This window comes from Mauremys reevesii, linkage group 7, assembly GCF_016161935.1.
Source record: "Mauremys reevesii isolate NIE-2019 linkage group 7, ASM1616193v1, whole genome shotgun sequence".
In the NCBI taxonomy this organism is placed as follows: domain Eukaryota; kingdom Metazoa; phylum Chordata; order Testudines; family Geoemydidae; genus Mauremys; species Mauremys reevesii.
This window is the reverse complement of record NC_052629.1, coordinates 54058974-55212406: the sequence shown is the minus strand read 5'-3', so window position 1 is coordinate 55212406 and position 1153433 is coordinate 54058974. Positions and strand designations below refer to the sequence as shown.

General features: G+C 40.8%; 1 protein-coding gene and 1 pseudogene across 1 annotated transcript; both read left to right on the top strand.

Moving 5' to 3' along the window:
• Positions 1-16742: 16742 nt before the first annotated feature.
• Positions 16743-30727, top strand: LOC120409504 (annotated as a pseudogene).
• Positions 30728-214406: 183679 nt separating this feature from the next.
• Positions 214407-1137845, top strand: NRG3 (neuregulin 3). Its single transcript, XM_039546067.1, has 12 exons — positions 214407-215115; positions 623128-623257; positions 915126-915199; positions 1012923-1012949; positions 1086734-1086836; positions 1095510-1095636; positions 1105406-1105533; positions 1124071-1124271; positions 1127111-1127126; positions 1135333-1135344; positions 1136657-1136670; positions 1137273-1137845. The coding sequence occupies exons 1-12, from the start codon at positions 214407-214409 to the stop codon at positions 1137778-1137780; spliced, it is 2049 nt and encodes a 682-aa protein (XP_039402001.1). The 3' UTR covers positions 1137781-1137845.
• The last annotated feature ends 15588 nt before the right edge of the window (positions 1137846-1153433 follow it).

Sequence of the window (1153433 nt, the reverse complement as noted above, 5' to 3'; positions counted from 1 at the left end):
CAGCATAGGAACTTTTCTCCTCTCTGCTTGAATCCACATAATATAGGTCATTGTCATGAGACAATTTATAAATAAGAAATTTTTAAATCTCCAACAAAACCCAAGTTTTGCATCTGGCAGTGAAAACAATAAACCAAAGAATAAGTTTTTGATGGTTATGAGGATATAATGGTAGGGATTTGGCATAAATTTATTTTCAGATTTCATGATGAAAGTATACTGCTGACATAGTTATTAGTGAAATTATTTACAGGTTTTTTTCCGAAGGTCAAGTGTTACATTTCTACATCTGTGAACTGGATTCATTAATAATGTCTCTTTCCTACTGTTTTCAGTGCACTGTAATATAAAGTGACAAACACCTTAAAACAATGTCTCACTACCTTTTTATGTTCTTCTACAGCATAAACTATTTTGTTTTATGGCTTTTTAAACTGTATTTGTTACTGCATAATGAAGCAATACAATGTAGTAAATTAATTTACCCTGTTGAATTTTTGCCTTGTTCTAGTGCGATGTGAACATGCATTGTGTATCTGGATTTCATTCTGCCTGTTAGTGTCTTTTTTGGTACACTATAAAGGGATTAGTTACATTTTCTGGCTGATTCTTTATTTTCTTTCCTTGTATTGTAGTCTTGAGAGACATTGTGGTAAAGAACCATTTGCCTGGGATTATGAAATGAAATACTAAATAATAATTTGGATACTATTAATATATAAGTGTTGATTTGTATTTGCAAGCATTTTACTCATAAAAGCATCACAATCAACAGTGCTAATGCTTTTTTTTACAATTTCTTCATGCACCATTTGTACAGAGTCTCTAATCTGTGTCTACCTATTGTAAGTCTTCGTAGCTGCATTCCTTGGCAACTAGAGCTTTATGGGGATAGAACTCAGATCCTCATGAACCAAATAATCCTAATATTTGAGCTCAGCGTGTCACTGTTAGCTGTTAGGCCCCGTAATACTATATAGCTGACCATTTGATTTAGTTGAGTTAAGGGCAATTGTATGTATTCACGCTAATCACGTCTTTTCAAATGGTAAGGATACCGAATGAAGTTTCACATTTAAATATGCACATTGGGTTTCATTTTTAATGAGTAAATTGTAAATGACTTCTCCTCATGCATATTTATTGAACAGGAAATGATGCATAAACCTCAGCCTTTTCATGTGGGTTTTGTTTTGACTTTCAGGTTCAAATTGGAACCCAAAAAACCACACATTTATGAGCTAATGCTCCTGGTTCTCCATTGCACCTGCAGTGCTGTTTTAGGGTAGACCTTCACCCTCTGCTGCCCTTGATGGCAGGTCAATGGCAATTCATTCACATTCCTCAATGAAGTCTAATTCAAAGATGTATCCACTGGAGTTTCTGTTTGGGGCTGCAAATGTCATTCTCATAGGGTTGGCATCCAGAATAACTTGCTGGCTGTAAAATTTCAAGCACTCCCTGGGGTTCACAGCTATCAGTGACATGCCCATTAAGGGAGATGTGAGAACCAAACCTTTATGGGCATTACCAGGTAAATTCAAATCAGAAAGTGTGGATCTTGAATGGACCCCACTTTATAGTTAGCAAACCTCACTAGCTAGTGCATGGGCCCAGGGTAAAATACATTCATTAGATAGCAACCTGTTTGAGTCTCTGTATCTGGAGAGTCTGAATTGTTGCTTTGCTCCTCTCTCTGTATAGCACTCACAATTTTAGGCTCTTCTATATCTTCCCATTCTCTGAATTATTTATGTAGTAACTGCTGGCTACCTGCTATAGAACTGGGGATTAAGGTCAAGAAAGGCTTTCTCTCTTGGAATATTTACCTTATTTTCATGATTGTGTTTTATCTGCAAGGATTCTTTAACTTGGTTGGTTATCTGGAGACAATGAACACTCGTCGCAGTGCGTGTATTCATCCTAACATAAAAATAAAGTAGAAAGGTTATGATGGGGACACCAATACTTCCTATTGACCATAGACTCCTAAAAGTTAAATCAATAGAATGGCGGTTGCATTATTATCCATTCCATCACCCTGACATTTGCTTGCTAAACCTAAATAATGATGATTTATTCAGAATTTGTGTATATAAATATATTTTAAAACTTGGTGTCTTCTCAGTGTGGTGTTGGGGGAGTATTAATAGATTGAGGAGCTTAGATAGAATAAGATTAAATTATTTTGAACAGACTTCATTTAGTAGAAGAGAAGTTTTGGAATGTCTTTCTGGATCAATGAATTTTGGAAACAGAGTATTTTGTTATGTTTGGAGAAGTACAAGAAATAATGGAGGAAATTCTGGCCCTATTGAAGTCCATGGGAGTTTTGCAATTAACTTTAATGGGAGCCAGGATTTCACCTATGGTTCCTTCTCAAAATATCTCACAATCTAACAAATTCTGAACCAGAAAAACAGAGGCAGTCAGAAAACATGGAACCCAGAAAAAAACAACAGGCAGTCAGAAAACAAATAGCTAAAGATAAAGGTAATTTTACTCTCCGGAAAACTTCAATTATCAGGTATTGCTTTAACATTTGAAATGAGGTTTTAGTGGTGGCCAGAAGCAAAGCATCACTAACTTTTTTACATCATTAAAAATATTAAAGTGGGGACTGAAGTGGTATAAGGCATATAAGATGATCTCTGGCATAGCGCAAAAAAGTAAAGGTCATTGTAGAATGCTGCTCAGATACACAATCATTTTAAATATTGAGATTTTTTTCATTTGACAGTACAGTAACATTGAGAGTAAAATAGATAATTGCTATGAGATACTGTATCTTGCTCTACTCTACTCTACTCTATGTATGTTATATGCATTGGTCATTCTTAAACGCTTGCCAATTTTGTCTTAAATAGATGTCAAGATAACATTAACTCCCCTATATATCCTATGGGAAATATCTAAAATAATGCATTGCTTTTCTAAGGCAGTTGGCAAGTTTCTGTGGATGACCACTATATCATGCAAAATACATCTTACTTGCGAAAAGGAAAATATAGACTGCAGATATCATGACATTTATCTCCAGTAAATGTTGCCACTAAAGTCTTAGCTGGTGCAAGTCTGCATTATACACTGAGGTAAATGAAGCTATGCCACTTGGCACTTGAGGCAGAATTTAAAATGCAACAGGAATTATATAAAATACAGTTAATCTGGATAATCACATGGTAGGTTAGCATTATTGTCTGTAATTTATGGACAATTATAGATAAAGGACCAGATCATAAAATGGAGTAAATTGACATAGTGCAATTGACTTCAATGGAACTGTACTAATTTATATTAGCCAATGATCTAGCCCTAAATATCCTTAGTTTAAATATGTGTTGCCAATGTTTAATCAAATGTTCCAATGATGTCAAGGTCAATGTTACATTTAAGTCTTAGAGCAAGATCCTCAGCTGGTGTAGTTTCACTGAAATAACAGTCCCTTGGAGTAAACCCTGACTTATTTATTTTTAAAAGATTCTGTGACATGAATTAGAAATACATTTTACGGTGTGATGCATGGCTATTACATAAACTATTCAGGATTTTTTTTCTTTGTGCTAAGATAGAGAACTGCTGAAATCTAAATAAAATTGAAAGCAAACAAAATGCTATTGAGACCCAAGTTGTCATGTCAGAGGTCACCATGAGCAACTGAGGTATACTTGGGAACTGGAGTTGTGCCATTTTACACCTGCAGGTAATCTGGCCTATGAATCTTCCCTCAATTCATAAAGGGTTTTTTCACTAATTACAAGTTCTGAAAGTCTTACAATTGAAATTAAGGATTAAAAATAAGAATTCAGAGGATGTATAGTCTATTTATCTTGTTTATATCATGAGATTGGTTATGCATCACATCATAATGAGCTATAAACAAAATTGTTTAAAATAAAAAGCTAAAGTAGCAAAACACGTAGTAGTATCAGTGGTACAGTAGAAACATAATATTCTCAAAGAGCTGCTTTCAAACAATACTTTTAGTTTCAGAACCGCAGAACGGAGATAGAAAATAGATCATAGAATCTTAGGGTTGGAAGGGACCTCAGGAGGTCATCTAGTCCAACCCCCTGCTCAAAGCAGGACCAAACCCAACTAAATCATCCCACCCAGGGCTTTGTCAAGCCTGACCTTAAAAACCTCTAAGGAAGGAGATTCCACCACCTCCCTAGGTAACCCATTCCAGTTCTTCACCACCCTACTAGTGAAAAAGTTTTTCCTAATGTCCAACCTAAACCTCCCCCTCTGCAACTTGAGACCATTACTCCTTGTTCTGTCATCTTCTACCACTGAGAACAGTCTAGATCCATCCTCTTTGGAACCCCCTTTCAGGTAGTTGAAAGCAGCTATCAAATCCCCCCTCATTCTTCTCTTCTGCAGGCTAAACAATCCCAGTTCCCTCAGCCTCTCCTCATAAGTCATGTGCTCCAGCCCCCTAATCATTTTTGTTGCCCTCCGCTGGACTCTCTCCAGTTTATCCACATCCTTCTTGTGGAATGACAAATGTCTTTCAGCTTTGAACAAAGCAACAATTAAAGGCTTGAGAGCACCTCCCATACTTACAACCTTGCACAACACAATCTCTTTTACTGAAAGAGAAGGATGACTGGACACTGGGGTTAACTCATTATCTTTTTTAAAATGTCATGGGATCTTTAACTTGGGTTTGAAAAGCTGAGAAGAATCAGCCTTCATTAAACATCCCAAGGTATCCTAAGTAACAGGAACAGTAATCTAGTTAATTTAGCAAATTAAGGCTAATAGGGAACAGTGGAAGTTGGAGGCGGAGCTCCAAATGAGGAAGGTTAGTAATGAATTTCTGCAGCATAAATTTGAGACAGATGTAGGAAATGTTCGGTTGAAATGGAAAGGTTATTCAAGACATCTAATAAGTACAGCATGACAAAAAGGCGTAATATGAGTAAGCAAGATCATATAGAGGGAGAACTGTTACACACAAAAAGTAAAGCAGAGAGAATGAAAGGGAACAACAGGGGTTAATAGAAACTGTAAGTATTGCATGTCTGGAGTAAGAGGTTAAGGTCATTTAACTAAAAACTAAATAAATTATTTTCCAAGAATATCCAAATGAGGATGTTCAACTGATATCCGAGACAAATACAATTCTCCCAGAGATCAGGTTTGTGGCAGATGTAATAGTTAAAGAATTGGAGTATCTGAAGGCGGGCAAATTGCCAGTTAAAATTACAAAGGAAGTGGTCAGAGACATAAGGAAACCTTTAACATGTTCACATAGAGCATGAAGTGGATTAACTGCTCAACAAGAGATCATATTCCATATGGTGGAACCGCAAACTATTGTTTCAAGCCGTATCATCTACCATTATTTATTTATTTTTGATGGACAAAATGCAATGCAAAGATAAACTGGGAGAAAGCTGATATAACACAACATGTAATGATGATATTAAGGAAAACTCTAGAATCTACAGACCAGTAAATTTTGATTTCTGCAGAGTAACATACAGTAGAAACAGGAATCTTTCAAAGAATGGGGAATTGCCAATAGTTATTTAATTAAGGTGAATGAGCCTGGATTCCCCAAATGAGAGATCATGTCAAGACACATTCAGCAACATTTACTAAACACTTTAAGTTTCAGGACACAAGTATTATGTAAGGGCTCTTTTTATATGGCAAATTTCTGTTTAATTATGATACACAGTAATTACCCTATCATTGCATACAAGTGCATGATTGTGTGCTATAAATGGAAAAAGTAGATTAAAAGGGAATTTATTTTTGATCGAATATGCAGCAGTCTGGAGAGGTGCCTAACTACTATGGGCCACATCATGCCCTATTGAAGGAGGCAACTCAGAAGAAAAGTCTGTGAATCTCCCCTTACAGAGTTTATCCTCAGTTATTTCAATGGGAGGACAGAGTTTTGTCTCCCATAAGACCAGCTCCCAAGCATTATGGATCCACTGTTTCTTTGTGCTCCCAGTGTGTGACCTTTTCTCTCTGGTACCATGGCTCTGGGGACTCCCATAAAGAAAGGGGTTTCACTAAAAAGCTAGTAAAGTCCCAGGCTGTACTATGTTTCCCTTTATAAGCTTCACTTGAGCATGTGGGAAGAGGGGCGTGAGCAGCCCCAGCTATCCTCCCATGTGTGAAATGGTGCCATGGAGGCATCTGAACCTTCCTTCTATGCTCGATGGTAGAGTTCTGCATGCAAATGAGGGGATTTGATTCCTCCTGTGTAACTAAATTACAAAGCAGCAAACTCTAAAAATTGCCATTGACTATGCAGTATGTTTTCTTGCACCACTAAAGGTTTGTCTACTGATGTGGCCCCAATCACCATAGTTTGCGTGCCTTGCAATGAAAGCTTGTCCACAAGTCTTCCCAGGTTTTTCAGTCCTCTAGTTCCACCACATCACTGAACAGGGTCAGGCGTGACACTGCAGAAAGAGATGAGGGGGCCTGATCTCCAAATCTGGCATTGTCAAGCCCTCAGGAAAACATGACTGGTGGAGGTGTGCCAGTTTACCCCAGCTGAGACCCTGACCCTTACTAAGTTGCCACACAAGTATGGTTCAGAAATGAGCCTCATTAATTGTGAGGATAACAAACAAATAAGCTTGTGTGGTGAAAAAGAAGGCACTTTAGAGTGGAAGCATTTTAGGATGGAGGAAGTCAATTAACAGAATCCCACAAGCACCAGCATTAACATGGATTGTTGTTTTACATAACAGTGATTTAGGAGAGAGAATATAAGGTAAAGTGATTAAGGTAATGGAATTTGTAAATTACACTTAAACCAGGTGGTATCAAAGAGGAGGAAGGCCATACAATTAAAAGCATCTTGGCCAAGCTAAAAACCCAGACAGCTAAACAGATTATACTATTTAATTCATAAATAAATTGTAAATTAGTAAAATGAGGTAAGGTGTAAAACTTGGTCCCAAATGTGTAATTACAACTATGCAGAAAACCCCGGGTGTGGATCAAATTGCTCATAGAGTAAACTTGATAGTTTTACATTTCTTAAAAGAACGAACAGGAAGACGGTAAAGGAGTAAGTTAAACATGCAAATCTTTGGCATTGCATTCCACAACCGAAAGATTATGGAGATAGCAGATTAAAATATATAGTACAGAGATCTGGCAAGATTAATCAAAGGGATAATGTTAACATTTGTTATTTTAGCTTAATATTTTATAACAACTTGGTTTAATTTTAGCAAGTGCCATTCTTCTTTATTCCAATATGAAAGGCAATAAATAAAGAATAGTTCAAGAATGTGTGTAATTACTGGATTTCTCTGTCTAAATATAGCTAAACAGTAATTACTGGATTTCTATATTTAGCCAGAGAACATGGCATATGTTTAAAGAACTATTGTATCTTTTTTTAGGTGATATAGACATATAATAGTTAATATCAGCATAATTCTGGAAGGGGAACAGTCTGAGACTCAGCTGGTCTGAGTTTGAAGATGACTAGATGTCCCATTTCAATAAGCAAAAACAAATTTTGCATTCTTTATCTGGGCCCCGGGGGTCTTGAACCCCCCTGCTCCTCCCCAGACCCCACTTCTTCCCAGGCCCCCACCCCTGCTCCTCCCTCTTCCCACCCCCACCCTGCCTCTTCCCACCCAGTTCCACCCCTACCCTCAAGCACGTCCTGTCCCCACGCCTCCTCCTCCCTCCCAGCACTTCCTGCACACTGTGGAATAGCTGATTGCAGTGGGCAGGAGTTGTGGGGAGGGAGGGGAAGGAGTTGATCGGCGGGGCCACCGGCAGCCAGGAAGCACTGGGGAAAGGGCAGGAGGTGGCTGCCAGTAGGTGCTGAGCACCCACAGCATCAGCGCCTGTGCTCTCTATACATACTTAGGGTTGAAGCACCAAAGTGGGTCTCAGGACATCGTCATTCTACTTTTGGCTCTGCCACGGACTTCCTTTGTGACTGGGCAAATCACTTGATCTCTCTGTGCCTTAGTTCCCCATATACAAAATAGAGATGATACTTGCCTCCCTCTCAGGGCTATAGTGAGGATTAAGTACATGAACATGAAATGTTTGCTTCTTCAAATGTTAGTACCTGTGTGTGTTCCACTGTAGGTATGCATGTGCTGTACGCATCTGGGGTCGGAGAATTTTGAAAGTAGAGTCCATTGGTCTGCACACACACCCTCACTCTCCCCATGCCCTCGTCCGACCAGATAAAGGGTGGAGCAGGCCTCCTTAGTTCTTTTTTACCACTAAATGGCCTGAGTTGGAACCTCCACTGTCCAGAGCTTTCTTTTTTTTTTTTTTCCTTTTTACTCTTTGATCTGTAACTATATATCTTTTAAGTAGTTTAGAGTTGGGTTCCCTGGCACCCAAGCATGGTACAGAGTGAGGCATTTGACTATATCCTAGACCTCCGGGCTTCAAGATCTGTGCTGCTTGCAGAGGTGAAAGTAAGCCAGTACAGTCTGGTATGGCATGCCAGACTGGCTTGCCCAGGCTGGTGATTTAAAGGGCCTGGGGATTTAAATGCCTCGTCTCTTCTGGTTGAGGCCACGTCCCTTCCGGTTAAGGCCCCTCCCACTGCTGAGGACTCCAGTGAACCGGTAAGTCATTTAAGTTATTTTCACCCCTGGCTGCTTGCTTACACTTTCTCAGTCAGTAGTAACCAACATTGCCTGTACTGCCTTGAGGAATCTCATGTTGTGGCAAGGAGCAGTGTCTGCTGCTCTTTCCCTAGTCAAACCTTTGAAAGACACGAACTTTGTCTCAAAAAGCACCTGATGAAGATAGCTATGAGGCCACAGTTGGACTCAGCCTTAGGGACACCTCCCCCACCCCCATATATTGGCCTGAGTCTGCAAGGAATGTGCATCATTCCATGAGATCCAATTTAGGCGTGAGGTAATCTAGGCCCATACATTCCTCCTTGGAGTCTTTTAGGGGTGGCAAAGAGTGCACTCATAACCATGAGAACTCAGCATCTTCTGAATCTATATCAGCGAAGTCTGATTCAGCTGTGCCTAACCTGAGCAAGTTTTCCCTTTCAGCCATGACAAGTTAGAATGTCCAGAGCCTGAGGGTCATGACAAGAAATACCATGAATCAGGGCTCCATTGGTACCAGACTGTGCTCCAGCTGCAACCACACCTCCAGCACCAGTCAAACCTCAACATTGGGAACCATTGGCATGGGCAAGAGGCGATCATTGGAATCTTCAGCCACCAACAGTACTGACACTGTCTCACCTACTGTGGTACGCAAACTGATTGCTCTGGCTCAATCGGTTCAGGTGGACAGGGCTTCTCGCCCTCAAGAGACTTATGCTATTCCTGATGACAGTTTAGCCTTGAGGCTTAATCTCCACTGCTGTCAGGTCCTTCCCTCATCAGCAACTTCATGACTGCACCAGGAGAGGCAAATTTTGGGAGGAGTCTGTCCCTGATTCCATCTTCCCTCCTTGGTTTCCCTCCAGTGGAACCATTGGTACTGCCTAGCAGGCCTGCACAACTCGTAAAGCAGCAAGGGCCATATTATTCCAAAGAAAACAGCTGAGGGCTGAACCTCCCCCCCAGTGCCGCCGAAACACAACCCGCCCAGCCCCCTCAAAACAGCCCCCTCCAAGCGCTGCCCGCCCCGCGGAAACAAACCCTCCTTCCCCAGCGCCACCCTGCCGAAACAGCGGTATTGAACCTTGGTAATATGTTATAGCGGGCCCCTAAGGTAGTATAATTAAGGTAAAAGAAAAATGTCTTTTTTTGCTAGAAGTAGAATAAGATCTTCCCCCCACTTTGTAGTCAATTGCCCTGTTGAATGAATCAGGTGTGACTGAGGAAGGCGTGGAAGGCAGGCACCTCCAGACAGCTACAACCCTTGGAGAGGGGATGGGAGCCAGACCAGATCAGTAGAACAGGTCAGCCACCAACTCATAGCTTGTCTCCTCAGCCCCCCCTCCCTCACTCGCCTCCTCAGCCCCCTTCCCCCGCTGCTGGCTCACCTGTCCCCCTGCTCGCCTCCTCAGCTCCCCCTCACCGCTGCCGGCTCACCCCCCCCACCACTGCCTGCCTGCTCACCTCCTCAGCCTCCCACCCCCCAGCCAGTGATGAGCTGCCAAAATCTTAACAACCGGGTCCCTCCTCACTCCACAAGGGGCTCGTGGCTCGCCCCCGGCCCCCAGGACTCCTGCCCCATCCAACCCCCCATGTTCCTTGATGCCCCCCGGGACCCCTACCCCATCCATCCCCTTCCCTGTCCCCTGACTGCCCCTACCACACCGTCCAACCCCTCCTCTCATTTCTGATGGGACCCTGTCCCATCCAACCCCTCCTCTCATTCCTGATGGCCCCCTGGGACCCTTGCCCCATCCAACCACCCCTTCTCCCTGTCCCCTGACTGCCCCCTCCTCCTGATGGCCCCCGGGACCCTTGCCCCCATTCAACCCCCCTGTTCTCCGCCCTCTGATGGCCCCAACATTCTACAACAGCAGAAGGAACATCAATGCCATTGCTTCAAGAAGTGCCTTAACTTGACATTTGCAAAGCAGCTACATGGAGTTCCAGCCACATATTCATGAGACATAATGCTTTAGTACAGGACTCTTCTGCTGATGCTTCCTTTGGGGCAGCGGTCCTTCAAACAGCCCTGCCAGCTGCACCCTCATACCCTCTTCCTAATTAATTACTTCTTGTCAGTCACCCACAGTAGAATACACATAAGGACCAGCACTCGAACAAAAAGAGTTACTTACTTTATAGTAACTGTAGATTCCTTGAGATGTATTGTCCCTATCTGTATTCCACTACCTTCTCTCCTTTCTCTCTGCTTCAGATCATGACTAGATTCGCAGTAGAGAAGGCTCTAGGGAGGCAGTCCATCCACTCCACCCTTTGCTCTTGGTCATGGGCATATGCGCAGGCCAATGGAAACCGCTTTTAAAACTTGTGACCCTGGCTACATGGAATACACACATACCCATGCTGGAATATATGAAATGCTGCACATTTTTGAAGAACTTCCAAAGGTAATTACTCTCTCATACTATGGCAATGAGCAGAAAAAAAGTATAAAATTAAATTGCCTGAAATATAAACAGACATCAACTAAGCTGGTGTTTAATACTACACTACAACACTACATTTTACTTTTTAATGAAGTTAATTGTGGTAGGTATTCCAATAACACCTTGAAAAACAGTCCTAAAATGATATGAGATTTTCACAAACTTAGCTTTGAAGAGTATTTGATTGTTTATACAGAAAAGGGTAAATATTTAAATGGTGCACAAGAGTTAGGAATATGTTGTACATCTCATTAAAAGTTAACAGCATCTGTGAGTATCTCTTATATATATTGGTATTTTCAATTGTTTGCACCTATCCTCACAGCAAGCTAGAGTTGTTGAACTAGTCAAGGAGTAAGTCAAATTCTCAACTAGTACAAACCAGTGTAGATCTATACAAGTCAGTGGAAACTTTATTTGAATATTCAGTACCCTGAGGTGTATAAATGGACTTTAAAGGAGCTATACCTGGTTATACCAGCAGACATCTGGCCTACTACATTTTCTAAGTAGATGACAAAAGTTCATGCTGCTGGAATTCATATGTGTGCTCAATGACTGATACTTATCTATTAGTATTAATGAAAGTTATTAATGCCCACAAAGAGGGGCTAATATATGAATATATGCCGCCAAATGCACAACATGTTTTCAGATTAGATAAACATTGTTTTTCTTTTATAATAAAAATTGACTAGATTTGACATATCTTTTGCTAATATAGCCATATGCTCTTTCCCTGCACCCATGTCAATATCTGTATGCTCAGCTGAGTTTGTTTTCTTAGCACTGTATAGTATTCCATGCTATAATGTCTCCTTATTTGACTCCAGATAACTTAGCTTGTGTTTTGAGCTGACATTTGTGCTAGGAGACAATTATGTTCTAATTAAATATACATTAAATCTGAAAGTAAACAGTTCAGGCTATTTTAGAGTACAAGGGTAATAGCTTTACTTCAGCAAATCTCTGTATCATTTAGAAGAAATCAAATGAAGCATCCTCTAACCAAATATTTTCTGATTTATGAAGCTGACTATATGCTGCATTGATGTTTTTTGTGTATACAGTACTCAACAAACCTTGTTTTACTGCTAGCACAATGATAAAGAGCCTCTAACAGGCAGCCATTGACAATCAAAAGATATAGAGATGCTGCTCATGAGACAACTGACATAAAACTGTTCAGTCAAAAGTTCAAGCAGGTTTCCATAACGTCACTATTCTAGTTTTATTTTAAAAGCAGGTGGACATCTGACTCATACACGTGGACTATAAGGGTTATCTATCTAGATGACTTTCATGATTCTTAGTGGAAAAAGAATCTGCAACATGACTTTCCTTGTGCCATCTTTTATTCACAACATCAGAAGGTATTAGCTGAAAAGCCGGTAGTTGCTTTTCTGGGTATCAATTTTAACTTATATTTACAGCAAATTATGCTTTCAAATCTCCCCCTCCTACCCCCATTGAAATACCAGTCAAAGTGTATTTTGGGGTGACATATATGGTCTCAGTACTAGACTAGGGAATGAACCCTCTGCATTGACTATTGCAATGTATATCCATAAATCTATTGAAGTGAATGGAACTACACAGATTTATATTAGCTGAGGATTGGCCCTGTGAGCCAGAAATCCCTGAGTTTTTTTCGTGGTTCTCATACAACTCCTTTTTATCTTGTAACTTCTCTCTGTCTCCATTTCCTCCTCTGTTGCAGTTAATTGACACAAATCCAGTAATGTGTGTCCCACCTCTCCCTTTTGAGTAGAGGCCCAGAATATCTGGTACCCAGCTCCTGGATCACAGTGTGTCATTCACTGCTAACCAGACAGTACTATGACTTCTCTCTTAATTGTACTCTTTAGGTACAAATTCCTTCTTTGGAGCTCTCTGATACAATGTGTGGTCTGGGATATTAGTAAAAGGGAGGAAAGAGGCTGCTAGCAAATTAGCAGTGAGACTATCTGACCTGATATTTTTCTCTCCATCTTGGGATGGCAATGGGGTGGGTGGTGGAATGAAGTAAGAAGGGGAGTTTGCTGGGAGTGAGGAAGCTAGATTTAAACCACTGATGAGCTGGAGGGGAATAGTGCCAGCCCTTTGTTAACTGAGCCAACTACGGGACCCCAGGAAGGAGTGTTTCATTTATAAGTGTCTAGCCCTTTGTGGAGGCATTCTTGAAAATATAATGCAATGCTAATGAAACACTACAGCTATTGGGCTCAAGCTCTATTTCTGCAGCAGGAAGCTGTGGGAGATCTAACCATCTCTGTCCCTCTCCCCCCAATACACATACTTCAGATAAAATGAATCAACTGTGATAGGAGTCAGAGTGGTAGCTCTGTTAATCTGTATCAGCAAGAAGAATGAGTACTTGTGGCACCTTAGAACATAAGCTTTTGTGGGCTAAAACCCACTTCATCAGATGCCAAGGAATTACCTTGCCTTTTCTTCCTCTCCACCACAAATCTTCAGCCTAGTCCTGTTTACTGCAGATGATGATGCTGGAAAGGAACTGTTTACCCTTTGGGGAAATAATATTTTGCACCTTCCCCTAAAAATGCCAAGGCTGGCTTTGCATCATGCTCTAGCATGGCTTTCCAAGGGGATGCAAAGGAAAAAGAAATATTAATTTCCCTGGTGGGAATTTTCTTCCAGAAAATCTGGAACATCTGGCTGTTTTGGGGAGCATGTGTTTTAAACCTATTAATTTCTCTTTCATAATGACTCATTTCCAGTTTATGAATGTAGAAAAACAAGATCATTTATAGCCTAGTCAGTATTCAACAGGAAATTCTGTTTTTTGCTGAATCTTAAGTGAAAACAATCTGGCAAGAAAGTGTGTGCGGGGAGGGAGGAGGAATCTTTTCAACCAATCGGCCCTGGATTTATGTGAGACTCCCCTAGAAGAAATTGGAACTGCTTCAAGGAAACCAGCCCCATTGCTTCAGCCATACTAATATAAGATTACTATGTAATCTGAGAGAAAAATGGTAATGAAACAGTGCCTGTACTGTATAAATAACATAATATTGGATAGAAAGGTGATACTAGAAATCAAAGGTACTGACTGATGGAAGCATGAAGTAATTAGAATTTTTACTATTGATTTTAATGGGAGCGGGAACATGTCCATAATGTTTGAAAACAAAGCTAGCCTCAATTGACTATAATAAGTACCAGGCACCTCAGGTTTTTCCAAAAGATATTCCTTCTGATCTGTCTCTGGACATCCACAATTAACTCAAAAATCTTCCTTTCTCCCCCCCACCCATGGGTTCTTTCTCTCCCCTACTTTTTCCCTCTCTTGCTTTACAATCCTGCCAATGTATATCTTCAAAGGCAAATGTCTGTTTAATGTTGAGATCTATGGTAAGTTATATTAATTGTAAAGTGAGTGAAGCAATTAGGAGGCATTGGGTCAGATCCTCAGCTTATGTAAATAGTTGAAACTCCCCTGAAGTAAACAACTGTATCCTTTTAAACCAGCTCAGGATTAGGCCTGCTGTATATACTGGGTACAGTGGATCTGATCTGATCTCACTTGTCATGCACTGGTATAAATATCTAGTATTTAATATTATTTTAAATTGTCTAAATCCCTATTGAACTCTTTTTGCAGAACACTGCTGTGAACATTTTAGAAATATTGAATAATGTTTTTTCTCAAGCTGAGAGTTATGGGCTCTAGTATGCCACATCATAGGATTGAAAATAAAGAATTTAAATTCTGTTCAGGCAAAAAGCCATTGAAGGAAAGCAGTGAGAGAGAAGTGAAATTCTGAAAAGGTTTTTTACAGCTGTGAATTGTTTGCCACAATTTTACTGTAACTATTTTGCAATCATCAAGTTTGCTTCAGTCATTATCCTTTTGCATATTTGGAGCAATTACACAAAAGTCATTATTGGAACAAATAAATATGAATTCATTCTAGGCTGCTGCCAAATCTGTAAGACCTTTGTTTACAATTTTGTCATATCCTGATATACAAATGTTTAATATATACTCCTGATGATTTGGCCAAATGCCTCTTGATTAGTTTTTATTAACAAACATTGCTTCATCTTTCAAATTAATATTAAAATGCAGTTTTAAAAGACTAAAAGTAAAGGTGTATGCTGTTTATGGAAAAGGGTAATTTCTACTGAAGAAAAATAAATTGTATAAGAAATAGCTTCTAGTCATTGTGCTGAAGGAGTCAGCTTTGCTTGTGGAATTTCCTATTGTATTATCCAAGTGGTAATTTGAAAGGCTATGTATTAGTAGTAGAATAGGAAGCTTTCACCCTCAGGCCATCAGTTTCAGCACAGCCCAGATCAATAATGACCAAAGGTTGGTTGGTGCTCTGTGTGAAGTGCGTTGTTTTGACTCCAATTCCTAAAAAGCCATGATCCATATTGCAAAAACCACCATCCCTCTTGCCACTTAAAACACTCTGCATGCTCAGCAGAAAGTCAGAAGGTAGAAATGGTCCTTCTAGAATATAACTGAGACTCGTTCAAGGGCATGTGTGGGGAATCTTTCACCATTGCTAGACATCCTATGGATCAATAGTTTCCAAAGAAAACCATCTGGCACCTTTAATGAATTCTGAAAATGGTATGGCCAATGTTTAAAGTCACCCAATCTAAGAAGGCACAAGACACTGACCAATATAACCATACAAGAAATGCAGAAGAATATATAAAATTAATAGTAATAGTTTGTTGTATAGAAGTTAATTTCAGAAATAGAAGTAATAATAAAGTACAGTGTAAATAGGCTACAATAAACTAACTTAAAAAGCCAAAACTAAGAAGAGAATAAGAAGAGGGTCTGGTTTGGTTAGTTTAGTTTTTTCCTCCAGGGGCATGAGCATCCATAACAACTTAAATCAATGAAAGCTGCTGGAAAATTAAGGCCAAAAGGTGCTTTTTGTCAGGTAGTAATACACTTGAACAATAAAATTGTCACACATAGGTGACCTGTTTCTGATTTCCCATGGTTCCTGACTGAATAGCCACTGGAGTCTTTCCATTTACATGAGTGAGAAGTGGATTCTTGGGTATATGTGTATAAATCAGGAGTAACTCCATTGAAGTCAATGTAGATATGAGATCAGGAACCACCTACACCAAGTCATGACCTGTGATAGAATTTCAGGAAATGAGTGTGATGAGTGTGAAATTCAGGATTTCACTTTATTGTTTGAAGACATCCCGCAGGCAGTTCTGCATTTCCGTTTGTGTTTACATATGTATATGTACAATGAGGCTTCTCCTTACTAGTGATTGGAGAAACCATATACAGAAAACTATTCGTCAACTAGTTACTAGTGATTATGGTAACAAATTTTATGCTTGCTACAATTAGCATAGCAGGGAGAAAAAAAGCCCTGATTCCTCTTAGCATTGTCCATTAAAAATGTAGCACATCCTGCCAAAAACTAGAGTTCAGGCTTGTAATGGCCTATTAGGCTCAGCACATCTGACAGCAGGTATATAACATGACTATAGAGCAGTTTTTACAGGTTAAAAATCCCTGCAGGTACAGAAGATATTTACTCCAGAGTAGATAGGATTATTTACTTTGATTCCATCAGAGAATGACACAAACACTATGAGCTCTCATCAACTCTGTGGTAAGGGGTGGGGATATCCAGCTGACCTACTCAGGAATAACTGTAATGATGCTAACCTGTATTTAGCATTGATGTATAAAATGGCTTGGATGAAAGCTGCAGTCATGGATGAAGGGGATTCCAAAGCCTTGTAAGTATTCTGCAAAACCACACACGGTCTATAGAGCCTCTTCATTGAACTAGACTGTTGTAGTATTCTATGTTTTTGTAACTAATTTTTCTTTCTTTCTTGTATGAATTTTTTCCACTTCCAAGATGACAGCGATGGAATTATGTATTAGTCATATGTCTCCAATATGGACTTGCTTTAAGTCCATATCACACACATTTGAAACTTACAGTATACTCAAAGAATAGGAGTACCTGTGGCACCTTTGAGACTAACAAATGTATTGTAGCATAAGCTTTTGTGGACTACATGAAAACTTAAGCTACAATAAATTTGCTAGTCTCTAAGGTGCCACAGGTACTCCTATTCTTTTGCGGATACAGACTAACATGGCTACTACTCTGAAACCTTATGCTATACTGTTTTCCAGAACTTTCAAGGTTGCTTGGGCACAGCTGAGAAGATTTAATCACAGTTTTGTTTGGGAAAGCCCTAAGCAGAGGTGGCAGTCTTTTTTTGAAAATTGTTCAGGCTATTCTTAGCCTGGTCCTCTCCCTCTTGTGCTTTTCTCTAGCAATTTTGGAACTGAGCTTGATCCCAGTACTTCTGTCTGTCCCATTATTATGACCTCTGCTAACACAAAGGCATTTGAAGTCTGTATAGTTTTGCCACAGCCTTGAAATATTGATGAGCATTTCTAAAAATCCACAGTTTGTTTAAAACTTTCTAGACTCTGTGGCCTTTGCTCTCAGCTCCCTTACATTGATGTAACTCCATGGCCTTCCCTGGAGTGAGTTACACCTGAGTAAATAAAAAATGAGGTGAGAACAGGGCCCTCTATGCTTTTGTTTTCCTATTGATTTCCATGTTAACAGGCTCACATACAAAGTCATTGGGAGTTCTTCAATTTGTAAAAGAATGGTCAGTAATTAAACCTGTAAAGAATATAAGGATGCCATGGTTGCATCCTCTAGGATACTAAATCCTACAGGAACAGCTTCTCTTGTAAAGGGGATTTCTACAGTGACTTACTACAGTGACATTCACTGCTGTTTATTTCATATGTCTGCAATTTTCAATCATCTGTAGAATTACTTATTGGACCCAGATTTATCAGAATACAATGGAATGTAGTTTACAGTACATGTACATCATCTGTTCTCCTAGATCTCTGGATATTGTGATGTTCAGAAATGACGTGAAGTCATAGTAAAAGAACTAAGTTGTTAAAGTTTACTCACCTGACCAGGTGGTATTAATCTTACAACTACAATAGAAGATCTGTTCAGCCAGTATAGCTAGCCCACATAATGGGGATCCTGCCCCATTGAAATTAGTGGCAAAACTGGAAAAGATCACTAGGGCCATAATCCTGAATTTAAAATACTACTCTAGTATGAGTGATTAAGAAACTAAATTCCCAGGACTTTGTCATGGAGTATTAAACTTTTGGTTTTTGTTTGTTTACAAAATTATTTTCAACAAAAATTCAAGTTACAAACTCAGTTACACTGATCCAATAAGTAGTAATGAACCCTTTTATATTATTGATTCTCACAATAATAATGGGTTGGTGAGAAGGCAGTGGACTTTCATTATTAGTATTATACATAGCTTGAATTCCATGGCTCCTGAATGTTTTAAAATCATGCCATAGGTCATCCAAAACATAAAAAGCTGAGAACAGGAGTCCTGTAAAATATACTGAATTTAAAGTGTGTCAATTTAAAATAAACACCCTTGCTGGAGAGGGGTCTTAATCTCTGCTGCTACTTCAGTCAGGGTACGTCTACACTACGGGACTATTCCGAATTTGCATAAACCGGTTTTGTAAAACAGATTTTATAAAATCGAGTGTGCGCGGCCACACTAAACACATTAAATCGGTGGTGTGCGTCCATGGTCCGTGGCTAGCGTCGATTTCTGGAGCGTTGCACTGTGGGTAGCTATTCCCTAGCTATCCCATAGTTCCCGCAGCCTCCCCCGCCCCTTGGAACTTCCGGGTTGAGATCCCAGTGCCTGATGGGGCAAAAATCATTGTCGCGGGTGGTTCTGGGTAAATGTCGTCAGTCACTCCTTCGTCTGGGAAAGCAACGGCAGACAAGCATTTCGCGACTTTTTCCCCTGGATTGCCCTGGCAGATGCCATAGCATGGCAATCATGGAGCTTGTTTTGCCGTTTGTGACTCTCACCGTATGTGTACTAGATGCCGCTCACAGAGGCGATTCAGCAGCGCTACACAGAAGCATGCTTTTGCTTTTGCATGACAGCAGAGATGGTTACTAGCCATATTGCACCATCCAAACCCTTCCATAAATTGGAACTGAGGATGATCATGGCTACCAGTCCTTTTGTACCATTTGCTGCTAGTGCCCCTGGCCAATCAGCCAGGGGCGCAAAAGCCAAGATTGGTTACTAGCCATATTGCACCTTCCATCGTTTTGTACCATTAGCTGCTGTCATAAGTGCCCCTGGCCGATCAGCCAGGGGCGCAAAAGCAAAAATTGGGAATGACTCCCTGAGTCAATCCCTCCTTTTTGGTATCTAAAAATAGAATCAGTGCTGCCTAATATAGGCAAGTGTGCTAGAGAACCACCGTATCATAGAACCAGAGAGCACAGCTGCTCTGTGTCAGAGCCTGCAGAAATTATCTGTATGCTATTCACAGGGGGTGCTCCTGTAACAACCCCACCTGTTGATTCCGTTCTTCCCCCAGCCTTTCTTGGCTACCGTAGCATTGTCCCCCCACTTGTGTGATGAATTAATAAAGAATGCAGGAATAAGACACACTGACCTGTTAGTGAGAAATGAGTGGAAGGCAGCCTCCAGCTGCTATGATAGTCCAGACAGGACATTAAGCAGTGTGTAGGAGAGAAGCCCAGCATCCCACTGCTAGTCCAGGGGCAACTGAATCTTTTCTTTACACATGAAGGGTGCTGGCTGATGGAGCTCATCCCCCTGTTGCTATGATGAGGATGGTTACGAGCCATATTGCACCATCCATCCACCAGAAAAAATTAGGGCCAATAGGCTGATGACGAGGACGGTTACCAGTCCTTTTGTACCATCAGCTGAAGCTGATCATGAGGATGGATTTCCAGCTTTTTGCACAATCAGCTGATGCTGATGATGAGGATGGATTTCCATCATATTGTACCATCAGCCGCCCATGGCGGGGGGGGGGGAGGGGAGCAAGGATGTTGGTGTTGAGTGCTGCACTATCGCATCTATCTGCAGCATTCAGTAAAGATAGGGTGACATGTAAAAGAGTCAGAGGATTGTTTTACCTTTCGCTTCTGGGGGTGGGTGGGGGGTGGGTGAGTAGATTGCCAAGCTATGCCCTGACCCGCGGACAGTGTGTTTGACCCTAGAAGCATTTGGAGCTCAGCCAAGAATGCAAATAATTTTTGGAGGCTGCAGGAACTGTGGGATAGCTTCAGTCCTCCAGTCCATGAGCGTCCATTTGATTCTTTGGCTTTCCGTTACGCTTGTCACGCTGCAGTGCGCTGAGTCCCTGCTATGGCGTCTGTCTGGAGATTTTTAAAAAAGGATTCTGAATTTCATCTTCTGTAACGGAGCGCTGATAGAACGGATTTGCCTGCCCTTACAGCGATCACATCCGCATGGTCCATGCGGGAGCTCTTTTTTTAATTTGATTTCGGACTGCATCGCCACCCGTGCTGATCGGAGCTCCACGCTGGGCAAACAGGAAATATTCAAAAGTTCGCGGGGCTTTTCCTGTTTACCTGACCACTGCATCCGAGTTCAGATTGCGGTCCAGAGTGGTCACTGGTGCACTGTGGGATAGCTCCCGGAGGCCAATACCATCGATCAGCGTCCACACTAACCCTAATCCGATATGTTAATACCGATACTGGCGTTACTCCTCTCGTTAGGGAGGAGTACAGAAACCGGTTTAAAGAGCCATTAAAATCGATATAAGGTGCCTCCTAGTGTGGACGGTTGTGGCGTTAAATCGGTTTTACGCTCCTAAAACCGATTTAAACGCCTAGTGTAGACCAGGCCCTAGTCTCTCAACCAATTCAGCTTCCTACACATTTTAAACCTTAGAGCAATTGCTGACAGGAGTTGGTTAGAAATGTAGGAACCTCATCAATTGCCTTTCCCCTCACTTCACATTGAGACTAACTGTATAGTTTCTAAAAGCTTTTTTTGGGAAGGGAGCATGTTTTCAAATGTTTGTACAGAGCCTCTTGACTGGAGCTGGACAGAAAACAAGAATTCTGTTTAGTGTATAAACTTCATTTTCAGGATCTGGTTTTGTTCCACATTGAGACAAAATTGATATCGCTTGACATTTTTCATGGAAAAAATGAGAGACATAGCGCCATCACAGAGCAGCCATTAGTCCAAAGGTTAGGACGCTTCACCTGGGATCTAGGAGTCCCAGGTTCAAGTCCTTGCTCTGAATGAGTCTCTGTCAATCCCTCCCACTGGAACTGTTTGTGACAGACTGACAATATCCTGAACAAACATTATGGAGTTAACATACATTATTTAATTAGGGTTAATACATTGGTGGTACATTATATTAAAAAGGCAATTGTGTATGTGTTGTTGTGGAATTGTATAATTCCTAAAGGAGGAGGGGGATACTAATGTAATTCCTCTGGTGTTCCACCCTTTGAAGCCATATGTGAGAGGTTCACATATGTTAGTTCAAACTGGATTCTCCAGGGACCAACAGACAAAGAAAGGATTGTTGTATAAATAGCTTGGTTTTAAACAGGTTCGGGGCATTCTTCTGGTTCCGCCAAATGGACAGGACCTCTGGTCCATGAAAAGACCCACACAAGGTTGGGTTGGAAGGACTTGGTCTACGAAGGCCCCAAGCAAACTGTGTACTTGTTCTGAGCTGAAGCGTTGAATTTGAAACCAAAAGGAAATCCCTTGGAGGTGGGGTTTTGAAAGACTGGTACTGCCAGAGCCCATGTTAGAGTTGGGGTGATCTTTGGTAAGTTATTAGCATGAATGTAGGTTTTTATTATTTTTAATAAATTTTCTCATAGTACTTTTTACCTTAAGAATAAAATAGGCTTGCATAGGAAGAGCTGTGTGGTACTTCATGACAGTGGGCAATTACTCTTTTATTAGTCTTTGAAGAAAAAATAAGCAGGCCTGCTTAGAGAGAGTCTCTTGCTGGGATATCACAGTATAGTCAGGAAACTGTGCAGCCTGGACATACCCTGTTCATAACGGAGTGGGCACATGTTTTCACTCAAGAGATGATGGCCAGGAGACCCTGAACCCTAAAGTGGGCACACTTCCTGGACCAGGGAGGGGGGATATAGGTGCAGGTGCCCTGAACAGTGACACTGTTCTACTTTGTATAAGTAAATATTCATTGGACCAAAGAGAGACTGACTCTAGCCTGGTGGTACTCATGTGGGAGACCAAGGTTCAAGTTCCTCATCTGAATCAGGCAGAGCAAGCACTAGAACTTGGGTCTCCCACATCCCGGGCATTCAACATCAACACTTTGAGTAGCTAACATTCCCCGAAAAGCCAACTGTTGCCACATCACATTTCAGAATGGTAAACTACAAAAGAATGGTACTTTTACAGGTGCAGTGGTCCCCATTTTGGGGTAAAAAACCCAAATGACAATATTTTTCTATATTTAGAACAGGAAATAATCAGTAATAGTTTGCTGCTTGTTGGCAAACTTTTTTAGTGGCAACCACTTTAGTAGTGTGGAAGTCATAGCTTGAAAAGCTAATTTGCACAGTGATAGACAGGGGACTGAGATTTAGGACTACTAGGTTATATTCCTGATCCTGCAGACACTTTGTTGTGTGTCTGAGCAGCTACTTAAACCTATATTTTCAAAAATGCCCTCTAATTTTGGAAGTCCAACTTTAAATTCCTAGGCCTGATTTTCAAGGTGATAGGCAATTCACATTGACATCAACTGTAGTTGTGTGTCCTTGATACTTGCAAAATTGAGGCTCAATGTGTTTAAAAAAACAGGCACCCAACATTAGAATTCACTGGAATGTGTAAGGCATAATCTTTCTGTGCCCGGGTTTTCCTTCCTGTAAAATATGCATCTGATTATTCTAATTGTTTTTAAAGGTTTCTGAAGATATTTTTACCTATTTCTTCCAAACATCTCTACTAATTATGTACATACCTCTCAGGAGTGTTCTGAGACTTAATATTTGTAAAGGGCTCAAGATCAAAGCATCACAGTCTATTCTGATTATACTAGCTATAATAAAAATACAGTAAATATATGAAAGCTAACACTCACATTGGAACAAACTAGAGTATAAGCACCTGAATAGAAACTGCTCTTCACTTCAAGGTATCATATTGCCATTATTTCTGAGTGTTTTGTCATTAAAATGTTGAATTTTAGAAATGGAGACTGAGTGGGAAAAGCTGATTTGATTCAACTGCATCGTAGAAAAACTGCAGTGAAGAGTGGGAGGCCGTTAAAAGATAATGGCAAAAAAATCATATTTTTCTACAACAATATTGATGCCATAAACAAAGTGAAAGCCAAAGGGAATATACAGGCGGAGGCTTGATATTTGTGGTCCATAGAAATGGTTATAATCACACAGGTGAAAAGATCCTTGAGTTCAGTTGCTTGGAAGTTAACCTCTTAATTGTCTAACTCAATAAGCAATTATAATTTTGATTGCAACTACACAGAGGAACAAGTTTTTCATTAAGCAGAGCGTCATTGGCTTCCAGGCCATTAAAATAGAAACATTACTCCTTCCAGGTGAATACGCATACAGGAGACATCCATTGGAGAGTTTAAATATTGTGACAAATGTGTTGCATAAATATGCAGATTACACAGCAATAACAAGACCAAAACAATAGTCATCCACTTTGACTAAGGTAGGGAATCAGATCCAAAGCTGTGGCATGTGTAGCTTGAGGACTGCAGGAGACCAAAATATCTTCCTATACATATCGTTAATCACTTTCAGCAATTTTTTTATTTAAGAATGGATTAAGTGCCATATTTCTCTTCTCATAATATTTCATGAGTGACTGATATGCACTGCAGTATCTATTGTGAAAATGTGCTAAACTGCCTACTTTCAGCTCTCAGTGCTCTGTTATGCTGATTTGTTAGCAGTTTGCTGCCTTTTTCATCAGTTAGGGAAGGTGTTAAACAAAGGTGGGAAATAGAATGAGCAGAAAAAGAAATAAGAGAAAATGTAAATGACCAAAATCTGCATAGTAGCTCACTGGAGTATTCTCATAAATAAGGCCCTGATCCAGCAAGGCATTTCAGTACAAGCTTAGTTTAACACAACAGCATTTCCATTGACATCAGTGGGGTTACTTGCATTCTGAAAGGTAAGCATGTGCTTAAATACTTTGCTGGATCAGCACCTAATGCCACAATGCCTTGTATGGTGAATAGGGAGCCAAATCCTGTAGTCCTTAGTCACATGAGTCAAGGTGGATAAAAATCAATGATTTTTTTAAAATAAATAAATCCAATTTTTTATTTAAATCTGATTTTTTTGATAAAATGCTTTTTGTGGAAAAAACATATCTAAAATAGTTTTAATTAAGATAGATCTCTCATCATGGAATAGGGATTATAAATTCTAATTCTATAGTATGAGGCAATATATTCATGTAATGTTTAAGAAAAGTTTTGTAAATGAGTTCCAATAGTTCATAGATTAGGGGTTTCTTATGCGGTTTCAGGGGATTCTGTATCGATTATTTAAGTTAATCTTTCTATCTACCCAATGGGACTTAGTGCTCAGTCTAGAATACCATCACAGATGCTTAGTTTTGCAGCTCTCAAACTATAGATTTGTGTCTCCAGAGATAACATGCCTGTTAACAGCAAAATTGTTTTTAAATAAATAAATATAGAGAGATGAGAAATAACAGACCTCAACCCTATTGTCCCTCTGCAAATTTGTATACCCAGAGTCAATCCCTTACCTCTCTCTAAAAGTGCCAAGTTTCAAAAAGTTCAATGAATAGAAGATTGTTGGGTCGGATAGATCTGAACAAGGAGAAGAAGGCTGGAGATAAATGTGAGAAGGGAGGGACAGGCTGTAGAAACAAAAATTCTGCATATTCCAGAAGTCTTGAGGTCTTTCTGGGTGTAGCCTTCATTGATTTGTGATCTACCATACCATTCTCTCACTAGAAGGAAAAACCTATAATGGCAGCAGGCTGTAAAAGAGACCCAGTTTGGGAATAAGAACCATTCAAGAAATATGTTTGCTGATGATGTTTTAAAGAAAGTCACACCAGTGAAATGGTGGAGGTCACTTAAGCACTTGGATTCAGAGACTATTGAACTGATAATCTCACTTTTAACAGCAGTAGCTTCATCTGCCGATGTAGAAAGAATATTTTCTTCCTTTGAACTAATTCATTCCAAACTGAGAAATTGGGACCTGAAAAAGCAGGAAAGCTTGTTTTGATTTTCCAGATTAAGAACAAACAGGAAAATGAAGGTGAAAACAAACCTGATTTTAAAAAACTTGAATGTTTATCTAAATTCAAAACTTCATATGCTTATTTTGTTAAAATATTATATGTTTGCTGTTGAAGGAAAAAAATCCAGAATACAGAATGTTGCTGTGTGTGTGTGGTTTTAGTTAAATAAAACAATTTAAATGTCTGTCTGGTGATGTTCTCCTCTTAATACATCATGGCAAGAAAATCCTCCAAATATTAATGATTAACCTGGTGGTGATAGTTCACCTCCCAATGACTTCATAAATATCTGCTTCAATTACTTTTGGTAAATAAAATAACCAAACAATCATTCTTTTTCTGATATAACTGTAAAACTAATCTGAAAAGTTTTCAAAATAAATCACTTTAAAAATGTATAGTGTGTACCTTCTAAAAATGAAACCTACATCTACCTCTGAGTTGTGAAGAATATGTATTAAGGTCATAACAACCAGCAAGAATGCACTTCTATGTAGAAACCCATGATTAAATTGAGTCTTTCTGACTAATGATTTAAATCAATTTGATTTAAACTAAAATTTTTAATGTTACTTTCATGTTGTGCCATTTTCTTCTCTATTAATCACAGCTTTCTGTACTTCTTCACTCTCTCAAGAAGCCATTGTAGCAAGTTTTGTCAGGGATAGGTGGGAGTCCACTAGAAAAGCAGCACTTATGTAAGTGTGCCACCAACTTAGCAACTACAATTTAAGTAATCAGAACAATTCTAACTATCTGAGAAGCAAAGCGCACACTGGGATAAGCCGTTATAAGTCCCTGAATTACTAGGTGTTTGCTAAATAATTCCAATAGAGTTTATTACAACTAAGATGTACGGAAAGGTAAATGTTTCCAGAGATTCCTCTCACACACGCTGAGGTTAAATGTTTTAGAAGATGAACTATTTACCTCAGAATAACTGGCTGGGCCAAGAGGATATATTGTTTGAAAGAATCACTGATAAAGGCTGATAGCAGAAAAAAAATCAGAAGCATGGAAAAAGAGGAATTTTTTGTTGTTGTTTTGTTTTTGTTTTTGTTTTTTTAAAATCCACCCTAACAAAAGCAACAAGCAAATGGAGTGATGAAGATGGATTGCACTGGCATATATCCAGATGTATATGATTGGGCACACTGTTTAGGTTTGTTTGGCAGCTTCTGAGTAGCAAACAGATTTGGGGGAGAGTCTCCACAGTTGTTTTACAAATAGAATTCTATTAATGCTTCGTTGTTCCAGCCACTAATCTCACTCCCAATTCCCTCCTCCCATTCTGCCCAGTGAAAAACACACCACTCCATCACTATTGCACCGCCTTCCTTTCTTTGAGCTGGGTGAGAGGGAGGATTACTTTGGGAAATAGAGAAATGGCCAGTTTCTGTATACACAAAAACCTTGTTTCAAGCTCTCTTGTTCTGATAACATTTGTGTTTTTATTACAGAGGAAAGTAGAGTGTGCAATGTATGGCTTTCAGATACTGTTATCTCAGATTGGTAGCTACCATTCACATCATGCTATTCTTTAGGAGGTAACTTTTTACTGTACAGAACCTCAGAGACATCAGAGATGGAATTTCCCATCTGAAATACTGTACTGTAGCTGAAAGTGGAACTCCATTTCGGGTCCGCAATCTTTACCCCTAAAGCTGGTCAAATCAAGTATTTTCTGTGAAAAATTTCCTAAGAAATAATATTGGTTTTTTTGAAATGTCAGTTTTGACAAAAAACACAGTGGTTTGGTCAGGGGAAAAAACTCTCATCTTCGTCCACCCCTTCCAGTTTGAAACACACCTTTTAAAAATGAATTGGTATTTTCCTCGCCAAAAATAGACAATTACATGTTTGGTCAAAAAAAAAACTTTTTTGATAAGCTTTTGATTGAAAAAAAATTAAGCAGCTCTATTTAGCCTCTAATTTTCAAAGGGGGATGAAGATACGCAGTAATATGGATTGTAAATTAACAGAACACCATTTGAAATATGATGTCAGAAGGATGGAGATTTAACATCTACTTAATTGCAAAAATATCTGTTGAACCGGAACATGCCTTGGAAGAAAAGGAAATCCTTTCTTATATGTGTATAAAATCCAAGTAGTATGTATAGAACTTACTTCACGGCATGTTAGCAGGATTGGAGGTCAAGATGTGGACATAGGAATATTTGGGATCAAATGCTGATATGGATAGAAATAAATTTACCAAGTGGTGACATGTTTCCTACAATAGCTACTCCCCTTGAGCTGGAGGAGGGACCTGGGAGTTTGGCCTTGAAATCCCAGCTTCTACTCCATTTATATCCAGCAACCACATTTTTAGGAATCTAGAGATGAACCCCTTCCTCATCCTTAATATTCCTTGGGGGCAGGGGGATGTTTGTTTTGCAAGAATAGACCCCCAAAACAAACATTTCCATGGAGGGCATCATTCTTGGATGCCATTCTGCCAGACTCTTACATTTTAGTCAACGTCCATCAGATGGGTAGGATTTTTGGCTGCCTTGAAGGAAACTGCATTTCAAAGGTGATCCCTGGTAGGTGTCACTGGCAACCAACTTTAAAGTGTTTAAGCTCTGCATTGATCACTTGTCCAGATATGCACATACTCAAATCTCCAGTGGCAAAGACCTGCTGAGTGAGCAGACAATTATTTATGACACCTATGGGTAATGGGAATTGGGAAACCTCACTTCAAATGTATCCACAGTTTTTCAATATGAGAATTTTTTCTCTGTAATTCCACTCAATTCAATAGTTTTTTACTAGGGGGGGAATCAGACCCATTTGATCCCCTTATTCACTATCTGAAGTATACTACCTTTGAACCATTAACTTGGGCATATCCTCATTTATATTAAGTCTGTGTAGCTTCATTTATTTCAATGTCAGCCACAGATTGGTCCTACATAGTGGTTCTGGTTCATAACAAGTGTTGATCCAATGGGCTCTGAACTTTAGGGGGTTTGCTCCTTTGAATTAAATACTGCCCAGAGGACTGTTTTCTTATGTACAATACAGAGAGAACTTTCAGAAAAATATTATTTTTTGACTTAGTTTTGACTAACACTGGGGCTACAACTTGAAAAATGGTAGGAATGTATTTTTCTCTTATTCCAGCATTGACTTTTCCTATTACATAACTGATTTTATTCACTCCATAAGAAAGAACCAATTATTTACTCTCTCCAGCATTTTACTCTGTCCAGCTCAGAGGGTATTTTGACAAATGTCCACCAACCCCCCCCCCACGTTGGATTTATTATCTTTAATTTCCAGCCTTGATGATTCTATTCCAGCCATGAATCCTCCCAAATCTGCTTACTTACTGTCTTCCTAGCAGGGCTGGCTCTACGGTTTTGGCCACCCCAAGCAGCGCACCGAATTGCTGCTGCGGGTGGCGGGGGTAGTCCGTGTGCCCTTAGGGCGGCAGGTGTGTTTCCGCCCCGGACAGCTAAACATAGAAGCTGCTGCTGCCGAATTGCCGCTGCCGCAGAAACGCACATGCCGCCCTAAGGGCACACGGACTGCCTCTGCCGCCCGCGGCAGCAATTAGGTGCGCTGCTTGGGGGCAAAACAACAGGACTGCCGCTGCTTGTAGAATTCCGCCCCAAACACCAGCTTGTAATGCTGGTGCCTGGAGCCGGCCCTGCTTCCTAGCCTTCCTTTATATACTGTGTGCACAGGGCCGGCTCCAGGCCCCAGCACGCCAAGCGCATGCTTGTGGCGGCATGCCATGGGGGGCGCTCGGCCGGTCGCTGGGAGGGCGGCAGGCGGCTCCGGTGGACCTCCCGCAGGCATGCCTGTGGAGGGTCCGCTGGTCCCGCGGCTCCGGTGGACCTCCCACAGGCATGCCTGTGGAGGGTCCGCTGGTCCCGCGGCTCCGGTGGACCTCCCACAGGCGTGCCTGCGGATGCTCCAGCGGAGCCGCGGGACCAGCGGACCCTCCGCAGGCACGTCTGCAGGAGGTCCACCAGAGCCGTGGGACTGGCGACCGCCAGAGCGCTCCCCGCGGCGTGCCGCCGTGCTTGCGGCAGCGAAATTGCTAGAGCCACCCATGTGTGCAAGTCTACTTCTCTCTTTTCTCATTCACACACTTCTAAACATCCTAAATTTCTCATTATCTAGCTTCCATTTTGCATTGATAACAAATCTTAGTACTTAGTGGGTGTCAAATATCTTAAAATTTTAAGAGGTGTACTTTATGGCTCTTATCAAACTTTTATATAGTGATGTAAATTTATTTGGTTCTTTACAAACTGTGGTGAGGTACCTCCTTTACCTTGCTGGGCTCAGCATTTCCCCCTGTGGCAAAGGGGGTCCTGGAGTAAATCAATCCCACTCTGGAGAGTTTTTATTCCTCACTTAGGTTTTATTTTTCAGTATTTACAAGGTGGGCTCAGGGTAAGCCCAAGGAATGCTCTTCAGCCAAACAAAAAAACACAAATTCATAACACAAAAAAGGAATTTCTCCCTGCCCCATTTCTGGGACGTTGATATGTTATGCTGGCCTCTGAGTACCAGTCCTTCCCCAAAGAGTCCATTAGTTTGGGTGTTTCTCCTATAGGGAAGAGAGCAGCCTTTCACCCAAGGAGAAGTCTTTCTCTCTGTTGCCACTAGCCCTGCTGCAGCTTGTCTCTCCTTTCTTCCCTCCTCCTCACCAGGAGGGCTTTTTAAAGGTCACACACAGCCCATAATTGAACTCAAGTGTCCCTAGTTGATCTTAAGTAACCTCTTTTCAGCTCATGGTGGGGAAAAGAGTAATTACACCTCCACCCTGATATAATGCTGTTCTCGGGAGCCAAAAAATCTTACCGTGTTATAAGTGAAACCACGTTATATCAAACTTGCTTTGATCCGCCGGAGCGTGCAGCCCTGCTCCCCCCCCCCCCCGGAGTGCTGCTTTACCACGTTATATCCGAATTCATGTTATATTGGGCCATGTTATATCGGAGTAGAGGTGTACTATTCTAGGGCTGATAGTCTGGCTTCCAGGTGGCACAAGTTTCACAAGTCTGGGGGCAAAAGGAAGCCCTACCACAAGAAGAAGAAGTCTGAGTTGGGCGATCTCCTGCCAACACCAAGTTTGGCCCACGACAATTCACATAGTGAGGGTTCATGATGGTAATAAGACATATGGTGCTCTGCGGTTGAATATTGGCAACTTCTCTTGGGGCTGCCCCTCACAAGACCAGAATCAATGATGTGATCTACAATGCTTCCAACAATGAGCTCGTGCAGACAAAGACCCTGGTGAAGAACTGCATCATTCTTATTGTTAGAACTCTATATCAACAGTGGTATGAAGCCCACTATGCCTTGCCCCTTGGACACAAGAAGGGCACTAAACTGACTCCTGAAGAGGAGGAAATCTTAAACAAAAAGAAGATCCAGAAGAAATATGAGCAGACGAAGAATGCCAAGATCAGTAGCATCCTGAGGGACCAATTCCACTACTCTCTGGTAGCTGTCCAGTTTGACTTATAAAATATATTTCCTCTGCCCCAGAAGCCTTGCAATCTGTATTAGCAAGACAAATAAGATGAGATAGAGGACAGTTGTTTGGGAAAGGGGGAGAAGGTGTGGAGATAATTGAAGAGAAGATGAAGTCGGAGGAAGGATGATTGGAAGAAGTATGTTCATGAAAGATTTGAAGGAGGAAAAGGAGAGTTTCAGATGAAAAGGTGGCCCGACAGAACATAAAGAAAAAAATGGGTAAAAGAAGACAAAATGGGATAGTGAGGCAAAAGAGTATGAAGCGTGTAAGATGCAAGGAGACTGATGGGAGAAAGGAGTGTGCATGGAGTTAGATTATGGAGGACCTGACAAGTGACGGTAAGGAGTTTTGAATTTGGTGGGATAAGAGGGGGTGAATGGAGAGAGATTCAATAGAGAGATTCAAGAATAAAAAAGGTGACATAGAGTGAGTGGCTGAAGGGGAAGCTGACTTTAGTAACAGCATATTGCCTCTCCTCTTGCCACTGTAACAAAGCCAGAATTCAGATAGCACTTTTAACATTGTGGATAATAATGAAAAAGTAAACTTGGTGGATAGCAAAGAGCAAGAATCAAAAGGACTGGATATAATGAGGAGAGGGGGAAAGAAGACTATGATTATGATTATGCCAAAAGTATGGGGGTATAGAGAGCATAGGAGTCAGTCAGTAGAAACAAAGTGTTAGAAGAGACTAAGAAGAAGGCTTGCATCCGAAGAAGTGGGTATTCACCCACGAAAGCTCATGCTGCAAAACGTCTGTTAGTCTATAAGGTGCCACAGGATTCTTTGCTGCTTCTTAAGAAGAAAGATAAATTCAGTTTTGGATGTTTGAATTTGGGATGGTGGCTAAGACGAGTGGAAGAGGCCTGGGAAGTTGCAGGGAGGGATAAAAATTCTGCTTAACTTCTGGTGGAGGAACTGTGTAAAGTAAATTTCAACTGGAGCTTGCTGTTGCTGAAGTCCCCTGCAGATTTAAGTCCTGGTTCCTATACTGTGAGTTACCTAGAAAGAGAACAGGCCTTGATAAATTTGAACATTTGCCATTAGGAATTGTAATTTGTGTATATATTCTAAAGACTCCATTTTAAAAAAAGGCTTGATTATATTGACGAGTTTTTTCTTTGTGTGTAACACTTAAAGAATATGCATCCATCCAACACAGACTTGCAAAACTCACTTCTCTGTTTATATTACATTACCCAAGTCAAGATGGATATTATTTATGGCAGCCTGGCTTTTTTATGATATCTACATGACGTCAATTACTATAGATCATTTTAATTTCTCTCAAAATGCTACATCAAGAGCATTGAGGTACTCCATGCTCTTCACATACATGCCATCAACTAGAGGAAACAATGCATCTTGAATCAGACACACCAATCCAGAATTCTTTCACATCTAGTTTACTGTAGATTAATAGTATTCACAGGTAAATTACAACCTTGTCACTAAACTGCATAATTTTCCATATATAATAAATTAGATGATTATTAATCCCTTCATGTATAAATGTTATCTCCAGCCATTGCCAGGCAAAGGATAGAAGAATAAGGCAAGCTCTTGCTGACTTGTATATAATAGTACTATTGTCAAGGTTAAAATATTCAGTGTTTTTAGAAAAAAAACAGTACACAATATGAGTGAGAGTAAATACATGAAATGTTTGAGACCTGGGGCTTTTATGTATTATTAATTTTAATAACAGATTGCATTCAGAACAGAGCCTAATTTGTGTTTACAATAAGATCCCTTTATACCACTCTTCCGCACTATAAAAAGTGCCTTGAAATGAGTGGAAATGTATTCCCAATCTAAGGCCCCTTTTAAACTGCCAGAGTGATGTAGTAAGAGGGATTTAGTGTAAGTGAGAATCCCATCCACAGCCTGGAAAAGACAGTTTGTGATCATCATAGATTTGTTTTAGGCATTTATGAGACTGGCTCATTTTTGACTCACTTAGGAGGAATAAAGGGAGATGCTAGATTTTTAGTTTTACAAAACCGGAAGATCTGGGTATATCTATGCTTCAGCTGGGAGGTGTCATTCCAAGCACAGACAGACTTGTGCTACCTCAGCTCAAGCTAATGTGCTAAAGCAATGTGGACTTTGAGGCATGGGCAGCAATTCAGATGAGTACTAGTTCAAGCAGAAGTCTGGCTCCGAGCTAGAGTGCAGTCTATCCGCACTGGAAATTGCTCCTCCAGGTGCAGTGCGGACATACCGTATCGGTTAGACTCATTAGCCTTTCCTGTAGGGAAAGGTAAGCAGTGCTTAAAACCAGAGACCAAGATTTTAAGTGGCTAGGGATTTTGAGTGCCCAACTTGAAACACCTTAAACTTGTTGAAGATTTTGAGAAGGAGAGGATTGATGCACTTTCTGAAAATCAAAGATGCATTAAGATTTCAAGTTGGACACTGAAAAATCACTATTCACTTTTGGAAAATCTTGACCAAAATTTGGTGGTCATGAAAATGAAAGGCAGGTCTTTTTAATCTTCTCCATTGTCCAAACTATAAACTTCAATTAGAACAGATTTTAGCTTCCTTTCATTTTGACCATCTTAAATAGTACATTAGGCATATCAGACATACAACATTTATCCATTATTAGAGTTAAGGAGACCATAAATGGAATGCACAATTTATTTGAGAAATTTCACAAAAATTTCCAATTATTTAACACATTTCCTCCCACTTTCCCAGTTCAAACCATGATGTTTTCTTCACTTTTCATACCAAAACTATCTTATCATTTGGCAATGGAAAATGTAATTTTTCATGGTTTTTTTTTAAGATCTAAATTCTTAAATTGTGATACAAACGTCTCAGTTCAACATGTGTAATAGGAGTTAATTTATTTAATCTCATGAATTGCAATGTTGTCAGATTACCTGGGTGTTTGTACAAAACCTAGAACAATGGGGTCTCATTCTTGATTGGTCTTTAGGCACTACAAGAACAAACATGATATATAGGTGGTGGAGTCTTACATTATCACATTGTTTGGGATGAAGTAGGCTTAGGGCTAAATGCCTCTGGTCTTAGCAGCTGTACTTGCTGGAAGATTAGAGGTTCTGGGGGGACAGATCAATTGTACCTCAGATCTCAAACCAAAGAACACACTTGTAGCCAATCTTGTAACAATCTAACTAAATACTTATTAACGATCTAAAAGAGAGAGATTTACAGCATTAAAGCTGGTAAACATATACACACAAAAGAGGTACAATCTTAAATTCAAAAGGTAATAGAAGCTTCTATAATAAGCAAGCTTTTATGTCCTTTATGGCTAACCCAAGCCAAGCAGCTTGGAGAGCTCTTGCTTATGTTTAGGAATCTTTGCCCCTTGGAGTCCAGACACCAAAACCATACCAATTTATCCTTCATAAGCATTTTTATTCCCTTTCTCTAGCATTCAAGGTATTATAGGACACAGGCTTGTGCACATACCCTCTTCAGGTGTGTGGAGGAAGCAATCAACAGTCTTTTGTCCACAATGTCTGATGTCTGTAAACCTTCTTTCATTGGGGGGAGAAGATAACCCTGCCTGTGGTAAACTAGCATTTCACACTTGGTAATGCTTCTCCCCTGACTGTGGGGAATTTATAGTCTTAGCGGACATTTTTATAGTTGCAGAGAAAACATTTAAACATTACCTTTCAACATGGGATACAGATATTTGGATTAATACACGTAGCATCCTACAATAATTCCATAAAGTCTAAACACATTTTTATAACTCTAATACCTATTTCAACAATAGTAACACACAGAAAAGCCAGATTGGTTTCCAGCTATGCATTTGTCAGTATTCAGTAAGGCCCAGGGCCTTGGCATGAGCTATCACCTGGACTGCCAGCATCACACCAATATTCAGACAGCCCTAAAAGGTACTGGCTTTGATCTTAAGAGATGCTGCCACAGACTTTGTGTGATTTTGGGAAAGTCATTTATTCCATCTCATTCTCCTTTTTTAGAATTGGGATAATTATTCTTACTGTCATATCAGTGCTATTCTTTTGGGCGATAAATCTGAGGAACTATGCCAGATTGAGGTGTCAATAGAGGAGGTTTGGGGACAAATTGATAAATTTAACAGTAAAAAGTCACTAGGACCAGATGGTATTCACCCAAGAGTTCTGAAGGAATTTAAATATGAAATTACAGAACTACTAGCTGTAGTATGTAATCTATTACTTTAACAAGCCTCTGTACCAGATGACTGGGAGGTAGCTAACGTAACACTGATTTTTTAAAAAGGGCTCTAGAGATGATCCTGGCAGTTAGACTGGTGAGCCAAATGTCAGTAATGTGCAAGTTGGTAGAAACGACAGTAACAAACAGAATTATCAGATAGATAAACATGACTTATTGGGAAGAGTCAACACAGCTCTTGTAAAGGGAAGTAATGTCTCGCCTATTAGAATTCTAAATCTATTAGAATTCTTTGAGGGAGTCAGCAAGTATGTGAATAAGGGTGCTCCAGTCGATATTGCGTACTTGGATTTTCAGAAAGCCCTCACCAAAAGCTCGTAAAGAAACTAAGTAGTCATGAGTTTTGAGGGAAGGTCCTCTGATGGGATGCCAGTAAGTTAAAAATGCAGGTTAACTAAGAGGGAGGGAGTTTGGGTGCGGGAAGGGGTGAGAGACATGGGCTCTGAAAGGGAGTTTGGGTGTAGGAGGAGGCTTGGGGTGTGGGAGGTGGTGTGGGGTTCCGGATCTTGGGGGGTGTTCACCTCGGGCGACTTCCCGCAAGTGGCAACCTGTCCCAGCTGCTCCTAGGCGGAGGCATGGCAGGCAGCTCTGCCCCTTCCCCGAGCACTGCCTCCAGCTCCCATTCACTGGAAACAGCAGCCAATGGGAGCTGTGGTGGTGGTGCCTGACGGTGGGGGCAGAGCTCAGAGCTGTCTGCCACACCTCTGCCTAGGAGCAGCCAGGACAGTTCTCCACTTGCAGGGAGCCACCTGAGGTGAGCGGCCTCCGGATTCAGCACCCCCTCCCATGCCCCAACCCCCTGCCGGCTCCACACCAACGGGACTATTAAACTGGACTTTCAATGAAGATCAGAAATGCTGGATTATAGAGTTTTCTGGTTGAAGTGCCAGATAAAACAGCTTTTATTGTATAATGCTGGGTTGTAGAGAAGATGTTACCACTCAAGGAAGAGATCTTGGCATTATTTTTTATCTCTGAAAATGTTAGCCCAGTGCAGAACAATGGTCACAAAGTGTAATTTAGGAACTATTGGGAAAGGGATGGAAAATATCATAATGCCACTATATAAATCCATGGTATGCCCACACCTTGAATATTGTGTGCAGTTCTGGTCATCCCATCTTAGAAAGACTATAGTGGAACTGGAAAAGGGTCAGAGAAGGGAAACAGAATATGGAACAGTATGGACCAAGAATATGGAGCAGCTTCCATGAGAGGAAAGTCTTTAAAAAAATAATTTAAAAAAAAGAGAACATAAGAATGGCCATACTGGGTCAGACCAAAGATCCATCCAGTCCAGTATCCTGTCTACTGACAGTGGCCAATGCCAGGTGCCCCAGAGGGAGTGAACCTAACAGGTAATGATCAAGTGATCTCTCTCCTGCCATCCGTCTCCACCCTCTGACAAACAGAGACTAGGGACACCATTCCTTACCCATCCTGGCTAATAGCCATTAATGGACTTAACCTCCATGAATTTATCTAGTTCTCTTTTAAACCGTGTTATAGTCTTAGCCTTCTCAACCTCCTCAGGCAAGGAGTTCCAAAGGTTGACTGTGCGCTGTGTGAAGAAGAACTTCCTTTTATTTGTTTTAAACCTGCTGCCCATTAATTTAATTTGGTGGCCCCTAGTTCTTATATTATGGGAACAAGTAAATAACTTTTCCTTATTCACTTTCTCTACACCACTCATGATTTTATATACCTCTATCATATCCCCGCTTAGTCTCCTCTTTTCCAAGCTGAAAAGTCCTAGCCTCTTTAATCTCTCCTCGTATGGGACCCATTCCAAACCCCTAATCATTTTAGTTGCCCTTTTCTGAACTTTTTCTAATGCCAATATATCTTTTTTGAGATGAGGAGACCACATCTATACGCACTATTCGAGATGTGGGCGTACCATGGATTTATATAAGGGCAGTAAGATATTCTCCATCTTATTCTGTATCCCTCTTTTAATGATTCCTAACATCCTGTTTGCTTTTTTGACTGCTGCTGCACACTGCGTGGATGTCTTCAGAGAACTATCCACGATGACTCCAAGATCTCTTTCCTGATTAGTTGTAGCTAAATTAGCCCCTATCGTATGTATAGTTGGGGTTATTTTTTCCAATGTGCATTACTTTACATTTATCCACATTAAATTTCATTTGCCATTTTGTTGTCCAATCACTTAGTTTTGTGAGATCTTTTTGAAGTTCTTCAGTCTGCTTTGGTCTTAACTATCTTGAGCAGTTTAGTATCTTCAAACTTTGCCACCTCACTGTTTACCCTTTTCTCCAGATCATTTATGAATAAGTTGAATAGGATTGGTCCTAGGACTGACCCTTGGGGAACACCACTAGTTACCCCTCTGCATTCTGAAAATTTACCATTTATTCCTACCCTTTGTTCCCTGTCTTTAAACCAGTTCTCAATCCATGAAAGGATCTTCCCTCTTATCTTGTGACAACTTAATTTATGTAAGAGCCTTTGGTGAGGGACCTTGTCAAAGGCTTTCTGGAAATCTAAGTACACTATGTCCACTGGATCCCCCTTGTCCATATGTTTGACCCCTTCAAAGAACTCTATTAGAGTAGTAAGACATGATTTCCCTTTACAGAAACCATGTTGACTTTTGCCCAACAAGTTATGTTCTTCTATGTGTCTGACAATTTTATTCTTTACTATTGTTTCAACTAATTTGCCCAGTACTGACTTTAGACTTACTGGTCTGTGATTGCCAGGATCACCTCTAGAACCCTTTTTAAATATTGGCGTTACATTAGCTATCCAGTCATTGGGTACCGAAGCTGATTTAAAGGACAGGTTACAAACCAGAGTTATCAGAGTAGCAGCCATGTTAGTCTGTATCCGCAAAAAGAACAGGAGTACTTGTGGCACTTTAAAAAAAAAACAGGAGTACTTGTGGCACCTTAAAGACTAACAAATTTATTTAATCACTTTAGAGACTAATACATTTATTGTAGCATAAGCTTGCATGGGCTACAGCCCAACTTCATCGGATGCATGCAGTAGGAAATACAGTAGGAAGATATATATACATACACACACACACACACACACACACAGAGAACATTAAACTGTGGGTGTTACCATACACACTATAAGGAGAGTGATCAGTTAAGGTGAGCTATTATCAGCAGGAGAGAAAAAGAACTGTTTGTAGTGGTAATGAAAATGGCCCATTTCCAGCAATTGACAAGGAGATGTAAGGAACTGGGGTAGGGGGGATAAGGATGGGGAAATAGTTTTACTTTGTGTGATGGCACATCCACTCCCAGTCTTTATTCAAGCCTAGTTTGATGGTGTCCAATTTGCAAATTAATCCAATTCAGCAGTCTCTCGTTGAAGTCTGTTTTTGAAGTTTTTTGTTGTAATATTGCAACTTTGAAGTCTGTAATCAAGTGGCCAGGGAGATTGAAGTGTTCTCCAACTGGTTTTTGAATGTTATAATTCTTGTCGTCCAAATGGATTTGTGTCCATTTATTCTTTTACATAGAGACTGTCCAGTTTGGCCAATGTACATGGCAGAGGGGCATCGCTGGCACATGATGGCATATATCACATTGGTAGATGTGCAGGTGAACGACTCCCTGATGGCGTGGGTGATGTGATTAGGTCCTATGATGGTATCTCCTGAATAGATATGTGGACAGAGTTGGCAATGGTTAATAGTTCCGCAATTTCACATTTGAGATCTTTCAGAACTCTTGGGTGAATGCCATCTGGTCCTGGAGACTTGTTACTCTTAAGTTTATCAATTAATTCCAAAATCTCCTCTAGTGACACTTCAGTCTGTGACAATTCCTCAGATTTGTCACCTACAAAAGACGGCTCAGGTTTGGGAATCTCTCTAACATCCTCAGCCTGAAGCTGAGCAATGATTGCTGAGACTGAAGCAAATAATTATTTAGTTTCTCTGCAATGACTTTATGGTCTTTAAGTGCTCCTTTTGTATCTCGATCGTCCAGGGGCCTCACTAATTGTTTAGCAGGCTTCCTGCTTCTGATGTACTTAAAAAACATTTTATTACCTTTTGAGTTTTTGGCTAGCTGTTCTTCAAACTCCTTTTTCGCATTTATTACATTTTTACACTTAATTTGGCAGTGTTTATGCTTCTTTCTATTTACCTCACTAGGATTTGACTTCCACTTTTTAAAAGATGCCTTTTTATCTCTCACTGCTTCTTTTACATGGTGATTAAGCCACGGTGACATTTTTAATTCTTTTACTGTGTTTTTTAATTTGGGGTATGCATTTAAGTTTGGCGTCTATTATAGTGTTGTTGAAAAGTGTCCATGCAGCTTGCAGGGATTTCACTCTAGTCACTGTCCTTTTTAATTTCTGTTTAATCTCCTCATTTTCGCATAGTTCCCCTTTCTGAAATTAAATGCCACGGTATTGGGCTGTTGTGGTGTTCTTCCCACCACAGGAATGTTAAATGTTATTATATTATGGTCACTATTTCCGAGCAGTCCTGTTATAGTTACCTCTTGGACCAGCTCCTGCACTCCACTTAGGGCTAAATCGAGAGTTGCCTCTCTCCTTGTGGGTTCCCGTACCAGCTGCTCCAAGAAGCAGTCATTTAAAGTATCGAAAAATTTTGTCTCTGAATTTCATCCTGAGGTGACATGTTCCCAGTCAATATGGGGAAAATTGAAATCCCCCACTATTATTGAGTTCTTAATTTTAATAGCCTCTCTAATTTCCCTTAGCATTTCATCATCACTATCACTGTCCTGGTCAGGTGGTCGATAATAGATCCCTAATGTTATAGTCTTATTAGAGCATGAAATTAGTATCCATAGAGATTCTATGGAACATGTAGATTTGCTTAAGATTTTTATTTCATTTGATTCTACATTTTCTTTCACATATAGTGCCACTTCCCCACCCCCGCACGACCCGTTCTGTCCTTCCGATATATTTTGTACCCCGGAATGATTGTGTCCCATTGATTGTCCTCAGTCCACCAGGTTTCTGTGATGCCTATTATATCAATATCCTCCTTTATCATGAGGCACCGTAGTGCACCCATCTTATTATTTAGATTTCTAGCATTTGTGCACAAGCACTTTAAAAACTTGTCACTCTTTATTTGTCTGCCCTTTTCTGATGTGTCTGATTCTTTATGTGAATGTTTCTCATCTGATCTGGCCCTTACATTATCCTCTTTCATCCTCTGCTCTTGACTATAACCCAGAGAAACTCTATCAATAGACTCTCCTCTAAGAGAAGTCTCTGTCCGATCCACATGCTCCTATGCAGCAGTCAGCTTTCCTCCATCTCCTAGTGTGAAAACTGCTCTGCAACCTTTTTAATGTTAAATGCCAGCAGTCTGGTTCCACTTTGGTTTAGGTGCAGCCCATCCTTCCTGTATAGGCTCCCCCCATCCCAAAAGTTTCCGCAGTTCCTAATGAATCTAAATCCCTCCTCTCTACACCATCATCTCATCCACACATCGAGACTCTGAAGCTCTGCCTGCCTACCTGGCCCTGTGCGTGGAACTGGAAGCATTTCTGAGAATGCTACCATGTTGCGTTGCATGCGGGCCGGATAAAGCACAACAACCAATATGATTGCAAGCTGAATCATTTATTATTTACAATGCATCATATATATATAAGCTTCTCCATATTAGCAAACGTCAGACACACCAACATTACATTGCTGCTGATTGGTTCTTTGTCTGATACACACACTTTTCACATGCATGGCCCTTTGCTTACTGGTTTCCCATTTCCCATGCAACTTATCTAATCCCAATTAGGCCACCTGGCATTTGCCTCGCTCTGGCAGTTCCCTACTTTCTCATAACAACTTTATCTAACTCCTCTATTCTTGTTATCCTGCTGCTGTAACTTTCCACCAAGGCAGCATAGGGATGATGTAACCCCACACTACCATAGAGGTCGTGGATTTCAGTCTCTTTCCTAGCAGCCTAAATTTGGCCTCCAGGCAGGGCCGGCTCCAGGCACCAGCTGAGCAAGCTCGTGCTTGGGGCAGCAGATTCTATGGGGCGGCATTCTGCCCAAACCTAGGGCGGCATGGCTGCTGTTTTTTTTTTTTTTGTTGTTCACTGCTCCGGCCGCCCTGTAGGAGACGGCGGCGCAGATGAGAGGAGCACCCTGCTGCAAACTCGGCAGGGCAGCTGGTGTCCTTCTCTCCCCGCCGAGCTGAGCCCTCATAGCAGGCGGCGCGGCGGTTGGGGCCGCGTGGCAAGTGCCCTGCTGAAGCGCTGGCCACCCCGCTTGTCTCTCCCCCTACTCCCTCCCCTTCCCCCCCACTAGACCGGGTGCGCACTCTGCAGCACAGGGAGTCCCCTGGCTCTGGCCGCCCTGTAGGATTTTTTGTTTTGTTTTTCCCCTGCTTTGCTGGTAGCACCGTTGTTTCTCCTCCCGCCCCCTCCTGCTTTGCTGCTCCAGCCATGCCGTTTTTGTGTTGTTCCCCCCACACACACTCTTTGCCGCTCCAGCCACGCCATTTTTGTGTTGTCCCCCCCTGCTTTGCCGCTCCAGCCACGCCATTTTTGTGTTGTCCCCCCCCTGCTTTGCCGCTCCAGCCCCGCCGTTTTGTGTTGTTCCCCCACCGCCGCTTTGCTGCTCTGGTGTCCCCGCCCCCTTTTTTTTTTTTTGCTTGGGGCGGCAAAAAAGCCAGAGCCAGCCCTGCCTCCAGGACATCTCTCCGACCCTTCCCTATGTCATTGGTACCTACATGTACCACAACCACAGGCTCCACCCCAGCACTACACATAAGTCTGTCTAGATGCCTCGAGAGATCTGCAACCTTCGCACCTTGCAGGCAAGTCACCATACGGTTCTCCCGGTCATGACAACCCAGCTATCTGTGCTTCTAATGATTGAATCTCCCATTACTAACACCTGCCTTTTCCTAATGACTGGAGTTCCCTCCCCCGGAGAGGTAACCTCAGTGCGAGAGGATACCCCAACACCATCTGGAAGGAGGGTCTCAACTATGGGAAGGTTTCCCTCTGCTCCCATTGACTGCTCTGCTTCCCAGGGCCTTCCATCCTCCTCAACAGTGCAGGGGCTGTCTGATGGAGGTGGGACAAATCTAAAGTGTTCCAGAAAGCCTCATCAACATACCTCTCTGCCTCCGTTAGCTCCTCCAGTTCCACCACCCTGGCCTCCAAAGCCACTACTCGGTCTCTGAGGGCCAGAAGCTCCTTGCACCGAATGCACACATACACCACCCGCCCACAGGGCAGGTAATAATACATGCTGCACTCAGTGCAATAAACTGGATAGCCCCCAATCTGCTGCTGGACTTCTGCCTGCATGGTCTCCTACAGCTACTTAGGTTAATGAAAGGGTTTTTGTTTAAATCAAGAAGATTTGATTATAGTTTAGGTTAAATGTTTTAAAGAATGGCAAGTATACCTTGCCCCCTTCCCACTCCCCTTCCAAACTCCCTCTCAAAACTCCCTGTTATAGCAGCCCCTGTTCTCTGAGATGACTAAGAGGATGACTAAGGAGGGATATGATTGTTTATAAAATCATGAATGGCGTGGAAAAAGTGAATAGAAAAGTGTTTACCTTTTTCCCACAATACAAAAACTGGTGTCATCTGGTGAAATTAATAGGCAGCAAGTTTAATACAATAGGAGGAAGTACTTTTTCCACACAATGCACAGTTAACTTGTGGAACTCATTGCCATGGGATATTGTGATGACCAAAAGTATAACTGAGTTCAAAAAAATTAGATAAGCTCATGAAGGATAGGTCCATCAATGGCTATTAGCTAAGATGGTCATCGATACAGGCCCATACTCAGGGCTACTCTAAACCTCTGACTGCCAGAAGCCAGGAGGGGAAAACAGGGTAGATGTCTCAAAAATTGCTTTGTTCCATACACTTCCTGGAAGCTCTGGTTCTGGCCACTGGAAGAGACAGGATACTGAGATAGATGGATATTTGTCTGATCCACTCTGACTGGTCTTATGTTTTGATGTTCTCTTGTTTTAATTGTAAACTCTTTGGAGTTTTAACTGCCTTGCTTTTCTTCTGTATATCTCCTAGTCCAATGAGGTACTTCTTGGTTGTGACCTCAGGGTGTAAATGTAATACAAATAGGTAATTAATTCAGCATTATTTTCATACCTGCAGTTCCTAGCTTTTCTATAGCTCAACAGGGATTTTTTGTGAAGGGAAAACACAACTCCCAGTGTTTTATTCATCCTCCCCCTTCAGCCACCAACCGTTCATTGGTAAGTGGTCTAACATACCTATCATGAACGCTTCAAAACTACATCACATGAGGATTGTGAGTAGTGAGAGTTTTAATCTTAGCTTTTGTGGGTGTAGCTTATTCTTAATGTTAGTTTAACATCATTCTAATGCTTTAATATTGATGTCCTGCAATCTTTAGGGCCATAAATATTCTGACTCAGTTGTAGTTGCTTTTCATTTAAGAAACCGTAGGCACTAGTGGTGCTAAAAGCATCATTCAGCAACAATATAATTTCCATGCAACAGGCTTTTGTTCTAGGGGCCTGAATTCAAGCCTAAAGCTCAGCCTTTGGCTTGTAAACTGGCAAGTTGGTGAAGAATAGGGGTGTGATAAAGGTGACAAATATAGCTCCTTGGGTTGAGGGAGGATTTGCTCCTTCATACCAGCAGTCTTTATTGTTAAATTTGTGGAATGAAGTCGAATGATCTGTGTGCCTGGAAACATTGCAGTGGGGCAGTAGGTGGGACTGCAGTCTAGGGATGGATTGTCTTCTAGTAAAGACTCTGGACTGGGATCCAGTAGATCTATGTTTAATTCTTAACTATCCAGACTTCCTGTGTCACCTCTTGTGATATCACAAAAAAGAAGAGTATTACATTTCTGTTATGGGATTATTGTGATGTCTGTGATTTTATACATGATTTTTTAAAATATTTTGAACAATGTTTTAAGTATTTTATTTGTATTCTAGGAGCATCTATGGCCCCAGTTGAGATCAGGACCCCATTGTGCTAGGAACTGTGCACATATTAAGCATTCCTTCCCTCAAGAGCTTACCATTAAACAGACAAGTCAGACAAACAGTGGGAGAAAGAAACTATTACCCTATTTTACAGATGGGAACTGAGGCTAAAAAAAGTGAAGTGACTTGACTAAGATCATACAAGAAGACTGTGACAGACATGGAAGATGAACTGAGTCCCATCTAGGGCCTTAACCACAAGAGCTCCCTTTCCCAGAAAACACACACGTCTGGCTGCTACTTTCTCTGCTGAATTTCTGTTCTTTTATTTAATGCTGATTCCTATACTTGCCTTTTACCAAACATATGCAGATAGATTTAGCACAAAATAACAAGAATCATGGCTATAGTATGTTGAAAATGGAATAATGACAATCTAACGAGATAAAATTACTCATTTCAAAGCACAAAAATTTAATATAACTTCTCCATCTCCGGATCGTCTATCTCTCCATGCTATATAATTTATCAGTTGTCTGGTTGCATGTCTGTCAGTAAACGTCAGCTGGTTTGGGTTGCAACTTCTTGACAGTTTAGTGGTCTCTATCCCGCTATTTTCATTTGTCTGCCTGATTTTTTCATTGTCTGAATAGCATTGTTATCTTCTGTACCAGCTTGTCTGTATAATGAAACAGCTCCTTTTGCTATTTTAAGTATATTTTCGTATGTTTCAGATTAATGTTATGTTGCTTGTTCTAACTAGTTATGTTCAGTTCAGTGCTGTTGCACTGTTGAAACAAATGAGAATCAGAAACCCAACAGCTTCAGTCAGCCCACTGTAGGTGGCACTAGTATACACAGCAAACACCCTCTAGCTCACAGTCAGTAACATGAAGTCATGTAATGTTCCGATTCCACTTCAGCAGCATATGGCAGAAAGTACAAATTGCAGCTAGGCTAGCACAGACCTGTCTCTAACCACAATCTTTAACAGCTCCAGCCTGGTACAATCAGGCAGTTAAAAATGCTCCAGTAGGGATGATAACAGCATAGTGTGGGAGCATTGACTAGTGCACTCTTATTTTTTTACCATTATGTGACTCTCTCTAATTCCATTATCTGTTTTATGTAACACTCAGATTTCTGGATTAATTTTGATTCTTCCACAGTAGTCATAACAACTTATTTGTCTCCTCTGGTGTTCCTGCTTCAGTATATCATATCTCCATACCGGAAAAGAGGGCAAGATGTTCCCTTTGAAAGTGACATTGAAGATAAGCCAGCAGAGGATGTGATATGAGGAGAAAACTTAACATACACTCCTCTGCCCCTCTCTCTCTCTCTCCAGTTATGATCAAACCTTCCCCAGGCTTGAAAACATTGGGCCTAATTCTGCTCAGTTAAGGGAAGAATTTGGCCCATTATCAAGAGTCATTCCCCCTGGGACCTAGATATAATATACAGGTATATGTATGCCATTGCAACAATAACTAATCAGATTTTTTTATCATAGAGCCTGCTCTTCTTGAAAGTATGTAATTTAAAAACATAACCCCCAAAACATTCACTTGTGAAATATATTTTTTTCTTTACACAATTATTTTTGTTGTTTTTAAGGGGATAAAATACAGGTTCTAGTCCTGCAAACTCTTACTCAAGCAAGTCATCCTATTGACTTCAATGGAATTAGTCATGTGGGCAAGGACTGCTTGGGTTTAAAAGGCCAGGTCTGTACATTGCAATCTGCTCATGTAAACCCAAATGGTGAAGAATGTCAGGTGATGTAAAATCTAATGCACTGGACATAGTAGTAATGTAATGTTTAGTGCAGGAACTGTAAAAATGTGAACATGCCTCACTAGTTGACCAGTTGCCCTGGCAGCTGTACAGGGAATTTTCTCAATATCCCCTAAACAATCTTGTTATACTCACTTTGATTTTAAAGAATTACTGCAGTCTACCTCTGCACAGCTTGCCTGCTTCAGCATAGCAAGTCATTACAGTTTTGCAGGATATGGAAACAAAAAAATTAATCATGTATGATTTTCTATGCTCACAGATGTTTTGATGCATAATGTTCTGCCAGTTCCAACCTAATTTTGCCATAATTTTCACTTCTCAGCTATCTATGGAAAATAATATACAGAAACTACAATATGGATTTCTTAAAAAAAAAAAAAAAAAAAAGTCCCTGAAAGCAGAATAATTTTTCTGGATGATCCAGGACAGCGGTCCCCAACACAGTGCCCGTGGGCACCATGGCGCCCAGTGGGGCATTTATGTGCACCCGCCTACTTCCTAGCAGGGGAGAGAAGCCACAGCCCTGCGCCTGATGGGGACAGAGAACTCAAGCTGCGGGTGCAGTGTTCTCTGTTCCCGGCAGGCGCGGGGCCCGCCTAGTGCCAAGCAGGGGAGAGAAGAAGGGCCGGCTCTAGGAATTTCGCCGCCCCAAGCACGGCAGCACGCCACGGGGGGTGCTCTGGCGGTCGCCGGTCCCGCGGCTCTGGTGGACCTCCTGCAGACGTGCCTGCGGAGGGTCCGCTGGTCCCGCGGCTCTGGTGGAGCATCCGCAGGCACGCCTGCGGGAGGTCTACCGGAGCCGCGGGACCAGCGGACCCTCCGCAGACACGCCTGCGGGAGGTCCACCAGAGCCACCTGCTGCCCTCCTGGCGACAGGCAGAGCACCCCCCGCGGCATGCCGCCCCAAGCGCGTGCTTGGCATGCTGGGGTCTGGAGCCAGCCCTGGAGAGAAGCTGTGGCTTCGTGCCTGCTGGGGACAGAGAACTCTGGGGCTGCAGGCGCCGGTGTTCTCAGTCCCTGGCAGGCACGGGGCCCCGGCTTAAGCCGGAGAGAAGCCGCGGCCCCATGCCAGCCAGGGACAGAGAATTTCGGGACTGCAGGCTGCAGGCGCTGGTGTTCTCAGTCCCTGGCAGGCGCGGGGCCGCAGCTTCTCTCCAACTTAAGCTGCAGCCCCGTGCTTGCCTGGGACCAAGAACAGCGGCGCCCGCTTGGCAAAAAAAGAACCACCAATCCACTCTGGGACCAAGACAAAGCAAATGTCAGAGTTGGAGGGAAGCACTGGGAACGTTCTGAGTCACTCAAATGTAGGGACCAAGGGCCAGAGCCCAGTTGGTGTAAATTGGCATACATCCCTTGAAGTCAACAGAGCCTGGGGATCTGGCCCCTCCAGATAGTCGTGAAGGCATTTAGTGTTGCTCTGACACACCAATACACCTCATCAGCAGAATGTTCTCTGCTGACCTCATTCCAGCATTACGCTTGGTGCCTACTAAGGCACCAAACGGCAGCTGTCCTGGATGCAAGTCGCGCTTTAAATCCCATCCCAACATTGCGCATGCCCTTCTGAGGGCTTCCAGACAGTCGACAGCACGTTCACAAGTCCCAGTCGGTTCTGCCATTTGACAGGCGGCAAAGTGACTTGCCCAAGTGGCAAATCCAGGGACAAGTGTCCTGAATCCCAGCCTGTTCCTGCTCTACCCATTAGACATGCTGCTTTCGACAGGAACACATGAGTGTATTATTGTTGCTGGGGCGGGCAGTGTCACAGCAAGACTCTGTGGAGCTGGGGGTGCTCGGACAGGTCTCTCTGTGCCAGTCAGCACCGACTGAATTCGTATGGATAGAGACAGGGTTGGTAGGCCCCCAGCCTGAGTCTTCTACCACTTTGCCATATCGTCTGTTGGAGAATGCAGAGCCCAATTCAAGCCAGGTTCGAGTTGCAGTCTGTCAAGGAAGCTATCTGACCTGACTACCCTGTGCTCCTCGGGGCCCATTTATAGATAATGAACGGTCCTGTGATGTTACAGGGGGTTACTGTTGTGTACATGAGAGAAGCACCTAGGGACTGTGCCTGAGATCAGCCCCCCCCCCAGTGCCAGGCACTGTACATATACATGGCGAGAGACCATCCCGTCCTGGAAGTGTTTACCATCTAAATCAGAGGTGGCCCCTCCCCTGCTGTCCCCCCTTCCCTGCAGCCTCAGCTCACCGCACTGCCAATGCTCTGGGTGGCGGGGCTGTGAGCTTCTGCTGGGCAGTGTAGCTGCAAGAGCTGCTGGCCTGCCCTGGTGCTCTAGACTGCGCGGCAGCATGGCTGGCTCCGGCCGGGCAGCACGGCTGCCAGTCCTGGTGCTCTGAGCAGCATGGTGAGGGGGTGGGGAGAGGGAGGGTTGGATAAGGGTCAGGGAGTCCCGGGGGGCAGTCAGGGCCCAGGGGCTTAAGCCAAGGAGAAACCACGGTCCTGCACCTGCTGGGGACAGAACTCCGGGGCTGCAGGCACCAGTGTTCTCAGTCCCCGGCAGACGTGGGGCCTGCCCAGTGCCCAGCAGGGGAGAGAAGCCGGGGCCCTGTGCCTGCTGGGGACAGAGAACTCCGGGGCTGCGGGCACCTGTGTTCTCTGTCCTCGCGGCTTCTCTCCTGCTTCTCTCCAGATTCATATATTATGTAATATTAAATATGATGATTTTTGTATTATTTAATGTACAAATACAAAATAACCCTTGAAAAATTGTTGGCGCTCGCCACACTCTTCTGAAAACATGAATGTGCTACTGGCCACAAAAAGGTTGGGGATCACTGATCCAAGACATTGGTCTAGGACTTGGGAGGCCTGAGTTCAAGTCCCTGCTCTACCACAGTCTTCCTGTTTGATGTTAGGCAAGTTGAGGCCAGATATGAAAAAGTATTTAGGCACCTAGTGCAATTTTCCAAACAAACCACCTAGATGTGAAATTTCCATCATTTCAATGCAAGTTAGGCACCTAAGTGACTGAAAATTTCCCTAGGTGCATATTGGCATCATTTAGATGCCTAAATACCTTTTTAAACCTGACCCTTCATTACTCTGTGCTTCAGTTCCCTATCTATAAAAATGGGGCTCATAGCACTTGCCTACCTCACAGAGGCAATGTGAGGATAAATACATAGATGACTGTGAGGTACACAGATACAATGGTATTGGGCCCATATAAGTATCTATGATAGATTGGATTGTAAGCTCTTTGGAACAAGGACCATCTTTTATTCTATGTTTGTACAGTGCCTAGCACAATCAGGTCCTGGTGCATGTCTGGCATCCTAGGGGCTGGGCTAATACAATTAATAAACAATAATTAGTATTCTTCTTATACTTCCCATATCCACCAGAAATCCAAAAATGCTATTTTTGAATCACAGGGTTCATATTATACTTTGTATCTATAAAGAGCCTTGCTACTGATACGTTTTATGAATTGGAATATCTGTTTGCCAAGTGACTGATCCAAAGCCCATTGAAGTCAATGGAAAGATTTCCATGTAACTATGGGACAATTAACTTAAATTAAAAAATAAACCACTTCTAAACTTACCAGGTGGCCTGGAGCCTGATACTTCTCTCATATCTTCTGGAATCTGCTCTATTCCAATCTCATCCTTTTCTCTTCAGGTTTCTTACCCACTGCGTGCTGCACTAAGGAGTGGGGGCCAGGCTGTAGGGTAGAGAAAAGGATTAAAATTATATTATTCCAAACAATATTAACTTGACCTACACAGATCTGTTCAGGCATTGTTAAAAAGTTTGCAAATGTGTGTACATTTGTGTTGTCTTGTGAGGAGAATTAAACACCCTTTGAAATGGTTAAATATACAAACAAACAAAAAACCTTCTCTGTGAAATCTGACCTCTTTATTGCTTTTCATTCACTGTTGGCTCTTGTTTCTTGCTGGGATGACTTGCTTGAAGGCCTCAGATCAGTCTGTTCTCTTAGGTGTTGTCCTCTGAGGCATGACTACTCTGTCAGATGAGTAGTTAGCCAACCTGCTCTCTTCAGCCTTTTTGTTTATTTCAGAGACATTTAAATAATATTTCTAGTCCTGTCTATACTATGGAACTTTCCTAAGATTCTCCACTGTGTTGTTAACCCTAGTTTGAGCAATGTTGGGAGAACTACCTGTAGATGGGTCTCTGGAATTTTTAACATCATGTGAATTAGATCTGCTTAAGAACAAAATAAGCCCTTCACTAAGGCTCCCAATTTTGCTCTCTCTGATAAAGCAGAACCGCTCTTTGCAACAGTGGGAACATTTCAGACAATTCCTCTTGTTGTAGATACAGTCCCTTAAAAGCATGTCTCACTTATGGGTTCTAAGCTGAACGTATAAGTGAGAAGAATTATAGTTCCTTTTAAGTTTGTTTGATATTTTCAGCCATTTAAAAAATGAAGATTGAAGACCAGTCTTGAACACTATGTGACACAATCAGTGCAAAGATGTGGGATTGGCTCTTGACTTGAAGTTCCAAGGAAGATTTGGGGGCAAATCCTAAGTTATAGTATAAATTGGTATAACACCGTTTATTAAATATTTCTTTTGATTAGTCTAAAGAATAAATATATCTGCAGCTGGGAGAGAGACTGAGAAATTTGCTAAGGCTGAAAGGTCACTAGTTTGAGACAGTCTCATCAGTAACTCACCATGAGGATTGATAATCTTTCTTGTCAGGGCATTTCCAGTTAATTCAGTGTTTCAGTCCAAGTTGTCAGTGGCAATTGCTGGTCTGGAAAGCTTTTCTGTGCTTGCTTTTGAGATCGTCATCACCCACTTGAGAACCATGAAACTCTAAGGTGGAATCTTCCTTACAGGTTTAAAGCCTCGGAGGTGCCGGCTATCTCATTAGGATAGTAAATGTTTTGTTTGGTGAGAGGATTTAGAGTTGTTTCATATTAGCAAGCATTCATTTTTTCCCACCACAAACTCTCACTTAATGCCACCACCCTCATCAATAATAGTTTTTAGCCTTCTCTTTTTAGGGAATGTTATTGAGAAGCTGGAAGCTTTTTTCTTTTCAAGGCTGGCAGCTTCTTGGATCGGTTCCAAACTGTCTTCAGGTTGGCCTGCAATACAAAGATTTCACTGATGAGTGATCAGTGATCACTTGAGTTGTAGTCATTGTTCCATCCTGATCATATTTGATTTGTCAGCAGCTTCTCTAATAGTTTGGACCATTGGGTATTGTAATTGCTATTTTGGGATTGTCTGTAACTGGTTTTCAGTCGTTCAGATCTCCTGGAGTTTGTACCCAGATATTGTCTTGTAGTGTACTACAACATTCCACCGTTGCCTCCATGTTATTGTGTACTCAAAGATTTGGGGCAATTAATTAATGAACTTACCGTCAAAGTTTTATCTAGGTTGAAACCTACCAATCTGAGACCTCCAGCATAGGAGGCTTTTATGACAGCTGCAGAACCAACAAATGGTGGCTTTGAGCCTGGTCACCCAGTAAAAAGTATTGGTAAAGGAGATTGTATGGAGGACAAGCTGAGGGCAAGAGGAGGTGAAGTCAAGGTGTTTCTATGACTGGACTATACACTAGCTTCTTTGCTGCCCATTAGAGGTCTTTGCAACCAGGGCTCAAGTTAGGGCACTTGGAAGCATGAAAATCAGGCTATGTAAGCCACCCCCCATAGAATATTTGGTTTGGAGGTGCAATCCTGGATATTCTTCCTTTTTTCAATGTAGTATTTGCATCTCTAAAGTGTTGTGCAGCTCACTAAGCACTTCACAATACCAGCCAAACAGACTTTATTGGTGTTCACCCTTAGAACTATAGATTATCTATAGTAGAGTTCAAAATTCTGAGACCCCTTCTCAACAGACGAAAATTGATATCATTCCATAAAGTTCAATCAAAGAATTTAAGATCAGAAGGGACCATTATGATCATCTAGTCTGACCTCCCACAAGATGCAGGCCACAAAAGCTGACCCACCCACTCCTAAAATAATTCTCTCCCTTGACTCAGCTGTTGAAGTCCCCAAATCCTGATTTAAAGACTAGAAGTAACAGATAATCCTCCAGCAAGCGACTCCTGCCCCATGCTGCGGAGGAAGGCGAAAAACCTCCAGGGCCACTGCCAATCTACCCTGGAGGAAAATTCCTTCCCAACCCCAAATATGGTGATCAGCTGAACCCTGAGCATGCGGGCAAGACTCTCCAGCCAGACACTCAGGAAAAAGACTTTCAATATCCCAACATTGACCCTCGGTACTAATTACCAGTGGTCACATGTTATTGACCTATTGACTAAATCACGTTATCCTATCAAACCATTCCCTCCATAAACTTATCAAGCTTAATCTTAAAGCCAGAGAGGTCCTTCGCCCCCACTGTTTCCCCCGGTAGGCTGTTCCAGAATTTCACTCCCCTGATGGTTAGAAACCTTCGTCTAATTTCAAGCCTAAACTTCCCGGCTGCCAATTTATATCCATTTGTTCTCATGTCCACATTAGTACTGAGCTGAAATAATTCCTCTCCGTCCCTGGTATTTATCCCTCTGATATATTTAAAGAGAGCAATCATGTCTCCTCTCAACCTTCTTTTGGTTAAGGAAAACAAACCGAGCTCCTCAAGTCTCCTTTCATACGACAGGCTTTCCATTCCTCGGATCATTCTAGTGGCCCTTCTTTGTACCCGTTCCAGTTTGAATTCATCCTTCTTAAACATGGGAGACCAAAACTGCACACAGTACTCCAAATGAGGTCTCACCAACGCCTTGTATAACGGGACTAGCACCTCCTTATCTCTACTAGAAATACCTCGCCTAATGCATCCCAAGACCGCATTAGCTTTTTTAACGGCCACATCACATTGCCGACTCAGTCATCCTGCGATCAACCAGGACTCCGAGGTCCTTCTCCTCTTCCATTACTTCCAACTGGTGCGTCCCCAGCTTATAACTAAAATTCCTGTTAGTCATCCCTAAATGCATAACCTTACACTTCTCACTATTGAATTTCATCCTATTACTAATACTCCAGTTTACAAGATCATCTAAATCTCCCTGGAGGATATCTCGATCCTTCTCCGAATTGGCAATACCTCCCAACTTCGTGTCATCCGCAAACTTTATCAGCCCACTCCTACTTTTGGTTCCAAGGTCAGTGATAAATAGATTGAATAAGATTGGACCCAAAACCGAACCTTGAGGAACTCCACTGGTAACCTCCCTCCAACCCGACAGATCACCTTTCAATACGACCCACTGCAGTCTCCCCTTTAACCAGTTCCTTATCCACCTCTGGATTTTCATTTCGATCCCCATCTTTTCCAATTTAACCAGTAATTCTTCATGCAGTACCGTATCAAACACCTTACTGAAATCAAGATATATTAGATCCACCGCATTTCCCTTGTCTAAAAAAGTTCATTTTTGGGGTTTGGCCAAATACAGGTGTACTGCTGGGGGCAATGCACCTTTCTTCTGTCTCGCCTCTTGGGAAGGGTCAGCTATAATAGCTGTGTGTTTTAGGCAGCACGGGAACTACTTCCTCTTCCTGGCCTGTGGGGATAGATGGGGAGAAGGCAGAAGCATGGCTCTGCCTCCCCTGCACACCAGCCTGATGAAAGGAACAGGATGTGCTATACTAAGTGATATGCATACTAACCTGCAAACTGGGTGATTAGAACAGAGACTTAGCCTTTTAAGACCCCGTTCATCCTAGAACTCCCTGGGGGTGAGGCAGATTGTGTATTTTATAATCTGGTCCTTAACATTATATTAATTGTACCATTGCCTCCCTCATGGTATTGCTGCGCTAGTCTAAGAACCTCTATGGTCTTGTAATAATGAATATTTTTTTTAATTTGCTCTGGTTTTCTGATAAAGGTTGTAATTTTACTCTTGTGACTATATTATTAATACCACAAAATGTAATAAAGGATTAATGATGTGTTACAGTCGTAGAGCTGGAATAAACCTCAGGAACTGTAAAAGCTAAGGTCGATGAAGTCAATGGAATCCTGCACCAGAACAAGGGCCCCTGCCTGTGGTAGGAGTAGTATTTAATTATATTACAGTGCTGTCCAGGGGCTCCAGCTGAGAATGGGGCACCATGGTGCTAAGCACTATCCAAATATATGGTACAGTCCCTGTAATAAGGAGCTTACAAACTAAGGGTGAGATACACAAAAGGACTTTGCTGCCTAACTGCCACTTTAGGCGCCTTAGTCCCAGAATCAGACTCAACTAGGATACCACAAAAACTCCGTTCACCTGCCTCCAAATATGATACGTGCCTAACCTTGCTTGGAGCCTACATTTTTGCAGTAATATTTCCCTAGGTACACACACAATAGCTGGGGGGTGAGAGGGGATCCTTCCTCAAACTTTTAGCCCAGTAATGAGGGTGCTCACCTGTGATTAAGCAGATTACAGGTTCAAGTCCTCTCAGTGCCTGACAGGAAAAGGGGTTTGAAAAGGGATCTGCTACCTCTCAGGTGAGTGCTGTAATCACTAGGTTGTAGGACATTAAGATACAGGATTCCCTCAGCCTCTCCTTTTGAAGCTGTTCTCCTGTGAATAAATGTGTCACCGGGCCAGAGAGAGAGAGCAAGCAATCAGGAAAATGACTGTAGCCTAATGCTTAGAGCAATCATCTGAGCTATGATGATGCACCTCCCCTGCTCCAGTAACTTTTTAAATTATTTATCCATTGTTGAACAGTTTCAACAGGAGAAACAGCGTGTCCCACCTCAGAAGTATCCCATAGCCCAGTGGTTAAGTCACTTACCTGAGACTGAGTGGTGGATCCCAGTTCAAATACCTTCTTCCCCTCATTGGAGGGGGAACTTGAACATGGGGTCTCCCACATTCCCAGTTAATACCCTACCCACTTGGCTAGAAGTTGTAAAGTCATTGTCCTTTGGCTTCTTGCAAAAATGGCACAGATGCTAACGTTAAGAGAGGGTTTGCAGTAAAAAATCATAAGCAGGAGGAGGCACCACTTTCCAGCTAGACTTAGGCACCAAACTCACAAAGAGGGGCAGGGCTTAGGACACAACCCTCCCTCACTTTGGCAACTCTCATTGTCTAGCTCAGGCGAGGAGCATGGTGGCTTTTGTGAATCCCATTGGTAGACACCTGTCTTCCTCCATTATTGCACAGATGCCTGACTCAGGCTTTGTGAAATCCCAGTGATTTTTCTAGGCACTTAAAAGTTAGGCTTGGTGATGCTGAGAATCACCGTGACTAAGATCCTTTGTGAATCTAGCTCTAAGTAAACAAGAAAGATAGGGAAATAGAGGCACAAAGAGGATAAAATTGAAGTCTTCTGACTTCTGGCATTTTAAAACATTATCCACTAATCCTCACGGCCTGCCTTTGGAATTTCTGTTCTGAACTGAGACATTAATTCCTCCCATTCCCCTGCAGTTGTACAGGTGCATGGGGGCAGATAGGGATGAAAGAGTTCCTTCCCCCACGCCACCACCACCCCAACACAGAGTAAGATTTGGCTCAAAGACTTCGTGAAGAATTTCTTTATGCCACACTTACATTAAATATATGTAAACTGCCAATGAGAGCAGTGGGTTCAGTAGTTACTGTGGTCCCAGCTCTGCCAATCTTATTTGTAATAAATGGAACCTGGCTTGTGCAGTGAGGCTCTACTCACCCTGAGGTTAGTTTGGCAGAAATGGGCCCTATGGATATGTACTCTATTGTATATTTTTTTGTTAAATGTAAGTTGTATATGTATGTAGTTTAAAGTCATGGAAGGTAGACAATCTGAATGACAAACATTCTGAGTACAGCTAATGCACCCCAGAGTGGTGACACACCCAGTAACTGCACAATAATCATAGAAGTTATAAAATTACTTAACAAACAGACAACGTGATATTATAGTGAGCTCTCAGCACTCAACTAGCCAATTTTTGTGTTAGAATTACTTTCTAAAGGTGTTATCTTAAAAAAAGAGGTTGTGAAGGTGGTGGTAATAATAATAATGATAAATCCACAGTCAACATATAGTGTTTCAAAGATTGCACTATGGACATTTATGTTTGTTTCTTTAAATAGCCACCTAAGGTTAGTCTCCTAAATCCCTGTGTAGGTATTCAACTAAGTGGACTGATTTTTCAAAAGTGCTAAGCATTCACAGATAATAGGTCCTTGGCACCGAGCTCACTGCAAAATCAGGTCCCTTATCAGTAAAGCTACATCAGCGTGGAGTAGGCAAACTTCAATCAAACCAAAATCAATGAATATCAATAAACCTGCTTTCATATTTTTCCCCTTTTACTTGAAACTTTTTCCAGAGATACTGGATAGGTGCACTTGGCTCTAATTAACAATCATAGTCCTGTTGCAAAACCATACCAGAAAAAAGCAAATAAATACAAATATATTTAAGGAAACTGATTCAGAAAATCTACATAAAAGTTAAACATTTCAAGGAAATCAGAAAGGCAAGGAAAGAGTTTTCACTAGTTCTAAAACAGAAGATGGGCTTGTATAGCCAGCTAAGCGTATGTGGGCATGCCAGTTTTTATTGTGATAAATGATGTTTATGTACATATAATCAGGAAGTGAACTGAGACTACTGTTTGATTAGATGAACTGTAACAATGGATCACTTGAACAATTGCTGAGCTAAAAGTATGTAGATTAATAGGGTTCATTTTTCTTAAGTACTAATATTTGTTAAATTGCTAAAGAAGAAATTGAGGCCAAGAACCTATGTGAGGATTCAAATTAATGTTTTGGTAATAAGTAGTATTGACTAAAAGTATAGGATAAAAAAATTAGTAGATGTATTATAAATAAATGGGACATCCATTGCAAATAGTCCTGATACTGGACTGCCTTAATTTCTTCCCATTTTGACATTAGAATGACCAGAAATACAACCCAGGGGTTTTCTTTGCATTTTTTCCCAAGCAAAGTAACAGACTACCTTCATGTGTGTCCGTAGTTCAGATTTAGGGCCTGATCCTGCAGCTCCAGCTAAAACAAAACACGAATCAGTGGGAGTTTGCTTGATCAAGGATTACAGAATTGTGCCTTTGGATAGCTAATGCTTTTTAGCCTGTGGCAGTCCTAGAATAAGCCCATGATTTTTTTTTAAACATCAACTATCCCAATTTCATTGCAAAACAGAACCTGCCTGTTTAACGTTTTTATATTATTATTATTATTTATTTTATTATTATTTTGTTTTTTGCTCTTTATAACTAGGTGTTCTTGGAGAATCTCTTTTTCTATTAATATTCCTTTTGGGTTTATTTTCCATTTCTTCATTGAGTAGGTTAAGAAGAACATTTTGACCAAACGGCTGTAATAGGTCCTATTTGCATTTGGCAGCTCAATGGAGTGGCTGTTCATCTTAGCTATATACTACCTAAGCATTTTTCATTCAGAACAATCTCCACAGCTGTCTCGATTACTGTTCTATATAAATCAGAGTGCATTTAGAGTTCTGAAAAAGCTTCCAATAAACTTTTGTCTATGTCATAAAACAATCCCCCGCCCCCTTGGCACCATTCATTGCAATTTTTGGATTAATATTAACCAAGTGATTATTCTCACACTTACTGTTCATAATTTAAATTCATTCCTATGTGATGTTGAACTCATCTATCCCTTTTTGGGCCACAGAGACACAATGCAATTTTAGTGATAGGTAAAAGCTGGATATTGATATTTAGGGATACATGACAAGCCTTTATTTCTTGTGGTTTTGAACAACAGTATAATAAATGCTGCAGGGCACTCAAAGAAACTGCTTTCAGTGGAATTTTCTGTGGAGATGTTTGTATTTGTATTTTGTATTTGCAGTCTTCAGTGATCATGTTTTTCACATCAACTGCATGTTGTTTTTTAAATCAAAGCAACATTACTACAAAGATAAAATATACAGTTAGGAATGCAAGTTTTAGATGGAGTATTATGTTCAAGATCAAAATGCAGTACTTATACATAAGAATATACACAAGTAACTACAGCATTGTTCTATATAGAACTACATATAAAATTATATATACAATTATTTGGTGTAGTATGGGGGGGGCAGTCCACTTGTGTATAGGTCCACAAGTAGATGTAGAATTTGTATACACTAGTAGGTGCGTGAGTATCTGGTGCCCATTCTCGCATTTGGGTAGCTATGATAGTGATGGTGCAGAAGTTCTCATCTTTGTTTCTTAGGTGTTCGGGATAGCTCATTAGCTGAATGCCTGATTTCATTAACCCGTTCTTGGCACTGACCAATTCAGTAGTAATAATGGACCAAATTCTAAATCTCTTACTCAATGCTTATTCAGTTCTTCTTCATGCAAAGTTCAGGGATTGTCTATGCTTGAAATGTTAAAATGCTGCTGTAGAACTTCAGTGTAAACAGTATCTATGCTGACAGGAGGAGTTCTCTCATTGGCATAGGTAATCCACCTCAGGACCGCCCAGAGGATTCAGGGGGCCTGGGGTCTTCAGCAGCGGGTCCTGGAGCAAAAGGACCCCCCACCGCCGAATTGCTGCCAAAGACCTGGAGCAGAAGAAGCTCCGGGGGCCCGGGCCCAGCAAGAGTTTTCCGGGGCCCCCGGAGCGAGTGAAGGACCCCGCTCCAGGAGCCCTGAAAAACTTTCATGGGGGCCCCTGCAGGGCCCTGGGCAAATTTCCCCACTTCCCCCTCCCCCGGGGCAGCCTTGATCCACCTTCCCGAGAGGTGGTAACTAGATTCTTCCATCAACCTAGTTCTGTCTACACAGGAGATTAAGTCGGCTTAACTACACCACTCAGGGTGTAGTTTCATCACATGCCTGGGAGATGTAGCTAAACTAGTTTAATTTTATACTGTAAACCAGACCTTAGACCAGTAAAAATACTTGGGACTTATATAAGCTATGGTCTGTTCCATGGGACCTTGTGTGTCTAAGTGTGGGATGATGTGGGTGGAAGCAGGGTGATTGTTTAGCCTAGATTTGGGTTCTAGTCTCAACTTTGATCTAGATTTGGATTTTGAGCACTTCAAAATTCAGGAATGTTCACACCTTGGGTTTTTACATCAACATTTTGCAAGGGCAAAGGGTCCCCTGCAAAAGGATACAGTTCTGCAACTGGATTTTTGTGCATTCCTGTTTTTCAGTTCCCAAGTTTTGGTTCAGGACAATCTCCCGTTTAATCAGAGGGTTTTGCATTTGTAGGGTTTTCTCTTGTGGAGCTGTAGTGCAACAATGAACCGGGGCACAAGTTAGGCCTGCTCTGACTTGTGTTGGGGCCTCACTAGCCTCAGGAAATATGGAATTATCCCATGTCACCATGGGTCCTGTGTCCAGCAGAGTTCAGCAGAATAAGAGGATCTAGTCCTAGGTATGATTATACCCTTTTACGCTTTAGATCTGAAGGAAGGCAGCGTATACTGTAAAACAGATCAGGGAAATGCAGTTAAACTTTTTAAGCAGTCAGTTTTACTCTTCATAAAGCCTTTGCTCCTGCTGTCAGCAGAAATAAAATTCACTGAAGCACAGGATAATACGAAAACGCAGTCCTGGAAAATCCACTTGAAGTGGCAAATAAGGGAGACCACATTTCTTATGAGAGTGTCTTCCTCCCCCACTTCCTTCTCCCTTTTGATAAGGTAGGTGTTATATGGGTGAGCACGTTGCCTAGAATCTCTCATAAAATCTGCAGTAAAACTGTAAACTGATTTCCTTTGAAAAACAGAATCTATTTGGTAACTGAATTAGTACTTCATTTTGAAATCATGTATTCAGAAAGGTTAATCAATTCATCTTTAAGAGGAGCCTAGTCAACACCCGTAGCTATTAGTAAACTTCTTTAATTAATTCTTCTAATTATGTTGAGGTAGTTCAATAAATTCCTAGTTAATGCATCTTGTAAATATTACGATGATTACATGTTTCACAGATATTGTAAAATGGTTTGCACCCCATATATATTCTTGTAAGGAGAAGGCAGCTCAGCCAGTCTTATCAAGATGGAAAAGGTTAAATTAATGAATGATTCAGTCAGTCTTCCATCCTTCATTAGCACTGAATTAACTTCTTAAAGAAATGAAAGATCTTCAATTGTTTATGTGTAAATTTCACTTTAAACATGTACAAGTCCTGATCTATTTAGAGAATGACACAGTTATGATGAAGTAAAAAACTCAAATGGCTAATCAAGTCTAAATGGCAGAATTTCACTTGATCTTGGCTGTTGTAACAAAGCTATACCCATGCAGAGGATTGCAAACCTGATTGTCATAGTTCTGAGGGAAGACACTGAGCTTGGACTAAACATTTCATATGTAAATAATGTGTAAATAGGAGCTAGAATTTCATTGTGAATTATGGATAGAGTCATAGCGTTTAAGGCCAGAAGGGACAACTAGATTGAGTCTGACTACATGTATAGCACAGGCCACAAACAGCACCCAACATCCATACACTAAACCTGGCAACTAAAATTAGATCAAAGTATTACAGTACACAGGAGACTAAACTATGCAGCACAGGGAGAGAACAAGAGGGACAAGGTGTTGCAATTCCTGAAGCCCTTGCAGTGGTAATAAAATGATTATGTGAGATATACTCAGATAATCCTGGCCAGTGACCCACATGCTGCAGAGGAAAACTGCCAGTCTGACCTGGGGGAAAGCTCCTTATTGCCCCACACATTAGTTAGTCCCTGAGCATGTGACTGGGAAGCAGTCAGGCTGGCACTTGAGAGAGAGAATGCTTGGTACCACTTCAAATCCTTGGCCCATCCCTTCCAATAGCCCACCTCAAGTCATTGCCATCCCTGATGTTTCAGAAGAAGGAGGTGGGGAAAAAAACCTTGCAGAATATACTGGGGAGGGGCAGGGGGAATCCCTTCTTGACCCCTGCTGGTGGCTGGCTGAAATTCTGATATTTAGCTTCTAATTTGCAGACTGAATTTGCTAATGGCCAGTTTCTATCTATGTTTTTGTGCCAACATTGTCCTTTGGTTTAAATAGCTCTTCATCCTGCCTACTATTTGCCTCCCTAATATATTTATAGGGAACACTCATATACCCTCTCAGCCTTGCTTTTAGTAGGCTAGACAAGCCAATTTATTTTAGTGTGCTGTCATAAGATAGACCTCCATTCCCCTGATCATTCTAGTAGCTATTTCTCTGCACCTGTTCCAGTTGAAATTCATCTCTCTTTCTTAAACTTGGGTGACAGAATTATACACAGTATTCCAAATGAAGTCTTACCACTGTTTTGTACACTGGCATTAATACTTCGCTGTCTCTACTGGAAATGTCTCACTTAATAGATCCTAGGATCACATTTGCCTTTTTTAAAGCTGCATCACATTGGTGGCCCATAACCATCCTGTGATCAATCCAAACACCCAGGTCTCTCTCCTGTTCTGTTGCTGCCAACTGATGAGCCCCCAGCTTGCAGCAGAAATTCTTATTAGAGCTACGTGCATGACTTTGCATTTTGTACTATTGAATTACATCCATTTCTGTCACTCCTGTCTTCGAGACCATCCAGGTCTTCCTGTGTAATAATCCGATCCTCTGTGTTGACAATGCCTTCCAACTTTGTATCATCAGCAGATTTCATTACCACACTCCTACTTTTTATGCCAAGATGATTAATAAAAATATTGACTAGGATTGGTCCCAAGACCGATCTTTGAGGAACTCCACTAGTAACCTTCCTCCAGTATGATAACTGACCTTTCAGCACAGCCCTTTGCCTTATCCCCATTATCCACCTTACATGGTTCCCTAATTTAACCAATTTAACCGATGTGGAACTGTGTCAAAAGCTTTACTGAAGTCCAAGTATTGGATCCACTGCACTTCCCTTATCTAAAAAGTCAGTTATTTTCCCGAAGGAAATCCAGGTTAATATTGCATGATTTATGTTGGGTAAATCCATGTTTCATTACATCCCCTTTACCATTTATCTCTGTGAATTTAATTACTCTTTCCTTCACAATTTGTTCTAAAGTCCGGCATACTACTGAGGTCAGACTAGCAAGCCTGTAATTGCCCAGATCACTTTTCGTCTGTTTTGTCAATATAGATATGACATTAGTTATACTCCAGTCATATGGTACTACCCCTTAATAGATAAATTAATTACAAATCCTTGCTTCTGGACTAGCAATCTCCTGTGCCAGTTCTTTCAGTATTCTGGGATGGAAATTGCCTGTTTCCTCCAATTTGAGTGCATTAAACACTACGTGTGTTTTTGTTTTGTTTTGTAACCTCTGATGTGGTAATTCCATTTTCTGACACTCATTTCCATCAGCCATACTGCCTTCATGCACGCGTTCCATGTGATCATTCCTAGCAAAAAGCCAAGGCAAAATATTCATTTACTTTTTGGGCCATACGAGATTATCTGTAATCTCCTTCCCATCTACACTGCATAGTGGCCCAACCTGATCCATCCTTATTCTCTTTTTATTTATATAACTAAAAACCTCTTATTTATTTTAATTTCCTTGGCAAGATCTAATTCAGCTATACTTTTAGCAATTCTTACTTTATTCCTACATTTTCTAACCTACTTTATGTAGCTTTCTTTGCTTATCAGCTCTTTTTTCCCCATTCCCTATAGGCTCCCGGGTTATTCCTAATAACCTCTTGAGGTGATTATTTATCCAACTGTGGCTGGAAGCTTTCCCTACAAGTTTTTTTCCCCTGTGCTTGGAAAGCAAATTTCAGATAGCTTGTGTACAGTCTATTTGAAGAGATTCCAAGACTCCTCTGCATTTAAATCCTTGAGCTCTTTAGTCCAGCTGATTTCTTTAATGAATTCCCTTAATTTCCCAAAGTCTGGCCTCTTGAAATAGACAAAAAAATCATAGGTGACAACCTCTTTGTTTCCATATAATTTAAACTGAATCAACTCATGATTGCTCAATCCAAGGTTATTTCCTACAGCCAATTCTTCTGTGATGTTCTCACTACTTACCAAAACCAAGTCTAAAATTGCATCACCTCTTGTTAGTTAGTGATGGTTTAATGAAGAAAATCGTTATCTATCTATCACATCCAAGTATTCCTAGCATTTATTCTCCAATCAATATCTGGGAAGCTGAAGTCTCCCATCATGACAATTCTCATAGCAGGACTAGAATTTCAAAAGAACATTTCTGAAGGAAATATCATTAATACCAAAAAAGGGCATTACTATAGGTCTGAAAAATAGCTTAACTAGTACCAAAGAATATGGTTGTAATAGGGCTTCCGGGGAGCAGCCTGGACTCTGGGACTACTGAACCCTCCAAACCCACCATCCTGGGCTATCTCTCTCATAATGATGCTAATGTCAAGCTACAAGCCTCTGATAGGCACTGCCCTTACACAGCCATCCACAGTAGAGACTCACCCAACTGACTTATATGAATGATCTTCCAGCCACTCATGAACCATCAATCGAGAGGCTTCAGACAATTCCCCTAGTGCCAGCCCTACACCCTAGAATTGTACCGTCTTTCACTGCTCATTATTTAGTTCATCACTCCGACAAAAGGGTAGTGGACATGTGTCATAGGTCTCACCCCGACTCTGAACTTTAGGGTACAGATATGGGGACCTGCATGGACACTTCTAAGCTTAATTACCAGCTTAGATCTGGTCTCGCTGCCACCATCCAGAATTTCTGAGTACCTGGATCACTCCCTTTCCCCTAAAAACCTTCCCCTCCCTGGGTAGCCTTGAAAGACTCCTCCACCAATTCCCTGGTGAGTCGAGATCCAATTCCCTTGGATCTCAAAAACAGGGAAAAAATCAATCAGGTTCTTAAAAAGAAGGCTTTTAATTAAAGAAAAGAAAGATTAAAGAAAAAAACCTCTGGGAGACAGCATACAAGCTGATCTCACAGACAACAGATTTAAAACACAGGATGTTCCCCTGGGCAAAAACCTTAGTACACACAAGAATACCCAAATTTGATTATTCCCCTAATTGCACAAAGACAAGTTACAAAAGAAAATAAACATAAACCTATTTATTCCTTTGTAAAACTTACTACTCTGATAAGAGGCTGGTTCCTTGATCTTTTCCACTCAGGCTGAAACTGAAACTGACTAAACAAAGGAAACTTCCCTCCTTCCTTTTGAAACATCTTGTTCCCCCATTGGTTCCTCTGGTCAGGTGTCAGCTAGGCTAGGTGAACTTCTTAACCCTTTACAGGTAAGAGGCATTAACCCTTAACTATCTGTTTATGACAACATGCAACTGCCCTCACTAACCTGAGCTGAGATTCCCCAAGCACTTCATCCAAAAACACATTGTTTTAGATAAAATATAAAACAGATTTATTAAAAGATACAGAAAGATACATTTTAAGTGATTATAATTAGCAGGCATAGAGATCAAAGCTGGTTACCTAAGAAATACAAATAAATTTGCAGTCTATATTCTTACTTAAACAGACTAAGCAAGATTTGAATCACTCTCACCTTAACAGATGGTAAAGATAGCTTAGGGTACGTCTACACTACGGGACTATTCCGAATTTGCATAAACCAGTTTTGTAAAACAGATTTTATAAAATCGAGTGTGCGTGGCCACACTAAACACATTAAATCGGTGGTGTGCGTCCACGGTCCGAGGCTAGCGTCGATTTCTGGAGCATTGCACTGTGGGTAGCTACTCCGTAGCTATCCCATAGTTCCCGCAGCCTCCCCCGCCTCCCCTCCCCCGCCCCTTTGAATTTCCGGGTTGAGAAATTCATTGTCGCGGGTGGTTCTGGGTAAATGTCGTCAGTCACTCCTTCCGCTGGGAAAGCAACGGCAGACAAGCATTTCATGCCTTTTTTCCCTGGATTGCCCTGGCAGATGCCATAGCACGGCAATCATGGAGCCTGTGTAGCCTTTTCTGACTGTCACCGTATGTGGACTAGATGCCGCTCACAGAGGCGATTCAGCAGCGCTACACAGCAGCATGCTTTTGCTTTTGCATGATAGCAGGGATGGTTATCAGCCATATTGCACCATCTACCATACCATAAATTGGTAATAAGATGATTGTGGCTACCAGTCCTTTTGCACTGTTCCATTTGCTGCTGTCATAAGTGCCCCTGGCTGCTCTTAGCCAGGGGCGCAAAAGCCAAAATTGGGAATGACTCCCTGAATCAATCCCTCCTTTTTGGTATCTAAAAATAGAATCAGTCCTGCCTAGAATATGGGCAAGTCCCCTAGAATATGGGCAAGTCCCCTAGTCCTGCCTAGAATATGGGCAAGTGTACTAGAGAACCACTGTATCAGAGAACCAGAGAGCACAGCTGCTCTGTGTCAGATCCTGCAGAAATTATGAGCTGTATTCTATTCACAGGGGGTGCTCCTGCAACAACCCCACCTGTTGATTCCGTTCTTCCCTCAGCCTTCCTGGGCTACCATAGCATTGTCCCCCCACTTGTGTGATGAAGTAATAAAGAATGCAGGAATAAGACACAGTGATATGAGTGGAAGGCAGCCTCCAGCTGCTATGATAGTCCAGACAGGACAGTAAGGAGTGTGTAGGAGAGGAGCCCAGCATCCCTCTGCTAGTTCAGGGGCACTTGAATCTTTTCTTTACACATGAAGGGTGGGGGCTGATGGAGCTCAGCCCCCTGTTTCTATGACGATGATGGTTATCAGCCATATTGCACCATCTACCATGAAAAATTAGGACCAGGCACCCTTGATCGACCTAACAGATGCTGGTCATCATGGTTACCAGTCCTTTTGCACTGCCCCTTTTGCCAATAGGCTGATGATGAGGACGGGTACCAGTCGTATTGCACCATCAGCCACCCATGGCGGGGCGAAGCAAGGATGTTGGTGTTGAGTGCTGCAGCATCGGGTCTATCTGCAGCATTCAGTAAAGATAGGGTGACATGTTAAAGAGTCAAGAGAGGATTGTTTTCCCTTTCACTTCTGGGGTGGGTAGGGGGGTGCGTAAATTGCCGAGCTATGCCCTGACCCACCGCGGACACTGTGTTTGACCCTAGAAGCATTTGGAGCTCAGCCAAGAATGCAAATACTTTTCGGAGACTGCAGGAACTGTGGGATAGCTTGAGTCCTCCAGTCCATGAGCGTCCATTTGATTCTTGGGCTTTCCGTTACGTTTGTCACGCAGCAGTGCGCTGAGCCCCTGCTATGGCGTCTGTCTGGAGATTTTTTAAAAATGATTTTGAATTTCGTCTTCTGTAACGGAGCGCTGATAGAACAGATTTGCCTGCCCTTACAGCGATCACATCCGCATGGTCCATGCGGGAGCTCTTTCTTTATTTTGATTTTTAACTGCATCGCCACCCGTGCTGATCGGAGCTCCACGCTGGGCAAACAGGAAATATTCAAAAGTTCGCGGGGCTTTTCCTGTCTACCTGGCCACTGCATCCGAGCTCAGATTGCTGTCCAGAGCGGTCAGTGGTGCACTGTGGGATAGCTCCCGGAGGCCAATACCGTCGATCAGCGTCCACACTAACCCTAATCCGATATGTTAATACCGATACTAGCGTTACTCCTCTCGTTAATGAGGAGTACAGAAACCGGTTTAAAGAGCCATTAAAATCGATATATGGTGCCTCCTAGTGTGGACGGTTGTGGCGTTAAATCGGTTTTACGCTCGTAAAACCGATTTAAACGCCTAGTGTAGACCAGGCCTTAGAGTTCCTTAATACACACACTCGACCTCCTTCCAGCCTGGGACCAATGTCCTTAGTTCCAGGTGTTGAAATGGGGGTGGAGGGAGAGAGGCCAAGTGATATCTGTCGGTCTCTCTCTTTTTATACCTTCTTCAAGCTGCTAGTCAAGTCCTTCAAGTCAAGATCCTTTCTGTGACATGGGGGTCAGGCAGACCCCATCGGTCAAGCATTAGTGGTGAATATGGGGGTTCCAAGGTGCTACATTGAAGTACAGAGTGTAATAAAGGGCTAGCATACATTTTCATTATAAATGTAGAAAATTTGTATTTTTATATAGCACATACTAAAAAATAGCAATATATTTTAAATGATTTAAACAAATGTATTATGCAGTCATACCTCCTCAGGCTATGATCTTATGAGCAGGGTCAAAACAAATAGTAGGACAGGGGCTTCCAAAGAAATACGCTGATGTTTCTTTAAGTGGTATTGATAACTTCATAGGTCATCCCCTTGAATCCATTCTAAACAAGTGGTCTAGTATACTGTTAATAAGGAATTGTGCTGCAGGAAGAGCTCTTTCAAAGGAGACCATATGTGGACATAAGATTCCATAGCTTAATTTCATTTTGCCTACTGCACCTAGAAATATCAACTCTAGTTTCAATTAGAGAGCCCGTTATTTGTTCCCATCTAACAAACCAAAATCTTTTGTAGTATTTTCTTATACTAAAACTACCATGTTGCACTGTAGAAGTGACTGTGTTACTGAGGTGGGTGATTGGTCCCTATATATCCAGTCTATAAAGTGCCTTTGGTTCCATAAGGATTGTCATAAACAGATAGTTAAGGGTTAATGCCTCTTTTACCTGTAAAGGGTTAAGAAGTTCACCTAGCCTAGCTGACACCTGACTAGAGGAACCAATGGGGGAACAAGATGTTTCAAAAGGAAGGAGGGAAGTTTTTGTTTGTTTAGAGTCTCAGTCGGAGTGAAAAAGATCAAGGAACCAGCCTCTTATCAGAGTAGTAAGTTTTAGAAAGGGATAAATAGGTTTATGTTTATTTTCTTTGTAACTTGTCTTGGTACCATTAAGGGAAATATCAAAATTGGGTATTTGGGTATTTTTTTGTGTAACTAAATTTGTGCCCAGGGGAACATCCTCTGTGTTTTTAATCTGTTGTCTGTGATAGTAGCTGGTATACTAATCTCTCCCAGAGGGTTTTCTTTTACCTTTCTTTTCTTTAATTAAAAGGCTTTTTCTTAATACCTGATTGATTTTTCCTTGTTTTTCGATCCAAGGGGGTTGGATCTGGATCCACCAGGAGTTGGTGGGAGAAAGGAGGGGGGGATGGTTAATTTCTCCTTGTTTTAAGATCCAAGGGGTTTGGATCTGTGTTCACCAGGAAATTGGTGAAGTCTCTCAAGACTACCCAAGAAAAAAGGTAGTACTTGGGGGATGGTGGCAGCGATACCAGATCTAAGCTGGTAATTAAGCTTAAGTGTCCATGCAGGTCCCCACATCTGTACCCTAAAGTTCAGAGTGGGGAAGGAACCTTGACAAGGATGAAAGATGCTGCTGTGTTTTTTCCTTCTGTCGTTCTTAACAATCATATTTAAGTGGAATACATGATAACTTCATTTAAAAAGCTGAGGTTATATAAAGGTTTTTCTTGTTGTTGTTTGTTGTTAATGGAAAAATGCTCCCATACCTATCACTTAGCAGGAAGTATTGGAAGATAAGGAAACATTGAGTATTAAATATTTTTATTTTTCTGTAATAGGATTAAATATGCAAATATTGTACCTATTAGGCATCTGAATAGCTAAAACGCTGTCTAATGTCACACTTACCTGGTTAAATTCAGCTGTTCCACTATCAGCATATTCTGTTCAACACCATCTCACAGCTACAAAGAGAAGAAAAAAAATCCAGCTATTTACAGATATTATTCCTGGTATTTCACTAACATGATCTGATATACTATATGTGAAATACCTTTCACTTTTAATGCCTTGACACTGTACCACTTCTGTAATTCCTTTGGTGTTTGAGATTTAATATTTCTGAGGGCCTTGATTTAAAATCATGTACATGAAAGTGGATGGAGGGTGAACACAATGAAACATATTGTGTAGAAAGAAAAATAAGGTGCTAACAGAGACATGAGCTATGTAGTGTACACATAATTACTTACAGGCAAAATGCAATCTATAGAAGACTTGGAAGGAGCATTCAAATATACAGAAGAATCAAAAACTTTGGGGCACATCTTAGACCAAATTGTGGTGTTAGAATCAGCTGGCTGCTGGGGAAAAAGTTATGTCAATAGTTGCTTGGAGTTTTAAATGTTATACATATCAGTCACATTCCACAGTGGAATATGAGGAGTTGTTGAAATGTGTGAGCATGTAGACTGAACAGCATCCTGTTAACTATTCTTTCTTGATGGGTCAGTTCTGCTTTGATCAGTAAACACTAACAGCCATCATGTTGGGTTTTGGTTTTGTCAGATTCTAAACAAAAATATGTATACTATTTTGGTTGAACATGGGTTTATCCTCAAATAGAATTTTGATTGTTTCAAAGGGAAGGACAGTTTCACAGAAAAGTACTCTGAAAGGCACATGGTCAAAATAATTCATGGATCTTCTTTCCTGATTTAGCTATAATATATTTTAGTTGTGACAAACATGTTTTGTACGTACTATAATTTGCATTAAAATAAATGGCCAGTGCTTTGAACAACAAGGTGTAATGTTGGGCTATATTTAATACTCCGTGCTTACATTGTTTTTAAAGCCTTTCATCTGTAATTCCTCTCTCCATATTCACCACCACAAGGTGTCTTGGAAAAAACAACAACAAAAAGTATGTACATGTCTCATGCTCATTAAAGCTAATAGGAAATGATCCTTGGCACATTACCTCTTTCAACACTTGACCGAAAGTGGTCTAAGCATGGCTTTCCAATTTGTGCTTGTAATTTTGCACACTAAATGGTTTTGATTGCCCAGTCCTTTGTATGAATGCAAACAGAAAACATCAGTGTAGGACTGCTAGTTTGGAGATTGCTGATTTATATAAAAAAGCTAGATTCTTGGGCTCTCAAGAGGGACAACATAGAGGGTGTATTTCACAAGGAGAAGCTGGCAGGAGACAAGGGTGGCTTTAAGCCACTTTTGCACCTCTTGGGTGGAGTCCTGATCCCATTAAAAATCAACTGCAAAACTCCTGTTGATTTCAAAGGGGATGGAATTTTCACCCCTTGGATCCAGTGCCTGGTGGGGCACAAAGTGCTACTCTACTTTACAGCAGCCTGGTTATCATTGCTAATAGGTTGTTCCACAGACCAAAAATAGTACTAGTACAAAGCACAACAGTCACTCCCCCAGGCCCTTCCATTTGCCTCGCCCCAGCACACCCTTATATTATGTAAGGCAGTCCTATTACTTACAGCCCCATTATGATTTCAGATGAGGAAGCGCAGCAGAGCACAGGCCAGAATCTGATCCTAAGCCTTTATGTTAATTTTTAATTTTTAAAAAGTGAGAGGCAATTTTGTGGTGACTCAGTTCTTACCCCTGGTATCAATAACACCTTCATATAAGTGATTCCTGTGTGACAATCACTAGTCTAGACTAGTTGAAACATCAACATATTTATTTCTCGTCCTGGATAATAAATATCCACTGAAGATGGATTGAAATCAAGAAGTTGTTCTCTGGAGTTTAATATGGCATTTAGCAGGAAGTGTGTGTGTGAGAGAGAGAGAGAGAGAGAGAAAAGAGAAACAACATATCACTATGCACTTTAATCAAAGGCCCCTTCTTCCCCTAATGTGGTTGCATAATGCAAGATACTTAATTGGAATGCAATGTTTATATCAAATATTTAATCAGGATTCAATGATTAAATAGGCAAATTTTAATTTTTCTGTCATGATTTTTTCCCCAGGTAATCAATGCAGATGTGATTTAATGATACAGGATAACTGAGTACTTTCGTTTTGTTAAAGTAAAATCAAATGGAGAAAATTTACCTTTTAAATTAGCAGCAATGATGGAGGCACAGGACAGTTCCTGGGGATTAATGACCAGCTGAGAAAGTTGATGGCCTAAAGCTTTGCCTTGGGCCATTAACCCCAGGTGGTCATTAATTCTTCAAGTAATGCCCTGAGCCTTAATGATTATTTCAATTGAATATCAAAAGTTCAGTGCCAACCTGTTAAAATATGCATCTGAAGACATTTTTTTCCCTCTACTGTTTTAGTACCTGTGGCACAGAACAAAGAATGAATCAACCCCTTGCTTATAGCATCCCATCAAAACCTTTTTTTCCAGTGTTGGACTCTGTCGTTTAAGTGAATGTGTAGTGTTCTGTTTTTATAGAACTTTTTTGAGTTTTATCTTATTAGGCTCATTTACATTAATACAAAAGTCAGTGTAATAATAGAATAAATTATTTTCAAATTAATGTGAAACACTAAGGATTCTATTGCAGCTTTGATTAAAGTTGATTATAATAGCTAAATGTTGACAATATAATATATTCTCCAATTATTCCACTGAATTGTAAATCTTATGTTGCAATTCTCTGTTTGTCAGGGTGGCATTTTTTATTTTAAAATAGTCTCTATTAAAATATGTATTCATGATTCAGATCTTCTGTAGGCACCACACAGAGGAAGAAATTGGATCCCCACACATTTTGGCAGTCCATCAGAATATCATCAAGCCTATTTATATGTGACATAAACATTAATGGTAGCAGTGCTGAAGAGAGATTGTTGATGAACATGAGAATGTCCATACTAGGTTAGACCAATTGTCTATCTAGCTCACTATGCTGCCTTCCATCAGTGGCCAAAGCCAAATACTTGAGAGGGAGTGAACAGAACAGCGCAATTATTGAGTGATCCATCCCCTATCGTACACTCCTAGCCTCTGGCAGTTAGAGGCTTAGGACACCCAGAGTATGGTGTTGCATCCCTGACCGTCTTGGCTGATAGCCACTGATGGACCTATCTTCCATGAACTTATCTAATTCTTTTTTGAACCCAGTTATAGTTTTGGCCACTGGGTTCAAAAGGTTAACACTGTGTTGTGTGAAGTAGTGTTTCCCTTTGTTTATTTTAATTTCATTGGGTGACCCTGGTTCTTGTGTTGTTTGAAGGGGTAAATAATACTTCCTCCACACCATTCATAATTTTATTGACCTCTATCATAACACACGCACACCTTTAATTGTCTCTTTCCCAAGGTTAACAGTCCCAGTCTCATTTTTTTTGCCCTCCTCTGAACCTTTTCTATTTCTAAAATATCAGTTTTGAGATGGGCTGCCTGCAATATTAAGGTGTGGGCATACCATGGATATTTAATGTTATATTTTCTATCTTCTCTATCCCTTTCCTAATGGTTCCTAACATTGTTAGTTTTTTTGACTGCTTCTGCCCAATTAGTACATGTTTTCAGAGAACTATCCACAGAAACTTTCTTGAGTGGTAACAGCTAATTTAGACCTCATCATTTTGTATGTAGAGTTGAGATGTTTTCCAATGTGCATTACTTTTCATTTATCAACACTAACTTTCATCTGCCATTTTGTTGTCCAGTCACTCAGTTTTGTGAGGTCCCTTTGTAACTCTTTGCAGTCTGCTTTGGACTTAACTATGAGTAGTTTTGTATCTTCTGAAAAATTTGCCCCCTCACTGTTTATCTCCTTTTTCCAGATGATTTATGGATATGTTGAACAGCATTCATCTCAGTACAGATCCCTGGGGGACACACTCTCCATTCTGAAAAAATGACCTACCCTTTGTTTCCTATCTTTTAACTAGTGTGACAAAGCTTTCTCCTCCTCTGTGGGTCCTGCACTTCTGTTTAGTGGCAGGCTGGGGTATTCCTCTTTTCCCTCAGAATTTCCCCCTGCCCACACCCCAGATTTACTGTCCATACCCTGTCAAAGCAGTGTTCCTCCCAGCCTCCCTGATGGGGGGAGGGGAGCCTCTCAGTCTCTGGTAGCCCCCCTGGGCATGGTGGCAACAGACCAGACACCTGGTTCAATGTCTTCCCTCTAACAGGGTCTCTTCCCTCAGACCTCTAGGGCCCAGAAGGGCCATCCAACCTGTTGGGCAGGGATTATTCCACCCTTTGCCTCTGTACCTGCATGGCTTCTCTCCTAATGCTTGTCAGCATCTGCACTGTACTGCCCAGCTCTCAAGTAGCTCACCTTCCTCCCTCAGCTCCTAAATGCATGTGCCTCTTTGGCTGGAGGGAAGGCTTTTAACAGGTTCTGGCAGGCCCTAGATTTGCCCCAGGTGTCCTAATTAACCTAGAGTAACCCCTGTTCAACTAGCAAGGGAAAAGGAACTTGTTTAGCCTAGGGCTACTATACCTGCCTTCCAGACCACTCTCCTGTAGTCCTCCTGCTGGCCAGTTGCCCCCCCCCGCCCCCCGACTGCTGCTATTGCTGTAGGGAGGACCCTGCTGGCTTGACCCCCAGAAGGGAGTGCAAGGCCCCACCTTTTCCACCACTTTTGGGGCCTCCCCTGGATGCTTTACTGCTGCTGTTGAAAAGCCTGCTGCTGCTGGAGCCAAGGAGGGAGCAGAGGAGGAACTGCTTTATAGAGGGAGTTTGCTACTAGCCTGAGTGACTAACATCTTTGCTCCTGTGGTGGTCAGTGCCGTTGCTGTGGGGAGCAGGGAGAGTGGTGTGGGGCCCTCCCCCTAGTCCATCTTCTCCCCTACTACCACCACCACCATCCCCTCCACCACCCCAATTACCATCTGGTTCTGCTCCCCAGCCGAGCAGTTCACTTTACCCCTTTTCCACCCTGGGACAATAGCAGCAGCGAGCAAGACCTTTGGTTTCAAGTGTTCATGGGTGCACGTACCCTTTGCCCTCCCTCCCATACCTGCATTTGGCTGGTGGGCTCTCTTTCCCCCTGCCTTGCCCATCAGCTTTCCTTTGCAGCAGTTTGTCCCCTTTCCCTTCACTGCCTACCCCGTCCGCCCCCTCTGGCCATTTTGTTTGCTCTTTTTTGTTCAGCCATGGTCTCCTGGGATGGGGGTTCTTTGTGCCTCCCCTGCAAGTTTGTTTGCCCTGTCCTAGTCTCTGGGAGCTAGTTTTGTTGCAAGCCCCACCCTAACTTCTATAGTTTGTTTTTTGAGCCCTCCATGTTCTTTGTTCCCAGTCTGTGGTGTACTCCCCTCTCCCTTTTTCCAGTCCCTTGCTGTTTGCCCTTTGTTTGGTCCCACTAGCCTGTGTGCCCATGCCCCCTTCTTTGTGCTTGTGACCCTCCTCCTTTTTTGGTTTCTTCCTTCCTTCACTTGCACTTCCTTGTGTTAGTTTAGCTCTTCCCTTCCTCAGTGCAGCCGGAAGAGCCGGTTCCACCATCTTGTGCTGGAGATTGTGTTCCTTTGGGTTTTTCTATGTTCCCCTTTGTTGGGGCCCTCCTCTCCCCCATCCAACCTAGCAGGAGGGGTGGCTTCTTTTCCTTCCCCCCTTTCCCTTGCTTGTTCCTTTCCCTAGTGCCTGTTCCCATCCCTCCCTCTGAATGGCGGGTGGAGCTGTGGGTGGAGCCCCCTTGGTCGTTCCTCCTGCCCCTCCTTTAGCGTACTACCCTGCCGACCTCAGCGGTGGCCATCACTGCTGGCACAGATAGGGACTCCAGGGATTCCACTGCTCCAGGGATCCCCCGGCCATGGGGACTCCACCCCCTCCACCTCTGGGGTAGCCCCCTTGGCCGGTGGAAAGGCCATGGGGAAAAGAAGGGCAAGGGCCCTGCCCAGAAGGTGAAACCTCCCATGATGGGGACTCTACCCTTTGCCACGACTGTTTTGTCAGCCACACCCCGGTGTCTTCCTTCCCCTGTTTTTCCCTCCACTGACTCTGGGGGGCACCCATCACAGCCCCCAGAACATATGCCCAGGTAATTGCGCCCCCCCCCACCTTCCATCATACCATCCCTGGAGGCCGGGGCCCCTTTCCCACCCTCACCAGGAAACATGGTGTTTGCTGCCTCCTGGTGTCGGCCTCGCCCCACGTGGAGACCTACGTGCGGGTGATGGCACAGGTGGTGGAGCCGACAGCCATGGTAGCGACCTCCAAGATGTACGGGAAGGTGGTTCTCTTCCTGGCATCAGGGGCCACTGCCCAGGAGGTGAAGAAGAGGGGCCTGGTAGGGGAGGGGGGGCTCCACGTTCCACTTGAGCCACTGGACGACCTGGGCGTATGGGTGGTGGTTACCTCCGTTCCACCCTTTCTCCCCAATGCCGCACTTCTGCCTTTCCTCTCCTCCTGGGGAAGCCCCTGTCCATTCTCAGCCCCCTACTATTGGGCTGTAAGGACCCCACCCTCCTCCACGTACTGTCATTCCACCAGTAGGTGCAGATCCAACTGCCGCTGGCGGTGTCTGACAGGGAGACCATGGAGGGGTCCTTCCTTGTGCCACATCAGGGGGTCCAGTACCAGGTTTATTATTCCTCAAAGAAGGCCCGGTGCTATCTTTGCCGGGCAATGGGACATGTCCAGAGGGACTGCCCCCCTGCCCCTTGGCCCAGTGTGGAGGGGCACTCGGGACCCCCAAGACCCAGGGCGGCCTCGTCATCACCAGAGACCTTAGGCACCTGGCTCCTGGGGTCGCCTTTCCTCCTCTAGTGTCTGCTGTCATCTCTGCTCAGGCCTCAGGGGTGCTCCCCCATCATGTGCAGAGGAGCAGGCAGGCCCTGCCACCAATGAGAGCAGTCAAGCGTGGCCTGCGGAGGAGAGGGTGGCAGGGCTGTTGGTGAGCATCAACTGGGGCTTGCCTTGGGGAGTCTTCCCTTTCCCCTGTTGTCCTGCCTTCACTCTCCCCTGTCCCTATGCTATTGCCCTTATCTCCTGGCTCTGTTCCTGCCGGCCAACTTTACCCTTCAGAGGACTGGGCACTTGCGCAGAAAGTGGAAGGTGCACACTCAACAACTTGCTGGGGAGGCAGAGGGGACCCCCCCATAAAATCATGAAGGGGGCCACTGTTGCTGAGTCTTCTGCTGCCTCCCCTGCTGGACCCTAGCAGTCGGATTGAGCTGAGGTTGTCATGGCAGCGGAGGAGGGTAGTTTCATCCCCCTCCTGGAGTCCCCTTCTGAGAGGGCCTCCAGATAGCATCTCCCTCAGCCCTTTGCCATCTGTGCCCCTGTTGGCACCGAGGTGGTTACCACCTCGGCTGCCTCTGGGGAGGAACTTGCTGAGGCAGGTGGGGATTTCACCTCAATTTTTGAGGAGCTCAAGGCCCTACGGTCTCACTCCAACTGGAGGACCCCCTGTTAAAGGGCCTCATTCAGGGCGGTTGCAACCAGCCACTCCAAACCCCCTCCTTTTCCATCTCCCCAGCCACCATCCCCGCTCCCATCACTGAGGTGCCCTCGGGCCCATCCACCTGTCTGGACACACTCAGTGCCTTATCTGTGGCTGCCATGCCCATTGTGGAGACAGCCGGTGCCGAACAGTCGGGCCTCAGGCCCCCAGGTGTTCTTCCTCTCAAGACAGGGGAGTCTGCCCTTTTATCATCTGTTCCCTCCAGTGCCATGACCGTGAGTGCTAAGTTTGTCAAGGCACTTGGGTCTGGCACCGTTGAGTGGCCCCTCTCCCTCTCCACCCTTTTAGCCTCCATGCCCTCTTGGGAGGCACCGCATCCCATTGGCCCTATCACCCGGGCACCTGATTCTATCCCAGTCCCTGACCTGGATTCCTGCCCCATCCCTATCCCCACACCCGCCTCTCTTGTTGACCTTATCCCTCTTCCCTCTCACTCCCCTTCGTTGCTGCCCCTGGGGTTGCCTCATTCTCTTTCTACGATGGCCCCCGGGAGGCATTTTTTATGTTTCCTTCTCCTGGCTCACCTGGGGCTGCTGTTCTTCCCCTGCCACAGTCCCCAGCACTGGGGATAGGCCATGGGGCCGGTATGGAGACTCAACTGGGGGATTGTCAGGAGTCTAGGACCCCAGCCCCCAGGTACCTCAAGACTAGCTGCACTTTTTCTTACTGGATACCCGTGGTTCCAGGAATATGGTGCAGCTCACTCTCCAGCTCTGGGGGGACTTTCATCTTGTCCTCTGGGCTGTGAGGGCAATTTTGGGGAGGGCAAAGGGACTGGGAGGCAGGATGCTGCCACCTACCAGCAGACCCGCTGCTTCTGTGACTCCTTGATGGCTTTTGGGGTTGGTCACGGTTCATAGAATCATAGGCTTTAAGGTCAGAAGGGACCACTATGATCATCTATTCTGACCTCCTGCACAATGCAGGCCACAGAGTCTCACCCACCCACTCCTGTATCAAACCTGTGTCTGAGCCATTGAAGTCCTCAAATCATGGTTTAAAGACTTCAAGGTGCAGAGAATCTTCTAGCAAGTGACCCGTGCCCCATGCTGCAGAGGAAGGCAACCCCCCGCCCCCAGGGCTTCAGCCAATCTGCCCTGGAGGAAAATTCCTTCCTGACCCCAAATATGGCAAGTAGCTAAACCCTGAGCATGTGGGCAAAACTTGCCAGCCAGACACCCAGGAAAGAATTCTCTGTAGTAACTCAGATCCCACGCCATCTAACATCCTATCACAGACCACTGGGCATACTTACCTGCTGAAAATCAAAGATCAATTGCCAAATTAATTGCCAAAATTAGGCTATTCCATCATACCATCCCCTCCATAAACTTATGAAGCTTAGTCTTGAAGCCAGATATGTCTTTTGCCCCCACTACTCCCCTTGGAAGGCTGTTCCAGAACTTCACTCCTCTAATGGTTAGAAACCTTCATCTAATTTCAAGTCTAAACTTCCTGATAGCCAGTTTATATCCATTTGTTCTTGTGTCCACATTGGTACTGAGCTTAAATAATTCCTTTCCCTCCCTGGTATTTATTCCTCTGATATATTTATAGAGAGCAATCATATCTCCCCTCAGCCTTCTTTTGGATAGGCTAAACAAAGCAAGCTCTTTGAGTCTCCTTTCATAAAACAGATTTTCCATTCCTCGGATCATCCTAGTAGCCCTTCTCTGAACCTGTTCCAGTTTGAATTCATCCTTCTTAAACATGGGAGATCAGAACTGCGCAAAGTATTCCAGATGAGGTCTCACCAGTGCCTTGTATAACGGTACTAACACCTCCTTATCTCTACTGGAAATACCTCGCCTGATGCATCCCAAGACCGCATTAGCTTTTTTCATGGCCATATCACATTGGCAGCTCATAGTCATCCTGTGATCAACCAACACTCCGAGGTCTTTCTCCTCCTCTGTTACTTCCAACTGATGCCTTCCCAGCTTATAGCAGTAGTTCTTGTTATTAATCCCTAAATGCATGACCTTGCACTTTTTGCTATTAAATTTCATCCTATTACTATTACTCCAGTTTACAAGGTCATCCAGATCTTCCTGTATGATATCCCAGTCCTTCTCTGTATTGGTAATACCTCCCAGCATTTTGTCATCCACAAACTTTATTAGCACATTCCCAATTTTTGTGCCAAGGTCAGTAACAAAAAGGTTAAATAAGATTGGTCCCAAAACCGATCCCTGAGGAACTCCATTAGTAACCTCCCTCCAGCCTGACAATTCACCTTTCAGTACGACCCATTGTAGTCTCCTCTTTATCCAGTTCCTTATCCACCTTTCAATTTTCATATTGATCCCCATCTTTTCCAATTTCCACAGGTATCTCCTGAGAACTCTGTGGGCATTCAGCTTCGGGCCCCGTTTTGTGGGTTTTCTCCAGGTGCTGTATGCTTCTGCAGAGTGCTTGGTCAGGCTCAACTGGACATGACCGAAGCGGTCAGCTTTTGGCGGGGGGTTCGGGGTACGTCAAGGCTGTCTGCTGTCAGGCCAGCTGTATACTCTGGGCATGGAGGCCTTCCTCCATCTCCTCTGAAAGAGGTTGATGGAGATGTTGCTCTGTGATCCAGAGATGCAGTTGGTCCTGTCAGCGTATGCCGACGACTGGGGGGACTGGGTACCAGGCGGGGGAGGGGCCTTTAGCAGTGGGCAGGCTTGTGTCCACCCACTTCCCAGCACCCAATATGAACACTCTCCTGTAGCCGTCTGGCCTGATCCTGTCACGCCAGTTACTGATCCATGAGAGTATCCCATGACTGCTTACTTTGCTTAAGAGCCTTTGGTGAGGGACCTTGTCAAAGGCTTTCTGAAGACTATAGTCACTGGATCACCTTTGTCATGTTTGTTGATCCCCTCAAGAAATACTAATAGATTTCTGTGGCATTTCATTGTACAAAAGCCATGTTGTCTCTTTCCCAACAAATCATATTCATCTGTATCTGACAAATTCTGTTCTTTACTATTGTTTCAACCAATATGCCTGGTGCTGAAGTTTGGCTTGCTGGCATGTAATTGCCAGGATCTCCTCTGGAGCCTTTTTTAAAAAAAATTAACATCACATTAGTTATCATTCAGTCATCTGGTACAGAGGCTGATTTAAGCAATAGGTTACATACCACAGTTGTTAGTTCTGCAATTTCATGAGTTCCTTCAGAACTCTTGCGTGACTACCATCTGGTCCTGGTGAATTATTACTATTTAGTTTATTAATAGGTTCCAAAACCACCTCTATCAACACCTCAATCTGAGACAATGCTTTAAATTTGTCAGCAGAAAAAAAATGGCTCAGGTGTGGGAATCTCCCACCCACCCTCTGCAGTGAAGACTACCGCAATGAATTCATTTAGCTTCTCCACAATTGCCTTGTATTCACTAAGTGCTCCTTTAGCACCTTGATTGTCCTGTGGCCCCACTGATTGCTTGTCAGGATACCTGCTTCTGGTGTACTAAATTTTTTTTTGCTATTAGTTTTTCTCCTTTGCTAGTTGCTCTTCAAATTCTTTTTTGGCCTGCCAAATTATACTTTTACACTTGATTTGCCATAGTTTATGCTCTTTTCTATTTTCCTCTCTAGTATTTGATTTCCAGTTTTTAAAGGATGCCTTTTTGCTGCTAATCACTTCTTTGACTGTTAAGCCATGGTGGCACTTTTTTGGTCCTTTTTAATTTTTTTTAAAAGGTAAGGATGTACATTTAATTTAAGCCTTTTATTATGGTGGGTTTTTTATTTTTTAAGTTTCTTTGCAGCTTGCAGGCATTTCACTCTTGTGACTGTATCTTTTAATTCTTCATTTTTGTGTAAAGTATCAGAGGGGTTGCCATGTTAGTCTGGTTCTGTAGAAGTAGCAAAGAATCCTGTGGCACCTTATAGACTAACAGACGTTTTGCAGCATGAGCTTTCGTGGGTGAATACCCACTTCTTCGGATGCAAGCAGTGGAAATTTCCAGGGGCAGGTGTATATATAAGCAAGCAAGAAGCAAGCTAGAGATAACGAGGTTAGATCAATCAGGGACGATGAGGCCCTGTTCCAGCAGTTGAGGTGTGAAAACCAAGGGAGGAGAAACTGGTTCTGTAATTGGCAAGCCATTCACAGTCTTTGTTTATTCCTGAGCTGATGGTGTTAAATTTGCAGATGAACTGGAGCTCAGCAGTTTCTCTTTGAAGTCTGGTCCTAAAGTTTTTTTGCTGTAGGATGGCCACCTTAAGATCTGCTATTGTGTGGCCAGGGAGGTTGAAGTGTTCTCCCACAGGTTTTTGTATATTGCCATTCCTAATGTCTGATTTGTGTCCATTTATCCTTTTCCTTAGAGACTGTCCAGTTTGGCCGATGTACATAGCAGAGGGGCATTGCTGGCATATGATGGCATATATTACATTGGTGGACGTGCAGGTGAATGAACCGGTGATGGTGTGGCTGATCTGGTTAGGTCCTGTGATGGTGTTGCTGGTGTAGATATGTGGGCAGAGTTGGCATCGAGGTTAGTTGCATGGGTTGATTCCTGAGCTAGAGTTATTATGGTGCGGTGTGCAGTTGCTGGTGAGAATATGCTTCAGGTTGGCAGGTTGTCTGTGGGCGAGGACTGGCCTGCCACCCAAGGCCTGTGAAAGTGTGGGATCATTGTCCAGGATGGGTTGTAGATCCCTGATGATGCGTTGGAGGGGTTTGAGCTGGGGACTGTATGTGATGGCCAGTGGAGTCCTGTTGGTTTCTTTCTTGGGTTTGTCTTGCAGTAGGAGGCTTCTGGGTACACATCTGGCTCTGTTGATCTGTTTCCTTATTTCCTTGTGTGGGTACTGTAGTCTTGAGAATGCTTGGTGGAGATTTTCTAGGTGTTGGTCTCTGTCTGCGGGGTTAGAGCAGATACGGTTGTACCTCAGTGCTTGGCTGTAGACAATGGATCTTGTGGTGTGCCCGGGATGGAAGCTGGAGGCATGAAGGTAGGCATAGCGGTCGGTAGGTTTTCGGTATAGGGTGGCGTTAATGTGACCACCACTTATTTGCACCGTGGTGTCTAGGAAGTGGACCTCCTGTGTAGATAGGTCCAGGCTGAGGTTGATGGAGGGGTGGAAGCTGTTGAAATCATGGTGGAATTTTTCCAGAGTCTCCTTCCCATGGGTCCAGATGATGAAGATGTCATCAATGTAGCGTAGGTAGAGAAGGGGCGTGAGTGGACGGGAGCTGAGGAAGCGTTGTTCCAGGTCGGCCATAAAAATATTGGCATATTGTGGGGCCATGCGGGTGCCCATAGTGGTGCCATCTGGAGATATATATTGTCATTAAATTTGAAATAGTTGTGTGTAAGGATAAAGGCATTTTTGTGTAGTTCTCCTTTCTGAAAGTAAATGCTACTGTGGTGGGCTTCTTTGGTATTTTCCCTCCCACAAGGATGTGAAATTTAATTACGTAATTACCGAGCAGTTCAGATATATTCACCTCTTGAACCAGATCCTGTGCTCCACTTAGGACTAAGTCAAGAATTGCCTCTCCCATTGTGGGTTCCAGGAATAGCTGTTCCAAGAAGCAGTCATTAATGGTGTCTAGAAACTTTATCTCAGCATCTTGTCGTGAGGTGACATAGACTCAGTCAATATGGGGATAGTTGAAATCCCCCATTATTATTGAGTTTTCTATTCTTATAGCCTCTCTAATCTCCTTGAGCATTTCACAGTCCCGGTCAGGTGGTTGCTAGTATATTCCTACTGCTATACTCATATATTCAAGAATGGAATTTCTATCCATGGAGATTCTATGATACAGTTTGATTCATTTAAGCTTATTATATTTGACTCTATGCTTTCTTTTGCATGTAGTGACACTCCCCCATCAGCATGACCTACTCTCATTCTATGTTTTGTACCCTGGTATTACCATGTCTCATTGATTACCATCATTCTACTAAGTTTCTGTGATGCCTATTATATCAATATCCCCATTTAATACCAGGCACTCAAGTTCGCCCATCTTAGTATTAGACTTCTAGCATTTGTGTACAAGCACTTTAAAAAGTCACTTTTTAGTTGTCTGCCATTATGTGATGTAATTAAGTGGAACTCTTTTCATTTGACTGTTACTCTTCATTTCATACCTGTACTCTCTCTGTGAATGGTTCGGTCATAGAGACCCCTTTTGGGACTGTCATATGACATGCCGAAATTACCCCTGAGCCCATTTTCCCTGCCAGCTTCAGACTCCAGAACACTGCCTTGTTGAGCCAGACACGCTTGCCTGCTGCAGCACAGACCCAGGGTCTGAGCCACACCCACAAAACTGCAGACTTTAACCAAAAACTGCTCAGGAGGTCACTTATTTCCAGCACCCAGACACCCAGTTCCCAATAGGATCCAAACCCAAAATAAATCTGTTTTACTCTGTATAAAGGTTATATAGGGTAAACTCATAAATTGTTCGCCCTCTATATCACTGATAGAGAGATGCACAGCTGTTTGCTCCCTCAGGTACGAATCACTTACTCTGGGTTCAATAATAAACAAAAGTGATTTTATTAAGAATAAAAAGTAGGATATACGTGGGTTCAAGTAATAACAGACAGTACAAAGTAAGTCATCAAGCAAAAACACTCAAGTCTAAGTGTAATACATTAAGAAACTGATTACAGATAATATCTCACCCTCAGAGATGTTCCAATAAGCTTCTTTCACAGACTAGACTCCTTCCTAGTCTGGGCCCAATCCTTTCCCCGGTACAGTCCTTGTTAGTTCCAGCAGACATCTTAGGTGGAAAATAGGGGTTTTCTCATGACTGGCCGCCCTTTTCGTTCTGTTCCACCCCCTTTTTATAACTTTGGTACAAGGCAGGAACCTTTTGTCTCTCTGGGTCCCCACTCCTCCCCCTAAATGGAAAAGCACCAGGTTTAAGATGGATTCCAGTATCAGGTGACATGTTCACATGTCTTGTGAGACCCCAGCCTCCATTCATCCATGGCTGGCCCACACATAGCCAGGAATGTTTGCAAGTAAACAAGGCCATTTACAGGTCATCGATTCTGAAGCACCCTTAATGGCTTCCACTTAATATGTTTACATCAGTAATATAAGTTTATATCTTACTTCTAACACCAAACATAGAAATAATATATGCAAACAAATGGGATAAACACACTCAGTAGATCATAAGCTTTGTAATGATACCTTACAAGAGACCCTTTGCATAAAGCATATTCCAGTTACATCATATTCACGCTCATAAGCATATTTCCATAAAACATTATGGAGTGCACTGTTCCACTATCAACTTGTATTCTCTCCTCTTTACTAGATGTGACCTTAAATTTTACATACCAGTAATCTGGTTCTGGTTTGGTTTAGGTGGAGCCCATCCATACTTTATAGGTGCCTCCTTTCCCCAAAGGTTCCCCAATTACTAATAAACCTACAACCTTCCTCCCTACACCATGTCATCCAGACATTGAGACCCTGCAGCTTTGCCTGTCTAACTGGTCCTGTGCATGGAACTGGAAGCATTTCAGAGAGGTCCTGGACTTTCTCCTCTTAGCTAGTAGCCTAAATTTGGCCTCCAGGACCCGTCTCCTACCTTTCCCTATGTTACTGGTACTGATGTGTACCATGACTTCCAGATCCTCCCCAACAAGTCCTCAATGCAATACTTTGTTGGAACAGGTCCTAAACTACCATAAAAATAATGTGCTGATCACTCTTAATTCCAATTGACTTAGCCCTTTAGAGGATGAAACTTTTAATTTGCACATTGACTTATAATAAGATTGTCTGCTATCTCTGATTGTAGCTTAAGGTTCTCACAGTACTTCAGAACTATAGCAGCATGCCGGGAGATACCAGACAAGTGTGTGATGTGGAAACAATAGACATTTCAAAATAGAATTATCTAATGTAGAACTGTGACTGGCTGAATTTCACCAGTGAAAGACCAGTTACCCTCTGTCACTGAAAAGGTATTTAATCAATTTAAAAATGAAACTCAGCAAAACAAACTTAAATAAATCAGTGTAAGTTTTGATTTTTGTTTTTTATTTTGTCCTGGATTGACAGCCTTTGAAAGTCCTTGCCTCTCTTTCAGCACATAGCAGGTTCAGAATTCCAGCAAAGATTTTCAAAAGTACCTAAAGGATCCTACATTTCAGAAAGTGCTGAGCCACCCTCCTCTGAAAATTCATCCATTCTAAGGTATTTCAATTTGGGAATCCAAAATCTCTAGTCGCTTTTAAAAATATTGGCCCATGACATTTTAAAATTGCTAAGAGAGAGGAAGTATTCCTTTTCATCCTTCATACCTTGTGTGACTTACTTTCTTCATCCATTCCCATCCCATTCCCATCCCATGGTGAATGTGACTAGCCGAGATGTACCTGTTTATAATTTCTAGACAATCACTGACACTGGTTTCATGGAAGTGGGTCTGTATTCTAGCCAGATGCTTAGCCATGTATTATTATTTACATACCCACTTTTTCATTGTTCTTCAATGCAGTCTTCCAATGAGTTTCAGGAGGAATTAGTTACAGCTCATAGTTATGTGCTGGCACCTCGGGTGAGATTTATCTTCATAAAGGAGATTACTGGTAGACTACATAAGCCTGGCAGGAGGTCTGTATCTGTTCCGTGTCATGGATACCTCCCAGCTTCAGAGGAGTTTTCAGAGGGGAGATTATATGCCTATATTTTCTTTGCACAGACATTAAAACTCTGTAACAACAACAAAGAAGTTTAGGTTGTTTTTTTCCTTGCAGATCCATTTAAATATATGCCTTAAGGCTACTTTCTTTGAAATCAATTAATGTGCTTTTAAGTCTTTCAGAAATATGTTACCTGCTGAATTTATTTGAGGACTGACTTTAGTGAAATCGGCTGACACTGATGATTGGAAGCATTTGTTTAGTTGAAGGTAACTTAGAGTGACTTCTTGGAATCATGACAACAATATGTGGCATAAACTGGAAGTTAAAACTAGGTGAAAAACTGAAGGGTAAATAATAAATGGAAAGCAACACCCAGCACCTTGGCTTGGATGCAAAGCGCCCCTCCAGCACCACATGTTTCTCAGCACAGTTCTCCAGCTCTGGGACCGAGAAAGAAACATAAAAAGCAATGATCCAAGAGGGGACACTCCCCCTTACCGAGGAAGGACAAACCAGGGGAGTGCAGTGGAGTGAAGCCTGTGTAGGGCCACTCCTCTACCCACCATTGGCTCTGCTCTGCTCGTGGTTGCAATGAGGTCATTGCAGGACCACCCACCAATGCCAGGGAGTCATTGAGGCACCAGGAGAATCATGGTGCCTTCCATCCTGAGGCCTTTGCAGTGGCCAGAGACTTACTGACACTCCTAGTATTGCTGACCTCAATGGGTCAACTAGCTCCTTCTATGACTAAGGAGCATGGGGCCCTGAGCTCAAATTCAGCACCGGGGGGGGGGGGGGCGCTTCAGTACCAACCAGAGGCAAACCGACCCTACTACTTGTCAATGAGGACTTCCCTGAGCCGGTACCAGTCCTCAATATGGACCATCAGTAGTGAGGGGTACAATACCCCCCCATGGTCTCCTCAGGAGTTGGAACCCTGCACTCACCACTACCTATCCTACATCCCACCAGATCTTGATGTGCCCCTGCCTCCCCCCGGCAGCTGGCCCGGAGGACAGTGGCTGATGCAGGTCCAGCGGCCATTCTGGAATCAGCGAGGCTTTTCCCTGGTGCTGTGACCAACATCCAGCCTTTCCTACTCAGTAGTGTCCAGTACTGACATGTAATATTTGGGCCAGGGGGACATAATTGGGGCTGAAGAAGAAGAGGAAGGCCCCCCACCCATTCAGGCCTCTTCTGCCTCCTCCCAGATGAAGCCCTCTCAGGACCGAGTGGTTCAATGCCACAGCATGATTTTAGAGCATAGCAGAAACTTCTAAAAGGGATGACTTCTAACCTGGGGCTGAAGGAGACCTGGCATAGCCTCATTAACATTTTGACCACAGCAGCCCATCAAAAGATGCCCTACCTTTCAACGAAGCCATGATGGGTCCAGTTAGGTCTCTGTGGAAGACCCTATTTCCTCTCCCACTTCAAAGAGGGCAGAGAGGAAGTACTATGTGCCTGCAAAGGGGTATGACTACTTGTACACACTGGTTGTAAGACAAAATGTCTAAAAGTCCATCACTGAGTGGACTTCACTTATCCAGGTCTCCAAACTGACATAGCTGGTCAGCTTATTTCATATGAACAAATATATCAAAAATGTAATTCTGGCACAGCTGAACAAATCAGTGATATCTGCATGCCAAGCATATCCAAGCACCTGTCAATTTTGTCGCCTGAATGTAGATTACATGGGTGAAATCCTGGCCCACTTCAGTGAAAACAGGATTTTACCCCATGAGTCTAAACTTCATCATCAGTGACAGAGAAATGGTTCTTATCAGCCCCACCTGGTTTGTAAGTAAGCATACACATGTGACAAATGAAGGTGAAAAGAATTTTAACTCAATAGAAAACTTATCAGTTCTTTATAATGTAGACTTGTAAAATTCTTCTAAGCCACTTACCCCACTTTTGATGGGAAAATATCTTTAATATTTTCATTAACCATTGTGGTAAATGATTGGCAAGATTTTAGATCTTGGCTGCTACATTTTAATGGCAATTTTTCATGGATGCTTTATTGCTTGGAGAGAACCTAAAACAGTGAAACGCTCAATACTCTGTGTATGAAGGAACCAAATTCCTATTTATTTTAGACCATGAGAGATAAAGAGAAGGGGCTGTTCTCACCTGTACCCAGTATCCACTGGTAGAAAGGTGCTTAAAAGGAGCTGCTAGTCTATAAGATTTTAGTGCATGCGCTGTGTAGAGTGCCCAGTGGGCCAGCTGAAAAAAGCTAGAGCACAATAGCACCCAAACACATTTTCTAAGTTAGGGCTGGTCTACGTGAATAGCGTAGCTGAAGTCGAAGTATCTTAGATCAATTTACCTCGGGTCCTCACAGAGCAGGATTGACGTCCGCAGCTCCCCGTGTTGACTCCGCTACCGCTGCTCGCTCCGGTGGAGTTCCGGAGTCGACGGGAGCGTGTTCGGGGATCGATATATCGCGTCTAGATGAGACGCGATATATCGATCCCCAAAAAACCGACCGCTACCTGCCAATACGGCGGGTAGTCTGGATGTACCCTTAGAGGCTGTGCAGGCAGGTGGCATATTACTATTACAGAGCTAATTACTCAGTCTCTAAGTCAACTGAGATGTTCACATGCAGGAGGAATCCTCAGCTGGGATGTCCAGCTGCTTAACATCCCTTTTGTATCACCAGAGGTGGGTGCAAAGCGGCCAAGTTGCAGCAGAGAATCTGGTCTACTGTGTATAGTTAAACATATAGTCGCTGAGCACTGAGTTTGATGGTCTGGGTACCCAAATTTGGACGCTTGAGAAAAGGCAGCCAAATTCCACATCCAAAAACTGCATGGGTGTTCCACATTTGCAAAGCAAAATCTCTATGGCAGTGACTCCAGTGCACACAAATAGCTTCCCAATGTACAGAGTGTGTCATTTTCAACCAGTATTTTTAGCAGCAGAGGTGTTGGTGACAACAATGATATAGGAGTGATTCCCACACATTTAAGATCCTAGTGATCTCCCCAATTTAAAAAAAAAAAAAAAAAAAAACCTCCTGTGATGTTACCATTGTTCCAACTGGAATATATGTGGAAAATTATTTGATTTTTAAAGCAATTTCTCACCATAGGGGTAGCTATTTTCTTTCATCAAAAACACACCTACACTGAAAAGGTTTTCAGAAGGCAGCCTTTGCTACAACATGGCAAACGTGCCAGTTTTTTTTTTTAATGGAAGAGTTTCTGCACTTTGTATTTTGTTCAGTTTTTAATACTAGCTTTATAAAGGAAACTGAAAGTGCCTTTTTAGTTTAAATATAAGAGGTATGTTTCAACACCTACCCACATAAATAGAAAGACTCCTATTGACTTTAATGGACTTGGATCAAGCCCAGGGAGTGCTGCATCCACCACAGAAGTGCAGCTGCTGCTGTGGGAGGTATATGTCAGACTTTACATGCCAACAGTATTACATGGCTAATGTTTAAATTTCTAGTGCTGGAAAGTAAAGGATAAACAAAAAGAACAGTGTAGCACATAAGCATTAAAACTAAAATACCTGGAACATAAAAGATAGCATTAAAAAAAGGAAACCCCTAGCAATAGACATTGTAACCCTTAAGAACATATTCGCTACAAAAAAGAAAAGACCCAGCTTCTTTAAATTCCTCAGCTGTTCCTCTAAAGTTGTATATAGCACTTGCTAGAATCAGTTTCATCGTCCTAGTCCACATTCGTTTGATGATTTCCAATTTCTTAAACTGATTCTTTTGACCGCTGCCTCCGCTGTTAATAAAAAATGTTTCAGGTGGTGATTTAAGACCTTTTCTTGCTGCACAGAAGTCAACGCCTTGAGTAATGACTTTCATATCTTTCAGAATACAAATCCTGAAGTCACCAGAAATGTCATTTTTTAAAATCATGTTAACCCCTCCACTAATCTTTCACATTTATTTTGTATTTATACTGTATATTTCTATAGGCCCCAATCATGGACTTGGATCTAATTGTGGTAGGCACTGTATACACATATAATGAAAAGAGAACCTCTGCTTTTAAAAAATGTATGGAAGTATCATAATTCCATGCTTGATATGATATAGATTCCCTTTTTTTCTTCCCACAGCTTCATCAATTGTCCAGCTCTCGTATCCTACCTATCTTCATTCTGCTTGGTGTCTATTAACTTGTAAGTATGATTATTATTAACCAAAGTTTAATGTTTGGCATTGTTTTACTGATCCTCCATCAAATATTTTAACACAGTAGTTTTTAAAAGGCAAAGCACAGCAGAATTTATCTAATTTAAACAGAGTGGACAAACTGTAATTACTAGCTCAGTTGACTCTAATTTAGCTGAAATGTAGACCCACAAAATATTCTGTGCAAATTGATGGCTTTGCAAAGTTGGGGTCTTAAACAGCATATCAGCTTTAACACCTACTCATGTGAGAATACCAGGAGATTTTAAATTGAGTCTTCTCTGTAAGATAAAACAACACAACAAAAATAATTTAAATTACATAATATTTTTACAGGAATAAAGGTTAAAAATAATATTAGAGAGATGTGTAGTACATGACATTGATTCCAGAGTAGTAAACAAATCTCCTGTACCACAAATATCCTATACACTTTGTTAAACTTTTATAAAATGTTTTGAAGCATTGCAAAATAATATAAAAGTAAAAGGTAACATCAGATTCTGAAGAGCAACAGCTTTTTTTGAAAACTGTTGACAGCTTTGAGATATATGTGATGGGTTAGGTCACAGGGACCCCTTTGGGACTGTCACCTGATGTGCTGAAATTACCTCTAAGCCCATTTTCCCTGCTAGCTTTGGACTCCAGAACACTACCTTGTTGAGCCAGACATGCTAGCCTGCTGCAACACAGACCTGGGGTCTGGGCCACACCCCTAAAGCTGCAGACTTTAACTAAAAACAGCTCAGCAGGTTATCTCTCCAGCACCCAGCTCCCAATGGGATCCAAACCCAAAATAAATGCATTTTACTCTGTGTAGTGGAGCGGACTGCCCCACTCCCTGTGAGTGTGGGCTGCAGCAGGCCAAGGTGCCTGTGCAGACAGGGAGCCAATTAAAGAAGGGCTTATTGTGAGCCAATCAGGGCCCAGAGTGGAGACAGCCAATCAGGGCCAGGCTCAGCCTTATAAGAAGGCTGCCCAGGAGGGGAGCAGTCAGTCTGTCCCAGGCCTTTGACAGGGGAAGGTCAGTCTTCAAAGGTGGGAGACTAGCACTGCAGATAACACAGTGCTGGCTAGGCTTGGGAGCTCTAGCCTGCAGGCCCTGAAGAGAAGGGCCTAGCGGGTGCAAGGGGCCATAGGGGAAGCAGCCCAGGGAAACGGACAGAGGAGTACAGCGAGGCTGCTACCAGAGGATCCCTGGGCTGGGACCCAGAGTAGAGGGCAGACCTGGGTCTCCCCCCTTTTCCCTCTTGCAGTGCACCCAGCCATTGGCCGTAGGGAGCGGCCATTGTACTACGCCAGATCCCTGACAAGAGGGATTGGACTCAAAGGGTGTGGTTGGACATGGTGGCTGGGGTGTAGGACTGCTGATCACTGACCCCGGAAGGGGGTGTGGCTGGACTAAGGGGCACTGCCGGAGGATGCCACCGAGCAAGGAGTAATGTGGGTCCAGAGATGCCAACAGAGGGCGGAAAGATGGACAGGACACCACCAGGAGGGAGCGCTCCGCTGGACAGAGCTAATTTCCTGGAGTCACCCAGCGGGAGGCGCCAGGTGTTGAGTCCCCAACCTGTCACACTCTGTATAAAGCTTATACAGGGTAAACTCATAAATTGTCTGCCCCCTATAACACTGATAGAGAGACGTACACAGCTCTTTGCTCACCCAGGTATTAATCACTTATTCTGGGTTCATTAATAAAGAAAAATGATTTCTTAAGTATAAAACGTAGGATTTAAGTGGGTTCCAGTAATAACAGACAGAACAAAGTAAGTCACCAAGCAAAAACATGCAAGTCTAAGCCTAATACATTAAGAAACTGATTACAGGTAATATCTCACCCTCAGAGATGTTCCAATAAGCTTATTTCACAGACTAGTCTCCTTTCTAGTCTGGGCCCAATCCTTTCCCCTGCTACAGTCCTTGTTAGTTCCAGCAGACAACTTAGGCGTTAAGCAGGGGCTTTCTCATTACTGGCCCTCTTTGTCTTACTCCACCTCCTATTATAGCTTTGACACAAGGCAGGAATCTTTTGTCTCTCTGGGTCCCTGCCCCTCCTTCTAAATAGGAAAGTACCAGATTTAAGATGGATTCCAATATCAGGTGGCATGGTCACATGTCCCAGCCTCCATTCTTCCTGGCCTGACCTGCACATATCCGGGAAGCTTTGCAAGTAAAGAGAGCCACTTACAGTTCATTAATTCTGAAGCACCCTTAATGGCTTCCACTTAATATGTTTACATCAGAAATACAAGTTTATATTTTATTCTCCTAACTACAGACCTAGAAATAATACATGCAAACAAATAGGATGAACACACTCAGTAGATTATAAGCTTTGTAATGATACTTTACAAGAGACCTTTTGCATAAAGCGTATTCCAGTTGCATCATATTCATGTTCATAAGCATATTTTCATAAAGTATATGGATTACAACAACACAATATAAAATGAAGAATTATTCCAGCAATAATAACAAACAGAAATAGAATTCCGTCAATTAAGCAGTTTAGAAAGTTGCATCCAGAACATCAGCAAAATGATGGTTAGCATAGGAACTGCAACTGGCATAACCGGATACATAACCTCAGTAGTACCTAAGATTCTATAGCTGTTAATAATCTCTGGTCTTTAGATGCTCCCACAATATGTGTGTTATAAATGTTAATGGTTGCAGATGATAAAGGGGGGGGGTGGGGAAGAAGAGGGCCAAGGACTGTAGTGTAGATTTTAGAATAATTGTGAGATAATTAAAGATTATGAGCTAGATTCTAATGTCACATAGTGTAAGTTGAGTCATTCTATTGCTTTAATTGAATTAACACCTGTACAGTTGAAATCAAAATATGGCTCTATCTGGGCTGTGGAGTCTCCCATGTTTGGACTACTGGTTCAAACATGATTCATGTTGATATTGGTCAATAGCCATTATTATAGTTGCCTGTGTAAACTGATCTCAGGCAAGTTCCTGGCTCAAGATCCACATCACAGCTGTACCTTCACTACTGACACTAATTGGCATCCATATTGATAATCTCACTAGAGAGATCAAGAATGTAATGAGAATGGATTCTGCTGACCTCTTTGAGGTTGTCCCATCAGATCAGGATTGGAAAGGCAGTGGGAGGAAGATTTGCACTGCTGCTGCCCATCTGGAAATAGTGGACTTAAATTTACAGTTTGAGATGGCTCTTGAGCCTGAAATTTGATTTTAAATGCTTTAAGGGCTCAATAAAGACACTATATAATTGTTCATAACATTAAAAGCAGAAGCATATTCCAATTTTTTTTTAAAAAAAAGCACTGTTATTTGACTACATAAATACATCACTGGTGACCCTGAACACTACAAGGATCTGTGATACAAGAAATGGAGAAACAAGTCTGGATATGTTACTGAGACAGAGATTGTCAGACAAATAGCTACCTCCCAGTATCTCACTTCAGAACACTAGAAAGGAATGAAATCTCAGTTTTGTGGTGATTTTGTAAAGTGCTTACATGATAAATGCTGAGTTCCTTAGAAATAGGGCACCATCATTACATTTAAGAGTAGGTATAAAAACTAAAGAGGAGTTACTTCTAAGGGGAACTCAAAAAAGAAGTTTTGCAAACAAAAGGTTCAGTATGTGTGTAGCTGACTGAGATTCAGAAACAATAGATTGAATCTGAGAGTATAACAAAACAAAATGAAATGATGAAGCAACAACTAAAGGATCAGGATAAATAGGTATGGAAGGATTAAGAGAGACAGATCAAGCACAAGTCAGAAGTGTTGGGATTATTTTTTTTCTGACAAGACGTCAGCAAATCCTCTGGCAGTGATATAACAATACAAAAGGGACCAGCACTTAGGTAATTACTATAGGAAATTAATTTAAAATGGACAATACCTACAATTATTTATGTGCATGCTAATAAGATCAGAATTGTATATCATTAGGGTCAGTATCAAGAGATAATTATTTGACATTTGTGGCCAGATCCTTTGTCAGACTATTAGTTGTGATTTGCTAATAAGGTGGAGGGATTTTTTTTCTTTTTTTGTATTTTAAAAGGGGGAGGGGGATAGCCTGAAGGATCTATTGATTCATGGGATATAATAATAAAAAAGTAATTTTAAAAAAAAAACCTACTGAAAGGATTTGACTGAAAAGTGTACTAATGCCATTGGTTACACTAGACAGTGTTTCTAATGATTGGAGCAAGGGACTGGGAGTAATTACTCCTGAGTTTTCTCTTGTCTCTGCCATTGACTTGCTGAGTGACCTTCGGCAAATCACTTCTGTATTCCTTAGTTTAGCCCTCTAGAAAGAAAAGGTATATATGGTGTGTGTTGTGCCTTTTCTAGTGCATATAAATCACTTTGCAATAATTGGGTGAAATATGTTTATACATGTATTGTTAATTTTTGTTCTGTAATAAAATAATAATGACTAAATTCAGAAAGTGAGAGTCACAGGAATCTACACACCCAAATTTGCTAGTGGCGCTTCCAGATACAATTGGCACAGATACATTTGCTTTAAAACAGCAATAGGAAATGAGTTCCATGCTTAATAACACTTGTGTCCAAGAAGGAGCTACTGATGACTTGCTAAATGCAAATGGTAATGCACTGAATGCGGCTTTGAACCACTACCCGTGGTATTAAGGACCCTGATGGTAGCTCCCAGAGGTAATGGTCTTCAGGAAGGAATGATTGCTATAGAATGGTGTCGGAATGCATAGAGCAGCAGACAATGTTACATCCTTTATCAGGTTTCAGTGTGCTCTTTTCTATAGCACTCTCAGCCATGTATAGAGGATAAGGCTACAGTACTACTCCCTATGCCTTATGGGGTTTCTATTGACACTGTGTGTGCTAGACAGTCTTTGTACACTGGAGGCACAAGAGCTGAGAGTGTGCATGGCCTAAGAACAGAATTTAGAATGCTGGAAGGCGAAACCCTGCATTCTTCCCCCCCCCCACCATTTCTGTGCAGTTGTGCAGAGCTAGGCATTTTATCTTGGAGTCCAGAGTAATCCCTACTGAACTAGTTGAGTGTTGCTGCTACAGAGGTGGTTTGGTGCTGATTTAATACCTCAGGTCCTTGGGCAAAATTCATCCTTTGTCAAGAATTAATTTAACCCCTTTATACTTTAACATTTTTGTTTATTTAATAAAATCTTAGAACAGTCTTGAGGGAATCTAAAACAATATTTTGCAATTATTGAATACATAATACAAATGAGCTCTCCTATCATGAAGTGCTTAATTGCTCTGAATCTTTTGTCCCTTGTTGGTTAACACTCACAAGTGAATTACCCTTTTGCTAAACCACTGATGGTGGTGTGATGCTTTCTAGTAGTGCCCAGCACTATGACTCACTTTGTTTCTCCCCTCCACCTCCAGTGTTTAACTGGCTGTCAGCTACCTGACACCACCGCTCCGTTAGACACCCAAACAATATTTTACATATTTCCCTGTCTGTGTGGGTTTTATGTATCCTGGTCAAAACCTGCTCATCAACCCTACATTGATTCAGACTTTAAAACATAATTTCCAGTGTATATACCAGAAATTGGCAACCTTTGGCCCACGACCCGCCAGGCAAAGTTTGTTTACGGGCCAGTTTGTTTACCTACCGCGTCCACAGGTTTGGCCAATCGCAGCTCCCACTGACTGCAGTTCGCTGTCCTGTGCCAATGCGGGCTGCAAGAAGTGGCGGCCAGCACATCCCTCAGCCCGTGTCACTTCCCACAGCCTGCATTGGTCTGGAGCGGCAAACCGTGGCCAATGGGAGCTGCGATTGGCCAAACCTGTGGATGCAGCAGGTAAACAAACCGGCATGGGCCACCAGGAGCTTTCCCTGGCTGGAAGCGTACCAAAGGTTGCCAATCACACACAACTCACTAAATATCATCTGCATATAGAACTTGAAATAATTGAGAGGATCAGTATGACATAAGCTTGTATTACATACCTCTATTGACACTCTTTGGATAAATACTATGAAAGCAATACGTTGGTTTAGTGAGTTTGTGAAGCCTGCCAGGAATTACTGTTACGAAATACTTGTGGCACCTTAGAAACTAACAAATTTATTTAAGCATGAGCTTTCGTGAGCTACAGCTCACTTCTTCGGATCCGAAGAAGTGAGCTGTAGCTCACGAAAGCTCATGCTTAAATAAATTTGTTAGTCTTTAAGGTGCCACAAGTACTCCTGTTTTTTTTTTGCGGATACAGACTAACACGGCTGCTACTCTGAAACCTGTTACGAAATAGTTATCCCTTTACCATTTGGCATAGAGAGGTCACAGGGCCAGTTAGATTCAGTCAGGTAAATCCATATTATAGCAATATTTATTTTTAAATTCAGGATCTTCTGCCAAGGTAGAGTCCTCTCCATCTTTTGGAGAACTTTCTGTTCTGCTTCTTATTTTTGTCATTTTGACCCTTTCGAGGCCATCTTCAATATGTAAATCTGCATCGACTGACAGTTAAGGTAAGAACTGCAAATGTTTGACTTCATTCTCCTGCAGGGTAATTTATGTTAACTGGACTGTGCAGGAGCCCGACTCTAACAAATATTGATAATGCCATCTAGAAAAGTTGTAAAAATGTGTTTTGTCATTTATTTCTGGATAGGAGAGGAAACAGAATTAACTCCTGCAAAGTTAGCATAAATAACATTGCAAGAACCTGAAGTTCAAGAAGAACTCTCTATGGCTGTTAGTTGGTTAGATTTCACAAGATAAAGATAAAAAGGAGCAGTGATTCATTAGTGACTAGAAGAGGGAAAGAAAAGCAAGTAACTGTACATTAGGTTGAGTTGTGCTGTGAACAGAAGCAAGGAGAGAGTAATAATAGAAAGGGACCTAGAGAGGTTAGAAACATGAACAGAAAATAACAAAATCACGTGGTTTTTTTTTCATTTTCCCAAGTTGATAGCTATGTGGTGGGGTGGGAAATAAACCAAGATGCTCATACTCCAGAGTGAAGAAGAAATGTTGGAAGTGGTAATACTGAAAGAGACCTACCGGTGATGGGGCATAGCAAATTATACAAAATGGTTTGGGTCTGACCACACTGCATTCAGTTGCACATAACACATTACTGGAAATATACTGATAAATTGGAGGAAGCTCACAGAAGAGCAACAAAAATGATCAGGAGGTTTAAGGGACTAATTTATGAGGAAAGATTAAAAGCTAAACATTGGTAGCTTTCCTAAAAGGCCACTAAGTCAGGTGTAGAAGCCTATATGTGCTTAAGAAGCAGGAAGATAAATTATTTCATATAGTATATGGTGATATAACTAGGCAAAACAAGAAAGGGAAAATTTGAGATGAATATCAGCATAATATCTCATCAATAAATGGTATTAGGCTATGTAATAGTGTACCAAGGGGAGTGGTTAGTGTAGTAAGAGGAGGCCCTAAGATATAAACCTTGGTATCAGAGGCCTGAGGCCTAAACTAAAGTAATGGTCAAGACTTTGCTAACATAAAGCAAAGTTAAGCTGTGAGCCAGAGGCAGGCCCTGCTCACAGAAGCTGGCAAGGAAAGGGCTGATGCTGCAAGAAGATATGTACCTAAAAGGTACTGAACACTAGATATCAGAACATTCACATACTTGCACATTCCGCACAAATAACAAGGAACAGGCTGGCCCATCCCAATGACAGGGGCAAAAGGGTAATATGATGGATAGAGTTGTTTTGTTCGAACCAACATGTACAAGGTGAGAGGCGGCACCTTACTACGTAGAGGGGTTGTACCTTGCTATGTAGAGGGGTTGCACCTCATACGTCAGGATTGATGTGTAACTTGTTTGTACCTGTGTATAAGAATGCATCCCTGGGGCGGTGTCTTTGTCCGGCCGAGGGGGCAGTGGAAAGTCCCGCCACTGACTGAGCCGGGTCCATTGCCAAGAGGCACTTTCTCGTAGTATGCCCGGTAGACTAAGTAATCTACAGGGAACTGCCATTGTGTCCGAGATCGCAATAAACCTAGCCGACGTGACTTTGCATCTTACTAGACTCTGTGGTTATTGGGGGTTCTCATCAGGTCTGCTGTGTCAGCTATCTTCGAAGAGCTGGGGCAGCACACAGAGGGAACACACGCACGCAGCCGAGTGATATCAACATTAGAGAAAGCAGAGCACCACTCTGCTAACACTTCTGACAACAGTTAGAAGTCCCCAACAATCGGGCATCTAAACTAGACTGAACAAAAATACTAGCAAATGTACTATGAGGAACAATTTTCCACTGGCAAGAAAATGACTTAGATGGTCTTTTCCATTTTTAATTTCTATGTTTCCTCTCAGCTGGGCCTTAGGGCTTGTCTACACAGCAAGTTACTGTGCGGCAAACCAGGTAGTGAATCTAGAGTCCATCAGCTTGCTGTGCAGTAATGTCTGGCGTGGACACTACTGTGAAGTGGAAATCCCAAAGTGTGGCTTGGCTTACTGTGCGCTGTAGAGTCAGACCTTGGTTTGCCATGTAGTAACTTGTCATAGAGACAAACCCTTAGAAAACAGCCCATAAATTGTAGGCATTGATGTGACACTTGATCGATTCAGCAACTCCAGAAAAAGTGAGAGAGTGTAGAGGAGAAAACACTCTCAATAAGCTGTTGGAATTTTAAACCCGATCCATATATTCCTATTAACTGTTGGAGCTGCCTCCTTTCCTAAAACCTGCATGGCCATTTGAGGGTTGCTTTTAATCCTGTAAAATTCTACATGTAGTTATGTTCACAACCTAGATATTATAGTCAGTGGTGGGCTACATATACCTAAAAGAGTGAGATGGCTATAAAATTGTCCCAAATGATAGCTAACTCATAGCTACTTTTAATCCTTTTGCTGCTTTCAAAAAGGCATTTTCAGAAATGCTATCCTCATTTGAATAGGTGTAAGCAGTATATCAGAAAAGGGTTAATTCTGCATGTGAGTGTAATCAACTGTTTTCTCAATCTGCCATCATGGCTGATTGACAAAACATTGTGAAACCAGAAGTAACAATTAATTACTTGACTGGGCCATTAAACATCTGCTAAGCCTTTATAACTCCATAAACCTAATCAGTTTCATTAAAAATCAATGGAACATAACACGGAAAAAATTCAAAACTAGTTTTGGCCCATTTTCACTTGTTTTACCTTCCTAGCATAGCAGCAATTCACTGATATTTACATTCTTTACATTTCAGAGTTTGGTATGAAGAAAATAATTCCCCCACCCCACCCCAACATTTGTTGTTCAGGGTTCAGATGACCAGAAGAATCACTTTTCAGGATTCTGATATGTGATGTGATGAAGGCTGGCCTTGTGGTTAGACAGTAGGCTGGGACTCAGAATAACTGGCTTCAGTTCCTACCTCTAACATAGACACAATGTGCGACCTTGGACAAATCACTTAATTTCTCTGTTCCTCATCTGTACAATGAGAATAATCATACTTCGTTTCTCATCTGCTGAGTCTATAAATTCTTTAAGGCATAGACTGTTCTTATCAGTTATATGTACACTGCCTAGCACCAACTGTCCCTGCTCTTAGTTGCTGTCTCAAAATGCTACCATAATACAAATAACTCTGAACCTATGGCAACTGCTCCAGCCATTAAACAGATACCAAGGCAAAAGTTGAGCATCCATAATCAAAGTATGTCTCCTGCTGATGGGCTGCCCCTTTCACTCATTGGTCTGTGGTGTATGCAGCTTTATTTCAAGAAGCCAATACATTCCTTTCCTAAGGTCAGGGATATTGGCAGCTTCTATGAACATTATCGGTGGTTCCAAAATAGTTTTGAATTATTCTCACCCCTTGTACTATTGCTAATCATAAGAACAACAGCGGTATCATTACTGTCAGTAGTACAAGCAATGAGCAGACCTACAGTTTTAAAATGAAGGAGGTGATGTTACTGCTGCGGAAGTGAAGAGGAAGATTAATACCTCTTAAGTGCACTTTTAGCTCTATTAGTTTTCTCAATAATACATTGGCACAGTTGCCAAATCAAGCCTTGACCCAATGTTTGGTATGATACATATTAGGCCTGTTTATGCTTAACCAATTTTCCAGAGGTTGAGGAGTGTTTCAGCTTGTTTATTAATAGTAGAAATATTTCTAAGGCTCTGCTACAACTAGTGCTCCTCCTAGAGAAATTAAATTTTAAATTAATTTGCCTGTACAATTTGAGGTGTTCTGTTCTTTCTTCTCCGAGATGCTCCAGAGAGCGCTTTAGGGCAATTGCTCATTTTCCTCCAAGAATGTTGTATATGGGACTGATAGGGGGATAGTGATATGATTTGGTTGAATGGAGGTTACTTACCTATAAGTGGAAGGTATTTGAGATGTGTGGTCCCTGTCTGTATTCCACACATGGGTACGCGCACACACCATGTATCTGAGTTCAGAGATTTCTAGCCAGTAATGTCTGTTGGTCAGCACATGCACAGTTCTTCTCATGCTCTGAACAGAGGATATAAGGGGTGGTGCAGACTAACTCCTCTGCAGTTCCTCCTCCTCCTCCTATGAATAAGATACAATCTGTAGCAGGTAGTGGAATACAGATAGGGACCACACACCTTGAAGAACCTCCAGCTATAGGTAAGTAACGTCCATTTCTTTTTTGACTGCTGATCCCGGTGTGTATTCCACAGTAGTGATTATCAAGCAGTATTTAAACAGGAAGAGGGTGCAAAGGTGCAGTTCATATAGATGCTGTTAGTAGTGCAGTCCTAAAAGCTGCATCCACAAAGGAGGCTTGAAATAATGTGTAATGCTTCTTGAACACATGGATGGAGCTCCAGGTAGCTGCTATACAGATGTCCAGTACAGGTACTACTCAAAGATGTGGTGTTGAAGGGGCTCTTCAGGGGAGGAATTATGTGCTAATTGGCTGCATCATCTTGTGTTACCAGAGATCCCCTTAGAGAATTTTTGAGCAGATAATACTTGTCCTCACAAATGTTCCACATAGTGACAAAAAGTCTTGGTGATTTTCTACTTGTTTTTGCCCTTTACGTGTAGAATGTCAGAGCTCATCTGATGTCCAGAGGATGAAGTCTCCTCTCCTCATTAGAAGCATGAGGTTTGGGGAAGAAAAACAGTAAGTGGATAGGTTGATAATTTGTGAAACTCCAAAATTACTTTAGGGACCAATTTTGGGTGAAGGGAAAACTTTTCCTTATGAAAAATAGTGTATGGCAGGTCAGCCATGAGTACTCCCACTTCACTCACCTTTCTAGCTGATGTGATGGTGACCTTCATGGATAGGTGAGACACAGAACATGTGGCCAATGGTTCAAATGGTGGTCTGGTAAGTAGTAACAGTAGGAGGTTCATGTCCCATTGTGGTACAAGTTTCACCTCTGGTAAAAAGGTCCTAACTGGCCCCTTTAGGAACCAAACTGTTGTTGGGTGAGTAAAAACAGAATGTCCATCCACCGGCACATGGAAGGCACTGTCTGCTTCTAGATGGACCTGCAAGGAACTAATGGAAAGCCCTGAAGTTTTTAAGGACAGGCAGTAGCTTAGAACAGCCGGGATATTTAGATACAATGGAGCCAGAAGAAGTGTTGATAGGTTGAGGGGAATCCCACAGCATTGTATACCATAAATCTCTTGGGTGGAGGTCCAACTGTGGACCTTTACAAGTCTCTGTCTGGGTTCAGTCCTTGTGTGGGAGTGAAGAATCATCTGGAGTTCTGACTCTTCTGAGGAGACCAGTTTCTGTTTGACCTTCACAGCTGTCAGTATTGATGGGTGAAAGCTCCTGCCTAAGGATCGAGGAGGGGAACACTTCCATCTCCTCAATAGTTTCCTCTTCTGGTATGAAAATGTCTCTCCTGAAGGTCAGCTCTGAAAGGAGAGGAAACTGAGATTACAAAGGGTGAATATATCTTCTGGTGACCTATAAGTTTTGGTTCATCCCAGCATCTGAGGTGTCTAGTACTCGTAGACAGCAGGTCTTTATGGGGACAGTTTGGTACCATAGAAGAGTCTACATGTGAACTCTTAGATGGTGTTGATAGGTGCGATCCTTAGAATTAGGGCAGTTGGTGGTATCAGCAGATCCTGTTTTCTTCATGCGTTGCCCTCATGGCCGGATGATTTAAGCAAGCCTGATTTCCTTACGACCCATGAGGATTCAAACTGACTCGGAGGGAGTCAGGGAGAGATCCCTTCTCTTGGAAGCAGATCTCAAAGGAGATCTGTGTCCTTATGCTTGTGAAAGCATACTACACCTCTATGTCGATATAATGCTACCCTCGGGAGCCAAAAAATCTTACCGCGTTATAGGTGAAACCGTGTTATATCAAACTTGCTTTGATCCACCAGAGTGTGCAGCCCCACTCCCTCGGAGCACTGCTTTACTGTGTTATATCCTAATTTGTGTTATATCGGGTCGCGTTATGTAGGAGTAGAGATGTATCATGAGAAGCCCTGAATGATGACTCCTTGTGCTTAACAGTTCTGGCTTCCACTCCTGAGCTCGTGTGGAGTTGTTCACTGATTGAGGTCACTGTACAGGGGGATATGTGCCTCTCCCAGCACAGAGTTGGTGCTAGCTGCTCATGGAGAAGAAGTGGGATCTGCAGATGCAGTTATTGAACCCTGGAACTCTGGGCATAGTCTTTGTCCGCAGGGAGAGACTCCCTGAGGCAGGGAGAAAACTAAGTATACAAACTAAGACTAAAACTTTAACTACACTAAAATTCTGAAACTATTTACAAAATATTTATAAAGAGAAGAAGCATGGAGAACTCTCTAGAGACAGACGATTCTACAGATGACACCAAGCTGAGGGGGAGAGGTAGATATGCTGGAGGGTAGGGGTAGGGTCCAGAGTGACAGACAAATTGAAGGATTGGGCCAAAAGAAATCTAATGAGGTTCAACAAGGACAAGTGCAGAGTTCTGCACTTAGGACGGAAGAATCCCATGCATGGCTACAGGCTGGGGACTGACTGGCTAAGCAGCTGTTATGCAGAAAAGGACCTGGGGATTACAGTGGATGAGGAGCTGGATATGAGTCAGCAGTGTGCCCTTCTTGCCAAGAAGGCTAATGGAACATTGGGCTGCATTAGTAGGGACATTGCCAGCAGATCGAGGGAAGTGATTATTCCCCTCTATTCGGCACTGGTGATGCCACACCTGGAGTATTGCATCCAGTTTTGGGCCCTCCACTACAGAAAGGTTGTGGACAAATTAGAGAGCCCAGCAGAGGACAATGAAAATGATTAGGGGGCTGGGGCACATGACTTAAGAGGAGAGGCTGAGGGAACTGGGCTTATTTAGTCTGCGGAAGAGAAGAGTAAGGGGGGATTTTATAGCAGCCTTCAACTACCTGAAGAGGGGTTCCAAAGAGGATGAAGCTTGTCTGGTCTCAGTGGTGGCAGATGACAGAACAAGGAGCAATGGTCTCAGATTGGGGAGGTTTAGGTTGGATATTAGGAAACACTATTTCACTAGGAGGTGGTGAAGCACTGGAATGGGTTACCTAGGGAGATGGTGGAATCTCCATCCTTAGAGGTTTTTAAGGCCTGGCTTGACAAAGGCCTGGCTGGGATAATTTAGTTGAGGTTAGTCCTGATCTGAGCAGGGGGTTGGACTAGATGACCTCCTGAAGTCTCTTCTAACCCTAATCTTCTATGATTCCCATGCAGACCGGGAGGTGGTAAGAAGGAACAGGAGAGGTTTGTCTGCACTGCTCCTTATGTCCTTGGTTCAGAGCACAAGTGGAACTGTGCATGTGCGGGCAAAGGAAAACTTCTTGCTAGAAACCTCCAAATTCAGGTTCATGGTATGCATGTGAACCCATGTATGGCATACACATAGGCATCAGCACTCATTATGCAGATGACATGAAATTGTGTCATGTTTTCTTCAGATCCAGATGAAGAAGTGTCTGTTTTCCCAATGCCCTTTAGACTGTGACCTGAATAAGAACAAATTGTCCCAGGCCCAGTGTGGACAAAAGAGGAGATGCCATCTGGTTTGGGGAGATAATCATGAGGGTATGGCAGTAATTATTTCTGCTGGCATTACTGAATGTTCCTTGATGCTTTATGGATGCTGAATCCCAGGTAACATTATGAATCAAAAGCAATTTCCACACCTATTCCTATCTAAATGCTTGTGACACGTGGCTCTCCTCTCAGCAATCCACACCTCTATCTTCTAGACAGGACTAGTGTTACATGCTTATAAGAATGGCCATACTGGGTCAGACCAAAGGTCCATCTAGCCAGTATCCTGTCTTCCAACAGTGGCCAATGCCAGGTGTCCCAAAGGGAATGAACAGAACAGGTTATCATCAAGTGTTCCCTCCCCTGTCACCCATTCCCAGCTTCTGGAAAACAGGGACTCCATCCTGGCTAATAGCCATTGATGGACCTATCCTCTATGAACTTATCTAGTTCTTTTTTGAACTATGTTATAATGTTGGCCTTCACAACATCCTTCGGCAAGGAGTTCCATGGGTTGACTCTATGTTGTGTGAAAAAATACTTCCTTTTGTTTGTTTTAAATCTGCTGCCTATTAATTTTATTTGGTGACCCCTAGTTCTTGTGTTATGAAGAATACATAACACTTCCTTATTTACTTTCTCCACAGCAGTCATGATTTTATAGACTTCCATCATATCCCCCCTTAGTCGGCTCTTTTCTAAGCTGAAAAGTCTGTCTTATTAATCTATCCTCATATGGCAGCTGTATGTTCTTATGTTCCCCTTAGCAATCCACACCTCTGTCTTCTAGAAGAAGAAGTGGCACCGCTAAACACTGAGGATGGAATGGAGGTTAAAGATAATCTAGGCATGGCCCAATATCTAAACAAATACTTTGCCTCAGTCTTTAATGAGGCTAATGAGGAGCTTAGGGATAATGGTAGGATGACAAATGGGAATGAGGCTATGGAGGTAGATATTACCACATCCGAGGTAGAAGCCAAACTCGAACAGCTTAATGGGATGAAATCGGAGGCCCAGATAATCTTCATCCAAGAATATTAAAGGAACTGGCACATGAAATTGCAAGCCCATTAGCAAGATTTTTTAATGAATCAGTAAACTCAGGGGTTGTACTGTACGACTGGAGAATTGCTAACATAGTTCCTATTTTTAAGAAAGGGGAAAAACAGTGATCCGAGTAACTATAGGCCTGTTAGTTTGACATCTGTAGTATGTAAGGTCTTGGAAAAAATTTTGAAGGAGAAAGTAGTAAAGGACATTGAGGTCAATGGTAATTGGGACAAAATACAACATGGCTTTACAAAAGGTAGATCGTGCCAAACCAAACTGATCACCTTCTTTGAGAAGGTAACAGATTTTTTAGACAAAGGAAACGCAGTGGATCTAAGTTACCTCGATTTCAGTAAGGCATTTGATACGGTTCCACATGGGGAATTATTAGTTAAATTGGAAAAGATGGGGATCAATATGAAAATTGAAAGGTGGATAAGGAACTGGTTTAAGGGGAGACTACAACATGTCGTACTGAAAGGTGAACTGTCAGGCTCGAAGGAGGTTACTAGTGGAGTTCCTCAGGGATTGGTTTTGGGACCAATCTTATTTAATCTTTTTATTACTGACCTTCCCACAAAAAAGTGGGAATGTGCTAATAAAGTTTGCGGATGACACAAAGCTGGGAGGTATTGCTAACACAGAGAAGGACTGGGATATCATACAGGAAGATCTGGATGACCTTGTAAACTGGAGTAATAATAATAGGATGAAATTTAATAGTGAAAAGTGCAAGGTCATGCATTTAGGGAGTAATAACAAGAATTTTAGTTATAAACTGGGGACACATCAGTTGGAAGTAACAGAGGAGGAGAAGGACCTTGGAGTATTGGTTGATCACAGGATGACTATGAGCCACCAATGTGATATGGCCGTTAAAAAAGCTAATGCGTTTTTTAGGATGCATCAGGCGAGGTATTTCCAGCAAAGATAAGAAGGTGTTAGTACCATTATACAAGGCACTGGTGAGACCTCATCTGGAATACTGTGTGCAGTTCTGGTGTCCCATGTTTAAGAAGGATGAATTCAAACTGGAACAGGTACAGAGAAGGGCTACTAGGATGATCCGAGGAATGGAAAACCTGTCTTATGAAAGGAGACTCAAAGCCTAACCAAAAGAAGGTTGAGGGGGGGATATGATTGCTCTTTATAAATGTATCAGAGGGATAAATATTAAGGAGGGAGAGGAATTATTTAAGCTTAGTACCAATGTGGACACAAGAACAAATAGATATAAACTGGATACTAGGAAGTTTAGACTTGAAATTAGACGAAGGTTTCTAACCATTAGAGGAGTGAAATTCTGGAACAGCCTTCCAAGGGGAGTAGTGGGGGCAAAAGACATATCTGACTTCAAGACTAAGCTTCATAAATTTATGGGGGGGATGGTATGATGGGATAGCCTAATTTTGGCAATTAATTTGGCAACTGATCTTTGATTATCAGCAGGTAAGTATGCCCAGTGGTCTGTGATGGGATGTTAGATGGGGTGGGATCTGAGTTACAACAGAGAATTCTTTCCTGGGTGCTGGCTGGTGAGCCTTGCCCACATGCTCAGGGTTTAACTGATTGCCATATTTGGGGTCGGGAAGGAATTTTCCTCCAGGGCAGATTGGCAGAGGCTCTGGAGGTTTTTCGCCTTCCTCAGCAGCATGGGGCACGGGTCACTTGCTGGAGGATTCTCTGCAGCTTGAGGTCTTCAAACCACAATTTGAGGACTTCAATAACTCAGACATAGGTTAGGGGTTTGTTACAGGAGTGGGTGGGTGAGATTCTGTGGCCTGCATTGTGCAGGAGATCAGACTAGATGATCATAATGGTTCCTTCTGACCTTAAAGTCTATGAGGCAGTCACAGGACACACAAGTGGCTGCTTTTGTGTGTGTGGGTGCTGACCGGTGACTTAAGTACCTAACATTTAATGCCCTTCAATCAGCAATTCCCCAAATATTCATATGAATAAAACCTCAATGTAAAGAGCAAATAAAAATGGGGTCATAGGCATGATTGAACTGAACAGCTGTGTAGAATCTGAACCGATATTTGTTCATATTTTCATAATATTCAACCAGCTATGCTACTCACTGGCAAATTCAGTTCAAATTTAGTCATGTGCTAACTTTCAAACAGTAAACAGCCTTGCAATTTCTTCTAACATTTGTACAAACAAGGCTTTTATCTACATGTATTAAAGAAATGACCTTGGACTATTTTTACATCGATTGCATATTCTTCATGAAAAACATTTTAATAAAGCTACCACTAGTTTTACAACATGCACAGCTGTGCTCCAGTAACAGTACATACAGACATGGAATTCAAAGCTCATCTTTAAACCCCACATTCTCCCTTTGTGGGTGGAGGGTTCACCACTCAGTGAGAAGGCTGGGCTGCCCTCAACCATACTGGACCTCAGGGTATCTACAGGAGACCAAGGTTCTCCACACTAGTTTGGGACTCCTGCAGGACCACAACTCTCTGGCAAAGCAGCTGCATTAGAGATTTGCTACTGGGAGAGGTGCACAACCTCCCCCCACACACACACACCCGAGGCTACTTGGAAAAGACAATACAGGTCCAGGCTATGTTCTCTTTATAATCCAAATTTTGTAGGAATGAACTGGGGGTAGGGAAATAGCAGGCATCTTTTGGCCACATTCCCTCCTTGTTCTTACTCTGCTTGCACTCAAATGGATGTCCAGGCCCACCCAGTGCCCCCTTAGTGCATGGGAGTTGGGACACATGCATCTGAAGGGACATGTCCATGTACTTTTCTAGAAGAAAGGATCTGAGTCTTTGTTAGAAAATTAACCCAACCTTTTTCTTTTGGTTATATGACCTGATCATTAAAAACAGAAGTCACGTTTATTTTTCTCCATAATTATATATAGGATAGAAATCATGAAGCAAATAACACAAAATATACTTAGAAATTAAAAATATATTTTTAAACAGATGGATCTTGAAGTGTACTGAGACTCACATAGGAAAAGAGATAATTAATGAGAGAAAACCATCATAAGCCTGCCTAGTAATTACAGTACTTTCAGCCATGCTCTTGTATTTCATCAAAGGCAGATTTGGCTGCATGCTACTTTTTGTATGCATATTGTGAAAGCTAGAATATTTTGTTTCCTACAATGTGAATATTTGTCTCTGTAAAATATTCATCATGCTATAGGCTTGTTTGATTTTCAATAATCTTATCCAACGGGGCCTATAAAAATAATGCAGAACAGAAGGATTATAGCCAGTGAGCCCAATTCCAGTCTCATAGTGGAGCTACACCAATGTAAAACCAATTATTTTAGTGGGTTTATTCCAGATTCACAAGGGTGTAAGTGAGCAGAATCAGGCCCCATGTTTCTAATGGCATGAAAGATTTTTGCCACAATTTTAAGGGCTGAACCTGCAGCCCCTATGTCAGAAAAACTCTTATTAAATTCAATATATCAGTTTTGCTTATGTTGGAAATGCAGAATTAAACCCAGATCTTTTTAAAATTTTCTATCTCCAGATTATCTACTCTTTAAGGATCTGCTAAAAAAAGTTTCAAAAATAAGATATTTAATGTTTAAAAATGTAAGTGTAGCTCTTAAAACTTTATGAATACTTTGATACTATAGCAAATACTGTGATGGTTCAGACAGATACAACAATGAAATTGACATATTTGTTGCCAATCAAGAGGCATACATATCCTGCCAATGAAACCATTTGATATACAGTAACTCCTCACTTAACGTAGTTATGTTCCTGAAAAATGCGACTTTAAGTGAAACAATGTTAAGCGAATCCAATTTCCCCATAAAAATTAATGTAAGTGGGGGGGTTAGGTTCCAGGGAATTTTTTTTTTGCCATACAGTACAGCACTATAGTTGGGAGGTGCCCCTGCCTTACCCCACACAGGCACAGCCCACTGGCACTGGAGACAATGAGGCAGGCAAGGAGGCTGAAGTTGCTGTAGGCTAGGAGAAGCAGATTGCGCAGCAGCAGTGGCAGCTTCCCCTACTTTGCAAGCACCAGGGTGGGGGGCTCAACCATCGGCCCACCCACACCACCCCTTCCCCCAAGCCCCCTCCCTTAACCAGCCTCTTCTTCCTCTCCTCCCCCTTTACTCCGCATGCCATGTCCTCACTCCTCCCCACTCCCTCTATCCCCTGCCTCCTGCTCGCAGAAATCAGCTGGCTTGCAGCATTCAGGAGGGAGGGGGGGAGGAGCAAGGACATGGAGTGCAGGCATCTCCTCTCTCCCCTGCCTCCCAAACACCACAAGCCCACTGATTGCCACGGGCAGGAGGCAGCGAAGGTGTGCCGCATCCTTACTCCTCCCCCACCCTCCTGCCCATCGCAATCAGCTGGCTTGCGATGTTCAGGGGGCAGGAGGGAGGGAGGAGGAGCGAGGACTCTGCACGCAGGCCCCCCTGCCTCCTGCCCACGACAATCAGCTGGCTTGTGGCATTTGGGAGGGAGGAGGAGCCTTCAAGCCGAGTCCTCACTCCTCCCTCATCCCTCCTGAATGCTGTAAGCCAGCTGGTTGCCATGGGCAGGAGGAGGGGGGAGGGGGAAAGGTGCTGATCTGTGGGGTCTGCCAGAGGGTGGGAGGTGCTGGGGGGAGGTACGGGAGCTGATGGGGGGGGGCTGCCAGCTGTGGACAAAGCAGGCAACCAAATGATGTTATAGTGAAGCATTGCACAACTTTAAATGGAGCATGTTCTGTAATTGAGCTGGGACGTAAGATCAAAACAACGCTAAGCGAGAGGACATTAAGTGGGGAGTTACTGTACATTACGTACAATGTGAAGGGAACTTTGGTTTACGAAGAAACAAAACTGAAAAATGTAATTCACTGATCTTGTCTCAAGCAACATTTCTTTAAATTTGTAAAGAAATGGAAGGCCTGAAAATGATGATAAAGAATAAAATATGAACTGATAAAAATTCTTCTTGTAAAACATTAACGTTTTTTTTCTCTGTCTGAGTATATTTTAAGACCCAAAAAAGTGTACTTTAAACTCAAAATATTTAAGCCCATCCTTGTTACTCAAGGTTAGCTTCATGATCTAGTCCTTGTCTATCACAGACACAGAAATAAGAAACCATGTTCTACAAAGTTGATTGGGATCAGATGAAGTGGCCTGAGATGATTTTAGACCCTGGTTCAGCAAGGTACTTAAGCATCTAGGCCGTGGAACTACTCATGTATGTAAAGTTGTCTATATGCTTAAATACCATGTGGAATTATGGCCTTAATACATGTTACAAAATGTCAATGTAATGTTGACACAAACAGAATTGCCAACCCCAAGAATTCAAAAATCAGAAGTCAGGGTCTCAACTTTTTTTTAAAATGAAATTAATGAATCTCAAGTAACTATGATTTTAGGAGCTGGGACTTGAAACAGTTTTTCTTTTATAAACTAAAGAGCAACCATCACATCAGCTGTGTCCTTCCATTCTTTCTGACAACTATAATCTTATTACAGTTCAATTTGCAACACCTCAGGGTAGAGGTGATGTCTGTGGCAGTTGCTAATTAGGGGCAAATAGGTCTAAGCACTTTCAGTTAAACTTTTTTTAAATTTTCTTTCAGCAAATAAAAATCCTTTCTGGCCAATGGGTTGTTTGTCTCCCCCCTCAACAACAGCACAATTGAGAGGACAGCAAGGGGCAGGTGGGAAAAGAGTAGGATCAGCTGGCTAATTGTTCAAGAGGCCTTCAGTGCAGCTGCATCTGGTTCAGTCAAGGGAAGGAGACACTGGTAGTATCTAGCAACTTCAGTACAGAAGCATGATAGAGCGCAATGTGAGGAGGCTTCTAGCCCCTACTGAGTATGTCCATACAGCCCACAGAAGTAAGCCTCCCTGCCTGGGTCAACAGATTTGGCTAATGGGGCTCATGGTAGCCCTCTAAAAATAGCTGTGTAGACTGTGCTTTAATGTTTCAGCTTGGGCTTTGAAGCCCACCCTCCTCCTTGGGGCATGAGGGTATGAAGAGAGTTCAGATCCCCACTGAATGTATAGAGCAGGGCTCTGATCAGAGCATTCTTACTGTCTACTGTTTTTAGTGCTCTTTGAGGCTAAAATAGCTTGCTCCAGAGAATGAGTTGCCTTAGTACAGAGATCCTCTAGAGCAGCACCAGGGGCCCAGGTGGGGTTGAACAGAGCGAGTGAGGAGCCTACTAAGCTGCAACTTCAAGGAGGCAGCAAGTAGAAGCCTGGACTAGAGAAAGAGGAAGCAGGGAGAACCTAGGGCCTGGGAAGGGGAGGGTTGCAAGGTGGAGCCTGTGGGCTGGTGGGGTATGAAATGGGGACTTCACAGGGCCTATGATCCAAGAATGAGTAGTGCAAATTGTCTGGATCCTCCAGCTTTTTTCAGGGAGGTTGAGAGCAGAGTGGGCTGGGGCTACCTGCTTATGTTCAAGTGATGGGAATGACAGCAGAGAAGCTATTGGGGAGACAATGCAGTTACTGTGGCTGGGGGCAAAGAGGGCAGTGGAGAAGACACAAGTACCAATGGTGGCAGGGTAAGGAGGGGTCCCAGCATTAGTCATCTTAATTTTTATTTGGGTATTGAACATTGTTCAATTAGGGCTCATGGGTGGGTCTGCTGATATGAAAGTATAAATGGTATATTGTGGAAATTCCAGAAAGTGTAGTGGGAACATGAAGAAAGGCCTAGGGAGAAGATGCACCGATATTAGAAATATTTACTAGGCTTTCCAACTTAAACAACTTTTCCTTACATACTGAAAGAGCTTGCTCAGCAGGCAGATATGTTAAAGCTAACTGCACTAATGAAGACAAATGAAGACTATGTTGTGGCTTTGGGCACAGGAACTGAAAGAAGCAAGAGTCTATCACTAAAAGTTACTGCAATGTCCAACCCCGACCCCCACAACAATAGATACAACTGGGATAATCTATTACATTCTATGAATTTGGTGAGTTCCCAAAGGCATGTTAGCTGGATCTGATTATTGTCCTACGATGTCAGGAAAACTACTGCTAATGTATGGGGAGACTTTGACAAACCAGTAAAGTGCTTGAAATCACTATGGCTTATTGTTAAAGGCAGCCTAGTCAGCAAGCTGTAAATTGGCCATTCAGCAATCTCAGCTTGACCAAGGCAGGAGGGGAGGGAGTTTGGGGTCCTACAGAAAGGGCAGCTTGACCCCGCGTCCTTCCTGATGAGAATTGTGTTGAAATTGCTGATACATACATTTTAAGAGTAGGATATGCCCCAAGAATGTCTATTGGGGTCTCAAGGCTGGAAACTCTGGAAGAACCCACACGTGGTTAATCAATAATCAGAAGGAACCTCTTGCTTGATCATTGAAACTGCTTGCTTAACAAGTTTTCTTTAAGGGACATGTCATTGCGTTACTAATGTATAAAAATAATGGGGGAAAGTTTGAGGTAGGGGGACTCTTCAGGACTGGTCTCTCCCTCTGGATACATCTTGTGTTCCCCACCAGCAGACGGGCTGCTACTGTGCCACTCAAGAGCCACGCTCAGCTTCGATAATTATTGAGGGTTGGGGGTGTGTTACTAGCCTGTTGCAGACGTGTGTAAGTGCTTGAGATTAAGTAAAGTTTAGCTTTAAGTGAAAGCACTCTTGTGTTGTCCCCTGATTTATTTCCTGACACCACCTCGCACAGAGTAAACAGTTCTCTGTTTTCACAAACAACACCATTATGTAATCCTGTTAATAAATGTATCAAGCCATCTAATACAGTATCTTGTCTCTCGCAGTGACTGGCATCGGACAGTTCATAGGATGGTACAGAGGAATCCTGCGGTAAGTAGACGTGGGATAACCTACCCCCAAGGAAGTTTCTTCCTAAAGCTCAATAGTTGGAGATCATCCTAAATCCTTAAGCATGACATTTATATTTCATACTGCTTGTAAAACTTGTTTTTACTAGAGCAGCTCCAGACTTTCCCATGAGAATGATTTTTCATCTAAAAATGCAGTTTCTGCAAAATCACATTTTTTGCAAGCAAATTTCAATTTTGCCCAACTTTTTTGTTTTTCTGTTGGAAAAACTGAAATAAAATATTTTATTTCAATTTGTTTCAATGTTAAACTGTATTTTCCTATTGTATCGCATTGCCTTATGGGAATTGTAATTCAGGTTCCCATTCTCTCCTGTGGACTGGGCCCTTTGGTCACACTACAACTCCTGTTATGTAATACAGTCTCGCTGACCATATGACAAGATGCATCATGGGAGTCACATGGCTGTGTCTGAATCATAGGAAATGTATACATGATCAGACATACTGGCTCATAAGGGAGCATGGGTATATAAGGCAAATTGAATTAAAACTCCCTGTGAAAATGAGGTCCCATCTGGGACGAAAGCATACGTTAAAAAATACAAATTTTCCACAGAATGGAAAGTCTGTTTTCTCTGAGTACTAATTTATACTATTATAACTCTAGTTATTTTTGTTATTCATATAAACATCCAGTTCTTGGAATCCCAGTAGGTTCTTTGCATCAGCAATATCCTGGGTCAATGAGCACCATAGGCTGTAATTATGTGATGCACACAAATTAATCCTTGTATGTCCTGATTCACTACCCACTGAAGTCTGTAGAAAGACCCATAATAAGACTGGCAGTTGCTAAAATACAACATGTTATTACCTAGCTTAACCCTGGCTTTGACAAATCTGCTATTTGAACCTGCAATGGCTTTTAAGATGATGCAGTTTGGTTGATCTTACAATGCAATAGCGGCATAATGTAACTTTACCTATTGATTTTTTGCTATTTGGTGGGTAGCAAGTAAATAGAGTCTAGCTCACTATAGGTGGAATCAAGAGCTCTTCCCTGGGATTATTAGAATACTAATTTGGGCTTGTCTATCAGAAAGATAGCCACCTTATAAAAATGTTCAGGTTTATTATAGCCTCTACAGGATCAAATGTTATGTTTTTAGAACCATCTCTAGAAAACAGTATTGTTAATAAATGACTCTACTTTTTAGGCTTATGTAAACGGGAAATGACTGGAACCCCAAATGAAATTGAAATTGCCCATCCTATTAGCTGGAGGTCTAGAAAATACTGGTAAACTAAAAATTAGGTATGTGATCGGGCAGCTCCTACCCAGTTGATAGTATAACACACTTTTGTCAGGCGAATATTTTTGTTGTGAATTATAAAACAGTGTCAATTGACTCACTGCCTAAAAACACCATAGAAAAATGAATGTAAGCAAAATTCTGATTAATATAATTCTTGCAATATATTACAGTATTTTGCTGATAATTCTTTTGTGCAAGTGAAGGTTCTAAAAGTCATATAATAAACTTGTGATTGACAACGGAAATATTAGGACTTTTGCCGATACTACTTAGTGGTATTTTGACAAAAATGTCATTGTGCATAGAAATTAGAGAACATAGCAGAGGCCCACATTTCTGCCTATGGGGGGCTAATCAGATTACTCTCAGCATGATTTATGCAGATCCTTTTAAAAAGGAAAATAGTAGAACTTGACTGGCAAGGTACATCCCTACAGCAGTACTTAAATGGTGTCATACAAGGCTCTTCCCACTTTCCTCCCACATATTTTTAGAAGGAAAACACCCCTATTGCACAGTTTTTGAGATGGTATTAAAGATGGCAATAATTGTTCTTTTGGGAGGGAAAAGAGAAATAAGTTGAGCTGGGCTGGAGCTGCTGCTGTTAAAGTCCAATCCCATTTCCTAAAAGACAAACCAAGACACAAACACACAAAGGGAGAGAGAAAAGAATAGCAAAGATGGAAAATACAGTTTCCGTCTCTGGTGCTGATTTTCATTGGCAAACTCAGTGCTTGAAAAATCACAGGTATCGCACATGATCTTATTAACCACTCTAAGACCTGGCAAACTTGTACCACCATCAGGTTGTTTAGCATATTGCTTTTAGCTGCCGCTTTGAACACAGGCTTACAGCAGTACTGCAAAGTCTTGTCCTGCTCAACCAAACTGTTCTTAAACAGAAGGCAAAAGGAGAGAGTTAAGAAGGAGAAGAAATAAGGTGGGGAAGGAAAATAACACAGAAAGTCAGGTGGGGAGGGATAGTGACAGCAGGAACCCAAGTGTTACATGCCAGATGGTCTTTGGCATTTAGCTAAACTCGGTGTAAAATGGTGTAAAACCCACTTATTCTGGATCAACAACAGTAGTTGTTGTCAGTCAGCTTGATTCTCCTTCGAGTCTTTCTTTTAAGGACTCCTAAAGGGAGTGATGGATGGAATAGTCCATCCCAACTTTATTTTGTTCACCAGTTAGGCGTGATTTTCAACACACCAATTTTGGTTAATTGATTTCTAGTCTCACTCTTCTCTTATTTACCAGGCATTATTCTATCACTGTCCTTGAATTATATTTGTAGGCCTTTTTATTTGAATTAATTCAATCTTTTTGTCTTCCCTTTGCACCTTTTCTCATCAACATTTCTTATTTTAGGCTATTGTGAGATTTTATGGACTTTTACTTCTCACAGTTGAGCTCATAACTAGGGTAAACTTGCAGGGCCAACTATCACAACTTTGCTATAATAATATTTTTGGCTGGTGTCCTGTAGAGTCACACTTTGGCTTGTCTCACAATAAGTCACAGTACAAGCCCTATATATCCAGCCCAGACTAAACCACGAGGGTATCAGAACTCGCACAAGAGAGCCTGCTTTCAGACCAGAGATTTTCAACTGTCTACATTGAAAATAGGAAAATTTTATGTAAATGCATAACTAGTATGTACTTGTCTCTTCTTCTATGCTTTTAAACTGAACTCTTACTTCACAAGGCACAGGTGATGAAACCCAACTCTCCAAAGACAAATTCAGAATTTGACACCATATAGCTGGACTGTGACAGCAGCTTTAACCCTGCTCTTCATTGTGATTAGTGAGACTTAGAAAGAAAATATAGCCTAAAAAATGGGTCAACTCTGTAGTGTAATTAGGGGCTCTGTGGCCATGCACAGGTTTGGTTTAGAATGGAATTTATTAAATGAACCTTGCATTTGGGTTCACAGGAGTGGAAATCAGACCTCAGAATCGGGCTTAAATGGGACTTAAGTGATGCACAGCTTTGTGCTGGCCCTCTGCACTGTGCCAGGGTGGTGGTGGGGAAATTTCACCTTAAATAACGAGTTCTATGATTATTTAAGTCTTTTACCACTGACACCACCAGACAATGATAATGGGAACCTATATGCTTTGTAAAACAGGTTCTCAGTATTTTTCCTCTATTTCTAATTGGACTTTACTTCCTTCTTGATATTTTTGTTCCACTTACTGACCTACACTCAGCAGATTAATTCCCTGACCTATATTTTCTATGTACTCTCTTAAATAAAGACTAATGGGTCAGTATAATTCTGAGATTTTTTGTTGGGATCCTTTAGCTTTCACCCTTTTTTAATGAAGGTAACCATCCAAAGCCCCCTAATGTCAATGGGCTTCAAATCATGCCCCAAATCCACTATGCTTGGAGAGAGAAAGAAATCAATTGCAGACTAGCGCTAAAGTACCTAATCAATAGGAGAATAGAAAAGAGGAAAATTTAAAGCAACTTGGTGTGAAATACATTCGGGTAAATAACGGAGTTAAGATTCAAACATTATGAAACCAATGACTCAGTAGCATAATGTGTGTATTTCACTGCCAAATCTTAGAAGTATAGGAATGGAAATGAGGAAGTTTATGGGCAACATGAAATGGGGAGGTAGTATTAAGATGTACTTTTGGGGAAGAGGAATTGCAACTCCTTTGCAAAATAAAGTTTAAAAACTGAAATATCTCCCCGCTGGCAGGGCTGATCAAAATTTTCCATCAAAGCTTTTTATTTCTTTTTAATGTAAAACTGTATTTCAGCTTAACCAGATTTCTTCTGAAAAGTGTTTGCTTTTCTCCAAAAACTTTTAATTTTTTTGTCAGAAGCCCCAAACCAAACATTTTTGGCTTTCAGCGTTTTGGGAGATTTGTCATTTTTTCTTTAATTATTAAAAAGTTGAAATGTTCTGCGGAAGGGACATTTTTTGCCCAGTTCTTACTACTAACAAAATGCAGTGGACTTAAGGTTCCAAACACAACATTTAAGCATTTTTTAAAATGATCTCACTTTTAAAAATTAAATTTTAATGGAAACAATTCTCTAAATTGTTTTGAAAGTCTGTGTGCTGTCAACAGTTCTGTTTATCATTAACAAAAATGTAGTAACTGAAGTCATTCTTTAGACAAATAGATAATATCCCACTATCCTAAATCAATCTACTCTTCTACTGCCTGCAGCATTAATACCCATGAAGACAAATAAGCTGAATCTACTTCTGTTTGTCACCTTTTATGTCTTTTACAGTCTGTGCTAATTTACAGCCAATGCAAATCTTATGGATTTGTATTGACTTTGCAGAGTACGTAATTCAACACAAAATTTGACCCATTCTCCCTTTTCCTATTCCTTTTTTAATTAAGGTTGTGCTACCAAGATTTGTTCAGGTAGTCAACTTTCAAGAAATGTATTCGTGCCATTTTTTTGCTCTGTTTTTAGTTGAAAATCTGGGTAAACAAGAGAAGGCTTAGATCTTGCAGTGACAGAAAAAGAGTTCCACATACTAATACCCTCTCCAAAGAATCCTCCAATAGCTCTTCTTCAGGGACCATGATCCATAGAACCTCCATCCATTGTATCTGCCACAGTGGAGCAGAAAGGGAGTCTATCTGTAAAATGTCTTCTGCTTAGGCTACTTATGAGTTCAAAGTCCAGCACCAGTAAAGACTGGTACCAACAAAATTCTGCATAGGAGACAGCTCAAGGAAATAACTTTTGAATCTAATTTTTTTTTTAAAAAAGAGCTCTTCCACCTAAATTACACCCTGTGTTCTTAGCTACTGAAGACTGGTTATAATGTAAAATCTCTTAAGATGTTTAGATTTCAGAAACTCAGGCAGATTTCTCATCATAGAAAAGTTTTGGAATCCTCACAAGGAGTGAACACCAGAAAATGTGGAAATAGTTCCTTACATGTTAGAGAGATTAATGTGATTTTGTTAGTTTCCATTAGAAAGAGCTACTGCTGCACAGCATCTCTTGTTGGTTGTTATGCAGCATTGCATTAGGTTAATTACTTTCCTGGGTGTATACACAACCTGCAAAATTGGAGTGATACAAATGTCAAAGGGGGAAAGAAATGTTTCTGAAAAAGCATCACCAGTTTTTTCAGTCTGTGCAGAGTACAAAGTGAAAGACAAACCATGATGATCTGCCTCTGAAACAAATTTATCCAATTATCATGTATCATTTTAAAGCATGGATTATTCCCAATCATGCTGCTACCCATGAGTTAACTGAAAGATAGAAAAACAGATTAGTAACATTTAAAATGAAATGCCTATGGGGAGATCAAAATACAAAATTTCAAGTTGTTTGATAAAAGGCCCCCACATTATCAGACACTAGTGGCAGTTATGTGGTAATTTGTGATTTATATAGTGTGGTTTATCTATAGCTTTTATGCTTATCTGTATCCATATGCGGGGCGGGGGGGAGGGTGCGCATGTCTATACTGAGGGCTTGAAAAAATTTACCAACCTACTAGCCTATGGCCTAAGCCTACTGTCAAAGAGAAAAATAGCTGAGTTGCTATGGCCCAAAGACCACAGCCCCAAAGCTATACTCCCTCAATTTTAAAGACTAAAACCCTATTTAATTGTAACATTGTCAATCAATTTCCTATCTAAGAAATGTTAAAAAATGTAACATGCATCTGCAACACTGATACAAGTGTGGTCTGATGAATGCCATTGATATTTGTCAAACAATCTAGATCTGAATAATATCTGGTATGCCAAAACATGTGAAAACTGAATATTTCTATTTGACAAGGGCTATTTACCACATCTTTCTTTTGCTGTATTTTTTCTCTTTTTTTTTTGCCTTGTCACCCCTTCTCCAATAGTAGATCATAGTATCTATCTTAGCTTAATAGTCTTCAGTGTCGGACTGTTTGCACACACACTGTCTACATCAGGGATCGGCAACCTTTGGCACGCAGCTTGTCAGGGAAATCCCCTGGTGGGCCAGAACATTCCTTGGCCTACACCGCTTCCCGCAGCCCCTATTGGCCTGGAACAGCGAACCACGGCCAGTGGGAGCTGCGATTGGCCGAACCTGCGGACGCTGCAGGTAAACAAACTATCCTGGCCCACAAGCGGATTTCCTTGTTGGCCAAAGTTTGCTGATCCCTGGCCTACATAGTCTAACCTAAACCATCAATCTCTCCCTCTGACTTATCCCCATCCAGGCATTGAAAATGGGGTTTGGACGTTTACCAGTCACTTCATATCCATAGTACTAAACCTACTAGCCATGGACTGATAGGAAATTATGCACAAGGAATTCCAGAGCTAGATGATGGTGGTAGTAGTAAGAAGCTAATCCTCCTCCTTCCACCAGTGAGAAAGGAAGTGGTGCTGGGATTTTTACCATGGTCCATAGATCGTGCCCAGAAGCTCCATCTTTTGCATCAATCCCTGTCTAGCAGGTATCTTGTCCCCAGCTTCCTCTGGCCACTGGAATGGTGAAGAATCCTTCTCTCTTCCTCCAGAGACTCTGGGCTATGACAAAAATAGGATCTCTGCTCTCTTACTGTTTCCACAGTCTCCTGAGTTGTCCTCTTCAGTGAGTGCTTCTGCTGCAGCATAGAGCTTTCCTAAGCACCACCAGAATGAAGCTGACCATGCTGTTGTCAGTTTCACTGTTGCCCTGGAGTCATCTATAGCATCAGTGAAAACTGAGTAAGCTCTGATCAGTTTGTACTGTGCTGCAGCTTGGCAAAAGCCTGAGAGGCAATGAGACTGTCTGCAGACTGGAGATGACAGCACTGCTTCATTTTACACACTGCTTCATCTGTCGGAGATTCTTTGCAACCATAAAGGTTACAAATGTAATTATTATACATGTATCATTAGATGTCTGACACATGTCCAGGGACAGATTTAGAGGCAGATGACCCAGGTGACTACCGGGGGTGCCAGGCTTGGGGGTGGGAGGTATCCTGGGCTCAGGGTGCTATTTTTGTTAGCGACAAAAGGGAAAATAAAATGTTTGAAGTAAAATATTTCAGGTATTCTTTATGAAGATTCATTTTTCACTAATCTCCTAGAATGTACTGGATCTTTGTAGAATCTTGTGGAACCTTCCAGACTCTCTGAGAACTACATTTTCCGCTATCCTCCTAGAATATTGTTAGCCATGCCCTCATGGGTATATAAGGTGCTGGACATTGCCAGTCAGTCAGTAAGATAAGAACAAACTGAAGTGAAGTGAGAGCCCAGCTGCAATATTATAAAATATTTTTTATTGCGTAATCATGAAAGTATACTTGTGTTTTAAGATTTGAATATTGTAAATAGTGACTAAAAAGGACACATTTCATGAGACACCAGAGATATCTATTGAATCCTTATCTACGTAATAATATAAAAGAAAATACTATTACTACTTTTGCCATGCTTATCACACATTTGACTTTCTAAGACTGTGGAAGATATATTTTGCTCTACCTAATACTGTCGGTTTTCTCTGTAGAAAAAAAAAGATGCTCCCAAAGAAGCCTTCAGGAGCTCATATAGGAAGCAAAAAGCTCAATTGCAATCTAGTTTACAACAAGGGGCAAATTTTATGGGGAAAATTTCAGAAACAGAATAACATAGACCAGTGTTTAGGCACTAGTGATCATCCCAGTGCAGAAGAAATAGAGGAACAAAGCATAAATAATGGAAGTCTATTACTAAGGAATTAGAGGATTTACCTAAAGATAAGCATTGAATATGTGAGGAAAGGGTGGAGGACAGACATGCCAAACCCACAAAAGAACCCACAGAAATTGGGCTTGTGTTTGGCTTAATTAGCTTGTGAGTTACTTGTTAGCTAGTTTTTGGCTTGAAGCTTGTTTGGCTTGTAGCTTTTTGCTTCTTTTTTTTGATCAGCTCCCAGCAAGCAGGGGCAAGGGACAAGGGGGGGGAGAGAGTCAGGGGTGCACAGTGGGCCCACTACAGTCCCAGACTGCATGCCAGGGGGATCTAGTCACATAGAGTGTTGGGGTTCTTAGGGATTGGCTTGTTTTGGCCTTGTTGCTCAGTGGTTTGAGCACTGGCCTGCTAAACCCAGGGTTGGGAGTTCAATCCTTGAGGGGGCCATTTAGGGATCTGGTGCAAACATCTGTCTGGGGATTAGTCCTGCTTTGAGCAGGGGGTTGGACTAGATCTCCTGAGATCCCTTCCAACCCTGAGATTCTATTCTGTTCTTCTATTGATTTTTTGCTTACTGTGAAAGTTGGGGTGCTTATTTACCATGTGAAAGTTGGCAACTGTGGTAGAGGATCATCCAGTGTTCCTGGCAGCATGAAGGAGAGTGATGATAAAGAAGAATGTGGCTCACCTGAAAAGGAGAGAACTAATAAAGAAGAATCAGTCTCGAATGATGACAAACAGCAGTGATAAAAATTGCACATCACAAATTGATACATCAGATCTTGCTTTATAGCTGGCGATCCTAAAACTCTGCCGATATTGATTGTAAAATTTTGAATGGGCCAGGCAAAATTGAGGATATGACATTTCCAATAAAAAAGCAGAAGTGACACTTAAAGTCATGCTGCAAAAGAGTGCTTGAAAATTGTGAGAAACTGAGGGCTGGTCCACACTAAGAAGCGGGGTCGAACTAGGGTACGCAAATTCAGCTACGTGAATAGCGTAGCTGAATTCGAAGTAACCTAGTTCGAACTACTCACCCGTCCAGACGCCGCGGAATCGAAGTCCGCGGCTCTAAGGTCGACTCCGCCACCGCCTTTTGCAGTGGTGGAGTACCGGAGTTCGAACTATCGCTTCTGGAGTTCGAACTATCGCGTCCAGATTAGACGCGATTGTTCGAACTCCGAGAAGTCGAACTCACCGCGTCGACCCGGCTCGTAAGTGTAGACTAGCCCTGAATCAATGTTGGCTGGTTTACTCTAAATCAACTGACAGTCTTCTGTTTTTGTTGCAAAATATTTGACAAAAATGCCAAATTGCTGCTTGAGATTTTTGAGTACAATTACTGGCATAATTTAGCTGATACTTTGAAGCAACATGAAAAGTCACCTGGCCATTTTTTGGCCTACTCCAAATGGATGGAAGGAGGTCAAGTCGAGGCTCAAGCTCAATAAATGAATAGACGCAGAAAAACTGCACATTATTAATGTAGAAACCCAGCACCGAGGGAACATGCTTGAGCATCTGATCTCAATTACCTTCTTCCTTGCAAAGACTAATTTGGCTTTCTGGGGCTTGTCGGATAAGTTGTTCACTGAACATAATGGTAATTTCCTCAGTTTGGTAGAGCTCCTTGGGAAATCAGACAATGTCATGCATGAACCCCTATGTCAAGTAGTTCATAAAGGAGCTATGGACCATTACTGCAGCAAAAGAATTCAAAACAAATTTATTGACCTCATGGCAAGGAAGGTGCTTGATAACATATTGCTGCAGCTTGGCAAAGTGAAGTATTACACTGTAATAATGGACTGCCTTCCTGACATTAGTCACAGTGAAAAGATGTCACTTACAGTAAGATTTATTGACCTCTAGGCTGGCTGTATCCAAGTAAAGGAACACTTTGTTTCCAGTCTGTGGATGACTCTATTGGAGAAAGCCTAATGTTTCTGAACATTTTGAATGAGAATAAAATAAAGCTTCGAGACTGCCGCAATGAAGGCTATGACAACAGCGTGAACATGAAGGGAAGAAAGAGTGGCATCTAGGCAAGGATCCTTGCGGTGAATTCAAGAGCTTTCTTCAAGCCTTGCGGATACCATTCCCACAACCTAGTTGTGTCAGATGCAGCATTATCTTCTTTAGGTTAAGGCTATGTCTACACTGTGCACCTTGCACTGCAGCAGCTCTTTGTTGGCAGGAGAGAGCTCTCCCATTGACAAAATAATTCACCCACAATGAGTGGCAGTAGCTTGTCAGAGTGTCTCCTGTTGACAAAGCACTATCCACACCAGCGCTTTTCGTCAGTAAAACTTTTCAGTCGGGGGTGTGTTTTTTTTCACACCCCTGACCGACAAATGTTTTACTAACAGAAGTGCAGAGTATCTCTTTGGAGTACTGCAAAAGATATAAGTACTGTTTTCAGCATCAACTATCAGGTGGAATATGATCAAGGACAATGTTACAAATCGGATGGAAGCTGCTAAGTGACAGTGTAAGGCCAGTGAGGTTTGCGATGCCCTGATGGAACTAGCACAGTCAAGTAAAGCCAAGGTTGAAATCCAACACAAGGCATTAAGCAGATCACGGACTTCAAATTTCTGTTTCAACTGCAGTTTGGCACAATATCCTGTTCCAAGTAAACTTTTGTAAGCAAGGCATTACAAACTCAGTTGATGGACATTGTGACAGCTACTACTTTGATGAGAAGCTGCTTTGGTTTTGTTGTTGCCTACTGAGACAATGGATTTGAAGATATCATCGCTGCCAAAGAAATGGTGGAAAACTTAGGAGTTGAGCCTGTCTTCAAGGAAACACTTATACTGATCAAAAGAAGAAATAGTTTGGTTACGAGGGCAGAGATGAGGTCATGGGAAGCTCAGTAGAAAAATTCAAGAGGGAGTTTTTTTGCTCACTCATTGACACTGTTAAAATGTCCAGTGAAGAGAGATTCAGACAAATGAAGCACCATGAAAAGATCTGGGGGCTTTTGTATGACCTTAGTAAGCTGCCAGAGGATAGGAAAACACTCTTGAACAGTTGTATGGACCTTCACCAAATGCTGACACATAGGGAATGTTTGCACATCAATGATAAAGACCTCTAAGTTGAATTGGACAACGTTCATCACATTTTACCATACAGGAAGCAGTCTCCACTCCAAGTTCTCCAATTCATTCATCAGGCAGAGCTGAAAGACCCTTTTCCTAAGGGGTGGATAGCTTTGAGGATTCTGCTCACACTGCTGGTCACAGTAGTGAGTGGTAAGTGCAGCTTTTCAAAGTTCAGGCTCATTAAAACATATCTTCGATCGACGATGGCCAATAAGAGACCGACATTGCTTGCTATTTTATTACTTGAAAATGCCATAAGCCAGTGTTTGGTGTTCTCTGATGTGCTTCACTTGATGAAGGCAAACAGGAGAAAAGTGATCTTTTGAACTAAAGGACTAGGGTTAACAGTCTAAGGCTGTCACCTACTGTAACACTATTTAATACTGGTCCACCCAATGTTGGTGCACAGTTCATTTTCTTGATGTTAGTACATTTCAGTTATCTTAAAATTAAAGTTTCTATAAGCTTAGAGGAAATGGGTTTTTTGTTTATATATGGCATGAATAAATACAGATTTACAGAGCCTAGCATGCAAATGTATTATCTTATATGACAGGGATAAATCATGCATGAAAATTATGCATCAAAGTCATGAAATGGGCTACAAATGCAATAAAAATAAAAGATTAACAAATGGAGGGAGGGCGCTGAGGACACTAACTGGGGTGCCATTTGATCTAGGGCTGGTCTTGCTCCTGTCTTCCTCATATGCTCAGGGTCAAAATGATCACCAAGGATCAGGAAGGAATTTTCCCCTAGGTCAGATTGGCTGCGACCTTAGATGTTTGGGGGTTAGGGTTTTTTTGCCTTTCTCTTAAAAATGGGGCATGGATTGCCTGCTAAGATCATCTGGGCACATCTCACCTAGTCAACTCCCTGACATTGCAGAGACATTGGTGGCACGTTGGTCTCTCCTGTTCTCTGCTGGTGGCACACAACACTTAAGTCTCCTGAAGACTGAAATGCTTAAGGTCATTGGCGTATTTGGGTGAAATTTAATGGCCTGTAATATATAGGCCTCAAACTCTATGAAGACTCAGAAGCAAATGGCACTCACCTATGAAAGCTTCTTACTTGCCCCAGATAATGTGTGTGTGTGTGTGTGTGTGTGTGAGAGAGAGAGCCTTAGTCTGCCTTTATTAAAATATACTGCAGGTTGCAAAAAAGAGCCAAATTGAAAACATGGCTATACATGCCTTGCAGCTAGTGGAAAGAGAGAAGGCTAAAGTCAGCATGGCAGCAAATTCCAATAAAGTCAACTACCTTAAAACAGGTCAACTAAGCACAATGGGACAAGCAGTAAAATGAGGAAGTTTATTGAAGTCTCCCATCTGTGATGGTACTGGGAGCATTAGTAATTATTGTTTCTTATTTAGTACCTGATAGTGGCAAGGAAAATGAGTAAAGTTAATAAATAAAATAATAATAAAGCACAAACAATAACAAACTACAGAAAAAAAGAGTATTTCCTAATGTTTTTTTATTTGCTCTATATAATCCAATAATAATTGATTTATGTTTTTACAATTAACTCAGATCTCCAGTTATAAATGTTCTGATATAGGTATAGCTAGCAAAAGCAGCAAGCAGTGATTCCTCCATTTATATACTGCCTTTAAACATTTTTTTGTGTTACATTGTGACACTGCCCAACAAGGACTGTTCCATAAAGGCTGGTGGCTAGAGTAAGGAAAAATATACGAACTTCTAAATAGAAGGTATATGGGGAAAAACTTTTTATATAAACAAACCTGCCTCCAATTTAACTAATTCTATTAAGATGAATGAAACTCCCTAAATAGCTGTGTGATTGCCATCATCATTCCCCAACTAATGAGTCATGAACTGTTCTGGGTCTGGATTTGCTGTCCAAGTTACCTTTTATATTGATGTCCCTGTTTCTGCTCAGCAGGAATCTTCATGTGGGCCAGAATATTTTGACAATAGCACCTTTTGGAGCACTGCTATAACCAGTACAAGAGATTATAAAGCTCTGCCGCCCTGGGGAGGCCCCCCAAATCCACAGTCCAAGCCCCACCACCTTGGGGGTTAGGCGGCAAAGCCGAAGCTCCAGAGCTTCAGCCCCAGGAAGAGGCCTGTAACCTGACCCCCATCACCCAGAGCTGAAGCCCTGGGCGATGGGACTCGGGCTTCAGCCCTGGGCCCCAAGAATCCTAAACCAGCCCTGGTGACCCCATTAAAATGGGAAACCCACAGTTTGAGAACCGCTGCTCTATATGACCAGGATAAGAAAAAGTCTTGAAGACTGAGAGAGCCCTTTAAATATTGTCTCCACAATCCAGGGTCTGGTCACAGTTTCAGATGCCCCCTTATTGGAGAAGAGCAGCCTATGGCAGGTTTTGGTCTTTATGGTTTTGGTCCCAGTGAAAGCTATTAAAATACAATGGGTGCCACTTGAGAGGGTACCAGTTCTCCCAGCATTCCCTACTTTAAGTTTAGTTGCTAAAATATCTCCCTAGCTGGTAGAATCTTTCAAAATGGAATGAACTTTAGAAGTGCCTCCACTGTAGGTATAGGCTTGGCCACGTTGGCCTCCTCTAGAGTGGGATTTGGAAAGTGGTAGTAAAGCCTGGGCTTTAATTTGATCAGTTTAATATGTGTTAAAGGTACACTGCTTTATCCACGCAAGGCTGTTAACATGTTAGCTAATATCTTCCATATCCTTTCAGATATCAGTAGTTTTCAGTGGTCTTGTAAATCAGTGCTTTGTTAGTGTAATGGTTAACCTGCCCCTGAAGATCAGAATTAGCACACTCTGTTTAATCTGTATGAAGTTACACCTCTTCCAGAAGCCTTCATTCTTATATGCAATCACACATGCATGTATTCCATCTATCTAATCATGAGTCAGTGGTCTGATCCCATCTCAAAGAACTATATTTCATAAGCAAATACATGGCCATTCTACAGGAAGCCTTAAATATAATTAATAGCATTAATGTATTGTAAGTCATGTGCATATGTAAAATTTATTCATAACACAATTAAAAAAATTTTGCACGAGCAAAGGAAGTGGCTTACAGATCACAAAGCTAAGCTGTGATTATTGTATAGTAGAAAGCATGATTCTGATTTGCCCACAAAATTCAGTGTGCAAGTCAAAATGAGAGGGTAATCAAATGAAATGGAAAACCAGGAGGAGAAAACAGCTCAGACAAGCTCTCAGCACTGTGAGCCTCACGATGGGTGGTTTAGCAAGTCCAGAGGTTTTAACTGCCTGAGGAGGCTGTTACAGCACAAGATATTGCTGCTGGAATAATGTCTTCCACCACCTGACATCTGAATACTCTTATTGCTGACAAAAGAGAAGTAGATGCAAAAGAACAAACTGATTGTCTTCCACCATAGCATTAGATTCACTCATTAAAGAAAATATTATGCACCATTAATCTTTAAAAATTAAATAGAATATTTTTGAGAAAGCTATTGGAGATTCATTTTAAAACTGGAAATGTCTCTAAATATGCACTGCACATATGTACACACAGAGCCAAAATCAGGATTGGTATAAACTGGTTTAGTTGGCTTGGAAGTAAATGGAGCTGGGATTGAATGAAAATAGCCTTTGAATTTGGCTAAATTTGTGTGTGCATGCTACACATACAGAGTATAAAAATGCCCAACCTGATATTAATATACCATTATTGTTCACAAATTTTAGAACTTAATATTTAGCAGATCACATTATTAAAGTTCTGATAGGACAGTTAACTGTCATATTGCACATACATTGGGTTTTCTATTTTTGATGAATATTTTAATGCTGTTTGTAATTCTTATAGTGGAGCTGGCCAGAGGATGACCTTTCTGTTTTGTAGCAGCTTTTGAGGTTTCAAAAATTGTTTGTATTCCGCACTGGAATGAAGACAAAATCTTTCAAATGTTTTTACAAAAAAGCAGTTGTCTAAATGGCTGTCTTTGAATCAGGAAGAGCTATTGAAATGTCAGAGAAAATGTGTGTTCTACCTGATACAAAGCAGACTGTTTCATCCTAGATCACCTTCCTGGCTAATGTATTAACCACCATGCTATGGAGCCTGAGAGTCTCCTTTGCTTCGTCCCTCCCTCCCTTTTAAAGAACATTTTGATCAAGTCTTCATGGAAACCAAAATGTCTCTGCAAAATGTTTGTTTTGGTTAATTTCATTTTGTTCTGACCACCTCTATTTTATATTATACAATATTCCTGGATACTCAATGTGGCTGAGTGTGACAGACAGCCTGTGATTTGTCAATCCTTAGTGTGGGGCTGAATCTGGTGAGGTTAGACAATTGTTCCTTAAACACATAAGATTATTTTATTTCCCTTCTATAACTAACCTGATACTGTCTTATCTAATTCAGTTTCTGAGCAATGTAAAACTAGAGATGCTAAGCAAACCATTTATTCTGTTTTAACTCCACTTTCTGTCTATTTTCAGTAAATCTTGTTTACTAGGAAACTATTGCTCTGTAGGTGTTTTCAAGCACCCCACCCAGAAGGGAGCACAGTCCTCAACCACTAAGGAGAGGAAACCAAGTTTAATCAGAAAATGCTGATTCATCAAACCCAAAATATTTTGTGGCACTCACTCAGGCTCAACTAACTTGTGTTGAATCACAGATAGGGTTCCACTGTAAACCTGCTTGGTTTCCTGGTTGGCTGCTGGGGAGCCTAGCTTTTCAGGGTACATGGCTCCTCTCCAGCACAGTCTTGCCATGTGGACTGCCTCAGGGCTGGGGACTCCAGGGCAGCCCCACTGTGATAGGGTAATGCTGATATGAAAGTGCTATTGGACCAAGTTTTAACATCACTTTGCAGTGAATTGATGATAGTAATACCTAATTATTTCAAAATGTCATATACATCTGATTAAGTCAATGCAATGATTGTTAATCTAGCTCTGAGTAGAGTACAGCTTGCCTCTGACGTGACTTATTAAATGTCTCCTTACGTGACTTTAAACTCAGTATTTAAAAAAAATACTGGAACCGGAAGCATGAAAGCTCTGAAAGTCCCAGGTCTAACTACAGCTCAGCTTCCAGCTCCACAGGAGGGACTCTGTAGGCCCTGAAGATTCTCAAAGACACTTTTACTGAATAGTAAATATCATTTAAAGAACAATATCTGGAAACTGATATGATCCCATTTTCAACATTGCTGTTCAGTCAATTGCTTTCTGTTGCATCCCATTCCTTAAACTTTGTTTATTCAATGTCTCTCTTAGATTGTAAGACCTCCCAGGCTTGGACCATGGCATCTTAGAAGTTTGTAAAGACTATAAAGATAGTGGGGAGGGAGAGTACCAAGCCTTCGTGGCCCTCTGCTGTACTTCACGTGAAGAAGTGACAGCAATGGAGCAGCGAAAGTGGGCCCATTTAAGCAGCAAATCAGAACCCAGTAGGCTTAGCTAAAAGGAGCTGCAGAGCATTAGCATGTCCATTCCAGGTGCTTCTCTCTGGCTATGGGAACTTGACAGTTTGCTATATGTTATCACTGGCTGAACTTACACAGCTGGGTTTCCTGAGAGAGAAGAACCTGAGGATGCGAGTGCTGAGATAAGGCTGGTAGGAAGAGGCTCAGGGAAATTGCAGTGAAGGATTTCAGTGAGAAGTACATGGCTGCTGTGTATAGAGTCACTGGGTTGCAACCCACAGTAGTGAATGGGCCTGGGTACCCCTACTGGCCACAAGTAAAGTGATGTAAACCCCATGAAGGGGACAGGAATGCACTGGGAGCCGAAACAAAGGGAAGCATTTAAAGGGTCCCAGAGCCAGGACTGAATACACTGGTGAGGGCAGAGACTGTTTATCAAACTGTTCAGTACCCTGGAAGGGGTTCATCTGGACTTTGACTTGTCTGGAGGGCTAAGTCACTGAAGACCTGCCAAGATCATCTGTCAGCCTGCAGGTGACACCAGAGGTGAGAAAAGGGCAGCAGTACTGCACCCTGCTGCTAGGAGGCACTCAAGAGGCGAGTGCCCCACCCCCATCACAACCTGCAATATAAAAGGTAATATTACTAATTGCATCTTGAAGTTGCCAACAGTTTTGCCTGCAGATAATTCTAAAAAGTGGAAAATATTTTGCACTCTGGTACTGAGTATCTCATGTTAAAAGCCTAAGGGATGAGAGAAGTAGTCCCGTATTTTCTCTATAGTGTAATACACTCTGGCTAAGTGCAAATAATAGGAATAGGGTTGTGTTCTGGGGCAAGTGCACCTCATCCCCTCTTGGGGTGGAGGTGGGATAATTACTTCCCCAGGGTCGCATCCTTATGACCATCCCTTGTCTTGGGGTAGTGTGGTAAAAGTCAATATGGCCCCTCTCTCTCTCTCTTTCTCAAGGTTGTGTAGCCCAATGGCCAGAGTGATGTCCTCTTCCTACAGGACTGTGGGACCCAATGGCCCGAGTCATTATGGCTTCCCAGTTCAGCTGGGGTGTATCACCTAGTGGTCAGAGTCAGTGTGGCCTCCAGGATCAGCAAGGTGGTATGGCCAGCGGCAAGAGTCAGTAGGGCCACCCTCTCTCAGGGCTGCACGGTAGAATGGCCAGAGTAAGTATCACTGCCCCTTCTGTGGGGCTGCATGGCCTAGTGGCCTGTCAGGAAAGTAGGCCGTCACCCTGGGGTTTGTGGCAGCTGGATAGGCGGACCCGGACCCTCCCTGCTCCATCTGGTCCCAGCTCAGGGTCCTGTTAGTAGCAAGTATGCCCACCACTGGGTCAGCGGAGAATCTGCCCAAAACATGCCGAACCCCCTCAGCACCACAACTCGTCTCCATGAGCTACTTCCTACCTATTTCCTGACGCTATGGTCCCGGGGTCTCTGGGCTCCCCAGTCAGTGCGTCTCCCAAAAGCTCCATCACTCGGGCATCTTCTGGAGTCTCAGCATTCCTGGCTTCTGTGATTTCTGGGCTAGAGCTCACAGTGTGCGCCCTCTCTCTTTGGCAGTCAGCCCTGAATGAGCTGAGCTGCTCCCTTTAATACCTAGTCTCCATCCAGAGCATGCTCAGTGGGGGGTGTGGCGTCTTTGGCCCAGAGAGTGGAGTTAACCCTTGCATACCAGTGCTCCCTGTCACAGGTAGTATTGTTTTAAATAGTATGAGAGTCCAAGACTGGCATGCTACTGTGTTGTGTGTTTTAAAAGTTCCCAGGCAACAGCCAAAGCAGCATTGTGTATGCAGTTAGGCCTTGCATGTTTATGTACCTGGTTATTTGGGACTCAACTGTGCCCATGTGGCTTCTTTATACAATGTTTAGTGTAAAATGCAAAAGACTCAACATCAAGTCATTAGGATAACCTCACTTGAGGGGAGAGGGAAGAATGTAAATGAAATGGTTACACAGAGGAGCCCTTGTTGCAATTGATATTGCCCTGTACTTGCACTTATTTGCTAGTTTATAGTTTACTGAATGTGAGAAGTAAAGCACTTGCATCAAAACTTTGTTCTGTTTTAGTTCCTAGGACTAAAAGAGTTCACAGAGGAGGGGTTTGTGTTGTTTGTGGGGAGAGGAGAGGCATGGGTGGATTTGATCTCTATTAAATGCCTGTGCTGCTAATGCTGATATGAAAGTGCTATTGGACCAAGTTTTAACATCACTTTGCAGTGAATTGATGATAGTAATACCTAATTATTTCAAAATGTCATATACATCTGATTAAGTCAATGCAATGATTGTTAATCTAGCTCTGAGTAGAGTACAGCTTGCCTCTGACGTGACTTATTAAATGTCTCCTTACGTGACTTTAAACTCAGTATTTTAAAAAAAATTAAACTGTATTTAAAAATAACTTCTAGCCTGGCAAGTGAATGTGTTTGATTAAATGGATTTGGAGGTCTCTGTCCTTCCTCTGTTGGGAGGAAGCATGATCACATGGCTAAGGCACTTGACTGAGAATCAAGAGATTCCCACCCCTACCATAGACTTTTTTTGTGGTCTTGAACAAGTCACTTAATCTCTTGGCACTTCCATTTCCATCAGTGAAATGGGACAATGCTTCTCTCCCTGAAATGGTGTATTGTAAGAATAAATTCATTAATGTTTGTGAGGCGTTAAGATATTACATTAATGGGTGGCTGTATTGGTACCTAGATTTGTTTGAGAAGGCACATCTATTTTTACCTGTAGGAGTTTCCCAGTAGATTACCCAGTAATGTCTTTCCAGATACTAGTTAGCAAGAGCACAGTTGCAGCTGATAAAAACATAATTAAAATGTAACCTAATTAAGAAGCTTATTTCAATCTTACTGGAATTAACCAAAAGTCACTGTTTATCTAATGCCCAAAGCATTCAGGAGTCTTGCAGAATGCACCAAAATCAAACTAACTTGTTCTTAAATGTATGTTAAGTTTGTGGCTAGGTTAAAACCCAGACAATCTCCTCTTTTAGGAAGAAATCTTCCTAGGCTTGAGAGACTTGGGACACGAGAACTTCATCAATGGAATCAACTCCTGCCAATACAGTTTTCTTAATGCCAAATGAATTTTTTTGGAACACAGTTCATGCTACTGTCTTAGATGATTAAGTCACACAAACACATTCATATGTTGCAATAAGAAGCAGTTTGCATCAGGCTCTGACTCTTATGACATTGAGAATATCGATTGGCAGATCCATGTGAAACTAGGGGCGGGTATATCCAGTAGCATCCCGTAGGGGACTATCCTGAATCTGGTACTAGTCAATATTTTCTTTAATTACTTAGATAATGGAACTGAGAGTGTGCTTACAAAAACAATTTGCAGATAACACCATGGTGGGTTGCTAGAACTTTGGAGGACAGAATTAGCATTCAAAATAGCTTTGAAAAATTGGAGAATTTAATAAAGACAAGTGTAAAGTATTTCCCTTAGGAAAAAATACAAAACAGGAGGTAACTGGCTGGGCATTAGTGCTGCAGAAAAGGATTTGGGTTATAGTGGATCACAAACTGAATGTGAGTCAACAGTTGCAACAAACGTTAATACACCCCAGAATTATATAACAGGAGTGTTGTATGTAAAACACAGGAAATAATTGTCCCTCTTTAACTGGCACTAGTGGGGCCTCAGCTGGAGTACTGTGTTCAGTTGTGGGACCACATCTTGAGAAAGATATGGACAATTGAAGACAGTCCAGAGGAGAGCAACAAAAATGATAGAAGGCTTTGAAAATTTCACCAGAGAAAAGGTTAAAAAATCTGGGCATATTTAATCCTAAGAGCAGGGGCGGCTCTAGACCCCAGAGCGCCAAGCAGGCGCTTGGGGCGGCCGTTTCCCGGGGGGGCGGCATTTGGCTCCGGTTGAGCTCCCGCCGGCATGCCTGCGGCAGGTCCACCGGAGCCCGGGACGAGCGGACCTGCCGCAGGCATGACTGCGGCGGGTCCCGTCTTCCCGCGGCTCCGGTTGAGCTCCCGCAGGCATGACTGCGGCAGGTCCGCTGGTCCCGGGCTCCGGTGGACCTGCCGCAGGCATGCCGGCGGGAGCTCAACCGGAGCCAAATGCCGCGGGAAGAGGGGACCCGCCGCGGGACCGGGGAAGGGCGGCGCAGCGCTCCGCGCTGCTTGGGGCAGCATCATTTCTAGAGCCGCCCCTGCCTAAGAGTACCTGATAAGAGTCTTCACATATGTTAAGGGCTTTTAGAGAGGATGGTGACTAATTGCTTTCCATATCCACTGAAGTTAGGACAAAAAATAATGGGCTTAATCTGCAGTAAGGGAGATCTAGATTAGATATTAGGGAAAAAAAACTTTCTAACTATAGGATATTTAAGCAATGGTATAGGTTTCCACAGGAGGTTTTGGAATCCCCATCATTGGAGGTTTTTAAGAACAGGTTAGACAAACAGCTGTCAGAGATGATCCTGAAGAGGGTGTGGACTGGATGACCTCTTAAGCTCCCTTCCAGTACTATATTTCCATGATTCTATGGGCTCTCTTCCCTGCCCTTCAAGTAGTCAAGTATTTTGGAGTGACTTCTTGGAGCCCCTGTCTACTTATTTTCTATTGTGGGCTTGGTCAATGGAATTTTCAAGCTTAGAAGGACATGTTCAGCAGAAACTGAAACTTTACGAAGCAGTTTGCTGCAGCTATGTGTTTCCTATCTCTATGCCACCTTGTTTGTTTGAAATGCACCAGTTTATATTTAAGCATGATGCACCCTCAGCAAGTTTGCAGATGACAGTAAGCTGGGGGGGAGAGAGGGTCCAGAGTGACCTAAACAAATTGGATGATTGGGCCAAAAGAAATCTGATGAGGTTCAACAAGGACAAATGCAGAATCCTGCACTTAGGATGGAAGAATCCCATGCATGGCTACAGGCTGCAGACCGCCTGGCTAAGCAGCAGTTCCCCAGAAAAGGACCTGGGGATTATAGTGGACAAGAAGCTGGATATTAGTCAACAATGTGCCCTTGTTGCCAAGAAGGTTAACGCATATTGGGCTGCATTAGTAGGAGCATTGCCAGCAAATCAAGGAAAGTGATTATTCCTCTCTATTCGGCACTAGTGAGGCCACATCTGGACTATTGCGTTCAGTTTTGGGCCTCCCACTACAGAAAGGATGTGAACAAATTAGAGAGAGTCCAGCGGAGGGCAACAAAAATGATTAGGGGGCTGGAGCACATGACTTAAGAGGAGAGGCTGAGGGAAATGGTCTTCTTTAGTCTACAGAAGAGAAGAGTGAGGGAGGATTTGATAGCTGCTTTCAACTACCTGAAGGGGGGTTCCAAAGAGGATGAAGCTCAGCTGTTCTCAGGGTGGCAGATAACAGAACAAGGAGTAATGGTCTCAAGTTGCAGTGGGGGAGGTCTAGGTTGGATATTAGGAAAAACTATTTCACTAGGAGGGTGGTGAAGCACTGGAAGGGGTTATCTAGAGAGGTGATGAAATCTCCATCCTTAGACGTTTTTAAGGCTCACCTTGACAAAGCTCTGGCTGGGATGACTTAGTTGGGGTTAGCCCTGCTTTGAGCAGGGGTTTGGACTAGATGACCTCCTGAGGTCTCATCCAACCCTAATCTTCTATGATTCTATGATGATGTGAAATAAACAGCTATAACCTCATCTTCTTTTCTCATGTCTGTGGGACAAATTCTGCAGTTCTTCATCAAACAAAACTCCCACTGTCCCCAGTGGGATTTCTTTCTTGATGAAGCAGTGATGAATTTATCTCTTTGAGGTTTTTACAGCTTACACTGTCTGTGCCTTACTATTGAAAAATGTACTGCTCTAATACCATTTTTTTTTATTGGAAGCAGAAGCTTGCTTTACCTGCCTACTCTCACTTCATGAGGATGTCAGACAAATTTACATGGATGATTACTCCTTTAGCATGCTTATCCATCATAATAACTGGTAAATATCACCATCAATACAAACCAAAAAAGAAGAGATCATCCAAATTCTGCAACTTATTTAAAGGACACATTAACCTTAAAATCTAATTTATTCTTTATTTACACATCCATGGAGTCCTACACACTTGTTATGTTTCTATATCAAATCTGCCCAGGAAGCAGGTGACAGATAAAATTGCCACATTGTGGGGTTGTTGTTTTTTTGTTAGCAGGGGATCAACCAAGCACAAGCTTTCACCCATTCCATTACTCATGAGGTTCAGAATTTATTTTGGGGAGACAAGGTTCCACAGTGGATTAGAAGTCTTAGGCTGTCTCCTATCATTCCTGTCTTGGCCACATTTGTTCCTCATATTACCTTTCTCCCTGTGCTTCAGCAGCAATTATAACTGCAGCATTCACTTTGCATCTGGTAAAAATAGTCTATTCCAAGCAAAGCTGTCAGAGGGGGCAATGGATCCAAACAGGGACCATACTCGAGATCCAGGATTGTCTGGAAGTTCCAGAGCAGATAAGTTCCAGTTATGCAATACAAACAGACCTGCGCATACACAAGAAAGAACACTCTTTTGAAGAGTACCATGAACCATTCGTAGACTGCTTACAATAAATACCACGATTCCAGTAGTGCCCTTATGCCATCCTTGTTCTATTGTATCACTCTACAGCCTTTCTGTGTTAACTCTCATCTTTTCTCTGGTTACCATTGGTTTGTAGAGTTCCAAAGCTGTACTGTAAAAGTTTCAGAATATAAGTAATGGCCAAGTGCCCAATAAGATACAAGTATGGTACCCCTTACTGTGAAAATTTTACATGTTCTCACTGAATACATCTGTGGCTTATTGTGTATTGAGTGCAAGACTTCCAGGTTGAAATGTTTCCTTCATGCTATAAGAGATTTGATTTTACGTCTTTATACTGAAAGTTCTAAATAAGAACACGAAAGAAAAGGAATACAGTTAAATATGGGATGTCCTTGAGAAATTGCTTTATGTAAAGCTTATAGAAGCTTTTATGGAGGATGCTTTCACAAGCAGTTAAGTGTTTAGCTTCCATTTGGGTCTTTGAAAATCTCAGACTGTATCTTTAAATACCATAATATTTTTAATAACAAGTCCTCTTCTAGAGCTGGGTAGATAATGGATTTTATTTTTTGACGACAATTCCAGAAAGTCAAAATTCACTTTGGGCAGGCCCAAAAATGAAAACTTCAGAAATTTCTGGCAAATTGAAAAAGTCAAAAACAAATTGTTTTGGATCAAATTTCAGTTTTGTCAGAACAAAATATTTCATGTTTCATTCTATTTAGATCATTCTCAAAATGTTTTGGATTCATTTCAGTAACACTTCAAAATGAAAAATTAAAATATTTCATTGGGTACACCAAACGAAGTTTTGATTTTTCAGAATTTTGAGGGGTGGGATTTCTTCTAAAAGAACAATTTTGGCAAAACTGACATGAATTTGTGAAATGTTTCATTGTTGAATCTTCATTTGCAGTGGGAAAAGTTACAGCTGAAATATTTCATCTAGTGCTATGCCCTCCCATTCCCTTGAGGCACTCAACACACTGACTGGTTTAAATATAATGAAATTGTTATTACGAGCTGACTCAGTCAGTAAGAAGCTTTTCAAACCAGCCCTGACATACTCCTTCCAAATGACTTCAGAAACTAGAAAATCTTATAGCAAAATGATATTCAGCGTGATAACTACAGCTAGCCAGGGAATGAGAATTCCATTTCATAACTTTCAAGATTTCAAAATTTGTTTTCATTCGGCATTAGAAAAAAACCTTTCAAACATTTTTGTGAAACAGAATTGTGATAGAACATCCATTTTCAGATGGAAAACAGGTTTTCAGTTTGTCTCTCTCTCTCTAAGTGACCAGAAAGTGCACCCTGGACCTCAAAAACCTTCCTGTTGAAATCAATATGTCTCTATGAAACCGCATATTTTGACTGGAAAAAATGTTTCATAAAATAATGTTCTGACTAGCTCTACTGGTGGTAAACATACTAACTGTCTAAATGGGAAGGAATTGGTTTGTTTTGTTTGTTTTTTTTTGTTTTAAAGCTTTTATGTAATGGTGTGAAGAAAACTGTTCCACTCTGATAATCCTTCTACTTCCTTCCCTACCACACATACATCATACCTGTAAAAAAGACACCAGAAAATGAGCTAAGGCTGACTGTAGTTAGGATGATGCCGGTAATATTTTCCTTTCATTCTATACGGAGTTCAGCATTTAGAGTAAGCACAATTTTATTAAGGGCTTAAGTATATTCCATGGACCCAAAGGAACCGTAGCTGACATTCTATGCAATTTAAGTCAGGTTACAGAGTGTGTATCTGTGGTTGGCATTGAACCACCTGTATCAAACATACAATAAAACCATTACAAAAAAAGATAATTACTCAGTTCATCTGCATCCTGCCCCCATGGTTTATCCCTCTTAGTTTTCTTGTTAGCTTATACCCCAAAAAATTCATGGATATTATATATGTGGACTTGAAAATTCTATCTAAAATGGTTACCCTCTCTGGAGTCTGATGGTGCTTTTGACTCAATTGTTCATGAAGACTTTGTTCATCTCCATTCTAGCCATAATTCCTAAGAGAAATTCTGGTGTCGGAGTTCTGAGCTGCAAAGTCATTCACTCTCAGACATCTCCACCCACCACCCAGGTTAAAGAGTCTGCACACTTTCTCTTAGTCCCAGGAGAGAGATCATCAAACAAAAGCTGCCAGTCTATAAGCGTTTAGTGCTAGAAGAGAGATCAGTTTAAAAACAAAATCCTGTTTAACTTCTCCAACTTTATGGAAGAAGCACATGCAGAACCTTAAATCATTTTTTTCTGCTTAGTAGAGGAGAAGTTTGTCATAAATTAAATAGGCAATTATTTGATGTGATCCATTTAGCCTAAAGGAAGCAATCTTAAAATTATCTTTTTAACTGGCCAGGAGCAGGTTTGAAAGCATTCCAACAGGTTTAAGAAGGGTTGCTGTGATCTCCATAAGCTCTTACTTACATTTAAGGGCTATACTGAATTCGTCTCTTAGGGCTGAATTTTCTTACAGCTTGTAATGAAACAGAAAAGAATTATTTGAGTGTTTCTTGTTCATTTGGTAACTGATCACTAATAATTTTATCTTGGGGGGGGGAAGGCAAATTAAATTTCAATAAGGTTCTAAGTTGGGATGCTCAAACTTCATTGCACCGTGGCCCCCTTCTGATGACAAAAATGACTACACAACCCCAGGAGGGACTGAAGCCTGAGCCCTCCCGAGCCCTGCCGTCCTGGGTTGGGAGGCCAAATCCAAAGTGTGATTCTTACCACCCCGGTGGGGGAGGAAGCAAAGCCCAAGGGCTTCAGCCCCAGGCAGGGGGCCTGTAACCTGAGCCCTGCCTATGGCTTCAGCTTCAGCCCTGGGTGGCGGGACTCAGGATTCAGCCCTGGGACCCAGTAAGTCTAAGCCAGCCCTGGCAACCCCATTAAACAGGGACATGACCCACTTTATGGTCCCAACCCACAGTTTGAGAATTGCTGTTCTAAAGGAATTAAATGGTGTTCTATAGTAAATATTGTAATCATATAGAATTATATTCCTGCAATAGAATTCAATAATTTGGTTTAAAATGTCTAGAGAGAGAGAGGTTATAATTATGTACTACAATCTTATGGACTCTTCCAGAAGTGCTTCATTTTCAGTTTTTCATATGACAACAATAAACCTAAGGTGTGTTTTTTAAGATGGATTCCCATCATCTTGAGTGTGACCTCACATCTAGAACCTATGATATTCAATGCTGAATATTTTAACTCTGTTCTATATAAATAAAAATATGGGCTCTGATCCTGCAATATAATATATACATGTGGACCCTGCACTCATATGTATCCCATTGGAGGTTGTAGGCCAATAATTAAATGCATTGATACCAGATCAGCAGTTCAGACACAGTGCTGTTTTAAGTACACACAAACTCATACAAATGTGTGGAAATCTCAGTTAAGGAGAAGCAGGAGCTAAGATGTAATTAATCATCATTATGAAGTGAGGTAAATGGAATAGCAACTACAAGGGCTACTGTATAATTAAGGTACAGATTTTTATGAGAAAAGATGTATTTTGAGGCTCCACAATTATTTTAATGACTATGCCTGGGTTAGAGGCTAAGTTTGCTCCTTAACTTTTGCCAGCAAGACTTTGAGGGTCACTAGCATAGTTGAAATTTTAAAGCTCACTGTTTTATTTTTCCTCTCTGAAACCTGATTTAGCACAGATGGTATTTTAAATATTTTTGTCTTTAGCTTGCATGAGAATCTTTTTTTTTAACCATGTTCTTACCATTTTAAACGGTAGTGACAAGTGACCATTTTAATTAATGTGGTAGGTAGAGTGAAATCCAAATATATATTTTAACATGTAAAAATGATAGGAAATAATTCTTATTGTAATAATGTATTATTTGTTTGTGGGTAACATCTTTATGTTGCTGTTACTGTTGTGCTGAAAAAAAAATTGCCTATCATGCCTAAGTCTACTTTTTAAAACGTGTTTTAGCCTAACACATACAAAGTTGACTTGTTGATATTTTGGGTTGTCTCTCATAGGATTTATACTTCTATAGCTTGGTTAAATCTCCTTTAATTATAGGGAGGCTATAATGCATGGGGAATTTTACATATTCAATCTTAATTAATGATTTCATCCATCTGTATAGTCCCATCTGCTTAAGTGTACTGGACTCAGAGAACAGGGGTAATTTCTTCCCTCCCTCCACAGACTCACCGTGCAAAGCATTTGAATAGAGAAAGATGATTTCATTTCATAGAATGGCATTGCAAAACTGGTGAATACTGGTGAGTGCATCCACTGTACTGCATAACAAAATGTCTGGAACATGTTCCATTATGATTTAACATATAGATTGTGTTAGCGTTTAGGGTCACACCAGTTGGGGCCCCATTTAGTAGGCACTGTAGAAAGATACAGTAACTGAAACTCCTTGCCAGAAACTTTACAATCCAATGAAGGTGGATGTGCCTTACATCCAATTCCACACTGCAAACCTTAGTTCAGATGGAAGGTGCTAGTAGCAGCAGGTCTCTTTCAGTGATGGGTCTTCAAGTTTTTAATTTATTCCACTAGCCATTGCTCTAATGCTGTCTAGAGTTGGGTTTTTTATGTTGAGTTTTTTAGGGCAGAGATGAAGAGCTATTTCTGATGAGGTGGTGTGTTTGGGAGTGTAAATGGGATGAGTGGGGGAAATTTTATTTATAACGATTTGGGAGTTCAGTAGATATTGATCCATTACAATTTTGCATACACCTCTTGGAATATAAATAATGTGCCGGCACACAGATTTGGATAGGAGTTTTTCATAAAAACAAATCAATAAAATAAATGTAAATTACTCAAAATAAAAATACTGTTTTACTGTGGAAATACAAGAATTCTCCTGAAATTAGCATGAACAGTACAAAATGTTCTGCCAATTTTCTATGATTGTTACTGCTAAGACATGCCCTTTATAGCTTCTTATTTAGAAGGAGTGAGAGGAATAGAAAATGTACGGTATATCCTTAAAGGTCAAATGAATTGGTAAACAAATTTTAAGCTGCTTACACATTCAGGCACACTTGTAGAACTTAATAATGAATGCAGTGATTGTAGAAAACATTGAATGACAGCAGCATGGCATATTGGGAAAATCTGGTTTTCCTGTAAGGTTTTTTACCAAAGAAACGCAACAAGTACCTGCTGTAAAAAATGGGTGGGAAAATGTCATGTTTAGTAAGCAAGCAAAGTACTGCCTTGACCTATATTCTGAAATCACTGAACAAGGTGAAGCCATCCCTCAACATATCCACTAACAATAATGTGTGAACCCCACATTACCTAATTAACACTTAGGAAAATAATCAGATATTTCACTCATCCTGAGTCTTCTATTCAACTATATCAAAGCATTACACAAACATTAATGAACATGGTCTACAAGTCCTTGATTATTGTCCCCATTTTATAGAAGTGGATGCAGAAGCACAGATTCTGTAAATTTTGCCCAAAGTTATTAAGGCAGTTTTAGAATTGCAAGAAATATAACCTAGATCATCTGACTCTCAATCCTCTTCTCCAATCACATGACAATTATCCTCATCATCTTTTCTTGGATGCTAGTATACTCCTTGTTGGTCCTGAAATCAGGGATGAAATTGCACAAGATCAGGGTGTTTTACCAGATTACCAGGATGTTCAGATTTGGACCTGGCTGCAAATATAGCAATGGCATCACTTATGTGCGTTTGTGTCTTTGCCGGTCCCCCTTAAACCATGGCATGCAGAGTGAGCTGAAAATGAAAAACAAAATTCATCAACATTCTTCACACGCTGATGAAAAGCTTGGGTTTGGTTTTAATAATGATGAAATTTCTGGTCAATTCTTACCATTGAGAGGTCTGAGCTTCACAGCTAAGGAAGAGACTTGCTTTTCATTGTAATCATGATTTCTCCGTAATACACACCCCTTTTTTGTGGATCTCCCAACTTGATATTACTGTTAGATATGAAGTGGGGGGCGGGGAATGACAGGGGCATCCCGTCCATATAGGCGAACTAGGCGGTCGCCTAGGGTGCCAAGTTAAATGGGGTGCCAAATTCGAGGAGAAAAATTCAATTTTAAAAAGAAATAAAATGAAAAAAAAGAAACATGAAAAAAATACAAATAAAATAATGAAGATGTCATTATTTCAATTCCCATGAGCATACAGAGGGAATATGAATTATAATTCATTTCTCTACATTTGAGAATTTATTAATATGTCAAATCTTTTATTTACTGCAAAAATAAATCATTTAGTAATTTTTTTTTCAATTTGCGACATAGGGTCAAGATGACCCACTCTGCAATTTTGATAAGCAATAACTCAGCCACAATGAAACACATCCACCAGCGGCAAGAGCTTCAATGCTAGTGACACCTAACTTGAATATACATCAAGGTCACATAGCTGGAAATTCATGTAGAGCGGATATATCGTGAGTTGATGCATGTCAAATGGTCATTTTAACACACATCGCAGGTGGATGGTTAAGAATCGAGCTAATACTGTGGAAAATTGTGTTTCTTAGTGCCAAAGAATAAAGAATAACATCTTGCAGCATTATAAATCCAAAATGTGAGTCTCTTTAAGTGTTGTTAAACCTTTGCATTATTATCAGGCTGTATAATTATGAACTTTTCTTCGTTATAACTGGTTCACATGTCATAAATAAAGTCCAGAAAAGAAAAGTAACAGCTTTAATGCTTAATAGACTATAAAAGTGATGATGTCACACTCCAAACGGGTAATGGTGAGGAAGAGGATTACTTTCCAAACAACCGGTGTTGGGTTATAACATCAAAAAAGGTCATTTTGTTTCCGCATAAATGTTGTAACTAACTGTTTTAATAGGTAAGTGAGTGTATGTTACTAATCACTGAACCTTTAAGCAGTGAAAAGTCGTGTTGGGATTGCTGCAATGTGGTTTAAATAACCAACCATGTGGTGTCAGGCATCCTTAATGCTATAATGCTTGCAGTCAGGAGCGCAGTACATAACAATATTCAAATACCCCATGGCAAAAAGAGGAAAAAGAAAGCCCTCAGGAGCTGAGTATCGAAAATGAAAGGTTGAGAAGGAAAACGTACCAAGCAAAACTGCAGAGTTCCTTCCTGAGATATCGTCTCTTTAATCCAAACAAAGATGGAAGCAGTTCACAGCACCCAGATGAAGGAATTTTAATTGGAAAGGAGGTTAGCTCACGTCCACATGGAAGCAGTTTGGGAACCACTGATCTAGAAGGAAGTTTCCATCATCTTGGTTTTCTAAACTGGGGTTCACGAAATGGTACAGGGGGTTCTCAGGGAAGAAAAATCCCTCATGGCAGACAGCGATGCCTAGGGACCCTGGGCAGCATGGGGCCAGCACCCAAGAGCCCCTGGACTTCCAAGAGTTAAGCAAATCAAAGCAAGCATATTTATCACACTGAGGAGATTTAAACGTTAAGACTTCTTATAAGAAATGGAAAGGGAGGTGGATATTTTTCTCTGTTTTTTAAATTAAATAGGCAGCTAGTATTGTTTTTTAAATTTTTATAAAGAACAAGCTTTGTTGTAAGGTGCGTTGTTTGCCAGGACTGCTCAAGACCTGAATGCTTGTGTAGGAGGAACTCTTTGAGTTGGCTTTTTAAATACCTTCATGCTGTTTCTCATCTGATACTCCTTGATGAAACATAGGAGCCTTGTCTTATAACAGGCTTATTCAAAGTGATACAAGCTCTGAAAGTGAGATCTTGGAAGAGTGTTGCTGTTTTCATAATGTAATAAAAATACTGTAATGATAAATAATAATTACTAATAAATAGTGTGTAATAAGCATGTCATAAAAACAACTTTTATATTTCCAAGATCACTGCTTTTATAATTTATACTCAGGTAAAAGAGAAAATCTATGGAAATATTCATTTTCAGGAGGGGGTTTGCGAGACTTGACACTTTAGTAAAAGGGGTTCAGAGATTGTTAAAGTTTGGGAACCACTGTTCTAGATGAAGGCAGCTCACCACATCAGACTGATATGGAAGTGGAGAAAATGTATTCAATTTCTGCATGTCTCTCTGAAGGTGAAGTAAATGAAGTAGAAGGAAGAAAGGATGAGAAAGTTACAAACAAGTTACAATATGGGGACGCAGCTTCATGGCCCATTGGTTGGACAGACGGATGGACAAACCAAATAATTAAGCCTCTGTTTAAAAAAAAATGCTTAAAAAACATTACAGGGAAAAAGGGGCACAATGTTTCCCAGTTTACCAAAAACCTCAGCCTAGATCTGCCCTTGGGGTTTGGGGGTGCCGATTGCATGGTTAACCTAGGGTGCCAGTTGCTGGCAGCTATTCTAGGGCCGCCCCTGGGAATGACTAATCAGATTTTGAAAATTCTTCAAATACTCTAGCCACATTTTTGTCAGGGACAGTAAAGACTCTAAAATCTGTCCCTCTTTGAGCTTAAGGATACAAACAACATTGACATTCTACTAATATACAGAACCCCACACATCTTGGCTTTCTTAGCAGAACCAAAGAGATGTGTATTTCCTGTCTGGCAGTGCAGACTCAAGAATTATAATTTTGGAAGGGTTATAAGCTCAAACCAGCAATACCACTGAGGTAGCTCAGAACCCAGGCCTACAGCAAGGGAGATTATGGGGAGATGAGAAAAAATTAAATGTAGAGTTTCCTGGGCACTTCCCCACAAATTTAGAAATAGCAAGTGTAACTTCTTTCATTTAATGAGATTTTTTTAGTCCAAGATTTCAAGCAAAAAAGAAACCAAAAAAAAAACTCATTTAGGAAGTCTACCTGTTTATTCAGCATTCTAAATAATGACAATTGTTCCATTAAAAAGAACATAGCTTCAAAAATAAAAAAAATTCCTGGAAATTTGGTGTTACAAATGACACTTAAAATAAACCGAAACTAGAGAAAAATATTTTTCCTTTTATTTACTTTGTGCCTCTAACAACACTGCATGCATAATCAGTTTTCCTTCTTATTTAGGAGGGTCATTCACACAAACAGGAGGAACAGAAACATTGCATGTTTTAAATAGAAAATATGTGATTGTAAAACCACAAAAAATTGTAATGGGGACTCATTGGGAAACTGTTGTGAAAAGAATACGGTGGTCTTGAAGTCCAATCAGGTTAATAAAAGAAAGTTAAAGGTAGTTTAATGTGCTACACCTGCCACTGAATTGCCCTGCCAATGTGCAGAAGATTCTATCACCTTAATCTGTAAAGTGTTTTCTTTCTTCTCCACCAAAGGGATCAGCCTTCCAGGTAAATATGGACCACTGCTGAATGGGTTTGACTTTCAGTTTTCACTGTGTGAGTAATTACTTTTGTATGCCCTAGGGCTCTAGAAAAGGCACACCTGAATTATTGTAACAGATCCAGATCCCCATGCTATACATCGATCAATTTCTTCTGGGTCTGAATTCCCAGGGATTCTGACATCTATTTTCCTGCAGCATACCCTGGCATACTTGCATACACCATAAAATAATCTTTCTGACCTCCTTGGGATTCATTCTACCCTTTTAATAAGTTTGCATAATATTTTCATTCTTATTTACTATGCATAGAAATAACATAATGTACATGTCCTGTACGCTTCATTACTTTAGATGGTCTCTGCCAGTTTACTTCACCTTATTTTTGCTGCTGGGAAGCTCTTGGCTGCACTTAATTTCCCTGGTGTGCTATCCTGCAACACCATACCTTCTGGTTTCTCTGGGCTAGTGTTAAATTCTTCTTTGCCAACTCAATAAGATGAACAAGTTTCTAATTTCCAGAATGTACATTTTTACTGTGAGGTTCTGGCCCTGCTAGTAAGGAATCCCATGGGGTGAAAGCAATATAATAATTCAAAAGGTGAACACATGCATGCCTGAGCTACTGTTGTATATGTAGTCATTAGGAGGTATGGTGTCTCTTTTATTTCAATGAGGAGTCCTTGTGGCACCTTGAGACTCACAAATTTATTTGGGCATAAGCTTTCATGAGTTTTATTAATATTTTTCCAGCCCATCATCTTGGGAATGATTTGGCATGGTTTTTAAAATCACCGCTAACGAGGTCAGACGGCTTCTTAGTGATGTTGAGATGAAGCTGACCTCTCCAATATTATGGTTTCCTTTAGAATATCCACTCTGGGAAACACTTTTTCTCTACTTCTTCAACCGTTCTCTAAACTTCTGGGGTATGCATGTGCAGGAATGTGGCCTCAGTGTATCTAGTAACACAATCACAGATTGCCAGAATAAACTGACAATGTCTGGCACCTTTGTCTAAGGATCCAATGATGCCCCTTGCCGTGCACTCAAATAGGTTTTCCACCTGTGACCATCAGAAGTTCCTTGACAAGCCCTGGGCTCACTTCTTGGCACTCAGGACATAATTCACAATATTCAGATATTTCTATATACATTCTTGGTCAGAAGGACTTTGTCATTATGCTACAGAAGGTTTTCTTATTCTCAAATATCCAAATGTAATGCACCTCTTCAATAACGAGCTTTCTGAATTTAATAAACATAACCGTTTTTTTTACAGACTACTTTAGTCAACAGGTCTTGAACTACTCTTTATAGGAAATTATTTTTTTTACCACATAAAACAGCTACTCTGACTTTTATCCCCCTCACTCTTTTCACACCTTTCAGTATATTTATTCACGATATAAAGGTTTGAAGCACACGCTTCTCTGTGGTTCCACACTTAGGTCAGAGTCCCAAGGTCCTTTAGGTATCTTATCGCAAATTCCTCAGCTGATAGCTTGGCTTGTTCTAGTAACATCTGTCACCTTTGGCTTCTGGGCAGGCTTAATCTTAGCATCCTACTGCATGGATAAATCAAAACCTCTTCAAAGAGTTAAATATTTCTAGCTAAGCTTCATAATTGCTTTTGAAGCTTTTACTTGCCTGTATAGTAAAGTAAAATGCTGTGTTGAGTGATACAGTATTTCATTATTTTTCTTTGGTCCTTGAGCTGTTTAACCTGTTGCTTAGTGAAAGTATACATTTCTGTCGTAAACAGCTGATATCTGACATTTGTAAGACTCTTTTCAGTAATTTTGTGGTGGTTTAAGATGAAAACCCTCTGAGAATCTGACCCCTTCTTGTTATTAAAGGAAATGGCACTAAGTACCTCTTTTTGTCTTCACACCTCAGGTGAGCACTAGTGAGCTGAGGACTTCTAATTTTAGATTTAAATAGGACTCCTTACTACCTTGAATTTAAAAGCTTTAGGATTTGAACATGATTTCTTTAGCTGTATTTATAATTTGTTGCATTCCCCCTCATATATTGAACTTGATTCACAGCTCTGAAATTTTCAGCAGCATGGCTTGCTTACATCTAACTTCAACTATCTGACAAGAGTTTTCACCACATCAACTGTCACTTAATCTGCAAAAATGACATTCTAATCCAGAGGTGGCCAAACTGCGGTTCATGAGCTGCATGCTGGTCTTTTTAGTTACTGTGGCTCATGGAGCCCCTCATTCTCTGCCTACCAGACCTGGGGGAGAGCTCAGGACTTCTGCCCTGTGTCAGGCTGGTGGGGCTAGGGTCTTCTGCCAGAGAAAACTGGTGCCTGCTAAGAGTTGGGGGACACAATTTAAAGGTTCAGCCCCCAAAACAGCTGGAGTCACACACACCCTCTTATCTTCAGCGGACAGCGGCCCCTCCTGGCCACTCTCAGGTGTTAGCGCTGCATGGACAGACAGCAGCAAACAACTGGGAGCTGCAAGGAGGAGCTGCTGCTTTAGCTCTGTGGGGAGAGGCAGCCTCAAAAGCAGCAGCTCACAGCTGTTTGCCTCTGCCTCTTCCCACGGTCAGCCACCACTCCCAGCTTGCTTGACCTAGCAGAATCATTTGACCAAGGGAGCCAGCAAACCTGGGCAAAAAATTGGGGGAGAGGCACATGACCCCACATGACTCCTCCTATGTGTCACCTCTGGCATTGGGGATGGGGGTCTTGGGGCTTCAGCCCTGCAGAGCGTGCCTTCCAGGGCTCAGGGCTGAAATCCTAAACCCCAGCAGGCATGCCCCTGATCTTGAACTTCTTAAGGTTGTCATATGCCCCTGTTCTAATCTGTTAGATCCTAATCTAGAAGTATGTGAATTTAGAAAGAACGAAATCTTCTTTTGCCTGCCTTTTTCCATGAGGACAGTAATTAATTTTTAACTATTTTGGCAGAAATTCAAAACTACTTTGCAGTATCCTTCATTTAAGGATTCCAATATATTTAACAAACATTAATTAAGCCTCTGAGTATTCCTGAGAAGTAGGAAAATATTATTAATCCACTTTTCCCAAAGGGGAAAAAGAATAAAAGAAGATTGAGTGATTTGTCCAAGGTCACATGTAAAGTGATTCTCAGTGTTAGCAATAGAACCCATCATGCAAACTTTTATAATGGAGTTCAAAACCAAGTGACACTTAATTTCATTACAAACCACAAAATCATGCCTGCTTTGTAAGAATGTTGACCAAAAGCCTGATTCAAACCCTTTTGAAGTCAAAAGAGAGATTCCCAGTGGACTCAGCTGACTTTGGATCAGAACTCAAGGTTCCCAAACTTTTCTGGAAACCTGGACCTAGCTCTGAGCAAACTTGAGCTGATTTATTATTTTGCTTACAGATGGGGCAAGGCATGATTTCTTCTGAGTTTTTGAGTTAATTCCAATGCAAAGCAGAAATCAGGAGTTTGCAAACTTCCACTGACCAAAGTGATTTTTTTGCATTTATTCCAATAAATTAAAACCACAGAGATTTGCACTGTTCTTACCAGGTCTAACTACTGCCCATTAAAGTCAATGATCTCTTTCCATTAACTTCTGTGAGCTTTGGATCTGGGTCCTACTTCTGATTTTTCAACTACTTTCTGTAACAACTAGGATATAGGAAGATCTATTTTTTTTATGTAAGTACAGGTTCTATATATATATATATATATATATATATATATATATATATATATATATATATATATATATATATATATATATATATATATATATATATCACGTCGCCCTATAGACTTTGATCCAAATTCTTTGCTTATTTGTATTTTTATAAATAGCAACAAGAATTCTCATTTGGATTTATTCTTCTATTATCTGGAGAGTTATATCGTTTCATTGTAGTTTATTAAATACATAAGTGCAGTGACATTACAGGGGAATGAAAAAAGCAGGCAATGTAGGCTAAGATACCCCCACAGGATTTTTATTTTAAAATATTAGTTTAATAGTAACTCAGTTGTTTGAAATTATATAACTTTTGATAGATAAATTTAAACTTTTTGAAGCTTGTGTGTCCCTTCAGTACACTAATAAGGTGTCTTAAAATGTTTGGCAATTTGTTTTTACAGTAAGGCAAATGACAGGAAATATACAAGCCTGTTAGATTTTGCTGTGCACAACTTTTACTGCACAACACCCAAAATTTTAGGTTATCCATTAATTGGCAACAATTTAATAGCATTCTGGGACTTCCAATCAAGAGGCAGAAGAATGCAAAATGGTAATGGGTAGAATAAAAGTGTAGAGTTTTACTGTTTTCATTTGTTTATTTAGTCTGGTTATTTTTTTCTTTGTGGGAGAAGGCAGGTAGATGGAGTTATAAAGAGTTCAGGGAACATGCACTGATTAATGCCTTTTATCTAATGGTCTATCTTCCAGTTACTTCAGCCCACATTCTCATATCCACACTCCTATTCTTCTGGCTTTAGTTTGGCTTAAATGTTTCACACGGCTCTACATGTAGTGGAGTGTTCTGCTTTGTTTCCTCAGTATTGTTAATGGAATAGAACTTAATATAGAACTTTCTGCATCAGAGCCGTGCGCAGATGACTGAATTGCCTACAGCAATATCACACAAGGCTGTTGTTTGTCTGATTTTTTTTTATAAGCTAAACAGCATTTGATTTAGTCAGTAGTGTCATAGGCGTCCTCCAGGGAAAACCCAGGTTCTCTGGAATGAGGAGAGGAAGATTAACTGGGTGCCACTCTGGCAGTTAGTCCCCCACTGAACAAATGCTCCAGCTTATTTCTAGGGAGCACTGTACTTTTATGAGTACTGACTGTTAGTTGACAAGATACAAAGGATAAGCTTGTGGTTAAGATGCTACACTGGAACTCAGGAGATCTGGATTCAGTTCCTGGATCTGCAACGGATTTCTTATAGCATTGGACAAATTACTCAATCTTTCTTCCCATCTCAGTTTCCCATCTGAACAGTGAATGCTCCCTTTTTCCCAACCTTTGTCTGTCTCATCTATTTAGGGCTTTGAGCACAGTGACTGCCTCTTACTATGTGCAAGTACTGGATCTGGAACAATGGGGCCCCACCCTATTGGAACCCCAACAATGGGGTCCCACCTCTAGAAGCTACTGTAATACAAATACATCTTAAAAATGTAAAGCTGAGACCCTTAACTCTAAGAACCAAAATCCAATGACATTCTTAGTAAGAATAGGATTGTTACTCTTGTTATCTTGCCTATCTCCAACATGGGTATTGACAATTTCTCGGCATGAGTTCTTCCTTCAGTTTCATATGGATAAATTATTCTTTGTTTCTTCTAAAAATTACTATTGGTGTCACACTCTTAGACTTTTAAGGACTGGGCTAGATTCTGCAACCCAGTAGCATTCAGGAGAAAGGGAGGAGAAATGAAGAATAATGTAATGGGTCTGATTTTTAAGTGCAGACCAGGCGTAAATCGCTGAGGAGTGGCGATTTGTTTCCACAGGAAACTACAGATTAATTCTGGTTCCCTAATTGGGGGGGGGGAACACCATTCCTCTGTGGTGAATTTTCCATTGCTGGGACCTGTTCAGTGCTGTCACAATGACACCGGTAGAAACCTCGGTCCAAAGAATATTCCTCAAAGACAGCGCTTAGAAACAAGACAATACCATCCAGGCTGACCACCACTTTCCCTTCTACTTAGGTTACACAGCCCCACAAGGACAAGGAGATTACTATTAGGGATCCTTTTGAACCCTTCTCAGGTTACACTAGGCTTCTTAAGTGACAATCCTGGATTAGTGGACAGCTATGTGGACGGAAGATGAAAGTATATTATGTTCTCAATGGAGACAAGGGCTCCCCGCAGCACTCTGCTGCATTTGACATACTGGATAACTACTCGACAATGTAGTCACCGAGTGATGAACTTCTCTAAATCTACCTTGGACCTCAGTACATTAAAGAATGCAAGTGACAAGGAGGAATTGGCAATGTTCTCCAGCAACCAAATAGCCCAACGAGGCAGAGTTACTGAAACGTGTTTTTTTCAAACACTGCTTTCTACTAACCATCCGTAGCTTCCAGTATTCACAAGATGTGGAAGATATTGACATTTGACGCAACTGGAATTCATAGTGCTTCACAGATTGTTAAAAAAATACAAATGTTTAAAGTTTCATATATAAAAATATACAAATCCAAAAATAGAGCTAGAGAGATGAAAGAAATCAGCCTGAGGAATTTACAGTGATAGCTAAGATTCCTCCCTCCCTGTATTTATTTCTTTTTAAAGGTAAAAATGTGTTCACACTTCACAGTTTGGCAAGACATTGCCTCCTGCCGGCATGCACCAATTCCTGCTTTGTAGACAAGGAGGCCTTTTGCAGGTGCAAAGGGGAGGTACTGCTGTTTGAAACTGACATGGCATGCTGATGCTCTGACAACACAGACACGGAGTCTGGTGAGGAAAGGTCACCAACCAGTCCTGAACTGGTAAAGGTACAAAACTCTCACATCCTGCTGTGGAAGAAATCTCTCTCCAAACCCAAGTGAGCAAGCCACACCCAGAATGAAGACAAGGGAGCTGGCTGACAGACAGACCTTGCCAAAAATTTAACTCAGGCTCTGATTAGGGGGCTGGAGCACATGACTTATGAGGAGAGGCTGAGGGAACTGAGATTGTTTAGCCTGCAGAAGAGAAGAATGAGGGGGGATTTGATAGCTGCGTTCAACTACCTGAAAGGGGGTTCCAAAGAGGATGGATCTAGACTGTTCTCAGTGGTAGAAGATGACAGAACAAGGAGTAATGGTCTCAAGTTGCAGAGGGGGAGGTTTAGGTTGGACATTAGGAAAAACTTTTTCACTAGTAGGGTGGTGAAGAACTGGAATGGGTTACCTAGGGAGGTGGTGGAATCTCCTTCCTTAGAGGTTTTTAAGGTCAGGCTTGACAATTTTTTTTAGTTATTATTTTAAGATTAGGCCACATGATTTAAGTAATATAATCAGAATTCATGGAAATAATAAATAGGAAAATTTCTCTTGCTTAGAGAATGGTACAAGGACAAGTGAGTCTAGTGAAGACTCATTTAATCCAATAGCCCTAGTAAAATCTTCAAACACTTTAAACTAAATCATGGATGTTGTAGATACATCTGTCCTTATTTCTCATGTACATATTCTTTTAAACCTAGAATTGTCTCTGTTCCATTAGACACATTGATAGCATTCTTTATCATGTTTACAATTCATAATAGCAGGTTTACCATACAATTCAATATAGAACAGATTTTAATATTTTTTTCTCCTTTTCATGCCACCTCATATATGCTAAATATTTAATGAACATAATAATAAAAACATTTGTCACTAGTTCAAATAAAAAAGGAAAATGATATATTGTAGAAGACACTATATGATTCATAGATAAAAGTGAAGTAATACAATCCAAAGTATACTTCTTAAAGTATATTCCTTTGTGGTTCACAGTTTAAGGGGGTCTTTTCTACAGCAGTTTGCGTTAATTGGTTTCCAGTCAACTTTCAGGAAATGTAAACAAACTTTAAACATGCACACTATGCTCTGTATATTGTCTTTTATTTGAACTAGGACAATTATCTAAAAATTGCTGCAGAGCATTCCCTATACATAGAGATTAAACTACTCTTTAATATGAGACTACACTACTGAAATGACTCAGTGCAGTTGCAAAAAAAGGCTATCATTCTGGGGTGTGTTAACAGAAGAGTCACATGTAAGACACGGGATGCAAACCTACCACTCTGCTAGGCAGTGGTGAAGCCTCAGCCGGAGTACTGTGTCCAATTGGGGTGCCACACTTTAGGAAAGATGGAGAAATTGGAGAGAGTTCAGAGGAGAGCAACAAAAGTGATAAAAAGTTTAGAAAGCCTGACCTATGAGGAAAGGTTAAAAGAACTGGGCATGTTTAGTCCTGGGAAAAGAAGACTGAAGAGGGACCTGCTAACTGTCTTCAAATATGTTGAGGGCTGTTATAAAGAGGAGAGAAACAATTGTTCTTTATGTCCACTGAAGGTATAACAAGAAGTAGGTTAGATATTAGAAAAATCTTTCTAACTACCAGGATATTTAAACTCTGGAATAGGCTTCCAAAGGAGGTTGTGGAATCCCCATAATTGGGGGGTTAAGAACAGACTATGAGAATATCAGTCAGGGTTGTCTGGGGTTACTTAGTCCTGCCGCAGTGCAGGAGGCTGGACTTAATAACTTTGAGGTAGGTTATCTTGCTAAGTCTGCATGATCTAACGAGACATCAAGTAACCATATTTTAGATTTGAACTCCTTTATAAATCCAAGCAAATTGGCCAAATATTTCAACCATAATTTTAAACAATTGTGTTTTGATAATCCAAAAAGAAACAAGTTTAGATCAATCCATTCATATCTCAGGGACCAAATACTCAAAAGTGCCTTAAAGACAAGTGCCTCCTTCCTCCTTGGTGATAAATGTGTTAGCTACTCAAAAAAAAAAAGTAATGACGAATCTTGGTGATTTACATTTCTCCTTGATGTAACTGCTGAGGCTCAACCCTAATCATTATGGATATGATTTTGTTACAGTAAAATTAGGCAAAATTCACAAAACATTCATGTTAAAAATGTACAAAATCAGGATATGATCACTGCAACAAAAATGTGTAACAATTTAACAAAGTATTACAATGTAATGTGGAGGCGTTGACACTGACCCACAGGCTGGGTGGCTGAAACCCGGATGCATGGACATCTCTTAAAACCACGGAATCTGTTATCTCCATGACAGAATCATAGTCTTAATTATAGCCAGTACAGAATGGAGTCTAACACTTATCCATTTGGCAAGCCTAGCTTGTTAGATTTCAGCTCTAAAATCTAATTGGGACCTGGGCAAATTTGTAAAAACCAAACCAAACCAAAGTTATCCTCTTTCATGCTTGCACTGCACCGGGGTCAGAAAATGAGGAGGGAGAAAACTTTCACCAGAAGAAAGCAAAAGACTAGCAACATGAAGAGGAGTGAATTCTCTGCTGTGGCCAAAGAAGCCCTGATTGAAAATGGTCAAGAATATTATTATATAAGTGGTGGTTGGAGGAGGAGAGAAAGCTATTTTTCCTTAAGCTTATGTATGTCAGGAGAAAACATCTCCAACACTGCTCTCCCCTACCTGCAGGATAGGTCAGATACTTATCCACTACCATTGATGTCATCTACCCTAATTTCAATTTCCTAGTGGACAGTGCTGCATTTTATCTGTGGTATATTGATTTACAAGGCAGACAAATGTGTAGTTTATAAGTTAGGATGAAAACATGTGGCTTGGATATCTTGGGGATAACAGGCAATTTGTCCTATTTGACCTTCAATTTCATGCCAAGTTATTTCTAGTTTGATTAACTCACAGCTTCTTTGCATAGGAAAGCAGGGTGTTACTCTGCTTGGTAACTGTTTGGAGTTCTTTCTAGCTAAGTTGTGGGGGGAGTTTTATCCATATGCAAATTGAGAGGTTCTTGCCTTGCTGATTAATGATACTTTTAGCCATTTTATTTTCTATTTTTGGGAAATAGAACTCCCAGCCTTGGTTGATCTATGGATCCTTAGACAAACTGCCTCACTTGTATGAGCCATTTTCTTATTGTCTTTACTTTCTGGGTGGCTCCTATTTGGGGATTGTCAAAGGTTTGTTCCCCACTCTGAACTTTAGCGTCCAAAAGGTGGGGACCTGCATGTACCCTTGTAAGCTTAATTCCTAGTTTAGATCTGATAGCACTGCCACCAACCAAAAATATAGTGTTTTGGTACACTTTCCATTCCCCCCAAACCTTCCCTGGGGAACCCAAGACCCAAACCCCTTGGGTCTTAACACAAGGGGAAATAAACCATTTCCCCCACCTTTACCCTCCCAGACTTTCCCTCCCTTGGTTACCCTGAGAGGCTACACTGATCCCAACTCCTTGGATCTTAAAAAAAACAAAGAGGAATTCACTATCCCCTCTCCTTTCCCCCTCCGCCCCACCAATTATGCATTTAGGGATGTCTAACAAGAACTTTAGTTATAAGCTGGGGACGCACCAGTTGGAAGTAACGGAGGAGGAGAAGGACCTAGGAGTCCTGGTTGATCGCAAGATGACTATGAGTAGGCAATGTGATGTGGCCGTTAAAAAAGCTAATGCGGTCTTGGGTTGCATTAGGCGAGGTATTTCTAGTAAGGATAAGGAGGTGCTAGTCCCGTTATATAAGGCGCTGGTGAGACCTCATTTGGAGTATTGTGTGCAGTTTTGGTCTCCCATGTTTAAGAAGGATGAATTCAAACTAGAACAGGTACAAAGAAGGGCCACTAGAATGATCCGAGGAATGGAAGGCCTTTCGTATGAAAGGAGACTTGAGGAGCTCGGTTTGTTTTCCTTAACCAAAAGAAGGATAAGAGGAGATATGATTACACTCTTTAAATATATCAGAGGGATAAATACCAGGGAAGGAGAAGAATTATTTCAGCTCAGTGCTAATGTGGACACAAGGACGAACGGATATAAACTGTCAGTCAGGAAATTCAGGCTTGAAATTAGACGAAGGTTTCTAACCATCAGGGGAGTGCAATACTGGAACAGTCTACCGAGGGAAACAGTGGGGGCGAAGGACCTCCATGATTTTAAGATTAAGCTAGATAAGTTTATGGAGGGGATGGTATGATAGGATAACGGGCTTAGTCAATAGGTCAATTATGTGCCTGGTATGATGTAACCTTTTCCAGAGGGTTTGGCTGGAGAGTCTTGCCCGCATGCTCGGGGTTCAGCTGACCGCCATATTTGGGGTCGGGAAGGAATTTTCCTCCAGGGAAGATTGGCAATGGCCCTGGAGGTTTTTCGCCTTCCTCCGAAGCATGGGGCAGGGGTCACTTGCTAAGGAGTGGGTGGATCGGCTTATGTGGCCTGCATCTTGCAGGAGGTCAGACTAGATGATCATAATGGTCCCTTCTGATCTTGAATTCTATGATTCTATGATTCTATGAATTCCTGGTGAGTCCAGATCCAATTTCCTGGATCTTAAAACAAAGAAAAATCAATCCGGTTCTTTAAAAGAAAGCTTTTAATTAAAGAATAAGAAAAAAGTAAAATTTATCTCTGTAAAATCAGGATGGAAAAATGTTTACAGGGTATTCAGTTCATATAACCTAGAGGGACTCCCTCACCCCTTCTAAGTTTCAAAGTTACAGCAAACAGAGGTAAAAATCCTTCCAGCAAAAGAAATATTTACAGGTTGAGAAAACAAACATAAGACTACACGCTTTCCTGGCTGGGTACTTACAAAATTAAAACATGAGACTGATTCAGAAAGATTTGGAGAGCCTGGGTGGACATCTGGTCCCTGTCATATCCCAAGAGCGAACAACCCCCAAACAAAGAACACAAACAAAGACTTCCCTCCAACAAGATTTGAAAGTATCTTGTCCCTTCATTGGTCCTCTGGTCAGGTGTCAGCCAGGTTTACTGAGCTTCTTAACCCTTTACAGGTAAAAGAGACATTAACCCTTAACTATCTGTTTATGACAGGGATAAACAGAGGTGAATAGCTTTTCTAATTTTTGAGGGCCAGGAAGAATAAATAATTATTAATCATTCAAGGAATATGTCTTTATACACCCCATACAGCAGTCTTTTGCACCCTGGACCTCTTCCTCCATCTCCCCATACCTATCTAGCAATCTCATTTCCTTCAGTTCTGGTTCCATTCTCGTCTATCAACCTGTTCTTATTGTGTCTGTGCTTCCATCTCTATACTAAGGTCCTTCTGAATATTGAGTCTCTCAAGGTTTGTATCTTGGCCTTCTTCACTAACCTGTTCATCTTTTGTACTCTGTCATCGTTTTAACTTTAACCTTAACCTCCACTTTTCCACAGGTGGTAATCAACCTACATACGGGATCAAGCCTCAAAGTTTGAAAATGGTTCCGAACTTTCTCAGAATTGTATTCAGATTCAGGGCTTATTTCTAGATCACTAAATGCAGATCTAGATGAAAACAATGCTCAACGTTCAGGGGCTGAGATTTCCAGAGACAACTAGGGGACTTAGCTATGCAAATCCCATTTGAAATTAATGTAAGTCATGTCACTAAATCGCCTACTTGGTTTTGACAATCTCACCTGGAGTGTTCAGATCAATCTCTTGGCTGTCATTCTTTTCTGTACAATTTCTGCTTGTCTTGACTTGCTGAATTGTTACTTCCATTCAGATTCCTCCAGCTAAATGTCTCGGCGGCAGAAGTGGTTCTCTTGAGCAAGAGGAGCAGGACTTTACTATCTACAACTTTAGTATTATCCTTGAATATTTTTTCTTGCCTCCTCTATATGCTATTCTGATATTTTTGAGTCACCATCTACAGCCCTGCCTGTGTATATCTCTGCCCCATTTCATACCTTCTGAGCCATTTCTCCTCTTGTTTTGACAATTGAAATTGCAATTCTCCTCCTTTTTTTTTTTAGCCATCTGCTTTCCAGACTCCAGCAGAATCTTACTGCTTGCCTTGTCATCCACATCACCTGATTTCCTCATATAGATCACTTTCAACAGTTCCACATTGACTCTGGTATCTTGACTAGCTTTTAAAGCAGTTCGTAATATCCTTCCATCCATAGCACCTCACAGACCTTGTCTTTCTCTATGCCTCTCCCTGCTTTCTCTGCTCATCTAGTACTGGTCTCTTTCCCATTCTCTACCCATTACAGTCTTGCAGTTGTTGGTATAAGAGCTGTCTTCTCTGCAGTTCCTGGCACCTGGAACAGCCTCTTTGTATTGCTCCACCTCATCAGATCTCCTCCTGTTTTCAAATCTTATCTGAAAACATGCGTCTCTTGAAGGGTTCTCTTTTTCTGCCTCCCATGGTTATTTTAACATTGCAACTGTATGATTTAGCCCAAAGCATTTCGGTATACAGTTTGTACATTGTAAAAAAATGGTTTTACTGTACTTTATTAAGAGGTCAGAGTTCTTCACTGGTAGCCCTTATGAATGAAATCATAAGTAAGTTAGATTTAGCCTTCAAAAGTGTCACTACTCTGGTAATTGACAAAGTAAAGAATAGATAAATCTAAAAGAATATTAATGATGGATTATTTAACTAAACCTTTCTCTGGAATTGGAGAGAGTTGACAACGTCTTTTTATTATTGGCCTTCCCTCCTTATGAGGCATAAAAAGAAAAGAATATTGCCACCTGAGATGAAAATGACTTTCTATTGAGCAATATATAACAGCCATTTAAATGCAATCATCTCACTACTGAAACATAATTTAAACACAAATGGAGGAACTTGTTTGGGGCAATAATCTGTACCATAGGAATAAAGGTGAATATAGAATATTATATATAATATTGTAGTATTTGCATAAACATTTTAAATATATCAGGAGTTGAATATTTCAGGCCATATTCTTAGCTTGTCTTAATTTCTGTGGAGGTACTCTGGCTCATGGAGGCCCATCAGTAACTTAAAGGGAGAGGTCCTCAGATGCTGTAAACCAATGTTACCATTCTGAAGAGGGATGACAGCTGTGCAGCAACCTGGGAGGATAGAAGAATTATAGGGCACCTGACTAAGAGGCCACAGAAGTGAAAACATAGGCTGCAGAATGAGAACATGATATCCAGGAAGTAAACGGGATTGGATGGAATGAAATAGTACAGTCTTTAAAAGAGAACATCTGATTTGATTGAAACTTGGAGGATCTGTACTTATTTATATTTTACATGTACAGGAGAGAAGTATGGTAACAAGTAGATACAGAATAGCTGTTAGCTAGAGTTTTGAGCCTGAATCAGGACTAGGGTTCATGTTCAAATTCATATGCATCAAAATCTCTTGAGCTTATGATAGAATGTCTAACATTTTGGATGCCCTTGTTTTATTTTTAGCAGCTATAAAATTATCCATTCTGTTTTTGGATCTGATGTGGAATCAAAATCTTACAGCTAGGCCTGGTCTACAGTACAGAAGTTAGGTCGATGCCAGGCATCTTATGCTGACTTAGCTCTAAGTGTCTACACTAAAATGTTGCTACCGATGACGTAACTTGCCCACTACACCAACTACTTAACTCCACCTCTGCAAGAGGCATAGCACTTAGGGCTACACACTGTCAGTGTAGACGCTGCATTACTTATATCGACTTTAGTGGCCTCTAGGAGGTATCCCACAATGCCTCATCATGACTGCACTGGTCAGGGTTTTGAACTCTGCTGCCCAGCAGCCAAGTACACAAGAAAAAGCCCCTCTCTTTTTGAAGCCCCACAAATTTTTGAAACTCCATTTTCTGTTTGCTCACTATGGAGATCTGACCTAGCAACTGCCCAGATGACCATGCCAGCTTCATGCTGCAGACACGCTCCTGCTTATCCCTCAATATGAGGATGACATCTGCCAGGAGGGAAAGTCATTGATGAGACTTAAGATAGCTGAGGAGTCCAATTCATGCTCTACAGGTTTTTCTGCATATGTGACATATGCCTGGAAAGAGCACAACTGCTCCTACCTGAAATAGAAAGGGAACTCCTGGATCTGAGGGGAAAAGAGGCTGTAAAAGCACAGCTCCAATCCAGCCATAGAAACATTGATATCTACAAGCCAATCACTGGGGCCATGGGGGAGAAGAGCTACATGAGGGCCCTGCAGCAGTGCCACGTGAATGTCAAGGAGCTGCGGCAGACATACTAGAAGAAGGTAAGGGAGGCTAGCAGTCACTATGGTGTGGAGCCACAGACATACCACTTTTACCAAAAGCTGCATGCGATCCTCAGCGGCAACCTCACCACCATGGGCCCCATAGATACTTTGGAGGAATCAGTCATGAGCCTCCAGCCTGAACACCGAGGACAAAATGTTGGAAGAGAAAGAGGAGGAGGCGACCTGGGAATGGAGTGAGCCAGGACCTCTTTTTGTTGTGAGAGCAGTCAAGCCAGTCCCTGTGAGTGAGTCTGATACAGGAGAAGAAACCTCTGGTAAATATGCAATTTGCTTTGATATTGCAGGTACTTGTGTTCATTTACTCTTCTTTTTTTTTTCCTTCATGCAAGAAGAGGTAGTGAACTCAATAGAGGTAGAGATGTTATCTGCTTCTTATTCCCCTGTACAGTTAAGCAGAGTGGGCCCTGCAGAACACTTTTTTATATACCTGGGATGTCCTGTGAATCCTCTGTAGAGACCTGGAGGAAGCTTTCCTGAAGGTAGTCTGCAAACCTCTGCCAAAGGTTTCTGGGAAGGCTGCCTTATTTTGTCTGACATGGTAGGACACTTTCACGTGCCAATCAGCAGTCACCATTGCAGCATACATGCTAGCAGCATACAGACCTGGTCTGCAGCCAGACACATGCAGGATCTGTTCCCTTTCAGGCTCTGTTACCCTCAGGAGTGAGATAGCAGCTAAAATCACCACTGCCCGTGGAAAACAGAGCCAGTATTCAGTTCAATTGCCCTATCTGCATATACTCATGCCTGAGAGTCCCCAACCTTTATTGTCTAACTCGTCCCCTCCCTGCCTCCCAGGCCATACTCCCCATGGCTTGAACTGCTGCTGTGCTTATGAATCCCAAGGAGAAGTGAGAATGTAGTGCTTGTAACTTTGTGTGGATCAGTGGAAGTGAATACACTCACAATAGTACCTCTGTGCATTTGCAACTGGAAATGTGGCTTTGAGGTTCTCTCCATCCAGCAAAATGGCTCAGCCAGATAAGGAGCAGAATGAAAAGGATGAAGGATGACATGGTCCAAGAGATCCTGCAAGCCTCTGGTGCTGTGGATACAGGACTTGGAGAATATCTCTGTCCATAAGGGTGAATGTGGTGAGGAGAAAAGTGCAGGAAAAGGAGAGTGACGTGCAGCAGGAAATGATAGTGCTTCTCAAGCAGCAGATAGATATGCTGAAGACTCTTATTGACCTTCAGGTTCAACAGACCATGCTTGCCTCCTTCTGTAGCCCATAGAGAACTGCATTCTGGGACCTCCCCCCCCCCACACACACACACACTACATGTGGTGTTCAAGACAGCTGCCCTACCCCTACCACTCCATCCCAGGGGAGAGTACAGACAATCACAGCTGCACATACACTAGCCTGTGAGAGACATGGTTGGTGTATGTGTCTATGAATCAAAATGATTGTTCTTTGCCCCTGCAAGGTTCTTTTTCCTGTATTTATGAAGTTTCATTCAGTTATAAATGTCTGTTTGCATGGCTTTAGAATAAAAGTCTATGAATGGAAAGTTAAATCATTGTCATCAGTTCTCAGCATATGGTGGCTGGCAGGGGCAGCTCTAGGATTTCTGCCGCCCCAAGCAGGGCGGCATGCCGCGGGGGGCGCTCTAGCGGTCGCCGGTCCCGCGGCTCCGGTGGACCTCCCGCAGATGTGCCTGTGGAGGGTCCGCTGGCCCCGCGGCTCCGGTGGACCTCCCGCAGGCATGCCTGCGGATGCTCCACTGGAGCCGCGGGACCAGCGGCCCCTCCGCAGGCACGTCTGCGGGAGGTCTACCGGAGCCACGGTCCCAGCGGACCTTCCGCAGGCATGCCTGCGGGAGGTCCGCCGGAGCCGCCTGCCGCCCTCCCGCTGGGACGCCGCCCCAAGCGCGCGCTTGGCGCGCTGGGGTCTGGAGCCTGCCCTGGTGGCTGGGGCTGACATCATTCACAGATAATAGCAATAGATGCATTTGCAGTTTTACATTACCCCACACACAGCACTCATTATAAGGTTCAAACCAGGGTACAAAAAAACAATACCAGGCACGCTACAGTACAGCAACACATGTTACTGTGGCTCATTATTAAAATGGTCTTTTGAAGCCTCTCTGAGCCATATAGCACTCTGAGCTCTTATAGCCCTGGTAGCTAGGCTGCTCAAAGTCAGCAGACAACAATTGCACCTCCACCTTAGCAAAAACTTCTCCCCCTTGGCTTCACAGTTGTTATGAAGCGCATCGCAGGCAGCTATAGCCATGAGGATATTTTTTTTCACTGAGGTCTAATCTGTCATTCTGCAGCTGTTGAGCCTATGGTTGAAGCGCTCTTTGCTGCTGTCAAGATGGCTGGTGTATGACTTCATGAGCCATGGGAGTCAGGGGTAGGCTGGATCTCCCAGGATCACTATCGGCATTTCAACATTCCCCAATGGTAATCCTCTAGGAAGAAAGTCCCTGCTTGCAGCTTTCTGAACAGGCCTCTGTTCTTAAAAATGCGTGCATCATGTACCCTCCTTGACTATTCCATGTTGATGTCAGTAAAACGTCCCTGGTGACGCTTGCAGTATCATAGAAAAGTAACCCTTTCTGTTGCTGTACTCTGTGTATGGCAAGGTGGTCTGATGCCAAAATAGAGATATGCATGCCATCTATTGCCCCACGGCGGTTCGGGAGCCCCATTGTCCAGAGTCAGTCTTTCGAAGCAGGATGCGATTATTGGCCCTTCACACTTGTTTACTGAACCTTAGTATGTTTATATATTTTTTAAAAAGCTTACAAACACTGCATACCTCAGACAAATTCTATTACTTAAACTTGCAAAGAACTCCAAATAACTGTGGATTGGAACAAATGCTCAAAGGATTTCCTAGTGCAAAGTGCATAATGTACTGGATTGGGCATGTTCATTTTTATTCATGCACTGCCCTCCATTAGATGGAATGCCACATCTGCTCACATGTGTAAGACTGGCCCACATTACATCTTATTACATTTCTAATTGATCTTTTCCTTTGGCTCAAGTAGAAGGTGCTAGAGCAGAAGGTCATGAATTTCATAACTGCACTCATAACTCATAACTGTTCAGTTGTGTGGCCATGAAAGTATAATATGAGTAAGAAAAGCATTTGTTTACATTCACATTTACTGTTAAAAACTTGTCTCAAACAGGTAAAGGAATGGATCTTTGTGTGTGTGTGTGTGTGTGTGTGTGTGTGTGTGCGCAAGTATGCATGGTGGTTGGGGGAAGTAGCAATGACTGGATATCTTCCCACTAGGACAGTTTTCCTACATTTCAGCTGGCTATGTGCCATAACCCACCCTGTTTCTGTGACTGACTGGTATTTGAACCTACGTCATATAACTCTCCAGGGAGGAAAAGCTCACTTCAGTCCTTTTGCACAACATAATCCTTGTAAACATCCCGTCAGCCCCTCAGGATCTTTTAAAAGCTCATTGTGTTTTCTCTCTTTTATCAAAAGCAGGTTTTGTCCAGCTTCTAAACTTTTATCTGTTGAACCATCTAGATCAATACCTGGGAGGGAGAGAGAACAAGAATGAAAATGTCAAGATCAAACTGTTGTCCATCTCTCCAATACCACCCCCTGAATTCTGGTTTGGTGGACACAGCCAAATTGTTGAGTAGGCTTAAGTCCTAGATCAATCATTAAAAAAACTGCAGAATATGCATCTGCTTCTACTCATATGGGACTCCATAATGTTTAATTTTAATTCAGGTATCTGATCAAACTTTATCAAGTTCAGGAATATTAAAGGCTAAGCTAAATCTCTTCTAATATTTTTAAAGTAACTTAAAATAACTCAGTAGATAAAGGTTTATTTTTAATGGCAATAACAAAAAATGAATTAGTTTTAGCCATGGAACTGCAGCAAGATTTAACTCATGGTAACACTCTCTGTCCAGTGTGAATCCAATTTTAGATCAGAATTAATTACTGTATTATCCTCTAATAGAACAAGCACTAAAAGACTAAAATCTTCCATAATTTCGACCTTTGACACGCCGTCTTCTATTTCTGCTGTCTGTTACACTGGTGTAACTGAGGGAGGAATTTAGTCCCTTGAACTAACAAGACCCTCTACATGCATTTTTAGCATGCAATAGATAAAGGGCCAATCCTGCAAGATGCTGAGCACCCTCAATGCTTACTGAAGTCATTGGGACAGATCTCTGTCTTAAGTAAATGGGAATAACTCCTTTCACTTCAATGTAGCTATGTCAGTTTATACCATTTGAGGACCTGACTCAGTGAGAGGGTAGGGAGCTCACTATCTTACAGGTTCAGGTCTATAATGAAATTTATATTAATGTTGTCATATATTTCCACATTCATGTCTCTTACAAAGAATGATAAAGAAAAAAATGTGTAAATATGAACACACACTGGGTTACAGAATTAACTATACAGTAGATAGAAAGCATCTTGCTGTTAAAGCACATAATTGTATATAATAGATACCAAAATATGTTTTAAACAATATAGCGTCTAGAGTTCAAACCAACAAAAGCAAAGGCTAGCATATTTAAGGCTGACACTGCATCTCCTACCTTCAGCATAGAATGATTATTACCGAACGTAAAGTATGTAAAGTTACCCACACATTGGAATTCTGTTTTTTATCTATTTATTACAAATTGGGTTTCTTCACTTCAATAGCATCTTCCTAGATTGTTGAGAGAACTTGATGCTCACTGCCTAAAAATGTATTGTATTTAAGGCTAGTGTAAGCATATTAAGGATAGTGAAGGATTTTAAAGGCATATACCCAATTAAGTACATGTTTAGACATCTACTTATTTTCACAATAGCCTGCAATGGTTCCTAAAGAGGTGTTGGGTCAGTAATCCATAAACTAAGAACTATTTCATTTGAAGACGTTGTTTGTGCTGTTTATATACTTTCCAACCAACATTTCAGAAGGACTTTTTAAAACACTTTAGGGAGTCCTTTAAAAGGACATAGAGAAATAGCCACTTTGAAGTATTACATTACGTTCTCCTTATCAACATTTCATGGCAGTGCTTTTATAGTGGAAGGAAGTTTTACTTGGGGTACCTTGAAATTAATGTTCCCCTAGAGCTTAGGACTTATCTACACTAATATCGCTCTCCTCTAACATATCAGGGTTGCAGAAAATCTGAGTCTTTTTGCAAATAAATTAAAAAAGATTTTTAAAATGTATGAAAACAACTTTTGGGTAATCTTCCTGGACTGATGTATTACAGTATCCAAGAGCCCTGTATAGAATAAATCCTAACCTGCAGAAAATGAATTGTAAAAGCTGAAATAATATAAATGTCCTGGCTGGGTATTCTGACAAAGAGAAGGTTACTTTTGAATATGGGACACACAATTCCATGTAATTAACCAGATGTTGTACTTTAATGGGACTATTTTAATTATATAGTGGAATCTACATGTTTTTGATGTTCCTTCCTGAAGTGGTACCATGTGCATAAGATAGTAATTTCAGAGATGGAGTGACAAATAAGCAGTTGGCTGATTACTAATATGACAATTAGCTGCTCAGATCATGATGAGTAATAGTCACCTGTCCTTACCCCTTGCCAAAAATCTGTGTTTGGCAGTACATTTCATTTTGATTTTTTGGCTTTATGTGTTTCTTGCACTAACTCAGAGGTTCTCACTCCAAGGTTCAGGGTTCCTGATGGAGTACCAGACTAGGTTAGGTGGGATGTAGGATAGTGAGGAGCCATGTGCATATAGGACAGAGGAGAGCAGCATTGGGGTGAGGGAGGAGGTGGAGAATGCTTCAAGATGCTGAATCCACTGATCCCTTCATGAAAATATGTTGCTATAGGTGAATGATGGGTACCTCTTCCATAGTACTATGGGTGATCCCCCCCTAGCCCTGCTCCTAGTTTAAACACATGAGTAAAAATAAGCATGTTTGTAGGTTCAGGATTGGAGCCTAATATAGTTGGCTACAGGTGCAGCTCAGGCATATCGGGCTTTAAGGCTCAGGAAGCAACTTCCTGACCTAAGCTTTTTTGCCTCTCTTCTAACATGCTGCCCAGCTGTAAAAGCATGTATCCCTGCTCCACAGAACTAACAATGGATGCCTTGAACAACATATGGGCTTCTGGTGAGCTGAAGAAACAAGCAGGGGGAGAGGAACATATGAGTGAAACAAAATGGAAAGTAGTGGGGGGAAATCCAGGGCCTGTGAAGAACGGAGATGGAAAAAGAGGCAAGAACTAGACAGAATGAAGAGAAACATACAGAAATGCAGCAACTACTCATGTGTTGCAAAGGAACATGGGTGTGTATGAAAAGCGGGGGTAGAGAGATTTATCCATCACACAGGTAGGAACTACAGCTCTAATCTTTAACATCGTGATGATCATGCAATGCACTTTCGGTTTGTCACAAATTGCATAGTGCTCCAGTTTATATTGAAAGACAGTCATTCAAAACTCTGCATTCTCATTCTTTACAAAAAATCCTGTGGCAAATAAAGTTACTAGGAGTTATTAGAGACAATAGGTGACAGGGATTTTCTCAGTATGCCACTATTAGATTCCTGCAGAGACTAACCATGCTCAGTCAAAGCCATAATACATTTGCTCTTTAAAGACATGGTTTCCCTTTTTATATTATTCTACTGGTGAAATCTATGTCAAGAACAAGAATTTTTTATTCCTCTCCCCTTATACTATTTTATTTGGTAGGTTAAAGTAAATGGTCAATTTGTAGCTATTTTAAACCAATGGGACACTGAATTGAACTATTTTGCTGCAGTCTTACTGCTTTCATTTGCTTGTGTAAGTCTAGAGTTTACCAACTGGACAGTTCATGCACGACAGGCTACTGTTTTGTGTAATTTTCAGCTTGTTTTATTTTATTTTTTTTCCAAGATGCTTTTGCATAAACTTAGTCCGAAGTGATAGACTGATCATGGAGTATAAGACTTTTTAATTTTTATCACAGAGTTTTACAGTTACAAAAGAGCTCTGAAAAATGTTGCTGCAACAATGGCATATTCAATTTACTACTTTCTGGTCCCTTTGGTAGAATCTATAGGAGGGATGCTTTTTAAAAAACTTGTATTTCCTTTCTGACCATCACATTCCTATCACAAATTGGGCTTTCCTACAGGGACAGAACAAAGGCATTCTGTCACATTTCCTCTTTCCTTTGCCATGTATCATTCACCCCAGCTTCTACTTTACCCCCAGGCTACTTTAGGGGCAAAGCCATCTCCTACCCTTAGTCCTGAGAGTACCTGGATAGGTGCTTTGCATTTCTGTGCTAAGGAATCCTCCCTCCTAAGCAGTGTACTATACTCCAACAAAAGCCAGGAAGTTTCAATAAAGTGACAGAATTCAGTAAGTGAGAGTAACTGCCCTGAACACTTTAAGAAAAGGAGATTCTAATAAATATTGGCTTCAATGGGAATAGTGCCTGCTTACACCAGGACTGAATTTCATCCCCAGTACCATTCACATAGAATCTTTCTCTATACATTACTTAAGGCTGGGATTTTCAAAGGGGAATTAGGTGCCCGGCTTCCATTGTAAGTTAATGGCACCTATCTCTAAAGGTCCCTTTGAACCTAAGGGAGCAGGATATTAAACACATGTATTATTTACCATGTGCTTCCACTGTGCTCAGTATTGCTGTAAAAGACATAGTCCCTGCCCTAAGACTTTATAGTCTGGTTAAACAGACAGTACAGGTAAAGGAGTCATCTCTCTAATTAATCCTGTCTAATATCGCTAAGTCACTGTGTAAGTATTAATGTATGACAGCATAAAAGTGTATATGGCAAACTTGGAAGTCCTAGGACTCAAACCTTCATTAGTTGGTCTCTTAAAATATTTAAACTGGTGTAATCTTCCTGAAATTTCTCACATTTGAGCCTAGTTTGGTATACTTAAGTTAGAGATACATAGTGAAGTGCAACTACAACATCTGCTTGTAGATTTGTGACACTAGATTCAGCCATTAGTCTCTCACTTTTATAAATTTGCAACTGCATTTGAACTGCCATTAAGTTGCATCTCTATTAGGGCCCAATGCTGCTCCCACTGAAGATCACGAAACTACCATTTGATGCTAATAGTTCAGCCTACTTAATGCACAAAGAAAGAGGAGAAATGGGTGAGGAAAATATAAATATATATTCTATACCTAAAGCCCTACCAAATTCATGGCCATGAAAAACACGTCATGGATGGTGAAATCTCTTTTCCCTACTATGAAATCTGGCCTTTTGTGTACTTTTTCCCTATGCTATATAGATATAAAGGAGACCAGTGTTTCTCAAACTGGGGGTCCTGACCCAAAAGGGAGTTGCAGGGGGGTCGCGGTATTGCCACCCTTAGTTCTGCACTGCTGCATTCAGAGCAGAGCTGCTAGAGAGTGGCAGCTGTTGGCCAGGTGCCCAGCTCTGAAGGCTGCATCCCACCAACAACAGCAGCGCAGAAGTAAAGGTGGCAATACCCTACCATGCCAGCATTACTTCTGCACTGTTGCTGGCAGCAGCTCTGCCTTCAGAGCTGGGCTCCCACCTAGCAGCCGCCACTCTCCAGGTGCCCAGCTCTGACAGTAGCACCACTACCAGCAGCAGTGCAGAAGTAAGGGTAGCAGTACCACAACCCCCACCCCCTTACAATAACCTTGCAAACCCCCCCAAAAATGTCTTTTTTTGGGTCAGGACCCCTACAATTACAACACCATGAAATTTCATATTTAAATCATTTTAATCATGAAATTTACTATTTTAAAAACCCTATGACCATGAAATTGACCAAAATGGACCCTAAATTTGGCAGGGCCCTATATTATAAATATATTTGATATATCTAAGACAGGTAGGTAATTTGGCACAGATTCTCAGCTGCTGTAAATTACCATATCTGCACTGAAGTCTACAGAGCTTTTCTGAGTATCTGGCCCTTCACATTTGATCCCAGCCATTTCACCAATCCCTAGAGAAAATATCAGTTTTCCCGCACTAATATTATACACAAATTGTTATTCATACCTAGCCCCATCGAATAATGACTCTTCTACGTAGAATGTGATTTAGAATACAGAAGTAAAACACAGCAATGTTGTACAAGAAAGTTGTATTCATTTGGGTTTGCTACTAATTTTGTCTTAATTGAGAACAGGTCTCTGTGTGTATTTGTTTGTCTCTTACATTTGTCCAGGGTAGGGAATTTGCCTATAGCATTGTACTTTCTCCTTTTACATCCAGCTCCATGCCATTTCAGTGAAGGCTGCCCAACTTTATAGTGGTTCTGAGATGTACAACAAGATGGCTTGGTTCTTAATCTAAAATCATCGAACTCGGTTCAGAAAGGTTTTCATCTGTCAATGAAAGGTAGAGAAATCAAGAGAGGATTTTAATAGCCAGTTGTTGAGCAGAAGAGTGAAACCTTCAACTATTTTATTTCATAAATGACTATTTTAAATAGCCTATTATGTTTCTGGTGACTTATCCTCATTTCTTTTTTCTGGGGGTAAGTTGCTGTAATTTGACAGGTATGTATTATGAATTCACTAACCTGGCTCTAAAGAAAAGCCCTGCATTATACAATCTGTCCTGACTAGGCTGTGGGTGCAGTAAAATGTGTTGATTCTAATTTGTCAAAACGGTCTGTACTGTCTTAGGCGTCTGGCTCACTTGTCACTGGACTTCAATGTTGGTGTTTAACAAAGCATCTGTCAGTACCATAGCTCTGGATTTTCTTTAAACCAATTACACAATGCCATTTCCGGGGAAGGAATACACAATGTTGCATACATGAAGGCTCTACTATGTAAGCAAACAGGATTGATATGGAGTAGCTAATCCATAAGAGTATCTCTACAAAAGGGCACAAGAGCTTTTCTTTTCTTTTTTTCAACTAATGCATAACGCAGCACACTTCAAAGGTATGATGTGTGTGTGAGTGCTTTTTCCATGGAGCAATCTTTCACATCTTAAAAGTGGTTTACAAACCTATAGTCCAAATGTGCAATTATTAGAATTTAATGAGACAGCATATAATTGCTATGTAAATACCAAACATATTGTACTGCAGCTTTTAAGAATGAACAGGGAAGTAATAAATACAAATCTATTTCAGCATTATTTAACCTCAAATATTCAGTTGGCCTATATCTAACAAACTATATGCTCTTTTAAATTCAAAACACTTCTACTGAAGTGATGCATACTTTTATCGCATTCTGATCTGTGTTATTAAGTGGCATATATCACTGCATATTTTGCTTAATCAGCTAATGTATATGTGTATGCATGAGCAGCAGTGGCTTTTGAAGATATGACGAGTATGCAGCTATACATCTCCAAGAGTCTAACTGTGAGGGTGAATACAAAAGAATGCTCCCACACACCTTGTGTGTTAACTTTCTAGACACATTTAGATTTTAAAAAGTATGTTGGTGCATCTTCTTTTCCAGGTGTGGTAGGCTTGTTAAACTTCCCATCTCTGGTGGTGCTTACCTGTCGTCCACCCTGGGTTTGTCTCCTTCAGCTATGCTGGAAAGAACTGTTTTCTTCTAGGAAGCAGGGCAGTATTTAGATTTATAAGGGAAGGGTATAATCCCTTCCCTTATTGGGGAGGAGGGGGGAAATTGTACTGCAATACAAAAAAAAAACCATCCTATCTATCAAATCAAGTTCATTCTGTAATATGTTATATAAATGTCTATTGATAAGTAAAATTGTATGAAGATATGTATTTAATTTGAGGGGATGTACCTTTCCTTTATCATATGAAATTCCATTCAGGTTTAGCTGAGGTATAAACCATTAAAAATTAAAACTTTTCTTCTCTCGCTTGCATTTCTCAGAAAAAGTATGGTATCCTGCATGTAAATGTTCTTATACAATCTTTAATTACATAACATTATTTGTTCCCACAGGCCTACTGCTTTATTCACTGCACAAATTGGATACAAGATAGCTATTGTAAATCCACCATTTCTTAATTTTTGAGTGCTTGACTTTACAACCCAAATAACTTCCTTTAATGTTTGTATTTTTAGGTGTGTGTATACATACACTATCTCTACTTCTTGTACAATTGATCCTTGCAAAATATATTAATAGTATGGGAATTAACATACTCATTTTAATTAGCTTGTTGAAGACGTTGTCATTCATTATATTTTGGAAACCTTTACTTTAGCAAAACATTTCAGGAAACATGAGAAACAAGTTTATTTTTAATATCAAGAATTTCCTTCCACCTTGTTGGCATATCACCTGCTAAAATGACAGAACAGAACATTTTCTGCCAGCTAACAACAGGCTTTTGAAGCTTGTTGCCATTCTCCGTGCAGTACACGAATTGGTCCCTTTCTCCAGCTGTCAGTTTTTATTTGCAGTTTCAATTCACTTTGCTTGCACAGGGTCTTTTTTTCCCCCATTTTAGTTTTGACACTGGTCTGATGCTATTTTAAAATCATACCAAACTGTGAACTGTAGTTGCCAGTAACACTTGAAAGAAAAGATGTTAACTGTACAATGTGCGATACTGATTTATTACTGCAATGGATTACAAATGGGTATTTGAGTTTTTTTCAAAACATGCCTTCTGTTTTATGATGCACAGGCTTTCAGAGAAAGTTCTATGAGCATTAGTTTTACAATTAATTCCAGTTCACCTAAAACTGAAATAAATAAAAGAGAAGCAAATTGCAAGGCAATATGCAAGAGGTATAATAATGCTGGCAGGCAACACTCAAAAAACAACTTAATGAATGTTCTTTTGAGCATAGTAATAAGTGTCAGTTACACCTCTCTTAGGGAAAAATTCTTCCTTCATTGTTCCTGTGCAACACTTGTTAATATAATATTTTTTCCAAATTCAAAAGCAGAAAGAATCTCTGATGGCAGAGGCTTCCTATGTTTCATTCTTGCACTATCAGCCATACTGAGTGAGTCACGTTTTGATTTATGTAACTAAAGTCTGACTGGGCAGGTAATTTAATTAACTCTATCTCCCTTTATTAACCAGAGCCAGCAGCTTGCAACAGATCCCTGGGTGCATTTTTTCACAGCCATAGCTGTGCTGCGTGCTATGACCTCTCAGACTTCACATTCAGGATGATATAACTCCTGATTCTTCAGTGCCAAAATCACAGACCCGTACTGTGTCAGAGCCTACTGCACACAGCTGAGGGGTTCTCACTCCAACTAGAAGAGGATAGTCTGGTCATGGCATTAAGGCACTGAACTAGGATGTGGGAGAGTGGATTTCAGTTCCCAGATCTACCACATACTTCCCATGTGTCCTTGAGATAATCAGTAAATCTCTCTCTGCCTCAGTTCCCCTTCTGTAAAGTAGACATTAAATACTGCCTATCTTCCATAGCCAGTGTGCTTTGTTTATTTAGATTGTAAATTCTTTAGGGCAGGGTTTGTCTCTGACTATGTATATGTACAGCACCTTGGCACAGTAGAACTTTGTTCTCGGTTGAGACACTACTGTAATATAAATATTAATATACACACAGGCTAGTACAGTAAAAGCTGATTCAGCAATCTTCGGTGCTGTCTTCAGTTGGAATCCGCTATTTATTTCCCTGCTTGTCTCCAAGATCCCACCTTTGGTGTTGCCCATTCTCACAATTTTATTGCCTGTCTTATAATTCGTGCTTTTCTTAAAGCTGCCAGAGATGTGATTCTGTGAAAATCAGCTTTCATTTAAAAAAGTACATTTCTAGTCCTCATGGTTGTGAAGAAAAGCTTGGAAATAGGAGCTGAGTGCACCCAAAAGGCTCAAACACAAATGCAAATAAAAAGCACCCAAAATGTATTATTATTATTTTTAATCTCATCATTTTCAAGTAGCTCGTGTGATGGGGGGGGTGGAGTTTGCAGAGGTAGAGCTATGTAATTCCTTTTTCAAAGGTTCGGGGTTAACAACTGCTGACTTACCCATCCTATATGGCCTGATCTCTACTACAGTCTGATCATTTGCCTCCTTTTCATAACCCATCCCATCCTTCCAAAGTGTTGTCGTAGAACGCACACATTTGAAACAACTTTCTTGAATCTCTGCATTTGAGTCCATGTTAGTCTCACCACCTCAAGGCCCATCTCCTTTCTCTGACCTCTGACTCTTAATTCTCTCTTTAGTAAGGCAATCAAAATGTACTCCATAGGCCACCCTATTTCCAGGGGGTCAGGTTTTTTTTACCAATGTTTTTCTGTTATCATATTTACAGGGGCAGATGTAAGAATGAAAGATCCAGAGCAGCAAATGTAGGCAGAACATGAAGTCTTCTGTGCGGAAGAGGAGAGCCGAGAGGCAGATGGGAACTAGGTGAGTAATGAGCAGAACCTTGATACCTATTTCAGCTGGCTTGCCGTTCCAGCTGAGAAACTGGAACCCCACTTGCATGTTACAATCTGACAAGAAAGTATCAGAGGGGTAGCCGTGTTAGTCTGGTTCTGTAGAAGCAGCAAAGAATCCTGTGGTTATATCCTGTTAGTCTATAAGGTCCTGTTAGTCTATAAGGTGCCACAGGATTCTTTGCTGCTTCTACAGAACCAGACTAACACGGCTACCCCTCTGATACTTGACACCATGCAAGGCACTGCATTTAGCCGTATGGAGTGGAAATCCATCAACCTCATGAAGAAACTTGCACAAATACAGACGGATATCATCTTCCTTTCCAAATGTAAACGGATGGACATCATACCTAATGGACTAAAGGTAAAAAATCCACTGCTATCTACATACGACACAGACCACAGTGAGAGATTATGCCATACTCTATCTAAGAAACTGAGGAACCACCTGATCAGCATACTATACAGCAAACAGGAAAACATCAAAAAAGAGCAATCTGTTAGTCTATAAGGTGCCACAGGATTCTTTGCTGCTTCTGACAAGAAAGTTTCCTCTTCACCTGCATTGAAGGAGGACTTAAAGGACTCCACACAGAGACACAGAGTCTAGGAGTGGATGCACATATAGCCTGGAAAACATTGTTCTTTTCACCACAGTGGTTCCAGGGAAGGAGAGAAGGTAAGCAGAGAAGGAAGCTGCTGTAACTATCTTCGCAACCATACAGTTGGGAAGGAGGCAGAAAGAGGATTTGTAGAAGCAACACGTTCTCCTCTTTAGCAGTCTGTAACAACCCCCAGAAGGGGTTGAAGAGCTGCCTTGGAACAAGGGAATTTGGCAGTTGCTCATGTGAGGGAGAGGACTGGAGAGGTTTGGGAGTAGGGAGTAGCAGCATGAGCAGCACAGCTTCAGCGAGGAGGTGCTCAATGTTCAAGAGACTGTAGCTTTGCAGGAATACTCAGCTTTATTTTACCCAGAGGAAGTGGGTCTGGCTGGCAAATGCCAGGCTTTCTATTTGTTAGATCTGCCAGAAAGGGGGCGGGGGAGCAGCTGAATAACTCAGAGGTGCTGGTGAAACATAAAATCTAGGAATGTTGGTAGCTACAACTGGGAATCACTATATACAAACCTTCTGACTAAGAACTCTTCAGGACTTTTTTAAACTTCTTTGTTTCCCTGAGGAGATGCTGGAACAAGAGGTGCAAACACTCCCACTCGTCCAAATGTATGCTGTACACTCATACTTACCCAGAAACCTGCAATGAAAGTCTGGCATACGCATACAGGTGTGCTGGGAAGAAATTTGTCTTTATGTCCAGGTTCCAGTCAGTTGACATGGGCCAGGGTTACAAAACATGAAATCCTCACCATGCTGACCCAAACGGCAGTTAAGCATCCACAGTAACACCTGCACAGTGGGGCCCTGATCAATGACTGGGGCTCCCAGGCACTACCCAGCCACGCACACAAAGTGTGTGTACCCTCCCATTTATGCAGCCTTGAATTGTACTAACAATAAACAGGAGGACTGTTGCATGATTTATCTATGTATAAACAGTAGATGGAGCTCTACCATTCATTCCAAGAACTTACTCTTTTGTTTTATCATGAGAGGATGGATTCAACATCCTTTTTACAGTGGGCAGGCTAGTGTAATGATACACAACACAATCAATTATCAGCTCAGTTATTTACATCTTTGGTTTAGATTTCTTCATGCTGACTAGATAATGGTCTGCCAGACCTCTTGGCACCTTTTTCACACTGTAAGTTGGGGGAAAGACAAGAAAAAAACAGAACTCCTGTTATGGTTAGAACAAGATTCTGAATTTTATTTTCATTTATAGTTTCCAAACCAATAAAACTAGTATTGGAAACTACTGAGTCAAAAGCTTTCAAGAGAAAAGAAATTAGTGCCTGTTTTCTTCAAGATTTAAACAACCAAAGAAATGCTGATTAGACTGTGTTTCTGTGGTATTTAGCAACAATAGTACCCGGTGACTGGTTATAGTAGTTCAATTATCCATTCAGGATATGTTCCCTAGGGGTTCTGTTTCATAGTGTGGCCTTTTTTCATACTGAATGTGTTCCTGTGAACTGCAACTGCACAAGATTTAAATAAACTGAAGAGTAGCAATCACAGCCCTGTTAAGTAGCTATGCACGTAAGTGTGCTTAGCCTTTCACTTAAAATCTATTGCTTTGCTTTAGCTATGGAATAGAATGGAAAAGTGTTATTAGTGATTCATAAGATTCAGAAGCTTCAAAGCTTTGGATAAACATTCAATACTTTCGATACATCAACTCATAATAAAATTGTGCAACTGTTTTGGTTTGCACAAGTGGGGTGCAAACCTCACAACAAACTTTTGAAACACTTCCAATTTCCATTTGGACTGGGAATACTTTACAGTATAATGGCCTCCCCTGCTGTAGATTAGGTCTTTCACTTCCATTTCCTGCCACAACCAGACAGTTCAGAGGCTTGTGAAAATGAAGGAAAAGAAAAACCAAATCTTTTAGAAATCTTGGCAAAGGTCTTACTTTATCCAAATCGATTCTCCAATGGGAAGATAATTAGTAAAGTGATAGTCCAGTCACATATTATCCAATTCCCAATTCTTACCTATATTAGAAGCTGGCATTAATATACTTTTTAGGATTAGAGAGTTCTTTCCCTGCTTTGTGCTAGAAGTTTTTGTCCACAATATTTTTCTCTAAATAATCATTTTACTATCTTTAAAACTATCTAGTTTTGATTTCCTTACTACTGCACAGGCAAAGACTACTCCTGTAGTCCTTACTTAGTCATTCCTTAGATGTCTTGTTGTTAATATTTTATATTTGTATTAAGCTACATGCCTGAGGCCTGATTGTGCTAGATCGGGGTCAGCAACCTTTCAGAAGTGCTGTGCTGAGTCTTCATTTATTCACTCTAATTTAAGGTTCCGTGTGCCAGCAATACATTTTAACATTTGTAGAAGGTCTCTTTCTATAAGTCTATAATATATAACTAAACTATTGTTGTATGTAAAGTAAATAAGGTTTTTAAAATGTTTAAGAAACTTCATTTAAAATTAAATTAAAATGCAGAGCCCCCTGGACCGGTGGCCAGGAACCAGGTAGTGTGAGTGCCACTGAAAATCAGCTCACGTGCCGATTTCGGCACTCATGCCATAGGTTGCCTACCCCTGTGCTAGATCTTTCAGGACAGACAGAGAGGGAGATTTAAAAACTTAAATAATTTTCCTGGAAGGTTACAATGTAGCATTACTTCATTCCTTAGAATTCAGACTACACATGAATCCAGGAGTCTCATATGAATTAACACACACCCCAAAAGTGGTGGAGACAGTAAATTAAAATATGGTTAAGATATGGAATGTATGTTGATGAAAGTTTGATATACATGAATGGTTAGGGAGGTCCCAGCCTAGAAAGGGAGTATCCATCGGCCGAAGAATGTGTCAAATGGATCCACCAGACAACCCCCAGAGGGTAAATGGGATCCACCCCATCACCTGGAAGGATGAGAAACACAAACGTTGGACAGTGTGAAGCCACCAGGAATGTGCCATCTGCTGATTGAGTCAGCAACAGCAGGATAAAACAGCTCCCATAGACTAACATAGGAATTAATTCCTATAAGAATTCCAAAGACTGAGGACTTTGAGTCTCTGGTTCTGCTGCCAGCCTCCAGGAGCATCAGGTGCATCTGACACAGACTCGGCTCCATCCTCATGACCAAGATACATGGCCAGTAACTTGGCATGAGAAACTTCTAGGCTGGTAACTATAACACCTGTACAGAACTTGAATGAATGATTGTGTGAATGAAAAAAAATATATATATATATAGTGTGTGTGTATGTGTGTGTGTGTGTGTGTGTGTGTGTGTGTGTGTGTGTGTGTAAGGAATAAGTAGTAATAGGAATAAGTGGTCAAACAATGTTTATATTTATCTTTTGCCTTATTATTATATTTGCAATAAATGTGGCATCTTTGCCTTATCCCTCTTAAGATCCTGCTGGTTTTTATTATATTGATATAACATATATACACATATAGTTTAAAGCAGGGGTTGGCAACCTTTCAGAAGTGGTGTGCCAAGTCTTCATTTATTCACTCTGATTTAAGGTTTCGCGTGCCAGTAATACATTTTAACGTTTTTAGAAGGTCTCTTTCTATAAGTCTATAATATATAACTAAACTATTGTTGTATATAAAGTAAATAAGGTTTTTAAATGTTTAATAAGCTTCATTTAAAATTAAATTAAAATGCAGAGCCCCCCGGACCGATGGCTAGGACCCAGGCAGTGTGAGTGCCACTGAAAATCAGCTCACGTGCTGCCTTTGGCACACGTGCCATAGGTTGCCTACCCCTGGTTTTAGGGTTGACTTGATCAGTCTGTTTAAGTACATACTTGGAGAACAAATATTTAATAATGGGCTCTTCAGTCTAGCAGAAAAAGGTATAATATGATCCAAAGGTTGTAAGTTGAAGCTAGACAAATTCACACTGAAAATAGGATATACATTTTTGAGAGGGTAGTTAATCATTGGAACAATTGACCAAGGGTTGTGGTGGATTCTCCATCACTGACAAGTTTTAAATTAAGATTGGATGTTTTTCTAAACAATTCTAGGAATTTTGGTGACGTTCTATGGCCTGTGTTATACAAGAGATCATACTAGATGATCACAGTGATCTCTTCTGGCCTTGGAATCTATGAATATAGGCTGTAACTACCTGCAATAAAAGATGTGACTGCAGCACCTGTGGACTTACCTGAGTTAGCTTTGATCTAACTACCTCAGGTAACAATGAAGCCACAACAGCCAGACTCTGCTACACCGCACGAGACCTCTGGGTATGTAATTGAGAGGATAGCATGTGTTGCCCCAACTTCACTGCTGTTATTTGAGTTAGCTAGATCTAAGCTAGCGTGAGTATAGCTACACATACTGCAGTCACACCTTTCATTACAGTGAGACAATCCCTGCCCCAAAGAGCTTGCAATCTAAATAGACAAGACAGACAAGGAGTGGGAAGGGAGAGAGATTAAATAATTTGTCCAAGGCCTCTTAGCAGATTAATAGTAGAACTAAAACCAGAGTCCATTTACCCCAGTCCAGCCCAACATCCCAACACTAGATCCCTACTGTCTCCCCTAAAGATGCATCAGAAGGAGGCACCTTCCATGAGAAGGAAAGAATTGGGTCACCTTAGGAGACATGTACACACTCCAAGAAGGGAGAACCACCACAGTAAGGGGCAGCTGAGTAAGGACTGCAAGACTGGTAGATATACCATGCTATTCATACTGATCTTGTTGATTTCCTTTTTGTACAGTGCTATATAAATACTTCTCCAAAAGATCAAGGAAATCAAGTTCACTGCTTTCCCCCATCAATTCTTCATTACTTCCTCAAAAACAACAACAACAAATCTGATTTGTCAGTCCTGAAACACTTATAATCCTTAGTGCAACATAACTTTCCAGCTTTTCCTCACATTTCATTGGATCTTCCCGATAAGCCTTCTTAAACAGATGTCACATCAGCTTTCTTGGGTCCATAATTTCTTTTGTTGTTTCCAATGAGTTTTTAAACTTTAAAATGAGAGACAAAGATGTAATGCTAACCAGCAATTACTGCTTCAAACCACACTGACAAGTGGTAATTCCATTTCTTATTCAACACAGCGTGTTCATGTTATTGAGGGTTATATCCTTATTTTAATGAAGGGAGTTTTAACCATGTATCTCATTCGTGTTATGGCATGTGAGATATTTGTTCCAGAACTTCAAGCCATCAAGTTGAGAATATATTGAATACTGTAAATGGGTGTCTGTTGTTGGGGAAACTGTAGCAGTAAACCTTTAAAATTGAATTGTCACATGGCTTTCACATTCTTTTTTTCATTTAATATTGTTTGCTTATTTTGCTTCATATACAGTGATGTGCCAACTTAAACAATACAACCCCTCCTTCACCACTGAAAAATCAGATTCGTGATGAAGTTATACATTTTTATTCTTTTCTCATATTTTTCATGAAGTAAAAAGATTCCCCCCCACACACACCCTGGACAGGAAATGAAAACATTGAAAATTCCCTGTGACATTGCAAGTGCATGGAAATTCAGGCCTGTGCTCAGGAGGTGGAATTTCACAACTCTTGCAATAAATAACTGCTTTTTTCTGACAGAAATGGCAAACGTTTCACCCTGGAGCAAATACACAAATGCCCATGAAAATATCAGTTTTCACACATGAATACTCTGAAAGTAAAAACTGGCAGATTAGTTTCAGAGAGTGCTAGTGGGCTGATGAACCAAACTGAAGCCACATATGGAAACATAGTATGTTTTGTTGTTTGGGGCGGAGGGGGGGAATCTTTTAGACCACATTATTTCTCCAACTATCTGAACTGTAGATCAAGCCTTGACTTAAAATGAAGAAACATAATTTATCTGCAAGAGTCTTTAAATAATTCAGTACCTAGAGTGAATGATGCTAATTGTTTCAACTGTGCCCTGGCTGAAAGTACAGCTTTACATCTAAAGTTCCATTGTTGATAAACATGTAATTCAATTGCAGAAATGAAACCCCTATGTTTCACTGAGTCTGCATCTTTGTATGGAACAATCAAAAGGGGATGGGGGGGTGAGAAAGTAATATTTCCCTTTATGAAGTATTGTGCTGCAATGTTTCAATCTGGCAAATGATCTTCACCAAAGCAGGAAAAAATTCTAGGAGTGAAATCCTGTCCCCACTGAAATCACTGGGAGTCCTGTTGTTATGTCCAACAGGGCTAAGATTTTACACTGGGGCCAGAGTCTACACCTAGAGCTGGTGTAGACTCTAGGAAAGGTAATTCCACTTCATGGAGAAATTAAATATTTCAAAAATTTGGTTTTATTTTGATTTGGAACAAAATCTAAACATTTTGACATTCTCTGCAAAAGAGAATGGAATCCTGTCTCCAGGGCAGTTCACCTGGTGGGCTGCTCCAGAGCTGTGCATTCTTAAAGCCCTGGTTCCCTGACTCCAATGCAGTTTGCATGGCAACCATGCAGGTTTCTGATGGAACCCTGGCTGGGTTCAGTCTGAATGTGGCTGAAATTGAACCATTTCTGCAAAGTAGTTGGCATTTTTTTTTTTAAATCTTGATTGACTAGAAACCATTTGATCAAGATTTTGTTCAGCTGGATGTTTTCTCTTATTCAGAAAACAAATATTCTCTTAAAGCCTCTCATTTACTCTGATATGCACAAGCCTTTCTGACCAATTCAATCACATGCACACAGACACCTACATGCATATGCCTGTCAAATCTGTGAGATGGGTGAGCATTTTTAAGAAGCTATCTGGCTACTCAGAGGGCTGTGGAAAGTTGTGCTAGTCCATGGCTCATATAGATTTAAACATGAGGGTTTGTCTCTATTCCTTCGTTTTGTATTGACTTCCCCCCTAAGAATCACAAGTGCTCCCCATTCTCTCCTTGCATTGCTCACTGTAGATCAGATTCTTTTCTGGGAGCTTTTGTATAGTTATATTATGCTTCTATACAAGGTTTTCTCTTCCTCCAAACTGCCAATACTTAATTACCCACCACTACCTCTGATGTGCTTCAAGTGGCTTTTGTTTAACATAAAGCAGTTGAAAATCTTACTGTGCCAGTCCTTTTCAACAGTAATCATGTCATCAAGCAAAAGCTATTGATTAAAAGTATCGTTAGGGCCCGATCTGCTCCCAATGACATTATTTTAAAATTCTGTTCACTACACTGTATATGGTGGGTCTGAAAAATAAAACTGTGCCTGTTTTTAGACTCTCACAGTTCTCGCTGAGAAAGCAAGTCCAGTATTTATGAGGCTCCCAGTTCCCTAGTCAAGATTTATGGAAGTATGATACTGGGGGGGGAAAAACACGTAGAAAGAGTAAAAAAAATATGACTTTAACTTCGGTTTTCCAAAAGACTGAGCAAAAGAAACTATTGGATCTGATTCTCCCTCTCATCAATCTTATCCTAGTGTGATTCCTTTGACGTCAATAGAATTACTCTTGATTTACACCAGTGTTACTGAGAGGAAAACTCTACTCCCTGTCTGACAACAGTGATGTAGTGCATAATGTTGTCATAATTATTGTTTATATTATAGTTGTGCCTGGAAGTCCAACAAAGATGAGTGTCCCATTCTGCTAGATATTGTATATAACACAGTCCCCACTCTGATGAGTTTATAACCTAAATAGACAAGATTTTTTTTAATAAAAGGGGCGGGGGAATTATTACTCCCCCTTTTTACAGCTGTGGCTCTGAGGCACAATGATTAAAGAGTTGTGCTCAAACTCAAATAGCAACGCTGTGACCGAGCTCAAAATGGAACTCAAATTTCCTAATTCCTTGTCCAATGCCTCAACAATAAGCCATCGTCCTCCCATTTTGTGCCTAAGTGCTCTCCTCCTGCAGAAAAATCTGTGGAGTGCGGGTGGGGAAAATCAGGAAATTCTGGGAAAGTCCATAAGATACCCTTGTGGGGGAGGGATGTTTACCTGATTGTGTGGGGCACAGTAAGTCCATTTCTGCAGACACTAGGGAACTGGCTCAAAGGGACACCCTCCCCCAGTACCAGTTTCAATATGGTGATTTCTCTGGAATAGCCATTGACTGGAACTCTGCATTGCCTTTCCAAGCAGGCAGCAACTGCAGAGGGGAATTGATACAGCTTTTAGTAGCATTAATTGAAGTACCTGGATTTCCACTGCCAATCTGCCACTATTTGTTGTATTTGAAGGAAGTATATTCATGTAAAGCAGTTATTTCCTGGCATCATTACCACAAGCTCAACCTATCCTCCCCCCAGCTCACAAAGGCCCATCCAACTGTTGTTAAGAGCAAGACACTCCTTTGGATTTCGAAGGAGAAGAAATCATGTCCATGAGATGCAAATCCCTCCTCTCCTATGAATTTACAGGTATTCCTGTCTGTTCCTTACTCTTGGTCTTACATTCATGTCCTGGTTTTGGTTTGTTTTGGTTTTCTTTTTGCCCTGTAACATTTTCTATACAATATCTTATGGGGATGAGATATCAGATGAATATAAAGATGAAACTGAGTCAACTGATTTAAACTAAGGAACTATCTGTAAAATAAAATCTAAAATCAGAGCTTCAGCTCTGATGGTTTCTCTTTCCCCTTGAGCTCCTTGTGTATCTCTAATTTATTTTTATCAAAAAATATAATTGGGTCCAAGTAAATAAATAAAGCCTTGGGTCCAAATACAATATTAGGTGGTTCCGTTATATCATTTGAATCAACTTTCTTCAAAGCCCTAACTTGGCCTGAACACTATCAGTGGGATTTTCTAAAGCACTCAGTATTGGCCTACCTCTGCTCAATGGTCACTGACTTCAGTGCTTCTGTGGAGCAAAGTTAGGCTAATGCTCTGTGCTCTAAAAAAATGCAACCCTACTACACGACCCTAAAGGTAAAGCAGAGCCTTAGCTGGCATCTTGTACCATAAGCACTGTGCTGATTTACACCTGCTGAGGAATTAGCCCTAAATCCTCCTAAAACCATCTGTGAGTTTCATGATAGAAATGGTGATTTCTCTCAAGTTCCATGTAAAAGTGGTTCTTCCATGTTCAGGAAAGGGATATGAAATAGTTACACTTCCCATGCACACAAAGTGGAAAAGAAAACATCATTTGGTCAAAACGAAGGGTATGTACCATCATTACACCTCTTCCCTCGATTTTTTGATTGTAAAGCTAATCAAAATATAGGTGGTGTAAAGGCGCTAAAGTGGTGAACGGGATATTTGCATATATAGCCACAGACATCTGTCAGGGCAAAGGTTACAAAAGTAATAGTGATGGAGAACTTTAAATGAGTGCTATCTAGCACAAAGGTGTCAAACTTTTTCTGTAAAAAGGGCCACCTTGTGAGCTAAATCCTCACCTGGGTTAAATCCATTTATCTCCATTGAAGTCAGTGGACCTATACTGGTTTACATCAGCTGAGCATCTAGCTCAGTATTTTAAAGTATTGTATGCAGTGTTTGTGTTTGGTCCCAGGATATTAGACAAGGTGGATGATGTAATGTCTTTTATTGGACCAACTTCTGCTGCTGAGAGAGACAAGCTTTAGCACTTACAAAGATCTGAAGAAGAGCTCAGTGTAATCTTGAAAGTTTGTCTCTCTAACCAACAAAAACTGGTCCAATAAAAGATATTACTTCACCCACCTTGTCTCTCTATTTTAAATTAGGGTATGTGGGCTAAATCTACAAAGTTAGGGCCACAGATGTCCTTCTAAACAATGTTATTTACGCTAATAATAATGGGAGGCTTGCACAAAGGTGGATAGAGAGTAGAATATGACCATTATGTAGTTTCTAAACTATATTGGGGGGGAGGGGTGGAAATAGCCTGACACTTCCAATACAAATGCTAGCTCTGACTATTTGTGCGTTGTTACTCGGTTTTTCACATAGATGCAGTAATCTTGTGCACAAATGAGGCATACAGTTGCACTTCAAAAGATACATAAAATCTGTGATCAATTATGACAGTTTAAACATTGGTAGAGATGGAATGGAAGGCAAGTCACACCTCACAGAGCAATTGTTTGTCTGCATGCTTCAGAAAGAAAGTTCTCTCTATAACCCAAAGGAATTAAATAAAAAAGGTGCATGCTGCAAAGTCTGAGGGGTGGTCTACACAGTGCTTTATTCCACACTAATTGCAGACTAAATGGCATGTGTGGACCCTGCTCTCACACCCTAAAAGTTTCCTAATACATGTTAATATAGTCCCATTTGAAACAGTACAACATTAACGTGCACCAGGAAACTTTTTAGCATATGCCATCAGAGTCCACACAAGTCAATTAGAATTTACAGCCCAGCTAGAGTGAGCTAAGGCACCAAATAGACAAGCCCTCAATCTGTGACAAATTAGAACCCTAAACCTGCCAAGTAAGTGTTAAGACCACTTTTAACACCTGGAGGTTATGTCTCCCTACATCTCACAAACTTGTGTTGGTAACCTGTAAGGGATAACAGTTCAGATTCCATAAGTGTGCTACAAAAACTGCAGAAAAATGTATCCATATACTTCATATCAATATGATGGAATATTAAAAAAAAAAAAACCTCTGTCAGTATAGAGGGGAAAAAAAAAAACCTGGACAAATACAGCAGAAATGTACTTGGAATCATCCCTTGAAAAAGCACGCCTCACTAAAGATCCAAATGGGGAAATAGTCTGTTAATCACTGTTGAATGTGTGATGGAGCTTTCCCCATCCCAAATATTTCAAGTTTCTTCTACATTCTGGTACGTGTGAGTGCATGGTTAAGCATGGTGACAGCTGCAGGGATTCTGAATAGGCCTAACTGATTGCAACATCATTGTGCTCTCAGCTCATTATTCTGGCTTGTTTTGTTAGAATTATAGTGTTGGACAAAAGAATCACGAGCCTATGTACTGATGAAATAAAGTTTGTCATAAATCTATAGTGAGATAGAAGGCACTATCTAGACATAAAATTGTTAGCTGTAGTTCCATACAGCTATATATCTGGATTATTACAAGGACATTTATCTTTATTATTTAGCAGCTTGATTACAATTACAGGGGTAAATCCTGTGCTGCTGGTCCACAGAGAGAAAAAAGGTTGCTGTGCACAAATACAGATTTTTGTGCAAGTGTACAACAGAATGCATGGGCTATTGGCATGCAGATGGAATCATGCCATGGCTTTCAAGATGGTGTTGGCATTTAATGTGCTAGATTGTGTTAGATGACCACAAGTGGTTTGAGAGTAAATGGGCTATAGCTGGTCGAAAAATTGGCAAGCATGTATTCTGCTGTCCTTCAAATGCAAGCCAGTATAACAGCAGCCAACACATGGATCCTGTGGAAAAGAAGAGCAAATTCTGTAGTATTTCATTATGTAGCACCCTGTCCAATGATGGCAGGATTTAGATCTTCTATAGCATTTACACAGTGTAGCATATCTGGGCACTGAATTGCTACTGCATTGATGTCCATAGTGTGCTAACATTTAGATGTACAGGGCCAAGCTCAGCAAACAATGAGGCATATGCAGAACTTTAGGCACATACATCTACCCCTGTTCAGGAAAGCACTCAAGCATGAGCTTAACTTTTCACAGAGGACTACAGGACTAGTGCCACTGAAGTCCAATGGAACTAGTCACATGTTTACATCGAGGTCACTGCCAGGGTTTGACCCATTGAATACAAATAAATTGTTCAGTAACACAGCTGGGGGCACTATGGTGGATTTGACTTAATCCATTGATCATTCAAGATGGTATCTATTGATTTGCTTGGTTATCATTTACAACTCTCATTTTGTAAGTACCTTGACAAAAAGGAAATTATATTTTATAATGTCAGATTGGGGAAATAATGTCACAATATTTAGACAAAGTCATCAGCTAAAGGGCAAGGCTCTGGGTCTATTCTCTGTTTCTAACCATGTAGCAAGCATCATGTAATACTGTGTGTTAAAAAAAACAGAATTAAAATTGAAGGAGACTGATTTAAATATACATAGCTTGATTTATGTTGTTCTCCTCTGGAAAAAGTGTGGAAAAATATAACTTATTATTTTGGTAAAGTGACACTTGGAGACAAGGAATGGCTTGGAGTTAACTGAACTTCTGCTTTGAAACCACATCTCTGCAAAATAAGAAACCTCAAAAAATCTCTAATCAATTTTTCTGTAACTAGGGTATAGTTAGTCTAAAAATTACTTTTTTCTAACACATGGAGCTGCAATTTTTCATCATGCTGACAATAAACCTGATCACTTTTGGTGTTGTAATTCATGTGACAATTTCTTTTTAACATGATTGTAATATATATATATATATACATATATATATATATATATATATGTATATATATGTATATATATATATATATATACTCCATTTTGAACATATCACCTTAGGGTGTTCTCCTGACAGATACACTTAACTGTTTTTAAATTCAGTGAGAGATATAGATGCATCCCCTATGCAGTCAATTAATTTATGCACAGGTATATTTTACAATATATACTATTTTCGGTCATTCAGCATTCCTTTGAGAGATTTTGTATAAATAAATAAAAGTGGAGTTTTAATAGCTCAGCACTAACCGTCTGTGGTCCTTTACACATTTATTCTTTGGGAATTAATATATATGGATTTTGCTATGGGTTTTTTTTTCCAGCTAGGTCATTGCTTTATAAAAAAAAATTCTTCATAGTTTTTAGAGTCTGCAGCCTTCTGCAGTAAGAATCATGATATGACTGGTTAATAGGCTAAACACTTAGACATTTTGATTGGATTCATATAAGTTTAGCAAGAGAGCTCAACTAGGTTTATATTTACATGCTGCAAGTAATGGTATGATGTAGGAGTCCACTCAACTAGACCTAACAGACTGTAAGCAATGGTGCCATGTGGGTGTCCTCTGAACCAAATACCTTATAATCACCACTCTAATTGCAATATTTGTCATACCATTAATGTGCTTTGTGGTTTGTTCTGAGTTTGAATGGAAAAACAAGCAAATAAATAGCCAGATAAAAGTGTAAACTCAGAAGATTGCCTACTCTTTATGCTCTTATTATGCCCTCCTATGCCTGATTTCCCTGTTCTCCCTCCCTTCTACCAACTCTCATATTTTTCCTAATATTCCACATTTAAATCCATTTTAAAATCAAAATTCATTGTTTCCCTCATAGATTTTAAGCCAAGAATGGATCATACTAATCATCTAGTCTGACTTTCTACATAACACAGGTCACAATATTTCACCCACTAATTCATCCTTTTAATTTATTCACTTTATTCTATAATGTTTAATGAATGTTTATGCAAGTTTATGATTGTGATTGGCTTTGAATTGCTGGTCTAGCATTCCAGGTAACTTGGCAGAAGGCACACGGGCAACTTTATAAACACATTCTGATTGAGTGATTAGTACTTTCTGAAAATCAAGCCTTTCAAGGAATCTGAAATTTGGCAATTAAAAACTGAGGCTCCCAAAATCACTAGTCATTTTCTGAAAACGTAGGCCAATGGCACCACTTCTGATCTAGGGTTCTACTCAAGATAAGTAAGGCTGTCCATAAAATAAGTCTGCCTTTTAGCCTTTTGAATGTATTTTTAAAAAAATTATAAACTTTATAGAATCTATAAAAATGCTTTGTTTTCAATAGGAAGCTTCTAAAAACAAATGACTGTTTTCTCATACATTCCGTGTGTCCTATATTTGAGCATCAGCTTCTCATAAAATTACTAAGGATTGTTTCTGTTTATTCTAAATATTCATGGGGTTTCTTGTTTTGTTTTTATTTTTTTTTAAACGGAAAGAAGACCCAGTGGCAAAGGCAAACATCTGTTGCAGAGCTCACTCTCATAGGTGGCTTCCAGGCCAAAAATCTTATTATAACGAGTAAATATGACAGCACAAGAGGGATATGTTTTATTTAATGATGATTCACCTCATTTTAATGACTTTTTATGAAGAAAATGACGTCCAATTAAAAACCACTTTGATTTGATAAATATTGGTATGGCATATTGTGGAGACAGAAATGTGCTACCACTCAAAGAAACATACACTGCATGTAGGGGACACTGTCTGCAGTGCATATGGGGCTAGATTGAGATTTGGACTGTGTGCATCCTCATGAAACTAAGAGGGAGAAACCTTCTACCCCTTTTGCCTCAACACATTTACCTGGATCTTGGATACAGCTGTGTAATGGTAAGTAATGCTATTCTCCAACTTATGCCTTACTTGGATCAAGAGGGCGGATGATGGGTGGAAAAAAAAATTCACTGCTCCATAATAACTGGTCGGAGTACCTGAGTCAGTGTGTGGTGAGCCATAGGTCACTGCTGGTATAGTCCAGCAGTAGATTACTTTCCTTCAGGAACAAGGAAGATGAAAAGGAAGACTTTGAGACTCCAAGGGTGTCTTTGAGGGCTTGACTACTTGGCGTGGTTTAGTTTGCGCTAATTCAATGTGGTGGACATTGAAAATGCCTCTGTACACACACCGCAAACCATTAAAGTGGGCTGACTCCCTATTTGCTGAAAATTCTGTACTCTGCTCTCAAAGTGGAGTAAATTCACTTTGAATTGAGTTATTGTGGATTATTGTTCATGCACATGCAATGCTTCTGCATATTACTTTAGCAGATCTCCCACTACTCTGGTGGTGCCCATTTGTCCTGTCCACTCAATGAGAAGCTGAACAGGATTTTTGGTGGCATGGCACTACAGAACCCAACACCCTTGTGGACAGTGCTTCCCCTGTTGCCACCAAGCAGACTGTGTTATCCAAGGATGATCATGATTCACTGGAGCAGTAAGACAGAAAAGAGATCTCTTCAGAACTCACAACCCTGAAGGCAGTCATGTAAGAAGCCAACTTGATTTCAGCCCCAAACCCAGACTGAGACACCAGAAGAATATCTTCTCAAGGGACCCTCAGCATGAGAGTATCTGTATAATTTTATTATGCTTTACAGGTATGTTAATTTCTGTCTCAGGTGCCCAATGCCTACTGCTATTTTGGGAGGATATGAGCCTTTCCAAGTCTCCAGTCCCTGCCTCTCACTCACCAAGTGCTATCAGTCTTTTTTCCAACCTTCTGGACATGTTTTTAAAATGGCAACCAGACTGAGTAATCTGCGTCTATCTTGAGCTGATACTCAGACCACTGACTGTTTACAAACCTATGCCACTTAGGGCACCTATGCATCTATTTATTTCATTTTCCCTCTCTGCATCTCTCCTGCCCACTGAACACTGTCCACCTCTGTCCCATTTTCATGTTCAAAATGGCATCCACATGGTACACAGCCTCATTCTCCTGCCCCCTGATGCAGCAGATTCAAATAACAAAACTATGTAGTTATGCAAAATTAATAAGTTTACTGAGATAGTTGTTACTGGAAAAGAAAAGTTGTGGCTTGGTTTCACATTTTACCTGAGCTATATATAGGCATAGGCATGGCATGTCCATGCAGATAATAAGGCTAATGCTCCCAGCTGAGGTATTATATACCGTGTAATAGCGTTGTAAACAGGGTTTCATACAGAAAAAGGAGATTAGGTTCAGGATTGCAAACTGCACATCCCTAAATTACTCGGCTTACACGTATCAACTACCATTTCATCATCATTGCAGTCAAGTAGACAAAGGTGGCATAATGCCTTTTCATAGGCACATATTTTACAGAAAAAGACTGGGACACATTAAGGCTTCAAACAATCAGTGCAGACCCATTCTATTTTTCTCTTCACTTTGTGCATATCTGCAGGGTAGTTAAAGCAGAATCTAAGGCTCAGAGATTGCTCAGTTTTAGTATGGACACTGAGGGTATGTCTACACTATGGGATTATTCCAATTTTACAGAAACCATTTTTTAAAAACAGATTGTATAAAGTCGAGTGCACGTGGCCACACTAAGCACATTAATTCGACGGTGTGCATCCATGTACCGAGGCTAGCATCAATTTTCGGAGCGTGGCACTGTGGGTAGCTATCCCATAGCTATCCCATAGTTCCCGCAGTCTTCCCCACCCATTGGAATTCTGGGTTGAGATCCCAATGCATGATGGGGCAAAAACAGTGTCGCAGGTGATTCTGGGTAAATGTTGTCAATCAATCCTTCCTCCGTGAAAGCAATGGCAGACAATCATTTAGCGCCCTTTTTCCCTGGATTGCCCTGGCAGACGCCATAGCATGGCAACCATGGAGCCCGTTTAGCCTTTTGTCACTGTCATCGTATGTGTATTGGGTGCTGCTGACAGATGCGGTACTGCAGTGCTACACAGCAGTATTCATTTGCCTTTTCAAGGTAGCAGAGATGGTTACCAGTCCTTTTGTACCATCTGCTGTTTTGGAAATTGTCAATGACGGTTACCAGTCCTTTTGTACTGTCTGCTGCTGTCATGGGTGGCGCATGGACCTCGCTGGCCTCGCTGAGGTTGGGCGGGGGCGCATGGACAAAAATGGGAATGACTCCCCAGGTCATTCTCTTCTTTATGTTTTGTCTAAAAATAGAGTCAGTCCTGCCTAGAATATGGAGCAAGTCTACTAGAGAACCAGAGAGCATAGCCACTCTGGGTCAAAGCCCCAGATATCCCGCAGAAATGATGAGCTGCATGCCATTCACAGGGGGTGTCCCTGCAACAAGCCCACCAGTTGCTTCCCTCCTCCCCCACCCCTCCTGGGTTACCGTGACAGTGTCCCCCCGTTTGTGTGATGAAGTAATAAAGAATGCAGGAATAAGAAACACTGACTTTTTAGTGAGATAAAATGAGGGGGAGGCAGCCTCCCGCTGCTATGATATTCCAGGCAGGACAGAATCTCCATTACTCATTAAAGGGTGTGGGGGAGAGGAGCTCAGCCTCCAGCTGCTATGATGAGGATGGTTACCAAGCCTTTTGCAACATCTGCCTCTTCAGAAGACAAAGCTTAAAGAAGGGAATGACCAGGAGTCATTCCCATTTTTGCCCAGGCGCCCCCGGCCGACCTCACCGAAGCCAGCCAGGAGCACTCATGGGATGATGATGACGGTTTTCAAGCCTTTTGTACCGTCTTCCATCAGAAAAGGAAGGGGAGGGGATGCTGCTGTTCAGCACCGCAGCACCGCGTCTACCAGCAGCATGCAGTAGACATACAGTGACATTGAAAAAAGGCGATAAATGATTTTTTCCCCTTTTCTTTCACGGGAGGGAGAAGGGGGGGTAAATTGACGACATATACCCTGAACCACCCGGGACAATGTTTTTGACCCTTCAGGCATTGGGAGCTCAGCCAAGAATGCAAATGCTTTTCGGAGACTGCAGGGACTGTGGGATAGCTGGAGTCCTCAGTCCCCCCCTCCATGAGCGTCCATTTGATTCTTTGGCTTTCCGTTACGCTTGGGCAAACAGGAAATGAAATTCAAAAGTTTGCAGGGCTTTTCCTGTCTACCTGGCTAGTGCATCTGAGTTCAGATTGCTGTCCAAAGCGGTCACAATGGTGCACTGTGGGATAGCGCCCAGAGGCCAATACCGTCGAATTGCGGCCACACTAACCCTAATCCGACATGGCAATACCGATTTCAGCGCTACTCCCCTCGTCGGGGAGGAGTACAGATATCGGTATTAAGAGCCCTTTACATCGAAATAAAGGACTTTGTTGTGTGGACGGGTGCAGGGTTAATTAGGTTTAATGCTGCTAAATTCGGTGTAAACGCGTAGTGTAGACCAGGCCTGAGTGGCACAAGTCTACTCCTGCAGCACTTCTGAATGGGAGGGAGAGCACCTTGATGAATAACATATATTGCTGGTCTGGCTTTTGCCCTTTTAAATAAGCTCCTTCTCTACATTGTAGTCACCCACTTCAGTGTAATGTAATCAAGCACTGGTACAGCCTAAAGGGGATGCTGAGAGGATTACTATTCAGCCTGAACTACCAGGTAACTATCTAACTCCCATCTCAGCCCACCACCACACTCGAATTGAGAACAGCCTGTACCCATACAAGCACTGGGAAGGCACAGCATAAACTGCAACCCCACACTAAGAACACAATACCTCAGCATCCCAATCTAGCCTCTATGCACACACAATTTACTATCTTCCAAGACTAGAATGATTCTCAAGCGATGAAATTCAGAAATAAAGGATTAAAAAAGTGATCATTGCTTCTATGGACACAGTTCTAATGTGAACAATAACTGCTTGGCTTTCTTTCTCTACACCCCCAGTCACTGTATCTGTACTGGTGAGACCCTCAAGGAGGGAGCCTTTATCAAAGTCAGAATGGCTGGAGAAACAGAGATCCAAAAAAGAGATGTTTCAGGCCCTGCTTACAGACTCACAGAAAAAATGACAAACTGCTAAGCAGAGAAGGGTGGTTTTGAAGTCTGGGTGGTCAGGAGGAAGACAGGCAGGTATGCAGATGCAGCATGGAACTGCCCCAGGATTGCATTGGCATGACCAAAGACACTATGGAGAAAGACAGGAACCTGCAAAAGCAGCTCTTGGAGGCAATGAACAGGTAGAACACTGCTAGAGTGCAGGCTGCTGTTGGACCAGTAGACAATACAGCACCCTCAGCCAGGATCCAGCCATATTCATTAGCCCCTGGATAATACAGGGAACTGAGAACATCAACAGATGTTACCCACCGTAACCCCACAGTTTTTCTCCCAGATGCATTCCCTTCCGCAGCCCTGGCACAAGGCATTGAGAACAATAGCATTCAGGAGCTGAGCATATTTGAACCCTCCAATGCACCTGGCAACCTTGACCCTGACACTCCACTGCAGGACAAAAAATAGAGGCAAGATCTATACCTGCCTGCTCGTTGTGTGCTGCCTCCTACATTTCAATATATGTGGATATCTCATTTCTTCACTTTAAAGCTGTTCCATGTTTTAATCACTTTGAGAAAAGTTTGTAATATTTTCTAAGGGATTTTCTTGTATAATTTGTGTAATAAAATTAGTCAAAAAGCATCTGCAATGCACGGTAAACACAAAACCTACCAATTTTCCACTTAACAGCAGTGTCATAGGTTTTTACGGAGTCATAAAAGCATACACAACATAACATACAGAGTACCACAACATCCTATTCTAACACCCATGACATCAACTCCAGTGCTCAAAAACCAATCTGCTCCATGGGATAGCAGCTGTGTGTACAGCTGTACATTTTCAGGCACCAGCCTCAAAGTAAGAAGAAAACCAGGCCTGACAGTATTGCCCCGGCAGTTTACACATTGCAGTGGACACTTTGTTGACTGTTCACACTGCTGAGCAAGTCTCTGCATTTCAGCCCCTGACTTTCTCCTTTACTGGGCTTCCCCAAGCTTTGAGGGAAATGACGATACATTGTAGGTGAGAACCTAACCCTTTTTCTTTTATTATTACGTACCTTTGGTTGCATTTGTTTTGAAGAAGCTGGGTTGAAACCTGTCAAGTTAATAATATTGGAAAATAGGAGGCTGCAGCCCAGAGGTCTGATCTAAGATTGGTTGAACAACCTGTTTCCACCCTTGAGAATGATAGCAAAATCTGTCACCCGAACGGCACATTTGAGAGGGACTGCAACAGGGTCTAAGGTGCAGCACTCTCTGTAATTGTGACACAGAAAATATCATGTAGGTTACTGACATATTTACATAATTAAACTCACAAGAAAGTCAGGAAATGTGAAAGTTAAGGTCAATGCTTATAGACTTGGGTGACTAAAGTGAGACAATTAGATTCATGCTCAGTCCGCACAATTGACCATTAACTTCAATGGGAGCTGAAGGTGTTCAGGACCGCTGAAATCAGGTGATTTATTTAAGTGCCTCACTTTAGGCACACAAATTTTGAAAAAAATCAAGTTCCAACAGCAAACTGGCTGCATTGTATAGCCTATCTTTTATTTATATATTTTACAACGTAATGTAGGTGCCAGAAAAATAGGAACTGAAGAGATGACAGCAGAATCTCAATTATCCAAAGGTCTTGTGGGACACTCAGACTCTTCAAATGATCAGAGCTTTGGATGCTCAGGGAAGCCAGCTCAGCAAACTTTGAAGTCTGAGCTTCAGCTCTTCTGGTCCTGAATACAGATTTCAATACTTTGCTGAGCCAGCTTCCCAGATTATAAACAGCTTGACAGGAGAGGTTCCCCTTTAAATATAGGTTCCATTCCCCAATGGAGATGGAAGGATATTTGAGTGGTGAACCAACTTTACAAAAGTTATCCAGTTCAAAAGGATTTCAGGGATGGCTGCATCCTGCATGTGAAAGAATTAAATCTGCTTTTAAAAAGAAACCTCTATTTTGTTCAAGCAAGAGATGCAAAAACCCAGCTAGCACCCCACACTTGGGTAGTTTGCTTTACTTCACTAACACTACTCTGCCTTAGAAGAATCCCCAGACAAGATAACTCTAACATAGAGGACCCTTCAGTGGCTCCTGCACCCCCACTTCCATTACAGCTGATTTAGCCAGTGGATTGGCCAGGGCTCCCTTACATCCCTGTGATAGCCAGAATAGCCCTTTCTTCCATGGGCAACTAATGTAAATTGGCACAACTCTTAAGAATACAATTATATTCAGTGGTTTTTGGTTTTTCATTATTAGATTTGCTATTTTGGGAGGGGGGAAATTGAGGAATTTGTGTGTATACTTAAAATTTATTTCAACATAGATTTAGCATAACAAATTGTGTATCAAATAAAAACACGGCGTCCAAATGAATCAGAATACAATTTAGTTTGGTTTTCATCAGAACCATAAATCTGATCTTCTGGTTATACCAGAAGACAGGACATCTACTGGGCCATATTTTGCTCTCAGTTCTACTACCATAAATAAAGAGTAGCTCCACTGACAGGAGTTATTTTCTGTATATTCCTGTGCAGCTGAGAACAAAATTTGGCTCAGTTAATGCCTGCTCTTTAGTTTGCATTGGGATTTCTATCATATCAATGCTATATTTTTTTTCTATAACTATATTACATAGATATGTAGAGAGAGGCCATGGTGGTTATTTATAGTGGAGAATTGTACAGTGAAAAAAATGACCAATGCTAAAAGCCAGGGGCATGTGAGTCTTTGCTATCAGTGCATTTTGAAATATAGGATTGAAATTACATCTTTATCTACGGTGTCCAACATTCACAGCCATATACTTTATCTTCCCTCCTGTCTTTGTGGTGAAGATTAATATAAAAGATTGCATGGACTTTAAGAAATTAGAAATAGTTATATTTTTGAAATAAAGTGTTTCAAAAATTATGCTCTGATTTTATTTGCTAGATCCTGAGTTCCCTGAAAGAGTTGGAGCAAATATATCAGAAAAATACAAATATATACATTCTTTCCTTTTTCTAAAGCAAAAACTTAAAGATTTTGCTTATAAGCTAGGAATCATTAGGAGGCAAAAAGGGAGGATGGTATTGTGATAAAGGAACTGGACTGGGATCAGGGCCGGCTCTAGGTTTTTTGCCGCCCCAAGCAAAACTTTTTTTGGCTGCCCCCCCCCCGCCCCCAGACATGAGCCCCCTCCCACCAGTGCCCCCCACTCACACCCCCTGTTGCCCCAGCACTGGGCTACCCCCCAAATGTGGGATCCGCTACCAGCACACTGCAGCCGAGCCCTGGCCCAGCTGCGACTCTGTTCCCATGCGGGTGGAGCTGCTGGGCGGCGCGGAACGGGAGTACTTCCAGGTGGCGGCGCGGCTACGGGGTGGCGCAAAGAACACGGCCCCCTCCCCGGGCTTCGCAGCACTGCTGGTGGCCAAGGTGGATCAGTTCGTGCTCACCGACCTCAGCCCTGACATGCTGGCGGCCGAGGACCTGGAGAGCCCCCTGGACCTGCTGCTCTTCAGCCTCACGGTGCCCTGGCCCAGCCCCGGCAGGAGGGAAGGCAAGGATCTCCGGCTGTGGGGCTACCTGCTCAGCACCAACGAACCCAGCCGGCCGCTCACCTCCTCACACACTCCAGGAGCCCCTCGCCACCATCGCAGCCCAGGCTCGGCTCCAGGAGACCCCGTTTCCCTCCCTCCCCGGCTCCTCACACACACTGGGTAGGGCCACCCAGAGGATTCAGGGGGCCTGGGGCAAAGCAATTTTGGGGGCCCCTTCCATAAAAAAAAAGTTGCAATACTATAGTACCATGTATTTGGAAATGTAAAAAATAACTAGTGAAAATTAATTTGTAATAATTTGAAAATACACCAAATACATTATTTAAAAACATTAAATGCTTTACTGGTCTGTATATTTGCAATTACATAATGGGCTGTTGCTGGGTGATGGTGATGGTTGGTGCCAATGGGCTGTCACTGCCTGGAGGTGGTGCTGCTGTTGCCCAGGGCTGGGTGGGGAGCTGGGCTCTGGGGGGTGCCCGGCTCACAGGGGCTGGGCTCAGGACTGTGGGGAGAAGGGGTCAGCGGTTGTCTGGCTCAGAGGGGCTCGCCTCAGAGCTGGGGGTCTGGGGTGGGGGGGAGGGGGTCGGAGGGTGCCCAACACAAAGGGGCTGGGCTTGGAGATGAGGGTCAGGGCTGTGGGGATGGGGTCGGGGTGCCTGGCTCAACGGGGCTGGGCTCAGAGCTGGGGTCTGGGGTGAGGGAGATGGTGTCGGGGGTGCCCACCTCAGAGCAGCTGGGCTCAGAGCTGGGGGTGAGGGCTGTGGGGGATGGGGTCGGGGGTGCCCAGCTCAGAGGGGCTGGGCTCAGAGCTGGAGGTCAGGGCTGTGGGGGGAATGGGTACAGGGGGGTGTCTGGATCAGAGGGGCTGGGCTCGGAGCTGGGGGTCAGGGCTGTGGGGGGAATGGGGTCAGGGGGGTGTCCGGCTCAGAGGGGCTGGTCTCAGAGCTGGGGGTCGGGGCTGTGGGGGAGGGGGCCGGGGTGTGTGTCCAGCTCAGAGGGGCTGGGCTCGGAGCTGGGGGTCAGGGCTGTGGGGGGAATGGGGTCAAGGGGGTGTCCGAATCAGAGGGGCTGGGCTCAGAGCTGGGGGTCAGGGCTGTGAGGGGGATGGGGCTGGGGGGGTGCCCAGGTCCGAGGGGCTGGGCTTGGAGCTGGGGGTCAGGGCTTGGTGGGGAGGATGGGTTTGGGGGGGTGCCCACCTCAGAGGGGCTGGGCTTGGAGCTAGGGGTCAGGGCTGGGCCTGGGGGGTAATGGGGTCATGGGGTGCCTGACAACCACCTCCCTGAGACCCCCCCAATCCAAACCCCCCTTCCCTGCCCCCCCCACAGAACCTGTGCCCCCTGAGTGTCCCCGGGACTCCCTGCCCCTTAGCCACCCCCCCCCCGGCCCCGGCTGCTTACCCCCGGCTCACTGCACGCCTCGAGAAGCGGCCCTGCCCAGCAAGGCAGCCGCGTGGCTCCGGAGGGGGCTGAGCTCTTCCCCGCTCCGCGCCGCGGGGTGAGGGGGCGGGGCTGGGAGCTCCGGGCTGAGCTCAGCTGCCCCCACTCGGCGTGGAGCTCACAGCCCCGCCCCCTCACCACGCGGCTCTGAGCGGGGCGGAGCTCAGCCCCGCCCCCCCAGCCAAGCTGCTGCTGCTGCGCTGTTTAGGACCCGGGCGCGAACAAGCGGAGGAGGAGCGGCCCGGCTTCGGCAGCCCGGCGGGGCGCTACCGTAAGGGGCCATCCTCTCCCTGCCGGAGCCGGTAGCGCGGCCCTGCCCCGGCTGCAGGGGACGGGCCGCTCCTCGGCTCGCAGCGGCGGGATGAGCTGGGGCCCCAGCCTTTTGCCGCCCCCTATATTTTGCCGCCCTAGGCACCAGCTTGTTTTGCTGGTGCCTAGAGCCGCCCCTGACTGGGATGCATGAGGCTTGAATCCAATTCTCAGCAGTGGGTCAGACTTCCTGGATGAGTAATTTTAAACTTTCTGTGTTCAGTTCCCATTCTGAAAAATGAAGATGCTGGCTACCCCTTTCTTACAATCATAGGACTGGAAGGGACCTCAAGACATCTTCTAGTCCAGTATCCTGCACTCAAGGCAGGACTAAATACTATATAGACCATCCATGACAGGTGTTTGTCTATCCTGCTTTTTAAAAATTTCCAGTGATGCAGACTCCATAACCTCCCTAGGCAATTTATTCCAGTGCTTAACTACCCTGACAGCTACGAAGTTTTTCCTAATGTTCAATCTAAACTGTTCTTGCTGCAATTTAAGTCTGTTGCTGCTTCTCCTATCCTCAGAGATCAAGGAGAAAAATGTTCTCCCTATTCCTTGTAACAACCTTTCATGTACATAAGAACTGCCATACTGGGTCAGACCAAAGGTCTATCTATCCCAGTATCCTGTCTTCCAACAGTGGCCAATGCCAGGTGCCCCAGAGGGAATGAACAGAACAGGTAATTATTGAGTGATCCGTTCCCTGTCGCTCATTCCCAGTTTCTGGAAAACAGAGACTAGGGACACCATCCCTTCCCACCCTGGCTAATAGCCATTGATGGACATATCCTCCATGAATTTACCTAGTTCTTTTTTTAACTTTGTTATAGTCTTGGCCTTCACAACATCCTCTGGCAAAGAGTTCCATAGATTGATTGTGCATTGTTTGAAGAAATACTTCCTTTATTTTGTTTTAAACCTGCTGACTATTACTTTCATTTGGTGACACCTAGTTCTTGTGTTATGAGAAGGAGTAAATAATACTTCATTGTTTACTTTTTCCAGTCATAATTTTATAGACCTCAATCATATCCCCTCTTAGACATCTCTTTTCCAAGCTAAAAAGTCCCCCTTTTATTAATCTTTCCTCATATGGAAGCTGTTCCATACCCCTAATCATTTTTGTTGCCCTTTTCTGAACCTTTTCCAATTCCAGTATATCTTTTCTGTGATGGGGCAACCACATCTGCATGCAGTATTCAAGATGTGGGCATACCATGGATTTATATAGAGGCAATATGATATTTTCTGTTTTATTATCTATCCCATTTTTAAAGATTCTCAACATTCTGCTTGCTTTTTTGACTGTCGCTGCACATTGAGTGGATGTTTTCAGAAAACTGTCCACAGTGACTCAAAGATCTCTTTCTTGAGTGGTAACAGCTAATTTAGACCCCATCATTTTATATGTATAGTTGGGATTATGTTTTCAAATGTGCATTACTTTGCATTTATCAACACTGAATTTAATCTGCCATTTTGTTGCCCAGTCTCCTAGTTTTGAGAGATCCTTTTGTAGCTTTTCACAGTCTTCCTAAGACTTAACTATCTTGAGTACTTTTGTATCATCTGCAATTTTTGCCACCTCGCTGTTTACCACTTTTTCCAAATCATTTATGAATATGTTGAATAGGACTGGTCCCAGTACAGACCCCTGGGGAACACCAGTATCTACCGCTCTCCATTCTGAAAACTGACCATTTATTCCTACCCTTTGTTTCCTATCTTTTAACCAGTTACCAATCTATGAGAGGACCTTCCCTCTCATCCCATGACAGCTTACTTTGCTTAAGAGCCTTTGGTGAGGGACCTTATCAAAGGCTTTCTGAAAACTAAGTACGCTATATCCACTGGATCCCCCTTGTCCACATGCTTGTTGACCCCCTCAAAGATTTCTAGTAGATTGGTGAGGCATGGTTTCCTTTTACAAAAACAATGTTGACTCTTCCCCAACAAAGTATGTTCATCTATGTGTCTGACAATTTTATTCTTGAAAACTGTTATCATGTTCCCCCTCAGTCTTCTCTCCAGACTAAATAAACCCACATTTTTCAATCTTCTCTCATAGATCACATTTTCTAGACCTTTAATCATTTTTGTTGCTCTTCCCTGGACTTTATCCAATTTGTCCACATCTTTCCTGAAATGTGGCACCCAGAACTGGACACAATACTCCTGTTGAGGCCTAATCAGTATGGAGTAGAGGAGAACAATTATTTCTTGTGTCTTGGTTACAGTACTCCAGCTAATACACCCGAGAATGATGATTGATTTTTTTGAAACAATGTTACACTGTTGACTTATATTTAGCTTTTGATCCACTAGATCCCTTTTCACAGTGCTCCTTCCTAGGCAGTCATTTCTGATTTTGTATCTGTGCAACTGATTTTTCCTTCCTAAGTGTAGTATTTGTATTTATCCTTATTGTCTATCTTGTCTGAACAAGGTAATCAAAGTGTCACAGCTAAATACAAGATGGAACAGATTGTTAAGCATAAGGAGTTTATGCATGTTGCAAGAAACTAATCAAAATTAAGTGGACAATTAACACCTCCGCAGTCAAAGGATAAAGGAGAGTGAGGGCATGGCTACACTTGCAGATGTAGAGCACTTTGAGTTAAACCAGCCTTCGCAGAGTGCAATAGGGAAAGTGCTGCAATCTGTCCACACTGACAGCTGCAAGCGCACTGGCGTGGCCTCATTAGTAGCTCTTGCAACGCCCACAGGGAAGAGTGCATTGTGGTAGCTATCCCAGCATGCAACTGGCTGCAACGTGGTTTTCAAATGAGGGGGTGGGGTGGATTGTGACAGGGAGTGTGTTGTGTGTATGGCGGGGAGAGAGAGAGAGAGAGTGGGTTTTGGGGGGTCTGAGAGCATGTCAGCATGCTGTCTTGTAAGTTCAGACAGCAGCAGACCCTCCCTCCCCCCCAGCTCTCTCTCACACACACAGCATTCCACAGTAATGGTTGCTTTGTCTCAGAGCAGATAAGCATGCCGGATGTCAGAAATGGAGCTTTCAAAAGGCATATCGGCATGCCTGCAGTGATTCCAAAACAATGACAAGAGTGACCAATTGACTTAAGGGGATTACGGGACATTTCCGGAGGCTGATCAGAGCGCAGTAATGCAACACCTCGTTCACATGACCCAGGTATTTCAGCCAAGGTGCACCAAGCTTTAATCTTCTCCCCAAAGTGAAGTACCAGGAGCACTCTAGCCCTGGAGTCAGCGTGCTCTACATGCCTTGCCAGTGTGGACAGGTAGTGAGCTATGGCACCCGGGGCTGCTTTAATGCGCTCTAACTCACAAGTGTAGCCAAGTCCTGAGTGGGTTTCAGATTGTTGTAATGAGACATGATAATCAGTCTCTACTGAGTTCATAATTTTTGTTGTTTAACAGAGTTATAAATTTAAGTTCCCAGGCTCATCTTTTGAAAGTATTGTGCAAATTTCCTGTGAGGAGAGGACTGAGAGAGTGGATGTGGAGCAATGGTTTTGTGAAAAGTATTTGCCCAGAGGTAGTAAGGTGTTTTTTGTCTTTTATCATTTTTCTGTGTGAGTTTTGGCAGCATATCCAGTTTCACCCACATAGATGTTCTTGGGGCATTTGATGCACTGTATGAGGTACACAACATGGGATAGGCATCTATTGGAACCCAGGGACCTTGAAAGGTGTGTTGAGCAGTATTGATAATCATTGCTGTGGAGATATGGCTGTAAGTTTTGCATCTGTTGGTCTGGCATGGTCTAGTGCTGCTTTGAGTTGGTGCATCCTGATCTGTGGGGAGCTGCCTTCTGATGGTGAGGTTGGTGAGGTTTGGTGTTGTGTGAAGGCAGAAGAGGGGGTTCAGAAAAGATTTTTTTTTTTAGGATGTGGTCCCCATTGAGTATGAGTTTGAAGATAACCTGTCTGGCTTCCAGTGTGGGGTGATAGGCAACAGCCAGGGGTGCACAGTCAATTTTTTCTTTTTCTCTATTGAAGCAGATTCTCTTGGGGCAATTAGAGTGGCCTTTTCCCTGATGTGATTTACTTCTTTAATGGAATGTCCTTGTTTGGTGAAGGTGGTTTTAAGTCTGTTTAAGGTGTGTATCCTGGACTTACTCCTCAGAGCATATTCTGCAATATCTCTGAGCCTGGCTGTAGATAACAGATTTCTTGGTGTGCCTGGGGTAGATATTGTATCCGTGGAGATAAGGTCTGGTGATCTGTGAATTTCTTGTATATAGTCATCTGTAGGGTTCCATTGTTGAAGATAATCATAGTGTCCAGGAAATTGATGCTGGTGTGAGAGTATTCTAGAAAGAGTTTGGATGGGTGGAAGCTGCTGAAGTTCATCTGTCTAGAGGCTGAAAATACCTTCTCTGGTATTTGATCGTTTTCATGTTGCATTTTTTTCCAGAAACTTTTCCTTGCGATGGCTTATGAAGAAGTTGGCATATTGGGGAACCAGCCTAGCTGATAAATTTGGATAAATGCAAAGTAATGCACATTGGAAAACAATTCCACCTATATGTACAAAATTATTGGATATAAATTAACTGTTACCATTCACGAAACAGAACTTGGAGTCATCATGGATAATGTTCCAAAAACATCAGTTCAGTATGCAGCAGCATTCACAAAGCTAACAATGTTAGGAAATATTAGGAAACAGATAACTAATAAGACACAAAATCTCATTAAGCCACTATATAAATCCATGGTATGCCAACACCTTGAATACCATGGTATGCCAACACTTTGGATGAGTTCTGGTCACTCCATTCCAAAAAAGATGTATTAGAATTGGAAAAGTACAGACAAGGGAAATAAAAGTGATGTAGGGGTCTGGAACAGTTTCTGTATGAGGAGAGATTAAAAGAAAGACTGGGACTGTCCAGTTTGGAAAAGAGATTACTGAGGGGGGATGTGATAGAGGTCTATAAAATCATGAATGGTAGGGAGAAAGTGAATATGGAAATGTTATTTACTCCTTTACATAGTACAAGAACCAAGCATCACCCAATGAAATTAAAAGGTGGTATGTTTAAAACTAACATGAGGAAGTACTTCTTCACATAGCACACAGTCAACCTGTGGAACTCATTGCCAGGGGATGCTGTAAAGGCCAAAAGTATAACTGGGTTTGAAAAATAATTAGATAAGTTCAGGGAAGATGTGTCCATCAATGGCCATTAGCCAAGGTGCTCAGGGACACAACCCCATGCTCTGGGCTTCCCTAAACCTCTAACCGCTAGAAGCTGGGACTGGACAATAGGGGATGAATCACTTGATAAATTGCCCTGTTCTGTTCATTCACTCTGAAACATCTGGTACCAGCCACTGTCAAAAGACAGGATACTGGGCTAGATGGACCATTGATTTGACCCAGTATAGCCATTTTAATGTTCTTACCCTGGCTGTTCCCATAGTTTGAGCAAAATGTTCATTGTTGAATGTAAAGTTGTTATGGGGTCAGGATGAAATGGATGAGTTTGGTGATGTGTTGAGGTGGATATCTGAGTGTTGTCCATTTTCTTGTAGATATTTGAGGCAGGCAGTGCTGCAGCCACTGAGGAACATTGGTGTATAAGAAAGTGACATCCATGATATAAAGTATGGTGTTTTGAGGGAGGGTGTTACAAAGTTTCTGGAGAAAGTTGGCTGTGAGCTTGAGAAACTTGCCCTTTCTATGGAGAGTGGTTTGAGGATGGTTTCGATGAGTCCTAATATTTCTTCAGTAAGAGTGCTGTGGTCAGCTGTGGTGAGCCTGCTGTGTGCCCTTCTTTATGTCTTAGGAGGCATGTAGAAGGTTTCTGAAGTGGGTTCATGGGGAATGAGGTTGAAAAGGAAACAGAAACAATAGGGCCGATAGTTGCTTGCTGTAATATTGAATGTTAATGAAGACACCCCGGTTATCTGGGGCATTACTCCATCTTTTAATCTCTGGGGTGAGGAAGCAGATCTGCAGATTGACTTCAATGAAGCAAATCAATTTACAGTGGCTGAAGATCTGCCCCTAAAGTTTTTAATGGAAACTCTTATAAATGTTGCCTTCCTCTTCCTCCTTCTCAACACAGCTTTTAATATGTATTATTTATATTGCATATACCAGGAAGGCAATCCCTGCCCCCAAAGACTTTGCAGCTACAGCTCAGTTTTATGAAACAATGCAATAAGTGGCTGAGCTAGACATTTTTGGGTGAAGGAAGATAAAGTGACAGTAAAACATAAGAACTTTTTTCATAGTCGGTGCTATAGACATACGAGAAGGTTTACACAGGCCAGTTAGTTGTCCTACTCCCTTCAAAACTCAAAGTTGGTCACTTTTGTAAATCTCCCCCATGGGCATTAGGTGGGTAGCCAATCTTGCAAGAACCCTTCCCCAAACTGCCCCTCAGCATTCTTTATGAACTAGCAAGTACTTTTAAAACATAACTTTTGGTGTTGGTAAATTGAGGTTTTATCTGTACATTTCCTATCCCATGTCACTGTAGGAGGTTTAAGAACCCATTGGATTTGTAGGACTCTAGAACTACTAATATTTTTCACACAGTCACATGAATTGGTAAGTGTATCACTCCCTTGCATGCTAGCCCCACTAAGTTTCTATTGCTTCATATGCCCCTAAATATCAGAATATACATTTGCTCATGCCACAGACAGAGATAAGCTAAAATGCCTGTCAGCTGTGTTAAACATTCATTGGTGAATGATAGTGATTTCTGTGGCAAAGAAAGCTGTTAGGAATATGTTCCTGTGATGGCTATGGGGCAACCAACACTGTGATCTCTCCCCCAGTATCTCCCACGGGCATTCTTTCCATGCAATCGGCCTCTATCTGCACTTATCCCAGAGTGGACCGCACTTGGTAGACTGGATCACCAGGCTACAACACTACCTATTCCAGCCATTCTGCCATGGTTACGTGGTGCTGAATATTTTATACCCCTTTGCAGTGCCTCACATGTGCACCTCTCAGGTGCCAGGTTCTGCTAGCTCCACCTCTCTCAGGGTAACACCCCAGGATTCTGCCACTCTTAGACTGAATCACAAGGTGGCAGCTCTTCTGTTTCCAACTGTGTTTACTCAACAGGACCAAATGTAATTGGAATCTGTAAGATGCTCCTCTCTGGAAGGGGCTGTTCTGAGTCACTTTAATCAGCCGTTGGTTACATGCTCCCAAACAAATATATTGTCCATTCACACAAAGATACACAGCAAGCAGAGAAAAGAGTTAACACCACAAAAGTTTTGCCTGCCTTCCTCTTGCCTAAAGCTTATCACCTCTCTCAAAGCTTACACAAGCCCAGCTGCCTCAGATACATCCTGCAGATCCCCTACTTCACCTCCACAGCTCTGCTACATTTTCTGACAGCATCTCTCTCTTGAGCAATTGCTGGCCACCCACTTCCCCAGGCAGGGATTTTTCAACTGTTCACTATCCTTTTGATCTCCAGCCAGTCCTGGAAAGTATGCCTATTACCCTGGCTGGAATCAGGTAGGCAGGCACTTTCCAATTAATAGCACAACCATTGTTCCCCTAGGGATCCTTTGAAGTCTCTCCCCCAGAGACTATCTTCTCTCTAGTAATTGTTTCATTTCCTACTGTCTGTCCCTAACAGCCTAATCTAATGTTATTCCATGTAGACAGACAGAATAGTATCAAGCAGGTAAACTGAGGAACACAAGTTATTAAAAAAATAGTAGCCATCTCTCCCCTGTTCTCTTCAGTCCCTTTGTGCTATTCCTCCACAGCCAGGTCAGCTGGGTGTTCTAAATGGCCAAACCCATAAAAGGCAGGCAGGCAGGCAGCAAGACAACCTAAGGAATAGCAGGTTCTCCATATTCACCTGTAGTTGAACTTTCCCCAAACATCCAAGACTCTCTTGTTTAACAAGTGCTGTTTTTGTACACTTGAGATGCACCAAGAGGTGATCAGCTTGGGGAATTTGAATGATGATAAAGCTATAAAGATGAAAGGTCTAGCTTTTCCCCACAATTAGATTGTAAGAATGATGAGATCATGTGGGCTCTTACTACTTCAAAGGGTCATTCAAACATAACTTTCAGAAGAGATGGCATAAAACTATTTTATGAAGTATGATAGGATACGTTCCTTTCATGTTCTAAGAAAGGCTAAATAATCCTCAGATCGTTCCATCTTTGCTGTTCTCCTGGTCTTTTAGGACCGCTTCTAAAAGCTTAACTCTAAGGATATATAGCAGCAAAACCTCACACAGACTTTACTCACTTTGAGTGACACCTTATTCTGAAAGTACTGCTATTGAAATCAATAGGCTACTTGGAGAGTAAAGTATTACTCAACATGAGTAAAGCAATCAAACTCTGGCCCATTATGGGCCAAGTTTTGCCTCAGCTGTGCAGGATCACCTCCAGGTGTCTGCAGTCAGAGTTACCCTTTCACATCAGAGAAAAAATATGGGTAAGTGTCTTCAAGATTGCTACCGTGGAGCAATTCTTGGTCAAAAATATGACATCTTCAAACTCTGTGTATACGTGGATTTCAATTTTGATCAATGATTCTGTCACTTTGTTTAAAGTGCTCTTTAAAACTCACATCATCAAATAAAAGAAGTGCTGTTTTAGGTTTGAATCCAGCCCAGTTTTGAAATGACAAAACAATATGATAGTGATACTTATAACTTGCTTAGTGCTTTGCATTTTACAAACGTTAACAAATTAATTCTCACAACACTCTGAATAGGCAAGTAAGTATCATTTTACATATAGGGAAATGAAGACAAAACAGGTAGCCCAGGACCGCATAGTAAGTCAGTGGCTGAGCTGGCTTGGTTGCTCAGGAATTCTTGGCTTCTAGTCTGTAGTTCACTGAAATAGGCTGGTAAAATAAAATTATTGGATTAATGGTAAGAAAAAATCATTACCATTTAACATTTCTTCAGGGACCCATGTGATGGTATCAGTCCTGTTCTCACTGGATTGTTATCTAAATGACAAAAATCAGCAGCACAGTTTGGTAAGAACTGACACTTCTGCTATCATTCTCAGCAGAGGAGCCAGTTTCTTCCTGAAAAAGGATTAAGTTTAATTAGTGGAGCTGGTGAGGACACTTTGCCTCTCCTGTTGTCAGCTTGGAACTTTTCAAGAGCATTAAATACATTCTTAAACACTATTTCAGATTACACCATTGCTACTCTCATCCTTTCTATAACATAGTTTTTTTTTATTTTCAACATATAAATTTAGCTCTGTTGGCTTCCTTTGTCACCTGGCCTCTCTGATGACTTGAAAGAAAGAATACAGCCCTTATACCATTTATTTTGTGCCTATATTCCCATTTCAACACAATTGCTAAAATCACTGTGCTGTGAGATTATGACCAAGGCCACAGGAAGTTGCCACCCAACATTGGTGAAAACTGTAGAGAAATGTTTCTATTTTAGCAAATATTTGCAAGAAATGTTCCAATGTGGGGAAATGTATCTAATTTAAGGTCAAATCCTAGGTCCTGTCAACTGGAGAGTGTAAAGCTTTCTGAAGCTGTACAGCTTGCCCTGTATTTATATTGTGCTCATCACTATACTATCTAAACATTTGTGTACCATGGAGGCTCTTTCCTTACAGGTATATTTAGAACCTGATCCAACTCTGACTGAAGTTCATGCAGAGCATTCCATAAACTTCAGTGGAAGTTGGATTGAGGATCCTAGGGCCTGCCTGACTGCCCAACCCTCTTTCTCCTTAGTAACTCTGACACACCCATATGTTTTGAGTGATTTCCTGGAGAATCTGAGCATGGAAAGTTTTCCTCACAGTGGATGCTGAATTCCCCAACCTACTGACAACAGGGATCCCCAGCCTGACATCTCTGAAATGGAGCTGTTTTCACAGAGCAAAATTCTTGGGCCCATTGGCATAAAGAAACTGGTACCATGGAAGTCTGGGTAGGGAAGGTCACAGATCCACTGCAAACCCACCCATTTATCTTCCAGCATGGCATGCTTTGAGATTTCTTTTAATTGTGAGGGACCCTATTTCTCATCTCTCTCCCTCATGACAGCAATGTGTGAATTACTGCAACATCAATAACTTCTTCAGCTCCACCAGAGAGACCAAGATCCCCCAGCACTTCACAGAAATGATCTTTCAAGCCCTCTCACATCTGTGCAACTTGTTGCCATGTAGAAGGTGCAGATTCCCTCTACTCTCTTTTTGCACAAGACCCAACCATCTTCGGAACCTTCTGGCTTCATGCTAAACCTGTTTTGTCAGCAGCATAGCACTCATGTATCCCATACAAACAAGACAGAGGATTTTGCCCATCATGTGTAACTGGTTTTCTTTTAGACAATTTTATGCTTTAAAATTTAAAATTAGTCTATAACTTGCAAGGCCAACAGAAATCTGCTGAATATTTTGGCAAATTCATGTGAGATGTTTCCTCATACTCAGTGGCGTTCCTTAGATAATTAACTTCATATGACCCTCAACTTTAAGACTCCTACCCTTTTCAAACCTATGTTGCTGAGGGAGAGAACACACAAATGACAGTATGTGTAAAACATTGCAGATTTATTGATCCAACTATACTTAAACTAAATATTTATGCAATAATTCAAATAATGCAATAATATGCAGCCAGCATAACTGGAGATATTCAAATCTAGACTTGGATTTCCCTTCTCCAGACCTGGTAGAGGTCTAGGCATTCTCAAGGTGTATGTGTTGTGTATTCAGGGCTTGTCACTACACAGTATCCTATGCCAGGTCATTTGTGTAGTAGCAAAGGACAGGAGGCACTTATTTATTCTCAGTACTAGACAGAAAGCACCATACAGCAGTTACTGCAGGGGTGAGGAGATTAGGAAATCAAAAGAAATTGTGCCAAGGACTAAAGGAATGGGACAACCACAATTTCCGTTGAGTCTTGGAAGTCTAGGAAGAAAGCCTTGTTCTGGAAAACAGGCTTCCTGGAAAAACTGGCTGTAAAGTGATTCATAATGCTAAATAATTTAAAATGTCTTGGCTCCAGATGAGTGGTTATTTCATAGACTTCCTCACTTAGCGCTATCATCAAAAGGTCTCAATGCTTGGAAATATTTTAATTTTGGCTTAGGGCCCAATCCAAAACAGATTGCAGTCAATAGAAAGACTTACTTCCACTGATTGCACTGTACTTTGGATCAGCCCTTTTTGGGTAAGATTTTCTACAGTTATTTTATCCCTCCCTCTTCCCCCTCACACACACAGTCCAAGGATGGCATTCACACTTCTGACAGAGAGCTCGGGACTCAGAAAGTTTTGGGTAGTGTATGCATTTTAGTATCGGCTGTTTCACTGGCTGTAGTACACACCAAGGGACTAGTTAAAGTATTCACTATAGACGCCCATCCTGAAATCCTTATTGAGCTTTTCTGTAAGGGGCCAATCCTACACCACCCAAATCAGTATCAAACATCTCTTTAACTTTGATATTAAAGGACAAGGGCTTTGGTCTTTATCAAGGCACAACTCCCATTGATATAACTGAGAATTGTTATTGAGTTAAATGTAGAATTAGCTCAGAGACATCACTGATGGCTAGTCTACACTACCTCAATCTAATTTATGCTACTTCAGTTGTTAGATCCACTTACTATGGTGGTTACACTGTGCTGGGTCAATGGGAGAGCGTCTCCCATAGACTTCCCTTATGCTTCTCGGGGAGATGGAGTGCACAAATCGATGGGAGAGTACTCGCCCATTGATTTAGCATGTCTTCACCAGACACGCTAAATCAACACTTGGTGCATCGATTACAGCAGTGCTGATCTACCGATAAGTGTAAACATGCCCAGAGAATTCTGCTTGGATAAAAACTGAGCAAGGCTACAAGATTTTTCCCATATAGTACTACATCCCTCCAAGAGATGTATTTTGCTTTATTTTTTCATGGAAACAACTTCTTTTGTAATTGTTAATCTAGTTCTTGTTTGTTTGGGGTTTTTTGCTAACATTATGATGTATTCCAATTAGCCATTTTGAAGTATTCCAAGATAGACATTTGAACAGTATATGTGCATTGGCAAGGCTTCAGTTGTAATTATAAATATTTAGTGGCAGCACTGGCATTTACAAATAGACCTTGAATGAATTGAAATAAATGATGGCATGCTGGCTATCTAGGGACAAACAGCATATTTACATGCTATAAAAGGATGGGTATATTTTACCCCTGTCAATTTAGCCCTAAGATTGTTATTCAGTGTTTATTTCATAGTCAGAGATAGCAAATCTCTCTCCATTCTCTGAAATGAACTGTCATTCATTTCACACCTGTACTAAACTGACATAATGCTAACTGGCAGCATGCTAACATCCCAAATTGCCACCAAACTAGTTAGCTCAGCAGTGGAATTCTCACTCAGATTCTACACACAGTGCTCACCACCTGCTGCCAGGGAACCTGTCAATACAATGCAAGGTTATAATACTGAGCAAGCTAGGATTTACAGTATATGGGGTACACAGAACAGGTCGCATAGAACAAACTAACAGGGCAAAGCTTAGTTTGTCTGCCATAGCCAATGTCCAGTCTAAGCAACCAGGGTGGAGAGAGAAGTAGCAGCTGGGAGCACAGAGAAATGGGATCAGTGTGGAACTAAGACTAAATGTCACATTGTAAAGGAATAGAATTATTCATAGAAATTTGAATGTGGGGGTAAGTGGCAGCTAAGAACGGAGAGATCAATTCAGGTTATGAGGGATGCATTAACTGTAGCTAGGAATGGGCCATTAGGGAGCCACGTATATTAGCCGAGATGGAGAGGAAAGTGGTGACTAAGTGCAGAAAAGGAACAAGAATATTGAGGAACCCACTAGGCGGAGGGAAACTGCCCATAAAATTTAATGTTCATATTATTGATAGCACCAGCCACAATTTCAATGCTTTTTGTTTGTGAAACTAACTTTTGTTTAGAGTAGCATGTTGTCCACACTGTCAGAATCCAGTATGACAGAAATGTATTGTAGGAAATCATATAGTACGTGTTTTCAAGAGACTCTTTCATGCTATCATAGAGAGAACCATAAAGCTGAAAAACTCTGGAATTCATGCTGCTCACATCATCTGGTACCATTGATGGTATTTATGAACTAAAAATAATTTCAATTTATTTGAAGAGTTGGGCCAAAAGTGGAAATACAAATCTGAATCTCTTCTATTTGTGTGTTATTGGATCTGAATCCTTGGATATGAAATTACCATTGTTTGCTTCTGGGTTGGCTCTGCTACTAGAAGGGGATTATTTGGGACTCTATTAATCTGTTTTCTAATTTTGGATCAGAAACAGCTCAGTTTTGTTTGTTTTATTAATAACTATGTGTATCATTGTAGCAACCAACATGGAGGCCCAAAAGAAAGAAGACAAACAGCAACAGACAACCAAAATGGCTGAGGTATGTTTCCTTTTCTTAAACATCAGCCTATTTAAAATAAATAAACGAAGACTCACTCCTTTTTATTTATCCCCTCTCCCAATGAAAGTTATCCTCTTCCTCTTCCTCTTTGAACCAAAATTTTGCCTATCCAGAATTTTTTTTTCCCCAGGGGCACATCCTCCACACAACACTTTCTCAGTAAGAACATTCTATGTGATGAAGTCACAGAAGTCTGAACAATCAAAGTTTGTAAAGATGTGCTGACCTTGATACTACCATGTTTTTTTGTTCCCTTCCCAGAGGGACTTCAGGGCCTTTTTAAAGCTATTCCCCAGGAAGGTAGTGGGTTGGGGACAGGTCTCCTACCCACATAGTCGGGAGGCATAGGGAAATCCTGCCGACAGCTACCTCAGGAAAACTGAAGTCAAGTTCAAGGTCTCAGCCTTTATCTGATTACCTAAAAGATTCCCTAAATTTCCATGATGAAAACTCTGGTTGGCAGCGCCACTCTCAGGCAGAATGGAACTTTTCACGATAAGGAGCAAGCTCATCTGTGCAGGAGACAGAGCTTTCTCAGCAGCTGCTATGACACAGTGGAATGTACTCCAATGAAAACTAAGGGTCATCACAAACCTCCACAGTACAAACACAACCCCAAGGTCATAACAAAAGGAAGAGGCCCTGTTATAATTGTCTTTAATGTGTGCATTGTTACACACACAAACAGCTAATGCCCTTGACTGATAAAGAAACCAATCCATCGCAGAGCTATGCAGCACCACAAGTGTGCACCAATGTTCGTTTTTGCATTTTCAAAAGCTTTACAGGATGTGAAGGTGTCCCTTGGCTCAGGCAGATGTCATCCTGTCTGCCTGCTGTGTTACGATGTGTGCACATATGGGATCACTGCTTTCCCTTGTCTGCTGGGAACTAGGACCAGTGTGAATGTGGGTGGGATCTGGCTGCATGTACAAAGTTTGTAAACCAGATATGTCCTAAGCCTACTCAGTATGGAAACAGCATCCTTTCCCCCCTTCATGGATGTTTTGCAGTGTGCAGCAGCCAATGATTACATGAACTGTGTTTGCCACACTGGCAGCCAGATGGATGTAGAGGCAACACCAGCAAGCTTTCACCTTCCAAATGCTCACTCCATGACATTCTGCGCCTACTCAGCTAGTAACTGACTTCCCTTTTTCCATGGTCAGTGATTTTGGGGTATGTTTTCATGATTCAAAGCAGGAACAGGTATGTGACAAAATAACAGTAGGCACAGACAAAATAACAGTAGGCACAGACAACATACAGAATAATATAATTTGTGGGAAATTAAGTCCTTTCTTCCCTCATCAAGTACAATCCTGATCTTCTCACTGCCCTGGCATCATGAATCTTTCCAATGTTTTCCTATGTTAGTATTCATAAATCTGCCCCCATGGTCCACTAAGCCTTGCTGAATCAGCCAATAGTAACCTTTTCAGTTCTGTTACTCATTTGCCCTGGGGGCGGGGGGCAAAGTGATGATATATAAGTGCCAGCAATGCCCACACACCATTTGGAAACCCCACACCTCACAAACCTGCTCAACTACAACTTTGACAGTAGACTTTCCAACCCCACAGTGGTTTGCAATGGACCTATAGCTGTCTGGTGTAGCCACAGGCAGTGACAACCCACTTCTAAACCAGTATAGCTTCCATTAACCATGTGTTCTGGCACCAGAGGATTGTGCAAGTTCATCAGACAGCTCCATGAAAGTCTGTTTTCTCAATTCTGAAGCTACTGCTGGTCTTTCCAGGTTTCCAAAATGATGTCATTTCACCACACTGAGTTGGTTCTCCCACACCAGAAGTCACAGTCCATTAATAGGCATACCATGGCAATACTGGCATTCACCATATCTCTCTCATGCAAGCTGAATGCATTGTCATTGACCCTCAAGGTCAGCCACCTTTGATGTGTTAGAAAGTTATACCCAAATTCCATCCAGTATCTTGCCATTCACCTACTCTGCTGCATAAATGTGTATACTGTGATCAGGAGTAGACCCAGATCATCATCCAGTTGCTCCATCTCTTCCATCCAGTTTTTCAGGGAATAGCAGTGAGGGGCAACATGATCAGGAACTCCCATCGGCAAATGTAAAGGGGGTGGACAGTATCAACACAACACAAGAAAATGGTTCCTAGTGTGGCTCCCTGTGATGCACAGAACCCTGGTACGGTAGCGTCAATGTCACGTACCTATAATAGAAGTGTGAACATAAGTAGATGTGTGTACACAGCATTTACATGGGTCCACCACAGCATATGTGGACCTTCGGGCATGAGTATGGGAAGCAACCAGGAGCATTTACATGAACCAGTACTTGGGTATGTGTGCAGGTTGAGACATAGGCTAAATGAAATATGTATCATTTGGATATGAATGAAGGTTAAAAAAAAATAAAGTATACAGTACATAGCACAATTGCCACAATGCCAGGAAAAGGGAGAACAGCCTAGAATACAGAACGAGTAGGAAGAAAGTAAATAAAACTATGAAAAGTATAATTTGTGAATTCGCCAATGATGCAATTTAACAAGCGTGCACTGACTTTAATAAATTGATTTTAAGGCTAATATTAATTATTTCAGTAGATAGGTAATTAAGAAGAATTTAGAGTTTGTATTTTTACATATATCTTAGCTGTTTCACATCCTTAGACAAAATACAAACTTACTACTCATAGGGACCTAGTTGTCCTCTTACTTAAAGTCAACAGCAAAACCTTCATTGACTTTAGGGGAGCAGGATCAAGCTTATATTGCTTGAAAAGCGTACATCGTTAAAATGATGGATGAAATCTTGGCCCCATTGGCGTCTATGACAAAATTCCCATTGACGTCTAAGATTTCACCCTATACTATTTCTCTTATTAGAGGTCGATTAGGCATTTGAGCAATGAACAATGTCTACACTCTTATTCATGGACTAATGATTTCTCCCCATTTTCTTTCTAAATGCTTTTTCGTCATCATTATTTCCTACTTAACAATTGGCTAGGAATGTGATCCTTCAGATTACTCCAAGGCCACAGTTAGCTCTACTCCACAGTCCTTTCTTATTAGGAAATATTTGAAAAGCACCTCTTCCTGATATGTCACTTCTGCGTTCTCAACTGTTATCAACCCAGGAACATCTATCCGGAGGCAGGTGTTACACTCATGGAGGACCACAGAGGTTTAGCTAACTCCCACACCTGTTAGATCTAGTCTTAATATTTTATTTTAAATACTACTAAAATATACCATGGGGGAGGGGAGGGAAATCAAGCAAGACACTGCACAGTTTTAAGGTTTTTTCCTATTTCCTATATTTATTTACTGCATATATATGAATAACAAATGTTTCCTACTTTATTTCTATTATGTCTGCCAGATTAACTTCCTGTATAAATGTTATACACATAGTCTAATAAACGGCTAAGGAAATGTCAGTGATGCATCAATATTAACAAACATTAATGAGAGAAATAAAGTAAAAGAGGGTATTAAAAGCAATATTTTAAAGAGAATTTTCTTTAAAATCGGGAATTAGTGATCTAGTGAAATAAAATGACCCCTTTGTCATTAACTCTTCAACTTGCCTCATGGCTACTTTAAGGTTTACGTAGTGAGTGGAGGTAAACGACACCTTGGTCTCAGCATTGGGTTTAAACTCTCTTCTGAAGGAGTAGATCAAAGAACTTCAGTAGTTTCAATAGAGAAACTTGACAGGCAGCATCTTGATAGACAGACCATCACTTTGTTGTCGGTTTCATCAGCGGCTACGCTGTCTTCTGAAAGGAGCATCCATTTGTTGCAATTCTCTATTAATTTCATTTTTCTATAAGGAAACCCTCTTAAACCACTACAACCCCTCCTTACCAGTTTTCAGAAATTAACGGTGTCAGGAAAGTATCTCTTGCAAACTCCGTTTATGGTCTTTCTCTAGCAATCCTCTATAAAGGTGTCTCCACCTCCCTCATTCACACACCGACCCCTGATCTCCCCCACACACGTCTCTTCTACCATGCGGCAAGACACCATGATCCTATTGGATTAATACACACGCAAGATAGTTTCAGGATCTGATTGGGAAAACAAAATAAAAAAAAAACCACCCTAGCTTGCCATACACCTCCCGAGGGGTCTGCCTGGATCATTTATTTATCTTGTGCGCATTAAGAAACCACCATTAGGCTGTGGTGGGAGGTGCTTTACTTTCTGAGTGCCAGCCTGCCTCTTTTGCACTGCAATCGGAATACACAATCGAACTGAAGCTGCAAGCTTGGCAGGAGCCGCCTGGTGCGTGCGTGCGTGTGTGATTGTTGGTTCTTTCTATCGATCCAGCCCTCTGCGTGTGTTTTCTGATATATATTTTTTTTGCTGGCGTTTTATTTTATTTTAATAAGTATTTTATTTTATTTTTTAAATCCTTGCCTGACTTTGACTGCAGCTTGGACTTAAGTGCCGCTGAGCTGCTGCTTGGAGGAGAAAGAGAGAGCGAGGAAGCTCTGTCTCCTTTCCCTCCGCTCTGCCTTCGGATTGGTCTCTCTCCTAAAGTGCTGTCCAAGGGTTGGCTGCAGGGCTGCTGAATAACAGGTGCATTTTGCTGCTCCGTCGCCTCTCAAAGAAGCAGCCGAGGAATGCTGGTGCATCTGATCTGTGGATAAGAAGGAGCAAAGCGGGGAAGGGGGGGATACTAAGCCGACCCAGAAAGAGGAGAGCTGCCACTGTGTAGGAATGTGGCTCATCGTTGCTGGATCCGGATCCTTGGCATAAAAAAAACCTGGACGCTGATTCTTGTGACTTATTAAAAACAAAGGGGGATCTGAAGAAGAAGAAAGGAAGTGGGGGATAAAAGCGAGCAGGATGCTCCGACTGCTGCTGCTCAAGGCTGGAGCGAGCCTGGTGATTTAGCTGATTCAGCAGCTGCCGGAGGAGGTTGCATTAGGAGCCGTGGGGGGTTTCTGGGGCTGGAGACATGTCCCCTGACTGACTGACAGACTGGGAGACCGATCGCTTTCCCTTCCCTCTCTCTCTCTCACCTGCCTGTCCGCATGCTGCTTTCCTCAGCAGCAGCTTCTCCCTGATGTCTTGTCTTTCCCTCCGGGGGTGTGAAAGGCACCTAGGATGAGTGAAGGGGCTGCCTGCGCCTCCCCACCTGGTGCTGCTGCTGCTGAGGAGGGGGCGGCGGCGGCGGCTGGGGGCCCGGACGGGGATGGGGCTCCCGACCCCCCCAGGGAGCTGCGATGTAGTGACTGCATCGTCTGGAACCGGCAGCAGACGTGGCTGTGTGTGGTGCCTCTTTTCATCGGCTTCATCGGCTTGGGGCTCAGCCTCATGCTGCTCAAGTGGATCGTGGTGGGCTCCGTCAAGGATTATGTCCCCACCGAGCTGATGGATTCCAAAGGGATTGGGCAGGACCCCTTCTTCCTCTCCAAGCCAACCACCCCGCCGAAGAGCATGGAGACCACCACCACCACCACGTCAAGGACACCCAACCGGATAAGCACCCGCTTAACCACCATGACTCGGGCACCCACCCGCTTCCCGGGGACCCGGGTCCCCATCCGGGCGAGCCCCAGATCTACCACTGTGCGTCATACAGCTGCCCCCCCTACCAGTCTCTCCACTACGGTCCCCTTCAGCACCACCATCCTGACCTCCCGTCCGCTACCCGGGACCCCCAGTACCCAGCCAATGCCCATCTGGCCCACTGCGGCATACGCTACCTCCTCCTATAAGATCTATGTTCACGACTCTGCTCCATCCTGGACCTTATCTCCCTTCCAGGAGTCCACCACCACCACACCAGAAACTAGCACTAGCCCCAAATTCCGTAAGTAAAGCGAGAACTGCCTTGCCTTTGGGCACCCCTCTTTCCACCGCACCCCCACACCTGGTTTAGTGTTTGCGTGGCTTCAAGAGCCAAGCTGGTGGTGTTCCTAGTTTGGATGCTAATGTCTAGTATCGTAGGCAGACAAGGGTCAGCGTGCAAATACTGACACTGCAGAGCTGCTGGAAAGCTCTTCGATTAAGTTTCTGCCTCTCTTTCCCCCCTCCCCTTTTACCCCCGTTCCCCCCCGGCAAGTTCCCTGTTTGTGTGATGGATGTTCACACAGTAGCAGTCATTTGAGGTGGAGCTATCTCACTATATTTCACAGGAAAGCAGCAGTCCCTCTTTCCCCACAACTTGGTCCCAGGAAGGGCTGTTGAGAAATCAGTGGTCAGAAGGGATAAGTGATGATCCAAAATTTGGTGGTGGCTCTGGAGAAAGGTGCTGGCACTAATTCTGTGGCTGCTGACACGAAGTGAACTGGTAGACTGATGTTTGGTGCTCCTCACATAGGGTGTGCGGAGGTGTGGGTGACAATGAGTGAGTTTCCTTTAGCCTTCCAGGCGGTCGTTTAAAAAAAATCTTGAAATATAAAATGTGATCCAAAGCAATCTCCCTTTCCTTGGTGCCTGGCTGTTGAAAAGACCCTTAGCCAGTGCTCTCCGAAAGGGACATGAGCCCACCCCATGAATATGCATAAACGCTCAAATATGATCCAGTCTCATCTATTTGCCATCCGCCACCTCGGCAGATTACTGCCATCATTGACTAGCTCTGAGAAAGGGGGGTGTTTAATTTCCCTGAATGATGTTTGGTGGCTGACTCTTCCCACCAGCCAGATCGCAAAGCGAAGGATTCTGGTTTAATTGGAAAATTAATTTGGATCGGGGACCTCTCCCTGCTGCCTGTGAAGGTTAACTAGGACGAACGGCAATCTCTGCCAGCGGAACTTCTGGGCAGGGCCGTTTAGTAAAACGATTAATTATACTGTATTAGAGTCTTGTGTGTTTTCTTGGCTACAGTCTAGGAAACGAGGCGCTGTGTGTCCCCCGTTAGCGGCTTCTGCTAGGCACGTCAATTCAATTGAATGTTATCAGCTGAATCGCTTTTGTAGCCCGTGGCTCCCTTTTTTGCATGCTAATCTGTGGTTGTTCCGCTGGAGGATTTGGTTAGTTAGTCATTTAAACTTTTTTTCCCCCATTACATCTATTTGCTGATAAGCCCCGGGATAAAGAGTCCATATGCACAGCAAACTGATGCCGTGCATTGGCGAACTAGGCAGAAGAACGGTAAATCTGAAAGGGGGGGGGGCGAACACAGCTGTCACTAAATCAGAACGGCAAACAAGGCAATAACTCGCTTCTTCAGCCTTTGATCAAGGTAGGCGAGAGAACCTTCCCTTAAAGGTGCATCTGGCGAAAGGAAGTTGGAGGTTACAATCAGGAAAACCTTTTGTGGAAGAGCTCCAGGCTGCCACTCTCATTTCTGCGCATAGAGATGTATCTGAAATATACATTTTTTTCCTTTTCCTTTTGTCCCAAGGGTGCCTGATTTTCATCCCATGCGCCTGTGTTCAAACCTTGTATAAGGCAACAAAGCTATATGGCTTTTCAAACGGCATTGACTTTTGCAGGGTTGAGATGCTGCATGTTGGCTCAGGGCTTGTTGGAAGGGATTCTGCCAATATTAAATGTTATTGTGCCATCTTGTAATCCATTTCCAGCTCTCAGTCCCATCTTTTTGGGCCTTTAAAGAGAAATCCACTGTAATTTCCCTCCCTCCACACAGTCTCCCTATGCACTAAAGCGGACACAAGGCATATTAATGAATCATGATCAGCTGGCAGGACCAGTCCAAACCAAGCCAAAAAATCAATAACAACAAAAAAATCTTGAGCTGGTCTGAGCACTCACACAGATTTATAAGCAATATTTGTTCCCTTAGACCAGGGTGTTTCCCCTTATTAAATACCACTCCCTTATAGGATGAAATGGAAGAAGTGCAAATCCATCAGAAATTGACCCTGTTTGAGTGCATTGATAGCAGAGATTATCATTAACAGAAGATTAAATAGATTACATAAAAAGGATTTGAATTTATAGGGCATGTGGATATTTTTAAGCCCTCAGCTTCATATAATCTTTCTCTGAGGTTGCAGTATCAACTGGGGAGAAGGAAATGTAATCTCTCTTTCATGAACTACTGACAGTGTGTGACCCTATGACCCAATATCCACATCTTCCACTTGCTTTGATTGTGATTAACAGGTCTTGTGAGAAGGAACTTCTTTTTTTTTTTTAAATTCAGCTTCAGTTTCCAGGTTGCCTGTTCTTTCTCTGCCCATTGCCTCAGAGGCTATTAAAATGAAAGTCATGGGTCCTATTGTATCATGTGAATACAAATATGATATGACAAGGCTGGTGCCCTGGCTTTCAAGACAAGTGCAGACCCTTGTTTGATCCTCTGCCTTGGAAAGGCACATGTGTAGGCTGGGGTCATAGATCATTTAGCATTTCACAGTTTACAAAAAGAGCTTTGTCCAGATTGTGTTGTGTTGCATTTTATTAAACCATTTCAAGATGTGATAACACTGAGCTTGGAATGTGATTTTGGAAAACAGAAGGCAAGTCTGGAGATATTTGTTCAGAAAACTGGATTTATGTCCATTTAGTGTAAGGGTTAAAAAAAGATCTTTGGTGTTGGTGGGAAGGATGTTTATCTGCAAAGATGTCAGGAAGTCTCTCTGTTTTTGTGGATGTGTAGGATGAAAATCATTCTTGGTTCGTTTTTGCTCACAGACAAGTTATCTATTTGCTGTTTTGAAAGTTCTTGATGAAATTCCGCCAGGTTCTGACCAAGCAAAAACTAGTTGCTTATCAGTTCACAAAAAATAGTTCTTAATTTGGTGTTCAAAATAAAAATCAGTCATTAATCTAGAATGACCATCTAGCTTGTGGATAAAAGGAACTTACCTACTAACTGAAACATCCATAAGGCTTCATTTTTATTAAACATTGGTTTCATGTTTAAAGTATCATGCCCTGATTTTTTTTCAATATGCCTTTTTCTTGATATGATGGGTCCTTCAGAAATATTATGTATATGTTGAGATGTTGTACTTGAAATTATTCATGCATGGATTCAGCTATGCAATGACATGCTGCTTCCTCTTGTATCTATACACCAAGAAGCTCAGGTCAGGCAGCCCTGGCTTGTATAATGCATAATAGCCAAGAAGAGAGATGTTACAGAACTCCTAATCAATACCTTTTGTGAAATCCAGTTGAGAGCTTTTTTTTTTTTTAAATCAGTGCAGACTGAAACCCTAGTATATTTTGATTTTCACTAGTCTTAATGTAGGATTATAAGACTTTTTCTGCTTTAATCAGTTATGCAAAGCATGTCCTTTATCTACTTATTTTGCACAACATGGGTTGATGAAACAAGCCTGGCACCTGAACTAGTGCCATCACCATTGGTTTAATTTCACAATGGATTAAGTATTTTTTTCCACATTAAGGGCATGGTAGGGCTTTTACCAAAGAAATTCCGTGTGGAAATCCTCTCCCTGCTATGTGTAGGAGATGCCAGACCCTCATGAAATGTGATCAGCTCTTTCCCTGGCTCAGAAATCTTCTACTCACACTTGACTTGATCCTTGAAACACTTACCTGTGCTCTCAACTTTATTACCATGGGTAATCCCTAAAATCAATTGGACTACTCGTGGTAGTAAAGTTAAGCAGGCTCACAAGGGTTTGTGGGATCAGGATCTTACTTTATTAACCAGTTTGCAATGCACTGAGGGCTGATGAACCAAAGAAAACTAGAACCTGAAAGGCAGTTGCTTCCTCTACCCCTTTTACACTTACACCCCCCCCACACCTAACTTTTGTTTCCCCCCAGCCGAAACAATCAGTACATAAAGGGATACTGTGATGATAACAATCATGCATTTAAAAATTACTTAGCCACCAAGTAATAAATGTGAGTAATTAAAATTTAAGTTGATTTCCACCAATTTCTAAGGCCTTCTTGCTTTTTTGTGTTTCCATCAACTTGGACCCTGGTATTAGACTTGTTAATTTCATTTTCTGTTTATAGATAATTTTCATTTCTGGTAGTTATACACTAGCACATTATCATTGTGTCTGATGTTAATTACTCTGCAGTGGAAGGTTTAAATAAAAATATACAAATACCAACATATTAAAGTTTTAAAAATATCTTTAAATTTTGATTTTAATTATACTCAAATTATAGTTTTACACTTAAACATACACTTAAAATTAGAAGCTATCTAGAGCATTTGGTGTTAAAAATCAATATAAAACAGTCATCAACTTACAGCTTCTTGTTTTTGCCATTGAATACCATAAGAATATAACTTTCTTATAATGATTTAACCATATATTATATTAATGGCTAATAAGTGAGGGAGGGATAGCTCAGTGGTTTGAGCATTGGCCTGCTAAACCCTGGGTTGTGAGTTCAATCCTTGAGGAGGCCACTTATGGATCTGGGGCAAAAATTGGTCCTGCTAGTGAAGATAGGGAGCTGGACTCAATGACCTTTCAAGGTCCCTTCTAGTTTTAGGAGATTGGTATATCTCCAATTATTACCTATGCAATTGTGTCCAAGTGGAGTGGTTTTGAATTATATATATTTCCTACTATACTATACAATTCTTCTTTTTACTCAAGTCTTTAACAAAGGTTGTTGGAAATATCAAGATAGAGGAAGAATGCAATAACAATTGAGCAGTACATGCAAATGGAAAACAGATGACTTATGTCCTGTAGAAATTGTTTAGATTCGTAAGTCAAACTAAATATTGATTAATTTGTTTGGTTCAGGATTAGTACGCTATATTTCAACCAGTTATTCTAATTATCGAAGGAACGGGACCTTAATGTTTCAAATTATTATGCTGCCTTTTAAGACTGAAGGACATATTTTTTTGGGGGGGGGGGGTGGGCTACAAGGCTATTTATTAGAGTGATAGAATCTGTGATGTTTGGTAGAAGTAAAGGTTTCCTTTTTTTATATAGCATGTCTTCTCATTAGCAACTATACAAGGACTATATATGATATATGTTGACAACAATATACTGTTATAAAAGTATTGACATCACAAAATATAACCCTAAAGAATGATAATGGTCTGTGCCAAACCACAGAAAATACAAATTCAAAATTAAGGCCAAAAAATCGGTCTCTACTCACCTTATCGTGTTTAGCTGTTGCAGCACATATGTGACTTTACAGCATGGGACCCATGGTTCAGAGACCTGCTGAAATACCCAGTAAAAATAGGGATTGTTATGATTTGAATTCAGCTTTACTTCTGAATTTTTTAGTATTTGTTGCTTTCAGGAGGTATTTAACATTACTTTTATACAGTTTTGTGTTTGTTTGTTTCTCTTACCATTTATTTGGAAATAAAATAAAGAAAAAGAAAACATGTCAGTGAAATTACATGAAGTTGTTAACAACAATTTGGAGACTCTTATGAATCGCTCACATGAAAGACTTCATTAATTGCACAATATTGGGCTGTTGAGTGACCACAGTGGCTGTATATGTGGACAAGTACCTGCACTTTGTATATCTCCTGGTATTTTTTCTTAACTCTTCTTTTGCCATAGTTTGAAAAAAGTGTCTCACACCACCCATGTATGTGAGTATAAGTATATATATAAAAATACCCATTACATATCAGCAAAGGGCCTTCAGGGTTGTTCTGAACTCATGATCAGTGTATGTGAAGCAAGAAAACTGTTGCAAAAACATTGATTGTATGAAATTGTTTGCTGTGCTGCTTGTCCTTGCAATATAGCTGATAAAAATCAGCTATGCTTTCCTGCTTCCTAAGCTCATCTGTGGTAGGCCTTGCTGCAGCTGCCATTGGGGGCCAAAATCATTTTACATCAAGCCCCGCCTTCACAGTTTGACAGTTAATGTTTAGATGTGTTGGTCAGTATAAAAATCAATATTTCATTACAAAGGAAATGGTATCTAGTGAGTAGGTGGGAAGCAGAAAAACAAACAAAACAGTTTATGTAATGGATTCTATGTAATTCTTATTATGCTGGTAACTGATCCTTTGAACAGTCATGTAAAGGTAACAGATGTCAAACCCTGGCCCTTAGCAGGGAGGCCATTCTTTAGAATTCTTCCATACAAAACCCTGGTGACTCTCCTTGGTTAGAACTACATTTCCCAGCACTCTATTCACTCAAGCCTCTCACACCCTTTCTCCACCCCCACCCACTGACTCCTAAACATCCAGCCATTGGAGTGTTTCCTGAGAAGAGGTCTTGTCCCGGGTGTTCTCAGATAAGCCTGCCAAAGCAGTGAGTATGTTCACGCCCACAAATGAGAAAGAGAATGAACACGCAAACAGAACTCAAGGTAACAAATGCAGCAGTGGAAGCACAAGTGGCAGGGCCATTGTTTTTGTACTTGTGGTTTAGCAACAAGCTCCTGCTCCTGGTGAAAATACATCCTCAGGAGAAAGAGGGGATGGGAAAATGGAAAGGAGCAGTCTTTATTCATCATTCCCACTAGAAGGTGCTTGACAAATGTTTAGTTGTATCATGTTTTTCCAGCCTAAGCTGGGCCTGGCTGGGAGGCATACTTTTATTTATGTCATACTTAGATATGTTCTCAGCTTTTCTGCAAAAACATGGAGAGATTTAGTTACCCCCTGTGATTACCTATTTCCTGTGATTTCATCAGTTGCTAACTTATGTCTGTCCCCCACAGCAGATGGAGTCGAATTGTGTTTAAAAATACAAATAGACTTATATAAAGTTTTACAAACATGGAAATGTTTGACCAAAGCTTTAGCATTTTTAAAAGAAAGTCTTCTGTCCTCAGAAATCTAGTACACCTCTACTGCGCTATAACGTGGTCATGGGGAGCCAAAAATCTCTACCGCGTTATAGCTGAAATCTGTTATATTGGGTAGGAGCAGCAGGGCTCCGGCTGCTGCGGGAAGCCCTAGGCCTTTTAAATCGCCAGCAAGCCCTGCTGCTGCAGCCCTGGAGTAGCGGCGGCAGGGCTCCAGTGGGATTTAAATGGCTTGGGGCTCCCCGCAGCAGCCGGAGCCCTGGACCCTTTAAAGCACCGCTGGAGCCCCGCTGCTACCGTGCTATATGTGAACCTGTGTTATATCAGGTCGCATTATAGTGGGGTAGAGGTGTATTATGTATACTTTCCGTAAGATATTTGGCAGCCGTGGTGCAAATACAATCATTCAAAGACTATTTGAAGTTCTATTTTTATAATTTCTATTGATTCTTTGCTCCTGATTCTCTTTGCTGTTTTTTTTATTTTTGATTGCTAATTCATAGGCGAGGTAGAGCTTGCGCAAACCTGTCAAAACGCAAATTGAGCCCAATTTATCTGGTTTCAGATTTCATTACAAATTGAAACTCAGACCAACTAAAATACCTGATAATTGTGCTTTACATTTTGTGTTGATTTTGTGATTTTGCTTCAAAGTAACTGAAAGTTTTGCATGAAAATAAAATTGAAACTTTAAAGCAGAGATTAGACAGGGTTTGGGAGCCTAGACACTGCAGTGACAGCCTAAATAAATGGGTAAATAGGTAGATATATGGAGGTGAAGTCTCACCTCTCTACTTCTGGCTTTACTGAGTTTTTTAAGGATTCTTTGCTCTACTGAATTTAAACTGCCTGTCTACCCTGTGTAATGTGACCCCAACTCCAGTTTGTATTTTGTACTACATGATTGGTCCACAAAACACACAAGGCTGGCACTTGAACCTTGATAATATGTGTAGGGAAAAAAAATGTTCCTAGTCTATAGAAAAATAAATTAACAATCTAAAAGCTTTTTTGAACAGATCTCTCATAGAAGCATTTTGTAACTTTGCAACACAATCTGGAAAAAATATATGCAGCCAATGATCTTTGGAAATTTTGTGCTTATCTGGCAAAAATATGTTGAAGGACCTCAATTCGCAGTCTTTAACCTTGAGATTGATATAGCCCCCAATCCTGCAAACGCATGTGTTTAACTTTGTCTGTGAGCAGTGCAATACATTTCAAAGTTACACACATATACACACACTGAGTAAAATGTTTGCATAAACAGACTTGACTTTAAATGTGGTTTTCTTACTTTTGGCTGTTTTTAGGCAGTTGTTAGCAATACTTAAATGTGGTTATTAGTATTCAGTTTCCATTGGTGAGGTCATCTTTATTTTGTTCAGTACTATATTGAAAAAAAGACTCTTCCTCTTCACCCTCTCTCCCCAAATAGTTTATAGTAAACTTTCATCTTTGTGTGATGTGATTGATTAGTTCTAGACCAGGGGGTCTCAACCTTTCCAGACTACTGTGCCGCTTTCAGGAGTCTATCACAAAAGTGTCACAGCACACTGTTTCTGAAAAATTGCTGACTTTCTCATTTTTACCATATAATTTTAAAATAAATCAATTGGAATATAAATATTGTACTTAAATTTCAGTGTATAGTATATAAAGCAGTATAAACAAGTCATTGTATGAAATTTTAGTTTGTACTGAATTTGCTAGTGTGTTTTATGTAGTCTGTTGTAAAACTAGGCAAATATCTAGATCAGTTGATGTCCCCCTTTGAAGACCTCTATGTACTCCCAGAGGTACACATACCCTTGGTTGAGAACCACCTGTTCTAGACCACCAAGAGTCATCTCAGGATTTTTTTGCATATTGATTTTAACCGATAACCTTAAATCCAAGCTTGGTTCTGTATTACAATGGTCAAATACCAGGTTTATGGATGCTACTGCATACATTGGGGTTTTTTTGGGGGGGGGGGGTATATCTTTCTTTGCTGAGTTTGCAGGTAGAAATGTGTTAACACTGACTCTCTTTCAAAAGACATTTCATGTTTGTAATGCTTTTGGAAACTTTAAAGGTGACCCGCTCCCTTGATGTATTTTCAGATTTAAGTAATTGTTAGAACTATGTCATTAAACTACATTCATATTTGTTATTTCACAACATCATTGTTATAAACTTCAGGATTTTAGTTCATTATGAGCTGAGACTTGATTGCTGGTTGTTACCAGATAGAGGGGCTGTAGCACTGTGTAACAGCAAACCATTAAATTAGTATTAATAGCAAAGAGCTTCTTTTCCAGATCTGATCATTCTCACTGATGTCAGAACTTGTAAAGCAAGCCATTGACATAAGATAGAGTTATTCTGCTGGAGTGTCTTCGTTGGTCTGTTTTAGTGGAACGACAAAGGTTATTTCGTATTTGGTTTGCAACTGATTTATAAAACAGGCAAGGAAGCCCAGAACTGCTGTTTCTAAGTATAATCAGGATCTTAATGAAATCAATTGTCATATAGTTTGTATCCAACACTGTTACTAAGCTGCAAAATTATCTTGCATTGTGCAACACTAAAATTTTATTCTCTCATATACACATGCAATAAAAAAAGCCATGTGAAATTTATGATAAATGATTAAATGCTATTTCCTATAATGTACTGAAAATGGCTGACTGTTGTAAAGCGCAAGTATCTCTATTACGTCTGAGTGACTAGCTAACACTCAAAATGTTAACCATAAATAAATAAATAAAATGAAACCATCAAATGTGTTAGTACATAAATGGGCTTAGAATTATAGCTAAAAGAGCAGTAAATTATTCATTTGGTTGGCTTTTGAACTGTTCAGGTAATAGTTACAAAATAAATAGCTTCCAATGGATTTCTCAAAGTATTCTTGTTCCAGATTTTAGAGGTGCGGGGGTGTCTGTGGAAGAGTTAATGCCCTCTTTAAATCTGTGAATGACTCTGCAGTAGAGAAACAGGATTTTTGTTTCAGCCTTGTGGAGATAAGCTGCACCAAAATGTTATGGTAATTTTTTCTTCATTTAATAGTATCTGAGATAAAGGTTTTGCAATGGCAGAGTTCAATAGGCCAGGAAACTTAACTGAGTGGATTATCCTGATGAAATTTCAGGGCTACTGACTTAGGCTGGAGGTGGTTTTATAATTATTCCACTGAGTGGCTGTTTCCCCAGGTTTTTGTTGTGAATGGCTTATTGCTATTACAGCGTACGTTTTATAAAGGGTTTAGCAAATTTTAAAAGACCAGCTGTTTGTTCATAACACTATCAATCTAAATAAATCAATCAAAAAAACAGAGGGCAGGAAAATGCATGCTCAAAACTAGTAGAACTTTGTAAATTAGCAGCGTTCCTTGACTTGGTAAGTTATTAAACTTAAATGATGTTTCTGAGTTTATAGTGTAACCTTTATAAGGTACTCAACTTTGTTTTTTTCCTACAAAATAATTATAATCAGAGGGATGCTGAACTGACACAGTGTTTTCTGTTGTTAAACACTAATGGGGTGGTGGCATAATTTTTGCACAGTATGTGTTGTCTGCCTCAACTGGCCACAGATATTAGACTACTACTGCTGCCTGGTAAAGAGGTTACACTTTGTAGCTCAAACGGTAGTTTTCTGAGCTATGGAGACCTGGATTCAAACCTTCCCAGGGACTCATGTTGAGGGTCATTACTTACAACATGTGACATACATAGAAAATACAGAGGATGTTACATATGTTTACAATCTGAGGGCTCGCTTTGTCTCTTCTGTATTGATGAAATGGAGGCACACTGCCTGAATCAGTGTTGTGCCTTGTATCAGTATGCCAAAGAAAAGGAATGATGCCTCCCAGGTAATGGAGGTGAGCAGATAGGCTGTGAAGCATCTCTTACTATTATAATAATAAATATCTGGAGCTTCTTATCTGTAGATCTGAAAGCGCTTTACCATGGCAGTAAGTATCATTACACCCTTTTTTGTAGATAGGGAAACTGTCAATACTCACTTCAGCATACAGAATGTCCTTAGCACAGCTCAGGGAGGAAATTGTGGAGATGTAGCTTCTGCCTGGCTCTCCTGTGTCCAATTTTACCTCTTGTTTGTGTAGATACTAAGGAGGAGAAGGGTTCCTAGTAATCTCATCTTTAAAGCACCTCATAAGGGATGGCATAATTTAACTCTAAATAAATAGAAAGAACCACAATTAAAAAAAAATGTTTATTTTAGTGAATATGAGGCAATAGTAACATCTTGCAGATTTCTAAAGGGTTTAAGTCCTTTGCAGAGCTAGATTTAGGCCAGATATACAAGAGTGAGATTTAACATCAGTTTACAGTATATTTACAGAGAAATATTATGCTGGCATAATGATTGTTACTTTCACAATTATTTTTTTTTCAAATTAGGATCATCATGTCATCCCCATTTTAATAGACTGTATGCTGGTTAAACTACTTGTCATGGAATGTAAGCACTCTTTGGTCAATTGCTGAAATATTGCCTGTGTCAACTGAAATTTTAGTAATTGGATATGCCACATAGCATGATAAACTCGGTGTTTTCATACATTGTGTGAGCTTGACAGATTTAGCGTTTTGTAGCCAACTGCACCTCAGTTCCTGAGAAGTGCATATATAAATGTGAAAGTAACCCAGTTGCAGGAATTGTAGAGTAAAGGCTTCTGTACTCATTTCTGGCTTGCTCACAATGTATAATTTGGAAGGATGAGCAGAGGGATATTAATTTCTGATGATAGTTTAAAATACATTTGTCCTGATTTTTTAGCAGCATTCTTGGTTGCTGAGCTCTGTTTCTTTTTAAAATGATGTATTTGTACAAAATGAAGACAGTAGGTAGGGGTCAAAGTCCAACAGCCTTGTAATAAAGAAATTATTATAGGAGAGAGCCTTATGATGAGGATAAAGTGTACTGGATTACCCCTCCCCTCAAAAAATATTATTCCAATGAAGTATTTAATTTGCATGCTGTGAGGTTTTTGTCAGTGTAAAAGCAGTTGTGGATTTATTAGGGGGCTTATTTGTTGTTTTTTAATGACAATCCCATAAAGAAGATGATGAAAGATTATATCCAATTAATTAAAAAATACATTGCTTCTTAAATAGTTCAAATGTAATTATTTAATAACAAGCTCTTAATATTCTAGTGGACCCTTAATTTTTTTTTCTGGTTTTTATTTGTTTATTATTGCTGTCTATGATGGTATACAGTCTTGGCCATTTTTTCTTCTGTTTTTATTTAAAAAAAACAACTAATTTATTATAATTTAGGTATAGTATATTCTGAGATCTGTAGAATTAGTATTATTATTTAGAAATTTCTTGATATAGCAATTTAAATTTATCCAGTGCTTTACAGAAAATTATTTCCTGCCCCAAAGAATTCACATTCTAAAACAGATCAGATACACAACAGAGCAATGAACCAAAGGATGAGCTAGGAGAATATATTGGCAAAGAGAATGAGGGTCAGGATCCTTGGCAGAAGTTGGCTTTGAGAGGGGACAGGAAAGAAGGAAGACAGGAACTGGGGGATTGTCCCAAATACAGCATGCTCCTGGAAAGATGTAAACACATGTTTAACTTTACACAGCCTTGCCGTTAAGCATGTGGATAAGTCTCTGCAGGATTGTGGCTATGGAGAAGTGGGGAGAAGTACAAAGTGGGGCATGTGAGAGAGACCCTGCGTGTGTGATCTTGTGAGATGCAGAGCACCTCCTGTGAAGTGGGCAGCAACACTTTGCTTTCCAGGGGAGTTGCAGGATGCGTTAAAGGATTCCCGTAAGGAAGCCGGAGATTATAGTTTGTACCGAGAGTCTGTATGGTGAGCAGAGAGACACCAGACCCTGAGTGATTTAGCAGAGTATTAGAGAATGGCCTCCTACTCAGAAGTCCTCACAGAGGCCAGGATTTGATTCAGTTCCTCCTACAATGTATCTTGGTCCAGTCTGGTAAATGGAGGACCAAGAACTCCACAAGTTCAACTCAGCTCCACATAGAGTCAGATTGTGATGAGCATAAGCAGGGAGTGGGGTAAGTAGAAAGAAACAAGATCAGAGGTGTAAGTGGGATGAAGATGAAGCAGTTTCAGCAAATATAAGGAAAGGGTGATGTGGTCAAATGTAGTGAGAATGGAAAATGAGTTTGTATAGAAGGAAGAGTTGAGAAAAAGGGGGAGTTATGTGATGACAAAACACAGCTTGCTTCTGTTTCACTGCTGTTTCTTTATATTCGCAGCTTTCTGTAACATTAGCCAAAAAATTAGCATTCTCTAACCTATTGAAGATGTATTGGTCATGCATAGAACTGATAGAACTCTGTTGGGTCAATATAATCCTCAAACTTAAAAAATGCTTTTAATCATGTTTTGACCTTTGGCTCCAAATCCTCTGATGTAAATGGGTGCAGCTCCACTAACTTCAGTGTGATTTCTCCATGTACACAAGCAGAGGACTGATTGTCCCTGAGGCTGCAATGCTGTCGTGAAAGACTGTTAATCACCATCAAATAAATGAAGCATTTGTAGAAGAGTCTGTAATGGCTCCCAATAAGCCATTGCCATATGTTTTTCAACTCTTTTAAAGTAAAATAATTGATTTCTCATTCCTGATATTCATCTCGAGAAAACAAAAATGAAGGAAATAGAGATTATGGGTCTGATTTTTAAACCATAAAGTATTTGAGGCTAAACATCTAATGTACTGTATAGTTAAATTATATACTTGATTGTACCTTCTCTTGAACAATGTTCTAATGGCCAGAACTGTTAGACTGGGAAATAGCATCCCAAGGGAAGTGAGGGAACCCCCATTGTTTGGGTCATTTAACACTGGACTAGAAAAATCACTTGAAAACCAGGATTAATCCTGCCTTAGTGCAGGGGTATGAATGAGACAACTGTCTCTAATTCCTGTGATACTTTTGATACTTGTGTTTCTCCTGCAGTTAGATCAGGTTACAAGTGAGGGGCCTGATTATGCCAGAAGCTGCATGCATGCAAATCCCATTGAAATCTCTCTTATCTTTATTCTGTGTTCCATTGCCGTGGGCGATGTACTAATTATTGCCATTAATATTGCTGCCTTATATTTTGGAACTACAATGTTAATCTAGTCACACTTCTTTTAACTAAGGGCTTGTCTACACTACCGCTTAAGTTGATGTAAGTTACATCATTCAGGGGTGTGGAACCCCCCCCCCCCCGAGTGACATAATTTACATTGATTTAAAGTGGTATCAACACTGCTCTATGTCAGTGGGAAATACTCTCCCACCCACCGACGTAGCTTCTGCCTCTCACTGAGGTGGAGTAATTATGTCAAGGGGAGGGCACTCTCCCATCACCATAATGTGTCTTTGTGAAAGCAAAGACAAGTCCGAAGGAAAAATCCATTTGAGTAGTCTTGTTTGTCAAGGAGGCAGTAATGTGGGCAGCCATACTACAACTTATGGGCCGGATCTAAAGCCACGGTGATCAGTGAGTGTATTTCCTTTGAGCTTTGCATCAGGCCCTACATGCATTCACTAATATGCTTAGTGGTTTTTACAATAACTAAATAATTTGTTTGTACACACCAATAAAGGAGTTAACCCTGCTTATGTGCCCCTTGGGTGGGCTAGAGTTGCCCTTCTCCACTGCCTAAATCAACTCAGCTAACATAGAAAAGCACCCAGAGACCCAGAATTCAGTTATCAAGGATTTTCAGCAAAGATTACACAGGTTCAACTCCCCACAATCATGTCCAAAAGAAAAAAAGGAATGAACTTAATTCTTAAGTACCAACTTTATTATGTTTCTTTATAATAAGATGTTATAAATAACTTAATTTTACAACATAACATGGCTACTTTATAATACACATATTATACATAAACATAAATAAAACAAATCTAAACAGCACAGTCCCCACAGAAACACAGTGAGAAGAAACTCAGAGTTTCCAAAAGCTGCTATTTTGAGTTCACCTGAATCTCAGAGTCTTTGGTCACCAAATCTGTATAGTCTGCTGAGTCAAAAGCAACATCTTCCCCACCCCTACCCCCACTTGCTTGTTAGAACCCATGCAGATTCTTTCTCTTCTGAAATCACTGTTATCCAGTCAGTTAACTGATTAACCAACCATACATTTAAATACATAGATTCTGAGGGGAAAAGACTCTCTGCTGCAAAATTCTTCAGGGTGAGGGAAAACAGTCAGCTTTCTGCTCCTGGGTTCAGTTTTTCCCAGCCCACACAGGGCACATTGCCTTTTACAAAGCAGTTATCCTCACTGCTTGCTTGCCTGGAGTCTGAGACCTATTGACCATATCCAAAACTACCACACCCAATTCCAGAAACTTCTGAGTGTGGAAAGCTAATTGTGCATCTGCCTAGCAACAATGACCCAGACACAACTGATTCCACCCCCACAATAGATCCCTTAACGAGACCTCTCCGTAGTAGGCATATGGATTACACTTGCTTTACTCTGGTATGCTGGATTTGCCACAAAGTTGTTATTTTTAAAACCTCAAAGATGTGCATTCCATGCCACTGCAGGTCTCTAAGAAAATATCATAATGAATTCTAATAATAATAGAAAGGAATCCCATATGGCAGGAAGGTGGAATAGGTGATAAAGCTGATCCCCTCTGCACTTCCGCATACACGTGTGTGTTCTCTATAATTCCATGGTTCAACAGGCCTTAAAAAGATAGTTACCAAAATATCTTTTGAAACTGCGGGTATAAATGATTCATTGTAGGCCTTAATGATGAGTGAACCTCCAAAGATGGGAAATCTTTGTATTTTGTTCCAGAAATTGTACATGGGAGTAGGCAAACTGGTTTAGAGTTAAAAGCAAAATGGAACCTATCCTTCACTCAGAACTTCAAGTGACCCCTAGTTAAAGTTAAAGGTTTTTAAAAGAGTTTGATAACTATCGTCAGCTTTTTGTTTATGTCTGTAGTTTATTTATTTCATGTCTCCACTTCCTAATTTCATCTGAAATCATAAATGTCAAATGTGCCAGAGAAGTCTGTGTTTTGTTGCCCGATTTTTAGGGGGTTATTAATATTGTTTATATAATAAATGTTACAGGCTTGCCAGTTGATCTGATCAGAAGATAATACGGCTCTTGTCCCAGAATCAGGCTACACAGTCTTGCTAGGACCCTCAGGATGTATGACAAGGACACTTATGCTGAGAACAAAATGTAGCCTTTAAGACTTCAATTGACATAAATGGAGTAGGAATCAAATGAAAAAGTAATCAACCAGAATTAAAAAGGAAATATATTGTTCTGTTTTAGAGGTACATTTAGTATCATTTACTATAAAACTTCCTAGAATAACATATTCACACTCTTACTTGATAACGTGGTGGTAAGAGAAAAAGGAACAGCCTTGTTTCTGGCATGCCAAAAGAGCCCGATTGGTCCAGGTTCCTCAATTCTTGAATGGAAGATGAAAAACTTACGAGATGCTAGAGAGCTAGAAAGCTATAGAAAGACCCAAGAAAACCTAACCTAAAACTAACTTAAAAACATGGTGGTTTGCCCCTCTTGTAGAGTCTGAACACTATGTGTCCACCTTCCATGTCCACACTTAATTTCCTCACCCACATAAAACCAGGGCTCTCTAGGCTGGCATATTCATACACATTAGTGACAATTAGCTCATTCTCACATCTGTTATTTCTGGCGTGTACGAGTTTGGTGGTGGTGATGTCCATGTTCTTTGTGGTGTACCTGTTAAGAGGGCAAGTGGTAGGCCACTTATCTATGCCAGAGGACCCAAACATACATATGATGACTTGCTTTAGATTATACAAGACGAGGCCTGCAGGTTCCTTGTGTTACTGCCAAAAATACACTAATCCAAAGCTCTAAATCTATTTTAATACAACAAACCCACAAGAAAGCATATAATAAAACAAGCAAGCAGGCTACCCTATGGGTTACAGTTCCCAATGCAGCCAGAAACTAGAATTATTGACAGTCTCACTAGACTCTTCTCATGAAATTGCCGAACCAGTTTTGCATTTACAGGGATTTAATAATTTGGAAAAGATTTAGTTGTTAGCAGTTCACATTGTGGTAGCATGTAGAGACCTGAGCCCCAAACCAAATTTTCATATCTTGGAGGTTCACGCATCATTAATTTTAAGGCATACACTGAATCATTTCCATTTCAAAAAATATTTAAGTAATCCTCTTTTTAACATCTTTATGCCAGTATTTAATGACCACTAAATGGTATAATCCACCATTTGGAATGGAGAGCCAAGATTATTCTTTTTCCAGATACAAGAAGAAATAATAAATGAATGGTATTGTACTATTAACATTTTATTTTATTACTGTTTAAGCATTATTATGTTGAGCATTCTATAAAAAAGAGAGGAAGACAAGGACATTCTGTATTGTGCTTGACATCTTTTACCAGTGAAGCTCAAGATTAAAATTTATCATTGACTACGAATAGTAGGCCACCTAGGGTCTGATCTAGCTTTCATTGAAGTCAAGGGCAAAACTCCTATTGACTTTAATGACACACGATCAAGCCCATACTCTTCCCCAAGGCCTTCATCAGCTCCTAATGAAGTCAGTGGAAATCTGGCTTTTAACCTGTGTTACACTCTGATCATGTTCCCAATGAGGTCATTACATATTCCAGAACATAATCTAGGATAATGTGATGCAAGACTGGAATTGTAGTAGTAGTACTGAATAGGCCTATACAGCTATATGGAAAGTTTTCCCAGTGCTTTTATGTTATGCCTGACTCAAGGCAATGCTATAAATCCTTTATTTTTAAAAGTTGTATTGTTAGCTTGTCACCTCAAAATAAAACGGCTAAAAATCAGTGCAAAATTACAGAGGTAGGGAATTTTTGCTACAAGTACAGTACATCATTTAAATTCTCCTCTGCTATGATTTTTCCCTTTGAAAGCATATCAGTTGTATAATGGTGTAATAGATTGGCATTACATGCCTTTTGGGTCAGTGACATACACAAAACATGCATGAGTTGTTTAGTGTGTTATTATTTACAAGATGACCAACCTATGCATCTTTTACACATTCAGTAAAGAAATAAAATCATTGATTTAATCACTTGGGAAAAAGTAATGGACTGAATATTTTAAATCAATAATTCATATGTACTGACTAGTGTCTGTGATCTACTATTCAAATATTAGTCCAAAATTATCATCAAGAATGATGGGCATGTAGAACTAAAGTTTATTTTGTGTTCCTGTCAGTCTGTTGCCAAATACTCTAAAGATCTATAGTAGAAAAACTACATAATTTGTAGGCTGAAGAGTCTACACCTTCCTATTGGCTAAAGCCCTGTGGAAAGAGGATTCATAAGCTGAATTAAGACATTCCAGTGAACTTGCAAAGTTAATAAGCTTTGCAAATGTAAGACTGAAAATAGTGATAAATTTCATAGTATAAATGGTGGCTATATGAAACTCTTAATAGTTTTACTGTAGATATTTTCAGCATTTCATTAATAGAGTATATAATATGAGTAGCTGTGAATGTATTCTATATAATGTGTCTACTTGATTTATATGCCTTGGTGTCAGATTTAGGGTAAATTCTTCTCCTATATGCATTCACTGCTCTGACTGATATCATTAGAAGTTTAATGGATCCAATGAAGGAGAAATTTAGCTTTTAGCAATCTATCAAAATTATGAAGTATGTTAGGCTAAAGAGCTTAAATATCCAATACACTCCACTGTGGGCCATATTCTGCCAAGTGCTCAGTGATGATCATGGTATAAGAAACTAGCGAGATTGTTCTGCATGCAGAATGCTGAAGTTCTAGCCTGGGGTTAGCATTTTTAACTAGTGCATTGTTGTTAAAGCTAATATCCACAATACTGCTACAACTTACTCTACCTTTTCCCTATTATTACAGTTTGAGTAAAAGTTATCCATTAAAAGTTGGAGTTTACTGTGGCATATGATGGGTCTTGTGCAGATAATATAAATTCAAAACACCAATTCCATTGGTTCAAGTCTCAGGAAACAAGAATCAAGAAAGTACACAAGGATACAGAACCACCCATGTTCTGCCATTTTTTTTTTAGTTTTATTATTTTTTAGTTTTCTCTTATTTACTCTTTTGATTACAGTAGCACCAGCAATTTTGCTAGGGTTTTCTAAATATATAGAAAGGTGCAGCTCTCTCATTTTATGTACAGTCTTGGTCTCTAAGTCTTGAATCTTTCAGTTTTTTCCATTTTATGAACTTTGCAGTTCCAGAGGCCTCTTAGGACCGTTCAAATCCTTGATGTGTTTTCTTGATGTAAAAAGACTTGTATTTCACAAAGCAAAGCTGATGTGTGGCATCATTTATCACAGTGAGAGGTTCACAGAACCTTTAGGGTCATTGTTGCAAAGTCAATGGGAGTTTTGCATAAAAAGTGATGCTAGAAAATTACCTCTATATCATGTATTATACTGTTCAGAGAGAGAAATTAACTCAGGTTTCTCTAAAGACCCCATTGTTGCTTCCCAACACTATATGAAAACTGTATCACAAGCCAGGTTTATCATAAGTGTGGACAGTAAATTGATAGACTATTTACTGATGTCCTTCATCTGTTTGAGCAACAAAGAATCCTGTGGCACCTTATAGACTAACAGACGTTTTGCAGCATGAGCTTTCGTGGTGAATACCCACTTCTTCGGATGCAAGACTGTTTGTAATATATTGTGGAAATACTGCCTTATTTGCATAAGTTTGCAAAGATGTCCAAGTCATGTGAGTGCAGGCCTTTGCTGGGGTTATCTGTATATATCTTAATCATTTCCTTGCCATTGTGGGAGGCCTCAGGCACTGGTGCACCTTGGTCCCTACTATTGTCTGCCAGTGACACACAATACTCTAGTCTTCTGTGGGCTGTATTACTTTGTAGAGCCCTGCACAGATACAAATTTATACCTGTAGATGCGGATATCCGCAGATAGAAATTGATATCTGCTGAACTGCAGGATTCTCCTGGGAACCGCAGTGGCAAAAGGAGCAGAACGTGGGGCTGCCTCTCCCAGGAGCCAGCGCCCCATGCTGGCAGCTCCTCCAGCACGGCTGTACTGCCCCCAGCCCTTCTACGCAGCTGCGTCTCCTGTCTGTGGTCTGTACAGCCCCACTGGAAGACAGGGCTGGGGGTGGTACAGCTGCGCTGGAGGAGCTGCCATCGCAGGGCGCTGGCTCCTGGAAGTGGCAACCCCACGTTCTGCTCCTTTTGCTACTGTGATTCCCAGGAGAGCCCTGTGGTTCAGTGGATACTAATTTCTATCTGCTGATATCCGCATCCCCGGATAGAAATTTGTATCCGCACAGGGCTCTAGTGCTTTGGTCTAATTTCAGCTGTTGCGTTTAGTTTAGTGTGCAGATGCTGCATGGTATTGGTGGCCTATGATAAACAGAAGGTCAGAGTAGATCATCTGGTGGTTCCTTCTGGCTTTAAACTGACTCTAGGAATCCATAGTTATGCTACAGATTTCCTACTTACAAATCTGTAATATTAACGTATGGATGTAGTGTATGATTGGGTGGGAAAACCCTTTAAACTAAGATCTGGCATTCTATAAATTTGTTTAAAATAGATATTTTTACTTGTTTTGGCTTAATTTTGTGTAGTAATAAAAGTAAAAAATTAAGATCCATCTTTATTAGCTATGAACTGTGGTCCTCAAAATACACACTAATTATAATTACCAGTAATTGTAATTATTTAAATATAATCCTAATTATAACTAAATATAATCTTAATTATAACTGCAAAACTGCCAGAAGTCCATTTTTTGGCTGGAGCTACCCCAGTTTTTACAATCCCATTCAAGCCTCAGTCCCAGGAACTGTGAAGCAGCAGTTTTTAAAGGCTGAAGTTCTGGCTTTCCATCTCTATAGGTTGGAGGCTGCTGCTCCCTCTTTCCGCTTCACTGCGCCTTGATGCTGCTTGGGGGAATGAGGTTTCAGTGAGCTGGGAAACAAAGGAAACAGACCATCCCCATCCTCCACTACTTTGGGAGGAGAGAGAAGCATGGGAGCTACTTTGAGGCACTGGTGGAGAGAAAGACGGATTACACACCAGAACTCACTATTCCTTCAGGGGAGAAGCTCCTGAAGATGCCAGAAGGACAGCAGAGCAGAACATTACCCCCAGACAGCTGCATGTAGGTGGATCCTATTGAGGAACTACTTGGAGATAGGGGAGTTGCAGGGTCTTTTGTGGTTCCTCTTCTAGATCCAGATAAACATCCATTTTTTTGGGACTGATTGTCCAAGTGATTTATTTTTTTAAATGCTATCAGCTACGTAACTGGTATTACAAGCGCTGGAAATGTAATTGTAAACAGAAATATTCCCCTTCCCAAACCTATCCAAACAACATGATCAGATGTGTTTCTCATAAAACATTAGGCACAAGTCACGAATGAAATATTTATAGCACTGGAAATGAGGACATACTGACAAACACAAAGTCCCATGGTGTATACATTGCACAGTTGGCATATGTGAGCAAAACTAAATCTTTTTGTGATTCTAAAAAGTTCAATTAACTATTTGACAATTATTTTTAACTTTTCTGAGCCTGGTTGCTTGGTTCTAACCAAGATGCACAGTCCTAAAAACACACAACTAGAGTTCCAGTCCAATTTTGCTAATTATCTGAACTTTGGGGTGCTTGTTTGATTTCACAGAATCTTAGACATTTTTGATATTTGCATGTCACTAATTTTGTTATGTCTTGGAGCCCAAATCTTCCTGTAAAATGCAGTGCACCCTAAATGTTTAGTCAGTACATTAGTGAGTTGTAGTCCATGGGAATGAAGGCTAATCATCATCACAAGGAAGCACTCATACCTGTCAGTATGGAGTCTTTAATTTTAATACCTAGTTGTTGACACCTTAAGACTGCAGTTGCATAGAAACAAACATTATATGGTCATCCAGTATTCAACATATTTCCTCTCATAACTAAGAAACCTTCAGACAGACAAGAGACTGAATTTCTTTGCTAACATCAGATGGAAGACATTTATTTATTCTGTATTCTATTTCATTGGAGGAATCTATAGAGTCTGCTAGGTAAGTATGCAAGTCATTTAATTTTACTCATGACAAGGGCATCTAGGTTTAATTCCCAGGTGACATACTACTCAGAATATGTGTAAATGATATCATCTGACAAAATCTTCATTTTCTCATTCCGTTTACATATGCAATATCATTTTTGTTCTTCTTATAATTTATTTGGAAAGCTGTTCAACTGGAATAACAATGAGCATTCTATTCAGGCCATTCAATAGTAAACATTGTTTCCAGTGCTCCATGCTGCTGCTTCCATTGTTATGGCTCAGTTATAAATGTCAATGGAAACAAGTACATAGAGTCCTGGGTTATTCTGTGTCTGTTGAAAATGCCCATTGAAAGGGAAATATTATCCTCAAACCCTCCAGGTAATCCTCTTTTTGGCGGAATGGTCTGTCTCCTTTAAGTACTGCTGGGGACTGGAGCCAGCCAAACCTGTTTGATGGCACGGTCCCTTTAAGTACAGGTAGTTGATGGAATGATCACCAGACAAAATGGGAATGGGGCCAAGAGTCATGTGGTCACCTGCTAAGGAGTAAAAAGCAAGGAGAGGGATCTTAAGAGCGTATCAACATTAGAAATTGATCAGAATAGCTATTGCAGAATAAAATGTTCAGCAATAGCTATTCCTGAATAAAAGTCCATTTATTCTGTAATAATTAGTGCAGAAGAAATTTTTCTGGAATAAAGTTGCTTATTCCAGAATAGTTTCCACAACAGATGTGGGATAAACTATTGAGCAGTAGCCACCCCACCTCCCCCACAGTACCTATTCTGGCTAAGTTCCTCATGTACACAGGCCCTTAGAGTAAAAAGATACTTGGAGGGGGGCTTTCCTGTGGTGAATCAGGATGATGATGGGCTGGGGAAGCTTGCATAGATTCAAACACAGCCCCAAAAGGAGGGCTCTGGAGGTCCTGCATCAAGGGAAGAAAAAGACTGATTCAAGGGACTGGGGTTTAAGAAGAGACCTAGGGGAAGGTCTCTCCATAAAGGCCCAGCGGCTGTAATGGGACGAGCAGACCTTCCCTGCTCAAAGGGAACTAGGGAACCCTGAACTAAGGGAAAGGGGAAGCCCTGAGGAAGGAAAGTTTGAATCTGGAATTGCTAGAAGATATTATGTTGTGAGGACTTAACTTTCTCCCTTTTGGGGTCTAAATTTATTATGTTAACTTGAGGCTGTGATTGAATGAATTGGGGAACCCAAGGGAAAAATGAATTGGATACTGCAGTGCTGCACCAGTTGTGTGCTCTAGGATCACAGCCTGAAATACTCTCCCAGCAATCTGATGCATAATGGTGGCACCACAGAAGGGGCAGGAGGCACATGCTTTAAAGCAGTCTTTCTCAACGGCTGATCCCTGAGATCTCCCTGACACAGTTCAGGAAGGCAGCAAGTGGGTCCTTGGTATCAAAAAGGCTGAGAAATACTTCTATAAAGCATGCCATAGCCATAGTCTTTTGAGGGGCAGAGAAGAAAGGGAAGAGAAGACTCTGATTTTGGGCCAACTTTGTAGATCTTCTCAGTCTTTTCAGCCTCCCAAAACATGGCAAAATGTCTGATTGCCTGACTTACTTGTAATTTTCATATAAAGATGTTTTGTTTTGAACTAGCTCTAATAGCATATTTTTTTTATTTCCAAAATTCAAAAAATTCCAATAAGTTCAACTTGCTATTGTGGCATTGGTTTGAGATAAATTACCCTTCTCTGAGGGTCTCATATGATGACAACTGAAATTAGTGGAAAGATTTCATAGGACAGCTCTGCCCTTAGAGAGTCACCTGGTGTGAAGAGCACCTCTATGTTCATGGAGTTCTAGTCCAGTGGAATTGGCACAGCAAACTTAATGGTGGCTTTCCTTGTTGGCTGTTTTTCCCCTCTATCCCTTGCTTTTATTCCAGTTTCCATATCTCTGCTCTTCTCTTACTACAAGTTGGAGGTAAATGGGATGGGTGATGGAAATTACAAAACAGTTTCATTGTGTGTGAGGAGGGGTCACCATACTGATTTTAGGGAGCAGGGCATGATGAGTGCTGATGTTTGTGAGGGAGGAGGGTATTGTTTGGGGGCTTATTCTTCTGGTTTGTTAGTGGCTTTTTTTATTGGATTATATAAATTTTGGACAAAGACCTTATAGTTCAGAGTAGTTTTTTAAACATATATTTATTGTAAATCAGATAACCCTAAATTATACTGTTCTAGCTCCTCCTCTTTTGACACCTCTATTTCAGAGAGTGCTTCATCTTCATTAGCTGGAAGAAAAAAGCAGGTCTGGGGTATATATTGTGACGTTACACCCTATATTCTTCATAGAAATATGGTTATGATATGAATATGGCATAACAAAGATATATTTTATGCAAGATGGCTCATGTAAGGTATCATTGGAAAAGTTATAATTTACTGAATGTGATTAACCTATTTGTATGAATGTATCATTTGTGTATCTAAAGTTAGGAATATTGACTATGTAACAATTACATATGTGTGTATAATTGGGAAATACCTACCAGACACTGAGCAATAAGCCTTAATGGGCCATTAGAAAAAGACAATGAGTCTTCAAATATGTGGATCTCCCATCTGCTGGAGTTCCTTCCTGTGGACATTGCAACTTAACCTGGTTTCATACTTGCTTTGACACTGCAAGGTGAGGTGATAAGATCACCTGATACAAAATACCACCTTGGACACTGCTGGTACTTTTCCTCTGTAGGGGGATGGGGCTCAAACAAAGGTTTCCCACCTTAGGTAAATCCTTTTTAAGGCTGGGGAGGAGGTTAATCTGGTCACTCTCTCCTACATTGCCAGGCTGCTGAAAGTATCTGAAGGAACTAAGAAGAAATAACTGGAACTCTAAGCTACAGAAACTCAGCAACTTGCCTAAAATAACATTTAGGATGAGAAATTACTTCTTGAAACCAGTCCCTTTAAGATTCTAAGCTTAGTATGCGTGTTTTTTTAATTTGCTCAGTAATCTGCTTTGTTCTGTTTGCTATCCCTTATAATCACTTAAAATCTGACTTTTATAGTTAATATATTTGTTTTGTTTTTTATTTAACCCAGTTTACGCAATTTCGGAGGCAAGAAACTGCATATCTCTCTTCACATTGAGGGAGAGGTGAATTTTTCTGAGTTTGTGCTGTGCAGATCTTTCTATACAGCACAAGGCAGTATTATTTTGGGTTTAATCCCCAAGGGGAGTGTACATGTGAGTACTGGGTGAATCCTCTCACACAGAGCTGACTTCAGTTTGTGTCTGCAGCTGGGTGTGTGCTGCTGCAAGAGGCTGGAGAGCCTAATTCAGCAAAACAGGGAGAGGGAATCCAGGCTGGTGGAACAGGAGGGGCTCAGTGAAACCCCAGTACGTCAAGTGGCATCTCAGAAGGGAGGTCCAACCAATCATGTATATCTCTCCAACTTACTCTGTTGTGAAGAGCAGCACAGAGAAATCACTTAGTTTCTTTGCAATAGCCTTAATTGATTCTTTATTGCCTGAAAGTCCAGCAGATCCTCTGATTCTCTGACTTCCTGCTTCTGATGCACTTAAATATGTTTTATATATTGTCTTTGACTAATTGCCTTTTAAATTCCCTTTTAGAACTGATAATTTCCATCTTGCATTTTACCTGCCATATTGCATGCTGCTTCCTATTTGATTTGCTTGGATATGAAAGAATACAAATTTGTCTCAAATAACTTCTTGTACCTTGTCATTTAACCATATTCCTGTCTCCCCTTTGTTGTCTTGAGTCCCTTTTCCCCCCTTAAGGATACACATAACTTCTGAGATTCAATTGCAATATCCTTAAATTTGTATATGATTTTTTTTTTGTTTTCCTAAATTTTGACTTGTCTTTTTGACTAGCTTCTCTCTTCTCCTCCCTCTTTGTATCTCCCTTTCTAAATTTCAGTGTGTTAATGATAGTTTCAGAAACAGTTCATCCTCTGAGGATGTTAACCTTCACTGTTTTGTGGTCACAATATTTCTTGAACCCACTGCCTTGTGTTAATTAGGACTAAAAATGATATCCCTTCTTGTGTGCTCTAGAACTAGGTATTCCAAGGATCAAATGTTTAAAGATTGAAAAATTGTTACTCCAGATCTTGGCCCAACATGACAAGGTAGTTTAATTTTCCCATTATTGTTATTACTTTATTATGTTTTGTTGCTTCTTTGATCTCCCTTAGAATTGTGTACTCAATGGGCCAGGTTCTCTGCAGCCAACAAAGGAGGCTCTCAGAGAGTCACTGCCCCTGATTTTTCTCTCAGGCCCCAGCATTTTAGAGAAGCCTGAAGGCTGCTCTAAACTGCACCAGCGCTCTGATCATTCCTCCCGTCTTGAGATATTCCTTGTGCTGTAAGGAGTGAGGAAGGAACCAAAACCATTGGGGCTGAGACTCTTGCCTACTATCTTTATTTGGAAATTGGTAGTCTGGATTGTTTATGTTCTTATGTAGTGGGATTTGTATCCACACAAAATGTCTGTCTAATGTCTAGAATTGGCAGAATACAGTTTTTATATAATTTTGATGGGTAATATCGATGTTTTGTTTTAAGCATTTTTTAATTTTTATTGATTTTAAATTTTTGCAGTTACAGGAAGTTATGAGGAGGGTGAGACAATGACACATTAAGAATAAATAAGGTAAAGCATTAAACCGTTAGAACATGAATTGTCTACATTATATGTCAAAATATACATGGTAAATAGCTTTAAATCAAACTCTAAGCAGCATTTTTCTTTCTTTGCCTGTCTGTTTTGGCCATTTTGTGTGTGTCTGGTGAAATAGGCGTTTCACTGATAAAAATCTGACCCTTCAGTCCTACCCATGTGTGACCATTCAGAATGTTTATCTCATTAGATTGCATGGAAGCTTTTAGTAACCGTGTTTCCCCTAGTCCCTCTCTCCCTTCAACTAGTCTGTCCCTCCTGTTGTATTTTTTTTTGTCATTGCCCCGCGTTCCAGAAATACTTATTATATCAAGGTGCTTTTCCTTTGACAGGCATCATAAGTGACCTGTTCTTATTTTATGCTACTTCTATTGCTGTGTAGACATTTATAATGTTCCTATCTTTACTTAACTCTTTTTTCTGTGTCACGTGCTGGCTCATCCTTTAAGGGGAGTTGGGTCAGGCCTTGACTGTAGTGGATCAGCTATTGCCCCATTCTTCCCCACCCCCAGCTGATCCTGATCATCTCTTAACCACATGGCAAGTATTCATACATTCTACGTTGCCTAGTTTACTGCACAGCTTCCATCTTGAACAATGTGTTGCTCATCTTCTGTTTTATTTTGTTTATATTCAATTTTTTTTCTTTGGAAATGAATACTAGTTGGAACTACGTTTTCTCTTTAAATCGGAAAGTAAAGGTTTTATACGTTACCTAATTAATTTATTTAGTGGATTTTCTTTTCTTTAGACCAGTGGTTCTCCAACTGTGGGTCGGGACCCCAAAGTGGGTTGCAACCCCATTTTAATGGGGTCAGCAGGGCTGGCATTGGACTTGCTCAGGCCCAGAGCTGAAGCTGAAGCCCAAGCCACACTGGCTGGAACTGAAGCCAAAGCCTGCTACTCAGATTTCAGCTTCAGCCCTGTGATCCGGGGCTTAGGTTACAGCCCTCACCCCATCCAGGGCTGAAGCCCTCAGGCTTTGGCTTCGAACCACCATCCCCACCCAGGGCAGCAGGGCTTGGGCTTGGGCTTGGGCTTCAGTTGCCCTTCTTGGGATCATGTAGTAATTTTTGTTGTGAGAAGGGGGTCACAGTGCAATTAAATTTGTGAACCGCTGCTTTAGACCATTTAGACCATTAATTAATTGAACCAAAACAATGTGAATTTCAAGTGGAGATGCAGTGAGTTACAAATGATAACCTCATTCAAAACATTGTTTCCATTTCCTCCATTTGCCACTTAGAGAAAATGGATTTTCCTCATTTTCTTTTGTTCTTCCCTTTTATAGACTTAATGCTCTGTTTTCAAAACATCTTCTTTCTCATTTGCTATCTTTCTACAGCTTGTTTCTTGCTCTCCACTTCTGCTCTTATTTCCTCCCTGTTTTCCAGCAACAGGATTTAAGCAAATGATGCAATGATCCATAAACTACTAATTCTGAACTTGAGGATAACTATTGTATGAAATGTATTTGTAAGCATTTGGACTAATCAGAAACTTTGCTCTGTAAGTTTACAGTGACTGCAGTTTCTTTCTAAGCAGGCAATGTACTTTAACAACAGAAAATAGCATAATTTTAAAAATGAAAACTATTTCTGTGCTATCTTAGTACCTGCAAAATTCAGGAAATGTTAAAGTGACATTAACTTACTTAAAAGAGCATTAAAGAATTTTAAAGAATAAAGGAATTTTTAATTGATATTGACCTTGTCTTATTCTCCTTAATGTGACACGCAAGGTTTTTTTTATTGTTTTGCATGAGAACTTTAAAATTATGTAGTTAAATATGTGCAAGATGTACAGTAAAACCTGCCAAGAGCAACTACTCATGGGAGTTAGCAAAAGTTGTCGTTTGTAAGAGGTGGTCTCTCTTCAAAGGCTTTCTGTCTTCAGAGCTGGGCGGCCAGAGAGCAGTGGGTACTGGCCAGGTATCCAGCTCTGAAGGAAATAAAAAAATGTGGTTGCTGGTCGTAGATGACAGCTGGTCGGTCTTCACAGTTTCTTCACACTCAGATTAGAGGGGAAAATGTTCCATGGCCTCTGCAAGTAATCACTTGTAACAGTGGCCTCTCTTCAGAGGTGGTTGCTAAGGCAGGTTTTACTGTATTTATCCTTTTGGATTTAGACTTGCAGTAAGGCTTGCACTGTAAAACTTATAAAAGACAATTAACCTATGTAAACATCTGTTTTATTCTGCACTTACTTTTCCTGTTAGTGCAACTAAAAGTTGCTATCACAGAGAAGCATAAAGAATCAGCAATAGTCTTTCAAAATAAATTGCATGAAAGTTAGACTAGAACTTCTTAAACTGTCTCCTCCTATTTGATTTAAGTGCTAAGGCCATGTAAGATTAAAAACAATAGGCTTATAAATCCATATTTAGGCACCTAAATAAGTACTGTAGCCTGATCTTCAGAAGTTCTGAGCACCCAATAATTCCCACTGACAGCAGTGGGATCTGTAGGGCACTCAAGCCAGTTTTTAACAAATGCTAATTTTCGGTTGCCATTTAAAAAAAATTGGTACAGGTAATTTATTTAGGCTATGATTTTCACTACAGAAATTAGGGTCTGTGTACATTTCTCCAAAGTTGCTCCCAGATTGTAGTTTCAGGGTTGTAATAGATTCATTGGTAGCTGTTAATCTCTCTGAGCCACAGTTTACCTATTTGGTTTTTACAGCATGTTAGAAATTTGGATAAAAAGTGCTATGAAAAGGCACACTATTAATACTGTAATCTGTTTATCTCTTAACATGGGTCAGTTACTGTCTGTGTTTGACAGAAAAGCTAGTATTTGTAGAATGCTTTATTCCCAGCTATATCATCTCTTTATATAATTTGTTGATAAACCGAAAAATCTTATTTTCAGAACTGCCATTAATCAGTTACAGGTCTGTCTCATCTTATGCTGGGGTTACGTTCCGCAGTCAGCGCGTAAAGCAAAAATCGCTTCTAGTCAAAATTACATTGAGTGTAATGGCGGGCAGAATTGCCTGCACTACAGAAACAGTATTTAAATTGTTATTTTTTCTCTCTTTTTTTTTGTTTTTTTCTTGTTTTTTGCTGACCGCGTAAAGCTGAAATCGCACATGTTAAATGCACCTAAGATGCAACAGACCTGTACTTCAGCAGCATCTACCTCACTGAGCAGAATGCTTTCCAAGACTTTTTATTCCCCCTTCTCTTACCTTGCTGGGTCCCATGCATTGCATCATTGCAATAGTTTTAATGACATCAAAATGAACCATTATTCTTCACTGCTTGCCATCTCTTTCTCCTGTGAATTATAAGTTGCATGTGCATGCACACATGCAAATCTCCTTACTGTCAGCCGACATGTACCTCAGATGCAAAACTCTCGGAAGTTTTCAAATGAGCACTAACCATGCCTACTGAATTTGAAAACACCAAAGTGCTCTCCTCTTCTAATGATACATGGGGGAGATGGTATGTTTTACCATTACTCTACAGCCATACTTCAAGATTGGTTCTATTCTGTATAGGTTCTTACACTGTGTTTGTCACCATAGTATCTATGCAGGGCCGGTGCAACCATTTAGGCAAACTAGGTGGGCGCCTAGTGTTTGAGGGCACCTAAAAGCCCACTCAGGCGAGGAGGTGTAGTGGAGGTGAGTTGGGGCGGGGAGGCCACCCGCAGTAAAGGGGCGCACAGGGGAACCGCTCCCTGCCCCAGATCCCGGGCGGGGTTAGCTGCCGCAGTGGGCGGGGTTAGCTGCTGCGGAGGGGGGCAGTGTTAGCTGCTGTGGCGGGGGGTGGGGTTAGCTTCCACAGGGGGGAGAGGGCTCCCCGGGCTGGGTTAGCTGCCGCGGAAGGGGGCGATGTTAGCTGCTGTGGAAGTGGCTGGGGTTAGCTTTCACGGGGGGGCTCCCCGGACCGGGTTAGCTTTCAAGGGGGGGTAGCTGCTGTGAGGGGGGGGTCCCGGGGTGGGGGTGGGTGGGTTAGCTGCCGTGGGGGGAGGGGCTCCTCAGGTGAGAGGGGCGGGTGGGTGTGGTTAGCTGCCACGGGGGGGCAGTGGGCGGGGTTAGCGGGAGGTGGCGCAAGGTGGACGTTTTGCCTAGGGTGTGAAACTTCCTTGCACCAGCCCTATATCTATGCGCCTTGCCATAGTGTGTTAAGCAACATGACTACATATCTGTCATGTGGTGTTTGTTTTCTCATCCTCTCCCCAGAGGGAGAAACATGTGGAGTGGAGTGTGTGTGCGTGTGCGTGCCGGTGTGTTTTAAATATAAAGATATCTGTTTTTATGTGTTTATAAGATTAATGGCCCCACTTCATCTTAAGCCTTTATATATTACTCCTTTTCCTTCCCTACAGTTGTTTCTTGGAGTATGTCTATACTGCAGTTGGAGGTGTGATTTCACAAGCTAGCTTTAATTTAGTTAGTCCAGGTACCAATAGCAGAGAAGTCCTGGACACATGGGTTATGCACCCAGGCTGCTCGGCAGGTTTCTACAGCCTGTACTGAAGCCTATACTGTCACAGCTTCAATGCTATCAGTATCTGTTAAGCTATCTTGGGTATGCTTATGTGTGCGGCAATCACCTGATTGCGGTGTAGACATACCCTTTGGCTTAGGGTCTGATTCTGTTTAATTTTCATTAGCTTTACAGCAGTGTAACTCAATTATTTTAGTGAACTTACATCTCATTTACACCACAGGAAAGGAGAGAATCAAGCCCTTAGGTCATAGCAAGATAATGAAAATACTTTACCCAACTAATACCTTTCATCTGAGGAGTTCAAAGCATTTTCAAAATAATAAGCAAGCCACCTTTTCCTCTAATTCAATTCTGAATCCATTTGCAGAGATTGCACACTGAGGCAGTGCTGGAGCATGAACTGGAACCCTGGTGTTCGGGCTCCCATTTCTTTACCCCAAAGCACTCCCTTTTCCCCATCATAACTAGTCTCTCCCTCTGTTCCTCACATTATACCCTGGTTGGTTGGTTGGTTTGTTTGGTTGGTTTGTTCAGGGGAGGGTTGGGAGAAAGGAATATTGAATTAGGAAATTAAGTTTGAATTCAAACTTCTTGGGGGAAATATAGATACTATTTTCTGGTTTTTGTATTACTAACATTACAATATATAATAGTCTTGGGAGAAACTCAGACAATGTACATGAAAATCCTGCAAATATAGTACATTTCATACCACACAGGGGAAGAAAGGTCAGGCTTCATAATATTAGATAATGAAAGCATGGAAGTGATTTTTTTCATCTGTATAAAATTTTTTATTCCTATCCTTTGGTTAGATATGTGCTTGGCTGGGGAAAGCTGCAAAGGTCAGAAAGGTTGAAATGGCTTGAGATACACATTGTTCCAGCTTCCCTGAAATACAAACCAGCCTTTTTTTTTTTTTAAGTGTGCATGTATGTAGGTCATTGCTGATTTTACAGTGTGTCATTTTTGGACAGTATTATTATTGTTATTATTATTATTTTTGATGGCATATGATAAAGCATATGCGAGTAGTAGATCTGCAAGTGAAATTTTGGTGACTTTCCTCTACTAATAGGATTTTAAAATTTTAGTTCCTTGTACGATCTGCAATGGATTATAGCTTGAATGTCTTTGAGATGTATTAAAGACCTCATTCGATGACTAGTTTAATGCTGCTTCCCACAGCAATTTGCAGAGATTAGGATTTAAACTGAGATATCATTGGAGGATTAGCGATAGCTGTCAACTCAGAATGTCTTAAAAAGCAAATGGATGGCCTAAATTGATAGCTCTTTTGTAGTTGAGTGTAGCTGGATAAAAAAATCAATGAGAAAGTGAATTTAACTTTGTTTATCCATTAATTTTGACTTTAACAGATGTCTGGATACCATAGTAACCTGCTTAATTTGTTGTCCCTGTATATTATGATCTAGGTAACCTCAATTAACACACCAATTAGTACTTTAATTCTTTTCCAGCAGTTTTCTTCATGACTACACAATGTGAATGACTCTTTTCTTGGCATGCCTGAGAAGATGGAATGCATCTTCATACATCATCAGATAAACAGAATTTAATTGTAGAATACTTTAGCCATGCTGCCTCTGTAATGGAGCGCTGACTCACCATCGCGGTGCCTCCTGCTGGTTGCTCCAGGAATTAGCTCTGTCCAGCTGTGGAGCGCCCTCTGCAGATGGTGTGTCACCTGTTGTCTGCTCTGCTTTGTGTCAGGGACCCATGTTGCTCCCTGGCTTGGGGTGTCCTCTTCTGGACACAGCCCTCTGGCTGTGCCCCACTCGGTTCTCTCCCCTTCTGGGGGTATCAGCAGTCCTCAGTCTGCTCCTGCTCTCATGGCCAACTGCAGCCCCAGAGTCTAGCCCCTTGACTGAGGGGCAAGCCACAGTCTGTATTGGGCCAGGTGCAGTGTCGGGGGAGTGGGGAACACAGGCCCGCCCACTACTCTGGGCCAGGACCCTCTGGCAGCAACCAATGTCCTGTCCTCCTTCTCTCCCCTCTACAGCTCGCGCTCCCTGGGCCACTTCCCTTTGACACTTGCACTGTCTCAGCCTTTCTTTCAGGGATCTTAGCCTGGCAGGTGTGAGGCTGGAGCTTTTACTCTGCTCCCCTTAGCCTGCCCAGTGCTGTTCTATCTAAGGTGCTATGCCTGGGTGCCAGTCCTCCTCTCTTGCTTGTCAGGGAGAGACTCCTCTATCTTCTGCTTTGTAGCCTTTATACAGGGCCCGGCTTGGTCCTGACTGGCTGGGTTCTACGCAGCCGCTCCAAGGGCTGCTATTAACTCTTTGTCTGCCAAAGTGAGGCAACTGCCCCACTACACAGTCCCAGTTCAAAGTAGCCCAAACATTTTGTCTTTGAAATATCTCCTTTTTACTAATGAGTAGAATAATAACAATGATACTTCACACTTTAATTGAACCTGCAGATCACAAAGCACTTTGCAAATATCCATACATTAATCCTCTCAAGATACATGTCTGGAAAGTATTATAATTCCCATTTTTACAGATTGGTAAATTGAGGCACAGAGAGGTTATATGACCTGCTCAGAGTCACACAGCTACTACAGTGGCAGATCCAGTAATTAATCCTGAGATTCCAGACTCTCTCTCTCTCTCTCTCTCTCTCTATATATATATATACACACTGTGTGTGTGTGTGTGTGTGTTTTTTGTCCGTCATGGCCATCTAATATAAATTGGGTCACGCTTTTTCACATTAGAAGTAATTACCCAAAACAGATAAATGGTGAAAACTTTCCATAAATAAATTGCACTATTTCACCCAACATATAATCATTTGATCATTCACATAATCAAAGTCAAAGCTTGTTCTGACATCTTGCAGAAGAATGCTGGCTTCCAATGGCAGGTGACATCTCAGTTAGAATCATTCACTTTTCAAGACCATCTTCTCCTCCTCCTGATGTTCCCGGGCAGAAATCACTTTTACCCACCTTATTCTTTCCCTGACTAGCAGCCAAGATTAAGCAGACAATGAATTGAAGGAGGAGAGGAGTTGGAAAGAAAGATGGGTGAAGCATCTAAACACAAAACCTTTAGAATAGCAGTAATCAAAACTAGCATCCCAGAAAGCAGTAATTGGCACATAGAGTAAATAGCATTTTAAGAGAGAGAATTCTGGAGAAGACGATATAGACAACAATTTTATAAAGTAGACAAATTAATGCACATGAAAGATATTATAGAAAACTATGAAATAAATCATTTTACACTACATAATAATCCATTTTACACTTTACTTTAAGTAATAATGATGAACAGTCTTATTTTCTAACCCACCAGGAGCTGCCTGTTTGTCACAAGAAACATTTTTTCTCCTATCGTGCATGAGAATGAGCTGCCGCATTTTGTTAGTAGTAATGCCACGCATGCTACATGGTGTGTGTGTAATACAGTTGCTACTTTCAATTGAATAGTTTCACTTGTACTTTTAAGGTTCCTTTACTCATACCGCAGTGTTGTTGGGTTTTTTCCTATCTTCTATATTATAATGGGTGACTACAGGTTTGATTCTGCATAACTTTTTTTTTTTTTTGCTTTGGTGTAATTCCATCGATTTAGCATCTGTTTCTTAATTTATTATTTAATTTTGAAAATAAGTGCTAGCTGCTAATCAGCTTTCTATAAATCAATTAACTATAAATTCCAAATTCAGGTGGTGATCTTGAGCTTGGTGTTTTTACTTCATGAGCTCAATCTCTTTAGCTCTTTTAGCTCCAGGCATGATAGAATCATAGAATCATAGAATTCAAGATCAGAAGGGACCATTATGATCATCTAGTCTGACCTCCTGCAAGATGCAGGCCACATAAGCCGATCCACCCACTCCTGAACTAATTCTCTCCCTTGACTCTGCTATTGAATGCTCCAAATCATGATTTAAAGACTTCAAGTAGCAGATAATCCACCAGCAAGCGACCCCTGCCCCATGCTTCGGAGGAAGGCGAAAAACCTCCAGGGCCACTGCCAATCTACCCTGGAGGAAAATTCCTTCCCGACCCCAAATATGGCGATCAGCTGAACCCCGAGCATGTGGGCAAGACTCTCCAGCCAGACCCTCTGGAAAAGGCTAACAATATCCCAACATTGACCCTTTGTACTAATTACCAGTGTGGCACGTTATTGACCTATTGACTAAACCCGTTATCCTATCATACCATCCCCTCCATAAACTTATCCAACTTAATCTTAAAGTCATGGAGGTCCTTCGCCCCCACTGTTTCCCTCGGTAGGCTGTTCCAGAATTGCACTCCTCTGATGGTTAGAAACCTTCGTCTAATTTCAAGCCTACATTTCCTGACTGACAATTTATATCCGTTTGTCCTCGTGTCCACGTTAGCACTGAGCTGAAATAATTCCTCTCCTTCCCTGGTATTTATCCCTCTGATATATTTAAAGAGAGCAATCATATCTCCTCTTATCCTTCTTTTGGTTAAGGAAAACAAACCGAGCTCCTCAAGTATCCTTTCATACGACAGGCTTTCCATTCCTCGGATCATTCTAGTGGCCCTTCTTTGTACCCGTTCCAGTTTGTATTCATCCTTCTTAAATATGGGAGACCAAAACTGCACACAATACTCCAAATGAGGTCTCACCAACGCCTTATATAACGGGACTAGCACCTCCTTATCTCTACTAGAAATACCTCGCCTAATGCATCCCAAGACCGCATTAGCTTTTTTTAACGGCCACATCACATTGCCTACTCATAGTCATGCTACGATCAACCAGGACTCCTAGGTCCTTCTCCTCCTCCGTTACTTCCAACTGGTACATCCCCAGCTTATAACTAAAATTCTTGTTAGTCATCCCTAACCTTACACTTCTCATTATTGAATTTCATCCTGTTACTAATACTCCAGTTTACAAGGTCATCCAAATCTCCCTGGAGAATATCCCGATCCTTTTCCGAATTGGCAATACCTCCCAGCTTGGTGTCATCTGCAAACTTTATCAGCCCACTCCTACTTTTGGTTCCGAGGTCAGTGATTAAATAGATTAAATAAAATCAGACCCAAAACCGAACCTTGAGGAACTCCACTGGTAACCCCCCTCCAACCCGACAGATCACCCTTCAATACGACCCTCTGCAGTCTCCCCTTTAACCAGCTCCTTATCCACCTCTGGATTTTCATTTCGATCCCCATCTTTTCCAATTTAACCAGTAATTCCTCATGCGGTACCGCATCAATCGCCTTACTGAAATCAAGATATATTAGATCCACCGCATTTCCCTTGTCTAAAAAATCTGTTACTTTCTCAAAGAAGGAGATCAGGTTGGTTTGGCACGATTTGCCTTTCGTAAAACCATGCTGTAATTTGTCCCAGTTGCCATCGGCCTCAAGGTCTGTAACCACTCTCTCCTTTAAAATTTTTTCCATGACTTTGCATACTACAGATGTTAAACTAACAGGCCTGTAGTTACCTGGGTCACTTTTTTCCCCTTCTTGAATATAGGAACTATATTAGCTAATCTCCAGTCAAACGGTACAACCCCCGAGTTTAGAGATTTATTAAAAATCATCGCTAACGGGCTTGCAATTTCACTCGCCAATCTCCTTAATATTCTAGGATGAAGATTATCCGGGCCCCCTGATTTACTTCTGTTAAGCTATTCAAGTTTGGCTTCTACCTCAGATACCGTAATGTCTACCCCCATATCTTCATTCCCGTCAGTCCCTCTACCACTATTCCTTAGCCCTTCATTAGCCTCATTAAAGACCGAGGCAAAATATTCGTTTAGATATTGTGCCATGCCAAGATTATCCCTAATCTCCACTCCGTTTAAAGTTTTAAGCGGTCCCACTTCTTCCTTCCTGGTTTTCTTCCTATTTATATGGCTAAAAAACCTTTTGCTATTGGTTTTAATCCCCTTCGCTAGGTCCATCTCCACCCGGCTCTTTGTCTTTCTCACTGCTTCTCTACACCCTCTGACCTCAATAAGGTAGGTTTCTTTGCTGATCCCTCCCATTTTCCAGTCCTTGTACGCTTTCTGTTTTTTCTTAATCACCCCTCTGAGACGCTTGCTCATCCAGCTCGGTCTAAAACTGCTACCTACAAACTGTTTTCCCTTTCTCGGGATACAGGCCTCTGACAGCTACTGCAACTTCAACCTGAAGTAACCCCAGGCGTCTTCCGCCTTTAGATCCCTAAATATGTTAGTCCAATCCACTTCCCTAACTAGTTGCCTTAATTTAGTAAAGTTAGCCCTTTTGAAATCGTAAACCTTAGTCTCAGATGCAATTTTGTTTATCCTTCCATTTATTTTGAAACGAATTAGCTCATGATCACTCGAGCCAAGGTTGTCCCCTACAACTATTTCCTCAACAAGGTCCTCGTTACTCACCAAAATCAGATCTAAAATGGCATCCCCCCTCGTCGGTTCAGCAACTACTTGATGAAGGAATTAATCAGCTATCACGTCTAGGAAAAGCTGAGCCCTATTATTATTACTAGCATTTGTTTCCCAATCTATATCCGGGAAGTTAGTCTCCCATGATCATACAGTTCCTATTAGTATTTACCTCCTTAAAAACATTAAAGAGCTCTCTATCCATATCCAGGCTAGATCCCGGCGGTCTATAGCACACCCCAATCACTATCCCAGGGGACGCTCTAGTAGTTTTCTTCCCCAATGTCACCATTGCCCAAACAGACTCCGTATTATCCATTGCATTGCTAGTTATTTTGTTACATTTCACCTCATTATTGACATACAATGCTACTCCCCCACCTTTACCTTTGTTTCGGTCTTTCCTAAACAGCACATACCCTTCCATACCTGTACTCCAGTCATGGCTACCATTCCACCATGTTTCGGTTATTCCTACGATATCCGGTTTCAATTCTCGGACCAGGAGCTCCAGTTCCTCCATTTTGTTACCTAAGCTTCTCACATTGGTGAACAAACATCCTAATTTTTGCTGTTTGGCTCCTCTCACCCTTTTCACCCAACTTGGTAGGGACACAGTACTACCAGTATGACCTGTCGGTCTAGTATCCGTCCCCACCCTCTTCCTTATACCTAACCCTCCCCCTCTGGCTATATCTGTTGTTATCTTGTTGTTCTCACTCTCAATGTATAAATTTGGCATGGAGAGTACCTGGACCTCTCCCAACCGTCTCCCCCCAATGTCTAGTTTAAAGCTCTTTTAATCAGATGAGCCAGCCTCCCTCCTAGAATTCTACTTCCTTCCCTACTTAAGTGGAGCCCATCCCGTGAGAACAGTTCTCTGTCCCCGAAAGCCTCCCAGTGCCCATACATCCCAAAGCCCTCCTTGTAACACCACTCCCTCAGCCAACTATTTATCGTCATGATCTTGTCACCCCTTTGGCGCCCTTCCCTAGGGACAGGTAGAATCCCACTGAAGATCACCTGAGCCTCAATTTCCTTGAGCGTCTTACCCAACCTGGCATAGTCTCCCTTGATCCTCTCTAGCGAGACTCTAGAGAATCTAGAGAATGATTGGATGTGCTGTCTGAGTTTGTCCTGGTATAGTGATATGCTTCATGATGAAATTCAAGAGTTCAGTGGTGTATTAGATTCTGGTTTGAACCGTCTCTAACAAAAACATTTTTAATTAGATTTGAAGTAGTTGTTAGACTGAGATGGTATTGCATTGTACATCAAGAATGTATTCACTTATTCCGAGGTCCAGAGGGAGGTGAGAGACAGACAAGTTGAAAGTCTCTGGGTGAAGATAAAAGGGGTAGGGGAAACAAAGTGATGTCCTGGTATAGGGTCTACAAAATCAGAAGGCGGAGGTGGATGAGGCATGTCTAGGACAAATAACAGAAATATCCAAAACACAAGACCTGGTAGTAATGAGGAATTTTAATTACCCATCTGTTGGAAAAGTAATACAGCAAAACAAAAAAAATGTTTAATAAGTTATTGGAATATGGTGGAAATAACTTCTTGTTTCAGAAAGTGGAGGAGGTAATTGGGAGAGCAGTCATTTTAGACTTGATTATGACTAACTTGGAGGAATTGGTTGTGCATCTGAAGGTAGAAGGCAATTTTGGGTGAAAGTGATTGTTTAGGACTATGGAATGAAGTAGTCCCTAGTTATTCTCTGGGAGGAGGATGTTTGGGCTGGTAAACCCAGACACGGGGAGCCACAAGCTATAGGAAGGAGTCTAGGGAAATAGCAATAGTGAGAACAGCAGAATAAGGTCCATGGACTTTTCTTTAAGGCAGACTATAACACATTCAGGGAACTAGTAGGTAAGGTCCCATGGGAAGAAAATCTAAGGGAAAAGAGTTCATGAGAGTTAGCAGTTTCTCAGAGATGATATTTAAGAGTAAACTATTCTAATGAAAAGGACACAGAAGACGCCAATATGGGTGCACCAGGAGACCTTTAATGGAATCTTTAAGGAATCCTACAAAAATGGAAATACGGACAAAATTGCTAAGGAGGCGTGCAAAAGCATTAGGGACAAAATGAGTTACACCTAGAAAAACTTCTATCAATCATTGGGAGCAAGAGAAAGGTGAAGGAAAGTATAGGTCTGCAGCATGGTATGGGGGGGAGGTGACCAGCTCTCTGTGGAGAAAGAAGTAGTTCGGGACTATTTAGGAAAGCTGGACGAGCACAAGTCCATGGGGCCGGATGCGCTGCATCCGAGGGTGCTAAAGGAGTTGGCCGATGAGATTGCAGAGCCATTGGCCATTATCTTTGAAAAATCATGGCGATCGGGGGAGGTCCCGGACGACTGGAAAAAAGCTAATGTAGTGCCCATCTTTAAAAAAGGGAAGAAGGAAGATCCAGGGAACTACAGGCCAGTCAGTCGCACCTCAGTCCCTGGAAAAATCATGGAACAGGTCCTCAAGGAATCAATCCTGAACCACTTAAAGGAGGGGAAAGTGATCAGGAACAGTCAGCATGGATTCACCAAGGGCAAGTCATGCCTGACTAACCTAATTGCCTTCTATGATGAGATAACCGGCTCTGTGGATGAGGGGAAAGCAGTGGATGTGCTATTTGTGGACTTTAGCAAAGCTTTTGATACAGTCTCCCACAGTATTCTTGCCAGCAAGTTAAAGAAGTATGGGCAGGATGAATGGACGGTAAGGTGGATAGAAAACTGGCTAGATGGTCGGGCTCAACGGGTAGTGATCAATGGTTCCATGTCTAGTTGGCAGCCGGTATCAAGTGGAGTGCCCCAAGGGTCGGTGCTGGGGCCGGTTTTATTCAATATCTTCATTAATGATCTGGAGGATGGTGTGGACTGCACCCTTAGCAAGTTTGCAGATGACACTAAACTGGGAGGAGTGGTTGATACGCTGGAGGGTAGGGATAGGATACAGAGGGACCTAGACAAATTAGAGGATTGGGCCAAAAGAAATCTGATGAGGTTCAACAAGGACAAGTGCAGAGTCCTGCACTTAGGACGGAAGAATCCCATGCACTGCTACAGACTAGGGACCAAATGGCTGGGCAGCAGTTCTGCAGAAAAGAACCTAGGGGTTATGGTGGACGAAAAGCTGAATATGAGTCAACAGTGTGCCCTTGTTGCCAAGAAGGCTAATGGCATTTTGGGTTGTATAAGTAGGGGCATTTCCAGGAGATCGAGGGATGTGATCATTCCCCTCTACTCAGCACTGGTGAGGCCTCATTTGGAGTACTGTGTCCAGTTTTGGGCCCCACACTACAAGAAGGATGTGGATAAATTGGAGAGAGTCCAGCGAAGGGCAACAAAAATGATTAGTGGGCTGGAGCACATGACTTACGAGGAGAGGCTGAGGGAACTGGGATTGTTTAGTCTGCAGAAGAGAAGAATGAGGGGGGATTTGATAGCTGCTTTCAACTACCTGAAAGGGGGTTCCAAAGAGGATGGATCTAGACTGTTCTCAGTGGTAGAAGATGACAGAACAAGGAGTAATGGTCTCAAGTTGCAGAGGGGGAGGTTTAGGTTGGACATTAGGAAAAACTTTTTCACTAGTAGGGTGGTGAAGCACTGGAATGGGTTACCTAGGGAGGTGGTGGAATCTCCTTCCTTAGAGGTTTTTAAGGTCAGGCTTGACAAAGCCCTGGCTGGGATGATTTAGTTGGGTTTGGTCCTGCTTTGAGCAGGGGGTTGGACTAGATGACCTCCTGAGGTCCCTTCCAACCGTGAGATTCTATGATTCTATGATTTAGCAGGGAAGGAGAGCTAATAATGGATAAAAACAAGATGGCTGAAGCATTTAATGTCTGTATTGCTTCAGTCTTCTCTAAAAAAGTTAATTGTTACTGGATACTTAGCAATTCATAGTAACAAGAGGGAAGACACACAAGCCAGAATAGGTCAAGAACATATTAAAGAATAGTTAGATGTATTCAGTTCAGTAAGGCGTGATGAAATGAATCCTAGGGTTCTTAAGGAAGAAGTTGAATCACTCTCTGAACCACTAGTGATTATTTTTGAGAACTCCTGGAGGATGAGTGAGACCTCAGATTGGAAAAGGGCAAATATTGTACCTATATTTTAAAAAGGGGAACAAAAGCAATCTGTGGCATTAGCCCAGTCAGCCTAACTTTCATACCTGGAAAGATATTGGAACAAATTGTTGAACAATCAGTTTGTAAGTACCTAGAGGATAATAGGATGATAAGTAATAGCCAACATAGATTTGTCAAGAACAAATTATACCAAACTAATCTAATTTCCTTCTTTGACAGGGTTATTGGCTTAGAGGGTAGGAGGAAAGCTAAATATGTGATTTGGGGATTTTGACACAATCCCATGTGACATTCTCATAAGTCAACTTGGGAAATGTGGTCAAAATGAAATTAATATAACGTGAGTGCACAACTGGCTGAAAAACCATACTCAAAGTAGTTATTAATGGTTTGCTTTCAAACTGAGAGGACATATCTAGTGGGGTTCAGCAGGGGTCTGTCCTTGTTCAATTATTTTCATTAATGACTTGGATAATGGAATGGAGAGTAAGCTTACAAAATTTGTGGATGGCTCCAAGCTGGGAGAGGATGAGAGCACTGTGGAGGACAAGATTAGCATCCAAGAGGAACTTGTTAAATTGTAGCATTGGTCTGAAAGAAAAAAGATGAAATTCAATAAAGTCAAGTACAACGTACTACACTTAGAAGGAAAAATCAACTGCACAAATACAAATGGGGAATAACTGGCTAGGTAGTAGTACTGCTGAAAAGGATGTGTGGATTATAGTGGGTCATAAATTGAATATGAGCCAACAATGTGTTACAGTTGCAAAAAATATTCTGTGGTGTGAGAGACATGAGAGGTAATTGTCCCGCACACTCTGGTGCTGGTCAGGCATCAGCTAGAGAGCAATGTGTCCCGTTTTGGGCACCACACCTCGAACTGGAGAGAGTCCAGAGGAGAGCAACAAAAAAGGATAAAAGATTTAGAAAACCTATGAGGAAAGGTTTAGAAAACTGGTTATTTTAGTCTTAAGAAAAGAAGACCAGTGTGGGGAAGGGGACCTGATAAGTCTTTAAATATCTGAAGGGATGCTATAAAGAGGATTGTGATCAATTGTTCTTTATGTCCACTGATGGTAGGACAATTAGTAGTCAGTTTAATCTGCAGCCAGTGAGATTTAGATTAGAAATTAGGGGGGAAAATCCAGCTATAACAATTGTTACATGTTAGTACAGTCTGTGGAATCCCTGTTTTTGAAGATTAAGAACAGGTCTGGCAAATAGCTGTCAGGGCTGGTCTAGGTATTCTTGGTCCTGCCTCAGCTCAGGGGGATGGACTAGATGATCTCTCAGGGTCCCTTACAGCCCTGCCTTTCTGTGAGTCTGTGCAAAATATAATCCAGGATATTAGCAATCTATGTTTCTAATTTACCTTTTTATACCTGTATTATTATTCACAGTACACATCTATGCAACAGTAAGATTACATTAGTTGAAATAATCAGCAGTCTATTGCAAGGTTATATCTACACTTAAGGGCACATTGTCTAAAGCTGTATATTAATTGCTTACTTGTGTTTACATTAGGTAATATTGGTTCTGTCCTTGAAGGTGAAGTTTGAGATGTGCTCCCTGTAAACATCTGCAAAGCAACTCTCACCTGCCATGATGCCTACACAAACTTGACAATAGTTAGGCTGCTGGAGTGCTGAGACCATGGCTTATCAAGCTTATCAGTATTGTCTCACTGTTTCCTTGTGCACACCTGGTTGTTTATATCTATCTATTCTGTTTGTACAGTGCCTAGCAGAGTGGCATCTTGATCCTTGACTGGGACTCCGAGGTGCTATCACAGTATAAATTATCACACATATATTTTCATTGAATGTAGAAGAAAGAAAATTGATTTGGGGAAATGTAGGGCTTATGCCTTGTCCATTGCATAGTGTTTTACACCAGTGCAGAGTGTAAATCACTATCAAGTCAAAATGGAAGTGCTTTACTCACTTTACAGATGTACATGACTACATGGGCGGGAGAGAGGAGAAGTGGGGAATTAGACCCAGAATATTACTTTAAAAGAGCTAGTTTGCAGGTCAGTGATATTCTTTGTATTAATGGAAGAGATTGCGTACAGCTATGGCAGATAGGTGGCAATTTCTCCCTTCCTATAGTGCATGAATTTCTCCATTTCCATGGTACCCATAATTTGGTGAGCCACTTATTATTAGAAATTGGATTTTCTCTATCTCTGTGCCTTTTGTAACGTAGCCAGCCAGGGTCAATAAAGGAAAGGCTTACATCCTCCCCTCCCCCTTTTTTGAAAAATCCTTGTTTCTAATATTATGCCACTTGTAGACATAATTATTTAATATTTACATATTAATTAATGTAACAGGAAACTGGTGTCAAGGTGATGGTGGTTAGGCCATTTGAAAAGTAATAATAGTACTAGAATAAATATTACCTATTATCCATCAGTGATAAAACTTTTAGAATGATTATCTCTTTTAGAGGCATTTATTTTGGCTCTAGACCATAATTCTCAGGTGTACCTCAGTTCAAGGGATGTCACTCAATTTAGTGTCAAATTATCAACATTCCACACACAGGTTTTTGTGTGGTTTGTTTGTTTGTTTTGGGTTTGGGTTTTGTTTCTGAAAACTGTTTACATCCAAAGTAAATCATAAGCCTGAGATTATAGAGGTAGAAGTTATTTCTCCTTTAGGACTGCCCATAACACTTTGAGTGCCTTTTATGAAATTTTGTTTTGTTTTGTTTCCCTTATTTTGGGTGGGTCAATATGTTGTGTGTACCACTTTTGGGCCTTGGTGTGTATACTCTAGCCACTTCTACAAACACTAAAAATATACAAAGGATCAGTATCCATAAATGAAAGTCTGATCCAATTTCTTTCAAATTGGTACCATGTCTACAAATTTAAGTCATCCAATTAGTTATGACAGCACATAACAAAACCATTACATTTCCCTCAGTCCTCTCCATCAAGAAAACCTAGGAAAAAGAATGACTCTTTAGGCCCAGGTTTGTAGGTTTGATACTATTTTTTTGGAAACTGGTGATGGTGAGGGGGAAATGCTTTAAAACCATTGTCCCAACAAATACTTGTATGTCAGCCAGTGACAAATGATCCTAGTTCCTAACTTTTGTTTCTCTTGACTCCTTTAAGCTGCTCAGTATTAGTGTTGATGATATAAATTCCAGTAAGTGGAATTTTTTGTTTACATACTGAAGTCCCTCAGTGTTGGATATTTACTCTCAGATTAGAACCCGATCATTACCACAAATATAGTCAAACACCAACCACGACTCTTCAAGTTTTCCATCTCTTGGCTAGCTGAAGGACAAGTTTTTCTTCTGCAGAATTCTATTTCTTGGGATTCATGATTTCCTTCACCTCTCCCTGCATGGCTACAGATTTGCCAACATTCCTCGTGATTTATCTACTTTGCTATCTATTTTGCCAGTCCTACATTATCGATTTTCAAGACAGATACAATTGTTCATATAGAAATATATTTCACTTAATAAGGTAAAATATTTATAATAGTATCCATGTGAAAGTCAGACATGACCATCAAATGATTTTAATTTTAATTTTTAATAGTGTGTGTCCTCTTAGAGGCATGATGCTGCAATTAATTACATACTTCAATATGTCAAAACATGACTGTATTCTTTCAAGATCAGTGAGGCTAGTCGTATGACTAAAGTTACTCTTATGGACATGTGTTTACAAGACTAAATCCTAACTCACTCTTCATTTGTTTTGTTTTTGTTTGTTTGGGGGGGTGTGGGGGGAGGACATAATTGCCCGTCACTTATTTTTCTATAGTAAAACTTTGAAAAGCACACAGGACCATTTCCAAAAATGATTTAGGGACATAGAAGCCTAAATCCCATGGATTTTTCAGTGTAATTTAATACCTAAATGAATCTCTTTTGTCACAAAACATGTTTAAATCAGTTAGTAAAATCTAAAAAAATTATGCATACTGCAATCACTTCACTCACTACTGCAATGCAGCTACTGCAGTTGGGAAACACCGGAACTGTTTAATAGCACACAACACTATATAACAGTTGAGGGATCCAGAAGCTAGATGAAATTGCAGGGGGAATTGAGTTAGGAAGAATGTGATTACTCCATGTTGGCATTTGGCCATCGCTACTTTGGTCTGCATGAAAGTTTAGAATACATATACACCTGCTACAATTTGTTTGCCTGGTTTCAAAATATTTTCTATTTTTTTTCATTGTCATAATTGTTGATATTAAACAAACCTAATCCTGAGATAGTTTTGTGAAAATGAAGATGGATTTTGGAGGACTGTTGTTGTATGTGTGTATGGTCCTGGGGTATCTGAAGTGACTCATTAAGATGAACGTCTCAACACTCCAAGCATCACAAGGACTGGGCATGCAAAACCTCTGGAAGCCGTATTGCCTTAAACAGCCTGATTTTCCTCACTTAATTGCTTATGTCTTCTTGTGGGAGGGTGCTTCAGTGGCCTGCAGATTGCCCCTGGTATTTTCCATTCTGGAGTGTTCAAGAGGCATCTACCTCATCTGTCATCTCTCTTTGAAGGGCATGAGAGAGGGTGCAAGGGTCTCTCTTCTGGGGGCGAGGGAGGGGTCTCATGCTATCACTAGCAAAATCCATGGGGTTCCTTAGAAAAATAAAAATAGAAATAGAAATAACTTTCTAATACAACAAGTATTGCAGTCAATTCAGGGTAATTCTGTATTCAACCTCATTCTGGCAGATAAAGTTGAATTTATCACTGAACAAAAAATTAACGGCTGTCTACACACAATTGATCCTGGACACCCTCCCCCCCCCCCCCGCTTAAAAGGCCAATTTCCCAAAGCTGAAAACAATCTTGAGCAAAATTAAGTGGGAGAAAAAATGGAAGCACAACAACGTGAATAATAATTAATAATAGTTGAAGAATCTTTATTACATGGGGGAAGGAGAAGAAACACCATCCTGGTTAAGAGGGGAAGTGAAAGCAGCAATAAAAATAATTTAAAAAAGCAAATGGAGAAGCTGATTATTACGCATATGCTGTTAGGAATTGCAGACAATTGATGATAGGGGAAGTTAAAGGTATCAGTGGAAAAAATGTGGTCTGTAGGTTTATGGACAAAAAGAAAGAATTATTTAAATATATTGGAAACAAACAAAATTCTAGCAAAAGTATAGGTCCAATGCTATATATGCATCTGCCAGATGCTTGAGGTGGGAGTGGAAGTGTTTGGATGAATATTATATTTGTAAGTCTAAATGTTTCCTAAATACCTGTAGATATGAGCACCATCATGTCTGAATTCTGTACATCTCTGGTTCTGTACATTCTGTACATCTCTGGTTCTGATGCAGCTCATCCTGCTTAGCTAATAGAATATGATAAGATTATAGCCTTAGGTACTATGGTGATAGCATGTAAGAATTCACAATACTGTTAGCTTTCACTTGAGTGGGTTTGCAAAATTCCCCAAATATGCCTTTCTTCATAACTGATATTCTAAATGAGTTACAATTATATGTATCTTGCTCACTGTACTCAATTGTCTTGTCACTGTGATGTATCAGAAAGAGATGAGTAAAGTGTAGAGAGACACTTTTCGTATAATTCAGCTAATACTTTATCGTGCAGCTCCCTAATTTCCTACTTGACAATAATATTTTGTAATGGAATTATGAATTAAGACTATAATGATTATTAGTATTAAGATGGACAGTTTAATGGCAATCCATTAATCTGAGATTTTAAACGTAATTCTTTTATTCCTGTGTGAGAGGGAGTTAAATGATGTTGAAAGAATCTGGGTTAAATTTTTGAAATTGAAATAGGAGTGTAAATTGCATTGAAAGTCAATAGGATTTATGTGCTTAAATAACTCTGATACCTTTTAAAATCCTACCCTCTGGTAAGAAAAGTAAAATAAAAATCCATGTATGAAGGACTGGGATTTTTGTTTATTTTTAACACTATTCATGTCTTTGCTTATTTCTTTCATCATAACCTACACCGTCCATTACCATTTATATCACTGACTTTAAATTTGGATTTTCTGCTTAGTCAAACTGCTGACCGTATGGATTGAATTCAGTCAATATCCTTGCAAATGAAAAGAGTTCAGCAATCTCTCTAACACTTAAAATCTCTTTTATTTTGCTTCATGTTGTACCTCCAAGCCTGTTGCACTGGAACTGAATAAATATGATCTTTGTTGAACTGCACTAAGAAAAACCTTTTTCCCTGTGTAGATTGTTTTAACAATGATACACTGATAATGGGAGAAAGGAGTGGTTGCTGTGTTTGACAGCTGAAAGTGTGGTCTGTGTATGTTAGATATGTCAGTCCCTTTCAGTTGTTACCATAGGAATACAAGATAAGACAGTACTGCTACTTTATTGAAGAAAGCCCCATACAAATTGCTTCTGTAACTAAGTGATTAGTTCGCCTTCAGGAAACAAGATGTTCTCCCAGGCTGATGTTTCCCAGTTTCATGCACCTGCAGCTTAATCAAACTTTATTTATTTATTTAATTTTATTTTATTTTTAGTTTTGCTTGACTAAAACTTGAGCTTGCAAATCATTCCCTTGGAAATATATAAAACTGCATATGTAAAACAGGAAATTCTGTAAACCAGTAATATTTTAAAATAATAAAATTGGCCCATTTGATCATAGATGCAGTGGGACCTTCCAGAAGGGACCAGACTGCAAGAATACCTGAAACTCTTTATTATAGAAACATTATGCAGCTATGTTAACTGGCTAGTTTGAGCATGCCCCAGTCAGCTCTGCAACATAACATATTTTGACATTCCACTGAAATTTCACAATGGCTTTCTTGAATTGTACTGACAACTTTGAGTTTGTCCGGTCTGAATGAAGTAGCAGGAATTGTCAGTTTCTAAGAAAATAGTTCCCATTTATTAGATAACAGCTGAAAACCTATGGTATTCTGAAGGCATGCTAAGGAATGGTTACTAGATTTGGTTTTCAAGTATTTTAAAGAATAGGAGATGCTGCAAAAAGTTGTCATCTGCTCCTTGATGTAATGAAAGGTAAAGCATAGACTATTGCTTTAGTTAAATATAGCTGTTGTGCAATTATTAACCCAATAATCCTCCACAATTTTGAAATAAGACATTGCAGGTAACGTTCTATATGTACAGTAGTTTATTGAACTACGTCCACTTAATGCACATTGTATTCCAAATTATAATCTCTCTGCTCATGAGGGTGAATTTGGCCCAGTATGTCAAACACCAGCACATTTTTTTTTAAACTGGAGGCCCAATTCTCAACTGTGTTGTATCAATTATACACCATTATCAATGGAGTTACACTAGTATAAAACTGGAGTAATGAGTAATCTGATGATGAATCTGCCCCTATATTTGTATTTTGGTTTAATCCAGAAGTGTAATTTAGTCCTTTTGTGTTGGGTATTCCGTAAAATAAGCAGGGATCTGCATAGGAGTAGATACTTCGAGCATCTTTTGTACCTCTCTGCCATCACAATGTGTGATACACTGGATTTCATGAGATCAGTGTTTTCTTTGAGGCATCATCCTAGGAAGAGTTTAAAATTCATGAAATTCAAACTATGTCATGGGCGAAACTCAGCCCTTAAAATTTATGATGAACCTCATTTGGCACTGTCCTGGCTGGATTCTGTTCCCCATCCTGATCTGCCACTCCCTATGGTCAGTAAGAAGCTGTGTGAAGCCAACACATCCAGCCTATGCAGAACAGTGGGGTGTGGGGGGGACAAAGATCATGTTGTTTCCCAGGGAATCCCTTTCACTTCTCTTCCAGAATAACGATGCCTAATATATGGGGTATTGAAGTTATAGGAACATTTTGAGTGATGCCTCAGAACCAGTAAATATGTGGGGTAACCGTTGGGGATTATTTTAAATTTTGTGTTCTAAGCATATAGTGGCTACCTGGCTTGTGACTTCTGAAGCCATCTGATAGGCACAATAAAAAATATTAGGCATCATATTTACACCTTTTTCTCATACTTCCCTTCATACAGTCTGCAATACCTCCAGAGGCTCAGAGAAATAAAATATAGTCCTAGTCTTCAAATCAACAGTACTGATTTACCCACAAGAGATTTCCTCTTGTTATATCTCCCGTCTGAGCCCCAAATGTTCGATTTTTATCATTCCTACTACCAATTGCAGTATTCCAACTGAGTTGTGAGAGTTACTTACACCCATTTCATAGATAACTAAACTGAGCCACAGTTGAATGACTTGTCAAAGGTGTTACACCTCAGTTGCATAGCTGAATTTGGAACTCAGAATGTCAGACACCAAGTTGTCTCCTTTAAATGGTAGCCACAATATCTGCTGTGCATTCCCTAAGCACCCAGACACTCTAACCAAACTGCATATAGGGCAACAGTAATTTCCAGTTTATAGGTGCTAAGTTCTGACTATTTTTTTGTGTTGTAAACTTTGCAACAAAAAAAAATCTGTCTGATCGTTCAGTGACTTCTTGGTTGCAGGTTGCATTGTACTGTATCTGAAAGATTTAGGCCTTCATATCTGGCCAGCTGGCTTCAGAAATATGACCTCACAGTTGACAAGTGATTAAAGATCAGTTGTCTATCACTGCTCCTTTGAGCAGCTGCCTCTATTAAGGAGTAGAGAATAAACTGCAGTAACAATTACATTGGGATATTCTGGAGGTTCAATATGTTTCAGTAACCTAAATCAATTTTAGAAGCAATCTGAGAATAAACTAAACTAATGTGCTAGTTCTCAAAATATCCAGTGTAATTTACAAAAAGAGTCCTTGTGAGCAGTGAGCGCTAAACTTAGTTGGGTTTCAAAATTACCATTAAGGAGGAGGATGCTGGCTGAATTAAAATAGAAATGGAGTCAAACTTTCACCCCAAACTCGAAATAATTTTTTTTGAAAGCTTAGATAACTTTCCCAACATTATGTTGGATTTCCATGTAAATATCACTTTTTGATTCTAGCTGCCCATGAGGCTAGAGTGGAAGCATGTACTGTCAACATCCCATAATAGATTTTTTTTCACCCAAATTTTGTAGACTGAAGATTTAAATAAACAGGGTTAAATTCTGGTTTCATTGAAGTCAATTGCAAAACTCCCATTGACTTCAGTGGAACCAAGATTTCACTTCTGAACTCTTAGATGCTCAATGTTACATTTGAACTTTGTTCCACCCATTGCTAATTGCCACCCTTATTCAGTACAAGTCTTATGTATGCTAACTACGCAGAATCAGTGGCTACATCTAGAAGTGTTCTAAAGCAGCATGTTCACTTTTCAGGTATTGCAATTATGGCTGTTTCAACATTTAACAAAATGATTACCTTAGTAACATCAAACCAATAAACTCTTTGGTATAGAATTGTTGCCGGCACAGAATGCTCGAGGCAGCAAACAGTGGTTCGTTGCCCGGTGTGCTTTGCTCCAATAAACACACCAAGGTGGAGAAGCAGACAAAGTTTATTTGAGCCCAAATAAGGTGCAAGGGAGACATAGCAATCTCAAATCCTGCACACAGATACAAGCCGTTTTCCCCTTCTTATACATGATTTTATCTAAGCATTCCCATTACCCCCACACTACTCATCCCCCTTTACCCCCCCTCTCCTATTTCCCATGTAGCAAATACATTATAAAGTAGCAATTACACTAAGCAGGTTAAATCATTTTTGGCAGCAAACAATTTATCTCGTTAGTGACTTTTTCTTCAACTGTTATCTTGTTTTACTTTCCTGGATCCGTTATTCTGCCCCCCCCCCCCCCCCAGCCAGGTGCAAGCAGGCCTCATCATTATCTCCTGGCAGTACCAGGGTTGAGCTAGTTGTTGCACATTCCATTCTTGGTTACTGGCCTGCTAGTTCGATTAGAGTTTAACATGGGGGGCCCTCTAGGCAAGCATAGAATAACTTTGGTTCATTCAGGCCTAATACAGATGACTGATGACACCAACAGAATGAAAACTGAAATACATCTTGAACAATTTTTGCAGAAAAAGAGAGGTTGTTAACAAACTCATTGAATTCAAAGGTGACAGACAGATAATCTGGGATGCCATCCATTCAGATTCCATTTACAGGAGAGAGAGAGAGAGAGAGAAGGGGCAGCTACTCTTATGTGGTTAATACAGGAGCAGCTTGAACTGTGAGGGCCTATTCTTGTGCCATAGATAGCAAGTCAGGACTAACTGTTCCTCTGTGGCTGGCCTCAGAGAATCCACACTTCCATTTCCAGAGTATGGATGGCAGTGAAGAGACAGAAGGGATTTTTGAAGGCCTTTTGATTCCCTGCATCTAGATTAAAATGTCCCATCTCTAAAGACAGGAGATTGGGCTCAGGTTCTGCAAAATTGCTTGACTATAGTCACTGGCAGAACCTGAACCAGAACATCTACGTGTTCTTTTCTACTGTTGCCAACTCTAGTAATGCTCATTCTTTTTCTTAAAAGCCCTAGCTGCTACAACTGAGAAATTGTGAGATAAATTTGGCTTTCATTAAAAAAAAAAAAGGATTTATTATTTTATTTAAAACCTTTTTTTTTTTTATGATGGGGGGGGCAGGTGCTCTTCCGTAGGGTCATTTGCATTATTTTCATTTCTCTGATAATGTGTCATTAGTCATACAGTTGACAGTTGAGTATTTGAGAGAGAAATTTGAGGGACACTGACATTTCAAATTTAACTAAAGTATATAATTTAGGTCAGTTTCAATTACCAATACATTAAAAGATCAGGAGGAATGCACACTATACTGGTAAATTGTATAAGAGCCTGTCTATCAGAAGATGGAGACGAAAAGGTTTCAGACTAGATTTTGTGAAAAAGAAAGTGGTTCTTAACTTTGCATTATTTGGGGTTGATTCCCTGAAACTGTTGCTTCATTCACAAAACAATCTTTTTAATACTTCCAAAAGATACTTTTTCACTTAATGGATTTTTTTCATTTACATGATCAGTGGATGTGATATATGATAGATTTCTTCACCAACTAGTCACTGAATCAACAAGAGATGATGCCGTTTTAGATTTAGTATTGGTTAGTAGTGAGATCATAGAAGAACTGGTTGCAGAGGACAGCATTGTTTCAAGTGATCATTATGCTTCCATTTAGTTTAAATTGAATAAGCTAAACAAAAATAGGTTTGCAACTAGGGTCTTTTATTACAAAATGGAAAGCTTTAGACAAATTAATGGAATTAGTTAGGGAAGTGGACTGTATTGAATAACTCAAGGATCTGTATGTGGAGGAGTCAAAACTTTAAGTCAAAGTTGCAGAAGCTATCTGAAGCCTGCATTCCAAGTAAGGGGAAAAATTGTAGGGAAGGGTTGCAAACCAAACTGGTTTGCAAAACCAAAAGGGTTGCAAGCATGTCAAACACGTTATTAAGAGAGAGCCTACAAGGAATAGAAGATGGGATGGATCTTTTTCCCTATTTGGTCAGAAAGCATAGCGAAAAAGTGAGAATTGCCAAAAGCCAGGCAGAGTTGCAAAGAAAATTAAAACAAATAGTAAAAAGTTCTATAGCTATATACATAAAAAGAAAACAAGGAAAAAGTGGGACAGCTAAATATTGAGGCTGGAGTAGAGAATAAAGGCCTTGGCTACACTGGTGCTTTACAGCGCTGCAACTTTCTCGCTTAGGGGTGTGAAAAAACACCCCCCTGAGCGCAGCAAGTTACAGCGCTGCAAAGCGCCAGTGTAAACAGTGCTCCACTGCTGGGAGCACGGCTCCCAGCGCTGTAAGCTAATCCCTTCGGGGAGGTGGAGTACCTGCAGCGCTGGGAGAGCTCTCTCCCAGCGCTGGCACCGCGACCACACTCACACTTCAAAGCGCTGCCGCAGGAGTGCTCCTGCGGCAGCGCTTTGGAGTTTCGAGTGTAGCCAAGCCCAAAGATAATCTAGACATGGCCCAATAACTAGACAAATACTTTGTCTCAGTTTTTAATAAAGGTAATGAGAAGCTAATGGGTTGTGGCAGAACTGCTAATGGAAATGAGGAGATGGAAGTAGAAATTACCACATTGCAGTTGAAAGTCAAACACAGACAATTTAATGGGACCAAGTTGGGGGCCTAGATAATCTCTATCCAAGAATACTAAAGGAACTGGCACAATGTATTGTGAGCCCAAATACAAGGATTTTTAATGAATCTGTAAACTCGGAGGGTGGTAGTATTCTCTGACTGGAGATCTGCAAATGCAATACCTTCTAAGAAAAGGTGGCCGGGGGGCTGGGGGGGTGTTTGTGATCCAGAAAACCATAGGCCCGTTAGTTTGACTTCAATTATTTGTAAGGTCTTGCAATAAATTTTGAAAGAGAAAGTGGTTAAGGACATGGTGATAAATGGTAATTGGGATAAAATATAGGTAGATTGTGCCAGACCAACCTGATTGCCTTCTTTGAGAAGATAACTGTTTTTTTGTTTTGTTTTGTTTTTAGATAAAGAAAATATACTAGATCTAATCTGCCTGGATTTCAGAAAAGGATTTGATACATTTTCACAAGGAAAATTATTAGTTAAATTGGAGACAATGGGGGACTAATATGAGAATTGGAAGGTGGATAAGGAACTGGTTAAAGGGGAAACTATAACAGGTCATAATGAAAGGTGAACTGTCAGGCTGGAGAGGACTTCCCCAGGGATTGGTCTTGGGACCAATCTTATTTAATATTTTCTTTCATGACCTTCACACAAAAAGTGGGAGTGTGTTAATAAAATTTGTGGAGGACAGTGCTGATGTGTTGCCAACATATAAAAGGACCAGAATAGCATAAAAGAACATCTGGAGGACCTTGGAAACTGGAGTAATAAAATGGGATGAAATTTAGTAGTGCAAAGGGCAAGTTCATGCACGTAGGGACTAACAACAAGATTTTTTGCTATAAGCTGGTGAAGTATCAGTTTGAAGCAACCAAAAAGGAGAAAGACATGGTTGATCACTGGATAACTGAGCCACCAATGTGATGCAGCCATGAAAAGGACCAATTCAGTCTTAGGAGCCATCAGGCAAGGTATTTCCAGTACAGATAGGAAAGTGTTATTACCATTATACAAGGCACTGGTGAGACCTCATCTGGAACACTGTGTGCAATTCTGATCTTCCATGTTTAGGAAAGATGAATTCAAATTGGAACAGGTGCATAGAAGGGCATTTTTTATTGTGTCTGGGGGGTCTTGACCTGCTCAGTGTCAAACTGACTTCCATATGTGGGGTTGGGAAGGAATTTTAACCCCAAGGTCTCTGCCAATCTGACCTGAGGGATTTCTTCTTCCTCTGCAGTGGGGGCCTGGGTCACCTGCTGGTTTGAACAAGAATAAATGGTGGATTTCTCTCTAACCTTTAAGTCTTTAAATCATGATTTGAGGACGTCAGTAACTCAGCCAGAGGTTAGTGGTCTATTAGAGGAGTGAGTGAGTGAGGTTCTGTGGTCTAAAATGTGCAGTAAGTCAGACTAGATTATCACGATGTCCATTCTGGCCTTGAAGTCTGTGAGTAAAATTAATAGATCAGATAATTAATAGATTAAACAAAGGCCCAGATTCAGCAAAGTACTTTAGGGCATGCTTAATGTACTGTGTATGTGCTTAACCGCTTTACTAAATAGGATTGAGTTTTGGCATGTGCTTAAAATTAAGAACATGCTTAAGGTCTTCAGTGAATCAGATCCTTACTTTGATAATTTTTAAAGTGTCCTTTACAAAATGATCCTTCTGAGCAGTTACATTTTGACTGTATATTACACTGGAGGCTGCCATTTTGTGAGAATCACAAGGGGTGTGAAATCTTTATGCAACTAAAAGGAAGTGTTGGCTAAACACTATCTAAAGATTAATGATAAGAAGGCTAGACAGAGGCGTAATGAACAGTTACTGCATTGTTAACTTAAATACTGTAGCTGTTCTTTGCCATAATTTAACCTACTCCTACATTTTGCTGTCCTTCTCCTAGTCTGCTTGTCTCTCTCTGGCTTCTTCGGACATTCCCACACACTTTAACTGTTCTTACATGGAACAAACCTTATATCATTATACACTAGCAATAATATATTTTATTATACAAGCATATTGAACTTCAGTGTCAGAAAGAACTGTACTACTGAATTGTGTTTAGGATTCTACATTATATGTCAGATAGAAGGAGATGAGAACATTAAGGAAAACACTGAGAATTATGATAAAAAAAACTTTGAATAATGTAGACAAACTCTATTGTAACACTATTGTTCTGGAAGACAAATGTATGGCTGTTGTATCTGTAAACAAAAATTGCCCTAGCCTTGCAGTATTTTTTATTCAGGGAAAACTGAAGGTAAAGTAGTTGGAATGCAATTAAAAGTTTGTTTAGCTGATTTCAAGTTTTAATTAGGTACTGGGTAACTGCGATACTTATTAAAGTTGATACTGGATCACAATACTTACATTAAATTGAAAAATGCATCATATAGTTGGCTTTAGGCATTATTTTACACAAATATAAATGAAAGTAACAACATAACTGGTCTACTGACTTCCTGGCCAAAAGGTTATTTGGATGTTACTTTTTAGTCTACTCTGCAAAGGCCTTCAATAGACATATTAAAATGATTGGAGATGATGTTGGAAAGCTTCTCTTACCTAGGCTGCAAACTTTTTGAGGAACAATAACTTCATTATGTATTTATACAGTACCTGGTGCAATGGGCTCCTGATCCCTGATTTGGGTTTCTAGGTGCTACAGTTATAAAATTATAGTTTCAAAAGAGAGAGCAGGTTTAGCATAACCATGAAGACTGAAAGTACCCTTTTCCCCTTGCAGATGGATTATCTAGACATGTTGATGGGACATGGCTGTGATGCATCAGCTATTGTTGCCAGCAAAATAGTTGTTCAATAGATAAACAAGCACTTTAGTTCACAGATCTGCTAACCTGGCACCTTTCATAAACACTAATATTTTTCCCTATGAAGAGAGAGCTTCTTTCCATCCTCCATCTCTCCATCCTCCATCCATAACACTATAACTGCTATGAAAAGCCTCACATTTTTAAATAAGCTTTACCGAACAAATAATTTGAATATACTATTAACTGTGATATTCTAAACATATTAATTCAAATGCCTAATCCTGCTAATTAATTTAATTTCACTCCTATAGAAAAATACATTTTAATTAACAATTAAATACACAAATAAATGACAGGGGACTGTGCAAAGCAAAAGCTATGAACAGCTGATGCACAGTCATTACTTGACTCTGTACCCTCTGCCTTTCATGGGTTATATGTTTCTCTTTAACACTCAAATATAGAAAGTGTATGTTACTTAAAGGTGACAGTGGAGAGTGCGTGTGTGTCTTTCACACGTCAGACTCCTAAATTATTCCCTTCCCCCCACCCGCTTTTAGTCAAATCCAAAATACATTTAGTTATTTTTCATTTATGTACACAAAGCAGTTGGAGAGAGAGATTTGTTCGGGGGCACTGTTTGATAGCCAGGGTGTCTTTGTGGAAGACCCATGATAATGAGAAATCCAGTCATAAGCTTTTAACTGCAGGTGTCAACAGAACATGACAGCTTGGGTACTGCTTTCAGATGTGTAATATGTGTATTGACTTTTATAGAGCTGTCCTCCTTCTCTTGGGTGAGGTTACACGTTTCATTCTGTCTTCTCTGAAACTGGGCCCCCAAGTATATGAATTTCAATGTGACAATTATTCTCTAGTCTTCAATAAAGAACCGTTCTTACATAGGAACAAAATGTAAATGCTTTATCTGGTAGAGTGCTGATCAACCCACACTGATTATTTTCAGCATTTTTTTTTTTAAGGCATAAATGATCCACAATTTTTGAAGATCGCGCCAAAGCATGTGGTGTACTTCTTCAAAATAAACAATTGTTAATAAAAGAATATTAAGAATACAAGTAATTGCTTGTGTTTTTCTGCATTCTCAGCATAGTTGTTGGTGGACAAATGTGCATTTTAAACATAAAACAATTTATGAAAGCCCTCTTTTTGATCATTTTAAACTTTGGCTGCCCAAAGTCATTTTTTATTATTTGTGTTTAACTAAAGGAGCAGGGGGTTGGACTAGATGATCTCCTGAGGTCCCTTCCAACTCTAATAATCTATGATTCTATGATAAAGCGGGAAGGAAGCCTTTTTGAACTCTTAATGACCCTTACTGTGTTTAATTTATATTTTGTTTTACCCAGGCTTTGAAAAAGCTCAGTTATTGTTTAAAAACAACAACAACAAAAACATTTTGTACGCGAAGTTACATTTGCACATTACCCCATTGTTTTACATGAGAAACTGGGTGGTCCCTGTTTTGTGTGCTAGCATATAAGGAATATTGCCAGTTGTTACACTCTTGAATTGTGTTAGATTTTCAAATGGTAATCCTCAGACTTTCAAAAACAATTTAAAATATGGAATCATCATTTGAAACTAATGTTTCCAATGCTCTAGTTTAGATTTTAATGTTTCTCTCTGCATTTTAACTTACTGCCAGGCTGTCCTGCTCCCACAGTATCTTCCATGTGCCACAGAAATATAAGAAAGATTTGGTTTCATAATATGAATATAGGATAATAACTCAAGAGATTTTCCTAAATTAGGTTTATAGATTGGTACTTAACACTATGTGGATAACTGCTTTAGATCATCATTACAGGGACAGCAGGAAGGTAGGGGTTTCACAGCAGGCATGGACACCAATCAGCATGTTCAAGTGGTTTAAGAGAAGCACTTTTTTCAGTTATCGATGTACATTTATTTTGTCTGCTCCAGCAATATCCCTGTATAGATGGTTGTGTTTACAAATGTAAAAATACATGCAGCTTGTTGAAGTAATTAATAGGTATGCAGAGAGAGCACTTACTGTAAATAGCTTCTGTACCATAGCACTTATTTCTGCTGCATTGTGATGTATTTCAGGGAGCAGTTACACATTTGTACAGAGATGGACTGGATGAACTAAAATGTTCTTTTCCATCATTAATATCTATGGTCTTGTGATAACAATTTAATGTGAAGTATGTAGACTTTGAACTAATAATTTTTTAAATAGTGACTAGAAAACAAACATTTTACAAGTAGTATCTCAACAGAGAAAATTAATATCTTCTCCCAAACAAGTCTATTTTTAAGGATAGCTCCCCCCTCTGATCTCTGGGGAGCAGCAGGAAAGACATCAATAAACCAAATCTGTTGTCTGAATCCTCATTGTGCTTTTGTTGCCACAGATACTTTTTAAATCCTCGATTTAGACATTTAAGTGAACTGATTAAAACACTGGGCCACATTGTTCCCTCAGACATCCGTGTACGGCACCCTCTGAAGCCAGGTGGAGCTGCAGACATATAGCAAAATCCATGCATGTATGTTTGTTTTATTTCCTGTAATGAGCATTTACACCTTAAACTCAGCTCCCTTGGCAATTTGAGAGGGCTTCATTCACCAACCATCAAAATGATTGTATCAGTATAGCCACATCATTTTTCTTTTCTCTTGAGCTGAGTCATTGCTACTCAATCTTGTGTTTTCTAATGATCTGTGATGATAAAACCATTTAAACACATATTTCAAATGCTACTTTAATCTAGCAGTTTCTCCCCCGCCCCTCCCCAAATTGTAGTTGGAATGACTCTCCTTCACCCTACTACCTCAGACCATACTGATTAAATCTCTGATCCTCTCAGAGGTGAATGCAATCTCTTTCTATCCTTGCTCTGTTCTATGGTGTTTAACCAAAGCTTGTTGTCTCCTTTCTTTTTTTCACTGCTGAAAGACTCAGTCCAGTTTTGATTTTCTCATTGCCGAACAGAATCACAGAACCATTCTCCATCAATATTGTTCCTTTTACTCAGATGGTAACTGAGGGGTTGTCTTTGCCTGCTCTCTCCCTTTTGCATCTCACATACAAGCAGTGTCCAAAGCTTGCTGCTTCTTCCTCCAAAGCATTTCCAAAACTGCCCTTTTCTTTCTGTCCCTCAAGCTCTGGCTCTGTCCCATTTTGATTACTGTAATTTCCCACTGCTTCGCATTCTGTTGAATTACCTCACTGCCACCCAAACAAACTGCTGCCAGTAATATCATCTTGCCCATTGATCTGACCATGACACATGCATTTTCCTTTCTTCTTTGCATTCTATTTGTTTTAGCAGGGACATCAGGTGTGAACAGGGTTGATTTTAATTGTTTTGTACTCCTGTTTTGGATCATTTATCTCCATGTGTTTTAGTGGGCATCTTGTAGCAACTGCCACAGTTATAATTAGAGTATGTTGGGACTTTTATTACAACATTCACTTTTTCACTGGCTTATAACTTTGTCAAGAGTTTTTGTATAGAATAGTATCAATAAACAGGTATCCTTATGTGTGTGTGCATATGTATTATATTATTTGTATTGGGGTGCCTTGGAGCCCAAGTCATGGATCAGGAAGACCCCAATGTGCTAGGCATTGTACAAACCCAGAACAAAGAGAGAGTCCCTGCTCCAAAGAGCTTGCAATTTGTGTGTGTGTGTGTGTGTGTGTGTGTGTGTGTGTGTGTGTACACTCACAAATAATCATTCTTTACAAAAATTGACATTTTAATCATCTCAGAAGTGAGGGGTTTAAAGTGCACATCACTAACATTTCAGCACCATTAAATACTCTAGTCACTTTTTTAAAATAACTCCAGCAATAGTTTGACCATCCTCCTTTGTAAGAGAAATCTGTCACCTATCACACTTTTGTTGATGGCTTTATAATTAATATGCTACAAAGAGCTAGCAAGCTTCTATTCAAGATCACACCCTAGAAGTGTGTAAAGAAAATCATATTTTGAATATGATTTCATTGTCTAGCAACACGTTAAAAATATATACATTCCAGTCATTATTGTTCAACAGCTACATTCTCATTTTGTATCTGAAAACCTGTTCTAAAAATCTGTTAGAAGAGATTAAGGGAATTATATGGGTACTTTGTGAAAGGCCTGAATACTCTTGAAATACTGTGCCTCATCACATCAATTAAGGCTGCACTTCACTTTTTGCCAGTTACAAGCTTGAACAATTCCCCTATGAGCTTACAACCATTTGCCTAGCTCACTTTTGGTATAGTAGCTGAAAGCAGCTTTTTTATCCTCAATGAATAGCAGACCAAAAAGTATGAATGTAGAGGTAATGCTGAGCTGGAATCATGAGTCAGTGGAGTTTCTGAAAAGAAAGGGAAACATTCCTAATAAGTTGGCATTGTGATTGTAATAATACATTGGCATTTTGAATTGTATGTGTCATAGCCTCAAATGTGTAACATTCTGATGATCAATGCAAACCTTTCTCTGCTCCTCCTTTCCTGAAAGCTTTATAAAAGATTTTGAGAGAAAATATAAATTGAGTGATAAATGTCTTTGCTAATGATAATCATAAATCTGTGTTTCTTATTTCCTTGCATTATTTTAACATTGACCTTAAGCTCTCACTAGGCTCACAAGTACAAATGATTGGAAAACCAAGAATATTTGGGTGAAGATGTTCACGAAAAACTCATCTGTTTTTTGTCAAATTTCATATTTTGAGTATTTTTAGTTAGCTCTACTCACAAGTCAAGTGTACTTGAAGAATATGTTGGCTTATTTCCTGAGTGTGAAGCCTTTTCCATTAGTGAATCTGATGGGTAGAATAGTCAAACATTCTACTATGAGAACCCCACAGTCTCTAGTTGAGATTGACCTTGCTTTGAGGATGTTCAGTCTTAGTATTCTGAATAAAGGGTAATTTCCCTGCCCCTTTCTAGCACCTCATTTCTCAACACAGATCACACACTCACACTCATCCAACAGCTGATTCTTTCCCATTCTCCCAGGTCACTCCCCTGACCAATCTCCTTGCCAAGTGTTGGAACATTCACTCCCATGCTAGGCTGGTAAACTTTATGCTCCCTTCCTCCTGTACATGTATGCTGCCAGCTCCTTCTTCAACATGGTTCCCACCAGGTGCTTTCATGCCACTTTTGGCCTGGTCTGAGCCTCCAGAATAATTCTTCTCTTCTAGGTAGAAGATCTGATAGGGAGCCATAGAGTGGGAGATTGACTTTTTTGGGAGTTCAGGCCTGGAAAATAGGAAAGGTTTTCTTCAGCTGGCTTCCAGATTTGGTCTGGATTCTTAAGTTTCTTGGGACAAGACACCCATCAGAGGTTGTCAGTCCTCTTCTTCTCTGGGCCTCTAAAGGCCCTAATAATGAGCCCATCCCTTGATGTAATCTACTTGAAAATTATCTAGCTCTTTAATCTTTGAGAGAGAGAGCGAGAGAGAGAGAGCGCCGAGAGAGCAATCCACACTATATAATGATCCATTTAATGGGTTAAATAGGGTAGAATGTGTCTGTAAAGTAGACGTTTTGGCACCAAAAAGAAAAGTGTTATGACTGAAGCTCCTATCAATCAAGGGGGCATTACTACAGAATTTGTTCAAGTCTTAATTGTCTTCCTATCATTTCTTCAAGTTGAGTTGTGGGTGCCAAAGCTGAGCAGGAAGGTTGACTCAATCACAAGGCTGTTAAACTGGAAACATATTGTTAGGGTTGTATAAAGGAACTGGAAGTTTATTCTAGTTTTCCTATTTTTAATTTTGAACTACAAACTAACATTGCACACATTTGCTTGTTTTTGTTATTTGGAGGGAGGTGCTTTCCCCCCGGCCTCCCAAACTTGCTAACACATCTCTAGTTGTGATTAATTTCCTAGAGGTCCTGTTGTGACAGATTTCTGTAACCAGTCTGCCTGAGGTGTCAGGTGATCAGGCTGAGACCACAGGATCGTTAGCGGAGGAGATGAAGGAGCACACCAGGGGTCTAAGTTTTAAAGCTTTATTAATAAAATAAAGTAAAATAACAGTGGTGAGTGCAGAGGCTCCCCATGCATTCAAAGGAAGGAAGAAAGCATTCGTGCCCCAGTCCTTAGCCCACTTTCATACTCACACATGCGCTACCCGGGGGAGGCCAAACCTGGGTGTAATGTATGAAGAAGTGGGAGAAGAGGTGGACAGGAGTTCTGTCCTGTGCACAGGTCGTCCGAGATCTGCTCTTGATCTCCGATTTGCTTCAGCTCTCAGGAGGGTTTTAGGTCCTGGGGTCTTTCAGGGGCGTTTTGTTCAGGGACCTCTGTCCCCTGTGCTCTTTGTACCAGTCCAAACTGACTTTCTGTGGCGTTCTCAGCTTTCCCAAAACACCGGCTTCAGGGACGCGAGACTCTGTTTTCCCCCTTGCTGGCCTTCACTGTCTCGACAGTTTTGCAATCCCCTGTCTAGCTGACCCCCCTGTTTTCCCACAGTTGGCTGAGGTTGGGTAAGATGCAGATGTGGCTGCAGGTTTCTTGGCTGCATAGAGTCTGTTTGAGCGCCGTGACCTTGGACTGGAGCCCGCGTCTTATCTTCGGACTGAGCTGAGAGCTGAGGCATTGAGTTAACCTGTTCTCTTCTCCCTTCCTCCCCCTTCAGCCTCTCCCAACCTGCAATGGAATCTTCCACTCCACACTCACACCTTTAACCCTTCCTTCCCAAAATGCCTTGTGATGCTTGCAACAGCGTTAGCAACATACAATGCTCATCTGCCTCCCCAGGGGACCCCCTGAGGGAGGGGACTACTGGGTTGTGACACCATTCCCACGAGTAATATCTCCGATGATGTGAAATTTGTTGCAAGATTTTGAACAGCCATTCTAGTTAACATGTAGGCAGGCCAAACTCTGTTTAAAATGGCTTTTGAAACACATTTCTGATGCTTGTTTTAACAACTATGCTAAAATGCGGACCGGATCTATGCACATTAAAAGCTATATATAGTACAGTTCCCTTTTCCCTAAAAGTTAAGAAACCCATAGCTTCTATTGAAGTCAGTGGGTATTGTGATGCTCAGCATTCACTTCTGAAAATTAGATTCTTTTTTAATTTTATGAATGAAGTTGCAAATGGGTGTCCAATGTTTTTTATTTAGCATTTTTGTTGTGATTATGTGAAATACAGTGCAGCACCTTCTTTACATATGTTTTTCCTTATGTGAATATTAGGAGCACTGTGATATGACCTGGTGAAATAGATTAAATTATTTTACAGTAAGAAATCTAGACTCCATATATTTATGGATATCCTCCATTGCCTGGTGTTCTTGTTTTATCTAGAAGTTGTTTTCTTTTATTGCTCAATATGCTCATAGCGTGTAGACTGATGAGACTATTATATTTTGTTCATATACTAGTCTTCTGACAAAACTATAAAATGGAATGTGCACCAAGAATTATTCATTCAGAAATCAGCACTGATCTTGCATTAATATAAGATTAAAGGAGGGCTTTGTTGTATGAAATTTGTTGATGAGCATCCATCAACAAATAACTGTCCTCACATTTGATTCCATATCAAGATTCTGTTGGTTGTTTCAGGAAGAGGTTGGATGAAAAGTCAAGTAAGCAGCAATTTCAGTTATGATTAGAATGAGTGAGACAGAGGGATGAAAATGATTTAAATATTTATTAGTTTCATTATTTCACAGTAGTTATCCCTGATGATGAAAGCATTCTGTTTATTGCTAAATATTTAAAGTACTGAGCAGAATTCTTTGATAAAACACTTCAATGTTTTAAAATTTATAATTGGAAGCAATCTGAGATAGTTCAGGTAATTTGAAGCTCTTCAAATCTAGGTCACTGATTGGAGTCCAAAAGATCAAGTGATGACTGATCCCAAGGGCACAAAGCTTATCTTTCTAGTGGGATTTAGATCAGCCCCCTAATATCTGCTTCATCTCTTTGGATGTGTTGGTGATACCAGTCTGAGTTCTAATGGGGAAGTGTCTGTATCATGTTTGGCATTAGGTGGCACAGAGAATAGAAACAAGAAATACCAGATGCTAAGCATTGCACTAGTCACTCACTCTTAGGAATAGTCACTCCAGTTCAAGATATGTTAACAGGCTATTATGTGGGAAGCAAGCATTGATGCGGTCTGTTCTACAGATAAATAAGCAGGCTTCATTCTCCATGCTGTCAATACAGCAGCTTTCAAAGGCACTACATTTACTTTAAAAAAGAAATGTTTTTAAAAAGAAAGTATATGTGCCAAAAAATGAAATATCAACTGTTCGAGGTAACTAAAATTCCTCAGCCAGAGGTGTTATGTCTAATCTGTTATTACCTGCCAAAATTTTAGCTGGTAAACAGATGAACCAATTATTTCAGTGGATATTTGTTGTAAGGTTTTAGAGCGTGTGGGTGCACACATACTCTTCTAGAACTAAACCCTTTTTAGAAGTTTGGGTTTATTCTTTGAAAACCATTAATTTTACAGTACCTAGGCTAACATCCCCTCTTAAAGGACCTGATTCGGGAAGCCTTAGCATCAATGGGACTTAAGTATGTGCTTTGATGAATAGAGACTTAAGCACATGCTTAAGTTCTTTCCTGAATCAGAGTCAAAATCTCTTGATGGCTAACAGGGTTCTAAATTATCAACTGATGTGATTGATAATAGACTTTTTGAGGAGCTGTGTTGATTTACACCAGGTATCTATGGTTGAAATGGATTCTCCTCTCCAGTGATTTTCTAATTTTCTAATTTTGGACAAAGATTTTTTGGCATGCAATGAACACTGAAATCTAAAATTTGTAACAAAAATGGTGTGTGTGTGTGTTTTCTTTTCCCTATTTCTGGAAAAAAAATCATAAGAATAGGTTAAGAATGTGCTATGTTTAAAACTATCAAATTCTTGTATAAGAAAGTGACATCATCATATCTGTCTGCTGTATTCTGTGGAAGACTGTAAGCTTTTAAAAAACTTATTAAATATATGGCTAAATCTTCACTTTGAGCTGTGCGCTCATAATATGGCTTATTATGGAACATCTGCTATTAAATGGATATAGCCTATAATTTTTTTCAAGATGTATAAAGATGCACAGCCATATACTTTACTGGAAAGTTCAAATGAACACAAGCATGAATGTTTTAAAATATTTTGCAGCAAAGAGTCCTGCAGCACCTTATAGACTAACAGATGTATTGGAGCATGAGCTTTCATCGGTGAATACCCACTTTGTCACATGCATCCGACGAAGTGGGTATTCACCCACGAAAGCTCATGCTCCAATACATCTGTTAGTCTATAAGGTGCCACAGGACTCTTCGCTGCTTTTACAGATCCAGACTAACACGGCTACCCCTCTGATACTTAAAATATTTTGTATTTTGACTGGTTAGGAATTCCACTTTTTTGCAGGTTGTAAACAGAAGAGAATAAGAATTGCCAACAAATCAAATTACAGAACACTGAAAATGTCATAGCTCTAGTGTTCATAATCCTCATTTGCAGAATATTAGTTATTAAAATTCTGATATTGTTTGAGTGTGACCGAGTTCGTAGTGAGAATGAAAAAAAGACATAGCCTGCTCCTGCTCTTTTGACAATGATTGTTATGAAAATTAAAACCAATACAAAAACACTCCCTATTCACTTTGCAATCTTAAGGTTTTCCCTGTCCTAATGATGTGATTGATAAATGGTTGAACTTAACTTCTGAGTAGTTCAGTATAAAAGGCATACTTTTTTTGGTGGAACTTTGAGTAAAAATATTTGTAACCTTTTCACGTATTCTGTCATTATTCCTAACCCTGTCAAACTTGCTTTATTTGCAGTATCAGTGAAACCATTGTTTTTGCATAGAAAAAAATGATTGTGTAAATTTTAATACTTATGTCCACACAAGCCTGGGCCTTTCCAGCATTTGACAATAAGAATAGTCAATTCATGCCAGTTGTCACAGTGGTTTTATTTATTTTTAAGACCTGTTCTCCTGGAAATAGATTGACATCATCCACAAATTTCATTTAGATTATCCAACATATCTGGTTAGAAACAAATTTTGGTTAGTAAGAGTGCTACAAAACTTTTTCAAAGGCTCCCAGATCCAGGGGACATTCATCTGGCTTTGTTTCTTTGCAAACTTGACACTCAGGCAAGGTTCAACAGAACCTGGGCAGAGATTCCAGGAATGATTTTTATGGCTTTGCTGGATGCTTTACAATATCCAGGGCCTGATTATCAACTGACACCTCCCCACTTTTTTTTAGCACCTGTGCAAATGGCTATTACTGGTATAAGTAAAATGCAAGGTATGAAAGGCAAAATAGAGAAAGAACAGGTTAAAGAATGTTTAGATGGATTCAAGTCTATAGGGCCTGATGAAATTCATCCTAGGATACTTAAGGAGGTAGCTGAAGCAATCTTGTAGCCATTAGTAATTAGCTTCGAGAACTCATGGAGGACAGGTGAGGTTCTGACTAGAAAAGGGTGAACACAGTATCTATCTTCAACAAGGAGAACAAAGAGGACAAATGGAATTTCAGACCAGTCAGTTTAACTTTGATACCTGGGAAGATACTGGAACAAATTATTCAACAATTAGTTTGGAAGCATTGAGGGAATAATGGGATTATAAAGAATAGCCAGCATGGATTTGTGAAGAGCATATCATGTCAAAGCAATCTAATTTCTTTCTTGGATAGGGTTACTGGCCCAGTGGATGGGGGAAAGCAGTAAAATGTGATATATCTCAATTTTAGTAAGGCTTCCGACACAGTTCCTCATGACATTTTCATAGGCAAACTAGGGAAATGTGGGCTGAATGAAATTAGTATAAAGTGGGTGCATAACTGATTGAAAGACCATATTCAAAGAGTAGTTATCAATGGTTTGCTTTGAAACTGGTAGAGTGTATCCTGAGGAGGTTAGTCCTAGGTCTGGTACAGTCAATATTTTCATTAATGATAGGATAATGGAGTGTATGCTTATAACATTTGTGGATGACCTTGGAGAATTGGTCTGTACTTCACTTAGGAAGGAAAAGTCAAATTCATAACTACAAAATGGTGAATAACTGGCTATGTTGTAGTACTGCCGAAAAGGGTCTGTCTGTTAAAATGGATCACAAATTAAATAAGAGTCAACAATTTCATGCAGTTACGAAAAAGGTTACTATTCTAGGCTGTATTAATGAGAGTGTTGTAAGACATGAGAGGTAATTGTCCCACTCTGGGACATAGGTGAGGCCTCAGTTGGAGTATTGTGGAGAAATTGGAGAGAGTCTGGAGGTGAGCAGCAAAAAATGATAAAAGGTTTAGAAAGCCTGACCTATGAGGAAAAGTTTTTAAAAAACTGAGCATTTTTAGTTTTGAGAAGAAGACTGAGGAGGGACTTGATAATCCTTCAAATATGTGAAGGACTGTAATAAAAAAGGTTAGTGATCAATTGTTCTTCATGTTTGCTATTATGAAAGCTTTCTAACTATAAGGGTTGTTAAGCTCTGGTATAGGCTTCCATGGGAGGTTATGGAATCCCAGTCACTGGGGTTTTTAAGAACAGTTTGTCCAAACACCTGTGAGGGATGGTGTAGGTTTGCTTGGTCCTGCCCCAGAGCATGAGACTGGACTTGATGACTTCTCAAGTTCCCTTCCAGCCCTATGATTCTGTAAGGTACAAGGCAGTGAATCTGGTTGACCCGAAATGACACATAATGTAGTACTAGCTTTTGTAAGGACTGAGTACCACCCCACACTGAAAATAGGCCCATTTTTAAGGTGTTGCAAATCAGACACCCTAAACTAGTCACTTCTGAAAATTTAGTTCTTCAGTTATAAGGTTCATACTTATTTAGAAAAGATAAGGTATGGGCCTGATTACTTCTATGCAGAAGGAGAAAGCATCTCTAGAACTTGAAATATGGTGGGCCAAATTCACAACTGGCATAAACTGTTGCAAGTCCTTGGAATTCTGTGGAGTTGTTAGTTGCCTTCACTAGAACAAATTCCTACCAAGCAAAGTGTTGTTGGAGAATTATTTTCTTTTGCTCTTCTCTTCGGCTTCTGTGAAAGCTTTTGCTGGGCAGACCCTGCATCCTTTGACATTCATTGGTGTTTTGCTGTTGGCTTCAGGGGGTGCAGAATGATCTCAATAAAAGTTAAAAGCTGAGCTGATGTGCACTCATCGAGCTCTATGGTGTCCTCAAGTCACGTGCTGAACTCCCATTAATGTCAGTAAGAGTTCTGTGTGGATTAATGGCAAAATGTGGCCCTTGAGCCCTAGTGAAGTCATGTGGCTGTTGACACCATGTTGTTGAGCAGTTTGCAACGTGGGAATAAAATGTTGCCTGAAAGAAGAAAAAGACAAGAGGGGGGAAAAATGGAGGGGAGGGAGAAAGAAGGTGAGCTTAGTATTGTGAAGGTCATGAACTCATAGCCATTGTCAGCTAGGCATAATTCAGGGAGATACTATGCAAAGTTTCCCAAACATCTTTGTCAATGCACCTTCATCTTGTTAGTAACAAGCTTTTCCTGAATAGATATTTCCATGTTGTACTGAGTTATGTGACAACTTAGTGGGAAAGAGAGAGCTTTTAAAGACAAGTCAGGAATAGCAAAGCTGTCTAACTTGTGACAGTAGGCCTCTATTCAGGAAAGCAATTAAGCATGTGCTTAACTTTAAGCTTCAGCTTGCATGCTTTTCCAATTGGGCCATAGCTCTGATTTTTAATATAGATTTCCAGTGAGTAAAAGCTAATGTACTCAGGGCATGATTTAATGCCCATTGATATCAATGAGAATCTTTCTACTGACTTCAGTGGGCTTTGGATCAAGCCCTTACTGGTGGAGCCAGCATCTCCTCTCTCCCATCCTTGTGCATGTAAAAAAACCAACCAAGCAAAAAAAGTTGTTACTTTTTTTATTTGTATAGATAAATGTTTGTCTTTTATTTATGGCCAAAACACACATGTTCACATATTATTTCTGGCATTATAAACTGGACCAACAATATCCATGAACATGCTGTTCTTGTATTTTTATTGCTTCCCATTGGGAAGAAAATACCACAAGAAGAGCTATTTTCATAGAATTCTGGCACTTATGGTAGTAGCCAAAAGCAAGATGTTCAAAGAAGCATAAAAATGCAGATTAATTTTACAAGAGTTAAGTGTTTCTCAGCCCTCAAAACACCAGTGGGTTTGGTTTGAGTTTTGGGTGAATGATGCAGATTGGTTCTGACATTATCTTAAACTGTACATTTAACAAAAAAGGGGTTTTTGTTTTTTTTAATATATCTGAATCCCAATTTGTACATTCCTACAAATACTGGGCATAATTAGAATTCATTTTCATAGGCACACTCCGCAGCTGAGTTTGTGTGACTGTCACAGGTGAAAAATATTAACTGATTGGTTTATTAGCTAACCCTCTCACATTGTACTATCACTTACATTTCGAAGATTGGACATTTCTAGATAATCAAAGTGTATTACATTTATCCTTGTGGTAAATTGATCTTGTGTTTTTTGTCAACTTTGTTAAACTATAAAGAGATAGAAATTGCAGCTTCTTCAAACTGCAGAGGGATTGAAAGAACAATCACATTACCATTACCATTCCTGAAAAAAACATGCGGAACAGTCCACTTTATCACTTTCAGTATGAGCCCCTGTCACTGGTTGGAGTTTATTCCAAGATGACTCAGACTAGAATACAGTTGCCCTGAGTATGTACAAAACACTTAATTTGTCATTTGTTGAAAACATGTATCACAATTCTCTCAGTAATGTTACTGATAAGAGAGTCACTTCAAAAATATTTTGTACATCATTAAAGACATCTTGAAACTAGTGAAATAAAATAATCCAGCAAGTAACTTGAAGAGTAGGCCAGTGGGTTATTGCAAATATTAAAGAAAAGGTACCACTCTTCATGATTCTTACATCCATAGTAAGCAATTACTGGTTAGTGGGGAGGAAAAAAGTCAGGAAAGTGCTATTTCTACCCTACCTCTCTGTATGAGTGAGTACTTCCTTAGATATAATGAGTGTTAAAGGTAGTGAAGGGCAAAATAATTGTAGCCACAACAAGGTCTCCTGCGCTCCTGCTGAGAAAGCACTGCTCACACCAGCACTTGTCATCAACAAAACTTCAAGTTGAACGGAAAAAATGGGATTTCGCTTGATTTTGGCAATCACTTGTTCAATCATCTCATTTGCCATACTATGAATGTGTCTGGCAATATAATCGTTAGAAATGGGAATTGAATCAGATAGGAGTTGCTGCACCTTGCCCCACCATAATCAAAAACACTTTCTTGGCACATGGTAGAAAAAAAAATTTCTCCAAGTGTGTGTTTGTGACATTCCCCTCTGGTGTTATTTGGACCGATGATCTGCTAGGTCACTCCAATCTTTGATTCTGGGAGCCAGCCTTTCCCTGCTCTGTTGTGAGAACCCCCCACTCCTGGGCTGGTTTTAAGTGATTATAAGTCAAAACATAAGTCAGATTTGGTTAAATGAAATAAAAGCAAAACACATTCTAAGCTGATCTTAACACTTTCAATGTCCTTACAAACTTAGATGCTTCTCACCACAGGCTGGCTGGTTGCTCTTCAGCCAGGCTCTCCCCTTTGATCAGCTCTTCAGTCGCTTGGTGTGGTGTCTGTAGATGTAGGTGGAAGAGAGAGAGATCATGGCAAATGTCTCTCCCTTTTATCATGTCCTTTCTTCCCTCTTGGCTTTGCCCCCGCCCCCTTCAGAGTCAGGTGAGCATTACCTCATCACAGGTCCAAACTGACCAAAGGAAGGGTGTGACTCCCTCAAGAGTCCAACAGATTCTTTTGTTGCTGTCTAAGCCAGCGTCCTTTGTTTCTATGAGGCTGAGCTGGGTTTTTCCCATACAAGCCCTGATGAGGTGTGAACTGCCTCTCAACTCTTGGAGAGTTTTTGCCTGGGCTTATTTTAAACCATAAGGATACAGTTTCAGCCTCATAACTACATACATGAAATTATAACCTATAATATTACTGTAACAATTGCTATAATATTACTGTAACAACCATGCTCAGTGCATCATGAGCCTTCTGAAGACACCCAACATGACAAACTTTGCATTGGATACCACACAATTATTTTATAAAGATGAGCGTGGGGCTGTAGGGTGTTTCCTCGAGGTGCAGAGGGTCACAGTGGTGTCCCAGTTTTAGCTAGCCAGCATGACACAGCAAAAGATGCCTCAAGAGCTTTGTCATTTGCGTTGGCTGCTGTTCTCAGTACTGTTTTCTGGCTCTTTAGCTCTCCCAGCTTTCGCTGAAAAAAATCAGGCAGTTTGTTTGAAGAAAACTGTGCAGTGTCTGTAAGTGCTGCAACATTTTAGACTGTTTTTAAGCTCTTCTTTGACAGAACTTCTCCACACACTGGCTGTGGATTCTCCTGAAAACCAGTCCCATGTAAATCCATGTTCCAAATATTTTGGATCGTATTTGCAGTTTCTTGGCTTTTTACTGCTGTTTGGGTCCTCATTGTCAGCCCTTCTTTTGCTAGAAGTGGCAACTGACTCCTCTTCAGTACTCCCCTTTTCTTCAGAAAACAGTCCATTGTTTTAAAATTATTTCTACAGCAGCTTTTCAAACTGGTTTCAGTGCAACATATGCTGAATGGGCTGCCAGGTAAACACTGGTGCCTGAGTACAGGACGTGTGTCAGTACAGGAAGTGATGCACTGGGCCCGCAAAGGATGGAAAGCAGGGCAGTTGCAGGGCAGCAGGCCCAGGGGTGACACCACACTAAATTGCTTGGGCTTGAAGCCCTGCCCAGGGGGGCTTAGGCTCAGACTTCAGTCCCCAGAGCTGTGGGCTGGCTGGGTATTCAGCCTCTGGAGGGTCAGGCAAGTGGGCTGGCTGGCTGGCTGGGGCATTAGCCTCCAGCCCCTTGCCACCCATCTAGCTGTGGGCTGGCTGGGGCTTCATTCCCCCCCCCCCCTTTGCCCACAGAGCTCCTGTCTGGGGTTTCAGCCCCACTGCCAATGGAGTTCCAGGCTGGGGCTTTCTGCCCTGGTGACCCATTAAAATGGGCTCACATCCCACTTTGGGGTCACAAGCCACACTTTGAGAACCCCAGCAATAAAGAAAGACGATGAGATTGTTGTTGCACAGATCTCTGCTGCAACTCAAGGAGTGATCAGCAATGATGAAGTACTCCAAGACCTAAAGAATTATTTAGCCATTGGATGGCCTAACAAGATGACAACACCACACTTCACATGAACTGTCCCTTGTAAATGAGTGGGTGTTGAGAATTGACTGTCTGGTTGTGCCTGCAATTTTGAGAGAATAATTGAGTTGACCTGGCATATGAAGGACATCTAGGGGTGAATCTAACCAAAAGACTGTGACAAGACTTCGGGTAGCCTGGGATGGACAAACAGGTTGAGGAAATAAAGAAAAATTGCACGGCTTGTGCTAACAGTGATAAGTCACAGAACTTTCAGCATCCCTCACACCAGTTGGCTAGTCTAGCTGTCCTCAGCAGAAACTGGCTCTTGACATAACGGGGCCATTTGAATCATAGAAATGTAGGCGTGGAAGGGACTTCGATAGGTCACTGTATCCAGTTCCTCACACTGAGGCAGTATTAAATATTATTTAGATCATCCCTAACAGGTGTTTGTCTAACTTGTTCTTAAAAACCTCCAATCACTTATATTATAAAACCTCCCTCAGTAATTTGTCCCAGTGCTTAACTACCCTTACAGTTAGGAATTTTTTTCTAATGTTTTACCTAAACCTCCCAAGCTGCAATTTAATCCCATTACTACTTGTCCTGTCCTCAGTGAGTAAGGAGAACCATTTATCACCCTCCTCTTTATAACAGCTTTTTACAAACTTGAAGATTAATATCTCTACCACCCCAGTCTTCTCCAGACTACACATTTTTTAAAAAAATCTTCCTCATAGGTCATGTTTTCTAGACCTTTAATCATTTTTGTTGCTCTTCTCTGATATTTCTCCAATTTGTCCATATCTTTGCTGAAGTGTGGTGCCCTGAACTTACATAGCACTCCAGTTGAGGCTTGATCTGTGGTCCATAGATAAGAAGAATTAGTTTGTGTGTCTTGCTTACAGCACTCCTGCTATTACAACCCAGAATGACGTTTGCTTTTTTGCAACAGTATTACATTGACTCATATTTAGTTTGTGATCCACTATAACCTCCCGATCCTTTTCTGCAGTACTCCTTTCTAGGGGATCATTTCCTATTTTGTATTTGTGCAATTAATTATTTCTTCCTAAGTGTAGTACTTTGTTGGAAGTCTAAGTACACTATATCCACTGGATCACCCTTGTCCACATTCTTTTTGACCCCCTCAAAGAATTCTAATAGATTGGTGAGACATGATTTCCCTTTGCCAAAGCCATGTTGACTCTCTTCCCCCCCCAAAATCGTGTTCATCTATGTGTCTGATAATTCTATTCTTTATGATAGTTTCAACCAATTTCTGTGGTACTGAAGTTCGGCTTACTAGCCTGTAATTGCCAGGGTTGCCTCTGGAGCCTTTTAAAAAAATTTGGTGTCACATTAGCTATCCGCCAGTCATTTGGAACAGAAGCTGATTTCAATGATAGTTTATACACCAGAGTTTGAAGTTCTGCAATTTCATATCTGAATTCCTTCAGATTCTTGAGTCAATACCATCTGGTCCTGGAGACTTATTCCTGTTTAATTAAAAAATGTGTGTCTCTAGTAGCTTTTTCCAACTTTTTGTAATAAATTGTCTTCCGTGCATTCCAGTAACTTGTTGTATAATCTTTGGCTGGCTGTATTTATATTTCCAACAGATGTCTGGGTAGATGAAGTCCCCCATCACCACGAAGTCCTGTGTTTTGGATGGTATTTTTAGTTGTTTTAAAAAAGTCTCATCTTCTACTTCTTCCTGGTTAGGTGATCTATAGTAAACCCCTGCCATAACATTACCCTTGTGGTTTTTTTACCCCTTTTATCCTTACCCAGAGACTTTCAAAAGGGCTGCCTCCCACTTCTATCTCAACCTCAGTGCAAGTGTATACATCTTTGATATACAAGGCAACACCGCCTCCCTTTTTTCCCTGGCTGTCCTTCCTGAACAACCTAAACCCTTTGTGATTATTTACTGGTATTTTTAATTCTTCCTCTTTATTCCCCATACTTCTTGCCTTAGTATACAGACATCTAAGATGTTTGTTATATTCCCCCTCTATATTTCCTCTTGTGTCTCCTTCATCCGTGCTGTGATTTTTTTTCCCCCGTCTCCCATCCCCACCCCAAATCCTGACACTTCACCCAGGTCTCCATGTTTTTGACTTACCTGTGGACTTTTGTCCCCTGCTCCCATCAAACTTATTTTAAAGCCCTCCTCACCAGGTTAGCCAGTCTGTCTCCAAAGATATTCTTCCCCTTCCTTGACAGGTGGACCCCATTTCTACTCAACATTCCTTTTCCGAACAGGATCCCATTGTCAAGGAAGCTGAAGCTCTCCTCGTGTCACCATCTATTCAGCCATGCGTTTACCTCCTGGATGTGTCTGTCTCTTCCTGGACCCCCTACCCTTGCCTGGAAGGATTGATGAGAATACCACCTGCAGCCCCAGCTCCTTCAGCCCCACTCCCAGAGTTGCTCTTCATCTTCTCAGGGTCATACCTTTCAGATGGATGAGCAGCCTGGGGCACTAGTCAGAGGGCCTGATGATCCTCTGCAATCCTTCCTTAACATCTCTGATATGGGCCTGTGGCAGGCAACATACCTCCCGGGATGTCTGGCCAGGCCTGAAGATGGATGCTTCCATTCTCCTTAGAAGGAAGTAACTGACCACCGCCACCCTTTGTTTCCTCTTGGGAGTAGTGGCCATGATCCTCCCAACCTTTGGGATACAGGGCTTCTCCTCCTCTACATTTTGGGGAAGATTCCTCATCTTGTTGCCAGGACAGCATACTGAAATGGTGGGTTGGGAGCATGGGTGGAGGTCTCAATATGCATGTTTCAGTGAATTTTTTCCTGTGTATAGATGCCCCTCAGCTTAGCCACCACCTCCTATAGCTCTCCCACCTACCTCCTGAGAGAGAGTCTACCAGTAGGCACATCTTATACTGCTTGGGTTCCATTCCCCACCAGCCTGGTTTTCTATTATGAGGAACTGCAGGACATAGTGTCTGCCAATCCACACCAGGCCCTGAGGAGAGGCATCCATTGTCAAATTCTCTGGACACAGATGCAGGTGGAGGAGACAGGAGCAATGTTGGCATTGGTGATGCAGCCTTTCTGAACTGATTTTTATTCTTTCTCCCTCCTACAAAACCCAACTCCCCTATTTGCTAGCTCCCCTTGTTCACTTAACATCTGTCTCTTTTAAGCCCACCTCTCCTAGGTTAGTCTCCTTAACAGCCTGCAAAGGTTTGCTATAGTAATTGTAAACTATCATTTCAAGTGGACAGAAGTTATATTCATAGGAAAGGTTACCGCTGAATAGTGATTACATTCATGTCATTAGTCTTCACTCAAAAAGGATTTCCCAAGGAATTGATAACTGACAATGGAATGCAATTCACCGCTGCTAGAATGCAACACTACCTCAATAATAATGATATCAAACACTAAAATCTTTCTTTATACAATCTGAGAACTAATGGTCTGGTCAAGAGAATGAACAGACTAGTGAAAGTTTCCAACTTGCTAGTTTGTTAGCGAGGCCATGGAGAGAAGCCTTATGTGAAACATTGTTTACTTACAGGACCACTGCACATTCAACACCAGGAGTTGTTTGAGCAACTAAGAGGATGCCAGGCCAATACACAACTTACTACCTGTCAAGAGCTTACACATTCTCCTTTTTCAACCAAAACTTCTGGTGAAACTATTAGTGAATATGTTAAAAACAAACAGAAGTAGTACATGCAATATGTAGATTGTGAGAAATGTGCTAAATCTCACGAGTTTCAAATTGGAGATTTTGTTCACATCAAGCTGCCATACAGAGTCAAAAAGGATGTTCAATATATTCATATTCCTTGCAGATAACAGAAATATGAGGAGATTTTGCTGTATTAATATAGGGAAAGAAATGGAACATTTCAAGATTGTCTGCAGCTCATTAAACAGTTGATGAAGAAGAGAGTGCTGCTTTCCACATTGGATTAGAGTATATTGATGACCCTGATAATGATGGACAATCTATAGTAGTAGGAGTTGCTCCATTGCCTAGGCTCATTCCTGACTCTCCAGGTATTAGAAGAAGTGTGAGACAGAGGTGACTGCCTAAAAGATTGAAAGACTTTATCAGACTTAAGTGACAATTTGGAAGTGACTATTTTAAAGTTTTACAGTGGTTATTGTAAAGGGGAAGAGTGTGTTGTATCTTAGGTGCAGATAGTTACCACAGTTTGTGATTTACATTTGTTCCTAGATGTTTCCTGTAGCTTTGAGCCCATGTACAACAATTTCCCAGGATGCACTGGGGGTGTCTGGGAGGGGAGAGAAGGAAAGGAAGAATGTGAGCTCCATGGAAGAATGAGGGAGATAAATCTCACTTTTGTTGTTATCAAGCTCCTGAGTCTTCCTCAGAGACTCAGATAGAAAACAATCTTGAGGGATACATAAATGTAAAGGTCCAAGATTTCTATCCCTTGTGCAGAGGTTGAAGGTCAACTCCCAAACTCCCCAATGGAAATTTTATTTTACTTTGTATTGTGGTAGCTCACAGAAGACCAAATCACAGACCAACACCCCACTGTGTTAGAGGTACAAAAATAGAACAAAAAGAATCACCTTACTGTCATATACACCTTTACAGAAATATGGTTATACAACATGCAGGGAAAAATAAATAAAGCTTGTGAAATGTTTTGCCTGAAGTTTATCACTTTAATTTGCTGCTGGGATTATCTAGATTCACTCAGACACTTTGCATTTGCATTCCTTTGCCAATTTTCAGTTCTTAATTAAAAAAACCAGCACTCTTCTTTTTTTGAATACAAGGTATGAAATTTGAAACTATCTTTCTCTCTAACCAATGGAAGGAGGAGGGAGGGAGGAATTTGAATTTGTAGCAGCATCAGGGAAGCTTTAGTTCCTTTCCAAGCTGTGTTTTGTAATCCAAATAGGTAACAAACCCTGTCACTGATTATACCAATCAGCCATCAGTGCTCCCTATTTCCTACTGCTAAATTAACATGTCAGGGTTTGAAGAGTTTTTGAATGCCTGTTTTCACATTCTTTCTCCTCTTACATGGCGTTGATTTGATTTTTTGTTTGTTAAACTTTTAATACAGTCTGGCCCAACATATTGAGAAATGTATTAATTATTAAACAAGGTAATTGAAAATCAATCAATTAGCTTAATTATGGATTGCACCACTAAGAAATGTATCTGGATAATTTTGGAGCACTGAGAATATATTGGACCAAATCATCCTCAGCATAACATCACTGAAGTCAGTAGAATTATATCAGGGTAAACTTGGCACTGTCTGTCTGATGGAGACGTATCTATTCCATCATAAATATTAGCAGAAAATAGATTGGAAGGAAAAAATGAAAGGATGAATGGGATCCAGTTGGAAGGTAAAACACTTTTTTTCTAGAAATTGAATCTGTCTGTAGCATCTCAATCACAAATTGTGAGTAGCGTGTTAATCCTGCCACATTCTACTGAGTTATATGTGATAGTCTTGTGATATGATTTTTCAACACGATAAGAATAAGTTCTTTTTTTTCAGTTTGCAATTGAGGTTAGGCTTGAATTATGATAGCAGAAGTGAAATGTCAGTGATCTATCTGCTCTCATTAAGTCTTCTAGGAAATGTTTCTTTAACATACTTTTGCTATTTATTGTCCTCTTAGCCTCTGAATTATGTTCCTGTTAGTCGATTAAAGTTAAGCAGCCTTCTGTTACTTCTTTATGAGAAACAATACCATATTGTAAGAACATTGACATTCAAGATATTCTAATTTCCCAAAATATCTCCAAGCCTTTTGGGTCAGTCTACATTATGTCCTTGAAAGGAATCTTTCCAAGCAAAGTTCTCCCATTTCACGTTTGACTTTGAGGGTGTGACACTCAGAATCCCCTAGATATATTTTCATCATTGATTACATGGGTTAATATGCCTGTCATCCTCTCTGACCATATTTGTCAAAGTGTCTGACTTTGGTTCCATCTTCTAAAGTGAGTCTTGTGATGCTTTTTTTAAAGCTTTCATTATTTGCTGCAAACACAAAAGGAAATGCTTTACATTCGTAAAAGTTGGTCTCTTTGGGGGAAACTTTAGAGGATATTTGTGGCTTATGAATTTCTGAAATTCCCCAAAGGGTTTTAAATGCTATCTTTACTTGTACAGATACAGTTAGCAGCCTCCAGTGCTTTTGAAAAGTTGAATTCAAGCTGAAATAAAAGAAAAGTGATAACTGCAGCTCTCTATTTTTTCCCCTTTATTTTTTCCTTATGTCTATATATAAACTGGCCATCAACAAGTTTTAAGCTTGAAATTAGACAAAGGTTTCTAACCATCAGTGGAGTGAAGTTCTGGAACTGCCTTCCAAGGGAGGTGCAGTAGGGTCAAAAAACTTACCTAGTTTGAAAACTGAGCTTGATTAATTTTTGGAGGGGATGGTATGAGACAGACTGCCTACAATGGCATACAGCCAATCTGTGACTGCTAGTAGCAAATAGCCCCAGTGGCTGGAGATGGGACACTGGATGGAGAGGGCTCTGAGTTACTAGAGAGAATTCTTTCCCAGGTGTCTGGCTGCTGGGTCTTGCCGAAATGCTCAGAGTCCAACTGACTGCCATATTTGGGGTTGGGAAGGAATTTCCCCCATGTCAAATTGGCAGAGACCTGGGTTTTTTTTCCGCCTTCCTCTGCAGCTTGGGGCACAGGTCATTTGCAAGTTTAAGCTAATGTAAATAGTGGATTGTATGTAACTTGAAGCCTTTACATCATGATTTGAGGACTTCAGTATCTCAGCCAGAGGCTATAGCTCTACTGCAGGAATGGGTGGGTGACATTCTGTGGCCAGCGATGTGCAGGAAGTCAGACTTGATAATCATGATGGTCCCTTCTGCCCTTGAAGTCTGAGTGTATAGAAACCCATATAGGTTGTATGTAAAAGGAAACTAGGAGTATGTTTATTTACAATCTTGTGGGGGGGGGGAAATGATGTTCCTAGTTCTAGAATTTTGGATTTCCATGGTTTTATTCCTAATCTCCTAATTTCCATTAGGTTTATACAAAATAACCATATTCCAGATATGCTCAATTTTTCAGAAAAGAGATAGCTTTGTGATATTTGAGGATGTAGAGTTGGAGTCATTAATCTTTAAGTAAAAATTGTACCTGTAATACTGTCAAGGTCAATGTGAGTTTATCAGTCACGTAAGTACAAGTTGTTCAAGATGCTCAAGACACTTGATTTTTTTAAAAAGTAAATTTTAAATCAAAATACCTTAATCTCCTTTTCCTCATCATTTTCATAGGCTTTTTTTTTTTAATTTGAGCAGCCTTCTCTATGTAGGGAAACATTCATAGTAATATTTTCACAGGCAAATTTTCCTCTCATATCTGCAACTGTAGAATTTTGATACTTTGTGAATAGGTTTGCAATAGTATGTTTTAGAGGGTCCATATCTAGATTACTAAACTTCTCAGAATCCAGTATTCTGCTGCCTTATGAAAATTGCAGAGCTCCGTGCTCCCAATGTTGTGCTCATGGGTCTCCAAAATATGCTGCAAAATGACTAGGGTGACCAGATGTCCCGTTTTTAAAGGGACAGTCCCATTTTTTGGGACTTTTTCTTATATAGGTGCCTATTACGCCCCACCCCCTGACCTGTTTTTTCACAGTTGCTATCTGGTCACCCTAAAAATGACCCCAAAACACATTTACTTATATTCTGAATCTTGAAGTCAGAGGAGTATTGGAGACATATGTTTCCTCTTAAAAATGAATGACTTCTGCTCGTGGTCATAATTAAAAGTGTGCCAGTAGGAAGCTACCTGGTTACATAACAGTTTAGTCATTTTTCATCTGAATAGTGCTTACACAGGGACATCATGAGGCTTTTTAACACAACCTAATGTTTTTGTTCACATATCAGTGAAAGAATTACATTCACACATGCACATTTATGATAGGTTTTTGGTTGTTGTTTTTTTCTTCCCCCCTCCTCTTATGCCAAAAGGAAAAATTGATGCCCAGGTCTGACGCTTAACTAAATAAATCTTGGCACAATGCAATGAAGGTCAACTGAATTGCCAACACTGAGATGACTTCCAAATCAAATGGTTCTGTGACTGGTTTGTGCTGAGGGGAAATCTTTGCCAAAGTTAAAAATGAAATTTACTTTCTATGGCAAGCCAGATTCTACCCTCCCAGGAATAGGCATCTGCCCTCTTATTTAGGTCCTCAGCATCTCCTATGGACTTTAGAAGGTTTGCATCTGGGAAGCATGGAGCAGAAGTTACCGTTTAGAATATAGTTTAACAACTCTGCAAGGTATCTTGTTCCCTGCCTCTCAACGAATATGCAGTGGGGACAGATAAAATGAAATTCTATAGAGATTCAAAGACAAAATATATAATAGATTTTAAGGCTAGAAGGGATTATTAAGATATGTAGTTTGACTTCCTAGAAGTATAGAAAAGGACAATAAAAGTCCTCCAGATATTCTTATTCTGCCCCCAGAGTAATAGTTTAGGAGAAAATAAAACCCTGGAAACTTCAGACAAACTAATGCATCTGTAACTTATTTAATCAGCAAATGCAAATCCTGCTTGGGATTCCTCTTAGTTATACAATGGTGATACTGGCTGTAGCCTTCTTTATGGCCACAGACAGTGCACAGATTAAGATGTGGTTTTATAAAATCCTGATTAGGCAAATATCATACTGATAGCGCTCATTTCCCTACTATTAATGGCCTAGTTTTGCCCCCTCAGTCATGATACCTTACTTCAGACAATGAAATCAGTGGGTCTCCCTACCGCAGAGCAAAGTCTACTCATTGTTAGGATATGATTCTGCCACCCTTACTAAGTGTGTCATCAATCACACAAGAGTTCTTAGCTAACATATCTACTTTTGTTAACTACAGCATTCTTTTAAGGTTTTTACTTTTATGTGTATTCTTAACATGAATCATAGAAATGTATGTCTGGAGGTCATCAACTCCATATAGAGCAAGTATACCTAGACCATCCCTGACAGTTGAGTCTCATTTGCTTTTAAACTTCAATGACTGGGATTCTGCAACCTCCCTTAACTGTCCTTTATAACTACAAGTTTTTCCTAATATCTAACCTAAGTCTCCCTTGCTGCAGATTAAGCAGATTACTTTTTATCCAACCTTCAGTGGACATGGAAAACAATTGATTAATCTACCATATTTGAAGACTTATCTAGTTCCCCCTCATTTTAGTTTCCTCAACATTAAACATACCCTGTTTTTTAAACTTTCCTCATAGATTGGGCTTTCTAAACCTTTTATCATTTATCTCCTCTGGACTCTCATCATTTTATACATATATTTTCTAGTGTGATGCCCACAACTGGACAATGTACTCCAACTGAGACCTCACTAATGTGAAGTAGCCTGGGACAATTACTGCCCATTTCTGACATATGACACTTCTGTTAATACACCCAAGAATATTAGCCTTTTTTGCAACTGCATCACATTGTTGACTCATTCAATTTGTGATCATTACAACCCCCAAATCTTTTTCAGCAGTAGTACCATCTAGCCAGTTATTCCCCATTTTGTAGTTGTGCATTTGATTTCCTCCCCCATTTCTTAAGTGTACTATTTTATGCTTGTCTTTATTTAATTTCATGTTGTTGAATTTGGACCATTTATCCAATTTATTAATTTATTCCTGTTGAATTCTAATCCCGTCCTCCAAACTGCTTGCAACCCCTTCCAGCTGGGTGTCATCCACAAATGTCAGCATACTCCACTCCTTTATCCAACTCCTTAATGAAAATATTGATTACTATTGGGCCCAGGACAGACCCCTGCGGGACCCCACTAGATACATCCCCACAGCTGGATAGTGAACCAGGTATGATTATTGTTTAGGTATGGTCTTTCAATCAGCTGAGCACAGAAAGTCTATCTAGACCACATTTCCTGTACTGGAACTAGGAGTGCTTGGGGTGCTGCCGCACCCTCTGGCTTGAAGTGGTTTCCATCAGATACAGGGTTTACAGTTTGGTTCAGTGGCTCTCAGCTCCCCCACTGTACACATTGTTTCAGCACCCCTGCATTTCCCTAGTTTTGAGAATGTCATGTGGGACTGTGTCAAAAGCTTTACTAAAATCAAGATGTATCACATCACAGGGTCCTAGAGCCTGGGCTCCAGCCCAAGCCCAGAAGTCTACACTGCAATTAAACAGCCCTGCAGCCTGAGCCCCACAAGCCTGAGTCAGCGGGCACAGGCCAGCTATGGGTTTTAATTGCAGTGTAGACATATCCACAATGGCTTAGAGGGGGATAGAGTACAGGAATGGGACTCAAGAGACTTGGGATCTATTCCAGGCCCTATCACTGGAGTGCTGCACAGCCAACGGGCAAGTCACTTCACTGCTTTGTGCCATAGTTTCCCCATCTGGTTACTTTCCTTGCTTTGCAAAGTCTTTTGAAGCCTACAGATAAGTGTTATAAGAGCTAGGTATTTTTATTACAATACTGCCAGGTTCACAACAGTATCTTAATGATCCAGCCACTTCCCTTACTTTCCATTTACTGGCTGATATGTGAGAATTGTCTCCAAATCACTTTTCTCTGTGGCTTGATACTAAAATGTTAGTGTTTTGTTACCTTTTATTTAATATGAAAAGTTAAGCTGTTGGAGAGCCCACTGCAATTGCACTAAACAAAATACAATATGCATAAGCAGGGAACCTTACAAAATGTAGCTTTGGGGTTAATGTAAACAGTATTGTTCCTCTTTAACATGATTCTTAATTATGCTGTCTGTATTAATGTGAAAGTATACAGCTCAACTCTGCCCTGTACACACAGCTTATAGTTAGGGCAGTGAAGTTGGTGCACCAGTAAATATTCTGCCTCAGGGAGGAAGAATGCTTCCCAGAGTGCCTGGTCGTCCAGAAGCTTCAGGTTCCTGGCTTGCCCCACTGACTGATGCATAGGGTCGTCTGTGTCACTGTCAGTGTAACCTCCTGGGTAGTAAAGAGGGATCACTGCCAGTGTTTAGCCAAGGATAGGAGGCTTGATTGATCATTGTGGTGTACCTTATGCAAAGAAATTGCTGTCAGACCAGTGGTCCAGCTATCCTATCTAACCAGCTACTTTAGAGAAAGAAAATGCTACAGTAAACAGTTATCCGATAACCTGCACTGATACTTCCTGAGGATACCCAGGTTGTGAGGCACCTCACTATTACCTGCGCTTAATAAGAGGAAGCCTTGTCTGTACTTGCTGTGGGTCAGTTCCCTGAAACCCCTAACTTCTAGCAACACATGCACTGCCTTCCAGGCCTCCGCAGGCCTCGCTCTCCCTTCAGAGGTTGATGGTGCGTTACAACCCCTATGGTCTCTGAGTATCCCCCCTGGAGTGCCCAGCCCCTGGTCATTGGAGACACTCAGAATTCCCACATCCTCTGGTCCCAAAGGAACAGTACACACAGCAGCATACCAGTTACATTGTTGAACACAGCTCTGCTTAATGGACAGTACTTAGATTGGTTTAGCAAGAAAGCAAGTATATGTTTATTTAACAAAGGACACAGATTCTAATGATAGCAAGCTGAAATATTGGAAATAAAGGGTTACATATAAAATAAAATTGTAACATATATACTAGAGCTTAAACTTAACTCATAAGATGATGTCATAAGAGCAAAAGCTCCCCCCAAATGCCTCCAGTGTATTACAGCCAGGCTTGACTGTGATCTTCTGTTAGTGAAACAGGTCACACTCTCTTCTTGCTTCCTCAGTGGAAAGATCCAGAGTTTTTTCTGTACCTCTTCAGTTACGGTCCAAAAATCTACTGCCTGCTCTTGTAAATAGGATAACCCTGCTACTTGTGTTTTCCTGTCTAGGGGCTTCCCTGGAGATTTGGCAATGGCTTGATTAGCATTTTGCTTAAACTGTAAATGGGTGCCCATTGTGAACCATACAATACTCAGTTTACATGTGTATATATTATCCATCTATGCATTGTACAGTGGTTATGAAGACCAGTATGACACATAATTTCATTAGAGACCTTACTAGTTCATCAAAGAGTGTCTCATATGTAGATAACAGACCCAGAGGATCCTTGTAACCTTTATGCACCCCTGTGCCTTCTGACAATTGGCACCAAGAGGTCCCTGGGTCACACCTGTTCCAGGAAAAGTTTTCTCCTGACCCTCAATAGATGCAGATTGCATTTGCCCTGAAACATGAAGAACTACATCCCTTTCAAAATACATTTTTAACAAATATTTGCTCTTATAACTCTGGATGTTGTTGTCGTCTGTAAAAATGTCCACTCCTTTTCAGAATACAGCTAAGCTCTTGATCTCAATGATATCTTGTGGCAAAATGTTCTGCAGGCTAATTGTCGTGTGTGTGTGAAGGGGGTGTGGTTTTTTTTTTTTTAAAGGAAAAAATTATTGAATTTTTCCCCTTTCACTTTAATTAAATCAACACAGTTGCATTTTATACATGTTTTGCACTTGCTTTCCTCTGACTTATGATGACTGCACATGATGCAAAAAGATGCAGAATTGGGCCCAGGAGACTGCAATTTTGCCAGGCCCTTCAGTGGGCTATGGAATGAGGATAAAGGCTCCTTGAAGTCTGTCCTTCTGCTCCTTTATGAGCTAGGCAGAATTAGATACATTAACATACCTATGCTGTTGTTTATTTGGATCCCTGTGTGCTTATGCAATGTAAGTGATTTTATGCATACTTCAGTTTGAGTTCCTGTTACACAACCCAAAAGCTATTGACTATATTTTGAAAAAAAGAAATGAGTAGGCAACAATCACAAGAAATACTTTGCTGTCACTGTGAAGCAGCCCTTAATGCAATGTAAGCACTTTTGCTGGGCTTATTATAATTTAACATCTATCTTATTTACTGTTTAAAAGACTTGCACTCAAAGCTGTAAAGCTGGAGGTGAAAGAACTCAAATTATTCATAGATGGAGCAAGGACCTGCATGACAGGTGACTTTGCCTATTTTTAAAAGAGCCCAGATTCGGCAGACAAGAACTACATCCCTAGCAAAATCTAATCCTGGGACTTTGCCTGTAAATATGTATGCATGTCTTGAAGCCCATCATTAATGCTGCTATGTGGGTTGCATTCCCAAGTTGCTCATATTTTGGATGAAACTAAAACCAAACAAGATCCTGCCTCTGGGAATCCCTTGGAGGTGTATGCTCACCTGTAACTGTTACTACACTTTTCAGAAAGGTGGATCTTGTGCTGCCATCAGTGATGGCCTCCGAAACTTTCCATGAGCATAGGACCACAGTCATATCCTCATCTTTGTTTATGCTCTCTGGTGTTCAACATTACTTGCACTGTCTCCCTTTTGCTCTCAGGTGGCACTGGCCGATGTGTTTTGGTCACCTCCTGCCTGCAAATGTTGCTGCCCAGCCAAACTGGAAGAAATAAAAGGGACAATGGATGTGGTTTCATTAGGCTGCAACTTCATTCATTTAAAATATCTAGGAGCATCCAGTGACAAGTTTTACAGTGCAGGTCATCATGCTTTCCTTAATCATTTCCAAATAATCCCAACCAGGTCCCAGCTATCCCATTATTGGGACCTTCCTTCATTTGAAAAGGGCCTATAAAAGGAAGGGGGTCAGCTACCCACTGTTCCAGATTGTGCCTGAAACACCCTTCCTTAACTCCTTTAGAGGGGGCTATGAGAAGAAAGGGGATCCTGTGTTTTATGAGACACAGGAGCCCCAAACTTCCCTTAAATCCCATAAAGGATGCTTTCCTTCAAATCCTCCATCTATTTTATCTAATTACCATATTCCTTCTATTACTTCTGCACTGGCCATCCACCACAAGGAGGCACTACTATAATGTTTGGCTGCCTGCCACTTGCCCAGAGGAGAAATTAACTAGGTTCAATAAATTATTTGATAGTGTTATATAATTTCTCTTGGGTATCATACAGGAGGTGAGACTTTAGGAAGCAGGTAAATAAAGGGTTCCTTTGGTAGATTGCAGTGGAGAGGGTATTCAGTGTCCACTGGTTGGGGGGTGTGGGTCGGAGTGGGAGAATTGAGGTGGTTGTGTGAGAAGAATGATGGATTGAAGCACCAAGGTTGAGGACATTGTCAGAAAGGAGGGGGTCTGTGTTATAGGAAACAAGGTCTGTGAACTGAAGATAAGGGCGATTATTAGAACTGAATGGGGAGGACGGGGGAAGCTAAGGCAAGACATTTAAAGAGGGAGGTCATATGGTCAGATCAGCAGTGAAAACGATCAAATTATCAGCTGCAGTTTAGATGAACTAGAAGTGTTTTGGTAAGGCCGGAGTCCAGTGACAACATTTATATTTGTTTTAGGATTTTGCAAGTGCCTTTGTGTAGTATGGTTAGGAGTAAAAGTATCTTTACAATCAAATGGGAGGTGATAATTCCTTGGAAAGGTGTGTTCTAGTTGATATTCACCACAGACTTTAGTCAAAGAACAAAGCTGACAAGTTTATCTCTCTCTTGTTTCTGCTCAGTTTCAAAGCACAGAAAATTCTTGGTCTGTAGGGAGCGAAAGATAATATTACAGTGCAGATGTTCTCTGTAAGCACTCTTTACACGGTAATTTTAATCATTTAATTACATGGCAAGTATAACGTAGAAAACAAATGTATAGTAAATACCATATAAATTGGTGCCAGAATATACAAGAGACTTGTGCAGCCTTGGAAGAGGTTATATCTCAGACAATGTAGTTTTGTTTTCTTTGTGTGTCATGACTGCTATTATTTTGAACATTTCTGGGCATTTTGCAAACAATGAAAAGGAGAAAGGTTGTTCTTTTCTGGAGAATGTGCAGTTCTGATGCTCTTTGTGAAGGCTGCTTAATGGGAAGAGATGTCTATTCTCTGTACACAATGAAATGCTAATTTGCATAGAGTTTAAGGCCAGGAAGGGCTAACAGATCATCTAGTCTGACCTCTGTATTTCACCGACCTTTACATTTCACCTAGCGAAGTGTTCCTCCCATTGTTCTTTTAACTGGGAAGGGGAGAAGAGAAGGGGGAGGTTATCGTGTGGGGAGGGCAGAAACACATTTTGGATTAAAAATATAGAATATTCCATGCATTGTGTAACATGCCAGAGGTTTAAATGACTTAGGGTCAGAGTGTTTCCCAAAGCCAGTACAGTAGCTGCTTGCTTAACGTTGTAGTTATGTTCCTGAAAAATGCGACTTTAAGTGAAATAATGTTAAGCAAATCCAACTTTCCCATAAGAATTCCTGTAAATGGGGGGGAGGGTAGGGTAGGTTCCGGGGACAATTTTTTCACTGGACAAAAGACTCTGTGTGTGTGTGTGTGTGTGTGTGTGTGTGTGTGTGTGTGTGTGTGTGTGTGTGTGTGTGTGTGTGAGTGAGAGAGAGAGAGAGAGAGAGATTTCACAGGGGATGCCTTCTGCTAAATGATGAACTAGCACTCAGCTGAGCCCTCAAGGGTTAACACGTTGTTAATGTAGCCTCACACTCTACAATGCAGCACAAATGGATGGAGGGGAGACAGTGTAGCAGACAGAAACACTCACCCTGTTTGTGGGAGAGAGAGAGAGAGATGCACATTACCCCTTTAAGTACGCTGATCCCACTCTAAGTACATTGCCTTTTTAAGTAGATCAGCAAGTTGAGACAGCAGCTGCTGCCAGCAAGCTCCCTCCATCCTGAGCCCTGTCGTGTCCCCTCCTGCTCTATGGAGATGGGGTAAGTGGGGGGAAAGAGCAGGGGGGAGGGGGACACCGTGAGATTAGCCCCCCACATCCCCCCACCCCCGCACAGCAAGCAGGAGGCTCCCAGGAGCAGCTCCAAGGCAGAGGGCAGGAGCAGCAAATGGCAGTGGGGGAAGGGACAGCTGAACTGCTGGCAATTGATAGCCTGCTGGGCGGCTGCCTCACAGGGAACTTAGGGAGCTGATAGGGGGGCTGCTGGTCCACCCTGGTTCCAAGCCCCCACCAGCTAGCTCAAACGGGCTGCTCTTTCTGCAAGCAGTGGACAAAGCAGGCGGCTGCCAAACAACGTTATAAGGGAGCATTGTGCAACTTGAAAAGAGCATGTTCTCTAATTGATCAGCAATGTAACAACGATACAACATTAACTGGGACAACTTAAACTGAGGAGTTACTCTAGTTATCTGGCCAGCACTCTTTCTGTACTGAAAAAAAGGAGCAGAGAAAAATGCTTATGAGTACATTTTTAAAAATATGAGTAAATTATTTAGAAAATAACATTACAAGAGCCTGCTCTAAAGTCCACTCAAGTCAATGGGTGTATTTCTGTTGAGTTCAATAGGTGTTGGGTCAGGCCTTGCGTAAACTGCAATGGGATGTAGAGGGTTTGGAGAAAGGAAATATGAACTGTACATCAGGAACACATCCAGTGACAGTAGTTTGTGTTCTGTCATCAGCTTTATATGGAGCACCCAACTGATTTTATTGAAATTCTGTATAAAAGTCAAAGGTGCAACATGGCCCAGTGAGATTTATTAGGCAGGGGAATAGATTCCCAAGGGAGATTATGAAAACTCCATTGCTTTACCCATTTAAAACCTAGACTGGACAATGCACTTGACAAATATACTGTTGGTAACTATGTTTCACTCACTCAGGTGGACAGGATGAACTAATAGACCATTTTCCATATCTAATTGCTATATACAAGTGCATGTATTACACTACCTTTAGTTCATGATTGTTTTTTTTTTTTACTATGTTGTTGTAAAGCAGATAAATATGTATGTATTTATTTGAGGCTCCTTGTCTTCCATGTATCTTTCATAATGCTTTCTGTGCTATCAAAATGCAATTTACAACAACTTAATGCAGTTCTCCATCTTATTCAGAATAAGCCTGTATCAAAATAGGGAATGATATTTTATATTTTCTAATAGCCTTATGGGATGACTTTGAGGGGGAATCTCTTTCTAGATCTACTGGCAATAATCTTAGCTACTATAGATACAGGGAGGTGAATTTTCCTTATCTCATATGGTGGTTTTAACATGTTCATCTAATGGGCTGTGCACTGGATTACAAAGGTATGCCTGGTTTGTTTAGAGACCCATTTAGAAGTTTGTCTAGCTGTCAGACCCTGTTACTTTATTCTCATGCTACATGAAGAACATACCATTTCATAGCACCAGGTCATGCTTAGCCCCTGTGTGCATGGGCAAGGCACAAGGAAAAACATGGCTTGGTCATAACTGTAGCCACTGCACACCTCTGAGTGTAAAGTGCTGCTGACTACGATGCCTGGATGGAAAGAGGTGATGCTGTGGCTAGTCTTTGCCACTGGACTGGCTGGGAAACAGACAAGCCATGGCAGAAGTGCTTGCTGCAACCACTCAGGCAGTGACACAGTGGCCACCTGCATGCTTAGAAGCTCTGAGGCATTGTCTGCCTTAGGTACAATGTGTCCAATACTAGGCTGTGGTTCAATGACACACTTTAGTCCCATGATGATTGTTGCCACATAACGTCTGGTCTGGATTTTAAGTGAATTCATCCCTTGGGAATCTGGACACAGGACATAGCTCTAGTGAAATCAATGACATTTATTAGTTTCCTAATACACCTCTACCTCAATATAACGTGACCCGATATAACACGAATTAGGATATAATGTGGTAAAGCAGTGCTCTGGGGGGGCGCAGGGCTGCGCACTGTGGCGGATCAAAGCAAGTTCAATATAATGCGGTTTCACCTATAACGCGGTAAGATTTTTTGGCTCCCGAGGAAAGCGTTATATCGAGGAAGAGGTGTATTGTGGGTCAAATCCTAATCTTGGTTACTACTCTTGGTTACCCCCACTGAAATAGTGACTCTACTTTTATGTGCATTTGACCCATAGTGTCCAAGTACAAAATGTGTTGGAATAATAAAAAAAAGTCTAGTTGCATTATGGGTTTTCCTTCAGTTTATTCTGAAGCTGCACATAGTGGCCATTGCTAGAAGCAAGTTAATATTGTAATTTTAGCATAGCATCATTTCTGAATAATGTGGCTCAACTATAAAAACTTCAAACCCAATTCTGTTTCAGTTATGATGACCAGTATCTTACTCAATAAGTAGTCTCAACCAGAGGACTAAAGTTATTTGGAGATTTTGGGTGCTCAACACTTTTTAGAAATTTGGCTACTAACTAAGGAGCCTAAATATAGGCATTATTATTATTTTTTTTAAATCTTGGCCAATGTGTTTTAGATAACATTTCTTTCTTCTCCCCACTTTCTTTCCTATTTAATAGGATCCTGCTATGTAGTTATTTAACTACAAGTTTCAGATTATACCCTAGTTGCTTTGGCTTCTAATGAGAAATATACAGCTCTCTGGATGGCAGAGAATTAAAACAGCACAATAGAAGTGCTCCGTAAGACTAAATAAATTGTCTTTCATTTTCTAAATCATTTTAAGGGACTAAAAATGTTTAACTTGAATTCGGTGGCTTTGAAGAGTCGTTTTGTGTAGGCTTCATGATGGTACTGTATATCACTGCTGATGCCTCCCTATGACAATCTTAATATTGGTAAAATTATACTAAAATTATTTAAGTGGTAAAGCCATTAATATTATCTGTGTGTTTCTCTACCAGGTTCTTGCAGGTTTCTGTTACTTTAGGGCATTTCATTCAGCTCTCCCTCACATTTACCCTAATATTACATAATGGGGCTGTGGGGAGGTGGAAGCTTCAGGAATCCAAGAGTTGGCTTTTGGTTGAGTCCCAGTTTTCTTCCCTGCTTTTTCTTCTTTTCTTCTTTTCCACAGTACCCACATCTCTGCAATAACTCCTGTATCTCTTCCAAGATGTGTCAGACACACATGGTTGGGTAATCCCTTTCAGCCATCCCCTCTGAGGGAAATTCAAGCCTCTGTTCACTGAGGTGTATTAAGCCTCCAGAGCCTGAACAGAATCCACCCACCATCAAAGTATTGGGGTCCTTAGGTACACTCTTAGAGCGGACAACAGAGACCTGCCTTCTGGCATTCCTTTCTGAGAGCTGGAACCAAAGGGGCTAGGCAACTGGACAGAGGGCTCCAAATTGTAGAAAGGAGCGCTAAATGGAAGCTCACCATTGCACCCAAGGGGCTAAGCAACTGGACAAGTGGGTTCTTAAGCCCTTTTGGGTGCAGTGGTGACCCTTCAGACTCCCAGAACTCTGCCCCAAAAGTGTGAAGCTTCTGGTTCACTGTTTAGCTCTCTCAGGGGCAATGTAGTAGTTGTAAAGTAGTCAACACAGAGACACTTTGCCCAGAGTCTAACACAATTGCTTTTTCACTTAATCATATATATTACAAGAGAGTACAGATTATAGAGAAAATAATAAACATCCGTATATCAATAGCACAAAGGGGTCACGATCTTGGCTGCATCCCCTGTAATACAAATATTAATAGTCTGAACCACATGATTCTGGACTGTGGAGCTGAAAAATCTGTTAAAAATAATTTTTCATTTGAGATTTCCCATCTCACACTACAGAAGTGAGAAGGCAGTAAATTACAGCTGATAGAACCAACTGAGATTTTCATGGGATGGAGGGGACAAGATGCTGTGAAGAATGAGGGAGTTGTGTATTTTTTATAAATACCATACACACTTCAGTTCACTTGTGTGAGATTTTCCCACCTGACTGCATTGTGTTAAATCAAAGGACGCTGTAAGTGGGAAACAAAGACAAAGATAAGGTACAGTCCAGAGAATGCCAAGGGTCCTTGCAGGAACAAAGGGGGGTAGAGAGCATGGGTGAGCTATGAATTGGAGAATACCCCGATTGGTTCCAACCAGGCTGGCAAGGTTTAGTCTTCCAATGCCTAAGCCTAGGTTCAAAGAGGAAAAGTAAATCATTAAAGGATCCTAGGCCTAGAAAAAGGAGCGGTGGGGGGCAGAAGGGTTGAGTAAATTGCTGGGGGACTCACCAGGAAGTGTCAATGTTGCTGACAAGGATGCAAGGAACCACAAAGAGTGAGAGAGACAGAGCATGCTTCAGGGCATGCTTGTTGTAGTCTAGAGAGGGAGGTAACTGGGCCAAAGAAGACTACTAAAGTTTAGATGGAAAGATTATGTTGTAAGTAAGACCATGCGTATTGGGCTTTTATTATTTTAACCTTTGGCTCTGAATGCTATGTACCTTTTGGGTGAATAAGTAATGCTTTATTTTCAATAAGCTGTTGAGGCCTGTCACAGGCTCCTGGAGGATAAAGGCTTACAGGTGCAAAACACACCTGAGTCTGTTGGGCTAACACTGTTGATAAAAGAGAAATCCCAGATCCAGTTTGAATGGTAGGTGAATGTAGTTCCACCCAGAGAGTAGCGAAGGTAGAAAATCTCATTTCCCAAAAGGGTGCACTCAGAGAGACTAAAAGTTTGCCCTGTAACCATAGCAGATGCTATGGAAATAGTCTGTTCACAGCATGGAACCTGATCCTTATGAAGGATTTTACGTTTGACTGGAGCAATGGGAAAACTATGTCCAGAAGCAGCACATCCTCTTCTGTTCCCTCTTCTTGGTGCTTCAAAAGTTCTATGTAAGGCTAAAAAGAAATAATTTCCAGACCAGATTTTATATAGCATTGAGACCTTCCCTATGCATTGAGATGAGTTCTTATAATGACTAAAAACCAGAAACTTGTGATATTTAGATGCAAACTAAACTATGACTTAAGATTGCTTAGTTAAAATATTATATTGTAAAGCAGAAATTAATGTAAGCACATATGCTATGTTGTTCTGTAAGAACTTGTCACATAGCTCAAATGAGGGAACATTATAATGCGTTATTCTTTAAATATGAGATAGACCTGAGCCTCAAAGTTCAGATACAAACTTCGGGCATGGGAATGTTTAGACCCAAAGTTCCAGTCTGAGACCATCTGTGTTTTAGATTATACAAAATGAGGCTACTCTCCTTCAGAGCAGTGCAGTTAGCATAGGTGCTGGAACTAAGGGTGTGATTTAAAATGGTTTCCAGGACATACAGGATTTACAGTTTGGTTCAGTGGCTCTCAGCACCCCCACTATAAAAATTGTTCCAGCACCCCTGGCAGGTAGCTTGGCAAATTTGTGGTGGTAGAGAGCAATGACCAGTGTGTTCCAGAAAGGGGAAACAAACTTCAGCTTAGAGGAGTGGAAATGCCCTGAATTAATACAATTTGAATGCCCCTGATAACTGAAACACCCATCAGAAAATAATCAAAAACAAAATGGCCTTGCACTGTTTAAATGGCATTGCACTCAAATAAGGTAGCTCATACTTCTCTAATCCTTTTCTTATAATATTTAAGAAACTGCTGTTTTCCTTCTAATTCAGCTCCATTCCACTAGACTAAAAGCAATATTCTGTGCCAGTCACATATTCAGCTCATGCAGTCATGCTCACTCACATATTCTGTATGAATACAGTGACAATGTACAAAAGAGAATCAATAATAGATCATTCTATTTTAACAATAGAATTGTGTTTACAAATCGGTGTTCAGTTCTCCCTTAAATCTAGGGGAAAATGATGACTAAAGTAATGTAAGAATAGCATTATAAAGTGCCTTATCCAATGTGCTGAGAGAGAGCACCTTCTGGAACTAGCTACTTTTTATATTGTTTCATTTAATATTTACACTGAGGGAAAGAAACCAATGTTTACATTTAATAAAATAATTTTTCATTGTTTTCTGGTTTCGCTATTTTTGTCATTCTATATGTCAGTGCTTTGTAATCAAATTGTCTGGTGCCCTGTATATGCATTATGTAGGCAATCTTGATTTAGTTGTCAGTGGAACTCAGGATCTGGTCCAAGAAGTGCATATAGCTGAACTGCTCAGTCATAGCAACCATCATGTAATTTGTTAAATTTAACATTCTTGTAAGGGGGAAAATGCCCCCCACAGCTGCTTTTTGAAGTTCAATGATACCACACAAAAATGAGGAAGCTGGTTAAACAGAAATTAAAAGGAACAGTCACAAGGGTGAAATACCAGCAAGCTGAAATGAGACTAATTAAAAACTCCATAATAGACTCTCAAACTATAGGTAAACTCCAAATAAAAAAGAAAAGCATTCAGAGGACCAAAGAAATGCCACCTTAGCTAAGTCAGCAGAGTGAAAGAGGCAGTTACAGGCAAAAAGACATACTTCAAAAATTGGAAACCTTATCCTACTGTGGAAAATGGGAGCATAAAGTTGGCAAGTCAGTATAAAAATATAAGAGGCCCAGAAACAAGCTGAAGAACAACTAGCAAAAGAGACAAAACTAACAGCATTTTTTTTTCAGTACAGCCAAGGCAGGCAGCTTGCCAAACATTCAGTGGCCTAATGGACAGTCAAGGTACTAAAGGAACACTCCAATAAGCAAGTCCCTTGCAGAGAAGCTAAATGATTTCTTTGCATTGGTCTTCACTGTAGTGAATATGTGGGAGATCCCTGCACCTGAGTCATTCTTTTTTTGAATGACAAATCTGTTCCAGACTGATGTATCATTAGAGGAGTTTTGGAGCAAACTCATAAATTAAACAGTAATAAGTCACCAGGACCAAATGGTATTCACTCAGGAATTCTGAAAGAACTCAAACATGAAATTGCAGAGCTACTAACTGTGGTAGGTGACCTATTACTTAAATCAGCCTCTGTACCAAGTGACTGAAGGGTAGCTAATGTAACGTCTATTATCAGACTCCTGGATAAACACAATATGTTGGGGAAGAGTCAACATGGCTTTTGCAAATGGAAATCATCAATCTATTAGAATTGTTTGAGGGAGTCAACAAGCATGCAGACAAGGGTGATCCAGTGGATACTGGGTACTTGGACTTTCAGAAAGCTTTTGACAAGGTCCTTCGTCATAGGTTCTTCAGCAAAATGATTAGTCATGGAATAAGAGGGAAGGTCCTCTGATGGATCAGTAATGATTAAAAGACAGGAAACAATGGGTAGGAGTAAATTATCCATTTTCAGAATGGAGAGTGGTAAATCATGGGGACCTGCAAGGATCTGCACTGGGTTGGAAAAAGGGGTCAACAATGAGATGGCAAAATTTGAAGATAATACAAAATTACTCAAAATAGTTCAGTCCAAAGCTGTCTGTGAAGAATTACAAAGAGGCAGATGACATTCAGTGTTGATTAAGTGAAAAGTAATGCACACTGGAAAACATCTCAACTCTACATACAAAATGATGGGGTCTAAATTAGCTCTTACCACTCAGTAAAGAGATCTTGGAGTCATCAGTTCTCTGAAAGCATTTGCTCAGTATCCAGCAGCAGTCAAAAAGCTATCAAATGTTAGGGAACATTAGGAAAAGGTTAGATAATAGAAAATATCATATTTACATGATATAAATCCATGTTATGTCCACACTTTGAATAATGAGTGAAACTCTTGTTGCTCATCTTAAAAAAGATGTATGAGAATTGAAAAAGGTGTGGAGAAGAGTAATGGAAATGATTAAGGGTATGGAACAAGTTCTGTATGGGAGAGATTAAAAAGACTGGGATTGTTCGCTTTGGAAAAGAGGTGACTAAAGGGGGATATGATAGAGATCTACAAAATTATGCATGTTGCTGAGAAAGTGTTATTTACCCCTTCCAATAACACAACAATCAGGGATCACCCAATGAAATTAATAGGCAGCAGATTTAAAACAAACAAAAGGAAGCACTTCTTCATACAGTGCACAGTCAGCCTGTGGAACTCATTGCCATGGGATGCTCTGAAAGCTAAAAGTATTACTGGGTTAAAAAAAACTAGATAAGTTCATGGAAGATAGGTCCATCCACTGCTGTTAGCCAAGGTGATCTGGGGATGCAACCCCATTTTCTGGATGTCCCTAAACTTCTCACTGTTTGAAGCTGGGAGTGGATGACAGGATGGATCACTCACTTCTGTTCATTCTCTCTGAAGCTTCTGCCACTGTCAGAGACAGGATATTGGGCTAGATGGACTGTTGGTCTGATCCAGTATGGCCGTTCTTATATTCTAGGATATCACATTCACTTTGATAGGAGTAGCACCATTCAGCTTGGCTTTGTAGTCCAACAACCCAGAACTGCCTATGAGATAGACGCAAAAAAAACCCCCTTAAAAATATGACAGAGATGCTACCTAGGGCTCTGTGACCACATATTTAATTACATTTAATCTTTTTTCACAATAATAACAAATGCACACTAATCAACATGTATAGAATTTTGCTATTAATGACACTCAGAGGGTCCAAGTTCTTCTTCCCATTCACATAAAATACAGTGTAAGAGCCAAATCCTACTGACTTTTATAGGGCTAGTCCTATTGCCTTCAGTGTGAATTATTTCCTGGGTAAGGCCTGCAGGATTTGGTCCCAAAAGTAACACCACAATCAGTACATAATAGTAAACATACTCCATCTATTTTGTTTTCAAGTGGTTCTGAAGCATGTCACCCTGGCTCCTAGGGCAGAAAAGGTGGATTTAGAATGAGTAGGAGGATTACTTGATCAGTTTTGATCAGCGATGTTTGTGCGTTGGGCCACAACCCTCTCTTTCTCTGCCTGAGGAATCCCTCTCATTTGCCAGGCTACATTGACATATGAATACTAGGCTGGGTGGAACGTTGTCACAATATTTAATATTCTGCATTATGAGCCACATCCTGGCCACTGTGCTGGCCACTTTGCATAGTTTCAGTGACATAAGGGAGTACTAAACCCAGCAAATCCATCCACTGAGGCTTCACGCTCTGTAGAGAAGTTTTTAGGTGGCTTAGAGCTGCTGTAAGCAGTTCCTACTCCACCTTTTCTATTGACAGCATAGGTGGTAGTTGAAGAGTCTTGCTGGGCAAAAAGGAAATGTAGCCAGGAACTTCTAGCATCCCAGCAATCACTCTGTAACAGGGTAAGTGGCCCCTTAAGGGTAGTAAGCACTAATGGTCAGTCAACACCTGTTCCGTGGTGTTTTTCTTAAGTGCTGGGACTTTTGATGCAGATGGAGATGTAGGGAAGGCATGTCAGGGTAAGCACAGCTTCCTGTGGGTCTTTCTCAGCCGAGGTGGGTAAAGTAAAGATTGCTAAAAAGGTTCCAGAAGAAAGTGGCTAGGGAAGCCCAGAAACAGGCCTAAAGAAGGAGGGCTGTACAACCTCCGAAAGCCAAGGAAAGAGAGTGAAGGCCAGAAATACTTTATTTTAAGCTTGTTTGGTCATAAGAAAGTAGAACCCCAGCAGGGGGATTTTGCCCTTACCTTTGGACTGTGTGGTTTTATCAAGGGGCCCTGCAAGAAAGGAAACTGAGGTGGGGAGCTGAAGAGCCATGAGGCACTATAACCTGGCTTGTATCATGGGGCGCAACAACCTGGCTTCCCCAAAGGTCCCTTGATGCTAGAGATGAGTTAAAGCAGCCTTGAAGCTGGGATTGACTGGGCATCATGCACCCTAGAACTTCTTTCTCTAGAAATCCAATCCCACCTCCCTGGTATCTAGGTGGAGCTATGACCTACTTACTTTCTGAGTCAGCAGAATCCAATTAGTATTTCCAGCAAGGTCCATTCCAACGGTGAGGCATTCAGACTAGCACTGACTGCCTATAACCAATAGTCTGGGCAGTATAACAACCAGAACATAGTCATGTATACTGGGAATGAAGTGCAATAAACATTCATGGTTTCAATAGTTTCATGGTTTCTTTTGCATGTCACTGAGCAGGGCATTGTCTAAATTGTCATTATTATATAATACATAATTTCAAATACAGTCATGGGGTTCATAAAAAATATGTTCATTCATGGGATTGCTGAACTTCATTCCTTATTTGTATGTTTTGACATTTATTTTAATCCTCCACAGTTGTGGCATCTATATTATTTCTAATATCTATAAGGTAAATATGCTCAACAAACTACACTGAAACTCCTCAGGCATAAGAGGGAAGGTGCACGAATATCTTGCAAATATGAAAAATCTGAAGAGAGTCTTTCATCTTAGAGGCATAGATTTCTTCCTCTAAAAAACCCCCTTAACTATGATGCCTCATTTTATAGTAACTTTTCAGCATCATGTGGACCATAATAAATGTTCCTAAATTTGTTAAGATACATCTGAAGTAAACCTTGAGAAATGCCCAAATGCATCTGAACTACATTTACCTTGGTTTGGGAGAGGGGCAGCTCTTAGAAACCACACCTCAAGCCTTTTAATGTGTTTTAATGCTGAAAGTTTTCAAAAGATATGGGATTCCCAGATAATGGTTTAGTTCCATCCACAGTAATAATATAGAACAGGTTAAAAGGTCTGGGTTTTTTTTGTTATTTGATGTTTGTTTTTTTCTTATTATTCAACTCCTTAAAGAAAATGGTTGAGAAAATTGTATTAGAAATATTTTTTTTTTGGGGGGGGGAGGAGAAACTAACATGGCTTCTTTAGGGGGAGTGGGGAACACTTTTTAGTTTATTCCTAGTGTATACTGAGATATTTTGGCAACTGAAATGAACATTAAGTATAATTGTATTAACTATGTAAGCATCCTATACAATATGATGGATTAGATGTTGTTGAGACAGCTAATGATAATCATTTAGCAAGTGGTATCTGAAAATAACGTCCAAGTGCAATGTGTGTTCGGAGTTGGTGACAGGACTTCAGGGGTGATGGGCTCCCACTCTCCATTGGTTCTGAGGGTCTCTCTTTGAAATTCCCCCAGATCATATTATTGGAACAAAGGGGCTCATGTCCTAAAAACCTGCCTACTCCCCAAGACCTGCAGGAAGCTGCGGGGGCGGGGGGGGGCGGGGAGTGCTGTGTGTTTGCCCTAGTTTGTAATCCTCTCCTGTATCATACCCCCAGCTGCTAAGCACGTGGGCAAAGTAATAACCAAGTCCAAAGTATATTCTCCTCCTACTTACACTGATGTAAATTAGGAGTTAATCTACAGAAGTCACTCTGGTTTTACACTGGTGTAACTCCACTATTTGAAAGAAGGCCTGGTCTACACTGGGGGGGGGGTCGATCTAAGATACGCAACTTCAGCTATGAGAATAGCGTATCTGAAGTCAATGTATCTTAGATTGACTTAGAATCACTTACTTCACGTCCTCGCAGCGCGGGATCAACGGCCGCCACTCCCCCATCGACTTTGCTTCCACCTCTGGCCGAGCTGGAGTTCAGCAGTCGACGGGAGCGTGATCGGGAATCGATTTATCGCATCTACACTACACGCGATAAATCGATCCCTGATAGATTGATCATTACCCGCCAATCCGGCGGGTAGTGTAGATGTACCCTTAGTTTCTATGCAGTTTCTTTTTGTATATACTGTCTTATCTATAACAATAGTTTGGACTAGATCTTTGAGCAATGTTTTCATTGTGCCGTGTTTTTCCTCAACCATTTTATTCTTAACGAATTACTGCTAATGAGAAGATTTCCCTTCCTGTCAATGCCTTTATCCTCTGAGGTATTTAGTAAGCACAGTTTGGGGATGGCTGACACAGACATGTTTGTACTATCCACCAGAATTGCTGTTCATCTTAACTATTAGTCACACATGATGGGGGTTGGGAGCATTTCAACTGGAAAAATACAAATTGTTTCTGCTTCATGAAAGACATCTGTTTGGTTTTGTTTTTAGTCTGCGCAGTTGACTTTTTATGTGTGTGCTGGTGGCATGTAGGATTTGTGTAAGAAGAGTATATCAAATTCTGTCTTGCACTAACAGGTATTTTTAGCCTCACTAAACAGTGTCATCCAAGTTTTGTCTGCTCTCTCCATTTCTAGGTCAATCTCCTACTTGGCTTTCACTTTGAGTTTACTGTCTTTTACAGCTGTGATAAATTCAGCATACATACTGGTTATCATGTCAACCACTCCTCTATTCCCTTGTAAGCCCTGTTCCTAGGAGAAGCTTGTTGAGCTGCAAGGTCAAAAACCACTTGAAACATTTTGGAGATCAGCAAACTAGTTTTGGGTTTGAAAAATGAATTTGAAGTAATTTATACTGCACACGATTTTCCTTCACATGAATTTAATTAAAAAAAAAACAACCTAGCTTTTTTACGTTAGGGATAAGAAGATAGATTGGGCACACACACACCCCCCAGTGCCAATGTCTACTGTAGTGTTTCTCCTTTTTAAATTATAATTTTTCTCTTCTTCTCTGCACTTTTGTTCAAGCTAACTGTATTTTTGCACTGATTACTATTCCATTTTTTCAACTGTATTTTTATAGTGTTGTTTCTTTTTCTCTTCCACATTTTCCCCTAAGTGACTATGCAACCAGTTTAATTTTAAACTTATCATATTCAAGTAGGTCTGAAATACAGCTGGTCAAAAGTCAGAAATCCCATTCCATGGGAAATTCCCAAATTCTGGAAAATCATCAAAATATTTTATTTTGAAATTTTTGAAACAAACTCTCAGGCTAGTGGCTCAACCATGGCTCCCACTCATCTCTAGCATGGGAGTCCTGAGGTCTCTGCAGCTGAGGCTGTCCACACAGTGGGGCGTCTCTAAAGCCACAGATCCTAGAATCCCGGCTCCTTTGCATCCCACCAGGTGAGCTGGCAGGAAAGTAGTCAGGCTTCCACAATCCTGCCTGTGTTTCATAGGAAGTGCAGCAAAAGTGGGACATTTTTGCCAAACATCTGTCTTGATGAATCAGCATTTTCCAATTAAAACCTGTTTTGTTGTAAAATTCCCAATCAGTTCTAGTTTGGAATTGGCCAAAAGTAACAACAACATATAACACCCACATCACATCTTTTATACTTGCAACACGTCCAGTTTCTCCATCTTGGTTTCTAGTCTTAATGCCAGTAGCTAGCAAAAACTGGCTCTACCTCACCTTGTAACTTGTATTGCATTTGCAGGGATAGCCTGACTCTGCAGTCTTTATTTATGTTCATATTCTGTTTAATTTCTTCAGCACTCCAATGCCCAAATGCTCTATTTAACTTGAATTCTAGGAAGGCGCTCGTGACTTGTTGAGTTCAGCAATTTGGTTACTGGGCCAAATATAGCCTTGGTGTAACTGCAGAAATCAGTCGAGTTATGCCAGAGATGTATTTGGTCAATTGTTAGTATTTCAACAGAATGTGCTTTATTGTCTAGGTCAGGGGTTCTCACAACAATTTTTGGTGGCCTCGATGTGTGGCCACCAACTCTTGCTGGTGCCCACACTGACAATTTTTCCTAAAATACTTAATTAACTTTAGGAAAAACAAATATAGGTGCACCTACCCAGGTCCAAATCATTGTAATTTATTGAATCTTTTTGCAGACTCAATAATAAAAATAATGTATAGTTGTCTCTCTTCTTTACAGGACCTAAACAGAATAGAAACACACATAAGGTGCTCTGCAGGTTCTTGTCTTTTTTGTTGTTGCGTCTTTTCCTTTTTTGGTTGCCTTTAAAAAAGACTTGCTAGCTAGTAAATCTGCTGCTGTGAAAAGTGGTATTAAAAAACATATAAATATCACTTTTCACAGCAGCAGACTTACTCAGCCCTGGCAAGCCTGGGGACAAATTAAGCCTTGGATGGCGAGGTTGGTAGGGGGAAAGGGGGGGTGGGGGGGAATGCATGATGGGCCAACAGGGACCAGGGGCAATGGGGGTGACCCCCGCAGCTGGGAGTTGAAGCCCCATGGCCAGGGCTGGAGCCCAACCCTAAATCTCCAGGAAGATGGTGAACTCACTAGCTGCCTCCTCCTCCAGCATTTGTCTCCAGAGCGGAGTAGGGTCCAACCCCTGCTGGTGGCCCTCGGGGAGGGACCACTGCTTTGCCCTGACCCTTTACCTCCCCCCTCATCACTGCCCAGGAGGCTGTGGCTGCAAGAAAAGCCCCTGGTGGCCGCATTTGAGAAACGCTGATGTAGATGGCTTTTAGTTTGAGGGTGGTTTCTTCAATAACTGTCTGGTCATATATTCTACATCCATCCATTTCTGCTCTATTTGCATTTGTCCAAAGGCAACAAATGGGTGGGAGGCAGGACACTTAAGGTAAGGGTACACTGCAGCTAGAAGCATGTCTTGTAGCCCAGCTAGACAGACTCCCACAAGTTGGCTAAAAATAGTAGTGTGGATGTAGCAGCTTGGTTGGCAGTTCTAGTTAGCCGCCTGTGCTTGGATACCCAAACCACGCCCAGGCTGCAATGTCCACACTGTTATTTTTAGCACACTAGCTTGAGCAGAGCTAGTGTCAGTCTTTCTACCACAGTTGGGAGGCATGCTTCCGGCTGCAGTGTAGACATACCCTGGAGGTGAAACTGAGGCCCCACTGAATTCCATTAATTTCAGTGGAGCCTGCCCCCGATCCTATTTCAAATCCTTGGCATAATTCATAATATGAATGTTTCAAAATTGGGATAATTTGCCACAAGTCCATATGGAATCATGAACATTGATAGATTTATCCAATTAGTGTTTCATCAAAATGAAGAATTCATAATTGTGTTCACCTGATTATAATGGAAGCTAGCACTAATTTCTAAAATAAAAAAGATCCTTAGGGAAACTTTGGAGAGTATCTTAACTGAACCAAAATATTGTTAGTTTATACATAGCCCAGGGAAGTAGTGAATGGAAGTTATTATAGAATTGGGTTGAGATTTTCAAAACTGACTTGGGGATTTAGACACATAAGGCTCCTATAGAAATATATGTGAACTGTGTGTCAAAATTAGAACTGGTTGGGAATTTTTCAAAGAAATGTCTGTCAGAAAATGCAGATTCATCAAAACTGAAACTTTTTGTGAGATCATATGTTTCTGTGAAAGCTTTGTCAAGAAATGATTCTCAGATCCAGATGGAATTTCTCATCAAAACAAGAGAAAGAAAGGGAGAGCTCTCATTCCAGAATAGCCAATAGCCCAGCATAGGCCAGCATAGCATAGGCCACTCACCTGGGATGTGAGACTTAAGTTCAAGTTCCCTGTCTGCCTAATTCCAATCAGGGACTTGAACCTATCTGCGACATCCTTGGTGAGTGCCCTAACTACCAGGTGCTTGCCCTCGCTAGCTTGCTTGCTCTCATATTTTGCCCCCCTCCCCCCTCAACTCCCCAAAAAAGAAAAGCTAAAGGTTTGAGTTCCATCCTGATGTAGAATGGGTACATTCAAAACAGCACACATGGTGAAGTTGAGCATAATTTTTTATATAAGTTTATCAAACACATCATTATGATATAAACCAATCTTGGATCCTTAGAATTGAAAAAAGGTCTATGCAATTAAAGTTTTAGATGTTTTATTTGTCTTTGGCTCCTACTGTAGGCAGAATAAGTAGATTAGGATTTGATAATGAAGACATTAATGCATAGGATAGTCTTCATAGTACCATAATATCTGCAGCAAGCAACAGTATATGATGCTTTGCCTAAGTTATGTATTTCTTTATCATCACTGCAAGAAGTTTTTTCCCTACTTTTATAATAAAAACAAAATAAATAAAAATTCAAGTTTCATTGCTAATTTCTAGATGATCATAAGAGATGAAAAATAATTTTTCTCTAAGCCACCCTTAAGCTGTTATGATGAACCATTTTCTGGCTCAAAAAGTAGGTGCCATTCTTTTTTTCCAATGGAAAATGGCTTTCAGTGTGTTAAAAGTGGTATAGAGCCAAACTCTGTATACATCTTCCTGCAAAGTAATTTACCAATATATCTTTGTCAAGCATTGAAATGCACGAAAGTTAAAGCAGATACTGTGACAGGAAGACTGTAGATTACTATATCTGGTCACTGATACATGCACAAGCACAAACAGTGGACTTCAGCTGTCATTGCTACTGGCAGCACAAATATAGTTGAATACATAAAATATAATAATAATTTCCAGAGTCTATTCTCCCATCAGAGTATAAGGATAACTTTCATATAGATTCATGTTATATGCACACATCAGAGGAACACATTCATTAGGGACATATGGTTTTCTTAGTCTACTATATACATAGCATTCCATTGGCATCATATGAAAAGTTCCAGCAAAACATATTCTGATAAAATAAGAGAAATAGAAAAGACAAATATTCACATATTAACACTGCACAGACTGAAATGTTGCTTCTGTCAAGGCAGTAATTTATAGATTAATTTAAAATCTGTTTGGAGATATTTTATTCATTGATTACAGTTATTGGTGTAAAATCACAGTAAAGGTAAGCAAAACAATATCAGGAAAGATCAGAAGTGAAAGTAATCAGACGTGATCAGTATGGGCCAGTACGGCATACTGGTAAGAAAATGGTTGCTGGTACACAGCTGATGTTAAAGCCAACGGCAGCACTTTAAGTACCATACCAGCAGGGCCACTGATTGGGGCTGGGGATGGGCAAAGGGGCAGCTGCCCCGGGACTTGGTGATTTAAAAGGGCCTAGGGCTCCCAGCAATACTATTTTTGTTTTGTTTTTATGTGGTCACTAATGTGTGATATGATTGGAAGAGTTCCTATAGTGTGAGTGTTGCAACTGTGCACATCGGGGTTCCCAACTATCTAATACTTTGAATAATGTTGGGCTTGATCTTGGGACAAGAACTTGTCATCCCTCAAAGTGGGAATTCTTAAGTAATCAATATAATTAATACATAATCTATAGATCAGGCTACAGATTTCATTATCTCAATGTAATACACATAATGTTAAATTATGTCTCACCTTAGGGCCAGCTTCTGCTACCCTTACTCACCTTGAGTAATACCTTGTTCTGAGTAGTTACATTCATTACATGGCACTTTTCAGAATAAATAACAATCTGGTTTTAGTTCCCATCCTTATAAGTAGAACAGTTCTTTCATTTCTACCATTGTAACTAAGCAAAAGACTTGGTCCATTTTGTTAACCATCAGATGAATTATGCATTTGCTGAGGTATCTGTTGCAGCTGTCCTGCTTAATATACAGGCTTCATAATATCATAGTGGTTTTCTTGGTCTCATAAATAAAAGGAATGATTCTGATTGTTGAATCTACTTTAAAACGCAGCGTGGCAGCAATATTGATGTCAGCTGTATGCAGTGAATAAATTGAATGTCTAAGGTTGATATTGAGTGAAGAAAGTTTTTTTGGTTTTCATAAAAAAAAACCTAAGCTCAATAATAGAAATGTACTGATTTGTTTGAAAACGTTGAATTTAGAGATCCTGAAGTCTTTTCTTTGAATAACAGTGAGCCTTCAGTCAACCCACCTTTTCTAACTTTGCAAAAATACCGATTTGAACAAGAAATGTCACTGCAAATTACACTACATACTTAGACTAAACAAAAAACCTTCTACCTTCCATAGTTAATTGCTCGAAGGCCCCACTCCTGCGAACAATTAATGCACTTATTAATCATGCTTATGTGAGTTAACACATTGACTTCATTGGAGCCAGGTTTTTACCCAATAGGAAACTTGCCACTGACTTTGCTGTGGCTAATATTTACCCAGTGATTTAAAAGGGACTCTTCATATGCTTAAAGTTAGACATGTATGTTGTTGAACAGATTCAAACCCTGAAGGTTTTTCAACATGAGTGATCCCCTGAGCCTGCAATGAGCCTTGGGGGAGGGGTTGGGGGCAAAGAGGCACCCAGGCACTGGGGTCTAACCAGCATGGAACCACATAAGGAACAGGGCCATAGTGTGGATGCATTGGGTTATAAAGGCTTGATCCTGCAAGAGCACCCTCAACTCTCATTAAAGTTTGTTGGAGTCAAGGGTATTTAGTAGGTCAGATGAGTGCTGAGTACACTGTGTAACCCGCACACCTCCTGGATGTGGTGTTCTGTCCCATCTAGTGGCACCGAAACCACTTGGAGAGAGATTAATGAGTCTGCTCTACAGCCTCAGCTAAGAGCCATATGGTTTTTGGCTCATGCATTTAGCACCAGAGGTCCCAGGTTCAATCCCGACCCGGGTCTGTCGGTGTTACAATTGCAGGATTGACTAAATGGGGTCAGTTAAAATAGCATCTTACTCCTTACAGGACAACTTTCAAGCCGATTGAATGAACTGTAAAATGTACAATCATCCATTAAACATTTCTTATTCTTAAAATAGAAATAGAAATTGCTAACATAAATTTGACTAAAGCACAATAACAAAGTATTTTTGAATTATTAAAAAGGTCTTGAACATGAGCAAAATACCTTATTGGTTACTCTAAATGGCTTACAGTGGTTTCACCTTTAAAGGGTTAAAAATGTGAAGCTGTGCAACCAAAAAGGTTATCATTGATTTATGCTTGTTTTCTTTTTCTAAATATTACCTTTCACTAAAATTTTAATCTCTTTTTCTCTCTCTCACTCACAAACATTAAAAAACCAGTAGGAAAACACTTTCATCTCCCAGGTCACTCAATAACAGGCCTAAAAGTGGCAATTCTTCTTCAAAAAAACCTTAAAAATTGACTCTAATGTGAAACTGCAGAACTGGAATTAATTTGCAAACTGGACACGATCAAATTAGGCCTGAATAAAGACTGGGTGTGGTTAGGTCATTACACAACCTAATTTCCCGCTACTATTACTCACACCTTCTTGTCAACTGTTTGAAATGGGCCACTCTCATTGCCACTAGAAAAGTGATTTTTTCCTCCCTTGGTATCTTACTGTTAATTGAATTGTCTTGTTAGATTGACTTCCCACTTGATAAGGCAGCTCCCATCTTTTCATGTGCTGTGTATTTATACCCATCCGATGCATGGAGTGGAAAATACAGTAGTGAAGTGGGTTCTAAGCCACGAAAGCTTATGCCCAAATAAATTTGTTAGCCTCTAAGGTGCCACAAGGACTCCTTGTTGTTTTACACTTATTTCTCTTCAACCCAGCCTCTTTCTGTTTACTGAATCCAATCGATTATCATTCAAAATCATCCTCAAATCAGTATAAAAATCCATCTTTTTCACATTTGCTTCTTTAATTGGAGCAAACCTATATTTTTAAATCTGTCAATTGCTTTGGTTGGAATAATTCTCCACCTTTCCCAAACTAACAACTATAGGAGCTGTAACTTGTTAATCAGCATTAAATCTGTCAAATAAAAGGCAAAAAAATAGGGCTGAATCCTGCCCTGAGTGTATGTACAACATTTTTGAACCTATCCCTTCATCATGCTAGGAAGGCTACCTACTAACACATACCAGGACGCATACATCCCAGAGAGGGCACAGTCAATTCATTAGATGGCAGATGGACATATTTTTATCTGGAAGGGCAGCTAAGTTTACCCCAAAGCTCCTCCTTGTGGGAACCTGTCAATAGTATTCCTTTGGAAGAAGATGCACCAGGAAGCAATTATGTTCCCCTTTTTTCTAGCTAGAGCTAGATTTGACCTATATTTTGGTTTGCATGCCAATGACAAAACTCCTGTTGACTTCAGCGGGGCCAGAATTTCACCCTAGGCATTTATACTCATCCCAAGGTTCAGGGAATTATTATTTATGCATGTCTCACACTAAGACTTTCCCTTTATGTTTGATCTTTGAGTGTCAGTTTGCCACTGACTTTTATAGGGCCAGAATTTCATCTATTTTTTTATATATATTAGGAAAACCATCACAATCAAACTTAATTGATCTACAAGTGATTTCAATAGAATGTGAGCAGATGTACAGTACACTGTATGCTCTTTCTATGTAGCCAAAGGGAACATATTTCTTTTACAGATTCTCCTTGTTTGTCTGGAATATTCCTTTGGGAATATGTACTCTTTGAGCCTTTTTTCTTTGCATTGGTTTAGTTACAATATTGAATTCCTCCACCAAGCTGTGCAAAACAACATCAAAACTCCAACACTTTATCTCGCTCAGAAGCTCAAACTTGAGTGCTCGTATTAGTCAGTCCCTGTGTTTAGTTCCTCAAAAAACAAATAAATGGATTTTATTCTGCAAAGCATATTATAATAAAGCTGGTCATAGCAAACGATACAGTTAGGACTCAGTAATGCCAAACCTAAATGTTCAAAAATCATGTGACTGACTAAAATGTCATGAGATTTAAAAAACAAATAATGTTGGGTTTCATTTATTTGTCTTCCGATTTGTAAACCTTTCTTTGTAACCAAGATGGCTAGAAACAAAAACAAAGCAGGTGACATTATCACATAGTTACATGATTCCATATACACTGATTAGCTGTGCTGGATGGTGCACTCAGGGAATAGAGTCCTGTCTATCACTGCCCAATTCCTGACTTATGGAAAAGGGAGTAAATGGATGAACAGCATGTTTTATCTTTGCACACCTGGACCCAAGTAGCCCATGCAGCTGTTTCACTGCACCACACAGGCGTGCAAATTGTGTCTATCCCTTAGTTTCTGTACAGTCCCAAACACATTGCAACAATCAATTAATACTTTGTATTTTGCCATATACCTCATTTCCTTTTACTTTTGTCATTTCAACCAGCTGGGAAGATGACACTAGACTGGTCAGTTTCACTTCACTTCAGTTTCTAATTAATTTCAGTCTCTTCATATGATATGCTGACCCAATACTGTTTAAATAATAAAAAGACAAGCTTATCATTAACTTTAACTGGGAAAGCTTTTCCATGCACAGTGCTCACATTATAATTATATGCACTAAGTGAAACCGATGATGGAGGTTAGGGTTGAGGGCTCTGATCAGCAGTTTAAGTGATATTGGGGTTTTGGGCTGATTCAGAAGGAATCTGGCCAGCATTTTTCAGTGTGTTGCTTCTTTCTGTTCTGTTACTATTAAATAATTACTACCTCTTGCATTAAACCTCTTATTGTTAACTGGAAATTTTCAAATACCTTTAATATGATTTGAGTAGCCAAGAACAGTTTTACTCCTTTGCCCTGAGAATATAATTATAATAACTTGTTGATGTTTTACTTAAATTCTTTAGGCAAATGAATGTGTCTGTTTGAAAGGTCTCATACCTGTAACATTTTTGGCCGTGTGCGCACTGGATTTTAAACAGAGTCTGGTAACTCTGTTTACACTTGGTTCTAGTAGTTAATACTGTATATCATTCTTATTATTATTATTGTTAGCCTAATGCTTAAAGGCTACAGCTGAGATCAAGGACAATTGTGCTTGCACTGTACATATGTATAGTGAATTGAACTGGTCAACATTGCTCTAATAATTTTTTTATGAAAAAAGAAAAAATGGAAAAGCCTGAAAATTCTGATGAAAAAAATCACAGATTATTTTTTGTTTTATTTTTTTCAAACATCTATAGGGTTTCTCAAGATTTTGTGAGTTTTGGAAAAAAAATTCATTGACACTTTGAAAATGCAGACAAACTTAAAAAGAATTGAAACATTTTCTACAAATTTTCTGTTTCTTTTTCTACCTGTTCTAAGGGTTTACAGTTTAAACAGGCCAGACAGGTGAATGGTGGGAGAAAGGAAGTATTATTATCTTCACTTTGCAGATGGGGAAAATTGAGGCACAGAGGTAATCAATCACTTGCCAAAGGTTGCACAGGAAGTGTGTGGCAGAGCTTCCCCAGAGCCACAGGCAGCTACCACTGGGGACTTTCACAAATTGGATTCCACAGCACAGAATTGTTCCCGAGATAAAAATAATAAATCCCAGGCTGTATGAAATTACCAGTATTTGCAGATTCTTGACAGTTGGGTGGCCCAGGCCCATTAAGTACAGAACCCCATTCCCATTCCATTGTTTCTGAACAGCCATTCCACCAATCCTTCTCTCCCTTCCGTTTAGCATCATGATTATTCTTCTTATCAACCACTGCTGCTCTATCTTCAGCTGGCATTGTTTAAGAATCAAAACAGTTACATGTAAGCAGAGTATGATCAGTCTTTCTGTCAGAGTTTCTCAAACATCAATAACTAAAAATAAACAAACTTGGGACAATATATACTGGCTGTAACCAGCTATTACATTCCTTTTGCAGTGCCAGCATGTTTCACACTTACCGTTTAGCCTTCTCTTTTAATTTAAAACCAATAATATCCATAAAGCCATTTATTTCAAATAGTATTTGACTTGTTCTTGGTTTTAATCTGGGATGTCAGTTATTCTTGTCAATTTTTTGGAATGTACCAGTATGTCCCAACTCATCCTAATTCTATCTGCACACTATTTTTATTCATGTTATCGTTTATAGTAGTTGGCAGTACAATGTGGACTCTACTCTTCTAAAAATGGATCCTCAATCTGGATAATAGTCATTCCATTGTCCATTTTTTCATTAACTAATTTAAAAGGTCATAAATGGGTGGGAGTAGTAACACAAGTGCAGATCCTTTGCATTTCATAACCCAAAGGATGACTTTGTAATAATCCCATTACTTTCCAAAACTCCATTTTCAAACCAGTGATTCTAGCAAATCATTTTACTTGCTATCTGTTCTGTAAGTTATTTCATAATGGAGCAATTGTGAGTGAGGGAATAAATAATGAGTATCTCCTTTTAAAAAAATTCTGAAAGTATGCATAGTTTGTCCTACAATTGATTAGACTTTTTCAGAGAAAATACATAATTTAGCATTCTCTCCTGCTCCCGCCCCCGACCTTAAAACCATCTCTTCTCCTAAGCAGGTCTCTAAAAGCATTCATGCATTCTTAACACTATGCTAAAATGAAGGTACTTTATGATAGATTTATCAAAATCTGGGAACTTCCACTATGTCTTTAGTACATTTACCAATAGCAGAACCCTGATCCTGAAGTCAGTTGGTTTCAGTGAGTTTTGGATCTGACTGCAGGTTGTTTGCCCAAATAAAAGTAGAAATTGTTTTAATTAAATAGGGTGCAAGGGCATGATGCCATGCACATAGACTCATAGACTTTAAGGTCAGAAGGGACCATTATGATCTTCTAGTCTGACCTCCTGCACAACACAGGCCACAGAATTTCACCCACCCACTCCTGTAACAAAGTCCTGACCTATGTCTGAGCTATTGAAGTCCTCAACTTGTGGTTTAAAGACGTCAAGGTGCAGAGAATCCTCCAGAAAGTGACCCATGCCCCATGCTGCAGAGGAAGGCGAAAAACCCCCAGGGCCTCTGCCAATCTGCCCTGGAGGAAAATTCCTTCCAGACCCCAAATATGGTGATCAGCTAAACCCTGAGCATGTAGGCAAGACTCACCAGCCAGACACCCAGGAAAGAATTCTCTGTAGTAACTCAGATCCCACCTTATCTAGTGTCCCATCATAGGCCATTGGGCGTATTTACCACTAATAGTCAAAGATCAATTAATTGCCAAAATTAGGCTTTCCCATCATACAATCCTTTCCATAAATTTATTAAGCTTAGTCTTGAAGCCAGATATGTCTTTTGCCTCCACTGCTCCCCTTGGAAGGCTATTCCAGAACTTCACTCCTCTGATGGTTAGAAACCTTCGTCTAATTTCAAGTCTAAACTTCCAGTTCGATGACTTTTGTATAACAAGCTTTACTGCTTCTAATAGTCACCAAACCACAAACACAATTCTTCATTGTGGAGAAAATTATCTTAAAACAAGTCTTCAAGTAATTTTTGTGTAAATGTAACAATCTTTACCAAAGGCTTGGAAAAGTACATATATGTCTATTTAATCCATGGGTGCTTTCATTTCCTTTACTAAAGAGGACCTTTTACTGTTACAAACATCCTTTGTTTCAAGGGAACACATTTCACAGTTGTCTTTGGCTAGGGCAATGAGGTGTGGATCAATGCACGGCCTTTGCACTGGTAAAAATTCTTTCAAGAATTCAGTTCAGTAAATGACTTCTTGTTTTTTTGAAGCTTACTGAAGTTTGTCTTGGCACTACACAATCTTGATTACAGCTGAAAATTAGGTAAAACAACAGCAATTCCTTCTCCTTTTCCTGAGTCTAACATATTGATGATAGTAAACATGACTTGATAAAGTGAACAGCACATGAATTTACATGATCTTTTGGCCTTTTTGTAATTTGTGACATTTCTGGAAACCATCTGGGATAATACATCATATAACAGTCTTTCAAATTTTCTGTTGCGATGCTGTTCTTCCAGCATACACACAACAATAAAGCAATTCCCAATTGGGATGCTATCCACATCCATTCAAATTAAAAAGGAGCAAGGCATATGAACCATCCTAAAAGGTTCTAGTAGTAAATGTGAGGCTATCTATTCATTGAATGCTGACCATATGTTTGAACAGGCCGATCTGGAAGCCTGATCTTTACAAGGAGATCAGGGAGGATTTAGATGGATGATTTGCACAGACTCATTTGAAGGCTAAAGAGACACAGACAACTGGGAGGTCTATCCATGTCTCTCTCAGACAGTAGAATTTAGCTGTCAGAGTTGTAAATTGAATGGATGTTGTAGCATAAAGAAATAATTTCATTTAGTCTGACAGTGCAATTATGAGGTTTAGATCATTTAAAAAAAAAGAGTGGGGTGATAAAATCACTTACCACAGTAACGCGAGACTGTACACATTGTATTGCATGCAAGATTAGTTCTATGTCATCAAATAAGGGATCTCATTTAAGCAGCTTTAGTTAGTTTCGTGTTCTATAAGGATTGACTGCAAATGCTCACACATGTCCAGTCATTATGTCAGAGACTGGGTAATCAAAGATTTGCAAGCTCTGAAACAAATCCCTTTAAAAAAAATAACTGTTTTTTTCCTCTGACTAGTATAAATAAATAATTGGCATTTGTTTGGATACCCAGTTCCACTAGTTCTAATGGAAATATGTAGACTAAAGATGAGGTTTCTCATAATGTGCATGTTACTCGGGAAAGACTGCCCTTATTCACATGAGCAGAAAGTGTTGCACTGTCGGGCTAAATCTGTGTATAAAAATGAGTTGTTTTAAAAAGTGGCAACACAAAGATCTGCTTATGCAGGCATTTTGCACATGGAATTCCTTTTGAAATCAGTGGTGACTGTCGACACAGTTAATTGCAAGATTAGACTGATTTTTACAGCATATTTAATGCTATATGGTACTGATACAGCTGAACTAAGAAATATATTGCACATGGAAAAATATATTAGAATAAAAACTATTTGACTATTTATCTTTTAGAAGCTTACATTATAGATGTCCTTGTAAATACCAAGATTATGAGGTGGTTTTAGTTACAGATCTTTTTTAAAATGATGACTGGGCTAAACCCCAAGCAACACTTTGAAAATAGACTATAGGGGCTGTACTGTTCTGTACTGGCCCCAACTTATACCCATGTCCATATTACTCAAAATGGTCCACAGTAAAGAACCAGAAATGTTGTTGGGGACAAAGCTGGAGTTCTTCACACTGGCTCATTCCATAGAATTCTTGCCTTTCATGATATGTACCAGAATATTCTGAGTAGCACCATGTGTTCCTGTGCAGTGAGAGATCAAGATTTGGGAGTTAAGGTTGGCCTTTTTCCTCAGATCAGTAGGGTGCTTGAGGTAACATCTGTATCGTCTGTGGAGAGTGAGGCAATGTATAGCATTCTTTAGAAAGAATGAATGTTACCATGTTGTCAAGCACTGATTGTGGGGCAAGTCAAATGAGTAAGTGGTGGGAAGTCTTGGGGTTCCAGTAGGGGCTAGGAAAATGCAAAATGAGAGAAATAGGGGCCTGTTCTAAAGCTCAATGTAGTCAGTGGACAGGCTCCCATTGACTTCAACCATCTTTGGATCAGACTCAACATCCCACTTAAAAGTGCATCAGACAAATGACGGAGAAAAAATGGTGTACCCTACCAAAAATATGTCTCTCAGAAAGGGCCCTCTTAAGTAAAATGACTCGGATTGGGCATTTTAGGTCACGTCTCCCTTCTAAATGTTCTGGGTGTTCTTGACAAATCTAATGATATTGGTGATAAATATAATTTGGTATCAATCATGATTCAGTACTTCTACATAAACTTTTGCCATCACTGAAATATTAATGATGTCCGATAAATACTTTTCTTCTCATTTTGACATTGAACACAGATAGAGGTAATTGAAAAAAAATTAGTATTTTTTCTCAACTCCAGGGACACATTTGTCATGCAAAATTATCCTTCCCTCCCACAAACCATGTTTAAATACCTACACCAACAAACAATGCTACTAGGTATAGCCTTTTAAATGTAAATGAAATGTGAATGCGTGCTAGTGTATTGTATGCTATCAGATAATTATATATTTGTATTAGGTATATATTTTTCTCCCTTTTAAAGTCAGGTACTGTTGCATAGTCGAATTCAGCAGTAATTTCTCTGAAAATATTTTGGCAGATTTGTGTATGGTTTTATACATTAGTCATATTTTCATGGTGCTAAAATAGAAATTTCTGGGGTAAAAATGCTATGCATAGACCCTGTACCACTGTAGTTCTGCTTCTGAAAAGACGGAGCGGTGAATAGAATCCACTGAAAACACAATATATGTGGGATAGTGTTACAAATCTACTTATTCTTACTGGATTTTATTGGTGAGGTCTTACTTCTGTCAAGTCAAATGTTGCTTTCCAGCTGTGGTAAGTAAACATCCCACTTAATTGATTTCAGAAACATAGTTCTGTCTGAAATATTTATAACTTTTTAGCTGTCATAGTTGCAAGTAATGCCTGAAGATTATTGTTACTAAAAGAGATTGGAGAGAAATAAAAAAATGTTTTTCCGTTTGTTTATCCATTTGACAGCACTTCATGTCTAGTAATTGTCAATGTTCCCTTAGTCAGTTTACCCTCTTTGTGTGAGTACATAGGACAAAGATGAGAGAAATGTGAAAAATGTGGCTTTTAAAATACAAAACTGGCATGAGGACTCTTGGGCAGATACAGTTCTGAACATATATATATAAATATATATTTTTTGGAATAGTTGTCAAAGCCCTACACCCCCAAATAAAACAACTGATTGTAAGAATGACCTACACACTGTCCTGTAAAATATCTGAATGTATGAATATAGTGTGAAATATGAAAAGCAGACTCTTAGTTGGTCATTCTATGCTGGGAATATGAGGAAAAATGCTATTTTCATGCTTCATTATTATTGAAATTTGAACTATTGAAAGTGTAAGCTTAAAAACAAACCAAAAACGCACCAACCCTGCTGGTTTATAGCAAACCAACCACATATCCCTTTGTTTCCTTATGCTAATACCCATCTATTAAAAAAAATTCCTTCGGCATTCAGATGTGTTTGTTTAATATCTCTTCTCTCCTTTAGAAATCTTGCATTACCTCTGTTATTTCATTCCAATGACTTTGTCAGCAAATAATGATAATGCATTACCATTGCAGGAATGTATGTGAATGCAAATCAACAACTTTTATTGATAAATACTTTTTTTTTCTATGCTGCCGTATATGATGAATGCCTTTCTACTAGTTTGACAGTATATATATATTTTAAATTATTGTTGCATACACTGGAGAGGCCCATTTTTGTCAGGCTTCAAGTCATACTCTCTGATATTCTTAGGTGAAAGAGAATAATTCTCATTTTTGGATGGCAGAGAAAGCACTGTACATGTCGTTCTAACATTTTTGAAAACTAAGTTTTCCACTGTTTGAAATGTAGTGCTTTATTTGTGTCCTGACATATCTTGCATTTTGTGCAGTTACTTGTAAAGACCCTTGAAGGCAGTCAATGAAGAAGCCAGTAAAATCCTGAAAGAGAAAAGAGGGAATAAGGTGGCAGCGGGAGAACTCTATCTAAAAGTTGGGAGGAGGGGAGGGGGGTGCAGGAGGCTAATAGGGCAACTGTCAGCTAACTATATTTTAGACTTTAGCTCATTAACAAAGTTTTGCTTAAAAAAGAATGTCCTGGGGTCATCATAAGACCATTATTAGCAGAATGCAATTATGAAGTAGAGGCTTAAGAACATAAAGGACTTAGACATTAATATTAAATCAAAGCTTAGTTTTCCTATATTTTAAATGGCTTTTCCAAGTATGAAGTAAGAAAAGTGTTGGGGGCACAAAGAAGGTCCGGAAATTACTTTTGATCCATATTTTGGTCCATATTAGATTTTACTCAAACATGAATTAAAAAGCTCTTTAATTTGCAAAGAAGATAACTTTTGTTTGATATGCCAATGACTGTGGACTTCCAGATTGTCTGAGCCTTGGAAAGGAGCGATGCAGTAACATTATTTAAAATTCAGTCATGCGCCACAAAGTTTTCAAGGTACGTGCCTTAAGGAAATGTACTACTGATTTATTGAAATAAGTAGCCAAAATGCTTATTTTGCAACATCGCAGCACAGCCACAAATGTTTCATTAGTATGTTCTTTATCCAGTTTGTTAGAGGATTAATGACTGCATGATTTGGCAAGATTTTGATATTCAGTAAGGTTTTTAAGCACATTTATAACATGAGGCATGAGAATAATTCCATTCACATCTCAAAAACATTGGGACTAATCATGTTCCTCCGAGTAAGCACATATTGAAGTACCTTGAGGCCATAGTGATTAAACTGTGGAATTGTATTTGTCTCTTGCATGTACAGGCAATATAGGCTTATCCCAGCTTGCTCTTGGAAATCTCACCAGTGGTCTCTAGTATCTTGATTATGTAATCAGGAAGTTTCTTAGTGGAGGATAGTTTCCTTGTTGGATGGTAGGAGCTGATTTCCTATATACTGAGGCAGGGTGGGGAGATCTTGTGTATTTATTTCTTATGAACGGATGGCCACTGCTCCTGTTATTTTGAGGTAGGAATGCTCTGGTGTCAGTCACTTGAATATGATTGCTATCCTCATTATTTTATTAGTAATTCTAGTCCTGTTGAGCCTTTTTGTGTGTGTGGGTTTGGCTGTGTTTTGCTTGCATTATGTTATTCCTTCTCTCTCTTGCATTTGGTTTTACTGGTAAGGTATACACATCTTTTTTTTTTTAAGATAATTTCAAATAAAGTATTGCCAAAATCAGCACTATTTCCCCCATGTTATTCTGGCACAAAGATATTAACTGTTTAATGCCTGTATGTAAAAGGCCATTGCTATTACCTCACAGTGGTGGTGTGAATCTGAACTGATATTACATTAAGTAGGGTAGGAGTGGCATCATGCTAGGTAACTCCCAAAGATCAAACTAATTGCATTGCAATTTATATGGGACAAACTGTGGTTCACTTGGTCCAGGCAGCATCATGGTATAAGGGAATTGCATGGAGACCTATTACACCTTTGTGCCAGCTACCTGCTTCATGGATAGCAGTGTATGAGAGGATGCAGGCTCCACAGACATGCTACTTTGCCCTGGTGCAGGTCAGTGTGAGGGGATGGGGCATGACCTTGACCCTTCTCTCCCCCCAATCACATAGCAACTATGCAGCAGTGTAGACCCAGTGCCGTTTACTCTTTGGCTGAATGGTGGAGTTGGGAAGGAGATTGTGACTCTCCCTGCCAGGCTGACACTTTGTTTAGGTCACAATTGTTGTTTCACAATCTAGTCTTATGTTAATTCATTGCATTTGTAAATTGTTATTAAAATGACTGTTGCCATGATAGCCAAGAATGCCAATAAACATTGACCTCTAGGACAGCATTCCATCCTAGAGCTGTATAATGGTGTTTTTGTTAAGGCCTTGGCTACACTTGAGAGTTACAGCGCTGGTGGTGGCTTTACAGAGCTGTAACTCACTCCCTGTCCTCACTGGCAAGGCACATACAGCGCTGTATCTCCCTGGCTACAGTGCTACATGTACTCCACCTCGATGAGAGGAATAAAAAGAATAGCGCTGGTGCTACAGCGCTGGGATGCCAGTGTAAACAGGGAATAATCTTACTACACTGTAACTGACCTCCGGAAGCTTCCCATAATGCTTTTAAGTAAAGATTACGCTCTTTGTTTTGTTGTGATGCCTCTGTTTGTTTTGTTGTGAACTCCGGGCTCCCGAAGCTGTTTATCAAGAAAACAAACACAGCTACTGTTTGCTGTGAATGAGGTCCCTTTGGAACGCCCACAGCTAGTGTTTGCTTGAAGAGAGGGGGCTTGAGGAGAGAAGCAGCGCGGCATCCGGGAGGGAGCGAGGGGGGGGGTCCGTTTCATGGAGGCTGCTTATCTGGTGCTTTCAGTGAGCGAGAGAGGGCTGGGGGAGGGGGTTGGAACTTGCAAGGCAGGGAGCTGACACAGTGTCGGCTCCAAAAATCCACTCTCTCTCTCCCCTACACTCTCTGTCACACTCCACCCCACTGCCCCTTTTGAAAAGCACGTTGCAGCCACTTGAACGCTGGGATAGCTGCCCATAATGCACCGCTCCCAATATCACTGCAAATGTGGCCACGACAGTGCGATGGTAGCTGTCAGTGTGGCCAGACTGCAGCGCTTTCCCTATTCAGCTGTACGAAGACAGGTTTAACTCCCAGCACTGTACAGCTGCAAGTGTAGCCATACCCTAAGAGTAGAAAATTAGGGGTTCTCTATTCTGTAGAAGACTTGGGAAGAGAATGATCACCTTATTGCCCTGCCAATTTTTTCTCCTTGTTTGTCATAAAGTTAGTTCTCTGAATTCAGTTGATTAATTCTACAGTATGAGAACAATTGGGTTGAGGGATGCTTTGTCATTGGGAATATCATTTTTCAAATTAGATTTAAATCCAAGATTCTGACTGCATGGAACCATTAAAGGCCTGATTCTACAAGGTACTAAGCACCTTTGATTCCTCTGAGGGCTTGACTCTTATGCTATGTCTTCACTTCCAAAAAATGTTGGGTTTTTTTAATGCAAGATAAGCAATGTGTGTTAGCTATCTGGCTGTAAATTCCTAGCTGAGACAAGGTACAGGTAGTTTTTACCATGATGCACTTCAGCAAGGTTGTGTGTGTGTGTGTGTGTATGTGTGTGTGTGTGTGTGTGTGATGTTCTCCTTGCCTAGATATATTATGGTAAAAATTACCTATGCCTTGTCTTCAGTAGGATTCTACAGCAAGACCGCTAACTCACACTGGTATCTTGCTGTTTTTTCTTTAAAAAAAAATAAATCTTTTTTGGCAGTGAAAACATAGCCTGAGAAATGCTGAGCAACTGTCATTCCCATACTTCATTAGGTGGCAGGTTCCCAGTACCTCCTACAATATTAAACTCTAAAGGTACTATAAAAAGCAACAAAGAGTCCTGTGGCACCTTATAAACTAACAGACGTATTGGAGCATAAGCTTTCATGGGTGCTTTTTACAGATCCAGACTAACACGGCTCCCCCTCTGATACTAAAGGTACTATGACACTTGGCTATGATTTTAGAAAGGATTTTCTATTCTGTATGGTCATATACTTCTATTCTTTTAATCAATAACACTGTAAGACACAATGAATGTCATTTCATTAAAGTGAACAGCTGTAACTAGCTCAGTAACAAGTGTTTCAATTACTTAAATAATTTAGAAGAATATCTGAGAGTTGACTATTCAGTTTGCATGTTAAAAATTTGATGGCTTATTCCTCTGCAATGTCACTTCAAATTAATTACATTAGACAAGAACATTATCTGAAGGTGTCAGTTACTGGAATCAGCAGTAAAAAGGTTAATGTTAGCATTTAAATAGCAATGATGATGATTGTGTTTGTTTTAATAACCTATTGAGATGAATGGAGTAGAGCCGGGTGGGAAATGTCTCCTCATCCTTGAGAATTTTTGAGATGTCAACAAATTTTCCTGTCCCCAATCAGGATGAAAAGTCAAAATCTCAAAAAATGGAAGGGTGGGGAGGAACTGGGTCAATCCAAAATATTTTGTTTCAATAAATTGTAAATGTTTTATCTAGATTTTGACCTTTTTATATTTTACTTTTTTATTCTCCATCAATTTTATTTCTAAATGAAAAGTTATTTTGAATAATAAAAAAAACCCTTCAACTTCTCATTTTGAAAATGTCAAAATGGGATGTTTTGACAATGTCACTAGAAACATTGCCTCAATTTTTTCAAAACAGGAAATATATCTAAGCCAAACCTTTCCTGCCAACAGTTTTGGTATCAGTGGCTTGACATTTTCTGACCACCCCACACAGAAACGAGCTGTAGTGTGGAGGAACTTCACACTTTTCTCAGAATTAGTGTATCACTCAGTGAATGATGTTTTATTTCTATCCAAAGGGCCAGTCAGGATCTCAAAGTGGTTTACAAATATCAGTGAATTAAGCTTTGCAACATTCCTGGGATACAGGGAGCTCTCACTATCCTCATTTTACAGATGAGGAAACTGAAGCTTAGATAGGTAAGACATTCTCAATGCCAAACAATAAATGCATGACAGAGTCGGGTATGCTCTCTCCAAGTTATTTTTCAGTTTGGTCCAGTTCAGAGCAAACAGGTCTTCCACAGATCTACACTTGAGGTGCAGCTGTCTAATTCTCAATTACTTCCTGATAGGCATCTTCTTATATGTTTCCAAGCTTCTGATTTTGGTGTAAACTGCAAATTTGATCATGATTAAATCCCCAGAACTAAAGAAACAACAGACATAGAAGATATTAAATAATTGCACACATAGCACAAGGGATTTTTTTCCCTCCAGTCTATGAAAAAAAATTAGGAAGCTGTAAAGGAATCCTAGGATGGGCTACGACTAGCAGGAAATTTAACTGTGGGCATACAGACAGATGTTTCACAGTTGTGATAGATGCAGCTTTGTGGATCACCTGGTAGCACTCCACAGGGGCCTCAATTTGAGAAACACTGTAGTGAGTAAAAAATATGAGAGACTGTCAGCAAGCCGTGTGCAACGTTTCTTACGTTGTCTTTATTGAATTTTCTGATCTACTTTAACAAGCATAAAAAAGTGAAAGTGGCTTCACGAGACCTGACTAGCATGCCATTTCTTACACACTTGAATGTCATTAAGTTGGGAACTTCTTCTGCGATAGAGATGACAGATCAGTTCCATTTCTTTCTTAGGTCCATTTGGGTGAACCTTAACAAAACCTAAGAATAACAAAAATGAACGGTAGGACTCAGAGTCAATGCTAGGGATTCATGATACATTTTTGCAGTAATCTTATCTACATCAGGTTTCCTGTACCCCAAATGCTTTTGTCAGACTTTCTTGTGTTACTTATTTGATTTACTACTTAGTAGAATACCAACCACTGTAGTACTATTACCCTTAAAACAATGTATTTAGTTTTGCCTTTGATACAACCTCAGTATTTGATTTTGTTACCTCATTATTTACAATATTCCGTAGATATTCGAGTACTGCAGATTCTAAGATTAATTATCTAAGGCAAAATTGTAAAGCAACTACTTAGAGGCCTTAAAGTACCCAAATCATATATATCAAGTAGAAATAAGCCATCATGCAGTAAAAGAAGAGCAAGTGTATGCCTGGACTCGCTACTTGCCCTACTGTAGACATGCAATATCACTATCACAGTAGTGAATATATCCAACATTCATTTACTTCATTGATTACCCTACACAATCTACAGATCAATACTGGCATATATGTAACCCACACACCTTCTGGGTATGGTGTTGTGTCCTGTCTAGTGGCAGAAAGAAAGAAAGAGAGAGCGAGAGAATGCTATCTATATCTATCTATATCTATATCTATATCTATATCTCTCTCTATATATATATATAAAATCTCTCACTCCAGCTAACAGTTGACTTTTAGCTTATGCTGTAGAGGCTCATGTACTAAGCTCCAGAGGTCCCAGGTTCAATCCTGCCCACTCACAACTGGGGTTTGTCAATGTTACATATACTCACTGTGGTTCTTCCTCCTACACAGGAGCAGTCTCCTGACATATGAGAAGGCAATCAGTGCTAATTTTCTTTCTTCATCTGACACCCTTGAAAAGCAACAGTTTTAATTAGTAACTGTATTAATTGTGGTAACCCAGCATTTTAAGATCATGTCTGTGAATATTCTTCAGTAGTTTTAGAGTTTAATGTCTTCTCCATTTTGGTGGAGAAAATGGAGGTGTGTAGTACAGCCAAAAATAGTTGTATTTTTCCAAAAGTTTAAGTAGTTTCCTGTTGTTTCTGCAGTGCTTCCTAACTGTGCAGTGTATTGAGGAGAAAAGCATGAAAAGTAGATGTAGCGTACATAGGTGTCTGTATAGAATCATAGAATATCAGGGTTGGAAGGGAGCTCAGGAGGTCATCTAGTCCAACCTCCTGCTCAATGCAGGACCAATCCCTAACTAAATCACTCCCTTTCTGCACAGTTGCTTGCATCCCTCTCTGCAAATATTCTGAACTGTCAGACATTAGGGTGGATCAATCAAGTGAGGTGAAGGGTAAAGAAACCAGGAAGAGATGCTTTGTTCCGTCTCCTGTGTGGAGGTGGCCACGTGCCCACATACGCAAATTGGAGAGTAATCAATTCAAACTAGTATTCATTATCTAGTACTATTCAAACTAGTATTCATTATCTAGTACTATTCAAACTAGTATTAATTATCCCGCTGCATCCTTTGAGCCCCATCAGAGGCCTGTAAAGTGCAGCTGCAGATTGCCAAACAGTGTCAGCACAATGGTAAGCCGTTGCTGAGGGTAGATTTAAAACTCTTCTGCAAAGCCAATTGTTGGAGCCAAGGATTCCCAGGCATGTCTGGCATTTACGGGCATTCCCCTGTGCGTAATGTTGCCACCATTCGTTCTTTATAGAGAAGGAGATGTTGGACTCCTCCCATCCAGTGCATCATTGGGATACGTGCTCCCTTCCTGTGCTGATTTTATATTCATTGGAGATCTAATACCAAGTCTATTGAAGCAAATGGGAAAATTCCCTTTGACTTCACTGGGTGCTGGATTGGATTTTAGGGACTATATGTGCATATGCTTTTTTTTTTTTTTAGGAAAAAAAGAAAAATGACGAATGTGAAACCAATTTATTTAGTGAGCCAAATAGCGCACACATTTCTGTTAGCAATGTGAAAGCATTTGTGTAGGTGAAGGCAAATTTGCACCAGATAGCTTGCGTCCTTTGTGGAAGGATATAATTCAGCCCTTGAGTCTCTCAGATGTGTAGTCAACCTATCATGTGTACCAATAAGAGCTTTTACTCATCTCTTTGTTAAATCAGAAATCTAAATGCTAAATCTATCACTGAAGGACACAGTGTGGATTTGTAACACTCTGCAGAGGACTTCAGGTTCGGAAATCAATGATGGGATTACACTTCTTCATAAATGCAGGGTTTTTTCATTTCTGACAAATATTATATTGATCTTCTTCTTACTTAACTTTGAGAGAATACAGATTACTTCCTCAAAATGTGAGTGAGGATTGCAATGTTCCATGACAATCAAAGTATCAGCTTGCCATATAGCTTTAATTTCATTAACAAGCATACCCCATAAGCATCATTGCAAAACATTGCAATAGTTGTAGTGGTGATTTTTTTAGATCAGCATTGGGATTTGTCATAGTTGAGCTAAAACTATAAATGGAAGCTGTCTGTATCCATCATACACTGTCTATTGGTCATACTTCGATTGCCTGAGTTAGTTTTTGATCTGAGGAGTGTTTAATTTTCTCACATTAAACCAATTCTAGTTATTATCAGGTGTGGTAATGAAAGGAAGAGGAAGATCATTTTAGATGGGAGAGTCAAAAAGATACATAGGTGACTAAAAGAGGAAAGTTACGCTTTATTGGCTTCACTGTTGGTTTCACAGTTGTATATTAGAACATTTTTTTCCACATGTAAATAAAATTAAGCACATGTGTAAGTTTCTGTAGGACTGAGGCTAACATCTCTTATAAATGTTACTGCCATGGATATGTGTGGAGAAACATGGAAATCTGCTTTAAAAATAAAAACATTGGTCTTTAGTAATCATTCCATTTATTATTAATAATTATCAAATTCATTTCATTTAATTCACTTAACTGTTAATTATCAACATGTTTGCTGCTGTATGATCAAGTAATAAATTTAAATACAATTGCTCATTGTTCCCATGTTTGTGCATATGCAATGTCAGATCTTGTTCACAATTATTTTCAATTTATTAATCTTCATTGAGCAAGCAATCAGATCCAGTGGATACAGCAGAGCCAACATTTCATCTACTGAATCTCTTTTTTGATTGTTAGCATCTTGGAACCACACATCTATTGGCCTTTAAAGTCTTGGGCCATATTCAGCATTTAATGGTGACCTTTGACAGAGTTTTATAAGAGCATAGCCATGCTTGTTATCATTAATGGAAGCTCTACACCTTTAAACTGTGCAATGCTATGAAAAGGTGGAAGGTAGCGTTAACAAATAAATCTGATAAATACCTTGCCTTCCTCTAGACAATTCAAGGGTATTCGCTTGGGTTGTTTCAGGAAGCTTGCAGAAATCCAATACAACCGGCAAGATCCATGTAGATTATTTGCAATCATCTATTGAAAGACACAAATTGACATTTTCTAAATGACCATATTACTTCCTGTAGTGAAGGATGTAAGGACATTAATGACATCGTCTTCGTATTTGCACAATCTAATCTGAACTTTTGGTCGTATAGTTTTCTAATCAATTTTGGTGTGCAGTGTGTGGAACAAAAACTCTGATTATGTTTCACAGTATGATAAGCAAAAACTCTTTTTGGCTGAAGCTAAATGCAGTTGTTTTTTATCATTGTCATTATTTACAAACAGATTCAAAACTGTGGTGCTGGAGTTTTATGTGTTTGTTGCCAACAAACAAGCTGCTTTATGAAAACAGCCCCAAGACATGAAGAAAAAGTTGAATTGAATTTTCTGTAGTAAATGTATTCATTTCTTCTCAGGAAACGAAAACAGCTAATGATACTCCAACATTCAATCTAGCTATGTAATTCTGAAAACTGAAGAGATGCTATCATCTGAAAAATCCATGTCTCTGGACATGCTCTTATCACCTCAAAACAAAGGAGAAACATGAAACAAAAACCAAACACACACCAGAGCACTAGCTCATACATGTGGGACAGACCAGTCAAGACCCTAAAGTGGGTCTTAGTCATAGTTTCTCCACTGCACAATTTCTTGATAGAAAGAAGGAACATCTTTGTGGGGAAGCAGAAGGTTAGGAACCACATGAGTTCCCTCAGGAATTCAAGAGAAGAGAGCAGGATTGTCATGCCCAGTTCTCCAAAACTTATATTAAAAAAGAAGTGTTCTTGGAAGAGAGCTGCTGCTTTATGGAGAAAATTGCTCTCCACTCTCTGATAGAGACTTCTGGATGCTACAGTGATGAGAGCCATGTATGAACCTGAATATAATACAATAGATGTAAGTATCCTAGTCTACTAGCTTTATGTTGAGAACTTACTTTGGAATAAGCATGTTGAGGACCTTAGGGATACTCAAAATATTTTTAGAATTCAAAAAACAAACAACCCCCCTACACACACATTATTGGGCCTGGCAAATCAGAAACTAATGTTGGGTATAGTATAGATTTTTAAGCAAGGTCATTATCCATTTACTTCCATTCTCTGATATTATATACAATGTTTCATGGACAGTCATGGAAGTTTCACTGTGATTTGAGGTTTCATAATTTTTGGTTGGGATTGGGGTGTATTCATAGAGTAGGTACAAATAAAACTAAAATCAATGTAAAAATTTCAACAGTTATTTCAAAAACAGCCAATGCCTTATCTTCTATCTAGGTTGCCATTACCTACTGGCTTTTCCTACAATTGTTTCACAATGTGCAGCCGGTTTCATTTTTCTCCAGTATTAAATCTAAAATCATTGCGGCTCATAGTAACAATTTCCACTTTATATTGTTTGTTGTGAGATTCATGCTGATATAATTACAGAGGAGGGGGAAGGCCCTCTAATGATTTAAAGTAGTACCTTCCTTCAGTTGTACTGCTGGAAATCACAGCATGAAGACAATAGGGTCAAATGAATGTATTCCCATTATTTCTGTGGGGAACTCTGAGGCATTGCATTACAAAAGAATACTGTTCTTGTGAAACCTGAACATCTTGTTATCTCCTAATAAATCAGAACTTATTGACCTACTAAACAGATTAAAATATCCTATCTGAATGCTGGTCAAAGAAACAGCAATTTATGCTAACTTCAGATTTGACCTCTCTGCAATAATTAAGAAATTTAATTATGAGGTCTGTTTCCCTGGATATGTTTACAACAGGCTTGGCAATTCCCAATATGCAAGCAGCTCTAAATGTATGACCATTGAAAGTGCGTTGTTAAACCATTTCCTAGGATATGCAATGTCCAAAAGTTCTATAAGGTTTCCTTCCTGGTAGTGAAAAAGGTGATCGATCTACAAAGAATTTCTGCTCCTAACAATCTGTGTGTGTACATGTCTCACGTACTCCAGTCTTAATTTCTTCAGAAGCTTCCTTTACAGGGGGATAGTAATGTCACTAAGGCCTGGTCTACACTAGGAGTTTATGTCGAATTTAGCAGCGTTAATTCGATTTAACCGTGCAACCGTCCACACCAGGAAGCTAATTAGTTCGACCTAGAGGGCTCTTTAGTTCGAATTCGGTACTCCACCCCGACGAGGGGAATAGCGCTAAATTCGACATGGCTATGTCAAGTTAGCCTATGTGTGGACAGAAATCGACCTTAGTAGCTCCGGGAGCTATCCCACAGTGCACCACTGTGTTGACGCTCTGGACAGCAGTCCGAGCTCAGATGTTCTGATCAGCCATACAGGAAAAGCCCCGGGAAAATTTGAATTACTTTTCCTGTCTGGCCAGTTTGAATCTCAATTCCTGGTTGGACATCGGGGCGAGCTCAGCAGCACCGGCAACGATGCAGAGCTCTCCGGGAGAGGGGTCCATGCAATCTCGGAGTAGAAAAGAGGGCCTCAGCATGGACTGACCGGGAAGTCTTGGATCTGATCGCTGTGTGGGGCGATGAGTCTGTGCTTTTGGAGCTGCGCTCCAAAAAACGGAATGCAAAGACCTACAAGAAGGTCTCCAAAGCCACGGCACTCAGAGGATACAACCGGGATGCAACACAGTGCCGCGTGAAAATCAAGGACATGAGACAAGGCTATCAAAAAATCAAAGCGGCAAACAGACGCTCCGGAGCCCAGCCCCAGACATGCCGCTTCTACGAGGCACTGCATGCCATTCTCGGTGCGTCTGCCACCACTGCCCCACCAGTGACCGTGGACTCTGAGGATGGGATAGTGTCGACGGGCAGTTCCTTGGCGATGTTCGCGGATGGGGAAGATGAGGAAGGGTTTGTGGAGGACGAGGCAGGCGACAGCGCTTACAATGCTGCTTTCCCCGACAGCCAGGATCTCTTCATCACCCTCACGGAGATCACCTACCAACCCTCCCCGGCCCTTAACCCAGACTCTGAATCAGGGGAAGGATCAGTCGGTAAGGGTACGTCTACACTACGGGACTATTCCGAATTTGCATAAACCGGTTTTGTAAAACAGATTGTATAAAATCGAGTGCGCGCGGCCACACTAAACACATTAAATTGGTGGTGTGCGTCCACGGTCCGAGGCTAGCATCGACTTCTGGAGCGTTGCACTGTGGGTAGCTATTCCGTAGCTATCCCATAGTTCCCGCAGCCTCCCCCGCCCCTTGGAATTTCCGGGTTGAGATCCCAGTGCCTGATGGGGCAAAAATCATTGTCGCGGGTGGTTCTGGGTAAATGTCGTCAGTCACTCCTTCCTCTGGGAAAGCAACGGCAGACAAGCATTTCGCGCCTTTTTTCCCTGGATTGCCCTGGCAGATGCCATAGCATGGCAATCATGGAGCCTGTTTTGCCTTTTGTGACTTTCACCGTATGTGTACTAGATGCCGCTGACAGAGGCGATTCAGCAGCGCTACACAGCAGCATGCTTTTGCTTTTGCATGACAGCAGAGATGGTTATTAGCCATACTGTACCATCTACCAGTCCATAAATTGGTAAAAAGATGAGCATGGCTACCAGTCGTTTTGCACCATTTGCTGCTGTCATAAGTGCCCCTGGCTGCTCTTAGCCAGGGGCGCAAAAGCCAAAATTGGGAATGACTCCCAGAGTCAATCCCTCCTTTTTGGTATCTAAAAATAGAATCAGTCCTGCCTAGAATATGGGCAAGTGTACTAGAGAACCACTGTATCAGAGAGCACAGCTGCTCTGTGTCAGATCCTGCAGAAATTATGAGCTGTATGCTATTCACAGGAGGTGCTCCTGCAACAACCCCACCTGTTGATTCCGTTCTTCCCCCAGCCTTCCTGGGCTACCGTAGCATTGTCCCCCCACTTGTGTGATGAAGTAATAAAGAATGCAGGAATAAGACACACTGACTTGTTAGTGAGAAATGAGTGGAAGGCAGCCTCCAGCTGCTATGATAGTCCAGACAGGACAGTAAGGAGTATGGAGCAGAGGAGCCCAGCATCCCTCTGCTAGTCCAGGGGCAATAGAATCTTTTTTTTACACATGAAGGGTGGGGGCTGACAGAGCTCAGCCCCCTGTTGCTATGACGATGATGGTTATCAGCCATACTGTACCATCTACCATGAAAAATTAGGGCCAGGCACCCTTGATCGACCTAACGGAAGCTAGTCAGCATGGTTACCAGTCCTTTTGCACTGCCCCATGTGCCAATAGGCTGATGACGAGGACGGATACCACTCGTATTGCACCATCAGCCACCCATGGCGGGGGGGAGCAAGGATGTTGGTGTTGAGTGCTGCAGCATCGGGTCTATCTGCAGCATTCAGTAAAGATAGGGTGACATGTTAAAGAGTCAAGAGAGGATTGTTTTCCCTTTCACTTCTGGGGCTGGGGGGTGGGGGTGCGTAAATTGCCGAGCTATGCCCTGACCCACCGTGGACACTGTATTTGACCCTAGAAGCATTTGGAGCTCAGCCAAGAATGCAAATACTTTTCGGAGACTGCAGGAACTGTGGGATAGCTTGAGTCCTCCAGTCCATGAGCGTCCATTTGATTCTTGGGCTTTCCGTTACGTTTGTCACGCAGCAGTGCGCTGAGCCCCTGCTATGGCGTCTGTCTGGAGATTTTTTAAAAATGATTTTGAATTTCGTCTTCTGTAACGGAGTGCTGATAGAACAGATTTGCCTGCCCTTACAGCGATCACATCCGCATGGTCCATGCGGGAGCTCTTTCTTTATTTTGATTTCGGACTGCATCGCCACACGTGCTGATCTGAGCTCCACGCTAGGCAAACAGGAAATATTCAAAAGTTTGCGGGGCTTTTCCTGTCTACCTGGCCACTGCATCCGAGTTCAGATTGCTGTCCAGAGCGGTCAGTGGTGCACTGTGGGATACCGCCCGGAGGCCAATACCGTCGATCTGCGGCCACACTAACCCCAATCCGATATGGTAATACCGATATTAGCGCTACTCCTCTCGTTAGGGAGGAGTACAGAAACCGGTTTAAAGAGCCCTTTATACCGATATAAAAGGCCTCTTAGTGTGGACGGGTGTGGCGTTAAATCGGTTTTACGCTCCTAAAACCGGTTTAAACGCCTAGTGTAGACCGGGCTTCAGTGCTATAAACATGTAAACATTTATTTTTTAAAAAACAGGAATAAAAACTATATGAAAAGAAGGTCAATGTTTATGGGGATAGAACAGAAATCCTCTTGGGAGAGTTCCACGAAGCTCTCGTAGGGGTACTCGAAAAGCCTCCGCAGGAGGTTCCTGGGGAGAGGTGCCTTATTGGGTGCTCCGTGGAAGCACACTCTTCCGCGCCAGGCCATCCTCACGTACAGTGGGAGCATTGCCTCGACGAGCATGGCAGCAGAGGGCCCTGGTTTGTGCAGGATTTCATGCAGCATGCGCTCTCTGTCTCTCTTAGTGACCCGCCTCAGGGTGATCTCGCTCGGCGACTGCTGCATCTAATTAGGGGAATTGGTGTAATGTTACTATTGGGAATGCTTCACTTTTCCTTTGCATAACAATAAGCGTCGTTTAACAGCCACGTGGTGGAGGCTGCAGAGGGGAAGCATACAGTGATCTTTCCTGGGGACAGCCGCGAGGGGGTGGAACAGGGTCAGAGTTTATGCTTTCCAGATTGCCTGCAGCAGGAGGGCACTGCTATACATTAACTTTTAAGCAGCCTAAACTTTACGGCTTACCAGGCCTGGCTGCTACACGGATTCTGCTGTCCTGCCCCGCTTGTCTGATCTCCAGTGCAAGACCCCAGGCAATGAAAGCGGATGCCGAAAATTCGAACTTGTCCTGAGAGCGCATGAGATAGGTGCCGTGTATGGTCTTGTTCACAGAGACAGACTAGACTGTGTTCAGTGTTCGCAAACATGTATCTTTGCAAGGAAATCACTTCCTTTTTCCCATCACACAGCTGCGTCTGTTTCCCGGCCTGCCCCGGCATCCCCCTCACAGAGGCTGGCGCAGATTAGGCGGCGAAAGAAAAAGACTCGGGACGAGATGTTCGCTGAACTGATGGCCTGCTCCAGAGCTGAGGCGGCCCAGCAGAGCAAGTGGAGGGAGACCCTCTCTCAGCAGCAGCGCTCGCACAGCGAACGGGAGGACAGGTGGCGGCAGGAAGACCAGCAGGCGACTCAAACGCTGCTTGGCCTAATGAGGGAGCAAACGGACACGCTCCAGCGCCTTGTGGATGTTCTGCAGGACCGCAGGCAGGAGAAGAGAGCCCCCCTGCACTGTATCTGCAACCGCCCTCCCCCGCCACAAAGTCCTGCCCCCCCTCACCCAAAATAACAAGAAGGAGGGGCGCTAGGGGCCGTGAAAACTGTCACTCCACCCCAGCAGAGCGCTCATATACCAAACAGCTCTCATTCCCTAAAGTATGAGAATTGCTTCCCTTCCTGGCTCACCCAATCCCAAATCCCAGTTTCATCCCCCAACTGTGTAGTTGAGTATTAAAAATAGTTTGCTGTTAATTACTGTTTCCGTCATGTTTCTTTGCAGAAGACTTTGTGTGAAGGGGGGGGGGAGGGGTTTGTTAATTGCATAGGACAGCCACCATTACCAGAGTACAGACATGGGGGCAGGATCAACAGCAGGTCACACACAGAGTGCAGTCACTAGGCATCTGGGTCACTCTGGGAGGTGTCTGCTGCCCCAGGTCAGTCTGGGAGGTGTATGCTGCCCCAGGGTCCGAGCGCCTGGCATCCACAAATGGCAAGGCAGGCTGCCCTTACCATGCCCTTCCACCCTAGCCATGAGCCTCTCCGATGCCCTGAGCCCCAGCCAGAGCCATCATCCCCCTACACCTACTCACCCTTCCCACACACCCCTCACCCCTTCCTGCAAACCCACCCCTTCCTGCACACCCTCCTGTAACCGTCCTCCCCCCAGAGACCGCTGTAGGAGCAGGAGCCTGTCATTCCTCGAGTGTAGAAGCGGTCTGTACATCACTGCACACAGTACCCACCACAGTCTGCATCCCTGTTTGAACCCTTTAATGCGAATTCGTTAGTAAAGAAAACTTTGTTAATTAACAATGTTCCAATAACTTTATTTTTAAACGTCTGTTGGAAGGGGGAAACCTGGTGAACGGGGTATGTAACCACTGAAAAAAGTTAATAGTAACTGAAACAGGGGCAGGTTCAGCTTCTCTGTAAAGAGACTGGACAGTCATAGGTTACCCTGCTCTCTGAGGAACCTAGCTTTCAAAGCCTCCCAGATGCACAGCGCTTCCCGCTGGGCTCTTCTAATCGCATGGGTGTCTGGCTGAGCGTAATCAGCAGCCAGGCGATTTGCCTCAACCTCCCATCCCGCCATAAAGGTCTCCCCTTTGCTCTCACAGAGATTGTGGAGCACACAGCAAGCTGCAATAACAATGGGGATATTGGTTTCGCTGAGATCCGAGCGAGTCAGTAAGCTCCTCCATCTCCCCTTGAGACGTCCGAAAGCACACTCCACCACCATTCTGCACTTGCTCAGCCGGTAGTTGAAGAGCTCCTTGTCATTGTCCAAGGCGCCTGTATAGGGCTTCATGAGCCAGGGCATTAGCGGGTAGGCTGGGTCCCCGAGGATCACTGTAGGCATCTCCACATCCCCAACAGTTATTTTGTGGTCCGGGAAGAAACTACCTTCCTGCAGGCGTCTAAACAGACCAGAGTTCCTGAAAACACGCGCGTCATGAACCTTGCCCGGCCACCCGACGTAGATGTTGGTAAAACGTCCCCTATGGTCCACCAGTGCTTGCAGCACCATTGAAAAGTAGCCCTTTCGGTTAATATACTGGCTGGCCTGGTGGGCCGGTCCCAGGATAGGGATGTGAGTCCCATCTATAGCCCCACCGCAGTTTGGGAATCCCATTGCGGCGAAGCCATCTATGACGACCTGGACGTTTCCCAGGGTCACTACCTTTGAGAGCAGTAGCTCAACGATTGCGTGGGCTACTTGCATCACAGCAACCCCCACGGTAGATTTGCCCACGCCAAAGTGGTTCGCTACTGACCGGTAGCTGTCTGGCGTGGCAAGTTTCCAGAGGGCTATGGCCACTCGCTTCTGCACACTCAGGGCTGCTCGCATCGGGGTGTCCTGGTGCTTCAGGGCAGGGGACAGCAAGTCACAGAGTTCAAGGAAAGTGCCCTTATGCATCCTGAAGTTTCGCAGTCACTGTGATTCATCCCAGACCTGCAGCACTATGCGGTCCCACCAGTCTGCGCTTGTTTCCCGGGCCCAGAATCGCCGTTCCAGAGCATGAACGTGACCCATTGCCACCATGATCTCCGCGGCGTGGGATCCCGTGCTTTGTGAGAGGTCTGTGCCACTCTGACACTTCATGTCCTCACCGTGCTGCCGGAGCCTCCTCGCCCGATTTCTCAGCAGCTGACTGTGGAAGAGGTGGACGATAAGGTGCGAGGAGTTGACAACGGCCATAAGTGCAGCGATGATTGCAGCGGGCTCCATGCTCGCAGTGCTGTGGCGTCCGCGCTGTCACTGACCAGAAAAGTGCGCTAACAGATTTCCCGCCGGCGCTTTCAGGGAGGGAGGGCGGGAGTGACGGTTGAATGACGACAGTTACCCAAAACCACCCTTGACACATTTTTCCCCCAGCAGGCATTGGGGGCTCTACCCAGCATTCCAATGGGAAGCGGGGACTGCGGGAACTGTGGGATAGCTGCCCAGAATGCACTGCTTCCAATGTCGACGCTTGCCCCGTTAGTGTGGACTCACAAAGTCGAATTAGTGTCCTTAGTATGGATACACAAATTCGACTTCATAAGGTCGAATCCACAAATTCGACCTAAGTTAAATCGAACTACTCTTGTAGTGTAGACATACCCTAAGAAATGCTCATCGTTTATTTACATTCTGAGCTCCTATATCCTCATAATTCCCCCAGCTCCTCTCTTCATTGCTCTGAAGCTTGGTGGGTTGGAGAACAAATAAGCAAAGTAGAAAAGAAAGAAACCCAGCAGTTTCCCCCCCATTTGAGCCTCCTGCCCTCTTCACCTGCTATGCTATGTGGAAAGGAAGCAAATCAGCCCAAGAGAATGAGTTTGAGCTATGGTCTAGATCCCTAATATGTGTCCCTTACCCGCTCTCCCTACTCCTTAGTGGTCCTTGTGCCTTGTTGGCCCAACTCTTCTGCTGTTGTGAATTGTAAGGAAGGGGTTGAAAAGCTCCTCCAACTCCAAGAAAGGCAGAGTCATTGCTGCTGTCTGCATCCAGGTAGAGTCACACACACACAAATACTGACCCACTGATACCCCCTCCACTCTTGTTTTCCCAGAACGTCTGCTCCCCTACATTGATACTTTTCTAAGTGCAGTGCGCTTGTAGTGATTGATGCATTGTTCCCCTCTCCTCCGAGTGTGCTCCTGTAATTGGAGATATGAACATGTCTCTAATCCCTGATTTGCCACCTCCTGACAATTTCTAGTATTATCCTCTAACAGGGAGGTTGATTGTCCCTCTAGACTCTTGTAACTCTCTACATGGATGTATACACAATGCATGCAGTGTATCATCCACAGCCAACCACTTCAGCACTAGCCCAAATAACATAGACATACCATCTCCCCTACCAGATCAACAAGTACAGCTCCACTGTAGACCTACACCCCAACTGTGGCTTAATTTAAATTCTACTGATTTCAACTGAGGTAAAGATGTTAACTAATGAGTCTGGGAAGTGTCAGTGTTGATGATGGATTCCTGGGAAGTTGCTGTTCCAGTGATGATTTGTTTTGAAGCATTTTCTGCTTCATTTGTTTCTTTTTCAGCCAATTCAGTATTCTTCCACTTCCCCACCCACTCAGCACTACTATATAAGAATGGCCCTACTAGCTCAGATCAGTAGTCTGTCTAGCCCAGTATCCTGTCTTCCAGCAGTGGCTGGTGCCAGATGCTTCAGAGGGAATGAATAGAACAGGGCAATTACTGAATGATCCATGCCCTGTTGTCCAGTCCTAGCTCCTGGCAATTGGAGTTGTAGGGACACCCGGAACGAGGGATTGCGTAGGTCACCTTTACAGGATTTATCACCATGCCTAGGGAACCTGTAGCCTAGGGAACCCCTGATTGCGAGGTTCCATTCTTCAAAAAGGTCTGAATCTTCTATGTCATTTGAAAGCTGGTAGTTTACACTATGGGTTGGTGTGAGTATGCTGTCATGAGGGGTTGAGGCTGTTTGATTCCTAAGGTACGATTCAAAATACATAACACACTTATTTGCTTGCGTAGCTTTGGCCTTTCTCTTTGAACAAAGGTGTAGTGTTTTTGTGATGGAGCATGTGGCATGACTTTGTGAAGTGGAGAACAGCATATTTGCTATGAGGAGATGGCCCAGGAAAAGTGGGTTAGTGGAAAGCCAGGAGTCCCAACCTTGACCCTCAATCTGAGACTAAATTTCCAGTGTGGCCTTCACTCCTTAACTGCCATCATTAAGCATGGATGTAGAGTCTTGCTACAATATTCACCCATCAGGTTGGGTGTAAAAGTTGGGAAATTGATTCACAAATCCACTCAATTTTGGCTTAATCAAGTTTTTGTCTTTATTTATACATTTCAGACTGATATGTCCAGATGCCATAAGTGACAATTATTTATGCCAGACAAATAATAATAAGCAAGACAGAAATTGATAAGTGGGCCTGAGTTACCACATTCTGGGGCACTGGGAAATTCTTCCTCCATCCATGATAGTCATGGCTTTCTCTGATCCCTTGGTCTGGTTCTTCAGTCCTGTTCTTCCGTTTCTGGTTTAGTGTATCTCTAATTTTGGCCCATGTTCACTTAGGTCTTGTATGCATTGCTACATTACAGATTATTTAATCTTTATCCCATTGACTTTTAGCATATCAACCTTCAGATTTTCGGTAACCTGTACATTACACATGCACAAGTTTCAGTTCCCCAACTTCTGTATTTTTCTTGCTGTTTTTGCAATTTATGGACCATGTTGTTGTCACCCTGCCTTGGGTTTTCCCAGAAAAAGTGGGTTTTGTTTTTGTTTTTAATCATTACATGTTTGTGTTTCTTTCACTTATGTCTTCCAGCACAACATTACCATTGTTCTGTCAGCAATAATATTTTAAGTAGATTAGCAATTCTATGTAAAGGAATTGGCAAAACCACACTTCAGCCAGCAAAGACAGGCTAAGTGTTACCTCATTTTCACTCATTCACGATACATAATTACAAATCATTAAAAATATAGCTTCAAAGCTCTTAATTTTACTATTTAGTGGTCCTTCATTGTATATTTCCAGGTTACAAATTGGGATGTGTTATTCTGCGCTACACCCCATTAAAAACAGGTGGGGGAGATATGGAAAACATTCCGGTTCTTTAATATCAACATTACATATCATCTTTAAACATGTTTTTTTGCATTCAAAGACTAATTTTATTTGTGAATCATTACAAAGAAACTTCATTACACATTTTCTTATGAATGCTTTTTGAGAGGTGTCTCAATTTTAGGGCTTTGATATTTAGTGGCTTTGGATGGTTCTTCAAGAAGATAATTTTGTGTGAAATTGCTTATACATGATGCAATTTTAAAATCCAGTAACTTTGCTTTCAAGCTAGTTTAATAAACATTTAAAGTAAACTGATTGTTCTAGAGCCAGTGTTTCAATATGGAAAAACGAGGAATAACAGGATCCTATATACATGGAACTTGCTATATTCATGATATGCTCACAGCCACCTTCTCATCTCTATGTATTTTTGTCATAATGTTAGAGTCTGATCTGCTGAGCAATCTAAGCTCATCTTACTGGGAAAGGGGATGTTTACTTGACAGTAATGCAGATGAGTAAATGCATCAAGGCTCAAAACACAGAATGGTGACCTAAAAGTTTTGCTGACCCTATCCCATTCATCATAAGCATGCTGGGAGGTGAGAAAGGCTGCCCAGTTATCAAGGGGTCTTCTTTTAAAAGAATATACTATACCAATAATGGGGTAGGTTTAAGTCAAATTTTATTATTTATTTTGGTTCAAGAAATTAATCAGGCTCAGTAAAGATACAGGCAAAATACATATTTTCTTTTTTGTTTCATCTTTATATTTTATTTCACTTTTGTGTTCCCCCCCCCTGTAATTTTCATCATATTGTCAAAATGCCATAATCTTCTACAGAGATTGCAGAAAGCAAAGAGATGCAGAAACAAGAGAATCTTTTGATAAAGCTGTACAAGAACTTTAAAATGAAGACATTCACTCTCATAAATGATTAACAAAATTTATGACTAGGAATTCATACTCCAAATATTGTAGCTTGCTACTGAAGACCACAGCTATGGATATATTGTATTAACATTTTTTTAATTTTTTTTTTCATTATGTTGAAGCTTGTAGTAAATTATCGGATATTCAGGGAGTGCATAAATGAGTTTTACAGAAACCAAAACAACTTTTCCTTATAATCAATAAGTTGCAGTAGAGTCATTGTTGGTGACAGGACTTTGTGCTTTTCAGTAATAACCGAATGCGTCCATTCTTAGTATTAATTACTTTGTAACAATGACCTGGTTTGTCTTTTCAGTATGCTCTCCGACTATCGACCCAACTGACTGGATTTCAGTTGGCATATAGAAACTGGGAGAGAGATTCCATTGTTTTGTACACCTCTTAAATGTGCTGCTTCACTTTGGTTGTTAAGGACAGTTGTGGCACTAGTGGCACGGAGGTTTTGTTTCAGGTAATGAGATGGCCTACCTATTCATTTAGTAAAAGAAAAATCCCATCAATGCAGGAGGTGTTTTGTCGAGATTAGCTTTATGAGTCAGAGTTGATCATTGTGGAGAATTCGCCTTTCACTTTATGCCTTAAAATGTCAAAAGAGGCTTATAGTAGGATGGAAATCTGTATCTGAAAATAAGCATATTCAGTATCATTTGCATGAATGGGACAATACCAGTATTGTCAACAGGCTCAAACCAATATGAGGACTGAATCAAACCATCTCATAGAGAGGCAAAATTCATTTGGCAGTGCACTGAGGCAGTTTATGAACTAACTGAACTGAGACACTAATGTGGAGTGTTGTCTAAACCAACATCTCAGCTAAACACTATCTTCATCTTCATAGGCAGCAGGTTTAAAACAAATAAAAGGAAGTTCTTCTTCACGCAGCGCACAGTCAACTTGTGGAACTCCTTAACTGAGGAGGTTGTGAAGGCTAGGACTATAACAATGTTTAAAAGAGAACTGGAAAAATTCATGGTGGTTAAGTCCATAAATGGCTATTAGCCAGGATGGGCAAAAAATGGTGTCCCTAGCCTCTGTTCGTCAGAGGATGGAGATGGATGGCAGGAGAGAGAGAGGTCACTTGATCATTGCCTGTTAGGTTCACTCCCTCTGGGGCACCTGGCATTGGCCACTGTCGGTAGACAGATACTGGGCTAGATGGACCTTTGGTCTGACCCGGTACGGCCGTTCTTATGTTCTTATGAGTCATGTTACTTTTTCCCCATCTACATTAACAGGTTTTTTTAAAGTAATAGCACATTGATCATGATACTGGAAGATCTCTCTCGCCACCCCCTTCCTCCCCAACACAGACAGGAGAGAATAGGATTGCCTGCATTGCATTGCATTAAGACAATGGCTATAATCAAATCTCATGCTTCAGGGCTTCAGCTTGTCACCTCAGGGGTCAGGATGGAATTTTGTTCCTCAGTGCACAAGTGGAAAGATATATTTTGGTGAGTTTGGTTTTTCTTTTTGTTTTGTATTAGTGTGTTTTTCTTTGCTTCCTCTGAAGCATCAGAGATTGGCCACAGCTGGAGACAAGACACTGGACGTGGTTGATCAGTGATCTGAGATGGTGCAGAGAATCCTGCTTTGGGTGCCTGGCATGCTCAGGGACAAACTGATGACTAGATTTGGGGTCAGGAAGGAATGTGCCTCCAGATCAGAATGTCAGGGACCTTAGTGGTTTTTTCACCTTCATTTGCAGTGTGGGGAATTGTCATAGGCTGGCCTCAGCTTTGCTCATGACCTAGTAGCTATCCCTCAGGCTTGCTGATGACCTAGCAACTTATTGATAAACAGTGAGCTCAGCTGAATGTGATAGTGGCTTAATTATAACAATGTACCCCACCTGTGGGGAATCAGAACGAGAGAAATACTTAGAGGTATGAAATCAGCTTGAAGCACATAACAGTTGGGTTCCCTCTCTGGGAAAGACCTGGGGAAGTCAAGCTGGAAGAGACCCCCCAGGAAACAGGTTAGACTTCTGTGGGGAAAGTCCTGAGACTGGATTTGTAAAGGGCAGGGAGATCCCTGAGGTAAACTGCCAGAAGTTTTGGGGAATGGGGACAGTGGGGAAATCCTTCTGGGAGAAGAAGTAGCATGGGAGGAACTCCTGGAAAAGCAGGAGACCTTAGACCAGTGGTCCCCAACCTTTTTGTGGCCAGTAGCACATTAATCACATTAGTATAGCACATTAGTATAAACTGACTAACGGAGAGGTCTCAAAATGTAACAGGGGAATCATTATTGAGAGATTCTATTCTGGTGGAGTCCTGCAGCTTTTGGTCCTTGACTTCATGCCATTTAACATCTTTATTAATGATCTGGAACAAAATATAAAATCATCACTGATAAAGCTTGAAGTTGACACACAAATTGGGGAAGTGGTAAATAATGAATAGGACAGGCCCCTGATTCAGAGCAATCTAGATTGCCTGGTAAACTGGGTGCAAGCAAACAAAATGTGTTTTTAATGTGCCTAAATGTAAATGTATACATCTAAGCACAAAGAATGTAGGCTATATTTACAGGATTGGGGACTTCATCCTGGGAAGCAGTGACCCTGGGGAAAAAAATGGGGGTGGGGGGGTGGATAATCAGCTTAATATGAGGTCACTGTGTGATGCTGTGGTGAAAAGTTCTAATGTGATCCTGGGATCCATCAACAGGAGAATCTTAAGTAGGAGTAGAGAGGTTTTTTTCCCTCTGTATTTGGCACTGTTGTGACTTCTGCTGGAATACTGTGTCCAGTTTTAGTGTTCACAATCCAAGAAGGATGTTGGTCAGTTGGAGAGGGTTCAGAGAAAAGCCATGAGCATAGGCCCCGACTCTGTGGGTGCTCTGCACCCATTGGCAACCAAGCTCCCCTAGCCCCCCACCTGACCTCCTCCTCCTCCCCCCTGAATACGCCGCGTCCCCGCTCCTCAGCCTACCTCCCAGTGCTTCCCACCTGGCTGCTGCCAAACAGGAACGTGGTGTGCTCAGGGGAGGAGGCGGGGAAGAGGCAGGGCTGGGGCGGGATTTAGGGAAGGAGTTGGAATGGGGCAGGGAGAGGGCGGAGTTGGGGTGGGGACTTTGGGGAAGGGGTTGGAATGGGGGTGGGGTCAGAGGTGAGAAGAGGTGGGGTAGGGGTGGGGCCTCATGGAAGGGGTGGAGTGGGAGCGGGTCGGGGGCAGAGGGGGGGTGGAGCACCCATGGGAAAGTGCGGAAGTCTGCTCCTATGCCCATGAGAATGACTAAAGGATTAGAAAACATGCCTTATAGTGATAGAGTCAAGGAACTCAATCTATTTAGCTTAAGAAGAGAAGGTTAAGGAGTGACTCTGTAAGTATCTACTTGGGGAACAAATATTTAATTATGGGTTCTTCAATCTATCACAGAAAAGTATAACACAATCCAAATGGCTGGAATTTGAAGCTAGACAAATTCACATTATAAATAAGGTATAAATTTTTAACAATGAGTAATTAATCATTGGAACAACTCACTATGGGTCATGGTGGATTCTCCATCACTGACCATTTTTAAATCAAGATTGGATGTCTTTCTAAAATATCTGCTCTAGGAATTATTTTGGGTAGGTTCTATGGCCTGTGTTATATAGGAGGTCAGACTAGATAATTATAGTGGTCCCTTCTGGCTGTAAGGTGATTCATAGATTTGTAGATTCTGTTCCTAAAAGGACACCTTTTCAGAATAAATGGCAAAAGCCCCAATTCTGCAATGATCAGTTCTCTAAATCACAGGTGGCTGTCTGATATGTCCATGCAAGGTCTCAAGGGGAAAGAGTAAGGAGTCCATTTTCCTTCTGCATTTGGTGTAAAGACTTCCCAAATTAGACACCCCTGTGCTCAAGAAATGCAGGCACTGCTGTTGAACTGCTCTCCCCAGGGATCTATGAGGAACTATAGCTTCACCCCATGCTCTGGGGAGCAAATCTGGCTGATTGCAGCTGGGAGTGCAGTTGGAAGGGGAATATGCAGCAATTGTTAAAGGGCTGTCCCTTCCCGCTTCCATCCATACAACAGGAGTTCTCTGGAGGGCACTATGCTTCTTTGCTACTGAATGTGTTCAAAGATCTGCTGTGGCAGTGAGACTGACACCAATGCCATGATTCAGCCACGTACGATTAAACATTAAAAGGAATTGAGGTATTTTCACTCTGTCCTAGAAAGTTTCAAAACCCAAGGAGCTGATCACAATAACCCTATCAGCCCATCTTGTTGCAGATGCGTTCTGTGGATTGAGAAAATGCTTGTAATGTCACCCAATGAAAAGTATTTCTTTTTGTGTAAATGAATACTGTAATCATTCTGCATTGCTTAATCAGAAACAGATTAAAATAACCAGCATTTGACTCTATTGTTAGTGAAATAACCAGATATGACGAAAGAGAAAATAATATTTCTACTTCCTTTTGCAGTGTTAGTGAATAGTCAGCACAAAAATCAACAACATTGTGGGGGTAATCAATTGAAGTATATTAATCTTAGCAGCAAACTTTGTAAAAGGGAAATATATTACAGAAGTTTCTTGGTTAATTTATTTTTCCGTAAATTAATAGGTTAACAATCACGGTTATTTCCTGTAACAGCTGGGTAATGGGAACTGGTCTACTCATTGACAGAATGATTTTTGTTCCCTGTAAGACAATACTAATCAAAAGAGCTGTTACATGCTGACTAGGGTCCTTTCTTGGTTTGGTGAATGCACAATCAATAGCTTCAAATTTAATGTACCAAGCAGACAAATGCAGTGTCAATAACACACCAGTGAAAATACTGGTTATTTTTAAAACTTGTGTCAGAACAAATGCCTTCTGCAGTCCCCATCATCTGTCAAAAATCTATATCCTAAAAGGTACATTTTGAACATTTCTTAGTTCCTGACCTTTTAGAGAGGTAATATAAACTAAACATTGTCCAGCACAAATTTGAAGGGTATTTCTCATGCACTCTATAATAATTTACATTATAGCAAGCCAGTCTGTTCACTTGTTCTGTATATTGCAATTTTCTAGTCAATAATCGCTACCATAAAATGACCACATCTCTGTTAAACCATATCACAGCTTGTATGAATAACCCATCCCAAATCAGTATCTTATTCTATTTATAGAATATTATAATGATGTAAGTGTTTGGATAAAGGCTGCAGAGCTGACCAAATTATGGATCCCAAGAACAAAGGGAATCCACAGACGTTGGGCCAGATGCTCTCCTCAATTAACACTAATTGAGGAGAGCACACATCACAGACTTTGCCCAGAAAGGCCTTGCAGTGGGGAGACTACCAGTACTGGGGCATGATCCTGACACCACAAATGTTCCCTTGTGTGGACTAGGGAGGGACTGGGTGTATTGTGCAGTGTTCTGCCTTTTCTCAAGCCCAAGGGACCCATCAGTGCAGTTAATGAGGGACCCATCAATGCAGTTAATGATGACTGCATGGGTAGAGCAGCCAACTGTTTAACAGTGTGAAATCCTGAATTCAAATTCAAGTTTAATCTCCTTTAAAATAAAAGTAGTGACCAAGGGTGCTTACTGTAAATTACTGTGTCCTTTTATTGATTTCACATCAATGGGGAAAGATCGCAGGGATAGCACCTAGCAATGAAAGTGTGATGTTTTGTCCTATACCTCCATGTGTCAAAAGTCCTGTCACTCCTATTGTAGCTCAGTCAATCTGAACATACTTTTAAGATGCTAGGGATATGTCTGATTCAGCAGTCCTGGTTAGCAAACCGCACAGATAAACGATAGTCCTAATCAGTGATGAGCTGCCAAAATATTAACAACCGGTTCCCTCTCCTCACCCCATGAGGGGTCATGCCCCCCCCTCCTGTACCATCCAACACCCCCATGATCCTTGACAGCCCCCCCCAACCATGCCCTATCCACCCCCCTTCCCTGTCCCCTGACTGCCCCTTGCCACCCCATCCAACCCTAACCCGGACCTGGACCCGGACGCCGGGGCAGGAGCCGAGCCGCGCCGCCCGGCCGGACCCGGACGCCGAGGCAGGAGCCGAGCCGAGCCGCGCCGCCCGGCCGGACCTGGCGGCAGGAATCGCGCCACCCGGCCGGACCCGGCCGCCGGACCCGGCGGCAGGAACGCGCCGCCCGCCTGAACCTGGCGGCAGGAATCGCGCCGCCCACCTGGACCTGGGGGCCGGACCCGGCGGCGGCCGGGCAGGAACCGCGCCGCCTGGCCAAGGTCACAGCTGGACCCTGGGGGCAGGAGCCGCGCCGCCCGACCCCAGAGTCTCGCCAGGACTTCGCCTAGCGGTGCGCCGCCTGGAGCCCTCCTCCCGCTGGCGCCTCCGCCCCCGGCCCCGGCTCACCTGGTGGAAGCGCTGCTTCTTCTCAGCCCTCCCAGGCTTCACGCGTGAACAGCTGATTGGCGGGAAGCTGGGGAGGGGGAGGAGAAGCCAGAGGAGCTTCAGAAGAGGAGGCGGAGTGAGGTGAGCTGGGGCTGGGGGAAGGGTAGAGAGCTGCTAGAGTTTTAGTTAAATTTAAAAGCCCTTTTGGAACTAGTTGTCCCTCCAGGAACAACCGGTTCTAAAGGGGGCTTCTAAATTTAACAACCGGTTCACGTGATCGGGTGCAAACCGGCTGCAGCTCACCACTGGTCCTAGTAACAATAGCAAGGGAAGACAAAAAAACTGATTTTCTCTGGTGTTACTAGAGCTGGCATTTCTGCACCACTGTTCTACAGCACATTGTTTTAAATATAGCTTTCTCACTTCAGTGCCCACCTTTATTAGTGTTAAATCATATAGGAGAAGAAAGCAGAGTTGTTCTCCACCCAATGTTAGCTGGACAGGAGATTTTAATTGAATATCTGCATGGCTATATAGTGGGTACTCTCTGGAAAGCACTTGTCAAGGTTAATATTGTACAAATTGGCCTTGCTTTCATCAACTCTTAATTATTCCCGTATTACAAAGCATTGGAAACTTCTCAGTTGCTACTTTTTGGCAATAGACAATGCTAAAAATAATTATCCTTTTTGGCTAACTATATTAACCTATTATCTCTGCTAATCAGGCTAAAACAAATTTGTCTACGTAGTACTATTTTTCTTTACCATTTCCATTTGATTAGCTGAATGAGAGTGCACATTCCAGTCAAGATAATTTCTTTATTAATTTACCTGGTTTGGATAGATTTTTATGTGATTAGTATAACTGTACATGCTTTTGTTAGGTATATGTTCTAATTTCATGTGTTTATTAATTTCAAATTTTTCTGGGGAATCTGGCAACTGGTGTTGTGTATATATTTAGTAATGGTACAAGGTATTTGAGAAAGAAATGTTTGTTACAGAACTGAGAGCAGGGTTTTTAAATCTTTCCATGTTCCTTGTGCTGCATGTGTATGATCTATTGTAGAGTGATTATGTGTGTGCTGTTAAAGAGGGTACAAGCGGTGCAGTTCATTATATTTCACATAGACCCCACTCTAGAAAAGCATTTAAGCGCATGTTCAACTTTAAGCATGTGAATAGTGCCATTAATTTCAAGTTAAGCGTGTGCTTAAGTGTTTTGTTGGATCAGAGCCAAGTGAGAAAGCTACTTTACAGACGTGTAAGAAAAGTCCATAGCCAGTAGAGCTCTGTACTGATAGTACAAGTAATTTATGGCTGAGACTTGGAGGACACCTAGGGTATTTGGACATTGAATTCCCATTAATTTCAGGGAACTAAATGTCCAAATCTCTTAGGCAGCTTTGAAAATCTCAAACTAGATGTTTAACTATCTGATCTGCATGTTCAACTAATATTGTTATTGTCTTGAGTTTAGGTGGCTAGATATCTATATTCTATGAATTGTGCTTTTACCAACTATGGGGAAAAATCTTTAGCCTTCTACCCTTAATCAAGTCAATTGCTCTGTGTCCCCATCCCCCCCTGGCTAAATTTAGTTCCCATTGAAGTTAATGGGAGTTTTGTTTGCATGTTCAATAATAGTATTTGATTTTTCCATCCTACCCCAGGCCTCTGCTAGAGAGGAATCATTTAGTTATATTGTCTCTTGAATCCTTTAATGCTATGTGATCCACATTTTTTTAAAAGGATAATTTATTTTCCAAAAACTGAAGCTACTGGATTTGAAGAGCAGAACCGAATCTTGCAGTTTAATACTCATAGAAAAGTTCTAATTATTTTTACATTCACAACAATATTCCGGTGAAAGTGCCGTCGATATGAGAGAGATAATTAGTGTGCCAAAACAGCAGTGACAAGTGAGAGGGTGCAGTGAAACGTTCCAACTTCCATTACAAAATAATGACCTTCTTGGCTGAATAAAATTTTTTTAATTAAATACCAACAATTCCTAGTAATCAGTGAACCTATTAGCCATGAAATTTGATTCCCTTATCATGGACTGTTCACTTATCAAATGCAGGCAGAAATGAATGTGCATATCATTTGCAGTCTAATGTTGTGTATAGTTTTAAAATACTATTGCAGTATTTCTGTAGCCCGGGGAAAGCGTAGCATTTATTCTTCTGCAAGTGTTGCTAACTGACTAACAAGAAGAGGTAGCTAATACTTCTGTTCCTTTTTGTCAACAATCTGATGCTTCAATGAAAAATGGATTGACACCGATCTGAATTATGGGTCATGTCAGCTGATCATCACTAGCAATGTGCTTTCTTCTCCTCCAGTTGGATCCCTTTCATTTCCTAGTGACTTTATTAACAGGAAAACTACACATTTGGAGAATGCAGTCTGCAAAAATATTTCCAAATGCAGACAATATTTGCATGAATTGCACTACAGTCTTGTTAACAATACTTTGAAAGCCATTACTAATTGGTGGTTCTGCTTTATTTGCAAATGGAAATACAGTAATGTGGCTTTTTATGGAGCCAGAATGGTAATAAGAAAATACATTGTTGGTTTATACAATTGCAGCTTATATATTAATATTTCTAGTTTATTTTTGCTTTCTGCAAACCCAGCAGAACTATTAGGTAAGGAGGCACATCGTCTAGTCTGCCTCAGAATCACTGCAAGATCTAGTTGATACATGGCAAAGTTAAACTCATAAAAACCACAAGTATTCCATTTTAAATCTCTGCTGTGAGGTTTTTACATGATTCTTAAATGTTTCAGACATGAAACAGAGGAGTCCTGTGCATAAGTGGGTTGTTATAAAGCCTTTCCATTGGCTAATAGAGAAGTATGGCCTGAGGCACATCTATGGTGTGGGAGCAACTTTGGGCCTAATCCTATTCCCATTCCGTTTAGTGGAAAAATTTACATTCACCTAGACCAGAGAAAGATTAGGTCCTTTGGACATGGAGCATATTAATTATTTTGCATGCATCTACAGTCATAGGGCAGGTGTTAGGAAAAGCTGCAAATACACTCTGTACCTCTCCAGCTTTCTGGTATTGGTACCTTCAATGTGTTGTAGCCCCTTCTTCTCCGCTGACTAACCTCTTTGACCATTTGTTTTCTTACTGCTTCTTGTTCTGCACAAGAGACTAGTTTTGCCACTTCCTTGGTTTTCTTTGCTTCTCAGGCTCATTTGTTTTAACCAGGCTGGTAATTTACTCATTTAATTTGCTGTTCTAAACTATTTTTTAACCCTATGCTTTTCTGATCCCCTTGCCTAGCCACTATGCAAGCCACGCTTATTCAGTGTTTTTTTTTCTCCTTCTACCTCCACACATTTCCCTTTACTTTCTGTCCTCCTTCACTCATCAGCTCTTCTCCCTCTTCCTCTTCTTGTTCCAATCCACATTCTGCCTTCACATGCTTCTTTGCCATCTCCTCCTTGCCTGTGGTGACATTTCCCTCAGTCCTGGCAGTCCTTGCATTTTCTTTGTTAGCATCAACCACGCCTTTCCCTCGCACCAAATCCCATTCCTTTACTTCCATACATTGGGATTGGGTAGAAATGTGACTCTTTTCTCAGGACAGTTTTGCTTTTCCTGCTGTTTCTGCTATGCCCATGTGTTTAACTCCTTCTCCTGGCACTTACAGAACCCTGGATCTCCCTGTCTCACACAGCCTCTGCAGCTGTGCAATATTATGGTGGCTTTTCATTATTACACATTCCACACCTCAAATCATTCCCAAGGGACCATGGTGAGACATTGGACTCCTCCTCTCCCATTTCTGCTGATTCCAGGTCTTTTACACTGACCTCTGGCTCCTTTACTTTGCAATGCAAACAGTCTCCAGTCTACCTATTCTCAAAAAGCTTCCCTTCCACCTTAAGCTTTCCTTTGACCTCTTCAGCTATTGCCACAACTCTGCTGTTCTCTTCAACTCTAAACACAATTAACAAGACAAATAACTGTTGCCTGGAATACCTCTCCTCCAAAATAGCAGCAAAGAGTCCTGTGGCACCTTATAGACTAACAGACGTATTGGAACACTCACTGGGCATTCACCCACGAAAGCTCATGCTCCAATATGTCTGTTAGTCTATAAGTTGCCACAGGACTCTTTGTTGCTTTTACAGATCCAGACTAACACGGCTACCCCTCTGATACTCTCCTCCAGAATGGTTTCCACACTCTTCACATCACTGAACCACTTTCACTAATGCTTCTAATGACCTTTTCTTTGCCATATCCTAATGTTGTACTCCTCTCTACTGTGTCTGTTTGGCTTTTAGATGGTGAACTCCTTAACAGAGGCATCTACCTCCTTTTCTCATCAGAAATCACCTAGCACATTGTGGGCACAAATGAAAATAAATAATAATGTTAACAATTTTCTCCTTTGTTTTGTTACAGTGCATTCTGCAATACACAGAGCCATGTATATTTATATTATCAAGGTTATTTTGCAGAAAACTTCAGAATGCAACAAAAAACAAAGCAAACAGACAAAAAGTTTCTCTCCAGCCACTCCATCCCAAGCACTGTTCCTGGCATAGAGGATGGATTGTATGCTGCATTTCCAGTTTTTCACAGCCATTTTAGCCAGAACATGAGTTAAAGCCTCAAAACTGATCTAACTTCTCTCAAAGTCCAGGCAGGCTCCTAGACAGCCTGAAAATATTAAAAATCTGATGGTGCTTAAATTTACTTTTGACACTTCCTTCCACATCATAGCAATGGAAAATCAGGCCCATTGTTTGCAAATGTGGTCTATCTATCTTGTGTCTGTTAGGATTTGTTTTCTGTGTATTTTGCCTTTACATGGTGAGAAAAGTCCTGTTCCCAGGTAGAAAGGCAGCTACCAATTGAGAGTCAGAGTCAGCTTGCTAGAGAAGAGAGAGACATGCTCATTGTGAGCTCTGTGGTGGAATCCAACTTTTCTCTTTTTTTCTTTTTGTGGTTAAAGATCTTTTGCGGTGGGGAAATTCCTCTAGCCGCACCATTTTTACATCCTTCTTTGCATTGCTCCCTGCCTCAAACTCCTACATGATTTATAACGCATGCATCACATTTAGCACCTGCTTGCTTAGAGAAAGGGGGCTTGATCTAGAGATGCAGCACCATCAATTCAAAAAATGGTAGTTTGCTGTTCTAATTGACAAAGAAAAAAAATACTGCAACTTGGTATCTAAGTGCAAGATAAGAATTTCTTAACTAGAACACAGATTGCATGGGGAATGTTGCCTGCCTTCTTCTGGGTGAATGACTTTTTATTTTGTTTTTCATAGCTAGCTTATTAGAGTAATTGAGAAGGAGCCTTGAGAACTAGACATCTCTTCTCATTTTTCAGCTTTGCTTTGTTTTAAGTATCAGGGGAGAATGGATTCTAGGTCAAAAGCATATGTTGAATAAAATTACACAGAAGAAAAAAATCATCTTGTATGGTAATTACATTCATGAATGCCCACTGATGCCTAATGACAACCACTGAAAAACATTCTATTTGGAGACAGTTCTGCTGTATATAAGGTATATGATATGCAATCCTTCTTTACCTTCTGTATGTTTTATTATTCAATATTAAATTTCATTTACAGGAACTTTGTTGTTAAGAATGCAGCTATTTTCTCTGTCTTTAGCCTAGTTCATTATGATTAAATTAACCTGCTGTGAAGTCGCACTATGAAATTGTACTCACTATATAAGCCCCATACAAGGGGTGTCTGATGGTAATATCCAGAGGCTATGCAGCTACTTGGGGTGTTTGTACTATAGAAAAAGTCTCTGTTATCTTGTTGGCATTAGCTCTTGGTTGAACTAGATGAGATTTCTAGTCATCCCATCACCCTGTGCAACTGGTACACAAGGGCTCTACAGTGGCCATAGGAGGCTGTGCAGCCCTGAGTTGGATTTCATCTCCCTACCAGCTTTGCGCTTCACTTCCATATGGCCTGATCCAACGCCCTATGAAGCCAATGGTTGTCTTTCCATTGACTTCAGTGAGCTTTGGGTCACACTCAGAAAATCTAAATACATAGCTTTCTGGAGGCGGAGTGGATTTCATTCTGAGTTTAGGTCATGATTCAAAAGTTACTTAAATGTGTGCCTAATGTAACAACATGAATAGTGTCAAAGAAGTCATTGATCTCAATGGGACATGCGAAAATATTTTGCTGAATCAGGGCCATAGCAAATAGTTAATTGAAAATCTCCTGTGCGTTTTCAGTTTGCAATTCTCTGACTTTCATACATTAGTTAAATCAAAACCAATCTTCTCCAGAAAACTCAAACTCCTCCTGATATCGCTAATTCCATGCCATATTTCACTTTAGAATTCCAAGCTTTTTGTCTATAAAAAGGTGATGGTGGTGGTGGTGGTTATTGTTTTTAATAATGGGGAAAATATACTTTTTTTTTTACTCTTACTCAAAAACAGTTAAACTGATTTGTTCAAAGTTTCCAATTCACCTTTAACCAGATACTAATCCTGGAAATTTTTGGTTGTTAAGTTGGAAAAGTCATGGAAAGTCATGGAACTTTAGATATTGGCATTGCTGCAGCTTAGGCCTGGTCTACACTGAGGGGATCTACTTACCATGGTGTCTTCACTGCGGTAAGTAGCTCTCCCATTGGCTCTGCTTGCACCTCTCGCCCTGACAGGAGAGTGCTTGGCAGTCAATTTATCGCGTCTAGTCTAGATGCGATAAATAGACCCCCCCCCCCACTGGATCGATCGCTGCCCGTCCATCCAGTGGGTAATGTAGACGAGTCCTTACCCTACTATCATGTATCACCATATTAACATTACATAAGACTGAATCCTCTGAAGATAACTTTTGGTAACTTGAACACACCATACTAATAATTTTTTCTGAAACTCCCTGAAACTGTTAGTAGAATTACTGCTGGGTTTAAATGTGATTGAGAGTATATTATTCCTTATTATATAGTATTCTATTTTCACCCTCTGAATAATCCTTCTGTTTTTATATTTAAATTATTTTTCCCCAAGGATGGTGTGTTGATGACAGGGAATTATGGTAATATTAAGTCCTAACAGGAAAATTAGAGCTGCAACTAACGAAGTCCCCAATGTAGTTTATACATTTCTGATGAATACCACCACTTTGAATTTACGGCACTGTTTAATATAGTAAATCTACTCTCTTTATGAATACTAATCTTGAATGGCTAAGAATGGTCTGGAAATGCAGCGCTGAAAACTGTAAGTATAGCAGTAAATAAGGTTAACTTGTCCTTTCTGCTTTGATTAGTGATATTGTATTGATCAAAACCTCTTCAATGTTGTGGGTTGCATAGACTTGCATTTACCACATCTAAGAGTTGAAATGGTTATGCAGATGTTTGCAATATACATAAAATCAGGAATTCACACAAATACCATAAACAATAATTTTTTGCCATTTATTATTTTTAAAGGTTAATATTCCATATTGAGTGTAATGAATACATGGTTTATAAATTAACAGTTCCCTTAAATAATAATATTAGAGAATGATGGAAATACCCTTGAACAGTGCTAAATGTGTGGCAGGGCTTGCCAGCAGGAATGTTTGAAAATTTTTAATTTACACTTCAGAAATACCACATGGATTTTACAACTCCTTTTTTTTTTTCTAAAAAACTTGTTCCTTTTGGTGACAAATTTGGTGATATTCATATTTAGCTTCCTTTCCATATCACTAGAAATTGATTTGTTATTCATTATCCTTTCCTATTGTGAATCTTAGGTTCCTCATAGTTGGGCCAAAGTGCGAAAAAATAAATCTAAATGTTGAAAAATACCTTGGCGACAAGGAACAGCGTGGAAAGAAATTGAAAATAACTCTAGCTGAAAAGGTGTAAACATGCTGCTAACAAAATTTATACTGCATTAGACTAAGCTATATTTGAAATGACTGTCTTTATTCCTCAAGACCACTAAATCCTAAGGACAAAATGGTGATTTGGCTTCTGACATGAAGTTATCAGACTTCAATATCAGTGATTGATTTCATCATCTTTTTGGGAAAGATTTAGAAAAAGCTAGACTCCAGATCCTGATTTAGGATACTAGATCAGTGGCCTGAGTTTCAAACATTCTGGATACACATCAGCTCCAACTTACCCAAGTAGGAGCTGCTGAGTACTTAGCACTGTGTAAATGTAGCCCACTTATTTAATTTTGTAAAGAAGGATGTTCGAGAGGCATGACACACTATGGACAGGTGGGTAGACATCCCCACACTTGGGAAGAGCTCACAGTCTAAATACTAAATGAGTACTTAGATACAGGATTAAGAGCCAACACATTTTAGAAGATGAGTGTGGGCTAGAGGGGGAGCAAACACAATTGCGAGGAGAAAAACATGTTTTGACATAGTTGTTTTACCTTTTATCATTTTCCAATCTGTGCAGCTAAATCAATTGAGACATTTTTTCCTATGATAAATATTACCAAGGATACTTGAGTACTGTAAGGACAGGCTGTATCTGAATTTAGGCCTGAGTGAGTTTGGTTGGCCACATGTATAACGAGAGTTACCTTTTCTAAGAGATGCTTAAAGCAGCTTTCTGTATGTAGGCAAAGGGTTAGTAGGATAAAGGCTATATGCTTGTTCTAGCAACTACCCCACTTCTTAGTGTCATAATAAACTCAGTGTCATGAAAATGTGTGGAAGTGAGTGAATGTATGACTTTGAGTAAATCCTGAATTATATTTAAACAAGCAAGACATTTGTGTCTGGAGCCTAAAGCAGAAACTTGCCTTTCATTTCATATCACATGACAACTTCTTGTGTCTGTTTTCAAGAGATATATGTTTACAGTTTGTAACGAATCAGGTTACAATACCACCACTCTTCGATGTAGATCCAAGACCAAGGTGTCAAGTCATTGGTTTCTGCTAACCTATATGCCGGAACCTCTAATTGAACAAAAGTATCCTTTGGGCTGGGTAGAGGAATCATTGATTGCTACAAAAGATGCCTACCATGTGGAAAAAGGTGGGTGAGGGGGGGACTCTATTGCACCAACAAGATACCTGAAGCTATATCTTGCTCTATTCCATTGACTAGCCAGACAGAGAAGGAGAAGTGAAGAAGAATGCTGAAACCAACTAAGCCAAGCCTGAGGTGTAACAGAGAAAGAGGTATAGATCAAAGCCCCACTGCACACAGCACTGCAGATCACATCTTACCAAGAAAGATAGTAGTAAATATCAACTATAAGTCTGAGATAGGACTATCCCTTGAGTTAGAGGCTTTAAAGAGAAGAAGGTCTGAAGATCCTTTTGTAGAGCAATCTGAAAATCAATCATGCCCACTAGAGTTTGTGCTCACACAGGTCTCTCTCTCTCTCTCTCTCTCTCTCTCTCTCTCTCTCTGTATTACTAACTATTCCTCAAAGTAGACACGAAACTCTCAAGTCTGGTATTGAAACAGTGAGGATTAAATCCATGTTCTAAGCTGCTATAAGTCTGGAGTTTTAGAAATCATCTTGTTTGTTCCAGATTGTCAGACAACTACAGACATTGTATAACCTGGGGAGGGAAATATATTAGACAAACCAAGCTTAGTATCATCTTTGTGAACAGCAAATCTTAATGGGAGAAGCTACCAGGAAATCAAGCTTACTGCCAAAAGGAAGCTATCAGGAAATCATTTTGTGAGTTTTAATTCCTTAAAATCAAGATGAAGTAAAAGCTTCTGCTTTCAGCAGACTTTGAGTTATATTAATCAAGTTAAAGGAAAATCGATTCTCCCATCAACCTTTCTGTAAAACCTTAAGAAGAATTGTTTTTCTTAACGTACTCAGTATAATTTAATTATTAATTGTAGTAAGTGGCAAGCCAGAAAAATCAAACCATTGACTTACTCATTTTATTCCAACTGCAATATCAATATGACCATTATAATGTATTTCCTGTAAATAAAGTCAGGAGAACTAAATTCACCTAGCTAGTGGCATATTTCACTTAAATTTGGTTTATAACTATAGTACCTGCTTAATCTTCTAATAAATGTATAAAAACACACACACTGAACTGGTTTATTTCCCAGATCTTTAACACAAAGTAATCTACATAGAAGAAAAAAGTAAAATCCTTAACAGTCATTTCTGGTCCTATTCTGTATTTCAGTAACTTAAAATATAGCTCTATTATTCCTACAACTCCATTCAGCTCAAGAAAAGAATACAGATTGCTAGGAAGATTAGAAACATTATCTAACCTAACAAAATGAGAGTCAACTTTAAAAACGGCAAGCTGATACATCTGGGGGAAAATAATGTGAAACACAGACTCTCTGGCAGGGAGAAATATAGGAAGCTGTAAAGCTGAATGATACAATTGGACAGGATATTAGACATGAGACTGCAGTACAAAAAGGCAGCATAAAAAGGCCAGTATAATTTGGGTTAGTCTGCTGCATACCAGTTTGAGTCAACTACACCTGGAACATTGCATTAATTTCTGGGCACTGCACCAACAGAAAGATATTGACAGTGTGGAAGGTGTTCAGAGAAGAGCAACAAAAGGAACAGAAGTATGGAGGGACTGACTTAGGATGGACAACCAAAAACTAATCTATATAATATGAGAGAAGTTTTGAAATGTTTGGCACAGGTCCTATCTTTTTGTTATATGTTTATACAACACCTAACACAATAGGCTCCTGGTCCATGACTGGGGCTGTTGGATTCTATCACAGTATAAATAATAATAAGAGCATAGCAACAAAGAAAGAACAAAGGTAGTCAGATTGTTAGGGGAGAGATAGGGCAACATAGCTTTCTACAAAGAGCGGAAGGGTGTAATGCCAAGGGAGTATTTTATATGGAGGTAAAACTACGAATAATGTGATGAAATTAAGAGAGGGGAAACACTAGGCTGAATATCAAGAAATGCTTCCAGAGAGGGAGAGGTGTTAGGCTGTTCGATAGTCTCCCTAGGATAGTCATGTACTTCCCATGATCTCTTACGATATTTAAGATACAAAACATTTTCTGTATGGAATTGTCATAAACAGTTAGTTAAGGGTTAAGGTTTTTTTCTCCCTGTAAAGGGTTAACAAGCAGTACCTGCGGACACCTGACCAGAGGACCAATCAGGGACAAGATAATTTCAAATCCCTGTGGAGGGAAGTTTTTTTTTTCTGTTCTTTGTGTGTTTAGAGAGTCTTTCTTGGGAGTTGAGGGAGTCCAGACATCTTAATCAAGTCCTCCCAGGTTTCTGCAATAAATTCTTCTATTCAAGCTAGTGAGTATTAGCAAGGAACTAGTATTCTTATACTTTTATTTCTGTATTTGCAATTCTGTGTTTTGCTATAGAATTTCTTTAATTCTGTACTGGTATTGCTTTTACTGAGAAAGAAAGGAGGGGGAATTCTCTCCAGAGATTGTTAAGTTTAGACCCTGTATTTTTGCATCTTGGTAATACAGAGAGAGTGTACTTTTTTCTTTCTTTAATAAATTCTTTTCTTTGGACTTGGTTAATTCCTTCTCTTGTGGAGATTCAAGGGAAGGGGAGGGGGGAAATGGGCTGCTTCCCTGTGTGTAGAGATTCAGGGAGATTGAATCTGTGTTCCCCAGGGGAAGTTTGGGGAAGGACTGTGTCCCAATACACGTACATTATTGGGTGGTGGCAGCTTTTACCAGATCTAAACTAGGATTTAAGTTTAGATAAATCCATGCAGGTCCCCATATTGGAACCCAACAGCTCCAAGTGGGGGTGAGACCTATGACAGGAATAATCATGCATAGATATGGAGATGGATCTGTATCATTTAACGCCCTTTCCAGCCCAAACATTTATGATAACATAGTAAGTAAAATCACTACCACTGTTTGTCCTCCTGTACCTCATGGTCGGTCTTCCTGTCCTTCATCATATACTTTTCATCATTCATTCATGCCCATCACCCCAACCGGGGTATGGGCCGCCAACCACAGATCTCCATAGTCTTCTATCCTGGGCCATTCGCTCTAGCTGGTTCCAGGTATAGCCCATTTTTTTGCTATCAACCTGAAGGTCGCGTCGCCAGGTATTTCTTGGGCGGCCTCTTTTCCGCTTGCCTTGGGGGTTCCACTGCAGTGCCTGTCTGGTGATGTTGGTTGTCTGCTTGCGTAGTGTATGTCCTATCCAGCCCCACCTTCTCCTTCTAATTTCTTCCTCTGCTGGGAGTTGATGGGTCGTCTCCAAGAGGTGGATGTTACTGATGGTGTCTGGCCAGCGGATCTGGAGAATCCTTCTGAGGCAGCTATTAATGAAGGTCTGGATCTTCCTGGTGGTTGTTTTGGTTGTCCTCCAGGTTTCAGCTCCATACAGTAAGACTGATTTCACGTTGGAGTTGAACAGTCGAATCTTTATTGCCAAAGACAGCTCTCTGGAGCTCCAGATGTTCTTGAGCTGTAAGAAGGCTGCTCTTGCCTTACCAATCCTTACTTTGATGTCTGCGTCTGTGCCACCCTGCTGGTCGATGATGCTACCTAGGTAGGTGAAGGACTGCACTTCTTCCAGGGGGCTTCCATTCAGTGTGACTGGGTCGTTGCTGATGGAATTGATCCTAAGGATCTTGGTCTTATCCTTGTGGATGTTGAGGCCAACCTGTGATGACGTGGCTGCCACTACATTGGTCTTCTCTTGCATCTGCTGTTTACTGTGCGAAAGGAGTGCAAGGTCGTTGGCAAAGTCCAGGTCATCAAGCTGGGTCCACAATGACCATTGGATTCCATTCCTACGCTTGTAAGTGGATGTCTTCATAATCCAATCGATGACAAGAAGAAAGAGAAGTGGTGACAACAAGCATCCTTGTCTGACTCCGGTTCGCACCTGGAAGCTGTTTGTGAGCTGCCCTCCGTGGATCACTCTACAGTGTATGCCGTCGTATGAATTCTTGATCAGGTTGACCACCTTTGCTGGGATGCCATAGTGCCGAAGGAGCTTCCAGAGGGTCTCTCGATCCACGCTACTTGGTAGTAGAAAAAAAAATTGTTACTTGTACTGATTCCATAGTACTGAGAGGCACTTTCTATATTACTAACTCCAATATACGTAGGGTGACCAGATTACATGAAAAAAATATCGGGACACATTGGGGGGCGGGGGAGCAGGTTCGGCATGCCACTGAAGAAAAAAAAAAAAGCCGAGCTGGAGAATATTGGGACAAATGGTGTCCTGACCATACATCTATCAGGACGCGGGACAGACGACTGAATATTGGGACAGTCCTGATTTCTGGGATGTCTGGTCACCCTAAATATATGCTTCACCTGAGTCATTAAGAAAAAATGTCAAATACGGGTGAATACTGGCACATGAAAGGATTTTAGTTGAGTACAGTTAGACAAACCCAAGATCAAAGAAGCAGTTACTGAATATTCAGCTCTCAGAAATGCTGTAGTGCTTACACATGTGTATGAAAGTGACAAAATGACAACACGACACAAAACAGAGTAGTAAAAAATACATGTTCTCCTTTTTAATTACTACATATATATTTAAAAGTATAACCAAGAAAAACTGAAAAACTATAAAACTTTACTATAAAATAAGCCTTAGAAATTTGAGTAGCAATGAGAAGGAAAATCACCTTAGTGTCTGGATAGAACTGCAATTACCTTTCAACATTCAGCCTTACCCTTTCAGGCTGTGAACATCATCCTCGGATGCAATGAGAGAATTGGTTTAAACTTTTTGGACTTTTTAAAAAAGGTCTAAGAACATAAGAATGGCCATATTGGGTTACACCAATGGTCCATCTAGCCCAGTATCGTGTCTTCTGACAGTGGCCAGTACCAGGTGCCCCAGAGGGAATGAACAGAACGGGCAATCATCAAATGATCCATTCCCTGTCGCCCATTCCCAGCTTCTGTCAAACAGAGGCTGGGGACCCTTCAGAGCATGGTTTTGCATCCCTCACTATCCTGGTTAAAGGTCATTTATGGACCTATCCTCCACAAATTTATCTAGTTTCTTTTTTAACCCTGTTATAGTCTTGGCCTTTACAACATCCTCTAGCAAAGAGTTCCACAGGTTCACTATGCATTGTGTAAAGAAATACTTCCTTTTGTTTGCTTTAAACCTGCTGCCTATTAATTTCATTTGGTGACCTCTAGTTCTTGCATTATGAGGAGTAAATAACACTTCCTTATGTACTTTCTCCACACCAGTCATGATTTTATAGGTCTCTATCATATCCCCTGTCCCTTAGTCGCATCTTTTCCAATCTGAAAATCCCCAATCTTGTTAATCTCTCCTCATATGGAAGGTGTTACATACCCCTAATCATTTTTGTTGCCCTTTGCTGAACCTTTTCAATATGCAATATATCTTTTTTTGCGACCACATCTGCACGCAGTATTCAAGATGTGTGTACACAACAGATTTATGGAGCGGCAGTATGATATTTTCTGTCTTATTATCTGAACCTTTCCTAATGATTCTCAACATTTTGTTAGCTTTTTTGACTGCTGTTGCACATTGAATGGTTCAAAGAACTATACAGTGACTCCAAGATCTCTTTCTTGAGTAGTAACAGCTAATTTAGACCCATCATTTTATATGGATAGCTGGGATTATGTTTTCCAATGTGCATTATGTTACATTTATCAATATTTAATTTCATCTACCATTTTGTTGACCTGTCACCTAGTTTTGTGAGGTCCTTTTGTAACTCTTCACAGTCTACTTTGGAATTAACTAGCTTAAGTAGTTTTGTACCACCTACAAATTTTGCCACCTCATTGTTTTCCCCTTTTTCCAGATCATTTATGAATATGTTGAATAGGATTGGTCCCAGTACAGACCCCTGGAGGACACCACTATTTACTGCTCTCCATTGTGAAAACTGACCATTTATTCCTACCCTTTATTTCCCCTCTTTTAACAAGATACTGATCCATGAGAGGAACTTCCTCTTATACCATGACAGTTTACTATGCTTAAGAGCCTTTAGTGAGGGACCTTGGCAAAGACTTTCTGAAAATCTAAGTATACTGTATTCACTGGATCCCCCTTGTCTTCATGCTTGTTGACCCCCCTCAAATAATTCTAATAGATTGGTGAGGCATGATTTCCCTTTACAAAAAAAAACATGTTGACTCTTCCCCAACAAATGGCGTTCATCTATGTCTCTGATAATTCTGTTCTTTACTATAGTTTCAACCAGTTTACTGGTACTGAACTAGGCTTACTGACCTGTAATTGCTGGGATCACCTTTTTTTAAAATTGATGTCACAATAACTATCCTCCAGTCATCTGGTACAGAAGCTGATTTAAATGTTAGGTTATATACCACAGTTAATAGTTCTTCAGTTTCACATTTGAGTTCCTTTAGAACTCTTGGGTGAATACCATCCTGTCCTGCCGACTTATTACTGTTTAATTTATTTTATCAATTTGTTCACATTCCAACTCTAATGACACCTCAGTCTAGAACAGTTCCTCAGATTTCTCACCTAAAATGAATGGCTCAGGTTTGGGAATCTCCCTCACATCCTCAGCAGGATGCCGTCTAAGCTGCACACCTGCGCAGCTGTGCAACAGTCCATCAAGGGCCATGCACTTGATTATTACAGATGCGCACATCCTCAGCAATGGCGACTTGCAGCGGCACTGGAGCGTTTTTAATAGTGAGGGTGCTGAAAGCCAGCTCCCTTATGTTACCTATCAGTTCTGTGTTCTTGGGGTACCAGGGCACAATACCCAGCCTATCTGACTCATGAAAGGTGCACCCCCAGCCTCTGCTTGAACTAAAGGCAATCAGAAGAAAGACAAAAAACAATGAAAAGGCAGTGGAAGATGCACCTGAACCTCTCTGGACAAGGGTGACAGGATTAAGGAAAATCCCCTAGCCTCATTTGCATCAGAGATGAAAGAGGGAGATATCTCTATTAGCATACAAAATGGAGAACAAAGAGTCCCATGCAAGAACCACACTGAACTGTGGGACCAGAAAAGCAGGGAAGCACTGCATGAATGGGGGTTCTCTGCTCCAGCTGTTAATGAACCCACGCTTGCACACACCAAGCTCAGTAGTTATCACACCAATTCTAGTAATAAATCCTTTATTGGTATCCAAAATACTGAAGGTGCCTAATTGGATTGTGAGCTTCCTCGAAGGAACACTGGCCAGGAATAATCAGTTCCTACTGTCTAGCCTGAACCAAACCACTTTGGTATACTCCCTTGAGCCATCAGTTTACCCACAAACTAATCTAGTGTTCTCCCTTGAACGATTTTTCTTTCCCTACAAAAATACCTACCCTTGATCAAGTAAGTGCTCTGATGCCTGGATCCAAGATCTGCATCAGTTCCATTGGGACTTCATCTTCACCTGACTGATCATGCTGGGGGCTCTGCCTGTCTCCAGCACTCCAGACCCAAGCTGCCACCACCACCTGGGCACTCCGATCGATTCAAGCTTCGTGGAGTGGTGAGAACCCAACTCTCTCTCAGTACAGCCTTCTGACCCTGACTTGTGTGATCAGTTATAGTTTTCTAAACCGGACTTTTGTAATCAAATTTAAGTTAGATTTAATATTATAACTGTTTTGTTTGCTTGGCTCCCCTTGTATGGTTATTACCTGGCAATAAATAACTTTCATGGTTAAGCTGGTTGCTTCTCTCTCTCTGCAGCAACGCTCCTCATACCTAAGCTAAAGATCCCTGCAGTGCCCAAAAATCGTGTGGGGTTTGCTCATCAAGTAGGTTACTACCAGAACAACTGTAACGGGAAAGTGGGGATAGGGATGCGCTGAATCAATGAGTGTGGCAGCTTGGAAATGCTGCTCAACCCAGCCTGCTCAGGCTTACTCAGGCGTATGAGGGTGACAATTTGGAGGTGCTGTTCGACCCAGCCTACTGAGTCTAGCAACATATGAGGGGTCAGCTTGACAGGGCTGATTAACCCAGTCCTCTCAGATGATCTCTGTGGTGTGTGAGTGTGTGTGTGTGTGTGTGTTCGTCTGATTCTGGGGCTGGGAGAACCCAGCCCTGGGAAACCTAGGTCTTGCAGGATAGCTCCTTTGGGAGGGAACTTGCAGAAGGGAGAAGTAGAGCTGTATATGAGAACACAAGTGACACAAGCAGAAACACTGATAGAATTACAGAAAACCCCCCTCCCCAGAAGAGGAAACCTAATAAATGGGCAAATCTAGTAACACTTACCCCTGTTCATGCCCCCACAGAGCTGAGGCTGGGAGCAGGGCCATCTCTCCAGAAGGGGGGAACCCAAACAGGGGTAAGGGGGCCAAGGCTGGAGTCACAGCTGGGGGTGGGCGCGGGGCCAGGAGTGGAGACTCGGGTGTGGGGATGGGGGTCTGGGGACCAGTGGCCGGGAACCACGCATGGGGGGCCAGGAGCAGAGCATGGACACAGGGCATTGTACCCACTGCCCTCCACCTTCCCATCAGTACCTGCTGCCCCTACCTTCCCTACTACTCCCTGCATCCACTGCCCCTACCTGTGTCCTCTGCCCCTCCTTCCCTTCTGTAATCATTGCCAGTTGCCTCACCTGGACCCTCTGCTCCCCTCCAGCGTCCTCTATATTATCACTGCCCCCACTTGTAGTTTCCTTGCAGCCAACTTTCCTCACTGTAACCGCTGCCCCCACCTGGACCCTCTGCTCCATCGTCTCCATTTTCCCACTCGTCTCTTTCCCACTGCCCTCCATACCTTCCTTGCTGTCCCCCACCTTGCTCTCCCCCCTGTCCCCATTTGTACTCTCCCCACTGCCTCCTCCACCTTTCTGTCCATACTCACTGCCCCAACCTGTACCTTTCTCACTGTCGTTCTCCTTCCTCTCTGATTGCCCATACTTTCCTCTTTGTACCCTCTTCCTCCTCCATTCCTTAGGGCCACCAATGTCTTCATTTCTGCCCCCACGTCGTTCCCTTCTGTCCTGCCACCTGGTTCCTCTACTTGCCCCCTTCCATTCTGCTCTTACTTGTCCCCCAAAGATTTCACCCTCTCACCATATCTTTCTGTCTCCCACTGATCTGCAGAGCTTTTTTCTCTATGTAAACTACTGTCTGCTCCTCATTCCTCAACCGTGAAGTCCGATGCAAAAAATTCATTTAGTTTCTCTGCAATGGCCTTACCTTCCTTGAGTGCTTCTTTAGCATCTCGATTATCCAGTGGGCAGGGCCAGCTCCAGGATTTTTGCTGCCCCAAGCAGCGAAGAAAAAACAAACAAACAAAAAGTCTTGATTGCGATCGGCAGCAGCGCCACCGCACTGCTTTCTTATTCGGCGGCAGGTCCTTCCCTCCAAGAGGGACCAAGAGACCCATCACCGAATTACTGCCGAAGAGCCCGATGTGCCGCCCCTTCCCCTTGGCCGCCCCAAGCATCTGCTTGTTGAGCTGGTGCCTGGAGCCGGCCCTGCCAGTGGGCCCACTGGTGGTTTAGCAGGCTTCCTACTTCGGAGATACTTAATACCGGTATATTTTTTTGGTCTGTCTCTCATCTCTCTTGTTTCATGGTAGCTGAAATCATCCCAAAGTGGGAACTGTTGTTCAGTCAGCAAATTACTTTAGTGAGGTCTCTGCTTTAAACCAAGGGCATATTGTTGGTGGTAATACTGTTGGAACTGAATTAAAATTTCATTTAATGCAATGTGATGCAGAGGATTATTAGGAAGTTGGATTTCTTATTTTAAGCGTGCCAACATTCAACACTTGTGATTTTCTTTGACTATCACTTTGTGAATTTCACTCGACATATGGCAGGGGATTTAGGGAGCTAGGTTTGCTTACAAGCAGGCAATATTGATATACAAAATAAAAGAAAAATCAAATTTCTATTCCAGATCGTTGTAGTGAATTTGTTTAACGTTAACTTCTCACAGTAGGCAAGTAAGTAAATTGCTCTTTTATGTCTGTTTCACTTTTCTGAAAGATGACTTGAAACACACTGACACGGTTAAAAACAGCTTTAATTTTATTTTGTGTGCTATGCCTTTTGGGGCTGGCACAAAGAGTCCAAACTATGTTGCGTGTCTCTATCTGTCTAGTATAGTCTGTATTAACTGGATCAATAAGGAAATCTATCCTTTGGGTGTTTATGCTTTTTCCCCTAAATAATTGACAATACAAAACACTTGATTTTCTTTTCTAAACTGCATGTCCTTTTACTGTGATTGTTTTTATCAGCCATTTTATAGGACACATGATTTCCATATTTACAAAAACATAAAAGGCCAAATGTGGCTTTCACTTGTGTACCAACATTGGTGCAGGTCCACTGAAGTCTAGGGAGTAGTCTAAAAAACAGCAGTATAACTGGGGGCAGAATTAATTCCTCTACTAACTGACAGGGGTGGCTCCAGGCCCCAGCACGCCAAGCGCGTGCTTGGGGCGGCATGCCGCGGGGGGCGCTCTGCCGGTCGCCGGGAGGGCAGCAGGCGGCTCCGGTGGACCTCCTGCAGGCGTGCCTGCAGAGGTTCTGCTGGTCCCGCGGCTTCGGTGGAGCATCCGCAGGCACATCTGCAGGAGGTCCACCGGAGCCGCGGGACCGGCGACCGGCAGAGCGCCCCCTGCGGCGTGCCACCGTGCTTGGGGCGGCGAAATGGCTAGAGCCGCCCCTACAACTGAGATACTATCATAATACACAGAGAATGCTGGATACATTTATTTTTCCAAACGTGTAACTTTCTTATTAATATACACCCCTGATCTACTAATATACTGATTGGCAGTCAGATAAAGTAGACATGCTTTTGACTTGCTAGTTTCATATTTTTGAAGTGTAGGGTGGTTCTGAGCAATATATGAATTAAAAAATACATCATGAATACATACACTTTATTTTATTTTTTTTAAATAGAAACTTGAAACAAGATAGGAATAGAACTGAGATAAGTGTGTCACAAGGTTTAGGCTGCAGTTTACTGCAAAGTACAAAACCTGTAAAAATAAGGGTTCATAATGGCAACTTTTCACAGCCTCAACTCAAGCAGCACAAACAGAGCACTACCTAAAGGATATCATTGTACCTGCCCCTCTAATTATATTCTTTATTACTGTAATTACCCTCATAGAAACACCCCAGGGATGATCCTCTTCTTCTTTACACCAGTTTTACACTGGCTTAGCTCCCCTGAGTTCAAGTGCAATTACTCTAGATTTGTACTGCTATAAGTGAGAAGTGACTCAGGCATTGTCCCTTTCTAACACAGAAAGTACTTGAGCCTGATTCTGGTTTCATTGCATTCTATAGAAGTGTAGCTTCCAACAAAAATAGAGGCTGCAGTGATTTTCAGGGTATAATTGATCTGGTTATTTAGACTCTCCAAAGTTGTTGGGTCTACAGGGGGGTCTACAGTGAGTCTGGAGAGTCAACTCCCCATGAGGAATCTGCGTTCAACTATTTTGTTTTTGGATGGGGAGGAGAGGAAGGAGAAGAACTGGGGAGAAGAATCTCCCCATTTTCCTCTTCATTGTGCAGCATGTTGAGTTAATCTGTTATTTCTTCTGAGAAAGTCCAAGGCAGACTTATCCAGGTTGTGAAAACCCCATCTCTTCACTCTGTCTAGGTAGCTCAATTATGTTCTAAACTCCAGACTGCTAACTCAATGCAGGAACCTAGATGTGTGTGGTGGGTGAATCCCCCCCACCACCTCCCATGGCTAGAGCCTCGGGCTGGAGAAGCCTCAGCTACCCCAAGCTGCCTGCCAGCCTGAGCACTGGCCCAAGCACCAACCTGGGATGCTGGCTGGAGCTGAGCTGTTGCCAGCTTCAGGGGAGAGGGTGGAGCATGTAACCCAGGCCATGGCCCTGCCCGGGAGGCTTACCCTCCCCTAGCCTACGATACCTGCCGTCCATTAACCTAGATTCCATTCCACCTCATGTGATCAACACAATGCTTAGACCATCAGACTAGTTGAATTATACTTAAAACTATGTCACTGTGTGTAGATTTTGACATGCCTTCCGTATTGTATTTCAAAAGAGAAGAAAGTGAGTGATAGAGTAACAACTAGTAGTTTGTTGTGTCACTGATGTGCTCTAATTAGAAAGCCAGAATTCAAAAGTAAATGACTGAGCTGCTGTTCCTGACCATCTTATCAAAGTCCAGCCTTTTTGTTTGAATAGAGAAAGTCCTTTGTCTAGAGTTGCCTCTGTCTTGAAACCTGATGAATTCTATGTTCAGACTATTACATTTGTAAGCTTTCCAGTGTCTGAACATCAGCCATTTTGGACAGAGGCAACCCTGGTGTGATAGATCAGTTCAGTTTTGGATGAATCACCCTGTCTTTCTGAACAGGTCCATCTGGAGTATTCCCATCAAAAGTTAAGTTCCAATCCTATACTTGGGGTTGCCATTACACAAAATTTATAGAAATAGAAAAATAGTTCTTCAAAGAAAGAAATGCTCATACACTACAAACCATAAATTGTAAAGAGAAATAGCCAGGTGAACTAGGAAAACAAACAAGAAGTTGCATAGCTTATTGTACACTATTTGACATTATGAAAATAGGCAGCTTTTATATTCGTAAATATGTCAATGTTATGAAAAAAGAACTGGTAGTTGGGAAGCTTTTTTTTTTATTAGTCAAGTGAATATATTTGATTAAGTGCCCATCTGGTTAGATCCTCATTACCAGCAAAACCACTGAATCTTGAATATTGCATATTGTAAAAGCAACAAAGAATCCTGTGGCACCTTATAGACTAACAGACGTTTTGCAGCATGAGCTTTCGTGGGTGAATACCCACTTCTTCAGATGCAAGTCTGATGTAATTGCATATTGTGTGTATGTGCCAAGTAAAATATTGATAAAAGTTGTGTCTGGGAAAACCCAATGAACAGTAATTGGACCTTAAACTTTTCAAGTCTACCACACAGAACTTGAACATTTTTCCTCTCATAGAAGTGTAGCTCAAGAGTAATTCCATCAGAAGTCCATAGAATTGCATGTGTACAATTGGCATAAAGGAAGGAAGACTGTGTATTTGGATCAGCATGTATATTGGAGAAGCACTGGTTTCTGCCAACACAGTTCATCATGCTGATTTCTGCTGCATGCCCACACCATGTAATTTCAATGGCTTCAAAGATATTTTAAGAGTGTGGTAATGTTCTGCAAGCATAGTGAAAGAATATCAGTGTGAGAATGTCCTTTGTTACTACACTAGACCTTTAAAGAATTACAGTAAAAGCTCTGTTGTCCGATAATTTATCAACCGGAAAGCTCTATTAACCGACATTTCTGATATCTCCCAATACAAATCTTGAATCTAGTAACTGGGACTAGTATACTGTTCAGGAAGTTATGCAATTGCACATTCTGCACTCTACTTTTATGCGAAAGAGGCAGAAGACAAGTAAGCAAGCTGATACCAGGGATTTATTCAAAAAAGTAGCTTCCAGCATGTGTCATAGGGTCATTACAGGTTCAGCCCAATCTCTTACACCTTCAACATCTAGAATGATCATTGGTGTTGTTAATTAGGACCGTTAGACACTGCAAAATCCTGAAGTGCCTTCTGAATAATCAAAGAAAGATTAAATTATGTTCAGTATAGTTTTAGTGTTAAGTGTATTTTTAGTGATCTGGGTGTCTGCCGGGCGCTGCCCATAGTGTTATGTAGTGTCATAAAATAACCTACTGTATAGAAAATGTTACCTGTATACACCTAAGTGCTTCAAGAAACCAACCACTCTGCAGTGCAGTACTACTACTGGATTGGTGAGTACCTGTATACTATTTTATACTTTATTCATTTTATTGTATTCTATGTCTTTGAAAATTGGTATTCCATTGGTAAGAAATAACTCTTAGTTAACCGGAATTTTTGACTAACCGGCATCCCACCTCCATTCCCCCAACATGCTGGATAACAAAGCTTTTACTGTGTTAATAAATTATAGGAATTTCAAATCTATGAGTGATGTGACTTTCTCCTCTAAGCTTCTATTTTACATATTAACAGTGAGCACATTGACATCCCTGTGTTTATCACAGTCTAAAAAAGATGTTTGGGGCAAATTTATTTCTTCCTCTCTCTCTCTCCCTCTCTCTATCTGTTTGGCATGAACACAAAACATATTTGGCTCCTATGGGCAAGTATCTTACAATAACAAATAACCTCTTCTGTGGAGGCAAGGAGGAAGTCTGGGAATGGAAGATTAATTCTGGAGGCAGGATGGTGTTATGGGATGGCATGGGGCGTGGGATGTAGAAGGAAGGCAGAATGGGTCTTTGAGGAATATCTGGTTGAGCATGACTTTCAGGTTGCTGGGGAAACAAGAGGCTTCTGTGGAGGTGTAGGGCCTGGGTGTGGGTGGGAGGGGAATGTGTGGCTAGACAGGATACTTGGGATAGGTGAGGAGTCCTGGCTTCTATACCAAGGCATGAGCACTTGAAGGACTCCCATGGCATTATTGCCTTGGTTCCCTTACACATTGAAACAGCAGCAACATGGGGTGACTGTGCTCCTCCAGCAATTCAGCTTAGGCTTTTTAGCTCACTAGGCAACATGAGAGCCTAGTATCACTACATTCAGATGTCAGTGCCTCAAGAGCACCCCATAATGCAGCTGCCTCCTTCATGTTAAATTTATCTGGAGCTTCCATACACTTCCAAGCATGTATCAGTGCTTTTTGGCAGACATCAGTGTTAAGGCTTGAAAGTGTCCACCAGCTAGTGATTGCTGAAGTATTGTAGTGCTGATGCTGCCTTGCTTCCCAGGAAATAGTTCCTATGCCAGCAGAAAGGGAGTTGGCTATGCTGGCTGTATGCGATCCAGGGATTCTGTCCCACCAAGGAAATCCCCAGCTAGGGAGATCTGCCAATTTTCTGGATCTCTGCAGGGCTCAAAATTGAGCTACTTGTATTTTGTATCCAGATTAGATTTCCTAAATTCAAGTGATGTACCTCTTTTGTGATGACAGTTCCTGTGCATAGGGCATGCAGCTGTAACATTCCCTCTAATGGAACTTTCTTCCTTTCATCTCCTGGACAGGGTCTGTACACATTGTACACAGTTATCAATCGTTGTAATATAAGCAGAACCTCGTATGCTCTTTGATCTCTCATTTAAAAACACAAGTATAATTCTTAACAAGTGAACAGCTATAATTTAAATATAAACATTTAGTGCAATGTTCATTTAACCTTTAAAGCTTTAAATAGTCGAGGAGCCAGTTATCTAAGAAACCACCTCTCGCTATATACCCCATAGCAACAGTCAAGACAGCCTTGTAAAATTGTTGTCATGAAAATTTACCAGCTGAGGCATAATGCCTGCTCGCAGCCCATTACCATGATTGATGCAGGGCATTCTCAGTAGAGAGATCCTTAATTTACTGCAAGGCTGGATTCCCATGGGCCTAAGAGCAATCACTAGATACTGACACAGTGTGGGCAGGTATTGTGAAAGCGTCTCCTAATAACTCTGCTAGTTCAACTCAGTTCAGACCTGAACTAGTCTTACAGTGCCACAGCAGAGATAACCACCTATCATGCTGAGTTGTTATACAAAAGTGTGTGTTGCTTTGAGGAAATGGACTGATGCCTATCAAGACTATGATGCAGCAACAATACTAATTTTTACTTGGGACTCCCAACCAGGACTGAACTGTGAGTACTAAAGATGAAAATTAAGCCACTAGTAGAACAGGTGCTCTTCTAAATCAGGTAATTGTAGTGCCAGTTTTTCTATTCATCAGACATCACATGCTTCTCTGTGCCTTAATTTTGTATGTCCTAGGAGTGAGTAATGAAGTGGTGGGTACTTTATGACTCCATCTTCTTTTCCATGACATTAAATATGGAAGCTACAGCGACTCTTATTTGAGGGTTATGGCGGAAGGGGCTCGGTAAGGAGAACTCTATTTTTGATGAAGTGGGTATTCACTCACCAAAGCTTATACTCCAATACTTCTGTTAGTCCGTAAGGTGCCACAGGACTCTTTGTCGCTTCTATTTTTGTTAAGTATCAGAGGGGTAGCCGTGTTAGTCTGGATCTGTAAAAGCAACAAAGAATCCTGTGGCACCTTATAGACTAACAGACGTTCTGCAGCATGAGCTTTCGTGGGTGAATACCCACTTCTTCAGATGCAAGTGGAATACCCACTTGCATCTGAAGAAGTGGGTATTCACCCACGAAAGCTCATGCTGCAGAACGTCTGTTAGTCTATAAGGTGCCACAGGATTCTTTGTCTATTTTTGTTGTGTTTTAATATTCAAAACATTGCTCTACTGAATATGAAATAACCAGAAGAGAAAAATGCAAAATCCTATTGATTCTTCTTTTAAATTATGACAAAGCTAAAGTTTCATGGCATTTGTATACTTTAGTAAATACTGTGCTCTTGGGACTATATTGTGATACTTGATCTAACTCTAGTGAAATATGCTGGAGAGAGTAGTTTTCAGTTATTGCAATACCTAGACCCCCATTTAAAATGAACAGTGCCCTGATCAAATATGGAACAAGCTGAAGAGAAGCTGCTGTCACGTGACTTCTCTTGATAAACATTTTTGCCTCTCTGAGAAAGGGCATAGGAATATTTAATTCTTTATATTTACCAGTGCTGGAAATCCTATTGATGTTCTCATAGAAGGAGCTTCACCAGTTTATAAGCTCTATCATCTTTCAAAGTAGAAGTCAAAGGTCAGTTCCTCTGTCTTTTTTAAATTTAATTTAATTTTATTAATTTTATTGTAGTTCTTGTACTATAATTTCAAGTTTATGGACTCCTTAGTGGTTTAATTCAACATTGCTCCATGAAGCTATGCTTGTTTACATTCTCTGGGGATCTTGCCTGGGGTATTTTGTCTTAAACACTTACAAAAATTTTGCTGCATGCAAAATACCACAGAAGTGCATTGCTTGGTATAAACAGACAGACAACAACAGAAGTATCTAACAGCATGTTTTGTATGCTGCTAGTGCACTGCACACACAGAGTAAATATACAGTTAGAGGTTGCTTTGAGTACACGGTATTCATAATGAAGAACATATTAGAACCATCAAGTCATGCTCTATTCAGCTATCCATGCAAATCCAGCATAGAAGTGTGGTTGGCATTTTTTCCCCACATGATCTCTGAAAACAAAAGGGGTGTGTGTGTGTGTGTGTGTATAAAAGTACTAGTTTAGTACAAGGGAAAAAACCTGTTAAAGCCATCACCTGTCCTTCTCACTAGGATGTGGAGCCATGACAGGAGTATTGGAGTTACGGTGTGTGTTAGGGGAACAGAACAAGGCACCAATCAGCCTGCCAGTCTCAGGCCATGATTTTTCTATTGAGTCATTTCACCCCATTCGTCCCAAAGGATGACTACTAGAGCTGTTGGGGAATCTTCTGTCAGAATAACTTTCTGCAAAATCAAAATTTTTATGGGAAAATTTCAGTTTCTTCCATTTTAGTTTTCATTTTTCTCTTGGGAAAATCAGAATTGAATATTTTGTTTTGCGTTGGTTCAACCTGGATCACAATATTTTGTTTTATTAAATTGGCTTGAAACATAGTTTCAAATCAATTAAAAAAACACTAAACTCAATTTTTTAGTGCTTGGCTTTCTGGGAGTCGTAGTTTAGTCTTCTGCTATATTGTATAAGTATTGTATATACACCACGCAGCTTGAGTTTGCATTGCATTGTGGGAGATGTAAAGGAATAATGAGATCCAGTGGTTGGAATACTTAGCTAGACAAATTCAGATGAGAAATAAGGTGCCCTTTTTTTAGTGAAGGTACTGCCATCATTTTCAATTTCTAAAATTAAGACTACATATTGTTATAAAAGATATGTTGTTTCTCAAATGGAGGCTATGGGTCTGAGGCAGAGATTACTAGGTGAAATTCTTTGGCCTGTGTTATGCAGGAGGTGAGACGAGATTATCATAATGATCCCTTCTGGCCTTAAAATCTATGAACTCTCTGCCAGCTAAATAAATAAATAAATGAGAGTGAGCAATACTGCCACCATCTAGCAACTAACATTATTATACTTAACGTTTCTTTTTAAAAAAATCAATTTTGAAAACATTATTGCTTATGAATAGCATATTTATATTTGAAAAGCTCATAAAGTGGCAAGGCAGTCTGGCTGGTGAAGAGGCTTTTCAATCCAAATGTGTACAGTTTTTGAGATAATTGCATAGGTGGAAAATCACTTCATCTCCATTCATCCAGGCAGTTTTATAAACATACAACTGTTTCCCCAAACAGTATGACATACTGAAAATATTCCTATAGAGTTGGACACCACTGATATTTTCAGTTAAGATGGGGATGTTTATCCCTTTTGCACTCAGTTGAGAATAAGTTAGGAGCAGCACCACATAGTCAAAATGAGTCATGTTGTAAAGTACAATTTATGTAATCATTTCCCACATATGCAATACAGTATGGGTGGATGATATTTCACAGAATTCACAGTGTATCAAATTTAAGAGAATGAAAACTACTGGTGGTAAAGTTCTTGAGGAGAAATATATTTGCTTTAATAAGGTCCAAGGTATCTATCATTCAAAGAAGTGAATATGTCAATGGGATTTCAATTAAAAATTGTGTAATGATTGAAGGTGCAGTCTCATTTTTGTTTGAACTTGCAATGCTAAGTACTGACAATAAAATCCAGATGATAATTAATTGTATTTAAGAGCTTATCTAATTTATGAAAATAGCACATCATACAATAATGTCTGAATGAGTAAGTAAGCATAATAAAACAGTGTAAAGGTATGAAGACAAAATATATAAAGTCATCAAAATAAATATTAGTTAAAATAATAGTTTATATGCACCAACATTCAATTAACACAAAAAAGAGATCACCCTAAGTATTACATACTACTGTTACACGTTTGTTGTGTGAATACTTATAAGAATACAGGACTCAAATATAAAGGAAGTGGTTCCCCCCCCCCCCAAAATCTCAGCAACAACAACAAACCAAAATTCTGCCACTTTATTTAGAAAAGTTAGGTAACACACTGATGATGGTAAATGAAGTTTTACAACAAGTGGAATCTGTGATCTCTTGTCTGACGGAGAAGGAAGGCATTTAACCTAACTAAACTGGAAGCTGGTGACCCAAGATCCCCCATTCAGTATTTGAGCCATAGGCCATCTAGCCCAGATAATTCATTAGGTGCTGTTCTATCTCCATGAAGAGTTAGAACTACCCATTATGGAAACTACAGGCACACTCTACTAGCGTGTTTCAAAACATCTCATGGTTTGGAATAATAATCTCTCACTTCCCAATAAAATTGTCTGGGAAACATAAAACACTTCTTCTAAGTCAGTGGCTCTCAACATTTTTACTGGTGACCCCTTTCACATAGCAAGCCTCTGAGTGCGAACCCCCTCCCCTTATAAATTAAAAACACTTTTTTATATATTGAACACCATTATAAATGCCGGAGGCAAAGCGGGGTTTGGTGTGGGGGTTGACAGCTTGTGCCCCCCCCATGTAATAACTTTGTGACCCCCTGTTCTAAATCATCCACAAAATCAGTGCAATCATTTTGTCATCTTCTAAGTACACTTTTTAACTCTTCAATGAAATAAACAAATTGTGATAAAAAGTTCATGCACATGACAAGAACCAAACCCAGAAAGAAATACTGTACCTCTGACTGTATGATAATCAGGCATTCCTATAACTGAATAACAGAATGGTTAGTGTAAGAACAACATGCAATATAGGTGTCAATATTGCAAACACAGCAGCAAACTGCTAACACATTGTCCTCATTAACACTAAACCACTATGTGTTATGGCGGAGGGGGTTATAACGAGGCAGAGGGAAGTTTCTTCTATATAAGGAGTAGAGTTGAGTTAAAATTGGTTTTCATTCCAAAACAGGACAAAATTTAAAAAAATAAATAAAAAAAATTGCAGAATAGAAATTCGTAAAAATTTCAATCCCAAAATATTTAAACATTTTTATTTCCATGTTTTCCATCAAAACATTTTGACATTCCAGTAATTTAAGTGTTTAGTTTTTAGTTAAATTGACCTGAAATATTTCCCTAGAGTCACATCAACTTTAAACTGCATGTCTTTTGACTTATGGAGCTTTAGTTTATCATGACCAGTGGACCAAGCCCCGCAGAGGACTACGTCTCCTGCTGTGCAATGCAAATCTAGTGAATGACCTGTGTGGTGCATCAGAAAAGTCATTATCACAGAAGATATGAATACATTAACCTGCTTCTTTCCAGATATAGAACAGAAATATTTTTTGACTACTTCTCCCTTTCTATAGCATGATTGACAGTTTTACAGTTGGTGATCCTTTACTAATTTGAGAGCCTACATATCATGTTCTGTAGATGTTGAGCTTTCTTCATCAATTTCCTAGTGAATAAAAACAAGTTTGTGACTAGAAAACAACCGCAGCAAAGTAGATTTTTTTTCCTGCAGCTTTGTAGGAACAGAAATGTGTGTTGAAGCCCCTTTTTCCTAAGGAAAAAAACAAACACACATTCCCTTGATATTCTATATGTTTAAATGTAACCATTTAAGAAGTATATCAATGTATGACCCGCAAAGCTCCATAAATTTAAGCATGTAAGTACTACTATTTACATACTTCAAGTTAAGCATATGAGTAAGTCTTGTAGAAACTCTCTGGGCTGTAGGGCCTGATTCTTCATTGCACTGCATTTGTGTAAAGTGAGCATAGAATAAGAATACTACAAAATCAGAATAATGTTTGTAGCGCTTGTCTTGAAAAACTTTTTTCTTGAGAAATTTTCACAGTAATGAGTAATTTCCTCAAAATTGTTGTGGTTTCTGTCAGAAAACAACAAAAACTGGCATTTTTGGAGGGCTTCAGTGTTTTAAATGAAAACATGAAATTTTTTGAGGAAAGTGTACATTTTCTGTTAATTTTCATTTTTATAAAAACAAATTGAAAGACAAAATTTCAGACATGTTTTGCGTTCACTTTTCACAGGTATACATGACTACACAAGGTGCAAGACAAAGAAGAATTGCACGCTCACTTTGTTGAGGAATTAAACCTTGTTTCCACCTGTAATGGAGCGGTTGTCCCACACCGGGAAGCGGAAGGGTTAAAGCAGGCCAGAGGGGGCCTGTTCAGAACCCTCCAATTAGAAGAGAACTCACTAAGCAAGCCAATGGGGAGGTTGCTCATTGCAACAGCCACTCAGGGCCACCAGGGGCCATATGTAAAGGGCTGCTCAACAGAGCAGAGGGCAGTCTCTCCCTGCCCTGCTAGGGAGATGGACTGGCTGCCTAGGAGCATCATGGCTAGAACAGTGCTGGGCAGGGTAGCAGAGCAGTTTTTGGCTGCTTCCAGACTGAGGCCCTGGAGGAAGGGCAGATAAAGTGCTTAGGACTGCCCCCACTTGCCCTGAGGGAAGTGGTCAACACAGACTGCAGTTTGCCCCTGGAGCAAGGGACTAGATTGGTGACTGCAGCAGGCCACCGAAGTGAGTGGCTGGTCTATAGACTGCCGGTTCCCGTGAAATGGGGGGAGACAGCCAGCCAGAGGGCTGTGCCCAGAAGAGGGAGATGCAGGTGAGGTGAGTGAGACACCACCAGAGGAGAGTGCCCTACAGAAGGACTTGAGCTAATCCCAAAATGGCCAGCAGGAGGTGCCACATTGGTGAGTCTCACTCTGCTACACCACCCCAGCAGGTGCCTTTGAAAATAGTGGAATCCTTTGAAATCCGGTCATGCTGGGTGGAGTACCCAGAGTGGGTGCTCTCCAGGCATTTCATTTTATTAATTTATTCATTTTTGAGGCTCCGCATGCACCCATCTAACATATTTAAATTCTTTTTTGAAGCACTCTAATAACACATTAAATCAAATTGAACCTTGTAACAACTTCCCCACTAAGTCCCATTCAGCACAGTGCAAAGAATATATTATTACAATACTTTAGAATTATGTCTCCATTCCCTTCTTCAAAGGGAGAGGGGAGGAAAAGAGACGTGTAGTCTTGCTGGTACAAAATTTAGGCCAAATTCCATTGAAGACATGATTGGATAATGTACTCCCTGGCCTAATTCTGAACTCCTTGTATCTTGTACAGATCTGGAGAAGTCAGTGAGGTTGCATGGGTGTAAGAGAGGAGAGAATTTGGCTCATAGTGCTTTGGGATCTCCCTGGATCACAAGTACATTATGAGTATAAGCTATGCTACAAAGATATCAGACTAAAAATATAGGTATGTAAATAATATAGTTTGTGAGAGAAGGGACTGAGTTAGGAACTTATCTGGGGCTTCCTAGGTCACAAGTTATGATCTTTCAACTCACTGAAGAAATACAACTTAAGTGCAGTGCTTGTCTCCACTCGAATGCTCTGTTGTTGGCAGTGAATATACCTTTTAGCCTTCCTTCCTGAAAAGGCATTTTCTTTGCCTACACATAGTGTATTCTGTTTGTACCAGATAACATATATATTTTTTTATTTGGCTCAGTACTTTAAACTTCAGTTTTATTACCAGACTTCCTAACAGTAGGGCTATGACATAACTCATCAGTGTAATGGTTAGAGTGGGAAAATATCAACTGCAGATGCCTTCAATAAACAATGCTCATATACAAGGAGCTTTGTATTTAGCTTGTTAAAACAATCGGTGAAATGTTAAAATAACACAGTGGAGATGAGTGGGATTTCTCTAAATGTGAATATTTTCCAGCAGGTATTTTCTCCAGCTTCCTGTAGGCAGTTAAAGCTGAGTACCTTTTCATGACCCTTCAAAGACTGACTCTGAAGTGGAGACAAGCTAACCCTTTTTTTATAAATATCAAATCTCGAGATAGTCGGTGTTTGAAATGACAAAAATAAGAGTCCAATTCAATAAAAAAGATGTCCCATCTTCCTCACTGCAAAGTCCATGCAAGAAAGGAAAAGGAAATTGATTTATTGTGTGTGAGGCTGCTTTAGCCTGGGCTTCTCAAGAATGGAAGGAGAACATACTTCTTTATTGATTTGGCTCTGAACTTCTCTAATCCTTGATAAATACACCAGAATAGTGGTTCTAAAGATAGAGAGGAAAGTACTTGGTACAGTTACATTTTTGAGACTCCCTTTTCTTTCCTCATACTATGACTTATCCATTCAATCACAAGCATAGTAATTAGATCAAGGCCCAGATATTAATGTATGGCATACAGTCAAAGGGTTATTCTTGGGGTGATTGATGTCTGCAGTATAGTGAAAATAGAGGAAGAAGTTTATAATTTAATTGCAGAGCAAGGTTGACAGGGGTGAAGCGTTTAACAGTTCTGAAAGCTTTTTGTGTACACAAATGCCAGAAGTCTAAATAATAAGATGGGTGAACTAGAGTGCCTTGTGATAAAGGAGGATATAGATATAATAGGCATCACAGAAACCTGGTGGACTGAGACCAATCAATGGGACACAATCATTCCGGGGTACAAAATATATCGGAAGGACAGGACAGACCGTGAAGGGGGAGGAGTGGCACTATATGTTAAAGAAAGTGTAGATTCAAATGAAGTAAAAATCTTAAGCGAATCCACAGGTTCCATAGAGTCTCTATGGATAGAAATTTCGTGCTCTAGTAAAAATATAACAGTAGGGATCTATTATCGACCACCTGACCAGGACAGTAATAGTGATGATGAAATGCTAAGGGAAATTAGAGAGGCTATCAAAATTAAGAACCCAATAATAGTGGGGGATTTCAATTATCCCCATATTGACTGGGAACATTTCACTTCAGGACGAAATGCAGAGATAAAATTTCTCGATACTTTAAATGACTGCTTCATGGAGCAGCTGGTACGGGAACCCACAAGGGGAGAGGCGACTCTAGATTTAATCCTGAGTGGAGCGCAGGAGCTGGTCCAAGAGGTAACTATAGCAGGACTGCTTGGAAATAGTGACCATAATACAATAGCATTCAACATCCCTGTGGTGGGAAGAACATCTCAACTGCCCAACACTGTGGCCTTTAATTTCAAAAGGGGGAACTATACAAAAATGAGGGGGTTAGTTAGACAAAAGTTACAAGGTACAGTGACAAAAGTGAAATCCCTGCAAGTTGCGTGGGCCCTTTTTAAAGACACCATAATAGAGGCCCAACTTCAATGTATACCCCAAATTAAGAAAAACAGTAAAAGAACTAAAAAAGAGCCACCGTGGCTTAACAACCATGTAAAAGAAGCAGTGAGAGATAAAAAGACTTCCTTTAAAAAGTGGAAGTCAAATCCTAGTGAGGCAAATAGAAAGGAGCACAAACACTGCCAACTTAAGTGCAAGAGTGTAATAAGAAAAGCCAAAGAGGAGTTTGAAGAACGGCTAGCCAAAAACTCCAAAGGTAATAACAAAATGTTTTTTAAGTACATCAGAAGCAGGAAGCCTGCTAAACAACCAGTGGGGCCCCTTGACAATGAAAATACAAAAGGAGCGCTTAAAGATGATAAAGTCATTGCGGAGAAACTAAATGGATTCTTTGCTTCAGTCTTCACGACTGAGGATGTTAGGGAGATTCCCAAACCTGAGCTGGCTTTTGTAGGTGACAAATCTGAGGAACTGTCACAGATTGAAGTGTCACTAGAGGAGGTTTTGGAATTAATTGATAAACTCAACATTAACAAGTCACCGGGACCAGATGGCATTCACCCAAGAGTTCTGAAAGAACTCAAATGTGAAGTTGCGGAACTATTAACTAAGGTTTGTAACCTGTCCTTTAAATTGGCTTCGGTACCCAATGACTGGAAGTTAGCTAATGTAACGCCAATATTTAAAAAGGGCTCTAGGGGTGATCCCGGCAATTACAGACTGGTAAGTCTAACGTCAGTACCGGGCAAATTAGTTGAAACAATAGTAAAGAATAAAATTGTCAGACACATAGAAAAACATAAACTCTTGAGCAATAGTCAACATGGTTTCTGTAAAGGGAAATCGTATCTTACTAATCTATTAGAGTTCTTTGAAGGGGTCAACAAACATGTGGACAAGGGGGATCCGGTGGACATAGTGTACTTAGATTTCCAGAAAGCCTTTGACAAGGTCCCTCACCAAAGGCTCTTACGTAAATTAAGCTGTCATGGGATAAAAGGAAAGGTCCTTTCATGGATTGAGAACTGGTTAAAGGACAGGGAACAAAGGGTAGGAATTAATGGTAAATTCTCAGAATGGAGAGGGGTAACTAGTGGTGTTCCCCAAGGGTCAGTCCTGGGACCAATCCTATTCAATTTATTCATAAATGATCTGGAGAAAGGGGTAAACAGTGAGGTGGCAAAGTTTGCAGATGATACTAAACTACTCAAGATAGTTAAGACTAAAGCAGATTGTGAAGAACTTCAAAAAGATCTCACAAAACTAAGTGATTGGGCAACAAAATGGCAAATGAAATTTAATGTGGATAAATGTAAAGTAATGCACATTGGAAAAAATAACCCCAACTATACATACAACATGATGGGGGCTAATTTAGCTACAACAAGTCAGGAAAAAGATCTTGGAGTTATCGTGGATAGTTCTCTGAAGATGTCCACGCAGTGTGCAGAGGCGGTCAAAAAAGCAAACAGGATGTTAGGAATCATTAAAAAGGGGATAGAGAATAAGACTGAGAATATATTATTGCCCTTATATAAATCCATGGTACTCCCACATCTCGAATACTGTGTACAGATGTGGTCTCCTCACCTCAAAAAAGATATTCTAGCACTAGAAAAGGTTCAGAAAAGAGCAACTAAAATGATTAGGGGTTTAGAGAGGGTCCCATATGAGGAAAGATTAAAGAGGCTAGGACTCTTCAGTTTGGAAAAGAGGAGACTAAGGGGGGACATGATAGAGGTATATAAAATCATGAGTGATGTTGAGAAAGTGGATAAAGAAAAGTTATTTACTTATTCCCATAATACAAGAACTAGGGGTCACCAAATGAAATTAATAGGCAGCAGGTTTAAAACAAATAAAAGGAAGTTCTTCTTCACGCAGCGCACAGTCAACTTATGGAACTCCTTACCTGAGGAGGCTGTGAAGGCTAGGACTATAACAATGTTTAAAAGGGGACTGGATAAATTCATAGTGGCTAAGTCCATAAATGGCTATTAGCCAGGATGGGTAAGAATGGTGTCCCTAGCCTCTGTTCGTCAGAGGATGGAGATGGATGGCAGGAGAGAGATCACTTGATCATTGCCTGTTAGGTTCACTCCCTCAGGGGCAGCTGGCATTGGCCACTGTCGGTAGACAGATACTGGGCTAGATGGACCTTTGGTCTGACCCGGTACAGCCTTTCTTATGTTCTTATGTATCTAGAGAATGTTGCACTAGCTACTGTGAGATGAGTAAATGGCAAAGAACTTTGGGAAAAACAAAGCTTTAAGAATCATCTTGTTTTTATTTTAAGTCACATTAGGCTAGATTTACAAAGGCACTCTGTACACAGCAACTCCCATTGTTCTGCATGGGAGCAGTTTGGGTGTTGAGTGCTTTTGAAAATCTGGACACTTCACTTAGGTGCCTAAATGGGAGCTGAGCACTTGTGGCACTGATGGGTTGATATTTACATGGTTTGGAAGTTTAGCTTGTGGAACTGCTAAGCCCAGTTCTCATTGACACAAGGAGAAACTGAGGGTGACCTACACCTTGCAGGAGTCAGAGCTAAACCTCCTGTAGAAAAGAATTATGATTTTCCATTTGAACTTTCACAGTTAAATAAACAGAGTCCACTTCTCCTCTCAGTTTTATCAGCTTCACAATAGTATTGGTCCTTTGGATTCAGTGAGTTGCTCCTGATTTACCTTAGTGTGTAAGTGATGGGAGAAGTTGGGCCCATCTAATATATTTTAAAACTTTTTTTGCTCAGGAGAGGAGGATACCAGGGTATGTTTTTCAATAAAGATAATATCTGAAATAAGGTGCTGTGTCGTTTTCCAAAACCACATTCTTCCAGGAACACTAATGTTCTCTCTGCATACGCTAGCAGATAAGTTGGACTTATTATTTCAACTTTATCATAAACTGGATTTACTCGTTGGTTTGAAGCAATCTAAATCACATTGTCAGCATGCTGCTTTGAACTATCATCCTTAAAAAAAATCTTTATAGCTTTGCTGTACCCAGCCAAAGGCAGAGATAACATTGAGCCATTTCTAGTATGTACGTAATTTAAAAATCAGCAGAGAATATTTCTTGCACAGGAATCAATAAAGTATGAATATAAACTTGCCAGGTGATGAGAACATGATGCAGGGGATCAGTGAGTTGTCCTTTTATCATCGGGGACCTGGGTTCAAACCCAGACACAACATCTTGGAAATATTATTATGCCCCAGAGGCTTTAGTAGTCTAAAGGGAAATAAAGTAATATTGGTAAAATATCCCAGTCCAGCTGGGTATGTTAAACATTGTACTTATTTCTTATTTCTCTTTGGTCAAATAATCTTTGTGAGAGAGAAGCTCAGCGTTCTAAGACACAACCCCTGCTTGTTGATCACCTTACATTCACTTCTTCCTGTCAAAGTGAAGCCCACTCCATAGTAAAGCTAATATCATTTTAGCATATTCAAGATTTTGTTTTGTTTGTATGTGCTCACAAGGTAACATTTTTGCTCTTAGATGCAGTGTCAGGCAGGATTTAGTCATATGTATTAGTAATGAAGGGAATAAGGTCTGAGCAACCTTTTTGCTCGAAATGGGGGCGGAAGGGGGGAGAACAGTGTGACTGATTCCCATTTATTAGGAAAGGAGATCAACCAACACCTTTCTCTTCAGTCTACGCCAGAGCTGGTTGCTATGGGAACCCTCCTAGAAGTGACCTCCTTTAGTACTTAAATAAACAAGCTGAATATCTGTGGTTTAAAACAAGAGAGAATCTGCTTGTCTTTAAGACAGACTGGCTACAAATTGATTCAACATTTTATTGATCCAACTTTCGGAAACAATATTAAATAAAGATTGCGTGCTGGGTGCATTTAAATATGCTGTTTTACCTCTAGGGCAAGGCCTTTGTATCTTAGCTCACTTCACAGCTATAGTTTTAATTGCACCTCTGAAAAAGTTATGGATTAGTTTATGAACCATCAGTTAAATTATATTTTGGAATTCACTTGTTACAGCATAAATTGCTTCTTCTGCATTATCTTGGGTACTGCATGGTACTAGATGAGCAGTAACATCATACATCATAATTGCAATATTTGAAAAAGTGAGAAACACAGTTTTTCATTAAAATTGGCTATTTTAGCTCAGTTGATTGGGGGAGAAATGATGCATTCTCAGTCACTTTGTTGTATTAACCGTTCATCCTTATGCCAATCTCAGCATTACTGCAGTTTTACTGAATTCCTGGTTTTGTAAATCTCAAGAATAACAAAATAGCAGCTATCATATTAGTTGGGGGAAACAACTAACCCTCCAATGGACATGAAATGTGTCTATCATGGCCGGACATGCTTTATCAAGTCTTGGAATGTGATGGATACTGCCTCAGTCTCACCTTGCATTATAATTTTCACCAAACACATAGGGTTTACTACTCTAGAACAAACTGATGGCCTTAGTCAGTTATTCTACCTTCAGTAGAGGCCTATAACAGATACTGCAGAGGATATAGAAAAAAACCTTCCCGCCCCTTAATGCACAATACTATACCAGGAGAGAGAGGGATTTATTCTTGACCCCAGGTAGTGATCAACTTGATGCCTAAGGCTGATGTTGTATTCTCAAGCATTAAAATACTCAATTAAGTTCTTAAATGCCTATTCCTACCTGTCAAGAGAGACGCTAGTAAGCGGGACTTTGACAGAGCTGGGCTTTCACACAATGTTTTCCACCCTCCAAGCAGGTGTTTTTTTTCCACTTCAGCAGGGTTTCCCAAGCTTTGAGAGCTACTGACCCACTTCTAGAGTAAGAATATTTTCTGATCATCCTTCCCAAAGACCTCTAGCTCTAACCATGAGTAAGTGAAGTTTTGTCATAACATGAGGTTGAATTGAGAAAATACATAGTCATAGGTCAGTTTTGAATGGCAAGCAGTAGGGATACTTCGTTTTTTACTGCCACTAAAGCGAAACCAGACTTTATCTGGTGTTGTTTTAATTTCTCTTTTATATATTGTCATGGCAACATCGATACATTGTCCTTCCCAAAGACTGTTGTAGCACCCATGTACTTGAGTGTAGAAATATGTTAGATTGGATACATTCCCAAACACAGGTACAACTTATGCATGGGAATCACTTCACCTACCACTGAAATGCAGAATCTTCCAGTTCATTTGTATTTATTAAAGCTAATTATTTAAGATGTTAACTAGGGCTGTCAATTAATCACAGTTAACCCACGTGATTAACTCAAATAATTAATCATGATTAATCTCAGGGATAGCTCAGTGGTGTGAGCATTGGCTGCTAAACCCAGGGTTGTGAGTTCAATCATTGAGGGGGCCACTGAGGGATCTGGGGCAAAATCAGTACTTGGTCCTCCAAGTGAAGACCGGGGCTGGACTCAATAACCTTTCAGAATCCCTTCTAGTTCTATGAGAAAGGTATATCTCCATATGTTAATCACACTGTTAAACAATATAGTACAATTGAAATTTATGAAATATTTTGGATGTTTTTCTACATTTTCATATATATTGTATTCTTTGTGTTGTAATTGAAATCAAAGTGTATATTTTTGTTTACAACTATTTGCTCTATAAAAATGATAAACAAAAGAAATAGTATTTTTCAATTCACCTAATAGAAGCAATCTCTTTATCATGAAAGTTGAACTTACAAATGTAGAATTATGTATAAAAAACCTGCCTTCAAAACTAAAAGAATATAAAATTTTAGCGCCCACAAGTCCACTCAGTCCTACTTTTTGTTCATCCGATTGCTGAACAAAAAGTTTACATTTGATTGTTTACATTTACAGGCCCTTGTCTTACAATGCTGCCCTCTTCTTATTTACAATGTTACCAGAAAGTGAGAACATGCGTTCACATGGCACTTTTGTAGCCAGCTTTCCAAGGTATTTACGTGCCAGATATGTTAACAGTTGTATGTCCCTCCATGCTTTGGCTACCATTCCAGAGGACATGCTTCCATGCTGACGATGCTCATTTAAAAAAAAAGTGTTAATTAAATTTCTGACTGAATTATTTGGGGGAGAATTGTATGCTCCCTGCTCTGTTTTACCTGCATTCTGCCATATATTTCATGTTATAGCAGTCTCAGATGATGACCCAGCACATGTTGTTCATTTTAAGAACACTTTCACTGCAGATTTGACAAAACACAAATAAGATATCAGTGTGAGATTTCTAAAGATAGCTACAGCACTCGACCCAAGGTTTAAGAATCTGAACTGCCTTCCAAAATCTCAGAGGGACAAGGTAGGGAGGAGCATGCTTTCAGAAGTCTTAAAAGAGCAACACTCTGATGCAGAAACTACAGAATCTGAACCACCAAAAAAGAAAATCTTCTGCTGGTGGCATCTGACTCAGATAATGAAAATGAACATGCATCAGTTTGCACTGCTTAGGACTGTTATCGAGCAGAACCTGTCATCAGCATGGACGCATATGGAATGGTGGTTGAAGTATGAAGGGACATATGAACCTTTAGTGCATCTGGCACGTAAATATCTTGCAACGCTAGCTACAACAGTGCCATGAGAACACCCATTCTCACTTTCAGGTGACATTATGAACAAGAAGTGGGCAGCATTATCTCCTGCAAATGTAAACAAACTTGTTTGTCTGAGCGATTGGCTGAACAAGAAGTAGGACTGAGTGGACTTGCAGGCTCTAAAAATTTACAGTATTTTATTTCTGAAGACAGGCTTTTTGTACATAATTCTATATTTGTAAGTTCAATTTTCATGATAAAGAGATTGCACAATAGTACTTGTATTAAGTGAATTGAAAAAAATTCTTTTGTTTTTTCAGAGTGCAAATACTTGTAATAAAAAATAGAGTGAGCACTGTACACTTTGTATTCTCTGTTGTAATTGAAATCAATATATTTGAAAATTTAGAAAACATCCAAAAATATTGAAATATATGGTATTCTATTATTGTTTAACTGTATGATTAATTGTGATTATTTTTTTAATCACTTGACAGCACTACTTTATATGAATAACAGTCTACTTAATGGAATGCTAAGGGACAAAGTATTCCCAAAATGTAGTAGAAATGATAGTTTTACATAGCATTCTCTTCCCATAGTTCAGTAACTTGTCAGAACTTTGCAAACCTATTGAAAAGTCTGTGTCTGTGTTCAAAAGATCTACAAATTGGAATCCTGGGATTAGTAAGGGTGATGTGCTTTTTATGGGATTTGTGATGTTTCTATCATACTTAATTATGTGCCTTCTTTGTCCACCAGAGAACGAAGTGTGTATGGAATGTTTGTAATTTTTACCCGCAAAAGCTGCCATAGCTATATATATATGAAATCAGGGGAAACAATTGTTCTATCTACATCTCAGTTGAAGGATTTGCTATAGTTTTGTTCATTCATACCTTTAAAAATGTAATGAAAAGCATGCACTGTTAAATCAAGCCTCCAAGGTCTCTGTGGCTGTGGTTCTGCTATGAGAAGCAGATAAAGGATGTTGGATTCCTGCTCACAGGGTCCATGCTCAAGGATGCTGGGGAGCATAGGAAAATAGGAAATGCCATGGTGGATTGGACCCAAAGTCTGCCTAGTCCAGTATCTTATCTCCAACAGTGGGTGGCAGAAGATGCTTCAGAGCAAGGTGAAATAAATTCCACAATAAACAGTGGTGGGATAATCTCCTCCCCACCCCTGATGGTCTCAACCTAATTCATAATAGTTAGTGATTGGTTTAAGGCCTAATGTGTGAAATTTTATATCCCATGCAAAACTCTTTGTGTTTTGATAGCCACTGATATGGAGCTATGTGCCCCAGGGACCAGCTCGAATCTGGTACACCATGGCCCATTACTGGATCGAATGTCACACCTACTCTGTATTCTGTTATAACTTCCTTGCTATCTCGTGGTGAGGCTGACATATTGGAAAGAAAACTTGACTTACCAGATTTCATGTTTTGTTACAAAAGCCAAATTCAAAGGGGGTTAATCTTTACACATGTAGAACTTCACAGCAAACCAGGAGCCTATGTTGAGCAAACCAAGGCTGTTTTATGGATTTGCATTGAAACCAGGAGAAATTGCATCATTCCTCCACTGGTAGCAACAGCCTGAGCAGGTATTAGAGAACAATTTCAGTCATGCAGATGTTTGTGGGATGAAGTCCTGATGCTGACAATCAATTGGGTAGAGCAGGAGGTGAGAAGAGAGAAGAAGGTCTGACTAAAGGAGAAATTGGATTAAAATATTTTAATTTTTGGAAACTGTCCCTTGCCCCATCATTGTCAAGAAAGAACATGCCAGTTACTTGCCTTTTTAAGGCTATTTGGAATTTGAAAAATGAAAACAGATCAGAATATGTTTTAATTGTTTTACATTAATATTGTTCAATAAGTGATGGTCTGAAGTGTTGTACTGACCTGTTTGGTGTAGAAGCTTTATAGCTATCTTAGCATAAAGTAGTTTAATGGGTTGAAAGCCTTTTAGCCAGTCGGATCACATCTTACATCAAAGTCCTATTGCATTATTTCATTTTGTTTCATTGCTGGTGTTTTCATCCTGATATCCTGACAGCTTTCTGTGAATGTGTAGAAAGAATAGTAAATATGGCAGATGACCAGCTTGGCTTAACAGTGAAATCCTTGCTGATCTTAAACACAAAAAAGAACCTTACAAGAAGTGGAAGATTGGACAAATGACTAGGGAGGAGTATAAAAATATTGCTCAGGCATGCAGGAGTGAAACCAGGAGGGCCAAATAAGACTTGGAGTTGCAGCTAGCAAGAGATGTTGAGAGTAACAAGAAGAAAGTCAGGGAAAGTGTGGGCCCCTTACTGAACGGGGGAGGCAACCTAGTGAAAGAGGATGTGGAAAAAGTGAATGTACTCAGTGCTTTTTTTGCCTTTGTTTTCATGAGCAAGGTCAGCTCCCAGACTACTGCACTGGGCAGCACAACATTGCGAGGAGGTGACGAGCCTCTTTGGAGAAAGAAGTGGTTCACGACTATTTAGAAAAGCTGAACAAACACAAATCCATGGGGCTGGATGCGCTGCATCCGAGGGTGCTAAAGGAGTTGGTGGATGTGACTGCAGAGCCATTGGCCATTATCTTTGAAAACTCATGGCAATCGGGGGAGGTCCCAGATGACTGGAAAAAGGCTAATATAGTGTCCATCTTTAAAAAAGGGAAGAAGGAGGATCCGGGAAACTACAGGTCAGTCAGCCTCACCTCAGTTCCTGGAAAAAATCATGGAGCGGGTCCTCAAGGAATCAATTTTGAAGCACTTAGAAGAATGGAAAGTGATCAGGAACAGTCAGCATGGATTCACCAAGGGCAAGTCATGCCTGACTAACCTAATTGCCTTCTATGATGAGATAACTGGCTCTGTAGATGAGGGAAAGCAGTGGACTTGTTAGTCCTTGACTTTAGCAAAGCGTTTGATACGGGTCTCTCACAGTATTCTTGCCAGCAAGTTAAAGTAGTATGGGTTGGATGAATGAACTATAAGGTGGTTAGAAAGCTGGCTAGATCATTGAGCTCAACAGGTAGTGATCAATGGCTCCATGTCTAGTTGGTAGCCGGTATCAAGCGGAGTGCCCCAAGGGTTGGTCCTGGGGCCGGTTTTGTTCAATATCTTCATTAATGATCTGAAGGATGGCGTGGATTGCACCCTCAGCAATTTGCAGATGACACTAAACTGGGAGGAGTGCTAGGTACGCTGAAGGGTAGGGATAGGATACAGAGGGACCTAGACAAATTAGAGGATTGGGCCAAAAGAAATATGATGAGGTTCAACAAGGACAAGTGCAGAGTCCTGCACTTAGGACAGTAGAATCCCATGCACTGCTACAGACTAGGGACCGAGTGGCTAGGCAGCAGTTCTGCAGAAAAGGACCTATGGGTTCCAGTGGATGAGAAGCTGGATATGAGTCAACAGTGTGCCCTTGTTGCCAAGAAGGCTAACGACATTTTGAGCTGTATAAGTAGGACCATTGCCAGCAGATCAAGGGATGTGATCATTCCCCTCTATTCAGCATTGGTGAGGCCTCATCTGGAGTACTGTGTCCAGTTTGGACTACAAGAAGGATGTGGAAAAATTGTAAAGAGTCCAGCGGAGGGCAACATAAATGATTAGGGGACTGGAGCACATGACTTATGAGGAGCAGCTGAGGGAACTGGGATTATTTAGTCTGCAGGAGAGAAGAATGAGGGGGAATTTGATAGCTGTTTTCAGCTACCCAAAAGGGGGTTCCAAAGAGGATGGATCTAGACTATTCTCAGTGGTACCAGATGACAGAACAAGGAGTAATGGTGTCAAGTTGCAGTGGGTGAGGTTTAGGTTGGATATTAGGAATAACTTTTTCACTAGGAGGGTGGTGAAGCACTGGAATGGGTTACCTAGGGAGGTGGTGGAATCTCCTTCCTTAGAGGTTTTTAAGGTCAGGCTTGGCAAAGCCCTGCCTGGGTGATTTAGTTGGGAATTGGTCCTGCTTTGAGCAGGGGGTTGGACTAGATGACCTCCTGAGGTCCCTTCCAACCCTGATATTCTATGAGTCTATGAATCTGGTGGCAGTTACTTTGGGGTTTGGGGATAATTCTGGATTTTCTATGCTCTAAATAAATTGTACATTCAATATAAATATTTATGTTCATATTCTTTTCCTCTTCCCCACCTCACCACACACAGGTAAGGTTAAACAATGAAATAGGCCCCTTTATCTTTCTGGTTTGATAGGCTCTTTTATGTTCTGTTTTACTTTTTGAGTTTTAAGAGAAAAGTTGCTAAGGGGTATCTAAGAAAGCAAAAGCATTTTATATGAAATGTTTAATCTCTCCTCTCTCTTTGAAAAATCAGGAACTCCAAAATAACCTATAATATAAGTGTCAATATTTGGGCTTCCAATTTTATAGGCTTCGTCTGTAGTCGATAATTTAGTTAAATTCCACAGGAACATGTTTAAACTGTACACTTAAAGTAATTTAGTGAAAATGGTTAGCAACTATTCACAGTGTTTTACCAGTTGATAATTTGCTGATTCCATTTCTGGAAGCTCCGCTTAATTTAGAAAAGTAACAGAACTTGCAGCCACCTGCTTCTGTGTAATTGCTACCTAAGCAAACTTGGTCAGATGATTTTGACTGTAAGCTCGAAGGTCAGAGTCTCTCTTTTTATTCTTAGCATGTAAAAGGAGCCTCATCTTGTAAGGTCTCTTTATGCACTGTGGAACAAGGTATCTCATTAGATGTAGGCAAGAATTGGAGCAAGTACTTGATAGGTCAATAGGTGATATTTAATTTAAAAATATCAAACCACACAGCTGGCAAAAAAACCAGTAAGGAATGTGTATTAGAGAGAGGAAAAGAAAAAAAGATGCAAGTAACCTAAAGGACAGCTGCATTAATCTGTTTTGAATTAAAAATTAGAAATTAAGGGCCAGGTTTTCAAAGTGAAGCATGTACAATTGTGCACATCTTTTTTTGTGTGCACAGAAAATTTATCTGCACAAATGCTGGATGCGTGAAAACCAAATTAGGTACTGGTGTATATTTGTGCATGACTGGGTGTCTGAATGCATAAATTGTGTGTGTAATTGTCTATACTTAATGTTAGCAAAAAACTTAGCTCATGATCTATATATTTTTTTCTTTGCAGAGGAATATGTTAATAGTTATATTTGGTGACTGATTTTCAAAACAGTTACTTGTTGTTTTCAAAGCAATCCAAGACCATCAGATAGGCCAAATTATGGAAATGACTCAACACTTAGAAAAGGGAGTAGTGCCCCAGCAGGAATATTGTGAGGAATTATCCCTTGGGCAGATAGAAGACCTCTTGGTGCTTCTAGGTGAACAGCTCTGTTTGTCTGCTGGTATACCCTCTAGCAGCATGCAGCTGTCTCCTACCCTCATAGCTGGCTGGTTTCACTGGCCAACACATAGGGATGGAAGTTATGTTCCCACCCCTCCTACCCCTTAACAAACCATGATTCCTAAGGGAAGAGGGACAGGACAGTCTCTGGCTTCACAGGAAATGGGATACTAAAATTCTGTCCAGTGGAATTTTCTTGGGAGAGGCTCCTTAGGCTCTCCCCTTTCTAAGCATTTATGATAAGGACCAGGCACATTCTGGAACTTAGTTAAAAGTTGCTTTGCGGTTATAACTGTAATGCTTTGCAACTTTTTTGTGTGGCTTTATTGAATTTTGATGCTGTTGAAAAGTGGAAAATGATGATGCTGAGTATATGTGCCTTGTTCACAGGGATGAGGTCTTTGGAATGAGGATGGGAAGGTGAGAGAGAGGTAGAAAATCTAGGAGACAGAACATGTGTGTCAGACTCATTAATTCCTGGTTTACTGCCAATCCCCACTACACCCTCTGGTATTTTTGGAAAAAGGTAAATGATTATACTACTCTTCTTATCAGTGAACCAGTGGGTGATGACTATAGATTTGGAGACTGATTTGTTACCTTGAGGACTTGAACATGCATTTCAGTTTCCAGCTGAGTACCTTCCATATATATACACACTTAATAAATACTGATGTTCTGGACGCAGCTGGAGATTTTAGCGGGGGGGGGGGGGGTCTGTTTCAGTAAGGACAATGTGCAAAGTTTTCAGCTCTCTTTTACATACAGCATCAACCTCTTGCAGAGCTTGAACATCAAATGTTATCTTTTCTTCATTTCTTTGGCCCCAAAAGTAACCAATTATATTAAATATGTTGCATTTACAGTGCAACAGGACCCTATTTGGGGTCCTTAGGCATGTCTTCTGTAGAAATAATAATACATAATAAAGTACATGGTGAGTCCATAAGTGGTGAGTGACTCCCAAGGATTCAGCCTGACTTAACAATTAATTTTACTTGTAATATCAATGATTCTGTTATTGAAGCAGCTGAGAACCCAACCCTCCTGCCAAACAAATTAAAAAAAAATAGTGAAACTAAAGAAAATGACCCCTGCCTTACCTAAAATACTAATTGCTGCTGATTTGTAATGTCAGCCAGAGTTGAACTTTTAATTATTTTTTTATTACTGTGTGTTTCATGCCCCTTTATCTTCCTGGTTACTTTCCTGGAAGCACTGAGACATTGCAAGAAGACTTGTTCTTATTGTATTTCTAGGCTGACTGTGTAAACAGAAATACCAAAGCATGTGTCAAAAGAGGCTGTCCTCAGCCCAGTATTACAGACCAAGTAACTAGGATAAAAACTGCATAAGCATCCAAGTGAACCCGGAACTCTAGTCAGTTTCAGATTCAGTCACCACTAATAAAAACCCACTTCTCTGTTCATAGATACCCCTTGGATTCAAAGGGGATGTCTGAAAGACAGAAGTGCTATATCTTCACTTACTACTTTAACTATTGGGAAGAAAAAATGCACTGAGCAACAGTAGGATAACAAGTATTGTAAGTGTTATCACCAGAAAGGTGTAATATAGTTCATAAACAGAGAACTCCTTCCTTCTTTTAACAAGATGTGCACAGCAGCGGTGAAAGTATGGCGGTACGGTGTACTGGTAAAAAGTAGACGCCAGTACCAGCCTGTACCGCTAACTTTAACATCGCTGCCCCTTGAGCGCCACCCATTGGCGGCCAGCAAAAGGCGCAGCGATGACCCAGCAGGGCCACTGATGAGGGGTGCAAAAGGGGTAGCCAAGTTAAAGCGTTGTTGCCCCTTCTGCCCCCGCCAGCTGCTGACAGGAGCCCTGGACCCTTTAAATCACCGCTGGAGCCCCAGGTGGCGCAGGCCAGGCAAGGCAGATGCTGGGACACTGAGCCTAGTCCTGCCCCTTCCGCCCAAGGCCCTGCCCCTTTTGGGGGGAGGACAGAGCTGACCCCATACCAGTAAGATCACCCCGGTGCACAACAAATGCTATCAATACTCCATAAAAATCTATGTGCCCCATTCCAAAATGTACACGATGTCATGACAAGACCAGCCTGCTAAAATTGAATACATGGCAAGGCAGGAAACCAAGAAAACCATAGATTATGGATAATTTTCCTTGTGGAGAACCAGAGTACACTGTTCTTATAATAGTATCCATGTAGTTTTATAAATTTTATTTATAAGCCACATACATGGTTGAAAAGCAATTGAGACTATTGCCTCTTTTCAAGGTTTACACTTTATTTTGATGTCAAGTTATTTTTTGATATGCAATGTTTTTCTTCCCACTAACCCAACATATGGTAACGTTCAAGTTTCAGAAAACCTACATATCACAGATTCTTCCTGTTGTCCAGTCATAGCTTTTTGTTCTTTGGACTTCATGCTTTTTTGCCATCCTTTTGCTCAATTATGAAATCTCTTGAAGCAAGACTTGTGCTTTAACTTTACATCTATTCCTTGGAGGAGAAGAGAGTAAAGGAGATATGTAATAAACCCAAACAGAAATAAAACTGTAAATAACCATTTCCAACTGAACCACCTTTCAGAATTTTTGGCAAATCAAAAAGTTAAAATAAACTGTTTAGATTCTGAATTTTATTTTGTTTTTAGATTATTAATTACATTGAAGGATATTTCTAAATATAGTAATTTCAACCCAAACAATCAGAACATTTCATTTTGAAAACATTGAAACAAAGTGTTTCAACTTTTTTCAGATTTTTGGGGGTCGTGGCTGAAACATATCAGCAAACCTCAGACAAATTTGCAAAACATTTTGACGTTGCTACATCTGCATTTTTGCTGGGAAAAAAATCAGCTGAAAAAATGTCATCCAACTCTATTAACCCACCCCCCATCCTGTATTTACTTGGTGCCCAAAACTTCCAGTGAGCTCCCATTGCACAGATGAGGCAACTGCAACAAAAATTTCCCCAAAGTCACAGAAGAGTCAAAATTGGAATTTAGGAGTTCACGGCTCTTAGTCCTTCCAAGCCACCTCTCTTAGGGTCTGATCTGATGCCCATTGAATTCAATGGAAAGACTCCCATAAATTTCACTGGACATTACTGATCAGTATTGTGAGGTGGTTTTTGTGTGTGTGTGTGTGTGTGTGTGGTTTTTTTTGTTTCATTTTTTTGGTTTCAAAGCAGCCAAGATTCTCAAAAAGTATTAGTGATTTTGGGTCCCAATGTGAGACTTTTATAGGTGCCCGATTATGAGAAATTTCTGACCATTTCAAAGTGTCCCGAGTTGGGCAACCAAAATTGTTTAGAAAATCTTGGCTGATTGAGGAAAAACATGTGGCTGAACTGGAATATGTATTTACCTTTGTGCTCTTCTGTTTTTTTAGGTAAATAATCTGTACTGTATATCCTTCAATGAGAGGTTTTTGTTTTATGTTTTTTAAACAATGTTAAATCCAGGGAAAAATTATTCTAGAGTTACTATTTTAAGGGAATTTTGGTTGGTTACCTGCAGTAATCATCCACAGATGATAAAACTGGTTGTCAATTTGAATGCCATGTAATTTTATAGAATAATTACCAACATTACCCAGGTATTAAAGGTGAATTACCATGAGTCATGAAATTTTAATAGTCACTAGCAACCTGACCTAATATCAAATTTAAAGTCTGATTTATCACTAACTAACCACCCTTCTAGACCACTGATTTCAAACTAAAAGCTGTTCAGGCTGTTTCCTTTTTAGGCTTTAAAAACTTTAGTCACACACAATTTCAACCATTATAGTTGTCTCTCTTGTTTAGGAAACCATATATTGCTTTAAAAAAGATGACAGTTAACAATACCACTTACCACCACCTGTACTTATTTTTTTACAAGTATCTGAGTAATCAGTTCTCCAAAGAAACAAGCAATTATTACACAACAAAACAGCTATTTACAAATATCTGTATTCCATTAACTAAAATAAAAGTGTTTTCCCTTTTTTGTTTCTCACAGAATTGATACATTTAGTACCCAAGAATTAGTTTGAAATAATCCCAAAACTTTCACAATTTACAATCAGCAAATTGTCTCTATCACTAGATTTTATTACCCATGTCTGATTATTTCAGAAAAGGTAATTGCGGATCATTTTACTATGACTTAACATCTGAACTACGTTATTATTCCCAAATAATTACACAGTGTTGTTCCAAAATGATATGCCCTGACTTTAAAACTGATTTATGTGAGTTTGGAAAATTAGATTCGGGGGACTCTTTTTTTCCCCGAAAAGAATGAACCATAAGGAATTTTAGTTATTTTATTTACCTTTGCTGCAATCTGTTGCAAAGGCTGTCTCAAAGCATCACAGGAGTGTTTGTTTACAAGTCTTTCTGTAATTTTTACAAAGTGCTCTGAGTTCACTTGGCAATTATGACTAAAATTTCATGTACTCTTGAGATTTTTGTGTTAGATGCACTAGCTAAATCATCGGCACAATACCCACTTGATCTCCCTGGTCTCACCAAACCCAATCCCTTTCTTTTGTCTGTCTCCAGGTGGTTGCCGACAGCATTCACAACCTCCACAGTGTGGGAACATACTGTGTCATGATTCCAATCTGCTTTGCAGCACATGCTGCTGTATGCTGTGTTGCATTCTGTTCTCATTTCAGCTACACTCAGAGAACTCCTAATTGTGTCCAGTATTCCTCTCAGACAATTAAATTCCTTTCCTAGTGGTTTAGCACCTTCTAGCAGGGTTTTGCCATGACATTTTATTGTATTCCATCCATTTTACCCCCTACCACCCATCTCTTAAAGCGGCAATGGTAGTGTGTGATCCCCATTTCCTTAGTCAATGTCAGTTCTTCCTTTATATTTTGCATCTAACCCAAATCATCCACTCCTGAGGTCCTATCTCTATTCACAGAATTCCAACCTGCTGTGAAGCTAAAAACAGCTCAGGCTTTCCCGCACTGTGTTGACAGCTGGTTTTGGACAGATGAATGCTAGATCTGAAAAGATAATTCTGTGTCCATGTTTATTCAGTGCTTGATCTCTCTGCTGAGATTGCCAACGATTCCACACGCAGTTGTGTTAGCTTTAAATAAACAAAATGGTAATGTTGTGACCCAAAGTGAAAGTAGCCAGCTCTTTTAAAAGTAAGACTGACAGATTATTGTTTCCATATAACACAATTTAAGGACGAAGTGTCAGACTTAACTTCAAATATGTGGCCTTTTTATTGATTTTTAGTCACCACCTTCACACTATACTTTAGTTTTTTTCTCCCTCATGAATTAGTTTGGTTCACTTGCTCAAAATGAAAGAACACATTTTCCTTCCTCCTCCAAGCCATTTAATTCTCTCCATTATTTTTTTTTCTTGGGATTATGTTGGCGGTTAGTCCAGAAGTCAATACATGCTTGAAAAAGTGATCATTCTTTTCTTCAACTGTTACTGTTGCTAGAATTCAAATTGATAGAGGGCACAATTCAGGAGTTGGTCCTTGCTTATTTAGAATTAGATTGTGTGTATTTTGCTTATTTTCTATTCAACAGACAATTCTGAAAATAACATGACATTTTGGATTGCACCCTTGTTTTATGGCTTAGCATCACAAATGATGTCAGCCCAGCTCTTGAAGTAGTACATTAATTAACAGGTACTTCACATGAGCAAAATGTCATAGATGTAGCACATAAACAAAGTTTTTTTCAAGCCATTGTTTTGTGTAGGTGCCACACAAACACTTGCAGTTTAATAACAATTACAGTTTGAGGCATTTATTCAGCTCTTAGAGATAAATATTCAGAATGTGCCTTGGTTTATAACAGTTTTGAGACAGATTTGTTGTGGCTCTATTGCTTGACTGACAAGCATGCTTTGAGATCATCAGATGAAGGGAGAAATATTATAAAGTGGTTAGTATTGTTCAGTAAATAATAATGATGTAAGTGTCAGAGGCAGTAGATACTAAATCAGTCTCTGTTGGGTGGTAGGCTTAGCACACATGTATTGTTCTCAAGGCAAGTGATATTGTTTCCTTTCATACCTGGTGCTAGCAAGGCTATGTACTTGTCCAACTGCCAAACATCATAACAGTCAAAAAAGGATTGAATTACAGTGTTCAATAGGTGAATCAATGATCCAGTTTAAATGTGTACTTGGGTAAGTGTGTGAACAACTATCACAAGTGGGTTATACGCTTAAGCAGAATGTAGTGTGGGTGGCTAGAAACCAAAACATCTGCATTGTTATTTTGAACCCATTTGGTTTTACAGACACCATTTTAATCTGAATATTCACATTATGCTCTTGTTAGTTCATAGCTTAATGACCTTTTTATTTATTCAGTAATTTGACATGGTTGAATATAACAATACTGGGGACTTAAAAGAAATGCTTTGTCCTTTTGTACTGTCATTTTTATCCTCAGAAGTATGACTTCTTGTTTATTGTTCCCTGGAGCTGGCTTTTGCCATGCAATGGTGAGCCCTGTGTAGTCTTATTGTTTAAAAAAAAAAACACTCTTGGAAGGAAATCAGATGCTACAATGATTGGGGGATGGGGGATTGTAATGTAATTAGCTAGTTAGATAAAGGAGAATTAATGTAAAGGCTGGATTTTCATTAATATTTGTGTCCTTTTGCAGCAGTAGTTTGGACTCTGTGAAAAATGTGCTTGATGTTTAACAGGGTCTGATTCTGCCACTTAGTACAATGCCTTACTCAAGTGAGCATTCCCATGTACTGCGATCAGGGCTACTTATGCCAAGATGATACTCATAATTGGCAATGGCTTAAACTGGGGCCCCATTTACCAGCTGTTCTTCTACAGAGCTAGATCATCACAAGGCTATGTGGCCACACAAGACAGTAAGGGGGTGTAAGGCACCATTGGCACTCTTGTGCAGGCAACCTATACCACAGGTTACAGATGTGATGGAAGACAGAATTGCCATTTCCCCCCCGTGCAGACTGAGCAGAGCCTTGGGTGCCACCTACTCCAGAGTGTTGTCAAACCTGCGCTTCATTAGGTATAAAGTGGGTGAAAATTGCTTTGTTTCCAGACCAGGCAGGAGACTAGAATGGAGATTGCAACTATCCAGTGAACAATCTTCTTTTTGGGCTGTTCCTGGGGCAGCACAACTTGCTGCTTCTTGCTGAGGGCTGATCATAAAGTGAGTGATCTAGCCTGCATTGAGGTGCTTATTCAGCAAAGCACTGAAGCACATGTGGAACCTGAAGCATGTGAGTAATCCCATGTTGCTCAGCAAAGCATTTAATACTTAATGCTGTCTTGACATCACCGTGCACCTTCTGCCGTGACATCACTCCTAGCCCAGTCTGACAGGCTGAGAATAAGTCTACGCTGCAAAGAAAACCCTGCAGAAGCAAATCTCAGAAGCCAAGTCAACTGACTAGTGCTTGTGAGGCTCGCACAACGGTGCTAATTACAGCAGGGTAGACATTCCTGCTCAGGCTTTAGCCTGGACTCTGAGACCTGGTGAGAGGGGAGGGTCTCAGAGCCTGAGTTCCAGCGCAAGTGGGGATATCTACGCTTTTTAGCCTTGTAGCGTGAGCCCCTCCCAGCCAGAGTCAGTTGACCCAGGATCTGAGGCTTATTCCCACAGAGTTGTGCTGCTTTTTATGCGTAAACGTTCACTAGGAGTCTACTGCTTGGCAGCTGCTAATGAGATAAATTGAATGAAATGATTGTAAATGGTTAATTAAACCACACATGGCACATTCTTCCAGAAATGGCTGCCCTAACGTCAGCAAAAGAAGAAAACTCTGCTTCTGAAAAACTGCAGGTCACACAGTTTTAGTGTTCAAGTACATTATTTTGCTGTTTTGTAGCAATATTCCACATATTTAGAACTTCTTTTGTTTCTTATAAACTTATACATGGTTTGTTTTTTGTTGAATATTATTATCATTACATCTAATCTTCCTTTCTGGATCACATTAGAGAATTGGAGTAGAAGCTCTCTTAGCCCTTTTGTGAAAGAGCAGGGATGTCTGAGTCTTCATCAAATAATTTTTCTCCTCATTATTTGTCTCCAGACAAACAAAAGCAGAAGAGAAGATGTGAAGTTACTCTATCCCCAGGAACCGTATTTATTTAAATACAAAAACTTATTAAAGCAGAGCTATTGTTTTTCCTCTCATCCTTTTAAAAATACAAAGGAAAATTCAAACACAATTATTTTAATTATGCCCACCTTAATATTACATTAAGTCAAGGTTCCCTTCTTCAAACTCAACTCCGCCATATTCCCCATCCCATAGGTTTTATGGCATTTGAAATATAAACACAAATATATTAAATTAGATGTGAACAAGACAGAATGTTACCAAGTTAAATTTTTTGTAAAAGCGTCTTTCTTTCATTTCCTTATTAAACTTCTATGTGAAAGGTTAATATTGGAATAATGTGTTTGGTTTTTTTAACTGTGCCTTTGCTTTTGTTGTTGCTTTTTGCATTATTCCAGATTATAACAGTGTGTTCCCTGGCTACCTAGGGGCTGCAGCACTGCCTGGGTCCTGCATAGCACCACCTGCAGAGATGGTTCCATTTCCCCATCCTTGGCATGCCACCTACAACAGGGCTTGAAAGGGGCTTGGCTGACTTCCTGTCATAATTATCTCCTGGCTGCTTTTACCTGGTATACAGGAGCCAAGCAGGGGTGATGATCTCACCTTTTGGTGTTTTATTTTTGAAGGACCATCTGGTGCACCTCAAATCTCAGCAAGTAATAATAAATACTAGTGAGATCCACCTTCCAATTACTAAAAAGATTCACTTTCTGGAATCTTCAAAATGTTGCCTGTCACACAATTAGAGAACTTTCTTTCAAAGTCAGGCTAGTTATTGGCTTGTTAAATGCAATGTTTTCATTTCTTTCTATTATATTCAGCTGCCCTTTAAACCTTTTTTCTTCCTTTTAGTTAATATGTTGTCACCTCTCCAGCATTTGTAACTCATAGCAGTTTAATTGGCCTAAGTGTGTGGAAAATTCCAGAAATGAAATATTTCTGTTCCTGGGAGAGGTGCACATTTTCCTAAAGGGTGCTTGCTTACTAGTTGCTAGAGATGGGCCAGATCTCAAACCCTGCATCAGGACAACCCAAACTCTGGGGCTCTTTGAAATCTGGATATGAATGTTCTTTAAGAGTGGAATCTTAATTCCAGCTCTAAATTTTGGGATATGAATAATCTAAATTTTGCTGCTTGACCATCTCTCTGTTGGTAATTTGGGGGAGGAACTACTTTTTCTTAGGAAAAAAAAATCAAGAACCAAACAGAGCCTTGTGTGTGCTAAAGAGAGCTCCAGAATTTCCCTAGATTATTCTTCTGGAAGTGGGAGGGATTGTTTATACATAATGAACAAGTGTTTGGCCTGTCAGTTCTAGCAGATCTTCCAGAATTTGCCAGAAGCCAAGACTATGTATACAGAGAGATCCTTTATTCCCACCCTGGTTCCTGCTTTTTAACAGCATGGGTCTATTGGCACCATCTCCTGGTCGTGGCTTTCTGTGGTACCTCTCCCAAAGGGGGTACATTATATCTATCTATCTGTCTGTCTGTCTTTAGTATTTTTTACTTCCCCTGCCAGTTGCCTATACTTTGGGTAGCAGCATGGAGGGGAGAGCAGCCTCTCTGGGGCTACTGCACACCTCTCTCCCATGCCCATATAGATGGGGAATGAGCAGGAAAGGGCAGGGAATTAATTAGTAAGACTTTGGCTCCACTCTGACAACATGCCAGCCAACATTGCTGTGCTGGTGCAGTGGGGAACACAAACTGCAGTAGGGGTGGTGCAGGGAATGTCCTCATCCTGGAGTTGGGGGAATCTAGGAGGCAGATTGTGGTTAAATGCTTCCTGGACTTCTCCCCAAGCTGTGAAGCAATACACAGAGCTTGTGGCAGTCACAATTGATTTACACATCAATAATGCATTTTAAAGTCCTATTGGATGTTTATACACTGTCACTTATACAGAGATCCTTTTCTGCTGTATCCAGAATTTTAGAGTATGGATACTTACATTGCTGCTGTTTCCTGGAGCTAATGATTTACCATGGAAACCTAGATTTTTATCTTCATCTTATCATACGTTTTGAAACTATAATGATACTACAAATGACTCATCTTTAAGAAACAACTGTAAATACTAAAAATTAATTTGTAGGGAAATCAAAATGGAGAATGCACTGGTGGCTCAGATGGAGAGTGCCCAGTGCACACTGTTCTCTTTGAACTCTTTGTCCTCCTGTTTCCTAAAGGGCAAACCCTTCCCCAAATATGCAGCTCAGATAAACAAAGGGGGTAGGGAAATAGAGCAAGGACTCTTCCCCAAGGTCATGAAGTGATGCTAAGTCTAAGCACAGCTGCTAAAGCCATTCTGAGGTTCCTGTAGCTTCGCTGATTCCCGTGGGAGACTATCTGGTGGAGCCATGTAGTGAGTTATCATGGATCAGGATTCCAGGGCATACAAGAGGTGCAAATCCCGCCCCCCTCTTAGGCTTTAAATTGAGCTGCTATCCAAGCTGCTGTTCTTCACTGATATTCTAACATGAGTTAGCTAATGTGGGTTAGATAAAAAGTGTGTTCTTAATCAGGTTTGCAGCATAGATGTACCCTAAGAATCTCCATCCTATGTGCAGTATGAGGTGAGAAATTTCTTAGTAAGTTTCTGAGACAGATCCTCCTTCAGATAGCATGACAACAAATTGACATATGGCTATATTGTAGTATCCTGACATTAAAAAATGTCACTTTTCTAACTAAGCTATGCTGTTTCATTGTTGATTTTGAAACCTGTTATAAGCTTTTACTTTTATTGTTTATATGTGATAGTTATTTGCAGACACACACACGATAAAAGCATTAGATACAAGTAAGTAATGTTAGCGAGCTCTATTCTCCTTGTGTTTACAAATAGAGACTGTCTAGAACATTTTACAATTAACATGCAGACATGAAGTTCTTCAGCTTCCACCGTCTAAATGAAATTTCATATTCTGACACTAAAAATTGTATTCACATGCTCTTAATCAAATCAACATCATTTACAATATAGGTTTATTGCAGCTGGGAAAGATAACTGGAGAGATGCTTAAAGCAAGTGGTGAAAGTTTCCAGACTTCCCTTGTGTTTTTGGGTAGAATAGAGAATGAAGAAAAGAACCCAACCCCATGGAAGAGAGGCATTTTATAGTACAATTGTCAAAGAAGGGTGACTTTACCAATTGCAGTAACTGGGAATCATTACTCTCAGTGCCTGGGAAAATCATGTGCGACATCATCCTGAAAAATATCAAGAAACAAACAGACCTTCACCTTAAAGAGGAACAGTTTAGACCACTGAGATGATGTATTGACCATCTTGTTGTTGTCCAGCTATGCTGGAACAAGGACAGGAGACACTGGACGTGGTTTAATTAGGCTGCAACTTTGTTAAATATCTGGGAGAACCCAGCAGATAACAGTGTATGGAGCAGGTAATTCCATAATCATTTCATTATATCCCTGGGAGGCTTCCGTCATCCCTCACATTTATCTGTCCTGGTCCCCAAACAACCCATTGCTGGGCCCTCACCATCCCTCCTCTCTTGAATTATGGTTAAAGGAGGGCTCTAAAGGGAAGCGGGGTTTGGGTCCCTGACTTGCCAGTCCTAGGAGCCCCAAATCATGCACCCCTCCTGTTTCTGCTTCTTTAGAGAATACCTCCTTTCCATCCTTTACCAATCCATTGTATCTGATCAGTGTATTCCTTCCCTACGGAGTAATTGCACTGGATATACACCACAAGGATGCGCCACCAATTAGCTTGGCTGCCTGTCCCTGCATACCTAATCACAGACGTCTCCTAATGCCCCCTTTAATTTTGGCCAAAAATGTGTCAGCTTTCAACTCTGACAGGGGGATCCCCTCCTCCCTGAATAATTCTGGTGCTCCATATGCTATGTCCAGATGCGAATTACTGACCCCCCGTATGACACCCATGAATTTGGCTATGTCCCTATTCACATACCTCCTGGTCTTGTCAACAGTGCTGGGCTTCTGTCTGGGTAAGCCTCATCAATAATTGCCACATAGATCAGGAAAGAAGCTTCCCAATTTTCCCATGTTCTCACCACCCTTTGCTGCTTGGATATTTCATTGCTCTGCCCTGGCTTACTGTCTGTCAGCACCTCCCTATGCAACAATGATTAATATGTCATAAATATTCACCGCTCAATATTTTATCTTTAGAAGTACTGAGAAGGTGAACTCCCATTGGGTCAGCTACCCAGCATAACCATACTCGTGACTGACCATTGGGGCACCCTCAGTGCCCTGTTGCACCCCAGATGCCCTAAGGGCAGCAATTCTATGCCACAAATTTACATTTCCTGTCAATGGGTGAGTTGTAAGGTCCTCAGAAGTCACATACCCCTTCTTAAGGTCCCCCACCCTGTGGCGAGGAGTTTGCCCCATCTATCGCCTGTCTCCCAGACTTGAGCCCATGCTCAAACCATCCTATGTGGTTTATTTAAAACTCCCTAATCTTCACATGCAATCCCAACATGCTGTGTGTATACTGAATGACAACATTTAGTGTAATTAAGACTTTCTGTGTCATGTAAATGGGATGGAACCAGAGAGAGGAAATGAGGGGCCGCATGAGGGAGGATGAGAGTTGGAAGGGAATAGACTCAGGGGATTGGTGTACAGGTCAGAGACAGAAAGAAGGAAGGATATTAGATATTATATTAATATTAGATCTAGGAGTCGAGGAGGAGTGGGAAATACAGGAGAAAAAGATTTTAATCTAATTCTGGTTTCTGATTTTCTCTTACCATCCTACTAACCAGGTCACAAATAACATACAAAGTCGGAAAAGGAGAATTTTATGTTACTCAAGCTAGTGTCAGTTCCTACTAATGCAGGTTTTCTATTTTTTAAAAACTATAATATATCCAACTAATGCAACAACTAACACGATTGCTTGAACTTTAGGTTACTCCCACTAAATATTCTTAAAACACTCTCTTTATATGATAGCCTCTCCAATTGTTTTTCTTTCTATCTTGTGTGACCTTTGGATGCTAATTATGATTACAACACTGATGGTAACAGCAAATGTTGTTACATTTGAAGCACAAAGCATTTCTGTATATTTCAACCAATTCATAACTTTATCAACAAGTTTCTCTTGAGATTGAAATGTCCCATAATTGGTCTTTAGAATAGTGGTTGGTTGGTTTTGGTTTTTTCCAGATTTTGAGACAAATTGTTGTAGTTGTTTTACAGTTAGCTAAGCATTAACAGATAAATATATTATTTTAAACAATATTTTAAAACCCTCAGATAACTCAAAAATGGTTAATTGTGAGAACCCCGAAGTGTACATATTCATAGTCCACAGGGAAGAATAACTATAATTTTTAATCAGCTACAGAATATCAATTGAAAGCATTTATTTTGCTTATACAAATGTCACCTGAGAATGTATGACACACACAATTAATATGAAGTGAGAGGTGGATATTTTTAACCTGCAAGTCATTTCCCTCCCATTATTGTTGGCAAGAACATCCTTGCACAATTTATTCTGTATTTTCTCATGTGCATTAATATATGCTGATAAATGTGGTTAATTTCTCCTAAACAGCAGTGCATCCATACATAACTAAGCTTAACTCTACCTTACTTTGCTTTTTCAAATAGTGTCAATTTTACGTATATAGTTTCTTTGGGGGTGTGTATGCACCCCTCCCCCCCACCAGGTTACAGAGATTCTGACCTCAAATTAGGAAGTATATTTGTGATTTTCTTTTCAGATTTTTAATACAGTTGGAATCAATAATAAATGAGTTAGACCAGCAGGTGTATGAGATAATCATGGTATTTTTCTTATATTTAAAATAGAAAATATGATGGTTCAACAATTCTTAAGTAAATATTGAGTTTTAAATGTTGCTTACTTTATTTTACAAAAGGGGTTGCAGGGATAGCTCAGTGGTTTGAGCATTGGCCTCTTAAATCCAGCATTGTGAGTTCAATCCTTGAGGGGGCCATTTAGGGAACTGGGGTAAAAATCTGTCTGGGGATTGTTCCTGCTTTGAGCAGGGGGTTGGACTAGAAGACCTCCTGAGGTCCCTTCTTCCAACCCTAATATTCTATGATTTGGGGGGACAGAACTGTGGGTAAAAAAAAAAACCTAGCTCATACTGAAGTGCAGCATAAGCTACTTGGTTGATTTTCCCCTTATGTTCTATATTGAGGTTTTATGCATATCATTACTGTATGTGTCAAATACAGCCATAGCCACAGATTCTAGGAAATATTTCCAACTATTTTTTGAGATGCCTAGTTGTGTTTACTCCTTTGGAAGCAATGAAAATATGTTGCTTGAACTCCCCCTAATCAGCAGACTTAAAATTTGATTTCTCAGGAAACAAAACATTCATTTAATGTATTATTGCATTTTCAGCAGGACCTTTTTGTATCCAAATATTAATTTGTATATTAAATTGCTGAGAAGTCATTAATTTACTGAGCTAACATGAGAAAGTATAGTTGAAAAGAGCTTTTTCTTGGTTTATAAGTTATACCATCAAATCTGAGTGTAGTGCTGTTTAAAGACTAATTTCTTGGCATGCTTTGTAACTGATTAAATTAGAAATGTTAAGTCAAAAGGAATATTTGCAGTATTAATTGTACTATACTCGATAAATGTGAATTGGCAGTGTAAATAACAATGAGAATGAACCACATCAACCCAGTTCAAAATTATTCACCCAGGTAAATCTGAACAATAGCAATGAACCCAATGTTAATACAGCTATGAAATACAGACTCATTATGATCTACATAGATATAAACTAATTGCAAATATATAAACTGATTGCAAAAGTGATAGTAATCAACCCTGGAGTTGCTTTGATTATTTCTAATGTCAAGACATTTGGTGCCTTTTTTAAATTTAGTTTTCTGGAACTCTGTTGCAACTTCAGTAAATTAGGATATACAAATCAATTAACTCCAAATAATCATAACCTGCCCATCTAGTCATAACTCATTTGCTCCTGCTTGTTTTACCTACCTCTCCTATCTGTGTGCTTGTTGTATATTACAAGAATTGATTTATTTTCTCATGCTTGGGCCTGTAGCTGAGCACAGCAGGTCCCCTTGGCTCCCGCCTCTGCTAGGTTCACAAAGTCACTCTGAGACCCTGGGGCTAGTAACCACTGGTGCAATTTATTCACAGACTTGTTCACACCACCATTTCAGTTGGTCCTTCACCTTATGCAGGCAGGAGGGAAGAGCTACCTCTCTGCTTCCGCTCCCTGCCTTTTCCCTTTCTTTCTGCTCGCTCCCCTGGCTTCCTCCTTCTGAGGCTTTTATTCAGCCCTAGGCTAATTAGGCGGCAGCAGTCTCTGCTTCCACAATTAGGGTCAGGTTACCTCCAGTCAGCTCTAATTTATTCCCCTAAATGGGGGCAGCAACCCGTTGCCCAGCACCCTGTCACAAGGCCAAATGATGTGTTTGATAGGTGAGCAGAGTATCAGTGGTAGTTCATTTTATTGTCGTGGTAAAGAGAAGAAGAGTAGAGTGAAATCCTGGTCCCATTGCAGCCTATGGCAGAATTTCTGTGGGGCGAGGATTTCACCCTAAATGTTTTTTGCCTGAGTTTATAGGTCTTTGAAAGTTTACCATGTCTATCAAGTCTACCAAGCACTTTGGCCACTGAAGCCACCAAGTTTCTTACATATTCACTTATAACTAATCTAGTTCTTAGACTTTTAACCTTCTAGAGGGAGGGAGTATGGTCTGGTGATTAAAATGGAATCAGGAATTCTCGGTTCTACTCCTGACTGTGCCACAAACATCCTCTGTGGCCTTGGGCAAATAACATAACTTCTCAGTTTCTTCACAGTTCTCCACATTGTCAGAAAGTTGTGAGAATTAATTCATTAACATTTGTAATATTTTAAGAACCTTGGATGAAAAGTGCTATAGAAAGTGGTGTTGTTTTAAATTATAAGTGACAATAACAGTTTGTATTCATTTATTAGAATAAACATTTCCTTCAGTTTCTCAATATAATTTTGTTATTCATTTATACTATCATAGCACCTACGAGCTCCAGTCACGGACTAGGACTGTGGTAGGTGCTGTACAAATCCTGCCCCAGGAAGCTTACAGTACAAGTATCACACAAGAGACAACAGATGGATACAGATGGATAGACAGACAGACAGGGGTACAAGGAAACAATTATTTTAATATTGTGTAAGCAGACAATTCAGACAGGGTGAGGAAAGGGCGAATGCACACACACAAACAGAGTGAACAATGTGATGGTAAACATTGTTTTAGTTCCACAATTTTTTGGGGTGGTGGAGGAGGAAGAGATGGGTAGGTGTATTTAGTAAATGATCAGCTTATGGGAAAGAATGGAGAGGAAGGGGATAACAGTACTATTCCCCTTTATTTCTAATGTGGTTTCAAGTCTCTGTTGTGGAAGGGATAGAATGGCTAGAAATCGTCCAGTGACTGTTCCCTAAATTCTTTGTTTCGTTTCAGTTGTTGTTGAATAGAAGCGCTAATCTACATGCTCGTTCAACAGACACACACTTTCATGCCATGTATAGGTAAATACAGAAATGTAAGGCTCCTCATTACCCTAAAGTTATTGTTATTCTTACTAGTTTTGCAGGAATCAGTTGTGTAGGTAATTTCTTGGTTTGTTGAAGATTTAATTTGTTTTGTGTAATGGGAAGAATGTCTGTGCAAGTCTCTCAAAAGATGTCTGAATGATGGGGGGGAAATCTCATAGCACCAGACAGCACACACAATAAAAAGAAAGCATTCAGTATTGATAATGCTTCCTGCAAGACTAATTAAAAGTGCTGAGATCACATATAGAGCTTACAAATGCTAAATGTTTCAGGAAAATGCATTTGATTCACATTCTTCTGAGGCTTCATAAATATCCTCCCAAATCACATTATTAAGAAATTTGTTTCAAGGTTAAATTGTCTGTCATTTCTATATTTTTGTGCCAAAGATGGAGCATCTGACATCTGATGTCCATTAAGTCCATGAAGATATATATTTTAATGAGTTTATTCCTGGCAATATGTACAGTATTGTCATATCTCATTTCTGCCCCACAGATTCACAAAGAAGTCCCTAGATACGTATAAATAAATAGCTCTTCAGAAGTTAGAAATAGGGATTCTGATTTTGAAGACATGGAGTCATGTGATTATTTTGTGACAATGCTAATGGCAGTGAGCAACATAATCTGTATTTTAAATGATGCATCTATCGATTTTAGATGATGTTCTAGATTTATTTGAAGAAAATGTGACTTCTTTGATCAGCCAAAGCACTAACACTCAGGCTCAAGGAATTCATTCATCACTATACCTTGTCACCTAAAAGTAGAACCAAAAGTATAGTGTTTTGTCTGCAGCTTCATTATCACTGTGACATAGAAAACAAAAGGAGAGACTATTTTATCCTGCAAATCCATACTCATTGTGTAAGTGTTTGAAGGATAAAATGAGTGAGTGATATTTGTTTGTGAATAGTCAGGAGTGCCCCAATGGATCACTGTTCTGTCATTTTCTCACCTTACATTGCCAAATCTATGCCCAGACATTAAGGAAATGTTTGCTGGAAGAGGAAGTGAAGCCTGGTCTACACTAGGCGTTTAAATCGGTTTTAGGAGCGTAAAACCGATTTAACGCCAAAACCGTCCACACTAGGAGGCACCTTATATCGATTTTAATGGCTCTTTAAACTGGTTTCTGTACTCCTCCCTAACGAGAGGAGTAACGCTAGTATCGGTATTAACATATCGGATTAGGGTTAGTGTGGACGCTGATCGACGGTATTGGCCTCCGGGAGCTATCCCACAGTGCACCAGTGACCGCTCTGGACCGCAATCTGAACTCGGATGCAGTGGTCAGGTAAACAGGAAAAGCCCCGCGAACTTTTGAATATTTCCTGTTTGCCCAGCGTGGAGCTCCGATCAGCACGGGTGGCGATGCAGTCCGAAATCAAAATAAAAAAAGAGCTCCCGCATGGACCATGCGGATGTGATCGCTGTAAGGGCAGGCAAATCCGTTCTATCAGCGCTCCGTTACAGAAGATGAAATTCAGAATCCTTTTTTAAAAATCTCCAGACAGACGCCATAGCAGGGACTCAGCGCACTGCAGCGTGACAAGCGTAACGGAAAGCCAAAGAATCAAATGGATGCTCATGGACTGGAGGACTGAAGCTATCCCACAGTTCCTGCAGCCTCCGAAAAGTATTTGCATTCTTGGCTGAGCTCCAAATGCTTCTAGGGTCAAACACAGTGTCCGCGGGTCAGGGTATAGCTTGGCAATCTACTCACCCACCCCCCACCCACTCCCAGAAGCGAAAGGTAAAACAATCCTCTGACTCTTTTACATGTCACCCTATCTTTACTGAATGCTGCAGATAGACGCGATAGTGCAGCACTCAACACCAACATCCTTGCTCCCCCCCCCCCGCCATGGGTGGCTGATGGTACAATAAGATGGAAATCCATCCTCATCATCAGCCTCAGCTGATGGTACAAAAGGACTGGTAACCGTCCTCGTCATCAGCCTATTGGCCCTAATTTTTTCTGGTGGATGGATGGTGCAATATGGCTGGTAACCATCCTCATCATAGCAACAGGGGGCTGAGCTCCATCAGCCCCCACCCTTCATGTGTAAAGAAAAGATTCAGTTGCCCCTGGACTAGCAGTGGGATGCTGGGCTTCTCTCCTACACACTGCTTAATGTCCTGTCTGGACTATCATAGCAGCTGGAGGCTGCCTTCCACTCATTTCTCACTAACAAGTCAGTGTGTCTTATTCCTGCATTCTTTATTAATTCATCACACAAGTGGGGGGACAATGCTACGGTAGCCAAGAAAGGCTGGGGGAAGAACGGAATCAACAGGTGGGGTTGTTACAGGAGCACCCCCTGTGAATAGCATACAGATCATAATTTCTGCAGGCTCTGACACAGAGCAGCTGTGCTCTCTGGTTCTATGATACGGTGGTTCTCTAGTACACTTGCCTATATTAGGCAGCACTGATTCTATTTTTAGATACCAAAAAGGAGGGATTGACTCAGGGAGTCATTCCCAATTTTTGCTTTTGCGCCCCTGGCTGATCGGCCGGGGCACTTATGACAGCAGCAAATGGTACAAAACGATGGAAGGTGCAATGTGGCTAGTAACCAATCTTGGCTTTTGCGCCCCTGGCTGATCGGCCAGGGGCACTAGCAGCAAATGGTACAAAAGGACTGGTAGCCATGATCATTCTCAGTTCCAATTTATGGAAGGGTTTGGATGGTGCAATATGGCTAGTAACCATCTCTGCTGTCATGCAAAAGCAAAAGCATGCTTCTGTGTAGCGCTGCTGAATCGCCTCTGTGAGCGGCATCTAGTACACATACGGTGAGAGTCACAAACGGCAAAACAAGCTCCATGATTGCCATGCTATGGCATCTGCCAGGGCAATCCAGGGGAAAAAGGCGCGAAATGCTTGTCTGCCGTTGCTTTCCCAGACGAAGGAGTGACTGACGACATTTACCCAGAACCACCCGCGACAATGATTTTTGCCCCATCAGGCACTGGGATCTCAACCCGGAAGTTCCAAGGGGCGGGGGAGGCTGCGGGAACTATGGGATAGCTAGGGAATAGCTACCCACAGTGCAACGCTCCAGAAATCGACGCTAGCCACGGACCATGGACGCACACCACCGATTTAATGTGCTTAGTATGGCCGCGCTCCACCCGATTTTATAAATTCTGTTTTACAAAACCGGTTTATGCAAATTCGGAATAATCCCGTAGTGTAGACGTACCCTCAGTCTTTTGTAAGATGCCCTGAAGGTGATATACCAGGGTATATGTGTGAAAGTCATATTGAGCTTCTCCTGCCACTTTTCTCTGACTGACATTTGCACTGGATGGGGCTATGTGACTGTTGGAATACTATATATAGAGAGATATACCTATCTCATAGAACTGGAAGGGACCCTGAAAAGTCATTGAGTCCAGCCCGCTGCTTTCACTAGCAGGACCAAGTACTGATTTTGCTCCAGATTGCTAAGTGGTCCCCTCTAGGATTGAGCTCACAATCCTGGGTTTAGAAGGCCAAGGCTCAAACCACTGAGCTATCCCTCCCCACTATACTATTTACTCTAACATTTTAAGGACTCATTCACTTACACCACTTTTTTTTAAGATTGTTACAATGTAAGAGCCTTTTAGTTATTCTTCCTGCATGTTTCTGATGGACAGTAATAGGAACATCTCCAAATTTATCCATTATGGAAAGTTTATAATTGAATATGGGCATAAGACTAATTCTTTAATCAGCTATCAAAGTGCACATCAGAGCAACATCCTAAATTGGTGTTTTCCCTTCGGAACATACGATAACCCCATTGACTTAACTGGAGTTTGCCACATGATTAAAGTTAAGCATGTGTGTAAGTGTTTGGCTGGATTGGGAATCTATGTATGCCTGAGGATCTGGGTCTCAGCTAGCTGTACACACTTGTGTCTGAATGCACCATTAAGATGACCTCATTGCTGCATCATTGTGAACTTTGGTTGTTTTTTTTTTTTACAAATTAAGTGTTTTTATTTGACTGCCTGAATCTTTGTCATAAGAGAACATCTATCTAGATTTTTCAGTTTATTATCTCTAATTATTAGAGACAGAGATAGTAGCATGGTAAAAAGTGCTTTATTCCCCTTGCAAGGGTTAAGCATTCTCACCAGGATCAATGTCTTCCTACTGGTTAGGAAGGACCTGCTATGACATTTCCTTTTACAATGAAGCCTCTATATTATTCATCCGCAGGTGTGAGAAACAAATAAGGTAATCTAGAGAAGTTTTCTCTGGATCTTTGTTTCATGCAGCACACCTTTGTTTTGAATAGCTCCTTCTTTTTGAGGAGTTATTTATATGGCTGCTAAATTTTTTCACAATATTCCTATAAACCACTGAAGGCAGCCACAATCAGTGATGAACAAAAAGTTCTCTTATGGCGTCATACCCAATGAGAGAATACCAGATAATGATGTTTTCATACAGACAACTGTTTCTTTATTTTTCAATGAATGAGGATGGGCAGAACTGAACAGAACAATATACACCTACCTCCTACAGACTGTCTTTCCTACCTTGTTGTTAGCATGGGACTGTAAGGCCCAAGTATCATCTAAATGGCTACAAATAGGGAGAGACCCCCCAATGTCTCATTTTCTTCAGTTAAAGCTCTAATATGTAGATTTCTTTGGTCATACAGCATCTTCAACTTGTAAACCCTGAAGGATCAGCTTATCTAGTCAGAATGAAGATACTGTACTTAAGGTACTTCAAAATGAAAGCATTTCTCCTACCAGAGAGAGAGAGAGATTATTTCCATTGTGGATAGATTACTCTTTTAAGTATCCAGTTGTTCTACCAGCCTGTTAAAAAGTTTGAACATATGTATATAGGGCTTACATCAAGAGTTTTTCACAGCTTTCATTTTACATAAATGAAGTTTATATCTTTATTATTGTCACTTCATGTGCCTTATACCACTAGTCTACTCTGATAGGCTAATGCCACATTGGGATCTTTTCAAAATTCTGGAGCTCTCAGCAGTGGTGTTCCAGGGATCAGTAGCTGCTAAGGAGAAACACTTTACAATACAGTACTTGTGGTTGTTGCCGGGTGCAATGCACACTACCACTGGCTTTGCCAATTGTGTTGTCAGTATAATGAAGGAAAAAATTGCAGGTATCACACTGAATATAGACAGGGAGCAGATCTATTGAATTAAGATGGTGTCATTTTTACAAAGGCCTTTCTATGGCCATAACCGTACATTCCTTAGAACAATGTTTTGAAGGACTAACATAGAAGATTTTAAGTGGGTAAGAGACTTGGCAGTGAGTTTAATCCTAGAATTCAGTGAACCCATGCAGTGAATTAATTGTTGAGGTATGTTTTATGAAAAGCCAAATACTGTATATTATTATTCTTTTGTTTAGCCCTATCCAGCATTCTTTACACACAAATGGTCTCCTCAGAGTCAATGAAACTGTTCATATTTGAAAAGGCTACAGAATCAGGCCTATAACTTAAGGTCTAGCTTGTCTTAAAGTATGGCCTGGAGCAGGGCACTGTGCAAACAGCACCAACCCAGGAGTAGCCATATGAAGAATTCTGACAAAGAAATACCCTTTCCCTGCTCTCTCCATGCCATGGGGGTGAATATGGTAATTTGCAAGTAGACTAGATTCACAACTAATTATCTCCTGCCAGCTCAGTGATGCTGACCTGCAAGTAAGCGAGCCAAGGCTCTGCCCATTCCCCATGTGCGGGAGTAGGTAGACACGTAGAGCCTGATTACTCCTGCCTACATACCTGGACTCAAGATCTGGGTAATCTTGCACTGTGGTGGAGGAAGAGTTCCTCCTACTTGAATATGTAATGCAAGTCACCTGTTAGTTTATTAGATGTAGTGTTCTCCAGCTTGAGACCCATAAGGTTAGAACATGGAGTCTCAAGGATCAAACAAGGACACACTGCATGAATTGAAAAACGTGGATTATTTAGCTAAAGTTTGGAGTTCTTAAGCAATTTAAGCTTGCAAAATGAATTTAATCTTTCTGTCAGTTTCTATGAATCCTCAAAACCAGTTCATATTTTTGCATATTTTTAAGCAATGCTCAAAAATAAAATTCCTTCTGGAGAGTGGAGATAATATCCTAATAAATGTCTCTAATATCCTGCTTTGTTCACAATATATCACTGTAATTATTAAATAGACAGAAGTGAATGCCAGAAGAAACCATCTACCATGCCCCACGCTTCACTACATCTCATAAGCCTGTCTTGTAAACTCTAATTAAAAATATAGTGCAATAAAAAGAGACATGACTCAGAGCTAATAAGTACCTGTTAATTTTGCTTCTTGTTTATGATGGAGCTGCTTGAATCAGAATCTAATGTAATGTCTAAACTGTTGAACACATCCAGCAGGGGGCATCCATGTTTTTATAGAGTAGAGGTATGAGAAATGAGCAGTTAACTCATATGCAATGTTATTGAGAATGTATACCAGACAAGATAACTTTATCCTTTCCTCACAGTGAGAATGGGTATGGTATATGTAGATCCAAGCATGGAGGATTGAATATGGATACTGATATATTTTGATGCCTGTGCTATTTATTTTGAGTCTATTCTAAAGTGGTGATTAAGGTTAGAGAGTCACCTTGAGATTATTTACTCAGAGGAATAAAGACTGGGTGAACTGCTTAGGTAACATATTAGAGACTCGGGTGTGGAATCTGTTGGCTGTACAACCACTCTAGTTTGTCTCATTTCAAATTTTCCTAAATCTGGTTAGTTATAAAGAAACTTCAACTTCTGGTGCTATAAAAATGAGGTTAGCATTTCTGGTACTGCAGCTTAAGCACTGTTTATGGCAGTTGCAATCCAGAGAACTTCTACGTAGACGTAGTTAACGTTTGCGCACACAAAAATGGCCCATGCCTTTTTTTTTTCATCAAAACCTTTTGAAACTTGAATTTTGTGCCCAGCTCTAAGTTCACGTTTTTATTTTGTCTCACAGGTTTTTCACATGCTATCACATCTTGTATTCCTTTCTGTTTCCTGTGAGGCTTCTGATTTGCTTCTGAGTGGGGCTGAGGCCCTCCTGTTTCCTTCATTTTGTCCATTATGATAGCTAATTAAAAAAAAATGCTGCCCAGTTAATCTAACTCCGTATGGGAGGCTTAATTTTATTTGTCACCAGCAAATGCTCTCCTTTTTCTGAAGGCCCTTTCAGAGTAGCCTCCAAAAATGGCATGTCAGGACTAGAGATGTGTGAATTAGCTATTAAAACCAAACCAGTCCAAATCTCAGCATGTTATGTGAATCAAAGTGAATCTGAAACTTTTATAATGTTCAAATCAGGTCGACTTCATACTCCCAAAGCTCCATTTTGTTGACCTTCAAAAAGCCCTCTCTGTAGCCTCCAGCATGTTTCTCTCCGCCCCTTCTCCTACTGACTGTCTCAAGCTTTGGGCTCTTTGACCTTTCTGAATAACTGGTACTGTCCCCGTTAAAACCTTAATATAAAATCGCTAGCCCATTGTGGTCGGTGCTGTACATATACGACAAAGACACTCTTCCTGTCTCAAAGAGCTTACGATCTAAGAAAAATAGTTTTCTCTTTATCCACTTCTTCTATGTCTATAGATAAATAATCATAATGTTTCTGCCAATTCCCTTTATTAATTTATAGGGAAACTTCAAAACCTGGAATAATCATTGGCCAACTGGCTAAAAGAAACAAAATAATAATTGTCATAGTGTAGTCAACTTATTAAAATATTACAGTATTATTTCCTCCACAACTGATAAATATCTAAAGTGAAATCACAATAGTTCCAGATACAGAGCCGTTAGAAAAAGGTAAATAAGTTTGATGTTAATCATGTTTTATTTTTGCTCGTTACTATCATTTTTAATGCACCGTGTTCAGAAAAATATAACTGAACAGTTTGTACATTTATGATGAAAAATTCTCTCACAGCTTCCTTCAAAAACTCTGCAAAAAATGAATTGCGTTAATCTTCCTGCACTCACTCCCTGTTTGCTGCTGTATTGTTTTATTTTGATTTTGTTGAGTCTCCACACAGGAGTCTGCACACTTGGATCGGTTGCACCATCAGGGGCAGAGTTTGTAAACTCATCCATGCATATTTTGTCCAGGGTAACATGCCATACATACAGCTGGTGGTTATATGAGTAATTATGTTAAGAATGATAGTTACATAGTTTAAAATATTTATATCTATTATAGAGAGAAATGCTTCAAACATTGACTAACAAAAATCATGCAACGAGAGAAGAAGGTTGATTTTGTCTTGAACCATAGACGTCAAATATAGGCTCTGCCTCTCCCTTTGAAGAAGTCACTTAAGCTCTTGTGCCTGTTTCTATCCTTTGTGTAAAACAGGAATAAAAATATCTACCAGATTGGGGTGTTTTAGTACAGAATTTATTAATGGCTGTATAGTTTTTTGAGATTCACTGTTGAAGTTCAAAGTTAATATTTGTTCATGGATTTAGTCATATCTAATTATACACATTTTAAAGTTATTGCATGGTAGAAATGAGAGAGCACCGAAACCTTGGATCTGCACACCACTGGGCAGTTCAGTTTGCACTCTGAGGCTGATTGGGACCATTACTATTAAACAGCAAAGGCTCCATTGAAGTCAACAGGAATGTTACCATTGGCTTCAGTAGACTGTAAGCTCTTTGGAGGAGGAACTATCTTTTTTCTGGGTTTGTACCTAGCACAATGCGGTCCTGGTCTGTGACCTGGGCTCCTAGCTACTATTGTAATACAAATAAACAAAAATAATCATAGAAATCATATAGGACCAGGTTTTCACCTTAAATGTTTACAATTGGAATTTGTTGCTATTGTTGCTAGGAATATTCTTTCAATAGCTTTTGGTGTCATAGTTGAATGCCAACAGAATCAAGCTGTGTTGTATTTCCGTGACTTTCTGTGAGAGCTCCAATGATGACAAAGATAGTTATAAGGACTGCAGTGGATTACTCAACAGTGTTTATTACATTTATATTCTATTACATTTCAGGCTATGTCTACACTACAAGCCAGGGTTCTGATCCCCTTCTTTGTGTACACAAACCCTCATTGACTTGCATTCAGCTGGCCCAAGCATAAATAGCATTGTAGTCACAGTAGCATGGGTAGTGGTAGCGACAGCATGGCTCAGTCTTGCTGAGTACAAACCAACCTGAAACTGGTGGGTATGTACTTAGCACATCTAAGCCTTACTGCCACTACCCATGGCTACACTTGTATTCATGCTAGCTCAATGAGTATGAGTACACAAGCAGGGGAATCATATCCCTGGCTCATAATGTAGGCATAGCCTTAAATGAAAAGGTGGCAAGGATCTAGCTTCAGAAGTTAATTAAATGCTATAAACAAAGTACTTGTGTTTATGGCTTGAATTAAGGTCATTAGCATTCCACATGGGGAAAATATTCTGACCTTCGAAGTACAGTTCTCTAGCATACCCAAGCAGCCATGGCAACAATTGAAATCTATCCTTCTAGAAATTTTTGTCTTTCATTTTGTTTAAACTTTTTTTTGGTCACTATATCTGTAGCAATTACAGCCTGAGATCTATAATGCTTTGATCTGCAGTTCATTTTGAGACAGTCTAGTATTTTGCTGGAAAGTACATTAACTTATTATCTTTATATAGTCTGTTCAGTTAATTCCCTTTGAACATGTTTAGAATTAGCAGATAAAAGTGTATGAGAAGGAAGAAGGAATTTTCTCACTCCTGTATTCCACAATTTAATGCACTCATGGTGAGTTGTCAAAAGCTGAAGTCAGATGTAACCCATGAGCCATCTGACTAATAGCAATATTGAGCTAGAACTAAGCAAATTGTTTTTGGATAGAAGATCCTAATTTAATAGAAGTTAGATTTTTCTAACTGAAAGTCAGAAATTGCTGACTTGTTAAGAAATATAAATGAATTGTATTTCATCCACAGTTCATTTGTCTTTCTACCAGGTTTACATCAAAGAAGGCAAAGTATTATGTAAAATATAGATACAATCTGACTCTGTTTCATATATATACCTTGCTTACATATATATACCTGCCCCTGGAAATTTCCACTACATGCATCCGATGAAGTGGTTATTCACCCATGAAAGCTCATGCTCCAAAACGACTGTTAGTCTATAAGGTGCCCCAGGACTCTTTGCTGCTTTTACAGTTCCAGACTAACACGGCTAACCCTCTGATACTTGTTTTATGAATGTTATTCAGGATTATATCAGAAGAACATCTAAGGCTTTTTATGTCTACTTATATACAAGCGTGGCTTGTTTAGCCTAACCAAAAGAAGGCTGAGGGGAGATATGATTGCTCTTTATAAATATATCAGAGGGATAAATATCAGGGAGGGAGAGGAATTATTTAAGCTTAGTACCAATATGGACACAAGAACAAATGGATATAAACTGGACGCTAGGAAGTTTAGACTTGAAATTAGATGAAGGTTTCTAACCATTAGAGGAATGAAGTTCTGGAACAGTCTTCCAAGGGGAGTAGTGGGAGCAAAAGACATATCTGGCTTCAAGACTAAGCTTGATATGTTTATGGAGGGGATGGTATGATGGGATAGCCTACTTTTGACAATTAATTGATCTTTGATTATTAGGAGGTAAATATGCCCAATGGTCTGTGATGGGATGTTAGATGGGGTGGGATCTGAGTTACTACAGAGAATTCTTTCCTGGGTGTCTGGCTGGTGAGTCTTGCCCACATGCTCAGGGTTTAACTGATCGCCATATTTGGGGTCAGGAAGGAATTTTCCTCTAGGGCAGATTGGCAGAGGCCCTGTGGGATTTTTGCCTTCCTCTGCAGCGTGGGGCATGGGTCACTTGCTGGAGGATTCTCTGCACCTTGAGGTCTTTAAACCACGATTTGAGGACTTCAATAACTCAGACATAGATTAGGGGTTTGTTACAGGAGTAGGTGAGTGAGATTTTGTGGCCTGCATTTTGCAGGAGATCAGACTAGATCAGTGGTCCCCAACCTTTTCATCTGGCGGGCGCCAGATGAAGGACCACTGCGGCGGTGGAGCACTCGCCGAAATGCCGCCGAAATTCAGGAGCAACGCCTCTCAATGACGTCACTTGTTGACGGCAAGCAGCGTCATCGAGAGGCATCCCCGCCAAAATGCCGCTGAAATTCTGTGGCATTTCGGTGGGTACTCTCCCGGGGTCCAGGACGCGGGCGCATTAAGATGGCGCCCGCGGGCACTGCATTGGACTAGATGATCATAATGGTCCCTTCTGACCTTAAAGTCTCTGTGTCTAAGCAGAAAGCACATTTTACTTTTGACTGACATTTTTTTCAGAATACTAAATAAGTTGTGCCAAACAAGTTCTTTGCCCATAAGAACTTGTTACTTTAGAACCTGATCCAGTGTTTAATTTAATGCAGTACTAAGTGTGTGAAGTTAGTGGGATGACTCACAGGGGGTAAAGTTAAAAATGTGTTTTTTAAAAAAAATTCTTTGCACAATTGAGACTTTAGTGCACAGACTGTTATGGTAAAGGACAATACACATTTGAGATGGAGAGGAGGGTGGAATGTGTCCTAGAAAAGAGGTGCTTTAAATAGAGGGAAGTTGGAGTCCATGGGGAGGGTGTTCCATGAATTGGGGGCAGTATGCAGAAGCAGAGAGACAGTCAATTTGAGGATTTAAGAAAAAGGTGAAATCTGGCCACATTGATGGGAACGTAGGATGATGGTGGCATACATTTGAATGGACTTGGACGAATGAGAGATGAAACAGAAGGAGGATGATGAGTGTGAGGCTGCCATAGATAAAACAGATAACTATGGAATGTATGAGTATGTCTACACTACAAGACTATTTCGAATCAACTTAATTCGAATTTGTGGAATCGACCTTATGAAGTCGAAGTTGTGTATCCACACTAAATACACTAGTTCAACTGTGTGAGTCCACAGTAACGGGGCCAGCGTCGACTTTGGAAGTGGTGCACTGTGGGAAGCTATCCCACAGTTCCCGCACTCCCCGCTGCCCATTGGAATTCTGGGATTTCCCCCCAATGCATGCTGGGGGAAAAAATGTGTCAAGGGTGGTTTTGGGTAACTGTCATCATTGAACCGTCAATCACGCCCTCCCTCCCTCCCTCCCTCCCTGAAAGCGCCTTCGGGCAATCTGTTCGTGCACTTTTCTGCTCAGTGACAGTGCGGGCGCCACAGCACTTTGAGCACGGATCCCGCTGCAGTTATGGCCGTTGTCAACTCCTCGCACCTTATCGTCCACCTCTTCCACAGTCAGCTGCTGAGAAATAGGGCTACTTTTCAATGGTGCTGCGAGCACTGGTGGACCATGGGGGACGTTTTACCAACATCAACGTCGGGTGGCCAGGCAAAGTTCATGACGTGCGTGTTTTCAGGAACTCTGGTCTGTTTAGACACCTGCAGGAAGGTAGTTTCTTCCCGGACCACAAAATAACTCTTGGGGATGTGCAGATGCCTATAGTGATCGTCGGGGACCCAGCCTACCCGCTAATGCCCTGGCTCGTGAAGCCCTATGCAGGCGCCTTGCACAGCGACAAGGAACTCTTCAAGTACCAGTGAGCAGTGAGCAGCGTGACCTGTGACTGTTCAGTTTCTTTACAGAGAAGCTGAACCTGCCCCTGTTTCTTTACCAAGTGACTGTTGACTAGCATCTGCAGTTACATACCCCGCCCACCCCGCTTCCCCAACTTCCAACACACGTTTAAAAATAAAAGATATGTTCCAGTGTAACTTCACAAAGGTTTCTTTATTGATGACTTTGCGTTAAAGGGTTGAAACTGGGACACGGACTGTGCTGGGTAGGGTGTGCAGTGATGTAAAGACCGCCTGTAAACTTGAGGAATGACAGGCTCCTGCTCCTAGAGCGGTCTGCAGTGCCGGACTGGATGTTTCAACGGAGCCTGCCATCCCTCCTTTTTGGGACTCTGTGTGCGGGGGCTATGTGGCCTTTTGGCAGGGGAGGACGGATACAGATTCCTCTGCTGCGTGGCTCTGTGGTCCAGGACAGGGACCATTGCATGAGATCTGTAACCCCCCTCCCCCGCTACAAAGTCACGTACCCCCCCACCCACACAGAACCTGCAAACCACCTCCCATACCAACCAGGGTGCCTACTGACTGCAGTGTGTGTGTGATCTGCTGCTGATCCTGCCCCCATGTCTGTACCCTTGTAAAGGTGATTCTCCTGTCCAATCACAGGTGATTCTCCTGTTCAAACACAGTCTCCTCTAAAAGAACATGACGGAAACAGTAATTAACAGAAAAGTATTTTTTATTATCAACTAGACAGTTAGGGGATGAAACTGGGACGGGGCTTGGGTGAGGCGGGAAGGAAAGGACTTCTCAAAATTTAGGGTATGAGAGCTTTTGGGTACTTGAGCACTCTGCTGGGGTGCAGTGACAGTTTTCACGGCCTCTGGCGCCCCTCCTTCTGGTTATTTTGGGTGAGGGGGGTATGGGACTTTGTGGCGGGGGAGGGCGGTTGCAGATACACTTCAGGGGGGCTCTGTCCTCCTGCCTGAGGTCCTGCAGAACATGCACAAGGCGCCGGAGCATGTCCGTTTGCTCCCTCATTATTCCAAGCAGCGTTTGAGTCGCCTGCTTGTCTTCCTCACGCCACCTCTCCTCCCGTTCGCTGTGTGAGCGCTGGTACAGAGAGAGGGTCTCCCTCCACTGGCTCTGCTGGTCCGCCTCGTCTCGGGAGCACCCCATAAGTTCAGCGAACATCTCGTCCCGTGTCTTTTTCTTTCGCCGCCTAATCTTTGCCAGCCTCTGTGAGGGGGATGCTGTGGCAGGTCTGGAGACAGTCGAAGCTGTGTGATGGGAAAAAGGGAGTGAATTCCTTGCAAAGATACATTTTTGCGAACAATGAACACAGTCTAGTCTGTCTCTGTGAATTCTGGGTTGAGATCCCAGTGCCTGATGGGGCAAAAACCATTTTCGCGGGTGGTTCTGGGTAAATGTCGTCAGTCATCCCTTCCTCCGGGAAAGCAACAGCAGACAATCATTTCAAGCCCATTTTCCCTGGATTGCCCTGGCAGACGCCACAGCGTGGCAACCATGGAGCCTGTTTTGCCTTTTGTGCCTGTCACCGTATGTGTACTAGATGCCGCTGACAGAGGCAGTCCAGCAGCGCTACACAGCAGCATGCTTTTGCTTTTGCATGACAGCAGAGATGGTTACCAGCCATACTGTACCATCTACCATACCATAAATTGGTAATAAGATGGTCATGGTTACCAGTCCTTTTGCACTGCACCATTTGCTGCTGTCATAGGTGCCCCTGGCTGATCTCAGCCAGGGGCGCAAAAGCCAAAATTGGGAATGACTCCCTGAGTCAATCCCTCCTTTTTGGTATCTAAAAATAGAATCAGTCCTGCCTAGAATATGGGCAAGTGTACTAGAGAACCACTGTATCAGAGAACCAGAGAGCACAGCTGCTCTGTGTCAGATCCTGCATAGATTATGAGCTGTATGCTATTCACAGGGGGTGCTCCTGCAACAACCCCACCTGTTCATTCCATTCTTCCCCCAGCCTTCCTGGGCTACCATAGCATTGTCCCCCCACTTGTGTGATGAAGTAATAAAGAATGCAGGAATAAGACACAGTGACTTGTTAGTGAGAAATGAGTGGAAGGCAGCCTCCAGTTGCTATGATAGTCCAGATAGGACATTAAGGAGTGTGGAGGAGAGGAGCCCAGCATCCCTCTGCTAGTCCAGGGGCAATAGAATCTTTTTTTTACACATGAAGGGTGGGGGCTGATGGAGCTCAGCCCCCTGTTGCTATGATGAGGACGGTTACCAGCCATACTGCACCATCTACCAGGAAAAATTAGGAGCAGGCGCCCTTGATCGACCTCACGGATGCTAGTCGGCATGGTTACCAGTCCTTTTGCACTGCCCCGTGTGCCAATAGGCTGATGATGACGATGGATATCAGTCATATTGTATCGTCAGCCACCCATGGCGGGGGGGGGAGCAAGGATATTGGTGTTGAGTGCTGCAGCATCGCATCTATCTGCAGCATTCATTAAAGATACGGTGACATGTAAAAGAGTCAACAGAGGATTGTTTTCCCTTTCACTTCTGGGGGTGGGGGGGGTGTGCGTAAATTGCCGAGCTATGCCCTGACCCACCGCGGACACTGTGTTTGACCCTAGAAGCATTTGGAGCTCAGCCAAGAATGCAAATGCTTTTCGGAGACAGCAGGAACTGTGGGATACCTTGCGTCCTCAGTCCCCCCTCCCTCCATGAGCGTCCATTTGATTCTTTGGATTTCCGTTACGCTTGTCACGCAGCAGCGTGCTGAGTCTTTGCTACGCCGTCTGTCCGGAGATTTTTGAAAAATACTTTGGACCAGGCATAACATTACAGTAATTCCCCTAATTAGATGCAGGAGTCTCCGAGCGAGATCACCCTGAGGACGGTCACTGAAGGAGATAGAGAGTGCATGCTGCGTGAAAGCCAGCACAAACCAGGGCCCTATGCAGCCGTGCTCGGGGAGGCAATGCTCCCTGAGTACCTCATGAAAGCCTGGCGCGGAAAAGTGTGCTACCACAGAGCACCCAATAAGGCAGCTCTCCCCAGGAACCTCCTGCGGAGGCTTTTTGATTACCTCCAGGAGAGCTTCGTGGAGATCTCCCAGGAGGATTTCTGTTCTATCCCCATATATAGAGAGACCTCCTTTTCACATACTTCAGATTCCTGTTATATTAAGAATAAAAGTTTACATGTTTAAAGCACTTACCGACTGCTCCTTCCCCTGATTCAGGATCCGGGTTAATGGCCGGGGAGGGTTGGTAGGGGATCTCCGTGACAGTGATGAAGAGATCCTGGCTGTCGGGGAAACCAGTGTTGTAAGTGCTGTCGCCTGCCTCGTCCTCCACAAACCCTTCCTCATCTTCCCCATCCGCGAACATCGCCGAGGAACTGGCCGTCGACACTGTCCCATCGTCAGAGTCCATGGTCACTGGTGGGGCAGTGGTGGCAGGCTCCGTAGCGTCCATTTGCCGCTTTGATTTTTTGGTAGCCTTGTCTGGGGTCCTTGATTTTCATGCGGCGCTGCATTGCATCCCGGCTGTATCCTCTGTCTCTCATGGCTTTGGAGACCTTCTCGTAGGTCTTTGCATTCCGTTTTTTGGAGCGCAGCTCCGAAAGCACAGACTCCTCGCCCCACACACCGATCAGATCCAAGAGTTCCTGGTCAGTCTATGCTGGGTCCCTCTTTCTATTCAGAGATTACATGAACTCCTCTGCTGGAGAGCTCTGCATTGCTGCCGGTGCTGCTGAGCTCGCCCCGATGTCCAACCACGAAATGAGATTTTAACTGTCCAGACAGGAAAAGGAATTCAAATTTTCCCGGGACTTTTCCTGTGTGGCTGGTCAGAGCATCCAAGCTCGGACTGCTGTCCAGAGCGTCAACAGAGTGGTGCAGTGTGGGATAGCTCCCGGAGCTACTAAGTTCGATTTGCATCCACACCTAGCCTAATTCGACATAGCCATGTCGAATTTAGCGCTACTTCCCTCATCGGGGTGGAGTACCGAATTCGAACTAAAGAGCCCTCTAGGTCGAATTAAATGGCTTCCTGGTGTGGACGGGTGTGCAGTTAATTCGAATTAACGCTGCTAAATTCGAATTAAAGTCCTAGTGTAGACCAGGCCTATTAGTGTTTTAGCAATAAGGATTGAGAGGAAGAGATGAATTTTGGAGATACTGTTAAATTGGAGATAGCAAGGTCAGGTGAATACTAAGATGTGTGCGGGAAAGAAAACAGAAGCTGATATTTAGGTGATGAGAGGATGGAAGATTACACGATGGGTAATGAAAGGATGAAACTGACAGTAAAGGAGAAGGAATAGATGAAAGGATAAGAAGCTTATGTTTAGAAAGTGTCAAGTTTAGATATGGGGGCCAACTTTTGTGCTAACTTTCACCCTATGAAAAAAGAAAATCAAAAGAGTTGCAAGAGAGTAAGTGAGCACAGAATTTTCCCTGTTGAGTATGAAATGATGCGAAAACATCAAGAAGAAAACATCAGAGAAGCAGACAGAAATGTGGGACTGGACAGGGTGAGAGGTTGGGAGTGTAGAGAAAGATTTGGAAGTCATTAGCAAAGAAGTGCGATAACGGTGGCCCTTACAAACTTGCCAGTTTTACCTAAGGAGAATAGATAAAGCTACCTCAGTATTTTCAGTATTCTTCATGAATGCTGCAAATACTGATGCTGTCTAACATTGAATAAATATTTAGCTCTCTAAGGCAATTGAAAAGGGTTTAGGAGCCGTGCTACAGTGGAGGGCATGAGAATGAATGAGCACCCCTAAGGAGTGAGAAGACTGGCTCCTGCTAGACTGCTTCTCTGTTGGGATAATGCTAGACTACAGTCAGTTTTAGAAAATTGACCACACCCTATCAGTAGGAAGACAAAGGCTGATTAGAGTTTTAAGGACATGTTCCTTTTCTTTATATATTTTGTTAGAATTCTTGTTTCATATCATGTTCGTGAGCAGAGGGGCCAAAGGATTGGAGGGATTGCAAAGGTGATTTAGGGATACCTTTGCATCTCTGTGATTCCTGCCTCCCAATTCCTCCCAGAGATGCCAGGTGTGACGGTTGGACCCCCATTCTGGGATGCCACCAGATGTACTGGGATTTCACTGAGCCTGCCTGCTCCACTAGCCCTAGCCTGGGCTCTCCTTCCCTGTTTTGCTGAATTAGGCTCTCTGGCCTCTGGTATCACACAGACACACAGGTAGGGATGCACCAGGAGTAGAATCCCACAGAGTCTGCAAAAAGCTTTCTATGAGAAGACTCAGTTAGGAAATCGCCCAGCACTCAAGTGCAGCTCCCCTCCAGAAAGTACACTCAATATAATATTGCCTTGCGCTTTAGAGAAATCTATACAAAGTATGCTTATAAATTCACCCCCTCTCTCAATGTGGAGAAAGATATGCACAATTTCTCCCCCACCCCCATTAGAAATTTCACAAATTGGGTTTAATAATAAACAAAAATAAATTTATTAACTATAAAAGGCAGACTTTAAGTGATTATAAGAGATAGCAAACAGAACAAAGCAGATTACCAAGCAAATAAACAAAACATGCATAGTAAGCTTAAGATCTTAGAGACTGGTTTCAAGAAATAATTTATCACCCTAAATGTTGTTTTAGGCAACTTGAAGAGTTTCTGTAGCTTTAAGTGCCAGTTATTTCTCTTTACAGACTAGACTCCTGTCTTAGTCTGGACTCAGCCCTTGCCCTTCCCACCACTCCTTTGTCTCTTCAGGTACTTTCAGCAATCTTTATTCTTTGGCAGGAAGGCAATGGAGAAGAGTCCTGTTTGCGTTACCCTCCAGCCTTAAATAATATTTACATAAAGCAGGAATCTTTTGTTTCCTAGTCTTGACCTCCCCCTCCTTCTAGTGGAACATTACTGGAATTCTTAGGTCTTGTCTATACTGCCCCTTTACAGCGCTGAAACTTTCTCGCTCAGGGGTGTGAAAAAACACACCCCTGCGCAATGCAAGTTTCAGCACTGTAAAGTAGCAGTGTAGACAGTGTACCATCTTGCATAAAATATCTCAGTTATGTCATATCCATATCATAAGCATATTTCCATAAATAATATGGGGTGTAATGTCACACCAGGATCTCTCACATTCTTTATAATGTGGTCCATTTAATGGTCTATTAGTGTTGACACGGATTGTGAGGAAGTCATTGATGTATAAAATACATGAATTAGTACTTTATAAAGGTCACTTAGGTAAGTAAGGGTGAGATTCTGCTTGGCCTTTATATAAGGAGGGTCTCCCTTCTCTTTCCTGACCTCCATAAGGGTCTGGTAGGATTGTAGCCTAATGTTCTGGGAATTGCTAGACACTGCTCCTTCCCTATTCCCTTATGGTCTGCCAACTGGTGCTGTGCATAGAGGAGGGGATGGGAAATGACTCTAATGCACTTCCTGTCCATGGTTGTTCTCATTTGGGGGGTGTCAGAGGCTTGTGAGAGTAAGGGTCATTGAGCTCCACAGAACAAAGAGACTATCATTGTGGCCTACTGCTGGATTTGGTATAAGGGTGTGTGGTGTGGGGAGAAGGTTTCCTTGTCCCTTCCATCTTGAGCAGAACTCCTGAGTATGATGTGACTGGAGGAACCATCTTTCTTTTTGATCTGTCTCTTCATTGTTTTGTACTATTACTATCATTTTTTGAAATTCCTCTTCTGAAGGATTCAGGTTCTAAAAAGTCTGCTGCCACAATTATAGGGCTTTTGCATTGAAAACATCTGGAAGGAACATGTATGTGTTTATTGCAACAGCAAAAACTGAGAGGGCCACTATCTGGTGAATATGTAGAATTTAAAATGGTGGTTGCTACTTCATCAATAGTAACATAAATAATTATTGTTTACTATTAGTATTAGTTCTTTCAGGGTTTACATTTGTGATTTTCATATTTGGGCTTTGTATTTCTCCTGTATTTTTAAATGCATGTGTTAATGTTAAGATTAGTCACCACAACACACAAAGAACTAGGTAAATATGTGGGGATTGAATGTGTGTTCTAATGGAGTGAAACTTATTAGCATTATGCTCCATAATCTTGAGGGTTGTTTGAAATACTAAAATGGAGTGAATCTATATTGGTCCTATGCACTTGGAAGATGCTTAGATTAAGTGCCCGTAGAAATGCATTAAGTGGTTGTGCATACTTCCTGATTACCATATGCTTCAACATACAAAAGGAAGGATGTTCAAGCATAATACTAATTCTCTGGAATTCTAGAAAGGATTTATGAATTTAAGAAGACCGCTTGCTTACCAACACTACCAGTTGTGTAAGCTAGATAAGTACCTTGAGCACAGAATTGCTGATCGCAAGGCCCAATATGCCACACTGAGCAACATACATTACGGACAGGGGCATCAGGTTTGTGTAATTTTTGTGTAGCCCAGAAAGTGTCCAAGTCCCGTGCCCGCCCCCCCCCCCCACCTTCCTAACGCTCTGAGAGGGAGTTTGGGTGCAGGAGGTGTGCAGTCTCTGGGATGGAGTTTGGGTGCTAGGTGCAGTTTCTGGGCTGGGACAGAGGGTTGGGTACAGGAGGGGGTGTGGGGTGCGGGCTCTGAGAGGGAGTTTGGGTGTAGGAGGGAGTGTGGGGTGCAGGCTCTGGGAGAGAGTTTGGATGCGGGCTCTGGGTTGGGACAGGGGGTTGGAGTGCAGGAAGGAGGTTTGGGGTGTTGGGTGCAAGGGGATTGAGGTGCAGGAGGGAGGTTTGGGTGCTGGGTGCAGGAGAGGGTTTGGGTGCTGGGTGTGGGCTCTGGGCTGGGACAGAGGGTTGGGGTGCAGGAGTGGGTGTGGGGCTGGGCTGGTGAAGAGAAGGCAGGCTGTCCCGGGGCAGGGTGGGGGACCAGAGAGGAGGACTCTCCCAGTCCTCTCCCTGCCGGCAGCAGCACGCTCTGGGGGAGAAGGGGAGGAGGACCCCTCCCGCTCCCCTCTGGCACGACACTCACCCAAGCCTCCCCAGGATGGTGCTCAGGAGGTCCAGCCAGGATAAGCTCCCCCTGCCCCCGGAGTGGACTCAGAATTGCCTACCGGGGGGGGGTGTCTGCCATGCACTTCCTCCCCTCCTCCCTCCACAGGGGCAGCAGCCGCTTCAACCTGCCCCCAGTGCCGCTTCCTTGTAGGTGGCCATGGCAGTGGCTGGCGAGGGAGCGCAGAGCTGCAGGGGGCAGCTGCCCACTGCCCAGGGCAGGCAGAGATGCTCTGGGGGAGGTGCACAGGGTGGCAGATGGGGCCAGAGGAGGGACCCAGCCCTGAACATTGGTGGAGCCGGACCCTGAATTTGCTGGAGCCCGGGCAACACAAGCCCATATAACTCGCCGCCCCAATTACAGATTAATAATAGATAAGAGAGCTAGAGAGATGATACACAGTACCTAAGATGATACATTGAGTAGCAGTCAGGAGAAGGTTTACAATGGGCAGAAGGAAGAGAAAAGAAAGATATAGTCATTTCTACTAGTTTTTGGCAAGGAAAACAATCCTACGAGTTGTGACACTTTGTACATACAATTTCATCCACAAGTCTTATTCTATATACTTCATTGTAACCTGGGGCATATTAGTAGAAATAAAGAAATTAAGCAGCAAGTTGGTTTATGGCAGGCCAGAGACCTCTCAAGTTCCTGCAAGTCAGCAGTGAAATCAGAGCATAAAGTAGATAAAGTTTCCATGATCTCATGAGAGTGCAAGAATCTTTGTTTTGATGTATGCATGGCGGTGAGGGGGTGCCCTGTATGACTTCACCCCAGCTTTCTTTTTTCTTGCAAGTTTAAGAGATCAAAAATAACTCTTCCTGGTTTGTTTTTTTTGTTTGTTTGTTTTCATTTCTAAAACCATCTATCTATCTTAGTAACTGGTATTTCTCCCATTGCCATTGCAGCAGAATGCCTCACAATCTTTAATTTATTTCTCCCGTGAGGCAGGGAAGTGTTCTTAGCCTCATTTCAGAGATGCAAAACTGAGATGAAGGGAAATAGTGACGTGTCAGTGGTCACACAGGAAGTCTGTGTCAGACCAAACTCTGAACTTGGGTCTTGTGAATCCTAAACGAACACCCTAACCTCTGAGCCAGAAACTATGTTCAGGAAAGCCTTTAAAAATATCCTTAGTTTTGTGGGAAGCTGTTTGTTTTGATTTTATAGTAGCAATAATTATATTGTCCAAAGACATTTCCTGGGGAATAATAAAAAACTAGGGTTAATGACAATGTGCTTATATTTTGGGTCATCAATTCCCTCATCCATTCATTAATCACCAACAAAGGCCCTGTGTCTCTATCATTATTACTTAATTCATGTGTACCCAAGAATTATGCAAGTTACCTAACAATAAATACATTGGAAGCTATACAAGCTCAGGCATGCTGTATAAGGAAATACCAAAAGTTTTTTTTTTTAATTGAAATGCTAGCAAGATTAAAGAATAACTAAAAAGCCATTACAGGGAATGAAAGGGAGGACTGCAGAATTTAAATTAAAAACACAAATTTGAATTTTGAGTACCATTCTATTTAGTAACAGTTTTTCTCCCTCATATTCTATGCTGGAACTGGTTGAATAATGAACAAACAAATTTGTGAATAAATTACTGTAATTCAATTTGCCTTCATTTGCAGTGGGATCTTAATATTTATTATTTTTTGAATTATTACAATGCAGTTCTCTCTCTCCTACGCACCTGATCTCTGACAGGTAGAAAACAAGGAACATAATTAAACATACTACAAATACAACTCAGTGTCACAAAAAGATAGAAGATACAAACAGTAGCCAATCAAACAGTTAAAACAAACAAATGATAAATCTGTGGGTGTGTGATGGAGTATACAAACCCCACATTGGGCCAAATGGGTTACAGGGCAATACTGGGACCAGGTAGCCCTGCCCCTCTGACCTGCTGAGCATGTTACAGCTGAAGAAGGTTAAAAGGAGCTCAGCAGCCCAGGCAAGGGGCGATGGACAGGTTGTAGGAGAGAAGAATCTTTCTCTGGGAACCCAGACAGAAGATGGAGATTGAGAGGGGACCACAGCGCGGGGAAGGCCCAGGCAGTGCCTTCTCTTTGAGAACCAGCAAGTCTTGCAGAGTCCTGTGCATTTAGACATTTTGTGAAGCTATTGATTGTTTGAACTATAGGGACCATGCCCCAAACTGAAGGTGCGTGCATGTAGGAAGTAGCCCTAAGTGGTAGACTTAGCCTTCAGGGGGTGCAGGGGAAGACTCAAACACGCCCAGCCTGGGGTCAGGAATAAGACACTGCTACCATGACCTGACAGAGATGCGAGGGGTTGGAGGTCAGGTGTACTAACCACTAGATCGCCTCGCCTTCTGAGCACCCTGTTACAGGGTGTTTTGGCTTTCTTTAATCAGTAAAACATACATCTTGCTGGCTGTGTTACAGAAGGATCTGTAATTGTTTTTCAAAGAACAACACTTACCCATGTAGGGGTGATTTGAACAAGGGGAAGTATTATTCACTACATCACACAACAATGGGCGATATCCTGCCTTACTCATAAGACTAGCACCGGTGATTTCCTTAGATGACCCATATGGGTAAGGCAAGCAGGATTTGATTCAATCTATACAACAATTCTCTTTTTAATAAATAGGTTAGGTCTTGACAGTGTTTCAATGGAGGAAATTTTAATTATCCAATGGACTGTGGTTGCTGCTTATTTGCAGTGTTTGGCCATTGGTTGATTTGCTTTTCCAATAATTATAACTGACTTTGAACTTTTAACTTGTGTGTGGAAAGTATCTATTTGAGCTTTAGTCTTCTGTGGGCAAGAATGTGTCAATCACTACTGATTTTACAGCTAATACTGGATTACAAATTATTTAGGAATGAGTAGCACACCTAAACATGAGGAGCACTTGAAAGAACACTTGCTTAAAATGCTAGATGTTATTTTTTTAAATGAAAAATGATTCTTCCTCTAACTAATATGGATTTTTGAAGATAAGAAGCATTGATTTGAGTTACACAAATCAATCCTCATTTCAGTTGACTTTTGAAATTATGTGTTAGCTTTAAGTTTGGCACAAATAAACATTGATTTTCAAGACTGGTTCAGTAGCTAGAATGTTATATGTAATGCAACCGTACTTGTAAATTAACACTGAAAGCAAAGGAAATCTGAAATTCTCCATTTTCCCTATATGATTATTGTATATTTAACAAGGTCATATTTTTAATTCTCAAGTGTTCTTAATAATTATAACTGATTAATGTCTACCTCCTTCAATATAGTTCTTTATTAAGAGGATGTAGAAAGCAGGAAGTTTAATCGTTTTGATTCATAAATTCCCATTGCTCGGCAATTGCAAGGTAGCAACTTCCCATACATTATAACAATACAGGACTGGGGCAGAAGGAAGTGAACTGATGGGAGAGTGAGCAACAATCTCTATTCTTCTGGTACTGCCTTATTACCAGTACCCCTATGGTCCAAAGTTTTGGTAGCATGTAAAATAAGAGCATTACTTGTTGTGGGAGAGGGAGTTGGGAAGAGCTAGAAAAGAGTCATTGTATGAGGTTTGTGCTCATTTGAAAGAAATTAGTGTTATGTGGTTGACTGCTGCATATACCAGTGCTTCTACATGTAGTGTTAATTCTGCTTTCTGTGATTAACAGCAATCACAGAATTAAAGGGACCTCTCCTACTGGAGGAATCAATAGCAGCACTAAAGTTGATCCGGATATACATCTGTTGCTAGGCTAGAGGTGCAGGTAGAGGATCGTGCTATGAACAAATGTCCTGAGATTAGTTAAGTTTTATCTAGATTCTCTCTCCTATGAATTCTGAAACAAACTCCTTCCCATTATGCAATGACATCTTTTGACAACCTTCATCTTTTGTGAGCACAAGGTGACTCAGTGTGGGCTACCTGGAAATTGCACCATTTTTTGAGTCAAGAGGCTCACCTTCTGTGGCTATCGTGATGAATATTTCAAAGATATGATGAACTGACTAGTTTTGTGTACCACTGTACTCTCTTGGTCAGAATCCGAAGTGTGCAACTGTGTCATAAATTTTCCTTTTGCTCAAGTGGTAGCCTCTTGTAGTTTTGGAGCAGAAAGATTTCAGTTCATTGTTCAGTCCACACAGCAATGCAAACACTAAGACATATACTTGAACTTCCGTAACTCTAAGTTAACAGAGTTTTTTTGAAGGAATTACCAATCGGAAGGAGGAGGAAGCAAACAATAATTCATGTCTGTAAACATGGGGGCTAAGGCTTATCGGTTGGAGACTGGCTGAAAGGGTGCAAAGTGGGACTGCAAAGAAATAATCATAGCTTCTTTATTTAGTACTTAGCTTCTAGTGTTCCAGGTTCATCTTTCTCTGCCAGGTGTGCAATCTGTTGCTCAAAGCTACAGGAGGCTGGTAATCTTAAAAAAACAAAAACAAACAAACAAACAACCACCTTTGAGTGCTGGACAGAGGAAGTTTGGGTTTCAATTCTATTTCCTCCCAGTTCCGAAAGCTTTAACTTTCTCTGGTTCCCCAGTTTCCTTTGCCCTGTACCCTGGCCAGCTGCACTCAGGAAACCCTGAGGCAGTTTCTAATTGCTGCACCATTTGCTTCCTATTCACTGTGCCTGGTCTATTGATCTGTCTGGTTTTCTTCTTGCAACCAGAAATGCTTAATTCGCAACCATATCTGAAGACTTGCAATATTTTGACTCACCAACTTTAGAGGGAATGAATAGAATAGGTAATCATCAAGTGATCCATCCCGTCTCCCACTTGTTCAGAGTTACAAATATTTTAGAGTTACAAACAACCTCCATTCCTGAGGTGTTCGTAGCTCTGAGGTTCTACTGTATTTTATTTCAGAGAAGTGGAATAATTGTATCTGTACCTTCATATGTTACCTGATCCTTCACTGCTTACTTAAGGAAAAGAGTGCAGGGTTGGGTTGATATGATACATTGTAATAGGCAATCCATTTTCTCATAGAAACTAATATGGAGTAACATGTCAAATTGTGGGTTGCTGCATTAACATTTTAAGACCCTTTTATAGCTTTATATTAGTTACAACACTGAACCCTCTGACGCTGCAGTATTGAAAGAGTAATGTGATATGTAAGACCATCACAACCATCATCCAAGTAAATAGATGCAATGTTTCATAAAGTATCTTATTATAGACCTCTGAGACCAAAGAAATCTGTAGGTGTCAATCCCTTGCCACGTTCACCTCTAATAACAGACTTTTTGAAAGATACTCAACAGGGATTGGAGGAATGTGATTAACCTGCAGAACAGACTCTTTGCACCAATCATAGCAGCCCATGGTGTAAAACAGCAGTTATAATTCTGCATGCTTTACATGAAATGTTAGGATTACTGAATCAATATAGTAACACTTCCTATGCACCCTCCCTCCAGCCCACCTTTAAGCCTCCTTTACAATCTACTGTTTGGGGCTGCTGCAGAAACCTATTCTATAGAATGTAAGGGTGAATAATTCTCCTGGCATGGCCAGCGGCTCCCATGTGCTTCTTCACTACAGAACTTAAGTGGTTTGAAGGGCCCTGTTGAATCCCTTTGCAGCACAGGAGAATTTCACCCATAATGATTTATGTAAGAACAGGTTAAAGAATATTTAGGTAAGTGTGATGTATTCTAGTTGGCAGTCCTGATGAAATTCGCTCTAGGGTACTTAAGGAACAAGTTGAAACAATTTGGAACAATTAATTCTTTGAGAATTCATGGGGGATGGGTGAGCTTCTAGAGGACTGGAGAAGGGCAAACGTAGTACCTATCTTTAAAAGGGGGAACAAATCAGACTCAGGGAATTATAGACCAGTCAGCCTAACTTTGAGACTTGAAAGATTGGAACAAATTATTAAACAGTTTGTAAGCACCCAGAGGCTAATAGGGCTACCAGGACTAGTTAGCATGGATTTGTCAAAGAGCAAATCATGCCACACCAACCTAAGTTCCTTCTTTGACAGGGGTACTGGCGTAGTGGATGGGGGAAGCTATATATATATGATGTAACTTGATTTTAGTAATGCTTTTGGCACAGTCTTTTGTGACATTCTCATAAGCAAATGAGGGATATTTGCTCTAGATTAAATAACTATAAAGTGGGTGCAAAACTGGTTGAAAGGCCATACTCAAAGTCGTTATCTCTGGTTCACTGTCAAACTAAGGGGTTGTATCTAGTAGGGTTCCACAGTGGTCTGTCCTAGACCCAGTACTAGTCAATATTTTAATTAATGTCTTGGATAATAGAACGGAAAGTGTGCTTAAAAATGTGTGGCTGGCTCCAAATTGGAAGGGATTGCTAGCACTTTGGAGGACAGAGTTAGAATTCAAAATGGCCTTGACAAATTGGAGAACTGATTTGAATGCAACAAGATGAAAATCAACAAAGATGGATGCAAAGTACTACACTTAGGAAGGAAAAATCAACTGGATAACTGCAAAATGAGGAAAAAGTGGCTAGGCGGTTGTACTGCTGAAAAGATATTGGGATTATAGTGGATCACACACTGAATATGAGCCTACAATATGATGCAGTTGCGAAAAAGGCTAATATCATTCTGAGGAATATTAACTGGAGTGTCATACATAAGACTTGGTAATTGTCCCACTCTGCTTGCATTGGTTAGGCCTCAGCTGGAGTACTGTGTCCAGTTCTTTCATTAAGAAGGATGTAGGTAAATTGGAGAGCATCCAGAGGAGAACAATAAAAATGATAAACCTGGTTTGTGAGTAAATGTTTCATAAACTAGGGATCTTCAGTCTTGAGAAAAGAAGACGGAGGAAGGACTTATAGTCTTCAAGCATGTTAAGGACATATGGTGATGAATGATTCTCCATGTCCACCCAGAGTAGGACAAGAAGTAATCAGCTTAATCTTCAGCAAGGGAGATTTAGATTAGATATTAGGAAAAGCTTTCTAACTATAAGGATAGTAAAGCAATGGAACAGGCTTCCAAGGGTTGTGGAATCCCCATCATTAGAGGCTTTTTAAGAACCAGTGAGTCAAACTCCTGTCAGAGATGGTCTAGGTATACTTGGTCCTGCCTCAGCGCTGGTGCCTGGACTAAATAATCTCTCGAGGTCCCTTCCACCCTTACATTTCTATGAATCTGTGTAAGGATGAAAGGTGATATCTGTGTAAATCCATTGCAGAAAAAATATCTTGGAATAAATATTATAGTCCTTTCAAAATACCGTTTTTGTTGAGATGAGGTAAAAACAAGTGCAAATAATAAGTACAACCCATAAGGTTGAAACACACAGTTGCCAATACATTTCAAACCTGCTCAGTGGCTTGTTCTGCTTTTCCAACACTCAATCTTCCAAAGCAAAGATTAGTTGTGCCAAAAGACTAGTTACTGATAGAACATGTTGGTTTTCATTTGAATAAATGTTAGAGTACATATTGGAATATCCCCACTGTTTTAGAGCTTGTTCCAAATGTTGTTTTCAAAGCTTTGTACCACGTTGAGTTTCTGTAGTCTGACTGAATCTGATGGTTGATATGAGTCACGGGAAGAAACTGAAGAGATTGTGGAAGGTAGCAGGAAGTGTATATATTCTTATTCTCTCTCTCTCAAACACAAACTCACTTTACTCCCCCATTATCTTAACAAGAAATAGCCCATGTGTCCTTTATGAGTTAGACTATGACAAGGATGCCGGTTATTCTGACTAAAATATAAGTCATGCAGCCTTCTGAAGTGCTATGGTGAATAAGCTAGAATGAGGTGATGCCAGAGCAATCCACATCTGGAACCCTTCCCAGAAAGCCTACACTCCACAAGCTTAGAAATACTGGTACTACAATCAAAGCATGTCTCACTGGTGCTACTGCTGCAGCACTAGGACATACTTTAATGCTTAGATAATAATAATTTTTATTTTAAAAAGTATCACTTCAAATTATGTTCTTAATGAGAGAGGAAGGATGGTCTTGTGGTTCAGGTGCAGGACTGGGACTCAGGCAGACTTCTCATGTGACCTTGGGCATGTCATTTAATTTCTGTGAACCTATGTTACCCAACTGTAAAATTGGGATAATGATGTGTCCTTCCTCCCACCTTTCCTCCGTAGCATCAATTTAGACAGTACCTTCCCTGAAGAAATTACAAGCTATTATGTGTAAAGCCTGGCGTAATGAGCCCCTGATCTTGCCAGAGGATGTTGTGAAGGCCAAGACTATAAAAAAGAACTGGATAAATTCATGAAGAATAGGTCCATCAATGGCTATTAGCCAGGATGGTGACCCTACCCTGTTTGCCAGAAGCTGTGAATGGATCACTTGATGATTATCTGCTCTGTTAATTTTCTGTGAGGCATCTGGCATTGGCCACTGTCGGAAGACTGGATACTGGGCTAGATGGACCTTTGGTCTGACCCAGTATGGCCGCTTGTATGTTCACTAAACACTGGTGTCTTTTCCCTTATCTAACCATCACTAAGGGGAATTAAACTGCAGGCTTTTGAATAACAGGATACATACATAGTAGTTCTGGCTTACTGAGGCATCTTACAGCGATGAGAACTTCAGCATTTAATGTTTCTGGTGTTAACAGTCTGATAGCATCAGTGCTGTATAGTTAGAACCTGTGAGTACTGTTGGTGATTATTGGTTCTCATTACATGTGCTTAGAAAGTGCAGAGTTTCTCAAAAGAGAAACTGTAGGACAAATGTCAAACCTGGAACTGTCTCCAGACATCTGAGAATAAGTGGGATTATACAGTTAGACAAGCTCCTACTGGGCAGAAAGTGTTGTTTTGTGATTCTCAGATTAGTTACTCTTTGACAGTCAGTAGTATTTTCTGTACCCCTTAATATATAATTTCACCATCACAGATGGATGTATGCACTGATAGAGAAGCCCAAGGAATTAATTGAGTCACAAAACAGCAAAACATGTTTTTGAAAGCAGATTCTCCCTCTTACAGTTGTTTATTCTGTCCACATGAAGAACTAAATTTGCCTCTGATAAATGTGTCCATTCCCAAGTGACTTCAAAGAGAATCCAAGTGAGCATGAAGGACCAAATTTTGGCTGACCATGGCAACAAATGAGTAATATTTGCTACCAACAAATAGCAAAGAAGGGTGAGAAGGAGAAATATTTTTTGTTGATATTTTCAGTCCATTGCACTTTTCTGAATGTGGTTCATATGTCAGGCATCGTTGATGGAGAGCAGATCGTTGTACTTCCAAAAAATGGAGGAAAACTGGTATAATTGCACAGTGTGAGAGCTGCAATATAGACAGATGAATGCAGGGACCTAGTACTTTATTAGAACTATTAAATTAAAGTATTAAACAGACTTTAGCCCTACTATAATTTGGGCTTATCTCTCTCCCAGTCTCACAAACAGGCAATTTATATTACTGCCTTGTATGTCAAGCACCACTAAACTTTTATTCCTTCCCAAAACCAATGATTAGTGGATATATAGCCGAAATAAGGCCCATGAAGAGTCTACATACCATTTTTAACACCACAGTATATTACTGAGAGTCACTTTGCACTCAAGTTGTACAGCATGTCATTCTTTTTGCTTAAAGTGGAGCCTACTTTTGTATGATGTTGAATCCAAGAGCTTAAAAAACCCTAAGATACCTGAAACAATTAAAGATACTAAAGAAGCTAATGCACATAAAGCTTATTACCTAGACTCTCAGATAATTAATATATTGTTAAACAGGAAAAAAGCATTGACTAGTGGTAAATCCGTTTACCGTATTTTTCTGTTAATCTTCTCTGGATCTTGTCTATGCATCATAGTTAGGTTGTGCTTTTGTAAAGATGTGTGTGCATATAACAGCACATTTTTGGTGAACAGTAATAAAATGCAAACTCTTTTGAAAACTAGCTCTCTTGCAACTCATCCTCATGTGACTGACAGAAATCAATGAGGGCCAATTTAATTATTACTTAGTGGCCGAAAATCATGCTTGCTGCTGATTACCCTCTAAAGTTTGGATCCAGAATAGCAATTCACATTTACTATTTTTGTCTTTTAGAAGTTCATTCCTAGCTAAATCCCACAACTTTCTACTGGTTCTCACACAGCTTTACCACCTTCCTTGGTACCTTCTCTTTTACTTTGTGGGGAAACAAAGAAACAACCCCTCCCCCCACACATTTTGTTCAAGTCACATTGTAAATTCAAATGTACAAATAGTTATAGCCAATAAGGATGTCACATAGACACTATGATTCTTGGAATTTGACAGTTACTTGGGGTGAAATCCTGGCTTCATTAGAGTGGATGGCAAAACTCCCATTTACTTCACTGGGGCCAGGATGTCACCTTTAGTTAGATAAAATATGATATATTGTTATAGAGGACATGCTAGAAGTTATTTTGTTTTCTGAGTCAAAATAGTGCAATTCAGTGCATTAATCGTGTTATAATCAGAGGGTACAGTTATTTCTTAAATTTGGTTGCTTAATCTGCAAGAAAGAACTTTATATGGAAAAGTGTTGTTTGGCAGAAAGTCGGCATGAGCCAACTAAGTTTATTTCTTTAGGTTTCTAGTATGCCTATCTCATGTTCCAGGTTCACATTCAAAAGCACAGGATTTAACTACATTAAATCCACCATAGACAAGCCTACAGACGTTCCTGGACCAAACTCCATGTCTCAGATTATAGCAACATCCCTGGTATGACACAAGGAGAGGTAGTCAGGGACCAAACCTCTTTTAAGTACTGCTTTATAATTCTACATCTTGAACTTTGCTGTGAAACACAACATGGTGCTGGTGGAAAATGTTACTTAATGAGTGAATCTTTATATCTTGTAGTATCTGCAATTTCCAAATTGTTTCAAGGTGTAATCCAACATAGCAGAGCATGAGACAGGCTTGATGTCTATATCCCAATAGAAAGGATAAAACCTTCTTCCTAAAAGCTGATAAGGACAGCACTTAGCAACATCTGGACTTCTGAAAGCAGACAAAAATCTAACAGGACTAGCAGGTCATAAACCTTAGACCAGGGATAGGCAACCTATGGCACGTGTGCCAAAGGCGGCACGCAAGCTGATTTTCAGTGGCACTCACGCTGCCCGGGTCCTGGCCACCAGCCCAGGGGGCTCTGCATTTTAATTTAATTTTAAATGCAGTATCTTAATTTTAAAAACCTTATTTACCTGACATACAACAATAGTTTAGTTGTATATTATAGACTTATAAAAAGAGACCACCTAAAAATGTTAAAATGTATTACTGGCACGCGGAACCTTAAATTAGAGTGAATAAATGAAGACTCGGCACACCACTTCTGAAAGGTTGCCGACCTCTGCCTTAGACACCAACAAGCCAACCTCGCCAGTCAGGGATGTAGCTAGAGGTCTGACCTTTTTCTATAGTTGTCTTGCCTCTATATGCATTATCTTGTTCTCTTCTGGACTGAGTCTTGTACTGAGTCTCATCTCGCTAGCTCTTTCTTCCCTACCCGCTGTGAAATACTGAATTAGTTGCTCAGTGGAAACAGCTGGAAAATGCTGGACCAAGGATCATTTCAGTTAAAAAAAAAATCTTAATGAAGTTGCAAATGATCTTAAAGCAGGAAAAGCAATGAAAGGACTACTGTTTCTATGTATATACATTATAAAAGGATTTAATGTGAGGCAGTGGGGTCCAGTCGCTAGCATATTGGACTGGAACTCTGGAGACCTGGTTTGTATTCCCAGCTCTTCCACTGACCTGCTGTGTAACCTTGGGTAAGTCACTTCACTTCTCTGTGGCTCTGTTTCACTTTCTACCCTTTTTCTGCTCTTGTCTATTTAGATTGTAAATTCTTTGTGGTAGGGCCCATCTCATACTATGTGCATATATGGTACGTAGCACAAAACAGCATCAATGGTGGTTGGGGCCTCTAGGTTTTACCATAATACAAGTAAATACTAACAATAATAGCTGTATCCAAATAGTGGGAAATATGAACCCTGGAGTCATCAGTGTGTAGAGTAACTACAAGATGGTATACTTCACACTCAGTTCCAGATATGGCTATGCTTGTAGAATAAAAGACTCCTTCTAGAATCTGGTTTTATTAACGAAAATGTAATTCTAAAATAACACTAGCCAAATCCAGCCTAAACCTTTTCTTCCCTACACTTGCTAGGAGTGAGGTTTCTTACCTGGGGAGACATTTGTTTGTCCAAGGGGATGTTGGAGCAGAATAGTGGTTAATGTTGTTTGGTATCTTTCAGAATAAGAGACGAGCATGCCATGGAGAGAGGTAGCTCCTGCTCCCTCATGATATGCTGACCCTCAGGCATATGACGTAAGATAGAGAAGCTTGGGTAAGCCCAGGGTTGAGTCAGGAACATGCAGCAGAGCCCTTTCTCCATCTTTCCATTCCCAGCCTATTTCTCCAGGTCTCTGATCCTTTGTTCTCTCTACTAGACAGGGCAAGATAGGCCTATATAAAAATATGCATAAATAGTTCTCTACCAACACTGAGTTGTTGTTGTTGCTTTTTTTACTTCCTAAATACTAGTAGCATTATCTTCCTTTTAAAAAATTCTTTCAATCCTCCAGTTTAATCATCCTCATCGTAACTGCTATGACCTGTGCATTTTTGAGAGAAGATACATTAAAGTTACTTTATTCCCCCTCGTTCATCCATGAATTATTTCCGGTTCATCGTTCAGAATGGCAATATTTATTATGGAATACTCCCTCTAAGATCCAATTAAATCTTTCTGCAAGAACAGTTAATGAAACTAAACTCTTTGAGCTAGTATCCTTAATGTAAATAAACCTAAATACTTTGAATTAGTCTCTTTTGAAATCTGTCGAGTACTTCGCATGCATAAATCACAAGTAAAACGATTTTGATATTGAGTCAGAGGGAGGGACAAAATTCTTGTATTTTGTGTTGAAGTACAATGGTGGCAGTATGTAGCAAAAGGCACAGCCTCAAATTGAGAGAGACACTGCAGAGTGAGTGCTGGAGATGCAATGTCTGCATGGGAGTTTGGAGGGGAGTAAGCTGCTATATAATTTGTTTTTGGAATGAAATGTCATAAATGCAAAATTTTCCATTTGAATAAAATTTTTTGAAAATTATTTTGGGAGAACCAAAATGGAATTTCTCAAAAATGTCCAGGCTGGCAAGGTAGCCAGCCAGACTGCTAGGGCGCATGGAAACCTGGAGGGAGGGGGCGCAGAGGGGGACTGTTACATTAATTAGATGGAATATACGGACTAAAGGTATTAACATAATACAATCACTGTCGGACATGAAACTGTTAAACAATGTCTGGGGTTTGGCATACAGAGACCTCAGCCTGTTAAGTACCATGGCAAGCACACCCTTTTAAACCTTTTATTAAAGATACAGAAAAGAAGGAAACACAGTTAAAGCATTTGAAATGTAAAGTATTAAGTAAGTTTTTCACTTTAACAACATTGCTTGTTCCCTTTCCCTTGAGCTGGAGAGAGTCTTTTTAGAAGAAAAAAAAACCTTGTTTGACAGTCTCTTCCATGATAACTGTCCTTTTGGGGAAAAGAGAAAAGGTTAGTTGAAATGGGACGGAGCTGTTGCTGCTGCTGTTAAAGTCTGATCCTGTTTAATCCCAGCAAGTGGTCAGGTTTCAGCTAGAGCCACTAGAGGTGGTGTTGTCATCTCATCTCTCTCTCTGGCCCAGTCAGGTCAGGAATCTCTCAGGATCAGAACAGCAAAGGTCCCAGGAGATGATGTGAATGGCAGCTATGATGGGGAAGTTTGTTCCAGTGGCTATTTTTTTCTTCGTTTAAGAACCCGCAAAGGAACTGGTGTGTGGAATAGCTCTACCTCTGATTAGGCTTAATTGCTGAATGAAATAGTCTCCGACACAACAATTTTGGTTCTCTGATTTCTGGTTCAATACTTTTCTTACTAAGCATGATCTTAACACAGCCCTTGAATTATGCCAGTAGGCCTTTTTGTTTCGACTAATTCAGGGTCTGTCCCTTTCATCTCTTTTCTCATCAGCATTAGTTTTTATAAGTTACTGTGGCATCTTAGTAACTTATATTTAATTTTTACAGTTGATCTTCCAAGTCGGGTATAACTGTAGCCCCATTATTATAGCTAGCCTTTATGCCTGGTTTCCTTTTAGAGTTTCAATGGAATCGACAAATCCCCATGGAATGTTTTAGGTTCCACTGAATCAGCATTTTCAGAGTGAAAACTGTTGTCCTGGAAAATTTTCAACCAGCTCTATGGGTAATAAGTCCACAGTGAAGTCCTAGTAGAATGTTAATTAGAGTGAGAGCAGCAGTAGAGGAATCAAGGTGGGTGCAATCCAGTTTACTGCAGAATGTATGACTACTGGACATGTGGAGTAAGTTTGCCCCCAGGACAAGTAGTTCAGGGCTCTAGGAGCCCATGTATTGTATCTTAAGACCAGTGTTGCTAACTGCAGGAGCAGAGAGAGACAGAATTATTTACAGAGACAGCAAATAGGAACATTTTAGAGCAGATCCATTGGCTACACAGATTTGCCATCAAAGCAGCTAGTGTCATGACATGTCGATTTTTGTGTTTCCATGTTCATTTTCCTTCAAAATGCTGGTCGCATTAATGTATTTTGTCAAAATAAATAAATGTGATTTTAGTGTCTGCAGCACCCGCTAAGACAAAATAAGTATAAATAATTCTCAGCTGGAAGATAAATCTTTTAATTTTCCTAAAAACATTCTGTGACTGAGAATTTATAGAATTGGTTTAGTGAAGTCATTTAAAAAATAAAATAGAAGATACCTAGGAGGCTGGCAAACCTGTTTTGTGTCTGCATAACTTTGTGTCTGCATAACTCATGCTAAGAAAATGTGGGCCTTCGTCTCCCTGTAGTTAATGAGTAAACAAGTCTGCTGCAGCTACCAGTAGAAGCAGGTGGGTCATGGGATTTTTTTTTTCTGCTCTAAAAGTGGCAGGTTCAAATCTTGTTGTTGGCATATGGTTTGATACATGTAGTAGACCCATGTGGTTATGAAGAGTGGCTTATTTATTATACACACACACAGACACACACACACGAACGATTTTAATATGTGCACCAAAAATATGCAACACATCAACTGCAAATAGAAAAAGTAAGAAATCTGTAGCTTTTAAAATTTCTTATCTTGATGGTAATTTGGTTTTTTTGGAAATTTGAACCTATGGTTTGGTGTTTTTTGTCAAAGTCCATTCTTTTTGCTTTTCCTGAATGGCGTACAATAAATTATTCTATGCATACTTATAGTGGAGGATTCCAATAGCATTTTTGCTTAGAAGTTTTATCAGCACTTGGCTCTGTGTCCTGGAGTCCAATAAAAAGTTGTAGATGTTTACTGTGAATGTTCTGTGTAAACCAATTTGTTATTGTATATCTACTTAACTCCATATTTAAAGTTTCATTCCAGGCTATGATATAGCTCTGCTACATGATCCTGTGCATGCCATTTAACATATCTGTACTTCAATTTCCTCATTTATACAAAAAAAAAGGGAATAAATATACTTATGTACTTCCCAAAGGCCTTGATAGTCCAAATTCAATAATGTTTGTTAAATACAATGAGATTCTATGGTGGAAGACATGAACATGCAAATTACTATATTGTTATCATCATCTCTGGCCAGGATGACTTGTATTGTATTTGACATCTGCCTTCAACAAACATTGGGAGATTTACAAACACTATCCACTAATATCTTTCCATTGACTTCAAAGGGAGTCAGGTATGGCCTTCATTGGGACATTGATAATGCTTGTCATCAATGGTGCCACACCCAAACCACTTCCTGGGGCTCCAACTCTTACCCATCTTGCTGAAGGCAAGTGTTAAATCTCTGACTGGTGTCAAGGAAATCAGAAAAGGCATTTGACATCCTAACAGAAACTAAGTCAAACCTATCCACAGGCAAATAGTGCATTGTGAACCCATGGCTTCTCGAATGCAATGTTCAGAGACCAGCCTAGAGTTGTTCTAACTGATCCTTGAAAATAGGGTGACCAGATGTCCTGATTTTATAGGGACAGTCCCGATTTTTGGGTCTTTTTCTTATATAGGCTCCTATTACCCCCCCACCCTCTGTCCCGACTTTTCACATTTGCTATCTGGTCACCCTACATGAAAAACATGAACTCATCACAACACCCAGTTGAAGGAACTGTTAAAGGAGAGAGATCAATTCTGAGCTACACAGATTATGCTCATTACCCCAAAAGAGCTGATTCTTCTTTAAGTGGTGACATACCTGTTTTCCGCTGAGCTGTGTGCACCCAGTGCATTGGAACCAGAGAATTTTTTTGCAGCAGTACTTTTGGGCTGGTGCACACACCCCACGCCTCCTTCTGGCCCCTCATGAGGCCATTCAGTTCTTTCGCACTGCCCATGGCCTGAGTAAAAGCTCACTATGCAATTTATCTGAGTTTTCTTCTACATATTTAGCCATATTTAACTTTCTACCTTAGCTGTAAATAGTTAGCAGATATTTGTTAAGTATTAAAAAATAACTTTAAAGTAAGTGTAAAAATAAAAAATTAGTTTTGGTGTTATGCGGTTATTTCCAGGCTTTAAACTCTGCCCATCATGTGCAGTGTCTATTCGAAATAGTCACCCCCATACATGCTGCCTTGTGTATGGAGAGGCGCACGTTACGGAGAGGTGCAATATCTGCTGCTTTTTCTAGAAAATAATGCAGATTTCTAGAGACTTGTGCCTCAAAACACCACTTCCTGGAGCAGGCAATGATGGTTGCCTCAGCCCTAAGGCCCTCAAGTGGGCACCCTACTACCCATATGAATTCTGCAAATGTGTCTGTCTCTGACACCCTTGGATTTGGACTCTTCCCTATAGAGCAAGAAGGGTTGGTCTTCCTTTCAAAGCCCTTCCTGAAAGGTTCTCAGATTAGAGTTTGGCCATTGACCAGTGTCTCCCTTGTACTGTGGCAGGAGCATATCAGTACTATACTGTCAGCTCTTGTACATCTCCAGGATGGCCATTGAATCAGATGTCATGTTGGGAGGATATCGGTATAGTGCTGTTGACTCCAGTACCATCATCAGGATAGCCATTGAATCTGGTACAAACTGATTCTGGGTTGGTACTGACAGCCTCTCAGACCTATGAGGCAGCAAAGTGTTAGCTTTGTCTTTCTGTTCCGGTCTCTGGTGTGGTGCAAGAGTCCATTGTTTTTGCAGCCCTTCCAGCAGTACTGGGTCCATCTGTCTTCTCAGCTCTGGTGTAGAGACTATTAGTGGTAGTCATACCAGTACCAGCTAAGAAGCATGTCAAGGGTTCTTCGGCACCAGTGCCCATTGTGTTGGCACTGGTACAGTCTTTGGCCTCAGTTTCAGTATCAAATTATCTCAGTACAAGAACAACTGTCATCCTAGGTACTGACCCCAGCTAGTAACAAGGCAATGACTGAGATCTTTCCTGACATCAATTCACAGTGCTGGTGGTTCTGTTCTTACTGGACTCCATACCTTATGTTCTCCCTCAGTGGCCATTTTGGAATCCCTGGGGTGTCTTCCATTCCCCTATCTCAATCACCAGCCCAGTGTAGGGTAAGGTTGCCAGAGCATGACAAAGCAGCTTCTAGAGCCACCTACCTTGTAAGGAACAACCATTGCAAGGACAAAAACACCTCTGGGCCTCAGTAATAGGTCTCCTCTTTGCCCAAGAAAAGTGCTTATAATGCACTGGTCAGGCTCCAGTTATCTCTTCTCCAATTTTTGCTGAACTACTTTCCTAATGCCATATGGTCTGTTATTACTTTGAGGAGATTCCTAGGCAAGTAAAACTTGTCTTACTAAGTTTTCTGTGATATTGCTTGCAAGTTGGTAATTGCTTTTAATAAGTAAAAACATTAAAAGGCCTTTGATGTACTAAAATAATGTATAAACTGATTTTTTTTAGATTGGATCACTCATTTTCATTTTGTTTAATTTGCCTTATTATCTTAAAGTACTCTCCACTCTAGATGCAATACAGAGACCAATATGTAAAATGATAGATAGTGGCAAAGTTGTGCCTATTACCCAATATCTGTAGCGGAGATGTTGGATTTTCAATTTTAGTAACTTTATTGAGATGCATAACCCATCCCTATACATCAATGTGTTGTCCCTGGAGGGAGAGAGTTAATTTTTTTTAAAGAGTTAATTAGATCAAAACATAATATTTACCTTATACACTCCTTTAAAGAAATACAGTGTGTGAAACCATCAACCATATTGCCTCCTGCAGGGTTCAGGCACATTTATAACAATTTTATCTCTACACAGTTATAACAGATCTCGCTTTGATGCAGAGAAAAGTGAAAGACCCAGGGTCTTATTCTGATCTCACACCAGTTTTCAGCTGGAGTAATATCATTGATTTCTATGGAATTACTTCTGATTTACATGCATGGGGGTGCAGCAACAGATAGTGTTCATACAAAGCTTACATTGAAAACTCTATTTTGATGCAGCATTAATATCTCCAAGTTGCCTGCACTATGTTTCATTCTGATAATGATTGCTTGCTACTGTATGTGCTGTACTCAGCAGTTCAGCTCAGACTAGTATGAAAAGTCTTTTTCTGAGCTCTCTTTTTGTTAAACCGTCTGCCAGAAAAGTCAATATGTGCTGGCTTTATTCACTACTGTAAATTTGGCTGCAAGCAAAAAAATTGATTTTCATCCAGACCACCTTTCCTTCAAGCATAGCAGTTTGTGTAACCTGAAGAGGTGAGCTGTACAGAACTTTCATGAAATATACCAAATAAAAGCAGCGCTAAATATTTTAAGTCTTAAAATTATAGACAAGAAGCTGATAAAGAGGGCTGCCTGTGTTCTGTTGCATCAAAAATTGGAGGAATGTTTAATGTCCTGCTGAGAGGTATGGTTTACTCAGATTTTTTTTTCTGTACATGTGACTTTTTGGGGGGTTCCTTTGAGATGAATCCAGTTCATTCCTCTTGCAGGAAAAAAGAATCCTGGATAATTTTAGGTTAAATTACATAAAACCAGCATGGTGGTGGTTTTAAGAAGCCAGATGGAGTCTAAAGTATAACTTCAATAAAAGATCATGGGCCAGATATTCTGGAGCAGTGCCACTGCTTTGTGCCACTCTGCTGCCTTAAGCTAGTCCAGAGGAGATCACCTTGGGATATCATTGGTGACATGGAGGTTGTGACTGTTTATTATGGATTTTGACTTTGTAGTCATCATCTATTGCTTTTATCACCTCCAAATTAGACTACAACAGTGTGGTGAACAAGGAGCTGCATCTTAAATCTATTCCAAAACTGAAGGTGATGTGGAGTTCAGTATGACTGGGTATATCCTGGTGTGAGCACATTACAACAGTGCTTTTAAATCTTTACTGGCAACCTATTAAGTGCAAGGTAGAATTTAAGGTGTTGGTTTTGATGAATAAATTGTAGGGCTGTCGATTAATTGCAGTTAACTCACACGATTAACTCAAAAAGATTAATTGTGGTTAATCAAACTGTTAAACATTTGAATACCAATTGAAATTTATTAAATATTTTCCCAGAAGTTGATGTACTGGGCCACCCACTGGATGTTTTCTACATTTTCAAATATATTAATTTCTATTACAACACAGAATACAAAGTGTACAGTGCTCACTTTATATGATTTATATTACAAATATTTGCACTGTAAAATGATAAACAAAAGAAATAGTATTTTTCAATTCACTTCATACAATTACTGTAGTGCAATCTCTTTATCGTGAAAGTGCAATTTACAAATGTAGATTTTTTGTTATATAACTGCACTCAAAAACAACAATGTAAAACTTCAGAGCCTACAAGTCCACTCAGTACTACTTCTTGTTCAGCCAATTGCTAAGACAAACAAATTTGTTTACATTTACAGGAAATACTGCTGACTGCTTACTATTTACAATGTCATTTGAAACTGAGAACAGGCATTCACATGGCACTTTTGTAGCTGGCGTTTCAAGGTATTTATGTGCCAGATATGCTAAACATTCATATCCATGCTGATGCTCATTAGAAAAATAATGTGTTAATTAAATTTGTGACTGGACCCCTTGTGGGAGAATTGTATGTCTCCTGTTCTGTTTTTACCCACCTTCTGCCATATATTTCATGTTATAGCAGTCTCAGATGATGACCCAGCACATATTCGTTTTAAGAACACTTTCACAGCAGATTTGACGAAACGCAAAGAAGGTACCAGTATGAGATTTTTTAAGGATAGATAGAGCATTCGACCCAAGGTTTAAGAATCTGAAGTGCTGTCCAAACTCTGAGAGGGGTGTGGTGTAGAGAATGCTTTTAGATGTCTTAAAAGAGCAACACTCTGATGCAGAAACTACAGAACCCGAACCACCAAAAAAGAAAATCAACCTTCTGCTGGTGGCATCTTACTCAAGTGATGAAAATGAACGTCTGTCAGTCCTCTCTGCTTTGGTCATTATTGAGCAGAATCTATCATCAACATGAACACATGTCCTCTGGAATAGTGGCTGAGGCATGAAGGGACATATGAATCTTTAGCGCATCTGGCACATGAGTATCTTACAACGCCAGCTGCAACAGTTCCATGCGAATGCCTGGTGACATTGTAAATGAGACGTGGGCAGGTGACATTGTAAATGAGACGTGGGCAGCATTATCTCCTGCAAATTGTAAACAAACTTGTTTGTCTGAGCAATTGGATGAATTAGGACTGAGTGGACTGAGTTCTAAAGTTTCACATTGTTTGATTTTTGAATGCAGTTATTTTTTGTACATAATTCTACATTTGTAAGTTCAACTTGCATTATAAAGATATTGCATTACAGTACTTGTATTAGGTGAATTGAACTATACTATTTCTTTTGTTTTTTTACAGTACAAATAATTGTAATAAAAAATAAATATAAAGTGAGCCCTGTATACTTTGTATTCTGTTGTAATTGAAATCAATATATTTGAAAATGTAGAAAACATCCAGTGGGTGGCCCAGTACATCAACTTCTGGGAAAATGCCCGGGGCCCCAAACTCCCCCCAGTCCATCTTGGGAAACAGAACTTCTGCCAGTATTTTTCAGATGACAGCCCGACCCAAGCCAGGACGGCCTCCTTAACTGCATCGTTGTTCCTGGCCCACTCTTCACTCAGGACTATGTAGGCTGCTTGAGCTTCTCCTCTGAGGTAGGAAGCCAATCTCAGGGCCTGTGTTACCCTATTCTATCCAGCCCCCATGGCTACCCACTCAAAAGTGCAGAGGAACACATCGGGGTCATCAGCCAGGCCCATCTTACAGAGTCCTAGGCCCAACGCCCAGGTGTCATCCCCTCCCACAGGATTCACCGTCTTCTCCAGGGGCTGTTGTTGTATGCTGCCCTGCTCCCGTATGAAGTCCTGAATGGTTTTCTGCTGCTCAGCCTGCCAGGTAAGCAAGGCCTGACTCTCCACCAGGTGGGCTTGCTGAAAGCCTTGCATAGTCTTCTGCATCTCCTCTTGCTGTTTCACCAGCCATTTCAGGATTTCTTCCATCTCCAGGCCACCAAACTCTAGTGCTGGCTCAGGCTCCAGGACAAGCCCTCGTGTGTAACAGGGCATAGCAGGGCACCCTTTGTTCCTGTCTCTGCTCTGCTCCAAAAACCACTCCCAAGACCTTCTGGCTCAGCAGTCACCAGTGCAGTTTATTTACACAGTGCCATCCCACTACCTTCTCATCAGGTACAGCTTGGGGGTTCCAGACTTGAGAACTCCTTAGCCTCAGGACCCAGGAGGACAGAGCTACCATGAACCTTCGCTTCCCTGGCTTCCCCCTTGTCTGTCTACCTCCCTGGCTTCCTTCCTCTGAGGCTTTTATGCAGCCCCAGACTAATCTGGCTGTTCAGCTGTTTCTCCTTTTTCAACCAAGCACAGGTTTCTCTAGCCAGCTCCAATTTACCTCCCTTAATTGCAGCTGGAATGGCAGAGGGCTGGCTCAGCAGTCCCTGTCCGGCACCCTGTCACAGTATCCTATACAAACAGTGGGACACCAGAACTGGAGCTGCACGTAAGAGTGGGACCAGCTGGCAGGGTATTCTCTGAAGTCCCCTCAGCTTTGGAATTCACTCTTTCCACCTTCTGGGCAACAGTAGCCCTAGTTTATTGATGTTCTTCAGGGCATGTTACAAGGCCCACTGGGTTTCCCCAGCTTCAAGGGAATGGGAAGATTCTGGTGGGAGAGACTTAAGTTCTTACTTGTTTAGTTGTTGGTGGGTTACTGTTGTGGAAACATTGACTAATGGTTGTAGGGGCATTATAGAAATTTTCATTTTCATGGTTGTGTATTTAGAATTGTCAAGTAGCATGTAGAGCAAGAGAAGGTACTTTTACTTGCTGTGTGTATAATTCTAAATAGTCTCTAGCCTCTTTCCTCAGATTGCTGCAGCTTCTGTACAGGACTGAGTTGTGACGGTGCACCCCATAAGGCTTTATGGAAATATGCATATGAATTTATGTATGACATAACTGGAATATGTTACATATGCCATGTAACATATCTCTGTAAAGATATCCACTGAATCTTTTCAGCTTATTTGTATGCATGTATCATTTTTGTATTTGAAGTTATGAATATGGGCTGTGTACTTGCTTGATTTTTAAGTAGCCTGAGGCCTTGGCTACACTTGAGAGTTACAGTGCAGTTAGTGGCTTTGTAGCGCTGTAACTCATTCCCCGTCCACACTGGCAAGGCACATACAGCGCTGTATCTCCCTGGCTACAGCACTGCCTGTATTCCACCTCCACAAGAGGAATAAAGAGTATAGCGCTGCTGCTGCAGCGCTGGGGCGCCAGTGTAAACAGGGAATAATCTTAGTACACTGTAACTGAACTCCGGAAGCTTCCCATAATCCTTTTAAGTAAAGATTACTCTCTTTGTTTTGTTGTGATACCTCTCTTTATTTTGTTATGAACTCCAGGCTCCCGAAGCTGCTTATCAAAAAAGCAAACACAGCTGCTGTTTGCTGTGAATGAGCAGAGGCAGCCAGGGGGCTCCCTTTGGAATGCCCACAGCTAGTGTTTGCTTGAAGAGAGGGGGAGGAAGGGGGCTTGAGAAGCGGCGCAGTGCGCGGGAGGGAGAGAGCTGGGGTCCGTTTCGGGGAGGCTGCTTATCAGCTGCTGTTTGCTTTCAGTGAGCGAGAGAGGGGTGGGGGTGGGGGTCGGAACTTGCAAGGCAGCTGCTGACACAGTATCGGCTCCAAAAATCCATTCTCTCTCTCCCCCACGCTCCCTGTCATACTCCACCCCATCCCGCCTCTTTTGAAAAGCACATTGCAGCCACTTGAATGCTGGGATAGCCGCCCATAATGCACCGCTCCCAATGCCACTGCAGATGCTGCAAATGTGGCCACAACAGTGCGCTGGCAGCTCTCAGTGTGGACAGACTGCAGCACTTTCCCTACTCAGTTATATGAAGACAGGTTTAACTCCCAGCGCTGTACAGCTGCAAGTGTAGCCATACCCTTAGTAAAGCATTTGGTTAGCTTCTTGAGAAAGGAATGTGCAAATTAAGTGCCCAATCAAGAAAACACTTAAGGAACAATGGATCTTGGAAGGCTCCAATCCACATAAGAAGTCTTCCTGGAGACATTCATGATAACATGTGGGCAATGGCTGCTGCCTGTGAAAACCTGAGTCATGCATGGACATGTGACTTTCCCATGTGACTCCAAAAGTCCATCTTGGAGCTGGATGTTGCATAGGAGAGAGGAGGGGGTCTCCTCCCACAAGAAAAAAATCTATTTAAGCCCCTGAGTGACCCCTCCATTTTGCCTTCTGCTGGCACTCCATCCCCAAGGATACCTGAAAGAAACTGGAACAAAGGACAATAACTATGGGAGGGGGCTGAGTGATTGCTGGACCCAGACTAGAAGGAGACTAGTCTGTAAAAGGAAGCTTACTAGAACACCTCTGAGGGTGAGGTTTTATCTGTATTCAGTTTTCTCACTGTATTAGGCATAGCCTTGTGTGTTTTATTTTATTTTGCTTGGTAATTCACTTTGTTCTGTCTGTTACTACTTGGAACCACTTAAATCCTACTTTCTGTATTTAATAAAATCACTTTTTACTTATTATTTAACCCAGAGTATGTATTAATACCTGGGGCAGGGCAAACAGCTGTGCATATCTATCTATCAGTGTTATAGAGGGCGAACAATTTATCCTTTTACCCTGTATAAGCTTTATACAGGGTAAAATGGATTTATTTGGGGTTTGGACCCCACTGGGAGCTGGGCATCCGAGTGTTAGATAGGAACACTTCTTAAGCTGCTTTCAATTAAGCTTGCAAGTTTGTGGGACGTGGTTCAGACCTGGGTCTGTGTTTGTGGCCAGCAAGTATGTCTGGCACAGCCAAGCAGGGCTCTGAAGTCGCAAGCTGGCAGGGAAAGCAGGGGCAGAAGTACTCTTGGCACATCAGTTGGCAGCCCCAAGGGGGTTTCTGTGATCCAACCCATCACACGAGTTACAGACTCGTTATAGACAGGGGCGGCTCTAGGCATTTTGCTGCCCCAAGCAGGACAGGCAGGCTGCCTTTGGCGGCTTGCCTGCGGAGGGTCTGCTGGTCCCGCGGCTTTTGGCGAACCTCCCGCAGGCGTGCCTGTCCCTGCAGAAAGGCCAAGAACTGTAGAGTCTCATATATTTTTATTGTATGGTTTCAAATGCTTAAAACACTGCTATAGGTCTGGGTAGTTATCTATATGTAAAATCCTCTTATCCCTGAAGGCAGCTTCGCAGTTAGGATTATAGAATCTTAACAGGACAGTGTAATGAGAACAGTTGTGTGGATTTAAAAAAAAAAAAAAACAAATGAGAAAACCTTCCAGTTTACAGGGTTGTCAACCCAGCACAAAACACAGGTAATATAATTGTACTGAAATAAAAATAATAGTTGAGAACTCTGGCTTAAAAAAACAAACCAAAACATAATATAAAATTTATCTACATATTTTCCACCCTTCTCAACAGTTCTATTTCTATACTACCTGCCTGATTTGGTTAACCACTTTCTTATACTCAAAAGAGAAATACAGTGCTGCAAAAAAACAAAAAAAAACAAAAACAAAAAAACCCATCCATGATTTAGTAATAACTGCTCTAATCTCCTCCATGTTGGATTATACAGCAACTCTATCACTGCAGAATGAAAATGTAATCTGATGTATTAGTCATCTTGTTGAATAATTAATAAGATTAATTTGTTTAAATACCTTCTCTATGCACAGAACAGTAGAGTATACCGAGACAGAAAATCAGCTGTGAAAATATAAATGGAATTTGCCTTTAAAGTGAATAGTGATATTTTCCTAATCCTCATTTTTCACTGATGTTGTCTTTAAGGCTGTAATTTATCATCTGGGCATAGCATAGTTTATTGCTGAGGGCTGCAAACAAGTCAGTTAATCTCAGCAGAGTAAATGAAAAAGTGGTAACATTGTTAACAATTAGTATTTATATTACAGTAGGGCCAGTGGCCCGAATCATATTAGGGGCCTATTGTGCTAGCTAATCTGCAAGCATAGAAGTAGACATGGTCCCTGCCCCAAAGAGATGACTGTCTAAGGCCTGATCCTGAGTTAAATGGGGCTGTTCATGATTTTAAAGGTATGCATGTGCAAATATCTTTGTGGGATTGAGGCGTAAGAAAGTAGCTCATATTTTATAATTAATGCCCCATGTAAAGTGAGTGCAAGTTTAGAATTCTATTTCTAACAGAAAAAAATATTGGAATTACTACTAAAACCGGGCATTAAACTGGTAAAGTTGCTGGATTGTAGGTAGAGCTCTTCAAATATTTTTAAGTTTGAAATTAAATATTTGGGGGGAAATGAATTTTATGAACATTTTCCCTTGATTTTTGACCAATTCTGTCTGTGGGTTTTTCTTGTATACTTGTGATGCTCATGAGACCTGATGTTGGTCTCATTTACAGTAAGTCCATTGAGTTCTCTGGAGATACTCCTGATTCACATGACTGTGAAGGCCTGAGACTACAGAGTGTAAAGTACCTCCTGTGAGGTGCTCATGACCTCACACCAAGTTGGAGTTTAGGGTGGTTTGGATGCAAAGCCAATTTAGTTGGCCATAAACGATCTCACAGTGGGGATTCTCTCTTAGTGTAGGGGCAGCATAATTGCCCATATGGTATGTTGTTAGAGCTCATTAGATATCTCTGCATTGCAATCAGAGTATTTAGTTTTAATCTAGTGATCTTAACTACTGATAGTAGTGAAGATGCAGCAGCCAAGGCTTCAGTTCAGGTTCCGGACAGATTTGTATAACCTGTGCTGATGAGGCTTCACTGCTTTCTGGTATGTCTACATGTGCTGCAGGTGTGTGTACACAGTCATGAAGTGAAGTGTAGACATACCCTTCGTGTAGCTATATTGCAGCTGTGCTTTCAGCCTTTAGGACTCTTCCTGACCCAGGATGGAGGAGGTACAAAGGGAAGCATTGTGCCACCAATACTCAAGTATGCTATGTAGTTCTTAGTTTTGGCTGAGGATCGGCCACTCACTATCTAAATCTGAGGATCTGTGAACACCCATGGAGGAAAAACAAAGACTTAATTCTTTCTTCAGGTTCATTTGTTTTTCTTTATCAAATGCACATGTCTCAGATGTCATCTGCCTCCAAGAAATGCATAATACCTGTGAACAGAGCAGAACACAATACATTTGCTTTAGCATAACTGTTCATTCTGATTGATGGTTCCAGACATTTTGCTTAAACAGTTTTTCAAACACTACAGGATATCTCAAGATATTGCATTTAGTGTATTTTGAGATAATGGGTAGGATTTTAAAATACAAGTATACAAATCATGCAAGAGTTATATATCTCAGAATATTTGAGGCATAATAGCAAATGTTAATTATGGAGGGATAAAAATCCCTTTTAGTCTTTGTAATGCAAGCTCAGAGCTTTTTAAAAAAAAATAGTGACGGAATGAGTTACCTATTACTTCATAATTGATGGCTAATCTCAAAGAAAACAATGAAAAAATAATTTACTGCAATAAACAGAGAATTATGTTGTATTGTTTGTTTTAAAGATGAAGTATGGAAGGAAAGTATATTTATAACCATGCAGTGTTGTCAAAATGAGGAATAGGAATACTATAACAGGATAAGGTTTATCTTGATCTAAGCCATCAGAAAATACAGTGATAAATTACAGGTTTCAGAGGGGTAGCCATGTTAGTCTGTATCAGCAAAAACAAAGAGGAATCCTTGTGGCACTTTAGAGACTAACAAATGTATTTGGGCATATGCTTTTGTCGGCTAAAACCCACTTCATCAGATGTAATTTTGCTGATAAATTATAGTTTCAAAAGAGCCTGTAAGATAATTAATTCAGTGTTCAGAGTTTATTAATACAAGAATTGAGAAACTTAATACAAGAAAAATATTAAGGACCTAAGTCTTAGCCATCTTATGAGGCCAGTTTCTAGGATGGAGTTGAGTGCAATTAGTGATGAATCATGTTTCTGATAACTTAGTCTTTTTTTAAATGTTGTTTCTTCCATGTGGCCATTCTTCTACACAAACCAGAGTCTAAATCCCAATTGCACAAGGTTCAGGGTCCTGATAGATGCTGATTAGCTGTAGCTCCCATTAATCTCATTATGAGCTATCAGAGCATGACACCTCTCATGATCGAGCCCTTAGTCACACAACTCACACTATCTTTAGTAGCCATTGTATGGCTAACTCCTGTTCAGCATTTTGTAAAATATCGATATTCTTTTATTAAGATCGTCTAACTCTTCTGTTCTGAAGTCAAATGGCTCATCATTCTTACAGTAATAAAGACCTAATATTTGGTTGTTATTACATGGTAATATTGGGTGAAATTCAACCCTGTGCAGAGGGCCAACATAATGATAGTGCCTCACTTGAATCTTGCTTAAACCTTAAACCTTATTGTAAGGACTTATAAGGCACTTAATTAGCACATAGGTCTTGTGCTGTGCTTCTGCTCAGTCTTGAATTTCACCAGCTCTTAGGAGAAGGAGGAAGTTCAACATGTATCCTAATTTCATAAGGCTCACTCTTTACAGTAAATTTACATCAGAAGCACTGAGCCCAGGAATTAAAAAGTTCAGTAGAGCACAGAGGGCAAATGCCTTAGAGATAATTTGTTCAAAAGTCTTGTAGCAGCAGTTAAGTGGACGGAAAAGGACAAAATAGCTTTTCATAACAAACACTTCAATTGGATCAGAAATGCCTTTTTTTTAAGTTACTTTCTAGTTCCGTTGATAATAGTAAGTTGAGCCAGGATGTCAACAGGAATAAACTGTATTTACCTGCCTAACAGGGGTTGTGTAAAAATTAATTTATAAACAAGTCTGAAGATGAAAAGCACTAAGTATTATTTTTGTGGAAGTATTGTTTCTGCTTCTTAAAAGATGGATTGTCAAATTATTTCCTTTGTATTTGTTAAAGTTTATCTGATATTTACACTTTAGCTACACTGAAAGATTTAAGTAATCTTCTATATACTGTAATTACATTCCAGAGACACCATTTCTAGTTGAATGGAAGTCATTAAGTGTCCTCACTGAGTTCTATATTTTTCTCAGTTAAGTTTTAATGCAGTAACTAGAAAGAGAATGATTTTGAAAAAAGATTCTCTAGTGCTCAGATGTGTGGGAACTGAAATTTCTGCTTTGTGAACTATTCACAAATGATAAAATTACCTATGGTAGGGGTTGCCCAAATGAGATCCAATTTAGTCCTTAAACAGAAAGATAGTCATGTCAGAAATGGTCAGAAAACCCTGCCAAAAGGAAAGATGAACTCCACAGTGTATTTGTAGTTTAAATACCAGCAAACATATATATTAGTAAATTTAGGACCAGAAAAAGAGACAAGAATGGTCACACAGAAACTGACCAAAAGAACATCAAGAATGATGAGACTACTTAAATGAATATGTTTGCAGGACTGGGCTTTTAAGGACTGCAGCATCCAAATTTTTATGACAATAGTATTATCTGGATCAGGATCCAGTTCCAATTGCCTGCACAGTTCCAATATACCATGTGCTTTTAATTTCAACTCAAACTTTCAGGGAAGAAAATAATTTAAACTAAAATCTAATTACCTGATTTTGAGAGGTACAGAGCATTTGCAGTTTCCATTGACTTTGGCTATTTACCTTCTGAAAATCAGGCCATATATGTCTGGGTGCACTAGCCCAAAAACAAACTTGATTTTTTTGGAAAAAAGAGGTTTTGGAATTTATTATTATTCCACATTGGAACAAAAATGAGATTTTTGGGGGGTGGGGGGAGTGATCCACCCTCAACTTGCCAGTAGCCCAGTACACACACCTGGGATATGGAGATCCAGGTTCAAGCTCCTCATCTGTCTGATTCAGAACAGGGGCTTGAACCTGGATTTCCCAAGTGACTATTCTAACATCCAGATCATAGAGATTGTGATTCCTACACTCCTTTACTGATGCAAAATCTAGGTGACCTATTGACAGCATCTCAAGAGTCTGGAGAGGTACCACCAGTGATGCCTCTGAAAGATCCTTCACATCTAATGGGAAGATCACTGTACTAACACCAGCATCCTCACTGAAGCCAATATCACCAGCACTGAACCAATGATCCTCATGTACCAACTCCACTGGGCTGGGCGTTTTGTGTGGATGCCAGACTCTCGCTTCCCAAAACAAATCCTCTACTCTCAGCTCACCCATGGTCAGAGATCTTGTGGTGGTCAGAGGAAATGCTACAAAGACACACTGAAAGCATATCTCAAGAAAACTGATGTGGACATCACAAGCTGGGAGGAGCAAGCCACCAACCAACCTCAGTGGTGCCACATTCTCCATTAGGCAGTGGCTTGCTTCGAGGAGAAGCACCTTACCCTTGAAACTGAAGAGAGAGAAGGAAGGAAAAAAAACTTTCTATCAGCAGGCGGCTGACCTGCCAGGAAATGTCTGTACCGACTGCGGACTCCTGAGACGTCTCAGGACCGATATGTAAATCTGTGGTAGAGATCATCCTTGAATTGAGGGATCACCGATGATGATGAGAAATCACCATATATGGGCATGTTGATTAGCTCATTCCAATAATCAGTCATTGAGGGAAGGGCTCCAAACTTAAAGAAGCAGATTAGAATGGAAAAATAGAGATTTGTCCACTTCATGCTTAGTTTAAAATTGACTTCATACAACAGACATAATAGATATTAAGATAAAATCAACTCTTTTGCCATCTGACATAGATGTAAAATTAATATTAACTGACTTGTCATAGATTCCTAGACATACAAATCCACCTCATAGAGCTCCCTGCCACTGCTGGATTGATTTCTATTGTACATTTAATGAGGACAATGTTCAGTCTACTTTTGAATACAACTGAGTTAGTCTAGATTTATAAAAGTGTGAGAGAGATCAGAATTTACCCCAATAACTCCAGGGACAGAATTTCCATCACTTCTTTGGATGACTACTGTATAGTCAAATTAGACATTTTGTTAAGACATTTTTCTTAATGCCTCTTTCCCGACATGGAATTAGAATAGCCAGTTTGACAACTGTTATCAAATTTTGCCTTTTAATGGCTTGAGCTCTAGAATCTATGGTCTGTGTTATGCAAGAGATCAAACTAGATGATCATAATTGTCCCTCTGTCCTTAAAATCAATTAATCTAGATTCAGAATTTATGCTGCTTAAAAAGTCACTGTAAGACATTTTCTTGTGTTTTATGTTATATAATGCTATAGAAGTAGAATTTCAGACATTTTGCACACACACAAGAAATCTGTAACAGCATATTTGCACAGAATTGCTAAACCATCTAACCTTCCACTCCTTGTTTGAGATAGAGAAAAAGACACACTGTTCATGCCTCATAACAATTTAATAAATATCGCTAAAATGTGGCAGTTGCCACAATGGCTCGTTAGCAATCTGCCAGTATAATTTAAAGAAATCTGAAATTATTTTGGGAGAGTCAGCTGGTAGATATAACACACAGTAATCTCTGAAGAAGGCAAGAAACATATGGTGTGCTCTCATCAGCTAACCCCAGGGGACTGCACCAAAATCTCTCATCTTACAACTACATGACATTGAAAGGAGAGATGAGAAGAAAGATTTGAAGGGGTGGAAAAAAGATTGACCACAAAAACAAGCAAGTAATAGACGGAACAGTAAGGTGATGACCACAAAGTTAAAATGGTTAGAGAAGAGATACATCACAGACTGACGTATTAAAAGACTACTAGTACAATTTATTTCCCAGCCTGTCTAACCCGTGAGCCTTGTAATATTGTTTTAAATATTTGGAATTCTCCTTGCTGATTTTCCAAAACAAATGTCCCGCACTTACAAAGGTCAAACACAATTGACATTTTTTAGCTCCAGTATAATACAGCCATACACAATTTCCACTAGTTTTTTTCTGAAGATTACCACTGTATTTTGGTTTCTTCTTAAAACATAAACTAGATACTCACATTACATAGTGCAGAATACTTATGTGTTGCCTTCCCTATACACAGGGTGTCTTGTATCTCAGGTGTTTTAATTTAATGAGCACAAGTCTCATTTTGAAATGTAAACTAGTTAGTTAATCAGCCATTTATTCCATGTTGAATCAAGGTTTGATTATGTGAATAAAGTGAAGTTGTTTCTTGGGTTCATATTAGGTATTGCATTGGCTACTTGAGGGGTATATTTCCTATTAATGTTAATGGGTACTGCATGATAAACAGTCCATGTAGCTCAACAGAGCTGTGCAGAACTTCACAAAACATATAAGCACATAAATAAGTGAAGCTCACCTACTTTGGGGGGTTGTCACAAGCTGAAATGTGAACTAGCTACATCAAACCTCAGGTGAACCTGGGTCCATGATGTGGTAAATTACTTACTCTTTAGCTAAAAGAACAGGAGTACTTGTGGCACCTTAGAGACTAACAAATTTATTTGAGCATAAGCTTTTGTGGGCTACAGCCCACTTGATCGGATGCATAGAATGGAACACACAGTAAGAAGATATTTATACATACAGAGAACATGAAAAGGTGGAACTACCCATACCAACTGTAAGGGGCTAATTAATTAAGAGAAGCTATTATCAGCAGCGGAGACAGACCTGTCCTCGCTTACAGACAGCCCCCCAACCTGAAGCAAATACCAGCAACCACACACCATACAACAAAAACACTAACCCAGGAACCTATCCTTGCAACAAAACCCAATGCCAACTCTGTCCACATATCTATTCAAGTGACACCATCATAGGACCTAATCACATCAGCCATGCCATCAGGGGCTTGTTCTCCTGCACATTTACCAATGTGATATATGCCATCAGGGTGCCAGCAATGCCCCTCTGCCATATACATTGGCCAAACCAGACAGTCTCTAAGCAAAAGAATAAACGGACACAAATCTGACATCAGGAATCATAACATTCAAAAACCAATAGGAGAACACTTCAACCTCTCTAATCTCTCAGTGACAGACGTTAAGGTAGCAATTTTGCAACAGAAAAGCTTCAAAAACAGACTCCAACGAGAAGCTGCTGAACTTGAATTAATATGCAAACTAGATACCATTAACTTAGGTTTGAACAGAGACTGGGAATGGCTCGTCATAACATTAATTGAATCTATTTCCCCACGTTAAAGTATCCTCACACTTTCATGTCAACTGTCCGAAATGGGCCATCTTGATTATCACTTCAAAAGTTTTTCTCCCCTACTGATAATAGCTTCTCTTGATTAATTAGCCTCTTACAGTTGGTATGGGTACTTCCACCTTTTCATGTTCTCTGTATGCATAAATATCTTCTTACTGTGTGTTCCATTCTATGCAGCCGATGAATTGGGCTGTAGCCCATGAAAGTTTATGCTCAAATAAATTTGTTAGTCTTTAAGGTGCCACAAGTACTCCTGTTCTTTTTGCTGATACAGACTAACATGGCTGCTACTCTGAAATCTGTCATTACTCTTTAGCTGAAATGGCCGTGGTTCTCTTTTCATTTATGCATGTTTTACACTAGTATCATTCCACTGATTTCAGTCATTTGCACAAGTGTAAGTGACAGGAGAATCAAACTCTGTAATTTTTGACCCAAGGGGGCATAATGCTTACTTTTGCAGTTCCCCCATTCTGGACTGGATCTCTGCTGAGCCAGCGCCCTGGCATAAGTTAGAGTAAAATGAAGGCTGCTCTATGTTACGTTGGCTTCCAACAGCTCCAAGGGGCTGATAAAGCCTCTGAGAATTGGCGGGGTATATGTACGCCCCATACATTGGGAGCAGGGAGAATGGTGATACAGGAGCCAGTTTTGCCCCACTTATAAATCTACCTTGGCTATTTTGTATTTCATTTTATGGGGGGTGGGGGTGGGAGAGTTGGGTCCTGACCCTAGAGGGGATGAGAGACTCTGAGGTGTGTATCAGAGTGGGTGTATCCCCTTGTGGGTGGGGGGGAAAGCCCGGTGGGGGAAGGGCCGGTTGCAGAGTGAGACCGCAGTGGTAGGTCCTGTCCTATGGTGCTGCACCCAGTTTCCTGCTCTGGTTTTTGTGACAGAAGGGTGGCTGGGCTAAATATGAGTGAATGGTGCTGCAACCCTATGCTCCAGTTTGCAACACTACTCACTCCAACTTGCCCATTTCGCCTCCTCCCCCATCATGAAGGAGGAGTGGCCAGGCCAAACTTGACTGGTGCTGCGACCCCAGCCAACAGGTCACAATGCCTGGAGCATGTACTTTTGCTCTGCCCTGCAGGACAGGAGAGGCAGGAGCTGGTGCAGTGGGGTAGGTTTTTTGTTTTATTTTCTGTTAGTTGTATATGCAAAAAGGACAGGACTCTAAATATGTTCTGTGAGGTAAAGATTACGATACTACCAAGCGACTGTCTGGAAAGTTCAGCAAGCCAGAACGTCCCGTTAAAGACAAGCAGGGAAAGTCTATAACAGGAATAGAACTACAGATGAACAGATGGGCGGAGCACTTTGAGGAACTCCTGAACAGACCAGCACCACCAAATCCACCAGACATCGACCCAGCCAACAAGGACCTCCCAATCAATTGCGATAAACCAACCAGAGACGAGATCAGAAAAGCCATCACCATGATGAAGAACAGGAAGGCGGCTGGACCTGATGATATCCCAGCAGAGGCCCTGAAAGCAGACCTGGATGCCTCAGTGGAAATGCTGTACCCCCTCTTTGAGAAAATATGGGAAGAAGAAGTGATTCCGGCTGACTGGAAAGAGGGATATCTCATCAAAATCCCCAAGAAAGGAGACCTCAGCAACTGTGCCAACTATAGAGGAATCACACTCCTGTCGGTGCCAGGGAAGGTCTTCAACCGAGTCCTCTTAGAGAGAATGAAGGATGCCGTCGATCCACAGCTACGAGATGAACAGGCAGGTTTCCGGCAGAACAGATCATGCACGGACCAGATAGCAACGCTCCGCATCATAGTCGAGCAGTCTATGGAGTGGAACTCCTCGTTGTACATCAACTTTGTTGACTATGAGAAAGCATTCGATAGCGTGGATCGAGAGACCCTCTGGAAGCTCCTTCGCACTATGGCATCCCAGCAAAGGTGGTCAGCCTGATCAAGAATTCATCGACGGCATACACTGTAGAGTGATCCATGGAGGGCAGCTCACAAACAGCTTCCAGGTGCGAACCGGAGTCAGACAAGGATGCTTGTTGTCACCACTTCTCTTTCTTCTCGTCATCGATTGGATTATGAAGACATCCACTTACAAGCGTAGGAATGGAATCCAATGGTCATTGTGGACCCAGCTTGATGACCTGGACTTTGCCGACGACCTTGCACTCCTTTCGCACAGTAAACAGCAGATGCAAGAGAAGACCAACGTAGTGGCAGCCACGTCATCACAGGTTGGCCTCAACATCCACAAGGATAAGACCAAGATCCTTAGGATCAATTCCATCAGCAACGACCCAGTCACACTGAATGGAAGCCCCCTGGAAGAAGTGCAGTCCTTCACCTACCTAGGTAGCATCATCGACCAGCAGGGTGGCACAGACGCAGACATCAAAGTAAGGATTGGTAAGGCAAGAGCAGCCTTCTTACAGCTCAAGAACATCTGGAGCTCCAGAGAGCTGTCTTTGGCAATAAAGATTCGACTGTTCAACTCCAACGTGAAATCAGTCTTACTGTATGGAGCTGAAACCTGGAGGACAACCAAAACAACCACCAGGAAGATCCAGACCTTCATTAATAGCTGCCTCAGAAGGATTCTCCAGATCCGCTGGCCAGACACCATCAGTAACACCCACCTCTTGGAGAGGACCCATCAACTCCCAGCAGAGGAAGAAATTAGAAGGAGAAGGTGGGGCTGGATATGACATACACTACGCAAGCAGCCAACCAACATCACCAGACAGGCACTGCAGTGGAACCCCCAAGGCAAGCGGAAAAGAGGCCGCCCAAGAAATACCTGGCGACGCGACCTTCAGGTTGATAGCAAAAAAATGGGCTATACCTGGAACCAGCTAGAGCGAATGGCCCAGGATAGAAGACTATGGAGATCTGTTGCTGGCGGCCCATACCCCGGTTGGGGTGACGGGCATGAATGATGAATGAATGAGGTAAAGATGTCTCTGGTAAATGGATACTCCAAGTAAGAGTAACCAGAGTGATCAATAATATTTAAAGAGGTGCTGATGCTACACAAAAGTCTTAGAAAAGCAGTGCATTTAGAAACAATTTGCTTTCTACATCACATTTCCTTTGTTTTCTCTTCCCTTATTCCTTTGCTTGAAACAGGATCCTTATTTTTAAAAAGTTAATCTGCTCCTGTTTTTTTTATAGAATATCAGGGTTGAAAGGGACCTCAGGAGATCATCTAGTCTAACCCCCTGCTCAAAGCAGGACTAATCCTCAAACAGATTTTTGCCCTAGATGGCCCCCTCAAGGATTGAACTCACAATGCTGGGTTTAGCAGGTCAATGCTCAAGCCACTGAGCTATCTCTCCCACCACCCTTTTTTATATAAATCCTAAACATGTGTATATGACTTTAAAATCTTTTCTGACACTGAATTTTGTGCACCACAGTTTGTGATGGGGAAACTTCAGATGGTTTGGCTAAGCAGTCAAAAATGAATCTCTGAGCTGCCCACCATGGCCTACATCTCTGGTTCCTACCTCCTTTCATAGTGTTTCCCTTGCAGAGTGGGGATAGGGTGAGGTGGAAGCTTGCTGTCTATAATATGCCCTTGTTATAGGGTGGTTTGCCAGTCCTGATTACAGTACAAGCCACACCTGGCTGAATCAAGTGATTCCCAATATCAAAAATAGCAGACAGCCAGGTTGAGAGAGGAGCTGAGACTGACAGAGATAGGAAGCCTGATAGTAAACTGCAGAAGTCCAGGAGACTGCAGCTAGGTCTGTAGGGAGCAAGAAGGTTCTGGAAAAGGGCAAGAGGCAGGAGTGAATGAAGAGAGCTGTTCAAGCAGGGAGGCTTGGGAGAGAACCTGCCTAAGTAACAGAGGAGACACGGCAAAGGTTTACTTTGAAAGGCCTGTGGAGAAGGATAAACTCCATTATTCCAGGTACTGGGAAGTAAACACACCCTCAGGTGGGAGGAGGGGGCTGTGCCCATCTGAAACTGGAGTGAAGATGGTGATAGTAGTGTGTGTTCTGTTTTGCAAGACTGTTCTTTTGGACTACTAGGGAATAGAGGCTGAAATGGAGTTGGGAGCTGACAGGACCAGTGTGTACCCAGTGGACTAAATAAATGGGATGCCTTGTGGGGATTGTTTGAACTCCCCTTGAACTCTGAGTTCTTCAAGGTGGGGAGGGTTGACACAGAGGCATGGTGCTGCAAAGTGACCTCTGACCAGAAGTGGGCACTCAGGAGGTGGCTGTATGGTATTGCAATCCTATATTATTAAGTGGCCCCCTCACACACTCAGGAATCCCATCATCTTTTCAGTACCTGCTCCTAATGGTATATAGAGAGATTCCTGTTATGGAGGCAGTCAGGTAGCCCAATTCCTGTCTCTGATACAGTGGAACCCTCTAGTCTCTCTAATTGTACTACTGAATTCCCACTTTAAAATTTAAGCCAATCTGGAGTTTGTGGCCCATATGGCACTGCCAAGTTGTGAGACAGCTTGTGAGATTAATAATTCTTGTGGAGCATGAGGCGAGAGTGCCTGCATGTCAGGATATCCTAACACAGCCATCCACACCTGGAGGAAAATTCCAGAGTGCTTTTCACATTTTAATGTGGCAGATACATGGACCCAGTTGATCTGCCTCCAAAATGTTTCTTGATTGGACTGGCAGGAAAGTTTTGCTTAGCCACCCCTTGAAGGAGACAGGGAATGTAAATCAAAATGCTGAACAGAGAAGAATGCTTAGAGGTAAGAGTGAGAGATATATCTTGAATAATGTTTCATATGGGAAGAGAGATACAGACTGAGTGGGAGGGTGTGGATATAAGAACAGAGAGGATTTAGCAAGTCTATGGAGGGTTCTAGAAATCAAGGGCTTGATCCTATGCTCATTAATGTCAATGGCAGAACTTCCTCTGAATTCAGTGGTGCAAGATCCAGCCCCAGGAGAGCAATTCTGAATTGATAAGAAGGAAATAAATATCTTACCATAAAGAGCATTTCTATTTTAAAAGTAGATTGTGAATTTGTTATAGAAGGGGGCATGGGTTTTGTACTGATAAATATATGAAGAAACAGACTCCCTATCTGGTGCAAATTAGAATTCCACCACAATTTCAACAGCTTCCACCCCACCATAAAGTTCAGCCTGGACCAATCTACACAGGAGGTCCACTTCCTAGACACCACGGTACAAATAAGTGACAGTCACGTTAACATCACCCTATACCGAAAACCCACCGTCTGCTATGCCTACCTTCATGCCTCCAGCTTCCATCCCGGACACACCACACAATCCATCGTCTACAGCCAAGCGCTGAGGTACAACCGCATTTGCTCCAACCCTTCAGACAGAGACCAACACCTACAAGATCTTCACCAAGCAGTCTCAAAACTACAATACCCACATGAGGAAATAAGGAAACAAATCAACAGAGCCAGAAGTGGAGCCAGAAGCCTCCTGCTGCAAGACAAGCCCAAGAAAGAAACCAACAGAACTCCACTGGCCATCACCTACAGTCCTCAGCTAAAACCTCTCCAACGCATCATCAGTGATCAACAACCCATCCTGGAAAACAATCCCTCACTTTCACAGGCCTTGGGAGGCAGGCCAGTCATCGCCCACAGACAACCCGCCAACCTTGAGCATATTCTCACCAGCAACCGCACTCTGCACCATAATAACTCTAACTCAGGAACCAATCCATGCAACAAACTTCGATGCCAACTCTGCCCACATATCTACACCAGTGACACGACACCATCGCAGGACCTAACCAGATCAGCCACAACATCACCAGTTCATTCACCTGAATGGCCACCAATGTAATATATGCCATCATGTGCCAGAAATGTCCCTCTGCTATGTGCATTGGCCAAACTGGTCAGTCCATACTTAAAAGGAGAAATGGACACAAGTCAGATATTCAGAATGGCAATATACAAAAACCTGTAGGGGAACACTTCAATTTAAAGGTAGCCATCCTGCAGCAAAAATACTTCAGCACCAGACTTCAAAGAGAGACTGCTGAGCTTCAGTTCATTTGCAAATTTGACACCATCCGCTCAGGATTAAACAAACACTGTGAATGGCTAGCCAACTACAGAAGCAGTTTCTTCTCCTTTGGTGTTCACACCTCAACTGCTAGAAGAGGGTCTCATTCTCCCTGATTGAACTAACCTCATTATATCTAGATTGATTTTTGCCTGCATATTTATACCTGCCTCTGGAAATTTCCACTACATTCATCTGACGAAGTGGGTATTCACCCATGAAAGCTTATGCTCCAATACGTCTGTTAGTCTATAAGGTGCCATAGGACTCTTTGTCACTTTTTACAGATCCAGACTAACACAGCTACCCCTCTGATACTCATACAATGTACACTTGCCACCTTCAAGTCTGTCACTGAGTGGTTAGAGAGGTTGAAGTGTTCTCCCACTGGTTTTTGAATGTTATGATTCCTGATGTCACAAATCTGACACTCTAACCACTCAGTGACAGACTTGAAGGTGGCAATTTTGCAACCAAAAAACTTCAAAAACAGACTTCAAAGAGAAACTGCTGAACTTGAATTAATATGCAAACTAGATACTATTAACTGTGGTGGTCTAAACAAAGACTGGGAATGGTTGGGACATTACACCAATTGAATCTATTTCCCTATGTTAAGTTCACCTCACACCTTCTATGGGCCATCTTAATTATCACTTCAAAAAGTTTTTTTTCCTCCTGCTAACGATAGCTCATCTCAATTGATTAGACTCTGCCTGTTGGTATGCATACTTCCACCTTTTCATGTTCTCTGTATGTATAAATATCTCCTGTCTGTGTGTTCCATTCTATGCATCCGAAGAAGTGAGCTTTAGCTCACGAAAGCTCATGCTAAAATAAATTTGTTAGTCTTTAAGGTGCCACAAGTACTCCTGATTTTTTTATTTATTTTTTTTTTTTGCGGATACAGACTAACACGGCTGCTACTCTGAAACCTAAAAAAAGACACTTACTTCAGAAGTAATTCTCCTTTCGTAACTAATTTCTCCAGTTAAGCAAGTGGGCATTGCTAGTCCTGTAAAAAATAGGGCTGCCAACTTTGGTTGGACGAATTCCTGGAGATTTCATCACATGACATAATCTTTAATTAAAAATCTCTTTAATTCCTAGAGACTCCAGGACAATCGTTGAGGGTTGGCAACCCTATGTAAAAATAACATGTATCCAATCAGATGGCATGATACCAGCATACTGTGTTCCATATGGAGAAACTAGGATATTGTAGACGGGAACATATTCAGCCTTTTGGTATGGAAGAGTGTATACTGAATCACTAAGCGACGTCTGATTCACTAATTCATGATGCAGCATTAATTCTGACTTTAATTCTGACTCCAGAGGAAATTGCTTTCTCACAATGCCCATATTTTGAAGTGCGGGACACTGTCAGAGAATAAACATAGAGAAGCAGGTGGGGGGAAAGATGCAATTAAACTGTATAATATTTTCAATGTGCTTGTCAACCAAATAAATACTGAATTAGGAGCTGATTATTATGTAAGTTATCTCCTAACCATTTAGTTTGTTTAAAATATGGTCACTTACAGCCTTGCTGGGTTATGATATCTTTCATTATAAAATATGCAAATTAGGCTTGCTACAACTTTTAGAATTTTCAAAGGTTTTATTATGCAATGTCTTACTACAGTGTTAGTGACTATTGGCATTTCTGAGTAAATTTGAAGGGAGGGGGAAGCTAAAAAAATAGGCCCAGATTTTTAAAGGTATGTGGTAGATGCTGTGGGTAGTGTTGCAACACCTAACTGATTTAGGCACCTGTCTCTTTCAAAAGTAATTTAGGCACTTGGGAGCCAAAGCCCCACCAACTGTTAATGAGATTGAGAGCACTAAGTGCCTAATTCACTTTTGAAAGTGAGACTTTGACTCCTAACTCATTTAGCTGTTGCAGCACTGACTATAGTATCTACTGAATGCCCTTAAAAATCTGGACCATAGTGTTCCACCTTAATCATGTAATTTGCACAAGCAAATTATGTGTTATGGCCTGTTGATAGCACACATGGAATCATCCACATACAATTTAATAGGTACACCAGAATCTCATAAGGACTTAAATGATGACTTCATTTTGTTAGCACTGCTGCTGCCTTTGCATTTCATCCAAGTTAAGTTAATTTTCTTTGAAAACATATTAGGATACATATTAAAGGTGATCAAAATACAGGCACAAAGAAAGGGAGTTGTCTGTATTAAATATCACCTTATTCCCTTTATGGTTGAGTTCAGTCATGTAGTATGATGTTTCCTCTTTTTTACATTAGCTTCCAAACACAGGCTAAATTCATCCCTGGAGTTAAACTAAAGAAGAGTCTTTCCTAACACATTGCCTTTGAGGATCGGACAGCTGCTAATTTAATTGTTGGGAAGTTTTCATCTCTTAAAATAGCCATCCATCCATTCATTCACCTACCTATACTTTGGGGTCTATGCACTTTTACAGTCCCCACTAATGCCAATTGGAGTTGTGTTCATGTGCTCGTATCAAGAGAATCCCCTAGTACTTAGTGGGAAAGTAGGAATGAACAAAATATTATTGATTCACTATAGTGCATGGGGATTGGATTTGTTTTATTATGGGTTTTGCTATGTTGTTCTGAAGCCTGAACATAAGCTTCTAAGAAAGGAGGTGTGACACTACAGAGTGCACAAGCTGTTTGGACTATATATACACAGTATGCCATGGACACAAACTCTATGTGTATTTCAGTGATCTGCTTACATCACAAGTATCTTTTGAATATTTATGGGAAAAAAATGAAACCTGGAATTCCTGGTCACTTGTATCATGGATCAGAAAATAGCATACAATCAGTGACTGGGAAACCCACTAAGACCACTTGGAATATAAAAAGATATGTAACGAGCACTACCTGCAGACAAATTGTGACAGTAGTGTAATAATAAACAATGGCTCTGAGACACAAATTAAATCACAAGGCTGCAGCTCAAATAAATTCCCAGGAACAGATGGTGTATTAAGGGCTTGTCTACATGGGGCTTTAGGTGACATGAGAGGAGTGTAAATTTTAGTTCACCCTGGCAGTTTGCACACTAACTAGCCCATGTGGACACTGCTGGTGTGCATTAAAAGTTCCCTAGTGCATGTTAACATAGTCAGTGCTGCCAACCTCAAAGCTTGAATTTTTTGCCGATCACATGTGAAAAGTAGCCCCAAAATTGCCAAGATTGGCAACATTGCAACTGCTGCAACCACCAGGCTTAGCCCGTCCGTGGGTCCTGAAGGCACAATGGACCCTCTGCACACTGTGCCCCCCCCCAAATGGGCTCAGCCTCTCCCCTCCCCACTCACCATCGCTGCGCTTGTTTTCTACATAAGTCATGGTACTTGGAGCTAGGGGTGTGATCCTCCACTTGAGGAGACATACTTGTGCTAGCTGTCAAGCACATGAAACAGCATGTGGCAGTGCTAGCTGCCCTGAGTATGTGCCTGTCAGAGACCCTAAGTATGTACTCAGGGTCTCTAGATCATCCTGCAGTTTGTGTGGCCATGGCTACATTCTGTTTTTAGTACATCAGCATATCTCCCTCAAGGTGAGGTTCACACCTCAGCTCCAAATGTAGATATTCCTGTGTATCCCTATCTGAATCTCGCCCAAGTAAGCTGCTGCCATTGCAAGACACCTAGGAAGGAGACTAAGGGGGCATAAGGCAAGCCCCTCCCTCCAGTGTGTTGGCTATATGTCCTGCATTCAAAGCACAGAGAGCAGCCTCTCCAGGACCATTGCAGGTTGGCAGGAGTTGGGGATCGTGAAGCCTTGACTCAGTCCCTTTGTTACAGGGCTGACTCCACTGTTTTCACCGCCCCAAGCAGCGTGCTGAATTGCCGCCGCAGATGGAGGCAGTCCATGCGCTGTTAGGGCAGCACGCGTGTTTCCACGGCAGCGACAATTCAGCGGTAGCTTCTGTCTTCAGCCAGAAGACAGAAGCTGCGCAGCCGCAGACAGCTGAACATAGAAGCTGCCGCCGAATTGCCGCTGCCATGGAAACGCGCGTGCCGCCCTAATGGCACATGGACTGCCCCCACCGTCCGCGGTGGCAATTCGGTGCGCTGCTTGGGGGGCAAAAACACATGGACTGCCGCCCCTTGCAGATTGCCACCCCAAGCACCAGCTTGGAATGCTGATGCCTGGAGCCGGCCCTGCTTCGTTATAATCCTCCAGCCAGCACAGAATGGAGGGGGAAGTAGATATCTACTACGATAGGCCAGGAAAAAATTTCCTTCTAAAATAAGGAGCAAATCAATAAATGAATTGTGATGCTCACAATTAGGACCCTGGTAAGAAGTCCACAGCTTTCCTGAATAAACCCTGCTCTTGTAAGTTTTATAGGCTAGTTCTGCAATGTGGAGAGACTTGACTAAAAAGCCAAATGTTTGAGTGGTTATGAGATCCAAAATCAACCTCCAAAACTCTTGAGCTTTGTCCATAACAATTATAAACTGCTTCACTTGTAAGTTCTCTGTAAAGATGCTCAAGTGAATTGTTTTGGCCTCTAAGAGAAAATTAGTTTTGGTTTTGATTATAAATCATAAGAGTACTTTTCTCTTGATTAATGAATTGAGCTCCATGAATGACCGTCAAATTTAGAATGATCTATTTTTAAGATTTAGAGAACTGCTTTCCAAGCGTTGGTGAGTAAATTTGTTCACAGTATGAAGTATTTATAATTACAGCAATATGTTCTAGAGCTGTTGCACTGGTAAGTACCATTGCTAACTTTACAGATAGAACTGATCTGAGCTGTAAATTAGTTTTCCAAGGTCAGAGACTGTTCATAGCTATTATGAAAAAGGCCCTTTGAAATTATTGGGGTGTCGATGTATAATAGAAATGTTTGATGTACCATGTATTTATTCTGCCATACCAAACAATTTTGAGTTTTAGACTGAAAATTTGCAATATACATTGTCAGTCCCCTTTGCTCCAATAACCAATGTGAATAACAATTGCAGAATCTGTTCAGAGAGTGATTAATTTAACGATGAATGACACAAAATAGAGTATAACATATGTATTTGGGCACCCAGTATAGAGAAGGGGGGAAAATGGGATTAATGGGATTTTAATATATGAATATATTCAATATTCTTAAATCCTTTGAATCCCCCATGCATATTAGAATAGATGTGAAAAAAGAAACTGAATAATAGTTGTCAAATGTACAAAGATGTTAGTATTCCTATTTTAACTTGCCGAAAACAGTTTTGTGGTATGTTAATTAGCAGCTAGTTACAATAGTAGATTCATGAAGGTAATGTCAAAGATATCAAACTTTTATATATTTAAATTATTGTATTTTGTCCTGTTATTCTGAGGCCAGATCTTGGGCTTGGCAGATCTGCACATAACAGAGGTTGGGGTGAGGATTGAAGGAAGATTCATAAGTGCCATAAAGCTCATTTTTGTGCGTTATGGGCCATTCCCTGCTGGGATGTTCCCATGGCATAATTTGGAGCACCCTAAAAGCTGCTGTAACAAGACCTGGCTGCTAATGGCACCCAACGACTGAAAAACAGTTGAGGATTGGCACACTCTCCCACCAGTCAGGATTCCTTTATGAACAGCAGGGAGTGATGGTCACTGGAACCTTGACACCAACGGAGGAACCTGTAGTTTAGTCCTTTCCAGAGCCAGGCACTATATACAGGTTTTGCTGTTGGTGGTGTGGCACAAAGCATCTGCACTCTACTGTAGGATCTAGGCCCTCACCTTCCTGTGTTTTGTTTTGTTTTTGTTAAAGTATGCCCAGCTTACATTCTGTTCTGGGATATCAGAGCATTCCCATCACACACCCCATCAGTGCCCAGGCCGAGAAAGCTAATGATCCAACCTGTGGACCAAATTCAGTGATGAATACTGGTCACATGCCACCTGAGGCACATTGCGCATATGCTAAGAAAATACTGTCACAGACTAGCTGGAAGGGGAAGCCTTGCCTGTGATCTACCAGTTAACGCACAGCTGATCCTGACTCAATTATAGTTAGTGATCCCCGCTGTGGAAGGATCAGTGAAAATTACATAAAGAAGGAAGAGAACTCAGTGAGGGGGAGACCCAGGAAAGAGAAAGTAGGGAATTCCCTCTCTGGTAAGGTCAAGCTGGAGAGAACTAGAGGGAGTAGCTTAGCATCCTTGGTGATACCCGGAGATTCAGCCTGTTAAGCAAGGGCACAACTAGAATTTTCCTAATGAGGAGGCTCAGATTGCCTGTCAACTTGGTCTCTGCTATTGAGCTCTGGCTTCCTCCTTTCTTCCCTTTATACTACAGATGTAAGAGCCTTCTCCTCCCCAGCTCCTTTTGGGACAGGGCTCTTCTCTCCCTTCTTCAGTAACTCTCCATCTCAGTCCGGACTCACCTGAGAGCAGCTTCCCAGCCCCTCCCACTTCCTCTCCTCTTCGAAGGTCTCTCACTGAGGATTGCTCAGGGGACATACTCTGCAGGCACGGTGGGGCAAAGCCCTACTGTACAGGTTACCCCATTCCCACCAGGGGCTTCACGGACACCCTGGAACCATGGCTGGCCCCCGCATCAGTGCCATTCTGGTGGGGGTGAGGAGTCATTGCTACACAGGGCTTGGAATCTGACCCCCAGTCTATCATGAAGCATAGGTGGATGATCTGAGCCCTACCAGACAGGTTGGCACTCAGGGACTTTCTGTGGTGCTCCTTCCCCCAGCTCCGTTCTGTACACCTCCATACAACCAAAAAGGGGAGCCTGAGGCCCCTGTAGCCTCATCTTACAAGATACCCTTGACTTTGAGCATTCTGGGCCCCTACCCTGCAGAGAGAGAGACAGAGAGCCAGGACACCAGCCTTCCCTGAGGACAGTGATCTTGGCACATGTGAATTTGTAGTATTATTTATGTCCACAAAGCAGTTGCTGGGCCTTCTGTTTTTCTCCCCTCCACATACACTTTCATTGTACCCCTGCTATGAGAAGCTGCCAGAGTCTTTGGGGAGGGGAAACATGCTAGGAAGAAAGGACCTGGGAGAAAGCTCCGCGATGCAGTGCTCAGCCAAAGGAACAAAGAAAGGACTCTGCAGTCCCCAGAAGTAATAGTGAAGAGTATGGAATTTTACCATAGTCTGGTGGGACAGAAGGATATTCTGTTTCTATGTTGGTGTGGAGTCTTTAGTTGGAATGGAAGGTGACAGAACTGGAAAGAGTTGGCCAGGCAATGGAAGATGTAGGCCATCACAGTGCCAATAAGTGGTTGTCAGGGGATGCTGGAGATGAAGACCCCTGCAATGACACACTCTGTCACCAGGGGATGCTTTGGTGCTGAATGAAACCACTTACACTTACCTAATTACCTCTCCCAATCTGAATAGCCATACCCATAAGTGATCTGCAGCTCTCATTCATCTCTTTCAACATGAGAGATGGGCCACAGTGATTTACAGGATAACAGATAATAGAGACTTACTAGATCTCCTGGTCCAAACTTTTGCCAGTGCCAGAATATTCCTGCTAATGTACCTGATTCTGCCCCATGGAGATTTAGCATCAACATCAATGGGTGCAGGATCACACCCATTGTCTCAAGTGCTTCTTTCCAATCCAATTTTATATAACTCAAACTATGAAGCTTCCACTGCTTTTGCGTAATAAACCACACTTAGCCAGTGTATCTTAATGTTCATTTCACAATTTCTATTTATGCCTCATAGTGCCTGCTCTTCTTAGATATTGCCACATGTTCTTGGAGATGGTTATCATATCCGCTTTGTCATTTGGCCAAAATATGTACTTTGTTCTTTTAATCCTCCCACCTGCCTAAATATCCATCCCATTAAACCACTGATCACTTTTTGTTTTCGTCTGAATTCTCTCTAGTTTGTTGACCTTTCTGTTCGGATGCCTATAAATGGGTATAGTGGTCTAGCTCTAGTCCTAAATGTAGTATAAAGAGCTTCCGCGGTCTGTGGTATGTTGTAACCTGTTTGCGCAGCCTAAAATCTTTTTTTCTTGTTCCCTAATTACATTCTATAGCTTATATCTCATTTGCTATTTTGTTATATAAATATTTTCCAATACTACCTCAATAACTTTACCTTCCTCTCTTTGGTAATATGTGCTTCAGATTTTTTTTTCCTGGGTGTATTTCATTTTATTTTTCCTCCCTGAGGCTTAAACTTTGCTGTTTCCTGCCTCCATTTCTTATCTTTGTAAGTTATATCTCTGTTACAGGCATTTGTTTTTGTGCAAGTAAATATGTAATTGGAAAGATGTTACAAAGATGTTATTGTACCTCTAAAAGTGTGAGAATTTCTTTACCTGTTTACTGGGAGCAGCTCCTAGCTACTGTCAGACAAAATACAGTGTTACATAGTATCTTCAATGGGACTACTCATACATAGTCAAGAAAGATGATGATGAATTCACATTGGAGCAGGTGCAGAAAAGAGCTGCTAAGATCAGTGGAATAGCGGGCCTGTCTTTTAAGAGGAGACTAGAAGAGTGTGGCTTGTGTAGCCTAGCAAAATGAAGGCTGAGAGGGGTTATGACTGCTCTCTGTAAATACAGCAGGGAGTAAACACCAGGGAGAGTAGAGAGCTACTTAGGCCAAAGAGCAATGTTGGAAGAAGAACAAATGGGTATAAACTGGCTATGAACAAATTCAGGTTGGAAATTAGTAGACTTCTAACCATAGGAGGGTGATCAATAGGAGTTGTGGGGGCAAACAATTTGATTAGTTTAAAAAAAAAAGAGCTAGACAAACTTATGAGTGGGATTGTATGACAGGGTTGGTTGTGATGTTGGGGTGGAGGGGACGGGGGGCAGGGCTCAGCAGCCTTGGGGTCTTGTCTTTTTTGTTCCTAAAATCTCATGCTTCAGGGCTTCAACCAGTCACCTGTCAGACTCAGGAAGGGATTTCACCCTCCCTTTCTTGCTTTCTCCAGAGTGGACATTCTGTCTGGAGCCAGATCTTGGGTGCTCAAGCCTAAGGGGTCATGTAGGCTTGAAAGTCTGAACCAGAATGTCCACACTTCTATTTTTTGCATGCTAGCTTGAGCCCTGATAACAGCCATTTGTTCACCCAAGTGCAGTGTAGACATGCCCCTAGGCTTGAAAATTTGGACATATTTTTAATACACTATCTCTTTTTAGGTTTCATTCTTAACTTCACATTTAGTATAATCCATGGATTGGTGAGGGCCGCTAAGTTACCTTGAATGCTCTAAGCTTTGAGAAATCTGCTGCCTTTTAATCACATATCAGGAATGTCATGGTAGTTGCCAGTCTTCATTGCCCATATCTAGATAGTTACAATTTTATAAGGCAGTACATCTGGGAATGATGCCAACCAAGATGCTGGCATCAATCAATTTGATAACAGGTTGTATAGGCGAAAGACACATCATGTCTGATTTTCTAATATTACCCTGTCACGGAGATCCCATTCAAGCAGGAATTAATTTTGCTCATATCTCCTCCACATATTAGCCTCTTGTGAACTATTGGGGCTAAGTAATATTCAGATTAATATTAAGCCTGATTTAATATCTGTACACTGGACAAAATCATTGGGTAATCATTGCTTTCAGTGTATAAATCAGTTGGGTTTATTTTTTAGTAGGCATCTAATTTGACTGAAATTACTCTCACCATTGCCAGAAAATTCTTGGCACAAAATGGGGGCCGGGGGGGGGGGAATAATTAGATCTTTAAATGTAAGTGTCAAAATACGGCAGCTCCATCCATGTGTTCCATGATTTTTCCTTGGTATTTGCTTCCCTTTTCTTTGTCATTCAACAAATTGCAGTGGCTGTATCATCAATGTTGTTTACACCTCAAAAATAATCAGTAAAATGCAGCTGTCTTGCTTCTCCTAATGCATCATTTGAATTCAAATGTCCTTTAATGATGTGTTCCCACCCCTGCAGAGCAACAGCCAGGCACACTAATAAGAAAAATTCACCATGTGAACAGAGCAGTAAGTGCTTGGAGTTGCCCACCTGGTGAGCAAGCACACTATTTTATTTAATAGAAAACCTCAAAAGCCCAGAATGCGCTTAATTAAAGTCTATGGAGGAATAAAAGTGAGATAAAAATTAGAATGAAAAGGGAAAGTTTACAAAAAAAAACCCAACAACCCTGAGAGAGAGACATGAAAAGCAGTAAAAAGTATGTGCTGTGGATTCTTTTTTAACAGACTTTTTGTAATAATAACAATAATAAAAGTCTGCCATGTGACATATTTTGCCTGTGCAGTAGCATATCTGCAGCTGAGCAAATTTCACCCTCCTGTGTCTGATTGTGTATATGCTTTCTTTAATCACATCTGAGTAAAATATTATTATGGCCCTGTATTTTCAAACCTGGATGCCAAAAGTTTGCCTCCTTAATTCTGAGGGGGAAGCACTTCAGAAAAATCAGGCTGCTTTTATTCCAGTGCACTCACACATCTGATTGAAGTCAATGGGAAATCATTGGTGTGGTTTGTTTGCTTGCTTGCTTGTTTTTTTTAAATCAATCCACTTTGTATTTTGATGCCCCAGTGTGGGGGAACTGCTGGGACAACATGGAACCCCTTTGAAGTCCACAAAGCTCTGTGTAATTGCTGCTGTCCTCCCATGAGCAACAAAATGGCAGGATCAAGGCTTAACTTTGAGTTTCGAGGGGAGAAAACAAAACCACACTGCTGAGAGAAAACGAAAGCCAATAAAATGGACCAAAACCAACTGAAATATAGAGTGCTTGTTTAAAGATAAAATATTTATATAGCCATCATTCCAAGAAATATAGTAGTGATACCGATCCTTTTCTAATAATCGGGGGATGCAAAATGTTGATTTTCAATTTTTTGGTATGTTAAATTTTTAAGTTGCTTCAATATACTGGAATTGCTCCTTGGCTCACTTTTTAAATTGAAGTGGTTATGAAAAAAAAATGAAGTTTCTCAGTTATTTTAAATTATTCTACACTGCCCACAGCATTTGTAAAATGATTGGAGTGCTTCACATTTTTATAAGCTCTTGACTCTATAAGTGATTGGGGTTATGGGTATCAGCAGTGTTAAAGTGACTTAAGTTATTGGAGCACTCCTAGTTTTTATAGGTGCTGCTTCGATTTGGTGCTTACAGTTCTCAGTTGAATGGAGAAGGGGAAGAGTAGCAAAGAGTAGCTTTTATACACTCTCAGAGAGAGAGTGGATTGTCCAACCGGTTTGAGGGGTTAGCTGTGTAATTAAGAGGATTAGTTAAATGAATCTGGAAGGCTTTGGACACCAGTTAGTCCTCAGTCATGATCAGAAACACTAAGGTGGTCTGTTAGAAATATTTTGTGTTTCAAATTTGGATGGTCTGAGCTCTCTGTGGCTATAACAATCCCCTTTTTTGTTTGGTGTGTTTTCTTCTTTGAGTAATGTTTATGAGAAATGCGGGGGGGGGGGAGGCAGGGACTGTGAATAGATATTTGTTCTCTGAATTTTGCTGAAGTATTTGTTTTTAATGAGAATATTATAAATCAAAAGTAAGAGACTCCACCCAGAAACTGTATAGTATAGGGTAAACGCACACAAAAGACCAGATTTTATGGGGGAAGGCCAGATTTCACAGTCTGAGATGCATTTTTCATAGCCATGAATTTGGTAGGGCCTTATTATAGTTAAAGTGTTACAAGAAAAAAACCCACATACAAAACGCTGCAGAAGTTCCTACTTGCTTACCTATAGCTTTTCAGAGATCACTTCAACTCCAAAATAGAGCTCTGGTAGGTGTCAATCTTTCCAACTCTTCAGCAAAGGTTGGGGCGGGGGCAGACCCAAGGCCCTGTCAGTTTGTTGAATCAAAAGAAAGACCATAGGTCAGTTCAGACTCATTCTTTTATATGAAAAGCCCCTTCTTTGTATATGGGGGAAAAAAACCAGCCTGAATGAGTATACGCAAACCACCTAAGGAAGTGGAAAGTATTTGGTGTTTACAACCTCTACGGTAATTATCCCCCAGTGTTATATCTGTAGGTGCTGTGATAACCCTCCCCATGGAGTATAACACAATCAATAGATATAAGCTATTCATAAATTTAATACAATAGTTCCTTCTCCCCCCCCCCCCAAAAAAAGTTGCTGCTTGAGGTGGCAATATCTGCACAAGTTTTGGCTGAAAAATTTTGCTCAGCTGTAGTTTTAAATTCAAGGTCATGATCTACACATGTGACTTGCAGTTGATGCATCCATTAATGGTCACATTCTGTTATAGTGAGTACTACCTCACTTAGCAGTGTCTGCTGCAAATAAAGAGATATTACATGATATCAGGGATCAAGATTCACAAAGACAATAATATTGAAATAGTTTGGTTTTATAGCCAGTTACTTACTGACTTTTAAAAAAAGTTTTCTATTTAACGTATTGAATGGCTGAGACTGTGTCTCTTGGTAAACTGAACAGGAGTACTTCTGGCACCTTAGAGACTAACACATTTATTTGAGCATAAGCTTTTGTGGGCTATAGCCCACTTCATTGGATGCACAGACTGGAAGATACAGCAAGAAGATATTTATACATGCAGAGAACATGAAAAGGTGGAAGTAGCCATACCAACTGTAAGAGGCCAATCAATTGAGATGAGCTATCATCAGCAGAAAAAACACTTTTGAAGTGATAATCGAGATGACCCATAGAAGATGTGATGATACTTAACATGGGGAAATAGATTCAATTAGTGTAATGGCCCAACCATTCCCAGTCTCTGTTCAAACCTAAGTTAATTTTATCTAATTTGCATATTAATTTGAGTTCAGCAGTCTCTCTTTGGAGTCTGTTTTTTGAAGTTTTGTTGTTGTAAAATTGCCACGTTCAAGTCTGTCACTGAGTGGTTATAGAGGTTGAAGTGTTCTCCCACTGGTTTTTGAATGTTATGATTCCTGATGTCAGATTTGTGTCCATTTATTCTTTTGCGCAGAGACTGTCCAGTTTGGCCAATGTATATGGCAGAGGGGCATTGCTGGCACATGATGGCATATGTCACGTTGGTAGATGTGTAGGTGAACGAGCCCCTGATGGCGTGGCTGATGTGATTAGGTCCTATGATGGTGTCACTTGAATAGATATGTGGACAGATTTGCCATCGGGCTTTGTTGCAGGGATAGGTTCCTGGGTTAGTGTTTAGGTTGTATGGTGTGCAGTTGCTGGTGAGAATTTTCTTCAGGTTGGGGGGGCTATCTGTAAGTGAGGACTGGTCTGTCTCCCAAAATCTGTGAGAGCGAGGGATCATGTTTCAGGATAGGTTGTAGATCTTTGATGATGCACTGGAGAGGTTTTAGTTGGGGGCTGAAGGTGACGGCTAGTGGCATTCTGTTATTTTCTTTGTTGGTCCTGTCCTGTAGTAGGTGACTTCTGGGTACTCTTCTGGCTCTGTCAATCTGTGGTGGTTTTTTGGGTTTTTTTTTTTCACATCAGCAGGTGGGTATTGTAGTTTTAAGAATGCTTGATAGTGATCTTGTAGGTGGTTTGTCTCTGTCTGAGGGACTGGAGCAAATGCAGTTGTATCTTAGAGCTTGGCTGTAGACAATGGATTGTGTGGTGTATCCTGGATGGAAGCTGGAGTCATGTAGGTAAGTATAGCAGTCAGCAGGTTTCCAATATAGGGTGGTGTTTAGGAAATTGTGTACTGTCTAGGAAATGGACCACTTGTGTGGATTGGTCTAAAACCAATAATAAAAGGTTCTATAGCCATATAAATAAGAAGAAAACAAAGAAAGAAGAAGTGGGACTGCTAAACACTGAGGATGGAGTGGAGGTTAAGGATAATTTAGGCAGGGCCCAATATCTAAACAAATACTTTGCCTCAGTCTTTAATAAGGCTAATGAGGAGCTTAGGGATAATGGTAGGATGACAAATGGGAATGAGGCTATGAAGGTAGATATTACCACATCCGAGGTAGAAGCCAAACTCGAACAGCTTAATGGGACTAAATCGGGGGGCCCAGATAATCTTCATCCAAGAATATTAAAGGAACTGGCACATGAAATTGCAAGCTCATTAGCAAGAATTTTTAATGAATCTGTAAACTCAGGGGTTGTACCGTACGACTGAAGAATTGCTAACATAATTCCTATTTTTAAGAAAGGGGGGGGGGGAAGTGATCCAGCTAACTACAGGCTTGTTAGTTTGACATCTGTAGTATGCAAGGTCTTGGAAAAATTTTTGAAGGACAAAGTAGTTAAGGTCATTGAGGTCAATGGTAATTGGGACAAAATACAACATGGTTTTACAAAAGGTAGATCGAGCCAAACCAACCTGCTCTCCTTCTTTGAGAAGGTAACAGATTTTTTTTAGACAAAGGAAATGCAAGTTGATCTAATTTACCTCGATTTCAGAAAGGCATTTGATGCGGTTCCACATGAGGAATTATTAGCTAAATTCGAAAAGATGGGGATCAATATGAAAATTGAAAGGTGGATAAGGAACTGGTTAAAAGGGAGACTACAACGGGTAATACTGAAAGGTGAACTGTCATGCTGGAAGGAGGTTACTAGTGGAGTTCCTTAAAGATCGGTTTTGGGACCAATCTTATTTATTCTTTTTATTACTGACCTTGGCACAAAAAATGGGAATGTGCTAATAAAGTTTGCAGATGACAGGAAGCTGGGAGGTATTTCCAATATAGAGCAGGACTGAGAGATTCTATAGGAAGATCTGTAAACTGCAGTAATAGTAATAGGATGAAATGTAATAGTGAAAAGTGCAAGGTCATGCATTTAGAGATTAATAACAATAACAAAAAATTTTGTTGTAAACTGTGGGCATATCAGTTGGAAGTAACAGGAGGAGAAGAACCTTGGAGTATTGGTTGATCACAGGATGACTGAGCCGTCAATGTGATATGGCCGTGAAAAAAGCTAATGTGGTCTTGGGATGCATCAGGCGAGGTATTTGCAGTAGAGATAAGGAGGTGTTAGTACCGTTATACAAGGCACTGGTGAAACCTCATCTGGAATACTGTGTGAAGTTCTGGTCTCCCATGTTTAAGAAGGATGAATTCAAACTGGAACAGGTTTTCCATTCCTCAGATCATCCTAGTAGCCCTTCTCTGAACCTATCTTATGAAAGGAGACTGACAGAGCTTGGCTTGTTTAGCCTAACCAAAAGAAGGATGAGGGGAGATATGATTGCTCTTTATAAATATATCAGAGGGATAAATATCAGAGAGGGAGAGGAATTATTTAAGCTTAGTACCAATGTGGACACAAGAACAAATATAAACTGGCCATCAGGAAGTTTAGACTTAAAATCAGATGAAAGTTTCTAACCATCCGAGGAGTGAAGTTCTGGAACAGCCTTCCAAGGGGAGTACTGGGGGCAAAAGACATATCTGGCTTCAAGACTAAGCTTGATAAGTTTATGGAGGGGATGGTATGATGGGATAGCCTAATTTTGGCAATTAATTGATCTTTGATTATTAGGAGGTAAATATGTCCAATGGTCTGTGATGGGATGTTAGATGGGGTGGGATCTGAGTTACTACAGAGTTCTTTCCTGGGTATCTGGTGAGTCTTGCCCACATGCTCAGGGTTTAGCTGATCGCAATATTTGGGGTCGGGAAAGAATTTTCCTCCGGGGCAGATTGGCAGAGGCCTTGTGGGTTTTTTGACTTCCTCTGCAGTGTGGTGCTTGAGTTACTTGCTGGAGGATTCTCTGCACCTTGAAGTCTTTAAACCACAAGTTGAGGACTTCAGTAGCTCAGACGTAGGTCAGGGGGTTGTTACAGGAGTGGGTGGATGAGATTCTGTGGCCTGCATTGTGTAGGAGGTCAGACTTCTGACCTTAAAGTCTATGAGTCTATTGAGAGAGATTTTCTTTCAACCATGATTTTTCTAGGGTTTGAAGTTAGATAACCTATGGAGCAATTTCCAGGATCTCACATCTTTCCTTTTTGGATGCTTGATGCTACTGTTGCTTCTTTCCAATCATATAGAGCTTTCTCAGTTTAAAATTACTTTTCAATGTTAAATGATTGAGAGTACAGTAAGTTCATATGCTAATTCATTTGATAGCCTCATATTCATACTGTCTTAGCTTACTTGGTACTATGTTGGCTATGTTTTGTCATGATCAGGAATAAACTTATATGGGATGAATTTGTGTTCTCGCAACATTAGTATTTTGGCCTAGTGTGTGTGTGTGTGTGTGTGTGTGTGTGTGTGTGTGTGTGAAAATAAAAAGCACAAAAACAGTTACTGTAAATATTTGTGGAAGCAGAAAGTGCATGTACCATAAACAAGACATTCTAGATCTGTATTTTCATTCTCTAATATTGTTAAAAATAGTGGTATGTTAAGTGACTCTTGTTTCCTTGTGCTTACTGCTAAATTACACTGTTTGTTCTGTAAAAAGTAATAGAGAGTCCTGTGGCACCTTATAGACTAACAGATGTATTGGAGCATAAGCTTTCATGGGTGAATACCCAATACATGTTAGTCTATAAGGTGCCACAGGACTCTTTGTTGCTTTTTGCAGATCCAGACTAACGCAGCTACCCCTCTGATACTGTTTGTTCTGTAAGCCACAAGCTTTGAAGTTGTTATGAGAGGGCAGGAACAACACAATAGCCTATTCAACACATCAAATGGAGAATCTAGTTTATTAAACAGGTTTTAGTCCTTGTATGAACAGCAAGTCTGTGATCAAATGGAGAATTTTGTAAGGGGCCATAGTGGAAACCAGTGTCCTTTTGAAAATGAAAGATATGACTAATTCTTTTGATGAGTAGTATCCGCTGCAGATGGGCAAAACGACCATATTTTGATTTGAATTTTCACCTGTGAAAAGCAGAGACAAAGCAAAACTGAAACCCCAGATCTGTACACCCCGACAGGTTGGAGTCCTGACTTAGAACTGGATGAAGGGCCAGCTGTGGAATTTATCTCTAGAATCCAAACACTCTAGAACTTTGGGGGAATGGGTTAGTTACCAGTGGATTTTGCAGCTGGGACCCATCTCTACTGTAAACTGATATTTTTGAGGAAATCTTTCTTTGTTACTCCCCAGTGGGGGAAAAATATGTTTTAAATAACTGACAGTCTGTATTATCATACAGCCCCCCAACCTGAAGCAAATACTCACCAGCAACTACAAACCACACAACAAGAACACCCAGGAACCAATCCCTGCAACAAAACCATTGCCAACAATGTCCACATATCTATTCAAGGAACACCATCATAGGACCTAACCACATCAGCCATGCCATCAGGGGCTCGTTCACCTGCATATCTACCAATCTGATATACAGGGCCGGCTCCAGGGGTTTTGCCGCCCCAAGCAGCAAAAAAAAAAAAAAAGTCGCGATCTGCGGCAATTCAGCGGGAGGTCCTTCGCTCCGAGCGGACCCTCCGCCGAATTGCCGCCGAATATCTGAAAGTGCGGCCCCGCTCTCGAGTTGCCGCTCCATGCACCTGCTTAATAAGCTGGTGCCTGGAGCCGGCCCTGCTGAATATGCCATCATGTGTCAGCAGTGCCCCTCTGCCATGTACATTGGCCAAACCGGGCAGTCTCTACACAAAAGAATAAATGGACACAAATCAGACATCAAGAATTGTAACATTCAAAAACCAGTAGGAGAGCACTTCAATCTCTCTGGACACTCAATAACAGACTTAAAAGTGGCAATTGTTCAACAAACATACTTCAAAAACAGACTTTAACGAGAAACTGCAGAACTGGAATTAATTTGCAAACCGGACACCATCAAAGTAGGCCTGAATAAAGACTGGGAGTGGATGGGTCACTACAAAATGTAATTTTCCCTCTGCTGATACTCTCACACCTTCTTGTCAAGTATTGGAAATGGAGGATATCCACCTTTGATTGCATTGGCCTCGTTAGCACTACAAACGTAATTTTCCCTCTATTGATATTCACCCTTTCTTGTCAACTGTTGAATAGGCTACTTCCACCTTACTTGAATTGGCCTCGTTAGCACTGCCCCCCCACACACACACACTTGGTAAGGCAGCTCCCATCTTTTCATGTGCTGTAATATTTATACTGCTTACTGTATTTTTCACTCCATGAATCTGATGAAGTGGGTTTTAGCCCACGGAAGCTTATGCCCAAATAGAGACTAACAAATTTAAGGTGCCACAAGAACTCCTCATTGTTTTGCAAAAAGATGTTGTGCTGGTGTATATCTACTTTTATATTGACACTATACAAATATTTCTTAGATAAACATATTCTAATAAAAATTTCTTTAGGGCCTGATCCTGCAATGAGATCCATTGCGGGTAACTTCCGTGTCCACATGGAGTTCATTGGTGTAACTGAAATTGCCTGTGCATAGGCATCTGCCTATGCAGATCTCATTGCCGGGTTAGAGTCTATATTCGTAGAACAAAAATCTTTGGTCTATACTACACAGTACCACAATGTAGACTACAGGGGTGTGATTTGTAGAGTGCTCTTAAGCGTTGTGCTCTAACTGCCCTGAGTAGACCCTGCTGGTATCAACTACAAGGAATCTAATTTTTGGAAATACAAAGGCGGTACCTTTAGGTTTGTGGCTGTGTAGTCAGGGATCAGTTTTTTGACATTACACTGGTAGGGTCTACATGGGGCAGTTACAGTGCAACACTTTTTTGAGAGCTCTACAAATCATAGGCCTATAGTCTGAACTGTTGTCATGTAAATATAGACAAGTCCCTAGAGGTGTGTGTGTGTGTGTGTGTGTGTGTGTGTGTGTGTGTGGGGCGAGGGGAAGGGAGGGCAGTGGACTTGTTGGTGTGACAAACTGAGAATATTTATTTTTATGACTGTTGTGCATACTTCTGAGTGTTTGTGTATGATGGTGTGACATCAAAGGGAGTTGTTAAAAAGAACTAAGCAGGAAAGGCAAAATGATAGAGATGAGTCTTTGAGGAATTAATGAGAAAGTTGTTGTTTTGGGAATTAATTCATACCTAGCTCCCTCCAGGCCACAATGGTTTACTCTTCCCAAGGCTAAGTCTATGATAAAAGGAGGATACCAAACCATTACAGGATCCTGGTCCTAGAAAAGGGAGGCAGTTTGAGTGAGTTGGGAGAGGCTGTCCTGGGAGTATCAGTGAGAGCTGACAGGCATGCAAGGTGACACTGAGCGTCAGGGTCTGCAGCAAGTAACCTGTAACTAGATCTTCAAGAGAACAGAGGGCACCAATGCTAAGTCATATCTACCCAGGGGGCTGAGGGGACTGCCAAGCATAGGAAGTCAGTATGCTCACACACAGCTTTCTCATTTTAAATCCATTTCTCTGAGTGCTGTGAACCTTTTGGCAAATAAATCATACTTTGTTTGGAAAATTCTGTTTCTCTATCACTGTTTCTCTGTCCCAAGGTCCTGAAGGGGAAGTCATGCAGTTCCAGCGGATCAAAGGAAGTGACTGTTCCCCCTCTATTCAGCACTGGTGAGGCCACATCTGGAGTATTGCGTCCAGTTTTGGTCCCCCCACTATTGAAAGGATGTGAATAAATTGGAGAGAGTCCAGCGGAGGGTAACAAAAATTATTAGGGGGCTGGGGCACATGACTTATGAGGAGAGGCTGAGGGAACTGGGCTTGTTTCGTCTGCAGAAGAGAAGAGTAAGGGGGGATTTGATAGCAACCTTCAACTACCTGAAGCGGGGGTTCCAAAGAGGATGGAGCTTGGCTGTGCTCAGTGGTGGCAGATGACAGAACAAGGAGTATTGGTCTCAATTTGCAGTGGGGGAGGTCTAGGTTGGATATTAGGAAAAACTTTCACTAGGAGGGTGGTGAGGCACTGGAATGGGTTACCTTGGGAGGTGGTGTAATCTCCATCCTTAGCGGTTTTTAAGGCCTGGCTTGACAAAGCCCTGGCTGGGATGATTTAGTTGGGGTTGGTCCTGCTTTGAGCCAGGGGTTGGACTAGATGACCTCCTGAGGTCTCTTCCAACCCTTATCTTCTATGATTCTATGAGGTGCCAAGCCTAATAGGTATCAGGGTTGGCAACCAGGAGGGGTAACCCAAAGTGGAAGTCAGAGTGGTTGGATTGTGAGGTCGCATCTCAAAAGAGTGGAGGCAGGGACCTGTCATTTAAAGATGTGTGCTCGGGAACTGGGAAGGGTCTCAGAAAGGGCAGCCTACTGAGGGACAATGACATTGGGCACGACCAGAATACAAGTAATAAATACTACAAACCTATTCTAAATAATAGTGCAGTAAGGTTGATACATTTTAGAGCCATAAGAGGAGTGATGCAGCCTAAATAACAGGAATTTAGTATATATTAGCAGTCATAGATTCACTTCTGAGAATTCTTATGAATAAATGTGTAGAGAACACTGTGTATGTACTTTTAAACTGACTGCGTGGATTCCATATAGCCATTGGTTAGAGTTACTGAAATGAATTATTCTACATCTGTTTCCTAGCAATCTTCCCTTTCTAGTGGGCATGTACATAATTTGGGGGGTTGATTAATATTTTGTACTGTAGTTGCAAACTTAACTCAAGATAAAGTTTATTACCCACAGTGATCAAAGTGTGTGTGTGTGTGCGTGAGAGAGAGAGAGAGAGAGATAGCCCAGATCAGAGTAGGTTTTGTTTAAGTGCTGTTAGAATATTTTTATTGATAGTTTATTGTGTAGATAGTGTTCTACAATGAAATGTCAAGTTTGTCAACATCCTAAGTTTGGGGTTTTGCTTGTTGGCTTTTAATATGCAATTCTTCCCCACTTTGTGGTGTGTAAACAACAAAAAGCAGCCATCCCCAACTTTTGCTGCTAAACCTTTCACACCTGCTATCATGTGTTCTGTATATGCCACGTACTTTGAAGGGAAAAAAAATAATAAGAATTGTTGTTAATTTATAACACACAATGATATGACACAGTATAGAAGTGTGAAATATTTGATGGTGTGTTAGTCCAAGGTCCAGTGTGCTGATGCTGTGATATAGTATAAAGATTTAATTGGCATAGGTTGGAATGGCCACTTTATTTACAGATGGCAAAGCCAGAAGTGAGTTCGACACATCCTGCTAAATGAATAATTAAAATCTGATATAAGCACTAGATTAGTGCAAACTAATTATTGGTCATCACTTCTTACTCATTATAAAGCTCTGAAATCACATTTTATTGTTAAAGTTAGATAATTTAGAAGTCACAAACATACAAAATATTGAAGACTAAGTGAAAATTCCTGAAAGGAAAAACCAAAAACAGATGAAGAGGAAGAAATTGAATTGAAATTAAAGGGTAAATGTAATATGTAAATCAAAGTAGGCTATTCCAAATGGAAAGGTCAATTTAATGTGTCTAATTTCTGGAATGAAAACATGGGACAGATATCTTTTCTTTTCTGTATGCATCTGTTTGTGCACTTTGAAATTAATACAAAATTAATACAAATATAAAATAAAAATAAAAAGATAAATCAAACCTTTGTCAAAAAATGAGCTGACAAAGCAAATTGAAGACTTTTGTTTAATTCTTAAATTCAGTCCTTGATTTACAGATAGGGTGCAAGATGTTCTTAATGTTGATGGGCTACATGTGAAGTAAGTGCATATCATGACTAAGGATATCTGAATTTGGCCCACAGAGGCATTATGTAGCTGGAACAAAGTTATAGCCACAGAACCCTTAAATGTTTTATCCAGAGCTTAAGAGGATGAAAATATTTCAGCTTTGAATTGTTTGGACTGTAGTTGCTGCTGCTGTGACTTATACACTTAACATACAGCTCTTCATAAATTCACAGATAATTATTATTTTATTGAAGGTTCTCGCAAAAAATTTTTCTCCAAAAGAAAAAATTCCAGCTACAAAAAAAGAAGATTGAAATGAGCCCATGTGTAAACAGCTCAGAAAATGATAAATCACGTGAGATTCTGTTTTCAAACAGGGATGGTGAAGGAGTAGAACCTGCCAGCAAGACTGGCATTTATCAAATAGGGAGAAAGTTTGCAATCAAGTCATTATTTCACTGGAAAACAAGTTGTTTGTGAAAATGGGGCACAAACCGAGATCTGTGTATAGCATTGAATATTACTGAAACATTGGAGCCAGATTGCAGCTGGCACCGGTAAGAGTATACAAGGGAGAGAGACTTGAGCAGGCTTTCCTCTGCCAGCTTTTATGTATATTAAAATCACTAAACAAAGAAAAACACAAGTTTTTCCTTTAGTTTTAGCCTTGTTCTTTACTGGTATGGAAGAAAGGCCAATATCATTTGTAATAATTTATTATTTATTCAGTGTGCATAAGAGAAAGTAAATCTAAAGACTCAAGAAGCACCATGGCCCCGTAAACATTTCAGTTGCTCGAGATACCTACAATACTGTTATCTCATAGTTATTACTTGTATTACAGTAAAGCCTACAGCTAGTCAAGGTCTCATTTTGCTGGGTGTAGCATAGACACATAATAAAAGACAGTGCCTGTTCCATAGACCTTACAGTCTAAGGCCCTGATCCTGGAACTGACTACATGCAGGAAATATCTCGTGTGGCTCCCCATTGACTTCAGTGAGACTAAGTGTGCATGTAGTGGTCTGCCTGTGTAGCGACCTTTGCAGGATTATAACCCAACTCAATGTTTGAAGGTTTACCTTAAGCTAAGTGTAGGGGAGTGTCAGGAATTCTGTCACTACTGAGTTAACATTATCTAAGGCATAACTGGAAATGTTAAAGGGTAACGACTGTAGTGAATACGGTAAAGCAGTGGGAAAGAAACAGTTGATTCCGGAACCGATGTAAATATGACCAAAGTCATAGTGAATCATAACAAAATCAAAAGAAGAAATCCTCAAGGGATTTTTCCTTGAACAATAAGGCTTCATTGTATACCTTACATTATGGATAATGAGTTGAGAAATAAAAAAAGTATTTGAAGAAAGATGATTGACATAAGAATAAAAGCTATACACTTGAATAAGATATACAGTTCAATAAGATATTAAAATATTATGAAGAATCAGTGCCTGATAGGCATGAAAAGGAAGATATTCAACCAATCTGCTCATTTAGATAGTTACAAAACAAACAAATGGTGGCGGTTTAATTAATGTACTGGTCTGATGATGGCGCAGAGGAGCATAGGAAAGAGGGTTGACTCAGCAGATGACAAAAGATTGGCTGCGGCAGTAGGGGACACAAGGGAAGCAGGCTGGGTGCAATGCTAGTATGGATTTAGTGACGACATTCACTGTTGGGGGAAAATAGCTTCCTTATATTGAGGAAAGGGAGAGATGTAAGACTTTTGTTTAAAGGACTGGACTGGTGACACAAGTTGTACAGCTACAGTAGGTCTATGAGCTTCACTCAAAGAAGTAAAAGATCCATTCTAGTTGGGAAAGGCTAAATGTTGTAGATAGTATTTAGTTTCAGGGTAACTGCTGTCCAGATGTTCATGGCCCTGGAATTGAAGTGGTTCTGATGGGCTGGATATGGGTGTATGGAAGTGGTTCTGATGGGCTAGATATGGGTGTATGGAAGGTCTGGCCCTTGTATGGTAGTGTGCTGGTGTAGGAGATGTGAAATAGGCATTAGAGGGACATAGCCACAAGTTCTGCATGTCGGTCTTCCTGCCCTTTCTCTGCAGACAGTCATAAGGAACTCAACATGTCAGAGCAACACTCTTCTCACATCCTTTGCAGGTGTTGTATTGATAATTCTTAAAAATGTATCTGAAGTCAATGTGTAAAATTAAGCACAAATTTTTGCAGGTTTGGGGATAGTAATTTTTTTTTCTTGAAAGGTAATTATAATCTGCTCTAAACAATTATTGGTTGGCTGCCAAGTTTCCTTTTGTTAACAGTTAATGCCTTTCTAATAAAAGTGTGATTGCCTCTTTTTTAAAGTCACTGTGGGCCAAATCCCAATGAAAAGGAAAGCAGGATCTGACCCTTGCTTGTTAGACTCTGTTCAAAAGACATTGGTGAAAGACTTGGTTCAAAATATCAGCCTTGCTACCAATTTTTAAGCACTAATGATAGTGAAGTAATATTAAACTATCAAGGTTAAAAAATAAGGGACCAGATTCTCCACTGAAGCAAAATGGCCTGTTTCACTGACTTTGATTTACACTGACTTAGCTGACAGTCTGGCCCAAGATTTTCATTCTTTGTATATTTTTCGCTTGCAGTGTGAACTGGGTGGTGATGTTTCCCTCATAACTGCACCATGACCTGCTTTTATTTGCCTTTTCCAGATTTATGATCCACAGACCCCCAGTTTTACTTCACCTTGTGGAGCCAACACAGTAGTGTTACAGTAACATGATTTGCTTAGTTAATATTTTGGACGCATACTGCAAATCGTCAGTGCTTTTTAAAGGTTTACTATTTTATTTAAATAGCCTTATTTTAAAGCGAAACTGTTACCAGAAGTGGCGCAATCAGTGCATAAGCAAATGGCCTTTAATATTTAAAATATTTAAAATGTTTAAAAAACAGTAAGGATATTTCCAAATTATAAGTCACAAAAACCTAACTACCCATTTATAGATAACCTGCAACAGGGCAGCTACATTGGATTTTGTAGTGTAACACAAGTACATGTATTTTCCTCATGATCATTGTACTCTCTTTTGACAGTAGGGCTTCATCCCTGAATAGCTGGTCCTGTGAATAGACAAAGTCCAGTGCCCGTGGACCAGAGCAGATGAGCCCAATCAAGTTAAAGAGACCTGGGCTACAGAGAGAGGCTGAGAGATAGGAGATGGGCTGAGCCCTGGGGAGAGAGAGCCACACTGGAGTTGGAGCTAAGGGTGGATCTCTGTCTGGTAGCAGAACTGGCTGAAACTGGGAAGCTGCCAAGAGCAGAAGTGCCAGAGACCTTGGGGAGGGGTGGTCCTGAGGTTAAGGAATGAGTTAAGATTGGCTTTCCATTTGTTTGCTAACCTCTGTTAAGGAAATAAGCCTCCTTGCAAAATACTGGAGGTCTTTAGACTTGGGGTGATGCTCAGCCCAGTGACAAGGCTTTTATGCTATACTCTTCTGCAAATTATTGTGCACTGGTTAACTATCTTCTCTTTGCGCTATACTAATGTCTCCATATTTTCTGTCAAGTATATTAATTTTACATCAGTATAACTCCCATACAGCATAGCATGCCTAAAAGATTTAACAAATCAGTATTCTTGTGTAAACATGGTATGTTATTAGCTGGAGGATACAGAGGATTTGTTGCTATTTATACATAGGAATTTGCATTTATCACTACACCTCTGACCCGATATAGCACAAATTCAGATATAACGGGGTAAAGCAGCAGTGCACGTGGGGGTGGGGAGGGCAGGGCTGTGTGCTCCGGCAGATAAAAGCAAGTGCTATATAACGCGGTTTCACCTATAATGCGGTGAGATTTTTTTTGGCTCCCAAGGATAGCGTTATATTGGGGTAGAGGTGTATTTTGATTTTTTTTTCTTTTCCTATTCATAAATGGTAAGAGAGCTCAGTGAACTGAAGGCACTCCAAGCCTGAAATCTGGAACATGTTACTCTGTTTAACTCAGACCATACTTAGGAAAGCTCCCACTGAGTAATATGCTCTGTGCCAGAGCAGGTGCTACCATTTAGCCAATTAAGAGGATGGGGCGGTACTTAGGGGCTTTAAAGGATCAGGGAGAAACCCAGTGAGAAGGGAGTCTAGTCAGTGAGAGCAGACTTGTTCTTTGAGCAGAAAGGATTAGGTGAGAGCTGCCAGAGACCAAGGGACCAGAGGAGTGCTGGAAGAAAGCAGAAAGTAGTTGTTGTGAGAAGGCTGAAGGCAGGAGCAGCAGCAGCAGAGGGAGTTGCCTGCTGACTCTAAGATGCCGGAGAGCCATAACTTGAGAATCTGAGGTAAGGGAGCAGGGTAGGAGCTTTATATCTCGAGATCCATAAACTTTGCACCCAGCAGGCAATTTACCATGTGGTTCTTCCAGTCATCACAAACCCAATTATCTATATTTCTAATAATTGAATCCCTCATTACTGTTACCTGTCTTTTCCCAATAACTGGAGTCTCGTCTCCCAGATGTGTATCTTCAGTGTGAGAGGATACCATGCCATCTGGAAGGAAAGTCCCAACTATGGGATCATTCCTCTTTGCTCCAGTTCAATGTTCTTCCCTGAGATTTTCTCCTTCCTCACCAGCACAGAGGCTGTCAGAGTTGGGATGGGACTGCTCTACTGTGTTCCATACACTTTCATCTATGTACCTTTCTGTTTCCCTTAGCTCCTCGTTGTATCAACCAGGCAAGGTGCTAACAAACTTCAACAGGACTTTATTTTTAAAGTGTAAACTTCCTTACCAAGCTGCTGCTGCACTCTCTGTAACTCTCACTCTGCCTCCTCAACTCCTCCCCGCTCTTTCCTGTTTCCTGGCCTTTCAGACTCCCAACAGCTAGTGCTCCCAGTTCCAATAATCACAAGCAACATATAAACACCACACTCCTCCTGTTCAGCCACTCTGGCCTCAAAAACCTGTACATGATAATCTGCTTGCATCAAATGCACATGCATGCCCCCTGCCCACAAAGCTGGTAATCATACATGATGAATTCAGTGCAATAAACGGGATAGCCCCCACTATGCTGCTGGTCTTCTGCCTGCATTCTTTTTATTCTTGCAGTGTTTTTTGTTTTGTTTTGTGGGATGGGGGAGGAGGGGTAGATGGGTGTTTGGCCTAGGTTTAGACAATGTTAGGTATATCTGGCTCTTGCTCACTCTGTAAATTCCCCAGTTTGGAGGTGCTCTTTGCTAACTCTTCTTAGGAGCAGGGATTTTTAAACCTCTGTTCTCCCTGAGTAGCCCTGTCCCCTGGTTAAGGGCTCCTAAAGGGATTCAGCATCAAAGCCTCATTAAGAAGCTCTCAACCTTGCCTAGCAAAACAGACCATGCTATAAACTTCAGTCAAACAGGCACACAGCAAGCACACCACAAACTCACCTCAACAGTTGCGAAGTCGCTCCTCCTTCACCTGGAGAACTCCCTCACAAAACTCCCGTTTGCAGCTCTATAAAGACTCACAAATCTGAAAGCAAATAAAAAGAACCCAAATTATATTTAAATGATTTTTTGGGGGGCTCACTCATTACTTCTGAATGTTTTTGGAGTTGGCCAGTATTGAGTATGCAGGACCTTCACTGAGAAGATGGTTCTAGAAAATGAACCCCTCGTAATACACAGTAGTATCTTTGTACACAAAAAGCTTACATATTTTCATTAAAAATTCTGGTGTGTGTGTGTGTGTGTGTGTGTGTGTGTATTCCATCATTCTATGCCCTTTCTGCTTAACACCACATGGAGATCTGCAACAGCCAACGAAATACTTTTGTGGTTACATTTTACACTCCGCTCTACTGCTATGTAGATTTCTGGATTGTTCAGGGATAGCAGTTTAATAATATTATCAGATTTTAATAATGTTTTATGTTATCACATGCTTAAATACAAAAGTAATCACTTGAAGTATCAGCGTTCATTCTGTTCACACAGTTACTGAGATTTCTTTAATTAAACTTTCAAAGCTTTCACTGGCAATTAGGTCTGAATTCACATATGGTAGCTCTTCATGGAAAATAGTGTCTCCCTTGTTGGCAATGCCAATAGCTATCCAAATGAAGAGGATTTTTTCGTTTTGTTTTACAGTTGTTTAGTGATCCTTTTAAAATTACATATTTAAACCAAGATATTTTTTAAAATAAAGATTTTAGCTTGTTGTAGTGCAGAATTTTTACTGTGATTGAAAACAATTTTACTGTATTGCATCTCAGTCATACAGAAATAGCAATACAGTCATGGCAGTCACTTGAGATGGTGGATATGATTTTCTAAAAATCTTTTTATGAATGGCATAGATCGGAGGTGGGGGGGAAACATTTTGGCCTGAGGGCCACATCGGGTTTGCAAAACTGTATGGAGGGCTGGGTACGGATGGCTGTGCCTCCCCAAACAGCCTGGCCCCCTGCCTCCATCTGCCCCTTACCACTTCCCACCCCCTGATTGCCCCCCTCAGAACACCCAACCCATCAAACCCCCCCCACTCCTTGTCCCCTGACTGCTCCTATCTATCCACACCACTGCTCCCTGAGAGGCCCCCTAGGACTCCCACGCCTATCCAACTGCCCCTGTTCCCCATCCCCTCACCTCCTGCCCCAGAACCTCTGCCTCATCCAACCCCCCTGCTCCTTGTCCCCTGACTGCCCCCTCCCAGGACCCCCCGCCCCTAACTGCCCCCCAAGGATCCCACCCCTTATCCAACCCCGGTATCCAGACCCCACCCCCGCTCCCTGTCCCTTGCTGTGCTGCCTGGCCAGAGCCATGCCTGCGCGGCTGCGGGGAAGGAGGGACAGCAGGGGAGGGGCTGGGGGTTAGCCTCCCCGGCTGGGAGCTCAAGGGCTGGGCAGGACGGTCCCGCAGGTTTGCCCACCTCTGGCCTAAATGAATCAATCTACCTATCTGAAATTATGCAATGTCATTTGATATTTCTAGTTGAATCCCGATATGCAGTGGTCAGAAGCTATGAAAAGGTCTCTACATTGCACTGCAAATATACCTTTTGCACAGAATGCCAGTCCTGCCATATTTTGTGCCATGAACAGATGTCCACTGAGGATTACGTTGGTAGTGCTAAACTCATTTCATTTGTCACCTGCAGTATGCCACACTTTATTCCAGGTCACCAAAGGCAAACTGCTATTGTGCTAAATCCCTGCCTCACCACATCTCTCTGTTTGCCTCTGCTGTTGCTTTAACTTCACCTCTTCAGACACATACTCTGTGCTGTGCTTAGATGTCAGACTCAATAAGGTGACAACTGTGAATCCAAACAACAGAAGTAAATAAAAAGACTGAAGCGGTGTTGTGGGGGGCACCCTTGTCGCCTTTCCTGAAATGAAAGGGTATCCCAGATAAACATGAGTGTGCAGTCTAAATACAGTACCTCAAAATACCTGACAGCATGGAATACACAGTATGTTGCTTCATCAGTATTCAACATAGCTGTCATGGCTTGAAGGTTTTTAAAATACAAAATGAAAAGCAAGAGCAAAAAATAAAGTGCTCCTTCCACACTACCAGAAATAAGCAGGAGATGAAGTTAAGAGCACAATGCATGGGGAAATACATTAGCTTGTAGGGGAGACTTAGCCATGTCTGCTATCGTTCAGGCTACTTCAGGGCTTTTATTATAATCACCAGTTTTCATTTCCATCTTCTTCATCTTTATTTTTTTAATCCTTTGGAGATGAGATTTTTTTCAGCCTTCAGCAAAGAGAACATTTTGAAGCCTAGTGGTCGTTATTCTCTCTCTTTTTTTTGAGTGGGGGATGGGAGATGAAAGAGTAGATGAGGTGGGGAAATCTGAACAAGTTTTAGCTAGCCATTGAGGGATGGTTTGTGCTCCCCAAACTGGAAAAGAAGTGTGAAAATGTGAAAAATGGCATTTAAATATAGACACTTTGCTTATTTGCAAAAATAAATGAGTTCCTGAGGTCTAACTCAGTTTTCATGCATGTACCAGTAGTAACCAGAGGTAAGTGAACTGTTTGTGACATATTGTGTATTTGATATCTGGTTGGTTTTGTTTTTTCTGTGCACAAACTTTGTTTTTTTTCCTGTATACATTGTCATTTGTTATGACTTTTTAAAGAGGCTGTACAGATCTATTTCTGCCTATGGAGTGTACATGAACTGTTCATTTCCCCTTTTGCTTTCTAAATGTTTGATCATTTTAGCCACATGGTATTCTTTCTGTTTCCCTGATTGGATGAGCATAAGTGTAACAAATAGTGGGGAGGGTATAATCAGTTCCCTTCATCTTTGTTTCTCCCAGGAGACTATGAGTCGTTTGTAGAGTTAGAGCAGGGGTCGGCAACCTTTCAGAAGTGGTGTGCCGAGTCTTTATTTATTCACTCTAATTTAAGATTTCGTGTGCCAGTAATACATTTTGACATTTTTGAAGGTCTCTTTCTATAAGTCTATAATATATAACTAAACTATTGTTGTATGTAAAGTAAATAAGGTTTTTAAAATGTTTAAGAAGCTTCATTTAAAATTAAATTAAAATTCAGAGCCCCCCATACGGGTGGCCAGGACCCGGGCAGTGTGAGTGCCACTGAAAATCAGCTTGCGTGCTGCCTTCTGCACACGTGCCATAGGTTGCCTACCGCTGAGTTAGAGGATCAGGAACACAAGGCATTGAGAAGTTTTAGGGCATTAAATCTTTTCTCTTCCACACAAAGCAAATTTTGTTTAATCACAACTCATTTGTCTTTAATCATGAAATGCATAGCAAATTGGTCTGTTTGGAGCTTATCAGCATTGAAGGATGGAGACATCCTGCTGTTTATCTCAGGTATGCAGGCGAGAACTGTGGCATGTATCAAATTTTGCTGGTCAAGTTGGTGGGGCTCAGAGACTAACTCCTCCAGATTTGTCCTGGAAAAAAAATTTAGAGAGTCTTCATGCTGATACAAAGTTCACGTTACAAATTTAGGCCCTTATCTGGCAAAGGAATATGCAGGCAAAAAACTTTAATTGACTTCAGCAGGACTCTGTGCATAAGTAAACGTCTGTGTTTGCACGTTCAGGTCTTAAAATCTAAATCTGGCAGGGGGCTGAGCACCCTCAACTATCACGGACTTCAGTGATGGAAAAAGCTGAAATGGAAAAGGTTGTGATTGTACCTCTCCTGGGTCAGATCCTCAGCTCGTGTAAGCTGGTATGGTTCAATTCGCTTTAACTGGAATGCTGGCATACATAGTACTTCTACTTTGATGCTTAAATTAGGATTTAGGCTCCTGTTTTTTTGAAAATCTCAGGTATAACAGGTGTGGGGGTGTTGTGTGCACCCAAACACTACCTGAATGCTTTAATTGCATTACTAATCCGCAGGATTAGTGTACACACAACTTGCAAAATTATTTACAGACATTTCAGTGAAATCCCCTGAATGTGCACTGTTCTATGTTGCTAACACAGTAGAGCAGCAGGTGAACAGCTGAACATCAGTGGATGGCTAATAATAAACAAATTATACAGCTACAGACACCTATTGGCAGCTTTGTGCTGGAACGATCCCAGAACAGTTATTTAGTTTGTGTTACGTATCACTTGTATTCATTCTATAGATTTCCTAGATTCATTCTAGGAAACTGAGGCAGAGAAATGAAGTGATTTGTCCAGTGCCTGGAGCAAATCAGGGTGGGATTTGAAGTTAGGACTTATTTAATCTAAGCCTTGAGTTCATTCCTTACAGACCATATTGTCTCTAAAGCATGTAAATATCTCAAATAAAGCTGCTGCTACTTTGAGTGCTTGCTCATGTCCATACCAATGTAGGTGTGTGCTCACCCCGAGCACCGCTGCCAAAAAGTTTTCCCCTCAGCGGCATCCATTGGGTCTGCTCTGGTGCCCAGTGGAGTCATGCCCTCATACTGCCAGTATATACGGCCCAGCTGCTCCCTCAGTACCTTCTTACAGGCCATGATGATTGCTGGAATTGTTGCTTGTCCTTTATCAGAGGGGTAGCCGTGTTAGTCTGGATCTGTAAAAAGCAACAAAGAGTCTTGTGGCAACTTATAAACCAATGGATGTATTGGAGCATAAGCTTTCGTAGGTGAAGTCTGACGAAGTGGGTATTCACCCACGAAAGCGTATGCTCCAATACATCTGTTAGTCTATAACAGGGGTCGGCAACCTTTCAGAAGTGGTGTGCCGAGTCTTCATTTATTCACTCTAATTTAAGGTTTCGCGTGCCAGTAATACATTTTAACGTTTTTAGAAGGTCTCTTTCTAGAAGTCTATAATATATAACTAAACTATTGTTGTATGTAAAGTAAATAAGATTTTAAAAATGTTTAAGAAGCTTCTTTTAAAATTAAATTAAAATGCAGAGCCTCCCGGATCGGTGGCCAGGACCCAGGCAGTGTGACTGTCACTGAAAATCAGCTCACATGCCGCCTTTGGCACGTGTGCCATAGGTTGCCTACCCCTGGTCTATAAGGTGCTACAGGACTCTTTGTTGCTTGTCCTTGCGTTTTCCCACAAGTACCTCTCTCTCTCTCTCTCTCTCAGTGGACTTTGCTTATCTGTAAATAGTTCTCTTCTAGAGGGTTCCCCCCCCCCCAGAGAATTATAAGCAGACCCCATCTAGTGGGTTTGGCCGTTTCCCAGTACTGGGGTATGCCTCAATACCTGTATTTCAAGCCAGGTGCCATAAGCTGATGTGGTAGGTGACCCACATTCAAGCTACCTCAGATGTCTGGGGGAAGCCCACGTGCAGGAACATTGCAAGGGCTTCAGGCCCAGAATAAGGAGGACAGGGATACTAGAGTTCTCTGGCAGGAAGGAGGCAGTGGAGAAAGGCTCCAGCAGCTTCTTGCAGGGAAAGACGAAGGCAGTGGGGACGCTATACTGCTAAAAATAACAGTGTAGATGTGGGAGGCACTGCTTGGGCATATAGAGAGCCATGTAGAGTTCAGGCTTATCTTTATTTGCCTAAGCAGTGCCTCATTGTGTACACTGCTATTTATACCCATGTTAGTGTATGGGGTGTTCAGGGAGGGGTAGCACCTCTGGTGTAGGGGCATGTCGTGTCCTTTCAGGGCAGCTCGTCCACCTTTGGTCCCCACCTGTCACTCAGCTCTCACCTGTGGCTCCTAGTAGCTGTAGCATGTGCAGCGGCCACACCCTGGGCAACAGCTTCGACAGGCTGGCTAAACCAGGTTGAGAGTAGCCGTCGGGCATTGACCTTCGGTGAGATAGGGCCTTGTGTATCCCGAGCATGTGAAGACAGACTCCGGTGGATTGAGTGGATGAGACCTTTTGGAATAGGACCAACGGTCATGAAGGCGGTTTCTGCAAGCGATGTGGTACGCTAAGAGCACAGCAAGACGCGAAAGACGCCCTGGTCAACCACTGCGCCCAGCCCATCTCCAACCGTCTCGACTTTGTCCTGCCATTGGAGCAAGATGGAATCTGGGAAGAGAGAGTGAGGCTGACTATGCGCACCTCTCCCTCACTTTAATCCAATTCACGCGCAAGTCTTGACATCCCTCCAATTCCCGTAAACTTTAAAGTCCTGTGGCGATGGGCGAGCGATGAAGCAGCAGGTGTGGATACACTGGGAGCTGTAGCCGCGGACCTGCAAACAGGTGGCTCAGGTCTAATGGTCGTCTTCTTGCTGACCGAAGCAACAGCTGGATTCGGCATCTACCTGAGTGACTGAGCAGCCCTCTTTAGGACTGCACTGCTCACCTCTGTAGTAAAAGGAAGGGGCTAGAAAAGGTGCTCTAAACATTGTTTGCTTCATAGAGCCCTGGCCAGCTTACCGCGGCTGGAGGGGATCCCATCTTATGCGGTCAAATAACAAAATTTCAAACAACAAAATGCAAGGTGACACCAGTCATTATTGGTACATGGAATGTACGCACACTTCAAGACAACCCCTGAGCAGATCGACCAGAAAGAAGAACAGCTCTGGTTGCCGGAGAGCTCGCAAGATTTAACATCGATATTGCGGCCCTGTGTGAAACTCCTCTAGCCAACGAAGGTCAGCTCACAGTGACGAACGTCGTGAATCTGGAGTTGGCTTTGCGGTTAAGAATCATCTTGTCCGCAAACTTGCCAGTTTTCCCAAGGGCGTGAACGATCGACTCATGACACTGCATCTTCCACTACCGAGAGGAAAGCGAGTTATACTAATCAACGCTTACGCACCCACAATGACGAATCCGGATGAAGTAAAGGACAAGTTTTATGAAGATCTCGATGCCCTACTTTCATCCGTGAAGCGCACCGACAGGCTGATTCTACTTGGCGATTTTAACGCGAGAGTAGGATCCGATCACTCTGCCTGGGATGGCGTCATTGGAAAAAATGGAATCAGCAAATGCAACAGCAATGGCCTACTACTATTGAAGACATGTGCGGCTCATGATTTGATCATCACCAATACCATCTTCTGCCTGCCCACTCGCAAAAAGACGTCCTGGATGCACCCACGTTACAAGCACTGGCATCTCATTGGTTATGTCATCGTGAGGAGGAAAGACAGACAGGATGTAAGGGTGACTAAGGCCATGCCGAGTGCTGACTGTTGGACTGATCATAGACTTATCTCTAAATTAAGCCTTCACATCAAGCCAAAGAGACGTCCGCAGGGAAATAAAGCTGTGATGAAAAAGATCAACGTCAGTAAACTGAGGAACCCCAACACAGCAGCTTCACTAGTAGAAGATCTCGACAACCAACTCTCAGAGCTGCAATTAGAGGAAAACTTTGAGAGGAACTGGGAACGCTTCCGAAATATTGTGCACTTTTCTGCACTAAAGGTTCTTGGACCCTCACACAGGAAACAGCAGGACTGGTTTGATGAAAACGACAAAGAGATCAAGGCTTTACTTGCTGAAAAGCACCGCCTTCACCATGCTCATCAGAACAACCCGCCGTCAACAGCTAAGAAAAATGCCTTCAACAACATTCGCAGGACCGTACAGAGCAAGCTTCGTAAGATGCAGGACTCCTGGTTGAGTGCCAAAGCAGATGAAATCCAGAAGTTTGCTGATAGAAACGATGCCAAACGGTTCTACGAAGCCCTTAGATCCTTGTACGGACCTTGGCCTTCAGGGAGTTCCCCTCTACTGGACTTAGATGGTGCAACTCTCATTACTGAGAAGACTCTGATTCTACAGCGTTGGGCTGAGCATTTCTAATCCATACTGAACCGACCATCTTCCATCAATAATGAGGTGATTGACAGAATGCCCTAGGCGGATATTAATTACAGCCTGGACGTTCCACCATCAGAGACTGAAACCCTACAGGCCATCAGTCAGCTGTCTAGTGGCAAGGCCTCAGGATCTGATGCAATTCCAGCGGAAATCTATAAGGATGGTGGTGCAATGCTTGCTGACAAACTCACTCAGCTTTTCCAGTCCTTCTGGAATCAAGGGTTCATTCCTCAGGAATTGAAAGATGTGTCCATCGTACACTTCTACAGGAGGAAAGGAAATAGAAAAGTCTGTGATAATCATAGAGGAATATCACTGCTTTCTAGCGCAGGTAAGATCCTTGCACGAGTGTTGCTGAATCGCCTGATTGACCACCTGGAACAGGGTTTACTACCCGAGACACAGTGCGGGCTTCCGCAAAGAGCGTGGCACTGTGGATATGATCTTCGCAGTTCGGCAGCTCCAAGAGAAGTGTCAAGAGCAGAATCGTGAACTGTATACCATCTTCGTGGATCTTACCAAGGCTTTTGACACTGTCAGTCGCGAAGGTCTGTGGCGCATCATGTCGAAGTTTGGGTGCCCTGACAGATTCATCCTGATGGTACGTCAGTTCCACGACGGCATGACGGCTCGTGTTCTGGATGACGGAGAAGCTTCAGAGGCCTTTCCCGTCACAAACGGCGTCAAGCAGGGGTGTGTTTTGGCACCGACCCTGTTCAGCATAATGTTTTCAGCTATGCTGTCAGACGCCTTTCAGAACAGTTCCTTGGGAATCAGCCTGAGATACAGGACTGATGGGAAACTGTTCAACCTGCGAAGACTCCAGGCTGTCTCCAAAACAAAGGAGACTGTACTAAGAGACCTTCTTTTTGCTGACGATTGTGCCCTGAATGCTGGATCAGAGCAGGAAATGCAAGCTAGCATGGATAAATTCGCAGCAGCATGTGATAACTTCGGCCTCCTCATCAACATAAAGAAAACCGAAGTGATGCACCAGCCAGCTCCGAAAGCCCAACGCCAAGAGCCCACCATCATAGTGAAGGGACAAAAGCTGCAAGCAGTGGACCAATTTACATACCTTGGCAGCACCCTTTCTCGCGCAGTGACAATTGACATCGAGGTCAACTGCAGAATCGCTAAGGCAAGTTCTGCATTTGGCAGACTGTTGACCAACGTGTGGGACCACCGTGGAATAAGCCTTGCTACGAAGCTTAAAGTCTACCGAGCAGTAGTGCTAACTACCCTGATGTATGCCAGTGAGACTTGGACTGTATACAGGAGGCACGCTAGGCAACTGAACCACTTCCACATGACTTGCCTCCGCAGACGTCTGAGGATCCGGTGGCAGGATAAGGTGCCAGATACAGAAGTCCTCTCCAGAGCAGGCCTGCTGTCAGTTTACACTCTGCTTATGAAAGCCCGGACACGCTGGGCAGGCCATGTTGTAAGGCTGCCAGACTACCGCATCCCCAAACAGCTCTTTTATGGTGAGCTGTCTCAAGGAAAGCGATCGCACAGGGGACAAAAGAAGCGATACAAAGACACGCTGAAAGCCTCTCTTACATCCCTGGATATTGACATCACCTCCTGGGAAACTCTGGCACAAGACCGATCGACATGGCGTACGCTGATCCACCAAGGCTGCCAGACATCTGAAGCCAGAAGGATAACTATAGCACAAGAGAAGCGAGCACTCCGTAAAGCCAGAGCTGTAAATGTTGTAACAGTGGTGCCCACACATGTCTGCCCGACATGTGGTAGAACATTTTGTGCCCGTATTGGCCTTATCAGCCACCTGCGGACGCACTGGGGACAGCTCACAACCTGCTAGATGTCAAGGTCTTCTTCGAAAACAATGGACGAACATACATACATACAGTGGTGGCATACAGTGTCTGTACTCTATATACACTGCTGTATGGAGTGTGCAGCCTAGACATACCCCTAAGTCATTTTTATCTTCTCTAACCTTTTCGACATGCATGTAGAAATTGGTTTTCACTGAAGGTAGTTTGACGTAAGTGCAGGCAACACCAGACCCACTGCATGCACTTGAATTCTTATTTATGCTGCAGTTATTTTCCTTTTTCATGAAACAATCAGTTATGAGGACAAGACAGGCGGTCTCTGGGGTGGCTTATTGGACTTGCCATATTACATCCCACTTTGATATCAGGCTGTCTTTAGGAATTTAAGGAAGTAGGTTTTTGCTTTGTTTTTGCGTTTCTTGCTTGACAATTTTTTTTTGACAGAGAAAATGGTAGCAGCTTAAATAGAAGCAATAAAATGCTTTTTAAACAAACCAGATAAAATTCTGATTTAAATTCACTGTAAAAACAGTAATGAAGATGCTCTGGTTCTCTTTTTAAATCTGTCTGTGCATTTAAAGAAAACACCAGTTAATTAGCTTGCACTTAAATATGCCATTCATCAGGAATCTCTAAGTGTTTTACAAAACATTTAATTAACCTCCCCATGCTCCTTGTCTGACTAGAAGTACAATGTATATACAACACGTGTAAGCTCCAGTTCTGCAAGCTACTTAAGCATGTGCATAACTTTGAATAGGTATGTCTGTAAAAATATTTCATTTTTTAATCGTCCAAAAATGCTTTAGGTGATTGTTCCTTTTGTGACCCTCTGTAGTTGTTTTCAGCTATTTATACAAGATGCCATTCATCTCAAAATGAAGACTGTAGTCTAATTTAACTGAAATTATAGTTGTTAGATAACCTGTAATTTCATTTTTAAGAATAATGACATTGAGTCTTTTTGTTACCCTGTCACCCAATCTAGGCAAGAGTGAGAACTTTTTCTAACAAACAGCCTTTTGTTTGATTTCTTTTACTGGGAAGTGTCTGAATACGTTCATGCAAGCTATCTGACTTCACAGCTATCACATACTGTACAATACATGAGCATCCTATTTTCCTTTCAATTAATTTTTTAGCATGAAAACCCCTGAGCATCATAAATCTGTACCAATTCTAGCTGTTTTAATTATGACTATTTTTCTTTGTGATCAAAATTGTTATAATTATTAATAATTTATTATCTGTCTAGTGCCAGCAGTCTGCTAGATGCTGAACAGAGTGGTAAGAAGACACTGCAGGAAGAAAAATAAACCAGCAAAACAGAAACTCTTAGAGATATTTAAAGAAATATAGACTTAGGGCTTCACCCACTAAGCTACCCATCCACAGAACTTCTTTTTGAATTACACGTTCCCAACTTTAGAGGGTGAAATCATGGCCTCACTGAAGTCAATGGCAAAACTCCCATCTACGCTGATAAGGCTAGGGTTTCACTTATAGAATTGGGCCAAAAAACAGGAGCAGATCCACATTTCACCCTGACTTCATTGGGACTCAGTTGGGAAAGTGTTTACAGATAGCATTGTGCTTAAGCACATTCCTGGCCTGGAACCATAAAGAGCATCCCATGTACAAAGAAAACTGTAAAGTTCCCTAGAAAATTCATGCATTTATTTCAAATGTGTAATCAATTTAAAGAGGAAGAAGAAAAGGCAGCCAGTTGTTCATAATATTGAATTATAATAGACTTGGGGTAATTGTTCAGTATTTTTTGTTGCAGTGGTATTCAGTTCAAACAGTGCTATGTTTCTTAACCCCACATGTTGCAATGTTAGAAACGCTCAAGATAGAATTTTGACTATTTATTATATGTACAAATTCCTGAAGGCACAAGAAATACAGTGACATTAAAATAGCATTCCACATTAAATTTTCCTCTGAATCTATTAAATCATTCACAACCTCTGAACTTAACTTTTCTAGTTCTCTCCTGCAGGCATTCAAAAATTGCTTTGCATCATCATAACCATAAAATAAAAAACAGTCTCCTTCGAAAGAATATGAAGTTTTCCCAGAAACAATACAGATACTCAGTTTTAAATCTACATAATCTATCTCTGAAGAAAAAAATCTCTTCTTATGAGCCTGAATGGCTATAGCAGTGTCTGGATTGCCAAATACATTGCTAAGTTGTTGCAAAGGCCTTTTATTTTATTTTATACAACCTAAGGTTTGATTTATTTATAATATCAGTAAAACAAATTATTGCCCATCAAAACACGAGTCTGTAGAATGATCGAATTCAGGTGAGATGGGTTTGAATCAAAGTTGCAGGTTTTGTTTCGGATTTTGGTATCAATTTGCACCTTGAACTCCGTTCTGTGTTGGACTGTTATCTGAACAAATGGGCTGATTTTGATCATGATACACTAGTATAAACCCTCATAGAGTTACACTAGTTTAAAACCAATATTAGAGTGAGGAGAATCAAACCCCCTGAATCTTAGGGCAGAGTGTGATCTAGATTTTGAATTTCCAAGTGTGATGGGATTATTCAGATCTGTGAGTTTGGTTCTGCCTGTTTATAAATTTATGGGGGCAAATCCTCTGGCAAGTTACATAAGTGTAAATCACTTCCTTGTAGTTACCTTAGACTTAAAGAGGTGAGCAGAACTAATCTCATGAAATTTTGGACCTGAAATTGAGATCTCAAATTTGGATTTGGGGACCTTTCTAATTCAGACTGTTGAGCTAGAAGTGGCTCTTCTTTTCACCATCTTTCCAGATGTACATTTTCCTCCAGTTTAAATATATGAGGAATTTTGGCCTTTAGTGCCTGAGTGGCATGTAAAATATCGAGAAGAACTCTGCATTAATGAATGCCTTTCCAGTGAAACATAGGCATTTGCACTTGCTGTCATAAACACTAAGCTGCTGGCATTTTGAGGTGAGATGCAGGTTCGGGGCCTCAATCTGAATACATTTAGGCTTATGTTTAATGTAATTTACATGAATGGTTCCGGTGCTTTAGGATTATCCATATCAGTTAAATTAAGCATGTGCCTAAATGCTTGCAGGATCAGAGCCTCATCTCCTCATAGCCCAACCCTGGCAGGCTGCAATCACAGAGATATACCGTATATACTCGATCATAAGCTGGTTCGCTTATAAACCAACCCCCCACCAAGAAGGATAAGTAAAAATGGAAAATGTTTATGACCCATTCATAAGCCGACCCTATAATTCAGGGGTCAGCAAACTTTGGCTCCCGGGCCATCAGGATAAGCCGCTGGCTGGACAAGATGGTTTGTTTACCTCGAGTGTCCACAGGCACAGAGGTAAACATTAGTAAACAAAGTGTTCCGGCGCGCCAGCTGCTTACCCTGATGGGCTGGGACAGCAACCGGTGGGGACATTTTTGGGGGGGGAGAAGCTAGGGGTCCCACCTCTCTGTACCCGTTCATAAGCCGACCCCGCTTCTCTGGTGTTTCCCTCTTTTTTACTAAAATTTTTTGGCTTATGAACGAGTATAAACGGTAAATCAGATTAAATAAGCCAAAATTAATTGTCTTCTTATCTTTAGGGTAACTTTTTGGAAATATAATTGATAGAGTGATCAGATACAGTTAAAATTAAAACAAAATCAGTAGAGAGGAGGGGGGGGACCCTTGTTTTATTTGGAAATTCATCCTACTTTATTATTGTGATAAACCATTGTCATGACAGAGACAGCCCTATAACATGAAGCCAGTAGACAAACATTGTTCAAAATGAATGCTGCCAGAACCTCTCAAATATATGTATCTGCTGATGGATGTGATTTTACCCTTCTCCCATCCTCCTCCTTGGCGCTAAGGAACAGGTGGCTGCAGGGGAAGAAACAACTCAGCGAGTGTGGACTTTAAGTTCCTGTAAGCAGTACTGTGTGCTAGATCACAGGTTGCTTTGGCAAAAGCTGCAGCAGCAAACTAAGCTCACTTTTTATTTGAAATCTCTGGGGACTGTGGATTAATTCACTTTTCTGTAAGCTCTATGAGTATTTTCTTTGTACCAAATAAGTGTTCTTCAGTTAAGGTTTCCTTATTTTCTTTGACAATCACTGAAATCTCAGGGATTTTTGCTTTTTCACAGTCCCCACAGCAATTATCAGTGTTGGGGACAATCTCTCAAACAGTCCCATTCCTCCAACAAGCTCAGGCCAAGCTGCCAGGGAGGTCAATGGGATTTGCTTTATGCGTTTAAAAGTAGTCATGTGCTTAAATATCTTGATGAATTGGGGCCTAAGAGCTTTGCTGAGCACCTAAAATCTCTTGGCTACTTAGCGTCTGGCAGAAATGGGTGCTGAAGGACTGGACACATCGTTACAGGTTCAGATATTCATTTAAAAGAATTCAGATACTGTGCTTGTCTACATATTATTCAAATCTCTTAGGCTAAGAAATAAAACTGAAACTGCTGTAAAGAAGCAGATGTGCCTGTCTGGATTTCTAGTAGTTTCTTGCTTCAGTTAGGTTGGAAATTGAGGTATTAGAATAGTTCATGGTATTAATGTTACTGGTTGTGACCCAAACCAAAATAAAAATTAAATGTAGTCCAAAACTTGTTTGGAGACCCTTCCCTCATCTCCCACCCTGTGAAAAAAAGACTGAATTCAGTTCAAGTGTAGGTGAAAGCAGCTTGGGGTTGGTTTCTATTTTATCTGTAATGTTTTCCTCCTGAATTAGTTGTCACTCCTAAAATACTAGGAAATCAATATACCCTTTTGATATTAGATCCATAGAAAGCCTCTTTCTCTTTGTACATCCTTTCTCTGTGTACTTAAGAGTGAATATCTGAATTATTGTCATTCAGTTAACCATTACCTCACTGTGAAAATTAAAATGAGAAAGTCTTCCTTTAAAATTTCTATTGGTAGCCAACTCCTTAAACTTCAGTGTGAACTTTAATTCAGGCAGGTACAGTACTATGGTACATATAAATAATGAGCATCATTCAAATTCCATACATACTCATCTCACATTTAGATATTATTCATATTATTAATTGTTAAGTTGAGGTTTTTAAAGGTATTTTGGAATAAATTGTTGTGGACTCTTGAGGTTAGGTTATTGCATCTAGTGTGCATGAACAGTAGTTAATTTTTCAGTAGATTGGTATATGCTAGAATCATAGTTGTATTAATGGTTCATTATACACTCTATTAGTGTTCTACCCAGAGAGAGAAGATACTGTGAAATCTCCCCTTCAGTGATTGTACATGTTAAATTTATGCCTTCTGCTTGACTCATTTAGTCAATTGCAGCAGTATATAACACTGCATAATCTGTATAAAAAAAATCTGTGCACTCAAAGTAATATATCAAATTTTAGTTGCTGAGCTCTGTTAAAGAAAATAGGGAGTTGTGCACCAAATAACCTTCATAAAGCTATGAAAATCTGGGGGTAAAGTTCCTTGCTGTTTACTATAAAGATATTAAAGAAGACTGCCATTCATTACACAGTATTAAAAGGTAAGACTGTAGAGAAAGCACATCACTATTCCAGTAGGAAAATTGTTTGGAATTGTAGCTGATATAATTTAAGATCAGAGAAGCAACTGGCTTCTAAGAAAGAAAACCTTATCTCAGAAACCTCTGCATAGTCTTTTGTTATGGACGTGCTTTGGGATGGCTACAAGAAAATTTCTTATGACTAACACATGAATATCCATTGTTTTAATATAAGAGTGAAAATGCGGAATCAGGGTTATTGTGACAATGACTTCAAGGGTTTAACTTCCCTTCCCTCCACTTCAAAGAAATATACTCCTTCGCTTGTACACCCAGGGCAGTGGAATCTTGTCAAAGAATCGGTCGGTATAGCACATTTAAAATAGGAGTAGATCTAATTTCTGGGAGACAGTCATGTGTCTAATGATAAAAGATGCAGTGTCTCTATCCTGGTCTGGCAATTTATGGATTATTCTGCTTTGCAATTTTTGCAGATTATGGCTCCAAGTCAGTAAAGCACTTAAGCTTGTGCTTAATTTACATTCGCTTCAGTTGGGTGAAGCACATGCTTAAAGTTTGCTGAACTATTCTCCTTACTTCTCCCAACATGTAGCTCTTTAGTGTCACTTCATTAAATCAAAGATTCAAGTATGCCTCCAAAAATTAAATTAGGGATCAACTCTTAACACACAAGAATTAATAACTTGTTTTCTGGGGTTCCTTGATTGGGGTAGCATATATAACTTCACATATTTTATTATTTAAATACATTCTTTGTTATATGAGCAAATGATTACACACAGTATGTCAAACTTCTATTTTAAATCTGTCTGTCAAGCACAGAAATGTCTAATGTGCTCCTTTTAAAAGAGGGTTGTTCATAACACGTTTTGGGGGGAAAAACAAACAAACCTGCCACTGTTTCTTTTTCTTAGACTAATTGTTTATCTTTTTAACTATTTAAATTACAATTATACCAACCAGGGTGGTGACAGATTCGTCCTCATGACACTCTACTTGCTCTAGCGTACGTATCAATATAACACAATATCCAGTGGTTAATCTTATCTTTGTTCAAAAAGTAAAAACTTTCTTGGGGAAAGTTTGAAAGATTATTTCAGTAGACAACACAGTTTGCTGAAAATAGATACTGCTACCTGTCCAGGTGATATACACAAAAGCTAGTGCCCAGTCCTCAAAACTAAAATTCTGTATAGTTTGGCCTGTCACTTAAAGCAGAGATGGAACCAAAGGCAGAAAGGGAGTGATTTCCCCCAGGTGCAGCAAAAATGATGAATTTCTGCTCAGGTAGAAGAGAGAGCCACATTTTGTCCAGAATCAAACAAAAATATTTGTGGAAAATATTGTGCCCACTATATGAAGATAAAATGGTAGTAGTTGATTGGCCCTAGCCTTGTCTTGCCTCCATGAAGCCCTAATTCAGCAAGGCACTTAAGCAAAAAAATAAATTTTAAGCACATGAGTAGTCCTATGGGATTATTTACCTGCTTAAAGGTTAAGCATATGCATGAAGTGAGTTGCTGGATAAGAACCTATTAGCCCTCATGCTCAGGTGCCTATCCAGTTAGAGAAGAAATCACTCAGAATGGAAACTTAGGGGACTTGCACTCTGCAGCATACTCTGGAAAAGGGAAATACTGCAGCAAATTAAACAGCAATATAGTGTGCATCTTGCTGCATGAGCTATCCGATTGCCTTCCACTTCAGACCCTGAGAATTTATAAACTTCAGTATCTATCTGAATACATAAAATCTATGTAATTTATGGGCCTGGCAGTATTAAATATATCTAGTTTTCATATTTTATTTTTGTCAAAACTGTTAGGGTTATGAATTTAGAAAAGGCCAATTAAGAATTCTTTAACATTTTGTATAGAACATGCATTATGCTATGTTTCCCAGCTTTGTGTGTTTGTGTGTATTATACAATATAAAATATGACATGGCATTCACCCTACATTACTGGTTGGTTACTACGTGAAGTGGATACAGGTACGCCCACGTTGGGCCTAATGTGGGGTGGGATGACACCTGAGTTAGAATGTAGAAAGACTGCTGTAGAGAGGTATCCCACAGGGGAGGAAGCTGGAGAAGGGCAGAAAGGTGCTGGGGGAGGGGCCTCAGAAAAGGCCCTGAAGAGAGCTGCAGGAGGGGAGTGAGCTCCTGTGGCAATTGCCCTGGAATGGAGGTCAGAAAGAGTGGCTGGGAAATGGCTTAAAGCCCTTTGGAAAGAAGGTGAGCAGATGTGGAATATGAAAGAACTGTGATTACCCTGGGACAGAAGGGTATCATTTTGATGGAAAGTTTTATTTATGAAGGAATGCTGAAGGCCTGCGCCTAGGAAAAATGTGTTGAATACCTGAAGAACCTGGCACAGAGAAGACAGGGTTGATTGACAACTTTAAATTGGGACATTAATGTCTGCTGTAAGACTGTGGGCAGAGTTATTTGGGGAAAAAAACAGTAAATATACCTGCAACAAGGGTGCTTGCTAGCTTAAGAGGGGTTAGTGAAATAATTACTGAGACCCTCTCGGAGAGGGTGAAATCATGGCCATCTCCTATTGGCGCACAGGGCGCTCAAAGATGACACTCTTTGCAACAGGTTTGTATAGAAAGCTGAGATGCAGTCCTATGGAATTACTCTACGACCTGTGAGGGGGCAGGGGAGTATATAATTGTGGTATATAATGTGTACACACTTGTCATTTGTTTTAATGGTAAGCAGCATGCAGGTACTAATTTTTTAGTACAGGAAATAGGAAAATGAGCATGCACCCTGAAACACATTACAATAACATAATGCTACATCTGTGTTAATGAGTACTCAAGTTAACCAGAGTCCTTGCAGCTGTACTACTGCTAGAGGTAATTAGTTCTCAGGAAATGTACATGTTGCATTCAACACTGTGAATCCACTCTCCTATAATTTGTAGGCAAAGAATATATTAATGAAAAATAATAATACAAGCCATGTAACAACACTTGAGGAATATAGTTTATCATAAGGTTATGGTTGTGATTGATAATTATGCAACAAGAGGTTTTTAGTAAAGTAAAAGTATATTACTTGTATTAAGATGTAAGTAGATTAAGCAGCACATATCAGTTGATTTCTTCCTTTGACTTAAGTTGTATTACACAGTATTCACCTGACACCCTCCCCCCAAAAAAGGGTCAGTCCACCAACCCCTACATGAAAATAAGATGACTAAATGTGAATATACTCGTTAGAGAATGTTGCATGATCAGACCATATCTTGCTAAGTAGCTGTAGCTGAGTTTTATAGTACATTGGTATGTATTACACAAGCACACATTTTTGGCTAGTGTTTGTCTTTTAATCTCTATAGAAATGTATGCGCCAAATCTTAAATCATCCAGAAGTCATTGAACATTACAACCTGTGAGTGCTCCCATTGAAGTCAATGAGGCCACTCACAATATGTGAAGTTAAACATGACTTTAATCTTGTGCATAATTTTACTCTTGTGAGTAATTTCATTAACTTTCGATAGGATTATGCACATGTTTGTGGGATCAAACTTTTAGATTATAAACTCTTTATGGGTGGAACTGGCACTTCTGCAGTTTTACTAGCACAGCAGGGTCCCTGTAGAGCGTGAAACCTCCAGACACTACAGTGATTGAAATAATAATTAGTATACCCCTAGAATTTTTTGTTTTATCTTAAATTCTGTCATTTAAAAATAATACTGATCACTTTTTTCCTAGACTCTTTTTGAATCGCTTACGATGTTCAAATTGCTGTGTCACTGCTTCCCTTAATTAGACTTTTTTAAAAAATGGGCAAGTTATAGTCACGTGCATTCCATAGGTTTAATATCTGGTCATTTTTCACATGCATAACTGTACTCTACTTTTTATTGAAATAAGTGATACATAACACACAGATTTGATCCAGTACTTCCAGTGTTATTCAAAAATTGACTTACATTTTCTTTTCTCTACACAATCAGACTTCCTCATGGAAGAAAAACGACTATGGTGAAGTTGATCACTCAATTTTGCGTTGCAGGGATTTTTTTAAAGAATGGGATTTTAAGAATCTGATTTACTGTGGTTGATCAAATTCCCATTTTTCTCTGCACACACTGTAAATCATCACCCTTCATTTTAACATTGTCATTCAAACCATAGGGGGTGCAATTCCGAAAGGTTGAACTCAGTTATAATATGATGGAACCATTTGTTTCAAATACAAAATATACTCTCGGAGAGGGGGACAACCTGGAAAAAGAGAATCAGTGTTTTACTATATAATAGACTAACTGTTCCATATTGTACTTGCTGTTTACTTATACTAAGTTTACGTATCCATTTTCTCAAGCTTTAACTGAAAAGCTATTATTGTAAACAGTTGTACCACAATTGCTGCAATTAAATCAATATTTACTAACAAATCCACATAGATAATATAAATAACATTTTTCCTGTTCCACTCTTTCGGAACTGATATATTGTAATAATTTTATATACTTCACTTCATACTGGGGTGGTTGTTTAGGGTACTGTCTTATAGAGAAATCATGTGGACATTGTTGTGTTGTAGTAAATGCAAGAGGGGCACAGGTAAACAGACTGCTACACATATTTAATGAATTAAAGAGAAGCCTTTTTGTGGAATTGTCAGCAAAAGTGCTGAGAGATGCCATCTTGGTGAAATCCATAAAGATGTAAAGCACTGTTGTTGGTCTATAACAGGGGTCGGCAACCTGCCGCATGCATGCCGAGCTGATTTTTAGTGGCACTCTGCTGCTAGCTGGGGTCCCGGCTGCCAGTCCTGCTCAGCCCATTCCCTGCCTGGATGAACGGAACCCCAGACTGGCAGCAGGCTGAGCGGGGCTGACGGCCGGGACCCCAGCTGGCGGAGGCTGGCGGCCAGAACCCCAGATTGGCAGCAGGCTGAGGGCTGGCGAGGGCTGGCAGGGACTGGCGGACAGAACCCCAGACCAGCAGTGGGCTGAGCGGGGCCGATGGCTGGGATCCCGGTTGGCAGAGGCGGGCGGATGGAACCCCTGACGGGCAGTGGGCTGAGCGGGGCCAGTGGCTGGGACCCTGGCCGGCAGGGGCCAGGGGCCAGAACCCCAGACTGGCAGTGGGCTGAGGACTGGCATGGACCGGTGGCCGGAACCCCAGACCGGCAGCGGGCTGAGCAGCTCAGTCTGTTGTCGGTCTGGGGTTCCAGTTGCCGGCTCCTGCCAGCCAGGGTCCCGGCCACCGGTCCTGCTCAGCCCGTTGCCAGTCTGGGGTTCCGTCCCTGGGCCCCCGTAAATGTAAAATGTATTACCGGCACGTGAAACCTTAAATTAATGAAAACTTGGCACACCACTTCTAAAAGGTTGCCGACCCCGGTCTAGAATTTCAAAGGTTGCAGAAAATGCCTGGGTGTGCTTTCACATTCTAAATGCCTTTCATAAGGCAGAAACAAAAACATATGTTTAAATCCAGTAAATAAAAAAAATCCATTTGAATATTAGGGGTGGGGAATACATTATTTCAGAAGCATTATCAAGGCTGAGTTTGTTCCTTATTTCTGGGGTATATTCACTATAAGCAAATCAAGTTAACCATATAAAATAGATTGTTTGAATGGATTCACTGTTGTCTCATTTTCTCTAATTACTGTAATTTCAGTGCTGATTGCAGGGGATTAATAATTAAAAATTCATGTTTCATTTTATTCCTCAGATTAAAGATTTATATAGTTAGCAATATGCACTCAGTAGATTACCATAAATTAATTAACCCTTTCATGATTAATAAAATACTTTTACACATAATATGAAATTCTCCGTATTCGTTCCTTAGATTGAGACACATCATGGAAACAAACTACAAAGTGATGGGCAGAGAGCGAGGGAATGAGTGAGTGCTGTTAATTGGCCCATAGGTTTATTCTTTGCCAATACTGAAGATGCCTGGGCAAGATTTTAAAATAAATAAATGACATCACACTTTATTAATCCATCATAAGTTTTATACTGGACTCAGAGCATGCTGAGAGAGAGATCTTTGGAGTCCATTTATTTATTTAAATAAATGTTAAAGAATCCGAATCCCTGGCTGTAGGCAGCCTCACAATCAATAATAGAACTCAAAAATATTTTTCAAAACTCCATATAACACCACCTTTTCCCCTTCTCCAGCACTTACGTTAGGAGAGGTACACCTTTTCTTATAAGAATGTATTATCTGTCTTTGGTGTTGTTTATTTATTTATATTATTTATTGGTAGACAGTCTCTCACACATGGATCAAGTTTGAACTAGTGTAGCGGTTCTCAAACTGTGGGTTGGGACCCCAAAGTGGGTCATGACCCCATTTTAATGTGATTGCCAGGGCTGCCTTGGACTTGCTGGGGCCCAGGCCTGAAGCCCGAGTCCCACTGCCTGGGGCAGAAGCCCAAGGGCTTCAGCCCTGGGTGTCAGGGCTCAGGCAATACCCTTTGTTATATAGCATCCTTCCTACACAGTCTCACAAATAACACATTAATGAAAAAAATCACTTGTAAGCTAGAGAGAAAAAGACTGTGAAACTGGCTTTTGAGGGATGGAGGGAAGAGTTTCAGTTAGTGGAGCCCTGTACTAAGTGTGGCCATTCAGCTATGAAGTGATTTATGGCAAGGACAGAGAGAATGCCAGCATTGATGGAGTAGAATTAAATGAGTGGGGCAATACGGTCTAAAAGGGCAAAGAGTTTACATGGCGCTAGCTCATATATGGCAACACTAATAATATGAGACAAGATGTTTGCTGGAGTGGAAAGATGGTTGTTTAGTCCAGGTACTGGATTGTGCCTCAGCACCTCAATTCCTGGCTCCACCACAAACTTGGGGTTGTCTGCATAGTACAGCAAAATGTGCATCAGAGGGGAGTGATCTGTAAGGCGCACTGATGTGTTGCGCTCTAGATGTCCTGTTGGCATGCTCGGAAAGGTACCTAGTTTGCAGTGATGTTGTCCCAATTCTATCAGGGTTGTGTTAACGCATAGTAGGTATGTTGAGGAGCATGCCAGCAGTGTCTACATGGGGCAGTTAGTGTGTAACACATTAGAGCACTCTACAGATAACACCAATCTAGTGTGCTGTGCTGTGCCTGTAGACAAACCATTCATGTGTGATTCTGGATGAATCATTTAATCTCACTGTATCTTACTTCTCTATCTCTAAAATGGAGACGATACTACTACTATTCTCCCTCCCTTTGTTTTGTCTGTTTAGCCTCTGTAAATTCTTTGGAGCAGAGAATATAACTTATAATGGTTTTGCAGTGCCTAAATCTATGGCTTCTTAATCTCAGTTGGGGTCTCCATGTGCTCCTGTAATTCAAATCAATAATATGGAGGCCCAAATTGTTCACAAATATCATGAGAAGAAACTGTTACAGTAATAAGAGAAGAAATGAGAAGTGCAAATAATTTAATAGGGTTTGAAGCTGCACCTATATTTTAATGTAGCAGTTTAGGCAACCAATATTTTCCACCACTTTGTTATCCCTTTCCATAATAGAATGAATTTTGCAATATGACAATGTCCATTTCTTTATTTTCTTCATAGAATGTGCCCTGTAGGAGACAGAGTAAGTCACAGGGGACTGAAGTTTAATTGGAGTATACGCTGTTTATAAAATAAAACAAAGTAAAGCTCATCCACTCACCCTTCAGCTGACTACCTGATTGTCTGCATGTTATTAAGCCATTTAAAAATGGTACAATTATTTCCAAAACACATTGACAGCCATGTGTGGTTTTGGTTTTGAGGTTTTGGATGTGGTTTTTTTTTTTTTCCTTTGGTGTTTTGGTTTTTGTATTTCTTTAAATGCATTGTTGTGGACATTTTAGATACTGAGAAGCAGTTATTAATTTTGACATTCCGCTATGAATATAATAGTTTATAAAACAATAATTGAAAGAGCAAGCATATATGGCGAATAATATTAAATCTCTACTGCTATTTACTTTCCAAAATGCAAATTATTATTAAAGGACACCATTATGGCATAGACTGTGTGTTTTAAGCTATTAATGAATACTGAAACTCAAATTTATAATAAAACTCAAATTTATAAATTTCAGATTTTCTAAATGCAACCAAAATTTAGAATCCGATCCTCCCCTGGTATAAACTGGTGTATTTCCATTGAAGTAATAATACAAATTTATGCTATCTGAGGGTATGGCTCTCAAATGTAAAGTGAAGTAAGTTGAATGGTGTAAAATAGAGTATGATGTTCCAATTTAAAATTTAACCCATATGTATTTTCTGTTACTACATACTTAACTGATCAAGTGGAGCAGAATTTATCCAATGGTTTCACTTTCTAAGGGATAGATTGAAAATTGCAATCTATCCTGTATAAGGGGGGGTGCCCTCCTCCAGGAGCAGAATAGGTCAAAATTCATTCAGCAGAGTTACAATTATTTCCTGTTGGCTTTGTAAATTACTTCACATCTTTGAAATGATCAGTTTACACTGTTCTGTGTGCCTAGCCACTTAGTCTGTCCAATGAATGGAGGCAGTGGACCAGAGGTCTATCCATTCTTCCCAGCCTTCCAGTGTCCCTCTCTGCCCATTTGCTTGCATCATGGAGTATTGGGTGAGAAGCTCCTGCTATTGTCACCACAGCTGGAATCATAATCGGAACAAGGCTGATCAGGGAAGGTTTACTCTATCTTGCTTTACTATTACTGTTGATGATTGTCATGCATTCATATTACAATAGTTCCTGGAGGTGTCCCATTGTGCTAGATGCTGTATAAACAGTGAGTGACAGCTTTTACACCCAAGGGCTGACAGTCTCATGAAATTACATAGATAACGGAGAACGGGGAGCAGAGGAGTCCACACCTCTTAGAAGGCTTTGAAAACACTAGCCTTGGTTTTTAAACAGGCATATTTTAAAGGAAATCCCATTTATTTCAATTGTGGCTAAGGTCTGAGTTCCCAGGAAGGAATTCTTTCTATTGGTTTCAAGTTTAAAAATGCACACCTAGCCATGTTCATAATCCATGTAGTTAGTATTTTTTCAAATAGGAAATTGTATTTCTTTTACCTCTACAAATTGAGAAGTGGCATAACAAATTTTGACTAACTTAAAGAAATGTGCACACACGAATAACATTTCTGGCAGAGACAACACCAAGAAAATTCTGCACAAAAGGCAATCTTCAGAAACATTTAAACCATGAAAACATGCTGTTGCAAAAAAAGCTGTTGCAAAAAAACCAAACATGATTCTGGGATGCATTAACAGGTGTGTTGTGAGCAAGACACGAGAAGTGATTCTTCGGCTCTACTCTGCGCTGGTTAGGCCTCAACTGGTATATTGTGTCCAGTTCTGGGCACCGCATTTCAAGAAAGATGTGGAGAAATTGGAGAGGGTCCAGAGAAGAGCAACAAGAATGATTAAAGGTCTTGAGAACATGACCTATGAAGGAAGGCTGAAAGAACTGGGTTTGTTTAGTTTGGAAAAGAGAAGACTGAGAGGGGACATGATAGCAGTTTTCAGGTATCTAAAAGGGTGTCATAAGGAGGAGAGAGAAAACTTTTTCACCTTAGCCTCTAAGGCTAGAACAAGAAGCAATGGGCTTAAACTGCAGCAAGGGAGGTTTAGGTTGGACATTAGGAAAAAGTTCCTAACTGTCAGGGTGGTTAAACACTGGAATAAATTGCCTAGGGAGGTTGTGGAGTCTCCATCTCTGGAGATATTTAAGAGTAGGTTAGATAAATGTCTATCAGGGATGGTCTAGACAGTATTTGGTCCTGCCATGAGGGCAGGGGACTGGACTCGATGACCTCTCGAGGTCCCTTCCAGTCCTAGAATCTATGAATCTATGAAACATAGCTTTATAAATGAAACCACTTTGAAACCTTGAGATAATTGCTCAACTCTAACTATGTAATTATTTTAAAATGTTGTCAGTGGTCATCTACAATTGCACACACACATTATGAACATGGAAACTCAGGAAAACAAAATATATGTGGGAGGAAAAGTTTACTATCTTATCCAAAACCCATGGAAGTCCACTGAAAGGCTTTCATTGACTTGAATGGACTTTGACTGTTTATCTGAAACCTATTTAAATCTTTCACATGAGCATAATTATGTAAACCCCAACTACGGGGCATAGTGCTTACACTCTTGTATAATTGTGTGTAAAGTTGAGCCATTTGTCTGGAAAACTCATGCTTCTGATGAAAGTGGAAAATACTTGATCAGTTCAGAATATCATTAAAATGGCTCTAAAAATGGTTGAGAGTTTAGTGTGGCAGGAGGAGGAGGAGGAGGAGATAGGTTCTTATTTTACCTGAATAGATTTGTACATCCCTGATGAAAACCAACATTTAATTTCAATACATAAATGTATAATGCCCATCAGAATCCCAAAACAATATGCTTCAACAAACTGAGAAACCACAACAATCCATTTGTTCTTTAAAAGGAAAGTCTATTGATTCCAGTGAGGGATTTTCTTAGTATGCAAAATCAGACCAACCTTGGGTTCTTCTTCGAGTGATTGCTCCAATGCATTCCAGTTAGGTGTGCGCGCCGCGTGTGCACGGCATCTCGGAACTTTTTTACCCTAGCAACACCGGCGGGCCGGCTGGCGCCCCCTGGAGTGGCGCCGCTATGGTGCTCAATATATACACCAGCCGGCCCGTCCGCTCCTCAGTTCCTTCTTACTGCCCGTGACGGCCAGTTGGAACTGTGGAGTGCTCTTCGTTCTCCACAATCCCTAGCGTTTACATCTCTCTTGTATATAGTTAGTTTGTGTAGTTAGTTTTACAGTTTTAGTAGTTAGTATAGTATAGTGTATATAGATAAGGTGAAAGGGGGGGGTCTTCCCCTTTCTACCTCACCCGGTGCGGGCTCATGCCCAAGGCACCGGGCTTTAAGCCCTGCGCGGCGTGCCAAAAGCCTATGCCCATCGGGGACCCGCACGATGCCTGTCTCCGTTGCCTGGGCGAGGGGCACAGAACGGACAAGTGCTCGATCTGCTCGACCTTTAAACCGCGGACCCGAAAGGAGAGAGATATCCGCCTTAAGCAGATCCTCATGGAAGCGTCGCTTCAACCACCGGCACCGTCCGCGCCGGCACCGCGAACTGCCTCGGTGCAGAGCGCGCCGGCGGCACCGAGCCGCTCCACCTCTGCGGCCCCACCGGTGCAGAAGGCGGCTGGAAAGTCCCGGCACCGCTCTCTTTCGCCGCAGAAGAAGCAGAGACTGGCGAAGGCGCTAGCTCAAGTCCGCTCGGAGGACTCTGCCAGAGCGGTGACTCAGCCGGCGGCCCCAGTGGTGCCCGTGCACAAGCCGTGCCCCGGACCCTTGACTCCGGTGCCGCAAGGCCCGTCGAGTCCGGCGCCGCCACGCTCCCCGGTACCGTCCGCGGTTGAGCCCCGGCTACCATCAACGCCGGAGACATTTGCCTCTGCAAGGGACCTGATCCACCTCATAGAGGCACCAAGCCTCCGGCCCCCGGCACCGCCGGTGCGGGCCGTGGTTTCGGCGGGGAAGCCGGCTAGGATGACCCGGCCACCGTCCCTGGAAGGCCAGCATGGACGACGCTCTCGGTCCCGGTCCCGTTCCCGGTCCCGTGGCAGGTCTCCATCCAGGCGCTCACGATCTCGGCGCCGCTCGCCGGTGCGGTATAGGTCCCCCTCGCCTCGTCGGTCGCAGTCCCGGTACCGCTCGTCATCGCGGTACCGGTCGTACTCCCGACGCCGCACGAGATCCCGGTCGCTGTCGCGTCCGCACCATCGTAGATCACCGTCCCGGCACCGCTCCCGGCACCGGACTAACGCGTAGATCACCGTCCCGGCACCGGTTGAGCTCCCGGCGCCGGTCGAGCTCCCGGCACCGTGGCGGACGCCATTCCCGGTCGCCTTCCCGGTACCGCCCGGAGCAGCTTCGCACTTCTCTGCCACCCGGGGACGGATTGCCCCATTCGGCAGCGCACTCGGCAACCGCCTCGGCACCGCCATGGCCTTCTCGACCCGCGTCGGTCGCTTCCGGCGCGGACGCTTACGGTCTCCTGCCGCCCACCCCACGAGACCATCCTCAAGGGACTCAACCGTGGGGCTTCTGGGTTCCATGGGCTCAGTACGAGGCCCAGGGGGCACCTTTTCCACCACGGCCCCCCGCGTCGGAGCGCAGAGTCCCGGAGGCGACGGTATCCAGACCGGCCCCTTCGCCACCGGCGGCGGACGCGGTTCCATCAGAGTCCCAGGGCCACGCGCAGCCCGCACCCTCCGACGGGCAGGTGGCGGAACCGCCTTCGGAAACAGCCGTCCAGGGATTGTCCTCTTCATCCTCGCCTGATGAGGTGGTGGCCGGGGCAGCGGCTAAGGAGCCTCCCCCCATTGACGTGCGGGCTCACCAAGACCTCCTTCGTCGGGTGGCGACTGCGATGGCCTTGCCCATAGAGGAGGTGCGCGAGGATGAGGACCCGATCACCAATGTGGTCGAGTCTGACATGCCGGTGCGGGTGGCACTTCCGTTTGTACGGACGGTGCAGAAAAATGCCACCACGATCTGGCAGACGCCAGCGTCCGTGCCCCCTACAGCCCGCGGGGTTGAGCGGAAGTACTCTGTCCCTCCCACGGGCTATGAATACTTGTACATGCATCCGACCCCAGACTCTCTGGTAGTACAGTCGGTTAATGACAGGGAGCGACACGGTCAACCGGCTTCGGCGCCCAAGTCGAAGGACGCGAGGCGTATGGACCTGCTAGGCCGAAAGGTCTATTCGGCAGGGGGCCTGCAAATGAGGATTGCCAACCAAATGGTCCTCCTTGCCAGGTACGCCTTCGACATTCTGACGTCCCTGGCGAAATTTACCGAGCTCCTGCCGTCGGCCTCCCGTCCGGAGTTCACGGCCATGTTGGAGGAGGGAAGGAGGGCGTCTAGATCCTCCATCTCAGCTGCCCTTGACGCTGCGGACTCGGGGGCGTGGACCCTAGCCTCGGGGGTCACGATGAGGCATATTGCCTGGCTGCAGTCTTCCACCCTGCCGCCGGAAGTCCAATACACGTTGCAGGACCTTCCCTTTGATACGAAGGGGCTGTTCTCCGAAAAAACGGATTCTAGGATCCAAACGTTAAAGGACGGCCGTATCGCAATTCGTACATTGGGCATGCATACGCCAGCGACGCAGCATAGGCCGTTCCGTCCGCAGCCCTCTCGACCGGCCTACCAGTCTCGGTATCGCCCATATAACAGCTGACGTCCGGCCCAAAATCGCCGTCGTCCATCCGGCAACCGACGCAACCAGGGCCAGGCCGCTTCAAAGGCCCCTCAGGGGGCAAAGCAGGCCTTTTGATGGGACGCTCGAGGACGGCCCATCACTCTCCCTACCGGATCCTTCCCCTCTGTTTTACAACCGCCTTTCCCATTTCTTTTCGGCGTGGTCCCGATTAACATCGGACAGCTGGGTGCTCCACACAGTCCAGTCGGGATACCGCCTGCAATTTGTTTCGCCCCCGCCTTCCCACCCACCCTCCCTGTCCCTCTTCAGGGACCCCTCTCACGAGCAAGTCCTCTTACAGGAGGTTCAGACTCTGTTGAGCGTGGGTGTCATAGAAGTAGTGCCTCAGGACAGACGGGGCAGGGGATTCTACTCCCGTTACTTTCTCATCCCCAAGGCGAAAGGCGGGCTGCGTCCTATCCTGGACCTTCGCGAGCTGAACAAATACCTGCTCAAGCCCAAGTTTCGTATGGTCACCCTGGGGACCATCATTCCCTCTCTGGATCCGGGAGACTGGTTTGCCGCCCTCGACATGAAGGACGCGTACTTCCATGTCGCAATATATCCTCCCCATCGTCGTTACCTCCGGTTTGTGGTCAACGACACTACCAGTTCGCAGTCCTGCCGTTCGGGCTGTCCACCGCCCCGCGGGTGTTTACCAAATGCATGGCGGTCGTTGCCGCAGCCCTCCGGCGTCATCAGATGCACGTGTACCCGTATCTCGACGACTGGCAGTCTCGAGACGACGCAGCCTTCGGCTCCGCGGTATTACACTCCGCCATGTCTCACTCCGACCCCACCGCCTAGGTAAGGCTTGGGAATCACCTAACTGGAATGCATTGGAGCAATCACTCGAAGAAGAAAAGACGGTTACTCACCTGTAGTAACTGTTGTTCTTCGAGATGTGTTGCTCCAATCCATTCCAGACCCGCCCTCCTTCCCCACTGTCGGAGTAGCCGGCAAGAAGGAACTGAGGAACGGACGGGCCGGCTGGTGTATATATTGAGCGCCATAGCGGCGCCACTCCAGGGGGCGCCAGCCGGCCCGCCGGTGTTGCTAGGGTAAAAAAGTTCCGAGATGCCGTGCACGTGCGGCGCGCACACCTGACTGGAATGGATTGGAGCAACACATCTCAAAGAACAACAGTTACTACAGGTGAGTAACCGTCTTTTCTGTAATTGGTCCACAACAAATGCATTTCACCAAGATTTTCAAATTGATTGAGAATAGGTTTTGAAACATCAAAGTTGGCTTCCTCTCCAAACAAGTTTGGAGACACATGGATGGAAATCAGCCTTTTGTAAATTAAAAATAAATAATGAAGTCCCAAACGTAAACCTAAAAGCTACGGTATTGGTTCTGAGGTCAGTAAAGGAAGGGGTGATATGGATTTGTTTCTCATATACTTTCACAATACAATAGCTGGAACAAGCAAATCATACAAGTGCTTATGTGGATTAAGGTGAAAATAGAAACCTCATGTTTTAAAGCCACAAACGCCTTATGTTTTACGTCACCTCACTGGCATGGTCTTATGTTTATGCTTAGTCTTGTTTTTGATTGCTATAGACCTTAAAATCTAGGCCAGTCTACCAGTTTTACTGCCTTTTCCAGTAGCTTACTTTCCTCCACCATCTGTCTTGGGGAAACTAAACCAAACTACTGATCTTTATTTTTCAAATGTCAGGTTGTAGTTCAATAAAGGGAGACTTCATAAGAAATCAGATTAATTTCAAGCAATAACTGCAGCACCAAAATCTTCTTTAAAAACTAAACAAAATAAAACAAAAATGTGTGTTACTAACTCCTCAGAATTCAGATTCCTTAGATGCTTTTTGAAGACACAGTTCTAAGGCACATGCTTCTCATTACTTGTCTGAATGTATGACAGTTTATCCATATTTATATTCCACTGCCTTTTTGGGCAGAGGATGTTGTCAGGCATGTAAATTGCATCATACTTGGAAAAGCAAAGATGTGTAACCAGGGTATGCAAAATATTTTTCTACAATGTGATGATATTTTCTTTATTCTCTACAGAACCCACTTAATTGTGTCTCACTTACTGTTGTTCTTCTTCCTCTTTGTCTGTGAAAGGCTTCAAGTGGTTTTAATCTAATGTTGACATCTCCTAATGTTTTGTCTATTTCTTTGCTCCAGATGGAAGGTGGGAAGATATCCTCAATAAACAGGAATTTACAATTTCTAGACCTACCACACAGAAAGTAATCAATTTTCCTTCTGGAGGAAGAAAACAAATCACACTTATATTCTGCAGTGCCTGGGGCCTGATTCTTCTTTTGTACACTAGCTTTATACCTATATAACTCTATTCATTGCCTTTAATGGATTTATGCTGTTTTTGTTAGCAGTTAGTTTTTATTGGCTAGATAATTTAACAAAGATCTATGGTTTCATGATTGACAAAGAACTGAGTTCCAATCAATGGGGAAACAGAATCAAATATTAGAGTAGCTACTAGTCATTCAAAAATAAGTTCACATGTGTTTTTGACTGCAGTGTCCTTACAAAGCAACAAAACACAACAGCAAGACTGGAGATTTCTAGGAAGGCTCATAAATCCAGTTGTATTAATGTAGCAGAACACAGCAGTTATCACTCAACAGCAGAAGTGAAAGCTTGGGGCTAAGTAGAACTCATAATTATTTTTAGATTTCTAAAAGCTTTAAAACTTTAAGCTCAGACATCTAGCACAGATTGTGTCCTTGGTTACACATGTATGCAGCTCCTCTTGGGCTTCAATGAGAGTTAAACATACCTAAGTAAAGACTGGGATTTTACTCAGTTTTCATAAAATATGTGCCCAAATGAATTTATGTTGACAGTATTGTATTTTATAGCTCTGACAAGCATGCCAGGGGTTTGAGGTGCGGACTCCAGCCGGGCTGCACTTACCGCAGGTGGCTCCTCATCCATGGTGCAGCGGGGCTAAGGCAGGCTCCCTGGCTCCATGCAGCTCCCAGAAGCATCCAGGTCCTAGGCGCAGGGGTGGCCAGGGAGGTCTGCGCAGTGCACGCTGCCTGCACCACAGGCACCAGTCCCGGAGCTCCCATTGACCGCGGTTCCCGTGGGCAGCACATGGAGCTACCGTCATCACAATGCCGGCTGCTTCTGGGAGCCGCAGGGAGCCTGCCTTAGTCCAACTGTGCCACCGACCAGACTTCTAACGTCTCTTCAACCTAACACCTGGCAACCCTAGTCAGTTTCCTTGTTCAGAAATCCAAGTCTGCTTTTTCAACAAACACTCTGGCTGACCAAAAGGAAGCTTGGTCTCTTGCCTTCCTCTCAGGGTGATGAACACTGCTTCTCCCGTCTATCTGCTGGCTTTCTCGTTCCCTTCTCTCATGCACACAGACAGCTGCAGCTGCTTCCAATCAATGTCTCAGCCCCTGCATTTGCAATTGGTCTCCAGAGAAATCCCTTGGGACACATGGCTTAGTTTCAGAAAGGCCTCTTCATACTGGCCCATGCCTTGGGTGATGGCATCTGTTATGTCAGCTATCACTAAACAAAGGGACATTTAATTGCTTCCCCATTTCACCTGAATTAAGGGTGTTTAGTAAATCCATTCACTTTTACCAGGTCTGTGGCTGATGGCTGCTATTAACATCTTCCCGTATAACAATGTTAAGAGAGGGTTTGTCTGAACTAAAAATGATTTATGTAATGGAGATATTTAACTTTCATCAAGATATGAACCCTTATGCTGCGTGAGCATAAATCAACCACTAATTGAAGGGGGTAAGGAAAAAAGCTTCCTGTGAAAGTTAGCTGATCCATAATTATCCACTATAGGATTTATTTATTTATTGTGCTTTCATCTGAAGTAACCTCTGTGATTGTTTACATATATAAATACTTGTTTTGTATGAGGGCACTTTCTTGTCTATCTACTACAATACCTGTGGTGTACCTTTTTGTGGATAAATAGAGGACTTCAATTTCAGTGTTCTGAAATCTGTCACTTTTCCACAGCACTAAAATTTTCTTTAGAAAAAGGAGTCAAGTAACCTTGTCTTCTGCAGTGTATTGCCATAGTTTTCTCATCACAGCAATAACAGTAGATTTAAGATTTCTGCCACAAAAAAATGAAGGTCAAATATTGCTTTTTTTTTTTTAACTACCTTCCAAGTATGTTGGCAGGATATTGATGCAGTGCGATAAGTACTTCTGTTATCGACTTCTGTAGATCTGCATATAAGGTTGTTATAACTTCCACTATTTCACATGATCGATTTGATTTTAAAAATAATTTGCCTCCAGAGAAGCACAGTGCATGTTTTTGTCCTATTATGGTGCAGACAACTGGGATTGATGACAACCAGATTTGATGCAAACTCTGACTTTCAATTTATGGAGATTAAGTAGTCATTGGAGAAAAACCACTGGCAGTTTAAGGAATATTTTTCTGGAAGCAGTGTGAAGAGATGACTAATAGACACTTCTCTCTGTAGTTCCTTTAATGTATGTGCTACCATATTAAATGAATATCAACATCTCAACAGTCCAGATTGTTTTTATACCATACAATGATGTTGTTCAGCAGATGTTTCTAAGTGACATATTGTGTCACTGGATAATGTTAAGGAGATAGCAATCAGTTTGCTAACTGAGGTTATGTTTTATAATTGCATTCCTGTACTTTTCCACCATCTCTTGAAACTGATAAATTTGAATGCCTACAGCATGGTCTCTCTAAATAAGAAATATTAAATATCAAAGTAGTTACATTGTTCCAACCAATATTCTGTGCTCTGTGGTGGTAAAATCTTGTAGAAATAGAAGAAGAATGGTTCAGTGCTTAGAGCATTAGCCTAGGACTTGAGTGACCTGTGTTCAACCCCTGCGCTGCCACAGACTTCCTGTGACACCTTATGCAACTCACTTAGCCTCTCTGTGCTTCACTTCCCCATCTGTACAATGAGGATAATGCCATTTGTCTACTTGACAGGTATGTTATGAGGATAAATACATTAAATATTGCGAGGCTCTCAATTATTATGGAAAAGGGGTTTGGGGATGGTAAAGCAGGTGCCCGCTCATGCCAAGGCCCAGGGTCTCACTGAACAATGACAAACGCAGAGCAGGAAACCAGTCTGGCTTAGTAATTTTGGTGTAAAGTGGCTACATTACTTGGGTGGCAAGATGGACTGGAATGCCTAAGAGGACTGAGACTCCATAATAATGCTGTTGTAATGCTTTAGGAGTTCACACTTTTTACTGGGTTAGTGAAATCTAATTATAGAACGTGCAACCAGTTTGGGGGTTTCTACCCTGCTTTTTTGACAGTCTAAAATGAGGTAGCAGCAAAGAATCCACAGGATTCTTTGCTGCTTTTACAGATCCAGACTAACACGGCTACCCCTCTGATACTTAAAATGAGGTAGGCAATCATGATTGTGAGCCATTCCAGACTGCATGACGGGGCTGAATAGTACTCTAGATAAGTTGAAATATTGTGTATTTGTATTTTCATACTTACAGGGGTTTGGTTAATGTATAATTTTCAGTAAATTGGCATATAGATTATGAGCTTGCTTTCCCTGCATGCTGTCTGTGAATGTTCCTTCCAACTAAGACTTGACAGAGGGAAAGTGCTGTGTGTTAGTTGTGATTTTTTTACAGTACTGAACATATTGGCCATGTTGCTTTTGTTGTAGAGTTTGACCACAAAGTAGTGGATAGTAGGTGTGTGATAGGATGTATAGAGTGTGAAGTGCCTCTTCCTAGGTCAAGGCTTCAGAGGTTCCAAAACCAGGAATGTCAGCTGCTGTGCTGAGTTTGTTCTGGGCAGAGAAGGAGGCGTTCCACTTTTGCTTTCTGCTGGCGGAATGGGGACAGTTACTCAGGGCTAGTCTACACTGGCAACACTAAAGTGCTGCCTCGGCAGTGCTTTAACGTGCTTTGTGTGGTCGTGGCGCAGTGCTGGGAGAGAGCTGTTCCAGCGCTCTAAAAAAACCACGTCCATGAGGGGCACAGCTACCGTGCTGGAGTGCAGCTACCAGCGCTGGTGCACTATCTACACTGGCGCTTTATAGCGCTGAATCTTGCTGTGCTCAGGGGAGGGTGTTTTCACTCCCATGAGTGAGAAAGTTGCAGCGCTGTAAATTGCCAGTGTAGACAAGGCCTCAGTCTGTCACTTGCTTCTCATTGGTGGAAGGAGATTCTATGGCTTTTAAAGAGCTGTGGTAGTTTGTAAGGTCATCTGTTTGTGGAAGCTGCTCCTGCAGGGAGGAGTAGAGAAAGGACAGTACAAAGCAGCCCCTTAGTCTCTCATTCAGGTGTGAATTTCTATTCTGTTGCTGGGAGAAAGGAAGGAGGAGAGAAATGGTCCTTGTTTATTGGTTAAAATACAGGGCTGCAAGTTGGAAGATATGGGTATCATTCTCATCTCTCATGCAGACTTGTTGTAGGCCACTGTGAAGGTAATATATGTTCTCCCTAACTCAGTTATCCCATCTATAGGATGAGGCTAATACTTCACTAGCTCAAAGGGATGGTTAGTTCATTGATGTTTGTAAAATATTTTGCACTTCTTCTCTAACATCTTCCTACTGAAGAATCTCAGAGTATCATTATTTATAAATCAGGAGCGGGAATGTCCATTTCAGTGTGTCCAATTATTCTTTAGACTCTAAATAGCATACTGAGCAGGCCTCTGGCATACAATTCACGTGCAATTGCAGAGCTACAAAGGCATCTGCAAGAAACACACACTAATCAATATCCACTGAAATGCTGCCAGTTTCACTGCACTGTAAATGGGAAACATATTATCTGTTACATAAAACAGACCCATATATAATATTAATTCCCCAATTTTGAAGTTCTGTTGAAATAATTTTGGTTTTGAGCAGCCAAGGGAGATGGGGCAGTGCTTGGCGCATGTATTTCCTCTAAAGCTTCTCCTTGAACAGGTACCAATGTTTTAGGATTCTGAAGAATTTGCTTACTACACCTAGAGGCAGCATTCCCTTAATTCAAGAGAAATTTAGAATGTCCAACTCTCAGGAAATTTCAACATTTTAACACTTGTTTTTCACCCACATTGGGATCAAAAGTTGAAATTTAAAAATATTTCACGGAATGTAAATTCTAAACACTTCAATTTGGAAATTTCAAAACACTTTGTTTAAACATGTTTGATCAAAGCGAAACACTTTCTGAAATGAGAATATTGGGTTTTTTTGGTTTATTAAACTAATCAAAAATGCTTCCTTTTGAGTCACTTTAATATTCACCTTCATTTTCCTTCAGTGGCACACGGCCTCCGGGGGGTTTTAATTCAGGAACCTGAAGTCCCAGTTCTCCCCTTCTAGTGAGGCTCCCTGGCCAGACAACACTCCCATATCTAATGCATCTCCTAGGCGCCAACTCTGTGTTCCAGGCTGGAGCACTTATGCTAAAAAAAAATTAGCAGGTGCTTAACACCCACTGACAGCCACACTCTCCCCTCCTCCCTCCCAGTGCCTGCCTTGATCAACTGTTCTGCGGCATGCAAGAGGGCAGGGGAGGAGTGGGGATGGGGCATGCTCGAGGAAGGCAGCTGAAAGAGGCGTGGCAGGGGCGGAGTGGGGATGGGAAGAGGCAGGGCCAGAGTGGGGGTTTGGGGGAAGGGGAAGAGTGGGTGTGCGGCCTAGGGCAGAGGGGTGTCCCCTTCCTGAGAGGAAATCAGCACCTATGATGCACCTAGTTATGTGACTCCCATTATGCACCACACAGGTAGGTCGGAGGAAAATCTGCATTACATCATGGGAAAATGTAGTTCTCTGTAGAGCCTGACCAATAGGAGAAAATGTGGACCCGAATTACAACTCTCATAAGACAATGATAGGAAAATGTGGTTTAATGTCTTGTTGAATTGATTCTAAACAAAATATTTTGCATCAGTTAAAATTGCAATTTAGGTCAAATATACTGGATTTTGAGATTCCCAGTAGAAAATCAAGATATTTTGGCAAAATCAAATGTTCCACTTAAAATTTGGAGAATAATTACATAAGAACATAAATATAGATGGAAAAGTCCCGACCAGTGCTATAGATAGCCTGGATCTGATGAAAAAAAGGGGTGATCAGAAATGGTCTTCTTTGTTAGGGATTATGCAGTCAGTAATGTCTGGGAAGCACCTCTTTGCACAGCAGTTGATTCATTGAAATATCATACGTCTTGTCTTATACTTAGATGATAAGCTCTTTGGGGCCAGATATCGCCTTTGTTCTCTGGTTCTACAGTGCCTAGCACAAGTCCTAGTCAATGACTAGGTGCCTACGTGCTGTTGTAATACAAGTAGTAATTCACTCAGTGCAGATTTTTTTTACAAATTTACAATAATTTAACTTTTTTTAGGTTAGAACTTTTCAAAACTCTCTGACTACTTAAACCTGGATTTAATTTGTGGTGTAACCTTTGCTGTGAATGGCTGTTTTTGTCTATGGAATCAGGATTCCACCCCAAGCCTTCTGCCATGATTAAATATATATAAACAATGCTTTGATACTAATCAAGTGGAAAGTTGCATCTTTTACTGATTCTTATGTTGTTGACCAAACAGCAGCAACAAGGTCATAAAAGGTTTGGTCTGAAAGATAACAAACATTGAATGTGCAATACAGATGTGTAAAAAACTGGAAAATCTGACCTATTATGAGTAATTTTAGGAGTCTACGAATTGCATATTGGATCATGCCAGTGGTTGATACTAGTTTAGTGTCCTGTGTCTGGCAATGAGCAGTACCACATGCTTGAGAGGAAAGTACAAGACACCATGAAGTGAAAAACTGTGGAATTAATCTCCCTGTAGAGGAAATGCCTCCCTACCTCATTCTAGATAGTAGTTAGCTTTTGTCCCACAATGAGGGGGGTTATATATCTATTTTTATTGTAATTTATATGATGTAACTTTCAGACATTTTCATTATTCAGAAATGTCTGATTCGTATTTGAATCCTAGTAAGTTCTTGAATCAGTTTTATGTAATGGCAAGGAATTCTACATGCTAATTATGTATTGCATAAAATACATTTACTTTCATCAGTTTTGAAAATAATGGTTTCTAATTTCATTGAATCTGATTTGTTTCTTGTATTATGAACCAGTGAATATAGGAGCACTGGATCTGCTTTATAATATTAATTATTTTGCATACATCTGTCTCTCTTAGTCATCTCCTTCCTGTACTAAACAAAAAAACAACGAGAAGTCCAGTGGCACCTTAAAGACTACCAGATTTATTAGGGCATAAGCTTTTGTGGGTTAAAAAAAAACCCACTTCTTCAGATGTATGGAGGCATAAATATACTGGAACACAAAGAGAAGGGAGTTACCTTACAAGTGGAGAACCAGTGTTGACAAGGCCAATTCAGTCAGGGTAGATATGGTCCACTCCCAATACTTTGAGGAGGAGGTGTCAATACCAAAAGAAGGAAAATTGCTTTTGTAGTGAGCTAGCCACACCCATTCCCTATTGAAGCCCAAATTAATGGTGTTAAGTTTGCAATGAATTGTAGCTCTGCGGTTTCTCTTTGAAGTCTGTTTTTGAAGGTTTTTTTGGTGAATGATGGCTACTTTTAAATCTGTTATTGAGTGTCCAGGGAGATTGTTACCATGTGTATGTTACCATTCCTGGTGTCTGATTTGTGTCCATTTATTCTTTTACGTAGAGACTGTGCGGTCTGGCCAGTGTACATGGCAGAGGAGCATTGCTGGCACATGATGGCATATATCACATTAGTAGATGTTCAGGTGAATGAGCCCCTGACGATGTGGCTGATGTGGTTGGATCCTCTGATGGTGTCACTATGGGGACAGAGTAGGCAATGGGGTTTGTTACAGGGATTGGTTCTTGGGTTAGTGTTTCTGTAGTGTGGTGTGTAGCTGTTGGTGAGTATCTGCTTCAGGTTGTGGGGCTGTCTGTAAGCGAGGACTGGCCTGTCTCCCAAGGTCTGTGAGAGTGCGGGATTGTTTTCCAGGATAGGTTGTAGGTAGATGATGATGTGCTGGAGAGGTTTTATCTGGGGGTTGTACATGAATGCCAGTGGTGTTCTGTTACTTTTCTTGTTGGGCCTCTCCTGTAGTAGGTGACTTCTGGGTATTCTTCTGGCTCTGTCAATCTGTTTTTTCACTTCAGCAGGTGGGTATTGTAGTTTTAAGAAAGCTCGATAAAGAACTTGTCGTTGTTTGCCTCTGTGTGAGGGATTGGAACAAATGCTCCAGTTATTGGGAGTGGACCACATCCACTCTGACTGAATTGGCCTTCTCAACACTGGTCCTCCACTTGTAAGGTAACTCTCTTCTCTTCATGTGCCAGTATATTTATGCCTGTATCTGTAATTTTCAGTCTATGCATCTGAAGAAGTGGAGTTTTTTTACCCATAAAAGCTTATGCTCTAATAAATCTGTTAGCCTTTAAGGTGCCACCGGATTCCTCGTTGTTTTTGTGGATATAGATTAACATGGCAACCCCTCTGATAGTCTGCACTAAACAGTCATCTCCATCTTTTCAATCCTCTTAATGCAGAAGTTTTCCATGACTTTTATTGCCTCTCTCTGAACTCCCTTTGTTTCTGTATAGCCTGTGCTGGGACAACTGGAAATGAACACTGTATTTCATGGCAAGGTGGCACACTTTTTGTACACATATTGATATAATATTTTCAGTTTTATTCACTGTCAATTTCATTTTGTGGTTGCTTTTTATGGGTGCTGTTTCATACTGAGCAGAGGTCTTCAATAGGCTGCCAATAATAAAACCATTTCCCCTCTAAGTGTTACAGTAAATGTAGGACTCAGCAAAGCTTTTGTGTAAATTCCTTTCAATGTGCATCACTTTACTCTGACAACGTTTATCTGCCTCTGTTGCCCATTCACAAACCTTAAAGATAAGCCCCCCTCCCCTCAAAATCCCTTAGTCTTGAGTAACCTAGCTAGGTCTATGGCATCAGAAAATACTGCTACCTTACTTTCTACTCCCTTTTCTAGATCTCTGATAAATACTCTGAACATTGATCCTAATAAAGAACTTTGGGACAAACGTTATATGTTGAAAACCAACCATTTATTCCTACACTTGGTTTTCTGTCTCTTGAACAAATGGGACTAGTCAAGTAGGTAGTTACTCACGTGGGAGAATTTCCCAAGAGACAGTTGGAAGTTAGGAGCCCAAAACCCATTGAAAAACAGTGGAACTTGGGTACCAACAGTCATTTTTTTGCATTGGAAAATCTCCCCAAAAACATTTTCAGGATTTAGGTCTTTTTCCTTACTAACAAAATACACAAATGCAAAATTAATCAGTGTGATAATTTTCATGGCTAACAATAACATTACTTTCTATTTGTATGCTGAGACTCTATTTTTGTTAAAATTGTATTATAGTTGGTCAGTTTTTTTTCCACTGGAATGTTTGCAATTCAATATTTACACTATATTATGAAAATACCAAATGAGCCATTTCAGCCTGATCAGAATAAAACATTTAGAATATATTTGTTCTGAAAAATTCAGAGATTTTTATTTTCTGTCCCAATTTGGGGGAACATGGAATTTCAAAATCTGTTTCCCATGGTATAGGAATTTCATTTTGCAGTGAACTCTAATAATTAGTTTGAGGGCAACTGACCTTACACCCACATCTATTTTTACTGTATGACTTGGTAAGGAAGTCATCATGCAGCATATAAAATGGTTGATACCTGAAAACATGGCTCTTAATTAAAAACAAACTCCCCCATGACAAAGGCCTAACCAGAAACGTATGTGAAGTTGTTTGAACCTTTTTGAATTTGGAAGTACACGTAAGGTTGCCAACTTGCTACTCACATAAAACCAAACACCTTTGCCCCACCACCTGCCCCTCCCCTTCCCTGAGCCCCCACCCCGTTGCTTGCTCTCCCCACCCTCACTCAGTCACTTATTTTCTCTGGGCTGGATCAGGAGGTTAGGATGTGGGAGGCAGTGTAGGCTCTTGACTGGGGCCAGGGATGAGGGCTTTGGGGTGCAGGAGGGGACTCTGGCCTGGGGGGTTGGAGCTGAGGGGTTCAGAGTATGGAAGAAGGCTCTGGGGCTTGGGGTGTGGGTTCTGGAGTGATGCCAGAAATGAGGGGGTCAAGGTGCAGAAGAGGGCTCTGGGCTGGTCAGGGAGTTGGGGGTGAGGGCTCTGGGCTGGGGCTGGGGATGAGGGGTTTGGGGTGTAGGATGGGGCTCTGCACTGAGGGGTTCGGAGCGTGGTGGGGGATCAGGGTTGGGGTGTGGGAGGGGGTCAGGGGTGCAGGCTCTGGGTGGCATTTACCTTAAGCAGCTCCCAGAACCAGTGGCACACCCCCCCCCTTCGACTCTTATGCAGAGGTGCAGCCAGGCTGCTCTGCACGCTGTCCCATCCACAAGCGTTGCCCCCACATCTCCCTTTGGCTGCAGTTCCTGTCCAATGGGAGCTGCAGAGCCGGCACGTGGCGCGGGGGCAGCATGCGGAACGACCTGGCTGCCCCTATGTATAGGAGCTGGAGGGCGGCTATGCCACTGCTTCTGGGAGCTGCACAGAGCTAGGGCAGGCAGGGAGCCTGCCTTAGCCTCACTGCGCCACGGACCAGACTTAATGGCCCGGTCAGCAATGCTGACCGCAGCTGCCACGGTCCCTTTTCAACTGGGCAAAAACCAGACACCTGGCAACACTAAGAATACAAAAATTTCCAACTATTTATTAATTACAGAAAATAACTTATTTGTGAATCTTGCAGGAATAACAGAGCTATATTAATTGAAATATAGAGTGGGCTCAGACATGACTGTTAAGGATTTTACCTTTTTCTCCTACATAGGTTACTTGGTTCACCTTAAAGATTTGGGAAATAAACCATTTCTGTGTGTCTTTTATATGTTTATTAAAAGTTTAAGCAGGCAGTTATAAAATACATATGTTTAAGCAAAATATGCTGCTAGCTAAGTGAACTTAATTCTCCTGACCTAATTACAAGAAATACATTACAATGGTCAAACTGATATTACAGTTTGAATACAATTGATAAGTCAGTGGTTCAATCTCACCACTTACCACAATTAACTTACTCAGTATGATTTAATTATTAAGAAAAAGAGTCCTTCTTAAGGTTTTAAAAGAGAGGATGATGGTTCCTTACATTTAATTAAACTCAGAAACAGATGTCTCTTGAAAATAGGATGCAAGAAGTCGTCGTGTGATATGGAATTGTAAGGCAAGTTTCTGCTTTAGGCTCAAGACTCAAATGTCTTGATTGTCTAAATTATAATTCATGACTTATTCCAGGTTATGCATTTGCTCTTTTCCACACGTTCTCATGACAATGAGTTTATTTGGACACTGGGAAAATAGCCTAGGGATTAGAGTAGTGGCTAGGACAAGAATCTAGGGTTTTTTTCTCCTAGTAAGTGCGCCTACATACAAAAAACTGCTTTAAGCATCTCTTAGCACTGTTAACGATGGTTATACATTTGTCCAAAGTCACTCAGGCCTGCATCAGTATATGGACTATGTTCCTTACAATAATTTCTGCTTTATTTTAAATCTAGAGGCATCGCTTTTTCAAATTCCCCTTATCTTACGACAGCAGGTCCTTGCCTGGACTATCAAGAAAATGGAATTTTTGTGGGTCATTGGTAGGGGGCATCTGCCTCCATTGCAGCAACTGTTTGCAAGTAGGATGAAGCACATGTTGTTAATGGGATGGACTTTTTCCCATCACTTTTTGCAACTTAGCCCTATTTCTCCCATGCCCTTTCCTATGGGCAGTAGTTGCTAAGCTAGTGGTTACTGGGTCTCCAGGTCTGCTATGGGCACTTCCAAAAAGCTTACTAGGGTGGAGATGGCATTTTCTCACCCTGCTGATTGGCTTGAGCAGAATGGGATTTCTGCCTTTCTCATGACACCTTGGAGGCTTCATTGTGGGTTTTCTTATTCCATAATTTGTCACAACTTGGCTGAAATCCAGTGTGGACACAAGACCAGGAGGCAGTTTCTCTGTAGGATTGCACAGAGGTAGTAAGATGTCACAATGGAGAAGGATGACAAAGATGCAAGGCATTGACAATGATTATTAGGATACATATTTAATCAAAGAAGACAGAAAGGAGGAATGGACTGATATGAAGGGCTGTCACTTCTGTTAGTGCAGCTTCTTGCTAAAGCTATTTTATAACTCTCCTAACTCTGCCATTCAGTACCACCATCAGTGTGTAATACACCTGCAGAATAACAAGGAAACTGTTTAGATACCGAAATCGCTGTACAGTCCAAAGCATCTGTAGAATGTTCACGCACCATGAAAATAATTTCATACCCAACTCATGATGTGATTTGTTTTTCTTTGACATTAGTGCATAAATGGAGATGCTGACTGAGAATTAAGTGAGGATGAAGGGAGATTGTTCCCTTATTGTTTGTCTGTGTGTTTATTCTGTACACTTCTCATTTAGACCTAATACGGTATTCTTCATATGTAAACCATCAGCCAGTGCATTTTTTGCTGAGCAAGATAAGAAGTCAGTTTAAGTTAAGCTATATTCAAAGTCTGTGGTGAATCTGTGTGTTTGTCAATTATTATAACACCTCATTGGAGCTTGGTATGCATTCTGTGGTAATTTACTAAAAAGTTGACATTTACTAATCATTGCCACACAGTTACCACATCTATCTACTAATGTAATCACAAATTTTGTACTTAAAAATCTGTTAATTGTCTTAGTTAGCTAGCCTCAATACATAATGTATTTTCTATGCCAAAGCATAGTTAAGCACAAGGGAGCATTACATACTCCGTGGGAAAATATTCACTGTTGTTTAGAGAGGAATATCAGATCACTTGGTAGTTCTTGGGAGATGCTGATTTTATAATGGCCATCACTCTAAGGCCTGGTCTACACAATTTTAGGTCAAATTTAGCAGTGTTAGATCAATCATCCACATGATGAAGCCCCCCCCCCTTTTTTTTTACTGAAAGGGCTTTTTACATTGATTTCTTTACTCCACCTCTGACGAGGGGATTAGTGCTGAAATCAGCCTTGCCGGGTCAAATTTGGGGTAGTGTGGATGCAATTCGACGATATTGACCTCCGGGAGCTATCCCAGAGTGTTCCATTGTGACCGCTCTGGACAGCACTCTCAACTCAGATGCAGTGGCCAGGTAGACAGGAAAAGGCCCGTGAACTTTTGAATTTCATGTCTTGTTTGGCCAGCATGGTGAGCTGACCAGCACAGATGACCATGCAGAGCTCATCAGCATGATGTGCACATTGCCAGGGCACATTGCCTGGCCCGTACTTTGTGAGAAGTCTTTGTCCATGTCTATGTCTTCATCACTCTCGTCACCATGCTACCGTCGCCTCCTCGCTTGGTTTTGCTTTTGCAGCTTCTGGTTCTGCGCTGAAAAAAGGTGCAAAACAATTGTCTGCCGTTGCTCTGACGGAGGGAGGGGTGACTGACGACATGGCTTACAGGGAATTTAAATCAACAAAAGAGGTGGCTTTGCATCAAGGAGAAACACAAACAACTGTCACACAGAAGGGCCCCCTCAAGGATTGAACTCAAAAGCCTGGGTTTAGCAGGCTATTGATTTCACAAAACAAATCGGGTCAATTTTTTCTTTTGATCCATCTATCTTTTACATCTTAGACTGGCAGTAGACGGTGCAATACGACTGCTAGCCATCGTCATCTCCTGGGTCTTCGGCAGAAGATGCTGCATTACGATTGCTAGCTGCCATCATCTCCTGGGTCTTCAGCAGAAGATGGTGCAGTACGACTGCTAGCCATTGTCATCTCCTGGGTGCTCGGCAGAAGATGGGAGTGACCTGGCTGAGTCACTCCCATGTCTGCCCAGGTGCCCTGACCAGCCTCACTAAGGTCGGCTAAAAGAACACCCAGGAGTATGACGACGATGGCTACCAATCATAATGCACCATCTGCTGCCAAAAGGCAATGAGCTGCTGCTGTGTAGCAATGCGGTCCCACGTCTGCCAGCACCCAGGAGACGTACGGTGACGGTGAGCTGAGCAGGCTCCATGCTTGCCGTGGTATGGTGTCTGCACAGGTAACCCAGGAAAAAAGGCACGAAATGATTATCTGCCGTTGCTTTCACAGAGGGAGGGAGGGAGGGAGAAGGGGGCCTGACGACATGTACCCAGAACCACCCACGACACAGTTTTCGCCCCATCAGGCATTGGGATCTCAACCCAAAATTCCAGTGGGCAGCGGAGACTGCGGGAACTATGAAATAACTACCCACAGCTACCCACAGTGCAATGCTCAGGAAGTTGACGCTAGCCTCGGTACTGTGGACGCAGTCCGCCGACTTAATGCACTTAGAGCATGTTGTGTGGGGACACGCACAATTGACTGTATAAAAATGATTTCTAAAGAACCGACTTCTATAAATTCGACCTAATTCCGTAGTGTAGACATACCCTAAGTGACTAATGCTGATTTCTGTCTGTATGGGCTTGCAATTAGAGTTTTTTGGTTTTGCGTGAGAACTGGTGGTCACAACCAAGTATGGGTGAAATTTCTGTATTTCACGTGATTTTTTTTAACGTCAAAACTGTATGAAACTCCAGGCTTCATCTAACTTCAGTATGATTCAAGATCACTTGAAACCAGGCCCATATGATCATGAAAGGTTCAACATCTTCTATAACCCTTTAAATAAATGTAAAAATGATGAGTTTTTTGTTTTTATAATTAAAAGTAAAACCTAGCTGAGTTTCATGTTCTTGTGATTTCATAAGTTTTTTTTTCACAGCTATAGCTAGTGGCCATGGCCAATATAGCAGCTGGGTTTTACACAATTATATATCTAGTCAAATTTCTGTGACCTATATTCTGCTCTGTCAATGAACATATTTTCCAAGAATTAATAGGTATTGCCACTGGGCATCTTTCCCTGGCTTTTACGACATGCTGCTCTAGTAGTAGTTCTTGGCAAAATTGCTCCATATAGGTATTGGCAATTCTTGCCTATATAGGTGCGGGAGCTGAGTTGAAAAAGTGAAGTGGCTCATGCAAGATGATTCACTGAATCAGTGGCAGATCCCATATTTGAACTCATAACCTCTGGACCCTCTAATTCCTCCAGATTACACTGCTTTACAGTTCAGTCTGCTCATTCCTGGGTCTTTATGTTGAGACTGTAATTTGTGACAGTTTTATCTGATGTGGTCATCTACCCACTAGAAGCTGGATTGAAAGCATCAACTCACTGAATTTCACCATATTTGTGTCTGTTCAGTCACTGATTTAGATGTGGGACAGATGTGAACCGGAGACCTAGAGATTAAAATATGTCTCTGTTACCAATCCTAGAAATTACCTAGCCCTAATGATATGGCCATTTTCTGGTAAGGAACAAAATTTCTGGAATTTTTCGTTAATTAAACCAAAGTCAGACCCAGTGTTATCTGGCCTAATTGTAGCCGAAGCTCAACTAATAGGATTTTTTTTCTTTTTAATTTTAGAAATGATATAAAATTTCCAATTATATAGCTTATTAACAGAGGGGCTCTGTTGTGTGATAAGGTTGAGAAGCAAAGGCTCTTGGGGAAAATATACTGCAGCCAGAATATCAGTAAGAATCCCTGTTTTCAGAGTTTTAATAATATAAAAGGCTGACTATTATTAGATAACGAGGAATGGGATTTACACTTATCTGCCATATGCCTCTTTTAATTCCTTAAATGTGTCCTCTGTTCTTGGGGAAAAAAAGAAAAGTTTTTACTGTGCCCAAGGTGATTTTTGTTAAAACATTTCAGTCTATATCACTGATAAAATATTATAATTACATATTGGATATAGTTATTTTAGCCACTGACATTTGTTAATGCCTCTTGGAGCAGCTGATTGCTTTGCTATGTAAGGCGATCACAGTGGACCGGAACATGTTTTCACATCAGCTGTGGCCAGCTGTGAGCCAGCCATTCGAATTAACGGAAGGCCAGCGATTATAACATTTAATGAAATGGTGTGATCTGTGTCAGATTTAGCTGATTATTTGTTATTGGAAAAGCTACCTAATGCTCCTAGTAAATCAGACACGTTCTTACGGTGATAGTACATTACCTATATAATAAGGGACAAAAACATCAGTACGACCAGGAGTCTGTTTATTTTGTGAACTCCATCAGTCAGATTAATTAGGATTGAATGGAAGATAGACTAAAGTTATTGTAAATGGAATTCGGAAGGCCATACAAGCACAAGAAACAAATGATCCTGTGGACAACACATTTATGTTTTTGTAATATTCCTTTTATAATATCAGCTTCATCTTTCTCACCAAAAAATAAAAATAATTCTCATTTATATATTAAACTAACAGACGTAGATGCCAGATTCTTGTTCAGCTGGAGTAAAGTAGTATAGCTCTCTTAACCAGTTTTTCAGTGCCACTCAGAACAAGTGGGTCATGCCCAATGTGTTGCAGCTTTTTGCACATGCAATCTACTGTAGCTTTGCACTTCCAAATGGAATAGTTGCACATGTAAAGAGTATTTGCACATACAGTTACCTGATTTGTGTTTATGCATAATGCATTTAGTAAAACTCAACTTTTCCCAGAGCTTTAGAAGTATGTCACACTATGCATAAATTCAAAGAGCAAACAATAGGCTATAACATGAATAGTGATTGCCTGTATTTTCTGTGGTGCAGTGTATACATGGCTCTTATTCTCTAACTGCAGTGTGAGCCTTTTTTGTTACCATGTTACCTTTGCACAAATGTAATTGACGTGTCTGAATTAGTGCCAAAGGATTTTTGACAATTATTGTAAGATATATAGCATGAAATTTCTGGCGGGACACTAAATCATTCTTTCTTTGCTATGTTATCCATTTTAGCTGAAATGATTTTTGCCTAAATACGGCGGTGGGCGGAGGGACGGGATGAAAAGCAAACTAAGGGTGGGAATGAAGATTATCTTGTAGTAGTCAGAGAGACTGGAACAAGGGAGAATAAATAAATAAATAATCACTTCTAAATGACTCTGCAGATCAAATTTTAAAGTTTATTAACGCAGTTGAGCTGACCTGACTCAACTCAAATCTTACACATTTGCCAGATGGACAGTGTCAGTGGGAATGGTGTGCTCAAACCAAAATATTTCCATCATCTCTTTTCCTACTCACCAAGGAAAACTGGTGGAAGATCTGTGTTGGAGGTCTTGTACATTAGTCAGCTTGAATTTTCGAAGGGAATCACTGAGAGATTGGGGTTTTTTTTTCCAGATGGTGTACTCCACACAACCTGTTTGCCTGCCATTCTGAGCAGCCAAATGTGAGCATGCAATCCGTTGTATTTCTACTTTAATAGCAATGGTGCCTACTACAGATGTTTTTTTTTCTTTCTTTCACCGGGGTCCTTTGGAAGGTGAAGCAAGACAGTGCCTCTCTGATTCTTAGTATTTCCTTGGAAGCCAGAGTAACTAATCTTTCTCACATCACCTACTCTAGGATTGGGGAATCGTCTGATGTAAATTATTAAGGAGAAACTTGCAGTGGTTCAGTAATAAAATACATTTTTACCCCTCCAACATGTATTTTACAACTGACAGGGAGCGATATAATAATTTCTAGACTGGAACATGAAACTTTAGTCTGCTCTCTGAGACTGCTAGGAAGGCCAAGTTAGTGCTTCTGATAGTTCTCTGAAGGGGCTGTGAAGGTTTGTCATCCATGCTGGAAGTAGAAGAAAGGAGATAGAATCACAAGCTGCACAAGACAGAGGCAAACCTCCTTACCATTACATGGGCATGCCCAGGGCCAATGCCAAAGCAGCCCACAGGGTTTCAGGGTCCTCACTTGATCAACTCCATCAGAACCTGTCAAAGCTGCTACAATTGTAATTTAACCCTTGCTGGAAACAGATGTTCTAAATGCCAAGTGGAAGGTGAAAAAAATTCACTCAGCAGTTTGCCAATTTTGTCAAAATCCCTTCCAGACCCCAAGCTGATGATCAGCCTAGCTCTCAGGAATGTGTGAGGAAAAAGCTATCGGATGATAAGGGTGGGATTGGAAAGCCTCTCCCTTACCACCAATGGAGATGAAGCAGTCACCAAACCCCATGCTGCTCCCAGAAGCCGATGTCAGTGCCTGTGGGCAGGACAAGTCTCAGCCTGGACTCTAAATGCAGTGTGTGACATCCCCTTAGCACACCCATTCAGATCCAGCATGAGGAAAGGGGAAAGGGAAGGGAAAGCAAAGGATAAGCCCTCTGCCACCTTTGGTGAGGGGGTGACGGGAGGAAGGAAAGAGCATATGGTACTCTGCCTCAGCTGCTCCAAGCTAAAGTTTTCTCTCTCTTCTCCCCCCCCCCCCACCTTTGAGGGAGGAGGAATCTTCTGTTCAACAATAACTGGCTAATTGTGTGGCACATAAGTCACTATATACGAAAGTGCTAAGAAGTATCGCTTATTCCAGAGCTCTAGTTTCCCCCTTCTTTCAGAGTTGCTTTGATTAGGGACAATTTATGCGGAATTACATTGTTTTGGTTTTGCTTTTTTATGTGGATAAATATCAGTTAGTGACTCATCAAGCCATAATAATCTATTATTGATGTGTCCCTATTGCAATCTCTTAGCAACTCTCGTAAAACTGCTTTTTTTTTTCATTATTTTGTCCTTCCTTGAGTCCTTTGTGAGGAATACAAATTCATCTATCGGGCTAAGTGTCTCTATATTCCTTCTCAATGAAAGAAAAGGATAACAAAGCTTTCTTCTCTACCTGCAGCAGTAGCTTAAAAGATAGCTTCCCCAGAACAGCTCTTTACACACCCAGGCAGGGGAAAGATTCTGTTAAGTCAAAGGAATTAATTTTGCTATTAGTTCTGAATGTCATGAGGCCTGTGGTAATTCTTGTCTCTTTTGAGTATAAATTGTATAGTCTAGATCCAGAACCTCAGGAACATTCTTTCCACACACACAGGTCTCCTCCTATTGGATGTCTGTCTCATAGTTATGGTGCAGTGTATCTGTTTCTGTTCGTTGCTTCTGTTGCTGGAAATTTTATGGTTGTAGATGGAGAGGTGATTTTACCTGGTAACACAGGGCAATTCCCTTGAAGGCATAAGCTATCAGGGCAAGTACTTTGACTCTTTTTCATTCAGTGGAGACCCAGCATCAACAGAGGAACTGAGGTAATGTGTTCAGAGTGACCCATGTTTCTCAGCAAACAGGCTGCTGCATTTTGTATCGGTTGAATCTTTTAAAAAAATTGTTCATGAGAGTGAGGGTTGTTTTTGTTGGTCTGTTTTGAGGATATTTGGCTTCATTCCCAGATGAAGAGAGAGAGTTGCAATTTTGGAGTTTGGAGGTCATGTGAGCATGGATCACTGGCCAGATCTGTGTCGGAGAGCATTTTGTCTACCTATCGGCAGGAGTGGTGGTCTTTGTAGCTGTGGCACTTGGAGCATTCCAAAGTATTGAGGAGTTCTAAAATAATCTAAGTCTGCACAGTGACTTTATGATTGCTGGGTGATCAATGGGAATGTTAAGGAGGAGATGAGCTTTTCATAGTGCCTCCACCCTCCTATTCGTATCGTTTCGGTCTTTCCTGAGTTCAGTTTCTGCCAGCTGTTTTCCAGCCATGATACAAAGCTCTCAAGAGACAATGCCAAAGAAAGTAACCAATATCTGTGTGGATGTCACACAACCCATCAACAGCCATTGTCCAGCAAGGGAGCTACAATTCAATGACTCGCCTGCAGAAGGCCACACCAGGGGAATTGCTTAACCTTGCCTGGGGACTCAACAATGCCCACCAGATATGGCTGGACTTGTGTACTCCAAGCACAATGGACTGAGGTTATAAAACAGAACACAGGGGCCCTAAGGTTGGCCTTTCTCCTGCCCCCATCTCTGCTGCAAGCAACAAAGACACTCAGAGGAAACTGCCCCAGGTTTAAGGGACAAACCTGTATATTAAGGACTGCAATATCCAGTGGGGTGAGAAAAACTGCTTAATCTAGATGTTGCCCAGTCTAATAGGGTTGAGAGTTTAGACTGCATGCTTATATTTTATTTTATTTTGGTAACCACTCTGACTTTTTGCATATCACTTAAAATCTATCTTTCGCAGTCAATAAACTTTTTACTGTTTATCTTTACCAGTAGTTTGCCAGAAGTGTGTGGTAAATCTGCTCAGGTTTGCAAAGGCTAGTGTATATCCACTTTCCATTGATGAAGTGCTGAACCAATGAATAAATTTGCACTGCTCATCTTGAGCAGTGCAAGACGGTATATACCTGTGGTAAAGGCTGGGACCTGGGGGTGGGGCCGGGGGGGGGAGAGATTTGGCTAGTGCCTTACTCTGTGTGATTCATGAGTGGCTCTGGGAGGATTCATGCAATCTAGTTGGGTTGGGGCTTGACATGCTGTTGTGCTGAGTGATCACAGTGCCTGGAGGGGTTTGCTCCTTGTCACTAGCAAATCATCGTGAGAGACAGTCCAGGCTGGAAAGTTAAAGGGGCACAGCGGTCCCACAGTCCCAGGCTGCATCCTGGGGAGCCTGTCACAGCCTCCTGTGTACCCTCAACTGCCATTAGTCATAGGAGTTGAAAGTGCTTATTGTAGAAGTGGACCTGCTAGTTTTGAACATGTTATGACGCATTCCTAGGGTCTTAATGTGCTGCATTTAATTCCCATTGCTGTCAACAGTGCAGTATCAAGCCTTCACCTAGTGATATAGTATTTATCCTTTTTGCAATGCCCATTAGAAATAGTTTGTATTCCTCTTCTTAATCTCATGTAATATAAACCTGGTTTCCCTAACCCCCACTACAGCGTGAGTTGATTTTCAATTCTAATTCTACTCTTTCCAGTTTTTATTATCTCTACATAATATATCATATAAAACTATGACAGTCGTCAAGTTGCAATCTCACCATCTATTTATGCATCTCTTCCGATATGTTTTATTCACATTTATATGTCTCTGTTTTCTCCCCACACCCTGCCATTCTGTATGCATTTGACTATATGTGGCTCTTGTCATTGTTTCTAGTATATCTTGTGAAACTGCATATGGATTGTCAGGCTCTAACCAATTTACTATAGATGTATGGAATTTGGGAAAGACTCTCTCTCTTTTTTTTTTTTTTTTTTTTTTTAAATAGCACTGAGCACACGGACAGTGTTAAATCCATAATGATCTAGATCAAGGAAGATCCAGTTTCCCATGATATTACAGATTAATGTCATCAATGGATTTATGTGCTTTTATTATTTCCTCTTCCAGAGCATTGATTTACAGTGCAAAATTAACAAAGCTGATTAAAACCATAACTTTTAATTCTTTGAAAAATTCTGATAGTTAAATATTTACTTTTGACTGAAATCATGACAAAATCCCAATATTGAACTTTCTCATGCACAGTAAATTGTGCAAAATAATAATAATGAGTGTATTATATATTCCAGCCACGGAGCTTGTCCCATAGGATGGGGGGATGAAACATCTGAACTACAACTCCCTTGAGACATAATGGCAGCTTAGGCAGACAGATTAATGTTGGTCTAACCCGAAATGAAACATTTGTGATTTGGCTCAACAAACTGAAATATTTTCATCTTTTTTAGGTCAAAGACTTGAAACAAAATATTTCATTTAGATTTTCCCAATGGAAAACTGGAAAAAAACAAGATTTGAAATTTTCCCATGGAAAATTTTGATTTTGTAGAAACTGCACTTTAAGTTGTGCTTGGTCAAAAGAAACCCTTTTTTGGATTTCAAAGCAAGAATGCCTGTTGCCTTTTCATCCCAGATTATCATTTAAATAATTTAATCAGGTTTATTAAGATTGACTTGCCTTTTATTAATCTGTGCTGGCTGTATGGCACCAGTCGTTGTCTAAGTTAATCTTATTTGGTCTTTCACAAAACTTACCGGTAGGTTTGATTTTGTAGTTTCTCCCAATCAAGTCTTAAATGTATATTTTACATAATTCTATTTCTAATCATAAGTACCTCTTCAACTGTCTATGAGAAAGTAAAAATCTCCATAACACTATACTTATTTATTTTTTCTCTTAATTTAGTTATAAATGTAAACAAACATTGTTGAAGAGACAAACTGCTAGAGACTATTGTGGGTGCACGGAGATTCATAGGCTTGTTTATTTACCATTCTGTGCTTACATTTTGTTATACGAAGGTTATAAAGAATAAGAGTGCTAGACATCTATGTGCTGCTCTGGATAATTTCAATGGTGCTACAATGTCTTGCGTCAACTGAAGATCTAGCCAATGAATTTTAAATTCCAGTGGAGCTATTTGGGTAATAGCAAGTGTATAAATCTTACAGTTATGCTATAGTCTGTATTGTTGAATGGAATCCGAATGCTTATTTGTAGCCTGATTTTTACACTTATTCTCACTGAGAAGTTATGATGTGAGTAATCCCATTCAAGTCAGTGGAATTACTTGTGTGACTATGTAACTCTTAACATAAGGGTTGCAGAATTGTCATAGGGACAAATCTTGCGAAGCCCTTAAATACATGCTTAATTTTAAACGCACAAATAATCCCATTGACTTCAGCAGGACTACTCATATACTTAAGGCATATGTGAACATGGTTGGATCAACACCATAGGCTGTAAATTCTTTGGAACAGACATTGTTTTCTTACAGTCTGCAAAGTGTTTAGCCCTATGCCAGCATTATAAACATAATAATGAATGATGTTTTAATATTTACTTAAGTTTTAGTTTTGTATGGGTTAATTATCTGGATCAATTCCTTTTTTTAATTCTACAGGGTCCTGGGGCCTATTTCCTCCTCCTCCTACCTCCCTTTAACTTATTTTTTTCCACAACAGAATGAGTGAAATTCAGTCAGTACATATGAAAGAAATCAAAGCTATACATTGAGAACAGCAAAATATAAAGACTTACATGGGATGAGCTGTTCACTGAAAGGCTAGAGCCAAGCGGCTGATCTACTCTGCCATGTTCTCAAATACCTAAGCAGAAGGGGATGAGCCTAGTACCATGTAAGAATGAAGCTTTTTATCCAGAACACATTTGTGTTTGCATATTTGTATGCCAACATTAAAAAGTATATTGTACTAATTATTTTCAAGACCTTTGATTGAAGATAGATGTCCCAATCCCCCCTCCCCACTCCATACATCAATTCACTTGAGGAGATATATATATATATTATCCTCAAGTGAATATATATTATAATAAAGTTATAAATTATTATATATATATAATAAAGAAAACCTGTTTGGTTTAATGCACTGTTTTAAATAAAAAGGTAAATAACCATTACACAGCCCAAAAAACCAAACAGGTTCTAACCTGCACCTCTAGAAATCTAGCACTAGAAATCATAAATTGCCCCAAATGTTTTTATTTGTCCATAAGGATATTCAACTAATGGTGAATCAAAGTCATTTTCCCAGTGCCAAAGGTTTTATGTTCCCCGAGACCTTCCACACAGTTCCTCAAGAACTCAGACTCCAGTCTCTTCCCTTAGGGCACGTCTACATTGGCAAAGTTACAGTGCCACTCAGAGAGTGCAGAAGAAAAAACGCTGTTGTGTGTTCACACTGACAGCTGCCTGTGCAATAGTGTGTTCACACTTGTGGCACTTGCAGTGGTATTCAGAGCAGTGCACTCTGGGCAGCTGTCCCACAGAGCACCTCTTTCTCTTTTCCACTAAGAGTTGTGGGAAGGCGGAAGGGGTTGCAGGGCATCCTGGGTCCTGTCCCAATGCTCTGTGATGCATTGCTTTGAATCCCAGCAATCCCTGTGCTTCCATCTGCATTTGGTGCCATCATTCAATGCTTTGTGTACTGCGTACCCTGTGTCTGCTGACCAGTATGCTGCTCGCTCTGACCAACACGTCATGAATGGCAGTGGAGTTATTCCTTAAACTACAAAGGCAAGAGAAGTGTGACATTGATCTCACCACATGTAGTAGCTACGACCCGAGATTGCTTGTGGCATTCACAGAGGTGCTGACCACAGTGGAACGCCACTTTTGAATCATAGAATCATAGAATTTAAGATCAGAAGGGACCATTATGATCATCTAGTCTGACCTCCCGCAAGATGCAGGCCACAAAAGCTGACCCACCCACTCCTGAAATAATTCTCTCCCTTGACTCAGCTGTTGAAGTCCCCAAATCCTGATTTAAAGACTTCAAGTAGCAGATAATCCACCAGCAAGCGACCCCTGCCCCATGCTGCGGAGAAAGGCGAAAAACCTCCAGGGCCACTGCCAATCTACCCTGGAGGAAAATTCCTTCCCGACCCCAAATATGGCGATCAGCTGAACCCCGAGCATGCGGGCAAGGATCTCCAGCCAGACACTCAGGAAAAAGACTTTCAATATCCCAACATTGACCCTCGGTACTAATTACCAGTGGTTGCACGTTATTGACCTATTGACTAAATCACGTTATCCTATCAAACCATTCCCTCCATAAACTTATCAAGCTTAATCTTAAAGCCAGAGAGGTCTTTCACACCCACTGTTTCCCTCGGTAGGCTGTTCCAGAATTTCACTCCCCTGATGATTAGAAACCTTCGTCTAATTTCAAGCCTAAACTTCCCGACTGCCAATTTATATCCATTTGTTCTCATGTCCACATTAGTACTGAGCTGAAATAATTCCTCTCCCTCCCTGGTATTTATCCCTCTGATATATTTAAAGAGACCAATCATATCTCCTCTCAACCTTCTTTTGGTTAAGGAAAACAAACCGAGCTCCTCAAGTGTCCTTTCATACGACAGGCTTTCCATTCCTCGGATCATTCTAGTGGCCCTTCTTTGTACCCGTTCCAGCTTGAATTCATCCTTCTTAAACATGGGAGACCAAAACTGCACACAGTACTCCAAATGAGGTCTCACCAACGCCTTGTATAACGGGACTAGCACCTCCTTATCTCTATTAGAAATACCTCGCCTAATGCATCCCAAGACCGCATTAGCTTTTTTTAACGGCCACATCACATTGCCGACTCATAGTCATCCTATGATCAACCAGGACTCCGAGGTCCTTCTCCTCTTCCGTTACTTCCAACTGGTGCGTCCCCAGCTTGTAACTAAAATTCCTGTTAGTCATCCCTAAATGCATAACCTTACACTTCTCACTATTGAATTTCATTTTATTACTAATACTCCAGTTTACAAGGTCATCCAAATCTCCCTGGAGGATATCCCGATCCTTCTCTGAATTGGCAATACCTCCCAACTTCGTGTCATCTGCAAACTTTATCAGCCCACTCCTACTTTTGATTCCAAGGTCAGCGATAAATAGATTGAATAAGATCGGACCCAAAACCGAACCTTGAGGAACTCCACTGGTAACCTCCCTCCAACCCGACAGATCACCTTTCAATATGACCCGCTGCAGTCTCCCCTTTAACCAGTTCCTTCTCCACCTCTGGATTTTCATTTCGATCCCCATATTTTCCAATTTAACCAGCAATTCTTCATGCGGTACCGTATCAAATGCCTTACTGAAATCAAGATATATTAGATCCACCGCATTTCCCTTGTCTAAAAAATCTGTTAGTTTCTCAAAGAAGGAGATCAGGTGGGTTTGGCACGATCTACCTTTCGTAAAACCATGTTGTAATTTGTCCCAATCGCCATTGACCTCAATGTCCGTAACTACTCTCTCCTTTAATATTTTTTCCATGACTTTACATACTACAGATGTTAAACTAACAGGCCTGTAGTTACCCGGGTCACTTTTTTTCCCCTTCTTGAAAATAGGAACTATATTAGCTAATCTCCAGTCAAACGGTACAACCCCCGAGTTTAGAGATTCATTAAAATTTATCGCTAATGGGCTTGCAATTTCACTCGCCAATTCCTTTAATATTCTAGGATGAAGATTATCCGGGCCACCTGATTTACTACCGTTAAGCTGTTCAAGTTTGGCTTCTACCTCGGATACTGTAATTTCCAACCCCGCACCTTCATTCCCATCAGTCACTCTGCCACTATTCCTAAGCCCTTCATTAGCCTCATTAAAGACCGAGGCAAAATATTCATTTAGATATTGTGCCATGCCTAGCTTATCCTTAATCTCCACCCCGTTTACAGTTTTAAGCGGACCCACTTCTTCTTTCTTGGTTTTCTTCCTATTTATATGGCTAAAAAACCTTTTACTATTGGTTTTAATTCCCTTCGCAAGGTCCATCTCTACCCGGCTTTTGGCCTTTCTCACTGCATCCCTACACCCTCTGACCTCAATAAGGTAGGTTTCCTTGCTGATCCCTCCCATCTTCCACTCCTTGTACGCTTTCTGTTTTTTCTTAATCACCCCTCTGAGATGCTTGCTCATCCAGCTCGGTCTAAAACTGCTACCTAAGAACCGTTTTCCCTTTCTTGGGATACAGGCCTCTGACAGCTCCTGCAACTTCAACCTGAAATAATCCCCGTCTTCCACCTTTAGATCCCTAAATATGTTAGTCCAATCCACTTCCCTAACTAGTCGCCTTAATTTAGTAAAGTTAGCCCTTTTGAAATTGTAAACCTTAGTCTCAGATGCAATTTTGTTTATCCTTCCATTTATTTTGAACCGAATTAGCTCATGATCACTCGAGCCAAGGTTGTCCCCTACAACCATTTCCTCAACAAGGTCCTCACTACTCACCAAAACCAAATCTAAAATGGCATTCCCCCTCATCGGTTCAGCAACTACTTGATGAAGGAATTCATCAGCTATCACGTCTAGGAAAAGCTGAGCCCTATTATTATTACTAGCATTTGTTCCCCAGTCTATATCCGGGAAGTTAAAGTCTCCCATGATCATACAGTTCCTATTAGTATTTACCTCCTTAAAAACATTAAAGAGTTCTCTATCCATATCCAGGCTAGATCCCGGCGGTCTATAGCACACCCCAATCACTATCCCTACTTTTGGGCTCAGGAGACAAGCACTGAGTGGCGGGATCACATCATGATGCATGTCTGGGATGACGAGCAGCGGCTGCAGAACTTTCACATGAGGAAAGCCACATTCATGGGACTGTGTGATGAGCTCGCCCCAACGCTGCAGCACAAGGACACGAGAATGAGAGCTGACCTGTCACTGGAGAAGAATGTGGCGATTGCATTGTAGAAGCTGGCTACTCCAGACTGCTACCAATTGGTCGCTAACCAATTCGGAGTGGGAAAGTCGACCATTGAAGTCATATTGGTGGAAGTGTGCAGGGTCATTAATTGCATTCTGCTCCGAAAGACTGTGACTCTGGGCAGCGTACGTTACATTGTGGATGGCTTTGCACAAATGGGCTTCTCTAACTGCAGAGGGGCAATAGATGGCATGCACATTCCAATTGTGTCACCAGACCACCTAGCCACCGAGTACATTAATCACAAGGGGTATTTCTCAATGGTTCTTCAGGTGCTTGTGGCTCACCGTGGGTGTTTCACAGACATTAACGCAGGCTGGTCCAGAAAGGTGCATGACGCATACATCTTTTGGAACACTGGCCTGTTCAAGAAGCTGAAAGCAGACACTTTCTTCCTGGAACAGAAGGTCACCGTAGGGGAAGTTGAAATGCCTATTGTGATCCTGGGAGACCCCACCTACCCCTTAATGCCGTGGCTTATGAAGCCATACACGAGGCAACTTGACAGCAGCAATGAGCGGTTCAACAACAGGCTGAGCAAGTGCAGAATGACTGCTGAGGTGCATTTGGCTGTTTAAAAGCCCGCTGGTGATGCCTTTATGGGAAGCTGGACATGGCCGATGACAATATTCCTATGCTTATAGCTGTGTGCTGTACGCTCCATAATATTTGTGAAGGGAAGGGTGAAAGCTTCACTCAGGGCTGAACTGCAGAGGCTCAGCACCTGGAGGCTGAGTTTGAACAGCCAGAGACCAGTGCTATTAGAGGGGCACAGCATGGGGCCATAAGGATCAGGGATGCCTTGAGACAGCAATTTGAAGCTGAAAGCCACCATTATTTGTTGCTGTGCTTGGGATTGCAGTGCTTGTAATGTTAGGCAGTGATTGGTGCACAAGATGCAAGAAGGGGGCTTAACATTATTGTATGTAGCTTTACAGTGCTCTTTTTGCTTTCACTTGATAGAATAAAGATTGCTTTCAAACCAACACAAATCTTTTATTAAAAGACAACAACCGGAGGAGAGAGTCAAACGAAAACATTCATCAGCAGCGAGGGGGATAAGGGGTGGGGAAGGGAAGGTCAGGTCTCAAGAGGAGGAGGGGTCCTCGGACAGCTAGAGTTTTGTGTATGTCCAGGAATCGTACCCAGCCTTCTCCTTTGGAGTACAATGTGGCGGGTGCTGTACTTCAGATGGATGGGTGTTGAGTGCAGTGGGTAGTGGGAGTCCACAGTGCTGGACTGTGAGGAGGGAGGAGTGGAGTGCTGCGGGTAGAGAGCAGAGCCAGGAGGTTGATAACCGTGTGGTGGTGGTGTGTGGGGGGCACATGGGAAAGAGTTTTGTGACAGTGGCTGCAGGGGAGGGCGGGCGTGGAGCTGCTTGGTTTGAAGAGCTAGTATTGCCTGGAGCATGTCCACTTGGCGCTCCATAATGTTTAAGAGCCACTCAGTGGCTTCTTTCTGGTGTGCCGAGTTCTCCTTTCGGTCCCTCTTCTTGCTGTCCCACTACTCCCTCAATTCCTTTTTCTCGGCGGCAGAGTGCATCATAACTTCATGGAGAAAGTCCTCCTTAGTTCTTCTTGGCCGCTTTCTAATTCTGTGCAGCTGTTCAGTTGCCGATAACAAAAAGGGAGGCTGGGGTCCCAAGGTCATCTCTGTGAAGCCAGAACATTTTACAGAGCAGTAATGTTTGCAACACAAAGAACCAGTTGGAGAACACTTCAATCTCCCTGGCCACTTGATTACAGACCTAAAAGTCTCAATATTACAACAAAAAAACCTTCTAAAACAGACTTCAACGAGAGACTGCTGAATTGGAATTAATTTGCAAATTGGACACCATCAAACTAGGCTTGAATAAATACTGGGAGTGGATGGGCCATTACACAAAGTAAAACTATTTCCCCATGCTTACCCCCCACCCCCAGTTCCTTGCAACTCCTTGTCAATTGCTGGAAATGGGCCATTTTCATTACCACTACAAACAGTTCTTTTTCTCTCCTGCTGATAATAGCTCACCTGAACTGATCACTGTCCTTATAGTGTGTATGGTAACACCCATTGTTCCATGTTCTGTGTATGTGTGTGTGTGTATGTATATATATATATATATGTGTATATATGTATATCTTCCTACTTATGCGCAAATAAATTTGTTAGTCTCTAAGGTGCCACAAGTACTGTTATTTTTACAAAGAGCACTGATTCAGTGATTTAAAACACAGCCAGTATTCACATACCTGTCACTAACTGGCTGACCCCAGGCAAGCATACAAGAGTCATAAGACCCCCAAAATGGTGAGTAGCCGCAGGGGTAGGGGAAATCAGTGCTCCCCGACCCTACTGTACACTGAGCACGTGGCTCCTGGGGAGAGCCAGCACTGTAGGGGGGCCCTGATGATCATTCCTGTCCCCACTTGTTCCATAGGATGTGAACATTATGGAAGATATCTCGCTACTGAGGGTGAGCAGGGAATCAAGGGAGGGTCTTCTCCAAGCCTGCGGCTTCTGCCCTGGTCCCTATGCAGCTCGCCAGTGTGCAGCAATGGTGTCCCCCCCCCCCACCCCGATGGCACAGTGGCACAGGAATGTTACCATTAATGGGGCAAGAAACAAAGCAGCTCTGCTGAGGAACCTGCAGCAGCGGATTGCCCAGTATCTCCACAAGATTTTCCTGGAGATCTCTGAGGGAGATTCCCGTGAAGTGAGGGAGTCTATCAACAGCCTGTTCCCCTGCTCAGACTAGGCATGTGGTGGTATGTGCATCATACAGACACAAGCCTGCTTTCTACAACCCTCCTGTCCCCAACAACTCGCTTCAGTGATTCCCAAAATCAAATCCACTTACCAGGGGCCTCCTCTCCTGTTTGGGCTTCGCCAACATCCGACAGCTATGACTGGCTAGCCTCCTCTGGGGTAGAAAAGAGCTCCTGGCTGCATGCATCTCTGACCTCCAAGTCATCCTCTGCCTCTGCGTCCCCCTTCCCATCCAAATCCTTGTGGAAGATTTACTTCTCCTGGCTCAGTCCACTCTCGACTGACATGCGAGCCATCAAAGTATCCACAGTGGCCTTCACAGTGGAGGTGTGGTTGCCACCGAGTTTCGTGTCCAGCTCTTTGTAGAACCAGCAGCTTGTGGGTGCCTTGTGGTAGGTGTTCTGCAGCTCCTTCATTAAGACCCTGCACTGCAGTGCGTCTCGGTCATGGCCCCTTTCTGTCATGCATCATAAAATCTGTCAGTAGGTCTCATAATTCCTACAGCGGGAGTGCAGCTCGGACTGGACAGCCTCCTCTCCCCAAATGTTGATGAGGTCCAGCAGCTCGGCATTGCTCCAAGTGGAGGATCGCCTGGTGCATGGAGCAGGCATGGCCACCTGGAAAGATGAGACCACTGTTTGCATCATCGAGCAAACAGGAAGGGGACTTTCAAAATTCCAAAGGAATTTACGAGGTGATGGTTGGTCACTTGAGGGCAGGGCAGTAGAGTTCAAACTAATGACCAGAGGCAAGAACAGGCATTGTGGAACACCTTCTGGAGGCCAATCACAGCACTGAAGTCGACCAGGGTGTCTACACTGGTACCGCAGCACTGTACCCCCGGCGCCTCTCGTCGGGGTGTTTCTTTTTTTTACAGCGCTGCAGCTGTGCAGTTTCTGTGCACTAAGTGGCTTGGCTGTGTGTACATCTCGGGAGTTACAACACAGAAAGCTGTTTAACTGCTTTATAACGCAGAAAGCTACTTTGCCAGTATAGACAGGGCCATACTCTTTATCACCTTAAGTTGCAGGTTTATCTTACCCATCATTATACTGTTCATTGTAAATGGTTCCCTGGGTGTTCCCCCTTACCTTAGCTAGTACAGACATTTTGCGTCCAGCCTGCTGATCTATTTACCTCCCTCATTCTATCCCAATAATTAAGGCCTCACCCATATTTAATTACTCATGTCAACAGTCCTACAAAAGGGTACTTTTTTCAAAAACTGGCCTCTGGTGAGCCTAATCTCCTGTATGAATTTTGTGTCTGAGGAGGAGTTGGTTCAGCAATAGACCATTTGTTTGTTTTATAATGTTAAATATGGTTTGAGAAAAGGCTTCTTTTTATTTAGTGGGCAAGTTCCCAAGAAACAAGACCATGTGTGTTGTGCCACTGGGCAGGACATCCTGTGCAATATTTTAAATGTTCAGAGTGGCATGAAAAGAAAGACTTGAAAAGGCCAGGGGTTTTATCACTGATCTTAGTGCTTTTGATTCCACATTTCCCAATTCAATCCATACTGCTTTGCTTTATTTAGCAAAGTATACCAAGGCTCTGCAGTGTCAAAACACCTAATAGTACCTTTGGAGCAGCACAACATTGATCTTATAATGGTTTCAAAGGAGTGGTTATGGTGTGTAATGATCCATGGCTGCGTACATACACACACCACACTGTCAGCCAACTGTGTTCTGCCAGTATGGGGAATAGAACTAATGACATTCAGCTCTCTACCCAACTGCTCCACTAGCCCAGCCAGTAGGAATGGTGGGCTGCAGGTACACATTACATTCAGGAAAGGGCAATTGTACAGGTATAAGCTGCACATAAGCCAGTTCATCACAATGGTGTTAGGACTGTTCAGCATGTACATAGCATATCTAACTCATAGATTTCAAAGCAGTTTCCAAAGTTGGGACTAGTGATGCCTACCTAGTTTACAAATTGAAACTGAGTTGGAGAGTTAAATGAAAAGTCCAGCACAGATTGCCTTCTGATTCCTAGTCCACTGGGAAAAGTTGCTTCCTCCACTATATAAGTATGGTATATCCTATTAAGATGCACTGGGGCATTACCAGGTTTATATTCCAAATTAAGATGTTATACTGTAGTTGTGCGTAACTTTAAGCCTGTGCTTAATTGTTTTGCCAGATAGGGATGGACTGAAGCACTGGCTTGAAAGTTGAGCACAGACTGAGACAAGGTGTGGGATACCAAAAACTGTCTACAAATAACTCCACAATCTTGCACATTTAAAAAAAAAAAAAGGCAATTTTCCTGTATTTTTTTTCCCACAATAAATCTTCTAAAGATTTGGGTTGGGATTTACAAAAAAAACCTGTATGGCCCTAACACTACTCACATTGAAATCAGTTCAGTTTATTTCCACTGATGTCAATGGTAACGTTTTAGCCGATGTTGAGTGCTTTTTAAAATCCTCCCCTTGTGTGTTGACTGACATAGAAACACTAACTTTACATATGGTGGGACTAGCTGCTTTAAAGAATACATCTGTTCTGATCTTACAGTTCACATCTGCTCTTCATGAACTAGGTCATGTTTCCATATCACAGATGCTGGTGCTCAGTTACTGTAGGAAAAAAACAATACAATTTCTCTCTCATGCAATTATCCATACAATCAAAATATCAAGCCACTTCTAAAATGCATGAGGGTAGCCTATGAATTCAAGGAGCTTTGTATCAATTTACGTGATGCTGTACAATAATGAAACAGTAGTATGATACTTCTTATATTTTTTAGTCTAGGGTTTTGAGTAGAAATGAAAACAAATTTGAAGTCCCAGAAAAGTGAGTTAGAAATCATATTAGCACATGTAATATGTGGTATTTTCATTACAGTGTTACCATAAATCAATAATATATACTGAATATCACCCATCTGCAGACTACTTTAGATTGTCTTGCATTCCATTAAAACTCAGCTGATACCAATTTAATTAGATGTTGATAGGCTAACTTAATTTCTGGAACTGTGGGTTCTTACAAAAAAGATGAGAAAACACTGTTATTTGCTATTCATTTAAGAAGCCAATAGTCCCAGCTGTGTTCTTCTAGTGGTAGTTGAAGATATGACAGAGCTATTTGTTTAATACAAAATAAAGGCAAGCCCCATTATTTAGACTGAGAATCATTTCTCTCACACGCAATTAAATGATCACGCAAGTGTTCCTGGCACTAAAATATGGTGCGGATTTTAAACTGCAGTTACAGGTGCCTAAATACTGAGCCTTATAGAAGTTCTATGTTCCATCTGGAAACACAGTATGTTATATACCACACTGCTATGCACACTCTCAACAGTACCACTTTGAGAAGACAGTTTAAACTATAAACAGTATTAAAGCATATATACTCCAGTTTGCTATTTCAGTAGTTTGGGAGCAGTAAATACTATGTATCTGATTAATGCCTGGAAGTCAAGAGTATCTCATTTTCATTTGCAGAAATTAAACCTTTTATTATCCCCACTACTGCCTGTCCCCCCAAAATAGTCATTAACTTTGATCTCAGTTTACGCAAGCATAATTCCTTTTAATACTGCAAACAACAAAAACAAACCACAAGTTAAGGCAACAGTCATTCCCCAGCTGACAGCAATAGCCAGGCATTGCTTCTCTGCTGCCTTAACACTCAACCACGTCAACACCGTAACTGTCTCTCTAACAAACTGTCATCCTCAATGCAGCCATATAAATGTAAAGAAATAAACTAAAGAACCGAGGATCACACTGCAACAAACATTCTTAACTCTGACAACTGTAAACTGAGAAGTTGAGACACAGCATGGTCTGGTACAGAACATAAATAACATAATGGGCTAGGAGTCAGGAAACCTGGGTTTGTTACTGATCTGCTGTGCAGCTTTGGGCAACTCCTTGCTGCTTCTCCTCCCACCTTTTGTCTGTGTTGTCTAATTAGGCTGGAAGCTCTTTGTGGGCGTGACTATTCTTTAACAATGTGTTCTTACAGTTTATCTAAATCCATGCTAGCTCAGGGCCTCTCCCAAATACCACTTACTAGGGCTGCAGCCTTCTGACCATACAAAGTAGAAATAATTTGCATGTATTTTTGTTTGTTTGTGAGGAATTGCAAGTCACCTCAATGAAGCTGCGAGAAAACCATCCAGTAAACAGCACAGTCTAAGAAGGCATGCCAGTCCCTGCAGTCCTTTAGCAAACCAAAATATATAGGAGAACAACAGATTCGATGAATAATTGTTCACTACACTGGCACTGTACAGATGTGCAGGGTTAGGATGAAATATAAACTTATTTTTAAAATATAAATCATGTAGGCTAACATTTTAAAACTTGGACAGTTAAAGCTAAACATCCAAATCTGTAATTAGGCACCTAAATAATTAAATTATTCCCATGGACTTCACTGGTATTGTGGATGCCCAGCACTCTTGATAATCAGGCCAATTGGCACAGATTCAAGTTTTTAAGCATTAAAGGTTGAAAATAATGACACTATTATATAAAAGAAGGAGCTGCAGATGGGTATATCACTGTTTATCTTGTATTTTGGATATGGTTTTTATTAAGAGAAACATTTTCCTTTGGCTTACAGTGTAAAATAAATCCACCATTTACTCTAGTTTAAAACAGTAAGCGACCCAGGCTCCATGCTGCAGAGGAAAGTGACACATACCCTTCCCCACCCCCAGGCCTCTGCCAATCTCATGTGGGGGAAATTCCTTCGCAACCCAAATATGGTGATCAGTTGGACCCTGATTGTATCTGCAAGGCCCACCACCCAGACATCTGGGAAAGAATACTCAGACTCCTCCCCATCCAGTGCCCCATCTCCAGCTGTTGGAGATATTGGCTAATAGCAGTCGCAGATTGTCTACAATGGCATATGGTCCATCTTCTCATATCATCACCTCCATAAGTGTATCAAGCTCAGTCTTTGAAGCCAGTTACTTTTTTTTGCCCCTACTACTCTCTTTGGAAGGCTGTTCCAGAACTTCACTTCTCTGATAGTTAGAAACCTTCATCTAATTTCAAACCTAAAGTTATTGATTGACCAGTTTATATCCATTTGTTTTTGTGTCACACTGGCACTTAATTTAAACTCCTAGACTTCAAGGGCAGAAGGGACCATCATGATCATCTGCTCTAACCTCCTACACATTGCAGGCTACAGAACTTCACTCACCCACTCCTGTAATAGACCCATAATTTCTGGCTGAGTTATTGAAGTCCTCATATCAAGTTACAGAGAATCCACCATTTACATTAGTTTAAACCTGCAAGTGACCCATGGCCTTGCTGCAGAAGACGGCAAAAAAAAAAACCCCAAGGGTCTCTGCCAATCTGATCCTGGGGGAAAGTCCTTCCCGGCCCTAAATACAAAACTCAGTTGGACCCTGAGAATGTTGGCAAGACCTACCCGTCAGACACCTGGGAAAGAATTCTCTGTAGTAACTCAGAGCCCCCCCATCTAGCGTCCCATCACCAGCAGTTGGGGATATTTGTTATTAGCCATGGCAGGTCAGCTATATGCCAGTGTAGGCACTTATCATACCATCTTCTCCATAAACTTATGAAACTGAGTCTTGAATTTAGTTAGGTTTTTTGCCTCTACTGCTCCCTCCTTGGTATTTATCCCTCTGATGTATTTATAAAGAGCAATCATATCTTCCCTCAGCCTTTGTTTGGTTAGGCTCAACAAGCCAAGCTCCTTGAATCTCCTCTCGTAAATTTAGGTTTTCCATTCCTCTGATTATCTTAGTAGCCCTTCTCTGTACCTGTTCCAGTTTGAATTTATCTTTCTTAAACATGGTAGACCAGAACTGCACACATGTCACGTGAACTCTCTTTCCTGTCTCTATTGGAAATACCTTATCTTACCTGATGCACCATAGGATTGCATTAGCCTTCTTTCACAGCCACATCACGTTGGTGGCACATCGTCATAGAACCATAGGATTAGAAGGGACCACAAGGGTAATCTACTCTAATGCCAAGATGCAGGATTTGTTGTGTCTAAACCATCCAAGACAAATGGCTATCCAGCCTCTTTTTGAAAACCTCCAGTGAAGAAGCTTCCACAACATCCCTAGGCAGTTTGTTCCATTATCCTACTATTCTTACAGTTAGGAAGTTTTTCCTGATATTTAATCATCCTGTGATCAATCAATACACCCAGGTCTTTTTCCTCCTCTGTTGCTTCTTATTGATATTGTCACACTGTCTGGACTGGCTAGTGACTGTGACTGCCTACCTCAGGGCAGACTGTGAAAACCAGGGCAGGCACCCCGAAGTGGTGGTGTGTTCTATAATTAGATTTCACCAAGCCAGTGACAAATGTGAACTCCTGGATCACTGTAACAGTCTTCCCATGGAGTCACAGTTAGTCTCCTTAGACTCTCCAGTCTAGCTTGCCATCTAGGCAAGCTGGTCATAGTGATAAATGGTTCCTTACACCAAAAATCATACCACCTTCAGGTTGCGTCCAGTCCCAAGAGACCAGTCGCTTACCCAAGATCAATTAGTACCTTAGATCATACGCCAAAGACAATGCCTGTAGCCAATCCTGTAATAAACTATTTAAAGGTTTATTAACTAGGAAAAAGGAGTTATTTACATGTTAAAGCAAGCAAACCTATACACGCAAATGAATTGCAATCTAAATCCTAAGAGTGATAGTGTTGTTGTAATGACCTGTCAATTCAAAATGTCTTTCAGGATCTCTGGCTTCAAGTTAGTGTTTCTGACAGAGTGGGAGTTTAAACAGCAAAGAGAGGAAACGTTTTCCTGTCTTTGTTTTATTTCCTTTATTTAGTCTCCAAGTCCATAGGAGAAGCTTACTTGCATGTAAATAGGCAATAATAATGTAATAGACCCATTCACCAATCTTTTGGATTGCAATGCTCCTTGCTGGCCCATTTGATGTTGATAGTTCTTCTGTACTGGGCGGAGGGGGACGGGGGAAGAAGAGGACTTTTCCCCTCTGAGTTTGCAAGTGTAGGGAAAATGTTCCCAAAGTTATAATGCACAACTTACATATTTCCTCATACCATGGCATACAGACATTACAAATAAGAGTACTGCTTGCAGCAGCTTACAGATATTCTATAGAGTCTAATCACTACATACATTCTTATAAGACTTATACATATTCTGAGCAACACTAACACATAAATGAACAGGTGTGGTTTCCAGGTATAGTTTGTCAGTTGTTAGCTAAGGCCTGCCGCCTTGACCAGAGCTGGCACTTGGTTTATCAGCATCACAGATATGTCCACAGCTTTTAGCAAAAATTCTTGCTGTTGGTCCCTAGGTGTATGACTTTGCACTATAAAATTTCATCCCATTTCTAGTAGTACAGTTTTCAAGGCCTTCCAGATCTTTTCATGTGATACTGTACTGGATTCCTCTGTACTGGAAATGCCTCCTATATTTAACTGATGGCAGACAACTGAAGAGAAAAAGGATGGCTACATTGCATTGCTTTTCTCACAAAATTTCTGAAAAGTAGTAGTTGTTTGAAACTCAAAGTGATTCTTTGTAACACTTTAGCTTTCAAAATTTCTTGGCAGTGGTGGGGTGTGGGTGGAGGGAGCAGAGGGGAAAAGCATGTTTCTAAGAGTCAATGATGTTATACATTTCTGATTATACCAATGTGTTTGTGAGTATAAATATGAATTGATTACTGCAACCACTCGTATTGGTAGATGAAGGTCAGTAGGCACATGTTTTTAACTTTAAGCGTGTGAGTAGTCCCACTGAAGTCAAGGGGACTTTGCATGTAGATAAACTAATGTGTAGGCTTGGCACCTTAGTAAAGAATAATAAGAATCAAGGATTTTACCCACATTGTCAATGGTTAATTACTTTTTGGGCATGGCAACACTTGCAGATGTAGAGGGCTTTGAGTTAAACCAGCCTTCGTAAAGCGCAGTTGGGAAAGTGCTGCAATCTGTCCACACTGACAGCTGCAAGTGCACTGGCATGGCCACATTAGCAGCTCTTGCAGCGGTCACAGAGAACAGTGCATTGTGGTAGCTATATCAGCATGCAAATGGCTGCAACGCGCTTTTCAAATGAGCGGGGTGGGGTGAAGTGTGACAGGGAGTGTGTTGTGTATATGTGGGGGGAGAGAGAGAGTGGGTTTTTTGGGGGGCCTGAGAGCATGTCAGCATGTTGTCTTGTAAGTTCATACAGCAACAGATCTCCCTCCTCTCCCTCCCACTTCTTTCTCTCACACACAGCATTCCACAGTAATGGTTGCTTTGTCTCGGAGCAAATAAGCATGCTGGCTGTCAGAAAGGGAGCTTTCAAAGGGCATATCGGCATGCCTGCAGTGATTCCAAAACAATGACAAGAGAGGCCACTTGACTTAAGGGGATTATGGGACATTTCCAGATGCTGATCAGAGTGCAGTAATGCAACACCTTGTTCACACTGACGCCCGGGCGTTTCAGCCAATGCGTACCCGTACCAAGTGTTAATCTTCTCGCCAAGGTGGAGTACCAGGAGTGCTCTAGCCCTGGATTCAGAACGCTCTATGTGCCTTGCCAGTGTGGATGGGTAGTGAGCTAGGGCTGCTTTAATGTGCTCTAACTCTCAAGTGTAGCCAAGCCCTTTGTTTTTCCCTCACTTCTGAATGCGTTCAGTTAAGGAGCTCCTAAATAACCAGTGACACACAAACCAAACCAAAATTAAAAAGAAAAAGTCTCCTACTTACTTATTTTAATTCCATACAGTCTGGATCAGGAAGGAAGGGGAAGAAATTTTGTTTATTAATTGGAAAGTAGGAAATGGTGGTACTAGAATTTTTTTCACCAAGCTTATTTGCAGCAAAGAACCTCTAAATATTATAATCAACCTGAATCATGCTAAACCATTTTGAAAAGGATAAAAAAATAGTTTAGAACGTACACTGTTCATTATTTCAGAGACTTCAAATATTTCACTTAGTTAGAATGCTTTCTGACAAGCAGATCAATCTAGTCTATGTTATCTAGCAGTGATATGTGGTAGGTGAGAGATTACTTGTACCAATGAAAAGCATAAGTAAGCTTTAAAATACTTGACAATGTATCTTTTAAGAGTTATTGGCTGCTTCTCCTGTACTCAGAATTCTGACTTGGATTCATCCCATAAACAAACATTCTCTGGTTCTTTCAATACCCTCACTGATGTGGCTAGAATGTGTGAACAGCAGATCGGCTCAGAGATCTGAACCAGCTGACTATAAGCTGTTATGCTTGACAACATGTGGTAATTTATAGATTCTGCCTGAGAGCCAACTCCACTAGAACTTAAACAGAATAACAGAAATATTGAGTACACTAGTGAGAGTAGTGTGTTTTTTTTATATATATATTGCACAGAAATCTAAGATGCATAAACTACAAAGATTACTAAGGAGAGTGCTCCACAATAGATAGCTATTTAAAAAATTACAGAAAACCACAGTTATGCTCATTTGTTTCATGCATATATTCCTCAGAGATGAAGCTTCTTGCAAGATAGATTTTTTTTTCTTGTGAATAAAATGCAGCAAGATTTTTTTCTCTCTCTGGGGAGAAAAAAAGAAATGGGGGAGAAATGCACACCACACAGTAGGAAAACTCTTCCAAATATTGTTACAGAAATAATCTTTTTTATTCCATTTGTACATAGTTGGTTTACATTAATGAATCTTAAATAAAAAAATAGGCCCCAATCATTCTGCACTGTGCTGTATCCCTGGTAATCATTATTTCAAGTAGTCAGTTTGCTGTATCCTTCCAGTATGAGCATCTGAAAAGTTTTTCACAGATAGAACACTGTTATTAGTTATGTGAATTTTATAATGTGGTTGGGAAGAACGTCTGTATTTTGTCTTCAGTTCTCTCTCTGAAAACAACAGTGTGATAAATTAATTTCTTGTATGCATAATTTAACATTAGACTATCTAACCTCCAACTACAAAGCCAACTGATACCTGGAGGAATGTAATTTGCATATGGATTTCATGCCTCCTACTACCTTCTGTCCCTAGTGTTCTTAATGCTTTCCCTTTTCCTCATTCTACTTATAGACTAGTCAATTATTATAACAAGATAATTGGTACGGTACCACATAACTATTTAATATCAGGTAATGAAATATATATGTTCATCAGCTGACATTTTGACTGAGTCCTTGGGGAAGTTGTATTGTTATTTGCCATGGGTGACCAACTATGGAACTTTTTGAGGGTCAGATTTCTAATGGGATGTCCATTCAGGATACCTTAAAGTTTACTTCCTACTTTTATTTGTGGTGGTTGTTTTTGCTCCCAAATGAAAGTTGAAGCTATAAATACCTCCTGAGTGCTATGCAGAAATACTTTGGTAGTTAAAGGAATTTCTTTAGTTAAATGATTTTTCAAAGAAACAAATGGCACCTAGGTGCCCATTTCCAATTGGCTTTGTGTGCCCTTTTAAGATTTTCCTAATAGTCCAGCTACATCCTGAAAACTGAGAGACAATAGTGTTGTGACCTGCAATGGATGTGCCGTGTTCTCTTTCCAGCTTGAAGCCAGAAGTCCTGTATGTGAAGTGCAAGTTTTTGGCTGTGCTGGAGAAAAAGATTCTTGGTTTGGATGAGCACCTTGAGATGCTCCTACGAATCAGAGAAGCTGAAGAGTTTCTAGAAAACTATGTTTGGGAAACATCAGTACCCCAGTGTAGTGGGCGGAGTGGCCTCCCACGGACCGGGAGGGAGAGGAACCCCTCTGCTGAGACACTACACCCAGGTTCAAGTAAGAAAGGAGCTGACCACAAAGGAATAGGTGAGCGAGGAAGTCAGAGAGGAGACCTGGCAGTTTGTAACCAATAGAGGCAAGATGTTACGGCAGCATTCTACACATTTGGAGACAAGTGAGGATAGTAAGACAATGATCACCAGAGAGTGAAGAAAAGAGGAGGAATTCCAAACGGCTAAAAGTTTCAGAGATGCCAGATTCTCAACATGGGAACTATGGAAGATAACTTTCAAGTCCAATGGAATGGAGAGATGTATGGGGCACATGTGGAATGCAACTTGACTCAACTTGTAAGAAAATCAAGCTTGCTTGCAGAGTTCTCCAACCATCGAAGATAGACAGAAAATCCTTGTTAGAGATTCAGAACACTCTGCAAGGGCTAGGTGGACAGCAGGATGGCATGCTTGTGTCCTTCAGGCAAGACACTAGACATCACTCTAGGATTGGATAGGCTTTTGAAGTCGACGGAGAAAGACCCGTTGGTGATAGTTCATGTTTGCTTATACATCAGTGCTAGGAGCTTGAGTAATAAACAAGAAGAATTTGACTTGCTTGTTTATGAGCTTAAATTCAATCTAGCTGGTATTACTGAAACCCGGTGGGATGATTCCAACAATTGGAATATTACAATCAATTATTTAGTAAGGATTGAGAGGGGAAAAAAGAGGAAAGGGAGTGGCTTTCTGTCAAAAAATGCTCTTACCTGTTTGAATCACTGATAATGTGGAAGGAAATGATCTTTAAAGCTTATGGACCAATGTCCTAACACAGCACAAGATGGGGGTACTGGTTCCCATCTGCTACAGACCACCAATCACACTAGGGAATAAGATGGCTGCTTCCTCAAGCACCTATCTACAATGTGTCAAGGAAAAAAAAAAGGCATGATCATGGGGGATTTCAATTTGAGTGCTGTAGGAGGTCTTATGCTGCCAGTACTAAAACATCCTTGAATTTCTAAACATAATATATGACCAATAAACCCTTCTCCCAACGTCCAATGGCTGCTTCCTTTGTCTTTTCAGGTGCAATGAAAGTGATGGGCAGGGAGAGAGAAAGGGTTGTCTTGGGGTATCTGCCCCTCCTTTTCTTCTGTACCCCCCTTTGAGAAGCATTTCCAGCTGGGAGAAAGGTGATAGGAAGTCTGTGTGGAAGGAAACTCAATGCTGTTTCTTTAAGATGTATATTTTTGCCCCTCCTCCCTTTCCTGACAAAGAATGTCCCCTTAGCAAGTAATCGCCCATCGGTGTTGTTTACACCTAGCTGAGACATCAGCTCACCCTTTGTTTTTTGAGGAACTAGTTTGACCACTCCCCAGACTTATCTGGAAAACATATTTTTAGTCATGAATTCAGCTTATGTTTATAACTTCACATACAAGGCTGCTATGTGCATTTTGCCATGATATTGTAGATGTGAACATGGGTGTATTCTGTTATGTAGTTTGACAGGATCTAGGTTTTCCCTAACTTTATCTTTTTCTGATGAGATTACAAATTTGGTTGATAAAGGTAATAGTGTTGACTTAATGGACGTTGACTTTGTGGCACCCGAAACTAAGAAATTAGACATGTAAAATTAACATGATACACGTTAAATGGAATATAAACTGGCTAAGCCTCAAAATATAACCATAAATGGGGAATCATCATTGGGTGGGTCTGCTTCCAGTGGAGTTCCACATGTATAGGTTCTTGGCCCTACTCTATTTCAGTTTGCAGATGACACACAAATTGGGAGGATGGTAAATAATGAAGATGATTGGTCACCTAAGTTACCTCTAAGCTGTGCGGCCATGCAACATCCTCTTAAGCGCTGCGCAGGCACTCAGAGCTGTGGCGGGGAGAGATTCCTCTTCCCCAGCTCTGGACCTAGCCCAGCCTGACCTGGACCTGCCATGGCTGGGGTAGAGGTACATCTGCCCCGGCACGGACCTGCCGCAGCTGGGGGAGATGCTCCTTTTCCCCAGCCCCGGCACAGACCTGCCACAGCCAGAGGAGAGGTGCCTATCCCGCGGCCCCAGCCCTGGAGCTGCCGTGGCAGGGAGAGGCAGATCTCCCTCCAGCGCACATGCTGCTGCAGGGAGAGAAAGCTGAGGGGAATTCTCTCTCCCTATCACAGCCCTGGGACAGCATGCACCCCAAACGCCTCATCCCCAGCCCCACCCCAGAGCCCTCACCCCTCCGCGCCTCAGCCCTGAGCCCCCTCTCACACTGCTGGTCACTGATTCAGAACAGTCTTGGTCACTTGGTAAACTGGGTACCAGAAAATAATATGTGTTATGTTATAGTGAAATATATTCATCTAGGCACAAAGAAAGTAGGCTCTATAGTTATAGGATGGTGAAAGCAGTGACTCTGAAAAAGATTTGGGGGCATTGTGGATGATCAGCTGAACGCGATATAATGCTGAGACCAAAAGAGCTGATGTGAAACTAGGATGTATATACAGGGAAATCTTGTGTAGAGAGGTTATTTTACCTCTCTATTTGGCACTGCAATACTGTGTCCAGATCTGGTACCCACAATTCAAGAAGGATGTTGATAAATTGGAGAAGGTTCAGAGAAGATTCACAAGAAAGATTAAAAGATTAGAAAATGTGCCTTATAATGATAGACTCAAGGAGCTCAGTCTATTTAGCTTTAAAAAGGTTAAAGGTGATTAGTCTGTTGCTATCTACATGGGGAACAAATATTTAATAATGGGCTATTCAGCCTGACAAAGGAAGGTATGACATGATGGAAGTTGAGGCTAGACAAATTCAGACTGGAAATTACATGCAAGTTTAATGGTGCAAATAATCATTGGGGTTGTTGTGGATTCTCCATCTCTGACAATTTAAAAAATCAAGATTGGATGTTTTTCTATAAATTATTTTGGGGAAGTTCTGTGGTCTGCTAGACAGGAAGTCAGACTAGGTGATCATAGTACTTAAAACGGACAGTGTAGCAATTAAAAAGAGCAGTTGTGAGTCAGAAATGGGGATGGGGAAAGATTTGTTTGTAAAAAATCACAACTTCTTACCCATAGTTACTTGTGCACAGTAACTTATGACATGTATATTTTATTTTGGCTATTAATACAGGGAATCCTCAGACTTACGACACCCGACTTATGTTGGACATCACTTATGACGCTTTTCAATTGACTGCCCATTTTGCCCGTAGAACGCTTGTTTCGCCCTTATGATGCTCGATTTGCATAAAAGTCACTTGAATCACTTCCTGGTTGCATTATACTTGTATGGCGCTGGAAGTGATTGCTTCTGATTGGCTTTGAGGCAGCAGGGTAGCTTGTCTGGGTAGGGTTGTCGCTTGTTTTTGATTGGCTCCCAGCCCTGGGCTCAGCCAGTCGGAAAGCTTGAACAGTGATTGGCTGAGGCTTAGCATGTGTGCCGTTCTCCCTGGCTTTCTAAGCTTCTGTTGCACCCATTCTGAGCAGCATATGTGAGTTTATATGTTTGTTTGAATGCTGTTTACAAAATACAGTGTACAGTAAATACACTGATGTAGCAACTTTAGTCATCTATAATTCATTTAGTACAAAAATCTGGGTTATTGTGGTGAAAATAGTGTATCAGGCCTTGGTTCAGGAACCAATCCCCCTTCATACCATTGATTCCTATTACAACATTTCTACTTACAACACAATTCTGAGGAACGAATTGTGTTGTAAGTCCGAGGACACCCTGCATTAGGATAGTGTCCACCACATATCTCCTAGGTGAGTAAGCAATGAGAATAGTTTGAAATACAAGGACTTACAGTAAGGGATATATTCTGATGTCTGAGCTAGATGTCTGAGTACTGGACTGGGAACTAGGCCCTCTTGTTCTAACAATAGCTTTCACCCTGACACACATTGTGTTTGGGCAATTCTGTTAACCTTTTGCCTTAGTTTCTCTATCCGTGAAATGGTGCCAACAATCAGTGGCACTTTGATCTCCTCTAAGCAGTGTTGCAAAAACAGATGAATGTCTTAATACTAGTGCAGCCATGTAAGATGAAAAGTATTGTGAAGGTGCCAAGCATATTTCTTTCTTTATTTATGTATTAAAACAGCTTTGCAGAGGTTGGGAATAGTATGCTCATAAATCATTACATTTGTAATATTGGTTTATTCAGTGCATAAGGGGTAGACTTTTGTTTCCCATGTTGAAAATATTGGGCATATTGGGCGGGGGGGGGAGAGGAGTAGGTAGTCTTCCACATACTAAGATGCATATTTATCTAGGTGTAATACCTTTTGTTCTAGAGTTTAAGGTTTTGTCTATAGATCTTATTTCTGCTGTCATGCTCACATACTAATTCTGAATCTTTAGCCTAGTAAACCCTTCTCTGAAGATTTACTTGTGGGTGGACTATGATAGAGGTCTCTAGAGCCACACTACTCAGGAATATTCCTTGTGATCAACAGTTTCTCCTCCCAAGTCTAAGCATAAAATTAAGTATTTGTGATTGGTTTAAGATGCTTTGTTCTAGTTGCCGAACATAGCAGTCTATGTATTTATGGTGTAATCTGAATATCATTCTAACAGGTACCAATGGCATCTGAAGCACATTTGTCACTGTACATGAAGATCCAGGTCACAACAGATGAACCTGAAGTATGTTTGATAATAGATTGTCACAGACAATGGTTCTCAAAAAGTCATATATCATTAAAAAGACTAAAGATCTTTAAATACTGTGCTTGAATGCTCTGTCAAACCATATTTACTGTTATGAAGTTAGGCTCCAGAATAACAAAGTACCTTTTTGTAATATTTTGTAGTGTATAAATGTGAGAAAGTAGGCAGAATTTTTTTTTGAAACACTGCTCTTAGTAGACGTATGTGATATATCCTTTTTCTCTACTTGAAATAATCATTTTCCGCACAATAACCTACCTTAAATCTAGTTTAGCCATGTACTGTGTTAAAAATTCCTGCACATTCTTCTGCTTGGAGCGTCCTTAACTACAGAATGAAAATGATGAGATTGGGCATAAAGCATTGTCTGAAGCATGGAATAAACTTTCTAGATTTTCAGCCTCCTCCCCATCTTCCCTGCACCCTAAATACTTAGTTACGTTGTTTATCTGAGATCTGCCCTACAGATCTGGTAAGAGAATCTGATCCTCACTATGTGATTATTTATTAGCAAGCAAGCATGTGTGTGAGTGACTAAAAATGATTAACAATTATGTAGATGCTGGCTTTGGTTATCAGATTTACAACCTTAGTTTAGCAAACACAAATCCTGCAAATGGCTGTCAGCCGTCAAAAGGCATAACAAATAGCACCTACATGGCACTATCAGCAATCAAGTACAGGCCAGATCATGCACTTGTCTAAATTCTGGCAACACTTTTAGCATTTCAAACATGTGACAAACCATGTCAGTTATAACTGAGGCCCAGTCACAGTGGGTAATGCTCATAATGAGATTTCACTGAACCAGAATCTCATTCTGGATGTAGTATTTTAATTTTGAGTGTGGGTGAATGAAGCCTCAGGGTAGACTCCTAACTATGCCAAGGATTTAGGATGGAGCAAGGACAGGGATATTTGTAGCCTGGCAGGGAGAACCCTGTCTTATTCCAATTTTTACTCTTTGAGTTTTGGTTTGGATCCCATGAAAATATGCTTGTTCATTGACAATCACTTTTTTAAGGTCTTGTACTCTAAACATTGTTTTAGATATATTTTTTTCTTTCACATGTTTTTTTAACAACCACTAGTGAAACTGATGGCCCAGGGAATTTCATTATGCCGTATAAAGCCATTTAAAATGTCCTCAGAACATCCTTTCTCTACTGCTAACCAGAACATTGGAATGGTTTGTGGGTGGGTATTCTTTGGTCTGCCTAAGTTTCACAGAATAGTCAGTGTGTGCACAGAAGGACTGTGGGACTTGCTAGGTACTACTGGGGTGCAGCCCACCCACCATTGATGGACTTGAAATTACTGTTTTTTCTTCATTACTGGTAATTGAAAAAAATGGGATTCTGGGAGCTTAATTCACTGACATCACAATTTTTCATCTCTAGACTACAAGTTCAGGTTTGGCCAAGGTCAATGTGACTGAAATCTATCACCATCTGTTTGCTTCTTGGTGGATTGTTTGAAATGTGCTGATATTTTGAGTCAAGTTCCTAGTGGTGCCCATGCATCTATCATGCCCACACAGGCTCAGCGCTAATTGATAGCCTTTCTGATGGTTTTCGCAAAGCAGCCAAGGATTGTGTGGGCAAGAGGCTTATCTGCCTCCTCACATACACAAATAGATCTTCCAAAATTGGACTCAGTCATGTTGGCACGGAAGTCTGCACAGACATTTACCTGTTCTGTGGCCAAATAGTTACCTTCTGCCTTGCTGCCATGTTGCCAAATTGTAAGAACATCACATTCCGTGTGTGTGTGTGTGAGAGAGAGAGAGAGAGAGAGAGAGAACTTAGGTATCCAGTAGGAGAAACACAACACAACTCATCTTTGAAAATGTTTGTGCACAATGTGATAAACATGCAGATAAAATAATAAACGAAAGGCATGTGCTGCACTAGAAACACAAGGAGAAAATGTAATGACTGGCAAATAGAAAGGAACAAGGTACTTGGGAATGAGCATTTAAAGGCTTCTAAGAAGGCATAACTAATGAAATACAGTATAATTAAAGACAAAACAACTCCCCACACCTGTCCCATTAATTGGTATTGATTTTCAGTTTTTCAGAATCAGATCAAAAAAGATATTGGACCAGATATACTGCTCTCAGAGTAAGTCCAAAAGGGTGTGCAATGATGTCATTAATTCTACTCTTGCATCTCTTCAGTCTTGGGACCACCACGCACCAGCCAGATGCTGATATAACCTGAGAACTGCGTTATCTTAGACTGGCTGCCAGTGGCCCACAGGGATCAGCCAGGTAGAGGGGAGCCCTGACTACATACTATCACCAATGTTAAGGGCTCAAGATGTAGCGCTGTAGCAACTATGCTATGTGCTAATGGATCATTCCCATATAGAAGTATTCTCCACTGCTGGCTAATGAGGCTGACTGTGCTGCTAAAGCCAGTCTGACCCACTGTATTCAGGACTCAGGGGCTTAATGAAGTGAAATAAGCTTGGTGACTAGGCATTTTTTTCATGTTTTCCTAGTTCTGCTAAGGCTTTAATTAAGCCCGAACTATCAAATAATCTGTGAAATGCTGCTGACCGTGTTACCTGGGATCTGTTCCCAATTTATCATTGCCAAACAGAAGCTGAACACCAATACATGCTGACACAAATACAAATTACCTATAATTCTGCTTGAATTAAGAGGAATGACACTAACTTAAAAAAAAAAACCAACCCTCTGTATTGTTTCAGGGAATTACCATGGCTGGAGAACTGCCATGGGTAACCAAAACAAAATGTTGTTGTTGTTTTTTAAATCTCCAAGGGAGCCATTATTATCATTTTTACCAGCCTTGAGTTTCCTCAGTCTCAGAGAAGCATTATTACACCTCATATGATTTTGGAGGTGGGGAGTTGGTGATGTTTAACAAATGACTGTGTCTTTATTCTTTTCTTTAGTTTTGCCAACATGGCGGCATAATGCATGTCATGTTATTTCTGAAACTTAAAACAAATGAGGATTTAAGGTACGAACAACTTAAATATCCACCTCATTTATTAAACTTATAAACACACACACACACACACACACACACACACACACACACTCTTAAGCATGCACATTCTGTTGCAAACCTTCACCAAAGCCAATGAAAATGAATACACTGTTCTGCAGTCTTTGGACAATATAAACTATAAATTTAGTAGATAATATGTATCTTTAACAGGGACTTTTATCTTCCTTAAGCTTCAAGTGTACCCTTCCTGAAATGAACAATCATACTCACTTTCCTCAGGAGTGCACTTTCTTTGGCCGTACTGCATCTCCACCATTGCTCTACTAGCTTAGCTGCTACCTCACGTATCTTTTCTGACTCGTGATGACTTCCAAAACGAGTATCACCAACCTCCCTCCAAAGGTATGGTATCCATAAGCTTGCAGAACTGACATCTTTTTATTTTATTTTTTTGTGTGTTCCTCTGTCCTGGTTCGTATTGCCAGTAACCAAACAGCCGCCGCTTATATACATGTTCTGGCACAAATAGATCAATATTTGGCTTGGAAACGTTTTAAATGGGAAATCAATAGGATAGTCAGCTTGTATAGTAAATGATCTGGATGGTATTTGTGCAAAGCTTGAGAAGGGAATGCGTATCAATAGGAGTAAGCATTTATCTCAGATCATTATTACATAGCAGTGGGGGGAACACCAACCTGCCTGGGCTGCATAATAAATTAGTAAAAGGGCCCATCCTTTGTTCAGTGTCTCAGACATTATAGTTTGTTTGTGTGAAAACTCATTTTCATGCTCTGTTGTAGCCCCTAATTATAGCCATGATGTTTCAGACCCTAATTATCAGATAACATTGTCTGGAAAACAATGAATAAATCAGCTCTTTGCTGAGGGGTGGGAAAGGGACAATATTGTAGCAGGGCACAATTTTTAGTATCTACCTGGATGGCAGTACTGCAGTCCACAAACCTATAATGGGATTGTGGCTGTGTGTGCATGCCCCATAGTGATTTCGCTGACCTAGCATGGCATTATCAGTGCTCCCTGCCTCAGTTTCCTTCCCCAAAGAGGTCTCCTCTCACACAGGTCTGTGTTGGAGATGTGATTTAGCCCTCCAGCCAAATCACAAACAAAACTTTAACCCCTTCCAGGGTAGCAAGAGTCCAACTAAAAAGTCCCAACAAACTAAAAGGTCCTTTGGGGCTTCTTTTCAGCCCACCCTCTGGTCCCTGTTTCCAATCCCTTTTTCAGGCTACTTTGGGGTGCCTTTCTGGATATGGGATAGAGCACCTGGCCTCTGTCCTTGCATCTTTTCCTGCTCTGGTATATTTCACTGGGCCCCCACGCTGATTCTTTGGAGCACCCAACCTTTTACAGACCCTGGCACAGAGCCTTCTGCAGGAAACTGCCTTCTTGTGTATCTGCTCCAGACAGATCTCATTCAGGCCTTTTATAAGGTCCTGGTGTCCATTAACTATTGCTTGACCCTCCTTAGTCCAGCCCTCTCAGGCTGGGAAACACATAATTAATTATGCTACAGGTGGTGCTGCCCCGACTTCCTGTAAAGGGACCAGTCATTTTGTGACTGGGACATTGTTGGGGGAATTCAAAAGCAAAAAGGCCCATGTATTCCTATTAGTCATTATTTATAACTTCTGGAACCAGCTCTAATTCAAAGTTCTCCGCATTCTTTCATATCACCAAAACTGGCAATTCTTTTCTCAGTGGAGATATCACTAGGAATTTTTTTTTTTGCTACTGCCAAAAATCCTCAGGTACAGATTCACTATCTGAGTCATTGTCTAATGACAAAACAAGGTCCATGACAGCTGCAGCAGTGATATGTTGGCAGGCCTTTGGGCAATATTGGAATTAAGAATTACATATTTCTTATCAAGTCCCCCTAATGAATTGCCTAACATAATAAGAGTTGGTGGGATATTACCTTTATCCTCTCTGTGTCAGAAGGAGAGAAAAGAGATTATAATGGATGCAAGTTAGAGCAGTTTTTGAGCTGTGCAGTGTGTGGCTATGTATGTTGCTTAGATTAAAAGTATTTTTAGTAGTAATGTCTTTGTTAGGATTTTAACAGTTCACAAGTACATTTAAAAACAAGTATTAATGATGCATTTTTGGCCATAACTTGCAATTTCAGTTGATGTGATTATCAGAATTGTGGGTTCTATATGCTATATCTGCTCAGTGATCCATTACCCTTGTATCAAATCATTCTGTAGGTGTCATCTTACAGTTCAAGGATTTTTATGTGTATGATGAAACAACTCTGATGATGGGAGTGCTCAATGTTACCTTTTCAGAAATTTTCCATTGCAAATGTCCAAGTTTATGGATATTAGTCATGTTACACTTTTGTAAGTTAAAGTAAATATACTTGCTTTGTAAATATACTTTTCCCTGCCTTTCATCCATCTCTGCAATTAGTATCCTAAATCCTATCTTCTTGTATCTAAGTGTAGTGTCTCACACCGATTATTTGGATCTCAAGAGGTGGAATTAGGCTGTTAGTACTGTCTCCCAAATACCTCATGCACCTTATTTTAGGTACATCACATGCCAAATTTACTGATTTGTTGAACCTTAAGATATTTTGTCCAGCACTGGCAACAGGTATTGGCACAGCAAGGTATATATGATAAACTGAATTTATCATGAGTAAAAGTAGGAGATATTTTGATTTTAATTACAGTACAAAAATAATCTAAACAAGAAAACAGGGATGGATTAACATAATATATAGTCTGGGTTGACTTTGAAATGGCAACTATTAAGAAAAGGTGGTTGGCTTGCCACTAAAGAAAGTGCTAATATTACGGGGCTCACATCAGCCAAATGCCAGTAATTTAAGAAAAAGAAAGAGAAAGCGAGAAAAGGGGAGGAATGTAACGTTACTCTTAGGGGAAAAATACCCACAAATGACACTCGTGTCTTGTGAGAACTTGAACAGCGCTGGTTACTGAGGCTAGAGTTCTCTTGTCCTAAAACAGAAGTTGTGGGGATTCCATTTCTCTTCCTCCCCAGTAAGAAATTTATAATAACTAATGATTTTGCCAGAACATAAAAGGAAACGCAACTGGCTGGTTTTTAGAAAAAACAAATATATGTGAATTCATTTTAATGTCACTGACACTATTTTATTCTTCTAGTTGATGGCTTTAGAGAGCCTACTGAAAGCCATTCATGTTCAGAATTTTATGGGTTTCTTTCTTTTTCTTTCTTTCTTGTTAATTCAGTGACATTACTAGGTTGAATTTAATTAAAAATAAATAAATAAATTGAGAAGGTTAATGTGCCATGCAAGCAATAGTGGCCTTATGCTGTTACCCTTTCTCAATAGCCCAGGTGCGATGAAGAGTGGATGATAAAAATTACTGAGGACTAAGGCCTTTTATTTCCGGAGGTTTTTCTTTTTTGAATTTTTTTGTCCTTGTTTTGTTTTAGAGCACCTACTCTTTTTTCTATACTAGAATCATTAAACTACTTTATTGAAGGGCACCAAGCTGTAGAAAGGTTGTGGGTTTTTTTTTTTGTGGTTGGGTTTTTTTAAAGCATTCGTTCCAAAGAGATAAATACTCAAGTTAATTTTGTATTCATTAGTAACTGATTTACTCTTGAAGGCCTTATGGTTCATTAAGATTTTAAAGCAGTAGTTCTTATTAACTATAATTCTTGAGGGATTTTTTTCTGCATGGACTATAATGGTGGTAAATAATTACTTGGATACTGTTAATTAAGATTTTTACAATTATTTTATTAAAGGGTCACACTGTTAAGAAGCAGACTGGGACATATAAAAACAAGAAATTTTTAGCTCGCATACAGAAAGTTATATTAAGTTTCAAAAGCTAATAGAGATTATATTTGCCAAGTACAAAATAGTGCCTCGGTATTTGGGGCCAATCCAAAGCGCACTGAAAAGTCAATGGAAGGACTCCTGGATGAATATTTAATAACCTCATAAGATGTGATGGCAGCAGTATTAGGTGTCTGAAATAGTATTGTGCCTCTACCAGCAAAGAGGGTTGCCATGGTGTAGAAAGGATGGTTGGATGAGAGATGTGAACTCTGTATCCATTGTAGTTGCTGTTGGAATTCTACTACAGTGTTGTCTCGGAAACTCCCCAGGCATGCAGCATATATTTTTGACAGGGAGTTTCATACCAATTTAATCATGTTGTCGGTGTTAATCATGATTTGCTCACAATACTTTTGAGTGGCTATCTGGCATCAGTTTGAGAGTGGAAAGAATAGAATTTAATAATACTTAGAATTTTTTTCTTCAAAGCATTTTACAAAATTAATTATTCCGCACAACACCCAGTGAGGAACTTTAGAGGACAAGTACTGCCATAACCATTTTCAGGTGGGAAATTGAGACAGAGATTGTGACTTTCACAAAAGTCAATGGCAGAAGCTGGGACTGGAACTCAGAGAATCTGACTAGCAGGTTTATTTTCCTTCCTCTAGCCAACATTGCATAGTGTGTTTTTGCTGTCACAGAGTTGCAGTGTCTGCTACAGATGATCACAATATTGCTCCTGAGAATTGCAGACATACTTTTAATTGTGTTACCACATACCCTCCACCCACATGTTGGTCTCATCCACCTATGTTGTGTCTTTCAGACTGTAAGTTCTTTCGACTGCCATTAACTTTCTGAACTATGCATACCATAATGGGACCCCAATCTTTTTGGCCACTAGGTGCTATCCCACATAAATGCTATATCGTCGTCATCATCTGGTGTTCTGTTCATAAGCATCTAGGATGTCCAAAAGACTCAATGCTGTTGCAGTGAATAATTTCAAATTTGGTAAACTATTTCTATTGTATATGCTTACAATACTATAGTTTACAAACTTTTATTTGAATTCTGCTGTCTGTGTCCAAGCCCCCTGAGTTTCTCCTGTTTGTGAACATTTGAGTGAATGGGTTTTTGTTAGGGCTGTTGATTAATCGCAGTTAACTCACACAATTAACTCAAAAAGATTAATCACAGTTTTAATTGCACTGTTAAAGAATAGAATACCAATTGAAATTTATTAAATAGTTTGATTTTTTTTTACATTTTCAAATATATTTATTTCAATTATTGGGGGGGGGAGAGATAGCTCAGTGGTTTGAGCATTGGCCTGCTAAACCCAGGGTTGTGAGTTCAATCCTTGAGGGGGCCATTTGGGGGACAGCAAAAAATCTGTCTGGGGATTGGTCCTACTTTGAGCAGGGGGTTGGACTACATGACCTCCTGAGGTCCCTTCTAACCCTAATATTCTATGATTCTAAAACACAGAATACAAAGTGTACAGTACTCACTTTATATTATTTTATTACAAATACTTGCACTGTAAACATGATAAACAAAAGAAATAGTATTTTTCAATTCACTTCATACAAGTACAGTAGTGCAATCTCTTTATCATGAAAGTGCAGCTTACAAATGTCAATTTTTTTTGTTACATAACTGCACTCAAAAACAAAGCTATGGAAAACTTTAGAGCCTATAAATCCACTCAGTCCTACTTCTTGTTCAGCCAATCGCTAAGAGAAACAAGTTTGTTTATACATTTATGGGAGATAATGCTTCCCACATCTTATTTAAAATGTCACCTGAAAATGAGAACTGATAATCACATGGCAATTTTGTAGCTGCCATTGCAAGGTATTTACATGTCAGATGCGCTAAAGATACACATGTCCCTTCATACTTCAGCCACCATTCCACAGGTTGTGCTTCCATGCTGATGCTCATTAAAAAATGTGTTAATTAAATTTGTGTCTGAACTCCTTGGGGGAGAATTGTATGTCCCTTGCTCTGTTTTACCCGCATTCTGCCATATATTTCATGTTATAGCAGTCTCAGATGATGACGCAGAACATGTTCATTTTAAGAACACTTTCACTGCAGATTTGACAAAACACAAATAAGGTACCAATATGAGATTTCTAAAGATAGCTGCAGCACTCGACCCAAGATTTAAGAAACTGAAGTGCCTTCTAAAATCTAATCAGGATGGGGTGTGGAGCATGCTTTCAGAAGTCTTAAGAGAGCAACACGCTGATGGAGAAACTACAGAACCCGAACCACCAAAAAAAGAAATCAATCTTCTACTGGTGGCATCTGACTCCAGATGATGAAAATGAACACGCATTGGTCTGCCCTGCTTTGGATCGTTATCGAGCATGGATGCATGTCCCCTGGAATGGTGGTTGAAGCATGAAGGAACATATGAATTTTTAGCGCATCTGGCATGTAAATATCTTGCAACGTCGCTACAACATTGCCATGCGAACACCTGTTCTCACTTTCAGGTGACATTGTAAACAAGAAGCGGGCAGCAGTAGCTCCTGAAAAAGTATCCAGTGAAAAAATAGGAATAACAAATGTAATTACAAAATTCAGGATCATTTAAAATATTCCACAAACACAAAAACACTGTAATTTGTAACACATGTTATAAACAGTTCAGCTAATTCTAATGATGACCTAAAAATGTATACTGGCTGTCTGACATGCCATATTTTATGTGATGTATAGAAACCTATAAAAATATGTAGGCAATATAAAAATAAAAATCCATGTTCCTCATAACTGATATATATTTTTGGTATTTTTATGCTTTCATTTATAGCCATTTTCTGTTGATATATATTCTCTCATCTTTTTCTTTTTTCTTGTTTTAACAAAACCAAAACAAACACAACAAACAAACAAACAAACAAAACATTTTCGCTCAGATTCTGATAAACTTATATTGGGTTAGCGCCTTCTTCTATGGTGGTCCCATTAGTTACTAAAGGAGTAAGGTACGGTAACTGTGTTTCTTGCGCAAGGTACTATTCCTCTATCCAGTCTTTTAAAACTGGTAAATATAATTGTTTGGCCCTTCTAACCTCTGATGCTTGTAGAAATGTTTAGGATTTTGGGTTTTTTGTTGGTTCTTTCCAAAATGATGCTTGTTGGTCATTGTTTAAAAGTCTTGGGGAATCGGATATTCAAGATTCGGGAAATGCTGCAGCTAGAAATCACTTCTGAAGAGTAGTAATTAATTAAGAATATAAATATGTTTACACTAAAAACATGTTCTTCTGTGGTAAAGGAAGAGATTCTGCCTAGGAAAACATCCAGTGCAGATTTACACTGTCAGTAGAAGCAAGATTTGAAAATGGTTGACTGGTTTTCATATCAAAACTGTTCAATGTTGTGACTCTCTTCCATAAGGAAATAATTGAATAAGGGTATTATTTATTTTAGTATCTATTTGCATCTAAATTATTCACAAATAATTCAAAGTGCCTGCTGTGAAAGTATAAAAAATGGAAAATTGAACAGGGATCCTCTGTTGGGCTCAGGTAAGTCAACTTCCTTTGATTACAGAGCATTGCAGGAACTGAGTCCTTCCTGTCTTTTATTTCTGTTTCTAAATGTATGTTTGTTTTGGCTATGTAAATCAGCGTGTTAACGGAAGGCAGTGGTGAGGCAAGGCTATATGGCAAGATGTACAAGATAGGACATGAAGACAAACATTTAATGGGGAAAAATTCCATTTATTAGATATCTTGTATTGTTGTTTGCAGTGTTGTAGCCTGGTTGGTCCCCGGATATTAAGAGACAAGGTGGGTAAGGTAGTATGTTTTACTGGACCAACTTCTGTTGGTGAAAGAGAGAAGCTTTTGAGTTACACAGAATTCTTCGGTTCTGGGAAAGGTGTTCAAAGTGTCATAGCTAAATACAAGATGGAACAAGTTGTTTAGCATAAGTATTTAACACTTATTCTGAGGGACCATTCAGGCTGAAATAGCCTATTAACACTACTGCAGCCATAAGACACAAGAAAAAATGGGGGGAGGAGGGAGAGGGGGAGGAGGAGTTAGTGGGTTACAGATTGTTGTAATAAACCACAAATGCAATGTCGTTATTAAGACTATGATTTTTAGAGTCTAGCTAAGTTATGAGTTTAAGCTTGCAGGCTCATCTTTTGAAGGTATTGTTCATATTTCCTTTGAGGACCAGGACAGAGAGGTCAGATATGGAATGATCATTTTGTGAAAAATGTTGCCCATAGGTGATATGATTATTTTTATACATAGTATGTATGTATAAAATTATTAAATGGTACATAAATGCTGGAGCACAATGTTCTGTTTTTGCTGCAAATGAAGAGGGATGAAGGTAGCAATATAAATGACTATTAGAGCAGTTTGATGTAGGCATTAATTGCTTGTCAGTGGAGTTCTATATAGAGGACTGAACAGACTATGAATAATTATTCTGAAGCAGAGATCTAAGAGACTTTTGCCAATAATGTAAGGAACATGTGGCAAAGTGCACTGTAAGCTTTTCTGCCCATATCATCAATATTTTCACATCTTTTTATTGCCCTGTGGGGGTGTGGGTGGGGAGGTAAGACTTTTAAAAAGAGACATGCAGTGTGCATCAGTAACAGACAGCATAGGGTAGTATGGTGTGGTTGGTTAATTTTTTTTCACCTCTTATTTTCTATACAAAGTTGAAAATTATACTCATACTTCTAGATCACAAGATGCCTATTTCTATTTAAATAAGTGAGTAAAACTGTGAAGGCTGTAGATTAGGGGTGGGAAAACTATGGCTCATGGACCGCATTCGTCCCACCAGCAGTTTTAATCTGGCCCTTGAGCTCCCGCTGGGGAGCGGGGTCTAGGGCTTGGCCCACTCCGGCGTTCCAGCTGGGGAGCTGGGTTGGGGGCTGCTCTGCATGGCTCCCAGAAGGAGCAGCATATCCCCCCCTCTGGCTCCTATGCATAGGGGCAGCATAGCCCAAACACCGCCCCTGCAGTTCCCATTGGCCAGGAACCACAGCTTCTGGGAGCTGCTTGAGGTAAGTGCTGTCCAGAGCGTGCACCTCTGAGCCACTCCCCCCCCGCGCACCAACCCTCTGCCCCCGCCCTGATCCCCCCCCCACCCTCCGAAGCCCTTGGCCCCAGCCCAGAGCACCCTCCTGCACCCCTAACTCCTCAGTCCCACCCTAGAGACTGCACCCCCAGCTGGAGTCCTCACCCCCCTGCCCCATCCCAGAGCCCCATCCTGCACCCTGAACTCCTCATTTCTGCCCCCACCCTGGAGAATACACTCCCAACCAGAGCCGTCACCCCCTCCCGTAACCCAACCCAACCCAATTTCGTGAGCATTCATGGCCTGCCATACAATTTCTATACCCAGATGTGGCCCTCAAGCCAAAAAGTTTGCCAACCCCTGGCGCAGATGAACCATTGCACACTGAGTAGAAAAAAAAATCAATATTACTAAAAAAAAAAAAAATCTTACTAGAATCCTTTATTCTTCTGACCATCTGAATGTACGTCTCAAGATGTAGATGTTTTTGTTCTCTAGTTTTCATATAGTTTGCCAGTATCTGGAACTTTTGCATACAATATCTGAAAGTAATTCAGTGATTGTCAACAGTTCATTTTATTCCAAGTGAAATTTGATTTGTTAATTATGCTAATAGTGATAATGATCCAGTTGGATTTTAACTGTAGATGTGCCCAAATGGGAATATCTTATCCAAAACTTTTTTGAGAGGTGGTAGGATGGAGGTGGATTTGAATCCCAGAGCTTAAATCCACCTCATGAGTTTGATTCGCTAGTTTCCATAACCAGAAGGGACTTATGTCAGTGAATCCAATTTGAATGTGATCCAAACAGGGGCGGCTCTAGACCCCAGCGCGCCAAGCAGGCGCTTGGGGCGGCGGTTTCCCGGGGGGGGCGGCATTTGGCTCCGGTGGAGCTCCCGCCGGCATGCCTGCGGCAGGTCCACCAGAGCCCGGGACGAGCGGACCTGCCGCATGACTGCGGCGGGTCCCGTCTTCCCGCGGCTCCGGTTGAGCTCCCGCAGGCATGACTGCGGCAGGTCCGCTCGTTCCGGGCTCCGGTGGACCTGCCGCAGGCACGTCGGCAGGAGCTCAACCGGAGCCGCGGGAAGAGGGGACCCGCCGCGGGACCGGGCAAGGGCGGCGCAGCGCTCCGCGCTGCTTGGGGCAGCGTGATCTCTAGAGCCGCCCCTGGATCCAAAGGCAGTAATCTTGTGGAAATGGCTGAGATGACATTTCTATTAAGCTATGAAAATCTTACAAGATAATCACACACAACTTCTGCCATTAGGGATCAATATCTCCTGAGAACATCTTGCCAGATTTTTGAACCCAGACTCTAGTCATTTTTCAGTTAGGCAGTAAATTCAGAAACCAGTTTCCTAATCCAAATCTGAATATTGTTGCCATGGCTCATTTCTAATAAAGTTTAATAATATTCTACTAAATTAAGTCTCATGATGAGGATGTTAAGAAGATAAAGTAGAGAGCCTGCTATTCTAGAGCAAATTGCAGTTTATTGTTGTGTGCTGGCAGTAAGGCGAAAACAGTTTATAGCAGTGAATGTCTGATAGCACCATGCGGGTTAGTGGCAGGCGGAGAAATGTCCTCAAAACCCAGGGGTGGCCAACTTGAGCCTGAGAAGGAGCCAGAATTTACTAATGTGCATTGCCAAAGAGCCACATTATTATGTAATGATTATATAAGTATATGTATATATGTGTGTATACACACACACAATCCTTATATAATTTGATAACATATATTTATTATGCATTTATAATATATAGTTACGATAATAACAACTTGTCTTAACCTTTTACTTTGTGAGACTTCTGACAATCTTTGCTTTCAACAATTCTTTTGAAGTTTTGTTTGTGTTCAGTTGTGCTCACACATAGTAGTTCTCTTAAGTGGCTGTCTGTCAAAACAGATCGGTGCTTAGATTTCACATGTTTGAGTGTCGAGAAAACAGACTCCCAAAGAGTGGTCGAGGCAAACATCGAGATTAATTTTAGGGCTGCACCTCTGATGTTGGTGTACTTATCCTTTGGTACAGATTTCCAGAAAGTAAGGGTCCCCTCTGTCTTCTGAACAGATTTCAATCTGTCATCTTCCAAAAATTCTATTATTTCCATCTGGGATGTTGCTTCGTCAGTGACTAAAGGGGGCTTCAGACAATCGGCTTTAGCACTAAAAGGGTCAATCAGAAATCTGATTTGAGCTCTTTTCCACTTGGAATCTTTCCTCAAAACTATCCTTAATATCTTTAATCATGCTTGCCTATCTAGTTGTGTTCTGTTTTAGCGGTTCTGCTGTATCTTCTTTTGATCTTGCTGGAAGTTGTGACTTGAGGGAAAGTGTGTCAGCTCTCCCTCAAACATTTGTCTGTGAAACAACTGCAGTTTGTTCATGAACGCAGATATGCTTTGCACTGGATCAGGCAGGAACTGGAATTTTCCTTGTAAAGTCCATGTTTTGTTTATCCAAATGCAGCACGTAGGGCTGTCCTTAGGATTTATGGGGCCCTATGCAGTATTATTAAACTGGTGTCCCTATGCCCAACAGCAGCCCCGGCTCGCATGAGTATTTTAGATAAGGGTGGTCTTTTGGAGGATTTATTTAAAAAACTGTATGTGTGAAGATCCAAGCATTCAAGGCTAAAGATGAATACTCAGATTGTACATTTAAAAATCTATGCAAGGATTTTTAGAGATCTGATTTTTATAATCTTCAGCAACACACTAATGAAATATTTTAAAGCACTAAGGTCCTGTAGAATAACATGTTCTGAGTAAATATTACAATAATGCACAACTGTTTGTGTCAGTAAATTCAGAAACTGACAGTATATACCTGGGGGTTGGCAAATGCCTGTTAAATGGCTACATTACCACTTGAATAGCTCTTTAACAGTTTCAGTGTTGTGCTAATAGGTCTGGCAGGATGAAAGTACTTTTAAGTACTAGATCCCCTCCAGAGGAAGACTCACTAGGCTGCAGCAGCCAGCTGTGGTGTGAGCCTGCAGGAAGGGTCAGAACAGAGATAGGAAGAGGCGGGAGGGTGGACACTAAGACCCAGGTGTGCCCCAAACTTTCAGGTGCTCTACAGAGCTCTATGCTGAGTCTGCCTAAGGACAGTCCTGTACAGCAGCATGTCTGCAAGAAATGCCAAGTCTAGAACCCACCCAGGATCTGCAAGCTCAGAGTGTATTCTGTGCTTCTCCTCCATAAACAATTTTACTGGTTCCAGGGGCTCAAAAAAATGGGAACTAACTTACCTCTCGAGAGCCTTCGAATTGCGCAGTGAAATGGCAAATCATCAGGGAAGTCGTCTTCATCCAGTTCTTCGATTAGATTTTCAAATTGTCTGTGACTGAGTGCATTTGAGCAAATGAAATTCACAATGTGCAAGACAGGTTTCAGGATGTGATCAAATTTGAGATTTTTAAATACCAGTTGCTCCCGATGAATAATACAGTGAAATGTCCAAAATTCGGGAAAGCTCTCATCAGACTTACAAAGCCCTACTAATCCATTCACCGATCCCCATGTGAACGGAGCCCCGTCTGTTGCAATGGCAGTGAGCTTACATTACATTAACTTCAATAATGTAACGTAAAGGGAAGTGGTGTATCACAACATCAGTGCCTACTTTAGATCTCGTCCATGAGTTCTGTCCTTTAGTGGCACGATATCGAGAAGTTCTTCCCTTACAACACAGTCGTCAGACACAGTCTGACAAATACTGATAATTGAGGTTTATCCTGTACATCACACAACTCATCCAAAGTGATGTTCAAATACTCACACTGCTGAAGTTGCAAGTGCAGTTGTGATTTGATGTCACTGTTCAGGTCGGAGATTCTGCGTTCTATTGTGTGGCGTGAAAGCTGCAGTCCAGAATTTTTCTTCTGTAGATTCTCATTCTCTGGTGGCAGGATTGAAATCTCATCAGTGAGGCACATTTTTATAAACTCGCTTTCAGAGTAGGGCTTTTTCGCACGGGCTATGTGCCAGGCCACATAATAGGAGGCTTACGTTACAGTCTGCGATCGGTTGGCAAATCTAGTGAAGAACTGGGTTTCTACATCTGTTTGTTTTTTTCAAAATTTCCAGTTTTAAAGTGTGGAATTCAGAACCTTGTGGGAATTCTTGATCCATATGTGCATCGCTGGAAGTGAAATGATGCTGCAAGTTTGAAGATCTGAACCGAGAGATACACGTCTGGCAAAGAAGACACATAGTCTTAACACTGACAAAGAGTCCTGTGGCACCTTATAGACTAACAGATGTATTGGAGCATAAGCTTTTGTGGGTGAATACCCACTTCATCAGACACAGCATTCACCCACAAAAGCTTATGCTCCAATACATCTGTTATATAAGGTGCCATAGGACTCTTTGTCACTTTTTAGAGATCGAGACTAACACGGCTACCCCTCTGAGTCTTAACATTACGTTCAATGAAAAAGTACTTATTCTCCCACTCCTGTTGGAAGCCTCGATTTTCATCTTTGTATTTTCTTTTCCGTTTGCACTTGCCTTCCATTATTAGATGGTGTAAGAAAAATTTTGATTAAAAATTTCCACACCAGCTAGTCACAGTATATTTTATTCAAGGAGAGACAGGTGCTGGCCAGGGGTTGCTGGACCCCTTTTTCTGCCCCAGGCCCCGCCTCCCACTCCACCCCTTTCACCAAGTCCCTATCTCCACCCTGACTCTTCCCGCCCCATTCCGCCCCCTCCCCCAGTGAGCCATGTCCTCGATCCTCCCCCTTCCCCTCCCAGAGCCTCCTATTGGTATGAAACAGCTGATTGCGGCAGGCAGGAGGCAAGGGGGCACTGGAGGAGGGATTGAGGGAGGCTGTACACCAGGTCCTCATTCCTCCCCTCTCCCTCTCCCAGCACCTCCTGCCTGCTGCGATCAGCTGATTTGTAGCATTGAGGAGGCTCTGGGGGGAAGGGAAGGGGGCTGGGTGCTGCGTCCTTGCTGCTCCCCCTCCCACCCAGAGCCTCCTCATCACCGCAAAACAGCTGATTGCAATGAGTGGGAGGGAGCAGGAGGCACTGATGGGGGGAGGGGGCGTGCCAGTAGGCAGGAGGTGCTGGGGAAGTGGGAGGGGGGCTGATAGGGATGCCAGTGGGTGCTGAGCACCCACCATTTTCCCCCAGAGTGGCTTCTGACAGAAGCTGCTTATTACCTGCTGAACAGCTGCATACGGCTCTGGAGCTGCCAATTGGCCACCCCGTCATAACCAATGCATGTTACAAAGACAGAAATAAACATTAACAGAGCAGTAGATTGGGGGCAGAGGTGGGGGTGGGTGAGCTGTGATAGTAATGCTTTAGACCCTCTCCCTCTCCCTTTTTGGGATACTGAAGTAAAAGATCCAAACATCCAGTAAGAAGATTAAAGGAGAGAAAATGAGATTTAAAAAATAAAATAAAATGAATGATATATGGGTCTCTTTATGTGAAGGGAGTCTGAGAATAATGTAAATGTTTCATAGCCTGATTGTATATCCCCTGACCATGAGAGTGTCAAAATGATAGATGCTATAGTGAATAATAACTTTTAGATTGTCTGCCTTGGAAGCATGTACCAGTTTAGGGTTAAAGTTGCATTATTTATTTCCTGCATTTTTATTCAGGACTTTGTAGCTCTTTGGAACAAGAGTATAACACTGCCAATGAGAGGCACTAGCAACAGCCCTTTGACAATATGTCCTCATTGTAAAATATTGTATCTTTGGTGTTAGATTGTGTATATATAGCCATCTTATTTTCCCGTCTTATAGTGTCTTACCCACGGAGATTTGTCCCAGCCATGCAGAAAGAATGACAAGATGCAAGGGAAGTGGTTTAATTAGGCTGCAACTCTATTAACTCATCTGGGAACTATTTGGCAATAACTCATACAGTGCAGGTCATTGCTCCTTCCTTAATTAGTTTCACCTATTTGAAGGCTGCCGTCTTCCCTCCAAACCTGGTCCCAGACAGTTGCTGGGATCCTACTGTCCTCTCTTTGTATGAGTGCTAACGGGCTGGAGAAAGGGGATTGTCTCCTCGCTGTACTAGACATTAGGCGCCCCACCTCCACTCCTCATCTTCTTTAGGGGGATATCTTCCCCTAAGTCTGCTTCCAACTCTGGTTTATTAGGGAACCATACCCCCTATGGAACATCTGCCCGCATTTAACATCTGTTATCTGCCAAGTTGAAAGCTTGAACCTAACCTCCTTCCTGCTCAACTGGTCACTGAGCTGCTGTGTGGAAGGAGGTGCTGGGGAGGAGCAAACCCATCTTGGCCTACCTGGCTGTTGGGAAAAAATTCTTTTCCAGTACCCAAGTAGGCAACTAGAAGAATGCCCACAGCAGACCACAAACCCCTGTCCTATTCTGATCCCATGGATACGAGCTGTTGATCCAGGCAAGAAGAGAGAACTCTGTCTGGAGGAATGTGGCTTGCCTGGGCCCTTTCTGGTCAGCCCCAAGCTCACTGATGTCATTCCACCTCACAGAAGTGTGTGTGGGGGAACCCTTAAAGGCGCCACAACCCCTTTCTTTCCACTGACCAGACAAATCCCTCTGTCTTCAAAACTGAAGAATAATTTGTCTATTAAGACACTAAAATGTACAAATGAATTATTTAATTCCCACTCCCACTTTAAGGAATTTTACTATATTTAGCAAATGGTCCTTAACTATAAATCAAAAGACAAACTTTATACTTGTTTCCACTTCAACTTTCCTATGAGACAATATTTGCAACTTTGAAAACGTAGATTATTCTAGTTATATGATTTAGATAAGCTGCCTTGCTAGTAGGTCTGTCAGCTACCTCTGAAGGTAAGCCCGTGGTTGGCATCAGATGTAGAATTTCCCTCTACAAAAATAGGTTGATTAAACTAAAGTAGATAAGCCCCTGAAGTCTCTGGAGGTTACAGTGGACTGATTTTTCTGCTGAATGTTTTCTAGTAATGATTAGTGATTGCAGATGCTGGAGGATAATTTTCTTGAGTCTAAGGAGACCTTAGTGCAAGTCTTTTATGATCATAGCATACAAGCTTCTGGAATAATGTCCAATCATTTCAATAATGACAGGGCTGGCTTGGACTGGAAGTTCTGTACATCAGTTATTGTGAACTAGGGGTCTGAGGCCCCCTGGGGGGCTGTGAGCAGGTGTATGGGGGGTCGCCAAGCAAGACCAGCATTAGTCAATGGGGCCCAAGGCAGAAAGCCGCACCCCTGACACATGGGGTTGAAGCCAGGGCCCTGGTCACACCGCCCAGGGCTGAAACTGAATCCTGAGCAATGTAGCTTCAATGGAGCCCTGTGGCATGGGGCCCCAGGCAATTGCTCTGCTTGCTACCCCCCTAACACCGGTCCTGGCTTTTATATGCAGAAAACCAGTTATTGTGGCACAGGTGGGCTGTGGAGTTTTTATAGCATGTCATTGGGGGCCTCAGAAAGAAAAAGGTTGAGAACCCCCACTGTACATTTTTTATGAGAAAAGCCTAATTGCAGTCTTGTATAGCTTACATTGTACAGAAGGGGCGGAGGGATACAAACCAATGAGGTTTGTTGTTCTTAATGGTCTTGTCATGTTAAAGCTAAGTTTATATAAATTGAGGTAATCTTTCTACAGTTAGTCTTCCTAACATTTCATGAGCCATAAAATGGCTTGTTGTGAACTGTAATTTTGTAGGAAAATTAATAATTCCTCAGACAAACATGGATACCTGGTTATATGATAACTTTCTAAGTGATTTGAAGTATTCTTTATGGGTAAAGGAGATTTACTATATTGAATCCCAGGCCCCAGATTGTTTTCAGGAGAAGAGAGCTCATCCTACTACAATGGTATGCTAACTCGTTGTGATGGTCGATAAATACCCACCATTGTCCAACTAGCTGCCACCCATAATTTGAATGCTGTGGAAGAACAAAAGCATTGGAGATGCTTGAGCAGTCAGAAGAAAGCATTAATTTCAGTGACTCTCTGCTCAGGAGTTCTTCAATGTTTGTTTAACAAAATCGTCCTCTTTGAGGAAATTCAACCAAACTGAGTAGGAGGGTTAAGGTTCTAAAATCTAATTGGTGCTGGAGCTAAAAGGAAAAAGTGTCTTTGGAGCACAAAAGTGAAGAGTTTTTGGCGGGAAAAATATAAATGATTTACTCTGAAAGCAGTGTTCATTTTATGTCCAGTCCATTTCAGATGACAGTGAGGCATCCTTGCCAGTTGTATCCTCGCCAGTTGTATCCTCTCATGCAAATACAGCGTTGACTTCACTTCAGAGAAGAAATAATAAACATATTTAAAGTATTCTTTGCATATGTACCACAACATTAAATGTTAGATAGATCAGCATCTGAGAGGACCTGAGGAAAGAAAGGTGCTACTTCAGTTGAAAGCTTGGCAGCAGTAGCTTGCTCTATACCTTCAGAGTTTGTTTTGGATTGACATTCCAGGGAGCAAAATTAGGCTGAATTAGCTCCATTTTCACCTCAGGGATGGAGATCATAAAGTTAGGATTGTGCTCAAAGACTGGAGAAACTTTTTTTTTGTCTGAACATTTATTTTTGTTTTTAAAAACTTGTTTTACATCTCAGATCAAGTTAGCTGTCCATCCTATTCCACAAGCACCTTCATGTTTTCTCCATTGCCCCTATGGATAGGAAAAATCTCCCTATCAAAATTCATAAAACCAACACCTTGTGTTTCTTCAAATTGCTCCTTCAGATTTACCTTTGCCACATTGTCTGCAAAAACATTTTGCCATTTGACAATGGCTTAGCAAGTGGTGAATGGAAACTACTGATTCCTTAAAAACCAACCACACACAACATGGCTTCAGGATCAGGGATTTAAATATTATCTAGGCTGTATTGGTTGGTATTTGAGCCTAAATAGATAATTTCTTTCTTTTCTATCGCAGATAAACTGAGGTTGCTACAAGATACTGCTTGGATCTATAATTATACCTTACTGTTCAGCATGGTAACTGTCTACAATTTTCATTGTAAATAGTGCCATACACCCACAGATTAGCGCTACATTCATAATAAAATATTAGGATGTTAATATTGATATGAAAATATGGCAGCAGTCCAGTCCTACCACTTATACACAACGAAAATGGTAAATGATTATGAAATATTAATTCTGTTGCTTTGAAAGCAAAATTCCAAGATGCACACTCCATTATTTTTAAACTGATGAGCACAAATTTTAAAGCTGCGTATCTCTGCTGCGAGGAGAAAGGTAAAATGAACAAGCAGCAAGATGACTTACACTGGGCACTGTAAAGAAAAGTGTATGTCTACTTTTTCATTCATGGTATATTGGGATCAGATTATTCCATCTATATGGGCATGACTGCCACATTTTCAAGGGTTAAATTCCACCCTCAGCTATGTGTGCACTGCTCCCACTGATTTCAATGGGAATTATAGAAGCATAACAACCAGCTGAATTTGGCCCTGAATCACACCAAGATCTCGCAAATGGATACTTATAGGCAAACCTGCTGAAGGCCAGGACCAGCTCTAGGCACCAGCAAACTAAGTACGTGCTTGGGGTGGCAAAAAACCTAGAGCCGGCCCTGCTGAAGGCTTTGAAACTTTCTTCAGTGCTAGGAGGAATTATATGTTTCCAGACTTAGACCCTGATTCTAGAATAGTTCTGTGAGACCAAACCCTTGCACCATACACAGCACCATTAAATGGAATGGAATTCCACGTGCATGTAAGGGTTTGCTGAACAGTTCTGATTGCAGAATCAGCTGTATTTGGCCCAGTTTTATTGCTAGGTAAATAAAATGTTAAAAATGTAGAGTCTGTCTACTAGTTTTTAAGAAGCAAATCAGGTATAAAGTGCTGCGTAATAATGATTTTTAAATTCAGACTCCTAGCATTTCCATTAAAAAAAAATTTGTTTATATAGGATATTCACTGTTTGTAAAGACTTCATTTCTGGAAGCACAAATTCTGTATCTGTTTTCTTTGTAAAGTTCCCTTATTTCAATAACTTTTCTAAGCATTATTTGGTTTGTGACTGCTTGCCATTTTAATTAGCCAATAGAGAAAAGCTTCTAATGAAGTTTTTCTTCTCTTTTGAGAGACAGAATTGGGGATGAAGCTCTCTTCTGCTATGGGGTGGGGGAGAGGGGGAGAGAGAGAGAGAAACAAATCCAGTCCCTTTCTGAAACAATGTTTTTCCCAACAAAGTACCATCTAGTACCCTGTTAAATAGTACACTGCCCGTAGTAGTGATTCTCAGCCTTTTCATACTTCAGATCAGCTTTGGTATCATCAATGTCAGCTAAATATTGTTTGTAAGATTGACTGAAAGCTCATTGGAATCAGTGGCAAAAACTCCTATTGACGTCAGCAAGTTTTGGATCAGGCCCCAGAGAAGTTTAAAAGATAAAGAAATTGCTTTGCCCTCCTTAAAGCTGTGTTTTTACCATTCCATAACTGAAATAAGTTAATATTTTTTTTGTAATATTTTTGAGTGTCACAACTAGTCTTGATGGCAGGGCTGTATTTGTGGGTGTGGTAATCTTTTTTTTTTTTTAAAGCACGGGTCTTGGGTCATAACAGTTGTTGGATCAACAACTAAATGAGTGAAGTATTTTTTTTCCCCATCAACACTGGAATTTGGTCAGTATAACTATGTCACTCAGGGGTGTGGAAAATCCATGCCTCTGAGCAATGCAGTTATACAGACATAAATTCATAGTGTAGACTAGAGCTTATTCTTTTCATGGAATATTCCAGTTCTGACAAAATTTTCATTAGGAAGTTTTCTCAGGTCCTGGATGGGATTTTGAGAGAGCAAAAATAGCCAATAATCCAGTGGTCAGTGCTCCAAATCAGAGAGAGTAGGGACTTGAACCTGGATCACCCTTATCCCATGTATGTGCTCTTAGCTGTTGGCTATTCTGAAGTGTCTGTATGTCTCTTTTTTTGCAAATAATTTTGAAAGGTCTAGTTGTTGTTCTAATGTGGAAGGAAAAAACAAATGGCAAATTATTCATGAGACAACACTTTTGTTTTTCCAGCTAGCCCTAGTCGGTAGTTCACACAGAGAAGCAAAAGCTGTGACTTTAAATTGAGAAGCAATGCATATAAACATAATTAGTAGTCTAATCCTTAAATATAACCTATGAAAAGTTTCTAACATAATTTCCTTGAAACACAGTGCTACCAATTTCAACACGCTCTTGAATAAGAGGCAGGCAAGTTCAGACATGTTTAGGGAATTCTTTTTGCCTAGTTATCTTGAAGTTGGTGCTAAATAACTCTCCCCCTGTAGTTATCTGTTCTTCGGTATTTCCCTTCTTTGGCATCTGGGTTAAACTCAAAAAGGACATATATGTCTTCAGAAGTTTATAGTTAAAGTTCTGGCCTGTTGTATGTCCTATAGATCCCTGCTTGCCATGACATGGGAAACCCCTAGTAAGGATGAGAGAGTTCAATTTGTCCGCCAAATAATAAGTGTTAATATTAATCTTATTATGAATAATAAATGTGCCCATGTATTACTGTGAGTGCCTTTTGACATTTTTAAAGAAAGCAATATGACTAACACTAGCAGCAAACCCTGAGGGCTGGTCTGCACTGGCAGCGTTAAAGCGCTTCCGCGGCAGCACTTTAACATGTCTTGTGTAATCGCGGAAGAGTGCTGAGAGAGAGCTCTCCCAGCGCTCTAAAGAAACCACCTCTATGGGCTTGGCTACACTTACAAATTTGCAGCGCTGCAGCAGGGTGTGAAAACACACCCTTTCCAGCGCTGCAAATTGCGGCGCTGCAAAGCGCCAGTGTGGTCAAAGCCCCAGCGCTGGGAGCGCGGCTCCCAGCGCTGTCCGTTATTCCCCACAGGGAGGTGGAGTACGGACAGCGCTGGGAGAGCTCTCTCCCAGCGCTGGCGCTTTGACTACACTTAGCGCTTCAAAGCGCTACCGCGGCAGCGCTTTGAAGTGCTAAGTGTAGCCACAGCCTATGAGAGGTGTAGCTACCAGCACTAGGAGCATGGCTCCCAGCGTTGGTGCACTGTCTATACTGGCACTTTACAGCACTGAAACTTGCTGCACTCAAGGGGGTGTTTTTTCACACCCCGACTGAGAAAGTTGCAGTGCTGTAAAGTGCCAGTGTAGGCAAGCCCTGAGAAAAATCCTCCCAGATGCAACAGAATATAGGCCTTTCCCTTCCAACAGCCTTGTTCCACCGGAAGCATTGCATCTCACAAGGCCCCACCCAATCCAAAAGCTGAAGCCAAAAGGTGGGACTTAGAGTATATTTTTAGGTAAACAATCTACATTTTTCAGGCCATGGAAAGAAGCATGTCTCAAAACACAGATCCTCTCTGGAGAGCATTCTTTCACCAGCCCATTCTCTTTCAAATATTTAATACGAATAGTCAATGTTCTGTGGACCTCTGGAAATGACTCAATATGGAGATAGGATATGAAGTCAGAGATATGTAGTCCTCATTCTCTTAGGCCTGGTTTACACTGAGGGGGGTGTCGATGTAAGATACGCAACCTCAGCTACGGGAATACCGTAGCTGAAGTCAACGTATCTTATTCCGACTTACCTCCCATCTTCACAGCGCGGGATCGACTGCCATGGCTCCTCCATCGACTCTGCTATCGCTACTCGCTCCTGTGGAGTTCCGGAGTCGACGGGGAGTGCGTTCGGGGATGGATATATTCATATATCGACGAGACACGGTATATCAATTCCCGATAAATCGATCGATACCCACCGATACGGCGGGTAGTCTGAATGTACCCTTAAAGAGAATGGCTAAAAGATATGCACTGGTGAACTTGTGAGCTGTTTAGTTGGAGTACGAAATCTTCTTGATGGCTTGTAATACTCACTTCAAGGGTTCTTATATTGTAGCTGTTAAAAACTAACGTGAAAATATCACTTATAATTTGTTATTACCACATTGTTACTTGCTTGTGTTGTATGCTTGAATATGACATTGATGGCTCACTGAAGTCAATAGTTTATTTTTAACATTTTACATCCGTTGGAGTAGGAATGGGTTTCTCGATTTACTTATTCTCTCCTCTCCTCCTCCTGAACCCCACCAAAAACCCCCCACTTCATCATATCAATAAAAGCAGTAAAGATTTGGAATAAATAACTTGGAATTCTCTATTTTCCACAAGGAGTCCTTGGAATAATAATGAAATTGTTAGGACAAAGTTTTAAGTATTTTGTGCCATGGAAATATTACTTGTAGGTATATATGTTGGGTTTCTTCAAGGAAAAGAAAACAAAAAGGGACATAAAATAATTTTCAAAGCATTACAAGCGCATCAGCTTTATTGACTAGTACACTGTTACAAACATGCTCTTCTGCAAAGGCATTCTGGATTTAAATAGAAGCTTAAATGTAAAGGGAAAAATCATTTTGAAAAATATTCTTGAATATTTACCTCATAGTATATTATATATAATACTCTCTTAATATATCATGGTGATAAGCAAATACAATTGTTTTATTTTACTGGCATTAATAATTTACATAGCTTTAAGATAAGCCAGCATTCTTATCCCAATTTCTTAGGTGCCTGCAGCCATTAAAGAATACTTTTCTGTACTTTTTTTTTTTTAATTTTTGTTTTTCAGATTCGGAAAAACCTTTTTAAAAAACTTCAACCATGGCAATGCTAATAAAACAGTTTGTGTGTGTGTGTGTGTGTGTATAGTATCAGAGGGGTAGCCGTGTTAGTCTGGATCTGTAAAAGCAGCAAAGAGTCCTGTGGCACCTTATAGACTAACAGACGTATTGGAGCATGAACTCTCATGGGTGAATACCCACTTCGTCGGATGCGTGTGTGTGTGTGTGTGTGTGTTAGCAATCCCACAGATACCAACTAATATAGAATATTATATAATATTCCTCAGAAATCTAAACTGTAAGAGTTTTTAAAAAAATACTTACCTTACTTTGTCAGTTAAAGGCCTTGCAAGAACATTGAAGTTCACAATAATTAAATAATTAAAAATCAGACATAAGGTCCTTTGTTAGTCACAGATCAGACATACTAAATTTCTAGGCAGAAACATAGAAGGGAAACCACAAACAGATTTAGAATAGAAGCTGAGTTCTTCAATTAGTTTCCATTCCAGCAAAGTACTCAAGTACACTTGGGTATGTAAAATACTAAGGTATCTACCATAGCCCTCTGGGAGGGAGTGTGTCTTAGTGGATAGAGCACTGGACTGGGACTTCATGGACAATGGGTTATGTTCCTGGCTCTGCCACTGACCAATCTGTGCCTCAGTTTCTCATCTGGAAAATGGGATATGATACCTTTCTTTTATGTGCTTTGTCATCAGTAGGTCTCAAAAATACATAATAACTTTGTAATTACTACTGTCTAGTTTCAGTATTAGAAACCATGTAAATCAGTTTTCATTATACTTGATTCTTTTGTGAGAAAGTATATGATCGTGAAACTAAAATCTGTATAATATTGCACAAGACTATTGTGAAAAGTGTGCACTTCACTTGAGTTACTCTTTATTTACACCAGTGCAAATGAGAAGAGAATTGGGCTATGTGTATATATATTCAAATAACTAAAATGTGTCTATTCATTCTGTCTTATTCATTTTTACTAAATCAACACGGTGTAGGTGGCCATTTTATTTAGGTGTGATGAGACTTGTTTAGATATGGAAAAAATAGTTCTTATAATAGAAAAAGCCAAACTTTATTGTGACAGATGTGCCTGGGATGAGCCACACTGAGAATGCCACACTCAAGACAGACTGCAAGAAAAAGGAAATCCCCCATAGAAGGTGTTTTATTTTAATGAGAGTCCCCAAACCAGTATCAAAAGAGCTTCTGTAGTATCACTGGTTAACAAGAAGCCAACAAAGTCCCCTTTAGGCATTCCAGCCGTTGGCTCCTATATAGACAAACAGTGAGAGGTTATAGTTAGAGGTTATTGAAAACCCAGTTCACCATATGTGAGGTTCTACTAATCCCAAAGGATCAGACACTTACCCCCTGGGTCAATATGTGTTTCAGATCTGATCTGAGTAAACTAAATAATTTTTTTTTATTAATAAATCTTTATTGAATGGTTAAAATATTATATACATTACAAAAGCTTGCAAGGTCCTTATATCAGATTTGTAGCAGTGATGGATGAATCTGCTGGCTTGTAAGAGTTTCTCTGGAATCATCCCAAAAGGTTAGACTCCAAATGCAGCTTAGATGTAGTCTGTTAGAGTCTTTCCATACATTTTCCTGGGTGTTCAAGGAACTACTTAGGAGATCTCAGTCTGATGGCTTAAACTTTTCACTGTTCAAAGTTCAGCAGACTAGAGATGCCAGATCATGCCCAAGGTCCAGTATTTATAGCTCTCTAGCAGGCTGACAAGCCTCCTCACAGAAATTGTCACAGCAGGGCTTTCCTCCAAGGAAGAATAGGCAAAGCAGACAGTTTGTGGGACCTTCATTGTTAAACTGACCCTGGCTTTGAAATTAATCTTCTATTTCTTATGCATACACAGGTAAACTAGTTACACTTGTTTACATAAGGCAATTAGCTGGTCCTTCATTATAACAGGGATAGATAAGCTGAAGACAGTGTAAGTAATATTAATTTCCTGCAGTGTCTCACATCTGTGATCTTAAGGTTAACTGAACACAGTCGCATACATGATATGAAGGCAATTAAGACATGAAAAGTATTAAGCATCTAAAAAGTAATTTGGTTATATTGGTAAACTTCTAACAGGATATAGATAAACACACAAATACACTTGGCAACTATTTTTTGATTTTTATTAATACAAAGTGCATGAGTTGGGGAATGCTAGACTAATTAACATTTCTTTGATACTTGTATGTAAGTACATTGTCTTGATTGCAATTGCAATGCTTCTTGTTAAGTTATGGATCATACACAGAATAGTTGGTTTGCCAGGGCCACAACAGACTCATGCTACCAATTTTAAAACCAGAAGCTGTACTGCACAAACGGATTCAGTAAAATTCTTCAACTCTCTCAACAGCTATTTGACTCAATTGAATTTTCAAATGCTCTGTAGGAGACTACCAGTTTCTCCCATAACAGAAGAGTACAGACTGTCTGTTCTTAAGCAGCTGTGCCGAAGAGAAGACACATCTTGTAGTGCCAAGGACAGACTGTCTTTCTTAAATATATTTTCATACCTTTCTTCTGGACTGTTTAAACCTTTTTTATAATTACATTAATAGCTTTTTTTCTAACAAAGTGGATGCTCCAATAGCAGTAGGCAGCAAACATACATTGGTAGCCCATCCTGTACTTTCAATAACATTTTAGGCCAGATTTTCAGAAGAACTCAAGGCCAGTTTTCATGTTATCAGCACCCACGGGGACAGGTTTTCAAGAACTTGGCTCCCATGTAGATGCCTAAATTAGAGTTTGGTTGTCAAAAATACTCAGCACCCAGCAGCTCACATTGTGACTTTCCTAGCTGGATTTTCAAAATAACGTGGCCCATTGGATGCTCAGAACTTCTGGAATTTTAACAACTTATTTTGGTGCATTCATCAGAGCTGAGCTCTTCTAAAAATCTGACCCTAATTATGGGTGCTGAACTCTTTCAATAGTCTGGTCATTTGTGTCCACTGGGGGCCTTTCCCAAACTAACTCCTGCGCATGAGACTTCTCTTGGTATCAATGGGAGTTCTGTGTAAAGGTACAGGCAAAGGTAAGATGCCGAATTTTGTCCTCTTAAAATCAATCAATCAGTCAATCACTGAGAAGTTGCTATATTTAAATATCCTATGCTATAACATAGTCTGAAGTGATCGTTTTATTTCTAATTTCTTCCTGACACTTTCATATTGTGAGACGTTGTTGAACAGACATTTATTTGTATTAACTTGTTTTTCAAAATAGGCCTTCCAAATACTGTTTTCCGATGCCTAGTCTAAGAATGTGTAAGAGTACCTGTAATTTAGTCTGTGGCAACCTGTTCTCTGACTGCATGTGGTAATTTGCACCCCCAAAAAATGTAGAACTGGCTTGAGACTCCCTTAATATGTTTCATTGATTTGAATCACTCTACTTATAAGTTGTGATGTTAAATTTGGAAACTGTTATGAAAACTTCATCAACATCTCTCTTTTTTCTGGAACAAAGTCACATCCTATTTTAAGTATTTGATTCTGGCGTCAGACTCTTGGGGACAGTGAGGGAGGAGTGGGCTGATTTAAAGAGATGACTTAAATTTATCAACATGACTGGGTCTCTTTGATTTCCTGCAAACAAGGCAGTAGCTGTTGCTTCCAGGCAATGTTACATAAGTGGTGGTATAGTGCTTCTGTGCTCTGAAGATGAGAGAAATTTATTCTGCTCTAGCATTGTTGTGTCTGTGATTGCTCTTTCATTTTCTGCATTTCAGTATGATTGTGTTGAGTATGTGATAATATCATGTGAGCCTCCTTATCACAGAAGGCAAAATTAAAGACAGGTGCATAATTCATACATTCTCTCTCCCACTGTACAAAAAAATATATGTTTTGAACTTCCCCACAGTATGGATATTAAGCAATTAGTATAGTTGCTGATTCTGTGATACATCTGGTGGCTTATCAACTTGCTCCCTAACTTATACATTGTGTTCAGATCCAAATTAAAGCAGTGGCTTGGGAGCTCCAAGCACTTTTATGTCTATGCTGCAATATTACTGTAGCTTTACCTTATATCACAATTTTTTAAAGAAAATGTTAATATGTTAGTACTGATGGGGGAAGAATCTTTGCAGCAGTTGAGATGTGCTCAGATGAGGCGGGGTGGGATGGTCATCGTCGTACATCTCCCTAACTATCTGCTTCATTTGGGTAGAACAGTAAGTTCCTTAGTCTTGGCCTGACTCTGGGCAAGGTTCCTCTGAACAGAAGTCTTCCCCTAATGTTTGACAGTAGTGACATACCAGGGTACAATCCAGGCTAATGAGCAGTTGTCACCCCTTCCCAGCAACCCTGGGTGCCTTACAGTGCTTTGGTTGAAGCAGCTCCTACCTGGGCTGCTCACAAACAGCCTTCCAGCATCCAAGCCACACCCTGTGTTTCTGTATGTAACTGCCGCCAGCCAGCCACACCAGGGTTACACTCTGGCTCTGACCAGCTGTGGTTATACTGCAGGGGCACCTGAACACCCCCCATCACCCACTCTTAGATTTACCTCCAGAAATGTATGTCCTGTACTGCCCAGCCCTCTCCTGGACAATACAAGTTTATGTAAAGTCCGTTATTTTTTAAAAAGGAATAATATGCACACAACTTGCCACCCCAAATGGAGTTTCCTAAACACTTAAATTAAAACATACTGGATTAGATAAAACAATAAAACAAGTTTATTAACTATGAAGAGATTTTAATTGTGTACAAGTAATGAGGCATAAAAGTCAGAAATGGTTCCAAGAAAAAATAAAATATAACTGGTGCCTAATGTAAACTATGTTAAATTCAAAACAATGTTTTGGCACCATGTGCTTTCAGCAGTCTTACTGACCAAACTTCTTAGGTCAGGTTCTCTTCTCCCAGAATCCAATTACTGGTTTCTTTGTCACTTCAGGTGCAGGGAGAAATTGGGGGGGAGGACTTGGGGTGTTTGTCCCTCCTTTTTATAATTTGTCTCTCTCTTGAAAAACATTTCCAGCTGGGATAGGAGAAAGGGTGTTCCTTGTTTCTTTTTTCTTCACATTTCCCTTCATTCTTGATGACTCTGTTCATTGCTTAAATGCAAGTTGAGCAGAGCACACATGCCTTTAAGACCAATCTGTTTGCCAGCTTCAGTTGGGAACGTGTTAATAACACCATACCATGGAATCACAACATTGCCACACATATTTTACCAGGACAATAATGACCAGAAAATTATGAGGTTTCAGATGAAATCCTCACAAGGCATATTTTGTACAAAAGATCATTACAGTAGGGTGTAGACATGGGGTATTCTGTCAATGGTTCTGTGTATCATAGCTTTCATTGTAGGCCTGATGGACTTTCAGATAGCTGTGACCAGATCCATTTAGAACATTGAAAATCAGCAGAGACCTTGAACTGAATTCCTTGTTCAAAAGGGAGGCAATGTAGAGAGCAGAGCATTGGGGTGATGTGTTCCTGGTGACCTGTGTTTCTGAGCAGAAAATCTGCTTTGTTTCAGGTGGAGCTTTTTCAGAGCATTTGGAATTCATAACAATACAGATAATTGCAGTAGTAGAGCCTGCATGTTACAAAAATGTGAATCACTGTGGCCAGATGTGAGTCCTATAGAGTCAGGGTCCAATGAATCTTCTGGGCAATCGCAGATGACAATGAATTATTTTTGCCACCACTGTTATTTCAGCATCCAAATGCAATGCAGAGCCCAAGAGAACCCCCAAGACTACAGACTAACTTAACAACTTGAAGAGAGATATCTTTGATGGATGGGATTTCAGTGAAGGAACAGAGTTTTTCAAAGAACACCTTTGTACCACTGGCATCAGTCAGTCTTGTCCAGGGACAATATACCCAATTCTAGAATGATGTAGATGTAAACATAATGTTTAATATATACACTGATTTTTAGCTGTTGTATTTCTAATGAAAGCTGCATGTACTTTGCTATGATGTTCTGTATAGATCAAGATATATGGATCTGTGTGATCACAAAGATTACTGGTCTCCCACTGACACAATATTTGATGCTCAATCTTCACTTTTTCAAATGAAGGCATATCTGTTTAATGACCATTACAAAAAGTCAATACCAGATTCAGGACACACATGGAATATAGAAGCTATCTCATATCAGCATGATAGTCTTCAAGAAGTATCATAGTTACAATAACTTTATCAGCCATACAAACCAGGCTTTTTAATAATTTCCAATAAAGTTTCATGGCATATCTGAATTTAACAGAGTTTAATACTATTAAATTAAAATGTGATGTGATCGTTTGTCTGAGACCTCATGTCTAGGTGATGTGTGTTGAAATCTCCAACTTTCATGGTTTGATTGCTAGCTAATACACTGCTGCCTTTCTAGAGAGAGAGAGACTTTTTAAAATATTGTTATTACAGTAGGAGTGTTTTTGCATTTTTGAGACAGATATTAGGAAATTTAGCTCAAAGAAACTAATTAAACCAAATAAAACTCTTGACTTTTTTTTTCCAGCAGAAGCTTAATTTGTAGACTGCTGTGTTTAGCTTTTATCTGTAATTTATCACTGCAGCTTTGGGGGATTTTTTTAATTAACAGAGCTGATTTTTGCTGCTAATGCCACCAACAGAATGTGTTGCCAAAGAGAGAATTTCTCCATTTCATGACATTTTTTTCTGGCCTATGATGATTGCATCAAAATCACTTTGTTTTGAATATTTTTCATCATAATAACTGATTTATTAAATGTGGACTCACCCTCATTCATAGAATCATAGAATATCTGGGTTGGAAGGGGCCTCAGGAGGTCATCTAGTCCAACCCCCTGCTCAAAGAAGGACCAGTCCCCAATTAAATCATCCCAGCCAGGGCTTTGTCAAGCCTGACCTTAAAAACTTCTAAGGAAGGAGATTCACCACTCTCCTAGTGAAAAAGTTTTTTCCTAATATCCAACCTAAAGCTCCCCCACTGCAACTTGAGATCATTACTCCTTGTTCTGTCATCTGCTATCACTGAGAACTGTCTAGATCCATCCTCTTTGGAACCCCCTTTCAGGTAGTTGAAAGCAGCTATCAAATCCCTCCCTCATTCGTCTCTTCTGCAGGCTAAACAATCCTAGTTCCCTCAGCCTCTCCTCATAAGTCTTGTGCTCCAGCCCCCTAATCATTTTTGTTGCCCTTCGCTGGACTATTTCCAGTTTTTCCACATCCTTCTTGTAGTGTGGGGCCCAAAACTGGACACAGTACTCCAGATGAGGCCTCACCAATGCCGAATAGAGGGGAATGATCACGTCCCTCGATCTGCTGGCACTGCTCCTGCTTATACAGCCCAAAATGCTGTTAGCCTTCTTGGGAACAAGGGCACACTGTTGACTCATATCCAGCATCTCATCCACTGTAACCCCTAGGTCCTTTTCAGCAGAACTGCTGCCTAGCCACTTGTTCCCAGTCTGTAGCTGTTCATGGGATTCTTCCATCCTAAGTACTCTGCACTTGTCCTTGTTGAACCTCATCAGATTTCTTTTGGCCCAATCCTCTAATTTGTCTAGGTCCCTCTGTATCCTATCCCTACCCTCCAGCATATCTACCACTCCTCCAAGTTTAGTGACATCTGCAAACTTGCTGAGGGTGCAATCCACACCATCCTCCAGATCATTAATGAAGATATTGGACAAAACCGACCTCAGGACCAACCCTTGGGGCACGCCGCCTTATACCGGCTGCCAACTAGACATGGAGCCATTGATCACTACCTGTTGAGCCCAATGATCTAGCCAGCTTTCTGTCCACCTTATAGTCCATTCATCCAGCCCATACTCCTTTTAACTTGCTGGCAAGAATACTGTGGGAGACCGTATCAGAAGCTTTGCTAAAGTCAAGGAATAACATGTTCACTGCTTTCCCCTCATCCACAGAGCCAGTTATTTCATCTTATAAGGCAATTAGGTTAGTCAGGCATGTCTTGCCCTTGGTGAATCCATGTTGACTGTTCCTGATCACTTTCCTCTCCTCTAAGTGCTTCAAAACAGATTCATTGAGGACCCACTTCATGATTTTTCCACGGACCGAGGTGAGGCTGACTGGCCTATAGTTTCCCTGATCTTCCTTCTTCTCTTCTTTAAAGGTGGGCACTACATTAGCCTTTTTCCAGTCATCCGGGACCTCCCCTGATCGCCATGAGTTTTCAAAGATAATGGTCAATGGCTCTGCAATCACATCCATCAACTCCTTTAGCACGCTTGGATACAGTGCATCCAGCCCCATGGACTTGTGCTCGTCCAGCTTTCCTAAATAGTCCTGAACTGCTACTTTCTCCACACAGGGCTGGTCACCTCCTCCCAATGATATGCTGCCCAGTGCAGCAGTCTGAGAGCTAACCTTGTTCGTGAAGACAGAGACAAAAAAAGCATTGAGTACATTAGCTTTTTCCACATCCTCTGTCACTAGTTTCCCTCCCCCATTCAGTAAGGGGTCCACACTTTCCCTGACCACCTTCTTGTTGCTAACATACCTGTAGAAACCCTTCTTGTTACTCTTAACATCTCTTGCTAGCTGCAACTCCAAGTGTGATTTGGCCTTCCTGATTTTACTCCTGCATGCCTGAGCAATATTTTTATACTCCTCCCTGATCATTTGTCCAATCTTCCACTTCTTGTAAGCTTCTTTTTTTGTGTTTAAGATCTGCAAGGATTTCACTGTTAAGCCAAGCTGGTCGCCTGTCATATTTACTATTCTTTCTACACATCGGGATGATTTGTTCCGGCAACCTCAATAAGGATTCTTTAAAATACAGCCAGCTCTCCTGGACTCCTTTCCTCTTCATGTTATTCTCCAAGGGGATCCAGCCCATCAGTTCCCTGAGGGAGTAAAAGTCTGCTTTTCTGAAGTCCAGGGTTCATATTCTGCTGCTCTCCTTTCTTCCTTGTGTCAGGATCTTGAACTTGACCATCTCATGGTCACTGCCTCCCAGGTTCCCATCCACTTTTGCTTCCCCTACTAATTCTTCTCTGTTTGTGAGCAGCAGGTCAAGAAGAGCTTTGCCCCTAGTTGGTTCCTCCAGCACCTGCACCTGGAAATTGTCGCCTACATTTTCCAAAAACGTCCGGGATTCTCTGTGCACTGCTGTATTGCTCTCCCAGCAGATATCAGGGTGATTGAAGTCCCCTGTGAGAACCAGGGCCTGTGATCCAGTAACTTCTGTTAGTTGCCTGAAGAAAGCCTCATCCACCTCATCCCCTGGTCTGGTGGTCTATAGCAGACTCCCACCACATCATCACCCTTGTTGCTCACATTTCTAAACATAATCCAGAGAATCTCAGGTTTTTCTACAGTTTCATACTGGAGCTCTGAGCAGTCATACTGCTCTCGTACATACAATGCAACTCCCCTACCTTTTCTGCCCTGCCTGCCTTTCCTGAACAGTTTATATCCATCCATGACAGTACTCCAGTCATGAGCATTATCCCACCAAGTTTCTGCTATTCCAATCACATCATAATTCCTTGACTGTGCCAGGACTTCCAGTTCTTCCTGCTTGTTCCCAGGCTTCTTGCATTTGTGTATAGGCTCTTAAGATAAGTCGCTGATTGTCCTGTTTTCTCGGTATGAGGCAGGAGTCTCCCCGCTTATGCTTCCTCCTGGTATCCCAGTTCCCCACTTACCTCAGGGTTTTTGTCTCCTTCCACCAGTGACCCTAGTTTAAAGCCCTGCTCACTAGGTTAGCCAGCCTGCTTGTGAAGATGCTCTTCTTTCTCTTCGTTAGGTAGAATGAGGCTAAATCTTAACAAACATGGGTCCTTAAAAGGCATTTAAACTTGTTGCATTTTCTTAAAAGAAAAAAAAAATTGATTCCAGGTGCTTGTTGTCCCCCCCATAACTGTAATCTCACTAGTATAGAGTATTCATATATTTTTCTCTAACATATGGAGCATGTGAAGAAACAGAATAATATGTATACTGTTGTATTTCTCTTGTATGTAACGTAGGCCACAGCAGGGGATCCACTTACCTGGAAATGATTACAGGATTGGGGTAATTATATGTGCCCCCAGAGTACATGATCATAAAAGTTTTTGGTGAAATCCTGTTCCCCTTATGTCAATGGGAGATTTACCATTGGCTTCAGTGGGCCCAGGATTTAACCTAGTTTGAATTTTTGTGTTTTCTAATGGTTTCAAATTAGTTACAGTATGTTTGTTTGGCAGTCTTCATATTTCACTACTAATTTTCTTATTTTAAAAATTGTTGTGGTTGAGAAACTTCCAAGCTTCCTATTAGGGGTTCTTTTAGGGGAAATATGTTGTTTTTAGGATTGTCAATATTATTTTTGCTCTGTTTGTTTTTTACTTTTCTACTGTCTTCATTACAGTATTTTACAAAGTTCCCAATGTGCTTAGTGCAGCAAACATACTGTAGCAGCTGAACAGACACTGCAACACACATTGCTGAACACGTTCTAATGCTGGGTTGCGGGTGGGTGTATTTTAAGATAGAGGCTGGGGGGTCTAGATTTGAAAGTGGTTTTTTTTTTTTCATTGAGGTTTGCTGTCCTTCATTGGTTCTAGAGGTAGGTGCTGCTGTGTTAGGGCTGAGGCTGCATTAAAAAGTTGGCTGATTTTTTGGACCATGTGGACTTGCCTCATTCTTTCAGGTACTCCAAATATTACAATTTTAAAAAATGTGAAGCAATGTAATCTGTTGTTTTTTGCTTACTACTTTCACTGGCTAATCTAAAGATTTCAGTTCCACATATGAATGAGTGGAGATTTGACACATGGTATTTTTATCACTTGATAGGTAACTATGAAAGGGGTAAGTTGTTTACAACAGCGTTAATTAAACAAGTATCGTAGCTTTCTGCCAGTCTCTTTGCAAACTTACAAACAGAAGTGTTAACAAGCACTTGTGTGTGCCTGTATGTTGGCGGAAGAGGGGAACAGGTGTATTAGCTCAGTCTTTCACTACAGTATGTATTATTTTTTAATTCAGCACTTTGGGAGTAATCTGGATTTATTTGAATTTTAAAATATAGTCAGACAACCAGTACTCCAGATGTCCATCTCAGAAATTACAATAAAAAATATCAACAAAAAACCACACATAAATTTAGTCACTCCAGCCCACACCCTTCTCCACATCCTTAGAGAAGAGAGGAAAAACATAGGCTTTGCCGTGTGTCTGGAAGGTTAACAAATCTGGGCTGTGGCAGACCAAGGGAGGGGGAGTAACTTCCAAAACTGGTACAGTGTATGCATGGGATACAAGGGGAATTCCTAGAATACTTTTTTTTCCCTTAAATTCACCTATAACTAAAGCTGTATGTTTGGAAAACATTCCTAATGGTGAGTTCTATGTACTGTAGAATAGTCTCCCACAGCAAATGATGGAAGACCTTGTGTTTCATTCATTTTAAAACTAGCTTAAATACCAAGCCTCTACTGTTGGATATGGACCCAATAGATATTTTCCTTTTCCAAGAAAACAAAGCAACTGATCTGCCTTCCAGAACAGATATGTAGATATGTAATACTGCCTTCCACTGCAGCGCATGCATTTAGAACACCAGCTGTCTATCAATACTCCGCTTCTCCACTGATACTGTAAATCTCAAAATTTGTTATACATCAGTCCGCCTCCACAATCAAAAGTACGTTACTACCAGCACACAAATGAAGAGCAAATTGGAAATGTTAAGCACAGAATTTGGAGAATATTTAGTGTACCCACATTTTGACCATAGCAAAAGCAGCTGATAGATCTGAGGAACATTCAAGAAATAAGGTGTGTTGGCAGGTGACAGAGGAGATGATTGAATAATTCAGGGTTTAGGAGAGAAAAGATAAAATAAGAGGCATAAGCTTTTGTGGGCTAAAACCCACTTCATCTGATGCATGGAAAATACAGTAGGTAGGTATAAATAAACTGCACATGAAAAGATAGGAGTTGCCTTACCAAGTTGGGGGTCAGTGCTAACAAGGCCAATTCAATTAGGATGGATGTGACCCATTTCCAACAGTTGAGAAGAAGGGGTATGAACAGAGGGGAAATTACTTTTTGTAGTGACTCAGCCACTCCCAGTCTTTACTCAGGCCTAATTTAATGGTGTCATGGTTCTGTCCTGTCAGCTGCCCACAAGAACTTGAGCTAAATCAAAAGTAGGTAACTTCAGAGACAATTCATGCAGGGGAAGGGAACTTTAGTATTGACAGTAGGCTGGAGAGTGGTAGAGATCAGTTACAAAAGAGGGATCCTTCAAAGTAATCAGCTTTAGGAAGAGTTCAAACATATATTTTTAGCCCTTATAGTACTTTCCCATGTTTTCCCCTAAATTCCTGGCTGTGGTTCTATTTAGAACATGTTCTAAACAGTTATTTTAAATATATAATGAAGCTGCAACAAAAGCATGTATCATTGTGGGGAGGGATAGCTCAGTGGTTTGAGCATTGGCCTGCTAAACCCAGGGTTGTGAGTTCAATCCTTAAGGGGGCCACTTAAGGATCTGGGGCAAAAATTGGTCCTGCTAGTGAAGGCAGGGGGCTGGACTTGATGACCTTTCAGGGTCCCTTCCAGTCCTAGGAGCTTGGTATATCTCCAATTATTATTTTTTTTATTTTTTATTTTAACAACAATAACTAAAATTCTAACCTCTCTCTTAGATAACCCAGTCATCCTTCATATCTACAGCTGAAAACATTGAATGGAGAACTCCAGGGACATGATTTCCAATTTCCAAAACAGATACAAAATTCTTTACACATTAAGGAGACAGGCTGTTTCTGCCCCTTGTGCATGGGGGTGTGGAAAATACAAAGAGCACCCTTTTTTGTGTTAACCTCCCCCATGCAAGGAATTTGCACAGTTGCAGGGACTGCTCCTAGGTGGCACCTCATAGAGCATGAATAAACCCAATATAGAGAAGAAGAGGTGAGACCATCTTCACGAAAGCAGTGTATTGTGTATACTTCCATGGCCTTCAATGCAATCCTGTTTCTCTGACACACAATTTGTCCCAATTAATGTTGAATATGCCAACCATATTGTCAGCTTTCTCTGGTTCTCCTCATCAATATCTCCTGAATATATCCGAGTTTGGGCCATGTTGCAGAGCAGCTGGAACTGAAGGTCATTGTTGTTCCATGAGACTTGCCTCTTTCTCTCTATCAATTTATTTAGCATGTTAATCATAATTATTGTGTAGCCTTATATGTAAATTTAAAAATAAACTACTCTGACCACCAACTTATTGTTGCTCATTATATGAATTCTGGTAGAACCTTTAGCGCGTGCACACACACACACACACTCTTGAAGATCCCATTGAAGTTGGGGCAAAGATCTGAATATAAAATGTTCATACCTGAACAAGGAATGAGTTTCTGAGCAGGAAGATTTTGCTTTACAATGAAAATGAACACTGGTCTTACATGAGTTTGGCAAACTGAGAGGGTGCAGGATTACAGCAGGATGTACTACTTTGTATATCTTTTTTGAAAAAGTGCATATCTGGCTTTTACATGGGGTTTATGTTGGTGCAGCTTCCCCATATTTCCTTTGAGCACTATATCTGGGGTTTGCATAAGTGTAAGTACACTGGTATAAGTATTTCTAATGCAGACAGGGCCAAATGGCTAAAGATGACTTCTGCGTACAGTAAACAGCTTTAAAATACAAATTAACTGCATAGTGCATTTAGACTTAGGCAGTACTTCTCCAGAATGACAGTCATAGTGATATTTCTCGGTACTTTCCTAGAAAGTAGTCAAGACTCTAGTAAAGTCAAATCTCTCTTTTCTTTCTTTCTTGTCCTTCCTGTACTTCTGAGCAGTTGAATCTAAGTGAATAAATGCTCCAAACTGTCTGTTTTCTCACACAAAAGGGGAAAACAAAGGAAGCTAATGAAGCAGTTTGCTGCCAGCTGTAGAATGTTATTTAATGAAAAAGTTTTTTTGAGCATGGCCAATCTGGAGGGTGGTAGTGGAGGGGGGCGGTTAGATGGAGGGATGAGAAATGTGTTTAAATTATAAGGGACTTCTTTTGTTTTTGTTTTAGCCTTTTGCAGCAGCGTATTGTAATCAAACATGCCAAACCTGCGAACAAACCTCAGAAATTGGGCTTGTTTTTGGCGTAATTGGCTTCTGAGTTGCTTGTTGGCTAGTTTTTGGCTTGTAGCTTGTTGCTTCTTTTTTTTGATCGGCTCCTGGCAAGCAGGGGTAAAGGGGGCAGAGAGTCAGGGGTGCACAGCAGGCCCACCACAGTCCCGGGGGGATCTAGTCACATACAGTGTTGGGGGGTCTTAAGGATTGCCTTGTTTTGGCCTTGTTTTGAAATGGGATGAGCTTGATTTTTGGCTCATTGTGAAAGTCAGGGTGCTTATTTACTGAGTGAAAGTTGACAACTGTGATTGCTCATAAATACGTTCATGTTTCTTCAAGTGATTATACTAGTAAAGACTCTTTCAATAATCACCTACACTTAGGCAAAACTGCCAGCAAGAGGTTTCTTAAATGGATCCGGCAGCGGAAAGGGAGGCCCAAGTTTAAGAATATACACAATTGTGTGCTTCCATGTTTTTCCTTCTATAGCTTAAACTAAGTTTTGTGTTACTCTAAAACTTAGTCATTACATGTTTCCCATACAGCTGAGTAGGATGACCAGACAGCAAGTGTGACAAATCGGGACGGGGTGGGGGGTAATAGGAGCCTATATAAGAAAAAGACCTCAAAATCGGGACTGTCCCTATAAAATCAGGACATCTGGTCACCCTACAGCTGAAAGACTATATCCCTGAAAATGACACAGCTCAGGTGAAAGGGGTCTGAAATCTATGCCCTTTATGAATGAGAATCTTGTGTAGGCTCTTTTCTCCCTTTCTTCATTACCTCTTCTTCTTAATGGTTGAAGATTGTTTGACTTGTGCTGGAATTTTTTTTGAAAATATGAAAAAGTTAAAAAATGTTATTTTAAAAGGTGGCCATTTTTCAGAAGAAAATAAGTTGAATTCCAAAAATTTAACCAGCTCTAACTGGAAATAAACTGTGCCTGTTACTTTCTCCATAAATGTGGATGGTCTAAGGGTGAAATGGATTGCCATGTCTGATATTTTGCTGCAGAAGTCACAGGTCAAACATGACAGATTTCTGAAAGTATAGCAACAAAAGGAAAATTACTAAGGTTTTAATGGAAATTGATCTATGCAGTGGACAGTGCAACATCATTTTGTCATTTAATTTTAAAGTCTGTCTAAAGGTATTTTTAAAGGAAAATGGTGACATGGATTTAAATTGGCAGTTCTGTATGTAACAACGTGGTTGTTGGACTAGAAAAAAGACCTTTTAAGGATAGACTATTTCTTTGAAAGTAGCATGCAAATATAGGCAACTAACATGTTTAAACCTACTTTGAAATGAAATTAATTATTAGGATTATCTTTGTCAGTCCAATGTCAGTGAAACCAATGATTCCAAAGGTCTTTAATGCAATTTTAAATGGCATCCTACATTTTGATGGTCGTCTAATAGCATTTATCTCCCTATGTTTTCTCCACAGATACCACAACGTATTCCACTGAGCGATCTGAGCACTTTAAGCCATGCAAAGACAAGGATCTTGCATACTGTCTCAATGATGGGGAATGCTTTGTGATTGAAACCTTAACTGGATCACACAAACACTGCCGGTAAGTCACTGCACCAAATGTTTTGGCAAAAAAACTTGCAAAAATATTTGGTAATATCTAAGGATACAACATTCACAAAATAAATATATTGACCTAGAAATCACATGTACATATACAAATTAGTGGAAAGTACAGATGATTGGGTCTGTCTTGCTTGATTTTTTTCTAATATGTAGTGTTATTTTTGTAGGAATAAAGTAGGGAAAGAAGAAGCAATGCTTTGATTGGCTGCATTGATGAGAATGATGCTTAATATCCTAGTGTTTTCCAAAATGACAGTCCAGTCCAGATACAGAAATGTAATTTTATTCATACAATTTTAAGCAATTACCTTAACTTGATGTTTTAAATGATCAGTTTCCATGTATTTGCATAGTCAGATCAGCATTTTGACGATAGTGCTCCATTAGGGAAAAAGAAGCTCTATTCATGGATCTAAAGGATTAACAGTTGTTATATCTAACTGTGCACAACAGAAAAGGGTTGTGGAGCTGTCATGAAGCTTATGTGCATTTTGACTCCTTTACTCTTACTTGTCTGTTACCTTTCAGGTGGTATATAGAAATTATGTAATTTTTGAAGTAGGAAGCGATTTTAAAGATTGCTTAAAAAGTGATCCATATTATCAGAGATTCTGGCCAATATAAGTGGGGCAGGGGAAAGAGCAGGAATCCTTTGTTAACTCTGTCCTCAAAATGAAAACAAATGAGAAAATAATGCAGACTGTTGTGATTTTGTTTTTGTTTTTAAATATCCAAATATTTAAAAAATAGTATCTGTCTGAAACAGGATCAGATAAATAGAACATTCAAATCCTCCTTTTTGGACACTTTAATTGGAATACAGTACAGGCATATAAAATTGATATTTACAAGCATAAATGCCAAACTGAGACATCCATATATGACAGAAAGCTGTGGTAAAATTTTCAAAAGCACCTACATAACTTGGAGACTAAGGCTCAGATTTTTAAAGGTATTTAAGCATTCCTGCACTTAGCATTGCAACACCTAACTGATTTAGGAGCCTAAATATAACTTGGACACTTAAGATCTGAAGTCTCATTGACTTTCAATGAGATTTAGGTTTGTAAGGTCCTAAATCATCTAGGTGCTTTTGAAAATTTCACCCCTCTTCTTGGAGTGCCCATGTTTAAAATTTGGGCTGTTAAAGGTCAATGTACCAATCAAATTATCAGAAAAATATCCCTCAAAGCTTTTTATGTTTAGTGTTGCGCTGGTAATTTGTTTTTCCTTTCAATTTGTATATGCTTCAGTGATCATTCATCTCTCTCCATTATTTACTCTTCTCATATGACACACTTATTAAATTAATTATTCTGAATCATGAAGCATGGAAAATGATGACATCTCTTCACCAAACCATCATAAAATTTTATAACTATTTTAAAAAATTGTTTTATTAAGCCAAGTAAGTGATTTGTACCCTTCATTTGGAAACTAAGAAAACTACAGTGCAGGGAATCTGTCAAATATTTGGGTACTTTTCATTTTCTGTGGAGGCAGATTAAACAAAACCAACAGGAAATAAGGAAATTAATATAGTCCTTGTTAGCCAGTTCATAAGATTCATTTCTGTCAGCAGATATTTGGCACAGTCTATTTTTGTAATTGTATATTGGTTATATTGATTAAATATCATCAGGAATAAATATTGACAATGAGCTGCTATTTTCTTTGTTCCACTTTCAAGGTCTTTCACTTTGCTTGTCCTCCCCAAGTTCCTGTTTATTCACTGTGGCCATAATGTCACTTAAATGGTGGTTCTCTCAAAATAATGATATGGCATGGGTACTGCAGCTTTCCTGATACTGATACACCTTTACAGAAAACCATTATTTCATGTTGTTGTTTCTCACATGAATAAGAATCACTGGCTGGTCCATTCAGGCTTCTGGCCATGACATATGAGAGACAGAATATTGAGTTATCCATCATTCTGTGGGTGGGATGTCTTCACCTTCCTTCCTCTCCTGCATTGCTTTTCCCACAGAAAAATGGTGCATGTCACACAGTTTGTAAGACTTAAGGGAAATGCTGTAATGGGATTCTGCAGAAATTACTCTAAAACAGTGGTCCCCAATGTGGTGCCTGTGGGCACCATGGTGCCCACCGGGGCATTTATGTGCGCCCACCTAGTGCCCAGCAGGGGAGAGAAGCCACGGCCCTGCGCCTGCTGGGGACAGAGAACTCAGGCTGCAGGCGCAGTGTTCTCTGTTCCCGGCAAGTGCGAGGCCTGCCTAGTGCCCAGCAGGGGAGAGGAGCTGTGGCCCCATGCCTGCCAGGGACAGAGAACTCCAGGGCTGCAGGCACCAATGTTCTCTTTCCTCGTGGCTTTTCTCCGGCTTCTCTCTTGATTCATATATTATGTAATATTAAATATGATTTTTTTGTATTATTTAATGTACAAATACAAAATAAGTCTTGAAAAATTGTTGGTGCCCACCACACTCTTCTGAAAACATGAATGTGCTACTGGCCACAAAAAGGTTGGGGACCACTGCTCTAAAACATACAAAGTGTAATAAAGAACAAGGTCTTTTACACATGCTTGGATCTTCTAAAAAATTCTATAGCATTATCAGGGGCGGCTCTACAAATCACGCTGCCCCAAGCAGCAGCCGCGCCGCGCGCGCCGCCCTTCCCCGGGGGCGGTCCCCCTCCGGTCTGCTCGGGTTGTCCTCCCCAGCAGGTGCACGCGGGGCGTCAGCCACGGACCCACGACCAGCGCGCTGCGCCTGCGGTCGGGGAGCCGGGGAGCGGGACCGCGGGACCGCGCCCGCGCGCCCTCCGCAGTCATGCCCGCGGCTCCGCCGGTCGACCTGCCGACGACCGCGACTGCGGGAGCCAACCGAGCCAAAACAGCCCAACGCCGCCCGCCCGCAGCGCGCCTTGCGCGCCGCTGGCTGCCTGCGCCCCTGAGCATTATAGAATTCTTCATAGTAATCTATAAAAGATGGTTCAAAAAAACCTGTAGAAAGGTTAGCATGTTCCTTTAAATTCTATAGTTTTCCATAAGGTTACCAGGTACGCAAAGTATATAAGGAGGCGCATCTCTCACTGAATCTCTGTTAAAATACCAACAACTTTGACAATGACTTTGCCCTGAATAAACTGTGAATAACGTAGCATCAGATATTGACTCCCTATTTGGATGAAGCAATAATTACTTCGTCCTCTAAATTTTGAAGCTAGGATTCAGGTTTCCTGACACGACTACACTGGGAAAATTTGTACCTTTTTTCCCAGCACCAGTGCCATCAATGGTATTAGCACTAGTGTGAATGGGGTATAGGGATTTTTCCCTACTGTGTCACATTAGTCTGCTCTGAGACAGTAGTAAACACATAACTTCATTAGCACTTATGCCATTGGTAACATTAGTACATCTGACGGGTGCGGAAAAATAGTTAGCAATTTTTTTTGGTTTATATGAGTATTATGTGACTCCCATTGATGTTAGTTATTGTGTTATATCACCATATACACCAAGTTATATAATACATTCTCATTAGGGTTTGATTCTGCATCTGATCCATGAGTAGAACTATTTATTTCAATGGGGGTTTGGCAAGCAGAACATCTGAAGTTTGCAGACCTTGATGTTGACACAATCATTGGGCTCGCATTGCTCAGGTCAGAACAATGTTAATTAATTAAATATTTCATCTGATAACTCTTTGTGAGAGTGTATATCAGTAGAGGAATGTTGTTTCTGTAGAAACAAACTTTAATAGTTCTTCCAGCAATTATTAAATATTTTGAGCAAGAAGCTTGACCCTCCAAGCTCTGCCATTATGCCACTGGCAGCACAAAAGGAGTTTTAAAGCTTTCTTACATGGGCAGCTGGGAATTCCATCAGCATGGGGGAATCCATGAGCTGAGAAAAGCCATTATAGCTGCCTCTATAACACCCCTCCCAATCCCCACTGGATTAGGGAGCAAAAGAATGCCTGGCTAGAGAATGCTACACACTGCCAGTCCCTGCTGACATAACTTTTCCTTTGGGGTCTGCTGCAAACTGGCAAATTTAAAGCAGCATTTGGGCTGCTCTGATTGTCAGGGGCTGATCTGAACTCCCAGAAATGGGGTAGGAAGGTGGCTGAAAGCCACTGTTGCTGTGATACACCAGAGGAACTGAACACAGAACTCCATCTATGTATCTTATACTTACAGAATGGTCTCAAAAAAACCCTGACCCTCTTTGGCACCGCAAGGTATGAAAGTATTTGGGCTCATTCCTAGTTATATAATACTATGATGTATTAGCTCAGTCTTCAACTAAAATAGAGAATGGTAGAAAACTGAGTGGTTTCAAAAGCTATGTTTGCTTGAAATTCTAACTTGTGCCAATACTTATATAGAATTTTGTATAAGGCAGAAAACCACCAAGTTTCTCTTGGATTCTCACAGCCATTCATAAACAAGGATGCATTTTGTGCTTGTTTTGCATTCTATTTTCAAATATGTGTGTTTAGTGTTCAGAAATATTAAGGTATGACAGCATTAGCCTGCCCATGAATAGTGTAGGTTGGCACTAGAAAGAACTTCTCAGACACAGCTATTCCCTGGGCTGAAGTGTGCTTACTGAATACAGATGCTTTTTCTTAAAACTGAAGTCTTAAGTTGTAAATTTAGAGGTTGAACAAACATATAACATAGTTTGATTTTTTAATAACTAATTTTTTCAAACGGCTTCATTTGCTGAATCTGTGATAAGGTTATCTGTGTATCCGCTAATGCAATAATGGGTCAATTGTTGAGCAATGAACATGCCAGTATCTGACTGTATACAAACCAAGTTAAATGGAGAATCTGGTGTCTGAAATAACGTTTTCTGTGTCTTCCTTTTAAATAAGGTTTTATTTTAGAGAATATTTGTAGCTCTCAAGCCCCTATCTTCTGTGTTGTTGTTTTTTTCTGCCTTTTCTTTTGCCCAACTCTCAGTAAGGATTGGAAAAAGGAAAGGTCCCGATGGTTCCTTTCCATAGAAATAAACTCAAGGAGGAGAGGAACCCCCAAAACACAACAAAGAAAAAGGTTTATAGAATGGGCCGAGGTTGTTGGCTAGAACACTTGCAGAAACTAAGGATTCAGGGGGAGAGAATTCTAGTGCCATCTCTGTAGATCTCAAAGCATTTTCAAAGAGATGCAGTCCTTGTGCACTGTCTCCTTCCCAACCTCTATTTTGGCTCACTCTCCAGATTTGCACACTGCCCCTTTTTAAATACAGAAGAAGCTGCAGTATTATCTCCAGTACACAGGTATCATGGCGGAGTGCGTGGGTGTGTGAGTGTGTAAAATATAAACATAGGCAGTCTCCAAAATCTGCCTGGTCCTCACACATGTGTGCCACCTAGTGACTGCTGCTCATCTTGATTATACATAGTCATTACCAAGCACCAACATTTGGATAATGTTTTTCTGTGGAGAATAAAGAGGCTGCCTAGCTTAGGTGACTGCATTGTATTGAATGGTAATTTCTAGTGTGCTCATTAATATTTCAATTGTATGTTTTAACATTATTTTCATATTGATTCTCTGTATTTTGAAGATTATGTGCATGGGGGGAAGCAGCAGAATTGACAAAGACAGTTGATATGACAACTAGCTTAAATTCAAATATTCTAAATATAGTATAAAGCTAGAACTGGTGCTTCATAATTGTTGTACATTTTATAACATCTGGGAGCCCATGAAAGAACAGCATTCACCAATGCACAATAATGGAATGCAACTGTAATAGCCATATGGAGCTAAATGGAAGCAAAATAATACTGTACAACTAAATTTAATTTTTAAAAAGTCTGTCTTGATCACTATGAAATCCCAGGAGAGGATTTAAAAGCCCCTAGAATAGTGGTTTTTTTAAGCCTTATAATGTGCAGATGTGTTATATTGGACAAACTCTGATCATTTTGGGAATAAACTAGGACCTAGGCTATTGTAAAACTGCAGCTTAGAGAGACTTTTAAAAAAGTGGGATAGACTATGTAAAATCCATACACAAAAAATTGGTGAGTTGTATATGTGACTGTACAGACAGAAAAGTACTGCAAAATACAAGGGGGTCAGTTTGGATTACCCAGGTAGTCTTTTCTAGCCACTACTAACTTTGATTGTATGAGGATTTTCAAAGCAAATTAATATGAGCGATCAAGTCCTGTTGCATTGTATCCGATGTAGAAATTGTGTGGCATAGGTAGCAGCATGGTCATTTTTCTCTTTACACTGACTATGAGAATTATTTGGTTTTGAACAAGATGGATTCACCCCCCCACCCCTGCAATTCAATTTAGATTGTGAGTTTCAGGTTCCATCTCATCGCAAATCTCCAGGAACTTCCATCTAAACTAGAAATGGCACCTGTTTTGATGTAAAACAATAATTAGCATGTGTTAACTCACAAGTGAACCCAGGGTTGCCCAACGGTTCACCGGAAAGGTTTGAAACCTGCAGGTGATAGTCTTAAATTCCAGCTTGAAACACAACTCAGAACTAGGTGAGTGTTGTTTCATTGTGATTTTTTTGCGCTGCTACAATTGTGATCCAGCTGTATTCTCTGCTATTGATGAGTTAGCAGAAAAAAATCCAAAGGACAATCGTTTAAACAAGTACTGAGCATGTTATGTGGCAAGTGTACTTCAGTATGAACTGAAAAACTAGAAGGATAAAGAGAAGTCTGTGTGAAAAAACTGTTTCTCAGTTTCTGTTAAACAACTTGTCATCTGATCGAGGATTTTAGTGTCAGACGTAATGGTCTTAATGGTCTTTTACAATATCTGCTACCCTCTTCTGTATGACTCTCTTGTATATTACACACCATAAAATGATACTAGATTTTTCCAACATATAAGTGAAATCTGAAATATATTATTGAATAGCATTGAGTAAACAAATATTTTATTGATGTCACAATATTGCAAGGTTAGTTTGATTCAAGCAAAATATATTACCATATATTCCGGCGTATAAGACGACTTTCTATATTAAAAAACAACCCCCAAAAATCGGGGGTCGTCTTATACGCCGGGTATAAACAGCGGGCGGCTGGGGTTTAAAAGGCTCTGTGCTCCCCGCCGCAGCGGGCAGCCCAGAGCCCTCTGATTCCCGGCTGTGGCTGGGATTTAAAAGGCTCTGGGCTCCCCCCCCTCGGAAGGGGGGGTCGTCTTATAGGGCGAATATAGGCCAAAACCTATATTTTAACTGTAAAATTAGGGGGTTGTCTTATACGCCCCATCGCCTTATACGCCGGAAAATACGGTATATTAAGTTGACAACCTTAAGTAAAACTACAAGGATTTAGAAAAGAAAGAAAGCTATGCCATGAAAACCATTGGTTTGTGAATGTATCTGTAGCACATTGCTTAAATGTAAGTAGTTGCAAACATCATCAGCTTGAATGTTTCAGTGTTTACGTTAGAAAAACTCACATGGACTTGAAAAATCATATTAAGTTTCTCCAGACTATTGTTATGACATTTGTAATACGGATATTATATCACATCACTGTGGCCCCCATTCTGCAAAGCTCTTAAACATGTGTTTAACTTTCAAAATTAAAATTAAAATTGACTTCAGTGGACTTATGTGATTAAAGATAATCATGCCCTTAAATGCTTTGCAGAACTGGGGTCTAAGAACCAGATTCTGTCCAGAACTTCATATGTGTATACAACTGAACAGAAGTCATGAGAGGTCTGTGCGCCTATCCAAGGGCAGAATTGTTTCTGAAATGGTATCACCAAGACTGTTAGTAAAACAAAACAAACAAAACCTGATAAAAGGCATGTAAACAGATGATGTTCATAACCCCACAATTTGGCCTACTCTTTTGGTTTTCGAAGTTCATGCAATTCTGTGAGTGAGTTTGTTGACAGATATTTTATTTAGAGTTGGGCTTGAACCAGAATCTCAAATCCAGAATCCTCACTTCAGCTCTCTTCTCCAGCCTCTTGCCCTTGAATTTTTGGTTTGGAATTAGAAAGCTTTAACTCTACAGATCTATCATAAACATTTTGGTCCACTGTAGATATGAAATGGGAAGGAACCTGATTTCTAGACCCTGTTATGATGGGACTCAAGAGGGTAGAAATCTCCCAACACTCTCAACCTTGTGAGTTTTCTGTTACTCAAGAGGGTGGAAATAACTTCTGCTCTCATCAAATCTCACAAGATTGGTGCCATTTGGGGCAGAAATTTCACAAGATCAGCATGTGAGATTTGGAGATCATTTGACCAGAACCCTAGGCCTAGTTTAGATTTTGGAACCAAATTCTGTACCCATACCTAAATTTGACCTGGATAATAACACTGCCTCCTGCACACCTTATGTTTTCAATATCTTTTTCTTAATATTATATTAAAACAAAATAAACAAAGCCAGCAGATGAACTCTTGCAAGTAAACTTACCAAATCAACAAATACATGTGGCAGGGAAAAAAAAAAAAAGAATAGTAACAAATTTCATTTCAGGCTTAAATATATATATATTAAACAGTAAAAATGACTGAAATTATAAAAAAACCTCTTGACTATCCTTTTTGACACGGTAATACAGACATGCATTTTGCATATATCTAAGCAGCATCATGAATGAAGTTCACTCAATTTATGCTGTTATATTACTATCTTAATTTAGCATGTTCTTAATATAGAAACACCTGAGAATTTAGATATATGTGTATAATCTCACTCTTAAGAACATGCTTAAGACACAATGATGGTGTAAATAATGTAAATAGTGTAATTACACTAGTTTCCTGAATGATGTCCATAAACAAGGAGCAAGTGATAATTACTGATGCTAAAACTTCCTGCCAACTGTCCACTACTTCCTCCTCCACACCCTCTTACTCTGGTGTTTGTTTCACACATGCACGTACCCCTCTTCTATTACATCTTTGGTGAGATGCTGGCTCCACTGAAATCCATGGCAAAATGCCTATTGATTGCAGTGGGGCCAGAATTTTGTGCAACATTAATATTGTTTGAAAGGAAAAACCTGACTCACATCAGTCTGTCAGTATTTTGGGGGCAAAACCACAATTTTTCAATTTAGAAAGAGCAACAAACTTGCTGCCTTCTACTAAAAAAGATTTCCTTCCCCCTAGTTATTACGCTCAGTATTCATAGTGTCTAGCACTTTATGTAATGGAGTAATTTTACTTTCCACTGAGCACCTTCAGCAGATCAGATTTTGTTAATGATTTCCCTGTGGACAACTTTGTTTACTAAACTGTTTAATTTTCTGAATCCCTTCCTATTTTTGTAAGCGCTGAAGCTTGCACACATGGTTCATCTTATGAATCACCAATGAAGGTGCAATTTTGAAATCAAAGCATTAAAGACACAGCATTGTACAAATAAAATGGATGCCTACATATTTTAATTCCTCATTTGGATCGTTCAATTGATTTAAACAGTGTGCCACACAGACAGGGGAAATAAAAGTCAAAGTCCATTATTATTGTTTGAAATATTCAAATTAATATTCCCCAAAGCCCTGATGAACATATAGATGAGGAAATAAATGCTGTATACACATAATAATCCAAAGTTATTGTTGGGATCCAGTCAAGATATAGTGATTATAAATTTGAGATAGTATACATGAATGGAGAGAGACAGTGATATGAGTTAATTTTTTTTAAAAGGGCTCCATTTTATTAAAACACACAATAAGAACATATGTATATATAATAGTTGCCAAATGAAATCATTATATCCTTAATACCTGAACAGAGTATTTCCCCCAAACACAGGGGACTATCAGCATCCAGGAGAATTGTAATCCAATCCAATGAGTCCATGGATAGTTTGACAGAAACCTGCAAGGACACCATATGTGACGTTTTGAAGGGCCTGATCCAATTCCCAATGAAATCAGTGTGAGCCTTTAGACTGAACTATGATATGGATCAGCATCTGGGTTGTACAATGGGCCACTGCCCTGATGCTTCAGCATGGTCTTACGGGGAGGGCAGAGGAGACATCCCACAAGCATACCTGCCAACTGAGCAGGTGAGGGAGGCTTTCCCTGTGAATGCTAATGATCCCTGGTTCTCCTGGCTGTGGATGTGACTGAGGAGGTAAGAAAACAATACTACTTTAAAATTGGCTCCTCCCAGGTTGGCAGGGACTATCTGATGCTGGTATAAATCAGTCTCTGATCTTATCCTCACATCTGCAGGGACTGAAGGAATTTCTTTATCCATCTTTCAGTAATCCAAGTCCGAGCGTTGGCTAAAGCCATCATGTCTGAGTGACACATGCCCACTGATAGAGATGAATCAAGCCCATGCTGTAGAACATATCAACTTTCTTTCTGAAATGCTGGCTAGATCCAGTTTGTTTATGAAAGAAACTAACTGCCCTGCAACTGCAATTATTCCCTCAAACTTAAAGAAAAATACAATTACAAACCTACAGAAAGAAAGAAGAAACTACCATTCAGTAGATGCTGTTTGTAAAATGAATGGAGAATTAAGAACTGGAGACTAGGAATTACCAAGATGCAAACAAATGCTAAAAAAAGGGCTCCCAAAGATCTTCTTTCCCTGACAAAGATTATCATAACAATCTAAAAGAGCCCCATTCATGCATACACTCCAAAGCCTATAATTAAAAGACAAAGCACCCAGTATAGACTCCTTTATGTACAAAAAAACCCCGTTTCTAGAAACAAAAACCTGAAGAAAGCACAGCTCCAAATATCAAGTACACATACTAAGCACACACTTTACTTAACAAGAAACAAATCGCACTGCAACAATGTTCAACTGAACATGTCGAAATGATCAATCAGTAACACATGGAGAAAAAAAAATCCCTTTTGTATGAGCTTAGAATGCGTCCGCCTTTTTTAAAAATGTTTATTCCCCTCTATCTCCCTTAGGCAGTGAAGGACTTTGCAATGTGTGTCAATCAGACATTTTGAAATCTCTCATTTAAATTCTCCTCTTCACCAGCATTATAAGCACATTCAAACTGGTAGCAATGCCAAATCCAGTCACTTTCCCACAGACAACATCCCAGAAGCTTTAGAGGTAAAAGTTAAAAGGAGGATGAAATCTGACTCTCTTGCCAATCAAACTGACTAGTTAAAAAAAAACCCAATACCAACTACATGGAAAAACCAAAAGAAAATGCATCTGAGTCAGCCATACACTGAAATTAATTTGGAAGTGAAAACAAACAACATTTTTATGCTCAGTTTAAAAATGAAGAAAATGAGGCACACATGGTGCAGTGACTTCCCACTGTCACATACAGACAGTCACAGCTCTGGTCTCCCCCAGTCCAATGACCTAACCACTCATCTGTTTCCGTGCGTGTGTGTATATCATATATATTCACTGTACATCAGGCAGTGAATAATTTAATATATAAAGATGCTATATAGTGAAAATAAAAAAGTCAGTTTATCAGCTGATATTGCTCAATTGTAATCAATGACTGTGGATTATTGAACATTGTTTTATCAGGTTCTTATACATCTGTGGTAGATGAGTGCCTGGTTGTTATTGCAGGTCGTAACAAACTCGTCACAAGCTTGTATAGTGTTGAGCAAGCATTGTAGAGGCCTGTGACTTTAAGAGACTTGGTAGAAGTACTCACCAAAAACATCTAGTTTAAGTTCAGGAGGAGTGGTCACAGAACAATTGCTAAAAAGGTCTTTGTTGTTTCAACATCTTGGCCTATATCTCTACCTTAGCTTGCCCCTTTGTCTGATAGCAAACAGGGACTTTACAAGTATACTGCATTTCTAAGAAGCTAGTGTCCAAAGTTTTGCATCATAAGACTTGCCTATTAGTCACGTGAGATGGCTATGTAAGGTTCAGCATGTAGTTACTAAATGGAGTCATTATAATGAACCACAGTGTTGATCTGGTATTGTTAGTTGCATTATTAAAACATAAATCAGATACAACACTAGATGCAGAAGATGGTGAGTGAAATTATTCTCAGAAGACCAGCCTATTTGATGTAACAGAGAAAAGATACATAGGTACTTTAGCTTGAATTCCTATACTCACTTCCAGTCATAATTATTGCACCTTCTTTATGGCCTGGAGTATAATGACAATCAGATGGTTATCTTCAGCTGACAGTTTGGAAAGACATATGTGAATGTTTTCAAGCTTGTTGAGAAAAGGTATGTTTGTTTGTGTGTCGGTGTGGTTGATTTTACAAACTGCATTCTGTTTAGACCCCCCAACCCCTGGGTTATGAGATGTTGACCCAACAGTATGAACATTTCTAGATTTTGAAGCAAACACCTCTGAGTCCCTTCAAAACCTTACTAAGGCAAGGGAATAGACGTTGATCCTAATCAGAATGGATGGGAGTGTCTCAAAGCTCTCTCATTTTTGCTGTTTCAAGTTTTGTCTTACCTTGTAGTTCAGACTTGTGATGTCACTTGGCTGAACTACTGTTGTGAGAAACTACAGGGACTCTGGGAATTATAAGATTTATCTGGAGACAATATTTAAATGCATTTCAGCAAAGAAGACAAAAATATGTTGCCCTTTTGCCTCCTTTCCCCTCCCCCCCCACAAAAAAATCCCTGATGATAGTCTGTATTTTGAAAACTCTGACAGATTCATTCCACAGTAGTCAATTTCCATACAGTAAATACATTATGATAATCTGTTCCTTACTGCAGAAACTCTTCCCTTATTTCTCCCCTGAATGTATTGTTCAGTACCATCTAGGACAGAGTCATGTTAAAATGCATCTTTTGCGAGCTCTGCTTTTATAAAAACAATGGGACAAAAGTAGAAGGATTACTTTAAATATCTAAACATTTGCATCCTTCCTCATTATGTTAGTTCTTCTTGAAATCATATTCTTAACTTTAACTTAAGACCAACTGAGAAAAATCTAAAGTTCAGGTTTAAATGTGCACTTTCAATATAAAGAAAAAGTTTGACAAAGCTAAAATGTTAATATTTCAAAATTAAATCTTTTGGGAATAAATTAAACAGAAACCTCACTGGGTTAGGAATCGATTGGTTACAGAATAATGCTTACATCCATGAATCCTTCCCAGTGTAATCCTTACCCACTGCTGGAGGTAAAGGACACATTTCCAGTTTCAGACAAGCTTTACACTTTTGTAATTTATTGCATTGTATGGGTTTTAGATTAAAGAGAGATCAGAACCAGGCTCAGTTTTCTAGATTAGAGATAAAACTGAGATTCTGGCCATTTTTAGTTGCTATTCCTCCCTTGGCCTTTCTTGCAAGGATAGGTTTGTTACCAGTTGTGTCCCAGCCTGATTTCAATAGGAGTATTATAGCTGAATGAAAATCAGAATTTCCATCTCATGGGAAATTCCCATATTTCAACCTTTTGTTTTCATCCCAATTTTGGACAAAAAGTGAAATAACAATATTTTTTCAAGGAAAGTAAAATTCAGAGTAATTACAGTTTGAAAATGGCGATTTTTAAAATATTTTTAATTGAAAGAAAAGGTTTTTGATTCCTGAATCAAAATATTTCTTTCCAAGTCAGTTCAACATTTAATTTGCTCGTAAGATACTGTGATTCCTCATGGGGGTTGTACTTTAGCTGCCTTATGCTCTTGTAACCCCTTATGGTCCGGACTACCTGGCCAGACTACTCCTAATATAAAATCATTGGATTGGAAAATTCCCAACCAGCTTTAATAAGTATCTGTTCTGCCCATGTCAGTTCCTGCTGCAGTGATAATTGTATATGGTATTATTGTCAGTTAATTTAAGTAAGCAGGCAGCAGGATTTAAATGGATCTTTTATTTAAGCACACTCATAAAAGGTAAGCACACACCCCATAATCTTACTTTGTCTCCACTCCTTCCCTGAGCTGCTCCTACCATTCTCAATTATGTGTTGGATCCATGTACATAGTTAGCGTTATAGACAACAGATTAGATATTTTTCATTTCTTGCCCAAGGAAATAAATACATTGGAGCTACAGTAAGCAAAATAGTTAGGCAGGAATGGACCAAAAGTGACCTTTTCCCCCCCTATATAATACTTCCTTTTGCTCCCCCCCATCCCTCAGATTAGCAAAAGGAAGCAGGGACCGAGTTGTCATTAGGGTGACCAGACAGCAAGTGTGAAAAATCGGGACGGGGGTGGAGGGTAATAGGAGCCTATATAAGAAAAAGACCCAAAAATCGGGACTGTCCCTATATAATCGGGACATCTGGTCACCCTAGTTGTCATCCCTCCTCCCACAAATATGTTTAAAGACATGTCTAGGTAATTCAATATTAAAGTCCCTCCTACATCCAGGTTTAGGCTGAGGGACCAAGGGTAGGGGAAGGAACTAGTACTTTTTTGTAATGCTTCCTCTTCTCATAGCATCTGTATTCCTTCAGTTATAGGGAGCAGGAGCAGGCATCAGGGGTTTGAAAAGCTTCTGATTACACCATACATGTCAGCTACCCCAACTCTGGCAGTAGTAACTTCAGTTAGATTACTTTTTAAACACTGCTTTTCTCTTCATTCTCCCTACTTCCTTTCCTTATGGTATCTTTCTCCAGATAATTGGTGGGCATTTAAAGGCAGAGTTGTTATCCCTGCTCAGGTGAGCAACTCTTGTAGACTTCAAAGAAGGTGCTTTCTGTTAAAGAACGAAGTGGGGCTGTTGGCTTCTTTAGGCGTGTCTACGTGGGGATATTTAGGAAAGTTAAGACAAATCAACTAAATGTGGTAAATCAAGGTGCATAATTAAAGCACATTACCACCTGTGTGGATGCTTTCATTCAGCAGTAAAGCTTCCTTAGTTCACTGTAACTTTATCCTCCAAGACCATTTTACTCCTGAAGGAGATCATCCACACACGGGTTTAATGTGAATTGACTTCTCACCTTTAGTCATTTTGCCTTAGCTTTCCTGAGTATCCCCATGCAGAAAATCCCCCTTTTATTCCCACCCCAATTGCCTCGAAACACAAGTAGGTAGAAAGGGACAAGAAAAGGAAAGAAGGTTGTGCAAACGTGGGCAGCACCCCAGATTGGGATATAGTATAGTGATAAAGGTTGACAAAGGATATTAGTAGCTCTAGTATGTGAGTTCTTTGGGAGATAATTGCATGGATTCTATGTAGAGATGGGCCAAACCTAAATTCCTGGGTCTGAATGCCCCTCAAATATTGGGAGGTTCAAAATTCAGGCCTGAATTCTAGAAATAGCTCCTATCTTTAAAACAGGCCAAACAAAAACCTGTATATGGGCCCCAAATCCAGGCCTGGATCTCAATTTTGTGGCATGGTACCATTTCTATTTGAAATCCTCTTCAGCAAAGATGAATGCAAGTTTCATTTAGACTATTTTATAATCTTACTGCAAATTTATCAATTGCTTGTTTTTTCTATTTATTAAATTCCATTTAAATTTGACTGGTATATGCATATTGATGCTAAATTATATTGCACATGTGTGTAATGCTACAGCAGAGCTCTTAGGCCTGGTCTACACTGGGGGGGGGCAGGGTTCGAACTAAGGTACACAAGTGAACTCGAACTACCTTAGTTCGAACTACTTACCCGTCCTGACGGCGCGGGATCGAAGTCCGCGGCTCCCCCATCGACTCCGCCACCGCCGTTCGCGGTGGTGGAGTTCCGGAGTCAATGGGAGTGCGTTCGGAGTTCGATATATCGTGTCTAGATGAGAGGCGATATATCGAACTCCGAGAAGTCGATCGCTACCCACCGACCCGGGCGGGTAGTATGGACGTACCCTTAGTAAAAGAGCACTGTAAAATGCACCAATAACAAATATTCTGGAAGGCAATTCTCTTAAGCATCCATGACATTAATACTGTATCTTCAGTTTTAAAAAGGAAGGATGTCATGCTGTTAGAATTGCTTTTGTGTGAAAATAAAAATAAATTGATGACATGCATAAAACAAACAATATATGTAGAAAATGGTGAAGGGAATTTGCCCCCCCCCAAAAAAAATCACCATGCTTTTTGCGTTGTAAATTTCCTGTGTCCCTCTTCATTGCTGCTTCCAACCTACTAGCTTTAGTTGGATCTTCCTTTTTTACAGTTATGTTGTCTCTGTAGTGGTGAATGGCTGAAAGTGAAAACTCATAATACTTATTAATGGATTTTAAAGCCAGGAAGGACCATTATGATCATAACACAGGCCATAGAATTTCACCCAGTGAGTGAAATACTGAGACCCTAATGTTCTGCTGTTCTTTGCTTGAAAGCTTTGGTGTGTGAGATCGTTTAAGTTACAAAACATTGCTTCTTGCAGCAGCATCATTTTTTGCTGTGCATATGCGCTGCATGGTGTATATAATTCCAGCATACCTTTTCTTTGTAAATTGTTCACTTTCAGGAAGGCTAGTAATGGAAATAGAAAGTTGTCTCCATCTGATGGATGTTCAGTGGTCTATGTAAAATGAGCTTAGTTGTCAATAGGCTGGTAAGGCTGCCAATATCACAATAGCAATACTGCAGTTTGCACCATGAATTGGCAGTCTCAGCAAAGAGGCCAAGCACTGAATGGAATTGGAAAGTCAACTACTCTCTGTGCATTTAGTAGTGGTCTTCCTAGCAGTGGTCTTCCTAGACAGTTTTCATTTAAAAAATGAACACTTTTTCTCTGAAAATTTTCAGTTTGCTTGGTGAAAACTGGAAAAGAAAAACCAGTTTTCAGTTTGACTAAAATACAGACATTTTCTGCAACAGGAAAGAAATATGCCAACAAAAGCTATTATAATCATTACATAAAGCACCTTTGTACTTTCTCCCAAGCTGTCCCACACCCTTCGAAAGCATTCCCCATAAACATCTACACAGATATCTCATTATCCACCTTCTACCTACCATGATGCCTACAAAACACTTACCAGTTAAACTGTTGCTGTGCAAAGACCACTGCTTATCATGCTAAGCAATATTCTCTAATTATTCACTTGGACTTCCCCATCTGTCTATAGCTTTATTGTCTTTTCTCTGATACTTAGATTGTACGTTTATTGGTGCAGGGGATCATGTTTTTGGTCTGTGTTTTTAACAGTGCCAAGCACAAACGGGGTCTTGGTCCATGACTGGGGCTCCCTAGGTGCTACAGTAATACAACTATTAAATGATAGGGAACATTTAACAGAGAGAAACAATTTTTTGCATATCGTTCAAAATGTATTTTTGATGATGATATCCTGATACTTTAAAATTCCATTTGTCCCAATGAACAGGTTATCCTGCTGTGCACTTCCTCAGAATAACATTAGCAAATAACTAAAACACCTTATTTTTCTCTGGAGAAGTGAAAATGTTAAGACTCCAGGTCTTTTTGCATAAATTAAAACAAAAACAGCTACAAGTAGATGGAAGGAAAGTAAGTGGAGGAAGGAAATGTCTTCTCCTATTAACTTCACCGTAATCTTTTAGGTACATTGGTGTGTGATCCCATATGATTAGAGTTCTGTCCAAAAAGGTATTTTACATATAAAAGCTGGTAGATTAATCTACAGGGATTTTTAGAAAGTGATGGATGCTACAGATACATCCCACATCTAGTGTTTCCTAAGAAGAAGGTCCATGAACAAAGGACCTCTTACCTGTGTTTTAAATCTGGACACAGGATAGAGTGAATGCAGAAACATTTCCATCAAACACAAGTTCCTGAACTGAAATCTGAACTTTTAAGGTTATAAATGAGGGCCACAAGTAAATATTCAGACTGTGTTTTACATCACACAGTATACTGTAGGCATACAATGACAGACATCATGGTCCATATCTTGCTCTTTATTTTCATGTGAAAGAACCATTCACATAAAAGAAAAAATCTGCAAGTGGATTGATGGCAAGATAAGCTGTAGCCCTATTAAAATGTAAAGCATGTCAAAAAATTCCTATACTACAAAGTTATCAATGATTCTTTTGTTCAAATGGGTGGTATGATAAAATGCATGTTAGCTTTGATTTGATTTGGTTTCATCAACCTGTCCTTTTAGGACTCCTGCCAAGATATTTTAAGTAATATGTTTGTGTGTGTGTATTTAAAGGTCTGAACAATATCACAATCAAGGTGATTTAAATTACTTCCATTTAGTATCAGGAAATCTCTTTGAAAGCTAGATTTCAACTGATTCAAAATGCTGCTCTTAAAATCTCATAATCATTTATTGAATCATTAAATGTCTGTTGCTTATTAATGATACTCATATTATGGAAGAAGCACTGATACCATTGGGTATTAAATATAATGCATGGTCCCAAATTGATTATTAAACTTTTTAAATTAATCACACATTCTGCTAGAGAAAGAAATGAATATGAACAAGTCTTGGGAATAAAATATAGACTATCGAGACTAGACTATTCAGTCTAGAATTGACTTGTAGTTCATATTTTCATTTCTATAGCTACTGTCGTCATCATTATCCAGGGTGAAAAAAAGGTTAAGGACCCAATTTTGCAATCAGATCCATAGAACAGAATTTTACTCCTGCAGCAAGTCCCCTTGAAATCAGTGAGAATCTTCTCAAGTACAAAGATCTACCTATGGAGATCTGATCACAGGGAATGTGGGAAGCATTCGTTTGTCTTTTTAAAAACTCACAAAGAAGTTTCTCTTCAGGTTTCATTCAGACTCCAAATAATTCTAACTTTTTTTTTTAAGCAGTTCACCTATTCCTAACAGGAAAACTAACGTAACAGTAGTATTTTTCACTCTTATCCTCTGAGAGGCATTATATAAGCTCTTATGAACAGGGACGTCTCTAGGGATTTTGCCGCCTCAAGCACGGCAGGCAGGCTGTCTCCGGCGGCGTGCCTGTGGAGGGTCCGCTGGTCCTGCGGCTTCAACGGAACTCCCTCAGGCATGCCTGCGGGAGGTCCTCCGAAGCCGCGGGACTGGCAGTCCTCGCCTGAGGGAGGTCCACCGAAGCTGCGGGACCAGCGGACCCTCCGCAGGCAAACCGCCGGAGGCAGCCTGCCTGCCGCCCCTGCTTGTGAAGGTAAGTACTTAGATGGTATAAAGTGAACTTCAGCCTGAGGTTACCCCTTGAGAATTCTCCACTGGGTAAGCTAAAGCTAATTCCCTGCAGCTTGAATGTGGGCTGGAGATAGGCAGCTGAGAACCAGGGAGCACCCTTTCAGACCTTTGCACTCTGTACCCAAGCCAGGGCCACCGAGGGGGGGGGGGAAGTGGGGCAATTTGCCCCGGGCCCCACAGGGGCCCCGCAAGCCCTGGCCAAGCGGCGGTCCAGGTCTTCGGTGGCATTTCAGCGGTGGGGGGGCCTTCAGTGCTGCCAAAGATGCGGAGCAACTGAAAGGACCCCCACCACCGAAATGCCACTGAAGACCCGGACTGCTGCTGGGTGAGTACAAGCGCCGCAGCTGCCTCGCTTTACCCCAGGCCCCCTAAATCCTCTGGGCAGCCCTGACCCAAGCAGAGCAGTGGAAACTTGACCCCTGAGGCAGGGGCAGCTCTAGGAATTTTGCGGCCCGAAGCACGGCAGGCAGGACCCTCCGCAGTCATGCCTGCGGGAGGTCCGCCGAAGCCCTGGGACCAGCGGACCCTCCGCAGGCAAGCCGCCGAAGGCAGCCTCCCTGTGCCGGCAGAGCGCCCCCCGCGGCTTGCCGCCCCAGTCACATGCTTGGCGTGCTGGGGCCTGGAGCCGCCCCTGCCCTGAGGCTTAGCAAAGTGAAATGCCTTGCACAAAGTCATACAGCATGTTTGGTAGGAGAAGAGATTTATTTAAATTACACAGGAATGTATCCCCTTTACTACAAATGAATATCACTCTGTGACTATTATTTTTCATTGTCTAGTGTATCGTGGTATAATAGGTTTCTTCTCACCCCATCCACGATGTTGAAAGGGCAGAATAAAGGGAAAAAGCACATACTTCTGAAGATGCACAATAGACATTTGTTGAAATCAGAAAAATGTACCCACAAGGACAAAATATTAGACTACTGATGATAGGCCTGAAAGTTTTATATTTAGACCCGATGAAACTTGTGTGCACTCTAAATCTTCAGTGACCTTTTGGGATAGCTTTTAATGTTTGTGAATGATGTAGAGAACAATTATTGAGGAGAAGGTATAGAATAAATCAGGTTTCACAGTTCACTTCCAATTCTCAAAAGTTAGATCAAAACACTACTCACATTTTGATGTGGAAACCAAATGCTCTTTTTATTTTATTTCCCCACAGCCTGAATAAATAGTTAAAAAACAAAAAGTGATCACTTTGTTCTTATTTGCTACTAAACAAGGTACTTGTTTGAAGAATGGTTTTATTAAAATTACCCACTTTATTCTAAAAGAATCATATGTCTAATCTAAGACTTCATTGGAAATCCGAGGAAAGGGTATAATGGGTATAAACTAGGCATTGTGAGGCTATGCAGTCAGGCCAGGTCATTAGAACAGTGCTCAAAAACAGGTACCAAGGGTCGAATCCGGACATAGAATCGGGACCAGGCTGAATGCAGCATGGAACCAGGCTCTGAGGACAGCCTGTTGGTCAGAATTGGGGTCAGAGTCTGTAGACAAGCCAAAAAAGGGTCATAGTCTGGAAGCACACAGAAGGTTGAGGTTGGGTTAGAGTCAGTCCAAGAGAGGTGGGTCAGGAAGCAGGAACAGGGCTGGAGCAGAGTGAGACTAGGACGTGGCAAGGCTGGGGCAGGAGGGCAGGCTGGAAGCTAGAGAGTCAGCAGGAGGGTTCCCAGCTGAATGGTACTGTTGCACACACTAACTTGTGGCTCTGGTGAGGTCAGTGAAATACCTGTTCTTGGGGGTCCTCTGCCCCATGCTCTGCCCAGCGATTAGCCTCAGTAGCATACCTGAGAGATGAGTCACGGCAGGCTGTGTGGAAGGGGTGAGTCATAGCTGTATGATCAGCCCTGGTCCAGATGCAGGTTTGGCTCACAGGCATGAATACATTTAGGCTGGAAATTAAAGAAAGGTTTTTGACCACCAGAGGAGTATGGTTTTGGAACAGCATCCCAATAGGAGCAGTGGAGGCAAATAGCCTAACTACTTTTAAGGTGGAATTTGATATATTTATGAAAGTGATTATGTGATGGAGTTGCCTGTAATAGTGAGGATTGGGCTCAGTAGCCCAGGAGGTCCCCACAGGCCTGTGTGTCTATGAAAATTACTTCACTGAAGGTACATTTGTACAGTGCCCCCTACACACATCAAATCTGAGATTGTTGGACACTATTGCAATACAAATAATAATGACAATACAGCACTTTTCTTCTCATAATATTCTAGAGGTAATTCCAGCCTAATGATAATTCATGCATCCAGAATGGCAAAATTATCATGACACTGAGGTCACATTGTAGGTTAGATGATGGATATAAAAGAAATCATTTACAAAGTGCAGTACATGACTTTCAACTCCTAATGCTAGTCTAGAAGTTCTTTTCTGGCTGTTCAAGGTTATTCAAATCCAATCTGAGATATTAGTGAAAATCAATAAATTTACTTTTGCAATCATGTATTTTTTTAATTTTTATTCTGAAGAGTTAGGAGGAATTCAGTCAGAATTAATGAGTTATGAGATTGGTCTGCACACGCAACTCCAGATTACTCCAGTGGAAGTTTTATGTAGGAGGTGTAATCCATCCCTGTGCAGAGAGGTCACATTAACGCCTATGCTTTCCTTAAATCCCACTTATGTCTTGGTTTGAAAATTTAAGTGGAACCTAAATGGTTTATAGGTCTTATGTTTATGCTCTGCATGAGATGGAATATTTAACCTATACTGTTTTTTCAGGTGCAGGCCCTACATTGAGAAATACAATTTCTCTAAATCCAGGTCTTCAATTTGAAAGATTTTACAGAATTCCACAGATAGATTAAGGCAGTTGCCTTTAAACTAGAAAAGGGCCTTTGATTTGGCATTGCAGTGTTCTTAGATGTTTTTACTTTGTGTGTGTGTGTGTGTGTGTGTGTGTGTGTGTAGCATTAATCTTTTGAAGGGGGGATCAAACAAAGAATATGTGTATTTATATACAAAACACAAAAAGGACAATACACATGTAACCCTTCTGCCCGTCAGAGTTGGCAGCAACAAGGGCCGGGTTCAGTATATAAGGGTTCCATTTCAATAACACAATGCAAAACCATCTTCAGCCCCCACCCAGTGACCTGGGAAAATTACATACCACCCCCTAGATGCCTCTTAGAGACAATACTTCCCCTCTCACAAGCACAGAGTCTGAGTGTAGCAAAAGCCTTTTAATAAAGGAGGGAAACAATGTGGCATTATGTTGGGGAAATACCACAAACAGGATTCATAACACAAAACATGAGCAAAAGACCCACCCCCAAGTAATTTGGGCGGTGTCCTTTCCCCCTCAGGGTCTTAAATGCAGCAACCCAAAAGTTACCCAACTCATAGTTGCTGTCCTTGGTCATGCAGCCCCAGAGTTCAGAAGGTCATCTGCAGAGTTCACCTCCCAGTCTGGGTGGAATGGGGGAGGTATTCAGGCACCTTACACTCTCCGCTGCTCAGGCCCTTGATGGCTGATTGCCATGCCTCTCTGTGAGGTTCTGCTCCAGTCCTCTCCGTTAGCTGTCCCACCAGCCACCCAGCTGGCTGCACCTCTCCTCTAGCTGTCCTGCTGTCTTCAGGCTCCCCCCCACCCACACCCCCACACACTTAACATAGCTCTCAGTGATTTCAGCTGTTAGTAGGGGAGCCACACAGCAGGTGCATCTGGATAGTCTTCTTGCATCAGAACCACCAGCCCAGAGTAGGTCTAATAGTTAGACCTAGGTATCAGTGATTTCAGCTCCACAGCATATAACAAGACTCTTACTTGAGTCTAAATTAGCTCTGTTATTACACAGTGGAGAGAGGAAGGGGCCATACTGCCAGGTACAAATATCTGTCCCTGTCCTCTCTCAATTCACTGGGCTTTGGCACTCATGTCCCTTGCCTAGCAAGTGCTGCTTAGTTGAGGGTGAGTCCCTCAGTCATAAAATGCCAAGTACAGTTCTACTGTCCTTGATTCACATAACCAGGATAACAATGCTTTAGTACTCCTGCCCTAATAACAAAGAGACTGGGGATCCCACAGCAGCCAAAGTGACCATTTGAGCAAGCAGTCCCATCATGCTAGGCAAGGTGGATGTGCCCATGCAAAAGAAATCAGCCCCTGAAGTGCTTTTCCACAGCTCACCACCAGATGTCAGGGGAGAGCTCATTCTGACTCTGCTTACACACAGAAAAGGGTAAGAAACAAGCAAACAAAAAGTATCAACCTATCAATTGTTAGCGGATCACATATCCACCAAAAATGGATGGGAATTGCTGCATTCTTCAGTTTGATTTGATGAGGTAACAAACATTAATTCAGAGGTCAATGTGGTGAAAGCTGGTATTGCTAGTTAGACTAATTTTGGAAGTGCAACGCTAGCTCAGGGACCCGCCAATTTGATGTTGCTTTTTTGTGTGTGCATGTGTGCGCGCACAGTTACTGATACTAATACAGGATGTTTCCTTAGCAACAAAAGGTAGTCCTGTCTCCAAGACTTTTTTTCCTCTCAAAAGACATCTGAGGTTCTCAGTTCTATTAGTAATATGTGATTTAAAAGCAAACAAACTACAAATAGTAGCAATTTCATCAGGCAAAAAGATAGTTCTCTTGGAATGAAAGGTTACTGAATTTCCAGCTGACATGGCATGAAAAAGATATGTTGCTAGATGCCGTGTTGAAAGAGTGATATATTGCAGTGAGAGTAGACAAGCAACTGAGCATTTTATAAGATAAATTATGTGAAGTCTGACATCTCAACTGGGTAACTTTTCCAGGCCCGGTGGGATTTTTCTCAGTTTTAATTGAGCATGCTGTAAATCATAGAATCGTAGACTATCAGAGTTGGAAGGGACCTCAGGAGGTCATCTAGTCCAACCCCCTGCTCATGTATTTGTAACAAAGTTATCCATATTGAAGGTCTTGTGGATGAAAACCTCTCTTATGATCTAAGCAAAGTATATTTTGTTATGGAGGCACTGTAAAGGTTACACTGCAAATTACAGTTAAAGGAATAATATTCTTCTATTTCACATTGTTGATCTGAATTTCATCTCCAAATTTGTCCCAATATCTGGGCAACTAATTTTTCAATACAACTTTTGGTTAAAATATTAGTTTACTAGCTTTTGCAGAGGAAACATCTCACTTTGATTAGAATCCTCTAGCTAAATAACCACAATCCCTGCACTGTCCAAACAAATACTCATAACACCTCAGATACAGGCCACTTTTAAATTTTTAGGTAACAGAGTTATTCCTCATAACTGGAGTGGTCCCTGCCAAGAAAAATGGTTGAATCTTTGAAGTCCCATTTCTGAGACAACAGGGGCAGCTCTTTGTAGTGAAGCACAGAGCTTTGAATGTCTGACAGCTCGAGCTTCAATTCTCTCTCTCTCTCTTGTCCCATCATAACCTGTCTCAGCCCTGTTGATTTAAAAAAAAATGAAGAGGTCAGGAGCTGAGATGTGGGGGAGGAAGTCCAAATTCTCAGGAGGCCTAAAGCTTGCAGCTCTGCTATAAGACAGCAACCCCACTGAGGAGAACCTGGTTTGTTAGAACTGGGGCTCAACCGAAGCAATATGAATAAATCTATCCAATTAGCTCTGTGCTGCAAGGATTGAGGGATGAGGTGGGAGGTAGGGTAAGGGAAGAGGCATGTACATTGGCAGTGAGGCTAGAGAGCAGAGCTGGAGAACTGGGGTGCCCAGTACTGCTGTACAGACCTGGTCTTCCCCAAAATGTGTATCATTGTTTGCTTGTGCCACACTCCTGTAACCCCATTCCAACTGGAAATCATATTTCTATAAAAACAAACAAAGAAGGGGGAAAAATCAGTTTGGCATGTGGGTTAGTGGAAAGGATGAAAGAGAGGCCATGAGAATGCCAACATAGGCCAGGGAATTGGGGTCTGCAGTGGGGCTGGGGTCATAGGATCAGCTGGGACCTCTGCATTTCAGCCCAGCTCCTGACATCTTCTGGTCTCCTTTTGTTCGCGTTCCACTTATTATTTCCTCCTGTTCCCATACATCTCCAATCTCTCCACAAACTTGCTTATGTCCCTTTTTGTGAACCAGTGAAGAAGCTGCATCTGGAGCAGAGTTGGTAGCTAAAATTCCTGAGGCATCTTCAGCAGCAACGTCTCCCCTCACCCCCCCCCCCCTCCACCTTTTCTCCTCTCACGGTATTGCAGCCCCTATTACTGGGAGACAGCAGGAAAAAGGGAATCTTGGCACTCAAATGGCTATGTAGCAGATTCACCAGCTCCATAGTGGAGGCAGCTCAATCATTAATCACTGAAACATACAGGCATATGCCTGTAAGTTGGAGCTGAAGAGTTCTTTTTGCATAGAGAATGGGAGGAGGAAGCAGTTGTGACTGAGAAAGGAATTTGAGTGGTTTGCTTTAGGCTGTTGAACTTTCTACCATTTATGTTTTGGGCTATACAGTCTGCTAACCTTAACTCTAAGTTAGCAAATTTCTTTGTGTGGGCATGTAATGGTTTGCAGTGATAAATATGATATGCCATTCAATTTCATTTCAGTTCACTTTTTTGACAAATGGGATATATTTTTGATTTATTACATCAATTCTTTTAAAATTTTATTTGGTTTTCAATATATGAAAATTAGTGAGATTTTTCAGACATAAAAATATTGTTTCTCATATCAAGTGAGCTCAAACCTGTGATAATTAATAGTGATGGGTGTGTGATTTTATTTTTTTACATAAATACAGCAGCATAAGGTTAGAGAAAAGGTTACATGCTATCTGGTGATCATTATGAAGGGTTTTTTCCCCCAAAACGTTTCTGTGAAAAAGTGGTGTGTAGCCATGTGTGGCAGGCTGAATTAGTGGTAGATGCAACTAGAGTTTTTGGTTTTCTATAGTATTTAATTATTAAATGAATATTGCAGAGTTTTTAGAAAAAAAAAATTATCCAGCCAGCATGTCATGGTGAAACCTTAGCACAGATTCCCTGTGTACCTATATGTATATTTACACAATGACTATAAAATGATGCATTAAGATCATCTGTTTTATGAGCATGAGTGTGATTGATAGCATTTTATAAGTAATATGAAGCATTGTTCTCTTCTTGCCCCTCCCTACCCAAAAGTCATTCTCAAGACAGGGATTTGAATGTTGATTTCTGCCAGAAGCTGATGATGTATGTCTTGGGAGAGAAGAACAGTGTCTAAACTTCAGTACGAAAAAAACCCAATCTATGATAGATTTTTATTTTAGGTACTTTTATATCCACCATTATCATAGTATCTGAGCATGTTACAATCTTTAATGGAGTTACCTTCATAACACCCCAGCGAGGTACATTTTACAGGTGAGGAACTGAGAGCACAAAGATTCAAACCAGATTAAGTGTCAACTAATTTAGGGTGCCTACCTTGTGACACCTAGGGCCTAATTTTTCAGAATACTTAAGATTTTTATAGCAATGTATTTGTTCAAAGCACAGCTCCAGTTGACTTCAGCTGCAGTTGCTCAACGCTTATGCAAATCTGACCCCAAGTGTCTCATGTTTAGGAACACGAGGAATACATAATTAGGGGAGCTTGTCTTCACTGCAAAGTTAACTCAAAGTTTAATTAGTGTTCCCCTAACTTAAATGCTGTCCACATTTAAAAAAAAACACAACAAAAAGCACCCTTAAAAACACATGTGATGGTGTTATTAACTCACATTGTCCTGCCTGTCAGAGAGAATAGGCTAAAGCTTGAGTTAGCACAACTTATCAGCTGTGAACACAACCACTCTGTAGTGTGGATGCAGGCTAGCTCTACGTGAGTTCCACTAGTCCTCCAATGCCTTCCCACAATTCCCCGCACAAAGGAGAGACAAGTACTCCTACTGGGAAAGAATGAATAGCATGGCTCAGTGTATTCCAGTGCAAAACACCTTGAGATATTCCCCCAGAAGTCTTAACACCACAGACAAATGAGCATAGCATCAGTGTAGACACAAAGGCTTGAGTGTTATTTCTCAATGTGATTGTTCTCGTTCAAACTAGGCTAATCCATTTATAACTGTAGGTTGATGGGCAGGCTTAGGGGAATTGTCTATTTTTACAATTGCCTTTTTAAAGTGTGTGAAAGGAAAACCTAGAGCAAAGGACAGGATTTCCTTTTGGTTGAATGAGTTTACAAATCAACATAAGTTTAGAAAATAATGATTTACCAAGCCAATAAATATGTGAACACTTGAGAGTGTCCAAATGGTAAACTTTTGGTATATGGACACAGACAAAAATCATTGTGCAATTAAGGAAATTATGTATAAGGAATGTTGGACATAAATTCCTGCTGCTACTTTTGTGCTAAATCACTTATGTATCCACATGACTTGCTAGCCATAAAATAGCGCAAAAGGCATTACAACTTTGCCTAACTGTATTTCCCAGGGTCTGTATAATTTTTAACTTGTTTAGGACAATGGCCCATCTATTTTATAAATCATTTGTGTTTCTTGCAATAGCTTTCAAGCTAAGAGCACTAAATCATTTTATATTACTGAACAGTGAAAGAATGTAGCATTACAGCTGTGCTGGCAGAACATGTATCAATGAGATATTGATCTAGCCATGATAAAGAAAAGTCAAGCTGAATGGACTCAAAACTAAGAGTGTTATCTCCATACTGCAGTGTTTGTTCAAGTAATACACATTCCTGGAAAAATAGTAGTATGCCTTTTTATTCTCTCTCTTATCTTTACATAAAGTCTTTTTGACAGTACTGACCATTTTACACATCTGGTATGATGGCTATTGGTGGACCTTTTAGGACTGACAGAAAAAACAAAACAAAAAAAACAAAAAACAAAAAAACGTATGAGCCTGCCTGCCTAAAAATCAGATAGAATTAAAATACTTCATTAATTACCATTGACAGTGCAGAATTCAGCCTTGTGTATTACAACCTTGAATTACAGCTGTGAAATCCTGTCCCCATTGAAGTCAATAGTAAAATTGTCATTAACTTCAATACGATTTCACTCTGTTTCTGTAGGGAGACCTGTTTTTTTTTTACATCCCTGTAGTAACAAATACCCATGAGATTCAAAGTTATGGTGATTCCTGCCATGTAAACACAGTGTGATATTTTGGTTGCTTTCACTAACTCACAGAAGACCTAGTAGAGTATTGTATCAAATTTGCTGTGAAGACAGCAGTAAAGATAATGTAGGTGTGGGATTGTGGGTTTGCTTCATTTTGTTGGTTCCCTTTGTAAATTCTACAATAGCATCTGTTCTTCCCGCTCCCCCAACATGCTGTCTGTGCCAATGTTTGTGTGACATGAATACACAGAGGTTGAAGAAAACCCCTCAGACAGAAAACAAATCATTGAAGGAAGTATAATGCAAATGCTTAGAAATTTACAGACACTGACAATAGGTTGGGTTTGTAAAACCATACAGTATTTTGCAGATCGCTTTTTTTTAGAATGGAAGTCTGGGGACAAGAAAAACAATAGGAATAAATGGCTCTTGTAAAAGATGAGTTAGGTGTAAACTTATGGCAAACAAATATTCACTTAAAACAGGTGAAGACAACTAATCTGTCCAAAAATACCATACATTAATATATAATGTCTGATTAAAGAAAGCCCAGGAAATAGAACACAGCTATGAATAAGAATAAATCTGTGTTCTTTTGAAATGTAGGGAATATGATTAACTCTGTGTTTTTTCTTTTAAATAGGGAATATTTCCTCTCAAAGAAATGTGTTGTTGATGTAACTGACAAACTGTCTTTCAGATATTTAATGAGAAACATCTTGCTTTAAAGGTAAAAGCCACCATCTGATAGAGGTGAACTAAAAGGCCAAGTGAAGCCACCTGCTGCCAATTTTAAAGAACGTGTTGTTATAGTAAACTGAGAAGGACATCCTTGAGAGCACTGTATCTATAATCAAATGAGCTAAGTTATACATTGCAAGGCATCACTGCCTTGTTTGCTTTGTTTCTAAGACGGTAAAGTTATTCAGCTCTCTTCATGGCTACTGAAATGTAATTACTACTTCAACTCTTACTGAATTTGTCAGCTAGCATATTGAATGGACATTCATAATTGGTAACTATAGCTTATTGATTTTTTTATAAGTAGGAAAAGTCGATGCTGAGTATTTTCTGGGATATTTATCAAAAAATGCATTCCTGAGATTAATCTCCTAGCAGGCCAGTAGATTCTCATGATGTTTGAATTGAGAAAAATGCTTTTGTCTGGAGGCAAACATAGTGACCAAAAGAGGCAGAACACTTCCAGTTCTCAGAGATGTCAAGCATGTTTTAAGTTGAAGATCAGGTTCAATTTGGATGACAAATGATAATACTAATATTTATCCTTTAGAGAGCTTTTTATCCATGGAGCTTAAAGTGATCTACCAAGCAGGTCAAGTATCATTGCTCTACTTTAGAGGTGGGGAAGCTAAGATATAGAGAGGTTAAGGGAGATTTTCAAAGGCACAAATGAGTTAGACGCGCAACCAATTTCTCAAGTTCTCTTTTATGCATTTTGCAAAATGTCTCCCAAGTGACTTGCCTGACATTACACAATGATTCTGGCCTGATTGGACCCTGGAAGAGCAGAAACACATGGAAACGATTGAGAGTGAGGATTGGAATAGCCAGATTTTTTCATAACTTTATCTGAAATGGTTCACCATTTCCTAATGTTGAGGTCCTGTTGATTTTACTGGGTAAAACTCCAGGACAGGTACTGAAATCAAGAACCAGCAGAAAAGTCCATGAAGTGCAAATTCTAATTTGGAGACCATTTGAGGATATCTTTTTTTTTTTAACATTATCATAGTTCTACTGCACAGAACAGCATATATTTTTAAATGTGTAGATATCAATACATAAAGTACATTTTAAAGTATTCAATCATACTACTGGGAAAATGAATATAGAAATCTCCTTAGCAATCTTAAGAATATCCCTTTTTCTGAGACATCAGACAAGCGTGATATAGAGTTTTGACATTGATGCCTATTAGGCTTATTTTAAATATTTTGAATTGTTTGTATTTTGTTTAGCACCATGTATACTATACCATCGTTTGCACTAGTATGTAAGCAATTTTTCAGCATTAGATTCCAAAACACGTAAGTGAAATGTGTTTTTAAAATGTTATTAAACATTAACTTACATTTTAAGTTTCAGTGATAAAAATATCAAAGTGAAGCATATTTTCATATTGGGTATCTTAAAGATCAATAAATTACACATATGGATAAGATGAATCCACTGGATTTAGAGTTTTCCAGGAAGTGTCACTAACCCATAGGATGTCCTGGAGTGCTGGATTTTATGGGGTTTGGATCACTGATTTAGCAGAGAGGTATAAAACTCTCACATGTCCGAGCATTGTTCCTCTGGTTTCTGCCTTGCTGCTGCCAGCTAGCAGTAGAGAGTGTGCTCACCTATTGCTGCTTGCCTCCCTGTCCAAAGGATAGTGGGATCCTGTTGTCATTCCAATTTTTTTCTTTCCAGTTTCCAGGTCTCCTCACCCATCCCTATAATATCTCCCTCCCTCTCTCTTATTTCCTTGCCAGCACATATACCTTCAGTTTCTTGATGCTTACACCCCCAAATGAAAGTCTAGCACTTCTCAGGAGTTCCAGTCCCATTACTTGTTTCATCATTCATCATTCATTCCATTATGGAAACTGTCTTCTCAGTTCTTAGAGACAAATCCACTATACTAGAGGAAAATTCTCCCAAGAACCATCAGAGCACAGATATCACATTTGGATAATCTTATTAGAGTGAGGTAAAACCAGAACAGAATCTTACACTAGTGGTGACATTTAGATATACAGAATAGTTTATAACTTAAGTATGATCTTCTCCAAAACTTCCAGTGTATTAATCCCAGCAACAGGTTTCTGTAGCACTAAGTAATCTTCTCCCAATCTGGTCAAATTTAACTACCATTCCTATGTACTCATCTCTCTGTACCCAAACAATAATTAGCACTCACTTTATGGACTTGCATTTTCCAATTCTCCATAGAGATCGCACAGTCATTCATGCTGACAGTTGAAATCCCTTAAATTGTATCTTCTGCAGTTTGCAGTCGAAGTTCCTCCCTCTGTAATATAGAAAGAGAAGCAGATGCATGCAGTATCTTTTATCTGTCTTTGAAAATAATACATTCATTAATCCTGTGCCATTATTATATTATTCTCACTCTAGTTAAAGACGTCTTAATCCATGTTTACCTGCATTTCATACATTTGAAATTAACATTTAGTCATCTAGGGCTACAATAATAAAATACATTCCAAATTGTAACTCAGCTTTTTCTTTCTGATTTAGGGCTAAGACCAGATTTTTAAGGTATTTAAGCACCTCGTTCCCTTTTAATGAATGGGAGTTAGGTGCCTATATGCTTTTGAAAATCCCACTTAATTGACCAGAGAATATTATGCTGTCATTTCTAGAAGTCTTCTTAGATCTTTTTGGTAGCTTATATGTTCATTAAGATTTAATGTTGAATACACACATCTGTGATTTGATAGTCAATTTCTAGCGGAAAGATTTGAAGCTACATTTAAACATTTTTAGAAGATATCAAAGAACACACACTGTCTTCAAATGCATGTGGCTATCATTGATTTCAAAATCCACTCTCAGAAGCTGGTAAGAAATACAAAGAGAAAAAAGAGCAAAGCAAGAATAGATACAATAAGTGGGTAGGAAAAGAATAAATGTTTACTAGGCTCAGTGTAGGGAATATTTTTAGCGACACCATTTAAGGGACAAAGCAAAGCCAAAGAATTATAGGACTGGAAAGGATCTCGATAAGTCATCTGGTCCAGTTCCCTGCAGTGAGACAGGACTAAGTATTACCTTAGACCATACCTGAAAGATGTTTGTCTAACATGTTCTTAAAAACCTCCAATGATGGAGATTCTACAACCTTCCTAGGTAGATTGTTCCAGTGTTTAACTACCCTTACAATTAGGATTTTTTTTCCTAATGTCAATTCTAAATCTTCCTCGTTGCAGTTTAAGCCCTTTACTTCTTATGCTGTCTTCAGTAGTTAAGCAGAACAATTTATCATCTTTCTCTTTATAACAACCTTTTACATACTTGAAGATGGTTATGTTGCCCCTCAATCATCTCTTTTCCAAATTCATTTTTTTTTCAATCTTTCCTGGTAGGTTGTTTCCTAGACCTTTAATTATTTGTGTTGCTTTCCTCTGGACATTTTCCAGTTTGTCCAAATCTTTTCCGAAGTTCTGTGCCCAGAACTAGACACAGTAGTCCAGATGAGATCTTATCAGTGCTGTGTAGAGTGGAAGAATTACTTCTCGTGTTTTGCTTAAACACTCCTGGTAATATATCCCAGAATGTTAGAATTTTTTGCAACAGTATTTCATTGTTGACCTATATTTTAGTTTACAATCCACTATATCTCGTGAATTCTTTTCTGAGGTACTCCTTCCTAGGCAGTCATTTCCCACTTTGTATTTGTGCAATTGATTATTCCTTTCTAAGTGTAGTACTTTGCATTTTTGTCCCTATTGAATTTCATCCTATTTTAATTCAGAACATTTCTCCAGCTGGTCAAGATAATTTTGAATTTTTATCCTGTCCTCCAAAGTGCTTACAACCCCTCCCAGCTTGGTATCATCTGCAAACTTTATAAATGTATTCTCTATGCCATTATTCAAACCATTTATGAAGATATTGAATAGACCCAGAACAGATCCCTGCAGGACACCACTTGATATGTCCTTCCAATTCAGTTGTGAGCCATTGATTACACTATGAGTACTTTTTTCCAGCCAGTTGTGCACCCCCCTTATAGTAGGTTCGCCTAGGCTTTATTTCTCTAATTTGTTTGTGAGAAGGTCATATGAGACAGTATCAAAAGCCTTACTAAAGTCAACATGTGACATCTACTGCTTCAACCTACCCACAAGGCTTGTTACCCTGTCAAAGAAGGATGCGTGAGGCTGTTTTTGGCATGATTTGTTCTTGAAACGTGCCTAGTGAGTGTTACTTATCACTTAATTTTCTTCTAGGTGCTTACAAATTGATTTTGTTTGATTATTTGCTCTGTTGTCTTTCTGGGTACCAGAGTTAAATTGACTGGTCTATAATTCCCTGGGTTGTCCTTATTCCTCTTTATAGATACTATATTTGTCCTTTTCTAGTTTTCTGGTATCTCTCCACAAGTTCTAAAAGATAATTGCTAATGGCTAAGAGATCTCTTCTCCCAATCCCTTAAGTATGCTGGGATGAATATTATCAGGCCCTGCTGACTTGAAGTCACCTGACTTGTCTAAGTAATTCTTAACTTGTTCTTTTCCTATTTGAGCCTCAGATCTTACCTCATTTACTCTGATGTTAACTATGTTATCCTCCAGTCACTGTTAACCTTTTTGGTAAAATCTAAAACAAAAAAGTCATTTAACACTTCTGCTATTGCTGCATTTTCTGTTATTGTCTTTCCCTCTTCCTTTAGTAATAGGCCTACCCTTCCCCTGGTCTTCTTGCTTGTCATGTATTTGTAAAGTGCTTTCTTGTTACTCTTTATATCCCTAGCTAGTTTAATCTTGATTTTGTGCCTTGGCCTTACTGATACTGTTCCCACATGTTTGTGTATGTGGATGAGTATTTGTTTGTTTTTCATCCTTTGTAATTTGACCTAGTTTCCACATCTTTTTTGAGTTTCAGATCATTGAAGATGTCTTGTTTTAAGCCAGAGAGGTCTCTTAGTGTCCTTCCTATCTTTCCTATACATGGATATAATTTGCACTTAGTAGTGTCTTCTACAAAAACTGCTAACTGTCCTGAAGTCTCCCCCGACATAGACTTGCTTCCCATGGGATCTTACCTGCCGATTCTCTGATTTTGCTAAAGTCTGCCTTCTTGGTGTCATTGTCTTTATTATGTTGGTTTTCCTCCTAGTTTTCCTTACAAAAATGAGCTCTAGCATATCATGATTACATTCACTCAGGCTGTCTTCCACCATATTCTCAGCTAGTTCCTCCCTGTTTGTAAGATTCAAATCCAGAATAACCTCTACCCTGGACACTTTCTCCACCTTTTGTAGTAACAAGTTGTTGACAATACACTCCAAGAATTTGTTGGATAACGTGTGCCCGACTGCATTATTTTCCCAATGGATGTCTGGGTAGTTGGAAGTCCCCACCAAATCATGTGTTTTGGATGATTTTGCTAGTTGTTTATAAAAAGTCTCATCCACCTCTTCTTCCTGGTTAGGCAATCCATGACAGACCCCTACCGTGACATCACCCTTGTTTTTTACTCCTTTTATCCTTATCTAGAGACTTTCAAAAGGGCTGTCTCCCACTTCTATCTCAACCCCAGTGCAAGTGTAAACATCTTTGATATATAAGGCAACACCTTCTTCCTTTTTTCCCAGGCTGTCCTTCCTGAACTAGCTGTACCCTTCTATATCAATATCCCAGTCATGTGCTATGATGCCAAGTATATCATGATTATGATTATTCACTAGTATTTCTAGATCTTCCTCTTTATTCCACATACTTCTTGCGTGAGTATATAAACATCTACAATTTTTATTAGATTTCCTCTCTATATTATTTCATCTCCATTCAAGAAATTGTTAGCAGCTGTGCAAAATTCCAAGGATAGTAGACTGTGCTAGTGATCTTTTGTGGTACTTTCTTCAGAACTGAAAATGTAGAAAAAATATATCCCATAGATTTGTAATTCCCAAAGAGTGGGTCTGCATAAATGGGTCACAAGAAAAACTAAAAATCCCTTTTGTGCAACAATGACAACCACAGCTTTTCTATGACAGGTTCTTTTGGCTATAGCCAAAACAAGAGCATCATAAGAGCAAACAGAAAACTGTTGCCTTGCAATGTGATTGATAAATTCTGAAGATGGTGTTTGAATGCTTGATCCTGCAAAATGCTGAGTACTCCTGCCTCTGACTCTCAGTGGCTTTGGATTGCAGTTGAGGGGTACTCAGCTCTTTGAAGGATCAAGCTCTCTATATATACTGAGCCACCTAGTCTCTGAGGTTAGTGCACAGTGGAATATTCCTGAATGAGAAAAAAATGTCTGAGATAGCAGTGATGTATGCAACATATTCCTTTAAACCAGACTTCATGAATTTTAGATAAAGTGCAAAGTTAAAGCCTTTCATTCCTCAAGCATGATGGATAACTATGTAAAATCAGCAAAGATAAAGTTGCCAATAAATCTTATAATAAGCTAAATTTTAGTCAGCAAGATATTCATATTCTTCTCTGGAGCAACCTTGTTCCATTTTCTTTCCTTGCTTTGCTTTATTTTGTCAAAACATATCTGAAAATATATGCTGTATATTGGGAAAATGGTATTCCTGAATGTTTCAGGTTACGGCTCTGGAACTGTCCCAAATTCTGCAGTTTGTGGACTTAACTAGTAAAACACCCTGGTTTCATAGGCACCCTGTGGTGGTATTGCATTGCTACTATGATGGAAAGTGGATCTGATTCTGCACTTGTTTCCAAATGTTTAGAATTTAAGGATAGGTGTTGAAGAATGATGGCATTGTTTTTTGAGAGAACTGTGAAAGAAAATATACATAAAAGCCTGGCTAATTTCTTGCCTTGTTAGCGATGCATTTTTATACTAATAAAAATAAGAAGAAGCAATACTAGTCCTAGGGACTGATCCAAAGCCTATTGAGATCACTGAGAGTTTTTCCATTGACTTCAAGTGGGCTTTGATTAGGCCCATTGAGAACAAAATGATTTATGTAACCTGGGTCTCGAGCACCCTCTGATCTATCTTATTTGATATTGGATGGTAGTGTTATTTTTTTCATATATTTCCATTGAGATGCACAATTTATTAAACAAATATGTAAGATATTATAGTGTTTGTGGGAGGAATATTACACCTCAAAGGCTTAAACTAATCTCTGACTATTAACGATCAGGATGAGACCCAACGTCTGCCTATTGTGGGCTTTTTTCACCTTGCTGTGAAGCATCTGATCTGGTAATTGCCTGACACAGAATACTGGAGTAGGTGGACCAGGAGTCTGATCCAGTCTGGCATTTTCTATGTGCTTAGATCCATAAGGTTTACACTTCATGGTTAAAAGATCATATAGCAAGGGACATCCATTTAGACACTAGAAAACATTTTTTTTTGTTTATGTGGCTAAAGAGTTACTAAAACACTCAGAGTCATGACCTGAGCTAATAGTTGGAGCAGGAGTCAACAGGCGGCTCAGATAGCAGAAGTCCAGAGTCCGAGACAGGCCAGAGGGCAAATCAGGAGTCAGGTGCGGGAGTCAGGTTACCAGGAGATCAGCAGCAGACAATAGGAGAAGGTTTTACAGGAGAAGCAGGGGAGGGTGGGCAGTGCAGCTCCTGCCTCTCCAGTGCTGAGAGGGCTGGCTGTGTGGCCCTAACCCGAGCTGTGGAGCCATGCCTGGCTGACTGGGAAGGCACAACCTCCCCCAGCCTTGATAACCACCACGCATGGGCTTTTGTCCTGCGGCGGGGTGGTGGAACTAGGGGCTTCTGCCCTGCGGCGGTGTGGTGGAACTAGGGACTTCTGCCCTGCGGCGGAGTATTGGAACTAGGGGCTTCTGCCCTGCGGTGGGGAGGTGGAACTTGGGGCAGAAGCTCCGCACCCTGGCAGGTGCCACCCTATGGGGCAGGTTGTGCATGTCTTGCAGCTCTCGAACTTCTAAGGATTATTGTATGTGGTTCGGAGGGTCAGTAAATTTTGCCACTCCTGCTACGAATATTTACATTTAATAATATGAATATTTACATATAATAATTGGGCCACACCATTTGCAGTGCATACACTGAACTCCATCCTTTCAAATACTTCTTTGTGTTCTGAAATAAACATATGTTCATCCCCACTGCTTTGAATCATTATCGATCAGGTGACCAGATGCCCCAATTTTATAGGGACAGTCCCGATTTTTGGGTCTTTTTCTTATATAGGCTACTATTACCCCCCACCCCGTCCCGATTTTTCACACTTGCTGTCTGATCATCCTAGTTATTGAGCATGGAAATGTCCTCTGGATTGGTGGTTGAAACATGAAGGGACATATGGATCTTTAACACATCTTGCCATGTAATATCTTGTGGTGCTGGCTATAACACTGCCATGTGAATGCTTGTTCTCACTTTCAGGTGATATTGTAAACAAGAAGCGGGCAGCATTATCACCTGCAAATGTAAACAAACTTGTTTACAAGAAGTAGGACTGAGTGGACTTGTGGGCTGTAAAGTTTTACATTTTATTTTTGAATGCAGTTATTTTTTGTACATAACTGTACATTTGTAAGTTCAACTTTAATGATAAAGAGATTGCACTGCAGTATTTGTAATGGGTGAATTGAAAATATATATATATATATATATTTACAGTGCAAATACTTGTAATTAAAAATAAACATAAAGTGAGCACTGTATAATTCTGTGTTGTAATTGAAATCAATATATTTGAAAATGTGGAAAACGTCCAAAATATTTTATAAATTCTTCTTCTTCTTCTTATTCACTCCCTGTGGAGCATAAGGCGCCAACCACTCTTCTCCATTCATTTTGTTCTTGAGCGAGACAGCAGATTTCATCCCACTTCATTCCCATATCTTTCATTTCCTCTTCAATGGTCCTTCGCCACGTCCCCAATGGTCTACCTCTCCTCCTCCTTCCTTGTGGTGTCCATCGTAGGGCAATACAAGGGTGTCTGTCAGCATCAACACATGCCCCAGCCACCTCCATCTTCATTGTTTAGCTTCATCCACTATATTGTTGATGCCCGTTAATCGGCTCACTTCAACATTGGTGATACGCAGCCGCCAATGTATGTTAAGAATTCGCCTAAGACACCTTCCTTCAAAGCCCCGAAGCCGACTTTCTATCTTCTTGTTGGTCCTCCATGTTTCCGCTGCATAGAGCAACACAGAGCGGATGTTCGACCTGTAGATCTCTACCTTGGTTTTCATTTGCAAGATGGTTGACCTCCAAATATTCTGAAGTCTATAGAATGCATTTGCTGCAAGACCGATTCTGGTAGATATCTCCTTCTGAATATTGCCATCAGCCGATATAAATGGTATTCTATTTTATAAATGGTATTCTATTATTGTTTAACAGTGCAATTAATCACAATTAATTTTTTAATTGTGAGACAGCCCTAGTTATTTTTCTAGCTGTTTGCACTCATATATTAAAAAGAACGTTTCTTATACTGTATTAAAGCAGCATACACACTGACACCTCGGTGATTTGTCTCTACTCGTTCAGTACCCTGAAGGCTGAGGTCAAATCTTGGCCATACTATAGAGCCCGAGTAACTAGAGTGTGTGCTGCTTTGAAGGTCTATGAGTGGCAATTTCGGGCATGGCAGTAGACCTCCTTCATCAATGATGCTCCAGTTCAGCAAGATACTGAAGTTCACATCCAACTTTAACTATTCATGTGCTTAAGTGTCTTGCTGAGCTGGAGCCCGATACTATAACTTCTGGGCTACAGAATTCCCTAGGACTGTTGCATTCCCTCTCAGGGGAGAATGGCCATATAGTCACATATATGATAGATTCGCCATTCCCTTGACAATGCTGCCAGAATCCTTCCTTTGTACTACATGGTATGTCCCCATCATACTTGTTTGTATAGCACTCCGCATCCCCAAATCCTGCCCCTGATTATTCGCAGTTCCACTGTGCCTGGGGCCTGGCAGACAGGGTGAAAGGCACCAGTTTGCAGAGACCCAGCAAAAATGCATCATTAATGACACTTAAATGAGTAATATGACTTAAGTTGGATTTAAATGGCATGTTTAGAGGAGAATTCACCTCCACACAAGAGTTTGAGCAGAAAATGCCTCATAGGCATTTGTATCTTCATACTTTGGATAGGTTTGACATCTAAATCCCAGATTGCCATTAGCTGGTTCTCCTTCCAGAAGAGTTTCCTCTTACCAAATATTTTACCCTAATAATTTTCAGACAAATGAAATTCTTTGCAAGGACCCTCCTGAACATTAGCTAGGTCGTACAGTATTCCACTGACTAGATATTACCCACACCCAGAGCCCGAATGGTGCATGTATTCACCCTTTATTCTGGATGCTGAAAATCTTTGAGAACATGTCTCCAACACACTTACTTTAAATTGAATAAAAAACTCACTGACCTGTCTTTAAAATGCGGTGAAGAGATTGGTGTGAATTGCAGTTTAGGTGGACTACCACTGAAGTAAGTGGTAAAACTCCCACTGATTTCTTCTGTAAGAGCAGCACTTAACTTTGTGCTTATTTCAAGAATGTCTTCTTCCATGTATCTATCTATCTATAGATATAGATGGTATAGATATTATTTTACTGAATTATATTCTTAAAAGTCTCCACTGGTAGTTTAATTTTGCAGACAAAACTCAGATATCTTTGTTTTTCAATGTAAAACTCCAGGAAAGTAACAAGATCAAACTGACAGAAACCAATGTCCTACTATCCAGTGGTTTGGGGAGTCAATAAGATGCTGATGCTGGCTGTATACAATGAATTCTGCTTCATTTGAAAAGCTGTATTATGACATCTTAAATTATTTCAGCATACAATAATCTGTCCATTTCTGGAACTGCTCTAGGTTTTTGATAAGGCAGCATTCTGAAAATTCACAACTATATTTTTTTCATCACTTCTATTCTGTTTCCATCATTTTACCCATTTTATCTCCTTAACTTCATGGAATAGTCTACAGTATTTGGAACTGTCTGGTTGCATCAAATCTGCAGGCTTAATGCATGCTAATCAGTACAGAGGTTTAAATAGTATTATGGGAAGCCAGCCTTCTATATATCATCTATCTTGCAACGAGAGAGAATTTGTATTTGTTCCAATTACAATGTAAACATTGAGAGTTTTGCTTGAATTTGTGTGCTGTAAAGGTATCCTTGTTTTTTATTTACCTGCTTAAAAATGTTTTGCCTCTTAGTTCTTTCAAGAGATCTGACTCCTGATTCGAGTTCACTTTTACCTTTCTGCATTCATAAAAATTTGGTAGACTAAAAAAGTTTCCTTCAAGTACAGTTATTTTCACTTGTAGAAGCATGAATCACTCTAGTTGTGGGAATCTCAACAGTTTCCATTTAAAGGGATTGGCAGTTGAGCAATCTTTGCTAGGTACACATGGAATTTAATTTCTGCAACCTGAACTTCTAAGGGTAACACACTATACTTCCCTCTCCCTCGGAGCGCAATGTCCTGCCCATTTGTCTTTGTCATCTTCAAACGTGAGGGGCAGTGGCCTAAATCTCCATCGTGTTTTGTCCTGATGTCAGTTTCCTTTTCCCGCAGGGAGGACATTGGGCAGCTGCTAGGGAGTCTTCAGGAAGTCACCAAGTGAGGTGTCTCAAATCCCTAAGAAAGTAACTCGCAATCCACTAACCTCCAGTGGTGGCAGAATGGAAACATTCCCTCTGCCATTTCAGCCCCCAGTTGTGTTGAACTGGCTGATAAACCCCAATCAGCATTAGGGTATCCTCACTTAATTATTATGTTTCATTTTAATTTTCTTGTTAATGAGCCAGTCTGACTGAGGCCAGGTCTATACATACAGTGCTACAGCAGTGCAGCTTTACTGATATAGCTGCGCCACTGCAGCGCATCTGGTGAAGATGGTCTATGCTGATGAAGAGAGCTCTCTTGTTGGCATAAAAAACCCCAGCTCCGTGAGTGGCATAAGCTATGTTGGTGGGAGAAGCTACCCCGCCAACATAGTGCTGTGTGCACAAGTGTTTATGTTGGTGTAACATACATTGCTCGGGGGGTGGAATATTGGCACCTCCCGAGTGACATAAGTTTTGCCAACATAGGCTGTAATGTAGACATAGCCTTAAGAACTACAACTGAATTTCTTCCCTTCATCTCTCATGTGTCCAGTGACTTGATACAATTAGATGGGATATCTTAAGATCTCCCATTCTGTGGTAGTGCTGTCTTTCATTATTTTTTCTCATGAAACCTTATTCTTCCATTGTTAAGGTGACCCTGCCTATTTCCGGCCTATGGTCTGAGTCTCAGTCTTTCTTTCTGGGTGAACCTACTCTTATTGACACTGACATTTCAGATGCTTTATGCATTCATAAATTTACTACATCTGCCTCATGGCAGCAAAATTCTCTTTAAAGTGTACACATAATTGACCAGTAAAAATTATTAGCAGTATCATCTCTTTCTGTGGTGTAAAATAGTCATGGAACAGCCTCCCCTACCTCATCCAGATGCTATTTCTCATGGTAAAGAAACTGTTGCATGCTCTGTAGCGAGCCGTAAATAGAATTTGCCCAAAGGTCACTGCCTTGAGGAACTTACTTTTTAAATTAGACAAATAACCTAAAATGATGAGACTGCTGATAATGATAGAGCGAGGACAGCAGAGACAGCAGAAAACAAGGCAAAAGAACTGCTCTTGGGAGAGCATTATTAACAACAAAAACATTATTCACAAAGATTCAGATAATCTATTTTGTTTTCCTTGTTCTTTCACATCAAGCAGTAGAGAGAGACCAGATGGACCCAGAGCATATAAATATGCAAATTTTGTGGCAACATTGCATTTAGAGCAGGGATCTTTGAGACTATATGTACAATATTTTTCACAAACCCCTTTAAAGCTTTATCATATGTCACTTGGTCTAATAGATTTTATATGCCTGTATTTACATGGTGTTGACTTAAAAGTATGTATTGAATGGATTGTAGTGAAAGTCTTAAGAAATATATAGCTTGTCTTCCTATGAATTTTGATCTGGTAAGCCTCAAAAATGCTATGTTAAAATGTTGTTTTAATTGTGGTCCTGATATGGATAGCCTGAAAATGTATTAAGTGATAAACATTAAAAAGGGCATTATTATCTTATGGTGATGTATATATCCCACTGTGATGCATGTATGCATATATTATATGAATTCCGTATTGATGCATCAACTGAGAACTTAGCATTGTTTTTGTTTTACTTTTTAATCAGATTGCAACAGAAAAGGCATTTATTCAGAATAAATATGGGTATCCTAGAGTAATTTTACTATTTCATGGCTTTATTCATTAGCTAGAGCTCTCAGCTGTTGTTTGTATCACTTGGGTTAGCCACCCAAGCACAAGCTCAGCCGACCCCTTAGTCACGAGTAAGGCTAAGATTTAGTCATGAGTATTTTTAATAAAAGTCATGGACAGGTCATGACTATTAACAAAAATTCTTGGCCCTGTGACCTGTCCATGACTTTTACTATCAATACCCCTGACTAAATCTTAGCTGCTCTTAGGGTGCCAGTGCTCTGGGGAGCTCCAGGGGCCAACGGCTGGTCCCTGCTCTGATGGCAGGGGCTGACTGCCTCTGGTCACCTGCTGTTCCGAGGCTCCTGGAGATTGCTCTCCTACAGCCTCAGAAGCTGCCCACCGGGGGCTGCTCAAGCCGCCTCCACAGCTATCCACCGGTGGCTGCTCAGGCTAGCTCTGAGGTCAGCTACACTGGCCACCACCGCTTGGGAGATCATGGAGTCCATGACCACCGTGACAGACTCGCAGCCTTAGTCGTGAACTCCAATGCATAGCCAGAACCTCCGCTGGTGCCCAATGTCCAAATCGCTGTTTTTAATGTGCTATCTTGAGCTTCTCTAGTACAAGTCAGTCTCCCGACACTGGGAATCTCACTCCCAGATGCAGTGTTGCCTCAGGCATTAGACTAGAAGGAGGAAGATGAACATGTGGACTAAACAGGTGGACAGGGATTTAGGAGTCCCCTTCCTTGGCTTTATTGACATCTCTGAGTTTTCCTGTATAAATCACACAAGGGCTAATAATGTAACCCATTTAAATTAAATGTGCTTTAATACAGCCAAATTATATATCTCGGAACAAGGAATGCAGCCTATAGCTGCAGAATGCAGGACTGTATCCTGGAAAGCTCTGAAAAGGGGCTAGGGGCATAATGGACGAACAACTCAACATGAGCTCTAGTGTGATGCTGTGGGAAAAGGGGTTAATGTGATCCTTGGTCTAATAAATAAGGGAGTAGTGAATAGGAGGAGAGAGGTGCTTTTTAACCTCGATATACAGGATTAGTGAGACTGATACGGGAATATTGTATACCATTCTGGTGTCCACATTTTTAAAAAGGTAATGAAAAATTGGAGAAAGTGCAGAAGACAACCACAAAGATGTTGCAAGGGCTGGAGAAAATACGTTAGAGAGAATGACTTAAAGAGCTCAATCTCTTTAGCTCAAAAAGAAGATTGAGAGGTGACTTGATTACAGTGTATAAATAGCTTTGTGGGGAAATAATACTGGGTATTAAAAAGCTCTTTAATCTAGTGGAGAAAGGCATAACAAAAACCAATATCTGTAAGCTGAAGCCAGATAAATTGAAATTTAGAAATAAGGCACACATTTTGACAGTGAGGGTGACTTAACCACTGGAAAAAACTACCAAGTACACTACATTTTGATCTCTCCGAGACTGAATGGTTTTCTGGAAGTTATGTTTTAGCCAACCACAAGTTATTGGACTGAATACCAAGGTAAATGGATTAAATGAAATGGCATGTGGTATACAGGAGAGCAGATTAGATATTCTAATGGTCTTTTCAGGCTTTAAACTCTATGAATCTGTGAATTAACTTGCTATGCCTCAGGTTCCTTATGCATTATGGGGTAATACTACTTCCTTACCTCTAGCAGTGCTGTGTGATTTGTAGATTGCTATTTTTGATTGGTATTTTCCCCTACAAACACATCAGTATAGGTAACTTGGGGACTGGTGACGGCTTTAGCCTCTCCACCCTAAAATGGGGATTTAACTAATGAGTTTGGAACAGAAGATCATTTCTCTCACTTGATTAAAAGTGGACTGATTTAGTCATACATAGTCACTCATTAAAGTAATATTCTTCACATTTTATTTTTGACTCTAGTCTCCCTCAAATTAAAAAAAAAAGTTGTCTATACCCCTGAAGCATTTCAATATTTATTTGCTCGGAAGAGCATTTCAAAACATTTTTTAGGTGACTGAACATCACTTTGTTCAGAGTCAAAAAGTCTGGAATAATACGGGTTTATATGTTTCAAAATACTACAAGTTTGCATTTGTAAACACAGAGGAATCTATTATTCTCCTCAGTTTCCACCAGTTATACCTGTCTCACTTACTTTGATCCTTCCATTAAAATGAACAAAAATATTCTACAGAGAAGCAAAGTGTGGACAAAGTGAGGACAAAGTGTGAATGTATTGAAGAAATTTATGAAGTTATTAAAAATTAGAGATGAAAATCTAGCAAATGCCCAGTACTGCATTTGGGTATAATTCACTCCTAAGCAGAGGACCAGGACAGGTGTGTGTGCTATGTAAGCTCTTAAAATACAGCATAGGTGGAAATTAGGTGGTGAAAAGTCCTTTTGCTGGCCCTCTACACAGGAATGAATATCATTCTTTGTGAATAACAAAGGTGCACTCCTGTACTATGAAAAATAGTCTATTCCAGGTTCTCTTTTTAATGATACATTGTTTGCAGCTTGGTGAATCCTTCTGTGATGCATCATGTCTCACCGTACAGGCTCTCTGTACCTAGCCCGTAACTTTCTTGGTTTAGGTAGGATATTAATATTCATGTATTCAGTCATCCCAGTCATCTCTAGAAACAGATTCACAAAACCAGTAGAAATTTCAGTTCCTGTGAGGCCCAGAGTACATCTTTAGCACCTGTGAGCATGATGAGAACATGCAGGCACAAGGAAACACCTCTAAGTGCCCTTTGAGTCACTGTTTCTTTCCAAAGGTATCTGGCTGATCCACATGCTGCCTAATAATTCATGTTTAGCATATTTCTGGCTGTGTCCTTCCCTTGATCACGTCTTCAGCAATCTCAGAGGTCAGACTGGGTGTTGTGCACTAAAATCACACACAGCATATGGCCCATAGCACAGATTATATGTAACCTCATTTTCACTTTATAGTCCATGTGAGTGAGAATTTACTTGTTTACTTCAGAACACTACTGAATGTAATTTGATAGTTTATAAATCTGTTCACTTTTGATGAGACCCTCAAATAATATGGAGAGAGGCATTTACTGTTACTGAGAAGGCACCATGGATAAAGGTAGAATTATGGCCTTGCAGAGTACTGGTTTATCTAAAGATATATATCCACAGCATTCTTGGGCTATTTCTTGTCACAAAAAAGACCTTTGTAGCTTCCTCATCTCTCAGCAGCAAGCCCTGCTAGGCAGATTTCCAGAATTCCCTCTTTAGAGCACTAGTAATGACCAGAGAAATAACTAAAGCTCCTATCAATTATAACCAATGACAGATATACAGTGTGGCAGGGACTTCTGGCTCTGGGTCCATTGGCTGCCTCACTTTCTCTTGGTGTCACAGCTCAGTTTGCACTCTCAGATGGTCAGACAGTAGGTGCTGATGCTTTTCAGGTCACTGAGGTGAATTATCCCTCTGGCTAAATCAGAAAAGTCCACTCCTTCCAGAGTTAACATGAGTCTGAAAGGTGTGTCTGAACTCCCTCACATGACAGCATAGAGGAATCAACACCTACCCTCTACTATAGGTTTCCAGCCCTGGCACCCTAACAAATGGACTCTCTCTTTCTTGCAGCGCAAATTGCCCTGACTCTTCCTATTTTCTTCTTAGCAGGGGCGGCTCCAGGCGCCAGCACGTCAAGCGTGTGCTTGGGGCGGCATGCCGCGGGGGGCGCTCTGCCGGTCGCCGGGAGGGCAGCAGGCGGCTCTGGTGGACCTCCCTCAGACGTGCCTGTGGAGGGTCCGCTGGTCCCGCGGCTTCGGTGGAGCATCCGCAGGCACGTCTGCGGGAGGTGCACCGGAGCCGCGGGACCGGCGACCAGCAGAGCGCCCCCAGTGGCATGACGCCATGCCTGAGGCGGCGAAATTACAAGAGCCGCCCCTGCTTCTCAGAGCCTCTTCCTGAATGGTAGCTTGATGCCTCCTCACTTACCTCTTCCCGGCTGATCTTGCATGCTTTAAAAAAGTGCATTCTTCCTGGTGTCTCCCCCTGAACTGAACTCAGACTTCCTTCTCGTGCCCCAGGAGGCCTGGGTTTTAGTCACAGTCTCCCCAACACATAAGCTTTGTGTTCATTCTCTTCATGTGGGGAGGTGGACTAAACCTGGAACATGCGAGGCTCAGCACCAACCCCCTTCAAGGGCCAGCTCCACTGTAATATGCTGCTGTTGAATTCAATATTGGGCCTGAGAATCCAGCAGTTTATTATCTGGTTGCTACACACAACTTACTTGTAAGACAATAATGAGCTTCTTGCCAACCCAATGAAATTGGAGAACATGTGTCCCATTCATCTCTTAATGCCCCATGGGTTCTGTGCTAGCCCCACTTTGACCCCTTTGTGCTGCTCTAGCAGTGCAAGGGAGCCAAATAGCTATTTTAAAGAGCCAACTGGTAATTCATCACAAAATTGCCCAAGGCCTTTAGCGGTCCTTAAGGTGCCAGTTGTCAGCCAGGGATTGCTAGAGCTTGACACCCCCTTCCTAGCCCCGTGTGTCAGGGTGTGTGGCAAGACCAGGCTGAATTCTGGCAATCCCTAGCTGGCAGATGGCCCTTTTGTGGACTGTTACAGCCAGTTATGGTTGGGACCGGAACTGGCCACTAGCTGCTCCAAGGATTGCGGAGGGGCAAACAGCTCCTTGTCAGTTCTACCACCCATTTGCCCCAATGGGTGTTGAGCACAGCAGAGGATTGAACAATCTGTACCTCAGCATGGAACCCCATACTGCATGCTATCAGTCTTCAGGCTGTGAAACCATCAGATCACAAAATAATAACGTAAGACCACTTTTACTTATGTCAGAGATATGGCAGTGGATTCCCACTTCCTATGGCTGACTCTCTTGGAAATCCCTGCCTCCCACTAGTTACGATATATCACTGAGCTCGGTATCCTGTGGGTGTTTTCATTGATATGTGATGCAGTTTCTTAAATAAGAATGGAAACGTGTGACTAAGATCAGGAATTGTAAATATTGACTAACTTGTAGAAATACAGGGACAGATTCTAATTATGCCATGAGAAGAATTCAGCACACGCTTCCAGTCTTACTTCAAATTCTCATGCTGAATTTGTTCCCTCACATTGTTTCCCTGTTATTGTGGTGTTGTCCATCTGTGATGAAAGAAAAAGCATTCAATTGGATATTTACAAAGGAGAATATGCATAGGTTAAAGTTATCACTGCAAATTTATCATAGAGCTTATACTTGACGAGGAGGTGCCAATTTGGCAAGCTTATGCAGCTGTGCAGGAGTTAGTTATAATTGTTCCTAGAGTGAATTCATCCTAACGCATCAAACTCCCAGAATGCCTGTAAGCAACAAACAAGTTTAAAAGCTGGATGTAAAATGCTACCAGCTTTCCTTCTATCTGTCAAGACTTCTGAAGTGGAAATAAATGTTCAGTATCTCAGCTGTTTAATGTCACTGTATAAACCACCGGAAGAAAAGGAATAAGCAAAATAGAACTTCTGGTTTAGCAGTCAGCTCACAAATTGCATTTGATTTTCAGCAGGATGTACTGAAGCTTGCTTTTAGCAACAAGATAAAACCTGTTAGATTGGTTAAGTGGCAAGATGGGCGAAGGAAAAGGAGTTAAGCACAATTTTAAAAAAATGGTTAAACATTATATTAGGCTGGTGTGTGTGTATATATATTTGGTTTCAGAATGTGCAAGATGAGATGGCAAATAATACAATTAATTCAGTTACCACAGTGTTGTGCATCCCATCCTGGTACCAGTTGAGAAAGTCATAATATGTGATCTCTACTCTCTGAGTAGATATGGATATGACTGTTGTTCTAATTAATCTAAAATCATAGGTATACAGGCATTTGTGCCATAGATATAAAATGTTCTTCTCATAGGTGACATTTTGCAAAATACTCCATACAGCTGTGTGATGCAAATATCACATATTTATCAGACAGTATCATCTACAGGGGCCTAGAAGTCCAGACATATGCAATGACTTCCTGGTTCTGCTAGTAAGGCATGTGGTTATGGGGAAGTTACTTAGAACCTAGCCCTGTGAACCCTGGGCCCAGTTTGTTGCAGGGAAGAGCATTGCACATCTCAGAATCAGGCTAAAATTTATGCCTCAGTTTTCACACTGGTGAAATAATTATAATATAGCCGCATCGCAGGTGTGATTATCATTTATTCAAGGTCTTTGAAATCTTAAGGTGAGAGGTGCTGTATTTGTACACAGTGTTATATAAAAATCATGATTAAGGTATTTTGTTTTTCACCAAGGGCATTATTCATAGGTTAGGGTTTAAGGCGCCCTAGTTCAGCAAGTATGCAATCATGTGTGTAATGTTAAGCATGTGAGTCATATGCTTAAAGTTAGGCACATACTTGGTTTTATTAGGACCTAATCAAACATGTATTTGTTTGAATTTGGAAGAATAGATAATTGAATTAATATGATGGGTATTTTTTTGTTCACCTAGAGTCTTAGGACTGATCCAAAGCCCATTAAAGTGATTAGAAAGATTTGCATTGACTCCCTTCAAAGGGTTTTTAATCAAGCCTCTAGTGAGGTATAAATCCAATGCTCAGTCTGAATAGCCAAGCCAGCTACTTGGGTGATGATTGAGGAAAGTAGGAGGAGAAATCTTCCTTCTCTCCCAGTCTATATCAAATGTCCACAGAGACTAATTCAGCACTACGGCTGAAGTAGCCTATGTTGTATACTTACATACCCTTTAACATGGTGGGAGTTGGGAGCTCTGTACTGCCATACTTGGGACTTGCATAGAGAGGAGCTCTGACTGTTCAGGGAGTATGTACCCTTTCTGTGTGGCCTACTCACTTCTTCTGTGGAACCATACCAATTCCACTTTGCAAAGCTGTGGAGCAAGGCCCTGGATTTTTTCCTCCTGGAGTTCTTCAGCATGTTGCCAAACTACCTGATGTCCGATTTTTTTTATGGTGGTACAAAGCTGTGGAGAGGATTGTGGATTAACATTTTGGAAAATATTTGTGTATGGTCGGGGGGAGATTTGTTCCATGTGATGTAAAATTTGTGGATTTTAATTCAGTTTGCAGTTCCTGGAAGTAAACGGAAGAGAAGTCAAAATATTAAAAAAAACACAAAAAAACCCACAACCTCCTTAGGATTGTGACTTGAGACAAAATTCCTGATATGTAATGGGTACCATCCATGGGGTAGCCCTAGAAAACAGTGTGGCTCAAAATCACAATTCCTTTCAAGTATTCTCCTTGCTCCCAGGGAGTAGTAATGTGCTGTCAGCATATATACCATCCTACATTGGCCCAATCACCTTTTGGCTATTGAATAGTACCAAAACTGTACCCATTCTCCTCCCACTGACCACCCTCCTTGTTCCAGGGAAGTATTAAACACATTACTCCTGGGGAATTCTGCACCACTGCATGTGTGCGTAATTAATGAGCCATGCCTATTTTTAATTTTTTGCACAGAAAAAAGCTGAAAAGTTGCTGCAGTTCCACCTTTTTCCCACCAGAGGGTGCTGTGGTGATAGAGCAAGCTGCTCCAAGCTAGCTAGGGAAGAGAAAGAGCCTGCAGAGCCTTCTTCACAGTGCCTGTAGGGCCAGGTCAGGAGACAGGGGCAATGGGGAGACAGACAACATGACGTGCTAGGGGGTCAGGCAGGGGCTTATAAGGGCTTGTGGGGGAGGAAAGACCTGTAAAAGACCTGTAAAATGGGAGTGGAAGCACAGGGCCACGGGGGGAAGGAGGCCCAGGGCCACAAGGTGATGGGAGAGGGGGTGCAGGCCCACATGGGGATGTGGAAGTGGGTGTCTGAGGATATGTCTACACTACGGGATTATTCCAATTTTACATAAACTGGTTTTGTAAAAGAGATTGTATAAAATCGAGTGCACGCGGCCACACTAAGCACATTAATTCGGCAGTGTGTGTCCATGTACCGAGGCTAGTGTCGATTTCCAGAGTGTTGCACTGTGGGTAGCTATCCCGTAGCTATCCCATAGTTCCCACAGTCTCCTCTGCCCATTGGAATTCTGGGTTGAGATCCCAATGCAAAAACAGTGTCGCGGGTGATTCTGGGTAAATGTTGTCACTCAATCCTTCCTCCGGGAAAGCAACGGCAGACAATCATTTAGCGCCCTTTTTCCCTGGATTGCCCTGGCAGACGCCATAGCATGGCAATCTTGGAGCCTGTTTTGCCTTTTGCCACTGTCACCATATGTGTACTGGATGCTGCTGACAGACGCGGAACTGCACTGCTACACAGCAGCATTCATTTGCCTTTGCAAGATAGCAGAGCTGGTTACCAGTCATATTGTACCGTCTACCATGCCATTGTAAATTTGCGATGAGATGACGGTTATCAGTCGATCTGTACCGTCTGCTGCTGTCATGGGTGCTCCTGGCTGGCCTCGCTGAGGTCGGCCGCGGGCACATAGGCAAAAATGTTTTTTTGTCTAAAAATAGAGTCAGTCCTGCCTAGAATATGGGGCAAGTGTACTAGAGAACCAGAGAGCACAGCCGCTCTGTGATCCCGCAGAAATGATGAGCTGCATGCCATTCTAGGGGGTGCCCCTGCAACAACCCCACCTGTTGCTTCCCTCCTCCGCCAACCCTCCTGGGCTACCATGGCAGTGTCCCCCCATTTGTGTGATGAAGTAATAAAGAATGCAGGAATAAGAAACACTGACTTTTTAGTAAGATAAAATGAGGGGGAGGAAGCCTCCAGCTGCTATGATAGTCCAGGCAGGACATTAAAGGGTAGGAGGGGAGAGGAGATCAGCCTTCCGCTGCTATGATAGTCCAGCCAGTACAGAATCTTTTCTTTAGACATGACGGGGGGGGGGGCTGATAGAGCTTAGCCCCCAGTTGTTATGATGAGGACGGTTACCAGCCATTCTGTACCATCTGCTGGGATTGACCAGGAGTCATTCCTATTTTTACCCAGGTGCCCCCAGCCGACCTCACCGAGGCCAGCCAGGAGCACTCACGGGCTGCTGACGAGGACGGATACCAGTCCTACTGCACTGTACCGTCTGCCACCAGGGAGAGGAGAGGAGAGGATGCTGCTGTTTAATGCTCCAGCACCCTGTCTACCAGCAGCATGCAGTAGACATAGGGTGACATTGAAAAAAGGAGAGAAACGATTTTTTTCCCTTTTCTTTCGGGGGTGGGGGGAAGGGTGTAAATTGACGACATACACCCTGAAACACCGGGGAAAATGTTTTTGACCCTTCAGGCACTTGGAGCCCAGCCAAGAATGCAAATGCTTTTCAGAGACTGCGGGGACTGTGGGATAGCTGGAGTCCTCAGTACCCCCTCCCTCCCTCCATGAGCGTCCATTTGATTCTTTGGCTTTCCGTTACGCTTCTCACACAGCACTGTGCTGAGTCCCTGCTGTGGCCTCTGTCTGGAGATTTTTTCAAATGCTTTGGCATTTCGTCTTCTGTAACGGAGCTGTGATACAACAGATTTGCCTCCCCATACAGTGATCAGATCCAGTATCTCCCGTACGGTCCATGCTGGAGCTCTTTTTGGATTTGGGACTGCATCGCCACCCGTGTTGATCACAGCTCCACGCTGGGCAAACAGGAAATGAAATTCAAAAGTTCGCGGGGCTTTTCCTATCTACCTGGCCAGTGCATCTGAATTCACTGCTGTCTAGAGCGGTCACAATGGTGCACTGTGGGATACCACCCAGAGGCCAATACCGTCGATTTGTGGCCACACTAACCCTAATCCGATATGGTAATACCGATTTCAGCGCTACTCCTCTCGTCGAGGAGGAGTACAGAAACCGGTTCAAAGAGCCCTTTATATCGATATGTGTGGACGGGTGCAGCATTAAATCGGTTTAACGCTGCTAAAATCGGTTTAAACGCGTAGTGTAGACCAGGCCTGAGTGCGGGGTGGAGGGACATGTGCCTGAATGAATGGGAGAGGCTAGGGGTCAGCCAGGGTCTGCATTGGGGAAGCTCCCTAACAATCCCGCCCCATCTCCCAAAAGAACCTGTTCCATACTTTTCCCACCCATATCCAACAACCCTCCAAGTTCACACCCAAGCTCCTTCCTAGCAATTATTTCCCTATCCCTCAGCTCCTCCATTACCCTTGACTCACTCTAGCCTTTGCACTGATTCTGGGGGATGCAGGAAATATGGTTCTGTACTATAGTTTAAATGAATTATTACTCAGAGTACTGTATTAATATGCCTACTAAGAAATCTTTGTCAAAAAACAATGTATGAAACTTTTTTGTTGTCTGTATTGTTACAGATATAGTTGCTGACAGATATTTTGAAATAAATGACCAAAAATAATTGAAGCTAGTGTGATTATATTTTGTTATTCTAACAAATAAAATATACAGAATTTGTAGAATTTGAAAATATTGTGTGCAGAATTTTTAATTTTTTGTTGCACAATTTTTAATTTTTGGCATAGAATTCCCCCAGGAGTACCACATAAGTATGCTAATGTCTGCGTAGGCTGTGTGGGAGGGGTAAAGTAGGGTAGTTCTTATTCACTGGAAGGATGTGAAGTGCTAAATTCTCATTAACTCAGTTTTACAGTTTTTCACTAATTCCCTTTCAAGAAAAGTAATTGGAATTTACAGGGAGCAAGAAAAAGAGAGACACATTCACTGTAAGTTTGAGAACGATGGCAGACCCTCCAAAGAGTTTCATGAACTCTTTCCATGAGAAAATTACTAATGGAAGATTGAGAGTTCTCTGATTTATAAGAACCACCGGCCATAGTTTCTTAGCTGGTGATTATATTGTTTAATCATACACTGAGAGTATTGTGACCTCCAGCATAAATGAAGGTGAACTGTAGCTCTTTCTCTACCTCATCCAGAAAATTTAAGCCCTTTGAAAAATTAATCTGAGACCAAACACTGGAGGAGAGGGAGAATTGTAAACCATATAGGAAAAATATTTTCTCTCCGACACAACACATTGTTAATATGTATGTGTGTAGAACCTATAATGTGTATATGTGACACATAAGAGACTGTTACCGATTATTTATGGAGTGTATATATTCGTCATTTCTTGAAATCAATGGAATGACTTGTGTGAGTAAAGTTACTCATGTGCCTGGATCTTTGCAGGATCAGATTACTGGTCTTGGATATCAGTCTTTGCCTGAGAGAAGTATTTCTGAATGGCAGTATTGATAGCTTTATCACTCAGAACTCTTATTTTCAGAACCTATGGGAAAGTATTCCCTTCCCCCCCAATACAGGCTTTCTCTTTTCTTTATGTTCCCAAATTCCCCTTTAAATTATAGCTGAACTAACTAAAGGAGCTCAGAGTATTGAAGTGTTACAGAGAAAATTAGAAATGCAGCTAATCTGGAGTTGACTGCATGTGGCTGCACATGTTTTCAACAGTGCGCAAAATGTTTATCCAGAAAAATCCAATTTAATTGTATTTATTTTTCTTTCTCTTCAAGCTAGTTATAAATGAAGAAACAATACAATTAAATTTTTTTTAAATTGTCATCAGTTTAGTGTTTTTAAACTAATGCAGTAGCTGGCCTTAAAATATTTAAATGTTTTCTTTTTGCTGTCAATCTAGAGAACTAGATTATATTACTTCAGTGTTTATTTCCTTTCACTTAATATTTAGAATACTGCAATGCCAACATAGCATTTGGTTATCTGGGCACTGCAAAGTTTTTTAAAGGGGACAAATCTAGAGTTGGCAGGAGTAGAATAAGCTTTTCTTAAACACTTTATTCTAGGTTATCCATCATTTATTTATATATATATATATATATATAGTGTGTGTGTGTGTGTGTTGTGCCCTATGTAGGGTAATTATACATTTTTTTTATTTTCCAGAGTAGATGAATTTAAAATGAGGCTAAAGTCTATACTCTGTGTCTCACATTGGACTGATAGCTGAATGAATTAAGACATATTATTATGCTGATGATGGATTTTTAGAACAAATATGATACTCTAAAAAGCAATTCAGTGCACATCCTAATTTGACCATGGTTATGGATGGAATTAGTGTAACAGCCTCGGCACAACGAACTGAAGATTTTCACATAAAGCCGACACAGCATTCTACCAACACTATATATATATATGAATCAGGGCCAAATTCAAGAGAGTTAGAGTTAGAATAACCCTTTTTTCACCAGAGATGACATCAATTGCTTAGTGAGAACACTATTAATTTGTGGATCTCCACCTGCTTGCTTGATCATACAGGCAAAAATTCTGCTACAGTACACTGTGCACATCTGGAATAATCTTACTGAAGTCAGTAGTTACTATGCATTTATACTGTTGTAGTTGAGAGCAGAATTTGCACCATGCATTTCAAATGCTGTGCTGCATTGTCCTAATGATGTCAAATATTAAAGATTGTGAAAACACTCAGGAAATCACCTATAAGTGTCAAAAGACTATATGTGTTTTGGTTGGTAGAAATTAGCCATTTTTAGCTTTGCTAAAACCAGCATAACCTTAATTTCAACCAGCAAAATAATATTTACAAGTTAATAATTAATACCATACACTTAGAAAGGATCTTTTGTCTTATAATCTGAAAGTGCTTGAAATCAGAGATCACCAAAAGTGCAGGGATAACAACAACAATTAGATGCAGGTGGTAAAAGCTGGCTATTCTTGGACTAAAGATTGCATTGTAAGAGACCAATAATGTACAATAATTCAAGAGTTACAAACCCCATAGCAGACATGTCAGATGAAACCACTCAATTATAGTAAGAGTAACACTAGAAGCCCATGCCGTTACTGCTTGTATTATCTCCATATATTTTATTATAACTAGCCATCCATCCATTAGCGTGCAGTAGTACACATACAACTACCTAATGTTACAAGGAGTCTGAGGCTTGAGTAGTTCCTGAGTAGAACAAAAACGAAAGTAGCCCATGATAGTTGTTCTTACTCTTTTTTTAAAATATGGTGACATGTCAGAGGATAGACTAGTAATGCTCAAAGAAGAGACATGGCTCTCTTGTCTTTGAACATCAAAACAAAGAGCAGTGCCATCTATAATGCATATATCAAATGAATAGAAGCTGTTTGGCAGTAGGAGAGATCCATGCTTGAATGAATCCTCAATCAATCTATTTGGAAGATTACATTAGGCTTCGGAGCTCTGTGTTGTTGCATTACTGTTAGAAAGATGTAAACAGGGAAACTGCATTCGCAAGCCTCTTCACCCCATGAAAGAGAATCCGATAGCATCTCTGTGAACACATCCTTTCTCTCAGAGGTTCCCTCTCTCAATTATATGGGTGATGGGGAGGGAGAGGGATGCTGAAATATTGTACTTTAGATTCATCCTGTGTCTGCTTTGGCACAAAGGTTAGTTTGTGTTATATTGCTTTGTATAGTGTAGCTGTGGCAACATTATATTTTTAATGATCTACCATAAAGCCCTGCTAAAGCAGTTTTTCCCCTTGATTTGTATTCAGCTGAAAGTGAAGAAAGGACTCATACACAGGCAGGAGACATATAATAATGTTGCATAAAATTATTAGGCAATTTAAAGCATTGTTAGTGGAAACTGTCCATCATCCATTACAACAGTCTGATGTACCAGATTTACTACAAAAGTGATTGTGGACAGACGTAAAATTAATCTCTCCACCTCAATTATTCAGGTAGACTCGTTTTTGAAAAAGCATGTCTTAAATTACTAGTCTCTGCAGTTGGTACATAGTATGTGTATATATAATTTAATTCAGTACCAAGCGCTTATTGCTCTGCTTTTGTGGTTAATACACATAAATGTCATTAAGAATAATAGTAATAATGTTCTATTTCTCTAAGATAGAAATATAATCACCTTTGATCTGCCGTCTCAGCTTTCCAAAATGGAGACCCAAACCATGTAACAGTTTGCATGGCCCCTGACAAGCAACAATCAGGTCAACATGGATCTTTATAAGATACATTTAAAAGACAAACAAAGGATATAATAGATTTTTATTGCTTTATCTTCAGGGAACACAGTAATTTAAAAAAATCTCAGTTAAGAATGAGTAAAATTAGTTGATAGTTTATTGCTCTCAACCATTGGCTTTGGGCTGTGTACACCCTTCCAGGGATTCCTAATCCCTGTTGGGCAATCAAGGCTGGTGGCAAACATTTTGTTTCCCTCCTTCCACTGTTCCAGATACAAAGCTGTGCTTGGGTGGAGGGTTATGCTGAGGTGACTGATCCTGGCTCTGAGCCACTGCTGCTGGTTGAGGGAAGGTGCCCTGAAGAGATTGCACCTATAAGCTAGTGCAGGGGGCAGGATGGAGGGTGGGCCAAAGGTGCCATTTAAAAACTGGTATTGTAAGTGGCTGCCTACAGGGTCTGTGCCTAAGATAAATTAAAGGCTGGCCCTTGTAGCCAATATGCCTGGGTTTTTCAAAGGAGTCTAAGGAAGTTAGGCCCCAAATCTTACTGAAATTCAGTGGGTGTTGTGTACCTAGCGCCCTTAAGGCTCCTTTGAAAATCCTAGCCTGTTTTGCCAGTAATGCTCTCTTTGTATATCTGTTCATACACACACGCATTCACACACTCAAGTGCATCACTGGAGCGGAGGTCTATATTTTAATTTATCTATTTGTTGCAGAAAACAATTGCTGTGTGGACTTAGATTCTTGGTGTCTCTGTCTCAGCAGTATGCAATTTAAATTTATTTATTTTACTTTTTCTTTGCAAGATAGAGTCAGTGTCATTCTGCCTTATATGAGAAAAAGGTATTAACCCCCTAGTACTGATTAACTGGAAGACTTTCATAGGTGCATGTCCGCCATGCCTCTGATTGCAGATGACTGCATATGTATTGAGCAGAAGGACCTAAGATATGAGACACTTACTGTGGCATTTTTGTTTTCAGCAGCTGCTGCACTCTTGTGCTAGAAAAGAAATAGTCAGAGTCAATTTTGAATGTTATTTCTCCTTTCTGAGGAGCTGTTAGGAACCAGGATGAAAATGTGGTAGCCTAATGGTCAAAGCAAGAGTTGAAGTTAAAAGTCAAGCTAAGAGTCAGAGCCAGAGTCTGAATCGAGAGCCTGACGAAAGGGCAGAGCTGGAGTCAATAAGGAGTTGAGCCAAGTGTCAGAGCTGATGGTCAGAAGTAATGAGTAGGGACAGGAATCAGAGGTAAGGCAAGGATCAAGAATGGTGCAGGAGCGAGGCAGGAACCTGGAACTGGACATGAGTGGAGCAGGAATTGGGAACAGGGTTAGATGCATGTCATGGGAGACAGGCAAGGAATGGGGTCCAACGTGGCAGCAACAGGAAGTCTGTGCAGTTGCTCAGACAATACACACTTCCTGGTTTTGACTTGAACCCACTACTAATCAGGAGCCCCAGGCTTTGGGCATCCTGATAGCACTTCTTGTTGAGGCCTGTCCTTCAAGGATCAGCAATCTGCTGCTTCCTCTGTCTTGGTGGCAATGAGGGAGTGTTGGAGACCTAGGGTCCCCACAGCCCTGGGTTCAAGACCATTTGAAACTGAGGACCTTCACTGTCGGATCCTTATAGGAACATATGTGCTGCTGTGAAGGTTATTAGGGCAGTCAAGGAGATAGTAACATTGAGCAGACTTTCAGTTAGTATTTAATGCAGCTTTTGAGGTTGAACCTGATAAGCTTCAAAATATCCTGGGGCTAATTATAGAAAGTCTAATTCTTTTCTCAGAAGCACATTGTTTAACACTATTAAGGGTTTAATCAGGTTTTCTCATTGAAGTAATACTGTGATTCTTTGTCTTTGTTTAAGAGTTGACAGCCATTTAAGAAAAGGAGTTGGACATTTCAACCTCCTCCTTTTAAGGAGAATGGACAAGCTGGCTGTGAACGTTTTGGCTAGATATAGATTCTGAACGTGAAATATGTTTGGCTAACAGGATCAGTTCTAGGGGTAGGCAAGGATGGCAGTTTCCCTGGGTGTCAACTCCTAGGAGGCACCATTCCACTGTGACATACAGCTTTTTTTTTGCCCTGACCTGACCAACAAAATACTTAGGGCCATTCCTGTTGGCTAATTTTCCTTAGGCTACACTTCAGTCACTTTACAAGTAATTCTGCTTTAGTTACAAAGAGTCAATTTTAATCATACTTGAAGCCTATAGTTGGTTTGATAGAATGTCCGTCAACTTACATTTCTGCAGATTAGCATATCACAGTATTAGAGACATTTTTTTATACACCTCTAGAAAGCAGTGGTGTTGTAGCCATGTTCAGCAGTGCAAGTAGGGCATTCCAGTCTGGTATGCTGTACCAGCAAGATATTTATAGCTGGTATGGTGTACTGGAAAGAGGAGCAGCAGAATGTGAGGCCAGTGGGCAGCCCGATGCCAACAGCTCTTCCGGCACAGCTGTACTCCCAGCCCTTCCATGCAGGGTCTCCTCTGTGTGTACAGCAGCCCTGACAGAGGACAGGTCTGGGGGCAGGGTTGGGAGCGGTACAGCCATGCCGGAGGAACTGCAGGTGTAGAGCTGCACGGTGGCCTCATGTTCTGCTCCTTTCACTGCTGCGGTTCTGAAGGCACAGTGGGAGGAGGACAAAGCTCTCCCCTCCTCCCCCCGGTAAGGGGAGTGGATCATTGGGAAAGGATGGGGAGAGTGTGCGGGTGGGGCGGGGAAGAGTCACATGGATGGTCACATGAGATGGTCACGTGCACCCCCCCATGCCAGTAAGAAATGGATTCCACTTGCACCACTGGCCGTGTTGGTCCCAGGATACTAGAGACAAGGAGGGTGAGGTAATATCATTTATTGGACCAACTTCTGTTGGTGAGAGAGACAAGCTTTCGAGCTACGTAGAGGTCTAATTCAGGAGGCTTGAAAGCTTCTCCTTCACCAACAAAAGTTGGTCCAATAAAAGATATTACCTCATCCACCTTGTTTCTTTACTACATTTCTCTCTTTTTAAGCACCCACCTGGCAAGAAAGCCAGATTAAGCCAGAATTCCCAAGAAATTGAGTATATGTTGGTCATTCACATACATAAATAAATAATCTGTTGTCTTGCTTAGATTTTCTGGAACAAATTCACAGTAGCGTGCAGCATCAGAACTATAAATTTGAAAGAAAAATACATCTGCCTAATACCAGTGTTACAGCCTACCAAGAAAATAGTTTTATAAATCTACATGGAGGAAAGGTTTTTCAAGCCAAGAAAGGTTGAAATATTTTTGGGGAAATTCCAGCTACAATTTAGTACGTTCTGTATGACATGTGTTCTCTGTCGTGACTCTCACAGCCTTCTATTTAAATTAGAGAGGCGACCTGGGCCAAAATCTATTGCAGGATGTGGATGTGTACGTTAGAATGAATTGTAAAGGACTCTCAGAAGGATTTTAAACCATTTCTTATCCATATCAATTTCATAAGTAATATCAGCAAGCTGTAAAAGGAGAGCACTTTTTTTTTAGATCAAGATCCTTTTTCTCTTGATGCAATCTAGTTCTTGTGAATTTCAGATCTGAAAGACTGAATTCTATTATGAAAAAAACTATTCACACAGAGATTGATGAGCATCATCAGGGTCATATCCCCACAAAATTATTGTATTCAGCAAATATATAGGAAACTGAGTTTTGTTCTTGTCATCTCTGACATCTTTGTGATATGTCAGGTTTTCTCTATTTTTAATTACCTGGTGTTTTTTGTGGCCTAAAAAGCTTCAAATTAATGTTTTTAATTTGGAGGTTAGGACTAAGATTTTGAATCCCCCAATTTGTGTAAGCCTGACTGGAGACACCTTTAAAAAGGGTCTGCTTTTTAGCACTTTTCAGCTGGTTGTTCAGCACTTTCTGAAAATATGGACCCCAAAATTGATTTGGGCACCCAGAATCAATAGTGTTTTTGTTTTTAGTTTTTTAATGCGAGGGAATGGGGAAAATCTTGGCTTAAATATGCATTTAATAAAAGGAGAACATCATACCAGGTCATCCTTAATTTATGCTTCCAAAGGCATTTTCTGGTTTTTCATTTGAACCAAGGAAGGCAGTACCTCTTATGACACTTTAATCTGATGCTTCAGATTAATGTTTTTTGTTTTTTTTTCCTTTAAGAATATGATATCTCAAATGTTTGATATTTCTAATTAGGGGTTGTATTGTGTATTTCTAACATAACAAGAATAATCTTATAGTTTAATAAGAGTGATTTCTCTATAGTTGTGTGATATGTTTTTTGAAACATACAGCAACAGCAGAAACTCTGGATATTTTTCTAGTCTAACTTATTTACCCCATTATGTAAGTCCTGCTTTGCAGGAGACCAGATCTGCACACTGGTAATTTGACTTGCAGATACCCCAGCTGAGACTGCACAGAACCTGCACTCTTGCCAGAAACAGGTCCCTTATTTCTCACCCTGCATCTCCGTCCCTTTGCTTTTGGCCCACTGTCTAGTCTTCTAGCCTGCCTGTGATTGTATTTTCACCCGGGATGCTCCTTAGCCCAAAAGTCTCAAGCCTTTGGCTGCATAAATTTCATGTTCTTAAAAATTAAGTCAACACAAACTAGATTTGAACTGCATTTATCCATACTGGCTCTATTGTAAAATGTGCTGATTATTAAATCATGAAGCCTCAAAGACATGGACACATATGGCTTTTCAATGAATGGTTGTGCTTTTATTTACCTATTTTGTTGAAACTGAATTGCCAAATCTCATTTGGATTTGTTTAGGAATTTATAAACATTTGGAATAAGCCCTGTGGTGAACAAATTAAATGTAATTAAGAATGGGATTTTGAACCTGTTTTGGTCTGACTCTTTTGTTTTTACACCACTGTAACCACATTGACTTCAGGCAGGGATTTACTTCCAGTTTACACTGGTCAGAAATGGGCTTATCATTTAGATTTTTCTAAATAGTTGTTTACTCTATGGTAGATACATTTAAAATTTGTTCCATTTTTGTGTTTCTCTCCTGCTAATAGGTGAAATATTCTTTATGTGATTGGCAGAATAAAACAGGGGAGGCAGTGTGATCCCATCAATAGACCACTGGACTAGGAGAAATAACAACTGAGTTTTAATTCAAGGTTGGTCACTGACTTGCTGTGTGACTTTGGACAAGTCACCTCCCCTATCTTTGCCTCTGTCTTGCCTTCATCCTTTATCTCTTGTCTATTTAGAGTATAAGACTTTTGGGGCAGGATCTTACTAGATGTGAGGCCTTGATCTCAGCTGGGTCTTGTAGATCCAACCTAGGGTAATACAAATATAGCAATAAATCAATGTCATGATGTAGGGCTAGTTGCATCTTTGATCCCTGTCTGGTCTCTCCAAGTGTATCCATACAGATGACAGGCCCTGCAATTCTTCCACTTTTAAAGTGGGTCCCTGGGCTACAGCATCCTTTGTACCAACTGTGATTGCCTACCAGGTCCGACTGGGTTAACCTACCCACAAGTTCTCTTCCAGAGCTGAGACCAGTGGTGAATCAAGTGACTTAAAAAGAGTATTCTTTAATGTTAAAACTAGGTACAAACTAACAAGAAAAAGGTTTAACACAATGAAAGGTATATGCAGATATCCATCTTACCAATAGGCTAGATTGGCCATTTATTCCAGCTATCCCATCCTCTGGGGACAGGGAGTTCATTCTGCTCCCCAGCCATCTGTCTCACTCTCCCCTCTAAGAACATAAACATGGCCATGCTGAGTCAGACCAATGGTCCATCTAGCCAAGTATCCTGTCTTCTGACAGTGGCCAGTACTAGGTATTTCAGAGAGAATGAACAGAACAGGCCAATTATGAGTCATCCATTCCCAGCTTCTAACAGTTGGAGGTTTAGGGATACCTGGGGCATAGGGTTGCATTCCTATCCCTCTTGGCTAATAGCCACTGATGGACCTACCTAATTCTTTTATGAAACCAGTTACACATTTGGCCTTATCAACATCCAATATCAATGAGTTCCTGAGATTGACTGTCACCCCTAGTTCTTGTGTTATGTGAAAGGGTAAATAACACGTTCTTATTCACTTTCTCCTTACAATTGATAATTGTAAAGACCTCAATCATATTGTCCCTTAGTCGTCTCTTTTCAAACGGAACAGTACAAGTCTTTTCAACCTCTCCACGTATGGAAGTTATTCTGTACCCCTCTTAATTTTTGTTGCCCTTCTCTGTACCTTTTCCAATTTGCATATGCCTTTTTTGAGACCAGATGGGGTGACCAGAACTTCACTCAAAGTGTGGGTGTACCATAGATTTAGATAGTGGGATTATGATGTTTTCTGCCGTATTACCTATCCCTTTCATAACAATTCCTACTGTTAGCTTTTTTTTGACTGCTGCTGCACTTTGAGCAGATGTTTTCAGAGAACCGTCCGCAATGAATCCAAGATCTTTCTTCAGTTGTAATTGCTAATTTAGACCTCATCATTTTGTATGTATAGTTGCGACTATTTTTTCCAATTTGCTTCACTTTGCACTTATCATTATTGAATGTCATCTACAGTTTTGTTGCTCAATCACACAGTTTAGTGAGATCTCTTTGTAACTCTCTGCAGTCATCTTTCAGCTTAACTATTCTGAGAAATTTGGTATCATTGGCAGATTTTGTCATTTCACTGTTTGCCCCTTTTTAAGATAATTTATAAATACATTGATTGGCACAGGCTCCAATACAGATCCTTGGGAGACCCAGCTATTTATCCTTCTCCATTGTGAAAACTGACCATTTATTCCTACCCTTTGTTTCCTATATTTTAATCATTACTGATCCATGAGAGTAACTTTCCTCTTCTCCCATGACTGCTTACTCTGCCTAAGAGCCTTTGGTGAGGGACCTTGTCAAAGGCTTTCTGAAAGTAAGAGTACATGATATCTACTGGATCACTCTTATCCATATGCTTGTCAAGACACTCAAATAATTCTAATAGATGGATTGAGGCATGATTTCTCTTTAGAAAAGCCCTGTTGACTCTTCCCTGACATATTATGTTTATCGACATATCTGATGGTTCTGTTTCCTACTATCATTTCAGCCAATTTACCTGGTACTGAAGTTAGGCTTACTGGCCTGTAATTGCCAGGATCACTTCTGGAGCCTTTAAAAAAATAGTGTTACATTAGCTATCCTCCAGTTACCTGATACAGAGGCTGTTTTAAGCAATAGGGTACATACCAGAGTCAGTAGTTCTGTAATTTAATGAGTTCCTTCAGAACTCTTGAGTGAATACCATCTGGTCCTGGTGATTTATTACTGTTAAATGTATTGCTTTGTTCCAAAACCTGCATAACTGACACCTCAATCTGGGATAGTTCCTCATATTTGTCACCTAAAAGGAATGGCTCAGATGTGGTGATCTTCCCCACATCCTCTGCAGTGAAGACTGATGCAAAGAATTCATTTAGCTTCTCCACAAGGACCTGATCTGCCTTGAGTTTTCTTTTAGCATCCTGATTATCCAGGAGCCCCACTGATTATTGGGCAGGCTTCCTGCTTCTCATGTACTTTAAAAAATGTTATTAGTTTGTGTCTCTGGTTAGTTGCTCTTTAAATTCTTTCTTCTTCTGCCTTATTATACTTTTACACTTGACAGAGTTTAGGCTCCTTTCTTCAAAGGCTTTCCCTTTATCCACTCAAAAAGTCTTTTGTTCCAGTTTCCTGCCTGGATCACCTGCTCCTGCGGTTACAAGCCAGATTGTTGAACTCAGCAGGATCAGAGGTAACAGTTCAAATTGACTGGCACCCACACTGTCCTCTAAGTATCTGGAAATGGGGGTTATCTGAAGCATCCCTGTGTACATGCCATCAGCTTCTGCTTGGTTTAACCCCCTGAACTTATATTGCAAACAACACAATAAAGGTCAAGCAAACAGAACATATAGTATTCATAGAAATATTACAGGCAGCTTCCACAACCTTCAAAACAAAGTAATTTTGTTGATGTCAGTTCTCTGCTATTCAACTTATGTATACCAGGATTTGGTCACAAAAACGGGGAAATGCTTACTTGTCTCTGCTTTTAAGATTAAGAAATAGAGTAGAGGAATGCACTTAATAACAATTTTTGCCCAACCACTGAAAGATTCATTGAGCTTGTAGTTCCTTTATCATTTTAATTAGATGTTTGTTCCATCATCAAATGCCTTCCTAACACTGAGTGAATTTTCTACACGTGACTTCATATTACTCCCAGATGAATAATACTGAGAACATTCTTGATTTATCTGCAAAGTCACATTCCTTTAAATCCCACTTGGCCTTTATATACAAAGCAATAAAATATTTTCTCAGCCTTAACCCAAGGAACTTGACTTGGATTTTAAAACCCCGTTGTTTGCAGAATTTGGCTGATACGTCAGTCAGTCAATAAGGCTCATTTCCTGTCCAGCATGGTGGTAGTAATAACACAATGCATTGTTCAAAGTAGGATTCTGGAGTCATATGAAAAATTGGGCTTCTTAAGTAGCACAAGAGCAAATGAATGTGAGCATGCATTTATATGGGGACAAAGACCTGCCCTGCAGATTTTGCCATACTTTAACATTTTAATTATCTTAATTTCTTCTCTCTAGACCCCTTTTGTTCAGTTTAAAGAGTAGCCCCGTCAAATTGAACTGAGTGAGCAAAACGTGTCATCAGAGAAAATAATTTCCCCTTATTTATATAGGGAAGGTGTTGAGTGAGACTCATTAAAGGAAGTTGTGGCTGACAAATTTCCATCTCCATTTTTAAATATATATCTATAGCATTTAATTAATAAATGGCATTTCCATTTGTTCAAATTTGAAAGTAGATAAGTAATGAATGGTTCTAGTGGTAATTAGTAATTTTGGCATGTATATAAAATCAGCTACACATGCAGATATTAGTATAAATTAATAATTATGAAGTAATGATTTCCTACAATTATCAAAATTAGATCATTATCATTAGAACTACTCATTACTTACACATTTTTGTTTTTTAAATTATATGGCCTTTTTATTTTTTACTGTAATTTAAACCCACAAAATCCCTCTTTATTTTCCTCATAATAAATCCAGCTAGGTTAGTGAACCTGTTTCCTCTGTCGGAGCCCATCTTTTCCCCTGCCTTATCCCTACAAAATACCTTGGATAAAGCGGGGTGGGAGGGGGAGGGATGTCTCTGACAGAGGAAGCAAATAGCAAAAGAGGATACAAATTCTCCCTCTTCAGATGCAATATTGAACTCATTACTCACATTTCAAATGTGGACACCTATGTTAGGGGGCCCAATTCTATATCAGGGTACTAAAATTAGTGCTTGGGTACTGTTTATTTTAAGTGCTTGTTTTAGGTGCTTAAATACTAGGTAGGGCAACCAAGTTTAATATATAGGTGCTTCATAATCTGGCAAATGTGTGTTGAAAAATTATCCCCAATAACGGGGAACACAAAGGTATAATCTGTTGAATAGCTCATCCCAAGGCCTGTATTCATTCCTAGTTGTGCTGGAAGTTATAAATTGCACCTATGTGCTACCTGGGGCCACTGAGCCTCAGAAGGAGGCCAGGGGATTAATCCTGGGGGGAGAGACAGCTGGTGTTTGCACTGTTGGCCTCCTGTCTGGGTTCTGATAGGAGGTGGCAGCATTAGCCTGTGGCTGAGGCACCTTAATCTGTGCATTGGCCATCCCCGTCCTAAACAATACCACCTTTTGGTTGGCATTGGTTTGGCGAGAGTCCTGTTGAGAGAGTGCCAGTAGCAGTGACTCAGACTGAAAGCATCAAGTCTGTGTCTTACTTAAAGACATGCTACTGAGAATCGGGGTGGGAGGGATGTCTCAATTTGGAGAGTTCTTCTGTAAAAAGCATTGTTTAGTCTTCTGTGCCCAAGTGCAGACCAAAATGTCTACGCAAATTACTAGCACTCACAATATTTACTGTCTCACTGTGACAGAGTATACCAGACCCTCTAAGGCAAGGGTGGGCAAACTTTTTGGCCCGAGGGCCATATTGGGGTTGCAAAACTGTATGGAGGGCCAGGTAGGGAAGGCTGTGCCCCGTCCCCTGACCGCCCCCTCCCAGAACCTCTGCCCCATGCTCCCTGTCCCCTTACTGCCTCCTGGGGTCCCCCACCCCTTATACAACCCTCCAGCCCCAGCCCACTTACCATGCCGAGCAGAGCATGCAGAGCAGCATGTCTAGCTGCCGCGCTGGCTGGAGCCAGACACGCTGCCGCTCTGCTCAGCAGGGGTGTGAAGCTCTGCCTCTCAGAGCGCTGCCTGTGTGGCAATGTGACTCTGGGGGAGAGGGGCCGGAGGCTAGCCTCCCTGGCTGGGAGCTCAGGGGCCAGACAGGACGATCCCACGGGCCAGATGTGGCCTGCAGGCCGTAGTTTGCCCACCTCTGCTCTAAGGCCCCTGCTGGAGGCAGAAAGGGGCTGCAGTGAGCAGCCAATCAAGGCCCAGTAGGCTAGTATAAGAAGAGGTGCAGGGCCAAAGTGAGATCAGTTGCTTGCTGGAGCTTTGGAGCCTGGATGGTGCGTGGCTGACTGAGTGAGCTACCGGATCTCGGACAGAACAGTGCTGGCAAAAGCCGGGGTGGGGGAAGTGAGAAGGCGCTTTGGGCTGGTTTCTGGGACTGCATCAGGACAAAGCCCTGAGGAAAAGGTGAAGAAGGTGTGCGGCCATGGGGAAGTGGAAAGGATATTCCCTGCTCATTTTTCCTCACCTGTTTGAAACTTTTCTGTTTTCCTTCCTGCGTGATGACTCTGTTTACTGCTTAATTGAAAATTAAACATAGCAAACAATCTTTTGGTTTGAGACAGACCTGTTTGCCAACCTCAGTTTGGAATCTTCTAACTTCAGATACAATGTTGCCACACATTTTATCAGGACAATATTGACAAGCAAATCATGAGTTTTCTGGTGATACTTTTTAAGGCATAATTCGTACAAAGATTATTACAACAATATGTAAGGTGTGAACATCGGTACATTTTGTCACAGCCTTGACAAAGCACAATTTAATAAATGACCATAAAATTCTTAAAGTAAGTTTGGAGCTATAAAATACATCAGGTGACTCCAATCAAAAAAGGATAAAAGGCTCTGTTGCCCTCTTTTGAGTGGAGTCACCTGGTGTATTTTATAGCTCCAAACTTACTTTAAGCATTCTGTGTGCAAATAAAGGTGATTGAAATTTTGATTCACTGCTTTTTCCTTATGAAAAAGATATCTCTATTAGAGCTGCTTGAAATGTTTAACAAATTGCGTTTTACAAATGTACAAAATTGTCAATATTTAATTTCTCATTAAAAATATTGTGCCGTTTCAAAATATGTTGTATATCAGTCTTGTTGGGTATGATCTTTTGTACTTGATAATTTTGATATTTCAGATAAATAAGTAGTAGATCTGGTCAAAAATTGGAATCTTCATCCCATGGGCAGGGGTGAAAGTGAGCAGACAACCCGCACTGGCCCCCCAAAGGCGGGGGGGGTTGGGAGGGAGGAGCGCAGCAACGTTAAAGCGCTGCCACAGCAAAGGACCCTGCAGCGCTTTAACATCCCTGATTATGGCTGGGGGGAGGCGGAGGGAGCAAAGGGAGCAGCTGGCCTGGGGTTGGCGATTTAAAAGGGCCCAGGGCTCTGGACACCGCTGAGTACCATGGCACCTGGAGCTCCAGGCCCTTTAAGTCAACACGGGAGCCCTGGGCAGCGCAGGCCAAGGGCTGGCTGGGGGATGCTGACCCCCCCAGCCCCACCCCTTCGCCAGATGCCCCACCCCTGGTAAGTGTCCTCAGTTACTTTCACCCCTGCCCATGGGAAAAAACTTATGTTACAAATGTTTTCATCACAAATTCGGAAGGAAATGGAAAGATTAAAAGATCATTTGACTATATTGCAGCATTTTGTTTTAGCTTGCTTCAAGATTTATGTGTCCTCTGAACCCCTGTGACTCACAGGAGTTGTAGTTTTGGTGACGCATGTGTAACCAACACACCTCCTGGGTGTGGTGTTCTGCTCCATCTAGTGGCACTGAAACCACTTAGAGAGCAATTAATGAGAATGCTCTACAGCCTTAGCTAAGAGCCAGTTGGGATAAATGGATAAATGGACACAAATCAGATATTAGGAATGGCAATATACAAAAACCTGTAGGAGAACACTTCAACCTCCCTGGCCACACAATAGCAGATCTTAAGGTGGCCATCCTGCAGCAAAAAAACTTCAGGACCAGACTTCAAAGAGAAACTGCTGAGCTCCAGTTCATCTGCAAATTTGACACCATCAGCTCAGGATTAAACAAAGACTGTGAATGGCTTGCCAATTACAGAACCAGTTTCTCCTCCCTTGGTTTTCACACCTCAACTGCTAGAACAGGGCCTCATCCTCCCTGATTGAACTAACCTCATTATCTCTAGCTTGCTTCTTGCTTGCATATATAAACCTGCCCCTGGAAATTTCCACCACTTGCATCTGAAGAAGTGGGTATTCACCCACGAAAGCTCATGCTGCAGAACGTCTGTTAGTCTATAAGGTGCCACAGGATTCTTTGTTGCTTTTATAGGTTTTCAGATGCTATAATGATGAGGCCATATAAATACATACATGGATTTACTTTTATGATTAGTGAATTTGAGACACAAATCTGTTTTTGTTTGCTTGTTTTGTTTGTTTTTTTGTTTTGTTTTGTTTCCCCCCCTTTAGTTGGGTCCTGGGTCCTGATCCAGTGCCCTTTGAAATAAATGGGAATATTTTCATTCACTTCATCAAAACCATTATGCACTCATTTATTAAACTTTGGCTTCTTTGGCTATCTTGAAAAAAAGTCTAGATCGGAAGTATAACTGTGGCTTACCTTTTCAGTGTGGTTTCAACAGTGGCTGAGTTGCTCTTGAACAAATGAGTCAGGGATGTTATAATTCAAGATGCTGAGTGCTGATTGTATTATATATAATTTTCTGTTATGAATCATCATCCAGTGCTCTGTACCCCACCAAATCTTCTACTTCTTGGAAACAGGCAGAGTCAAAGATCTTAGTAGCTATCAGAGAGGGGAAAATGCTTTTGTATGGGTTAAATTGTGGCCTCCCTCTTACACATATGTGAAAGCAGGGTAAAAGGCACTCAGCTGGAGAAGCACAGGAAGGCAATCATTGTATCTCATTCCTGGCTTCCACAAAACGTGTGGTGAGCATTCTGACCTCTGTGGCCAGAGCTCCAAAGGGGGCTGGGCCTGGTTTCAAAGGAAATGGCCATCACACTTCTTCCTGCTTTTGACAACAGGAAGACCTTATGGGAGGAGTGGTCTGCTAAGGGAGCTGCATGAAACCTAGATATTGACTCACCAGCCGTGGTGTTTTATAAGCATTAACTGAGCTCTCCTTCTGAGGAACATTTGATTTTGTCCCCATATACACTGCAGAGAAATGCAGCCTCTTTGCTTCTATCTGCAAATGTAAAAGGGGAAAAAATACACCTGCTTCTTCTGCCTCCTAACACCCAATAAATTCTTACCTTGCTATAAATCATCATATTTTTGCTTTTTGCCAATCGGCAATGAATTATTTGATTGCTAGATGGCAAATGGAAAAAAAATTAAGAAATGCAGGCAATTTTTTTATGTTAAACAGGCGTTCATACAGAGCTTAACCTGCCTTTATACCTGCATCTGAGACTTCTAAATTAAGTGAAAATATCTGAGGCAAATAAATGACAAAAAACAAAAAGGACAAGCATTATATCCATCCCAGTTCTTTACCATTTATTTTCCTGGGAGATTTTATTTATGTATATGTATGTATAAATTCTCTTTTGACAGTTGTAGAATGAGTTTTTGAGGACAATGGTGATGTTAACAATGTCACTGGACAAAGGGAGGGAGAAGATGTAGGGAAAGAGCAATGAAGGAGGTTAGGCTGAGGTCAGGGAGAAAGGTAAAGGATCAGAGAAACGGGAGTCTAAATTTATTTGGGCTGGTTCCTAATCTTGGAGTTCTGTGAATGAGTGTATTGTCCTCAGGATTCTAAGGACTGAAGAGTATGTCTTGCTCTTTTTTTTTTAATCAGCTCTTGCCAGTTTTTTAGTTGTTAGTTCTATTTGTTCTTATATGGCAATTGTAAACTAGAAACTGAAAAATGATCACACATCTTGTATTTCATCTTTGAGTGCTAAACATTCTAGAGACTGCTTAAATCACTGCAGATTCAGAAACATGTTAACTGCCTTAATTGTTAACACAGAACAAATGAACAGGTATTGGGAAACTTCTTCCTTTAAAAAAGAAATAATATCAAAACCTCATCTCAACAACAAATTCAATGTGTCACTTTTTCATTCATTTACTTAACATGTTGGAGGGCTCTTAGAATGATTTTCAGACAAAGAAATGAAGTATCATTATTTTGTAAAGCAATCAATGTTTAAATTATGCAGACAACTACAAAATCTGTGTGTGGAATACATAAACACCAGATTTCTAAAATGTTCAGCTGAAATGATACCATCTTTTGTCATGTTAGTAAATTATCTGATTCAGAATGCTGTTCTGTTTTGGAATATAAAAGAAGTCTGTTTGTCCTTTGTTCAAATCAAGAGGTGTTTCTTATGTGAATAACTACCATCCATCAAAGTTTACCAGTGGTTTCAAAAACTGTCAGACGTTATTGTCCGTAATTGATATTTACAATTCAAAAAAGCTAATAAATATAAAAATGTTTTCCAACCATCACGCTATAAAAATGCTTTGTTTCCTTTATGGATCTTTATTTTCCTTATGTGGTACTCTCATGGATCAGAAAATGGTTAAATGATAGGAAACAAAGTGCAGGAATAAATGGAAAGTTTTTGCACAAAGAAGAGAGGTAAATAACAGGGCCCCCACGGATCTTTATTGGACCTGTGCTGTTCAACATATTCATAACTGATCTGAAAAAAGAGATGATCAGTGAGGTGGCAAAACTTGCAGACAATACAAAATCAAGATAGTTAAGTTAACAGTTGTCTGCAAAGAGTTACAAAGGGATCTCACTAAACTGGGTGACTAGGCAGCAAAATGGCAGATGAAATTCAATGATGGTAGATGCAAAGTAATGGTAATTGGAAACAGTATCTCAACTATACATACAGAATGATGAGTTCTAAATTAAGTGTTACCACTCAAGAAAAAGATTGTGGAGTTGTGGATAGTTCTCTGAAGGCATCTGCTTGATGTGCAGTGGCCGTTAAAAAAGTGAATAGTATATTAGGACCCATTAGGAAAGGGATAAATAATAAGACAGAAAATATCATAATCCTACTATATAAATCCATAATATGACCAAACCTTGACTACTGCATGCAGATGTGGTCTCCTCATCTCAAAAAAGATACATTAGAATTGGAAAAAGTATAGAGAAGGGAAGCAAAAATGATCAGGAGTATGGAATAGCTTCTACATGAGGAGAGGTTAAAATGACTGTGACTGTTCATCTTATAAAAGAGATGACTAAGGGAAGATATGATAGAGGTTTATAAACTCATGAATTGTATGAGAAAGTGAATAAGGAAGTGTAAATTACCCTTTCATGTAACATAAGAACTAGGGGTCACCCAATGAAATTAATAGGCAGCAGATGTAAAACAAACCAAAGGAAGTATTTCTTCAGACAGTGCACAGTTATCTGTGAAGCTTGTTGCCATGGGATGTTGTGAAGGCCAGCAATATAACTGGTTCAAACAAGAATTAGATACATTCATGGAGGATACGTCCATCTATGGTTATTAGCCAAGATGGTCAGGGATGCAATCACATGTTGCAGGTGTCCATGAACCGCCAACTGCCAAAAGTTGGGAATGGATGACAGGGGACAGATCACTCGAAATTGCCCTTGTCAGAGGACAGGGCTAGATGGACCATTAGTCTGAATCAGTGAGGCTGTTCTTATTTAACCATACATTTGATATCAGACTATGATCCAGACATAAATTCCTTTTAGTCCTCCTAAATGTACTTGCTTACTTTTGGCTCTGATTCCCATGTGCAGTTGGGTCAGTGGGCTGCATGTGATAGTAAAACTCTGAACTTGTCGATCTTTTTGCCGTATCAGATGTTGTAATATTTGGTGTTTTTCATAAACTCCCAGCTCACAGTTTAATTATTATGCATGAGAAACTCATAATTTTTTTCTTTTAATTAATTTTCTAGTCCTTATGATTGTGGAGAAAAGCTTGAAAATGTAACTCCTAAAGTCTCTCAAAATCCAGAAAGCAAATAAAAATAATCCACCACTTGTTTTTGAATTCTCATGATTTATTTTAGAAAGTTTAGGATTAGCCATGCTGCTTACATTAAATTAATTTAAAAGTGCAGTAAACAGAAATGTTTGATATACTTGATATGCTGGATTAACTTTAAAATACAATGTTTTTTAAAAGGATTCCATGAAGAATTAAATAGTTTTGCTTCCTCAATTGACCGTTACGGAAGATACTTGCTTTTGACTGATTTATAGTTATTAAAAGATACACAAACATTTCATTAAGAAATTGTTACCAGTTCGACTTGCTTGACTTAATGTACAAGAAAATTATTTTGATCGAAAAGGTGATAATTTGTAATATACGAAGCAATAAATATTGACTTTGGTTTGGAAGAAACACTGAAGCAAAGCTTAGATGTAAAATCAATCTAAAATGTTATTTATTGTGTTTATGCTACAAAGCAACAAATTATTGAGACTGTCATTGTTATCCTTAAAGATGATCCCTCACTCTCACAGATCTTGGGAGACAGGCCAGTCCTCGCTTATAGACAGCCTCCCAACCTGAAGCAAATACTCACCAGCAACCGCACACCATATAACATAAACACTAACCCAGGAACCTATCCTTGCAATAAAGCCCGATGCCAGCTCTGTCCACATATCCATTCAAGTGACACCATCACAGGACCTAATCACATCAGACACACCATCAGGGGCTCGTACACCTGCACATCTACCAACGTGATATATGCCATCATGTGCCAGCAATGCCCCTCTGCCATGTACATTGGCCAAACCGGACAGTCTCTACGCAAAAGAATAAATGGACACAAATCTGACATCAGGAATCATAACATTCAAAAACCAGTGGGAGAACACTTCAACCTTTCTAACCACTCAGTGACAGACTTGAAGGTGGCAATTTTGCAACAAAAAAACTTCAAAAACAGACTCCAAAGAGAGACTGCTGAACTTGAATTAATATGCAAACTAGATACTATTAACTGTGGTCTAAACAAAGACTGGGAATGGTTGGGTCATTACACCAATTGAATCTATTTCCCTATGTTAAGTTCTCCTCACACCTTCTATGGGCCATCTTAATTATCACTTCAAAAAGTTTTTTTTCCTCCTGCTAACGATAGCTCATCTCAATTGATTAGACTCTGCCTGTTGGTATGCATACTTCCACCTTTTCATGTTCTCTGTATGTATAAATATCTCCTGTCTGTGTGTTCCATTCTATGCATCCGAAGAAGTGAGCTTTAGCTCACGAAAGCTCATGCTAAAATAAATTTGTTAGTCTTTAAGATGCCACAAGTACTCCTGTTTCATTAATAATCTGTTCTCCCAATGAACTGTGGGATGAAAATTCTGTGATCCTCCTTTATCAGACTTTCCTCTGGCACTATACAGACCAAGGCCTAAATGGGTAACTTAGTTAATTACTTCTTACTAGTTCAATTATTGGGGAATGGAATTATATAATAGTACATGACAGTTTGAAGGTGATTTTTCAAAGGAAATAACTGCTTGAGAGTGTCATGTGGTGTATAAAGAGAGCTACATGATTAGACAATTATTGCACCTCTTGTGAGGTGGTGATTGATCTTTCTTGGGTTATTCTGCCCTTATGTAACATGCAAGAAAACAATCAAGCACAACAACTATCTGTTCTCTGTTGCTTACAACATAACCTGATTTACACAAAGGGTTCAGATTTGCCCTGATTGCTGAGTTGGAGATCATTGATGAAGCTGACTGGGCATCTTACAAAATATTGTGTTCTGGGTCTTGATCCCCAAATTAACATGCTTGCCAACTCCACACCATTGACTTCAACTCAGCCAGTACTCCAGAGCTGTATCTGTAGATTAGAGCACAGGGAGGGAATGTTAGGTTAGTACAGAGAGGCTGTATTCTGGGTCCCCAGTGCTGCAGCATAGTGATGAGATACCAGGAAACACTGCACACGCGGAATTCAAGGTCTCCAACTGTAGCGCATTTCTTAGGTTAAACAGTCTCCACACTTACTTGGTCCACCTCACCCTTGGAGAGCAATGGTGAGAATGGCAGTTGGCTTTGCTGAGGTAATGTCTTCTATTGAACTAACTTCTACTGGTGAAAGAGACCACCTATCAAGCTACACCTGAAGAAGAGCTCTGTGTAGCTTGAAAGCTACTGTCTTTCATGAACAGAAGTTCTGACATTCTCGGATCAGCGTGGCTACAACAGACATGTCAACTCTTGCAAATTTATTGCACGAGATGCATGGATTTCCATGTAAAACTAAGCCTCACTTGTGATCCTGTGATAGAACTCTCAAATTGCAGGATATTTTTTTCTACTAGCATGATTCATATTAAGCTGTTCATAAGTTGACAAGAATAAATCTCATGCAGCATCCCACTGTGCAGCAGACACAATCCAGCATGCGTATAGTCAGCTTTTGTGTTGGACCCAGCGGGATCATGATTGTTGAGCTCCCTGTTTGTGTCCTCAGAGCTGGGGGTGGGGGATGGGATGCTTAGAGGTGGGTGACATGGGTGACCCCCCCACACACACAGTGGTTGGGGATAGGGGGCGCCGTCCGCATTTTGCAAGTTGGTGGGCCTGGGCTTCTGGATTGGAGGCGAGAGAGGGTGAGCCCAGATCTGGCATCCCTGGCCAGCTAAGCCTGGTCGGACTATGCTGCCCAGAGCTGCGAGCCTGGCAGGGAGATGCAGGCAGCAGGGCTCACCCCTGGGTCCCTCCTTCCTGCCGGCATGGTGGTCAGGGGCTGTATGGCCAGGGGAGCTCCTGGGCTCAGAAACTCCTCCCTGTGCAGCCCATCTGGAGAATGCCAAATGCCCAGCTTTGAAGGCAGCACTGCCTCCAGCAACAGTGCAGAAGGAAGGGTGGTTGCGATACCATAACATGCCACCCTTTCTTCTGCACTGCTGCTGGCGATGGTGCTGCCTTCACAGCTGGGCAATGACCAGGAGTGCTGTGGTCAAGAGGCAATCTTGGGGCAATAGCACCCGAGGGCAATGGGTGAGGAGCCCGGGGAGGCAGCAGAGGCCAGGGGTGATGTGTTGATGGATGGGGAGGAGAAAAATGAGAATAAATTCATTTGTTAACAAAGACTTCATATATGCAGAGATCAGTCATTCTGACATTGTAACATTAATGTAACACTGAAATAATTACATTCTATTTCTATCAAGTATTTAGATGCATCGGTCTCTTTTTGCTATCCTCTTTTCATCAAGTGTTCTGAATAGATTTGTCTTAGAATTATTTTGCCATCATGATTCTTGGTAACTTGGAATGTACAGTTGCCTTACTATTGTAGCAGTATCTCAACAGATGTGAATTGACTTAGTCATGGGAAGTTCTAATAGTTATATCTCATTCAACTGCAAGGGAAAAAGTCAAAATAAAAATGTAAGTTATGTTTTTTAGATTCCAGGTAATGGAAAGCTTTAAATCCCAGATTTTAGATCCAGTGATTTTGCTCAGTTGGAGATGAAGTACATTAAATAGGATATCAGGTTGGTGTTTTCAAATAGATCTACTCTGCTATGTGCAGGTTTTAATGTTTAGAAAGGGTAACTGTAGTGCTCACGAAGGTGAGAATCTGCCGGTACAGCTCCATTTCATTTCACCACACTCTTGCTATTCTAGTCTTCACCTGTTCATGAGCAAAGACCACCATCTGTACCCAACCACGAGGAAGCTTATAGTGGCTTCTGGACAAGTGGTAACTAGAATTCTAATGCCAAAGTGATGTTCACTTATGTGACATAAGACAGACTTCTTAATCCATTCATGTGCAGTTGAAGGGCTAGTGCACTGTGACTCCTAACCTCTGAGCAGTAGGAAATCAAGGCAATAATAGGAAATGGATGACAGCTCTCCTATCTCTCCGGGGCGAGAAGGAAAGCAAAGTCTCCAGCTGAGCAGCCAGGGAGATATTTTGTGTACATTAATGAATGACATTTCAAACTGAAATTATCACACCCATAGCCAGAAGAGTAGAGGTAAGTCAGCAGTAAAAAAAAATTTGATAATAATGTTAAATCTCATGATTTGTGGGGCTAATCTCATGATTTTTGGGGGTCTGACTCATGATTTTTGTTGGCTTGTGGTTGGCAATCCTGCTACAACAATATTGCAAACAACAGTTGGCTTTGCTGACCAACTTACATTTTAAAAGGGTAACATTACATCCCATTATGGGGACATAACAGAAAACAGGCTAACCAGAGTTTTGTTAAACAGGGTTACAGTGTAGAGTTAAACAGTATTCCAGCTTTGACTAATTGTCAGATGATGATTCCTGCAGAGCTCTGTTTGATTTTGGGAATTATGCATCTCAAAACAAAATGTGTTAAGGAAGATGCAGATTGTCAGTGATATGTCCTCCTGTGAGCAGAAATCACAATAAACCATACTTACTGAATACTTATGTCAGCAGAGCACCTGTTCAAGTGTGGGGTAAGGTGGAGATGGAAATTATATGGGGATAAATGGGTTGGAGAAATGATTTCAAAAGCTACTGGCAGATAAATATATTTCCTCATATGGTGAAAATCAGTTACAAAGAGTCAATATTGTGACCACTGTGACATTTTTAGGTGGGGAGCTAAACAAAAGCTAAAGAGAAAACAAAAAGTTGACAAAGGGTTTTTTTGTTTTTGGTGTGTGTGTTTGGCAGTTTCTTGGAAATAATAAATTTCTTGATCCTTTTTACCAATGTTTAGTTACATCTTACCTTAAACTAATGAAAATTAGCAGCCTAAAATAGTATAATAAAGAAAATAATAATTAAAAAGCTTGTCATTTTTCCTTTCAGCATGTGTTGTAATGTACATTCCTCAGTGTATTATCTAACCCTAGCATCATTTTGCTCACCACAGATATGAGAGAGACAGACAGACAGGCCGGGTGAGAAAACTGCTGTTAGATAACAAGAAAATTGTATATGATTAACTGTAAAATACATGCACAAGGTTATACAGTCTTAAGACTGAAAGTAAAAGAAGCTCAGACTGATGTACACTCGGCAGCTTGCCATCATGATTGCAGTCTCATCTTAACAGAACTGGTAGGTTCCTATGAAGTATAGTATACTGGCAACAGTCAGCACCGTTTTACCAGTAGTGTAAATTTACTGAAATGTGTAGCATTACCATAAACACTGATATAAGAGGAAAATAACTATTTGGGGATGGGGTTGTTTTTATCTGTTTACCTGCTCTCATATTTTACGCTGCAGCTAATACGGTATCACAGAACCAAAGTGCTTCTCTGCACAGGGACATCTAGGAAAATTTAATCCAAATTAACTAAAGGTGTGTATTTGAAGTGGATTAGCTAAACCATATTGAACCCGTGTGAACATTGCAGTTCAGAATTTAAGTGGCCTTAATTTTCTTTACTATAGTTCTCTTTCAAAGTGAATTACATTAGACTGAATTAAGGCCACTTAAATTTGGAATTAGAATGTTGATAGAGGGGTTTAATGTAGTTGAGCTAATCCACTTCAAATTCACATCTTTAGTTAATTCAGATCAATTTTCCTGGATGTCCCTATGCAGACAAGCCCAAAGACCTCATTTTGGACAATCCACTTCAAATATATTCAATGCTTGCTGTTTCCAACCAATAATTATATCCTGAAAATAGTCACATGATGGCTGGAGATAAAATAAATAACTGTGTTGTACAAAGGAATAAGTGACAACCTTTTTCTTTCCAAATATGTAAAGTAGTGAGACCTTAGTTACAAAATAGGATATAGTGCCCATTCCTAAAAGCAGCTATTTGCTTAAAATCTTAGCTAGACCATATGCATTGAACAGAGACAAAGATTATCATTAAAATTCAGTTAGAACCAGGATCTCTTTGGATTATACCTCTTTGAATCTGGTGTAAATTCACGTGTGATTTTGGCACGGACTACACAATTGGAATAATAACATTTAGGGACCTCGTTGGCTGCAAAGTTTGATTAAGTAAGTTTGGGAGACCAAGTAGAAAGTACTATATATGTGCAAATTTTGTGAATAATTTGTGATTTAGGGTATATCTACATATAAAAATTATTCCAGACTAAGATAGTGTGAGTTTATAGCAGAGCAGTTATTCTAGAAGTGTCAATGCTCCTTTATTTTAAGGCTTGTTTATAGTCCTTTGAATATGAAAGTTCAAACATAACTGGTTTATGAAGTCACAGGCAGAATTAAGGATGATTTTATGATCCCTGTATATCCCAAAAGTCTTTAATTTTATTATATGCCATAACTTTAAGCCAAAATTGCAGAAAGCATTGCAGTGGAATATTGCCAATTAAAACTAATTGTAACATTTGTGTTAAAAATGGCAGAAATCTTGTTGAATTATCATTTTTAAATATCTTTTATTGTTACTTGTTTTTTAATGTTGTAGCATATGTAAATGCACTTCAGGACCAAAAAATTGCACCCAATGAACAAAGAAAGAAGCTGTTACACAGAATTGTTATTGCTCATAGAAGTGCTAGAAATGCACTGTATCAGAGGGGTAGCCGTGTTAGTTTGGATTTGTAAAAGCAGCAAAGAATCCTGTGGCACCTTATAGACTAACAGACGTTTTGCAGCATGAGCTTTCGTGGGTGAATACCCACTTCGTCGGATGCAAGAAGTCTAATGCTGCAAAACATCTGTTAGTCTATAAGGTGCCACAGGATTCTTTGCTGCTTTTACAAATGCACTGTGCTAAGTTTCTTACAAAGGGACTGAGAAGAGACATTGCTGTAACCTGCAATCATGCAGGCAGTCTTTGAGCTGCAGGTAGGCCCTGTAAGGTTGGGGAAGGGTCCAGGCAATGTATATCAGTAACAATAACCAGTTGTGTGGGAACAGCTAAATTTTCTGACACACATTTCCAATGTCCTTATTGTCTATGGGACTGTTCCAAAGTCTATTAATGCCAATGTAGGGGGATTCCCTTTGGATCAGGCCCTGTTTTTTTTTCTTTTATTACAAATATAATAACAATAGTGGGGTTTTGATCATGAGAGGTGAAACATGGCCCTATTGAAATCCTGGCCCATTGAATTCATGGGGGAGAGAGAGAGTGTGTTAGGTGTGTGTGAGTAAGTGAGATGGAGACTGATCTGCTTTCTCCTAGAAGAGGGTCCCATTCTTCTTCAGAAGTGGCAAGATTATTTTCAGTGTCTGTTTTTCTTTTGTTGAATATCAATATGATTCAGCAAGAATGAAAATTCCTGGATTCCCTGACTAAGTTTTTAAAGAAGATAGGTATATCTCTAATTATTTGACATCCTATCTCTTAGAACTGGAAAGGAAAGGTCATTAAGTCAAGTCAAGTCCAGCCCCCTGCCTTCACTAGCATGACCAAGTACTGATTTTAGCCCCAGATCCCTAAGTGGCCCCTTTAAGGATTGAACTCACAACCGTGGGTTTAGCAATCCAATGCTCAAACCACTGAGCTATCTCTCCCCCCTAAGTTGTTGTGTTTTTTGTTTGTTTGTTGTTTGCTTGTTTGTTTTGTGGGTGTGTTTTGTAGGGTTTTGTTTTGTTTTTGTTTTGTTTCTTTTTAGACTTTCACTTTCACTATTGCATTTTTTTTGTTTTGTTGTTGTTTTTTTGGGGGGGGGAGGGGAATAAAAAAAAACAACAACGTTTTCCTCAGGAGAAGCCTGAATAAGACAGAGTTCTTGTGTTTGTTTTTTGTGAACTGACCAACCAACGAGTGTTTTTGTGACACCCCAGACAAAGAGTAAAACTCTTGATCCTAAACTTACTTCTTCAAAGTAGTAGTATTCCATAAAGGTCACTATCATAAACCACTTCAGTAATTGCACACTTAAAAGCATTGCAAGGCTGAACTTCCTCCTTTACATCACTTATGCTTAATTGACTTTTCTACCATTCTCTGATTGCCATCAGCACTGGGAATTCAGCATTTACTGGGATGAGGTAAATTTTTCTCCACAGTAGACATGCTGGTTAAAGCTTTGTTCTGAAGTAGATTTTAGTGCTAACAAATGCACATCTACTTCAACGTTTAGATAGTTTCTTAAAAAATGAGAATTTTAAAATAATAGTAGAGACCATGCCATACTTTCCTCCTGTTGCAATTAGTTCATCAGTTCACTTACTGTCCATAGTGTTGTACTTATTGGACCAGATCAGCAGCTGGTGTAAATCAGCAGAGCTCCATTAAGGTCTCTATGCATACCACAACATGACACAGTGCAATATATTATAATAAAAAGATGTAACTATGTCTCATAGCCAAGATATGCATAATAAAACTACAAGCATCTTGAACAGAAACATGGATTCCTTGCTTTGCTATCCATGTTAATCATAAAGGAATATTGGCTACTGCACTTCAGCAGTGATCCAAAGAGGAAGAAATTACAGTTTGTCACTTTTCCACTAAATTCTTAACAGCTTACAGCTCATATCCGAGGATGACATTTATTCTCTTGTCATTTTCCACATTCAAGAAATTAAATCAGGATTCAGTTCCACTTAATCTGTCCCCATAAAAATGAATAATTAATTTCTAATGTATATACAACTTGGTGTATCATTTGGATTAAAGCTAATATTTTATGGGGCATCTTTTTAAGTTCAAGGGGCATTTATTTTGATACTCATTTTATAAATGTGTGGAGGCTTTTCTTTTCTTTTCTTTTTTTAAATGTATAGTGAATTCCCACATAAAGCAAGGAAGAAAGTTTTCTATGTAGGATAAAAGTTTCTCCAAGGCAGCCTTAGTCATTCTAGAGCAGATTAATTGCTCTTCATTAACATGTTGAATCCTCACTATCCAAGTGGCATCTTTTGGCTGTCAGAGTAATTCCTAGGATCCAGGTTATTTACTTTACAATGATGTGACATCATATAAATAATTTCATTAACATTTGAATATCTTATCCTGAAGAAAGCCTTGGATCATTTTCCGCCCTGTTTTAAACTTTTTAAACAGATGCAGGTGCTTATTTTCCAGCCTGTCACTTTTTCACACAATATCTAAAGATGCTAGAATAGATTTTCAAAGATCATCATTTATTCAAATCACAGTGGTTGTATTTTGTTCTACAATATCTTCCTCTTGGTCCTAATTAGAAAAAGAAATAATTATGGTAGCTATAATATTTGTCCAGAATAGCTTAAGAACACAGCTAGAGTCTAATATTATGTTGCAGTATTGACTGGAATTAGGGGAATTCTAGAGCTACCACAAAACATTTCTTACTTGCATATTCAGGTTTTGTGTATGTGTGTAAGAGAGACAGACAATAACTTTAAAAGATTCATTATTTTATTCTCATTCCTTCAAGTCCAAAATCAATATAGGGCTTGGAGGAATCAGAGCTTTGTCTATTATCAACCTATCAAAGCACACTTCTGTAGCACTTTTCATGCCATGACCAGTATTGTGGGGGTGGTGGGTGAGGGCAGGAGCAAAATTAGCAGCTCCAATAATTATGTTTGTGTTAGATCAAATTAATAAGCTGTGAGTCTGGAGTTGAAAACTAAAAGCTTGTCAGCCTAGTTGTAATAAATTGTAGATCTGACATACATAACAGCTAAAATCTCAAAACCCAGAGCTCTTACATCAGTAGGGAAATCCACTAAAATCAGCTTTGCTGAGTATATGATTGAACCAGATCACAAGCCAGATGAAAAATACAAATTTAAACATGATATTTAAGATCCTTCATAGATTAAAAAAGCAAAATGTACAAAATTCAATCAGTAGCTATTTTTTTCTGGCAAAAAAAAGGGGTGTGGAAATGACTGTTTGGAATGACCTTTGTGTCAGTGCTCAGCACAAGCTGTAAAATATATGCAAAGGCGAAAGAGCAGTCAGGAAGTCAATAAAATAAAGCACTTCTGTAGTCCAATATGGAAGTGCAACACATAAATTGTTGCTTTAATGTTCAGTCAATACAGTGAACAGATATCCCTTGAGTGGTAAAACATGATCTGAACACAGATGTACAGGACAAAACTGAGCTGAGTGTTCTACATAACTCCCTAGTAAGTTTCAAACCTAATTCTCTGTTTGTTTATTATATGTAAACTAAACTGTACATCATAATGAGTGACAATGGTTGAGATACCTTTAGAACCCAGATCCTGAGATAAGAAACTTGCTTCAAAACATCAGGTTTTACAGAGTGCTAAAGCTGACCAATTGGAAAGTTTCTTAGGAGACAGCATAGGTCAGATCAGCACCCAGTAGATTTGTCAGTGTACCCCTGAATACTCTGTCCATTATGTCAGAAAACTGATGTCAAAAAAGACAATACAAATACCAACTAGGGGAACTTAGATGGCTCAGGAGTTTTTGCATCCCAGGCTGGGTAATTACTAAAAGTCATTACTATCTAATGGATTTTCAATGGCCTGTTTGAATGAGATGGGTGGTCTTGGGCTAGGTCTTTGAACAGGCATAGGTCGGGAAAAAAATCACCATAACAACTGGCTCTGTTTGTCATTCTCAGAATGGAAGTGAATGAGTTTGGAAATCCAACCCAGTGAAGTGATTCCTCCAATTTAGCTTTGAGGCCCATTGTTGGGTAACATGGGGAACTCGCACTGCTGGTGCCCCTGCCTACAGCTGTTCAGCAAATAGGTATTAGGACTTCAGTCCCCTGAATAATTAAAAGGCACCTATGGGTACTAAATGCACTGTTGGGTTTTTTTTTGTTTGTTTTTTTAATTTAATTAATAGTGAAGGGTCAAGAGCAAAGCTAGAGAGAACTGTAATCGAGAAGGATTTGTGTAGAGTTCATTCTATAAATAGAAACTGGAAGCAAATCAAATTATTCCATTGTATCTGGCAATCTCATCTGTTTGTTCTTGAATCATCCATTGATTTACAGTGTAATAAGCCAGTAAAACATGCAAGAGCATGGTAAACCCGCAGGAAAATGTAATTTCAGTCATTCTTAGTTGTCAATAGAGGGTTGTCTACATGGCGGGATAATGTGCTCTATGGGGTTGTGATTTTTAAAGTGCACTAACACTGTGCATTAATTGGTCCCTCTAGACCTTGTCAGTACACACAGTAAAGGTTCCCCTGTGCAGTGTTTATCAAACTGGGGATCCCAACCCAAAAGGGTGTTGCGAGGTCAGGACTGTAACCTGGGTGGGGCAAGAGGGGCAGTCACCCAGGGCACAAAACCAAAGGGACTTAAAAATGGGGTGGAAAAAAACAGTATGGGGTAAAGTCCAGCAGCAGGCATGGTGTTGCCACCCTTACTTCTGCACTGCTGCTAGTGGTGGTGCTGCGTTCAGAACTGGGCAGCTGGTCAGCAGTTGCTGCTCTCCAGCTGCCCAGCTCTGATGGCAGTGCTGCTGCCAGCAGCAGTGCAGGAATAAAGCTGGCAATACCATAGTAATGTGCTATCATTTAGGAGGAAAGATTAAGGATCAGATTTTCTCCTGTGCCTATATCTGCACAGTGTTGGACAGAAAGGGAGGGGTCCCCAATTCTCTGATTTGGCCGCTCCTGCTCTAGTGTTGGATAGAGCAATCTAACAGATGATGTAATCTAGGGAAATGTGCAGCAGGTCCAGCCATCAATTGAAACTGGCAAAGTGTACCAGCACTCCAGCCATGCTCCCTTCCATCCTTGACAATCCTCTACTCCATGCAAGTTGGGGACACGTTGCATGGTTGCTGGCTACAATAGCTTTGCTCAGTGCTCTTCTTCCCCACTGGAGAACCTTCAGACCAAGTGTGGCGAGTATATGGCTCCTTTTTGCTGCTTGTGGGCTAGATCATGGGAGAGAATCTAGCCCTTGTTACCTGGGGTTTTTCAGAACCCCCAACAGTGGTAACAACTATTTCACTCCAGGTGGTGTCAGAAGTAAATCAATAGGAATACAGCAATTCTGTCTGATCAAGGATTAAATGCAAGTAAATGTGCTCGTGTCTTGTTTAAGCACACACAAAAATAAGCAATAGGTTTAGACCATCCTAGATATTTACCTAGCATCTGGAATGGTGTCCCAAATCCTGGGCTGTTGCCCTAGCTCCTGAACCATTCGGCTGATATATAATTTTTATTATCAGAATCTGGGAAGGAGATTGATTTTCTGCCCTTAATACGGTTTTATTCTACCCCCTCAAAAATAGGGTACTGTAATAAAAGCTAAAATAATACTAAGTAGGAAAAATCTATTAACATGATTGATTTGTCTGTTGGAGCTTTATTGAATTATACTTCTCATACTAAAGTAAAGAAGACAAAGTAAAGTAAATTATCATTTCAATATAATTTTACTTCTCTCTGGTGAAACTTTCTTGCCTAACGATGATTGATTTAGGAAACTGTTATTGTTTCTTACTTGACCCTACTTTTCAAAATGTAGAAAAATATATGCGACATTAGTTATTAAAGCAGATGTTGGAGAGCATCATTTTAGCCAGTGTGGTTCTGCCATCCATACACTGCCTTTATAACTTTCAACATTGGATTATTTATAATAATCACATTTATTATGGTAGTGCCTACAGATCAACAAAGAACAGGACCCTATTGTGCTGTTACAAACACTGAGTAGCAGTCTGACACTGCCCAGAAGGGTTTCCAATCTGAATAGACAAAACTGGGGAAGGTGTATAATATACAAGCAAGGTTAATAATGTGTTGGTAGTAAATGCCCTGTTAGTTCCCTGATTTTTGCTGGTGTTTTTACTGGGGTGGGGGAGGGCAGCTAAATGGGAAAAAAATGTGAAAGGAAAGGGAATGAGGGGGACAGGGGAGAAAAGGGTTAGAGAGTTAAATGTGGAGTGAAGGAGAAGAGGTGTGGAGTGAGGTGAAGAGGCTATAAGGGAGAGGGAAGGAGATGGTTGGAAATAACAGATGGTTTTCAATCAGCAGAGGGCAAAGAAAGTGCAGGAAAGACTAGAAAGTTCTCTGAATGTCTAGAAGATCCATACTTTGGCTGTTTCAGCAGCTACCCTTATCAGCTGGACTCTCTCTGTTTGGTTCCTCCCTACTTTGCTTTCCAGAAGAATAGATAGTCTGAACCTGTACATTCACTAGAAAAATACTGTGGTCCTAACTAACATATTACTTATGAAGGAGTAACATTTGTTATTTATCTTTTAAGGAATAAAAAATAATATGCTCCCCCAGTCTCCACTAACAAGTTCCTAATACTTGGAAAGTGTGGGGAAGAGTGGACAAACCAGTTTGAATGTATTAAGAACCATCTCATCCTACTCCCACTACAACTCCCACTAAATCTTTTTTTGAGTGAGAAAATGTGATTATTTTTTTGTTTTTATTAGTTGCCATTGTCATGCATCCACAACTTTGGGAGCAGAGGCAAAAGATGCTTTTCCTGGGGGATTTCTTACCAGACTGGAAACAAAGTATTGGAAATCTAATTACAGAAATCCTGTTCTATGTAGATTTAAGTATCTAGGGTGAAATCCTGGCTTCATTGAATTCAATCACAAAGGAACCAGGATTTCACACCTAATATTTTGCTTGCTTTTTAGCTCAGGACCCTCAGAGGAACATTAGGTTATATTCAGCTTTTGTATTTTGGGGAAAGGGAAAAGACAAGAAAGCAATGAAAATTGTTGTTTTTCAATCAAAACCCGCTGCCTCCTCTTCTGATTTCAGTTCTAAAATTGTTCAAGGTCTAATCTTTCCACTTCTGTAAATAGGATTCTCTTTGCAGTGTTGACTTCACATCTGGACCTTACTTTGTCACTTGCCTTGCCGACCTGATTTCCATAATTAAGAAGTTCTGCATTGTTTACTGTCTTTTCTTTAAATTGAAATAAACATTAACTGATTGTTCCAGTCCAGTTTCTTCAAGCCGTCAACCATCAAGGTTCTTCCTACATTATTTCTAGGATGTATTTGTGCATAGATTAAAATTCTCTTCATTCTCTGAGCAACTGACTGGTTGAAAGTTACTATCAGGAGAGGAGCAACAAGGGCTAGCAAGTAATATTATGTTTGAAGGGGAAACCATTTTTAATGTATTTGTTTATTTTTTCATATTGAAGATATGCAGGGTGAACGGTCAGAATGAAATCTACACTTTTAAAAGGCTCAATTCAGCAAGCCATTTATGCAATTGTTTGAGTTTAATCATGTACACATTTGCTTTGTGGAATCATGGTCTATGACGTGAAAGTCACATCTGGCTAAACTGGAGTTACTAGAGAAGAATAATACAGATACAAGGTCAGACAAAGCAGTATTCATTTTGAAATAACTTTTTATTTGCTATAAATGTCCCAAATCCTGGATTTTGGTGTAATTTAGGCTCAGTTCTGCAAAATACTGAGGACCTGAGCTACAAACGACCTCAGACCAGGGTGTGACCTCAAAGGAAATTGTGAGGGTGCAGCACCTTGAAGGGTCAGACTCTTATGAAGCTGTGAGTTTCCTTACTTTATCCAACAGTATCTTCTTAGTTTGCCTGCAGCTGAAAAAGCAGAGGTTTTTTGTGTTGTTGGTTTTTTTTATACAGTCAGTGCAAAGTAACTGAGATACGTAAATTGCATTAGCTCACAGTTGTTTAATGTTCAGTTCTTGGATCAATGAACTGAGATGGCATAGAGGAAGGATTAGAAAAAATGATTGAATATAGTAACTATTCAGCAAAATCTGGAATACATTATGAAAATTCATGTCAAGAACGGGTGAAGGAATTTTATCAAGGAAGAAAGCAAAAGTGTAGAAAATAAATGTGACCCTACTGATTTTTTGTGAAGCATTATATTTAGTGAGGATAGCTTTATAGGCTAATATCCATGAATTAAAGATATATACTGGAATAGAGGGGACTCCCTAATGACCTCTAAAATACCTACCTGAAAGAAATCGGGTAGTCTCTCACTCTGCCCTTCACTGCCACCTTCCTGATACGTCCTCCACTATACTTATTCCAGTTAGTAACATCTAAAGAGTTGGTTGGAATTTTGGGGAAAATGCCAATTCATCAAAAATGGTTTCTCAAAACCAGGATGGAACTTCTGGTCAAAACGAGAGAGAGACCCCAGTAATTAGCACAGTTGCTAGGGTTAAAGTACAATGACCTTTTCATGATGAGGTGTAGGAGATTATGTCTGGGGGATGGAGGGAAAAAAGACTTAATTGTATGAAATTGCAAGCACAACAGACGAGTAATTTAAAGATTAATTAAGGGGATAAAGACTGACTTACATGGTTTCTGACTTATTAAATACCTTAATTTTTTTTTTACAAGTATTGTACTCTATTTTTATTTTGGTACCATCTAAAGGCATCAGTCCTGACTGGGGCCCCGTTACACGAAACTGGGAGGAGTGGTAGATACATTGGAGGGTAGGGATAGGATACAGAGGGACCTAGACAAATAAGAGGATTGGGCCAAAAGAAATCTGATGAGGTTCAACAAGGACAAGTGCAGAGTCCTGCACCTAGGACAGAAAAATCCCATGCACTGCTACGGACTAGGGACCAAATGGCTAGGCAGCAGTTCTGCAGAGAAGGACCTAGGGGTTACAGTGGACAAAAAGCTGGATACGAGTCGACAGTGTGCCCTTGTTGCCAAGAAGGCTAACGGCATTTTGGACTCTATAAGTAGGGGCATTGCCAGCAGATTGAGGGATGTGATCATTCCCCTCTATTCGACATCGGTGAGGCTTCGTCTGGAGTACTGTGTCCAGTTTTGGGCCCCACACTACAAGAAGGATGTGGAAAAATTGGGAAGAGTTCAGCAACAAAAATGATTAGGGGGCTGGAGCACATGACATCTGAGGAGAGGCTGAGGGAACTGGGATTGTTTAGTCTGCAGAAGAGAAGAATGAGGTGGAGATTTTATAGCTGCTTTCAACTACCTGAAAGGGGGTTCCAAAGAGGATGGATCTATATTGTTCTCAGTGATAGCAGATGACAAAACAAGGAGTAATGGTCTCAAGTTGCAGTGGGGGAGGTTTAGGTTGGATATTAGGAAAAGCTTTTTCACTAGGTGGGTGATGAAGCACTGGAATGAGTTACCTAGGGAGGTGGTGGAATCTCCTTCCTTAGAGGTTTTTAAGGTCAGGCTTGACAAAGCCCTGGCTGGGATGATTTAGTTGAGGATTGGTCCTACTTTGAGCAGGGGGTTGGACTAGATGACCTCCTGAGGTCTCTTCCAACTCTGATATTCTATGATGAGCTGTACAATGCACACAGGAAAAGACAATCCCAACCCCAACTAGTTAACAAACTAAAATGAAGCAAGATTCAACAAGTCAATGTCACAAGCAAGGCTCCCTTTTGGATTAGGGTAACAATAGAAATAGTAAAAAAATGTATGTTGCAAAGTAATAATTATATAAATTATTTGTATTATGTAGAATTTTCAGCCCATATTTGTGGTTGAGTTGGGCAAAATTGTTTCCCCATTTGGACATTTCCCTCAGTCTTTGCAGAGTATCTCACTTTTGTAATATCCCTAGGCTAAATCCTGCAGCTGGATAGTTTAGCCTAAGTGTAAAATCACTGGTGCTGAATGTTCAATTATATGGGGAACATTTTTAAAAATTTCCACATTAATAATGGCCTATCTTAGCCCTGATTCAGTCAGACTTAGTTTATGGTACAAATAGCCTGAGTCAGCCTTACACTTTTTAACACAGCTGAGATTTGAATTAAGTCAGAGCACATCCTCAGGTTATGTTGATTCTTGGCCACTCAAAAGCAGTGGTAATTGAGATCATTCAGACAAACAATAATGTATAATTAAAAAAAAAAAGAGATCTGGTTATAGTGTGTTTCAACAAAAATAAATCGCTTTACCGAAGTATCCAGAACATGCTTTCATTGACAATTTAAACAAATAAGCCAGGAAATGTATCTATATAATGTAAAAAGTATTAACCTCAGTGGATGTTTCAGTCTGCCTGTTCTGAGTCTTGAATTTGTAACAATATCTGGAACAAGTGACAGAGATGCATGTGATTTCATTTTGAACATTTAGTATAATTCTAGCTATAATGATTTCATAGGATACTGTCACGGAGCTGATACACCCTGTGACTCTATGGGGGTGGGGGAGAGGTGCGTCACAGCTCCACAGTCGGGTCTGAAAGGCTGCATCGTGTCTCGTGGCTGTGCGGTTTTGTGGCCTTAGTCCTTAATATGACCCTTGCTCTCAGGGCAGTGCGGCCTCATGGCCAGAGTTCTCAATACAGCCCTCACTCTCAGGGCAGCATGGCCCAATGGCCAGAGTCAGGACAGTACTACAGCCTTTACTGTCAGGGCGGGGCGGCCTAGCAGCCAGAGTCCATAATACTGGTCAGCGGGGCCACCATCACGGGGTAGGTGGTGGCCAGGATAGCGGGACCTAGGACCGCCCTCTCAACTGGGTCTCAACCCAGGGTCATTTCGGTGGTAGAGTTGGCCACCACCACCTCGGCAGAGCTCCAGCCAAAACATGCTGAGCCTTACTCTGGTTCTATAACCGTTTCCTCGCAACCTTCCCTGGGTTACTTCCTACCCAAAGTGTTGGGGGGTCTCCATCTCTGTGATTCTCTGGTCTCTCCACAACCAGTGTGTTGGGGTCCGTCTCTAACTGGCTGGCCTCTGCGTCCTGGAGTGCAGGCAGTCTTCTCTCAGGAGCTAGGTGGTGTACCTTCCCCGCTGGCAGTCAGCCCAGACTGAGCTGCTCTGCTGGCTTTTATATCCAGGTTGCGCATGCCAAGCAGAGCCGGGGTGTGTGTGGCCTCCTCTGCTAAGAGAAAAAGGTTAACCCCTGCTCTACCAGTGTGGGGCTGATACGCCCCATCACAGGTACATAGCAAACCCCGCTCCTCCTTCAGAAAAAAAAGTCCTTGGGGATTGTCATAAACAGATAGTTAAGGGTTAATGTCTCTTTTACTTGTAAAGGGTTAAGAAGCTCAGTAAACCTGGCTGACACCTGACCAGAGGACCAATGAAGAGACAAGATACTTTCAAATCTTGTTGGAGGGAAGGTTTTGTTTGTGTTCTTTGTTTTGGGGGCTGTTCGCTCCAAATCTTTCTGAATCAGTCTCATGTTTTAATTTTGTAAGTACCCAGCCAGGAAAGCGTGTAGTCTTATGTTTGTTTTTTTCTTTTCTTAAAAAGAAAGCTTTTAATTAAAGAAAAAGAAAAAAGTGTAAAAAAAAAGTAAAATTTATCTCTGTAAAATTACGATGGAAAAATGTTTACAGGGTATTCAGTTCATATAACCTAGAGGGACTCCCTCCCTCCTTCTAAGTTTCAAAGTTACAGCAAACAGGTAAAAAATCCTTCCGGCAAAAGAAACATTTACAGGTTGAGAAAACAAACATAAGACTACACGCTTTCCTGGCTGGGTACTTACAAAATTAAAACATGAGACTGATTCAGAAAGATTTGGAGAGCCTGGATGGACGTCTGGTCCCTCTCATGTCCCGAGAGCGAACAGCTCCCAAAACAAAGAACACAAACAAAACCTTCCCTCCAACAAGATTTGAAAGTATCTTGTCCCTTCATTGGTCCTCTGGTCAGGTGTCTGTCAGGTTTACTGAGCTTCTTAATCTTTTACAGGTAAAAGAGACATTAACCCTTAACTATCTGTTTATGACAGGGATATTCACATGCTCATTTTTCAGAAAGAATATGGACATTTCTTCATAGCAGAATGCATCTTCTATTTTTACTTGGTAAGAACTGATTTCTGCCAAGGGCATGCAGTGTGATAATCAGGGGCGGCTCTAGGGATTTTGCCGCCCAAGCACAACAGGCAGGCTGCTCCGGCGGTTTGCCTGCAGAGGGTCTGCTGGTCCTGCGGCTCCGAAGCCACGGGACCAGTGGACCCTCCGCAGGCATGCCTGCGGGAGGTCCACCGAAGCTGTGGACCAGCGGACCCTCCGCAGGCAAACCGCCGGAGGCAGCCTGCCTGCTGCCCTCGCGGTGCCGGCAGAGTGCCCCCCGCGGCTTGCCGCCCCAAGCACACACTTGGTGTGCTGGGGTCTGGAGCTGCCCCTGGTGATAATCCTGCCATACAATTCATCTTGGTGATTCTTTCTTCCCCCTGTAAGTTTCCTAGGAAGATTTCTGAATGTTATTTCTGAATATGGTGCTTGAGAAAGCGAAATGAAAAACAAATAATGGCTAATATAACAAATCCAAGAGAGAAAAAAGTTTCCAAATCATAAAATGTGCTACAATTTTGAATTGAAGCGGCTATTTGTAGCAGACTGGAAAAGAAAATGAAGGGACAATTTTCCTGAGCTCTCTTTTCTTTGGTTATTGCAAGGGGTAATTTTCAGTACATTAAGGACTCAAGCCAACTCCCGTTGCAATAAATGTGGGTCTTTCCCTGATTTCAGTGAGATTTGGATTGGGACTTAACTGAATGATTTGTCTATTTGTACATAGATTGCTTCAGTTTGTATGGTCATGATGAGTACAACCTATTTTAAAATGGAATAACACTCCTAGATATTTTCAGCAAACTGAAAGGGAAATAATAAAAACATTTTGCTTTTTTTTTCTCCTTGTCCTTTCATTCTTGGAGGAAGAAATAGATCTTTCATATACTGTAGAACAACTTCAAAGTAAATGTGGCTTATATAATGGTTTGCAAAACACAAACATGTTAAATATTTGAACAGGAAAATAAATAACTTGTAAAATGAATTCATATTAAATATATTGTAATTTTAAGTAAAAATTAGTAACATATCTACCTAGATTAAGCAGCTCAAAACAGTTTATGTATGGAATAATGTATGCTGTAATGAATTATTGTGGCTTGGAGTTACCATTTCACTTAGGAAAAATCAGACTTGTAAAGTTAGGTGTGTGTGTGTGTGTAAAACACACACCTAGTAATCTCACTTCATAGATGGTTGGGAAACTATTTTTATTTTGTTTCGAGCTATGAGAGTTCACATGTGCAGTTTTGAATTTGGTATTCAAATCTGACTTTCATGTGGAGTAAGGTTGAATTTCCACTTTATTTTGATGCAAAACTATAAATGATTGCAGGTTTGCTAGAGGGGCTCATGAACCTTAGCAATGTTTTTGACTAGTATGGTCTGGTATTCTGTAACAAAATCAACTGAGTCTTGTGTGGTTTCAATTTTTTTGCAACACTTTGCACTGTCACATCAGGTCTGGATGGCACTTAAGACTTATACTACCATAGCTATGTATACTTGAAATGTGAAAAAAAAATCACACCCCTTAGCAACATAGGTATGCCAAAAAATCCTTAGTGTTGATACAACTATGCTGATAGAAGAGGGCTTCTCTTGGCTAACTTCATTTGAGGAGGTGGTATCTACTATACCAGGAGAACTTTTAAACTCAGGGGCTATGATGACATAGGCTGTTTGGTGTAGACATAGCTATACATGAGTGCAGCCCCACATGTAGCAAACATCAAGGGGCAAATTCAGTCCTGTTGTAGTTCCACTGACCTCAGTGGAGTTTCACCTGTTAGCATTAGTGCTGAAGTTGGTACTCTTTCTCAAATGAGAGGACAGCCACCTGTTTGCTGTTGTCTTTCTCACTTAATAAATGTTCTTCCCTGTCAGAGGCCAGTTAATAAATATTTTCAAACTGATTAGCTTGCATCTCTGCTTTCATATAAATTTTCCTTCAGGGTGTCATGTCCAAATAATACATATTTCTGGTTGCCTACTATATGTGTGAGGACAACAGTGTCCTCAGGGGAGATATTTAGATTTCTCCATTAAAAGCTTACTCAATGGGATATGCAGACATGCTTTTTGCTATAAACTCTCAACTTCCCTTCCCTTCCCAGTCTCCCTCCCAAGGCCTAAGAGCTTCTAAGCTTTCATTTCTTTGTTTCAAGTACTTGCTGTCTATTCTGTCTGGCATTTTAAAACAAGTTACAATAAACAATGAAATAAATTAGTCCTTCAGTAACGCTTACAAACTTAAGGATATTTCTGGATTTTACTGTCCTCGACTCTACACATATGGTTAAACATTTCCCTTCTGTGTTTCAGTTTATTTAAGGACATGGGCATATTTCTTCAGAACAAGACTGTAAAGACTTTAACCCAATTATACTTAATATAGTTCTCATTAAATTTCTACAGCATTGTTTATGGAAAAAAGAAGCAAATAAAGGAAAAACAGCATAGGCCCACTTCCGTATAAATGTCACAATTTTGTTCTGTAGAAAAATGCACAGTATGTACTACTTCTGCATTTAAATAATAAATAATTATACTTACATGTAAACAACTTTTCCCTAATAAGCACAGAGCTCCTGGATGCATGTTGTTTAGTTCAATTCCCTCTCTATGCCCCACCCTATCCTGGGGATGAGGAGGAAGCAGTAGCAAATCAAACCATAGGGATAGGCTATGTACACCATCTTCAGCTACATAGATGTTAGACTGCCCGGAAACATATTATAGCCTGTTGGTTCTACTCAAGCAGAATCTGATTAAAGACTAACTGATCTAATAAACTAATTTGCCTGTCAAATATAATCACATAGATGTGTACCTTCTTGTAAGGGAGTGGATTCACCTCTGCAGTGCCTCCTGCTGGTCGTCCACGGGAATTAGCTCTTCCAGCATCCTGGAGCGCCGCCTGCAGGCTGGTGAGCCATCTTACTTCTGGCCCCTGTGTAACTCCCAGGACCCTGGTGCCCCTTTCTCCAAGTTGCTGCCCCTCTGGCAGTACCCCCTCACTCTGGGTCTCCCCAACCAGGGAACCCCCACCCATTAACCCCACCTCACCTCAGTGTATGGTATCCTTGGGACAGACTACAGTATACGCCACTCATCACAGGCAAGGTTGGGTTGGACCCGCTGCCTCTCTCTCTATAGCTGGGCTGCCCCTCTGCAGCCCCGGTACTGGTCTTAGACCCTCAGCTAGGGCCACAGCCTGGGGCTTTCCTAGGCCAGAGCTCCCCAGCTCCTCTAGCCTTCCCCCAGCCCTGCTCCACTCCCAGTACCCTGCTCAGCTCCCTAGCAGCCAGGCCCTTCTCTCTCTACTTGTAGAGAGAGAGTCCTGAGCTTCTGGCTGCCCTGGCCTTCTCATAAGGCCCCATTAGCCTGTTTGGGGCATGGCCCCAGCTGCAGCTGCTTCCCCCAATCAGCCAGGGCTTTGCTCCCTTCCCCAGCCCCAGCCCTCTCCTGGGCTGTTTCAAGCCCCGCAGGGCAGGAGCGGGTAACCACCCCGCTACACTTTCTTATCTTTTTCAAGAAAGTTACAGTGCCCATAGTATGTAATGTAATAGACATTTCACAATACAAATAAAAGTAAGTAACTAAAAGTGCAGTATGAGTGATATGCTTCCTTATAAAAATGCTAACATATAGGCTTGTAAAAATGGGGATGTCTGAGTGAACATAGGTATCTATGGCTCAATTTTTAAAAAATAAGTGGCGATATTGGGTATCTCAGTGTTTGTATGCCCAACTGGAGACACCTTGAAAGCATCTGATCTTCGGTGGGCTGGGTGCTCAGCACTTTCTGAAAATCAAGCCCTATTAAGATGTCTCAAGTTGAAAACCCAGAAATCGACACCACCAAAATCCATTGTGCTGTCACTACAACTCTATCTGTAGAGTCTCTGTATGACATAAAGGTCAGTGTCTTGGAATATGATCCCAATGAACAGATGTTGGTAGCCAGGCTGGTGATTCCAGTATCTATTATTATTTATAGAAATATATAAATGTATAAATACATAGTAAATATTTTGTGAGCTGGGGATTGTTAAACAGTTGCCAGTAGCCAGACTAATATTGCAAACTAGCTTCATATAGGCATTTGAACTTTTGAATGCTTATCCAAACTGAACCTGACATTCACCCGTCACTAATATATACTGTTATATGAAAAAGGGTAACACTAAATTTGCTCAACTGTGTTATGAAAGCTTTTTGTGTGTATTCATTTGAGGAAATGCACTTGTCACTGAAAATCAGAACGACAGTGCTATATATTAGTTGCAGTCTTGGCTGTCGAGAAAATTAATTGAAGAACTTTTAAACTTATCTTATGACTTTTTATAGTTTGTACTAGTGTCAACCAAGACCATAATTAAAAACAGTGGACAAGCACCTTCTAATCTCTTTGACATTATTTTATGTCAAGAATAATTGATTAGCTGAAGAGGATTACATTTCAATATTCAAACTGCTCACATTGACAAGAGTTTTTGAAAAGCAGCCTTTATTATCACTTCAGACTTTTTTTTACTGTTTTTTTAATTAATTTCACTCTTCCTAACGAGGAATTGTGGTTCTTTTGATTTTCTTTTTTTCCGGTGCACAATGCAAGAAGAATCATGGTGCAAAGTTGATGGTTATTCCATTTTAGTTCCTTAGATGAATGACCTAGCAAAACTGCTTTTGAAGTTAATGTAACCTAGATAAATGAGACAAAAGTAACAAGTTTTTTGTTGTTGTTGTTTTTTTGTTTTGTTTTTTAACTAGCATGGCACAGTGAAGTTTCAGAGAAATCAATGATATCCAGGCTTCGTTAAGCTTTTAATATAATTAAGACTCTGGTTATCAGAGTTTGCAACATACTTTTGTGAGTATTCACAATAGATGAGATCTGCTCAAGTCTTCATCAGTTGTCTCTTCTGGATGAACTTCTATTACAAATGTTCTTTTAGCATACGGTATAGAGGCTTGTTTTTCTGGAGACAAATACAATTAATTATCTCTTTTTTTATGTGCTGGGATTAATTCAGGGGTTTTTTTTGTTTGTTTGTTTTTTTGTCTGTACTCTGATAGTTCAGGATGCTGAGCACCTACTTTAGGTTCTGAGCACAGTCAACTCATACTGAGTTGCAGGCACTCATCTGACAACATCAGAACCTATGTAAGTCCCTTTACAAGCTCTGCAAATGTTTATAGTCTAAAAGGAAACCTAGGAAGCATTTGTTTTTCTCTTCCAATGCCTTTTTTTATCAAAATGTTTGAAGAAATCTATTTTCACAAATGCACTTTGTTTTTTCAACTAACAATCTTTTGCTTCCCTTTCTGTAAATCCAAAAGAAAAGAAAAAATACAGCCTCATCTGGGTGATTTTTGTTCCATTTTTGCTATACAAAGTTATGGGGGGGGGAAATGTTGTGTAAATAGCAATTCTACTAAACTCTCTCATGCATTTTTAAGGGCTATCCTAATAGGATAAAAACATTAAAAATGGTTAATTTTAAGTATGGAGGTGTGGCCCTTTAAATGGTTTAATATGTTCAAGTAGCTTCAGAAATCACAAGAGAAGAAACATCCATTCTACTGGCACTAGAGCTTACATTAATTATCAACCTCCATTTAGAGGAAGACAGGTGGCTGATATAGCTCTTTGGGGAGTTTCCCATCTGTCTGTCCATCTTTCTGTACTTTGCCAAGTGACGTTTAAAGAAAGGCTAAAGGCTATGATGATGATGTACTGTTTTCTACTATATCCATTTTAGAAAGTAATGCATACATCTTTCTACTGCTCATTTGTGCAACGACAAACTTCTATGCTTAAGGCATTTATTTTGTTATAAACAACAAGTATGCCTTTCTGAGAAAAAGTGTGTATAGATGGTACATATTCATTCTTTAAATCTGTGTTGTGGTTTGTTTCCACAGTGGCACTCAGAAAAATTAATCTGAATTAACTAAATATGTGAATTGAATGTGAATTAGTTAAACAGCATTAAACCTCGATGGGGATACTTTTGTTCAGAACTGAAGTGAACTTAATTCGATTTAGTTTAATTCACTTCGGAAGTTACAAGGAAATGTATTTTTTCTCTCCCACTGCCCTAATTGGGAAGAGTCTGAGACATCTTCTGTTTCAGAAGAATCTGGAGACTGGGAGCAGAGAGTAGTCCTGTTTGCTCACTTCCAAAGATACATGATGAAGGGAGCAACCACTCTTAGGGCTTTATCACCAAAGAGTCAGCAGTGGGAGGGGAGGAAAGAGGGCCACTGGCCTCATTCCTGCAAAAGACAGCAACACTAATCGGAGAACAACATATTGTCTTTTCAGTGAGTGGGGAGGCTGGAAATAGAGAGTTGTGTGGCAGGAGAGTGTGCCATTGTATGATTGCATTAATGGAGCTTAAACTGTAAGCAATCTGCTGGGGTAGCTTTGCTTCCAACTCCGAGTGCCCCAAAGAGCATGTCATTTGAGACCTCTCCATAATACAGTTTTTGCAGGAACAGACACCTCTGTGTTATTGTTTCTGGTTGGAACAAGGCAGGTGAGAAGCATCTTGAAATTAAAATATGAACATAGTTGTAAAGTTGTGTTTTTAACCCTCACAAATGTTTGATTGATCTCCTACAAATTTTGGGCAAACTTCTAAGTTCATTCTTACTTTATCTCAGCCATACCTACACCTATCATGCAAAAAGCTTATCTGTGGCTTTGGGACATCTGGCATTACCATTTTGAGAGAGTATATTGAGTCTCACCTTGTATATGGCAGTGAATCAGGTAAGCAGCTCAGAATGACAATGAGAATTGCCCAGATGTTCTTTATAATACTTAAATGTAAAGGCCAATTCTTGAAATGAAGGAATTAAATTTTAGTGCTTAGCATGAGGTAGTGAATGAGCCATTCATGTATGCCTGAATATTAGAATATCTCCTTTTGTCTTGTACCCAAAACAATGGGAGCTTGATGTTCGGGAACTAATCCTATTACGCTGGGTGGGAGCATGGTGAAACTTCTCTGAAATGAAACAAGAGGAAGGAATAATTAAGCTTTGTAAAAGTAAATAATTAAAGATGCAGACAGAGGTGTAGAGAGAGAGACACATACACACAATATTGTGCGTGTGTGTGTTTGTATTGAAAATACACAATTTTCAACTTTGATAGGTTTTGTTATCAATAAAACAAATACAGGACTGAACGTATCTACCTACTTCTTCCATGACCCCTTACCAAGTGGTCCAAACACCTGTGTTTCCTACCACGTTTATATCAGCAATGTCCTCTCTCTCTCTCTCTCTCAAAAAGTCAGTAAAGAGTACATTAATTAGAACCAAAAATAGATTACGCTCATGAGTAGAAAATGTGGGATACTTCTTATGAGGGTTGAAGATCTGTTTTTATACATCTGTTAATGTGCATAGCACAATGATTTTTCCATATCATATTCATCCCAAAACTGCAGCATCAGCATGCAATTTTACTGCAATATTTAAGGAGTGGCTCTTATTTTTCAACTAATGAGCATATTATCGGGTAAAATAGATAAACACTGTCATACATTTGTGAGTAAGATTTAATGCATGTGTGCATGTCAAGTAGTATTAGATTTCACACACATTCCTCGAACCTCTCTTCAATCTCCGAAATCCCAATGAAGGTAGAAACCAATGAGATGAAAAGTTCCTGTTGGATTCAACTTTTGCCCTGAAGCAAAAATAGATTTTGCACTCCTTTTCAACTCGATGGCTGATGAAAAAGCTATTGAACATGCATGTATAAAAACAATATTTTTTATTGGGTTATCTGTTAGATCATGGATTTTCAAAATCTGTTGTCACTAACTGTAATTTAATGTTTTCATACAGACAGTGAAGTATAGTATATACTTCAGAGAAAGATGCGGAAACTTTACAGGTTAAAGGTTTGCTAACAGGTTATTAATTACTGTGGGTTATGTTTCATAGTTCGATATAATTTTTGTGAATTTGTTTAAATTCAGTTTCAGCCTCTTTCTCTGTTATAAATTAGTGTGAGAATCATGGATCCCAGCTGCAGAAAGTCAGCTTTTATATATATTGTGGCCATATATTGAGCATTTTCTCTGCAATTATTGAATTGTTCTACTAGATGACAAGATTGTTCAGAAATCTTAAAAAATATAGAGGATCACATCTGAGCACATGCTGTCATTTATCAGGTTGCCGTAATATACTCATTCTTTGCTCAGTAACATCACTTCTGTGATAGTGTTAGCAACCGGGCATTGGAATGTAGAATGCTGTCACCAGGTTATATTTAATTATATTTTAAAGATTAATCCTGGATCCTGCAAATTGTTCCATAAGGGTGCAGCAGTTCATCCATTCAGAGCATTTGCAGGATTAGGGCCATAATGAAGTCAGTGCAATGGTATACCTACAGAAATCAACAAGCTATCATGCAAGTGTAGAATGAGGGTTGGTAGTGACAGCTGTTTTTTCATGCATGTTATGACCAGCAGTGGGAGAATCAGTGAGGTGATGTGCTTTGCCTCTGAGCCAGAAAGTCATGTTCTCCTTCATGAGATTATTCACATAAGCATTCCACTGTAGGTGTATGTATAATGCACTTGAATCAGAGACTTTTGCCAGCCGTACCAGCAGGCATCGCATGTGCCCCCACTATCCTTGTGTGCCAAATCCAGAGCATGAAGGTGAGTGTTGCAGACTCCCTCTGTTTCTTCTTAGTGCCTGTGTGGAAAGTTTACATTCCCTGTCACTCTTTGAGTTTCAGTTAGCCAGCTTTTAGAAAAATTCTCCTTCTGTGTAGCTTAGGGTTAGTTAGTTAGTAATTTAGTGTGTTTAGTGGGCTTTAATATGCAGAAATCCCCAAGTTTCAAACAATATGCCACCTGCAGGTATGTGATTTCTGTTAGTGAGGAGCACAAAATCTCCTTAGACAAGGGGCATGTGAGGGACAAATGTCCTATTTGTACCTCCTTCCCAACAAGCACAAAAAAGAACATAATCTTTTGACAGGTTTCAGAGTAGCAGCCGTGTTAGTCTGTATCCGCAAAAAAAACAGGAGTACTTGTGGCACCTTAAAGACTAACAAATTTATTTTAGCATGCACTTTCGTGAGCTGCAGCTCACTTCTTCGGATGCATAGAATGGAACACACAGACAGGGGATATTTATACATACAGAGAACATGAAAAGGTGGAAGTATGCATACCAACAGGCAGAGTCAGAGTCTGCATACCAGAGCAGAAAGGCATATGCCACCTTGAACCTTCAGCTGAGGGTATCAAATTATCTGATATCATTGTTCAAATATACTTTCATTAACTGGTCAGCAATTTCAAAATTTGTGGCTAAGCACTCAAGGAGTACCGGGATCAGTTTTTGAGCACAGTGTTGGTGGATCATTTACTGTCATTTCTTGATTCTCAAAAAGAGAGGTGGTCTTCACCCATTCTGGACGCAAGAAAATCAACTTCAGGATGGACACTCTTGTTTCTGTTATCTCTTCCCTGGAGATTGGTATGCTGCCCTGCAGGATGCGTACTTTCATGTGGCAATATTTCCTGGCCACAGAAAGTTTATATGATTCATGATAAACAGAGTCTGCCTGTTGGTATGCATACTTCCACCTTTTCATGTTCTCTGTATGTATAAATATCCCCTGTCTGTGTGTTCCATTCTATGCATCCGAAGAAGTGAGCTGCAGCTCACGAAAGCTCATGCTAAAATAAATTTGTTAGTCTTTAAGGTGCCACAAGTACTCCTATAATCTTTTGAAGTCACTGTGTCCCTCCTCAGAGCCTGACCCTGACCATGAGCGAATGGAGGGTTTCTCCACAACTCCGAGGTGTTCTCCTCTGGTTGTCCAGTTTCTGAGCTGAAGTCAGGTGAGAAACATTGTTCATCTTCTTCTCTAGTGACCTCCTCAAAGTGCTCAAACCCCTTCTCTTCCTCAGAGACTGATAGATATTTGAAGGCTTATTCTTCCCCTCACAAAAAGCCCTTGAAAAAGTCCTCCGGTGCTGAATCAAGGTCTGGTTGTAAATATTGATGCTCATTGGTATTCTAGGAGGTAGCACCATCGATTCCAGCATCAGCGAGGTCATTGAGACCAGTACCTTCACCCCTACCAGAGAGATCATTACTCTGGCACTGTTGGGTCCAACACCACCAGCATTAGTGGACAAACACTTACCTTCACTATAGGTTCCATTGATGCAGCAGGCATTCTTTGTCACAAAAACCTTCTATCTCCCTCTCATAGACTCTCCTTTGTTGCATCAACTTGTCCCAATGGCTTTTACTTACTTACCATGGTACTGGCAATTTCATTCACTTTGTCAATATATACTGCATCAGCTCCATTGATATAGACTCTTTTATCTGCATTCTGACCACTTCATCCACCTGCACTGTTGGATACATTATCAACTTCAATTCCTCTGAGACAGCATTAGGAGTTGTCAGTGTTGAGACCTCCTCCAAAACCTGCTAGGACTGCTCCTCCATTTACTGAGGAGAGTTATCTTCTCCTAGCCTGACTTCGACCATAATAGACCTTTATCTCCATCAAGGTCATTCAGATCTCCATACGATCAACATTCTGGAGATTCCCAAATTCTAGATCAAAATCTTTATTGTAATAATCTCCCCAATATATTAAAAAAGGTAAAGATTATAAGACACTGTCTATAGAGCAGAAAGGCATATGCCACCTTGAACCTTCAGCTGAGGGTATCAAATTATCTGATATCATTGTTCAAATATACTTTCATTAACTGGTCAGCAATTTCAAAGTTTGTGGCTAAGCACTCAAGGAGTACCGGGATCAGTTTTTGAGCACAGTGTTGGTGGATCATTTACTGTCATTTCTTGATTCTCAAAAAGAGAGGTGGTCTTCACCCATTCTGGACTCAAGAAAATCAACTTCAGGATGGACACTCTTGTTTCTGTTATCTCTTCCCTGGAGATTGGTATGCTGCCCTGCAGGATGCGTACTTTCATGTGGCAATATTTCCTGGCCACAGAAAGTTTATATGATTCATGATAAACAATGTACATTACCAATATGCAGTTCTGCTCTTCAGTCTCTCTTCCACCACAAGGATTGTCACGAAGGGTATGTGAATGGTAGCAGCCTGATTCTTCTGTCTAGGAATTTAGATATTTCCCTATCTGGACAATTGGCTAATTCAAGGATGATCAAAGTCCCATGTCCAGAACAGCATTCTTGTTATCAGACATCTGTTCTCCATTGTAGGTAAAAATATATGGATTTTACAAGAACATAGAGGGCTGACTTTGATGCCATTTCTGCCATGGTTTGTCCTCTTGATGAACTGGTTCCATTGCATAGTCTCTTGGTCTGAGAGTCACATGTCCAACCCAAGAACAACAGCGAGTGTGTGTCCCCAGCTATTGGAACACAAGACCTCGTGCATGCACATGACTCAGCATACCGGACTTCACCTTGAATGTTTGCAAGCCTGGCTTCACTCAGTATATCATCCGAGCAGACAGATCCTGGACATGCTGATTTGCATAACCGCACAAATGCTTCAGTCCCTAAACTGGTGGTTAGACCCTCAGAATGTACGCAGGAGGGCTTCATTCTTGACGCCAGAACCTACTTTGGCTCTGGTAATGGATGCCTACACCAAAAGTTTGGGGGCATCTTCAGACCCAAGCATTCTGGACATCTCAGGAAGTCTCATACCACACAAATATACTGGAACTTCAAGCCATTCGCTAGGCCTGCGAGTCATTCATTACCACCTCAGGGGTCAAGTGGTCCAAGTTCTTATCAATGACACCACTGCTATAGTTTATCTAAGCAAGTAGGGATGCACAAGGTCACCTCAGTTGTGCTAAGAAGTGATCCACTTGTGGAACTTCTGAACAAAGCACAATATTTTGCTAAAGGGCTTCCATCTTACATTGGTGAGGAACACTATGGATTACCTCAGCAGGTGGAGGGACTTCGGACAACTTAAAGAAAGAGAGCAACATCAACTTCCTGAAGTTTGAGTCATCTTGGTAAGCTTGGGAAATAGTGTAATGTCTGAAGAGGATATATACCGATTATTATGTTGCTACTTTGCAGACATCCACTATAGGAATGTTGCTCAAGAAGGCTGCTGACATGGAATAAGCCCTTGTGGAATAAGCTGTTGCCTTTGGGGAATGAGACCTTTGTCATATCAGAACAAAGTTCTATACAGTCCAAAATCCAATGTGAAATATGCTGAACTGTAACAGGTCACCCTTTAATCCTCTCAGTATAGGCTACAAACAGTGTGGGAGAGGATCTTGAAAGACTTTGTGGGTTCCAGGTTTAGGAGAGAGTAACATTTCACCTTATTCAATTTTTTTTTTGATATCTCAGATTTGCTGTCAGGCCTTCCACTATATCTTTGTGCAGGTTCCTTCACAAAGCTCTAGCAAAATAAAAAAAAAATGGGGACACAATATGTGCAGCTGGTTTGCCCACATGCCAGTTCCTCAGTGAGGAAGAAGTTGACAGCAGTGGACCTTAAAGTTTGAGTACTAAAAGGAAAGGAAATCATAAGTAGGAAAGATGTATTAGTAGGAAATCAATATTTAACTTATTGAACAACTTTTGGACACTTGCACTTTTGTGCATCTTGAAGTAAAGTGGTTTTATAAATTATTGATGCAACAAAAGCCTTGCTATCCACCTTCATTACTGTCAGACAGGGAGTATTTCTCATAGGAAATTTGGCATTCATTGAGGGTGAAGAAGAAGGAAAAAGACAGACAGAATAAGGAAAGAATATTTTGGAGTTACATAACGAGGAATGAACTTTTATTAAATGTACAAAATGCTATTATTAATACCTCTGTGTACCATACTCTGCATACTCAATACCAGCATAGCCTTTGTTACCAGGGAAACAAAATCTAGAGTAACCTGCAATTTCCTATTACACAAAATCTCTGACTCTGCTGATATTTTCTACTCTAAAACTGCTGCAAACAACAATCCACTTATGGAGACGGCATCAGCTGAAATGTCAAATAATACCATAGGAAACATTAATTATGGAAACTGAGGTGCTATTTCAGACAGCGTTGTGGCAAATTTTACATTGTTTTTTACCACATTTTATTTAAAAAATAATTTTTGCTTAAATTCCTACTCCTGTAATAGCTCCCATCTGTGACCCCCTGGTGAAATCATTTCTAAACACACAGCAGAGTGTTATCAGCATGCTGGTAATATACAAATGTTTTTCTCTTGATCCACAGAACCCTCCAAGTTTGAACTCTGCTCTGGAGAAGTTTCTTGATGGTATTACCAACTGGGTGTATCAGAGCTACAACACACATCAGGTGTTTTAAACAGGCTCCCTGGGCTTCAATTATTTTCTTTTTAACTATTTCATCCTTTCCTAATAACATTTTAAAAAAATCTCTAAATGCAAATAAACTGTTCTACCTACAACTACAGAATTTTGGATCAGGCGTTTAGGAATGAAATATCAATTTTGTGGAAATAGGTGGTAGAGAAGGAGGAGGAGGAAAAGGTCTTAAACTTCCCCACATTCTCAGCAATTTACTACATAAATGTAAACAAGAGATGTGTGTGTTGCAAAGCCAATCTCTCAATAGTGAGGAAATGTCTGAATTAAAGTTCCCTGTGCAATCTTAACCTCCCCGTTTTGTGTGTATGCATAATATACCATCTTTATATGATCATATATTATATTTTCCCCAGTTTACTAAATGGGTAGATTCATTACTTCTTTTTATCTTCCCCATTTAATATGTGTCTCTGGGGCTTATATAATGCATACCATCCAAACCTCACACTGAATGCAAAATTAATTTACTCCTGAGCATTTCTATAGTATTTTCACCATGGTATCTGAGTAATTCACAAACATTAATAAATTTATCTTCACAACACACCTGTGGGACTAGATAATGGGATTATCTCCCATTTTACAGCTGGAGAAGCAAGGCACAGGGAAATTAAGACCAAAATTGTCAAGGGTCCTCTAATATCGGGTGTCTAGCTTGTGATTGTTGGAGCCTAATTTTTCCAAGTACTTACATTTTTAAAGCCCTTTATATGTTCAAAGCACAACTCCAGTGGAGTTGCAGTTGTGAATGCACAGCACTTCTGCAAATCTGGCACCAGGTGTCACATGGTGGGCACTCAGAAAATGAGGAGCACACAATTAGTCGTCGGCTGTGAACATTTTGATTTTCATCACATAGGAACTCTGTCACAAAGGCAGTTATAGAATCCAGTTCAGTGTCATCGAACTTCTTTAACTGTAAGACCATCCTTTCTCTTCCTGTAATCCCCTGCCTCATTCAATGCATACCTTCCAACTTCTGTGATGAATGAGGCAGGAGTCCTACAGATAATAATGTCATTCACTGCACAACTCTGATTCATCCCCAGAGTATTGTCTGTCCTCTGTACTGAGCGAGGCTGTGATCCTGTGAAATTGTTATTATTAATAATAATATTTATTATTTAATAACAAATAATAATATGTAGCCCTTATATAGCACTTTTCATCTGTAAATCTCAAAGGGCTTTAAAAAGGATCATTATAGCCATTTTACAGATGGAGAAACTGAAGTATAGGGAGGTAAAGTGAGTTGCCCAAATTAAGGCTTTTCCTCTGCAGGCCATACTTACACAATGGGGGACTCTATCTTGGAAGCAATGACTCTGAAAAAGATTTGGGGGTTTTGGTGGCTAATCAGCTGAACATGAGCTCCTTGTGCAATGCTGTGGCCAAAAGGGCTAATACAATACTGGGATACATAAACAAGGGAATCTTGAGTAGGAATATAGAAGTTAATTTATCTCTATATTTGGCACTGGTCTGACATCTGCTGGAATTTGTGTCTTGTTCTGGGATCCACAGTTTGAGAAAGATTTTAATAAATTGGAGCATGTTCAGAGAAGAGCCATGAAAATGAGTAAAGGTTTAGAAACCATGCCTTATACTGATATTCAAGGAACTCAATCTATTTAACTTAACAGAGAATAGGTTAAGGGGTGACTATTGGTACCTACATGGGGAACAAATATTTGATCATGTGTTCTTCAGTCTAGCAGATAAATGTATAACACAATCCAGTGACTGGAAGTTGAAGCTAGACAAATTCAGACTGTTAATAAGGTGTGAATTTTTAAGAGTAATTAGACATTGGAACAATTTACCAAGGGTCATGGTGGATTCTCCATTACTGACAGTTTTTAAATATTTTTTTTCTAATAGAGATGGTCTAGGAATTATTTTGGGGAAGTTTTATGGGCTGAGTGATAGAGGGGGACAGACTAGGTGATCACAGTGTTTCCTTCTGGCCTTGGAATCTGTGAATCTATCTTTAGAGTGCTTGACTTTGCAAACTTAATATTCTTTATAATGCAGGGGAGTTTAACATATTATACACTTGTGTGTATGCACATACAAAACAAAAAACAATAGAACTTAGAAATGTGCAAAAGCTTTGATTCTGGAGTACAATTAGGCAACAACTTTTAAAATTATAGCAGAAACACATTGGTGCCTAGCCTATGAGATAACTGTCAATTGTTAATACTAAGTAGGTTTCATTCTCCAACCATATTTCATTCTCATTCTCCAACCATATTTCATTTTCATTCTCCAACCATAATTATAGCAGAAACACATTGGTGCCTAGCCTATGAGATAACTGTCAATTGTTAATACTAAGTAGGTTTCATTCTCCAACCATATTTCCATATTACTGTATAATATATGAGTAAATTTATAATATACCAATAAATTATATCTTCTAAATAAGGCTCATCATGTAGAACTAAACATATCATTCCATCATCAAATTAATTTATTAAAGCAATACTAACCCCTTGTCAAAAATTGACCACATGTTGAGTTTGGATCAGATCAGCCTGAGGCTCCTTTATTAAATACAAGTGCAGGGGGGTAACAGCTGTCAGTAGCTGCCCCCCCAGTTCAAGGAACACGCGAGCCTTTTAAAGCTTAAAACCACAGACAAATTACACATACTTCCATATTAATTACCTTATTTGGAATACATTGCAAAATTTAATGCAGGTCAAAAGTGAAAAGAAACAATCATGTCCCTTATTTGGCTTTTCCTGTTATTGTTATTCCCACAGTTTTGGTTTGACTTTTCTAACGCTTCCATTGCGGTTATATTTAACAAGCTTGGCTATGGCTAATTGTGTTTGGGGACTTTTCACTTCGCCTCCTCATGCCCCCTGTACACAGAAAGGCATTGTTCTGTTTTGGGGACTTTCCACTTTGCCTCCTCGTGCCCCTTACACTCAGAAGCAAGCTCAACTAATACTTCAGGCCTACTAACTTGACCAAAGATCTAAAGGCCCTCTGTAAATTTTCCTCTGCACCCTTAATTTCACCAAATCAGTGACTATCTTTTAAACGAATAAATAGAAACCTGTAATGCCTAAAGTCTAATTTTCCCAGAATCTCTTGCATATTAGTACCACAAGATTTACATAATCCATTAGGTTTAGGTCTTCACCAGGAATGTTTCTAAAAAATAAAATATATTAACTGTCTCAATGACTTCTTGAATAGACTTCTCCAGAGATGATTATTTTCCTTAAAAACTGTCTGGCTCATTGCTACTACTGCTCTATGCCTTCAATTCAGCTAACTTCAAATTTCAGTATCTTGGGTTTCAGGAGATTTAGCTGCTACTACTGTATATATGCTGTAGAACTTAAAAAAAAATCCACCAAGAAAATGACACTGGCATAATGCTGGATGCTTCAGTGATTCACTAAAAATTATTGCATTGAGAGTGTTTTTGCTCATCTGCCATTTCACTGAAAGTAGCAAAAATATTTGACAGTGAAGATAATTGGTTCCACAGTATAATTTTGGTTGATATTCCATCATGAAGACATTTTTTCATGTGAGTTAAATTTTGTGTTCACACCTGTGGTCATTAAATGAAAATAAAATTATATTTTCTCCTAGATCTGTATTGTTTACTTGAACATTCTTCATGAAAAAACTCATTCCTGTAGTATAGTTTTTGCAGTAAATTGAATGCAATAGAACAGTAGTATTCAAAAGAATAAAACTGGAATATGTAAAGTGTTCCAGTTTCAATGTAAATGGTACCAGCTTGAGACCATGAGGATAGAGAGAAATCTCCAGGAATCAAAAAAAGAATGTTTTTTTTTAAATATTAGAACGAGTCCACAGTTTGTATAACTTGTATAGTCCTATTATGAATGGAGCTACGACAATTTATATCCACCAAGGATCTCTATTTTTTTTAATAGATCTGCTTCTTAATAGTTTATTACTTAAACAAGTAATATAGGGGAAAATTAGTTAATTTGATCACCAATAAAACCCTTAAGGATGGGTTAAAATGTTTTGTTTTGCTGAATCATCTTTAGTGTAATCACAAGCAAACAGCAAAATCCAAATGTGATCAGTATCAAGGATCCCAAGAAGAGCTGGCAAAAAGAAAATTGGTTACATGAGTCTCGATATATATTGTAAAATACACAGTGAATATTTTTTAAATGAATAATTCAAGCAAAGAACATGAAAATCTATCAAGTCTCTGTACAGGGGAAATTTATGACCTACATTTTTCTACACTGCTTCTTTGAGCATAAGCAACAGCAGGGAGCTATGTATCACCAATATCTGTAATATAAGTTACTTGTCAGACTAACCTTTCCAGATTTTGGTAAACTATCTGTCCATTTTGGGAATTCTAGTCGGTCTTCTGTCAACAGCACTGATGATCCCAACAGCCAATAATAAACATATAGTAGTTTATTTTGACTAAAACCCATGAAAACCTGATTAACAATACATAATGATGCTTGTTTAATATTGGGTAACAGTGCTTTGCAACCAAAAGGTTTTTACTTTTTAGATAGTTCCTGTCTGTGTATAAATATAAAATATGGATGTTAGAGCTCAACTTTCCATAGTCTTTCAAAAATAAACTTGATATTTAGAAAGCCTATGATTGCCCCAGATTGATTGTTTTAAAAAAATAATTTACTAAGGACGGACCAAATATTTTAGGACTATGGAATCTGAGTTTATATTGATGGGAGAGTTACATTAAATATGTATGTTAGATGCTTTTCTACTGTACTTCAGTATTTATTGATGTAAGTTATCACAAGTCCCAGTTTTCAAACATGGCAACCTGTTTTAGGGTCCAGATCCAGAAAAGCAGTTAAGCGTCAATTAGAAGCCATTTCAAAATGGTGAGCTAACTTGGAATCTAAGCATTAAATTCAATGGGAGTTTTGCTATTGATTTCAAAGGGAGACATTATTTCACCCTAAATATCTGACAAATTGAATACCCAAATTAGGGATCTGGATGTCTTTTTTGGAGGCCCCACATTTGACAATTAGGCATGTGTTGTCTTTTACATTATTACAGAGGTTCTAGACTGAAGGATTAAAAGTGGGAATCTAACAAACACAAGATACCTAGAGTGAGTTAATATCCTCTTCAAGGGTAATTGCACTAAGAGCTGCACAGTACAATGATAGAGTGATGGACATAACTGTGAAGTGGCCATTGACTCTCTTTATTTGGCAGTATTAATGCCCTCCCACTCTAAATCCTTGAGCTATGGCAGCTCACTGAATTTGTTTAATTACATTGACCCCAGAAATTACTTAGTTTTCACATATATAAATTCAGGTAGTTAGAAGAATGAACTATAATGTAATGCATAGAACAGATATTTTCTTCTCATCTTTGCTTTTTCTCACCCATTTGATTTTTTATCTATTTAGCTAGCCCTCTGCTTCCAATAACATTCATTATTTTATGTATAGTGTATGTAAGCATTATATATAGATATAGATCTCTACCCTAAGAGAGAGAGAGAGAGAGAGATCCATTACCACTGTGTATCCATTGTCTCTCTGTGTTTGTGTGTTTTACATATAAGTAACTCACTAATAGGGCCTGGTGGGAAATGGGTTTCCCATCCCGTGATGATTTTTGATGCTTCAATTTTTTTCCTCATCTTGAATCAGAACAAAAGCTCCAAAATATTTCATGAACTGATATATACACACACACACAGTTTGGGTCAATTGAAACATTTCATTTTCCTCTAACCTCCCCACCCCCATTTACAACTACTTTTAGTCTAAATGTATTAACATTTTTAAACAGAATGTCTGTTTTCACTCAAAAAGCAAAAACTTTTCATTTAAAAAACATTGAATTGGGTTAGTTCAACCATTTGAAAACTTTTTGCCAAAATTCTTTTGTCAGGAGATTTGCCAAGATTGAGACTGTTTCACAAATAGTTTCAGTTTTGACAAATCTACATTTTTTGTTGAAAAACGTGTAGTCAAAATATTCCAGACCAGCTATATTCACCATTGATGTAAGTGAGACTATTCCCATGTTTATAGTTAGGTATGTGCTTTGGTAACTTGCTGAATCAGGACCTAAGAGAACATAAAGAAAGATGGTGGTTTAGCAGAGAACTGACAGACTTAACTTTCTATGAACTGGACTATGTGTCTAATGAATTCTGTATACATGCATTTTCTCAACTCATCTATTTTATACCTGGCATATTACTTGGAAATATCTCTATCATCTTTCTGTTTCTTTGTCTCTTCATATTTCATCTGATCTTTTTCTCCTGTGATTTAGATGTTTGTGTAATGTAAATATCTGTTAAAGAAGTCAGTTTGAGTGATAAGAACAGGAGTACTTGTGGCACCTTAGAGACTAACAAATGTATTTGAGCATAAGCTTTCATGGGCTACAGCCCACTTCATTGGATGCATAGACTGGAACATACAGCAAGAAGATATTTATACATACAGAGAACGTGAAAAGGTGGAAGTAGCCATACCAACTGTAAGAGGCCAATCAATTATAATTAGGAACACGATATCTCATTTTGTTTGATCCACTATGGCAAGACAGAGAAACGAAAGACATAAGAGGAGTGAAAGGAAATGTGAGTTCATAAGCTAGCACTGGTCTCCAAAGAACATAAACCTTTTGGCAAGATGAGTAGTAGCAGGAACTCTGGATCCAATTCCATAGTACACGGAGGACCACCTCTGGGACTGCATATGCAGCCATATCCTGCTGATCATTGATACATAAAGAGAACTCTAATTGAAGGCTATGGAGACTTGCATAAAAATCAATGGTAAGATGTGTCTCTTATGCACAGTACTGGGCCAGGAGATTGAAGGATTAGAGGTATTTTGTGATAGGAAGTGATTGCCACAACCTACCCTCTCTCTTTTCAGAAGCAAAACAGGAAAATGAAAGATTAAAGAAGGCATAGGTACGAACTGTTCTGATTCACCATTCAATTAATTTAATAAGAAATAATTCTGGCATTACTGGTCACTTGAACTTCCCTAAAGTGAGCTTTAAAAGAATGCCATGTTTATAAAAGATGATTGCTGCCTAGTAACCCAGCAGACTTGCCCATTCTGTTGTACAACTTCTACCCTCTGTACTTGGATAGACTGTTGTGCATGATTGACCTTGAAATCTCCCTTTCTTGGTAGTGTTTTGATATGATGACTGTAGCCCCATTCTGCTAATTTAGCAAGATTTATTAAATGAGAAGCAATATGTTTGCTGATTAATCTGAATTCAAATTAAAAAAAGCAATTTAATAAGGAAGCCGCATCACTGCAATGACAGTTTTGTCTCTACAATAAATAAATAGAGGTCTATCTGGGCATATCATATAGACCTTGTAAAATGGATTTAAAATTTTATTTTGTATTGTCCTGAGTTACATTTTATTTTATTACATGTTTCTGTCAATACTTTGATTGCAGCCACTTAGTTTATGATAATTAGAGACTGAAAAATTACTAGAGTATTCTGAACAGTGTATGTTTCAAAACACTTTACGTATAATGATATAGCTCCTGTTCTGTTCTATTGAGCATGCACTGAATCAATAGAAAATAATAAGAGTTAATTAAAATTGTATGAGCCCATTTAACTTTGCCCAATGGTAGCAGGGGACATGATTATAAGCTTGTTCTTGGTTCCGTAATGAACAGTAAGTATCCCTAGATAGAGAGCCAGAGCTGTTGCCGATCATTGTCATTTTGCTTAAGATTAGTTTTAATTCAGAAGGTACTTCAAAAGTTTGAAAAGACTAAATGCAAACGATAATGTATATCATCGCAGTTATCAATCTGATATCCTGAGTTTGGCGTAACAACACATTAATTTATTCAAGGTCATGCTCAACACTGTGTGTCATAGTCTTGCTATCCTATTGCGTCTTGATTATTTTTAGCAAGAACTCATACAATCTCTGTTGAGAATTCTCCTTATCATAGCATACATTGGCTTTTTTCATATTTGCTTTTCTCTGTCTATTCATTAGATGTAATTAGTCACAGATGGATATACTGTGTGACCCCACTAGCCAGGGAATGAGGGTCATTCAGCTCAGAAATATTCTTTTCACCACATTATACATTCTAGTTCACTGAAGATTTCCCAAAGGCAGCATCATACATCTTAGAAGTCTGGTTGAAGTCCATGAGAGTCATGATATCACAGAAAAGATGTGTTCTGGAATATCTTTTCTGAATCAAGAAATAATAAAGGATTTCACCGAGGGGAATGAATTTTTATTTATTTGTTTAAGTTAAAGTAAAAGTATATCTAGAAATGGGTTTGAGGTACACAGTATGAATCCATATCTGAATTTTGAACTTGCTCAGTATTGGATTAAAAAATCAAGGGTGTTTAGTTCCAGGGTTTTGGTTCACCCCACTATAGAAAGAGGAGTCAGGTGTGAAGTTTCGATACAAACACAGATTTAGCTTCTGACCGCCAGCCTCTCACCAAAGTTCAGATCCAGGTTTTAGGTTAGGATTGGGCCTGTTTCTGCTTCTATATTTCACTCTTACATTCAGCTCTGTACCTTAGATAGTGAGGATGTTCAGCATAGGAATTTGTGCTTAACTCCCTGTTCATTTTTGCTTTACATCTCACCTTGAATTCTGAAGAAAAAGTGTGATCAAATGACATTCACTTTGCTGGGAATCCTGTATGTTTAAGCAAGGTCACAATGTTTCCCAAATTGTTGACTACAAAAGGAGTTAATTTCTTTTAAAAAAATGCAGAATTACATATTAATGAATTAATTTTCAGGGAAAAAATAATTTCCCAGACACCTATAATAAAAATCTCTGAATCTGTTTGAGAGAGTGCACTTCAGAAAGTCAGTTGAATTTTTTATGAAATCCTGAGGGTTCCATTTTATTATAGATCTATGGATGGCAGATACGGCTAATGTTTGTTAATCAGTTGTGCCTGCACACAACAAATGGAGTGCAATGTTCATGGCTTAAGGCTGTTTACCACACTAGACTAGGATTCACGTTTACCTTGGCTGGCCAATAGACTGACTTTGGGATTCACCCGGGTAGCTGGCCAATGTTGACACACTAAGGTAAATGAGAACCACACAAGTTGGAAGCTCAGGTTCTATATTAATCCCATAGCCAACTCCTCACAGCTTCCTAGCCTGAACGATCCATAAAGTGGGTGAGAATCAAATGACCAGATTGAACCAGGAGCATGCTCATGCTAGCCATATAATAGGCAACACATGTTTAGTGACTACGGAGGGGACTCAAGAAGACAGGTCCATTAGCATGGAAACAGAAGCTGACTCATCAGACGGTAGAGGGGGGCATAGCTTTTCACTGTTAGGTTACGTAGCATGCTTCTCCTGGCTCAGGAAGTTCATCCCTAGCATCAGTAGGGACACCCCAGATTGGTCATCTGTGACCTCCAGATCTAAAACCATGCACCTATACTGATAAAGTCCATTAGCTTGAAGATAGAAGCTGACGCATAAACTTTCATATGTGGCCTCTAAAGGGGGACAAAGTACCACTCTGTGTTAGCACTGGTTCTGTAAATACAAAGTATTCTTATTGCAATGGTCTGTTCAGTTTGGTAATTAGAGAATTACTTTAAAAATGTATATGCTTCAGTGGTGTATTGAAAAGCTTTCAGATAGTTATTCTCTTATCCTTTCCCATACTTAACATAATAAATGACTTGAATGCTGCAAATTCTGAGGTTAACTAACAGCAAATCATATTCACTTACCTACAAAAATTGGCAAGGTTTTAAGTACAACAAACATATTTTTAAACTATGGCTTTTTCATGCAGGCATTGTGTGCTTTCCATCTTGTAAGTGTTACACTGACAGACCCCAGTTGTCAGCGGGATCGAACCTGGGACCTCTGGAGCTAAATGCATGAGTGTCTACTGCATGAGCTAAAAAGCGACATGGCTTTTAGCTAAGGCTGTAGCAGACTCATTAATCTCTATGTGGTCTTGGTGCCAGATGAGACAGCACACAACCCCCAGGAGGTGTGTGGGTTACATAAAAATGACACCCTACTTTGTATAGTTTTGTGCCACTCTCCTGTGCATGTATATAATGCTGTAGATGAAATTGTCTCTGATAGCCAAGCAGATAGCTATTGCAGACAGAACAAGATTCAGAGAAAGAGATGCTAGGTCAGGTGACTTGCGTTTTCTGCCACACAAATGCAGTGCCAGTTAAAGGGAACATCCTACACCAGAAACTAGACTCATTCCTCAAAAGATGAGGAATGCATTTTGAGACCAAGGTATGTTGTCAGCCAGCTGATCTGACAGAGTAATTCACAATGCATTGACGAGATGTCAAGGTTTGTATCCCTTTCACTGATCAGAGCTTGTGCTATCAGAGGCAGAAGTCAATCTTCTTCAGTGCTGGATTTAAACTGCAGTTTCAGTTCTTTAGATGAACCAAGAACTTTATTTGCTTATCCAAACTTCTTGAGGTCTGCCAAGTTGAGCTGGAAAAAATGTGAGAAAACAAGTAGTCTCCTAAGTTTCCCAGTATTTCCTATTTGCTATCAAGCCTTAATTGCCTCTAGAACAACCTGTTTCACAGCATTTTGGCATCTCTGCTTTTGTTACCACATAGAAACGGGAAGTATAGAGTGTGTGAAAATGAAAAAATAAAAGGGGCTTCGGAGATGAGGAAATATGATTCATGTATAAAATTAGAATGGGTAGGTTCCAGTTCTGTGTGAAGGTGTGTGTTGTTTCTTCTTTCTAAACTGATATGCTACAATTGCTGCTTATGTTTCTTTGTGCATTCCCAATATGGAGTTATACTATTAGGTTCCCACTTTTCTTTATGCTTCACATTGGCCATTAATTGCATACTAGCTGTTTTGCTGCTGCCTGTTACACCAACTCATTCTGTAATACAATAAGTTAGAAATCAGGCTTTAGTTGAAACTGAACATGTCCCAGAGGTAACTGACTAGTCCATTAAGGCGAGCACATTCATCTGCTGAAACCAGCAAGTCTGATTGACCTTTCATTTAGTTTTAGACAACAGTAGCTCATCCTGCACTGGTAAGAACTGATTAGCTGTGACTTGCCTACCTTGAGGCTTTTGGTTTCATAGCTTCAGCACTGTCACTGTGGGGTTTTTATTTTATTTTATTTTTTGAATAAAAAAGATGCTCAGCTTGTTGCAAAACTTCACCAAGTGACCAGTTAGTTACAGGGTGAAAAATTAGGCCACATACAGGAACATTAATTTATGGTAAACAACTAATTACAAATTAGTATCAAAATTTCCATTATAGTCTGTGGTGCAGTTTCAACCAAGTATTTTAAAGTATTTTTTTCAGCCACTGTTTAATGAAGCCTCATTGGGTTTTTGATACAGTTTCCTACAGTATTCTTGCCAGCAATTAAAGAAGTATGGATTGGATGAATGGACTATAAGGTGGATAGAAAGCTGGCCTGATCATCGGGCTTAATGGGTAGTGATCAATGGCTCCATGTCTAGTTGGTAGCCGGTATCAGAGTGCCTCAGGGGTTGGTCTTGGGGCCATTTTTTTTCAACATCTTCATTAATGATCTGGATGATGGGATAGATTGCACTCTCACAAAGTTTGTGGATGACACTAAGCTGGGGGGAGAGGTACATATGCTGGAGGGTAGGGGTAGGGTTCAGAGTGACCTAGACAAATTGGAGGATTGGGCCAAAAGAAATCGGATGAGGTTCAACAAGGACAAGTGCAGAGTCCTGCACTTATGATGGAAGAATCCCATGCACTGCTACAGGCTGGGGACCGAGTGGCTAAGCGGCAGTTCTGCAGAAAAGGACCTGGGGATTACAGTGGACAAGAAGCTGGATATGAGTCAGCAGTGTGCCCTTGTTGCCAAGAAGACCAATGGCATATTCGACTGTATTAGTAGGAGCATTGCCAGCAGATCAAGGGAAGTGATTATTCCCCTCTATTCGGCACTGATGAGTATTGCATCCAGTTTTGGCCCTCTCACTACAGAAAGAGTGTGGACAAATTGGAGAGAGACCAGCGGAGGGCAACAAAAATTATTAGGGGCCTAGGGCACATGATTTATGAGGGGAGGCTGAGGAAACTGGGATTATTTAGTCTGCAGAAGAGAAGAGTGAGGGGGGATTTGATAGCTGCTTTCAACTACCTGAAGGGGGGCTCCAAAGAGGATGGAGGTAGGCTGTTCTCAGTGGTGGCAGATGACACAACAAGGAACAATGGTCTCAAGTTGCAGTGGTGGAGGTCTAGGTTGGATATTAGGGAATACTGTTTCACTAGGAGGGTGGTGAAGTGCCGGAATGGGTTACCTAGGAAGGTGGTGTAATCTCCATCCTTAGAGGTTTTTAAGGCCCGGCTTGACAAAGCCATGGCTAGGATGATTTAGATGGGGTTGGTCCTGCTTTGAGCAGGGGGTTGGACTAGATGACCTCCTGAGGTCTCTTCCAACCCTAATAATTCTATGGCACAGTAGTAAGCAAGGTAAATAGTAGTATGGACATTTTCCTGAAGGATAATTTGAGGAATAGAAAGCAGGAATGATTTATCTTGGTTGGAAAGCAAGTTAGTAATGGGGCCTAGAATAGAACCCAGAGGCTGGATTGCCTTTTTTGGAGAAATCTAGGAGAATGAAGCAGACGGACCATTTAAAAAACAAACAAACAGTGATTTTCATCTTGAGTGGGAGGAGGTGTTCTGGGGTATGTGGCTTGCCAATGCTGAAGAGACTTGTGACCTTGGGAAAATCAACACCCAGATCCACAAAAGTAGAGACCATGGAAGAGCCATGGGGGGAGTCTGAAGGAACTGGACATCATTGACTCCTACTGGTACATCAGCTGATTAACTGGTGATAATGCCATGAAAAATAGCTAGTTGCTGGATCTGCTTTTTGTTCCTCCAACTCCTTCTGCAAAAAAAAATAGTAGAGCACAGTCCCCACAGTGCAGCCATGGGGATGGGCTTCCACAAAGTTTAAAGGGAGAATGATGCAAAGGAGGTGCTGCCCCCCATTCCATGCTTCCTGTAATCTGTACTGACCAGATGTCCTTCACTCAGTTCACTCCTTTGGGTATTCTAGTCCAAGGAATCCCAATTCCCTATCCTCTGTTCTGCCCTTCTCTAATATGTTTAAAAGGATTAAAATTTCCAGGAGTTTTAGCTCTGTATCCAGTTTATTTCCTATATTGCAATTGAGAGAGTACTGTATCCAGTATGTACTTACACCCTATTGATTTTAGTACAGCATCCGTTAATAATGAAGGCATAGGAATATGCCTGTGAGCCCAGCTATGAAAAGGTTAAACAAACACACCTGGGAGACTTATTCAGAAATATTTTCAATAAGTGGGTTTCTTTACCATGATGGGTTGCCATCTTGTCAAAAGAGTCCTTGTTAATATATTCCTCACAAAATGACAAACAATTCTATCTGGAATCATGTAGATTGAGGAGTGAGCATAGTGTGGATAAATTGCATATGAAATACAGAGATATATCTCAGCTAGTGTTTTTTATGTAAAATTGTCTCCAGAATCCCAGAAAAGAATTATTCAATGTGCTATTCATTTTCATCTACAATAGTCAGAAACTCAAATCGCATTGTAAAGAAGGATCTGTTTGTTTAGTGAACATCAGAAAGCTACAATTTAATGTAAGTTAACAAAAATACACAAATACATTTCTGATTCCCTTAGTGAGCCAATATCAGGGATTGACTCGTTACCATAGTCACTTTTGTTTTATTAACTCTTATCAAAACCTGTCTTCTCCTTAGCATCTTACCTTAGGGATTCATCTCATGTTGGATTTCTGATCAGAGATGCATCTTTCCAATCTGAGATTTTTAGTAACCATGGACCTTGATTGTTCTAAACCTTGGACATGCCATGTAAAGGAGATTAAGAACATTCTCAATTCTTGATCAATGCCCTGTCATTTGCTGGCATTCAGATCAATTATTCTCCACATATTTGAGCCGATACATCTTGGGCCAGAATTAAGGTAGTCTGAGTGTCTCACAAGATGAGTAACTTTAATTATGCATCACTTGGGACACTAACATTTGGATATTTTTATTTAACATTTTTGAAAGGTATTATGTACCCATGCCCCTTATGTATGTCTGTAACCTAGACTTTACTTGAATGGAGTCTTCTTTTTTTAGAAATATTTATATTTTGGAAACCTTCTATACCATGGGCCAGATCCTCAGCCTAGCTCCATTCACTTCAATAAAAATTTCCCAATTTTACACAAGTTCAGGATCTGGCCTGGCTTTTTAATATTTAAAATCCATATGAAACCATAAACCCAAAGTAACATATACACCTGCCCTCACAGAATGAGGGGTGGGGGAAAGAGAGAAGGTTTTGACTGTTTGTTCAGTTTTCTTTATTTTTGTCCAACACTTGTATTCATTTAACCATTCCTCATGACCATCAATCTGATGAGCTATAATCTTTCCTTTCTTGCACCATTGGATAGCAGGCAAATCTCTTTTAATCTTGTGTATTTCTCCTTCCTGACTGTGGTTTTATTACAGGCAATGCCTATTAGGACATTACACTTCTGTCAGTTTTAGTGTGTTCTGCTAAGAGGTGAGGAATGTGGGACCAGCAATCGCTTTGAGTGATCAAATCGTCTGGTGAGTGATCTTAAAACAAAAATGATAACTTGCCAGTAGATGGGCTACGACGAAGTGGGTATTCACCCACGAAAGCTCATGCTCCAAAACGTCTGTTAGTCTATAAGGTGCCACAGGACTCTGCTGCTTTTACAGATCGAGACTAACATGGCTACCCCTCTGATATAAAAAGAGAAAAGGTTTAATACTGATTAACTCAGGGGTCGGCAACCTTTCAGAAGTGGTGTGCCGAGTCTTAGTTTATTCGCTCTAATTTAAGGTTTCGTATGTCAGTCATACATTTTAACGTTTTTAGAAGGTCTCTTTCTATAAGTCTGTAATATATAACTAAATTATTGTTGTATATAAAGTAAATAAGGTTTTTAAAATGTTTAATAAGCTTCATTTAAAATTAAATTAAAATGCAGAGCCCCCCAGACCAGTGGCCAGGACCTGGGTAGTGTGAGTGCCACTGAAAATCAGCTTGTGTTCCGCCTTTGGCACGCGTGCCATAGGTTGCCTACCCCTGGATTAACTTGTGATTTGCCATTGTCAGTCATATATTGCACACACACACTGTCATGTGAGAAATGCTATTTTATGTGGTTCCCAGTTAGATGGGGACTATGAACTCTTATACAAGATCAGTCAATACCTTAATTCCAAACCAGAGCTATGAAGTAGGAGTCCCCCTACTCCGGTGGGGTTTTATAATGAGGTTTGGATGGATGATGTAGTCTAACACAGGAAAAATATATAAAACAAAGCCTATTTGAAGGTGTAAGCTCAGGGAAGTTCTAGCACCTTTATAGCTTTGAAGGTTAAACATTATCCAGGGCTGTCAAAGCCGCTAATCAGCCTGAGGTAAAATGTATCTTATTTGTAAATTCCCTTGGTAGATGCTGATATCTTAGTTTTTTAAAGGCTTGATGCCTTCCTTCTGAATATTTCAAGCCTCTCATGACCCACATTTCTAACAACACCTCTGCACATTTGTATCTGTAGTTCAAAGACTGAGCTGTCAATCAATTTTTTTGCTGACATTCAGAGTCAGTTAGCAGATATTTCAATGCTGAGAATGGGGCTTTAAAATTCACATTGAATCTTGTTTCCATAATATATATTTCTTTTTTACCTTTACGTTTTTGTGTATTAATGTCTGCAAGGGCCATGTTGCAGGATATATATTAACAATATATAAACTATAGTAGTGTGGAGCCTCATCCTGTGTGCTGAGCTCCATGCGTGTAGCTCCCATTAAAGCCAGTTGGAGTTCTTACAGAAATGTGTCCATATTTGTCAGAAACATTTTCTTTATTAAACAGAAATGTATGTTTATTTCAAACCAAAGTTTATACACAAGGGATTCTCACAGTAATTGCTGCCATAATACATCATTGTGGTATGCAGGACACATCCCCTTTTTGGATAAATAAACTGGATTCTCTTTGTATGCCTTCTCCATTATAGCTGATGCTGATGTCTTTGTCCCCATAAAAGAACCCAAAATCTCCTGGCAACTCTCTTCCTTCAAACAAGAACAATATTTTCCCACAGGCAGAAATGAAATAGTCCATGAAATGGGACATTTTGCAGATCTCCCCCCCCCCCACGTTTTTTTATGTTTCATATAGACCAAGGAAGATTATCCATCTGCTCAACTGAAAAAGATACTGTGAAAAGGATCGGGATATCCTCCAGGGAGATTTGGATTACCTTGTAAACTGGAGTATTAGTAACAGGATGAAATTCAATAATGAGAAGTGTAAGGTTATGCATTTAGGGATGACTAACAAGAATTTTAGTTATAAGCTGGAGATGCACCAGTTGGAAGTAACGGAGGAGGAGAAGGACCTAGGAGTCCTGGTTGATCGTAGGATGACTATGAGTAGGCAATGTGATGTGGCCGTTAAAAAAGCTAATGCGGTCTTGGGATGCATTAGGCGAGGTATTTCTAGTAGAGATAAGGAGGTGCTAGTCCCGTTATATAAGGCGTTGGTGAGACCTCATTTGGAGTATTGTGTGCAGTTTTGGTCTCCCATGTTTAAGAAGGATGAATTCAAACTGGAACGGGTACAAAGAAGGGCCACTAGAATGATCCGAGGAATGGAAAGCCTGTCATATGAAAGGAGACTTGAGGAGCTCGGTTTGTTTTCCTTAACCAAAAGAAGGATAAGAGGAGATATGATTGCACTCTTTAAATATATCAGAGGGATAAATATCAGGGAAGGAGAGGAATTATTTCAGCTCAGTGCTAATGTGGACACGAGGACAAATGGATATGAATTGTCAGTCAGGAAATTTAGGCTTGAAATTAGACGAAGGTTTCTAACCATCAGAGGAGTGCAATTCTGGAACAGCCTACCGAGGGAAACAGTGGGGGCGAAGGACCTCCATGACTTTAAGATTAAGCTGGATAAGTTTATGGAGGGAATGGTATGATAGGATAACGGGTTTAGTCAATAGGTCAATAACGTGCCACACTGGTAATTAGTATAAAGGGTCAATGTTGGGATATTGTTAGCCTTTTCCAGAGGGTCTGGCTGGAGAGTCTTACCCACATGCTCGGGGTTCATCTGATTGCCATATTTGGGGTCGGGAAGGAATTTTCCTCCAGGGTAGATTGGCAGTGGCCCTGGAGGTTTTTCGCCTTCCTCCGAAGCATGGGGCAGGGGTCGCTTGCTGGTGGATTATCTGCTACCTGAAGTCTTTAAATCATGATTGGAGCATTCAACAGCAGAGTCAAGGGAGAGAATTAGTTCAGGAGTGGGTGGATCGGCTTATGTGGCCTGCATCTTGCAGGAGGTCAGACTAGATGATCATAATGGTCCCTTCTGATCTTGAATTCTATGATTCTATGATAAGAAGCATGAATTTATAAAATAATAAGATAAATTCATCGTAATAGGGAAAGCTCAAGTGATTTAGTGGGTTAAGATAAGCAAGCATCCAAAAGATCAGATACTTATTCCAACTTCCTGGATTCACCTAGGTTTACAAAAATGTCCTCCAAGTCTCACAAGAAACTGGCTTTCCTCTGAGAATTTCCTACTTTTGCACAGGTTGTAAACACCACAAAGTGTCTTCTAACTTGGGGGTGGGGTGGGGTTCAACTTTGGTTGGCATTAAGACGTGAAGGTGAATGTAAAAATTAAAATTAAGGGCTGTATGAGGGATGTTACTGACATTTTTTCAAGCCTCAAAACATTTTTGTTCGTACTTTAGGCAAAAGTTTGGGATGATTTTTCCTTTATCAAAACTAAATTTGCCCATCTCTATCATAATTTAATCACCAGTGGCTGTGGTTATGTGACAAATTTAAGATTTGAAATTGGAATCGAATGATTATTGTAAATGGTATCAAATAATTACACCTATCGCCATGATCAAAGATCAGGCCCATGGTGGTAGGCACTGTACATATGCATATTAAGAGACAGTCTCTGTCCCAGAAAGCTCACAATCTAAATAGAAAAGACACACAAAAGAAGGGAGAAAGTGTATTTTTATTATCTCTATTTTAAGATGAGAAACTGAGGCACAGTGAAACCAAGTGCCTAAGTTCACACAGGAAGTTTGTGGACAAGGTGGGAATTGAACTTAATTCCAGTGCACTGCCACAATGCAATCCTTCCTGCCCATTAATTATTTTATTTATTTTTGTTACTTAATAGCATCTTCCTAAAATTTATTTTAAAATAACATAATTGCATATATATTTGTATTTTTGTTTAAAATATGTAAATAAAATCCTTGAGGATTAATAGTGTGCATACTGAACAGAGTTTTGTATGCGTGTATGAATATGTATTTATATCTCTGTCTCATATACACAGAGTACGAGGCACTGTCTTCAGAAATAACAAAAGCATCTACTTTTTGTAACATTCACCATATCAGGGTCTTTTATTTCTGTTGTTTTAATGTGTGTTAATTTAGGAACGGGGACCAGGGTCATTCTCATTTTGTGTCTCTTAACATCTGTCAGTAATCCTTACTTTCATTAAGATTCACTGCTGTTCATGATATGGTTAGCACATCACTAAATTGTAATAAAATAGGCCAGTACTTCTTTCAAACAAACATTATGGGATGCTTAACACATAGTAAAAATAACACCTTTCATCTGGGATCTAGGGGCTTGCTTTATTTTTAACAATGCAAAGATTAGCTGTTATTTGATGCTGAACAGCAGTAAATTAAGTTGTGATATGGGACTAAATTATTTCATGTATGCTAAACTCATTCCCATTCTGTTTTGACTGAAAGCCACATTTGTACAGGTTACAGTACATGTATGAAATAGCTGAAAATTGCTAAACAGTCTGAATCAGCTTCTGAATACAAGGAGACTTTTAGAGGACAGTGGATTGAAGACTTAAGAATAGCCTGACTAGCCTTCAGCAGAAAGAGTGGCAATTTTAATGTTCGGTTTTGGACCTGTATAGGCAGTAGTACAGGATGTAATTTATTCATTTGTACTCTCCCCCCAGTAAGGTTTTATGAAATAGTCTGAGAATAATTATTCAAACATTTTACAGCTGCTCAGGTAAGTGTTCAGATATATATTGATAAAGCTAAAAAAGGAAAATCCTCCTTTACATTGCACACATTTCTTTTCTGTTCACCTCAACACATTAATACAATACAGCATTTTATTTAAGGTTGCCTAAGCATTACCATTAATGGCCTAGTCAAGAAGAGCCCTGTGATAATAGAAACTCATTCTAATGAGAAACTATGCTAAATTCTGTCTTCATATTTACATACACAACTACCAACAGGAATTAATGGCAACTCTGTGTGTATATCTGAGAATAGATTTTGGCTCTCGGACATTAAAGACTCTGTAAGGAGGTATCAAGACTATTAAAAGTGATGACAGAAGTCTTAGGATCCCTGCTACTCCATTCAGGGAGATTCCTGAGGGACAAGGAAAACAGCCATTGAAAGAGAGGAAGTAGTCTGGGGGAGACAGTAAGAGAGGAAGCAAAAAGAGAACCAAGTTGCTGTGAGAATTCAGGGCCTGAGAATGGAGCATCTAGGCAAGGTGGGGATAGGCCTCCTCATTTCTTTTGGCTTTAAAGGAAAGCTGGCTTGCAGGAGTATGGTCTCCAATAATCGACAGGACTATAATCATAACAACCAAAAGGCCATTTCAGTAATACCAGCACTTTGGTTGATTGGATTCAACTTCATGCCTTTTTAGCACGGGGTTTTCATAGATTTATAGATTTTATATTTTTTTAAAGTCCAGAACAAACCATTGTGATAATCTAGTCTGACATCCTGTAGAACAGGGGTAGGCAACCTATGGCACACGTGCCAAAGGCGGCACGCGAGCTGATTTTCAGTGGCACTCACACTGCCTGGGTCCTGGCCACCGGTCCGGGGGGCTCTGCATTTTAATTTAATTTTAAATGAAGCTTCTTAAACATTTTAAAAACCTTATTTACTTTATATACAACAATAATTTAGTTATATATTATAGACTTATAGAAAGAGACCTTCTAAAAACGTTAAAATGTATTACTGGCACGCGAAACCTTACATTAGAGTGAATAAATGAAGACTTGGCACACCACTTCTGAAAGGTTGCCAACCCCTGCTGTAGAACATGGGGCATAGGCCTTTCCTATATTAATTCCTGCTTCTGATCCAATCTCTGTGCTTGAACTACAGCACATCTTTTAGAAAAATAGCAAATCATGATTTAAAAAATTGCTAGTGATGGAGAATCCACCACAAACTTTGGTAAATTGTTCCCATGATTAATTGCCTTTACTTTTAAAAATGTGCACCTTATTTCTAGTTGGAATTTGTCTAGGCTTCAACTTTGAGCCATGTATGTATAGACAAAGCATAGTACAGATCCTTGGCTCAGCGGACGATTTAGTTGTACTTATTTCTCTGCAAATACAATACAATTTCCAATGTTTCTAACTGTGCCACACTTCATATGATTTTAGACTAATATTCTTCAGGGGCTTCCTGAGAGAGCAGCATATATGTTTTTACTTAAGATCTCAGATTCAGCAAGCAGTGTTTGGAGTGAGAAGCTATGGCTTTCTGCATTAACCTACACAACCACTCCTGGTCTGGTGTGTGGGGGTTGAGCAGATGTGGGAGACTTTTAGATGCTTTTATGCTTTCCTACTTTGGCGTCTGTTCTTTAGTTTACCCAACTTAAATAGTTGTAGGTCAAACACTATAAATAAAGCTGGGAGGAGAAAGGAGCAGCACACTGTCTCTTAATTGCTGTGAAAATTGATGTTATATTAGAAAGTGTCCTAACAATATAAGTACCTAGCTCTCATAAGATTAATCTTGCAAAGGACTATATCCTCTTTTTTTATTTGCAATGTTATTTTGTTTTCATTGTGATAAAGCTAATACCTTTTGCAATTTGAAAGTAAAAAAGTAATACAAATGAAGAACAAATAATTTGAATTATTTTAAAAATAACAATAGCAAAACCATTGCTCAGTCCAAAATCTGTTTTTCTGCCACACAGTTTCACAGCGCCCCTTTTCCCTCTTGTTCTGCTTCCATATGTGCACTGGATTGTGGTGTAGCACGCTGTTTTAAAGTTGCTTGTAGAACTGAAGTAGTGGCAGAACTATAATATTTTTGATATAACTGTTAATTTTTGTTCAGTGACCCACGCAATTGGGGTGAATAAGCACTCCATGAAAAATCCATGTCCTTGTCAGGTCTCCCATAATGTTCACTTATCCCACCTTCAACCATGCAAGAAGTTTGAAAGGGAACTATTAGCAAGTTTATCCATGGATGACCTAAAATAGATTATGTAAAGAGGAAGAGGCCAGCATAAATCTGCTTCTGAAGTTCTGATAACTTTTCATGCATCTTCCCAGGGATCGGGATTTGAAAATGTGAGTATAGATCTAAACAGGATCTTCCAAAGTCAGGTCAGCATCTTTTCATAGTTGGACTCTATTTCCATAACGAATCAAACCTAAATTTGAGATCTACCTTCTTTCTGAATATTTGGATGCTAGAAACTGAATAGTAATCTTGCAGCGAGATACATTTCTCATCACAGCCAGAGAAAGGCTGTACTTGTGTTTTACAGTGAAATCTGGAGTGTCATGGCAAAACTACATCTGACTTCAATAGGTCCAGGATTTCACCCTGGTATTTATATATGAGGAGTGATAGGTAGGATCAAGGAATGTCTGAGTGAGAGAGAAGAAAACATTCTTTCAGAAATTCAGCATATTTGGGGGAAAAGAAACTCTGGAGATTTTTGTCTAAATATTTCACAGAGCCTGAAATTCCAGCCATCCATGCACATGACAAGAAATAGTTAGGCTTTATGTGAATGACCTGTATAGTGAGTAGTGAAGGGAAATCCACACCTGCACCCCAGATCCAGCACTGCATAACATCTCCCAAGCATTTGTAAATTTCATTGAACATCGATCCTTCTCTGGGTGGTACTATCCCATCTTTCTCCTATAGTTATTATCTCTGACTGTCTTAGGGTATGTCAGTGCTGCAATTAGACACCCTAATCTATCTGTCCCAGTTGACTCAGGCTTGGGCTAAGGGGCTGCTTGGTTGTGGTGTAGATGTTCATCCTCACACTGGAGCCCAGGCTCTAGAGCCTTGCAAAATGGGAAGGTTCTAGAACTCAGGCTGCAGCCTAAGCCCCAATGTCTACAATGAAATTAAATAGCCCTTTAGCCCAAGCCTGAGACAGCCACAGGTATCTAATTGCAGTATAGACATACCCACAGAGACCATGGTGCAACCATACAGAATTGCAATTCAGCTCCAGCATGACTCTTCACACCAGGACAAGTTTTAACCAGATTATTACTGTTCTTTTCTCTACATCTCACTCAAAATAGCAATAACAGTCCCTGAAGTTGCTTACTGTAGGGCACTTTAATACCATGTTTTATAACTACTTGAAAAAAGCAATGTTTCTTTTTCCTTTTTCTTTTTTTGTAATTAAGTTGGGCTACTATACGATTTAAGAGTAGAATATTGCATTTTTCAGGTTCATTTGTTATGGCTGTGCCTACCAAAGCAATTACATAGAACCCAGTCTTAACTTCCCTATAAAATAATAAAAATGATAATTAGCAATCTGCTACTTCATTCTTCCCATACCCCATCTTTTGACCTTGCTTAAGTATTTTAGAGCTTATTATTTTTTTGTACAATTTTTAGAAAGTTATCTGAGATTCTTTTTTCAATTATTAACCTATTTTTGCTGTCTTAATTTAAAAAAAAAAACATTTCTAACACTCTTCATATATGTAGTGCTAGATTCAAGACTGGTGTGAATTATCCTGAGCTAGGCCGATTTACAGCAGCCAACTATCTTTCTTACAGAATTCAAAGTGATCTCAGGGTGTGTGAGCACATCCTGCTTCTGAAGAAGGAAAACATTGTCTGAGATGACCCAGTGGTAAAAACAGAAGTAATGTAATGAAGCTAAATAAAGGAGAATTTAGTCTCAATAACAGGAAAATTCCTAATGGTGAAATTAATTAATCTAAGGAAGAGTCACTATGGATGCAGTGGAGGCCGAAGGCTTGAAACATTATAAACCAGACTGGACGAAGCACTAGCCAATACAGCAAAGGACTATTTCTTCATTGTCATGGAGATGTGCTATTTAACCCAATAGGTCTTCTAGATTTCTAAATTCTAGGGTCTGATGCTATAGATTGGTCTTTATTCTAATGTTTTTACTGTAATCTACTACTCAGTAGAAGCAAAGGTGCTATGCTCTTAATGTCAGAAATTGTTCTGCCTTGATAGTGAGTGCTCTTCGGTGCTCTTTTCTGCTGCTTAACTCCCCAAAAAACAATGCATAGAAGAAGCAATGTTTCCTCCATGCCAACACGTGGAGACAGAGCACTCTGCTAAAATTATCTGCTGCATTAGCATCTGCCTAATGTCTTCTGCGTCAAAAAGTGCTTGTTCTGTAATTTGGAGAACAATTTCTGCACATGGAGTCCTGAAAGTCTAATAATAATTTGATTTAGAAAGATGATCTAAGCTATTAACATAACCTACTGTCCACAGCTTAAAATCTGAATTCTATACCTACATCAATGAACAGGTTGTCACTCAATGGTAGGGTTGCCAACATTGTATTTAAAAAATAAGGGACTGTTTTCTTAGCCCCCACCTGTTGTTGTTGTTGTTATTATTGTTATTATTATTATAGAATTGTATTTATTATCAATAATCATAAGAAGAAGCAGCACTCACCTACATTCACCAGGGGTATTTCTTGCTGCTTTTTGCAGTACTCAGCATCTCCCAACCTTGTTGTACAGAGATGAAAAAATAAGAGATGTCCCTTGTAATAAGGGACTGTTGTCAAGGGGTTTTAGGAGATCATGCTGCCATGTAGTATGTATGTTTAAATGTGTTTTTCCAAATTATTAGAAATTGTCTCAGCACATATGGGTTAATGTGGTATCTTTTAAATCAGTATATTTTAATCTTTGTCTTTATAATTATTTAACTCTTTTAATCATTTAGGGTTATATTGTAGGTTCTGAAATAGGCTAGTATATAGCAAATCCTAATGCAACAACAGTCCAGCTTTATGATATCTTTGTAATACAAAGATTTCGGTCTTGTTCTGGTAGCCCTTGATGTTTAATACCCTAGACAAGACCTATCCTTCCACAACCTATGGCAGTGTTTAGGCAGGTCCTTAGAAGAAAGAGAAGAACGTTTTTTACCCTTTTTGTCCAACTTCTGAATGACTTGTAGGCATAGTAGTGATATTTCTCTGCTCTTCACCTCCCATCCGTCCCACCGCCTGACTAGCGAGTTAGCTCACTTTTGATGAAAATATAGCATAAATATTTTGAAGTGCCTAAAGTGACCTAGAAGCTCAAGTCTCATTGAAAGTTAAAGGGACTTCCAAGTACCTACATTCTTTTTTCAGAATAGGAATACTTAGAATAGAATACTTAGGTTCCTGACTCACATAGGCACCTTTGAAAATTTTATTTGTATGCCTTAGCATTAGTCTTTTACTGGCAAATCTCAGCTGTTTTGTTCTCATAGTCTCCCAGAAGTCTAAAGGCCTTGAAAAAGATTGTTGTGCAGATTTCTTTTAAAAAAATCATAGTGTAAGTAGTGCTTTCAAAAAGAATGTTCCAGCCAGTCTGCTGGCATTGGTACTAATTATGTCTCAGTGTTTGAGTAAGATTTTGTGACGGGAATCTTGCTGCAACTGTATATTAATTGGTTTTACTCTTCCTGATGTTTAAGTATATGAGTCTAATTATGATGCCAGCTAAGCAGAACAGCAGGCAAACTTTTCCAAAGAATGAATAAAACGGGATGGTAAATATAGTCTGTTATGAATGGCATGTGCTTTCTTATTGCGAACAGATTTATTGAGTTAATTGGTAGGGGGAGAGAAAGAAATTCTTATATTTTATCTCATCAGCTTTTGGTACAGGCTCTTTTTTAATATATGTTTTTGTCTAAACTTCTAAACTGCTTGCTGTATGTCAAGTACCATAATATAATTATGAATAAGCCCATCCAGCAGATTATAGTAGCAAATAAAGAATGAAGGCAGACATATCACCTGGGGGTTATTTTCTTCAGTCACTGGTTAGTAAGGGCTTGGTTTTTTACATGCAGATTACTGTGGAAGACTATAGAATATAAAACATGTTTCTATCTTCTAGCCAGATTTGAAAATATAATGCTGCTTTTTACATTAGTATAATTCCATTTGGATGCTTTGTGTATAATAGTTTTGGACTAGAGGTACATGGCTATTAAATTATGTGTAGATTTAAATGCTCGTAGCTCTATGTAAGTGACAATGCTGTCATTTAGTAGAGCTGTAGCCTCAAAGTATTTCTGGGAATGGACTAGATAATACGTGCTCTCTTGAGTTCAAAATAGTGTCTGCTTTAGAATATAATGAGAGGTTTAGAAAAAGCACTTAAAGATGTTTATTAGAAACTTATTCAAACTCTCACTTTGTGGGTGAAGGCCACAGTAGACACAGATCTTGCCTACACATTCTGTTGTTATATTTGGGGCTAGTAGCACCACCTATTTTTAAGGTTGTCCAATGGTTCCCATTATAAGAACCTGTCATCAGTTGCTTAGACGTTTGCTCCACTTTAATTGTTTTGGCTGAAATTTTGCAAGTCAAAATGCCTGCCTCAAGCTGATTATTTTGGTTGGTCTTTTTTCTTTTTCTTTTAGTTCCAGCCAAGATGTTTTCAGCCATTTCTGAGAATAAGGCTAAGGGAAAATACATTGTTATTCTGGTGTTAAAAATTTCTGGTAACCTTTTCTTTGAGAAATGCTGGTGCCCCCACACTTTGGAGCACAGACCTGGAAATGGGCAGGAGGGTGACCTTTTGATATTCCCATGACAATCTGCCTGAATCTGGCCCGATTATAAGCCTATGAAAAATCTCAGTTCTTTCAAGCACAATAGAGACTTGTTAGACCTACTCTGCTACATTCCCTGAAGATTGCATACTCCCTGGGCATGCTGCAGCCTGAGGATGGGCAGAATTTACCACACAAATAGTTTCTAGCTCCTTTGGGCTGTGCCAGGTCCAAGCACTAGAACTGAGTAGGATTGCCAGGTGCCCAGTTTTCGACCAGAAAGTCCAGTTGAAGGGGCACCTGTACAGTGTCCGGTCAGAAGTACTGACCAGACATAAAAATCCGTTTTTCTCCTGCAGGGGTGCTGAAATGGGGGGGAGGGGTGCTGCCTGTAAACTCCACTGCCAGCTTGCTCCCTGCCAGCCTGGCCAGTGGCCTGGAGATGCGGAGGGGCCAGGGCAGGGGCACCATGTCATCAATCTGCACTAGCCCCTTCTCAGCCAGGGCTACTTCCTACCTGCATCTTGTGGGCAGTCAGGCAGGTGCTGTGTCAGCTCCCAGCCCAGATCTGTAGGTGGCAGGTGAGTTCTGGGGAGTGGGCGAGCAACCAGAGGATGGAGGGGAATGAGTGACGGGGAGGTGTGGAGGAAAGGCTGTAGTGTCCAGTTTTAAGAAATTTGAAAGTTGGCAACCCTAGAACTGAGCTGGCAACTTCTGTCCTCTGCTTGCAATGCCCTTGCTGCTGGGTCCAGGCAATGTGAAGGAAAAAGCTGTCTGATAGACATACAAAGGGTACAAAGATTGGACTTCAGAGGATTTTGGGGAGATGAGACTGAAACAAGGAAGCCTGGTGTTGTGGGGAGATTGGGTCTGGAGGAAAAAGGAAAACTAGCATTGGGAGTTGAGAGGAGGCATTGGGAGTTCGGAGCTATGTTGAGGGGATAAGGAGGAAGTTGGAACTGTTTGGGCAAGGAGACCGGGACTGAGAGGTAGGGAGCAAAACAAGTGGGGGATTTGGAGCCAGTGGGTTTGGGCATCTGAGATTAGATGAAAAGCCAAGCGGGGAGACTAGCACTATCTTGAAAAGGAGACTGGGAACCAGTGGCAGTGGGGGAAGTGGAGGCAGATCTGATGAGGAACCAGGTTTCAGGAAGAAAACTGGAACTTGCTATACAAAGAGACTGAAATAAGGAGCTGGGGGAAGACACCTAGACTGGACAAGGAGCCTGGCGGTGGGAGGCTGAGATGAAGTCAGAGGAGATGGGGAGTGTGGGCTTGGGGGAGAGGCGCAGCAAACAAAGAGCTGGGAGGGGCAGGATTTCAAACTGGCTGGGCAATTAGACCACGACTGATAGTGGTGGGACAGGGAAACTGGAGGGGTAGAGTAGGGTTGGTAGGGCAAAAAGGTTGGCAATGGGATGAAAAGTCTGAGGATTAGAAACTTGGACTAGCTAAGTGAGGACAAACTGGCTGGGATGAAGAGCCCAGGGAGAGGAAAGACAGGATGGAAACAGGGAGCAGTTGGAAGGGGGGGGAGAAGGGGTCTAGTGTGGGGGCAAAGGGGCAGAAGAGTCTGTGTCCACTAGAGAAGCATCACCTCCAGAGCCTGGAATGGAACCTATTCTATTCTTTACTGTCAGCAAATACCTGTGAACCTCCCTGGCAAAGTGTGTGTCTCATCCTCCTCTAGTGATGGTCCACATAGAAGATGACAACTGGCTCTGTTACTCCATTAACTCGAGTGGCAGAGGTGTGTTCAATGGATCTAAGGGATCCAACCCTGCTGATGACAACGTGTGAGTGTCAATATGCTACCACATGGTGAACTTCTGCTTTTGTTGTTTGTTGAAAACTAGGAAATTACATACACATATTCTCTTTATGTGAAGAGAACATCATTAAGATTGCAAAGTCAAGCACTTTGCAGAATTAAGGTTGCCTATGAAACCTGTATTTAGCCCCCTCGTATGTATTCATTATGGCAGTCTTTAATTAAATGATCACATACTGGATTTTTTCCACAGAACCCCTATCTTATTAAATGCACAGGATGGATGACACTCATCCACTGAGCAGCTATTCAGTATTTTCTTTTTCCTCATTGGTCAATGCATGTCCCCATTCCTTATTTACTGCACACTATTCAAACTCCGCTTTACAGATAGAATTATTAATTTCCTCACAGGCTTTTCTTATGGACCTTATCACTATAATATCTGAGTGCTTTTCAAATATTAATGAAGTTATTTTGAATGAAAATATTGAATAGCTGCTCATTAAATGAGCACCATCCTGTGCACTGACTGAGACGGGGTCCTGTAGGAAAAAGGTACAATGTGATCATACAATTAAAGACTGTATCATAATACATATGCACAAGCAGATGAATTAAGGTTGCTCTGGCAACCTTCGATTTGGCATTTCCTAACTTTGGGTGGTTAATTTTACAGCCTTAGCAATGTTCTTTTAACCTAGTATTTTTGTGGGTACTGTATTATATTGTATTTGAATTAACAATCTAGACTTCCTTCCCGTCCTCCAGAAAAGCACATTTTCAAGAGAAGATATGGTTTTCTTACATGATCTATGGATCATCACAGCAGCAATGTAGTTGGTTTACTTTGGCTGTGGTTTTTTTGGGGAAAATAGGCTCTTTTCTCTCCTCGGCACCTCATATGGCGTTTTTCAGTACTGCCAACTCTCTCCTCCCTATCTCAGCAATAACATCATCATTGATGGAGCAAGAGAGTCAAATATCCCTGGCAGACTCTCTGATGGGGTTTGCTGCAACTGGATTCAGAGTTCACATGCTGTGAGGCTTGATTCCTCAGAGTCCGTTTTTTGTGTGTAAGAGCATGAGTGATTTGGGTTAAGTATCCTTTTCTCACATGATTAGATACAAGGAAATGTCTGTAATGCTTTGATTGGAAAATGAAGTCTATGGTCGTAAGTGAAATGAAGGGTTAAGTGTCCATATTCTATAATATTAAAACTGCAGCTAAGCAGGATACTGCATAGCAGTCAGATGGGGCTCCTCCTTAGATCACTTCCCTTTTAATTACCATGTGTATATAAGGGATAACCTAGCAGATTTGAAAGCTCTGTGACCCTAAAAAGCACCTCAGTCTAGTTGGCACATTGTTTTCATGGTATATACACAAATTGTGGCATGTAATATATCATTGGAAAACTCACTGATTATTAATATTCTTGCATGATGTACCTATGGTAAAAACCCACAAAGGACTTTATAGACATGTGCTGGAGATATGGCCTTAAAATGTATTTGGTAAGCGGTGACTAAGCCACACCCTTTTCCAGACAAACACATGTGGTTCTGCCTGCTTCAATGTGTCTCCAGTATAAAGGTGTGACCAAAGAGTGGGGTGGAGACTGCACCCCCCAGGAAGTCTTCCTGCCTCTTGAACCAGGCTCAGTGAACTTTGGGAAGATATAAGCAGAGAGAGTGAGGAGCCATTTTGGCATCCTTCGCCTGAGAAGATAAAGGAACTAAGCACTTTGAGACCTGTGAAGGGTCCTGGCCTGACAGTCTGATTGGCCATATTGGAAAAGAGACTTATGGCTAGTCTACACTTACCTGCCGGGTCGACGCGGTGAGTTCGACTTCTCGGAGTTCGAACTATCGCGTCTAATCTAGTATGAATAGATTCGAACTCCCCACACGCTCCGGTCGACTCCGGTACTCCACCACTGCTATCGGCGGTGGCGGAGTCGACCTTGGAGCCGCGGACTTCGATCCCGCGGCGTCTGGACGGGTAAGTAGTTCGAACTAGAGTACTTCGAGTTCAGCTACGCTATTCACGTAGCTGAACTTGCGTACCCTAGTTCGACCCCCACCCTTAGTGTAGACCTGCCCTTAGTGAGAAATATTTTTTTGAACAAGACACACTAGTTTGTTAAACTAGGTTATAGTCTTAAAAGGGTATTTTTACTTTTGTTTGCTTGTAATCCTTTCTATCTTTATTCCTTACACTTGGTATCACTTAAACCTATGACTTTTTGTTTAATGAACTTGTTTTACTTTTACTACAAACCAGTTCAGTATTTTGATTAAAACAGAGTATTTGTTAACCTCAGTTAAAGTAATATGCTGCTGGGTACTGCCTCTTTAAAGGAAAAGTGAACTGGATGGGTGCTCAGTGAGAGCGCTGGACATTGCATAGAGACATCTCTGAAGAACTCAGGAGTTGGGGTTCACTGATTGTTACCTGCTAGGCAAGGTTTGGATTGGCAGAGTCCTGAAGAGCTGGCAGAGCAGACAAGCTGGTTTGGGAGCTGATGCATAGGTTAGTAGCAGCAAAACTCTCACTGGCTGAAAGGGGGGGCACAATAATTCACAATTTTGGCAACACCAGCAGATTGTCACAATGAGCTATTAGAAAATGACTTTTCTGGACTCAAAAGGGAAGCCTTAAAGCAATGCTTAGCCTGATTATCAGAATTCAAGATTTCCCAGTGCAGAAGGTTGTGCCAGCTGTGTTCTATTTACCAGGTCCAAAGGCCTTCCATGAAATTTAGAAGAAACATGTAGCATACGATACCCTGACTGAAGGCTTTATTACCAGGAGGGAAACTAAAAATAAGAATATAGTCTGATAAAGAACCTGAGAGGGAGGTACATTATAATATCCTGCAGGTATTTTTTTGGTCTGAAAGAACAGGAACACTACGTGAAATGTCAAAATCTGTGTTTAAATTGAGATACTTTACGTGAGAAAGAATGGCATAGAGATGCTTTAAAATTTAGTTAGTGGCATAATTTAATTTCATATGCATAGTGCAAAATTATGATACTGCATGATATCCAGAGATATGATTTAAGATAATTAACTGGAGTGTGTACTAAAGATATGCCTTAATTCATGATTATAAATAAATTAGATGGGAATGGTCAGTAAGAAAAGTACTTGGATTGAAAGTTTAGTGAGGAATGGATTCTGTAAGCAAACAAACAGTATTATTATTATTTTCTTTAATAGCTATGCCCAAGGTAAGCTAAACTTGTTTGCTTAAAAAATTATGACGTCCCTTACCTCTGAGTGTAAAATAATTAAATGAATTTCACCATAGATATATTTTTCCCTAGATAAATTTAAAGGAATCATTAAGTTATTCTTCAGTGTATTTTGTTTCTATAAAATATTTGGCTGTATGACATAGTTTGTCATATTTCCAATTTTGTTAAATTAAATATCAGTTTTACTTGTTCTCCTAATACAACATACACATTTTTGCACATTTTGTAGATTTGAAGATGGGACCATTGTTGTTATCTACTCTGAATTCTGCTTAGTGCATCCACACAATTTTAAGTTAAAGACTTTCAAGTGCTTGAATACACACTTCAGCCCTTAGTATGCTATTCTAATTGTCAATTATTCTTACTGTTAAAAATGTGGGCCCTATTTTCAGTTTGAGTTTGTTTCACTTCAGCATGTAATCATGGGATTTTGTTATGATGTTATCAGCTAGTTTAAATAGCCTTCTACTCTGAGGTGTCTTTTCCCCATATGGTTACTTACAGACCTTGACCAAGTCATCTTTTAACTTCCTTTCTAATTATAGGCAGTGTTGGTAGCACTGTCTATTATTAAGATTGCCACTTCCCTTTGCAAAACCGTAGTTTCAATTGTGATGTCAAATTTTAACCATTTAGATTGAAATTTTGCATTGTGTCTGCATCAGATTTTTTTTTTAAATGTCATCCAAAAAGGTTATGCTGCTTCCAAGAACAGAGCTAGGGAAAAGTGTTATTTTTCCCATCTTAACATTTTTTAGCAACCTTTGATTTGAAGTGCTCTAGCCACCACCATGCTTTGTGGGAGGGACTTGAATTTTTGCCATCCTCATAAGAATCTTTCTAAATTTGACCAAGTTATAAATCTTTTGAAAAATCACAGATGACATGTGTTCTTTAGAGATTTGATAGATCTTAACAGCTAGAATTTCCCCTACAGCATGCTTGAGGGTCTCATAGCAACTAGTGCTGATGAAACTCTGCATGTGCCATCCCTATGGAGTGACTGAGCATGTTCCAGTCCAGAGCTATGGAGCACAGAAGGACTGTCCTTGTAAAATGGCTTATCCTTGTTTCTCTGGGGTGGGTCCAGTCCAGGGACCAGAATTGAGAGTAGACAACCTCTCTCTCATGCTCTTAATGCCCTCCCACCTGCTGGCATCCAAACACCATGGAGGAGAAAGGCCATCAGAAGTGAACGAAAACTAGACCAGGATGTGGTAGATGGAAATGAATAGATTTGGACAAGGAGTCTGATGAAAAAGAGAGTGCGCGGGGGAGAGATGTTGTGACTGGAAGCTAGAGGGTAGACTGAGATTAGATGAACAAGAAGAATGGGACTGGGAGCCAGTAGGAGGAAAATGGCTGGGACAGGCTGGGTGGGAAAGGAAGCTGGGACTGGGTGGAGACAAGAATTGGAAGTCAGTAAGGGGAAATAGGAAAGGGACTGGGTGCCAGCTGGCTTAGGGAGGACACTGATACTGGTTAAGGAGCTTGTGGTGGGAACTGTCTGGATAAGGAGATTGATGGGATCAGAGGGGTCAACCATGAGACCCTCCATTCTCTTCCTGCAATCCCTGCCTCATAAACTACACACTTTCCAACTTATGCAACAGTTGTGGTAGGGGCCTTACAGACAACACCCTCCTTTACTACACAACCCTGGGTCATAGCCAGAGCAGGTCAATCCTGAGCACGGTGTGATGCAGGGGTCCTTTGGAAAAAAAAGTATGTGATCATGTAATTAAAGGTATATTGTAATGAATAAACATAAGGGGGTGTATTAATGTTGCAGAGGTAACCTTAATTCTGGCATTTCTTAAATTTTGCGTGTTTGATGTTGCAGCCGTAATCACGTAATCTTAATATGTGTTCATTTGTGTGTGTAAAATAATCTAAATAGACTGATCTCCTTAAATCCCTTGTTCTCAAACATTTTTTCCAGTTCTCAAAGTATTCTTTTGATTCTTCTCTGCAATCTCTCTGATTTTTCAAAATTCTATTCTGGATCAGAAAGTGTCTACAAGTACAAAAAACACTTGTATACATACCTTTAAGGAAACTTTGTATAGCTACCTTGCTTTTTATTAAGCATTAATAACACAAACTCTTAAAGAAAAGATCTTTATGCTTCTGGAGCATGAAGGAATGATTTTTTTGTTTAGTTTGTCTTTTCATGGCACAGAATAAAATGTTTTAGACATAATGAAGAGGATACAAAGAGCAGTTCCACTTTTAAGACAGAGTGCACATATATTGGTCACCATTGAAACCTTGGATTTAGGCTAATATATTACTCTTCATACAAAGAGAGTTTGTGTATTTTTAAGATTCTAAATCAAATCTGCTCAAAGCCAAGATTATTGGACTGGCAGATACTTTCAGTGAATCATCATGTGGCAGAGTCCTCAGAATTAGTGATGGAAGAAATGTATTAGCTCTATGTATCCTACCGCAAGTTGGACCTACATCGTTTGGCATGATTCCCTTGTTTGGCAGGCTACAAATTCTGCAGCAGCTTGAGAGAGTTTTTTGTTTTTTTTTAAAAAACAGGTTTGTACTGAATTAGATATGAAAATGAATTCACACCAATGGAGTATTCATCACATTACTAATTTTTAGATTAGATTGTCAGACCACAGTAATGGGCAACATGATGTTGCCCTAATCCTGGAGCAGTTCAGGAGGGAGATTGTGACTCAGAGTGTGAGTCTGCCCTTGCTTTGGGGCAGAATTTACTGTGACTCATCATGTGTGCTTGCCAACAGACTGACACAACCTGTGATTCCGGTGCACTGGTTGGGTGGAGTGAAGGCTCTGTCCACTCCCTGCCTTCTCCTAGCCACCTGCATGAGGCGAAGCCATAGCAGTACTGCAAAGCCTACTTCCTGCTGCATACACGAAGAAGGAATATAGCACCTCAGTGCAAAGGAGTAAGAGAGTACCATCAGTCCTCTCTGCTCCCTCGTGCCAGTCTGCAGAATAAGCCACAGTCTGGCTTTTAGATGTTAAATTCAGTTGATGTTACACTGAAGTTCTACAGAATTTTTTTTTTATTATTGGAAATGTAACATCACCAAACTCTCTTTAATATTTATGAGCAATGTTACAGGAATACATTGATGGAAAGACTTTCACCCAGAAAGATCCCTAAACACACCAATAGCTGAGTCACAAACTCTAGGAATCATTAAACCCTTCCTTGCTAAAATGTAGCTTTAATAGACCATCTGTTAGAGCCCAGATATTAACCTGTAAAATACAGGGACTGATGGCCAGAAAAGAGTATTTATCAAACTATGCATATCTAACTATTTTAATTACATTAGTTGTGTCAGTGTATATAAATCTATTTAATAAACACCTGATACTGATTTGGCTACTACTAGTCAGACTTTGAAAATCCCTGTTCTTTTAATGTCTACATCAACTTTCAAAGAAACACAATAAAATAAAAAAAGTAAAATAAGCAAGAGCCTTTACAACTGAATTAAAACAATCATGTCAGTGCTATGACTATTCTGTCAGCATGTGACTCTCACTGAGGGCAGGTCTACACTAGAAGCACTACATCTGCACAGCTGCACCAATACAGCTGTGCCATTGTAGCATGTCCAGTGAAGATGCTCTATGCCAACAGGGGAGTGTTCTCCCATCGGTATAATTACTCCACCTCCGTGAGTACTGACATGGCACTGGTGTGGACAGCCCTTAGGTCACTGTAACTTGTGTCGCTCGAGTGTGTCTTTTTCACACTCCTCAATGACATAAATTACATCAACTTAAGCAGTAATGTAGACCAGCCCTGAGATGTGCTTATTTCCTGCTTTTTGTACATCCATAATCATAACTGGTCTTTTTTCAAGTGAGGGTATATGAACAAAAGTTCCTTTCTCCTTGCTTATCTGACAATGTTGTAGGTGTTCCAAAGCCCAATCCAGAAGTTGTGCGCGTATTCTTTTTGAAGTGAATATGCCTATTCTTTCATTTCTAATGCATACCATATATTATTAAACTAGTCATCAAATGAACGGGTAATACAGATATGCATTTGCAAGTGTTCCTTTTCCTTCTATATTATTATTATTGTACAAGAACAGACTATAATAGAAAGCTTCATTTTCTCCAGATGGCCTTCCATTTCACCAGTTACAGTCCACATTTTGGTTTTGGTAGAATAACAGATTATCTTAAAACAGCATCTCAGTCTATTCTAATTTACAGTAAACAACACATCAGGTTTTTTGGTTCATCAGCCATACTATTTTGATGTGCATACAAGACAAGCTAGACAGAAAGAAGAGCTATTTCCAAAAGTGTATATGAACATTTTAATGATCCAGGGTGGTCGAGAGAGTAGCTTGTCAGCTTAGAAAACAACCTGTACAAACCACAGCCTATTTTATTTTTTTTATTGAGAAAAATCCAAATCCCCTTCACTGAGATGCAACTAAGTATTCTGACAAGTAAAAATAAATAAATAAAATGTGGAAGTAGAATCTGCCTTAATTCATGTTCTGGATTATTTAACTATTTTACACTACCTTTTAATCATATTTTATCATCTGCAGTTAAGAACATCTGTGGATGAATTTTATGCTTATTAGTGTAGATTCAAACTCTGTGGTTCCATCCTAAATTCATTAAACTCCTCCTGCCTTACAGTTTCTGCTAGCTTAAAGTTTGGGTGATTTTATCCGCTTTCTGTTCTTAGGTCTCAATGGCATTTTTTTTAAGACACCATCTGGCCTAATGAGGTTCTAACAGCTTTTGTTAAACCACACATCTTTCTGTGTATTTTGTGTCTTTCTAACAGAATTATTGCCAATTTAGTCTTTGGGAATAGGGTGACCAGACGTCCTGATAAAATCGGGACTGTCCCGATTTTGAGGAGTTTGTCCCACGTCCTGACCAGAGTACGGTCGGGACGCCATTTGTCCCGATATTTTGTTTCCTGGTCTTCGGCGGCAATTCGGCAGAGAGTCCTTCAGTTGCTGCCAGTGTTCGGTGGTATTTTGGCAGCAAGGTTTATTACTCGCCTCTGAAATACCACCGAAAACCCTCCATGACTGAAGAACTCTCTGCCGAATTGCCACCAAAGTCCCAGACGGGTGAGTGTAAAAAAAAATAATAATGCCCCCCCCTTGTGGCAGTCCCGATATTTTCCCCTTTAACATCTGGTCACCCTATTTGGGAATGAAGTATGACATACTTCAGAAAATAAGTGCTCATTTACTAATGTTCTTAATATTTCTAGTACTAGCCCTTCAAGTGGGGAGTCAGACCTTAGATGAGCTAAAGAGCTTGATTGATTTGCCAAATGAATTGTGAAACAGAAGACAACACAGATCATGCTGCATTAGTTATTGGATCCAAACCTGTTCCTATGCACTTATAGAATCATAGGACTGGAAGGGACCTCAAGAGGTCATCTAGTACCGTCCCCTGCACTCATGGCAGCACTAAGTATTATCTAGATCAGGGTTTCTCAAACTTCAGTGCACCACAACCCCTTTCTGACAACAAAAAATATTATACGACGCCAGGAGCAGGGACCGAAGCCTGAGCTTGCCCGAGCCCCACTGACCTGGGCTGGGGGGGGGGAGGGGAGGGCGGTCAGAGCCAAAGCCCAAGAGCTTCAGCCTCAGACAAAGACCTGTAACTTGAGCACTGCCACCCGGGGCTGAAGCTCTCGGGCTTTGGCCCCAAATGGTGGGGATCAGGCTTTGGTCTTGAGCCCCAGCAAGTCTAAGCCAGCCCTGGCAACCCCATTAAAACAGGCTTGCAACTCATTTTGGGATCATGACCCACAGTTTGTGAACCACTGATCTAGACCATCCTTGAGAGGTGTTTGTCTAACCTGCTCTTAAAAATTTCCAATGATGGAGATTCCACAACCTCCCTAGGCAATTTATTCCAGTGCTTAACCACCCTGACAGTTAGGATGTTTTTCCTAATGTCCAACCTAAACCTCCCCTGATACAATTTAAGCCCATTGCTTCTTGTCCTCTCCTCAGAGGTTAAGAACATTTTTCTCCCTCCTCCTTGTAACAACCTTTTATGTACTTGACAACTATTATCATGTCCCCTCTCAGTCTTCTCCTTTTCAGACTAAACAAATCCATTATTTTAAATTTTCCCTTATAAGTCATGTTTTCTAGACCATTAATCATTTTGTTGCTCTTCTCTGGACTTTCTCCATTTGTCCACATCTTTCTTGAAATGTGGCACCCAGAACTGGACATAATTCTCACGTTGAGGCCTAATCAGCGCGCAGTAGAGCAGAAGAATTATTTCGTGTGTCTTGCTTACAACACTCCTGCTAGTACATCCCAGAATGATGTTTGGGTTTTTTTTGCAACAGTGTTACACTATTGACTCATATTTAGCTTGTGGTCCACTATGACTCCCAGATCCCTTTCCACAGTACTCCTTCCTAGGCAGTCATTTCCCATTTTGTACGTGTGCAACTGATTGTTCCCACCTAGTTTACATACCTACAAAATGGTCACTAAAAGAACAAAGATGACTAATATGAAAAACACTGTTGCAATATATTCTCAATAAACATTATATCTAATGTTCTTTATTATCCTTCAGAAAGAACCCCCAAAAGTATAATAGTCCACTAAAAAGTAATTTTAAATCAAAGGGCATCTTTTGTGACACAGTTATTGTGACGGACATACATTGTTCATCTGTTCTTCAGTCAGTAAATTAATTTGGCAGTTCTGCTGAAAAAAGTAATGTATGTAAATATCTATTAATTATATTGATAGCTGTATGGGGAAGGTTAGACTCTGGTATATAGGATCCAAAGAGAGTCTGCTTTTATTTTTTAACTAAAAATACAAACAGAGAAACCTGTCCTACGAGAACACATTACATGTATTTCTAGAGTTCCCTTGACAGCAGTACTTGTCTCTTTTTGTCTCTAAATTAAAAGTTATTTTCAGTAATACACACATTTTCTGAAAAAAGAGCTTCTGCCACATTCTGCTATTCTAAATTGCAGGCAAAACGTCTGCTAGAGAAAAAGTGCCCACAGTCTGCTGAGCCTTTAGTGGAGAATTCCCAAGATCTCTGAAGATGATGGCAGAGCAGGTACTTCTACCTCAGCACCAGCACCACTCAAAAACACACACACTCTCACTCACCAGTTCGATGCAGAGGGCTTAGTGCTAGAGTATGCCTTCCATCCTGCCCAAAAATCCAGTGAGAAGACATGCCCTTGATTTCTCATCCGTCTTCCTCTGGGCCCTGACTGTCACCTTTGGTGGTATTCTTCATGTCCTTTTCCGTCTTATGTTCCCCAACTCCGAAACTTTAAAAAATTGAAAGTTTTGATAAGCCAATAGTTTTGTAGTCTGTCCAGATTTGGAGAGCACTTCCAGAGAGCCACGGATCTTTTATATGTTCTGCATGATTCTATCCTCTTCATTCATATTGGAGGGTGCACTAACATGCCATAATTTGGTCTCATATTTGTACAATGATATCACAGTTATAGTATCAACATCTATTATGTAGATAAAAAGGTACAGAAGTACTATAAAGGTACCAAGTACCCTATTGTGGATCCACTTTTAAATGTTAATTTCCTTGCTCTTCCAGATTCTGAGAGATTCTTTAATGTTTCTCTGGGAATATTCTTGCCTTTCTCCCTTTTTTTTGTTATAAAAATGTGTTGGTGAATTTTATTTGCTCATAAATATACATAATATTTGTGGGATTTATTAATTAACAAAATCTGCCTTTGTGATTTGATAGTTAACACAAAAAGATATTTGATAATTAATTCTGCACATTTTACTCACATCAGTAATTCCAGAATCAATGGTTTATTCATGCTGGAGTTTCACTTATTTGCATAAGGAAGGATTACTCATGTGTGTAAATCTTGGCAGGATTGGGCACTGTAATCTGATCCTATGTTTGATTTCAGTAGTTTTCTGTGATTAAAAATGTGAGTTAGCACACAAGGACGTCAAGATTGAGTTGCATCTCAATAATGATTAATGGCATCCGTTGCCTAATGTACTCTCATAGAGGTCAGTAAGGTTCAGTAGCTGTTGTATACATCTAATATGGGGGAAAGAAAGCTAAAGCATCACCTTGACTTCCATATGGATGCAGTGAAATGTCATGAAAATCTATGCAGTGTAGTTGCTGCATTGTCGGTCCCAGGATACCAGAGAGACAAGATGGGTGAGGTAATATCTTTTATTGGACCAACTTCTGTTGGCGAGAGAGACAATCTGTTCCTCCTTGAATTTAGCTGTGCTCAGAGTACCTTTCCCAGATGATGAGCTTGCTGTGGCTTGAAAGTTTTTCTGTCACCAACAGAAATTGGTCCAATGAAAATCTGTGAAATTTGATGTAAGGTACAGTTATGTAATTATGTCCCCAAATGTTCAGTGATCGTTGTTTAAACATGAATGTCTTAACAATATAGTAGCACTATTCCTGACTACGTAGGAAAGATGAAATTCACTCCCTGTGCAGAGGGGAAGCAAAAGATTGTGTCACTTTAATCCCATAATACTCTCTGGTTTTGTGCCAGGGATGAATTCCACTGTAAATGCCTGCTAAAGTATTGATATTTTAAAAATAATTCCCCCCCTGCTATGTAGCCAAAAAGAAATAATTTGAAACTACCAAATATATAGACCAGATCCTACTTGTCTTATTTAGTTGAGTAGTCGCTATACATTTTAGGAAACTGTTTAATTTTTGAAGATTTTTTTTATTGTTTGATTTAATTTTAAGAAAACATCTTTTTCAAACTCTCATCCTCTTAAGAGGGAGTAATAGTGGCAGTTACAGAATCTTCATTGAAATGCAATACTATCGTATCTACACTGTGTGTGATAATTTCCTTTTTATTAGTAGATCCATGGATTAGTGGATCAATTTTTCAACACAATAGACAAAATTCTGCTATCCTTACACACAGTGAGTAGCTGTACTCTGTGAGTAGTCCTTTTGAATTCCCTGAGGTTATTCAGAGTAAGGTACTACTCGTGTATACAGGTGGTAGAATCTTAATAGGATAAATAAAATTAATATTATATCAAATCCATAGTCTAGGTTTTTGTTTGTTGGGGGAGGGAGGGCAATTGGGAGGGAAGAGAGGGTGGATGAAAAAATCAGATATTGAGAGATGCATTACTTTTGGAACTGGATTCCTGTTATCAATTTAAATAATAGGTATTCAATCCAAAATACACAAAGCACATTTTAGTAGAGCAGATGATACGTAATATTGTGGTTCACTGGCTTTCTAAATTAGATTTGCATGTCTCTTGTGGCTAGATACAATAAATAAATGAGACAAGCGGGAGCTTTAGTTTGGATAAATGGATTTCATAATCAAAATTCATAATAAGGACCCTGGGACTCTAGGACTTGTTCCCCTACTCCAGACACTTAACCTCCACATTTTCTTCCTTTGGTCCAAAATAGGTCAAACTTAATTACTTCTGTAGCATCCCTAGAAAGCTGTTTGTTTGACATGGTTTGAGGAAGATTGAAGGTATGTTTCAGGAGGCAGTGGGGATGGAAAGGAGCTTTCCTGTGACTTTGATTTATGGACTGGTTGTATTAATTTATTATCGCTTTTGATTGGTGGATGCAGTTGGCAGGCTAAGTTTGTAAGTGTTGTTCATGTATAATTTTATAATGCCGCTGGGTGGTCATTATTGTGTTTTGAAAAAAAATAGTGGTCAGTGCACCTAGAGATTTTGAACATGGCATATGATCAATTCCAAAATTTACAGAAGTGGTACAGGCATCAGTGACCAGAATCCTATTGATTATGGGAAAATCACAGAAATCAAACAGGGAGAAAATGGGGGACACGGAGCCCCTGTCATCTGTTTAGCGCAGCCACAGCTTCAAATACCTCTATAGTTTTGTTTATAGCTCAGACAGCTAGTTGATGTTGGCCTTCCAGCTTAACAACAGCCTTGCTCATCTTCCTGATAGAGTTTACACTCTGAGTGACTTATCTTCCTGACAGTTAATAATCGTGAGAGGAATGGCTGGGCATGGGGGGAAAGGGGATAATGGAGGTATGCACACAGCCTTGAGAATGGGGGAGGGAGGCTAGGCTGGGCACACAGAAACTCGCAGGGCATAAATTGGGGGGTATGGGTTAAGGGGACACATGAAGCCCAAGCATGGAGGGAAAGGGAAAAATGAGTGCAAAAAAGGAGGGAAGGGGCGCACACAAAATCCCTGGCAGAGGAGTGGGGAATGGGGGAGGAGGAGGGGGAGATGGGGGACCTTGGTATGAGGGTCCTGGGGAAAGAGGAGAATGAGAGTGCACACAGAGCCCCAGCCATGGGGGAGAATGAAGGACCCTGCAATGTGGGAGAGGCTGGAGAAATCTAGCATGGAGTGTGGGGGCACACAGAGCCCCTAGCATGTTGGGAGGATGGGTGAATAGGAATGGAGATGCACACAGCTGCTGTCCTGGACAGAGACTGTGGGTCCCTTGTATGGGAGAAAGTGGAATTGGGGGAGAAGGAAACACAGGTGGTGGGAGATTAGGGGGAATTTCAGGAAGTCCCTGAAATAGAGGGGAAAGGGAGGGAGTCCATGGAGTGAAATGGAAGAACACAAGGAGCGTGGTGTGTGCAATAAGCATGGCCTACATAATCTACAAAGTGCTTGACCCCCTATTTATAGTCACGCATGTCATAACATTTGTAAAGGCTTTCCAATATAGAGGTCCAATATTTATCTTCACTATAGGGGAATCCTTCCTCCCACTACCAGTCCTACTGGAGAGGAGATAGCGATTATTAGACTAATTGCAGTCTGTAAGGACCTAATCCTAGAGATTGCTGATAACCCCAAGGCGGGGGAATGCCACAGTGTAAAATGTAGGGGGCAGTAAGATGTCCAATGTGAAGGCTGCGAAAACCCATTAAGAACCACATCCTGTTGGTTTGAACAGATCTATACAGTATGTCCCTGAGATAAGGGTGGCCTTTGGCAATCTTACTTCATAGTAAATAACTGAGCACTCTTTCAGATATTCTTATTGAGCGAATGAAATTCAAATATTGTATGAGATAGACTTAATTTAATTAGTATTACACTCTAATTTTGTTAAAGGTGGGATTGATTTAGAGATACAAGTTAGATATTGTGTTGGTGTGGATTTCCCCCCTCCCTTCTCTATACAAATTATTTTTAGAGATGTTCCCTCCCCCCCAAAAAATAAACTGATTAATAAAACAGATGTTGGCTCTTTATTTAGTCAGCCAAACACACCTACTACTCTCTAAAATGTATCATATTATTCATATTATGTCATCAGTGTGGCTAGGATATTTTTAAACTGCTTCAGAATCCCCAGAAAAATGAAATGCTAAGTACCATGCAGACTTAATTAATGTAGTTTTAATGAATGATGCTAAAAAAACTGAAGCAGGCAAACATTTCCCTGCTGTGTTTTCACCTTTAATCTTCTGCTTATGAGGAGGTTTCCTCTTAGGGCTATCTAGTCCAATCTTATGTCTTAAGGGAGGGCTACACTTGGGGGTGGGGTTAGTCCCCAATTTCCCACAACAGCTAAAACTGATACAGCTGCAGTGGTGAGAGTGTTTGTGCAGGCAACCACTAGGGTGACCAGATGTCCTGATTTTATAGGGACAGTCCCGACTTTGGGGTCTTTTTCTTATATAGGCTCCTGTTACCCCCCACTAACTTTTCACATTTGCTGTCTGGTCACCCTAGCGACTACCAACTTTTAATGTTGTGAGTTGTGTAATAAATGTCTGAGACACTGTGCTTAAATATCCTTGTGACTTTGTCCAGCAGTTTGCAGTCTCCTTCATGCTGCCATTGGAACATGTGGTAGGTCTCTGGGCCTGCTTCATGTAGCAATGTGGAGGATTTGGCACACTCCAGTTTCTCTCCAATGCCACTTGCTTCCAGGATTATGGGGATGTGCTGCAGTGACCTTCCCCAATTTTCTTCCAGGTACCCTTCTGTACCCAACTGTTCAGGTGGCTCTTTCTCCATTTTTGTAGGAAACATTGTGACACTGTTTAATAAGGGTCTGACACACAGAGCTACTGATAGGAGAATGTATTCTGTATGCTGGCCCTAGTCATGTGATATAGGTTAGGGTTATAAAGATGAATACCTTTGTCACCAATGACTCCAGTGACTACCTTCAAATAGGTATAGAAGATGTGGTGCTTAAAATGACATAGGCCACCTGGTGCCCTTTTGCTGCTGCTGGGAAGAAATTTTAGAAAGATAAGTCTAGTGTAGACAAGGCCTACATAATGATAGTACAGTAACTCCTCACTTAAAGTCATCCCGGTTAACGTTGTTTAATTGTTACGTTGCTGATCAATTAGGGAACATGCTTGTTTAAAGTTATGCAATGCTCCCTTCTAACGTTGTTTCGCAGCCACCTGCTTTGTATACTGCTTGCAGGAAGAGCAGCCCATTACAGCTAGCTGGTGGGGGCTTGGAACCAGGGTGGACCAGGAGCCCCCCTATCTGCTCCCCCTATCAGCTCCCCGGTCCCCTAAGATCCCTGTGCACCAGCTGCCTCATCACTGTGTACCAGTATTAAATTGTTTGTTTAAAACTTATACTCTGTATATATATATATAGTCTTTTGTCTGGTGAAAAAAATTTCCCTGGAACCTAACCCCCTCATTTACATTAATTCTTATGGGGAAATTGGATTAGCTTAAAGTCGCATTTTTTCAAGAACATAACTACAATGTTAAGTGAGGAGTTACTGTATCACTCCCCCCTCGTACGAAAAGTGAATCTACATTGAGTGGGATGACAATTATACCACTCACATCAGAGAACTGAAAATCTTACCATTATTGCATTACGTTTCTCCTCTTCTAAACTAAATTTATGCTGGTATGTATTACCCTCGCACATAATGTCATCAGTGGTGATTGCAGTGGTGTCTTTTTTGAAATACTGAGGGTTCAGTTGTGCCCTGTAATGCACAAGGAGAATGAGCAGAGCAAGCCTCCCCCTGCCATTGCACACAGTGTCTGTCTTTGCAATTCCCTGAGCAGAAGGTCTGCTCCAGGCTAGAGCTGCTCCTTGTGCTACCTTACACAGATCTATCCCTGGGGTGGACTCTACATCAAGTCAATAGGTGGCACAGGGGCTGCACTCCCCTTCAGTCTAGCAGGCTTGTGTCAGTTTAAGGCATGATGCCTCCAGGATTTCCTGCTGGGCTAATGCAGCTCCACTCCACTACTAGTGTAGGCTCTCTTGTAATGCAAAGAAAAGAGTCCTATATATTTTTGTATGCTTTGTAATAGAAACATTCATCATATTTGTTTTTTTAAGTAGCTTTGCTACCATGGTTATTTCTAGCATTGTCCCTTTATAATCCCATAGTAATCTCATTTACAAACGCCAGTCCAGAGGGCTGCCTTTAGGAATGTGGTGTGGCTGAAGCAGTAAATCAAGGCTTTGACAAAGTGATTCATGTACCAAAAGAAGGTGATTTGGAATTCTGGTCTGACAGGCTATCCAGAAATTGATAGATGTTTAAAGTCAATGAAGGTGGTAGGCAGTTCTTATATACAACTGCCTCTCAAAAACCTTGCACCAGCTGAGGCAGCAAAAGGATTCCTTTAGCAAGCAGAATTATTGAAATGCCTATATTGAGGTTTGAAGATACTGAGGGGTGCAATCAACATACTTCACTTTTGAGAAAAAATCTATTTAATGCAATCTATTTAATGCCTCTAATGTATCATTGTCATTGTAATGGAGTTGGCACCCACCTCTCATGAGCGTCCCCTCTGGTTGGGTGTGTCTGCGTTCTTTAAACCAGTCCAGCCCAGGTATGGGACCGTATATCTAGGGCTTCTTCCCTAGAGACACTATCCTCCTTCAGCTCTCCCCAGGCTCAGTCCCTACTCGGTTCCTGCAGCCAGCCAGGAGTTCCTTCAATGCTCCCCCCGGTCCCTGCTAGCAAACTGTCTTTCGCTTGATCCTAGCAGCCAGCTAGGAGCCTCTCGCTCCCCCGGTCCCTGCCCCCATTTAGCTGTCCCTTGTGCTGCAGTTCCCTCAACCAGACATGCAGTCCTTTCTTCTCCATCTCCAACTAACTGCTGCTCTGCTCTGCAGCTCTTTTTATATGGCCCTCTTGGGCCCTGATTGTCTGCTTCCCCTGCAGCCACTCTAGCCTGCTTGGAAGACCTCTCCACTGCTTCTTACCTGGGATGAGTGGGGCAGGACCCTGAGGCCTCCAACAGGGGGCCTTTAGGCCTAGTCCACCCCATCACAGTCATACATTTCAAAAATGTAAAATAGCTTATGATTTACAACATTTCAGTACATTGAACAGAAAGTATATGCCTACCATAGCAAAATTCTCCCTCCCTTCATTCCCATACTCAAAACTGATACTGTAAGTCAGGAGAAAACCTTTTGTTCTTGGCTTTGACAGGCTCAATCTATTTTGCTTTATTCCTGTGAAAAATAATTCTTGGCAGTCCAAGTAATTTTGAAAAAGGCCATTTATTTTTCTATGAAAACAAGTAAGATGAGAAGCATTAAAATTAGAAATAGCCTTTGCTAGGGGAAAGAGCATTGTTATGTGATGAAGCTGAGCTGGTTTGCTGAGATTGGTGCCCAGTTTTTCTGTTAAAAATCTAGCTGTATTCTTCTTTGTGGATTCTTGGATTTGTAAAATAAAAAAGTTGTTTGATGTCTGTACAACCTGTGCTTAGATATTGTCTAGCCAGTCTCAGATAAACAGAGTCATCTTCAATAGCAGCCACAACTGTAAACTGATAGGCCTCACATCATCATACATGCAGGCATTGGGAACAAATAACACCAAAATCCAAGTGAATGACATATGGTGAGAGCAATGCTTAGAGAAATTAAAGCTATTTTTTCCCCTATTTTCCACCCAGTGAATCTTGCAGCTAACACAACAATTATAATATGGAAGTAAAAATGTTTGACCTTTTTTGTCAGTCTGTGTCTAACAAAAAGAGAGCATAGACATCATAAAGACGCAAACTCTAAGATGACTATTCTATAATTCAAAAAGAAGTACATTCTTTATTGACTTTTTTACTGAGAAAATAGGTGATATGGAGAAACAGCCTCACTGGTTGAAGAGCATGATAATAAATAACCCTGAAAATCTGAAGGTAGAAATTCAGACACTTGCGGTAAAATCTACTTAAAGAATTATTCAGTAAAGAAAAATCTACCTTCTGGAGCCTCAGAGGAGAGAATGCATTAGGGCCTTATGAGCCCATATAAACCTGGACACTGACCCCTGGACTATCCTGGTGAAATTCCTAAAATACTTTGTTAATTTATAAAAAATCAACAAAATATGTTAAATTATATTAGAATAAAACCAGGATTAATTTTATCAAGGCTTATGGGGAGATCATTTGAACAGATGACAGAACTGAAGAGATATGAAACATAAACACTTCAATAAAACATAACATCAGTTGATCAAAGAGAATTAGGGGCTTCTGAATGTTTTCCTTTCCTTAAAAGATAAGGGACCAAATTTATTACTGTTGTAACTCTGGTAGGTTGTCAAGTCTGAATGTGGTCCAAAAATTCGTTATAGTCTCAAGGCATGTGTCATTTTTGAGGTAGGAGTTTACATCTGCTTGCCATGGTTTTACAAGTCTGTGTCCCCACAACCATCTAACACTCCATTAGCAAATTTGAAAGTGCTTTTGGTGAGGGTTTGACAAAGTGGGATTTTTTTGTAATATTTTTATGATCCCTCCATGTTCCATTGTACCCACTGAGGGAAAAGGGAATTGAGTTTGCTGTCAGGGCAGATTACTCCATAGGTGGTGAGTGCTATCTCAATGTTTGGGTGGAAGAGTCATTAAGGAACTCGTTGAAACTGAACCAGATCAATAAGGGGGCCAGAGAGACAATGTAAGCTCCAGTAAATCATGGAGTTTCCCCGTCTTTCATCAGAGAAGCTGTGTGGAGACCCCTACTTGAAAGCAAAAACTGTGAGGTTGGGGGATAAGTGCTGGATTCTGGACTCTTGAGGAAGCTGGCAGCGTTATCACCCGTGAATTGACCAAGGAGGTCAGATTGAGATAGAGAGCTAGAGCCTGAAAATGGAGTTTGGCTGGAGCTCTGGGCTGACCAGAATGGACTATGCTTTACCTTTCATTTCTCTATGCTAAACTAAGGACTTCCAATGCTGTGCTGCAGTTGACTAATAAGCCCTACTGCTTTGACAACGCTGCCTGAGTGTCACTGTAAATACTTGGTGAGGTGCATTAGTCCCTGAAGAGTGTACAAGTTTCTACCAGGCGTCTATCTCAGTTGGACTTGCTGAACAGAAGTTCAGTCTCAGGAGGCAGTGAGGCAGCGTGGCCTACCCCGAAGGAAGAGTGAGAGACACTGGGGAGTCAGCACATTGAAGGGACTGTTCCAAAGTCGGGGGCATAGCACCAATCCTGGAACTATTTGTGTCTCTTCTCAGTTTTCAAGTAAATGATTTCCTATACCTGAAATACCAATTTGAAAATTTACTTAACTATCCCCCTTTACCTCTTACCTCTTTCATTCATGCTCAGCCACTCTCTTGCCTGGCTGTGTCCCTTCAACATTCAGATGTGCCACCTCCCTTTATTCCATTTGCCTTGACCATCTTTTCTCCATCCTGTCCTTAGCCTCCAACACCAAGATTTTAATTAATAGGAATCTAAGTCCATATTTTCAGAAGTGCTGAGCACCAAGCATCTCCCACTCTTAGGGCCTCAGTACTTCTAAGGCACATGCCCAAATCTGGATTTAAAAGCCTAATGTAAGTCTCCTGTTGTTGAATATCTTGGCCCAGCCTTCTGAAAGCTGTGGCCTATTCCTTGGTCCCCTCCTATCTGTCTTTTGAATCCTGTGCAATCCTATTTTTGTCTCTTCTGCTTCCAAGTCATCAGGAATCATCTCCAGGCCAAAGTGACTAGCCTTTATTTTTTTAATTCTCAGCGCTTTTTTTTTTAAATCTGTTGCTACTGACTGTGTTGATCACTACTGTCTCCTGGATTCCCTTTCCTCCTGTGGATTTTTTGAGACTTCTCTTTCCTGGCTCATCTTCCTAACTTTACAAAGCCTTTTTTTTGTCCTCACTTTCTGTCAGCATCCCTTAGGGTTCTGTGCTTGGTCCTTTCCTTTCCTCCCTTTAGGTTGACCTCAGCTGCTGTGACATGTTCAGTTTCCATATCTACACTGATAACTGCCAAATTTAACTCTTCATTGCAGCAACTCAACATGGCAAAGCGTAGCCCTTGTCTAACCTTATAAATTGTCACATCTTATCCCATTTCCATCAGTTGATAATTCTTCCTGTTCCTGCTGTTTGAAACCTTGGTGGCATATCTGTCCCCTTCTCCTTCTGGCACTCCCCTTTGTATGAAGCATTTCACAGACTTGTCTTACTGTCGTATTCATCTATTTCAAGTTTCTCATTCCTGCCTTTGCGCCATTCTTGTAAATCTGTCCGATCCTACACATGTATGAAACAATGCTGGTCAATTTGGTCCAGTAAGATCTGGGAATACCTAGTAAGAGTAATATACTATGATTTTATTTGACAATTACATTTTTGTGTAAGTAGCAGCATCTGAGAAGGTATATGTGAGCAAAATTTAATTATTCCAGTGAACTAAGTCTGAATTTAGAATATACTCAGGGAGATGAGTTAGTATAATTGATCTGAATTTCTTTTGAATATATTCATGCAATTTTTAAACACAATAAAAAGATGAAAGTTTTCACAATCCTTATAAAGTTAGGGTGCTACTATGTCAGCTAATTTACTCTCCTTGATCCTACATTGGAAGAATTTGGGGGGGGTTATTACTCTTATTTTCATTCCACAAAATGTGACACAGTATATAAAATACCATAATTGTATATGCATAAATTGCCATTTGGGCTGCTCTTTTTGTACTACCTGTCTACCCAAAACTATTATGTAGTGGATCTTGTTTATAGTTATCAAAATTAAATGGAAACATCAGCCCTTTTAATTTAAGAATGGGATTTTATTTGCTTGTGGGTTTATTTGCAAAATTAAAGGCTCATGAGGCTGAGTATTTAGGCCAACAAACATGATAATGAGAAGAACTGTTTGTATCTTCCAAGTTGATGAAATACACGCTATAAAACCCATTGTTCTAAACAGACTTTTCCTGACAATGCCATGCCTTAACAGTTTCTCCAAACTCATGAAACAAAAACTTCATTAGCAGATGTGAAGGTGAAAAGAAATCTACCAAAAATTCATGGTTAAAGGGAAACACGGTAAATTACTGCTGTTTGGTAAGCACTAAACAAGACAGTATTCCTTTCATTGGAATTCCTTGTTTCAGAACTTTTACTTAAATACATTCTCAGCAATAAACCAGTGGAATTTCTGAGCAGTGATGGTACATGGCAGTGATTCTGAAATATCCACTATCTTCAGGGCTGGCTTCAGGTTTTTTTGCCACCCTAAGCCAAAAAAAAAAAAAAAGGCCACCCCAAGCACATGTTTGGAATGCTGGTGCCTAGAGCCGGCCCTGGCTACCTTGAAACTTGAAGGGGTTCTGTGTTGTATAGCTCTCTCATTAACTACTGCACTTACTATGCAAAGCTCAATTTCAGGAAGTTATGACCTTTTTCTATCGTTTTGCTGTGGGTCTCTTCCATCTCTAAATAATGAATCAAACATAATTGCATAGAAATGTTTTCTTGAGTCCATAATCATTTTGTGGTAAACATAATCAAAGAGTGCAGTGGTGATCTCTAATAACTTGACTATGTTAGTTACTGAAATATTCAGTGTTGGTCTTTGAATCTTCAGTGCCTTATTTGGAACAAGCATTATAAAACTGATTTGTTGTATAGACATTAGTGGGAATAATATACTATGATTTTACTTGTGGCACTTACATTTTTTTATAGCAGCAGCATGCGGCCAAGGTTTAGGCCCCATTTGATTACTCCTGTGAAGCAAGTCTGAATTTAGAATATACTCAAGGAAATGCAGCTAGTTCTGTAGATTTGAGTTTATTTTAAATGTGTTCACCCACAGCAGCCATATCAACCTGATGCAGAATAATGCTATAGAGCTACTTAGGTACATCATGCTGTAGGGTTTGGCAGGAGGACACTGTATTTTGCCTATCTTTGCTAGTGAGCATGTGACAGTGCAGACTACACTACCTCTCCTCAGCCATCCTTACCATCATAGCTGTAGCTGACTGAGGCTGTTGCTTTTATTAGTGATGTTGCTGACCCATTGACTTTGTCTCTCTGGCTTCAGGATCAGTATTTTGCATTTGTCGCCTCTCATGCTGACAAAATGGGTATTTTTAAAAATAATTTTGAAACAGAGGCTATAGCAGAGCCAGGGGCGGCTCCAGCCATTTCGCCGCCCCAAGCACGGCGGCACGCCGTGGGGGGCACTCTGCCGGTCGCTGGTCCCGCGGTTCCGATGGACCTCCCGCAGACGTGCCTGCGGATGCTCCACCGGAGCTGTGGGACCAGCGGACCCTCCGCAGGCACGCCTGCAGGAGGTCCACCGGCGCCGCCTGCCGCCCCCCCCCCCACCCCCCGGCGACCGGCAGAGCGCCCCCCGCGGCATGCCGCCCCAAGCACGCGCTTGGCGTGCTGGGGCCTGGAGCCGCCCCTGAGCAGAGCAATGCTTATGTAATATTGTCATTTAAACAAACTTATATTCATGCTTTCTTCACTTTGGCATCTTAATTTGGCATCTGCCTTACTACCGTGAAAAGGAAAATTAAGGGGCATGTCAGGGAATGTAGGAGATGTTATTGAAACCTATGAAACTATCTTCCCCCCTAAAGTGGATAAATATTTATGTTTGTCTGGTTCAAGGGACATCAGGTGTGAAATAAAGGATAGATGTTAAACATCTCTACTGGCTAAGTGCTATATGGGACATTAATTGAATTACGTACTAACTTGGTAGTAAGTTCATGGCAGTATGATTTGTTTGGTGTATTGGTTTCAATTTTTGCTTTTAGTGTTACGGTGGTGCTACGGGTCATGTGAAAGTTACAAGGACGTATGAGAATATTAATGTTATATTTATATAGATACTTTAATCCCAAAAGATCTGAAAGTGCTTTGCTATGTGTGTGCGTGTGTGTGTGTGTGTGTGTGTGTGACTTACTGTACCTGCCTCTGAATTTCACACTCCTCCAGAATTCATCACAAATCAGGGTTTGACAACATAGCACAGAATTGTAGAATAAGAAGAGGAGAACATTATAGGGTAGAATGTAAGCAGGCAGAATATAACCAGTGCCTGCCACACAGCTGGCATGATTTAAATGATTAGTTCTAATAATTTATCACCTGTGGAATTTAAGTATACCATGATTCCTGCAAAAATTGTTATAACTTCTTTATAGTCTTTGCTCAACCATTATCGTAGTTTCATAGATGTCAGGGCCAGAAGGAACATTAGGTCTTCTAGTATGATCTCCTGTAGAACACAGGTGATAGAATTTCTCCCACTTATCACTGAATAAAGACAAATAAATTGTTTGACTAAAGCATACCTTCCAGAAAGGCATCCAAGCTTGAGCTGAAGATTTTGCGATTGACAGTCCACCATCTCCCTTGGTGGTTTGTCTCAAGGCTTTATCACCCTTATAGTAAAAAATGTGTGCCTTCTTTCTAATTTGAATTTATATGGCTCTAACTTCCAGCCATTGGTTCTTGTTTTGCCTTTCTCTGCTAGATTAGAGATCCCCTGTCCTGTTATCAGACAAAGAAGGGGAAACAACCAAGGAAAAAAAATACCAAAAGGGCCTGCAGGCCTGATTTGAATCAGCTCCCCAGTTCCAGCAGTAGACAAGGTGAAGTCTGCATGCCAATAATGTCATAGGAAACGGCAGGCATTTTTCTACAAGTGAGTCTGAGATTGTCAGTTTCCTGGTAACATATATAAGTGGCTCATTTTTAATGAGTTATTTGACCTATCTATAAAATCTCCCTTTTATGGAGAATGTTGAATATAGGTGTTTTCCAGCTACAGATACCCCAATAGCCTACAACCTCATAGGGACTGTTACCTATTCTGAGTAGTGCTTCCCCCTCAATTCATGTCACATTGGGCTGGTGCTCCAGATTCCTGCTATTATAAATAGTGGGGGGAAATAATGTTGTTCAGAACATACAGAAAAGCCTCATTTCTCTAGTATCACATTCACTTTCCATGTTAAGGCCCAACCCTACAAATCCATATGAATGTGGTTAACTTATTAAATATGAGTAGTCCCATTGAAGTCAGCCTGGCTACTCATGTTCATAAAGTTAAGCATGTGTATAAATCTTTGTAGGATCAGAGCCTAATTGTGTTTATTTGTTGGTTTTGTTTTGAAAGAAGCTCCTTTGGGAGCCATCTTATTCCCATTTCAGGTTGTTTATTACAGAAATCTAACACTGAAACCAACAACTGGAGAAGTGTTTTTTGATACCTGGGAAAGGACTTCAGCGTCCATGCTGCTGCCGCTCTCTGGTCTCATTGTTCTAGTTGTTGAAATTGAACACTGAACTGCAATCTGTGTTACCAAAGGCCATAAGGACATAACAATGGCCACACTGGGTCAGATCAATGCTCCATCTAGCCCAGTATCCTGTCTTCTGATAGCGGCCAATGCCAGGTGAATGAACAGAACAGGCTATTATCAAGTGATCCATCCCCTATCCTCCATTCCCAGCTTCTGGCAATCAGAGGCTGGTAACCCCAGACCATGGGGTTACATCCCTGACCATCTTGACTGTTAACCATTGATGGACCTATCCTCCATCAACTTATCTAATTCTTTTTTTAACTTCGTCATATTTTTGGCCTTCACAACATCCCCTGCAATGACTTGACTGTACACTGTGTGAAGAAGTGCTTCCCTTTGTTTTGAACCTGCTGTCTGTTAATTTCATTGAGTGACCCCTAGTTATTGGGTTATGTGAGGGAGTAAATAACACTTCCTTATTTACTTTCTCCAACACAGTCATGATTTCATAGACCTATCTCATATCCCCCCCCCTTAGTCATCTCTTTTCCAAGATGAAAAGTCCCAGTCTTTTTAATCTCTCCTCATATGGAAGCTGTCCCATACCCTTAATCATTTTTGTTGCCTTTTCTGTGCCTTTATTGTGGTGGATTTTCCATCACTGGCAATTTTTAAATCAAGATTGGATGTTTTTCTAAAAGATCTGCTCTAGGGGGAAGTTTGATGTCCTGTATAATGCAGACCATAGGACTAGATAATCATAGTGGTCCCTTCTGGGCGGAATCTATGAATCTATAATTGTTTCCAACTCGCATTTTCTAAAACTCTCAATGCATCAGGGAAGCCTTCTTAAGATGTTGGTGGGAAAGGAGGTAGGTACAACTAGATCCATACATAGCTTCAAAGCGTTTCAGCTTTTAACTACATATAAAGCCCAATTCAGTGACTGTTGAAGTCAAAGGAAATCTTTTGAGCTTTAAATCTTTAAATCAGCTTTGGATCGAGCTCTAAAAGCCACATAAGTGAACAAGTTTGCAGTTGCTCTTAAACAGCTCAATATTTATTATTTTCCGTAGTCTAAATTCATTATCATAACCCTATAGACTTTAGTGAAGTAATACAAGAGATGATTTTAGACCCATGTATCACTGTTGTTCATTTAAATCCCATTTATATGAGAAACAAATAATGATGAGATCAGTCAAACAAAGAACAATTCTGAGTCCAAACCCCAAGTATTACACTTGAGTTATTTGGATTTTTTTCTTAGAAACAACTCAGTTTACAGTAGTGATGTTGTTTCCCAGCTTGTAAACTTGGAGAGCTGTAGAAAAGAGAAAGAAAGAGCACGCAGTAACTCACATGGCTCTTTATTCAGACTGTTTTCTTTAACATCCTCTAAATGCACAGGTACAAAATGGTAAATGGGCTGTTCCATCCCTGAACTCAAAACAAGATGTTTAAACAGCAACCTAAATGTCTAAAATGATCAAATCCAATTAGGCAGCACTACCTGCTGGTGGTGAGTTTGGCATATAGGCAGTAATGTTAATGATAGTGCAAACATGCAAAATCATGCTGCATTGGAAAGTTTCTCACTCTGCCCTTAACAGATTGCTTCAATGGCTTTACCATAAGAAGATTGTTATTATTATGATGATTAATAATAATAAATAATTAAAAACATGTTAAAGGACTGGGAATGAGTGGTGGTTTCCATAAAGGGTTTTTGTACATTTTCATGGGTCCTCCCACTATTTAGCATTTGACCTTTTATGATGTTTTGTTGTGTATATTGATACTGAGGTTCTCACTGATCTCATTTGCACTGTTGCAAATCAGGAATTACTTCAGTGAAGTCAATAGAGTTACACAAGTATAAAACTGCAGTGAGATTAGAATCAGATCGTGAACCTTTACTTCAATGTCTCCTATTCGGTATTTATCCAGTCACTGATGTCAGTTCAAGAATTGCATGTTATTTTATTCCTCCCTTCACTTTTTTGCACTCTCCCCCATTTCTGTTCATTGAGAAGAGAACCTGTTTTCCTTCTGAAAGCTGAAATAAACCAATACTGACGACTGATTTTTCTCATCCTCACCCGCTCTTGCTTACCCCATTTCCCCCAATTTTCAGCCCAGCAGCTAGGGAAATGAATTGAAACTCAGTCTCTCCTGTGTATTACAGGCTATATGCACTAATTCGTGCTGACAGACAGTTGACAAGAGTACTTTGGTTAAAACAGAATCAAATTTCAAAGCTCCTTCTTGGAACAGTAGTCCAGGCATATCATTAAATCAAAGTTGTTTGTGGGAAGGTATGGGAATGGTGGGAGGGAAGAGTTGATGAGAGCAGATATGTAAAGGTTACAGGGAGATAAGTTCAGTACGAGATTGGAAATACATTATTTTTGTAGTGTCTTCCTCTGGAAGAAAACAAAGAGATTCAACAGAGAGTTCAAACCAGCTACCAGTTCAGAAACTGTAGAAATAAACAGACTACTTATTTGAGAAGGTAGCTTTCCCAGTAAAATGTCCACTCATACAGAATGTCAGCATTACTGTCAGTGAGTTTTAAACCAGGTCTATTTCGAGATTAAATAAATATTCCACGAGTTAATGATGCCTCTCTTCTTCTAGGCACTGCATAGTGGAATGCACAAGGCAGTATTCCTGGGATCACTTGGAATCACAAACTGTAGCTAATAATTTATGATTCATTTCTTTTAACTAAAGCAATGTGATAAAACTGCAGTGCTGGCTGCATTATTATGCAGAGGAAGCCTCAGGAGTACTGGAATCCTTGCTAAAGGGAGAGAAGAATGGAAGTGGATCAATATGAAATAAGGTTTGCCATAGATTTTCATCATAGCGGAGGAGAAAGACAGTGAATGGGTTATTACACGTATTACTAAAAATGAAAGTAGACCCTTAAAGGAAGAGAAATGAAATGGAAAGAGAGAAAATTATGAATGATGATTGAAGGATAGATTGTACCTTTAAGGACGGCCCTGCAAAAGGAATATGTATAAACTGCACCACCCTGTAAGGCATTGTATCTCAGGCACATTGCTCTCTTCCCTGCTTATCTCTTGCTTCTGGTGGTAGTAATTTGCTGCTGGTGCATCCTTTGCATCATCTTCAAATTGTATTGGCTCTGCCCCTGCCCACCTGTTCCAGGAGTGAATAGCCATCATGCAGTGCCCACTTACTACTGCATGCCCAGGCCTCAGGTACAAGAGTGTATTGTTTGGGTCATGATCTAGCTCTAAAAGAACAAGTCCACAGAAATGTTGACCCTATTCCTACCTGAACAGATGTCCTCCTGATCCCACCTATGGCCCTCCCCATTCCAATAATTCTGGACCTATTCAGTCCAATAAGTGTTTGGGGAATGTTGTGGGGGAAGGAAATGAGGGGGTGGGTGACAGTGCTACAGAGGTAGCTGACCCCTACATACCACACAGATATGTGCAACTCTATGCAGAGATCCCAGGGGCACAATCTGTCCCTCAGCTATTACTATGCCCGACAGTATTGTGATGAGATCTTAAAACATACATAATGGTATTTATTATTTCAGCTGTTCAGTAGCTTTGACACACACGCACACACAGCGCAATATAATATTGCTCTTATAATATTGAAGACAATGGCAAAGGCCCATTGGTTTGAAGAGAGCAGGATCAGTCTCAAAGCTACTGAACAGCTGAAATAATAAAGATGTTAACATTTTGCGATATGTATGTGTGTGTATGTATATATATATATTGTAAAATGTTAACATCTTTCATTGTAAAATGATATGTTTTATCATTGTAGTTTGGTAGAATATTGTCTTAACTTTATAAATATAAAGAAACATACTTAGCTGGTGTTTACAGCAGAGGGATAGCTAGTTATTTGAGCTGTCTGAGTAGTACAAAGTCAATGTTTGCAAACATATGTTCTAATTCTGAATAGTTATTTCATTTGACCATGTTAATGGCCCTTATTATTTGCTAATCACAAGCATTCACATTTTTTTTTCACATCATAAATGTTTGGAGGATGGCTCTTCACTGAAAATTTGTATTCATTTGCATGTGAGCATCTTTTTGTGTATGAGCACGAAAATTTACTGGCATTGTTCATTATTCACTATTTCTTGTTTGACTGGTTCATCATTTGTTCTCTTCTTCAGATCATTTTACTTTCAATCAGGAAGTAGATATGACATATGACTTAGGTGACTAATTACACACCACAAATAATAAATAGTCAAAATAAACAGCTTGCCAGCACCCTGTAGGCTAAAACTATTTCACTTAAGTTACTGGGCAGATGCTTGTGATTAACAAATACATTTGTAGTTTCTGGGGTTGATTCATAAACACTTTGCTAATAGGAAAAGAGGCTAAATTTGTGGGATAATTTATTCCAAATAAATCATTTGACACACTCTAGGAATCATGTCGTGACTTAGCAACATAAAATCTCACAAATATCAAAATCCAGCAGATATCAAGGAATGGTCTACATGCAGTGCCTGTAAAAGTAATTTGTACTGTCCATTCTAGTAGCCTAATGGAATGAAACCTCCATTTATGAAAACGAGGCTTATTGAGCATTTCACACTCAATGAACATCATTAAGAATGTTCATCTAAAGTAGAAGTGTGAAACAGCTAATCAATTACTAATCAGAGTAAGTAATTTAAGAAACTCTGTTTGTCACAGCTTTCTTGTTTAATAAAAGAGAGTAAAATGTATCACGGTTACACTGAACTATAAAAAATAATCTGAATGGCTGATTGGTGGACTAGTGAATCCTCCAGTATATGTATTGTGGCTGTCATGTAGATTTCTGCCATTTCTCAGTTCATTTGGCATTAAAGAACACTGCTACTGCTTATCTGACATGAACATAACAGTGATGTTCATAATATATTGTATTATATTCTGTCATCCTTTATATCACTGTATCATAGTTTAATACCATATAGCTTTGATTATTGTGTAAAGTGATTTGAACATGGCAAGTACAATATAAGTGCTTAGCATTATTATTAATTATTAAGTAATGCTGTCTCTAAGGTGCATATCATGCAAATATCTTAAGCCATCTAGCGATACAACAAAACAAAAAAATGCTTGTCTCTATAAAGAATATTTAGGACTGGTGATTCTTGTTGCTACCTTATTGCCTTGGCTTAGGGCAACAATACTGAATATATGCTCTTGCTAAGCAGGAGAATGAGGGAGGAAAAAAAACATTGGGTGGGAGGTGATGATCATCAAAAAGGAAAAGATCAATTCAAATCATGATCCAAGCAAATGCAATATTGTGACCTCACCAAAATTGAGATTCAGTCTTCTAAAAGCTGGTTTCCCAGGGAGAATTGCTCTTTATGCTGTAGCTTTTTTCTTTTTCTTTTCTATTTTCTGATTTGGAAGGAATATGAGTACATTTGTTGTCTTTAACCTTTCTGTGTTTTTGAAGGAGTGTGCATGTGTGTGCATGTAAGTAAAAGTGGATTGTAAATGTGAGCCTGCAAACAAATAATGGAAATAAACATTAAGGAGATGCAGGTGATTATGGAGAGTATAGAAGAGATGCCATTCTGTTAGCACAAACAGTTCCTGAGGCTATTTTTAATTTAACTGCTGCTAAGCGTTCCAGAAGAACTCACCTGCTATTCTGCTGCATGTTCCAGGGATTTCATCAATTTCAATGGACCGTTAATAGAATGATGGCAGCAGAATAGATGACATGAAGAGCCACTGGCCAAGGGTTATGAATGGAAGAGGCAGATCAGCAGCTAGGCTCATATGCTTCAATTAGGCAGTAGTAGAAATAAAGCACGTCGTCTTGCTGAATTATTGAGAGCTGGTTGGGCAGCAGCTAATTCTCCAGTCTTCTCAACAACAAGCAATCGGTTGTTGTAGTCCAACTGTATCAACTAAATTATTCCCCCCACACACACTTGTTTGAGACTGCACACATTAGAAAAAACTACAAATCTTATCATTATGATAACATTTTTGGCAGGTTCTAAGAGGTCTCTTCTAGACTGTGTGAGTTTCAGTAAGAGTCAGCCCCTGCATTCTCTTGATTTCCAAAAAACTCATTAAAAAGTCAGAAAATTAATGCTCTTATATAGCGCTTTTCATGAGTACATCTCCAAGTGCTTTACAATTATCCCCATCAAAATAGTGAATAGACATAACAATCATTCTTATGAAGAACGTCTATGCCTGGATAAGAATAGACTAGTGTTCGTTCATCAGAATTTAATTTGAATGGAAAAAACTTTTTTTTTTAAATGGTAAATGTTAACATGTTCATGAATAGCATCAATGAAATACACACAAAAGCATGCAGGGGAACATGAAAAATGTGCATAGCTATATTCTGTCACTTTTCGCTTACAGGAATCAAAAAGAGGAAACCCCTATTGCTATTGCTGCCTTCACTTTCACCTTTCATGTCTGTCATGTTTCACCATCCTCATTTTCCAACATCTTTTAAAGAAAGTTCTCAGAGTGGTCACAGAGGAAGGAGTGCCCATAGGTGGTGGTCCCACTTATGTGGTGATGAATTGGTGTTTGGGTTTGATATTAGGTGTTACCAGAAACATTTTTGGCTTTGTTTTATTACTGATATAAAATATTAAAGTTGCTTCAGTATTGTATAAAGGGGCCTTTAAGTGACCAGCTTTTACCATAACAACCACACCACAGTAACAGTTTCGAACATTTTACTATGTGTACAACAAGAAAATTGTAAAATGGAAAAAAATAAAATATTTAGAATTCAAAAGTTAAGTGGCTGTCCTGGCGAAGTTCCCCTTCTCTCTTTTACATGCAGTAAAATCTAGGGAAACATGGGAGTGGGAGAGATTTAAAAGTCTCTTGCTGGTACTAAAAGCTTTTCTTGGAGGAAAAATGCTGAGTTCTATAGCACCTCATGGACAAGTCTGCCTGGAACCTGAGACAGATACTGTTTTGTGAAATCCTCCAAGTCATAAGTTGCACTTTGCTTCTGCCATTTAATACCTGTTTCTAAAAATGTGATCAGGTAAATACATTGATACAGTATCTTGTATCCATTCCTGGTCTCTAGCCATGTACCGTATTTTCCGGCGTATAAGGCGACGGGGCGTATAAGACGACCCCCTAATTTTACAGTTAAAATATAGGTTTTGGCCTATATTCGCCCTATAAGACGACCCCCCCTTCCGAGGGGGGGAGCCCAGAGCCTTTTAAATCCCAGCCGCAGCCGGGAGTCAGAGGGCTCTGGGCTGCCCGCTGCGGCGGGGAGCCCAGAGCCTTTTAAATCCCAGCCGCGGCGGGGAGTCAGAGGGCTCTGGGCTGCCCGCTGCGGCGGGGAGCCCAGAGCCTTTTAAATCCCAGCCGCGGCCGGGAATCAGAGGGCTCTGGGCTGCCCGCTGCGGCAGGGAGCACAGAGCCTTTTAAATCCCAGCCGCCCGCTGTTTATACCCGGCGTATAAGACAACCCCCGATTTTTGGGGGTTGTTTTTTAATATAGAAAGTCGTCTTATACGCTGGAATATACGGTATATTTTTAAAAGCTGAATGAAAAAAAATAGCATTTGAATTTCAAAATTGAGTTTCTGTTAATTTAGTGTGATGCACAACTCTATGCCTGAGAATTCAACCAAAGGAATACATTGCTATATGTTGCAGTTTATTTCTGGGTGCTAGGATATAGCTATGCACATGATCCAGATGAATGGATTAGTCTTCCCAGCTCCACAGAAGTGAAATTTCATGAACAGTGCTTTGTTCTTTATTGCTTTTTACATTATAGCTTTTCCATAACATTCTTCATTAAAATAAAAGAGCTGTAAATTGGACATATCTTTTATGCATTTTTATTTTTTTACAAATGAACAGCCTTCACAGTTAATTCCAAAGCTGTACATCTGTTAGCGCCTGTTCCTTCTGTCCTCCCTTCCCCCCATTCTAATTAGCTGGATTGTCATTCGGAATGTGATGTAACCATAAAACAGAGGCAAACTACAGCCCGTGGGCCACATCCAGCCTGTCAGACCATTTAATCTGGCCCTCAGCTCCTGCCAGCCGGGGAGTGGGGTTGGTGGCTTGCCCTGCTCCGCGAGGATCCCAGGAAGCAGCCAGCATGACCCCCCTCCATTCCTACGTAGTATACAGAGGCGTGATCAAGCAGCTCTGTGTGCTGCTCCATCCACAGGTGCTGCTGCCCCCACAGCTCCCATTGGCCGCAGTTCCTGAACGGGGGATATGCTTCCGGGAGCTGCTTGCGGTAAGCACCGTCTAGAGCCTGCACCCCTGAGCCACCCCATGCTCCAACAGCCTGCCCCATCCGTGATCCCACTCCCACCCTCTGAACCCATTGGTCCCAGCCTGCCCCATCCGTGATCCCACTCCCACCCTCTGAACCCATTGGTCCCAGCCTGGAGCCCCTCCTGTACCACAAACCCCTCATCCCCAGCCAGAGCCCTCACAGCCCTCCCCTGTACCCCAGCCCCCTGCGTGAGCCCTGATTCCCTCTCCCAGCCTGGAGCCCCCTCCAGCACCTCAAACCCCTCATCCCCACCCCCCACCCCAGAGCCCTCACCCACCCCCCCACACCACAACCTGGAGCCCCGTCCTGCACCCTGAACTCCTCATTTCTGGGCCCATCCCAGAGCTTGCACCCCCAGCCGGAGCCCACACACCTACCCCCAAGTTTGCCCACCCCACTATAGAACGTACTTGGTAGAAATGGAATTCCCAGAATAAGCTGGTTATATGCTGTGCGTATGTACAAGATGATTATGTGAGTGGGGGCGGGGGGAAGAGGAGCGTTTCCGAGACAAATTGCTGAGTCATGTGATGAATGTCACTTATTGTGCAGTTTTGACAAATTCACCTGATCTCTGCCCACCAAGCCATCTCCTTCAGGGCTTGTGTTAATAAAACCTCTACACAACTTGCTATTCTCGAAATAGTTTAGAATGTTTTAGTACAATGTTATTTGTATATTTTGTACTATTATTCTATTCCTTCCTCTTGTAAAACCAGGCCCCATTAGAATCCAGTCATATAGGCCTCAAAGGGAATGAGGAAAATATAGAGGTTTCTAAAATATTAGTTCTAAAAATTGCTTAAGTCACCTATTCATACATATTAATGTTAAGGTCTAACCTATATAGGTTAGAAACAAGAGCCTTGTCCCAGTGGAAAAAGCAATATTGCTGATTTTCTAATGGTATAAAGATATCAGACCTTAAAAATGACTAAAGTTGTTCAAAGGTTTGGAATGTTAAAAATGATTGAATGAACAGAGCTCATGGGAGCCGGTCAAGGTACGTGACAAACACCACTTCCCACCAGGCCCTATAATATGTCATGTGGTAAGCAGCACCAAATATATATATGTATATATTATTTGTTTATATTATCTGGCCTGCTAATATGAAGTCAGGAAAGATGAGCTATGTTAGAATTCAGTAATAAAAATAATTTGCAATATATTTCATTTCTGGACAGCTAGATATGGTAAATAAACTACAGTTGAGTGCATGATATAGAGAAATTTGTTCTTTATGGAAAAGCAGTTCTGAAAGAGCCCTGAAGCTCTGTACTGAAGTGATTAAAGCAACACTGTAAAATACCGTTTCTTACTGTTGGGCAAAGTGAAATTCTCCCACGTACTATAGTTCCCATTTCCAACATACACACTAGTTTCTTGAACGTCACATGATTTTTCAGATGAGAGCGGGAATGCTAACCCATAACATGGAAATCCTGAGCTCAGCTCTTAACCTAAATAGCTGGGTTTACACCAGGGTGCCCCACCAGGAGATGGGAGATGTAATCCTCCCAGGCAGGATGCTGCCCTGCAGCCACTACTGCAGTAATGAGGCTTTAGTACCTGGTGGGCTTTCACCTGACCTGTTCTCCAAGCCCATCCCCTGACTTGTCCCTGCCAACTTCCTCCTGCAGATTTTTTTTTCTTTTCTTTTTTTCATCCAGAAAGACTGTACTGGTTCTGCTACCAAACCAGTCTCCATAGCTAAAGAACATACAGGATTTGTTCCAACCTCTTTTTGAGAGCTTGAAATACAATGTGCTATAGAGTGGGCAATGTATTAACCGAAACATGGTGGAACGGTAGCCATGACTGGAGTACAGGTATGGAAGGGTATGTGCTGTTTAGGAAAGACCGATGCAAAGGTAAAGGTGGGGGAGTAGCACTGTATATCAATAATGAGGTGAAATGTAATGAGATAACTAGCAATGCAATGGATAATACAGAGTCTGTTTGGGCAATGGTCACATTGGGGAAGAAAACTACCAGAGCCTCACCCGGGATAGTGATTGGGGTGTGCTGTAGACCGCACATCCCAATCGGTCCAAGGATCTAGCTTGGAGACGGATAGAGAGCTCTTTAATGTTTTTAAGGAGGTAAACACTAATAGGAACTGCTTGATCATGGGGGACTTTAACTTCCCGGATATAGATTGGGAAACAAATGCTAGTAATAATAATAGGGCTCAGCTTTTCCTAGACGTGATAGCTAATGAATTTCTTCATCAAGTGGTTGCTGAACCGACGAGGGGGGATGCCATTTTAGATTTGATTTTGGTGAGTAACGAGGACCTTGTTGAGGAAATTGTTGTAGGGGACAACCTTGGCTCGAGTGATCATGAGCTAATTCGTTTCCAAATAAATGGGAGGATAATCAATAGTGCATCTGAGACTAGGGTGTACGATTTCAAAAGGGCTAACTTTACTAAATTAAGGCGACTAGTTAGGGAAGTGGACTGGGCTAACATATTTAGGGATCTAAGGGCAGATGACGCCTGGGGTTACTTCAGGTTGAAGTTGCAGGAGTTGTCAGAGGCATGTATCCCGAGAAGGGGGAAACGGCTCATAGGTAGCAGTTTTAGACCGAGCTGGATGAGCAAGCGTCTTAGAGGGGTCATTAAGAAAAAACAGAAAGCGTACCAGGAGTGGAAAATGGGAGGGATCAGCAAGGAAACCTACCTTATTGAGGTCAGAGGGTGCAGGGAAGCTGTGAGAAAGGCAAAGCGACGAGTGGAGATGGACCTAGCGAAGGGGATTAAAACCAATAGCAAACGGTTTTTTAGCCATATAAATAGGAAGAAAACCAAGAAAGAAGAAGTGGGACCGCTTAAAACTTTAAACGGAGTGGAGATTAGGGATAATCTTGGAATGGCACAATATCTGAACGAATACTTTGCCTCGGTCTTTAATGAGGCTAATGAAGGGCTAAGGAATAGTGATAGAGGGACAGATGGGAATGAAGATATGGGGGTAGACATTACGGTATCTGAGGTAGAAGCCAAACTTGAACAGCTTAACGGAAGTAAATCGGGGGGCCCGGATAATCTTCATCCTAGAATATTAAGGGAATTGGCGAGGGATATTGCTAGCCCGTTAGCGATAATCTTTAATAAATCCCTAAATTCGGGGATTGTACCGACTGACTGGAGATTAGCTAATGTAGTTCCTATATTCAAGAAGGGGGAAAAAAGTGACCCGGGGAACTATAGGCCTGTTAGTCTAACATCTGTAGTATGCAAAGTCATGGAAAAAATCTTAAAAGAGAGAGTGGTTCCGGAGCATGAGGCCGATGGCAACTGGGATAGATTACAGCATGGATTTACGAAAGGTAGATCGTGCCAAACCAACCTGATCTCCTTCTTTGAGAAAGTAACAGATTTTTTAGACAAGGGAAATGCGGTGGATCTAATATATCTGGATTTCAGTAAGGCGTTTGATACGGTACCGCATGAAGAATTACTGGTTAAATTGGAAAAGATGGGGATCGAAATGAAAATCCAGAGGTGGATAAGGAGCTGGTTAAAGGGGAGACTGCAGAGGGTAGTATTGAAGGGGGAACTGTCCGGTTGGAGGGGGGTTACCAGTGGAGTGCCTCAAGGCTCGGTTTTGGGTCCGATTTTATTCAATCTATTTATTGCTGACATGGGAACCAAGAGTAGGAGTGGGCTGATAAAGTTTGCGGATGACACCAAGTTGGGGGGTATTGCCAATTTGGAAGAGGATTGGGATATTCTCCAGGGAGATTTAGATGACCTTGTAAACTGGAGTATTAGTAACAGGATGAAATTCAATAGTGAGAAGTGTAAGGTTATGCATTTAGGGATGACTAACAAGAACTTTAGTTATAAGCTGGGGACGCACCAGTTGGAAGTAACGGAGGAGGAGAAGGACCTAGGAGTCCTGGTTGATCGTAGGATGACTATGAGTAGGCAATGTGATGTGGCCATTAAAAAAGCTAATGCGGTCTTGGGTTGCATTAGGCGAGGTATTTCTAGTAGGGATAAGGAGGTGCTAGTCCCGTTATATAAGGCGTTGGTGAGACCTCATTTGGAGTATTGTGTGCAGTTTTGGTCTCCCATGTTTAAGAAGGATGAATTCAAACTAGAACAGGTACAAAGAAGGGCCACTAGAATGATCCGAGGAATGGAAGGCCTTTCGTATGAAAGGAGACTTGAGGAGCTCGGTTTGTTTTCCTTAACCAAAAGAAGGATAAGAGGAGATATGATTACACTCTTTAAATATATCAGAGGATAAATACCAGGAAGGAGAGGCATTATTTCAGCTCAGTTCTAATGTGGACACGAGGACAAACGGATATAAATTGTCAGTCAGGAAATTCAGGCTTGAAATTAGACGAAGGTTTCTAACCATCAGGGGAGTGCAATACTGGAACAGCCTACCGAGGGAAACAGTGGGGGCGAAGGACCTCCATGACTTTAAGATTAAGCTAGATAAGTTTATGGAGGAGATGGTATGATAGGATAACAGGCTTAGTCAATAGGTCAATTAAGTGCCACACTGGTAAATAGTACAATGGGTCAATGGTATGATATAACCTTTTCCAGAGGGTTTGGCTGGAGAGTCTTGCCCGCATGCTCGGGGTTCAGCTGACCGCCATATTTGGGGTCGGGAAGGAATTTTCCTCCAGGGAAGATTGGCAATGGCCCTGGAGGTTTTTCGCCTTCCTTCGAAGCATGGGGCAGGGGTCGCTTGCTAAGGAGTGGGTGGATCGGCTTATGTGGCCTGCATCTTGCAGGAGGTCAGACTAGATGATCATAATGGTCCCTTCTGATCTTGAATTCTATGATTCTATGATTCTATGATTCTATGATTTATTCCTGCATTGGACAAATTATACCATATACAGCTGCACCTATGAAAACCCTTTGTGGTAAATAAAATTCTGTTCTCATTTAAGCAGATGCATTGATGTCAGTGGAATGCACCTGTTTATACTAACTATGAATTTGAACAAGGGACTTCAGTGGGCTAAGAGCTACCTTCATTTAGCCCATTGAGTCCTAGGAGCTGCATGTAAAAAAATTATGTATTGTGACAGACCCAGACCAGTGGGGTACAGGAGTCTGGTAGAGGGCAAATGTATTGGTCACTGGATGAGTAGTTTTCTGTTCCCTGAGTGACCAGAGCAGGGGCTGCACTAGAGTAATCAGTAACCTGCTAGAACCAATTAAGGCAGACAGGCTGATTAGAACACTTGCAGCCAATCAAGGCAGACTAATCAGGGCACCTGGGTTTACAAAGGAGCTCACTTCAGTTTGTGGTGTGTGTGTGAGGAGCTGGGAGCAAGCAGTACAAAGAGCTGAGAGCGTGTGCTGCTGGAGGACTAAGGAGTACAAGCGTTGTCAGACACCAGGTGGAAGGTCCTGTGATGAGGATAAAGAAGGTGTTTGGAGGAGGCCATGGGGAAGTAGCCCAGGGAGTTGTAGCTGTCATGCAGCAGTTACAGGAGGCACTATAGACAGCTGCAATCCACAGGGCTCTGGGCTGGAACCTGGAGTAGAGGGCAGGCCCAGGTTCCCCCCAAACTTCCCAACTCCTGATCAGACACAGGAGGAGTTGACCCAGACTGTGGGTTCCACCAGAGGGGATGATCACTGAGGTGAGCAAATCTGCCAATAAGCACAGGACCCACCAAGGTAGAGGTGGAACTTTGTCACAGTATGTGTATATATACATTTAAAAAAAAAAAGTATTCATTAGTGATGGGTGAACCTGAAATATTCAGCAGTTTGATTATTTATCCAAATACCTTATTAGACTGTCTTTGGCCTAGCAATCTCCTGAGAACAGTTTATTTCTTGAAAATCCATTCCTGCACAGTCTCTAATGCAAAAGCTTGTATATGCTCATTTCACTCTTCACAAGAATAATAAATCTATAGGAGGGGAGAATGTTATACATTTTCTTCCATCTGCAGCATTATTCAGAATAATGCTCTGAGCCTCTGCAAGACTACTGAGGATCCTGGTGCTCTACTACTCTGACTCTTTGACAGTCTTGCAGCACTGGAAACCTCTGAGGAAACACACTTTATAAGTTCAGAGCATCTTTATTAGTATAGTTAGGGTGCTACGAAATTCACGGCTGTGAAAAACATGTCATGGACCATGAAATCTGGTCTCCCCTGTGAAATTTGTATACTTTTACCCTATACTATACAGAAGACCAGATTTCACAGGGGAGACCAGCATTTCCCAAAATGGGGGTCCTGACCCAACAGGAGGTTGTGGGGGGTCTCAGGGTTATTGTAGGGGCAGCTGGAGAGTGGTGGCTGATGGAGGAGGGCCCACCTCTGAAGGCAGCAGGACAGAAGTAAGGGTAGCAATATCATGCCATACTATCTTTACTTCTGTGCTGCTGCTGGTGGCAGTGCTGCCTTCTGAACTGGGCTCCTGGCCAGCAACTGCTGCTCTTTGGCAGCCCAGTTCTGAAGGCAGCATCACCACCAGCAGCAGCACAGAAGTAAGGGTGGCAATACCCCAACCCCTCTACAATAACCTTGAGACCCCCCCCCACTACCCACTTTTGGGTCAGGACCCCTACAGTTACAACACCATGGAATTTCGTGTTTAAATATCTGAAATCATGAAACTTACGATTTTTAAAATCCTATGACCATGAAATTGACCAAAATGCCATATGAATTTGGTAGGGCCCTAATTATACCACTGTACAAACATTCATTAAGCCTCAAAATGCTCCTGTGTGATAAATAAGTGTGGACATAGATATTTTACAAATGGGTAGAGTGAGCTCTGGAGAGGTTAAGTGACTGGATTGAAGACATATAGCAGGTCAGTGGAAGAGCTGGGAGTAGATGGCCTGGGCCTGACTCCCAACCCACAACTCTGTCTAGATGCCCTGTCTCTAGTGACAGTCAGCCTCCAGACACACACAATATCACCCCAGGTCAATTTTACAATCCTCTGTTTCAATATCAGTTTTACTTTCATCCCAACATTGCATAATATTGTCTTTTTGCCAATGATCTTCAGCATTTGTTTGAAGAAAATGTCTTGGTGTTTACTCAGATTTCCTCTCTCTGTGTATGCTCTTTCCATTTCCAACCTGAGAAAATGGTTTGACTTCATTTAGCTGTCAGACACAGCGATAATCTCTCCATTCCCTTTTCCTTTATATACTTACCATGTTTCCCCAGAATCCTTGGACTGTTATTGAGAAATTACTTTTGAATCCCAATTTGGTGTTCGTTATTCTGGGCTATTGCATACTATGATCATTTAGAGGGTGCCAGTTTTCAAGGGCTTCTCAATACTGCAGGACTGAAATTGGTTGTAGCTTTCATGATCCTAGGAAGTCTATGCTAAAGCCTGATGCTTGCAAAAAATATTCAGAATCTGAAACCAGAACAATCCTCCAGTGGCAATAGATTTTTGTGCACCGAATTTTCTGAATTGGTTTTACCCGTGTTTTCTGGTCTGGGTTCAACTGTGTTCTGGTTCTTAAGCCATGTGTTCCTTATGGCAGTTTGTTTTAGCATGTTCTGGATTTTTGCACACTATTTTCTTCCAGGCTATGAAGCAAAACTTGATTTATGAAAACTAATGATTCACCCAAACAGATTTCTTGTGTCCTAATATCTAAGCATTTATTTTAAAATATTAAACTCTTCTCTGGGAAAAATAAAATATCTGAATATAAAAATAAAATATTTATTCTTTCCACATTTCATTAGCTCCAGTTTGTTTTTCTTAGCTTTTCCCCTCCTCCCTGTTAAACATTTATTTCCATTAATATTATAGATCCTTAGAGAAATATATGAAAGAAGAAAATCCAAAAGGTAATTAAAGAAAAGAATCTCAAGATCAGAGAGTAAAACATACTGGAAGAGCCTGCTTAAAAGTCACAGGTGTAAGGGAATGAAAGCGAAGGAAGACCATTTCTGTATGAATTATTCAACAAAATATGACAGCCAACTTCATTCTTGAGTCATTTTTTAATTTTATCTGTATGATTTTTTATTATCTGGCATTAGAAATGATGGAAAGGTTTCCAATGAGTCTGCTGAGAAAGTAGGTAAAAATGATCTGATCAGATGAGCAGATGTCCTCTTGTGCATTAAGGAATACAACAAGTACATATGTGTGGAAGGGAAACAGAAAAGGTGAATATACCTGATAATGGAATCATGTGTCATATTTCCACTAGTGAGAAAACAACCCTTTTAACTCACATTTACAAGTGTATTGTAGTAATGCTGTGCAACCATTAAAAACATGTATTACATTTAAAATGTTGCTTTATTTCTTCTATTTCAAGTACTGGCTCACAGATGACAAGGTCATTGTGATTGAAAGCAGAAAGATCCTTGCTATTGTGCTGCATGAGTTATTTAATTTTAATTTTTAATCAACTTTTAGTGCTGATTCGACACCCTTGGGGGTTTCACTTGTCCATTTACATACAGAATAAATCATTTCCTGCATGCTGCTCCAGCATTGTGTATCACATCTTTCTGAAGTGACCACTTTATGTCAGGACATGGTCATTCATTGTCTATGCTCATTCACTTCTTGAAACCTGTGCTGAAATTTCCAACAAAGCCATCAAGTGTAGTTTGAGTGATGAGCAAAAGTTTAGATGCTCATCCAAAGTAATCAAATGTAGAGGACCTTAGTTAAAGAACTCCCCTCTTAATCTTTCAATTTGCATCAGGCTCCTGTTCCTTTTCCTTCCTTTGCTTTCTTGAAGGGGAAGTTTGACGGAACATTTATGTGAATATGGCCATGGGAGACATGAGTGTGAGGACATGCCTTTCAAATCCTATTTTAGTTTTCATTCTCAATATTACCAAACTCAGGTATTCAAAAATAATGAGATTTGCTTAAAAATCATGAATTTTTAATTTACACACCTTCTGGTCTTCAAACAACATCCCAACCTCTCCAATCTCCTCATCACACACAAGCTCCCCACAGACCAGGACACACCAACCCAAAGTGGTGCCAGACCCTGCAAAAAAAACAGGTGCAAAACCTGCAAACATCTCCATTTTACAATGATCAATACACCCCACAACACATCTTTCTAAGATTTGTGAGTCTTACATATGCCTGTCACAACATGTGGTATACCTCATTCAGTGCATCATATGCCCCCAATAAAAGCTATACGGGTGAAACCAGACAATCAGTACACTCTCAGATGGGCTGACACAGAAAAATGATAAAAGACAAAAATACCATATCACCTGTGGGCGAACATTTTTCACAAAGTGATCAACCCATATCTGATCTTTCAATACTTGTCCTCAAGGGAAATCTGCACAACACCTTCTAAAGGGGAGCCTGGGAACTTAAATTTATAACTCTGCTAGATGTCAAAAGTCAGGGATTTTCAGGTTTTATGGCTCATTATCACAAGTTTTAATGCACTTCACTGCTTGCTACCCACTTCAAACCCTTTATATACAATTTATTCCCCAGTTGCCCACTTCATTTCAAGTGATCACCTTTGACATGTTACCCTTTTTGCTTAACTGTCTGTTTCAACTTGTATTTGGCGCAGATACTCTCCTTTCTTCCCCAGACCTGAAGAAGAGGTCTCTGTAGCTCAAAAGCTTGTACCTTCTACCAACAGAAGCTGATTCAATGAAAGATATTACCTTACCTATCTTATGTCTTTTACATCCTAGGACTAATCTGGCTACAACAGTTCAGCAAGCAAGAAATTTTTTTAAAAGTTGGTTCTTATTATATGGTTTTCGGTGTTGGACCATTTTAGGGTTGCACTTTCAAGCTTTTCTTTGCAACCACATGAGCTAGAAACTTACTTTTTTTAAAACTGAAGATTTTTAGGTAATAACCTGATCCAAGGAGCTGAGGTTTTAAGGAAAAAAAAAGAATTGGGATAAAATCATAACTAGAAACACTGATAAAAGACTGCACTGATTTATACTTAGATGTTATATAACATTTCTTATCCACATACCTCACAGCACTGTTCAAAAGTTTATGGATCCAGAAATTGAACCATACAGAGGCAAAATAATTTGGCCAAAGACACAGTCAAGAAACAGTTCTAGAACCTAGGATCCTGTTAGTTCTCTCTGATGTGGTGAATTGCATGCAAATTAAGCATTTGTCTGGCTATCTTTAAATGTGGGGGGGCATTCAGAGTTAAATTATGGAGCTGGTCCAGAGAAGTGGGAATGAGTTTGCTACCCTACCACTACTTCTAAATTCTTTCTGGGGTGCAGAGAACATATGATGGTGCCCATATCCACAATCAACCCAGACATATGCCACTCACCACCCCAGTCCCATTGAGTTCAGGAAGACATTCAAATAACACATTGGCCATGATTTTCAGAAGTGATAGTGATATTATTTTTGGCTGTCCAACTTTGAAAAAGGCCTGATATCCAGAGCATGGGTTCTCAGCAATTTCTGAAAATCAGTTCTCTTTAACGTGGCTCTAATTGGTCCATAAGAATGTGGGCACCCAAAATCACTAGTTATTTGAAAATCTTTGTTTTCTTTATTTCCAAAATTGTTTTTATGGCTCATTGTTTGCCTCCTTCCCCCTCCTTCTGCATTTTGGGGCACCTTATCAATAAAATTGTTGTTTACTAATGTGGTGAGTTAAAGTTAAAACTTTTTTAAAGTATTTTGTTAGACTAGCTAGTACTGTGGGTAGTTCTGCCTAGACACCATATGTAGAATGATAGGTACAGTTGGAAAAAAGAGTATTTTGCACCATATGAGCACTGGGGATAGACACTTCTAATATTTCCACTGTTAGAGTCCTTGATCTTGCAAAGACTTACATACATGCTTATCTTTGGGACCACTCATGGTGCATCTTCACTTCAATAAGTCTACTCACAGTGTCAGGTTGACCATGTGTGTAAATCTTTGTGAAATCGGGGACATATTCAGGACAAGAACAGCCATTTAAACACCTTAAAGACAATGTTAATCAAAAACAGAAACTAACACTTGTTTTTATAAATGCTGCATAATGTTCTTATGAATGATAAAGGTGTGAAGGTTACTGAATCACTCAGAATTAAGAGGTACAGTTGAATTCATGAGAGAGAGAAACATTTTAACTCAAAGTTTTAGTGAGCACTAAAGGAATTTCTGTGGGGAGAGACTTCGTTTAATCACAAAAAAGCTTTTTTTATTTTTTATTTTGAAGAAAAATTTATCTTGAGCCAAATGATATATTTCTATATGTAGCTGGTCATCTTTTGCATGCACATCTTGAATTTCCAAAGTAATAATTGAAAGCTTCCCAAAGCAGTTTACATATGAAAACATCATTTAGTTCTTTCCAAAGAACCTGAGTCCTGCAAACAAAATCATGAAGGCGCAAGAAAAAGTTGACTAAAGAACATGATGAAGTACAAATGGTTTGTGGTTTTCTAAGGAAAGACTACATAGATAACAGTGAACAGCAGCCAGCACAGGGTTGTCAATTGGAATCAATTTCACATTATTGCATTCAGTCTATTTTGATATCCAGTGAGTTATTAGCTGGCTGTTCTTGTTGTACGTGGTTTATATCAGGGCCGCACGGGGCGGGGAGGGGAAGAGGGGCAATTTGCCCTGGGCCCCGCAGGGGTCCTTCACTCACTCCGGGGGCCCCAGAAAACTCTCGTGGGGCCCGGGCCCCCGGAGCTGCTTCTGCTCCCTGCCAGTGAATTACCGTCAAAGCGGGGGCCCCCTGCCACCAAAGACCCCAGGCCTCCGGAATCCTCTGGGCGGCCCTGGTTTGTATTTTCATATCTGGCTTTAGAGATCTATAAAACCTGTCAAAATAGGAATCCCTGGTCTAAAGTTAGTGGGCATTTCAAGTGTCTAGCATTTCATTGTCCATCTTTCTGAAAGACTGAAGGAGGGGCATGTTGCCCTCCAGATGATCAGACATTCTTCTCCCCTACTGGGTGCTCTTGGTATAAGTGTAGTTCTACTCCTGTTTATGTGCTCATCAGCCACTGTCACAAAGAATGGGTTTCCCCAGCCTCTGCCCACACTACTCATATCTCATCCTCTCTTCTCTACCCTTCAGTAGAGGCAGGACGAAAAGAAATTACTTGAGTTTCTAAAGCACTGGGATTATCCATAAACCAATCCTGCTCACTGAGGCCCTTATCGAAAGCCCTCTGAATTTAATGGAAAGACTCTGACTTTAATGAGCTCTGGACTGGGCCCTGATAGGGACACATTCTGGAGAAAGGGAACTCATTAATGTATGAATTGCTGGGGTTGCCTGGAAACTTTACTGCTTGGCTCAGAGATTGGCAGTAGGGGGTTTCAATGCACATCCCAGTGATAAAGATATGGAGAAGAGTAAGAAGAAATGGAGGGTACGTCCACACTATCCGCCGGATCAGCGGGTAGCGATCGATCTATCAGGGATTGATTTATCGTGCCTCGTCTAGACGCGATAAATCAATCCCCAAACACGCACCCTGTTGACTCCGGAACTCCACCAGGGCGAGAGGCGGAAACGGAGTCGACGGGGGAGCCGCGGCCGTCGATCCCGCACCGTGAGGATGGGAAGTAAGTCGAACTAAGATACGTCGACTTCAGCTACGCTATTCTTGTAGCTGAAGTTGTGTACCTTACATCAACCCCCCCACCCAGTGTAGACCAGGCCAAAGTGACTAATCAGTCAAATGATCTCCCAGAGTGTGTGACTCATTGCAGGAATCAGCATTCCAGCTTGTCCTTTACGTATGGGATCTATACTCTTATACAGAAAAAACAACTTGCCTCTGTCATGGGGTACAAATGTTATAGGGTGGAATCTGATGCTCTTATTCACATTGAATATGAGTAGTCTCATTCACAAGAAGTCCCTTGTCAAGCAAGATATACTAAAGCAGGTTAATAGTATCAGACTCTGGCCCACAGTATTTTAGTTTGCCAGTCACAGGGAGCTATCCTATGGGAACTAATGGAATCGTCTGAGATGCTGGGAATTCTCACAGAATTTTCTTACTGAACAAATTACCCCCAAACAGTCAGTATACATTCTCATAATATTATACTGAAGTAAATAAATCAATGCCACTGGACAGTGAGCACTGAGCAGCCAGGAAGACTGCTTTGACCTCAAACCTTTTCAACACCTGAGGCCATAACTGATTTCCTTTTAAGTCTGATATGCGATATAAGCTCTTCAAGATATAGGAAGTGTTGTGCAAAGTTATGGTGCTACATAAATATTTAATAATAGTAAATAAATAATAGATTTCTAAAAGTCATAGCACTGAGAGACCTTTAGTTGGAAGTCTGTGGAATATATGGTGTGTTTAGTTATCAGAGCCCCATTCTTACCTTTCAGGTCAGTAAATACAGACCTTCTTTACTGAATTAGCTTGTTAGTTTCAGCTCAGTGCTTGTAGTCCTCCTAACAGAACAATGCATTTGACCTTATAGGACAGCTCTCTTTGATCAAAACAGATGTACAGAATTAAATAACTACTTAAAGGGGAGATCTTCCAATTTAGGTTTAGGGTAAAAAAATGCCAGAAATGGTCTAATGATTAATAATTAGAGTAGCTGTCAGAAAAGTAATATTCAGAGAGTATTTTGGCTATCAGTGTAATAATTTGTTGTTTTTGAAAGAGTGAATCACATTGTTTACCTCTGTTCTCCATTGCACCTCCCCTCCTATTGGTTCTCTTCTTCTCTCTCCCCACCAGCAAGTGCTATGCATTTTGGGAATCACTGGATTATATTTTGAAATTTAGCTATTTTAAATGCAGAGGAAAAGTGGAAAGGGGAGCAACAGAGCTATTTCAACCCAATTTTCTATGCACTCAAAAATATTTTATTTAACATTTCACTATTCTTTTGGAAACAAATACATAAATGAACCAAAATGAAGCAATCCAGCTTTTACAAAATATTCCATTTGGTATTTTTTAATAATGAAAATTCACTGGGAGCTTGAACTTTTCAAAAAAGTTTTTTTACAGCAAATATCAAAGTTTGGACAAATTCATCATTTGTTATGCCATATTTAGGAACAGAAAGTATCCATTGGTAAAGGCAGTAAGAATGGTAAAAGATCTATTTTATTATTTATTAGGAATTACAGTAGTATCTAGAGGCCCTAACTGAAACTGAGGTTGTATTGTGATTGATGTTGTACACGCACAAAGTAAGAGATGATCATAGACTTTGCAGCAAAGTGTGACTGTAGCAGTTCTCCCGCCCTTTGTCCCCAATGGCAGATCCTGAGGTCAAAATGGTTAGACAATGATGCCATACCCCCACCCAGGCCAGTACACATACATAACTTGGAATACAAGCTGCCACCCCTTAATCCCCATAAGCGAGACAAACTCCAGGCAGTCTCTGACAGAGAGTATATAATATGATGAATTTATTTAGAAAAGATTCTTATAATATTAACTTCAGCAAAAACTATAGAAACATTTTATTGATGTATTACTTCTCCGTATAAGCAAGTGTGAAGGGAGGAGGTCCACACATTGGCAAATGGGAGAGGAGGTGACTTATTACATAATCTTCTATTATCACATGGGTCACACTATACAAAGCTTCATAATGCCTGTCCCACTGTATGTTCTCATAATTTAGACACATGCCAAGTCTCACTGCAGAGAAACTATATCCCAGAACGTATTTTTGGCAGTAACACGTCGGTAATCATCTCAAAGCACAAATGGTTTTCTCACTTCAGGTGCATAGGAGATAATAGTAAATCTTGTTGTGGTCTTGTTTATTTCTCTTCTGTTATTATGTGAACTGCATCCACACAAACAAATACAGTAGCGTTTTTTCCTCCATGATCAGCTGATCCAACCATGTTAGGGGACCAAGCTTACACTTCTCTTCACTTCTTTGAAGAAGCTTAACATACCACGTTACCCAAACCACCGGGAATAATAAAAACAATGCTGATAAATTAATGCATGCAACAAATCTCCTAAGAATAACTAACGCTAGCAATTGTGAACATTTTATTTTTCTTGTGTTTTTTAAGCTGCTGTGTGCCAAATGGCTAAGGTTTTACCCCTTAATTTGTTACAAAATATACGTGTATATCAATAAGTGCTCAATATGATGCCAAAGAAAGACCAGTCCATTAACAAGTGTTACAAATGTGAAGTGTGTGTGTGTGTGTTCCCTTTTTCTGCTTTTTAATATGGGGGATTAATTTTTCTTTTAGTTCAGTGGACTACAGCCGCTATATATCTTCGGGGATGCTAGATGCATGCTTTTGGCATAGAAAGATTTATTTGATGACAGCAACTTGGCATTGAAGCAAAATTTTCTTGGAGAACCCAGCACCTTATACATACTGGCACATGGTGCTGAAACATTATCATCAGCTTATTACCATTCTAGAGGTTTAAGCATCTTAATGTTAAATTTGCCACCGAATCTTGATCAGATTAAATACATACCTGTTAAAGTTGGCTTTAAATTCATATAGGTGCAGATTGCACTTTCAAAGGGCCTTCAGATATGGATATTCAGTAGAACATTCACCAGTGCATTGAACCACAAAGAACCTGCTGCGCCTTATCTGGTTCGCTTGTAACACATTTCTCTATAAAATTGAAGGCAGACATTTTATACCAAATAACAAACACCGTCTCAGAATAAAATACATTTCAAAAGTTTTCTTGGGGGGGAGGATAATTTTTCACTCAACTAAATGTTACCATCTTGTCACTGTTATTCTGTTCAACTCACACCAGAGAAGGAACAATACAGACATTCCTAAAATATTCAAAATCTGTATTATTTTGCTGGTAACTGCTGCAGTGACATTTTGCTGAATTCTTCTCTATTGATGTGAGTCGGAGGTACTGTAATAAAGGGTTACCATGATACTGTGCTGTCTTAGGAACCTTTGCGAAGGGGTTGCAGACCTTTCAAACTGTCCTTTATTGACTTTGGTATCCCCAATACACACACTGCTACATCAACATAGCTAACCTCGTTTGGGAAGATGGTGTTCCTACACCAATGGAAAAACGCCTCTGGCAGTATAGACTGCATCTACACTAAAGGCTTATGCTGGCATAACCACACTGGCACAGCTGTGCTGATATAGTCTCTATAGTGTAGAGACAGCCTCAATGCCATTTGTGTCATAATGCGTAGCAATCAAGCAGTGAAGACTTGTTAAAAGTCTCATCTGAAGAGCTTCACACCAGAAGCCATTTTCAGTGCACAACAATATCTCATTTAATCCTATTAAACCTGTGAACAATGCTGCATATTCTTCAGTGCCATCTAGTGGCACGTTATCTTTTAACTATTTAGCTATATAAGTTCAATCATCTTTTTTGTAGAGTGCCCTCATAACAACATAACCTTTGATTCATATGGTAGCTGTTGAGCAACATAGGGATCTTTCAAGTACAGGAATTTAAAGAGTCAGTTATTGAGGACTCCTTCAAAAAGTGAACACTGAATTCAATTTAGAGCAAATTAGTACAGAACCCTGCTTTTGCATCTGCAACGTGGGGCCCCTATTATACATTTTTCCCTTGATCCCTGTACAAAACTTTGACATCAAATGCAAATTCCCATGCAATCTCCAGCTGTTAAGAATGCGAATGTGAATTTGCAGCAATACAGTGAAGTTTGCTCCCTTAAAAATGATATTGTCAGCTTTTGACAGACATAATCCTGCTCTGATGCTGTATGTCTCATGCTACTGATAGGGAAAATGTCCTTTTTTCCTCCGAGCTGCAGTCTGAAATGTTAAAAAGATAAGTAGTACATCTCAGAAAACATAAATTCAGAATGTACATGAAAACTAACTTAGCATCATCTTTTGAAATTTTAAACTTCAGGAATGACCCAAAATGGAAACAGTCATCTGTTAACTATTTTATATCACCACGGGTGAGGAAAATATAGCAGAACAGAAACTGTGGTCAGTTTTTCATTTCCAGTCTGACACTATTTGTGCTGCCAGTTGCAAAAGAGCTAGAATCTAGCTATATCTGGGCCAGCCAATGATTCCCCTAGTGGTGAGAAGTTCTCACCTGGCATAAATTAGAGAAGCCACCCTTCTGGGCTGCCTTCTTTCCCCTTCTCATTCCAGCACTCGAGGGCATATTAATGGCACCAGTGGGGCTCTGCTCTGCCCTTTCCCAAATGGCACATGGTCCCTTCCTTAGGACCATATGGAGCAGTCACTGACTCACTTGAGGGCTGGCACGACTAGCTTACAGAATCAGGGAGCCACTCCTGCAACCCCCTCCCCCCCCACACACACTTTCTCCGCTCTGTCTCATGTGTCTCTGTGTCTCTAGAAAGTGAGAATGTTTGCAGCTTTTTATGATATACAGCATCTTTCTCATTGAAATTAGAGGGCTGTCACACACACGCTTTTTGGCTCTACTTTTCACTTAACAGCCATATCCTTTAAAAATTATGCAATTCAGCTGCTTGATTTTGGAAGTGATGATGACAGTAAATATGTTTTGATGCAGAAAGTTCAGCAGAGGAGTTCATATATTAGGCTTATGAAACTGGATAAATATTTTCTGGGACAATTCATTGTATAATTATAATAATAATACATATTATCTATTAGGACTCCAATCTTTCAGCACAAATCCTAAATATGCTTTGAGTAAAAAGATTGATTCTCTGGATCTTTTTGCCTGTGGAATGCTTTCCCATGGTCACTGATGGATTCCTCAACACTTGGAACATTTAAAAACAGGAATAGATTTCAGCTGCGGAGTGTACTCCAGGATCTAAATTAGCTGGGAAAATTAGGAACAGTTCATTTAACTAATTTAGCCACTTTTTCTCCTCTTGAATATCTACAAACAGACTCAGATATTTACAAATGTATTCATTTGTCAGAAATTATTAGCAGGTTGTTTACAAGAACTGCTGTTTTAAGTATTCAGTATTACCAATCAATCACACAGCACAAACGTCAATAGAAATAACTGGGTAGTGCTTCTGCTACCCAACTGGATGACAAGCAGACCCATAAAAAAGATTTCAAAATGGCTACCCAAGCAGTGCTGGTGTGAGTGCTCCAGCAAATGTTTCTTCAAACATTATGGAAAACAGAACTTTGATCACATAAATATTTGCAGATAGTGAATGGAAGGGGTTGAGAATACAATCAAAGGGAATTTGTGGCAGGGTGTGTGTGTTTGAATGAATGTTGGTAAATGATTAGTTATGATATAAATCCAGTTCTAGTCCAGACCCATGCTTTCTCAAAGTTTATGATGGGTTTTAGTACTATTGACTAAACACAGACATTGTAAAGGAACAACTTCAGAGGGAAAAGGAAATAGATCACCTTATATTCAGTTGCCAAGGTTTGTTAGGAATATAAGTAGGAACTGTCATGTGAAGACATGTGGGGATTATTCCTTGAAAGAGCAGCTTTTGAATTGGAGTCTCCATTGATGAATCAATGAGTATTTTTATTGAGATAATCAAACATCAGAAATGTCATCTATTACCGTTGTTATGCTGATACACCACTTTAGTCCACTGAGGCACCCAAGAAGGAAAGTCTGCCTTACATAGCTTTTGATTGACAGAAATGTTACGTTTAGCCCAAAATAGATAAGGAAAGCATAGGCTTCAGTTGCTGAAGCAGTAAAACTAGCATATTGATGGCAATAGGAAACATGGACAATGCCTGCATGATATAGGAGATAAATAATTACTGTGTGTTTATATGGCTGAACATAAGCTTCACCTGGATTATGTGTAGGTAAAAGGGAAATCACAGGTTAGCTGCTGTTTTCCTTGTGAAGATTTTATGAGCATGTGTGTATTTATCTGAATACTAGAGCTGCAACTACTGATCTATTGGTAGAGAATATTTGGATTACAAAGTACAGCTTTCATTTGATCAAGGTGTATTGAGCAGCCTTATTGGCAGGGCAGCTGCTGCCATTGGGAGCCCTTTGGCACAGCACCAGAAGTGGTGTGCTGCAGGGAGCATGCGTCTGTGTGCACATGCCAGCTCCATCCTCCTGCTGATCCCCACAGAGCTGCAGGTCTTGGCACTGGCACTGAGGCTCATTCCAGGGGATGCAACTGCTGACCCCCAGTGGTGCTGCTAGGTAAGAACTCTCACGATCTAACAGGCTCCCTTACACTAACTCTGACATTTGCATTCAGCTTAATACCTCAAATTCAGAGCCTCACAGGGTGCTCTGCTTTCCTTTTGCTTCATTCTCTGGGATTCTCTCTCTTTGTTTGTGGAGTAAAATATTTGCTGTTTCATGTTATCAAACATTGCTGCTAAAGCATAATCCCAACCTGCCTTCAGATTATGTATTTCTGGATGATCTTGTATGGGTAGGATATGGCAAGGTAAATTGATGCTATTGTCGCACATGTATTTCAATTCACAAACCTGTCTAAAAAGCGACAGTATATCTTTGTATGTATCAATATGTCTGAACTGCATACAGAGGTAGCATGCAGCATCCTATAGACTAGGGGTAGGCAACTTATGGCACGTGTGCCAAAGGCGGCCCGTGAGCTGATTTTCAGTGGCACTCACACTGCCTAGGTCCTGGCCACTAGTCCGGGGGGCTTTGCATTTTAATTTAATTTTAAATGAAGCTTCTTAAACATTTTTAAAACCTTATTTACTTTATGTACTACAATAGTTTAGTTATATATTATAGACTTATAGAAAGAGACCTTCTAAAAACGTTAAAATGTATTACTGGCACGTGAAACCTTAAATCAGAGTGAATAAATGAAGACTCGGCACACCAATTCTGAAAGGATGCTGACCCCTGCTGTAGACCCAAGCAAGCTTTGATCTTGCTAGCTTGAATGTCAGTAGCAGTAAAACCATGGCAGCATGGGCTAGTTGCTCATGTACATACCCAGGGTCCTAGGTGGAGTTGTACAGCTCATGCTCCTAGTGTTGTTTGACCTAGCTAGATCAAAGCTAGCTCAAGTATGTTTACATGTCGCAGTCATATCTGATTGCAGTGTAGACACAAACTTAGAAAAGTTACTTTCTTTCTAAACACCTAAGATGATCAATTGCCAAAAGAATGACCGTGATATTTATTTACCAAAATTACAAAGGGTCAATCTACTATTTGTACAGTGCCTAGCACAGTGGGCCCACATTTTTGCTGGGCCCTGAGGAACTATTGTAATAAACACAATTAATAATAATCTATGTCCAAATCTTTTGCATCTATTTTTAAAATGTATTCCTCTGGACCCGATCTTTTATGTATATTATAGATTTTCATATTCAGCATATAGTTTTCAATATACCAGTATACCATTGCTAAATTGGGAAGATCTCTGGGTTGTGGGGTGAATCAGATAGTGTATGATTACTCCATTCATAACTAATTAGAGAGCTGCACTGAAGCAATGTAAGGGAAATGATCATCTTAACTGGTTAACATGCCACAGAACATTATCACTATATCAGCTATAACTCACAGATAATATAGGCAGAACACATAGTATACTGAAAAATGTAATACACAATCATCATCTTTAAACAGAGCGATTTAATAGCAAATGTTAAGACTTTAAGGAAAACATATTAGTATTCAGCTGCACATGATAAAACCATGAATGATCCTAATGAGTCATGTAAATGGAAGAGGATTTCTCAAAAATGTTATGGAAGACAAGCCTGTCCAGCCTTGAAAACAAAAGCCAATGTGGTACATTTTATGGATCAGTCAGCTGAACTTGGTCAAGATGCAAATTTGGGGCATGAATCTAAATTAATGTGGAAAGGTTAAATACCCTGGGGTTAATTTTGTTAGTATATAAAACACATTTGTTATAACCTCAGATCTGCTTTGGCAATGTGTTATAAGAAATTTTGCTGTTGCCTGGTCTTTGTAGGATAGAGGTAAAAGTGAGTCCAGGTTGAGGGACATCTCTCATAGGGCCAAATTCTGACACAGCGAGCAATATCATACTTCAGTAGTATGGGGGGGGAGGAGAGAAAGCACTTTGCATATTAAGGCCTTACTCTCCATGATAAAAGGGAAGAAGGGGGCCGCACATGGTGACACAATTGGGAAGTATATCATACAAAGCTCAATTGACCAGAGGTATAAATCCATTGTGAAATATCAGCTTTGACTGCTGAGTTTTCTACTATAACTGAGTTTTACAGGGTGGCCCTTTTACTGTCCTGCATTAAGATGGGATGACACAAGGCAGCATGAAAAATGTAACGTAATGTGCGTGTGGTGTACTTACTTTTAATGGACAAGTCAAGTTAGATTCCACAACTTACTTGACCTTTTTTCACTCACTTAGCACTCAAAAAGAAGATTGTTTGCACTTGACATATACAGATCGAAGGCTTGCTGATACCCTTACACTAAAAAGAAATAGGCATCTCTCTCTTCATTATTGGTATCTTAGGAAGAAACAGACCGCTTGAAAACTGACAGTATGACATTGGAATTAAGATGAGTATTATATCATTTATTGATGATAAAAGGCTGGGAACTCCATACCAGGATGCCTCAGCTGAATCTGAGCAGGTCTGCAGGAGGCTGGGAGAATGGGACAAAGAAGAATTGTTTGGAGGGCCAGAGTGGTGAAGATGGGGGTGCTGAGAGCTGCATGGTTCAGATGGGGTTACCAGGACATTTGTATTTTCTACCTTTATATCATAAAGTCAGCCCATTTACTTTGTTTCTTTGGATCAGGTACCTAGTTTTTCACCTTCTGTCCCTTGCATCTTCACTGCTCCCAAAACTGTCTTTCACTTCTCCCTTGTGCTATTAAAACTATTTGCTTTAATCTACTACAGTGACCTTACAATGCAAAATATAAAACAAAGAGCTGGATGACAAGACATGCTTTACAGGGTCTTCCCGGGCTGAAACACGAATCTTGAAAAGCTATACTCTATTTTTATGGTTTTTCTGAGTTTTTATTATTGCATGAAAAGCACCTCTCCTGAAATTATTTAAATATATCATTATTCTATGAGGCCTGAGAGATCAGGCAGCATGAATTTCTTGAATTTTTACTCAGAATTAAAGACCATTCTTTAAAAGTTGCCACTGTACTGAGATAGCCACCAGACACTCCATTTATTTCTTCTTTCCAGAAGACAAATCAGTATAGGCCTGCAGTGAGGATATCAATGCAAATTTCTGTGTGCTGAAATAAAATTACTTCCAGTGATTATTACAGTAGTGAAAAATGTTTAGGAATTGTATTCCTTAAATAGAATCTCGTGTGTGTGGTGAGGTTATGTTGGTCTGTAAGTGATGGGTATTAGAACCTGTGAATGACTTACTCTGAACACACATTTTTCTCTGGAAGAGAGGGAGCGAAGGACCCGCCACCGAATTGCCGCAGAAGAATGAAGCGGCGCGATTGAGCTGCCACCGAAGTGCCACCAATCGGCTTTATCGGTTTTCTTTTTTTTTTTTGCTTCGCTGCTTGGGGCGGCAAAAATGCTGGAGCCGACCCTAGTGACTAACGTCTGTCATGTGTGGCTCATTCTTTCTCTCATCCTCTCTCCAGGTGGAAAACTGTGCCCGCAGTGTAATGTTTTGGTAGTATTGTTAGCGGGTTCTTCTTTTTGGTTTTTAAATGATCAGATTGCTGTGTATTTATATTAGTGAGGGCAAGGTCAAAGAAAGGAGCTGAGGTTACTGTTGGCCTGGAACAACCTACCAAATTTAGGTCCTGAACTCTCATCCTGTTGTCAGCAAAGCATTAAGGTGACACTAAATTTTTGAGTGCAACCCTTTGGAAGAGTTTTTTTAACAAGGTAATAAGGGATCTATTTTACAACCAGAGATGTGCCTGGTTGGAAAGAACATTCTATCACTGGGTAACCTAACTACCAAGATGAATTACTGATATTTTGGGACAAATTCATGGCTGGCAGAAGTAGGCACAACTCCATTGACATCAGTGGAGTTTTGCCTGCAGGCATCAGTGGTGAATTTGGTCCTATGTCTTCAAATGGAGTACATTCAAATCCCAGGACCTTCTGACTTTCCATGATGAAATACTGGAAATCTTAAAGCTTTCATTTAGATAGTGGTCTTAATGGGAGAGCTACAGCTACATTACATGAATGAAAAGGCCAACAGGCATGGCATTAATTAGTAGTAATTAATTGTTTGTATTATATTTGTGCCTATAACCCCCAAGTGATACCAGAGCCTCACTGTGCACTGTAGAAGCACATAGTAAGAGACGGCTGCTGTCCCAAAGGGCTAACATTCTAAATAGACAAGGTGGGGGCGGGGGGAGAGGCAGGCACAGGAAAGTGAAGCCCAAGGTCACACAGCAGGACAGTTCGAGAGCCAAGAATAGAACCCAGGTCTCCAGAATTTTAGGCCTTGTCTAGATGGCAAGTGAGTGCACAGCAAGGTGGGATGTAAATCCACAGCTCACTAGTGTGCTGTTCACTGACTGTCTGTGCAGACCCTGCTGCCACAGACTAAAATTTACCTAGTGCATGTTGTCCTACTCACCAGGGAACTTTTCATGCACAGCAGCAGAATCCACACAGGAAGTTAGTGTGTGATATGGTAGGGCTCTGTAGATTTATACCCTACCTTGCCATCTGTAACTTATCACTTAGACAGTCCTCCAGTCAAAAGCCATTGGACAACGCTGCTGTACTCAAATCTTGGACCATGGACAACTAAGAGGTTATATCCAAGTTCTCTCTCGCTCTCTCTCTCTCACACACACACACACACATTTTATTTTTTTATGTCCTAGGTATTTAATTTCTGCTCTGACTTATTATATATTTTCAATTTGCAGAGTTCTCTAAAATATGTGGTCCCATTTAAGCCAACAAAAGTAAAAGTATACATAATTATAACTATTTTAGCTGCTATAATAATACTTTACTCATGATCGTCTTTCATCGAAGGATTTCAAAGACTGTAAAACTATTAGTTTTCTCTAGCAGCACCCTTGTGAGGCAGAGATGTTTTGTAAATGAGCTAAGTGATTTCACCAAGATCTCAGAGGGCCTCATCTTGCACCACTGAATAAATGGGAGTTTGGTCAGTTTTGGAAAGCTGCTGTCTGGTGGATGGGCATTGAGGTGAGACTCTCAAGAGCTGGCTCAGCACCAAGCTTCCTTTCCAAGTCGCTTAATTGACACTGTGACTCAATATAAAATGGGGATAATACCTCCGTAGTTCACGGGAGTAGTCCGAGGATAAAACTCATTCATGACTTTGAGTCATTCAGATACTTTTTTGGCCCTCATCACAATAGTGTATGCATACATTTTAACACAGTGGGAGCGGGATTGGGGCCCATAACAAGTCAGTGGTAGAGCTGGAATTAGAACCCTTGGCTGCCAGTATTTCATTGTGTATCTAGGAATTTCTCTACAATTGCACAGAAAAAGATGTTCATTCTCTCACTTAAGCAATCATTAATATCAGTTTTGTTCCTGGCTTCACATGTATGCTTTGGAACTTCTAATCACTTCCCTTCATCATCTCTCAGAGGGGTAGCCGTGTTAGTCTGGTTCTGTAGAAGCAGCAAAGAATCCTGTGGCACCTTATAGACTAACAGACGTCATCATCTCCCTACTCCTGTATGAGAAATATGGGGGTCAGCCACCTCTGTAGTGTGAGCCACTTCTGTTCCCAGCAATGCAGAGAGATCACTGTGGTGGGGTCTGCATGGGAAAGGACAGCTAATCTCTCTTGTTTCTCTCCCACCTCTCTCAGGTCTTGGGGAAGCCCATGAAAATTATTATTATTATTATTATTTATTAATAAATGCAAATTTATCCAATATCTCCCTTCCACTAACTGTCAACCCATAAGAATTTTGAAATGATACTTTAAAACTATTATAAATTTACTCCTTTTGGCTACTCCTTAAATCTAAATTTGAATCTTCTAACTCCCTTAACTAACCTCCAGGTAGGTTTTAAATTGTAATAAATATCCTTTTGAGGTATTTATAGAGTTTAATTGCAACCATAATATGCCTGTTTTATATATACTGTGTGTTTTGTGTGTGTGTGTTACTTTATAATCACCAATAATTCTTATAATCCCAATACAATTGTAAAAAAAAAAAAATTTGAACTGCTACCAAAGACTTGATTAATGAGGCTAGGGGATTAAAACATAGTTTTAAAGATGACCATTGGGTAACACCAGACCAGTACAAACACTGCTGCTTACAATCAAATATCACTCCTTAAATAAATAAATGGACAGGTTTTTGCTTCATGACAATGTCACCATTGAATCTTGTTTTGTTTTTTTTTAAAATGCCTTGAAAGTGTTTTAAATTTGCATGTCACTGCATGTTTTACAAGAGACAGAATATACATCCACGTAAAAGATTCTCTGTGACTTGTTACATGATTTTGGAAGGAAGAAATTATGTGTTTCCATATGGTCAAAATCTATTGTTTGCAAGAGAGAAGTGCAGATGTAAGCTATTAGCATATCAGTTACAAAGAAATGGAGAACATTAAACCACAAAACTATAAATTGGCTTTTTAAAAAACCCAACAGTTAAAATTATAATCAAAATCATTTAATGTGTTTTGTCTGGAGGGGAGGTAGTTTGGTGAAAAAAATGCATGAACTTTTAGCAATTTTGAACTTTGCTGAGTTGAATCTAAAAGCTGTGGGTTAGGGAAGATTAATTCCAAAACAAAAACAAAAACTCTTGGTTTCTTAAGACTGATATAGACAGTTGGTAATCATAATTAAGGATCCTTTATGATTCAGTACACCTGTAAAAGTTACATCAGAATTTGGAAATCTGTGAGTCCAGATGTCATTGATTTGAAGATGGTGATAAATATTCTAGTACCTTAGTTAAAGATTTTGTTAATTACCTATCACATGAAAGTTCTAATTGATTAATTTATTATTCATTACTCTTGCCGGTAGAGCTGCTTTATTCTGTCTAAATGTGACCAGTGAATTTAGAAATGCATCTGGAGGAACTCTGTAAGACTAATACAGGACCTGCACATTAGAAATGATATCTTAGCTAATTATATGGCCCTTATTACTATAGTGTCTGAGTGCCAAACAGTGTTTAATGTATTTATCCTCATAATGCTTCTGTGATGTAGGCAAGTGATATTATCTGATTTTACATATGGGAAAACAGAGACACAGAGAACTAAAAGCCATATCGGCACCTAAAGATGCTGGTATGTGCCTAGAGGGATATTTGGGTGCACCTAAGCAGGTTAGGCAATTATCTGAATCTTGAGATACCTAAATACCTTTGAAAAATCTGTCCCTAAGTGAGTTGTGCATAGTCACACAGGAAGCTTGGTGGAGCTGGGACTGATCTTGGCTCTCCTGAATCCCAGGCAAGTGTTACCAGATTTGCCCGTTACTTTGGGGTATGCTCATTTATTCAGGCTACTCTTTGGTGTGTGTGTGTGTGTGTGTGTTTGTTCTGTAATTCTATCAATGTACTGCTTGTGTCACATATGGAGCTCTACTTCTCCCTTATGCAAGTTACCTCCCAATGGAGCCATCCTGCAGGACCTAGGTTCCCTAGGGCTGGGTTCCTCCAGCCCCGGTGCTTTGTTACCAGATTTGCCCGTTACTTTGGGGTATGCTCATTTATTTGGGTTACTCTTGTGTGTGTGTGTGTGTGTGTGTAATTCTGTCAATGTTCTGCTTGTATCGCGTGTGTTTTCATATGGAGCTCTACTTCTTCTTTATGCAAGTCCCCTCCCAGTGGAGCTATCCTGCAGGACCCAGGTTCCCTAGGGCTGGGTTCCTCCAGCCCCTGAACCAGATGACACCCCCCCACACACACACACACAGACACAGCAAGTCTGAGCGGACTGGGTCAATCAGAACTTTCAAGCTGACCCCCTTATATGTCCATGGACTCAATGGGCTGGATCAAGCAGCACTTTCAAGCTGCCCCTGTTATGTGTCCCAGATTCCGCACGTCCCTATCACCACTCTCACATCACAATTGTACTGGTAGTAACCTACTTGATGAGCAAACCTCACAGTATTTTGGGTGCTGCAGGAATCTTTAGCTTAGGTAAAAGAAGTGTTGCTGCAGAATAATTGGGGAAATCTAAAAACACAAAAGAGTAAAGTTCAGCGAGAGAGAGAAAAGCAACCAGCTTACCCATAAAAGTTATTTATTGAATAATAGTGATAACTACACAAGGAGGGCTAAACCAACATAATATACATTATTAAAGGTTAATACCTAAGGTAGAAAGGAAAACAGAAGGGGGGAGGGGATCTCACCCACTCCATGAGGCTTGAACTGGTCAGGGTTCCCAGGTGATGGTGGTAGCTCAGGGTCCTGAGTGCTGGAGACAGGCAGAGCCCCCAGCACGATCAGTCAGGAGATGATGGAGTCCCAGTGGAACTGATGAATAGTTTGGATCTAAGCATCAGAACACTTACTTGAACATACGTAGGGGTTTTTGTAGAGAAACAACAATGGTTCAAGGGAGAACACTAGATTTGTTTATGGGTAAACTGATCACTCAAGGGTTTTCCTTAAACTAGACAATAGGAGCTGATCACTCTTGGCTATGGGTGGTGTTTTCTTCCAGGGAGCTCTCAATGCAACTAGGCTGCTTCACTATTTTGGATATCAATGAAGGATTCATTACTAGAATTGGTCTGATAACTGCTGAGCTGGGTGTGGGCAGAAGTAGGTTCATTAACATCTGGAGCAGAGATTCCCATGATGCAGTGCTTCCCTGCTTTTCTGGTCCCAGAGTTCAGTGTGGTTCTCTGGTCTTCATTCTGTATGCTAATCCCTGTCCCATCTTTCATGCAGATGAGGCTAGGGGAGTTGTTTCTGCTCTCCATTCTGTATGCAAATAGAGATGTCTTAATCTTGTCACCCTTGTCAGGAGGGGTCAAGGTGTGTCTCCCAACGCCCTTCACTGCTCTCTGCAAGCCTTTTTTCTGGTCTTGGTTCAAGCAGAGACCGGCGTGTGTGTGTGTGTGTGTGTGTGTGTCCCTCATGAGTCACACAGGCCAGACACTGCGCCCTGGTTCCCCCAAAACACAGAGGTGACTTGTATCATAAGCACCATATCCACTGGACCATATTTCCTCTCTTTCATCTTTCTTTTTCTTGTGTACTCAGAGAATGAAAGGTCATCTAAGTCCATCTATGATGCCTGAAGGCTGTGATACTACATTTCTAAGTAGGCATAACTAGTTATGGCTTCAGTCCTGCAAACTGATCATGCAGGTGAACTTCTGTGCCAATATAGAGCCCTGCTGGTTCTTAAGGCTTGAGGGATCAGGGATCATGTTTGTTTCTAAATGCTTCCCTCATCTTATCCATATTGTGTATGAACTGAGTCATTTATCCTTAACTAGAACTTAAATTATTGTGATTTTTAACAATTAATATTGCAACAGCACTGTTGTCTTAATGACATTTGAAGCTTTGCACATCTATATTTTATCTTTTTTTTTAGTTTCAAGACACAAAGTAATACTTGCACAAGACTCTGTAGCATACAGGTTTATAGTTCTGTAAATGGTATAGCACAGGCACATTTCTGGATAAGATTTACTTAACTCTTATTATTATTTATGTATATATTATTTATTTGCATGGTAATATCTTTCAGGGGGCTCAACAGGAAAGCAGGGCCGGAATGTGCTAGACATGGTACAAACATATAACACAAAGATGATACCTGCCCCAAAGAATTTACAATCTCGATAGTCCTCTCCCCCTATATTTTAGCTAGTGCAATGGTTGATAACTAAATGCCTTTTGCTTTACAGGTCTTGAAGCAAGGCTTCCTCCCTTCCCCACATATACACACTAAGGACTTAGTTCAGGAGCCGATATAAGCATGTACTTAACATTAAGCAGTGAGTAATCCCATGACAGACAATGGAACTATTCACATGATTAAAATGAGTACCTAACTGAATTGGGACCTAAGGTGCTGTTCCAAACATTTTTGCACATGAGTAACTTTACTCATGTGAGTCGTTTTAAGTTTCATGGAACTGCCCAGGTGAGTAAACTTACTCACAGATTTAAGTATTTGCAGGATGAGGGGCTTACATTTAAACAGAAAGGTATACAAATAAACACATTCTACAGTGCTGTAGCTGTTTTTATCTTCTACAGTGGTGTAGCTGCTTTTATCTGTGTAACTGTGGATGTTCTTATCCATATAATACCCTTTTGAATTCTACTAAGCTCCTGGCCTCAGTGATATCAAGTGACAGTGAGTTCCACCATTTAATTACATGCCATATTAAACAAAAAGAAAAGGAGGATCTATAGATTTTAAATGTGCTACTTTTCAATCTCATTGAATGTTCCCTTGTTGTTGTTATATTATGAGGAAAGGTAGAGAGGAACATTTCTTCATTGCCATTACTTCCAAATTATATGGCTAAAATGGGTTTCCAACCACAAGAAATTTGATTGTCCAAGGGTGATCTCTTTGCCAGAAATCTACAGGGGTGATCTCTTTGTTATGAATTACAGAGACGTTCATAAAAGTAAGGTTTGTAATTAGAAAGTAAGGCTATGCCTCTGTAATTTGCAACAGTGTAATTAAAGAATGCCAGGGGGAAACAAACAAATCAACATACTGCAAAATCACAGTAATGTTCCTGGCATATTTAAATTTCACTTTCCTTCTACTACTTCTCTGGATTGGTATCAGATGAAGGAATTTGTAGTCCTCTGTTTATTACAACAGTATTTCCATTACAACAGAAATATAATGATCAATAAAAATGAAAGCAGGTTTGATTTCTTTATACCATGAGTAACCATAGGATTTGAGCATGAATCCCTTTTTATTTTTGACTAACGGGCAACAACAAAAAGGAATAAAAGAAAAATCTCCATAAGAAAGCATGGTCTCTGTGTTTTTCCAGGCTGCTCAGACTCTGTTTCTCCAAATAGTTGCCTGTTTATGTATTTCACCCCTAAGGTATAAAAGATATATAGTTGATGTACATACATTACAAAAATCTATACAGAATCAGTATTGGTGCTTTAATTTAAGGAAAGGCAGAATAAAGGAAGCAATAACTGGATGATGGGAGAGGGGGGATTGGTGTGATAGAGACTGGTCCACTCACCACTCAGTGGTGCCTCCTTGTGACTGACTTATCATCAAAATCTGCTTCCAGGCTGCTTCAAGCCATGCCCAATGGGCTAACCTAGTGTGTCACTCCAGCAGTGACTTGTAGGGGGAACCCAGGTCTGCCTTCTACATTGGGTTGCAGTCCAGGGACCCTCAACCCAGAAGCTCCGGGCTTTTACTCTCACAGCCCTAACTGCACCTTCCCTGGACTGCTTCCTACTCTGTCCTTACAGAACCCTGCTCTTCCCCCTTGTATCAGGAAGTATGACTGCAGGTTCCCCCCTTCCAGCCTACCAACTTCCTCTCTTTCTAGATCCTGCCTAGCTCCTCCCCCTATCTGGACTTCATCAGCAGTTAGGCCCTAGCACTCCCTAGGTTTCCTCTGGGTGCAGCCTAAGGTTAATTGGCCTAATTTACCCCTTCAGGCCTTGTGTGGGGTGGACACCCCATCACAGATAGACTGTGTGTATATACTGGATTATAAAATAATGTGTGTTCAATGCTATTAAGAGATTGTAAGAATAAGGCAACTAATTTAAATAGTGACCACCAGATATTCAAAGAGCTGCAGACTTAATGTAAGCGCACTCCAATGGACATGTGTGAGTCGGGTTCATACCTTTGTGTGTGATGTAGTGTTTCTGTGCCTAACTCAGAGTATGTACAGAAGTGTACCTTCACCTCTTTGAAAATTTCTGTCTGGATGACTCTCAGTCATGCACAATACCTGTAGAAGGGCCTCATAGCTCCGGTCTCAGAATTGGTAAATTTTGTTGATGGTGTAATTTTTTCCGTGGTAAATTTTAACTGTTCATCAAAAAACTGAAAATATTCAGCCACAAACTGTAGATGACTAGAAAATGTTTGGTTTTCCAAAGAAAAATAAAAACATTTCAAGGAAAACAAACTTTCTGCAAACAAATATGTTTGGTTTAAAGGTCAATATAGTGGAAACTCCTTCACTGGAAGTTTTTCGGAAAGAGGCTAGATAGCCATCTGTCTTGGATGGTTTAGACACAACAACTCCTGCATCTTGGCAGGGGGTTAGACTAGACGACCCTTGTGGTCCCTTCTAACCCTATGGTTCTATGATTCCACTGAAAACAAATTGCAATGTAAAATATTTGACCAGCCCTAATCAGAATGTCCATGAGAAGAAAATGTTTATATTCAGTGTTTAAAACACTGGAAGAGCTTGGAGAAGAACAAATGATTTGTTTGTATATTATAATTATTGTCCATTTATAGAGTTTCATAACTTTATATGGTGCTTTATAGATAAGATCCCTGCCCTCATAGGTTTATAGTATAAATTAAAGAGAAAAGAAAGAAAAACAGACAAGGGAGAATGTAGGGCTAGCAGGGATGGCGAAGGCTGAACAATAAAGACAATGGGAATCATAAATTAATGTTAAGTACTAATCTTTTTTTTTAATGGGCGCTGGGGAGAATAAATACAGGAGAAGCAGGAAGCACAGGAATGAGAGTAATGGGTGGCAAGTTAAACATAAGAAGTGGGATTTGAAGAATGATCTGAAGGAGCAAGTGAAGATTCACAGGAATAGAGACATAGTTCCAGGCATAGTTATCAGTGTGAAAAAGAAGATGTGAAGGTGAAAGCAGGAGGAGGAGCTTAGAGAGAAACAAGGTGAAATGAGTGGTTAAATAGAGGAGGAACTGAAGTGCAGTAGGAGATGAGATGCAAATCTTGAAAAATGAGGATGGAGAATTTGAACTTCACATGAAAATAGGTAGAGACTATTGGAAGGAATTGAGCAAGAAGGTGACAATGTCAAAGGAGCAGCAGTGGAAGCTTATTTCAATTGAGAGAAGAGGTTATAGTAGTAAGTGAAAAGGTAGAAGTTACAGTAGTCAGGAAAAGTGAACCACTGCATGAACCTGGATTTTGACAATGGAAATTATGGGTGAAATCCTGGCCATATGGAGTTTTGCCATTTACTTCAATGGGGTGAAAATTTCACCCTTTAATAGTGCAACCCTTCTGCCCCTCTGAGTTGGCAGCAACAAGGGCCGGGTTCAGTATCCAGGGGTTCCGTTTCAATAACACAATGCAAAACTGGCTCGAGCCCCCACCCAGTGACCTGGGACAATTATCTACCACTCCCCCGGGCGCCTCTAGGAGGCAATACTTCCCCACTCGTAAGCACAGAGTCCGAGTGTAGCAAAATCCTTTTAATAAAGGAGGGAAACAATGCGGCATCACGTTGGAGAGACACCACAACCAGGACTATACACAAACCATAAGCAAAAAACCCACCTCCAAGTACATTTGGCACTATCCTTTCCCCCTTAGGGTCTTAAGTCCAATCACCCCAAAGTCCAACAACCCAAGAGTCTCTGTCTCTGGTCAGTGCCACCCCAGAGTTCAAAAGTTTATCTGCCGAGTTTTACCCCCCACCCCAGCCTGGGTGGAAATGGGGGGGGGCACACACAGGGTGTTAAGGGACACCTTACGTGGGCCAGGGCCGACTGCCCCGCTTCTCCGTGGAGTTCTGCTGCAGCCTTCACCACGACTGGCTCCACTCCATCAGCTGTGCCGCTCCTCCAGCCAACCCGTGAACTGCATCAGCCGTCCCCGCGAACCGCTCCACACTGCTCACTGTTCCACGGGCTGCACCAACGTGCTGCAGACTGCTCCGCTCTGCCAGCTGCTTAGCGATCGATCTTCAGGCTCCCCCACTCAGTGATCTCAGCTCAGTAAGCTTAGCTCTTTTAGTGATTTCAGCTCTTAGTAGTTTCAACTTGTAGTAGAGGAGCCCCAGTGCCACCTTGGCCCAATGTGAATTCAGGTCAGCAGCCTCCAGATGGACTCCTAAAGGATTCAAAATTAGCTCTGCTCTTTAACAGTGGAGAGAGGAGGATGTGCAATTGGTGTTCCAGGCCCTCAAAAGGGGCCCATACCATCAGGTACACACACCAGTCCCCAGCCTCTCTCCCTTCACTGGGTTTTGGAACACATGTCCCTTGTCTAGCAAGTACTATTTAATGTAGGTTGAGTCATTTCTGTCATAAAGCAGTCTCATAGTTCCTCATTCACATAATTAAGGTAACAGCACTTTTTTTTCCTTCCTGCCCCAATAACAAAGAAATTGGGGATTCCACAGTGTGAAAATAACCATCCCATGCTGCTGTGTGTTATGCTAAGTGGAGTGGGTTTACCAATGCAAATGCACATTCCTAAAATTCCTTTGCCCACTCCTCATAATGTACCACCAGATGTCAGGGTAGATCTCATCCTGACTCTGCCTACAATAGGGATGAGGTGACTACATTTGGTGAGAGTCTGGATGTGAGGGAAAAAAGGACCTGGAGAAGCCAAGGATTACCCTGAGGACATGATCTCAAGTGCCAGGGAGAATAATGAGTGGTCAAGGGTTATAGAGAAAGGAGGAGAAGAGAGATGGTGTATAAGGAGAGACAAAGATTAAAATCTTTGCCATATTAAATTGAAAAAAACTAGCAGGATGCTCAAGATGATACCAGAGCAACAGGAATTGATACAAAACTGGACACAGGGCACAAAGGCAAGGGTGGAAAGCTAGGTTTGAGTTGCTGGCATAGAAGATGTAAGAGGGCTAGGTGCGGGGGAGGGATAGCTCAGTGGTTTGAGCATTGGCCTGCTAAACCCAGGATTGTGAGCTCAATCCTTGAGGGGGCTATTTAGGGGGCTGGGGCAAAATCAATACTTGGTCCTGCTAGTGAAGGTAGGGGGCTGGACTCAATGACCTTTCAGGGTCCCTTCCAGTTCTATGAGATAGGCATATATCCATATATTATTAAACTGGAGCAGGTGAAGTTAATTTCAGTAGGTGAGCGGAGAAGGGGGAAATAGAAAGGAACCTCTAGGAACACCAGTAAATAAGGGGAGAAAGGAGGGACATATACATAGTGCCTCTAAACTTCTAGGGAAGGTATACAAATTTCATACATAATTATACTTGTGCAACTACTTGTTTATTTGGATTAGTTCTTCTCTTGAACACTCCTGGTTCCCTGGGAGTGTCGGATTGACGCATAATGGGAAAGTATATTGACCAAGCTAGTTGATTAGGCTGTGTGTTTAATCTTCTATGGGAACAAAATAAAATTACCATTGTTTTAATACTTATATTCACCTTACTTTGTAACCTGAGTTTAACAATGCAAAAGGACTGAAACAAAATATTAAATGAAGAATAAAAATGTATTTAGAATGAAATTCCTTTGACACTATAATAGCTCCTAATTGACATTAAATAGCTCCTTATGAGCCATTATGAATATGGTGTGACTGCAAATGTATGAAACACTGACATTGTCTCTAGGAAATGTTGATCCAATATAATGTTATATCAGTGGAACCACTAAGAGCCATACTTTTGAAAGTGAGTATAGTGCTTAGGAATAGTGCCAGGCTGTCAGCTCTGAAGACTGAGGTCCCCTCGATCTGCAGAACTGGAACATCATGAGCAAAGTCTATTGTTATGTCAGTGATGTTGAAATGATTTCCTCTGGAAAGAACTCTTCCCAGAATTCCATGATCTGTCCTGTCTTTCTGATGCCCCCAGACAGCAATTGATCCCGGTTCTTCACAGATATAAAGATCCCTTATCTAGACCCCTCAGATCTATAGCACATGAGGCGAACAGCATAGAGCAGGGCTGGTCAAACTTTTTGGCCCGAGGGCCACATTGGGGTTGCAAAACTGTATAGAGGGCCAGGTAGGGAAGGCTGTGCTTCCCCAAACAGCCTGGCCCCCGTCCCCTATCTGACCCCTCCCATTTCCCACCCCCTGACTGCCCCCCCCCCCGACCCATCCATCCCCCTCTGCTCCTTGTCCCCTAACCGCCTCCTTCTGGGACCCCTATCCCTAACCGCCCTGGAACCCCACACCTATCCAATTCTCCCCTCTGTTCCCTGTCCCCTGACAGGACCCCTGGGACTCCCACGCTTATGCAACCCCCCGCCCCGTTCCCCATCCCCTGACCTCTCCCCCTCCGAACCTCCACTCCATCCAACCACCCCCTGCTCCCTGTCCCCTGACTGCTCTCTGGGACCCCCCCCCCCCTTATGCAAGCCCCCAGCCCCCTTACCACGCCACTCAGAGCAGCATGTCTGGTACCACACCACCCGGCCAGAGCTAGACATGCTGCTGTGCTGCTCCACAGGAGCGTGTGACCTCGCTGCCCAGAGCGCTGCCCACGTGGTGGCATAGCTGCGGAAGAGGGGGACAGTGGGGGAGGGGCCGGAGCCTAGCCTCCCTGGACAGGAGCTCAAGGGCCGAGCAGCACGGTCCCATGGTCCGGATGTGGCCCACAGGCCGTAGTTTGCCCACCTCTGGCACAAAGGTTGTCAAATCCCCATATGCTGGGCCCCCAAACCATGAAGAAGTGGACAAAGTGAGCAAAGGGTGATCCAAAATGAGACCCCTATGATCCATCATGTACCCCTCTAATGTGCACCACACCAAATTAGTGTTCATATAGGAAACTCCCTGTAATCAACACACTACTTTCATTCTGTGCTTCTGTTTTCAAGAAAAAGCACAATCCTACACACCATGTAAAAATCTTTGTTGCACTTTATACTGTAATTATCTAAGGAATGGTAGAGCCTGCATGACATCAACAGGCTTCAGAAGCTGTCACGCTTACTGATATGTAATTATTGCCTGAACTCTCGTACGTATGCTTTCAGTCAAGTGACTCAGTTGCAAGCATGCAACAGAATGCATGTGTGTGAGAGAGAGAGGGCCAGACAGGCGGAGAGATCATTTCCTCAGTAGCTCAAGTCAACCTGAGATACAACAGCACCAACATTGAACAGAATAAAACTTTAGCTGAGCAAGCTGTTGATGTTTGATGTCTCCTTAATTTAGAGTTAACAACAGCGGCTGAAAGGCATTATATTTATTTGTTAAGCACGTTACTGTGTATGGTCCTTGTCTGGATTTTTCCATAATTTGTTCACTAATAGGCTAACATGTGGTACAACAGATTAAGGTATTAGATCTGTTAATTCTGGCAAGGTATTTTCCTTCTAACAAGCAGATTAAGCCATACCTTCTACTGATTAGCATAATGGGAAACAGCTCTTGTTTGTATTCTGTAAATTTTGGATGCTTATTGAATTTACATATGATGCTTAATTGGAAGAGATTTTTAATACAAGACACATGCCACTTACCCCACTGTCCAATTGTGGTACCTTATCAGCAAATACTAGATTTCACTTGATTTTTCCACATAAAGTAATTATTGGATAATTATATAGAAACATTTCCTGTAAAAAAAAATGTTCAGGTATTAAAGCAGTGCTTTTTACAGTTAATCTACAGCATTGAGTCCTTATTTTTGGCACACTATCTGCTGCAGATGCACATAGTATTTTAGGAGGAAAAAATATTCCATCAATAGCAGATGGAGAGTTTCTTTACCTATGTTTTCATATAAAGCAGAAGTTATATATCTTCACAATACATTTACTGAGCTAGATTAAACTATGCCATGTCAAATTGAATTATGTGCTACAATTCTTTTTTTAATAAATGCTGAGCATTCACAAATCCTCCTGAAGACAATGGGAACTGAAGATGCTCACCTCCTTTAGAAACACAAGTTGGGTGTCTAAATATAGGATTTAAGGCTGTAATTTTCAAAGAATCCTAAATCCTGAAATTCTGTGGGATTTGGGTGCCTAACTCCCCTAGGCTCCGTTGAAAATCCCAATCCAGGAACATAATTTTAGGTACCCTTTTTTTAAAACTGTCCTTAATCGTCCTTGAAAATAAAATAGTCTGATTTCTTGCTCAAGAAAATCATTTTGAGTGTTCACCTAATTGTGTGTCTCTGTATATCAAAAGACCGTGCTTTTGTAGATGAAAATTGCTTTTCATTTTAGCTAATGGGTCACTTTCCTTTTGTACAAGCTCAAAAACAGATTCCCTCAGTTGTGGTGATGCTGAGGTGGGGTATCATGCTGTAATGTCATCTCATGTTCTAATGGGAGCAAGCGTCTCCATGTTCACTGCTGCTCTAGCACTTCTTGTGGAAAGGTGGTTTTGAGTCCCTATAGGCATTACCATGGCCATGACATTTTCAGTAAAACAAATGGCCTATATTTATTTATTGGGCTTTCACTCTGTGGATACATCTTATTGGGTTTATAAGCATCATGATACCTATGTGAAATAAGCTGTGAACTAATTTTAATACATACCCTAGAAGTTATTTCCTCAGTGTCAGTTTTTCTCTCAATGCACGGTAATTAATCGTATGGCGGTATTTTTACAGACATAGGTACGGGGGATTAAAATGTTTAGTGGGAAGCCGACATGCTTATTGACCCTTGGTCTATCTCACTAGTCAAAAAGAATATGAAATGGAAGTTGTACTGTAGTAAGAAACAGATTATAGAGTTTGGCAAGGGCATCAGGGCCTAGGAAATAGATTGCCACTATTATGTTAGCTCTCAATGCATGCTAGGTTTTGGCTTCGTGAATAAGAAAACTATAACTGCAGTATGAATCCAACAGAATATCTGGATAGATGTAGTGCCCTTGAGAAGGACTGCTGGCTATAAAATACACAGCTCTTTAGGCCAGACAACACAGTAACAAACTGGTATATTTCAGGAACGACAGGATTCATTTTCTTCTGGAAGATTTCATTTAAACAGTTAATGGCACTTTGCAGAGAAGGAAAGAATACAGATGGTTAATCCAGCATAATGCCTCTAGCCACTAATTTACAACATTTTTTTAAAAAATAAATTCTTTTCTCGGGGAGTTTGAAGGGACCAGCTTAGCTATTTGCTTACCCAAGCTGACCTGTGTACGATTTTTTTAGTCTAGAAGATGGTTAGGACATTGGTAGCTGAGATCTAATGATAAATGGTAATGCAGCTAGTCAATTGAAAGTGTCATGGTGAGCAACACTAGAGACATAGTCACTATAGTAACAGATTTATGGGACAAAGGATGAAAGTATTTTAAAAGGAGAATATTTATCTTCAGCCTAAGCAGCAGCAGTTCATGTTCATGATGATTGGACTTTATGTCATAAACTGGTTTGAGCCTTATAAATGTGTAGAGCACATAAAAGCTCTCGTCAGAGTGTTCAATTGCAGGACATACAGACGTGTCAGTTTTCTTTAGAGCACAAAAGTAGCCACTTAGATATTTGCAGAGAGAAGAATTAGTTGTATGTGTGTTTGAATCCATCTTTTTTCTACATAGTAATATGGAACTAGTATTACAGGCTATTGGAACAACATTTCAGAAATGCACCAGGGAACTCATGTAGATAACCTAAATCTTTATTTGGGTAACTTGTCCCAGCTGCCTTGAGTTAGGCACTTGAAAAACATATTGACTTCATTGGGATCTGTGGTTACTCAGTACTTCTGAAAAGCAATTAATTTTTATTTGGGTGCCTAAAAAAGAATTTAGATGCTCAACTTTAGGCGCCCACATTTGAAAACTTTGTCAAATACATCAGCCTCTTTCTGCAAAAGAACTGTAAGTAGCTTTGGCAAAGATGTTGTATGAAGAAGGAATACATTAGCTGTATATACAGAAGTGCACCTTTGCATCTTTCCTGATTTGAATCCACCAGTCCTAAGTAATCACCATGTATAAGTATATTTTAAGATGCTAAAGAAACATGAAAACAGTAGCAGCTGCTGTTTTGGGATGAGGCTGCATATAGTTACAAATATGCTCTCAGAAAGCTAGACTGTCCACACTAAACACACTTTTAGCAGGTGCATCATTCAGCTAATGTCAAAGTGTAGCACACCAAAGGATGTAGGGGTGTTCTTTAAATTTCTACAGTACTTATTCTGGCTCAGCCACTAGCCTGCTCAGTTACCTTGAGCAAGTCACTTCACCTCTCTCTGTGCCTCAATTTCCCCATCTGTAAAATGAGAATAGTGATACTTGACTTCTTTGTAAACTTCTGTGAGATCTAAGAGCTAGCTACCAAGCTATTATTTTTAGGGCTGTTGATTAATCACAGTTAACTCAGGCAATTAACTCAAAAAAGTAACTCAACATACTTCCATGCTGATGATGCCAGTTAAAAAAATCATGTGTTAATTAAATTTGTGACTGAACTCCTTGGGGAGAATTGTACATCTCCTGTTCTGTTTTACCTGCCATATATTTCATGTTATAGCATTCTCAGATGATGACCCAGCAGATTTCCGTTTTAAGAACATTTTAGTTGCAGATTGGACAAAACACAAAGAAGATACCAATGTGAGATTTCTAAAAATAGCTACAGCACTCAACCCAAGGTTTAACAATCTGAAGTGCCTTGAGGTCCTATGAGAAGGTTCACCTAGTGCAACATATAACTCCTTACTGTCCAACAAGGGCAGACTAGAAGGAGTATATAACACTTATGTTCTAGTCTGTACAGTAGCTGCCTATTTACTTCAGGTGAAATTCAAGTTTTCTATTGCCATCTATAAAATCCTAAGTGGTCCAGACTGCTTCTCCTTCAGTGTCCTTTCCATGACAACTTTGTCTGGCAAGATGGGTCCTAGCAGTAGGCCATGCTCTGTAGCGAGCCTTCATATCTGGAATTTTCTCCTGCTGAGAATACATCTGGTTCTGAGTATGTCACAAGATTTTGTCCAGCCCTCCTCATAATGGTAAGTTGTGGTATCCCCATGTATGTGATTGATGGCCAATATCTTCAGCTGGTGTAAATTGGCATAGCTCTCTTGATATTTACCAGTGATTTACACCATTCCTCCAAAGATTTTGATGCATCTAAACCAGTGGTGGGCAACCTGCAGCCTGCGGGCTGCACACGGCCCATCAGGGTACTTTGGTGGTGGGACGAAAGACAACATTTACATTGACCACCTGCAGGCATGGCTGCTCGCAGCACCAAGGTGCTGTGGTTTGCCGTTTCTGGCCACTGGGAGCTGCGGGCGACAATGGCTGCAGATGGTCAATGTAAACACTGTCTCGCAGGCCGCCAGTGGATTACCCTGACAGGCCGCAGATTGCCCACCACTGATTTCTAAACTATGAAAGTGCTCTCAGATGCTGCAGCAGAGCGCTTCTCATAAAGGCTTGTAATAAGATAAATAATACATTGGAAAAAGTTGTTCATTTTTATTAAATCATTATATGAACATAAATTAAATTTTCATATCCTTTAATGCTCTAAAAGTCCCTGTGTTCAATCTTGTGAAAACCTTATTATGAGTTTTGGAGTGGTAGCCGTGTTAGTCTGTATCACCAAAAACAACAAGGAGTCCTTGTGGCACCTTAGAGACTAACAAATTTATTTGGGCATAAGCTTTCGTGGACTAGACTTCACTTCATCAGATGCATGGAGTGGAAAATACAGGAGCAGGTATAAATACATGAAAGGATGGAAGTTGCCTTACCAAGCGTGAGGTCAGTCTAATGAGACAATTCAATTAACAGCAGGAGAGCAAGGGAGGAAAAATAAGGTTTGAAGTGGTAATGAGAGTGGCCCATTTCAGACAGTTGACAAGAAGGTGTGAGTAACAGTAGGGGGAAATTAGTATTGGGGAAATTAGGTTTAGGTTTTGTAATGACCCAACCACTCCCTTATTATGAGCTATATCTGTAATATAGTTAAGCTGTGTTAAGGCTTAATATAAGCAAGGCCAATGGGTTTAATTCTATGCTATTCTCACTATAGGTTTTTGTCCACATGGCTGGCTCAGTTAAATTTTTAAGTCTAATTCCATTCTTTAAAAGTTAACACAATAACCCTAATGCACAGCTTCAGTTTTGAGGTTGTGTTCCTAAAGGATGGGAGAATATTGTAATTAGAGGGAAATTAAATTAAAGTTTTATGCAGTTTCCAGTTAGCAAGCAGATGTTTGTTAACTTAGTTAAACGTGTCCTCCTGTTAAAAGCAATTAATAAAGAATCCCTCCAGTTCACCCATTCTAGTCTGGGAATGGAAATGTGTTTCCGGGTGTTAACAAGTAAAGTATTCATAAAGTAATGAGGTGGAACGCATATACTAGCTTTGAAGGAGATCTTGCCAAATACTTGGCATCCAAATTTTCATGGGTCAAGCTGTTTGGTAACCAATATTATTAGCTAGCAGTTTTCATTAGAAAACTAGCAGGTTTCTTAAAGGTATATATGTTTTGCTTGCCTACATTATCATTGCCAGTGCTAGGAAAACCCAAATTTTAACCTACTGTCACTCATACAGGAGCCTGCTTTGCCATCATTTTTATCATTAAATGAGGGGCAACTGTATTGAATGATGAATCTTGTATACCAGAATAACATGCACAAAAAGGAGGGATAACTCAAACAAAGTGTCTCATAACCATATCTAAGGGCTTGTCTACACGGCAGCACGCAGAAAAAATTAATCTGAATTAACTAAAGATACGAATTAAAGTAGCGCATGTAAACTATGTTAAACCCCTGTGTGGATGCTCCAAACTGGATTAAGATCAATCAAATTAAGGTCACTTTAATTTTGAATGAGAGCATCCACATGAGGGGTTTAATGTGGTTTAACTAATGCACTTTACAAGTTAATTTAGATTAATTTTCCTGAGTGTCCCCCAGTAAGGAAGAAGGGCAACATCCACCTGCAAACAAATAAGTCCAACCCTGAAAAGTTATTTATTTAACTTTACACAGTTGAATAATCCTAATTAATTTATACATTTGTGTAAGTGTTTGCAGATTTAGGATCTCAAAGCGTATTCCTGATTATGTCTGTGATCACAACAGTGTTCAAATAGAATAATTTGCAGAGGGTTAGACTGTGGTTAAAATGCTTGTTAAGGGGTACCCTTTCCTGGGAAAATATTTTGAAAAGGCCTTTTCCTGGTATTTTCCCACACACTCAACACATTTGGCTGTTTAACAACTGCATGCCCTTGGACACCAGTCAAGAATATTGGTGGTGGAATTCTAAGGAACATACAACATCTCTATCAATTATCTGCATTACCTGCTTAATCATGTCTGAGTGCAATTCAAAGTGATTAACTTGATCTCTAAAGCCCTGTATGATTTAGGTCTTGTCTACAAAAAAGACTTATTCTCTCTCATAGACTCATAGACTTTAAGGTCAGAAGGGACCATTATGATCATCTAGTCTGACCTCCTGCACAGTGCTGGCCACAGAATCTCACCCATCCACTTCTATAACAACCCCCTAACCTATGTCTGAGTTATTGAAGTCCTCAAATTGTGGTTTGAAGACCTCAAGCTGCAGAGAATCTTCCAGCTAGTGATCCGTGCCCTGTGCTGCAGAGGAAGGTGAAAAACCTCCAGGGCCTCTGCCAATCTGCCCTGGAGGAAAATTCCTTCCCGACCCCAAATATGGCGATCAGCTAAGCCCTGAGCATGTGGGCAAGACTCACCAGCCAGCACCCAGGAAAGAATTCTCTGTAGTAATTCAGATCCCACCCCATCTAACATCCCATCACAGACCACTGGGCATACTCTCTGTGTGTTTGAGTCACTTTCATTAGCAGCTTCTAGATTCAAACATCTTAGAACTTAGAAAAGGGTTTTTAGTTTTGTTTTGTTTTCCAGTGGAGAGCCATCAACTCTGGAACTTACTTCTCCAGTAGTGCTAGATTCTATTGATCTTCAGGGTATGGCATAAAGCTTGTCTATTCATGATGGCATTTTGCCTTGTGAGGCAAAAAGCCAGCTATTCTGGGGAGGCTCCATTTAGCGTGATACTGTTAATGAGTTGTTTATCATTTTGTGACTATTTTACATGTGCTTCAAACTTGCTAGATAAGCACATTTTATAAAATGAAAATGAATTTAACACTTGTGAAAAATTATTACTCCATTGCATAGATAAATGAGTTCACATCTCCACCAATACCTCTAATGGGACTGAAAAGTCTGGAAAAACAATGGCATATCTGAATAAAGAATTGTTGTGGTCACTAGCCCACAGTGTAACTTGAGCCAACATACAATGAAACATTTGTTATCCTCTACACTTTTGTGTGTGAGCATTACAAAATATTGTACCTGTGAGGGAAAGTCTTTGGCCATTTGACTCGATGAAGCACAGCTTAATAAATAGTCTAGTTCTTGCAAGCAGCCTAAAGGACAGAGAAGGACCCGGATATCATACAGGAAGACCTGGATGACCTTGTAAACTGGAGTAATAGTAATAGGCTGAAATTTAATAGTGAAAAGTGCAAGGTCAGGCATTTAGGGATTAATAACAAAAAAAATTGTTATAAATTGGGGATGCATCAGTTGGAAGTAACAGAGAAGGAGAAGGACCTCAGAGTATTGGTTGATCACAGGATGACTATGAGCAGCCAATGTGATATGGCTGTGAAAAAAGCTAATGTGGTCTTGGGATGCATTGGGCGAGATATTTCCAGTTGAGATAAGGAGGTATTAGTACTGTTATATAAGGCAGTGGTGAGATCTCATCTGGAATACCGTGTGCAGTTCTGGTCTCCCATGTTTAAGAAGGATGAATTCAAACTGGAACAAGTACAGAGAAGGGCTACTAGGATGATCTGAGGCAGGGCTGCTCAGAGGATTTAGGGGGCCTGGGGCAAAGCAATTTCGGGGACCCCTTCCATTAAAAAAAGTTGCAATATTATATAATACTATATTATTGTGGGGGCCCCTGTGGGGCCCGGGGCCTGGGGAAAATTACTCGACTTGTCCCCCCACCCCCGATCTGAGGAATGGAAAACCTGTCTTATGAAAGGAGACTCAAAGAGCTTGGCTTGTTTAGCCTAACCAAAAGAAGGCTGAGGGGAGATATGATTGCTCTCTATAAATATATTGGAGGGTTAAATACCGGGGAGGGAGAGGAATTATTTAAGCTCAGTACCAACGTGGACACAAGAACAAATGGATATAAACTGGCCATCAGGAAGTTTAGACTTGAACTTAGATGAAGGTTTCTAACCATCCGAGGAGTGAAGTTCTGGAACAGCCTTCCAAGGGGAGGAGTGGGGGCAAAAGACATATCTGGCTTCAAGACTAAACTTGATAAGTTTATGGAGGGGATGGTATGATGGGATAGCCTAATTTTGGCAATTAATTGATCTTTGACTATTGGCCTGTGATGGGATGTTAGATGGGGTGGGATCCGAGTTACTACAGAGAATTCTTTCCTGGGTGTCTGGCTGGTGAGTCTTGCCCACATGCTCAGGGTTTAACTGATCACCGCATTTGGAGTTGGGAAGGAATTTTTCTCCAGGGCAGATTGGCAGAGGCTGTGGGCGGGTTTCGCCTTCCCCTGCGACATGGGGCACAGGTCACTTGCTGGAGGATTCTCTGCACTTTAAAGTCTTTAAACCATGATTTGAGGACTTCAATAGCTCAGACGTAGGTTAGGGGTTTGATACAGGAGTGGGTGGGTGAGATTCTGTGGCCTGCATTGTGCAGGTGATCAGACTAGATGATCATAATGGTCCCTTCTGACCTTAAAGTCTATGATTCTATGATTCTGTGACGAGACTGCTTCAGACTCTGAAGGCATGGGCAGTTGACTGTACTCTGTCAAATCACAGGGAAAGTCAGGGTTTTCTCTCTCTCTCTCTCTCTCTCTCTAATGACATAGAAAGCTACAGCCTAGCTCCCCCTCCTTGAAAACCTCTCTGGCCCTCCAAAATAATCTATTGTAAAATTAATAATTGTTTTAATAAGTGAACTATTGCAACTACAGAGGTTTCTCAACAATACTGAGAGAACAATGCCGAGAGGATAGAAGGTATGGCAAGGGGTAGGAAATCAACTACCTTGCATTCCAATTACACCAACTCACTCAGTCATGTGAAATGAGATATGAATGTAAGGTAAGAGAAAATAGCTCTGACACCCACAAATGGAGTTATTTAAATAGAGAGTCATGGACTGAGATTATTGTGAATAATAACTATCAATGTGTGCTTCCATCCATGCACATTTGTCAATTGGCATGTCCAGTAATGAGTTTCAAGCTTCTCATTTATTCCTCATAGAAGGCCTGTAAACCCTAATCTCCCATCAAAGAAGTGTTAAGAATTTAAGACTATAGAAAAAATATACATATAAATAAAATTTTTAAAATCTCCAAACCTAACAAGATGTGTATGCATTTTAACAGTGCTCAGGCACTTTGCATTTTGTTGAATCCTTTTTAGCATCCTTCATCCACACATTCTCTCTCTAGATTGAGATATTTTGGGGCAAGGACCACATATTTGCATTCTATATAGCACCTATCACACTTTTGGGATGATAAAGATAAGTGTAACAGTTTATAGAGCTGTCTCTATCATCTTTTAATTATTTTTAATGCATCCTATTAATCTCTTTACAATTGCATGCATTATTAAAAATGGTTTTCTTGCTTCTCATTTAATTTTCTACTTCCAAGCAGCTGATTTTGTTTTTAGCTCAGTATATAAACTGCTGTACCAAATAAATATGTGCACTGCCAATCTGGTGATTTAGCTTTCTTACTTAGAGAATTCTTAATCAGTGATTGGTTTTTCGAATGCGAACAAGCAATCACCTACACCAGACCAGAGCAGTTACTTCAGGATGAGTTAGAAAGGAGCCGATGAGAAAAGAACCTCAAACCAAAAACAGCTAAACAGAACAAAGCAAAGCTGCCTTCCATTCCCTACCTTTCTTCTACAATAATAAATCCTACATGTATCCTTAGGTAATTGCCAAGGTGAAATTGTGCATTGCAGTCTTCCAGTACAAAAAGAATTCATTAAGTAGTAGGTATTGTATATGGGATGAATAATTGATCACTGGGTGCCACTGTTCAGTTTCATATCACCAGATGAGGCAGAGATTCTGTGGCAGCAAAAATGTGTATCTGGAAAGACCTGTGCATGTAGTAGTTATACAACAGAAATACGTTTCTGCAGTTTTAGGTTTTAGAACCACAAACAACATTTTCTTCTCTGTGTTTCGCCAGATTATCATATATACAGGACATCATTGTGACAGTTCCAACATGCCTTTCTTCTTCATATCCTCACAGGCAGCACACAGCAGAGACTACGTTAAATGAGAGAGGATTATAAACTCACTTTATTATTGTGAAGCATTTTCTCCCTCATTGCAAGCTCTTTGGCACATACAGCTAATCTGCCTGCAAGTTTTTCTAAATAAAATATTTGCTTGTTAGAGTTATGCTGAGACACGGAAGACCCCATTTTTGCAATGGCTTCACCTGTCATTTTTTCAGTCAGCAGAACTTAAATATGGCTTACCTAGGTCTGGAGGGATGGGAAAAGAAGGGTGAAGGCCACTCACTGCATGATTGCTTAGAGAGAAGAAATACTTCAAATGGTTTACTTTGGGAAAAAATTGCCAATTTTTTCCAAAAGCATCCAAATCTTATAGGTATGAAAATTAGACAGAAAATCTCATGAAATAGTGCTCTCATCAGATTTCATGTGTGTCCTGATTTTGTCTGGGATAGAAATATTGTGAGACCGTTTTTTCTTGCAATAGTGTAATATTTGGCTTTTAGCCAAAACAAGGAAAAAACATTAAAAAAAAAAGTTAACTAAACTTTTTTATAGTTTAAGATTTGAGTATTCTTTGAATTTTGGGGTAGGCATTCAGGTTTTAGGCCTCATTCAATATACATTACGACAACTTTATAAGATTAGGTGATAGGAAATAGTAGTTTTTAAACTGCTTATATTCTAACACATTCTGTCTATGTTTATATCCTTTTAATTAATCTACTGTTATGAAATATGTTTATGGTGATCTTAATTTTGTAATTGAACAGAGAATATTTGAAGCAGCTCACATGTTTCAGATAGACTGCAAGGCTTAACATGATTATCAGGGATATTTTCTTATGTATTTGTGGTACTAGAAGATATGCATTTGTGACAGGGTTAGATAAAAATCAATTAATCAAATTGGAAAGAAGGGGAAATCCATGAAATAAGTTCCTTATCAGCACGTTATGCTATTATGAAATAAAAACTAAACACAAAAAAAAACATTTTCCCTATATGGTATAAAGGAGAATGCATTGAAGTCAATGGAAAGACTCCCATTGACCTGAATGGGCATTAGACCAGGCCTATAAGGATCTATGTATTTCATATATGAAATTCTGCATTATAAGTGTGTAAATACAGGGTGTACCCTCATGCTTAGAGCTAGAAGTAGAAGTCAGGATTCTTGCATTTTATTCCGCTTTCTCTCAACGGCTCTGTGTGAATTTATACAAATAATTTAAACTCTGTGGTACACGTTTCTGATGAAATAAGTATATAACACCCCTAAAATGGGCCAAGAGACTTCATTGGGGGTTGTATAAGTTGAATGACTACCGTCCGTTTGCCACTTGCACTCATTGTGTGACTAAGAAATACTCTTAATTTGGCATTCAGATGCTCTCCTCAACAGACGTGATATTATTGACTTCAACGGACTTGCTCCTGATTTACATTGCTGTTAGTGAAAGTCAAATCAGACACAACAGTGTTATCTAGCTAAGGAACATAAGGATCAGAAACATCAAAGGAATTGTAATATAAAGCAGGCTCCATGCTTAGCTACAGTACACCTATGTGCCCCAACATAAATAGATACAGATTCTACTGACATCTCTGGGAGTTGAACCACAAGAGCTGAATATGGTCCCAACGGAACACTGAATCACTGTGCTGTAAATGGCATTTTGCGCCCCTATTGAATGGCAAATTAGTGGAATTTTTTCTGCTTTGCTACTAATTTTGCATCTATTCATACCTGTTTTCTGACCAATTTACATCTAACATATAATTTACACTTCCATTTGCATTACATTTAAATTTGTTCCTCTGACACCAATTAAGTTACTCCAGATTTACACCAGTATAGCGTGGATCAGAATCTCTGTCCGTGCACAAAATATCTCACTGTGATTAATAAATGTTTGGCATTCTGTGACACCCTTAAATGAAAGTTACTATATATGGTGGAAAAGCTATTTATTAACACACTAATGATAGAAGCAGTTAACTTGTACAGAAAATCTTCTTTTCACAGATATTATTGTCCAGATCTACTAGTGATAGAATATTGCTGATTGTGCTTTGTTCTGAAGCTAGACAGTTCTTATGTCATTTTATCTTCCAGACAAGTACACTACTTAGACTTCAATATCAATCTATCCTGTTCATTAATCTTTCAAAATAAATGTTAAACAGAATAATGTTTTTACCAGCACATTCCTCATGGTTAATGAATTCAACACTATCAACTGGAATGAAATAAAGTAGTTGACTGGTTTCTCTTTCTACCTATTCATAAAATGTGTATTAATACTACTTTAATGAGTATTTGAAATTATTTGCGCGTGGGCTCAGCTCTGAGTTTCTGTGTAATTCCTTTGTTTCTGGAAGAAACTGAGTCACAATTCATAGGAAATGAGTTTTTCCATTTGTTGTTCGTTTGTTTTGTTTTTTGGTTGAGAATCAACACATGAGAATTCTGATGTATTGTTTGTCATTCAGAATACACCTACGTTTCTGTACTCTGGTTTTGTGGCAGGATCTGAATAGGTTAAACAATATTATATACTTCATGGTATTTACTATTCTACCTATTACTGTTATGAGCTGTGAAAAAAAATGCTTTCCGGGATGTTAAATATGTAGTTATGTTGGTTTTATTTACATTTAGTTAATGAAATCCCACCACTTAGCTGTTTTTCAGCCTGTGAGGTCTATTTTATTTCTTCATGGCATCTTGCAAAGTTAAATGATAGCTGTAACAGATCCTTATCTCTGTCTATTAGTATTATCTACCCAGTACTCATTCATAGGATGCATCATAAAGCTCTAAAGGATACCCAAGGATGCACTTAGTGTACAAGTAGGCAAAAATACCAAATCTGGGCCTCTACTGAGCTCAAATCTCCTTTTGTCTGTAAATTACAAATGGTTTTCTCCTTCCTGAAGTTACAAGGGTCATTGAGGTCATATTTCTTCAACAAAAAACTGCTATGAACAGTTAATAGAAATATTTCAGTCAGAATCAAATGAATGTTTACTCTATTTAATTCTCCTACTGTAGACAGCAGAAAAAATATTACATAAAAATCATAGGGATAATCTTGGGCACATGCACACACACTCTGATACACAGTACACAACCTATTGGTATCACTTACAAGAACATCATATGTAGCAATGAAAATTGTGTTTATTGCAAGGATTCTTTGGCAATTGCTGTTGTGCAAGGAGAAATGCAGATAACATTGCACTGTATATCTGAATTTTTCACTGACATGAGAATGGAACATCTTGATCTTTCCTGCTTGGCTCAATTTCACAACCTGATAGCAGCTTTTGATGTACCTCTTTGAAATATTTGTTGATTGTGCTGGCTGAAATTGGAAAAAATTGAGTATTAGTGGCAGTCTAATTCCCAAAGAGTTTCTGTGCGGTAAATGGGAATACAGTCAGTCTGACACTGGCTCTTTTGAGAGGTGTTCTCTTGTTAAAGGAGTGTTCTTTTAAATAAGTGTGTTACACGGCATGGCTTCTCCCCAGGCTTCCAAATGTACTCTGCAACACCCCGTCTCCTATAAGATGGTTTATTGTGCAAATATAAGCAAATAACACAAACAGAAATAGTCCCTTAGCTCATCCTTTGTCCTGGGTTTCATAACCTCCCCTTCAAGGGTCTCTGGTGATCCTGTTTCTTGCAGCTTTCCAGTCAGTCTTTCTTCCTTTCTGGAACACTGGACCCAGGTCTACCATTTTGGGCACCTGGCCCCTTGCTCCAGGGATCCACAACAGGAGTTAGCTCCAGTCCTCTGTGGCTTCTATCCCCCAGTCACACTGTCCCAATAACATCTCCTCTTTCTCCCCTCTGACAGGTCTTTATAGCCCTAGGTGTAGCCATGCCCCCTTTAATTGGCTCAGTTGGGCCCAGGTGCTGACACGGGAACTGGGCCTGATCTACTCACAGGGACCAGCTACTGTGTTACACTGTGATTTTAATGTAATGGAAGAATACAGATTGGTCTGGGATGTAATGTAAATTCTGCTCTGAGTTATAGCTGTTTAAATCAGAGTCACACCCACAAATTGAATAATGTTACTCTGATAAACACTAAAGCAACTGTGACCTGAAGTTGGCCCAAGTATATTGAATCCAGCTGTACAAATTACAGAAAGTGCATGTCAAAATGTCAGCTCTTATTATAGCCAGATGCTGGTTAACCAAACCATATTTAAAAAAACATGGACACTTGGGTATTTAAAAATTCATAGCTTTGAACTAACAAAGTAAGACATGCTGAAGCCTTATCAACTATATTTTCTGTTCGGTGTGGAGGGCATTACCCACAGAAGTCCCATGGAGAGCTTTGTGGTTAATTCCCCTATGCAATAAAATAAAAATGCTCCCCTAAAGTCAATAAATGAAAGAACAAAACAAACTGGCAGCATGATAGTTTTTAGCATTACTGAGCTGATGGTTTTTGAACTTTACATGTTACCTTTCTTTTCAAAATAATACCTTGTTGTATTAAAATGCAACCTTTAAAAATATGCTTTGATGAAAGAATACAAAGAGAACGAGAGGATGAATGGTACGAAGGCTGCTCATGGTTTATCACAGTCAAACATGATCAAATTCTGTTCTTTTGAAAACTATCAAAGCAAAACACTGAGACTTGGAAGTGTTTCTCATGTGACACCACAGTAGGTCTATCACATTTTTTCCCCTGGTTGTTTATAAGGGTATATGAATTTCAACCAAAGGATATTTAGATACCAGGTAAATCATTCAAAGCATCTAACTGTGGTGTCATTAGAGGAAGAACCTAGAATATAAACATTAATGCACAGACAAAAATATTGAAATAAAGTGGTTTTATTTGTTTTTAAATAGTAATATCTTTCTGGAGATTGAGGTGCTAATTACAATTTTCCTTACTCTTCTGAGATTATAACGAGGTGAAGTTAGATTCCTTTGGACCCTTTGGCACATTCTCTGAGACATGGTCATAGTTTGAGTTGAGCATGAGACGCAAATTTCAGATCGCAATTTTGGACTCTCCAAATGTTGTGAGAGTTTAAATCTGATATGTTGGTTCAGTGCACCATAACAAATAGAAGCCAGCCAGCTTTCAAATTTCGATTCACATGCAAGTTCTGATTCTAAAGCCTCCCCAAAGTTTGAGTGTATTAAGGTTCAGGGTTTTGTTTCCCTTTGCATGCTGAATCTCTAATAGTATGCGGAGTTTATGATATCTAATTATAAAGAGCTAAACCTGTGAAACTATGAGGGCCTGAGATGCTGTTGAATCAATTAAATTCTGCTGCACAAGTGGGAGAAAGATGGAGATTTCTGAAGCTCATGATTCACGTACAGCATCCACCTGAGCTCCAATAGGGAATCATTTGTGACCATACTCAGAAGTATTTCACAAATGCATAGATTCAGAGATTATAAAGCCAGAAGGGACCACGGTGGTAATCTAGTCTGATCTCCTGTATATTTGGAATATGGAGCCAATAGATCCACTGGCACAAAGATTCATCTGCTCTTGCACCATGTGCTGAGGCACAGAAGCAGTGAGGGCTACCGGAGCCTCAGGCCTTCAATTAGTTGTTGCAGAGTGACTCCACTGTTGTTTCATAGTCTGCAGAAGAGAATGGCTTTCTTAATTTCCACAGAACTCTGCCAGGCCTCTTTAATCAGGGCTGGCACAGGAGGCAGGATTTGAGCGTGTGAAAGCACATTTACATCTCTTCAGTGAACAGTGCCTTGTCAGTGCTTCCAAAAATATATATATTATTCAAAGGAGGGACATCCTTTGTATCTAGTCACCAACTGCTGCTGCTTACTATTATGGACATGCAGAAGTGTGTATGTTTCCTTCAAATCAAATCAACATGATTGGGATAGCTATACTGCCTTTTTTGTTTGCATGAAGGGACCATTATAATCATAGAATATCAGGGATGCAAGGGACCTGAGGAGGTCATCTAGTCCAACCCCCTGCTCAAAGCAAGACCAATCCTCAATTTTTGCCCCTGGTCCCTAAGGATTGAATTTACAACCCTGGGTTTAGCAGGCCAATGCTCAAACCACTGAGCTATTTCCCCCCCCCCCATGATGATCTTTTCTAACCTTCTGCATGACATAGGCCATAGAATTTGACCCAGTAATTCCTGGATAAAACCCATATCTTGTGCTTGAACTAGAGCATATATTTTTTGAAAGACATCTCTTGCCAATTTAAAACCTTGGTAAATTGCTCCAATGATTAATTACTCTAATTTGAGAAAAGGAAAGTGCCTTATTGCTATCCTGCTATCATTTCAATCTAGCTTCAGCTTCTAGCCATTAGATCTTGCTATTCCTTTGTCTGCTAGATTAAAGAGCCCTCTACTATCAAAAATCTTCTACCCTTGAAGATACTCATAGAACATGGTCATGCTTATCTGTAGCACTCTCTTTGGAGGAGATTAGGCTGGGATTTTCAAAGGAGCCTAAGGAAGTTGGGCACTGAATTCCCAGATTTGGCTGCCTAACACTGTTAGGTTATTTTGAAAAACCCAACCTTACAGTGTAATAAAGATATGATACCACAAGTGAGCATCATAAACTAAAAAGTTGAGAGAGTAGAAGCTAGAGTTACAATAAAAAGATTTTGTAGTTTCTCAGTAAGGCATGTACATAAGAACATAAGAAAGACCAAAGGTCCATCTAGCCCAGTATCTGTCTACCGACAGTGGCCAATGCCAGGTGCCCCAGAGGGAGTGAACCTAACAGGCAATGATCAAGTGATCTCTCTCCTGCCATCTATCTCCATCCTCTGATGAACAGAGGCTAGGGAAACCATTCTTACCCATCCTGGCTAATAGCCATTTATGGACTTAGCCACCATGAATTTATCCAGTCCCCTTTTAAACATTGTTATAGTCCTAGCCTTCACAACCTCCTCAGGTAAGGATTTCCACAAGTTAACTATGCGCTGCGTGAAGAAGAACTTCCTTTTATTTGTTTTAAACCTGCTTCCTATTAATTTCATTTGGTGACCCCTAGTTCTTGTATTAAGGGAATAAGTAAATAACTTTTCCTTATCCACTTTCTCAACATCACTCATGATTTTATATACCTCTATCATATCCCCCCTTAGTCTTCTGTTTTCCAAGCTGAAGAGTCCTAGCCTCTTTAATCTTTCCTCGTATGGGACCCTCTCTAAACCCCTAATCATTTTAGATGCCCTTTTCTGAACCTTTTCTAGTGCTAGAATATCTTTTTTGAGGTGAGGCGACCACATCTGTACACAGTATTCGAGATGTGGGCGTACCATGGATTTATATAAGGGCAATAATATATTCTCAGTCTTATTTTCTATCCCCTTTTTAATGATTCCTAACATCCTGTTTGCTTTTTTGACCGCCTCTGCACACTGCGTGGACATCTTCAGAGAACTATCCACGATGACTCCAAGATCTTTTTCCTGACTCGTTGTAGCTAAATTAGCCCCCATCATGTTGTATGTATAGTTGGGGTTATTTTTTCCGACGTGCATTACTTTACATTTATCCACATTAAATTTCATTTGCCATTTTGTTGCCCAGTCACGTAGTTTTGTGAGATCTTTTTGAAGTTCTTCACAATCTGCTTTGGTCTTAACTATCTTGAGTAGTTTAGTATCATCTGCAAACTTAGCCACCTCACTGTTTACCCCTTTCTCCAGATCATTTATGAATAAATTGAATAGGATTGGTCCGAGGACTGACCCTTGGGGAACACCACTAGTTACCCCTCTCCATTCTGAGAATTTACCATTAATTCCTACCCTTTGTTCCCTGTCCTTTAACCAGTTCTCAATCCATGAAAGGACCTTCCCTTTTATCCCATGACAGCTTAGTTTACGTAAGAGCCTTTGGTGAGGGACCTTGTCAAAGGCTTTCTGGAAATCTAAGTACACTATGTCCACCGGATCCCCCTTGTCCACATGTTTGTTGACCCCTTCAAAGAACTCTAATAGATTAGTAAGACACGATTTCCCTTTACAGAAACCATGTTGACTATTGCTCAAGAGTTTATGTTTTTCTATGTGTCTGACAATTTTATTCTTTACTATTGTTTCAACTAATTTGCCCGGTACCGACGTTAGACTTACCGGTCTGTAATTGCCGGGATCACCCCTAGAGCCCTTTTTAAATATTGGCGTTACATTAGCTAACTTCCAGTCATTGGGTACCGAAGCCGATTTAAAGGACAGGTTACAAACCTTAGTTAATAGTTCCGCAACTTCACATTTGAGTTCTTTCAGAACTCTTGGGTGAATGCCATCTGGTCCGGGTGACTTGTTAATGTTGAGTTTATCACTTAATTCCAAAACCTCCTCTAGTGACACTTCAATCTGTGACAGTTCCTCAGATTTGTCACCTACAAAAGCCAGCTCAGGTTTGGGAATCTCCCTAACATCCTCAGCCGTGAAGACTGAAGCAAAGAATCCATTTAGTTTCTCCGCAATGACTTTATCGTCTTTAAGCGCTCCTTTTGTATTTTGATCATCAAGGGGCCCCACTGGTTGTTTAGCAGGCTTCCTGCTTCTGATGTACTTAAAAAACATTTTGTAAAAGCAGCAAAGTATCCTGTGGCACCTTATAGACTAACAGACGTTTTGCAGCATGAGCTTTCGTGGGTGAATACCCACTTCTTGCATCTGAAGAAGTGGGTATTCACCCACGAAAGCTCATGCTGCAAAACGTCTGTTAGTCTATAAGGTGCCACAGGATTCTTTGCTGCCTTTACAGATCCAGACTAACACAGCTATCCCTCTGATAAAAAACATTTTGTTATTACCTTTGGAGTTTTTGGCTAGCCGTTCTTCAAACTCCTCTTTGGCTTTTCTTATTACACTCTTGCACTTAAGTTGGCAGTGTTTGTGCTCCTTTCTATTTGCCTCACTAGGATTTGACTTCCACTTTTTAAAGGAAGTCTTTTTATCTCTCACTGCTTCTTTTACATGGTTGTTAAGCCACGGTGGCTCTTTTTTAGTTCTTTCACTGTGTTTCTTAATTTGGGGTATACATTGAAGTTGGGCCTCTATTATGGTGCCTTTAAAAAGGGCCCATGCAACTTGCAGGGATTTCATTTTAGTCACTGTACCTTTTAACTTTTGTCTAACTAACCCCCTCATTTTTGTATAGTTCCCCCTTTTGAAATTAAATGCCACAGTGTTGGGCAGTTGAGGTGTTCTTCCCACCACAGGGATGTTGAATGTTATTGTATTATGGTCACTATTTCCAAGTGGTCCTGCTATAGTTACCTCTTGGACCAGCTCCTGCGCGCCACTCAGGATTAAATCTAGAGTTGCCTTTCCCCTTGTGGGTTCCCGTACCAGCTGTTCCATGAAGCAGTCATTTAAAGTATCGAGAAATTTTATCTCTGCATTTCGTCCTGAAGTGAAATGTTCCCAATCAATATGGGGATAATTGAAATCCCCCACTATTATTGGGTTCTTAATTTTGATAGCCTCTCTAATTTCCCTTAGCATTTCATCATCACTATTACTGTCCTGGTCAGGTGGTCGATAATAGATCCCTAATGTTATATTTTTACTAGAGCATGAAATTTCTATCCATAGAGACTCTATGGAACATGTGGATTCGCTTAAGATTTTTACTTCATTTGAATCTACACTTTCTTTCACATATAGTGCCACTCCTCCCCCTGCACGACCTGTTCTGTCCTTCCGATATATTTTGTACCCCGGAATGATTGTGTCCCATTGATTGGTCTCAGTCCACCAGGTTTCTGTGATGCCTATTATATCTATATCCTCCTTTATAGTTATAAGCTGGGGACACACCAGTTGGAAGTAACGGAGGAGGAGAAGGACCTAGGAGTCCTGGTTGATCGTAGGATGACTATGAGTAGGCAATGTGATGTGGCTGTTAAAAAAGCTAATGCGGTCTTGGGATGCATTAGGCGAGGTATTTCTAGTAGGGATAAGGAGGTGCTAGTCCCGTTATATAAGGCGTTGGTGAGACCTCATTTGGAGTATTGTGTGCAGTTTTGGTCTCCCATGTTTAAGAAGGATGAATTCAAACTGGAACGGGTACAAAGAAGGGCCACTAGAATGATCCGAGGAATGGAAGGCCTGTCGTATGAAAGGAGACTTGAGGAGCTCGGTTTGTTTTCCTTAACCAAAAGAAGGATAAGAGGAGATATGATTGCACTCTTTAAATATATCAGAGGGATAAATACCAGGGAAGGAGAGGAATTATTTCAGCTCAGTGCTAATGTGGACACGAGGACAAACGGATATAAATTGTCAGTCAGGAAATTCAGGCTTGAAATTAGACGAAGGTTTCTAACCATCAGGGGAGTGCAATACTGGAACAGCCTACCGAGGGAAACAGTGGGGGCGAAGGACCTCCACGACTTTAAGATTAAGCTAGATAAGTTTATGGAGGAGATGGTATGATAGGATAACGGGCTTAGTCAATAGGTCAATTAAGTGCCACACTGGTAAATAGTACAATGGGTCAATGATAGGATATAACCTTTTTCCAGAGGGTATGGCTGGAGAGTCTTGCCCGCATGCTCGGGGTTCAGCTGACTGCCATATTTGGGGTCGGGAAGGAATTTTCCTCCAGGGAAGATTGGCAGTGGCCCTGGAGGTTTTTCGCCTTCCTCCGAAGCATGGGGCAGGGGTCGCTTGCTAAAGGAGTGGGTGGATCGGCTTATGTGGCCTGCATCTAGCAGGAGGTCAGACTAGATGATCATAATGGTCCCTTCTGATCTTGAATTCTATGATTCTATGATTCTATGATTATCACAAGGCACTCTAGTTCATCCATCTTATTATTTAGACTTCTGGCATTTGTGTACAAGCACTTTAAAAACTTGTCCCTGTTTATTAGCCTGCCTTTTTCTGATGTGCCAGATTCTTTTTTATGTGACTGTTTATCATCTGATCCGGCCCTTACATTATACTTTTCAGTCCTCTGCTCCTGACTATAACCTGGAGATTCTCTATCATCAGACTCTCCCCTAAGAAAAGTCTGTGTCCGATCCACATGCTCCTCTGCAGCGGTCGGCTTTCCCCCATCTCCTAGTTTAAAAACTGCTCTACAACCTTTTTAATGTTTAGTGCCAGCAGTCTGGTTCCACTTTGGTTTAGGTGGAGCCCATCTCTCCTGTATAGGCTCCTCCCATCCCAGAAGTTTCCCCAGTTCCTAATGAACGTGAACCCCTCCTCTCTACACCATCGTCTCATCCATGCATTGAGACTCTGCCTGCCTACCCGGCCCTGCGCGTGGAACTGGGAGCATTTCTGAGAATGCCACCATAGAGGTCCTGGATTTCAGTCTCTTCCCTAGCAGCCTAAATTTGGCTTCCAGGACATCTCTCCTACCCTTCCCTATGTCATTGGTACCTACATATACCACGACCACTGGCTCCTCCCCAGCACTACACATAAGTCTATCTAGATGCCTCGAGAGAACCGCAACCTTCGCACCAGGCAGGCAAGTCACCATACGGTTCTCCCGGTCATCACAAACCCAGCTATCTATGTTTCTAATGATCGAATCTCCCATTACTAACACCTGCCTTTTCCTAGAAACTGGAGTTCCCTCCCCTGGAGAGGCAACCAACCCCAGTGCGAGAGGCAACCCCAGCACCATCTGGAAGGAGGGTCCCAACTATGGGAAGGTTTCCCTCTGCTCCCATTGACTGCTCTACTTCCCTGGGCTGTTCTTCCTCCTCAACAGCACAGGAGCTGTCTGAGCGGAGGTGGGACAATTCTACAGTGTCCCGGAAAGCCTCATCAACATACCTCTCTGCCTCTCTTAGCTCCTCCAGTTCTGCCACCCTGGCCTCCAAAGCCCGTACATGGTCTCTGAGGGCCAGGAGCTCCTTGCACCGACTGCACACACATGCCACCCGCCCACAGGGCAGGTAATCATACATGCAACACTCAGCGCAATAAACTGGATAGCCCCCACTCTGCTGCTGGGCTTCTGCCTGCATTGTCTCCTAGTTAATGGAAGGGTGGTTTACAGAAGGGAGCTTTGAAATGTGGTTCGGTTTATAGGTTTTAGGGGGACTACAGGGAAGGGGTTACGGCTGGCGAGGGACTCCCACTCCCTTCCCACTCCCCTTCTAAACTCCCTTGCGAAACTCCCTGTTAGCAGCCCCTGGTCGCTTGTGCGCGGCTTTATAAAGCCCTGGCCTGAGTGAATGCCCCGCCCACTGATTAAGGCTCAGCCAATTACCAGAGGCTTCGAGCTTTCAAACCTGCCTCCAACTGCCAGCCAGAGCACACGGTCCCTCAAACAACCAACCAAACAAACAGACTGACAAACACAAGCTCAGCACACAGCAAGTAACCCCCAAACACAAACAAACACACACTACAGACAGTCACTTACCCCACAGATGCTGTATTAGCTCCTCCTTCACCTGGAGAACTCCCTTGCGAAACTCCCTGTTAGCAGCCCCTGTTCGCAAAGCTCCCTGGTCGCTTGTGCATATCTTAATGACCACTGCATTCAGTTTTTAACAACTAATATTAACTCACTTAACTGTTTTTATAACAGTTTATGTTCCTCACCATGGCATAGCATTAATAATGTTAACAGCACAAAGATGTTCTGAATATTTTGAACTGGCACAGAAGTTATTTTAATACTACTAGAGATGTTGGGCTTCATTCTCATTTATATCCAGACCCCTTTACACTGTCGGAGCATTTTAAAAGGGCTGTAGTATAAATGAGAATCTCCAGGCTTCTTATGTATAATACGCACTTTGTATACTTTCATGTCTAAGCACATGAATATTGTGCAGACTTGGAAATCACATTCCAAAGGCACTATAGCACTCCAGTTCTGCAAGGTCATTAACCAAGAAGAATGGAATATCATGACCTTATTTTAGCTTTATATTCATAGTCACTCTCGCAATTATGTTACTCAATGAAAATGTAGTGTAGAACATATGTACATCTGACACACATTTTAGAAAGAGACAAAATAAGAGACACTTGTTGGAAATTGGATCCTAGGGGCACTAACTAAACAGTTATGGGGCATGAAATAACTCATTTTGAGTATTTTTCCAGTAACACTTACCAACCCTGATTAATTAATGGATCTTTCTAACTGCAATCAATTCAAAACAAGTTCTAGAAAGAAGTGGTTAACAAGGTTTTATGGTTCCTAAATTTAATTTAGCCCACCCTCTCAATTACTTTTTAATCTGCCTCCAAACTACAGAGCACCCTAGTAATTTGTAGTGGTGTTATTACCAGGTGGCTGCCAGCAGGCAAATTCCAAGCCATAAAAAAGTGTTGCTATTGACAAAAACAGCCCCACAGGGACTTATTCATCAGAAACTTGAAAGCAGATTTAGAAGCTTGAAACATATGGTCTATTGCTTTTTCCTGGACCCAGATGACAGAAAAGGGGGACTTTTCTAATAGAGTTGCTCTTTTTTCTATATTCACTTTGTCTCAGTGTGTTAAGATTATATTTCTCCTTTGTCACTTGTATTGAAAGAGGTCAGGGCTGAAGTTCTGACAGTATCTCACAGTGATTATGAATCACTAATTTGTTTTGTTTAGTTGATGGTGGCAATAAGTCACATGTAATTCATTTGAGGAAATGAATCAGTCAGAATCTGGCCAAATCAGGAGCCCATTTTCCTCTATTGTTTTTTTGCGGGGGAATTGAAAGATTTTTGGAACTGAGCTTAACTTTTGAGTAGAATATTATTGGAGTTGAACATGATTTTTTTCAGGTACAGAGTAAAACAAATATTTAATGAAGAATAATTCATTCTGAGTGAAATTCACCCTTGTGCAGAAGGCCAGCAAAAATGCCTATGCTCCACTTAATTTGTGTTTTGAGGCCAAAAGTGGGATTTAAGTGATGCATAGACGAAGTGTTGACCCTCTGCACAGAGTTGAATTTCATCCCCACAGCCCTCTGTTGTCTGCTCATCTCTATTTTTGAGGCAACCCTTCCAAAAATATACAATAGTTCCTTTCAGTTTAACTGTGTAGCTAACAGAATGGTGTGATCATGGAAATCATTTCAAAATGTTATGTTATTCTAGGAAATGTTGCCATAATTGCATGCATTTCAGTGAAAAGGAGCATTGGCTCTTATTTTAAATAGTATTTATGCCACGATAGGCTCTCAGCATTGAATAGTCCCTAAAGAAAAAAAAATACCCCCTTCTTTTGGAAGGATTAGTATGCATTATTACAATCAACAAAAATGAAGTAGCTGAACTGGGGCAAAAACTCATCAGTGTGGCTAGAAAGATAAGGTGTCCATTTTGTCAGCAGGGTTGCAGTAAAGGAAATAAATAGACCTGGGTAATGACACAAACCAACACAAGTCACAACATTCAAAGTTAAAGCTGATCTTCTCGTACTTACAGTCATGGGGGATGTAGCAGAGAGAGGGAAGATCATTTTAACTGAGGCAAACATCAGACAAACAGAATTGATTTATATTTCATAAGTTATCTCACCATTGACTTAAACCAGAGAGCTAGCTGGCTGTGGCTTCCTGAGTTTCAGGGCTGACTCCTGCTGCAATAGCTTCTGGGCTACTCTAAATCATGCCACTGGGCTAGGGCTCTTCATGAACAGCATACCAGAGGAGGTTTGGCTCAACTCCACAAAGGTCCTGCCCATATTTTGAGTGTCCCCTCTCATTCTCCCAAGACACACACCCTATGCCATGCCCACCTGGGGCAGAGTTACAGTCCCAGGATCTGATTAAGAAACACTGACATCATCAGGGTGTTGCCCTCTCACAAAGGAATTCTCTACAAAGTATTTATGTCCAGATTATATTCTCTTAGACCCACCTGATTGGTGCACCAGGGATGTAACACAGTGGAACAGGAAGCCTAGAACTTTATAAAGCGGCACTCCTATAAATAGATATTAGTCATTCGTGTCATTTGAATTCACCAGCTACCACTAAATCTGTCCTTGTTTCTTTAACACATCAACCAGAAAGTAATTGGTAACAGACATAAATAGTTGCTAAAAGTAAAAATAATCACATCAACACCGAGCAGATTGTATGAGTCGCTGTCCCACGTGACGCCAGTAAATGTCAGCCTGACAAGTGGAGCATATATGTGCTGTATTGTAAACTTTTGGTTAAATATATGAGCTGTTTTATTTAAGGAATATTACTTCCTTAAATATTGTTGTTTCTATGGAAAGAATAAGAAAACAGTAGCTTATATACAAAACTAACAGCAAATGGAAAATTAACATGCACGTTAGATTAGAGGCATTTGCAGTATAGTAAGGTTGCCCACTGGTCCTAAAAAGCGTTAGCCCTGATTCACACCACAATATATCAGTAGTGAATGAGGCTCTTGAGTTGTTAAATATGGCCAAACATACTTGGAACATATAACACTACAAGAAAATATAGATTCACGATTTGGACTAAGGAAAATGCAAAGTATTTAAAAGGTATTAAAATTCCCCTCTTGCTCTCACAACTATGCATTTTGCAGTGTGTAGTATCTTGCAGCCCACCATCAATTTCCTTTCTCTTTCAAATGTACTCCTCGGTGTTGTATCGGGACACCTGAATTGTCTGTCACTCTGATTTTGTTTGCATGGGGGAAGGGTTGTCCGAAGAGCAAGGTTCCTAATTTTCTTTGAAGAGGATCATTGATAAAAGAGGTTCACAGCAGAATTTTAGATCATAAAGGTTCAAGACTTCTGTTATCCATTGTGAAGTGCTATTTTTCTGTAGGGAACTCTCAGGGTGCTATAATAAACAGAAGAGTTTATAGAAAGTTAACATCTACTTGTTACCATCCCAGTCTATTTTATTCTAGGGGAGACATCTCCAAAACTACCAAACACCAAGAAAATATATTTATTCAGGTTTTTAATAATAGCATTAAGAAAATGCATCAGTATGCGTTGGTTTAGAAAGAAAAAAAAATCAACAATCACAATGCGGCTAAACAAAATAAATGACACTGTGACAGACAAACAATATCCAGTAATTTCCAGAATGAACTTTATTGAATTAAGTTTAACATTTTTGGAGTTCACTGTATTAAAAATTCAGTGAGATAGTACTATTATGAGATTGTATGGAATTTCTTTAGCAGGAGGACAAGATTAATGCAATCTCTGGAAGGCATTAGGAATTTCAAAGGACTTTTTGGAACAATATGTGTGATGTTCATTTCCTAGGAAGTACCTGAGGTGAGGGGGAATGCAAATTCTCCCCTTCAAAGCCAACCTTTTGAAGATAAGCCGGGGGGGGGGGCGAGGGGGAAGAGAGTCAATTGTATACTAATTGCCTGCTTCTGGAAACTCCAGATCAAAGACCCCGGTCTGTATAGAAGGGTGGACTAAACTTGTCATGAGTGTACTTGTTCTGAGCTGAAGCTGTGATGAACTGGTAATCACAAGGACTCCCCTTGGATGGGGGAATGAAGAACTGATCCTGCCAGAATCCATGTTAAGACGGGGATTCCTGGTAAGCTTATTAGCATGTGTGTAGGTTATTTTGTTGTTTTTAATATTGTTTTCTCTATATTGCTTTTTACCTTAATAATAAAGTAGGCTTGCTCAGAAAACTCTGTGTGGCACTTCTGTCTGTTGACCATCACTCTGTCATCGGTCTCTGAAGAGAAAGCAAGCAGGTGTCACTGGGCAGCATGGCTGTGCTGGGACATACATGGTGAAGGTAGGGAACTGTGCAACCTGGGATTACTCCCATCAGAAGGGTGAGAGATGCAGGTCTGCACCCAGAAAAGCAACGGTTGGGGAGCTGGAAGCCAAGAATGGGTGCTCTTGCTGAACCACTGAGTGGAAATAATGAGGATTCCTTGTGGCACCTTAGAGACTAACAAATGTATTTGGGCATAAGCTTTTGTGGCTATAACCCACTTCATCAGATGCATAGAGTGGAGAATGCAGTAGGCAGGTATAAATACACGGCACATGAAAAGACGGGAGTTGCCTTACCGAGTGGCAGGGGCAGTGCTAACAAGGCCAGTTCAATTAGGGTGGATGGGGTCCATTTCCAACAGTTGACAAGAAGGTGTGAGTATCAAAAGAGGGAAAATTATTTTTGTAGTGACCCAGCCACTCCCAGTCTTTATTCAGGCCTAATATGATGGTGTGAAGTTTGCAAATTAATTCCAGTTCTGCAGTTTCCCGTTGAAGTCTGTTTTTGAAGTTTTTTTGTTGAGGAATTGCCACTTTTAAGTCTGTTATTGAGTGTCTAGGGAGATTGAAGTGTTCTCCTACTGGTTTTTTAATGTTAAAATTATTGATGTCTGATTTGTGTTCATTTATTCTTTTGTGTAGAGACTGCCCAGTTTGGCCAATGAACATGGCAGAGGGACATTGCTGGTGCATGATGGCATATATCACATTGGTAGATGTGCAGGTGAACGAGCCCCTGGTAGTGTGCTGTGTATTTTTACCTGCCTATTGTATTTTCCATTCCATGCATCTGATGAAGTGGGTTATAGACCATGAAAGCTTATGCCCACAAGGACTCCTCATTGTTTTTGCTGATACAGACTAACATGGATACCACACTGAAACCTGTCACCATGAGTGGAAATACAGGTTCACTTGCCCTGAACTGTGACAAACAGGTTTCAGATCAAGTTACCATTCACTTACAAATGAAATGAGTTCATTGGATGCTGCAGCTGAAACCTCAAGTGAGTGATGGATCAAAACCCACCTAGTTAGCTTCTGGGTCAAAGAGAGTGTCATGCATGGCTAACGGGCTTAGTCAATAGGTCAATTAAGTGCCACACTGGTAAATTGTACAATGGGTCAATGACATGATATAACCTTTTTCCAGAGGGTATGGCTGGAGAGTCTTGCCCGCATGCTCGGGATTCAGCTGACTGCCATATTTGGGGTCGGGAAGGAATTTTCCTCCAGGGAAGATTGGCAGTGGCCCTGGAGGTTTTTCGCCTTCCTCCGAAGCATGGGGCAGGGGTCGCTAGCTAAAGGAGTGGGTGGATCGGCTTATGTGGCCTGCATCTTGCAGGAGGTCAGACTAGATGATCATAATGGTCCCTTCTGATCTTGAATTCTATGATTCTATGATTCTATATTGCTGAAGATCAACTTAACAAACTGATATTTCTCTGAGACATTAGCATGTGAAAGAGAAATAATTACTCTTAGTAACTAATATTTTGCTCTGTAAAAGAGAGCAAATTGCCTAAGTTGTGACAGCCTGGCAGAATGGAAGTTTTCATTCACAGTGATCCTCATTCTTTCACAGATCAGTGTGAACGGATACTGTTTAATTCCTAGATAAATGTTTAAAAATATGAGGCCCCAATGCTTCAATGTAAACTTAACCATGGAAGAAGTCTCATCGATTTCAGGATCTGGGCCAATGTTGTGTTTGTGTAAGATCATAGAATAAAAGAATCTCAGGGTTGGAAGGGACCTCAGGAGGTCATCTAGTCCAACCCCCTGCTCAAAGCAGGACCAAACCCAACTAAATCATCCCAGCCAGGGCTTTGTCAAGCCTGACCTTAAAAACCTCTAAGGAAGGAGATTCCACCACCTCCCTAGGTAACCCATTCCAGTGCTTCACCACCCTCCTAGTGAAAAAGTTTTTCCTAATGTCCAACCTAAACCTCCCCCTCTGCAACTTGAGACCATTACTCCTTGTTCTGTCATCTTCTACCACTAGATGATGATCTAGAACAGTCTAGATCCATCCTCTTTGGAACCCCCTTTCAGGTAGTTGAAAGCAGCTATCAAATCCCCCCTCATTCTTCTCTTCTGCAGGCTAAACAATCTCAGTTCCCTCAGCCTCTCCACTGTTGACTCATATTCAGCTTTTCGTCCACTGTAACCCCTAGGTCCCTTTCTGCAGAACTGCTGCCCAGCCATTCGGTTCCCAGTCTATAGCAGTGCATGGGATTCTTCCGTCCTAAATGCAGGACTCTGCACTTGTCCTTGTTGAACCTCATCATATTTCTTTTGGCCCAATCCTCTAATTTGTCTAGGTCCCTCTGTATCCTATTCCTACCCTCCAGCGTATCAACCACTCCTTCCAGTTTAGTGTCATCTGCAAACTTGCTAAGGGTGCAGTCCACACCATCCTCCAGATTGTTAATGAAGATATTGAACAAAACCGGCCCCAGCACCGACCCTTGGGGCACTCCACTTGATACCGGCTGCCAACTAGACATGGAACCATTGATCACTACCCGTTGAGCCCGACCATCTAGCCAGTTTTCTATCCACCTTACCGTCCATTCATCCAGCCCATACTTCTTTAACTTGCTGGCAAGAATACTGTGGGAGACTGTATCAAAAGCTTTGCTAAAGTCCAGAAATAGCACATCCACTGCTTTCCCCTCATCCACAGAGCCGGTTATCTCATCATAGAAGGCAATTAGGTTAGTCAGGCATGACTTGCCCTTGGTGAATCCATGCTGACTGTTCCTGATCACTTTCCCCTCCTTTAAGTGGTTCAGAATTGATTCCTTGAGGACCTGTTCCATGATTTTTCCAGGGACTGAGGTGAGACTGACTGGCCTGTAGTTCCCTGGATCTTCCTTCTTCCCTTTTTTAAAGATGGGCACTACATTAGCTTTTTTCCAGTCATCCGGGACCTCCCCCGATCGCCATGATTTGTCAAAGATAATGGCCAATGGCTCTGCAATCTCATCAGCCAACTCCTTTAGCACCCTCGGATGCAGCGCATCCGGCCCCATGGACTTGTGCTTGTCCAGCTTTTCTAAATCCGAAAGGTGGTTAAAGACAATAAAGTGAGTTAACTGATAGTTTGGGTTAAACTACAAGGTATAATGCTGACAGAATGACAAAATTGCCTGATCAGCCGTGTAGGAAAGATAGGGTATAAAATGAACCTTAGTTAAGCAATTGTTTAATCATTACCTGCTGCAACCTATCTTAGGATTCTTTTAGTTTTGATTGTTAACTAAAAAACCGGGCTTGAGAGTTGAATTTAGTTTTATTAACTATCCTCATAACAAGGGCGAGTAATAATATAGAATATAAGAAGTAAAAATGATAATGGACTGTGATTTGGCAAACATAAACTAGAAATTGTTTGATATAACCATTCAGGCTTTCAGAATCGAATCAGACAACCACAATAGAAAATACTTTATACTCAATTGCTATCTTGGGAAAATGGCTTTGTTTAGATTTTTGACAGATTCCCTCTGAATAGGTCCTTGCTTGTACCAGTTGGTTATCAACTCTGGTGTAATACAACAGAGGAAAAATAATCCAAAGATTATTCCTAGATCATAAGATAATGTGGTCATTTACAGGCCAATTCACCACGGCCTCCTTCCCAATAGACCTGTAGTAGTCAACCCCTTGTTGCCTATTTCTCAATGTCTGATATTAATCCCAGAATCTGACTGTTTGAGAGATTGTACAGATAGAATGCAGTTCAAAAGCTTGCACTCTTGGTCTCATTTTATGTCTATATGTACCTAGAACTTAAAAGGCAGGTAAGTAGTCATTAAAGTTTACAATGTTTTGCTCAAAGCTGTGTCACGTATATTTGACTTGCATTTTATAAATATTTTAATTACATTAGATTTCATAATGTTCCCTATTTTAGTACTGTATCTGGCACATCCTGTAATATCAATGTTTGATATTAATTTAATATGATTTTAATTCACTTATGTATTCACAGACAGGGGAAAAGGGGAAATCTCTGTCACAGTTCAGGGTCACTGCACCTGTATTCCCCCCCCTGTTGTCCACCTTTTTTAAAGGTTTCTGGCATCCAGCTGGCATCCAGCCATCACCTCTCTTGACTAGAGTGCACAGCACCCTGATTTACACTCTGATATTCCCAGCAAGCCAGACTGCCTAAACAGGCCAGTGTCTATAGAATCGTAGGACTGGAAGGAATGTCAAGAGGTCTTCTAGTCCAATCCCCTGCACTCAAGCAAGGACTAAGTATTATCCCCTAAAAATCTCCAGTGGCTGAGATCTCCAATGACAGCCTCTCTGACAATTTATTTTAGTGCTTAACTACCCTGACAATTAGGAAGTATTTCCTAATGTCCAACCTAAACCGCCCTTGCTGCAATTTAAGCCCATTGCATCTTCTCCTATCCTCAGAGGTTAATAAGAACAATTTTTCTCCCTCCTCCTTCTGACAACTTTTATGTACTTGAAAACTGTTATCATGCCCCCTCACCCTCACCCTCAGTCTTCTCTTCTCCAGACTAAACAAACCCAATTTTTTCAATCTTCCTTCATAGGTCACATTTTCTAGACCTTTAATCATTTTTGCTGCTCTTCTCTGGACTTTCTCCAATTTGTCCCCATCCTTCCTGAAATGTGGCCCCTGGAACTGGATGTGATATTCCAGTTGAGGCCTAATCATTGCGGAGTAGAGCGGAAGAATTACTTCTCATGTCTTGCATACAATGTCCAACCTAAACTTCCTTTGCTGCAATTTAAGCCCATTGCTTCTTGTCCTATCCTCAGAAGTTAAGAAAAACAATTTTTCTTCCTCCTCTTTGTAACAGCCTTTTACATACTTGAAAACTGTTATCACGGCCCCTCTCAGACTTCTCTTTTCCATACTAAACAAACCCATTTTTTTTCAGTCTTCCCTCATAGGTCATTTTCTAGACCTTTAATCATTTTTGTTGCTTTTCTCTGAACTGTCTTCAATTTGTCCACATCCTTCCTGAAATGTGGCGCCCAGAACTGGACGCAATACTCTAGTTGAGACCTAATCAGTGAGTCTTGCTTGCAACACTCCTACTAATACATCACCGAATTACGTTCACTTTTTTTGCAACAGTTTTACACTATTGACTCATATTTACCTTGTGATCCACTATGAACCCCAGATCCCTTTCCACAGTATTCCTTCCTAGGCAGTCATTTTCCATTTTATGTGTGTGCAACCGATTGTTCCTTTGTAAGTGGAGTTCTTTGCATTTGTCCTTAATGAATGTCATACTGTTTACTTCAGGCCATTTCTCCAGTTTGTCCAGATCATTCTGAATTTTAATCCTATTCTCCAAAGCTCTTGTAACCTCTCCCAGCTTTGTATGTCCGCAAACTTTAGAAGTGTATTCTCTATAATACTATCTAAATAATTGATGAGGATATTGAACAGAACCGGACCCAGAACCAATCCCTGTGGGACCCCACTCGATATGCCCTTCCATCTTTACTGTGAATCACTGATAACTACTCTCTGAGAATAGTTTTCCAAACAGTTATGCACCCACCTTCTAGTAGCTCCATCTAAGCTATATTTCCATAGTTTGATTATGAGAAAGTCAAGCAAGACAGTAGCAAAAGCCTTACTGAAATTAAGATATACCACATCTACTGCTTCCCCTCTATCCACAAGTTTGTACCTCATCAAAGAAAGCTATTAGGTTGGTTTGTTCTTGACAAATCCATGCTGATCTTTACTTATCTTATCTTCTAGATGTTTGCAAATTGATTGTTTAATTATTTGCTACATTATCTTTCTGGGTACTGAAGTTAACCTGACTGGTCTGTAATTTCCTGGGTTGTCCTTATTCCTCTTTTTCTAGATTGGCACTATATTTGCCCTTTTCAAGTCCTCTGGAATCTCTCCCATCTTCTTTGACTTTTAGAAGATAATCTCTAATGGCTTAGATATCTTCTCTCTCAGCTCCTTGAGTATTCAAGTCATCATGGCCAGATGAAATACATCCTAGAAGATATCTAACTTGTCTAAGTAATTTTTAACTTGTTCTTTCCCCATTTTAGCCTCTGATACTACCTGATTTTCACTGTCATTTACTATGTTATATGTCCAACTAACCTTTTTGGTGAAAACTAAAACAAAAGTGTCATTTAGCACTTCTGCCATTTCCATATTTTCTCTTATTGTTTTTCCTCCCTCATGGAGTAATGGGCCAACCCTGTCCTGGGTCTTCCTCTTGCTTCTAATGCACTTGTAGAATGTTTTCTTGTTACCTTTTATGTCTCTAGCTAGTTTAATCTTATTTTCTGCCTTGGCCTATCTAATTTTGTCCCTACATACTTGTGGTATTTGTAAATATTCATCCTTTGTAATGTGGCCGAGTTTCCACTTTTTATAGGACTGTTTTCTGAGTTTCAGATTATTGAAGATCTCCTTGTTAAGACAAAGTAATCTCTTGCCATGCTTCCTGTCTGTTCTACACGCTGGGGTATGTAGTTTTCTTTTATGCCCTCAATAGTGTCACTTTGAAAAACTGCCAACTCTCTTGAAATGTTTTTCTCCTTAGACTTGCTTACCATGGAATCTTCCCTATCAATTCCTTGAGTATGCTAACGCCTTCCTTCTTGAAATCAGTTATCTTTATTGTGCTGTTTTCCCTCCTACCATTGCTTAGAATCATGAATTTATAATTTCATGATCACTTTAATCCAGGCTGCTTTCCACTTTAAAATTCTCAATCAGTTCTTCCCTGTTCGTCAAAATCAAATCTTGAACAGTCTCTTCCCTAGTAGCTTTCTCCACTTTCTGAAATTAAAAAAAAGTCTACAATACATTCCAAGAATTTGTTGGATTATCTGTGCCCTGCTGTATTATTTTTTCCCCAGATATCTGGGTAGTTGAAGTCCCCCATCCCCTCCAAGTCCTGTGCTTTGGATGATTTGTTTGTTTGTTTGTTTTTTTAAAAAAGCCTCATCCAGCTCTTCTCTCTGTTTAGATGGTCTTTAGTAGATCCCTACCATGACACCTTCGCTTTTTACCCCTTTTGATCCTTGCTTTGGAACTTTGCTTCCTCTCAAAAACTATTAACAGGGTAATTGCCTGCAGTTACATGTTACCCCCAGCTCTTTCTTAGCAAACATAGTTTTTTTTCCTCAAGGTGAAAGTATTATAAAGAAAACATATTCAAAACTATAAAATAACCTATATGCATGCTAAAAAGCTTACAAGAGGTCATTCCAGCTCCATCCTTGGGCTCAGGTAGGTGTCAGTCCTTCAGAACCCATAACTGGGTTTCCCCATGATTACACATATGTAACTGTCTCAGATTCAGAACCAGAACCCCGACTAGGCAGATCAACCTGTTTCTTTAAACAGCTCAGGCCTTTGATCTCCAACCTCTGGGAACAAGTAATCATCAATCAGCCTCTCCTCAGGGCGCAGCTTCAAAAGCCTGGGTTTTTGAATACCAGATGAAGGGGAATTTGCATCAACTTCTCCCTGGAAATACTTCACATGTATTGTCCCAAAAGTCCATTCTTGTCTGGCATCATTTCAATATAGTCTTTAGAACTCCCGAGCCTCATCTCACACCTCCCCCTAGAGAGGTTACATACAATCCCAGCACACAGTAATACATAAAGTTTGCACTTAATACAATAAGGCTGCAGCAACTGTGAATTTCTTCAGACAGTTGAAGAAATCTAGCACGAGGTCATGGGTTTGTATTCTTAGTCCTTCAGCCTTTCGTTTTCTAAAAGACCTTGATTGGAACAATTCTTAAATAGTAATATCTCAAAATGTTGGGCCTTAGTTACTATGGCTGTGAGGTGCTCAAATTATGGGACCAGCGGCGGTCCAGGCACCAGAGCTCCAAGCACGTGCCTGGGGTGTCAAGCCGCGGGGGGTGCCCTGCCGGTTCCTGTGAGGGTGGCAGTCAGGCTGCCTGCGGCATCTTGTCCCGCGGATTTGTCGGCAATTCGGCGGCAGGTACGCTGAAGCCGCAGGACCGGTGGACCTCCTGCAGGCGCGCCGCCAAATCCGCGGGACTGGGGACCTCCCGCAGGCAAGCCACCGAAGACTGCCTGACTGCCGTGCTTGGGGCGGCAAAAAAGCTATAGCCACCCCTGTATGGGACCACAAGAAATAGATTGTCTTGAACTAATCAATCATGTTTTGCACACTCCTTATGGCCACAGTCTTGGTGTCATGTGACCTACCAGGGCCTTGTGTACACATTTATAACCTTATGTGTGAACATACTTATTCCAATGTAAGAACCTTTTTTTCAGTCTAGTTTCACAACAGTTTGGAATCTTGACCAAAAAAAGGCACACATTTACTGGAATAAGATTGCACACAAAGGGGGTTATATTAGTGTAAGTGGTAAAACTTCCGCATGTAGATAAGGCCAGATAGCAACAGTAAGAGGCCATGTAGGAGCCAGACTCCTTTTTTTTTTTTTAAATTAAATCCAGATTCCTGGACATGCAATGGGAGGGAAAGAGTGCATGCTGAGATAGGCCTTGCTCATTTGGTATTTGGAAACCCCATTCCGTGCCCTAACTGCCCCCTGAAAGTGTGTCATATATGTATGACAAAATCCCCCACAAATTAAGAGCCAGAAACTCCAGAAGTCCACTAGGGAGATGGCTATTGTTAATGTGTTCAGCATGGAAGGTGCTTATATACTTTGGTGATGGAGGAATGTAGAAACCCTAAGGGCCTGTCTATATTTAGAAAACTTGCTCTGGAGTAACTACATCCATATAGATGATCTCCATTGGTACAAAACGTGGTTTACATCAGTGCAATTTAATTAAGATTAATCTGCATTGGCGTAAACCCTCTACATTAGGAATTTGCAACTGTGTAACTAGTAGTTACACTAGTAGTGTAACTGGTAGTTACACAGTGCATGTTTCCTCATTATAGACAATCACTTAAATTCTGTACAGCCAGAATAGAGTGTTCTTTTTTACCTACATCTCACAACATTTGAACATTCCTTCTTGCTTTTCTCTATATATTTTCTTTCAGCTCTCATTTCCCTGACACAGTGCTTCTTACATACTTTTCATGGCCTGTTTTGAAATTATGTACAGAATATCTGTGTCTGAGAATGTTCAAGTAAATATTCTGTTTAACATTTTTGTTCATTAATGTGTTGCTTGGATTTATATTCCTCTTTGAAAACAATTAACTTTGTAGATGTGTGGCTGCTTTCATGATGCTTAAATATGTTTTCAGCTTTCCAAGGCATTCAGAATCAGTAGTGGTTGACTTTGAACAATGACTTTTGTTTTTTTTATAGTTTGATCCAATTTGTGTGCTGTTTGGCTCTCACAGCTCAAAACAAAACAAAACAAAAACTTCAGTTTTTCCTGTTTGAATCCATTTCTCTTGTTTCTGTGTTTTCCTATGTTCTGGAGTTAACTCTTTTTAAAGTTATTAGTAATGGGTTTTGTTTCTTTTGTAATTTTCACTTAAAGAAAAACCTATTCACTGAGAGGAGCTTGAACTGTAAATACAATCCCTTTGTTCTTGTTTTCCATCTTTTCCTTGATGTCCTGTGATAATTATTATTTATTTATTTTAAATCATAATGATAATTTGGGAATCTGTCACTTTCATAGTATCAGACTATAATGTGTGATACAGCGGGGCCAGAGGGTAGCAGGAGAGGGTTAGAAGGGAGTCTTATTCCCTGTAGAGGGAAGAAAGTTTGCTATAGATTAATTAAAGCACCTGAAGCCAATTAGAGCACCTGAAGCCAGTCACCTGATACCTCCCCCGGCTTCAGTCAGACAAGGGGAGGAGTTGAAACAGAATGGCTTGGTTTTGGAGCAGAGAGTAGTTTGGAAGAGTTGGAGCAGAGTGGCTTGGTGTTGGAGCAGAGAGTAGTTTGGAGGAGTTGGAGCAGAGTGGCTTGGTGTTGGAGCAGAGAACAGTTTGAAGGAGTAGAAGCAGAGTGGATTGGTGTTGGAGCAGAGAAGCAGTTTGGAGGGAAGCAGAGGGAAGTTTGGAGGAGTGCTGCGGTGTGCTAAGAAGACCAAGACCCTAGATAAAGTAACACCTGGCTTGTGCAGAGGGAAGGCAGGAAGCCCCCACAAGCTGAAGGGCAGGAGAAGGAAGTAGCCCAGGGGAAGGAACTGCTAGTTCAAGTAGTTTACTGCTATCTCTAGGGCCCCTGGGCTGGGACCCGGAGTAGAGGGCAGGCCCAGGTCCCTCCCTCTCCACTCCCTTCCTCTAGGACACTAGTGGGGCAGTTAATATCCTAGTTCCGGGGCAAGAAATGGTGCCCTGAACATCCCCCACCCCCCCAAGAAGAGAAAGCGTGAGACCCATCATAGTAGTGCTGGCAATTTGCCACAAATGTTAAAAATACAGATCTTTGACTTCACTAAAGGATCAAACAAAAGGAGAAATTAGGTTGTGAAGAATGATGCTCTCCTTTAATCACTTGGGCTAGCATTTCCCAAAGTGTATGGCATGCTTCCATGGGGGGAAGGGCAAAAAGTACTACCCATGGGAGCACAGAAGATACATCAGTTAAGATTTATGGGCCCTTTAATAACACATGGTGGTGTACAAGGTGGGGTGAAGTTGTTTTTTAATTTTTCTGAAGGGAAAAAAGTTTAAGAAATACTGATTTAGGCCTTAATCTAGTAAAATAAATAATCACATGTTTTGTTTTGTTTTTTGTTTTGATTTGTTTTTTTTAATTCTTGAATAATATTGAGTGCATGCTTATAGAGTGCAGGCATTAAACATGTATCTACACGCTGCAGTGAAAGGAAGGCTGGATCCACATTTGTTACTGCGGTGTGTAGCTGCACACAGCAGTGAAAGATTCCAGTAGCTTCCTGCTGCTAGAGACTTTCACTACGGCAAGAAAAGGCTGCATCATGGGGGAGGTAGTGGGGAAAGGCTCTAGCACTGCCTCCCCACTTCCAGAGCCTTTCTCTGCTGCTGGAGCCTTTCACTGTGGTGGGTAATAACTCTGGCACCAGGATACTACACTGCTAAAAATAGGCATTTTTTGGGTGTGTAGAGTTCCAAGTAAGTCAGGTAGATACATTGGGGATTCAGGCATTTAGGACACTCCACTCTACTCTACTCAGTAGAGTACAGTACACGCTATCCCAAGTGTAGATATACCCCAAGAGATAAAAGTTCCATATTTTGTTTATTTCTGCTGGTGGTTTTTTGGTTGGTCTGGTTTTTGTTTTTTTCCCCTCTCTCTGTCTATTCTCTGTATTGTCTGCTGCTATATTCAGTCATCTCATACAACAACTCTTCTGGGCTCAAGGTGCAGCTATTTTAAATTCACCCCTAATGGTTTCAGTCCCCACATATTTAAAAATTTGCATGTTTATCTGTGTGATTTGTTATTACTGTACATTGCCAACTGAGAATTGCTTAAAACGCATAGCCTATAGGCAACTACTTTGAGTTCAAAATACCACAAAATTAAATCCATATAAAATCAAATAGGATATTTCTGTGTATATGTGCATTAATATTTACATAAATTGTTCCTGTCTTAATTGTTTGTAATATTAGGTTAGAGATTTCACCAAGCAATAAAAAGGCATTAACTTGAGACTGGCTGATAATAATATTATGTTTAGATGCAATGTTATAATTTATAAAGTACAACAGCATATATGAAAATGTGTGGGGTGAGAAAAATCCCAATCCTTCAATTATAACTGATGATGCAATCTAGATCTCCTACCAGGAGAATACATTCCATACTCTGTGTTATGACTGAATAGGTTTGTCCCAGCCTTCTGATTCTGGGTAAAATAGTCATGACATGCCAGTTGTAAGATACTTTGAGAATATTGATATAACATGTTCCATACTGTGAGAATGTGTAAAAGTTAGAAGAAAAGGCAAATATATCCAGACTTGAGGTTTTTAAAAAGCACTTTCCCTTCCCTAAATATAGTCAAAAACATTTTTAAAGTAATCTTAGATTCTTTATCAGATTCCCTCTCTAACCCAATCAGGACATCATTGGATCCCAACTACATATTTAATTGTTGAAAGCGCCTGTAAAGCCCTGCTCCTAGAGTATTCCGTATAGGTGGCTGCCCCTAAAATTCCCCACAAAGTGAGGTTCCACAGTGCAGAGCCTTGGCCTATTTTACTTTTGTGTGGGTTCCCTGTTGGTCTGAATTGAGCAGTGCATATCAGCCAGCCACCCTCTTTCCTATGCAAGGACAGGCCTCTGTGGTGTAGGTGAGAGAGAATGGTGCCAGAGTGGAGGTTGTGTCCTCATTTTTAGCTGAGAGGAGAGACAGAAAATTGACTCCAACCACTGATGGATCCTGTCTGAAAATTCCAAACAACGAATATAGCAGTCAGTATTAGAAGATTTTTACAACATTCTATCTGTGTATCTAAGAGTGAAGAAAAGTTGACCTCTATGGAAGGAACAGTATGTCACAACGGTAAAGGCTTTATTGTAGCTAGTACAAAGAAGGGAGCCAATATCAGTTTGTGGATGGCTTGGGTGAATTCTCACTAGTGAAGGAAAAGAGGCTGTGGAATTTTAATCCTTCACATTCTTGAGCAAATTAATTCAGAACATTTGTTTATTTTTTTTAAAAAGAGTAAAATATGCACATCAAGTTAAGACTGTCAGACTAATATGAAAAAAATTAAATGCAAACAGATGAAATGTGCTTGGTATATTTAATCAGCTTCATACGTACCTTCATGTATTGTAGCACATATTATGATTGAGTATTCAATAAATTGACTTAATTGGTTAGCTATTTTTGTCATGCTAAAACTGCCTGAGTTTAACAATGGGCATCAAAAGTAAGAATTTGCTGGTTCTGTTAAGTGACGTATCCATAAAAATTGCTAACAGCAGCAAAGAGAAAACGATCAAATATTTACATTACTATCATATTATCAAGTGTCTATTTATTTCACATTTCAAATAACAGCATTGATTTTGGCCTTTTTTTCCCCCTTTTATTGAGGACTTAACAATTACTCTGAAACCAGTGTTGTATATTATCAGCTTCACTTTGCAAAAGCACTAAAATCTAATCAATAAACCTGGCAGTTCTTTACACATAACCATATCATCCACACAGATTTATGCTTCTGGCAGCTGATGGTCAATAATCTCTTAAATCTTCTGGGAAACATAAACATAAATAAGCAAGCAGCAAGGGACAGGGAGGTGATCCCTAGGGTACCCTGAGACAGACACAGCAGTCACAATTATTTGCCAGCAAACATGAGTAACTGCTTCCTATCAGAGAGATATGAGCACTTTCAATTTAACACACCTGCTGACAAACCCAAACATTTCATCTTCTCAGTAAGTAAACCATGATCAACTCTCAGTCAGCTTTCTTAGACAAATCAATGTGTGGTCCTGTGAAGGAGTCTCTCTCTATCTCATGGCACCATTATTAACAACCTTTCTGTTTTTTTAAAATAAAGTTTAAAAACACAGCTCCAACTTCATTGTTGTACCATGTTATATTGTAATATCTCCTTGTGAAGTATTTTCTGAAAAAGTCTATTCAAAAGAAAAATTATTCATGGAGTAGTTATAGTCCTTTATATGGTTTAACTGATGAAAATGATACTGTAAGATTTCCCAGTTTATTTCCCTTTTGTTCACTGTGTGTGGAATTTGCTCCTGTGTGATAGGCCCGGCACAAGTCTTATGAACTACTTACATTTTACTTTAAAGGCTTGAGCACCAAATACATCTTGAGGTGGCTCTCGCACAAAGGTGAATTTCGTTCTTTGTTCCTTGATGCCCATGATTAAATAGCAACAAGTGATTGAAAGTTTCACTTGACAATCTTGTCATCAGAATTTCATTCTCACCACAGAAAAACATATCTGTCCAAATTTAACTGTTCAACCTTACATTAGATCCTTATTGATGAGCCCTCATGGATTTATTTTCTCTCAGCCTAGCATTGATTTTCAATCTTATAACCTACACATTTATGACTGGCCCATGAATTAGTGCTTATATGTACTACAACCATGGCATAATTCTCACCATAATCCTGCATTTAGAGCCTGATCCAAAGCCCGCTGAAGTGAAGCCCACTGATCCTAAAAGCATATTTTTAAAAATACCTTCTTATCCCACTAATGGTTTGACTCTGTCCTTTCTATTTTGATTTGTACTTAAACTTTGTCTCTTGTCAGAAAAAACATGGTGTTTCTCTACTTGTAATCCATTGCTGGGTGTGGATGATGGAAAAAGAAATTTGGCCCAACAAACTAGTTACTTTTATTTTCCTTTCCTAAGGTACAATTTATCACTTGAAAATACGGTGCATGTGTTACAAATGCCCAGAGCCAAGCCAAATCTAAATATATATTCCTACCCTGGTTCTCCTATCAAGGCTATTAACTCATACACAATCTGTTGGTCATATGTTCTGAAAATGGAGTTAAAAAAACCACACACATTCTTCCTCAAACCTGCAAATTTGCAGTAATCAGACTAGAAATAAAGTGGATATAAAGGATACATGTGCTACAGTTAAACGTTAGTATTGTTTAAATAAGGAACTTACCATCCATTGTCTAGCAATTTTCATTAATATCAGGAGAGCTGTGATTTTACACAGCAATTTGGAGAAGATCAGAGCTGATTTGAGCCAAATGCAACCAACAGAATCATAGGAAAACTATTACTGAGAAAAATGTAAACATTGGGTATCTGATTATCTTAGTGCCAGAACCGATGCCCATTGGTGTAGTCTTTGTCTTCAGTGGACATTGGACCAGGCTCCAAGAGAGGCAGCATTGTTCATGGTTAAAATAGTGACTGAGTCATAAGCTCTGTGTTCTGTCCCTGATTGTGCTGCTTGCTTATTTGGGCCATGTACTTATGGCTAGATTGTGGACATAAACCCATTGTTGCACTGGAGTAAAGTGCAGAGAGATTGTATTGCATCCAAGTGCTACTCTGGACCTGGAATGTCCAGCTCAAAGTCAACCCCATGCTAAGTTTTCTCTCCCCTCCCCTCCCCGATACAGAAATACATCTTAGATTATTTAGTTTTAGCTCTGTTGCTTGCGCACACAAATTCCATGAATGTTTTTTTTTAATCATAACAAAATGTATTTACTTATTAATGGTAGTAAGAGAATTGTGACACTGACAAAAGCTTTGTTCAAGTCACTTGTCCCTGATGTCATAGATAACCTGTGGAACTCATTGCCATGGGATGTTGTAAAGGCAAAAAGTATAAATAGGTTCAAAGAAGAATTAGATAAAATCATGGAGGATAGGTCTATCAATAGCAATTAGTCAAGATGGTCAGGGATGCAACCCCCGTGCTCTGGATGTCCTTAAACCTACAATTGCCAGAAGCATCTGGCACTAGCTGGTGTCAGAGACAGGATACTGGGCTAGGAGGACCATTGGTCTGATCGAGTTTGGCTGTTCTTATGTTCGTAAGGACAATTGCTAGGTTGAGATGGGATAACAGGTGTTTTATTTGGAAAAGGGAGTGACTTCAGGGGTATATTTTATGTACAGACAAGGTAGTTTTCCCCCCTCTAATAGAACAACATATAGCATTTCAATATAGTATTTTTCAGTATATGTATTCAGGGCATTGCCCTCCATGTTAAGAATACGCACACTTGTAGGTGTGTGTGGGAAAGTGTCATACTGCAGATCACACTGTACCTGCCTCTGTGCATTATCAGGGGACTTTGTTTGCCAAGACTGCCTCCCATAAGGGCATGGAATTAACATTAAAATAATTAGTAATATCTAAGATAAATGGCATCCCTGAGCAACATGAAACTAACTGGAGTGAAAATCACTGCTAGATAAGAATGGAAAGTTTCCTACATTCCACTTGTGCACAAATAACCCTCTTTCATGAATACCTAAGTTATCGCAGACATTTTCCCCCTGTAATTCAAAGTTAATGAAAAAACAGTAAGTATTTTAGTATCACGAAAAACCAACCAACCAAAAAATCTCTCTGTAGTCATTATTAATTATGTTTTCATTTTAAGAAGCATAACTGCATTTTTTCATTTAACTGAAAAATAAATGTTTGAATATGAATTGGAATGGTTGGGTAACTACTTTGCAATCAGGTGAATTAGCAAGGTGGCCACCCAGAACAGATCCAGATGGTCCTTTCTCTATATAGAAGGGAGAAAACTCAACCATGCCTCAGGTGTTTTTTAGATATGATTTTTTTCTGTACAAATAAGTTTTATTATTCGACCAACTGTGCAAAGCTTTTCAAATTGTACCTGAAGTGATACTATAAGCTTTCACCATGGATTACATCTGCTACCTGGGATGACTTACATTCAGTACAATACATCTTGTCATGCTCCTGTGTTGGGCAGTGTCTGATTCCGAGTGCAATTGGATATTGACATAAACACCAATCCTGCATCAGGATTCAGTAATATTGGTCCCGGAACATATTCAATGTCCCATTGACTTCAGTTGCATTGTGATTTGGTGTTCGAGTCCATGTTAATAGAACCCAATACATGATCAGAGCTGTAAATTACCAGCATGTGGAACTTAATATTACAAGTACCAAGAACAAAAATGGAGTGTTTTATGTCCATTAAGAAAGGGCCTTAGTGTGAGAGAACCAGAAAGCAAACTGGTTAGTCTATAAATAAGAAATAAGATTCTCTGTTTCAATTGTCTAAGCTAAATAAAATGCTAAAAGTAAACAGCAGAAATGGTGAAAAGTATAATAGAATTTTAAAGTTATTTCCCCATTACTGGTTTAGAAAGTATTTAGAACTTAAATGTAATTAAAATGACAATGTGGACTTAATGGAACTTAAGTGGTAAGCCCTCTGAACAAGGGGACAGATCCTCGGTTGGTATAAATTGTTATAGTTCCAATGCAGACAATGGAACTATTGCAGTTTATGCCAATTGAGCACCTACTCCCAGCCCTGGTCTACACTAGGCGTTTAAACCGGTTTTAGGAGCGTAAAACCGATTTAACGCCACACCCGTCCACACTGAGAGGCCCTTTATATCGGTATAAAGGGCTCTTTAAACTGGTTTCTGTACTCCTCCCTAACGAGAGGAGTAGCGCTAGTATCGGAATTACCACATCGGATTAGGGTTAGTGTGGCCGCTGTTCGACAGTATTGGCCTCCGGGCGGTATCCCACAGTGCACCACTGACCACTCTGGACAGCAATCTGAACTCGGATGCAGTGGCCAGGTAGACAGGAAAAGCCCCGCGAACTTTGGAATATTTCCTGTTTGCCTAGCGTGGAGCTCAGATCAGCACGTGTGGCGATGCAGTTAAAAATCAAAATAAAGAAAGAGCTCCCGCATGGATCATGCGGATGTGATCGCTGTAAGGGCAGGCAAATCTGTTCTATCAGCGCTCCATTACAGAAGATGAAATTCAAAATCATTTTTAAAAAATCTCCAGACAGACGCCATACCAGGGGCTCAGCGCACTGCTGCGTGACAAACGTAACGGAAAGCCAAAGAATCAAATGGACGCTCATGGACTGGAGGACTCAAGCTATCCCACAGTTCCTGCAGTCTCCGAAAAGTATTTGCATTCTTGACTGAGCTCCAAATGCTTCTAGGGTCAAACACAGTGTCCGCGGTGGGTCAGGGCATAGCTCGGCAATTTACGCACCCCCCCACCAACCCCCAGAAGTGAAAGGGAAAACAATCCTCTCTTGACTCTTTAACATGTCACCCTATCTTTACTGAATGCTGCAGATAGACCCGATGCTGCAGCACTCAACACCAACATCCTTGCTCCCCCCCGCCATGGGTGGCTGATGGTGCAATACAACTGGTATCCGTCCTCGTCATCAGCCTATTGGCACATGGGGCAGTGCAAAAGGACTGGTAACCATGCAGACTAGCATCGGTGAGGTCTATCAAGGGTGCCTGGCCCTAATTTTTCCTGGTAGATGGTACAGTATGGCTGATAACCATCGTCGTCATAGCAACAGGGGGCTGAGCTCTGTCAGCCCCTACCCTTCATGTGTAAAAAAAAGATTCAATTGCCCCTGGACTAGCAGAGGGATGCTGGGCTCCTCTGCTCCACACTCCTTACTGTCCTATCTGGACTATCATAGCAGCTGGAGGCTGCCTTCCACTCATTTCTCACTAACAAGTCACTGTGTCTTATTCCTGCATTCTTTATTACTTCATCACACAAGTGGGGGGACAATGCTACAGTAGCCCAGGAAGGCTGGGGGAAGAACGGAATCAACAGGTGGGGTTGTTGCAGGAGCACCCCCTGTGAATAGCATACAGCTCATAATTTCTGCAGGATCTGACACAGAGCAGCTGTGCTCTCTGATACAGTGGTTCTCTAGTACACTTGCCCATATTCTAGGCAGGACTGATTCTATTTTTAGATACCAAAAAGGAGGGATTGACTCTGGGAGTCATTCCCAATTTTGGCTTTTGCGCCCCTGGCTAAGAGCAGCCAGGGGCACTTATGACAGCAGCAAATGGTGCAAAACGACTGGTAGCCATGCTCATCTTTTTACCTATTTATGGATTGATAGATGGTGCAGTATGGCTGGTAACCATCTCTGCTGTCATGCAAAAGCAAAAGCATGCTGCTGTGTAGCGCTGTGAATCGCCTCTGTCAGCGGCATCTAGTACACATACGGTGACAGTCACAAAAGGCAAAACAGGCTCCATGATTGCCATGCTATGGCATCTGCCAGGGCAATCCAGGGAAAAAAGGCGCGAAATGCTTGTCTGCCGTTGCTTTCCCAGAGGAAGGAGTGACTGACGACATTTACCCAGAACCACCCGCGACAATGATTTTTGCCCCATCAGGCACTGGGATCTCAACCCGGAAATTCCAAGGGGCGGGGGAGGCTGCGGGAACTATGGGATAGCTACGGAATAGCTACCCACAGTGCAATGCTCCAGAAATCGACGCTAGCCTCGGACCGTGGACGCACACCACCGATTTAATGTGTTTAGTGTGGCCGCGCGCACTCAATTTTATACAATCTGTTTTACAAAACCGGTTTATGCAAATTCGGAATAGTCCCATAGTGTAGACGTACCCTCAGTTATGAGGGGTGAATTTAATAATTCCTTAATTAGTTGTTAGTTGAATGAGTCAAAACTTTTCAAAATTACTGAGTTAAAATTCAGGTTATACCACTCACTCACAATCCTGAGTGAGTTGTGTCAGCTCTCTGCCTCGGTTTCCCCAGTTATAAAATGAGCTCAATAATACATACCTGCATGTCACAAAGGTGTTTTATGGATTAAGTAGTTAATGTTTGCACAGTGCTTCAAACATCTCAAATGCTACATAAATAGTCAGTACTGTTTTTGTTTTTTTTTTAATTTGTGATTTCTAGCACTTTTGCAAATCAAACCACTTCATTTAGGTATCTGAATAGAAATTAAGTTGTTTTGAAAACTAGCTAAGAATGTTCAAAACTGCTTAGTAAATGTTATTCAAACTTCACAAAATATTTGCTTTTGGGCAGAATACAAATACATTAAAAAAAATTCAGCCTCAAAGAAATTGGTCTAATAAATTACATGCAACTGATAGCTGGTAGCCAGTTTAATTATGGCTGTATTCAGAAAGCCTTGGTTAGGGACAGCTGTATTCAGGAGCTCCAGATCAAGGAATTTAGAATATGTGCAACCATAACAGGTCTTAAGTTAAGAAATTACAAATAAATCTTTCAATTTTTTTCTTTGTTCTTACTGAAAATATATTGAAATTTAGCTTTAAAGTTCAGTAATCAAAGTACTCAAAAGTCAGACATTTCCTAAAGTTAAATACTCAGCCTTATCTCAGCCTTGCTGTTTACTGTCTTTAAAACATAATTTCTTAACACATATTATCTATTAATACAATGTATATTGTAAAGCATGTATACAAACTTTAATTTAAAATAAAGCCTTACATACATTACACATACTGTTGGTACTGTGTTATACTGCTGGGTAATGTGGGGAATTAGGAAAATCCTTTCGATTAAGGAACAAGACTGGAAGTTGGAAGTTTTATTTCTAGTTCCATCCCTGTTACATATTTTCTTAAGTTTCTGAAATCCACTTAATCCAAATTTTCAAAAGGGACCTTTTATTTTGGGTGCCTCAATTTTGCATGCCCAACCTTAGACACCTGGTAGAAATTCTGTCCTCACTGAAGTCAGTAGGAGTTTTACCATAGATTTCAATAGGGCCAAGAATTCACCCTTAGAAATTTATTTTAAATGGGCTCAGTACCACAAGGTATTATGCATTCCAGCCTTTGATCTAGTGAAGCACTTAAGCATGTGCTTAATCTTTAGGCATGTGAGTAGGCCAATTCAAGCCAGTGCAACTGCACACACACTTGAAATTAAGCATGCATTTAGGTGCTTTGCAGGATCAAGGCCAGTGTGCCCAGCACCAAACAGAATCGACCCCAGAGGTGCTAAGTACCAGCAACTCCCATTGACTATTGTTGGAGTTTCAAATGCTCAACCTGCTAAATCTGGATTTTGGTCCCTAGATGTGAACTAGAAAATGTTTCAGAAAAGTCTGTATGTGATGCTAGTTTGCAGTTTTTGCAATGTTGCAAAGTCTGACATCTGTTCAGAGTCTTAAAATAGTTTGAAAAGACAGCTGTCCTCTTCTGCAGGAGTACTCACAAGTGTATTAAAATGCCATTGGATCTGTGTTTACAAAACATAGGTGTATAAAAAGAGAAAAGTGAAGTAAAAATTTATACTGCAGAGTAATTTATATTTTTATTTACATATATGAAATATATGTTTACCAAGGTCTAAAATTAGATCATAAGAAAAAACAATAACAACCAACCCCAAAGCCCTATCACCTCTACTAAAAACAAAAGAAAACAACAAAAGACAAACATGCCTTTCACTTTCCTCTGTTGTTTTAATTATTTCTCTTAGGCTTCCCATCCTGCTTGCTACGGGCTACTATTTATGTGAAATACAGAGAGCGATGTGATATATCCTGCAAACACATAAGCAACCTAACTGTAATTGAATAGATGCAACTGAGTTGGGCACTGGTGACCTCTTCAGGGGAAGAGGGGAAAGGAATCTGGCTCCAGCGTGGGACTGGGACCGCAGAGGTTAATCCATCCTAGCGGTTGGACTAACCTTTGTGGTTTTAATATTTCTCATTAAGGCTAGCTGGGAAAGGAGACCTGAGGATTTTCATATAGCATCTATTTAATTTTACCTTTGCTCCTCCCCTCTCCCCCCCAATGCCACCTGTGTGTGGCCATTCCTGGAGGCCATACAGAACTGTGCTGTGCATGCTCACAGAATCCTGTCTCCTTCCATGAGCAGTGGAACTGCACCATTTTTACTGCCACATAATCTTGCAACTGCATGGAGGCGGGAGCAGGATTTTCCCCTATGAGAAGATTAAGAATGGACCATGTTGTTAAGTGTTGCCCTTTATTTCATTAGTAGACTCTCATATCTTTAAGTATAGACTCTTTTAAAGAGCAATAGAATAGGCTTGGCTTGCCAAAGAGTCACCCCTAAAAGAGACTGTGGGCTGAATTCGGCCTATGTTATGATGTTTTCATTGCCTCTGGCTGATAGCAAATATTTAGGAAAGGATTGTTAGATTGTTTGCCAAGTATGCTCCAAGTGTGCTCCTCTAACTTCATTTAAGATACAGCCCACCCCGAAGTACAAGCAGTTTAGTCTTGCAGATTTTCCTCTGTGTGTAGAAAGGGAATTTCCAAAATCTTACCAGATGGTCAGAGGTCTTGAAATACTGATTTAATTAATGGAACTCCTATCACCAGATGATAGCTTTTGTGGAATGTCAACCAGTAGCACAGTGTTCTATCATAGGGACAATACTGTCCTTCTAAAATGGAATTTAATAAGTCACCCCAGTTATTTAAAAATAGGTGATTGTCTAGGATGGGAGAAGAAAAAGACACTAAAAAAACCAAGTGCATTTAAATTCAGAATGTCATCACAAAGTGATTAGTATGAGCCTTGTAGGGATTGCTGCAACTGGGATATGTTGTGTAATATCAGTTTAAGCTTTCAAAGGTCAATATGTAGTTTTAAGGAATTTTCTGAGAGCATAGCAAAGTTGGTCATGGGCGAGAAAACATCTGTTGTGTTTAATACAATGCAGAGGGCTTGCGTAGACTATTTATTTGACATATTAACACTCAAATATTATGCTACTTTTATTTTAACCAGAACGAACAGTAATTTATTCAAATTGTTTTATAATCTCAATTGGAAGTTTTCCTTCCTTGCTCATCAACCACGACTAAGGAGGGATATCAGAATAAAATATATTGTCCCATATCATCCTTCTCCACCTGCTTATGACAGTCAATGTATGGAGGGGACCCCTCACACAAATATCCCCCTCCCATGCAAAAGGAGAGATCAGTCACTTCTGCGGTATTTCCTCTTTCCAATGCTGTAGTTCCAGGGTCTACCCAGAGAGAGAGAGTGTGTGGAGCCTGAGATGGCTGGAAGGAGTGGGAAGGGGAGGTTGGGAAATAAGTATAATTCTCATTCCAACCCAAGTCCTCTGGTCCTGTAGAGCTCAGATGAATAAGGTGATGCTGGATGAATGTCATTGGAGGTCAAGCTAGTGCAGAAGCTCAAGACCTCTGTGGGATCTGCCAGTTTTGGGGGCAGGCTCAAGCCAATTCTACAAGGGCCAACCCCTTTCCCACTTTGAAATTATAGGGAAGAAACCTCAAGCACAATCCACTTGGAAATTCACCCCCCCCCCCTTCCCCAGACACTCTCTACCCACTTATTTCTCCCAGCCTTTGGCATGACAGCTTCTGTGCACCCGTGGGGTAGCGGTAGAAAGGTTAATACAATCTAGACCTGTTTTATGCCAGCTGCAAGGGGGAGTGTTCAAATGAAAAACAAATTTGATCTCAGCCTAGACCTTAGTGGATGTTTATTCCCAGTGCAACACCGCTGCCAAATTTTGCATAATCTATACTGTCTTCTCAAGAGAGGTTTAGGGCTCAAATACCAAGAGTGTTGCAAACTCGGATTGAAATGTATGAGAACAGATGTTTGCGATGAAATATGCAAATTTCTCTGCTCTTCTCTCTCTTCTAGCTAGTGTTGCTTCACTTTTATGATTTTTTTTAAGCCTCCCAACCCCTTTTCTTGTACTGAAGCTAAGAATGCACATCCTGAGCCAGCTGGGAGATGCAAAAGAAGTTATGGCTATATTTTTTTGAAAGAAAAATTCTCTTGTTTGATGAATAAATTTACACTAAGCTTTTGACAGAGGCTGTTGAAAAGTAGAAGCCAACATAATGTTTTACAAATGCTAGTATTGTAATGAAATCATTTTCTGTAGGTGCCGTCTGATAGTCTAATTAGTATAACGTCAGCCACGCTTGAGAACAGTGTCTTTTTTATAACCATCTGTTTTGTTGTAAAGTTCTATTTTTTGAAGCCATATGCATTCCTAACATTTATCCTTTGTCTCTGATTTCTCTTTTGTTTCCACTTTTTCATCTTTCCTTGGTGTGATTTACCATAGCAATTAAACTAGGATAAAAGGGTCAACAATCCCACATGCTATCATACAGAAGTAGGGCGTGGACGAGATTTTCTGTTAAATAATTGATAGGTAGAAAGCTTACTGGCGGGGATAAAGCAATCAGACATTTCCAGAACCCCAACAGCTCCCAAATGATATTTTGTTTTAAACTCCTCCCTGCTCAAAATACCCTGTCGCCTAAACAATCAAGTGTATTCACCATTGACAACTGTTTTGAATGTCATGCACAGTCAGCAAGAGCCATGTACAAATGGTGTGTCATTCAGCTATCAAAGACAAACATTTTGTAATAATATGTATATAAAATCCCTATTCTTGTGTATCTTAATCATTTCTCCTTGATCATCACATAGGAATATTCTGATGGTGAACTGCTGCTGTTGTTAGTTGTTAGTAGTTAGTGTTGTTAGTTCTTTAAATTTTCAGTAGCACCTAGTAGCCCCAATGAGGCTGAGGCCTAGTTGTGTTAGGTGCTGTACAAACTCGTGATTAGTCCCTGTCTTGATGGTCGAAAAGTGGTGTGGTTTTTAATCTGTTTGCTCCATGGAGTTAGCAAAACATGGTTTAAAAAATCCCCATCAAGTCAAGGCTAATACATATGAAAACATGTTAGCTGTCTCTAAGAGCAACTAGCCTAAATCATGGCCAGCTAACAAGACTTCAGTCATATTTAGGGTGACCATATTTCCCTGTGCTGAATATGGGCATAGACGTAGTATGACCTCTATTTTGGGGGACAGGAGACAGCAGGGCTCAAGCCATTTCCACATGGTGGGTCCGAGGAGGGAGTGCCACCTTCACCCCCGATTCACATCAGGAGGCCACCCAGCCTGTCTTGGTTGTGACAGGAGGGAGGCACAACCAAAAATTATAACTCAAAGGTGTGGAGGGGTGTTCAGCTCAAAAAAGTTTGAGAACAGCTCAGGGTGCAGGGAAGGAGGTAGCTGGGGGCTGTATCGGGGCGGGAGGTAGCTCAGGGTGAAGTGAGGGGGTCACTAGGGGCTATGTACGGGCAGGAGGTAGCTCAGAGTGCAGGGAGCAATCCCTGTTCCCTGAGGGCTTTGTCAGCCTCACCCCTAGGGCTCTTACCAGCTGCATGAGAAAAGGGGGCTGGGAGCTGAGGAGCAGCCAACAGGAGAGGAGGGAACACCATGGGGCTGCCTACTCCATGGTGCCAGCCAGAAGAGCAGTTGCCCCTCACTGCTCGGCTCCAGCGTCCCGTCTCTGAACTGGCCTGAGGGCAGAGAGAAAAGGAGGTTGGTGGGGAGGAGGGAGCTTCCCCTGGGATCTCCCTTCACGTTCACTGCAGTTTGGAGTGGCAACATTCCCGGTGCCCCCCAAATCTACTCATGTGCTCAGGGGTTTCTGTCCCATGGAGAGCACTGGGGATCCAAGATTTAGCTGCCTTCAGCCCCGCAGAGGACACTAGGAATCAGGGCTTCAATCCCCCTCGCAGCTCTGGCTTCAGCCCTGCGGCGGGCTCTGGGAATCAGGGTTTTAACACTCCCAGGGCTCCAGCTTCAGCCCCGCGGAGGGTGACAAGGATTAGGTTGCAGCCCCACGGGGGGGCGCCAGGGATCAGGCTCTGGGTTTCAGCGCCCAATGACCCCCCTGTGAGAGGTTAGTCAATGGGGAAAATGAAAGCACTTCCAAGGTCTCAGAGGGTGTCTCAGACTCCAAAAACACACATGAAAATTTACATGAAACATGATAGGTAAACCACTGCCTCTTCTTTCTTTAAGTAGTCTCAAACTATAATGAGGATAACCTGTTAGTATTGGTTTTGTCTGCATACCTGCTGCGGTTTTAGTGTAATGAAAAGTCAATCAAAAGGTATTAGGGTCAGTTAGACTCCAAATTAATTATGCAGGCATTCAAGCTTCAGCTTTTTTTTTTTTAACTTTGAAGCAGCAGTTATGGCATGATTATATAACTCATTCAGAATTGTTTTTATCATCCTTGTTTTAGTAGGTTTTTTTTTTTAAATGCACCTAAAGGTTCTTGGGGGTCTGTAAGACCCTAGATAACATGTGCCTCATGTATTATCCCAGTTGTCCGACCAATTGAGTTTCTTTGAAGATAACACTATCAAATTGATTTTCTGGGAAGCCTCCACTAGAGAGAGTTTCTGGGGAAGCTGCAGTTGTCAGATACCTTTTCTGGCAAGCCCACACTTGACAGCTACTGTTGCTCGGGCAAAGACTTGCTGTTGCTGGGGAAAAGAAATGTGCACAGTGTAACAATGTTGTATGTTCCTAATATGGGTCATCAATTTATTCAAAGTAGTAGACCATTTACTGCCACTTTGTGTTTGTGCCTTTTATATTGTTGCTGTTGCTATCTAGTTTCATTGTCTAACTAGACACGGACACCTTTATAGCACGTGGCTTTTTAAAAAGTGTGTTTGCTCGTGGGGTGGACTAGACTCCAACTCATAGTGTGAATTTGGATCTAGGGAAGTTTTTAACTTGTTCCTAGTTTTATAGTTCACTGGATATAATGAAGACAATTTTAAATGCCTTGCATGTGGGCTTTCTCCAATTTGGACATACTAGGGATCTCCACGACACCAGTACATAAATAGTTGAGTGATTTTAGGTCCAATGCAAGAGTAAATGCTGAGTGTTCTTCCTGCTATTTTATTTCTTAAATTCTTATTTAATTATTTGTTACAAGTTTCACCAGGCTCTGGGTGCTCACAAAACTCAGGCCTGTTTTGATTAAACCATTTTTAAAATTTATTTCTCAAGTTTGGGTAAGAGCTGAAGTAATATACTGATTCTACTGGATATGACATATTTTTCTCCATTTTTCCCCTTATCAGCAATTGTTGTGAGGTTGTTATGCTATGGATAAATTGCCTAGGAAGGTTGTGGAATCCTACATTGTTGGACATTTTTAAGAGTGGGTTAGACAACCACCTGTCACGGAAGGTTTAGATAATACATAGTCCTTCCATGAGTGCAGGGGACTGGATTAGATGACCTCTCAAAGACCCTTTGAATCTTACAATTCTATGGTTCTATAAAGAAATTGTTATGGGTGGTGTTGAGGAGAAAAATATCAGAACTGTCTGGGTCAGATTAAAAAATAAGGGAATTGCTGCTTCTAGAGTGCATAGCCTGCCACTGCCGACACCGGTGTCACCTACACGGTTGATTTAGGTTTACATTTAATATTTGTCATCAAGGTTGCTCTTTGAGAATGTTACCAATAAGTGAAATAGCTTAAGTTGAATGTCCTAGATCATCAACCTTTGGCACGCGGCCTGTCAGGGAAATATGCTGGCGGCCAGTACATCCCTTGGTCTGCGCCACTTCCTGCAGCCCCCACTGCAGTGACCGTGACCAGTGGGAGCTGCGATCAGCCGAACCTGCGGACGCTGCAGGTAAACAAATCGTCCTGGCCCACCATTGGATTTCCCTGATGGGCTGCGTGTCAAAGATTGCCGATCTCTGTCCTAGTATTTATGAGACTCTGCCATTTTTCAAGGACACTTTTTGAATCCTGAATGTTCCATCTGTGAAGACCTCATTCATTGAGTGATTTAGCACTGAGGGACTAAACCTTTATTGTGTGTGCTGTATTGAGTTTTAGGCAGGATCTGTTGCCTTGAAATCACAGGAGACAAAGCTGGAATTCAAGCTGTGTAGAAGCCTGCTTATTTGTATTTCTAGATTATAGTTCTTTTCTTTAATAAATACCTCTATTTTTAAAGGACCGTAATTAAATATATTCTGGCATGTCTGAGCTGTTCTTTTTGAGAAGAAGGAATAGTGTTCTTGAGAACAAAGATGTTTCTGGATGGTATTTTTCCTCTCTCTATTTTGTTAGACTAGTGATTCGTTAAATGTTAGCCTTGACAATAGACTTAGCTTTATTTTCTTAAATTTTCCTGGATGAATTTTCATGTTCCAAATAAGTGTAATGTTCCAAATTATTGTTCCAAATAAGTGTAAACTGTCTGAGAAGTTGAGACAACAGGTTCCAGATAGATACATTTCTGCTGTGTAAAGGCTATTTATCCCACCTATGCAGGTCTAATTGAGCCACTAGCTTGGTTTCTTTGGCATCTGTGAATAAATTATTACATTAAACATCATGTAAAAAACAGGATTAGAAATGGGACATTATTTTCCCTAAGACTTTAAGACTTCTGTGGAACAGATGGTGCAGGGCTGGCCTTACCATGAGATGAACTGAGGCAACCGCCTCAGGTGCCAGACTGCGGGTGGGGAACACCACTAGGACCCAGAGTGTAGAAAATTGTGTCTGCTGCTAGTGCATATGTATTCTCTCTGTTCTAGATTCACAGAGATGGTGGAGTGCTGTGCTGGAGGAAGGAGGGCACAAGAGACATAACAGGCAGGCAGGAGAAAAGTTGAGAGGGTATAACAGAAAGCATCAGGAGCTGCAGGGAGGGAGAGAGAGGAGGAGGAGGAGCCTCTTATGTACCTCCCCAGGAGCCTGGACTGATTTACACCAGCTTCTCAGGGAGCTTCCTGTTTCCTGCTGCTTCCCTGAACCCACTTGAGGAGAACAGGCAGTCAACTGAAGTAGGCCCTTAAGATGCTGGTATCTTCACTCACTCAGGCCCTGCTACTAGCCTGCTTCTTTATCCCCTTCAACTGAGTGTTGAGAGCCACTATAGCTGGCACAGAACAGCAGTCATGAGTGAAAGAAGAAAACGCCCCTCTGGGGCAGCATTCAGAAAAAGAAAGAAAGCAAAGGAAGCTTTTCTATCTAAGCAGGAAGGAGCTCTCCTGAGATACATAGACAAAAATGTTGACGGTGAGGATGTGAATGGTGAGGATGTAGGAGGATTTAATATATGATTTGATATCACCCTGCCAGTCACCCTTTTTGAATAACAGAAAGGAATGACCCTCTGGGAAAATGGGATTCTGTTTCCCATACGCATTACAAATTGGGCCCTTTTAGTTCATTGTTTTAATGTTTAGTTAGTAAGAGACAGGATCATGTATTGTGTCTATGTTAAGTAGATTAGAGGAACGTTAAAGGCTTGGGCCCCAATGTGAATTGTTTTGATTATAAAATTTAGGAAGGCTTAATTTATAACGTCTTTTTCTCAATATAAAGTGCTGCTGTTTGTATTCTCAAAGGTCTCTGTAAAAAACTGTGAATGAGGAATGCATGCATCAGGAAAAGTTAAGGTGTGAAGGCCATTGTTAACCAAATGGTCAAGAAAGGAGGAGCGAAGACTTATTGATGCCAGAGAATCATCAACGTGTATCCATGATTGAGGAAGGGCAGATTGACGACCCTGAGGTGGAGGCTGGCACCCCTAAAGACAATTGATGAAATCAAAACTGAGACATGATGACCCTCTTGGAGGTGTTTTGGAATGTTAACATCAAAAGATAACACCAATTAAGGAGTAACGGGTCATAAACTGACACAGCAAAATCCATAGACTTCAACAGAAAAAAAAGACTATAAGAACAGAGTGCTTTGCCATGGGACTTTGGGTTCATCTTGCCACTATTCCAGGAGCATTGGATCGTGACTGACAGAGCCCGGCTCCCCTCTGTGATGAATCTGGCTGTCAACTAGATTGATCCAGACTCTGGACTGGTAACTATAAACATCAACTGGCGGGACTGTGTGCATGGTGTGTGTGTGTGTGTGTGTGTGTGTGTGTGTGTGTGTGTGTGTGTGACTGAATACAGCATATGCTAACTGCTGTATTCTCAATAAATGTGGTGTTTTGCCTTCTCCTCTATAAAAGATCTCATGTGCTTTGTACAGACGCTCCCCGACTTACACCTGACATCAGCCATATGGAACAAATTACTTTAATGGTGCATTTTGTAACAACAATAGAACCTAGTGAAAATGTCCCTCCAATGATGACTGTCAGAGAGCATTTTCTAAAATGTATTGACATTGATGATACTACAGGAGATGGTATGACAAATGTGCTTCTTAAAAAGCTGGAAGAGACGGGAATTGCGATAGCTGACATGAGACATCAGGGCTACAATAATGGTGCCAACATGAGAGGAAAGAACAGAAGAGTGTAGACACGGATCAGAGAGTTAAACCCTTGAGCTTTTTTTGTCCCATGCAGTTCTCATTCATTGATGCAGCATCAGCTTCTGGTGAGGCTGCTGAATTTTTTAATGTACTTCAAAGCATCTATGCGTTTTTCTCTGCATCAACTCATTGATGGCAAATTTTGAAGCAAGATCTGGGAACATCCTCTCTGACACTGAAACCACTGAGTGCTATGCGATGGGAAAGTTGAGTGGAGGTAATAAAGCCTATCAGACACCAAATTGGGAAGATAGATGATGCCATAGTTGCCATTATGGAGGATAATGCTATTACAGAAACTGTTCGTGGGAGAACAGTGGCAGAGGGAAATGGAATCACGAGAAACATACATAACTTCAAATTTGTGTGTGGCTTAGTGTTGTGGTATGACATACTGTTTGAAATAAATATTGTAAGAAAGAGACTCCAACATGTTGAGCTTGATATATCTGGAGCAATGGAACAACTGGACAAAGCAAAGTCATACCTACAGTCTTACCGGTCAGATGAGGGATTTCAAAACATTCTGAAGAGTGCACAGAAGTTGGCAGAGGAACTTCACACTGAAGCTATTTTCCCACCCATTCAAGAATACAAGAGTCACCGAAGAAGACATTTTGATTACGAGGCACGGGATAATCCCATAATTCAAAGTTGAATTATTTAACCAGGTGCTAGATTGTGCAATATAGTCAGTTGAAGAATGTTTCGTGCAGCTCAAGGAACACAGAAGTATATTTGGGATGTTGTATGATATTCCAAAACTCCTCACTATACCTGAAGAATACCTACACCAGCAATGCAGAGCACATGATGACTTGTGCGATATTGATATGAGTAATTTAGGTGATGATCTGAAAGCCCTTTCAAGATACATTTCAGCAGGATCAACTCCAAAGGCTGTTCTGGAATATATGTGCACAAATAAGATGACCACCTTCTTTCCAAATGCTTTTGTTGCTCTGTGCATACTTCTAATACTTCCTGTAACAGTTGCCAGTGGAGAATGCAGCTTCTCCAAGCAGAAGTTAATAAAAACACATCTACGCTCCACAATGACATAGGAGAGGCTGGTCGGCCTTGCAACCATCTCAATAGAGCATGAGCTGGCCCAGACTGTGGACCTTCGGGAAGCAGTTCAAATCTTTGCAACCAAGAAGGCACAGAAAGCACCACTTTGATTATTCAAACAGATAAAAATGCCAGTGTTTACTATGCAGACAAGAAAAGTTACATTTGTTGTTCAGGTGTTTGAAAGTTAAGTGTTGCTTAAAATTTTTGAACAAGGCATTTTCAGTTGTTAGTTCTCCTTTATTGGGGTAGGTAGCAGAGCAGTACCATGAGAGGAGTAGAACAGGAAGAAGGCAGAATTGAGTTTTGGCTCAAGTGAGGGGGCATGAGGGTGTCATTTGAGCTCCCTGCCTCAGGTGCCAAAATGTTGTGGGCCGGCCCTGGATGGGTGGGGGGAAAGCAAATTGAACTGGAATTAAATAGGTCCAAAATATTGCCCAATATATTGGTGGGGGATAATGTCATAACAGGTTGGAGACTCTGGAGAATAGTCCAGGGCCTCCAACCTCTAAGAAATGAACTTTAAAGTAGGACACAACTATTAAAAGGACTGTTGAGTGAAACAGTCAAAGAAAGGCCATTTTAATTGGCTGCCTTTCATGTAATTTGATCTGAGAGTGCTGAGCTGCATAAGATGTATAGAACTTTTTAAAAGTACTTTTAACTTTCTCTGTGGCTCTGATAGAATTTTCAAAATCGATTAAAAAGAATTATTTATCAGAATTAATGGGTTTAATTTTTTCCTGATATGGCTCAGGAGACAAAGATTTGTATATTAAGATTTAAATCTCTTAAGGATGAGTTTGTTAAAATGAAAGTACAATTCAACTTTTCATCCAGCAAAACTGTTATACCTGAAACCAAAAAGTACATTTTCTTAGAATATGATGAGGTTTGCAATTTTATACTTTTAAAAATTGCCGATGCTATTACCATCAAAGTATCAGGCACTTGAAAAATCTATTGATTATGAGTGTAAAAAAAAAAAGTCTTACCTTCCTGACTTTTTTAAATTAGCCAAGCAAAGATATAAAGTCTATTCGGTAGTATAATTTTCGAAGATTGTAGATCCTACATGTTTTGGAATATGCTTAATATGTTCTAAAGACATTTTGACTAGCTGCTGCTGCTTTTCTTTCTTTCTTTCTTTCTTTCTTTCTTTCTTTCTTTCTTTCTTTCTTTCTTTCTTTCTTTCTTTCTTTCTTTCTTTCTTTCTCCATTTAGTTAGGCACCTAAATGGAGTGCTCATATTTTTCATCAGAACCATGACAGCTGTTGGGTGCTGAGCAATTTTGGAAATGAGATCACTCGTTTAGATGCCCAAATATGGAGTTAGGGCTTTAGGTACCCATTTTTTAAATTTTGGCCTTGAGATTTTATTATAGAATCATAGAATCTCAGGGTTGGAAGGGACCTCAGGAGGTCATCTAGTCCAACCCCCTGCTCAAAGCAGGACCAAACCCAACTAAATCATCCCAGCCAGGGCTTTGTCAAGCCTGACCTTAAAAACCTCTAAGGAAGGAGATTCCACCACCTCCCTAGGTAACCCATTCCAGTTCTTCACCACCCTACTAGTGAAAAAGTTTTTCCTAATGTCCAACCTAAACCTCCCCCTCTGCAACTTGAGACCATTACTCCTTGTTCTGTCATCTTCCACCACTGAGAACAGTCTAGATCCATCCTCTTTGGAACCCCCTTTCAGGTAGTTGAAAGCAGCTATCAAATCCCCCCTCATTCTTCTCTTCTGCAGACTAAACAATCCCAGTTCCCTCAGCCTCTCCTCATAAGTCATGTGCTCCAGCCCCCTAATCATTTTTGTTGCCCTCCGCTGGACTCTCTCCAATTTATCCACATCCTTCTTGTAGTGTGGGGCCCAAAACTGGACACAGTACTCCAAATGAGGCCTCGCCAGTGCTGAATAGAGGGGAATGATCATGTCCCTCGATCTGCTGGAAATGCCCCTACTTATACAGTCCAAAATGCCATTAGCCTTCTTGGCAACAAGGGCACACTGTTGACTCATATTCAGCTTTTCGTCCACCGTAACCCCTAGGTCCTTTTCTGCAGAACTGCTGCCCAGCCATTCGGTCCCTAGTCTGTAGCAGTGCATGGGATTCTTCCGTCCTAAGTGCAGGACTCTGCAGTTGTCCTTGTTGAACCTCATCATATTTCTTTTGGCCCAATCATCTAATTTGTCTAGGTCCCCCTGTATCCTATCCCTACCCTCCAGCGTATCAACCACTCCTCCCAGTTTAGTGTCATCTGCAAACTTGCTAAGGGTGCAGTCCACACCATCCTCCAGATCGTTAATGAAGATATTAAACAAAACCGGCCCCAGCACCGACCCTTGGGGCACTCCACTTGATACTACTATATTCTTTGTTGGATCATGGTATAAAATTGGCTCTTGGCCTATGTAATATTTTGTGCCTTCTTAAAAATATTTTAAAATAATATGATAAAGATGAATTTCTATTATAGCAGAGTATCAGAGGGGTAGCCGTGTTAGTCTGGATCTGTAAAAAGCAACAAAGAGTCTTGTGTTAGTCTATAAGGTGCCACAGGACTCTTTATTGCTTATTAAAGCAGAGTAAGTTAATGAGATGCATGCATTCATTTAAAATGTTGATAGCATAATCTGTGACGAGTTCATTAAGCCCATAAAGGGAAGAAACATTGTTATGAGAATACTTGCACAATGTTATATTTTAACATGCTAAATAAGGTTAGTTATAAGTGCTAGCTTCGAAGATGGTTACACTGCTGTTTTGATCTCTGACACACATTGTGGTAACTTGTGCGTCAAATCAAACTTATCCATTTCATTAAGGTATCTCAAGTGAGTGTTTAGTGCTATTCAGTACAAAGTAGAGGCGCACCAGTTCTCAAGTGTTTTTTGCATACAAATCCTGATCAATCCCAAACTCTCAATTAAGTAAATAAATAAATAAAAACTACTTTATTTTCCTCACTCATTTTAAGTTTTATTTATTTATTTTTTAGCTTCCTTAAAACAACATTTGGTGTCTGCTGATTTTCCCTTTTCAACCATTGGGAACATTAGAACAAAATCTCACTCCTCTCCATCAGTTAAATTTCCCTCCTGCATCAGGACTCTGTGAGGCTGAAGGACTATTCATAGACTCATAGACTTTAAGGTCAGAAGGGACCATTATGATCATCTAGTCTGACCTCCTGCACAATGCAAGCCACAGAATCTCACCCATCCACTTCAATAACAAACCCCTAACCTATGTCTGAGTTAGTGTGGTTTGAAGACCTCAAGCTGCAGAGAATCCTCCAGCAAGTGACCTGTGCCCCATGTTGCAGAGGAAGGTGAAAAACCTCCAGGGTCTCTGCCAATCTGCCCTGGAGGAAAATTCCTTCCCGACCCCAAATATGGCGATCTGTTAAACCCTGAGCATGTGGGCAAGACTCACCAGCCAGCACCCAGGAAAGAATTCTCTGTAGTAACTCAGATCCCATCCCATCTAACATCCCATCACAGACCACTGGGCATACTTACCTGCTGATAATCAAAGATCAATTGCCAAATTTAGCCATAAACTTATCTTTCTGCCTCCTCATGTGGCTATGATGACACATTGCATGATCGTATCTTATCCCCCTTCCTTGGCTTTCTCTAAAGAACAGTGTAACATAGTGCTAACAATCAGGTTTCATTATTCTTTCTCTCCCATTACTACCATAACTGTAGCTTTGTGTTTGAAATATATAAGGCCAAGTTAGACAAACACCTGTCAAGGATGGTCCACGTGTACTTTGTTCTTTGTCAGTGCAGGGGTTGACCTTCCCTTCCAGCCCTACATTTCTATGATTTATAGTGCCAGGAAGATTAAATAAACTATTAAATAAAATAAACATCTGCTTTACACATAAACACATTTTCCAAAGGCTATTTCCAATTTTTTAAATAAAGAATTATATCCTCCTTTCAATAGCATGTTTGGCTGGGGAAAGTGTTATTTGTGGAAGTCCCTTACTCCCAATAAACTTTTGTAAAGGGAGGTGGGGGAACAAAAGAGTTAAGATGATAGTTATAATATAGAAGACAACTAAAACAAGCTGTAAATTACTATTAGAAGAGCAAGCGAGGAAGCAAGTTGGGTTTACTGATCTCTTTGTTGACGTTTAGGGGAATTCATGAATTATTTCAGAGCAGTATAATTAGGAATGCTGGCATATGGCTATCTAGGCTTAGAACAACAATCAATCTTTAGAATAATGAATGCTGACATGATGCAGTTGATACATAGGCAAAAAAAACCCCAGGGTCTCTGCCAATCTGACCCGGGCTAAAACTCATTCTCACCCACAAGTATGGAACTCAGATGAACCCTGAGCACATTGTCAAGATCCATCAGCCTGATACCTGGGAAAGAATTCTCTGGAGTAACTCAGAGCCCTCCCTATCTGGTGTCCCATCATGAGCCATTGGGGATATTTGTTAGTAGTAGTCACGGGTCGGCTACATGCCATTATAGGTAGTCTCATCATATCATCCCTTATCAAGCCCCGTCTTGAAGTCAGTTAAAAGGCTGTTCCAGAACTTCACTCCTTTGATAGAAACTGTCACCTAATTTCAAGCCTAAACTTGATGATGGCCAGTTTATATCCATTTGTTCTTGTGTCAATGTTGACGCTTAACTTAAAGTATTTCAATAACCCCTTCCCTCCCTCCCTCCCCAATATTTATCCCTCTTATTGTACTGATCTAACTTCCTGAACAGTCAATTTATGGGAAAATGAAGTGTCTTATGTGGTAACATGATAAATGTCTGAATATATTGATTGGGTGAAAACGTCAAGGCTGGGGAAAAAATACTTAGGGTGGCCCAGAATCATGAGGCTTCAACAGAGGCAATAGGATGAAATTTTAGCAGGTTATCAGGACAGACTTCCTGACAGTGAAAGATAATTGTGGAATTACCTCACAGGGTTTCATTGCCACCCTCTGTGTCTGGCTCAAATAGAGGATAAATAACCTACTTCTAAGGGAGTGCTCCTTTTGCTTCCACATGGCAAAGGCTTGCACATTTTGAGCCAATGGGCCTGTGGGGAATGTTGCACATATGTGGTTTACTTGGTCACCAATGTTAAGCACATGGTTTTATTCCAAATGACCTGAGAGGTCTTCTCAGTTACTAATTACTCTTATGCTTTGAACTATGCAGAGCCTTTCCATCACTGAACAAGCAAAGATTCTTCTGCTTCTGAGGAACTCATGCCCTAATTAAAAGGGCAGAAATGTAGATCTTTACTTTACCATATAAAGTTGGCAAAATTTTAGAAAGTTTTGTGTTTAAAAAAAAAAAAAGGTTACTGGAAACTTAACTGAGCACACTAACCTTCCTTTCCTGCCCTATGTTTAATTCATAGCCCAGACATTTTTGCATATGGAAAAATAGAAGAAAAGTGCCCCGTATTTTTCTTTCCCTCTGGAGAAACTGCTAAATGAACTGTGATTTGCTTTGCCTTTCTGCAACAAAAGTGTGTGTGTGTGTGATCTATGTACCTTAGATACTTACATGGCCCTCATTATTGCAGTATCTGAACACCTGTTACACTCATGTTCACCCCAGAATGACAATCCCAACCCCCCTCCCCAAACAAAAACAAAAAAAAACAAAGAGAGACTTGCAGATAAGCTGTCAATCAAAACATACAATAATCATGAACCAGTTAAGTCAGCAACAGTCTGAGCAAAACATAGCAGTCCAAAAGTCAGATATGTAGCATCAGACCCTGAGTAGCTGTGCACAAACTACGCTACATACACACAAGAGGAGGAACTGGAACACTGAGCAGGGAGCAGGAAGGCACATACACCAGACATCACAGCATTTCACATTCTCTAATGTGTTTATCCCCAGAACATTCCTATGGCAGTAAAGTGCTATTATTTCCATTTAACAGATGGGAGACTGAGGCCCACTGAGGCTAAGAGACTTCCCCAGGGTCTCAAAGGAAATCTTGAAAAAGACTTGAACTCACTTGCCCCAAGTCCTTTCTTCTTTATATCCTTCTTCCAATGTTTTCCAAGTATTTGCCCCTTCTAAAGCAGAGCTTTACTTTGTGGCAGAAAGCAATTGCTTTGTTTTTAACTCACAGACAATTTTGTGAATTAAATTATAACTAAAAGGTCCTGATAGAAGAGAACAAAGTTGCTCTAAAAAGTGATTTCTTTTGGCCGTAGAGTACAGAAATATAACACATAGATAACTGGCTAATCGGCATTGTAACGTTTAATAGTGTTGCTAGTACCTTAAAACCTCACTTGTCTTGTAGGGTGAATTCCACTGAATAATATTGAATTTCTTTAAAAAATAATCCTTTCTTGCAAAAGGGATTTTAAGTCACCAGAGCCATCCTAACTTAGCAATGTAATTTGAGTTTTCTCTCACTAAGATCAATTTTGACATAAAAGTAGCATAAGAAGATATAATTCAGTTTTCTGTGTCCTGCACCTTTAAATGTGAGTTTTCTACCTTGCTACTAGGGGGCAGAGTTGAGAAAGGGAGACCCTGTTTCTCTTCATGACGGTTTTATGTTTAGCCTTTCTTTGTTTATTATTTTCTTTGAACTAAAAGAGAGTGAGACTGGAAGTACCTGTCTGGATCTTTGTGTATATAGGCCACAACAGGAATCAATATCACTACCTAGAAGAAGTGCAGTCTGTGTGGCTTTTTTTAGCCTGGATTTCATATGCAGAGACTATCAGATACACTTAACTGAGTATAGTGGATTATGAATAGAAACTCAGGTGAAACCAACAAATTTATTTCTCTTAGGCTTCAATGCTAATCTACAGATTTTTATCTTAAATGTAAGGGAAGTGTTTTTTTTCGTCTGATTATCACTTTCAGCCCTCATTTTACAAATGGAATCAATCAAGCATCTACTCCTATATAACTGGCATGATATAACAACACTCAGATCTAATCAGTGCTAGTTGTAGTGAACTAGTAATTTTAAGAATCTTCTTACACTACTTTTCTATGTAGGTTAATTTTTTTTTGATGAATTACAGGTCACTAAAGTGCATTTAGTATAAAAACAAAGCTGGCAAAGGATGCATTTTGTCAGTTACCAGCCAGATGGTGGGAAGTCATGCATGGATAGAACTTTTTTTGATATTTTTGTGTTTTTCTCCATTTAGTCAGCCCCAATCCAGCATAAAACATAAGCATGTGTTTAACTTTAAGTGCATGAGTAGTCCTAATGAAGTCAACAGGACTATTCACATGTTTAATGTTAAATATGTGCTTAAGCTCTTTGGTGGATCAGGATCAGATAGCTCAGGAACTTGCAGAATTGAGCCTCTCAGGAGGAATTCATCCCTGTGTCCCTTGATGCAGGGACTAAAGGGAAATGGCTGTTAGTTCCCCAATTCTGGGGCTACTGGAGACTATTTGGGCTGCTGGTGCAGGCTAAGGCTGCTCTTAGTTGTGATTCAGTTGCTATGGCCCCCTATGAGCCTTCTAGTCTCAGCAAGAAAGCCAGAGATGAGGAGTGACCCAGCTATATTTACTCCCACCCTCATTTAATCACAGAATACCCTCTTCACTATGGGATAGTGTATAACCAGCAGAGAGAACTTTGCACCTTCACTGGGGGTATTTCTTATGAGGTGGAACCTTTGAGTGACTATGGAGCAACAAAGAATTTAGCCCCTGGTCTCCACATGTGGTATCCCTAAAACCATTTTGATTACCTTAGATGCTTGCACAGCATATGTTAAAGTCAGTCTTAGATATAAAAGGAACCAAATATATATACTGTACTTTCTACTTTTCTATACACTTGTGAAAACCTCAATTTTTCTACCTATGTTATCACAAAATATCTCTAACAATAATATTTTTCATAACTAATAATATTTTAGATTTTTAAATGAATGAATAAAAACACACATTACTTCAAACTATAATGGGTGAGATTCGCAGCTGGTATAAATTGGCATGGCTCCACTAGCTTCTATGGAGTTATGTTGCTTTAGACTTGTTAAGAAGCTGGGCAAACGTTGTAAATAAATATCTTGGTCATGAAAGTTTTGGTCTTTGGGAATGGGTCAGTTCTTTGCTAGGAGGGAAATATGCACAAAGCATACAAATTATACACAGCATAGATAATACATGTTACTTAAATGTAGTAAGTACTCTAGAAATGTGGTGTTTTGAAAACTGATAGCCAATGGGGACGTGTCCAATTTGATAACGAGGTAATTGAATAATAATAAAGAATAATAAAATCTTGAATGCATTTGCAAAAAAAGTGGCTTGAATGCAGTTCAGTGCCAGAATTTATATCACATTTGTGTTGTTCACTATCTGCAATTCTATATTTGGCATTTCTTATTCTTCTGTTGAAAAGTTCCATTCTTCCAATCATAGACTTTAAGGTCAGAAGGGACCATCATAATAATCTAGTCTGACCTCCTGAATATTGCAGGCCACAGAACCACACGAATGCACTCCAGTAAAATAGACCCATAACTTCTGGCTGTATTACTAAAGTCCTCAAATCTTGTTTTAAAGACTTCAAGTTACAGAGAATCCACCATTTACACTAGAAGATCTATACAAGCATAATAATCAATCATGATTAATCAAACTGATCCACTCACAAACCGTTAGTAAAAACTCCTTAGTCTACAAATTATTTGTCTGAGATGTTTGGCAAATATTTACAAATCATGAATATGCCCGCAGCTAGTGGGACTGATGTATGAATGATTTGTGAACCAAGATGTCAGAATTCATAGGATTTGTGTTTTTATTGATGTATTCTCTTTCTTTAAATCAGCAGCAGGGAGTTAAGTAGCCAGATCTTGGGAAGATTCTAGGCAAAAGCTCTCTACAGTAAAGCAGAGAAACAAAGAAATCAGAGACTCTATAGGGACAATTCCGTTTACATTATTCTAATAAAACTATTTGTTTAGTACTAGAATAAAATCACTTTTTTTCCTGTGATGTGTTCATTCTGCTTCAATCAATTACTTTTCCTTGCAACTTATTTCATGGGTCGCATGTATTTGCAGGAGCTGTCTCACCATTTCATGAGGATGAAGTGGTAACTGGCTCCTGCTGCCATAACCAGCTTCTGCTCCTGAACTGGTCTTGGTGCTCCTCCCACTATTGAACTAGCTTCTCCAATCCCATTCCTCTGCAGAGAAAACTCTTCACCCCAAAATTTAACAGGAAAGAGTAAAGCAAAAAAATAAAATGGTGAACATTATTCCCCAAAACATCACTGCATTACACTGCTGCTGTAACTCCATTAACTTCAATTAACTGGAGTAATGCAGGGGTGATTGCAGCGCTTTGCCTCCAGCAGAACCTTCTAGTCTCAGCTAATTGATCCCCAGGACTAACTGGTAAGGCAATTCATCCCTAAGAGTTCTCTGGGCAGATTACTGTAATGGTAGGTCTAGAGCCACTATTACAGTAGATCCAGGCTTGCATCAGGTGCTGCTTCTTGGCACATAATTACCATCCATATAGTTATATCTTCATATGAAATAATTCTACCCAAGATGCCTTATTTTCTGGTTCTTCCTCTATAGAGTCTGGTAACTTTAAAGAACCTTTAGCCATTGGGTCTAAATACCTGAAATGAATGACTTGCTCTGTTTTTAACACCCTGCACTTTCTGTGTTCTAAATTATATTTAATATGCTAAGTGAATATTATTTTGAAAATGTATCTCTAATTGGTCTTTGTTAGGTAATTACTTTGCATATAAAATTATTCATATATAAAGTGAGATGTGTGCTAATTGTGTAAAATATGGTGGTAGAGGCATTTTTATTTCCTGCTATAAAGAGAGAGGGCATCGTTTGTACCAGACCATCTGCCAGTTGTAAATGTTACTTAGAGCTGTTTTGATTATTCTTTCCAAACCAGATACCAATTCCTTTTAGAAATCAAATTAATGTGAAGGGACGTTTGGGGTGACTCTTGGCTCAGGAGGCTGGTAATGTGACATCTCTGGCTAACCAATTTAAATCCAGCTCAGGTCAGTAGAAACATTTCTACTGTCGGATAACTATCTGGGGCCCTATACGAAATGAGTTAATGGTGACAGCTAAGGTCCTAGTAGGTAAGTACCCATGCTACAGTTAGCACTAAGAGGCTAATCCAGGTCCCCTAAAAATCAATGGGACTCTTTAGATTGGCTTCAATGGGAACAAATTGACCTCTTTGGTGGTAGTCTCAGCAGGCTAAGGGTTGAATGGATATGCAAAATGAACTAACCCTGGGGTGATAAAGCCTAGATTTGTTTTAAATGGGTGCCTAAAGTATTCCTAAATCCATATTTCAGCACCTAAATCTGTGGCTCATTTTCAAAAGTGCTGAGCAGGCCTTCACATCACAGCAGCATTATGTTTACAATACTTATCTCATTATATCAGATCATCCCATTTTGTGTGGAAAAAATAGTAACCGAAGACTACATATCATAATGCATATGCATAAGGGGCAAGAATTAAGTTTGTCCGGGCAACTTTGATTCTTGCCATTGCTAACTTTTGAGTACTTGACTTTACAACCTTAACCTTCTTATAACCTAGTTTTTTGTTTGTATGTTTGCATGCAATTTATTTATATTGTGGTAGCACCCAAAATGTGCTAGTTATTTTTAGAAACAGAGGAACTCATAGTCTCTGCTCTTTATTTCAAGATTTGGTTCAAGATTTGAGGCTATCTTTCTTTAAATACCATGGAGCTGACAAATTCAATGATGGCACATGACAGATAAATGGGAAGGGTTGAACAAGTATTATACACACTCAGTTCCAGTTATATAGGCACCCACAGAATCTAATTGTTCTACTTGTTCAGTGATACAGTTTTGCATCTCTCTATTTCATCTATGTGTCTCTTAGGACTGGTTCATTTTTATCATAATCCCTAGCTTTAACATGGCCACTTGAAGATCAGACAGATCTCCATTCAACACTATGATAGTGTCTACATATCTGACTTCATTTAGCCTTTCTGGATTGATTTTCAGACATTTTTCTTCAAAGTCCAGTGTCTGGAACATATTTTCAATGAGAGTTTTGAAGAGCTGGTATAGAGATGGTAATCTTGAGTAGACATAATATAATGCAAATGTTTCATTTTCATTTATGTTTTTCAAGTACTGAATGTTGCTTTCATCTATGCCTTAGCCATATAAGGCTTTTAATATAAAATCATTTTCCATTAAGTCAGAAGCTTTCTCATAGCTGATGAATGCCATATGTAATGAAAGACTATATTCATTTATCATCCATAGTAAATCATTTATCACATAGCAGAGATACATTGTAGAAAAAACTAATCAAAACTTTTCAGTTCTTCTGGTTGGTTAAAGTCCAGCATAACAGGGAGATTGCTCAGTAACTAAGTTAAAACTTTTAGACATAGAAATTGGATTTATTAGATGATACTCAAGTAGAGTTGGTGCCTTCGTATTACTGTGACTAGTGCATTGGAATGGAGAGAGACTATAATGTTATTCTTTGGGTTTTAAATCTTTTTGTGTCTGTGTGTGGAACAGTTCTACAAACCTGCAGTGTGAAAACAGAAGTCTCTCTTGGCTTTTCTGTTTAATTACATTTGAAAGCTGCATGACTTTGGTTTTGGTAGCTGCTTGGCCAATATGCTATGATTAGAGCTGAACAAACAGTTGTTAGTGACAAATGTATTCATCGTGACTCTCTGATGTAAAGTGAGCTGAGATAGCACAGAGAGTAGGAAGCTACAATTTACGGCTGGTATAGGTCAGCAGTAAATTACTGCCCCCTGCAACAAAGGGGAAGCAAAGAGGGAGTTCTGTCTCTGAGGATTACATGCTATGCCTTGCCTGTATCTACTCAAATTCTTTTAGCTTTTGGTCACTGTGAGAATATCTAAATCATGGTAAAAATTTCTTAGGCTTGAATTTTGTGCATGTGTCCTGTAAACTTCATCAGATGAACCTTATCTCTTTTCTGGCACTAACATACTTACGGCTAAATCCCAACTCAGTTTTTGCCTAATCTTTGTTCTGACTTCACTTGATGTTTGCCTGAATGAAGACTTCAGGATTTGGCTCTTAGTAAGTTATGTACAGTATATCTCACACTGGAGAATAATTACTTCAACTTTGTTTTGGTGCAAACTTTTCATAATTACAAACAGACTTTCCGATACAAAGTCACAGCTTAATTTTTGTTCTGTGCCAGTAATTGCAGCTGTCTCTTGACTGGCATTGAATCAGGTTTTAATTCTCAACAAGCAGTATTGGATTTTTAGTGTTTTATATGCCCACCATCAAACTATGAAGACAAGAGATGAGGTGGTTCATCCAAAGTTCCTCATACCTACACTATTCCTGCCCAACAGAATGAGAAGGTGGAGGCGAGTTGGTTATTCTGCTTGCATAATTCTATTAACTATTATAAGGGATTACCTAAATAGAACTATCTTTTGCAGCTGGTTGGGATAGGAATACTATTTCCTGTAAGAATTTTCAAGATTGTGTCATTTTAAACATTTCATTCTGATAATTTTGAAACATTTTGTTTCAGTTTTAACCTTTATTTGTTTTTGGTTTTACCTTTTTTACTTTAACTTATTTCTAAACAAAGTTTGTGTTACATAAAAAATGAACTTTTTTCTTTAGAAAAATATCAACAATTTCGAAACTTTAATTTTTTTTTTAAATTGGAAATGTGTTGAAACTGACCCTTTCCAGCAAACTGTTTTTGGTTTTAACAAATCAGTATTTTCCAATGAAAGAAATTTTTCAGTGAACAATTCCCAACCGTCTCTAACAGTTTTCCTGAGGTAACCCTTTGTACCAGTTAGTCTGACCATGAAGTAGAATAATCAACTGTCAGAATAATGAAAATGAAATCAGCAGCACACAATGTATTGCATGTCTGAATAAATAAGACCACTCAATGCCTGTCTTCTGTACATTTTATCATATTTGAATATAGCGAAGAATTGAATTAGCTAACATGATACTATGACTTTACAGTGAATATAGATGAGCGCAAGACACATTCAATGTCATGTATTGTGAGCTAATAACTGATCTTCTAAGAAGTTGGCCAGTTTGTTCACAGAGCTCTTACCATTTCTTCTACAGATGACTTATTGTTGACATTTTTAAATACTATCCAGTCTTGACATATACTTCCCCATCTCATTCATTTTTTATGATGACTTGCCAAATGCCCAGCTCTGTCTGTTATACTTTTAATTTTCATATTTCCAGTCATGTTTTTGTAGCAGATAAATTCAGTTCTATCCATTTTGAAGTCTTCTGCATGACAGCACACTAAATTACCACTCTCTAATTGTTGAACTCTTTTTCTTTTCATCCTCACCTCACTACTACCAATTACTATACATCCCTGCTGACCTATGTCACGTCTGTTTTCTAATAATTTTAATCTGCTATGGTTTCTGCATTGATAGTGCTTGAGTGTAGTCTCCCAGAAAGAGCATTCTGCAGCAGAGTGGAGGCAATGTCAAAAAATTGTTCCTTTTTTTTCTCTCAGACTGTGAAATTAGAGTTGTCATTGATAAAATATCTGATGAAAAAGAAAGGATAGAGTGAAGAGGAATTCATACCTTGAAATCACAGCATGAGGTGGTTCCAGAGCTTGGCTATAGTATGTGGAGTCTTTCATTTCTAGGTCACTAGTTCAAAATCTGGCCTCGTTCATCTAGAACCAAAAGTTTAGTTTTGTTTTTGTTTTGAGTTTTTTTTTTTAACCAGCTAATCGGCATTCAGTACATATAATAAATGAGCTGATGGTCACAGATAAACTCCTATAGATGGATGTAATATCCCCATTCTGCAAGTTACTTAAGCATCTGCCTAATTTTAAGCATGTAAGTACTCGCATTGACTTAAATAGGACAATGAATGTGAATAGCTCTATTAACTTCAGTTGGGCAACTAGGATGCTTAAGTATCATGCTGAGCTATCCTGAAACACCATCTCATTTGACATTAATTATCAATCTTTTTATTTGGCCATTTATCATAATTTATAAATATGTGAACTGGTCCATAGTCACCCATCCTGTAATCTAGGCATCCGGACTGAACAACACTTCACTTTGTTCCCCTCAAAAATTAATGTAATAGAATAACCCAATGTGACACATTTGTCAGTCTCCTAAAACAGGCTAAGATTTAATGACTATTGAGTCTGGATTACATAGGTATCTATGTAGATCACACGTCAAAATAGGGGAGAGACATAATGAAAGAGTAGCGTGGGGAACCTTGTCCTCTTGCTGCACCCAATTGTACCTGTTCAGAGGACTAAGGAAGGACTTCATTCATCAGGGCTCATAATTATGCACTTTCATGACTACTTGAGGTGAAATTAACTCCTCTTCAGATAGCCAGCCTAAAGCTTATACCCTTAAATCCCCAAAATAGGGCATAAGTGCTGGCCTTCTCTGCAGGGGTATATTTTATCTTATGAGGAATTGGATAGCAAAAAACTATTATCTAGCGATAGATGTGATCGCTGTACCACTGTTTGTTTCTCAGTATACAAATAATAATTTTAGGTTTAAAGGAACACAAGCACCATTCCCATAGTCTATTATTATTGTGTATTATTAATTATTATTTATATTACCATAGCACCTAGGAGTACTAGTTATGGACCAGGACTTCATTGTGTGATATGTTGTATCAACACAGAACAAAGAGAAAATCTATACCTTAAAGAGTTTACAGTCTAAGTAGGAGACAAGACAAAGCAAATGTTCACAGCTGGGAGAGTACAAGTAAACAATGAGGCAGTATTGGTCAGCATGATAGACACTGGTCTCTGCACATCAGCAGCTTAATCATTCTCAAGTGTTTTTGTAGGCAGCATGGCTAAGGAGAGTTTTAAGGTGGGATTTGAATGTGGATAATGAGGTAGCTTTACAGATGTTTACAAGGAGCACTTCCCAAGTGTGCTGGGGAGTATGGGAGTGTAGGAGATTGTGGCCTTCCCTCTCCATCAGTCTCGGAAGAAAGCCATGCCCCCTCACTACCGGCAGTGCTTACTGGGGAATTAGCGGTCTCTGAGGCCCTGGCCCTCTAGGCAGGGCCAAGGGGCAAGTAGTCCAGGGCTCTGGCCTCGGGCAGGGTGGAGCACCAGTCAGTCAGATTCAAAGGGAGGCCATGCCCCCTCACTACAGGGAGAAAACACAAAGTTCCTTGTCTGAAAATCTAACAAGTGGAAAATGGAGGCTGGCATCCTGAACTGATTAGAAGCAAACATCAACAGCTCACTAACAAATGAGCGATATGTTCGGTGGGAATTGGCCATGAAGGGTCTTGAAAGTGAATACAAGCAGTTTGTGTCTGATGTAACAGAGAAAAAGGAGCCAGTGGAGGGATAGTCTAGAAGCAATATCAACCTCCAGACTTTAGCAAACACTCAGGCCAGCAGTGCACTTTGTGGCCTGTGTATACTGAATACTGTACATCCAACCAAAGGAATGAAGCCTTTCCTTAAGGGAGCACCATCAACTTGAGATCTGCCAGCTTTTATGGTTTCACAAGCATATTTTCTATTTGTAATTTTTTCTCACCCTTATCCCTGTGTGAAAGACAGAAAGAGAAGCATTGTGTACAGAGCAAGAGAGGAAGAATAATCCAATCATTGGGGAGGCTAACCTGGGATTTGGGAGAGACAGGTTCAATTCCCTGCTTCACCACAGACTTCCTTTGTGACTGTGGGTAGGACATTTAGTCTCTCTTTGCATTAGTTCCCCCATCAGTGTCAGAGGGGTGACAGAACTTCCCTGCCTCATGGTTTTTGGAGAATAAATATATCATTTTTAAAAAAAATTCTGAGGTCCTCATTGCTAATCAGAGCCATGTAAGTATAACAGATGAAAATGAAGAAAGTATCTAGTCCAATGTTTGTTGAATTCAACAAAAGGGTTTATATTGATTTCAATGAGTATTGGACCCACAGTACACAAAATAAACAGGATTAGTTGCTCTAGTTACTTTTAAAAGCAGTACCTCTTTAGAGGATGAGAGATGAGTGATTAAGTTGATAGTGTCCATTTGGTAGCATTATATATTACCATACATAACAGGAAAACCATATTTCTATAACCAAAAAAGGTGGGAGTCTGTCCTCCTGGCAGACTCCTGAAAAATCCGAAAGTCAGACCTTTGTCTACTAATGCTATAGCTTTTATTAACACTTGTTATATTTTACTTTCTTATTTGTGGAGATGCTCTACCAAATCCTGGACAATATTCTTGAGAATGTACCTTTGTTACTGCTAACTGAATTCAAGGTACCATAGGAGATGTAACTATATGTGTGTGGCTGTATGTAGGGAAGAAAAGGGCTCTTCAATGCATGATGAAATTAGAAAGCACAGTTAGCAATAAAGGTTCAGTAATGTGGCCTTCAGGAATCATCTGTTAAAGAAAAGGCATTTTTCCCTTGTGTTATTATTATGGTAACTGACTTTCCTCCTTACTGATAAATGTAAAAGGTTAAGTGAATTTAGTATTGGTGATAGGATCGAGATTGATAGCACTGGACACGAGTCACCTCTGTAGAGAACAAGGGCAGAAAGTTTGCATTGGGGGTGCAAACTTTCTGCCATCAGTCTGCCACAGAATGCGTTCCAAACCTGTGGTCGATGTGCCACTTTTAGGGCTAAGAGTACTTAAGGGGTAAGAGACTGAACAGTCTCCATTTACCATTCACCCCATGGCTTTCCTGCTAAGACTTCCAACAATGTTAGTAGTTGTGATGGCAGATCTTAAGCTGTGGACTCCAACCTATTGGAGTGAACTGCGCCTACTAACTCATTTTACATGGGCCACCAAATAGCCATCAAATGGAACGGATTTCTAGTTGTTACCAGTATTGATGAGCATGGCTGACATTTTTTTTAACTTTATTTAACTTGGATCCCAGATATTGACACAGAATCCCCTCTTCCTACTCCAATCTTCTTTTCACTGTGTACTCTGGCCAAGATTTTTTAAAAAATAGAGCAATAGACTTATAAGTCTATTTTCAGACATTGAAATAGTGGCCTAATTTACAAAATGTCTGAGTTCCCAAAAGCTGTCACTGAAGCCAAGGCCTTATCAGCTGGAGCTGTAGGGTGTTCAGACGCCTTATGCATGTGTCTAAACACAGGCCCAATTTAAAAAAATCTTGATCAATTATTTTTTTGTTTTTGTTTTTTGATTGGTTTTGTTTTTGCATCAACCGAAACAGCAGCATCCTTTTCTTGTTTTTTAATAGACCTTTTTTACAGTCAAGCCTAGTTGAAGTAACTAAATGTTGAAATTATACAGATCCTGAGATATAACCTATCAGCAGTTGCATTTCAGAGCAGAAGGATGAATTGTTATACATGCTGTTGTTTACAGCAAGTATGGCGTTAATGGTATGTTTCAACTCATTGATTTCAAGGGTTAAAACTAAAAAAAAAAAATATATATTTTGGTCTAAACTTCAGGAACAATCTTTTGTTTTCTGGCTGCAGTTCTCAACCAGCAAATACTTACCGCCACAATTGTGAGCACAAAATGGTGCAGGTGTAGATGGTAGCAGTAGGATATCTTTATTTGCAGGGACAATTGATAGATGTGCATTTGTTTTATTGGCCTTATCCCAAGCCACTGAAATCAATGGAAGTCTTTTTAATTATTTTAATAGGTATTCAACCAGGCCTTGTGCATGGAAGTTTCATAAGAGCCTGTCAAAGGTCTCACCCCCACTTGGAACTGTTGGGCTCCAATGTGGGGACCTGACTTGGCTTCCCTCTAAACTAAAATCTTCTGAACCCTCACTTGAAACTGGGCGGTTTCAAAGTGAGGACCAGCATGTCTTCCCCCACCCCAAAATCCTAGGGTAGGTCTAGTAGGCTGCCACCACTCAATCATTAAATGTGGATTGAGACACAGTCTTTCCCCAAAATCCTAGGGGATTCCAAGAGCCCCAAATCCATGGAGTTCTTACACCCAGGAGAAACAAACCATTCCCCCTGCTTCCTCCCCCCTCCCTTTTCCTAGGAGAGACACGGGATCTAACTACAGAGGGATACCTCCCCCTTCTCTTTCCCTGAGAATCCACCCAAGGAAAGACCAACAAGTCCTTAATAGAAAAGAAAAGAATTTATTAAAGACTAAAAAGAAAATACAGAATCTCTATGAGCCCAAGCTGGACACTCATAGGGAATAACCTTATCAATCTCTGGAGAGAATCCCCCCTCCCCCTTTCTCAGTAAAAAGCAATATCAGCAAACAGGAATAAAGCATTTCCTTTAGCAAACACACAATTGCAAATGTAGAAAACAAATCATAAGACTAATTCACCTTTCTAATTAATACTCACTATTAATTAGTAGAAACTACTCCAGGAGAACTTGGAGACATGACTGTCTCTCTTAGATTCAAAAAGAGAACTAACAAAGAACACAGACAAAGGCTTCCCTCCACAGAGATTTGAAATTATCTCGTCTCTGATTGGTCCTTTGGTCAGGTGGTCACCAGGTACTGCATGTTAACCCTTTACAGGTAAAACAGACTTTAACCCTTAGCTATCTGTTTATGACAGAGCCACACTAGTTATTATTGGATATCCAATACTAATCTCTCAGTCGGACAAAAAGCTATACATTGTAGTTTGGATAGTATTACAGATGTACCCTGATGTATTCTCAAAGGTGATTCTCCCACTGATTTGGTTTATTATTAATTATAATAACAATAGAGCATGATTCCTTAATTACATTTTTTCTTAAAGTAAACCATACTTTAGGAATAATTTTATTCCCAACATAACTAAAAATAGAAGCATCTGAACTGATCTAGTAAATGGTCTCTAAATCTAGACTAATTCAAGTGTCGGAATTTGGCATCAGTGACCATTTCCTGATGTGCAGCATCTAGTTTTGTAAAATCAAAAATCCTTTTACCAATTTTAACACATTCATAACCAGATTCTACTGAAATCATTTAAAAATGGATTCTGCTGCTGATGATTACATTGTAGTAGCATGTTGAAATCATTGTGGCACTTTAGTAGTATGTCCAATGTGAGTAAGGGTGGGAAAATATGCCATTTAACAAGTAATGCCTCTTTGTTAGGGCTAGCTATTATCTTCAGAATATGTACTGTGACAGATCCAAACCAATGGGGTACAGGAGTCTGGTAGAGGGCAAATATACTGGTCACTGGATGAGTAGTTTTCTGTTCCCTGAGTGACCAGAGCAGGGGCTGCACTAGAGTAATCAGGAACCTGCTAGAACCAATTAAGGCAGACAGGCTGATTAGATCACCTACAGCCAATCAAGGCAGGCTAATCAGGGCACCTGGGTTTAAAAAGGAGCTCACTCTGGTCAGGTGGGGAGCCAGAGGAGAGGAAGTGCGTGTGAGGAGCTGGGAGCAAGAGGCGCAAGGAGCTGAGAGTGAGAGTGTGTGCTGCTGGAGGACTAAGGAGTACAAGCGTTATCAGACACCAGGAGGAAGGTCCTGTGGTGAGGATAAAGAAGGTGTTTGGAGGAGGCCAAGGGGAAGTAGCCCAGGGAGGTGTAGCTGTCATGCAGCTGTTACAGGAGGCACTATAGACAGCTGCAATCCACAGGGCCCTAGGCTGGAACCTGGAGTAGAGGGCGGGCCTGGGTTCCCCCCCAAACCTCCCAACTCCTGATCAAACACAGGAGAAGTTGACCCAGACTGTGGGGAAGATCACTGAGGTGAGCAAATCTGCCAATAAGCGCAGGACTCAGCAAGGTAGAGGAGGAAATTTGTAACAGTACCTTTTTGCAGTTTCATTCTGCTGGGAACAAGGGACTGTTCTCTACTATAGGGACAGTTCACAATCAGAGATTATCTGACTTTTTTTAAAAAATCTAAACAAAACAAATCTGTTTTTTTCCCCATCAAAACAAAATTATGTAAGAATTTTACTCTTGTCTTAATTTCTTAATGTTTCAGAAAAATATAGTCATTTCATTAATGGACATGTGATGGGACACTGTCAATTAATATATATACATTTAATATAAGATTGAGAATCTTTAATTAGCTAAAATGTACCACTGTGATGTTTTGGGGATCACCCAGCCCAGTAAGGAGGTCTGTCACTTCCTGCCCTGTAAGATTAGGGACTATCATGCTGTGGTTCAGATGCCAGCCCATAACCATAAGATCTCACCAGCTGGGTTACACCTTGTAGGGGGGATACCAATGGCCTCTCTAGTCCCAAGTATCCCCAAATCTGTCCTCCCTGAGTTCTTAGGTATCAGACACTTGGACCATTCCCCTGTGGTTTGTTGCCTCTGAAGGTGTGAAGCCAGTGCCTCAGTTATCCATTCATATAGGTGCACACACTCCACACAGACTGCATACCGAAGGCCTGCTTGGGTTAAAAATAAACAAAAACTGGGCAGCCCTGTTCCTTAATACACTTTTGTGGTACAATAACACAGCATGCAATCAGATGGTTCAACTGCTTATTTAGAGGGGTTAAACCTGTTTTCTCTTGGGGTGCCTGGACCCTGATTATCACAACCACATATCTGTTTGTTTAAAATATGTATATCCTATGTTCAAAGAGAATGTGGAAATAATTGTATATAAAAACACATACAAAAACAAATCAAATGGGGCTTCTGTATAATAGTTATTCCCTCCCATGCAGTACTGCAGAAATACAGAGAAAGATCTCTACACGATCATTTTACCCCACTTATTTCCACCTCCATTATCTCAAAGGAAGGCTGGAATGGAGAATAAGCTTGACAGCATGCCTTGAAAGTTGTCAAAAGTGTGCTGTGTCAAGTCAAGGAGTTAAGTGAGTTCTTGGGTCATCTGCCTCATTTGCCTCCTGTTTAACCCCAGGAGCTGTTAGCTTGAATGCCTCAAGTGACCTTAGCTCCTGTGATGTAGCCATGTCCAAAGACACGGTGTAGTTACAGCTTTCCTGCCAAGAACAAATGGAGGTGGGGTGGAGGAAGTGATCTGGGCTGCTGCTGCTGAGATGTTGACATCCAGCCACCAAGTAGTGATTGTGAACTTGAATAGTAGAAAGGTGGGAAGGCTCCCTCAATCAAGGCGGCTGATCTCAACTCCATTTTCTTCAGTTGCTTCCCCCAAGATTACTTCAGTTTTGTCTGACTTGAGCTTTGTCCAGCTGGCTGTCATCCAGGCCACAATCTCCATTAGACCCTGAAAGAGCCAGTGAACCACACCGACTGAGTCTGAATAAATAGAGACATAGAGCTGTGTGTCATCTGCAGTCTGGATGCACTGCAGTCTGCATGAGTTCACTATTTCCTCTAACAGCCTCATTATACACTTCCACCCCGATATAATGCGGTCCTCGGAGCCAAAAAGTCTTACTGCGTTATATCGAACTTGCTTTGGTCTCAAGCATCTCTGTTATTAATAGCAAATACCCCCGCCCCCTATCCGACCTCCACCTACTTCCTGCCCCCTGACTGACCCCTTAGAACCCCCGACCCATCAAATCACCCCCAGGACTCCCACACTGAGCCATGTGCTGCACCAGGACAGGTGCTAGGACCCAGGAAGCTGGCACACGGAAGCACTCACACCTGCTCGACCACATCAGCTGGGGCGAGCCCTGTGGGGGCGGGGCAGGGGGAACTGGCCTGGCAGTCGCTGCCCTGTCCACGGAGTTTACCCATCCTGGTGCAGCGGCTGAGCCCATGAGGGTGAACAGGGCGGGCAGACTTGCCCGAGGTGCCCGCGTGTGCCTGGTCCCCGCCCCATGCCCACGCGGTGCCAGGGGAGGGTAAGCCATCAGTGGGCGCTCCTGCCGTGCGTGCCTGTGCTCAGTCAGTTTCACCTCCTCCTCAGAGCCTTCTGCAGCCCATCTCCTCAACGAGGAGCCCCAGGGGCATGGAGCCCCTGACTGCGAGCAGGTTGTGGTGCTCTATGGACCCGGAGAACCCGCCCGGCGCTGCTGCGAGTGGAGCACAGCCTGCCACCTGGGCCCGCTGTGTGCTGAGCCCTCCAACACTGGGACAGGGGCACCTGCATGGCACTGTCTAGGACTGGCACCTCTCCCTGCCCTAGATCCACAACTTCTCCGCGTGGACATGTCTTCCCCAACTTCTTGGTGCCAGCTGGAGGCTATGTGACGTTCCCCTGCACTGCAGCTCCCCTCCTCGGGCTGTGACTCTCCCCTGCTCCCTGTCCCCGACTTCCCTCCGAGACCCTCTGCCCCCTCGTGCAACTCCTCGGCCCCGGCCCGGCATCCTTAACATGCCGTTCAGAGCAGTGTGTCGGAGCCTGACGCGCTGATCCACCGGAGCGTGCAGTCCCTCCCCCCAGAGCGCTGCTTTACCGCGTTATATCCGAATTTGTGTTATATCGGGGTAGAGGTGTACTTTGAACCAGAGGGGTGACAAAATGGTACCCCGACATAAAAGAACACTCAGAGCATCTGAGCAATCATCCAATAACACTCTCTCCATACTCAGAGAGAAAAAAAGGAATGTTAAAGACAGTATTAGAAATATAGTAGACTCAAATACTATATTCATAGCACTTAGAATAATGTATTTTAGCCTGTACAGATGTTAGCTAGACTAGGGTCCAGATCCTCAGCTGATGTAAATCAGTGGAGCTCAGCTGATGACAATGGAGCTATGCTGACTTATGCAAGCTGAGGATCTGGCCCTAAGTGGCCAAAGAAAGACCTGAAGGAAGCTAGGCCCTTCAGAAACACAACTGGAAACCTATAAATAAACTATATATTTAGATAATTTGAGCTCTAATGGGCTGTTGACATTGTTCCCCTCTCATCTCGGGTACAGATGTAGCAGCTATGTACTACATTCATACAAAACGTCAGCAATGTTTCTATACTCCAATCCAGCAAACAAAGTAATTCACAGTATATATCTCTCCTGCCCCCTCTCCACCCCGGGCCAAAATCAATAGCAATTCAAGCAATAGGAAAACACACATGCATGCACAACAAACACACCCCACTTCAGGTCTATTTATTTAAAATATGTAATGACATCAAGCAGGACAGCATTGTGTCCACATTCACAAGACAAAAATAATAAGAATATCTGCCTCTGATGTAGCACTTCTAATCAGTAGATCATCTTCTTCTTTCATATGGTTGGTGTAGGTAGCAACTATAATTCCATCAGTAGATCTCAAAGCATGTTACAATGGAGGTCAGTATCATCATCCTCATTTTACAGATGGGGAAATGGAGACAAGGAGCTGTGAAATGACTTGCCTAAGGTTATCCAGCAGGCCAGCAGCAGAGCTGGGAACAGTATCCTGAATCCCAGGCTAGTGTTCGGTTCACTATAACACTCTGCTTCCCTTGGGAAGGGCTTGTCTACATGAGGAAATGTATTGGCCTAGGAAGGCACTCTTATTAGGATATCGGTGTGTCTACACAAGTAGTTATACCAGAACATCTATAGCAGTAGAATTATACTGCCATTGTTATGCTGGTAAATTTTCCTGTGTATAGAAAAACCCTAAAACACTGAAGTCTTTTCAAACAAAACCATACCAAGTAACTCTTTCTTGCAGACGTTATATGTTCTTCTCTACAGATATAGGGTTATAGTTTGCACCATGATGTGGCCATTTTGTACTGCAGTTACAACACATAGTAGCCCTATAGGTGAGGTATCTGGCCACAAAAGGCTCATCACAGGGACTTTCCAGTGGTATAGAGTCAGTGTAACAACCCTTGTTCCTGCCACTGGAGTAGCTGTAGAAAAAAAATGGGCACCCCCTTCCATGTTGGTGGATGCAAAGCAGCCTGCCTATCTTGGTCACCTGCTGAATAGCATCCACCACCTGTCTGTGTGTTCCATTCTATGCATCTGAAGAAGTGAGCTGTAGCCCACGAAAGCTTATGCTGAAATAAATTTGTTAGTCTCTAAGGTGCCACAAGTACTCCTGGTCTTTTTATCCACCATAAAGTGAGAAAGGGCTGGTGCCCCCAAGTATTATCTCTTCATCAATCTCCCTACAAAACTTTTCTGTTCTTTTCAAATGTGTCATGTTCATCTGTGATTTTTTTTGTGACCACTGAGACTACAGTAACTAACTTTAGAACTTGTTTGTCTCTCAGCAATGCCAAGAGACTGACATTCATAAAAAAAAACCAAACATGTTTAACCTACAGACTGTGTGGTGGGGAATTCCCTGGACCATCCGCAATGAGGCACTGGTGGAAGGGATTGACTCTGAGGAAAACTTCAAGAGAGTTTTTGTCACTAATCAGAAACACTAGAAGAGGTAAAAGTTATAAATAAATAAAATGCTATTGCTTATGGCAGGTTTTTTCCTGTTGTAATTTGGTTCATTGAAATGATTCACTAAATTCTAAGTACTGCATATACATCATAGCAGAGTATGTTTTGGAAAATTAGTTATGTGAAGAAAGGCACTCTTTAGTGTTAGTAAAGTAACAAATCCACCATAATTAGTTGAAAGAATGAGGAGTGCTTGTGGCACCTTAGAGACTAACAAATTTATTTGAGCATAAGCTTTCATGGGCTAAAGCCCACTTCATCAGATGCATGCAGTGGAAAATACAGTAGGAAGATATATCTATACACGGAGGACATGAAAAAATGGGGGTTGCCATACCAACTCTAATGAGACTAATCAATTAAGGTGAGCTATTATCAGCAGGAGAAAAAAAAACTTTTGTAGTGATAATCAGGATGACCCATTTCAAACAGTTGACAAGAAGGTATGAGTAACAGTAGGGGGAAAATTAGCATGAGGAAATAGTATTTACTTTGTGTAATGACCCATCCACTTCCAGTCTTTATTCAAGTCTAATTTATTGGTGTCCAGTTTGCACATTAATTCCAGTTCTGCAGTTTCTCGTTGGAGTCTGTTTTTGAAGTTTTTTTTGTTGTTGAAGAATTGTGACTTTTAGGTCTGTAATTGAGTGTCCAGGTTGAAGTGTTCTCTGACTGGTTTTTGAATGTTATAATTCTTGACATCTGATTTGTGTCCATTTATTCTTTTGCGTAGAGATTGTCCGGTTTGGCCATGTACATGTCTGAGGGGCATTGCTGGCACATGATGGCATGTATGGAAGTCGCAATTCTTCAACAAAAAAACCCTTTCAACCTGTAAAAAAACAGACTCCAACGAGAAACTACAGAAGTTTTTTTCCCCTGCTGATAATAGCTCACCTTAATTGATTAGTCTCATTAGAGTTGGTATGGCAACCCCCATATTTTCATGTTCTCTGTGTGTGTGTGTGTGTGTGTGTATAATATATATATATATATATATATATATACACATATATATATATATATATATACACATATATATATATATATATATATACACATATATATATATATATCTTCCTACTGTATTTTCCACTGCATGAATCTGATGAAGTGGGATTTATCATGAAAGCTTATGCCCAAATAAATTTGTAAGTCTCTAACGTGCCACAAGTACTCCTCATTCTTTTTTGCTGATGCAAACTAACACGGCTACCACTCTGAAACAAGTTTGTTGAGACTCTGTGACTAGCATATTCTGCTACTTAAGAAGCCAGCTAACAGCAGTTCTATTTATTGTAGTTATTTACCCCTATTGGTATGTGGGCTTCTTTTTGTTCCTTGTTTTTCTTGATGCTAAGGAAAGTTTAAAAAGTGGGTCCTGTGACCAAGGTCTTATCCTGAGTCCAGATTCATTGATGTACTCTGGCTTCTTTGTGCTGTTCTAGTGACATCAGAGCACCATACATTCAGTTTAACTGACTGTTTAGCCTGAGTGTATGGCTATTTTGCATTGTTGGCGTGGTAGAAAGCAGCTGACTCATACAGGTTAATCTGGTCCATGGTTCCTCTTGCAAGTGTAGGAAGGCTCTAACTATGATAAACTGATTCCTGAGATTGTGCAATCAACTAGAGTCTTGATTTACCCCTTTGGTGAAGAATATACAGTTTGCACAGCTGACATCTGTAGGAAGTTATTCACTGCTGGGAAAGGGCAGTACTGCTACTGTAAAGAACAACTTTAGTTTATATCTGAGGCCTTTGGAACCTGCTCAGATGGTGCATTAAATCAGTATATCTCTTGGGTACTCTGAGCCCTGCCCCTCTCTGCCAAGCCCTGCTCATTTTTCTGACCCTAGCTGGCTCTGTGTCCCCGTGATGGAGTGGAAGTTGCTGGTAACTTTGCCATTCATCCCTGTTTTCTGGTGAATGTATCACAACTGGTTGCCTGCAACCTTGATTTAGCTGTAGATAGTGAATTAAATGCTATGTCTCACTTAGCTATAGCACAATATAGACTGATTTATCAAACAGTTCAGCCCTATCTTCACTGGCCAGGGAAGCGTGATGTCTCCATGCTAACAAGAAACATATTTACAAATATGGCTCCAGTGAGTGTGGTTAGACAGTAATGCTGCAGACCTGGCCCAAGTGCAACTGCAATCTCCTTTGAAAACTGATAGGTTTTTTGTAACTTCTCTTTAAAGCCCAAAAGTTTCCTCTCAGGAAAAGAATGAGACTTACTCCGTGTCTGTATTCAATTATATATACTGTGGTCTGATATTAAGATCAAGAGCGAGGATTAACCCAGGTCAGCATCCTTCGTTGCTATGGCACTCTCTCATAACTGTTGTTGTTTTAGGTGCTGTCACCCTTCCTCCTACTTCTTTTAATTTCTCGTGCTTTCTGCCATACATACAGTGAGAACAGACTGCCTGCTGTCTGAGCTCCCACAGCCCAATGCCCACGTTCATTCCCACAATTAAGAAAAACAGTATTTTTCCCCCTTTAACAATTTGCCTGTTAAATTTGGTTACATGAGCTCTTTATAAAAGAATCTCATTAATTCTGAGACTTGAGTGAGTATCTGCATCACAATGCTGAGATGGTTCTGCAGTCTCATGAAAGTAAACATGCCATTTCCATCCACCCTGCTTGATATACACTTTGTGATGAGACCCCTGTAATTTCTGGCAAGCCAGCTATAATAATTATCTGATTTGGAGTTTAAATAATATATTTATGTTGTAATTCTGTAAGGATGGTAGTGGGTGTAAACCTAATTTTGAGTGCTAACTCCTTCACAGATTTTGACATAACTTAGCATTGCTCATACAAATCACTCATGATATAATGCTATCATCTCTGAAAAAGCCACCCACAGCCAAAAATATGGGTATGCAATATGTTTTCATGAGTCAGATACTTACAACACTCTATCAGTCCTAACTGTTTTAGAAGCCCTTTCCCTTTCTTCTTATAACATGGGTGAAATCTTGGCCCCACTGAACTCAATGGCGAAATCCAGGGCCAGGATCTGTGTGGTGAATAAAACATTGGTCAGATATTATAGACCACCGGGACATTTCCTCAAATAGATTTGTGATTCTTGGCTTTGAGAATAAATACATATCCCATTATAGCTACTACTGTTTAGGTTTCCATGATGTAATCTGTAATGTAATGGCTATAAATGCTGTCATGTGAAATTAATTAATGTGATATACCATATCCAGCAGAAATTCAAATGTGATTTTTTTTCTCACTAAGACTACTGTTGAGTGTGTTGTTTTTGATACTTTTGAAGATATGAGAAAGCTTACACTGGCTTGGCTGTCCTGGGTTTATTCAGCCTTTGCTTTTCACTAGTAGTAGGTACTACTAATTCACTATTTTAAATTAGGATGCTTCCAGTTTATGAGGTAATAACCTTGTCATGGGTTTATAAAAATCCAACCCTTTGGCACTGCCTCTTAGAGATTCCCATTAATGCTCATATGTATGTCTTTGGCTCAAGGTATGGCTATTACTGCATTAATAGGGAGCATGCATAAATTGTTATACAGAAATGTGTATTGTGTTCTCTGCATTCTGATTGGCTGCTATAATTTCCTTTGCTTTGTCTGAATACTCTTTTTCAGAATTCTCCTTTTATTATGCTTAAATAAATGTCTGCCTCAACTTCTGACCCCTTTCCCACATCTCTTAAACCCAGTCTTCACAATATCTTTCCCTGTTCCTCCTCACTTCTTTAGGTCCTTTCTTCTTTAGGCAAGCTTAGATGTGCATCTTACCTCCACCCAGCGTAATTCTTTTTTTCAAATTACATTGTATTACAGAACCTGGGTTAGGTGGGGATCAGAAAACAGTTTAAGGTAGCATGTTTGTTATGATCATATAGATGGGGATTTCTGAGGGCAGTAGCTAATTAAAGGGTAGGATTTTCAGCATATAATTTCACTTTGTCTAATAATGGCTGTCATTCAGAGATTTGCATACTATACTATTACTAAGAAATAACTAGAGTTATTTTAGTAAATGAAGCCCTCTCAGCTAATAAAAGTAGAGGGAGTAACATATTTGAGAAATATAACAAATTCCTGTGCTAACATTGAGTGACATATATTTCAATATCATTTAATATTAATAATAGATTACATGGAGAAGGTAGTCCAAACAGGGAGAATAAACAGTAGGATCTTTTATCCTATAACATTTATGCATATGTGGTGGTTGTGTACAGGGAGAATACAGAGGAAAACAAGCTGTTACTCATACCACAGTGGGAAATATATTTTAGCTGTAAAGGATTAGCAATAGAAACTTCGACAACCCTTTAGCACGCTTGTATTTTCACACAGTGGATATCTTGGGTGACTTCCACAACAATATAATGTAGGACCTGGAGTACATGATCATAGAGAAAGAAAACTGCCAATAGAAAGATGGAACAGCTAACCTGCTGAATCTTGCCATAATTAAACAAACTTATGCTTATTTTAAAAGAAGAAAGGAGAGGGGCTGGGGGCATTATTTGCAAGATTTTCAATACTTTGCCAGACAGTTTTACTTGTTGTTATTTTTTCATAGTATTCTGAATGTAGGGTCATTCGATTTTCAATTTTTTTTGTTTGGTTTTCTTCTAATTTCTAGGCATAAACAATTACTTTGGATGAAATTCAGAATGTAGAAATAGATAAATTCATTTCGTTAGTTTATTTCAGGGAACAAAAAATGAAAAATGAACTAGGTTTTGTTTAGTAAGGCCCTAATTCATGAAAGCACTTAAGCATTTGCTTAAGTCTGTTCATATACAGCAAAGCTCCTTAGACTATACATAATTGATTTGCTGAATAGGGATGGAATTTAGCATGTGTTCTAACTACTCTGCTTAACTGAGTCTTACATACAGATCAGTGCTTTTGTTCTGTGTAATCTATTTCTTCTGCCACCTCCATTTTTTTAAGGCATGCTTAAGAAACCTTTGCTTGTTACATAATAAAATAGTCACCATTGGAACAGTCTATTTCATCTAAGTATTTTCAAGATTTCTCTCCCTACTCATGGCTTTCAAATACAGGCATAAATATAATGTTGATCATTTCCACAGCTTGTTGGCAATATTCAGCCAGCTCATTTGGATTTATTTGAACTTATTAATGTGACATGTGTGATTTTTTTTTAAATGGAACCTTTCGTCACTTTCTTAAAGGCATACTGCCAATTAAGAGTGTTATGTGCAGACATAGCAAAGATGATGGGCACAGTTACCAATTTAGAAGCACAGTGGCTGTTTTAGCATGGATTAGAGTGCCACAACATCAACAAGTTTCATTATCTTTTACTACTTTAACTGTCAAATGAGAGTATAAAGTGGGTCCACAAATGGTTATTACTTTTTCTGCCATCCCACAAAACTTGATTGCAAAGGTTTCAAGATTGGTGTAATATTCATAGTAGATCAGGTCTCATTGCAGCTTGCAACATGACAAATCTTAAATTAAGCATTTTAAATAATTTATAAGACATAAGCTACAGCTAATAATTCCTTCTTAAATATTGTTTACTTTCTGTAAGGCTGTTTTATGTATGTTAAACTAGTATATTCTCAGTGTGATATGCCTATGAACAATATTTTTTTAAATTATGAAAGTACTGAAAATATATGACTAATTTGATATGTTATATCAGCCTGTGCAAGAAAGTGAAAATGAAATGGCTAATTCTATAGGCTAGTCCATGTAAATTCAATCAAGTTGAGAGTGTTGCACTTCTCTGTCTCTCAGAGCCCAATGGAGTTGTACGTTAATCCTGACAGAGAAACAATGAGAAATGTCCAGTATAGAATCGTTAAATGTGGAGGCTGCACCTTTATTAAAACAATTAGCTAATGGGGAGCCCCCCCACCACCACCTTCTCAAACTACCAAGCATTGGACTTCAATTGGGCACTGATGGCTCTGGGTTCTACCAACCTGAGGATGGTATGAGGGCAATGCCCCCTTTCAACACCCTCAGGCCTAGCCAGGCTCCCAACCCATTCCTTTCCAATATGCAGGAGGGAGGATGCATGAGATGAAGCGAGCCACATGCAGCATGAAACCTACCACCTCACCACAATGTTGTGCTCTGGGTCTGTGCCCAAGAAGCCCATTGGACCCTTTTCTAACCCGCCAACTATATTGGTAACAATCCAAAGTTCCAGTTAATGTAAATAAAACACCCAAACCAGACCTCTGGGATGGAAAGTGGAGAATGCCAATGTTGCCATATTGGAAAAATCATTTCCAGACCACAAATGAAAGATTGGAGATCAGCCTAGCTACCCAGAATCACAGGATATCCAGAATACGTCATAAGACTGGGAAAGGGTAGTCTTGGGACAGAGACCCCCAAACGGCTATCTGCCTCAACAGCAAGCAATAGCCAACCACCACCCTTCTGCTCTGGCAAGAGCTAGTCAGCTGGCCCATCTCAAACCCCTGTCCAACAGCATCAAGAATGGGGTGGCACAGGCTCCATTGCCCTAATGCAATGTGAGGTATAGCTTCCTCCCCTTCCCAAACAGAGTGGGGAAGAAGGGGGATGTGGGAAGAGGGGAAAAAGAAAGAAGGAGCACCTTCCCCCTCTCTCTTACACCCCCAGAGACTGCAGGCCATCAGGAGGAGACAGGGAGGAAGAATCAGTGGGAGAATTATATATAGTGTTTGCTCTAGCTGCTCCTGGCTGAGATTTCCCTCTCTGTCCTGCTGGGAGCGGTGGTGGTTCCATTGCTCTGAGCCTCATCAAAGACTCACCCTAGCTAGTGAGGTGAGTATTTGTAGAATATGGCCATGCTAAATATAATTTTGCAACTTGCAGAGAACAGATGTTCAGTTTAATAAAATGTGTATTTTTACTAGGTAACATGACTACATTTACTATCGTAGAATGATGATAAGAGTGGCAAATAAAAATGTTTTTCAAACGGCTAATAGAATGTGTTGCACCAGTAGAAAAACAGCACCACTTCTGTGGGTTATTTTGGTACTTGGGTATGAGAAGTGCCAAATAAATAAGTTCAAGAGTGCAGTGCTTGTAAAGTTGTTAGAGTCTGCTGTTCTCTTACATGAGTCACTTTTTGGTCCCTCAGGGTTGGAGGTTTAAAAAAAAACAACTGAGTCCTCCCTCTTCTGTTCTTAGGAACAATGTTCATTATTCAATTATTTGTGACTCAGCAATAACAATCTACATTATACAATTTTACCATGTTTGAACACAGTTGTGAAGAATCCAGATCATTGACACAATTAATAGATTCTTAGATTTTAAAGTCAAAAGGGATCATTGTGATTGGCTAGTCTGACCTCCTGCATAACACTAGCCATTGGGCTTCCTGTACTAATTGACATTGGGGTAAGTGGAAAGCAGGTCAAATTGTATTCAGCGTCGTGTCAGTTAACTGGGATGAAACCCTGGTCCCAGGAGGGAATGACTTGTCCTGTTCTCAACTGATTGCAAAGTTGAATCGTCTAACTCAATTCTTCACAGCCATGCTCACATGCTCAGGTGCTGTAATGTATGGTAATTTTCCAATGTAGACAAGTCCAGGGAGGTTTTGAGGTAGCTCAGAAAGAGATAGAAGCTTTGAAATGAAAATATCCTTTGACTTTCTTTTGGATTCTCTAAATTTATATTGAGTTTGAGTCTGGTATGAATGTTTGAAGCACAGATGTACTCTCACATATTCTGTAAATGTGGTATTCTAGCCTCAGATTTTAGGACGTACCTGTCTCACTGAAACATAAATTTATTAACCTAAAAGCAGCATTTTAGATGCCACTTCCAATTACAAAAGGCAGTTTCTTAAGGAACCATGAGTAGAAACGTTATATTGTGAAGGAGTCAAGGCTGCTTCTGTCCCTGAACGCCATCATATGAGTTAAGATGCTGTTTTCTTACTCTTAGCCAAGGTGTCAATACTAAGATGAGTGTATTGTTTACATCACATCCAGATGCTTTGGTGATGCAGACGCCTCATTGCTGTCATTTATAAGTCCTTGCCACTACCCTCCCCCACCCCAACTAATAAATTAAAGGCAGGATTCTGATTCCCATATTCAAATTGAATAGTAACCTATTCCACAAATAGTCTCACTGAAGTCAATGGGATTAATGTGGAGTAAGGACCTATTCAGTGTGAATAACAATATTAGAATCTGACCATAAAATAAAAAAAAGTGTGTTGAGGCAACAGACATTTTGGCTTGCATGCTCCAGTTGGGTGAGAGAGAAATATTGCCCAAAGACATGCTACCCTTTAGGCATGGCAAGAAAGGACCTTAAAATTAATTACAAGATAAATATTCACTCTTTATTAGGACAACCAAAGACTGAGAAGTTGTAAATGTGCCATCTGGTACAAGACCAAGGCTCTATAAACCTGTAAAAAAATGTAATAATAATTTATTTTACTGCATATAATTGCTTTTTTACTGGAGTTAAGAAAATTGCGTTTAAACGTTTTCTTTTGATATAAAATGATCAAGAACTATTCAGGGAAAGCTTTCTTGAAATAGAGACTATTTTATATCACCCTATTTATTTACAGCAATAAGCTGCTTCGGTAATGGTTCAGATTATTAGAAATATGTAAGTCCTTTGCAGCATTGCCAACAATGTTTCCAGTTGATGTAATGTCTTGAAATTCACTTTTTACTACCACATGCGTATGTTTGTCATTTATCCCCTTTTTCTCAGGTGCAAAGAGGGCTACCAAGGAGTCCGCTGTGACCAATTTTTGCCGAAAACCGACTCAATCTTGTCAGATCCAAGTATGTCAAATATTTTTCTACTATTTGATCACATGCTGGAGGCAACTCTTGCCATAAGAGATGACCCTTTGCCTATTGTTGGAGATTCTATTATGGCCAATTTCAATTGCTTTTACAGAATGGTATCCCTTTAGTATCAGACTTATAAATCTTGTTGATCAGGTAATTTTTGATGGAAAAAAATCCATACCCCTGTAAATGATTTTAAAAAGAAAAGGGGGATCTATAGCAATAAAACATATTGGATCAAAATCTCAGCTGGCGTAAATCGGCATAGTTCCATTGACTTTGATGGAATTGTGCTGTGCTATATTCACCAGCTAAGGAGCCTAACCTTTATTTTTTGTACCCTTTTGTTTTGTGCTACTAGTAAAACAATATGATTCCAAAGGAACAAAAAAGATGAACTGAAAAGTACAAAATTTTATATTCCTTAAAGTGCAACATTAAACAGTTAGAAAAAATATGGTCTCTTTACCACGTGTCCCCGGGCTCACATGAAGTTGTACTTTACTTGTGGAGTAAGGCTCTATCTTCCAAGAGCAAAGTGGACAGAATGTAGCACTATATTACACTTCCTCCTGCATGTAAAAGCACCAGACGGGCACATGTTTATTTTTTTGTTTTGTTACTGATTTTCATTCTGTTTGAATAAGAATGTATGTAAAATATCTTAGCAGAACAAGGCCTTTTCCTAAAAAGGGATCCCATTTAACAAATAGCACCAAATTATTCATCTTAATTTTATTTAAGAAAAATAAAAAAGCCATAAAACAAAGGGTCATGTCCAATCCCTTATTACTTTCTTATACTTGGAAAAAGTAATATATTTCCAGAGTGATTTTAAAAAAAATGATGCTTGTTTCTTTCTATTTCTATTGTTGCTGGTTATTTTTGTTGTTTTCTTCCTTTGCTAGGTGTCGGAAAGGCTATTTGGATGACTGCTGCCAGAGATACCTGTTGCTCTGCAGTATTGTATGTCTGATGGCTCACATTATAGATTGCTTTGTGTTTGGTCTAGCTTTTCGTTTAGCCTGCCCTTTAATTGTAGTCATATAGTCTACAATGAAGAGACTGATTCTAGCCCACTAAGTTGTGTGCATTAGGGTCACCAGCTGTCAGGCAGGCAGCTTCAATGGATTTTAAAAGCAAGGGGAAGAAAAATCAATCAGTAACATTAAGATGATGTGATGCTTATTTGACTTGGTTCTAACAGGAGATGGTAGTCTAGTATTTCTGAGCTAGAGGTGAGATATTGCAATGAAATCCAGTCAAGGCCTGATTCAAAGCCCAATGAAGTAAATGGAAAGACTCTCATAAAGGTGCAGTTAGGACAAAAACCATACAGAATTTATATTTTGAATGTATCCAATATTTCCTCAGATCTTCAAGCATGTTTTCCTGTTGTTTTTTGACATTGTGTTGATTGTTCATACTTATTTCCATTCACATGGGAGACGCTGTTATTCCAGTTGGCTTACGTTGGTACTGACTACAAATAATTATGCAGCCAGCAGAGCCTGTCCTGTGTTTTAAATCTCTGCTGAAATCTTCTTGTCATACTTCTTGATCATGAAGGATAATTTAATTTTGCTCAATATGGGTTGTGTTCACAAATCTACTACTGTGTTGACTTAAAAGCAAGCAGCTAGATCCTCATCTGATATGAATTGTCATAGCTCCACTGAAGTCAATGAATAGCCTAAGCATCTTCCCACCCACAAAGAAAAATTGTGGTAGGATGACCAGTAGCCAAAGATTTTTCCCAGGCAGTCTTGGAATTCAACTTATGTGTAGTCCTTATCTGTGTTCAATAGAAACAAATGTTTTGCGTTGGTGGTGTTTGTGCATACAAGCACATCTGGTAGAAAATAATGAAATGTTATTTTAGCTGATAAGTAAATTCTGTATTTTTGCTTCTATTTCTCCTCCCTCTGGGCAGGACTAATGAGCAACACAAGTTTATTATTATTAATTAGTACCAGTAATGCTTGCGGTTTGTATAGCTCCAAGGGCGTGCTAAGAACCGGTACTTGATGTTATTTCTTGACAAGCACATCTCCTTAGCTCTTTGAGGCTCTGACACATCCCCAACTTTACCAAATTTTAGTTGTGAGTTTTTGTGTCATCACCAACACTGATTAGATCAGGACTGAGGGTCCTGCGGCCCTGTGATTGCTAATTTTATTACCATTAACAACAGGTATGTTACTGGAAGCCTATAAAAAACATCGAACTAACATGACACTAATCCTTCCTTTGCCCCGATAGTCCAAATTAGCATTAGGTTACCCTATTTGTCAATAGAAACTAAACAAGTAGAAGAAACAGAAGAATAGAGGATGGAAGCAAAGTCTAGTCACTGACAGAATAGCAACAAAGTTGCCTTAAAATCTCTTAAGATCTATTTCATTTTAGGAGACTTGACTTTTTGTTGTGATTAATTTTTAAAACAAAGAACAAAGCCCACTTGCATTGTATTTCCAATGGCCTTGATAGACTATAATCCTGAGGGTGGATGTAAAGGCCATCTCCCCCCCAGCCCCTTTTCCCTCAGGTCTATCCAGCTACTGGAAGCCAAAACCCCAGCCTGCTCCTTCCTTCCTGCTGGACGTAGGAGAGATGAAAGGAGAGGAGTCACAAGCTATGCAAATCAACCCCTCCCCACCCAAATCGTGAATTGTAGTGCTCATTGAGGAGCAACAGCAAAGTCAAGTTGTATAAGAAAATGCTGTATAATAAGTTTGATAAAATTACACAAAATAAACCAAAATCTGACCTGCCATATGTTCCTATCCAGGAGGGGGAAAGGAAGAAGACACAACTGAAAGGAGTGAATATTCAGAAATATAGCCCAATAGAAATACAAGATTCCAAGTAGTGGGCAAAACTTTTGTCAGTTTTTGTGTGATTCCTTGTGTTCATGACAGCAAAAGGTTTCGACCTCAGGTGCATTAAAGTACTAGCCAGCTCATTGCATGGAATAAAGTCTTAAGATTTCATGATACAATTTATTCCAGCTACCAGCTGGGATAGGATGGTGCAAGGTATGTCCCAGCTGTCTTGGACTCAACCTGAAACTCCCACCTACTCAAGCACATTTCTGGGTTATAAAGTAACTGTAACAACTCAGAAAGCTGTGCTAATACCCTCAAATACCTAGTATCAGAGGGGTAGCCGTGTTAGTCTGGATCTGTAAAAGCAACAAAGAATCCTGTGGCACTTTATAGACTAACAGACGTTTTGCAGCATGAGCTTTCGTGGGTGAATACCCACTTCTTCGGATGCAAGTCTTGCATCCGAAGAAGTGGGTATTCACCCACGAAAGCTCATGCTGCAAAACGTCTGTTAGTCTATAAGGTGCCACAGGATTCTCAAATACCTAGGCTTTCACATAAAGCCAGCAAGTTTCGAGTTCTCTGTTACTAACCTCACAGGACTGTGCCTTCACAATAGCACAGTAAGCTCTGATTGCTGAAATAAGGACCCTACAATGGCCTACATCTTGGTATAAGCACATCAAGATAAAGTTGCTGAAGCAATGAACTCTCAGATGCCCATTCTTTGATATCAGACCAGGAAGCTAGAGGCAGAGTTGTCACCCTCACAACATTTTGTAAGTTTTGTGATATTTGGTGTTTTGATTTTATTTCTTTTTTTTTTAATTGTCTCATGGACATCTGCTTTCTTATTCACTATGGCAACCATCTTCTACTACCCATAGTGGGACTGAAGCCTTGGGTTGCCATTTTCCTGCAGCTTCTGCAAGTGATAATGAGGTTGCCCCAAGAAAAGATAGCTGTTATCTCCTGTTATTTCCAATGTGAATGGAATCAAGCTTCCCCCTGAGTTCTATCATAAAATCTGAACAAGAAATCGTGAACGTACAGAAGAATATGGGGTGCAGAAAAGTGGCAATGAGTGATGCAGGGGTGTGTGAGGAGAAGGAGGGAAACTAAGGCAATCCCAGGGCAATATGGGGTGCTGAATGGAGATTGTGAGTAGGAGACTGTGAGAGCAAAGTGAAGGGATGTATGCAGAATGTAGTGGGTGAAGGGGGGGCAGATGTGGGATAGGAGAGTGTGGGAAGAAGAAAGTATAAGGTAAACGGGAGGGAGAGATGGAGAGAGAGACCCACTTTTAGGAATGGGCTGAACAAAACCTTGGACCAAAATTTTGGTTTGAGATCTGCATCCAGAGCTGAATTTTGGGGCCTGGGGCCATCTCTGAAGAGAAGGGTTTTAATCACTTCCATGGTAATTACATTATAGAAAAAATGCCATCTGTTTATAGGATCAGAGCCTTACTGTCCATAAAACGAGTCCTCAGAGCAGCTGTATGCAAAGTTTATCTGGAGTTAGTCATTTTCTTTGGCCACTTCAATGTCATTTTCAAGATTAATGCCACACCACACATAAGATCATAAAGTAAAAGTCTCAAGGGTCACTGAGGTGAAACGGGTTAACCATAAAACATGTGTTATCAAATGTTTGTGTCCCAGAGGCCAGTAGGATTAGAAGTAGGAGCTGCATTGACCCAAAATGATCAGGTGGAGTCCTTGAAATGACAGGACAAGATTAGATTTGTTGATGTGGGGCAAGTGGGCCTGACATTTCTGTTAGCAATAACTTGTAGGGTTATATAAACGGAGTGCCCCTAGGGTACATGACAGACATCACAAATCAGCCTTGCAAAGCAATGAGAGGGCCCCAGGAGCAAATTGTGTGTATTAAAAAAGAAATCCTGATTGGGTATGTGGAAAAAAAAGAAGTAGAATCACTTTAGAGATTTTACTGAATATGACAACAGGCAAGAAAAGGCACATCACATGGAAGTGCAACATTGAGCATTGGGTTGCCAGTTCTCCATATAGACGTATAAGTATTATCCCCTGTTCTTGTCATCTGGTTCCATGTAAAACATTTAAAGATAGTGTTCTCCTTCCTCCTCCATTTTTAAAGGTATTGCATCACAAGACAATGAGGAAGTTGTGGATATTTATTTTGTTTTGCTTTTATTTTTAAGGGTGGGGGTGGAAAGAGAAAATCCAAAAGGGAAGTGGGGGACACATTTTCTTGATCCTCATGATAACATTCCCATGATGCATATAGTAAAAGACTAGACAAGGGCCCAGATTTTAAAGGTATTTAGCCATTCCTGTGCTAACTGATTTTGTAACCTAAATCTCGTTTTCAAAAAGGATTTAGCTACTTTGGAGTCTAAATTCTATCAACAGAATACAGCAATACCTACATACCTTTAAAAATCTGGGCCGAGGTGCTTTTATGCTGAGGCTGTCCTGGAGCTTTACAATTTCACCTCCCTTGTAGGAAAGGAGACTCTTTTTAGACTTTATTCTGCAAAACAGGAGCTTTGCCGCTGAAGAGGTGGAATTGGTCAGGCTCCAGAACTGTATTACCACAAGAACAAGCATTTAATATGATGTGCCAGCCATGTGTGGAAACACTATAACCAAGATATGACAGAACATATTGAAAAGCCAAGCCCAAGAGAGGCAAGGGGAAATCATAACCATGCTGCCTTCTCAGGAGAGGAAAGAGGAATTCAGGATCAATAGTCTTTCAGCTCAGGTAGCCAAATGGTTCCTCAATTGCTTTAAGTGAAATTAAAATACAAAAGTATTTGGACCTTATAATTTTACAGTTTTGGAGTTAAGCTAATTGAGACTCTAACAGGGTATCTAACAACACCTAGCTCTTATATAACACTGAATACAGCCTAGCTGACAGTGCATTATAGGTGTCATTTGGTGATTTTTCTGTCAGCATCATCAAGCACAAAACAAGGTTATGGTGATGTGCAACTAACTAATGTGCAGAGTACAAAAAAATTAAATTTACTATCATGCTTCTCAAGTCTGAAAGTGAAGAAGCTAATGAGAGAACAGTTTCCAAATACAATTAAGATCAAGCATCTTTTATTGCTTTTATCTGTAACAGCAGGTCTTTTCTTTTATTTTCATCATCAAGTTCCCAAACCATGGGTGGAGAGACAGAGACTGTCTGGCTTCATTTGTGTGCCAAACATTTCCTTTGGTTTTGGATCACAGGGATTTACATCTGCTCTTCATTTTGAGTTTCAGGTTTGAACAAACCCTCAAGCTCAGCTGAAAACCTGAAACTATAAATCATGCCAAGTTTACATGAAAGGATAGAAAATGTCAGCAAATCTTCCAGTAGCTCTGGCACAAGTTTTAGATTTGTAGCAAATGTTTTGAACAGTGCTGCTGCATGGAATATGTATGAGACTGAATAAAAGTATTGATTGAATCAAGTATGTTGCATTTTTTCTAAAAGTTCTAATACATTACCGGCTAGATTGTGCATTTAGGCATATCTCTTAGCAAAGAGTTACACGAACCATGAGGAAACACAAGTGGGCAGAATGATTCTTGGAGCTTCTAGGAGTGGAGTGCATGTGCACCTGCTACAACACCCGGTGTGAAGTGCAGCTTACTTCTCCATCATGTAGCTGGCCAGTTTGGCTAGTGGTGTATGGGATGTGCCAGGGTCCTGCTTCATCCCTGCACCCACTGAGGTGTCCTGCATCACTGGGGGACTAGGGAAGGAGCTACCTGTAGACTGCAGGTTACAATCTTTCAGGCCCTTATACAGATCATGGAAGTGAAGGGGAAGCCTCCTTATGCTCTTCCCCACATTTTGCATCTACAAGTGCTAGCACAATCTAAATTAATTGGCGAATCTAAGCAAAATGTGTGACTATAACAAATAAAATATTTTGAAAAGTCAGCAATAAGGCAAAAGGCATTTCTATAATTCTCTCTCCTTCCTTCAAAAGCTCCCGTTGTGGTGATGATGGTTGTTTTAAAATCACATATGCAGTGATTAGTTTCAAGAAAGTTATATCCAGTCTATGAAATTCTACCATTATCACAAGAGCACATTACAGTATGTGTAGATGGTTACTCTGATGACCCAAGGAGACTGAAGGACCCAATTCAGATTGAAACCAGTGCACACTTAGAGTTGCCAGGTGTCTGGTTTTCAACTGGAACATCCAGTTAAAAAGAGACCCTTGCGGGCCGTTAAATGTCCAGTTGGTGGGCCTGGCAGTCTTTCTACCTGGCTCCGCGTGGCTCCTGGAAGCGGCGACATGTCCCTCTGGCTCCTAGGTGGAGGGATGGCCGGGGGGGCTCTGCTCACTACCCTCATGCATGCACCGGCTCTGTAGCTCCCATTGGCCAGGAACCACAGCTAATGGAAGCTGCGGGGGTGGCACCTGCAGGCAGAGGCAACATGCACCACACAGAGCCACCTGGCCACCCCTCTGCCTAGGAGACATAGAGAGATGTTGCTGCCACCTGGTAAGTGCCACCTGGAACCTGCTCCCTGCACCCCCGCCCACAGCCTAACCCCCTGCCCCAGCCCTGAGCCCCTTCAGAGATTCAAACTCCCTCCCAGAACCCGCACCACCTCCCACACCCCAACCCCTGCCCCAGCTCAGAATCCCCTCCTGCACCCAAAATCCCTCCTGGAGCCCAAACCCCGCACACACACCTACACCCCAACCCCCTGCCTCAGTCCAGAGCCCCCTCCCATACTCCAAAGCCCAGAGCTCCATCCCCCAGCCTGGACCCCCTCCTTCACCCCAAACCTCTCATCCCTTGCCCCACCCCAGAGCCCACTCCCCAATCCCCTGCCCCAACCTGGAGCCCTCTCCTGCACCCTGAACTACTCATTTCTAGCCCCATTCCGGAGCCCACACCCCTGGCCAGAGCCCTCACTTCCTCTTGCACCCCTGCCCCAGCCGGGTGAAAATAAGCGAGTGTGTGAGGGTGGGGGAGAGTGAGCAACAGATGGGGTGTGTGGAGTGAGCGCAGGGTGGGGGCACCTGAAAAGGGGCAGAGCCTCAGAGAAGGGGCGGGGCAAGGGTGTTCGGTTTTGTGCAATTAGAAAGTTGGCAACCTATGCAAACTGCCACCAGATCACTCTAGATTGGAATTTGGCTCTAAGTCTTTTAAAAACTTTGAAAGGATTTCCCCCCTTTTTCCATCTTCACCTCTATCCTGGAAGACTGGATAGTGTGAAGCTTGGTACCCTAAGAGTTGTTTTCTATTTTCTTTTCACTATGAGGGAGTCATATATAAGTAAAAGGAGTGGTTTGTCCAGACTCTCTCTCTCAATCTCTCTCTGTGCGTGTCCCCACCCCCATCACAGGCATTCTGTCAGGCTTGCAGCTAATGAAGACAGCATGTCAGTGGAAGACCATGGAAAAAGAAGATTTGGGGGGAGAGAAGATACTTTTGGGGAGCAGAGAGAAATCTGCTTCCCCAGCTTTCCTTTTTAAAACTGATTATTCCATAGAGAGGCCAGTCTGAACAAGGACAGCAATGGAAGTAAGGAACTTTGAGACTTTTAGTTGTATATACAAGCAAGCAGAATGGAGAAATCAAACTTTACAAATTTCAGCCAGCAAGTGTAGAGAAACTTTAATCGATAAATCTTCTTATAAACCATAGATAATAGAAGGCTGGGGGAAAAAAATCAGCTATAAGGAAAGATGTGGGCTCTCAGACTAAACTACTTTCTGTTTGTTGGCAGCTTGCAAAGGGATTTGGGACCTGCATCTAGATAAAGAATCTCTGGAACTTTATATTGCTTTCCTTGTTGTGTACCTTCATTTAAAGGATTTTTTTCCCCTGTGACTGCAGAAAGACACATCTACTGTTCATTATACAATGATCACAACAGATGGCTGTGAATAAATAGATGGTGCAATATTACATAAGGTAGCCAGTTGTGAAACACTTACTCACACTGGTGAACATTTACTCCCACAAAGTACTCCTGTTGATTTCAGTGTGAATAAAGAGGCAGTTCAGTGTTTTGGTAACTTGAAAGACCTTTAGAAGTACTGAGGTTTTGTAATGCTGCTTTTCCTCCATGAAGTTTTGAAAACAAATTCACAATTTTTCTGATTCTATTTTTGCCCACTCCAAGTTTTTTGTTTCTGAGAAAGATAGTGAATATAAAACACAGCTGGAAGCATAACTTCTGTGAAATTTGGGAACCAGTTATGTTTGTATGATGGTCCTTTTTGGAGGTAACTACTCTAACTTCTGATCAGACATGCATGTATACCATGGTATCTTACTATCAGTGCCATTCTCCTAGTCACTTCCTAGTAAACTCTTCTCTGATTCTGCTTGGCTGGACAAGGTGAAATTGTTTCTGTAACATGTCAGATCACATTTACAGGCCTCAAAGCAGGAAAGTTCAGCACTGCAGCAGCCATAATTCTTGATGCTCAGGGAAACAGATGAGCAAAATGGGTCAACTGGAGATGGTATTTGGGGATATTGCGAAAAGCACATTGTCCAAAGTGATTAAGCTGAAGAGTGTTATCCACATTTGTTACATCAGTTTCTGTCTCAATCTATAGATTAGCCACTCAGCTGCCTGAATGGTGCTGCCATTTTGCTTTATCTCTATGATTTATATAAGTCTCTTGAGAGAGTAAAGGCTTCAGTATTGACTGACATGGCATTAATTTCACAAAGGTGTTGTGATATTACAGCATCTTAGCCAGTGAGAGCATGAATACCTGGAAGAAAACCTACAAGTTTCCCTTATTTCTAACTAATACCAGATATTGGAATGCAGCCCATTGAATTTAGATATTAAACAGAGTATGTTGTCTTCTTTTGATTCCAGTTACCTTTTAAAAGCTATGCCAGTACTAACCCAATAGAGTCTCAGTGACCCAGTGATCAGTTGTCAATAAATAGGTGCTACATCTCACAGTAGCGGTAGTCTCTCGTCCATCAGGTCTGGTGTCAGATTTAGGGTCTTGTTTTGGTTTTAGATTGTATTTGACCATACTGACAAGGAATCAGAGACAAACCTGGATCTGCAAACTCACCTGTAGAGAACAGATGCTGTTTTTTCTACCATAAAATTTGGGCGCAGTCTCTTGGAAAAATCCAAGAAGGAAATTCAGACAATGAACTTTGGTGATGATAGTGCTTGAAGTTTTGGGGCATGCAATTAGCTTCAATAACAAAGATAATATTGACAGAACTAGTCTGTGTACTGAGTCACTGCTCTGTCTTCTCAGGCATTGCATTAAAATGACTCAGGAAAAAGCCAGCATGTTTCACTTTCTTGTCAAGTGCTTTCATAATAAGCCTCAGTATTGAGCACACTAAGTAAATGGAGGGAATGGAATGGCTTCATTTTCTCAGGAAGCATCAATTTACAATCATTCTGTCTGGCACCTTGTGCAGTTATGTTGGGATAACACTGGCCAACAGATAGCCATTAATGACTCAAATTTTAGTCCATCCTTCTAAAAGTTTCCAGAAATCCTCTAGCAACACTGGCAAGAAAAAAGCCAAATTAACTGACATTCTGATGCATAGTGACGGCGTTGTGCAGGAAGGATGGTGATGACTATGCCATCAATGAATGAATCCAAGCCTCTGGATGATTATGACAAGGCTCATAGTACTAGCAGTAGAGAGTGCCACACAGGTGATGAAGCTCTCTGATATTTAACAAACAGGCAAAGGGATAATACCACCCATGGAAGAAGCCTATAAGGAGGTACAAAAAGTACTGATCCTTGAAAGTCAAACTACGAAATTCTCTAAACTTATTCTGGCCATGTTAGTACCGTTTCCACTTTAATCTTGATAGATTATCACCATTTTGATCCTGCTCCAGTTGGTTTCTGTGGTGAAATGCAGAACAAAGCACCATGTATCTTCAGAATCAATAAACTCACTTCACAGGTGGCACATCGGCTGTTTGGAATCACTTTAATCCGATCAGTGATGAGCTATACAGTATGATTTATGTTCTGTGGGGCGAATGCATGATGATTATAAATTAGCCTGGACTCCTTTGGAAGATATGTGCCAGTTCTGTCAATGAATGGTAGCATAGCAGAGCTTGCACTAAAAAATAGAAATAGCACTGAGGAGAAGAAGAAGAATTCCTTATACTTTGCTTTGAACTTGTCAAAGCTCCACAGCATCCACTTTTACCAGGACAATTTGCATCAAGCACAGTAAATGCCTTCCACCAGTATTTTGCATGCAGTCAGAGAAGAGTTTAGTAAAAAGATTATGAGAAGTCAAGCAGACAGAAAAGTTGAATGAGATGCAACACTGATTAATAGTGATAGTGATAGTAATAGTGAGACTGAAGTATTGGGATTCAGGAAATCTGGGTTCCATTCCTGGACCTTGTAGAAATCCTGATCCCACTGAAGTCAATTGGAGTTTTTTATTTTTGTGGGCTAGATTTTTAAAAATATTTAGGCACCTGTTGGGATTTTCAGAAGCAATTTTCAATGGGTGTTAGGTGCCTAGATGATTTTGTGCCTTTGTTTCCCTGGGTATAAAATTGGAATGTTAATGCTTCTGTACTTCAGAAAGATACTTTGAGGCTTCATTCATCAATGTTTGTAGCACTTTGGGGTCTTCAGATGGAAACTGCTGTAGGTGTGTGGAAGTATACTAATGATTATTTATCATTATTAAGCTTGTTTGGCAATTTGACCAGTGAATAAAAATTTGGGAGCCAGGGAACAAAAACTCTGTTCTTTAGACTGTTGCTTATTCATTCTATTCTTTAGACCATTGCTTTGGGGATGGAGAGATCTCTGCTGACACCAGAGGTCTACTTAGCAGAATTTTAGACTGACATAAAGGATAATCCCTTGGCCAATTAGTTTGAAGAAAAGCATTTAGTCAATACTTTTTAGATATGGCCATTTCTTATCTTGGGTGGCCCACCCTTAAAAGTGGACATAAAGATAAGCACGTGCTTAAGTACCTCATTGAATCAGGACCTATGGTTTTATCATTAAAGACATTGATTCTGGTTAAGACTGCATTGTAGTGCTTTGGATGTTTTCCAAATACACTTCATTCTGAGTTTATTTTTAGCATGACTGATGATCAGGTCTTCTAACCAGACTGCTTCCTGAGAATACTTACATGTTAGCATTTTTCTAAATGAAACTGTAATGAGTCAGCGATAAACATGATTTGGACTCCAGTATTGACACCACTGCCAGCAGTGCAGCATTGTCTACTCCAAGATTCTAGAAAAAAGAAAAAATTGAAAGTGTTAGCGGCATTGACCTTTCCCTGTAAAGAAAACTTATAGTTATCTAAATGGAATGTTTCGAGATGGGGAGTATATGTGGATACAGATCCTGTAGGGCTGTGCATTGTATTTACCTGTATTTGTATGGACTGTTATTAAGTGCTATGCATTTATTTTTTTTTAGAGACAAAAAACAAAGTAGAAAACTAAAGTTAATTAGAGTGGTTGAAATTCTTTTGTTACTGAGACTTAGAAATCAAATGAGCCTGGGCAAAGCAGTCATCGCACTGATTGTCTCAATGCTAAAGCATTCAAAGACTGGTAATACCCCACTGCAGTGGTGGCAATTGTACCATTACAGATCCACTGTTTGTTTCTGAACCATGCTAGTATCAATCCACCTAGTATGCAGTTGTGACAATATGAGACTGTCCCACTCAGGCACCAGAGCCACATATTTTGAATTACTTGATAGGTGTCTCAACTTCACATGCTATGGATCACCTTGAAATACGTTTATTAAATGTATGTACTTTACATGTATGGAAGGGAGAGATCTGTTTTCTATTTACAATTTCAAAGTACTTTGCAGACTTTAAAAATACTTACAGGCCTCAGAGTTTTATGTGGATTAACTGATTAAAAACTGTTTTAAATATGTAAATGAGGAAAATTATGAAGAAAAAGGTAGTAGCTATGGTCAAGTCAAGTCAAAATAGAGGAAAAAGAGACTCCATAGAAGCAAGCAATTAGGCAAATATGAACAATGATGATAACACTTGTAATATATTTATGATTCAGATTATGACCAAGATTCTTTCGTCACATCATCCACTAGAAACATCAGAAAAGAGATAAATGGAACAAACATATCATTAAAAAATTGTAGCTTGCCATCAAGCATGTTTTTAATTGTTGGTTTCTGATTGTTCATTGTCCTCCAGCATGCAGGCGGGAGGGAGGGGGGTGCACATTGCTGTCTGCATTGTAGCTGGAGCTGTTAGGAAACTTCCAGACATCACCCACACAAGTGGTAGCTAGTGTTTAAAGTAATGGAAGGTGAACACGATTCCTCCTCCTCTGGTAAAAGCAGAGGGAGCGTTCCCCTCCTTTCCCTGCTTTCAGTAAGAAACACTCCCCTACAGTTCCTCCTCTTCTTTGGGGTAGTGAAAGTTCCGTCTCCTATTTAATCTATGGCAATGGTAGCGCCACTACCCTTTGAGATGATGGAGTATTTTGCCGGTTCCATGCTTAGTCAGCTCTGCTGGCCAGTGTGGAGGAGGGCCAGAGGCATGATCCAGTCTTCAGACTGCTTCTCCCTACCTATCTTTAGGCAGCTAGTCAGGAGCAAGAACTACATACTCCCTAGCAAGATTCTGGCCAGCCTCAGCACAAGCGACAGGAAATTTCTTGCTCTATGTTCCACTTGTACATCTGGTCAAAATCTGGCATTTTAATGTGACTTCCTTAAAAGTGTCTCACACAGGTTTTGAAAATTCTTTTCCCTGAACAATAAGTGCTGGAAGCCTCTTACAATTGGGTGGTGATCAAGATCGGGAACCCCACTGAGTAGCCAGGGAAAGGATGAGTCAGCAGCCAACCAAGTTCCCATCTCAGGAGCAAGAATGACAATCACAGTGAATAAAGGGCCAACTAAGATAGTTTTAATAACTCAGGTGGAACAGCAAAGATTTGACTGAAGGGCTAGAGAAAATCAGCAAAAGCCTGAGAGCCAAACTCTCCTCCCAGTTACCCAGCACATTCCCATTGACCTCAGTGAGACTGCACTGTAGTAAGTGAAAGTCAAGTTTAGACCTAAAACTCTAACCAAAATGGGGAGAGTTAGGCAACTCCAGTCTCTCATAAGAACATAACGGCCATACTGGGTCAGATCAAAAGTCCATCTAGCCCACTATCCTGTCTTCCAACAGTGGCCAATGCCAGGTGCCCCAGAGGGAATGAACAGGTAATCATCAAGAGATCCATCTCCTGTCACCCATTCCCAGCTTCTCTCTTATCCCTTGACAAAGGCTGGGTAACTTTTCAGACTTTTTAAATGTTGTCTTGTGTTTGTAGGAAGAGTTAAGAGTCTTTGGGTAAACTAGAAAGATATAGGGCCCAAAGCTCTGTCATACTGCTCTTTTGCAGTCATTTACACTAGTCCAAAGTGGGTGTATCAGTGCTGTCTAGCCACTGTGGCTCCAGGCTAGGTACTGCTGGTTTTCCCTCACTCCGGTTAAATATCCTGCCTTCTTAGGAAGGACCCACTGCCATGCCCAAGTCTCCTTCCAGGCACAGTTTTACTCTTCATACATAAAACTTAGGCAAAAGACTATGGAAAAAAAAGAGGGGCACAGTTCTCTGCTCAGGTTGGGTTACTGCTCTCAAGGCTTTTCCTCTTGCCTCTCTTAGTGCAGAAATGAGGATGCATCCTTCCTTGTAATCCATCTGCTTTAGGGACTACTGAAGGAGCCCATCTTCCACCTGCAGCTCCTTTAGCTGAGCTCTCTCAGTCTTTTATAGGGAACAACTTACCCTTTCCCAGCTGGGTCTGATAGCTGAGGAGGGCTCTCTGGCCCCAGGCCTCCTGATCCTTGAAGGGGCAGACAGAGGGCAGTGCCTTACGAAATCAGAATTGTAGCATTTTACACCCGTTCTGCTCTGATGTACATGACTACACAGGGCAAAGGTGGAGATTCAGGCCCATGATAACTATTGCTTTATTATCAAACCTTATTTCAGTTGCCCAAGCAGGAGAGGCAACATGCTCTCCAAATTTCACAGAGAATCCTATGAGCAGCTCACTGAATCAGAGCTAGAACATTTTACAAGTCTCTGCATTCCAACTTAAGGTTTACTCTTCATATTAAGCCTATTTGTTGCTACAAAGATGCTTATTGAGACAATTTATGTTATTAGACTGCTTATATCACATGAGGCTTATGTTAGATGTTCATTCATTTAATCTCAATAACTTTTGTTTGTTAAGAAAATCCTGGAATAAGTGCATAATACAATTTTAATATAAGTGCTCTTTGCTATTATGAATAAACATTACTTTAGGTTCAATGTATACATAGCTCCAGCTTTCTAGGATGATAATCTTGCTGAAATCATTAGATATCAGCATTATTATGAAAATTGATTACCTCATTGATGTAATTAGTTGTCTGTAAAGGGAAAAGGAAAAGTTCAGAGATTCCTTAAGGCATTTTCAGACATCATATGCTCAGGTATAATGTAGCAACATGTGACAAAGCAGCTATGTTCAAAATGCCTCTCCAATTGCCATTTACAAAATACTTCTCCATGCATCCAGACAATCACAAGTGAATTCCTGGCCTTAGTGAACTCAGTGGGAGATTTGTCACTGACTGACTTGGGGTTACATTCATGCAGTGAATTTCTAATGCTCATTTTTTGAGAAATGCTTTTCTATAGATTTGAGGACCACTGCTTGAGGGCTGGATAGAAGTAAGAAGCAGCATATAGCTGCATTGTCCCAGGAGCAGACCAAAGAAAAAATTATGACTCAGCGACAAACCATTTCTCCCCAGCTCCCCCATTGCTTTGGGTGGGGGCGGGGGAGGGGTGTACATTACATCATCCCTTTTCATGAAGCAGCTTACTCCCACCTGAGCTATGAGTGGAATGGGAGGCACCAGGCTTCTCTCACTCCCTGCCATTTCCCCATCTACTTGCTTTCAGTTGGCGGAATTCAGTAAATAGCCCCCATTCTTCCTACTGCAGGCAAAGCACAATCGGAGCAGGGGTGTAAGGAGGGTTTATACACCTATGCATGGTCCGTTAAGAGCGGTGGCCGTCTTGCCCTTAGTGGTTTGTTTAATAGCTTTATATGAGAAGAAATGCAACCTACTAATCATATTGGCCAAACTCCATCTGTGTCTGTTGTCTATTTCTTTTTTTAATGTAGCTCACTCCATTCTTCAGTTCCTTCCCCCTCCCTCAGCCCTTTGTGTGTGTGTCTGTGTGTGTGTGTGTGTGTGTGAGTAGGGGAGTCACCTTAGCTCCATCAGGATGAGAAAAAGGCCAAGCCTGTTTCATGCGCTGTTGTTTTGGTAGCAACTCTTTCTCTCTCTCCACTTTATAATTTACCCCCATTTTTCCCTCTCAGATAATTTCCTGATTCACGTCCACTCCCTGACCCAGAGGACTCTCTTCTCTTGCTTCCTCCCTCTTCTGGACTCCCTCCCCACTGTCGTATTCCCTTTTTCATTCACCTCTGAGGTCTCTCCACCCACCCTTTGGCACTGCTCCCCACCCCAAGATTTCCCCTTTGCCGTGTTTCTTCTGATATTCTCTCCTCTCTGTGGGTTTCCCTCCTCTTTTTTCTGATGCTCCTCACACCTAGTCTGTTCTCTGTATCATTTCTTCCTCCCTTTCTACTCTCCTGCCTCTCTATCTGTCATTGAGCTTTTGCCACATAATATCAGAATAAATATGATTTTCTTTGGAAATGTTTGATGCACAGTCTGTCCATGAGAATGTAACAATAGTCATACTGAGTCAGACCAATGGTTCATCTAGCTCAGTTTCTTGTCCCTTCCCTAATGGTTCCTAATATTCTGTTTACCTTTTTGACTGCCACTAGACTCTGAGCAAGGTACCCTGCACAAGTCCAAGATCTCTCTTGAGTGGTGACATAATTTTGTATGTATAATTGGGATTATTTTTTCCAGTGTGCATTACTTTGCATTTACTAACATTGAATTTCATTTGCCATTTCATTGCCCAGTTACCCAGTTTTGTGAAAACCTATTGTAACTCTTCGCAGTCAGCTTTCAACTTAACTATCATGAATAATTTAGTATCATGCAAACTTTGTCACCTCACTCTTTATGCCCTTTTTCCAAATCATTTAGGAATATGTTTAACAGTACAGATCCCACTACAGAGCCTTCTGGCCCCAGCTATTTACCTCTTTCCATTGTGAAAACTGAGCCTTTATTCATACTCTTTGTTTCTTATCTTTTAACCAGTTACTGATCCAAGAGAATACCTTCCCTCTAATTCCATGACTTTTTACTTTGCTTAAGAGCCTTGTCAAAGGCTTTCTGAAAGTCTAAGTACACTATATACACTGGATCACCATTGTCTGCATGCTTGTTGACCACCTCAAAGAATCCTAATAAAATGATGAGGCATGATTTCCCTTTATAAAAGCCACGTTGATTCATCCCCAGTATATCATGTTCATCAACGGGTCTGTTAATTCTGTACTTTACTGTAGTTTCTACAAGTTTGCCTGATATTGACATTAGGCTTATCAGCCTGTAATTGCCAGGATCACTTCTTGAGCCTTTTAAAAAAAATTGCCATGATATCCACCATTTGGTACAAAGACTGATTTAAGTGATAGGTTACATACCACAGTTAGTTCAGCAATTTCATATTTGAGTTCCTTCAGGGGTGAAAGTAACTTAAAGGACTTAAAGGACGGTACGCCGGAGTCCTGAGTGGCGGCGTGGCCTCACACATTAGAGGCGTGGCCTCAACCAGAAGAGGCGGGGCCTTTCAAGATTTAAAGGCCCTGGAGCTCCAGCGTACTGGCTGCTGGAGCTCCGGCGGTGCTTTAAAGGACCCAGGGATCCCCGGAGCTCCGGGCCCTTTAAATCCCCACCTGAGCCCGGCTGCTGGAGCTCCGGTGGCACTTTAAAGGGCCCAGGGCTCCCCACAGCGGCTGGAGCCTTGGGCCCTTTAAATCACCGCCACGGAAGCCGGTCCAGTCTGGCACAGCGTACTACGCCATACCGGACTGTAACGGCTTACTTTCACCTCTGAGTACCTTCAGAACTCTGGGGTGAGTACCAGCTGGTCCTGGTGACTTATTACTGTTTAATTTATCAGTTTATTCCAAACCCGCCTCTAGATACCTCAATCTGGGACAGTTATTCACATTTGTCACCTACAAAGATTGGCTCAGGTGTAGCAATCTACTTCTTATCCACTACAGTGAAGACTAATGCAAAGAATTCATTTAACATCTCTGCAACAGCTTTGCCTTCCTTGGGTGTTCCTTTAGTACCTTGATCATCCAGTGGCTCCACTGATTGTTTGGCAGGCTTCCTGCTTCTGATATACTTTACAAAAAAAAGTTATTTTTTTGTCTTTTGCTACTTGCTCTTCAAATTTTTTGGCTTGCCTTATTGTACTTCTGCACTTGCACTTTGACTTGCCATAGTTTATGCTCTTTTCTGTTTTCCACAGTTGGATTTGACTTCCAATTTTAAAGGAGTTTTGAAAATTTTGCCTCTCAGCACCTCTTTTATTCCTTTGTTTAACCACACTGGAATTTTTTTTGGTCTGCTTACTGTTTTTTTTAATTATGATTTATTATTTGGGATAAATTTAGATTGAGCCTGCGCTGTGGTGTTTTGAAATAGTTTCCATGCAGCATACAGACATTTCACTCTTGTGACTGTTCCTTTTAATTTCCATTTAACTCGCTTCATCATTTTTGTGTAGTTCCCCTTTTTTAAGTGAAATACTACCGTGGTGTGTTTCTTTGGTGTTCTTCCTGACCCCCAACCCCAAGGATGTTAAATTTAATTACATTATTGTTGCTCTTACCGAGTAGTTCAGCTATATTTACCTCTCGGACCAGATCCTGTGCTGCATTTAGGACTAAATCAAGAATTGTCTCTTCCCTTGTGGGTTCCAAAAGTAGCTGCTCCAAGAAGCAGTCATTATGTTGTCTAGAAATTTTATCTCTGAATCCCATCTTATAAGGTGACATGTACCCAGTCAATATGGGGATAGTTTAAATCTCCTATTATTATTGGGGTTTAATGTTTCTGTAGCGTCTCTAATCTCCCTGATCATTTCACAGTCACCGTCACCATCCTGGTCAAATGGTTGATAGTATATTCCTACTGCTATACTATTTTTATGCAAGCATGGAATCTCTATCATAGAGATTCTGTGTTATACTTTGATTAATTTAAAATGTTTACTGTGGTTGTAACTATGCTTTCTTTCACAAATATTACCACTCCCCCATCAATGTGATACACACTTTCATTCCTTTATATTTTGAACACTGGTATTACCATGTCCTGTTGTTTATCATCATTCCACCAAGTTTTTATGATACCTATTATATTGATATCCGTATTTAATACGAAGCACTCAAGTTTACCCATCTTAGTATTTACATTTCTAGCATTTGTACATGAACACTTATATAATTTGTCAATATTTAGTTGTGTGCCTTCATGTGATGTGATTGAATGGACTGTAAATGGTCCTTTGCATGGTAAACTTCAATAGATGTCCAAAAAGCTATTGTATTTTCAAAAGACATGACTCAAGTGGGTAGGGGGGTTGTGCTGGGAAGTTAATTAAAAAAACATTCACTGAGTTTGGTGTTTGACAAAGGTGCTGCCAAGGGAAGCCCTGGAGACTGAAGTCCATAGAACACATGCATCACGTGCAGGAGCAGAATAAGCTGCCCTATGGATATGCCTTTGTCTCCCCCTGGAGGGACCATGTTCAGATATGACTAGATAATTTAGTATCAGTGTCCATTCATATTTGGAGAAGGTGCCAGTGTCCGCACATTAGTGTGATACTGGTTTAGGCCTTGTTCCTGCTTTGGCTACTTATTGCTACTATTCAATAGAACTACTCACATGAGGAAAATTAAGCACATAAAATCATAGAACCATAGAATTGGAAGGGACCTTGAGAGGTCATCTAGTCCAGTCCCTTGCACTTGTGGCAGGACTAAGTATTATCTAGACCATTCATAACTGGTGTTTTTCTAACCTGCTCTTAAAAATCTCCAATGATGGAGATTCCACAACCTCCCTTGTCAATTTATTCCAGTGTTTAACCACCCTGACAGTTACAAAGTTTTTCCTAATGTCCAACCTAAACCTCCCTTGCTGCAATTTAAGCCCATTGCTTCTTGTCCTATCCTCAGAAGTTAAGAAAAACAATTTTTCTTCCTCCTCCTTGTAACAACCTTTTACATATTTGAAAACTGTTATCATGTCCCCTCTCAGTCTTCTCTTTTCCAGACTAAACAAACTCAATTTTTTTAAATCTTCCCTCACAGGTCATGTTTTCTAGATCTTTAATAATTTTTGTTGCTCTTCTCTGGACTCTCTCCAATTCTCCACATCCTTCTTGAAAAGTGGCACCCAGAACCGGACACAATACTCCACTTGAGACCTAATTAGCACAGAGTAGAGCGGACTTCTCGTGTCTTGCTTACAGCACTCCTGCTTGCTTTTTTTGTAACAGTGTTACACTGTTGACTCAAATTTAACTTGTGGTCCGCTATGACCCCCAGATCCCTTTCCACAGTAATCCTTCCTAGGCAGTCATTTCCCATTTTGTATGTGTGCAACTGATTGTTCCTTTCTAAGTGGCATACTTGATATTGGTCCATATTGAATTTCATCCTATTTGTTTCAGACCATTTCTCCAGTTTGTCCAGATCATTTTTAATTTGTCCTATCTTCCAAAGCACTTGCAACCCCTCCTAGCTTGGTATCATCTGCAAACTTTATAAGTGTAATCTGTATGCCATTATTTAAATTATTGATGAATATATTGAACAGAACTGGACCTAGAACTGATCCCTACAGGACCTCACTTCCAGCATGACTGTGAACCACTGATAACTACTCTCTGGGAACAGTTTTCCAACCAATTTTGCACCCCCCTTATGGTAGCTGCATCTAGGTTGCATTTCCCTAGTTTATCAGAAGGTCATGCGAGACAGTATCACAAGCTTTACTAAAGTCAAGGTATAACACGTCTACCACTCCCCCCCCCCCCATCCACAAGGGTTGTTACCCAGTCAAAGAAAGCTATCAGGTTGGTTTGAGATGATTTGTTTTGACAAATACATGCTGACTGTTACTTATTACCTTATTATCTTCTAGATGTTTGCAAATTGATTGTTAACAGGCTGCTTGAAGGAAGACTCAGAAGCTGAACATTTCTAATATAGGAATTTACTTTCTATGGCCAAAATAGCTCTTTTCCAGCCAAAAGAAATCAGTCTTCTACTGACGATTCAGTGCACAGTAGGAAGAGGTTATTGGGCTTGGAGATTGACATTTGTATTCAGAAAAAAACACAACACCACATAGAATCATAGAATATCAGGTTTGGAAGGGACCTCAGGAGGTCATCTAGTCCAACCCCCTGCTCAAAGCAGGACCAATCCCCAACTAAATCATCCCAGCCAGGGCTTTGTTAAGCCTGATCTTAAAAACATCTAAGGAAGGAGATTCCACCACCTCCCTAGGTAACCCATTCCAGTGCTTCACCACCCTCCTAGTGAAAAAGTTTTTCCTAATATCCAACCTAAACCTCCCCCACTGCAACTTGAGACAATTACTCCTTGTTCTGTCATCTGAGAACAGTCTAGATCCATCATCTTTGGAACCCCCTTTCAGGTAGTTGAAAGCAGCTATCAACCCCCCCCCTCATTCTTCTCTTCTACTGACTAAATAATCTCAGTTCCCTTAGCCTCTCCTCATAAGTCATGTGCTCCAGCCCCCTAATCATTTTTGTTGCCTTCCACTAAACTCTTCCCAATTTTTCCACATCCTTCTTTAAGTGGGGGGCCCCAAACTGGACACAATATTCCAGATGAGGCCTCTCCAATGCCGAATAGACGGGAATGATCACATCCCTCAATCTGCTGGCAGTGCCCCTACTTATATAGACCAAAATGTCGTTAGCCTTCTTGGCAACAAGGAGACACTGTTGATTCATATCCAGCTTCTCATCCACTGTAACCCATAGGTCCTTTTCTGCAGAACTGCTGCCTAGCCTCTCGGTCCCTGGTCTGTAGCAGTACATAGGATTCTTCAGTCCTAAGTGTAGGACTCTGCCCTTGTCTTTGTTGAACCTCATCAGATTTCTTTTGGCCCAAGCCTCTAATTTGTCTAGGTCCTTCTGTATCCTATCCCCACCTTCCAGCATATCTACTACTTACTAATCCCAGTTTAGTGTCATCTGCAAACTTGCTGAAGATGCAATCCATGCCATCCTCCAGATCATTAATGAAGATATTGAACAAAACCGGACCCAGGACCGACCCTTGGGACATCCTGCTTGATACCGGCTGCCAACTAGACATGGAGCCATTGATCATTACCCATTAAGCCCAATGATCTTGCCAGCTTTCTGTCCACCTTATAGTCCATTCATCCAGCCCATACTCCTTTAACTTGCTGGCAAGTATACTGTGGGAGACCATATCAAAAGCTTTGCTAAAGTCAAGGAATAACACGTCCCCTCCTTTCCCCTCATTCACAGAGCCAGTTATTTCATCATAGAAGGCAATTAGGTTAGTCAGGCAAGAATTTCCCTTGGTGAATCCATGCTGACTGTTCTTGATCACTTTCCTCTCCTTGAAGTGCTTCAAAATTGATTCCTTAGGGACCTGCTCCATGATTTTTCCAGGGCCTAGGTGAGGCTGGCTGGCCTGTAGTTCCCTGGATCCTCCTCCTTCCTTTTTTTTAAAGATAGGAACTACATTAGCCTTTTTCCAGTCATCCAGGACCTTCCCAGATCACATTGAGTTTTCAAAGATAATGGCCAATGGCTCTGCAATCACATCTGCCAACTCCTTTAGCACCCTTGGATGCAGTGCATCCGCCCCCATGGATTTGTGCTTGTCCAGCTTTTTCAAATAGTCCTGAACCACTTCTTTCTCCACAGAGGGCTGATCACCTCCTCCCCATACTGTGCTGCCCAGTGCAGCAGTCTGGGAGCTGACTTTGTTCGTGAAGACAGAGACAAAAAAACAACAACATTGAGTACATTAGCTTTTTCCACATCCTCTGTCATTAGGTTGCCTCCCCCATTCAGTAAGGGGCCCACATTTCCCTTAACCTTCTTCTTGTTGCTAACATACCTGAAGAAAACCTTCTTGTTACTCTTAACATCCCTTGCTAGCTGGAACTCCAAGTGTGATTTGGCCTTCCTGATTTCACTCCTGCACACCTGAGCAATATTTTTATAGTCCTCCCTGGTCATTTGTCCAGTCTTCCACTTCTTGTAAGCTTCTTTCTTTGTGTTTAAGATCAGCAAGGATTTCACTGTTAAGCCAAGCTGGTCGCCTGCCATATTTACTATTCTTTCTACACATCAGGACGGTTTGTTCCTGCAACCTCAATAAGGATTCTTTAAAATACAGCCAGCTCTCCTGGACTCCTTTCCCCCTCATGTTATTCTCCCAGGGGATCCTGCCCATCAGTTCCCTGAGGGAGTAAAAGTCTGCTTTTCTGAAGTCCAGGGTCCATATTCTGCTGCTCTCCTTTCTTCCTTGTGTCAGGATCCTGAACTCGACCATCTCATGGTCACTGCCTCCCAGGTTCCCATCCACTTTTGCTTCCCCTACTAATTCTTCCCTGTTTATTAGCAGCAGGTCAAGAAAAGCTCTGCCACTAGTTGGTTTCTCCAGCACTTGCACCAGGAAATTGTCCCCTACACTTTCCAGAAACTTCCTGGATTCTCTGTGCACTGCTGTATTGCTCTCCCAGCAGATATGGGGGTGATTGGGAAAACTGAAATTCAGTTTAATAAAATATGGTCTCAGTTTGATAGTACTGCTGTCACTGACATGATAATAGATATTTTTGTGACAAAATATTTAAATATATGATAGGAATGAAGTCTTCTGAAATGTGCACTAACTTCCTTTAAATTATTATTATTTGTCTTACATTGCAGCTAGAAGTCCCAGTTGAGATCAAGACCCTATTAAGAGACAGTCCCTGCACTGAAGAGTTTACCATCTAAATAGTTGAGAGAAAGAAAGGTTAGGAGAAGGAAAATATTATTTTATGGAAGGAAACTGAGACACAAAAAGGTTAGGTGACTTGCTCCAGGTCATATAAGAATTATGTGGTGGAGCCAGCAATTTAATCCAGATTGTCTCTGTCTCAGTCTAGTGTTCTAACCTCAAGACCATCCCTTTTCACATTTTTAAGCTATGGAATATCTACAGAACGGGAAACATCTTTCAAACAGAACTATTCAAGTGTGCCTATTATATATCTACAGTAGAACCTCCACTTTACAAATACCAATCATACCAACGACTAGTTACAGGAAACCTTTTTCATGACAGAAAAAAAAAATCACATAACAAAAGTGATGTTGATGGAAAAACTAATTGTCATCCCTTCACATTCCAATTGCAATGCCCTGGAATTCATTTTGCAGTTATTTGATGGACAAGACAAAAGTGACGCAGTTCACTATACTGCAATTTATGCACTTTATCTATTGTGACTTTGAGATGTTAAATTGTATCAAGTCTTTGATTTTATGAACTCTTCATTCCCAGGTTTATTTGTAAAATAGAGCTCTACTGTAATTTCACTTTATGCTGGAATATAAAACATTGGGCTCTGCATTGTGTTAGAATTCACCTGGAGGTTGCCTAAAGATGTTGGTTGTTAAACCCAACTAGGAGACTTAACCACACAACTCCCATTAATTTCAATAAGAGTTATGAATAAATCCTTTTCTCATCTTTTAAAATCCCAGTCTTTTTGCAATTCTAATTGTTTTTTTTATCTCTTAAATATCATCACAGGAAGTTTGGTCTCTTCATTTAAGGCATTGGACTGGCATCCACTAATGCTAAATTTTGTTCCTGGTTCTGCCACTGGCTTATTACAGAACTTTTGGCAAGTCCTTTAATCTCTGTGTCTGTTTACCCATTTTTAAAAGAGACATTATACTTATGAATTTCACAGGAGTTTAATTCATATGTATAAAATGGTTGGAGATGTTGGCACTGGGGTGTGGGCCATCATGCCTAATGGTTAGAGGCAGGAGCCTGGAACTGGAGCCAGAACCAGGGTAAGTGTCAGGTGCCAAACCAAAGATCAAAGCTGGAGACAAAGTCAGGAGTCAAGCCAAGGGTCGAAGCTAGAGTCAGCATAAGGGGAAGGGCATAAGAGCAGGAACCTGGATTGAGGCAGGAAAGCAGCAATGGGGTACAGACAGGGGTCTGGGATAAGAAGAACAGGAACTGGCTGGGAGACAGTGCTCAGGAGTGAAGCAAGTAGGCAGGGTCCATAGTAGCGACCAGCCAAGGATTCACCTAGTTGCTTGCACAACTTCCGCTGCCTCTTTCTGGTTTAAGTAAAGCTTCTCAGCCAATTGGTGGGGCTAGACATCTCCCCCAATCAGGAGCTTTTTGGGTGGGCCCCTTTGCAAGCTACAGTTTCACTGGCCTCCTCCTCTACTGGTTCAGGTGATCTGCTAGGTGGTGACCATAGTATGAAGAGTGCCTGGGGACGTGCAGTCCCTCATAGGAGATCTGTAAATGACAAGTGCTATATACCAATATATTACACTAACACATTCAAAAACTCACTATTAATTTCCTATTCATAACAAGCAAATCCTCACCCAAATGCAAAGTCCAAGGAAATGGGTTGTTTGGTGACTTAGTTGAAATGGGTTTGTGGATGGTCTCCTTCCAGTACCTTATAAATGTGTCAAATTCAACAAGAAACCAAGAAAGCATGGTGGTCTAAACAGTCAAGGCACGGACAGTATAAATTCATAGATTTTAAGACCAGAAGAACTATTATGATCATTTTGTCTGATCTCTTCCATAACCCAGACCACAGAATCTCACCAATAATTTCTGCATCAAGCCCATCATTTCTGTTTGAGCTCTAGAATATATATATTTTTAAAAAATCTAGTCTTAATTTAGACAGTGATGCGGATTGCTGTTCAAAAGTTATTGAAATAAGGCCATCCAACTTATTTCATTTGTTACTTGAAGTGTACAATGAAGTGCACATTTGTTAAATTTACAAAAAAGTAATACAGATGGGCACCACACTAACTGCTGAAAGGCCAGTGTTTTTGACCTACCATATGTTTTTAGTACCCTGAAATAAGAGAAACTGATGGGTCATCAACATTTATTTATAGCTCTGGAATTTGTTCTCATTAGTAACTCTAAATTGGTTTCTTATGCAGCTGAGCAGTGCATGGGTTTTTTTTTTGTTTTAATAAAGCCTAATCTTCTAATTTGTTTTAGTGTTTATTCCCTAAAAGCCAAAGATACTTTTAAAAACTGCCTGGAAGTGAATTCCAAATGAGTATTTGCCTCCACAAAAATGAAACTAGGCAGGTCTGCTGTATATTTTAACTCCTCATCTGAGCTTGTTCTGAAAATGCGATATACTCCAGTGGAAAACCTACAGAGATGTGGGGGTAGGGGGAAGGGAAAGGAAAGTTAAGTATTGTCTGATCAGCCAGTCCTCTAACACCAGGGCCGCCCAGAGGATTCAGGGGGCCTGGGGCAAAGCAATTTCGGGGGCCCTTCCATAAAAAAAATTGCAATACTATATTCTCGTGGGGGCCCCTGCGGGGCCTGGGCAAATTGTCCCACTTGCTCCCCCTCATGAGTGGCCCTGGGAAAAATACACCTTCCGCATCTTGGCACAAACCCAGTTTTGAGAAAACTTCTTTACAAGGTATCACTGGTTCTCAGAATCAGCTAGTGCTAAAAGGCACTAAAGCTCATTAAAAGGGTTGGACAAATATTTTCTGTCAAACCTTTTTTTGGATCGAAAACTAGGGGTTTTTAAAAAGCAGAAAAAAATCACGGACAACGTCTGCTTTCCTTCAAAATTTGTTGTGTTTTTTTTAATTGATAAGCTGTAATTAGTCTGTCAAAACCTGAATGTGGTTTGGGGTTTCAGAAGTGTGTGTCCAAATATTTGCTGCTTGCTGTGTTTGATTGTTTAAAGAAACAATAAAAAATTCTGCTTAAAAAAAAAATCCAGAAATTTTGAACCACCTCAGCTTGTGACCAAATGCCAGAGCCCATCCAGTCAGAGATCTTTCAAGGTTTCTGATACTCTGCTGGCTTCCTTGACTCATATCTGTCTCCATAACTTTGGGTTCATTTAGGTTAGAACATAAGAACAGCCATACTGGGTCAAACCAAAGGTCCATCCAGCCCAGTATCCTGTCTGCCGACAATGGCCAATGCCAAGTGCCCCAGAGGGAGTGAACCTAACAGGTAATGATCAAGTGATCTCTCTCCTGCCATCCATCACCCTCTGACAAATAGAGGCTAGGAACACCATTCCTTACCCATCCTAGCTAATAGCCATTAATGGACTTAACCTCCATGCATTTATCTGTTTCCTAGAGACTGGCTCCATGGGGTTTCTCACAAACTGGAGACGGTTACTGTGGGTTTGTCTTTGCTATAGCTTATGTACATACTCCACAAACTGAGCATTTGAGCTTGTTCCAGAATCTGGGATGAGCCTATGTTGTGAAAACTGACATGCTCAAAATAGCACATGCATGTGAATGGAGACAGGGTGCTAAAATTAAATGAACCCAGGGGTTCTCAAACTGTGGGTCAGGACCCCTCAGGGGGTCACAAGGTTATTACTGGGGGTCATGAGCTGTCAGCCTCCACCTCAAACCCCGCTTTGCCTCGAGCATTTATAATAGTGTTAAGTATATTAAAAAATGTTTTCAGTTTATAAGGGTGGGGTCGCACTGAAAGGTTTGCTATGTGAAAGGGGTCACCAGGACAAAAGTTTGAGAACCACTCAATTAACCCCTCTGAAGCCTCAGGGAATGCAGGGGAGGGGGGAGGTCTCCCTTGGTAGGGTTGGGAAGGAGGTAGGTGATGTAGGATATTGTTCGTCTCATGTGATCCCTCCCCCAGTGGCTAATTTTAAAGGAAGCTACCCTCCCCTAACATGAATCTCCCTATGCCACTGAAATTAAATATAGACTATAATTTGGCATTTGAGAAGTGAAAGGGATGGTAGCCCTAATGGAAAAGCTAACAGCTTGGCTCTTCTACAAGCCTCAAACTGCTGAATGAGCTTTAGGGTAGGTAAGGCTGTGCCTCCCAAACAGCCTGGCCCTGCCCCCTATCTGACCCCACCTACTTCCTGCCCCCCAACTACCTGCCCCCCTCAGAATCCCCGACCCATCCTGCTCCTTGCCCCCTCACCGTCCCCCAGAGAGCCCACCCCAGGACCCCACCCCTGCTCCCTGTCCCCTGACTGCCCCGACCCCTATCTATCCCCCACTGAGTCCTGACAGACCCCCAGAACTCCCACAATCCAACCCCCCAGTTCCCTATCCCCCGACCACCACCCCCACCCTCTGCTCCCTCCCTGCCCTTATCCAACCCGGCCCCGGCCCCTTACCCCCAGCTCCTCCCTCACCCGGAGCCTCAACACGTCATATCCAGGAGCATCCCTGAACAGCCCTGCCCCCTTACCACGTGGCTCTGAGTGGGGAGGAGCTCAGGCCCCGCCGGAGGCACGCTGCACAGCTATTCAAGGATGCTCCTGGATACGACGCGCTGAGGCTCCGGGTGAGCAGCGGAGGTGGGGTCAGGCTGGGGCTGGGGTGGGAGCCTTACCCATTCTCTTGGGGGCCCCTGCGGGGCCTGGGGCAAATTGCCCCACTGCCCCCCCCCGGGTGGCCCTGTCTAACACTGTACATGAAGATCTTGTAATGGTGTGTTTGTGTGTGCGCACATGTGATACTATTGACAGCCTCTTGTTGGTTTGGTTTTTTTTTATTTTATTTTGATGTAAGGCCGTTTTACTGCTCTTCACAACTAATAGCCCCTCTATGGAACCCAAGCCATTTCCCCGAACCGTCCCTTCAATATTAAGGCAAATTGGGCCAGATTCATAGTCCCCTACAGCCCCTTTATGCCAATAGACTGGCTCAAAGGAGCTGTAGGGGAGAAGTAATACCCCAAATGCAGGACACATCAATTCAGGGCATAGAGCTGGCTCTACAACCCCTTGCATCACCTCCAGAGGAGCCCATGGGCAGGGATCCAGGGTGGGCCAAAGTAGCAAGGGGAAGTGTTAGTGGCTGAGGCATTCTTACACCCCAGCCATTCTATGCCCCATAAGGGCCACTGGAACATAAAGAGAATCTAGAACAGACCTCAGGCCTGGCATAGACTGTGCTGGGTTTGAACCATCCCCTGAAAAACTGTCTTCCTTGTGTCCCTGCACCGATCCTGAGATTTTTGTCCTTCCTTGAATTCTGTGACTCTTAACCTCCTCTGGTTCTCCTCCAGCTCCTGTCCTCTTTCAGAGGGTGAGTGGGGAAGAGGGATGGGGAAGAATAGGGCTTTTTCCTAAACACCATTCTATTCTCTCTCTAGCTCTAGGTGATGTCTTCCATCGTCATGGACTCAAAAATCTGCTTCTGCACTCCCGACCAGTCCAGTTTCTCAGCCTCTCTCTCTGACATCATCTGGATGTCTTGCTGTCTGTCAAATGAAACTTAACACGACTTGTAATTTTTTCTCAAGCCCTCCCCATTCTCTCTACTCTTCATTACTATGGACAAGGCCACACATTCTCCTGGTAACCCAGACCTGGCATTTGGGGTTAATTGTTGACTCCTTCCTCACCCCTGCCCCATAACTCTAGGAAATGTTTAAGAATTGGTATTTCTTCCTCCCTAATGTTTCTAAAATCTGTCCCACACAACCACTTTCCATTTTGGCTGCTGAATCCTCCTGTCCAATATCTACATCCAACACCTTCACTAGCCACTCCAATATGCACATCACTCCTCCATTCCCACATCCATATAAAACATAACTGCTAAAATAATCTGTCATGAAGTTCACTCTCTTTCAGTGCATGCACGCACACACGTACTTTGAATTAGTCCATTGCCTTCAGATTTTCCCTGATATCAAATTCAAGCTTCTTGTCCTTAGGTTCAAGGCTCTTCACAATCCTGCCTATTCTTTCTGACCTGCTGTGATTTTTCCTGAGGGAACCCAGCATTGTGAGGCACTTTTCAACCGCCTTCCCTTAGTATAAGGAAGCCTTGTCTGGTCCTGCCATGGGTCAGGTCTCCCAATCCAACAATACAAGCACTCCCCTGCAAGCCTATGCAGGCCCAGCTCTCTCTCTACAGGTTAGTGAAAGGCACACTCCAAGCCCCAAGCCTTCTGAGCATCCTCTTGCAGTGTTCAGCCCCAAGTCCATTGGACACTCTCAGTATTCAGAGAGTCACTGTTCCCAAAGTAACAGTACACTGTAGTCTATCAGTTACACCTCAGATCACTGCTCCACTTAACACACAGCACATAGCTACATTTATAGTGAAAACAAGTACAAGCTTATAGAGATTTGAGTGATAGCCAATATCGGAAACAAATGGAAACAAAATAAAAACATAACATATTCCAGAACCTGGGCTTACTTAACTAATTATTGTCCTGTCTTTTATAGAGCAAAAGCTCAACCAACCTTCTTAGAGAATTGCAGCCAGGCTTGGCCGTGATCATCTTTTCATGGGACAAGTCACACTGTCAGCTTGTTGCCTCAGTGGAAAAGATACAGGGTTTCTCTCTGTGCCACCAGTTATACGCCCCCAATCCATTGTCTCTACTCGTAAACAGGATAACTACATGCTGATTATTTTATCCTGATCAGCTCTTGATCAGCATTTAGCTCAGACTGTAGATAGGCCTCTGTTGTGAAGCAAACCATATACAATACACATGTGACCAGCCAGCGAGAGATAAGCATCTCTTCCCTCCTACCTGACAGGAGCACATTTATCACATTCAAGTGACCTACCTTAACTTACATACCTTAAGAACATCATTTTCAATATAGATATGTAATTCCTTAAATATTATCTGTACCTGGATGTCGCAATATTTATGATCATGAATGAGGTACTGGCTCTTGGCAGAGACCGTATATGCCACCTTTTGGTGAATTATTGTGCATATAAAGTCTATGGCCATGCCAGTTGGCACCAAGAGCTCCCTGGGTCACATCTGCTGTTGTGACTTGTGAATTGTCCCTTGCCCCCAACTCTTCTAATGATGACAGTTTCATCCTTGCCTTTCTCTACTGCTCCACCAGCAGAGGTGGCTCCAGGCACCAGCATGCCAAGCACGTGCCTGGGGCGACAAGCCACGGGGGGCACTCTGCCGGTTGCCGCGAGGGCTCGTCTCGCGACTTCGGTGGACCTCCCGCAGGCATGCTGCCGAATCCATGGGACCGGAGACCTCCCGCAGGCAAGCCGCTGAAGGCAGCCTGCCTGCCGTGCTTGGGTCAGCAAAATACCTAGAGCCGCCCCTGTCTACCAGCTGTCTTCATGCTTTCTTCTGAACATAATGCCTCCCAGGAACTTCTGTACAAGGATCTTTCCTCTCCTTTTTCAGTTTCCCCTCAAGACCCAACTCCACCATGATGTCTATCAGAAATCAACAAATGAATAGTGGGTTAGGTCAAGAGATGATTAGGTTTTATTTGGCTGGCAAACAAACAAACTCTGTCTCAGCCCTCTCTCTCATTTGTCACGTCTTATATTGTGAGAACTTTGGGAGAGACAGTGGGGCAGATCCTCAGCTACTGGTAATAGTAAGTCAATAGAGCTAGCCCAATTTTTACACCATTGAGGGCCTGGTTCAGCATCTCAGAGTTTTCTTGGACAGCATCTAGCACAAATAAATATTAATTCTGATAGGTTTCTATACATTTAATTCTTAAATGACATCCCTAGCCATTTCTCATCTTAACTGGAATTAAACAAACAAATCTAGTAAATTCTGATTTTCAATATTTATTTGACCCTCATAATATTGTCTTGATCCATTTTCCTATGAATACAGACACTGTGAAATTATGCCTACACATATTTGTTAGATGTTTGATGTAGGTAAACAGGTATTTCATTTTTCTATTAAAATTCTACAAATTAAAAATTATTATTCTTTCTTGAGGCCAGCATAGATTTTGCACTTTAGAGATGGGCCAGCATCAAAGTGTGAGGTTTTCACAAAAAGGACCTAAGCAATTTTTGAAAAAATGCATGTTTTGCTAATGTTTTCCTGGAAAGTTTTTCAAATCACATTCACAGCTCCACTATGTTTAAATGTTTGCTTGTATGAAGGCCATGTTTAGAACTCTCAGAAGTGAGTGTTCATATTGGAAAATGGATTGTGAGAGTTACATAGACCTATGTGACCTATGTATCTGTGAACTGGCTGAGTCCCAAGCAAATAGGGCCTGATTTTTAAAGATATTTAGGTACTGCGTAGGATTTTCAAAAACATCTAGACACCTAGCACCCACTAATGTGTGAGAGGCACCTACGTGCTCTTGAAAATCCCAGTAAGCACCTAAATACCATTAAAAATCTGACTCATGGTCCCTGATTTAGGGTAAAAACGTAACCTTTCCCTGGGATTTGACTTTATTGGTAACAGTGTTCCCTCCAGAATCTAAGTATTCCCTCCAGAATTGGTTCTGACCTAGTTTCTTCTGTCCCTAAATATATATTTGCACACGCTTTTCTATTTTGTTTGTCGAGTACCTCAATGCCTTGCTTTGTAATGCAAAGTTCTAAGTAGACCTCTACAGTTATTCCCATTTGTGGTGCTTTCCTGTATTCATTGTCCCACCTAAGCAGTGCCTAAGCAGGTGAGGTGCTCACTCCTATAGATTTACAACTAGAGGCATCAAAATACAGTACATAAATTTAACTTTATAATGACTTATTTTCTTCAAGAAAACACACAAAATCATTTATAAAATACCCTATATATTCTCTTAAAAATGTAATTGATCACACACACTTAAGTATAGCAAAGATCTTTAAAATGTTTCCTGTTGTCTGAAATTCTTAACAGAGTAAGTTTACCATGATTAACTAGACTACTGTGCTTTAATGAATATTCCATTGATTTCCTGTAAGTTACTGGGAGGCATGGTAACAGACACATTTTGAACAACTTTTGCTGTTATATATTGTGTGGTTCTAAGCCCTTGGGAATGGAAAACATTGTTTTTACAGTGGTTAAGGATGCCATACAAAAAGTAGTAGGGGCCAGGTTTTTAAAGGAATCTAGGCATCTAAAGGTGCAGATAGGGCCTAGTGCGTTTTTTCAAAAGTGCCTATGTGCCTAACTCCCACTGAAATCAGTTATATTAGGTTGATATGAACACACCATAGTAGAGCAGAGAATCAGCCCCCCTAAAATTAAACTTGGATAGATTTATATGGGCTCTTAGGTAATAGGGCTAGAAAACACTTCCCAGATCATTTAATTTGTCACCTTGGACTAGTCCAGGATTTTGAAACAGTAAGTTCCATCAAACGCAAAAGTAACTTCCCAAAGGAAGTCAGTGAGGCACCTTCACAAGAGTAGATTATTGTCTCTGCTTTTCTAGTCATGTTGTTTGGTTTTTCTTCATGTTTCATAAGAGTATTATGAATTCTATCAAGTTGATACAAATAGAAGAGAAATGGAAACTTGTAACAATATAGATTTAAAGAGTCAGAAGTCAGTCAAGATTTCTAATAAATTAGCAAGGCGAGATGAAATTCATCCTAGGGTACTTAAGGAACTAGCTGAAGTAATCTCAGAGCCATTAGCAATTATTTTTGAGAACTCATGGATGATGGGTGAGGTCCCAGAGGATTGGAGAAGGGTAAACTTAGTACCTATCTTTTAAAGGCAGGAACAAAGAGGTTCTGGGACATTATAGGCCAGTCAGCCTAACTTTGAACCTGGAAAGATACTGGAACAGTGAATTAAACAATCAATTCACAAGCACCTAGAGGATAACTGGTTTATAAAGAATAGCCAGCATGGATTTGTCAGCACATCACACCAAATCCAACCCAATTTCCTTGTTTGACAGGGTTACTGGCCTAGTGGATAACAGGGAAACAGAAGATAAGATAGATCTTGATTTGAGTAAGGCTTTTGACATAGCCCCACATGAGACTCAGAAACAACCTAGAGAAATTACTGTAAAGTGAGTGCACAACTGGTGGAAAGACCATATTCAAAGAGTAGTTATCAATTGTTTTCCATCATACTGGAAGCATGTATCTAGTAGGATCCCACAGGGGTCAGTCTGGGATCTGGTACTAGTCAATATTTTCATTAAAAACTTAGATAATGGAGTGTAGAGGATGCGGCTACAAAAAATCTAATATCAATGTGGGATGTATTAACAGGGATGACATATCTAAGACATAGGAGGTAACTGTCCAGCTCTACTCAGAACTGGTGATGCCTCAGATAGAGTGCTGGGTCCAATTTTGAATGCCACACTATCAGTAATTAGTGAACAAACTGGAGAGAGTCCAGTGGACAGCAACAAAAATAAGAGGTTTAGAAAACCTGACCTCTGAGGAAATGTTAAAAAAACAGGGTGTTTAGTCTTGAGGGGGGGACCAGATAAGTCTGCAACTTTGTAAATGGCTGTTTATAAAGAGGACTGTGATCAATTGTTCTCTATATTTACAGAAATAAGGACCAGAAGTAATGGTCTTAATCTGCAGCAAGATTTAGGTTAGATATTAGGGGGAAAAAACTTTTAAACTATCAATGTAGTTAAGCTCTGGAATAGGTTTCCAGGAGAAGTTGTGGAATCCCCATTATGGGAGTTTTTTAAGAAGAAGTTGGGCAAACACCTGTTAGGGATGATCTAAGTTTACTTGGCCCTGTCTGAATGCAGTGATGACTTCTTGAAGTCTCTTCCAGCCCTACCTTTCTATGATGAACACAATATCTGATTTAATGTGTTGTGCACACAAACATTCACACTTACAACAAACCAATATCAATAATACACCTCTACCCCGTTATAACGCGACCTGATATAACACAAATTTAGATATAACATGGAAAAGCAGTGCTCCAGGGGAAGTGGGGCTGTGCACTCCGATGGATCAAAGCAAGTTCGATATAATGCAGTTTCACCTATAATGCGGTAAGATTTTTTTGGCTCCCAAGGACAGCGTTATATTGGGGTAGAGGTGTATTGGTATGTACACATAGTAATTAATATACAGATATTACTGTTGATTGTAAAATCTATTTTTAATTGGGAAATAATTATAAAGAATTATTTTTAAAAAGTACAAATCCCCACAATAGTGTTATGCCAATTTATACCAAATAAGGATCTGATTAACAGACTGGATATCAGAGGCAGAACCAATAGCACTGCTTATTATTATTACTATGGATGTCCAATACTTAACTTTATAAAACCACATTTTCAGTTGCTTATAACTTTGACAAACTTTAGCAGTCCAAAGCAGGTGTCTGCCTCACATGGAATGTCTTCAGAAAATTTCAGTCAAAACAGTTCAGTTGTTTCTGAAGATATAACAGTTTCCTTCAATACAAACCTCTGATCCACCCACTGAGCAGATCTATCCTGTGCATTGAACAAGGGATGGGAGGGTGGAGTTTCTAGAAAAAAAGAGTATGTGATTATATAATTAAAGACTGTGTCATAATGGATATGCACAAGCATGCTAAATTACAGTTGTTCAGGCAGCCTTGATTTTGACATTTCCTAACTTTTGAGTTATGGTCAGATTTTTTCTTCCTGTCATAGCCACAGAGGAGTAAGAATAATGAAGATTTCATTAAAGCAAACTAAAGGGAATTGTGCCAGTTGCAAAGCAGAGATCCCCAGAGACAATCTGGGTACCCTGAAAATACTTTTGGGAAACTGCGAGTTTATAACATCACTGCCACCAGTTGGAATTACAAACTGAGACTCACCTGTGCAGATATTTTACCTGCTTTAACCTCTCAGTAACTCTTGTTTCCTTTTCTTAGCTAATAAACTATTAGTTAGTTTACTATAGAACTAGCTACCAGCATTTTTTTGGTGTAAGATCTAGAATATCAATTGATATGGGGTAAGTGACTGGTTTCTTGGGACTGGAAGCAACCTAAATGTGATATGATGTTTGGTATAAGTAACCATTTTATCACAAAGTCCAGTTTGTCTGTGTGGTAAGATAGACTGGAGAGTCCAAGGTAACTGTCTGTGACTCTATGGTAAGATGATCCAGGAATTCACTTTTTTTACTGGCTTGGTGAAATCTAATTATAGAACACACTGCTAGTTTGGGCTCTCTGCCCTGTTTTCTAACAGTCTGCCCTAACGTAGGCACTCATGGTCATGAGCCACTCCAGAAAGCATGACACCAGCTATGGACAATATACGCACTCCATTTTTGTATAGGCTCAGAATGACCAGGGTGGGGGTTTTTTTGAGTGGGGGGATGACTCATTTTACAGATGGTACAGGGCAGTGTAGCCGACGCCATTTTATAAGGAGTGCTGTATTGCACAGGAGAGGTTCATAAGGCTGTTAATTATGGAGTCCCATTGCATACTTACAGCCATCAGTGAGTAACTAGTAAAAATTTCATATTTGCTTGTTTAACTTTTTTCTCCTCTTGTGGTGTCCATTTTGAATCCCACATAGAGTCAGAGGGAAGAAGTGGGGTCTCTAGGGGAATGGTTCTACGTGAATGGAAGCACACCAAAACCTCATCTTATATTAATAACTTAATAGGGTTATAACCTCGAAATCCCTCCCATTCATAGATTAATAAATCCAGACATGGTGACAGAAACTTACCAGGGCCCAGCGCTTGCTCTGATGCCCGTTCTGCCACCCGCAAATCCCCAAGGCCAGCTCTTATGAGTATGGACCCAGGATGTGCTATAGTTGCTCTGGCAGCATAGCCTGTTTGGTTACCAACCTCAGCACCAGGATCGCTCCTTGCCTTTCATCCAGCGGCTGATTATCCTCAGTGGTACCTGTGACTGGGGGGTTATTAGGGTGATATCCCCATTCAGCCAATAATCATGCACTACAGTGGGCTCAGTGCTCATCAAAGAGGCAAATTCTTCAAAAAGAGCAGGAAAAGAGAGAGTTACCAGAGGGGCCATTAGCATCCTTGACTTTGTGGTAGTCTGTCTTCAGTCACTTGATTCATCCTCTATATTGTTCTGCTGTCCACTTGCCTCCAGCAACTTAGATATAGGTTTCCAGATATGACCATTTTTTATACTCTTGCTAAAGTCAAGCATCTTGCTCACCTTTCCCTAGAGATTAACCAGAATCCAGTTCTGTTCCTCTGGCCAGCTAATAGCTCACCTTGAGGCAGGGTGACTTGTTAGTACTGTCCATAGCTAAACATATGAGAGTTACTTGTGTTTCCAGTTGAGCAGTCAAAAAAATATATGAAGTGTTAAGTGCCAAGCAGATGCATTTGAACAAGGAAGTTGCTTCCAGTTCTTGGGAAGCAAGTGGGAAATTTGGAAATGAAAGAGCTGAGAAGCACAGCCCCAGAGGATTGTGGAATAACATAGGACTGTCAAGAACTGAGTCAGCTGACCAGGACATGAGCTGCATCCACACTGCAAAATTCCTGGGCTTTGACCCACATCACAGTGACTCATGTTCTGACCCACACTCTTACATGGTCCGTGGGCCCGAGTCCAGAGGGATTCCAGGCCCAAGACACACTGATTTCTGTGCAGACAGAAGCAGAGATTGGGTTTAAACCTGTCAGAACCAGGGCTTAATATACTGTGTAGACATACCCGTACGTCTTGAAGGAAGCTGCTGGTAGAATGCTCAGTTCAGAAGTCTGTTCCTAGTTTGTTGTTTTTGTAGTTACTCAAACAGTGGAAGTTTTGTGTGAATTAGGTCTGAATAATAGCCATATTCAGAGTTTGATACATGGATAAGCAGCAGCACATTCTTCAAGGAGTCTATTTTGTTCACTAAAAAGAGATACACAGTATTTGTGCTGTTTTCATTTGTACAGAGTGCGGTACTTACACCAGCAAAAATACAGAGATTAGAGATCAAAGTAAATGATATAACTAGACAAAAAGATATGTGTGTGCACAGCATGACAACCAATGGTGAGATGTAGTGAAATTGTTTGTTTCCAAAGTGAGATGTGTTTATCCTGTGACAACATTCTGTCATGTACTTTTATTTCTGTGACACCAAGCGATTGATGTAGGTGCCATCTTTCTTTGATTGATGCCAGTGTTAAAGGATGACTATTCATCACTATGCTGTGCTTTAACAGATGCTTTGATTTAGAAAACATAGCAGAAGGGCATTGCTGGCATATGTTGCATGGATTGGTTCCTGAGCTAGAGTTACTATGGTGCGGTGTGCAGTTACTGGTGAGAATATGCTTCAGGTTGGCAGGTTGTCTGTGGGTGAGGACTGGCCTGCCACCCAAGGCCTGTGAAAGTGTGGGATCATTGTCCAGGATGGGTTGTAGATCCCTGATGATGCGTTGGAGGGGCTTTAGCTGGGGACTGTATGTGATGGCCAGTGGAGTCCTGTTGGTTTCTTTCTTGGGTTTGTCTTGCAGTAGGAGGCTTCTGGGTACACGTCTGGCTCTGTTGATCTGTTTCCTTATTTCCTCGTGCGGGTACTGTAGTTTTGAGGATGCTTGGTGGAGATTTTCTAGGTGTTGGTCTCTGTCTGCGGGGTTAGAGCAGATACAGTTGCACCTCAGTTCTTGGCTGTAGACAATGGATCTTGTGGTGTGTCTGGGATGGAAGCTGGAGGCATGAAGGTAGGCATAGCGGTCGGTAGGTTTTCGGTATAGGGTGGTGTTAATGTGACCATAACTGCACACCGCACCATAGTAACTCTAGCTCAGGAACCAATCCATGCAACAAACCTCGATGACAACTCTGCCCACATATCTACACCAGCAACACCATCACAGGACCTAACCAGATCAGCCACACCATCACCGGTTCATTCACCTGCACATCCACCAATATAATATATGCCATCATATGCCAGCAATGCCCTTCTGCTATGTAGATCGGCCAAACTGGACACTCTCTAAGGAAAAGGATAAATGGACACAAATCAGTTATTAGGAATGGCAATATACAAAAACATGTAGGAGAACACTTCAACCTCCCTGGCCACAGAATAGCAGATCTTAAGGTGGCCATCCTCCAGCAAAAAAACTTTAGGACCAGACTTCTAAGAGAAACTGCTGAGCTTCAGTTCATTTGCAAATTTGACACCATCAGTTTAGGATTAAACAAAGACTGTGAATGGCTTGCAACTACAGAACCAGTTTCTCCTCCCTTGGTTTTCACACCTCAACAGCTAGAACAGGGCCTCATCCTCCCTGATTGATCTAATCTCGTTATCTCTAGCTTGCTTCTTGCTTGCTTATATTTACCTGCCCCTGGAAATTTCCACTGTTGCATCCGACGAAGTGGGCATTCACCCACAAAAGCTCATGCTGCAAAACGTCTGTTAGTCTATAAGGTGCCACAGGATTCTTTGCTCCTTTACAGAAGAAGTTCAACCATGAACATTAATCTCTGTGCAGAGCATAAACCATCTGTTGAGGAAATTTCCATTTTCTCTCCTTTCTGTATGAGGGCTGGAAATTTGCAGGTATCATCCCCAGGTTCTTCAAGTCTTCTGTCTCTAAATTTTCTCAAGTTCCTGATTTTCCCATCATATTAGACAGATAAGGTTTGTCTAGAAATTCTGTGGGAATAGTCTATTTCAAGGTATTTCTTTACTGTCAGGAACTACATGGCACACCAAAATGTACGGTAATTTGGTTTTCAAAAGTGAATCTCAATAAATTATACTAGAAAAGTATTCACTTATGGTTTGTTGAATATTTTTGGTGAAGGTTTGGGTTGGTTCTTATTTTATCTGAACCAGTTTGCCGATCCCTAATCTCACCTCTAAGTGTGACCTGAAAAATCATGTGCCTTAATTTGAGACAGACAAGTAAAGCAGAGTCAGTATCCGGAATGTAATGCAGCTGGTGTAGCACAGGAAGTCTCTCATCCATTGATTACTACCTTCCCTTTCTCAACAAAGGTTTTTCATACTGCTAGAGGATACCTCATCTTTTTTTCTCACTTCCATCCAGTTTCTGGAATAGATCCCATCTGGCTCTGAAATGTTATCAGTCTTTGCACATTTCTCTAGTACCTTTGTTCCGATGTTAACTATGGGTTCCTTTTAGTGTTTACTTTCCTTATACTCTTGAAAAAAATGTGTCAGTTACTGGCATCTAATTTCCATCCCTTTGTATTTATTTATTTAATTTTTGATTTATGAAATGGGCCTCTCCTGTCCCCTACTTCCTGTCTTAGATAAGTGTATAAAGCGCTGCTGTGAGGAGGAGAATTTTCAGGAGGGAGGGGGCATTGTTTTGCAACTGCAGTATTCTTTATCAGTGTTACCCATATCAGTGGTGGCATTGTCTCCTTGTCTTCCCACTGACCTCCTTCATTTGTTATGTACTTTACAAAGCCCTAGTTTTCAAAGGAGCAGAATGTGGCTTTCCAACCAGAGCCCATGGAAGTGAATGATATGGATCCATGCTGATCAAGGAGAGCACCAGAGAGATGTGCCTCAGAGATGCATGATCTCTACCTGTACAGCTCTTTGCACATGGGGGTTGTGCAATCTGCACAAGTAGAATGGAGTCAATTGCTCTCCTCCCACCCCTTCACAACGTCTCAGTGCACAAGCACTGCTCTATCCAGCGGTAAGGCCAAGCTCCTGCACCTCCTTACTTCTTTTCAGTAGCCTGCTCCCAAGAGCAGAGAGCTGCTCTTATGAATGGCCCCACAGCTTGCCCCTGCACAGCTCAACAGAGGCAGGGGACTGTTCGCGGTCTGTCCTTCAATCTTTGCTGTGATGCTGAGTCAATGCCAAAGGGCCTGTGCTTTTTGGCCACATCTGTCTGAGGCAGTGCCAAATATGCTGTGGCTCTGGTAGAAGTGGCCCAACTGACTGGCTCTTTCCAAAAGAGAGTATGTGTCACTGGGCACATGCAGTGAAATATTATCAATATTCGTATGAGAGATGGCTCTGAGATGCTATGGTTGGGCTCAGATTTTCAATGGCACAACCTTTGAGGTGTTAAGATCTGAAGACTTTGATCAGTTGGAGAGAGGAGCCAGCTACAAAGTGCAGATCTTTTTGGATTTTGACCTCCCCTCCAATTGTTAATGGAGCTTTAGGTTTGGGGAGTTAACCTGGGACAATCACTAATTCATGTCCTCTATGTAGGAATGACCATCCCCTGAAGCCTGCTTAGCGAGTGTGATATAGTAATAAATACATCAAGCTCAGCAGAAAGGACTGCATTGTCAGTCTGTCTGTCTATGGGTACTTCTACACTACGGGATTATTCCGAATTTACATAAACCGGTTTAGTAAAACAGATTGTATAAAATTGAGTGCACGCGGCCACACTAAGCACATTAAATCGGTGGGGTGTGTCCACGGTCTGAGGCTAGCGTCGATTTCTGGAGCGTTGCACTGTGGGTAGCTATTCCGTAGCTATCCCATAGTTCCTGCAGTCTCCCCCGCCCCTTGGAATTCTGGGTTGAGATCCCAGTGCCTGATGGGGCAAAAATCATTCTCGCGGGAGGTTCTGGGTAAATGTCGTCAGTCATTTCTTCCTCCGGGGAAGCAATGGCAGACAATCATTTTGCGCCCTTTTTCCCTGGATTGCCCTGGCAGACGCCATATCATGGCAACCATGGAGCCTGTTTTGCCTCTTGTAACTGTCACCATATGTGTACTAGATGCCACTGACAGAGGTGATTCAGCAGCGCTACACAGCAGCATTCATTTGCTTTTGCATGATAGCAGAGATGGTTATTAGCCGTACTGTACCATCTACCATGCCATTGTAAATTGGCAATGAGATGACGGTTACCAGTCCTTTTGTGCTGCACCATCTGCTGCTGTCATAGGTGCCCCTGGCTGAGATCAGCCGGGGGCGCAAAAGACAAAAATGGGAATGACTCCCCGAGTCAATCCCTCCTTTACGGTATCTAAAAATAGAATCAGTCCTGCCTAGAATATGGGGCAAGTGTACTAGAGAACCAGTGTATCAGAGAACCAGAGAGCACAACCGCTCCGTGTCAGATCCCGCAGAAATGATGAGCTGTATGCCATTCACAGGGGGTGCCCCTGCAACAACCCCACCTGTTGCTTCCCTCCTCCCCCAGCCTTCCTGAGCTACCGTTGCAGTGTCCCCCCATTTTTGTGATGAAGTAATAAAGAATGCAGGAATAAGAAACAGTGACTTGTTAGTGAGATATGAGGGGAAGGCAGCCTCCAGCTGCTATGATAGTCCAGACAGGACATTAAGCAGTGTGGGGGAGAGGAGCCCAGCATCCTGCTGCTATGATAGTCCAGGCAGAACAGAATCTTTTCTTTATACATGAAGGGCGGGGGCTGATGGAGCTCAGCCCCCTGTTGCTATGATGAAGACGGTTACCAGTCGTACTGCACCATCTACCAGGAATGATCAGGAGTTTTTTACCCAGGCGCCCCCGGCCGACCTCACCGGAGGCCAGCCAGGAGCACTCACGGGCTGATGATGACAGATACCAGTCCTTTTGCACTGCACCATCTGCCAAAAGGCTGATGATGACGCTGGATATCAGCCATATTGTACCATCAGCCACCCATGGGGGGGGGCGAGGATGCTGCCGTTGACTGCTGCAGCATCGCGTCTATCAGCACCATTCAGTAAACATAGGGTGACATTTAAAAGAGTCAAGAGAGGATGTTTTTCCCTTTTACTTCTGGGGGTGGGTGAGGGGGGTAAATTGATGAGCTATGCCCTAAACCACCACGGACAATGTGTTTGACACTACAGTCATTTGGAGCTCAGCCAAGAATGCAAATGCTTTTCGGAGACTGCAGGAACTGTGGGATAGCTGGAGTCCTCAGTCCCCCCTCCCTCCCTCCATGAGCGTCCATTTGATTCTTTGGCTTTCCGTTACGCTTCTCACACAGCAGCGTGCTGAGTCCCTGCTGTGGCCTCTGTCTGGAGATTTTTTGTAAAATGCTTTGGAATTTCATCTTCTGTAACGGAGCTCTGATAGAACAGATTTGCCTGCCCATACAGCGATCACATCCGTACGGTCCATGCTGGAGCTCTTTTTGGATTTTGATTTCGGACTGCATCACCACCCGTGCTGATCGGAGCTCCGCGCTGGGCAAACAGGAAATATTCAAAAGTTCACGGGGCTTTTCCTGTCTACCTGGCCACTGCATCCGAGTTCTGATTGCTGTCCAGAGCGGTCAGTGGTGCACTGTGGGATACCGCCTGGAGGCCAGTACCGTCGATTTGCGGCCACACTAACCCTAATCCGATATGGCAATACTGATATTAGCGCTACTCCTCTCGTTGGGGAGGAGTACAGAAACCGGTTTAAAGAGCCCTTTATATCAATATAAAGGGCCTCTTAGTGTGGACGGGTGTGGCGTTAAATTGGTTTAACGCTCCTAAAACCAGTTTAAACGCGTAGTGTAGACCAGGCCTATGTAGTCAAGTGGGATTTTTTTCCATACAGTCAGAACAAATAAGGATATAGCTAGGTAGTTAGTTCAAGTCTCAGCATGCTCTGAGCTATTTTGGGTGAGGAATGTGGAAGAAAAAAACTGTTTTATGAGCATCTCTAGCAAAATGATTTGGCAAAATCTGTCAAGGGCAGTACTTATCAAAAAAAGCAGCACACAGCAACACCAAAGTCGTCTGACAGCCAGAAGGACTCTTGCTGCGGTCTTTAACACATTACAGAGAAAGAATACAGGACCACCAGTTTTAGAAATGGGAAAGTCAGAGAATACGGGGGCAGGAGAGAGAGAGGAGGAGGGTCAGCTAAGGAGCAAGAGACTAGAATTTCCCTGAGAGTCTCCTTCACTCACAGTTGGGACAGTCATGAAAAGAATTACTGTTTTTCTTTCATTTCAAAATTATTCTTCATGCATTTTATGTAAATTTTACTTTTTTCTTCCAGACACACATCACATGCATGGCTTGTCTGGCAACATTTTTTTCCCCCTGTGTTGTGTGCTGCCAGTAATAAGACCCAAGCTCCCTGCTGTTTGGCACTGTAGTAACTTATCTTGGTTGCAGTTATAAAAGGCAATGAGTAAGTTTTAAGCTTTAATGGTGACATAAGTCAGGCTGGTTGGTGACGCTTGCTGAAGCTGTGCGCTGTTGCATTAATGGAAGCTGGGTGCTTCCTGCATTGGGCACTGCTTCCAACTGTTGTATTTTCATTTATTTATGATAGTGGTGACTTTCCTTTTTTCTTCTTTGAATTTAAACTTTTAAAAAAATAATCTAATTTCATGTACAACACTGGGAAATTCTGCCAGGTTAACTGTGATATTATCCTAACAGACATTCTCTTCCTCCTGTTTTCCTTTTTCTTCCTCTTTATTACACTGTTTTTCTTTCCCCAGCCTACCATTTTTGTTTGCTCCCATTCACTTTCACAGAATAGTTCTTGCACCTACATGGCATTCCATATGCCTTACATATGCAGCATTGCCAATAACAACGGTTCAAAAATCATAAGATTGGCTTGAAAATAATAAATGTGAATTCTTTTTATTGCCTTCTGGTTTCTGAGCCTTTAGAGGTCACATTTTAAAATGTCCACCCTTTTTAAAAATGAACGCTGAGATTCTTTCGTAATCACATACGTAACCCCAAGAGCTGGGTTTTAAGGGTGGGTCCACATGTTGTGAGACTTACGGTCAATCATGAGAACTGGCAGCATATTGTCAGATTCCTGCAACCCACCTGCATCAATCAGATTGTAAGAGCTAGGCCTTATTCATTCAATTTAAATTTAATGGTCCTGATTTACCAGTTTGATGCTGGTGTAACTCTAGGAATCATTTAACCAAATGTAAAAATAAGGGGAGGATAATACACTAATCATAATCTTTTGTTTTTAGGACACCCAATATCTGAAAGACCTTTGAGCTCATACCCAAGTATAATAATCATGCATCTCTACCTGTCCATATATATAAAAAATATAAAATGCGGGCAGATTCTTTGCTCCGCTGAACTCCTTTTGCATTATTCAGATGTCACAAAGGGAATGGAGACAAACTGCATCGCCCTACATGGGATTCCCTTTTCATGGAGAAATTCCTAATAAATGTAGAGCCGGAATAGACAACTCTACATCACTCCTGTTCTTGGCACAGAGAGCAGGGAGAGGCTGTGCTTTGGCTTTCCTCAATAGGCGAACGTTCCAAGGAGCACTGTATGTCACAGCAGTATGTAGGTCGGGGTGGGCAAACTTTTTGGGCTGAGGGCCACATCTGGGTTGGGAAATAGTATGCAGGGCTGGGGCAAGGGGGTTGGAGTGCGGGAGGGGGTGTGAGAGGGGGTGCAGTGTGCAGGAAGGGGCTCGGGACAAGGGATTGGGGCAGAGGAGGGAAGTGGGGTGTATGAGGGGGCTCAGGGAAGGGGTTTGGGGTGCAGGAGGGGTGCGGAGTGCAGGAGGGGTCTCAAGGCAGAGATGCAGGAGGGGTGAGAACTGCGGGAGGGGGCTCGGGCAGGCGGTTGGGGGCCACTGCCACCCCACCCCCAACTCCCAGCCCTAAGCCCCCTGCCTGCACCTCGCACCCCTCCTGCATCCCACCCTCCTGCCCTGAACCCCCTCAAACACTCCACACCCCTCCTGCACCCCAACCTCCTGCCCTGAGCTCCCTGCTGCGTCCTGCACCCCTGTGCACCCCAACCCTCTGACCTGCCGCACTCTGCACCCTTCCTGGCCCTGGCCCCGGCCCCGGCCCTGGCCCTGTGCTGCCCTGCATGCACTGCCCTTGCCACGTCTCCAGGTACCTCCCCCGAAGTTCCCATTGGCTGCGGTTCCTGGTTCCCGGCCAATGGGAGCGGTGGGGGGGGCGGTGCCTGGAGGCAAGGGCAATGCATGGAGCCCTCTACTTCCCCACCCCGCCCCTGCCCAGGGGCCACAGGGACGTGGTGCCAAAGCCCTGAGGGGCTGGATCTGGCCTGTGGGCCGTACTTTGCCCACCCCTGATGTAGGTGCTATAACCTGTGCTCAGGGCCAGGCAAAGATTTAGGAATCTATAACTTAGCTTGGGGGCTATCAGGGAGCTGAGCACAGTGGAGAATCTGACTCGCATCTGTCTATATTTCTCTATATCCGTCTGTCTATATATATATAAATATAAACTGTGATGGATCAGCGAACCCTTGCAGCAGTGGAAAAGGAGTTAAAGAGAACCTATTGGCCTAGTTAACCCACCCCACTATAACTGCAGCCAGAGACACGGCCAGGCATGGAGAGGGGAAAGAAAGGAAAGAACCTGGCTCAGTTCTGGGCTGACTGGTGAACAGGCAGGAGGTAACTCTGCCTTTTTACATAGGGTTGCCAGGTGTCTGGTATTCAACCAGAGATTCCGGTCAAAAAGGGGACCTGACAGTGTCGGGTCAGATCTACTGACCAGACACTCGAAGTCCAGTTACTGCAGGTGAGGGAAGCAGGGAGGTGCCAGGTCATCACCCATGCCAGCCCCTGCTCAGCCAGGAATGCCTCCTATCAGCATTGGATAACAGCAGCTCCCAGCCCCAGCTTCACAGGCAAGTCCCTCCTGAACCAGTGGGGGGCAGGAGGGGAAAAGCAGCAAGCAACAGGGGAAGGGGAAAGAGAAGCAAACAGGGGGATGAAGGGGACCTTCCACTAGAGGGGTGATGCCTTGGGGGTGGGGGTGGAGATAGGGGTAATGGTAGGGGCAGGGCCTCAGGGGAGAAAAGGCAGGGTGGGAGAGGTTCCAGCACTCCTGCTGGAGTGTCTGGTTTTTAAATATTACAAAGTTGGTAACCCTATCTCTATATGAGGGGAGTGTCAGACTTGACAGTTGCTGGGGGAGCAACGTTGTGGGAGCACCCAGCAGTAAGTTAACTTTACTATAAGAACATTGTGGGATTAGGCCCTCTCCAACCTTATATCTGCCCCTGCTAGAGAGACACGAGGCTGCAGCACGATGCTGCAAAAGGTCCACAAGGGCGCACTACTCCAGAGGAGACACTACAAACTGTTTGGACCCCAAACTGAAGGGATATAGATTGCAAGTAGCTCAGGGCAGTGGACTTCGTCTCTGCCAGGAAGACCCTGCCAATGTTCCTTCAGACAGGGCCCAGGGTTGGGTCCCATGGTCTCCCTACCCCATCCCTTTAAAGGCTGAGGCCCAGATGTGAGTGGAGGCCAGAAGATTTCTGGCCTACGGTCAGGAACCAAGCACCTCTGCTGCCCACTCAGGGAAGCGCAGGGGTCTGGATATCAGGTGCATTAACCACCAGGCTACTTGGCCCACTGAGCATCCTATCACAAGCACCAATTCATCACTAACATAAGAACGGCAATACTGGGTCAGACCAAAGGTCCATCTAGCTCAGGATCCTGTCTTCTGACAGTGGCCAATGCCAGGTACCCCAGAGGGAATGAACAGAACAGGTAATCATCAAGTGATCTATCCCCGGGCACCCGTTCCCAGCTTCTGGCAAACAGAGGCTAGAGACACCATCCCTGCACATCTTCGCTAATAGCCATTGATGGACTTACTCTGCATGAATTTATCTAGTTCTTTTTTTAACCCTGTTATAGTCTTGGCCTTCACAACATCCTCTGGCAAGGAGTTCCACAGGTTGACTGTGAGTTGTGTGAAAAAATACTTTCTTTTCTTTGTTTTTTCGTTTGTTCCTTTTGTTTGTTTGCTTATTGCTGCCTAGTAATTTCATTTGGTGGCACCTAATTCTTGTGTTATGAGAAGGATAAATAACATTTCATTATTTACTTTCTCTACAGCAGTCATGATTTTATAGACCTCTCTCATATCCTCCCTCAATCGTCTCTTTTCCAAGTCTTGTTAACCGCTGCTCATATGGCATCTATTCCATACCTCTAATCATTTTTGTTGCCCTTTTTGAAACTTTTCCAATTCCAATATATCTTTTTTGAGAAGGGATGACCACATCTGCATGCAGTATTCAAGATATGGGTGTTTCATGGATTTATATAGAGGCGGTTTGATATTTTCTGTCTTATCTATCCCTTTCTTAAAGATTCCCAACATTCTGTTTGCTTTTTTGACTGCTGCTGCACATTGATTGGATGTTTTCAGACAACTATCCACAATGATTCCATCATCTTTTTCTTGGGTAGTAACAGCTAATTTCGACCCCATCATTTTATATGTATAGTTGGGATTATGTTTTCCAATGTGCGTTACTTTGCATTTATCAACACTGAATTTTATTTGCCATTATGTTGCCCAGTCACCCAGTTTTGAGAAATCCTTTTGTAGCTCTTTGCAGTCTGCCTGGGTCTTAACTATGTTGAGTAGTTTTGTATCATCTGCAAATTTTGCCACCTCACAGTTTACCCCTTTTTTCCACATTATTTATGAATATATTGAATAGGACTGGGCCCAGTACAGACTCCTGGGGAACACCACAGTTACCTCTCTCCATTTATAACTGACCATTTATTCCTATCTTTTGTTTATTATCTTTTAAGCAGTTACCAATACATTGAGAGAACCTTCCCTCTTATCCCATGACTGCTTACTTTGCTTAACAGCCTTTGGAGAGGGACCTTGTCAAAGGCTCTCTGAAAATCTAAGTACACTATATCCACTGGATCAGGGCTGGCTCCAGCTTTTTTGCCACCCCAAGCGGTGAAGTGAGAAAAAAAAAATAAAGCCACGATTGGCGGCACTTCGGCAGCAGCTCTACCGCGCCGCTTCTAAGAGGTTGTGAGGGACCCGCTGCCGAATTGCCGCCAAAGACCTGGACATGCCGCCTCTTTCCTTTGGCCCCCCCCAAGCACCTGCTTCCTTCGCTGGTGCCTGGAGCTGGCCCTGCACTGGACCCCCCTTGTCCACATGGTTGTTGATCCCCTCAAAGAATTCTTGTAGATTGGTGAGGCATGATTTCCCTTTACAAAAACCATGTTGGCTATTCCCCAATAAATTATGTTCATCTATGTGTCTGACAATTTTGTTCTTTACTATAGTTTCAACCAGTTTGCACAGTATTGAAGTCAGGCTTACTGGCCTGTAATTGCCGGGGTCACATCTGGAGCACTTTTTTAAAATTGGAGTCACAGTCCAGTCATTTGGAACAGAAGCTGATTTAAATGATAGATTACAGACAGTTAGTAGTCCTGCAATTTCACATTTGAGTTCCTTCAGAACTCTTGGGTGAATACCATCTGGTCCTGGTGACTTATTACTGTTTAGTTTATCAATTCGTTCCAAAACCTCCTCTAGTGACACCTCAGTCTGGGACAGTTCTTCAGATTCGTCACCTAAAAAGAATGGGTCAAGGTTGAGAATCTCCCTCACATCCTCAACCATGAAGACCGATGCAAAGAATTCATTTAGTTTCTCCGCAATGGCCTTATCATCCTTGAGTGCTCCTTTAGCATCTTGATCGTCCAGTCGCCCCATTGATTGTTTAGCAGGCTTCCTGCTTCTGATGTACTTAAAAATTGTTTTGCTATTACTTTTTGAATCTTTGGCTGGCTGTTCTTCAAATTCTTTTGACTTTACTAATTATATTTTTACACTTCATTTGCCAGAATTTTTGCTCCTTTCTATTTTCCTCATTGGGGTTTAACTTCCATTTTTAAAGGATGCCTTTTTGCCTCTCACTGCTTCTTTTACTTTGTTGTTTGGCCATGGTGGCTCTTTTTGGTTCTCTTACTATGTTTTTTTTTTAATTTGGAGTGCAAAATTATGTTGTATTACTCCATAATAAAACTGGAGTAATGAGTCATAAATCTGGCCCATAACTTTATTCATCTGTTTGTTTGTATTTTTTTTTAACAAGTAATGAATGTTTCCTGACAGTTGGTAAGGTGCTCAGACATGGGGTGTTCTACAAGCAGACACTTACCATTAGTTTATTATTGTTTCTTTATTCATTCATTTTTGTTTACTCTGATTATTTCCTCATTATGGTATGTACATTTAAATTTGGCTTCTTTGACTCATAACTGATCAATTTGGTGTTCCAGAGAAACCTCCCAAACTTTTGTTTAATATGTAAATGTCTTTCATAGTTTATTTGGTCTGGTGTCACATGACCTTTATTAAAACAAAGTTAACTTATTAACAGTCAGAGGGTGCATTAGTTGCCGTGCCATTTTTCATGGCCTGAATGCATGATATGTTCATTAATAAATAATGAATTTAGTGCTCTTCCTAATAGCTATTACCTTGTTTTACCAAAAATGTAGGGTCCTCCTCCTTTCTTTCAAAAAATTTCTATCTATTTGATGTTCATAGTCTGCTTTGGGAGAGTATTTGAAGGTCTGTTATAAGTTTGTTATATTTTCCATATGAGTTTGGTTTGTGAGTGTTGAGCACATGGCACTTAAATCTAATAATTGCTTTGAGTGCAATAATACAAAAAACATCTAATGAGAATATCAATTTTGTCCAGCCTCAAATGGTACTATGGTATCTCTCATGTGTCATTTCTCCTATACAAGGTGCTAGTGTTAACCACTATATGGTTTTCTTTTTCTGATTTGATGTCTTTCTCCTTTGCATTATTCTGATTTATTTTGTTAACAGACTTGTCATCAACTTAGAACATTAGAATTATAGACTGAAAGGTTGGAAGGAGTCTTCCTGGTCTTGTATTCCATCCTCCTTAAATCAACATTTATAACAATAAATAAGGAATAACTAGTGAAATCAAATAAGTTAAAACCAGTGCAGGAGGAGAATCAGGTCCTATATTTTTCATAAACTTGTCTAATATCACCTTGCACATCCTTAATGATCTTGCCATCATAACTACCTCGTTAGGCAAAATGTTCTGATATGTGACTATCCTTAAGATCAGAAAGCTTTTTTGAACATATCCTTTTGAACATAAATCTTTCTTTTTTCCCTATAGTGTCCCTTTTTTGCCTCTTCTTACAAAATGGATGCCTTGCATGTATTTGTAGGCTTAAACAACTTAATTTCTTCCCTTAAAGAAATGAATCAGGTCACAATATTATCACAGTTTCGCTGAAGTGGACACAGTGTATCCAATTTCTAATAAACTCCTTAGTGTGACATCTATAATATAGACACTATATTATCATACAGAGAAAGAGACAGACGTCTATGATAGAGAGTCCCCAACCCACTTCATCCAGCTTCTTTACAACATTGTCTTTTTTCTAATGCACACTCTAAATCACTGGAAGAAGACATAGCACTATTACCTGCCAAATGCTTCATGCATGGTGCCGAGCACCCTCACAAATACCATTGGCCTCACTAAGAGTAGAGCGCACTCAGCTCCTCCCAAAATGATGCACATGGATTATTGTGTCTGCTCTTGTGTTTAGTTCTGTTGCTACTCTTATTGGTGTGTATAACATTTCCCAGGGTACAATATGGGCTGTTGAACAACGGTATCCCCTTAACTCTCTAGCCGGTGGTGCTTTTTACACTGTTTTACTGCCAGAACAGCCACCCTGGCCTGCTCGTGTAAATCTTCAGCTTGTAAATTCACTCCCAGCTAAATGCATGGGCACTCAGACTAGTCACTCATGAATTACATAGAGGGCAACACCCGCGAATTTCTAGTCCCAGTCTTGGTCCCTCAGAAATGTGCATCTTGTCCTGTCCAGCACACTACTGAACAATGCAAGCTTATAGAAAGTCTGTCATTTCATCAACGGAAAATTGAGTTTCCCACACACTTTAATCCAAACACACACTGGTTATAATAAAACAATAAGATAAGTTTATTAACTATAGAAAGATTTTTAGTGATTACAAGTGATAACGCATAAAGGTCAGGATTGGTTACAAAAGAAAATAAAAGAGTAATATGCAAGCTAATACCTCACGTCACAAGCTAAGTGAACTTAAAAGCAAAGATTTGTCTCACCATACACTGTTGTTCATTTCACAGGCTGGGTCTCCTTCCAGTCTGGGACCACTCCGGCCTCAGTTCAGTTCTTTGAGAGTTGATGTCATTAGCAGAGAGATGGGAGGAGGAGAGGTGAAGTCAAGTGTTTTCCTCTCCCTTTGTAACAGGTAATCATCAAGTGATCCATTGCCTGTTGCCCATGACCAGCTTCTGGCAAACAGAGGCTAGGGACACCATCCCTGCCCATCCTGGCTAAGCGCCATTGATGGACCTATCCTTCATGAATTTATCTAGTTCTTTTTTGAACCCTGTTATAGTCTTGGCCTTCACAATATTCTCTGGCAAAGAGTTCCACACGTTGACTGTGTGTTGTGTGAAAAAATACTTCCTTTTGTTTGTTTTAAATCTGCTGCCTAGTAATCTCATTACACAATAATTATGGACAGCAAATGAAAAGGAATAAATAACACTTCCTTATTTACTTTTCCACATCAGTCATGATTTTTGGACCTCTATCATGTCCCCCCTTAGTCGTCTCTTTTCCAAGCTGAAAAGTCCCAGTCTTGTTAACTGCTGCTCATATGGCATCTATTCCATACCTCTAATCATTTTTGTTGCCCTTTTTGAACCTTTTCCAATTCCAATATATCTTTTTTGAGAAGGGATGACCACATCTGCACGCAGTATTCAAGATGTGGGCATACCATGGATTTATATAGAGGCAATGTGATATTTTCTGTCTTATTATCTATCCCTTTCTCAGTGATTCCCAACATTCTGTTTGCTTTTTTGACTGCTGCTGCACATTGATTGGATGTTTTCAGAGAACTCAATTTCTTGTGCTAGAACTCAATTTTAACTCAATTTCTTGTGCTAGAAACATGGTTGCTGAGTCATGGTGACATGCAGTCCATTGTGGATGTGAGGTTTGAAATATTCTTGTGGTGCAATATACATTTCTTGTTTGCACCTTCCCATTGCAGAAGACTGGCTGGTTAAGCAGGTGATCGGTCTTCAACATGTTTGGGGTGCTAGTGTGTCTTTGTCTCTGGAATGTTGCTTGTCTTAACCTTGGAGCATGTTATAACAATGATATATTGAAGAATTTAATAACTTCTCATACAGTGTTGATACACACATTTTACCAGGACAACAATATTCAACAGAGTATAAGTTTACAAATGATGTCTCACATGGCATACTATGAAAATAATTTATCATAGTCTTTTAAAAGTGGTGACCATAATATTGTAGACCTCACAGTGTCCCACTTTGATCATTGATAAGGTTTTTTTTAGCCAAGAATAGAACATCCTGGCACTGAAACACAAAACTGTTACAGAACTTTAAGACAGAATATTTTTTTCAACCAAAACAATTCAGTGAATACAACTCAAATTTGATTCATGTTTCGGTCAATCCAAATCTGCATTTTTCAGCCAACAATGGTTTTGTCAGAAAAACTTAATCCAGCTGTAGAAGCAAAGTATTTTTCCTATTAATTTTTTGATAGATTAGACTACCTTTGTGCTCTCTGTTGGCTAAGGTTGCATAGTAGAAGAGGGAATGTCTTCTAATGCTGGTCAACTTAGGAAATTGCACTATTGCTGATGTCATTACCTTCAAAGAAAAAAAAGTTGATACCATTTGAAGAAATGGAGCAGAAACTGAACTGAATATTTTCTAATTTACACAAGACATCCATAAAATCTGTTATTTCTTTCAGTGGCTGAATTGTGATTTCTAATTAAAATATTTGTAAACATGATACTTTTTTATTTATTCTGCCCCAGAATGTATTTGGTGTGATTTAAAACAAGTCAGCATAAATGGTTGCAAGAAAATGGAGTCCTTCAAATGTACAACAGCTAATGAGACTCCATCGTAATGTGTAATAATGCTCATTTAGATCAGATTAAACCAGGGTTGCTCACACAATTCCCTTTCTATTAGCTAGTACTATCTAAAGTGTATAAAGGGTTTAGCTGTTTTGGTTAGGGTAGTGTTGACCTGCTTTGTGGTGTTGACTTTTCAATGGCAACTGTCTCTATTGCAATAAATTAGCATGGTTGCTGCGTGATGGCTCCAGTCCCATAAGTATCTATCTAATCTGTTGAAAATGTCTGTCAAATATTTTCTGTTGGCAGCCATATATTCTGAACACCTTTCAAGAGTGATGTGTACACAGTGGGTGCCATCCTGCCTCCAAGAACCAATATACTGTACAATAAAGCTGTCTTAGTGTTCTTCTGGTGGGGGAACCTATTGTCTGTGTTATACAAGAGATCAAACTAGATCATCACAATGGGTCCTTTCTGGCCTTGGAATCTATGAATCAGGAGACAATGAACCACTTACAAAAGTTATGGGTCACCTTAATTGTCTGTGTGTGCACTTAGGCAGATGGACTTCCATATCCCCCTTCACTTTAGGTATTGTTAGGGTGAAGTATGAAAATTTGGGACAGAGTGTGGGGGGTAATGGGATTCTATAAAAGAAAAAGACCCAAACATCAAGACTGTCCCTATAAAATCGGGACATCTAGTCACCCTAGGTGTTGTATATCATCCTCTTATTAAGTAATTTCCTTTGCTCGTGTGTAACTCATAGTACATTTGGAGTATGGTCACAAATATTTCTTCAAGTGCTATGGTGAGTCACACACAATAGTATTTTACATCTTTTCTGTCTAGTTGCTACTGTACCTATTAAATTTAAATTGATTTACATTTGCTTGAACAGCATTGTGCATAGACAAGAGAATAAGTCAGTAATTTTGCATTATTAATGAGTTGTTCAAACATTCTGTGTACCATCCTCAAAAACAAACAAACAAACAAAAACCTGAACAAAACAAATAAAACAAAAAACCCACAACACAATATATATTAATATTATTCCGATCATCTTTCTCTAATAGTGTATGTTATCTATACAATAGATAAATAGGGAAAAGCACAGTATATATTTACATATACTATATATAAATATGGGGTAATGTAACTAAATATTTCACAATGTGATCATTTTAATTACTGTAAATAGGTGAGTGTTTTCAAATCAAAACTTTTTACATACATTTTATATTTTGTTTTAAAGACGGCAGAATTTTCTCATGAAAATGGCTCCTCTATACTAAATTTTATTTGAAAAATGACTAAATATACTTGAAATGGATCTGGTTTCATTCTTTTGCAACGTCATCAGATGAATATGATGTAGGATGTGTGTAGTTTCAAGAGAGTAAACTGTAAAATTGGGCTGCAGGAAAGACACTTTCAGTCCTAATTCGCCATTAAATAAATCCTAAAATAACTTTAATAAAAAAGCAAACTTGGATATCTTCATCTGGGGAAAAAATAAAAAAGAATTCAAATTTCGGTGGCGCCATCAGGGAAATCATTCTTCTGACACATATTTTATGGGCATATTCACTAGTGAATCTACTCAGCAATGAGAAGAGGTAAAAATGTAATCAGAAAAATATATTAGTGGGCAAGTTTAACTTTATATTAAAATAGTCATCTCAGTTTAATAATTGTAGATAAAATCAGTTCACTGGGGCTTGATTATTTTCCTAGCTGACTTGGATTTCCTAGCTGACACAGATTTTCTTACAACCACATTAGAAATGGTGTGAGTACTTATTGATGAAAGTATAGTATATAGCCCGCATATTGGGCTGAAATTGTGTCTTTAGACACAGCTTGAGCGGTAGTGTGTAATATGCAGCTCCCTTAGAGTATGCTTCCTAAACATCCCTCTGAGGCCTGGTGTACACTACGAGTTTAGGTTGAATTTAGCAGCATTAAATCAAATTAACCCTGCACCCGTCCACACAACGAAGGCATTTTTGTTGACATAAAGGGCTCTTAAAATTGATTTCTGTACTCCTCCCCAACGAGGGGAGTAACACTGAAATCGACATTGCCAGTTTGAATTAGGGTTAGTGTGGTTGCAATTCAATAGTATTGGCCTCCGGGAGCTCTCCCACAGTTCACCATTGTGACCGCTCTGGACAGCAATCAGCACTCAGATGTACTGGCCAGGTAGACAGGAAAAGCCCTATGAACTTTTGAATTTCATTTCCTGTTTGCCCAGCATGGAGAGCTGATCAGCATAGGTAACCATGCAGAGCTCATCAGCACAGGTGACCATGCAGTCCTAGAATCGAAAAAGAGCTCCAGCATGGACCATACGGGAGGTACTGGATCTGATTGCTGTATGAGGAGACGAGTCCGTGCTATCAGAACTTCGTTCCAAAAGACAGAATGCCAAAACTTGTGAAAAAATCTCCAAGGTCATGATGGACAGAGGCCTCAACAGGGACTCAACACAGTGCGGCGTGAAACTTAAGGAGATGAGACAAGTGTACCAGAAAGCCAAAGAATCAAACGGACGCTCCGGGACAGAGCCGCAGACATGCCGCTTCTACACTGAGCTGCAGGCAATTCTAGTGGGGGCCGCTATCACTACCCCACCCCTGTCCATGGACTCTGATGTCTCAGTCACCATGGCAGTTATCCCCCCATTTGCGTCTTCAGGAACTCTGGTCTGTTTAAACAGCTGCAGGAAGGGATTTACTTCCCAGACCAGAAAATAACTGTTGGGGATGTTGAAATGCCTGTAGTTATCCTTTGGGACCCAGCCTGCCCTGGCTCATGAAGCCTGGACAGTAGTAAGGAGCAGTCCAACTATAGGCTGAGCAAGTGCAGAATGGTGGTTCACTCTACTTCCCTGTAAGCCAACTGCCCTCCCCTCCCCCCTTTGATCTCTGCTTGCAGAGGCAATACAGTCAGTGTTATTTCAAATTCATGCATTCTTTACTACTTCATCACACAAATGGGGGGATAACTGCCATGGTAGCCCGGGAGGGCTGGGGGAAGAGGGAAGCAATGGGTGGGGTTGTTGTACAGGCACCCCGTAGAATGGCATGAAGCTCATCATTTCTGCGGGATGTCTGGGGCTCTGACCCGAAGCGGCCGCTTGCATCTGTGGTTCTTTAGTAGGCTTGCCTGATAATCTGGGCAGCACAGAATCTCCATTAGACAAAACTTAAAGAAGAGAATGACCTGGAGAGTCATTCTCATTTTTGTCTAGGCGCCCCCGACCGACCTCACGGAAGCTGGCCAGGAACATCCATGACAGCAGATGGTACAGTATGACTGGTAACTGTCTTTGCCAACTTGCAAAGGCAAGGAGCTGCTGCTGCGTAGCACTGTAGTACCGCGTCTGTCAGCAGCATCCGTAGACATACAGTGACAGTGAAAAAAGGCTGAACGGGCTCCATGCTTGCTCTGCTATGGCGTCTGCTCAGGCAATCCAGGGAAAAGGGCGCAAAATGATTGTCTGCCATTGCTTTCATGGAGACAGGATGACTGACGACATTTAGCCATAACCACCTGTGACAAATTTTTGGCCTCATTGGGCATTGGGAGCTCAACCCAGAATTCCAATGGGCAGCGGGGACTGCGGGAACTGTGGGATAGCTACCACAGTGCACCGCTCTGTCGCTTGCCATGTTTCTATGGATGCACACCGTCGAATTAATGTGCTTAGTGTGGATGCATGCACTCGACGTTATACAATCTGTTCCCAAAAATCGACTTCTGTAAAATCGGAGTAATTTCGTAGTGTAGACATACCCCGAGGTACAGGTCTCTACCAGGTTTCCTCTTGTTCCAGATGGTATTAATTTCCCTGTAGCCTATAGTTGCAGCAATTTACAACCCCCACTCCCTCCACAGGGGTTAAATAGATTGACCAGCATATCGGGAGGTGGAGGAAATGTTCAGCCCATTCCTTTCCCCACCCTCCTTCTCCAGATGAAGTAGGCTGTAGGTAAGGTCTAACTGAGGGGGATAATGTGATTCTTCCTTCCCATCACTCCTCGGTTTTGACATTTATTCCAAGTCACAGTGTGGCCCATTGTAGGTGTGTTTCTCATAATGCAGAGCTGCTTTAGGTTTCCAGCATTTAGAAAGTCGAATATTTGAGTGATCTTTTAAGAATACATTAAACTCTCTCCAATATAAACATTGTGATAATAATACCACAGGTGAGTTTTTGTATCCATCAAAGACAGATGGTTGGTTATATGTGCTTATTTCTGGTATTACTAGATTCACAGGAAAAAAGTAAGACAATGGGCATCTCCCTGGAGGCTGAGATATATTATTTAAGCATTATTGCTTTGACACATATCATGTACATCTATTGTCATGCCAGCAATGTTAATTGGTAGATGCTGTGATGCTGCTTTGGAAGTTACAGCCATACCAAATGATGGTCTGGAAATTATGGGAGCCTGAAGTTAGACACTGCTGTGTTCCCATTCATTTGGAGCCTACAGGATAGTTAATACACTAGAGGCAAAATATATGGCTGACATAAATGGTACAAGTGACATATTGATTTAAATGATCCAAATTATTATTTGAAAGTGACGGAGGGTGTAAGTGAGTGAGATGCACTGCCAGTGAGGGCTGTTGTGCCCCAAAGGGAATTTGCCCCATGGATGAGGGTAGGCACTAGCAAGTTGCTTTAAATTGTGCCAGGCTCCATGGAACCCCTATAGGGTTGTAGAAGAGAGATTCTGAATCAGAGCTTTCTGTTTGTAAAATTTTTTGGTATGACTAAGAGGTAGCATTTTCAAAAGTTTCTAAGTAACTAAATCCCCTATTCAAATGTGACTTTGGAACAGATTTTTATAAGTATTTCAGTCCCTAAAGATGCAGATAAATGCATTGAAATAAATGAAAGTTAGGGCCCTGGGTGTGTTTGAAAAGCTTAGCATGTGCCTGTCTGCATCATTAGATACCTTCATACCTTTTGAAAATCTCTTCATAAGATACTTTTGTAAATGGGATTAGGTTCCTAAGTCACTTAGGTATTTTGAAAATTTTACCCAGGATCTATTGTGTTACATAGGCTTACAGAGACAAATTCTGCTCTCAGTAGTGTCCATTTAGCTTCACTTAGACTAAGATTCAGTTGGTTGCTCTGCTGTAAGTGAGAGCACCATTTGGACCACTGTTGTCTTATTACTCTTATTCTAATATAAATTGCAATTAAATTGTTTATATGTAAGTATGTGCGTATATTTGCATATGCACATACATGTATCAATTTCTAACAGTGACCAGTGATTTTGATGCCTCCATTTTTTCACTGTCCAACCTAAGAAAGGTCTGATATTTAGAAAGTGTTTAGCATCCATCCTCTGAAAATCAGATCCCTTTAAGGTGCCCCAAGTTGGGCACTCAAAATTAATAGTTTTGAAAATTTATAAATATATCAGCATCTATATTTGTATCTCTCTATATACCTGTTCAAAGGAGCTGGCAAGTCTGTTAAGGGTAAACAAGGAAAGGCCTTAAAAACAGAAAAAGAAGAGAGTGATGGGCAGAGCACTTCCAAGAGGTGTTAACTAGACCTACATCAAAAATGATTGGTTTGACAAAGAACTTAACTTAAACTAGAGCTAGACATCTCCCATCACAAACAAGTGAAAGATGCAACAAAAAATGTAAAACCCAGGAAAACTGCAAGTCTCAAGGGAAATATTGAAAGCTTGTGATGATGAAACCATCAATAAAATCACCAAACTTTTCAGCAAAGGATGGGTCCAGGAAAAGCCTCCAGTACAATGGAAAAATGGCTTTATAGTCAATACCAAAGAAAGGTGACCTAACTGACAGGCAAAGTCTTCTGCAGCATCACCTTAAGAAGAATGAAGGAAGTTGTTGAGACAAAGCTAACTGGGGAGCAGGCTGGATTTCAACCTGGGAAGATCTTGTGTCAACCAAATGTTTACTCTAACAATAATCATCCAAGAGAGCATCCATTGGCAAAAACCACTCATCACAGATTTTAAGAAAGCATTTGACAGCGCCTCCATTGCACTTCAATCTGGCACATCTTGGAAGTGTTAAGGTATGTTAATAAAATAAATTAACATCTTCAAGGTGCAGATTGCTATGTTAAAGTAAACATGGACTTGAGTGAATAGTTTATTATAAACATGGTGTCAAACAAGGATGCACTTTCTCACCTCCTGTTTGACATTGTCATTGACTTCATTATGAGAAAAAGTGTAGGGAGAGGCAATACCAGCATCAATTGGCTTAATAAAGTACACTAGAACAGTGGTACTCAAACTTTTCCTGCCACTCCCTGCCCCCTCCCCGCACTCCCACCAGTAACAGAATCTGACTGTGCCCCCGCTCCTTACTGCACAGCCAAGGCTTCCTCATCAACAGAGCTTGGGCTGAAAGTGCAGATGGAACTCGGGATGGGGAAGGAGCTGACAGGCAGAGACAGACATTTAAATGCCTTTGAAAACAAATGCCTTGGGGGAAATATTAGGTGTTAAATAGAATCAATTTATAATAAATGCCGAGATTTATCAGAGTTCAATGACCTCTTATCTCTAAAATTGTCCATAAAAGAAGATGGAAATATCTGAGATGTGTTAAGAATGAAGCCAGACCATCTGCCTTGGCAGGTGGAAAAACCTCGGAAAGGGGCCAACCAAAACAATCCATTTCTCAAACAGTACTTAGGGAAAAATTATGGACTTTAGTAATGTGGAGGACATGCAAAGAGCAGCCCAGTATAGCCTTGTGGAGGAGCCCTGTTCGTGGCCTACGTGAAGTTTGATGATGCAGGAAGGATTCAGGTTTTATATATAAAATACACACACACACACCTACACACACAGACATCATTTGTGATATTGGGTAAAAGTGGCAGTGTCAAAGATATTGTGGCAAGTAACATGAAAGCTATTAAGTGAAAGCTGAAAAATCAAAGGATTAAGAAGCATCTTTGAGTACATGGAGAGAATAATCACAGCTTCAGTTAAATGAGAACAGTTAGAGAATGTGTCTTGTATTTAAACTCTGTGTTATTCCCCTGTGGTACTTCTGTCACCTGTATTTAACTGTGAGTGGCCCCTCTCTATAGTAACTCATTCAAGCTAAAACTGTCATAATCCCATCATGTGGGAGTAAAAAAAAAAAAAAGCCATGATGAATCCTTCATGGCAGATACATATGCCAAACAAAAATATAGAGACAGCTGCTTCTGCAGCTTAAAATATTTTCAGTGGTTGATTATGTATAGTGCACAGCTGCTGAAAGAAAGAAGCGGACTTTGCCATGGTCACCCTTTGAGGAAAGGAACAATATTATTGCAGATGACAGTATTCACTGGTGCTGAAGCACAGATTTTAAACACATTTCAGAAATGTAGCCAGAGGCCTGGTGATCATACTGGGAGCAGTCTTAAGGGTGCCACTGTAGCCAGGGGTGAAGGGACAGAGCCTTGGGTGGAAGGGCGGGGCTGGAGGTCAGCGTCCCCCAGCTAGCTCATCCACGCTGCCTGGTCCATGCCACCCGGGGCTCTGATGGTGATTTAAAGAGCAGTAGTGGCAGCGGCAGCCAGGAGCCCCAGACCCTTTTAAATCACCAGTGCCAGGGCAGCTGCTCCTTTTGCCCCCACCATCAGCGGCCCTGCTGGTAGGGACCTGGAAGGGCCGCCAATGGGGGCAGGGGTGAAAAAGAGGTAGCGATGTTTAAGCGCTGCCACTGCAGTGCTTTTATGTTGGCTGCGTATGGGCCGGTACCAGCGGCCACTTTTTACCAGTATGCTGTACCAGCCCAATTTCACTCCTGACTGTAGCACACGTGTTGAGAACTGGAAACTGTGAACTTTACTTTTGTTTTAGAACCCAGGATCTGGAGGATGTGGACCTGAGGCTGAAAAGGATCCTAACCGGGAGCGGGAAAGAATCTGCTGATTGTCCTTCATGTGGGAACAAATGATACAGCTAGATTCTTGCTGGAACATATCAAGGGAGACTATGCCAGGTTGGGGAAGACGCTTAAGGAAATTGAGGCTTGGGTGATCTTCAGTGGGATTCTGCCTGTTCCTAGAGAAGGGCAACAAAGGTGTGACAAGATTATGGTGATCAACAGATGGCTCAGGCAGTGGTGCTATAAGGAGGGTTTTGGAATGTATGGCCACTGGGAAGCATTCATGGACAGAGGACTGTTCTCTTGAGATGGACTTCACCTGAGTAAGGAGAAAAATAGACTGCTAGGATGGAGGCTGGCACAACTGATTAAGAGAACTTTAAACTAGGAACTGGGGGGAGATGGTTGGGAGATGGCCAGGTAATCTCCACACTGGAATTTAACATTGAGAGGGAAGAAAACAAAGTAGGAAAGGAGACAGCCGTGGGTAGGACAATGGATGTAAGGAGGAAGGGTAGTGTAGATACCAGTCTAATAGATGATACTTGTGGTAGAATGTCTGTGCCTAATCGGGTAAAGAATGTTAGTGAAGCCAAACAGCAAAAATTAAGAAGTTTGTACACTATTGTGAGGAGCCTAGGTAACAAAATGGAGGAACTAGAGCTACTGGTGCAGGAAGTGAAACTGGATATTATAGGGATAACAGAAACATGGTGGAATAGTAGTCATGACTGGAGTACAGGCATTGAAGGGTATGTGCTGTTCAGGAAAGACAAAAATAAAGACAAAGGTGGTGGAGTAGCATTGTATATCAATGATGAGGTAAACTGTAAAGAAATAAGAAGGGATGGAATGGATAAGACAGAGTCTGTCTGGGCCAAAATCACATTGGGAAAGAAAGGTACTAGAGCCTCCCCTGAGATAGTGCTTGGGGTGTGCTACAGACTGCCAGGATCCGATTTGGATTTGGATAGAGACCTCTTTAATGTTTCTAATGAAGTAAACACTAATGGGAATTGTGTGATCATGGGAGAGTTTAACTTCCCAGATATAGACTAGAGAACAAATGCTAGTAATAATAATAGGGCTCAGATTTTCCTGGATGTGATAGTAATGGATTCCTTCACCAAGTAGTTGAAGAACCAACAAGAGGGGATGCCATTTTAGATTTGGTTTTGGGGAGTAGTGAGGACCTCATAGAAGAAATGGTTGTAGGAGACAACCTTGGTTCGAGTGATTATGAGCTAATTCAGTTCAAACTAGATAGAAGGATAAACAAAAATAGATCTGGGACTAGGGTTTTTTTTATTTCAAAAGGGCTAACTTTAAAGAATTAAGGAAATTAGTTGGAGAAATGGATTGGACTGAAGAACTTGTGGATTGAAAGGCAGAGGAGGCCTGGGATTACTTCAAGTCAAAGTTGCAGAAACTATCAGAAGCCTTCATCCCAAGAAAGGGGAAAAAATCATAGGCAAGAGTTGTAGACCAACCTGGATGAGCAAGCATCTCAGAGTGGTGATTAAGAAAAAGCAGAAAGCCTACAAGGAGTGGAAGATGGGAGGAATGAGCAAGGAAAGCTACTTTATTGAGGTCAGAACATGTAGAGATAAAGTGAGAAAGGCCAAAAGCCATGTAGAGTTGGACCTTGCAAAGGGAATTAAAACCAATAGTAGACGGTTCTATAGCCATATAAATAAGAAGAAAACAAAGAAAGAAGAAGTGGGACCGCTAAACACTGAGGATGGAGTGGAGGTTAAGGATAATCTAGGCATGGCCCAATATCTAAACAAATACTTTGCCTCAGTCTTTAATGAGGAGCTTAGGGATAATGGTAGGATGACAAATGGGAATGAGGATATGGAGGTAGATATTACCACATCCGAGGTAGAAGCCAAACTCGAACAGCTTAATGGGACTAAATTGGGGGGCCCAGATAATCTTCATCCAAAAATATTAAAGGAACTGGCACATGAAATTGCAAGCCCATTAGCAAGAATTTTTAATGAATCTGTAAACTCAGGGGTTGTACCGTATGACTGGAGAATTGCTAACATAGTTCCTATTTTTAAGAAAGGAAAAAAAAGTGATCCGAGTAACTATAGGCCTGTTAGTTTGACATCTGTAGTATGCAAGGTCTTGGAAAAAATTTTGAAGGAGAAAGTAGTTAAGGTCATTGAGGTCAATGGTAATTGGGACAAAATACAACATGGTTTTACAAAAGGTAGATTGTGCCAAACCAACCTGATCTCCTTCTTTGAGAAGGTAACAGATTTTTTTAGACAAAGGAAATGCAGTGGATCTAATTTACCTCGATTTCAGTAAGGCATTTGATATGGTTTCACATGGGGAATTATTAGCTAAATTGGAAAAGATGGGGATCAATATGAAAATTGAAAGGTAGATAAGGAACTGGTTAAAGGGGAGACTACAACGGATCATACTGAAAGTAAACTGTCAGGCTGGAAGGAGGTTACTAGTGGAGTTCTCAGGTATCGGTTTTGGGACCAATCTTATTTAATCTTTTTATTACTGACTTTGGCACAAAAAGTGGGAATGTGCTAATAAAGTTTGCGGATGACATGAAGCTGAGAGGTATTGCTAATACAGAGAAGGACCGGGATATCATACAGGAAGATCCGGATGACCTTGTAAACTGGAGTAATAGTAATAGGATGAAATTTAATACTGAAAAGTGCAAGGTCAGGCATTTAGGGATTAATAACAAGAATTTTGGTTATAAATCAACTCAAGAGGCCATATCATTATGCACAGTTTTGTGATGATGTGGGTGATTACTCAGCAACATCTGACATCATTGATATGTAAAAGAAAAGAGCTGGATTCTTGGGTGCAACATGGCTACTCTGCAGTACAGCATCTGTGGAAACTGACTCAGAACTTTAGATTGAATGGAAGTAATCTGGGTTCCTTTTCCTAAAAGCACGTTAAGTCTCACTATGGACTCCAAAAGGTTGTGTGTGATTAGTAATTGTGTCTGCGAAGCCTTGACCCACTATCCTGTTATCAGCAATTGACCACCTATAATATTTTATATTGTGGGGTTTTAGTCTGTGTGTTTGTTTTTGTTTTGAACTCCTTCCACAATTGAAATTATAGAGTGACATTTTCAAAGGCATCTGTGTCCCATTTTCAAAAATGAATTAGGCATCTAGGAGATTTCATCTTGTTAAAAGTAAATGATACTGACTCTGAGGTGGAGACTGAGATTCCCCAAACAAGGAATTTTTCTCTATGCTGTTTGATTATTTCTGTTCAAGACTGGCATGTATGCATAGACTTAGATTATACCCACACTCCATCTCACTGATTTCTTCTCCACCCAGAAGCTTATATCCAAGGCCCTGGACATCTACTACTGTTCAGTAGAGGGGTGACACTGGTGTAACAACAGGACACTGGTGTCAGAAGAAATGATATCACTATCTTCAATATAATCAGTTCTTGGCAAAGCAGTGGGAAAAATTCATACTATATTCAATTAATAAAGAATTAAAGGACAGCAATATAATTGGTGATGAAGGTAACTATGTAGACTTAAGCTTTTGTAAGGAGTTTGACTTAGTAATGCAAGACATTCTACTTTAAAAAATAGCATTATACAATATCAATAAAGCACAATCCATTAACAACTGGGTAGCTGACAGTCTCATAAAGTAGTCTTCAATGGGGAATCACCATTACATGGGGGTGTTTCTACTGGGGTTCCTCAGTGATTGGTCCTAAGCATGCTCTTATTCAAAATTTCCATCACTTCTGATAAAATTTAAGGATGACATGACTATTGGTGGAATGGTAAATAGTGATGAGGACAGAACAGTCATACAGAGCTATCTGGATTTGGTAAGCTGAGCCCATTTAAACAAAATGAATATGGTCAGACTGAGGATAGAGGAACACAGACCACGCCAACAGAATGGTGGAAAGGACATATCATATAAGAAGCTTTGTGGTATCCAAGAATTTCAATGTTATGTTTTTCTACATTTTCTCATGCTTCAGACATACTAATCTGCAATAACTTTGCTGGGTGATAAACTAGCATCACCTAAATTATTTTAAAGCGAGTGATTCAAAAATGCTGTAATGAAAAAATTTAACTTTTGCTTATTTTGCAAACCTTGATAAAAAATGTACATGTCATCAGTTTGGGAAACTATCCTGAAGGAGAACTCTGTGTAATCTCGAAAGTTGCTATTTCATCAGGGTGTTAGCTCCCCAACCAGTCCCTCTAATATGCATGTAAGAGTTTTTAAACTACCTTTTTACATAGTTTTCAGAAAATATTTTTAAGAATGTATGTCCTTTGAACTGACATCTCGTGACTTAAACATTTTATGATATATTATGAAGGATCTCTATTTTTTCACATTCAAACTCATTGAAATTAATAGAAATGACCTGCTTGTTTATCCCTAAGAACTTTTAGACACTATACCCTAGACTGGAAATGTTTGTTTGTTTTTAAAAAGATAATTAGCCTTCTGGTAGCTAATAAAAATGCATGGTTTTTGTACCTAGGTTTTGAGCTGTGGAGTGGGTGCTGAATTTTATTACCTGCCCATTTCTAATTATTTTACAGGTCAAAATGATACTGTATGTCAGGAAATGAAGAATGGCAGGAATTTCGTTGTGCAACTACCAAAAGAGGTGGGAGGAGATTGGGGGACAAGAATATATCTAAAATAACAATCAAAAGTAAAATATAAATCAAAATAAAATTGAATATTTATCCAGAAAAATATAGGCTCAGGTTCTCACAGGGAGTGCAGCCACTATGCTGGTGGATACTAGACTTAATGACAGTGTATTTGGCCATGAAAGGACTGCCACTATAGGGAACATATCTGAGACTTTCCTGTGTCCCAGTGATTGCCCTGAGGCCATAGTGCCCCTTTGGGTATTTGGGAGCTGAAACAAGGTAGAAGGGCCTCTCAAACTGCTCTAACAAAATCATGTGTGAAAGGCATGGCAGCTGCCTGTAATAATATTTTTGACTATTTTGTTAGCCACTGTTGGAAGGTTATTGTGTTGCTTGCTAAAGGATAACTAGGGGTTAAATCAATCTTAGTCTGCTGGAACCAAAGTTTTGCCTCCACCATGGTCTGAGCAACAGGCTGACTGGTAACCCCAATGAGGCGTGCAAGCAGGGAAAAATAAAATAAACAACTTTGGAGGGGTTAAAAACAAACTCTGAAGCTGAGAGAGAAAGAAGGAGGCAGCGACTGCTGGGGAGCAGACTGGTCCTCCACTTCCAGAAACTGGAGTTTCTGGGATAAGTTTGCTACTTAAGATGGGTAACATGAATGCATGTAGGCTGTTTGTTGTTTTAGACTTTTTCTCTGATTGTTGTGTTCTTATGGGTGTAAATAAATAATACTTTGTTTTGGAGATGCTGTTCTGAGTTGCTATATCACCTAAAAGTGATAGATCCCAAAGGTAATCATGCAGGTGGCCCAACACAGTTGGGCCAGTGGAGTTTCAGGGTTGGTACATAGAGGTGCTGTAGCCAAAGACCTGGTCTAAAAGTGGGATGAATTGCAGGGATTTCACCCTTAGAGAAGTGAAGGTGCAGGCCATGTAAATTGGAAAGGTGCCCACAGTGAGAGGTCACAAGAACAGCTAGTCCTGAATTATGACACTGTTTATGTTATGGTGGTAGGCATAAGCTTGGGAATGTTCCTGGCTTTCTGAAAAATGAGACACAACTAAAGGCTTCAGCCCCAGGCTGATCCATAGCCCTCTGCTAAAGCAATCAGGCTAGGTGCTGGGCCTAATGGTTGAAACAGCCTACACAAGGCAGTTGCATGCCCCTCCCAGTGGTGGATGAGAGGATCTTGATAATGGCAGATTCCTGGCCCCTCCTTTCCTCAGTGCAGTGATGTATATTGTGCAAGTGCACAGGGGTCTGATGCCCCGTTAAACAATTTACTTCACAAAAAGTGAAGTTAGGGTTTTATTTTAGATTTCAAATTTACTTTGTTGGGATCGTTGTTCTGCTAAACTCAATGAATGCAAAGCTTATGCTTGTCCCTCAACTGGGATGTAGACACTTTTCACTACAAGCACAAAAGGGCTATGAAGCCTGACTGGCCAAGAGAGTATCCTCCCCCACTGAAAATGTGATCCTCACTTGATTTAGGGGCTGCCACTTCCTAATGCTGCTGCCAGTATAATGGGATAAGTGGGGTGTGGCAGAAGGAGAGGAATCTGGCTGACTTTCTCCCATGCCATTTCAGCCCCATGAGGCTATTTACACGTACATGGTATACATTGGAGTAGTTCACAACTTGCTCTGCTTTAGCATGGGCACACTCACTGTTCATTGGCTGCAGCAAGGTCAGAGTCCTGATCTAAAGCCAGCTGAAGCCATATCAGGTCTTCCAATTTACTTCACTGAGGTTTGGATTAGGCCCTATGAAAGTGCACTGGTGAGCTTTGTCACCTGTTTACACCTCTCCTTAGGGCTGGTCCACACTAAGAAGCGGGGTCGAACTAGGGTACGCAAATGCAGCTACGTGAATAGCGTAGCTGAATTCGAAGTACCCTAGTTCGAACTACTCACCCGTCCAGACGCCGCGGAATCGAAGTCCGCGGCTCCAAGATCGACTCCGCCACCGCCTTTTGCAGTGGTGGAGTACCGGAGTTCGAACTATCGCTTCCGGAGTTCGAACTAGCGCGTCCAGATTAGACGCGATAGTTCGAACTCCGAGAAGTCGAACTCACCGCGTCGACCCGGCTCGTAAGTGTAGACTAGCCCTTACTTGTCCTGTGTGGTCTTTTCCTATAGCTGAATTTCTGGTCCTTGTATGAGCCAAGTAGAAGTGACCCCAGGCATTTTTCTTGTGGTTTGCGCAATGCACTGGATTTGGACTTCTCGTCCAAAGCTCCTGACTGGACCAAGCAAACAAAATGGAGTCACCCACAAAGAGTGGCCTACAGTCCCTTGCAGCCATTGAGCATTGCCCAGGAGCAGCTGAAAGCTGCTTCTCTCCCTAGCTCTGCTCTGCCAATAATATGCACCATATGTAGTGTGCATAGGGCTGCAAGTGCCACTGAAGCCAAGTACAAATATATTGGTGGTCAGAACAAAGATGTGTTTTCCCTCACCCCTGATTTTTTCCCACTGTAGTCACGTTTTTTGTTTCTTTCATACATTTTACAAAAGCCTGACACTTTAATAACTATCTGCTCCATAATATTGCCAGTCTGGAGAATTGAATTTTCCATTTAGGCTTACAGCCCGGTAGCTACAATATTGCTATCTGAGGTCCTTTCTAGCAGTTTGTGTCTCAGTCCAGTTAAGCAGAATATGAGGAAAGAGGTCCATTTGAAAATCCATAGCTTTCCCCACTTAAGTATTTTTAATATCATTGTGTTTTTAATGTGATTGGTAGGGAGCTGCTGCTTTCAACAGGGCAGTTTTATGTGAGTAAAAATAAAAGGAAAATACCAACAGGTAATGGGATTGTTTACCTTTTTTCCTGCTATGCAGTTTGATGTATTATTTATTTCTGCTGTAATTTTAAATCACTTTCTTCTCTATGGGTCATATGCGCCACTGACATTGCAGCTTGTTGAAAAGGGGGAGAGCTTGCTGAAGTAAGATAGGTAGTATTTCGGCTAGGATGCAGTATTTCTACCTAGGAGGCAATTATTCTTTTCTTACTTCTTGGTCATATGATCTCATTTTCCCTCTCTGTTTTGTTTCAAGATGTTAAACTTGATTCAGCTTCTGCTGAAAGGCAGAAAACTAAGGAATGCTTCAGCTGGAGCTGAAGCGGTGCTAGTTAATCTCTTTTCTTTCTCAAAACCTGGATTCAAAATGTATTTAGACCACACATCAAACTAAATATATAATCATAGCCCTAATTCTGTGTAGTCTCCATAGTGTAAACATACACATAGTCCAGAGCTTAATTCATAATGAAAGAGGTGCAAGGGCTCAAGCAATTTTTTTACATTCATAACTGATGTAGCAAGACCAGTGGTGACAGGACTGTAAACTGCCATGCCTAGAGGTATCAGGGCTCAGCCCTGGCGAATCCTGGCAGAAATTAAGCACTGTATTTGTCCCAGCTTTAGGCTCCACTGCGATCCACAAAACTGTTGCTTGGATGCCACAAAATCTTGTAGGCATCTAAATTCACTCAGTGTCTAAGTTTTGAGGGTAAAAGTCCCCTAGGCATCTAAGTCTGTGTCTGTAGATATATGCACTGCTGCCTCATACTAGACACTATTCCATAGCTAAGTGATTAGAATGTTTACCTGAGAGGTAGGAGACCCCTGTTCAAATCCTATTTTCCCCCTCAGGCAGAGGGATGGAACTGAAGCCAGATCTCTCCCATCCCAGGAGAGTGGTCCAACCACTGGGTTAGAATTTATAAGATCACTGTTACCTCCTCCTGCTCTGGTTGTCATGGGTGGAACGAGGCAGGTGCTTAACTTATTCTCACAAGAAATGACATAGGTGCCTAAGCTGCCTGACTTCAGGAGGGGGTTTCCATTGGTGGATCTCAAGAAAAGATAGGTGCCTCTGTGCAGCCTGGCTTTAGGCAACTATTTCTCTGAGAGGGGTGGGGTTTAGGAGCCCTGCTCCACCTCCTTTGGTATCGCCCCTTGGCTAGCTTAGGTGTCTCCCTGTCTAGTGTGCTGGCTTTTGTGGATTGAATTGTAAAGCACCTATCTCTCCTCATGCATTGTATAGGGAGTCTCGGCACCTATCTCAGGCTTTGTGAATCTCATTATTTTTCCTGTGATTTTATAGGCACCTAGATGTTACAACTACTTTTCAGTTCTTTTGTGGATCCAGGCCTTAGTTACTTATGAGTGGACCATGATGGCTCATTCTCCTTAAAGAAGTCCATCACAGATAGACTGGGCCTGACTCCTCTTAAAGGGGCCAGCCACTCTGTGATACAGCCCTTCGGCCTGTAAGTTACAATAACTAATGAACTCCATTAGTCTCAGAAAGCAAATTCAGATGTGGTGTGGATACAGAAGTCACGTATTGGTATGTGGTTGTTAGTCTAAGGGAGTCAGAGTATAAGAAAGTCTAAGTTTGTATAATTTATGCAGGCAACAGGTTAGAAGATGTTAATACACCAGTTTATACTTCTGTACATTCATTTCCTCTGAATTTGGCCCTTAAACAGATTTTTTCCCCCATAGCTGGTATGCCATTGTGGTGGTGACAAGAACAGCTATGGTAGGGCATGAAGATGCATTTTATTGTTGTAGCTATTGAGAATGTAGTGCCCATTAACATGTATATTCACTCAGATATGCAATTAAAGTCCCAGGTATATGGCAAAATATGCTCCAAAGAAAAAAAATTGATTAAGCAAGTGATTAAATTTGGTTTTGTTTTCCCCTTTCCTGTTTCTTTTAACAGAATCATATTCTCATTTACCCATCCAGCACAGACTGGAAAAAATAAAATCCACTCTTTCAGATATATGCCTATAATAGAAAATTAGAACCGTTCTATATTTCAAAACATCCTATAGAATTTAATAGAAAGTTATATACTAGTTATGGAACAATATAGGATTTAAAAAAATAAATAAATAACCTATGAAAATGCCCATCATAGGGTGATCCCACCTGGCGCACCTGCTTGTGATAAGCCATGGCATGACAGGCAGCCTGTCTCAGTTGCCTCTCTCAGGTAACCCAAAAGCTTCACTTCAGGGTTTCTTGTCTCAGTACGCTCTCTTTTGTCATGGCTCTTTGGGTGTGGCCTATTACGACAAGATAGTCCAAATAGTCCATAATAAAAGTCCCAAACATGTAGTCCATTTCTCACACCAGCGCAAGTCATCATCAGAACTCAAGACATCTCATCCCTTGATGTCTCACATACCAGCACCGTTGACTACACCTGGACTCAGGCAATCCTTTCCTATCCTTCTACCAGGACAGCCACACAGGCTTTCCATTTGGAGTTGGGCCAGCCACATTGTGGAGGGGCCCCATTCTTTATTACATTATACGGGGTTTAGGATAATGTCTGTACCTTCCTATACATTTTATCCCTATCATATTCTAGAGGGATTTTCCATAACAGTGGAATGCAATTGAGTGGTGAGGCACTCACTGTTTTCTAGTAAGGTTAGAGCAGAGGCCTGCACATTGGGGCTCTGGGTTCTGTTACTGACTCTGCCACTGACTTGCTGTGTAACCAAACTCAAGTCACCAAACTTCAAATGGGTGTATCCAACACAGGCCCCAATTCAGGACAGCACTTGAGCATCTGTTTAATATTAAGCATGTGATTATATCCCACTGACTTCAACATATGATTTAAAGTTAAACACATATTTAAGTGCTATTTTAAATGTGTATAATTTCTTGAATGATTTCCATAGAGAGGTGTTGTGAGGCTTATCGAGGAGCATAGAATACTTTGAGATCCTTGGATTATATTGTTATGGGGAAGCAAGAAGAAGAGAGAAAGAAGTATCGCTTTGAGACATTGTAAACAGAAGCTTAAATGAGATTTCTTATAAAGAGCAGCTGACTTTTTGTTTCCTTTTTCTTCTGGAGTCTCTTGACAAATTACCTTCACATTGCCTATATTTGTTTAGCTTTTAAATAAAGGGGTAAGATTTATGAAGGTTGTGGAAAGAATTCTCTTCCTTTTTAATATACTGATCACGCCAGGTTATTTGTTGCAATAAATGGTAATTTGACATGGGGCTGTCATGCAAAATGTCAGTGCTGCAGGTACTGGCATGTGGGTACACTTTGATTTGCTTCCATTTGTAACTGAATCTGCTCACAAGCAACATGCTTGCAGCTCTTCAGTTTACTCACTTTAATATTTGTATGCGAGGTTTTTTGGCACAGTCCTCACATTAGATTAATAAACATTAATTGCAGTGTATGGGGGGGATTTTAGGGCAAACATTAACTTTTTGTTGTTCCAGATTGTTACTGCAGCATGTTGATAGGGACTAGTGGTACTTTTTATTTATATCCACTGAATTTTTGAGTCTTGTATCAGTGTGATCCTAGTTATCCTAGACCATAACGTTTACTAGAGACCTCCTTTGTTTTTTACAGCCAAATATAAACACTCATTTTGCTCAATCACTATATAACAATCTTTTGAAAAAGTTGTTGGGAATTTTGAATGATGACAGTGGAATTACAGGATGGTAACTATTCTTATGTGTTGTAGTGCCCAAGGGCCAACTAAGAAGAGGGTCCTATTCTGCTAGGCACCGTCCCATCTGTGAGGAGCTTATGTAACACCCACAGAACCCGGTGGGTGGGATCGAACCGGGGACCTCTGGAGTTTAGTGCATGAGCCTCTACAGCATAAGCTAAAAGCCAACTCCTTCTTAGGTAAGGCTGTAAGCGCACTCATTTAAACTCTCTCTATAAGTGGATCTCGGTGCCACTAGATAGGATAGAACACCACACACAAAAGGTTTGTGGGTTACATACTTCCCCTAGCTGAGGAAGCGTGTCCTGAGCTTCAGAGATTTCTTAGTTGAAATCCCGGACAAGCCCCCACTTGCAGTGCTGACAGATCCCACTTGTCAGTGGGCAGGATGAAAGTGGGGATCTCTGGAGCTTAGTGAATGAGCCTCTCTGCCTCATGAGCTAAAAGCCAACTGGCTCTTATCTAAGGCTGTAGAGCAGACTCATTTAAGGCTCTCTAAGTGGTCTTGGTGCCACTAGATGTGACAGAACTCCACACACAGGAGGTGTGTGGGTTACACTTAGGGCTGGTCTACACTGGGGGAGGGGGATTGATTTAAGATACGCAACTTCAGCTAGCTACGATAGTTGAGACGCGATATATCGATCCCCGAGAAATCGATTGCTACCCGCCGATACGGCGGGTAGTCTAGACGTACTCTTACAATCTGATGTGATGGCAGCAAATGTCATGTTTGCTCCAATATTTATTTATTTATTGGTGGGTACTGAGGTGCGGATAAGCTAAAAGTAAAGGCGAGAAGAGGGTAAGAGAGGCAGGCATGGCATGAATCTGTATTTTATTTAAAACTCTTCCTTATTACTTATTACCTCATTAATTAGTATTAGAACTTCTGGAGGAAGAGTATTCATTATTTAAATGCAATTGAAATGTTTTTAAGCGTTACCACTGTAGATCTCAACCAAATACCCTAAGTTCTGTCAATGCATCCAAAGCTACAATTACTTCATTCAGTTTTTATACTGATTTTCTTGAGATAATGACATCTTAGTGATCCATTTTATTACCCTTTTTAAGCTGTTTGCTGACAGCTTCTGATATTGCAACATTACTTTACATCTGAATAGGAATACATTTTCTTTTAAGTACCGGTATTTTAAGGAGCATTAGGCATAGGTGAGTTAGACATAAAACCCATTATTTCATTTGCATATAGTATACATGAGTTCATGGTGCATGAAATTATTTAATTAATACCATGGACATTGGACAGAGCTCTTCCTGTGATTCTGAGCATCCCCAATACATTAATCCTTTAAAGGCATGCTTAAGTGACTAGGTGCTACTCACCCGCTTAAGCATGTACTTAACTGTAAGTGTTTTGTTGGCTCAATTTGCAAATGAATTCCCAGGAGTTATCATAGAAATTTTCCAGACCCATTACAAACAAACAAACAACCCTCCCCCAAACAAGACTGCACCCTATCAGTTTCTACAGTAACCTGATGACTTCTCTGTAAGCTTTTACCCTGCAAATATTCACACACGCTTAACATTACACCTGTGAGTAGTCCCATAAATAAATAAAGTCTACTTTATTTTTAAACAACACATTGTATAGAAAAATCAGTACCGGGGGGATTAGCATTGCAATAGCACAGGGTAGGCTGGAATTCTGAATCAAAGCACTTACTACATGTTTTTCAGTACTTCAGCCAAGAGATGTTTGTGCAGTACTGGAGTATTTTTGTGAACTGATCATGAGGAAGGAATATACTATTTGGGTGATCGTCCATAAGATCATATAAACTGTCCCAGCTATAGAATTAATATTATCATTTCATACTGAGTCCAAGACAGTGATAAGTCTTCAAAGCTTTCTGGCTTATGGCTCTGTGAAGTTTTAACAAAAAAATGAGGCCACTCCTCTTCTTCTTCTCTAACACATGGAAAAATCCCTTCCTAAGAAGAGGATGATCTTCTCTCTTTCTAAGAGTTAAAATCCTTTCAGGGAGCCCTATTACAAACTTGCAGTAGGTTTTGAAGTGTGCAATTTTCATATAAGTGAGGATCTCAAAACTGAAACACATTAATCAGGGTTTGATTGTATCTTCAAATAATTCTGTCTCCATATAATATATAAAACCCCTAACATTATATGTTTTTTATTAATACCATCATTGCAATAAATGAGCAATTTTTTTTCAAAATTGTGGGCCTAAATCTAATCTCCTAAATTCACAATTAGGCAGATAAATAAATGGCCTGATTTCCAAAAGAGCTGAGTACTCAGCGGCTCCAGAAGTTGAGGAAATTAATTAGGTTTTGTGATGTTGATAAAAACCTACCCAATTTCCTGTGCCCTTGCGGAACAGCAAACAGGATTCCACCTGAACACTTTTGTGTAGGCAAGAGAACTGCTTAATGAGCTGTGAAAGGTGTAAAGTAACATTTAGCATGAAAAATATTCATTAAATGTCATATGTTTCTAATATGGGGAACTATTAGTGATCCCTTCAGTGTTGCTCTGGAAGCTGGTTATATTTTACACAGCCATGTTATCAAATGCTCATTCAGAAATTATGGTACAAAAGCCCATATAGATATTTTGAAGATGCTCATAGGCTTGCTGTGTCTTAGGCCTTGTCTACACTACAAGACTATTTCGAATCTACTTAAGTTGAATTTGTGGATTCGACCTTATGAAGTCGAATTTGTGTATCCACAGTAAAGACACTAATTCGAATTTCTGAGTCCACATTAACAGAGCCGGCATCGACTTTCGAAGCGGTGCACTGTGGGAAGCTATCCCACAGTTCCCGCAGTCCCCGCTGCCCATTGGAATGCTGGGTAGAGCTCCCAATGCCTGCTGGGGGAAAAAATGTGTCGAGGGTGGTTTTGGGTAACTGTCGTCATCGAACCGTCAATCATGCCCTCCCTCCCTGAAAGCGCCGGCGGGAAATCTGTTCGCGCACTTTTCTGGTCGGTTACAGCGCGGACGCCACAGCACTGCGAGCATGGAGCCCGCTGCGATCATCGCTGCACTTATGGCCGTTGTCAACTCCTCGCACCTTATCGTCCACCTCTTCCACAGTCAGCTGCTGAGAAATCGGGCGAGGAGGCTCCGGCAGCGCGGTGAGGAGAGTGGCGCAGACCTCTCAGAAAGCAGGGTACGCCGCGCAGTGGAGATCATGGTGGCAATGGGTCAAGTTCATGGTGTGGAACGGCGATTCTGGGCCCGGGAAACAAGCACGGACTGGTGGGACCGCATAGTGCTGCAGGTCTGGGATGAAACAGAGTGGCTGCGAAACTTCAGGATGCGTAAGGGCACTTTCCTTGAACTCTGTGACTTGCTGGCCCCTGCCCTGAAGCGCCAGGACACACGGATGCGAGCAGCCCTGAGTGTGCAGAAGTGAGTGGCCATAGCCCTCTGGAAACTTGCCACACCAGACAGCTACCGGTCAGTAGCGAACCACTTTGGCGTGGGCAAATCTACCGTGGGGGTTGCTGTGATTCAAGTAGCCCACGCAATCGTTGAGCAACTGCTCTCAAAGGTAGTGACTCTCGGAAATGTCCAGGTCATCATAGATGGCTTCGCCGCGATGGGATTCCCAAACTGCGGTGGCGCTATAGATGGGACTCACATCCCTATCCTGGCACCAGCCCACCAGGCCAGCCAGTATATTAATCGAAAGGGCTACTTTTCAATGGTGCTGCAAGCACTGGTGGACCATAGGGGACGTTTTACCAACATCTTCGTCGGGTGGGCGGGCAAGGTTCATGACGCGCGTGTGTTCAGGAACTCTGGTCTGTTTAGACGCCTCCAGGCAGGAACTTTCTTCCCGGACCACAAAATAACGGTTGGGGATGTGCAGATGCCTACAGTGATCCTCGGGGACCCAGCCTACCCGCTAATGCCCTGGCTCATGAAGCCCTATACAGGCGCCTTGGACAGTGAGAAGGAACTCTTCAACTACCGGCTGAGCAAGTGCAGAATGGTGGTGGAGTGTGCTTTCGGACGTCTTAAGGGGAGGTGGCGGAGCTTACTGACTCGCTCGGACATCAGCGAAAAGAATATCCCCGTAGTTATTGCTGCTTGCTGTGTGCTCCACAATGTCTGTGAGAGCAAGGGCGAGACCTTTTTGGCCGGATGGGAGGTTGAGGCAAATCGCCTGGCTGCTGTTTACGCTCAGCCAGACACCCGTGCCGAAAGAATATCCCAGCGGGAAGCGCTGTGTATCCGGGAGGCTTTGAAAGCAAGTTTCCTCGGAGAGCAGGGTAACCTATGACTCTCCACTTGATTTTTAGAGAAGCTGATCCTGGGCCTGTGTCTCTATGTGTTGAGTGAGATCTGCGGTTACAGACCCCGTTCTCCAAGTTTCCCCCACTTCCCAAACACGTTTTAAAACAAATTAAACGGAACAGTTATTGTTAATAAATCTTTCTTTTACTTTGCATTTCTGTTCAGGGTTTGAAACATGGATGCATACTGTGCTGGGTACGGTGTGCACTGATGTACAGACTGCTTGTCCAATACAGGACGGACAGCCTCCTGCTCCTACATAGGTCTCTGGGGTGGGGGACGGTTTCAAGTGGTTGTGCATGTAGGGGTGGGTTTGCAGGAAGGGGCGAGTGGTGCCGTCTTTGGATAGGGATTTGGATGCAGGCTCTGGGCTGTGGGTTTGGGCGTAGGAAGGGGTGAGGGGTGTGGGGGAAGGGTGAGTATCTGTCCGTGGATGAGGGCTCTTCTTGGGGCTCAGGGCAGCGGAGAGGATCGCGCCTACGGTGGAAGTGCATGGTAAGGGCAGCATGCCTTAACATTAGGGGGTGGCAGGCGCTAGGACCGTGGACAAGCGTACACATCACAGAATGACCCGGGGCAGCATACACCACACAGAGTGACCCTGGTGACTACTGACTGCAGTGTGTGTGTGCCCTGCAGTTGATCCTGCCCCCGATAGTCTGTACCCTGCTAATGTAGGCTATCCCGTGCAATTATAAATCCCCTGCCCCCCCCCTACATACACACAGTCTTCTGACACGAAAGACGTGACAGAAAGAGTGAACAACAACAAACAGCTTTTATTAATCTACTACATAGTGGGGTGATGAAACTTGGATTTGGGACTGGGTGATCCTGTAAGGGAAGCGCTTCGACACAGTTATAGCGTCAGAGGTGTGTGGTACATTAGCGCTCAGCTGTGGTGCAGTGACAGTTCTCACGGCCCCTACCACCCCTCCGTCTTGTAATTTTCGGTGAGGGGGGGACAGGACTTCTTGGCGTTGGAGGGTGGTTGCAGATACAGTGCAGGGGGGCTCTCTCCTCCTGCCTGCGGTCCTGCAGAACATCAACAAGGCGCTGGAGCATGTCTGTTTGCTCCCTCATTAGCCCAAGCAGCGTTTGAGTCACCTGCTGGTCTTCCTGCCGCCACCTGTCCTCCCGTTCGCTGTGTGAGCGCTGCTGCTGAGAGAGGGTCTCCCTCCACTGGCTCTGCTGGGCCGCCTCGGCTCTGGAGCAGGCCATCAGTTCCGCTAACATCTCGTCCCGAGTCTTTTTCTTTCGCCGCCTAATCTGAGCCAGCCTCTGCGAGGGGGATGCCGGGGCAGTCCGGGAAAGAGCAGAAGCTGTGTGATGGGAGACAGTAAGTGATTTCCTTGAACAGATACATGTTTGCGAACAGTGAACACAGTGTAGTCAGTTTCTCTGAACAAGACCATACAGGGCACCAAGTTCCACGAGATCTCAGGACAAGTTCGAGATTTCGGAATACGCTCTCATTGGCGGCGCCATTGCACAGGAGAGCGGTCAAGCGGGGAGAGACAGCTGAATCCGTCGTGCAGACAGTCCTGGTAAGCCTTAAAGTAGATAATGCTTATCAGTTAGTGGATAGCTGTGCTCTCCTGCTAAAGGCAATCTGGAAAGCAGAAAGGCTGAGCCTTTTCCAGCCCCTCCCGCCAGTGCACGGGAAAGATCAATGTATGCTTGTTCTCTGTGGCCTCCAGCACGTGGCTGTTAAGCGAGGGTCGTTGTTATGCAATCTAATTGTAAACCATTAACAGTAGTAACAATACACTAATTGCCCTACTTAGATGCAGCCTGTCCAGAACGACATCACCCTGAGGCGGGTCACTCGGAGTCAGAGAGAGCGGATGCTAAGGGAAGCCCTGCACAGACCAGGACCATATGCAGCAATGCTGGTGGAGGCGATGATTCCTCTGTACATTAGGATGTCCTGGCGCGGAAGAGTGTGCTTCCACGGAGCACCCAATAAGGCACCTCTCCCCAGGAACCTCCTGTGGAGGCTTTTCGAGCAGCTCTCTGAGAGCTTTGTTGAACTGTCCCAAGAGGATTATTGTTCTATCCCTATATGTGTGGACCTACTTTTTATATAGTTTGACATTTAAAATTTTTTATATAGTATTTCTATTTTTTCTATACCTGTTTTTTAAAAAATAAATGTTTCCATGTTTATAGCACTTACCGCCTGATCCTTCCCCTGATTCTGAGTCCGGGTTAACGGCCGGGGAGGGTTGGTAGGGGATCTCTGTGAGGGTGATGAAGAGATCCTGGCTGTCAGGGCAAGTGGTATTGTGTTCGCTGTCGCCTGCGCCGTCCTCCACAAACCCTTCCTCATCTTCCCCATCGGCGAACATCGCCGAGGAACTGTCCAGGTACACTATGCCATCCTCAGAGTCCACGGTCACTGGTGGGCAGTGGTGGCAGACCCACCGAGAATGGCATGCAGTGCCTCGTAGAAGCGGCATGTCTGGGGCTGTGCTCCGGAGCGTCCGTTTGCCGCTCTGACTTTTTGGTAACCTTGTCTCAGGTCCTTGACTTTCACGCGGCACTGCATCGCATCCCGGCTGTATCCTTTGTCTATCATGGCTTTGGAGACCTTCTCGAAGGTCTTTGCATTCCGCTTGTTGGAGCGCAGCTCTGAGAGCACAGCCTCCTCGCCCCACACAGCGATCAGATCCATGACTTCCCGGTCAGTCCATGCTGGGGACCTCTTTCTATTCTTGGATTGCCCGGACTCCTCTGCTGGAGAGCTCTGCATCGTTGCAGGTGTTGCGGAGCTCGCCCCGATGTCCAACCAGGACGTCAGATTCAAAGTGCCCAGACAGGAAAAGGAATTCAAATTTTCCCAGGTCGTTTCCTGTGTGGCTGGTCAGAGCATCCAAGCTCGGACTGCTGTCCAGAGAGTCAACAGAGTGGTGCAGTGTGGGATAGCTCCCGGAGCTACTAAGTTCGATTAGCATCCACACCTAGCCTAATTCGAGCTAGCCATGTCGAATTTAGCGCTACTCCACCTGTCGGGGTGGAGTACCAAATTCGAACTAAAGAGCCCTCTAGTTCGAATTAAATGGCTTCCTGGTGTGGACGGTTGACCGGTTAGTTCGAATTAACGCTGCTAAATTCGACTTAAAGTCCTAGTGTAGACCAGGCCTAAATAGACATTTTGTGTTACCTCCACCCCCTCAAAAAATACTGCATTCCAGTTTAAATTTTCAGCCTGTGACAAGGTAAATGATCTAATTCATGCATGCTTCCAGCAACATTTCAGACAATATATTGTTAAAATCGCCGTATGTTACTTTAGGGTGTGTTTCACAACTTTTACTAGTTTCTTGATAACCATGTAGCTGCCTCTCCTCATCCCAACCCCTATCTAATCTTAGGAGACTTTACTATCATATACTGGAAAAGGGACCAATTTCTGTAACCTCAAAGCTGGGATTTTCAAAGGAGCTTAAGGGAAGTAGGTACCCAAATATTTTTTAAGTTAAGTGGGAAGTCGATGTCTAATTTCCTTAGGTGCCCTTCTAAAGCTCAGCCAAATAAATAAATAAAAGCATATGCAGCCACCAGCATCCATGTATGTGGAAGCTGGCCAGGCTACAGACATACTGTGATTTTACTATGTAAAAGGGGGCTAGATCTGGGGAGCAGCACAGGGGCCTTGCCCAGAGCAGAGCTCAGCTTTGTGTGAGCCCTTATTGTGGAAGGATGGAAGGGGTACAGAATGGACCAATCCTCCTGTCGGCTCCCCAGCAGCTGCAGTGCCATTAAGCAATTATGATAACTCTGAGCACAGTCTTATAGATTTTAGGGTCAGAAGGGACCATCATGATCCTCTAGTCTGACGACCTGCACATTGCAGGCCACAGAAACTCACTCACCCACTCCTGTAATAGACCCCTAACCTCTGGCTCAGTTACTGAAGTCCTCAAATCATGATTTAAATACTTAAAATTCATCATTTACACTGTACTTCCTTTCCTATCTACCCCATATATTTCAAATTGATAGAAAGGGAATATAGTCTGAAGATCAGACAACAGGACTGAGCATTAGGTCTCTCTATCACCGATTCATATCACAACCTTGGGCAAGTCACCTTACTGTATCTTACTTCCTTATATGTAAAACAATGTAACAATACTTTTATACCTCAAGTCTTAATTGAAGTGCTCTGTGATAATCAGGTATGTCAGTGGCTGGTTTGGACCAGTATAATGCTATATAGCTCTCTGAGCAAGCCTGTATTATGAGCTGTAATTGATGGGAGGTTTCAATTCTGTAATGTATGTTTGTTTGTTTGTTTAGTTTTAATGATGAGGAAAAAAGGCAAGTGATCATCCTTGCAGTGGTTGTAACGTGTTGAAAAGTAAATAGGAACTAAGCCAAAAGGCATTTTACTGTATCACATTTATCAACTTATGCAACTATTACATAATTTATATTTCTGAGTGAGTGGTGAAAGGCCGCCTGCAGTTCTGTCCTTTATATGTCACTTACCATCTAAATATAGGTTTGTTAGAAAGAAAAATTACTGGATGCAAATACTTAAAATAATTTGCCATTGGCTTTAGCTAAGTGAACTATTTGCATTCTGTAATCTAATTCACATGTACCAATGGGAAAACGCATATCTTTAGAATATACAGTATTTGATTTTAGCTGTACGATGATGATGATTTTTACTTGGTCCATCTTAACTAGTCTCTGCAATTCCCCCCACCCAACACACACACATTTCATCTAGGTTTCTGTCGTTCCTATGACAATATCATCAGTCACACTTCTCTTGGGGGGAAACAGCCTGCTGAATAGCTTAGAATTTAGCTTGCTATAGACCACATTCTTAGCTGGTATAAATCAGAATTGCACCATTGGCTTCATTGCAGCTATGCTGACTTACACCAACTGATGGTTTGGGCCTCTGTTTTTAAAATATAGCCTGTTGTTTAAACAGGATGCTGTGAATTTGAGTCTTGTAAAATTGGTCAATTAAATAAAATTTTCAGTTTTCTGACAGAACATCTTTTAAATAGTATGTCCTGATTTGTTTCTGCTCTGTTTCTGATGTTCCTGTGACAGTCTTTTTGGCAAGGGAAAGTTGACTGACTAATATCCCAATTGTGGAAAGATTTTGTGTGCGTGCTTAATTTTCTGCAAATGAGTTTGCTCCATTGAGTGTAAAGGGACTACTCATGTGCATAAACGTACTCATATGGATGCTTGCAGTGTGAGTTCGTAATTGAGTGCACAGGGAACATTGAAACACAAAGTGCTGTCAAATTATTATTATTATTATTATGATTATTATTATTTACTTGTATTGCCATAACCTAGGAGCTCTAGTCATTCACCAGGACCTCATTGTGCTAAGTGTTCTACAAACATGGAACAAAAAGACAGTTCACGACACAAAGAGCTTACAATCCAAATATAAGACAAGAGACACAGACAGATACAGAGAGACATGGGAATACAAGAAAACAATGAGCCAGTATTGGCCAGCATGACATTCAGTGGTCTCTCCATACTAGCAGCCTAACTGCTGTTAAGTTCTCTGTAAGCATCATGAAAAAGAGAAGTTATAAAGAGGGATTTAGAAGGATAATGAATTAGCTTTGCAGATGTTTAGAGGGAGCTCCTCCCAAGAGCGCGGGGCAGCATGGGAGAAAGCACAAAGGTGCTTGTTTGAAAATATAATAAGTGGGTGATGGAGGCTGGCATCATTAGCCAATCAGAGGTGGGAGATGACAGTGATGATTATGTTATATCAGAAGATTCATTGGCTGTGATTAGGTGAGGTTAAGAAGGCTATTAGTCATTGGACAAATGGAAAAAAAGCATAGGAGCAGATGGGTCCCTGCTCAATTGTATAAGCTGTTGGTAAATCTAATACTTGATTGTAAGGTCTTTGGGGTAGGAACTGTCTTTTTGTTACATGTGTCTACAGTTCCTAGCACAATGAGATACTGGTCCATGACTGGGGCCTCTCGATGCTAATGCAATAGAAATAATAATAGAGCTGTTGTTGCAAATACTGAATGAAGCCAAAAACCAAGAAGACCTACCAGAGATAAGAAGAGTGGACTCAGTAATGATACTGAATAAGGAAGGAAGTTTTCATTTGTTCTGCCAATTATAAACCAATATAGTTAATATGCCGAGACTGCAAAATCTCAGGGAAAATCTTGGCATCCCGGTTAGAAAAATGCCTGCTTTATTAGATGAATATTGATGAGTGGGGTTTAATTTGAAAGAAGCTTTCAGCAAAGGCTACTGAATTCCATAAATCAAGCTAGTAAACTAGATGCACCATTTGCTGCATGCTCAGGTGCAAGAGAAGGATCTGATCACATAAAGTGGTCACATTTGTTTTAAGTTTTTGGTAGATACATTTAGAAAGCGCTTCAACATCTGTGTGAAGCTTGTTATATAATGAACCACGTGCAGTGGTATGGCTCAATGGTTGGTACATGGATGGCTTCAATTTTGGATAATGCACTTGCCAGTTAGTTCATTTTCATCCAATTCTGTTTGTGTAAACTGAAACTATTGGCAATTAAAATTCAAGAGCATCTTTAAATTGTGTGGATTCAGATGAAGCATGGCATGGAGCCAAACCTTGACGGTCTTGCTCAGTCCTTACTCATGCGGACAAGTTTGTGACCATTTCTGGGTATCACATATGAAATAAATCAGATGTAATATGTTTCCATGTTCTCTTCTTTCACAGTGTCAAGAAAAAAAAAGATACCTAATCTTAAGGATTTTGGCCTGCATGCAGGAAAGCTCTTAAGCACATGCTTAGCTTTTATCATGTGAAAAGTTCCATTCGCTAACTTCAGTGGGACTATATACATATTAAAAATGAAGTACAAGCACAAGTGCTGTGCTAAATCAAGAACTATTACACAAAATCTAGAGTGATTTAGTTTATTTTGGTGCATGTATATATATATACAGTAGAACACTTGAGTTACGGACACCAGAGTTACGAACTTGAGCGGTCAACCACACACCTTATTTGGAACCAGAAATACACAATCAGATGGCAGCAGAGACCAAAAAAAAAAAAAAAAAGGCAGATACAGTACAGTGCTGTGTTAAAAATAAACTACTAAAACAATTAAGGGAAAGTTAAAAAAAAAGACTTGACAAGGTAAGAAAACTGTTTCTGTGCTTGTTTTGTTTAAATTAATATGGTTACAATAGCATTTTTCTTCTGCAGAGTAAAGTTTCAAAGCTGTATTAAGTCAATGTTCAGCTGTAAAGTTTTGAAAGAACCATAACGTTTGTTTAGAGTTGTGAACATTTCAGAGTTCCGAACAACATCCACAGAGCTGGCAACCTGCGGGGCGGCTGGAGCGGCAAAGCAAAAAAAACCAAAAAAACCCTGCAGGGCGGCCAGAGGCAGAGTGCAAACTTTCGGCTAGCGGGACTCCCTGCGCTGCAGACATGCCCCAGGCCGTGGAGTGCGTGCCCCAGCTAGCAGGAGGGAGCGGGGGGGAGAGAGAGAAGGGGGGTGGCCAGGGCATCCTTCAGCCAGGGCGCTCACCACTTGGCCCCTCCCGCCGCGCCGCCTGCCGGGAAGGTTCCACACCATTCTGGTCAGCAGGGAGGGAAGGGCGCGGGCTGCCGGGCTTGCGGCAGACCCGGCACCAGCTGGGGCAGACGGAGCGCACAGGGCGCTCCCCTCCTCTGCGCCGCCGCCCCCTACAGGGCAGCTAGAGCGGCGAACAAAAAAAATAAAAATAAAAAAGGGCGGCCGTGCCGCCCTAGGACTGGACGGAATGCCGCCCCTTAGAATCTGCCTCCCCAAACATGAGCTTGCTTGGCTGGTGCCTGGAGCCGGCTCTGAACGTCTATTCCCGAGGTGTTCAGAACGCTAAGGTTCTACTGTACATAAATACACACACAAATAGTTAATAGCATAGGGCCAAATTCTGTACTGATTTGCAATCCTAAACACTTCAGTGACAGTTACTTGGGTATAAGTCAAGGGTAGATCTGGCCATTAAAGGTCAACACAGCAGCCACAATAAATTACTTATTAGCCTTGCTACCTGTAGAGATAACAGAATGGTATTAAATTTAGGTGATTTATTTGAGGCATCCTTTTAGGATGGAGGAAAGGCAAGATTATCCTGGTTGAAATTGCAGGCTCCAGATGGTGCAGTTGTTTGTATTTCTAGTTTACATAATTCTCTGAAGAGTGGAACATTATTATTTATTTTCACAGATAATCTTTCAGTTCTGGTGGCAGAGCAAAGCAGTGCCACAAGCAAGTTCTGCTTTGTCATCCAAAGGGAAAGAAAATCAATAGTTTATTCCATTCTTCAGCACTGTATATTATTTATACCTCATAAGAACAGTTTTTGTTGGACGTTTGTCAAATGGGAAGTGTTCCTTTGGCACTGGATCGATGGTGTTTAGGGACTCCATCTTGCAGCTATGCCAGGGTCACCCCTTAGGGCACTACAAACAGCTTTGCTTGCAAAGCAAATCCAGCTGAAATTTTCTCCCCTTTACCAATTTTTCTAACAAAAGTGGCGAAAAGAACAATTAACCTTTTGATGGTATCTTCAATCTAATTTTGTGGTTTTGAGGATTCCTGCACAATATAGAAAAATAGAATCCTTAGAAATGTTGGGCTGGAAGGGACCTAACGAGGTTATCTAGTCCACCTCCTAACCCCACCCTCCACGCCCCCAGTGCTGACTCAGGACCAAGACCATTCCTGCCAGGTGTTTGTCTAACCCTGTTCTTAAAAACATTCAATGACAGGAATTCCACAACCTCCTTTGGTAATCTATTCCAATACTTAATTATCCTTAAGGTTTTTCTTAACCTTTAACCTAAATCTCCCTTGCTGCAGATTAAGCCAATTACTTCTTATCCTATTATCAGTGGCCATAAAAACAGCACATCGTAGATGTGATCACTACTGACTGTTCCAAAAAAATGAAATGAAATACAAGGTTTACACATTACAGTGAAAATGGTCCAGTGTGTGATGTCTAAATTTAGGCCCCTAAAAAAATGGCCTGATTTTCAACAGCATGCTAAGTGCCCGTAGCTATGCCACTGATTTCACCAGAAGCCACTTGAAAAATCAGTCAATTTCTGTAACAGCCAAAGTGTGGATTTAGGACCCTAACTTTAGGAACTTATTTTTTAAAATCTTGTATTATGAAATTTTGATTGAAAGTAAGAATAGCTCTACCTGTTTACCCACTGAAAGGTTTGTTTTTTTTAAAAAAACAATCAGATTTCAAAACACCTTTAATTGGTTTACACTGAAAGCACACCAAATTTTGAATGGTTTGATATGAAACGGCTATTTTTTAAAAAATGGATGAATAATGAAAAGTTTGTTTTACAAAATGACCAAGCACAGCAGGAAGGATATTTGGATATACATTATTTTTGTCACTTTTATATGGATTGAATGACATATGGGAAACAGGTAAGCTAGCTTTCTGATGTACATAGTGTAATTTAGAGCAGTCTGGGAGATCCTGATGCTATCCAAACCCCTTCTGCCACCTGAGAGGTACAAAGAGGTCAGTAACAGCAGGGAATCTGACTCTTGGTAACTTTATGTTCAGAGAACCATATACAATAGAGAAAGGGTAGAAGTTTACAGATAGTTATGTAGTCCCTCCTAAGACATAGTACAATTATTCCTTATTATATTTCTTGTTCTTTGTCCTGTCCAGTTTTAACTGTCTCAAATAATATTTCCACCAGTTCCTTGAGTGGTAATCTTCTGAATCTCTAAAAATTTTACTGTGCCTCTTAAATAACCTGGATACAAGAAAAAAAATAGCATGTACTGGAAATGTAAAAAGGCAAAAGTGTTCCTTCCTGATGGGCTATGGTGGAGGGGATAGGGAACAAAACCAATCAAAATCTCTCAAAATGATTGAGTGGCTTAATGGGTTAATCCTGATAACGGGATAGCTCAGTGGTTTGAGCATTGGCCTGCTAAATCCAGAGTTGTGAGCGCAATCCTTGGGGCAAAAATCTATCTTGGGATTTGTCCTGCTTTGAGCAGGGGGTTGGACTAGATGACCTTCTGAGGTCCCTTCCAACCCTGATATTCTATGACTTTGGGGAGGGGAGGAAGCTTGGACAATGAGACTCCCTATTGAAATAGAGAAATATCCTTGTCCCAAAACACCCTGGGCTCTATTTAAATCAACAGATACCAATCTGGGTTCAAAAAGCCAGTTGCTTTGGTGTAGATATATAACTTGTCATATTGCTAAACATCATTAAATATACTAACAGGGTGAACACTATCTAATACTAACCATCATAAACCATAATGGAAAAAGAAATAGAAAATACTCTTGTAAATTGCCAGGAAAAGATGCTGTTCTTATCCAAGCACCTGTGAATTCTTATTCACTTGAGTCTGAGACAGGTTAGACAGGGACTATATCTATAAAATAAACGTCACCTTCTTCCTTCCTGCCACATATGGCTAGAGCATTTTAGCTGCCCCAGTGTAATTCACCACAGATTTGTGATCACATTTCCTCCACCTAGGGCAATTTAACTAATCCTATGAGTTAGTTGGTGGGATTCATTGGAGAGGAAAGTACATTGCTCTAGCACTGAGAGTTGTCTCCTCTTTGCCAAAGTCAGCCTAACCTTAGAACAGATTATAATGGCCACAGCAGCCCCTGGAGAGTATTTTCTATTCTAGTTCTGTCTTTTATTGGACAGTGCCATTTAGAGATGTACTTTATATTCTCATTTACTTGGTGGATTAGGGGGCAGCTGGGATAATAAACCCTCTCTTTTGAATTGGGGAAAGTATCATTTCAATATGACTGTCAGGAAAAAAGCTCTGCAACTCAGATATAGTGTCACATTTTCTCTTCAAGGTAGTAATAAATTAATCCATTAGTGAGCCCAAGTGTATCCTCTGTTATGCTCATTAGTAGGTATTCCCAAGTGCCTATGTATTTATAAAGTGTAAATTAAAGCGACTTTAAGACTAGCAACAAATACACACAGTGCAAGGACCATAAAGCACAGCATTTTCCCCACATCAGCAACTATCTGTTTAGAAAGGAACACGTAACATTAAATATTAAAATGAATAACCTTCCCATCTTGGTAATATGTTAGGTCTTCAGAACATAATGATTCAAAACAGAGCAGAAATCACAATAATAAACTATGATACAGTCACATTATTTAGTTAATGACCCAGTCTTTTGGAGTGATGCATGGACTTCAGCAACATAATATCTGTTGTATACATTTTTTGTTGATTTGAGTCCTTAAAGTAACTACATTATTTGATGGTGAATTACAAAATCATTCCTGTGGATTCCTCTAGATTTATACCAGTCTAGGTTAGAATCAGATTAGGTGGATAAAAAAGAATGTTACGAATGTTGAGGGTCTCATGCATTGCAAACCAACAAAGGCTAAGGAATTCAAAGTTGAGTCTTACAGCTTTCCTTAACTTATATCTCAAGGGGGAGAGAGGGGTAAATATAAATATTTTAAATGGTATTGGGACTCTTTTAATTCCTTTTTCACACATTTGTCCCGGTAATTTTTAGCCTGCAATATGTTTGCATAAAATAGTCTACAAATAATGAACCATTCCATGAACATCCTAATCTCATTGTTGATGGATAACTTGTGAATGAAAAAAATTCCTTGCAAATAGTCCAACCTGTTCTGCTCATGCCATTGTGGGCAGAAATATCTAATGAATGCAATTTTAGCCTGCTATCATTCCATCATTTTACCTGCTCTTTGATTCTTCTTCCCCCTCCCCTCTTTCTCATTTATCTTTTATTCCTTTCTCTATAGATCAAATGTGTGTATATATATATATATATATATATATATTATTCTTAGGAAACATAAGCTCTCTAGTATGTCCTTTATTAGTACTGAAACCAAAGAGCAAAGAATGAGGGGACAATAAGACACTGATATAACAGAGCATGAAGAGACACTAGTAACAACATTTAACATAATGTTAAAATAAAAATATACACTTCTAAAATAACCTATTCAGAGTATGATCCAGCTTCCACTGAAAGCAACAGAAAGACTCTCATCGATCTCACTGAGAGATGGATCAGGCCCTATTTGCAAATTATAGACCACCCACATTGTTTTAAGTCCTTTCCCTGCATCTTCCCTTTTATTCACCTCACTAAATCCTGGTAACAACACAAAACACCATAAAAAATCTCTGCAGCAATTTATGTGCTCAGTTACACTTACGCATTGAAGTCATTGGATTTTCACAGGTATGACTGAGAACAGGAATTTAGCCCTCTATTTCAAATGTAAAGTCTGTAGCACATCCACAATTCCTGATGATTGTATTAATATCATCCTTGCAAGCATCAGGTGAAATTCTGCTCTTGGTTACAACCATGCTGAAGCATTGACTTTCAAAAAGCCTTTGACAAAGTATCCCACTAGAGACTATTAAGGAAACTAAGTAATCATGGAGAGACAAAGTACTGTCATGGATTAGAAACTGGATAAGAGACAGAAAACAGAGCAGGAATAAATGGTCAGTTTTCAACATGGGAAGTCTTGAAGTCAATGAGACTACTCATGAGCTTAAAGTTAAATATGTGCATAAGTGCTTTGCTGGAACAGGACCTGGGACCAGCATTGTTTAATTTATTTATTAATGAAAGGGGAAGTGAGCAGTTAGGTGGGAAAATTTGCAGATGACACACAGTCATTTAGGTTATTCAAGACTGGAAAAAGTCCAAGGAAATCTAGAGGGACATAACAAAGCTAAGTGAATGAAGAGCATAATGATACAATTCAGTGTTGATAAACATAAAGTAAAGGATAACATAAGAAATAATCGAAACTATTCATAAATGTTGCTGGGTTCTAAAACCAATCTAAAACCAACATTCAGGGAGAAGCCCTCAATATCCAGGTGGACTGCACAATGAAAAAGAGCACCCCAGTGAAACCTGCACATGGGAGACCTAAGGGATGAAATCTCAGGAATCCATGGGATGCCTGCACCCAAAGCTGCATTGTCTAAAGTAGGGGGGTGAGGGTTGAGATTGTAGTATGGACTCTCAAAAAAACTCTCTGTTTCTTCCACAGGTGTATGGACTCTCAAAAAATACTCTGTAGCTTCCACAGGGTGGGTAGGTGGGTGCGGGTGTAGTTAAGTGCCCTCCTTCCATGTGGGAGGGGAGAGTTCTATGTAAAAAGGGAAGAGTTTTCCGGGCCACTGAAATGAATACAATGGTTAACATTTTCCAAACCATCTGAAGGACTTACAAGTCTAAGTGCTATTGAAAATCTATGAGATTTAGGCACTTAGAAAATGGGACTTAGGAACATCACATGGAGGCTTTTGAAAAACTTACCCAATATTATTATAATACATATATGCCTCATCTGGAATACTGTGTTCATTCGTGCTCAATCTATTGCTAAAATGACATGGCACCGAACTAAAAAAGGACACAGGGACACTTTGAAAAGAATGGGACATTTATTTCAGCACAGTATTTACCATTCATATGGTATTGTCAATTATTCCCCAAACTGGAAATTAGAGACACCTACAATGTTGCTGTATATTTAATTGTGGGTGGTAAATGTCTGGTAGCAAAGTAATAACACATTTATACTGTCCTGCGTACATGCAATCATTTTGCAGCAGCCAGGTATTTCATAAGAAATATGTTTCCTTTCAGGCATTCTGAAAGTTCTTCAAAAGCAGGAAATGTTGGCATTAATTTAAATAAATTGACAATTCAAGGAGCTAACAACATTTTCCAAAAAAGGACCCACTCTGAGAGGAAATCACAGCATTGTCATTATTGCCTTTGAAATCTGCTATTGCATTTTTTGTAAAATTGTGCTATGAATGCTTTGGCTGCTGTGAAGAGAGAGAGTACGATGCCAATATGAACGCAGGGGCCATTATCTCTTAAGTTGCAAATTAATTTTGATCATTAACATTTTATAGGGTATGTCTGTGTTGCATTGCAGCTGAAGATTGATTTCAAGATGTGAGGAGTGTCTCCCTGGTAGGATCGTCTACCCACCAGAGAGAAAGTGCTGACACTCTGTGTGCGCATGCGCGCACGCACACCACTTTGTATCCATAATGGTGGTGTATCACACTACTTCCATACTTACTATTATGTAAAACTTACCTTTTGGCTCATAATCAGATGCTCTAGGTTGTTTACCAAATGAACATGTTATTTATAAAATGAAATTAAATGGTACCCTTATGTTCACTTCTGTTTTCCGGAACTTGGCTTTTTTCTCTTGTGTTCCATGGATGCAGAGAATGAAGAATATTCAGAATAGTTTACAATTGTGCATTTGGTTATTTTGTGACTGAAAGAGCAGAGACTCCAACCCTCACTTGCCCTCCTCCATCCCTCACTCTGATTTTAGTCCCTTTCTGCATTTCAGTTTGTTGTGTGATATCTGAATTTAGAATGTAAGCTCTTGGAGGCCAACACCGAGGGCCAGCTTCCCTACCACCTCCCAACTTGTTGTCATTTACAGCTATGCAAAGTGGGTGAAGAAAGCTTCCAAAACAGAATAGTAGCATTCCTTCCTTCCCTCCCAACCCCAGCCCTTGCCTCCTTGTACAGGAGTAAAAGACCACAAAAAGAGTAGAGCAGTGGAGCATGAGGTTTTGTGACTCCGCTAGTTCTTATGATGTGCCCAGCACACTTTGAGTGCTCAGAAATGATAAATACAAATACTATTTACTTTCTAAAGGTCAGATTGGCCCTTGTCTATCATGGCCTCATAAGGAACAGGCAGGAGTAAGGACTCCCAGACATGTTGCATGTTCTGTGTTAGGGCTGCCTGGAGCAGTCATGATATTTGGTGGAGTGCTAAGATTGTTCCTCAGATGTTATTCCCTCCCAAGGGTAAAACTGTGTGAGGAGGGGCAGGAAATAGGTGGAGTCATGGCTCTACCTCCCATGACTGGCTGGCTGGCCATGTAGAAGGGAAGGGAATATGCTGCACCCCATAGAGGGGTCTCACAAAATTGATCCTTCCTCATCAAACATGGGGAGAGCCCCTTACTATGGTCTGCATGGTAAAAGCCCAATCCAAGCCTAGGTTCCCATTGTACAGGGACCCTCAACGTGTAAGTTACAGTTCCCTGATTCTTTGCCCTGGTCAAAGCACAAGTAAGAGCTGCCTGGGAGTGACAGCTGATGATGGCTGGGGATTGCCAGAGCTCATTATGTTCTAGCCACTGCCTCCGTCATGCCTCTCCGTCCCTCTAATATGCCCCATGGTATCGGTTGGTTACACTTCTCTACATATACTGGGGTCTCCCACAGAAAAAGGGTATTCCCAGCAGAGGATTTAAGGAAAGTTTCCACTTCCTTATATCACATGAGACTCTATTCCTATGTTTGCTCGAAGTTAGACATTACAGTATATGGACTTTATTTCAGTAGAGTCAGTATTTGCTCTGAGCTTTTCAAAAGAGCTTTTTTGTCCTCTCTTGTGTCTATTCCAAATAAAGCCAACCTGGGAAACAACCATTTTATCTTTTTTGTCCTGGTACTGGCAACTACACCTCTTTTCCTGTAGAATGTAAAAATACTACTGGGTGAACAATGGAACTGATTGGTTTACTGAATGACTGCTAAGATTCCTGAACTCATAGCCATCTAATATTTTATTTCATATCAAAACCACAGACTGCACTCTCTAGTAAACACCACTGCTGCTGCGGCTGCATTGATATTAAGGAAAATAAGTCCTTAATGTTAGCTGTTGGAGGAGACTTTGTATAAAGTCAAATTCCTGTATAATGAGTCTTAGAGGGAAGAAGTGTGTGTGCATTGGGGGGTGAGGGGGGATCTGGTTATATTCAGACTTATGTAAATTGCAGCCTAGCTTGTCTTATCTGCTTGTGAAGATTTATGATGGACAAAGAAACCCTTCAAGGCCCAGTAGTCAGGAGATTCTGATACTATTTACTAATTCAGGAGTGTATGGCTGCTGCTGCTATCAAGGGGGTTAGTGAAATGGGGCTCCTTTAAATCATTAATCCTGAAATGTAAACAGAGTGATTATGTTAGAGTATTCAAGAAATATCCTTGAAAAAATTATTGTAAATGCTAAAATATATCCCAGTAGGGAATATGAATGTTTCTGCATTCATACTTTAAAAAAAAAGGGAACACCTGATTTATAGACAGAAAAAATACAAATAAAAATTGGTGCATTGCAGAAGCATTTCAGCATTGCTTCTGTGATGTCTAGCAGCCTCCTAGGTCAATTCAAAACATGTAGTCCTTAGGGCTATATCAGCGATCATCTACAGCAGTTCTCACTTCAGATAGCAGTTAGAATTAGTCTGGGTATCAACTAACCTGCCCTGAATGACTTATCTGAATAAATATCCAGACAATTCCAGTTCTCTGTGCCTAATTTATCCATTTAGAGAAAGTGGTAACAATGATTTTAAAGAGGCTATCAAGTGACATAATAATCATCCTAAAGAAAGGACTTGTATCCTATGCTTACATCTTGGGGAAGGGGAGAGGTCGGAGAGGGAAGAGGGATTCATCAAATATTCCAGTGTGGGTAGAACATCATATGTGCATTGAGTCAGCAAGAGGTTTGTTTTATTTGTTCTTTGGGGCTTTTTTTCATACCCAGATACCTTCTTCTAATTTCTTGTAGAACTAGGAATAAGAATATCATTTGGCACCTGGGATATTGGTCTGTGAATGCTTATTTCAGATAGACTCCTTTTCATCATAATCTGTAGAAAAAAGCTTTGTCAGCAGTATATAATGCCAGTAGCTGATGTTGCTTTTTAGGCATATGGGATATATAAAATGCCACTACCTAACATTTCTCCACCCCTGTTTCCCATCCCTCACAAATGCCACTAAAAGTTAGTGATTTCATTGCATTTTGAAGTAGCCTAAATAATTATTATAATAGCTTTCTACTGATCTATAGAGAGCTTCTCACAACGTTAGAAAAATCTCTCTACCCCTTCATGGAAGGGTGGATATATCACATGCACTTTTTAAAGAAAAGCATACCAGCAGACTCTTGAAGGAGACTGCAGATTGCTGATGAAAAACATTGGGTTTTTTTATGCGATATGTTTGACCCAGTTTGGGAAAGATAATTTTTTATCAACTGTTCTGCCATAGACTTAAAGACAATATGTCTTGGTCTTTCTTTATAACTGAATATTCTTAGTCCCTTGGAGACCAGACTAGAGCATTTGATCGCCACTATAATTTTTTAAAGTAAGCAGATGATGGCTTAATAAATATCTTTATTTAATTTACAATGTTTAAGGAAGAACATAAAATAAATATTGTGTGATTTGCAGACAAATAATATATGCAAATTGTGTATGTACACATGTAATATCACATAATTAAACCTGAAAATTTTGGAAGGAAACTAATCTTATTTCTATGAATATAATATGTGCTGAGATTATTATCCACTCATATAGTTTATGATCCCATATGCATTCATACATTTATACTTTTGAACATAATATACCCTATCTATAGATGTGAACGGCAATATATAGCATTATAAAATATAAGATGCATATATGTGTGACCTATGTATTTCATGCTAATAATGAAAGAAAAGTGTTTGGGATTATCTGCATAAACCATCTGTGGATTCACCAATCCTGAGTAATGTATCCATCCCAAACTCATTCTGATAAGACTATGCCACATGACACTATCCAACGTTCTTTCTCCTAGCTATACCACATAACACTATCCGATGTTCTTTCTTTATAAAATGTTTGTTGTGCATTTTGCATAACCATACTTGTTCTCTGTAGCAGATACCGTAAAGAAGATATGATCATAAATGAATTCAGCAAACTGGAGTCTGACAAATTTTCCAAGTAGTAGTGTAGCAAAACTAGCAGTTTCCAACTATACATAAAAAATGATGGAGTCTAAATTAGCTGTTACCACTCAAGAAAGAGATCTTGGAGTTATTGTGACTAGTTCTCTGAAAACATCCACTCAATGTGCAGTGGCAGTCAAAAAAGCAAACAGAATGTTGGGAATCATTAAGAAAGGGATAGATAATAAGACAGAAAATATCATACTGCCTCTATATAAATCCATGGAACACCCATATCTTGAATACTGTGTGCAGATGTGATCACCCCCTCCCAAAAAGATATATTGGAATTGGAAAAGGTTCAGAAAAGGGCAACAAAATGATTAGGGGGATGGAATGGCTCCCGTATGAGTAGAGATTAATAAGACTGGGTCTTTTCAGCTTGGAAGAGTGACGGCTAAGGAGGGATATGATTGAGGTCTATAAAATCATGACTGGTGTGTAAATAAGGAAGTGTTATTTATTCCTCCTCCTAACACAAGAACTAGGGTTGACCAAATGAAATTACTAGGCAGCAGGTTTAAGACAAACAAAAGGAAGTATTTCTTCACACAACACACAGTCAAACTGTGGAACTCTTTGGCAGAGGATGTCGTGAATGCCAAGACTATAACAGGGTTGAAAAAATAACTAGATAAATTCATGGAGCATAGGTCCATCAACAGCTATTGGATGGGCAGGGATGGTGTCCCTAGCCTCTATTTGCGAAGCTGGGAATGGGCAACAGAGAATGGATCACTTGATGATTACCTGTTCTGTTCTTTCCCTCTGAGGCACCTGGCATTGGCCACTGTCAGAAGATGAGATACTGGGCTAGATGGACCTTTGGTCTGACCTAGTATGGCCGTTCTTATGTTCTTAGTGTGGTGGATGATTGGGTCCCTGGTTTTTCAGTAAGCACCATGTGATTTCACATCGCATTCAAAGATATGGAATCTGGCATTGATGTGACGGAGACATGGCTGAACTTAGCTGGTTTTGCTTTTGGAAAAAAAAACTGTGCTTGACTTCATTGTGTATAAACACTTCAAGATCAGATTCTTAACAGTGTTCAGTTCCTCCTTGTGCTACTGATATTTATTTTTAGTTAAATGTGAAAGTTCAGTACATCCAGAACCTTTTAAAAGTACCGTACTAAACATATCTGAGAGAGATTTGAAAGCGCACAGAATACCCAGTATTTTTATTCATGATGTTCTGTATATTGCTGCTGTCACTCTGGATAGTATAGAAAGAAAACATAATGCACAGTTAACTGTATTAAAGGCCAAGGCCACTACTTTTACTGAAGTACAATAACGTATATTGCAGCTCTACCTGGCAGAAGCAGTCCCTGTAGGAATCAGAGTCTGAGCGCATCCAGCATGTGCTCTGGATCCAAGATGTAATCCCCAAGCACAACTCCCAAGCATATATAGCTAAATCCTGAGCCTGTGAGCAAGTTTCATCCTAATTCATTTTAGGATTGTGAATGCAATTATTTTTAATTCCATTTTTCCTACATATTATACTTGCTAAACTACCAACCTTGCCAAATACCCAATGGGTCTCTCTGTATTGTGATTATTTGCATATACATGAAAAGAAGCAGACAGCAGTTAAAATACCTTCATTTCACATCTCCAGGAGAAGGATGGTGAGATGATTTTCCAGCAGCCTGTGTTATCTCTGTGCATATTTATAGCACATTGTTGTCTAGAAGTGGTCAATTTTTTTCCATCAAACTGTCTTTTGCTGGAAATTTGAGTTGTAAACAAAATGGAATTTTGTATGAAAAGGGCATGCTTTCTGCAGAAAATTGCTAGTTTTCATAAAAATAAAACAAACCAACTAAACAGACAAAAAAAAATAGCCTGAAAACCTCCAAATCAAAAAATGTTTAGGCCAAAACCTAAAAACATTTGGGTTTGGACAAAAATGTTCAGCTTTTGCTATTTCAATGACAAGTTGAAATTTTCCATTGGGAGAAAAAAATCTCTACAATTGGGAGTTGCACATGTGTAGTAACTGAAAACATGACCCTCTTTTTTCACCTTTTTGTTTTATTTAATCCTAAATATGTTTTTTGGAGATTAACTTTAGATACCAAGTTTTGAAACTGTTGGCCAAAGCTTTCTGGGTCTGATTTCCTGTTGCTCTGCACCTAGTATAGTCATTTATATCACCATAAAATGAAAGTAAATTATTACCACATCAGAATGGTAGCATTTTAAACCTATTTTGAAAATGTTCAGCTTTTGCTATTTCAATGACAAGTTGAAATTTTCCATTGGGAGAAAAAAATCTCTACAATTGGGAGTTGCACATGTGTAGTAACTGAAAACATGACCCTCTTTTTTCACCTTTTTGTTTTATTTAATCCTAAATATGTTTTTTGGAGATTAACTTTAGATACCCAGTTTTGAAACTGTTGGCCAAAGCTTTCTGGGTCTGATTTCCTGTTGCTCTGCACCTAGTATAGTCATTTATATCACCATAAAATGAAAGTAAATTATTACCACATCAGAATGGTAGCATTTTAAACCTATTTTGCCAAGTATAAAAGAAACTATAATGAACAAAACTGTGCCACTTCGTCACCACATTCATTTGCTTAAATGTTGTAGTTCCATCCCCTTCTGTCTAGATCCTCCTCTCTTTAGATTGTAAATGCTAATTGTCAGAGATTGTCCCTTTTCTGTATCTGTACAGCAACCAGAACACTGGGCCCATGCTCCCATTGGGGGCCCTAGGATGTTAGCATAATATAAACATTTAATGATGATGATTTGTGTGTTATTTGGGCCCAATTCTGACATTTTCCTGTCTGTCTTTGTTTTTCTTTTCCATGCTTTCCTCGGTATAGCAGATCACTTAGGAATTGAATTCATGGGTAAGTTTTCACTTTTCTTCCTTTTACTTACTAATGGTGATCTCTTGGGAGTAAGTTCATTACCAGTTGAAGCCAGTGGAGAGGCTGTCATTGGAGTGGTCACTCAGGGCCAGATTTTTAAAGATATTAATGTACCTACAGGGATTTTTAAAAGCACCTGGGTGCCTAGCGCTCATTGATTTCAATGGTTGTTAGGCTCCTAGATGCTTTTGAAAATCCTTCTAACATCTACTGAAATCCAAGAGTGTTAGGCACTAAGATGCCTTTGAAAATTCAGCTAGGCACCTGAATCCCTTTAAAATCTGGCCCTACATGTTTACATTTGCAACACGAGTTAGATTTGTTTATTAAATTTTGGATTATCTCACAATCTCAGCCTCATGCTCCCTGAGTATTGTGGGGGTTAAAAATTCCAAGTTCCCATATTTTATTTCTGTGTACTCTAGCACAACATAGTGTGGAAAATAATATTCTGTATCATGGCAATGGAGAAGATAATGCTGTGTATAAGATGTTAGGCATTGGAAAAGATTCAGTAGTAACATATCTGTCTTGCTGAAAGAGTACTGCAAATGTTAAAATGCTTTTAAACTTGATGTTTTATATAGAATTAATGTAATAAAATGGTAAAATTTAACTGAGGCTGAAACAGGCTATTGATATTTCAGGAAGATAGTCTGAAGAGAAATAATAAGTTAGCTATTAACTTTATTTTTTGGACAAAACCCTTTATTCAAAGTAGGGGGAAATTTTGAATCATGGAAATCACTACACACAGGTTTAGGAGCCGAAAGAAGTACATCCTTTTGACTCAGATGCTTAACCTGTAAGAGAGCCACCAGCCTGCGGGAGTGCTGAGTTTACCCAGTCAAAGCCCCACCTGACAGCTGATGTTCAGCAGATAGCACAGACACTTTCTTTAAGAATCTCAGGCAAATCCTTAGCAGAGTTAGAGAACAAACTCATCATTTGTGCAAGGCATTTTGCCTAAACCAGTAAGTTAAGGTTGCTAAAATCTGAAATGCAAACTTTATACAGTATTCCTTAACTAATCTGTCTCTTGCTCAGATTATGCAGCTATGCCTTCAGTTTATCTTGCTCTAGATTCATATTAAAAGTAACATGAAACAAAATATTGTTTTGACATAATCATGCAGGAGCTTTATTTAAAACACACGCACGCATGCACAAAAAACCCCCAGTCCAGATAGCAGTAAACACAGAATTTGGAGATTCAGAAGGGCTTTAAGGTAAAATTTGGCCACTGCTTTCACTTTATTTAATTATCTCATGATTTGTAACCTATATCAAGACACATTCCTATTATTTAAAATCAGAAATTTATTTAAGCAGTGACAGGAGGTAAGTTTTTTTAAAAAGAATTTGTTTATATTTTTACATCTACATGTCAGTAATTAATAAAACTCCACATTGATAAACTGACAAAAGAAGGGCCCTGCCCAGCAAACGCTATCTCGGGTGAGCAGCCCTGCTCATGTTAGTGTTGTCGCTTTCACCTGCATAAGGGTTTGCAGGATCCGGCCACACAGGGGGGAAATGTAACTATTTCAAGTCTTCTCAGTTTTTTCACGCCTTCTAAACACCTTAACCAATTTAGAAGAGACTTAAGCAAAGGTAACTTAGTATTAATCAGGTCACAGAAAGGCACAATGTGACCCTATAAAAATCAAGAAACTCAGAGTGTTGGATGAAACTCAGGGCTCAGTTCCTTATTGCACCTGAGCAGAACTAAGGCACAGTAGAGAGTGGGATCTGATAGGCCTATAACTGCAAGTCTAGTCCCAACATAAGTTAAACTACAGGGGAAGGGGTGTTAACTTCAGAAGACCTTCTGTTTGCAGAGAGTCAGGTGTGGTGGAATCTTGCTCTTCCACACCTCATCTGCTACTATCTCCTCACTGACATACTTTCTCCACATCCCCTGCCTCCTCTCCTTGCCCTTGAAACACCTGTCCAATCCTAACCCTTAATCAGGGTGATGGATCACCAACATGGGGAGGGGTGGTAGAGATGATGTAGGACATAGAGACACACCTTCTCCAGCTTTTCATAAAGGTGATTCCAGGGGAAATATCCAGCTCGTGTGGGCCCACTGTGCTTTGTATAAGCAGTGCTAAGGGAACTTAAAGGACCAGAGAATCCAGCACTCTGTTCTTAACTCATTCCCTCCCAGAGTAACAGATTCCTTGAGCCATATAAGCAAGAAAGCATGAGTGAAGCATTATATATATATATATGTATACTTATAATATGGTTTGCAACTCATGATTATTAATCTATAAAGACTGGTGGTTCAGTTCATTCAAATAAAATTTGGATGCTTAAGAGCCCAGTGGAATTAATAGAAGTATCTCCACTGATCAGTGGAGATACATAACTGGACATTGGTCCTTGTGGTGCATTGCACTCATCTCTTCCCAGTCCGGGCCTTCTTTGTGTATGTGAGTTCAGGCACTCTGGCTCCTTTAAAATTGGAGTAGTTGGACACATGACTAGGAGCAAGCAGGTGATCTACAAGAAGCAAGATATGAGGCATCCTGCCTGAAAAGGCAGGGGCAGTAGGCTGGACACTCAGCGAGAGGCAAGCTCTAGTGTGGTCTTTCCATAATACACTGGTTACCAAAGGGGAAAAGCATATCCTCTTCCTGTACATCCAGCAAAAGCTGGGAAAGACTCACGTGGTTAAGACTGAGTATGTTGAGCTTATTTGCTTTTGTTTTAGAACTTGTGTTTGAAACCAGCTGATGAGTTTTCTCACTGGCTTACAGGGTGTTTGAATAGGTCCTAACTGTGTCTAAAGCCTGGTCTACACTAGGCGTTTAAATCGGTTTTACGAGTGTAAAACCGATTTTTTTCTACACACCAACCACACACTAGGAGGCACTTATATCGATTTAATGGCTCTTTTAAATCGGTTTCTGTACTCTGCCCCGACGAGAGGAGTAGCGCTAATGCTCGGTATTAACATATCGAGGAATAGGGTTAGTGTGGCGTGTCGCGGCTATTGGCCTCGGGGCGCTATCCACAGTGCACCACTGGCCGCTCTGGACAGCATTCTCAGCACGGATGCACTGGCAGGGTAGACAGGAAAAAGCCCCCTTGAATTTTTGCTTCATTTCATCATGAGCCGACAGCGGAGGCTCATCATCATCCTCATCAGCCATCAGCAGCACAGCAGCACAGGTGACCACCACAGCAGCACAGCAGCAATTGAGAATCGAAAAGAGCAAAAAAGAAAAAGAAGCCCCCTGGGCATGGATAGAGATGGGTAAGGATCTGGGGGGCTATGATTCAGAGCTAACAGAACTGCAGAAAAAAGAGAGAAAAAGAAAAGAATGAAAAAGAATTTGAAAGGCTATGACTGCTAAAGGCTACTGGGGAAGGAGTGAAAGTTAAGAGTGTGCAGAGCAGAGTAAAGAAAAGCCCAAGCAGAAAAGAAAACCAGAAAACCAAAGAGGGCAGGTCGAAAAAAATGCCAGGTCTTCAAAGCTTGCCTGCATGCTGCGCTGCATGCAATTTTAGGGACTGTGGATTCCCCTGTGTGGACCGGAAGGTGGGGGTGGGCTCTCTGCATGTCTGAGGAAGATGGCAGAAGAAGAAGAGGAAGAAGAGAAAGAGAAGAAGAGAGAGAGAGAGAGACCCACCAGCACTCCCAGCAGCCAGGAGCTTTTATTTTACTTTTAACACCTGACCTCCCAAGCCTCCAGCCCAACTATTGCAGAGAATGGCCCTGGAAGCCCTGAGGAAGGTGTACCCTTTGCAAATAGCTAACAGTGTTTTTTTTAGCCTTTTTTTTTAATTTTTGATTTGCCCTGAGGACTTAGGATGCATTAGGATGGAGTAGTTGAGAAAAGTTTGTTAGTTAGTCAAGGATGTTTGAGGAAAAGGGGGGAAAGACAGAAATCCTCCTCTCTCCATCTCGATCAAGCAGCCTTTGCAGAGAAGGAAGGGCAGCAGCATCTCCTTCTTCTGCCCACTGGTAGGACACTTGCATGCCGCCATATGGCAAGTAGCATTGTATCAGGCATCGGCAAGCATGCGCATGGGATGGTCCCGGGACTGCATAGCATCCGCTGACATCTGGCATTCTTTATCTTCAATTATCATCTATCCTGAATTCTCTCAGTTTCAAACCTGGCTGAGTAAAAATAGGATATTTAAGTTAAAATTCAGGGGTTTATTTAAGGGGTTGGCAATTTTCAAAAAAAAAACACTGCTGCAGCAGCGGGGAAAAGGGGAGGAGGGGCCGATGATCTTGGGAGTTTTCTGTGATGTCACCGCGTCCCTCTTCCAGTGATTGGCGGGGGTGGGGGGGGAGGGAGGGGGGAGCGGAGAGCAGGGAGGGAGCGTGCGTGGGGAGGGGGGGTGGGTAAAGGGGTGAGATCACTGAGAACCATGGGCTGATGCATGGCCTGACCTGATGCCTGGCTGAACCTGGTGAACTGTGTGTGATGCCCAAGAGCAGCAATGATGCACTGTGAAGATGAGATGAAAAAAATGCAAATCTATGTAAAATGAAAAGTTGAATTCAAACAGTAAGCTGAAAATGTATGTGCTATGTATCTTTCTAAATATTTATCTTGTAAAAGAGTATAACCATTGTTCTATCTCCGTCTCCTTTCTCCCTAGCATCCTCCTCCATCCAAAAAGAAAGAAGAAGCGAAAAGAAGGAGAGAGGAGAAGATGCGAGATGAGATGAAGAGATGGAAAGAGGAAGTGAGAAGAGATGGAAATGAGTTCAAATGAAGAGTACGAGGTGGTTTCAAATTACAGGAAAGAGGCAGAGAGGAGGAGGAGGAGGAGGGCAGAAGAGAGGAGGCGGGCAGGAAGACAGGCGGAGAAAAAGCGGAGGCGGTGCAGGGCGGCAACGGTGGGGCGGCAGGCTCATGCAGCTCTGGCGGTGCTGCGTGATCAGCTCCTGGGAGCTGCGCAGGGAAACTGAGGAGCTCAAGCTGGCCCTCCCTGCTGGACCTCCCACCCTCCTCACAGCCACACCGTCCCTCCCTGCCCCCCCTCCCCCTCCGTTCCCCCCCTCCCCGCCCGCCCACCTCACCACCCCACTCCACCCAGGCCAAGGTCACTCCACTCGATCCCTTTTTTCTCCCAACCCCCACCCTCCTCTCCTTTTTCCCTTTCTTATACCCCTCTCCTTTCCTCCTCTTTTTCCATGAAGCATAAAATAAAAATGATGGATTTTTAAATGAGAGGAACTTTTTTTAAGAAAAAATGAGGAGGTGGAGCTTTTTGCTCAACAAAGTAGTGGACTGGGTTGGGTGAGCATCAAACACAGCAATCAAGGGGCTTCAACAGTTGCAATACACACACTGTACCTGGCCATTGCTGCTTTGCCTGCCTCTGATGTGATTGCACTCTTGGTCCTCTCTCGATTCAAAGCTTCTCTGCGCTGCTCATTGTCTCCCCAGGTGATTCGCAGAGATTGTGTCAGTGATTCCCCACAACTCTCACAGTGATTCACGAGAATACCAGAAGCAACACAGAGATTGGGGAGAAATACTTGGCACTACAGTGATTGGTTAGTGCACCAAACATGCCGAACACCACTTGGCCAGCCAAGTCTCCACAGCGAGCCCTGTAAGCCATGCCAGTTCCATTAACAGCCAATGACCACTGTCTGCCCAGGCTGCCTGTGCTCAGCTTCATGAGCCATGGCATCAAGGGCACTGCTGGTGCCCAGGATAACGGGTGGCTTCATCAACATCAGGCCGGGTAATTTTTTCAGGTCTGGGAAGTAAGTCCATGGCCAGCCATGCTGCCCTCCCACCTGGATGCTACTGGTTTGCTCAAGAACTTCCCTGGCCATCCCACGTGGATGTTTGTTGAACGCCCCTTTGTGATCCGCCTTGCTGCCCCCACCCATGAAAAGTACCCCTTCCGTAAGCACCCTGCGTGCTACCCTGGTGCGGTTCGTGCTGGGATTGCCTCCATCTATCGGTGCCACCCAGGGATCGCTTCCCATTGCAGATCAGCCACTATGGCCTGCATATTTTCAGCCACGCCATCCACTATGGCAACACGCATTTCCAGCTGTACTTGCCTTTGGCCAGCCAGCCTTTAGCAGCCCCCAAGTCAATTTGTGATTGCCCCAATTGATTCCCGCTGCTGTGGTGTCACTGTGCTGTCAGGGCTTCCACCACTCTCTCTACTGTGGCTGCTGCTCTCTACTGGGGCTATCTTTCTCTGAGGGCCTGTCAGGGCAAGTTCTGGTCCACCACTGGAATCATTTCAACAAAGAAAGTTGCCCAGCCAAAAGTGCCCACCAGTGGTTGCAGTTTGCAGCTGCAAAGTCTCATCCCACCTTTCTTCCCCACATCCCGGGCCAGATCTCCAGCGCGCCACCCAAATTCAAATCATTGACCAAGGCCCTGGGGCCCGCGGGGGCCTCAATTCGCCGTGCCGGCTCCAGTCATTACCCCTCCTGCTGTGTCGTATCGCTGCATGTATCTGCCATTTACTGTGTCCGTATCGATCACTGTGCGCGAGTGCGCCGAGTCCGCGATTGCGTTCTGTCTGCGAGTGCTTGCGAGCTTGAGTGCGCGAGGTATTTAAAACATTCTGTGTCTGCCGCTGAGGGAGGTTGGGGAAGCAAAAATGTGTCCAAAGGACAAGGCTGAGGCGGCTGCAGGAGGAGAGGGGAAGGAGGGGAGAGAATGCCAAGGGGAAGGGAGGGAGCACTCAACTAAGAAGGGCCATCAGGCACTGGGAATCACAGCCAGGGGAAGAGGGGATGGAACTAGGACTCATGGGATGGCACCACCGATTTAAGCTGTTTAGTGGGGCTACACCACCATATTTTACGTGGTAGTGTCCACACCTAAATCATCCAGATCTTAAACTGGAAATCTTACGAGACAGGTTTTCTCATAAGACTTTGTGATAAATGAAGTGGGGGCAGTAGCTCCCTTTTATGTACCCCCAGGCAGCCAGTAGCTATAAAATCCCTCTTAGTAGCTGTTCTCTAATTATTCTACCTGTAAAGAGTTACAAAGTCTCACTCCCTTTTAGTAGCTGTTCTCTAATTGCTCTACCTCCAAAGGGTTAAAAATTCTCACTGCTTTGCATAGATAAAAAGAAGTGAGTGGGCACCTGGACAAAAGAGCTAATGGGAAGGCTAGAACTTTTTAAACTTGGAAAAAGACTCCCCTTTTGTCTGTCTGTTGTTGTTCTCCTGGGGAGAGGTGGACAGGGCAGCAGCCATGCTGTAAGACGCTTGGGCCAGGTATGAAAAAATCATCAGTAGCGTACCTAGAAATTACTCATTTAAAAACCCAGATATGTAAGTAGATCAGGAAATGTCTAGGAAGATGCAAATAGGTTTATCTCTTTTATTTCATTATGGCTTGTGGATTCCTCTGTGCTAACCCCAGGTGCTTTTGTTTTGCTTGTAACCTTCAAACTGGACCTCAAGAAAGCTATTCTTGGTGCTTAATTCTTGTAGTGGCTCTTTTAAAATCTAGCAATAGCCTAAGTTCCCAGATGTATTTTCTTTCTTTTTCTTATTAATAAAATTTACCTTTTTTTTAGGAACAGAATTTTTGTGTTTTAGGAGGCTTTGTGCACATGTTGTTTAATTAGCTGGTGTCAACAGCTGATTTCCTTTGTTTTTCTTTCTCAGCTCTTCCCTGGGGGAGAGCGGGGAGAGGAAGGGCTTGAGGGTACCCCAAAGGAAGGAATTCCAAAGTGCACCTTCCTGGGCTCTCAAAGGGGTTCTGCACTTGGGTGGTGGCAACATCTACCAATCCAAGGTCAAAGAAAAACTCTAACCTTGGGAGTTTAATACAAGCCTGCAGTGGCAAGTATTAATTTTTAGAGTCCTCGCGGGCCCTCACCTTCTGCACTTGAAGTGCCAGAGTCGGGAATTAGCCTTGAGAGACTTAATGTGGTTGCAGTCAGTATAGAACAGGAACTTCAAAGTGCATGCAAGAAAAGTAAAATATTTTTAGAAAGGTTGCCTACATTTTTATAGTTCTTTATTTATAAAGTAAAAACAATTTTACAAATCTTTACCATAAGTATATAAAATACAGTATTAATCATTATAAAAAGGAACTTTCTATTTTATTTGCAGTGACGTGTGCTTGATACAGAAGTGAAGTGTAAAACCTTGACTCAGTCATTCAAAGCTTTTTGTGCACGTTTAACTTCATTACTGGAAGAAGAAACCAATTTAATCAGTGCAATTGGTTCCATTAGTAAAGTTAAACATCTACATAAGTCTTTGCAGCATTCAGGCTTCACTGTAAAATCCTTCCTACATAATCCAAGACACATCATTTCTGGGTATTCTTTGTGTGTGTGAGTACAGGCATATTAGGGACCTAGCTCTTTGATCTTCAACTCCATAGAAAGATTTATTTCTAAAGTTTCTTTGTATTTAAGAGGAAATATTAGTACTTCCAGCTGTGTGAACATTTTCACTGCTATAGCAAAACTTTCACACTTGACATCTTCGCTGTGATTTAGTAAAAATGGTGGTGTGGGAGGCTGGAAAAGGTGTGATTTTACTTTATTAATACCATTTCATGAGAATTTATCCAGAAAATCACAAAAATGATGCCACATAAAGGACGCCGGGTGAAATTTCTCACTGTGTTACAATTTTGAGAATGGTTTAATAATTTTGCCACTAATCTGTCATAAAATGAAATTCGGGATTTGTACACGACATTAATAGTGACCCAATAATGAGAGAAGCAACAATAAGCAAGTGCATGACAGGGAAAGTTGGTTTGCATGAGAGGTAAAGATCAAGTCTCATTTTTGGTATCAGCTATTGTGTTCTCTAGATGATATTGCCTGTACAGATATGCTGAATGTTTGAATGGCTGGACTTCAGCAATGTTGCTGGCTTCACTTTGCAGGGCTAATATCATTGCACATAATTTTAGAATCAGGAGAAATAGTTGTTTACAAATTGTTTAAATGAGGAAAATTATATTTAACAACCTTGACGTATTCCTTTACATTTTCACAGTAGAAACAAAATTCTGTTACTGCATGCACACATGTGCAGCTTCTATTAAATTCAGTGGAAGCCATGTGAGCACAAGAGAATAGAGGTTGGCTTTGAAAATGGGCACTTTTGTACGGTGATCAGAAGTACCAGTTTTTTGAAACTCCAAATGATGATGAAATGCTTTATGCTCCTCTAACACTTAAAAAGTGGAAATATTGTCTTGTGATTGAGACACTGGACTGGGACTTGAGATCTAGATTCAATTCCCAACTCTGCTACAGACTTCATGTATGGCCTTGGCCAACTCAAATAATCTCTGTGTGCCTCAATTCCACATCTGTAAAGCTGGATAATAATATTGCCTTTCTCTTATCGTTTGTCTGGCTTGTCTATTTAGATTGCCAGCTCTTTGGGACAGATGCTGTCTCTTACCATGTGTTTGCACAGTGCATAGCACAATGGTGATCTGATCTCAGTCGGGGTCTCTGGCAGTGCTACAGTAATACAAGTATATAGTAATAATCTTCCATATGAGGCTCTCAAAGCACCTAGAAAGGGTACCAAATAAATTTTCTAGCACTTCTGCAGGTAGGAGGGCTGGTAAGCAAAGATTAACATGATGAACCACAAACAATTTTGATCAAAATATAGTCTGCATATGTAAATTACATAAAGTGTTCATGTCGGGGAAGGGTGGGGTTTTTTTTGTTTTGTTTTGTTTTTTGGTCAGTAGGATATAAAGTGGTAGATGAATGTTGGTGCTCAGAGAGCAGGTATCATTCACCTAATAACAAACCTTAGAGGTTCATTTATAGTACTGAGTAAGAGTGGAATACGGGTATCGTAATCTTATCATTGTTACATAATACAAATTTAAAATATGGAAGTGAACCAAAGATTCTCCCACAGGAACAACAGGAGACTGACTGCTAATGGAAACAGACTCATACAGTTGTTTATTCCCACCGTTGGTAATACAAAAAGTTACAGTGGGCTACAAAATCAAGATCTTCAGAAATAAACAACATACTGAGCCACAGTAATCTGCATTGGTGATTGTGATGTCCTATATAGGGACTAATAGGGTAGAGCCAAACTAAGGTGTTCATGCTCTTGATCATATTGTACAGGAGAAAAGGACAAAAGGAAACAGCAGTGAATTAACGAATCCCTGCAGAGGCAAAGAGAAAGCCAACCACTGCTGGAAATGCTGTATGACGACCATAACTAATGTCCCATCGTGCAGAGAAGAAAAATTAAGGACAAAGGATGGAGTAGTGGTTGAATGGAGAAACGAATAAGCTGTGACAGGAACCAATAACCCTTTCAACAGTAAGGCCTTAGCACCTAGTGAGAATACCCACATGTCTAGACTCCTCAACTCTTGTTATGCCACAGCAGTACATGATGGGATACAGAGGTAAAATAAAAAGCCTCATGCAGGGACAAGAAAAAATCTATTGAACTACTGATGAAAACATAGTTGTTATGCAAGAGGAGTCCTCCTGCTAGGGCTGTTAGGAGCCAAGCCAACATCAACTATATAAATGAAAATTATGAAATAACAACAGAAACCTACCCATGTGTAACTGCAAAATAAATATTGCAGCTGCAGAGGAATGTGCAGCAGTATGTATCTGCAAAACCAATTGGCGACTGGCATTTCTAGTCTGTTATGATTACTCCTGATTTACACTGGTGTGAAATGTGAATCAGCCCCAAGAACCATTTAATTAGGGCCTTGTCCAAAGTAAATGTTCTTCTTTAGAGATGATTCACATTTCACACCACTGTAAATCAGGAGTAAGTTGGTGGAGTTACACCACAGTAAAACCAGAATGAAGGCAGAATCAGGTTCTTAATTAATCAGGCATAACAACTCACAGAAATGAACTAAGCAGAGCAACAAACTAAAATAGGCATAAGATACCACTAAAATTATTCTTTGTGGATCTTCTTGTCATTGTGAATATGTGTAAAGAATTCCCATTGTTCATATTCTAAGTATTAAAAAAATTGTCCATATCAGAAAAGCTGGTGCTTTCATTTGGTTTCTTTAGCTGACACCTATGTAACAGCATTCTCTGTTTTCAACTCTTCTGATTGTGACAGTGTGTGACCACTGTTATCATGTGAGTAAGACTTAAGGAATACATGATGTGGTTAGCTAATCTATTCTCTGACCTTGAATTTTATCATCCACTGTAACAGACACATTTTGATTCACAACGCCAGTAATAACAGATTGTATTTGCTGATGGGCAGTATCAGCTAAACTAAAAACTGAATATTTTTGCTGTTTTGTGTAAATAAATAAAAGGCAAAATTTACTGGTTTCAACACAGCTCGCAATCTATACAGTTTGTTGGCTGGGCTACACACCTGCAGCAAGGTCTTAAAGCAGCAAATAAACAAATAAAAATAAATACCTGGGACAGCATTGAAGGGGACTTTGCTATCATTGAACATTGTTGCCCAGGTTCTCTGCTGGTGTAAGTTGGCATAGCGTTATTGATTTTAGTGGAGTGACATTGATTTACATCAGCTGAGAACCTAGCTGTATGTACTCTAAAGGTAATATATTCCAAGTTCAGATTTTCCTGGATTCCACTTTTTACAAATAAGCATATAGATCCATTTTTTATAGTAATTTCTTTAGGGCATGAACCATGATTTTACTAAGTTGCTAAAGAACTAGGACATGACAGAACAAGTTACAAGTTCCAGGAGAAGGAAGAAATCCAACCTTTTATTGAACCATCAAGGTGTGCATCTGTTTAAATTGAATACCCATGTGACAATTGTAAATCTGTGCTGCTGTGGTTTACCAACAGCCAGAATATAAGCATGCAGGTCACACCCTGTCTTCTGTTGCCCAGTTACTTCTTGCAGTGACCCCCAGAATCTCCCAGTCATGAATTCCCCAAAACTGTCTGCCTTGCAGTGTCCAGCCTTCACAATGAACACTCTCAGAAGTTAAATCTGCTGCTCTTTTAAGGAGTCAGTACACTACAGCTTATTAACTTAACTGGGGTAAACACATCCTTCCCTTCAGACACAGCATTGAGTTGGTTTATAGTAAAAACAAAATGAGTTTTATTAACAGAAGGACACTGGGAAAGTGATACCAGGTAGAAGAAATAAATATAGAAATAATTACAAACAAATAAAAGGAAAACATGCTCCTAAAACTAAAATGTAATCAGCTATCATTCTTGTTGAAGATGATTTCTTTACTTCTCCAGTGTTGATTGTCTGTTCCAGCCAGGATCCACCCTTACAACATCAAAATGTTGGTGTCTTTGATCACTTGAGAGATGGATACCCTAAAGTCTTTCAGCAATTCCTTAAATCTCCAAAGTTTATCTTTGAAGTCCTCCTGGGGGCTCAGCTTTGCTCTGCTTGCTGTGTCCTCCAGGGAGCTAACATCTGTCACTTTTGCAGTCTCCTGTGATTTTACAATGCAAATGATGGTCTTGTAATCTCTGATGCAAATGAATAGTCCATTGTCCAGGTCTCTGGTCACACCTGGCTTGGTTTGCCAGTGAGCCAGAGATATTTGCCTTTCAGTTTGTCTGAAAAAGAAAATACCCATTTCATCTCCTTCATCTGTTTAGTCTCCAAAAGATAATATCAGAGTGTATCCATAATTTCACCCAAACCACTGTTTCAGACATTTCACAGTGATATTAACAATCAATGTGTTATTAGCTTTCAACTGACAAGATGACACCCAACTAACTAGGATGACAGCAATGTGTGAGGTGTATTGAGCGAGTCAGGCCCACTGAGTTTCACTGTACCTATGGCATTGGGGTGCTCTGAGATCACAACCATATTGCTCCTTAAGCCTTCTGCTTCCTTACTCAATCCCACCCTATTGTTTGTTACCCTTACTCATTGTGTCTTTTCTAAAATTAGCTCAGAAGCTCTTTGTTGTAGAGACCATGTCTTTCTATGTGCTTTGTGACATGCCCAGATTTTTATGGGTACTTCAAAATAATAAGAACAAATAATAGCGTGCTGAGGCATGGCATGACTTTGGAATTTTAGCCCAAACATGTTCATAAGGGTGGGGTGAGACTTATGTCATTCTCTCCAAAAGCTTCATGCTGAGCAAAATGGCCACCTAGCACCTAGAGAATGAGATTTAAACTGTTGATGGAAGCAGGGGAGGTCTTCAGGGACTGTGAGAAACTGGTGTTAGTGTGTATGGGGATGAGGTGAAAGAGAAGCCCCTGTGGGTTGAATGATAAACAACACAGATTGCATCAGGCTAAGTCTACAAAATGTTTAAACTGGTGTTCAGGGCTGATGCCCGATTTGGGGAAAATGTAGTCCTGTGTGTGACTTGCGACCTGTTGTGAGTCTTTTGTTCAGAATTACCCTCTCTATTTGTCTCTGTGTTGTTTTTTCAGTTTGTTTCCATTTTCCCAACAAATTATCTTCAATTACCTTAAAGTGCTTGTGAAGAACAAGAAAGGGATTTACACTGTATTTAGTGTAGGTGGATTATGATCATATATAGCAACTATTTCCCCTATTGACTATTTTACCATTAAAACTGTCACTTTGTGGATTACATGGGCAAAATTATTCTAATACATTTAATTTACCTTGATGACCTTCCTCTCCCACTTCTGATGTGACAATATATTCAGCTTTCTTCAGGAGAAAAAGTCTATGTGGGTGTGGTTGTTCCTTCCTCCCACCCCTGACATATGTGTATTTCTGTCATGGTAAAATTCCAGGAAATACAGAAAGTTTTTATGTATGTATTCAAAAGCCAAAGTTTGTTAGTTTTGGAGTTTGCAAAAGGGGTATAAGTCCAAAAATGTACATCAATATGGCTTCATTAACGCTGCATATAGCCCTTACTATTGTATCATTTTCCATGGGCAAAATGAGAGAGTGGGGGGGGGGGGGGCAGAGGGAGGGAGCATGGGGGTCTGTATTGAGAACAACTTATTGTCTGTGGATTAGGAAGGAATATTTGTGGGGCCTTAAACAGTTGGATAATTCATATAAAGTTACAGGTAAGTGTTTTCACGTTCCTCCTACTCCAAATCTCTTGGCTGTTGTGACCAACGCTGTGCATTAGAACGCACAATCTCCCATGTTGTCACACTCAGATAAAAAGGACTATGTACATCTGAGCCCAAATTGTGGGAAAAGTACACAAGCAATAATGCATGCCTAATGTGTGTACACAGTGTATATGATTGATTGTGTAATTATATGCCAAATATGTATATATTTTGTGGGTATTTTCTGTTTTGGGCTCGGGCGTGTATGCCCCTTGGGCTTCTGCGTGGCTGGTACATCTCAGTGCTGAACACTATTTATCTCAAAATCCAGATAATTCGATTCCATGAACAGTGAATGCACAGTTGTGCATTTAAATGTGACCTTTTATGCAGAAACAAGGTGGATGAGGTAATATCTTCTATGATACCTCACCCACCTTGTCTCTCCAATATGCTCGGACCAGCACAGCTACAACAACCTTTAATGCAGTGAGTTTCACAACCTGCACTTTGAATGGGATATTTAGGTAAATAGTTGATTTAGCCTGAGAAATGGCTGGCACTGACAGACACCACAGGACAATATTGATGCCATCAGATGGCTTATTATCGGAAGGTTCTACTCCAAGCTTTGCAAACAGTATGTGAAAGGTAGCTCATATATTTTGAGCATCACTATAAAATGGCCAGCAGGAAAGAGGCTGAATCCTCTTACCAAACCGGATGGCATGGCAGAAGTAGAACTGTTCTTAGATGAGACTATCTGGCTTTTCTGTTAATTGGTACCAGGGGCCTGGGAAGCAGCCTTGGAGGTGGTAAGTACAGCACATTCCACAGGTGAATCCAGAGCTCATTGTTACTCTAGTTACTTATTACTTGTTTCACTTTGCTCTAGCTGTAAATTTGCCCCTTACCATGCACTAAAGTATTTCCTACAGGAAGCCATGATCCTGAACACCAAAGTTCTGCCAAATTTGTGTAAGTATGAGGGCGCTGGTGCCACTTTGCCCCTTCTCCCAATCACAGGTGCCATAGTGCTGGCAATTGCATCCAGCAGACCATACCAACATGGTGGGTGATCATGCCTGGGAGCATCTACCTACCATACAATGGTAAGTACCACAATAAATGTTCCCATGACACTGGTGCATTTGTAATATATGTAAAAATATGTAATGCTACTGATGTTTCTGAAAGTGAATTGAATCTTTCTGTGTCCTCTATGTCTAGAATGAGTAAAAAGGCTGTTCCTCCACTAGTTACTGGAAGAGGAAGAGAAGGGTAAGCAGTGTGAAAATATTGCCAATGCACTGTAGATGCCTTTGAATTATTACTTTTATGTACCCTTTCTTTTCTTTTTCAGGAGCAGCTGAATATGACAAGGTGGAAAAAGTGCTGAGTGGTAGCTGCTGCTGCTTGTTTTTAATACAGTTATTTGCACATGCATTCTGTAGTTGTGTTTCATGATACCCTTCTCCTGCACCTTGAATGTGTCTTCATCTGTGTTTTGAAACTAATGTGACCTAGGCTGGAGGCCATTGTTATTCTATAACCATTGAATGGTTTCATGACATCAGCCTTTGCCTCTGATTAGAAACAAGTGAGTGATGGTACTACAGTTTCCCATGTAATATACAAATTAGTCATGCTAAGCATCAGCCCAGGGAAAAATAAAACGGTATATGCAGAATACTTAAGCAAAGCTTTAGTAATGATGTTGTCAGTATCACAGCCTTCCTGCATGTTCAGATTATGGAAGTGTGTTTGTGTTCTGTAATGTAAATCTTCTCATCTTTGTTACGTGTCGTTGATGACAATCAGGAATTTTCCTCAAAAAGTATGGATACAGCATTTTTCAGGTATCATTTGGTGATGTCTATATACTTTGTTCTTTTTGGCCATAGCCGTTAAATCAGAAATCCCTTCACTCTTAGATTGTTTTAATGTTGCCTCCCAATATCGTCTGATAAATTTTTCTCTTGACCAGGCGTAAGGTGATGTTCTCCATCTCTTCTTGTGATCGATTCTTTGGGTTTGAATACTTTGGTTAGATGATGTGAAGGCATTTTGTCATTTGTTTTACTACAAATTATTAATAGTCTTATCAGCTCTACTGGTGATTATAAAGTAAAAATAAAAAAATAAATGCGGAGCCAGAAAATAATACCAGTTTGAAGGCTTCTCTCCCCGCAAGAGTTAATGAAATTATATATAAAATACCTTTAGCATCTGTGACAGTATGATACAATCCAAATAATCTTTTAAGGGGTCAGAGACAGGAGGGTTGTGAAGATCCATTAAAGAACAGAATCCACTGACAGAGGAAAAGAAAGGGATAAGAAAAACAAATGAGAGAGAGGGTCCCTTTGTGATTTATGATACTGTATATCAGCACAATACCTACAGCATTACTAATTGATTAGTAATTTTGATCTCCAAAAACACTTGCTTCTCTGTTGAGTTATAGAGCACTGTGTCAGATCCAAAGCCCGCAGAAGTCAATGGGAAAATTTTCACTGGATTTTAATACGGTTTGGATCAGTCCAATAGGGGCTGATCCATCTCTCATTGAAACGAATGGAAGACCTTCCATTGACTCTAATAGGCATTAGATCAGGCTTCGCACTACTTAAAACTGGGAAATTGATATAGAGCAGGGTAACTCTAACACATCCTCGCCTGTATAGGATGCTAGTGGTAATGTACAAATGTGCACAAGCCAGGCAGCCAGTTCTCCCCTTATTGTAACTTCCTCTCTCTATTCCCTGGCCAGCCTTCCTCAATTTGTCTTGTCTTTTCTATTCTCATATGTCCTCTCCTGCAGTTTTGTAAGTCTATTTATCAGTTGGGGTAATTTTATTATTGAAATGATGAGTATGAACTATTAGTAGAGTAACTGGAAATTGTTCCTAAATGACAAAACTGTTCTAGCTCTCTTTAATGTAGAGAGAGAGAGAGAGAGAGACACACACACACACATTTGGAAGTGTTGCTCATTTTAGTTATAATGGCTCCTCTTGTCACCACAGATGATACATATTTGAAAAACTGGAGTTTCAATTTGAGTTAGATTGTTGGGTTCATAAAATATGGATGCTTGGAAAATGAATGCAGCAATGTTAACTGAGTTAATCAGCTTTAGAGAAACAAAAGTGCATTTTAGTTACTATAAAATGCAGTGGCATGGGATATTAATGAAATTATAAGCTTCATCTTTTTCTGTGAGCTGCCCTTTAATTTGCCCATTATTTTCATTCAGCTAACTTAAGTTTTAAATGTGATCTTGCAACACTGGAGGTTTGTTTCTGACAGGAGAAATTTAGATACATCTCTTGTATGCAGATTTAAGAGAAAAAATTGTGCTTTCTTGAGTCTGTAGAAAGGGTTCAGCCTTTCCATACACAACATGTGATGTCTCCGTGTTGAGTTTTTCTGCATGTTAGAAAGACAATGTAAGGACTTTTCAGGATCAAGGACGTCTATACTTGTAAACACTTAGGGTGGGATTTTCTAGACAATTAAGTCTGCCACACCGTGCTCAAACAGTGCAAAGGAGACATGAAGTGGCCAGAAATGAGAGAATTCCCCATCAATTTTTACTCCAGTAGAGAATTAGGCCTACAGTCACGAAGGGATCCTGTTCCAGTGGTGTAGATTAGAGCTGTTCCTAACCATCTGTACATAATGCCTGAACAAGACAGCATCGACTTTTCACTTGGACATGGATAAAAATCTATCCTTTAATTGCAAATGCTGTTGATTTTATTTATGGGCAATTATTTTAGACCTGCTTCTGCTTCTCGTGGAGTCAGTGGCAACATTCCTGTTCAGCCCTTAAGATTTTATAAGTCTGAAGAAGAGGAGAATCTACCCTTTATTTATTCTATGGTGATGAACATATTGCTGCTAGTCAACAAATGTTGCATGATGAATTTGTGGACACCTGTATTAATGTTGCTTAGAGGATAGTGTTAGCATGTGCATTACCTTTACAATATGCAGAAACATCCACTACACATGTAACATTGTCTATGTCAATCAAGTCAGTTGGACTCTATGCAGGGATAAGGTTCTGTGTGTGTGCATCCCTTTGTAGCACTGGAGTTTTAATTATCATCAACTATTTGGGTTTTTTGCTCATGTTTGCCCTTTATGTGAAAGGCTTTTGTAAGGCATTCCACTGTCCGCCTGGCCAGGTCAGGTGTTGGGGAGATGTTGTGGCAGCCCACCCTGTGTGTTAGGGTTAGCTACTATACTGATTGGGTATATAGACAAATAGTTCCAGGTCCCTGTCTGTACCCAGTTGCCTCCATAAATAATCCCCTTTTTACCACTCCAGTTGAGCACTGTCTTTCTACTACTATAACAGATAAAGGGTGAAATCCTAGATTTATTGAAGTCAGTGGCAAAACTCCCACTGATTTCAATAGGGACAAGATTTCACTGTATCAGAGGGGTAGCCGTGTTAGTCTGGTTCTGTAGAAGCAGCAAAGAATCCTGTGGCACCTTATAGACTAACAGACGTTTTGCAGCATGAGCTTTCGTGGGTGAATACCCACTTCTTCAGATGCAAGCAGTGGAAATTTCCAGGGGCAGGTGTATATATAAGCAAGCAAGAAGCAAGCTAGAGATAACGAGGTTAGATCAATCAGGGAGGATGAGGCCCTGTTCCAGCAGCTGAGGTGTGAAAACCAAGGGAGGAGAAACTGGTTCTGTAATTGGCAAGCCATTCACAGTCTTTGTTTAGTCCTGAGCTGATGGTGTTAAATTTGCAGATGAACTGGAGCTCAGCAGTTTCTCTTTGAAGTCTGGTCCTAAAGTTTTTTTGCTGTAGGATGGCCACCTTAAAATCTGCTATTGTGTGGCCAGGGAGGTTGAAGTGTTCTCCTACAGGTTTTTGTATATTGCCATTCCTAATGTCTGATTTGTGTCCATTTATCCTTTTCCTTAGAGACTGTCCAGTTTGGCCGATGTACATAGCAGAGGGGCATTGCTGGCATATGATGGCATATATTACATTGGTGGACGTGCAGGTGAATGAACCGGTGATGGTGTGGCTGATCTGGTTAGGTCCTGTGATGGTGTTGCTGGTGTAGATATGTGGGCAGAGTTGGCATCGAGGTTTGTTGCATGGGTTGGTTCCTGAGCTAGAGTTACTATGGTGCGGTGTGCAGTTGCAGTTGGTTTTCACACCTCAGCTGCTGGAACAGGGCCTCATCCTCCCTGATTGATCTAAACTCGTTATCTCTAGCTTGCTTCTTGCTTGCTTATATATACACCTGCCCCTGGAAATTTCCACTGCTTGCATCCGAAGAAGTGGGTATTCACCCACGAAAGCTCATGCTGCAAAACGTCTGTTAGTCTATAAGGTGCCACAAGATTTCACTGTATATCTTTGATATTTATATTTATTTTTAAATGTGATGGTGTATGGGACTAGTTGGTTACAGGTACCTTCTCCACCTCCCATAGTACTTTTTCAGGTGATTTCTGATGTTGATTCCCAAAAGGAGAAACACTAGTTTTAGCTCTGTCATATTATTTGTATTTCTAAAATGTTGACATTCAGTAATGGATGTTGCTATATAGACCATTCACACATCCCATAAGGGTTAATTTGACTGCCATCCACATACTTTGTGTGTAGTAATGGAGCTTAAAACAAGATGTTGACGGAATTTACTCGATAACTCCTGAAGCGCACACAGTTAGTATATCTATCACGACTGTTTTATAGCAATGATGGGTTTACAGAGAGAAAAGCCCTGCTAGTTTACTGAATAGTACATAAATATTACATTCTACTTTTCATTTTACTTGATTCTTATTCATTGTCAATACTGATTTTATGGCTGTATGAGACTAAAAAGGAATCTGCTGAAAAATTTAATATAATATAGTGTGTCCTGCCATACTTTTTTCAGAAGAGACTGTGAATCATGCTGAACTGTGCCTGATTTCTGATAGTTTTGTGATGATAAATAAGAACTCATATGACAATATGAAACTCAGTTTCACTCATGGCCTAAGCCAACATTTCAACCTAACTTTTCACAGGATAAACCTGTCTTGTAAACCCATTGTAGCCACTCCATAAAATGAGTGTGTTTATCAATGGATTGTGGTATATGCTTTGTGAAAATGTGACATGGCTTATATTAAACATCTCTCCTTGAATGTCTTAGCGCCAACACCATCTGAGTCTTTAAATATGCCTTCTACTAACTAAACCATTTTATGCTATTCCTGCTTTCTTATGTCTTACAACTCATCACATTCATGTTGTCCCACTGATTTTTTTTTCTATTTTATTTCTCTATTGCATATTTTCTAATTTTGGTATCTTCTGCATCTGAATCCTTTTTGCACCATCACAAATCAATTAGGCACAAAGATGGCTCCCTGTCTATCACACTGTTTGCTGGCCAGGCAACCTTGTATTTCTGTCACTTAACTTTTTTACCAGAATAGATTCTTGGCCTATTGCTCAGTCCTCAACCAGTCGTCTGCTTTTTATCTGGTCCCTACACTTAGACTTGTCCAGGGTGTATGGCCCCATTGGGAGTTAAAAGTCCAGTCAGCATAGCTCTCTGGATCATTGGAACATGGACCTTCCCATCACAGGAAGATGAAGTCCCCTACTAGTATGAAACACTCTGTAGAAAGAGTTAAGTTGAGGGTACAAAAGGATCCCAGGAGACTCAGTAAACCAACCACATCCACATGTTTGTTAAGGGGATTGTTTGAGTTAAGTACTCTCTGGCATCTGGATGGAGACTAGCGGAGGAGCTAATGCCACTAGACACGGGGTATAGTCAAATCTGAGTGAAATTCCTTTCTGTTGCAAAGCAGCTGCACAAAAGTAGAGTTAATACCAAGGCCTGCCTCAATTAGTCTGTTCAGGGTTTTAGAACCTTGCTTTCCATTCTATAAGGGCAGTGACTTGGGTCCTAGGTGAAAAGTACAGGGCATGGGCAGGTGAGAAAAACTGTGTGCTAAAAGCAAAGGGACTGAGATCAAGGGTGAAAGAGAGAAGAAAGTTGTTTCTGCCAACAGACCTGAAGAAGAATTCTGTGTAAACTCGAAAGCTTCTCTTTTACCAACAGAAGTTGGTCCAATAAAAGACCTCACCCACCTTGTCTCTCTAAGATCCTGGGACTGACACAGCTGCAACAACACTGCATATAACGGGACTTTACTCAGCTTTGTCCTAGCTGGAGTATCTGCAGATGGAATTATCAAGATTAGGATAAGCAGGAACTGTGTGCATTTTGTAAATAAATATATTACCCTAAAAATACCCTAAGTTGGGTATGCCACTAATTTCTCTTCCAGTTGGAAACCAATAGTGATGCCCAAAAGTGATACCACTTAGCAAAGAGCAACTATACATATAGTTGTAGATGAGTAAAATATGTATTTTGCTCCGTAGAACTCATTGTTGCTTTCACTTATGGATCATTTTAGCAGAACCCTTTTTAAATTATGGTGTCCAGGGAAAAGGTCTCCTATGAATCAATTATGTCCTTGAGTACTATATGGTAGCTATACGATGGATGTGGTCTAATATTGAGACTGTCGATTATAAGCCAATGACATTTTCTATTCTGGTTAATTGAATACAGAGAATACACAGTACTCATACTATTGAAAAATGCTGAAAAAGACTGTTTTGGCTTTCCCCGTAGCTTTTGGCACTAAATCCTACCTGACTCTCTCAGCTCTATATGACAATAGGTTGTAGCACTGTTAAAGTCTGTTAACTAGAGGGTATAATAAAGCTGAAACCTTTTACAAGTTTCATATATTTAGAGTAAGCTGTTAGGACTGTTTTATACATGCTGCACAAATTTAGTGCCTGATCCTGTAAAGACTTATGCGCATGTTTAGACATTTAGGGCTCCATACTGCAAAGTGTTTAGCACTCCATCCCTAATCAAATGAAGCATTTGAGCATGTGCTTAACTTTAAGCACATGAGGTGTTAAAGAGTTTCATTGACTTCTGCAATGTGCTTAAAATTAAGCATGCTACTTTGTGGACAGAGTGTTCAGCACCTTGCAGGATCAAACCTGTGTGTGGCCCCTATTCACATATACGAGTTTACAGGATTGGAGCCTTATTTTGCAACCATATTATAGATTCTTTATAAACTAAAAATGTTCTAAAATATATTTTCCAACTGTTTTGTAAACTGAAGGCTCTGGAATAGTTTATTATCCTCCTCCCCAGCCCCCCAATTAAGTATGTTAATAAAAATTCATGAAACTAGAATTCCAAAGGAAATCACGTGTTGCTTTTCTCATAAATACGTTCAATGACATGACATTACTAAAGTCTCTCATGCTTCATTCTTTATGGCATCAGGGGTGTACGCTATCCATCAACTGCTTTATCCTTTTGTCATCTTTATTGCTTGCTCAATCTCTTCTCTTTGTTACTTTCATTTCCTCCTTCATTCTTTTGCTCATGGTGTTCCAAAAATATTGATGGTTGTGTTGATAGTCTAGATGTACTGATAGAGATGCCTGTGAAGTCTTCTGCTGTTCAAATGATGTTATCTCTTGCTGTCATTACTCTTCCGTTATTGTTCTTGAGGGAACATCTTTTTAGATATTTACTTCCCTGTATGGTTTTCCTTTTATTTTTCATTGCTTTGCACAGCTCTGTGTATTCAGCCATTTCTTATTCATTGCTCACATTGGTATCATCCTTGCTTTCTCTGTCAGTCTTTTTCTAATCTTACCAGAAATCCTACTACTTATATCCCCTGCTTATTAATAAGTGCAAGTGGTAGCACCTTTCATCTATTATTGGAACTTCTTTGTTTTATTTCTTTTATGTTAGAGCTCAGAACCTGTTATATAGTCCAATAATGCATTCTAGTCTCCCAACATTTTTCAGCTTTATTTCTGCTGGTCTCTTCTTCATATGTTTTTTCTGTCTCCAGCAGGATGACCCAACCCAATATGGTCATTCCTGATATTGATCTTCTTGAGATGAGTGTATTGAGCTACGTACTTTATACAGGACTTGTTAGAATAAAATCAAACTCAGCTTTTGTTTCACTCACTTTATTTTCTCTGGGTATCCTTGAATTCCTGTAAAATCTGTTTGGAGTGCTCTATGGTCCATAATGCTGAAATTATTCATTTGCAACATGCAAACCTCTTTCCTCTAATTTCTAACTCTGCATCCAAGATGGTTGCTATTTGTTTATTGTCCTTTTAATGTGCATTGGCACTGTAGCTTTCAAAACAGTTTTCTCTTGCTTTACACCAGTTGTTCTTTTAGTTTTTTCATCAAATGCTTCTTTCCATTTCTTCTCTGTGACTGTCTTAAGCCTTGATCCTGAAAAGACATATGGATGTCAGAAATTAGTAGTATCATTTACTTAAATGGGACTACTCATGTGTGCAAGTGTTTGCAGGGTTAGGGTCATTTGTATGGAAATCTGAAATAATTTCAAATTATATACTTGTATGTTTGCTATGTATCTGTAATTTATTATTTCTGTAAATATATATATTCATACTCAGACCTCTGCCTATCTATAGTGCTTTTACCCTTGATTTTTGAAAATGTGCTCACTTAATTTCTGATGTCCTGCCATAACTGTACTAGTCCTGATTTATTTCCATTGTTATACTACAAAAAGAGATTGTGATATAGTATATTGCTAAAATAAAGTTGCCTCTGCAGTCTCCAATATATCCAAAACCACAGTATTTTTTTTTGTAAACTTTAATCAAAAGTGGGTTTCTAAAATGAATGGACTATACTTTTTAGTTAGTTCATAACAGAAAAGTTAGAAAGCTTCCCTACTTCTGACATCTTTATTTACACAGTATAGCACTAATGTAAGGGGTTTTCTATCCATTGCCTGATTTCATGCTAAGTGTTAAATTCTGCGTTTAGATGCAGAACTCAAGAGAACCTGTAAACATTCCTGCAAGGCCAGAATTCAGTTCTGAATCGGGAAAGTAAGACAGGCTTAAGATAAATACATCAATGAGCACTATAATTGTCACAAATAATTAAGGAAGTAAGTAGGGCTGTCAAGTGATAAAAAAAATTAATCTCGATTAATCATGCAATTAATCGCACCGTTAAATAATAATAGAATACCAGTTTTGATTACAAATGTTTGCACTGTAAAAAAACAAAATAAATAGTATTTTTCAATTTACCTAATAAAAATACTGTAATGAAATCTCTTTATCATGAAAGTTAAACATACAAATATAGAATTATGTGCAAAAATATTGCATTCAAAAATAAAACAATGTAAAATTTTAGAGCTTGCAAGTCAACTCAGTCCTACTCCTTGTTCAGCCAATCGATCAAATAAACAAATTTGTTTACGTTTGCAGGAGATAATGCTGCCTGCTTCTTGTTTACAATGTCACTTGAAAGTGAGAACAGGCACTATTATAGGCAGCACTATTATAGCCAGTCGCAAAATATTTACATGCCAGATGCGCATGCTAGAACCACCATTCCAGGCGACATGCATCTATGTTGATGACGGGTTCTGCTTGAAAACCATCCAAAGCGGTGCGGACCAACACATGTTCATTTTCATTATCTGAGTCAGATGCCACCAGCAGAAAGTTGATTTTCTTTTTTGGTGGTTCAGGTTCTGTAGTTTCTGCATCTGAGTGTTGCTCTTTTAAGACTTCTGAAAGTATGCTCAGTACCTCGTCCCTATCAGATTTTGGAAGGCACTTCAGATTCTTAAATCTTGGGTTGAGTGCTGTATCTATCTTTACAAATCTCACATTGGTACCTTCTTTGCATTTTGTCAAATCTGCAGTGAAAGTGTTCTTAAAATGAACAACAACTGTGGTGGGTCATCATCCGAGACTTCCGTAACATGAAATATATGGCAGAATGTGGGTAAAACAAAGTAGGGGATGTACAATTCTCCCCCAAGGAGTTCAGTCACAAATTTAATTAATGCATTATTTTTTTTAATGAGCATCATCAGCATGGAAGCATGTCCTCTGGAATGGTGGCCAAAGCATGAAGGGGCATATGAATGTTGAACATATCTGTCACATAAATACCTTGCAATGCTAGCTAAAAAAGTGCCATGCAAATACCTGTTCTCACTTTCTGGTGACACTGTAAATAAGAAGAGGGCAGCATTATCTCCTGTAAATGTAAACAAGTTTGTTTGTCTTAGCGATTGTCTGAACAAGAAGTAGGACTGAGTGGACTTGTAGCCTCTGAAATTTTACATTGTTTTGTTTTTGAGTGCAGTTATGTAACAAAAAAAATCTACATTTGTAAGTTGCACTTTCAGAACAAAGAGATTGCACTGCAGTACTTGTATGAGGTGAATAGAAAATATTTGTAATCAAAATATACACTTTGATTTCAGTTACAACACAGAATACAAGGTATATATGAAAATGTAGAAAAACATCCAAAATATTTAATACATTTCAATTGGTAATCTCTTGTTTAACAGTACGATTAAAGCTGCAATTAATCACGATTAATTTTTTTGAGTTATTGGCATGAGTTAACAGCCCTAGAATTAAGTTAAGAGTCTTGACTGGCAATTAACTGAATTAATTCATTTAAAACCCAGTATAGGACAGCTAACAGCACTCATTCAGAAAATTGCTGAAAATGAGGGGATTAATAGGGAACTAATATATTTTCTAGATGACTAAATTCAAGACTGTGCAATATGTAAAAATCTAGGAAGATAGCTGTAAGGCTAATGTATTATTTGATTAGAGGTACATTTGTTTAAAATAAATGATAAATATAATCTCTTCATCTGACCTTTCAAAGAACCTTAGTGACAGAGTTCTAGACCATTTGGAGCTTGTTTATCAAATAGGCCATGAATTGACAAAGTACTTAAGCAAATGCTTACCTTTGAGGTAGTCACATAGGTGCTTACAAGTTAGGTACATGCCTGGGTACTATGCTAAATCATGGCCACAATCATGAAGATGGATAGACATTTAAGAAAGAATTACAAAAATGTATCTGGGACCATATAAATGCAATGCACTCGGGTCTCAGCATTGCTAAGAGATAGCAGTGAAAATCTATTTGACATTAGATGGTTGTCCCTCATAAACAGACATACTCACCATCCCCATTTGAACATTCACTCAAATTAAAAGACCTGCTTTGTACAGTATATTCCAAATCTCTGAAATCTAGTGATTTTTAATAAATGCCTTAAGAAATAAGTAAAATGGCTTCTTAGACAGTAATGCTGTACTCATCATTCAAGAGCTTTATTTACAAATTTACAAAACCAGTATTGTGCCCTAGTATTTCTGAGATTTATTTTACCCAAGATATTTTATATCATTTTTTTAGACTAAGGTGCATCTATTACACTCATATGGTGACAGTGAAGAAGCAACTCAATAAATCCAAGTGAAGTTAATAGAGTATTCCTTTTCTTCTGCCGTTGCTATGACAACCCTATCAGCTAAAGGAAGAAAATACTAATGATTTCCCTTTAGGGACATCTTTTCCTTTGCATCCTCATTTTACAGATTGGCCAAACTTCCTTTTAAAATACTTTTATACAGTGAATCACTTAAAATGTATATTTAAGATGCCATGTGATGTATTATTAATTATGATCATATTTTATTATGCTTTCCAAACATGAAAGAGAGCATGGTCCCGGTCCCAAAAAATATACAACCTGAAAAAAAGAAAATAAGCAATGTGATAGAGTGGTAAAATAGTGAAGACAATAATGAGGCTGATTGCTGCTGAGGATCTGTCTCACAATATTTTAAAAGCAGTGGGTTCTTGGTTATTTTAGTAAGCTGAATTCATTATCGTATGTACCCACGATTTTGGCATGAATATCTGATTAGTGTCTAATGGACATCATGGGTTTTCAGGAAGGATTTGAATACAGAGAGAGTAGTGGTTGAGGACTAGCTCAGGAAAGCATGTTCTAGGCCTTGTGGCACAGAAGAAAGAATGGAGGAAGAACAAGGGGACACGCTGGAAGTACAAGAGTGGATGGGTGCAAAAGAGTTGTAAAGAGCCTTGAAGTTGAGGAAAAGAACCTTGACTTTGATGTGGTGTAGGAGCAGGAATCAGAAGAGGGCTTCAAATATGAAAGTGAGTCAGTAGTCAGCAAAGGAAGATGATCCTGATAGTTGTTTTGAATAGACTGGAGGGAAGCATTATGTGGGTCCCTGAAGCGAGACGTGGAAAATGCAATAAAGATAATGAGAACATAGACAAGGATGTGAGCTACAGGGAAAGAGAGCGAAGGATTGATGTTGGAAATTACTTGAAGGAAGAAGCAGCAGGATTTAGTTTGGATGTGTGGGGCCAGGGCAAGGAAAGAATTCTAGGATTACCTGGCTATGGGCCTGGATGACAGATGACAGAGAAGAATGTGATGCTATTGCAGAGAATGAGGAGAGTGGAGAGAGTCTGGGAAGGCACGTGAAATAGGTAAGTTTGTGACAATGAATAAGGGCTCTCTTAAGTCTGCAGACAGTACAAAAGCAGGTATTTTTAACAGAACTCAAGATGATATTTGCTGCTGAGAAAAACTGCATTAAAAATAAGTGCTTGAATAGCTTTATATTTATGCTGTGAATTGAATTAATAATTTGTATCATTTCCCAAACAAATACTCATGGAAATCAGTGGGCAAGATGATGATCCTCATCAGCTGCTGTCTTACTTGCATGACAATACAGTTTTTGACTTTGGAATTTGTAACACATGTAAGACAGCACAATATGTGTGTAACTGGGCAGCTAACTGAATGGCTGGAAGGATAATGCAGCTTTCAGGGAATGATCAGGATTAATAAGTAAGATCAAGGAAGGATAAAACAAACCTATAAGGGTGAAGTAAGTTTTGAGGTCACACTTTATACTAAGGATACATTTATAAATATTTTAAATGGTTAGTCAATGAATCAATCAATAGATATTTTAATAAATAGTTAATAAATTGCTGGATTGTTGACTGGTAAGTCAATAGATTGGTTACAGCCATCTAAAGCACCTTCTATTGGTGTGCTTATAACACGTAACACTCATGTCTATAACATCTATTAATAATTTATTAACTCTGTATACACTATTCATAAATGTATACTAAATAATAGATGTGACCCAGTTGGGGTTACATTTTTGTTGTTATTTTCTATTTCCTTTTCCCACCCCAAAAGTATTTTAATTTTCTGAAAAAAAATCTGCTGAAAATTCCTAGTGACAATACCCAATAAGGTTTTATGAAAAGAAAGACACGTACTCCATGATTCAGTTCATTAGTGCATTTACTCCAGAAACATAAACAGACACATGCACATTGTCTGAAATACAATACTGTCAACGTTGTAAATAAAACATAAAAGCAGAATGATTGAACTGATAAACTTCTACCAACGTATTTGATTTTTCAGCACCTTGCCGATTACAAAGATTCTATTAAGCAAATCCAAATTTGCTCAAAATGGATCTGATTGATCCTGAGCTGTATGGAAAGGGGTCTAGGTCTTCTAAAAATGGACAGAATTTTCTGAAGTCAACTGACATGTCTTCCTTGATTTTACTTCCAAAATTCACCACCATTTTGATTCAGTGACCATAACATAATTTGTAAACACAGATTTGGGGTAGAAACCTGGATCTTTGGTTTTAGATTCTATAAGGGAAAGAAGGAACAGAGACCATGTTCCTCAGCCATGCTTCAGTCTCTTTTCTCTGTTCTGAGTTCAATGTATGACTTTTAAATTTGGGATGAGTTATACTGGCTAGGTGACGGATTGATTCTCTGAATATTTTTTTTTATTTTGTCCTTTTGTGGTTCCAGCTTTGTTGCTAATTAGTTCACTTCCCTCTGAGACTATGTCAGTAGTGTCACTGGCCTGTAGTTTGTCAAGTCCCTCCAAAACTTTTTTCAAATAAGTGTACTGCTTCTCTGTAGTGTTCCTTATTGTGTAAAAGAAGTGTTATGCTCCATGCAAATTTCAACATACTTATTGCAGTTGTATGCAATATAAAGACACAGTCAACCAAACCTGAGGCTAATATTTTTTTTCTGAAGTTCCACAATGTGCTTTAAGGATTGAATGACTTTCCTTCTCATTAAGATTAAATGGTGTGTTGAATACTCTTGTGCCAAAAGTTTATGGCGGGTGCACCTGAGCAATTCTGTCATTTTCTTCCTTTTCCTTTTTGGCTAAGACCTCTGTCATACTTTTCTCTGTATTTTGGATGGTATTTTAAGCAACTTGGACACAACAGTCTCCTGCCTTTTCCCTGTGAGTGGACTCAGGGAGGGGGGCGGGGTTGCTGGTGCTATAGAACCAGCTGATCCTCCCCTCTGCAATGGGTGGGGGATCTTCTTGCAGATAGTATTGGCAAGATGTTTATTATTTTATTTGTTTACTTATTATGCAGATATCTCTGTCAATGCATATGTCAAAGAACAGAGTCCTTGCCTCAGAAATCTTGCAGTCTAAAGGCATGAATATGTAATGGACAAAACAATTTGGACTGATAATACATAACTAAACAAAAAGAGGGATATGGTCACATAATAGGAATGGCTTTTGGAAGAAGTAGGTTTTGAGAGGGATTTGAAGGAAGAGAGAGAAGGTATTTAATATATGGGGAATAGGAAGCTTTTTCAAGTATGTTTCAATTGTTCAAGGGGAACAGCTGGTCTGCGTAGAAATTCCAAAGTTTAAAGGATACTATCAAGTAATCTTAATATATTTTAAATGTCCTTTTCCTTATCTATAATAGTCACTTTAAAGTATGAAAATAAGACTGTTTCGCTCCCTGTTTTATTTTTGGTTTTTCTGTTTGATAAGCATTTTTTTCCCTCTGTCATTTGAGCTGGACCTGAATTTGACATGACCATTTTTGTTTAACATTGTCTTGGGTTTCTCTAAGTTGTTGTCCTGCCATAAAACCTTTCTATGTGCAACATCATCCGTTAGCATCAATGAAGTTCTATATTTTTTATTTAGGTGTCTTCTGGGGTGCTGCCAATAAGGGGAGCATGAAAGATTTCAGTTTATGAAACTCTCATTTTTGATGAATGTGCATTGTGTAGGTTTTTTTAAAACGTGAGAATAAAGAAAACTTTTCCTTTCAGTTTATTATAACTATTTTACGACAATACGTCTTTCGGAATATAATAGCCAGAGGTGTAATGTACAAAAGGTCAGCCTAGTGCACATGATATGGATCTGCAAAGCAGTGGCCCGTGTATTGATGCTGCTTTAAGCAGGGATGAGCCCATATGATGAACATGGACAATGAAAGAAATAGGGTCATTCTTATCACTCCCTGTATGAATTCCTTGCAAGCATTGATTTGCTTGAGGAAGAGAGAAAATATAATGGCAGCAAAAAGGTCTATTCCTATAAACTGGAGAAAAAGAACCTCATGTATAACATTTTGATTTAATGTTCTATTGCATATAAGTAAATGTGAGAAGGTTTCCCTTGTGGAGAATGATAAAATGAGTTCTTACAACTCACTTGGAGCCATTCTTACATTTGGAGAGTGAATCAAGGTCATATCAGGTAATAGTGGGTAATGTCTGCTCTGGTTCTGCATGTGACTGAGTTGTGTCTGGAATTAGTGGTGAGCAGCATTTTCTCTACCTCATGCATTTTGTTTGTTTGTTTTGTTATCTAAATTGCCTTAATCAGTAACAAAATACCCATAATTCAGACTGCTTTAAACAAGTACAGTAAGTACAAATCTGATATTAATATACCTTACCATTACTTCCATGTAGCTCATCTTCTGCTGATATAAAGGAAAACTGAAAATAATTGTGTGTGACCATGTATTTAAATGGTTGTCAACATTTGCAAAATTATTAATTATATACAATAATATATTCGATTAAAATAAGAATGCAAGAAATGTAGTTCATGGTGTAGTATATCAGAGGGGTTTGTACTAGAATCAGAAACTTTATTGTTATTAGTTTAAAATATAAAGGATGGAGCTTAATTGCTAAACTTTTATGTGTTGTATATCTTTGGCTGTATAAATTACTGGAACTGTTAGCTAGAATCTTGTCTCTCTTGACCTGGAGAGTCTGTTTTGTATTCTCCACCCATTAAAGCATCCATACATGCATTTTCATTTTAAGTCACACAGTTTCCAAACATATTCTGCTTATGCTTCCCAAGCACAGAAAAGTCAGTGAGTTGTAATTTTAATTGGAACTGGTTAAAAGGGGAGCTTTCCTAATCTACCCAGACACAATTAGGGCAAGTCAGCAAAAGGAATTGTCCTCTCCTGCAAGAAAAGCATGTAGAGTCTATTCATAGATTTTGTCAGAAATGGATGGTCGACTCCTGCTTTTGGTGTTCTGTGAACCAGTAAAGAGTTACACTTCTTCTGTTGTCAGGACTGTATTATTACTAGAAAAATAATTTCTTATTCATAAATCCAATATGTTTACCTTTCTTTGTTCATATGTTGTTGTTCTACAAATCTAATAGGCCCCTTAACCCTCCTGCTAAAATAAAACATAATAAATAATTAAAATATAAATAGACTTCCATTTATTCAAATAGTTCAGAGTGAAGTGCTTCCCTTGTGGTAAAAGGTTTTGTGGTTTGCTATTATTATCTTGCTGCTGTGGAAGTAGAAGTCACAGTCAGCGGAATGAAGGATTGGCGTTCCAGGGAGAATGTAGGACAGAAGAGACTGTAATAATTCATGGTACAAATTAGGGAAGGATGAATGAATTTGTGTCTGATTACAAAAACACGTGAGTCTCATGGGTTCAGAACTGGTCCACAAACTCAAAATTGTTCAGGCTGTGTGTCTAAGTTTGAAAATAATATACAATTATTTCCTCACTGACAGCTTGTATTTTACTTATTGGTCTAAACGTTAATTACATACAGCGTTAAAATACATATGCCTACCCCAACTTTATTCCCTAAATGGTTCGTCTTTCCTGAGTTATATTCTCCCTACAAAGACAGTCTTCCCATTTCGTTAGTTGTTCCACAACAGTGGAAGAATAATATGAGTGGTCACCTTAATGTGTGTAACACTGAGCTCTTTGGAAATGATCACATGGCTTTGCATTATGGGCAATTACACTACCTGTGCCACTTGTACATTTCTCTGTTTGCTGTTCTGCTGTGTTGTGGCCTGATCTGAAAAGTTGACAGAAAGTTGCCCATTGACTTCAGAGGGCTTTGAAACAGAACTGCTGCTAGCAGCACCCCATTGATCTTGGATGTGTGTGTGATTATATTCCTCTGTCCCTCCCTAAGGAAAACTATACATGTTGTCTGCCACCTGTGGTTTTCATCTGCCCAGTGCTGCCCAGACAGATTATACATTTTCTGTATCAAATAAGGGCCACTTTTATAACTTCAGAAGGTGTGACTGTGTTCCTCTACCTCTCCCAAAAACAATACATGAGCTGTGCTACCTGTCAATCTGTGTGGCCACCTTCTGCTCTGCCCTCAGTTTGCTGTTAGTGAGCTATGCTCAGTTTGACGAGGGCATACACTGCTTTTTCAGGTGGTTGGGGAGGAGGAAGGATATTCTGTTATCCAAAAGACCACATTCTCTGTTCCTGACATCCCTCTCTTAGCTGCTGTGCTGTTAAACAGCTACTGCTAAGTCACTCGGGTAGAAAGGGCTACTATCACTGCTTTTTAGGGAGGAGGAAAGTGCCATCACAAATACACTGGCACATGCTGCATTACTTTGCTGTGTTTGCTTAATGTGGAGAATGATGAAGTAGTGGTGGTAAAAAGCAGCAGCTCTTGCTATCGATCTGTATTTTTGGGCCACGCAAATTCAGTAAGTGTCTGACAGTGGAGGTGGGTCTGACAGGATAATTGCTGTTAAAATCTCTATAGCCAACATAAAGCCATTAGGAAAACAAAAAGAAACTAGTTCTGTGGTGGATAGGAGGCACCGAGCACCAAGCTGTCCAGACATGCAGCTATTCATGCTGTTGTAGATACAAAAGGCATGCTACTACATGTGGAAATGATGGAAAGGAAGACAGTTTAGGGCAGGCATCTGCCTTTACTGATGATGAGTTTTCTGAGGATGACATCAGCAAGCATTGTTGCTGAATTGGTTTCTGAAAGTCAGAAAAGTTACAGGAAAAAAAGTAACATCTGCTATTGCACTTGCTAAAAACAAAATTGGTAGCTGCTATGATTGGTTGACTTGGATTCTGCTAATGTTGGGCAAAGAGGAATCTTAATTAATTAGCAATTCAAACTGTCGGCGCTTCTCACATGAGTGTGGGGGTAGAGTTACCTATGGATGAAACAAGTGTACTCTTTGCAGGGGTGGCCCTAGGATTTCCGCTGCCCCAAGAGCTCTGGCGGTCGCCGGTCCCATGGCTCCAGTGGACCTCCTGCAGACGTGCCTGTGGAGGGTCCGCTGGTCCCGCGGCTCCAGTGGACCTCCCGCAGGCGTTCCTGCGGATGCTCCACCGAAGCTGCGGGACCAGCGGACCCTCCACAGGCACGTCTGCGAGAGGTCCACCGGCGCCGCCTGCCGCCCTCCCCGCGGGACGCCGCCCCAAGCGCGCGCTTGGCGCGCTGGGGTCTGGAGCCAGCCCTGACTCTTTGGCCCAGATTCTGGGCTACCTCCTAGTTGTTCTTAACACACATTGGGGAAGAGGTGGCATTAAGTACCCCAGTCATGTGACCCGTTGGTCAATGACAGTCCCTGGTGTAAACAGCCTCTACTTTGCCCCACATGCCAAGAGCACTTTCGGGCCAGGATCCGGCCTATGAGTTATACAAATGACAGGTTAGCAATAAACATCTTGGTGCAGATGAAACAATTAGGGCCATCTCTGATAGATGCCATAGGCCTTTTCCATGAAGAAACACGTAGAAAAACTCTGGGTCAGAAAAATGCATTATTGTAAGAAAACATGCACCAGCATTGTCATGGCTGGCAACGATAAATAATCCCCCTGCTGCCAATTTAGTTTTACAGTGGAGTGGGTGACATCCATAGCCCTGATTGTTTAATTTTGTGTATATTCTGTGTGATGCAGCTGTAACCAGGTGGCTGGGTTCTTCTGTTGACCCACCCTGCTGGCAAGGTGCTGGATCACTGCAGGGAGATGCAAACTGAGCCTTGCTGCTGCCTCACTGGGGCAAGTGCAGCTTGTTGATGAGTATAATGGAGGTGCTTTGCTTCGTCTACCCAGAAGAATCTAATAGTCCTGTGGGGGGAACCATAGGAATAATTAAACCCTAAGGAGAAAGCCTGGGCCAGAGTGAGTTTTTCAGTTAGCTTGTTAATAAGACCAAGACTAAAGGAATGGGCCATGGGTGGGCTGTTTCTTGTAGAAGTGGGGTAAACCACCTGTCCATAGGTACACTAGCATAGTTAGATTGTAGGCCTCTTGGGGTAGGCACTGTCTTTTTGTTCTGTGTTTGTAGAGCACTTAGCACAGTGGGGCTCTAGTCCACAACTAGGGCCCATAGGCAGCATAATAATAACAACAGCAATAACATACAGTACACTCAGGTAGCTACCCTGTCTCTGAGGGTAAGTCTACACTGCAATTAGATGCCTGTGGCTGGCTCATACTTGCCGACATGGGCTTGTGGGGCTTGCACTAAGCAGCTGTTTAATTGTGGAGTAGACATTGGGGCTCCAGCTGCAGCCCAAACTCTAGAACCTTCCCATGTCGCAGGGTTCTAGGGCCCGGGCTCCAGCCGTAGCCTGAACATGTGTTCCACAATTAAAGAGCCCATGACCCTGCGAGCCCAAGGCAGCTGTTACAGGTCAGCTATGGGTTTTTAATTACAGTTTAGAAATACCCTAAGAGCTCCAGTCAGGACTTTAGTGGCTGTGAGAGGAGAACAGGCAGTAGAAAAGGCTTATTGCTATGGGCTCCTTCATTGTTTACATAGCACACAGTTCCCTTTAGTTCAAAAAATGGGCTTTTTAACTGAATGGTCATGAGAAGAAACATGGGTTTAATTTATTGGGGGGAGATGGTGAAGTTTTACAAAACTTGAACGTGGCTTGTGAATTGCAAAATATTTTTAAAGTTTATGAAGTCCGCTGCTTTTGGCCTTCCCTTGATGAAATAGGAGCATGTAAGTCACTGCAGTCAAATAACACATCTCTGTAAGTGTGGGTACAGACAAATGCCACATTAGGGTCCTCTACTAGGATTTAATCCATTTGCGTCTTTGCTTTGAATAGAATTTCCAATGCATGTACAAATTGACTAAACTGCAGCTATCGTGCAGATCATAATAATTCCATTGTTATCTTGTCCTCATAATCATTTCATTGTTATCTTGTCCTCTCCTGTCTGTCTGCTACAGATTGTCTCTCACCTTACATTTAGACTGTAAGATCTTTTGGAAGGGAGTGTCTTTTTTGTGTGTGTTTGAACAGCACCAGCCACAATAGGGCTGTAGTTTCTCATTGCTGCCACAATTCAAATAAGCTATTCTTTATTTAACAGAATAATTATGTGGAGCACCCGTCAGACGGCATACATCTGTTTGAGTCACAACAAATGAAATAGACTATGTTTCGCCAATTCTTAGGCATAACACAGGGCCACTTCTAAGAGAAAATGTAATTTTGAATTTTATTCATCCCTTGTCACGTCTCTTCTTTGAAGAAAACAGTTGCTGTTGTATAGAGGGATTTTTTATGCATATCAGTAGCTCACCAAACATCAAACATTTAGGGTCTGACCCCAAACTACTTATCCAGACAAAACTTCCAAGCAGACAATGAATTCATTGGGAGTTTTGCATAAATAAGGAGTATGGTACCGCAGTGGTACTAGTGGCAGAAAAATGAGGCACATTACAGAAAAATCATGTAGCCTTATTTCCACTTATTCATCATGCATTACTTGTATCATGAAAGCATGCTGTGGGGAGTATACTATGTACTTTACTTGTAGCATGAAAGAACATCAAAACAAAGGCAAAAAGAGAAATACCTCTATGAAGTGTTTTGTGCTAAAAGATGCTGACTGATAAAATGAATGACACAGAGTTTACCCACACAGCTCTAATTTACCATATATAGGCTTGGCAAAATTTGATTGTTATTTTTTTAGAATTTCAATGGATAATATTGATTATATTTTAAAACATTTTTTCTGTTCAAAATTATGCAGGGATCAACATCACATATCACAGGGCTGCCCAGAGGATTCAGGGGGTCTGGGGCAAAGCAATTTCAGGGGCCCCTTCCATAAAAAAAAGTTGCAATACAATAGAATACTATATTCTCATGGGGGCCCCGTGGGCAGGGGCGGCTCCAGACCCCAGCACGCCAAGCGCGTGCTTGGGGCGGCAAGCCACGGGGGGCGCTCTGCCGGTGCTGTGAGGACGGCAGGCAGGCTGCCTCTGGTGGTTTGCCTGCGGAGGGTCCACTGGTCCCGCGGCTTTGGTGGACCTCCTGCAGGCATGCCTGCGGAGGGTCTGCTGGTCTGTGAGAGGTCCGCCGGTGCCACGGGACCAGCGGACCCTCCGCAGGCAAACCACTGGAGGCAGCCTGCCTGCTGTGCTTGGGGCGGCAAAATCCCTAGAGCCGCCCTTGCCCGTGGGGCCCAGGAACTGGGGCAAATTGCCCCATTTCTCCCCCCCCTGCAGCCCTGACATATCACAATATATAAACTAAATATTCTTTAATCAAACTCTGATAAGGTCTCAAGCAGTATTTTTCTTTGCCTATCAGTAAGCTTTGATTATTTTCGAAGGATATATTTTTGTCAGTTTATACGTGTATGGTGATACTGACCCTTACCGACACCTACTAATACAAATCTAATCCTTCCAAGACTAGCCATATAGTATGTAACTTGAATTAAAGAGGGAATTTTGCCATTGACATCAGTGGAAGAAGGGTTGGACCCTAAATGAAGCTTTGTTGACTAACACCAGCTGAAGATATGGCTCTGTAGCTTTAATTATATAAAATCAGAGAAACAGACAAAACCTGATCATGCAAAGGTCCTTTGGCCCCCTACCAGACAACAAAATCATTGCAGGTATCCGGTATTAAAATGAAGTATAAAGCAACAGTGAGTCCTCTGGCACCTTAACAGATGTTAGTCTTTAAGATGCCACAGGACTCATTGTTGCTTTTTACAGATCCAGACTAACACGGCTACCCCTCTGAAAAATGAAGTATGTGAACTTTGCTGTAATAGATGCAGAGAGGAGGCATGTTATGTAACCAGATCTTGCTGTGTAGGGCACTCTGAGAGGTAATATCATGGGAAGAGCATCTCAGAAGCTTGTGAAGAGGCTGCAAGTGAAGCAATTACAGCATTCATTTCCCCCATTTGTTGTCTGAGTAATAGCAGAAATGTTGTTAGTGAACAACATTTAATTAAACTGTTATCAACTTAACTTCAGAGTATTTCATAATCTTACCCTTGGCAATGCTTCTTTATTAGGAAAAGGCTTAAGCAACTGTACAATGTAATGAAAAGCCAGGGAGAGATTTTTGCACATAGTGAAGATGCTAATCCATTCAAGACCAACCTGTGAAACTTTCATTATTCAGGGATGTAATAAAACTTTGAAAGTTATCTGGAACCTTTACGCCCTTTCCAATTTATCTGTTCTGTTCATGTGAACTTAAAATAGTATCTATGAAAAGTATAGATATGCACATAGTTGGTGTCAGCATGTATTAAATAGAAGGGCATTTTTTTAAATTGTTTTTTAATCTTTATTAATATTTATTTGTATTGAGGGAGTACATAGGAGCACTGTTCATGGTTCATGTTATAAGCATTGTGCAAATTACACAAAAAAGGAAGTCTATGCTCAATAATCTTTCCTTAGGCTGTTTGAAAGTTATTTTTATGTGGGGAGAAATGCTTATCTGTTGGTCACAGCAGGAGTCAGGATGTACAAGTTCAATTTCTGACTAAGCCAATGACTGTACAGCTCTGTCCACTGCCATTGTAGACAAGGCCTATATGTATCTGCAGATTACTTAACCGCTCCGATCCTCAGTTTATCAGTGTCTAAAATGTGTGCTGCTATAATACTACCTGCCTTACAGAGGTTGTGCTAGGTCAGTCTAATGTGTGTGACAAACTTTTGAGATCCTCAGATGAAAAGTGCAATATGAATGCATATTATTATTCATTTATTTTATTGTTCTTGTTCATTATGTTGAGTTTGGGATCAATTTTGAAAATATTTAAACCACCACAAGCTACCCTCCACCCTCCTGAGATGCCAAAATGAGAAGCTATTCACAGTGGATTGTGCAGTGTCTCATATGATCATCCCTCTCCATTGCTGTGCACTTTGACCAGCAATGACATAATGTAAGTGGAAACACTGCTGGTAATCAGTGTTAGGCTTCACAGGTAATGCCCTATTTATAGGAATGGGTCAATTGACTTCTCTCAGCTCTTTTGTTTTGGGCTCTCTACTGGCTCAGGCAGTTCTTACTACCATTGGTTCATATCTGACTTATATTGTGAAGCTCCTCTTTGCAGCAACCAGGCACATTTTAGTTTAAAATGGAAGCTTACATTCTGGGGCACAAAATGTCAGCCTTCATAAATTGATCCCTGACTTGAATGTTTCTTTTTCTGTCTTTCTGCTGAAATAAGAACAACCATTCTGTGGTAAACTCAACAAAGCGCTTGCGTGGCACTTTAGTGTATTCCTTATAACTACTTGAAGTTTATTCTAATGTTGCTTTTTTCCATCATGCGCTTGCAGTTTTCAGTCACTGAGGAGAATAAATTAGTTTGAATGTTCTGAAAGCATGTACTAAGCTTGGGTGTGATGATCATAATCAGAACAGTCCTTACCCTGCCAGAAGTGAACATGGCATTAGTTACTAATGCTAAGAAACAAAGATAAATAAAGCTGGGTGAAATAAGCTTTCTTGTCTTGAATTATTATGGAAAATGTACCTGGGGCTCTTCTGCAAAAGAAACAGAGGATGGAGCATATTTTTGTTCAGTTAAAGAGGAAAACCATTTGTGAGAGATGTATAGAACAATTGCAGTTAATACAAATAGATTTCTAGAATAAAAACAAATCACCTGATGGAAGCTGAAGCCAACTAATCTGCAAATGTAAAGCAGTTTATTATTTGCCCAGAAAAGAGATATTTGCTAAAGAATCTCAAAAATTGAAATTCCTTAATATTGGTTGTTTTTCCTTTCTCCTTCCAATCTTGACCCCTAACTATCTTGGGAATTGTCATGTTAAAAGTGACAGATGTGTTGTTTTGATAGGAACCTGCCTCACCCTAATTCTTATGACTTGTTGCTCAAGCCTGCTTGAAAACAATAGAGGAGCGTGCCTTAGAACAGCCAGGGCCGGCGCTACCATTTTTGCCACCCCAAGAAAAAAAAGGAGTGTATTTGCTAGGACTAGGGAAATATTAACCCCAATGGCATTTCATTAGATTACAATAAATGCATATATACTTTCTAAAAATGCATTGCAGGTGCTGGAGTTTTCTATTGCTGAATAGAGCTACAAATACAGCTTCAGAGTTACAATTTACAGTCACACCCCACCTAGCGACTTAACCAAGAATTGCAGCTTATTAATTGAAAATTCACAGATCAAACCCTTCAGTGGTGCTGAAGAGAAGTAAGTGAAAGCAAAGATTGGCTCTCTATCCCCACTTCATTTATTGGTGGAAAAGCAAGTAAAGTAAACAAGGACATCTGGTACATATTTCAGTAGTTATATTTTTGTGTTCAGCTACAATCTCAAGAAAAATGCAGCACACACAGACCTTTCACAATTCAGACAGCTACCTATGACACTGAGATAACAGTGTTACCCACCTTAAGAATACCTAAAGTAGATATTAGTCCTGTATTAATGAAATTGCCCCCTTTTTTTTAGCTTATTAGAGATGAGGCCTAAAGCAGATTTTGAATTCTCAATGACACTCAGAGACAGACTGCATAATAATAGAGAATCTGAGTCAATGAAAAATCTCCCATTGACTTCCCTGGTGCAGGACCAGGGCCAGAGAGCACATAGCATCATAGAATGAAGGAAATACGGGGCTGGAAGGGGCCTCAAGAAATCATCAAATTCAGGCCTCTGTGCTGAGCCAGGACCAAGTAAATCTATACCATCCCCCCATAAACATGGTTTCATGTTATACCCTTGGAGCATTTCCCATTTCAGTGATAAAACCCTATTCTAATAAAATGTTCTGTTTTGTTCTACAGTCAGTGTTTTGCAATCAAAATAATTTATCAGGAAGAGAGAAAGAGGTTTTCTAAGGTGATGTAAAAGCTTCACAGTAAATTGACTAGCTGGTACATTGGGTTAATCTGTGATATTTCATGTATGGAAACTTTGATTCAGATTCTGGCACAGGTGAATTTGGTGGTCTTCCACCTAGGCCTTATCTACAGTGGTGTTGTTATGTAGGGTACATGTGCTACATGCTGCATTCAAAAGCAGGCTGCATCCAAACTGTGAGGTGTCACTACACACAGCAAGGAAAGGCTCCAACACTGCCCTGTGTACTGTTCCCCACTACCAGAGCCTTTCCTCGCTCCAGGGAGCATCTGGAACTTTCACTGCTGCAGAGAAAGGCTCCAGCAGCTCCCTCTGGTGTGGAAAGGCTCCAGCAATGGGGAGCTGCTGGAGTGTTTCCACACTGTCTCCGCCCATCAGAGCCTTTTCCCACTGCCAGAGTTTTCCTCGGAGGCATGGAAAAGCTGTGGCAGCAGGACACTACATTGCTAAAAATAGCAGTGTAGATGTGGGAGGCACTGGTTGGGCCTGTAGAGAGTTTATAGAGTATATACCTGAAGGTTCTGATGTCTTTAATCACTTAAGGAGTGCCTCATCATCTATACTGGTATTTATACCTGTGCTAGAAGGACATGTGTTGTCTGTACTCTACACACTGTCATAACCCCTAGACATCTGTTGGGCACTTCAGAAAACTGATATATATTTCTCAGTACTACTTGTTGAGGGTAGACTAGTGCACAGGAAAGGCTGTGTGCCTGCCTGTAGGGTTCAAGTCAATGCTCCGACTCTCATAATCACTCATATTTTATTAAAATAGAAAAGAAAGCCCTAGAGTCATTCTAAGTTCCAGAGGCAAATGAGCAGGGACCAGGATAGAGGCTTGCTCTTGAGGCTGTAATTTTTAAATCTTTACCTTCTGAGAGAGAGCGCTCTATTTGGCAGTATTAACACAAACATTAACATATTAATAATTCTCACAGCACCATGCTAGGGTGAGGAGTATCCACAGTCTATAAAATGAGGGAAATAGGTAGAAATGTTCGTGACTTGCCCATCAGTAGAGAGTGAATCATTATCCGAACCCAGATTACAGTTCAGAGATCCTGGCCTCATTGAAGTCAATGGGAGTTTTGCCAATGACTCCAACAGCAATAGGGTTTCACTCCTTTTGTGTGAGTGTCCACCTGGAAGTATTTGGTTGCAGGTTAGGGCTTGGCTGAATGAAGCTCACATATTCCGCATACTGGAGAAGAGCTTCATTAAGAATCACTATTGTTTTCAGTATGTTCATAGTGACAAAGTGTTGTGTTGTGAAGATCTGTATTTGCCCTCAGTTGAAAAGTCACGTCTATTACAGTCATGTCTGCTCACAGTCTGAGTTAAGTGGGAACAATATTGATGTTTAATGCCACAGTTTGCAATGATAGGATGCTGAAGACTCATTTGTTGAGGAGAAAAGCTAGGCTTTACTTTCAGTAGAAACATAACAAACTTTACAATATGTTACTCTTTGATGGCTATGAAATGATAAATACTTCTTAGGGGAGGCCTACACTGCAATTAAGGACCCGGTGGCTGGCCCATTGTCAGCTGACTCAGGCTCCCAGGGCTCAGGCTATGGGGCTGTAAAATGGTGGTTTAGAGGCTAGCAAGGAGGGTCTCAGAGCCAGGGCACCAGCCCAAGCCCGAATGTCTACCCCACAGTTTTACAGCCCCACAGTCCAAGCCACATGAGCCTGAGTTAGCTGATAAGGGCCAGCCGCAGGCGTTTAATTGCGGTGTAGACATACACTTAGAATATGTCTTCACATTTGCTTTGAGAAGGTTTTGGTGTAAATTCTGCCTACTGTACCCTAGTAATTTCAGAAATATTTCAAATGGAAAATTAATTATGTTAGACATCAGTGTTTTTTTTGTCTGCCGGTATTTTTAATTTTTGGCAGTAGATAAGTCTTTATTTTCAACCTAGTCTAGCTGACTTATAACTTCTGTGTCATGACCGTACCTTATTAAATTGGGGGGAACTTGGGTGATAAGTGTTATGTCTTATTAATTGCACAAAAATTACATATACCTTTTCATTCCTATATAGTAATTTAAAATGCCATGGATCTGAAAAACAGTTCTTCTTGAAAAACTTCTTCCACAGAGGGAGGAGAAGGATGGCAAACCAGATTCCTACTCGTGATGGAAGCATCAGTTCCTAGGAAACCCTGCAAGATATTACTCAGTTTCTTCTCCATTAGACAAGAATCACATGTCTTGCAGAGAAAGGGACCCATAATAGGAAGAGGGTTTAAAGAAGACACGGAAACTTTACATGTACATTGAAAAAGATATCAGCATAATGAAAGGCACCAGATATATTGGGGTTTAGGGAATTTTAAAAAATGTCAAACCTTTTTTTTTCAGCCACACAGGCCTTACCTAAAGCATCAGTCCTCAAAAACACATGCCAGCCATTCATGAAGCCATGCTAAATAATTTCATGATCACATGCAGTACCATTTGCCAAGGATGTGGTCACAGTTGTCTGTGGCTTGTTCAATTACTTCTAAGTTTGTCAAAGGGATCCTTCAAGGGTATTTCGGAAACCTGGTCCCTGCAATGCTTCATCACGCATCCTATGAAAAATATCACTTTCAGTGTGAATCCACCATGTACACACGAGTTTACAATTCACTAACTTCAAGTACTTGCAAAAAGCTGGAAATACTTTCTGCAAGCATCCAAGCAAGTAAAGTTCACTTACTCTGATGTTTGAAGAGACAAAAGTGGATGAGTACAGATGAAGTTAATTCATTTCTCAGTTCAATCAAATACCTGGAGATAATTTTCAATATTCACCCAACTCTTTTCTTTTTAATTAAAAATAGCCAAATACATGTTTACATCCAACTTTGAAAGTGTATCTGCATTAAAATAAAATAGTAGAAGTTAGGTGGGGTTCCTAATAAAAATAGAGCACAAGAATTGTTCAATTAAACAAAATAAAGTGGCCTTACAATCAGGGCCAGCCCTATATCAAATGGCACCCCAGGCGAGGAGTGTCTTTGGTGCCTCCGTTCCATTGGTTAAACTTTTGAATACCTTATTTTTATTGCATTTGTAGCCCATTTCACAACTTTGATGCACGACTTACATGCGTAATGTATCCGTGTCATATAAGACAATAAATTTGCATGCTAGGCTTTGTAAATCTGTATTTATTCATGCTATATATAAGCAAATAAAAAATTAGTTTCCACTAAGTGTATAGAAACGTTTTAATTTTAACAATAACTGAAATATACTAACATCAAGAAATTGAACTGTACACCAACATTGGGTGGACCAATATTAAAAAGTGTTGCAGTAGGTGACAGCCTTAGAATGTTAACCCTTACACTCTTCAAGTCTGAAAAGACATGTACACATTCACAGTTACACAATAAAACAAGGTTCACAATATTACAGATGGGCTCTCACTTCACTTTGTTTTTATATCTCACTGGCTAACGGGTAATTCCCCATCTCTTATATATCTGCGAGGGCGTGGCTGAGCCTGACAACATTCTAGGGGTTCAAGGAAAATGTAGTTCTCAGAATCTTTGGAAGGTTCCATGAGATTCCACAAAGGTCCAGAACATTCTAGGAGGTTAGTGAAAAAGGAATCCACATATGGAATACATGAACTATTTTACTTCAGGCATTCTATTTTCCCTTCTGTGGCTAACAACAAAAACAGCACACTGAGCACAGCCCCCTCTCCGCCCCCCCGCGCCAGTCAGCTGTGTCGCCTGCCCCTAAATCCGGCTCTGCTTGCAGTCATGAAATAGATGTATGGGAAGTGGCTGGAGTTATATACAGGAGGTCAGACTAACTGATCACAGTGATCCCTTCTGGATTAATAACATATGAGGTGCACTTATTTGGTTTCTTACTTTTTTGTACTTTAATATTAAAAATACTACAATACAAAATACCAACCATCTAAAGGAAGCCATCCAATATATTCCAAGTGATTAACACCTTGCATTGTACAGGAAAGCAAATAAACTAGTAATCTACAGCTCCCAATTAGCTTATTTGTTCCTCATTAGTGGTAATTATTGTTCATTAGTAAAATAAGATGTAATCAATGTTTAAAGTGAAAAAATCTAGAGTGTCTAGTGTGTTGTTAATCTAAAATTTTATTCCCTTGACAACTAATTTAAACAGATTCTTCCACCCAGCAAAGTCTCTCTGCCTGACAGCGCGTATTATAGTTAAATTGCAAAAGAGTTTTCTTTATACCCTGTGTTATTTCACATGCTCATAACTTTTTGAAACTTTCACTTTCAGGGCATAAGTTGTCCATGTTTGTTCTCTGGAGACTAATCCTTTTGGAACACTTAAGGACCATATTTTGGGAGCTTCAGTTTTCAAAATATTATGGCCATTTAAAACTGCTCACAGGTTTAGAATGTTATAGGGATCCCCAGCAAAGATGGTTTAATAAGGCACAGTAGCATGAGGATGTCAAATTTATTAAGATGGAATTTTCCATTCCTTCATCATAGCTTCTATGAAGGCCTGGCCAGCAGAGCTGTTGCTGGCAGTGGGCTATTTGATTAAGAGGAATTGTTTTCTCTAGTTTCACAGCTGAATATGTTCCACTATCAGAAGCTTTCATTTCATTCTGTTTTACAGAAAAGATTGATCATATTTGGTTCAGACTTTTAAGGATGCATCTACTGAAGACCTTCCATAGCATTTGAGAATGGGGTATTGCTGAAACATCTGTGGATTCTTTCAGTGGTAGAAAGAGTTACTCTAAGATGGTATTGTTTATTTCTTTTGAAGAGATCTCACAGGGTAATGGGGGCTTGTTGCTCTTTTGCCTTGAAGATTCTTCATGTGTGGCTGGTTTGGAAGCAGCATTTTTCCTTGGGGACAGTAATGCTGGAACAATTTTTATAGTGGGGGGTGCTGAAGGCAGAAACCATGTATTTGGGTTGTTGTTACTACTTCATGCTAGGGGGCGCAGCAGCGCCCTTAGTTCCAGCACATATTATTGGGGATATTGCTTTAATCTTTGAGTAAAACTCTTGCCCATTAGAGAGTAAAGCAAGCAATCTGAAAAGTCATTAAGCAATGTCAAATCAGAAAACCCCTTGTTTTAGAATGCCTATGGTTTTCTAAGGGCCCCAGTTATGACAGAATGATGTAACTATTTCAGAACAATGAGGAGTACTGAGAAAAGTATTCAGAATAGTGTGCTAAACATAAAAACAATCCTAAAAGGTTTGGAAATGAGTTCCTGCATTGGAATATGCCATGGCTGATCTTTACAAAACTGCATTAGAAGTTATATTTCAAATACATTTTCAGATAGGGAGGTTAACAGAGTGTTACAGAATCATAGAAATCAGATTTGGGTGCAAATATGAAATGAATTTGTTAATACAGTTGGATTTGCAAAAGTGCCTAATAGCCTAGGTGCCTTACCTGCTTAACTTCCTTTGAAATCACTTGCATAGACATTTCTGAAATTCTCACTACTAGCTCCTATTTTGGCTATCTCTGTGTTCTGGACAGTGAGTGGCTGGAATTGTAATATGTGGTGGGTTGCTCTGTTATCTTCATTGCACAGTCTGAAAACTAGATGGTTAGCTGTTTGTTTAATTTGAGCAACTGAAAATCTGTACTGTTTGTCCTAAAACGTTCTAACATGGTTGTGGTTTAGGTTATAGGGAGCTGCAAGGGACAAGCATTTGATAAATGGAAATAAATAAGTACTATATTCTCAGCAGTGGCATTTTTTCAATGCTGTTTACTCAGTGGGACTTTGCTGATTAGATCAACAAGAGCCCAGGGAAAACAATGCTGTAATGGTCTGAGTAACCAGCCAAAAAGAATCTATAAAGATAGAAGATAAACAGTTTCGTTGTATCTGATTCTGCCACTCATTTTTATACAGGTTATAAAAGTGAACCCCAAATATCTGTGTTGTCTGATTTTAATTTTATGTATTTATTTTATTTTACAACAAAAAGGAAAAGAGTTCCTGTCTATCCCTATTAGCATTATTTACAAGCTAACTATTCTATTCAGTTTTATGCACTTCTACACTTCAACATAGTATTTGAGTGCCTTACAGAGGAACATTAAGTGATATGACTAGCACCTCTTACATGCTGTTCTTTCTCTTTTTCTCTCTCTCAGGATAAATTGTATTAGGGGTTTTGTATTTTTTTTTTAAATAATTGAATATATGTACACTGTAGTACAGGAGCGGGCAAACTTTTTGGCCTGAGGGCTGCATCAGGTTTTGGAAATTATATGGAGGGCCGGTTAGGGGAGGCTGTGCCTCCCCAAACAGCCAGGCGTGGCCTGACCCCCACCCCCTATTTGACCCCCCCTGCTTCTCACCCCCTAACACCTCCCCCCCAGACTCCTGCCACATCCAACCCCCTCCTGTTCCCTGTCCCCTGACAACTTCCAGAACCCCTGCCCCTGACTGCCCCCGCCGCCCCATCCAACCCCTCCTTCCTGACTGCCCCCCCTAGGACCCCTGCTCCCATTCAACTCCTGTGGCCCCCCGCCCTCTGATGGCCACAACCCCTAGCCACACCCCTGCCCCCTCACCACCACCCCAAACTCCACTGCCATCTCTCCAACTACCCCCGCTGCTCCCTGCCCCCTGCCTGGAGCACCGGTGGCTGGCGGCGCTACAGCTGCACTGCCCAGAGCACCAGGACAGGCAGCCGTGCCACCCGGCTGGAGCCAGCCACGCCACTGTGCAGCACAGAGCATCAGGTCAGGCCGGGCTCTGCAGCTGCACTGCCCCAGGAGCTTGCAGCCCCGCCTCCCAGAGAATTGTGCTGGTAGCAGAGTGAGCTGAGGCTGCGCGGGGTGGGGGGTGGACAGCAGGGGAGGGGCCAGGGGCTAGCCTCCCGAGGCAGGAGCTCAGGGGCCGGGCAGGAAGGTCCCACGGGCCGGATGTGGCCCACGGGCTGTAGTTTGCCCACCTCTGCTGTAGTATGTGCTTCTGTTAGCAAAAGCAAGGTGAAGTACTCCTTATATTTGCAGGGGAGGGCAGTACTGTTTTTTGCGGGAGTTCATTCCCAACTCTTGGACTGGCCTTTGTGATAAACTCAGGACAGACAGCTGCAAGGGAGGGGTAGAAATCAGTCTCAGAGGCCCTCCTCCCTATCAACGGGGGGGTAAGTACGGGTCAATCAGGTTCAGCTGAGAGGGGGTTACCAAAGTATAAATTAGAATCAGCTGAAGGGGAGCTACCTGAGGTTAATTAGGATCAGCTGATTCCAACTAAGAGCTGCCTGAGACCTTTTTAAACCCTCCCCTGGGGGGAAGGAGAGGGAAAGAGAAAAGAGAGAAGGAGCCCTGCTGCCAGGAGGTTAGGAGCAGCAAGACAGTGAGCCTCACCAGGAGAAGAGGCAGTATTCTCTCCCACAAGGGAGAAAAATACACTAAAAAGGACTGGTCGAGAGAAGGAACAGACTTCCCCTGTGTCCCAAGGGGGACCATATTACCCAAGCCTGTCTCGCCAGAGCTAAAAGCAGCATAGGCTGGGGAGACCGAGAAGGTGCCTTGCTACACCTTTAAGAAATCTCTCTCCTGCACAGACAAGCTTTACCCTTTCTGTGGAGAGTTCCATTGTGTCTGAGGAGCAGAGTTGTCATCTGTAGTCCTCATTCCTGAGTGTTAGGTGTTATTTTAGGTATCCTGGGCCAAAACCACTGAGAACTTTGAAAATCAGGACCAAAACCTTGAATTTAACATGGTGTTCTCTGGGAAAGAACAGTAAGGAGTAGAGGACAGGTTTGATGTGCTTTTGGTAGCCTATGCTTTGAGGAGACCGGTTGCAGTGTTCTATATGACTGCAGTTTCCTGAGGGCTGATTTTTACGGCCACGTGTAAGTAGCATTGATATAGTCTAGTCAGTAGGTAACAAAAGTATATATAATTGAGGCCAGATCTTCATCCACAAGGATAGGACCCAATCTCCTAGCCAACTGGAGATGGTAAAAGTGTTACTTACATATATGGCTGTATGAGTGCTTAGCATCAGTGAAGTATCCAGTAGCATTTCTAAAATGCAAACTGAACTAACCAGTTATGGTATATCTTCAACCAACGGAGAGTGCAAGTTGGCTGAAAACTCACAATGCTTTTCTTGGCCAGTCAGTATAACCCCATCTAGCTCTGGTTCAGCTTCATCGAGCTCTGCTTCAACTGTGAGCAGAATTAATCAAAGCCCTTGGCCATCTTCGTTATAATGGTTTTGTTATAGGTTGTGAAGGATTAGTATCATTACAGTATATAACACTCCTTATCCAAAAAATCAGCCCTTACTTGGATCCCTCCCTCTTTAAAAGCCTTGATAAAGAGGTGATCTCTGTAGTATTCCCTAAAGATCAACAGACTCAGACAATTTCAAATTGTGCTGAAGTGTGGTGTTAGTTCCAAAGTTGAGGTACCCTCATGGAGAGGGTGACCAGATGTTCCGATTTTATATGGACAGTCCCGACATTTGGGGCTTTGTCTTATATAGGTGCCAATTAACCCCCACCCCATCCCGATTTTTCACCCTTGCTATCTGGTCACCCCACCCATGGAGAATGTAACACCCCCTCAATAGCCTTCCCTTAAAAGTCACTTAAACCACTTACTTAGATCAATTTACTGGTGCAATTAGATCAATGTAAAATTGATTTAGGCCATGTTTACACTATCACTTATGTCGGCAAAATTTATGTCACTCAGGGATGTGAAAAAACATACCCCTGAGCGACGTAAGTTTAGCCCGCATAAGTGGTAGTGTGCACAATGCTATATGGTGGGAGAGCTTCTCCCACTCACATAGCTATTGCCACTTCTGGGAGTGGTTTAATTATGTCAACTGAAGAGCTCTCTCCCGTTGGCATAGAGTGGCTACAGGAGAGATCTTACAATGGCGCAGCTGCATTGGTACAGCTGGCCGGACTGGGCATGCTCCAAATGCTCTAGCAGTATAAAGGGAGGAAGCCCAGCTCATTCTTGGCTGGAGGCCGCAGGGGAAGGACATGGCTGGGAAGCTCCTGTGGAGGGCCAGCCACAGCCCCTGACTGCGCTGGGAATCAGAGCCTCCCCGGGCCGTCTTGAACCCTGGTGACTGTAGGAGCCACAGGGGATGACCGGCAAAACTGACCACGGAGAATCCGGAGCCTCATGGGAGACCCCAACACAGATACTGGTAGGAAGTGACCCAAGTAGGGTGACGGAGTGGTACCTCCCACCCGGAAAAACTCAGCGTGTTTCGTTAGGACCCCTCACTCCCCTCCCCCTTCCCCCAGCTGAGTCAATGGCAAATTGCTCTTCCACTGTTAGGGCCCTGGCTCGGGGCCCGGTGGAATCGAGTGGGCCCGTATCCCCCTACTGGGGCTGCCACACCCCCTATTGAACTCTGGCCACTAGCCACACTGCCCTGCACCACAAGGGTGGCTCCATTGAACTCTTGGCCACTAGGCCATGCTGTCCCACACCCAAGGGCTGCTCTGTTGAACTCTGGCCGCTAGGCCACACTGCCTTGACTCTAGGGGCCCTCACCTGTATTTTGGACTTTAGACCTTGACCTGGTCATCTAGAAAGCCTAGGAGAGGACTTGTAGGTGGTGCTCTTCCACCCTCAACCCCCGGTTTGTATGACGAGGTGGTGAGCACAACCTGTTACACATGGTGGAGAATGTGGGCAATGACCAGGACCTGCTGAAAGGTCCAGGGGAAGGAATCTAGGCATGGGAGCCCCACCCCCATCCAAGATGGATACCGAGAAGCTTCTAAAGTGGATGATGGAGAGTCAGCAAGAGCAGGCAGCCCAACAGCAGCAGCAACAGGCTCAGATGATGCAGCAGCTGGCCAGCCAGCAACAGCTGCAGATGACACAGCATCAGGAACAACAACAGCAACTCCTCTGTGAGTTGGCTGCCCAGCAACAAGTACAACAAGAATGCCGGATCCAGCAGGTGGCAACTCTATTATGCCTGCCCCTGCCCCAGCCCCTGCACCCACAGGGGCAGGATCCCGAGAGACATTGGTGGGGCTGCCGACATGCCTCACTAAGATGGGGCCAGGGGACGACCCCGAGACATTCCTGGTCATTTTCAAGCGGGTTGCGACAGCAACCCAGTGGTCCACAGAACACTGGGTCACTATGCTAGCTCCATATTTGACTGGACTGGCACAGACTGCCTACCCTAACCTGGATCCCCGGGAGGCCCTGGAGTACCTGCGGTTGAAAGCGGACATATTAAACCATACCAGCATTAGCCTGGAAACTTACCGCCAGCATCTCTGCAAAGAATAGTATCCCCTCCCCCCCCCCAGGGCTCGACAAAGGGCCATGGCCCAATGGGTATGGGACCACTGTTGAAGATGGTTGGACCTGGGCAGCTTGACCGGGCCCCAGGTGGTGTTAGAGCAGCTCACCCAGATCCTCCCAGCAGGAGGGAGAACATGGGTGCAACGCCACTGATGGAGGCCTATCTGGTGGCCAAAGGGGCTGAGGCACCACACTGGGGATCTGGAAACCCAAGCAGAAGCGACAGGCCAGGCAAGGGAAGCCCATGGGGAGTGGAGTCCTGGGAAGCTCCGTCCATCGTCCACCCCACCCTCCCAGCCCTGAACCCAGACAAAGGGATGCCCATACTCGGATTAAAAGTGATCGGCACCCACAGAGGGGCAAAGCCTGCCAAAAGAAGGCCCTGGGCCCACGGAAGCCTGATATCACTGCTGGGAGTATGGCCAAGAGGGGCATTTCTTTGGGGAATGTCCATTCTGCAACTATGGCAAGACTGGGTCGCCGGCCAAAGAGCTCGGAAAAGAGGCCCAGGAAAGCTCGTTGTCCCTGTATGGGTCGAACAGATCCCCATGAACGCCCTTGTGGACTCAGGATATAGTCAGACCCTCATACGGGAGGGACTGGTCCCTAACCTTAAACTCTCTGGTGAACAGATGCACTTAAAATGTGTCCATGAAAATATCTGTCCTTATCCCACAGCCTGGGTGAGGATTGATATCTGCCATCGGGAGGAAATCCTCCACGTGGGCGCGGTCCCCAGATCGGCCTACCCTGTAGTGCTGGGGCGAGACTAGCCAGAATTTAGGGAGATCCTCCAGAAATATCAACTGCCCGCCCCGTGAGCAGAAGGGGCTAGATCTCCAGGGAGGGGGCTACTCAGACACACTCCGGAGGCAGACCCTGGGGAAGGTACATCTATGGCTAAGAAGGGGACTGCCAACTCTCGGACTGCGTAGTATCCATCCGTTGAAGATGCACAGGCAGAGCTGGAACAAGATATAGATTTCATGCAGGAGCAGAGAGAGGATCTGACCTTGAGTAGAGCCTGGGAGCAGGCCACTGATTTGAGATCAGGGGCCCTGATTTGAGATCTGTCAGGATTGCCTATATTGGGTGGTACAGGAACCACAAACACTCGAGCCACTCCTTCAGCTGTTGGTCCCGCAGAGGTTGCGACAAAGCCTCCTTCAGTTAGCCCATGCAAATCCCTGGGCAGGACACCTGGGACAGGAAAAAACTCTCCAGAGGGTGGCCCACCAGTTTTTTTGGCCCGGTATTCACCAAGAGGTCCGAGACTATTGTACATCTTGCCTTGAATGCCAGCGGGCTGGACCAATACGTGTACCCTGGGCACCCCGATACTCCTGCCGGTGGTCGGCATACCCTTTGAATGCATCAGGATGGATCTGGTTGGCCCCCTGGAAAGAAGTAAGACCGGGAATCAATTTATCCTTGTGATTGTGGACTACGCGACATGTTATCCCGAAGCTGGCCCCCTTCGAGCAGCCACAGCGCCTGTGAGAAAGCCTGGGAGAGGAGTTATAGGAGGTGCTCTTCCGCCCTCAACCCCTGGCTTATGTGACGAGGTGGTGAGCTCAACCTGTTACAGCAGCCTATATCATATTAGAGGCGTCTGCTGCTGCTGTTTTGAGAACCAGCTCTCCACAGGGAAGGTTTTGTCAGGAACATGTATAGAGTTTATTTTCCTCGTTTGGATTGTTGTGTCTGTGTAACAGCCAAATGCTGATAACCTCAATTGTTGTGTGCATTGTGTTAACTGGCTGAGGAATGAATCACAGACCTCTTTCTGAAAAGAAGTTGTTTTTTTTTCCTTATAAAGTGTTTGTCTATTCTGTGAAAACGACTTCTGTGAGAAGAACTGGTCTCAGCTACAGGTTGCTAATATGCTCTGAACTCACTGTTCACTACTGAACTGGTTTTGTTGTTGGTGATTTGGCCTGTGTTCCTGTAAATGGTTCCACACATGCATAACTTTACTTATATCAGTAAAGTTAAGCATGGGCCTGATGGAAAGCCCATTCAACACAATGAGAAGATTCCCATTGACTTCAGTGAGTTTTAGATGAAACCCCATGTTCATAAATACTTGCAGGATTATGGTCTGGGATTCTGTTTTAAATATTTACTAAAAACACCAAGAACTCTAGCTAGGTACTTAGTTAGATGTACAAATTTAAATAAGTAAACAAATATGTATCATGTAGTAGAGTTGGTTGTAAAACATGAAAACAATGTACATGAAAAAAAAAGGAAGTTGTTTCCATTCCACAGGATTTAAAGTGGACCCACTTTGCATTTTTTGCAAAATTTTCTGGGATATTTGTATTAACACTTTTATGAAAATTGTTTTGAAACTTTCCATTTACTGAGAACTCAAGTTTCCCATAAGAAAGAAAAACAAATGTTGAGTCCTTGGTACAGCCTAATGAATTTGTGTATATGTGAATTTTAGCATGAGGCAAAATATTTCAGAGAGCATTCCATTCAAACTAAATGTGATTGAATGACAGACTAATTGACCTTAATTTTTGGCAAAGATTATTAAGATCTTTGATTCAAAATTCAAACTATCCAAGTATTATCCTTAGGGTAAAATCACACTAATGTTCACACTTTTACAAATAAAAATCCCATCGATAAGTAAACTGATAGATCATAAATATATTGCAGGTACAGAACTTACGCGTAAATCATTTTCTTGCGATTGGCTTGTGCTAGTGAATTTATTGAAGCAAAAATACACACTTTGGAGGATTCTTCTACTGAGGCTTAAGTCTTATATGTGATCTCAATGAGTCAATGAATTTGGAGATATCCATAAAATTTGATTGAGGTGTCAGTCCATTATGATTATCTCTATAAATTTAAATAAGATACGTCAGAAATTACTGCAATCTCATAACACTCTACCGTCGGTTCTTTGGCTCCTTGGTGTGTAGTGGCATGATAAATTGGATGAGATTTTTAATGCATTTAAACCAAAACAAGATGCAGGTTGGAAGCAGAAAAAAAATGTAATTTCTTAGTCAGTGAATTAATAAATCAGAATGTTGTTATAGTAAGAGGATGCTGAAGTTAAAGGGGAAGAGCAGGAACTAGGATGAAGGCAGATAGGCATTAAATTCAGGGCACAGAATGGTCCAATTTTCCAAAACGTTATGATGTTGAGTTCAAAAATCTTTGTCTAGGCAAATATATAGTTTATTTCAAACACTGCATCTTCTTCTATGAAAATATTCCTAATAGGATATTTGGCATCACTTAATAGGAGACATGATGAATGGAGTATTTGCTTAATCAGGCCACATAATTGGTAATGAATTTCCTGTGTTACACTTGGTAAGAATTGACTCCTGCTTTGTTGGAATACTTCAGATTCCATGTAGCAGATAACAGGAACATCTAAGATAATCAGTTCACAAAGTATATTAGCAGAGCTCAAGTATGGATGATTGATCTTTCTCCAGGCAACATATGGGTGACATGTTGTCCTGATTCTGGTTTCTCACTGGTTTTGCAGAGTACATCTATAAATTTCAGTGAAATTCCTCTTACACTGTTATAAATGAGACCAGAATCAATTTCACTAGCTCCATCTTCTCTTGCTGTACTCTCCAAGTGGAACTAATTTAGAAATTACTAATTTAGAAAATGTGGGTCCTAGATTAACATGGCTCAGTTGTAATTCACATCATTTGGAATAAATTTCAGTCTGAAAAAACTGAGATGAAGAAAATGAGTGAAAATCCTAACACAGCAAATAACCAAATGAAAACGCTAAGTGGAAGGACTAAGAATTAGTTTTCTTACCTGTTCTGTCAGGTCTATACTAAAGAGGCCAAGATCTTTACTCAGAGAAAGGGCAAAAGAGCTTGCCACATAGATGAAAAGACAAGCTGTTCCTACAGATGGAGAACTGAATATCGCTGAGGAATTTGCACCATGTTGTGTTAAAGGAGGAACATGGTGAGAGGAAGAATACTGATTTTCATGCTGAGCTTAGCTGGTTATCTAACATATTTCCAATATTACTTGCCAAGATTATGGGCCACATTTTGTCTGGATTAACACAACTAAAATCAATGGAAATACAGCAGCAGAGAATTTGTCTTTATCTGTTTTGTTGCAAACCAGACAAAAACAATCTGTTTTCATGGGTTGCCTGGCTGTGTTCACATATCAAAAAAGAAACTAGTGTCAGTGGTCAGGGCCAGCTCCAGCTTTTTTGCCACCCCAAGTGGCGAAGCAAGAAAAAAAAAGATAAAGCCACGATTGGTGGCACTTCGGTGGCAGCTTCATTCATACCGCGCTGCTTCATTCTTTGGTGGCAAGTCCTTTGCTCTGAGAGGCACTGAGGGACCCGCTGCCCAATTGCCGCTGAAGACTCAGACGTGCCGCGCCTTTCCATTGGCAGCCCCAAGCACCTGCTTCCTGTGCTGGTGCCAGGAGCCGGCCCTGCAGTGGTTTATTAGATTGTTTAGAGTAAGAAGCGCTTAGCTTCTTGTAGAACATTTTAATCCCACCCATTATATAGGGTTTGGGGGAAGGTTGGTGTGTTTTTGTTGTTGTTTAGCAGGAAACTATTTGATATTTCTACTTGCCATTTCTCTACTTTTTTATGGTCATGGTGAAAATTATAGAATGATTATGGCAAGTATCTTGGGATCTTGGATCAATCAGTGTACAACAGATCTTTTTTGGGTTCCAAAGAGGATGATGATTCATAACTGTCAATTTCCTCCATGCAAAAATGTCACATGGAAGCCTGTACTGCAAAAACTCTCCAACAATGTAGTCTATAATGAACTAACAAATATACCTATGGTTTTTCATGTCTTTCCAGAGCTTAGACATCCTCACTGATGTTAAATAGCTGTAAGCTTGGAAGAGCACTGTGATAGTGGCATGGGAATGAATCGAAAATGCTGTCCAGAAATTAACTGGACAAATGGTCAAAAAGGGGAAGCAAAACCTGCTTTTAAAAGAAATCTGAGTTTATTTTATAGTAACCATTGTGAAGAAGTTGATTCTGGAATGTACCCGTGTTTTATTTGTCCCGTTCATTCATTTCTCCTGGGAAATAATTTAATGGCAAATAGGTCAAAGTTTGAACAGTAGAAAGACTCTCCCTTACCTAGGGCTATCCTCTTGGTTTTAGAGATCTCTCCCTGGTGACATTAGCAACAGGAATAACTGACATTGTTGACACACAAGAAAAAAAAAGTACTATTAGACTGTGAATTTTCAGTGCCTTGTAAGAGAACAGTATCAGAGAGAATATAGTGTGTGAATGGTTTACACTGTGTAGACTGCTGGAACCTGCAGAGCATACATTAGATTTCAAAGTAATAGATTATATGTTCAGTTACTTGAGCTATATCAACAGCTTGGACTCTGCTCCTGTCCTTCATCACAGAGGACACTTTCACCATTGTGCACTACACCATTGTGCACTACAAGAAGTAAAACAAAACTTAAAAAACATTGACATATTTAAATGTATATTCTGGCAATGTTTGGATGTCTAAAAGAAGTAGGTTAGGCATTGTGGGCCTGACACAAAGTCAATTGATGTCACTGGAAGTGTTTTATTGACTTCAGTTGATTTGGATTAGACCATATTTTACTAAACATGATGCTAAGAATTTTAGAATGATTAAAACACTTTTTAAAAAAATGCTACAAAAGGAATGAGACCAGCATCCATTTCCCCCACTACATAGTTTACAATGCTGCAAAGTGGATTCTGCTTGAATAAAAATGAGCAGTTGGGAAGGATGGGAGAGGAATTAATCTTAAACACTGAATGAAATATGAAGAGATGCACCTTTCACCCAAAAGATCCACGTTTAAAAGAGACTAGTAAACTACTAACAACCATATGCAACTGGTCAATCAGAAAGGGAAACATTTTTGACATTATTTAAATTGCATTTCAGAATGTTTCTTCCCAGCCTCCCTCAACTGTTCCATTGCACTAAAATGGCTCATTGTCTGCTAATATTGTTTGTGATCCTGCCCTTCTCATTTCCTCTCACCCTTTTCCTTTGTACTGTGGCAGCTGTAGCAGATGTCAACAACTGCCTATCTGCTCTGCCCTCCATTGACTGAGACCTTCATCTGGGTGTAGTGGCTTTTAAAAGAACTGTATCTTTTCAAAGTTTGACACAAAGCTAGGTCAAAGAGACTCATATAAGCCACGTTATTATTTGCTACTCAGCCTTCTTCTGTGTGTGAGTTGTCTTACTCCAGATTATTGGGCCTCTCCTAATTTAGTTAGTTTTCCAGTTAGACATTTCCATTAAGCTATACATAGCCCCAGAATGTACTAGCAATGCTTCTTTGAGGCTAAGCACTCACATGACCCTATAGACACAGAAACTGTGCCACACAAAATCATGGGGATATGTTTAAATAAAAGGCAAGAACCAGAGACATCACAAAATCATGTTATATGAAGTGTTAATTGGCAAGTGCTAATTTTCCGGACACTTTGAGGAAGAGAACATAGACAGAGAGGAGAGTATGCAAGCCAGCAGAAGGGCAGACACCTTCCCAAATGGTTGCATGAAATGTTCACTTAACATGCGTGTTTTTAACAAGAGCAATAACAAATAATTTAGGTGGAAGCCTTGATACAGGCTTTTACCAAGTTTTGTATAGCATAAGAAGAGAAATAGAATTAATGTTAACTGTTTCAGGATCCAGCAAAACATTTAAGCACTTGCATAACTCTAAGCACATGAATAGTCCTGATGATTTCACTGATTATGTGCTTAATGATAAGCACATGCACAGGTGCTTTGCTGGATCACAGGCTTAATGTTTGCAAAGCAGCCTGTATTAAAAATGTTGTAGTATATCAGATAAAACAAAACAAAATACCAAGTCACCCAAAGGTGCAATTGGAATTAATTTTATAGGCTTGAGTTTTAGTCACAGCTCAGGAACTCATTATAAACCAATAAAGTTCAAATGATTCTATCAGTAGCTCATAATTTAAAGTGATTGATGTTCCAAAGAGTTGTGGTCAGTGGTTTTAACTGTTTGAACCATCGCGGGAGAGTTCTTTTCTTACCTCTCCAAGGATGGTCCTTAGCTGTGATTTTCATTATAGACCCAAAGTGTCAGCTGAGGTGAGATGAGGAGAGAATAGAATAACCAATAAGAAAGGAGGGTGTATATAAGAAAGACATGTCCTTAGTAAAAAGGAAATATGAAATCACCATTTAAAATATTTTAAGAAGTGAATCTTTTAGAGAGAGATACCAATTATTAAGATCCCTATGACACCCAATGCTCAAGTGCTCTCTGTGCTCATGGGTGTATGGGGAAGGAGCTATGTCTGGAGCAGTGCACTTCCACACCACCCCATCATTGAGAGCTGTTTCTATCCAGCACAGTGATGGCTGCTCCTATCTGACACAAGCTGGCCTTAATCTTCTTTTCTGTAGATCAGTCACTTCAGCTCTCTAACAGTTTCTGTTGATTTATGTTTGTCCTGGTCCTATAATGTGATTCCTTTGTGTGTGGAGCCCAAAGACCATTTTAAGGTAGGCATAATTCGTTATTTAAATAGTTTTTTCTTTTATGCAAAATTGGGTATTTAGTGTGTCAACATGGTATTAATAGGAGTAACAGAGGAGCTCATATTCATGGCAAGTAAATTACTAACGAGGGGAAATGATCTGCCTATCACTTAAAATATTTGTGTCAGTATGGCCCAATTGTGATAAAGCAAGAAATGTTTAACATTTAAAGTTGTGGTTTCTTCAACATCTGTAGAGCATATGGAGTTAGATACCCATTTAGGCCCCCATCCTGCAAGTTACCCTACCTGGGAATACTGTGAGCGAACAGAAAGCCCCCTGGATTTATGGGGTTTGCTATGGGAGCAAGGGCCTAGCCACATTCAAACCCCCCAATTCAGCGTGTGCTTAGATCCAAAGCAAAGCACTTAAAGCATGTGCATTGACTTCAAATAGCTCAATCTTGCTTAGTTTATTAAAAAGAAGATTGAGATGCAACTCGATTACAGTATCTAAATAGCTTCATAGGGAGAAAAAAACCTAGGTGTACTAATGGGCTCTTTAATCTAGTGAGGAATGGCATAATAAGAACCAATGGCTGGCTGATGGCCAGCCAGATGTATTCAAATCAGGAGATTAGCACACTCTTTTCTTTTTAACCGTGAGGGTGATTAACCATTGGAACAAACTAACGTGAGCACTGGTGGATTCTCCATCTCTTGATGTCTTCAGATCAAAACTGGGATGCCTTTAGACAAATACAAGTTATTGGACTCAATACAGCAGTAACTGGGTGAATTTTAATGGCCTGTGATATACAGGAGGTCACACTAGATGATCTAATGGATCCTTCTGCCTTTAAGTGTACAAAGCTGTGAAAATGTAATGCTGAAGTTAAGTACATGCTTAAGTGCTTTGCTGAATCAGGGCCAGAGGAGCTTGCCGGGACATAAATTTAGACGTTACATGCTCATATCCTCAATTTTGAATGAATGGCATTTTTTTCTGTATTTTTTTTTAAGTTTAAGACTTTTGGCGGGGGGAGAGAAGGGGAGGGTACTGCAGTTGACCTATCATTGCTTTTGTAATTTAGCAGAAGTTGCATGAAGTTTTGACCAAGCAAGCATTATTTATTTATTTATCTTCATGGTGTTTTTTTTACCAGTAAAGTTTGTGCTGCACCTATTGCGTGTACTAGTATAGTCTGTGCTGTAACTGATGCATCATGGTATGCATACAGAAATTAACATGCAAGTAACTGTGTGTTTGGCAGCTTGCTCTCTGTAGTCACTGCCAAATGCTTTTAGTAGCTCTCTCAATGTGGGTGTATAGAGAATGTTAGTGGCTGGCCATTCTCACAGGCTAATGATTTAATTGTGTCTTAAAGCCACCACCCATGTTAATGGACTTATGGTGCTGCTGCCAAGGCTCAGCATAAACTCCTGGGTGCATTATCCCTCATCTGGCACAACACCTCCAAGGGTAAAGGAGAAGCTTGGTTTGTAAAAGTTACCCTATTAGCTTAAATATTCTCTCTGCCAGTGTAGGATTGTTTCATTTTGCCCATTGTCTAGTGTTTTGTCCTGTGTAGATTTAAATGTGCCAAGCAATGGGGTTTCCACTACTTTCCTTGGGATGTTATTCTGTAGCCTACTATGTACTACTGACAACAAGTTTTTCTCCTGATATCTGTCCCAGATTGTGACTAGCCCTGTGCTAAGAGCTGCAAGTGTGGGACAGGCCCAGGGACAATCACGATCCTGGATACTGCTCCCTTTGTGTGCCCCAAAGGGGGCAGGGAGGAGGCAATGCTTCTGGCGCACTTGGCAGCCCTCATAACCCAGTTGCACTGGCTTACAAAGTGAGCTGGTCTCACCAGTGGAGCAGGCTGCATACACACGCACACCTGGGTGCTTAGGAAGGGAGTGGCCTGTGGCCGAGTGCAATTCCACAATACCTTGTATGCAGTATGGTGCCTCTTTGGCACAATCTAGCACTAATCTTTCCTTGCAATTCAGTCTCTTCAGCTCCTAATCGCATTTTGGTTCCCATTCTATGGAAGAAAGGGTTAGGTTAAGGGGTTGGGATTTGGAATAAGAAGAGAGCAGCTAATTAGACATGCCTTCCTGTTGCATGTAGAGTCCTATTTAGAACTAGCTGTGTCTAAATAATATAACTTCTGCTGGTTTACCTACAACAGTGCCACTTAAGGAATTAAACTGAACATGATCCAATAGAAATCTGTCTTGGAGGAATTAATCACACCTTCTCTCTTGTTTTTCCTGAGACTATAAAAGGCACGCTCAGGTAGTGCAATATGCTTCTGTTTTAGTCGTGGAAGAGGAGGAGAGACAAAGGGACATAGACATTTTTCAGTGGTAGCAGAGTCATCTTCACAAGTTCCCATTTAGTGCTAACCCTGTGTTTTCATTAACTATCAGCATCAACTCAGGCATCCTAGGTATAACAGCAACAGTAGAACTAAAGACAGCAGCAGGGAAATATTGTAGCTTGACTTGATGGATCAGTGACAGCATAACCATCAGTAGTATCTGTCAAATTTATTTTTGGCATCTTTCCTTTTGTTGGTAGTAGTAGATTTGAGTAGCAAATGGGCTAATGAGGTGAGACTTCTGTAAGATATATGGGTGAGGTTTGTATTAATGTATTCTCTTACAACTTGCAGTGGCACAGGTTTGTGGGTTACGTGCATTGTGACATTTGGAAATAAAACCAAATACCAACACGGCAACGCAGGCAGTGATATGCTAGATGTTAGCCGATCTGATGCCTATCATGGGGCTTACAATCACAAAACAAGCACCAACAGTTAAGGCAACATTCAAGTATCAAACCTCATGTGTCAAAATTAATATAAGTTTATTCTTTTGCATATACAGTATTCTCCTAATTATCCAGATAGCAAGGGGGACGTGGATTGTATATAGGTAATCAAGAGTTCCTATAATAGAGAGGGCAGCAGCCATTCAGTAGCGGGAAAGCCTCCCCCATTGCCAGGGCTCATCCTTCCTCCTCATCCTCACAGTCCCGGTCAAGGTCTCTGCTCTGCCTTGCAGGACCACAGCCTCCGTTCCAACCCTTGAACCTGCAGGGATTGGGGGTCATTGGCCCTGCAGCAGCTCCATGTCCACTGTTACAGCCCCGCTCACTCACTTCCACAACACTGGGGCAGTGGAGGGATCCCTGAAATGCTACAGGAGCCATTAAGCAACAGGGAGGCCTCCCCTGCAGCCAGGGGCTCATCCTTTGCCACCTCCTTACCTCTGCATTATCTGAATCCCTTCCTTGTCCTCCAGTATGAGATACAAGGAAAGGATTCAGATAATGTGGAGGTTGAGATAAAAGAGTTTCGGATAAAAGGGAGTGTATCATGTAGTATCTTTTATATAGCAAAGGTATCACAAAACACTTTTAAACAGTGTTTTTCAAAAATACAAAGAATGTAATGATTGTGCACCTGATCCAAAATCAGTTGAAGTCAATGAAAAAAAGTACCATTAACTTTAGTGGGATTTGTATTAGACCTTAAATAGGTAAATAAAACAATCATAATATGTTCAGCAATAACACACACAGGAAGTGAAACGCATCTGTATGAGTCAGTAAAGTGTACCTAAATGGCACTTTCACGGCTTATTCCATGTATCACCATAGTAGCAAAGCTGAGCAACATAGGGCCTATATGAAGTTGCAGGCCCAGCTGAGCCTTTGTGTATAGAATTTTCGGAGGGAAACTAGTTAAACTAAATCTCAGTTTGATGCAGAAGAAACATTAATATCACAAGTAAGTTTCTCTGTTTTAAATCTTTATGTGCTAATCTTGGCCAGGAAAAGAAAATTTAAAAAGGAAGATTTTCAAAGACAGAAATAGTAGTTGGGTACCTAACTCCCTTTGTCTTTGTGGATGTTAGGCACCTAACTGCCATTTGTGCCTTTGATCATCTCTCCCAGAGGATTAAGGAAATGGCGGGAAGATAAAAGGGAATAGGAAGTGTAATAAATAAAAAGCAGAAGAGCGCAAAGAAGATAAAATAAAAATGAAAGAGGAAGGATGGAAGAGAGATAGCAGGGAGGCAAAAAGAGCTGCTGAGAGACAGCCAAAAAAAGGGGATGGGGGAGGGCTGGTTGATTGACAGTTCCAGTGGAAGAGTAAAAAAGAGCTTTGGACTTTACAACCTTCTGCTGAGAGAACAAGGGATAACTCTTTGTCTCTGAAGAAAGCTCAGTTTGAAAGGGTTGAAAGATCAGGCAAATAGTGTGTGTGTTTATGTGCATGTGTGTCTGTATACAGGCTATTGCCAACCACAGCCATTCCCAAAATCATGAGTCAATCCCCAGGAACCATGAAAGTGACTTAAAATTATGAAACTTAAAAAAAAAAAGTTGATTCCTTTTTTATTTTCCTTCTGGTATTTGAGCCTTTATGGTTCATGTTTTCAAACTTTTCTTCATAACTATGGAGGCTAGAAACTTTCTGCTGTTTTCGTTTTAAATGTAAACTGAGATTTGTGATGTAATCACATGATTTCAGCAACTGGGGCATTAAGAAAAAGAAATTACACTAACTGGAATAACTTAATGCAAGTTGATAACATGTGTGTGCATGCACACACACACACACATGCACAGATGGAGTTCTTTGCGAAGAAAAGCTTTTGGAGATCTACATTCCAAGTAGATCCTAATGTATGGGTATGGCTGAGGGAATCCTGTAAATCCTCTCTCTCAGTAAGAGCTATGTGAAACCTTCACAGTTCACACCAAGTGACAATATTGTGGAAGTGCCTGCCAAAACCATTTCAGATGTTTTCAAAGCCTCTGGATGACAATGGTCAATGATGCCACACAAAGGCAGTATGCATCCTGTTGAAACACTGGCTGACTGGTTTGGCTTGTTGCATGCTTTGGAAACTGATTTAACATCAGAAGATTCCTTCCATGTTTTCTTCATTTCCTCTGTCCTGTACACTCGTTCACCTCACTACAGGCTCCGTTATCACTCAGAGTGGTCATGTGATTGTCTCCGTGGCACTCATGGAGTCAGACCTCTGCCTGCCAGTCACAATTACATCTACTATGCTAAACACTGCCTGGTGCAGATGCTAGAGGGCAGTTACCTGTGATAATAAACACCTCTTTGTGGGCCTGATTCTGCCTTCTCATCTGAGTAAGGATGAGCGATTCAGGCTATGTGATAGTACACACTCCACAAAGCACTTTTTAGCTGTTCTACCCTGGCTGGCATAGCAGTAGGGTATGGCGATACTCTTTCACTGTACCAGCTGGAATTCTAGGGAGTTGAGCATGAATCCCAAGTCCTCCAACTGTCCCACAGAGACTCTTTCTCATGTGTGCTCCTGCTGTTGACTTTACTGTTACTGGGGCATTGGCATCATTCAGCCTCTGCCGGGTGGATGACTCATTCCTGCTGGTGCTGCCTATGCTGAGGGGCTTTTGGCTATGCTAGGCTTTCCACACAGCTCAGGACCCTGACGATGCTGGTTGCCTAAGAGAAGTGCAAGAGGGATCAGTCCCTGCAGCCTTTCTGCTCCAAGTTTCAACATCATCATCATTATCTTTCATGCAACATGAATCCTTTGTGAGTGTGGAGAAGGAAATTAAGGTGTTAAAGTGGAAGCTTCCTTTCACAGCCACCAAGGAACAAGGGGTTTTGTTCCTTATCTTAACCACTAGGATTTTGTTGTCCTTGTTCATCAGTGTCTATGCCCTCCTCTTCCACTCCCTACATGTCATCATGCCAGCCATCTTAGGCAAAGAGTAGAAGGAAACAGTATTTCAAAATATGGCAATCAGGAGCATTCACTCTGTAGGCCTGAGCCCCAATCTCTACCTCCCATGTTTGTCTCACTGATTAGCGAGGGTTAGTTTTGGTAAGTTAAACATGAACTTTTGGTCAGCATTCTTCTGCTGGTGCATCTGCTGGGAGTTGACAAATGCTACAGAATCTATGCAGCCCGTGTTCCTGACTCCCCACATTCCAGTTATACTGCTGCCCCTTTGGAAGAAATATGTTGCTTCTTTTGGAATGTTGGGAACATCTCTGATTCTGCTCCCAACACCTTTCCCTGTCTGAGGAATGTGTAAGGATGAAACTGAAATAAGATATGCTGTGAATATCCTGAGATGGTGCTAATATAAACTAATCAGTTTCCAGGCAGAAATAGCAGGAATTCCAGAAGGTAGCACATATTTTCCAGTATAACCTTAGTTCCTGTCCTTGATGGTGGCTAAGGTATTATTAATTAAAATGGTTACTAGTGTCTTAGAGCAGACAAAAATATAAGTGATTTGCCAGACTTGTTAGGTAACTCTTAGCATATCAGGTTTCTGGGGCCAGTCTATCCCTCTCAACTCAGGCTTGTTCAAATCACTATGCACATTGGCTAGAAAAAGCTCTGTAGCTGCTGATACTGCTTATAGAATCATAGAACTGGAAGGGACCTCAAGAGGTCTTCTAGTCCAGTCCCCTGAACTCATGGCAGGACTAAGTATTATCTAGACCATTCCTGACAGGTATTTGTCTAACCTGCTCAAAAAATCTCCAATGACGGAGATTCCACAACCTCCCCAGGCAATTTATTCCAGTGCTTAACCACCCTGACAGTTAGGAAGTTTTTCCTAATGTCCAACTTAATAATTGGACATTAGGAAAAATAGTCTCTGCTAGCCATTTATCTTTTTTTCTTACAGGCCGCAGGCAGTATCCTGTTTGGAAGTTAGCTGGGCTTTTTTCTTCTGATTATTTTGTAACTCACCTCTCATTTAAATAAATCCAAAGTAGGACCCGCATTGTGTGGAAAATCTCTCTCTCTCTCTCTCTCTCTCTCTCACACACACACACACACACACACACACACACACACACACACACACACACACACACACACACTATTGAAGCTCAAGAAAGCCGTTTAATAGGCCAAGACCATTTGTATGGATAATGGCAAGTATTTGTTCGCTGGTACATGGAATTTGCATGACAAACGTTAAGATTGAATTTTTCATGAAGGAAAACAACAAACTAAAACAAGCCTGATCGGACTCAGATAATGAATTTCACTGATAAGGAATGACATTATCGCTCTTAGCTAAAATTGAATGTGAATGGATAAGCCTGATAATGGAATCATGTTGTCTTAGTGATGGAATGTCAATACATGAAAACTCCTAATCAGTAATATCAGCCATTTTTTTGGTAAAGAATGAGTCACCCCTTGATCCCATTAACTGTCTATGAAGCTATTTGAGATCTAAGATTTAATGAATTTATTACATTGAAACTACCTAATGAAAGCTTATAATGCTAGTTAGATTTGAGTGCCAATTGTACCTGACACAAATTCTAAACTTGCCCTGAGACCAAAGGAAATGATTAGTTTATAGGGAACCAAATTTAAAATCAGTTTAGCTTCAGAATTACAACTTTGGTGTTTAAAAAAGGGTAAATCAAAATACCATGTTACAGTAAGCAGCTGCTCTTGCCATTGTGGAGCTGCTGGGACTGTCGGCATTTTCACTCCTAGAATACCTATATTTTCAGACATACAGTAGAACCTCAGAGTTAGGAACACATCAGGAATGGAGCTTGTTTGTAACTCTGAAATGTTCATAACTCTGAACAAAACATGGCTGTTCTATTAAAAGTTAACAACTGAACATTGACTTAATACAGCTTTGAAACTTTACTCTGCAGAAGAAAAATTCTGTTTCCCCTTTATTTTTAGTAGTTTACATTTAACACAGTACTGTGCTGTATTGCTTTTTTTTTCTTTTGCTTTTTTTTTTTGTCTCTGCTGCTGTCTGATTGTGTACTTCCAGTTCCAAATGAGGTGTATGGGTTGATTGGTCAGTTTGTAACTCTGGTATTTGTGACTCTGAGGTTCTACTCTATATTAAATTTCACTTCCTTTTCCTTTTCGCCTTTTAAATGTAGGAAGATAAAGGTGGAAATTGTTTAAGGGATGAGTTTGCCTGTATCATTTCCCCCTCTATGCATACCCACAAAAAGGACAGAGAAAATCAGCCCACAATTTATTAAAGCAATCTAGAATTTCTTATGGGCTATCCATTATACCATGCTGCTGCTTCTATTCTGAGTCATGCTTCTTAGGAGTGAAGATAGAATAAGCTCTGAATTTCCTGGCATTTATGTGGTGAAGACTAAAGCATAGAATTATTTTAACATAATTTGCTTTGGCATTTATATGAGAAAAAACACTTGGGAAGCAAGTGCATGTCAGACATAACAATGAGAAAATATGGGTCTTTTATTTTTTTTTTTAATTTATCTGATAGCATGCAGTTATCTTCAGCAAACCCCAGCATGTCTGTTTACGATGGGAGTGAGGAAGATAACAGATTGTATAAGGTTTAATATTTCTAGGAGAAATTACAGTGTGAATATAAATGTACATGTATATTTAAAATTAAAGACCAAATCTTAAGTAAATACTACCTAACAGATTTTATTTTAAAATGAATAAATTAAATAAATATCTTTATTTTTTAGTTCTCTTATTTTATTAGTTAATTGTTCTGTTGGATGTTTGTGGGCCTATTTGATTTTGATTTGATCGCCACTGACGTAGGAAGTCCAAGGGGAATACTTTGATGAATTACTGTTTCTCTATAATTTTATCAGCTCATATGCACTAGGTGGTTCTCCATAGTTGTTTTGTGGAATATTTTCCAAAGATATTCCAGTAAATTCCTAAACATGCAAGAGTTTAAGAGCATCTCACAGGCATGGGCAGCAATGCCCATATTGGTTTAATTACTTACAAATGCAACACAATCTGTTTTAATTAAATGGGTCATAGTACATCTATTTTTGTCCCAGTCACACAGTTAGTATCATGTATGGTGTTCTCTAAGGCCTTGCAACAATGTTCTTTCTTTTCATTACAAAGTACTGATATATGAAGGCATAATTTATCTCATTTATACAACAGAAACAATATTTTTTAGAACTGACAATATTGAGACAAATAAGTTGTCAGTCTTAGGCCCTGGTCCTGCAAAGACTTAAGTGTGTGCTCCATTTCCACACACTCAGTAGCCTAAATGAAATCAGTGAGTCTACTCACAGAGCAAAACGTTAAGTCCCTATGTAAGTTTTGATCAGAATCTGTAAGAGTGGATTTGACATAGCAGAAGAGACTCAGGAACAAGACTACTGTACTTTCTGGGATGTTATATGCATTTTGTTCAGTACCGGATAGGATGAAATGTGACTACATGGCATGCTAGTGAGTGCTGGAAAAAGAGTTACGTTTATGGATCACTGACAATCATTTTGAGTTTGATGGCAATAGTAACATATGGGATAAGTTCAGAGAAGATCAGTAGCCTTGTAAGCAGTTTAAAGTCAGGCTGAGTGGGATGAGGTGACAGAAGGTGAGGGGAGAGACATGTATCTTCTCTGGGAATTAAAGGGGAAAAGATAGATAACATAAAAACTGAGAAATTGATTTAATGTTGCATAAGCTGAGCAGGATTTGGTCTCCAGGACCCACAGTGCCTATTGTCCTCAGTGATTTTGTCTGGTTCTTACATTTTAGGAAATGCCTTCTTTCCACACTTTTCATTAAACAAAATGCTCTGAATCACAATGCTTTCCTATTTTCATTCCAGCAAGGGTGTATTTTCTTGAGTATTTTGGAATACTATTTAAATACTATGTAAACTCTAAATGGACTTCTTATTGTAACTCTTTAGCGGAAATATTTATATTGGTTGATGTGTTGGTTTATAGCTTATGGATCTTTTCTTGTTTGCTAATTAGATGATGTGGCAACTACTTAGAGTATTTCTTTTAAGAGTATAATTATAGTAGCTTATTTAACAAGGTGTGTAAATGTGGAAATACAGAGGGAAGCACCATATTTTCAGTCATGCTTTAATCTGAGATGAATTATTAGGTAAAAGAGTGATGAAGAAATACAATAGCTGCCATCCATTTTGCATCCAGAGATAAGGTAACATCAGGGAATATTTATTATTGTTTATTAATGATACATGGATCAAGCCCCAGCTACATTAAAGACAGAATTTCAATTTATGAACTACCATGAGAGCTGCGCTTCTCTGGGACAGTGTAGATCACAAAGCCGAGAAGGTAGCATGTCTGAGCTGGGGACAAAGCAGTCTCAGTTGAGGGGATCAGCCCATGGAACAATCTTCCAGAGGAGATCAGGGGGATCCAGAGTCTGGCCATCTTTAGGAAATGCTGCAAAACCTTCCTCTTTGAAAAGGCCCTTCCATTATAAGAATGACACTCAAAATCTTCTCCCTTAAAAGGTGAATTAATAAAATGTAAACAATCATAACGAAAACTCCATTTTCAGGAAGAATTTCTACCCTGAACAGGGAGAAGTTTGGCAGAAACTCCATGAAATTTACTGGGGACTTATCTATTGCTGTAGATTTTACATGGAAGGTATTACAATACTATAGTGGCAGTAATTTAACATGTTTGTATATAGGTGTGTGTCTGTCTGTTTTTGTATTATAGTAGCACCTAGAGGCTCCCCATTCTTCCAGACAATGTGAAAACACATAGTAAGTAGACCTGTTAAAAATTGTGGTTTTTTTCACACAAATTTTGTTTTCATTCAAAATTTTGTGTGAAAATTTTCATTTTTCTCACTTAGAGAGAATGTTACTTTCTCTTTTAACTTTTTTATTTTTCCCTAACTTTTCTAGTGAGATGAGGTTAAAAGAGAGAGAAGAGAAGTGCCATAATTTTGAAATGAAAAAAAATCATATTTCCCCATTTTTTTATTTCAATAATTTTAAAAGCAAAAAAAATTTGACAAAACTCCATTTTTAAATTGAAAAAAATTATCATTGAAACTTTTTTTTGATGGGGACAGGAGTTAAATTTCAAATGACACAACAAGGGTAGGAAAGAAAACAGAAATGAGGTTACTATATCCAGATGAAACACACAATTTCTGAAACAAGTAGCAAAAGAAACAGGAAAGTTCTTGGTGAAGATTTTAAGATTAGCACATTAACGGCAAACAAGTTTAGTATCACAGAATGCAGCATGCCTAATATTGTTGTGATTCCTGTATTTCAGAAAGGAACAGGAAAGAGGGCTAAGGAACTTTTATATTTGTGAACTGTGTCTGGGTAAGATATTAGAACCTAGTGCCCAGTTCCACAGACTTCTAGGGGTTTAGATAAGCATTAAGGAGATACTGGCAAAACAGTTTGTTTAAAAGAAATACAGAGTTGAACCTTGACTCAAAATGTGATTTAGATCTGCCCCGTGAGAGCCATATCTGGAGATATTATTATAAAAGTTTATTACATTTCTGAACTTACTGTAATAGGATATGTCTGCACAGCACACTCCTTTCGATGGTGTATAGAGAGCTTACATAGCTAGCTCCCATAGCACAGGTATAAGGAACACAGTAGATGGTGAGGCACTGCTTAGGTGAGTAAACTGGAGATATGTATCCTACTCAGCTCTCTACTAGCCCAAGCTATGCCTCCCTTTCTGCTTTTCACTCCAGTGGGGAAAGGCTCCTGTAGTTCCCAGGGCAGTCGCCTAGGGCGCTAACATTTGGGGGGTGGCAACCGCGGTGGCCGGATCTTCGGCCGCCCTGGTCATCGGTGGTATTTCAGGACAGGACCTTCTGCTGCCTAGGGCGCCAAAAAGGCTGGCGGCGCTCCTGGTAGTTCCCCACTGTGAACCGGCAGCTGCCCACTGCAGAAGCCTTTCTTTGCAGTGCGAAAAGGCTCTGGCAGCTCCCTGCTACAAGAGCCTTTCACTGACACAGACTGACCCATACTGCAGCATGGACACAGCCTGCTTTTCAGCAAAATCTACCAGAGCTGGTATCTACTCAAAAGCAGTATGACTGGGAATCATTAAACTGAAAAACTCTGTAATGATGATAGCCCCGCTCTTGTAAAATGATTCATCTGGCCAGAAAGGTCTGCCTGCATGGATCACTTTACAGGATTAGATCTATGTAAGCAACCATGGGAATGGGTAATAAAGAGAACGCTGCTTCAATGTTCATGTATATTTGCACCAGAAAAACACATAGTTTGGCTCAGTAACATCTAATGCAGATCTGGAGTTTACACAAGCCTGTTTGGAAATTGACTAAAACAAAACAAAATAAAAAAATCTGATGAGAATAGGATTTACTGCAATTTCCCAGTGTTTTCCTGTCTAAGTCAGTCAATTTCTTATGGAACTTTTGTATTTTCAGGGCGAGTTTAGATGAATAAAGGGGGTATATTTGGACGTGTGTTTGTGTAAAAATTACTGTGCCCTTTTGAATCTCAGATTTCACTGGGAGAGAAGTCTGTGGGAGTTGACAGTATCTGACTAAATCACTTATTAATTGTCATTGATTGAGCACTAGAAGTAGTAGAAGAAAATAAATATTTGAATTTGTATTTATATTACAACTAGGGCTGTTGATTAATTGCAATTAATTCATGTGATTAACTAAAAAAATTAATCACAATTAATCACACTGTTAAACAATAGAATACCAATTGAAATGTATTAATTTTTTTAGATGTTTTTCTACATTTTCAAATATATTGATTTCACTTACAACGCAAAATACAAAGTGTACAGTGCTCAATTTATATTCTTTTATATTACAAAAATGTGTACCGTAAAAATGGCAAACAAAAGAAATAGTATTTTTCACTTTACCTCATACAAGTACTAAAGTGCAATCTCTTTATCTTGAAAGTGCAACTAACAAATGTGGATTTTTTGTTACATAACTGCACTCAAAAAGAAAACAATGTAAAATTTTAGAGCCTACAAGTCCACTCAGTTCTACTTCTTGTTCAGCTAAGACAAACAAGTTTGTTTACATTTACAGGAGATAAAGCTGCCTGCTTCTTATTTACAGTGTCACCTGGAAGTGAGAACAGACATTTGCATGCACGGTTGTAGCTGGCATTACAAGGTATTTATGTGCCAGATATGGTAAACATTTGTATGCTCCTTCATGCTTTGGCCAGCATACCAGAGGACGTGCTTCCATGCTGATGGTGCTCATTAAAAAAATAGTGTGTTAACTAATTTTGTGACTGAACTTATTGGGGAGAATTGTATATCTTCTGCTCTATTTTACCCACATTCTGCCATATATTTAATGTTATAGCAGTCTCGGATGATGACCCAGCACATGTTGTTCATTTTAAGAACACTTTCACTGCAGATTTCACAAAACACAAGAAGGTACCAATATGAGATTTCTAAAGATAGCTACAGCACTTGACCCAAGATTTAAGAATCTGAAGAGACTTCCAAAATCTGATCAGGATGGGGTGTGGAGCATGCTTCCAGAAGTCTTAAGAAAGCAACGCTCCGATGTGGAAACTACAGAACCCAAACCACTAAAAAAGAAAATCAACCTTCTGCTGATGGCATCTGACTCTGATGATGAAAATGAACATGCTTTGGTCCGCACTGCTTTAGATTGTTATTGAGCACAACCCATCATCAGCATGGGCCCATGTCTTCTGGAATGGTGGTTGAAGCATCAAGGGACATATGAATCTTTAGCGCATCTGGAACATAAATATCTTGCGACACTGGCTACAACAGTGCCATGTGAATGCCTGTTCTTACTTTCAGGAGACATTGTAAACAAGAAGCTGGCAGTTTTATCTCCTGCAAATGTAAACAAACTTGTTTGTCTGAATGATTGGCTGAACAAGAAGCAGGACTGAGTGGACTTGTACACTCAAAAGTTTTACATTGTTTTATTTTTGAATGCATTTTTTTTGCATATAATTCTATATTTATAAGTTCAACTTTCATGATAAAGAGATTGAACTACAGTACTTGTATTAGGTGAATTGAAAAATGTTTCTTTTATTTTACAGTTCACATACTTGTAATAAGTACACTGTAATAAGTGATCACTGTACACTTTGTATTGTGTTCTGTAATTGAAATGAATATATTTTAAAATGCTGAAAAGAGCAAAAAATATTTAAATAAATGGTATTCTATTATTAACAGTGTAATTAGTCATGATTATTTTTTGTAATCGCTTGACAGCTCTAATTACAATATATTATTAGAAGGAGAAAGAGGACCCAGGCAAAGACCTTTAAAGTAATAAATGGCCATGTTTATTGTTTAAATGTTGTTAGTAATGGTAAAATAGAGTTGCCAAGGAGGCGAAGTGTTAAAATTCTTACCCCTGAATAACTAGCAATCTATACTGTGAGGAATGCTGTCTGTGTGCAGTCTTCAGCAACTAGCAATGCTCTGTCAATACTACATAATATATCACTAAGCTGATATTTTGTACAAGTCATGGATCTATGGTTTTACTTTTTGGTATATACTGTCTTGAAAGAGAATCACTTTTGTGTTTTTTACTCAACACATGTAAGGGTAGCAGGATTGAGTCTGGTATTAGTAACTCACACTGATGTTAGTCTGCACTGAAAGACTCTAAACCCAGAAAGGAAAGCTGGGTTTGTCTACGGATCACATTGCTTGTACCATGCCTTTTCCCTTTTTGACAAAAAATACACCCCTCCTTTATGTTCAAAAAATTTCACTCAGCTCTATTAGAGACATAACCAATCTCACTCACTTGCATATATCACCTCTGTGTTCTCCCCAATCCCCATCAGAAAACCTATTTTGGCATTTAGATATTTCTATATCTGCATATTTTCCTGCAGTCTTGTGCCTTTATCTTCTGTTGCAGTTAAGGGATAATGATATGAACCAAGCTGTTTGACACCTTGCCAGCCTGGAGAGGAAAGCCAGGGGAGGGGAAGCCTTACTTTTAAGGAGCTATTGATCAACTTCAATATGTGGAGTTCCAGTTGTATATTAACCAGCTGATGTTTGCACTCAAAACTTTTCTTGTTTTGCTAGTTTGTTTATTTCAATTCAGTTTCTGCTTTCAAATTAATTAGAAAATGATAAAGTTTATCAAGTATTACTTTAAGAAGCTTCCATGAAAGTAATGCCCTGTGCAATGTAGCATCGCAGTCTTTGGATTTCATCCAGCTCTATTGATTTTTTTTAAAATAGCACTGTAAATCACTCTGTGTTTTATGTTGTTTGTAAGCTTGGAATCCAAGGCATGACATGGAAAACAAGAGATAGTAGTACCACTTAGTCCAAACAAAAAACTAACTTCATTTTTCGGTTAGAAAAATGCTTGAATTCTAGTGAGCCTTGTGAAACTTAACAAGCTTTACTCAGTCCTGGTTATGTCTTTAGGCCCAGGTTCTTTAACCACCGAGATATTCAGAATGATACTGACAAGACTGGAAATTACTGCTGAAGCCAAAGATAAAATTAAACATCCTTGGTCTTTCTAATTATATGTTTCGCAGTGTCTTTGAGAACCATTAGCAAGAAATCTCATGATAGGCCATGTTACTGTAAATTTTCTTAACTGTTTTCTAGACCACAGAGGAGCATCAAAACTGTTGAGTGCTTAGCTGAACCAAACTCCCAAATCTCTGAGATTTGTCTGTTATTTGTTAAGATAATAAAATATTGACAACCATTTTTTTCACAAATATTGTTTTTGATGCTATTATAATTCTCAATTTTACTGTCCACAGAGAGCAAAGAGGTGTACCAACGCCAGGTGCTGTCTATTTCCTGTATCGTCTTTGGCATAGTCATAGTGGGCATGCTCTGTGCTGCATTCTACTTCAAAACAAAGTAAGAGCCTTCATCTATCATGTTTATTGTCTAGTCTGTCTTATTCCATGGCTTTCCAGCATGTTATAAACTGGTAGATTCTCTAAAGAGCAGGGCCGGCTCTACTGTTTTTGCCGCCCCAAGCAGTGTGCCGAATTGCCAACGCAGACGGCGGGGGCAGTCCGTGTGCCATTAGGGCGGCATGCGTTTCCACAGTGGCGGCAATTCGGCATCAGCTTCTGTCTTTAGCCAGAAGACAGAAGCCACCAAATTGCCACCACGGGCAGCTGAACATAGAAGCTGCCATCAAAATGCACGTGCCGCCCTAATGGCACATGGACTGCCCCCGCCATCCGCGGCAGCAATTCGGCACGCTGCTCAGGGTGGCAAAAACACACAGACTGCCGCCCTTTGCAGATTGCCACCCCAAGCACCTGCTTGGAATGCTGGTGCCTGGAGCTGGCCCTGCTAAAGAGAGTCTAGAACAGCAAGTTTCTCCACGGTGATCTCAGAAGGCCCTGTACCCAAGTCTACACACAAAATTAGGCTTTACAAGTGCTATGTGTTCTTTTTTTCTGTTATCATCAAAGGACAGACTTTGTCTCCTTTGAAGTGACAGGAAATGCTCTCTTCCTTGAATTTTCAGTATTAAGATGTTTATAGGCATATTCTGATTTCAGTTCCACCAGTGTAAATGCAGTATAATATTATAGGACAATAAATGTTTTGTCCTTTTGGAGGAAAAAAAAGGTTAATCATACTCCCTCCTTTTTTGCTTCATTTCATCTCCCCTCCCTTCACTCCCCTTCTGTTTCTGTCAGCTGGAAACAAGGAGCATAATTAGCAGAAACATACAGCTACATCTTTGCAGCCCACCACCAAGTGTTGATAGATCACTAGCATTCTATGGACAATAGTTTGTGAATAGTTCATCTAACAAAATAACATAGTAACAAGCAAGAAATATATGAAGGCAGCCTATACAATGTCCATCCCGGGTAATAAAATGCTTTCCAAACAGCTGTATTCTCTTTCCATTGTTTAATTTTTTCTCTGCTCCCCTCTCAACCGTCATCTTTTAATATTGTTTGTTAAGTTATGTGTCTAATTTAAGTTGTAACCACCTCAGAGAAGGTACCTGGATGCTTATCCAAACCTCTTGTGTTTGCAAAATCTCATCAAAACTGCCTCCTTTATAATGTTTTGTCATTTCTGTTTTCAGATGAAATCAAGACGTGCACAAGCATTGTATGAAAATAGAAAAAAAATAATAGTAAAAGTTAAAAAAGGTTTTTCAAACCTCAAGACAGTTTTGATTTGAGTTTCAGGTGAAGGCTGAAGTTGGTTCAAATTTCATCGAACTCCATTCACTCTGATTTGCTACATTTAATTTTTCCAGAGTATGCCTTGAACCCAGAGTTTGAATGTAGTGTTGGTCAGATGGATATAGTGGGAGAAGAAATGTAACTTTTCTCTCCTTGGTCCTCTTTTCCTATAGAACTTCTTCGTAGTGAAAGCAGCAAAGAGTCCTGTGGTACCTTATAAACTAACAGATGTATTGGAGCATGAGCTTTCGTGGGTGAATACCCATTTCGTCGCTCCAATACGTCTGTTAGTCTATAAGGTGCCACAGGACTCTTTGCTGCTTTTACAGGTCCAGACTAACATGGCAACCCCTCTGATACTTTGTAGTGAAAATTGTGAGTGCAGCATGTAGCCTTGCCATAGAAAGCAAGGTTTAACTCATATTTCAGCTCTGCAAGGAATTGCTGTCCTTCCAAAGTGGGATTGGGAATTCAGCTTGATCATGGAATGGATGCTGAAAGAGGAATTAAATGCTGAGTTGGAAGGACATGCATACAGCCAATGGGAACAATGAGAGAAACATGCCTCTCTCCTCAAAAAAACAAAACAAAACACAAACAGTTACTTAACTATGTGTCCCCCTTTGCACCACTGTGGAAGGATGGTGGGAATCTAGATCAGATCAGCACTCCAATCCATTACAGTTCATGGGAAAGAGCGGGGATGGTGACTTATTTGCGGGAGCTCTGGTTGCTACAATTTGTCCACAGACTTGTGAGTCTGAATCATGATTCAGGGGATTGGGAAGGGCTGAAGCTGAGATGGGGAAGGAACAGGGTTTCTGTGCTAGGATCTGGGATGAAGCTTGGAGAGAATTGAAGAGATGGAATAGTACTGTTACTGATGATTGTAGGTGAAAGAACTTAATTCTTCCTTGGTGTTCAGAGCAAATTGCTCCAGTGGGCCCCTTGTATACCGTACATGGAATTTGTTGTAAATCCTATGTGAATGGTATGTCTGGCTACAGTCCCATTTCCCAGAGGCCTTACACACCACACAAACAAACCAAACCCACCAGCCAGAGTGCCATCCCTAATTCTCCAAAGATAGCTACATCTGACTCCAGCACTATGACACTGTATCAGAAATTGAATTCCCTAACTGGCCTCCTCTTTTTACTTCTTGTAAATCTGTGACATAGTCCCACCTCCTGGCTTAGACTGCAGGAGAGGTATCAGAGGCCATGTAGCTACACAGACAGGTGGTGGTGCAGGGTTTGCCCACAGGTCTGAAGGAGGCAGGCAGTGTTTGGAGACATCATGGATGTGTGGAAATGGCTGGACCTGGTCAGAGATGGAGAAGAAGCTGGATGGAGCCCTGTAGGTTTTGGAGTCCTTTCAGAGTGTTGTCCAAACCCTTCCATTGATGGCTGGAAGCATCATGGATGAGACTCCCTTCTCCAAAACCAGCCTATCCTGGAGGATCCACTGTAGCCACAGGGCCATCTACATGGAAGCAGCCAACACCCTGATTCTTCGCCCCGTGTGAATCTGTTCTTACTCCCCTGTGGCTGGCTCTGTTGGAATCACACTGTCAGCTTCACCTCTGTAACCCAAGGGACCCCCTCCTCTGAAAGGGTAGTTCCCAGTCACAGTGGAGGCTCTCCCTTGCTTTGCCCTCCCCACACATTCAGAGCCCTAGGACCACATATCATTGTATGTAGGGTAATATTTAGATTTATTTATGGCATGTCCAAAAAATTAAAATGTCCCTAAAAGTTAGAGAATCTCTGATCTGACCTGAAGAAGAGCTCTGTGAAGCTCAATAGCTTGTCTCTTTTACCAAAAGAAGTAGGTCCTATAAAAGATATTACCTCACCCACCTTGTGTTTCAGAGAATCTCTGATAGTGTTAGAAAAAATAATATTTACTTGAATAAAATCTAGAGTTACTTAACCTGACTATTACACAGTTCCTGCTGCTGGCCTCATACGATATTTCTCCATGTATTTTCAATGTAGATATTTAAAAACAAAACAAAACCTTTAAAATATATTGCCAGAGAATTAAAAGACACTCATTTGCCAATCTGTCCTTCCAAGTCTTCATTTGGGGGTTATCAGAGAAGTATTTTAAGGATTAAACATAGAGAGAGGCTACTGCAAACAGAACCTGGACTGTTCTGTATCATTTTGATTTGTATGGACGCTGATGACTTGAATTATCATTTCTGACTGAAGGGCAGAAATAACAGCAGTTTATACCATCTGTTAGCAGAACATCTGTAAAATAGAAAGAAGATCCATTTGTTTTGCAAATAAAAACTTCAAAATAATTATTTTAATTGACTAATGACTTTTAAGTAGTAACCAACCAAGACCAGCTGTTTCTGGCTTTTATAGTTTCTAGTACATCTTACAATTTGTTGCAGGAATTGAATATACACAAACCTATAATTAACATCCATAAAATAGGATGAAAATGTCAAATAGTAGATCATTTTTGATTGGTGAATAAGCTTTTAGACTCCCAATAAGTTTATTCCAAATGTTAAATGTTACAAGAGCTTAGTTGAATGTCCCTGTGTTTTTGGATAACTGTGTGAGTGAAGAAATGTAGCCATACAGAAAGAAAGCCCCAGACATTCTTTCTTTCTCTCTATATATAAATATAAAAATTAGGATTTTATTATTTTTGTTTATTATTATATATTTTTATCCAAAAATTTAATCATATTGTGCTACTTTTGGTAAGCAGTTTGGCTATCATTATTTCGGTCACATTTTATATGAATAGTTTATAAAAAGTAAACAAATCATATAGATGTTTTAATAAATGGTTTATTGATAGTTATAGAGTCCAACAAGTGAGTAGTAGGTAGCTTCTGACCAGGGCCACCCAGAGGATTCGGGGGCCTGAGGCAAAGCAATTTCAGGGGCCCCTTCCATAAAAAAAAGTTGCAATACTATAGAATACTATAGTCTCATGGGGGCCCCTGCGGAGCCCAGGGCCAATTGCCTCACTTGCCCCACCCCCAGCCCCCGGGCTGCCCTGGGAAAAATAAACATTTAAAAACCTTCTGCATCTCAGCACAAACCCAGTTTTGAGAAAACTTCTTTTCAAGTCACCTTTACAAGGTATCACTGGTTCTCAGCATCAGCTAGTGCTAAAAGGCACTGAAGCTCATTAAAAGGGTTGGACACATATTTTCCATCAAAACTTTTTTTGGATCGAAAACTAGGGGTTTTTAAAAAGCAGAACAAATCACGGACAATGTCTACTTTCCTTCAAAATTTGTTGTGTTTTTTTTAATTGAAAAGCTGAAATTAGTCTGCCAAAACCTGAACATGGTTTGTGATTTCAGAAGAGTGTTGCCAGATATTTGCTGCTTGCTGTGTTTGATTGTTTAAAGAAACAATAAAAAAAATCCGCTTAAAAAAAATCCAAAACTTTTGACCCTCCTCAGCTTGTGACCAAATTCCTGATCCCCTCCAGTCAGAGATTTTTCCAGGTTTCTGATGCTGTGCTGGCTTCCTTGACTCATATCTGTCTCCATAATTTTGGGTTCATTTGGGTTAGAACATAAGAAGCTACACTGGGTCAGACCAAAGGTGCATTCAGCCCAGTATCCTGTCTATCGACAGTGGCCAATGCCAGGTGCCCCAGAGGGAGTGAACCTAACAGGTAATGATCAAGTAATCTCTCTCCTGCCATCCATCTCCATCCTCTGACAAACAGAGGCTAGGAACACCATTCCTTACCTATCCTGGCTAATAGCCATTAATGGACTTAACCTCCATGTATTTATCTGTTTCCTAGAGACTGGCTCCATGGGGTCCCTGACAAGCTGGAGATGGTTACTGTGGGTTTGTCTTTAATATAGCTTATGTACATACTCCACAAACTGAGCATTTGCGCTTGTTCCAGAATCTGGGATGAGCCTATGGTGTGAAAACTGAAAGGCTCAAAAATAGCACATGCATGTGAATGGAGACAGCATGCTAAAATTAAATTAACCCAGGGGGTCTCAAACTGGGGGTCGGGATCCCTCAGGGGGGTCACAAGGTTATTACTGGGGGTCATGAGCTGTCAGCCTCCACCTCAAACCCTGCTTTGCCTCCAGCATTTATAATAGTGTTAAATATATAAAAAAGTGTTTTTAATTTATAAGGGGGGAGTCACACTAAGAGGTTTGCTATGTGAAAGGGGTCACCAGTACAAAAGTTTGAGAACCACTGATTAACCCCTCTGGTGCCTCGGGGAATGCAGGGGAGGAGGTTCTCCCTTGGTAGGGTTGGGAAGGAGGTAGGTGGTGTAGGATATTGCTCTTCTCATGTGATCCCTCCCCCATGGATCTCTTGGCTCTATCATTGTTAATCTAAAGTGGCTAATTTTAAATGAAGTTACCCTCCCCTGACATGAATCTCCCTATGGCACTGAAATTAAATGTAGACTATAATTTGTCATTTGAGAAGTGAAAGGGATGGTAGCCCTAAGGGAAAAGATAACAGCTTGGCTCTTTGTGTTAAATAGCTGTCTGCAAGACTCAAACTGCTGAATGAGCTTTAGGGTAGGGAAGGCTGTGCCTCCCCAAACAGACTGGCCCTGCCCCCTATCCGACCCCCACCCACTTCCTGCCCCCTGATTGCCCCCCTCAGAATCCCTGATCCATCCTGCTCCTAGTCCCCTGACCACTCCCTTGAGCCCCCCCCAACCACCACTCCGGGACCCCACCCCCCGCAAACTCCCCCTGATCCCTGTCCCCTGACTGCTCTGACCTCTATCCACCTCCCCATCGAGTCCTGACAGACCTCCCGAAGGCCCATGATCCAACCTCCCATTCCCCATCCCGTGATCCCCCCCCAAACCTCTCCCCCTCCGCCCCTTATCCACACACCCCCAGCCCCGGCCCCTAACCATGCCACTTACCCCTGCCTGCCCACTCGACTGGAGCCTCAGCACGCCACGTCCAGGAGCGGCCCTGGACAGTGCTGCAGTGGCCTGGCTCCAGCAGGACCTGAGCTTGCAGCCCCGCCCTCTTACACATGGCTCCAAGCGGGAGGAGATCAGGCCCTGCCCCCTTACCATGCAGCTCTGAGCGGGAGGAGCTCAGGCCCCACCCGAGCCATGCCACTTTAGCTCTGTCCAGGGCTGCTCCTGGACACGGCGTGCTGAGGCGCCGGGGGATGGGGGAAGGCGGAGGCGGGAGTGGGGCCGGGGGGAGCCTCTGACATTCTCGTGGTGGCCCCTGTGGGGCCCGTGGCCTGGGGCAAATTGCCCCACTTGCTCTCTCCCCCCTCCCCCCCCCCGGCAGCCCTGCTTCTGACCCTGGCTTGTAAGAAGTTTAAATGTTTGTCCATTGTAATATGCTGTTTCATCCAAATCAAATCATTTGCAGGAAAGGTTTGGTTTCCATGAAAATTCTGTTGGAAAAAAAGAACATTTAAAAATTATTGGCCCATCCCATTTTGATGTTTTCAAAATGAAAAACTTCCAGATTTTTAGTTCAATAGAACTTTTTGTTTCAAAATTAAGTTAATGTAGAGGGGGAAAAGGTAAAAGAAAAACACATTTAAGAGGTCAAAATAGAAATGAAACATTTAGAATTGAGCAAAACGTTATGATTGACCTGATTTGAATTTTTTTCAGAGTTTCAGTTTGTAAATATTTTTGAGATTTCAACTTTTCATCCCATTTGGGATGGTAAAAATGTCAGTCTCAAAAATTCTCACAGTATGGGAAACCCAGGTCTATAACCTCTTCTACTAATGAGCTTAAATTACCTACAAACATACTACTCACATTTGTAACATGTTTATAGTGTCTGTTAATCAATTCTTAACTGTTTGTATGTTGTTTAAAACTAGATTCTTAATGTAGTATTGGCATCAGAGGGCACTGAGTGCTAGATTGGTGGAATATTTTCAAAATGTGATGGAGTTTTTCATTGAAATGTCAAATTTCAACACAAAAAGGGAAGAAAATCTTATTTCCTCCCCTCTGGGTTTTCTATTTCAGTTCAGCACCTTACTGAAAATACTTAGCTTTGTCCAAATTTGGGCTTACAATCAGCTGCTGTCACAGGGCTATTTCTGGTGTGACAGGCTTGGTCTATACTTAAACATTATGTCAATTTAGCTACGACTGTCAGGGATGTGGAAAAACACACCCCTGACTAACACAGTTTTGCTGACAAAACCCCAGTGTAGATGCAACTCTTTTGATGGAAGAGAGTGTCTGTTGATGTTGCTAACATTTTCAGGGGAGGTGTTGTTCCTACACTGACAGAAAAAAACTCCTTCTGTTGGTGGTCAGCTGCGTCTGCACAAGGGGCCTATGCCGGTATAGCTGTCTCAATGTAGGCTTTATAAGGCCACCCATAGAATGCTGCTGCAGCTGTGTATACTATTTTCTGTAGCAAAAAAAAATGTAATTAGTTTTTATGGGTAATTTAAAGTCTGATGGAGTCACTCTGTAGCTTATCAAGACTGAATGAACAGTCACAGAGATAAAAGGCCAAAGAATGTGTCCAGTTAATAATCATTGCCCAGCTGGGCTGTCTGCCGTCGAAAGATAAAAGAAATATTTAAAATGCAGATTATTGCATCCCATCCTCAGTGATGTACTGACTTTTAGGACTCAGATTGATGGTACAGTATGGCACTAGATGTAGAAATTCAGTAATGAAATCTGTAATTGTATGCTGAACATTGCTTGTCATTATGACTCAGCTATTAGCATCCACCATCTCTAGCACATAGGATTGTGAGTTTAAGTCCCACCCAAGAGTTTGTCTTCTTGCCAGTGGGGCTCATATCCAGTGCTTTTCCTGGGTGTATGGGGAAAGCTGGACTGTTAAAGTCATTAAACCAAGATCAAATCTACAATGCTTTTCAGGTAAAAGTCAAAGATGCTATGGCAGTTTTCATAATTAATCGGCAGTAACAATGGTTTCTTGGCCAAAAATCTCTGCTACAAATGAAAACATGTTCTTCAGTCTTTCAAAGCTATTTGTGAGCTATATTGGATGCTCTATTTTCTTACAAAAATACTACAGTACCAGTATCTAGTTTAATATTATAGTGCAGTATTATAATATACTTTTATACATTTAAAATCAGGATCTGTTTTCTTCCCTGCTTTAAATTTCATTAGATAATGTTTGCTGCATTGAAATATATGGAGATACTGGCAGATTAGCTACCAGATTGACGTGTTTGTTAATCCACTAGGAGCTATCTGTGTTTAATTACTGTACCTAAAGTTCTTAGCATCACTGATGAAAGACAAGATGAGGCTGGAGGTGGGGGAGCATGGATATAAGAATATCATAGTTATTGTAATGGAGAAAACAAGTACATTTCTATATGAATTGTATTTCTGCCTGCAGGAAACAAACTAAACAAATTCAGGAACAGCTGAAAGAGACAGAGAATGGGAAAACCTACAGCCTTAATGCTTCCAGCATGATGGCAAAATCAGAAACCGTGGCACAAAGCCGAGTCCAGCTGCAAAATGTAAGTAATTTTGCCAACTGCAATACTTAATTGTCTGGCTGAGTTTGTGGTGTTGATAGCATCAGACTTGCATATTGCTATTACTCAGGCATAACTTTAGTTCACACCCGATTGGTAGAAGAATGGGGGAAAGATATTTCAGTTTACTTTCAACTGATTTTAAACTGTCCAATATAATGTATTAAGAATAAAAATGGTTCTGCATATGAAGATTGTATGGATTTGTCCTTGTAAATCCAGCTTCTAAATAATTCCAAGAGCTGGAACTAAATGTATGCATGTACGCCAATATAAAAAAAATAGAAAGTTGATGCTCCAATGAAGAAACTCCAGATCATCTTGCGAACGTGACCTTAGATGAAATAATATTAGACCACAACCAAAAAAGAGTTTAGTTGTCCATAAATAGCTTTGTACATAGCTATCATCTGAATCTAGTGACATATAATTTTACATGCAATCCCACAAACATCAGATATATAAAACTAACAAAGATTGAAACAAGAAAATTGTGTGATAAATCCCAAAGTATTTACCTTACATTCCTAGTCACTTTCCAAAGGATGTCTCCCCACCCCCACGCCTTTCCACAAATCGCACACTTGTTAGTACTGTCCACTTTTAAAGAGCAAAGATATGCGAAGAAAGATACAAAGACGTGGAACAAGGGAACAAAGACCCTGCTAGCATACCCAGAAATACAGCATAATGGGCAATCACATGAGATGTATTAAAGCCTCTCAAAATACTTAAGTCTTTCTGAGTTTGTATTTTATTTGTGAATCTAAGAAATCATCATACAAAATGCAATTTATACTCTACTGAACAGATGTACTAAGACAATGAAATGCAAAACCCATAAATGAGAATCCTGTCTCTCTCTAAAATGTTGTTAAGCTTCATTTTACCCAGTAGTAGATTTGTTTCTTTTTCTTTGTGATAGATGAGAGAAACAATAGGCTTTCATCATGGATCACAATTCAGTATTCAATAAATTAAGGTTACCTCTTAAGCTCTCACCTTCCATACCAGCTCCAGCTGAGAGTTTGTCAGACCTTACAAGATTTGAGGGGTTTCAGTCTATCCAGATTCACCACAAAAACTGAGATGCAGCAGGAAATAGGGAAGAACATTTGCACCTCTGAGTCAATGTTAAAACAATCCCTCCCCACAGGTTGCTAAACTCATACTGTAGCCTCATCCATGCTTCAGCCAAATTTGTTTGCTGAACTGGTTCAAAGGCCTGATCCAAAGCGCAGTGACCTCCATGGACTTTGAATAAGATCCTAATATACGGGTCCAGATTCATCAATACACTCTAGTTGCTTTTGTGTTGCCTGGGTGATACGGAGCACCAATTCAACAGCCAGTTAAGCTAGGTTTATAGCTATTTTGTGTCCCTGGGGAGCGCTTAGCACCTGGATCATAATTGTGAATATGATGCTCATTTAACTAGTTCATGCTAACTTACTTCATATTTAGTTTGGCTAAGCAGAGGGGATAGGGTCAACTTTGTTTATATCAAGTTAGCCTTAAACAATATAAAACTGTTTAGAACCAGTTCAGCAAATGCAGGTTGAATACAAGTCTAGACAGAACCTCCATTGTGGAAGGGAGGACTTTTGGATGATCACATGATGTGCATTAAAGGTATGGCTCCTTTTTTGTGCAGAATAGCTCCAGTAAACTGACCTACTTCCAATTCATGATACCTATTAAAATTCCTCGTGGTTTAATTTCATCTGGTTCAGTTACTTTTCACTTTTCCCCTTCTTCTTCTCCTTGAGTCACAGAACTGTGCATAAGCAATGGCTCTTTGTATTGCTGCAGTGAAGTTCTTCTTCATACAGGTCTCCCCAAAGAGTTGGCAAATGAGCAGGTGCTCCATGGTCTGCACCTCACATATATTTGTGTCATTAGAGTGCACCCCATTTGATCATATTAGTCTTTGATCTGCTAGTTTGCGTGTACAAGTGATTCAGGCAGCGCCTCGTTGACCAGTCTGTATTGGCCCCTCTGGAAAGATCTTCTTGGGGGTTCCAGATCTATTTCAGTGCATCCTACTATGCATAGTCTTTCATTCCATAACCTTGTCATGCCTAGCCAGTTGTTGTATCCAAAGGCACAATGTTGGTTATAAAATTATTTCACAGTTTAAGGCATTTGATTATTCCTGTGTGACCATATAATGGATGCCTTGGATCTTCCATCTGCTGTGATCTTTCCCTTTGGCTTGCTACCTTCCTCCTGAGATCAGGTGGTGCAATGACAGCCAGTAAGTACAGGCTGTCCCTTGGTGTTGGCTTTAGACATCCTGTTATTCCACGACAACTGTCATTTAAAACAGGGTCTAATTTCTTAGCATGGAAAGATCATTCCTACGCTGGATAGGCATACTGTGCTATGGAGTAGCACAAGGCAATAGCAGTGGTTGGCAAAATAGCTGGATTGGCTCCCCACGTTGAGGTAACCAACTTTCAGAGGTTCACCACCAGGTAGACAGGGTTTGGAAGATTAGCCACTAGGGTTTCATCCCAGGTGGTGATTAATTTCCGCTTGGCTTCTCAATGTCACAGATGTCTTGGCCGGGTGGACACAAAACCGGTTCTTATTCCCCCTTACAAAAGCTTACAAAAGCTTTTGTGAAGATTGCTGATTCAGAATAGCTATCATCTGTGTTACCAGCACATTAGCAGGTGAAGTGAAGTCTGTAAAGTGCTTTTTGTGATCCTTTGCTCTAACACATGCTAGGTCTCAAATATTGCTATGTACATTGTCTCTTTCCCTTTCTTTTTAATTGTCAAATATATTTTGTTCCAACTTTGTAAATAATTATTTAGTGTCTTTTGAGCCTTTGACAAACACACCATAAGCTTCACTGATGTCCTATTCTATTGTCATCATAATAATGCTTATTATGTCCCTTTATAATGGTCATGATAGCTGAAGGGGTAGTTTGTGGATTCCAGTTTTGGGGGATTTGAAATAATAAACAGTAACAATGGTTTTCAGCCAAAGTTTGCTTACTAGCCAGTGCTGTTCAGAATGGTGATTACCAATTATGGTAATTAACACACTGTTTTCCAGATCTTGTTGCTGCTGGCAGGGAGATGCTCTAGCCTTGCTTTTAATGTTTTTTCCCTTTGGGAGCAATGACATTAAGGAAGAAAAAATAGAATGACCTTGCACGGTTAAGGATGTAGCATAACTGCAGGGTAATAATGGTTTCTATTATTGGAAAGACTTTAGTGCAGGAAGGCACTTCATTAAATATTCATAAACCATCACAGTAAAACAACAACAACACAAGACTTTCAAACTAGTTCCAAAAACTGGGAAAGTGCAAAATATCAACCCTTAGGGGGCAAATCCCGCCTCCTCATCTGAAGCTGTAATGGGGTTCTGGTGTGAAGGACTGGGAGCAGGACATTGATGAGGAGGCAGAGCATTCCTGTGAGGAAACCGAAGTATATTGGGACCACACAGCACTACTTCAGTCACTGAGCTGTAGTAGTCTCCATGGAACTTTGCCTCAGCAGCTCACAATCTGTTGATGATGGGAAGGATTCCACACCCAGCCCAGAAACGTCTCTCCAGGGCCCAGCCAAGCTTGTTAGACAAGGCGCTAGGCTGAGCATTTGGCCCCCTAAGTGCATATTGTTGCCCTGATCCTTCTCCCATTGATGTCAAAGGCAAAAGTCAAAGTGACTTCAATGGGAGTATGATCAAGCCTGTGCCATGGCAAAAGATGGATGATGAAGATCCACCCTCCTTCAAAAAATTAGAAGTGCTTACGTGACATCCATGAGAAGTGTTCACTGGGGATTTTTAGCAACTACTGAACCCTGATAACTGACAATGGGGGAACCTCAGAAGACTTAGATATTTGATTTTCATATGTCCCCCAAAAGTGTGCTTATATAAATCTTTGAAGTCTTCTCCTTGCCTACCCCTTTGAGTGGATCCCCAAAATCTCCCTCCCTCTTTCCTACCTCACAAGCTACCAGACTTAACTCCTCCTTCCCTAAACTGGGTCTGGTGGCTCCTCCAAATTTTATACCCAGCTTATTTTCCCTCCTGTTCTCTGTAATAGTTGTGAAACTGGGTAAGGTAGACAATGTTTGTGTAAGGTTTATGAGTTTAATAAAGTCAAATGGCTGTGGTATTTCAGGCCATGGTTAAACATCTGCCGCATGCTAATCTAGAGGTTGGTGCATTTCATTTGTGGGTAAAGTGATCCCAATGCACAGATTCTTCCAAACATGCTATCCTTGCTCTCCCCTTTGGAAGAGATCCAGAACACAATTAGTGGTACTCAGCTAACTTTGCAAAGAGGCTGGCTTTAACGGAGCTCGACCAATTACAGTGCAAGGCTGCCACCTCTTCCCACAACCTTTTTAAAATTGGAGATTGGTAAATCAGGGTTGTATTGTTTATACTTTGAAAGGCACTTTGGGTTTTTGTTAATGAGAGGTACTATGTTAATGTAAATAAATTATTACTGTACTATTGTAGGTAGACCCTATATTTCATTTTGAACCATGCATTCAAATTGATTACAAATTTGCATTTCACTCTAGCCTAACTCATTATATTTGCAGCTGTTGCAGGAAAATATGGATTAATAAATCTCAATCCTTCTGATAGCCCACTTCCGTGCCAATTAAAGATTTCTTTACAACAGCTTGATTATGAAAATCACATACAAGGTTAAAAACTCTGGATGTTTGCTTTCAAAATACTTTCCATTTGTAATGCGGTCTCTTGCTGAATCCTAAACTAAATGTTATCCAGTTGGAATCCGTGTTTCAAATTGCGGTGTGGGATGTTCCCCTAAATTCATTAAACATTCATATGGAAGGGTTGCTTTTACAGTCATGTAATGAGATGTGAAATAGATGCTCAAGTTAAGCAACATGATATTCAGAAAGCAACAGGGATTGCTGATAGTGTGAAATGTAGAAGCATTGGAATTCAGATTGTTCACATCCTTTATTTTTGTGTCTCCCTTCAGGAGAATATCCACAGCTAGGAAAGGAAGGCTACCTAGCAAAATGTGGAGTTGTATTGCCTGGGCAGATCCACATTGTAGGACTCATGTGTCAGGCATGTGAGCTACAGAACATTTGGTATTAAATCTGTTGGGGCGGTGGGCGCTCAAGTCAGCCTGAGATCCATATGTTCCAGAAGTAACCCCACCCTATACGTCTCCTCAGTTTCTTAATGCTTAATGAAAGCATTCCAATAACGTCTCTGGAGAAGAGAAGAGGGAGAATAAGTGTAGATTTTCAGGTGCAATACACTTGGAGAGCTCCATTTACCAGGAGATTACATTCATTTCTTCTTTATGAATTTCTTCTGCAAGTCCACCCCTTTTCTCCCCCGTACTAGACTAACCATCATCCACAAATTCTGTAATTCTATAAAACAAATCAGCAATCTTGTTTGGTAGGGAAGAATTATTATTTATAAACTCCTGCTGCTTGTAGCTTGCGATTCTATTATCCCCAGGTGTTTGTTGAGCTTTTTCCCCTTAACACTGCTTCCATTATTTTGTTAGGGATATAGTCTGATTTATATGATAGTAATGGTCAGGATTACTCTAATTTTTTTGTTTGAAGAGTGTTACTACATTTATTATTTCCTATTTCATTCCCATTTGTCTGTCACTTTTCAAAAATAATCTCCAGCAATACAGTCAGCTAATTCCTGGGATGTCTTGAACCTGGATCAGTTTGTGTATCTGTACATATTTTCCAAGTGTTGTAATGCTCTACTTGTTATTTATCAATAGTTACTTTTACCTCCTTACTAGTCGTTCAAACTTCTTTTGTGATTTTTTTCTCGTTAAAGACATATTTAAAGAAAGCAGTAGTGCTGTTATTCTTGAGTCATCATTGATTTAAATTCAATCCTACTGCTTCTCTAGTACTACTACTTTTCCCGTGATATATTTCAAAAATTGCCTTATCCCCCCCACCCACAACCCTTAGCATTCACTCATAAAGGGACAGATTGTGTCTGTTCTTAATGCAGCTACTTTGGGGAGTAAGAGGGAGAAAGATCCCTCTGCCCCTATATGACCACATTAGGGCTCCCTAGATTTTAAGGAGTACAGATGCTCACCTGCTATTCCACCCTTGCCCATGCAAGTGACAGAGACGGGGGAGACATGCAAAGAGAATACTCCACCTTTCTTATCCTCAGAAGAAAAGGCAGGAAATTGACACTCGCTGGTGCTCTTCTTGGAGGTGGGAAAGGGGAACAACCATACTTCAATTCTCAATCTAGCCCTAAGGTGGTATTTTATCCATGTTGCTTTTTTGTTGTCTGTGTCTACCTACCCTGCAAGGCTTTTTATACTCAGAACATTCTTGTTGGTCACTGACTACTTCTTTCATTTCCACTAAAGATTTCCTTTAACTCTCATAAATTTTGAGTAGCCCTTTGTGAAGCAAACTGGCCAAATTTTTGCATTCACCTTGACCAGCAAAACTGTGGGTTTTCAACCTAATTAAAATTCCTTGTAGGAATTCCTGGCCTCTTTTAACACCTGTGAATTTTTAAACTTCCTGCCACTACACCTTACTCAGTAGATCTCTTAATTCCCCATCACCTTATTTCCTGATGTCCAGTACTCTTGTTTTGCTGCATTTTGTGGTCACATTCTTCACCATGCTTGGTTCAAGTACTTGTGGTCACTGGTTTCAAACTTTCCTAATATTCTCATATTCCTCACTATCAGGGATAAAAATGCATATTAGACCATGCTGTGTCCTCAGATTTTAATAGTATATCTAGGAAAGGGGTGGAATATTACTTGTGAGAAGCTGAAAGGATGGGTAATTGCCTATAACAGTTTATTTTCTCCATGAAACTGTGAGTAATTGAAAATTTGCACAAAGGTTTATTTTTTAACTCTATCATTATTCATTAATTTATTTAGCCACATGTATCAAAGGACTTTTCAGTAATTGCTCAAACAAGAAGCACAAATAGTCAATCAAGAGACAATAAAAACCTAAAAATAAATAGCACAAATAAATCTTTAGCTGTGTTTTAAACTTAACGCAAAGAGCCTGCCTCAAATAACTCTACCAAACAGGGCGACTAGCTTGATTGTTCAGGTTTGCAGCCAGAAGAAGCTGTGGTTGTTCAGCACTTGTGAAAATCAGGTTATCAGTGTGTATAGGAATGGTATCTGGGAAATGGAGAGAGAAGGGACATGGAAAGTACGGTCAATCTTACGGAGGAATAAATACAGTAGTGAGTATAAATGTACATAAATATGTGACAAGGGACATGAATACCAACAAATTCCTACAGACAAGATGTCATTAAAATTCTCAAGACAAAAATGTAAACCTGATTCTTAGCTTCAAAGGCAACCAGTGTAATTGCACAAAACTGTTTAGAGGCTTGTGAAAAGTGCTTACAAACTGGTATCTGACCCATCACAACTGGAGTCCTTGTGAGTTTTGCTCTTGACTTCAAGGAATGTGGAATCAGGCCACATGAGTCTTTTTTTAGTTTCTGTGTGAATTAGCATCATAATTATGGGCCAGCTGTAAATTTAAAAATGAAGAAATAAATCTGTCAGCTAAACAACACCAACAAAAACCCCCCACTACCCTGCAGAGAGTGCCTGTTGGGGAATTTGGTAAATGGGCTGGTATTTTATCCAACCTTCTAGGGCACTTTGAAAGGATCGTGCCTCTCTTCATGTCTGGGGAAAACAGATGAATTGTACCATCATCTGTCCCAACCCACAGCAACTTTTCACACCAGTCCAGAGGGCAGGACTGAGCTCTAACTGCTGTTTATGGTTCACTTAAGACTCATGATTTTACAAGCCATTTGGACCTTCAGTTTAATCTGATGTAAAATACAAGAAGGGACAGGAATAGCTTTCTCGAGTTATCAGTTCATTCTTTTTGTAGATCAAATTGATGTATTCAGGTCAAAAATCAAAGGCAGTTTCCTTTCTGCATCTGGCAGAGAAACCATTAAAGTTTGAAACCTTTGGGAAAGCTGGCACCTTAAAAATCATACTTCTGTCTGAAAATGTTTTACCTACTATTGTTACCAGTGATCACTAAGCTCCCTATGACTGAAAGAGATCAGAACCTAATACATTTATTCTAGTTTTCCAGTGTGTTTACTTTGTGCATTTGACAGCACTTTGCGTATATTCAGTTTCATTGTCATGTCTCCCCCCTGCCTTAGTCATTTTATCCTGTTGTTTGTGTGGATGTTTCACATAGCAAGCAGGGAGAGGCAAAACGCAGGGGGGAAAACGTGTTTGTTTAGCCACAGAAAATGGCCAGGTGAATCAAGGGTGGATGTAATAACTAAAACTATTTTTAACTCATTTTTAAATTGACTAGATCTCAGGTTTCTGTCATCCCTTTCTGATTTTGTTGAAGATGGTAGGATGTATGATTAAACCTAAGAAAGGGGATATTTTAGTTTTTATTTGCACTAAATGTTGGGCCTTTTCTGTTAGGCTACAGAATAACTATGACAAAGAGAAGCATTGTGACAGAAATTGTACCAGTTCTTCACCATGGACAGTTTATATTGAATCACTGTTACCCTTTATACTGTAATGGTTGTTTAATAATATCAGCTATGACTTTCTAGGGAGTGTAAGTGATTTAGGCATCCTTGAGTTAACTTGTATCATGTCCTATCTTGCACAATACTTTGTTTATTGCATAAGGAATGCAAGTATTGGTGATATATAGCAACCCAAAGTTGGAAAACATAGGGCCATCCAGGCTAACTTTAGGTAACTGTCAAGTAGCCTAAGAAAGCTGCCAACTGCACTACTTTTTAACATCTACATGAAAAGGCAGATCCATTTCTCATATCTCTGGGATATTACCCAATGAACACTATGGATGAGCAAACTGGTTTCATAAAATAAGAATCAGACTGCACAATCATCCATCCCTGACACCATACTGAAATGGAATTTATTTTGAGTTTTTAAACGTTCTGTTATTCATTTGTTAATATTTACACATCTCTGCACTTTCTGGTTCCACTTGGAGCCAAATCAGAGAAGTGCTCACTGTATTTTCAAAACAAAAGACCAACATGTATGTAATTAGAAGAAAGTTTGTTCTTGTTTCATTTCCATTTCCAAATGTATAGACTCTAGCAGTTCCTATGAGGATTAGTACTCAAATAGAGAATACCATACCCATAGTACCACTGGAATGCCAATTACTTTCAGACTGTAAATGTAGACCCCTGATGGCCCTGAGTCTCAAATTGCAAATCAGGATGTAGACTTTCCCCAAAAGATGTTTGGATCCACCATTTCTTATTTATTTGAATCCAAGTGTTTTTTTTTCTTTTGGGTTTGTTAGTTCCATGTGTTAAAGAAAGGAGACATAGTAAGGGCCCTGCCAGGTCCTAAGGATCTTCTGAGATATACCATCTTGGAGGGGTAGTTCTAAAATCAGGCATGTGACTAAAGGAATCAATATTATAGCATTCCTTAATACTAAGGGTAGAGGTACCTGTATAATACTGCAATAACACTAAATACTTTCAAATGGTAAATGTCAATATTTTAACAGTGAGTACTGTATTTGTGCTTTCCAATATGCATAGGTTATTTAATTCATTCTTTTTCTCCCAGTGACATTTTTATTTAAAAAACCTCCCATCCTCCTTCCTTTTCATCTCAGATATTGATAACATGCATGATGTATTCTGATTTTAATATATTAATTGCTTTTTATTCTCTGTACCACAGTATTCAAAGACAGACAGGCATCCTGGGACTGTGATGGGAAAAGTTATGGAGTCTAGTTTTTCAGGCACTCAATCTTTCCCTGAAGCCTTGTCTCCTGACAGAGGAAGCCAGCCTATGAAGCAACATAGGTAAGCAAATGGCTCTCAGACCAGAAAATTGACAGGCAGAGATATCACTGGTTTAGTGATACATATACAAGATTATTGTTTCTTGTGATGGGGAGACACTCAAGACAGTATGTACTAACAGAGACCTTATCCAATCATTAAACAGATGACCAAGCATTTCCTTAGCTGTAGGCATAAAAAGGCATTAAAGATGCTCACAGACTATATCTACCTTTTGTAAAGAGCCTAGAGGAACTATTAAGTGACACTATCAAAGCTGTAGACAGAGACTAGTGAATTAAACAATTGTATTCTGAGAAACCATTGAAAAACAGATTTTTCCTCTCCTGCCCTATCTTAGTTCATGAAGTTAATGGCTCATGCTCCCCTAGGCAGGCTCTGTTGCAAACTTTCAACCTTTTCTGAATGTTTCTTTAAACAAATAGAATTCTAAATGAAAAATGATTGGTTTCGGTGTATATTCATGAGTACACCGAATATACTTTTTTGTGCTTTTGAAGACCTACTTTTTACAAGTTTGGATACATAATGCTTCCAAGGGTTGGGGTGTGTGGAGGGGTCAATTTTCAACATTGAAAGAGGTGTCCCTTTTTTAAAAAAATTCTGGTTTTTCATATGACAAGTGTATATGATGGGCTGAGATATTCATATTCAAATTCATATCTGGTGGAAACAGCTTTATTTAGCATCACTGAACTTGTGGTGCACAAAGAATATGGATGATTTGATAACAGGAACAACTAAAGATCTCAAAAACAATGGCAGAGAAAAAGGAGGGCAGAATGATGTCCATATGCAAGTCTAGGGAGAAAAACTTAATGATAACAATATGGTCTATTCCTTAAGACTATTATACTTAATAAAGTCTTCCTTTGCCCTACTTTACTGTAACTCTTCTATTATTTGGTTGTATCCCAAAAGGACATTTCATTCTAGCCACCTAGATCAGCCACAATTTCTCCTTTTTTTATATTCTAATAGATTGGAAGGCTAAGAAAATCAATCAAAGTACACTGTTGAGTCAATAAGGGACAATTGGGGACCATTACATTTGCCTTAGTTATACCTTTTAACATGGCAATAAACACCAACTCTCATGTAAAATTCACTCACTAGAGCCCCAGTTTCACAAAGTGTTTATGCACATTCTCTAAGTGCTTTGCTGAATAGAGATGAACTACTGAATTGGTGCCTAGAACATTTTCCATTAAAAGATTTTAATCTCATTTTAGTTAAATGGAAAAGATATTTTATAACCCTTTAAAAGTAAAATATTTCAAATGAAATAAATGTCCATATTTATGATCTCTGTGTATAAAATTATGTTATAAAGTTTCATCAGGAAATGTCTCTTGACTCTTATTTACATAATATATCATGAAATCATAAAAGACCCGAATATTTTTACCCATAAAAGACCCAAAGATTACCCTAATATTTAAATGTTGTTTAAAATAAAAATCTAATAAGAACTTCCAAACACATTCATTTTTCTTCCACAAGGAAGTCACTCTATAAGCCATATTTATTTAAACTCTTCTAGATTAGAAGAATTCCTATACATTTGACAATAAAGTATCCAATCCAATATTCTGCACTGCTAATGCTGCCTTCTTTGCTGAAAGAAAAACAGGATCAAGCGCCTTATTTGCAGGGTGCCAGCAATAAGTTATATTAATATTACTTGCATCAAAGATGTGTTTGCACTGATTGATGAGCTTGCCTTGATTTATAAATAATTGCTTTCATAATTTTATAATTTGCAATTTAATATATCAAGCCTTTGTTGTATAAAACATGCAATAGACTTTAGAATGTCAGTGATTTATAAGCCCATCATTGATTTATGCATCATGCAACCGCTTCATAAGTTACTCTGTGTCACTGGTTTACAAGTACTGCACCACTGATTGATTAGTCATCTGTCTTATGTTGTTTTTTTTAGTTTGGGCCCTTTCTTTATAAGACTTATGTTACAGATTTCAAACTAGTTATAATTAACTTTTGTTTCTATATTTTACATGTGACCAATTTAGGAAAGTAATTTTAATTACTAATGATAAATTTTGCCCTAAATATTACTTGTGTCAAGTAGTTGAGGTCCCTGGGGCAAACTGAGCAGTGATATAGAACTCAAGTTAGCAGATCGCTTAAGCATATGATGAGCTTTACATACCAGCTGCTGGTAGATGTAAGCTAAGATTTTGCTCCAGGAGGTACAGTCCAAGGGGAGATGGAGCAAAGGTGGGTTTACTCCAACTTTGTGCTCTCGGGACTTCAGACTGCTCTGGTGTTGAAATGGCCCCTGCGTAAATTAGAGCAGCCTAATTTACAGCAGCCCCTCCAGGCCTGCCTATGGGCTTCTCCACATTTTTTAACAACTACTGTTGCTCAAGATCTAGTTTATATAGATGGAACAAATGACCACTTTGCTACTCATGAGTCCAGAGTCTGATCCCCTTACCCTTGTTGAGCAGCAGTTTGTTCTGCAATTAATCCTAGTGATTTAAATTCATTGATTTAATTGGTATTAACTAAAGAGTATACTACTGTTAAATGCACATTAGGAAGTCAGAAATCCACTGTAAAGTAATTATATTTTCCTATGAAGATGGCAAAATAGTACCCTGAGTTCTGGCATTTTTATTTATTTATTTATATTAGAGCTGGAAAAAAAATTCTGGCAAAAGTAAGCTCTTTCTTTGTAGGTTCAGTAAACATTTCGTATATTTGACCAGCAGAAAGTAGGATGGCAACGTCACTTATCTGTTTCCTTAACCCTTAGGGGGTTGTGCATGTGTGTAGTGTACGGTTCATGAGCAAAAGCTTAGTTATCATATTCAAATAACATATGAGTCCCAGGGCTAGACAGCTGGACCCCATGGATATAGGTTGGGTGCTGTAAAGGAGCTGTAACATATGCAAGAGGATGAGAGAAATGTATGGCCAGCTCTGGAAGTGTGGCCAGATTACAGTCCCTTTGCATCACTCAAATTAAGAATCTGGCTCATGATATTAGACATAACAGTTCAACAAATAAATGCTAGGGGAAAACTTCATTACCCATGCTTGGATTAGACACAGTCCTGAAATTCTTTTGGTGCCCTGATGCTACCTCTAGCACAGTGGCTCTCAACCTTTCCAGATTACTGTACCCCTTTCAGGAGTCTGATTTGGCTTGTGTACCCCCAAGTTTCACCTCACTTGAAAACTACTTGCTTGAAAAATCAAGCATAAAAATACAAAAGTGTCACAGCCCACTATTACTGAACAATTGCTTACTTTCTCATTTTTACCATATATTTGTAAAATAAATCAATTGGAAAATAAATATTGTACTTACATTTCCGTGTATACTATATAGAGCAGTATAAACAAGTCATTGTCTGTATGCAATTTTAGTTTGTACTGACTTTGCTAGTGGTTTTTATGTAGCCTGTTGTAAAACTAGTAAATAACTAGATGAGTTGAGGTACTACCCCCTGAAATACCTCTGTGTAATCCCCGGGGCTACACATACTCCTGATTTAGAACCTCTGCTCTAGCAAAAACACAGGAGGAAAAAATGTTCTGATGCTTAAAATTTACCTCACTACAAATATTGTAAAGAAAGAAAAGAAAGGAAAAAACCCTGCTAAATACACATGAGCTTTTTGTTACAGTAATTTATCTGATTCTTCTATAGCATGGCTCCTTGATATACTAAATCTCATTATAATCACACTGTTCTTTTCATAATATTCACACTTTTGTTTAGGTCCTAAGGATGCTGTTAATATTCTCTTAGTGGCAAATATTTTAAAGACTGTTGTTATTATTGGCTGTTTGATTTCTGTGGCAAGCCCATTACAATATATACAAAACCCAATCTGAAATAGAACTAGTGAGACATACAAATGCAAAACCAAGAGTTTTAAATTGTCATGTTTACCAACAGACTGAAGTATGTTTTCTATGTGGATCAAAGGGAAATCAGATCACAGCTCATATTACTGTATATTTATTTATCTGCTGTATGCCTGGGTGAAGATTTATCCACGTCTCTTCTTTGAGGGAACCGTGTATAGCATAGACTAGTCTGGAGGCTGATTCACTCTGTATCATCATTCATAAACAGTCTGACAGAGGTCTTGTTGTACAATATTACATCATTGCACAATATTTATTCTGACAGACTCTCATGTTAGCAGATATAGGAGATCCTTAATGATTAAAATACTGAAAACTGATCTAAAGTGCATCCCCTTGATCAGAATAAATGTTAGCAGCAGATTGCCTAAACATACTAAGGCTAAAAAATTGTCAGGCTCTTAAGATATATCAGGAGACAGTGTCTGGCAACTAACTGTCATTGGGGCATATGTTTGGTCTTGCTGTCAACAGGGCAAGAAACGTGCATTTCAGTCTTAGACAGCAAAGTATGTATGTTTTTGTCAGTACACAACATCGTATACTTCCCGTAGCAGTACTACTGAGCTATCAACTATGTAAAATAAATAAATATGCATAGCACAATCCAGCAAATTATGTAAAAATGTACAATTTTTGCAACTTGTCTTCTGAAAATAGATAGCTCACGCTTACAATTGTGCGAGCTTTTCATTATTGCTACTTTAGTGCAGTGCTATTTAAATCTTTACCTTTTGTTCCTAATTAACATTCCCTATCCCTTTAGTGGTGTAGGAAATACTTTTTTTATATTGTAGGAATATCAGTTACTTGCAAACAGCAATTGTTTTTATAGAGAATTTTCAGGGTTGTGTCATCTTGTCGTGCTTGCTCCTCTCTCTGTTTTTTGTTTTTTTTCTCTTTCCCCACTTTCTTTTTTCTATTTTGTCATGGGGAAAGGGAAAAAAATGAAAACTGAAAAACCAAAAATATTTCTTTTTCAGGTTCAGGAATAAAAAACATGTTTTCAATAAAAGACCAATTTTCAGCGACCAAAAATTGTCTTCAGAAAGTTTTGACCAGCTCTAGTTTTAATGGTGGCCACTCTATTTGCATTTGAGAGTTGTTTTGTTCTGTTATTTTGTTCATAAATTTACTTTTATTTTTGCAAGTTCCCAAACAAGAGCAAACAAAGGCCTCTAAACTTAGCGGGGCTCCATTTCAGGCTTCTGTCTGTGCAGTTCTTCTTGCAGGTTTGGTACCAAAGAGTTTCACAAACCTCTTACAGGCAGTAACTCTGCTCTGTCCTGTAGTACTCTCCTCTTGAGCTGCTGCTGTGGGTCTTACCCATGGAAGGCCAAAGAAACCAAGCAGAGAAGGCAGCCCTCATACCAGACAGCATAAGTAACTAGTCTCGGACTACATCAGGAGTGTTAGAGCAGAAGAGTCATCCTTCTCTTACCTACCTCATTCAGAGCTACTACTCAGGGCATGGGGACTAGAGAAAGGGGGCTAGATGGGAAAGAATAAAGGCTGGAAGTGGAAGGAAAAGTTGTTGGGGAAACTAGAGAAAATATGAGGTGGCGCAAAGGTGAGAGAAGACCAGTAATATCAAAGAAAAGTAACAAGAGCACTGGTAGACCCAGGATGTCAAAAACAGTTAGTTAAGGGTTGACATGGTGAGCAGCGGTGACGGATTTTTAAGAACCAGGAGCCATTGAGAGCTGTTTCTCCTACAGCAGGAATGCAGGCTAGAAGGGAGAGATAACCTGAAGGCAAACAGACAAGGTTTTTCTAACAAGGGATTGTTAGAAGGAATTTTCAGCTAGGCTGGCTGGAGAGAATGAGGTTTCTCTAACAAGGCTTTTGTTAGATGAGACCCCTACTGAGAGGTACTTAGAATTTGCAAGAGGCACTTGCTAGACCGGTTTGTCTAGTTCTTGTGAGCCAGGAGGGGGGATTTTTTTTTCTCTCGGTCAAAAACACAGTGAGTAACTGTGAACAAGCAACATAAGCATCACACAAATGCAAATCAAAAGCTTTTGTTTCTTTCTATTCAGTCGCGAGTAGACAGGGTAGGAATTGGGAAGCAAGCAACCCAATTCCCTGACTGCAGAGGGGTGTGGCCAGCACCAGAAGGCACAAACATGAGTGGCAGTGACACAGTTGACAAACTGGAACTTGCTAGGTTGCAAATAGACCTAGTTAGAGCAGAATTGGCCAAGGAAGAAGCTGCCCACAAGAGGGAGATGGAGATACAACTAGCCAAAGAGGCTAACCACAAGAGAGAGATGGAAGCCAAAGAGGCTGATCACAAGAGAGATCTGGAGAAGCAAGAGGCTGACCACAAGAGGGCGTTGGAGCTCCAGAGGGAGGCCCACCAACAGGCCCTGGACTTAGCAAAGGCTACCCCAACTGTTCCAGCCCAACCCAACAACCCTTCTCCAGGCACTGTTCCCCATCCCAAGATATTTCCCACCTACAGGGCAGGTGAAGACACTGAGGCCTTCTTGGAAAATTTTGTACGGACCTGCCGTGGGTACAACATCCCTGAAGACCAGTACATGATAGAGCTGAGGCCACGGCTCAGTGGACCCTTAGCAGAAGTGGCAGCTGAAATGCCTATGGAAGACATGAACAATTATCAACTGTTTCAAACAAAGGCCAGATTCAGGATGGGGCTCACACCAGAACATGCCCGTCGGTGGTTCAGAGCCCCAAAATGGAAACCAGATGGGTCATTCCCCAACCACGCCTACTGCATTGACAAACATTGGAATACATGGCTATCAGGAACAAAAACTTACAATTTTGAAGAGCTGTCACTCCTGATAAGACTGGAACAGTTCTTAGATGGTGTTCCTGAGGAAATAGAACGGTACATCCTAGATAGAGAACCCAACACTATTGTCCAGGCAGGAGAGATTGGAGCCAAATGGGCGGAAATAGCAGAAAAGAAAAAAGCTACCACCCGGGGGAGCGATTCTAACAAGGGACAAGCTGACAATAAATCCTTCCACCGGGGGCCAATCAAGACCCCAGCTGCAACCCAAGTAAAACCTCAAACCACCCACAGTCCCACCTCACCAGTCTCCAGCAACCCACCTCGGACCAGTGACCCGTCAGCTGGGCGATGTTTTAAATGTAATGAACTGGGACATATAAAGGCCAAATGCCCCAAGAACACCAATCAAGTACAGTCCATTACACCACCATCACACCAAGGATCCCCAGGCCCAGATATCTCTCAAATACCCCCGAAGCGCAGGGAAACCTTGAGAGTGGGCGGGAAACAGATTACAGCGTGGAGAGACACCGCGGCAACCCGTGTCAGTTATCCACCAGTCCTTAGTGGACCCAAAATTCATCAACCCAAAGGTCAAAATCACAATTTCTCCATTCATGTCAAAATCTGTAACCTTACCTACAGCTGAATTGCCTGTCCAGTACAAGGCTGGTCAGGAAAGTGGACTTTTGCTGTCTATGACAATTATTCCATCCCCATGCTACTTGGGGGAAGACTTGGCCAACCATGTGCAGCTGGCCAAGATGGGGGGAATGGTCACCCGCAGCCAGGCCAAACAAGCTCCCACTCCCATCCCTGTTCCTGAGCCGTCCACCAGGACTCCGTCTGTGTTACCAGAGACCCAGACAGAGGTGGTGGAACCGGATCCCATGACAACAACTACAGCAGCCATAGTACATCCAGTCCCAGAACCGGAACTGGAAGAGCAACCAGCGGCAAAACCATTGCCAGCACTGACCCCAGTGCATCCAACTCCACGCCAGAGGGCGCCAACGGGCCCGAACTGGCAGAAGCAGCAGACAACCCTACCCAAGAGGCTCAGTCAGAGCCTGAAATATCACCTAGTGCACCAGCGGAGAGCGGTCCACAGTCAACGGAAACAACGTCATCACCTACATCTCTTCCAGAGGGATCAAGCCCAAGTCCACAGTCTACAGAGGAACTGGTGTCTCCAGCCTCAAGGGAACAGTTCCAGACTGAGCAGGAAGCTGATGACAGCCTTAAAAAAGCATGGGCGGCGGCACGGAGCAATCCACCGCCTCTCAGTTCTGCTAACCGATCCCGGTTCGTTGTAGAACAAGGACTTTTATATAAGGAGATTCTTTCTGGTGGACACCAGGAAGACTGGCATCCTCAAAAACGGTTGGTAGTTCCAACTAAGTACCGGGAAAAGCTCTTAAGCTTAGCCCATGATCATCCCAGTGGCCATTCTGGGGTAAACAGAAGCAAAGACAGGTTGGGAAGGTCCTTTGACTGGGAGGGGATGGGCAAGGCCGTTGCCAATTATGTCCGGTCTTGTGAGGTATGCCAAAAGGTAGGAAAACCCCAAGACCAGGTCAAGGCCCCTCTCCAGCCACTTCCCATAATTGAGGTCCCATTTCAGCGAGTAGCTGTGGATATTATGGGTCCTTTCCCAAAGAAGACCCCCAGAGGAAAGCAGTACATACTGACTTTTGTGGACTTTGCTACCAGATGGCCAGAAGCAGTAGCTCTAGGCAACACCAGGGCTAAAACTGTGTGCCAGGCCTTAACTGACATTTTTGCCAGGGTAGGTTGGCCCTCCGACATTCTTACAGATTCGGGAACAAATTTCCTGTCAGGGACCATGAAAGACCTGTGGGAAACGCATGGGGTGAATCACTTGGTTGCCACCCCGTACCACCACCAAACCAATGGCCTGGTGGAGAGGTTTAATGGAACTTTGGGGGCCATGATCTGTAAATTCATAAATGAATACTCCAATGATTGGGATCTAGTGTTGCAGCAGTTGCTGTTTGCCTACAGGGCTGTACCACATCCCAGTTTAGGATTCTCACCATTCGAGCTTGTGTATGGCCATGAGGTTAAGGGGCCATTACAGTTGGTGAAGCAACAATGGGAGGGGTTCTCCAGGAACTAACATTCTGGACTTTGTAAGCAACCTACAAAGCACCCTCCGACACTCTTGGGCCCTTGCTAAAGAGAACCTAAAGGATGCTCAAGCAGAGCAAAAGGTCTGGTATGATAAACATACCAGAGAGCGTTCCTTCAAAGTAGGAGACCAGGTCATGGTCTTAAAGGCGCAACAGGCCCATAAGATGGAAGCGTCATGGGAAGGACCATTCACGGTCCAGGAGCGCCTGGGAGCTGTTAACTACCTCATAGCATTTCCTAATTCCTCCTTAAAGCCTAAAGTGTACCATGTTAACTCTCTAAAGCCCTTTTATCCCAGAGAATTACAGGTTTGTCAGTTTACAGCCCAGGGAGGGGATGATGCTGAGTGGCCTGAAGGTGTCTACTATGAAGGAAAAAGAAATGGGGGTGTGGAAGAGGTGACCCTCTCCACAACCCTGGAACGTCTACAGCGGCAACAGATCAAGGAGCTGTGCACTCGCTTCGGCCCTTTGTTCTCAGCCAACCCAGGGCGGACTGAGCAAACGTACCACACCATTGACACAGGTAATGCTCACCCGATTAGAACCCCACCCTACCGGGTGTCACCTCATGCCCAAGTTGCTATTAAATGGGAGATTGAAAACATGCTGGAGATGGGTATCATCCGCCCCTCTACCAGTGCATGGGCATCTCCAGTGGTTCTAGTTCCCAAACCAGATGGGGAAATACGCTTTTGCGTGGACTACCGAAAGCTAAATGCTGTAACTCGCCCTGACAACTACCCAATGCCACGCACCGATGAGCTATTGGAGAAGCTGGGACGTGCCCAGTACATCTCTACATTAGATTTAACCAAGGGGTACTGGCAAGTACCACTAGATGAACCCGCCAAAGAAAAGTCAGCATTCATCACCCACGCAGGGGTGTATGAATTTAATGTGCTTCCGTTCGGACTGCGGAATGCACCCGCCACCTTCCAAAGGCTGGTAGATGGTCTACTAGCGGGATTGGGAGAATGTGCAGCTGCCTACCTCGATGATGTGGCCATTTTTTCTGATTCATGGCCCGAACACCTAGAACATCTGGAAACGGTCTTTGAGCACATCAGGCAGGCAGGACTAACTGTTAAGGCCAAAAAGTGTCAAATAGGCCAAAACAGAGTGACTTACCTAGGGCACCAGGTGGGTCGAGGAACCATAAACCCCCTACAGGCCAAGGTGGAGGCTATCCAAAAGAGGCCTGTCCCAAGGTCAAAGAAACAGGTCCAATCCTTCTTAGGCTTGGCCGGATATTACAGGCGATTTGTACCACACTACAGCCAAATCGCTGCCCCACTAACTGATCTAACCAGAAAAATGCAGCCAAATGCTGTTAAGTGGACTGGTGAGTGTCAGAAAGCCTTTACCCAGCTTAAGGCGACGCTCATGTCTGACCCTGTGTTAAGGGCCCCGGACTTTGACAAACCCTTCCTAGTGACCACAGATGCATCTGAACGTGGGGTAGGAGCAGTTCTAATGCAAAAAGGACCGGATCACAACTTCCATCCTGTCGTGTTTCTCAGCAAAAAGCTGTCTGAGAGGGAAAGCCACTGGTCCATCAGTGAAAAGGAATGTTACGCCATTGTGTATGCCCTGGAAAAGCTATGCCCATACATTTGGGGACGGCGGCTCCAGCTACAAACCGACCATGCTGCGCTAAAGTGGCTTCATATTGCCAAGGGAAACAACAAAAAACTTCTCCAATGGAGTTTAGCTCTCCAAGATTTTGCTTTTGAAATTCACCACATTTCAGGAGCTTCCAACAAAGTAGCAGATGCACTCTCTCATGAAAGTTTCCCAGAATCTCATGGTTAACAACTGTTCTTGAAATGTGAAAAATCTCGTTGGTTACATACTTAGTAGTATCTATAATAGTGCATGTGTTTTATTAATCTGTTTATTTTAAAGTTCTAGGAGGAAATCACCGCCAGTGTGGGTCCCCCACTGTCTGCGATTTGGGGGGGGTGTCATAAACAGTTAGTTAAGGGTTAAGGTCTCTTTTACCTGTAAAGGGTTAACAAGCAGTACCTGATGAACACCTGACCAGAGGACCAATCAGGGACAAGATAATTTCAAATCTCTGTGGAGGGAAGTTTTTTTTCTGTGTTTTTTTTGTTTGAGTTGAGTCTCTCTAAGGGAGTCCAGACATCTTAATCAAGTCCTCCCAGGTTTCTGCAGTATTTTTCATCTATTCAGTCTAGTGAGTATTAGAAAGGCGTAATAGTATTATAAGTTTATTTCTACATTTGCAATTGTGTGTTTTGCTGAAGGAATATCTTTATTTCTGTTGCTGTTACTTTGCTTTTACTGAGAAAGAAAGGGGGAGGGGGAATTCTCTCCAGGTTATAAGTTAGACCCTGTGTATTGTTCCATCCTGGTATTACAGAGATAGCGTACTTTCTTTTTGTTCTTTTAATAAACTCTTTTCTTTTTAGGACTTGATTGATTCTTCTCTTGTTTGCATTTTCAAGGGAAGGGGAGGGGGAGGTGAGTCCCTCTTTGTGTTGAGTCAAGGATTTGACTCGGTGTGTAATCTCTCCGGAGCAGGCTGGAGAGAGGGAAGGGGGGGAGGGGAACTGGCTGTTTCTCTCTCTCTGGTGAGATTCAAGGGGTTTGAATCTGGGTTCCCAAGGGGAAGTTTGGGGGACAGGCAGTGTGTTACCCACTTTAAACTTAACTGGTGGCAGCAGAACCGGATCTAGACTAAGATTAGTTTAGAGGAGTCCATGCAGGTCCCCATCTTGGAGCCCAAAAGCTCCAAGTGTGGGGAGAAGACCTATGACACAGGAAATCAAAGTAGATCCCATGGATCAGAGAGAGAAAATGGGGGGGATCAGGAGAAGAGAAATAGAGATATTGGAGGATAAGGGATGCAGGGGAGAAAAAAGTGAAATGGAGGCCAAGGAAAAGGATTGAGGGAAAGGGAAGCATGGCAACGATACTGTTTAAAAGGGGAATGGGAAATGAGGCTGAAGAGACAGAAGAAAATGGCACAGAATATTAATAAGCTGAGTAAATAATAGTCCAAAATGGAAAATGAAGTGAAGGAGAGCAAAATATTACTGAGAGATGGAAGGAGAGAAAGAGGGGAGTAAAGAAATGTGGAAAGTAAACAAGAACACTCTTCCCTTTGCACACACACACATTTAAGAACAAAATGTTGTTTGTGCAGCTACATTTTGTTTGTGATTTGACAAAGAGAGTGAAGAGACTAGGATTCCTGGGATGTACGGGGACAAAAGGAGGGACAGTTATGATCATATATTGGGGGAATCAGAAGAATTAGAGCCAGATTGTTTTTCAGTGTGTCTGTACACTTAATATTTCCATCAGGAAAAAAAAATGCAGAAGGAAACTTGTTTTGTTCTCTTAAACAGCATCTGAATTCAATCCTGGAAGTGTATGAAGTATCCCTGTCTTACAGATTTTCTATCAGTTTATAAAGCACTTTAGGATCCGTTACACAGGTTGTGATTCTTTTCTGCACAGCTGTAATCAGGTGATCTGCTGAAAAAATCAGGATGTTCGAAATTCTAATGCCTTCCTATGGATCTCTGCGGTCAGATTAATTTTGCTGCTTCTGAGCCAGTATACCAGAGAAATAGTTGGCAGTTTATGCCTGAATCACATTTGAGATGCTTAACTGCCTACTGCAATAAAGTACCCTTTGATTTTTATCTCAAGTTTTATCACTTAAATTGTGTCCCTCCTGTTAATGCTTTCCATGTTTCAGTAAACCAAGGTACTTCTGAATGTGCTTATCCATAATGAGATGTATAATCAGTTTTGTTTGGTAACAAACTGCAAAAAAAAAAAAAGAAATAAAAGAGCAAGATGGTTCCTAGAATTACTGTAAATTCAATGCAGTGAATTTTCCACATTATACACAAGTTTAACTCTGCTGGGAGCTGTGCATGTGTAGTGAGAAGGCAATAAGCCACCTGCTGAGTATGGTTTGGTTCTATTCAGTTGTTTAACCTGGAGAAAATTTCTACACAAAACAACTTGCAAAAATGCTTTGGTAATTCATCATTAAGGTTAGAGGTGGTTGAACTATTTCCTCTAAGACTTTCATTGATCAGGCTGTATCTCTTTCTGACTTGTGAATTGTTCACAGCCCAGGCATTATTTATATGGATTTGTTTATTAATCATAACTGATTAATAGTTTTGTTTACTGACAGACTAGGTGCATCTTTGAATATGCATGTTTTCCCCCCTCTGATTGGATGATATAACCTTTATGAATAGGATCAGTGCCTGAAGAAATCTGACTGTCTTAGGGAGAAGAGCACTTTATAGGAGAAAGATAGCAGGAGATAGAGTCTTAGAAAAGTTTCCTAACTTATTTTGGACCAGATGGAATATTCTATCTAGATACATACATTCAGCCCAGCTATTAAAATAGTTTGATTCCCTCCTGTTTGAGGAAAAGACAAAAGATATAGGTCTGATTTATTATTGGCTCTCTAGCAGATTTTACATATAAATTTATCTTTCCAAATTCTCACAAATCATTGTATGCATACATAAGGTGGCCAGGTGAGCAATTTCTGTGCAAATGTGTTTGTGCACATGCACTTTTTTTTGTATATTCATAGTTGACTGTGTTCACACAATAAAAGCTTCTCATGCCTATGTTAGGAGACTTACCACTAGCACTATTGACGAAAAAGAGTTTTGACCTATAATTCAGTACAGTTTAAGCTTTATGGGTGTGCAAAATGTATTACAGAGGTAGGCAACCTATGGCACGTACGCCGAAGGCGGCACGCAAGCTGATTTTCAGTGGCACTCACACTGCCCGGGTCCTGGCCACCGGTGAGGGGGTCTGCATTTTAATTTAATTTTAAATGAAGCTTCTTAAACATTTTTAAAACCTTATTTACTTTACATAGAACCATAGTTTAGTTATATATTATAGACTTATAGAAAGAGACCTTCTAAAAATGTTAAAATGTATTACTGGCATGTGGAACCTTAAATTAGAGTGAATAAATGAAGACTCGGCACACCACTTCTGAAAGGTTGCCGACCCCTGATGTATTATATTGGTGGAGGTGTTTTTAGGACTGTTAGCAAGTTGTCACTGAACTGTTGTCAGTACCTAAAGAAATCAAGTGATGTACACATAAGTCTGAAACTTCTAGCCTGACCTACAGCAACAATGGGGCAGCTAATGTAAATAATTTTCTGCAAATATTTGATGGAATTTGTTAATACATTTGCTTTTCCAGTATTCACATTCATTTTTTGTGTACATCCAATAAAGACTTGATCAATCAACTTTTACTGGCAAAAATGTTCTAGGAAAGAAAATTTCGCATGCACATTTGAAAACTTTCCTAGAAACAAAATATTAATTTTTCATATGCAGGTCTTCGTGTGGAAAATCCTGCATTCTCACCCAATCAGAGAAGAGAAAAAATACTGTGTGACTTATGAGATCACTCACTACTAAATGATACAGCCCCCACTTCAAATATCTGAGATCAGTTTGGAGATTAAAATATTCCACACACAGTTAAAAAAAATGTGGACAAAGTAATATGCTTGTGGATATTTCACAAGCAGTAAAAGTAGAAGAGTTAATTTTCCACTATGTATTATTCAGTCAACTGCTCCTTTTTAGACTCTCTCCTCGGAATCCAAGCACAGATTGTTGATTATTTTGTGGTGTTGTAAGGTGAATACATCTTCACAAAGGAGAAGGCTGAGATCATAAAACTCATTTCTCAGAGAATATATTTCAAGAGCTAAACTCCAGTCTTTAGAATCAAAAGTATAGTACTTCAACCTGCACAACACTCTTTTTTAAAAAAAATGTTTCTCTAGAGTTCTAAACAGCTAAGGAAAAATAAATTTAAAGAGGTCATTGAAAACCCCTCATTATCGCTACAGGTTATTGATCTTTCCAATTAAAAAGTTTAAAGTGTAGCAGAATCTGGGATGGAGAACAATATAAAATGTTTGCGAAGAATGGGGACAGAGTACTTGAAGAGAAAACAGGACAGATGACTTTAGGAGGCAACATCTGTTTTATTTCAGGGAGAAAAAGTTTATTTTGATGGTAAAGCATATGGCCCAGGGAGTCTGTCCAAGATACTTAGTCCAGGTGGGAACTGCTTAGGAAGGAAGTGTGGCCCTAGAAACAAATAAAAATCACATTTCATACAAAATGAAGCCCTCTTTTAATGCAAGTACTGTGAAAGGAAGAACAAGCACATCAGCAGTTGACTGGATTGCAACAGAGAATGGGTTTATGCATGTAATCAAAGGTAACCCTTCTTACAAATAAATGCACACACAAAAACTACATTAAAGTATAAGAATAGCCATACTGGATCAGACCAATGATCCATCTAGCCCAGTATTCCGTCTTCCAACCATGGCCAATGCCAGATACTTGAGAGGGAATGAACTGCCCTGTTATCCAGTCCCAGCTTCTGATTGTCAGAGGATTAGGGACACTGGAACATAGGGTTGCGTTTCTGACCATCTTTGCTAATAGCCATTGATGGACCTGTTCTTCATGAATGTATGTAATTCTTTTTCAAAACCAGTTATAATTTTGGCCTTCACAATATTCCCTGACAATGAGGTTCCACAGGTTGTGTGAAGTAGTACTTCCTTCTGATTGTTTTAAACCTGTTGCCTATTAATTTCATTGGGTGTCCCCTGGTTCTTGCTGTGATGCCTCCCCCCCTTAGGGTGCAACCTGGAACTGGGGTACCACTGAGCCCTCTGTCTCAGAAGCCTGGGCTCTGTTACACTGTTTTTCCTTGACAAGCTGCAGATCTCTCCCAGTCCTGCCCTCACACAAACCTTTACACAGGCAGGGACATACCCAGCTGCAGCCACATGAAGGCTCCTCCACAGCCTAGGACCCCAAAGCTGTGCTGTCTTGCTGTGGTCAAAAGCCTGACCAATATAAGTTTATTACTAAGTCTGCCCCTCCCTCTAAGTGGAGAGGACAATGCACCAGTTTTTGTTCCTGAGCAATGCTGTTCCCCAAGCAATTCTATCAAAACACTGTTTTAGGTTGAAAAAAGAAAAGAAAAGAAAAGAAAAGAAAAGAAAAAGTATTAACTACAGAAAGATAGCTTGTAAGTGATTATAAGTAGTGAGCCTGCAGATCAAAGCAGATTACCTAAGAAATAAACAAAAATAATCTAAGCTTTATAAACTAGATAGAATTTGAATCAAGCAGTGCCTCAACCTGTTAGCTAGTATAAGCAGGTTATTGCTTTTGCATATACAGGCAGGAATTCTTCTGTCTCACCTGGTACCCTCCTTCCCCCAGTTCAGTCTTTGTTCCTCAGGTGTTGTGTTGTAAGGGGAGAAAGGCCAATTGATGATATCACTTCCCCTTTTATATCTTCTTCCAGTTTGCTGGAAAAATCTTTTGTTCTGACATGAGCCAAACAGTCTCCATTGGGTACGTGCTATCTCTGAGAGGTTTCCATTGTACACAGTTCCTGGGGTAATCCTTGTGAGTGTTTTGTATTCTCCTCAATGAGCCATCATCGTTTGGTCTTTTTATTATTGCACCTGAAAGGCTGCTTGTGGGTGTTCCCAACCTCACAACATGTTTCAGTGGCACATACACAGCAAAATTTCATAACTTCCTGTACAATGATAGCACCTACAAATTAACAGATTAAGACTTTTTAAATGATATCTCACAAGGCATACTTTGTATAAAATGCATATAATTACATTATAACTATATCACTATAGTGACTATGGGGTGCAGAGTGTCACATTTGTGTTATGGGAAGGGAATGAATCACACTTTCTCCACATCATATCCACTTTCATATGCACTTTCTTCATCTCTATGCTATCCCCCTTTAGCCTCTTTTCCAAGATGACTAGTCCCAGTCTTTTTAATCTCTCCTCCTATGGAAGCAGTTCCATATGCCTAATCATTTTTGTTGCCCTCCTCTGTACCTTTCCCAATTCTAATATACTTTTTTTGAGATGGGGTGACTGCATGCAGTATTTAAGGTGTGGGTATACCATGGATTTATATAGTGGTATTATGCTATTTTCTGACTTATTTTTTCCCTTTTCCTAATGCTTCCCAATATTTTATTAGATTTTTTGACTGTTATTATGTGTTGAGCAGCTGTTTTCAGGGAACTATCTACAGTGACTTCAAAATCTCTTTCTTGAGTCATGACAACTGGTTTAGACTCCATCATTGTGCATGTATAGTAGGTATTATGTTTTTCAATGTGCATTGCTTTGCATTTATCAACATTGAATTTCATCTATTGCCCAGTTACCAAGTTTTGTGAGATTCCTTTGTAACTTTTTGCAGACATCTTTGGACTGCCTAATTATACTTTTACACTTGACTTGCCAGAGTTTATGCTCCTTTCTATTTTTTCAGGAGAATTTTCCATTCTTAAAGGATGCTTTTTTATCTCTAACTGCCTCTTTTACTCATCTGTTTAGCCATGGTGGCATTTTTGGTCTTCTTGCTGCTGTTGTTTTTTCTTTCTTCTAAATATTTAGTTATGATTTTTTTTTAAATCATGCAGCTTTCAGATACTTCACTGTTGTTTATTTTAATTACCTTTCTCATGTTTGTATAGTTCGCCTTTTTGAAGTTAAATGCTACTGTGGTGGGTTTCTTTGGTATTTCACCCCCTACAAGGACTAGCTGCTCCAAGAAGCATTTGTTAATGCTAGCAATTTTATCTCTGTGTCCCATCCTGAGGTGACACATACCAAGTCAATATGGAGATAGTTGGAATCCCCCATTATTATTGTAGCCTCTGTCATCTCCTCGAGCCTTTCACAATCACCATCCTGGTCAGGTGGTTGGTAGTACATTTCTATTGCTGTACTCTTATTATTCAAGCATGGAATTTCTATCAATAGAGAGTCTATGGTACTGTTTGATTCATTTAAGATTTTTACTATATTTGACTCTATGCTTTATCATTAAGATTATGTCACAGACTAATAGATAATAAAGGAAATGCGCAGATGACATACTGCAAAAGAAGAATAGCTGTAAAATAAGTCAGTGATGCTATGCACCTCTGTAAACAGTTAATGATAGAAATAGGTTATGATTCTGGCTTAATCATCTGTTTCCATTAGCAGCAACTGAATTCAACTCTAACGTAAAATAACTTTATGTGGATTCCAGATCCCTTATGATTCCTGCAGTAAATGGAAATAACTCCTAGCTCCCTTAAAATATAAATATAATTTTCAAAAGGCGGCACTTTTCTGTAATATGTAAAACTGTTTTTAAATTACTCAAATTTTGTGCACCTTACCACAATAAAAAAGGTACAACTTATTGTTAATAAAAATGTACAGTGCAGGTTGATAAAGCAGTGTTAGTAGATATGCCTAAAACATAAGGTCCAGATCAACAGCTAAGTACCAAGATGATGATGATGATGATGATGGAATAGAAGAACATTTGACCAAATACAAGAGAATTTCCAATGTACCTGTCATTTATTTCTATTCTTCCAGGAGAGAATGAAATTTAAATATGGAATAAAAAGCCAAGTAAGAATTACAGCATTATATTTCCATGGAGAACTACTGCTGACATCACAAACTACTGCAGCAAATGTATAATACTGCAGTCCATGTATTATTAATTATGTAATCTTCACTCTGTAAATGTGTATGTTGGGGGCTCTGGTAGTTTTTACTGTACTCTTGTTCTTGTCCCCAGAAGTCTCTCTTCGTGCTGCAGTCCAGGACAAAGAAGTGGAATGCTACACAAGAATGCCTTTCGGAAGACTCCACCCTTACCTCGGGGTAGGTTCAATGGAATTACAGGACCAGCATATCAACAGCTAGAAGAGTCAAGGATCACAGATCAGGACACAATACCTTCTCAAGGGTATGTAATAAAAACAACTGAAGCAAACAAGTGCATTACCAGCAGCAAAATAAAATAAATAAAAATCCCTTACCTAGAAAATCTGCTTTGCTATTACAGTACTTGCTAGTTTTGAGACAATTATGCTTCCAATGTATAATGTTAAAGAGCAAAAATATATTTTTAGTGTATTGGCCTTTGAAGATATTATATTTTTATTTGGATGGCTGCTTTATTTTACTCCCTTCGAAGTCTGAAGATGAAGATCAGCACAGACTGTAAGTGATTGCCTGCTTGTCATCTTTTACAGATATTGTTTTCCGCATTTACTCATATCATGATCTGTAATTCTAGTGAGTTGTACGCAGCATTGTCTTCACCACCAGTACTGGACAAATATAGGAAAACATATTTTATTTACAATTACAAAATATGGTTCCTTAAATACATTCGGGGTAGATGTAAGATGACCTTGTCAGTTGCCTTTGCCCTTTAAAATGCAAAAAAAAAAGTTGGAGTTATTTTTCTTTTTTAAACTCATCTTCAGTAAAAGATACCGCAATTGAATGCAAGTGCCACTTACTCTTAAGGCTTGACTTTCAGAAGTGCAGCTTCCTTTGAAGTCAGTTGGCGTTGCAGCTGCTGAGCACCTCTGGAAGCCAATCCCATAATATTTAAATATTCTAGAGTTTTCCAAAAGAACCTCCAGATCTTATACAAGTATAATTCTTGTTGAATGAGGAGGAAATGTCTGCGATGTAATCGGTCTGGCACTTATTTCACATAAACTATTAGAAATCAAGATTAACTGCACTGAAATCAATGGAGTTACACTGATATAAAATGGGTGTAAGTTAGAATAAAATCAGCCTCCAATATTTCCAAATTAACTGTGTGCAACATCTGAAATGAAGAAAATAAACTGAAGAGACAAGATGGGCTTCTGTATGTGTTTATAGTTTTGAAGGTCAGAAGCAGCTGTTGTGCCCTTCTGCTTTGACCTTCTGGATAACACAGGCCACAGGCGTTTATTGGAATATATATATATATATATATATATATATATATATATATATATATATATATATATATATATATATACAGATATATATATATATGGTTTTTTATACAGTGCTTTTCACCCCCAAAAGTTTTCTGAGCACTTGACAGACTGCATTATGTATATGTAGCACTATGGACTTACCTTTGGCTTGGAGGCCACCATCTTAGTAGCATATGGTATACTGCATAGCAGGAGGGGAAGATGATATTTTCAACATGGACACTTAGGCAAGCCACAGCTCTAATAAAAACCTGTATCAAATCTTTAATATCCTGGCAGTTCAGAGAGAAACCTATTCTGAGCCACATTCAGGTAATTTTATCACTAGGGGCTATTGAGAACAGTCAAACAGATTTATTTTAATTGTCTTTTGGGTTTTATTATTTTCATTTATTTTTTACCTAAATCATTACAATAATCTCATTAAATTACTTAAGGGATTCATTGGCTAACAAATACAATATCCATTGTGAGGCAGTTTTATTGTACTTCTTTAAAGTATGGCATATTTAAGGAGAATCAGTTTCTATAATATATTAGGGCTTTCAAAGAGGGTTTGACAATGTTCCTCACTGGAGTCTGCCAAAGAAATTAAGTTGTCATGGGGCAAAGTATTGTCATGGTTCAAAAAAAAAGGGGGGCTGAGAGAGGAAGCAAAGTGTAGGAATAAATAGTCAATTTTCAATATATTTTTAGAGTTACATAAAGGGGAATGAATAGTGAGGTACCAGAAGTTACAGATGACAAAGTTATTTAGGTTAGTCAAGTTTAGAGATGACTGTGGGACTTCAAGGAATTAGCCAAGCTAGGTGAATTGGCAACACAATGACAGATAAAGTAGAGTGACGATAAATTAAATAATAAAATTTGGAGGGATAAAATATTGCAGAGTTCTAAATGAACTGTGTTCACGCAGGAAAGAGACCACTGTGGACAGCAAAATGTGCTACTTGCTAGTCAAAAAAGCAAACATGAATGATGTTAGGATACATAAGGAACAGTGTGGAGAATAAGACAGAAATTATAAAGATAATATATAAATCATGTTTGGGTCTCTTCTGGAATGTGCTACACAGTACTAGTCAACCCATCTCAAAATAATATTTCAGAATTAGAGTGGTTTAAAAGACAGATGATGGGTATAGAAAAATCTCTCAAATGAAGAGACACTGAAAAGACTGTGCTTGTCTGCTTTAGAAAGGAGACAAAAATGGGGGCACAATAGAAGTATGTAAAATAATGATAGTTTAGAAGAGGTAGGTTGGGAGATTGTGCTCTACCTGTCTTATTACTCAAGAATGAGGGGACATTCAATGAAATTAAAAAGGTGTCAACTTCAAAAATTATAAAAGATATTTTTTTCAAACAATGCATAATTAGACCATAGAACTCATTGCCATAGGGTATTTCTGAGGCCAAGAACTTAGCAAGATTCAGAAAAGGGATGGATAGTTAGATGGATAACATAGATATAATAGTTAATGATAACAACTTTGGAAGGATGTAAAAATCACATGGCCCAGGATGTAAACCAATCTCTGATTATGAGGATGAGATCTTCCTGGGGAAAGATTATCACACATCTGTCTACTGCAGGAAATCCTACACCTTCTCTGAAGCAGTTGGTGCTGGCCATTGCAGAGACATGATACTGAATGTAGGCATGTGGACTCACTCCTGCAGCGCCTCCTGCTGGTTGTCCTCGGAATTAGCTCTTTTTCCAGCCAGGAGTGCCATCTGCAGGCTGGTGATCCGCCTGTCCTCTTGGCCCCCGTGTCCATCCCTGGACCCCGGTGCCCTTTTAACTGGGGTGCTGCCCCCTGACAGTCCCCCACCAATCTGGGTCTCCCCTTCCTGGGGAACCCCCAACCCACTATCCCCACTTTGCCTCAGTTTTGGCTACTGCCCAGTCTCCATCTAGCCTCCGTTCACTGGGGCAAACTACAGTATCAGCCACTCATCATAGGCAAAGGGGTTTGGACCTGCTGCCTTTGCCTACCCCTTGAGCTGCCCCCTGCAATCCCCAGTACCTCTTGGCCTTATGCTAGGACAGAGCCTGGGGCTTTCCAGGCAGGAGCTCCCCAGCTCCTCTGCCTTTCCCCAGCCCTGCTCCACTCAGGTACCCTGTGTCTAGCTCCCTGCTGCCAGGCCCTTCTCCTTCTACAGGCAGAGAGAGACTGCTCCTGGCATCCCTGGCATTTTTATACAGACCAGCTGTGGCCTGATTAGGGTGTGGCCCAGCTGCGGCTGCTTCCCCAATCAGCCCAGCTTTTAGGGCTGCAGCCTTCAAGCCCTCCCAGGCCGCTTTTTAAACCCCTTAGGGCAGGAGCGGGTAACCACCCTGCTATACTGAACTAGATGGAACTCAGGTCTGATCTAATCTGGCAATTCCTATGTTTCTATACAAAATGGAGATATGTGGGTGACATTTGCAGGTTTTTGTTATGTTCTTTGATACTTTTCTGTTTTCCATTGCCTACTGTTGGGTACTGCATGTGAGTTTGAGAAAGTCTATGGGGAGCATTAATTTACCTCAATAACCTTTGGGTCAGGCCATGTACCAATAGTGTCTTTCTTCCATCACGTACTAATAGTGTCTGTCTTCCATCCGACGAAGTGGGTATTCACCCACGAAAGCTCATGCTCCAATATGTCTGTTAGTCTATAAGGTGCAACAGGACTTTTTGCTGCTTTCTTCCAGTTGTTGTTCGGTGACTATTGTCAGTAAGTAACAACGCACCTTAAAATAGCTAAACATGAACAGCCTCTCAATGTGCCTGTAGTAGCTCTAGTGGTTATTTGCATGCACACACTAGAATGCTAGGACAAAGCTTCCCTTTTAAGCATAACTGGACCCATGGCCACTGTCACAGAGATAGTCTTATCCAAACAATAGCCACAATTTGCACTGGAAAAGACAGCAGGATGAAATCTTTTTATTGACAGACAATTCTGAAATCCCATGGTGCAAGTTTCAGAAAGTTTAGTTACTGAAGGTCTGAATAGCAAAGTCCCAGACCTAAGGTTTCTCTTTTCTTGAGGTGATTTAATCCCAACTACATGAATATAAATGCCACTGTCAGAGCAAATCCCTGGGGCAGTCACAAAAAGCACAGATTGACAGAAGGAGGTTGTTTGGATATCCTGCAGGGGGTAAGCAGTGACTCTGAAGCATGAACACACTGGTCAGTTTAGCAGGTAGAACAAGAAGTTGTGTCCCCCCTTCACTGGGCTAAATAGTTTCTTGTTGAAATAAATAAAAACTCACAGGTTTAAAGTTAAGGGTCTCCTATTGACAGAGATTCAGATGCCTACTCAACACACAGTCACATTTCAAATAGTGCTGGGGTTCTCAAGATATGGTGGCCTTAAAAGGACACTTTAAGTACAGGATGTTTATTGCATGATGAGAACAAAGCCTTCCAAACACTCAGAAAAGACACTTTTCTGTTGAGCTGCACTGCAGCATCTTCGAAAAGCAACACAATGCTAAATCAGAAACTGCTGTTCGAGCAGGGCAAAGGCAAAAGGAGGCAGAGGGTCACACAATGCACAGTCCCCACCTCAAATAAATAGATTTCTGATATGGGTCAGTAGCAGTTTGACTCTCATTATAAATTTATTTAAATAAGCTCTCTGAGCATTCCAATTTTGTTACAAATTAATGAAAATCCATCACTAGATTTTGGAAGATCCAGCCCTCATTTGAGACTGTATTAGTAGGAGCATTGCCAGCAGATTGAGGGAAGTGATTATTTCCCTCTATTTGGTACTGGTAAAGCCACACCTGGAGTATTGTGTCCCGTTTTGGTCCTCCCACTACAGAAGGGATGTGGACAAATTGGAGAGAGTCCAGCGGAGGACAAAGAAAATGATTAGGGGGCTGGGGAACATGACTTACGAGGAGAGGCTGAAGGAACTGGGGTTATTTAGTCTGCAGAAGAGAAGAGTGAGGGGGGATTTGATAGCAGCCTTCAACTACCTGAAGGGGGATTCCAAAGAGGATGGAGCTAGGCTGTTCTCAGTTGTGGCAGATGACAGAACAAGAAGCAATGGTCTCAAGTTGCAGTGGGGGAAGTCTAGGTTGGATATTAGGAAACACTGTTTCACTAGGCAGGTGGTGAAGCACTGGAATGGGTTACCTAGGGAGGCGGTGGAATCTCCATCCTTAGAGGTTTTTAAGGCCTTGCTTGACAAAGCCCTGGCTGGGATAATTTAGTTGGGGTTGGTCCTGCTTTGAGCAGGAGATTGGACTAAATGACCTCCTGAGGTCTCTTTCAACCTTAAGATTCTATGATTCTATGAGACAAATTCATATCCTTAGCAGAGCAAGAGTAACTAGGAGACCGCAAAAAAGAAAAAACAGAAAGAAAGAAAAAAGTGCACTAGTAGAAGTAGTCATCTTAGAAGGTTGTACCATTTTAAAAGGTTACAGTACATGAATTACTCTGCCTTCCACCAGGTAAACAACTTTAGAGCTACCCAGCTGTATTAATTACTTTATTTTCTCCATGCAATATCTCAAACTTCCAACTCTGATACCTGTGAATTCATGTCACCTCTATGTCTGGGCATCCTCGGGCAACAGAAGGCTTTTATTTTTCTGCGCACTATCAACCAGAAGGAAATAAGGAAATCCATAATCACACAGATGTACATATGAACATTGAAATGCCAGTAAACTAGCATTTAATGACCATTCTCATAAAGACAAATTCAAAAGTTGTAACTAAGCACAAATGCTTGATGGACTCCAAAGGGTGATCAATTTTCTGGTTTGAGGCACTACAAATAATAAATAGTACCAATGACAGTCTGTCTCTTGTTGCCCAGCATGACAAGAATACATCTGTGTGTCCTTTGTAGTGTAGTGTTGGGAAGAATTGTCAATGCACTATGTTAAAAAATAATCTAGCAATGCATTAAAAAAAGTCTAATTTCAAGGCAGGTCTCCTTTCAACCTTGTAATCCCAAAGATAATTCCTTTATTACTCCTGCTTCCTTTCCTGTGCCCAAAATGTATGGTACAGTCTAGTCTTAAAGCATCAACACAGATAAAACTGTAGGTCCCCCTTTGAAGCCTACACGGTTTCTTAACCCACTTCTGTTCATAGGTGAAGTTCCTGTAACACTTTATGAATTCCTACCACATTCTCACTATTCAGTACAAATGTAGGGCCAGATTCTGATCTCCCTTACATTGTTGTAAATCTGGAGTAACTCAGTGGAAAAAAAACCCCAACAACCAGATTTGCTCCATTCTAAATGTGATCAAAATTTAGCCTCTAGTAATTTCACCTTCCTTCTTTGGTCACTGTTCTCAAAGCCTCCAGTTCTTTTGTCTAAGGTGTGTTTAAAATTTTGAATCCCTCCATATGATGTTGCTAGCATTATGCTAGCTCTGGGGCACTCATGCTTTTACTTTATGTTCTTTGGGTGCATGTCTTTGGCAAAATCCTCTGTGATCTGGTGACAATTCCTAAATTGTAGATGACTCTTCAGCAGTGCTGTGTGTTAGTCTTTCTGCTTTATCCATCTGAGCAGTCTGATTAACATAACCTCTTCTCTAGACTCTCTCTTATACATTCATCCCTAAAAAGACAACATTCCTTCCATCAATATCTCAGTATATCTGTTTTATTAACTGGTTCTGTTAGTTTACGGTGATGGTTTTTGGTTGATATTATATTTTAGTTGGACTTGATCTCTTTTTTAAAGTAAGTACCCACTGGAGTTGAAAATTGAAAAGGGTTCAGAAAGGAGCCACAAAAATTTGAGGTCTGGAAGTGAGAACCTTAAGCTCAATCTATTTAATTTATCAAAGAGAAGGTTAAGACATGACTTCATCAATGTCTGTAAGTGCCTACATGTTGTGAAGGTTTGTAACAGTGTGTTAGTGGGGAAGGCTTTAATGTAGCAGACAAAGGCATGACAACACTCAGTGGCAGACAACTAAAGCTAGTAAAAAAATCTCAAAGTGGAAATGAGGTGAAAAATTTGAATGGTGAGGGTAAATTAACCACTGGAATACAGTTGGTCAAAAATGTAATTTCTGTCCTTTGGGAATTTCTGAGATGTAGACATTTCTTTTTGTCCCAAATTACGTCAAAAGTAAAATTCTCAGAATTTTTCACAACATGAAATATTCTGCAATATTTCATTCAGTCCTTATCAAAACATTTCATTCAGAAAAGTCAAAACACTTTGTTTCAACTGTTTTGATATTATAGAAACAAAATGTTGTGATAATTTTTCACTGAAAATGTGGATGCAATCCATGTGTTGTTGCTAAACTTTTTGATTTTGTCAAATCATTTATTGGTCAGAAAATGCTGATTTGACAAAACCAAAGAATTTTGCAAGAAATGTATTGATCAACTCTCTGTTAGGGATTCTCTGTCACTTGGCAACTTTTAATCAAGATTGGATGTCTTTCTAAAAGTTATCCTGTTGTCTAGTTCATCCAGAAGTCAGTGGCTTTGACACAAAAATTAGTGGGTGACCTTCTATAGACTGTTTTATGTGAGAAGTCAGACTGGAAAGATTATCACAGAGGGCTACCCTGCCCTTAAAATCTTTTAGTCAGTGGACAACTCCTTGGGTATCTTACAGGCCACAGAGCTGAGGGGGCCACTTGGCCCAGGGCCCGAACATTTTCTGTCTAAGTAGCACAGGGTTGTAACATAACTCACTCTAAATTGGCATGACCATCCTTCCATCATGACAGGCCAAACCTGAGTGGTGCTCTGACCATTTGAGCCTGGTCCCAATGCCACTCAAATTTGAAAGAAGTGGGAGTAGGAGCTTATGGACCAAGGGAATCAGGCTGCTGGGGGGCAGGAGGAGGTAGCCCAGAGAGAGGAAGAGGAGGGTCAGCAGTGGGGAGGCAAATCTATGCCCTCCCCCTTTTAAATGGTGCTCTGCAGCCTCTTGGGTCTCTGACACATGTCTTATGACTGGGAGGACCAGATTCTCACTAGCACTACTGTGTGTGACACTTATTATTTAAGGCAGAGTCAGTTTACTATCTGTATACGTGTGTGGTTCAAGTGTTGAATTCTATCATGAAACCCAGATACCATCGGAGGAAATGCTTAAGAAATCCTTGTATTGAATAATCAACTAGTACCAGCCTGTACTGGTTTACATTTTAAAGGGTGAAATCCTGTTAAGTGCTGAGCAACTGGGCTAAATCCAGAAAAGCATGCACACGCACAAAAACTCACACACACATAAACTGTGTGTGCGTGTGTTTGTTTGTTTACGTATTTATATATATATGGATTTCAACCCTGTTAAGACATTGACCCCAGTGACTGGAATCATTTTAAGTCATTCCATGAATGTGCTGAAATTTGTTGTTTTTGAAGGGGAAGAGTAGTTTTACATTTTAATCTTGAAAGCTAATGTGATACCAGAATTCTTAGAAGAGAGTCCTTAAAAAGGAATTGTAATAATGGTTCAGGGTTAGGTGTGATGATACATGTGATTCTTTGATTTCCTTTCTGTTTCATTTGTTAATTTGATTTTATTAAAATGAAGTCTTCAGAAAACAATGTACCAAGTCTTTGCAAAGTATGGTGCAGTAGGTTGAAAAAAGTGTCTGGGGTGGTTGGTTTTTTGGAGCAAAACCATGCAAATGGTTTATGTTTAAAAAATGACATTTCTGTGTGATGTGTTTTGATTTTTTTAGTGTTTTGTTTTGTCTTATTTTTAAATCACTTGTTCTTTGGAGTTTCAGCCTGGGCTAAACACAAAAGTACAAACACAGTGACAGAAACCCATTTCTGATCCACCAAAAAGATACCAGAAATCTTACAGTCTGTCTATTCCCTTGAGATTTCCTGTCCAATTGACTGGTGCTCTCACAAGGAAGTCAATTCCTGCAAAAATGTTTGTTATGTATTCGTCCCCCCCCCCAAGTTTTCCAGATAAATATCTGAACTTTTGATTGCATAGCAAACCCTACAATGTACTCTGCATCTTCTGGGGCTCATTCATCAGCAGTTCTGACTACAGGTTAGACAGAGATTGCACATTCATCTTTGGCAAAGGAGAGCTTTTATAATTGCTTATACCGGGCTACGCAAATGTACTCCATCTTCTGAATTTTCTTGTCTTTTCTTGCTTGGGGGAAAGTGTTTGCTGCTTTCAAGAAATGCCAGGTCTCATGATTTGAAATAGGGCCCAACAGTTTAGTGTTTGTTGAGCAGAGTTAATATCAGTTGATTAATTAGTGCACCTCGCTAATTAAATAGTAGAGAAACCTATTCTAAATTAGATCTGTAAACAAACAAAGCATCTCCAGGCCATTCACATCCCCGGACACTGACTGTGGTCTGAGGGTGACAGTTTATTTTTGATTAAGTGGCCAGCATTTTGACTGCAGGTTATTTAGGTGACAGCTGTTTACGTTTCAGGATATTGACTGTTATGAGGTATATGGAGTCCTGCTGTGTGTGTGTGTAAATATGCATGTATATACACACAGAGAAATGATGCCTTGTGTTGCATATTTATAATGCCTAATCCAAAGACCACTAAAGCCAATGGAAATATTCTTCATCTCCCGAGGTTTTGGCTCAAACCCATACTTTGAAGATCTAGAGCTAGTTTGCTGTAAAGTTATTTGTACTGTGCTGAAGATAACCCATTTCAAATGTAGCTTTGCCAACTTATTTTGTCTTAAAATAAGATAAAATATATCTTAAAATGTGTCCGGATTAATTAATTAATTCCCATTGACTCTGAGAGGGTAGCATACTGAAAAAATGTTCAATTTTATTCTCACTCAGCACCCCAAGAATTACACAAATAAAACAATTATTATTACTTATTTTAACTGTTTATTAATTTCTTCTTGTGTCTTTGTTTAAGCAAAGGAGGGGAGGAGAGGAAGGGAATTGCATTCCAGAAACACAAAAAAGTAAATGTAAAATGAGTTTATTTAGGAAGAAAATAATTATTTTCTTTAAGGGAAAGTTGTTTAAAATGTATTGTTCTGTATCTTTATAATAGTGTCCTATTTTCTGTGATCGCTCTGGGTCTAGTTCTGCTCCCAATTAAATCAGTAAAATTCTGTTTGCTGTTTCAAGAGCAGGATCCGGCCCCCTACACAAATGAAAGTTAAGCTTCACTTGTTCAAATCTTATTTCCCTACTATTTCCCTGCATCTACTCACCCACAAATTGAATGCTTTAGTCCAGCTTTGATCCTTGATTGACAACCACATGAACACAAGGATGGACATGCACAATTCCCAGTGCAGGATCAGGACATCTGCTTGTACTTAAGGAGGATTCATGGAAATGTGCTGAGCATTAAACATGTTTGCCATTTTGGGGTTCAAAATATCATGACCTGAGTCCATATTATGGAGTTGGCAAATTTTAACATTTTCATATCAATATCTGAGTTCGTACTTGCTTATGCTAGTGTATGATCACTAGATGTGAAATTCGTTAAAAGAATTCACTCCCTTCATTTGCAGGGTGCAGCCCAGAAAGTATATTTAGGGGCTGAATTATCAATACAAATGAATAATGCAACTGATGATACCACTCCGGCTATAGTGATTTGAAAGTTATATGGTAAACAAATGCAAAGGAAGCAAGAGGGCAGAAGCCATCAGGTCTGCACTGTTTTGTTTTGTTTTGTTTTTATTTATTTATTAAGATGTCCTCTCTACAGATGTATTTCTTTGATCAATATTTAATATTGATTCTTTGAAATGCGACCTACAAGTGATTTTGATAAATGGACTTGGAAGATGTCTAATTTCATTCTCTTTTTATGTATTTCTTTATCATTTGCCCAAAAGTTGTTTTGCAACTTTCTTTAATACTTCCACTGTGAAGCACAAAAGATACCTCATTTCTTCAAGCAGCATCAGAGCTTGGTCCTTTCTCCCATAATTCCCTGGGCATACACAAGGTATCTCAAAAGTCCTTTCAAAATCACCCAGAATGCACTGCTGCTGGGATTGGGCAGGAACCTTTGGGATACAGACCAGAAAGCACTATTGTTAAATCAATTCAGTGTGGTGTTAGTGTAGAGAAAGGGTAGAATTGCAGGTCCACTGAACATAACACATGCCGAAGGTGGATATGCTGAATTGTGTATACAAAAATCAATGAGCAGTAATCAAGTTGACTACAATCAATGGAACACTAGTGAACATGTGCTTTAGGGAATCTGTTCTTCTTGTTTATTAGTTTTCTAACTACTCATACCAAATGATGTACTTAAACCCAAGTGACATGAGTTACTTAAGTACATGGAGTAGTCCTATTCAAGTCAAGATGGTGACTTTTTTACTTCAGTACTTTGCTGAATCTGGACCTTGAAGTGGGAACTCAGAAACCTAGTAAAATTAAATTACATTAGGGTCAAATCTTATTTTCCTTACTCTTGTATTAAGCATGTAATATTTTGCCTTTATCTTGTATATTTAAATAGTGATGTGATAATGTGACAAATGAAAATGAACTTTCAATAAAGCTGTGGGGCCTGAGTCTGATCTCACTTTCTCTGATATCACTTTAGTTACTCTTGATTTGCCATGTTGTAACTGAGATCAGAATCAAACCCATAGTCCCTGATAACCATGGCTAATAGGAATATTAACTTATTGTACAAGCAGAGTTGTATTAATGTTTCTTATTAAAAAGAGAGCTGCTGAATTTTGGCATGTTGCTAAGTTTCCAAAGTGATTCAAAATGCACATATTTTCAGTGATGTTTTTCAGGAATTTGCCACAACTGAAGCTATATTTACACTGCACTCTAATGGTGGCGGCATGTAGGATATGTATAGCTACACACCACATTAAAAAGCAAGCTGCATCCATGCTGTGGTGTGTAGCTACATGTGTCAGTGGATGGCTTTGGCGGGGGGAAGTGATGGGGAAAGGCTTCAGGAACGGGGAGACAGCAGGACACTACACTACTAAAAATAGCAGTGTAGATTGGGGAAGCACTACTTGGGGGTGTAGCCAGACGTATAGGATACATATCTTCAGGGTTCAGGTATGTCTTTACTCGCCTAAGCAGTAACTCACCCCCTACATTGTATTTATACCCATACTGGGGGTGTGTGCAGTGTACATAAGCTGCCCGCTGCCGTGAGGTTTGTGCAGCGTAGATGCACCTTGAAAGTCAGTTTTCATCAGCACAACTTCATAAGTATCCAACTTAGAAACAAAATGGAAATTTTGGTGAAATTTCACAAAAATGACAGCAGAATTGATGCAATTCCATCAAAATTTGAATTAATGGAGGATCTAGGACATCTAATTTTTAACAGAGGAATATTTCCCAGAACCCAGTGTAGTATCGCCAGCCTCATGCCATATATGACTGAAAAAAGGACCAGCTTTTGAACCTTGAGTGCTTGAATAAGTGATCTGATTTTCAGAGGTACTGAGCATCTGCAACTCCCACTGATGTCAATGGGAGTGCAGATCATAAAAACACCTGGGTATGGAGTGCAGGATTGGACTCAGAATGTGTTTATTGAAGTTAATTTCTCTGCACATTTCAGAACAATACCAAATTCTAATTCATACCAAAATATCCACGTTTAAAAATATTGATGCTTGAGGAAGGTGGGAATCCGCTTGCCAGATTAGGAATGTAATTATAAAATTACACATTTTATTATAAGGAAATAATAATACTTAGCTCTCAAACCACTTTACAAAGGAGGTAAGTAACATTATCCTCATTTTATACCTGGGGAAACTGAGGAAGATAGGGAAGTAACTTGCCCAAGGTCACCAAGTAGGCCAGTGTCAGAGGTGGGTATAGAAAGCAGCTCTGCTGAATTCCAGTCAAGTTCTCTATCCACTAGACCACCCTGCTTGTGACTATTCCTTGCTTCAAGAAGATACATTTTTCAGCAGATGTTTCCATTGCTTTCACTGACCTCTCTTGTCTGTCTGTCTCATGCAAAATGAAAAAGCTAATTCTTTTTTTATTATTATTTTTAGGTATTCATCCACTGGTTTAAAAACTCCTCAGAATACTTCAATAAATATGCAACTGCCTTCACGAGAGACCACCCCCTATTTTAATAATGTGGGTCAGAAGGACTTGGTTGGATATTCCGCATCAAGGGCCAACTCAGTTCCCATCATCCCGTCGGTGGGCTTGGATGAAGCCTGCATGCAAATGCAAAATGTTTCTGAAGTAACAGGAATCAAATGGTGCAAAAACTCCTATTCAGCTGAACTTGTCAATGTCAGTGCCCCAGTCAGCAATTGTCTTATAGCAGAACAACAGGAAGTGAAAATATTGCTAGAAACTGTCCAGGAGCAGATTCGAATTCTGACTGATGCAAGGAGGTCAGAGGACTATGAACTGGCAAGCACAGAATCAGAGAACAGTGCAAGTGAAAACACAGCTTTTCTGCCCATGAGTCCCCTGGCAAAATTGGAACGAGAAGCAAAATTTATCTTAAAAAGCGAAACACACAGAGACTCGGCATTGACCAAGTGACTTTGAGGAGAGTGAGGGTGGGGAGATAAAGGATCTGTGCACTCAAAGCTTTGCTAAACAGGAAAGGAAGGAAATTAAATACAAATTATTTATATGCATTAATTTAAAAGCATCTACTTAGAAGAAACCAAATAGTCAATCGCCCTCATATCATAGTGTTTTTTAACAAAATATTTTTTTAAGGGAAAGAAAAGTTCCAGGAGGGATAAAGCATACATCTAAAGCTTTTCTGGTTTGGGGTTTTTTTTGAAGGGGGGGCTGTTGTTTTTCTTTTTCAGAGTTACACATTCAGTTGCAGTTACAGTATGTTTTAAAACTGTCCTGTTTGGCTGTTAGAAGGCTTGGGACATGCATATTTTTCAAAAAAGCCAAATTCATTCTTAGACTCTTTGGTTTCAAAGTAGAGCTGTGTTGAACTGTCCACCAGGGATTCATTCTCTGGTGAGCAAGTTCTTCTTGAGTAACCTCAAATAAAACAGGCCCATAATTAGCCCTCCATTCGACCAGTAGCTTGGTCCCAGATTCATAATTTTAAAACAAACCAACACACACACAAAGTCAGTCTTTCCTATCTAAATTCTAAAGTATAGTTCCAAGCCACATAAAATCTGAAGCAACTGTAAAGCACTGATTCAGCCAGATGCTTAAGCATGTGGCTTCCTTTAAGTACACGAGTAGTCTTAGTGAAGTCAGTGGGACGACCCATGACCTTTAAGTTAGCATGTGCTTAAGTATCTTGTTAAATCAGGGCATCGGAGCAGGAGATGCAATGATTGGGTGTTGCTCACAATCACTGCGCAGCCCCATCTCATTGTGAACTGTGCTTTTTAAGTTTGGATTTTCAGTGAGAAAGGAAAAGAAGAAGAAAAAGATAGTGTGTGCGTGTGTGTGTTATGAATTTTCTACCAATGGGAACTTAAACCACATTATTTTGTCACAAAAATCACAGTATTTTGAAAATGTTATACTTTGAAGACATTTTTGAGCACTCCAGAAGAGCACTTTTAAAATATATTTTTAGTATGGTTTGTTCAGAGATCAGTTGGGGAGATACAATATGATCAATACTCAGCATATATTTGTTCATGCTGTCCTAATTTGTTTCCACATTCAGTTTTTCCTGTCATTTGAATTAAGCATGACTTCTGCTTGTGAACTTTTAAGGCCCCTTTCCTGTAGTTGGTTTGGTACGGGTGGGTCCAGGCATTTGTAAAAACCTGTCTTGAATTTAATGAGGCTGTGCAAGGGCACATGGGCTCCACCAAATAGATCCATTTGGAGAATCAAGGTTTTAGAGAAGGAAGATCATTTGCTGATTTCAGTGTCCCAAGCACTTGCTTTCTTACATTTTCTTTTCTGTTTTCTCCTGTATCCACAGCACATGATGTGTCACTAATACAGTGGCCTAAATTCAGTAATGACGTATGAACTACTATTTTCAAATACAGTCTGTTTAAATTATTTGTTTAAAAAATTAATGAACGATAGTAAATAATTACCAAATAGCCTTCCCTATTGAATGCCGGAAGACTGGTTGATTTATTAACAAAATCTACAGTGTACACAAAATGTATTCAAATACGTACTCCCTTTACAGCAAGGTAATTGCTAAAGTTATTAGATGTGCCCCAGACTTTCCAGTTCACCATTCTCAAGAGTGAGTTTCCAAAATAGAACAATCGATCGGTCTAGTGCTGTTGTATGTTGAGTCGGAATAAAGCAATATTTCAACTTCTCTCTAGTGAACTGAAGAAAAAAAAAAAGTTGAAGGCATATGCCATTTATTTTCCCCCAGTTAGGGCATTAAGGAAAAATTAGTATTCACATAAGAAGTCTTTTTTCTAAAAAAAGCAAAGTTGATGGAATTGTCTCATTTGCAAAGCTTTCTATGGCTGTAATCTTTGCTGTGTGTTTTCAGTAAAAATATATATGAGAGCAAATTATGATTTATGCCCCTGGATGGAGCATCATTGGTTTTGATTCCCTTCTTCAAATGCCACTTGGATACGGCTGGATTTAAGGAACGAGTTCCCTGAGGGATGTACCTCATTGTTGATGAAAGCTCCAATCCTGCAATCCAATTTCATGTGTGTGGGCAATGCCCTGTTCACTTCAGCAGGGCTCCATGTGGGTGCAGCAGGCTGCCTCCACTCAGTGAATTACAGGATCAGTAACTAAGATACATATTGCAAAGTGAAACCTTTTTAAACTAACAGAAGTCTGGCCTTATTGCCCCCAAATCCAACTACATTTTACAATCAGAAAATGCACCCTTTGAAATGTATTGGAAACACACTGCAGGATTTCTGTTGAAGAAAGAGGCAATGCCTTTCTCAGTTTAACACCCTGAAAAGCAGAAACAGTGGAAGAGCAATGTATTAAAAACTGATGGAGTGTCTGATTGAATAATAGATGAAGATCTGAAATGGTGAGAAATCTTCAGCTCATGTTAGAGATGCTATCTTGTACTCAGCAAAGGATGTGTGACTGTTATTTGTTACCTGTTCTATTCAGTTTCAGCATGTTTGAATAGAGAGACATTAATACTAACCTTATGATAGACTAGTGTATTATTTGTTAAGAATTTCATTTCAGCACTTATTGAAAGTTCCATTGTTTGAAGAGGAAAAAGTTAAAGAAGATCTAAACAGGTCACTGTAATATGAATTGTATGTTTCTCTAATGTAAGTGTTTTCCCCTCTATAGTGGATGGAACAACATTTTATCTGAGTTCTGACACTTCAATTATGTAGGCTGCAGAAAAGACTTCATGAAGTTTCACTTATACTACTGAAAGACTAGCTCATATTTTTGTTCCAGACATCCCATTGAACTCAAGTTGCTTAGAAGAGGTGTAAGTCAGTGCAGAGTATAGTTCTTGCTAATAAAATTACATCTGTTGCTCAGCTGGGAAACCAAATAATAATCCTCCATGGAAGAAACTCTAAACTCATTGATGTACTCATAAGATAATTGAAATTTACAGCTGCCCTGTAAAGATCAAGTTTAGTTAGGTGTGAAAATTCACACCGGTTGTTACACTTCACCAAACTGGGAAAATAGCTAATTAAATGGTTTAAAATAGACCAAGGGAAACTGACATCTCTTAAGCATAATACTATTGAACACAATTACAAAATATGGCCATTATGTGTCCTACATTTCTTGCTTCTGAATAGGTTTTCTTCAAAACAACTCAACAACCTCTTCCCTGCCCCTTATTCATAGGGGGCTCCCAGAAATCTGAAGTGGGAAATGTGGTGAATATAGACACACGTTTTCACATTGCTTAAAAGTTATTAACCATCAAAAAACTCTTTATAATTCAATAGGGCTATACTGTGGTATCCTAATTCATGTTCAGTATCTCCCTTCTTGAATAGTCCCATTAAGTTCAATGAGTCTATTCATGGATAAGGTAGTATTCAAAATGAGTAAGGCTATTAGAATCTGGCCCTCAATTAGGGAAATCTTAGATAGGTGGCCAGACTCTCAATTGATGTGTATTAATCTAGCTCCATTGAAGTCCATTAGAGTGATGCCAATTTACATCAGCTGAGAATCTGGTCCAAAATGATTAATCACACTGTTAAACAATAGAATACCAATTGAAATTTGTTAAGGCTGTTAAGCAATTTAAAACATTAATCGTGATTAATCAAGTGATTCAAAAAATGATTCACAATTAATTGCGCAATTAATCGCACTGTTAATAATAGAATACCATACACCTTTTCTCACTTTTAGGGGACATTGTAAACAAGAAGCAGGCAGCATTATCTCCTGCAAATGTAACCAAACTTGTTTGTCTGAGCAATTGGCTGAAATAGGACTGAGTGGATTTATTGACTCTAAAGTGTTACATTGTTTTATTTTTTGAATGCAGTTATTTTTTGTACATAATTCTACATTTGTAAGTTAAACTTTCATGATAAAGAGATTGCACAACAGTACGTGTATTAGGTGAATTGAAATATACTATTTTTTTTTACAAAAAATATTTGTAATAAAAAATAAATATAAAGTGAGCACTCTATATTTTGTATTTTGTGTTATAATTGAAATCAATATATTTGAAAATGTAGAAAACATCCAAAATATTTAAATAAATGGTATTCTATTATTGTTTAACAGTGCAATTAATCTTGATTAATTTTTTTAATTGCTTGACAGCCCTAATTATTGTGTCTATCCCCCTACAAGGACTGGATAGTCCCCAGTGAGACCCAGTTCAGCAAAGCATTTACACATGGGATTAACTTTAAATTTTGAAGCCAATGAGACTTAAGCATATGCTCACAGTGACGCATGTACTTAGATGCCTTGATGAACCATGGCCTAAAAGAAGATGTACAGAAGCTATCAGATAGGGAGTCAAATTCTGCTCTGAGTTAAACATGATAGTGTAAGTAAGAGTAAAATTTGGCCCGATAAAGAAATACTATATTTCATCTTGCCACAAATTCAGTTTACTAGATTTCAAAGGATCCCCTAATTTTTAAAGAAATGATAACAAATATGTACTAAGGGAGAGTTCTTCCAAAGTATGAATATTGTGATTCAGAATTCAAACTCATAGGGTCAGAGCTGTAACAAAGAGTTCAAGTCTGGTCTAAAACTTGGCAGATACCAAAACCAGAGAGGGTCTCATAGTAAAGCAGAAATTCCCCTTAAATACATATACCTACAAGACTGAAAAAAGGGTTTTTAAGTTGCCTGCTCTTCCTTTCCTTTGTTGCTTTTATCATTCTGTTTTGTACAAATTTAAATGTTTGCTTTGTTTTATATTTTGAAAATTAGTTTCTGGCCCATCATCTTCAAAACAGCTTAAAAACATAAGTGCTTTCATGTTTGTATTGATTGAAATCAAGGGATTTTTCTTAAACACTTGGGGACAATGATACATAAGCTCCAAATATATGTTTTTTTGTTGTTTGTTTTTGAGTAAGCCTGGGTCCCAATCAAAAATATCCATGCATGGAAAATTAAAGGTGGCTCTTCACCCTATCATATTGTAGGATGTTTTAGGTGCTTGTAACTGGTGCTTTGTGTGTACTGTGACCATGGCAAACTGGGAGTGAAATCCTGCTCAATTTATTTATATGAGTGTTCCCTCTAGATGCACTAATGAATATGGTATCTTTGGCCCTTGGTGTGCAGGGTTTGGATTTGACATTTGCAGATTAACCACATTATATTCTTTTTTTGTATTTTAAATAGCAAACTTGAAAAGTTCATTCACTGAAATGTACATCAAATAGTACTGAGCTGTGGCAAAGTTCTAAAGTTCTGATTGGACAGATATTGAAGTTAATGAGTCTTTGTCCTGTTGACTTGAATTAGACTGGGCATTGGATTGGACCTTATAGAGCATTATTTTCTAGTTTTTTAAAAACTAGCTAGAATGTGTATAACTGAAAGTGGAAAGTTATTATTGTAACATGGAATACACACTGGATAAGGATACAGTAGTCTGTAGTACCTGTATACTGCACACTGTTAAAATGGTGTAATCTTAACAAATGTATGAGCTATTAGAATTGTGTGTGCATTGAAATTGCCAAAACACAATCTACCTGAACTTATCAATAACTGAGTTTGTAAATTTTAAACAAAGAGGAGAGAAAAAAGCTTTTAACTCCCCACTCTTTATTGATTGTTATTACACGTATTGATTGTATTGGAGGTAACCATTCTTTGATTCTTCATTTATTACTCAAGCATCATTTCTGAAGTCCACAATCAGTTATAAAGACAGAGAGATAAAAGGACTATTGTCTTGGAGCATTTTGCTACTTCAACTTATTTTCTTCATAGAACTTGAAGAGTAGTTTTCTTTGCATAAAGGCCCTGCAAAGGAGGAGATATTTCTAATGCTCCAGATTACTATTTTAGTGAGACTTTTTATTTTCAAATTAATAATAATAATAATAATGTAAAAAACATCAAAACAAACAAAATCTACATTTTTTTCTATAAAGGGAATTATTATATTTTATATGTATAATTAATACTTTTTTACTGATTATTAAAGAGTATAAATTAAGTATAAGACATACCGTACACATATGGCATGTATATTCTGTGTTTGTTGATATAGCCTTGAGCAATATCTAATCTAATTGCATCAGAATGAGACCTTTGTGCCATTTACCTTCTCTATTTCCATCAGCACCAACTACAGTACGTATCATGTCACAATGGATGATCATGCCTTATATAAGCTTTATCTCATCCTCTTTCTTTCCCTTTCACATGAAGGAGCTCAGGCCCAGTTCTTCACTGATTTACATCCCATGCAACATTACTGAAGTCAATGGGGTTGCAATGGCTATGAAACAACACAGAATTTAGACAATTGGGCCATATTCCGACACCCTTACTAATGTTGAATATACCTTACCCACATAAGAAAGAATGTCATTCAGAACCTGGCCTTAGGGACAAGAGGTTTTAAATTGTAAGTCCAGAAACAAGTAAACCTCAGCCCCAATCCTTCAAGGATTGAAGTGCTTAACACTATGTATTCTGTGTAGTCTCAGTGGGGGGATTTCCCAGTCTTCGCAGGAGCTGGGCTTAAGTGATTTTAAATGGTAGCAAATTCTTAGTATGTCTTTGTGTCATTCTTTCATGATTCCATAAAGTTTCTAACATTTCAGAAATCATGGAGTCAAAATGTCTTCCATTATTTTTCTGTCTGAAGTTATGATACCATAAGGCCTGACAGGTTTTGATCTCTCATCTGTTTGACACCCTATTATGTCTGTGCCAAGGATACCCAATATTAATATTTGCATGAAATAACAGAAATCAAAGCTGGCAAGGGTCTGAGTAAACCAGAATAGATCTTCAACATGATGAACAATTGTGGTCCAAGCATACTCTATTGTTAGCTTTTCTGAGCAAACAAAGTGACTTTTGGGAGCTGATGATTCTTTACTAGACTAAAATGTATAATTTTGTGTGTACTACTGCTATCCCCAAAAGTGTGAAATGTTCTCTAGAATATACACTTAAATTAAAAAAAAATCTGAAATCCAGCTAATTTGAGTGGTGGAATAGGACTGCAAACTCAGTCCAGTACTAGCTGAGCTGCATATTTAACTGGATGACAGAACATTTTCTTGGAAAACTAGTCCTTCTGTGTCTTCTCCCCATAAATTAATGTATTGATTGCATGTATATTGTTGCCTATGAAGGAATTAATTGTGTGATAGCAAGAAACCAGTGTTTATATTTGTTTAGAAATCATTAACAGTTAAAAGTGTTACCAGTAAGATAGCTTCCAACTCTTTCAGAAGACCAAAGACCAGTATACACATCTGAAGCTACCTGAGTTTTATAACTTCTGGTCTTGCTTTTTTCCTCCCATTATTATTAAAGTTCCTCCAATGGTTAAGATTCCTAACAGATACTGAATCAAATAATTTTATGGGATGAATGTCAAAACACATGAAGGAGCTATGACAATAGATGTAGAACCATTTTAAAGTAATCCTTGCTTTGGAAGGGTAATAAACACAGTTTTATCTCAATCGGTGTCATGAATAGTTGGAAGCTACTTATGTCTGACATTTTAAAACCATATTTTAATGTGTTTAGGACAAACCAATTGATATTGATTGCTTTCCAAAATAAATAGTGTCAGCAAAAGGTAATAAGGAAGAAGTGGGGAAATGAGAAAATGCCTTAATGCGGTCTTTTCTTATTTCTACTAGACAGTGCTCATTATTAAAACAGCATCTTGTACTTCCAGAATTATATGGGAATATACTGAGACAATGTTTCTCACATTAGTCAAAATTCACTCCTGTACAAAGAGTGAGCACAAGCTAATAGACGAAAAAAATTCTGTTCAGAATTCCCAGACCTGAGTCTGATCTGGTGTAAATAGAAGTACCTTCATTGAAGTGAATGGGGCTTCAGTGATGTGAATGGGGCTTCCAGGGAAAACATTGATGGTTTACAGAAGTAAATCCTAGCCCAAGTGCAAAATTCTGATTGGCTGGAATGTGGCCAAGACTTTTCACCCCGATGTTTAGATGCAATCTAAGATACCAATAGCATGAGTTATTTTTTGTGTATTTTAGGCTATTTACAGTGCCCAAACTATTGTGATTCCTCCTCTACTGCTAAAAAATGTTTCTAGTAGAATCCAAACAGAGATTTATGAAGGTTTTTCTCCCTGAAAATTTAGTAATAGAGTCTAAAACATAGGGCTATATCCTCAGCTGGTGTGAACTGGCATTTGGACTCATGCTGCTTTAGACTGAGGATCTGGCTCATAGTTTGAATTGACCTGCTATTTTATACAGTATTTTAAGTAATGATAATAATCCAATATTTCTATAAGGATGGTTTCTGCACTGTATGCAGCAGTATCATTCCAGCTACCCTCATCTTTTATACTTAATGCCATATTCTCCTTGGCCTTTGTGCAGCTTCTGCTACTGTCTGCAGCCCTGTTAAAAGTGGCCATTGTAGTTCTGCAGTTAGCAGAATAACTGTTACTGATGAACTAATGTAGCTTCAAGTCTGCCTTTTGTATGAGGAGCACTTACTACCCTTATCTAAGAGCTGTATTATCTCTCTCTCACATACAAACATGCCTGTGTACACACACAAAAAACCCATTCACTTTGTAGCACTCCTAGAAATTCAAATCCAGTCCCAGTGCGTGTGATGTGTCTGTTAGGTTGGTTTTCAGATACAAAGTTGTGTTTAATAAACACAATAAAAGTATATTTTCATATTGTTTTCTAAGTAGCATTCCTGTATGTGGTATATAGCAACAGGCCGGTGAGTATACTCACATCCATCTACTTTTTGATCTTAAAGAATAAGAGTGAGTTTTCCAAGGAGCCTGTGGGTAATTAGATGTCTAACTCCCTTAGACTTTTTTGAAATTTCCAGCCCAAAAAGAAGCTGATGGAAAACTTGCTACAAAAATAATGATAGTCTGGAGGGAGATAATTATTCTGATTATCTAATTCAGAATAATTCTTATTCTGATTCTAATATTATTATTATAACCTATGTGTGTGTGACTTTTTTTTTCTTTTTCTTTTCTTAATAAATTGGGTCTTATGTGAACCAATCTACATGAACAATTCTTTCCATTATGTATTTACAGACCAGTGCATGGCATAAAATCTGGCAGAAAGTTTAAAATTGGTTAGGGATTCATAGTCTTTCCTTGCAGGTCCAACCTTAGAGAAATTCACCCTTCTCACTCTGCCCTGTCTTAAACGTGGAGTACAGTTTGGCTTAGTTTGACTCCATCCTGCCATGTTGATGAGTACTGTTGTAAAGGTGCAAGGAATCTAAGAGCTAGCACTGAATACTCACTATTTGCGGTATGCCTGTGCATTGCAACTGGATCCACAAAGGTGTCCACTCTTGTATGTGCTGGATACCTCCTGTAAGGCTGAGGATGATCAACAGCTCATAGGGTAAGGAAATATGCAGTGTTTAGCAGCAGATGCTCTCTCACTGAAATGAGTACTGGGGTTGAGTTGCTTTCATGGAGGATTTTAAGTTAATCCTATTGCAAATGCAGTAGTAGAAACTACTCATGGATGCTTAAGAGTATAGCTGGTCAAAGCCTTTTCAAAATAAAAGAATTTGTTTATTTTTAATAGGACCTTTTTTCAAAAGAAAATTTTGCAAAACACATGATCAAAATTTTTTGTGATTTTTTTCTTGACAATATTGATTGAAATTTTCATCAAAAAGGACACAGACTGTTGCAGAAATGGGTATTGACACTTTGATGCAAACTCAATTTTCAGAAAAATAAACATTTTGATAACCATTTTTTCAAGAAACAAATTACCCATTTTAAAAAAAATTATTAGTCTAATTCGAACCCCCATGTGACCTACATAATTTTTTCTAAGCCTTTGCATTCCTCCCCACTCCCCATTTTTTAACTAGCTCTACATAAGTGCTGGATTCAGAAGATACTGAGAACGTAAGAGCCAGTTGCTGACATAAACACGTTCTAGGGTTTTAAGCAAGTACTATCTCTAGCAGTCAGCTGCTCAATATCTTATGACATGTGCTGAGTCATGCTCTTATTGGCCTTCCCTCCTGTAGGGCTTGCTCCTCTCAGCTTACTTTATTGGATCACATGAGTAACAAAACACCATGCTCAGCAGCCCAACCACTGTTAAAGCTGCTTTCCAACCATCTCCTGCCACACTCCTGAGAGACCGATCACTTGAAAATGACATAAAATGGAATGAAGATTAGGAATACGTTGTTCCTTCACTGTGTATATCCAGCTGGTATATGTGGGGGGAAAAAGATGTGCCTGGTTTGTTGATTAAATGGGTTTTCAATACCCACCATTTAATGAACACAGATGTTAAGACATCCTAATAAAATCTGAATGATTTGTTTTGTTGGTTACTGAGATCTGTGTTAACACCCACCCTGTATCTCAGATTTTTCTTTAGTTTTTAAATCACGTGGTGTGAATCAGGCTGCATTTCAAGCTGAATTCTCTGAAATGTAGTACTATACTTGATTTCATAGATTTTCCTTATTGATCATTGAAAATTTGCCATGTCACAACAGGCTATAAGAGCTAAGCTTACAAAAAATGTTCCATAAATATGCATGATATGGATATGGAAGTTTGAGCATTCATATTGCACAGAGTGAGTATTGTGAGGTCTTCTCCTTAGCAATTGAAAGCCTTGAACCATTGTTCACCTGTAGCTGAACTATGGATAATAAACTACCCTACCAAATCATTTATATTGTTAACAACATTAGTATGGAACATTTACTTGAATTTGGGGGCCTTTTATAGCAATATATATAAATATATAAAGTACTTTCTTTGTAAAGAATCCCATGAATATGAATACACCAATTTAAGGTTTAAGCATCTGGGAAATTTTCTTGGTAAAGGATATAAACACACAGCCTAAACACATTAAAGAAGGGAAAAAGCTGTTTCTTTTCAACTGTCTTTGTTTCCCCATTTTCTTTTTTCCTCTATTTTTGTTATGCGGGGAGCGGGGAGAATAATCATAGTGCCTATGACAAAGATTGTGTTTCAAGAAGTGTGCAATGTGATCATTGTTTTATTCTTTTGTTTAGTTTTTTTTAATTGCAAATGGAATCCAGTCTCACGCTGACAATAGCTAAAAGGAACAACCTTGAAAAAAATGTCACTTGACGTTTCGGCAAATGTTCTGATTCATTATGTTTGGCCTCCACTTTTGTGGAGATGTACATTCTTGTCCATGGTTTTAAAGGATAAAAAAATATGAACTGATTTTAATTATCAATATGTATTTTGACTCTTTTGTTTTTGGTTTTCAGGCATGTAGGATGGTTTTATTTATTGCAGAAATCTACAGATAGTCTAAAGAAAAATCATCATTTTTGTTCTTGGTTTGAGCAAATCAGTTTTGTTTTGTAACTAATGCAGCCCTTTTCCCTTAAGTAGTGCTAGCCTGATTGTGCTATTTATCTGTGATCTCTATTCTTAAAGCAGGGGGTTTTCATTTGTTAATCAGGCCACAAAGAGGGAGACAAATGTTATCTTTCTGAAAGCAAAAGCTTTGTTCATTCCAGCTGCATTAGTGCAAGGATCAACCAGGATTAGTCTGAACATGAGACAATAAGGTTCATGACTCTTGGACATCACAACATATACCATAACATACAATGAAAGGGCCGAGTCCTGCTACTAATGAAGTCAATTTTCAAGTAATTCATTTTTCTGAAAGATAATCCAGCCTGCAGACCTCGGAGTTTTCACTAAATTGTGGCTATTATCTGGAGTTATAAAAGTTCCATTTGGAAAGTCAAAAACAGACAAAGCCGCACATTCAGAGGGAAATCAATTATGATTAAAAAAAATACAGCATACATTCAAAGATCATTGTCAATATACAAAGAGCAGCAAAGGCCCTCTGTGAAATGTTCTTCTGTTACAGTGAAATGAAATATCATCCAGGTGGCAACAATACCACTTTACATAAAAGTAAAACTTCAAATATTACTAATACTTTACATGGTAACTTGCAGTGCAGGTTCTCTGTGCCGTCCTCCATTTATTTCTTATACCAGCCTTAACCACGAACAGTTGGAGTCTGTAAGTTCTATCTAGCTTTACATCATGTGCTAATTATTCAGCCATTGAGTTGCGGATACCATTAGGATATAAAAGGATCTAACCGTTTTTTTCATCAACCCAAATTGCTACAATTATTTTCTCAAATAAAGCTCATCTTGATGAGAACAAGATGGAAAACAATAGGGCAAGAGTGTTAGGATGTAACCATGTATTTCCACTGGGCTAAGAGGAGCCTGGTGCTGCTACTCCAGTTCACACAGCCGGTCCCATTGACTTCAAGAGGTTTATTACCGAGAATAAGGGCTCCCTGGGTGATTAAGGGCTGCACAACTGGGCTAAAAATAAACTATTTTTTCCCTATTTAGAACCTGGAGAAGAAGCCATTAGTCAGCAAGCTTTTCCACTTGGCTGGAATGGCCTTTTTAGTTTGTCAGCCACTCTTCTCTGTTGTGTAAAATTGTTTGTATTTCATTGTAGTACAGTAGAAACTTGACCATTGGTGCATCTTGAGCAGATGAACAAGGAAATAAAATCAAAGTAAAACACATTTTAATTCATCCAAATGTTATAAGGTAAACTGAAATCGGGACACTTTTGCTTGCATTAGAGGAAACTATTATTCTTTTGGACCAGTTTCTGGGAAGTACCCAGCCCATATTTCTTCCCTTTCTATGTGGATGGAATCCTGAAAGTGTTCTGCTTGTTCTATTCTTATTCTTTTATTTATTTATTTATTTATTGCAAATGGAACCCATTGTCACACTGACAATAGCTAAAAGGAAACAATGTCACTCTACATTTCAGAAAATGTTCTGATTCATTATGTTTGGCCAACTTTGATGAGGTTAATATAGGTGTTAATTTAACAAAATAGCTTCCCACTGAAGGACCATGTAGTCTGACTGCTCCAGAATGTATGGTGCCCATCTATACAGTCTCGCAGATGACTCCAAAGCAGTAAGAACAGAACTTAATTTTATAACCAGGCCTCATGGGACAGAACAGATGGGCACTTTCAAAATTGTCCTCATTTAATAAGTGCACAGATCATATTTCTGAAGAGTGCTTCAAAGTGGCCACAACAACTGGAGCTATATGAATAACTGATTTCTCCAGTTTGCTTTCAATATCAAAATATTGAAAAAAAAGCATTTCGGGTCAAATGAACCATTTTTTTGAATTTTGGGGAAAAAAACAAAATGTTATGTATAGAACAAACCATTTAATTTAACTTTTGAACATATAGATTGTATACTGGAGAGGTGGTGTCACCCTGTCTGAACTGGTTCACAACTGTGAGTTCACAACTGTGAGTGCCTACCTCAGGGCAGACTGTCAAAAGCAGGGCAGACACTCCAAACTGGTGGTATGTTCTATAATTAGATTTCACCAACCCAGTAACAAATGTGAACTCCTAGATCACCGTAACAGTCTTACCAGTGAGTCACAGACAGTCCGCCTTGGGGTCTCCAGTCTATCTTGCCACCCAAGCAAGCTGGACTTCATGATAAATGGTCACTTACACCAAAAAGAACAAAATATTCAGGTTGCTTCCAGTCCCACGGGAATAGTAATTTACTCCAGATCAATTTGAATCTGAGATCTCTCACCAAAGACAATGCTGGTAGCCAGTCCTGTAATAAACTATTTAAGGATTTATTAACTAGGAAAAAGAAATGAGAGAGTTATTTACAGATTAAAGCAGGGAACATATGTGCACAAATGAGTTCAGGCTACGGTTCCAAAAAGATCACAGAGAAGTAGTAATGTCAACACTGAATGTCTTTTCAGGGCTTAACTCAGGACAACCCTGGAGATCTCTGCTTGTTCATTTCTTAGCTCCTGCCCTTGAAAGAGTCCAAACAGCAAAGAAATGAAAAATGTTCTGATGAGCCTGTTCTACCTTTTAGCTTCCTACAATGAGACAAGCACCCATGTACGATTTCCAAGGTGTGATAGAGCCATTCACCAATCCTTTGTACTGTGTTGTACCTTAAGAGCCCGTTTAATCTTCATAAGCCTCATTAATGAGGAAAGGGACACTCTTCTTGTGCCTGGGTTCACAAATTCAGAGCAAACATTTTCAAAGTTATAAAACAGAACTTACATATTTTTGTAGCGCCTGAAATACAGACATTACAAGTGAGATTAATGCAAGAAGAACTTAAAAGCATTTCATAGAGTCAAGACACTAAATTCATTCTTAAAGACTAACAACTATTTTGAACAAAACTAACATTCAGGTGAACTGCTTTGGTTTCCAGCTATGCATTTGTCAGTTCTTAGCTGACATCTATAGCCTTGGCCAGAGCTGGCACTTGGTTTACAAGCATCACAGGTAGAATGAGTTATTTTAAAATTAGTCTACAGAGCACAATATAAGCAGCAAAGAGTCCTGTGGCACCTTATAGACTAAGAGACGTATTGGAGCATGAGCTTTCGTGGGTGAATACCCACTTCGTCGGATGCATGCGGAGCACAATATATTTCATAAGAAATTGGGATTTAGAAATATCAAATGCTGAAATCTACTGCAACATGGTGAGGTTTTCCTGTGGCTGAGAAAAAGGCTTGGGTGAAAGCTTAATGTAGCTTAAAGAAGGTGCGTGCAGATTTGCCTAAAGGACTGTGTATGCTGCACATTTACTTTGGCAGAAAGAACAGCGAAACACTTTGCCACAACATAAAGTAGAAAAGAGCCCTGCAGTCTGAAAGCCCATTTCTGGACCATGGGGAGAAGCAGAGAGATGGTTATTACATACAGGTGGCCCAAATGAACCCGTGATCTAGTAGCTCATCACTGAAAGGGGAAGAAGGCTTGCTGTTCAGCTTTGACTGACCCCAAAATTCTAAACTCCAAGAACCACCTCTGGGTACAGGTGTCAGGAAGGGGGTTGGGCACATTGTCAAATGGCAAGCCAAGAAAATCCATCTTCCAGGTAGCTAGTTATGAAGTACAGTGAATGCTTTTGATATACTGGAATGATTCAGGGCACCTCTCCATCCATTTGGTCCATGTTTGACATTTTCCTTAATGACTTTTCTATTTGTTCCTCTGCATAGTAGCCAAGCATGGTACAGTGGGCTCGGAAGGGGAGAAGACATAGAACAGTATTGTAATAGCCTCCATTTAAGGCTTTCAACATTTTCAGAGACTGTATATAAAAGCACCAAGTTGGCGAAAGAATTTCTCTTTCATTTCATTTCCACATGGCAAGCTTTGTGCCTATCACTTTCCAACTCAGAAATCTGATATTTATTTTGAGTGTGATTTACTACATGATGGACAGTTCCTGAGGCAAACCAGCCAAGAAAACAGTTGGCATGCTGAGGAGCTGTGTTAACATCAATGGGGCTATTTAAGTTTGAAGAAATGAAAATGTAGCAAGAGTGGTTCATAAAATTCCTATTAAGAATCATGTCTGACACTTGATTAAAATTGAGCTTGCTCATGGAATTGCACTTGCCATTGTTAAAAACACATTAATTATTACTGCCTTCTGAAGCAAGACTAGAGTGTGTGTGTTATACGGCTTCAAAAACTTCCTGTGACAAT

Excerpts from the sequence above, each read along its gene's own strand:
- NRG3 (XM_039546067.1), top strand. The coding sequence starts at position 214,407 with ATGAGTGAAGGGGCTGCCTGCGCCTCCCCACCTGGTGCTGCTGCTGCT. Across the intron at positions 1,095,637-1,105,405 it reads GCCGAGTCCAGCTGCAAAAT|TATTCAAAGACAGACAGGCA; the intron begins GTAAGTAATTTT and ends TCTGTACCACAG. Across the intron at positions 1,105,534-1,124,070 it reads CAGCCTATGAAGCAACATAG|AAGTCTCTCTTCGTGCTGCA; the intron begins GTAAGCAAATGG and ends TCTTGTCCCCAG.